The 1,153,433-nt window shown below is 37.3% G+C and overlaps 4 protein-coding genes and 3 non-coding genes across 7 annotated transcripts; 5 read left to right on the top strand and 2 right to left on the bottom strand.

Annotated features, from left to right (window-relative positions):
- Nucleotides 1-43,764: 43,764 nt before the first annotated feature.
- Nucleotides 43,765-44,819, top strand: LOC133052032 (E3 ubiquitin-protein ligase SIAH1-like). The gene has a single exon (XM_061136769.1). It carries the CDS (start codon nucleotides 43,780-43,782, stop codon nucleotides 44,626-44,628), a length of 849 nt encoding a protein of 282 aa, XP_060992752.1. The 5' UTR covers nucleotides 43,765-43,779; the 3' UTR covers nucleotides 44,629-44,819.
- A 69,873-nt stretch (nucleotides 44,820-114,692) lies between these two features.
- Nucleotides 114,693-115,747, top strand: LOC133052033 (E3 ubiquitin-protein ligase SIAH1-like). Its single transcript, XM_061136770.1, has one exon. The coding sequence runs from the start codon at nucleotides 114,708-114,710 to the stop codon at nucleotides 115,554-115,556; it is 849 nt and encodes a 282-aa protein (XP_060992753.1). The 5' UTR covers nucleotides 114,693-114,707; the 3' UTR covers nucleotides 115,557-115,747.
- Nucleotides 115,748-183,800: 68,053 nt separating this feature from the next.
- On the top strand, nucleotides 183,801-1,148,020 carry DIAPH2 (diaphanous related formin 2). Its single transcript, XM_061136610.1, has 28 exons — nucleotides 183,801-184,154; nucleotides 243,885-243,917; nucleotides 246,697-246,873; nucleotides 274,567-274,671; nucleotides 283,121-283,141; nucleotides 424,123-424,262; nucleotides 459,084-459,158; nucleotides 459,239-459,308; nucleotides 463,087-463,223; nucleotides 465,144-465,252; nucleotides 479,146-479,256; nucleotides 484,878-484,996; nucleotides 486,967-487,083; nucleotides 489,234-489,352; nucleotides 492,605-492,669; nucleotides 495,685-495,789; nucleotides 502,100-502,402; nucleotides 504,039-504,153; nucleotides 609,183-609,284; nucleotides 611,335-611,429; nucleotides 655,600-655,701; nucleotides 669,362-669,601; nucleotides 702,372-702,501; nucleotides 796,693-796,818; nucleotides 899,248-899,411; nucleotides 935,964-936,099; nucleotides 972,721-972,816; nucleotides 1,142,169-1,148,020. The coding sequence occupies exons 1-28, from the start codon at nucleotides 184,020-184,022 to the stop codon at nucleotides 1,142,231-1,142,233; spliced, it is 3,312 nt and encodes a 1,103-aa protein (XP_060992593.1). The 5' UTR covers nucleotides 183,801-184,019; the 3' UTR covers nucleotides 1,142,234-1,148,020.
- LOC133053317 (small nucleolar RNA SNORA70) lies at nucleotides 240,791-240,923 on the bottom strand. The gene has a single exon (XR_009692235.1). It is a non-coding gene; the product is annotated as a small nucleolar RNA SNORA70 (small nucleolar RNA).
- RPA4 (replication protein A4) lies at nucleotides 426,562-427,477 on the top strand. The gene is given in 5 exon segments (XM_061136688.1): nucleotides 426,562-426,773; nucleotides 426,920-426,981; nucleotides 426,984-427,183; nucleotides 427,186-427,437; nucleotides 427,439-427,477. Coding segments are annotated over 5 exon segments (765 nt in total).
- LOC133053206 (U6 spliceosomal RNA) lies at nucleotides 681,165-681,271 on the bottom strand. The gene has a single exon (XR_009692141.1). It is a non-coding gene; the product is annotated as a U6 spliceosomal RNA (small nuclear RNA).
- On the top strand, nucleotides 1,138,374-1,138,446 carry TRNAW-CCA (transfer RNA tryptophan (anticodon CCA)). Its single transcript has one exon. It is a non-coding gene; the product is annotated as a tRNA-Trp (tRNA).
- Nucleotides 1,148,021-1,153,433: the final 5,413 nt, after the last annotated feature.

Genomic DNA, 1,153,433 nt, shown 5'->3' with positions numbered 1-1,153,433 from the left:
CTTAAACGAATGTGAGACTTTCAAGGTTACTGTGACGTTACAGAAAATATTAATAAATAGCAGCTTTCAATAAGTATAGTTTTTCAGCTCCTTAAGTTATAATTAGTATTTCAATTGTGGACAATCATGCTGAACTTAGTCCTAATAAGGCAATTTTTCTGCTTAAAACAAATACCCACACCATAGGCACTATGAACATGCCAGTAAAACCTTGTTGAAATATTTTTAAGCCAAATTTTTTGTCACACTAATAATATCCCTGGAGTCAATACAGAAAAAATAATAAAAAAAAAAAATGTTGCTATAGTATAATCAACTGTTTAAAAAATAAGCATGAAATAAGTTCCTACTATGTGACATATTTTGCCAGGCAGAGGCTACCACAATAAGTAAGGTTTAATTGTTGCCCTTAGGGGAGAAAGTGGGAGAAGAGCCTTGTAAATATTTATAAAAGGGGTAATGAGGAGGTCCACTGTTTTCAACTCAGCGAGTCTTGTGACAGAAAACAACTTGGGATCAGAAACATCCTTGGTCCTATTTCCCATAATCCTGTAAACCACAACTGGAGATTTCTAGTAGGTCACCACTAAATGTGAGCCATCTAAACTCACTGAAAGCAATCACAATCAAAAAGAAAAGAGTCCATATATACAAAGCATGATATGAATCACTCTTAAAAAAGTAAGAGCTAAAAGAAAATCAACATTTTTATAGAGTATGCAATTTACCAAGCACTTTCCTTTCTATAATCTCATTTGACCATCATTGTTACAGAGTCCAAGCTCACTCTGCTTGCCGTACGACAGGCCAACACATCCTAGAGATGAGATGTTGAGGCAAGGAAGAGACTTTAATTGGGGCAGATCAAGAAGATGGCAGGCTAGCGCCTCATACTAACCACCTTATTGGGGTCTAGATTCCAGGTTCTTTTATAGATCAAAGAGAAAGAAGCAATGAGGAACTAAAGTCAAAAGGCAGAATAGAGAGGGAGAGGCAGTGGGGAAGTAAAGTGAAAGGGTTTCCAATCTTGCAAAACATCTCCAAGGTTATGTCCAGCCTTCAGAAGGGGTGTGTTAATCTCTTCTATTCACAGGTGGGCAGGGACAAACTATCTCACCTTGAGCTGAACAAAAGCATTTTGGTTTATAGTCAAGCAGGGGGCAGGGTCCTCTAGGCAAGTCATTGTGTATGATTATAATAATAAAAGCAAGTCAAAGAAACAGTTTCCAACATGGAATCAGAATTGGCTTCCTCCCTGCAACATCATAAATCCATGAACTAAGCAGCTTCTTTGGCACATTTTATAGGTAAGGAAACAGGTTTCAAAAAGTGAAGCAAATAATTTGAATTGGTATGATATGCTGGGAAATAAAAGCAGGTATTCTTGAGGACTGCAAAAAAAAATGCTCCAAAGGTAGAAATCAGGTGGGATCAAATTAAAGAAAAAGGAAGGGAAGAAGGGAGGGAGAGAAAAAAAGCAAGAAAGGAAGGAAGGAAAGAAAGAAAGATAAGCCACAGTCCAAAGGTGCAGAGGAGGAAGAGCTCCTGAAAAGTGAGGAGACTTTTTGAGGTGCTTCTAACACAGATATGGCTGAGACCATGGAGCAACCAAAATGATGATAAGTGAGCCCTACAGAAGAAGCAGTGAGAAATTTTGACCCCACCGTAATCCCTCTATCATGATCTTGGACCAGACAGCCAACAAAAAAAAGTTGCCTATGTGTCCTGTCTCCATTTCCTCTCCTTGATGCCCTTAGACCACTCTAATCAGATTCTAGCCCTTCCATTAATGCCACCAACAGCGCTCTCATGGAGGTGACTAATGAACTTCAAAGATGTCATGGGAGCGTGTAATTTCCTCGGTTGTCTCATCACAACAAAAAATTTAAGCGACAGAAGTTAAAGCCCTCAGACAGACTGTGTCTCAGCTCTCGAACAGATCAGTGTTACAGCTCTTAGACAGATCAGTGTTACAGCTCCGTGTTACAGCCCAGTTTTATTTAGGAAAATACATCCTCGAGGCCTGAGGGCATGCTGACCCAAAAGACGTGAAGAGAAGAGAGAGAGAGACGCCCTGGCCCTTTGGCTCCTCTTTTTATGTTTTTTCTCCTCCCCCCTGGGCCTGTCCTATGTAAATTGAGCTAGCCAGGAGTTCTGTTTGTTCTACCTGAGGTCCTCACTCTGGCCTTTGGACCTTCCTTTGTTCTATTTTTTTCCCTTGTCTTTTAGCCACCACCATTCTGGACTCCTTTTTCCTATTCTAACTACCTAATGAAAGTGTTAATCCAGTAGTTAATTCTCAGTCCTCATCTTACTTGACTTGAATGTTCGTGTGCCCCAAATTCATATGTTGAAATCCTAATCCTAACAGGTGAGGCTTCTGGAATGTGCTTAGGTCATGAGGGTGAAACTCTCATGAATGGAATTGGTGTCCTTATAAAAGAGGCTCCACAGCCCCTTGCACTGTGTGAGGACACAGCAAGAAGTTGGCAGTCTGAGACCCAGAAGAGGGCCCTCACCCAACCAAGCTGGCACCCTGATCTTGGACTTCCAGCCTCCAAAACTGTGAGAAATTTCTGTTGCTTATAAGGCCCCTAATCTGTGGTATTTTTTATGGCAGACCAAACACACTAAGAGGATTTATCAGGAAAATTAAACACAATAATGGACATTTTTTTCCTCCATATCTGAGAGACAGTTCAAATTCAGCATGTTCAAACCTGAACTCCTGGGCTTCTCCCTAAAGCTACTCTACCAGCCTTCTTCATCTCAATGGATGTCAGTTTCATATTTACAGTTGTTCAGACCAATAAAAACCTTGAAGTTATTATTTTTAAAAAATCTTTCTTGAAATAAGTATATGTATTAGACATCTAATGTTTAAAACTTTATACAAATTGAACAAATGCAAAATCAGAACTGGGAGTCCTCTGGTAACCTAGAGATTAGGATTCCAGGCTTTCACTGCTATGACCTGGGTTTAATCCCTGGTCGGGGAACTGAAATGACACAGCTATGTGGCACAGCAAAAAAGAAAAAAGAAACAGAATTTTAATAATATCCCAGAAGCCTTCTTTAGACTTCCTCCTTCTAGTCACTTCAGTTCAGTTCAGTTCAGTCCTTCGGTCATGTCCAACTCTTTGTGACCCCATTGACTGCAGCATGTCAGGCCTCCCTGTCCATCACCAACTCCTGGAGCTTACTCAAACTCATGTCCATCGAGTCGGTGATGCCATCCAATTATCTCATCCTCTGTTGTCCTCTTCTCTTTCCACCTTCAAACTTTCTGAGCATTAGGGTCTTTTCAAATATATCAGTTCTTTGCATCAGGTTTCCAACGTATTGCAGTTTCAACTTCAGCATCGGTCCTTCCAATGAATATTCAAGACTGATTTCCTTTAGGATAGACTGGTTGGATCTCTTTGCAGTCCAAGGGACTCTCAAGAGTCTTCTCCAACACCACAGTTCAAAAGCATCAATTCTTCAGCGCTCAGCTTTCTTTATGGTCTGACTCTCTCACATGCATACATGACTACTGGAAAAACCATAGCTTTGACTAGATGGGCCTTTGTTGCTAAAGTAGTATCTTTGCTTTTTAATATGCTATCTAAGTTGGTCATAGCCTTTCTTCCAAGGAGCTAGTGTCTTTTAATTTCATGACTGCAATTACCATCTGCCGTGATTTTGGAGCCCAAAAAAACATGAACTGTCACTGTTTCCATTGTTTCCCCATCTATTTGCCATGAAGTGATGGGACCAGATGCCATGATCTTAGTTTTCTGAATGTTGAGTTCTAAGTCAACTTTTTCACTCTCCTCTTTCACTTTAATCAACTGGCTCTTCAGTCCTTCACGTTCTGCCATAAGGGTGGTGTCATCTGCATATCTGAGTTTATTGATATTTCTCCTGGCAATCTGGATTCCAGCTTGTATTTCATCCAGCTTGGCATTTCTCATGATGTACTCTGCATATAAGTTAAATAAGCAGGGTGAAAATATACAGCCTTGACGTACTCCTTTCCTGATTTGGAACCAGTCTGTTGTTCCATATCCAGTTCTAACTGTTGCTTCCTGACCTGCATACAGATTTCTCAGGAGGCAGGTCAGGTGGTCTGGTATTCTCATCTCTTTAAGAATTTTCCACAGTTTGTGATGATCCACACAGTCAAAGGCTTTGGCGTAGTCAATGAAAAGAGGAGAAATATGTTTTCTGGAACTCCCTTGCTTTTTCAATGATTGAAAGGATGTTGGCAATTTGATCTCTGGTTCCTCCACTTTTTCTAAATCCAACTTGAACATCTGCAAGTTCATGGTCCACATACTGCTGAAGCCTGGCTTGGAGAATTTTGAGCATTACTTTGCTAGTGTGTGAGATGAGTGCAATTCTGTGGTAGTTTGAACATTCTTTGGCATTGCCTTTATTTGGGATTGGAATGAAAACTGACCTTTTCCAGTCCTGTGGCCACTGCTGAGTTTTCCAAATTTGCTGGCAGCTCTTTCACAGCATCGTCTTTCAGGATTTGAAATAGCTCAACTGGAATTCCATCACCTCCAATAGCTTTGTTCGTAGTGATGCTTCCTAAGGCCCATTTGACTTCGTATTCCAGGATGTCAGGCTCTAGGTGTGTGATTACACCATTGTGGTTATCTGGGTTTCTAGTTACTAGCACCTCTTCCATAAAACACATGGATTTCTGAATATAAAATAAAATCTGGATATTTTAGCATTTGTCTATCTATTTGTGCCAAGAGAAAAATAAAAGTTTTTAAAAAGCAAATAGGAAGGAGAAGAGACAAAGCTATCATAGAAGAAAATTTCCCAGAACTAAAGAAAAACATGAGTTCTCAGATTTAAGAAGCCCATCATTTGTCAAGCGCAATATATGGATAAAGACCCACACCAAGACACACTGTTGTGAAATGTCAGAATAAGTGAAAAAAACAAAAACAAAAGCCTCTTAGCTTCCATAAAGTAAAACATTGCCCTAAAGGAGCAATAATCAATGACATCTGAATTGCCATAGGCAACTTTGTGAAGGAAGAAAATGGGACAATATTAAAAATTAAGAAAATAAGACTTTTGTTAATGTTCCAGATCATATTTATATTTATTCACATTACTGAAAAAAAAAATTTAAAAGCTTGCATTCCAAAACAAAAATAGTCCACAATCCCATCAACTAACCAGGTCAATGATTTTTTTTTAGCCAGGTTTTCTTCTAGTCCTTTTTTATATACATTTTCAAAGTTCATATATTTGTAATAGTATTAAAGGTGGAAATTATATGTATATCTATATATAGATATAGATATATTTGGGCTTCCCTTGTGGCTTAGCTGGTAATGAATTTGCCTGCAATGCAGGAGACTTGGGTTCGAACCCTGGGTTGGGGATATCCCCTGGAAAAGGGAAAAGCTACCTACTCTAGTATTCTGGCCTGGAGAATTTGCAAAGAGTCGGACACGTGACTGAGCAACTTTCACTTTCATATTCTGCAAGCTTATTTTACATCATAGGAATTGTTCAAGACAGTAGTTGGTAGCCTTTCTTTATTTCTCATCTTCCCCCATTTCTTCTCCTTCTCTCTCACTCCCTCCATTTCCAATCCACATGGTAACATTACCACTTCTTCTCCCATTCAAGTACTAACCAGGCCCGACCCTGTCTAGCTTCCGAGATCAGACAAGATCAGGTGCGTTCACTGTGTTATGGCCTTAGACTACCACTCCTTCTATCTTTGTCAGTTTATCAAAATTTCTCAACTCTTCTAGTTTATTTTCTCTATATCTTAAAAGTTAGAATCAGCCTATCAAACTTCAAGGAAAATTTCTGTTGGCACTGCTATGTTTAAAGTGGATAACCAACCTACTGTATAGCACAGGAAACAGTTTAATGTTATGTGGTAGCCTGGATGGGAGGGAAGTTTGGGGGAGAATGGATTCATGTATATGTATGGCTGAGTTTCTTCATTGTTCACCTGAAACTATCACAACATTGTTTGTTAATTGGCTGTAATCCCACTACCAATTTAAATGGTTTTTGTTTTTAATTTCTGTTGGGTTTTAATTGGAACTCCATAGGATTTACAGAATAGTTTGATGAGGACTGCCTTCTTTAAAAATTGAGCCTTTCCATGTAGGGTCATGGCATGTATTTACATTTATTCCAGTTATCTTTTGTGTGGAGGAACTACTAGCATCACTCTCACAGACAAGTGGCCATGTCTATTATACACATCCTATGACCCAACAATTCCTTTTCATCAATTTTGGAATAATATTCATACTTAAACATGCCCTACGGTATTCTCTATAGTTGGGGGAAAGGGAAATAACCTAAATGTCCATCGATAAGGGGATGGATAAAGAACATATTTCCATCCATTGTTAAACAAATCACATCACAAAACACATTTATATTCATGTAAAGCACACATGCATGTACACAAAACACACATTTTTACCACTCATCAACTTTAAAATCTTGAATTTACCTAATACTTACTTCACTTCATTGTTATTTTTCTGATTTGTTAGAGGATTAAATGGATTAATACTTCTAAAGTCCTTAAAGCAGTGACTGGTAGAAAGTAATTGCACTCAATGCTAGCTGAAGTAATTGTATTCAATGCTGTGTGTGTGTGTGTGTGTGTGTATTAGTCAGTTGTGTCCAACTCTTTGTGACCCCAAGGACTGTAGCCTACCAGGGTCCCCTGTCCATGGACTTCTCCAGGCAAGAATCCTGGAGTGGCCATTTCCTTCTCCAGAGGATCTTGCTTACCAAGGGATCGAACCCTGGTAACATGCATTGCAGGTAGGTTCTTTACCATCTAAGCCACCAGGAAAGCCCTGCTAGCTGCTATTATTGTTTTTATTATTATTATTAGTCTTAGTTAAATTCAACAGATAATTCATTAACTAACCACCTTGTGTGAGGCACCCCATTATCCATTGGTGATGGAGAAATGACAAAGAATCTGTCCCCATCACTGAAAAAGCTTACACAGTGTGGAACAAATAGACACATATGCCTGCAATGGCCATATAATGTGGTAAGCACTTTGAAAGAATAATTGGGGAGTGCTGTGAGCATACAGAGGAGGCTCGTTCAACACAGGATTGGGGCAGGATGGGTGGAAGAGTGGGACATTTTTGATATGGAAAGCTCTAATGACAACTTTCTTTCCATCCCCTGTCCTTCTTAAAGGAGAGAAAGTCCTTCATACATTATTTATTCCTCTCCAAACCTAAAAGTACCTACCACAATTTATGTTACCACAAGATTTCCTAATTACTGCTCAAGTTTGGCAACCAAAAGTAACCATTATGAAACATGACAGAGTTGTTCAGCGGGACAAGTTGGGAAACAACTATAAACCTTGCTGTCAACCTCACAAGAAATCGACTTTATTCTGCAGGGTGCCAGCCTTTCATAACATAGTTTCCACATTCAGAGAGCATTTTATGGCAAGTTTCCAAAGATTGTGTTGCACGACAAATATCTAAATCCCTTGCCAAGGGTTTAAGATTGTATAAACTCAAGATAAACATGAGTTAGCATTGCATCACTATTTTTTTTAAAAAAGGGGGTGGGCCATGACAGTGGCATGCATTAACTAGAGTATATTAACTAGGAACCATTAGGTAAGTTTCCAACTTGGATCACACTCTTACAAGATTCAGTCTGAAAATTCAAGAGATGGAAAATCTGATACTGATTAAAAGACCAACCAGTGCTGGATTAAAGGAATATGGAATGTTTTCAAAATAATTCAATAAGAACTGCTCACTCTAGGACAAGAAAAAGTAAGAGATTTTCTGCCATAAAAGTTCATGGTCTAGTCAGAAAAACAAAGTGCAAGCACAGAAAAGGATGCTATAAAGTCTTTTACAATATGAACTTTAAGTATAGGCTACAGCAAGTGGGATTTTAGCTAGATTTTTAACAAAGATTACACATCCCTCATGAAAAACTTGTCATGGCTTCTTATTGCTGACAGGATAAATCCGCTTTTCTCACCTTGTCCCACAGACTATACTCAATAGTAATCTTCTAGTCCAACTAGAATGGCTTAAGCAGTATGCTTCAAGTTCTCCATCTGGAATACTCTTCTGTAAAAAACCTAAGCATGGGGAGCCATGTTGATCCCATCTCTTCCATGGAACCTTTGTGGATCAGAACAGACAACATGCAAAGTCCCCTATTATGGTCAGAATAGGCCTTCAACACTTGACTGAATCCTAATTGAATTAGTTTATGTCTCTAAGGAAAGCAAGGATCAACCACTAAAAGGATAACAAATCTAAAAAGCTGGAACAGCTAGCCTTGTCCAAACAGAAGTTTCCTGGGGAGAGGAAGACTTGGGAAGACTGGAATATTTTTATTTCCTAAAGCAAGACATCCTTCATGGGGAGAGGATGGATAGGCTTTCAGCCAATCAGTTCAGTTCAGTTCAGTCAACCAGTCGTGTCTGATTCTTTGCAACCCCATGGACTGCAGGACGCCAGGCTTCCCTGTCCATCACCAACTCCCGAAGCTTGCTCAAACTCATGTCCATTGACTCAGTGATGCCATCCAACCATCTCATCCTCTGTCATCCCCTTCTCCTCCTGCCTTCAATCTTTCCCAGCATCCGGGTCTTTTCCAAGGAGTCACTTATTCCCATCAGGTGGCCAAAGTATTGGAGTTTCAGCTTCAGCATCAGTCCTTCCAATGAATATTCAGGGCTGATTTCCTTTCAGATAGACTGGTTGGATCTCCTTGTAGTCCAAGGGACTCTCAAGAGTCTTCTCCAACACCACAGTTCAAAAGCATCAATTCTTCAGTGCTCAGCTTTCTTTATAGTCCAACTCTCACATCCATACATGACTACTGGAAAAACCATAGCTTTGACTAGACAGACATTTGTTGACAAACTAATATCTCTGTTTTTAATATGCTGTCTAGGTTGGTCATAGCTTTCCTTCCAAGAAGTAAACATCTTTTAATTTCATGGCTACAGTCACCATCTTCAGTGATTTTGGAGTCCAAAAAAATAAAGTCAGCCACTGTTGCCATTGTTTCCCCATCTGTTTGCCATGAAGTGATGGGGCCAGATGCCATGATGTTAGTTTTCTGAAAGATGAACTTTAACCCGACTTTTTCACTCTCTTCTCTCACTTTCATCCAGAGGCTCTTCAGTTCTTCTTTGCTTTCTGCCATAAGGGTGGTGTCATCCGCATATCTGAGGTTATTGATATTTCTCCCAGCAATCTTGATTCCAGCTTGTGCTTCATCCAGCCCAGCATTTCTCATGATGTACTCTGCATATAAGTTAAATAAGCAGGGTGACTATATAGACCCTTGACATACTCCTTTTACAGTTTGAAATCAGTCTGTTGTTCCATGTCCAATTCTAACTGTTGCTGCTTGACTGCATACAGATTTTCAGGAGTCAGGTCAGGTGATCTGGTATTCCCATCTCTTTAAGAATATTCCACAATTTGTTGTGATCTACACAGTCAAAGTCTTTGGCATAGTCAATAAAAGAGAAGTAGTTATTTTTCTGGAACTCCTTTGCTTTTTCTATGATCCGACAGATGTTGGCAATTTGATCTCTGGTTCCTCTGCCTTTTCTATATCCAGCTTGAACATCTGGAAGTTCACAGTTCACATAATTTTGAAGCCTGGCTTGGAGAATTTTGAGCATTACTTAGCTAGTGTGTGAGATGAGTGCAATTCTGAGGTCGTTTGAACATTCTTTGGCATTGCCTTTATTTGGAATTGGAATGAAAACTGACCTTTTCCAGTACTGTGGACACTGCTGAATTTTCCAAATTTTCTGGCATATGAGTGCAGCACTTTCACACCATCATCTTTTAGGATTTGAAATAGCTCAACTGGAATTCCATCACCTCCACTAGTTTTGTTTGTGGTGATACTTCCTAATGCCCAGTTGACTTTGCATCCTAGGATGTCTGGCTCTGGGGAGTAATCACACCATTGTGGTTATCTGGGTCATGAAGATCTTTTTTGTATAGTTCTTCTGTGCATTCTTGACACCTCTTCTTAATATCTTCTGCTTCTCTTAGGTCCATACTATTTCTGTCCTTTATTGTGCCCATCTTTGCATGAATGTTCCCTTGGTATCTCTAATTTTCTTGAAGAGATCTCTAGTCTTTCCCATTCTATTGTTTCCTCTATTTCTTTGCATTGATCACTGAGGGAGGCTTTCTTATCTCTCCTTACTATTCTTTGGAACTCTGCATTCAATTGATATCTTTCCTTTTCTCCTTTGCTTTTAGCTTCTCTTTTTTTCTCAGCTATTAGTAAGGTCTCCTCAGACAACCATTTTGCCTTTTTGCATTTCTTTTTCTTGGGGATGGTTGTGTATGATGTACAAGAGCTCCTGTATAATGTCATGAACCTCTGTTCATAGTTCTTCAGGCACTCTGTCTATCAGATCTAGTCCCTTTAATCTATTTATCACTTCCACTTTATAATCATAAGGGAATTGATTTAAGTCATACCTGAATGGTCTAGTGGTTTTCCCTACTTTCTTCAGTTTAAGTCTGAATTTGGCAATAAGGAGTTCATGATGTGAGCCACAGTCAGTTTCTGGTCTTTTTTTTTTTTTTTTCTTTGCTGCCTGTATAGAGCTTCTCCATCTTCGGCTGCAAAGAATATTGGCCATCTAGTTATGTCCATGTGTAGAGTGTTCTCTTGTGTTGTTGGAAGAGGGTGTTTGGTATAACCAGTGCGTTTTCTTGGCAAAACTCTGTTAGCCTTTACCCTGCTTCATTTTGTAGTCTGAGACCAAATTTGCCTGTTACTCCAGGTATCTCTTGACTTCCTACTTTGCATTCCAGTTCCCTATGATGAAAAACACTTCTTTTGGGGGCGTTAGTTCTAAAAGGTCTTGTAGATCTTCATAGAACCGTTCAACTTCAGCTTCTTCAGCATTACTGGTTGGGGCATAGACTTGGAGTACTGTGATATTGAATGGTGTGCCTTGGAAGCAAAGATCATTCTGTAGTTTTTGAGATTGCATCCAAGTACTGCATTTTAGACTCTTTTGTTGACTATGAGGGCTACTCCAATTTGCCTAAGGACTTCTTGCCCACAGTAGTAAATATAATGGTCATTTGAATTAAATTCGCCCATTCCAATCCACTTTAGCTCTCTGATTCTTAAAATGTCGATGCTCACTCTTGCCATCTCCTGTTTGACCACTTCCAATTTACCTTGATTCATGGACTTAACATTCCAGGTTCCTATGCAATATTGTTCTTTACAGCTTTGAATTTTACTTCCACCACCAGTCACATCCACAACTGGGCATTGTTTTTGCTTTGGCTCAGCCTCTTCCTTCTTTCTGGAGTTATTTATCCACTCTTCACACACCTTCCAACCTGGGGAGTTCATCTTTCAGTGTCATATCCTTTTGCCTTTTCATACTGTTCATGGGGTTCCCAAGGTAAGAATGCTAAAGTGATTTGCCACTTTCTTCTCCAGTAGACCACGTTTTATCAGAACTATCCACCATGACCCGCCCATTTTGGGTGGCCCTACATGGCATAACTCATAATTTCATTGAGTTAGGCAAGATTGTAGTCCGTATGATCAGTTTGTTTAGTTTTCTGTAATTGTGGTTTTTCATTCTGTCTGCCCTCTGATGGATGAGGATAAGAGGCTTATGCAAGCTTCCTGATGGGAGGGACTGGCTGTGCAGATACTGTGTCTTGTCCTGGTGGGCAAGGCCATGCTCAGTTAATCTTTTATCCAATTTTCTGCTGATGGATGGGGCTGTGTTCCCCCTCTGCAGTTTCGCCTGAGGCCAAACTATGGTAGGCGTAATGGTGACCTCCTTCAAAAGTACTTATGCTAGCATGCTGGGCCTCCCACGACTGTTGTAGTCAGTGTCCCTGACTCCGTGGTAGGCCACTGTCAAGCCACACCTCTACCAGAAACTCCCAAGCATATACAAGGAAGTTTGGTTCAGTCTCTTATGGGGTCACTGCTCCTTTCTCCAGCAATCTGGTGTCCACAAGGTTTTGTCTGTACCCTACAAGAGTCTCTGTTTCCCTAGTCTTGTGAAAGGTCTGTAATCAAGTCCTGCTGACATTCATAGTCAGATTCCCTGGGAATACTCAGTCCCTTTGCCAGATCCCAGGGTTAAGATGTCTGTTGTGGGGCCTAGAACTTTTGCAGTAGCATAAGAACCTCTTTGGTATTGGTATAATTGTTCTCCAGTTTGTGAGTTGCCTGCCTGGCTGCTCTATAGTGGCACGAATGTTGACCTCCTCCAAGAGGACTTATACCACACACTGCATCTCCTAGGACTGATGTTGCTAGAGCTTCTGTCCTCATGGTGGGCCACTGCTGACTCATGCCTCCATAGGAGACCCTCAAACACTCAAAGGCAGGTCTTTCTCTATCTTTAGTGGGGGCCTGCTCTTTTGCCTTGGTCCTGGCATGCACAAGGTCTTGTTTGTGCCCTCCAAGCATCTCTGGTGGGTGTGAAATTTGATTTTAAATACAATTGCACCCCTCCTACCATCTTGTTGTGGCTTCTCCCTTGCCCTTGGCTGTGGGGTATCTTTTTTTGGTGGGTTCCAACATTCACCTGTCAGTGGTTGTTCAGCAGCTAGTTGCAATTTTGGTGTTCTCATAGGAGGAAGATAAGTAGTAATGTGTATCTATTAATCCCACCCCAAAAAAATTTTTTTCTTAATTCCTGGCCAAGCCATTTGCCATCCTCACTGAGTACAGAAAAAAGGAAACAAATTAGCATTTTACCAGAAAGGTTTTAGATGACACATAAAGAAGGAAGAACTGTGGTAAACCTTAGATAGTGTTACCAAACGAACTGACACATCAGGGAATCTCTAAAAATAATATTAATGCAAATTAGTCTATTATTAGTCTATTAGTCTATTTGAAGAGATTGTGATGGGTGTCCAAGAAATGTCCTGGATAATTCCTCAAAGTTGCTTTCATTTTCAAACCCATGAATTCATCAGACAACTTGTTTTTCTCCAGGTATAAGCTCCATACTGCTAATAAAGAAGCTCTAAAAAGGAATTATAGTATTTTGTTTAAAAATAATTGATATTTCAAATTATATCATATATACTAATTATATATTTTCATGCTTGGTCAAAACAGACTGTATAAAATAAAGACTTTTTAAAAATTATTCTGCAATGGATAACTGTAATGGGTAACTAAAATTTAATCCAAATTTGATGGCTTTAGCCTTAGGTCATATAAATTTCCATTTTGCCATTTATGATGAAAGATTTAGAGGAAAGAGAATAGGTTATAAATATTGCAGAGGTGGAATATGAAGAATGTCAAATAAGTGAATTGCCTGTCTTCATTACAGCAACAAAATTGTCATGAAAAGCCACATTCACTTTACCAGTATTTATTGAGTACCAATCTACTAATACAGTACATAAGTTTCTCTGGTAGCTCAGCTGGTAAAGAATCCACCTGCAATGCAGGAGACCCCAGTTCGATTCCTGGGTTGGGAAGATCCTCTGGAGAGGGGATAGGCTACCCACTCCAGTATTCTTGGGCTTCCCTGGTGTCTCAATTGGTAAAGAATCACCTGCAGTGTGGGAAACCTGGGCTAGATCCCTGGGTTGGGAAGATCCCCTAGAGAAGGGAATGGCTACCCACTCCAGTATTCTAGCCTGGAGAATTCCATGTATTTATAGTCCATGGGATTGCAAAGAGTCGGACATGACTGAGGGACTTTCACTTTAAAATTGTATGTAGTTATTTTCATCTATATTTTGAAGTTAGTATATCTTGTTCACATTTTAGGACCAGACTTATGCTGATTATAAAATGCATTGAGTAGGTACATGGTTAAGGGTCTTAATTTAAAACAGCAAAAAGTGACACTGGTTAATATAAGCAAGCATGGAGTTTTTTGGAAGAACGCTAGATATTTCACAGAATTCATAGTAAGATCAAAAACCTAGGATCAGTATGCAGGCAGGAACCACAGAAAGATAGATGTTAGCACTATAGTTTACATCATGCCATTGAAACAGTCTGGTGACCACAGTGCCGGGACTACTGCCATTGGATACTGGATATTGCAGCCAGCAGCCACTGTTAGAAGTCTTCCCTGTTTCTACTTATTTGTTTTAGATTCCTAGTCCCTGGTAGGAGAATCTGATAGGTTCAGTGTCGGTTATGTATCTAAAGGGCTTCCCTGGTGGCTCAGTGGTAAAGAATTTTCCTGCCAAGCAGGAGACAGGAGTTTGATCCCTGGGTCAGGAAGATCCCCTGGACAAGGAAATGGCAACCTACTCCAGTATTCTTCAAGAGCCAGACAGCACTTAGCGTGTATACAGCAATAAAGATATCCAAGACCTAATTCTCCAGAACCTCTGGACATGCTGTCTTAACATGATGAAAGCAAATTTGCAGCTGTGGTTCAGGTAAGGATCTTGTAGGGTAAAGAACCTGCCTGACAATGCAGAAGATGCAGGTTTGATCTGTGGTTCAGGAAGTTCCCTGGAGAAGGGAATGGCTACCCAATCCAGTACTGTTGTTGTTCAGTCACTATGTCGTGTCCGACTCTTTGCAACCCCATGGACTGCAGCACGCCAGGCTTCCCCGTCCTTCACTATCTCCCAGACTTTGCTCAAACTCATGTCCATTGAGTCAGTGATGCCATTCAACCATCTCATCCTTGTCACCCCCTTCTCCTCATGTCCTCAATCATTTCCAGCATCAGGATCTTTTCCAATGAGTCAGCTGTTTGCATCATGTGGCCAAATATTGGAGCTTCAACTTCAGCATCAGTATTCTTGCCTGGAAAATCCCATGGACAGAAGAGCCTGGCAGACTACTTGGGGTTGCAAGAGTCAGACATGACTTAGCAACTACACAATAACAACAATATATCTAAAAATTAGGGTTTAGGGACTTCCTTGGCAGTCCAGTGACTAAGACTTGGCACTCCCTTGTCAGGGAACTAGATCCCACAAGCCAAAACTAAGAGTTCACATTTTGTAATTAAAGATCCCACATGACAAAATGACGATTAAAGATCCCCTGTGCCACAACTAAGACCCAGTGCAGCCAAAGAAATAAATAAATAACAAAAATAAATAAAAACTAGGGTTTAGAATTAGGGGTTTAGAATTATCTTGCCTTTTTCGTTTCTTTAGGGGAAGGCAAAGAAAGGCTTTATGTTCCTCAAACATAAAGCGAAGACTTGGGCTGGACAGTCACAAAACATATGCAAGAAAAACTCCCTGCAAAAGCAAAGCAAAAGCTAAAGTCGACTACAGGTGACTTAATCATTTTTGATGATTTTCAATAGACTACATTGTATGGGAAATTGCCTGTGAACCAGCCAAGGCACAGAGAATTTCCTGGGAGAAATTCCTGGAGAGAGACATACCACAGAGATATTGGTTCCAGACCACCACAATAAAGCAAATATGGCAATAAAATACAGCACATGACACTTTGGTTTCCCCATGCATGTAAAAGTTATATTTACACTGCATTATACTAAGTATGTAATAGCATTATGTCTAAAAACTGTACATATCTTAATTTTAAAATACTTTATTGCTAAAAAGTGCTAAACATCATCTGAACCTTCAGTGAGTTGTAATCTTTTTGCTGGTAGAGGGTTTTGCCTTGATGTTGATGGCTGCTGACTGATCAGAGATGGTGGTTGCTGAAGTTTGTAGTGGCTCTGGCAATTTCTTAAGACAACAATGAAATTTTCCACACAGATTGTCTCTTCCTTTCATGATTTATTTCTCTGTAGCATGCAGTAATATTTTAAAATTAATTTATTTATTTTAATTGGAAGCTAATTACTTTACAATATTGTGGTGGTTTTGCCATACATCAACATGAATCAAACACGGGTGTACAGGTGTCCCCCCATTCTGAACCCCTCCTCTTACCTCCTTTCCCACCCCATTCCTCTGGATTGTCCCAGAGCACCAGTTTTAAGTGCTCTGTAGCATGCAATGATATTTTATAGCACATTACCCCTAGAACTACTTTCAAAATTAGCATCAGTCCTCTCAAACCCTCCCACTGTTTCATCAACTAAGTGTTTGCTGTATTCTAAATCTTTTGTTGTCATTTCAACCATCTTCACAGCAACTTCACCAGAAGTATTCAACTCAAGAAACCACATTTTTTGCTCATCTATGGAAGCAACTCCTCACCTGTTAGTTTTATCACGTGTTAGTCACACAGTCATGTCCGACTCTTTGTGACCCCGTGGACTGAAGCCCACCAGGCTCCTCTGTCCATGGGATTCTCCAGGCAAGAATATTGGAGTAGACTGCCATTCCCTTCTCCAGGGGATCTTCCCAACCCAGGTCTCCCATGTTGCAGGCAGATTCTTTACTATCTGAGCCACCAGCGAAACCCTGGTATAAGACTGAAATTCAACCTGTACATAAAGGTGGGCTGGTTTGCCTTTATCATGAGATTGCCACAAATCAGTCACACCTTCAGGCTCCACTTCTAGTTCTCTTCCTATTTCCACTATATCTGCAGTGACTTCCTCCAATGAAGCCTTGAACTCCTCAAAGTCATTAATGAGTGTTGCATGAGCTTCTTCCAAACTCCTGTGAATTTTGATATTTTGACCTCTTCCCATGAATCATGAATGTTTTTCATGGCATCTAGAATGATGAGTACTTTCCAGAATGTTTTCAAATTACATTGCCCAGATCCATTAGAGAAATCACTGTCTATGGCAGCTATATCCTTACGAAATGTATTTCTTAAATAAGATTTGAAAGTTGAAATTACCTCTTGATCCATGGCCTGCAGAATGGACACTGTGTTTGAAGCATGAAAAAAAAACAAAAAAAAACATTGATCTCATTGTACATCTTCACCAGAGCTCTTGGGTTACCAGGTGCACTGTCAATGAGCAGTAGTATTTTGAGAGGAATCTTTTTTTCTGAGCAGAATTTCTTAATAATGCACTTAAAATATTCAGTAAACAATGTGGTAAAATTATATGCTCTCATCCAGATCTTTCTGTTCCACTTATAGAACACAGACGCGGTAGATTTAGCATTCTTCTTCTTTTTTTTCTGGCTTCACAGTAGAGCATGTGGGATCTTAAATCCCGAACCAGGGTTCAAACCCATACCCCCTGCAGTGGAAGAATGGAGTCTTAACCACCAGACCACCAGGGAAGTCCCCAGATTTTGTGTTATTCTTAAGGGCCTTAGGGTTTTCAGAGTAGTAAATGAACACTGACTTCAGTTAAAGTCACTAGCTGCATTAGCCCCTGACAAGAGAGCCAGCCTGTCCTTTGAAGCTTTGAAGCCAGGCAGAGACTTCTCCTCTCCAGCTATGAAAGTCTTAGATGGAATCTTCTTCCAATATAAGGATGCTTTGTCTACACTAAAAATACCTTGTTTAGTGTAGCCACTCTCATAAATTATATTATACATCTTCTGGAAAACTTGCTGCAGCTTCTACACCAGCACTTAGTGCTTCACCTTTCACTTTGATGTTATAGAGATGGCTTCTTTCCTTCAATCTCATGAACCAACATCAGTTAGCTTCAAAATTTGCTTCTTCAGCTTCCTCAATTTTCTCAACCTTTATAGAATTGAAGGGAGTTAGTGATTTGTTCTGGATTTGGTTACGGCTTAGGGGAGTATTGTAGCTGGTGTGATCTTCTATCCAGACCACTAAAATGTTCTCTATTTCAGCAATAAGTGTATTTCAGTTTCTTATCATCCATGTGATAAGCACAAATAGCATTAATTTCCTTTAAGAACTTTTCCTTTACATTCACAACCTGGCTAACTTTTGGATACAAGAGACCTAACCTTCAGTCTATCTCAACTTTCCACATGCCTTCCTTACTAAGCTTAATCATTTCTACTTTTAAAGTGAGAGATTTTTTATTTTTCCTTTTACATGGCACTTAGAGGCCATTGTAGGCCTAATTTCAATTCAAAGGTCTAATTTAAATATCGCTGTGTCTTAGGGAATAGGGAGACCCAAGGAGATGCAGAGAGACAGGAGAACGACCAGTCAGAAGACACAAAACATTTTTTGGTTAAGTTTCACCAACTTATATGGGTGTAGATCAGTTCTGTTCAGTTCAGTCTCTCAGTCGTGTCCAACTCTTTGTGAGCCCATGAAGCACAGCACATCAGGCCTCCCTGTCCATCACCAACTCCTGGAGTTTACCCAAACTTATGTTCATTGAGTCGGTGATGCCATCCAACAATCTCATCCTCTGTCGTCCCTTCTCCTCCTGCCCTCAATCTTTTCCAGCATCAAGGTCTTTTCAAAAGAGTCAGCTCTTCGCATCAGGTGGCCAAAGTATTGGAGTTTCAGCTTCATCATCAATCCTTCCAATGAATTCTCAGGACTGATCTCCTGTAGGATGGACTGGTTGGATCTCCTTGCAGTCCAAGGGACTCTCAAGAGTCTTCTCCAACACCACAGTTCAAAAGCATCAATTTTTCAGCCCTCAGCTTTCTTTATAGTCCAACTCTCACATCCATACATGACTACTGGAAAAACCATAGCTTTGACTAGACGAATTTCTGTTGGCAAGGTAATGTCTCTGCTTTTTAATATGCTATTCACTTTGGTCATAACTTTCCTTCCAAGGAGTGTCTTTTAATTTCATGGCTGCAATCACGATCTGCCATGATTTTGGAGCCCCCAAAAATAAGCCACTGTTTCCACTGTTTCCCCATCTATTTGCCATGAAGTGATGGGACCAGACTCCATGATCTTAGTTTTCTGAATGTTGAGCTTTAAGCCAACTTTTTCACTCTCCTCTTTCACTTTCATCAAGAAACTCTTTAGTTCTTCTTCACTTTCTGCCATAAGGGTGGTGTCATCTGCATATCTGAGGTTATTGATATTTCTCCCAGCAATCTTGACTCCAGCTTGTGCTTCATGCAGCCCAGCGTTTCTCATGATGTACTGTGCTTATGAGTTAAACAAGCAGGGTGAAAATATACAGCCTTCACGTATTCCTTTTCCTGTTTGGAACCAGTCTGTTATTCCATGTCCAGTTCTAACTGTTGCTTCCTGACCTGCATACAGGTTTCTCAAGAGGCAGGTCAGGTGGTCTGGTATTCCCATCTTTCAGAATTTTCCACAGTTTATTGTGATCTACACAGTCAAAGGCTTTGGCATAGTCAATAAAACAGAAATAGATGTTTTTCTGGAACTCTCTTGCTTTTGCGATGATCCAGCAGATGTTGGCAATTTGATCTCTGGTTCCTCTGCCTTTTCTAAAACCAGCTTGAACATCTGGAAGTTCACGGCTCACATATTTTTGAAGCCTGGCTTGGAGATAGTGGTGCCTAAAACAATTATAATAGTAACAGCAAAGATCACTGACTGATCATAGATCACCATAACAAATATTATAATGATTTTAAAAGGTCTGAAATATTGTGAGAATTACCAAAATTCTCACACAAAGACATGAAATGAGCAAATGCTGTTAGAACAATGGTGCCAATAGAATGGCTCAATTCAGGGTTTGCCGCAAACATTCAACTTGTTAAAAAAAAAAAAAAGTGCTTTATCTGCAAAGAGTAATAAAGCAAAGCCCAATGAAATGAGGTATGCCTGAAGTTATATTTTACTTTTATCTGTGGTTGTTGCTCTTCTCAAGTTGTCTATAATTTTGAAAAATTATTTTCTAAATCTGCAAAAATAAAACACAAGCATACCCATGTAAAATAAAAACTACATAATACAGAGAGTAAAAAAGTGAACTCTCTTTCCATCTCCCTGAGATAAATTTGGCAGTCATTTCTGCATGCATTTACATAGAGAATGTGTATATACATAGATTATTTGTAGCTTTGTCTTTACACAAAGTGTAATGCTAAACATATTACTCAATTTCATTTTATTTAATACCATAGCAAGGTCATTTTTCCATATCATTTCTTCCATACCACTATATAAAGAGACACATTTTTTAAGGGTTTTATAATGGTCCATTGTATGGATTAACACAATATTCTTAGACAATAGTCTCTTGGTGGATATTTGGGTTTTCAATTTCTTGCTATTACATATGACAATGAAATGAATATTCTACCCCATATTTCCATATTTTAATCTTCTTCATAGAGGCTAATGATGGTATGTTAAGCTTTTGTAATCCTATTTCTGTTCATTTCTCTTATTTTTAACATCATCAAGTGCTTAATGAATTTTGAAAAGAAAGTGAAACTCGCTCAGTCATGTCCAACTCTTTATGACCCCATGGACTATACAGTACATGGAATTCTCCAGGCAGTTTCATAACATTTAGCAAGTCTAGCAAATTAAAATTAGTAACGGTATAACATGTCTGATAATGACAATAGTGTGAGAGCTTGTATAGTAAACAAGCACTTTCTTCTACTATTGGCACTAGTGTTTTCCCTATCATCTTTTAAATGGGAAATTTCATGATGTCTATCAAAATTTGGCTCAGCAATTCCAGTTGAAAGTTATCCTACTCTTGTGAAAGTCACTCAGTCATGTCTGACTCTTTGTGACATCATGGACTATACAATCCATGGAATTCTCCAGGCCAGAATACTGGAGTGGGTGGCCCTCCCTTCTCCAGAGCATCTTCCCAACCCAGAGATCAAACCCAGTTCTCCCTCATTGCAGGCAGATTCTTTAACAGCTGAGCCACAAGGGAAGGCCAGTGAATTTTGATATTACCTTTTTTTTCTACATCATGTCTTTATTTTCAACTTGCAAATGGATGCAGAGAGATGTTAGACTTTAGGTTTTACAAATGCAAATAAATTCCAAGACTGTTTTCTGAATTTCCAGTTACTATCAAAATTAACACTTAGAGGTAAATATTTTACACGACTTTTGTTATGTTGTTATTTTTTAACATTTTTTCCGTGAAAGCATTTATTATTCATCTATTGTGTTTATATTATTGCAGTTTCTTTTTTTAATTTATTTTTTAATTGTAGGATAAATGCTTTACAGAATTTTGTTGTTTTCTGTCACCTCAAAATGAATCAGCCATAGGTACGGATATGTACACTCCCACTTCAACCTCCCTCCCATCTGCCTCTCCATCCCCACCAGAGATTGGTATCAGTTCAGTTCAGTTCAGTTGCTCAGTCGTGTCCGACTCTTTGTGACCCCATGAATCACAGCACACCAAGCCTCCCTGTCCATCACAAACTCCCGGAGTTTACTCAAACTCATGCCCATCGAGTCGGTGATGCCATCCAGCCATCTCATCCTCTGTCGTCCTCTTCTTCTCCTGCCCCCCAATCCCTACCAGCATCAGGGTCTTTTTCAACGAGTCAACTCTTCTTTGCAAAAAGGTCTGTTAAGGTCTTTTTCCCACTATTTGGTTGGGTTGTTTGTTTTTCTGGTATTGAGTTGTGTGAGCTGCTTGTATATTTTGGAAATCAATCCTTTGTCAGTTGTTTAATTTGCTGTTATTTTTTGTTTTCCCATTCTGAGTGTTGTTTTTTTCACCTTGTTTATAGTTTCCTTAGTTGTACAAAATCTTTTAAGTTTTCTTTATAGTCCAATTCTCACATCCATACATGACTACTGAAAAAACCATAGCTTTGACTAGATGGACCTCTGGCAACAAAGTAATCTCTCTGCTTTGTGACATGCTGTCTGTGTTAGTCATACTTTTTCTTCCAAGGAACAAGCATCTTTTAATTTCATGGCTGCAGTCACCATCTGCAGTGATTTTGGAGCCCAAGAAAATAAAGTCTGTCACTATTTCCACTGTTTCCCCATCTATTTGCCATGAAGTGATGGGACCAGATGCCATGATCTTCGTTTTTTGAATGTTGAGTTTTAAGCCACCTTTTGACTCTCCTCTTTCACTTTCATCATGAGGCTTTTTAGTTCTTCTTCACTTTCTGCCATAAGGGTATATCTTTCCTTGATATTTACAGTTATTATCTCTTCCTCTTGAATTGATCCCTTGATCATTATGTAGTGTCCCTCCTTATCTCTTGTAATGTTGTTTATTTTAAGGTCTATTTTGTCTGATATGAGGATTGCACTACTCCAGCTTTATTTTGCTTTCTATTTGCATGGAATATATTTTTCCATCTTCTCACTTTCAGTCTGTATGTGTCTATAGGTCTGAAGTAGGTTTCTTGTACACAGCAAATGTATGGGTCTTATTTTTGCATCCATTCAACCAGCCTGTGTCTTTTGTTTGGAGTATTAATCCATGTGCATTTGAAGTAGTTATTGATATATATGTTCCTATTGCCATTTTCTTAATTATTTGAGGTTTGTTTTTGTAGATCGTTTTCTTCGCTTGTGTTTCCTGACTATATAAATTTCTTTAGCATTTGTTGTAAAGCTGGTTTGGTGGTACTGAATTCTCTTCGCTTTTGCTTGTCTGTAAAGCTTTCAATTTTTCCATCAATTTTGAATGAGATCCTTGCTGGGTAGAGTAACCTTGGTTGTATATTTTTCCCTTTCATTACATTAAATATATCCTGCCATTCCCTTCTGGCCTGCAAAGTTTCTGCTGAAAGATCAGTTTTTAAACATATGGAGTTTCCCTTGTATGTTACTTGTTGCTTTTCCCTTGCTGCTTTTAATGCTCTTTCTTTGTATCTAATCTTTGTTAACTTGATTAGTATGTGTCTTGGTGTGTTTCTCCTTGGGTCTATCTTGTATTGGACTCCTTGTCCCTCTTGGACTTTCTTGACTATTTTCCCTTTCGTTGTTGGGGAAATTTTCAACTATAATCTCTTCAAAACTTCTCATACCTTTTCTTTTCCTCTCCTTCTTCTGGGACCCCTATAATTCAGAAGTTGATGCATTTAATATTGTCCCAGAGGTCTCAGATACTATCATCAGTTCTTTTCATTCTTTTTACTTTATTCTTCTCTTCAACAGTTATTTCCACCATTTTATCTTCCAGCTTACTGATCTGGTCTTCTGCTTCAGATACTCTGCTACTGATCCCTTCCAGAGTATTTTTAATTTCAGTAATTGTGCTGTTTATCTCTGTATGTCCATTCTTTAGTTTTTCTAGGTCTTTGTTAATTGATTCTTGCATTTTCTCCATTCTATTTTCAAAGGTTTTGATCATCTTTACTATCATTATTCTGAATTCCTTTTCAGGTAGTTTTCCTATTTCCTCTTCATTTATTTGGACTTGTGTGTTTCTAGTTAGTTTCTTCATTTGTGCAGTTTTTCTCTGACGTTTCATTATTTTTTTAATCTTATTGTGTTTGAGGTCTCCTTTTCCCAAGCTTCAAGGTTGAATTCTTTCTTCCTTTTGGTTTCTTCCCTCATAAGGTTGGTCCAGTGGTTTGTGTAAGCTTCCAGTAGGGTGAGGTTTGTGCTGAGTTTTATTTTTCCTCTGACGGGCAAGGCTGAGTGAGGTGGTAATCCTGTCTGCTGATGAATAGGTTTGTATCTTTGTCTTTTTTTGTTGTTTTGATGAGGCTTCCTGCACAGGTGCTATTGGCAGTTGGGTGATGCCAGGTCTTGTATACAAGTGGTCACCTTTGTGGGAGTTCTCACTATTTGATGCTCCCTAGGGCTAGGAGTTCTCTGGTAGTCTAGGGTCTTGGAGTCAGTGCTCCCACCTCAAAGACCCAGGGCTTGGTCTCTGGCCAGGAAGAAAGGTTCCACAGATGGTTTATTATGGCATTAGTGAAAGTGAAAGAAAGTGAAGTCGCTCAGTCATGTCTGACTCTTTGCGACCCCATGGACTGTAGCCACCAGGCTCCTCAGTCCATGGAATTTTCCAGGCAAGAGTACTGGAGTGGGTTGCCATTTCCTTCTCCATGAGATCTTCCCAACCCAGGGATCGAACCCGGGTCTCCTGCACTGCAGGCAGACGGTTTACCGTCTGAGCCACCAGGGAAGCCCTATTATGGCATTAAACGGGATTAAAACATATTACCCCCCCGCCAAAAAAAAAAGACACCAATGATGAACCCCAGACAAATGGCAGTTACAAAATCAGGCAAATAATCATTCAGATAATGGAATATACACACATACATATACACTCATAAGCAAATCAAAACAGCCCAACAAAAATAAAGTACAAGAGACTGATCTGGAGAACAAAGGGAACCAAAAATGATATCCACCAGTTAAGAATGAAACTAACTAAAGCACAAACTAGAAAACAAAACTAAAGCAAGGTACTAACTGGGGAACAAAGCAATGAAACAATACTAACAAATATGGTGAGAAAAAGAAAGGAAAGAAAGAATAGAAATTCAGGATTAAATAGAGGTAGATAAAGAAGACATATATATTAAAGATGAACTGCAAGAGAAAGAAAACTATAGGAAAAGCAAACAAAGGAATAAATGTAGAAAAAATAATAATAAGTTTAAAAATGTAAGTGTTAAAATTAAAAAAAGAGATAAAACAAGAAAAAAAGAAGAAGAAGGAAAAAGGGAATACTCCACAGAACTACAAGAGGGCAATGAATAGGCAGAGGTTTATAACAGCAATAAAAGGTGTGATTGAAAAAAAGAAAAAAAAAACTCAGAAGCTTAATTAGATTTCATAATGCTAATAAAATCGACAACTACAACAGAGCAGGGAGAAAAAGATTGGGGGGGGGGGGGAATCCAAAAGAAACTACAGAACAAGTCACAATATAAGAATGATAAATGTTTTTCTTGAGTCTCTGTGTTGTAGCCACACATCGAGGAAACAAATTCACTCAGAAGGACAGTGCAGATAGTGGAGTGCAGACCAGAGGCAGAGTCTCCTCTTAGCCAAGGACCCCAGCCGGTTTTTGTGAAAACCTTATATGCTCTAAGTGTATGTGCCCAAACCCAGCTCCCCAAATTCCCTGAAACTAGTCTGAACAAAGGAAAAGAAAGATGCAATCAAAGTTAACCCATGATTCATACGCCTTAAGCTTAGGTAGTTAACAGTGGACAATTATCAATAGGCCTGTGGTCATACCCCAATAAGCATAATAGAATGTATGATTCTATTTGGTTACACAGATAATTAGGGTATTCTTTTAGGCCACAGAGAGTCTAGGTACGAGCCCTGGGGCTCTTCCATGGCGGGGGGTGGGGGGTGTGGGGGTGGGGGGGTGGGGAGGGGAGGTCTGGTTTTCCAGTTGATATGTCGTTTCCATAGATACTGGGCACATAGCTCAAAGTCCACAGTCTGGCCCAAGATGGAGCCCTGCTTTCAATATGGAGCCTGTTCTGTCTGTTTCCTCCTTCATCTGCTATTAGCATCCTCTCCCTCGCTGGGAGTCACAGTCCACCTCACCTCCTTAGGATGCCCTCCAACACTGATCTGGTCTCTGGACCTGCTGTGGGGTCAGCTCAGACTCTAATCTGGTCCTACACCTGTGTGTTCTTGATTCCAATGTCCACAGCTATCAGAACTAGTGTGTTTTCTTTTGTGGGAGCTCTCAGTGTCCATTTATATATTACATAGACACAGAATCTGCCTAGTTGATTGGGTGGAATTAATCTGCAGCTTGTACAGCTGGTGGGCAGATTTTGGGTCTTCTTCCTTAGCCACACTATCCCTGGGTTTCAATTGTGGTTTTATTTCCACCTCTGCCTGTGAATTGTCCACTGGAGTTTGCCCCTGAGGCTGCCCTGGAGGACCTGGGTCTGCCCCAGTGAGGGCCAGGTGTGAAGGTGGTGCAGCTGCTTGGGTCGCAGGGGCTTTGGCAGCACTGGGTACTCAGGGGAGTTGACAGCTAGGAGAGCATGAAACATAGTGCTCTAGAAGGGTATGGCAACCCATGCCAGTGTTCTTTCCTGGAGAACCCCACTGACTGAGAAGCCTGGCAGGCCACAGTCCACAGGGTCACAGAACTGGACACTACCAAATTGACCCCACACACATAGATGCAAGGTTTTTTTGGCCTGTGGCAGCTCTGCCCCCCAGTGAGAGTTGAGTGTGAAGGTGGCACAATTGCTTGGGTTACAGGGACCCTGACAGCACCAAGCATGCAGGAACATGCATTGCCTCAGCTGCAGGAGTTATGGCCCTACCAGAGTATTTTTCTGAGCCTCTGGTACCTGGTAATCAAAAGGCTTCTTTGGTTGGGCTTTCTCCATAGCTTGGCCTGATCAGGAACTTAGAGGGCTCCCTTGCCTGGAATCCTTCTGTGTTGATCAGCGCATCAGGTACATAAAGGGTGAAAGATTGTTGCTGAACCACGAAAGATGCCAGAGAAGGAAAATTCAATCCTGGGCCAGTGACGAGGCTTGATCGCTCAGACCTTTTGTGTAATAAACTTTTATTAAAGTATAAAAGAGATAGAGAAACCTTCTGACATAGACATTAGAAGGGGGCAGAAAGAATATCCCCCTGTTAGTCTTTAGCCAGATGTTATACAGCTACTAGCAGTCTGCTAATTAGAGAAAGGAAAAGTCTCCAAACACAGAGAAGGGCACCAGGCCCCTCACCCACAACATGCACTGAGATAACATTGGCACTAGGGGAGTCATCCCAGGCCATAAAACGATTGACATGAATCTTTTTTTTTTTTTTCCTTTTTCATTTATTTTTATTAGTTGGAGGCTAATTACTTTACAATATTGTAGTGGTTTTTGCCATATATTGACATGAATCAGCCATGGATTTACATGTGTTCCCGGTCCTGATCCCCCCTCCCGCCTCCCTCCCCATCCCATCCATCTGGGTCTTCCCATTGCACCAGCCCTGAGCACTTGTCTCATGCATCCAACCTGGGCTGGTGGTCTGTTTCACCCTCGATAGTATACTTGTTTCAATGCTATTCTCTCTGAACATCCCACCCTCGCCATCTCCCACTGAGTCCCAAAGTCTGTTCTGTACATCTGTGTCTCTTATTCTGTTTTGCATATTGGGTTATCGTTACCATCCTTTTAAATTCCATATATATGCATTAGTATACTGTATTGGTCTTTATCTTTCTGGCTTACTTCATTCTGTATAATGGGCTTCAGTTTCATCCATCTCATTAGAACTGATTCAAATGAATTCTTTTTAATGGCTGAGTAATATTCCATGGTGTATATGTACCACAGCTTCCTTATCCATTCCTCTGCTGATGGGCGTCTAGGTTGCTGCCATGTCTTGGCTATTATAAACAGTGCTGCGATGAACATTGGGGTGCGTGTGTCTCTTTCAGATCTGGTTTCCTCAGTGTGTATGCCCAGAAGTGGGATTGCTGGGTCACATGGCAGTTTTATTTCCAGTTTTTTAAGAAATCTCCACACTGTTCTCCATAGTGGCTGTACTAGTTTGCATTCCCACCAACAGTATAAGAGGGTTCCCTTTTCTCCACACCCTCTCCAGCATTTATTGCTTGTAGGCTTTTGGATAGCAGCCATCCTGACTGGCGTGTAATGGTACTTTGTTGTGGTTTTGATTTGCATTTCTCTGATAATGAGTGATGTTGAGCATCTTTTCATGTGTTTGTGAGCCATCTGTATGTCTTCTTTGGAGAAATGTCTGTTTAGTTCTTTGGCCCATTTTTTGATTGGGTCATCTATTTTTCTGGAATTGAGCTGCAGGAGTTTCTTGTATATTTTTGAGATTAATCCTTTGTCTGATTCTTCATTTGCTATTATTTTCTCCCATTCTGAGGGCTGACTTTTCACCTTGCTTATAGTTTCCTTCTTTGTGCAAAAGCTTTTAAGTTTAATTAGGTCCCATTTGTTTATTTTTGCTTTTATTTCCAATATTCTGGGAGGTGGGTCATAGAGGATCCTGCTGTGATTTATGTCAGAGAGTGTTTTGCCTATGTTCTCCTCTAGGACTTTTATAGTTTCTGGTCTTACATTTAGATCTTTAATCCATTTTGAGTTTATTTTTGTGTATGGTGTTAGAAAGTGTTCTAGTTTCATTCTTTTACAAGTGGTTGACCTGTATTCCCAGCACCATTTGTTAAAGAGGTTGTCTTTTTTCAATTGTATATCTTTGCTTCCTTTGTCGAAGATAAGGTGTCCATGGGTACTTCGATTTATCTCTGGGCTTTCAATTCTGTTCCATTGATCTATATTTCTGTCTTTGTGCCAGTACCATACTGTCATGATGACTGTGGCTTTGTAGTAGAGTCTGAAGTCAGGCAGGTTGATTCCTCCAGTTCCATTCTTTTTCTCAAGATTGCTTTGGCTATTTGAGGTTTTTTGTATTTCCATACAAATTGTGAAATTATTTGTTCTAGTTCTGTGAAAAATACCGTTGGTAGCTTGATAGGGATTGTACTGAATCTATAGATTGCTTTGGGTAGTATAGCCATTTTCACAATATTGAGTCTTCCAATCCATGAACACGGTATATTTCTCCATCTATTTGTATCCTCTTTGATTTCTTTCATCAGTTTTTTATAGTTTTCTATATATAGGTCTTTCATTTCCTTAGGGAGATATACTCCTAAATATTTTATTCTTTTTGTTGCAATGGTGAATGATATTGTTTCCTTAATTTCTCTTTCCATTTTCTCATTGTTGGTGTATAGGAATGCAAGGGATTTCTGTGTGTTAATTTTATATCCTGTAACATTACTGTATTCATTGATTAGCTGTAGTAATTTTCTGGTAGAGTCTTTAGGGTTTTCTATGTAGAGGATCAGGTCGTCTGCAAACAGTGAGAGTTTTACTTCTTCTTTTCCTGTCTGGATTCCTTTTATTTCTTTTTCTGCTCTGATTGCTGTGGCCAACACTTCCAAAACTATGTTGAATAGTAGTGGTGAGAGTGGACACCCTTGTCTTGTTCCTGACTTTAAGGGAAATGCTTTCAATTTTCCACCATTGAGGATAATGTTTGCTGTGGGTTTGGACTGACATGAATCTTGAAGAAAGGCAGATTTCCAAACAAATATATAGTTAAATTAAGATAGATTAGGAGAACAAAGTATGAGTATAACATACAGGTTTGTCAGTCGGTTCTGAGCCTCTAGGCAGAACCGACTGGAAGACAGTCTAGGGTGAATACACAGTACATTAACATAGCTTAAGAGAAACATTTCCATAAGAATAATGCATTGGTTAGCTCAAGGTTTGAGAAAACTTAAGTTCAGGTGGAACCAGGTGTCATTATGGCAACACAGAATTTTAAGAGAAAACTATTTTTAAATTTGTATGGGGGGGGGGGGGAATATAACACGAGTTTGTTTCCTCCTGCCACTTAAGAGAGAGATAAAAAAATGTCTGACACTTGCAGCCTATCTCCTCCACTAGAAGACCCCGGGCCTTCTTACCTGTTACCCTCTCAAGGGGTCCCCTTGACTTGGGTCCTACTCTCTAGATTGGTGCATCAGGCACTTAAGGGGAACATAGGTGGGGGTCCTACCCTGTAGATTGGTGCATCAGGCACTAAAGGGGGACCCTGGTGGGGTCCTACTCTGTTGGACAAATGCACGAGGGACTTGGTGGGCCAGTCTCTCTATTGTTCAGCTTCTGATGCTGGCTTGTAGGGAGAGAGAGGCTATGGTGATGACTCCACCCCCTACGCATGACTCAGCAGAATCACCTTGCTTCCATGGCTGCCTGGCTTTCCTCCACAGGATTTTACCACCACAATCTCCTCCCTCACGTCCCCTTGGTCTGTACCTCTGCAGTCAATAGCAGCCCTCGCTCTGGGATTGCTCCACAATCCCTATGGTCCAGCTCCCAACTGCTGCATCTTCTAGAGGACCTGCATCCCTGTCCGGGGTACATATGGCTGCAGCAAGGACTGTCTGTTTCTCATTCCATTTAGGCTGCCACAGATCAGCTGCTTCACTCTCAGCTTTAAATGTTTCTCCTCTGACCCAGACAATTGCCCAATGTGGGGATTGGACCCCTGCTTCAGTTCCCCCACCTGCTGAGGGCAGGTCTAATCCTACTGACACTCCTGTTTTTCCCCCAAGGTCCTTCATCCGACCAAATTTTGCATGGTTCAACATATTGTTTTCCAGTAGTCAGGTACTCCTGTCCACTCTCAGCTGGTGTCTGCAAGCACTTCTGTGTCTCGAGGTGTGTTCCTGAAGCATCCATGGACAGAGATATACACCATGTTCACCTAATCCTCCCACATCTTGTTCATCCTTGGTATTAATTTTTAGTGCACAAAATTCAGGACTAAAGTACCTTCATTTGGATTTTTAAAATGAATATAAACTTATTTTGCCCAACTAAATGTTTTTTTCTTAAATTATATTTATCCAATATTGACAGCAGTTTTCTTTTTGGATGTGACTGTCATAAATATGTTATTCACTCACACGTTTCTTTTTGGCATTTCTAGATGGCTGAGTTTTGGGAATCTCTCTCATAAACAACACATGGCTGAGTGGGCTGCCCCTTTATTCAGTATCAGAATTCTCATCCTTCGTGAGTCTGTCTCCATGAACTTGGAAGGGAGGGTTAGGTCAATAAAATAGCCCCATTCTCAAAAGAAGTCTGTAAGGAGTAGACATACCACCTCTTGCTATTTAAATAAGCCAAAACAAAAGAGTTTTAAAAATCAGTTGAATCTAGCAATCCCACTCCTGGACATATATTCCTGAGAAATCATAATTCAAAAAGATACATGTCCCCTTATGTTCACAGCAGCACTATTCACAATAGCCAATGTGCGGAAACAACCTAAATATGCATGGACAGATAAATGGATAAAGAGGACGGAACACTACTCAGCCATAAAAAGAATGAAATAATGTCATTTGTAGAAATGTGGATGGACCGAGAGAGTATCATGAGAAGTGAAATACATCAGGAAGAGCAAGACATATCATATGATATGACATATATGAAATCAAAACTATGACATGAATGAATTTATTTAGAAAACAGATTTGTGGTTTCCAGGAGGGAGGGGGATTGGAGGAGGGTTGAAGTGAGAGTTTGGGATTAGCAGATACAAACTATTATATGTAGACTGGATAAATAACAAGGTCCTACTGTATAGTACAGGGAGCAATACAAAAAATTCTATGATAAACTATAATGGAAAAGAATATAGGATGCATATATACATGTAACTGAATCATTTTTGCTGTACAATAGTAATTAACACAATCTTGTAAATCAACTATATTACAATAAAATAATTTTTTTTTACAAAAATCAGTTGGCCAGGACTTGCCTGGTGGTCAGTGGATAAGATTCTGCCTTCAATGCAGGGGACAAAAGTTTGATCCCTGATCTGGGAAGATACAACGTGCCATGGAGCAATTAAGCTTGTGCACCACAAATGCTGAGCCCACGTGCCTAGAGCCTGAGCTCTGCGAGAAGAGAAACCACCACAATGAGAAGCCTGCACACCGCAACTAGAGAGCAGCCCTCACTCACCCCAACTAGAGAAAGCCTGCATGCAGCAATGAAGATCCAGTCAACCAAAAATAAACAGAAAACGTTTTCAAACCTCAACTGGCTAAATTGCAGGAAATGACAGTAACATAGATTGAATCTGATCAGGCTTCGTGCTTTAGTAACTCCTTTCCCATCCACAGGTAAGGCCATATATGCTAACACATAGAGATATTTCCTAGAACCTTCTCCTTAACTTGGGCTTCCCTTGTGGCTCAGCTGATAAAGAATCTGCCTGCAGTGAGGGAGACCTGGGTTCCATCCCTGGGTTGGGAAGATCCCCTGGAGAAGGGAAAAGCTACCCACTCCAGTATTCTGGCCTAGAAAATTCCATGGACTGTGTAGTCCATGGAGTTGCAAAGAGTCTGACACAACTGAGCGACTGTCACTTTCACTTGCCTCTCATCACGCTTGCTCTACCTTGGCAGCTTTTCGATTGCAGTCACATCACTTAACTCCTGCTTCCTTACCTCTCTTCTCTGCTCCTTCGACTTGGCTCTCTAAATGAATTATTTGTTTCTGCAAACTAGCTTTACTCCCATGGCTTCATGCTCTGCAAGCCATAGGCTAGCTCTAACCTTCCTCCATGCCCATCTACAGCTTCAAGGAGGCCCCTGGGGTCTATGATCTTCAGCATAAAGATGATCTGATATAGTAAAAACTCTGAAATATATAAATAATGCAAGAGATTTCAAACAGGAAATGATCATTTGTCTCTCCTGCTCTCTGACCCAGGAAGGACGATTATTGACTATATCACTAAACTAGAATGTAAAAATGGCCCATCCACCAACTTGGGACCTAGAACATGAGAAGTTTCAGGTTTAGCTATTCCTTGGTACTATTCTTGAACTTCTCCATATTTTGGAAGCTAGTTTATATCTTGTAGGTATGTCTGGTCCCTTCACTAGACTGAAAACACCTGTGTCTTATCTACCTTTGTAATCTGCACCTGGCCTAATAGAGTACTTTACATGTGTAGGCACTCAATAATGTAAAATAGAGAAAAAAATTATACAACAAACTATCAGAAAAAAGAGAATCAAAAAAAGGGGGAAGAGATGACCCTTTAAGAAATGTGTTTGTATAAAATGGGGATGTGATCAACTGGATGAGGATTTGTCTAGATTGGTTGGTTCTGGTAGTGATAGAAAAATAATTGTAAATATCTCTAATTGTAAATATCTCTAATATGTATGTAACCTTAATCATTTCTTTAGACTCTACTAACAAAGCTATGGAGAGGAGGGCCCAACAATAGTGTAGTCCTGCCAGTCTCTCACCCTACATTAGCTGCATCCTTGGAATGCTTTCCCCCTTCCAGTTGAAGGGGGTGGAGCAGAATCAAGGAATGTGGCTCACATGGTTTATGTATGGCTAGTGATGGTTTTCTTCCTCTTCACAGCATTTATCATCTCTGCCTCTGTCGCTCCAGACCTGTGCCCTAGCAGAAACTATTGCTTCTGTCATACCTCGGGGTGTCAGCCATGATGTTGTAGCCCTAGTTGGTATTCCATTCCATTCCGCAAGACATTTCTGCCCTTACTTGTACATCAGTGTATTACTAAGCCACAAATAGCACTGCCTCGTGCTTTCAAGTTCTTAGGATGTCACTAATGCTAGAGCTCTTATCTATCAGAGCCTGCACCATCCCCCGATGCTGAGCTTCCAGCACGCACAGACCCACAAGGTCTTTACTCAGCCACTCCTTCCTCTCGAACACAAACCATTTATTTTTCTGATCAAAGCAGTTTACCTCGATAATAACACCCCTCAAAGTTGGTTCTTTCCCATTTGCCAAACTGAATTTTATTGATAAGAGAGTTCTTATTCTCCCAAACCTCAGGGAGGGGTATTCTTGCTTAGGGGCAGATGTTCACTTCAACTTACCTAGTTATTATAGCTCATATCAGAGCCCTTACACCCTCACTGAAGTAAACCTTTAACGGGTCTGCCCTCCTGGGCATCGAGATATGCCTGGACATGCTTCCATCCACAGTGGGTACTTCTACAACTTAGCTTCTCACTGGAGGACTCCTGCTATACTTGAGTAGTGTTTTATAATTAAAAATAACAAATGAACTTGTGAGAACCAAATGAGAGCAAGCACGTGAAAGTGCTTTGCAAATACAATGTATTAGAGTTAATTCCTTAGTATTTGTTTGTTTGCTTGCTTAATAGAAACCGATGTCCATGGGGGAACTGAAGGCTTCAAATAATGAAGATTTTAAAAATAAAAGACAGGGATGTTTAACTGTGAAAGAAATCAATTTGAAAAAACATGTGAATATAAATTCAAAATCTATGTACTAGATAGAATTTCTGTGGCCCTTTTTTTTTTTTTTTTTTTTTTTCTTTAATGCACTGTTAGTCGCCTGGTCGTGTCTGACTCTCTGTGACCCCATGAACTGCCAGGCTTCTCTGCCTACATAATTCTCCAGGCAAGAATACTGGAGTGGGTCGCCTTTCCCTTCTCCAGGGGATCTTCCATGACCTGGGTATCAAACCTGGGTCTCCTGCATTGCAGGCAGGTTCTTTACCATCTGAGCCACCAGGGAATCCCCAAGAATTCTGAAATGGGTAGCCTTTCCCTACTTCAGGGGATCTCCCGAACCCTGGGATCAAACCTGGGTCTTCCGCATTGTGGGCAGACTTTTTTACCATCTGAGCCAGACACTTGCCAAATGAACAGAGAGAAAGTTGGACGATGGTCCCGCAGTACCTAAAAGTTGTCATACTCAGGCTGCATATGTTAGGCCACAGAAATCTAAATGAAACTATACAGCACGGAAAATTACAAAGCTTGACTCCAGAGGTCAACTACTTGGATTTAAACCTGAGCCCTTCCACTTAAGAGCTCTAGGTGAATTTTGACAAATTACTTAATCTCAGTGTCTCACCTTTAATAAAATAGAGATGTCATAGCACCATGTCCCTAAAGTATTACATGAGTCAATACATATAAAGCATTTACTGTCAGATCAGGCACAGGACAAGTATTTAATATGAATAAGTTTTACAATTCATCTACTCACACCATTGTTTTTCATGGGAGTAAATTGGGCTAGAGTTTACTCAAATTTTGGCTAAAGTGGAAATTTGGGGAATGGTTTTTTCAGTTAGGTAGAATTTGATAAATATTTATTTGAAATTGAATTGAAAATTTTTTACTCCCATCATCCCATAAACAGAAAATAGGATTAGAGTTTTAATGAGCATGGCCCCACCAATCAGTACAAGACTCAGTTTCCTCCACATTAAGTCTCTCCCATTGGGAAACTTTCATAAGCCTCTTATCCTTATCCACCATAGAGGAGACATCATGAAAAGCACAGTCACAGAAACCTGACCAAACTGCTCACATGGACCACAGCTTGTCTAACTCAGTGTAACTGTGAGCCATGCCGTGTAGGGACACCCAAGATTGACAGGTCATAGGTGAGAGTTCTGACAAAACGTGGTCCACTGGAGAAGGCAATGGCAAACCACTTCAGTATTCTGGCATTGAGGGCCCCTGAACAGTATGAAAAGGCAAAAGGATATGACACTGAATGATGAACTCCCCAGGTTGGTAGGTGCCCAATATGTTACTGGAGAAGACTGGAGAAATAACTCCAGAAAGAATGAGGAGATGGAGCCAAAGGGAAAACAACGCCCAGTTGTGGATGTGACTAGGGATGGAAGTAAAGTCTGATGCTGTACAGAAAAATATTGCATAGGAACCTGGAATGTTAGGTCCATGAACCAAGGTAAATTGGAAGTGATCAAACAGGTGATGGCAAGATTGAACATCAACATTTTAGGAATCGGTGAACTAAAATGGACTGTAACGGGTCAAGTTAGTTCAGATGACCATTATATCTACTACTCTGGGCAAGAATCCATTGGAAAAAGTGGTATAGCCCTCATAGTCAACAAAAGAGACCGAAATGCTGGACTTGGGTGCAATCTCAGAAAAAACAGAATGATTTCTGTTCGTTTCCAAGGCAAACCTTTCAATTTCACAGCAATCCAAGTCTATACCCCAACCACTAATGCCAAAGAAGCTGAAGTTGAATGATTCTATGAAGACCGACTCAAAACTGATGGCCTTTTCATCATAGGGGACTAGAATGCAAAAGTAGGAAGTCAAGAGACATCTGAACTAACAGGCAAGTTTGGCCTTGGAGTACAAAATGAAGCAGGGCAAAGACTAACAGAGTTTTGCCAAGTGAATGCACTGGTCATAGCAATCACCCTGTACCAACAACACAAGAGACAACTCTACACATGGACATCACCAGATGGTCACTACCAAAATCAGATTGACTATGCTCTTTGTGGCCAAAGATGGAGAAGCTCTATATAAAACAAGAAGCAAAAACAAGGCCTGGAGCTGACTGTGGCTCACATCATGAACTCCTTATTGTCAAATTCAGGCTTAAATTGAAGAAAGTAGGGAAAACCACTAGACCACTCAGGTATGACCTAAATCAAATCCCTTATGATTATATGGTGGAAGTGACAAATAGATTCAAGGGATTAGATCTGATAGAGTGCCTGAAGAACTATGCGTGGAGATTCGGGACACTGTACAGGAGGCAGTGATCAAGACCATCCCCAAGAAAAGGAAATGCAAAAAGGCAAAATGGTTCTCTGACGAGGCCTTACAAATAGCTGAGAAAAGAAGAGAAGCTAAAGACAAAGGAGAAAAGGAAAGATCTACTCATCTGAATGCAGAGTGCCAAAGAACAGCAAAGATAGATGAGAAAGCCTCCCTCAGTGATCAGTGCAAAGAAATAGAGGAAAGAAATAGAATGGAAAAGACTAGAGATCTCTTCAAGGAAATTAGAGATATCAGGGGAACAGTTCATGCAAACCTGGGCACAGTAAAGGACAGAAATGGTATGCACCTAACAGAAGTAGAAGATACTAAGAAGAGGTGGGAAGAATACACAGAAGAACTATACAAATAAGACCTTACTGACTCAGAAAACCATGTTGGTGTGATCACTCACACAGAGCCAAACATCATGGAGTGTGAAGTCGAGTATCATCACTATGAACAAAGCTAGTGGAGATGATGGAATTCCAGCTGAGGTATTCCAAATCCTAAAAAAATGCTGCTGCTAAAGTGCTTCACCAAACATGCCAGCAAATTTGGAAAACTCAGCAGTGGCCACAGGACTGGAAAAGGTCACTTTTCATCCCAATCCCAAAGAAAGGCAATGCCAAAGATTGTTCAAACGACCGCACGATTGTACTCATCTCACACTCTAGCAAAGTAATGCTCAAAATTCTCCAAGAGAGGCTTCAACAGTATGTGAACTGAGAACTTCCAGATGTTCAAGATGGGTTTAGAAAAGGCAGAGGAAGCAGAGATCAAATTGCCAACATCCGTTGGATCATACAAAAAGCAAGAGAGTTCCAGAAAGATATCTACTTCTGCTTTATTGACTATGCCAAAGCCTTTGACTGTGTGGTTCACAAGAAACTGTGGAAAATTTTTCAAGAGATGGGAATACCAGACCACCTTCCCTGCCTCCTGAGAAATCAGTATGCACATCAAGAAACAACAGTTAGAACCAGACATGGAACAACGGACTGGTTCCAAATTGGGAAAGGAGTACGTCAAAGCTGTATATTGTCACCCTGCTTATTTCACTTAGATGCAGATTACATCATGCAAAATGCCAGGCTGGATGAAACAAAAGCTGGAATCAAGATTGCTGGGAGAAATAGCGATAACTTCAGATATGCAGGTGACACCATCCTTATAGCAGAAAGCAAAGAGGAACTAAAGAGCCTCTTCATGAAAGTTAAATAGGAGAGTGAAAAAGCTGGCTTAAAACTCAACATTCACAAAATGAAGATCATGGCATCAGGTCCCATCACTTCATGACAGACAGATGGGGAAACAAGGGAAACAGTGACAGACTTTATTTTCTTGGGCTCCAAAATCACTGCAGATGGTGACTGCAGCCACGAAATCAGACGACAAAGATACTTGCTCCTTGGAAGAAAAGCTCTGACTAATGGAGACAGCATATTAAACAGGAGAGACATTACTTTGCTGACAAAAGTCCGTCTAGTTAAAGCTATGGTTTTTCCAGTAGTCATGTATGGATGTGAGAGTTGAACCATAAATAAAGCTGAGCACCAAAGAATTGATGCTTTTGAGCTGTGGTGTTGGAGAAGACTCTTGAGAGTCCCTTGGAAAGCAAGGAGCTCAAGCCATTGAATCTGAAAGGAAATCAGTCCTGAATATTCATTAGAAGGACTGATGCTGAACCTGAAGCTCCAATATTTTGGCCACCTGACATGAAGAACTGACTCATTGAGAAAGATCCTGATGCTGGGAAAGATTCAAGGCAGGAGGAGAAGAGGACAACAGAGGATGAGATGGTTGAATGGCATCACTGACTTGATGGACGTGGGTTTGAGGAAGCTCCGGGACTTGGTGATGGACAGGGAGGCCTGGCGTGTTGTAGTCCATGGGGTCACAAAGAGTCGGATGTGACTCAGTGACTGAAATCAACTGAACTGAAAGCAAAAGCTAACAAGTAATTGAGGATATTCAAGTGACTTAAACAATTCACATTATATAAAACTAGTTCATTTGCCCTTTCACTCACAATATGGGCAAAGGAACAGACTATCATAGGACAGCATCAAGAAATAACAGTTGATACTAAAATGATTAAAAATCTCATTTACTCAAAACAAGTGTTATAAATGGAGATTACTCTCACAATTGCCATAGAAAACATAATAAATATTCATGTGCAGTTACAGTTTTATTTACAAATATCAGATAGTTTATAGTGTACTTTTTCCAACTACTGCCAAAAATGGAATCCGTTTTGCTACCACCACAGAGAGCTATATTCATAATCATATGTAGATATAGTTGAGAAGCTCTGAATATTAGTGAATGTATCAAGTAATTTGTCTTAAAGCACAGCCTTATGAAAGAAAATTACTTTCATAACTATTTGAGAGCTTAATTGCTAATCAAACATAGAGTTTTAGTTACAAATATTAGAGTTTATTGTGTAATACTTGAAAATAACTGCACTCTAAAAACATTTATTTTCAACAATTCTTGAAAACCAAATGCTTACCATAAACCACAAAATGTTCACCATAACAATACTTTCAAAAGGCTGTTTACTAAAACATGAATTTGGAAGAACAATAAAAACAAAAGGATTTGGATACCAGCAATGCTTCTATCGTCTCCCAGAAAGGCAGGGGAGTGAGTCAATCACATTCCCATTGGTCCAAAAGAAGGGCTGTCTGCCAGAGTCCTGACTCATAAGCAGTCTGTTGGCCATATTTAGCAGAGGAGCCTGTAGTTGATTAGCTATGCTCTGACAGTAACTATCCTATCATTGCTGTCCAGGAAAATCACTGCAGTATAGAGAATTTCTAAGACTATACCATAAATCATGTTAACCAAGATAGACACTGCATACATGAAAACCCTTTAATATGAAGATACGTTTTCATGACATATATCTTTGTGGAGTTTAGTTAAGCAGATAATTAATAGCTGGTCCTCACCGTAGTCAACTCACCCATTTTGAGGCTGATTATCCAGTTTCTGGTGTTATCCATGTCTTGCTTTTGCTCCTACCACTCCCTTGGGCTGACAGCATTTTGACCACTTCACTGTTCATTAGCACCTGCAAAGGATAACTGAAAGCAGATGAACTCAAACCACTCAATTATGCTTCTCATTAGCAGCTTTACTGAAGGGTTCTGTCCAGGAGGTGGTTGCAACTATTAGGTAAAATTAGGTTTCTGGATTATCAGTGGATTTCAGTTATCCACGTTGCTTCTGCCCCCTGAGGACCCAGCATAATCTACTGTTGGCCATTTCTGCATTATTTGCCTGGCCAGATGGAGAAAAAAGTGGATCTTCAGTGAGAAAATTAAAGATACTGGCTATCTGCTCTCTCATTTCTATTGAGAGTTTCCTCCCAAATCTACCCCGCCCCCGCCCCCGCTTTTTTTTTTGTATAGCCAATGAAAAAGCACACTAGGTTCTCTGAGAATTCATGCTAATTGTTATTTGCTTAAGTAATTCCTCTAATTGCTAAGACACTGAAAGTCATCTTATGAACTTTAGCCACATTTCTCACATTGGAAGGGCTTGTTGTGAGAGCCATGAATTTGGCGACTTGTTGTTTATGCTAATCTCAATCAGAAATACTGTAGCCAGGGAGTGCCAGTAATAATATGCTGTTAAAGTTTTATCCTGTGATACATGAACAAGGGTGTGTCTCCAGGGAAAACAAGACTTGTGTATCTTTCTAAAGCATGAAATATCTCTGTCTAATGTAATCACTGTTGTTCCATTCATTTGTATATTTTTTATTATAAATGTAGTACAGATTTATTTTAGTAAATAGAGATAATCAAAGAAACTGTCCATAATCCCACCAGTGATAACCAGTTACCATTTTGCGGTATACACTTGCAGAATTCTTCTGTTCAAAAATACATTAACTGCACAAGTCTTCGAATGGGGTCATATGTAATTTTGTTTTCTAACTGGTTTTTGTCACTCAATATGTCAGGCAGGTTTTTGTGTACTAATAGGTGCACTTTGACAATATTCTTTGAATTAGCTGTATAGTATTCCACTGAATGAATGTGCATCATTTATTCAAATACTGTAGATTTAGCTGTTTAAATGGTCTCCGATTTTTATTATAACAAAAGCCCTGATAAACACTCTGGGATGTAAAACATCGTGCATGTTCTTAATATCACCTCAGGAGACATTAGTAGAAGTGGAGTTCTGGATCAAAAGAGATGAGTGTGTCTCAAAATGGTTTTTTTTTTTTTTTTTTTTTGGTGTTGTTGCTGTTAACAAATGCCATAATATTAGCCATACCCAGTTTGTACAGATTTTCCACAAAAGTGAAATCAGTAACACACTCCTTAAGATTTCACTTGCACAAAGTAGTGCAACTTCAGAGTTATGTGCATGTAGCATTTTCAGTTTAATATAGTGTGGCTTCTTGTCACTCTGATCTTGTTTTTGCTAGTGGTTTCCACCTTGTATGCATACATATATTTAATTCACAGTTTACTGGTGTCAATGAATTTAAGATGACCAATAGACACCAAAAATACTTCATTTCCTTTGGTGAATTGCATAGTCAAACACTAAATGAACTCATCTTAATGTGCTCATTAATCTGCTATAATTAAATCTACTCCTTCCTTGATAGATATTCTGAATATTCTTTGTACTGGATCATATTTAATCTCAGGAGTAAAAACAAAACTCAACCCCTCAAAACCATACTCACAGCTTTGTTGACTTACCCAATCAACAGTGAAACGATTAGTATCCACCACCACTACCATCCTGCCTCACTGAAGGAAGAAACATTATCTGAAAATGCATTGAAATCACCAAAGTAATTTTTTAAACGACCTCAATCATTCAACAACCAAGCTTTTCCTGTCTCAATAAAATGATATCTCCATTCTTCCATTTGCTCAGGGCAAAAACACTATCATAATCCTTGATTCATTCTCCTTCTATCAAACACCATATCCAATCCATCAAGAAATCCCATTGGCTATACCTTCAAAAGATACCCTCGATCTGACCAGTTCTCAAAACGTCTGGTGCGACCACTCAATCCCAAGCTATCATCATCTGTGTTTTGGATTATTGTAGTAGTCTCTTCACTGGTCTTCCAGCTTTGGCCTTTTTACCCCTCTAGTTTATTTTTCACACAGCATCTCAAGAGATTCTGTTCAAGTACATGTCAGATCAAGTCACCCCACTCCTCAAAACTTTCCAATGGCATCCCACCTCTCTTCGACTCAAAGCCAAAATCCTTACAATGGACAACAGGGCCCTACAGAATATATCACCCCCTCACCCTTCAGTATGCTCTGAACTCCTTTCCTGTTGCTCTCCCCTTTCCTCAGCTCTCTTTGATGGGTCTCCATTCTATTTGTCTCAAAAGCAGCAGACAGAGAGAACTTGTGCTTTTTTTTTTTCCTTTCTCTTTTGGCCATGCCAGGCAGCATGCAGAAAGTTTCCCCACCAGGGATCGAACCCTGTGCCCCCTGCAGGGGAAGTGAGGAGTCTTAACCACTGGACTGCCTGGGCAATCCCAAGAACCTGTACTTAAAAATAGAGTCCACATGACTATAGAAATAGTAGTTGATAAATAATTCATCATACTGAGCTCAGGGTGCTTTGACCCTTCACTAAGTCATTCTGGAAAATCCCACACTCATTTCTTAAAATTCACTTAGTCAGCAAATAGTTACTGAGAGCCTATCATATTCCAGACACTGTTGTATATGCATACATCAATAAACAAAACATACAAACTTTTCAACCTCAGTACCTTCCATTCTGTAGGGAGTGAGAGAGAGAACATGGTTAAGTTAATTTTGAAGCATGTTAGAAAGTGATAATGAAATGGAAAAAATATAGAACAACCATGTAGGGCTAGAAGTGTGTTCTTGTGTGTGTAAGTGCTGGGGGGGAGGGGATAGTTGTACTGTTGCTCCATGCCACAATGTCCCACGTGAGTTTGACGTGTTTCTTGGGTTGTGTTTTGGGTAGGTCATATTAATAGATTATATCTACTTGTAATATCCTGGCTTCTGACATGACTCCCACATGGATACAATATTCCAATTCTTCCTGTACTTCCAGCATGACCTGTTCCGTGTATTTATTTTCACTCATCCCATTGTTTTAACAGATTGATCTCCCTGCTCTCTGAGCCATTGGTTGAAATTATGGCTGACAGCTTATGAATTTGTTGGTGATCTTCTACCACAACCGCTTCTTCCCTTCAATTCAGTCTTCCCTGTTGTTAATGCCTCAGGCCTGCCAGTAGTTGTCAGTGACACCGACATGCATTCCTTCACCCCAAAGGTTTGATGAAACTGCCATAGTCAGAAATGAATTATTGACTGGCACGGAATTAGACCTGGTGATGTAACTGGTTATTTTCTCAGCAATATGTCCAATTCTAGTTAAAACCAGTGTATTTGGCTTTACAATAGTTCATCACTGACCCTGAATATGTACAAATATCCAGGATAGTTCTGGGCTTCCTTGATTTCTCAATACTGAGATTTTGTTTCGCTATGGGATAAGATTTAGGTTATTCCCAAAATTACTGCAGATGGTGATTGCAGCAATGAAATTAAAAGACACTTACTCCTTGGAAGGAAAGTTATGAGCAACCTAGACAGCATATTAAAAAGCAGAGACATTACTTTGCCAACAAAGATCCGTCTAGTCAAGGCTATGGTTTTTCCAGTGGTCATGTATGGATGTGAGAGTTGGACTATAAAGAAAGCTGAGTGCCGAAGAATTTATGCTTTTGAACTGTGGCATTGGAGAAGACTCTTGAGAGTCCCTTGGACGGCAAGGAGATCCAACCAGTCCATCCTAAAGGAGACCAGTCCTGGGTGTTCATTGGAAGGACTGATGTTGAAGCTGAAACATTGGAACTTCGGCCACCTGATGTGAAGGGCTGAGTCATTTGAAAAGACCCTGATCCTGGGAAAGATTGAGGGCAGGAGGAGAAGGGGACGATAGAGGATGAGATGGTTGGATGGCATCACCGACTGGATGAACATGGGTTTGGGCGGACTCCGGGAGTTGGTGATGGACAGGGAGGCCTGGCATGCTGCGGCTCATGGGTCCCAAAGAGTCCGACACGACTGAGTGACTGAACAGAACTGAACTGAAGGGATTCAGGCAAAACTGAATTTTTTTAATCTACTGAACAGCCTGACTGCTCAGATAAGCAGAATTTAATTGACACCTGTTTAGGAGATTCTGCCTGGAGATGAGTTATGGAAAAATACAGCTCCACTAGAAACTTTTCACTTTTCTCTCTTCAAAACTCTGATTTTCTCCTAGTCCAGCCATCCTCACAGAGGTTTTAAGCGGATTAATTAGCGCTTGAAGAGCACGTTTATACATGAAAAGTAGCTAAGTACTCATTTAATCTTTTAAACTCTGGATTATTCCTATTGCAGTTCTAATTTCATACTTTTTCCATAATGTCACCAGATTGTAGGTGAGCTCCCAAAATAGACAGTTACTAGGACTAAAACCGTTATATGACCCAACATGCAAATTAGCTCTGGGAAAGGAATGCTGAGATTGTAACACTGACCTATTCCTTTAAAAAGATTCTTGTTGACCCCCTGCGGGCCGCCGGCGCGCGGGGTCGCGCCCCCCCGCGGTGGCCGCCATAGTGTGAGGTATTTAGCGGGAGCGCGCGGCGGGTTCTAGAACGCGCAACGCCGGCGGCGGACAGTGGGGAGCGCGGCGACCGTTGCTGGGCGCTCTCTAACGGCAGCGGCGAGTCAGAGTGTCCCGTCGGTACTGGCATGAGGCAGAGGCAGCGGCGCTGCCCGCGGTGACGGGCGTTGGCGGCGGCGACGGCGGAGCGTGTTTGAGCCAGGACCGAGGTCCGAGGCGCGCTCTCCGCCCACAGAAATGAGCCGTCGGACTGAGAGAGAACCTACTGGACCGTCAAATGGCGCGCCCTCCTCCCGGACGGTGCCTGACCTGGCCGGCACAACTGCGTCCAACAATGACTTGGCGAGTCTTTTTGAGTGTCCCGTCTGCTTTGATTATGTGTTGCCTCCAATTCTACAATGTCATAATGGCCATCTTGTCTGTAGCGACTGTCGCCCAAAGCTCACACGTTGTCCAACTTGCCGGGGCCCGCTGACATCAATTCGCAACTTGGCAATGGAGAAAGTGGCCGTCTCGGTACTTTTCCCCTGCAAATACGCCTCTTTTGGTTGTGAAATAACTATGCCACCCACAGAAAAAGCAGACCATGAAGAACACTGTGAGTTTAGGCCCTGTTGTTGTCCCTGCCCTGGTAACTTCTGTGGGTGGCAAGGCTCAGTGAATGCTGTAGTGCCGCATCTGACGCAGAAACATGAGTCCATTATAACCCTGCAGGGAGAAGTTGTCGTTTTCCTTGCAGTCAGCATTAATCTTTCTGGTGCCCTTGACTGGGTGATGATGCAGTCCTGTTTTGGGTTTCACTTTATATTAATCTTGGAGAAGCTGGAAACCTACGATGGTCACCAGAAATTCTTTTCCGTTGTCCAGCTGGTAGGAACACACGAACAAGCTGAAAAGTTCTCTTATCGACTTGAGCTAAATGGTAATAGGCGGCGATTGACTTGGGAAGCCACGCCTCTGTCCATTCATGAGAGAGTTGAAACAGCCATCATGAACAGTGACTGCCTAGTCTTCGACCCTGGAGTTGCGGAACTTTTCGCAGAAAATGGCAATTTAAGCATCGATGTAACTATTTCCATGTGTTGAAATGGTGATCAAACATTTTCCGACGAGTGTTTAAAACCAATACATTCAAATTCACAGAGAATGAGGCACCTGTCTTCCTACCAACCAGAAACTTTTGGTAGGTGGAAGCTAGAGACATTAAGATAAATAAAACGAAAGGGTGTTAAATACAAGAAATAGTTGTATGTAATAACACTAATATATTTAAAATAAGTCAGCAGTAAACCACTGAAAAATGTATGTATGTTTACACCCGAGATGGCCATCTTTTGAATTAAATAAGTAAACTTTGAAAACTAATTCTGAATTTTTGTTCATAATAGACAATGTACTGTTGAAAACCACTGGGTTCTTTTTTGTGTGTCTGTGGTGTGTGTGTGTGTGTGTATGTGTCTGTGTGTGTGTGTGTGTGTGCGAGCGTGCGCACGTGCATGCTTAGATTTCTTTTCCTATAACTGACAAGCCATATTGAGCGGTGTTCCACCACTGCATTTCCCCTCTATGAGTCAATACATAGTGCTCTTGTGTGTGTATTTTTGAGTGTGTGTTTGTATATTTGCTAATTTTTAAGTCTAGTTTTTAATTAAATAAATTTGACTTTCTTTTCTGTAAAAAAAAAAAAAAAAAAAAAAAGCTAAGAAGCTTCTTATTTATTTGATGTCACCATAAAGACTTTTTCAGAGATTTGGAAATGAGAGCATTTTGTATTTGTTGTAGAGGGAAAAAAGCTATTCATGTAAGGGGCTTTCCTGATAGCTCCGCTGGTAAAGAGTCTGGCTGCAATGCAGGAGAGCCTGATTCAATTCCTGGGTGGGGAGAAACCCGCTGGAGAGGGATAGGCTACCCACTCCAGTATTCTTGGGCTTACCTTGGGGCTCAAGCTAATAAAGAATCCACCTGCAATGTGGGAGATCTGGGTTTGAACGGTTACCCATTGCAGTATTCTGGCCTGGAGAATTCCATGCACTTTATGGTCCTTGTGGTCAGAAAGAGTGGGAGGAGGGATTGGCTACCCACTCCAGCATTGTTGGGCTTCCCTTGTGGCTCAGCTGGTAAAGAATCTGCATGAAATGTGGGTGATCTGGGTTTGATCCCTGAGTTGGGAAGATCCCCTGGAGAAGGGATGGACCACCCACTCCAGTATTCTGGCCTGGAGAATTCCATGGGCTGTAGATCCCCAGCAGAAGGGATAGGCTACCCACTCCAGTATTCTGGCCTGGAGAATTCTATGGGCTTTATAGTCCATGTGGTGGCACAGATTGGGAGAAAGGATAGACTACCCACTCCAGTATTCTCGGGCTTCCCTTGTCGCTCAGCTGGTAAAGAATTTGCCTGCAATGTGGGCGATCTGAGTTCGATCCCTGGGGTGGGAATATCCCCTGGAGAAGGAATGGCTACCCACTCCAGTATTCTGGCCTGGAGAATTCCATGGACTGTATATCCTCTGGAGAAGGGAATGGCTAACCACTCCAGTATTCTCACCAGGAGAATTCCATGGACTGTGTACTCCATGTTGTCGCAAAGAGTGAGAGAATGGAGAGACTACACACTCGAATATTTTTGGGGGTTCCCTGCGGCTTAGCTGGTAAAGAATCTGCATGCAATGTGGGCGATCTGGGTTCAATCCCTGGGTTGGGAAGAACCCTGGAGAAAGGAAAGGCTATGCACTCCAGTATTCTGGCCTGCAGAATTTCATGGATTTTAGATCCACTGGAGGAGGGAAAGGCTACCCACTCCAGTATTCTGGCCTGGAGAATCCCATGGACTACACAAACAGTCCATGGGTTCACAAGGGTCAGACAGTCCTGAGCGACTTTCACTTTCACTTTCTTGCATTGCAGATAAGCTAAAATGCCATGGACATTTTGTTTCAAAACTCAGACTTGGAATTTGAGTTCATCAATAGACTAGATACATTTTCATGAGAATCTTGCTATTGTACGTCTCTTCCTTCTTCCTTAAACATTTCGCTACATTTTCCACAAATATTTCACTTTCACTTTCTTTCATTGCAGGTTAGCTAAAATGCCATGGACATTTTGTTTCAAAACTCAGACTTGGAATTTGAGTTCATCAATAGACTAGATACATTTTCATGAGAATCTTGCTATTGTATGTCTCTTCCTTCTTCCTTAAACATTTCATTACATTTTTCACAAATATCTCTTAACAGGTTGTGATGAGATATTTCTCATCCAGGACTGATTAAAAGATATTCATTTGGATTTATAACCAAATGTCTATGAGAAAAACAAGTCGGACTATGACTCCTACAGGCAATGCAGGAAAATTAATACCACTGAATTGTATAACTTTCTATCAATTTCACCTTTCCAATTACCTTGCTCAAAGTAAAAAAGAAAGGTCAAAGCTAATAATCTGATCTGAAGCTACCAAGTGTTGAAACAGGCAGGTTATTGAAAGGTGCTGAGGGAGCATGTGGGTGTGTCTTTGTTTTTAACTCTGAACAAGTTCAAAGTTGTTAGCGTGTTGTTAGCTGTTTTAAAATTAGTATCTAAACTCTATAATACAGATTTGATAAACAACAAGGTCTTACTGTATAGCACAGTGAGCTATATATAATATCCTGTGATAAACCATAAAGGAAAAGAATATGACAAAGTGTATATATATATATATATAAAACTGAATCACTTTGCTGTAGAGCAGAGATGAACACAACATTGTGAATCAACTATACTCCAGTAATTTTTTCTTTTAAGAGAGTAAGATTTCTTAGTTTGAACACAACATTGTGAATCAACTATACTCCAGTAATTTTTTTTTTAAGAGAGTAAGATTTCTTAGTTTACTGCATCTACCTAACGGAATGAGGATCTACTCTTCTCCACAGTATAGATCATATTTACTTAATGGTCTTCTGGGCTAGCTCTATGCCTTACATTCTTAAGGATGTCAAACATTTAACAACCTTGTCATGTTAATTATTAATTTTGCAGGCCTTACTTCTGGAAATAATGCTTTATTCGGTTTTGCCCTTTTAGGAGTTCTGTAGTATAGTCTCTAAAAATTAAATGAAGAAAATTGATAATTATATCACAAATAAAGATGTGTATATTAAATTCTTATGTTTTTGAAACTATTGCTATATTACAAAATGAGTTGAACATTTATACTAAAAATTGTCATATGAATATACATGTTCAATGATATCAACTGCATTTAACCAGTTAAAGCAATAATAATGAATACACGAACAAAGCTAGAATACTGGACAAGCTATCTTTAATGCAAAAAGAGTCAGAGAAGAATCATCTATGATATTCAATAGGCAATCTAAATAGTTAACCTCCAGGGAGAAAAAAGTGCTTTGCTTCTATGAAAACAGTACTATTCCCACATCTTTCCGTGTTTACATATTAAGCTTGTAACTAGAGGGTGAGCATGTGCTACTTTAGCTATGGATTATAAAGTGTTTAAGAGGTGGAAAGCTAAGAGTCAAAATGAATGACCAAATTTCAGTGTGTATGAATGGTTAAATAGGGAAGTGGTCTTCCCTGGTAGCTCAGACGGTAAAGCGTCTGCCTGCAATGCGGGAGACCTGGGTTCGATCCCCGGGTCGGGAAGCTCCCCTGGAGAAGGAAATGGCAACCCACTCCAGTACTCTTGACTGGACAATTCCATGGATGGAGGAGCCTGGTAGGCTACACTCCATGGGATCGCAAAGAGTCGGATACAGCTGAGCAACTTCACTGGTTCACTGGTTCACAGTCCTATAAGACTTCCCTGGTGGCTCAGATGGTAAAGCATCTGCCTACAATGCCGGAGACCCGGGTTCAGTCCCTGGGTTCAAAGATCTCCTGGAGAAGGAAATGGCAACCCACTCCAGTACTCTTGCCTGGAAAAACCCATGGACAGAGAAACCTGGTAGGCTACAGTCCATGGGGTCGCAAAGAGTCGGACACGACTGAGCAACTTCACTTTCACTTTCACAGTCCTATAAATGACTGGTGGGGTTGCAGTTTCACCAATTTATTAAGAACCAGAGAAGGATGAATATTAGAGTTAGTCAAGATGGCCGGGGTGGGCATTAAAACACACTCCTGGGGAACTAAACAAATGTTATCACTGGAGAACAGATGAACAGGGACAGATACAATTTACTATCTCCATACAAGTCAACGCACATTGGAAAAAATTAAACTGCTTGCAGGCCCTGAAAGATTTTGAATTAGTATTGGGTTGACAGAGAAGTTCATTTCAGGTTTCTCCATTACATCGTAACAGAAAACCTGAAAGAACTTTTTGGCCAACCCAATATATCCTGAGTGGGGGGAAAACCCTTAAATGTCCAACACAGAAAATTCAGTGAGATTGTCTGCTCAGTGTGGACTGTTGTCAAATGCTAAGCAAAATATGAAAAGCATTTTCAAACAAGTGAAAACTTATTCAAAAGATATAATGACATATCACATACATATTCCTAAGGCTTATGAGCACAACACACAAAAAATAATACACACACACATACGATACTCATTTGGCCTTGTTTAGAGCGAACAAATGTCTTTCAACTTTATTTTGGTGTCATGAAACATAACTGAGTATACACTCAGCATTTCGCTATCCATTTGTGTCATAAAATAAAATGGGAAAAGAAAATATACAGAACCATGGATGTTTAGCATAAATAGGTCTGGAAGAGAGTATATAATCATAATAGAAGGTAGTATAGGATACTGGCTCTGAGCATAGGCTTTGACATCAGGCACACCAAAGTCCCAATGCCACCTTATCTATAAAAATGCTATCCTTAGTTCATGAGATTAACCCATTGTGTAGTCTACTAATTCCCAATAAGTGAAGGTTGGAAAAAAATGTAGGCTTCCTGTCATAGATACCTGTATAGCTTTTCTGGATCTCAATAGGTCCAACTGACATTCTATATTTCTTTAATAAATGTTTGTACTGAAATATAACAATATGCATTCTAAAAAGTATACAAATCACAAGCATACAGCTCAATGAATTGTCACAGCATGAAAAGATCTGTGTGGGAGTTTCCTGGCGGCCTAGTGGTTAGCATTCTGGGCTTTCAATGCCACGGCCAGAGTTCAATCCCTGGTCGGGGAACTGAGATCCCACAAACACCCCCCTCCCCCCCAAAAAAATTAAAACCCCTGTGTAACCATCCCCCAAATCAAATAGAACATTCCCCTTCCCATTCATTATCCTCCTCCTACTCAAAGGTAATCACTATATATTGTCATAGATTAGGTTTCTGTTTTTGAACTTTATATAACTGTAATCAAAGAGCATTTAGTCTTTTGTGTCTGACAGCTTTCACTCAACCTGGTGTTTGTGTTTCCTCCACATTGCTGCCTGTGGTAGTTGTTTGCTCATTTTCATAGCTGTGAAGCATTGACTTAACTGAATATACTTTATGTATCCATTCTCCTGTTGATAAACATTTACTTGCTGGTTCTCATATGATGCTGGAGAAGGAAATGGCAACCCACTCCAGTGTTCTTGCCTGGAGAATCCCAAGGATGGAGGAGCCTGGTAGGCTACAGTCCACGGGGTCACAAAGACTCGGACACGACTGAGTGACTTCACTTTCACTTTCTCTCACTTTCTCATATGATGCTGCTGTGAAATTTCTTGTACATGCTACTGGTGAATCTACGTACGTATTTATGTTTGGGTGGAATTTCTGGGTCATAAGTTAAGCATACATTCAGCTTTAACCAAGATAGAGAAGCAGTTTTCCAGAGTGGTTGTACCAATTTACACTTCCATCGGCAGTATATAAGAATTCCTGCTGTTCCATTTCCTAGCCAACACTTTCGTTTTTTAAATTTTAGTATAATTCTGGTAGGTGTCATCATTTGCTATTATAGCATGTTATTTAGTGCTAAGAAGAAATGAGCTACTAAGCCATGAAAAGACTGGAAGAATCATAAATGTAGAGTGCATGCATGCTTAGTTGTGTCCAACTCTTTGCTACCCTATGGACTTTAGCCTGCCAGGCTTTCTTCTCCATGGAAGTCTCCAGGCAAGAATACTGGAGTAGGTTGCCATTTCCTTCTCCAGGGGATCTTCCCGACCCAGGGATCAAACCTGTGTCTCTTGCATTGCACGTGGGTTCATTACCACTTAAGCTATCAGGGATATTACTGAGAAAAAGAAAACCAATCTAAAAAGAATACATACTGTTTGATTCCAACTCTGTGACATTTTAGAAAAGGCAAAACTATGTAGACGGTAAAACGATCAGTGGTTGCCAGGTCTTAGGGTGGAGGGAGGGATGAATAGGCAGAGCAGAGAAGATGTTTAGGGCAGTGAAACTATTCTGCTTGAACTATAATGGTGGATCCATGTTATTATGCATTTGTCAAAACCCATAAAACATTCTTCCCTACTGTAGTTTCCCTGGTATAGCTTCCCTGAATATAGCTTCCCTGGTGACTCAGATGGTAAAGAGTCTGCCTGCAATGCATGAGACTCAAGTTCGATCCCTGAGTCAGGAAGATCCCCTGGAGAAGGGAATGGCCACCCACGCCAGTATTCTTGCCTGGAAAATCTGATGGACAGAGGAGGCTGGTGGGCTACAGTCCATGGGGTCACAAAGAGTTGGACACGACTGAGTTACTGACACTAGTGGGTGTACAGCAGCAAGAGTGAAGCTAACATAAATAATGGTCTCTGGGTGATCACGATGTGTTGATGTAGCTTCCTCATTTGTAATAAATATACCACCCTAGTGGAGGATGTTGATAGTAGGCAAGGCTATGTGTGTGTGGGGTTAGTGTGTTTATGGGAACTCCCCATACTTTCTCCTCAATTTTGCTGTGAACTTAAAACTGCTCTAAAAAATAGTCTGTTTGTAAAAAGTAAAGTAAAAGCTAATGGTTCCTCATTGGGGATATACGAAGGAAGTGACCACTGTGGGCTTTATCATAAGAATATGGAAAGGCCAAGAACTGCAGAAATTTTTAGAAGCATGCAAGCTTTTACTCATTCCCATCAACTTTTCAATTAAAATTATGTTTTCATTGTCTTCATTATCTAGGAATAGGAGGAAAAATAAGACTGTATTTCAGGGCCTCTATTTCCTCCTGTGTCGGAGAGGGCTGGTCTTTATGTAAGTATTAATAGCCACCTACCTGGTAGAATATGAGAGATGCTTAAAGGCTACATTTGACCTAAAATCTCACCTGCCATTCTGTCATGGAATCACCTTCTTCCTCTCCTGGATTGTAATGTATCCTGCCTGCTTCTCATTTTTAACACGTCTAGTATGTAGCCCATCACCAAATGACACATGGAAGGTATTCAATAAGTGCTTGTTGAATAAATTACTTATTGATTCTGTTTTTTTTTTTAATAGGATAAACATCCCTGCCCACACCCCACTCCCGTTTTCACTTCTTGAACTTGTCAAAGTCAAATTCTTAAAGCCCAACTATCTCACAACTTTCTTTGAAACTACTCTGTTTATCTTGCTTCTTACAAGGGCAAATAACATGACTTTGAAACAAATAGATTCCGTCAAAAGGAGTTGATAGTCCAGTTGATTGTGAATTCACTGATGTTGTAGTTAGGAATGCTCATTCTCAAATAGGCTGAGTTCCATATTTGGGGTACAAAACAAATATAAAATACAAATTATGTATACATTTTATTTATTGCTTCTCCTGGTAGAAAGGTCAGATGGCACTCTAGAGCTTTTAAATATAATGCACAGTAGAAGCTATTTCTATAAGCTCAGCTTTATTTCTTATTCTTTCCCTTTCTGTTCTACTCCTCTTAAGGCATTATTGCTTCTTCCTGTACCTTCCTGCTTCCATGCAAAGCGACAGCGGTGCACATCTTCTGTCATTGCCTTACCGCCGGGTCTGGCCCCAAACCACTATAATGCCATCACAGATGGATATCTATTTCATTCCTATGTTTCTGATTGGTGAGCCTTTGATTTTGTACTGATATATAACTAACCCGCTTTGGAATCAAAATAGTTTAGGATTCTGCAAAGTACTCTAGGAAATGAAAGGTAGAAACAGTAACTGAGGTAAATCACAAAAAAGATCACACATTTGTATGAAAACCATCTGTGATGAGGCTCTGGTGGGGAAACCATCTGTGATGAGGCTTGTTTCACACCTCTCTTTTGGCTCTTAGATGACTGTTTCCTTCTGTGTGTCTTCACATTGTCTTCCCTTTGTGTGTGTCTGTCTCTGTGGGCAAATTTCCCCTTTTAATAAGGAGACTGATCATACTGGATTAGGGCCCACCCTAATGTGACCTCATCTTAACTGATTCCAATTATAATTACCCTATTTCCAAATAAGATCATGTTCTGAGGTCTTGGGGGTGAAGCCTTTAACACATGAATTATTGGTAGGTGGGGGGAGACCTAATTCAACCCATAACTGCAACTTCTGAGTAATTTTCTTTCAGGTTTATGTGCACAGGCTCTCTCTGCTCTGCTTTCTTATTGTAGTATATAAAGGAAAGCTGAATTAACATGTTAAGACTATTCTGACTATTATTAAAGAACCTTAAAATGCACATACACGTGAGTTTCTTCACTTCTGAGAATATCTAGCTCTCTACAAACATCTGTATCTTAATTGGTTTTGTTATTTTTGTTCTTTTCTACTTGAGAATATTTCATGTGTTGGAGGAGGAGTACAGGAAGTATGGCTATCAACTAGGGTAATATTTTAGTGAACTTTGAAGATCCAGTACTTGAGGATATGTCAAATAAATGAAAATATATTTCAAGAGAAGTGCAGGAGACTGTAAAAGCATGAAAATGTGTTTATGAATGTGGGAGTAGGTAAACTTCCAAGGAATATGAAGGAAGTTCCAAACACAGGACAAGATCAAGTCTCCCTTATGATTATGTATTGCCACTAAAATAAATCAAAACACAGTGGTTCCAATCATTTTGGCCACCTTCACTATAAGTTTGGATGCAGGTGAATTGTTCCAAATATTGACCTTTAAAAAGGTTAAAATAATTGCTTTTTTAAATCTGATAAAGAATTACATTGACTGAAATCGAAAGGATTTCATTGAATATCTGTTCTGTTTTCCATCAGATCATCCAGAGCAAAATAAGAGAATGGTTTGCTTTCCTGATTTGGGAGAATACAAAGGTCTTCTGAAATATAGATTTTTTAAAACCTTGCCCATCAGTGTAAGGGGAGCATTTATGTGTTTGGTATTGTGGGAATTGTCATATGTATGTTGAACTTGACTTTTAAAAATCTGGAGTACTTTGTAAAATTGAACTTTTGTCTCAAATGTGCAGCAGTGTGCTACAGAGGAATGAGTTTTGGCCCAGGACAGAGAAAGATCTAGAGTCTAGTTCCAGCTCTGCCTTGTGGCTTTGGGAAAGTCACACAGAGCTCTTGCTCTGCCTCAGAATACTAAAGGGTTCAATCAAATTCTAGGCAAAGTGGAGTGAAGTGAAAGTCACTCAGTCATGTCCAACTTTGTGACCCCATAGACTGTACAGTCCATGGAATTCTCCAGGCCAGAATACTGGAGTAGGTAGCCTTTCCCTTCTCCAGGGGATCTGCCCAACCCAGGGATCAAACCCAGGTCTCCTGCATTGCAGGTGGATTCTTTACCAGCTGAGCCACAAGGGAAGCCCAAGAACACTGATGTGGGTAGCCTAATGCTAGGTGAGTTCTCCTTCAAATCAGAGGGTCTATAATTTTGTCATATGTAACTATTGTTGCTCTAGTACAATATTTTCTCTCAAATGCAAAGTATATCAACAGAAAGCAGAAATTTTTGCTTTGCTGCATGCAGAGTGTGGAAATAGGGACTATCCACTTGAAGAATCTCTTGCATCAGCTTTTCAGTCTTATTATTTTCATATTGTACTTTGGAAAGTGGCCACACATAAAATATTACATGCTTTTAAATATTTTGTCTTTGTTTCAAAAGATGAAACTTTCTTTGTTATGTCAACATTACTACAATATAGCTAGATGTCATGTAATTTTATTTTATATAAACCTTGACAAGAATTACCTTGGTGTTTTTGTCTTGGCTAAGAACCAGGTACATTTGTACTAGATCTATACCAACTGCCCTTTTTGTTTTAAAACTTTACATGGGTCCTATATAATCGATTTTCCCACCTACCTAATTACCTTTGATGATATTATAAATCTTTTAAATAATTAAATGGGCTAGACTAATTTTAATACTGATAACAAAATTTTAACTTGATCCTGCAATTTTAATATTGCTGTTGAGATATTTGGAATGTAAATGCATTTAACCCACATTCTAAGTGTTTCATTTTGTGACACTTATATTGAATAATAATGTGTTCAATATAATGCAACATTTATAAATATAGCTCTTTAATGAAGATAGGGCCATACATTGACTAGTTTATGAACAGAGTTTAATTTCTGAGATACAATATTTAAAACTGAATATTAAATTTTTATATTTTAATTCATGGGGAAATCTTTATCTTAATCTGGTAACTAAAATTAAACATTTTCATTTCATTTTCTTTGTTATCTAATATGATAAACAATGAGCTCTTTGAAATGGAATTTTGTTTTCATTTCTTAATGCTCTTATAGTCCCTGTTTTGGAGGCACTCAAATATTTTGTCACATTTAAAAATAATCCTTTTAGTTTATTACAACATTTTCTGCCTTCAAATTACTTGAAACTACATGAGCTCAATCCACTTTTATGTAATTTGTAAAGTAAATGAAATCTATGCAACTTTCTCCATCAGAGCAGAAAAGAATGACCAAAAAAATCATGTTTCATATTTTGACACACATTCCTTGTGTCTTCCTTCCTCTCCCTTTTATAAAGCATTAATATAATGTGTGTAGTTTTTTTTTCTTTTAGAAGCATGTTGCCACTTCAGAATTTTTTTACCTAATTTCTAGTATGTCTCAGGTCTTTAAGATGTTTTGAGAAAACAGAAGTGTCACAATCTGTGTTTTACCTGGTTTTCTCATCAATAAAATGATGATAATTATCCTTTTCTTGTGTACCTCTTAGAGTTTTTGTGAGGTTACAATGATATACACAACAGCCTTGAACATATATAGTTAAAATGCTGTGCAAGTATACAGGGTGATCTTGTTGTCATTGCTGTCATTGATATTACTATTCAGTTATTAAGACACCTGATATGGGAAAGGAGAGTAACTTTACTAGAAAATAATTCTGTCTAGTTTTACTCCTGTGTCATAATGAAATATTTCAACATGTAATAATATCTAAGGATTCTGAGCTTCCTATATAATATCATATTACTTATAAGAAGTGTGAAATAAACTAAAAGAGGGTAAATTGTAATAAGGATAGGCTTAGAGGGAAACCAAGCCAAGACGTTGGTGGAGAAAAAGACGAAATTAATTAAGAACAGAATGGAAAAACAATTCAATTATGAGGTTGGTCCTTTCAGAAGAAGCAGACAATTCACTGCAGTATCCACAGGCAGACAGTTCTGAGGAAGTCCAACTAAGGAAGGCATCACAGCAACAAGAATCTAGGCCATAAGTTGTATCTCAAGAAGTCTTTTTCTTACCACGCTTTAACAGAGATTCAAGGATTGCCTCCTCCAGGAAGTCTTCCCTGATCATCATTCAAAGTGTGTTTGAGCCATTCTTCTGTGCTTCTATACCTTGTGCTGACCTATAACATACATTAGAACTATTCAGCCATTCATTCAACAGATACTTTTTAAGCACCAGCTGTATGCCAGGCATTGTATTAGGAATGGAGGATTCAATAGTGAACAAAACAAAATCCCAACACTCATAGTGCTGACATTCTAATGAGGGAAAAGAACTTCCCAGGTGGCACTAGTGGTAAAGAATCCACCTACCAATGCAGGAGATGTGGGTTCAATCCCTGGGTTGCGAAGATCCCCTGGAGAAGGGCATGGCAACCCACTCTAATATTCTTGCCTGGGAAATCCCAAGGACAGAGGAGCCTGGTGAGCTATGGTCCATAGTGTCACAAAGAGTTGGACACAACTGAAGTGACTTAGCAATAAATATAAACAAGTAAATACGAAGTATGTCATGGTTATTAGCAAGAATAATATAGGATAATGGGACAGTGTGGGGAAAATGTTATTTTTTTTGAAAAGACAAAGGAGTAACTTTATTCTTTTTTTCTTTTTAAAAATTGAAGTATAGTTAATTTACAATGTTATGTTAGTTTCATGTGTACAGCAAAGTGATTCAGTTGTATCTACATAAATATTCTTTTTCAGATGCTTTTTAATTATAGGTTATTACAAGATGCTGAGCATGATTTCTTTTGCTATACATTAGGTCCTTGCTGTTTATTTTATATATAATAGTGTGTATATATTAATCCCAAACTCCTAATTTGTCTCCCTCCCCTTCTTCTCCCCCACCCCCTTCCACTATCAGCATTTGGTAACCATAAGTTTATTTTCTATGTCAGTGAATCTGTTTCTGTTTTGTAAATAAGTTCATTTACACTATAAAATGCTACTTTTATATATTGTACTTTTATGTAATCTTTTTAAAGTTCAATTTATGTTCGTTAAAAAATATTCTAACACATTAATTTTATGTTTGCATATACATTCCCTCACACAGGTGTATGTAGCATACCTAGGTAACTATTCCCTTATTGTTAGGCATTTAGCTTTTCTCTATCATAAACAATATTGAGAAGAACATTAAAAGTTATATTTTGGAACACACTCTTGACTATCTCCATAGGACAAGTTTCTAGAAGTGGAAGGGTTATTACTTGGTTGTTGCCACACCAAGTAAGTCTGAGTCATCTCCAATTCTTTGGACACTGGCAGTGCTGTTGATAGCCATTCTCTGTATGAGTTAGTGCCAGAGCTTGGCTACTTCCCCTCCCCCACCCCAGGCTTGGACCCACCTATTCCCCTTTATCTTCGCCCCCCCCCCATGGACCCACAAAAAGAGGGAACAGCAAACTCAGTGGTGGAAGTCACGAAGGTTATGAGGTTATGATTCCACCAGATGGTAGTCCCTAAAACTTATGGAGACTTTGTAGGACACTAAAGGTAATTTTGTTTCAAATCCTAAAATTCCCACTGCAGGCATGGATGTGTCAACTTCCAAGCTGACTGTAAAAGTCTCCAGCTCCATCTTTAGCTTCCTGCAGAACAAACTGAGGTTTTGAAACTGCTCCTTGACCTTCACCTTCCAGAATGTGTGACTTCCCTTTCACTTCATTTTTACCAGACCTCAACCTTCCTTAGCCCTAGTCTCCTGGCTGACTTCCTAGCTCTGGTTCATAAGCGGTACCTTGACTAGGATTTCTTTTTTATCTACTGTTAATAAGTGATTAACCGAGGTACTTCCCAAGTATTGATGAATAGGATAGCACAGCATTCCTCTTTTTTCTCTTTACTCACTACCACCTCCTCCTTATTGATCAAAATGTGCAGAATTGCTGATTCAGAACATTTCAATACACTTGTATGTGTTTGCCCCCAAAGCTCCAAGAAGTGACTGGGAAATGGGTACAGATTAAAGAATATAATAATTAGTCAGTTTAGCTATTTATTGGTGGTTTTTTAAAGAACAAACAACATAATGTTTAAGGAGGTCAAGCTAATGATTAAAATAGTTTGAGGGCAAAGTTTGTGTTTCATTTGTCCCTGACTGCTTTCTTTTGAATCACAAATGATTACAAATTACCTTTAAATAAACTATTCTATGTTTCAAACAGAGTTTGAGTAACTGTAACTTAGACTTTTGGGGAACTAGCAGTAACTAGCAGTCAAGTTAGTTTGCATACAAGTTAACTGACATGAAACAAAATAACTGGTCAAGTGAAAATATGTAATTATTAATTGGATTTTAAATATAGAGACCTTGGGAGTTTCCTGTTGGTCCAGTGGTTAGGACTTCACACTTTCACTGCTGAGGGCCTGAGTTCAATCCCTAGTTGGGGAAGTGAGATCCTCAAGCTGTGCAGTGTGGCCCAAAAAATATGTGTATATATGGACTTCATTGCACACACTAGTTCATTTTCATCAACTCCACCTTAAGAACTAGAGTTTATGAAGTTATACCAAAAATGCAAGATCTTCCAAGCACAGGAGCTTCAGAACTCTGGAGGATACATGTCTACCTTAGAAAAACCGTCACTTTTTAAAATATGAATTTCAGAACAAGAGACACAGATGTATAGAATAGACTTTTGGACTCTATGGGAGAAGGCAAGGGTGGGATGATCTGAGAGAACAGCATCAAAACATGTATATTATCAAGGGTGAAACAGATCACCAGTCCAGGTTGGATACATAAGACAAGTGCTCAGGGCTGGTGCGCTGGGATGACCCAGAGGGATGGGATGGGGAGGAGGGTGGGAGGGGGGTTCAGGGTGGGGAACACATGTAAATCCATGGCTGATTCATGTCAGTGTATGGCAAAAAACCCCTACAATATTGTAAAGTAATTAGCCTCCAACTAATAAAAATAAATGAAAAAAAAGAATAAATTTTTTAAAAATATGAATTTCAGTAGGTGGTGCTACCATTTTCTTTTTCTGCTTTGAATTAAATACACAAAACTACCCATTTCAATTGGTCTTCTCAAGGTGATAATGGGCAAATTGGAAGCCACAGAGCCACTCATGGATGTGGCTTTCCTACTGTTTGTGTATCTTCTCCCATCACTATTGCTTTCATCACACGATATTCTTCAAACGAGACCATGCTGTGCACTACAAGTTCACATTTTCACTTTCAACCTCCCAGACTGAGAACAAAAGTTACTAGTTCATGCATTATCTTGTGTGCATCTTTCATTATTTTCCTACTTTCATGGATCTACAAAGGAAATAAACAACTTTAATAAGGATTTGAGATTTACCTTACCTGGAAAACAATATACTACACAGCATGAGCAAACCCAGTAGGTATAACAGATCTCTCTAGAGATGATAAGTGGTGTTTTCCCACCTATAAATCACAGGTCACACTATTCAGTCTCCTCTGTTCCTAGAATGATGGATTTCACAGGGTGTTGTCCATCATATAATCTATATACCATTATTTCTTTCACTTTTACCTGAAAATGGAGCTGGCAAGACCATCTAAATTTGGTATTGGGAAAAGTGGACATGGAAAACACACTGAGAAAATCAAGTTGCTGCATTCACATTAGCTGGGAAGCATTTTAGAATCACCTTAAGTGATTGTTTCATATTCACTCCAATCTTGATCAGATGTGACAGATTTCCACTGAAGCTAAGACAGATCAAACTGGGGTTGACCAAAGATCAAGAGACAAGAATGATTCATGAGGAGATAACAGAGATCCAAACAGCAAGCCAAAGAAGGTAGTGCAGAGAGATGGACAGGTGGTGTCAGGAAGAACCAGTGGGTGTTAATAGATAAGAGCCTTGAAAGCACGGGAAGTGTGACATTAGGAATGTATGAATTAGGAATTATATTCTGCTATTAGTACTAGAGACTTAAAAAATATTGGTTTTCATGAGCTTTTTTCCTTTCATGCAATTAAAAATCTGGAGATTTTTATAGCAGGACTTGTATGGCAGCTTCCAATGGTATTAGAGAACCAGGCTCCATTATTTTCTTTATTTGTCATCCCTAAGATGTGTGACACTTATTGTCATGGTTAGATAATGGCTGCTGCAGCTCTAGCCATTTTATCTGCTTTAATATAGAAATAAAAGACAAAAGTAGGAGAGGACATATCAAACTCTTTAAAGGAGACTTCCAAGAAGTTCTGACTACTTCTGCTTCTATGTCTGCTTATAGCAATCCCATCTTTAAAGAATACCATGATACATTTTTATCTTGACACATTGACATCCTTGAGTGTACAGAAATTCTGTTTGTAGGTATGAAGGAAATAATAGATACTGAGAAGCAATGAGCAATCTCCACAACAGTCTAAGGAAATATTCAGTGGGTGACCTTGCCTTCAGTGATTCGTTTCAACACATGACTTTGTGGTTACCACAGAGGGGATAAGATAGGGTAGAGATGGCGTTGCTACTGGGGAACAGAAAATAAGAACCCCGCCACAGACACAGGTTCAAAGAGTAAGATACTTCTCCATGAAAAAAGCTAGAGGAGTGTTTTCACATCTCGGCTGCAAATTAGAATTATTAGATACATTGGAGTTTTTAATAAGTATGATCATCCAAGCCTAAGCCAAATGGGGTAAGAATGGGCCTAGGTACTTTTTCATATCTTCTCCAGTAAGTCTAGTGTTTAGCCAGAGTTGAGAACCATGTTCTTAGAAGGATATAGCTGGAAATCAAACCCAGGAGAACTAAATGCTAAACAAAGATGGAACACACTGAGTTAATTCATCTCATACACAAATTCATGGAACTATACAGCAAAACAAACTTAATTCTTAATTTTGAGAACCTGAGCATTGGTCTACTTAGCTTTACCCTAATGCCTGAGGTGAAGTGTAAAGGTGTTAGTCACTCAGTCGTATCCAACTTTTGCGACCCCATGAACTGTAGCCCCCAGGCTTCTTTGTTTCATGGAATTCTCTAGGCAAGAATACTGGAGTAGGTTGCCATTTCTTTCTCCAGGGGATCTTCCCTACCCAAGGATCGAACCCGGTCCTCTTGCATTACAGGCAGATTCTTTACTGTCTGAGCCACTAGGGAGGCCTACTGTTTATCCCTTACATAGCATATATAAGCTAAACTGACTAATTATTATATCCTTTAATCTGTACACCATTTCCCAGTCATTTTTTGGAGCTTTGGGGGCAAACAAATACTCACTGTTTTGAGATGTTCTGAATCAACAATTCTGCACAACTTTGTTTGAGATGAGGCTAATATAAATAGGGGTTATACATCCCAGCAGTGAAGTTTAGAGGACTCACAGCCAGGGAACCAATCACACCATTAAAAAAGAGAAATCAACCTCCCAGAATCTTTGGAATATATGTTACATAAGGGATAAACAACTTGGCTTATTAGTATATCTCAGTGACTGGGACAGAGCCTGGCATAGAGCCAGTAGGCAGCAAGTATTTTTTTAATTAATAAACTAGTGTTTAGGGAGACGAAATGGTGATTTAACTTTTTTGTTTATGTCAGTTCAGTTCAGTTCAGTCACTCAGTCGTGTCTGACTCTGCGACCCCATGGACTGCAGCACATCAGTCCTCCCTCTCCATCACCAACTCCCGGAGCTTACTCAAACTCATGTCCATCGAGTTGGTGATGCCATCCAACCATCTCATCCTCTGTCGTCCCCTTCTCCTCCTGCCTTCAATCTTTCCCAGCATCAAGGTTTTTTTCCAAAGAGTCAGTTCTTCAAATCAGGTGGCCAATGTATTGGAGTTTCAGCTTCAACATCAGTCCCTCCAATGAATATTCAAGACTAATTTCCTTTAGGATTGACTGGTTTGATCTCCTTGCTGTCCAAGTGACTCTCAAGAGTCTTCTCCAACACCACAGTTCAAAAGCATCGATTCTTCGGACCTCAGCTTTCTTTATGGTCCAAATCTCACATCCATACATGATTACTGAAAAAACCAAAGCTTTGACTAGATGGATCTTTGTCAGCAAAGCAATGTCTCTGCTTTTTAATATGCTATCTAGGTTGGTCATACCTTTTCTTCCAAGAAGCAAGCATCTTTTAATTTCATGGCTGCAGTCACCATCTGCAGTGATTTTGAGGCCCAAGAAAATAAAGTCTGTCACTGTTTCCATTGTTTCCCCATCTATTTGCCATGAAGTGATGGGACCAGATGCCATGATCTTAGTTTTTTGAATGTTAAGTTTTAAGCCAGGTTTTTACTTTCCTCTTTCACTTTCATCAAGAGGCCCTTCAGTTCCTCTTAACTTTCTGCCATAAGGGTGATGTCATCTGCATATCTGAGGTTATTGATATTTGTTTGTATAGAAGTATAAATATGATGAAAGAAAGTGAAAATGTTAGTCACTCAGTTGTGTCTGATTCTTTGTGACTCCATGGACTGTAGCCCACCAGGCTCCTCTGTTCATGGGATTCTCCAGGCAAGAATACTAGAGTGGGTAGGCATTCCCTTCTCCAAGGGATCTTCTCATCCCAGAGATCAAACCCAAGTCTCCTGCATTGCAGGCAGATTCTTAACTGTCTGAGCCACTAGGGATGAAGTGAAAGTGAAAGTTGCTCAGTCATGTCCAACTCTTTGTGATCCCATGGACTATACAATCCATGGAATTCTCCAGGCCAGAATACTGAAGTGGGTAGCCTTTCCCTTCTCCAGGGGAATCTTCCCAACCCAGGGATCAAATTCGGGTCTCCTGCATTGCAGGTGGATTCTTTACTAGCTGAGCCACAAGGGAAGCCCAAGAATACTGGAGTGGGTAGCCTATCCCTTCTCTAGCAGATCTTCCTGACCCAGAAATTGAACCAGGGTCTCCTGCATTGCAGGCAAATTTTTTACCAACTTAGCTATCAGGGAAGCCCCTGCCACTAGGGATAATTTCCCTCATATAATGAGAAAGAAAGAGAGAAATAATAGGAGCAAGTCAAGATTTAACATATAGAGTCACAGAAATCAGACAAAATGACAGAAATCAGAAAAGTGGGTGCCCGCTGCTAGTGGATGGTTTGATGACAAAAGAGCATAAGGAAATTTGAGACATGAATATCTCATGTCTTAATTGTGGCTGTGGGTTCATTTTTGACAACCATCAAATGATAAACTTAAAATGGGCACATTTTATTGTATGTAAAGCTTATCTTTGGGCTTCCCTGGTAGCTCAGTGGTAAAGAATCCACATGCCAATGCAGGTGATGCAGGTTTGATCCCTAGGTCAGGAAGATTCCCCTGGAGAAGGAAATGACAAAAAGCTCTAGTATTCTTGCCTGGGAAATCTCACAGACAGATGAGCCTGGTGGGCTACAGTACAGGGGGTCACAAAGAGTTGGACAAGATTGAATGACTAAACAAAGTATATTTTGTATTAGTCCTCAAATGCTGCATAACAAATTACCCCAAATTGAGCAGCTTAAAACAACACTCATTTATTAGTTCACTGTTTTGTAGGTCATAAATCTGGATACCACACTGAGTGAGTTCTCTGCACAGATTCTCTTCAAGCTAAAATCAAGGTGTCCGCTGCTCTGTGTTCTCATCTGGGTTAGGATCCTCTTCCAAGTTCACATGATTGGGGCATCATTAGGTTCCTTGTGGCTGTATGACCAAAGTCCCAGTTTCCTTGCCTGTTGTAAATCAGAGGATGCTCTAATCTAGAGCTCATGTCATTTACTGCATGGAATCCTCCATCTTTAAATCCAGTGATGGATGAATGTCTCTTGCATGGAATCCCGGTCATGCTTCAAATCACTTTTTTGAGGAAGAGTCCAGTTCCTTTGAAAGGTCCCTATAATTATTCAATTACATCCACAAAATCTCTTTTGCTATAAATTATGACAATCACAGGATTGATGTCTCACACATTTGCAGGTTCCAAACAGAGACTTGAGAGAGAAGATTGTAAGAGTCATTGGGATCATCTCAGAATTCTGCCTACCACATATACCAATGATATTTATTACAAAAGTACATTAACACATAGGAAATTAGGGAGACTTGAATGTTGACATTTAACCACTTACTCCTATGGCTGCCTCTTGGAGCTGATCATCATCCAGAATTGCTCCACTTTTGAACTCTTACTCAACTTCTGAGATATAAAATGCAAATAGATATACTACTTGTCAATAGAAATGGAGCAACAACATAATCGGCAGAGCCAGATGAGAGAAGGGCTGAGCTACTCCTTCAAGCATTAATTTTACTATCATTACAGTTGACACCTTTGCTTCTTTTTCATTCTACTGGGATCACATTCCACTTGTTAGAAGAGTGTGTGTGGGAGGTGGGATTACCAGCGCTCCTTAACTGCTTCTTATTTCTGACACCAGTAACTGTTCACCCGTGAATTCCTTTCAGTTGTCAAGAAACTCTCTTCATGCGGATTTATGCAAGGGCTTCCCTGGTAGCTCAGCTGGTAAGGAATCCACCTGCAATGCAGGAGACGTGGGTTCAATCCCTTGGTTGGGAAGATCCCCCTGGAGTAGGGCATGACAACCCACTCCAGTATTCTTGCCTGGAGAATCCCCATGGACAGGATCCTGGTGGGCTACAGTCCATGGGGTCACAAAGAATTGGACATGACTGAACAACTAAGCACAGCACAGCACAGCCAATGCAGGTCCCACTTATTTGAGCAGGGAAAATTAAACACTATATAATATTTATTGCATATATTCACAGATTTGAAAAATCAACATTTGGGAAAATTTTCTGTCACTGTGCTTACCACTCAGCTACTTTTAATTTATGCTTAACAAACCTTATATAAAAAAAACATACTATATTATTTCATGCAAGTTATCAGGATGCAAGAGACCTGGGTCACACAGTGTGTGGCATAAGCCCTCTTGGAGGAGATCGCTATTAACCCCACCATAGAGCCACCAGAAGATGACCCATAAACTGCAGAACAATTATACCAAATAAATTCTCACATGTTAAGAAACTTTTTAACCCACAACAGAACAAGACCCAGTTTCCCCCACAGTCAGTCTCTCCCATCAGGAAGCTTCCATAAGCCCTTCATCCTTATTAATCAGGGGGCAGACAGAATGAAAACCACAATCACAGAAAACTAACAAAACTGATCATATGGATCACAGCTTGTCTAACTCAATGAAACTGTGACCCATGCTGTCTAGGGCCACTCAAGATGGATGGGTCATGGTGGAGAGTTCTGACAAAATGTGGTCCACTGGAGAAGGGAATGGCAAATCACTCCAGTATTCTTGCCTGGAGAAGCCCATTAACAGTATGAAAAAGAAAAAAGATATAACTGAAAGATGTACTCCCCAGGTCGGTAGATATGCTACTGGAGACAAGGGGAGAAATAACTCCAGAAACAATGAAGAGATAGAGCCAAAGCAAAAAACAATGGCCAGTTGTAAATGTGACTGGGAATGGAAGTAAAGTCCGATGCTATACAGAAAAATATTGCATAGGAACCTGGAATGTTAGGTCCATGAATCAAGGTAAATTTGAAGTGGTCAAGTGAGAGATGTCAAGAGTGAACAATGGCATTTTAGGAATCAGTAAACTAAAATGGACTGGAATGAGTGAATTTAATTCAGATGACCATTATATTTATTAATGTGTGTAAAATCCCTTAGGAGAAATGGAGTAGCCCTCACAGTCAACCAAAGAGTCTGAAATGCAGTACATGGACGCAATCTCAAAAATGACGAAATGATCTCTGTTCGTTTCCAAGGCAAACTATTCACTATCACAGTAATCCAAGTCGATGCCACAACCACTAATGCCAAAGAAGCTGAAGTTGAATGGTTCTATGATGACCTACAAGACTTTCTAGAACTAACACCAAAAAAAAAAAAAAAAAAAAGATGTCCTTTTCATCAAAGGGGAGTGGAATGCAAAAGTAAGAAGTCAAGAGATACCTGGAGTAACAGGCAAGTTTGGCCTTGGAGTACAAAATGAAGCAGGGCAAAGGCTAACAGAAATTTCCCAAGAGAACATACTAGTCATAACAAATACCCTCTTCCAACAACACAAGAGACGACTACATATGGACATCACCAGATGTTCAATATTGAAATAGGATTGATTATATTCTTTGTAGCCAAAGATGGAGAAACTCTATACACAGCAAAAACAAGAATGGGACCTGCCTGTAGCTCAGATCATGAACTCCTTATTGCCAGATTCAGACTTAAATTGAAGAAAGTAGGGGAAATCACTAGACCATTCAGGTATGACCTAAATCAAATTCCTTATGATTATACAGTGGAAGTGACAAATAAATTCAATGGATTAGATCTGATAGACGGAGTGCCTGAAGAACTGCGGACAGAGGTTCGTGACACTGTACAGGAGGCAATGATCAAGACCATCCCCAAGAAAAAGAAATGCAAAAAGGCAAAATGACTGTCTGAGGAGGTCTTACAAACAGCTGAGGAAAGAAGAGAAGCTAAAGGCAAAGGAGAGAAGGAAAGATATACCCTTCTGAATGTAGAGTTCCAAAGAATAGCAAGGAGAGATGAGAAAGCCTCCCTCAGTGATCAGTGCAAAGCAATAGAGGAAAACAATAGAATGGGAAGGACTAGAGATGCCTTCAAGAAAATTAGAGATACCAAGGGAACATTTTATGCAAGGATGGGCACAATAAAGGACAGAATCAGTATGGACCTACCAGAAGCAGAAGATATTAAACAGAGGTGGCAAGAAAACACAGAAGAACTATATAAAAAAGATCTCAAGGACCTGGAACACCATGATGGTGTGATTGCTCACCTAGATCCAGGCATCCTGGAATGCGATGTCAAGTGGGCCTTAGGAGGTATCACTACGAAAACTAGTGGAGGTGATGGAATTCCAGTTGTACTATTTCAAGTCCTAAAAGATGATGATGTTAAAGTGATGCACCAAATATGCCAGCAAATTTGGAAAACTCAGCAGTGGTCCCAGGACTGGAAAAGGTCAATTTTCATTCCAGTCCCAAAGAAAGGCAGGGCCAAAGAATGTTCACGCTACTGCACAATTGCACTTGTCTCACACTAGCAAAATAATGCTCAAAATTCTCCAAGCCAGGCTTCAACAGCACGTGAACTGTGAACTTTCAGATGTTCAAGTTGGTTTTAGAAAAGGCAGAGGAACCAGAGGTCAAATTGCCAACATCCGTTGGATCATCAGAAAAAGCAAGAGAGTTCCAGAAAAACATCTACTTAGGCTTTATTGACACACTAAGCCTTTTACTGTGTGGATCACAACAAACTGTGGAAAATTCTTAAAGAGATGGGAATACCAGACCACCTTACCTGCCCCTGATAAATCTGTATGCAGGTCAAGAAGCAACAGTTAGAACTGGACATGGAACAACAGACTGGTTCCAAATTGGGAAAGGAGTTCGTCAAGGCTGTATATTGCCACCTTGCTTATTTAACTTATATGCAGAGTATATCATGTGGAATACCAGGTTGGGTGAAGCTCAAGCTGGAATCATAACTGCGGGGAGAAATATCAATAACCTCAGATATGCAGACGACACCACCTGTATGACAGAAATTGAAGAATTAAAGAGCCCCTTGATGAAAGTGAGAGAGGAGAGTGAAAAGGTTGGCTTAAAACTCAACATTCAGAAAACTAAGACCATGGCATCCGGTCCCATAAATTCATGGCAAATAGATGGGGAAACAATTGAAACAGTAAGAGACTTTTTTTGGGGGGGTTCCAAAATCATAGCAGATGGTGACTGCAGCCATGAAATTAAAAGACACTTGCTCCTTGGAAGAAAAGCTATGACCAACCTAGACAGCATATTAAAAAGCAGAGACATTATTTTGCTGACAAAGTTCTGTCTAGTCAAGGCTATGGTTTTTCCAGTAGTCATGTATGGATGCGAGAGTTGGACCATAAAGAAACCTGAGCTCCAAAGAATTGATGTTTTTGAACTGTGGTGTTGGAGAAGACTCTTGAGAGTCCCTTGGACTGCAAGATCAAACCAGTCAATTGTAAAAGGAAATCAGTCCTGAATATTCATTGGAAGGACTGATGCTGAAGCGCTAATACTTTGGCCACCTGATTTGAAGAACTCACTCATTGGAAAAGACCCTGGTCCTGGGAAAGATTGACGGCAGGAGGAGGAGGGGACAACGGAGGATGAGATGGTTGAATGGCATCACCAACTCAATGGACATGAGTTTGAGCAAGCTTCAGGAGTTGATAATGGACAGGGAAGCCTGGCGTGCTTGCAGTTCATGGGATCACAAAGAGTTGGCCACAACTGAGCGACTGAACTCGAACTGAATCAGGGAGCATGTGTTATGGATCTCTGTTCACACTGGGTGTCTATGTTAGGAAAATGATTTACTTTCATATTTATATCCATGAAAGATTAATTGCTTTTCAGTATTTTTATTCAAAAGAATGACAAAACATAAGTACACTTGAATTATCACAACTGAATAACTCCAAAATCATCACTAAGTGTATTTAAATCTTTAGGAATAGTTTTCCTCAAAATACATGATGATGAGCTAATTCCAAATGCTTTAGGTTAAATTACTGTAGTATTTTTATTTAGTAAATTACATCACAGCTTGTAGATGCTATCATACTTTAAGAAATAAATCTTGGTAAGTGATTTGTGCTTCTTATATTTTATTAAATATAATTAGACTGCATCCAAATATGAATATGATGTTAAGACGTAGGCTAAGTGACATGCCTTTCTCATTAGCATATTATTCAAATGATATAGGGCTTAGTGCTTTTCAGGTCAGAATGATATTTAATAACTTTGTACAAGTTAATTTGAAACTGGATCCTTAATTTTCATTCATTTAATTACGAAGCAGCATTTTAAAATCCCTACCAAAATAGTTCACATAGCAGTCTGCAACGAGGAAGCTTTTATGTGAAAGCACATTGTATAACATTGGTCAATAGCTGGAAATGGTAGCATTTTGCTGAGCAAGTCATGGCATTATCAGAGGATGCTAGCATATATAGAAATGCAGATCAGAAAGTGAAATGGAGGATATAAAGAAACCAATAAAGACGATGTATTAAAAAAGTTGAATGTGGCTTATTAGAATACATGTTTAATAGTTCAGTGTGAGTAAAGACCTGAGGAAATGACCTTTCATTTCAGCATAAAGGAAATGTAATTATAATTTATTTCAACTGTGGTCTTTTACAATAATATAAGATCATTAGACTTGCCCATGAAAATAGTTTTACTGATAGGCTGGTGCTAATGATAAATACCAGTGTATTTCCTAGTAAAGAACTTATAGAAATGAAGAGAAGACTCTGAAGAAGTGCTGTGTCTTTCAGGAGAATAAAATAATGAAGAACCTATTTTAGTGAAAACAATCCAGCTTTTTGTGATGGTATTTGTATCTATTGCAAAACTCAGGCTTTGTAACAGAAATAGCATGCAGTCAAATTTTCTTTTAAAAGATAAAAAGAATCTTACAAACGACTTGTTTGTTCAATTAAAATAATGATATTATTTCATTTTCACAAAGAATTAATCTATTGAGATGTTATAATCAGATACTTTGAATGAAACAGGCTTCCTCCCTACATAACTGAATATATAATAGGTCACATATGTTAGTCATCAGCACTGATGGAAAGAGAAATGGCTGGGGTCCCAAATCTTGCTCAGTGAAATAAGTCAGACAGAGAAAGACAAATACGATATGATATCACTTATGAGTGGAATCTAAAAAGTACAACTAGTGAATATAATTAAAAAGAAGTAAATGTGGATATAGAGAACAAACTAGTAGCTACCAGTGAGGAGAAGGGAAAGGGGCAATATAAGGGTGGGAAGCGGGAGGTACAAACTATTGAGGGTAAGATAGGTTCAATGATGTATTTTACAACATGAGGGAATATAGCCAACATCTTGTAATAACTGTATAAATGGAAAGTAACTTTTAAAACTTGTATAATTTTTTTTTTACATTAAAATTTAAAAATAAAATCTGACTCCATCATGCTGCCTACTCCTCCGTGAGATGCCTGAGGAGTACATATCACATATAGGAGACATTGGAAAAACACACACTTCATTCTATCTAGAGCTATGGCCTCAGATCTTTATATGGTCCCAGATTAAACTGGGCTGGACCATACATGAATAAAGATGACTCTTTATGTGCCTGACCTTCATCCTAGCCTAGGGCCCAGACGAGTATTAAGAAGAGTGACTGGTCTTGACTCCTCCCTTTTCACCATCCTCAGGTCTTCAACTCTAATAGTGAGAAGACTGATAAAGAGAAAATCTTCTGAAACTGTCTTCTGTGCTCTGGACACTAATCCTATGCCCACTTAGCTTTACAGGAAAAGGAATGGCAAGGAGTGTCCAGAGATGGAGATGGCTTGTCTTACCACAATTTTCTCATGTGAGCACATCTGAAGCTTGAAATTGCGCTTCATTGTTTCCAGCACCCAAAACTCAGGTTATGTGTCCTTTACCCTTGTTAGAGTTGTTTCTTCTAGAAGATGGAATTGTTGAGGGGAATATTCAACCTTTCCCAGCAGTTAGAGTGTGCCACTAATAATAATTAGGACTGAAAATGAAGAATAATTGGACACTTCTTGTTGTAGTTACTCTTCTTAATTCAGGGACACAAATCCTATCTAAATCTTCACTGACTTGGAACATATAAAATAGCAGGAATTGAAAATTTCAAGTTCTGTCTTCATTTTCATCACCTAGTTGTTTCTATAAAATCATTAATTAATATTTTAGGATATAGAAAAATATACCACAAAATGATACATATTTGGAAAAATGTCAATTTGTTAATTATCTTGTCTAGCTTTTGAAGATCTAGTTCTGCAGCCAATTTAGCATTCAAAATAAACACATTATATAACTGCCTATAAATAAGAAAGACTATGATAAATATTGTAAGCAATGTAGAGAGGATATGAAATACATGTTCGAAAGAGGAGCTAGTATTCTGAGGGAGAAGGAATTGCTACATGGAAAAGGTAAGATTTAAAGAGAGACTTGAAATATATGTAATCTCTCAACAGTTGAATTCCACAAATATAGTCTAATCCAGTAAGTATCAATATGTGACTTGAGGACCAGCAACATCAGCATCACTTGAGAAATTGTTAGAAATACAAATTATCAGACCCTACCCCAGATGTGATGAATTGTGAATGCTAGTGATAGGACCCTGAAATCTGTAATTTATCAGCTCTCCACGTGACTCTGATGCCTGCTAGAGTTTGAAGACCACTGAATTAATCAATCAATAAGCTTAAATCTATTGATTGGCTTAAGGTGCTAAATAGACACTTGAGGAATAGAAGTAATTGTAAGGTATAGTTCTTATTATAAAACATTCCAATAGAATTAGAATAGTCATCTTAGTAGGCAACTATTAATATAAAGGAAACCTAACAACACAAAGTCATTGATAGGGCCCAAAGGATTCACAGTGACAGATAGAGATAACAGAGACATGGCCACAGGGGGATTGTAATAATAAACATCTCTTCAGCTTTGTCAACATGGACATTATCATTTCCTTGGTCCAGATGGCAATCAGTTTTGAGAAATCAGGAAAGATACTATATCAAGAAACCAGAAATAATGAAAAATAAAATATCAGAAATAAAATATAAAAAAATAAAAATCAGAATACAATCCAGTTCATAAACCAAGATTCAGGAAGTCATAAAACAAGCACAAATGACCACTTTATTATTTTCCTTTGAGTTTTTTAAGCTTTTTGGATAAATTTATAGTTTTCATTAATTTTGGAAAACTTTGGCCATTGTTTCTTCAAACATTTTTTTTCTCTTACATCTTCCTCTTAGGACTCTAATTACAAATGTGCTAGACTGCTTGAAATTTTTAATGCTTGATATGGTCACTGAGCTCTCTTTTGCTTTTCTTAGTCTTTTTCTTTCTCTTGTGCTTCAGTTTGCATAGTTTCTCTTACTATGTCTTCAAGTTCACTGATCTTCTCTTCTGCAATATCTACTTCTATTAATTCCATCCAATGAAATTTTCACTCCAGATATTGTATTTTCATGTGTGGGAGTTCCATTTGGTCTTTTTTACCTCTTCCATTTCTTTTCTCATTATATTTATATTTTCCTCTTTAAATATATGAACCTATATATTAGAGATGTTTAAATATCCATGTTTGCAAATTCTATCACCTCTCATTTCAGCATCTGTGTTTTCCTTCTGCTTATGAGTCACATTTTCCCACTTCTTAAGTCTAGTAATTATTTTACTGAATGTCAGGCATTGTTAATTTTATGTTGTTGAGGACTAAACTTTATAGTATTCCTTTAAGGAGCATAGAACTTTACTCTAGCAGGCAGTTAAGTAACATGAAGATCATTTTAATGCTTTTGAGGTTTGTTTTTAGTTCTAGTACTAAGTTCCAGTACTTCTTTTAGTTCCATTGCTAAGGTATTATCTTCTGAGATCACTACTAAATGCCTTGAATATTCAACAATGCCTTCCTTTCTGGCCAGTTGAAACCAAAATGATTTCCAGCTCTGTGTGAACTCTTGAAATTGACTTACAGCTTCTTGATAATTCTTTTCCTAACAATTTTTCTTTCCCCAACCTGGTGGAGTTTCATGATACATAGGCACAGACTGGTTTAGCCAAAGACTTAAGGAGACTCCTTAAGAAATGGAGCCATTTCTCTGTATAGCTCACCTTCCAGTAAGCTACTTCATAAATTCTAGTTGAATTGGCCTCCCTAAATTCTGATCTCCTCTACTCAGTGAAATTCTGTCTCCTTGTGCAACTGTCTGGAAAGTGTCTCCACCAGAAAGTCTAGATGGTTATAGGGCTCACCTCATTTATTTCCTTTCTTTCAAGAACTAAAATATTGCACAGCCTATTGTCCAAGTTCTGAAAACAGCTCTTTCATACATTTTGTGCATCTTTCTAGTTGTTTATGGCAGGTAGGCAAGTCCTACAGGAAATATCCTTCATAGGTGGAAGCAGAAGTTCACAAAATGCCTACTGTAGAACCATAAGAAAAATATAGCCTTAGACAAAAGGGTCTTAAGGACAGGGATGAGAGAGTTGTGTTGAAGTATACTTAACATCTTTTGGAGTAGATAAATTGTTTCCCACTGAATCCTGGTTGGTTTTAAAGCTGTCCTGACCCCAAGTGACTGGGCATTCCATATACACTGACATTAATAAATAATTGCTGTAGACATTAAGTGCTTCTGAAGGAATGCCTAATTTCTTCTCCTTATCAACAAGTCAGATAAAATGCAGCATTTGCATTATCTAGTAGATATTTTCTGTTCTTTTTGACAGTGGCCTTTTTATTATATGAGTAATATATGCTCTATTATTAAAAATTCAAACAATTCAGATATATACTAAGCAGAGTAAAAATAAAATCTCTTCACTTTACCTCATCTACTGTTAGCAGTTTGGTGTTTATATCTCCATATCATAAAAATAGATTTCTCTATCACTTTCCAGTCCCACTGAAGTACCAGTGACAGGACTTTTCCCTCTATAACACCATTGTCTCTCTATTTTGGAGGACTTACCAGAGCCTCTGGCTATTGTCAAAAAAAAAAAAAAAAAACATCCACAAGGTGTAGTTAAGATGGGATCCAGAAAAGCTCAGAGTCTGCTGCTACATGAGCAGCAGCAAGCACCACAGGCAGATCTTAAAGGAAAGTTTTGGCTCACAATGAAGAGTTGACATGGTTCCTTAGCAGAGTTATATATTCACTTTACTAGTGACAGATGTTTGCTGGAACAGATTCAGCTTTTATTTGGCTCCCTGACAGTGACCACCAATAGAATATTTTGTGCCCCTCAATGCTGATTCCCTGATATCATCCATATACTCTGAGGTCCTGCTTTTTGTTTCTAGATAATGATCACTTCCAAGGGCTTTTCTATACTCCCACAAGCACACTCCCTCCTATTCTAATCTTCCCAGACTGGGTAGACAGTGTCCTTTCCTCTATTTGCTTTGTAAGCTTTGTACCATCACCAACTCTGCTTTCCAAAGGGCCTATCCTTTTGTCTCTCCACAGACAGTTTAGAAGTAAAAAATAAAATGAGATAAAACAGCAAAAGTATATATTAATTTTTTTCCCTTTTAATTCTTGCTATAACTATGCTAACTTACCTCTCTAAGCCATACAGGTGACCGTGACAAGGGAAAGGGCCAGGAAGTGAAAGTAAGGAAGAAATAGTACAAAGATAAAGTTCAAGGTCATATTCTGCATCCTTACAGGCCACTACATATAGAAATGCTTCATAATATTAATGTATTATACTGTGTAAATTAACATAAGATTGTAAACCAGTCTCTTCTTTTTCATATAGGAAAATCTTTATTTGATAAATATAATTTTTGAACCAGGCTCTTATTGATGCACACAATTAAAGAAAAACACCTTGTATCTGCTCACACTTTGAAAGAATTTGTTTATTTCTGTAGGAAAATTCCTGAAAGTAGAAATTCTGGATCAAAGCATATGTACTATTTAAATTTAAAAGATAATATCGAATTGCCTTTCAGAAAGATTTATCAAACTACATGTTTAGAAATGTATATGAGATTGTCAGCACTAGCTATCAACAATCATATCAATATTTGTGAATCTAATAGGTCTAAATTGGATTTTAAAATCTATTTTTTTAAAGTCCTATTCTTATGATTAACATGTTGAAGATATTTTCATATGTGTAGGAGTTACTCATACTTCTTCCAGGAATTGTCTGTTCATGTCCTTTGCACATATTTGATTTTGCTTTTTTTTTTTGCTTAGTGATTTGTAGCAGCTCATATGTGTATAGATATTAACCCTTGAGATGTTACATATGGCCTATGTACCCACATTTTTTTTCTAGTTTGATATTAGTATTTTAGCATAATTTAAAAGTTTTTTTTTTTCTATGCATGCGGAGATCGATCTATTCAACAAATATTTATTGAACCCCTACTATGTGCCAACCACTCATCTGAGTTATAGGGATATAGTGGTGATAAAGACAGACAAGATACTTCCCTGGTGGTCCAGTGGTTAAGAATCTGCCTTTCCATGTAGGGGATGTGGGCTTGATCCCTGGTCAGGGAACTAAGATCCAACTAAGCCCATGCACTGCAACTACTGAGCTCACATGCTACAACTAAAGAACCCACATGCCACAACAAAGATCCCATGTGCCATGACTAAGATCTAATGCAGCCTAATAAATAAATGAATATTTAAAAAAAGAAGAATACAAGTTCCCTGCACTCAGGGTGCTTACTAATGGAGAATCAGGAAAGTAAGTAAAATAGATGTATAGACTTTAGTTGTATGATGGTGAAAATAAACTGGTCTTCCCTGGTAGCTCAGCTGGTAAAGAATTCACCTGCAATGTGGAAGACCTGGGTTCAATTTTTGGGTTGGGAAGATACCCTGGAGAAGGGAACGGCTACCCACTCCAGTATTCTGGCCTGGAGAATTCGGGTGGCAAAGAGTCAGACACAATTGAGCAACTTTCACTTTCACTTTGCTTCATATGGGAGTGAATGGTCAGATGAGGTCTTTCTGGGAAATGACATTTGAGGTAAGACCTGAAAGATGAAAATGAGACAAATAGATAAACCACATAGGCAGTGGAAGGGAACTTTTGGGTTAGGGAAAAGTTGTGGTGGGATTGGGGGGGGGGGGGGGGGGCGGGGAACAGCAATCCAAAGGACCAAAAGCAGGAAAGGGTGTAGTGCATTCAAGGACAAAATGAAAAGTATGATCACTGAGACTACTGAGGTACAGGGAAAATAATATGAATGAGGTTGTAGAGGAGGAGTGGGGAGAGGCAAATGAGACAACATCTTATTTTATTCCGAGAGTGAGAGCCACTGAAGAGTTCTATGTATGGACTGGTATAATTTGATTTATGTTGTTAAAACTCATTTGTTTTAGCTATGTAGAGAATAAATTGGCAAGGGGAGAAAGTACAAACAGAAAAAAGAATTAAGCAACTATCGCACTAGTCTAGATTACAAATGATAGTAGCTTAGATTATGCTGTTAGCCATGGAGAGAAAGTAAAGAAGGAAGAGCAATTCTTAGGCAATCAAATTTGCTCTTCTATCCCTTCTCCACACATATCTTCATCTTCATTTAGTTTTTGTTCATCCTTTCTAGTATGATAAAACAAGGTACCTCATCTCTTTTGTAAGATCAACCTCTCAAGATACAGCAAAAAATACTCAAGAAGCCTTTCTTGGATAAACACAGGATATACCACAGGAAACTGTGTTCAATATCCTCTGATAATCCATAATGGAAAATAGCATGAAAAAGAATTTTGCTGTTGTTCAGCTGTTCTGTCTTGTCCAACTCTTTGTGACCCCATGGATTGCAGCATGCCAGGGTTGCCTGTCCTTCACCATCTCCCAGAGCATGCTGAAACTCATATCCATTGACTCATTGACTCATCCAACCATCTCATCCTCTGTCATCCGCTTCTCCTCCTGCCTTCTGTCTTTCCCATCATCAAGATCTTATCCAGTGAGGCAGCTAACCTCAGGTGGCCAAAGTATTGCAGCCTCAGCATCAGTCCTTCCAATGAATATTCACGGTTGATTTCCTTTAGGATTAACTAGTTTGATCTTGCTGCCCAAGGGACTCTCAAGAGTCTTCTCCAGCACCACTCAAAGGCATCCATTATTTAGGGCTCAGCCTTCTTTATGGTTGAACTCTCACATCCATTCATGACTACTGCAAAAACCACAGCTTCGACTATATGGACCTTTCTTGGCAAAGTAATATCTCTGCACTTTAATATGCTGTTTAGGTTTGTCATATCTTTTCTTCTAAGGAGTAAGCATCTTTTAATTTCATGGCTGCAGTCACTGTCCGCAGTGATTTTGGAGCTCAAAAAAAAAAAAAAAAAGAAAAGTCTTTCACTGTTTGCATTGTTTCCCCACCTATAGGCCATGACGTGATAGGGCTGGATGTCACAATCTTTTTTTTTTTTTTTAATGTTGAGTTTTAAGTCAGTTTTTTCACTCTCCCCTTTCATTTTCATCAAGAGGCTCTTTAGTTCCTCTTTGCTTTCTGTCATAAGGGTGGTGTCATCTGCATATCTGAGGTTATTGATATTTATCCTGGCAATCTTGATTCCAGTTTGTGATTTATCCAGCCAGGCATTTTGCATGGTGTGCTCTCATAGAAGTTAAATAAACAGGGTGACAATATACAGCCTTGACACACTCTTTTCCCAATTTTGAACCAGTCTGTTGTTCCATGTTTGGTTCTAACTGTTGCTTCTTGACCTGCATACAGATTTCTCAGGAGACAGGTAAGGTGGTCTGTTATTCTTATCGCTAAGATTTTCTACAGTTTGTTGTAATCCACACAGTCAAAGGCTTTAGTGTAGTTACTAAAGCAGAAGTAGATGTTTTTCTGGGGTTCTCTTGCTTTTTCTATGATCCAACGGATGTTGGCAATTTGATCTCTGGTTCCTCTGCCTCTTCTAATTCCAATTTGTACATCTGGAAGTTCTTGGTTCACATACTATTGAAGTCTAGCTTGGAGAATCTTGAGCATGACCTTGCTAGTATGTGAGATGAGTGCAATTGTGCAGTAGTTTAAACATTCTTTGGCATTACCCTCTTTGGCATTGGAATGAAAACTGATCTTTTTCAGTCCTGTGGCCACTGCTGAGTTTTCCAAATTTGCTGGTATATTGAGTGCAGCACTTTAACAGCATCACATGGGATCTGATTACAAAACTACCACAGGATTGGGGAAACAGAGACTCTTGGAAGGGCATAAACAAAACCTTGTGCACACCAGGACTCAGGAGAAAGGAGCACTGACCCTATAAGAGACTGAGCCAAGGCTTGTCTATGAGTGTTTGGGAGTCTCCAGTGGAGGCATGGGATGACAATGGCCTGTCCTGGGGTCAGGGATACTGACTGCAGCAGTCCTGAGAGGCCTGCCACACTGTCAGAAGTCCTTTTGGAGGAGTTTGGCTTCAGGCCAAATTACAGGGAGGGAACACAGCCCCACCCATCAGCAGAATATTGGATTTACTGAGCATGGACTTGCCTAAGAGAGCAAGATCATTACTCCCCATAGGAAGATCCATTCTCCCCACAGGAAGATCAATTCCTTCCCATCAGGAAGCTTCCACAAGCCTCTTATCCTCAATCATCATAAGAGAGACATAATGAAAACCACAATCACAGAAAAATAACCAAACTGATCACAGGGATCACAGCCTTGTCTAACTCAATGAAACTATGAGCCAAGCCCTCTAGGGCTACCAAAGACAGATGTATCATAGTGGAGGACTCTAAACAAACGTGGTCCACTGGAGAAGACAATGACAAATGACTTTGGTATTCTTGCCTTGAGAACCCCATGAACAATACAAAAGAGCAAAAAGATATGACACTGAATGATGAACTCCCCATTTAGGTAGGTAATCAATATGCTACTGGAGAAGAGTGGAGAAATAGCTCTAGAAGGAATGAAGAGGCTGAAACAAAGCAGAAATAATGCCCATTTGTGGATGAGTCTGGTGGTGAAACTAAAGTCCGATGCTGTAAAGAACAATATTGCATAGGAACCTGGGATTTTAGGTCCATTGATCAAGGTAAATTGAAAGTGGTCAAACCAGTGATGGCAAGAATGAACATCAACATTTTAGGAATCAGTGAACTAAAATGGACAGGAAAGGGCAATTTTAATTCAGATGACCATTATATCTACTACTATAGGTAAGAATTCCTTAGAAGAAATGGAGTAGCTCTCATACTCAACAGAAGAGTCTGAAATGCAGTACTTGGGTGCAATCTCAAAAATGACAGAATGATCTCTGTTTGTTTCCAAGGCAAACCATTCACTATCACAGTAATCCAAGTTGATGACCCAACCAACGACTGCTGAAGCAGTCGAAGTTGAACAGCTCTATGAAGACCTAAAAGACCTTCCAGAACTAACACCAAAAGAAGATGTCCTTTTAATCATAGGGTAATGGAATGCAAAAGTACGAAGTCAAGAGAGGCCTGGAGTAACAAGTTTGGCCTTGGAGTACAAAATGAAGCAGGGCAAAGGCTAACAGAGTTTTGCCAAGAGAATACGCTGGTCACAGCAAACACCATCTTCCAACAACACAAGAGATGACTCTACACATGAATATCACCAGATGGTCAATACCAAAATCAGATTGATTATATTCTTTACAATTGAAGCTGGAGAAGCTCTATAGAGTCAGCAAAAACAAGACTGGGAGCTACTGTGGCTCAGATCATGAATTCCCTTATGCAAAATTCAGACTTAAATTGAAGAAAACAGGGTAAACCACTAGATCATTCAGGTACGACCTAAATCAAATCCCTTACAATTATACAGTGCAAGTGACAAATAGATTCAAGAGATTAGATCTGATAGACAGAGGGCCTGAGGAACTCTGGAATGGAGGTTCATAACATTGTACAGAAAGCAGTGATCAAAACCATTCCCAAGAAAAAGAAATGCAGGACAAAATGGTTGTCTAAGCAGGCCTTACAGATAGCTGAGAAAAGAAGAGAAGCTAAAGGCAAAGGAGAGAAGGAAAGATATACCCATCTGAATGCAGAGTTCCAAAGAATAGCAAGGAGAGATAAGAAAACCTCCCTCAGTGATCAGTGCAAAAAATAGAGGAAAACAAGAATGAGAAAGATTAGAGATCTCTTCAAGAAAATCAGAGATACCAAGGGAATATTTCATGCATAGATGAGCACAATAAAGGACAGAAAAGGTATGGACCTATCAGAAGCAGAAGATATTAAGAAAAGGTGGCAAGAATACACAGAAGAACTGTACAAAAAAGATCTTAATGACCTGGAACACCATGATGGTGTGATCACTCACCTAGAGCCAGACGTCCTGGAGTGTAAAGTCAAATGGGCCTTAGGAAGTATCACTATGAACAAAGCTAGCGGATATGATGGAATTACAGCTGAAAAAGAATGTGTGTGTGTGTGTGTGTGTGTGTGTGTGTGTATCTGAATCACTTTGCTGTACAGCAAAAATTAACACAACATTTTCAATCAAGTATACTTTAATTAAAAATATAATATTATGAGGAAAAATGAAATCAAAAAGAAAAAAAAAAAAACACCTTTTCTTGAACTTACTGTGCTAACAGTCACTAATGTGTGCAAACCTCCACCAAAGCACTTAAGATTATATCTTAATTATATTCATTTATCTTTCTTTTAATTTGATCATAGGCTCCATGAGTAGGTGATTATGTCTTATGTCTTACTCATTTATATAACACAGCACCTGTGTTAGCATTTGGTATATAGTAGGTACTTAATTATTTATTATACTTCAATTGATGGAGTAGGTATTACATTTTACCTAAGGCATATATGGAAATAATAGTTTATTTTAATCTATTGATGTTATATATAAATAGCTTGTCTGCCAGAAAACACCTCTGTCAACATCTCCTGGATCATAGACAAAGCAAGGGAATTACAGAAAAACATCTACTTCTGCTTCCTTGACTACGATAAAGGCTTTGTCTGTGTGCATCACAACAAACTGTGGAAAATTCTTAAAGAGACAGGAATACTAGATCACCTTACCTGCCTCCTGAGAAAGCTGTATGCAGGTCAAGAAGCAACAGTTAGAATTGGACGTGGAACAATGAACTGGTTCCAAATTGAGAAAGGAGTACGTCCAGGCTGTCACCCTGCTTATTTAATTTATATGCAGAATACATCACGTGAAATGCCAGGCTGGATGAATCACAAGCTGGAATCAAAATTGCCAGGAGAAATACCAACAACCTCAGATATACAGACTGATACCACTCATGGCAGAAAGTGAAGAGGAACTAAAGAGACCTTTGATGAGGGTCAAAGAGGAGAGTGAAAAAGCTGGCTTAAAACTCAACATTCATGAAATTAAGCATTTATTGATTAAGCTTCATCATCTTAATATGGGTGTAGTTAGTGGTGCCCAAAACAATTACAATAGTAACATCAAAGATCACTGACTGATCATAGATCACCATAACAAATATAAGAATTATTTTTTAAAAGTCTGAAATATTGTGAGAATTACCAAAATTCCCACACAGAGACATGAAATGATCAAATCCTGTTGGAACAATGGTGCCAACAGGCTTGCTCAATTCAGGCTTTGCCACAAACATTCAACTTGTAAAAAAGTGCTGTATCTGCAAAGAGTAATAAAGCACAATAAAATGAGGTATGCCTGCAGTTGTGTTTTAATTTTATCTGTGGTTATTGCTCCTCTGAAGTTGTCTATAATTTTTAAAAATTGTTTTCTAAATCTACAAAAACACAAGCATATGCATGTAAAATGGAAACTAGATAATAGAGTAAAAAAGTGAGTTATCTTTTCCTTTCCCTGAGATAGTAACTTTTGGCAGCCATTTCTGTATGCATTTACATAGAGAATGTGTATATAGATAGATTATTTATAGTTTTGTCTTTACATACATTATTATTCTAAATATATTACTCGATTTCTTTTTTACTTAATAACATAGCAAATTCATTCTCCCATATCATTTCTTCCATACCACTATATAGAGAGACATATATTTTAAGGGTTTTATAATGATCCTTTGTATGGATTAACAAAATATATTTAGCCAATAGTCTCTTCATGCATATTTAGCTTTTCAGTTTCTTATTACATATGATAATGCAATGAATATTCTTGTGCTCCATATTTCCACATTTTAAATCTACTTGATAGAAGCTAATGATGGTATGTTAAGCTTTTGTAATCCTATTTCTATTCATCTCTCTTACTTTTAACATCATCATCAAGTGCTTAATGAATTTTATATAACTTTTTTTCCTACATCATACTTCTTTATTTTGAACTTGTAAATGGATGCAGAGAGAAGTTAGAATTTAGGTTTTATAAATGTAAATAAATCCTGATTGTTTTATGAATTTCCAGTTACTATCAAAATTAACACTTAAAGGTAAATATTTTACATGTCTTTTGTTTTATTATTTTTTAACATATTTTCCATGAGAGCATTTATTATTTTCATCTATTTTGTTTCTATTATTGCAGTTCCTTTTTTGTAATTTATTTTTTAATTGAAGGATAAGGGCTTTACATAATTTTGTTTTCTGCCAAACTTCAACATGAATCAGCCATAGGTATACATATATCCCCTCTCTCTTGAACCTTCTTCCCATCTCTCTCCCCATCCCACCCGCTAGGTTGGTACAGAGCCCCTGTTTGAGTTTCCTGAGACATACAGCAAATTCCCATTGGATATCTATTTTACATATGGTAATATAAGTTTCCATGTTACTCTCTCCATACATCTCACCCTCTCCTCCCCTCTCCCCATGTCCATAAGTTGGTTCACTATGTCTCTTTCTCCATTGCTCCCCTGCAAATAAATTCTTCGGTACCATCTTTCTAGATTCTGTATGTATGCGTTAGAATATGATGTTTACCTTTCACTTTCTGACATACTTCACTCTGTATAATAGGCTCTAGGTTCGTCCACCTCATTAGAACTGACTCAAACACATTCCTTTTTATGGCTGAGTAATATTCCATTGTGTGTATATACAACTTCTTTATGCATTCAACTGTCAATGGACACCTAGGTTGTTTCCAGGTTCTAGCTATTGTAAATAGTGCTGCAATGAACACTGAGGTACATGTGTCTTTTTCAATTTTGCTTTCCTCAGGGTATATGCCTAGGAGTAGGATTGCTGGGTCATATGATGGTTTTATTCTTAGCTTTTTAAGGAATCTCCATGCCATCTTCCATAGTGGCTGTTTTAAATTTACATTCCCACCAACAGTGCATGAGGGTTCCTTTCCCTCTTCAGCATTTATTGTTTGTAGACATTTTGATGACAACCATTCTGACAGGTGTAAGGTGATATCTCATTGTAGTTTTGATTTGCATTTCTCTATAATGAGCGATATTGAGCATCTTTTCATGTGTTTGTTAGCCATCTGTATGTCTTCTTTAGAGAAATGTCTGTTTAGGTCTCTTAAACACTTTAGGATTGGGTTGTTTTTCTGGTATTGAGTTGTATGAGCTGCTTGTATAATTTGGAAATTAATCCTTTGTCAGTTGTTTCATTTGCTATTATTTTCTCCCATTCTGAGGGTTGTCTTTTCACCTTGTTTATAGTTTCCTTTGCTATGCAAAAGCTTTTAAGTTTAATAAGGTCGACTTGTTTACTTTTGTTTTTATTTCCATTACTATAGGACATGGGTCATAGAGGATCTTGCTTTGATTTACATCATCGAGTGTTCTGCCTATGTTTTCCTCTAAGAGTTTTATAGTTTCTGGTCTTACATTTAAGTCTTTAATCCATTTTGAGTTAATCTTTGTGTATGGTATTAGGAAGTGTTCTAATTTCACTGTTTTGCATGTAGATGTCCAGTTTTCCCAGCACCACTTTTTGAAGACTTTGTCTTTACCCCATCGTATATTCTTGCCTCCTTTGTCAAAAATAAGGTTCCCATAGGTGCACAGGTTTATCTCTTGGCTTAGTACCTTGTTCCATTGGTCTATATTTCTGTTTTTGTGCCACTATCATACTGTCTTGATGACTGTAGCTTTGTAGTATAATCTGAAGTTAGGAAGGTTGATTCCTCCAACTTCATTCTTCTTTATTAAGACTGCTCTGGCTATTCAGGGTCTTTTGTGTTTCTATATGAATTGTGAAATTTTTTGTTCTAGTTCTGTGAAAAATGCCATTGGTAATTTGATAGGGATCACATTGAATCTGTAGATTGCATTTGGTAGTATAGTTAGTTTCACAATATTGATTCTTCCTACCCAGGAACATGGAATATGTCTCCATCTGTTTATTTCACCTTTGATTCCTTTCATCAGTGTCTTAAAATTTTCTGAATACAGTTCTTTTGTCTCATTAGGTAGGTTTATTCCTAGATATTTTATTCTTATTGTTGCAATGGTGAATGGGATTGATTTCTTAATTTCTATTTCTGATTTTTCATTGTTAGTACATAGGAATGCACAAGTGATTTTTATGTATTGATTTTGTATCCTGTGACTATGCTAAACTCACTGATTAGCCCTAGTAATTTTTTGATAGCATCTTTAGGGTTTTCTATGTGTAGTATCATGTCATCTGCAAACAGTGAGAGTTTTACTTCTTCTTTTCCAATCTGGATTCCTTTTATCTCTTTTTCTTCTCTGATTGCTGTAGCTACGACTTCCAAAACTATGTTCAATAACAGTGGTAAGAGTGGACACTGTTGTCTTGTTCTTGATCTTAGGGGGATGCTTGCAGTTTTTAACCACTGAAAATAATGTTTCCTGTGGGCTTATCATATATGGTCTTTACTATGTAGGTTCCTTCCATGTCCATTTTTTTTGAAGAATTTTAATAATAAATGGGTGCTAAATTTTGCCAAAGGCTTTTTCTGCATTTATTGAGATGATCATATGGTTTTCATCTTTCAATTTGTTAATATGGTGTATCACACTGATTGATCTGTGTATATTGAAGAATCCTTGAATTGCTGGACTAAACCCAACTTGATCAGGTTGTATGAGCTTTTTAATATGTTGCTTAATTCTGTCTGCTAGAATTCTGTTGAGGAGTTTGGCACCTATGTTCATCAGTGATATTGGCCTGTGGTTTATTTGTGTGTGTGTTGTCTTTGTCTGATTTTCATATCAGGGTGATGGTGACTCCAAGAATGAGTTTGGAAGTGTTCCTTCCTCTGCATTTTTTCAAACAATTTTATAAGGGTAGTCATTATCTCCTCTCTAAATGTTTGATAGAATTCACCTATGAAACCATATGGTCTCAGGCTTTTGTTCTGGGGGAGATTTTTGATCACAGTTTCTATTTCAGTGCTTGTAATTCAGTTGTTCATACTTTCTATTGTTTCCTAGTTCAGTCTTGGAAGATTGAACTTTTCTAAGAATCTGACCATTTCATTAAAAAAAGAAAAAAAATCCAAGGAATTCGAAGATGGCAGAGGAATAGAATGGGGAGACCACTTTCTCCCCCACAAATTCATCAAAAGTACATTTGAACGCAGAGGAAACTACACAAAACAATTTCTGATCACTAGCAGAGGACATCAGACACCCAGAAAATCAGCCCATTGTCTTCAAAAGGAGGTAGGACAAAACATAAAAGATAAAAAGAGAGACAAAAGAGTTAGGGATGGAGATCCATCCCGGGAAGGGAGACTTAGTAGAGGAAGTTTCCAAACACCAGGAAACCCTCTCACTGGCGGGTCTGGGGGAAGTTTTCGAATTTCGGAGGGCAACCTAACTGGGAGGAAAAATAGATAAAACCCACAGATTACATGCCTAAAAGCAACTCCCAGCAGAAAAGTACCCCAGACGCCCACATCTGCCACCAGCAAGTGGGGGCAGAACAGAGAGGAGCGTGTGGCATTGCTTAGGGTAAGGGCTGGGCCTGAAAGCCCTCAGGGCAATCGGAGGGAGCTAACATGAGATAGCAACTTAAACTGTGGGATAACGAGAGAGAGAGAAAATTAACCGGCCCGAACACACTGCGGGCCCATTCGCAGAACAAAGGAAGAACTGAGCTATCCCAAAGAAGAGCTAGCCAGCTGTGGACCGGCCCATCCCCCACCAAGGGCAGGAGGCAGGGGGTAGGAGAAAGGGGCAAACGTGGCCCCAGAGACGGCCTCCCCTACAACACTGCAAACAGGATCCCAGTTTCTAACCAAAGACTTCCTGAGATTCTGGATGGTCGACATCCGCCAGGAGGGTCGTGGCTAGAGGCCAGCTCCCGAGAACAGACACAAGGCGCACCCGACTGGCGCTCACGGAAACTGAGGCTGGGACCAGGGAGGGGATAAGGCGCACGGCACCCAGGGAGACTGCACTCGTCAAGCTCCTGGCTGCCTGAGCTGCTCGGCCGGGGAAGGCACAAAACACAGGCCCAACCGAGTCCATACTTTTGTGGAATATGTGAAAATGGGAACCGCACGCAACGCAGGGCCCGCTCCATATAGAGCAGCCGGGAGCCTGAGCAGTGTAGATGGGGAAATCACACACCCGTGAGCGGGGGCAAACCCAGTGTGGCCGGAACACTGTGAGTGCTCCCCACACACGCTAGTGACATTTGTCTGCAGCGCCCCTCCCTCCCCACAGCATGACTGAACAAGCGAACCTAAACAAGAGACCACCTCAGCCTGCCTGTGTCAGGGGGGAAATTAGACACTGAAGAGACCAGCAAACAGAAGCCAGATAAACAAAGGGAACCGCTTCAGAAGTGACTGGTGCAACAGATTAAAACACCTGTAGGTAACACCGGCTACACCAGAAGGGGCCTATAGATATCGAGAAGTGTAAGCTGGAACGAGGAGCTATCTGAAACTGAACCGAACCCACACTAACTGCAACAGCTCCAGAGAAATTCCTAGATATATTTTTACTTTTTTAAAAATTTTTTTCGTTTTTCTTTTTTTTTATTTTTTCATTTTTCTTCTAAAATTCCCTATCACTCCTCCATTACTCCTTAACTTTCTTTTTCATTTCCATATATTTTTACTATTTTTTTAATTAGAATTTTTTTTTCTTTTTTTTCTTATTTTCTTTTCAAGTCCTCTATTACTCCTTAATTTTCATTTTCATTTCACTATAACCTTGCAAAAAAAAAAAAAAAAAGAAGAAGAGGACCTATTTTAAACCAAACTTCATATATATTTCTAAAATTTTTGTGTTTTTGTTTTTGTTTTTAATATTGTTTTTTAAGAGTCTAACCTCTACTCTAGATTGTTAATCTTTGTTTTTCAGTATTTGATAACCATTTTGGACATTTAAGAATCCAATATTCAGTACCCATTTTTATTCAGGAGGGTGTTGATTACTCTCTCCCACTTTTGACTCTCCATTTTCTCCCTCAGATCACCTCTATTTCCTCCCTCCCCCTTCTCTTCCCAATCCAATTCTGTGAATCTCTGTGGGTGTCTGGGCTACGGAGAACACTTTGGGAACAGAGAACTATGTAGATCTGTCTCTCTCCTATTGAGTCTTCCTTTTTCTCTTCCAGCTCATCTCTATCAACCTCCTCCCTCTCCTCTTCTTCATGTAACTCTGTGAACCTCTCTGGGTGTCCCTCACAGTGGACAATCTTTTCACCATTAACCTAGAAGTTTTCTTATCAGTGCTGTATAGTTGGAGAAGTCCTGAGACTACAGGAAGAATAAAACTGAAATCCAGAGGCAGGAGACTTAAGCCCAAAACCTGAGAACACCAGAAAACTCCTGAATACAGGGAGCATTAAGTAATAAGAGACCATCCAAAAGCCTCCATACCTACACTGAAACCAACCACCACCCAAGAGCCAATAAGTTCCAGAGTAAGACATACCATGCAAATTCTCCAACAACACTGGAACATAGCCCTGAGTGTCAACATACAGGCTGCCCAAAGTCACACCTAACACATAGACCCATCTCAAAACTCACTACTGGACACTCCATTGCACTCCAGAGAGAAGAAATCCACTTCCACACACCAGAACACTGAAGCAATCTTCCCTAATCAGGAAAACTTGACAAGCCAATCTTCCAGCCCCACCCACTGGGTGAAACCTCGACAATAAAAAGGAACCACAGACCTCCAGAATACAGAAAGCCCACTCCAGACACAGCAATCTAAACAAAATGAAAAGGCAGAGAAATACCCAACAGGTAAAGGAACATGAAAAATGCCCGCCAAGGCAAACAAAAGAGGAGGAGATAGGGAATCTACCTGAAAATGAATTTAGAATAATGATAATAAAAATGATTCAAAATCTTGAAAACAAAATGAAGTTAAACATAAATAGCCTGGAGACAAGGATTGAGAAGATGCAAGAAATGTTTAACAAGGACCTAGAAGAAATAAAAAAGAGTCAATTAAAAAGGAATAATGCAATAAATGAGATCAAAAACACTCTGGAGGGAACCAAGAGTAGAATAATGGAGGCAGAAGATGGGATAAGTGAGGTAGAAGATAAAATGGTGGAAATAAATGAAGCAGAGAGGATAAAAGAAAAAAGAATAAAAAGAAATGAGGACAACCTCAGGGACCTCTGGGACAATGTGAAACACCCCAAATCACAGGAGTCCCAGAAGAAGAAGACAAAAAGAAAGGCCATGAGAAAATACTCGAGGAGATAATAGCTAAAAACTTCCCTAAAATGGGGAAGGAAATAGTCACACATGTCCAAGAGTCCCAGAGAGTCCCAAACAGGGTAGACCCAAGGCAAAACACCCCAAGACACATATTAATCAAGTTAACAAAGATCAAACACAAAGAACAAATATTAAAGGCAGCAAGGGAGAAACAACAAATAACACACAAAATGATTCCCATAAGGATAACAGCTGATCTATCAATAGAAACCCTTCAGGCCAGAAGGGAATGGCAGGACATACTTAAAGTAATGAAAGAGAATAACCTACAACCCAGATTACTGTACCCAGCAAGGATCTCATTCAGATATGAAGGAGAATTCAAAAGCTTTACAGAAAAACAAAAGCTGAGAGAATTCAGCACCACCAAACCAGCTCTTCAACAAATGCTAAATGATCGTCCCTAGACGATCGTCCCTAGAAACACAGAAAGGTTGTATAAACGCGAACCCAAAACAACAAAGTAAATGGCAACGGGACCATACCTATCAATAATTACCTTAAATGTAAATGGGTTGAATGTCCCAACCAAAAGACAAAGACTGGCTGATGGATACAAAAACAAGACCCCTATATATGCTGTCTACAAGAGACCCACCTCAAAACATGGGACACATACAGACTGAAAGTGAAGTGCTAGAAAAAAATATTTCACACAAATGGAAACCAAAAGAAAGCAGGAGTTGCAATACTCATATCAGATAAAATAGACTTTAAAATAAAGTTGTGAAAAGAGACAAAGAAGGACACTACATAATGATCAAAGGATCAATCCAAGAAGAAGATATAACAATTATAAATATATATGCACTCATCATAGGAGCACCTCAATATGTAAGGCAAATGCTAATGACTATGAAAGAGGAAATTAATAGTACCACAATAATAGTGGGAGAATTTAATACCCCACTCACAATTATGGATAGATCAACTAATCAGAAAATTAACAAGGAAACACAAACTTTAAATGACACAATGGACCAGCTAGACCTAATTGATATCTATAGGACATTTCACCCCAAAACAATCAATTTCACCTTTTTCTCAAGTGCACAAGGAGCCTTCTCCAGAATAGATCACATCCTGGGCCATAAACCCAGCCTTGGTAAATTCAAAAAAATTTAAATCATTCCAGTCATCTTTTCTGACCACAATGCAGTAAGATTAGATCTCAATTACAGGAAAAAAAATTATTAAAAATTCAAACATATGGAGGCTAAATAACACGCTTCTGATTAAACAACAAATCATAGAAGAAATCAAAATATGCATAGAAATGAATGAAAATGAAAGCACAACAACCCAGAACCTGTGGGACATTGTAAAAGCAGTGCTAAGGGGAAGGTTCATAGTATTACAGGCTTACCTCAAGAAACAAGAAAAAAGTCAAATAAATAACCTAACTCTACACCTAAAGCAACTAGAGAAGGAAGAAATGAAGAACCACAGGGTTAGTAGAAGGAAAGAAATCTTAAAAATGACGGCAGAAATAAGGTCAAAAGAAACCACGGAGACCACAGCAAAAGTCAACAAAGCTAAAAGCTGCTTTTTTGAAAAGTTAAATAAAATTGACAGTTAGCAATACTTATAAAGAAACAAAATCAACAAAATTAGAAATGAAAATGGAGAGATCACAACACACAACACTGAAATACAAAGGATCATAAGTGACTACTACCAGCAGCTCTATGCCAATAAAATGGACAACTTGGAAGAAATGGACAAATTCTTAGAAAAATATAACTATCCAAAACTGAACCAGGAAGAAATAGAAGACCTTAACAGTCCCATCAGAAGCATGGAAATCAAACCTGTAATCAGAAATCTTCCAGCAAACAAAAGCCCAGGACCAGATGGCTTCACAGCTGAATTCTACCAAAAATTTAAGAAGAGCTAACACCTATCTTACTCAAACTCTTCCAGAAAATTGCAAAAGAAGGTAAACTTCCAAACTCACTCTATGAGGCCACCATCACCCTAATAACAAAAGCAGACAAAGATGCCACAAAAAAGAAAACTACAGGCCAAATATCACTGATGAACATAGATGCAAAATTCCTTAAAAAATTCTAGCAAACAGAATCTAACAACATACTAAAAAGATCATACATCACGACAAAGTGGGCTTTATCCAAGGAATGCAAGGATTCTTTACTATACACAAATCAATCAATGTAATACACCACATTAACAAATTGAAAGATAAAAACCATATGATTAGCTCAATAGATGCAGAGAAAGCCTTTGACAAAATTCAGCATCCATTTATGATTAAAACTCTCCAGAAAGCAGGAATAGAAGGAACAAACCTCAACATAATAAAAGCTATGTATCACAAACCCACAGCAAACATTATCCTCAATGGTGAAAAATTGAAAGCATTTCCCTTAAAGTCAGGAACAAGACAAGGGTGCCCACTCTCATCTCTTCTATTCAACATAGTTTTGGAAGTTTTGGCCACAGCAATCAGAGCAGAAAAAGAAATAAAAGGAATCCAGATAGGAAAAGAAGAAGTGAAACTCTCACTGTTTGCAGATGACATGATCCTCTACATAGAAAACTCTAAAGACTCTACCAGAAAATTACTAGAGCTAATCAACGAATATAGTAAAGTTGCAGGATATAAAATTAACACACAGAAATCCGTTGCATTCCTATACACTAACAATGAGAAAACAGAAAGAGAAATTAAGGAAACAATACCATTCACCATTGCAACAAAAAGAATAAAATACTTAGGAGTATATCTACCTAAAGAAACAAAAGACCTATATATAGAAAACTATAAAACATTGATGAAAGAAATCAAAGAAGACAAAAATAAATGGAGAAATATACCGTGTTCATGGATTGGAAGAATCAATATTGTGAAAATGACTATACTACCCAAAGTAATCTATAGATTCAATGCAATCCCTAGCAAGCTACCAACGGTATTTTTCACAGAACTAGAACAAATAATTTCACAATTTGTATGGAAATATAAAAAACCTTGAATAGCCAAAGCAATCTTGAGAAAGAAGAAAGGTACTGGAGGAATCAACCTGCCTGACTTCAGGCTCTATTACAAAGCTACAGTCATCAAGACAGTATGGTACTGGCACAAAGACAGAAATATAGATCAGTGGCACAAAATAGAAAGCCCAGTTAAATCCATGTACCTATGAACACCTTATCGTCGACAACGGAGGCAAGGATATACAATGGAAAAAAGACAACCTCTTTAGCAAGTGGTGCTGAGAAAACTGGTCAACCACTTGTAAAAGAATGAAACTAGAACACTTTCTAACACCATACATAAAAATAAACTCAAAATGTATTAAAGATCTAAATATAAGACCAGAAACTATAAAACTCCTAGAGGAGAATATAGGCAAAACACTCTCCGACATAAATCACAGCAAGATCCCCTATGACCCACCTCCCAGAATATTGGAAATAAAAGCAAAAATAAACAACTGGGAATAGTGTGAAGTAATTAGCCTCCAAATAATAAACATAAATGAAAAAATAAAAAATACATATAAGATATTTACACTAAAACTATAATGTATTACTAAAAGGAATTAAAGAATATCTAAAGGAGAGAGATACCAGTAATTTTTAAAAATGGCTGACATTCACAAAACATCCTCAGAAAAGTAGACACATACTTGCTTGAGCAAAACTAGAACAAGCATTATTATGAATTATAAAGTTATTTACATAACTTTATATAAAAAAGTAAAGTGTAACAATATATAAAGTGTAAGAATCCAGATGCAAACATTAAATAATTATAATACTTTGATGTAAAATTCTAGAAAAATTATGGTAGTAGAAAGCAGCCTAATAGTTGCCAGGGTCCAGAGAAAGGGGAAGTAGATCAAACACAAAAGTGACATGAGGCCGCTTTTTAGGGTGAGCATTTTTATGTCATTTGATGATAGTTATTTGTCTGCAAATGTGTCCAATTACATCAAATTGTACACTAAAATCAGTCAACTATATTGTGCATAAATTAAATCTCAATAAAAAGTCAGAAAAAAAGGGACCTAATTAAACTTAAAAGCTTTTGCACAACAAAGCAAGGGTGAAAAGACAGCCTTCAGAATGGGAGAAAATAATAGCAAACGAAGCAACAGACAAACGATTAATCTCAAAAATATACAAGCAACTCCTGCAGCTCAATTCCAGAAAAATAAATGACCCAATCAAAAAATGGGCCAAAGAACTAAACAGACATTTCTCCAAAGAAGACATACAGATGGCTCACAAACACATGAAAAGATGCTCAACAACACTCATTATCAGAGAAATGCAAATCAAAACCACAATGAGGTACCACTACACACCAGTCAGAATGGCTGCTATCCAAAAGTCTACAAGCAATAAATGCTGGAGAGGGTGTGCAGAAAAGGGAACCCTCTTACACTGTTGGTGGGAATGCAAACTATTACAGCCACTATGGAGAACAGTGTGGAGATTCCTTTAAAAAACTGGAAATACGACCCAGCAATCCCACTCCTGTGCACACACACTGAGGTAACCAGAGCTGAAAGAGACACATGTACCCCAGTGTTCATCACAGCACTGCTTATAATAGCCAGGACATGGAAGCAACCTAGATGCCCATCAGCAGATGAATGGATAAGAAAGCATGGTACATATATACAGTGGAATATTACTCAGCCATTAAAAAGAATTCATTTGAATCAGTTCCAATGAGATGGATGAAACTGGAGCCCATTATACAGAGTGAAGTAAGCCAGAAAGATAAAGACCAATACAGTATACTAACGTATATATATGGAATTTAGAAAGATGGTAACGATAACCCTATATGCAAAACAGAAAAAGAGACACAGATGTATAGAACAGACTTTTGGACTCTATGGGAGAAGGAGAGGGTAGGATGATCTGAGAGAATAGCTTTGAGATATGTACATTATCAAGTGTGAAACAGATCACCAGTCCAGGTTGGATGCATGAGACAAGTGCTCAGGGCTGGTACACTAGGATGACCCAGAGGTCTGGGGTGGGGAGGGAGGTTGGAGGGGGGTCCAGGATGGGGAACACATGTAAATCCATGACTGATTCATGTCAGTGTATGGGAAAAACCACTACAATATTGTAAAGTAATTAGCCTCCAACTAATAAAAAAAATAAAGGAAAAACAAGAAAAAATCCAAAAAGAACTACAGAACAAGTCAAAATGTAAGAACAATAAATGTTTTTCCTGAGTCTGCTGTCAGTGTCCTTTCCCTCGCTGGGAGTCACAGTCCACCTCGCCTCCAACAGTGACCTCCAACAGTGCTCTGGTCTCTGGACCTGCTGTGGGGGCAGTTCAGATTCTAATCTGGTCCTAATCCTGTGCGTTCTTGCCTCCAATGTCCACAGCTATCAGAACTAGTGCGTTTCTTTTGTGGGAGTTCTCAGTGTCCTTTTATATATTCCATAAACAGAGTCTGCCTAGATGACCATGTGGATTTAATCTGCAGCTTGTACAGCTGGTGGAAAGGTTTTGGGTCTTCTTCCTTCGCCACACTGCACCTGGGTTTCAATTGTGGTTTTATTTCCACCTCTGTCTGTGAGTCGTCCTCTGGAGTTTTTCCCTGAGGCTGCCCTGGAGGACTTGGGTCTGCCTCAGTGAGGGCCAGGTGTGAAGGTGGTGCAGCTGCTTGGGTCGCAGGGACTCTGGCAGTACCGGGTACTCAGGGGAGTTGCTGGCTAGAGGAGAACAAAGTATAGTGCTCTAGAAGGGTATGGTAACCCACTCCACCATTCTTTCCTGGAGAACCTCACTGACAGAGTAGCCTGGTAGGCCACAGTCCACAGGGTCTCAAAGATTTGAACACTATGGAAGTGACCCCTTGTGCATAGATGCAAGACTATTTTTCCCTGTGGCAGCTCTGCCCCAGTGAGGGTTGAGTGTGAAGGTGGCACGGTTGCATGGGTCGCGGGGATGCTGATAGCTCCAAGTATGCAGGACACAGACTGCCCAGCCACAGGAATCATGGTCCTATCAGAGTCCTTTTTTGAGCCTCTGGTAGCTGGAAATCAAAAGGCCTCTTTGGCTAGTCTGTCTCCATAGCTCCACCCATTCAGGCATTTAGAAGGCTCCCTTGCCTGGGGTCCTTCTCTGTTGTTCGGCACATGAGGCAAGTTAAAGGGGCCCCTCTGACTGGGGTCTTATTCTGTAAATCAGAATGTCTGGGCACTTAAAGGGGCACTCTGGGTGGGTTCCTACTCTGTTGTTCCACATGTCAGGCACTTGATGGACCAACCTCGCTATTGTTCAGCTGCTGATGCTGGCTTGTAGAGAGAGAAGCTATGGTGATGACTCCACCCCCTACGCATGACTCAGCAGAATCACCTTGCTTCCATGGCTGCCTGGCTTTCCTCCACAGGATTTTACCACCACAATCTCCTCCCTCACGTCCCCTTGGTCTGTACCTCTGCAGTCAACAGCAGCCCTCGCTCTGGGATTGCTCCACATTCCCTATGGTCCAGCTCCCAACTGCTGCACCTTCTAGGGGACCTGCATCCCTGTCCGGGGTACATATGGCTGCAGCAAGGACTGTCTGTTTCTCATTCCATTTAGGCTGCCACAGATCAGCTGCTTCACTCTCAGCCTTAAATGTTTCTCCTCTGACCCAGACAATTGCCCGATGTGGGGATTGGACCCCTGCTTCAGTTCCCCCACCTGCTGAGGGCAGGTCTAGTCCTACTGACACTCCTGTTTTTCCCCCAAGGTCCTTCATCCGACCAAATTTTGCATGGTTCAACATATTGTTTTCCAGTAGTCAGGTACTCCTGTCCACTCTCAGCTGGTGTCTACAAGCACTTCTGTGTCTCAAGGTGTGTTCCTGAAGCATCCATGGACAGAGATATACTCCACGTTCACCTAATCCTCCCACATCTTGTTCATCCTTGGTATTACTTTTTAGTGCACAAAATTCAGGACTAAAGTACCTTCATTTGGATTTTTTAAGTGAATATAAGTTTATTTTGCCCCACTAAATGTTTTTTTCTTAAATTGTATTTATCCAATATTGACAGCAGTTTTCTTTTTGGATGTGACTGTCATAAATATGTTATTCACTCACACGTTTCTTTTTGGCATTTCTAGATGGCTGAGTTTTGGGAGTCTCTCTCATAAACAACACATGGCTGAGTGGGCTGCCCCTTTATTCAGTATCAGAATTCTCATCCTTCGTGAGTCTGTCTCCATGAACTTGGAAGGGAGGGTTAGGTCAATAAAATAGCCCCATTCTCAAAAGAAGTCTGTAAGGAGTAGACATATCACCTCTTGCTACTTAAATAAGCCAAAACAAAAGAGTTTTAAAATCAGTTGAATCTAGCAATCCCACTCCTGGACATATATTCCTGAGAAATCATAATTCAAAAAGATACATGTCCCCTTATGTTCACAGCAGCACTATTCACAATAGCCAATGTGTGGAAACAACCTAAATATTCATGGACAGATAAATGGATAAAGAGGACGGAACACTACTCAGCCATAAAAAGAATGAAATAATGTCATTTGTAGCAATGTGGATGGACTTAGAGAGTATCATGAGAAGTGAAATACATCAGGAAGAGCAAGACATATCATATGATATGACATATATGAAATCAAAACTATGACATGAATGAATTTATTTAGAAAACAGATTTGTGGTTTCCAGGAGGGAGGGGGATTGGAGGAGGGTTGAAGTGAGAGTTTGGGATTAGCAGATGCAAACTATTATATGTAGACTGGATAAACAACAACGTCCTCTGTTGGTCCTTTAATGGACCGGAACCTGGTGGTCCAGAGTCTACGATGAGAAAGTGAAAGAAAGAAAGAGGCTAATATTCCCTGGGTTACGCAGCCGACTTTCGCGTTCCAGGGAATCAGCCAGAAATAGAGAGAGAGAGAAAGAAAGAAAGACACAGGGACCAAAGCTCTGATGGAGCAAAGGTGTTTTAATCAACATGGTGTGGGCATATATACTGTCTTACAAGGTAGTTATTCTCAGCAAAAATAGAGATTAAAATTCCAGACTTACAAAACATAAGACGATCCCTATCAAAGAGAGAGTTGCAAACAATCACCTTTTACCGTATGGTTCATAAAAAGGAAGAGGGTACTTATCACCCTAATGAGAAATACCTGGATTCCTCAGCCACGGGAAAGAAGTGTCTCTCCTCTTAATTCCTGAATATTCAGGAATTAATAAGGGTCAGAGGGTTCCTGACAGATCCAAAACAGCACACAGGAAGCCTCTTGTTAAATGCTTCCTGACAATTCCCCCTATTTTATTATATTTGTTAAAAAAAAAAAAAAAAAAAGTCCTGACCAAATGAGTTTGGTATTAACCAACCTTATAGAATGGCAATGATAAACAACAAATACAATTATCAAGACAATCACCAAAGTTACAGTTTCAGACCTGATGCTGTGGGTAATACTTTGAAACCATCTTCGTGGGTCTAGCCCGGATAATTTGTTCAGCTAAAGTTTCCAAATTAGTGGAAGAGAGCAGATGTTTAGAAGAAGTTTCAAAGATTTCCTTTTGCAGTAATTGTATATTCAGAGAGGCATTATCATGTAAATGAAGTTTGATTTGTTTCCAGTTGTAGGTAATATGATTGAAATGAACAGGAGTAACACAAAATTGGCAATTAATACAAGTTACAGAACGTAAAGTCTTATTAAATTGTAAATTTCCTATGGTCATAACAAAAGGAAATGGGACACAGGCCTATATAAAGTATGACTGATTATAGCAAAAGAAATAGTTACTACGGCCACAATTGGTCCCTGTGAAATGTCTGGTCCGAGTCCCAAGTTCTCTGGTGTTGGCAGCAAGTTTTTATGTTTTATGTGTGTCTCATAGTCCAGACCCAATTTGTTTATCAAGGAAGATTCGAGGAGGAGGAGGAGGAGGAGGAGACCAACCAAGAAGTCCTTTGTCATGGTAATGTTTCAACGTAGTGTTAGTAACCTTTTAAGCCCCTTAAGCAGCCTAATATATAATGTTTTTTGTTCTTTCCCTAAAGTTTCAGTAGTAAACATGGTTCACAGACAGAAAAAGGGCCACGATGTCCACAAGTCTTCTTTTGGAGGCAGGATGAAAGCCCAAGTTTGTCGGCCGACGTTTAGGCGTAATTTTCCTGGGCCCAGGCAATGGAAGGACTTCATAGCCTAAAGAAATGTTAGTTTTCCCTCTTCCCCAGGGTGTGAGGGTTCCAGGGAGGGGGCATGTGGGTGGCGTCATTGGTTGATACAATCGGTCTTTTCTCCGTCCATTTTATGACCTGTAATAAAGGGAGGTTGGGTAGGTAAGTTAGTTAATCCGGCTCAAGTGGGGGTCAGCATAGCGATAAGAAGGTTTTCAGGACTCTGAGGCATTCCCTGTTGAGAAATCAGATTCTTAACTTGATTAGTGAGGGTTTTTATTTGTCCCCAAGTGGGGAGATCACAGGGTTGATGTCGCTGAGGGCGGTGCTTTCTGGAGACCTTTAGAGCCACCATGGCCTGTATTGGAATTTCTTTCTCCCAGGGTTCTTGTTGTTTCATCTCCATTTTGAATGTCAGGGGCCCCCTTGGGTCGAATTTTCCGAGGAAAAAGTTTATTGGACCCATCTGGGGAAATACAAGCATATCCCTTTCCCTGTAAGATTAGTTTCCCAGATTTCTATTGTTTATTGAACCCATCTTGGTCCCAAATGGGCAGAGGAAGAGAAGTGCCCTTCAATTCCTCAAAATGTCTTTCTGCTGTTATTAAAATATTTCCCTGTGGCAGGTTTAAAAAATTTAAAACAGATAGAGCTGTATTAACAATTATTATGTTTAGAAAATATCTTATGTTGGAATCTAGTAAAGTCTGCTTTAGATAAGGAAGACAGTAGTGTACCTGTGTATTTCCCCTTCTTTAATTTTTTTATTTATAACTTTAGTGTGTGATGTGTTTGTTTGACTATGTCTTGTGTCTGTAGATTATAACGAATATCTGTAATATATTTAACAGAAAAAGATTGTAAAAATTGTTCAAAGTGTCTAGAAATATAGGCAGGGCCACTGTCTGTTTTTTTTTTTTTTTTTCTCCATTGTCTGTTTTAATAGAACTAGGGGTTTATGGTGGAGGTTTTTATATTTTCTAATACAAAAACTGAATATATAGAATCAGAGACTATATTAATGGGGTAAGGATGTAGGTGAATAACTTGAATAAGAGCATATAATTCATTTTGTTGGGCAGAATGGAATTTAGTTTAAAAGACTTTGTGTTTTTTAAGAGACCAGAATGAAGCTTTGGCATTTTTGGTCCTATCTATATAAAAGAAATGTGAGAAATAATAAATTCAGTGTTTTTGAAGAAATTTCACAGCTTACCAGAAGGATAATGAAATGATATTTTTCCAAAATATTTTAGAAAAGCTAATTGGAAATCGGTAGAATCTTGTAATGTGTTCTCAAATTGAATAAAGTTTTATTAAAGTATAAAGGAGATAGAGAAAGCCTCTGACATAGGCATCAGAAGGGGGCAGAAAGAGTGCCCCCCTGCTAGTCTTTAGCCAGGTGTCATATAACTACTAGCAGTCTGCTAATTAGAGAAAGGAAATGTCTCAAAACTGAAGAGAATAGCACTAGGCCCCTCACCCACAACATGCATTTTGAGATAACCTTGGCACCAGGTGAGTTGTCCTGGGCCACAAAATGATTGACATGAATCTTGAAGAAAGGCAGGTTTCAAAGCAAATACAGTTTCATTAACATAGTTTAAGAGAACATTTGCATGAGTAAAACATACCAGTTTGTCAAGTCTGTTCTGAGTCTTAGGCAGAACCAACTTGAAGACAGAGTCTGGTGTAAATGTATAGCACATTAACATAGCTTAAGACAAACATTTCCATAACAAAAATGCATTGGTTAACTCAGGGTTTGAGAATAGTTAACTTTAAGTGAAACCAGATGTCATTATGGCAACACAGTATTTTAAGAGAAACCTCCTTTTAAATTTGTATAGAAAGGAAAAAAAAAAAAAAAATATATATATATATATATATATATATATATATATATATATATATCGCTAGTTTGTTTCCTCCTGCCGCTTAAGAGAGATAAAAATGTCTGACACTTGCAGCCTATTTTCTCCATTTGGAGAGCCCTGGCCTTCCTGCCTGATAAGTCAAACTAGACTGGCCAAGTAAAAGACCGAAGGTTTGTAGGGGCAGGGGCCAAAAAGTCCAGTAGAGGGGACTGCTTGAGGGTAAAGGAGTTTAGGGCTGGTATATCGATGGCAGCGCTGCCGGATATTGAGGGTTTGAGGGAAAAGATGGAATTTGCCCCTGGTTTTTGTTGAAGGGGACCTGGGGGGTCTCCTGCTTGGAGTTTCCCGGAATAGGTTTTCCTTCAATATCAAATTTAGATTTACACTCTTTTGGCCCAATGCATTTCTCTACGGCAGCAAGGGCAGATTTTTGGAGGTTTTTCTTTTTTTTGCTTTCTTAGGGCAGTCTCTTTTTAAATGGTTCCTATCTCTCCATGTAAAGCATCCTTCATTTCCCTTTCTTAAGGCATTTCCCTTTCTTGTTTTAGCTAGCATTTGCATCTTTTGAGCTTCTGATCTCATATTTCGACAAGCCTTCAAATAATCAAACATAGTCCCTGTCTCATGAATTGGGGCTATAGCCCTTTGACATTCCTGATTTGCATTTTCATAAGCAAGTAATTTCTCTAGTTGCCTTTTAGCTTCTTCTCCAATTACTGTACGGGAAATAGAAATTTCTAATCTAAGAAATCAGCATACATTTCATTAGGTCCCTGCAATATTTTAGTGTAGCTACCTGTAGGCTCCTCTTGAAGAGTAATTCGATCCCAAGCTTCAAGGGCCACTGTTTTTAATTGATCAGGCAACAAAGGAGAGCATCGTATTGGAGCTTCTATAGCGTCAAATTGTCCCGTGCCAGTCAACATTTTAAAAGTAATTTGGTTTTGGGGAGCGCCAGCTTGAGCGTTTTTGTTAGCATGATCTCTGGCTACATCTTGAAACCACATTGTCTATTGAAGATACTCTCCTGGTTTGAGGAGAGCTTTTATTAAATTTCACCAATCAGAGAATAAAGGTTCCAATAGAAGATGCCATAGCATTTAGAATCTCTCTAGTAAAAGGTGAATGTAGGCCATACATAGTTACAGCCTTTTTCATTTGTTGCATGTGAAAAAAGTTAATAACTTCATATTGAGGTATTATCTGCCCTTGAGCGTCAACATTTCTTAAAACTGGAAAGACAGAAAAACCATCGGCTTCAGAGACTGGTGACTGCAAAGCCAGCAATTCAGAGAGCCTCTGTCATGAAGGGGGTAGATTATTGTTATTCAGGAAGCTGTTGTCAGTTTTAATGTTAAAAGGTGTCTTAAGGGACTCATTGTCAGAATCATTAGGTTTTATCGAGGGAGAGACTTTGGGATATGTGCCTTCTGGCAGGGGAGGAGCGCTTGGAGCAACCCGGGCAGGGTTGGTAAGAAAATCTTGAAATATCTTTTGTTGTTCTAATTGGGCCTTTTGTAAGGTATCATTGTCTAATTTATATTCATGTAGTAAGTGTTCTGCCTGTTGCCGAATATAATGAGGGCTAGAATTACCTTGAAATGGCAGAATCACAGCTTCAATGAGAGCCCATAGGGGCCAGAAATCTATCCGAACTACCTTCTTTAGGGAACCAAGGGTTACATTCAACCACTGTCTGGAGGCAAACCTCTATTCTCTGGCGTGAAACCGAAAATCCCTGAACTTTAAAAAAGTGCTGAAGTAAAGTAGAAAAGTGAGGGTGCTTTCCAGCCGATTGACCCATATCTTAATACTAACCAGCCTCAATAGGCCCTCTGGGGTCACTCCTTCCAAATCCACGTGTACCAAGTGCCTGTTTCGGTGCCACTTGTTGGTCCTTTAATGGACCGGAACCTGGTGGTCCAGAGTCGACAATGAGAAAGTGAAAGAAAGAAAGAGGCTAATATTCCCTGGGTAACGCAGCTGGTTTTCACGTTCCAGGGAATCAGCCAGATATAGAGAGATAGAGACAGAGAGAGAAAGAAAGAAAAAGAGAGAAAGAAATAAAGGAAGGAAGGAAGGAAGAAAGAAAGACATGGGGACCAAAGCTCTGATGGAGCAAAGGTGTTTTAATCAACATGGTGTGGGCATATATACTGTCTTACAAGGTAGTTATTCTCAGCAAAGATAAAGATTAAAATGCCAGACTTACAAAACATAAGATGATCCCTATCAAAGAGAGAGTTGCAAACAATCACATATTACTGTATGATTCATAAAAAGAAAGAGGGTACTTATCACCCTAATGAGAAATACCTGGATTCCTCAGCCCCGGGAAAGTCATGCCTCTCCTCTTAATTCCTGAATATTCAGGAATTAATAAGGGCCAGAGGGTTCCTGACAGATCCAAAACAACACACAGGAAGCCTCTTGTTAAATGCTTCCTGACAGTCCTACTGTATAGTAAAGGGAGCAATACACAAAATCCTATGATAAACCACAATGGAAAAGAATATAGAATGCATATATACATGTAACTGAATCATTTTTGCTATACAACAGTAATTAACACAATCTTGTAAATCAACTATATTACAATAAAATAAATTTAAAAAAAAAAATCAATTGGCCAGGACTTGCCTGGTGGTCAGTGGATAAGATTCTGCCTTCAATGCAGTGGACAAAAGTTTGATGCCTGATCTGAGAAGATACCACGTGCCATGGAGCAATTAAGCTTGTGCACCACAAATGCTGAGCCCACGTGCCTAGAGCCTGTGCTCTGCGAGAAGAGAAACCACCACAATGAGAAGCCTGCACACCGCAACTAGAGAGCAGCCCCCACTCACCCCAACTAGAGAAAGCCTGCATGCAGCAATGAAGATCCAGTCAACCAAAAATAAACAGAAAACGTTTTCAAACCTCAACTGGCTAAATTGCAGGAAATGACAGTAACATAGATTGAATCTGATCAGGCTTCGTGCTTTAGTAACTCCTTTCCCATCCACAGGTAAGGCCATATATGCTAACACATAGAGATAATATTTCCTAGAACCTTCTCCTTAACTTGGGCTTCCCTTGTGGCTCAGCTGATAAAGAATCTGCCTGCAGTGAGGGAGACCTGAGTTCCATCCCTGGGTTGGGAAGATCCCCTGGAGAAGGGAAAAGCTACCCACTCCAGTATTCTGGCCTAGAAAATTCCATGGACTGTGTAGTCCATGGAGTCGCAAAGAGTCTGACACAACTGAGCGACTGTCACTTTCACTTGCCTCTCATCACGCTTGCTCTACCTTGGCAGCTTTTCGATTGCAGTCACATCACTTAACTCCTGCTTCCTTACCTCTCTTCTCTGCTCCTTCGACTTGGCTCTCTAAATGAATTATTTGTTTCTGCAAACTAGCTTTACTCCCATGGCTTCATGCTCTGCAAGCCATAGGCTAACTCTAACCTTCCTCCATGCCCATCTACAGCTTCAAGGAGGCCCCTGGGGTCTATGATCTTCAGCATAAAGATGATCTGATATAGTAAAAACTCTGAAGTATATAAATAACGCAAGAGATTTCAAACAGGAAATGATCATTTGTCTCTCCTGCTCTCTGACCCAGGAAGGACGATTATTGACTATATCACTAAACTAGAATGTAAAAATGGCCCATCCACCAACTTGGGACCTAGAACATGAGAAGTTTCAGGTTTAGCTATTCCTTGGTACTATTCTTGAACTTCTCCATATTTTGGAAGCTAGTTTATATCTTGTGGGTATGCCTGGTCCCTTCACTAGACTGAAAACACCTGTGTCTTATCTACCTTTGTAATCTGCACCTGGCCTAATAGAGTACTTTACATGTGTAGGCACTCAATAATGTAAAATAGAGAAAAAAATTATACAACAAACTATCAGAAAAAAGAGAATCAAAAAAGGGGGAAGAGATGACCCTTTAAGAAATGTGTTTGTATAAAATGGGGATGTGATCAATTGGATGAGGATTTGTCTAGATTGGTTGGTTCTGGTAGTGATAGAAAAATAATTGTAAATATCTCTAATATGTATGTAACCTTAATCATTTCTTTAGACTCTACTAACAAAGCTATGGAGAGGAGGGCCCAACAATAGTGTAATCCTGCCAGTCTCTCACCCTACATTAGCTGCATCCCTGGAATGCTTTCCCCCTTCCAGTTGAAGGGGGTGGAGCAGAATCAAGGAATGTGGCTCACATGGTTTATGTATGGCTAGTGATGGTTTTCTTCCTCTTCACAGCATTTATCATCTCTGCCTCTGTCGCTCCAGACCTGTGCCCTAGCAGAAACTATTGCTTCTGTCATACCTCGGGGTGTCAGCCATGATGTTGTAGCCCTAGTTGGTATTCCATTCCATTCCGCAAGACATTTCTGCCCTTACTTGTACATCAGTGTATTACTAAGCCACAAATAGCACTGCCTCGTGCTTTCAAGTTCTTAGGATGACACTAATGCTAGAGCTCTTATCTATCAGAGCCTGCACCATCCCCCGATGCTGAGCTTCCAGCATGCACAGACCCACAAGGTCTTTACTCAGCCACTCCTTCCTCTCGAACACAAACCATTTATTTTTCTGATCAAAGCAGTTTACCTCGATAATAACACCCCTCAAAGTTGGTTCTTTCCCATTTGCCAAACTGAATTTTATTGATAAGAGAGTTCTTATTCTCCCAAACCTCAGGGAGGGGTATTCTTGCTTAGGGGCAGATGTTCACTTCAACTTACCTAGTTATTATAGCTCATATCAGAGCCCTTACACCCTCACTGAAGTAAACCTTTAACGGGTCTGCCCTCCTGGGCATCGAGATATGCCTGGACATGCTTCCATCCACAGTGGGTACTTCTACAACTTAGCTTCTCACTGGAGGACTCCTGCTATACTTGAGTAGTGTTTTATAATTAAAAATAACAAATGAACTTGTGAGAACCAAATGAGAGCAAGCACGTGAAAATGCTTTGCAAATACAATGTATTAGAGTTAATTCCTTAGTATTTGTTTGTTTGCTTGCTTAACGGAAACCCATGTCCACGGGGGAACTGAAGGCTTCAAATAGTGAAGATTTAAAAAATAAAAGACAGGGATGTTTAACTGTGAAAGAAATCAATTTGAAAAAACATGTGAATATAAATTCAAAATCTATGTACCAGATAGAATTTCTGTGGCCCTTTTTTTTTTTTTTTTTTCTTTAATGCACTGTTAGTCGCCTGGTCATGTCTGACTCTCTGTGACCCCATGAACTGCCAGGCTTCTCTGCCTACATAATTCTCCAGGCAAGAATACTGGAGTGGGTCGCCTTTCCCTTCTCCAGGGGATCTTCCATGACCTGGGTATCAAACCTGGGTCTCCTGCATTGCAGGCAGGTTCTTTACCATCTGAGCCACCAGGGAATCCCCAAGAATTCTGAAATGGGTAGCCTTTCCCTTCTTCAGGGGATCTCCCGAACCCTGGGATCAAACCTGGGTCTTCCGCATTGTGGGCAGACTTTTTTACCATCTGAGCCAGACACTTGCCAAATGAACAGAGAGAAAGTTGGACGATGGTCCCGCAGTACCTAAAAGTTGTCATACTCAGGCTGCATATGTTAGGCCACAGAAATCTAAATGAAACTATACAGCACGGAAAATTACAAAGCTTGACTCCAGAGGTCAGCTACTTGGATTTAAACCTGAGCCCTGCCACTTAAGAGCTCTAGGTGAATTTTGACAAATTACTTAATCTTAGTGTCTCACCTTTAATAAATTAGAGATGTCATAGCACCATGTCCCTAAAGTATTACATGAGTCAATACATATAAAGCACTTACTGTCAGATCAGGCACAGGACAAGTATTTAATATGAATAAGTTTTACAATTCATCTACTCACACCATTGTTTTTCATGGGAGTAAATTGGGCTAGAGTTTACTCAAATTTTGGCTAAAGTGGAAATTTGGGGAATGGTTTTTTCAGTTAGATAGAATTTGATAAATATTTATTTGAAATTGAATTGAAAATTTTTTACTCCCATCATCCCATAAACAGAAAATAGGATTAGAGTTTTAATGAGCATGGCCCCACCAATCAGTACAAGACTCAGTTTCCTCCACATTAAGTCTCTCCCATTGGGAAACTTTCATAAGCCTCTTATCCTTATCCACCATAGAGGAGACATCATGAAAAGCACAGTCACAGAAACCTGACCAAACTGCTCACATGGACCACAGCTTGTCTAACTCAGTGTAACTGTGAGCCATGCCGTGTAGGGACACCCAAGATTGACAGGTCATAGGTGAGAGTTCTGACAAAACGTGGTCCACTGGAGAAGGCAATGGCAAACCACTTCAGTATTCTGGCATTGAGGGCCCCTGAACAGTATGAAAAGGCAAAAGGATATGACACTGAATGATGAACTCCCCAGGTTGGTAGGTGCCCAATATGTTACTGGAGAAAACTGGAGAAATAACTCCAGAAAGAATGAAGAGATGGAGCCAAAGTGAAAACAACGCCCAGTTGTGGATGTGACTGGGGATGGAAGTAAAGTCTGATGCTGTACAGAAAAATATTGCATAGGAACCTGGAATGTTAGGTCCATGAACCAAGGTAAATTGGAAGTGATCAAACAGGTGATGGCAAGATTGAACATCAACATTTTAGGAATCGGTGAACTAAAATGGACTGTAACGGGTCAAGTTAGTTCAGATGACCATTATATCTACTACTCTGGGCAAGAATCCATTGGAAAAAGTGGTATAGCCCTCATAGTCAACAAAAGAGACCGAAATGCTGGACTTGGGTGCAATCTCAGAAAAAACAGAATGATTTCTGTTCGTTTCCAAGGCAAACCTTTCAATTTCACAGCAATCCAAGTCTATACCCCAACCACTAATGCCAAAGAAGCTGAAGTTGAATGATTCTATGAAGACCGACTCAAAACTGATGGCCTTTTCATCATAGGGGACTAGAATGCAAAAGTAGGAAGTCAAGAGACATCTGAACTAACAGGCAAGTTTGGCCTTGGAGTACAAAATGAAGCAGGGCAAAGACTAACAGAGTTTTGCCAAGTGAATGCACTGGTCATAGCAATCACCCTGTACCAACAACACAAGAGACAACTCTACACATGGACATCACCAGATGGTCACTACCAAAATCAGATTGACTATGCTCTTTGTGGCCAAAGATGGAGAAGCTCTATATAAAACAAGAAGCAAAAACAAGGCCTGGAGCTGACTGTGGCTCACATCATGAACTCCTTATTGTCAAATTCAGGCTTAAATTGAAGAAAGTAGGGAAAACCACTAGACCACTCAGGTATGACCTAAATCAAATCCCTTATGATTATATGGTGGAAGTGACAAATAGATTCAAGGGATTAGATCTGATAGAGTGCCTGAAGAACTATGCGTGGAGATTCGGGACATTGTACAGGAGGCAGTGATCAAGACCATCCCCAAGAAAAGGAAATGCAAAAAGGCAAAATGGTTCTCTGACGAGGCCTTACAAATAGCTGAGAAAAGAAGAGAAGCTAAAGACAAAGGAGAAAAGGAAAGATCTACTCATCTGAATGCAGAGTGCCAAAGAACAGCAAAGATAGATGAGAAAGCCTCCCTCAGTGATCAGTGCAAAGAAATAGAGGAAAGAAATAGAATGGAAAAGACTAGAGATCTCTTCAAGGAAATTAGAGATATCAGGGGAACAGTTCATGCAAACCTGGGCACAGTAAAGGACAGAAATGGTATGCACCTAACAGAAGTAGAAGATACTAAGAAGAGGTGGGAAGAATACACAGAAGAACTATACAAATAAGACCTTACTGACTCAGAAAACCATGTTGGTGTGATCACTCACACAGAGCCAAACATCATGGAGTGTGAAGTCGAGTATCATCACTATGAACAAAGCTAGTGGAGATGATGGAATTCCAGCTGAGGTATTCCAAATCCTAAAAAAAATGCTGCTGCTAAAGTGCTTCACCAAACATGCCAGCAAATTTGGAAAACTCAGCAGTGGCCACAGGACTGGAAAAGGTCACTTTTCATCCCAATCCCAAAGAAAGGCAATGCCAAAGATTGTTCAAACGACCGCACGATTGTACTCATCTCACACTCTAGCAAAGTAATGCTCAAAATTCTCCAAGAGAGGCTTCAACAGTATGTGAACTGAGAACTTCCAGATGTTCAAGATGGGTTTAGAAAAGGCAGAGGAAGTAGAGATCAAATTGCCAACATCCGTTGGATCATACAAAAAGCAAGAGAGTTCCAGAAAAATATCTACTTCTGCTTTATTGACTATGCCAAAGCCTTTGACTGTGTGGTTCACAAGAAACTGTGGAAAATTTTTCAAGAGATGGGAATACCAGACCACCTTCCCTGCCTCCTGAGAAATCAGTATGCACATCAAGAAACAACAGTTAGAACCAGACATGGAACAACGGACTGATTCCAAATTGGGAAAGGAGTACGTCAAAGCTGTATATTGTCACCCTGCTTATTTCACTTAGATGCAGATTACATCATGCAAAATGCCGGGCTGGATGAAACAAAAGCTGGAATCAAGATTGCTGGGAGAAATAGCGATAACTTCAGATATGCAGGTGACACCATCCTTATAGCAGAAAGCAAAGAGGAACTAAAGAGCCTCTTCATGAAAGTCAAATAGGAGAGTGAAAAAGCTGGCTTAAAACTCAACATTCACAAAATGAAGATCATGGCATCAGGTCCCATCACTTCATGACAGACAGATGGGGAAACAAGGGAAACAGTGACAGACTTTATTTTCTTGGGCTCCAAAATCACTGCAGATGGTGACTGCAGCCGCGAAATCAGACGACAAAGATACTTGCTCTTTGGAAGAAAAGCTCTGACTAACGGAGACAGCATATTAAACAGGAGAGACATTACTTTGCTGACAAAAGTCCGTCTAGTTAAAGCTATGGTTTTTCCAGTAGTCATGTATGGATGTGAGAGTTGAACCATAAATAAAGCTGAGCACCAAAGAATTGATGCTTTTGAGCTGTGGTGTTGGAGAAGACTCTTGAGAGTCCCTTGGAAAGCAAGGAGCTCAAGCCATTGACTCTGAAAGGAAATCAGTCCTGAATATTCATTAGAAGGACTGATGCTGAACCTGAAGCTCCAATATTTTGGCCACCTGACATGAAGAACTGACTCATTGAGAAAGAAACTGATGCTGGGAAAGATTCAAGGCAGGAGGAGAAGAGGACAACAGAGGAGATGGTTGAATGGCATCACTGACTTGATGGACGTGGGTTTGAGGAAGCTCCGGGACTTGGTGATGGACAGGGAGGCCTGGCGTGTTGTAGTCCATGGGGTCACAAAGAGTCGGATGTGACTCAGTGACTGAAATCAACTGAACTGAAAGCAAAAGCTAACGAGTAATTGAGGATATTCAAGTGACTTAAACAATTCACATTATATAAAACTAGTTCATTTGCCCTTTCACTCACAATATGGGCAAAGGAACACACTATCATAGGACAGCATCAAGAAATAACAGTTGATACTAAAATGATTAAAAATCTCATTTACTCAAAACAAGTGTTATAAATGGAGATTACTCTCACAATTGCCATAGAAAACATAATAAATATTCATGTGCAGTTACAGTTTTATTTACAAATATCAGATAGTTTATAGTGTACTTTTTCCAACTACTGCCAAAAATGGAATCCGTTTTGCTACCACCACAGAGAGCTATATTCATAATCATATGTAGATATAGTTGAGAAGCTCTGAATATTAGTGAATGTATCAAGTAATTTGTCTTAAAGTACAGCCTTATGAAAGAAAATTACTTTCATAACTATTTGAGAGCTTAATTGCTAATCAAACATAGATAGAGTTTTAGTTACAAATATTAGAGTTTATTGTGTAATACTTGAAAATAACTGCACTCTAAAAACATTTATTTTCAACAATTCTTGAAAACCAAATGCTTACCATAAACCACAAAATGTTCACCATAACAATACTTTCAAAAGGCTGTTTACTAAAACATGAATTTGGAAGAACAATAAAAACAAAAGGATTTGGATACCAGCAATGCTTCTATCGTCTCCCAGAAAGGCAGGGGAGTGAGTCAATCACATTCCCATTGGTCCAAAAGAAGGGCTGTCTGCCAGAGTCCTGACTCATAAGCAGTCTGTTGGCCATATTTAGCAGAGGAGCCTGTAGTTGATTAGCTATGCTCTGACAGTAACTATCCTATCATTGCTGTCCAGGAAAATCACTGCAGTATAGAGAATTTCTAAGACTATACCATAAATCATGTTAACCAAGATAGACACTGCATACATGAAAACCCTTTAATATGAAGATACGTTTTCATGACATATATCTTTGTGGAGTTTAGTTAAGCAGATAATTAATAGCTGGTCCTCACCGTAGTCAACTCACCCATTTTGAGGCTGATTATCCAGTTTCTGGTGTTATCCATGTCTTGCTTTTGCTCCTACCACTCCCTTGGGCTGACAGCATTTTGACCACTTCACTGTTCATTAGCACCTGCAAAGGATAACTGAAAGCAGATGAACTCAAACCACTCAATTATGCTTCTCATTAGCAGCTTTACTGAAGGGTTCTGTCCAGGAGGTGGTTGCAACTATTAGGTAAAATTAGGTTTCTGGATTGTCAGTGGATTTCAGTTATCCACGTTGCTTCTGCCCCCTGAGCATAATCTACTGAGCATAATCTACTGTTGGCCATTTCTGCATTATTTGCCTGGCCAGATGGAGAAAAAAGTGGATCTTCAGTGAGAAAATTAAAGATACTGGCTATCTGCTCTCTCATTTCTATTGAGAGTTTCCTCCCAAATCTACCCCGCCCCCGCCCCCGCTTTTTTTTTTTTGTATAGCCAATGAAAAAGCACACTAGGTTCTCTGAGAATTCATGCTAATTGTTATTTGCTTAAGTAATTCCTCTAATTGCTAAGACACTGAAAGTCATCTTATGAACTTTAGCCACATTTCTCACATTGGAAGGGCTTGTTGTGAGAGCCATGAATTTGGCGACTTGTTGTTTATGCTAATCTCAATCAGAAATACTGTAGCCAGGGAGTGCCAGTAATAATATGCTGTTAAAGTTTTATCCTGTGATGCATGAACAAGGGTGTTTCTCCAGGGAAAACAAGACTTGTGTATCTTTCTAAAGCATGAAATATCTCTGTCTAATGTAATCACTGTTGTTCCATTCATTTGTATATTTTTTATTATAAATGTAGTACAGATTTATTTTAGTAAATAGAGATAATCAAAGAAACTGTCCATAATCCCACCAGTGATAACCAGTTACCATTTTGTGGTATACACTTGCAGAATTCTTCTGTTCAAAAATACATTAACTGCACAAGTCTTCGAATGGGGTCATATGTAATTTTGTTTTCTAACTGGTTTTTGTCACTCAATATGTCAGGCAGGTTTTTGTGTACTAATAGGTGCACTTTGACAATATTCTTTGAATTAGCTGTATAGTATTCCACTGAATGAATGTGCATCATTTATTCAAATACTGTAGATTTAGCTGTTTAAATGGTCTCCAATTTTTATTATAACAAAAGCCCTGATAAACACTCTGGGATGTAAAACATCGTATATGTTCTTAATATCACCTCAGGAGACATTAGTAGAAGTGGAGTTCTGGATCAAAAGAGATGAGTGTGTCTCAAAATGGTTTTTTTTTTTTTTTTTTGGTGTTGTTGCTGTTAACAAATGCCATAATATTAGCCATACCCAGTTTGTACAGATTTTCCACAAAAGTGAAATCAGTAACACACTCCTTAAGATTTCACTTGCACAAAGTAGTGCAACTTCAGAGTTATGTGCATGTAGCATTTTCAGTTTAATATAGTGTGGCTTCTTGTCACTCTGATCTTGTTTTTGCTAGTGGTTTCCACCTTGTATGCATACATATATTTAATTTACAGTTTACTGGTGTCAATGAATTTAAGATGACCAATAGACACCAAAAATACTTCATTTCCTTTGGTGAATTGCATAGTCAAACACTAAATGAACTCATCTTAATGTGCTCATTAATCTGCTATAATTAAATCTACTCCTTCCTTGATAGATATTCTGAATATTCTTTGTACTGGATCATATTTAATCTCAGGAGTAAAAACAAAACTCAACCCCTCAAAACCATACTCACAGCTTTGTTGACTTACCCAATCAACAGTGAAACGATTAGTATCCACCACCACTACCATCCTGCCTCACTGAAGGAAGAAACATTATCTGAAAATGCATTGAAATCACCAAAGTAATTTTTTAAACGACCTCAATCATTCAACAACCAAGCTTTTCCTGTCTCAATAAAATGATATCTCCATTCTTCCATTTGCTCAGGGCAAAAACACTATCATAATCCTTGATTCATTCTCCTTCTATCAAACACCATATCCAATCCATCAAGAAATCCCATTGGCTATACCTTCAAAAGATACCCCCGATCTGACCAGTTCTCAAAACGTCTGGTGCGACCACTCAATCCCAAGCTATCATCATCTGTGTTTTGGATTATTGTAGTAGTCTCTTCACTGGTCTTCCAGCTTTGGCCTTTTTACCCCTCTAGTTTATTTTTCACACAGCATCTCAAGAGATTCTGTTCAAGTACATGTCAGATCAAGTCACCCCACTCCTCAAAACTTTCCAATGGCATCCCACCTCTCTTCGACTCAAAGCCAAAATCCTTACAATGGACAACAGGGCCCTACAGAATATATCACCCCCTCACCCTTCAGTATGCTCTGAACTCCTTTCCTGTTGCTCTCCCCTTTCCTCAGCTCTCTTTGATGGGTCTCCATTCTATTTGTCTCAAAAGCAGCAGACAGAGAGAACTTGTGCTTTTTTTTTTTCCTTTCTCTTTTGGCCATGCCAGGCAGCATGCAGAAAGTTTCCCCACCAGGGATCGAACCCTGTGCCCCCTGCAGGGGAAGTGAGGAGTCTTAACCACTGGACTGCCTGGGCAATCCCAAGAACCTGTACTTAAAAATAGAGTCCACATGACTATAGAAATAGTAGTTGATAAATAATTCATCATACTGAGCTCAGGGTGCTTTGACCCTTCACTAAGTCATTCTGGAAAATCCCACACTCATTTCTTAAAATTCACTTAGTCAGCAAATAGTTACTGAGAGCCTATCATATTCCAGACACTGTTGTATATGCATACATCAATAAACAAAACATACAAACTTTTCAACCTCAGTACCTTCCATTCTGTAGGGAGTGAGAGAGAGAACATGGTTAAGTTAATTTTGAAGCATGTTAGAAAGTGATAATGAAATGGAAAAAATATAGAACAACCATGTAGGGCTAGAAGTGTGTTCTTGTGTGTGTAAGTGCTGGGGGGGAGGGGATAGTTGTACTGTTGCTCCATGCCACAATGTCCCACGTGAGTTTGACGTGTTTCTTGGGTTGTGTTTTGGGTAGGTCATATTAATAGATTATATCTACTTGTAATATCCTGGCTTCTGACATGACTCCCACATGGATACAATATTCCAATTCTTCCTGTACTTCCAGCATGACCTGTTCCGTGTATTTATTTTCACTCATCCCATTGTTTTAACAGATTGATCTCCCTGCTCTCTGAGCCATTGGTTGAAATTATGGCTGACAGCTTATGAATTTGTTGGTGATCTTCTACCACAACCGCTTCTTCCCTTCAATTCAGTCTTCCCTGTTGTTAATGCCTCAGGCCTGCCAGTAGTTGTCAGTGACACCGACATGCATTCCTTCACCCCAAAGGTTTGATGAAACTGCCATAGTCAGAAATGAATTATTGACTGGCACGGAATTAGACCTGGTGATGTAACTGGTTATTTTCTCAGCAATATGTCCAATTCTAGTTAAAACCAGTGTATTTGGCTTTACAATAGTTCATCACTGACCCTGAATATGTACAAATATCCAGGATAGTTCTGGGCTTCCTTGATTTCTCAATACTGAGATTTTGTTTCGCTATGGGATAAGATTTAGGTTATTCCCAAAATTACTGCAGATGGTGATTGCAGCAATGAAATTAAAAGACACTTACTCCTTGGAAGGAAAGTTATGAGCAACCTAGACAGCATATTAAAAAGCAGAGACATTACTTTGCCAACAAAGATCCGTCTAGTCAAGGCTATGGTTTTTCCAGTGGTCATGTATGGATGTGAGAGTTGGACTATAAAGAAAGCTGAGTGCCGAAGAATTTATGCTTTTGAACTGTGGCATTGGAGAAGACTCTTGAGAGTCCCTTGGACGGCAAGGAGATCCAACCAGTCCATCCTAAAGGAGACCAGTCCTGGGTGTTCATTGGAAGGACTGATGTTGAAGCTGAAACATTGGAACTTCGGCCACCTGATGTGAAGGGCTGAGTCATTTGAAAAGACCCTGATCCTGGGAAAGATTGAGGGCAGGAGGAGAAGGGGACGATAGAGGATGAGATGGTTGGATGGCATCACCGACTGGATGAACATGGGTTTGGGCGGACTCCGGGAGTTGGTGATGGACAGGGAGGCCTGGCATGCTGCGGCTCATGGGTCCCAAAGAGTCCGACACGACTGAGTGACTGAACAGAACTGAACTGAAGGGATTCAGGCAAAACTGAATTTTTTTAATCTACTGAACAGCCTGACTGCTCAGATAAGCAGAATTTAATTGACACCTGTTTAGGAGATTCTGCCTGGAGATGAGTTATGGAAAAATACAGCTCCACTAGAAACTTTTCACTTTTCTCTCTTCAAAACTCTGATTTTCTCCTAGTCCAGCCATCCTCACAGAGGTTTTAAGCGGATTAATTAGCGCTTGAAGAGCACGTTTATACATGAAAAGTAGCTAAGTACTCATTTAATCTTTTAAACTCTGGATTATTCCTATTGCAGTTCTAATTTCATACTTTTTCCATAATGTCACCAGATTGTAGGTGAGCTCCCAAAATAGACAGTTACTAGGACTAAAACCGTTATATGACCCAACATGCAAATTAGCTCTGGGAAAGGAATGCTGAGATTGTAACACTGACCTATTCCTTTAAAAAGATTCTTGTTGACCCCCTGCGGGCCGCCGGCGCGCGGGGTCGCGCCCCCCCGCGGTGGCCGCCATAGTGTGAGGTATTTAGCGGGAGCGCGCGGCGGGTTCTAGAACGCGCAACGCCGGCGGCGGACAGTGGGGAGCGCGGCGACCGTTGCTGGGCGCTCTCTAACGGCAGCGGCGAGTCAGAGTGTCCCGTCGGTACTGGCATGAGGCAGAGGCAGCGGCGCTGCCCGCGGTGACGGGCGTTGGCGGCGGCGACGGCGGAGCGTGTTTGAGCCAGGACCGAGGTCCGAGGCGCGCTCTCCGCCCACAGAAATGAGCCGTCGGACTGAGAGAGAACCTACTGGACCGTCAAATGGCGCGCCCTCCTCCCGGACGGTGCCTGACCTGGCCGGCACAACTGCGTCCAACAATGACTTGGCGAGTCTTTTTGAGTGTCCCGTCTGCTTTGATTATGTGTTGCCTCCAATTCTACAATGTCATAATGGCCATCTTGTCTGTAGCGACTGTCGCCCAAAGCTCACACGTTGTCCAACTTGCCGGGGCCCGCTGACATCAATTCGCAACTTGGCAATGGAGAAAGTGGCCGTCTCGGTACTTTTCCCCTGCAAATACGCCTCTTTTGGTTGTGAAATAACTATGCCACCCACAGAAAAAGCAGACCATGAAGAACACTGTGAGTTTAGGCCCTGTTGTTGTCCCTGCCCTGGTAACTTCTGTGGGTGGCAAGGCTCAGTGAATGCTGTAGTGCCGCATCTGACGCAGAAACATGAGTCCATTATAACCCTGCAGGGAGAAGTTGTCGTTTTCCTTGCAGTCAGCATTAATCTTTCTGGTGCCCTTGACTGGGTGATGATGCAGTCCTGTTTTGGGTTTCACTTTATATTAATCTTGGAGAAGCTGGAAACCTACGATGGTCACCAGAAATTCTTTTCCGTTGTCCAGCTGGTAGGAACACACGAACAAGCTGAAAAGTTCTCTTATCGACTTGAGCTAAATGGTAATAGGCGGCGATTGACTTGGGAAGCCACGCCTCTGTCCATTCATGAGAGAGTTGAAACAGCCATCATGAACAGTGACTGCCTAGTCTTCGACCCTGGAGTTGCGGAACTTTTCGCAGAAAATGGCAATTTAAGCATCGATGTAACTATTTCCATGTGTTGAAATGGTGATCAAACATTTTCCGACGAGTGTTTAAAACCAATACATTCAAATTCACAGAGAATGAGGCACCTGTCTTCCTACCAACCAGAAACTTTTGGTAGGTGGAAGCTAGAGACATTAAGATAAATAAAACGAAAGGGTGTTAAATACAAGAAATAGTTGTATGTAATAACACTAATATATTTAAAATAAGTCAGCAGTAAACCACTGAAAAATGTATGTATGTTTACACCCGAGATGGCCATCTTTTGAATTAAATCAGTAAACTTTGAAAACTAATTCTGAATTTTTGTTTATAATAGACAGTGTACTGTTGAAAACCACTGGGTTCTTTTTTGTGTGTCTGTGGTGTGTGTGTGTGTGTGTGTGTATGTGTGTGTATGTGTGTGTGTGTGTGTGTGTGTCCGAGCGTGCGCACGTGCATGCTTAGATTTCTTTTCCTATAACTGACAAGCCATATTGAGCGGTGTTCCACCACTGCATTTCCCCTCTATGAGTCAATACATAGTGCTCTTGTGTATGTATTTTTGAGTGTGTGTTTGTATATTTGCTAATTTTTAAGTCTAGTTTTTAATTAAATAAATTTGACTTTCTTTTCTGTAAAAAAAAAAAAAAAAAAAAAAAAAGCTAAGAAGCTTCTTATTTATTTGATGTCACCATAAAGACTTTTTCAGAGATTTGGAAATGAGAGCATTTTGTATTTGTTGTAGAGGGAAAAAAGCTATTCATGTAAGGGGCTTTCCTGATAGCTCCGCTGGTAAAGAGTCTGGCTGCAATGCAGGAGAGCCTGATTCAATTCCTGGGTGGGGAAGAAACCCGCTGGAGAAGGGATAGGCTACCCACTCCAGTATTCTTGGGCTTACCTTGGGGCTCAAGCTAGTAAAGAATCCACCTGCAATGTGGGAGATCTGGGTTCGAACGGGTACCCATTGCAGTATTCTGGCCTGGTGAATTCCATGCACTTTATGTTCCTTGTGGTCAGAAAGAGTGGGAGGAGGGATCGGCTACCCACTCCAGTATTGTTGGGCTTTCCCTGTGGCTTAGCTGGTAAAGAATCTGCATGCAATGTGGGCGATCTGGGTTCAATCCCTGGGTTGGGAAGAACCCTGGAGAAAGGAAAGGCTATGCACTCCAGTATTCTGGCCTGCAGAATTTCATGGATTTTAGATCCACTGGAGGAGGGAAAGGCTACCCACTCCAGTATTCTGGCCTGGAGAATCCCATGGACTACACAAACAGTCCATGGGTTCACAAGGGTCAGACAGTCCTGAGCGACTTTCACTTTCACTTTCTTGCATTGCAGATTAGCTAAAATGCCATGGACATTTTGTTTCAAAACTCAGACTTGGAATTTGAGTTCATCAATAGACTAGATACATTTTCATGAGAATCTTGCTATTGTACCTCTCTTCCTTCTTCCTTAAACATTTCGTTACATTTTCCACAAATATTTCACTTTCACTTTCTTTCATTGCAGGTTAGCTAAAATGCCATGGACATTTTGTTTCAAAACTCAGACTTGGAATTTGAGTTCATCAATAGACTAGATACATTTTCATGAGAATCTTGCTATTGTATGTCTCTTCCTTCTTCCTTAAACATTTCATTACATTTTTCACAAATACCTCTTAACAGGTTGTGATGAGATATTTCTCATCCAGGACTGATTAAAAGATATTCATTTGGATTTATAACCAAATGTCTATGAGAAAAACAAGTCGGACTATGACTCCTACAGGCAATGCAGGAAAATTAATACCACTGAATTGTAAAACTTTCTATCAATTTCACCTTTCCAATTACCTTGCTCAAAGTAAAAAAGAAAGGTCAAAGCTAATAATCTGATCTGAAGCTACCAAGTGTTGAAACAGGCAGGTTATTGAAAGGTGCTGAGGGAGCATGTGGGTGTGTCTTTGTTTTTAACTCTGAACAAGTTCAAAGTTGTTAGCGAGTTGTTAGCTGTTTTAAAATTAGTATCTAAACTCTATAATACAGATTTGATAAACAACAAGGTCTTACTGTATAGCACAGTGAGCTATATATAATATCCTGTGATAAACCATAAAGGAAAAGAATATGACAAAGTGTATATATATATATAAAAAACTGAATCACTTTGCTGTAGAGCAGAGATGAACACAACATTGTGAATCAACTATACTCCAGTAATTTTTTCTTTTAAGAGAGTAAGATTTCTTAGTTTGAACACAACATTGTGAATCAACTATACTCCAGTAATTTTTTTTTAAGAGAGTAAGATTTCTTAGTTTACTGCATCTACCTAACGGAATGAGGATCTACTCTTCTCCACAGTATAGATCATATTTACTTAATGGTCTTCTGGGCTAGCTCTATGCCTTACATTCTTAAGGATGTCAAACATTTAACAACCTTGTCATGTTAATTATTAATTTTGCAGGCCTTACTTCTGGAAATAATGCTTTATTCGGTTTTGCCCTTTTAGGAGTTCTGTAGTATAGTCTCTAAAAATTAAATGAAGAAAATTGATAATTATATCACAAATAAAGATGTGTATATTAAATTCTTATGTTTTTGAAACTATTGCTATATTACAAAATGAGTTGAACATTTATACTAAAAATTGTCATATGAATGTACATGTTCAATGATATCAACTGCATTTAACCAGTTAAAGCAATAATAATGAATACACAAACAAAGCTAGAATACTGGACAAGCTATCTTTAATGCAAAAAGAGTCAGAGAAGAATCATCTATGATATTCAATAGGCAATCTAAATAGTTAACCTCCAGGGAGAAAAAAGTGCTTTGCTTCTATGAAAACAGTACTATTCCCACATCTTTCCGTGTTTACATATTAAGCTTGTAACTAGAGGGTGAGCATGTGCTACTTTAGCTATGGATTATAAAGTGTTTAAGAGGTGGAAAGCTAAGAGTCAAAATGAATGACCAAATTTCAGTGTGTATGAATGGTTAAATAGGGAAGTGGTCTTCCCTGGTAGCTCAGACGGTAAAGCGTCTGCCTGCAATGCGGGAGACCTGGGTTCGATCCCCGGGTCGGGAAGCTCCCCTGGAGAAGGAAATGGCAACCCACTCCAGTACTCTTGACTGGACAATTCCATGGATGGAGGAGCCTGGTAGGCTACACTCCATGGGATCGCAAAGAGTCGGACACAGCTGAGCAACTTCACTGGTTCACTGGTTCACAGTCCTATAAGACTTCCCTGGTGGCTCAGATGGTAAAGCATCTGCCTACAATGCGGGAGACCCGGGTTCAGTCCCTGGGTTCAAAGATCTCCTGGAGAAGGAAATGGCAACCCACTCCAGTACTCTTGCCTGGAAAAACCCATGGACAGAGAAACCTGGTAGGCTACAGTCCATGGGGTCGCAAAGAGTCGGACACGACTGAGCAACTTCACTTTCACTTTCACAGTCCTATAAATGACTGGTGGGGTTGCAGTTTCACCAATTTATTAAGAACCAGAGAAGGATGAATATTAGAGTTAGTCAAGATGGCCGGGGTGGGCATTAAAACACAGTCCTGGGGAACTAAACAAATGTTATGACTGGACAACAGATGAACAGGGACAGATACAATTTATTATCTCCATACAAGTCAACGCACATTGGAAAAAATTAAACTGCTTGCAGGCCCTGAAAGATTTTGAATTAGTATTGGGTTGACAGAGAAGTTCATTTCAGGTTTCTCCATTACATCGTAACAGAAAACCTGAAAGAACTTTTTGGCCAACCCAATATATCCTGAGTGGGGGAAAAACCCTTAAATGTCCAACACAGAAAATTCAGTGAGATTGTCTGCTCAGTGTGGACTGTTGTCAAATGCTAAGCAAAATATGAAAAGCATTTTGAAACAAGTGAAAAATTATCCAAAAGATATAATGACATATCACGTACATATTCCTAAGGCTTATGAGCACAACACACAAAAAATAATACACACACACATACGATACTCATTTGGCCTTGTTTAGAGCGAACAAATGTCTTTCAACTTTATTTTGGTGTCATGAAACATAACTGAGTATACACTCAGCATTTCGCTATCCATTTGTGTCATAAAATAAAATGGGAAAAGAAAATATACAGAACCATGGATGTTTAGCATAAATAGGTCTGGAAGAGAGTATATAATCATAATAGAAGGTAGTATAGGATACTGGCTCTGAGCATAGGCTTTGACATCAGGCACACCAAAGTCCCTATGCCACCTTATCTATAAAAATGCTATCCTTAGTTCATGAGATTAACCCATTGTGTAGTCTACTAATTCCCAATAAGTGAAGGTTGGAAAAAAATGTAGGCTTCCTGTCATAGATAACTGTATAGCTTTTCTGGATCTCAATAGGTCCAACTGACATTCTATATTTCTTTAATAAATGTTTGTACTGAAATATAACAATATGCATTCTAAAAAGTATACAAATCACAAGCATACAGCTCAATGAATTGTCACAGCATGAAAAGATCTGTGTGGGAGTTTCCTGGCGGCCTAGTGGTTAGCATTCTGGGCTTTCAATGCCACGGCCAGAGTTCAATCCCTGGTCGGGGAACTGAGATCCCACAAACACCCCCCTCCCCCCCAAAAAAATTAAAACCCCTGTGTAACCATCCCCCAAATCAAATAGAACATTCCCCTTCCCATTCATTATCCTCCTCCTACTCAAAGGTAATCACTATATATTGTCATAGATTAGGTTTCTGTTTTTGAACTTTATATAACTGTAATCAAAGAGCATTTAGTCTTTTGTGTCTGACAGCTTTCACTCAACCTGGTGTTTGTGTTTCCTCCACATTGCTGCCTGTGGTAGTTGTTTGCTCATTTTCATAGCTGTGAAGCATTGACTTAACTGAATATACTTTATGTATCCATTCTCCTGTTGATAAACATTTACTTGCTGGTTCTCATATGATGCTGGAGAAGGAAATGGCAACCCACTCCAGTGTTCTTGCCTGGAGAATCCCAAGGATGGAGGAGCCTGGTAGGCTACAGTCCACGGGGTCACAAAGACTTGGACACGACTGAGCGACTTCACTTTCACTTTCTCTCACTTTCTCATATGATGCTGCTGTGAAATTTCTTGTACATGCTACTGGTGAATCTACGTACGTATTTATGTTTGGGTGGAATTTCTGGGTCATAAGTTAAGCATACATTCAGCTTTAACCAAGATAGAGAAGCAGTTTTCCAGAGTGGTTGTACCAATTTACACTTCCATCGGCAGTATATAAGAATTCCTGCTGTTCCATTTCCTAGCCAACACTTTCTTTTTTTAAATTTTAGTATAATTCTGGTAGGTGTCATCATTTGCTATTATAGCATGTTATTTAGTGCTAAGAAGAAATGAGCTATTAAGCCATGAAAAGACTGGAAGAATCATAAATGTAGAGTGCATGCATGCTTAGTTGTGTCCAACTCTTTGCTACCCTATGGACTTTAGCCTGCCAGGCTTTCTTCTCCATGGAAGTCTCCAGGCAAGAATACTGGAGTAGGTTGCCATTTCCTTCTCCAGGGGATCTTCCCGACCCAGGGATCAAACCTGTGTCTCTTGCATTGCACGTGGGTTCATTACCACTTAAGCTATCAGGGATATTACTGAGAAAAAGAAAACCAATCTAAAAAGAATACATACTGTTTGATTCCAACTCTGTGACATTTTAGAAAAGGCAAAACTATGTAGACGGTAAAACGATCAGTGGTTGCCAGGTCTTAGGGTGGAGGGAGGGATGAATAGGCAGAGCAGAGAAGATGTTTAGGGCAGTGAAACTATTCTGCTTGAACTATAATGGTGGATCCATGTTATTATGCATTTGTCAAAACCCATAAAAGATTCTTCCCTACTGTAGTTTCCCTGGTATAGCTTCCCTGAATATAGCTTCCCTGGTGACTCAGATGGTAAAGAGTCTGCCTGCAATGCATGAGACTCAAGTTCGATCCCTGAGTCAGGAAGATCCCCTGGAGAAGGGAATGGCCACCCACGCCAGTATTCTTGCCTGGAAAATCTGATGGACAGAGGAGGCTGGTGGGCTACAGTCCATGGGGTCACAAAGAGTTGGACACGACTGAGTTACTGACACTAGTGGGTGTACAGCAGCAAGAGCGAAGCTAACATAAATAATGGTCTCTGGGTGATCACGATGTGTTGATGTAGCTTCCTCATTTGTAATAAATATACCACCCTAGTGGAGGATGTTGATAGTAGGCAAGGCTATGTGTGTGTGGGGTTAGTGTGTTTATGGGAACTCCCCATACTTTCTCCTCAATTTTGCTGTGAACTTAAAACTGCTCTAAAAAATAGTCTGTTTGTAAAAAGTAAAGTAAAAGCTAATGGTTCCTCATTGGGGATATACGAAGGAAGTGACCACTGTGGGCTTTATCATAAGAATATGGAAAGGCCAAGAACTGCAGAAATTTTTAGAAGCATGCAAGCTTTTACTCATTCCCATCAACTTTTCAATTAAAATTATGTTTTCATTGTCTTCATTATCTAGGAATAGGAGGAAAAATAAGACTGTATTTCAGGGCCTCTATTTCCTCCTGTGTCGGAGAGGGCTGGTCTTTATGTAAGTATTAATAGCCACCTACCTGGTAGAATATGAGAGATGCTTAAAGGCTACATTTGACCTAAAATCTCACCTGCCATTCTGTCATGGAATCACCTTCTTCCTCTCCTGGATTGTAATGTATCCTGCCTGCTTCTCATTTTTAACACGTCTAGTATGTAGCCCATCACCAAATGACACATGGAAGGTATTCAATAAGTGCTTGTTGAATAAATTACTTATTGATTCTGTTTTTTTTTTTAAATAGGATAAACATCCCTGCCCACACCCCACTCCCGTTTTCACTTCTTGAACTTGTCAAAGTCAAATTCTTAAAGCCCAACTATCTCACAACTTTCTTTGAAACTACTCTGTTTATCTTGCTTCTTACAAGGGCAAATAACATGACTTTGAAACAAATAGATTCGGTCAAAAGGAGTTGATAGTCCAGTTGATTGTGAATTCACTGATGTTGCAGTTAGGAATGCTCATTCTCAAATAGGCTGAGTTCCATATTTGGGGTACAAAACACATATAAAATACAAATTATGTATACATTTTATTTATTGCTTCTCCTGGTAGAAAGGTCAGATGGCACTCTAGAGCTTTTAAATATAATGCACAGTAGAAGCTATTTCTATAAGCTCAGCTTTATTTCTTATTCTTTCCCTTTCTGTTCTACTCCTCTTAAGGCATTATTGCTTCTTCCTGTACCTTCCTGCTTCCATGCAAAGCGACAGCGGTGCACATCTTCTGTCATTGCCTTACCGCCGGGTCTGGCCCCAAACCACTATAATGCCGTCACAGATGGATATCTATTTCATTCCTATGTTTCTGATTGGTGAGCCTTTGATTTTGTACTGATATATAACTAACCCGCTTTGGAATCAAAATAGTTTAGGATTCTGCAAAGTACTCTAGGAAATGAAAGGTAGAAACAGTAACTGAGGTAAATCACAAAAAAGATCACACATTTGTATGAAAACCATCTGTGATGAGGCTGTGGCAGAGAAAAAGAAAAGTTTAAAGTGAAATGAGCCGTTGTCCTTCTAAGTATGAAATGAACGTAATGTGGGATCAGGAAAAATAATCCCCTTCGATTTTTTTATTATCCAATCCCAGAGTGTGGGATTTATACTTCTCACTATTGAGCACTGTGTCTGAAAGTTGTGAATCAAACAGGTAACTAAAAACATATTTGATGACTAGGTATCTAGGCCTTGAAATGATAATTTAATTTAGCAAATACTATCTTAGTGTCTGACTTTACCCCAAGGAGTACTTTTCAAACTTACCTACCAACATGGTCTCCAAAAAAATACATTTTATAAAGCAATCTGTTCTTTTTCAGTTGTTCCTTTGATATGCCAATAAAGCTCATGTGACCACAGTCAACAACTTCCTAATCCATATTTCTAGCTCATAAGAACCTAGTTATTCCACAATATCTGTTTTTCTCCTTCCCACCAATACCCTCTCGTGTATTAGAAGCAGTCTTTCCTTGGTGGCCTATTCGTTAGGATTCTGATCTTTCACTGTCACAGCCTGGATTCAATCCTTGTTCTGGGAATCCGGGAACTGAGTACCTGCGAGCTGTGTGGTGTGATGCCCACCCCCGGCCACCTGACCCTACCCCACCCCCCCGCCAAAGAGAGCCAAACATCTGTAGCAAGAGAACCTTTTCTAAGTCTTTCAGTCTCTTTTAAATTCATTTAATTCAGAAGGCAGGAGCAATAAGCCAAATCCTACCAAGATGAAATGAATGATTATACTTTTCTCTCGTTACTTTGTCCAAATATAGGCTACTGGTTTATGCAATCAAGTACAGAAGTTCAGGCACAACCAGCTCTTACCAGTCATGGTTACTAAACTTTGGACATCACTGTTTTCACTGTGAGGTGGCTATATGGGCTGATAATAAGTGCCAACCTATTTTGCCCTTCATCTTGACTTGACCAAGCCAAAGAGAGGACATCTAGATGGAAAAGAATGCAGGGAGTTTTTATTTCTTTTGCCACTGCTAGCACTTTTTATGTGAGCACTCTTTACACTGGATTGAAAGAGTACAGACACTGTGAAAAGATTTTATTGGAAATATCAAGTAAAATTCAAAACTGTCTCATTAGTTAGTGGTGCCTGGAACCCATATCTTCCTGCCACCATTATAGCAATAAACTCATAAAGGTGTGAAACTATGCAAAACTATGTCAGACACATTAAAATAATGTCTGCTAAATGTCTCTTATGGCACATTTCTTTCCTTCTTATTCTTCTCCATTCATCATTTGCTCTTTACAGAGCTGAACTGGGCTGAAATAGGAAACAAAGAAAGAAACAAAAAACATTACTATGGTTACTGTAGTATAGCTGTTTTGGTGTTGTTATCTTTGTTTTTATCTTTTGTTTTTGTTTCTAACCACGTTCTAAGAAATATTAAAGAACAGCATAAACACTGTATTGCATGAAAATAAAACACTATTATCTCTATCTCAATCTACTTAGGAATTTTCTGAAAATACTATGTTTATGTACATGTCATTTTTAACAGTTGAGGCTGTATTATTGCTGTTCCTGAGAGGTACTTTTACAATTGGCAAAATATACTTAAATTCTCTCTGGTTTTCAGAGATATCAGAGTTTGGATCATTACTTAACCATCATTTCCTCCTGTAGTACCAATCTTGGTGAATCGTCTGGTCGCCCAAGACAGAAACCTGAGGATCATCCTTGAGATGTTCTTTGTTTCAAATTTACACATTCAATATATGTTGATTCTACCTCCTTGATATATTTTGAATCTCTTCTAGAGACCTATAATTAGTAACTCTAATCTGGTCTATCAATTCCCATTTCTACTAACTTAGCTTTGGTTTTTAAACACCTGGATGATATAAATCTCCTATCTAATCTGCCTGCCATCAGTCTCTTCCAAATGTTTCTAAATATTCTAATAAAATGTTCTCTCTAAAATGCAAATGTTAAGTCATGAAAAAATCCACAAGAAAATCTCTACTACTTTTACAACAAAGCTCACACTCCTTAATATGGGTTACAAGGACCTGGCCTTTATACTCACCTCTACAACTTCATCTCTGGTCTCCTTCTCTTCATAACTCCAATCAGTTGGTTTCCTTACAGTTTCTTCATATTGAGCTTCTCACTCCACATCTTTGTGCATTTCATTGTTTCCTATGCCTGGGAAGTTTCTCTTGAACTCTCTACCACCAAACTCCAGTACTCTTCTTATTACTTAGAATTCTATTTAACAGTACATAATAGAAAAGTGACTACAATGGCTTAAACAAAAATCCAAAGGAAATATAAGTTGTATGGTATCATCAGGGACCAAGACTCCTACTATCTTTTTATTTTATCATTATTGTAAGGAGGTTTTTACGGCTGAGAGATGATGATTCCATCTCTAGGTTTCATAACTGCATCCCAAGCATGAATAAAAGGAAGAGGGAAGAACCTGTCAGTTAAGTTCATTTTCATTGGGAAAAAAATGATTTTCAACAAAGCCCTGTTCAACAGGCTTTTTTTCACTTACATGGTCATTCATACCTAGAATGGTGTATGAATGGCTTTTAATACAATGCTGTCTCAAATAATTCAAATTTCTATTTGTATGCAGGAAGGGAAGAATGAATGTCTGCCACATGCTTTTACCTGGCTACCTCTTACAAAATTCAGATCAAGTTTCTTTTGGAAGCTTTCTGTGACATTGAAAGTCTGGACTTGGGATTATCCTGTTTTTTCAGACTAGTGCATGTAAAATAGAAGACACTCCATGCATTTGGTTGATCGAATGACTTAATTGAAGTTACCTCTATTCCTTGTGCTTTCAGCATGCTGTATTGTAATCATTGAGGAGGAAATCGCAACCCACTCCAGTATTCTTGCCTGAAAAATCCCATGAACAGAGGCGCCTGGTGGGTTACAGTCCATAGGGTCACAAAGAGTTGGACATGGCTGAGTGACTGAACATATGTAATTACTTTAGATGCTTGATTCTTCATGAATCTGTAAGTTTTCTAAGGCCAATGGCTATGTTTTATTCACCTCAGTATTCCACAGTATCTGAAAGACAGTAATTGAATTAATTTTTTGGAATGAATACATAACAGAAGACATTTTAAGATGAGATTTTATAAGCAAGTTGCACTCTTCAGAAGGATATAAAAATTAAATTATCCTTTGTGTTGGGAAATGGCAGCAGGGGTCTATCTAAATAAAATTATCACAGGAATATACTTATCTGCATATTTAGCTTAGAATCCAGCAGCTAACTCAGCCCAATAGCTGAAGCCATTCTCTTTCTGCCCATGGGTTCAACTTCATCTCTAATTCTGGAACCATAATCTCAATGACCAGTACTGCCGTCTTCATTTCATACCTTTCTGACCTCCTGCCTTATTATAACCAATCTTAGCTTCATACCTAACCTAGAATTCCTGTCTAGAATGTGTCTTTGTTTGTGGCTAGATTCTGTGTTCATTAAACCTTATCTTCATGACTTGTTCCTTGGCAGCTGTTATAAGACCTCGCATATCAATTATTGGCCTGTCTGGATGTCAGTGTGTCACCTGGGCTTTGTTTAGCTGTCTGGGCCTTTTCCTAATGTCTGCAGCTTGGAACTTTCCAGATTGCCTGCCTCCCTGCCTGCTTGACATCTGTAAGTAGATCTAGGTTCTCAGCCCCATCCTTCCCCTCTCTGGCCCATTCTGTTAGTTCAACCAAAGTCTGGTTCTGATTTTTGTAGTGGGGCTAGGTTTACCTAATAAGCACTTTATCAGAGAAGACCTGGAATCAAAAAGGGAAGCAGATATTTGATAAGAATTCTGAGAAATATTCAGGTAGTTGAATGAAACTGAACCCTTTTTTAAATACCTAATTGTCTCAACTAATTTGCATAATATTTTCTATTTCTAAACTGTCTTAGCAATATCACTTAGGAATATGTGGCATCTAGAAAAGTGGTACAGATAAACTTATTTGCAAAGCAGAAATAGAGTCACAGATGGAGAAAACAAACATATGGTTACCAAGGGGAAAAGCAGGGGTGGGATAATTTGGGAGACTGGGATTGACATATATACACTACTATGTATAAAATAGATAACTAATGAAAACCTACTGTATTGCCCAGGGAACTCTACTCTGTGGTGACCTAGATGGGAAGGGAATCCATAAAAAAGAGGGGATACATGTACAGTTTAACCAATTCACTTTGCTGTACAGCAGAAACTAACAAAACATTGTAAAGCAACTATAGACCAATAAAAAATTGTTTTGAAGTCTTAGTAAGTCAACTACATTTTTATTTTTTCTTTTCTTTTTACATTTTTCTTTTTCACATAAGTGATATTACCATCAACATTTCTTTTACAGATTTATGACTGTAGCTGCAGGACTGTATGACTTTAGTGTTTTACACAACAGAGTTATCTTATTTGCTCTCATCGCAGTTAGTAGTTAAGTAGAAGTATCAGTAAGAAGGCAAAAAAGACCCTAACATATCTGCTTTTTATGAAATATCACTATATGTAAAATCAAATCATCTCCTTTTCAAAGAATGGCTCTACCTCTATGCCCAATTGTCTTCACAGGGGACAATTCCTCCTCACTCCTAGTATACTCATACACAGATTCACCTGAAATAATATGTATTATTATTATTAGCAGATAATTCATGTCTATACAAATACTATGGAAGTGGGCAGATTCATTCAAGTTTCTATGACTCATATCTTAGGGCCTCGAGTCACTAGTTTTATTACTACAAAGCAGAAGGATGACTCCTTCTCTTCAACTCTTGTGAATGAAACTTACTAATTTTCTTAATCTTCTACCTATTTTGCTAAGAATGGTTCAGCTATCATCAACTGTAAATATCACAGTTTAAGGGTGCATAGTATACATAGCAAATGCTGGGGTAGATTGCCAAAATCATAACATCCCTCATCTCATGCTGCTCTGTGTCTTAGAACTACAACTAAACACAAGTAGAGTGGATGTGTACACTCCTGTCATCCCCATCTCATTACCCTCATATAAGTTCAATCTTTTGTAATTGAAGTATAGTTGATGAACAATATTATATAAGTTACAGATGTACAATTATGTGATTCACAATTCTTAAAGGTTATACTCCATGTATAATTATTGTAAAATATAAGGATATATTATATAGTATATCCTTATAGCTTGTTTTATGCCTAATTTATAATCTTCTTAATCCTCTACCTCTATTACCTTCCCTCCACCCACCCACCCCCACTGGTAACAACTAGTTTATTCTCTATATCTTTGAGTCTGATTCTTTTTTTTGTTATTGTTATATTCACTAGTTTGTTGCATTTTTTAGATTCCACATATAAGTGATTTCATACAGTATTTGTCTTTTTCTAATTTCACTTAGCATAATGCCCTCCAAGTTCATCCATGTTGTTGCAAATGTCAACAACAACCTAAATATCCATCAACAAATAAATGGATAAAGAAGATGTGATACACACACACACACACTGGAATACTACTCGGCCATAATAAATAGTTCAGTCTTTATTGGGAGCTTGCTATGGTCCTGGGCTGGATAGAGGATTATAAAGAAGTCTGAGACAAGATGCCTGCCCTCAGGAAGCTTAAAATCTAGTTGACTGGAAGAGGAGACAATACTCTGAGTAATATGTAGCAGTAGAAGGCTTAAATCACAGCAGAAAGTCACAATATATGTGAAATCTCAAACTCAGTTTAACCACCAGTAGTAAGAGCTATACCCTCTGCACCCTTTCATTAACAGAAAAGCAACCAGTCTTACCTTACATGGCCTTTCACAGAAGGATACTCAATAGGAAATCAGGAGATGGTTTTGTAAAATATACTGTATGACAAATGCAAACACTTCCTTCACTTTTCAAATATCACAGAAAAAATATTCCTCCCTCACTTAAAGAAAAAAAATCTAAGTGCCTTTTCAAGTAGTGTCTACACTGTACACCTTGTCTTGCATTTTGAACACATTCCTAACATAATTTAACAATGAATAATAATTTGTGAGTCAATCCTGATACTGTTACAGAGGAAACTACTTAAGCCCTGAGAGAAATAAACAAGAAAGGGGGTTTGAGAAGTCAGAGGAAACTTTCCCATATTTCAGATCTCTCCTATCCTTCTCATCCAACTTAAAATTCTCCTACTTAAAAAAGAACTTGTGTCTGCCAGTTGGTGGCCTGACCTTAGGCCAAACTTAATTAATTAGCGGTCTTCTCTAGCTATCATTTGGCCTCATTTGCCTAGGCTGAAGTGGAGACTCCAACCAAGATCGTTTTGGTCCACTGAGCTGCAGTGACTCAACAGCTGATGCAATCTACCTCTTCTTGCCACTGTGCCCCAAACCACATTGCTCCTGTCAACTTTAACTTCCCAGGCTCAGATCAGTATTTCTCAAAGTGTGATTTGCAGACTAGTGCACTAGATCTGCAGACTAGTGCACTATATGTAACTGTGGTGTTTGTAAAACTGCCAATTCTAGCATTCTCTTCTCAGAGATTCTGATTAAGTCGTTATAGGATGGGGGTTGAGAATATGCATTTTAACATCTTTCCCTTTGTGAAACTTGTGCTCACTAAATTGATGATGGTAATACAACTAGGGAATGGGACATGAGGCCAGTAGGCCCCAGCTAGTGTTGTCAAAGGCCAAGATGGAAATAATTTAATTTTCTGATAACATATTTCATGTAAATGAGGATCACTCAGGAAGCTTGTAAAACATACATAGCTCTGGGTCCTACCTCCCAAACCAAAGGAATTATAACCACAAGATGGGCCTGGGCATCTGTATGTTTAAAGGGCTCCCCTAGGTTATTCCCTGGTTCCAAATAGGGAAAGGAGTATGTCAAGGCTGTTTATTGTCACCCTGCTTATTTAACTTATATGCAGAGTACATCATGAGAAATGCTGGGTTGGATGAAGCACAAGCTGGAATCAAGATTGCTGGGAGAAATATCCTCAGATATACAGATGACACCACCTTATGGCAGAAAGTGAAGAACTAAAGAGCCTCTTGATGAAAGTGAAAGAGGAGAGTGAAAAAGTTGGCTTAAAGCTCAACATTCAGAAAATAAAAATCATGGCATCTGGTCCCATCACTTGATGGCAAATAGATGGGGAAACAGTGGCTGACTTTATTTATTTATTTTTGGCTCCAAAATCACTGTAGATGGTGACTGCAGCCATGAAATTAAAAGACGCTTACTCCTTGGAAGAAAAGTCAATGACCAACCTAGACAGCATATTAAAAAGCAGAGACATTACTTTGCCAACAGAGGTCCATCTAGTCAAAGCTATGGTTTTTCCAGTAGTCCTGTATGGATGTAAGAGTTGGACTATAAAGAAAGCTGAGTGCCAAAGAATTGATGCTTTTGAACTGTGGTGTTGAAGAAGACTCTTCAGAGTCCCTTGGATTGCAAGGAGATCCAACCAGTCTATCCTAAAGAAAATCAGTCCTGAATATTCATTGGAAGGACTGATGCTGAAGCTGAAACTCTAATACTTTGGTCACATGATGCAAAGAACTGACTTATTTGAAAAAACCCTGATGCTGGGAAAGATTAAAGGTGGGAGGAGAAGGGGATGACAGAGGATGAGATGGTTGGATGGCATCACTCACTCAATGGACATGAGTTTGAGTAAACTCTGGGAGTTGGTGATGGACAGGGAGGCCTGGCGTGCTGCAGTCCATGGGGTTGCAAAGAGTCAGACACAACTGAGCGACTGAACTGAACTGAACTAGGTTATTCAGATGTATTTTGTCAGTGAGAGTCACTGCACTAGATCAATTGCTTCTAGGTATGCAGCAGCTAGCAAAGTGAAAGAAGTTACTTACAGAAGACCGAGGGGATCTTCCAGGTGGCGCTAGTGGTAAACAACATGCCTGCCAGTGCAAGAGACATGGGTTCAATCCCTGGGTAAGGAAGATCCCTGGAGGAGGGCATAACAACCCACTCCAGTATCCTTGTCTGGGAAATCCCATGGATAGAGGAGCCTGGCAGGATACAGTCCATGGGGCTGTCAAGTCAGACACAACTGAAGCAATTTAGCATACACAGAAAACCCATGCACCCATTCCTCATTATTGGAATCTACATGTTTTAAGGACAAAGCTACACATATTTTTTTAAGTGCTTAAGGGATATTTTACTCTAAATGTGGTTACAGTAAGCACTGTGGGCTTTGGGGATGGAGGGAGGCAAACTTTTGCAATACAATGAAAGAAAGGAGGGAACTAAAAGATACCACAATGAGAGGCAGGTGATTACAGGTCCTGAGATAGGGAAGTGTTTCTGCATCTGACCTCACCCCCTTTCTATTCACAGCAAATCACCCTTCCACCCCACATCATTGAGGTCTAAGGTGTTCTTAAGGAAGAAGCAAGTACCCATATGGAGACAATAGGGTTCTGTCCTCAGCTATTTGAGTTAGTCCTATCAGTTCTGTAAAAATCAGCAGAATATCCTCTCCCTAGCTGGAGGAGCAAAATAGGACACCATGAATTAACACAGAGCCAGCTTATTTTGCCACCTGTATTCTCGTACCATCTGCTGTTACCCTGTGCTCATCAGCTAGAGTAACCCACCTAGGCAGGCAGGTGCCATGCTCACCTGGAAAAAGAGAACACGTCATTCCACCCTACTTCCTATAGCAATGACTGTCTATTAATTCCCTCTCTCTTTTTCCTCTGGGTCTGGAAGGGTGTCTTAGGGGTAGAAGATAATCATATAGAAGCGTGAAACTAATTTCAATCTAATACTGAGAGTCACGATCCCTTAACACAGGGTTCTAGAGTCTAACTGAAAAGGATTTCAGGGCTAAAAAGAAACATATAAGAACTCTTCCCACAGAGCCTATTTCATTCCACCTCCTGGAATATATAATATTCTATTTCCAGGATTCAGAGCAGCAAACTCTTTTCAAATGTCCACATCAACCTCCTGGACATCATATAAAAATCACACTAGCATCTCTAATGTTGACTGAAAAAAATTCACAACCTAAAAGTTGAGAATTATGTTTTATTGGGCAGATTTTCTGAAAACTTAAGCCCAGAAGACAGACTCTCAGCTCTGAGGGACTGTTCCAACAAGGTAAGGGAGGAGTCAGGACATATAGGAGTTTGGCAAGAAAAACCAGGTAGTTGGGGCATCAAAAGATTACTGTGAATTAAAGAAAACCAGACATCTTGCTAATGAATTTAGCAGGTTTCTAGGTATGGGAAGATGCAAGAATCTGGGCTCATTGAAATCATTCCTTCCATATGCACGTTAACTATCGAGGGCCAGTATCCTGCTCTTCTCTAGCCTGAATCCCCTCTGGGTGCACAGGCAGGGTTGCTGCAGTGACTGTTGGCTTGAAGATCGCAACATCCTTTGTTTACTGGTTTGGCAGGCGACATTTTTGATCCATCTTAACACTGCATACCAAAAACTAAACCTATCTCCTCCAAACCAATTTCTGGTAATGTTGCAGAGAAGAACCAATTCTTTCCCTGATGGAAATGTTTCTTTGACTTGGTTTTTGTTGCTCTTGTTACTATAATCATACATAATGGCCTGCCTCAAAGGACCCTGCTCCTCTGCCTGTCTGTTAAAGTGCCTTTGTTCAGCTCACAGAGAGATAATATGACCCTGCCCACCTGTGAATGGCTACAAAAAAAGAAGAGAATAACACACTCTTTCCAAACAGCTGGCCCTTCCTAGAGATGTTTTGCAAGACTGAAGACCCTTTTCACTTTACTTCCTCACTGCCTCACTCTCTATTCTGCCTTTTGACTTTAGTTCTCCTTTGCTTCTTTCTCTCTGGCTCTATAAAAGAACCTGGCATTCGGACACCAACAAGATGGTTTCTTTGAGATGTTAGTCTGTCACCTTCTCATTAGCTGGCTTTCTGAATAAAGTCGTATTCCTTGCCTCAACAGCTCATCTCTCAGATTCATTGGCCTGTCGTGTGGTGAGCAAAGTGAGCTTGGATTTAGTAACAGTAATAACATTATCATTCTCTCAATTAGAAACTTACAGGTTGTCTTCAGTTTCTCCCTTGACTTTATTTTCTTCCTTCAGTCAAGACTTTGGACCATTACTGATCCAAGCAGTAATAACTAGGACACTACAAAAGAGAGAGGAAGGGATATTCAGGAGATAGCTGATAGGACTCACGCCTTGGAACACACAATAGCAACAGTATCCTTCACATCTTCACTACCTGGCTTCCAGTTCCTGTTCTCCTAATGCTTCCCACTCACAAACTTGTTACTCCCCTGTCCCAGAAACCCTCATTTGCTCCTCAATATTATCTTCAACCCCTCTTCCTGCAATAAAAAATGCTTTTTTAGTTTTCTCCCAGTACTACTCTACTTATAACTTGAACTTTAGCCAAATCATACCATTCCTTTTTTTCCTGAACACATCCCTTGCTTACCTTGCTCAAAGTTTTTACCAATGCCCTCCCTACTGTTTGAAAATTCCTTTCCCTTCCACCTGTTAAACCCTTATTCAGACATCAGGGTCCAGCTCCAAGGCTACCTCCTCCAGCCCCTAATTGAAAATATTCTTTCCTTTTCTGAACTAAGAAACACTTATTTCTTAATGTTGCTTATTCTGCAACATTAATGTTCTGCTGTACACACCCTTCTCCAACCCAGGGGTTGAAAATCTTGTATATCCACCACAATTTCCAAGTAGTGCCTTTCCCATAGTAATTACTTTAAAATTGTGCTATATGGATTTTTCCTTTTTCAACTTCTAGGGTAATTTCCATAGAAAGCTACTTTTATTAATAATAGATCTTTCATCCCAGCCCATGTCTTGATCTCTTTCTCTCTGTGCTTGTCTGTCTCTGTCCCCACCTCTAGCTCTGTCTATGCTGCTTTCTCTATCTTTGTTTCTCTCTGGGTCTCCTCACCCTTCCCCTTCCTCTGTCTGGCACTGTCAGCCTGCCTTTCTGTCTCTTTTTTCATGGTCTTTACCTTTTTACTGTTGATATGTGTTTAACATTTCCCCTGCATTTTCTTCCTCTGTCTGTTCATTTCTGTTTCTCTGACACTGCCCTGTCTAAACTGGAAGTCAATGTTTAAAGAGCTTTCAAAGCTTTGCTTAAACTGTAACTCAAAGTCGAGCTTTATTGGGTTTTTTCAAGTTGGAACTCACAGAGAAGGCTAAAGTCTGAAAACCTTGAAACTCTGAGGCAAATCAACTTTCCAGGGACAGGTGACATCAGAGTCTATGGAAAAGGGTTTGAATAGAAATTCTCAGACATTCTGAATGCCTAATTTACATGATAAGGCATAAAGATATAAAAGGTGACCCACAACAGCTGATCACAATAACAATGCTAATTTCTCCAACTCTGGCTTCAAAGATAAGGACATGTTAGAAAGCAAACAAAAAGTTCTAGAAAATCATTGACCACTTTGGCACTTTGCCCAGGAGACTCTAAGGATTCATATATAAGAATAAGTGAACTGAAATGAAAGACACTTGAAAATAAAAATGCGAATTATTTTTTTCAGTGTCTACTGTGGGATAAATGTCTTGTACACATTAATTAATTTAATCCCCAAACATTTTATGGAGATAGAAACTAAGGTTGAAGGTGGTTAACTAACTTCATGATCATTCATCCTTAAGGAGAGGAGCCCAAGTGTTGTCCGATTTCAAAGCCTGGGCTCCTAAGCTCTCCAGCTTTTCTCAAACTTGTCAGGTCTTAAGAATCCCCTGAGTGTTCATTAACCCTTCAGATTCCATAACCCCACCCTACATTTACCAAATTCCAGGGCAAGGGCCTGTGAGTCCCTTTGTCTAACAAATGAGCCAGGTGATTCTTATCTTGGGAAAAAAAGCACTCCACTAAATAGTTTCCCTAACCATAATGTTCAGGAGAGTTTCATTTCTCTAGTAGTTCCTAACACCTCTCGCCCCAATCTCCTCCATTCAGTGCCTGTCCTTGTCTCTCCCCAGAAAACCAAAACCCTTAGATTCTTCATTTAATCATTCCTTTTGTGGATATCTGGTTTTGTTTTGTTTTTTAATTTTTAAAATTTCACCTGTCTTCAATCTGTGGTTTGAATGTACATCCTGGTGACATCTGAATTTTCATCACAGTCAATAAGGAAATGGAGCTTTCTTGATAAAGTATACTGTATTTATGTGCAGGGAGGGGAAATGAAGAGGTTGGAATTTTCCTGATACTCTTAAAATCAAACCGTGTAGATGACTGGCTATTTCACCTTTACAAAGCTCAGCCTTTATTGTAAAAAAGAATTTCTCTCTCTCTTTTTTAATCTTTTGGTTGCACCACACAGCATGTGGGATCTTAGTTTTCTGATCAGGTATCAAACCTGCCCCCCCCTGCATTGGCAGCACAAAGTCTTAACCACTGGACCACCAGGGAAGTCCTGATTTCTCTTTTAATAAATAGAATGAACCTGATTACTAACACCAAGAAAATGTGCAGGCTGAAAATACAAAGTAACAAGGACTTAATACGTATTGATTGTCAGGCCCTAAGCTCGATGATTTACATGAATTTTCTCATTGCATACTCACAATAAACTTGTGAAGTAGGTGATTTAGTTACCCCGATTTTACAGATGATGAGAATGAGGCTCAGAGAAAATTACTTGTTCAAGATCTAAGATTCCATAGGTTTGTTTGACTGCAGTTTGTACACTTAACTCTGCTGCACAGACTCTAGTATAAATAGGTGAAAGGAAGGTTTAGGAAGTTCACTGATTGTAGATCCCTAATAACATATGAAAGGACATTTTAGGATATGCAGGGTGTTTTAAAAAATATTTTGAGGTTATTGCTTTGTAATGAAAGTGCAAGGTAATTCCACCAAAATATCCTTTGATATCTTGGAGAGTCACTGATTTGACCTATTAGGTAGTTAGAATAGGAAACAGGAATCCAGAATGGCAGTGGCTAAAAGACAAGGAAGGGAAAAGCCTGTGAAAATAGAACAAAGGAAGGTTAAAGGAAGGTCCAAGGACCTGAGTGAGGACCTCAGGTAGAACAAAAGCACTCCTGGCTAGCCCAATTTACATAGGGGAGGCCCAGGGGGAGGAAAAAACATATAAAAAGAGGAGCCAAAGGGCTCCCCCTCCCCGCGTGCTGGTTCTCGTCTTTGGGTCGCCATGGCCTCATGCTTGGAGGATGGATTCTCCTGCTATTTTCTAAGTAAAATAGAGCTGTAACACTGATTTGTCTAAGAGCCATAACACAGTCTGTCTAAGACCCGAGAGCTGTGATGCACCGAGGGCTTTAATGTCTGTCACTCCAAATCTTTGTTGTGACGAGACAGAACAGAGGAGAATACACTCTCCTGACAGACCCAATAAGGCATTTCCTGTGTTCTTACTTTCTTAGGTTTATCAATAACTAATTCCTTTAGTCAATTAGGGTACCATTAGGAGCAATTGTTTTAAATTCACTATGAATTCAGAACCCTTTTTCTGAATTCTCATAACCCCAAATTTCTCAAATTTATAGATTTTTAAAACATATTATAAAATATGTGAAAAATACATATCTTTCAAAGTTCTCCTTTGTGGTGGTCAAAGATTCCCCCAAAGTCAAGTGATGAGAGGAAGAAACATGAAGTATTCTTTTTCCTTTCTTGAATTCTCCCCGTTCCTGAAATTTTTCTTCTCATCATGCAAAGAAGAATAATAATGATATAGAATATAATTAAAATACCTCTTAGCTGGAAGTACAAGAATTACATATATATAAAAGCAGCATGTCAACAATTCTTCTCATCTCATAAAGCCTTGCCAAAATTGTATATTCTCCAGGCAAGAATACTGGAGTGGGCTGCCATTTTCTTCTCCAGGGGATCTTCCTGACCCAGGGATCAAACCCAGGTCTACTGCATGGCAGGCAGACGCCTTAACTACTGAGCCACCAGGGAAGCCCAAATAAAACCTAATAGCATTCAAATATCTGAGTATTTATAACCTCCAAGTTTAGAATACTTTTCTTCTACCAAAACTGTACAAATAAGAATAAATCAGAACTTTTAAAAAAAACTTCAGCTTTCAAAAATCAAGTAATTATCAAAATGGCTAAATTTACTGCATGAATCATTAACTGAGTTAAACAACTTAGTGACTTCACATAAGGGAAGAAGAAAAAAAATTTTTTACACAGGTCTGATGTTGAATTTTTGCAAAATTGCTTTTATTTTTAACAAAGCAATATACAAACTATGTACAAATTTAATCAGTAAAAAATGACTGCCCCTTTTCCCCACGGTTCCATTACCAATAGGCAACCAATTCTGAATGTTTTGGGTTTTAGTTCTGTTAACTCATAACAGTTCTTCTGTTAACTCAAAATTAATGACACATTTTGTTTTAAAAAGTCCCATATACCCATTATTCAGCTACACAAATTATGAACATTTTGCCAAAGTTGCTTCATCCAGGACTTTTCTTTCTGCTTTTTCCATAGAGTTTCTTATAATTTCAGGTTTTATCTCCTTAGCTAACCAGTTGGTGGGGCAGGGGTCAAGTGTAACTTTCAGCTGCAATATACAGTTCCTCTGTTCCTTGGTCAATGCCTGGAAACTCTGTGCCTTTGCTCTGTTGTTTGCAAAGGAAACAATTTAGATTGCTGGGAACACAAGGAGATAAGGTAGAATTTGTAGTGCTGGGCCACCATTTTCCTAAATGGCATTTGTTAATTTTATATTTTTTACATAATTGACATACAATGAATTGCACATATTTCAAAGCGTACAATTTGCCAAGTTTCAAAATATATATACACCTATGAAATCATCCCACAGTCAATGTAATGAATACATCCCTTACCCAAAAATGTTTTCTCTTATCCTCTACATCTCTCTGTGTGCGTGTGTGTGTGCGCACGTGTGTGCGTGTGTGTTCAGTCACATCAAACTCTTTGCAAACCCATGGACTATAGCCTGCCAGGTCTCTCTGTCCATGGGTTAGTCCAAGCAAGAATTCTGGAGTGGGTTATCATTTCTCCCTCCAGGGGATCTTCCTGACCCAGAGAAGAACCCCTGTCTCCAGTACCTCTTGCATTGGCAGCAGATTCTTTACCACTGAGCCACCTGGGAAACCTGCCTCTTCCCATACCCCTTCCCCAAACTGGAAACCAGGAATTAGTTTTTGACACTATAGTTGACATTTTCTAAAGTTCTAAATAAATGGAATCATATGGTATGTACTCTTTTTATCTGACTTCTTCCATGATGTATAATTATTTTGAGATTTATCCATATTGTGTGGATCCATAGTTCTTTTATTTTGGTTGCTTTGAATAGCTATCTATTGAACAGATGAATATACAACTATTAGTTTACCCATTCACTTCTTGAAGGACATTTGAATTGTTTCCAGTTTTGATATATTACAAATAAAGCTGTAATGAACATTCATGTTTAAGTCTTTGTATGTGTTAGGAAAAACGCCACGGGAGGAAAAAAGCCGCCTCTAAGGACCGGTGGTAAAGGCCTTTTATTAAGCGTCGCTCTCGGGCAGAACTCCCGGGGGCTGGTAAGTGAGGAGACAAAGGGAGTCTGCAAGGTATGAGGGGTGGGGAGGGGTTTTATAGTCCGGGCCGGGCATCCAGGGCAGGTCTTTTCATATAAGGAAGAAAGCGCGGGCTACAGCGGTGGTGAGTGTCCGAGGGCTTTATGTTGGTGCCTGATTGGACCAGGCTGCAGGGGGCCAGCCCCTGGAAGTTTAGCCAGCCTTCGGAATTTGCCTTGCAGCACTTTCCCGGGGCATGCTCCGACCTTTCATCCCGGCCTTTTTGTTATAGGACAAGGGGCGCCGGTTCTCTCTGGCTTCTTCCTGCTGAACGGGGGCGGTGAGGGGTAGGGGCCAGCTGGGACGAAAGGTCAGCTTATGCAGGATTGTGAAGTGGGTCTATGTCTTTTTGATTGAGTCGAGTATAAGCTGTTAGGAGCATGGCCCGTCCAGTCGCAACCCGCGCTATTTTTTGGACCCAGCGAAGAATAAGTTGGATGAGGCAGGGGCCTGTGGTGAGGCCCAGAACCAGCAGGAGTATAGGGCCTAGAAAGGGCAAGAGGTATGGGAGTAAACCATTGAGTCCGGTCCAGAGGGGGCTTTCTTGGAGCTGTCTGCGCCTTTGTTCCAGGCCTGGCGGTTGGGGCCGATAGGGGATGTGGAGATGCCAGTCGATGTCCAGGGCCGTAGCCACCTGCTGGGAGATCTGTGAGAGTACATTTTTTTTTTTTTTTTAAGAGAGGAGTAGGGCAGGAAGGGATGACCAGAAAGGAGTGGGCAAATAGGCAGGAATCTAATTGACAGGGTGGTGGTTGGGTTTGGAGTGGACATGAGGGTTGGCCGTCAATGCCCATAACCGAAACCTGGGAAGGACGTAAAGTGTCCCTGAAAGAGGGAAGGACCGAATAGGTAGCCCCCGCATTAACCAGACTTTACCCGTTACCTGGAGCGTTACCCTGGGCTTGGCTTGGGTTATCGGGGTTCCCGAGTCTGGGCGATGTCAGCCATCGTCGAAGCTCAGCAGCTCGAAGGCCGGAGGAGGGCAGGAGGTCTCCCTGGGGCGCTCTGGTCCCCGGCCCCTAGAGGTCGGGGCCCAAGAGGCCTGGGGACAGTCACTAGCCCAGTGTCCTCGCTGTTTGCACAACGGGCACGGCTTGGAAGGAGGCCGCGGATTGGGGCACATCTTGGCCCAGTGTCCTTCTTGGCCGCACTTGAAGCAGGCCCCCGGAGGGGGGTTTTGGGACCCCGAGCCTGCCGCCAGCCGCAGGGCCACTATTAAGGCCTGGGTTTGTTGGTTTAGGAGGCTTGCCTGAAATTCGGCCTCTTGCTTGAGCCTTGCCTTTTGGCTGGCCTCAGCAGTTTCTTCACGGGCGTTATAAACTTTAAAGGCCATTTTTACCAGGTCTCGAATAGGGGTCTGAGGGCCGTCCTCGGCCTTGGCCAGTTTTTTTCAGATGTCAGGTGCGGATTGGGAGATAAAACGATTGGCCAAGGTAGCTGCCCCAGTGGGGGACTCAGGGGACAGTCTGGTGTATTGAACAAGGGCCTCAGTCAGCCGATTAAGAAACATGGCTGGGTTTTCGTCGGGCCCCTGAGTCAGCTCATCTAGTTTGAGGAGGTTTACAACCTTATGAGAGGACGTTTCCATCCCATCGAGGAGACACTCTATCATATAGCGTACCCGCAGCTGGCCGCCACCCCCTTCCTGGTAGTTCCAATCAGGGTCGGTGTCAGGAACTGCCTGAGCTCCCGGGGGGCGCTCGGGGGAGGGGTTAGCACAGTGCCGCTGGTTGGCCTGAGCCCTGGCTGCCGTCCAAATGGCCTGCCTCTCTTCGGGGGTGGTGGTAGACCCCAGGATGACATATATGTCCTGCCATGTTAAGGCATAGGCGCGGGTCAGACCAGTAAACTGCTTAATGTACTGAGTGGGGTTGGAGGAAAAGGATCCCAGCTTGGCCTCGATCTGTGCTAAGTCCTGGAGAGAGAAGGGGACGTGGACCTGGGCTAGACCCTCAGCTCCGGCTACTTGTCGCAGGGGAAGTAGCGGGGCCGGAGGAGGGGGAGGGGAGGCAACCTGGGCTAGACCCTCAGCGCCGGCTACTTGTTGCAGAGGGAGTAGCCGGGCTGGGGGAGGGGGAGGGGAGGCCCCTGGAGGGTTGCTATGGGAGCGAGTGTGGGAGCTAACCGGAGACGAGAAGGGATTGACGGGGGGGAAGGGGAGGATACAAGATACGGTTAATGGCCGGAGAATCTGGGGCCGGCGGTGAAGCCTCAGGGGCGGGAACAGGAGCAAAAGAGGCCAGAGTAGGGTTAGAGGGGGAGAGGTTAGGAGGGGCCGGAGAGAAGGGGGAGGGGCGAGAGCGCAACGCCCAAAAGGCCTGAACATAGGGGACCTCAGACCATTTTCCCGTTCTCCGGCAGTAATTATCCAAATCACCGAGGACGTCAAAGTCTAGTGTCCCTGTGGCTGGCCATTGTGAGCCATTATCTAGGGAATACTGAGGCCAGGCCTGTGAGCACAGAAAAGTGAGCTGCTTGGGGCGGATATCTCTCTTTAGCCTTAGAGTCTGCAGGGTAGCCAGCAGGCACTCTAAGGGGGTGGAGTATTGGGGATCGGGTTTGGAGGCTGTCAATCCCATGACGACCACGGGGCGTGGAGGCAACCCCCGCTGTCCGAACGTCTTCGGACGAGTCAAGGGGAGCCGGAGGTCCGTGTAGTCGTGGGGAACGTCTTCCTCACGACCGCAGGGACCCGGAAAGGCCGAAGCCGGAGGTCTACTCAGCCGCTGGGGACGTCTCCCCACCAGCTGGTGACCGGAAAGGCCGAAGCCGGAGGCCGAAGCCGGAGGTCTACTCAGCTGCTGGGGACGTCTCTCCACCAGCTGGTGACCGGGAGGGCCCAGTAAGTGCGCACTCGTTACGGGGCCCTAGGAGGTGGTCGTCAGGGAATGCAGGCCCCAAAGCCGAAGGGACTTACTCCGTATCCTGCCGTCCGGGGGGTTGGTCAGCCGCCTGGGTCCGAGGCTTCCGCGGCGGTGGAGCTCGAGGGGGCCTCAACGGCGAGTGCCGGGGGCCCTCACCTCGGGCCCCACGTTGGGCGCCAGATGTTAGGAAAAACGCCGCAGGAGGAAGAAAGCCGCCTCTAAGGACCGGTGGTAAAGGCCTTTTATTAAGCGTCGCTCTCGGGCAGAACTCCCGGGGGCTGGTGAGTGAGGAGACAAAGGGAGTCTGCAAGGTATGAGGGGTGGGGAGGGGTTTTATAGTCCGGGCCGGGCATCCAGGGCAGGTCTTTTCATATAAGGAAGAAAGCGCGGGCTACAGCGGTGGTGAGTGTCCGAGGGCTTTATGTTGGTGCCTGATTGGACCAGGCTGCAGGGGGCCAGCCCCTGGAAGTTTAGCCAGCCTTCGGAATTTGCCTTGCAGCACTTTCCCGGGGCATGCTCTGACCTTTCAGTATGTACACATGCTTTATTTTCCCTTGGGTAAATACATATATATATGAGTTGGATGGCTGAATTGTGTGGTAGGCATGTGTAGAACTTCAAGAAACTGCCAAACTGTTTTCCCAAAATGGCTGTACCATTTCATATTTACACATTCAGTGTATGAAAGTTTCAATTCCCCCCTGCACTTGTTATGATCAATCTTTTTAGTTTTAACCATTCCAAAAGGTACAAAACAATATCTCACTGTGGTTTACTTTGCATTTCCCAGATCACTAATATCATTATGCAGTTCTGAATGTACTTACTAGCCACTCTTATATCTTCTTTGGTGAAGTTTCTGTTCAAATTATTTTCCTATCATCTCAAATGTCTTGAGAGCATCCCCATATTTGCTAATTTACTAGAACTCACAGGACTCAGCAATAGGTTTTACACATGGTTAACATCTGTCACAGAAAGAGTTTATAGAGTATGAGCAACAGGAACAAGATTATCTACTGTGTGGGGTCCAGAGTGACTAGGTACAGGCTTTCTAAGTTCTTTTCCATCTGGAGTCCCATGGGACATACTTTTTCTCTGGCTGTGAACTACAGGGTCATCTGTGAAAACTCTCTGTGCAGGGAAGCCCATTAAAGACTCAAAGTTCAAGGTTTTTATTGAGAGCTGGGCATGTGGACATATACTGCTATGCAACCAGCTATGGCAACCTGAACTCAGGACCCCAACAATGAAGTCACATGTGGATGATCAACTTGATGTTAGTGCAAAGCAATCTGGACAAGATAGTATAACATGATCCATTGTTCCAGGAATACACAATAAAATTTTCAATCGTTAACATAAAAAACCATTCAGAGGATATCCAAAACTCAGTAATAACTCCAAGTTCTCTTGGAGATGTATGACATGTGAGCAACAAGACCTGCTATGCTCTTTTCTCATATCCATTTTATTATCAGTTTGTTTACTTATTATTGAATTTTAGCAGTTCTTTATATAATCTACATATAAAAGTGAAAGTGAATGTGTTAGTCACTCAGTCATGTCCGACTCTTTATGACCTCCTGGACTGCAGCCCACCAGGCTCTTCTGTCCATGGAATTTTCCAGGCAAGAATACTGAAGTGGATTTCCATTTCCTTCTCCAGGGTATCTTTCCAACCCAGGGATTGAACCTGGGTCTCCCACATTGCAGGCAGACTTTTAACAACTGAGCCACCAGGGAAGACCTATTCTATATACAATCATTTATCAAATATATGTTTTGCAAAGATTTTCTCCTAGTCCTTGGTTTGTCCTTTTATCCTCCTAACAGTATCATAGAGATAGTATAAATTTTTAATGTTGATGAAGTCCAATTATCAGTTTGTTGTTTTATGTACTGTGTTTGAGTATTATAGCTAAGAAATCTTTGGCAAAGTCAAGATTTAAAATATATTTCCTATGTTTTCTTCTTGCATTTTTATAGTTTTAGGTTTTCATATTTAAGTCTATGATCCATTTAGAGTTAATTTTTGTATATTGTTTGACCAGGGGTATTTTAAAGCAAATCTTTGACATCATATCTTTTTACTCATAAATACTTTGGTATATATTTCCACAAGATTGAGGAGAATTTTTAAAAACATAATTCCAATAACTTTATCATAATTACTTAATAACATTCAGTTCAAATTTCCCCAACTGTCCCCCAAATACCTTCTATTTAAATTAATATCTAAACAAAATCAGCATATTACACTATGCAGACATGTTTCTTAAATCTCTAAAATCTATAATAGATCCCTTATAGATTTTCCCATGTTGTTGTTCAGTCACTAAGTCATGTCTGACTATTTGAGATCCCATGGACTGCGGCATGCCAGGGATCTCTGTCCCTCACCATCTCTTGGACTTTGCTCAGGTTCATGCTCACTGAATCGGTGGCGCCATCCAACCATCTCATCCTCTGTTGCTCTCTTCTCCTTCTGTCTTCAGTCTTTCCCAGCATCAGGGTCTTTTCCAATGAGTTGGCTGTTCGTATCAATTGGCCAAAATATTGGAGCTTCAGCTTCAGCATCAGTCCTCCCAATGAGTATTCAGGGTTGATTTCCTTTAGGATTGACTGGTTTGATCTCCTTGCTGTCCAAGGGACTCTTGGATTATTAATACTAATATTAATTATTAATACTCATTTAAAAAAATATAATCCAGGTCATTTGTGCCAAGGAATTTCCCACATTCTGGGTTTGGCTCATTGTATCCTTGCAGTATTTTAAATACATTGCTCTGCCATTTTTTAATTTACTGATCTTGCATGTGTGAATGCTCAGTCGCTTTGGTTGTGTGACCCCATGGACTGTAGCCCACCAGAACTCCATGGAATTCTCCAGGCAAGAATACTGAAGTGGGCTGCCATGCCCTCCTCCAGGGGATCTTTCCGACCCAGGGATCGAACTCATGTCTCCTGCACTACAGGTTGATTATTTTTACTGCTGAGCCACTGGGGAAGCCCTAGCTTATTAATCCTAGACATTATTTACTCTGTACTGTGAAAGGCAAGGATTTGGCTAACATATTACTCTATACTTCCCTCTTTCTAATTATCTTTAGGAATGGAATAAACATGGAAGACATTTTTTCTGAAGAAACAATGTATACTTATTTACTTTTTTCCAAGTAATATCTTTGTTTACTCTTGGCTCTACCAAAACTACCAAATACTATAATAAACTGGATTTTATCCAATGTAGTAGCAGTGGGGGAACGGAGAATAGAAATTTGAGAAATATCTCAGAAGAAGGTCTGACAACATTGAATGAAGGGAGGAGGGAGGAAGGAATGAGAATGATTGCTTAATTTCCGCTTTCAAAAACTGAGTACATGTTGGTGCCTTTCAGAATAACAGAAGGAGGAGCCGGTTTGGGAAAGACGTTGGGGACACAGAAAGAAAATACATTCAGTTTTTGACACTGAGATATGGGATATCTATAAACAATCACACAAAGATGCCCAGTAGACCAATGGAAGTATGGATCTGGAGATTCAGAGAGAGATGTAAGCTAGAGTTACCGATTTGAAAATCATCCGATTAACGGGTAATAGCTTCATCCATGAACGTGGATGCAAGTACTGCCCAGGGAAGGTGTAAAGAGTAAGGAAAGAGGAAGAAAAACAACAAAACCCTAAGAAACACCAAGATTTAAGGAGACAGAAGCAGTTGTTACTGTGTATTATAAGTACCACATTCAAGATATGCATGGGATACCCTAGTGACTCAAGATTGATCAACTGGGTAGGGAGAATTTACAAAGGGTTTTACTTTGGCTTGGATACTGATGGATGTATAGAAGTGTGCCAATGGGATGAGCTGGAGAAGACTCCTGAGAGTCCCTTGGATTGCAAGGAGATCCAACCAGTTCATCCTAAAGGAAATCAGTCCTGAATATTCATTGGAAGGACTGATGCTGAAGCTGAAGTTCCAATACTTTGGTCACCTGATGTGAAGAACTGACTCATTGGAAAAGACCCTGATGCTGGGGAAGATTAAAGGCGGGAGGAGAAGGGGATGACAGAGGATGAGATGGTTGGATGGCATCACTGACTTGATGGACATGAGTTTGAGTAAGCTCTGGGAGTTGGTGATTGATAGGGAAGTAAGCCTGGCATGCTGCAGTCCATGGGGTTGCAAAGAGTCAGACACAACTGAGGGACTGAACTGAACTGAAGTAATGGGATGAGAGTCAAGAAAGAAGACAAACTCACCTATTTTACAAGGAAAACAGAGGACTTCAAATGAGTTCTCTCAATGATCCCACACTATGATATACAGCTGTTCATAGCTGTGTTCCTCAAAGTGTGGTCAGCAATTCACTTGCATCGGAATCACAGAGGAGGGACTTCCTTGGTAGTCCAGTGGCTAAGACTCCATGCTTCTACTGCAAGGGGCCCAGATTCAATCCCTGGTTGGAGAACTGGATCCCACATGCCCCAATTAACAGTTCACATGCTGCAACAAAAACTGAAGATCCTGAGTGCCACAACTGAGACCCTGCACAGCCAAATATATATATATATATATATATATATATATATATATATATATATATATACATACATACATACACACATATATACATATATATGTATATATAAGTATTCATCAAAAAAAAAAATCACAGAGGGCTTTATCAAATTGAATATTATAGGTTCCACCTTAGACCTACTGAATCAGAATCATTGGGGTGGGGTGCATGAGGAATCTACATTTTAAATAAGTTCTCTGTAAGTGATTCTGAAGTAGATGGTTTGAGTGTTAAATTCTGTACAAACTAGGGTGTGACCATGGGAACATTCAGCTAAAGTGGAATGGAAATAAAAGGCTTTGGGGTGGATTAAATCTAAGATTGGCTATCTTCAATTTGCTTCTCTCTTCTTGCCAGTTTTAGCAGGAAGGCCTAGTGGGAAAATGGGGAATAGGGAGATTTTGCAGAAGTATAATGACTCCATCTGTTTTCCATCATTAGAAAGGAAAAATGAGCCATATAAGACTAAGAGTAGAGCAGTTTTCCTCTGAGCTGGTCCTAAGTCAATCAGGAAGCACATACAGACATCATGATGGAAACAAAATCAACAGCTGATTTGGTTGATTGAATGTGGTCCTTAACACAATAACACCAGCCAATAAAAACAACACACTCATGAATTCTGCTGATTTTGTTTTCACATTTCAGCTAGTTCTCTGGCACTTTATACTCAGCTCTTCCTAGTGAATTCATCTTACCTGAAGTCACTTAATGCTTAATTTTTCATTTGATCAATAATTCCAGGGATAAAAATTTCCATGTTTCCCATAATTCTTATCCTGAAAAGAGGAAATCTGAAGTCGAGCCACTGTGTACTGTTTCATTAGAAAATATTTCTCTCTGTGTCTCCATTTAAAAAAATAACTATATGTTCAGAAATACATAATTTGAAGTTCATTGTGAAACAGATTACTTTTGAGAATTAATCTGTGTCCTTATGGGATCCCAGGGATGTACTCTCAAACTAAATTTGACTATGAATATTCTGCTCAGGCAGTTCAGTTCAGTTCAGTCTCTCAGTCGTGTCCAATTCTTTGCGACCCCATGAATCGCAGGATGCCAGGCCTCCCTGTCCATCACCAACTCCCGGAGTCCACCCAAACCCATGTCCATTGAGTCAGTGATGCCATGCAACCATCTCATCCTCTGTCGTCCCCTTCTCCTCCTGCCCTCAATCTTTCCCAGCATCAGGGTCTTTTCAAATGAGTCAGCTCTTTGCATCAGGTGGCCAAAGTACTGGAGTTTCAGCTTCAGCATCAGACCTTCCAGTGAACATTCAGGACTGATCTCCTCTAGGATGGACCAGCTGGATCTCCTTGCAGTCCAAGGGATTCTCAAGAGTCTTCTCCAACACCACAGTTCAAAAGCATCAGTTTTTCGGTGCTCAGCTTTCATCACAGTCCAACTCTCACATCCATACATGACCACTGGAAAAACCATAGCCTTGACTAGATGGAACTTTGTTGGCAAAGGAGTGTCTCTGCTTTTTAATATGCTATCTAGGTTAGTCATAACTTTCCTTCCAAGGAGTAAGCGTCTTTTAATTTCATGGCTGCAGTCACCATCTGCAGTGATTTTGGAACCCAAAAAAATAAAGTCTGACACTGTTTCCACTGTTTCCCCATCTATGTCCCATGAAGTGATGGGACCAGATGCCATGATCTTAGTTTTCTGAATGTTGAGCTTTAAGCCAACTTTTTCACTCTCCTCTTTCACTTTCATCAAGAGGCTTTTTAGTTCCTCTTCACTTTCTGCCATACTTCTATGGCTAGAAATATTATTCTACTGAGAAATTAGCTAATGGTTTTTGTTATTTTGTCAAAGTAGCTATCTACATGCATTTCCAGAGTTGGGTATATCTTGCTAGAAGTACACTAACTTCAGAAGATTGTAACTTATTATTTTGCCTTGAGGAAAGCTGTAACTATTTCTATTCATTCCTTGTAATTTTTCTGGAAAACAAATCACATCATAAAACAATCATCTTCTTTGAAAAGACTACTATACAAGGCCCTTTCCTAAGATAAAATTAAGTCAATTCTATTTCTGAAATTAAACCTGAAGAAAAATAAGATTTCATAAGAAAACTAACGTTTCTCTTTGTGGATCCACTAATTCCATTTATCATTCATAATATTCTAAGGTACATTTCCTGGTTCATGTACGGTGCTAATAAGTTAGTAAGGCAGGAGAAGCAGATGAAAGCCCCTAGTTACCCAGAAGTTAGAAGCTGCTTTAGAGAATGTAAGACGTGTGATGGGAAATTAACTGTTACTTCTACTGCGATTCCATCCAGGAACTGAGGGATTATGTTGTTTAAAAAGAGAAAAAAAGAACCATGAAACCTTATTAGAGAAAGCATAAGGCATGTCAGTGTGTGTTCATTTTTGTGTAAAGGAAAGATACAAGAGAAAAACACTGGGTTACTATTGTGTATTTTCTGTAGAGGAAAAGAAATTCTAACATAGTATATATAAATATTCTCACAGGACCATGAGATTTCTTTCTTTTTTTAAATTCCATACTTACCAAACCAAACTAATCTTTTAGTTACTATATTAGCTTGCCAGCTATTTTAGTCGTTTCTAGTGCTGCTTTAACAAAGTGTCACTAACTGGTGGTTTAAAAGGCAATTTATTTTCTCACAAATCTGGAGGCTAGATAGCTGAGATCAAAGCAACCATAGGGTTGGTTTCTCCTCAGGCCTCTCTGCTTAGCTGGAATATAGCCATCTTCTCTCTGTGTCTTCACATGGTCTTCCCTTTGTGTGTGTCGCTCTCCTAATAATCTCTTCTTATGAGAGTATGGATCATATTGCACTAGGACCCATCCTAATGACTTGATTTCATCTTACCTATCTCTTTGAAGACCTTATCATCAAATACAAATATCTTCAAATATCTTTATAGTCTGAGATACCAGGGATTAAGACTTCAATATATGATGACAAAAAATGAACTTATTTATGAAACAGAAACAGACTCACAGACATAGAAAACAAACAAAGGAGAAAGAGAGAAGGGGAGGGATAAATTAGGAGTTTGGGATTAGCAGATATAAACAACTATGCATAAAATAGATAAACAACAAGGATTTTACTGTATAGCACAGGGAACCATATTCAGTATCTTATAATAAACCATAATGGAATATAATATGAAAAAGAATATAAATGTATGTATATAACTGAATCACTCTGCTGTATACCAGAAACTAATATAATATTGTAAATCAACTATATTTCAATTTAAAACAAAAGACTTCAGTGTATGAATTTTGGGAGGATACAATTCAGCCCATTAACAGTTATTATTTCAGGTTTCCATATATATTAATGTATAGAAAGCTCCCTGTAAATATATATCATCTAATTGGCTTTTTGGTGAAATCAAGTTGACAGTGAGCTACCTTACATTTCTTTTTCTTTTTCCATTTATTTTTATTAGTTGGAGGCCAATTACTTTACAATATTGTAGTGGTTTTTGCCATACATTGACATGAATCAACCAAGGATTTACATGTATTCCCCATCCCGATCCCCCCTCCCACCTCCCTCTCCACCCGATCCCTCTGGGTCTTCCCAGTGCACCAGCCCCGAGCACATCTCTCATGCATCCAACCTGGGCTGGTGATCAGTTTCACCCTTGATAATATGCATGTTTCGATGCTGTTCTCTCGAAACATCCCACCCTCGCATTCTCCCACAGAGTCCAAAAGTCTGTTCTGTATATCTGTGTCTCTTTTTCTGTTTTGCATATAGGGTTATCGTTACCATCTTTCTAAATTCTTTATATATGCATTAGTATACTGTATTGGTCTTTATCTTTCTGGCTTACTTCATTCTGTATAATGGGCTCCAGTTTCATCCATCTCATTAGAACTGATTCAAATGAATTATTTTTAATGGCTGAGTAATATTCCATGGTGTATATGTACCAGAGCTTCCTTATCCATTCATCTGCTGATGGGCATCTAGGTTGCTTCCATGTCCTGGCTATTATGAACAGTGCTGCAATGAACATTGGGGTGCACGTGTCTCTTTCAGATCTGGTTTCCTCAGTGTGTATGCCCATCAGTGGGATTGCTGGGTCATATGGCAGGTCTATTTCCAGTTTCTTAAGAAATCTCCACACTGTTCTCCATAGTGGCTGTACTAGTTTGCATTCTCACCAACAGTGTAAGAGGGTTCCCTTTTCTGCACACCCTCTCCAGCATTTATTGCTTATAGACTTTTGGATAGCAGCCATCCTGACTGGTGTGCAATGGTACCTCATTGTGGTTTTGATTTGCATTTCTCTGATAATGAGTGATGTTGAGCATCTTTTCATGTGTTTGTGAGCCATCTGTATGTCCTCTTTGGAGAAATGTCTGTTTAGTACTTTGGCCCATTTTTTGATTGGGTCATTTATTTTTCTGGAATTGAGCTGCAGGAGTTGCTTGTATATTTTTGAGATGAATCCTTTGTCTGTTGCTTCGTTTGCTATTATTTCCTCCCAATCTGAGGGCTGTCTTTTTACCTTGCTTATAGTTTCCATTGTTGTGCAAAAGCTTTTAAGTTTAATTAGGTCCCATTTGTTTATTTTTGCTTTTATTTTGAATATTCTGGGAGGTGGGTCATAGAGGATCTTGCTGTGATTTATGTCAGAGAGTGTTTTGCCTATGTTCTCCTCTAGGAGTTTTATAGTTTCTGGTCTTACATTGAGATCTTTAATCCATTTTGAATTTATTTTTGTGTATGGTGTTAGAAAGTGTTCTAGTTTCATTCTTTTACAAGTGGTTGACCAGTTTTCCCAGCACCACTTGTTAAAGAGGTTGTCTTTTTTCCATTGTATATCTTTGCCTCCTTTGTCAAAGATAAGGTGTCCATAGGTTCGTGGATTTATCTCTGGGCTTTCTATTCTGTTCCATTGGTCTATATTTCTGTCTTTGTGCCAGTACCATACTGTCTTGATGACTGTGGCTTTGTAGTAGAGTCTGAAGTCAGGCAGGTTGATTCCTCCAGTTCCATTCTTCTTTCTCAAGATTACTTTGGCTATTCAAGGTATTTTGTATTTCCATACAAATTGTGAAATTATTTGTTCTAGTTCTGTGAAAAATACCGATGGTAGCTTGATAGGGATTGCACTGAATCTATAAATTGCCTTGGGTAGTATAGACATTTTCACAATATTGATTCTTCCAATCCATGAACACGGTATATTTCTCCATTTATTTTTTTCCTCTTTGATTTCTTTCATCAGTGTTTTATAGTTTTCTATGTATAGGTCTTTTGTTTCTTTAGGTAGATATACTCCCAAGTATTTTATTCTTTTTGTTGCAGTGGTGAATGGTATTGTTTCCTTAATTTCTCTTTCTGTTTTCTCATTGTTAGTGTATAGGAATGCAAGGGATTTCTGTGTGTTAATTTTGTATCCTGCAACTTTACTATTTTCATTGATTGGCTCTAGTAATTTTCTGGTAGAGTCTTTAGGGTTTTCTATGTAGAGGATCATGTCACCTGCAAACAGCGAGAGTTTCACTTCTTCTTTTCCTATCTTGATTCCTTTTACGTCTTTTTCTGCTCTGATTGCTGTGGCCAAAACTTCCAAAACTATGTTGAATAGTAGTGGTGAGAGTGGGCACCTTTGTCTTGTTCCTGACTTTAAGGGAAATGCTTTCAATTTTTCACCATTGAGGGTAATGCTTGCTGTGGGTTTGTCATATGTAGCTTTTATTATGTTGAGGTATGTTCCTTCTATTCCTGCTTTCTGGAGAGTTTTAATCATAAATGGATGCTGAAATTTGTCAAAGGCTTTCTCTGCATCTATTGAGATAATCATATTGTTCTGATCTTTCAATTTGTTAATGTGGTGTATTACATTGATTGATTTGCAGATATTAAAGAATCCTTGCATTCCTTGGATAAAGCCCACTTTGTCATTATGTATGATCTTTTTAATATGTTGTTGGATTCTGTTTGCTAGAATTTTGTCCAGGATTTTTGCATCTATGTTCATCAATGATATTGTCCTGTAGTGTTCTTTTTTTGTGGCATCTTTGTCTGGTTTTGGAATTAGGGTGATGGTGGCCTCATAGAATGAGTTTGGAAGTTTACCTTCTTTTGCAATTTTCTGGAAGAGTTTGAATAAGATAGGTGTTAGCTCTTCTTAAATTTTTGGTAGAATTCAGCTGTGAAGCCATCTGGTCCTGGGCTTTTGTTTGCTTCAAGATTTCTGATTACAGCTTCGATTTCTTTGCTTGTGATGGGTCTGTTAAGATATTCTATTTCTTTCTGGTTCAGTTTTGGAAAGTTATACTTTTCTAAGAATTTGTCCATTTCTTCCAAGTTGTCCATTTTATTGGCATAGAGCTGCTGGTAGTAGTCTCTTATGATTCTTTGTATTTCAGTGTTGTCTGTTGTGATCTCTCCATTTTCACTTCTAATTTTGTTAATTTGGTTCTTCTCCATTTGTTTCTTAATGAATCTTGCTAACGATTTGTCAATTTTGTTTATTTTTTCAAAAAGCCAGCTTTTAGCTTTGTTGATTTTTGCTACGGTCTCTTTAGCATTTATTTTGGCCCTGATTTTTAAGATTTCTTTCCTTCTACTAACCCTGGGGTTCTTCATTTCTTCCTTCTCTAGTTGCTTTAGGTGTAGAGTTAGGTAATTTATTTGAGTTTTTTCTTGTTTCTTGAGGTAAGCCTGTAATGCTATGAACCTTCCCCTTAGCACTGCTTTTACAGTGTCCCATAGGTTCTGTGTTGTTGTGTTTTCATTTTCATTCATTTCTATACATATTTTGATTTCCTTTTTGATTTCTTCTATGATTTGTTCGTTGTTCAGAAGCATGTTATTTAGCCCCCATATGTTTGAATTTTTAATATTTTTTTCCCTGTAATTGAGATCTAATCTTACTTCACTGTGGTCAGAAAAGATGACTGGAATGATTTCAATATTTTTGAATTTCCCAAGGCTAGGTTTATGGCCCAGGATGTGATCTATTCTGGAGAAGGTTCCGTGTGCACTTGAGAAAAACGTGAAATTGATTGTTTTGTGGTGAAATGTCCTATAGATATCAATTAGATCCAGCTGGTCCATTGTGTCATTTAAAGTTTGTGTTTCCTTGTTAATTTTCTGTTTAGTTGATCTATCCATAATTGTGAGTGGGGTATTAAAGTCTCCCACTATTATTGTGCTACTATTAATTTCCTCTTTCATACTCATTAGCGTTTGCCTTACATATTGCGGTGCTCCTATGATGGGTGCATATATGTTTATAATTGTTATATCTTCCTCTTGGATTGATCTTTTGATGATCATTTAGTGTCCTTTGTCTCTTTTCACAGCCTTTATTTTAAAGTCTATTTTATCTGATATGAGTACTGTGACTCCTGCTTTCTTTTGGTCTCAGTTTGCGTGAAATATTTTTTTCCAGCCCTTCACTTTCAGTCTGTATGTGTCCCTTGTTTTGAGGTGGGTCTCTTGTAGACAGCATATATAGGGGTCCTGTTTTTTTATCCTTCAGCCAGTCTTTGTCTTTTGGTTGGGGCATTCAACCCATTTACATTTAAGGTAATTATAGATAGGTATGGTCTCGTTGCCATTTACTTTGTTGTTTTGGGTTCATGTTTATACAACCTTTCTGTGTTTCCTGTCTAGAGAAGATCATTTAGCATTTATTGAAGAGCTGGTTTGGTGGTGCTGAATTCTCTCAGCTTTTGCTTGTCTGTAAAGCTTTTGAATTCTCCTTCATATCTGAATGAGATCCTTGCGGGGTACAGTAATCTAGGTTGTAGGTTATTCTCTTTCATTACTTTAAGTATGTCCTGCTATTCCCTTCTGGCCTGAAGGGTTTCTATTGATAGATTAGCTGTTATCATTATGGGAATCCCTTTGTGTTATTTGTTTCTCCCTTGCTGCTTTTAATATTTGTTCTTTGTGTTTGATCTCTGTTAACTTGATTAATATGTGTCTTGGGGTGTTTCGCCTTGGGTTTATCCTGTTTGGGACTCTCTGGGTTTCTTGGACCTGTGTAACTATTCCCTTCCCCATTTTAGGGAAGGTTTCAGCTATTAACTCCTCGAGTATTTTCTTGCCTTTCTTTTTGTCTTCTTCTTCTGGGACTCCTATGATTCGAAAGTTGGGGTGTTTCACATTGCCCCAGAGGTCCCTGAGGTTGTCCTCACTTTTTTTAATTCTTATTTCTTTTTTCCTCTCTGCTTCATTTATTTCCACCATTTTATCTTCTACCTCACTTATCCTATCTTCTGTCTCTGTTATTCTACCATTGGTTCCCTCCAGACTGTTTTTGATCTCATTTATTGCATTATTCATTTTTAATTGACTCTTTTTTATTTCTTCTAGGTCCTTGTTAAACATTTCTTGCATCTTCTCAATCCTTGTCTCCAGGCTATTTATCTGTAACTCCAATTTGTTTTCAAGATTTTGGATCATTTTTATTATCATTATTTTAAATCCTTTTTCAGGTAGATTCCCTATCTTCTCCTCTTTTGTTTGCCTTGGTGGGCATTTTTCATGTTCCTTTACCTGTTGGGTATTTCTCTGCCTTTTCATTTTGTTTAGATTGCTGTGTCTGGAGTGGGCTTTCTGTATTCTGGTGGTCTGTGGTTTCTTTTTATTGTGGAGGTTTCACCCAGTGGGTGGGGTTGGATGATTGGCTTGTCAAGGTTTCCTGGTTAGGGAAGCTTGTGTCAGTGTTCTGGTGCATGGAACTGGATTTTTTCTCTCTGGAGTGCAATGGAGTGTCAAGTAGTGAGTTTTGAGATGGGTCTATGTGTTAGGTGTGACTTTGGGCAGCCTGTATGTTGACGCTCAGAGCTATGTTCCTGCATTGCTGGAGAATTTGCGTGATATGTCTTGCTCTGGAACTTATTGGCTCTTGGGTGGTGGTTGGTTTCAGTGTAGGTATGGAGGCTTTTGGATGGTCTCTTATACTTAATGCTCCCTGTATTCAGGAGTTTTCTGGTGTTCTCAGGTTTTGGGCTTAAGTCTCCTGCCTCTGGATTTCAGTCTTATTCTTCCAGTAGTCTCAAGCCTTCTCCAACTATACAGCACTGATAATAAAACTTCTAGGTTAATGGTGAAGATTCTCCACTGTGAGGGACATCCAGAGAGGTTCACAGAGTTACATGAAGAAGAGGAGAGGGAGGAGGGAGATAGAGATGAGCAGGAGGAGGTAAAGGGGGGGCTCAAGAGGAGCAAGACAGATCTATGCAGTTCTCTGTTCCCAAAGTGTTCTCTGTAGCCCAGAAACCCACAGAGATTCACAGAATTGGATTGGGAAGAGAAGGGGGAGGGAGGAAATAGAGGTGATGTGAGGGAGAAAATAGAGAGTCAAAAGTGGGAGCGAGTAGTCAACACACTCCTGAGTAAAATTGGGTACTGAATATTGGATTTTTAAATGTCCAAAATTGATATCAAATACTGAAAAACAAAGATTAACAATCTAGAGTAGAGATTAGACTCTTAAAAATACAATATTAAAAACAAAATTAAAAAATTTTAGAAATATATATGAAGTTTGGTTTAAAAATATGGCCTCTTTTTTTTTTTTTTTGCAAGTTTATTGTGAAATGAAAATGAAAATTAAGGAGTAATAGAGGAGTAATAGGGGACTTTAAAAGAAAATAAGAAAAAAATTAAAAAAAGAAAAAAAAATTTTTCTAATTAAAAAAAACAGTAAAAATATATGAAAATGAACATGAAAGTTAAGGAGTAATGGAGGAGTAATAGGGAATTTTAAAAGAAAATAAAAGAGAAAAAAATAAAAAAAGAAAAGAAAAAAAATTTTTTAATTAAAAAAAAAAAGTAAAAATATATGTAGGAATTTCTCTGGAGGTGTTGCGGTTCGGTGTGTGTTCGGTTCAGTTTCAGATAGCTCCTCATTCCAGCTTACACTTCTCGATATCTATAGGCCCCTTCAGGTGTAGTCAATGTTACCTACCGGTATTTTAATCTGTTTCACCGGTCACTTCTGAAGCGGTTCCCTTTGTTTATCTGGCTTCTGTTTGCAGGTCTCTTCAGTGTCTAATTTCCCCCCTGACACAGGCGGGCGGAGGTAGTCTCTTGTTTAGGTTCGTTTGTTCAATCGTGCTGCGGGGAGGGAGGGGTGCTGCAGACAAATGTCACTGGCGTGTGGGGGGAGCACTCGCAGTGCACTCGCAGTGTTCCGGCCACACTGGGTTTGCCCCCGCTCACGGGTGTGTGATTTCCCCGTCTACACTGCTCAGGCTCCCGGCTGCTCTATATGGAGTGCGCCCTGTATTGCATGCAGTTCCAGTTTTCGGGTATTCCACAAAACATGGACTCGGTTGTGCCTGCGTTTTGTGCCTTCCCCGGCCGAGCAGCTCAGGCAGCCAGGAGCTTGACATGCACACTCTCCCCGGGTGTGGTGCGCCTTCTCCCCTCCGTGGTCCCAGCCTCAGTTTCCACGCGCACCGGTCGCATGCGTGCGCCTTGTGTCTGTTCTCGGGAGCTGGCCTCTAGCCGTGACCCTCCCGGTGGATGTCGACCATCCAGAATCTCAGGAAGTCTTTGGTTAGAAACTGGGATCCTGTTTGCAGTGTGGTAGGGGATGCTGTCTCTGGGGCCATGTTTGCCCCTTTCCCCTCCCTCCTGCCTCTGGCGGGGTATGGGCCAGTCCGCAGCTGGCTAGTTCTTCTCTGGAATTGCTCAGTCCCTTTGTTCTGTGAATGGCCGGCAGTGTGTTTGGGTTGATTAATTTTCTCTCTCACTTGCTATCCCACAGTTTAAGTTGCTATCTCAGGTTAGCTCTCTCTGATTGCCCTCAGGGCATTCAGGCCCGGTCCTTACCCTAAGCAATGCTGCCAGTTCCTCTCCGCTCCGCCCCCACTTGCTGGTGGCGGATGCCGGCATCTGGGGTACTTTTCTGCTGGGAGTTGCTTTTAGGCATGTAATCTGTGGGTTTTATTTATTTTTCCTCCCAGTTAGGTTGCCCTTTGAGATTCGAAAACTTCCCCCAGATCTGCCAGTGAGAGGGTTTCCTGGTGTTTGGAAACTTCCTCTATTACGACTCCCTTCCCGGGACAGGTCTCCATCCCTAGCTCTTTTGTCTCTCTTTTTATCTTTTATATTTTGTCCTACCTCCTTTCGATGACGATGGTCTGCTTTTCTGGGCGCTTGATGTCTTCTGCTAGCGGTCAGAAGTTGTTTTGTGAAGTTTGCTCAGCGTTCAATTGTTCTTTCGATGAATTTGTAGGGGAGAAAGTGGTCTCCCCGTCCTATTCCTCCGCCATCTTAGCTCCTCTCAGTGAGCTACCTTTCTAAAGGTATGATCTGCCTGGGGATCAATATTCATTTCTGGATGCCTACTCAGTTCCAGACACTGCCATAGCTTCTAGAGCTGGAAAGACAAACATATAGCTTGTTCTTGAAGAGTTTTCAGTCTGGAGGAAAGGAATCAATATAAACAAGCAAGTACAACAAAATATGCTAAATATTATTACAGAGGAAATGCAACATTAAAGGAGCAAATTCAGCTAGACCCACTGTGACCTAACCAAGATAAAAGAATATATTAAGTTCTAGAATACTGCCTTATTAATACTATTGTATAAAGTAGCAAAGGTTATTATTTTTATGACAATTTATTCATCTATTTAATTTTTTGCCTTAAGTCTTAAGGCATGTACATATTTTAAAAAAATTTATAAAATGCTGCTTATATCTGTAAAAAAAACTCAGCAGAAATATGCTAAATTTTGTCATAATATGATGGTCATGACCTTGTAGAGTGTGTTATACAAATTAAAAATTAGTTTTGATAAGATATTATAAACTAAGCCATCATTGAACACAAGGCTATATATATAAGAACTCTGAAATCCAGGGAGAATTTAAAAGAAAAACCAACTATACATGAATTGTTTGCCAAGAACCAGAACAATCCCTGATGACATATAAGTACCAGGGTACAGAAGTAGTGAAATAACCCAACTTATTATCAACAACTATATAAATTATCAGATATCTATCTTATAAAAGTTATCATTAAATTATGATACACTTCAAGAAACATCCAATGCATTTTAGATTACTTTTCATAATACCACAGTTTTCCTGATAACCAAGGATAAATTGATCACAAATCTCTATTTACACCAGTGAATCTTCATTATAGATCTCTTTTGTCCTTCAAAGATGCTATTACAAGTGGAAGAAAAAGGTTTTATATCAGCAAATACCACTAAGGAAAGGTCAGAGAATCCTCTTTGGAGTCATACATTTAAAATGGTACTTTAATATGAATCTAACAAATAAAAAGAAATATGGCATGAAAAATGCTCACAAATTAAGGACATAGTTGTCAAGGGCTGATAAACCCATTCCATAAATAAACCAATTTTTCCTTCCTATTGACTTCTTTTTTTGCTTTCTTGAAATAAAATACATAGCTATGTAATTTAGCTTTGTAATACGTAAAATGAGAAAGCTGAACTAAATTAATTTTATAGTTCCTTTCCAGAACTTTGAAAAATCTGAGATTTCACCCTACATACACGTTAACAAGTTAGTTAGACATAGTTTCATAGATGCTGGCAAAAGTCTCCTGGGTCAAAGACAAATGGCAGTTTATTAACACCAGCAATACCATTTGCTAGAGTATCTGCATTTCTACCAGTTCCTTGGTTCCCAATTCCCATAGGGTGATGCAGAGAGAGCTGGGAAGATACCTGCCCATGCAATAGGGTACATGATAAGAGAGGAATTCTAAATTTGTAACCTTATAATGGCCAGTCATCTCAGGAGGAAAATACTACCTTTTTGTCATGGCTATTCACTACACAAAAATTCTTTTTTAAAAAATTGATATATAATTCACGTATCATAACCCTTTAAAGTGTACAGTTCAGTGGCTATGAGTATATTCACAAAGTTGTACAACCAGTCACTCTCCATCTCCCTCCTCCAGAACCACAAATGTACTTTTGACTCTGTGGATTTGCTTGTTCTGGGCATTTAATCTAAATGGAACCATACAACATGAAACTTTTTTGTGACAGGTTTCTTTCACTCAGCACAATATTCAAGGTTCATGTTATAACATAAAGCAGCTTTTCATTTCTTGTGGATAAATAATATATTGTAAGGATGCAACATATTTTATCTATTTGTAAGCTGATAGGCATTTGGGCTGTTTCCATCTTTTGACAATTATGAACAATAGTGGCAAGAATATTCATGTACCAGTTTTTGTGAGAACATATATTTTTAATCCTCTTGAGTATATAACTAAGAGTTAAATTGTAGCATCACATAGAAACTGTGTTCAGCCTTTTTAAAAACTACCAAACTGTCTTCCAAAGCAGGTGTACCATTTTATATTCCTACCAGCTATGTAAAAGGGTTCCAATTTCTCCACATCCTTGTCAAACTTGTTATTTTCTGTCTTCTTGATTATAGCCATCATAGTGAATGTGAAGTGGTGTCTCATTGTGGTTAAGATATGCATTTTCTTAATGGCTAGTGATACTGAGCATCTTTTCATGTGCTTATTGGTCATTTTCAGATCTTCTTCTGAGGAATGTTTATTCAAATCCTTTGCCCCTTTCTATATTGGATTATTTGTCTTTTATTGCTGAGTTTTAAGAGTTTATATATATATATATATTCAGGATACTAGACCCTTATCAGATATGCAATTTGCAAACATTTTCTTGATAATGTCCTTCGAAGCATGAGGACATCATGTTTAATTACTATGAAGTTTCTTTTTGTTGTTGTTATATATAAGAAACCAAAGTCTGGAATATTTACACCTATGTTTCTTCTAAGGGTTTTATAGACTTAGTTTCTCCATTTAGGTCTTCGGTCCACTTTGAGTTAACTGTTGTATTGAAATATGATATCAAGTAGAGAATCCAACTTCCTTTTCATGTGTATACCTAGTTGACTCAGTGCTATTTGTTGAAATGACTATTTTCCATTGAAAATTTCTTTTGTCAAAAATCAGTTGAACAGGGAATTCCCTGTTGGTCTAGCAGTTGGCATTAGGGGCTTTCACTGCCAGGTAATAGGTTCGATCCCTGGTTGAGGGATCCTGCAAGCCATGTGCATGGCTAATAAATAAATAAACAGACCATAAGTGATTGGTTTACTTCTGGTTTATTTTTATGAGAGTACTATACAATCTTCATTATTATAGCTTTCTGCTAAATTTTGAAATCAGGAAGTTGACAAAATCCAACACTCTGTAGCCAGTTTTTTGTTTTTTTTTTTTTTTTTTATTGCACTATGGGGCTTATGGGATCTTAGTTTCCCCAACTAGAGACTGAACCTGAGCCCATGGCAGTGAAAGCATGGAGTCCTAACCACTGGATCACTAGGGAGTTCTCTCTCAAGCCACTTCTATTCAACAGTATTACTAATGGTTTTAGCTTGCGCTGGGCTTCCCTAGTGGCTCAGATGGTTAAGAATCTGCCTGCAATGTGGGAGACCTGAGTTCAATCCCTGGGTCAGGAAGATCCCCTGGAAAAGGAAATGGCAACCCACTCCAGTATTCTTGCCTGCAGAATTCAATGGACAGAGGAGCCTGATGGCTACAGTCCACTGGGTCACAAAGAGTCAGACATGGCTGAGTGACTAATACTTTACTTTACTTTTAGCCAGCAGGAAAGAGAAATGAAATACAACCAGATTGCCAATGATTAAGTAAAACTGCCTTTGTTTGCAGAAGGTGTGATTATGTTGAAAATGCAATAGAATTTACAGAAAAGCTACTAGAACTCATAAGTGAGTTTAGCTAAGTTGCAAGATATAAGACCAATATATAAAAATCAATTGTGTTTTTATATACTTGCAATGAACTATAGGAAGCTAAAATTTTTTTTAAAAATATCAATACCATTTATAGTAGACCAAAAACTATAAAACCTTTATGAACAGATCTGACAAAAGAAGTAAAACCTTTAAACTGAAAACAGGAACTATTATTGAGAAAAATTAGAAAAGACTTAAATAAATGGAGAGAGAGAGAACTTTTTCATGAATTGAAGGACTAAATTTTATAAGGAAGCCAATTCTTCCCCAATATATCTGTAGAATCAATTCATTCCTACAAAGCCTCAGCAGGCTTTTTTAAAAAAGAAATTTATAAGTTGATTCTAAAATTCACATAGAAAAGCAAGCAACTTTGAAAGAGAAGAGCAAAATTGAAGAACTAAAACTATCTAATTTCAAAATTTATAGAACTACAGCAATCAAAACAGTGTGGTTTTTACCTAAGATAGACACATAGATGAATAAAATAGAACACAAATGGTCCAGAAATAAACCCACACATGTATTGACAATGGATATTTTACAAAGGTGGAGATGGAGAAAAGTGCAAAGTGGATAGAAAATGGTTTTTCAACAAATGGTAGTGAAACAACTGGATGTCTACGTACAAAAATCACAAATGAAACTAGAATTTCAATCCCTTGCCCCATTACAAAATTTAATTCAAAGGAAGGATCATAAACCTAAATGTAACAACTAAAATTATAAAAATTTCTAGAAGAAAACATAGACAAATTTAACAAACTTGGGTTATCAAAAGTTTTTTAGATATCACACCTAGTGTACAGTTGATAGAAATCAGTAAATTGTCATTTAATCAAAACTTAAAACCTCTGCTTTGCAAAAGATTTGGTTAATGGAAAGAGAAAACAAGGCACAGACTTTGGAGAAAATATTTGCAAAGGACATATCTAATATAAGACTTCCATTCAGAATACAAAAAGAATGTCAAAATTCAGAAATGAGAAAACCATCAACCCAATTAAAAATAAATATTGGACCAGTCATTTAGATAGGAAATAAACATGTGACACACTAGCAAAGTAAATCTCTCACAAGCTAGCAAAGTAATGCTCAAAATTCTCCAAGCCAGGCTTCAATATTATGTGAATCATGAACTTCCAGATGTTCTAGCTGGATTTAGAAAAGGCAGAGGACCCAGAGATCAAATTGCCAACATCTGTTGGATCATAGATAAAGCGAGAGAGTTCCAGAAAAACATCTACTTCTGCTCTTTTGACTATGCCAAAGCCTTTGACTGTGTGGATCACAACAAACTGTAGAAAATTCTTCAAGAGATGGGAATACCAGACCATCTGACCTGCCTCCTGAGACATCTGTATACAGGTCAAGAGCGACAGTTAGAACTGGACATGGAACAACAGACTGGTTCCAAATTGGGAAAGGAGTATGTCAAGGCTGTATATTAGCACCCTGCTTATTTAACTTATATGCAAAGTACATCATGAGAAACGCTGGGTTGGAGGAAGCACAAGCTGGAATCAAGATTGTTGGGAGAAACATCAATAACCTCAGATATGCAGATGACACCACCCTTATGGCAGAAAGTGAAGAACTAAAGAGCCTATTGATGAAAGTGAAAGAGGAGAGTGAAAAAGTTGGCTTAAAACTCAACATTCAGAAAACTAAGATCATGGCATCTGGTTCCATCACTTCATGGCAAATAGATGGGGAAACAGTGGAAACAGTGACAGACTTTTTTTTTTTTTTTTTTTTGGCTCCAAAATCACTGCAGATGGTGACTGCAGCCATGAAATTAAAGTACGCTTACCCCTTGGAAGAAAAGTTATGACCAACATAGATAACATGTTAAAAAGCAGAGACATTACTTTGCCAACAAAGGTCCATCTAGTCAAAGCTGTAGTTTTCCAGTAGTCATGTATGGATGTGAGAGTTAAAACATAAAGCTGAGCACCAAAGAATTGATGCTTTTGAACTGTGGTATTGGAGAAGACTCTTGAGAGTTCCTTGGACAGCAAGGAGATCCAACGAGTCTATCCTAAAGGAAATCAATCCTGAATATTCATTGGAAGGACTGATGCTGAAGCTGAAACTCCAATATTTTGGCTACCTGATGTAAAGAATTGACTCATTTGAAAAGACCTTGATGCTGGGAAAGATTGAAGGTGGGAGGAGAAGGGGATGACAGAGGATGAGATGGTTGGATGGCATCACCGACTCAATGGACATGAGTTTGAGTAAACTCCGGGAGTTGATGATGGACAGGGAGGCCTGGCGTGCTGCAGTCCACAGGGTCGCAAAGAGTCGGGCAGGACTGAGAGACTGAACTGAACTGAACTGAAGGATGCTTCTATTACTAGTCATGCTGTTGCTGCTGCTAAGTTGCTTCAGTCGTGTCCGACTCTGTGCGACCCCATAGATGGCCCACCAGGCTCCGCCGTCCCTGGGATTCTCCAGGCAAGAACACTGGAGTGGGTTGCCATTTCCTTCTCTAATGCATGAAAGTGAAAAGTAAAAGTGAAGACACTCAGTCTGACTCTTCGCAACTGCATGGACTGCAGCCTACCAGGCTCCTCAGTCCATGGGATTTTCCAGGCAAGAGTACTGGAGTGGGTTGCCATTGCCTTCTCTGATTACTAGTCATCAGAGAAATACAAATTAAAATCAGAAGACATCACCATGAATCTATCAGAATGGCTAAATTAAAAGACAAAGGCATTAAAAATATTGCCAAGGATGCAGGACAACTGGAATTCTTATTCATTGCTGCTGGGAATATAAAATGATACAATTTCTTTGGAAAACACTTTGGCAGTTTCTTTTATTTTCATCCAGTTTTACTGAGATATAATTGACATTTGTGTGTGCTCAGTTGCTCAGTCGTGTCTGGCTCTTTGTGACCCTTACAGACTGTAACCCACCAGGCTTTTCTGTCCATGGTATTTTCCAGGCAAGAACACTGGAGTGGGATGCCATTTCCTCTTCCAGGGGATCTTCCCGAACCATGATCGAACCTACGTCTCCTGCTTCTCCTACATTGGCATGTGGACTCTACCACTAAACCACCTGGGAATCCCCATAAGTGACACATAGCACTGTATAATTTTAAGGTATATAACATAATGATTTAACTTACATACATCACAAAATGATTACCACAATAATTTTAAAGACCATCCATCATCTCACAAAGAAAGAAAATAAAAGAAAAAAATCTTTTCTTTGTGATGTGAACTCTGGGGATTTATTCTCTTTCATATATAACATACAGCAGTGTCAATTATATTAATCACATTATATGTCTTTTTTTGGATATAGAAAATATTTTTCTTCATGACAATTTTAACAGCTCTATTGAGGCATCACTGACATAAAATAAATTGTATATATCTAGAAGAACAATTTGATACCCCTGATATATTCATATACTCATGAAATCATCACCATGACTGCCTCAGCCCCAGAAGATCCATCAGTCCCTCTCTAATCCTTCCCTCTTGTCCCTACAGTCTCCCTCTCCTGATGCCCAGGCAACCATGGATTCTTTTGTGTCACTAGAGTTTATTTTGTATTCCCAAGAATATTATAGAAAATGGAATCATATACTATGCACTATTTTCTGTCAGACCTTTTGAGTCAGTATAATTATTTTGAGACTTATTTTTTTTTTCCATATGAACTCTTCATCCTCTTATTGCTACTGTATGGATGCACCTTAATTTCAGCAGTTTCTTAACAAGTTAAATATACATCTACCATATGACCCAGTCAATTTCACTCCTAGGTATTTTCTTGAAAGAAATAAAAGCCTTGTTGTTGTTGTTCAGTCACTCAGTTGGGTCCAACTCTTTGCAACCCCATGGACTACAGCATGCCAGGCTTCCCTGTCCTTCACTATCTCCCAGAGTTTGCTCAAACTCATGTTTATCAAGTCGATGATGCCATCAAACCATCACATCCTCTGTCACCCCCTTCCTTTCCTGCCCTCAGTCTTTCCCAGGTCTTTTCAAATGAGTCGGCTCTTCGCATCAGGTGCCAAAGTATTGGAGCTTCAGCTTCAACATCAGTCCTTCCAATGAATATTCAGGACTGATTTCCTTTAGGATCCTTTTGGATCTCCTTGCTATTTAAGAGACTCTCAAGAGTCTTCAGCACCACAGTTTGAAAGCATCAATTCTTTGATGCTCAGCTTTCTTTATAGTCCAACTCTCACATCCATACATGAATACTGGAGAAACCATAGTTTTGAGTAGATGGACCTTTGTCAGCAAAGTGATGCTCTGCTTTTTAATACCCAGTCTAGGTTCATAATAGGTATTCTTCTGAGGAGCAAGCCTCTTTTAATTTCATGTCTGTATTCATTGTCTGCAGTGATTTTGGATCCCAAGAAAGTAAAGTCTGTTTCCATGTTTCCCCATCTATTTGCCATGAAGTGATGGAACCGGATGCCATTATCTTAGTTTTCTGAATGTTGAACTTTAAGCCAGCTTTTTCATTCTCCTCTTTCACCTTCATCAAGAGGCTCCTTAGTTCCTCTTTGCTTTCTGCCTTTAGGGTGGTGTCATTTGCATATCTCAGGTTATTGATATTTCTCCCAACAATCTTGATTCCAGCTTGAACTTCATCCAGCCTAGCATTTCACATGATGTACTCTGCATATAAGTTAAATAAGCAGAGTGACAAATATATAGCCTTGATGTACTCCTTTCCTAATTTGGAACTAGTCTGTTGTTCCATGTCTGGATCTAACTGTTGCTTCTTGACATGCATACAGGTTTCTCGGGAGGCAGGTCAGGTGGTCTGGTATTTCCATCTCATGAAGAATTTTCCATAGTTTGTTGTGATACACACAGTCAAAGGCTTTAGCATAGTCAATGAAGCAGAAGTAGATGTTTTTCTGGAAATCCCTTGCTCTTTGTATAATCCAACAGAAGATGGCAATTTGATCTCTGGGTCCTCCGCCTTTTCTAAATTCAGCTTATACATCTGAAATTTCTTGTTTCATGTACTGTTGAAGCCTAGCTTGAAGGATTTTAAGAATTACCTGCTAGCATGTGAAATGAATGCAATTGTATGGTAGTTTGGACATTCTTTGACACTGCCCTTTTTTGGGACTGGAATGAAAACCGACCTTTTCCAGTCCTGTGGCCATTGCTGAGTTTTCCAAATTTATGGCACATTGAGTGCAGCACTTTCACAGCATCATCTTTTAGGATTTGAAATAGCTCAGCTGGAATTCCACCACTTCCACTAGCTTTGTTCACAGTAAAGCTTCCTAAAGCCCACTTGGCTTCACAATTCAGGATATCTGGCTCTAGGTGAGTGATCACACCATGGTGGTTATCCAGGTCATTAAGACCTTTTCTGTATAGTTCTTCTGTGTTTTCTGGCCACTTCTTCTTAATATCTTCTGCTTCTGTTATGTCCATACCATTTCTGTCCTTTATTGTGCCCATCTTTGCATGAAATGTTTCCTTTGTATCTCTAATTTCCTTGAAGAGATCTCTAGTCTTTACTATTCTATTTTTTTTCCCTCTATTTCTTTGCATCATTCATCTAAGAAAGCTTTCTTATCTCTCCTTGCTATTCTATGCAACTCTACATTTAGTTGGGTATACCTTTTTGGGCTTCCTTTGTGGCTCAGCTGGTAAAGAATCCACTTGCAATTTGGAGACCTGGGTCCAATCCCTGGGTTGGTAAGATCCCTTGGAGAAGGGAATGGCTACCCACTCAAGTATTCTGGCCTGGAGAATTCCAAGGACTGTATAGTCCATGGGGTCGCAAAGACTCAGACATGACTGAGTGACTTTCACTTTTCACTTCCTTTTCTCCTTTGCCTTTCATGTCTTCTCTTTTCTCAGCTATTTGTAAGGCCTCCTCAACCATTTTGCCTTGTTGCATTTCTTCTTCTTCTGGATGGTTTTGGTCACTGCCTCCTATACAATGTTACAAACCTCCATCCACAGATCTTCAGGCACTCTGTCTATCAGATCTAATCCCTTGAATTATTCCTTGAATGAAAGACTATGCATAAACAAAGACTTATAGTTGAATACACATACCGTGGTATAATCATAAAATGGAATACTACTCAACAGTAAGACTCCAACAGCATGGTTGAATCTCAAATAAAGATGCCAAGTGAAATAAGCCAGAGGAAAAAAATGAGTATATAATATAAGGATTGTATTTATATGAAACTGTATAAAAATGCAAACTAATCTGCAGTGACAGAAAGGAGATCAGCGTTTGCCTGGGGACAAGGCTGGAATGGGATCGAGAAGCTACAGAGGGGCAGGTGGAAAGTTTTGGGCTGATGGATATGTTCATTTTCTTGATTGAGGTGATAGTTGCACAAGGTTATATACAAATGTCTATTTAAAACTACTACTTTTTGAGGTAAGAACATATAATAGATCTACCCTCTTAACAGATTTTCACGTGTACAATACAGTATTATCTAATGGCATGATATTGTACAGCAGATCTATAGAGCCTATTCAGCTTTCATAACTGAAACTTTATACCTGATGATTAGCAATTCCCCTTTCACTCCTTACCCTAATCCCTGGCAACCCCCATTCTATTCTGTGCATGTATAAATTTGACTATTTTGGATACAGATTTGATCAACTCATACTTTAATATGTGTAGTTTGTCATATGTGAACTGCAGCTCAATAAAGTGTTCAGGAAATTACACATAACTGAGAAGTAATAATTGTAGTTAACAGTTAATGAGTATTACTATGTGTCAGGTAGTGCACTAAGCATTTTCTATGCATTAATTAATCTCATTCTGAAAGGAACCTATAATGGAAGTATTATTCTTAACCCCATTTTATTTATGAGGAAATTAATGCATGTGGTTGTTGCTGTTCAGTTGCCCAGTCACGTTCAACTCTTTGTGACCCCATGGACTGCAGCAGACCAGGCCTCCCCGTCCCTCACCATCTCCCAGAGTTTGCCCAAATTCATATTCATTGCATCAGTGATGCCATCCAGCCATCTCATCCTCTGACACCCTCTTCTCCTTCTGCCCTCAGTCTTTCCCAGCATCAGAGACTTTTCCAATAAGTCGGCTGTTTGCATCAGATGATCAAAATACTGGAGTTGGTAAAGAATCTGCCTGCAATGTGGGAGACCTGTGTTCAACCCCTGGGTTGGGAAGATCCTGTGGAGGAGGGAATGGCAACCCACTCCAGTATTCTTGCCTGGAGAATACTTGCCCCATGGACAGAGGAGCCTGGGGGGCTATAGTCCATGGGATTGCAAAGAGTCGGACACAACTGAACAACTAAGCACACGTTGATGGTTGATGGTTCATTCAACTTCAGCATCAGTCCTTCCAGTGAGTATTCAGGGTTGATCTCTCTTAAGATTGATTGGTTTGATCTCCTTGCTGTCCAAAGGACTTTCAGGAGTCTTCTCTAGCACACCACAGTTTGAAGGCATCAATTCTTTGGCGTTCTGCCTTCGTTAATGTCCAGCTCTCAACTGTACATGATCACTGGGAAGATCATAGCCTTGACTATACAGACCTTTGTTGGCACAGTAACGTCTCTGCTTTTCAACACACTGTCTAGGTTTGTCATCACTTTCCTTTCAAGAAGTGATCGTCTTCTGTTTTCATGGCTGCAGTCACCATATGCAGTGATTTTGGAGCCCAAGAAGATGAAATCTGTCACTGCTTCCACCTTTTCCCCTTCTATTTGCCATGAAGTAATGGGGTCAGATTCCATGATTTTAGTTTTTTTTAAATATTTAGTCTTAAGCCAGCTCTTTCACTCTCCTCCTTCATCCTCATCAAGAGGCTCTTTAGTTCCTCTTTGCTTTCTGCCTTTAGAGTGGTATCATCTGCATATCTGAGATTGTTGATGTTTCTCCTACCTATCTTGATTCAGCTTGTAACTCATCCAGTCCAGCATTTCTCATGATATGGTCAGCGTATAAGTTAAACAAACAGGGTGACAGCAGACAGCCCTGTGGTACTCTGTTCTCCATCTTGAACCAATCAGTTGTTCCATACAGGGTTCTAACTGTTACTTCTTCACCCATATACATGTTTCTCAGGAGAGAGGTAAGAAGGTCTGGTATTCCCATCTCTCTAACAGCTTTCCATAGTTTGTCATGATCCACATAGTCAAAGGCTTTAGCATAGCTGATGAAACAGAGATAGATATTTTCCTGAAATTCCCTTGCTTTCTCTATAATCTACCAAATGCTGGCAATTTGATCCCTAGTTCTCTTCCTTTTCTAAACCCAGCTTGAACATCTGGAAGTTCTTGGTTCATGTAATGCTGAAGCCTAGCATGCAAGATTTTAAGCATGACCTTACTGGCATGGGAGATGATTGCAACTGTCCAGTGGTTAGCACATTCTTTGGTACTACCCTTCTTGGGAACTAGGATGAAGATTGACCTTTTCTGAGTCCTGTGGCCACTGTTGAGTCTTCCAGATTTGCTGACATAATGAATGCAAAACCTTGATGGCATCCTCCTTTAGGGATATGAATAGTTCTGCTGGAATTTCATCACATCCACTAGTTTTATTAACAGTAGTACTAGTTAAATTACTTGGCCAAGGTCATAAAGTCTCATAAAATGTGGGGTAAATCATAATGTGTACTTCCTCCTTTAATGATAGCTGAAATGTATTCAAGCACTTTATATAGTAGACCCTGAGTCAGTCATTTGACATGAACATATCTCATTTCAGCCTCATCAACACTATGAAGTGGTTACTACATTACAGGGGATAAAACTGGCACAGTGGAATGAAGTTACATGCTCCAAAGTATATAGCAAGTAGGGTGGGAGGGAAGGGGCTTCCTAGGAGGTGCTAGTGGTAAAGAATTTGCATGCCAATGCAGGAGACATAAGAGACACAGGTTTGATCCCTGGGTTGGGACAATCCCCTGGAGGAGGGTATGGCAACTCAATCCAGTATTCTTGTATGGGAAATTCCATGGACAGAGGAACCTGGAAGGCTACACTCCATACGGTCACAAGGAATCAGATATGAGTGAAGCGACTCAGCATGCACACATGCAGTGGAGGAGTGGAGATCTGAACCAAGGATCTTCATCCATCAGGTGAGTCCCAGGAGAAAATAGGTGGCACATGTAGATGGACCTGATACTTGCCTGATCAGACAGGTAACTCTTTGCTTGATGCTGAACACAGACATTTGTTGTATGAATCCCTCACTGCCTTGGTCCATGTGTCTGACTAGATACTCAGCAAGGACTACATCTTCCATTACAGTGGAGCCTGCCAAGCCTTACTACCTGACTGACTGCCTCCTTGCCCTTTTCCTGCCAAGCCACACTATACAGATAAATAGGTTTCCCCATATCCTTGACCTTAAATTCCTGAGTCTCTACCAGTCCTAGTTAGTTTCCTCTTCCTACAGACTTTGTGTTACTCATAGCCATAAAGCCTCCTAGCAGTGTATTTTCAAGTTATGACAAAGACTAATTCACAAACCATCTTACTCAGATTTAAATGTATCTACTTTCTTGTAGGGGCTTCCCCGGTGGCTCAGTGTTTGAAGAATCTGTCTGCAATGCAGGAGACACAGGAGATGCAGGTTCAATCGCTGGGTCAGGAAGATTCCCTGGAAGAGGGCATGACAACCCACTCCAGTATTCTTACCTGGAGAATCCCATGGACTGAGGAGACTGGTGGACTACAGTTCATAGGGTCCAAAGAGTTGGACACAACTGAAGTGACTTTGCATGCACACACTTTCTTATAGATCCATTGATTCTATTTGCATTAGAAATTCAATGCACAGCTGAGAGCTGTTAATGTGGAATAAAGTGGTTTCATAAGCCATACTCCCTGCTGAAATATCAATGGCCTGGTTTATAGTAATGTCTTGATTCTTACAAGAGCACATTCATATAATTTTGGACTATAAATATCTCTGTCTCCTTGACCCCATTCCCACCCTTGGAGCTGCTTGTTCTCTCGAGTACTACAGTACTGTCAGCGGCATCAGACTTCTCCTAAACTATTAGAAGCAACCAGTTTACCTCTTTTGCTCTTCTATCCCTGCTGTGCTTTGCTTTACTCCTGACAGCTCCTGCTGGCTTGGATCTGATCCTTTTCCTTTACCGTTTACTCCTGTCTCTGTTCTTGGCCTTCATTCAACATTTGGTCTCTCATTCCATTCTATTTATTGCTATATGTTAAACATGCAGTTCAGCACTTTTAAAAACATCTGAATAGAAGTGTTGTTCTTGGGATGACAATCAGAAAGGTACAACTCAGGATTCCGCTACTTCATTTAACTTCATCTCCCTCACTGGTACCTTGTTTTTTCTCTCTCCCCTGTCCTATAACCCTCCTGTTCATGATTTGTTTTCTTTTACCAGAGTGGTCCTCACATGTGAGCATGCATCAGAATCATGTGGAGAGCTCGTTAAACACAGATTGCTGGATTACACCATAGTTTCTGATCCAGTAGGTCTAGGTTGGTACTCGAGAATTTTTAGTTCTAACAAGCTTCCAGGTGATTCTGATGCTGATGCTCTGTGAACCACTGTTCTAGCTTAATGCTGTTCATATAGACCACTGTTCTGTCTCATGGCTTGTCTATTAGGCCCTTTCTTGTGAATTGCCTTGGTGGGCAAAACTGGTTGGCGTGGCTAAAAATCCTGACCTCTGAGGTCTACATGGTAAATATGGATATGCCACCATCGCCCAGAGGCAAGTCTTTAGATTAGAGCCCATGATCTTGGGTTACCCTAAAGGTAGAAATTCACTGTGTTCCCTTGAGGTAAGAACTCAGTATCACGATGTAGGATTTATGTAATAAAGCTTCTGAAACATATTTCTAAAGTGCAGTTTACTGTCCAAATTAACCTAGCTCATCTTTCTCAAAGTAACAGATTTAGAAAACGAGGTGCAACTTACTCCTGAATAACCAAAATGAATGTGATCTCTCGTATTCATACTTATTCTCTCTCTGTGTCATTATGAATTTTGACATGTTTGTGTATACATTAACAGGACATATTAAGAACTACCTATGTGTCTACTTGTGTGCTTTTTATATATTTTTTAAATATATAAGGATACATCTTGGCAATCCTTGGCAGTTTGGTGTTTTAGTCACTAAGTTGTGTCTGACTCTTGTGACTCCATGTTCTGTAGCCTGCCAGGCTCCTCCGTCCATGGGATTCTCCAGACAAGAATACTGGAGTGGGTTGCCATTTCCTTCTTGAGGGGAGCCTCCTGACCTAGGAATGGAACCCGGGTCTTCTGCATTGCAGGCAGATTCTTTACCCACTGAGCTACGAGGGAAGCTGAGTAATCCTTAACTTAATGTAATTGACATGATGTATTTGGAGAAGGAAATGGCAACCCACTCCAGTATTCTTGCCTGGAGAGTCCCATGGACGGAGGAGCCTGGAGGACTGCAGTTCATGGGGTTGCACAGAGTCAGACACAACTGAAGTGACTAAGCAGCATAAACCTCTAGCAGGCTTCCCAGGTGGCTCAGTGGTAAAGAATCCGTCTGCCAATGCAGGAGATGCAAAAAACATAGGTTCAGTTCCTGGGTCTGGAAGATCCCCTGGCGAAGGAAATGGCAACCCACTCCAGTATTCTTGCCTGGAAAATCGCATGGACAGAGGAACCTGGCAGCTACAGTCCATGGGGTCAGAAAGACTCAGACACAGCTGAGCACGCATAAACCTCTAGCACTTAGAGCAGGCTTCCAGCCCACAAATAAAATATAGCAGGTCATCTCTTTTCTGATACATTCTGAGTACTGCTCCCCCAGGCTCTTAGCTTCAGCTGGACTCCTTGGACCTAACCTCCACCTTTTACAGCCACTCTACCCTGTGTCTGGTCACAAGCCAACACCAGCACAGACTTTCACAGCGCAGTGAGGGGGTTGGAACTACTACACCTTGGAGGATGGGGAGGATAGTGAACTATGGTGAAAAAAGGAGAGAAAGGAGGGAAGAGAGAAAAGAGGAATCAAAGAGTGAAAGAAACCAACAGCATGTGTATGTCAAGAGTGAGTACTTGCTGAAGAAACTAGACTTTTTCTTGTTTGGCTGATGAACTGCCTCTGACAGCCATCTCAAAGCTAGAGTTCTGAGCAATATGAGCTTTATTTTAATGTGTGTATAGTCTCCCAAGTGTGTATTGTTTCCAAAAAGAAATCTGTCCCTCAGTTTCCTGATTTCTATATTTAATATAGAAAGACTTCATCCTTCTTTACTTTTCTGCTGGCTCCCATCTCTTTAATGTCTGGTCTCTGAGTTACTGTACTTTCCTGGATCCCATTGTACCTGAATGGGTGTTTCTGAACATTTTCTTAACATCCCACCATCCAGTACCAAAAATGTTACTTTTCCCAGATTCCCAATCGGCATTCTAGCGTCCTGCTATTGTGACCCTCCCTGTCACTCAGTACTAAAATCAAAGGATCTACTATGAGTAATAAACTTTGTTAGGTAATAGCCTTGGATGATTTCTTTCCCCTGTCCACATTTAAAAATGAGCTTCCAATAAACTTTTTTCTTTGGTTCTTATAACCTTCTATAGTCTCTTCCCTGGTCATCTCACCTACTCCCATATTTACTCCCTGCTAGTTAAGTAAATGACTCTAAATCTTTATCTCTGTCTCTGAACTTTCTCAGAAACACCAGACCTAATGTCTAATGCCATTTCCATCTGCAGGCACCTGAAATGTGGCTTCCTTCATACATAACTCAGCATTATATTGATATTTTCCAAATATGTTTCTCCTCCTAGATTCCTAACCTGCAATATTATCACTCTCTCTGTTATTCAGCACTGAAATGTCAGAATTATCTTCTACTCTTCCCATTCCCCAGTTGCCTATATAAGGTAATCAAATCCTGAGACTAATACCTGTGAAATCTGTTCCTATCTTTCTGTTCTCTTTTCTACTGTTTCAGTTCATGGACTAATTAGCATGAGAATATCATCGAAATATCTAACTAACTGCCCTTGGTCCCTTGAACCAATTCAACACATCCATGCATCTCATATCCACCAACCAATAAAGTTAAGCTATGGATGCCTCCAGGCTATTTACCACCAATTCCCCTTTGTTCTTTAAGACAGCTTCTCATTATGATCCTGACGCTACCTTACAAATTCTTGGGTCTACATGTCAAGTCTAATGGGGACCTTAGTCCTTTACATTATCTTTATTGATTTTTGCCTCTTGGTTATTCTTAGTAGATTTCACCTTGGCTCACCCTTGCAGTTCCTCCTTCTCTGGACTATTGTGGATAACTGCACGATGTCATATCTTATTGCTGGCACTCAGGTTGAGTTAACATTCTTATTTCCCCAATAAGAGAATGGCTTTTGAAAGTGATATCCTAATATATCTCCCTGCCTCTAGTTTCTCATCTTACAAACCATCCTACATACCAATGCCAGAGCATTTCCCTAAAACATAGGGCTAATCATGTGTTTTTTCCTGTTCATAAATCTCTCACGACTCTCCACAGCTTAAAGAATAAATTCACAGTTCAGGATGGCATTTCAAGTTTTCCCAACTTGGCCTCATTGTGCTTTCTCAGCTTTATCTCCCACTATACAATTACAAGGGCTTCCCTGGTGGGTCAGACAATAAAGAATCTGCCTGCAATGCAGGAGACCTGGGTTCAATCCCTGGGTTGGGAAGGCCCCCTGGAGAAGGGAATGGCAACCCACTCCAGTATTCTTGCCTGGAAAATTCCATGGACAGAGGAACCTGGCTGGCTACAGTCCATAAGGTCACAAAGAATTGGATATGACTGAGAGACTAAGCACACACGATACAATTACAAAACCTACCCTCCAGTCCCATTAGATGACTAGTCAGTTTCCAAATTCAGGCCACATTTTTCTATCTCTATGCTATAAGTCATGCTGTTCCCTCTCTACCAAATATCCTTTTAATTTTCAAGTTTTGGGATACTACTTAAAAGGTCCAGCTTTTCCATGAAATCTTCCCCATTCTCTTTCTCCTATATACTTCTGTAACATTCTTTTGCAGTTAAATCCATACTTGCCAGTTACCTTGACTACATTTTTAGCCCATTGAGATGATGAATAGTGTAGCATTTATCCTTAGCACCATGCCTTAGACATAGTTACTACTCAGTATGTGTTAATATCTCAATTTAAATTATATGTATAGGCTCTAATATGCTAGCTAAAATAAAATCTAATTATTTTATAGTTTTAATAATCAAAAATAGTTTAAAAGGGGAAAAAAGCAATCTCCTAATAACAGTTTTATATTATCATTGGGCTGTGCCTGTGATGGAAGATTTCTTCTGTAAATTTGGGATCAAGCTTGACCCTGTGTATCTTTGAATTTGGCCACTCTCCAAGCCAAGACTTTGGGCATTTTGATGGTATAAAGCAACAACACGGTGAGGAATTTAAGGATGGAAATTTTTATGCAAATCAGCATTGGTTCATAGAGTTTAGAGGCAGGTCTGCCCTTGTGTAATGTCAAGGTGTAAGGTGAAGCTGCTAGTATTGAAGAGATGGCAGCTCAAATTAGCCTTTCTGTTTTGAAGGCAGCAGAAAGTCAACGAAACAGGGCTACTTGAGAAAATAAATATGATAAAAGTAGCTGCAAGACAGAGATATTTGAATCTAGTTCCCAAGAAATCATCCAGTGACCAAAAGTCCTTCCCAAAAATTTTCCTGGAAAATCATGTGTAAATCTCAAAGAAGGCCTTCTAAATGACTGTTACACATTTTAGTTTCTAATATGTTATAATGGAAGACGTGAAAGTAAAGACCTATATATTCTCTGCTACTGTATTAGGTAAAATATAATTTAATGTAATTGGTTTCTGGGTTTCTCTGTTTAATTCATTAATATAAACTTCTAAGAATTGTTCTGGTACATAATGTATAGGTGATTAAATATAGTGTTTATGGTCCTTTCCATAAAATAGCAGGTCCTGGCTCAGAAAGAAATTATTCTATTATATCACTGTATAGGAAAATCAATCCTCCACATCTCCTGCTTTTGCCAGGAAAGGTGGGCAAGGTTGGTGTTTGTGTGAGGATATCAACTCTTTTCAATTTCAAGTAGGTATATGTCACTGTATGTATAACAGGGGAGGTGGCTTAAACAACTGATCTGCATTTGTGTCCAAGAAAAAACAAGGTAATAATGAACAAATAAAAACTGATGTGGGGTGCTTGAATCCTGAAAATATTATTCTCAGAGAAAGAAGCCAGTTGTAAAACACCATGTATTGTATACAAAACCTGTGTTGTATGATACAATCATACAATACAAACCTGTGTTGTATGATACTATTTATGTAAAATGTCCAGAATAGGCAAATCTACAGAGACATAAAGTGAATTAGTGGTGGCCTCAGGCCGGGGGCTAGGGGAGGGGGTACAAGGAGTGGCTTGGAACTGGGGAGGAGAGATGGCTAAAGAAGGGATCGTTTTTGGTGTGATGAAAAGATTCTAAAATTGATTGTGGTGATGGTTGTACAACTTGGGGGAATATACTAAAAACCACTGAATTATACATTTAAAAAGGTGAATCATACGATATACAACTATATGTCAATAAAGCTGTTAAAATTTATGAGACAATATATAAAACAAAATAAACCTACTTCTAAGACTTGCCTAACTACTGATGCTCAGATATGAGAACATGTTTTTATTATTTACAGATGTCAAACAGGTATTCCTTAATTTTCAAGTAATTATATTTTGAAAAAGTCAGAAAATAAACACAAACCACAACATAAAAGAGATAATCAATTTTAATTGCATAATTGTAGTCTCACACTTGAACTTACTCATCTTCAAGAAACTGTTTACACTGATTAAAAAAAAAAAGCACCCTCAACTTCAAAAATGAATAGTATCCCTAGAACCATCAGTGAGTGCTTCACTGATTCACATACTTTATCAAGCAAACCATGTTTTTCTCTCAGTTTATTACTACATCTATGTCTTAGTAACTTATAGATTAGACAGTCACCATTCATAACCTGTCAAGCCACTTTTGAAGATCACTCTGGGTCTTTGGTTAATGTGGAACAGGAAATCTGTTCTTTGTTAGATGCATATTTTCCAGATTAAATTCAAGGGGTTGCTTTTCAGCATTCTGTATAAAACCATAGATGACACGAATCTGGGCATTCTCAAAGTCTCTACCAGTCTCAACATTTTCCCCAAAAGGAGACATTGACACTATTGTCTCTTGGACTCATTTTTTGTGGGGCTGTGGCTGCACCAAACCCTGTAAATCCTCACAACAGAACATATTAACTTTTACCTCCAGGTAAGTGACCATTATTGGTCATTACTGCTCCCAGGCCTTTTCTTGTTGTCCACTTTTCGTCTGCTGGGACCAATCCTGTTCCTAGTCAGAGACAATTCAAGAAGCCATTATTTCAGTAGTTCGAGTCATTTAGCACCCTGTGGGCCTATTATTTGTGGTCCTACTCTGAGCTCACAGATCACTTGAAGTAACTGGGTGTCTTGTGTGCCATTTTTATTCACCTGTCTCTGCCTCTTTTCCTGGACTTCATCTGATGTGCCAGTTCCTTTAGGCTTGGTGCACCACCTTGTTTAGCACTGTTTTGCCAGACTTCTTAAGGAATTGCTCATTTGTTTCTTAATCCCAATTCCCGTGATTGGATTCCTGCTACGTACTGATTGCTTCAGCCTCTGCCTACAGAGTGGATTCTATTCTCTGCCTGCTAGCCAGGACATCCATTTTTGGACTTCCAGAGTTTAGCTGTCTGTCTGCTTCTTGCCTACTGTTACACAATCCTTCTGTTTTTCTAGCCTTTCCAGACTCTTTCTGTTGGTGACTATAGGAACCTTGTTAGTTTTCTTGTCCTGCCCTAATGAGTCTCTTTAGTGTCTGGGTATCAGGCTCCTTGGTCTGGCTCTGTGTGCCAACAAGTACCTGTTGAGATATTATCTCCCTGTTTACTACTAGGTTTTTATTGCCTTGAGCCAGTGCTTTAGTAATTCTTGTTTCCTTTTTCTTTTCCTTTGCATCCTGTCTGTAATCTGTGGAGAGGAACAGTGTGTTCCTTTAAACATTTCTTGGATTCGTTCCTTTTTCTTCATTTCCTCTGGGGCCACTTTAGTTCCGATCCTCACGACTTTATCCAGCCAGGACTTTATCTAGTTTTAGCTAGAGTTCAGCACTGGTGCCTCAGAGGGTCACCTCAGAGGATGAGAGAGAAGTCAAGTGGTCATGAGGACGGTAATCTGCACTCCTACAGTAACTTCAAACAGGTCAGCTAGATTCATATCTGTTGTACACACTGAGCTTCTGTAAAGTTTTTGTTTGGGGACAAAGAATTTGGACTGAGAGAAAAATAAGTTTGACAATCAGTGTCCAGTTATTCTGCATACCACTGCCAGATCAGCTCCTTAAAATATTCTTTTATAACATTTCCGTTAAACAGTCTTATCAGTCATTACTATTATGTCTGATATTCAAATCTGTTTACATGCTGGGCAAACGCTATGGGGAGAACCATATTTCCCACTATTATTCAAAATCTATATTCTCATCATTCTACTCAAGCCCCTTTGGCCCCTTTACATTATTGGCCAGTATTGTTTCCAGGCCATTCTATATGTTGTCTTTTCCTTCCTTCCTTCCTTTGCTTTGCCTATTCAAGTCTCATTTCTTTTTCAGGCCTCGGCAGCTCAAGTTCTCCTTGAAAACTTCTTCATCTGTTCTAGTTCTGACTCATCTCACCCCTTCACCATGTTATCCTGAATTTCCAGTTCATACCTCATTGGCTCAGACCGTAAAGAATCTGTGTGTAATGCAGGAGACCTGGGTTCGATCCCTGGGTTGGGAAGATCCTCTGGAGAAGGGAATGGCTACCCATTCCAGTGTTCTTGCCTGGGAAATCCCATGGACAGAGGAGCCTGGTGGACTACAGTCCATAGGTTCACTAAGAATTGAACACAACTGAGTGACTTTCACTTTTTCTTTTTTTTCTCACCTCAGAATTAGGCAGCCACTTTTCTCTTACAGTTCTACACATTTCGCTTATTTGTTTTCTCGAGCAGATTTTATACCTATCGATGGCAAAGAACGTATATTTTACAGTCTGTTCTATTACAAGCGTTTGTGTATCACAAATAGCACATTAGTGATTGGTCAATAGGAGAATGGTGTCACTAAAATTAGGTGGAAGGCCAGCTGGTTCACATGCAAAGTGTTTTAGCACTTTAAGTTTCAACATGATCAGGAGCCAGCTTTCTCACAATTAAAGAGAAGCCTTCATGATATAAGAAGGCTTTCAGAAATAAAAGAATAATTCTGCCCCAAACTCTGTCCCTTTTGTGTGACTGACTGGTTTAGTGGTTTCAACAACCTCTAAGTCGCCCACTACATTAACTAGTTGGTGAAGCTGTGAAGACCTTTCATCATGTGTTTCTACAAAGTTGTTGTTGTTTCGTTGCTCAGTCGTGTCTGACTCTTTGCGACCCCATGGACTGTAGCCCACGAGTCTCCTCTGTCCCTGGAATTCTCCAGGCAAGAATATTGGAGTGGGTTGCCATTCCCTTCTCCAGGGGATCTTCCTGACCCAGGGATCAAACCCAGGTCTCCTGCACTGCAGGTGGATTCTTTACCATCTGAGCCACCAGGGAAGCCCTGTACAAAGCTGTACATGCATGATCAGTCACTTCAGTTCTGTCTGACTCCTTGAGACCCTATAGACTATAGTCCAACAGGCTCCTCTATCCATGGGATTTTCCAGGCAAGAATACTGGAGTGGGCTGCCGTGCCCTCCTCCAGGGGATCTTCTACAAAGTTGGGTACTCTTTAATTAGATTTTTAATTCTGAAGAAAATGGCATCTATTCAAAGTAAATACCCTTGAGGATTCACATCAGGGAAAGAGGAAGCATGAAGGATACAAAGCATTGATGACTGTGACACTGGGTGTAGATGCCAGTGGAGAGTCAACCTCCTCAGTGTTTTTACTAGGATGGCTAGTGTTTTCACTAGTGCTCTGGATACAAAGTTGCATTGAGTCTAAGTGATCTTCCCTAACCACATTTTCCCCAGAAATTCTGTTATGTTTAGTGTGCAATTTTGCAGAAAAGGAGATTTCTCAGGAAGACATATGTGCTTTGAGAGCAAAACATCTGGTCCTTTTTTTATTCATGTGACCTCTAGTTGGTGTTGCCCATGTAGTATGTGCTTAATAAGTACTTATTTATTCTCAAGCCACCTTTAATTCATAAATATTTTTTTCCATGACCTTGGAGGTAGTGATTTTTTTATTGTTGTTCAGTCACTAAGTCGTGTCTGACTCTTTGCAACTCCATGGACTGCAGCATGCCCAGCTTCCCTGTCCTTCATTATGTCCCAGAATTTGCTCAAACTCATGTCCCTTGAGTTGGTGACGCTACCTAACCATCTCATCCTTTGCCACCCTCTTCTCCTTTTGCCTTCAATTTCTTACTTTTGTCTAATCTATGTCAGCTTTAATTTCTCTATTAACGGTCCAGATTGTTTAGATGAGAACACGTAGCAGAAGGGAGACACAGAAAGCCAGAGTGATACTAATAAGGATCATCAGAAACCTCTGGGGGTAATGGATGACTCTAAGATCAGTTTGAAGAAAGACAGAACCTAGCAGCCTTTTATCTTTCATTTCTCCCAGGGCTGGCTTTTAATGTTAACTGGGTGCTAAATTCATAAGTGATTAGAAGGAGACACTACAAGGTCATGGGGTCTAACACACACTTTTGGAGTCCCAACGGATGGTAGTAGCCTCCTTCTTTCTGCAGCATCAGAGAAAAGATGTATTTTCACCCACTGGCCTATTTGTGTGTCCCAGGAAGATAAAAATAAAGAAACGTAGATACAGTGGGAGCAGTCCTAGGACTGAACTTGGTAAAGTGCCTGGTTCATAATCAGTGGACAAAGTATCCTTGCAGGGAACCAGTGGATCCTTATGTGTGCTAGCTTTCTAGAGAGACCCTGATGTTTGAGAGAAGGGGGTTTCTGTATTTGTAATGACTGTTTACATGAACTAAATATTGAAAAGAAACATCCAGAATGAAGACGGCACTGAGATAATCACAATAAGGTCAAATGTTAAGTCATCTCAGGGACAGATTTTTCTCATTTTTTGTGGTGCAGATTATGTACCTTTTACATGCATGTCTCCTTTGGTTTCAAATGTAGCTTCACCTGGCCTGAGAATGGTGCAATCCAGCCTGACACTCAAAATAATGCTGATCCATTTTCAAGTATTCGCACACCAAAAACAGGAGTCACTTGTATTATAATGCCTTCACCGCTTTTACCCTGGAAGAGGAAACGGCAACCCACTCCAGTCTTCTTGCCTGGAAAATTCCATGGACAGAGGAGCCTGGCGAGCTACAGTCCATGGGGTCACAAAGAGTTGGACATGACTGAGCAACCAAGCATCACTGCTTTTAAAACCAGACCAATGAGATCTATAAGTGGGGACCTTCATGATCTGGACGCTGCTTATCTGTTCTGCTTCTTCTCTTACCAAGAGCAACCTTCATCTGTTGTCTTCAATTTCTTAACCACAGAGTCTCTGCACATGCTATGGTCATTTCCTTTGCCTGGGATGCTCTTCACTCCCTTTTTTTACTTTGTACTTGCTCAATATTTTTTTTGTTTAATATCGTTCCCAATAGCCAGAAAGTTCCATAAGAACAAACCACATCCATATTGTTCACCATCTTGTTCACTACCACAATGCCTAGTAGGGCATCCAAAACTTAGCAGGCTGTCACCAAATACTTAGTGACTTATTCGACCCTTAAGACTCAGTTCAAACATCATCCTCTTTGGGAAGGTGTCCAAGAGCCTCTGGTACTCTTGTGTGCTCCACAGTCTCCCTGTTCCTATCTGTTGAAGTGCAGTCATTAACGATCAGTCTCTCCCAGGAGACTAGGCAGTTCTAAAGGGCAGAAGCAGAAACTGTGAGCTTCATCCTCCTAACACACAGCACTCTGGATATCACCTGGTATACTTGAAGGCAGCAGTCCCCAGCCTTTCAGGCACCAGAGACTGGTTTTGTGCAAGACAATTTATCCACAGACTGGGTTGGAGGCAGTGTATGTTTCAGGATGATTCAAGCACATGACATTTATTATGCACTTCATTTCTATTATTATTACCTCAGCTCCACCTCAGCTCATCAGGCATTAGATCCCAGAGGTTGGGTATCCCTGCTCTAAGAAGCTCAATGAAGATCTACTGAGCAGATTACGAAGCAACATTTGAGCCCGGAGGACCCTCAGCTGTGGCTCATATCCACGTCTCTCTACCTGAAAGCAGTGGATAACCAGGTCACATCTTACTGCAGCATCCATTTCTACGCCATTTTTCACGAGGGGGGCATTTACATAATTTAAATTATGCATGAGTGAGTATGTATGTGTGTGTGTGCACATGTGTGTGTAGTGAGTCAAATTCAGAATACACATCAAATTTTAAGTCAAACAGGAACTACAAATTTACCTTAGGGCTCCTTGCCCACCCTGTCTGGGAGCATGTATCCCCTCTTCTCTGCTGTCCTTGGGTAGTTTACCACCTGCATAATTAAAAAGCAAGTTAAGGACAATGGCAAAGCCAGCATTAGACTGCTTTCAGATGTCTAACATTGTTTTTATTGTACTTTCCAAGTTAATTGCCTCATCCCATCTACAGCATGGTCAAAGTTATCCTAATACACTCTCAATAAATGTGTTCATAAACAAATTAGCAGAGTTTAGGTGGAAGGGACGTAGGGCAAAAAGATCAGAGCCTGACGATATATGAGTAACAGGCACATGGGCATGTTTGTAGGCACACGAGATCTAAATTTACATTTCTAGCTTCTCTAGGTTGTATGAAGGTGGTTCATTCAAGTTCTGCCAGGTCCCGCGATTGTTCTCAGTGTGAACATTATTTTTAAAGAGGCGTGGGCCTCTTCCTGACAACTCTAGGGTGAAAGATTAAGAATACCCGCGGTGCCCTGTGGCTGCTGCTGCTCAGTTACCTAGCATTTGTCTAGAGATTTACATTTTTAACAAAGCTTTGACACACATGCTCTTACTTGCTCCCCACAACTCTAAACCTAAAGTAGTTTGGAACACTGAAAATAGCACTCAATCCAACTGTTAGCTCTCCATAGGTGCTTTGCCTAAAGAGCCTTACACCCCCTCTGGATTAAGCTGTGGGCGTCTGCTGCTTCTCCCACCCCGCAGCCCGGGAATAAAGGAACGACTGTGTTTCTTTGGTCCCAACGCAATCATGGCAACAGAAAACACCCACTCCTTCTACTTTGACCCGTACAGTCTGTCTAGGCAATTAATCAGTGCTCCCCATGGCGGTGCTCCTGCGGGGTGCCAGCTGTCTTGCCAATCAACCCCTCCCACGGAGTGGAGCACAACCACACCCCCAGCCGGGGAAGGTGCTCTGGCCTACACGAGTGAAAGCGGAGACTCAGGGAAAACTCACACGTGAGTCCTCCCAGGCCTCAGTGTCCCCGTCTCTAAAATGGGCTACACCTCCTCTCTCTCGGCTAGTTCCCTCCCATTTCACGCTAGGCCCCTAGGAAGAAATCAGTGCTTAACCTCAGCTTCAAGTACTCTGGTTTGGCAGCGGTCGCCGTGCCGGGCATGCTCAGTAGCCGGGCCGCCCGGCGGCGGGAGTAGGAAGCAGCTTTCCGCGCCCGGGCGGCGGACTGCGGGCACTTTGATGAATCACGTGTGCGGAGGCCCTCTTAAAGAGATAGGCACCTACTTTCCCTCCACCCTAAACACCGCCCTGAGGGCGGCGGCGACTGTGGTAATTGCAGCCGCTCGGGGGCAGGGCTTGCCCCAGCGCAGAGTAGTGGCAACGGCTTGTCGAGTCTGGGGTGCCTGGGAGCCGGGAGCCCCGGGGACGTGAAATCGGCAGACCCACTCTCCCCTCCAGGAAGAGGCGCTGCCGAATCCACGCGGGGCAGCGAGACCGCCCCGAGGGGCTTCCTCAGTGAAGGAGAAGTGGGGTTCCAGGGCACAGGTGACAGGGCCGAAGAAAGATGGAGCAGCCCGGGGCGGCGGCGGCGTCGGGCGCGGGAGGCAGCGGCGAGGAACCCGGTGGGGGCCGAAGCAACAAGCGGAGCGCGGGGAACCGGGCCGCCAACGAAGAGGAAACGAAAAACAAACCTAAATTGGTGAGTGCTCCCGCAGCCCCCGCCGGCCTTGGGGACAGCGAGAGCCCCGGGATCCTCCTGCCGTTGAACACGGGGGGACCCGGGGCCCCCTCCCAAGGGTGTGCAACTCGGGGAGCCGCTAAAGCAGCGGCCACGCCGAGGCGCGGAGACGGCGTGGGGGCGGAAGAGCACCCCCTTCTCCAGTTAACCCCTTTCTCCCTCTTGGCAGCCGGGAGGCGGTGCGGGAAGGAGAAAGGCCCCACCCCAACTTGGGGAGACCCCGCGTACAGGATAGGGGCTGTTGTTGGTCTAACTTGGGGCGATCCTTCTTTGCGCGATTTCATTCCCCTCCCATCCATATCAATTGCTGGGGTTTTGACTCTTGAACACTTCGGAGAGTGTTAAAGGGGAACCTCTCTTTTTTTCAGCCCCAGTACTAGGGAGCCCACCCACAGACTTACCAAAAAAAAAAAAAAAAAAACAACCATTCAACCAACCAAACAAAAATCCCACCACCGCAACAAAAAGCACACAACGTAGGCCCCCGGTCTTTTCTACTTGACCAGATATCTAAGGAAGAGGCGCCTACGTGTTCCCACCCCCCCCCCCCTTGCCTCTCCATGTGCTCGCCCAAGAAACATTTCTTTAAGAGTGGGGGGAGCGTGGGAGTTGGAGGCTGGAGGAGGTACCACCAACTGTTGTGTGTGTGACCGCCAGTCGTCCAGGACTTCCACTTAGTTGATTAAGGACGCTCAAAAGCAGTAGACCGACTGCACAAATCTCCCCGTCATGAGAGTGAACCAGCGAGAGCAGGCAGTCCATTTCCTGCCACTGACTTCATGTGCAGAGGAATGAAATCTATGGGGCCTGGTATTAGATTGGGAAATACTGGTGTTTCTTCAACTCATCAGTTTAAAAGGTTCCTCCTTTTTTTTTTTTTGTTTTTTCTTCTTTTTCGCCTTCAGTTTATAGAAAAACGGTATAATAGTGAAACTTCAAAACTTGTCAAATTCATACAGTGTATTGGCTAAAGACTGCTTTTGTCAGCCCTGGCAAATATTAGGCAGACGTTTATCAATAAACTTTCTAATTCGGATGGCAGAGGGGACATGGTTTTCCAGCTTAAATTCAGCAAATACTCCTCCTGTCCGAAAGTTCTCCATTTGTCGGTAGCGCAAAAGCCACATGTTGTATATTTAGTTTTCAGTTTTAACCAGCAACTGGGCTATAAGGAAGGAAGCAGTGACCTTATAACTAAAGACTTTTCTTAGGCCATCTGGCCATTTAGTATGTATTGATACCTGTTGTGCTTCTCTCTTGCCCCCTGTTTGCCTTTCAATTATGGACTGTCCAGATTGGAAAATGGTGATCGAAGTGTTATCAAGAAATTTGCAGCCTTCTATTATGTGGAAAGGGACCTAGCAGGGTATAATAAAACAACCAGTCTAAGGTCTCATCAGTTCCACCTTAACTTGAGGCAAACTGACAGTAACTTGCTGTGTCCTGTTACCGCTCTACCCTCTAGTATTTACAAATGAAGAAACTGAGTCACAAGCTCTTTGTGAATTATCTGCCCTGCCAGAGGTTTAATGGGTGCTCCTATTACAAAACTTAGAAAAGTTTTGTTTCTGTCACCAAGTTTAATGTATAAAAATCCTGATGTAATTTTTGAAATTTATCATTTTACAGTAAAAGAGTGATCATGTTTCTTCTTTCTTTTTTTGGACCCAATACAGAACTGGCTTAAACAGTGATTAAAAGTTTAAACAAAAATAAAAGTGAACTGATAGTTTCCACAAAGTTTGGTATATCCAGCAAGAGCCTTCCACTTCTGGGATGTATGAGTTCAAGAAAAAGCACTTATCTCTGTCTGTTAGTAATAACACCTTGATTCTATTCTTCCGTTCCCTTTGGTCATTTGTCCTGTTTCATCTTTTATGCTTTGACAAGGTAACTAGATAGTTATGAGATGGTATCACTTTCAGTTCCTAGCTAACACTATTCGGTGTTGAACATAGCTTAATACATTAGATCAAGTATTTGAATCCGAGAGTTCGTCGATATCAATGGGAACTTACTTTTGTACTCAAAATAGCTTTTGAGCCTTACATGATTTTACAAGCAGATATGTTAGACTTCATAAACACATATTTAGGACGACATTTCAGTTCATTTTAAGGCAGGAAAGTTGACCAAATAATAAGACTTGGTAAACTTTTAAAATGAATGCCTTTCTCCTTATTTTGAGTTGTCTTACTGAAGTGCTCAACATGTTCTAAGGCCTTTTAGAGAGGAGTTCATCTGGGATTCTTAAAATATTGTTGGTAGAGTAAAGCATTACCTAGACTAAATTTTGTTATTTTGAGTATTATGTTGTTAATCACTGTAGTAGTCCTTAATTGTGTTCATGTGTGTGTGTGTAAGGTGTTGTGGGAGGTTGTAAGAGAGCGCCATATAGTAATAGAAATTATTTGTGTAGGTGATTATGGGGGATAAGGGTTCTTAAACTGAAATCATATGAAAAAATTTGAGTGTATGTAGATACATTTATTTTTCTGGGCCCCTTAGTTTTCATCAGTTCCTTAAAGGCATGTGTTTCCTATAGAAGAATGAAAACTGTTGGGTTACCAGAGAGTAAAGGAAATTACGAGTTGATTCCACTTGAAGAAACTGGGAAGAGGAGGAGGTCATTGATGAGGGATAAGGGAAATAACACTGACTACATGAGTGGTTGATATTGAAGATAGTTCATTTGGCAGTAAACAGTTAATTACAAACATCTATATAGTATTAGCTAAAATGAAAGTTTCTACCACGTAGAAAATTTAACTACATAGCTATGGTATAGTGGATTCATACAGTATAAAGGTTGTGATTCAGTTGTTTTCATTTAGTTTCTCATTGTTCTGGGAAACTGGAGAAGGAAGACACGTTTTCTATAGAGAGGAATGACTTTTATTTATATCCTTTAACCTTTGGATGGGTATTAGTGAGAAGTTTTCAGAGCAACATTTCAGGACTTTTAATGACTTCTGCATGAGATTAGTTAAATCAGTTTAATAAAGCTTACTTCCATTTTCTTCATATATACAGCCTTATGATGACCCTTTTTTTTTGGTTCTTTTTAATGAAGGCAACCTTGTTTTGGACTCATCACAATTTGAATAATGCCTTAGTAGTAGAGCTTTGTATTTTATGTAAACCGTCTGGTTAGGCCCAGATTGTAGCATGTCATCAAACAACATGAATCTTAATTAATTAGTAATTTGATGTCAACCATGGAATGTATTTTGTCAACTCAAGTAGTTCAGAACGCTCTGGAAGTGTCATGAAGGAGACATCCTGAATCGCACATATTTCAGGCAGTGATTTAACCATTAAGAGAGGCTAGTGTTAGAGGCAGGCTTTCCTGATGGCTCAGCAGGTAAAGAATCTGCCTGCCAATGCTGGAGATGCAGGAGCCCTGGGTTCGATCCATAGGTCAGGAAGATCCCCCGGAGAAGGAAATGTCAACCCATTCCAGTATTCTTGCCTGGAAAATCCCATGAACAGAGGAACTGGAGGGCTATAATCCAAAGAGCCAGATGGGACTAGGCACACAGTGTTAGAGGTAGAACCAGCCCCCCTCACATACATACCATGGGGTAGAGTGGCGTAGCATTCTTTGACATTTTTGCATTTTGACTTTGTGTTTCTGTATAATTCCTAAAGCCTTTGGTTGTTTAGATAGTATAGTCGCATTAGTAACTTGAAGTAACAGAAGTTAATATTCTGGTTCTTATATAACTTTCTGAGTATTTGGTTATTTGTTTTTAATTGGTTTCATCATGTTTTGATTTTAATTGATAAAAGTGAGCATAGTGGGTTCCTGTATGCCACAAAGACTTACTGAGCACTTACTACATGCTAGGCATTATTCTGAAGGTTGGTGATACAAAGATGCTATTGTCTAGTGAGAGAGACAGGGAAGTTAATTAACAATTACAGAGCTGTGTGATAAGGAACAATGGGAATATGTAGAGGAGGGTGATAATAGAAACATGGAGAGGCGTCTGACTCAAATTGGATGCTTGAGTGTGGGAAGGAAAAGCTTACCATAGTAGGTGGTATTTGCACCAAGGTTTGAAGAATAAGGCATTAATTGGTGAAGGGGAGGGAAAGGCATTTAAGGGTGAAAGAACAATGTGTACAAAGGTAGAGAGATGTGGTAGCATGCCCAGTAAAGGAGCTGTGGATTTATGGTAGTGGCTGAAACAAAAGTTACATATGATGGACCTGTTAGAAAAGAGATTGAGTCCAGGTCTTGATGGATGTTTGTATGCCATGTTGCAGTTTCCACTTCTTTCTGAAAGCCATAGTAAGTCACTGAAGAGATTTGAGGAGACTGAGCTGATGACAATTGTGTGTCAGAAAGAAACTTAATATAGTGGAGATTTTCTTGGACAGGGGTGCCAGAATGGAGGCAGGAAGACCAGTTAGGAAGAGCAGAATGGTATAAGAGTTCATTGTTTAGGGTTGGAGACCTGAATTCCACCTGCAGTGCCTCCACTCATCCATTTTCTCAGCATATTTCTCTGCATCTCTGTTTCCTCCTGCTGCTCCATCACTTCTCCTTCCTCCTACACACCCTGAACATCTTCAACACATCAGAAATGTCTGCCATGTTTTTCCTTTATAAATCTAACCTGTCCAGGTGGTGTCTCATAATGCTTTCATTCTTCCATTAAACCATCAGCTTTCTGAAAGCCCTTCCTTATTCCGAACTCCTGACTGTCGTGAGTCTGAATGTTATATGCTGATCTTGTATGTCCAATAGATTTTAAAATGCTTCTGGGCAAGGGTCCTGCTGTATGCCTATTCTTAAATCTTGCAGACCTGTGCTGGGGTGCAGAAGTACTCAACACATTATTATTAGCTGGGAATTCTTTCCCTATAGGCCAGACATTTTGAGAGTATGAATTGTTGAAAAGAGACTTTTTGAAAAAGAAATGTGCTGTTTTTTTTTTTTCTCTTAGAATATGTACTCCATCAAATGAACCTATTTGTACATGTTTGTGTCCTTTCTGTAATTTTGAAAGTTGAGAAACTTCTAGCTTGATCTCTTATTTGTTTGATTGGGTTCTTGTGATGTCACAGCCTGAACTTCTATGTGGGGAACCAGTATCCAACAACAAAAAAATGATACAAATGAACTTACTTACAAAACAGAAATAGTCACAGATATAGAAAACAAACTTATGGTTATCCAGGGGGTAAGGGAGTGGAGGGATAAATTGGGAGATTGGAATTGACATGTGTATTATCAATTACACTGTAGTGATCTATATGGGACAATAATCTGAAAAAGAGTGGATATATGTATATGTATAACTGATTCACTTTGCTGTACAAACTAGCACATTGTAAATCAACTATACTCCCATAAATATTTAAAAAAAAATATTCATGACCCAAGTAACATTTTACTGATAATAGTACGAGATATTGGATTATTAGCAAAAGAATACTGAATAGAGGACCAAAGGACCTGGGTTCCAGTATTTATTCTTTTAGTTGCTTGTAATCTCTGATGAGCCATTTAACACCAGAGGGTTTGAGCCCTTGATTAATGTCTGACAGAGATAATGCTTACCTGATTTCCTTCACAAGGTGATTTAGATAAAACACAGTAATGAATGAGAAAGCATATAGGAAATTTTATATTGCTGTGCAAATATACAACACTATTGTTAACCCCTTGTATTACCTGAATCAAATGCATTGTGATTGGATAGTTTAATGGTTTTCTTGCAGTTTGATAGTTCTAACATTATTGTACAAAGTACTATAATAAGGTTATTTGTTGGTTGATTCCTTATTCTCTCTCCAATTTGTCCACTTGAAGGACATTCTGTCCTTCTGCAAATAATTCATTTTGTTTAATAAATGTAAAGTGTGAGTTTAATTTTTTTTTACTGTAATTAAAAAAAAATCAGGCTATCCTTGTCTTTCCATGTATCAGTTTGAGGCATTTAAAACTTCTGTTAAAAAAGTTTCACTAGGTATCTTTGACATTCTGTCTTGTCAGGCAGCTTACTGCTGTTGTACAAATAAGAAAACTGAGTCACTGATGTGTTAAGGAGTCTGACCTAGAGATAAGTTTAAAAGCTCTCAGTTCTATTGTCAAAGTTAGATACAGCAGTGAGTCATTGTGCTTCAGGGACTTTGAAAGTGAAAAATTATGAAATCTCTTTTTTTTATTCCTTTTTAGAACAATTATCATTTTAATCCACCTAGATTTCACTCTGAATGCCAAGAGCTCTGGGAGTAGCAACATGTCATTGAAGTAAAATCATATACTTTTCCAACCTGATCTCAACACTGTAAATAACAGGATGCTCTGAAAATAGTGCGCACATAATATATGCTAATTTACATGAAATAGCACATTTGACTAAGTATCACTGGGTATCAGTAGCACCATAGGGATGATTATTGAAGACCCAACTTTCTCTTGGTCCTATATTTCAGTCTGCCATGCAGAAGAGACCAGTTCCTTCCATCAGATTTTGGCTGTTTCATACTTACTTTTGTCTCATGACTGAGGAAATTAACATGATAGCCAGGTGATTTGAAATACAGTTATACACGTGTGATCCAGGTAGACATCTTATAAAAGACACTCAGTGGAAGACAGGTCAAAAAATGATGCATGTTAAAGGAAAGTTGAGATGCAGTTTCACGTAACTATTTATTATCAATGTAAGTAATAGAAATAGAAATAAATCAATTCGTCCTAATGTAAAAACTTACCTGATGAGGCTGAATCAGTTTCAGTCTAAATTATTTACTTGGACTGTGGCTTGAACAGACATTCAACTGAATCCTAATCCTTGCTTGCTTTCTGTGAAGTGGCCTGGGAAAAATGAAGTGGCCTGGGTGCCTTTCTCACGAAAGAATGTAGAAAGCAAAATCTTACTAATCACCATTTACACAGGCTTTGGTTTAAGGAAGGTCTTTCTGTATTGCTTTAGCAAGAGTCAGCTACATTGCTTACCAGATACAGAACTGCCAGTTGGCCTCCAGTCTTTCTTTCTGTCAGGGCTCTGTTGTGGTGCCTAGTGCAAGTGAGAAGTTCCTCAGGTGGCTATTCAGACAGTCCTAGGTAGGAATCCACGACTTCATTAGGAATGAGTGATTTCTCAAAGGCTATTGATTCAATCACCTAGCAATTCTGGTGCTCATCCAGGGGAGAAAAGATGTTGGGTATGATCCTTAAAAAATCTATTTGTTCTTCTCTGATAGATATCCACATGCTTTGGTAAAGATCTGCTCAAAATTATGAGGAATTTTTATCTACCTTTGATTTGCTGCTCTTTCCCCAGCGAAAAGTAAAAGAACTAAAATAGAGTTTTCACTTTATTTGTAATATGGGCTAGTTAATAAGGCTTTATTAAGAAGAGGTATGAGAAATTTCAACCTACTAAGAATTAGGATAGTATAATGAACCACCATGGGGTATTATATCCATTAACTACGTATAGTAGTTTTGATTTTCAACATTTACTTCATCCATCCTTTATTTTTTTCCTTGCTAAAGTACTTTAATGCAAATCCCAGATATTGTGTCATTTTACTCATGGTGGTTCAGTGTGCATCTCTAAAAATGACTGACTTAAGAAAAAAAAAAGTAACCACTATGCCCCTGTCACATCTTTCAAAATTAACATATTCCTTGGTATCATCTCCGTATCTTCTGATACTCAACTCCTAATCCAATATCCCCAGTTGCCTCAAAAAACAGGTTTTTAATGTGTGCCTAATTAATATACATCTCATTGAGCTCTTTATACAAATGCAGCTTTAAATTAATGGCAAAATGTCGTTCAAAGTTGCTCCACATAAAGTATCATATCTATCATATGTATCAGCTCCAGTTAAGTTCACTTCTGTCTTCAATTCTGTAGAAATACCTGGAAAGGTTGATTATACATACAGGTGTGGAGGCTCCTTAGAACAGCTACTATGTGCTGAGAAAAGAGATTGAATTAAGACTTTTGGCTCCACTCACTAATTGGGTAATCGCATGTTCTTCATTTTGCAGTTTGTGGAGTGGGGTTATGTGCAAGAATTCCCTCCCGGGGGAATATTGTAGATAGTTGGGCAAAGGATTGGCTTCTTGTTTTGTCAATCAGGGGTTCATAGAACTCTCTGATAGGTGCCCTGTATGACTAAGTTTATGTTACTAGCTCTAGTTTCAATTTCCATACAAAGACCAATTTGGTACTTTGTGTCTGTCTTTGTTTTTTAGCCTTTTTAAAACACTCTAGTTTGCTGTCTGTGGATAATTGGGTGAGCAAAGCTTTGCAAAGAACTCTGAACTATTAAGTTTCCTTATTTAGACATTTGTAGGGTTAAAATTGAAAGCCAGGCTACACTAATGAGGAGCTGGGGATGGGTGGAGTGGGTAAGTATGAGAAATCAGCTTGGGCAAAAGGCCTAGACTCCACACAGATTTACTAACGAAATTGTGTAACCACTATGTTCCAGGCAGCAATTTCGTGCTGTTATTGTGCTGGGCGGTGATAGGCATATAATTTCTCGAGCTTTGCAGACTCAAGTAGCTTTAGACTGCTAACCAATCTCCAGCTTGCACCTTCTAGGCTGACCCAATCAGCTGGGTTGATTTTCTTCAAAACAGGTGATGATTGATAATTGTTTGGGCTGGACAGGTGGCGGGTTTTCTTCTTTTATTTTGCTTGAGGAAAAGACAACTCTGGAGGTGGTGTGTTGTGTGCTTTGAAATCCATCACTGATAAAATCTCAAAGCCTTAGTAGCATATTATGTCGGCTGAAGGTGCTCAGGAAGATTCTATGTGGAGAAAGCAAGGCCCTGGTATAGACTGCACACTGACATTTTGAACTTACATATATAATCAAGACCAGGGTTTCTGTGTATGGTTGAGCCCTGCTCACGGGTGTGAGACCACAGAGGTCAAATCACTTACCTAATCATTTGCTGAGTCACAGGATTGTGACTTCCGGGGACTACTATTTCTAGTTCACACAGAGGTACCATGAGGGCTAGCTACTGCAGTTAAGACCAGGTGAATTTTATTCTCACACCAAATAGGAAATTCAGCAAGGCCCAGAACTTAATGTCTCATTTAGAATAGGTATTTTTCCATTTGTCATTGATTCTGAAATGGACAATATAAGGTGTCCATGTATGTGCAATGTTTTTCGAAATCGGCTTGTATATGATTGCAGCCCTCAAATGTAGAGGATTGTGTCCTTGGAGATCTAGGCTACAGGTTCAGTATGTTGATTACTTTCTCTGACCTAAGGCTCCTCCTCCCTTTCTGCCCTCCTCCCAGTCATTTTCTTGACATTCTTGTGTCTCAAGAGTGCTTCATGTGGTTACAGATCACATGAGTAAGACTGCATTTTTTTTAAAGTTTATGTCATAAGTCCAATTCATTTTCACTTACATTGCCCATGATACAAGGCAGTAACTTAGAGAAAGTTAAAATGGGTTAAAATAAATATGACAGGAGCATTTCCTCTAATAATATGCTCTGTGGTCTAATACCTCCCATTACAAAATCAATGTGTTCCAGAAGAGTCAGGGTGTACATAAAACATTTGTGAGTAGAAATAATCTTTTCTTGGGCTGACCTCACAGCTTGTTTTTCATTGGCAGTGCATTAGCTTACACTTTCCCTCCCCTTTGGTTGAGTAGCTAATGGTCTTTAAACAAGCTATTAAAGGGAAGAATAATCTTACAATGCAAAAAAATAAAAATGGCCTGGATTTTATCCATGCTGATGGTTTGGCTTTTCATATATTTGTTTTACTGAAGCAGGGCTAACTCATGTTTCCTAATGTCTAAATTCTCAAGCTTGCTCCGTATATCTTGTGCTTCCTTCATCAAACTGTTTTCAGATGGTCTTGTGAATTTCTGAGAGATACAAATCCTCCATTTTTATATAAGCTGGGTAGGTCTGAGACCAAATACTAAACTTTAAGTGGCCATATCTCTGTGTAAAATGGAACTGAGGCATTAGTTATACTTTAAATTAGGAATTGTGTAGGGCTCTGGACCCAGTTTTCCATGCTCTTCCTACCAGCTCTGTTGTAGCTAATTGTGGATCAAAATGTTCTATTACAAACCCATGCTTTCAACCCCCTCCCTTTAAGTAATCTGTTATCGCTTGCTTGTTTCCAACTCTGAAGGTCATCACTATTGTTTTTACTGGTTTCTGTGAATATTATTAATGGTGTATGCTACTACCTGGCCACGGAGATAACGTGCAGAAGGGTGGCCATTGGATATGAAATCAATTACTGAGTGTGATAGATTTATTTAAAAGCATTTCCTATCTATATCTGTCACCAACCATGTTGCCCTAAACTAGTAGAAGCCGCATTTTGTTCTTAGTATCACCCCTTCATGTTTTCAAGGTACATCTTATTTTATAGAATCTTAGAGCCCAGGACTGAGCCAGAGGCCAAGAAGAGTAAGGCAGGAGAAAAAAAGAATGAAAAAGAGGCAGCAGGAGAGGGGGCAGTCCTGTCTGAGGGACCTCAGATCAGAAAACCTTATCCAGTGGCAAAGCAGCTACAATCAAGGTCTGCTCCTGGAATGTGGATTGGCTTTGAGCCTGGATTAAGAAGAAAGGTTTAGATGTGAGTGGAAATAAGGGGAGCAGAGGCTGATCTTGGGGTTTAATCACCATTTTCCATTTTAGTCCCTAGCACTATAGTTTTCTTGTGGGAGAGGTACAAGGTTTTTACCGTCATACCACTTGTATTTTTCAAATGCCATTCCAAAGTTCCACTGCCATTGTCTTATTTAATGTCCTCATCTCTTCCCTGGCATGTCAGAAAAACTTCATTACTGGACTTGCTCCATTTTATCTCTTGCATATCCAACATTTATATAACTACTGCTTGAAGAAATCTTAGCTGGCTATCCACTGCCTATAGGGAAAAAAAAAGTCTTTTCAGTATTGCATGTAACACTTTCTTGCTTCCTTGTCACTTAATATAGTTTTGTTGTTGTTCAGATGCCCAGTTGTGTTTGACTCTTCATGACTCCTGGACTGCAGCACACCAGGCCTCCCTGTCCCTGTAGTTTATAATTGTTTAAATATTGTGCTGCTAGACTTAAACTTCTTCTGAAGAGACTGTGTCTCACCTAATTCTAGTACTTAGCATATAGATTCTTTTGGAGAAGGAAATGGCAACCTACTCCAGTAATCTTGCCTGGAGAACCCCAGGGAGCCTGGCATGCTATAGTCCATAGTTTTGCAAAGAATAAGACACAACTTAGTGACTGGACAACAAGAGTATTTTATATGCTATACAGAGTTGAAATAAGCTGTTAATAAGATATCTAACTGGTCCTGTTAAATTGTATTTTTTTTAGGAGTTAGTTTCTGGCAAGTTAAAGAAATTGTATAGAGAGTAAGCTAACTACTTCTTAAAATGTAATGCTGGGCAAGCCATTTATCTAGTTTCCCTTTTGGTGTCAGCTTATTCTGTCAAATAAGGAAGTTGAAATAAACAGTCTCCAAGGTTCCATTCAGCTCTGACATTCTGGAAGTCAAAAGTTATTGAGAGCTGTAATGAATCTGACCTAACATAAATGCATGACATCTGGGTTCTAGTTAGAAAAAAAGTTGACAGTCATGAAAGATGACTGTTTAAGGCTGAACGCTAATGGGCAAAGATATAGGTTAGTTTTACTGTCCTGTTTCTGAAATCTGAGTTAGTCTAGTTTAGTGAAGGTAACGTCAACATTGTTTTAACCATGTATTGTGTGCAGAGCCCTGCTGGCTCTGCTCTGGGTCATCATACTCCTTGGGTGGTAGCCTTGGTTCACTGACTGAGTGTAATACTCGAGCCTTTCCAGAGTGGATTTGCAATAACCAACAAGATCACATGTGCTAGTTGCTACCCTAAGTGCTTTGCATGTATTTGTCAAGTACATTGCAGAGTTTGGGGTTTTATCCTGTTACTGCTTCCCAGATGATTATGGAAGACTCAAGACTCCTGGATCAGTGGCAAAAGATGGCTTCTTATTTGTTACAAAAGCAGTAGCTAGAATGTCAACATGACATGGCTGGCTCACTATGGTCCTAAGTCACATGAGGTAGCCCAGGATGGATGCCTACCCAGGCAGTCAGTGGCATTACAGGAGGGGAACGCTGAGCTTGTCAGACTTCTCACTTTTATGGTAAGCAGAAGCAAGCCTGCTCTTTGTCTGGGGAGCAGTGATACTATTACCTCATCATCACAGTCACTTGCTATAAACACAGCCTTAGGAGATGGCTTCGCTGAAGTGTTGTCCAGCCTTTCAGTCTTGGCAAACCCAGCAACAATGTGCAGAGGTGCTTGGGATGGATGGTGGAGATCCCCGTCTCCATCAATAGTAACTCATTTGATCCTCACAATGTTATTTTGTAGGTGTGGAGGAAAGGCTCAAAGTCGATCAGTAACTTGCCTGAATTTATGCAGTGGTGAATTTGGAATTCAAGACCAGTGTGATTATAAAAATCCATGTTTTTAACCAAGATTTGGCCAATACTACCTAAGACCCTAAACTTCATAGTAGCCCTATAGATCTGAGTGGTTCTCTGCACTGGTGATGGTTGGACCGGCTCTAGATTTGTACTATGTGTGTGTGCTTAGTTGCTCAGTCATGTCCAACTCTTTGCGACCCCATGGACTATATAGTCCGCCAGGCTTCTCTGTCCATGGAATTCTCCAGGCAAGAGTACTGGAGTGGGTTGCCATGCCCTCCTCCAGGGGATCTTCCCAACCCAGGGATCTAACCCAGGTCTCCCGCATTTCAGGCAGATTCTTTACTGTCCGAGCCACCAGGGAAGCCCAAGAATACTGGAGTGGGTAGCCTATCCCTTCTCCAGGGGATCCTCCTGACCCAGGAATCGAACCAGGGTCTCCTGCACTGCAGGTGGATTCTTTACCAGCTGAGCTACCAGGGAAGCCCAGATTTGTACTATGCTTATGTCTAATTTAGAAGGGAGAGTTCAGGGGCCATTCATTTTAGTGTCACTGATAATCAAAAAGATTCTTTGATTCACTGCCGTGAAGTAGTGGGTCAGTAGTGGGTCAGACTTACTAGCAGAGAACCCTGAGGATGAAAGTGATAAGGCTGTGGATTTTAAGGATGCATGAAGATAATTCTTTAAAAAAAAAAAAAAAGCACAGAAAACCAGGCTGGTCTCTGTCAAATAACGTCATGGTCAACACAAGGCCTGGAGAAGGAAATGGCAACCCACTCCAGTATTCTTGCCTGGAGAATCCCATGGACAGAGGAGCCTGGAAGTCTACAGGTCATGGGGTCACAAGAGTCAGACACGACTTAGCGACTAAACCACCACCACCACAACACAAGGCCTCCTGTATTTTATTACTGTTGCATATTGCACATGATTCTCTCAGTCTTTTGTCTTTTGTTAGCCAGGAAGAGAGTAGCTTTCGAACCAGTTACTTTGGAAGCCATCCTTGCTGCTTCATCTGGTAGTTTCTATCTCTCCTCCCCTCCCCACTCTCCTTCTGTTTGTTTGTGAAATTTTATGTGAAGTAAAACTGCTTTGGAAAAGCTAATGCTATCTCCTGTTATACAAGTATACAACATGCATTGTTTCTTGTTGAGGGGAGTGCCAAGAACCACCTACCTTCTCCTGCTGCTTCCTTCTCCTTCCTGCTTTGCCTAAAGATTGGCTGCTAAAAAAGTGTGACATATTCAGCCAAGTGCTGTCTTTTTTAATTAGGCTGCTGAAAGTGTTGTGACAAGCTATTTTTGTGTTGATGTGTTGACGAGTAATAGAGCCCTAAACTATGGGCTTAGGTGCCAAGTGATAGGGAAGTGCATAATGTGATTTCTGGTTCCTCAACCTTAACCATCATCCTTTCCCAAAGGAAAAGGGAACCTTTAGACAAAAGGTAATGAGTAAAATAGATCACAAATACACCAGTATATGCCTGGAAATGGGTTATTTCACCCTTCTGATCATTTACCTTAATGAGCTGAAATTTCTTGATTATTACTTTTCATAGAACTATGTACCATCAATATGTACCATAGAACTATGTACCATTCTTTTCATAGAGCTGTTGTACCAACTAGGAGGTAAAGGCTGTCTTAAGCTCACATAATGATATAAATGTAACTGGGACAGCAGTTAACTAAGCATACTGAGTATTTAGAAATTTTCCGTTTTTCAAATACCTCTCCTATCTGTTCTTACAATTTCATGTTTCCTCCAAATATGGTCGTGGTTGCTGATGTCCTTCTTTGGTTTTTGACCTCATCTAACCCAAAGAACTTTGTGCTTTGGACAAATATTTGAGGAAGGATGTAGCATTCTGTCCCCAAAAGTAGGTTCATTTTCTTTACAGCAGTGGTTCTCAGTGGGTGCACTTTTACCTCCCAGAGGACACTTGGTAATTTTTGATTGTCCAGTGTGCAGACATTTTTGATTGTCAAATAGGCGAAGATGCTACTGGTGTGTAGTGAATAGATGTCAGGGATGCTGCTGAACATTCTGTGATGTGAGAGATAGCCCCCCCATGACAAAGAATTCTCCTGCGCAAAATGTCTCTCCATTCTGTCCTTTCCTCTGTATTGAGACAGGGCCAGATCTTCAAGGAAGATGTCTTCAAGGAAGCATCATTTCTTTCATTGACTCTCACCAATTTTATTTTCGTTTCTTTCCTTTCCATTATTGGATTATCTGCTGGGCTGGACTGTTGATAACTTTGTAGTTGTAAGCGATACCTCTTATCACTTCTCTCATTTCTGACCTCTAAGAAAAATCTTCTTTTTTATCCTAATGAGTTTAAAAGGCTGTTTTTCCATCTGCTGGTTCCTTAATACCTCAACAGCTTTTGACACTGATCATTTTGAGATCATCGTCTATGTGGATTTTAGATTCTACAGTCCAGTATTCTCTGGCAGCTTCTGCCTCTGAATTGGTTGACTGCCAAAAGTAACAATTTTCCTTGCCTCTCACCTCAAAAACAACTCACTCTATTTGCTCTTCTCCACATCCAATTGCAGGCAATCATATGTCTCTTCCAGGGCTACCTGAACGCAGTTGAGGCCAAACCTTTCTAGCTTCTCTGACATCTCAGTTCAATACTATGTCACTGTTTGCTGAAATACACTTCCTAACTCTGGTGCAGTGCTTATAAAACCAGTGTATAGTTGTTGATTCATTTATCTGAGACCCATCTGAAACCTGAAATACTTTATGCCAGTTTTTTTTTTTTTTTTGGCAGTGGTTTTAATATTCTTCCTCTTATCAGGGAAAATAAAAATTAACTTGACACCCATCCCCCTTAACATGTGCACATATGCACACATGCACACACACACACACACACACACACACACACACACACACACGGTATTTATCAAGCTTACTTATTCATGATGAAGTTTACTCTTGCCTCTCTTATCATCTAGACTGTATTACAATAATATTAGTCACTGACTGGCCGTTATGGTTTCTGTTCCAGTTGGGATCAAGGTTAACTTCCCTATTTGACCAGTGAAAGTCAGTAACTACTTCTCACCCATCTCTTCGGGACCAAGCTTATGTTCATATTTAGGGTTACTGTTAAGTTACCTAATTTTAATCTTCTTATCTTCCTTTTTCTGTTTTGCCCCTTTATTTAAGTGAAGCCATTAGCTATGTTAGTCCATATGCCTGAAATGACCTCTTTTTTTCTCTTCACAGTGACTAGTACATACTTTCCTTCCATTTTTTTTTTCATACATTCCTTACAATCTTAATTGCCTGATTGAAAGTGATATGGTCAACTCCCGCCTCTTTAACTTGCAGTTTCCCATAGAGAGCCAGTTCATTCTGCAACACATGTGGCTGTGTTCATGGTTGTGCTCATTATAAATGGATGTTATGGTCTGTGATCATTCCACACATCAAATCCTCCTTATGTACGAGACAATATCGAGGGGATAAAAACAACTACACATAGGTGTTACTCTTGAGCTTGTGGCCTAGTGAGAAAAAGAGGGACAGATGAGTCTAAAGTAGTAAGTCCTGAAATAAACAAGTGTGAGCAGAGAACTCTTGGGGAATGTCACATACTGAACCTGCCAGGGAGGAGAGAGACTTTGCAAAGGCCATGTTAGAATCTGAATGTTGAAGAATGAAGAAAAGTGTGATAAGTTTAAAAGAGAAGACATTCTCAACTGAGGGAACACCACATACACATGTTCAGAGTTATGGAAAAGCAGGTAGTTATTTTTACAGGTTTTTGATTTGGAAATGTTAAGATCTTGGAGAGAAGGAAGGCTGTGACTGAACTTGCTTTGTAACCCAGTATAAATGATCACATGAAGCAGTTTTCACCAACTCAGATATGAGGAGGAGAAAGGGAAGTAATGTTCTCTGGGCATCTACAAATGCTCCAGGCAGTGTTGTGGGAGCTTTACGTTACCATCTGACTTAATTTTTATCCTAAATATTTGTTGGAAGTAGAGTTGTTTCCCACATTTGCAAAGTAGGGAAATGAGTCTCAGAGAGGTGAATTGATTCTGATTCCAAAATACATCCTCTATTATGATAGCCTGCTGGCTTCTCAGAAATAACAGAGTCTTATTTAAAATTTTGAAATGAACTATAGTGTTTTTCTACTTTATGAAAATCAACTTCATATTTTGCATTTTTATCTTTCCTCCTATCCCAAACCTTCAGTCAGTTCAGTTCAGTCGCTCAGTCATGTCCGCCTCTTTTCTATCGCATGGACTGCAGCACGCCAGGCCTCCCTGTCCATCACCAACTCCCGGAGTTTACCCAAACTCATGTCCATTGAGTCAGTGATGCCATCCAACCATCTCATCCTCTGTGGTCCCCTTCTCCTCCCGCCTTCAATCTTTCCAAGCATCAGGGTCTTTTCAAATGCGTCAGTTCTTCACATCAGGTGGCCAAAGTATTGGAGTTTCAGCTTCAACATCAGTCCTTCCAAGGAATATTCAGGACTGATCTCCTTTAGGTTGGACTGGTTGGACCTCCTTACAGTCCAAGGGACTCTCAAGAGTCTTCTCCAACACCACAGTTCAAAAGTATCAATTCTTCAGTGCTCAGCTTTCTTTATAGTCCCAACTCACATCTATACACGACTACTGGAAAAACCATAGCCTTGACTAGATGGACCGTTGTAGGCAAAGTAATGTCTCTGCTTTTTAATATGCTGTCTAGGTTGGTCATAACTTTTCTTCCAAGGAGTAAGTGTCTTTTAATTTCATGACTGCAGTCACCATCTGCAGTGATTTTGGAGCCCAAGAAAATAAAGTCTGTCACTGTTTCAACATCTGTTTGTCATGAAGTGATGGGATCAGATGCCATCATCTGAGTTTTCTGAATGTTGAGTTTTAAGCCAACTTTTTCACTCTCCTCTTTCACTTTCATCAAGAGGCTCTTTAGTTCTTCTTCACTTTCTGCCATAAGGGTGGTGTCATCTGCATATCTGAGGTTATTGATATTTCTCCTGGCAATCTTGATTCCAGTTTGTGCTTCTTCCAGCCCAGCGTTTCTCATGATGTACTCTGCATATAAGTTAAATAAGCAGGGTGGCAATATACAGCCTTGACGTACTCCTTTTCCTATTTGGAACCAGTCTGTTGTTCCATGTCCAGTTCTAACTGTTGCTTAAAAGTCCCAAACCTTAAAAGTCGAATATATGTATCTGAACGCATTTCCTCATTGTTAGACTGAGTTAGCTGAGAAAGAATAGAGCTTGAGGAGTTGGTCGGGAGTTGTCTACAAACATCTACAAACATCTTGGAGCTGAATACGGTTAGTTTTACTACTGAGGATTTGGGCAGGCTACACAGTTGGGATAGTTCTAGCTCTGAAATTCTTCCTGTTCAAGACTTAATATAATTTAATAATTGTTTTGGTGAAACCCACCCCAGGACTGTGATAAACATTTTTAGGATATGAAAATCAATAGTCCCAGTCCACTAGGAACACAGCCTTGGAGAGTCTGGTTTGTATAAACCAGAGCTGGGAGGGCGAACGTGGTAAATGCTACTGCACAGGTGAAAAGCGCTGTGAATGGAGGGCTGGCTTTATGGAAAGATGGGCAATAGAAGAGACTTAAAGTACAGGAAGTCCTGCTTAAACAGTGATAGAGAGTGGAGAGAGGGTATTCCCTGTAGTGAGAAAAGTTATACACCACTGCAAGGGAGCTCGGAGAAGGCAATAGCACCCCACTCCAGTACTCTTGCCTGGAAAATCCCATGGGCAGAGGAGCCTGGTAGGCTGCAGTCCATGGGGTCGCAAAGAGTCGGACACGACTGAGCGACTTCACTTTCACTTTTCACTTTCATGCATTGAAGAAGGAAATGGCAACCCACTCCAGTGTTCTTGCCTGGAGAATCCCAGGGACGGGGGAGCCTGGTGGGCTGCCGTCTATGGGGTCGCATAGAGTCGGACACGACTGAAGCGACTTGGTGGCGGCAGCAGCAGCAGCAGCAAGGGAGCTAGGGAATTGGCACAGGTTCAAGGCCTTAAGAGTTAGGCCAGGGAGACCCGGTTGTACAAGTGAGAGTGGTGGGAGGGTAGAGAGCTGCTGCATCACAGTGAGTGCCGGATGCTTCTCTAAACAGTTTGGACTCCTTTCTGTAAGCCTGGAAGAGTATCCAAACAGGGGAATGAAGTGATTGGCCTTCCTTCCTATCAGACCTTCCTTTAGACTTGTTATAATTGGAAATATCACAAAGTCTAAAATCTTTTGTCAAGACTCCATGGTAATTGGCCTGTTTGTAGCGTAAATAGAAAGGCATCTATTAATTCTGATACCTTTTGGCATACTTTGACAACTTTGAACTTGTGAAACTAAGCATGTCCCCTAAATAGGGTACTTTGATAACTTACTGTTTGGCAGCGAATTAATTGGCCCTCACTCCCAACTGCTTCTGTAGATCAGTGCCTCTAAGTCTAAAGTTTTTTGTTTCTTGTTTTTGTTTGTTGGTGGTGGTTTTTGTTTTGCACATAGAGAACTGCTCTAAAGGTCAGGTAGCTCAGCATACAAGACTGCTGCTGTCAGACTTATGTGTCATGTTCTAGGCTGAATTGGAGTTCCCGGAATAATCCCAGAGAAGCTGCAATATTTGTGATACACAAAGCTAGGTAAAAGTACCTTCAGTCCAGTATTATCATGATTTGTTGGTTTATTTCCATTTTCACATGTGAATCTCCTATGACAATGCAAGAAGAGATGCATTTCTTCCCACTGTGGCAAAGTCATCTTAGGGCTGTGATTCAAACTCAAGTCCTCTGCTTAAACAAGTAAGCTTGATATTAAGAGATACTGTCAACTTAGTTATAGTACTATAGTGTAGTTATATTACTACAACTTTTAAAGCTTTTATTACTACAGAGACCCAAATGAATTAGAGATAAGAGCCAGAGGAATGAAAATTTTTCTATATGCAAAGGATTTCACATAGCCAGGCTATCACAGTATGTGTTAATTTAGTTCTGGTTCTTGGCACAAAGCCGGTTTTGTAACATGTGACTGAAATAGTATCTATTATCATTACTTTATTAATTATTAGGTTGATTTGAACATATATATTATACATTTGAACATAAATATATATTATTAATGATTATAATTATTAATAATACATTATATATGCATATTTATGTGTGTGAATGTATATATATTTATGTAAGATTTTAAGGTTTAGCTGCTCCCTTAAAAGTCCACTCTCTTTCTGTTGTATACATAATTGTTATTCAGCATTTTCATTTAGTTGAGGGCAAAGATATTAGGCCAAAATAGAATGTTTTGTGGTTATTTCTCTTTCTTGAATGTAGAGGTATTACCTATCATGTGTTTTACTGAAAGTGAATGATTATTTTTTTGTGCAATGGTTTGTAGCTATAAAAACAGGACATTATTTTGCAAGGTATAGGCTGGGAAGTTTTTCATGATCCTTGTTGGTTTACAAAATTATTCTAAAAAGACATCAGTCTATAGGACATGAATCATCCTTGGTAGACAACTTTCTCATGAGAGATTTGTGATTCTTATGAAATCCCTTTTGAGCCCTTGAAGTATGAAGGGTATTACTACCAAAGCTGAGGACAGGAATTCTCTGAGTTATAAATACATGACCATATGAAAGGCCCTTGAGCACGGGCTCCCCTGGTATGTCACATCCAAAAATATTGCCTGGCTTTTTGCCTCCCCTTCCCACTGATGTTGCCTTGGGACTTGGTGACCCAATTCTGAGTAGGAGTAAGTCTCTGTTTTGTTTCTTTCTCAGTGATCTCCATTGCTGGAAACAATTTACTTCTCAAGTCTCTCTCCCACTCTCCCTACCATGTGACTTTATTGCCCAAGTGTTGGGCCTGATGAGAGCCCTGAACTTTTTCCTCTTTTACTCGTTCCTCCCTGCCCTTTGCCTATAGTGGGGGACACAGTTTAAGGTCCCTTAGATGTTACTCCCTTATTCAGTAAATGCAGTGTAGTTCAGTTTCCTAATATTCTATTTAGTTCTGAAGGGTATTGAGTTGTGAAATATAGGTGCTTGTTATCAAGGATTATAAGGACAATATGACTTGTTTGCATGTGTGCTCACTAAGTCATGTCTGACTCTTTGTGATTCTATGGACTATAGCCTGCCAGACTCCTCTGTCCATGGGATTCTCCAGGCAAGAATACTGGAGTGGGTTGCCATTTTCTCCTCCAGGGGATCTTTCTGACCCAGGGATTGAACTCCATATCTCCTGCATCTCTTGCATTGGCAGGCAGATTCTTTACCACTAATTCACCTGGGAAGCCTTATGACTTGTATACACATAAATATTTGATTAGTACCATACGAATGGCTGGCATTTAGAGACAGGAAAGATTAATAATTTGGGTTGAAATAGGCTAGGAACTGACTCATGTGAGTACTTCTTTCTCCCTGTCCCCCATATTCCCCACGGGAAACAAGCATTCAGAATTCAAAACAGGAATTCACTGTGAATTCATGGACTTTGGTATACTCTGTTTCAGGATTTTCTTATAGACTGAATCAATTAAAACATTAAAATAAAAGCCAAATAATACCTTTAAAGTAGATTTTTTTTAGTAAACAAGAAATATTCCTGTTTTTTTAGAAGACCACTTTATTATTACTTTTTTATTTATTTTTATTTTTTTATTTATTTTTTTATTATTATTATTTTTTTTTTCCAGTGGGTTTTGTCATACATTGATATGAATCAGCCATGGATTTACATGTATTCCCAATCCCGATCCCCCCTCCCACCTCCCTCTCCACCCGATTCCTCTGGGTCTTCCCAGTGCACCAGGCCGGAGCACTTGTCTCGTGCATCCCACCTGGGCTGGTGATCTGTTTCACCATAGATAGTATACATGCTGTTCTTTTGAAATATCCCACCCTCACATTCTCCCACAAAGTTCAAAAGTCTGTTCTGTATTTCTGTGTCTCTTTTTCTGTTCTGCATATAGGGTTATCGTTATCACCTTTCTAAATTCCATATACATGTGTCAGTATGCTGTAATGTTCTTTATCTTTCTGGCTTACTTCACTCTGTATAAGGGGCTTCAGCTTCATCCATCTCAGAATGGATAAGGAAGCTGTGGTACATATACACCATGGAATATTACTCAGCCATTAAAAAGAATTCATTTGAACCAGTCCTATTATTACTTTTTAAAAAAAATCTATATATTTTTTATTTTTTTTTACATTCCTTTTTTTTTTCTTTTCATTTATTTTCATTAGCTGGAGGTCAATCACTTTACAATATTGTAGTGGGTCTTGTCACACATTGACATGAATCAGCCATGGATTTATATGTGTTCCTCATCCCGATCCCCCCTCCCACCTCCCTCTCTACCCAATCCCTCTGGGTCTTCCCAGTGCACCAGGCCCGAGCACTTGTCTCATGCATCCAACCTGGGCTGGTGATCTGTTTCACTATAGATAATATACATGTTTTGATGCTGTTCTCTCAAAACATCCCACCCTCACCTAGAAGACCACTTTATATTTTAATGGTAATTATAGCCATTGCCCTACTATTAATCAGAGATACCCAGTACATTGAAAAAGTGATTTCTTGATAAGCCTAACTGGTTTCGTATGTTACTTGAAAATGTGTTAATGAATGAGCACTATTGTTTAAAGTTGAAACAAATATGATGCTGAGTTGTATTTCCCTGGGACAGCAGATAAGAATATTCAAGGTCTTTTAAGTGGATGAGAAATATAGTTTCCATTTTTTTTTTCATTCCCTCTAATCCACTAGATTCCCTTTCATACAGGTTTGTTGAAAAGTGGTTTTAGGACCACTTGCCTGAAGGCCACCAGAAAAGCTTGCTATTAAAGAAAACTATATATTCTGGAGCTCCAGTGAACCAGCTGAATGAGAATCCTTTTGGATTCTCAGGTGTGGGCCCTGGGAATCTGCACTGATAAACTGCCCAGATGATTCTGTACCCTGAAGTTGGACAACCAATGATGTCACACACAGTTTGCAAAATGGCAGCCCTGCAGGTCACATCTGGCCTGCAGATTAGTTTGGTTTGGCTTGCAGTCTTGGCAGTATGATTTTTTTTTTTTTGGCAGTATGATTTTTACATTTTGATTTGTTTGCCAGCTCTTAAAAATTGGGAGTTTACACATATAAATCCAAATTTCTGGCCTCCTTTGAATCATCAGTGTAATTTTGTAATACTGAACACATCTTCCCTTGTGACTGTCAGCAGTCCAGTGTCCTTGAATAAGATCCCATTTGAATGGGCCAAGTATTTCTGGATTTACCACAATCCACCCCTTATTGCATTTCAACTTGGAGTCTGGTGTTAGGTGACATTTACTTTCCTGCATCACTGAATTATATCACCTACTTAGAATCCATATGCATTTGAGTTTTTAACGCTGAATCCAAAAGTTGAAAAATAGTGAGACATGTATATGTATGACTGAGTCCCTTTGCTACTCACCTGAAACTGTTACAACATTTAATTGGCTGTATCCCAATATAAAATAAAAAGTTTAAAAAAATAGTGAGGAAAAATGATTGGAAAGAGGTGAGATTGGAGGCTAGAAGACCAGAGAAGTTATAATAGTAGTAGAGATATGAAATGAACAGCTGAACTAGGCCAGTGGTAATAGGAGTGAAGATTAGTATGTAGAAGCTACCAGCCTTGGTGATTGACTGAACTGGGGTAGGATCTGGAATGGAGAAGGAAAAACAGGCATGGTAGAGTAGGGAGAGGGGGAAGTAGGTGGGAAGAGGAGTTTGGTTTTGGACACAGTATCTTTAGATGAATGTGAGATATCATTGCTAGGTTCCGAGGTAGCCTGTTAGACCAGAAACCCTCTCTACTATGTGGGAGGAGAGGATGACTCCTAGAGGAGGATATAAAAATGTCCTGGGTCTGTGTGTTTTGACTGAAAAAGCGTATTCAAAAACCTACCTGCTTTCTTAATGCAAGCTGAAAAAAAATCTACAAAATTGTGACTAACAGTTGGAATAGACAGAAAATAGCATATCCTCACCTTAACTTAACCTGGGTGGAGGCGTTGCACAAAGAATCCCTGGGCGGAGGTATGTCAGAATCCTTTTAGTGTGTGTAATTTTTATCTAAAGGGTCAGAGGTTAGCAAAGGTTGACACATTGCTGTAGCATATCATGATGGTGGTTTAATGACAACCACTGCTTTGTTGCAAATGGTAACTTTCCTTAATCTCCTACATTTTCAGTTTTACTCTGTGAGTATTCTTTAGTACTGTGGACACTAGGAACACACTGTATTCCAAAAAGTGTTTGTAAGACATTTTTCTTTTTTATATCTCTGAAAACATTGTTTCTTTGGAAACATGTTATGCAGGGAGGTTAGGTTCCCAGGGTAGCTCCCGCTTTTCACATCCCACTTAATGTACATTTCATGTGCGTTTTATGTGCATTGTTTTATTAATATGAGTATGAGTTTTTATTAGTATTAGTATTTATTAGTATGAGTCTGGGCTCTGGGAGCAATCATGTACCATGTGGTATAGGATCAATGATTCTTCCTATCTGTTTCCTAGGTACAAGGCTGACCCTTGGCAGTATTTTGAAATTGGTGAATTTTATCTTTTGGATTCCCCAAATCCCTTTGTGTACCCCTTTTCTATATAATGAGGCCCCTCCCTTTAGATGACAACCCTCCTTCTGTGATTCCGCCCTCCCAGATCTTCCATGTTCCTCAGTATTCCAAAATTTCCTACCTCCTCTTCCTAAGCTCCTCATTTCTGTAATATAACTTCTCTCTCCTAAGTATCAGAAGGAGCTAAGTTATGCTAAAATTGTTTCTGCAGGTGTTTTGTTATTGTTATTTTTTAAAAATGGCTGTTAACAAAAATGTATTGCTTGGTAAAATATCCAGCAGGTAGCACAAGAAAGTGAATAAAGTTAGACAATGAAAGATTGTTCTAGGGGAGTGGGTGGTTATATAAGCAGCTCTGATTTAAGATTCTTCCTTGGGAATAATCAGTTCTAAGCTCTTTATACTTTTCAAGTCTTGCCTCTTCACTTATGAGCCCACCTCTCTCAGAGCTTCTCTTTATTGATGACTGCTTCCATGAGCGCAGCAGAGAGGCTTCTGGAGTTGAGGGTAGGCAAATAGGACAAGAAGAGTGGTTCTTCTAAGTTTGTGACTGCTTGTATATGACCTTTTGAGAGAAGGATATATTCCAAAATGGGTTAATATAAGCAGTAATTAAGTAATAAAAAATCATTTCATATTTATTACCCACAAATGGTGAAATGCAATTTCTAAGCTTAGACAATTTGATTATTGAGGCAAATGATGGATAGCATTAAAAGCATTGGTTTCTAATAATTTAGAAACTGCCTTCTGTTCCTATTTGTTGAATCGCTTACCAAAGAGTTGGTTTATTTGTTCCCAAACCGATATTGCCATCTATAATTGCTATTGTAATTATATAATTTACTTAAACATCATGAAACTGATGAACTGTGAGTGTGAGAGAAAAGAAATACTTGTATGAAAATTAAGTAGAAGTGTTTTGCCTGAATTAATAAGTCAGCTGAAAATATAGCCCGTTGCATTAAGCACAGATGAGGCAACTGAAAGTCTGGAGTAAAATAACAAAAATCTAAAAGGATTTCTATGGCTTTGAGGGTATCTCTAAGTTCTGTATTCTAAAGAAAATGCAGATAGTAGGGAATGCATTGAAGGTGTTTATGAAAGGAAGACTGCTGTGAACTCTTGCTATGGAGCCTATATTAAAACAAAAGGCCTTAGTTCTATATCAGAAGATTAATGGATGAAGTATATTTCATGTTGTAGGTTACAATAAAATGTTGAAAATAATTTTTACTGTTAATAATTCTTCACTTAAATCAGCTTTTAAAGAGTAACCTCACCTACTGGACCTTACCATATCTGTACAGTACTATACAGTGAAGGCTCATTTTCCATGCTCTGAAATGAAATTCTAGATAGCATGTCACTTCTCTGCTATTTCTGGGCATAGTTAAGGGACCAACATGCCTTCAAATTGCTTACTGTATGACTATGGTAGTCAGGCAGATTGTATTCTCATTTTTGAGATTTGACTAATCACAAATTAATTTATTATAACTTCCTTTCCATGAGAGATTAAGGCATTTATTGAATATGGGAATTATTTTAAAATATAGTGATTGAGTTCTTGTAATTACAGATTTTTTGGAAAACTTTATCCAGGGGTAGACTTCCTGGAACATTTATGGTCTTTTTAGGTACTCTTTTTTTTTTTTTTTTTTTTTTTAGGTACTCTTAAGGGATTCTGTGTCTTTGTACCTTGACATTTGTCTCAGTATTCTGCATTTTTGGTAGAAATTTTGGTGAGAAAGTTGCTAAGTGTCATTTATAAGTGAGGTCTGATAGGGGGACTCGGGAACCTTTCCCATATCCTAACAGTTCTTTTCAAATGCAGATGAACTGTCATTCAGCTACCTAGGCTTACTCTGTGACACAGCCTTCAAGATAGGATGAATAAAGCCATTTGTCCCCAAGGAGTTCGCTGGATTGACTTTTGTCTCTACTGTATTGAAAAAATAATATACTGAACCAAGGATGCTTTATATCTTTTTAATGATAAGAATATATAATAGTCAAGTGGTTAGAATTCATATGTAGAGGAGTATACCATATCATGATTTTTATTGCAAATTTCTGCTTTGCTATCCTGTCTGCCATGTTCTTCTTGATATTTTAAAATTTAAGTTGATTGCCTTTGATGAGCAAAAAAGAAATTTCCATTTTTTCTTTTGTTGCTTTGTGTGAATTAGTGCCCTGAGTTTGAAGGGCTAATGAATTTTTGGATAACATATATCATCCCATGATTCCTCTCCTCAGCTATCCCACTGTAGGTTAAGAGGGAAAATTAGCTACTGGTTAGGAAAATAGTTGTATAATTTCTGTATATGGTAAATATTTTGTTGATTCAAAATGGTTGAATTTTTATGTGTTACTGTGCTAGCTGGATACTTAGATAGGTGAAATATCAGAGAAATTTTATGAAGTAGAGAAGAGTGTGTCTCAGTTTATTTTAAATTCTCTTTTTTTTCCTTTTCAAAAATAACTTTTTCTTTTAGTCCACTACTGATGTGTTTATACAGGTTACCTTTAGATGCAACAGTCTATTCAAATGTCATTATATTTGCTAGCATTTTCTGTTCTTGCACGTAATCAAGGTAGACTTTCTATAGAAAACAAGCTTAGAGTAAAAAAAATAAAAAAATAAAATCCCCAAACTTTTCACAGCATTCTTGACAAACTGAAGTGATTATCTGGCTAGATACTGAATTCTGAGATTTTTGAACTCTGCTAAATAAGTGAGTTTATTACAAAGCTGTTGTAGGAGGGGAGAGCTGGGTACTAACCTTGACTCTTCTGGGACTTTGGTTACATCACTCCACTGTGCACTGATCATGGCATCCAGTCCCATTACTTCATGGCAAATAGATGGGGAAACAGTGGAAACAGTGGCAGACTTTATTTTTGGGGGGCTCCAAAATCACTGCAGATGGTGACTGCAGCCATGAAATTAAAGACACTTACTCCTTGGAAGGAAAGTTATGATCAACTTAGACAACATATTAAAAAGCAGAGACATTACTTTGCCTACAAAGTCCATCTAGTTAAGGCTATGGTTTTTCCAGTAGTCATGTATGAATGTGAGAGTTGGACTTTAAAGAAAGCTGAGTGCTGAAGAATTGATACTTTTGAACTGTGGTGTTGGAGAAGACTCTTCAGGAGATCCTCAAGGATCTGCAAGGAGATCCAACCAGTCCAATCTAAAGGAGATCAGTCCTGAATATTCCTTGGAAGGACTGATGTTGAAGCTGAAACTCCAATACTTTGGCCACCTGATGCAGAGAGCTGACTCATTTGAAAAGACCTTGATGCTGGGAAGGATTGAAGGTGGGAGGAGAAGGGGACCACAGAGGATAAGATGGTTGGATGGCATCACTAACTCAATGGACATGAGTTTGAGTAAACTCCAGGAGTTGGTGATGGACAGGGAGGCCTGGTGTGCTGCAGTCCATGGGGTCACAAAGAGTCAGACACGACTGAGCGAGTGAACTGAACTGAACTGAACTCTAGTGTTCTGGCTCTCCTTTATTTTCTGTATCTGTTGTTTTCTCTATAATCATGACATATTGTTGTTGCAGTTTTGTTTTATTTGACTTCCTCAAGGGTATCAACCTTGTCCCTAACTTTTTTTTTTCAAATGTTTTATTCTCTTTGTTATTGTTGCTTCCTTTGTAAATTTTATTTATATTTTTCATCTTTTCTTTCTAGAAGTCTTCCAGTGTGTTTTATACTTCTTCCTTTTCTTTCGTCATTTGTTTTTCTTAAAGGATCTTAAAAGGATTTTTTTCTTTTATTTATTTAATTGGCTATGCTTGGTCTTTGTTGATGTGTGCAGGCTTTCTCTAGTTGTAGTGGGTGGGGGCTCCTCTCTAGTTGTGATGCACGGACTTCTCATTGTGGTGGCTTCTCTTGTTGTGGAGCATAGACTCTAGGCACTTGGGCTTCAGTTGTTGTGGCTCGAGGACTTAGTTGCTCCATGGCATGTAGGATCTTTCCAGACCAAGGATAGAACCCGGGTGCTGTGCATTGCAAGGTGAATGCTTAACAACTGGGCCACCACAGAAGTCCCCACAATTTTTTTTTCCTTAAAAAGGGTTTTTTTTTTTTCTTAGAAAGATTTTAGTTTTATTGAAATAGGATATGTATATAGTTAAGGTCAGTGGTATAGAAAGGCTTGTAATAAATAGTAACCATCTCATGCCCCATCTCTTTCCATTACTAGTGTTATTTACCAGTGGCAACCCCTTTTAGCTATTTTGTCTGGTAGTTTGCTCCTTATCTCCAAGTAATATGCTTATACTGCTGTGTCTTACCTTATCTATTTTAGATACTATCTATTGACTTCCTGCTATGATAGAAGGAAGGATGAAGCTTCTAGATAGAAGGATGATAGGATGAAGCTCATGCCACCCCTCACCATCCTATGCTTATCATCAAAGTACTGCTATCGCTGTTTTTAGTTCTTCTAGTTTAAGAGTGTACCTTCTTTGATCTCTTTTTACATGCCTGCATACTCAGTTGCTCAGTCGTGTCCAACTCTTTGTGACCCCATGGACTGTAGCCCACCAGGCTCCTCTGTCCATGGAATTTTCCAGGCAAGAATACTGGAATGGGTTGCCGTTTCCTCTTCCAGTGGATCTTTCCAACCCAAGGACAGAACCCACATCTCCTGTGTCTCCTGCATTGCAGGTGGATTATTTACCACTGAGGCACCTGAGAAGCCCTCTTTTCACATGATCACATGTGATTTATTTGAGACTATGAAGAATAACATCTGAAGTCCATCTATATCTTTTGCAAATTTTATGCATAGATTCTCTTTTTGTCCCTTTCTGATCATTTATCTTTGAATTGGTCTGGCTCCCTGCCATGAAGTGTGTGTGTGGGTGTGTGTGTTCCTGCTCATGTGTTTGTGTGTGTGCACGTGCACTCCCCAGTACATATTTCAAAGCTCATGCATGTGAGAGGAGATGAGAAAGGCCAGCTGGAGCAATTCACAGCCTGAACTTGAGTTTGTTTCAATGCACACATTCTCTCCTAATTTTGTTTTTATTTCCTTTACTCTGAAAACATGTCCTCCTTAGTTTTTGCAATCAGTGGTCTTGGCAGCAGTGTCAGGCTCACTCCTGCCTCAAGGATTGTGTTATGTGTTTATTTGATTTTAAAATAGACTTTAAAGTAGATTTTTTAAAAGCAATTTTAGATGTTCAGCAAAATTGAGTAGAAAATATGAGGAGTTCTCATATACCTTTTACCCCCACACATGTACAGCCTTCCCTTCTATCAACCTCCTGTGCCAGGGTGGTGTATATTACAAACAAGGAACCTATATTGACATATCTTTATCACGCAAAGTCCATAGTTTACATTAGCTTCACTTGGTGTTGGTTTGACAAAAGTATAATGACATGTATCCACCATTATAGTGTCATACAGAGTAGCTTCATTGCCCTAAAAATTCTCTGTGCTCCACCTAGTAACCCTTTCTCTCCTTCAGTCCCTGGAAGCCATTGGTCTTTTTACTGTCAGCATAGTTTTGCCTTTTCCACAGTGTCATAGAGTTGGAATCGTATAGCATGCTGCCTTTCAGATTGGCTTCTTTCAGTAAGTAATATGCACTTAGGTTTCCTCCATATCTTTTCATGGCTTCATAGCTCATTTATTTTTAATGCTAAGTAACATTCCATTCTTGCCTGGGGAATCCCATGGACAGCGGAGCCTAGTGGGCTACAGTCCATGGGGTCGCAAAGAGTGGGACTTGACTGAAGTGACTCAACACAATATTTCGTTATCTGGATGTACCAGAGTTTATTTAACCATTCACTTACTCAGGGACATTGTGGTTGCTTCCAAGTTTTGGCAATTATGAATAAAACTACTATAAACATTCGTGTGTGGGGTTTTTTATGGATGTAAATGTCAGCTCCTCTGGGTAAATACCCTAAGTAGTCAGATTATATTTAGATATGTTTAGTTTTATAAGATGGAGAAGGCAATGGCACCCCACTCCAGTACTCTTGCCTGAAAAATCCCATGGACGGAGGAGTCTGGTAGGCTGTAGTTCATGGGGTCGTGAAGAGTCAGACACGACTGAGCAACTTCACTTTCACTTTTCACTTTCATGCATTGGAGAAGGAAATGGCATCCCACTCCAGTGTTCTTGTCTGGAGAATCCCAGGGACAGGGGAGCCTGGTGGGCTGCCGTCTATGGGGTCTCACAGAGTCGGACACTGAAGCGACTTAGCAGCAGCAGCAGCAGCAGTTTTATAAGAAACTGCCAAACTGTCTTCTAAAGTGGCTATATCAAGAAGTTTGCCTGGGCTGATCCTATGGGCCCCACTTTTTTTTTTCTAGTTAACCTCTACTCTTCCTTAAGACCTCAACTCAGTTCTCTCTCATCACCTCATTGACTCAGTAAATTCTTCCCATTGCATGCTGTCACAGCACATGTATCTCTCCTTCATAGTACTTCCATATTATAAGTTTGTGTGTGTGTGATTTTTTAATGTCAGTCTTTCCCACAAGTTTGTAGCTGTATGGAAGCATGGATCCTGTTTGATTGTTTGCTCACCAATTTACCTCTAGCACCTAGCATATTCTTTGGCATTTTAGCAAGTATTAAGTATATATTGAATGAATGAATGAATGTGTAAATAAATTGCATCACTGTTCTTTTTCCATGGCGATTGCTAATTATGTTTTGATATGGCAAGTTTATATTGTTTGAAGAATTTTACCTAGAAGAATGCAGAAAACGTAGGCAAAACTGTTTGAAACTTCATGTCAGAGGAGGTGAGCCACAAAAGTTCTCTAAACCCCACAGTCTGTGTCTGTGTATATCCACACATAGGGTACACATGCTTGTGTATGTTTATGTTTAAGCTTTAAAACCAGCATGTTTTCAAGTGAATCAAACAATTTGTGATGTCTGTTGATCAAGCAAAGAAAATCACTAGGTATTTCTTTTGGAGAAGTGGGTTGTTATTAAACAAGAGAGAATTCCCGACTTCTCTTAAGTGCCATGAATGGTTAAATCATGAAGTGGAAAGTTTGGTGTGTTTCATAAAAATCAGTGCACTAAAATTTTGCTTGTGTTCTTCCAGGATAAAAATACATATAGTTTAAATCTTAAGACTTGCATGTAGTTTATTTTTGATAATCATCTGATTATTCTTTAACCTGAAAAAAATTACTTATGGAGCAAAGCATCCATTTGGATCATTCAATTTGTACAGTGCAGTATCCTTGCAGTTGACTGTGAATTTCAGAACAAAGATTTTTAATTCAGGGCAACAACTACTGAATAATGATGTAAGCTATTAATGGAGCCAAATCTCATTGAAAGTCATACTCTAGGGACACTGATTGCAGTACTTCACTTGTTTTGGCTGGATTATATATGCTTTCACATGACAGTATTGATTAAACAGTGAAGATTGATTCTCTGTCATCATTGGAGTTAAGCAGTCATGTTTAAGAGGAAATGGGGGCACATACAAGAGGTAATCCAATGCTTTGCCTCATGTTTATTTCTATTTTAATCTTCATTGACCAAAGCTGCAGTATTTTTTGAGAAGTTTGATACATAATTAACAATGAGAGTCTTCATGTTTGATTATTGATGAGAAGAGATGAGGGTTTGAGGGAGTGACTGCTACTCAGTGCATATTTAAACATGGCTGAAAGTAGGAGTCTTTTTTTTTTTTCATTTATTTTTATTAGTTGGAGGCTAATCACTTTACAATATTGTAGTGGTTTTGCCATACATTGACATGAATCAGCCATGAATTTACATGTGTTCCACATCCTGAAGCCCCCTCCCAGCTCCCTCCCCATCCCATCCCTCTGGGTCTTCCCAGTGCATCAGCCCTGAGCACTTCTCTCATGCATTCAACCTGGGCTGGTGATCTGTTTCACACTTGATAATATACATGTTTCAGTGCTATTCTCTCAGATCATCCCACCCTCGCCTTCTCCCACAGAATCCAAAAGTCTGTTCTGTACATCTGTGTCTCTTTTTCTGTCCTGCATATAGCATTATCATTACCATCTTTTAAAATTCCATATATATGCATTAGTATACTGTATTGGTGTTTATCTTTCTGGCTCACTTCACTCTGTATAATGGGCTCCAGTTTCATCCATCTCATTAGAACTGATTCAAATGTATTCTTTTTAATGGCTGAGTAATATTCCATTGTGTATATGTACCATAACTTTCGTATCCATTCGTCTGCTGATGGACATCTAGGTTGCTTCCATGTCCTGGCTATTATAAACAGTGCTGTGATGAACATTGGGCTGCACGTGTCTCTTCCAGATCTGGTTTCCTCGGTGTGTGTGCCCAGGAGTGAGATTGCTGGGGTCATATGGCAGATCTATGTCCAGTTTTTAAAGGAAATCTCCACACTGTTCTCCATAGTGGCTGTACTAGTTTGCATTCCCACCAACAGTGTAAGAGGGTTCCCTTTTCTGCACACCCTCTCCAGCATTTATTGCTTGTAGACTTTTGGATAGCAGCCATTCTGACTGGTGTGTAGTGGTACCTCATTGTGGTTTTGATTTGCATTTCTCTGATAATGAGTGATGTTGAGCATCTTTGCATGTGTTTGTGAGCCATCTGTATGTCTTCTTTGGAGAAATGTCTGTTTAGTTCTTTGGCCCAGTTTTTTATTGGGCCATTTATTTATCTGGAATTGAGCTGCAGGAGTTGCTTGTATATTTTTGAGATGAATCCTTTGTCTGTTTCTTCGTTTGCTATTATTTTCTCCCATTCTGAAGGCTGTCTTTTCACCTTTGCTTTGTTGTGCAAAAGCTTTTAAGTTTCATTATGTCCCATTTGTTTATTTTTTCTTTTATTTCAAATATTCTGGGAGGTGGGTCATAGAGGATCTTGCTGTGATTTATGTCACAGTGTTTTGCCTATATTCTCCTCTAGGAGTTTTATAGTTTCTGGTCTTATATTTAGATCTTTAATACATTTTGAGTTTATTTTTGTGTATGGTGTTAGAAAGTGTTCTAGTTTCATTCTTTTACAAGTGGTTGACCAGCTTTCCCAGCACCACTTGTTAAAGAGGTTGTCTTTTTTCCATTGTATATTCTTGCCTCCTTTGTCGAAGATAAGGTGTCCATAGGTTCGTGGATTTATCTCTGCGCTTTCTATTCTGTTCCATTGATCTATATTTCTGTCTTTGTGCCAGTACCATACTGTCTTGATGACTGTGGCTTTGTAGTACAGCCTGAGGTCAGGCAGGTTGATTCCTCCGGTTCCATTCTTCTTTCTCAAGATTACTTTGGCTATTCGAGGTTTTTTGTATTTCCATACAAATTGTGAAATTATTTGTTCTAGTTCTGTGACAAATACGGTTGGTAGCTTGATAGGGATTGCATTAAATCTATAGATTACTTTGGGTAGTATAGTCATTTTCACAATATTGATTCTTCCAATCCATGAACACGGTATATTTCTCCATTTATTTTTGTCCTCTTTGATTTCTTTCATCAGTGTTTTATAGTTTTTTATATATAGGTCTTTTGTTTCTTTAGGTAGATTTACTCCCAAGTATTTTATTCTTTTTGTTGCAATGGTGAATGGTATTGTTTCCTTAATTTCTCTTTCTGTTTTCTCATTGTCAGTGTATAGGAATGCAAGGGATTTCTGTGTGTTAATTTTATATCCTGCAACTTTACTATATTCATCGATTAGCTCTAGTAATTTTCTGGTAGAGTCTTTAAGGTTTTCTATGTAGAGGATAGTGTCATCTGCAAACAGTGAGTGTTTTACTTCTTTTCCTATCTGGATTCCTTTTATTTCTTTTTCTGCTCTGATTGCTGTGGCCAACACTTCCAAAACTGTGTTGAGTAGAAGTGGTGAGAGTGGGCACCCTTGTCTTGTTCCTGACTTTAAGGGAAATGCTTTCAATTTTTCACCAATGAGGATAATGTTTGCTTGGGTTTGTCATATATAGCTTTTATTATGTTGAGGTATGAAGTAGGAGTCTCATCATAGAAATTGCTTCATAAACGTAAGGTGCCCCCATTGTCTTCTTTACCTGTGGATTAATCTTTTTTTAAATGTCTCATGACATGGCTCCACAACAAAAGGCATAACTTAGACCCTTTTATGCATTTTGGGTACTTGTCCTGGGAATTCGGTCACCTGTAAAACTTTCAGTATCTGGTTAAGGTGTAAAACCTATTCTACACAATGCTAAAAAAAATTATCAGATTACTGATAATAAACTAAGGCTATAATATATTAAACCCACAAACCTTTGTAAATACATTCAATTGTAGTTCCTCAGTATCGTCATCTTGAGTGATAGGTTTTTTTTTTTTTTTTTTTTTTTTTTAATTTTGTAGTGATGCTACTACCATTTTCTCAAAATGTCTTTTGGAATGTTTGGGAACTGTATTCAGAACCATTTTATAAGAGACGTAGAAAGCCACATTCAACGTCACATTTTGCTTTGAGTCAGTCAGTCACATAACTTGAGTGTCTGCAATGTTAATCGGAGTTTATGATATTTGAAAGGGAGCACATGATTTGAATATGTACATTCTAGTATACTAAAGAATAAATTCAGTCCCATTATTTTTTTTCAAACCCTGTAAGTGGAGACAAGCTGGTTATTACACTCATTTATCTGTCTATTCTATCTATTTATTTAAATGGCTTGATTAAAATATAATTGACATAAATCACATATTTTAAGTGTATAGCTTACCGAGTTTTGCATATGTGCACACTGTGAAGCTGATTTCCCAGGTGGCTCAATGATAAAGAACCCACCTGCCAATGCAGGAGACATAAGAGACGTGGGTTCCATCCCTGGGTTAGGAAGATCCCCTGGAGGAGGGCATGGCAACCCACTCTAGTATTCTTGCCTGGAGAATCCCATGGACAGAGAGAGGAGCCTGGTGGGCTACAGACAATAGGGTCGCAAAGAGTTGGACATGACTAAAGCAACAGAGCACATAGCACACATACTGTGAAGCTATCACTTCAATCAAGATAGTGAACCTCCTTCCACAAAAGGGATATGCCTTTTGTGAATCCCTCCCTTCCCCCTTCATCCCAAATCCCAAACCAAGAATCAGTTTGCATTTTCTTCAGTTTCTGAAAGCATTTCTGTACAATTGATTTTGGTAAAATACACAAGGGAAGCCATGTTATGGTGGATCTTCTCTCCCTTTTTCTTAAAAATCAATTTTATAGATCTTAAAGAAACCACTTTTGGTTTTATTGATTTTTTTCTATATTGTTTTTCTATTTCATTGATTTCCACTTTGAGTTTTATGGTTTCCTTTCTTCTGCTTGCTTTGGGTTTTAATTGCTCTTCTTTTTCTATTTGTTTGGAGTGACAGCTAAGGTCATTGATTTTGAGCACTGTATTATTTTCTAAAATAAACATTTTTTATTATAAATTTCTCCCTAGTTCCTGCTTTTGTGGCATCCCACAAATTCTGATATGTTGTGAGTTTCTTTTCATTTAGTTCAAAATACTGATTTCTCCTTTGCTTTGTTCTTTGACTGATCTGTTATTTAGAAGTGTATTTTGTTCCAAATATTTGGAGAAATTTCAGAAATCTTTGGTTTTGATTTCTAATGTAAATTGTACTACAGTCAAAGAATGTATTTTGTAAGACTTGAATACTTTAAGATTTATTGAGATTTTGTTTTGTGGTAAATGTACCATGTGCACTTGAGAAGAATGTATATTCTGTTATTGGGTGGAATGTTCTAAAAATGTCAATCCAATTATGTTGATTGATAGTATTGTCTTAATTTATTCATATTCTGGCTGATATTCTGTCAACTTATTCTGTCAATTATTGAGAGAGGGATATTGAAATCTCCGACTGTAATTGTGGATTTGACTGTTTCTCCTCACAGTTCTATTAATATCAGCTTCTGCTTCATGTATTTTGAAGCTCTATTATAATTACAGGCATAAACATTTGAATTGTTATATCCTTCTGATTCATTAACTCCTCTATCATTATGAAATGACCTTTTATCCCTGGTAATATTTTTTTTTTTGCTGTGATTTTCACTTTGTCTGATATTAAAATATAGCTACTCTAGCCTTCTTTTTATTTATGTTAGCCTGGTTTATCTACTTCTGTCCTTTTATGTAACATGTCTTTCCCTCCTACTCCCTCTAGCTGCTTTTAATGTTTTCTCTTTATGAGTAGTTTTCAGTAATTTGATTATGATCTACCTTGGTGTAGTTTTCTTCATGTCTTTTGTGTTGGGTTTCATTAGGCTTTTTGGATCAGTGGGTTTGTAGTTTTTTTTTAAAATACATCTGTAACATTTTTAGCCATTTTATATTTAAAATTTCTTATTCACCCACCCTCTTTTCCTTGGGGACTTCAATTATACATATATTTAATTATTTGAAATTGTACCTTGTATTAGGGATGCTCTTTTCACTTTTGTTTCTTTTCTCTCTCATTTTGAATAGTTTCTACAGCATATGTCTTCAAGTGCCCTGATCTTTCCTACTGCAGTGTCTAATTTGCCATTAATCCTATCCAGTGAATTTTTCTAATCAGACACACTGTAATCTTCAGCTCCAAAAGTTCAATTTGGGTTTTTTAATATCTGCCATTTCTCTACTTAACTTTTGAAACATGTGAATACAAGTTAAAAAATAACTTTTAGTGCCCTTACTTGTTGATGTTAACATCTGTTTCAGTTCTAGGTCAGTTTTCTTTTTTTTCCTCATTACACGTCATGTATTCCTGCTTCTTTGCATGCCTGGTAGTGTTTGATTGGATGATTGGATGCCAGATTTTGTGAATTTTACCTTGTTGGATGGTGAATATTTTTATTCTCAAGCGTTGTTATTGGATGCAATTAAGTTACTTGAAAACAGGTTGATTCTTTTGGGTCCTGCTTATAAGATTTGTTTGGCAAGAACAGAGCAAGGTTTAGTCAAGGGCTAATTATTCCCTTACTACTGAACAAGAGCCTTCTGAGAGCTCTACACAATGTCTCATTAATTATGAGGTTTTCCAGTCTGACCAGGAGAAATAAATTTTATTCCCTGCTTTGTGTGTGTCAGGTAATGTCCTCTCTCTAAGCTTCTGGGATGGTTCTTTCTTTTCCCATCTTCAGGTAGTTTTCTTACATATATGCAGCAATCAGTACTCTGCTGAACATGCGAGGTAAGCCTCTGGAGGTCTGTTAAGTTCTGTCTCTGTGTAGCTTCCTCCTTTCTGACACTCTCCCTTGTGAACTCCAGCAGTCTAGTCTCCCTGGATTTTCAATTCCTCAGCTCAAGTGGTTGGTCTGTTAGAGCTTTGCTTGAGTCCCTTCCCCTGGGTCCCTTCCCTGAGCCACGACCTGCCACATCAAGGCAGTATGTGGGGGCAATTATAGGGCTCACCTCACTTGTTTACTATCTTTGGGGGATCACTGGATCTTCTTGCCTGATGTCTAGTGTCTTGAAAACCATTGCTTGAAACATTAAAAAAATTTATTTATTTACTTATTTATAGCTATGCTGGATCTTTGTTGCTGCACACAGACTTTCTCTAGTTACAGTGAGGGGTAGGTACTCTCTACTTGGAGTGTACAGGCTTCTGATTGCAGTGACTTCTCTTGTGGAGCACTGGTTCAAGGCACACTCAGTAGTTGTGGCTCATGGGCCTAGTTGCTCTGTGGCATGTGGAATCTTCTTGGACCAGGCATCAAACCCATGTCCCCTGCACTGGCAAGCGGATTCTTGCCAGGGACCCCCGGGGCACCCCCATTGTTTGAAGTATTTTTGTCTTTGTGTGTGTGTGTGTGTGTGTGTGTGTGTGTTGTTTCAGGCAGAATGGTAAATCTAGGCAGAACTGAAAGCCCTAGACACACTGGGAAAAACCAAACCAGTTTGACATAGCTAGTTAAAGTGATTGAGATTTTTATGGTTCTCTTTTTTGCTGCTTCTTGCCCCACCCCAGCACCTGGTCCGTCTTGACTGTGTTAACCAATGCCTTGAAACTTTTTTACTTAGTCTCCAGGTATAATCTCTTGGATTTAAGTCAAAACTGCCTACTCAACAATCATCTTTTCCTCAGTATGACAGTCTCCTTTTATTTTGGTCAATAGTTGTTTGGCAGTTCCTTCTTTTACTGAACTGAGTTTGTTTAGAAAAATTGCATACATAAAGCTTCTCCCAGTTCCCAAACTTTTTTCCTCCTAACTTGTTCTTTTTGGTCATGTGAGATATCTATTCCTTTCGGGGTTGTTTATTACAACAACCTTTCCAGCGTTGGTCAAAATTTTATCCTTCTGGGTTCACATATCAAAGTCTCCAGCTCAAACATGTATCATATTTTTACTAGAAACTTAAAAACAGAATTTTAGTGCTAAAGAGAATCTTACAGTTTATCACTTGAGGAGATGGAAAGTATACTTCTCAGTCTTTCTAGTAAGCAGCCATTGACATTTTGCTTTATCACACAATATTTAATATGTTTATTTTCATCTTTGATTATTGTAAACATTCAGATAAAACTGTTTTAGAATATTTTAAATACATAATATAATTTAGGGATTATTTTATTATTAGTATAAACTTGCATATTCTTTAAGCTGGAACATTCTCACTGGTCATGTTGACAAGGAGAAGAGAAAGCAGAAGAAAGTCCAGGTCACTGTTCAGTAAGAACAAATGTTACATTTGTGCTGTGTGGTCACGTCAACATGCATTTTGGCAGAAAATTTCCCATCAATTTGATGGATTTTGCTTGTGATAAATGTACTTCTAGAGAGCTTGCAACAATCTACTCAGTTAGAAATGGCTATTTCTGAAGTAATCCTTTCTGATGTTTTTTCAGTTCCAGATTTTCCCCTCCCTCCCTTGAAACTGTACCCTATAATCCTTTAGATAAAACATATTGGATGCAGAGGCTTGTAGCTTATTAAATACATAATCTCATTTTGTACTAGTTTTCCCTCTCCTGTTTTCATTTAGCAAGACTGTTAAGTTTATGGTTCTGCCTTCTTTCTGAAATTCAAGGGAAGCTTCTCTTTAACAGAGCTAGGTCAAATTCTTCATTGTTGACTGTCTCCAAAGTGAATTCTTCATTGTTGACTGTCTCCAAAGCTTATGTTCCAATTGTCAAGTCCTTGAGGAATTAAGTTAAAATACTCATTTTGTATATTGCTGAAACTAAATTTAGGGGGATGAAAGCAGAAACTGGGAAGGTTTTAAATCTCTGTTGTAGGGCTAATTATGTTGGATGGGAGTACCTAATTTTTTCCCACATAATTTAAATAAAGAGAATAAACATTTTAATGCAAATCCGAGCCGAGAATTCATTTTATAGTGATCATTAACATTTATTTTATGACGTTTTCCTCCTATATTTCTTAAATGCAAACACCACAGGAAAATCTTCTCATATGTGCTCATCACAGTGCATTTTGTCACATACTGACTACTTTGTATTTTGCAGTTGGTTAGTCAAGTGCTGACTAATGAACACCTGAAAAGCTCTGTGTGTTATTAGTATCAGAAAATAAATTCAGTTGCTTTTATACACAAGCTAAGTCATACAGGCTGAGTTCATATGAGTGATCAGGGAGGCATCTGACCTTTGTGCTCCATAGCTCTTTACTGGAATTCTGAAAGTAAACTATGTCAATGATCTAAGATGTCAGTTAAAAAACTTCCTTTGGTTGAAAACCAGGGGAACTATTGAATATTGGTAAGATGCTGCCATCTGTACTATATTGGATCACACCATACCCTAGTTCTACGTTTGCTAATTACTTTGTGAAGCTGACATTACAATACTGCATACAGGTGAGAGAGTATTATAAAATGGTTTTAAGTTCTGTGTCTCTTGGGTTTCTAATCAGTACAATGGGGACAATACTAATGTTTACATTACAGGGTTGCTAAACCAAAGCCCATTCCTGGTGGCTCAGGGTAAAGAATCTACCTGCAATGCAGGACACGTAGAAGACTCGGGTTCGATGCCTGGGTCAGGAAAATCTCCTGGAGGAGGAAATGGCAACCCACCCCATTATTGTTGCTGGGAAAATCCCATGGACAGAGGAGCCTGGCAGGCTACAGTCCATGGGGTCCCAAAGAGTCAGACACAACAGAGCATGCATGCAGTAATAGAGCTTGGCATACAGTAGGTGGTCAGCAAATCTTAATTAGTAACACTGAGAGTATGTCTAGGTTTTCTTTGTGTGTTTGTGTGTTGGGTTTTTGTTTTTTCTTTTTTTGTATACACGTGATTAATTAGCACCATTCCTTGTTAGATAGTTACCTCTACAATTTGGCAATTAGAGAGTCTCATTCATTTCTATTCCTTCTTCCCTGTCCCTGCCCCTCCCTTCATTTCCTCCTCTTCCTTTCCCCACCTCCTTTCTTCCCTGCATTGTATTTCTTGTACTTGTTGTCTAGCTGGAGCAGTAATAGACTCAGGATGTAAATACTGCACTTTGAACTGTAGGAGACAGAATTTGGAGCCATATATTCCAGAGGAGGAAAAGGGACCCAGATGTCCCTTTGTTTAGCTTATAATTTATGTCTTTTATAAAATTTTGATTAAATTTTGTAATGTATTTAAACACTGATTTTTAAAATAAGTTTCCTATTTGTTTCTTCTTCTTTTATTTCCCCACCTAACAAGCAACCAGTTCACTGAGGTGTGGGGGACGTCACTTTCCAACAAACGCCCATGGCCTCTGAATATGTAGCTTTCAGAGGTGTGTGTATATAATAATTCCTTCCTGAATGATTCCCTTGCCTGTCAACACACACACACACTTTTTGTTGGCCTAGTAGGTAGGGATGAGCTAGTCAGCTAGTATGATTGGTCAGTGGAAACCATAGAGATTACATATATTTCTTAAGGTATGTTTAGGTAAGTGTTATGACTATACTTTGAAGGTTAAGTGTTTTTATTTTTTTTCCATTTATTTTTATTAGTTGGAGGCTAGGGACATGGAAGCAACCTAGATGCCCATCAGCAGACGAATGGATAAGGAAGCTGTGGTACATATACACCATGGAATATTACTCAGCCGTTAAAAAGAATTCATTTGAATCAGTTCTAATGAGATGGATGAAACTGGAGCCCATTATACAGAGTGAAGTAAGCCAGAAAGATAAAGAACATTACAGCATACTAACACATATATATGGAATTTAGAAGTGTTTTAAAAAATATATTATTATTTGGCTGCCCTGGGTCTTAGTTGCGGCACATGGGAATCTTTGATTTTCGTTGTGGCATGAGAGATTTTAGTTGTGACATGTGGGATCTAGTTCCCTGACCAGGGATTGAACTTTGGCCCCCTGCTTTGGGAGCATAGAGTCTTAGCCTCTGGACTACCAGGGATGTCTCTGAAGGTTAACTGTTAATTTCAGTTTTTTAGGGTGATGTTCATTCTTTGCTCATCTGGATTTTTCTCTGTGGATTTATTTTCTTGGTTTTATAATTCTTCTATGTTGTTCTCTTTGACTACTAATTTCCTAATTCTCCACTCTCTTGCCCTCAGCTGAGCTGGCTGTGGTGTCCCTAAATGACTATTACATGTTCTCTTTTCTAAGATCAACCCTGTTTTTTCTTTGACTACTGATACTTCTTTAGCTGTCATTGAGTTTTTAGGTGCTCATATTTCTTTGATATGTGATCTATATATTGTTTAAGAGCATTGGCTTTCAAGAATCACAAATCTGGGTTATCTTGATTTCATCAATTAACATCTATAAACCATGATTAAATTATATCAGTAAGCCTCAGGTTCCCCATTGTAAAATGAGGATAAATAATGGAATATACATTAAGGGTTGTTGCATAAATTCAATCTTAAAATATTGGTATGATATCTGGAACATAGTTTACCCTCAATAAAAGACAGCTATAATTATACCTTTGTTGTTGGCATCCATATTGTGGCTTCCCATCCCTTCTCCTCTCTTATCATTTAAGCTTTGTGCTCACCAATGTTCTGTCCCAGAGATTCTTTATGTCAGGGGTCCTCAACCTCTGGGATCTAATGCCTGATGATCTGAGGTGGAGCTGATATAATAACAATAGAAATAAATGTCATGTGCTTGAATTATCCTGAAACAATCCCCCCACCCCACCCCTAGTTCGTGGAAAAATTGCCTTCCACTAAACCAGTCCCTGGTGCCAAAAAGGTTGGGGACTGCTGCTTTATGTGATGGACTGTTTCAGTGGTGGGAAGGACTATTTTCAAACCTGAGAGAGATTCTATTTAAACTGAGGAATTACCAGCTTCCAGTAATTCATTTGAGAAATGTGTAGCTGTTCCAAGGACCATTAGTTAGGTATTGTATAGTGAGTTTGAGGGATTTGGGGGCTGATCAAGGAAAAAAGATATGACCACAAGATGACAGTATTACACAATGAGCTTTATTGGGTGACACTTTGGCATATTTGGCTTCCTTGGTGACTCAAACAGTAAAGACTCTGCCTGCAGTGTGGGAGACCCAAGTTCAATCCCTGGGTCAGGAAGATCCCCTGGAGGAGGAAATGGCAACCCACTCCATTTTTCTTGCCTGGAGAATTCCATGGACAGAGGAGCCTGGTGAGCTACAGTCCATGGGGGTGCCAAGAGTTGGACACAACTGAGTGACCAACACTGAGTTTTCACTGTCACTGACTTGCACATGGGGGAAGTCCCCTCATTAGCCTGAGACCTTCCAGAGATGACAGCAGGGGGTCACTGCCGAGATGAGGAAGAGGGCAAGGGAACATCTGGGAGTGAGGAGGATCATAGAGGGAGCATATGTGTCTGGGTGAAGTCACCCAGTGACACAATGGGGATTCTTTGGGTCAGAGAGTTCCAGAGAACAGCAGTGATGGGGTCTTTTATAGTTACAGGGATTATTTTTATCTTTGGCTAGCAGATATTGGGTGCAGTTTCACAGTGTATGCAAATCAAGCAGGCTCTAATGGCTGTATATCTGCTTATTGGGGTGATATTTAAAACAGTTAGATGTGTAGAAATTTGTATTTTGGAACCTGTGGACTTTTAATGGGTGTTAGCTGCTGTAAAGACTTCCATGGTGGCTCAGATGGTAAAGAATCTGCCTGCTAAGGGGGAGACCTGGATTCTATCCCTCGGTTGGGAAGATCCCCTGGAGGAGGGCATAGCAACCCACTCTAGTATTCTTGCTTGGAGAATCCCAAAGAGGTGGACCACAGAGGGTCAGTATTAGAGGCCATTTTTTACTCATTTATATTGCATCAGTTCAGTTCAGTTCAGTCACTCAGTCGTGTCCAACTCTGTGCAACCCCGTGGACTGCAGCACGCCAGGCCTCCCTGTCCATCACCAACCCCCGGAGTTTACTCAAACTCATGCCCATTGAGTTGGTGATGCCATCCATCCATCTCATCCTCTGTCGTCCTCTTCTCCTCCTGCCTTCAACCTTTCCCAGCATCAGGGTCTTTTCAAATGAATTGGGAGTCATCAGGTGGCCAAAATATGGAGTTTCAGCTTCAGCATCGGTCCTTCCAATGAATATTAAGAACTGATCTCCTTTAGGATGGACTGGTTGCATCTCCTTGCAGTCCAAGGGACTCTCAAGAGTCTATCCCACACTATTTAAGAGCCAGTCCCTCCATTAGGAAATCCGTGCTATCTAGTGGGAAATTACATACTTTGATAAATGCTATAATTAAGGTATGAACTAAGACCTTGGGAGTGACATCAAGAAAGGTAAGGATAATAAAAAAAAATACCACTTTTATGATGTTTCCAGATTCTTTAAAGCATATTCTCACTGAGGTAAGGACTCAGAACTGTTGACAGACACCACACTTCATTACCTTCTGAGTTTTAAAACTAAAACTTTGCTTCCCTTTCTATATCTGTGGCTTCCATGTTCATGTTTAGTCACTGTTCATATCCTTGGGCCAAAAGAAAGTTTCACTTCTACATTTCATATAAAAGAAAATGCCTCTCTTAGCACATTATGTTATTACTAGAAAGGGAGGAGGTTACTCTAGTACCTTCCTAAAAGAAATGATCACTATTTAAAAGCTTACCTAGGAAGGCATTTGTGTATAGTTTGCAAAATTTGAGATTTGAAGAACTCAGTGTATATCTGAAAATGGAGACTATTTTCAACTTGGTAGATGAAATTTGTACTTAAACTCTTGAACAGATTCACTCTAAGCACTCTTCACACAGTCTTTATGAAGAGATTTAGATCATAAGACAATTTTTTTTAAATGGAAAGGGTTATATATTATCCTCTGTTCTCTGGTTAAGATACCACAGGAGCTGGATCCCCTCTTATCTTATACTGAAATAAGTGGCTGATTCTCTTCTGTTCCCTTATGTACCATTTCTAGGGTAGTCAACCCTGCCTGCAGAAAGGGAAGACCAGGTTTTTCACGTCCTGGGTTGGAATGTATAGTTTCTACTGAAAGTGTTTCCAAAGAGGATGCAGTTAGAATACTATTAGTGCTAGTCTAAAAGTGTATTATAGATGAAATAAGAGTTTGTAGACTTTGTAGACTGAATTGTGAATTCAGCCGTCACTGAGAACTTTCTCTCTATAGCAAAATATACTACCAGAACTGAGTCTGCACGAGTTGTCTCATAACTATAAAGGGCCCATGTGTGTCCAAAACTTCGATAGTATTGATTCCCCTGCAGAAGGGATAGACTACCCACTCCAGTATTCTTGGGCTTCCCTGGTGGCTCAGACGGTAAAGATGCCTGCAGTGTGAGAGACCTGGATTCGATCTCTGGGTTGGGAAGATCCCCTGGAGGAGGGCATGGCAACCCACTCCAGTACTCTTGCCTGGAGAATTCCATGGACAGAGGAGCCTGGCGGGCTGCAGTCCATGGGGTTGCAAAGAGTCAGATACGACTGAGTGATTAATACACATTGATGATATGGCCATTAAATAAGTAAATTTGCTGAAAATAAGCGTAATATTTTTTAGCAAATAGAATGATACTTGATGAGAACTCAAGGAATTTTTTAAAACATCTGGCTATGATTTTGAGACTAGAACTCATGATAATACAGTAAGAGAAGTTCTGTAAATCTTAAAGCACATCTATATTTATATTTCAGTGATGTACTTATTATAAATATTTCTGTCAGTTTCATAGTAATGTTTTTCAACCTTCCCAATCCCTAATTAACTAACCTATTAGAAAACCAAATTACTTAGCACTGTGGAAAATAGAAATTTGAACAAATGCTATAAGTTGGGAACTTCTCAAATTGCCCTCTATAACTTGGACTTTCTCTGTTTTATCAAAGAGCACTGTTCGTTGATATCTGAGTGTTACTGGCAAGTTTAAGATGGCTGAAGTATTATATGCTGAGATGTATATGTTTCTTTTACTGGTTTTTAGGAACCTCCAGGAAAGAACTTGATTTTTCTGGTCAGCAGCCTTTGTTGGTGTCAAAGAATTGCAGAAGAGGTTAATAGCCCCATCATATTTTTCAGCTTTGTGCAGCATGTGATCTATATATTGACAGATAGGAGATACCACTGTTGTCTTAAAGTGTAGATGAAACTGGAAAAGTTTTTTTTTTAATATAGAAATCATTTGACTGAAAAATGTCTGTGATTTTGCAATATTAAAAAAAAAAAAAAAAAAAGGGAACGTTTGAGTCATCCTTTTTGACCTGTACTTATGTAAGGACCATTATAGTAGTTTTTGAGTTGCCTATACCTTCTCAGGCAAAAAGTTAAATTGGTTTTTATATTGTAATTGATAAAGTGATTACATGTTACATACAGGGCTTCAGAGGCTAATATAGTTGCTAGTTTAGTTTTATAGTTGCAGTTCTTTTTTAGAAACTTTATTGAAGTATAGTTGATTTACAATGTTCTATTAACTCCAGCTATATAGCAAAGTGACTCAGTTATACAAATATATATATTATTTTTCATATTCTTTTCCATTATGGTTCATCACATGATACTGACTGTAATTCTGTGTGCTATACAGTAGGACCTTGTTGTTTAACAGGTGTAGTTGAGATTTCCCTGGTGGTCCAGTGGTTAAGAGTCTGCCTTGCAATGCAGGTAACGAGGGTTTGATCTGTGCTTGGGGAACTAAGATCCCACATGCCACAGAGCAGTTAAGCCCACACACCACAACTACTAAGGCCATGCACCACAACTAGAGAGTCTTTACACCACAATGATAGATCCTGCATGACACGATGAAGATCCCACATGCCTCAACTAAGGACCAAACACAGCCAATAAATAAATAAATATTAATAATATTTGAAGTTCTCAACTCCACCTCAATTGACAAAACATGAAAAGTCTATTGTGAAAAACACTGTTAGAGTGAAAGAAATTTGAGGTCTATCAGAATAAACAACTAATATACTTATTGCTTTGCCTAAAATCATAAAAAAGTCAGGAATTTTAAACTACTTGTTAGTTTGTTATAATAGTATTTGTAAAACAGAGTGACATAAATGAGATTTTTCTGCAATGTGTTTTCTGCAATATTTTATTTTGACAGAATTTCTGTCACTATCTTCAGATGGAATTCCTTATCTAAATGGAAAATAAGTAAAGAACCATTTAAGGAGCCCTATAGGACAGAAGCTTTAAAGGGAGTTATCAGTAATCAACATAGAATCTGAAGCCAGTGAGGGAAAAATGGAAGGTTACCAACTTTAATAATTTTTTGCTAATCCTAAATTCTTTGAAAGATCCTTTTGAAGTTTTCTGAAATTTTAAATCATTTTTGTCTACTATATAGTCATGTTTTGCTTATGTTTTTAAGTGTTCAGTATTTGTTATAATTAGTTATTTTAAACGTCCTTCCTGTATAAGTCCAAATAAACTATTTTTGTTTTTCATGGGGGAAAGCTTGTCCACATTCACTTGGGAAGTCATTTTTACTAGTTGTACCTTGGGGAACCTGAGTTCCAGGAGCTAAATACCTGCTACACAATTGAACTTTTAGATGACAACCCGTTTCTGATTAGGGAATTGTTTACAAATTCAAGAATTTTAGCTAAAAGCACTAATAGTGAAGTTAAATCATTGGTTGACTCTAGTTATCTTTTCCTCCAGAAAGTATGCTGTAATAATACCTTATTCACAACTCAGATATAATTTTCAGTTTTAGGAGATTCATACTCTTGAATCTTTGTGTTAGTTGCTCAGTCGTGTCCCACTCTTCGCGATCCCATGGACTATAGCCCACCAGGCTCCTCTGTCCATGGGATTCTTCAGGCAAGAATACTGCAGTGGGTTGCCATTTAGAGGAGTGAATTACTTTGTTTTGTCAGATTAATTTTGCAGCTACATCAGAAAACTAAATGACGTGGTTATTTATAAAAGCTTCTTGAAGTAGATACATGGCAAGTCATTCTGAGGTGAAATATCTCCAGTGATAATCATAGCCATTTAGAGGTTATTTTGTATTATAAAGATAGTAATCACAACAACAGATATTAAATTACTCTATTTAGTTGAAGCAACGATCATATGTTTGCATATAATTGCTACAATAACACTCATAATTTTAAGCAAAATTATATATAGTAACTGCCTTCTTTCTATTCCCATTGCTACCATTATAGCCTAAGCTCTTATCACCTCACAACTAGATCTCTCTCTCTCTCTGTGTCCCTCCTCTGTTTGCATCTACAATTCAGTAAATCATGACAGGTTTGGGTGCAATCAGTGCTAGAAACAGGGGGAAAACATTGAGGACACAGTGGGGACCAAAAAAGACCTAGTCTTCACTGCACTGAGTTTATAGTATAGCAGGGAATACTGGCATAGATAGGGAATTATAATTTGATGACTGGAATGTGTTCTAAAGGGAGAAGTCAGGAACCATGCGGGATTATAACAGAACCAGCTTCAGCTCAACTGAGACCTACAGAGGTGAGTAGGAGATGGCCAGATGAAGAAGGGGACATGGGGTGAGTGGTGCGAGCAGAGCAAAGTCTACATGGAAAGGCTAAGATTGAAAAGGAACTTGTGTTCTAACTGGTATTGTTATATATGATGAAGGCAGATTTCAGGATGTAGATAGAGGTTTTAGAGCTTGGGTTCTACTCAGACCTAAATGCTAATTGCAACTGTGTAATTTATTTTCTTTTAATATATTTGTGCATTTAGGCAAATAACTTGGTGACTGCAAACCTTGATTTCCTGACCTGTCAAATAGGACAGTAAATTCCTTTGTCATAGGATTACTGTGAGGCTTTAAATGTGGAATGCATGGAAAGCTCTTGGTGTAGTGCTTGGCATAAAATAAACGCTCAGTAAATTGTGACTAGTATTTAGATAGAATAGGTCAAACTTGCTGTTTTCTGCAAGCCTCCTTTTTAGCCTGTGATTCCTTCCTCAATCTATTCTGAATATTACAGCCTACGGCCCTTCTCTGAAATGCTAAAATCTGAAAGCTCTGAAAACAGAATTTTATCATTTGGCCACAAAATCCAGCCTAGCTTGAGGCCGTAGATAAACTTTACTTATCCTGTTTTGTGGAGTATTCATGTTTCCCTGCTAACCTTGAATGCATTTCATTTAGTGTGCTAGCCCAGATCCCACTGGGTGTGTTTTGTAATATATGGTACACATACCATATTCCTTTCTCAAATATGAATCACTTTGAATTCCAAAACACATCTGACTTCAAGGGTTTCGGATAGGAGATCATGGACCTATACCACCTGAAATCATCTTTCTAAAATACCCCCTTCTCCATCTCTCTCTTAATCAGGACCTTCGATGGCTGTCAGACAGCCTAGACTACTCCTTGTGGTTTTCAAGACCATCTCTAGTCTGTCTCCTCTGTCAACTGAAAATATATATATATATATATATATATATATATATATATATATATATAAGTTGAGAATTATGTTTTGTTGGGCAGAATTTCTTAGGACTTAAGCCCAGAAGACAGACTCTCAGATAACCCTGAGGGAGTACTCCAAAGAGGTAAGGGAGGAGTCAGGATATAAGAGTTTTGCAACAAAAACCACGTAGTCACAACATCAAAAATTTACTGTGGATTAAAGAAAACCAGACATCACATTATGAATTTAGTGCGTTTCTAGGTATGGGAAGATGCAAGAGTCTGGGCTCACTGAGATCATTCCTTCCCATATGCACCTTAACTACCTAGGGTCAGTATTCTGCTCTTCTCCATCGTGAATCCCCTCTGGGTGCACAGCTGGGGCTGCTGCAGTGGCTGTTGGCTTGATGGCAGCAACATCCTTTGTTTACTGATCTGGCAGGTGACATTTTTCATCCACACCATGCTACTTACTTGAAATTTAATACACTCTAACTTGAACCTTTGTTCAAGCCTTTGTTTCCTAAGGCTGCTTCCCTAAAGTAAAATGTTAACACTGCTCCCCATCTCACTTCCTTTTCCTCCTCTTTTTCTGGCTATTCAAATCCTACCCAGCTATTAGGGTATAATTCTTTATAGTTTCTTAATGGGGTTGCAAAGAGTCAGACATGACTGAGCAACTAACACTTTCACTTTTTTTTCAATGAAACTATAGTATTTCTTCTCTGAATTCCTATTGTACTTAATTTATTCACCACATATTTGAGCAGGTATGATGTGCCAGCTACTGTTAAGTGTTGGAGATCCAGAAGTGATTAAGACAGGAAAATTAAGGACTCTGCTGTTATGGAACTTGTTTACTAGAAGCTGGAACATAAATAAGTAAATAAATAAGCGAACAGATAATTTCAGGTAGTGGTTCTGCTATGAAAATAGTAAGTCAGGACATGTGACAGTGCCTGTGGAAGAGGAGGAGGTGGAGCAACATACCTCAGAATCTCCTCTGTGGTTAGTTTTCACTCCCTGGTTAGATTGTAAATGCCTTAAGGGTGGAGTCACATCTTAACTTTTATGAATCACAAAATGCTGAGGCTATGAGTTCTCAAACAATGTTGGGTAGAGACATCTGTCTTTCTTTAAAAAAAAAAAAAAGAAGGTAAAAATTTATTTATTAAATATTGAGCCCCACTTGGCTAACTCATTGATCTAAGAATATCTATTATGTACAAGGTACTATGCTGGGCAAAGCTGGCTTTCTTTTCATTTCTGTTGCTTTTTATTCATAGAATAAGAAAGAACTTTCATGTCCCAACAGTTTTCCCATTTGAAATGGTTTAGTATCTGCAGAAGGAGGTACTACTCTGAAAAAAATCTGGATTATTCCTGCAATTGTTTCTAATTAATTCAAGTACTAATTGACTTCCAGTTCATTAGCATGAATTTTAAGGCCTAACCAACAAACATACATTTCTTTTAAAAAATTTTTATTTCTCTATTAATTTCTTTTGATTGAGGTATAGTTGATTTACAGTGTTGTGTTAGTTTCTGGTGTATAGTAAGGTGATTCAGTTATACATGCATACATACATATATAAATTCTCTTTCAGATTATTTTCATTATAGTTTAATACCTGGTATTGAATATAGTTCCCTGTGCTATACAGTAGGACCTTATTGTTTGTTTCATATATAGTAGTTTATATCTGCTAATCCCAATCCCTAATTTATCCCTCCCCCCACCTTTCCCTTTTGGTAGCCATAAGTTTGTTTTCTAAAATACAAGTTTCTTGAACACTTCACCCCTAGTCCTTAAGCTACACAGAAACTAAATTACACAGAAGAGACAGCTGGATTCCCGTATCATAGACATCCCTCTTGTTAGTTAAAGGTTGAAGTTCATGGCAAGATAATTAATTTAAGCTTGAGAAGAACTTGTGACAGAGTTTTGAAACTTACCCAGTGAACTAACATGGTCTTTTGCTTCATGAAGAAAACTGAAGCCCTATTCTGTGGTGTCATATTCAATTTCTGGTAGATAGACATTTTGTTCTTTATATTGAAAGAACATCTTGAGAGGCAAATCCCAAAAGGAGTTTTTTTCTTGTTATAAAAATGGTGGAAAGAATTATGATTTATAATAACCAAGAGCTCTGGTGGGTTAATGGCTACCCACTCCAGTATTCTTGCCTGGAGAATCCCATGGACTGAGGAGCCTGGCAGGCTACAGTCCATAAGGTCGCAAAGAGTCAAACACAACTGAGCCACTAACACTTTCACTTTCACTTCACTGGTGGATTGAATTTTGAGGCTTTTGATTTGACAGTACTTCTGAGATGGTGTCCTTTTGGTTACAGAAATAGAAAAGTATTGCTCTATTAAAATGATGGAATGGACACTTTGAGATGCTCCCAACATCAAAGTAAGGTGGAGAATTGGAGCTTTAATACCTGCGACTTAATCTTCTCAACTACAACGCTTTTGTCCTTTGAGGTCAGAGCCCTGTCTCTTTAAATCCCAGTGCCTAACACACTGCCAGCTGATCTATCTTCTGTTTGCAAGTGTTAATGGTGATAGAAGAATACAGTACCTAAGGGGACATGTGGACATCTGAAAATGCCCCTAACTGTTAGAAAAGAGATGAAAGAATGTTTTGGGAGTAATTTTAAATATAGGCAGTAATAGTTCAATGGTTTTGAAAGCCAAAATTTTTTCCTCCTGTCTTCTTAGAATCAAACCTCTATCTACATAGATCTCAGTTCTAAAAACTAGATATACCTTTCCTGATGAAACAAACACAATGGAGAGATACTCAATTAAAACAGTCTTTATAGTAAAGGATTTGAATGGGGCCAAACAAAATGTTCAACTTGGTTGCCAAGTGGTTAAATAGCCTTGGATTGCCTTGATTGGTGTTACTGATTTGTAAAGTTCAGGGTGAATCCAGGATCTGAAAGGTTGAAAGGCAGTGCTTTGAAGAATAATTACTTCCTTCTATGACTGCTCAGTTCAGTTTAGTCACTCAGTCGTGTCCGACTCTTTGCTTCCCCACGGACTGCAGCACACCAGGCCTCCCTGTCCATCACCAACTTCCGAAGTTTACTCAAACTCATGTCCATTGAATCAGTGATGCCATCCAACCATCTCATCTTCCTCCTGCCTTCAATCTTTCCCAGCGTCAGGGTCTTTTCCAATGAATCAGTTCTTCACATCAGGTGGCCAAAGTATTGGAGTTTCAGCTTCATCATCAGTCCTTCCGTGGACTATACAGTCCATGGAATTCTCCAGGCCAGAATACTGGAGTGGGTAGCCTTTCCCTTCTCCAGGGGATCGTCCCAACCCAGGGATTGAACCCAGGTCTCCCACATTGCAGGCAGATTCTTTACCAGCTGAGCCACCAGGGAAGCTCTATGACTGCTGCTGATCCGAATAAGTGTCAGTCAAGGATGTCATCTAGAGATTTCAAACCCTGGCTCAGTGGTTGAGATGGATGGCCTTTCTTAAAGGCTTCCCTTACTTGGATAGTATATGGAGGTTGTAATAGAGTACCACCCAATCAGTCCTCTCAGGATTTCTCTATTGTGATTGTTCTTTTATTCATCTGATCTTCATCTAGACTACAACCTCCCTAAGGCACATACTCATCTTGTTTATGATTGTATTCCTAGTGCCCATCTCTGAACAGGTACATAGTAGGTGCTCAAATATTTGCTCAATTGAATCGAACATGCTTTTCTATATCACATTACCTCCACCCTTCTTAGAGATTAAGAAACTTAAGCTGGGTAAATAATTGCCTCTTCATCTTTATTGTGATGATCAACATATTTTCTCTGAAAGAGAAGAAAATAGTCAAATAGTGTGGCTAAATTTTTGAGTTGGTGGTGAGAGTTTTGAATTATATGCAATTTAGTCATCCAATTTCTGTGGTACTAGAGTAATTGAAAGATGTTTATAAAACATTGTATTACCATGTGATATTAGCCATAAGAGAGCTGAACTTTTACATCTTGCTGTTTTTGTTAATTTCTGCCTGATTGGGAAAATTAAAACTTTATTTTCTTGCAATAATGACTCCTGTATTTCAATCAGAACTTCAGCGTTAGAGTTTTATAAGTAAATCAGCCCTTTTTCTTATTCTTAAGGGGTTGAGACTCTGGAGTGAAACTTTTACAATTATTCAGTACTCAGTACTGTAGTAAGCTATATTTAATATAACTGATCATAAATGAAGTTTCATAAACTCTAATTGCTTGACTAATTCACAAGTATATTGCTTTTCTAGAGTTGATTTTAATGAAAATATATGGTCACTATACTTACTGGTATAATATGCCCTCATCCTAATGACCATTATAGTTAGATTTGCACAATAAAAGCTTACTAAAATGACTTCAATCAGTGCTTTTAATTCAGGGGTGTGACTCTAATAAACATTTTTGGGTGATCTTTTTTGTTGTTGTTTTAACTCCATAGTAGCTCTATAGTTTGTCCACAGGAGTAAAATCCATAATATCTGCTTGCAAGTGGTGTGAGAGATGCATGCACATGTATAAATTACATTCAGATAAAATTTGAGAGCTCATCCTTGTAGAACATCATTATAAATGAGACTGTATCTTAATACAACCATTTAAGAATGTTTTAAAGGTCAATTCACATAAAAAATGCCTGTGATTTAATCTTGTCCAAGAGATAACTCGTTATAGCTCTCTGAACTTTTTTTCATGTTGATGGTGTTTTTGTTATTGTTCTCCTTTTGTACCTTTCTCTCTTTTTTATTTATTTATTTTTGCTTTAGTTATGTTTACCAGTTTATTATAAAGGATATTGTAAAGGATACAAATGAACAGCCAAATGAAGAAGTATATAGGGCAAGGTCTGAAAGAGTCGTAAGCACAGGATTTTCTGTCCAGATGGAGTTTGGGGTGTGCCACCCTCCCAGTACATGGATATATTCACCAACCTGAAATCTTTCTGAACCCTATAGTGTAGTGATTTTTATGTCAATTTCATCACTGTACACGTGATTGATTGACAGAATCCACAGTCCCTCTCCCCTCCCCAGAGGATGGAGGGGTGGGGCTTAAAGTTCCAAGTTGTTAATCGTGGCTTGATCTTTCTGGTGACCAGCCCCATTCTGAAGCTGTTCAGGAGCTCACTAAGAGTTGCCTTATGAGAACAAAAGATTTTTCTATCATCCAGGAAATTCCAAGGGATTTAGGAGCTCTGTGTCAGGAACCAGGGGAAGAGACTAAACCTATTTATTATGTCACAGAGGGATAAATGAATATGTGGCTACACGAATGGATAAGTGAGTTCATGGACACATGGGTAAATGAATGGATGAATAGGTGGTTGGATAGATAATGAATATGTAAACAAATGGCGAGGTAGAATGGAGGTGGATACGTGGATAGATGGATATTGTCTGGTGAATAGGTAGATGACATGGATTTTTAAAAATCTTTTAATCAGCAGAAATTAACTTGCATCCAAAGAACTGGCTACAAAGATGTCTTTGTATTTTTCTACTTTCCTCTTGCTTTCCTCCTCTTCTCCATCTTTTAAATTAATTTGTATTGGAGTACAGTTGCTTTACAATGTTGTGTTAGTTTCTGCTGTATAGCAAAGTGAATTAGTTATACACTCTTTTTTAGATTTCCTTTCCATTAAGTAACCACAGAGCATTGAGTAGAGTTCCTTGTGCTATATAGTAGGTTCTCATTAGTTAACTCTTTTATACATAATAGTGTATATATGTCAATCCCAATCTCCCAATTCATCCCACTCCCCTTGATATCTATATGCTCCTTTCTCTTCTTTGACTAATGTGTAAATACAGTTGTGTGGCAGAAATAATTTATTTTCTAATGCAGATAACTTAAGTGTAATTTATACAATAATTTCAATGTATTTTTAATGTGCAGTGGCCAAAAATTGCCTCCTCCTAAATAGCAAACTCTTAAAATGTCCTTAAAGTTTTTTCTTTTCAATAGACTACATTTGTCTCTCTCTCTGTCTTTTTTTTTTTTTTCTGAATAGTTGTAGAGTTCTAAGTAATGGTGTCAAGAAGATATTTATGACAGCAGAGTTTTACATGAGGGAAATCTATGAGAAAAATATCCATATCAGTCAAATGTGCATAGTTATATAGGATATATACTCTAGTTGAATGAAACTTATAAATCAAGAAATCATAAGCAGAGTGTTTTTCTTTATGGTTCTCTGTCACAAGTAATTGGGATAATTTTTTATGTGAATATCATTTCCTCTTTGTCTTAAGGTGTTTTATCATTCGAAGATGCCTTTTAGGGAAAAAAAGTCTTAAGAAGACAGTAAACAAAGCATAATTTTCCTCCACTTTTGACCAGGGGCCCACATTTGGCTTATTAATAACCAAACCTTAAACTCAAGGGAAACTCTGGAAGTAGAAATGTACCTAGCTGGATGGGCATTCCAATAGAGGGAAGAGTGGATGCTGAGACAGGACATAGGTAGGTGATGGGAAAAGGATTACCATTTTTCCATAGCATATAGATCATGAAGGAAGATGCAGAAGGTAGCCTAGGGCTGAATAATATAGGACTTTGAATGCTGTATTAAGGGTATTAGTCTTTATTCTGTCAGGAGCCATTAAATACAGATGGGCAAGTAATAGTCATTTATAGTTTTTTTATTGAGTTCTGTGTGCAAAGCACTGCTCTAGGCTTTAGGGTTACATCCCTTCACCAAACAGATGAAAATCTCTGTTCTCACAGAGCTCACATTTTTAGTGGGAGAAATAGACAAAAATAAATTATAGACTATGAGAATGTGGTAAGTTTTATTGATAAAAGGAAAAGCAGAGTGTGCTAAAGCAGGTCAAGAGTGTGTGGAGGAGGTGGGTATTTCTGTTTAAATAGGATGGACAGAGTAGGTCTCCCTGAGCAAGAACTTGAAAGGGGAAGTGATGGAGGAGGCTATATGGATTACAGAAAAAATCCTTCCAGGCAGAGACGAGACAGTACATGTGGCTTATTGCCTTCTTGGGGAAAGGTGAAGTGGTTGGTGTGACTGGAGCTGAGTGAATGAAAGAAACAGTAGTAGGAGATGAGGTCAGAGGGATATGGAGAGTGTGCAGCTCTGTAGGGCCTTGCAGACTCTTGTAAGGACTTTGACTTTCACTGGAAGTGAAAATAGGGCACCACTGAAAAGTTTTGAGCAGAGGAGTGATATGATCTGACCTTTTTTTTTTTTCCTAACTAAAGTCCATGGTTTATTCAGATTTCCTAGCTTTTTCTTTCTTTTTTTGGACAGGAAAGTAGGATTTATTGGTGTGTGTAAGGAGGCTTTCATGAATGTGGGGGCCGCCATTTGTCCAGAGGGCCAGGATTAGGGATGTATTTGACCACACAGCCATCTGGGATGAGCTGCTTTTCTGCCACCATGTTTTCAATTTCATCCATTTTAAACTTAGTAATTCCCCACTTCTTGGAGATGTGAATCTTCTGGCGACAGGAACTTGAACTTGGCCCTATGTAGGGCTTCGATTACTTGCTCATTGCTCTGTAGCTTGGTGTGGATGGATGTTATGACTTGGCCAAAGTGGACCCTGGCCACTGTGCCCTGGGGCTTTCCAAAGGCACTGCATGTATCAGTCTGGAGCCTAGACTGGGGACAGCATGCCAGTCATGAAGGTTCACTGGCAAGGGTTGTCTCCAAGGTCCCTTAGGGAAACTTGTGCAGGCAATGGCTGCATACACTACTGAGGAGGCTGCTGTTTATAGGCATTGCACACTGGGCCCCAATGGGGAATGAGCATGGTTGGCTTAACTGGCTGCAAACTGACTTGGGTTTTAACAGTGTTACTTCGTCAGTGTGTTCAGAATTAACTGTAGCAGGGTAACCTGGAAATAGGGACATAGGCTAGGGGGCTCTTACAGAAATTTAGGAATGAGGTGATGCAATGGCAACTTGAAGCAGAAATTTGCTTTAAGAATGTTACTTTGGCAATGAGGAGAGAATTGTGGCAGAGATAATTATTATGAGGCCACTGCCATGACTAGACTCTAAATGGATGGTTTGTGTGAGAATGAAGAAGCAACTGCAGAAAGATCACCATGGAACTTGATAACTGTTTGGCTATAGGGAATTAAGGAGAGGGAGGAAACCAAGGTGATATGGAAGACTTAAAACTGGAGGAGTGGGATCCAGATGGTACTCTTACCATAAATGCAGCCCTTCTTTTTGAAAGTCTGTCCTGACCCTTTGTGATCATCCTTTGTGCTTCTGTAGTGTTTCTGCTAGGTTATTAATTGTCTACTCACTTTTTGCTACTATGTTTCGCCTCCTATTACCCACCTTCCAGAGCTGAGAGAAGAGCTCTGATTCTTACAGTTGTGGCAGTATTAAGGTATAATTAGCAATTAAGAATAATGAAAGACCAAAGAATCTAAATTTATAGTTTGTATATGAAGAATAGCTGACTGAAGAACATTAGTATATATTGGTTAAAGTAAATTCAGTAGCTAATACGTAAGACGTGTTAGGCAGAGACTTTAGTTGGCAGGGGAATGCTCTTTGAGATGATGCTTGACCTTCTGTTAATGGTGACAAAAGGAAGTTACTCAAAGGAAAATTAAACTAATGGGGCTTGGGGCATATCTGTGAATTTTAGATTACCATGAACTGTTTCAATTCAGTAGTTCAACCCTAATATCCTACAGCTTAATTATACCAACTGAAGAAGCCATTGACCATTGACTAAGAGTTAGTATCTAGTAGCAATCACATCTGTGGTCTGTGGTTGAGTCATTTAGCCTCCACAAGGTTCAGTTCCATCATTTGTAAATTGAGAGGTTTTGATCATATTATCTCAAATTTCATCCAATTTAATAGTGTCTAACAACATATGGTGGAATTTAATATGGATAAAAAATGTTAATTTAAAAATGCAGAGTGGGAGTGGGAGAAAAGAACTCCAGTTTCATCCCATAAGACAAAGTGGAAATATTACTAGCAATGCTTTTTGTTTGTTTCTGTCCCCTATGATTAAACTCAACATATATTCAATTGAGATACAGATTTAAAGCATTCAAGACATATGTATACCTTAACTTAGAGAACTGACTAAATTAAATCTTATTTCCCCCGAATTTACATTCTTACTTTGAAGATACATATATGCTTCTAATCTTGAGTTTATAATCCCAAAGGATGGAAAAAAATGAAAAGCAGTGGTTGCTTGAAGAACTGTAAAATAATAAATAACACAGGTGGACAGGTACATATTTGAATGGTAGCAGGGTAAGTGTGGCACTTGTGAGGCTTTGACATTTCTCACTCTGATGTTACATTACAGGAAATCATGAAGCTTGTCATTGTGCATAGAACAGTTTTCTGTACTCCACTGGGAAAATTAAAGAGAAATTACCAGCTAGAGATAGTCTTAGGGTGAATTGATCTCTCTTAAAAAGGCTTCATTTGTGATATAAATACTCCCCCTTACTTTCTTTTTTATAGGCAGTAAAGATTGATTGGGGTTTGTGTCAGCAGGATGTGATAAAGACATAGTACAAAGATGTAGTAATGTAGATCCTTGAGGGAATCAACAGATTAAAAGTAGAAAAAGAACTACATATATAATAGCATATTTGTCCCAATTGATGGACGGGAGGATGATTTTTAATATCATTTAGTTGGTGGTATTTGAAGATGATTTTATGAGACCCTGTGACCAAATACTTCTCACTTAAAACTCCTACTAGAATTCTTCCCACCAGTGAGCCACATATGTTTCTTAGTTAAAAGGGATGTGAGCATGCATGATGTACATCATTCAGCTTCTATTGTAGGAAATAAATGTATAGGATGTTGTAGAAGGGTTGATTTCTGTTCCTAACATGATTTTAAAAAATCTGGTTTTTTCCTAATCACATCTCTTAACTAGCACTTTAACATACTTCAACATATTTATAATATAATGGCTTTCGTGCTCATCTTTTGTTATTCTAAGATCTTGAAGTATCTTCTGAATCTTGGAAGATTATTAAGTTGTTAGCTGTTACCTTGCTTACTTTAGTATTGCTTTATTACTGTAGTATTGCTGTACTATAATTCTTCAAGTAGTTGTGCCTATATATGCTGTACGGTAATTTTAATTAGTTACTGTATCTTCTTAACTGGAATGTACCATTTCCAATGATTCTTAACGTTAGAAGTAGAAAACCACATACAAAAAAAGTGTTGAAGGTTTTGAGAAATGAGCATATATTAACAGAATCGGTAAGTTCAGTGTTATCTAGAATAGTTATAAAAGTGTTCTATAAATATCTATCCATAACTGAACTCTAAACTGAGCTGTTTCATTGTATTTCACTACAATTAAATGTAACATTTTTCCTATTGTTCATGTTTTTAAAAAATGTATGTCTCTTAAAAATATGATTATTCATGCTAAAACTTTGAAAAATCTTGACAGGGCTTATGACTTTGTTATATCTTATGTCACATTTGAACATTGTGGTAGTGATATGTGATCCAAATCTGACTTTGGGAATTTGGGAGTCATCTTCAAAAACAGAGAGACACCCCCTCCACCAAATCGTCATTTTTAATCCTTAAAAAGTTTTTTTCTCTTGTAAAGAATTTTTGTGTTTATATGATATATTTAAATTTTCTAATTCTTTTTGAAGTGTTTTAGTTGATAAAAGAAAAAATGAGAATCATTCAGGTATTTTCTTGTTTTATCTGTGAATTTCTCTTATCTGACAGGTTTTTTTTTTTTTTTTTTCGGTTTTAATAGAACATTCAAATAAAAACTTTGGCAGATGATGTGGTAAGGTGGACTTAGTAGCATGTTATTATATTACTTATGCATGTTGCTTTTTTATTAAAGTGGGTGGACATTAAAGCATTGATATATGTAATAATATAAAAAGTCTAGATGTTTATAAAGTACAGTAGATGGAAGAATTGTCAATAAAAAAAAAAAGCAGATGTCTGCAAAAAAATCAGACTTTTCTTTTTCTGAATGTAAACAGAAACAACTGTATGAGATCTCAAAATAATTTTGATATTGCCATCCTGATACACCTTAAGCAATTAAAAAACCTATATGAATCTAACTCTGGAAAGCACAAATGTTTCCTTTCTCAATAGCCATGTAAACTGACCCTGAATATGTTAAGTATTAATATTAACAGTAAAGGAAATTAATTTAAAATAGAAAGGAAGTTAAGTTCATTGTTTAGTCAGAAATGTGCTATTAAATTTAAAATCCTCAAGTACTTTTGAGCTAAGTCTATTGTAGTAAAACTTATTAAAAGTTATGGGCTTAAAATTTAAATGTGCCCTTAAATAACTAATTCCCCGATGGCTCAGATGGTAAAGCATCTGCCTACAATGTGGGAGACCTGGGTTTGATCCCTGGGTCAGGAAGATCCCCTGGAGAAGGAAATGCCAACCCACTCCAGTACTCTTGCATAGAAAATCCCATGGATGGAGGATCCTGGTAGGTTACAGTCCATGGGGTTGCTAAGAGTCAGACACGACTGAGCGACTTCACTTAATAGCTAAACTTTTAAAAAAGGTATTTTAAGCAGTGTCATTTTCTCTGTGAAATTACCTATCTACAAATAATGTAGAATATTATTCATGATTTAAGGAAGTGAAAGTATATGGCTTAATTTTATTTTCTTATCAAGATATAGCTGAAAGCAAAAGCCAATTTTCTAGATTGAAGTGAATGGCATAGTAGAAGATCAAATATATATGTAAATAATGCTATTCAGTAAAAATAAGCCAGCACTGCAAAAGTAAATATTAAGTGATATGAAAGGAGAGGAATAGAAATATGTTGATTTAATGGTCGATTGCATATTTAAATGCTTTTATGTCCACCATATCTTTTAGTAAAATTTGATTCTTGGTTATGTACTCGGCTTATTTGGGATTGCTTAATATTTTTTCTTGAGTTGTTTGAAGATATACTACATATCTAATCCAACTTAATTTTCCTCAAAGACTTTCAAATTTAAAAGAAAATTGGAAAATATAGAGGATGATTTGAAGAAGTGAATCTTTATTTGACCACTGGGCTAGGAACCAGGGACTTGTCAATTTAGCAAGTCACTTTTTCTGTGAAATGAGTGTCAGCCTAAATGGTTTTTCAAGTTTCTTCCTGGCTCTAAAATATTTTGATTTACATAATCTGTTTGTAAGCAACCGTGTACTAAGATCATTTTTGGAATCCTAAATAAGCTGCTTAAAACTGCTCATATTTCTTTCAAAGTACACCTTTTATAAAAAAGAAAGTGTTCTTTGAATGAAAATAAAAGATATGTTTTTTTTTTTTTTTTTAATGCGGGTCAACAGTAGTTGACAAAATTGTGGTAAGAATGTCTGCAATGCTTTTTGTATTGTTGAAGTGATTTATAAGCACTTGATAACATGGCAGTGACAGGCACTGACATCCTATCTAACATATCTGCTTGTCTGACATGAGCTGACAGTAATGCATGTGCTTCTTAACAGAAACCAGAATAAAATCGAGTTGCATTCAGTTTTCTGGTCATTACTAATTTTTGATGTTCAGTGTGCTGTGGTTTAAAAGAGAATGGCCTGTTTACAGGCAACTGGAGTTGTTAACTCACTTTATGTGAAATTGCAAGCTAATTACAAGAGATGGTACATGGAATCAATGGTTCTGAGTCAATATCCATAACATGGCAAGTTCTTCATAGTAATGTTTTAGGAATAAGATATTTCTGTTTGTGTTATATTTCCAGAAAATGGAATAGATAATGTTTTTAATTTTGTTCTGCTTCCTTGTTGGTCCCACTTTTTAGGGAGGAAAAAGGTGAGGGTAATAATAGTAAAAATAGCAATAGTAATAAATAACAGCCAAGTACACTACACATGTATGTTTAGATCTCACAATAACTCTTTTCTCGCTTTCTCTCTCTCCCCTCCCTTCTTCCCTTCCCTTCCCTTCCCTTCCTTCCTTGTATATGTATTAACTTGTTACCCTATTTTAGACATGAAGAGACAGTTGGAGACCAAGGAGTTTGCACAGGGTAACCGACCTAGTGAATTGCAGATTGAAACCCAGGGAGTCTGGCTCCATAGTCCATGCTCTTAACCATTATATTCTACCACTACATTGCCAAAGTACTCATAGATACTTGTCACAATTATTTTGGCACTTTGAAGAAGAGAAATGTTAGTATAATTTCACCCTTAGAATTGAATATTCTTTTCTTTTTCTTCCCTCATAGTTTCAAAGTTGCTGCCAAAGACACATTCTCCCTCAAACCACCACATGACTTTGAGACCAGACTTTTCTCACCTATTTACTGTGCAAAACAGCAATGACAAGGACCTAAGTTTCACTTTTGAGAAATACTTTTCACCCCCTAGATTTCTGAGGCTATCGAGCTATTTCAGGGTTTCACAGTAGTACAGTATCTAAGTGGAGCTTGCTGCTTAAAATAACATTTTGTCAAAAAGACAATAATAATATATATTATCCTAAGTGCCATTTTGATATTTTGGTTCTTCACGTTGGTGATTCTTGATCTCTTCCTTAGGGCTTCTTGTTTTGTTTCTGTTTGCAGCGTGACCGAATTACAAGTTTCAGAAAATCTACTGTAAAAAAGGAAAAACTTCTTATACAACATCCTCTTGATTCTCAAGTTGCGATGAATGAGTTTCCAGCTGCTCAGCCATTATACGATGAACGATCTTTGAATTTGTCTGAAAAGGAAGTACTGGATTTATTTGAAAAAATGATGGTAAGTTAGACCCCCTGATTTTGTTATAATTTTCAAGTGCATAGCACTGGGTTGTAAGTAGGGCTGTTTGTATGGACTGTATTTATATCACATAAGGGAGAGGCCAGAAACTTGTTGATATAACAAAACTGTTTTTAAAAGTATCTGTTTTTTTGAGCTATAATATGTTTGTCTCTTCCACTATGAGCTCTGAAAAGAGGGACTGTCTTATTTATTTTCATTCTCTGTTATTCAGTAGTCTGTGGCACGTTGGATCAGTATTTTAACTACCTAAATTGTGCTTCTCTTCCATAAAGCAAAACAGGCCTAAGTCTACTTCTCTGAAAACAATATAAGGTATCTTGTTAGGTATATGAAATAGAGTCTAGAGGACACAGTGTTGCATAAAAAAAAAAAAAAATAGAGGCGACAGAAGAATTAATTACTCCAAGTTTGTTTTATTATCAATAGTCATACCATCTGTATTTTCTAGCATGCTACTTTTTTTTTTTTTTGGCTTTTATTTATTTATTTATTTTTCCATTTATTTCTATTAGTTGGAGGCCAATTACTTTACAATATTGTAGTGGTTTTTGCCATATATTGACATGAATCAGCCATGGATTTACATGTATTCCCCATCCCGATCCCCCCTCCCACCTCCCTCTCCACCCGATCCCTCTGGGTCTTCCCAGTGCACCAGCCCTGAGCACTTGTCTCATGCATCCAACCTGGGCTGGTGATCTGTTTCACCCTTGATAATATACGTGTTTAGATGCTGTTCTCTCAAAACATCCCACCCTCGCCTTCTCCCACAGAGTCCAAAAGTCTGTTCTGTATATCTGTGTCTCTTTTTCTGTTTTGCATATAGGGTTATCGTTACCATCTTTCTAAATTCCATATATATGTGTTAGTATACTGTATTGGTCTTTATCTTTCTGGCTTACTTCATTCTGTATAATGGGCTCCAGTTTCATCCATCTCATTAGAACTGATTCAAATGAATTCTTTTTAATGGCTGAGTAATATTCCATGGTGTATATGTACCACAGCTTCCTTATCCATTGGTCTGCTGATGGGCATCTAGGTTGCTTCCCTGTCCTGGCTATTATAAACAGTGCTGCGATGAACATTGCAGTGCATGTGTCTCTTTCAGATCTGGTTTCCTCAGTGTGTATGGCCAGAAGTGGGATTGCTGGGTCATATGGCAGTTCTATTTCCAGTTTTTTAAGAAATCTCCACACTGTTCTCCATAGCGGCTGTACTAGTTTGCATTCCCACCAACAGTGTAAGAGGGTTCCCTTTTCTCCACACCCTCTCCAGCATTTATTGCTTGTAGGCTTTTGGATAGCAGCCATTCTGACTGGCGTGTAGTGATACCTCATTGTAGTTTTGATTTGCATTTCTCTGATAATGAGTGATGTTGAGCATCTTTGCATGTGTTTGTGAGCCATCTGTATGTCTTCCTTGGAGAAATGTCTGTTTAGTTCTTTGGCCCAGTTTTTGATTGGGTCATTTATTTTTCTGGAATTGAGCTTCAGGAGTTGCTTGTATATTTTTGAGATTAATCCTTTGTTTCTTCATTTGCTATTATTTTCTCCCAATCTGAGGGCTGTCTTTTCACCATGCTTATAGTTTCCTTTGTTGTGCAAAAGCTTTTAAGTTTAATTAAGTCCCATTTGTTTAGTTTTGCTTTTATTTCCAATATTCTGGGAGGTGGGTCATAGAGGATCTTGCTGTGATTTATGTCAGAGAGTGTCTTGCCTATGTTCTCCTCTAGGAGTTTTATAGTTTCTGGTCTTACATTTAGATCTTTAATCCATTTTGAGTTTATTTTTGTGTATGGTGTTAGAAAGTGTTCTAGTTTCACTCTTTTACAAGTGGTTGACCAGTTTTCCCAGCACCACTTGTTAAAGAGGTTGTCTTTTTTCCATTGTATATCCTTGCCTCCTTTGTCGAAGATAAGGTGTCCATAGGTTCGTGGATTTATCTCTGGGCTTTCTATTCTGTTCCATTGATCTATATTTCTGTCTTTGTGCCAGTACCATACTGTCTTGATGATTGTGGCTTTGTAGTAGAGTCTGAAGTCAGGCAGGTTGATTCCTCCAGTTCCATTCTTCTTTCTCAAGATTACTTTGGCTATTTGAGGTTTTTTTTTCATATTTCCATACAAATTGTGAAATTATTTGTTCTAGTTCTGTGCAAAATACCGTTGGTAGCTTGATAGGGATTGCATTGAATCTATAGATTACTTTGGGTAGTATAGTCATTTTCACAATATTGATTCTTCCAATCCATGAACACGGTATATTTCTCCATTTATTTTTGTCCTCTTTGATTTCTTTCATCAGTGTTTTATAGTTTTCTATGTATAGGTCTTTTGTTTCTTTAGGTAGATATACTCCTAAGTATTTTATTCTTTTTGTTGCAGTGGAGAATGGTATTGTTTCCTTAATTTCTCTTTCTGTTTTCTCATTGTCAGTGTATAGGAATGCAAGGGATTTCTGTGTGTTAATTTTGTATCCTGCAACTTTACTATATTTGTTGATTAGCTCTAGTAATTTTCTGGAAGAGTCTTTAGGGTTTTCTATGTAGAGGATCATGTCATCTGCAAACAGTGAGAGTTTCACTTCTTCTTTTCCTATCTGGATTCCTTTTACTTCTTTTTCTGCTCTGATTGCTGTGGCCAAAACTTCCAAAACTATGTTGACTAGTAGTGGTGAGAGTGGGCACCCTTGTCTTGTTCCTGATTTTAGGGGAAATGCTTTAAATTTTTCACCATTGAGGGTAATGCTTGCTGTGGGTTTGTTTATGTTGAGGTATGTTCCTTCTATTCCTGCTTTCTGGAGAGTTTTAATCATAAATGGATGTTGAATTTTGTCAAAGGCTTTTTCTGCATGTATTGAGATAATCATATGGTTTTTATCTTTCAATTTGTTAATGTGGTGTATTACATTGATTGATTTGTGGATATTAAAGAATCCTTGCATTCCTGGGATAAAGCCCACTTGGTCATGATGTATGATCTCTTTAATATGTTGTTGGATTCTGTTTGCTAGAATTTTGTTAAGGATTTTTGCATCTATGTTCATCAGTGATATTGTCCTGTAGTTTTCTTTTTTTGTGTCATCTTTGTCTGGTTTTGGAATTAGGGTGATGGTGGCCTCACAGAATGAGTTTGGAAGTTTACCTTCTTCTTTAATTTTCTGGAAGAGTTTGAGTAAGATAGGTGTTAGCTCTTCTTAAATTTTTGGTAGAATTCATCTGTGAAGCCATCTGGTCCTGGGCTTTTGTTTGCTGGAAGATTTTTGATTACAGTTTCGATTTCCTTGCTTGTGATGGGTCTGTTAAGATCTATTTCTTTCTGGTTCAGTTTTGGAAAGTTATACTTTTCTAAGAATTTGTCCATTTCTTCCAAGTTGTCCATTTTATTGGCATAGAGCTGCTGGTAGTAGTCTCTTATGATCCTTTGTATTTCAGTGTTGTCTGTTGTGATCTGTCCATTTTCATTTCTAATTTTGTTAATTTGGTTCTTCTCCATTTGTTTCTTAATGAGTCTTGCTAACGGTTTGTAAATTTTGTTTATTTTTTCAAAAAACCAGCTTTTAGCTTTGTTGATTTTTGCTATGGTCTCCTTAGTTTCTTTTGCATTTATTTCTGCCCTAATTTTTAAGATTTCTTTCCTGCTACTAACCCTGGGGTTCTTCATTTCTTCCTTCTCTAGTTGCTTTAGGTGTAGAGTTAGGTTATTTATTTGACTTTATTCTTGTTTCTTGAGGTAAGCCTGTAATGCTATGAACCTTCCCCTTAGCACTGCTTTTACAGTGTCCCATAGGTTCTGTGTTGTTGTGTTTTCATTTTCATTCATTTCTATGCATATTTTGATTTCTTTTTTGATTTCTTCTATGATTTGTTCGTTGTTCAGAAGCGTGTTATTTAGCCTCCATATGTTTGAATTTTTAATATTTTTTCCTGTAATTGAGATCTTATCTTACTGCGCTGTGGTCAGAAAAAATGAATGGAATGATTTCAATATTTTTGAATTTCCCAAGGCTAGATTTATGGCCCAGGATGTGATCTATTCTGGAGAAGGTTCCGTGTGCTCTTGAGAAAAAGGTGAAATTGTTTGTTTTGGGGTGAAATGTCCTATAGATATCAATTAGGTCTAGCTGGTCCATTGTGTCATTTAAAGTTTGTGTTTCCTTGTTAATTTTCTGTTTAGTTGATCTATCCATAGTTGTGAGTGGGGTATTAAAGTCTCCCACTATTATTGTGTTACTATTAATTTCCTCTTTCATACTTGTTAGCATTTGTCTTACATATTGCAGTGCTCCTATGTTGGGTGCATATATATTTATAATTGTTATATCTTCTTCTTGGATTGATCCTTTGATCATTATGTAGTGTCCTTTGTCTCTTTTCACAGCCTTTATTTTAAAGTCTATTTCATCTGATATGAGTATTGCGACTCCTGCTTTCTTTTGTTCTCAGTTTGCGTGAAATATTTTTTTCCAGCCCTTCACTTTCAGTCTGTATGTGTCCCTTGTTTTGAGGTGGGTCTCTTGTTGACATCATATATAGGGGTCTTGTTTTTGTATCCATTCAGCCAGTCTTTGTCTTTTGGTTGGGACATAAAACCCATATATTTAAGGTAATTATTGATAGGTGTGGTCCCGTTGCCATTTACTTTGTTGTTTTGGGTTCACGTTTATACAACCTTTCTGCATTTCCTGTCTAGAGAAGATCCTTTAGCATTTGTTGAAGAGCTGGTTTGGTGGTGCTGAATTCTCTCAGCTTTTGCTTGTCTGTAAAGCTTTTGAATTCTCCTTCATATCTGAATGAGATCCTTGCTGGGTACAGTAATCTAGGTTGTAAGTTATTCTCTTTCATTACTTTAAGTATGTCCTGCCATTCCTTTCTGGCCTGAAGGGTTTCTATTGATAGATCAGCTGTTATCCTTATGGGAATCCCTTTGTGTGTTATTTGTTGTTTCTCCCTTGCTGCCTTTAATATTTGTTCTTTGTGTTTGATCTTTGTTAATTTTATTAATATATGTCTTAGGGTGTTTCGCCTTGGGTTTATCCTGTTTGGGACTCTCTGGGTTTCTTGGACCTGTGTACCTATTTCCTTCCCCATTTTAGGGAAGTTTTCAGGTATTATCTCCTCGAGTATTTTCTCACGGCCTTTCTTTTTGTCTTCTTCTTCTGCGACTCCTATGATTTGAATGTTGGGGTGTTTCACATTGTCCCAGAGATCCCTGAGGTTTTCCTCATTTCTTTTGATTCTTTTTTCTCTCTGCTTCATTTATTTCCACCATTTTATCTTCTACCTCACTTATCCTATCTTCTGTCTCCGTTATTCTACCGTTGGTTCCCTCCAGAGTGTTTTTGGTCTCATTTATTGCATTATTCATTTTTAATTGACTCTTTTTTATTTCTTCTAGGTCCTTGTTAAACATTTCTTGCATCTTCTCAATCCTTGTCTCCAGGCTATTTATCTGTAATTCCATTTTGTTTTCAAGATTTTGGATCATTTTTATTATCATTATTCTAAATCCTTTTTCAGGTAGATTCCCTATCTCCTCCTCTTTTGTTTGCCTTGGTGGGCATTTTTCATGTTCCTTTACCTGTTGGGTATTTCTCTGCCTTTTCATCTTGTTCAGATTGCTGTGTCTGGAGTGGGCTTTCTGTATTCTGGTGGTCTGTGGTTTCTTTTTATTGTGGAGGTTTCACCCAGTGGGTGGGGTTGGATGATTGGCTTGTCAAGATTTCCTGGTTAGGGAAGCTTGCATCAGTGTTCTGGTGCGTGGAACTGGATTTCTTCTCTCTGGAGTGCAATGGAGTGTCAAGTAGTGAGTTTTGAGATGGGTCTGTGTGTTAGATGTGACTTTGGGCAGCCTATATGTTGACGCTCAGGGCTATGTTCCTGCATTGCTGGAGAATTTGTGTGGTATGTCTTGCTGTGGAACTTATTGGCTCTTGGGTGGTGGTTGGTTTCAGTGTAGGTATGGAGGCTTTTGGATGGTCTCTTATTACTTAATGTTCCCTGTATTCAGGAGTTTTCTGGTGTTCTCAGGTTTTGCGCTTAAGTCTCCTGCCTCTGGATTTTAGTCTTATTCTTCCAGTAGTCTCAAGACTTCTCCAAGTATACAGTACTGATAATAAAAGTTCTGTGTTAATGGTGAAAAGATTCTCCACTGTGAGGACACCCAGAGAGGTTCACAGAGTTACATGAAGAAGAGGAGAGGGAGGAGGGAGATAGAGATGAGCAGGAGCAGAAAAAGGGGGATTCAAGAGGGGAGAGACAGATCTACCCAGTTCTCTGTTCCCATAGTGTTCTCCATAGCCCAGACACCCACAGAGATTCACAGAATTGGGTTGGAAAGAGAAGGGGGAGGGAGGAAATAGTGGTGATCTGAAGGTGAAAATGAAGAGTCAAAAGTGGGAGAGGAAAAAAAAAAGTGGGAGAGAATAATCAACACACTCCTGAGTAAAAATAAGTACTGAATATTGGATTCTTAAATGTCCAAAATTGATATCAAATACTGAAAAACAATTATTAAATCTAGAGTAGAGGATAGACTCTTAAAAATACCATATTAAAAACAAAAACAAAAACACAAAAAAATTTTAGAAATATATATGAAGTTTGGTTTAAAAATAGGGCCTCTTTTTTTTTTTTTTTTTGCAAGGTTATCGTGAAATGAAAATGAAGGAGAAATAGAGGAGTAATAGAGGACTTTTGAAGAAAATAAGAGAAAAAATTAAAAAAAGAAAAAAAATTTTTCTAATTAAAAAAATAATAAAAATATATGAAAATGAAAGTTAAGGAGTAATGGAGGAGTAATAGGGAATTTTAAAAGAAAATAAAAGAGAGAAAATTAAAGAAAAGAAAAGAAAGAAAAGATTTTTTTTATTTAAAAAAAAAAAAGTAAAAATGTATCTAGGAATTTCTCTGGAGCTGTTGCGGTCAGTGTGGGTTCGGTTCTGTTTCAGATAGCTCCTCATTCCAGCTTACACTTCTCAATATCTATAGGCCCCTTCAGGTGTAGTTGGTGTTGCCTACAGGGATTTTAATTTGTTGCACCGGTCACTTCTGAAGCGGTTCCCTTTGTTTATTTGGCTTCTTTTTGCTGGTCTCTTCAGTGTCTAATTTCCACCCTGACACTCGCGGGTGGAGGTAGTCTCTTGTTTAGGTTCGTTTGTTCAGTCGTGCTGCGGGGAGGGAGGGGTGCTGCAGACAAATGTCACGGGCCTATGTGGGGAACACTTGCAGTGTTCTGGCCACACTGTGTTTGCCCCTGCTCACGGGTGTGTGATTTCCCCATCTACACTGCTCAGGCTCCCGGCTGCTCTATATGGAGCAGGCCCTGCGTTGCGTGCGGTTCCAGTTTTCAGGTACTCCACAAAAGTGTGGACTCGGTTGGGCCTGCATTTTGTGCCTTCCCTGGCCGAGCAGCTCAGGCAGCCAGGAGCTTGACCAGCGCAGTCTCCCTCGGTGCCGTGCGCCTTATCCCCTCCCTGGTCCCAGCCTCAGTTTCTGTGCGTGCCAGTCGGGTGCGCCTTGTGTCTGTTCTTGGGAGCTGGCCTCTAGCTGCGACCCTCCCGGCAGATGTCGACCATCCAGAATCTCAGGAAGTCTTTGGTTAGAAACTGGGAGCCTGTTTGCAGTGTGGTAGGGGATGCTGTGTCTTGGGCAGCGTTTGCCCCTTTCCCCTCCCCCCTGCCTCCTGCCTCTGGCGGGGAATGGGCCGGTCTGCCACCGGCTAGCTCTTTTCTGGGATAGCTCAGTTCTTCCTTTGTTCTGCAGACGGGCCTGCAGTGTGTTCGGTCCTGTTAATTTTCTCTCTCGCTCTTGCTATCCCACAGTTTAAGTTGATATCTCGCATTAGCTCCCTCCAATTGCCCTGAGGGCTTTCAGGCCCGGTCCTTACCTTAAGCAATGCCACCCGCTCCTCTCCGTTCCGCCCCCACTTGCTGGCGGCGGGTGCTGGCGTCTGGGGTACTTTTTCTGCTCAGAGTTGCTTTTAGGCATGTAATCTGTGGGTTTTATTTATTTTTCCTCCCAGTTAGGTTGCCCTCCGAGATTCAAAAACTTCCCCCAGACCCGCCAGTGAGAGAGTTTCCTGGTGTTTGGAAACTTTCTCTATTAAGACTCCCTTCCCGAAATGGGTCTCCGTCCCTTGCTCTTTTGTTTCTCTTTTTGTCTTTTACATTTTGTCCTATCTCCTTTCGAAGACTATGGGCTGCTTTTCTGGGCACCTGTTATCTTCTGCTAGCGGTCAGAAGTTGTTTTGTGTAGTTTGCTCAGCGTTCAAATGTTCTTTTGATGGATTTGTAGGGGAGAAAGTGGTCTCTCCGTCCTATTCCTCTGCCATTTTAGCTCCTCCTTCTAGCATGCTTCTTATATTAAATATTTTCTAGTTTGTGGTCTAGATTATTTCTTAGATATAAATATAATATTTTGATTTTTCAACAGTTTATAGTAACAGGAGAGATGAGGTTTCAGGCCATATTGGATTGATTTGCTTGATCAAAGTAGTGGAGATCCTGATTCATGATTTATTCATTTCTAGTTTTATTCCACTTATCATGGCAGTTTTTTTGGTGTGTGTGGCTATCTATTCATTTTGAGTTAAGGACTAAAAGAGTTCTAAAGATCTCCAACTAAGAGGTTAAGAATACTGGAAATCTATGAGTGGAACAAAATGGAAAACCTAGAGATAAATCCATGCACCTATGGACACCTTATCTTTGACAAAGGAGGCAAGAATATACAATGGAGAGAAGACAGTCTCTTTAACAAGTTGTGCTGGGGAAACTGGTGAACCACTTGTGAAAGAATGAAACTAGAACACTTTCTAACACCATACACAAAAACAAATTCAAAATGGATTAAAGATCTAAACGTAAGACCAGAAACTATAAAACTCCTAGAGGAAAACTTAGGCAAAACACTCTCTGACATAAATCACAGCAGGATCCTCTATGACCCACCTCCCAGAATATTGGAAATAAAAGCAAAAATAAACAAATGGGACCTAATGAAACTTAAAAGCTTTTGCACAACAAGGGAAACAATAAGCATGGTGAAAAGACAGCGTTCAGAATGGGAGAAAATAATTCCAAACGAAGCAACTGACAAAGAACTAATCTCAAAAATATACAAGCAGCTCCTGCAGCTCAATTCCAGAAAAATAAACGACCCAATCAAAAAATGAGCCAGAGAACTAAATAGACATTTTTCTGAAGAAGACGTACAGATGGCTAACAAACAAATGAAAAGATGCCCAACATCACTGATTATCAGAGAAATGCAAATCAAAACCACAATGAGGTACCACTACATGCCAGTCAGGATGGCTGCTATCCAAAAGTCTACAAGCAATAAATGCTGGAGAGGGTGTGCAGAAAAGGGAACCCTCTTACACTGTTGGTGGGAATGCAAACTAGTACAGCCACTATGGAGAACAGTGTGGAGATTCTTTAAAAAACTGAAAGTAGAACTACCATACGACCCAGCAATCCCACTGCTGGGCATACACACTGAGGAAACCAGAATTGAAAGAGACACGTGCACACCCCAATGTTCATCACAGCAGTGTTTACAGTAGCCAGGACATGGAAGCAACCTAGATGTCCATCAGCAGACAAATGAATAAGAAAGCTGTGGTACATATATACAATGGAATATTACTCAGCCATTAGAAAGAATGCATTTGAATCAGTTCTGATGAGATGGATGAAACTGGAGCCTATTATACATAGTGAAGTAAGTCAGGAAGAAAAACACCAATGCAGTATACTAATGCATATATATGGAATTTAGAAAGATGGAAATGATAACCCTATATGCAAGACAGAAAAAAAGACACAGATGTATAGAACAGACTTCTGAACTCTGTGGGAGAAGGCGAGGGTCAGATGATTTGAGAGAATAGCATTGAAACATATATATTATCAATTGTGAAACAGATCACCGGTCCAGGTTGGATGCATGAGACAAGTGCTCAGGGCTGGTGCACTAGGATGACCCAGAGGGATGGGATGGGGAGGGAGGTGGGAGGGGGATTCAGAATGGGGAACACATGTGTAAATCCATGGCTGATTCATATCAATGTATGGCAAAAACCACTACAATATTCTAAAGTGATTAGCCTCCAACTAATATAAATAAATGAAAAAAACAAAACAAAATGAGTCTTATCAGTGTCACCAAAGATCTTCATGCTGCTGAGCCCCATGTTCAGTTCTCAGTTCTTATCTTAACCAGCCTACCAGCAGTGTTTGATGCAGTTGGTTATACATCTCCCTCCCTTTACCCCTCTGGGGCATTAATTTGGTTTTTCTCCAAACTTTTCAGTTTTCTTTGCTGATTCCTTTTTGTGTCCGCAACTTTTAAATGTTGTAGGGGCCCAGGGATCAGTCCTTGGAATCTTCTCTTCTCTACACACTATCTTGTTTTGTTATTGCAACCAGTTCTATGGCTTTACATTCCATTTGTATGCTCACAATTCTTAAATTTTTCTCTAGGTTAGTCCTCATGTCTGAACTCGAGACTCTCATAATCGTGTTTCATAATCAGCATCTCTCCCTGGATGGTCAGTAGACTTCTCAAAGTAACATATCCAGAAACTAAGCTGTTAATTTTCTCCTCCAGACTTGTTCCTCCTGGTGTCTTCCCCTTCTCAGTCTATAGTATATCCATCTCTTCATTTACTTGGGCCAAACACTTTAGGATTATCCTTGATTACTCTCTCTTTGTCACATTCCACATTTAATTCACTAGGAAACCCATAAGCTCTCCCTTCAAAATAAGGTACTTGTAAAAGCTGACCATTACTTACCACCTTCACTGGTCCCACACTAGTTGAAGCCTCACCTAGGCTGCTACAAGAGCGGTAGAGCTATTACGATTAACAGAGTTCCTCACTTGTCTCCTTCCTTCCCCATGACCCTCTACAGTGTATTCTCAAATATTACCCATTTAAAACCTGAACAACATCATGTCACTTGGGTTCTCAAATCTCTCCATAGCTTCTCAAATCTCTCCCATGGCTTCCTAATTCCCTCAGGATACAAAAGCCAGTATCCTTATAAGAGTAAGGCCCTCTATGATTTGATCCCCAGTTTACCTTTTTGAAGGGTTTTCTGGTGGCTCAGGTGGTAGAGAATCTGCCTACAATGTGGGAGACGTGGGTTCGATCCCTGGGTTGGGAAGATCCCCTGGAGAAGGAAATGGCAAACCAGTATTCTTGCCTGGAGAATTCCATGGACAGAGGAGCCTGGTGGGCTCCAAGGGGTCACAAAGAGTCGGACATGACTGAGCGACTAACATTGTCACAATTTAACCATTTTGATATTTTCCTCTACTACCCTTTTCATTTGCTCATTTGCTTCAGTTACACGCATTCGTTTTACGTGATGATAGCCATAAACAAAAAATGATTACTGACAGTTTTAAATTTTTAAATTTGTGTATAGCATTTTACAGTGTTTTCAAACCTTTTACAGAGTTTTTGTTTTGTGGTTTGAATATTAATTGTAGTATTTCATCAGCAGTTTACCACTTCCCTCTTTAAATGTGACATGTTTTTTAAAAGATTTGCTTGTGGATTCATAAACGTTAAAGAAAGGTACAACTTGGTGCCATATTTTCCTAATGAGAATTCTTCCTTCCATGGGAATGTTGGAAGAGGAAATCAGAGAGCTGTGGTTTGCTTAAAAGTAAAAACAAAAGATCAAATTAAAAAAAAAAACTTTTAAAGGGTTGTGTCTCTTCTTTGAGAGAAGTCTACTTGTATATTAAACATTATATATTTTCTTTATTATCTTTTGTTTGACTGTAATCAGATTAAGTGAACAAGTTATTTTATGAATTATCATAGCTCACATTTACTGTGCACTTACGGGCCCAGCATGTAATTGAATACTTTATTTGTATTATTTCAGCTGATCCTTGTGACAGTGCTGCAAAGTAGCCAACATAGTTATACTCCATTTTTCAGATAAGGATATTAAGGCTTCAGTTCAGTTCAGTTGCTCAGCTGTGTCCGACAGTTTGTGACCCCATGAACTGCAGCACGCCAGGCCTCCCTGTCCATCACCAACTGCCGGAGTCTACCCAAACCCATGTCCATCGAGTCGGTGATGCCATCCAACCATCTCATCCTCTGTCGTCCCCTTCTCCTCCTGCCCTCAATCTTTCCCAGCATCAGGGTCTTCTCAAATGAGTCAGCTCTTTACATCAGGTGGTCCAAAGGGGTCAAGGTGGAACTTACATTTAGGTACACAAAAATCTAAAACATTGGCATTTTGGTAATCTCTATCTTTAATAATGTTTCATTTAAGCTAAATTTAAATTTTATACATTTTCCTTGCACACATATTCATTAGAAGTAGAGGGCAACTCAGAGGTACAGTGCCTCACAGATAAAACCAGCTTGAGATGGAAAGTTGTCTTTTTACAAGTTATTGCTTTTTATAGAGCATTACTTGTAAAGGAGGCCCACAATTTAGTAATGGAAAACTGTTAAAATGCTGTTTACAAAGTTGATTGAGTTAACACTCTTACGTCTTTCTCTTTCTAAAACAGAGAAGTAAATTTCTAGATATGAAATTTCCCTTTTTTAAAATTCTTTGTAGGTGTCCTTCCGTGAACAAATACTGTGATAGATGTTCTTACAATAGTGTAATTGATGGCTATTATGACAATCTTATCTCTCTTGATTATCATCCTTCATTGTACTATTCCTCTTACCAGATATTTTAGACTTTAGAGAACTACAGAAGTTTAGACCATTGGGCCAAACACCTTGTATGTGTTTTAGGATAACATACTTTGAGGTATGAAGCATTTAAAATAATTGCATAAAATAGCACATTATACACCGAAATAAAGTATGAGCTGCTTGACAAGAAATATGTAAAAATTGCAATATAATTTATTATTTGGGATTTCTGGGTGATGATATAGTTTGGTAAAACTTTTGGTGAAAGGCTTAAATAATGAAAGGCAAAATTCAAGACCCAGAGGGATGGGATGGGGAGGGAGGCGGGAGGGGGGGTCGGGACGGGGAACACATGGAAATCCATGGCTGATTCATGTTAATGTATTGCAAAAACCACTACAATATTGTAAAGTAATTAGCCTCCAACTAATAAAAATAAATGGAAAAAAAAAAGGCAACATTCAAATAAATCCTCATTACTCTGATAATTGAAATTGTTGTTCTATATGAGGATCATATCTGTCAGCAGCAGTTCTCCCCATATAGGTTTGTAGATGTAGATAATAGGGAAATATTGGGCTCAATCTGAAATTAGTATAGATTTTTTTAAAGAAAGTATTAATTCTTTGATTACTGTAACTTTTATTTAGTTACTAATAGCTCCTTTCAAAAATAACTTGACACTTTATAGTGAAATAAAATCCTGGAACAAGTCCAGTTAACTGAAAGATCCCAACTGTTAGGTTTTACTTTACTACTGAGGCCAGTTCAGTTCAGTCACTCGGTCCTGTCTGACTTTGTGACCCCATGGACTGCAGCACGCCAGGCTTCCCTGTCTATCACCAGCTCCCAGAGCTTACTCAAACTCCTGTCCATCGAGTCAGTGATGCCATCTAACCATATCATCCTCTGTTGTCCCCTTTTCCTCCTGCCTTGAATCTTTCCCAGCATCAGGGTCTTTTCCAATGAGTCAGCTCTTTGCATCAGGTGGCCAAAGTATTGGAGTTTCAGCTTCAGCATCAGTTCTTCCAATGAATATTCAGGACTGATTTCCTTTAGGATGGACTGGTTGGATCTCCTTGCAGTCCAAGAGACTCTAAAGAGTCTTCTCCATCACCACAGTTCAAAAGCATCAATTCTTCAGCACTCAGCTTTGTTTATAGTCCAAATCTCACTTTTAGATGATTGATTATTTCATGGAGCACACACTGTTTATTAGCAGTCTTCAATAGTTTGTAAAACTCGATTTTTCACTTGGAGTGTGGTCTTTGCTTATTAATTGAAGATTAGAAAGTGTTTAACTTTCAAGAATGAAAAGAAACCACACTTGTTTTTATATGATTTTTGTTATTACCTGCATGGGGTAAATTATACTTGCTCTTAAGATTCCTGTTCCCCTTTTCAGCCCAGTCATGTTTTCAAATCTTCCACAGTGGGTAAAGGTAGTCAGATCAAAGCAAGAATATTTCTTCCACATTTTAGGGAGCATAACTTTAAAAGATGACTGAATTGTCATAATATTACATATCACTTTTAACCACAAATTCAAATTTGAATGAGGTTCATATTCATCGTGTTTCTCAGGTTAATCAGAGACATTTTGTGTTGTCTGTAATTAGGGTTGGTGAAATATCTCCTTCCTTCCATTTTAAATATAAGGAAATTTATAATGCTGTAATTGAGTAACTATTCAACATGTTAAGATATCATAGCCTTTGAGCTTACTGAAAATAACTGAACTGGTCTTTGTACATTAAGTATACCAATTAAGGATTATTAAATATTTAATAGTGATAGCTCATTTTTATCCAAACTGAATTAATGAAATTAGAGCAAGGAGAGAAATGTGTCTGGACACTGTCCATTTCCTTTTGGATATTATTGCCCTTTTGTATCCAACTGTTCTTTTTTTTTTTTGGCTTGGGGGATAGGGGATTTCCATTTTAAGCTTAAAAAATAAACATACAAAGATGTCTTGGAAGTTCAAGTTGGAATTTAATTTGTTTTATCTAGCACAGTGATTTATTGAGTGGACATCCAGCTTGCATTGGTCACATTAGATTCCTATAGATATGTTTATAAGAACTGTTTTCTTATATAGGTAAATAAATAGTTTAATTGTGTACAAAGATGAGGCTAGGGACAATTTGTAATTAATTTCTAGGCACATGTCATTTTAATTTCAGTTGTTTTTTATTTTTATTTATTATTTTTGGCTGTGCTGGGTCTTCATTACTGCAAGGTTTTTCTCTAGTTGTGACAAGTGGGGGCTCTTCCCTAGTTGTGGTGTGAGGGCTTCTCATTATGGTGACTTCTCTTGTTATGGCTCCTGGGCTCCAGAGCACAGGCTTAGAAATTGTGCATGGGCTTAGTTGCTCCAAGGCATGTGGGATCCTCCTAGATCAGGGGTTGAACCTGTGTCTCTTGCATTGGCAGGCAAATTCTTTACCACTGAACCACTAGGGAAGCCCCTCAATTTCAGTTACTAAGGGCAATGCAAATGTGATGTTTTATACTTTGTTTCTATTCAGCAATTTACATTCACGTATTTTGCATTTTGGCATAATTTAATGAGAGTGTAGTTATATGCAATAAATACTAAATTTTCTGTCCTATATTCCATGTGGTAGAACTCTTGTAAAGAATCCCAAAGCTTTTCAGTTTGTTCTCTCACTTTTGCTTTTCATCAGTTTTGAGAGCCAGTTTGACTTTGGACCCTAGGTGTTATCTGTGACTGCTATCATGGCTTTCTTTGTCATCCAACACCATTTTTTTAGGAGTTTATTAGCCTGGATGAGAACCTTTTAGTGTTCTTAGCATGTGGATACTTAGTCGTGTCTGACTGTTTGTGACCCTATGGACTGTGGCCTTCCAGGCTCCTGTGTCCATGGAATTCTCCAGGCAAGAATACTGGAGTGGGTTGTCGTTTCCTCCAGCAGGGGATCTTTCCAACCCAGGGATTGAACCCACATCTCTTGCATTGCCGGTGGATTCTTTACAGCTGAGCCACTGGGGAAGCTCGCTCTCAGCATAAGTAATTTTAATTAAAGGTCAAGTTACTGTAAAACAGTTATTGGCAGCATAGGTCTCAAAATCTATAATAGGGCATGGAAATAGTTTTCAGGAATGGCTAGATCCTTAGAAATTGTCTTCTTAGCCTACTTTCCATTTTTTATATTCATATTTCCAATATCTTTACTCCTTGTCATTGGACTGAGAGAACACCAGCATCATATCTAGTCATTTTATTTTCTTAAACACACCCACTTCCAAGTAAAGCATGTAAAGGGGGAGTAAAACTCATCCTGTAAATAGATCTCAAAGGTAACTAAATCTGGGTCACTTTTAAATTTTCTTCCCAAATAAAATTCTCACCAAAGGTTCACGACTGAGGGAGTAGTAGGCTAGAAGTCCAGGAAGAGAAACTAAAGGAACTAGGTTTGCAAATTTTCTCTAATTGTAGCTAATAAACTTCACAATACATTGCTTCTGTCTGTTCTGATTTGTACATAGAAATGTTCCCTAAGAGGGTTTTTTTTTTTTTTTCTGTTTGAAAAGTTCTACTAGTGTTTTCTTTTTTCTTTTTGCTGTGAAGTCATTTTCACAACCATGTACTGATATGCAGTGTGCCAGGTCATGTGCTACCTGCTGGAAGTACACAGATTAATGCAGTTCCTCCCTTGCCCCCAAAGAGCTCAGAATTTAGTCAGGGAGACAAGCAACTAAACATAGGGTTTCCATGGTAATAGGACAGCTGTGAATAGGCTTTTGTGAGTACTTAACCCAGCACAAGGGCTCAGGGAGGAAACAGAAGATCTGAATATCCTGTGAGACCCAGTGTCACTTCTGAGTTTTCAGAGTTTTAATTTTTTGTCATTAAAGTGTTCTCAAAATTTGAATGACTTAATTCATCAAGGTCCAATGCCTTCTATATGCCAGGTGCTGTTAAGCTCTGAGGAGAGAGAGCAGAGAACAACTTAAGGAAAATCCTACTGTCTCTGGTGGCTCAGATGGTAAAGAATCCACCTGCAATGTGGGAGACCTGGATTCAATCCCTGGGTTGGGAAGATCCCCTGGAGGAGGGCATAGCAACCCACTCCAATATTCTTGCCTGGAGAGCCCCCATGGACCAAGGAGCCTGGAGGGCTACAGTCCATGGGGTTGCAAAGAATCAGACATGACTGAGCGACTAAGCACACAATTGTGGGGAAAAATAGAAGAAAAAAAGCAAAGACAAATTTCTGTGTCATGGACAAGTTTATTTGGCAACTCTCTACTGAGTGCCAGATACTTTGTTAGATGCAGGGGAACATAAAGATGACAAAGACACTATCCCAGCTTCTGGGGTTTTAGTTTGTATGAGTTTTATACTTTTTATATTTTTAATAGATTTTATATTTTTAAATGGTTGCAGAAAATCAAAAGAAGACTCTTTCACGGCACATGAAAAATTGTGAAATTCAAAAAAAAAGAAAAGAAAAATTGTGAAATTCAGTGTTCATAAACACAATTTTGTTGAATGCAGTCACAGCCATTTGTTTATGTAATGTTGGTGGCTCCTTTTGCACTGTGGAGTTGGGTAGTTGTAACAAAGTCCCTGTGACCTGCAAAGCTTAAAACATTTACTGTCTGGCCCTTTACAGAAAAAGTGTCAATGTCTGGACTAGTGTAGTAGTCTCTAAACTTTCTGATTTCCTATCCTGTTAGAAAAAAAAATGTATTTGAGCAAGTAACCCGAACATGTTTTACTTAAAAAAATATACCCACGTGTATGTACTAATACTTTGTATAAAGTACAGACATAGAAAAGGATGAGAACATGCAAATAACAAGATTTTTAGGTGATTTTAAATGAGTTTATTTATTGATGGTGTAAAAGCCTTTGCTGTCGTGATTAATAACATTTTAGTGAGAGCAATGTCATTGTGTCATTATTTTTTATGTCATGTTTAAAAAAAGAGACTAATTAGAAGGTTTAGTTCCAAGTCCATTTTATTTTGATACTTGATTTAATGTCTCTTATAGTTGAAACATAAATCTGATGATACATAGGTCCAAGTGGAACAAGAACATTGTTAGCTACAGTTATTAAATCATAGTATTAACTTTGCTCATTCCAATCCATGAATCGAGCTAAGGTTTTCTGCTGAACCATGGCTAGTAAATTTCCATTTCCCTTAATGACAGTCACCTGTTCTTGAAACTTATCTGAAGTGTTGTATTTTTATATTTGCAAATAAATGGGTTCTGAATGGGTTTTGAAAAACGAGCTTCACTCGATGTCATCAGGGACATGGGCCCTTTGCATTCTTCCCTCCATATGCTTAATGTTGTAGACCCTCATCCCCGTGTTTATCTAATCATATCTGCTGCAGACACTGCACCTGATGCCTGGAAGGAGGAGGAAGAGGTGAGTCATGAAAGGATGAAGGGGACCCACCTGGCAGTTGGGTCTGCTGGTGTGTGGCTTTTTCAGTGAGGTTCCCTGGTGGCTCAGAGGTTAAAGCGCATGTCTGCAATGTGGGAGACCTGGGTTCGATCCCTGGGTTGGGAATATTCCCTGGTGGAGGAAATGCCAACCGACTCCAGTATTCTTGCCTGGAGAATCCCACAGACAGAGGAGCCTGGTGGGCTACAGCCTATGGGGTCGCAAAGAGTCGGACGCGACTGAGCGACTTCACTTTCATTTGAAGCAGTTACTTTCCTAAAGGTGTTAAACTGTTAAGGGATTGATTGTCCTTTTGTGAATGAAAAATGCCCATCATGTGAAATTTCAGAGGTTTTAAACATCTTTGTCTTGAGATAGCCAGAAATCTCTCTGTAAGATACATGTTATCATTCTCACTTTCTATCTCATTTTAAAATGTTGTAAATATTCTGCTGTATTTTAAATATCTTGCTTTAATTAATAAAAAAACCTACATTCTAATGTATTTTGGTTTCAACTTCTTGCAGTGGTTTGGATTTTATATGTGGGGCAAACTTCCCTACTCAGGAATGCGTCTCACTTATAGTTTTTTCATAAAACAACCTTTTATTAAATAAATCATTTATTTTGGCAATATGTTTTCTCAGATTGTTCCACTAGTGACTCAAAGAAATGTAGTTTTTATACTTTATTATTGAAACAATCTAGTAAATAATATAAGCTGAGTTGTTTAAAAGGAAAAACAGCTATATTTTCATTGAATTGTATGATAAACCTCCCACACTGAGTAATTTTTCTAATACTTGATCTAGCAAATTTTCAGCAGTGATTTCTATGTTTTCTGACAGAATTGGCTGACAAAGTAATGCGTTTTAGTTTACTACCATGTTGTTTTGCATGTATTATCTCTGCTTCTTATACCAAGTGTTCCTCCAATGTCATGGGACCTTTTGTCTTTTGCTATTAAAGAAAGCAAACAAACAAGAGATGCTTCTAAATGTGTATCATTAAGTTTACAAAATTTCACTAAGTACTGGATTGCATATCACATGATTCTAGTTATTGCTGAGAAAATCGAAAAAGCTTCCTTCATGCTCTAGATGTTTGGATTTTAAATGGTCTGTAAGTTTGAAGTAGCTTTAGGGCATGGCAACCCACTTCAGTATTCTTGCCTGGAGAATCCCCATGGACAGAGGAGCCTGGCAGGCTACAGTCCATGGGGTCACAAAGAGTTGGACACAACTGAATGACTAAGCACAGCACAGCACTCACTATCATTAGCTATATATTTTAAGGTACAATGTGCACATAAAGTGAGAGTCATCAATGATAGTTGATAATTTCAGATTGTTACATTAGTAACTTTTAATCTTGTGGGACAAGCTTCTTATTAGCCTTATATTTTTGTTATTTTTAACATACGGTATGACTAAGGAAAGGCTCAGACTGTGTAGGAAATACAACAATCTGGTATTTTCTTGTTGCCCTGTACTTGCATTATGGTACTCTCTTATTATCCTCAATATGTTGTCTTTGGAGGAATCTTTTAAAGGTACTTTTCTATTTTGTTGTTGTTTTGAGGACTAACTTAGCTAAAACTAGGTAAAATAGCCTGCAAGTTCACTTAACCAAGTACTTGTAACTGCAAGTACATTGCAGTATACTGACAGTGAGAAAAACATGGGTTTTGAATACCCAACTGTTCCCTTGAGATAATTCCTATACCATTTGGAGCTATGGATCCAGTGAGGGATTCAGTATTATTCTCACGTTAAATATTAAAGTTTATTTTCTTGTATTTCGATTAAACGTCAATATTTCACAAGCCACGGTTGATGCTTTAAGTAATATTGAACTCGGGAAACCACTGGTTGAATGTTGAACTCAGGATTAAGGATTATGGGAGAGTGAATTTGTGTTTTCCAATAGCTAGATAGACATTCTAAATTTACCTTCTTGATGATGAAGAGGTATATGTAGATGTTCATAGTTGGTTTCCTCCAATAAGACCTGAAACCAGAAATAGCTGAACACTTTTTGTGCAGTACTCAGTAACATTCATTTAATTTCATACTCCCCCCACCAGCCCCCGGCTTTTGGCTCTATACTATTTGTAGAGATATTGTATTTGGACAATTTTTTTTCCTTTAACTTTGTTTTCCATACAGACTTCTATATGTTATGTAGCTACAGTCTATAAAGGTAAACTTAACTGTATCATTTGAAGACATGAGGTGGTTAATTAATACCAGGCACAGTTGGCCAGTTAGCTACTTATGTGGCATATCCCTGATGCTGTTATTGGAATTTTAAAAAGAAATGTTCTATCGTTTTTAGTTCACAGAAGTTAGAGGAATTACATGTAGAACATATCTTTATATGAACATTTCTTTAGAAAAGAATAAAGAAATAAATTTGCTGTATAACATAGGGAGCTCAACTTGGTGCTCTATGGCATCCTAGAAGGGTGGGATGAGGTGGGAAGTGGTAGGGAGTTTCAAGAGTAAGGGAACATATATATATACCTATGACTGATTCGTGTTTATGTATGGCGGAAACCAATACAACATTGTGAAGCAATTATCCTCCAATTAAATAAATTCCATGTTGATATTTGACAGAAAATAAGAAAAGTTTGTAATTATCCTTTGATTCAAAAATAAATAAATTTTAGAAAATTAAAAAAAAAACCTTAATGTCTTATTTTAACAACAAACATTACCAAATAAGTGGATGGATAAATGAATAAAAAATAAAGAAATAAATGTTGTAAAAATCCATTAATTTATAATCTTAAAATAATCAAAGATAACTATAATTGCTGTTCATGCTAGTAGGGTATCATTGGCTTATTTTCTTCAGGGGTACAGATCCCCTTAAAACAGAAGTTAAAGAATACTTGAGTGACTTCCCTGGTGGTTCAGTGTTTAAGACTCCACACTCCCAGTGCAAGGGACCTGGGTTTGATCCCTGGTCAGGGACCTAGATCCTGCATGCCACAACTAAGAGCCCACACACAGCAACAAAGATCACATGTCCTACAGGTAAAACCTGGCATACATAGCCAAATAAATTTTTTAAAAACTTTTGAATACTTACAATTGAGAAGCAGAAGGAAGAGGGCAGCAAGCATTTCATCAAATGATTCATTTGATTCATTTGATTCATCAAATCAAGTCAAGTTCAGATTTAAAAACAGCAAGTGGAAAATCCAGTCTTAAACTGGGATCAATACATGTTGCAGAAACAAAAACAGTTACTTTATAGAAAGTACATAGAAATTTATAGCAACTTTATAGAAAGAAGGAGCAAGTATTCTTATAGGGAAGGAAGAAATGTAAAAACATATATAATTGACATTTACCTCTCATAAAGCAAGTGAGAAAAACAATGGAAGGTTAGGAAAATAGAAAATGATGCTAGAAGATGAGAAAGTTAAAGTATATTTAAAGATTTATGGGAGGTGAGAGGGAGAAGGAGAGAATGAGAACGGATGAGAGTACAAATGAATGAATAGGCAGCTGGTTCAACTTTTAACCTTCTTGTTTGACTCTATTCTTATACAGTTTCTCAGTAATAGCTGTAAGAATACAATGTTTATTTGCTGAAGGAATGAAGGAGGTTGTCTGTAATGAGAAAATTGCATCATAGTATAACTGGTAGGAGAATAATTGATCTAGTGTTTATAAATATGGCTTGATGCTAATACAGTACAAATATTTTAAGTGGTCAGTTACTTCATCTTTTTTTAAAATTACAAAATACTACAATTCTTCTCATGTTGTGGAAGTATTCAACTAAATTTTCAATACAGTAAAAGCTTGCTTTTGTGTTCTGTGTACTATAAGAACTCAGTCTGTTTAACATTACTGTATATAAAATAGATAACCAACAAAGACCTACTGTATAGTACAGGGAAATATACTCAATATCTTGCAGTAAAGTATAATGGAAAAGAATCTGAAAAAGTGTGTGTGTATGTGTGTGTGTGTGTGTATATATATATATATATATATATATATATATATATTTATTTATTTATTTATATTTATAAAACTTAATCACTTTACTGTATGCCTGAAACTAACACAATGTTGTAAATCAACTATATTTCAAAAAAAATTAAAAAACTGAGTGTGTTTAGTAGTAATTTCATATTCAATTACATTGTTCAGAATAAGTATTGAATTATGGATATTGCTCTATTTAGTTTTGCAATTCTACTATAAAGCTGGAGTTAATGATTTGGAAGTATTAGCTGCCTAATTAGTAGTATGCTGCTGCTTTGTGTAAGAATAAGATAAGTCATTATAGTCTCCTCTGTTCGTGTGAATGGTACCTATTCCCAATCAACCTATGCAGCAGATTTATAGGTATAAAAATGTTTGTGGCCATAAAGCATATTAAAGTATTGAGAAAAATTCCTAAATATCACATTGGTTCAGCAAGTATTTATTAAATGCTTGGTGCATTCCAGGATTGCATACTCTTTGCTTGGGAATACAAAGATAAAAAAAGAACCTAGTTTCTGCCATCAGTTTATAGTTTAAGGTAGATGGATTTATTACAGAGTTTCATTTTAAGTGCTATAGTATAGGAAATTAATATGGAAGAATAGCATGAAGATGGTCACTTCTAAACAAGGTGCTTTGAGGGAAATCTGAAGAATTAGCAGGGGTATATGAGTTAGCCTGATATGGATTTGGCTAGGGTGGGAGGAGATGGGGGTTAACAGAGGGAGAGGGTGGTGAAGTCGACAGCATTCTAGGCAGAAAGAACAGCATCATGAACAAAGTAATGGAAATGTGTAAGAGCATAGCGTGTGTAGAAAAATGATGAATAATCTTGTGTTATTCAAACACAAGGGTAAGATGAACAGTGGTAATGAAAGAAATGAGACTAGGGAAGTAATAACAACATGAACATGAATAATAACACGAACATTCTTTGATGGCTAGCTAATATACACCAGGCCTGGGTGCCTGATCGCACTTAAACTTGACATTCCTCTGAGGTCTATATTCTTCATATTCTCATTATTATCCTGCCTGCCTCCATGATTCTACTCTTGATAGCATGATCTTTGCAATGTGTCATTGAAAATTGAATTGGAGGTATATGGTAACACAGAATGTATACCTATGGCTGATTCATGTTGAGGTTTGACAGAAAACAACAAAATTCTGTAAAGCAATTATCCTTCAATTAAAAAAAAGAAAAATGTCACTGGAAGGCGAGCAGACTCTCTACATAGAGATTGCCAATGGTGGCATTACCACACTCTAAGACCTGACTGTGGAGTGTACAAGTACAGACACTCAATCTTGTCAGTATTTCAGAGTTGATTCTAGTTGGGGATACAGATACGTGCTATTTGCAGGAGACTATAATTTAACCAGAATGTTATGAGATGGTAGAGACATAGTATAGTATATATGAGCAGTATTTAGAGGTTTCGATGGAAACAAACACAATATGATTTAGCAGAATGATGTTCTTGCCAATAAAGTCATAAAATCAGAGGCTGAATTGAGAAGTATAGTATTTCAAGATGAAGGACATGGAAATCCTTTCCTTCCTTGGATTTATCAAACCACAGGGTATTTGAGAGAGATGCTGAACTATGTCACATGAAGATAAATTGAAACTGGTAGGTATACTTTAGCCTCAAGGAGAGAGTATTGTCTTCATGTAATATTTACAGGTTCCTTTCATTTATTTCTTCTGTCCAATCTACCATCCCTCTTAGTTTGGACTCTTATTACTATTACTTGTGTTACTTCAATAGCCCAGATTATTAAACATAAGATAATTTATTCTGATTAATTTAAATAGAATATTTATACACACACACACACACACACACACACACACACATGAAGAGATATGAACCAGGAGGGTTTTAAAACAGGCTCCAGGTAATCTAAGTATAGGAATAACTTCCAGAACCACACAGCCAAAACATAATCTGATGAAGGAGCAGAACCACTTTGTCAAATTGTTGTGATGAAAAAGATGTGTCTGCTGCCATCAATTCCATGTCCATGTCACTTCTGTTGCCACCCATGCTAGCAAAACATGGGTGAAACTACACCCCATATGCATCTATTTCATGGATGACAACTAAGCCATCTTACTGTATTGTTATAAGGGATAGGGAGACTGATAGATGTGGTTTTCATGGATTCTTCATTGGTGGGGCTGATACTGGGTGGGTGTTTAAAATTATAGCGGGCATGTTGGCTATTGGGCAGCCAACCATGACAGAAGCCTACTGTGGTCTGGTAGCTAATCTCTTGGCCTTCACTCAGGTTTTTCTCCTCCTTCAAGACCCAAATCTTGATGAAGACTTCTCTATTGTCTTTCCCATCTGTCCTCTGTGTTCCTATGACATCCTGTACATGCCTCTGTTATACCCATATGTTTGCATATCACTCTTCCCTACTATATGTGCTTAGTCACTCAGTCAGTCGTGTCTGACTATGGGCGACCCCATGGACTATAGCCTGCCAGGCTCCTCTGTCCATGGAAATTTTCCAGGCAAGAATACTGGAGTGGGGTCGCCATTTCCTTCTCCATCCCTACTATACTATGAATTGTTTATTTTTATTAATTTAACAGACAAATTAGCATTTACTAAATATTAGGCATTGTTTTAAGAACTTCACAAATAATAACTCATTTAATTCATGGGCTCAAGCACTCTTTCAAATTTTCAATTTTCGCTCCCTACCTAGCATATTCTGTGGTGCATGGTAAAGTGAAAGTGTTAGTTGCTCAGTCATGTCTGATTCTGCAACCCCATGGACTGTAAGGCCACTAGCCTCCTCTGTCCATGGAACTCTCCAGGCAAGAATACCTGTGTGGGTAGCCAATACCTTCTCCTCAGGTGGTGCATGGTATGAGTTTGGTAAATAAGTGAGTCAAAATTTAGAAAGTAGAGAAGAAAAAATAATGATATGATCTTGCCACCTTAACATGATGTTAGTATTTTGTTGTACATATTTCAGATCCAGTCCTCCAAAGTAAAACTTGGCAAAAGTTAAACTACCCTATAATGGGAAGGACTGCGTGTGGAGGTAGTGAGTTCCCTGTTAGTTGAAGTTGACACAGAACGTAGATGAGTATCTGTGGACTTTATAAAGTGCTATACAGCCTCATTTCTGTGATTCTCACTTTGATTCAACAATGCTAGATCTAGCCTTTGAGAGAGAAAGAGAGGCTGGCTTCAAGTAAGTCATTTACAGGTAAGATATACAAATGAGAAATGAGATAAGATAGGAAAAGTAGAGGTAGAGACAGTGATAGAGATGATTGGGAAGGGGGGGGGTCAGGTATATATACATGAAATTTATAGGTATTGATTGTGAATTAATCATTGTAGGAGTCACTGCAGTGGGTGCAACTATATATCATGAGATACTGGTGTCATTGAAGTTACTATTCAATACACAGATGCAGTTTGATTACTTTTTATGGATCCTTTGTTTTTTCCCCCACATTCTCATACATTATTTTTTAAAATTATTTTAGTATTTTTCTTTGTCCATTCATTTAGTTGATTAAAAACTAGTAATGTTTAGAATTACTAAGCAAGTAAAGGGATAAAAATACTGATTTCTTTTTCTTGTTTTAAAAAATCGAGATACCTTTCAGAAGCCATAAAATTCATCCTCTTAAAGTATATAGTTCAGTGGTTTTTTTTCTTCTCTTCATGTATTCAAAGAGTTGTGCAACCATCACAACATTCATTCTTAGAACATTTTTATCACACAGAAATGAAACACTGTACCTGTTGGCAGTCACAGCCCAGTTCTCTCATCCCCTCTTGCCCTGCCCCTGACAACCACTAATTCACAAATCTCTATAGATTTGCCTGTTCTGGATATTTAATATAAATGGAATCATGTAATGTATGGTCTTTTGTGACCTGCTTCCTTCATTTAGCATAATGTGATTTCAAGTTTCATCCATGAAGTATAGAATGTATCAGTACTTCATTCCTCTTTGTGGCTGAATAATATTCCATTGTATGGACATATGACTTTTTTTTATCCATTCATCATTTGATGGACATTTGAATTGTTTCCACTCTAATATTTCTGCTATGAACATTCAAGTACGAGTTTTTGTGTGGACATATGTTTTCATTTGTCTTGGGTATAAGCTGAGTCATGTGGTAACTCTACATATAACTTTTTGAGGAACTACAAGACTGTTTTCCAAAGTGCCTATATCATCTCATATTCTTACCATCAGTGTGTAAGGGTTCCAGTTTCTTCACATCCTCACCAACAATTGTTATCTTTTCTGTCTTAGCCTTTATTACTGTGGGAGTGAAGCGGTGTCTCACTGTGGTTTTGATTTGCATTTCCTTGGTGAATAGTGATGTTGAGCCTCATGTGCTTATTGGCAATTTGTATGGCTTCTTTAGAGAAATGTCTGTTCAAATCCTTTGTCCACTTGTAGTTGGGTTATTTGTCTATTGTTCATTTGTAAGGCTTCTTTTTATGGGGATACAAGCCCCATATCAGATGTATGACTTGTAAACATTTTCATACATTCTGTATGTTGTCTTTTCATTTGATGTTGATTTTGGAGGTGTAGTCCTTTCCAACTTGGTTTTATGACCCTTCAAGTGTGTCTTAATATGTTTCAGGGGTTAACATGAGTTTCAAAATGAAGAAAAAATGATTTATCTAGTGAAAATGTTCTATGTCTTTGTAACACAATATAAAGGAACATTTCCAACCAAATCAAAGCTTATTGAACCTCAAAACGATGTGTTGCTGTAACTGAATATTTTTCTTTCCAGTTAGTGGTATTTGTTATCCCAATGTAGGTAACTATGTTTCTGATTTTTTCCCCCAAATTCAGCAACTTCTCATGAATCTTTCTTCAGTGACATATTGTAAATATATATTTCCTATAATTTACAAATTATGTTTGCTCTTCTAGATAATATTTATCCTAAGGGAACATATGCCAAGTAGTAAAGTGTTTATTTGTTTATTTTTGCTATCAGGGTGAAAAAATAACATTGCTAAGGCTGAATGATGTATATCTATGCTATAAACTGCCAGTTTATTCTGTGGAATAGTTAAAAAGTTTTTCTTGTTTCTACTCATTGAGTAGGTAGCAATATGAACCATAAATATATGGTAAAATTTATATAACACTAGGGTATATAGAGTGAAAAATAATAGTGAAGGAGCCGAAAAATGGTGGTTGTTGATAGTCAGAGCATGACTTACTATTTTAATACAGAGAACATTAATTTTTTTCTTTTTCTTTTTTAAAGTTTATTTTGTTGAGGTATAGTTGATTTACAATGTTGTGTTAATTTGTGCTGTACAGCACAGTGATTCAGTCATACATATATATTCTTTGTCATATACTTTTCTCTTATATTTTATTATAGGATATTGAATATAGTTCCTTGTGATATACAGTAGAACTTTGTTGCTTAATACTTATTAAGCACCTTTGAAACTCATAAGCAGAATTTTGCTAATACAATAAATATTATTTTTTTAATAAATATTCTTTTTAACAGGAGGACATGAACCTTAATGAAGAGCGAAAAGCTCCTTTACGAAACAAAGATTTTACCACCAAGCGTGAGATGGTCGTCCAGTATATTTCTGCTACTGCCAAATCTGTAAGTAGTGAGACTCTTCCAGCATCCATATAATGAGCTTAGCATTATCTGCTTAAAAGAAGCAAACTTCAGATCTCCAAGTTTTTGCCTCAGTGTACTTATATAGACGTCATAAAAGAGGTATATATAGGTACTTTAATACATTTTTTATATATTTCAAAACTGTTCTTAAAGAGAGATTTCCATTCTTATAAACAAAACAGACTAATAATAGTTGGCTCTGAGTTAATCTGGTTAAATTTTTGAGCTGAGGTTTTGTGCACTTACTAACAAATAGCAGCAATTTGTACTTATTCCACTTAATATACACTTTGTTATAGGAACACTTCAGATTTTGAGGAAGGAAAAACATAGCCTAGTCACAAGATTTAACTAAGTTTACATTAAAGTTATATGTCTGGTATTTGCTTACTTGAAATTTATAGCAATTTTTTTAATAAACAGTTTGTTTTTATTTTTTGTGATGCTACTTATGTAAACTACCTCATAATTGTTATTGTACAGCTTAATTTAGCATAAAGGAAGGTGTTTAATAGGAACTTTAATGAAATCTGTGTGAGTCTCAAAAGAATTAAAATTAGGATTCATTGAAAAGGCTTGTCTGCAGCAGGAAAAACTGGAATATATTGCTTTGTTTATTTCCTAAAGTGCTTCCAAAAAGAGTCTAAAGTTTGATTTATTTTTGTAAGAAAAAAAATATTTTTTGAAATAGTGGACTGTATCTTTTACATTTCTGTAAAGAAGAAGTTTTCACAGAGTTTATAATCACTATGTATGTGTATATATATAACATACATATGTTGTATGTATATATATGTACATATATATATACACACACAAAAACACACAGTGATTTTATGTTTGTGTGACGTGTTTATTATACACATACATTTACATTTAAGGAATACATATTTTAAATTTAAAAAGTTGATTAGTGAATAGTTCTTCATTGGCAAAATATATTCTAAAATTATTTGGCTATCCTATTAATGCTGTTTCAGTACAGTAATTGCAGTGGCAATTATTGATGCATTTTGTCTGAATTCTACAATTGTATTGATTCCATATTGTACTTTAAGTAAGCTAAATCTGAATGCTGAACTATTTAAACATAATGCATTGCAGCTCTGCCAGAGCAGAACAACAGCATGTTTTTTAATTTGCTTCTGGTATCCAAGGGCAGAAATGTGTTTCAAGTGATAAGTGAAATTTGCCTTGAGCATCATTTTCAATAGAATTAGGTGAGGCATAGGGTTTTACTTTGAAATTCTGATGAATCTCTTCTCATTTTTGCACTCAAGTTATTGTTCACAGTAAAATGCTTTAGGAAATGCAGGGTGTACATTCAGTGTTATTTTTCAAATACTTAAAGGCAAATACACTAGTAAATCTATATAGTTATATCTGGGTGCAAAGTACAGATAATTATATATGAATAATTATGTGCTGATTTTAATGGCAAGATTTTGTTAGTGTCTCTGGCTCATTTGTTGTTGCTTTTGTTTGCGTAAGTGGAACTGAATATAATGAAGATTGTGTGAAGCTCTTCTTAACCTTTTGATTTTGACTCAGTCTCTATGTAGAACTTGTTTTCATTTATCTTTGTATTGTTTCCCCTTTAACTGACCAAAAAAGCGCACACTGATTTATATACTCATTTTTCAGATTAAAATGCTAAACTTGGGGTAAACGTTGGCTGAGCTCTCTTGAATTGATTTATTTGAAAAATGGAAATTGAAATTTTCTCAAAAGACATGAAAACTCTATACTAAAGGCATTAGTCTCAAAATCGATACAAATAACTATTTAGTATATGATCTTTATTTGTTTCCTTTAGCACACATAGGGTCACTTGACATATAGAACTTTCATTAGCGCTCTAAGGTTATATGTTTTATTAGCTTGTAGTTTTCATGGACTAAATATGATGAAAGAAAGCCTATTGATAAGCATGTCTTAAAGCTTTCTCACTTTGGAGAGACAGTCGTTAGTACTGTGTTCTGTGGTGAAAACAAATAAAATTACATATGTTATTTCCTTTTGAAGGTGAGAGGGATACCATTTAATGACAAACCATCCTCTCATCTTTTGTGATCTCTTCGTGATCATGACAATAAAATTTGCATGAATTATAATGTACCCTATGACCATTTATCTATGTTTAACTAAGGTTTCCGTCCTGCTGGCTTTTATTAGGCTTTAAGTATACTTTGCATGTCATACTCTTTTATGCTTATTTTTTCTTTGTATTGACACACTGATTAAAAATGCTTCCACATTTAAAGTAGATATGATTGTAACCACTGCTTTATGAAAATGTTTTGCAAATAGTCAAAACTTTTATCTTGAAGTAAAAGCAAATTTAAGGACTAGAGTCCCTGGTAGAAAAATGTTTTATCATAAGTCATGTGTAAAACATGTGAAAATTATAGTTAAATTTAAACATAAACTGTACATTTCCCCCTTTAACACCTGCTTAGGCATTTTACATGGAATTGAAAAACAAAATAAGCACTCAATAAGCGATATCCGTCATTCTCCTGTGTTTGTGGGAAGGACAGTAAAGCAAGATGAAACTAATACATGGGTTTGGACACAAAGCCTGTTTCTAAAGCAAAGGAGAGTCTTTTGTTGTGTAACTGATCATGCCAAAATTAGCCTGGGATAAGAGAATATAAAGGAAATTAAAAGATAATGATGAAAACTATTGCTTAGGTTTTTCCTCTTCAAATTCCATAATAAAAAATGTTGTGTGAATGCAAAGGAAAAAGTACCTTGAATAACTCTGTCAGTGATGAAAGGACTTAATAAGAGAGTGGAAAAGAGTCTCTTCTCTGCTGGAATTGGACTCTTGCTTACTGTAACAAGTGTGGTTATGGTCTTGATCTTGTTGTTTAGTTGCTAAGTCATTTCTGACTCTTTGCAACTCCATGGACTGTAGCCCTGCAGGCTCCTCTGTCCCTGGTATTTCCCATGCCAAGAATACTGGAGTGATTTGCCATTTCCTTCTCCAGGGGATCTTCCCAACCCACGGATCAAACCCAGGTCTCCTGCATTGCAAGCAGATTCTTTACCATCTAAGCCACCAGGGAGGCCCGGGTACATGTAGATAATTTGGCCACAGATAATCTGGAAGAGTCTTTCTTTTCACAGCACCAACATAAGTTTTCAGAAGTGGAAAACCAAGCTTTGTTAATATTGCAACGTGCGCTCACTGGGCTGTTCATTGTGACAGCTGCCGGCCTCCCCGCCCAACTCACTACCGAACATCAGTGGCTTCATGTCACCCAGCCTGTTCCTGTTCTCTTCACCTTCACCCTGGCATCACCCCAAACCCATGCCGGTTCAAAGCTTTGTGCTTCTGCCCCCAAACAATCACCGAGCAGCTGCACTCTCAGCATCCCTGCCTTTGCCCTGCGTGGTTCCCATGGTCTTCCTCCTTGTCAGATTCCCGTCCCCAAAACCTACATTCCTCAAGGCAGCAGTGTGACACTTTCATGTTTGCACCCCAACATGCCTGCCACATTGCCAGCAGCTGTCATGGTATATTGCACACAGTGTCAGTGAATTTTAAATAAAATGAAAACTGCAAGTTAAAAAAAAAATTGCAACATTGTCATACCAATTCATAATCTTGAGAGGCACAAGACATCAGTGATTTAGAGGGAATCGTGCATGTTACATTTTAACAGTATATATAGATGTTTATGTGGATATTCCCTGGTGGTTCAGATAGTAAACAATCTGCCTCCCAAGCAGGAGATGCAGGTTCGATCCCTGGGTTGGGAAAATCCCATGGAGAAGGAAATCACGCCAATATTCTTTATTTATTTATTTATTTATTTTTGCAGTGGGTTTTGTCATACATTGATATGAATCAGCCATAGAGTTATACGTATTCCCCATCCTGATCCCCCCTCCCACCTCCCTCTCCACCTGATCCCTCTGGGTCTTTCCAGTGCACCAGGCCCAAGCACTTGTCTCATGCATCCCACCTGGGCTGGTGATCTGTTTCACCATAGATAATATACATGCTGTTCTTTCGAAACATCCCACCCTCACCTTCTCCCACAGAGTTCAAAAGTCTGTTCTGTACTTCTGTGTCTCTTTTTCTGTTTTGCATATAGGGTTATCGTTACCATCTTTCTAAATTCCATATATATGTGTTAGTATGCTGTAAATTTCTTTATCTTTCTGGCTTAATTCACTCTGTATAATGGGCTCCAGTTTCATCCATCTCATTAGAACTGATTCAAATGAATTCTTTTTAACAGCTAAGTAATATTCCATGGTGTATATGTACCACAGCTTTCTTATCCATTCATCTGCTGATGGGCATCTAGGTTGCTTCCATGTCCTGGCTATTATAAACAGTGCTGTGATGAACATTGGGGTGCACGTGTCTCTTTCAGATCTGGTTTCCTCAGTGTGTATGCCCAGAAGTGGGATTGCTGGGTCATATGGCAGTTCTATTTCCAGTTTTTTAAGAAATCTCCACACTGTTTTCCATAGTGGCTGTACTAGTTTGCATTCCCATCAACAGTGTAAGAGGGTTCCCTTTTCTCCACACCCTCTCCAGCATTTATTGCTTGTAGACTTTTGGATAGCAGCCATCCTGACTGGCGTGTAATGGTACCTCATTGTGGTTTTGATGAATTTCTCTGATAATAAGTGATGTTGAGCATCTTTCCATGTGTATGTTAGCCATCTGTATGTCTTCTTTGGAGAAATGTCTGTTTAGTTCTTTGGCCCATTTTTTGACTGGGTCATTTATTTTTCTGGAATTGAGCTGCAGGAGTTGCTTGTATATTTTTGAGATGAATCCTTTGTCTGTTTCTTCATTTGCTATTATTTCCTCCCATTCTGAGGGCTGACTTTTCACCTTACTTATAGTTTCCTTTGTAGTGCAAAAGCTTTTAAGTTTAATTAAGTCCCATTTGTTTAGTTTTGCTTTTATTTCCAATATTCTGGGAGGTGGGTCATAGAGGATCTTGCTGTGATTTATGTCGGAGAGTGTCTTGCCTATGTTCTCCTCTAGGAGTTTTATAGTTTCTGGTCTTACATTTAGATCTTTAATCCATTTTGAATTTATTTTTGTGTATGGTGTTAGAAAGTGTTCTAGTTTCATTTTTTTACAAGTGGTTGACCAGTTTTCCCAGCACCACTTGTTAAAGAGGTTGTCTTTTTTCCATTGTATATCCTTGCCTCCTTTGTCAAAGATAAGTTGTCCATAGGTTCGTGGATTTATCTCTGGGCTTTCTATTCTGTTCCATTGATCTATATTTCTGTCTTTGTGCCAGTACCATACTGTCTTGATGACTGTGGCTTTGTAGTAGAGTCTGAAGTCAGGCAGGTTGATTCCTCCAGTTCCATTCTTCTTTCTCAAGATTACTTTGGCTATTCGAGGTTTTTTGTATTTCCATACAAATTGCGAAATTATTTGGTCTAGTTCTGTGAAAAATACTGTTGGTAGCTTGATAGGGATTGCATTGAATCTATAGATTGCTTTGGGTAGAATAGCCATTTTGACAATATTGATTCTTCCAATCCATGAACACGGTATATTTCTCCATCTGTTTGTGTCCTCTTTGATTTCTTTCATCAGTGTTTTATAGTTTTCTATGTATAGGTCTTTTGTTTCTTTAGGTAGATATACTCCTAAGTATTTTATTCATTTTGTTGCAATGGTGAATGGTATTGTTTCCTTAATTTCTCTTTCTGTTTTTTCATTGTTAGTATATAGGAATGCAAGGGATTTCTGTGTGTTAATTTTATATCCTGCAACTTTACTATATTCATTGATTAGCTCTAGTAATTTTCTGGAAGAGTCTTTAGGGTTTTCTATGTAGAGGATCATGTCATCTGCAAACAGCGAGAGTTTCACTTCTTCTTTTCCTATTTGGATTCCTTTTACTTCTTTTTCTGCTCTGATTGCTGTGGCCAAAACTTCCAACACTATGTTGAATAGTAGTGGGAAATCACGCCAATATTCTTGTCTTGAGAATCCCATGGACAAAGGAACCTGGTGGGCTACAGTCCGTGGGGTCAAAAAGTCGGACATGACTGAGCGACTGAGCACGTGTGCAAAGACGTTTATGAGGAAAAAATTAGTCACTGAAATCCGAACATTAGTTTGCCAGATGTCAGTGTCCTTATGACCATATTAAGAAACTAATTTATTTCTAACTTAAATCACAGTCTTTGAGGTTGAGATTTAAAAATATGTAAAGTTACATTTTTTGAAGATACATTGAAAGGTGGCATTGATTAAAAAAACTCTCAGCAAAGAATTTAAAATAGTGATACAAAATACATCGCTAAATATTTTCAGATTGGCCCATATCATAAGCAGGCTTCCCTGGCAGCTTAGATGGTAAAGAATCCATCTGCAATGCAGGAGACCTGAGTTCTATCCCTGGGTTGGGAAGATCCCCTGGAGGAGAACATGGCAACCCACTCCAGTATTCTTGCTTAGAGAATCCCCATGGACAAAGGAACCTGGCAGGCTACAGTCCATGGGGTTGCAAAGAGTCAGACACAACTGAGTGACTAAGCACACACACACATATCATAAGCAGTTAAGAGTTGTAGTATATCTTTTTGTATGTGTGTATACATGCATTGGCTTCCCAGGTGGCACTAGTGGCAAAGAACCTGCCTGCCAATGCAGGAGACATAAGAGACATGGGTTTGATCCCTGGGTCAGAAAGATCTCCTAGAGAAAGGCATGGCAACCCACTTCACTATTCTTGCCTGGAGAATCCCATGGACAGAGGAACCTGGCAGGCTACAGTCCATAGGGTCACACAGAGTCAGACAAAACTGAAGTGACTTAGCACACACACATACAAGTATTAATGGTTTTGCCTTTGCCACTATCAGGTATTTTCTTTCTCAAGTCTTTGCCAGACATCACCTAGATAAGGTGAAACAGTTGAACCCAAACATGACCAGACCAGTTTCTTTTAGCTTTTCTTGGCTCATCTAATCTGTTTGCTGTATATGCTTTAACTAAATGCAATCATTTTGCAATCAGAATAGTATAGACCTGCTTAAATTGTTAAGACAGGCTTGCAATTCTTCTTCTTCTTCTTTTTTTTTTTTTTTTAATTTCATGTCTGTGGTAAATAAACACGGGACAAATAAGACCTCTTTTTTTTTTTTTTTTAAGACCTCTGTCTTTTTGGTGGGAAGAAATAATTTAGGTCAGTAGCGTATCTTTCAATTCAGAAGACTGCTAATGGCACCACAGAGGCTTTTATTCAACTAAATAGTCACTGTCTGTAGATAATCTGTCGAATGAATATTTTAAGAAAGCTGCTTTTCTATTTGGAGATTCATGGATTCCTCTGAAATAATTAATCAGGAAACTATCGTTTCTTTTTGTATCTTGTAGTATCCTGTTAAACTTAGGATTCTTATTGGTATTTCAGTTATATTTGATTTTTATTTTTGAAGTACTAGCTAATAATTAGAACATGTATTGGTAATATGTGCCATCAGATTAATAGTTTTAGATTATGGATGAACTCTTTTTTTGAACATTGCTTGATATTCAAGTGTAGGATTCTGATAACAATGATTTATATTTGAATTCTGGCATAAAATTATACTTTAGGACTATGATTTTAGTTCTTGCCTTCTTAAACACAAATTCTTAGGAATTCTCTTATTTCTTCACCATAAGAAAAACTCAATGGAGGTTGTAATTTTTGAACTATTTCCTCCTTCTGAATAAGTATATTTAAATACAAACTGCTTCTTTGTCTTTACATTATATAGAAAACTGTGTTGTTATAATAGAAATGCTAGGATGACCTAGAAAACTAGAATCATAGCAATCTATCTTCTTTGTAGTTTTCAAGTATAATATAAAACCATATATTAAACCTTAAATTCATAACAATATAAAATTTCCAGTTTTCAACCTAAAGTTTATTTATTAACTTAAACACATGACTTTAAGTGTAACATTTATATTCTAAAATACCTAATTTCAAGCTTAATAGTAAAGGAAAGAAAAAAGGGCAAGGAAAAAAAAGGAAAGAAACAATATTAGAATAAAATTCAATTTTCTCATGATAACTTTTTGAGAGGTTGTGGGCTGATAAAATATCTGATGCCTGATTGCACTTAATCTTGCATTACTTGATATTTATACTACAACTAGTTGAGAAGCCCATTACAGAAAAGTTAAAAAAAATCCTCAAATGGTAATAATTTTATTTGGGAATCTTTATTCTGCCGACTTTATACATTTTTGGAATATGGTAGAAATTAATACTGATGTATTAACCTCTAGACCTAAAATATTAAAAGTACACATAGAGGTAGCTATTTACTAATTTACTAAACACTTCTGTGAAAAGCCTCTGATTATTAATACTGTTGCTGTTTGTTTTTTTTTTTTTTTACACCATAACTACTCTCCGTTGACCTCTGCATGCAGATAGTTGGAAGTAAAGTTACGGTGAGTACCAAAGATGCGTTTTACCCTTAGATGTGAATTTGTGCTTTTGGAGATTGAGTGATTTTTGCTTCTAGTATTTTATGTGTTCGGTTCTTCTTTTGGTGTGTATTTTACCAAAGTAGTAAGATGAATGTTAAGATCACATGATTAGAATTTAACTTTGTAAGTATTTTTCCTGTGGCTTTGGGAAATACTTTAGAACTGCACTATGATTGTATATTTTGTCTTAGAAAGTTTTACTTCTTTTTAAATTTTTTTTTTTTTTGGAACTGTGCCTGTGTCAGTCCTTATGATTCTGAGGTGTGTTTTACCTCAGTTTTTCAGGATATCAGGGAGAGACTCCTAAAAGTTTCGTTTATGCTAACAGGAATTCTTACTGAAGCATCTCACTTTGACTTTAGTATCTCTGAGCATGTGGTGTAATGAAAGCAACCTTTGATGTTCAGTCAGGAGGCCTGGGTGCTTATTTTTGCTGGGTGCTGCTCATCAGCTTTGTGACTTTGGGCAAGTCATACAATTTCTCTGAGGTTCAGTTATTAAGTAGAGAAACTGAAGTGATTGGCTTGCATTATCTTTTAAGGTTCTTTCAGTTGCTGTCATCTAAACAGGGGTCCGCAACCTCCAGGCCGCAAACCAGTACTTCCAGTCTGATCAGCGATGGCATTAGATTAGCAATAAAATACACAATAAATGCAATGTGGTTGAATATTCCTGAACTCATCCTCACCTACCCCAGTCTGTGGAAAAATAGTCTTCCATGAAACTGGTCCCTGGTGCCAAAAAGGTTGGGGACTGCTGATCTAAATGTTATATACATGAGACACTGCATTGCAGTGCCACAATTACATGATACACTATTACATCAGTACACCAAAAGTGGCCTGTATTTTAATTAAGAGCTATTTGTAATTACCTTGCCTTCATGATTAAGCAGTCTGTATTTAGAAAACAGGCCAGGAAACATTATCTTTTTTTTTTTTTAATTTCTATTGGAGTATAGTGGATTTACAATGTTGTGTTAGTTTCAGATGTACAGAAAAGTAAATCAGTTATTAATATACATATATCCACTGTTTTTCAGATTCTTTTCTCATACAGACCATTACAGAGTATTGAGTAGAGTTTCCTATGCTATACAGCAGGTTCTTATAAGCTATCTATTTTGTATATACTACTGTGGATATGGGCTTCCTGAGGTGGCGCAGTGATAAAGAATCCACCTGCCAATGCAGGAGACGCAGGAGATATGGGTTCGATCCCTGAGTTGTGAAGATCCCCTGAAGGAAGGCATGGCAACCCACTCCAGTATTCTTGCCTGGAGAGTCCCATGGACAGAGGAGTCTGGTGGACTGCAGTCCATGGGGTCGCAAAGAGTCAAACACAACTGAGCATGCACACTGCCATCGTAGTGTATGTATGTCAGTCCCAATTTCCCAGTTTATCCACACACACCACCCCCGCCCCCTGCCCCAGGAAACATTATCTGTAACATCACCAGGTATCTAGAATAGTGAATATATTTACATTTGTTTTGCTTTTAAAAATTGAAGTCCTCTGTCTTTTTGGACTTGTCAGGCGAGTGTATGCTCCTCGGTTCTGTCTGGTCACAACAAAGATTTGGAGTGATGGACATAAAGCCCTTGGTGTGTCACAGTTCTCGGGTCTCGGACAGACCCTGTTATAGCTCTCAGGTCATGAACAGACCGTGCTATAGCTCTTAGACAAGTCAGTGTTACAGTTCCATGTTACAGCTCCATTTTATTTAGGAAATAGCAGGGAAATCCATTGAGAGAGAGAGAGAGACACCCCCTCGGGCTCCTCTTTCTATATGTTTTTTTCTCCCCCTGGGCCTGCCCTATGTAAATTACGCTAGCCAGGAGTGTTGTTTGTTCTACCTGAGGTCCTCACTTGGGTCCTCGAACCTTCCTTTGTTCTATTTTCACGGGCTTTTTCCTTTCTTATCTTTTAGCCCCCGCCATTCTGGACTCCTGTTTCCTATTCTAACTACCTAACAGATTCATGTGACATTGGGGGAAAAATGCCATCCATCTTTTGGGATGATTTCCAAAATCAGCAAATATTTCTTTAGTGCTTATTGTGTACCAAGAACTGTGCTGGGTGCACTAATGACTGGAAAATAAGAATAAAACCTTATCATTGCAATAATATAGTTGAAATAATCAAACCTTAAGTTGTCCCTGCTAATTGTGCCATAGCAATATTATGTATTAGACAGGAGACATAAGTTGGGTTAGAGTAATTAGAGAAAAATCCATGCAAATTTCTAGACTTTCAGGATATGGTAGCTGGGATTTGACGGGGGAGGGGAAATGATGGAAAAGCTCTCAGATTGTGGAAGTAATATTCAATACAAAAGCTTGGAAAGAGAACCAAATTGTATTTGGGAGGGGGTACGGCAGGTGGGCGAGAAGGAAGGAATGAGAAATGTGGTTGATTTTGTAAAGAACAAAAATGTATATTGGAAAGATTAAAAAATCAAGTTAAAAGAAGATCTTAAAGTCCAGGTAGAAGATTAGAAATCAGTTGGAACAAGCAAGTGACATGAGGAAAGCAGAGTTTAATAAAAATAAATTTGATAGTAGTAGATAGGCTGGATCAGGCTAATGGTTCTCAACGTTGAAAGTATCAAAATGCAAATTTTGTCCCTCATGGGATCTGGGATAAGGCCAATAATTCTGCATTTTTATCAAGCACCACAGGACATCCTGATTAGTTAGAATAAAGAACTAACTTTGAGAAATACTGGCTTGGGATAGAGGTTTGTTTGGGGGGCCACCTAGGAGACATGTGAGAGTCAGTGAGGCCCTGTGTTAAACTGGAGGCTTGGGTGTAGAAGGATGGGGTTAAATAACAGAGTTTGGGGCAATAAATGAATCTAGAGCTTATTTTAATGTGGGCCAGAACTAGCCTATATTTCTGGTTGTGACAACATAAACAATCCAATGACCTGTTCCAGAAGCCACTGTAAGATTACTAGTTTCTCCATAATCAGTTATCAAATTCTGTTGATTATTTTTCCTAAATAACTCTCAGTTCTCTCCCCTAATTTCAGACCCATCATCTAACACTCCTGTGATTGTTGTAGCCTCCTCAAATACTCTCCTAGTCTTTGCTCTCACACTCACCCATGAATGCTCTTTGTGGTTACCAGAAATGCTGCTGCTACCCCCTCAAACTTTCAGATGGCTCCCTATTCTCTTTGTGATCTTTTCTAATTTCACCTCCAACTGCACTATTACTTTCATCTATCCCCTGTCTGTATGGGGACACTCAGCAATTCATTAACATCCTATTTTTTTTTTAATTTTTTAAAGTTTATTTATTTTTTAATTGAAGGATAATTGCTTTACAAAACTTTGCTGTTTTCTGTCAAACCTCAACATGAATCAGCCAGAGGTATACATATGTCCCCTCCCTCTTGAAACTCCCTCCAGTCTCCCTCCCCATTCCACCCCCTAGTTTGATACACAGCCCCTGTTTGAGTTCCCTGAGACATACAGCAAATTCCCATTGGCTATTTTACATATTAAGTTTCCATGTTACTCTATCTGTACATCTCACCCTCTCCTCCCTCTCCTCCCTTCTCCCCATGTCCATAAGTCTGTTCTCTGTCTGTTTCTCCATTGCTGCTCTGCAAATAAATTCTTCAGTACCATCTTTCTAGATTCCCTATATATGTGTTAGTATACGATATTTGTCTTTCTGACTTACTTCACTCTGTATAATAGGCTCTCGGTTCATCCACCTCATTAGAACTGACTCAAATGTGTTCCTTTTTACGGCTGAGTAATATTCCATTGTGTATATATACAACAACTTCTTTATCCATTCATCTGTTGATGGACATCTAGGTTGCTTCCATGTTCTAGCTATTGCAAATAGTGCTGCAATGAACATTGGGGTATATGTGTCTTTTCCAATTTTGGTTTCTTCAGGGTATATGCCTAGGAGTGAAATTGGTGGGTCATATGGTGGTTTTATTCCTAGTTTTTTAAGGAATCTCCATACCATCTTCCATAGTGGCTGTATCAATTTACATTCCCGCCAACAGTGCAAGAGCATTCCTTTTTCTCCACACCCTCTCCAGCATTTACCATTTGTAGACCTTTTGATGATGGCCATTCTGAATGGTGGGAGGTGATATCTCGTTGTAGTTTTGATTTGCATTTCTCTAATAATAAGCAGTGTTGAGCATCTTTTCATGTGTTTGTTAGCAATCTGTATGTCTTCTTTGGAGAAATGTCTGTTTAGGTCTTTTTCACGCTTTTTGATTGAATTGTTTGTTTTTCTGGTTTTGAGTTGAATGAGCTAATTATATATTTTGGAAACTAATCCTTTGTCAGTTGTTTCATTTGCTATTATTTTCTCTCATTCTGAGAGTTGTCTTTTCACCTTGTTTACAGTTTCCTTTGCTGTACAAAAGCTTTTAGGTTTAATCAGGTCCCACTTGTTTACTTTTGTTTTGATTTCCATTACTCTAGGACTTGGGTCATAGAGGATCTTGCTTTGATTTGTCTAGTGTTCTACCTATGTTTTCCTCTAAGGGTTTTATAGTTTCTTGTCTTACATTTAGGTCTTTAATCCATTCTGAGTTTATCTTTGTGTATGGTGCTAGGAAGCATTCTACTTTCATTGTTTTACATGTAGCTGTCCAGTTTTCCCAGCACCACTTATTGAAGAGGCTGTCTTTGCCCCATTGTATATCCTTTCCTCCTTTGTCAAAAATAAGGTACCTGTAGGTGCATGGGTTTATTTCTGGGCTTTCTATCTTCTTCCATTGGTCTACATTTCTGTTTTTGTGCCAGTACCATACTGTCTTGATGACTGTACCTTTGTAGTATAATCTGAAGTCAGGAAGCTTCATTCTTCTTCCTCAAGACTGCTTTGGCTATTCAGGGTCTTTTGTGCTTCCATGTAAATTGTGGAATTTTTTGTTCTAGTTCTGTGAAAAATGCCATTGGTAATTTGATAGGGATCGTGTTGAATCTGTAGATTGCATTTGGAAATATAGTCATTTTCACAATATTGATTCTTCCTACACAGGAACATGGACTGTCTCTCCATCTGTTTATGTCATCCTTGGTTTCTTTCATGAGTGTCTTATAATTTTCTGTATAGTATTGTCTTCTTAGGTAGGTTTATTTCTAGATATTTTATTCTTTTTGTTGCAGTGGTGAATGGAATTGATTCCTTAATTTCTTTTTCTGATTTTTCACTGTTAGTATATAGGAATGCACCAGTGATTTCTGTGTATTGATTTTGTATCCTGTGACTTTGCTAAATTCCCTGATTAGCTCTAGTAATTTTCTGATAGTGTCTTCAGGGTTTTCTATGTATAGTATCATGTCATCTGCAAACAGTGGGAGCTTTACTTCTTGTTTTCCAATCTAGATTCCATTTATTTCTTTTTCTTCTCTGATTGCTGTATCTATGACTTCCAAAACTATGTTGAATAATAGTGGTGAGAATGGACACCTTTGTCTTGTTCCTGATCTTAGGGGGAGTGCTGGTGGTTTTTCACCATTGAGAATATTGTGTCCTGTGGGCTTATCATATATGGTCTTTACTATGTTGAGGTAGGTTCCTTCTATGCATGTTTTTTGAAGAGTTTTAATCAAAAGTGGGTCCTGAATTTTCTCAGAGGCTTTTCCTGCATCTATTGTGATGATCATATGGTTTTTATTTTTCAATTTGTTTATATGGTGTATCACATTGATTGTTTTGTATATATTGAAGAATCCTTGCATCCCTGGAATAACCCCAATTTGATCATAATGTATGAGCTTTTTAATGTGTTATTGAATTCTGTTTGCTAGAATTTTGTTGAGGATTTTTGCATCTATGTTTATCAGTGATAATGGCCTTTAGTTTTCTTTTTCTGTGTTGTCTTTGTCTGGTTTTGGTATCGGGGTGATGGTGGCCTCATAGAATGAGTTTGCAAGTGTTCCTTCCTTTGCAATTTTTTGGAAAGAATTTTAGAAGGATAGGCATTAGCTCTTTTCTAAATGTTTTCTAGAATTCCCCTATGAAGCCATCTTGCCCTGGGCTTTTGTTTTTTGGGAGATTTTTGAGCACAGTTTTGATTTCAGTGCTTGTAATTGAGTTGTTCATACTTTCTAGTTTCTTCCTGGTTCAGTCTTGGAAGAATGATCTTTACTAACATTCTGTTCATTTCTTCCAGGTTATCCATTTTATTGCCATATAATTGTTCATAATAATCTCTTGTAATCTGTTGTATTTTTGCGTTGTCTGTTGTAACCTCTTCTGTTTCATTTTCTAATTTTATCGATTTGATTCTTCTCTTTTTTTCTTAATAACTGTGGCTAAAGGTTTGTCAGTTTTATCTTCTCAAAGAACCAGCTTTTATTAATCTTTACTATTGTTTCTTTTTTTTTTTTTTTTCACTCATCATTTATTTCTGCTCTGATCTTTATGATTTCTTCCCTTCTACTAATTTTGGGGTTTTTTGGTTCTTCTTTTTCTGGTTGTTTTAGGTGGAAAGTTAGGTTGTCTATCCGATTTTTTGTTTGTTTGTTTCTTGAGGTAGGATTGTATTGCTATAAACTTCGCTCTTAGAATTGCTTTTGCTGTATCCCATAGATTTTGAGTTGTTGTGTTTTCATTGTCATTTATTTTCTTGGAACTTTTTGATTTCCCTTTTGATTTCTTTAGTAACCTATTCATTATTTAGAAACATATATTGTTTAATTTCCACGTGTTTGTGTTTTTTACAGTTTATTTTCTTGTAATTGATATTTAGTCTTATAGCATTGTGGTCAGAAAAGATGCGTGATATGATTTCAATTTTTTAAAATTTACTGAGGTTTGATTTGTGACTCAGGATGTGGTCTGTCTTAGAGAATGTTCCATGTACACTTGAGAAAAAAGTGTATTCTTCTTCTTTTGGATGAAATGTTCTGAAGATATCAATGAGATCCGTCTCATCTAATATATCATTTAAGACTTGTGTTTCCTTATTAATTTTCTGTTTTGATGATCTGTCCATTGGTGTAAATGGGGTGTTAAAGTCTCCTACCATTATTGTGTTACTGTCAATTTCTCCTTTTCTGTCTGTTTGTGTTTGTCTATGTATTGAGGTGCTCCTATGTTGAGTGTATAGATATTTACAATTGTTATGTCTTCCTATTGGATTGATCCCTTGATCATTAGTAGTGTCCTTCCTTATCTCTTGTAATCTTCTTCATTTTAAGGTCTATTTTATCTGACATAAGGATTGCTACTCCAGCTTTCTTTTGCTTTCCATTTGCATGGAATATATTTTTTCCATCCTCTCACTTTCAGTCTATATGTGTCTTTAGGTCTGAAATAGATTTCTTGTAGACAGCATATATACAGGTCTTGTTTTTGTATCCATTCAGCCAGTCTGTGTCTTTTGGTTGGAGCATTTAATCCATTTACATTTAAAGTAATTATTGATATGTGTGTTCCTATTGCCATTTTCTTAATTGTTTCAGTTTAGTTCAGTTCAGTTCATTTGCTCAGTTGTGTCTGACTCTTTGCGACCCCATGGACTGCAGCATGCCAGGCCTCCCTGTTCATCACCAACCCCTGGAGCCTACTCAAACTCATTTCCATCGTGTTGGTGATGCCATCCAACCATCTCATCCTCTGTCGTCCTCTTCTCCTCCTGTCTTCAATCTTTCCCAGCATCAGGGTCTTTTCCAATGAGTCGGTACTTCACATCAGGTGGCCAAAGTATTGGAGTTTCAGCTTCAGCATCAGTCCTAACAATGAATATTGAGGACTGATTTCCTTTAGGATGGACTAGTTGGGTCTCCTTGCAGTCCAAGGGACTCTGAAGAGTCTTCTCCAAGACCACAGTTCAAAAACACCAATTCATCAGCGTTCAACTTTCTTTATAGTCCAACTCTCACATCCATACATGACTACTGGAAAAACCAGTAGTCTTTGACTAGATGGTTTTGACTAGAAAAACCAGTAGTCTTTGACTAGATGGACCTTTGTTGACAAAGTATTGTCTCTGCTTTTTAATATATTGTCTAGATTGGTCATAGCTTTTCTTCCAAGGAGCAAGCATCTTTTAATTTCATGGCTGCAGTTGCCGTCTTCAGTGATTTTAGAGCCCCCCAAAATAAAGTCCTTCATTGTTTCCATTGTTTCCCCATCTATTTGCCATGAAGTGATGGGACTGGATGCCATGATCTTTGTTTTGTGAATATAGAGTTTTTAGCCAACTTTTTATTCTCCTCTTTCACATTCATCAAGAGGCTGTTTAGTTCTTTGCTTTCTGCCATAAGGGTGGTGTCATCTGAGTATCTGAGGTTATTGATATTTCTCCTGGCAATCTTTTTCTTCTCTTTTCTCTTGTAGATCTTTTTCTTCTCTTGTATTTCCTGACTATATAAGTTCCTTTAATGTTTGTGGTAAAGCTGGTTTGGTGGTACTGAATTCTCTTAACTTTTGCTTGTCTAAAAAACTTTTGAGTTCCCCACAATTTTGAATGAAATCCTTGGCAGTAGAGTAATCTTAGTTGTAGATTTTTCCCTTGCAGTACTCTAAATATATCCTGCCATTTCCTTCTGGCCTGCAGAGTTTCTGCTGAAAGATCAGCTGTTAAACATATGGGGTTTCCCTTGTATGTTACTTGTTGCTTTTCCCTTGCTGCTTTTAATATTCTTTCTTTGTGTTTAATCTTTGTTAGTTTGATTAGTATGTGTCTTGACTTGTTTCTCCTTGGGTTTATCCTGTATAGGACTCTTTGTGCCTCTTGGACTTGATTGACTATTTCCCTTTCCATGTTGGGGAAATTTTCAACTATAATCTTTTCAAAAATTTTCTCATACCCTTTCTTTTTCTCTTCTTCTTCTGGGAACCCCATAATTCAAATATTGGTACGTTTAATATTGTCCTAGAGGTCTCTGAGACTATTTCAGTTCTTTTCATTGTTTTTACTTTATTCTGCTCTTCAGAAGGTATTTCCACCATTTTATCTTCCAGTTCACTGATCCATTTTTTTGCTTCAGATATTCTGCTATTGATTCCTTCTAGAGTATTTTTATTTTCAGTAATTGTGTTGTTTGTCTCTGTGAGTTCATTCTTTAATTCTTTAATTAATTCATTCTTTAATTCTTCTATGTCTTTGTTAATTGATTCTTGCATTTTCTCCATTCTATTTTCAAGGTTTTTGATCATCTTTGCAATCATTATTCTGAAATCGTTTTCAGGTAGTTTGCCTATTTCCTCCTTATTTATTTGGACTTGTGTGTTTCTAGTTTGTTCCTTCATCTGTGCAGTGTTTCTCTACCTTTTCTTTTTTTTTTTTTTTAACTTACTGTGTTTGAGGTTTCCTTTTCCCAGGCTTCAAGGTTGAATTCTTTCTTCCTTTTGGTTTCTTCCCTCATAAGGTTGGTCCAGTGGTTTGTGTAAGCTTCTGGTAGAGTGAGGTTTGTGGTGATTTTTTTTTTCCTCTGGTGGGCAGGGCTGAGTGAGGTGACAATCCTGTCTGCTGACTCTTGGGTTTGTATTTTTGTCTTGTTGTTTGGATGAGGTGTCCTGCACAGGGTGCTACTGGTTGTGTGATGCCGGGTCTTATATACAGGTGGTCGCCTTTGTGGGTGTTCTTGCTATTTGATGCTCCCTAGGGTTAGGAGTTCTTTGGTAGTCTAGGGTCTTGGAGTCAGTGTTCCCACTCCAAAGGCTCAGGGCTTTATCTCTAGCCAGGAATGGAGATTCCATAGGTGGTCTGTTATGGAATTAAATGGGATTAAAACAAATACACAACAACAAGAAACCAAAGATGAATTCCAGACAAATGGCAGTTACAGAATCAGGCAAATAATGATTAAAATAATGGAATATACACATATACATAGACACCCATAAGCAAAATCAAAACAGTCCAACAAAAATAAAGTACAGTGGATTGACCCGGAGAACAAAGGAAACCAAAAATGATATCTACCAGTTAAGAACAAAACTAAAGCACAAATGGAAAACAAAACTAAGGGAAAGTACCACCTGGGGAATATCGCAATGAAAACAAAACTAACAAATATGTTGAGAAAAAGAAAGGAAAGAAAGAAAAGAAAGAATAGAAATGCAGAGTTAAATAGAGGTAGACAGAGAAGACATATTTATTAAAGGTTATCTGCATGGGGGAAAGAACAGTAGGAAAAGCAAACAGAGGAATAAATGTAGAAAGAGTAATAGGTTTAAAACATTTAAAAATTAAAAGTAAAAAAATATAAATAAATAAAAAAGAAGAAGAAAAAAAGGAAAACTCCACAGAACTGCAAAAAGCCAATGTGGAGGCAGACCTTTATAACAGCAATGAAAAATGTGATTGAAAAAAGAAAACTCAAAAGATCATAGTGCTAATAAAATTGACAACTACAACAGAGGAAAAAGAAGGTTAAAAAAAAAGAAAAAACAAAAAACAAAAGAAGCAAGTCAAAATATAAGAATAGTAAATATTTTTCTTGAGTCACTGTTGTCAGCGACCTTTCCCTCTCTGGGAGTCACGGTCCCCCTTTCCTCCCTATGATGCCCTCCAACACTGAGCTGGTCTGTGGATCGTCTGTGTGGGCAGCTCACATTCTCATCTGGTTCTACTCCTGTGTGTTCTTGCCTCCAATGTCCACGGCTATCAGAACTAGTGCGTTTTTTTTTTTTTTTTTTTTGTGGGCGCTCTCAGTATCCTTTTATATATTCCAAAGATACAGAGTCTGCCTAGTTGATCCTGTGGATTTAATCTGCAGCTTATACAGCTGGTGGGAAGGTTTTGGCTCTTCTTCCTTAGCCAGACTGCCCCTGGGTTTCAGTTGTGGTTTTATTTCCACCTGTGCATATAGGTCGTCCACTGGGGTTTGCTCTTGAGACTGTTCTGGAGGACTTGCGTCTGCCCCAGTGAGGGGTGGGTGTGGAGGTGGTGCAGTTGCTTGGGTTGCAGGGGTTTTGGCAGCACCAGGTACTCAGAGGAGTACAGCCAGCCTCGCCCATCAAGTTCAGCTGCCAGATGCTGCCTTGTTGGAAGAGAGAGGCTATGGTGATGGCTCCACCCCCTACGTGTGACTCATGGTTTCCATGGCTGCCTGGCTTCCTTCCACAGGCATTTTCTACTGCAGTCTCCTCCCTTACATCCCCTCGGTCCCTCTCCCAGCAGTCAACTGCAGCCCTTGCCCTGGGATTGCTCTGCAGTCCCTATGCTCCAGCTCCCAGCTGCTGCACCTTCTAGGGGACCTGTGTCCCTGTCTGGGGTACGTAAGGCTGTGGCAAGGACTGTCTGATTCTCATTCCATTTAGGCTGCCAGAGATCAGCTGCCTCACTCTCAGCCTTAAATGTTTCTCTTCTGACTCAAGACAGTGCCCCGTTGTGGAGATTGGACCCCTGTTTCAATTCTCCCACCCACCAAGGGTAGGTCCAGTCCTACTAACACTTCTGTTTTTCCCCCTAGTTCCTTCATCCTGCTGAGTTTTGCATGGTTTTATATATTCTTTTCCAGTGGTCAGGTACTCCTGTCCACTCTCAGCTGGTGTTCTGCAAGCACTTCTGTGTCTGAAGGTGTATTCCTGATGTATGCGTGGAGAGCGACGTACTCCACGTCCACCAGCTCCTCTGTCATCTTGTTCCTCCCCCAACATCCTATTCTTTAATTCCTCTAAATCAAGCACATTCTGTTGCTTTGAGCCCAAATGCCTTTTTCTTGAGTGTGCCAAGCAAGCTCCTACATATCCATCAAGATTAAGCTTCCTGTCAGTCTTTAAAGGAGAAGGAGTCTTAGATAGCTCCTTCCTTTCCATAGCCCCATGTATATAGCTCTATTATATAATATAAATATTATAATATTTAGCACTTTTTATTAAAGATGTAAATTTTACATCTTCTGCAGTGAACATAGCTTGTGCCCCCAAAATGCTATGTCTAATGGGGAAGATAGACAGGGAAACAGATTAAAGATAGGGCCTAAAATATGAAATATAGGAAAGGGTGCAAAATGGCTGCTTATGTCAGTGAACAGTTTTGTCCAAGGGTGTTTTAAAAGACACCATAATGAGACAGGTGTTATGATGGATCTGCAGTAGAAATGATTTTATAGCCATTGTTTTATCTGTGAGCTGCTACTTATATTGGAGTAGGCAAATCCTGCATTACAGGGAACAAACTCTAAGCATTGGTTTCTAGAAGAATTGATGAGGGTATTAATTCTAGAGTGTAGGTGGTAAGGTTCCTTCAGGAGGAAGATGTTTTGTTGTTTGTTGAGACTAGAGAGAGGAGTGAAAAAAATATTTAAAAATCACCAGATGTAAATCTGGTACAAAAGGGTTTATTTTTCACAGTCTCATTAACCTAAAACAGGGCTTCCCCAGTGGCTCAGCTGGTAAAGAACCTGCCTGCCAGTGCAGGAGATGCTGGTTCAATCCCTGGGTCAGGAAGATCCCCTGGAGGAGGGCATGACAACCCACTCTAGTATTTTTGCCTGGAGAATCCCATGGACAGAGGAGCCTGGTGGGCTACAGTCCCTGGGGTCACAAAATGTCAGACACAACTGAGTAGGCACGCACACATGCTAGAAGTGTTTGAGAGAGAAAAAAATCCTAGAATAGCTACTTTAAGTGTTTTTGTTGCCTAAAAACCATATATGTTGGTCAAAAAATGAGTGATGTAGAAGCCAGACTATAATTGTAAAGCTGGAATATGTAATGAACCAGGTCTTCATCACCCTTTCTTCCTTTTATCTCTCTGGTTTTGATTGGAGGCACAATTGGAGGCATTTGAGGTCTCTCTGATCTTAGACATAGCTTCACTATTCTTTTTTAGAAATTTTCTGTCAGGCTGTTACCTGAACATAACCACCCACTCAACCTCAAGCAATCTTGCTTCTGACTTGGCTCATTGGATCCGTTTTTGTTTTTTTTTTTTTCTTGCTTTGCTTTGACTGTTTTCTTTCCTTTGTCAACATTCTCTCCATCCTCAGCTGTTCCATGAAGTCTATCCTGTTGACCTCCCATCTCCATTTCCCCACTCCCAGATTTCCTCCTAGTAATTTATCTGAACTTAGATAGCACTTCATTTTTAGCTCTCTTCTGGAATCACCTTCTACTCTATTTTATAGTTTCTGTAACATTGTATATTCTTTAAGGGCCTCTTTTATACTACTACTATATTACTTTAGATAATAATAATGTATGTCCTTGAATTAATGCTCACTATTACAGAGTGGGTCTTTTAATGTCCATGGTATAGACCCTATGAAGGGATTCAAATTTTAGTAAAGGTCATGGATTCAGAGGCAAATAGACCTGAGCTCAGATTCCAACTCTGCTACATACTAACTATGTGACCTTAAATAATTTATTTACTGTCTCTGCACCTTAGTTTCCCCATCTATATAGTAATACTCAATTCAGGATGGTTTTGAAGTTTATTGTTTATATTTAATGTATTTAACATACTAAGAATCTTGCAAATAGGTCTAAATTAGATTTTTTGGTTAAATGTATTAAATTCTATGAAATGCTTGGTATGACAGACATAAAGCATGACAATTACATGGTAAAATAAAATAAGACTTGGAGCTGCCTTTTTTTTGGGGGGGGGCGAGTTTTCATGCTCTTTAATAGAATGATTTATTCTGGGTGAAGAATGATGGGAAGGATTCAACTGGATGGAAGAAAGAGAATGTTTTGCCTGTTTATTGAAAGCTATGTGTTATGTGGTATAGATTATTGCTGTGCTTTGAAAAAATTTAAAAATTCATGTGTGGTCTCAAAATAATATTGACAAAGTTATTTTAAAGATTTATTAAAATAGTTGAAAATTTGTTACAGATATTATCTATGAAAAGATAGAATATTTTCCTGTCAATATCTTAAAATAGCAAAAGAGAATAGGATAAAATAGGATAGAGATGGAAAGAACTGAGTGACTTTTTCAATGGCTTCTAGTTGTAAGTGTTGCAAACTTTTTGAAACAAAATAAATTGTTTTTATAATTTAGTGATGCATTGCCTGAAACAGATTTAGGAATCAGCTAGAACAGCTGATTTCACTGCAGGCCAGGAATAATTTATCCATGGGTGGAAAAAGAACCATTCTTCTGTGAGGGAAAAAAAAGGATCAGAATTGACATGATCATGTGTGGTAATTGGAAAATGGAATTATAATGACCAGACCTAACAATGTTAAATATAAAGTAACTTAATGGCAGAAATAGTTGAAAGTCTTGGGCAAGCAGTGGGGTGTCTTTTGGGATAGTGTTTGTTTTAGCATCAAGACCTGAATTTAAATCCCTGATTCAGCACTCATTCCATTCAAGAGTTTCTTAATGTGTCTAGCCACAGATTCTTTGTTTTCTTGGACAGAAAGTCACTGCCCACCTATTATGGACCAGGCACTATTCTAAGTGCTCAGATGATGAACCATACAGATTAATTCCTCACGGAGCTTATATTTCTACTTGGGGAGACAGGCAATAAGACACATATCAAATATAATGGCAGGCAGTGTTAAGTGCTATGAAGGTGAAAAAGCAATGCGAGCAAGCCAAGTGTGATCAGGAATGTACTATTTTAGATAGGTGAGTTCTTTGAGCAAATGACATCTGAACAGAGACATGAATGAAATTGGGGAGAGCCAGTGCACATATCTAAGGAAGAGCTTTACAGGCAAGACAGAGAGCATCAAGTGCCCCAGCTCTGTGGCAGGAGTGTGCCTTGAGCATTTGAAGAAAAACAGAGTCCACTGTTTACGGGGGTATTTCGTTAAGGTGACTGAAAACATGGGTTAAGCGTATCAGGGGATTGTAAACGTGAAAAGGTAGGTTAAGGTCATTTTAGGAGGGACATGCCAAGGAGTTGGTACTTTAAGTCAGTGAGGAATCCTGGAAAGTTTTGAGCAATGGAATGACAAAATTCAAGCTTCATTTGGGGAAGATTAATGGTGCAGGAGAAATTGGAGAGGTTAGAGCCTGGGGCAGGGAGATCAAGAAGGAGAAGTTGTTGCTGTAGTTTAAGTAATAAGCCCCTGAACTGGAGAGTGGTTGGTTAAAACTAAATGGAGGTGATGAGAGAGAGATTGTGGAAGCAGAATATATCCACCTCAGCATATGATGAAAAAGAGCAGAGGAGATGTGTGAATCAATAGTAACTGAAAATAACAAGCATGAATGACTGAGCGAACCTTGGTCTCCTGCATCGCAGGCAGATTCTTTACTGTTTGAGTTACAGGGAGCCCCTGAAGTGGTGGTGATTTTGAGCCTTTATGGAGATATTAAGGGGCTTCCCAGGTGGCTTAGAGGTAAAGAATCTGCCTGCTGATGCAGTAGATGTAGGAGATGTGGGTTTGATCCCTGGGTCAGGAAGATCCCCTGGAGAAGGGCCTGACAACCCACTCCAGTATTCTTGCCTGGAGAATCCCATGGACAGAGGAGCCTGGTGGGCTACAGTCTATAGGGTCACAGAGAGTCAGATACGACTGAGCACACCTGTGTGCACTCCCGGAGACATCAGGAGCAAGACAAGGTCAGGATGAGTTCAGTTTAGACATGTTAATCAAGGAGAAGTTAGTAAAATCACAGAAACAAAAATAAAGTTATGACCATGCAAAACCATTTCTTTGGCACTTGTAGCACTGAGTAGAATTTTATAATTAGGTTTTCTGTTTCAAACTCCTACTTTATTTAAAATATACTCTGCACATTGCTGTTGAACTAGATAACCCATTTTACGTAATTAGAATGTCATATTTGTACTTTTTGCAATATTTTTTAAATAATCTGATTCAAAAGGAAAGCCCCATCATAGATGAAGGGTAGTTCTTCATGTATGTTTCTTTGCCCTAATTGGGGCATGGCAATCCTAGGCACTGATTGAGTGAATATTGCAGGACCCTTTTCTCAAAATAGAGCCAAATGAATTTGTTTCCCTAGGCTGCTGAAAGAGTTCATACTGAAAGAAAGTTTCAGTTAAAAGTATAATCTTTTAGCCAAGCTCAAAGTAATAAATTAAAAATGCTATTGATGTGTTTCTTACTATAAGCTAGTAATTATACTAGCTGTAATAGTAATTATACTAGCTGTAAAATACCACTAAGCATGGCAGTATGTGTTTGTGGGCTGTTAAGCTGCTACTGCATTATAAAATTGAAGTTTTATTGGTTTACTGCTCAGATAGTATCATTATGATTACTTCATGTAACGTTACACTTGTGTCACACCAATTATGTGAATATATCCTGTGAAGAAAGATCAAATCTTACTTTGCTGTTTTTAAAAAAAAAAAAAAAATTGTATTGCCCAGAAGGGGGAGACAAAACATTGATTATTGGAGTTTGAAGTACCTGCTTCCTGATAAAACGTGGCTTCTTCGTATCCCAATTTGATTGTTTTTGTTCCTTTCTCTTCTTATAGGTTTAAAAATTGTAGGGTAGTTGCTACTATAAAATATTTAGTTTTATGATGGTGACAGTTTTGTTAAAAATCTAAATTCAATCAAAATAAAAATAACCAGTGCAATTATTGTGAACTAGTATATATAAAGTAGAAATTCATTTGGTAATCAGGTGAAAATAAGACCTAAGGCTGTTTAATGATGGTACTTTTTATAAATGATCTTTTAAAAATAGCACAAGCACTATTAAAGTTCCATTTCTGTTCTTTTCTAATTTCACATTTATTAAATGCCAAGGAGTAGCTTTCTTTCTGTTTCCTTATGTTTTGATACTGCAAGCTGGCTTGTGTATTATACTTGTTTTGTATAGGAATATCTGTATATGTTTTGAAAGGTTTTATTATTTAAACCTCCATTCATTTTTAGAACAATTTCTTATCAGCCCCTTCGCTTCCAGTGCATTGTCATAAATTGCATTACTTCATCATGCCAGATTAAATTCATTGTTTAAAGCATGCTAAGATAATGTCAATTATAAAATATTAGTAAGTCATCTTACCTTGGGCATTTGGAAACACTGAAAAGACAGTATGAATATTGACTTTCGTTTAGACATATATTTTGTAAATTGGTTGTATTAATATTTATGAGTATGAGGTCATTATGTTTTATAGTGTATCCTGATATTGGAAACAGAAAGATATTCTTTTCATGTGCAATTCTGCATTGCAGGTTTATTTTCTGTGAATTCTGCTTGTGATCATGTTAAAACTCTTGACTGAGATTATTTCTCTGTGTATATCATCAGGTTAAAAGAATACATTTAAAATCTGATGCTTGGAATAAGACATTTAAAACTAGTTAGTTATATTTTATTTTATTTTTACTTTTCAATTATGGGAAAAATTTTGATCAGCCATAGAGCATGAGATAATTATATGAGAAGTGTTTTTTTAATGTTTGTTTTGGCTGGTAAATGGCGTGGTCTCTATACCACATGTCTTTTAAAAGCTTTGTGTAAAATTTGCTGTTACCATTAAAAAAACAAGTGGCATAACATAGGGATATTCCTCATGAGACAGTACTTTCATGATCCAAGTAGTGTTGTCAACAGGGGGAAAATTAGACACAGTAAGACTATGATCGATATTAAAAGATTACCTTAACTTACTATATATTAAATTTTGGCCTTTTTCTCACATGTTCAATTCAGATTTTCATTTTAGTTAATCAAATGTCTTGTTCATGCTTCTCTGTTAGGAAAGGACTATTTGGTTGAATTAGCTCCTTTGAATGGTGTAAGGGCAGAATAATATCATCTTAAAAATGCCACCTTTATGAATCTACCAGCACTAGATTCATAAAGTGCTTTAGAGTTTTTAAAGCCCTTTCACACATTTTCTCATTTGAGCTACATTCTGTATATATTTCTGTAGTTTTGTGCATCATTTTTTTTCAGGAAGACATTGCCTCCATCCCCAGATTTCCGGGGGTCTAGCCATTTTCCGTGGATTTTTTTCTGAGTAGTATATACTGGTCAAAATATTGATATTTTGTTGGTGGTCAACAGATGTTCATAACATGAACTAGTAGCCAGTCTTGTGCTTGTATGAAATGCTTTTTGAGCCTAATGCTTTGTGGGCCTGCACTGCTAAATAATGGTCATGTAGCTAGTAACATTTAAGGTAATTTTTTTTTTTTTTTTACTGTGGTCACCATATTTCAGATTCTGGATTATTGCATTCCTTGCATGTGCTCTTATAGTTGCAACCACAATTACCTATCAAAACAATATCAAAAACAAAAATGAATTCTAAGAGCATCAATCAAAGATACAAAAAGCTTTCTGAATTCATTTTTTATGCTGATCTGTTTGTAAATTTTTACTAACCTGTCATGATTCCTTTCTTCAATGAACTTGTGATCTAAAGAGAAAATAATTGCTCATGCAACGTAATTTTTATGTTTTGAGTATAGTAACTACTTTGTATAGTTTAAGTGGATCATTTATTTCCATTGATAATGATGCTTTTTTGGCAGAGTGATTTGCTTCCCGGAAAGCAGATTTACAAAGTGTGATTGGCACCTGAATACTAGTTCGCTGTAGTGTGTGTATGCATCTGTGTATCACTCTCTCTCTTCTCTCAAAGTTAAATGAAATTACATAGGTTCCCTCTGTTTTGGAAAGTTGAGAAGTTATGAGAACTGAGACTTTACCTCAGAATTATTTCAGATTTTCTGATTGTGTGGAATGTTTTTGCTTAGAATGAGATAAAAGTGAGTCACTCAGTCATGTCCGACTCTTTGCGACCCCATGGACTATGTAGTCCATGGAATTCTCCAGGCCAGAATACTGGGGTGGTTACCCTTTCCCCTCTCCAGGGGATCTTCCCAACCAGATAAGGTCTATATTATGGGCTGAATTGTGGTTCGTAAAAGTCATTATGTTGAAGCCCTAACTCCCAGTACCTGAGAACGACTATTTGGAGATGGGGCCTTTAAAGAGATTATTAAATTAAAATGAAGGCTTTTAGGGTATGCCCTAATCCAGTCTAAGTGGTATCCTTATAAGAGGAAATTTGGATTAAGAAACACCAGAGAAGTGCACAGAGGAAACACCATGAGGACACAGAAAGAAGATGGCCACCTGTAATACAGTGAGAGAGGCCTCAGAGGAAACCAATCCTGCTGACACCTTGTTCTTGGAATTCTAGCTGGCAGAGTGTGAGGAAATAAACTGTAGTTGATTAAGCCAGCTACTCTGTAGTTTTGCTTTTCTCTTCTTTTTTCTTGTTATGACAGCCCAAGCAAATTAATAATCTATAGAAGATTCATTCTGTTGTATTCACATGTAATAAACCTTTAAGTGCTAGGAATTATGCTAAGCAAATTCCATGTAAAAACTAGTTTAAAACATTATAATCATCACCCCCGTTTTATAGATGAGAAAAGTGAGGCTTAGGAAAACAAGTACATTATCTGGGGTTGCACAGTGACTAAGTAGGAGAACTGGTACTTGAACCCAGTCAGATTGAGTCCAGAGCTTGGCCTCTTAACAAAAACCTGAGTAAGAATTTGGTGGATTCTAGACATTTATGGATAATGATCATCACCGTGGCTGCATACTTTCTCTAACATTATTATTATTTTTAAAATTTATTTTATTGAAGTGTAGTTGATTTACAATGTTGTGTTAATTTCTGCTGTGCAGCAAAGTGATTCAGTTATACATATGTATATTCTTTTTCATATTCTTTTCCATTATGGTTTATCACAGAATATTATATATAGTTCCCTTTGCTATATAGTAGGACCTTATTATTTATCCATTCTATATATAATAGTTTGCATTTGTTAATCCCAAATTCCCATTCCATCCCTCCTCCCCCACTCCTGCCCTTGGCAACCACAAGTCTGTTCTCTATGTCTGTGAGTCTGTTTCTGTTTCACAGACATGTTCATTTGTGTTATGTTTTCGATTCTACATATAAGTGATATCACATGATATTTGTCTTTCTCTGACTTACTTCACTCAGCATGATAATCTCTTGGTCCATTACAAATGGTATTATTTTGTTCTTTTTTATAGTTAATATTCCATTGTGTCTGTGTACCACACCTTCTTTATCCATTCATCTGTTGATGGACATTTAGTTTGCTTCCATGTCTTGGCTGTTGTAAATAGTGTTGCTTTGAACATTGGGGTGCACATATTTTTTAGAATTAGAATTTACATTTTTCCAGGTATATACCCAGGAGTGGGATTACTGTATCATATGACAACTGTATTTTTAGTTTTTGGGGGAACTGTTTTCCATAGTAGCTGTACCAATTTAATTTCTACCAACAGTGTACAAGGGTTCCCTTTTTTCCACACTCTCTCCAGCATTTATTATTTCTGACATTATTTTTTAGTCCTTCATAGATTGCTAAAAGGAGATTATCTTCTACCAGCTGGAGAATGCTTCTAGTCATACCAACAACATAGAGAGAACCCTGCCTTTGGGAGAGTTACTCTATCACAAAGACTTAAATGCCTCTTTGTAAATGTTGCTCTATGGGCCAAAATGACTGAGCAGACAGGGTCTTTGTGCTTTCAAAGCAGCTATTTGAAAATGGGTAACATTAGCTCAGATAAACAGAATGTACTGAGCAACTTAAATATGAGGAAAGAGAGACTGCTGCTTTGTAAACCAAACGTAAATATTAGAAATGATCCCATTTTTAGATACTGCCTTTAATTTCTTAAAGCTCTTTTCCCTGTGTCAAAATTAGATTAGACATTAGACATTGTGCTTCTTCAAGTTTTATATCATCAGTTCTTTCTTATGCAACTTTCTTATGTACTCTTGCCTTTTATAATTAATTTTAATTAAACAGTTTTGTTTAATTAAGACTGTGTAATTAAAATGCTTATTAGCTCTCAAAGGGCACTGTGTCTTAATACACCTTAGACATTTTAAAATACACTAGGCTATAACAACAATAAAACAATTACACATTCTTGTGTTCAATCTCTACATATTCACAATGCCTCTCACACTGAACTATATATAAAGTGAAATGAGAAAGCAGCTTTCATAATGCTTTTCAAGAACAGAAATCTTCTTCCAATGGAAGTGCAGTCTAGCATCTTAAAATCTTATTTTTTTTTCAAGAATAAACTAAATTTCTCCTATTGCAATCTGGGTCCCTTTCTTCTTGATAGGTTTCCTACTTCCACTGAGGACAATTGTTCATCATCACCCATGCAACCTCTCTTAGGTCCTTGTAGATTTAAGTGGCCCCTCAGCTTCCTCTTCTCCCACTTGCTTTAACTTTTCCATATTGTGCTGTCTTCTTTTTAATTGCTTTTCAACTGTACAGTTTAGGACCTCAGAACTGTGAGTGCCACTTGGTAGTACACCCAGTCTAAATGCTCTTATTCTCATTTACCTCAGTGTGCGTGCATGCGTGTTTACGTGTGTGTGTAGTTACTTTTTTTCTTTTTTTACTTTTAGTGGTGGCACTATTGATAGTAACTGTGATTTTTATATACATGTGTGCTTGCGTGTTAAGTCACTTCAGTTGTGTCTGACTCTTTGCAACCTCATAGATTGTAGCCTGCCAGGCTCCTCTGTCCATGGGATTCTCCAGGCAAGAATACAGGAGTGAGTTGCCATATCCATACAGATGTGACTGAGAAAGACCAAGGGAGCCCCCCTCCCCCATTATTTTGTCATTATGCAGGAAACTCCAAAAATAGCTTATCAGACAAACTAGAAACATCCTGGAATCTTTCTTCAATTGTTTTTCTTACAGCTTGGTGTACTGTAAATCAAACCCATTGGTAACCCACCACACAAAATGGGTGCTTAGAGCATACATTATAACGTAGTAAAAATTATAGCATTTGGTCTCAGAAGACCTGGGGTTTGGCTCATAGCACTGTCTCTTAATGGCCCAGTGATTTGGGGTGAAGCATTCAATCTTTTCTGAGCCCAAGTCTCTTTATCTGTAGCTAGCTCTACTGCCATCCTAATAGATTTATGAAGTACTTGGTAAACTGTAACACACACAAAAGATTGAAATCATTATTATAGTAGTGGTCAAAGAAATGATTCTCACAGTTGTTCCTAATATACAGTTTTTGGAAGAAAGTGCTGAAGCACAACTACTACTAGCTTCCAGTAACATATGCACGCAGGCATTCATTCCTCAGGGTCAGTTCTGAAACCAGTTGTAGTTATAACGTTGTAAAAGCTCAATCTTCCAAGCAGGCCCCCAGACCATGGACTACATTTAAAAGTCACCCTTTTAATGAAAAGGCACAAGAAACCATGAGATTTATCACCAATCTTCCATCTAAATATTCAAATATCTGCATTTTAAACCACATGGCCATAGTCTCTCTTTCTCATTTCATTTGAATTCCTTTTCTTCAGCTGAATACTGTGTATACTCTGTAAGTTACGAATTCAACTACTTCCAAAATAAGGTCACATAAACTCAGAGGTGGGAGTTTCTGGAGTAGTATTTTCATACTGTGGTAATAGTTAAGAATTTGAGTTTGGTTTTTTTTTGTTTGTTTGTTTTTAAAGTAGTGCCAGATGTTTGTATACAAAAGGCCGTGTTTCCTTTAAATATGTTTTAAAACAAAAATATGATGGAAAGCAAATGCTTTTCAAGTTTGTTATTCTCATTCTAAGAGTAATATGTTTCAGATAATTGGATAATGTAGTTAAGGAGAGGGAATTAAAATAAAAAACATACTCTCATAAAGCTAACATAAACCACTCTTAGTAATTTGGTACTGATGACCAGTCATTTCTCTGCTGTGTAGTTATATTTTTAACATAATTTCTATCACTCTTTGTAGCTATACTTTGTCAGAAATGCATCTCTATTTTATGATGAGGTAAACTGATACAGGTGATTTTTGATAGAGTGTACCTTCTGATACCAAAGTAGTATTTTTAACCAATCCTGGCACCCTCACTTCATTTAATAATAGTCTTGTTACTGTAAACACAGTATCTAGAAGCATTTGATGCTTTGGATAGTTGTGGCATGACTTTTTCTTTTGACTGTATCAACAGTCCAGTTTTACATGTTTTTCCTGAGTAGCTTAAAAGCACCTAATGAAAAATGTCTATGATCTATTCCATTATTGGATGAACATAATATACAAATTGCTATCAAGATATGAAACAACACTAAATCTCGATTTTCTCAGGTATCTGTTTATAATATATTTTTCTTATTTATGAAATAAGAATAAGTTGGAGAAAAATCTAGAGGTGTTGAATGGATATTAAGTAGCAGAAAAGTACATCAGTAAGACTCATGAAATTGTGTAAATCTCTATATTCATTACTTTTGGGGGGCGCTGTTGAATTACTTTTGCAAATGAAGCAAGGCCTTCATTTGGAAAAATTACTTGTATTAAACAGATGACTAGGCTGAAATAGCTGCTAAAACAATTTCATGGTTTTGTTTTTAATGTAGTCCAATTATAAGATGTCACATTAGATTGTGAGTATACAAGTGCATCATTTTATTTCTGAGTTATCACATTTTAAGAAATTGACTAAAATCACCCCAGATATTTTATAAGCTTTTTGTATATAACAAACTAACCATTTGAACTGAGTTAAAGCAAGATTTGAATGTTTGGCAGTCCGTACTTTTATTAACAGACTTGATCAATTATTTTATACTCATTTTGTCTTTTTCAGTGAGGAACTCACTACCACATTTTAGTATTTCCTCTAATTTCTTATTTTGAAAAGTTTCAAAACTACAGAATCATAACAAGAATATCACAATGAATATTTGCACCCCTCACTCAGATTCTCTAATTCTTTACACTGTCATAGTTGCTACATTCTTTGTATTTTTTTATTTCTCCTTTTTACTGTTTTCTGAGTCTTAGTTGCTAATATATAAGTCATTACCCCTAAATACTTCAGTGTGTATCTCTTAAGAACAAGAACATTCTCCTGTATTAGCACAGTATAATTTCAAAACTCAGAGAATTTATCACTGATATACCATTATCTAATTTAAAACCCATATTCAAATTTCCCTAACAATTCCTTTGGGAATGCCTTTAATAACTTCTTTTCTCTATAATTCAATTGAAGATCATGTGTTACATTTATTTATCATAACTTTCTGGTCTTTCTTATTCTAGACAGTTCCTGGACTTTAAAGTTTTTTTTTTTTCATTTCATTAACATTTTGATGAGGGCTGACCAGTTATTTTATAGACTGCTTCTCAATTTGCATTTGTTTAATTGTTTCCCTCTAATTAGATTCAGAGTAAATATTTTTATCAAAAATGCTCCTTGGGTGATGCTTATGTGCATCATATGCATGAGGCACATGGATATCAATTTGCCCCATTATTGGTGATGTTATGGGTGACCATTTGGTTGAAAAGATATCATCCATATTTTTCTTTGCAATTAATAAATGATAAAATAAAGAATCTGCCTGCAATGCAGAGGACCTGGATTTGATCCCTGGGTTGGCAAGATCCCCTGGAGGAGAGCATGGCAACCCACTCCAATATTTTTGCCTGGAGAATCCCCATGGACAGCGGAGCCTGGTGGGCTACAGTCCATGGGGTTGCAAAGAGTTGGACACAACTGAGCGATTAACACACACATGTGGCATTATACTTTGAGATCATGTAAATAACCTGTTCCCCAGCATCATTTCACATAGTTTTAACATTGATTGATGATTCTTGCCTGAATCAAATTCTAACTGGGGATTTTATAAAAGTGTAATTACAGATTTCATCATTCCTTCTGCATTTATCATCTGACTTTCTTCTTTTTTTAAGAAAAATTTTATTGGTATATAGTTGATTTACAATGTTGTGTTAGTTTCAGGGGTAGGGCAAAGTGATTCAGTTACACGTATACATATATCCACTCTCTTTTAGAATCGTTTCCATGTAGGTCATTACAGGGTGTTGAGCAGACTTCTCTGTGCTCTATAGTAGGTCCTTATTAGTTACTCATTTTATATACACTACTGTCTATATGTCAGCCCCAGGCTCCCCATTTGCCCCTCCCCCTGCTTATCCCCTGGTAGCCATAAGTTTTATGTTTTCTACATTCAAGATTCTGTTTATATTTCTGTTTTGTAAATAAGTTCATTTGTACCTTTTTTTTTTAAGCATTCTTCTTTAAAGTATAACTTTCCCTTATTTCTCCTTCCTTTTAAAATTTTAAAGAAATATTAGTATGGAATAATGGATTCTTAAATTTGGTTCACTGTCATAGCTTATTGGTAGAAACTCTGTTAAAGCCTTTTAATTTCTTACTGAAAATAAAATGAAAGAATATCTGTTTGGTTTGAACTTTATGAGGTAATTATAGCCATACTAGTTTATTAACTCTCATCCAGGGGCAGTTCTTTTCCCCTCAGCCCCAGCATCTCAGAGGAAAACATTAGATAGGTATAGTGATTGAAGTAATGAAATATCTGACATGATCCATTTATTCACTGCAGTTGTTACATTTAGTTTCATTTCTGCATATTCCTTCTGAAGATTCCTTCTAGAACATTAAATCTAAACATAGATTGAAAAACATTAAAATCTACTTTTGTATCTTATCAGACATAAGAAAGCTTATATCAGATTGCTATTTGAATCAGAATGCCTTTAGACATCTTTATTTTCAGAGTTCTACTCTTCTTTACAAAGTCATGACAGTTTACCTTTAGCTGTTATCAAGCAGAAATCTATAAATACCCACAACTGTGTTTTCTGGAAAAAAAAAAAAAATTGTATTTGCATATAGGAAGGTGGGTTGCCATAGGGTTTGATCATCCAGAGCAATGCTTTTCAAACTGTCTCCTTTGTATGCTCCTCACCCAAGGCTTTGGCAGAGGTGCTTTATGAGTCCTGCAGGTTTTTTCCCCAATTCTGTTTGAAAAGAGAGCTCTACTTATTTTAAAAGTTTACAAAAATAACACTGTGTTCAAAGACATCCAGATTAGTAATTTATAAGACCAGAAACATTCATTTTTGTGTACCCTTCAGAATGCAGCTTCTCTTGGAATCTTTAATGATAAAGTATACTAAGACTGCGAGAGATACTATTTTAAAACTCTTAACAATTAACATGTATAGATACTTATTTGTGAAAATGTGGGGTTTTCTTCATATAATACAACTAAAATGAAATGAGTAAATCATCTATATGCTTTGTTTAATATGATTGTAGCTCTTTTATAAAATGCTTGATGTTAGATGTTTCCGTTGAAATAGTCTCATTGTTCTTCTTGATTGACTTATTAAATCAATTCCCACTAATGGAATACTATTTTAATACGCATGAAAAAAAAATGGTTAGTCTTTTCAAAAAAGTTTTAAACTACCAATCTTAGAGAAAGTATCCATTTCAATATGTAAATTTAGGAAACCCATTATTTAAAGTATGTGTGTTTATATAAATTTTAAACGTATTTTATTTCAGTGAACATTGAATCAAGACTTTGGAATTAGCTCTCCTTGATGCTAATAAAATAAAATAAAGGATGGAAATTAGGAATTTGTGCTGCTCTTAAGTAAAAACAAGAATCCTTTTAGTGGTCTGGATTGAGGGGTTGTGAAAAGCAGCAGTTACACTTAGCTGTAAATCTATGTGGCTGAAATATAGATTGTGGCATAATGGTCAAGGAACTATGAGGGGGCAGAAATCTCATGACATTACTGTATTTCAGAGCTGACACTGGAGTTTGTATTGTCTATAAGAGCAAGGTAAAGTTTAGCCGAAAATTTTGTAGTGCTTCATAGTCTATTTCTAGGTTCTCCTTATTACTTCTCCCACATTCTACTGTCCAATTTATATCTCCCCTTCCAATTAGTCTCAATTAGGATAAGTAATTTTGTTTTTTATTTTTATTTTTTAATTAAACTATAGTTTATTTCAACACAGCCAAGTGGCTCAGATGGTAAAAAGTCTGCCTGCAATGCAGGTCACTGATACAACATGTTTTTTTGGTAAGTCTCAATTTCTTCAATGTAAGGGGAGCAAAGGTCACATTTTCTAGTGTGTAAATTGATCATTTTATTTTACAAAACTGCAGTTGTATTAGTCTCTCATAAAGTTTTTTGTTTCCCCGCAAGGGCTTATTTAGTATTAACCACCTAGAACATAAACTCATACCACAGTGAAATCTTAAGATTTCACTCGATCTTTTGATACTTGTAAAACAATCAGAACAAATATCACTCTACAAGTAAGGGGTGAGGTGGGGATCTACTGTGGTGATGAGAAAAGCCCTGACTCTCTGAGTTATGACTAAAATGGAAGGAAGGGGTGGGGGCAGAGAGTGCACCAGGTAGAGCCAGAGCTACAGCCAAAGAAGATTTAGGGATTGCACTGTACACATTAAGCCCTTGCTTTGAAGACAAGAGAAAAAGGCATGTTCTGTCTACCAGATAACTGATTGGAAAACCCTAACCTTCTTGCACAGGAGCTAAAAAGAGAAACTCAAAAGGGAGAGAAGAGTGGAGGCGATCAGTGATAGTATCAGCATTTAATGTCTCGACAGATGCAAACTATGGATGATAATAACACTTTTCCAGTGGACTGTGTAAGGAGTGATTGAGGTTGGGAGTTGGTGAGAGATGTAATAAAGACACATATAGAAGAATTCTGTATAGCAGCAGGTCAAGAAGCAAAGAAGCTTTTAGACAAAGTCACGAGGCATGGCCTCTGATATTAATCGTTTTCAACTGTGGATGAGGAATGTCATCAGTATGAGAACTACTTCCCCTCCTCCCACCCTTGATTCTGAGGATGGACACTTGCCACTGGAAAATCTTCTCTCCCTTCTTCCTGTGGGAATCACTCCTCTATTCTGTGTGTTTTCTGTCTGTCCCCCAAAATCTGCCAGTACCTTAATAACTCCTAAAGGTATTGTGTGAATGTGGAACCCATGACACACACTGATTAGTTTTTTGGCTTAAAGTACCATCCATCTGCATGTGAATATCCCAGTTTTATCTATAGTATATTGTAATGTGTTCAGCTCATTGGGAAATGTCATAGTCAATGTTGACAGAGACATATTTCAACCAAAAAAACTTAAAATAGATGTAATGGAATGGAAACTTTCATCTCCCTGGAATATTTTTTCCCAAAATATCTCATTCCCTACTGATTGTAGGTCAGGAGGCACTTTGCTTTACTGATCTGCTTTCCAGCTATTTTGGATTTTAATATTCCACATAGGTGTACTAGTTTTCTTTGTGAATAATGACACAGATTACATAATTACAGATACAGAATCCTTTCATGTTGCTAAAAATAATGCTGGAATAGAATGAGTATGTATATCATCTTAACAAGTAAGTCATTTATTTTTTCTAAAATATTAAGATCCATATTCAAACTTCATTTAATTGATTTTCATTGTCCATTGGTTTGAATCCAGAAACACATTCTGACTTTTGATTTCTTATAGTTATATGTAATTGACAATATTGCTTGAAATATATTTCAGTATTTTTAAATTAGATATATTAGGAGGAGACTTTTCCATGCACTAAAACCCATCTCAAATATATGTAAAAACAGTAGAATTAATATAAGCATCCACAGTTAAGCGAGTGTAATTAAACTCCTCAGTTTGGCTGTCAGGGTATATAAAAGGTATACAGTTTGAAAAATTTAGTGTGGAGGTGGTCACGTAGCCAAACAGTTTAAACATCTCTCTCCTTTGTCATATTCCTGTACTCTGTATGTGTGTGCTAAGTCACTTCAGTCGTGTCTGAGTCTTTGTGACCCTATGGACTATACCCTGCCAGGCTCTTCTGTCCATGGGATTTTCCAGGCAAGAACACTGGAGTGGGTTGCCTTGCCCTCCTCCAGGGGATCTTCCTGACTCAGGGATTGAACCCACATCTCTTATGTCTCCTGTAGTGCTAGGCAGGTTCTTTATCACTAGTGCCACCTGGGAAGTCCGTGCTCTGTATAGGACCTGCTTAATTAGAGAGAGGAAGATGTGATGGTATATGGTCCTTAAGTTTAGAGGGCATTGAGTAGCAACTGGGCCTGAATGATGAAGCTGGACTTAAGTGGAGTCTCTTTGAACTGTCTAGGTATGGGAATATTATGGGGGAAATCATCAATACAGAATGGAGACCTTAGGCTGTGTGTTGTGACCCCCAAGTAGTCCCAGCTACCTGTGGGGTCGGGGTGAGGTAGGAGAATCTTGAGCCCAGGAGTTCTAGGCTGTAGTGCTCTATGCCAGCAGTCGGGTGTCTGCACTATGTTAGGTATCAATATGGTGACCTCCAGGGAGTGGAGGATCATCAGGTTACCTAAAGAGAGGTGAACGAGTGCAGGTGAGAAATGAAGCATGTCAGAATGAAGACTTTCAAAATGTTGGCTGAACTTTGAAGTTTGGAAAATAGCTATTTCTGTGATGCATGAGTGCTCAATTGTGTCCAGCCTTTGCGACCTTATGGCCTGTAGCCTGCCAGACTCCACTGCCCATGGAATTTTCCAGGCAAAAATATTGGAGTGGGTTGCCATTTCCTCCTCCATGGGATCTTGCCAAGGCAGGGATTGAACCTGAGTTTCTTTTGCCCCCTGCATTGGCGGGAGGACTCTTTACCACTGTGCCACCTGGGAAGCCTCAGCCATTTCTGTAAGGTTGGCTAAGTCATAGTCAGATAATCACAGATATGGTGAGCAACAGTGGTTAAGCAGGAAGCCCCTGGAGTTAGTGTCCCTAGGTTTGAATCCTGGCAGGCTGTGTCATCTTGGTTTTTTCTTTCGTAAAGTGCTGGTGACAAAAAAAAAAATAGCATCTACTTCCAAGGTGTGGCGTGAGTATTAAATGTTAGCCACTTAGATTGTTGTCATTACCAGGGGAGTGAAAGATATGGTTTTGGACAGAAAAAAGTGAATTCAGTTTATAGAAATAGTCAAATATAAGTGGAAATGTCTGATAATGTCTGATAAGCTGCTAGAGAAGCTGAATAGAAATTAGGTGGAGGGAGAGAGCAAGAATTGTTACTTTGTGAGTCCTCAGATAGGAGCCATGGTCCAAACCTTGGAATATGTGGGCTCCCTGAGGGGGATAGAGTGGACAGAAAAGAGTCAGGGGACAAAGAGTATATCCAGGGAAGCACCCATGTTTAGCCAGCAGAAGGATGAGCTGCAGCTAATGGTACAAATTAGAAGAACAGAGCAGGATGTCCTTGAGGAATAGAGGTTAGCAGGGAGATGAACAAAGTCATGTGAGACTTTCACAAGATGAATGAAACCTGTTTATGTTTGAAGAAGCCAAGGGAGTTAATCCGAAATATGACTGTACCTGTAGGCCCTTTTCCACAGAAAGATAACTACAAATCCCCTGTCACCATTGGTGAAACTTTCTACCATGGCATAGTATAAAATTTATTTAGTGCAGTAGTAATCAAGAATTTGGCAGCTGAAATGAACTACAGGGCCCCTTGATAACCTCTGAAGTTAGTATCCTGCTGTAAGGGCTCACCTGATTACCAGGGAGTAATTAAGGTGCTGTGGAGAATGGGGCTTCAGGTAATTAGAACTTGGAATTAGTCCATTCTGCTGTGAGTAGCTGTGACTATAGGCAGGTTTTGTGAGAGTATCAAGTCTGACAGTAACAAATACTGTCATCCTTTCGTGGGTGCTGGTAATTGGTTCTGGGATAATCCCCCAACCCCCTTCTGCCTTGGGTACCAAAATCCAGAAGATGCTCAAGTCCCCTCTATACATTGGTGTATTACTGGTGTATAACTTATGTACCACTTCCTGTATACTTTAAAGCATCTCTAAATTACTTAAAATACCTATTACCTTGTAAATGCTATGCAAATAGTTTCTGGTATATGACAAATTCAAGTTTTGCTTTTTGGAAGTTTCTGGAATTCTTCTTTTTCCCGAATATTTTAGCTCTACTGTTGGCTGAATCTGTAATTAAGTTACTCTAGATGTAATTCCTACTACAGAAAGGATAACAGATGTATTTAGATCAGTTTCCATTTGTGTTTTTTAAAAAATGCAAACTATTGATTCCAGGTTGATGAGCACTGACAGTGTTACTTGCATAGCTATTTAACAGAGGAAATAAGGGAGAGAGCCTCAGACTGAAGCATCTTGTCTTGCTTGACTTCCAGTGATGACAAAGCTCATTCTTTTACTTTATTCCAGTAACAATTAAGTGTTTTGTTTTGTGGACTAGACTCACTACAGTATTAGGAAGAATTCAAAAGGTAAAGGATAATTCTGGGCAATACCATCTATGTTATTGCTAGTAAATTTTCTTTTGATATAGCCTGTGCCAAATTTTAGAAAATGTAATAATTGAAACTGGTATGCAAGCAGTAACTTTTGTAATAAAATAATTGTATATTATATACTGTGATGTAAACCTCATTGCTTGCTTTGATTTATATGCAAATATTTCTTTTCCTTATAGTTTACATTGCTGTCAGCTGCAATCTTAGTTTTTGTGCTCTAGACAATCTCCATTTTTTTCTATGATTACGGTAATAAACTTAGGCAAGCAGGAAAAATTATGGTTACTTCCTGTCTCATTTTGTGTATTTGTTTCAGTCATAGTACCAATCTTTTCGGCAACCAGTGCTGCCGATGTCATGAATTTACAGTAAACCTGTGGAATTTACATATATAAAACATAGATGTCATGCTGGTGAATTCAACTTACAAGCCATGGAATAGAACTCTTGCAGTGAAGCTACTAGTTTCAGGTAATTTAAATCTCAGTGGGAACCAAGAAATGGATTTTGAACTAATATATTTTTGAAGTCTTCGAAGATAGGAGATTATAATACTCTGTGTAGAGAAAAAAAAGTTGGTGATTTTTTTTTTTTAAAGTAAGGAGGTTTAAATTTAGTGAAGTGATTAAGTAATCTCAAGATTTACTTCTCCTTTATAAAAATTGTTTTTTGTGGCTTAAAGGAAAATGGTTAAAAAATTAAGTTCCTTTTTCAACATAATGCCAAATAGGATGGAACATACCTTTCAACATTGGGAACTTTTTCTAATAGGAGAAAGGCAAAATTGCTTGTTGGTGAGGACCTAAACAGGGCCTGATGTCATTTATTCACCAATACCATTGTTGACAAAGGCGGTGGCATCACTCTTCAGGGATATTTTATACTAAATTTTGTTATCAGGCAAAATGATATCTTGGTAAAATGTTTTTCTAATTTTAAAACTTGAAAGAAAATTCAGAACTCTTTTAAACTGTAGTTAGTAGTAAGACTCTTATGGTTAATTTTCAGACTCTTCCCCCTAGGTATTATAATTGTTAGCTCCTTTTCACATGTTTGTTTTCTAACAATAATGGTGTGTAATGTTAGAGGTCATCACTTTGCTGTTGGTCAACACGGCCACATCACTTCCTGAAAGCTTCACACACTTGTAACCTGGATTTCTAATGATTTGTTTACTTTTCTGTCTCTTCCAAGAGACTGGGATCCTTGAAAGTTGGGACCCTGTTTATGTTTCTATTGCAAGCCAATTTTGCATAGTGCTTGATATTTAGTTAAGAGATAAAAGCACTGACAACTAATTTTTAAAGTGTCTGATGAAACTTGGGAGTACAGAACCCTGCCTTTTCAAAATATTTTGAGGAAAATTAACTAGGATTACCCAAGGAAATATATAACTTGTGCAAGTTAAATTATGGGTCAGAGAAAATTGAAATATCCCTGACGGAATAGTTAACATCATTTTGTTTCTAATATTTCAGGCAGTATCATTTCCAAGAGGACTGTTTGTTACTGTGTCCTTTACACAAAGACTGTGTTTAATTTTTGTGTTCCTATTAAGCCTATAGCCTAACATTGCCAGGAGTACACTAGATGCTCATTAAAATTTTGAATGATCAGGGTGTCCTGGTTTATTGCCAGCATACCTTCCCAACTCTCCCACTTGATGACAAGCAGTTTGAGAGTGAGACTCAAGTACTAAGTCATTTTAAAATTCTCTTCTGTGCCACATTCAAAACAGTTTCACAAATATAGTTGGAGATTCCCAAGACCATTCCACATTTGGCGATATGGTAGAAGGACTCACAGGACTCCGAGTATAGTTCTACTAACAGCTCATATTTATCACTGTAAGATAGAGAGGATACACTTCAGGATCACAAAGGGTACAGGCGGATTCTGGAGGAATCCATGGGCAGGCTTCCTTGTGTTTTCTCTCTGTCCCATAAGGGGTCACACAGAGTGTTCTCTTCCCTTAATTGTGAAAAAATAAGCAATATATCTGCAATCTTCCTGCCAAGGGAAGCCCATTAAGGAGTCAGTGCCCAAGATTTTTACTGGAGGCTAGTCATGCAGGTGCTTCATTTAGTATGTACCAAAATTCCAGGTCCCCTACAGTAAAGCATGCACTCAATGTAATCCACATTATTTATATAAGCAGGCATAGTAGACCATCCTTATCAGTTATGGAACAGTGGGAATATGCCCCCAAACCAAGTTCCCAAACACCAGCCAAAGGTAAATCTTGCTAGCAGCCTTAATCTTAGACCTGCTCTGTTAATACTTTTCTGCATGTTGTGGATTTGTCTGAATAGCTCTTTAGGTAGGAAAAGGAACCTTGATGGCATTTCTTTTAGTACTTCATACTAGTCTTATGCTTAACTCGTTAGGGAGATTAAGGTTTCTATTCTTGATTAGGTGTGTCTTTAATACCTTGGTGGTTTAAATGCCTGTTCACAACTCGGGTTGTTGCTAAATTCCCTTCTTGAGCTTTATGAAGGTACCAGACATTTGTCCTCCCCACCCCCACAACAGAGCTGGAAAACTTGCTACAATTATAATTGCTCATACTCTGTGTCCTCTTGCAAATACAGTCAACAGGCCATGCCCTGTGTTGATTCCTGGTTACAGATAGTTGTTATAAACCCACATAATATTGTAACAGATTCTATTCTGAGTGTTTAATTTTCTGTATTTTGATTGGTGGATTGGAGTATTCATAGGACATAAACTAAGAAAACAATAAAAACAAAGGAAAAAGTGGGGATTCCAGAAAATCTGGGCATATTGTTGTAGTGTCACATGTCCTGAAATGTTCAAAGCTTAATTTCTGAGCTGTTTGGATGAATCCCTGATAGATGAATCCCTACATCTCCATGGTGATTGATAGAAAATCACCTTTGATTACTACTTTATGTATTTTGCTGTGATAACATGTTTCCTGATTTTAAAGGTTTCCATCAATTGGGCTTTACCTTCCTGCTTTTTGGAGTACAATTATGGCAGTTTTTTATTCAGCAGAGGTTGCTTGATCAGAAACTTAGTACTCTGGCTGATCTCAAGTATTTACAGTGTGGCCTGCATTTCTGCAAATTACGAGGGAAAAAAAAGTCTCTTGTGTGTCTTAGAGAGCAGTGGGTGTCAACTCAGGCTCTCACCCAGTTAATCTTGTATTTGAAAAGAAAAAAAAAAGTGCTACTGACAATGAGATGTGACAGTTAACAGCAGAAAGAGGAACTATAAAAATATAGTAGTCTTCAGTTATTTCACAGAGGGAAAAACAACTCGCTGTTCTTCAGTGGTTTCAGAGGGCATCTCTGTATTATTGCACAGAATAGCTTGATCTTGATGAGGAGTCATCAAGGTGAGATTCAATATACTCTTCATCAGTGCAGTCTAGGCATAATATATTTTCTGCAAGTTTCCATCAGGAATGGTTAGCTACCTCCCCTTTTAGTACTTATACTTAAAGAGGTATCTTTAAGTTCGTATACCACACACATTCATAGATCACTGCTTGTGTTGGGTGAAGGACTCGTGTTTTGTTCTTTTGAAAAGCTCATGGGACGAATACCTATCTATGACTTATTCAGTACTTAATATAATTAAAAAGGTTATGAGTATATATTACAGAAGCAATGCACCAAGTGCAGGAGGGAAGTTTTCAGAAATATCTGGTAAAATGTGGAATGCCATTTGCATGTTTCGTCCTAGCCTCACATTAATATTTCTGAGATTGATTTCCGAAGAAAACAGTTGGTCACAAATAAAATACATTGTTTTTCAACGATGTTCTTGATGAGGCAAAGAAGTCTCAAAACTTGTGAGGAGAGGGAAGGCAATCAAGCCTAGAAATGGGATAAAAGATACTTGAACCCTTGTATCATCTCATGGGGAGGAAAAAGCTCCTACTTTTCAGGCTTCAGGAATGCAGTTCTTTGGTAGGCTGGCAGTTTTACTTATCGACTGAGAGAGAACTTAGGCCAGTTTTTTTTTTCTTTTTTTTTTTTCCCATTTATTTTTATTAGTTGGAGGCTAATTACTTTAAAATATTGTAGTGGTTTTTGCCATACATTGACATGAATCAGTTTGTTAAATAAACGGCTGACCCAGTCCAGGGGTTTGTCTTCCCTGGTGGCTCAGATGGTAAAGAATCTGCCTATGGTGCGGGAAACTTGGGTTTGATCCCTGGGTCAGGAAAATGCCTGAAGAAGGGAATGGCTACCCACTCCAGTGTTCTTGCCTGGAAAATTGCATGGACAGAGGAGCCTGGTGGGCTACAGTTCATGGGGGTCGCAAAGAATCAGACATGACTGAGCAACCAACACTTTCAAGTTTCACTTTTTTCACCCCAGTCTCAACATCTCTGCTAGGTAACCTATCTGGTAACATTTACATTGTGGACTAGGCACTGTGATAAATGGTTTTCATGGATAACCTCATTCGATGCTCTGCAACCTCATGGGTTGGTCATTATTTTTATCTCAAGATTAGGAAGAGCCTGAAATTCAGAGAAGACTAACCTGCCCAATGTTAGTTGTGCCTCATACTAAACTCTGAGCTCCAAACTGCTATATGTGTTACTTCCTACCTGAATGCGTTCCCTGGGCACCATGATGCAGATCTCCAGTAGGTTTTCCCCAGTTATTATTTAACAACAGGGGTAATTATGGACATAAGAATATGCAATTAATGGAAAATGGCTCCCCCTTCTTGGAGTTTCTAGGAAGGGAATCTATTGTGGTAAATGACATGCAAACCTACCATCCCTTATTTTTAAGTTCAAAACTGTGAAAGAATGCTTTGTTTCACGATGTCTGGTACCTCACTGTTCCTGTATTGTTTTGATACTTTCTTCCAAGCAGTGCTTGATTGCTCCTTTTATGGACAATTCATTTATCATCCTGAACATGGGTACTCCAACCCCATAATGCTGGAACTCTCCTTTGTTGCTTTTGTGCTCCTACTGCTACCAAAACTGGGACAGGGACTTCCCTGGTGGTCCAGTCCAGTGGGTAACACTCTATTCTTCCTCTGCCGGGGGTGTTGGTTGATCCCAGGTCAGGGAACTAAGATCCAGCATGCCAAAAAAAAAAAAAATCAAAAAGCTGGGGCAGTGCTCCTCTTCTCCCCATCAGTTTTCAGAGGTTCCTCTGGACCACATCCCTTGTTACAAGGGAGTTCAGGGCTTAGAACTTATGTTATTACAGTAACACATTTTTTTTTATGGGATAATTGTATTTTTTCAAGATTGCTTTGGAACTTGAACATTTTATTTATTTATTTATTTGTTTTTTTGGCCACTTTATTTTTTAATTGAAGGATAGTTGCTTTACAGAATTTTGTGATTTTCTGTCAAACATCAACAAGAATCAGCCATAGGTATACCCATGTCTCCCCCTTTCTGAATGTCCCTCCCATCTCCCTCCCCATCCCACCCCCTCGGTTGGTATAGAGACCCTACTTGAGTTCCCTGAGACATACAGCAAATTCCCATTGGCTGTCTATTTTACATATGGTATTGTAAGTTTCCATGTTACTCTTTCCATATACCTCACCTTCTCCCTCCCCCCCACCCATGTCAATAGGTCTGTTCTCTATGTCTATGTCTCCATTGCTGCCCTGAGAATAAATTCCTCAGTGCCATCTCTTTAGATTTCATATATATGCATCAGTATACAATATTTATATTTCTCTTTCTGACTTAGTTCACTCTGTATAATAGGCTCTAGGTTCATCCATCTCATTAGAACTGACTCAAATGCATTCCTTTTTATGGCTGAGTAGTATTCCGTTGTCAGAGAAGGCAATGGCACCCCACTCCAGTACTCTTGCCTGGAATATCCCATGGACGGAGGAACCTGGTAGGCTGCAGTTCATGGGGTCACAAAGAGTCAGACATGACTGAGCGACTTTACTTTTATGCTGTAGAAGGAAATGGCAACCCACACCAGTGTTCTTGCCTGGAGAATCCCAGGGATGGGGTCACACAGAGTCGGACACGACTGAAGTGACTTAGCAGTAGCAGCAGTATTCCGTTGTATATATGCACCACAGTTTCTTTATCCATTCATCTGTTGATGGACATCTAGGTTACTTCCATGTTCTAGCTATTGTAAATAGTGCTGCAGTGAGCAATGGGATACATGTGTCTCTTTCAATTTTGGTTTCCTCAGAGTATATGCCTAGGAGTGAGATTGGTGGGTCCTATGGTGGTTTTATTCCTAGTTTTTTAAAATCTCCATACTGTCTTCCATAATGGCTATATCAATTTACATTCCCACTAACAGTACAAGAGGGTTCCCTTTTCTCCACACCCTCTCCAGCATTTATTTTTTGTAAACTTTTTGACGATGGCCATTCTGACTGGTGTGGAGTGATATCTCATTTTAGTTTTAATTTGCATTTCTCTAATAATGAGCCATGTTGAGCATCTTTTCATGTGTTTGTTAGCCATCTATATGTCTTCTTTGGAGAAATATCTGTTTGGGTCTTTTTCACACTTTTTGATTGAGTTGTTTGTATTTCTGGTATTGAGTTGTATGAGCTGCTTGTATATTTTGGAAATTAATCCTTTGTCAGTTGTTTCCTTTGCTATTATTTTCTTGCATTCTGCGAGTTGTCTTTTCACTTTGTAGTTTCTTTGCTGTGAAAAAGCTTTGACCATTTTATTTAAACTTGTTTTTCTTATTAAATACATCCCAGCATTTTTTGCCAAGTGACTTGCAAACCATCTTTAGAATACAACCCACTTGTAAATTGGGACTGTTGTATAACACAGATAGTGTTGGGGATAGTTTTTTTTTATCAGATTAGATTGAATATTCCAATTTGAATTCTATGATATATACAAAATTATGTATGCTGCAGTTAGCTTAACACTTCACTTGCTATAAAAGCATAATTTCAATAGTATGTAAATTTAATGTAACTTTGGAGACAGAGGTAGTTTGTTCATTTCAATGTTAATTTATTTAAATTTTAGATATTTTAAAATAGGTTTGTGTAGGCATGGTAATTTTTTTTTTTAATTTCAGTATCATTACATTTGGAAATGAAAGTTACTTTAAAATAGGCTCCAAGGAGGTGTTAGGTAAATTATTAGTAATGAGTTTGGATGCTTTGGAAGAAAGTGTATTTGTCAATGAATAAACATAATGAAACTGCTGTAGAATATCTTTGTAATGCTTCTGTTATAGGGTACACCACCTGTTATGAGGACTAATTTTTCTGTATCATGATTTTACTGTATACAGTGATAGTTTCAGGAGCAGTAGGACTTTAACATATTAAAGCTCTTCTATTTTGGGATATTGGAGTATAGGTTCTACCATATTAGAATTTTCATTTGAAAAAGCATACTTGGAACCTGGTTCTAGAATCTTATAACCATTAGAGAATGATGAGATAGGTCATTCTAGCTTATCTATTTCGATTTCATTCCCTATTGTGTACCTTATTTCTGATCTGTCTTATCTTATTCTTTATATTCTATTTCCACACTTAAAAAATAATTTTATACAATAGTACAACTATCTTGTAGAAAATTTAGTCAAGAAATGAGGCTCCCCTTCCCATCCAAAGTGCATCTTAATTTTACTATCTTGAGCAAAGCAGTTTTAGTGTTTGTATTTGTTTTATTGTTTGTTTCACTCAACAAGATAGTATGATTATCTCTCCATGTCAAAATATATAAGCTTACATAATTTTCAGTGGCTCCCTAGTATTTGTTTTGTTGGCGATTGAATGGTTACCCCATTCTCCAGCAAACAACAGATCATTTGGGGGTGAGGGAGATGCTCTTGGGCTTACTGGGAGAGAAAAGCAGAGGTGGAAACATAGAGTTATGGAGGGCATGTAGGTCCAAGTAAAGAGGAGAAAGAAATAAAGTATGGGTCAGTGCATGAACGATGAACTCTAACTGAATATGGAGAATGGAAGAATGGAATGAATGACAGAGTCCCCACAGTGGCATTAATTAGATAAATCTGTCCTTCCAGAAGAAAGAAGTGAGCGCTTGGACAGGAGGATTCTAAGTCTTCTTCCTGTGTGTGTGTGTGTGTGTGTGTGCGCACTCAATCATGTTCTACTCTTTGTGACCACATGGACTATATCCCACCAGACTCCTCTGTCCATGGGATTTCCCAGGCAAGAATACTGGAGTGAATTTCCACTTCTTTCCTATTACTGTTCATTTCTAGAGAGCAGAGTGAAAGTCCTCTCCCCTCTTTGGAAACATATCTCATGCCATTGTACTATGAAAGACATTTTGATTGTTTTCGATTTTTAACTATGGTAAGTCTAAAATGAACATCCTTATTTATGCAACCTTGAAAAATTGTTTAATTTTTTTGTCTTTAAATACAAGAAGTAGACTTTCTGGGTCAAGGAGTACACCTCTTTGAAGCCTTTGATAATTATTACTAAATTACCGACCCTCATTTATATATTTTATATTTCATTTATATTAGGGAGGTTAGGAAAGAATGTTAGTATTTGAGTATTTACTATACACTAGGCAAGAATAATGGAGTGGGTAGCCATTCCCTTCTCCAGAGGAATCTTTCCAACCCAAGAATTGAACCTGGGTCCCCGTCATTGTAGGCAGATTCTTTACCATCTGAGGCACCAGGGAAGCCCTGTGCACTAGGTATTTACCTTTATCTCATTTAATCCTCACAATTCTATGAAGTAGATAGAATTCTTATTCTCTAAAAAATGAAGAAACTGAAACTTAAGAGTGGTAAAGTATCTTGTATGAAGTCACAAAACTTGTGGAATAGAATCAGGAGTCACATTTAGGTCTGATACCGAAGTTCCTGGTCTTTCTATTGTGTCAACATGCATCTTTTTAATTCTTCTGTCACATTTCTCTAATCATCAAGCTGAGCTTTGCTAAAAGATGAGTTATTGGGACTGGACATGATTGTCATTGAAATGAATGTCCCTGGATTTTATTTTCCTCTACCTTCCCCCTGTTCCTGACATAAACCATTTAATATCTTATTAAGATCATCACTGTTCTTGACTAGAAGCCTCAGACTTTGCCTGTCATACCATAAGTTATCTTCTTTGTCAGAAAGATAAATGTATAAGAAAATAGATAATTCAGAGCATAAAAAACCATCCCATCACCCAACTAGGTGAATATGGCTTGAATTTAAAAAAAAAATCTGTGAATGGGTCATTCTGTGCATTTGACAAATTTCAGAAAGGTTGTATTGAACTTTCATGTGCAAAACACTAGACTAGCCACTATAAAACTAGTATGATAAAAATGGAATCTCATTCACATCAAACTTGCAATCTAGTTCAGAGAAAAAAGTATACATCTGCTGATATATGTGTGTGTGTTTTCATAAGAATTTTAATAATGTAACATGATGTATAAAAATAGTATAGTGAATAGTAATCTGTGTCATGGAGATATAGAGGTAAGACAGCTGTTGAGATAGAAAGACAGAGACAATATGTTGTTCATATGTGTCTCAGTGCTGATCACCTTGTCTGTATGACACAGACTAGGTACTCAGTAAAGGTACATTGAATGGATAAATGAAAAGTAATGGAAATAGACTTTTTGAATTGGCAGGGACCTTAGAAGTCAAGTGATCAAATTTCCCAAACTAGTTCAACTCTACTTAGAACATTAAAATAACTAAATGCTATTGCACACTCATTAAATTGCCTCCCCCCTTCCCCTAGTCTGATAATACTAGGTACTGGAAACTCATTTTCTGCTCATAGGTGTTGTAAATAGGTACAGTCATGTTAGAAAGTCAATTGGCAACATCAATTCAAGTTGAAGCTAAGCATATCCTATGACATAAAATCTCCTTTAATATAGATAGTTATGTGATTGTGTTGGTTTTCTAGGGCTGTCATAACAAATTATCACAACTTTGGTGGCTTAAAACAGAAATTTACTGTCTCACAGTTCTGGAAGCCAGAAATCTGAAATCAAGTTGTTGGCAGGGCTGCAGTCCCTATGAAAGCTCTAGGGGAGAATTCTTACCGGCCTCTTCCGCTTCAGATAGCTCCAGATACTCTTTGACTTGAGGCTGCATTACTCCAGTCTCTCCTTTTGAGTTCACATAGTCTTCTCCTTTTCCCAAGTGACTCTCTTCTGTATCTTTTATAAGGGCACTTTTCTTTGGATTAAGTACCCACCTGGATAATCCAGAGTGATCTCATCTCAAGATCCTTAACTTAATTATAAGACCGCCCCCTCCCAGATAAGGCCACATTTACAGGTTCTCAGAGTTAGAATGTGGACATACCTTTTTTGGGGACATCATTCAAACATTTCAACAGAGGTTCAGAGCAGTAGTGCTTGTGCTGAAATGAACCGTGACTTCCATGCTGTTTGTTCTGGTCTTCTAGTAGTTCCTGATATGTGACAAATTTAATTTTATTACCATGTCAATAATTGAAAATTTGAGGGAGGAGTGATATGGTTTTATTGCATTACTTTTAAATTTATTGAGGCTAATTGTATGGTCTGGCATATAGTCTATTTTATTGAATGTTCCTGGTGTACTTGAAAAAGAAGATATATTCTGCAGTTCTATAAGCATCATTTAGATCAAGTCAGTTAATAGTATTGTTAGAGTCTTCTATATTCTTAATGATTTTCTGTCTACTTATTTTATCAGTTACTGAAAGAGGCATATTGAAATCACCAACTCTAATTATGAATTTATCTATTTCTTCTTTAGTTCTGTCGATTTTTGCTTCATGTATTTTGAAACTCTGTTATTAATTATATATACATTTAGGATTGTCTTGTCTATTAATTAACCATTTCATAATAATGAAATGTCCTTCTTTATATTTGGTGATATTCCTTGCCCTAAAGTCTACTTTGCTTGATATTTATTTAGCTACTCCAACTTTCTTGTGATTATCATTTTGCATGATAGATCATTTTCTGTCCTTTTACATTTAACTCACCTGTATCTTTATATTTAAAGTGAATTCCTGGTAGAAAGCATTTGAGTATATATATTTTTAATAGTATCTGAAAATCTCTGCCTATTAATTTATATGGTTATAATCCATTTATATTTAATATGATTGTTAATGTAGCTATCTTTATGTCTACAGTCTTATTTGTTTTCTGCTTCATCTATCCTTTGTTCCTTTAATTTCTTTTCCTACCTTCTTTTGGATTTTTTTTTTTTTTTTACTATTCCATTTTATCTATTGGGCTTCCCTGGTGACTCTGGTGGTAGTCTGCCTGCAATGCAGGAGACCTGGGTTCGATCCCTGGATCAGGAAGATCCCCTGGAGAATGGAATGGCTACCTACTCCAGTATTGTTGCCTGGAGAATTCCATGGACAGAGGAGCCTTTGGGATTGCGTAGAGTCAGACACCACTAAGTGACTAACACTTTCACTTTCATTGGTTTATTAAATATACCTCTTTGTTTTAGTTTTCAGTGGTTGCTATAGGGTTTACAGTATGTACCTTTAACTTGTGACAGTCTAGCTTTAAATGATATTATATACATTCCTATATTACATAAGAATCTTACAATAGCATACTTACAGGCTTCCCTCTCATCTTTTGTGCTAGTGTTGTCATACATTTTACTTCTACATATGTTATAGGTCTGACCATACATTGTATTATTTTTTTCTTTAAATAATCAATTATATTTTAAGGAAAATAAACAGAAACAATATCCTATTTATTCTCATTCTCTGTTTCACACACAGTTCTGGCACTCTTCATTCCTTTATGGAGATCTGAGTTTCTATCTGGTATTGATTTCTTTTAGCCTAAAGAACTCCCTTTAAACATTTCTTGTAGTGCAGGTTCTCTTCAGTTGGATTCTTGCAGATTATGTTTGTAATATCTTTATTTCAACTTCATTTTTGAAGGATATTTTTATGGGATACAGAATTCTAAGATGATACATTCCCCCCTCCTCCATTTGTTTTCTTTTAGTTCTTCAAAGATGTCACCTATTCTCCTATAGCTTGTACTGTTTCTGATGAGAAGTCAACAATGATTTTAAACTCTGATCCCTTCTATGTCACATGTTTTTCTCTCTGGCTACTATTAAGGTTTTTTCCTTTATCATTTGTTTTCAGCAATATGATTATAATATACCCAGGGGTTATTTTATGTTTATCTTGTTTGAGGTTTATTGATGTTCTTATATTTGTAAATTGACATTTTTCGTCAGATTTGGAAAATTGTGGACCATAATTTATTCAAAATATTTATTTTGATTTATCCTTTCACCATTTTGGAAGTTTATTCTATATAACATTATATTGTCCCTTATGTCATTGAAACTCTCTGATAATTTTTTTAGCCATTTTTTCCTTTCTGTACTTCACATTGGTGGTTCTTATTGCCAGTATTTCTATTTCACTGATCTTTTTTTTTTCCTTGTAGTGTCTAATCTGCTCTTAGCCCATACAGTGAAGTTGTCATTTCAGATATTGTAGTTTTAAGCTCTAGAGTCCTATTTGATTCTTTTTTTTTTTTATTATTTTCATTTCTATTCTCATTGTGTTCATGTTTTCTTTAAATCTTGAATATAGTAATAATGTCTGTTTTAAAGTCTTTGTCAGCTATTTCCACCATTTCTGTCACTTGCATATTTATTTCTGTTGAGTAATTTTCCTTGTGCCTTTGAGTCATATTTCCCTGCCTTTTTGATTATCTGGGAATTTTTGGCTGGATTCTAGATATTAGAATGTGACATTATTGAATGTTGTAATTTGGTTGTCTTAAAGAATGTTAGGCTTTGTTCTTCTGCCTGTTTACTTATGTATAGATCAGCTGGATCATTTCAAGACTTGTTTTTAAGCTTTGTATGAATCTAAAGTAGCATTTCCCATAGAGCTACTTTAGTTTTAATCCTGAAGTGTAGCCTTTTTCAGGTCTCTAAATGCTTAGTGAAGTCTCTGCACTCTGGCTGATCAGAATGTCTCCTAGCTCTGTGTGGTCTCCAGTAGGTGTTAAGCCTATTCTTTTCTGGTAGGCATTCTTTTCTCTGGTAGTGTTCTGTGCCAATCCTCATAGTCTCCCCTACCTTTGTGCAGAATAGTATTCAGCCAAATGGAACTATTTTTCTGTGGGCTTTCTCTTCTCTGATACTGTACCCCATTAATACCAACTGCCTTACCTTCACTGATCTTGCATGTCTCTCTGTTCAGCACTATAAGACTACAGTACTCTGCATAACTTCCCCTTCCTGGGCTATAATGTGGAAGGTGCCTTCAGACACAAAGCTGGGATGACTATAGCGCTTACTTTGTTTCCTTTCTCTCAGGGATCACAGCCCTGTGTAGCCTGTTGTCCAATGTCTGAAAACAATTGTTTAATATATTTTGTGTAGTTCTCTAGTTGTTTACAAATGGAGGGCTAGTCTAGTAGCAGTTACTCCTTTATGGCCTGAAGCAAAAGAAGTCCCTGACACAGCTTTTATAGATGGCTGAGGAGTATTTGGTTGCCTTTCTTTATTTAGTAGACTTCTGAATTTGTCTTCATTTTTTCCTTGAGTTGCATTTAAAAAGTGACTTTTCTTAATTCAAGGGCAAAAATTTATATATGTATATATATATAAGTATATATGTATATAAGTATACACACACACACACATATATATATATATAACCATAAGGTAACTCTCTGAATTTAATCAGTCATACAGACTTCTTTGTGCATTGTTTTTTAAATTCCTGTATGTATGAGAAATATTTACATGCTGAATTTGTATATAGCCTGTTTCAACAAAAGAAAATCATTACAATTGTGACCTACTTTTATCTTCTAGATTTTATTCACTAATAGCCAAGTGTTTTGATAGAGTGTAAAGCAACGTTTTATTAGTTCCTCAAATGTTCTCTTGCAGAATGAAAGTTTTCATTATTTATGTCATAGTGCAGAATATAGAATATGAAAATATAATTGTCCACTTCTCTTAACTGCAATTACAATTTGAATAATCTCACAAGATGCATTTCTTTTCCCCCAGATATAAGTGAAGCCTCTTTTGAGTTCAGAGCTAAAATTAAAGACTATTTTCGACTGAGTCCCCAGGACACTCGGTATTTCATTTTAGGTAACACTATCTCATTTTTACATTTCCTGTGTTGCCTCTGTAGATGGTTAGAAAAGCAGTACTTCATCAAAACGATGGGTTACTGCCTGCACCCCTCTGTGAGATGGTTATTAAAAGCATGTCCTTTCCTCTCCTATTCAGAGCGCAAGGTTTTCACTGATGTTACATGCTTGAGCTCTTCTGACACAAGGGAGAGAGGAGCGAAAACACTCACAAGCCTGGGTTTATAGCCTTTGGTATCATTTGATATTTCACTGAAATAGGTGAGATGTTTCTTAGTCTTTCTCTACCTCTCTATCATTAACATGGTTGATTGTCAATGAGAGCACAAACAAAAATGGAAACTTTGTAATTTATGTATAGCTTTAAAAAGGGAAGAAATTAAGGATTATTGCAGTTGGTGCAGTCTCCGATACAATTAATATCAAATGCATATAAATCCTATTAGAGATCTGTCATGGGTGAAAAAGGAATATGAAAAATGCGTGACCTATCTTTATTAGATTCAGTTAGAGACCATACAGAGCTAAGGAGCTTTATGAACTGCATATTAATCATAACCAGTCTTCTGAGATAAACCTATTTCTTGTAACTTATCAAAGCTGTACAGAAGATTAGTCATTCCCTTTGGTAAAGGAATGTTTTACATATTGTTCTGAGTTTTGAACATCGCAGCTTTAAAAACTGATTAACAGATATTTTAATACTAAAATATATCTCATTGAATTATATAGCTTAGGCAGCTATTATCATGTAATGCTACCTCAATAGGGAGATGGGCTCTTTGTCAAAGCCTCTACATCATTGTTTTGTTGCATATTGAACAAGACACTCTAGGGAGTTGTGTTGGAGACCAAACAAAAGAACACTGCTACAGCAAGCAATCATTAAATCATGCAGAAATATTTCTTTCTTAAATCTTTAAGCAACAATTGGTAGTTGCCAGCACCACTTTTTTAATGTCACTTTCAATTCCTGAAGTCTTTTATCTCTTTGAAAAGGAGGAGAATTAGCTTAAGGGGACGGTTAAGACCATCATGTTAATGCACAGTATTACTAAAGATAGGGGATGTATAACAGCTAGAATCTGACAAAGATAATTAAAATCGTGTTTTAAAAACATGTGAGAGGGTTTCATAAGATTATGAAATTTTTAGATAAAACATAAAGACTAACAGGTATGCAATGTATTTTCTATTGTTGGTTCATATAAGTTAGAGATGTTGAGTGATTTAAACATTTGGTTTCTGACCTCCTGTTGTCACTGGAGTGCTCACAGTGTATTGTCTTGTCAATATATGTGATAATATACATCATTTTATTATTTTGTTTTCATTTTTCTAAAGCAGGCTTATGCAAAAAGTTAAAAAAATATGGAAGTAAATCCATTGAAAATAAAATCTCTCATCCTTTCCTTCCTATACTCCACGGGTAACTATTAATATTATTAATAATTTTATGTATAATCCTTCTACATATCTTTTTAAAAACTCATTTATTGAAGGAATAAACATGAAAGTACACAGATCTTAAGCATGCAGTTTAATGAATTATCACATAACCCAATTCACCCACATAACCAACACCCAGTTCAAGAAGTAGAACATTACCAGTTCTTCCCATATCCTGTTGCCTTCCTCCTTTCCAAAGATAAATACAAATTTGTCTGGAAGCACTAAAGTGTAGTACTGCCTATTTTTGAACTTTATATGAATTGAATTATAGCGTATCTCCTTTTCTTTATCTTGCTTCTTTCACTCAGCCCTGTGTTTGCAAAAGTCATTCATAGCCTTGAGTCTGACTGAGATTTGTCTTTTTTTTTTTATTCTGTAGCCCAGGTCAGCAAACATTTTCTGTAAAGAGCCAGGCACTAAATATTTTAGACTTTGTGCATCATACAGTTCCTGTCAGAGCAGCTTGGTTTGACTGTTGTAATACAAAAGTAGGCATAGACAATATATAAATAAATGTGACTGTGTTCCAATAAAAACATCATTATTTACAGAGATAGACTGCAGGCCCAGTTTGGCCCATGGACCATAGTTTACCAACTCCTCCATTATATAAATACATCAAAATGTATAGCTATATGTCTATTCAATTATTGTCATATCTCTGTGTTTTGGCTAGGAATACTGTTGTAAATGTGTTTTTGTATACATGTGCATGCATTTCTGTTTGGTATATTGAATTGCCTCCTCAAAGGTTACATACCTAGGTTCAACTTCAATAGTAATATGAAATGGTTTTTCAAAGTGATGGATTAATTTACACACCACCAGTAGTTATACTCATCATCAGCTGTTAGTTTCCTTACTAAGAGATATTTTCCTTACTGCGTGCATCATGCTCAGTCTTGTCCGATTCTTTGCGACCCCATGGACTTCAGCCCATCAGGATAATTTGTCCATGGGATTTCCCAGGCAAGAATACTGAAGTGGGTTGCCACTTCCTACTCCAAGGATCTTCCTGACCTAATGATTGAACCTGTGTCTCCTGAGTCTCCTGCATTGACAGGAAAATTCTTTACCACTGTGCCTCCTGGGAAGCCGATTTTCCTTACTAAGTTATACATAATATATGATGATATTTTCACTTAAAAATTAAAACATTGGAGACTTCATATATCAATTAATATTATCTAATCACAAAGCTCCATATAAAAAAATTCGTTTGACATGTTAGCTTCTCATTTAACCAGTTAGTTGTTTTCCTTAATCCTAATATAATAAAGGAGTGCCAAAGCATATATTATGTAAATTATGAATTGAACTGACTTATTCTCAACAAATGCCTCATAGTAGTGTTAGTGTTCAGTTCAGTTCAGTTGCTCAGTCATGTCCGACTCTTTGTGACCTTTTATGACTGCAGGATGCCAGGCTCCCCTGTCCGTCACCAACTCCCAGAGCCTACTCAAATTCATGTCCATTGCATCAGTGATGTCATCCAAGCATCTCATCCTCTGTTGTCCCCTTCTCCTCCTGCCTTCAATCTTTCCCAGCATCAGGGTGTTTTCCAATGAGTTGGCTCTTTGCATCAGGTGGCCAAAGTATTAAAGTTTCAGCTTCAGCATTAGTCCCTCTAATGAATATCCTTTAGGATTGACTGGTTGGATCTCCTTGCAGTCCAAGGGACTCTCAAGAGTCTTCTCCAACACCACAGTTCAAAAGCATCAATTCTTTGGTGCTCAGGTTTCTTTATAGTCCAACTCTCACATCCATACATGACTACTGGAAAAACCATAGCTTTGACTAGACAGACCTTTGTGGGCAAAGTAATGTCTCTGCTTTTTAATATGCTGTCTAGGTTGGTCATAAATTTTCTTCCAAGGAGTAAGCGTCTTTTAATTTCATGGCTGTAGTCACCATCTGCAGTGATTTTGGAGCCCTCCAAAATAAAGTCTCTCCGTTTCCATTGTTTGCCCATCTATTTGCCATGAACTGATAGGACCAGATGCTATGATCTTAGTTTTCTGAATGTTGAGTTTTAAGCCAGCTTTTTCACTCTCCTCTTTTACTTTCATCAAAAGGCTCTTCAGGGGGAAAAAAAAAAAAAAGCCTCTTTAGTTCTTCTTCTCTTTCTGCCATAGGGGTGGTGTCATCTGCATATCTGAGGTTATTGATATTTCTCCTGGCAATCTTGATTCCAGCTTGTGCTTCATCCAGCCTGGCATTTTGCATGATGTGCTCTGAATATATGTTAAATAAATGGTGATAATATATAGCCTTGACGTATTCCTTTCTCAATTTGGAGCCAGTCTGTTGTTCCGTGTCCAGTTCTAACTGTTGCTTCTTGACCTGCGTACAGATTTCTCAGGAGGCAGGTCAGATGGTCTGGTATTCCCATCTCTTTAAGAATTTTCCACAGTATGTTGTGATCTATACAGTCAAAGGCTTTGGCGTAGTCAATAAAGCAAAAGTGGATGTTTTTGTGGAATTCTCTTGCTTTTTTGATGATCCAGTGGATGTTGGCAATTTGATCTCTGGTTCCTCTGTCTTTTCTAAATCCAGCTTGAACATCTGGAAGTTCCTGGTTCACATGCTGTTGAAGCCTGGCTTGGAGAATTTTGAGCATTACTTTGCTAGCGTGTGAGATGATTGCAGTTGTGCAGTAGTTTGAACATTCTTTGGCATTGCCTTTCTTTGGGATTGGAATGATAACTGACCTTTTCAGTCCTCTGGACACTGCTGAGTTTTCCAGATTTGCTGGCATATTGAGTGCAGCACTTTTACAGCATCATCTTTTAGGATTTTAAATAGCTCAACTGGAATTCCATCACCTCCACTAGCTTTGTTTGTAGTGATGCTTCCTAAGGCCCACTTGACTTCACATTCCAGGATGTCTGGCTCTAGGTGAGTGATCACACCATCATGGTTATCTGGTTATCAGACAAGACCCAGTTTCCCCCTCAGTCAGTCTCTCCCATCAGGAAACTTCCATAAGCCTCTTATCCTTATCACACAGAGGGCAGACAGAATGAAAACCACAATCACAGAAAACTAACCAAACTGATCACATGGACCACAGCCTTGTCTAGCTCAATGAAACTATGAGCCATACCATGTAGGGCCATCCAAGATGGACGGGTCATGGCGGAGAGTTCTGACAAAATATGGCCCACTGGAGAAGGGAATGGCAAACCACTTCAGTATTCTTGCTTTGTGAACCCCATGAATAGTATGAAAAGTATTAGTGTAGCCATTCAGAACAAAGGAGAATACTTCAGTCCTACATAACATAATTTATGCAGCTGTACTCTTTTGATAGCCTTTGCCAAGGTTTTCTATGACCTTTATCTTAAGAGTCTAAATCCAGAGCCCTTTTATCAAATGTCATCTTCTTGAAATTCTTTTTCAGCATTTGATATCAGCTACTATCAAAATTTTAGTATCAACTACTATGGCGGCTTCCCTGGTGGCTCAGAGTGTAAAGAATCCACCTGCAGTACAGGAGACCCGGGTTCGTTCCCTGGGTCGGGAAGATCCCCTGGAGGAGGAAATAGCAACCCACCCCACTATTCTTGCCTGGAGAATCCCATGGACAAAGGAGTCTGATGGGCTACAGTCCTTAGGGTTGCAAAGAGTTGGATCTGACTGAGTGAATGTGCACCTTAGCACCAACTACTGTCCATTCTTTCTTGAACCTCTTGTGCTTTCTACCTATCTAGACCCTGCTCCTATTTCCTAGCTTCCTTCCTAAATCATTTTGCCTAGTTTCTGGGTTTTTGTTCAAGGCCTTTGTTCTCCTATTGAAATTTGCCTGCTGTGATGAGTTCATATTATCATCTTTATGTGTATGCTCTTAAATTTACATCTTTGATCCAGACTTCTTACCTGCCTTCTGGTCTTACATCTCTATATACTTAGAAGATATGATTATTCCATTTCATCTTCTCAAATTTAAATATCTGAAGTGAAACTCATAATATTCACATTTATTTTCTTGTCTCTACATTCTCCCAAAGTCCCAACCTCCCCCTTGCCCCATTTAACAAACCCAGAGTAGATAGGAGTGTTTTATTAAGCTTTGATAAGTAGAAAGGAATAGAATAATTTTTTTTGTTGGTTAAATGAGAGGAAAGGGAAGGATGACACATTTTATAAAACTCATATTAGGAAAGAAGTTTATAACTGTATTCAAAATAATATGAAATATTATGAATTTTAATATTTGTTCACCAAATATAATTTATTTTACAGTCATTGGGATATTTAGGCAAGTTAATTTTGGAAAATAGTACAAGAGTAGTGCTAAATCACTCTAACTGAACAATGATCATAGTTCAGTTCTTTCTAGTGTTCCAAAAATAAAGTTATATGCTAAAATTTAAAAATAATTTATTCAGCGTAAATAAGTGACAACTATCATCTTGAAAAAGGAATTGCTTCTGGGTGGTTAAGAAAAAGCATGTCTTTCCAGTGAGGCTTTCATATTCTCTGAATCTAAATGGAGTTAGTTTAAAACTTTTGTGAAAAGTGTATAGTTCATCAGAGTGTCATTTCCAAATGTAGAAGCCCTTAATTTCGTAGGGAATGAGGAGAGTCACTGAAATTCTTTAATATCCTTGATATACTGCCAAGGTGTAGGGTATGGCTGGCAAACTAACCTAAGTAAAATGACATATATTTGGGTGCCTACTATGATCCAGACATTATTGTAGCAGCTTGTGAGTACATTACAAAGAGGAAATAAAATAACACACACGTGTATATATGTTCATGTACATATGCATATATGTATATACATAGATAGATAGATAGATGGTTAAATTCCCAGGTATAAATGCTATGGTGAAAAGAACTGAAATAGAGCAGGGTAGAGAGTTCCAGGGATGAGGTTTACAATTTGAAATAGGATGGTCAGGATAGGCCTTGTAGTGACTGATATTTGAGCAAAGACAGAATCAAGGTAACAGATTGAGCGAAACAAATACCTGGGTATCATGTTAACTTATATCTCACTTCATTCCTGGAAGGATTCAGTGCCTAAATTATTTACTAGATCAAAACTAAAGTAGAACATGATACAGTGACATTTTCTGCCTTTGATAACATAAGGGAACCATGCTAGGGAAAAAAAAAGCGGAGCTTGTTCTGGGGAAGTATTCTGCCTGGATTTTGTTTTACTGTCAGTGTGCTCTGTGGGGTTCCACGCTGCCCACAGTCATCACTGAGGGTGGGGTATGTCACTGTAGTGTTTCCATACCTGATGAAATTGACTTAGATTGGAACATCACCTCAGACCCTGAACCTAGTCTGAATGCAGATGTTCCAATCTAAAAATCCAGTGAGAAGGAATGCGAAAAAGTTTAGTGGAAACACCTAAGTGATGTGAAAAGATTGTGGTAACAGTGATTGTTTGGAAATAATTCTTCCAATGTTATTATCTGCTGAGTGGAATAATGCTGTAGTTCTGGTAAAGGTGAAGGCAGATAAGACCTAAAGAAGTCCTCACATCACACAGTATAGGAAATAACGTATTCCAGTTCCGTTGCATTTGCTCTGGTTGCTGACTTTCCCCATTATTCACTGTCACTTTAGTTGAGAAACCTGGAATATCTGGAAAGTGAACTTTGAGAACAGAGCTCTTTGTTTTGTTACTGCCGACTATCATTGGAATACACACAAGTGTCGTTTTACGGGGTGTTTGATGACTATTCTGCGCAGAAACCTCAACCTTCCAACTCAGTATTCAGAATTCTAGACTCTGTTTGGGGAATTTTCCTTCTACTTTTATGTAATTTTACAAATAAATCTTCGGTTTTCTGATATGGCAACATGTCACTCATATTCAAATGAGAACAAACAGGGCTTGTAATTTAAAAAATTAAAGATTAGCTTTTATATTTTATAGGTTCAAACTATATATGATCCAATGTACTTTTGCTTAGTTTCCTGCCTTCTGGTTTCTGTTAAACTGGAATTGCCATTTTAACATTAAATATTAAATGTATATTTCATTGGCTGATTGTATATATTTAATTCTTGCAACAAGTAAGGAGAAGTATAGATATCCTGGACTCATTAGTGAAGGAACCAGGTCAACAATAATCCAGCTGGGTCAGTGGACAACTTTAATTAAGGCAGGAAATATAGGTAAATGTCATTGATTTGGGCACCTAGGTTTCAGTGTTGAAAAGGAATAATTAATAGTCTAGGAAATTGAGACCCAGAGTCTGGAACCCAGGAACAGCATCTTGGATAAGAAAAAAGTTCTAAATAGATATCAGAGATGCTAGGCAAAGGAAAAAGGCTACCAGGAATTCATAAAACTTGCTATGGAGCTTTATAGACCATGAGCTTTCCTGCTGAGACGCATATTAGCACAGAAAGAACACTTAGAGGGAATCCGGTCAACGAAGCTCAGATTGGGAAGGAGGGCACTCCTACATCTACTGTCCACCACAGATGAGATTTGCTGTTGTAGAAAAATGACAAAATCTCCTTGTGAGCCTTAAAAAAATGTGTGAGTTCTTTTTGAGGTCCGTGTTTCACATAAATTAAAAATAACCTATCTCCAAGCACAATTGGTTTAAAAATTGTTTATTTTTTTGCCTACTCTTAATTAGGAAGATTTAGATTCTTGACCTTTTGTATGACATATCACTCTCATTCCTATATTCTTTAATAAAGGTGCCATTCTTCACACTCCCTCCTATCTTCATAATGGGGCTGATTTAACAAATATTCAAGAGATAGGCAGAAATCCCACCCAGCATTGATTGGTAACTCAGAAGAGGTGTGGATATGGAATAAAGAATCGAATTATAAAATTTACAAAATGCGAGTACCTGTATTACTCTAAAGACTAATCATTGTTCTGCAGTTATAGTGACAAGAGGTTTTTCTATTAGGAAAAAAAATAATAATGTGTATTCTTTCCTTATCCAACCTCCTATTTTGAATGTATCTGGAAGGCTGGTATAAATCTTGCTTAAAAGTTTACAATAAAAAATGTATGCACTTCACATAGATGTGATAATGCTTAATTGTCCATTAAAGAAGACATTTCACATTTTCACCATGAACAGTTTCCTACTCTAAACATTTTTATTAAGCCATTTATTCAACAAAGGAAGGCCAGCACAGCAAGCAATAGTGTAGATGTTTTTCAACTACTACTGTGTCAGAAATGTTCATAGAAATGCATTTTAAATACTACAATGAGGAAAAAATCCATTAGTGGAAATCCAGATAACACTAGAAAATGATCATTACCATTGGACTCTAGCCTACAGTTTGTTTTCGTGACTTTTTAAGAATATCACAATTTAAAAATGTCTTACCGTTTTCTTTTCAGCTTCCTTCTGATGATTGTTTTACATTACACATTGCCAGGGATCTTCATTTTATCTTCTTTTGTCGTTTAAAAGTGGCTTCTTATGCTACACTGAACAGTATCATGTATTTATGTGTTTTAAAAGTGTTTGAAGATATGCTTGGTAAAGATGTTATTAATGGCTTGTGCATATTTCATTGATTGATATATAAAATAAAATAGTAAATTGTTAAGTTATTGGACATGCATGCCTGCTCAGTCGTATCCAACTCTTTGTGACCCCATGGACTGTAGCCTGAGAGGCTCCTCTTTCCATGGGATTCTCCAGCCAAGAATACTGGAGTGGGTTGCCATTTCCTCCTACAGGGGATCTTCATGACCCAAGGATTGAACACGCGTCTCCTGCATTGGCCAGCAGATTCTTTACCACTGAGCTACCTGGGAATCCCTAGGTTTTGGGACACTGAACCACAAATGTTGCTTCCTGATATTCTGTGGTGATTTTGCCTAGTGCTCCATTGGGTATTAGATGTAAACAAGATCTCCATCTCTGCCTCTGTGTCTCTGTCTCTCCTTCATTGTGGTTTTGATTTTCCTTTTCCAGATGATTAGCAGTGCTGAGCATCTTTTCATGTGCCTGTTGGCCTTATGCATTTCTTCTTTGGAAAAATGTCTATTCAGTTCTTCTGCCCACTTTAAAATCAGCTTTTTGCTTTTTTGGATGTTAAGTTTATGAGCTGTTTATATATGTTGGATGCTGCTGCTGCTGCTGCTAAGTCGATTCAGGCGTGTCTGACTCTGTGCCACCCCATAGATGGCAGCCCGCCAGGCTCCCCCGTCCCTGGGATTCTCCAGGCAAGAATACTGGAGTGGGTTGCCGTTTCCTTCTCCAATATATGTTGGATAGTAAACCCTTATTAGTCATATCATTTACAAATACTTGGGTGGCAAGAGGAAAGTGCACTGATGGAAAGGGGCCATTATTTCTTTAAGTTTCTGCCCTTTCCGCCTCTCTTATCCCTTGGGACTGCTTTGATACATATATTAGTCTTCTCATTTGTATCCCTTAACTCCCTTAGGCTTTCTTCACTCTTTTTCATTGTTTTTTCTTTTTGCTTCTTTAATTGGGTAATTTCAAATGACTTGTCTTTGAATATGCTTTTCTTTCTTTTGCTTGATCAACAACTTTGTAGAACACCTGCAATGAATTTTTCAGTTCAACTACTGCGTTCTTCAGGCTTCCCTGGTGGCTCAGTGGTAAAGAATCTGCCTGCTCATGTAGGAGATGTGAATTTGATCCCTGGGTTGGGAAGATGCCCTGGAGAAGGAAAGGCAACTCACTCCAGTATTCTAACCTGAGAAATCCCATGGACAGAGGAGCTTGTGGGGCTATAATTCATGGGGTTGCAAAAGAGTTGGACACGGCTTAGTGACTAAACAACAGCATTGCATTCTTTAGGTCCCAAATTTCTGTTTGGATCTTTTTTTTATATTTTCTGTTTCTTTGTTGACATTCTCAATGTGGTCATGCATTGTGTTTCTGAGTGGGTTGAGCATTTTTTGATAACTATTTTGAATTCTTTATGAGTAAATTCATATACTCCTTTTTTTAAAGTGTCAGTTTCTGTAGATGTTTGTTCCTTTGGGCCATTTGTCCTTGGTTTGTGTATATGTTTGTGGATTCATTGAGCTTTGTGTTGTTATCTGTGCATTTGAATAAGGAGTCAAGTAGCCAAGTCTTTAGAAACTGGGAAAGGCTTTCACCAATCAGCCTTGCTAGAGATTCTGGGAGCCTCTCAACTTTTTTTCTAGAAATGTAATTTTTAGGCTTGTGTGTGTAGGTATTTAATGGAGGGACTTTTTTTTTTTCCTTCAGGAACTTGTAATCTTTTGCTCCCTCTGATATCTGTCGGCTGTTCCATGAGTCTTCAGAAACAGTAGCGTGTCACTCAGTTCTCTTTTGTTCTCAGTTGTCTCTAGATACCTAGAGTATGCCAAGTCTCATCTGTTCTCCAAGTCAGGCCCCACTCTCTTGGGCCGAGTCACCCAAAAAGTAGAACATTGGATATATGGTCCAGTCTTCTCTTTCCCTCCCCAGGGAGAAGCCAGGAGCTGTGCATCTCCTCCAACGTGCAGGGCTCTGTGCATGAGTGGAGGGGGCAACCATGCAATGGCAAGAGGGGGCCACATATTTTCCTATTGGCTTTGATGCAGGTTGTTTTGCCCTCACCTGAGGTACAAGAGCCTTTTAACTGGTTTCTTGATTTCTCATAAAGAAAGTTGGTCTAGATATTGTTGAATCAGTGTCTCTCTTGGAGGAAGAGGAGTCTGAGGTTTCATAGTCTACCATTTTGCTAACATTATTCCCTTACATGGCTTTCTTTTTCATCATTGTGTGAAGTGATAGGAAATTAATTGAAGACAGAGAATAATGGTGCTTTTACAATTTATTATTGTGAATTTCCAAATCATCAGATAAAAGTACCATATTTAAATACAAACAAAGACATTACCTTTTGACATATTTGGGGCTATTTTTGTAACAAAGGAAATTTAAATACCATATTCTGTTCTTGAAAATTAGTGAAGTGTGCTTGTATATTAAAAGCTATAAGAAGTCTGTTTAACTTTTAAAAAACCCAGTATTTCTTAAAACCGTGTTACCAAGGAACCCCTTTTGGGATAAAAGGAATAATATCTGCTAGCATTTTGAGTCAAGGCACTCCTTTTTTTATTGTCTAAAGCTAGGTAAATGCTGAGTGGTGTATTTAATAGCCCTGATTCATATATTGCTATTTAAATTTAAATCAATTCCGTGTCTATAGAATCTCTGCACTGGAGGGTGGATTCTTTACCACTAGCGCCACCTGGGAATCTAAAGTGAAAGTGTTAGTCACTTAGTTGTGTATGACTCTTTGTGACCCCATGGACTGTAGCCCGCCAGGCTCCTCTGTCCATGGAATTCTCTCGGCAAGAATACTGAAGTGGGTAGCTATTCCCTTCTTCAGGGAGTCTTTCCAACCCAGGGAATGAACCTGGGTCTCCTGCATTGCAGAAAGATTCTTTACCATATGAGCCATCAGGGATGCCCGTTCTAAATTTAAATTATTTTAAGTTAGATTTTTAGTTCCTCATTATGTTAGCCATATTTCAACTATTGGTAGCCATAAGTAGTTAGAATCAGATCTACTATCAGACAGGAAAAAAGTATAGAATAAAACTTTATCATCATAAAAATTTCTACTGTATAGTGCTGGTAGAAATTAAACTTCGTTTTTATATTTATTAGTAGTTTAAAATGTCAGTCTTGCTATTTGCTTATTTAGCCTTTCAAAAATATATTTGCCCTTAATCAGCAGCCTAGAAAATATGAACTATGGGCTCTGGAAAGAGGATGTAATTTTAATCTGCCAAGTATCCAAAATTTATCAAAAGCCCTAGCAAGAAAAATTACATTTCTGGGAGCCTATTTGAAGGAATAGTAGTCCACCTATCCTTCTAAATCAAGGATCAGCAAATTGTGGACTGTGGGCCAATCTGGCCTGCCACTTGCTTTTCTAAGTAAAAGTTTTATTGGACCCCAAAAGTTTGTCCATTTCTTTGCATATTTTCTGTGATGGTTTTCATGCTAGTGACAGTAAATAGTTGCTCCAGAGATCCTATGCCTTGTAAAGCCTAAAATATTTATGATTATGATTATTAATTATTCTTAACACAGTACTACAGGCAATTTACCATGAAAGACATTGACTACAAATCAATAGGGTATGCAAGGTGAAATCAGTTTTCTATATACTGTATATAACTCTGGATCAGTCCAGACCCATCAGAGACTTATGTACTTGGATCCATTTTCTTGTTTATCCTATGTATCCCAGAATTATTTTTTACTGATTTGTTGTTTGTTTTTTGATTATACTAAGAAATGTTATGAGAACTACTCTTCTAAGAATCTGTTACTACTTTTAACATAGTAATGCTATTGCAGGCATGGTTCACTATATCATTGGGTTGGTTTTATTAAAACCAACATGAATCTTTTTTTTTTTCAAGTCTAAATGTTAGAAAATTCTTTGCTTTCTTTAAAAGTAGTTGATTGTTTTTTTTTTTTTGGTCTACCAGGAAATGCAGTTAAATCTTTGCCATAACATTTTTCTTAATCTTGACCTGTTCTGATTTACATTTTTCCCTATTCTTGTTCTCTATTTTTAATTGTTTTCATAAGCATGCAAGACACTTCAGATTCCATTAAGAACATCACAAAGCATAATAGTAAACATCAATGATTTACAACTGTTCAAATTTTTTACAAAATTCATGTAAGTGATCAGTATCTAGGCTGCCCTTTTTTTTAGGGCGTTTGATATTTGAGTCATTTTAACATTAGAGGCATTTCTAGTATCAGTGATAAGTTTTCTAAACTGTCTATAAGCTCTTTCTTGCTCAATTACCTTTTGATCAATAGCACATGGTATAGAATTCCTTAGAAGTAGGAATATAAAATCTAACTGTAGTTTGTGTTTCTCCATATAGCTTCAGAAGCAGAACAAACCTGTGCAATTAACTATCTTTGTTTCTAAATCAGTATTTGGAACTTACTGTATAATCATTCATTTACTCTTTTATTCATTGATTCATTTAAGAAACATTTATTGGATGCCTGCTATGCACTGAGCAGTGCATGGAGATACAACAGTGAATCAAAGAGATGAAAAGTTCCTTCCCTCAAAGAACTTATATTTTATTTGGACTAAGCTTCAGTACCAGTTCAGTAAACTCTAAATTATTGAGGTGGATTAATGGGAAAGGTTATCTCTTCATGCCTTCTCCTCACATACACCAAAATTGTCTCATTTCCTGGTTGAAAACCATTGGCTTGTTTGCTGTGACAATGAGACAAATAGGCCAGATCCAGCTGGAGGCAGAGGCATTAACTCTTGTCTAGTCTCATTGTATTTGAGGAATATGGTTGAGAGAAAGCTGATTAGGAATATAGTTAGTTAGTCCTAAAATATTCTGGGAGCAGGTTTATGTTTCAACTAAGGCATGGTTGAAAACATACTCATTGAAATCCAATCTGTTCTTGGACATAATCAGGATCATTCATAGGTTTTAAAAGTTTTAAAAGTAAAAATGTAAACCAGTGAAATATATTTCCTGAAAAGAATATCTGTTGGACATGTAGAATATGACTGTATTCTAGGTGCTGAGGATAGAGCATTGAACAAAAAGAACAAAAATCCCTGCCCTCATAGAGCTTGCAGTGAAGAGTAGTGACCAAATGAACAAATACAGTAAGTCCCCTACATAGGAACAATTTGCATTCCTAGTGTGCACCATTAAGTCCAATTTGTTCATAAGACCAACAAAGTTAGCCTAGGTACCCAACTAACATAAGTGGCTGTATAGTACTGTACTGTAATAGGTTTATAATACTTTTCACACAAATAATACATAAAAACAAACACCAAAGATAAAGAAAACATTTTTAATCTTATAGTACCTTGAAAAGTACAGTAGTATAGTACAACAACTGGCATACAGGGGCTGGCATCAAATGAACAGACACAAAGAGTTATGACTGGAGGATGGTGAGGGGGTGGGAGATGGTAGAGCTGAAGTACCATCAACAATGGGAGATGGAGGGCAAGCTGCAATATCTTTCACACCTGACGCTGATGGCACAGGTTCTGGTTTCTTGCTGGATTCAATTCTACCTACCCTCTTGAAAAAAGTGATCCAGTGATGTGTGGGTAGTAGCTCTCTTTTTCTCATCAGAGATGACATGATAGCACTGGATTGCATTCTGAATGGCCACTGCCACCTTCCTGTACCATTCTATCTTCATGTCCTATGCCTCCAAGCTAACAGTGCCTCCTCAAATAGAGAAAATTCCTCTGCCATTTCCTCTGTCATGATTCTCTTCAGTTCTTCAGTTACTTCTTCCTCTTGTCTCTCTTTGCTGTTTCCCTGGGCTTCCAGTTCCATCAGGTCTTCTTTAGTAAGCTTCTCGTGTTGCACAGCAAGGAGCTCAATGAAGTCGTCCTCTTGCAGATCTAGCTTGAAATAAAGATACTGCACTGCTGTGCTCTCTACAGTACTATATAGGAAAGTACCAGAAAGCACGTGACAGTGTATGCCAGACACATGAACTAACTTACATGACTGGACAGGTGCACAAACCTGCGCATCTTTGAAACTTCTCAACTTTAAGGTTCATTTGTAGAAGACTTACGGTAATTGATTAAGAAAACAAGACAATCATAGATGGTATGGAGCCAGAGTGGAGAGGTATGATAGTGACAGAGTGAGTCTTTTGGCAGGGGGAGCAGAGAGAGGTTTATTGCAGGGCCAAGAAAAGGGAATGTGTGGTTTGTGCTCAAAACCCCCCACACTCCCAGAGTGAGTCTTTTAACTTGATAATCAAAGAAGACTTTTCTAAAATAGTGACATGTAATTAGAATCCTGAATGATATGAAGAAGCCAGCTATGAAATGATCAAGCGGAATGGTCTTCCAGGCTAAGGGAGCAGCTTAAAAAAAAAAAAAAGCTTCATGTTGAAAAGAACTTGGCATGGTGGAAAAACAGGAAGAAAGGCAGTTTGGATTTGAAGTAGTGTGAAGGTCAAGGGATAGGGGAAGAGAGCATACAGTAGGCAGTGGCCAGATCAAGTAGAGTTGTTTATGTTTACCAACTGAGTGAAACTGCTTTTCATCTTTAAAATCACTTCCTGAGTAATCCTGAGAACTTGCCAGCTGCTTTGAGTCAGAAGGAAGTCATGATAATTTAGGCTGCACTTAGTGAACACAGGCAGACTCATGTTCTGATCTTTCATTTTGACTTATTTATTTTGTATTTTCCTTGGCTTTTTTTTTTTCCTTTTGACTAAACAGCAGAACCCACTGACTTTTTGCGTTACTTTAGATTTCAATCACTGACTTCCTTGCCTACATGCACACAGAGGGAGCAGTGACAGCCCTTGAACTAGGGCAGTGGGGGCAGGAGAAGAGAACTTTTGAATTTGCTGGATGGGTAGGTGACCAATGATGGTCATGTCTACATCTCCCAAGCGATTGCATCAGACATTTAACAATTTTGAACTTGTGGGAAAAAAAAAGGAATTAAAGTCAATTCTCTAAAGCATATACCAATAGCTTTTAAAATAGGATGATTTGTTCTTTTAAGTTATCTTTTGGTCAAAGTGCAAGTTTTCAATCTTAAATCTAGCATCAATCACCCTCCCATAACTCTAAGACTGGGGTTTTTATCTGGTTCTTTTATTCAACTTTTATTCCCTTTGAAAGTAAGAGACTGAATGTAACTGATAGTTTGTCACTAATACAGATATTTAGTCTGACTTTTAGCTCTTAAGAAAGTTATTTTCACTTTGGAAACACTTTAAAGATGCATTGAACTCTTTTTCTAAAGCTGTGTAATCCATTTCTATACATAAGACATAGTAACATAAGTCTCCCACATACAAGGCTCACAACAGGCAAAATTCTATATGTCTGCTTTAGATTTTCCTGTAGAATACATTGTTTTGGCTACTTTTAAAACATCAAAGACAGTCTTGCTAGGTTGAGGTGTTTTTTTTTTTGTCTTGACTATTTGAAAATTTCTATACTATTTCATAGGTTACATATAGATTGTATAGTGCAGTTAAATCTAATGAACAATGATCTTTTCTGAGTACTGTCAAATTCACATTAAAATCTACTTTGTATTGTCAATTTCATGAATACCAAAATAATTATTATATAATGATACAACTTTAAAACAAAGGAGTATTGTGTTTGGTTTCCTGAATATTGTGTTCTTCTCGTCCCTACCTTCTCAGTACCCACTGGCTTGCTATTGTATTGTGCATGAAATTAAAGGGAGCTTGAATATGTGAATGGTGCCCTAGTGTTATTTGAATGAAAGGGATAGTGTTAAACCAAGGGTGGTTTTGATGACCTTGAGCGCATATTATTTAAATTTTTGGTAGCTGGTATTCACAGTTGTTGGAACTGCTACATTTCTAAGGATGAAATGTATTAGATAGGGGAAGAGTTATGGCAAGTAAGTTTTTCTAATTTAAGAATTATGTTAGGGACTTTAAATCAGTAGGGGAAAATTGTTGCTGAAGCAATTGATAAATTATTGCAGGGAAAATATAAATTGATCCCCTATATCACATCATACATCAAAATAAAATTCAGAACACTAAAGAGTTAGGATAATGATATAGAAGACATAAGAAAGGACTTTGACTATACACAAATTAGGAAATAGTGTAAGTCAAGAAAACAGTATGCATAATTAAAATGTAAATCATGAGTTTGGAACAACTTTTTAGAATTTTAATAATGGATTGATAGTTTTATATGTGGTTCTTACTCCGCAAAAGGAAAAATAAATATCTTAACAGAAATATAAGCAAAGGTAATGAACATGATATTGACATAGTGTAAGTTATATATATGATGTATGTGGTATGTATGGTATGTAGGGATGGGCTTATATGGGTGTGTATGTGCATGTATGAATGTGCATTGGGTGTATATATGTTCAGCCTTCCTAATGGTAAAATAAATCCCTATTAAAAGAATGGTGCAATTTAATGGACAAAAAAGATGAAATAATTATCTGATCAGTGAGGGTGCTGAGAAGGGAACTCTTATTTCTTGATGGTTGATTTATAAAACAGTACAGCCTTCCTAGAAGGCAGTTTAACAGAATGAAACATAAGTGATGAAAATGTTTATCCTGACATCCAGCAGTTCTAATTCTAGAGGAATGTCCTAATGAAACAGATGTATAAAGAAGATATCTGTACATGGATTTTCACTTCAGCATTATTTCTAATACTGAAAAATTAAAGCATAGATGCCCAGTAATAAGGTTTGTTAAGTAACTTAAATGATAATTAAAACTAATCTTCTATATATTTAAATATGTGAAAATATATTCATGATATATTAAGTGGTAAAAACAGGATGTGAAATGTACATACAACATATAGTATGGTCTCAGTTTTGTTTAACACAATATTATACACAGGAAAGTAAAAACCAAAACTATGTGCTAAAATATTAATAGCAGATTTTGCTAAATGAGAAAAGGTGGTGATTTTTATTCTCTTCTTTTATGTTAACTTTATTTTCCAAATTTCCAGCAATGATTCTGTCTTAGTTTTGGGAAGAGACAAAGGGAAAAAATGATGAAGAAGAAGTTGGACTACATTACTTTTATTCTCAGTGTTCACAGTGTAGCATTCATTAATAGAATTAATAAACCCTTTGTTTCTGCCTTGTTTATCAACTCAGTTCAGAAAGAAGAAATATTGTTTAAATATCATTCTGTTTATAAAGGGTGAAAGTATATTTTCTATTTTTTTTTTCATGATGTGAAGGCAGAGGATAAAGGTACTGACAGCATCTCTTTTACCTATCTTTTTTTTAGATATTAAAAACGACAAGTACGTTGTATGTCCTATTGATTTGACTAAGGGAAAACAAGAAAATAGATACATAAATATCTCCACCTTTCCTTCCAAACTGTGACTGGGTCATGTCTGGATTTTACCTTTATACAAAGCATCATATTAGTAATTATTTTTTACCACCTTTAGGGGGTTTTATATTTGGTGGGACTATAATGATAGTGGATTTAATGGGAGTTAACATTTAGAAATAGATTTGTAGCCAGGTTTTTTTGTTTTGTTAATAGACTGGGAAGCTAAAAATAACGCCTTGTAAGGGAAAAAATTGCAAATAGATGAAATTTAACTGAGCACCAGACATCCAGATTTGAAGAGCACACATGGGAGAAATTGTATATCCTTAAATTATCAACTTATTGGGACTGAAATGCTCTGGTACAGATGTGAAAAGTAAAATAAAAACAAGTCTGATAGTTGGTAACATCTTCCCATCTGCTGTCTGTATTACAAGTAAGAAGTCCCACTGTCCACACTCTTGGCAATAAGCTCTTAAAAAACAAATGCTTCACAATTTCAGTTTTAGTTAATGTATTCAGAAAGAGATGATAACATTATGCATTGTTGTAAGGGACAAATATACTTGTTTAATTTACCCACAGATGTTCATCGGGATGCTTTTCCCTCACAGTGTTTTTGATTTTCTCAAAAGACCAATCTCATGAGCTATTTAAGAAAATGTCAGTTTGCTTATGTAAACAGTTGGGTCCATGGACCATATGATTTTATCCCCTGATTATTTATGTAAAGGTTTAAGTTGAACATATACTACATATTTACAAATCTATGCTGCATATTAACAAATGCATGTTAGCAAAGACAGTTGCTTTGCTTAGGTATATCTCTCAAAGTGAGACATTCATTCCTTTGGAAAATGGTTGTTTACGTGTCACTAAATAAGTTTTCTCTCCCTCACAAGTGTCAAATACTTTTCTCATCAGATGAAATTTTCATTTTGAAAAACTTCAAAATTTTGATATAAATTGTTTGAATGACATTTATTTTCCTTCTTTCTTTAAAAAAGCTATTTTGCAAAAGAATACTGTCAGTTATATAGAGAACAGACTTGTGGTTGCCAAAGGGGAGGCGGGATAAGGGAGGTATGGATTGTGAATTTGGGACTGGCAGATGCAAAAATGTGTATATAGGGTGGATAAACAACAAGATCCTGCTGTATAGCACAGGGAACTATATCCAATATCTTATAATAAACCATGATGGAAAAGAAAAAAAAAACAATGAATAAATAAAAATATAACAGTATGAACAGAGAGGGAAAATATTATCAGTTATACAATGGTACTATGTGTATCTTCATGGAGATTTTTCAGTGGAGTTTTTTAATTGGCTCTGTTTATATAGGTAGAAAATTATGTTAAGTTAAAAAACTGGAAACAAGAACTATTTCTTGCTATGTAAGCAGGTCTACTAGAAATCTAGATACCTATATTATTCTCTTAGATCAAATTTCTTTTATCAGTTTTCTTGTTATTGAGAACATGTTGTATTAACTAGCCCATGATGATGATTACTTTATGCTATATTAGTGTTCTGTTGGCACCTTTTATACTTAATGTATCTAATACAGACTCTATCAGTTTTCCTTCTTACCCATGCTAGCCTCCCCTCTGCTTTTTCTCTGTGTTCCTTGTCACTGTTTGTGACAGCACTCTTCACCTCGTCAACCACATCTGTGCTATCCCTCCATCGTTCCTCTCCCTGTTTTCCAGTAAACCACTCCCTAGAATATATTAGTTCCCGACAGGTTTTTGTATTTTCACCTTCATCTTCTCCACATTCCATCTGTGAATTAATTCTCTAAAAAGCCTTCAGAATAATTTTTGTAAAGCTTAGTCTCCTCACTACCACTTATTTTAGGTATATAATTCTTTCAGTTTTGTCCAGTGTTCAAATAAGATACCCCTGAATTGCTTCCCGAATTCCATTTTTCCATATCACTACTTAACTTTTATTTTTATTGCAGTTTTGTAGTCACGTTAACCTACAACTCAAAGTGAATTCAAAATATGGCAGTTTTAGTGGTTAAAGGTCATAAAAAAAAAAAAACCCTTAATGATGAAAAGTAAATAATAATTAGAATTAAAGTAGCATAGAAAGATGCATTTTACTATCAGTTACTTATGCCTGGATTTTTTAAAAAAATATTTTTTATTTTTATTTTATTTTTTATGCCTGGATTATCACCAGTTTACATTATCTCTGAGAATCATGTACTGTCATTAGGTTGAATATGTGTACGCTTTGCCTTGGGCAGGAATTATGGTGCTGACTCAGCTAAATGGTAAGGACCATGCATGTTTGCGAAGTCAGAAATGGTTGGAACTAGAAGAGTTCTTTTAGTCCAATACTTTTTGAAACTGGGAAAGGGAAGGGGAAGTGACTTACCCAAGGTTTTATATAGCTAGGTATAGAGCTACATAACTAGTAGCAGAGTCATTGAGTGAATGAGTTAATGTTTGAATTTATTGGGGAAAATTTGGCCAAGACATTTCCCTCATCCATGTACAAGTACCAAGTCAGCCCCATATGTGAAAGAGTTAATGTTTGAATTTATTGGGGAAAATTATTAACTAGGCCTTAGAAATAGAATTATTTTTAATGAAGTGACAAGTAGTATAAGTTTAGGTTATTTCATAAAACACATTACTTGGACATGTTTTCTTGGTTAAATATTGGTATAAAGTCTAGGATGATCCATTAAAGTATTTTAGAAAATAAAACTAGGTAATAGTTAATTTATATCAATTACTGAAAACTGTATTAAGTCATAATTTTAATTAATTACTCTAATATTTCAAGTGCTATATCTATTATCTATATAACACTTTTGAAAAGAGCTTAATTTCTTATTATACAGAAAAGGAAAAGTATTAACTAAAGACTCAAAGAGGAAAAAAGCAAACCAAGGGCTTGAAGAGGATTCCCTGAATGGCAAATTGGCAGAATTAAGGTGACTCGTGCAAAGAAAGCAGTATTGTATATATATATTAAACCATAGTTCAAGTAAAGAAAGCATGTTAGATTAAAAACAGAATTAACACCTCAGAAGATCTGGAGGGCTACTATTCAAGAGATAGTAAGACCAATTGTGTTAGAGGGATAAGGCCCACTTAGACCATTAAGTTATAATGCCTTTCAGATCTTTTGGTTATAGAGCCCCATTACACTGGTATTGTGGATCCCAAAGAACTTTTACAATGTGGGTTATACCCATTGCTATTTTCTGATTAGATTTAAAGTTGAGAAAATTAAAAAATGCAAGAACACACAGGCACACACTCCATTTGCCATCAGTTGTGATGGTTCATCTTGGGTCATGTAGCCTCTGGAAAACTCCTTCATAGATTTGTGAGAGAATGTGAGTGAAGAAGTCTCATAATGTCTTAGTATTATTATGGGAACAGTTTTGACCTTGCATACACCCCAGAAGGGGTCCCTGCGACACCTGGGAGTGCTTTAGGCACAGTATGAGAACTGCTGTTTTCTCCTGGTAGCCTGTGTGCATGGGACTAGTACAAAAAGAGTGAAGTTTGAGACTGTTAAGAGATGACCATGATACTAGGATTTTGTCTTTTTTTTTTCATCTCTTCTTCTCTCAGTGGGTCAGCCTCATCCTCACTGGACAGAGGCTTCTTGGTTTGGCAGACATCTTGGTTACCAGCAGCAGGTTAGAGCAGCCAGATTGGCTAGATGGCTCTCCCAATGTGTATGTTTCAATGCCAGTGCCTGCTGACTTGGTACTTGTACATGGATGAGGGAAATGTCTTGGCCAAATAACTTTGGGAAATTTTGCCTACTGTACACTTTACCCCTTCCACTGAAGAACCACAGTGCACATTAGCATAGTAAATAATCAGAAATGTCACATAGTAGAAAAATCAATTAACATTAGTTAAGTCATTTCCAAATCTTAGGTGATTCCAGGGCATTTATTGTTATCTCATGGGATACTGGTGATCCACAAAAGAGTTTGAGAGATCTTGATTTGTATGATATAAAATTTTGAGTCCATTTTTACACTATAGACTTTCTATTCCCATTTCCATACCAGGGAAGTTGGTGTGGCTTATATCAATAAGGAAACAACCATAAAAATTTATATAGGGGTGTGTCATTTGGTGGAAAGGCAGCACATTGTTGCCAGGGAAAATTGTGCCTAAATAATATGTTTATATTTGTGAAAGTGAAAGTTGCTCAGTTGTGTCCAACTCTTTGTGACCCCATGGACTGTAGCCTGCCAGGCTCCTCTGTCCATGGAATTCTCCAGGCCAGAATACTAGAATGGGTAGCTGCTCCCTTCTCCAGGGGATCTTCCTAACCCAGGGATTGAACCCAGGTCTCCCACATTGCAGGCAGATTCTTTACCATTTGAGCCACCAGGGAGACCCAGGAATAGAATGGGTAGCCTATCCCTTCTCCAGCAGATCTCCCTGACCCAGGAATTGAACCAGGGTCTTGTGCATTGCTGGTGGATTCTTTACCAGCTGAGGTACTGAGGGGCAGGGGCAGGGGAGTATAAATAGGTAGATAAATGAAATCTGGTGAATGAATTGTATTTAGATTTTTTAAATGCCACAGAAAGAGGGGAAAAACTTATTATTGTCTTCAGTGTATTACCCAAAGGTCTTTGATAGCATTCAGCATACTTTATGATTTGAAAAAAGTTTAATACCATAGGAAAAGTTCCTTAACATGATAATAATATATCTCTCAAACCAAATATCACTGTTATGTTTACACAGTGTTATGTTTAAAGTGTAATGTTATATTTAAAATGGGGCTTCCCATGTGGTATAGTTGGTAAAGTATCCACCTGCCAATGCAGGAGCCTGGAGAGACGTGGGTTCAGTCCTTGCATTGGGAGGATCCCCTGGATTAGAAATGATGACCCACTCCAGTATTCTTGCCTGGAGAATCCCACGGACAGAGAAGGCGGCTACAGTCCAGAGGGTCACAAAGAGTTGGAAACGACTGAGCACAAGCAGAAGCAAGCATATTTAAAATGCTTGATGAATTCCCATTAAATTCAGGAGCAAGACGAGGATGTTCACAATCACCAGTAAATTTTAGGCCTTTACTTTTTTTTTTAATTAGATTGGGGGGCTAAGGGAGCAGTGTGTTAACTAATGCAATGAGATAAGAGAAAAGAATATAAAGGTTAGAAAGCAATATGTAAAATTATTTGCACATTATATGAATACCTGATAATAAGATAAATATAATCAAAGTTAATAGCACTTTTATATACAAATAAAGACTTAACTGGCTATTAAGGGAAGTCCTATTTGTTGTAGCAGTAAGTAATATTCAATGACATGTGAATAAAAATTTCAAAAGGATTTTTCTTTTGTTTTAAATTGACAATGTAGTGTTAAATTTTATCTAGAGGAATAAATACTTGAGAATAACCAGGGAAAACTGGAATAAAGTGCAGTGAAGGAGGACTAATTCTACCAAATAAGACAAAATGTTAAAGCCACAGTAATTAAAATTGTTTGATTGTGATTTAGAAATAGATGGATTACTGGAACACAGAGAGTCCAGCAATAGACCTCAATACATATGGGAGTTTACCATGTGATGGAAGAGACATTCTAAGTCAGTAGAGATCAGTTATTCAATTTCCAAACTTTGATTTGGTAAAAAGATCATAAAGTTAAATATTACATTAAAGAGTGAAAAAATGTATTTGCAACACATGTGTCAAAGGCCTCATGTTCTTAATATACAAAGACTTTACAAAATAAATGCTGGCATACTAAAATCCTAATTTAAAAATGGCAAAACTCTTAAGTAGGCAGTTAACATCTAAATAAATACAAATAACCAATAAATATATAAAAGATACTTCAAACAGAATTAAATAAATGTGGATTAACCTAACAGTTTCATAACATTTAGCAAGTCTAGCAAATTAAAATCAGTAAAGGTGTAACACGTCTGATAATGACAATATTGTGAGAGCTTGTAGAGTAAACAAGCACTTTCTTCTACTGTTGGCACCAGTGTTTTCCCTATCCTCTTTTAAATGGGATATTTCATAATATCTATCAAAATTTGGCTCAGCAATTCCAGGTGAAATTTATCCCACTCTTGTGAAAGTCACTCAGTCATGTCTGACTCTTTGTGACCCTATGGATTATACAGTCCATGGAATTCTCCAGGCCAGAATACTGGAGTGGGTAGCCTTTCCCTTCTCCAGGGCATCTTCCCAACCCAGAGATCTAAGCCACATCTCCAGTGGATCTTTCAGACCCAGGAATCAAACCGGGGTCTCCTGCATTGCAGGCGGATTCTTTACCAATTGAGCTATCAGGGAAGCCCATCCTACTCTTAATCCTATGCAGATATAAAAAGATGTGTATATAAGAATATTGGAGGCAATGTGTCCACCAGGGGAGGATGGGTAAAATAACCTGCCATCACTCTTTCTCTGGCTCAGTATGCTCCAACAACACTAGCTTTGCTGTTTCTTGAATACAGCCAGTCATTTCCACTTTAGGGTCTCTGCATAGCTAGTCCCTCCACTTCAAAAGCTGTTGGTCCTTTAATGGACCGGAACCTGGTGCTCCTGGTGCTCCGGAGTTGACGGTGAGAGAGTGAAAGAAGTAAAGAGGCTAATATTCCCTGGGTTACGCAGCCGGCTTCCTCGTTCCAGGGAATCAGCCAGAAATAGATAAAGAGAAAGAGAGGGAGAGAAAGAAAGAAAGACACGGGGACCAAAGCTCTGATGTCGCAAAGGTGTTTTAATCAACATGGCGTGGGCATATATACTGTAGTTATTCTCAGCAAAGATAAAGATTAAAATTCCAGACTTACAAAACACAAGGCGATTCCTATTAAAGAGAGAAGAGGGTACTTATCACCATAATGAGAAACTAACAAAGGAAATGCCTGGATTCCTCAGCCCCAGGAAAGGCGTGCCTCTCCTCTTAATTCCTGAATATTCAGGAATTAATAAGGGCCAAAGGTTTCCTGACAGATCCATAACAGCACACGGGGAAGCCTCTTGTTAAATGCTTCCTGACAAAAAGCTTTTTCCCCAGATTTTTTACATGACTTACTCTTTTCTTATCAGTTAGGTCTCAGTTTAAGTATGACTTTTTAAAGAAGCCTTTCCTAACTACCTCCCATAAAGTTGCTCCTACTTGTCATCATGTTACTGTATTTTATTTTCATCATAGCTATTAGTATTGATATTTTCTTGAATATTTCTGTATTATCTGTTTCCCCAAAATAAGGTAAGGTGGTATATACTTGTTGACTGAGAATTAAAAACATTGACTCTGGGGGGATTCTCCAGTGTTCCAGTGGTTAGGACTCCACACTTCCACTGCAGGAGTCATGAGTTTGATCCCTGGTCTAGGAACTAAGATTTCATATTCGTCAGCGTAGGTGCTCCCCCAACCCCCAAAAAGCATTGAGTCTGGAGTCATAGCTGCCTTCAAATTCTGTTTCTCCTTCCATGGACAGAAGAGCCTAGTGGGCTACAGTCCATGGGGTCGCCAAGAGTCATACACAACTAAGTGGCTAACACTTTCACTTTGCTTTCACCATTTATTATCTGTGGGCACTCAGGGACAGTTTTAACTTAATTTTGATGTATTTCATTTTCCTCACCTGTAAAAATGTGGGCAAGGATAGAATCTATACCTCATAGACTCTCTGTGAGAATTAAATGAATTTTAACATCTAAAACATGTAATGCATTATTTAAGACTGGACAGATACTCACAAAATACTTGTAGATCAAGTTAACTAAATTTTCATTCATGCAAAGAGTATTATAATACACCTGAAACATGGTATAATAAATTAGTAATACTTCAATTAAAATAAAGATTTAAAAAAATCATAAAAGTATATTATGAAGCTATTTCAGTAAATAAGGTAGATCTGTGTATTTATAGATGAATGGATTTCAAGATGTGATATTAGTGAAGATAGGCTAGTTACACTGAGATATTAACTTCAGAATTTTACCTTAGTCTTTAAGCAGCAAAGACTTATTTTTTACTTATGCTTCATGATCATCACGTGTCAGTGAGTATCTCTGCCCTGTGTTAATCTCACTCAGGATTCTAGGCTCTGCCATATTGCAAAAAGTAGAAGAGGTACCACCCTTCATTCTACTTACATTGCATCAGCCAAAAAAGTCAGATAGTCGCATCTAACTTCAAGGGTTAGAAAAGTACAGTCCTATCATTTTACTTGAAGGAAGAAAGCTTGAAATATTTGTGACCAGTTATTATTAATGGGAATATAATAGGGGGAAAAAAGGGACAAAAGAGCGGATATGGTAAGAGCTTATCTTTTCAAAGATGTGTGTGTGTGTGTGTGTGAGAAGTTATTGGATTTACATAATAAAATGTGTGGAATAATCCACAAAAAACTCTTAACAGTGGTCTGCTCTGGGAAGTGAGATATTTACTTTTTAATATCATATCTTTATGTACTGTTTGATATATTTTTCAGTGTGCACATTTATTACTTTCATGATGAAAAAAAAATGTCTCTCAACTTCCCCTCATGTGTACATTGACAATGTGCCATGGTAGATGCCATTAAAATTGAGTCAATATGGGATGCCATGTTGTATATCTCACAGAGAAGGAAACTGATTTAGCAGTGAGGAAAAAAAGTGGGAATAAATAATTTTCTGGATAGAGACATATAGAATGGATTCTTTAAGGATCAGTGGCAGTACTAAAGTTCAGTAAAACTATCTTGTGGAGTGAGTTTGCATGATAAAATTTTAAGCTTACTAGTCTTCTGGGTAGATTTGTGCCAAGCAAGCAGGGGCAGACAACAAAATGATTTTTATATCACTTTACACTTGGTTAGAAACTTGACCCAGGGAGGTAATATATTTCTCATCTATTAAAGTTGCTGTTGGCAATCATTCCAGGGCTTTCCCCAACTTCAGAGTTCCTGTTTTTCATACTTCTTAAAAGTAAGACATGAGAAGGTATACTTGTGTATGATTTGCAAACAATGGTAGAAGTATTGACTTCAGATAAAAATCACTTCTGTTTAGGTTTTTGTTATTTGTAGTGAATTGATATGCCCAATTGTTTTCCTTGTTATTTGCCTTTTGAAGGGCATTTTTTGGAAATGCATATATGTCAAGGGGGAGACACAAATCTGGGATTTTCTGTTTGGAAGCATGGATTTAGCTTATAAAGTATATAAAGTGGTAAATGAAGGACTTTTGAAATTAAAAAATTAATGAATAATATACAAAGTGGTATAGGAGATTTATATACAGAAAACACCGAGGGAATTTGAAGGAAATTTTTTTATTATGTTTGACTGCTTTTTGTAATGTATTTTTAAACCTGGTGTTGTGTTTTTTATTTTAACTAGCATTTACAGCTATTGTTCTCCCAGTCTCCTAGTTGTGTCCAAATCTTTGCTACCCCATGAACTGAAGCACTCCAGGCCTCCCTGTCCCTCACCATCTCCCGGTGTTTGCCTCCATTCATGTTCATTGCATCAGTGATGCCATCCAGCCATCTCATCCTCTGATGCCCTCTTCTCCTTCTGCCCTCAGCCTTTCCCAGCATCAGGGACTTTTCCAGTGAGGCCTCTGTTCACATCAGATAAACAAAATACTGAAGCTTTAGCTTCAGTTTCAGTCCTTCCAGTTAATACTCAGGTTTGATCTCCCTTAAGATTGACTGGTTTGATCTCCTAGCTGTCCACGGGACTTTCCAGAGTCTTCTCCAGCACCACTGCTTGAAGGCATCGATGCTTTGGTAGTCCAGCTCTCACAACTGTATGTGACCACTGGGAATACCATAGCCTTGATTATATGAACCTTTGTTGGCAGAGTAATGTCTCTCTTTTCAACACACTGTCTAGGTTTGTCATCGCTTTCCTACCAAGAAACAATCATCTTCTGATTTTGTGGCTGAAGTCACCATCCACAGTGATTTTGGAGCCCAAGAAGAGGAAATCTGTCACTATGTCTGCCTTTTCCCCTTCTGTTTGCCATATAGTAATGGGCTCAGATGCCATGATCTTAGTTTTTTTTTTTTTTAATATTTTGTCTTTTTTTTTCATTTATTTTTATTAGTTGGAGGCTAATTACTTTACAGTATTGTAGTGATTTTTGCCATACATTGACATGAATCAGCCATGGATTTACATGTGTTCCCCATCCCGATCCCCCCTCCCACCTCCCTCCCCATTCCATCCCTCTGGGTCTTCCCATTGCACCAGCCCTGAGCACTTGTCTCATGCATCCAACCTGGGCTGGTGATCTGTTTCACCCTTGATAGTATAGTTGTTTCAATGCTGGTCTCTTAGAACATCCCACCCTCGCCTTCTCCCACAGAGTCCCAAAGTCTGTTCTGTACATCTGTGTCTCTTTTTCTGTTTTGCATATAGGGTTATCATATATAGAGTTTAAAAAGATGGTAAATATTTTGTCTTAAGCCAGCTCTTTCACTCTCCTCCTTCACCCTCATCAAGAGGCTCTTTAGTTCCTCTTCGCTTTCTGCCATTAGAGTGGTATCATCTGCATTTCTAAGGTTGATGTTTCTCCTGCCTGTTTTGATTCCAGCCTGTAACTCATCCAGCCCGGCCTTTCTCATGATGTGCTCAGCATATCGGTTAAACAAACAGGGTGACAGCAGACAGCCCTGTTGCACTCCTTTCTCAATCTTGAACCAATCAGTTGTTCCATATAGGGCTGTCACTGTTGCTCATTTAAAGCTATAGTTAAGATCAAAAATTATGATTTAGTATATTTTAAATATGCATTTTAGTTCTGTTTTCATAACCTGTGTTAAAATGAGTAGTTTAATACTTACATTTTACATAGGAAGGCAAGTGCAGTGCTCTCCAAGACTGGTCAAAAAATTTAAAGGGTTAGATTCAGATATTAAATATATATATACACTCAACATACATTCAAAACTATATAAATTCAACATTCAAAAAACTAAGATCATGGCATCCAGTCCCATTACTTCATGGCAAATAGATGGGGAAACAATGACAGACTTTATTTTCTTGGGATCCAAAATCACTGTAGACAGTGACTGCAGCCATGAAATTAAAAGACGCTTGCTCCTTGGAAGAAAAGCTATGAATAACCTAGATAGCACATTAAGAAGCAGAGATATTACTTTGCTGACTAAGGTCCATATAGTCAAAGCTATGGTTTTTCCAGTTATCATGTATGGATGTGAGAGTTGGACTATAAAGAAAGCTGAGTGCTGAAGAATTGATGCTTTTGAACTGTGATGTTGGAGAAGACTCTTCAGAGTCCCTTGGACTGCAAGGACATCAAATGAATCAATCCTAAAGGAGATCAACCTTGAATATTCATTGAAAGGACTGATGCTGAAGCTGAAACTCCAATACTTTGGCCAGCTGATGTGAAGAGCTGACTCACTGCAAAAGACCCTGATGCTGGGTAAGATTGAAGGCAGCAGAAGGGGATGACAGGGGATGAGATGGTTGGATGGCATCACCGACTCAATGGACATGAGTTTGTGCAAGCTCCAGGAGATGGTGAAGGACAGGGAAGCTTGGTGTGCTGTAGTCCATGGAGTCAGAAAGAGTCAGACACAACTGAGCCGCTGAACAGCTACATATATGAGTGAGTCCAGAAAATTCAGATGGGTCTATAGATCTTTTACTTACTCAACCTGATGACTTTTCAAAGGAGTTTCTTATCCTGCAGTGATGTATATGAAAGCAGTGATTTATGTGCTTTATATACCCTTACATGATCATAATGAAGATACAGTATTTCTTCAACATTACTGAGCACCGAGTCTTGTCAAGGAATGTTTTGATATAAGTATTGTTTTTTCAAACCAGCTGCATTTAGATTGTGCCACTTGCCATATACTTCTTGGATGGTAATTTGTAGCAACTAGTGAAACTATTATTCCTGCTCAACAGTTTGAGATACATCTTGAAGACATATTTTGAAGTGGGTGTCGTGGGTTGCCATTTCCTTCTCCAGGGGATCTTCCCGACCCAGGGATTGAACTCAGGTCTCCCGCATTGCAGACAGACTCTTTACCAACTGAGCTACCACTCTAAACTTTTCCCTTTAGTAATTATAAGTGCATAATTAATACATTTAAGAAAATGACCAGATATGATATTCAAAATGAATATAAAAAACAGTATGGTGAAAAACAGAAACATGTAATATACAAACTTGCAGATTCTTTATCTATCTGATACAGATGGAAGCCCTTATTTAAATTTTAACAAATTTCTTGTTTGATCTTTGGAGAGAGGTTTAATAATTTATCAAGGGAATTATAGCTAGTCAGTGGCAGTACTGAGAGAGAACCTTCTGACTCCAGAGGTGTTTATAAACTATGTTAAATTGCCTCTTCCAAAGCAGGGAAGACTTCATGGAGTAGATGACAGTTGAATTGGATTTTAAAGCATGTTACTGGGAGAGGGATAACAAAAATGGAATTTAAAAAATGATAAGGAGGTACCTGGCCCAATCCAAAAAGAAGGCACATGCTAGGAAGTAAGGAAATAGTATAATAATAATGACAACAGCAACAATAAAAATAGCTAATTGGATGCTTATTATGTGTTGAGTGTTGTTCTGAGTGCTTTTACTGCATGAACTAATTTCACCATCACAACATCATGAGGTAGCTACAATTATTATTCCCATTTTATAAATGGGAAACTGAGGTCCAGAGAGGTTAAGTAACTTGCTTATTCAGATTTCCATGTGTAGTAAGTGGTGGAACCAGTGTTTGAAGCCTCCAGACGTCTTGCTTTGGAAATCATACTTTATGTAATCTTTTTGCTGTGCTACCTCTTTGTTAATTAGTACGGAGTGGTAAAACCTAGTCAATGTAGCCAGTCAGTGTTGTAAATCCACTGAATGTTAAAGAGCCTCTTAGAATTTGCAAAGAAGAAGGACAAGGGCAAGCTCTAGTAAGTCCCTCAGTTTCTCCTATTACTATGTGGCCAGGGCATTGGTCCTACCTTCTATCCTCTGCCTGCCCACTGCCAAGTAGAGGTTAAAAAGATCTTTCCCTTCCCCCGTGGCCACTTGGGCTGACCCCAGAGGGACAGTAAAACCACCTAAAGATTCTTGGGTTAGATGGAAAACCGAATCAGCACCCATGTTTGGTGATTTTAAAGACATTTTCAAAAGAGAAGGGGGCCAAAGACTTTTCTAATCACCTTTTACCCTCTCCAACCCCTCCAGGCAATGCCAAAACAGAAGGAAGGTAATTCTATATCTTAGGAATTTTAAATATTCATTGCCTTGGAAGTGTGTTGTCTTATCAGATTTTGTTTCAGATTTCGTATTGAAAAGATTTTTAAAATTTTGGATAAGTTTATCCAAAAGAATCTTATTTTGTTATAAATACAGTTATCTACATAGCTCTAATACAGTAAGTTAGTTCTTTCTCCTGTAGTGGGAGGGTAGTGTCTGAGTGTCACATTTGACATTGGCCTAGTTTTTGCATTTGCACCGCTGTGGTTAAGCATGGAGTCTCAACTACAGTGGTGTTCAGGGCCTTGAAATCTAGACAAGAATTTGTACCCAGAGTCCTTGGCTTATAGGATTATATAATCTAAATTATTTAGAGAACTTTTGTTGTCTAAAGTTTAAGGTACTCATAAAAGGCTGTTTGGTTATGGAATGAATTTTTCTCATGATAAATGACTGTTCTCAAAGGAATATTGATCTCCATATAATTATATAGCTAATTATACTCTAGTTTATTAGAAAAACAGTCTTGGATTTTGCATAATTTAATGATATAATTAATGACTGACTATTCTCTTTTCCTCTGATAGGCTAAGTAATCAGGCTGACCTAGACCAATTATTTATACTCATTACAGAATAGAAAAAATAGCTGCAAAATTTTATTTTGTGTGACAGCTCTATTTTTCTCAACTTGCAATCTTAAGGCACTTGATTAATTTCATTTTGCAGCAGTACAGGTATATTTAATATAAGGAATAGAAACATTCTAGCCAAGAGTGGTAAAGTAAAAATCACATGCAATGTATTCCTTTTCTTGTGTGCTTCAAAGAAAAATGATGTCACTGGGAAGCCAAGTAGTGGGATTTTAAATATCAGTTATTTTTTACCTATTAATATTAGGTAAAGGTATTTTGTGAAGTATGGTTATAAAAATTTGAACTATATGTCATGTAACACTAGTTAATGACCAGTTCCCAAAGGAACTGCAAAAATAGCTTCATGGATGAACATGTTTACATCTTATTAGCAGGTTTCTGCATAAGTGTGTGTGTGTGTGTGTGTATGCGTGTGTAGCCGAGGGAGTACTCAATGAACTTCAAGGTGTGGTAGTGTAGCCTCCTGGTTGAACAAGTCACACTGAAGCAACTATTTAGTCATTTCTACTTCTTAAGGACAAATACTGTGTTTTCTTTTTCTCCTTCAGTGCGTAGAATAGTACCTAGAAATAGTAGGTGGTCAAAAGTTTTGAGTATATTTTTGTAAATAAAAAGGAGACTTGCATTTTGGTTGTAAAAATATTGATACTACCTTCAGGGATGTGTGTATGGTATCACAAAGGATATAATTCTGTCATTAAAATGGAGCAGGATTTCTTTGTATCACTGGCAATACATCAGAGCTATTTTACTAAGATTTTTCCTATGTGACTTCTAGAATTTATTTCCTACCGTGTAAATACAGTGTGTTCGTCTATTGATTCCTTACTTCTTATTAGGCACCATGCTGGTACTTTTACAGATGTCATCTTATTTACAAGATATTCTGACTCAGAATTTCAGCAAGCTGCCCAGTAAGTTGCTGGATACTAAGCACTGGGGCTTTTATTTGAACTCAAGTGCTGTTTCTCTTGAATATCCTTGCTGGTAGTAAATCTTTATCTTCTGAGAGTGGAAATACTCATTAGCAATAGCCAACATTTTCTGCCTTAAATTTGATGAATATGATGGGTGACCAAATTAATCAAATCCTAGCCTTAAAATATAAAGCAGTGAGACATGTTTTATTGTTTGGGTGTTAAACTGTCCCTGAAGGTAATTCCTTCATCCAAAAAGATGTTCAGAGATGTTTTCAGCAGTGGCAGCCTAATTACAGTGTGTATCTAGCCCCTGAGGTAACTGTGATAGGCAGTTCACATGTGGAAGATTAAGTTCTGTTTGTTAAAAAAACAAAACACGATAGTTATTTTATAGTCATGCTTTGTGATGCCAAAGTAAATCATTTTCATGTCATTATCTAATTGTATACATTATTTTAAGAGATGTAAAGAAATATTATATTAGAGTACAGAATTGCACCCTTTATGGTAGTGTGGAAAATTTGACCACTTCTATGGGAAAATTTCAAAAGTGTTTAGCTCACCTCAGTTTCTATAGCACAGCCTCTGAAGTCTCATTTCTTTAACAGGGCCTTGTGGGTGTTCTAAAAGAATGATTGAAATGAAAAGAAATGAGAGAGTCAAACAGTGTACCGTAATAGATGAAATGGAAAGTAATTATGTTAATGTTGACTCATTATGAAGCTCCAACCATTTTCACCTGCTCATTTCTGTGTGGAAACCTGTGTAGCTGAGATGCTGAATAAGAAATTCTTGTACAAATGAGCCTAGAGGCATGTTTCTAATATTGGAGCTAAGCCTATGTAGAATTGTAATGAATTTCCCTAAGTCAGTATTTAAATGTGCTATCAGAGAAGGTAGTTCTCCTGCCAGAAAATTTGGATCCTAATGTTTATCATCAAATCTTGAGCTATATATTTGAATCTTCATAGCTGCATATAACTTTCATTTGTTAATTATAGGGGAAGAAACAGAAATCCCATACCACATCTACATCACATAGAATATCAAATCTTACAGGATACACTCAGATAGGAGAAGTATCTTAGGAGAAATTGTAAGGAAAGAATTTATAAGGTAAAATGTTAGCAGGGCAAAATGATGTAGATAAACACATTTTGGCAAATATGTGCTGAGGAGTATTTTTTAAGGAAGACGTTGCCAATTATTTATTCAAAAAGTTAGAATGGAGAAAGTAGCATCAACATACACATTTGACTCTTTGCGACCCCATGTACCGTCCATGGAATTCTCCAGGCCAGAATACTGGAGTGGGTAGCCTTTCCCTTCTCCAAGGGATCTTCCCAACCCAGGGATTGAACCCAGGTCTGCCATATTGCAGGCAGATTCTTTACCAGCTGAGCCACCAGGGAAGCCCAAGAAAACTGGAGTAGGTAGCCTATCCCTTCTCCAGCAGATTTTCCCGACCCAGGAGTTGAACTGGGGTCTCCTGCACTGCAGGCAGATTGTTTACCAGCTGAGCTACCAGGGAAGCCCTGTCTATACACTACCATGTGTAAAACAGATAACTGGTGGGAAGTTGGGAAGAAGGGAGCCCAGCTTGGTACTCTGTGATGATCTAGAGGGATGAGATGGTGGAGGGGAGGGAGGCTCAAGAGGGAAGGGATATATGTAAAATTATGGCTAATTTGAATTGTTGTATGGCAGAAACCAATACAGCATTGTAAAGCAATTTTCCTCCAAATAAAAGAAAATAAAGGTGATTGATAAAAACTGGAAACCAAAAAATTTGGCCAAGGAGTGAAGAGCATGTGTCTGTGTTCGCATACAAATTTACAATCATAATCATATACTTATATGAAGATACATGAAATGCTTAAGCACATGGGATTTGGACTTACGCAGAATAGATTTAAACCAGGTCTGTCTGACTCCCAAACTAAAGCTTTTACTCATGGTCAGAGAGGTTTAAAAGTGTCATTCCCCTAAGTGTTTACACTGCTCTCTTCATTGCTTAGATCCTTTTTTGCCATATCCTTTTATTCTGTAGCGTTCATCCTTCCATTGTCATGTATAATAAAGTTTAAGGCTCTTACCTTCTACAACTCAAACGTCCTGCCTGTATTCTGGAAATAAAATATTGTAGAGAATATCTCTGACTGTGTTAAATTGCCAACCATGATTTAATTACTTCTTAGAAAAATGGTACTGTGTCATTTTTAATTTTAAGGGACTTAATTTTTTCCCTGTGTCAATGAGCAGCTTCTAAAACAATTACATTCCTAAAACAATTAAATAATCTATTTTTTGTCAAATTATGTTCAACATTAATTTAAGAGTTTAATTGAAACAAAAGAATATTTTACCTTGGGCATGAACTATTCTTTCCTACTGTCAGTGTGTGAATGCTTTTAAGTAATAAACTTAAATTTCATTTTATTAAAATTAATGTTGGTGCTTGTAATGTTCTTTTGTACTTGATGGTATTTAGTGTTGGTTTGGTATTTAGTGTCCGTCTTTTATATTTGGAACTTTTAAAACATTTTTGTGTTGTTCCCCATAAGGAGGCAAGAACTAGTTATGCTTTATTTTACCCTTTTAACAGGAATCATGATAGCATAGAATTATTGCACCAGAAGGCATGTAAGAATTTCAACTAGAGCAGAGCTGTCTAGAAGAAATATAATGTGAGACATACATGTGATTTTAAATATTCTAGGAGCCACATTTAAAAAGAAAAAGAAGCAGGAAAAATTCATTTAAATTATATATGTTATTTGATTCAACATATTCAGAACATTATAATTTTAATATGTAACCCATAAAAACTTATTAATGACCTATGTTACGCTTTGGGGGGGTATGTATTCTTCAAACTCGGGTGTGTATTTTACATGTAAAGCACGGTTCAATTCCATGTAACCACATTTCAAGTCATTGGTTGCCACTCATTATCGTGGCTACCAAAGTGGACTAAGCAGATGTGGAGTCTCAATTTTTTTTTTCCCATCCAAATGTCCCTGATGATATGGCACATGATATGGCACATGGGGTCACAAAGAGTTGGAAATGACTGAGCGACTGAACTGAACTGAACTGATGGCACATGAGAGTAGTGCTAATGGCTACCAGGGAGGACAGACCTCCCTGGTAAGGCTTTATAAGAAAACCCAGGTGATGGGAGTTGTCTTCTGTGGTATTGTGGGGGTGGTGGTGGGGGTGGGTCGGTGATTTCACAGGATCTGATGAGTATCCCACTTGAATTAGGGGAGCTGCCTTCTCCACTGAGAATCACTGATCTTATTTGATCTCCTTATCTCACCCATGAAGAAATAAGGTCTAGATTAATTCATTCCAGGGCCTATGTCCTTTGATAAGGTTGACAGGCTCAGATTTCTTTCTATCGTGCGGTTGCCTTTCCCCATGTTAGTTTGCTCACTTTTGGGGCATATATCAGTTTTCCTTCTGTGGCAATCTAGATATGTAATGGAACAGGGACAAGACATTTTACTAAAGATGGTTTTGCGGATGGTGTTTTTCTATTTAAGTGTCCATTGCCTCTGTTCTCTTTGAATCTCTTATTTAAGTCACACTCTGTTGTAGATTCAACAAATCAGAAACTGGTCGCTTAGCATCTTTAAATTAAATTGCCAGTATATTCTCTGCGTTGTAATGATACTTATGGGTTTCCCTGGTAGCTCAGCTGGTAAAGAATCTGCCTGCAATACGAGAGACCTCGATTCGACCCCTGGGTTGGGAAGATAACCTGGAGGAGGGCATGACAACCCACTCCACTATTCTAGCCTGGAGAATCCCCATAGACAGACGAGCCTGGTGAGCTACAAGTCCATGGGGTCGCAAAGAGTCAGACATGACTGAGTGACTAAGCGCATTCTTTGCATTGAAAAACATCTTTCCTTCCCATTATTAATTGGCAATGTCTTTATGTTCCTTGGGAAATAATAGTGATTTGTTGTTGTTCAGTCACTCAGTCGTGTCTGACTCTTTGCAACCCCGTTGATTGCAGCACCACTCAGCTTCCCTGTCCTTCACCAACTCCCGGAGTTTGCTCAAAATCATGTCCATTGAGTCCCTGATGCCATACAACCATCTCATCCTCTGTCGCCCCCTTATCCTCCTGCCTTCGATCTTTCACAGCATCAGGGTCTTTTCTAATGAATTGGCTGTTCACATCAGGTGGCCAAAGTATTGGAACTTCAGCCTCAGTGTCAGTCCCTCCAAGGAATATTCAGGACTGATTTCCTTTAGGATTGACTGGTTTGATCTCCTTGAAGTCAAAGGGAGTAAGCCCTTTGTCTGAATCATCTCACATCATCTTTAATTTTTTTTTTCACATAATCTTTATAACAACCAAAGAAAGTGGCTTATCTCATTCTCACTCTTTTTAAAGTGAAGAAATTGGAGTTCAGAAAGTTGAAATGACATTCTCAGATTCATGCGGCCACTGAGTAGTAAGGCTGAGGGGTTGCATTCAGGAATCAGACTACAGAGTCTTACTTACTGACTATTCTTTGCACAACCTCTTTTTCTTTCCTCTTTCCCCTGCCTTGTGTGCTGTCTGGTAGGACTGTCCTGTGTGTGCAGCTGGACTTGCACTCTCAATGCTTTCTTCTTTATCAGAGGGAAACAAGTTACTTCTTTGCATGGTTCTTCGGTCTCTGCCATAAAGAAGACTGAGTATCAAAGAATTGGTGCTTTCAAATTGTGGTGCTAGAGAAGACTCTTGAGAATCCCTTGGACTGCAAGGAGCTCTAACCAGTCAATCCTAAAGGAATTCAACCCTGAATATTCATTGGTAGGACTGGTGCTGAAGCTGAAGCTTTAATACTTTGGCCACCTGATGCGAAGAGCCGACTCATTGGAAAAGAGCCTGATGCTGGGAAAGATTGAGGGCAGGAGGAGAAGGGGGTTGCAGAAGATGAGATGGTTGGATAGTATCACCGACTCACAATGGACATGAGTTTGAGCAAAGTCTGGGATATTGTGAAGGACAGAGAAGCTTGGCGTGCTGCAGTCCATGGGGTTGCAAAGAATCGGGCACAACTAAATGACTGAACAGCAACAAAGCATTTGTATTGTCTCTTCTTCCCTTATCCTTCATGCTGGTGGTACCCTTTTTATCAGATAAGCTCATGCAAAGCCCATTATATGATGGTTTATTGGGAATCAAGATATTTATTTATTGTCCATGATGCATGGCTTGCAGGATCTTAATTCTCAATCAGGGATTGAACCTGCACCCTTAGAACTGAAAGCCCTGAGTCTTAACCACTGGACTGCCAGGGAATTCCTGGGAATTAAGAAATTTAGAATTGAGAAGAGGAGGGCAAACACTGAAAGAACTCAAGAAATGAATGAAACTGACTCACTGTGTTCCATGCATCCATGTTTCATGCTCTCTCCCTTGAACTGTCTCTTGAAACAATGAACTTTTTCTTTCTATTCTCTCTGCACTTTCATGATTTTCGGCCATGAGTTTTAGAAGAGCCTCCCAGGTTGCACGTCTTCATAGAACCATTCAGCTTCAGCTTCTTCAGCATTACTGGTTGGAGCATAGACTTGGATTACTGTGATATTGAATGGTTTGCCTTGGAAATGAACAGAGATCATTCTGTCGTTTTTGAGACTGCATCCGAGTACTGCATTTCGGACTCTTGTTGCATATGAGGGCCACTCCATTTCTTCTAAGGGATTCTTGCCCACAGTGGTAGATATAATGGCCATCTGAATTAAATTCATCCATTCCAGTCCATCTTAGTTCGCTGATTCCTAAAATGTTGACGTTCACTCTTGCCATCTCCTGTTTGACAACTTCCAATTTGCCTTGACTCCTGGACCTAACATTCCAGGTTCCTATGCAATATTGCTCTTTATAGCATCGGACCTTGCTTCCATCATCAGTCACATCCACAGCTGGGTATTGTTTTTGCTTTGGCTCTGTCTCTTCATTCTTTCTAGAGTTATGTCTCCACTGATCTCCCAGAGCATATTGGGCACCTACTGACCTGGGGAGTTCATCTTTCACTGTCCTATCTTTTTGTCCTTTCATGCTGTTTTGCCTTTTCATGCTACAAGACCTTCTAGAACTAACACCCCAAAAAGATGTCCTTTTCATTATAGGGAACTGGAATTCAAAAGTAGGAAGTCAAGAGATACCTGGAGTAACATGCAAATTTGACCTTGGAGTACAAAACAAAGCAGGTCAAAGTATAACAGAGTTTTGCCAAGAGAATGCACTGGTTATAGAAAACACCCTCTTCCAACAACACAAGAGAAGACTCTACACACATGGATATCACCAGGCAGTCAATACCAAAATCAGACTGATTATATTCTTTGTACCCAAAGATGGAGAAGCTCTATACTGTCAGCAAAACCAAGACCGGGAGCCGACTGTAGCTCAGATCATGAACTCCTTATTGCCAAATTCAGCCTCAAACTGAAGAAAGTAGGGAAAGCACTAGACCATTCAGATATGACCTAAACCAAGTCCCTTATGATTATACAGTTCAGTTCAGTTCAGCCGCTCAGTCGTGTCCGACTCTTTGAGACGCCATGAACCTGCAGCACGCCAAGCCTCCCTGTCCATTCCATCACCAACTCACGGAGTTCACCCAAACCCATGTCCATTGAGTCGGTGATGCCATCCAAACATCTCTCCTCTGTCGTCCCCTACTCTTCCTGTCCTCAATCTTTCTCAGCATCAGGGTCTTTTCCAATGAGTCAGCTCTTTGCATCAGGTGGCCAAAGTATTGGAGTTTCAGCTTCAACAGTCCTACCAATGAACACCCAGGACTGATTTCCTTTAGGATGGACTGGTTGGATCTCCTTGCAGTCCAAAGGACTCCCAAGAGTCTTCTCCAGCAACACAGTTCAAAAGCATCAATTCTTCGGCACTCAGTTTTCTTTATAGTTCAACTCTCACATCCATACATGACAACTGGAAAATCATAGCCTTGACTAGACGGACATTTGTTGGCAAAGTAATGTCTTTGCTTTTCAATATGCTGTCTAAGTTGGTCATAACTTTCCTTCCAAGGAGTAAGCGTCTTAATTTCATGGCTGCAATCAACATCTGCAGTGATTTTGGAGCCCAGAAAAATAAAGTCAGCCACTGTTTCCACTGTTTCCCCATCTATTTGCCTTGAAGTGATGGGAGCAGATGCCATGATCTTAGTTTTCTGAATGTTGAGCTTTAAGCCAAATTTTTCACTCTCCTCTTTCACTTTCTTTTTTTTTTTTTTTCCCCTCTTTCACTTTCATCAAGAGGCTCTTTAGTTCTTCTTCACTTTCTGCCATAAGGGTGGTGTCGTCTGCATATCTGAGGTTATTGATATTTCTCCCAGCAATCTTGATTCCAGCTTGTGCTTCATCCAGCCTAACATTTTTCATGATGTACTCTGCATTTAAGTTAAATAAGCAGGGTGAAAATACACAACCTCGACGTACTCCTTTTCCTATTTGGAACCAGCCTGTTGTTCCATGTCCAGTTCTAACTGTTGTTTCCTGACCTGCATACAGGTTTCTCAAGAGGCAGGTCAGATGGTCTGGTATTCCCATCTCTTTAAGAATTTTCCACAGTTTATTGTGATCCACACAGTCAAAGGCTTTGGCATAGTCAATAAAGCAGAAATAGATGTTTTTCTGGAACTCTCTTGCTTTTTCGATGATCCAGCGGATGTTGGCAATTTGATCTCTGGTTCCTCTGCCTTTTCTAAAACCAGCTTGAACATCTGGAAGTTCACAGTTCACGTATTGCTGAAGCCTGGCTTGGAGAATTTTAAGCAGTACTTTACTAGCGTGTGAGATGAGTGCAATTGTGTGGTTGTTTGAGCATTCTTTGGCATTGCCTTTCCAATCATTGGCAATGCCTTTGGCATTGGGATTGGAATGCAAACTGACCTTTTCCAGTCCTGTGGCCACGATTATACAGTGGAAGTGACAAATAGGTTCAAGGGATTAGATCTGATAGACAGAGTGCCTGAAGAACTATGGACAGAGGTTCATGACATTGTACAAGAGACAGTGGTCAAGACCATCCCCAAGAAACAGAAATACAAAAAGGCAAAATGGTTGTCTGAGGAGACCTTACAAATAGCTGAGAAAAGAAGAGAAGGAAAAAAAAAAAAAAAGAAGAGAATGGAATGGAAAAGGAGAAAAGGAAAGATATACCCATTTGAATGCAGATTTCCAAAGAATAGCAAGGAGAGATAAGAAAGCCTTCCTCAGTGATCAATGCAAAGAAATAGAGGAAAAGAATATAATGGGAAAGACTAGAGATCTCTTCAAGAAAATTAGAGATACCAAGAGAACATTTCATGTAAAGATGGGCACAATAAAGGACGGAAATGATATGGACCTAACAGAAGCAGAAGATACTAAGAAGAGGTGGCAAGAATACACAGAAGAACTGTACAAAAAAGATCTTCATGACACAGATACCCACGATGGTATGATCACTCACCTATAGCCAGACATCCTGGAATGCAAAGTCAAGTGGGCCTTAGGAAGCATCACTATAAACAAAGCTAGTGAGCTAGTGGAGGTGATGGAATTCTAGTTGAGCTACTTCAAATCCTTAAAGATGATGGTGTGAAAGTGCTGCACTCAATATGCCAGCAAATATGGAAAACTCAGCAGTGGCCACGGGACTGGAAAAAGTCAGTTTTCATTCCAGTCCCAAACAAAGGCAATCCCAAAGAATGCTCAAACTACCACACAATTGCACTCATCTCACACGCTAGTAAAGTAATGCTCAAAATTCTCCAAGCCAGGCTTCAATAGTACATGAACTGTGAATTTCCAGATATTCAAGCTGGATTTAGAAAAAGCAGTGGAACCAGTGATCAAATTGCCAACATCTGTTGGATCATCAAGAAACCAAGAGAGTTCCAGAAAAACATCTATTTCTGCTTTATTGACTATGCCAAAGCCTTTGTGTGGATCACAACAAATGGTGGAAAATTCTGAAAGAGATGGGAATACCAGACCAATTGACCTGCCTCCTGAGAAATTGTATGCACGTCAAGAAGCAGCAGTTAGAACTGTACATGGAACAACAGACTGGTCCCAAATCGGGAAATGAGTGTATCAGGGCTGAATATTTTCACCCTGCTTATTTAACTTAGATGCAGAGTACATCATGCGAAATACTGGGCTGGATGAAACACAAGCTGGAGTCAAGATTGCTGGGAGAAATATCAATAACCTCAGATATGCAGATGACACCACCCTTATGGCTGAAAGTGAAGAAGAACTAAAGAGCCTCTTGATGAAAGAAAAAGAGGAGAGTGAAAAAGTTGACTTAAAACTCAACATTCAGAAAACTAAGATCATGGCATCTGTTCCCATCACTTCATGGCAAGTAGATGGGGAAACAATGGAAATAGTGACAGACTTTATTTTTTTTTGGGGGGGGAGGGGGGCGGTCCAGAATCACTGCAGATGGTTACTGCAGCCATGAAATTAAAAGACGCTTGCTCCTTGGAAGCAAAGCTATGACCAGCATAAACAGCATATTAGAAAGCAGAGACATTATTTTGGCAACAAAGTCTGTCTAGTCAAAGCTATGGTTTTTCCAGTAGCCATGTATGGGTGTGAGAGTTGGACTCTGAAGAAAGCTGAGTTTGACGAATTGATGGTTTTGAACTGTGGTGTTGGAGAAGACTCTTGAGAGTCCCTTGGACTGCAAAGAGATCCAACTAGTCCATTCTAAAGGAAATCAGTCCTGAATATTCGTTGGATGGACTGATGCTGAAGCTGAAACTGCAATAATTTGGCCACCTGATGTGAAGAACTGACTCATTGGAGAAGACCCTGATGCTGGGAAAGATTGAAGTCAGGAGGAGAAGGGGCTGACAGAGGATGAGATGGTTGGATGGCATCACTGACTCGATGGACGTGAGTTTGAGTAGGCTCTGGGAGTTGGTGATGCATAGGGAAGCCTGGCATGATGCAGTCCATGGGGTCGCAGAGAGTCAGACACACCTGAGCTACTGAACTGATCTGAACCTAGGTTGTACCCCCTACCCCTTGAAAGTGACTCCAAAATTATTATTTAAAAAATAAATTGAATCAAGTTATTCCTTGTTATTTAGCAACAGTCCAGGTCAGTTTGACAGACAGACTTCATAGCAGCCTCGCTTTCCATCTGCATTGCCTGTCATTCACTTCCTCCCTACTGCCCATTTCCCCCCTTCCCCTGAACAACCAGGAACATCACTCACTCTGGCTAACTCTAATTTCTTAGTGCAGTGGAAACTTTCTTGCCTCTGTTCCTGATGTTCTTCATTCATGGAATTCCTTCCTCCCTCTAGCAACTGTAAAGGTCACTGTTGTTTTACTCAGTGTCCCTCCCATCCATTGGAATTATCCTTTTGTTTTGATGGTCTCATGTTTTTATCCACAGGTTTCTCACTTTTCATGTTTTATGGTAGTTTGGTATCTCTTGCTTGTTTGATAGTAAACTCCTTGGGCTGGAAAGAAACGCAACTGGTATTTATTGAGCATCTAGGTTCCAGGCCCTATGCTCGGTATGTGTAGTTTATCTATGCAATTCTAGCACTGGCATAGAATATAGTAGTGGTATAGTAAGTATTTGTGGAGTTCTATGTTGTTTACTGCTTTTGTAATCCATTGGAGCTCCTGCTGGAATTCTCACTTAGCAGTTCCATATGGGGAGGAAACCAACATGTACTAAATGCCTAGTAGGTGCTTTATATGTTTAATTTCATTTAGTATAGCCAATAACCCTGTGCAGTTAGTAGAGTTTTCTCATTTTGAGGAAATTGAGGAAATGAGGAAATTGAAGCTAAGTGAAGTCAACTAATTACCCAAATCACCCATGTAGTAAATGGCAGATCTGGGATCTGAATCTAGGTGTGACCGAAAGATGCCTCCTTAGATTTGAAAGTACAAACTTAGGGTAAAGAAAGGAACTTTGATGGCTGTAAGCAGTAAGCAGTAAGTTGTAAGCAGTAACAATCTTGGCTAACTAGATTAACCGAGTTAAGCATGATGAGTCATTTTGACCTGATAATTCTTACTTCCCCAAGGTGCACTAGTTTAAACAAGCTGCTTATGTTCCTTTCCCCCTATGTTGGTGTATACTAAAGCTTGGAAAGGTTATTATTGGTAATGTACTTATGTGAAATGCAAGTTAGTAAAACATGAGTCTAGTTGGAAAGACTCTCCTAAATTATTAAAAAGCCCCTAATTACATAATTTTTCTTGGAAAGAGATATGATTGGGAGTAGGTTAACAGCATTGTCCAGTAGAGAACCTTAGGAACCCTGGTTTACTAAATGTATAAAGTCTTTTAGTGATTAGCATACCAATTATTTGTCAGTAAGTTGGGGCTCTAGAAGTATTTTGGAAAGAGGTGGAAATCTAGCATTAGTTGAGTGGTGTAATTTATGTAGTCCTCACAGGGCTCTGGGCTTCCCTAGTGGCTTAGACAGTAAATTATCTGCATGCAATGAAGGAGATCCGGGTTTGATCCCTGGATTGGGAAGATCCTCTGGAGAAGGCAGTGGCTACCCTCTCCAGTATTCTTGCCTGGAGAATCCCATGGACAGAGGAGCCTGGTGGGCTACAGTCCGTGGGGTTGCAAAGAGTCAGACAAGACTGAGCAGCTAACACTTTCATTTTTCACAGGGCCCTATGAGGTAGGGAACCTGAGATTCATAAATTGAGGCTTGAAGGGGTTAAGTGATTTGCTTAAATTACAAAATAAATAAGTGGTGGCATGCATGTGTCTGTGAGTGCATGCTGTGTTGTATCTGACTCTTTGCGACCCTTTGGACTGTAACCCACCAGGCTCCTCTGTCCGTGATATTCTCCAGGCAAGAGAGTCTGGAGTGGATTGTCATTTCCTCCTCCAGGGGATCCTCCTGACCCAGGGATGAAACTGACATCTCCTGAGACTCCTGCATTGGCAGGCAGATTATTTACCGCTGAGCCACCTGGGAAGCCCAAATAAGTGATAGATTAGCATTCAAGTATATAATATGTTTCTCTAGCTCCCCCAAAGCACACGCCCTTTCAGTATTCCAATAACTAATTTCAATACTCTTTCTGTACTCTGTTACTCCATTACTTTTATTAGCAAACATATTTCATAAGTAATACAAAGATGAATTTTAAAACTGCTCTATCAATAGGCACCCAAAATCTACATTCATAATTCTTGGCTACACATGCTAAATGAAAACATATTGTAATAATTTAAACTGCCATCAATCAGTTCCTTCTTTTCAGTTACGCATAAGCTTTACATACGTGAAGTGGCTTATTTTTCTTCAAGCATACTTGCTTAAATGCACAATTTGAAGGCAATAGTCACTCTGTCACACCTTTTAAATGATATTAATATTTTTCACTGAGTCATTTATTTCACTTTACTTTTAGGAAAGTCACATTTTTTTCATTTGACTTCAGCTGAAAAAAGATAACAAAATAAAACCCATCCTCTTAATGTCAATAGTAAAATTGTCATTGATTTATGTATAAACTCTGAAGATCTAAATGCTGAACTGTTTTTGGCAATAAAATTTCCTAACCCACCATAGTACATGGTGATAGCTTTCTTTCGTATGGTTTTGTGGATAACAGTAAACCCAAATAAGTCTAGGAAATTTATTTTGACACACAGATTTTTCAGGGATATTTAGCTTATTGCAGAGGAAGTTCTATTTCACATAAATACACTAACCCTCTCTGAACCCCCATTCATTGAAAACACTGATCACATCATTCATTACAGAAGCCAAAACTCTTAAAAGCTAGCAAGCTTTAACAGTCTCCTTATAATTCAATTGTGGTTATGATATATGAAAAATAACATTTTAAGATTTATTTTAAAACACTTTGGTATGGAAACACATTTCTTCTTACCCCGTCATTAATCCTGGTTTTACATATGGCCTGGTCCCACTTATCCTGGAGGCAGTTAATCATTAAACATTTTTAGTAGCAAGAACCTCTCCTTCTAAAAAGATTTTTGTCTTCCTGTCATAAATTTCTCATGTTTTCTTTCCAGATTTTTAAGTTAGAAAGTGCTGTAAATATCTTAAGGAAGCATTACAATTTTTCTGCCAAATTAAAGTGATAGCTGTCTAGTATCGCTTTTTCTTGTTTATAAGTGGTATACTGTTTAGAAGTTGATGTCTAGTCTCTTCAGAGATAGGTATTCAACCCTTTGCAAATAATACACTGTGTAGGGGGAGGGGAAATTTTTCTTATACCCTTCTAGGTTCTTTGGTTTGTCTAATAATCAAATGAACATAACACATAAACAAGAGAAAAACATTTAATTTTGGATGTTTGGGAATGCCGTAAATATGAGACCCAAAGGCATTCAGGCAGTTGAGGCCTCTATAACATCCTGAGCTAAGGACAGAGTTAGAGATCTGGAGGATACAGAGGAGAGTAGAGTGATTCACAGGAAGAAGAGAGATGTTTAGAAAACTAAAGGTTGTCTTGCTATGCAGATAAGCTTCTTAGGTAAAAAGGTGCATGTGTACTCAGTCATGTCTGAATCTTTGTATTGTAGCCTGCCAGACTCCTCTGTCCATGGAATTTTCCAGGCAAGAATACTGGAGTGGGTTGCCATTTCTTCTCCAGAGGATCTTCCTTGTCCCAGGGATCGAACCCACATCTCTTGTGTCTCCTGTATTGACAGACAGATTCTTTACCTATTGACCTGTGGTCAAAGCTCTCTTCTTGTTACAGGCCTTCTTTCCAGTGTAAATTTAGGCAGCTGGGCAGGAGATGGGGAGGTAAAGAGGTTTTCTGAATCTTCTCGGTTTTGATCACCTTTATGTGAAAATGATCCTCTTGCCAAAGTGACATATTTTGGGGTGGAAATTCTGCTTCCCTTCAACTGACTACTTTTCACACAGACACTAGAGTGACTACCTGATTAAAACGACATTAATCCTATTAGCCAAAACCAGGGCTGACTGCTAGGGAAAAGACTAAGCCATCAGTAAAGTAAAGAACAGTACCATCTCAGTGGGCTCTCCGTTTAAGTATGTAGAAGTCGATTTAATGAGGAGGCACCATTTCCATGTTCACAAGACAGCGAGAGATGTGATACCCTTTTCTTTAATGAGATGATTAATAATTTTCCCTGTTTCTGTCTCTGTTAAGCCCAATTAACAAATAGTTATTCCATGTAGAATAAGGAAGAAGGGAAACTGTACATTTACAATTATTAATTGGGATGAATTTTATTCAGTGAAGCTCTTGACACCAATTTGCATATGACAAGAATGTTTTTATATTTTACTTTTAGTCTTTGTCATTTTACGTAATATAAAGTACACATTGTAGCAAAAGCACCTTTTATAGTGCTTTATAGGTGTGAAAAGTCCTGACAGTGGCAGGAAGAAAAAGGTTTTACTTCAAGCAGTCCATTTCTTTGCATCTCCATGATAGCACTATATGTTATATATGTTTGAGTTCCCTCAATTATGAAACTTGCACTATATCCTGAGTTAAACTTTGAACTAAAGCAGACATATAAATGTATCCAGTTATATTCATATTCATTTAGTCCAGTTTCTAATTTCCCACATTTAACAAAGCAAGCAGTGCTAAAATATGCATATCTTGAGCACTATAATTTGCATTTGAGTCTCTGCAGAATCTTCTGGTTGAATTAATGAATAGTGCAAATATTTTTCCAATGATATATTTAGTGTTCTTTAATCATATTTTGTAAAGTCTCAAGTGTTATGTAAAAGGTAGTTTTTTTTTTTTTTTTTAAGGTAATCTGGCAGAGATTTTGGTCCCATGTTTCAAAGTACAGTAGGAATTCTGTCTGAAAGCTCAATTGCTTTTGGAATGCCTAACTTGAGGTATGCATTGTACCTATTTTAATGGCATAGCCACTGCAACTGCTGGAACATTCAGTTCTAGTGGAATCAATAACTGTGTTAATAAGTGTTTCTTGAGAGAGGATATCCTGGCTTAGGTGCATTTCTTGTGTATATATACATTGCCTTTTATTGTTGACTTGTTTTAGTTGCTAACTCTCCTTTGTCCCCATCCACACCCCATGGCCCTCATTCTTTGCTGCTGTCTCTGTGGGTGAAAAGACAAAATCTAAGAAGAAACTCGTAGTAGGGCCTTCTAGCAATTTCCAGTATCTAAAGAAGTGTGGTGTAGAAGCAGGCCCAAAAGGAATAAGTAGAACCAAGGAATACATTACTGTGAGGTGTGTTTCAAAAGAACTAAGTGACTGATAACTCAAGATGCCCAGATATGGAATGGCTGCCTTAAGGGATACTGAATGCAGTGTCTACAAGGCAGTGAAGGATAATGGGAAGCATGTGTGAACTTTGGAACCAGGCAGATCTGTATTCCAATTTTGGCTCTACATCTTAACAGCTTTGTGGCCATAAGCAAGTCATTGAGTGACAGAACCTTAGTTTCTTTATCTCTAACGTGGAAGATCGTGTTTACCTTGAAGGTTGATATAAAGGTTAAGAGAGGATGTATGTAAAGCGCCTGAGCAGCATCCCTGACATGTGATCTGTATTCAGTGAATAGTAGTTGCTGTTGTTATTGTTCTGTTTTTTTTTATGAGTGATCCAAGGCTACTCTTTAAAAATGATGTTGAAGAATTGCACAAGGTAGTGAAATAAATTGGATCATTTGTGTTGTCCCATCTACCTTGCTGATGTGATTCTATAGCTTTTAAAGGCAGTTCTCTCTCTATGGTACAGTAACTAGGTTAGTAGTTAATGGAGAGAAAATAGGATTATGCCCTTGCTTTCCAAGTCCCCCTCCCCTAGCATTTTAAGTGAAAATGCTTGTTGTCAGGCAGGAACATTTTATGATGATGATGATGTTTTTTATGTCTTTGTCAGCCACTACTTTTTTTTCTTTCCGCACTAATGTATTCTAGAGCTATACCTTATGTAGATCTTCAGAGCATATTCCAAATCTTTATTTCTAAAATGCCTAAAAATGTGCATGTTCCAAAGCAAACAATGGTAAATGTTTTTGTTGAACAAATGGATATGGGGTTGAGCTCTTTGGTGATTTCATGCATTTCAGTCTGTTGTAAGTAAATTGATAGTTCAAAATCAGTCAACATTAAGCATATCATTAAAGTAATTTTCATGTCTGCCTTGCTGAGAATATTTTTGGGAAAAGGTAGGAAACTGAGAAGGCTCATGGTAAAGTACATTCACTTTTACTCTATCTTTTTGAAGAGAATCTTAAAGGCACAAGCCTCTTGGCTGAGAGGTTCTTAAGTGATAAATGATAGTCATAGGACAGGTAATGATTTTTTCCATAAGACTTTTGGGGATCAGGGTAAGAGAATGATATCCTAAATCTTAACTTCATTAAATGCCAACAAAACTGTCACTTGTCTCTTCTTTAGTTATCACAATTATTATCTAGAACATTATTTATGACAAATAACATTGGGATGATGGATTTCTGATTTTATGTAATATATTTTTTGGGTATTTTAAAAAGATTTCTTTGAATCTGGTATGTAAAGCATGAACATTGTTTTCAAAGTTTCCCTCAAGGTACTTCTTTCTCCAAGGATGCCCACTGTTTGCGTAGGGCTGAGACTTAATTATACTGTTTTTTTCTGATTACTAGTAAAGATATTCTTATTTTGGGACTTCTCTGGTGGTCCAGTGGTTAAGATACCACGCTCCCAATGCAGGGGGCATGTATTCCATCCCTGGTCGAGGAACTAAGATCCTGCATGCCATGCAACATGACCAAAACAGAAAAAAGATATTCTTATTTTTTGTTATCTACTTAATTTAAACATTTTTTGTTTTTTACCCTTTTTGTTTTTGTTCAGTCACTAAGTCGTGTCCAACTCTTTGCAACCCCATGGACTGTAGCACACCAGGCTTCACTGTACTTCACTATCTTCCTGAGTTGGCTCAAACCCATGTCCATTGAGTCAGTGATGTTATCTAACCATCTCATCCTCTGTTGCCCCCTTCTCCTCTTGCCCTCTATCTTTTCCAGCATCAGGGTCTTTTCCAATGAGTTGGCTTTTTATATCAGGTGGCCAAATTACTGGAACTTGAGCTTCAGCATCAGTAGTTCCAATGAATACTCAGGGTTGATTTCCTTTAGGATTGACTCATTTGATCTCCTTGCTGTCCAAGGCACTCTAAAGAGTCTTCTCTAGCACCACAGTTCAAAAGCATAATTCTTCAGGGCTCAGTCTTCTTTATGGTCCAACTGTCACTGGAAAAGACATAGCTTTGACTGTATGGACCTTTGTCAGCAAAGTGATGTCTCTGCTTTTTAATACGCTGTCTATGTTTGTCATGGCTTTTCTTCCAAGGAGTGAGCGTCTTTTAATTTCATGGGTGCAGTCACCGTCTGCACCGTGATTTTTGGAATCCAAGAAAATAGTCTGCCACTGTTTACAGTTTTCCCTATCTATTTGCCATGGCCCCTTTTACTTAACTGTTATTTGTCAGGAGGCTATACCTGATAAAAATCTTTCCTCACGAGTGATGAAGTTACCAGAAATTTGGAATACTTTTGGATTGAAAATAATTACATGGAAAATAGTCCAAAAACTATCTGTGAATGAATAATGAACAAATTCCTTTTCTATTCACTTAGAACATATGTAAAACACTTGTTCAGAAGAATGCAGTGAACTTTATATTGCTTAATAGCTCAGTAACTTTTTGCTATTGTTAGTTGCTTAGTTCTGTCCTACTCTTTGTGACCACAGACCAACTGTAGTCCTCCAGGCCCTTTTACCATGGAATTTCTCCAGGCAAGAATACTGGAGTGGGTTGTCATTTCCTTCACCAGGGGATCTGTCCAACCCAGGGATCCAGTCTGTGTCTCCTGCATTGGCAGGGGCATTCTTTACCACTGAGCCACCAGGGAAGCGCTCAGTAACCTTTTAGTGTCTCTACAAATGTAGAATACTTTCTTAGGAAAGTGTAGTAGAATAATTAGAAATGCTTCTTTTTTTAAATTTATTTTAAATGTAGCACTAAAGGGACTCAAATATCATGCTTTCCCATCATTTCGAATTCTGTTCTTATAGAAAAAAAAAAAAAACTGGGAAAATTATTCCTCGACACCATGTGATATTTCTTTCCTTAGGGTTCTGTTATTTCGACTAGGGGCTCCTGATATAGGAAATAGTAAACTTCATTGGACCGGGTGCTTATAGTGTTAACTGTCATAACATGGTGAATTTGCATCAAGTTAATCTCATATCTAAAAAAAGCATTTTTTGTTAAGTATAGACACAATCCAGAGAAGAGTTTGCCTGATGAGATAATTAATAATATGTTATCTTTACTGAACACTTACTGTGTACCAAGCATTGTCCTATGCCCCATGTACAATGCTGCCAAACAAACTGAAGCATCAGAGTTTTGAGCAGAGACATGCAAGGAAAACAAGTGGCTCATGCCCCCAAACCCCAAACTCCCTGGTGATTTTCAGGGAGAAGTTTTTATAGGCAGAATTTGGGGTGAGGACTGCAGAGTATGTGACTTTCTTCTAATTGGTTGTTGGTGAGGTAAGGGGACGACAGAGGATGAGATGGCTGGATGGCATCACCAACTCAATGGACATGAGTTTGAGTAAACTCCAGGAGTTGGTGATGGACAGGGAGGCCTGGCCTGCTGCAGTCCACGGGGTCGCAAACAGTCGGATACGACTGAGTGACTGAGCTGAACTGAACTGAACTGAGGTAACAGGGCAGTGCTCCAGGAATCTTGAGCTCAGCCTGAAGTTACCAGTCTCCATCTGGGTGGTGTCTTAGTTCTTGCAGGAGAACTCAAAGGTCTTGTTATGTATATTCCCGGAGGAGGAACCAGGATCTTGTGCCTTTGCTGCCCTATTGTTTCTGGATGGCTCTTCTTTTGTTTCTGTATTCCCTCATTTCCTAGATTAGCAACCATTTGAAACCCAGCTTTAATATTCAGGCAAGATTTTAGAGGCTGAATAAAGCTTATTTCCTACAAAGTAGAAACTGGAGACCTGGAAAGGATTTGTGCCCAGGTGGGCCCTCCTTAGGATCCTGCTCAGTTTTATCACCACTGCTTAGTGAAGTAAGTAAAATTTGTATTCTATTTTATAGAGGCCTAAACTGAGGCATGGAGAGGTTAAGTAACTTTTCGCAAGAATATGTAGCTAGTTAAGTGGATCCACCCAGGTAATTTCACTCAAGGATCTTTTCTTTTAGCTATCATGTTATGCAGCTGGTAGATACTTTAAGAGGCTACCATGTTTCCTACTTTTTGCCTGTTTCGTTTTCAATTTGTTCTTCATTCACGGGGAAAGCCTAGTAAGGGGAAAAGTAGAAGCTCTTCATTTTTATCTGTTTATTCCAGATTCTTATCCCATAGTGTCTGTCTCTGTGTGAACTGTCCGAGGTCAGTAAGAACTATTATGTCTTATGATTTTAATCATAGTAATTGCTTCATTCTCTGAGGCATGTAACAAAGTTATTTTCAAATATATTGATTTTCTACATTTATAAATGCTAGTTTAAAGAGCAACTGAAATAGAAATTAATAAAGCAGATAATGTTTGGTTTGCATGCTATCTCAATTCTGAAATTAGGTAATGAGATGAGCAAAGATTTTGCCTAGATCTTATCTTTCTCACCCCTCCTCCCATCCATTCCATTGTGAGGTACAGTGATTAGTGCTATTCATAATGATAATCCTGAGAAGGCAGCAAGATCTTTGTTTTCTGGAATGTACTTTTTGAAGCAGGAATGTGCATGCTTCTTTTTCAGAAGTATTGTTATCAGCATGGGTTTAAATAACTGAAAAAAGGTAGTGCAGTCATGAAAAGTTTAAAGTGAAAGTTAGATTTACTGCAACATACTGTAATTCATGCCAAACAGTCATTCTGGTTAATCAGTATTTGGATTTTGAAAGATAAATAGTTGTACATGTGCTCTACAAATTGCGCTGTAGATGAATCACAGAGCAGGCTGATGGTGATATTTTGTTTGCTATGGTAGTTAAAACTTTTAAATTCAGATTCCTAGTTAGTACTGAGTTAAAAATGTATATTACTTACCTGTAAAAACTTAGTTTTAGCATGTCAGCTATGTGTGCATTTCATATTTTAAACCTGCAGTTGTAATTTATTTTAATTAAAATTTAACAGGTTGAAATAAAACAGACATCAAACAACCTTTGAATGTGCTAGGCCCTGAAGATTTCAAAGACCGTTAGCAAATGAGGTTCCTTTTTCAAGTGTCTTGCTGGTCAAATTGATCCAACTTACCAAAACTTTGTTTTAAGGAACATAGTTCTTAAAATTTTTAGTTGTATTCTTCTTTTGAATATGTTAATATCCAACTTACAGCACTTAAAGTGAATGCGGTACTTTTTGGTCCGTGTTCACAGTTGTCTGAGATTTTACTTGACTCATTTTCATACTGTCTTCATGACAGCATTTTGAGGAATATTTGTTTTTACCCAGCTCCTTGCCACTGGGCTAGAGGGAGCTGGGTGAGGGGGATTCAATGCAGAGGGAAAGATAACAAAGGGGAGTTCATATGTTGGTCTGGGTTGCTAATCCTTAAGAACATGAAGTCTGAGGACCAGACTGAGGGAGGAGATTGGATGTGTTGCAGAAGAGGGAATGTCCTGGGACCTGCAGGAGTCCTTATAAAGGACCCCCAGTGAGGGTCCTTTGAGCGAGCCAGAGTAAAGGGAAAGTAACTTTTTTTTTTTTGTATTTTTTTTTGGAAAGTAACTTTAGAGACCCTCATTCCACAGGAAGAATCCTGTCCATCTCAGAAGGTGAGAGCAGCACGAGGTCCTGGGGTCCATGGTTTTTATGGGCTAAGTAATTTCATAGGCTAATGAATGGGAGGAATATTCTTGCTACTTGGGGGGGGCGGTGTGTGGAGATTTTCAAGGAATTGGGCCACTGCCCACTTTTTTGGCCTTGTATGGGCCTCCTCAGCATTGTTTTGGATAAGAGGTAGTGATTTTTAGTATTACAATGAAGGTATAATGAACTAGAGGTCAATAACCAGACTATTTTCAAAGCACCTTGATTTCAGCTGGTTCCAGCCAGTGTTTATTGCATCGCAACAGCTGGGCCCTTTCTTCATTATCCAGCTTTTGTGTCCTGATCTTTTCCTCCTATCTCAGGTGGAAGAGTTAAGAGGCGGAGGTCTCCAAAAGCCTAGAGCTCCAACTCCCCAGTTTTCTTTTGTTCTGCCAATCCAATGGCGAAACCAGAGAGAAGGGGGAAGGGCACAACCTTTAAAAGAATGACACAGCCATAGAACATGACAAGAGCTGGTTAGAACCAATTAGGTCTAAGATGGGGAAGATTTTGACTTCCAGTGGACCTTGCGCCTCATTATAGGCTCTAACACATTAGTTTGCCAACTGACACACCCACTAATGCCATGGCAGTTCCAAGGCCGACCAAAATGGTCAGAAAGTGGGCAGTGGCCAAATTCTTGAAAATCCCTAACCCTTCCCCCAAGTAACTGAAATACTCCTCCCACTCATTAGCCTATGAAATTACCCTTCCCTGTAAAAACTGACAAGCCCATACCCTGGTGCTACTTTTGCCTTCTGAGATGGGCCACACTCTATGTTTTTCTCTAAGTAAATCCGCTTCTTACCTATCACTTTATCTTTCCCTGAATTTTTTCTGCAGTGAGATGTCAAAAACCCGGCCTTAAGTCCTGAGACCAGGTGTGTGATCTTAGATAAAAAGAACATGGGTTCAAGCCCCAATGAGAGTTGCATGATTTTAGGGGAACTCATTTGAAACTTTAAAAATAGTTGAGAAAAACACTTCTGATACACCTTGTGAATTCTGCTAATTGATCCTTTCGTTAATTGGCATTTGTCAAATGGGCTTTTCTGTGACTTACTCTAGACCCCAGCTGCCAAAGGGATCCCAAATGCAAATAGAAGATAATGATATTACCTATAGGAAGTTTCAGGTCAAAAATTGCCTTAAATAAATCTGAATCTCAAGCAACCCCCTGAGGAGTTCAGGGATTATTATCCCTGTTTAATATCCCTCCATAGGTTCAGAGGGATGAAAATGGAGGCATTGGGACTTGATTCTGGTGTTCAGGCTCTAAGGCCAGTTAGTGTTTTTCCATTAGGCTATTCTGAAGACACCCATTTTGTGTAAATTTATTTTTAGATTTCTTAGGCTGGGAATCAGGGGAATGGAGGATGAGGGGGTCAAAGAATACTATCGTTTTCTAATAGATGACACATTTTGTATGCTTTTCTTACGCTTAGTAAATGAGTTGTATAAGAGTATTTCCAAGAAGCTTAAAATATTTATTTTTATAGACACAAATTAACTTGAATACTATTACTTTAAACATTACTGTTGTTGTTCGTTCACTAAGTCATGTCCAACTCTTTGCTACCCCATGGACTGCATCGCAACAGGTTTCCCTGTCCTTCACTATCTCCTGGAGTTTGCTCAAATTCATGTCCATTGGTTCATTTGGTGATGCTATCCAACCATCTCATCCTCTGTTGCTCCCTTCTTTTGCCTTCAGTCTTTCCCAGCATTAGGGTCTTTTCCAGTGAGTTGGCTCTTTGCCTCAGGTGGCCGAAGTATTGGAGCTTCAGCTTCAGCATCAGTCCCTTCCAGTGAATATTCAGGATTGATTTCCTTAAGGATTGATTGGTTTGATCTCCTTGCAGTCCAAGGGACTCTGAAGAGTCTTCTCCAGCACCACAATTCAAAAGCATCAATAATAAACAATATTATTAGAATGTGATTTTTATATATGACAGTATTAGATATGCTAAGTGCTAATCCTTTGATTTTACTAGCTTACAGCCCTATTCTAGATGCCCTTTTCAAGTTTTCAGGCTTAGCAGAATCACACAGCATTTTCCTGTTTAAGACTCCTATTTATCTTAAGACAAAAAAAAAAATCACCCCAGGTTCTGTTGGTTCTCACATTAAAGAGAAATTCCCATTTTGCATTAATATATTCAGATACATTCACTTCAAAGATGCCTATACTACTAAATAGATTCACCACTGTCTTACTCTTCGCTGTTTTAGGACTTTACTTTTCAGAAATAGCTGTAAATCTTTCTTAAGCATTGTGAATATTTTTCTGAACCCATCTTCTGTCATTTACTATTTACTGTATCTGCTATTATAGTTTCTAAAATGGGTTAATTGCACATAAAGACTATAGTGTTTTGTTTTAGTTTTTGAAAGCTGCTTTATGTTTCCTAGTTTAATGGAGAGTTAAATCAGTCACATGTGATATGCATATACTAGATTTAAATGTTTAGTGCTTGCTTTTGACAACTAAGTAAAGAAGATATATATACTAGCTCTAGATTTATTTTTGAAATTGAAGAGTCGGGCTTTTAAAATTATTGTGGGTAACTTCAGTTTGTATCATAGTATACCAGCACTAATACATTACAGGTGTCACCTTATGTGATATATGAAAATATTAGGTACTACAGTAATGGTAAAATTTTATTTCCCCCTGTATTCTTATTTGATTTAATCCAAAGCTAAGTCTTTCTCCTGGTACCAGATATTTCCTTTACATCACAATGAGAAAATCTAATATACTGTACAAAAATTTGTATCAAAACAACCAAAAATTCAAATGGCCTCATTTATCTTTGCAGGAGTTAAAGGAAACAAACAAAAATGTGCAAAGTAGTGACATGCAGGATAAAAAGCATGCAAACCTTATTTTCTTTGCCAAGCATAGTTTGTTCTATTATGGGTTTTATACAAACATACTTTGAAATGAAATGCCGTTAGTTAAAAAACAAAAAATCAGAAATCCTAACCAAGTAGCAGGCTCAACACATAACCTTTGTATTTTAGGCATGTCTTAGAGGCATCTGAATTGAAAATTGAAGTATTGAATGAATATTTTACAGTGGCTATCTTTTCCTTAAGTCGAGGCTTTTTTCTTAATTCTAAAATTCTGAATCTAATTTCTGCCATGTTCTACACTTTAAATTTCTTAAATTAAAAATTTTGCATTTCATGATTAGTCCCTGTTTCCGTTGTTTAGAATGTCTCTGTAAGGTAATTAGAAATTTATATCTACTCAGACCTTCTCTGAACTGTTGGAACAGTCTGATGGTTTTTCTTCATTAATCAGGGAAACTATAGTATGATTAAATTCACATTTAAGCATATTTTATCCAAATTAGAACTGAGAGCTGAGGTTCTAGCTTTGACACTAAAACCCCAAACATTCCTAGCCCTTTAAAATAGAATTGGGTTTCTTTTGTATGTAGTTTATGGGAGTACGGTTTATGTAGCCTTCTGGTTTCTAAATAAATAGTTTGTATTTTCATGAAGATAGGGGAGACAAATATAAAACCAATGTTCATTTTAATTATCCTAAATGTTTAAAGGAGGGGCTTCCCTGGTGGCTCAGATGGTAAAAATTCCACCTGCAGTGTGGGAGACCTGAGTTTGATCCCTGGGTTGGGAAGATCCCTTGGAGGAGGGCATGGCAACTCACTTCAGTTTTCTTGCCTGGAGAATCCCCAGAGGAGCCTAGTTTGGGAGGACAGGGAAAGCTTCCCTGGGGAACTGATATTTAAGCTGAATCTTTAATGATGAATAAGGATTAGATAAACAAAGAAAGTAGGAAGAACATTTTTCAACGTGGGCAAATTAGAGCCTAATACTTCTATATATATAGATATACATATAAAAACAGAATCTGAGATGGAGGATAATCAAAGCTAAGAATTGAAGTTGCTTAAACATTGTGAGCTCTATAGCAGCATGGAAATAAAAAAGTATGCTAATATTAGAACCTTGCAGAAGATCCATGTTACTGTATCTAGATTTTATTTTGAATGAAACTAGGCCACACTTTGGTTCAACTACCTGAAACTGCAGTATTAAGAAGGAAATATGGCAGCCAGCCAAATGTCAATGGCTACTTTGATTAAGAACAGAATGTGGAAAAACAAATACTTAAGATCTTATCTGTTAATGGGTTTCCCTGGTGGCTCAGACTGTAAAGAATCTGCCTATAATGCAGGAGACCCTGGTTTGAAGTTCTCCTGGTGAAGGAAACGGCAACCCACCCTAGTATCCTTGCCTGAAGAATTCCATGGACGTAGGAGTCTGGTGGGCTACAGTCCATGGGCTCACCAAGAGTTGGACATGACTGAGCAACTAACACAATATGTTAACATACGTGTGGGTGGAATGGATGGGGAGGATAGATGAAAAGATGAAAGGTGCTCATAAGAAGGCACTGTGATACCGAAGTCTCCGTGTCATTTAATAAGCAGACTAACCACAATTGGGTGTTGGACCGTTTAACCCAAGTAACTCATAATTGAAATGTTTACTGATAATTTTTATCCAACAACAAATTTCAATTTGTCTCTTCTAAGACTGTATGCTTGGGCCTTCTGGGTGATAAGAGGTGTCTTATTAGCTGCCTTTGGACACCCCAGTTCTCACAAAGTTAAATTGTATGGTTGCTAAATGAATTAGGATTTAAAAATAGATTACAAGTGTTATGTGTGTGTTGCGGGGGGTACCCTCTTAACTGTGGTGACACTCTTTGCTTTACATTTCGTGTTTTTTTTTCCAGTAGCACAAGTACTAATTAGTTAGATTTGTATACTTCAGAAGAACTGAATATTTGTTTTAAGATTTTTTAAAAGGGAAAAAAGTGGCAGAGAAGTGGAGAGGGGGAAATACAACTTTCTAATTCTTCAAAGCTTCCTGTACCTAGTCATTCACTCTTTCAACCAGTATTTATTGAGTGTCTCTGGTGTGTGTTGTTGAAAGGATTACCTTAAGAAACAAAAAACATTGTCTTTGCACTTGAGAAGTTTTCAATATAACCAGTGAAATGAAAGATATGCACAGTCTCATCAGACCAGGAGATAAGAAACAGCAAGTATCCTTCTGAATTTGGATTGGTTTTGTTTTTAAATTAAGGGGAGATTGAAAATACTTGCCTTAGTATTTCATTTCTGATGTATTATACCAGAATATGATGCAAATGCTCTTAGAGTATACATGTTACAGTACTTGTTGGAATGTCTTAAGTTTATTTACATCATCTGCAGGTGTGTACTCTTTCCATTTGTATAGGAAAGAGTGGAAAATACTCAAGAATTTCAGTTTTAGTTTAGTCGCTCAGTTGTGTCCGATTCTTTGCGACCCCATGAACTGCAGCATGCTAGGCCTCCCTGTCCATCACCAACTCCTGGAGTTCACCCAAACCCATGTCCATTGAGTCAGTGATGCCATCCTGCCATCTCATCTTCTGTCGTCCCCTTCTCCTCCTGCCCTCAATCTTTCCCAGCATTAGGGTGTTTTCAAATGAGTCATTTCTTCACATCAGGTGGCCAAAGTATTGGAGGTTCAGCTTCAACATCTCAGTCCTTCCAATGAACACCCAGGACTGATCTTCTTTAGGATGGACTGGTTGGATCTCCTTGGAGTCCAAGGGACTCTCGAGAGTCTTCTCCAATACCTCAGTTCAAAAGCATCAATTCTTCAGGGCTCAGATTTCTTTACAGTCCCACTCTCACATCCATAAATGACCACTGGAAAAACCATAGCCTTGACTAGACGGACATTTGTTGACAAAGTGATCTCTCTGCTTTTTAATATGCTGTCTAGGTTGGTCATAACTTTCCTTCCAAGGAGTAAGCGTCTTTTAATTTCATGGTTGCAGTCACCATCTGCAGTGATTTTGGAGCCCAGAAAAATAAAGTCAGCCACTGTTTCCACTGTTTCCCCATCTATTTGCCATGAAGTGATGGGACCGGATGCCATGATCTTAGTTTTCTGAATGTTGAGCTTTCAGCCAACTTTTTCACTCTCCTCTTTCACTTTCATCAAGAGGCTCTTTAGTTCTTCTTCACTTTCTGCCATAAAGGTGGTGTTATCTGCATATCTGAGGTTATTGATATTTCTCCCAGCAATCAGTAGTTACCTATTTTTAAAAAATGTTCAGTAATTGTTATTTATTGCTTTTACAAAAAGATTTACCATAGCAGTGAAAGTTCCGAACTCCTATTTCTAGAGGTAATGTCCATTTCTCAAAGAAACACTTAAAATCCACTTAAATACAAAATTTCTAAAAACCTTCCTGCAATGTATGTCAATATCCATAGAAGATCCCTCTTTTAAAGGTGCTACACCAGGTAATCTTAAGTGTGTTTCACATATTTATTGAAAATTTTGTTGTTTAGTTGCTAAGTCATGTCCAGCTCTTTTGCCACCCCATGGACTGTAGCCCACCAGGCCCCTCTGTCCACGGGGTTTCCCAGGCAAGAATGCTGGAGTGGGTTGCCATTTCCTTCTGCTGGGGATCTTCCTGACCCAGGGTTTGAATTCATATTTCCTTCATTGACAGGCTGATTCTTTACCACTGAACACCAGGGAAGCCCTTTTTGAAAATTATGCTGATTTTTTTTTTTTTTTTTTTTTTTACATTCTATCTTCCCATTCAAGCATCCTAAATTTTCTTTTTTCCTTTTTCCTGGGTCAGAAAGTTCTCCCTCTCTCTATATATATATATATGTATATAATTTATTTATTTGGTCAACATAGTAATTTTATCTTTAAAATTTTTTTTATCTTTTTTATTTTTTAAATTATGAAATATGATAACGCATTTAAAGGAGACTTGGAAAACCCAGAACAAAATTGCGTATGATTCCACTGTATACCTATTTTTCTTTAAAAAGTCTTCTATACATGATGTAGAATAAACATTGACCAAGAGTAACCAAAACACCTGAGGTTTTTTGTTTCCAGAAATTAGTTGCGTGCGTAACACTCAACTTGGTTGGACCTTGTTTTTCTATGTTCTGTTCTTATCTGCCCCGAATGTCACACGTGGTTGTTATGAGGATTAAATAGCATAAATTATGTGAAAATCTTTATAAATTATAACTTGCTATGTAATGTCAAGTACACTTATTATAAGGAAGCTAATCTGTAAGTATTTTTATCCAGTAGAGGGCGTTAATTCTGTGTGTTTAAAAAAAAATGTGAATTTCTCCTCCTGTTAAAATGATTTATTATGTCACTAAATGTTTGAAGCAAAGTATATACCTAAATTAGAATTCTTTTTTGCTGATATACCAATGATAAAATCTTTGGATGCAAAGATATGTAATAGTATATGAAATAAAATGACAATGTACATTTGATTGTTTTGAAGTACATAATGTAGGTAGGTTTAATTTTGTATTTCCTGCTACTAGAGAAAGTGATTCACAGTGGATACAGATTATATCTTTGATCTATTGACCCATTTCAGCCTTGAGGCTACTGTGACCACCAGTGTACTGACCATTAGTGAAAGTGTTAGTCGCTCAGTCATATCCACCTCTTTCTGACCCCATGGACTATAGCCCGCCAGGTTCCTGTGTCCATGGGATTTCCCTGGCAAGAATACTGGAGTGGGTTGCCATTCCCTTCTCCAGGGGATCTTCCTGACTCAGGGTTTGAACCCAGGTCTCCTGCATTGCAGGCCGATTCTTTACCTTCTGAGCCACCAGGAAAGCCAGTAGTGGAAAGGGAATAAATTGACAACCATTAATTAGAGTTTTGGAACGTAATCGAATTTCATGTGGGGTGGTTATAGATAAAATCAAGGTTCAAAGAGATGTGGGGAAGTAGGGCTTGGTCTGGCCTATTGACAGTATCCAAGAGGTCTCCTGATCATTAGGATGTAGCTACTTGATCTTCTAGGCAGACCTTTCACAGTATTGTGGCTCCAGGTGATCAGTGGTTTTGATTTTGGGTGGTCTCCTCCTGCAGAGGCTTAAAGCAGGATTTTGGTTCCTGGCCAGAGAGTAAGGTCAGGTCATAGCAGTGAGATAGCTGAATCCTAACCACAGACCAATGGTCAGTGACAAGGACCTGGCACTTTGGTTTGGCAGAAAAGAATTCCCAGAAAGACAGAAAGTAGTAAAACAAGTAAAGTGTTTATTAGGAGGATAAAGGTACAGTACATGTGGATAGACACAGGGGCAGACTCAGAGAGTCACGCCCTTGTGGTGGTTTGAATCACTTTTATGACTCATGTCTTCTGGGTTTCCTTTGGCTGTTATAATTTATTTGCTGGTTCTGAGTCCATATTTGGTATACCTCAGAATCCTCCCATGTGTGTATGTACATCTCTTAGCCAAGATGGATTCCAGCGAAGATGCCTATGGGTAGGTTGACATCACTTATTATAAGGTGGTGCCCCCTCCGTTTTTGACCTCCAAGGAGCTTTCTAGTCAGGAAGTTTTCCTTGACTTCTTGAATGAGAAATATGTGGTTTTTTATCTTTTAGCTGGGCAGGACCCATCCCTCTCTCAATTGTCCTACTATCAATATTTGAGAGTTTCTGTCCACAGTAGATGAACTACAGCTACTTTTCCCTGGGGGGACCCATCTCCCTCCTGCCTCAGTTTGAAGGGAAAACACTTGACAAATTTTAGGATTCAAATGTAGGGTGCTGTATTTAATTTCTAGGGGGAAGTTTAGCTAGGGTTCAGGGCAACTTCCTATCCCAGCAGGGGATGTTTACCTGATGTATTTTGGGCTCTAGACTCAGGACAGGAAAGCTAAATCTCAAAACCACTTACAGGCAGTGGTGAGGATCTTAAATATTTCAAGTTTCCTTGGTCATAAGCGAGCCTGCAAATTGAAAGTATATTGGCCTGGAAGAAGCCAATATAAACCTAATAGAACACACTAGCAACATGAAACATGTATTTGCAACACGACAGATATGTTCACCTCTCTCCTTTTATTGACAGATAAAGGGGTTGATTGATATAACCAAGAAAATCTTGAAAAATAGAACCTTGGGCTAGAAGTCAAAGAGGCCAGAGTCACATGTGTTGTTTTGTCTCATCTTCCAGTTGAAGGGTAGAATTTTGAGAGTCAGGAGGAACAAGAGTCATTTACTGACTGTGTACCTAAATTAAATATTAAAATTTTAATTTAATATTTAGTAATGCAATCTGCTTCAGTAGCATTTCTTTATGACAATATAATGCACGCATGCTCAGTTGTGTCTGACTCTTTGCTACCCTATGAACTGTAGCGCGCCGGACTCCTCTGGCTGTGGGATTCTGGAGTGGGTTGCCATTTCCTTCTGCAGGGGCGCTTCCCAACACAGGGATCGAACCTGTGTCTCCTGCATTGCAGGTGGATTCTTTACCGCTTGAGCCATCGGAGAAGCCCCCTTTATGACAATAATAACCAGTTAAAAAACACAATGAAATGGTTAAGATGGTAATTTTTTAAGTTATGTGTATTTAACCACAAATTTAAAAAAGACAATGAAAAAGATCACATTCAAAATAGTAATAAAGTATCAAATGAATTGAATGAACTTAATAGATGTATATAATCCACATAAATGATTCTACTTCACTTTGAGAGCTACAGAAAAACGCTAGAATAAATGTAAAGACAATGAATTCTAGATGGGATGAATAAAGATCGATCATAAAGATAAAAATTTCTCATTTTAAATTTATATATTCAACATATTTATAATACAATCAAAACAAACATTTAAATGAATATGACAAGATTGTTATCTATAAATGGAAAAGGAAACCAGCAAGAATATTTTGAGAACCAGAGACAATATTTTGGTGGTAGGGAACTATCCCATATGAAGTTAAAGCTGTAAAATATTTTAAAGAGAGAGATTATATTAGAATTGACATTCATGTGAATAAGTGGGAGAAAAAAAATGTCCAATAATATGATAGATAGGGCCTTCCAGTGGTCTAGTGGTTAAGAATCCACCTGCCAATGCAGGGGACATGGGTTTGTTCCCTGGTCCACGCACCACAATTAAGCCCGCGCACCACAACATCTGAGCCTGTGCTCTGGAGCCAGTGAGCCACAACTACTGAGCCCCTGTGAATCATGTACTGAAGCCATCGTGCCTAGAGCCTGTGCTTCACAGCAGGAGAAACCAGTGCAATGAGAAGCCCATGCACTCCAGCGAAGAGTAGCTCCCACTCACCACAACTAGAGAAAGCCCACACACAGCATCGAAGACCTAGCACAGTCAAAAAAATAAACAAACTTTAAAAAATATATGATAGATAGGTTAAGGGGAGAAAGAGAGAAAGAGAGAAAAAGTATTTTGTAAGGATATAATATAAGGAGAGGAGATAAGCATTCTAACACCGTTCATTAATTCTACAAATCTGGTGGGAGTAATAGGTTCATAAGTCACATTGTATAAAAGAATCATAGATTAAAATTAAAGATCAAAGTGCAAACTTTGTAAGATTTGAAGTAATTGAAGTTACAGAAGCAAAGATTTACTGCTTTGAATAAATAAAAGCTAAATTGTATGGAAAATATAAAAAAAAAACCAACAAAAACATATTTACAACTTTATCACACAAGGCATTAATGTTGTTAGTATCTAAGTACTGCATGAAGCATGATGTAGACATTTAGGTTTGGATAAATAAATGTGCAAAAGAAATAGATAATTCACATAAGTGGAAATAAAATCAGGAAAATGGGGAAAATTTTAACATACCACCTGAGAAATGCAAATTTTGAAAATGAGGTATCATTTTCCATCTATTCAACTGGAACGATAAGAGTGACATTATCTAATATGGTGAAATTTGTACTTTATTGTGCTGTTTGAAAAGTGGTTGGACAGAATATACAAAATGCTTATATGCTTTGACCCCTATTATATAGTCCTTTGGAGAATTTATCCTGAGGAAATTATCCAAAAGAAAGGAAAAAGGGATTCCTTACAGGATTGTTCATACTAATGGAAACTCGAGGTGGGTGGAAACCTTAATTCCAAGAAGAAGGGAATGCCTAAATTATGGTCCAGACCCTAGGAGAATATTAGTTAGGCACTCAGATGACTTATATAGACTGTAGAACAATGAAAATGTTTGTCTGATAAAATGGTTAAAAGAAATTATGTGAGTAGTGTGATATATATGATTTTAGCTATTACATTTTAGTATGCCTATAATCAAAGACTAGATGACACTGCAAAAACTGGTATGGTGGGATTTTTAATTTTTTTTTTTTTTTTACATTCTCCTTGCCAAATTTATTTTTAAGAGGGTATAGAGAAAATAAGAATGGCACAGACTTCTAAGAATGCCAAAGTATGCTGCTTAACAAATTGTACTGATCACTTTCTGTGGACCAGGAACCAATTTAGTGTTTTGTGTATATTCCCTCATTCTGAGATGTTTGAAAGACTAAGAGAGAAGGTTTAGGTGAGATATACCAGTCTTCTGGGCTTATCAGGTGGCACCAGTGGTAAAGAACCTGCCTGCCAATCTGGAGACATAAAAGATGTGGGTTCAATTCCTGGGTTGGGAAGATCTCCTGGAGGAGGGCATGGCAACCCACTCCAGTAGTATTGCCTGGAGAATCTCCATGGACAGAGGATCCTGGTGGGCTATGTCCATGGGGTTGCAAAAGTCAGACATGACTGAAGTGACTTAGAACGCATGAATGCACTAAACGCATACTTGTCTCCAAATCACTGAAAGGCTGTGACAGGAAAGCACAATTAGAATTGTTGCATTTCAGTCACTGAGTCTTGTATGACTCTTTTGATACCCCATGTACTGCAGCCCACCATGTTCTTCTGTACATGGGATTTCCCAGGTAAGAATACTGGAGTGGGTTGCCATTTCCTTCTCCAGGGGATCTTCTTGACCCAGGGATGGAACCTGCATCTCTTATGTCTCTTGCATTGGCAGGTGGATTCTTTACCACTCTGCTACCTGGGAAGCCCACAATTAGAAGAGTCATCTTTATTCCATTGGGGTAACACCAAGCAAATAATAAGTATTATCAACAATGTAAAAATTATAGGGAAACAGATCTTGACTTTATGGTAACAAAACAGTAACAAATATACACATATGTTCCTGTCTCCATACATCTGGATGTCTGAGTCAGAAACTTGGCCTTCGTCTTTGATTCCTTGCGAATCGTCGTTCTCAGCTTCCAATCTGGTACCACATTCTCATGATTTTAATTGCTCAAATATTTTCTAAGCTCATCCTTTCCTTCCCATTTGCTGTGTCACTTTCCCAGTTTAGATTACCATCCTATTCACTTGGATTCCACCAACAGCCTCCAAGCTAATCTTTTTCTTCCATTCTTATCTGTTTTTCTTCTACTTTCCACACGAATCTAAACATGTCACGTTGCAGCTAAAAAATCCTCAGTGATTTCACTTTGCTAAATAACAAACCTTTAATGGGACTTTCAAGGGACTACAGGCCTTAGCTTGTCTTTACTTCAGCAACATCTGCTCCCTCGCAAATAAATTCATTCCCTCTCAGTAAAGCACATTTTATTTTTTCTCCTCACTGAGTTGTCACAGTTTCTCCCTCACCTGTCAAATTGCACTCAAGCTTTTTCTTATGTTCTCCAATTCCTGCTTATGCTTCAAGTTTCATCTTAGAAATTCTTTCCTCCATGTGGTCTTTCTGGACATCTGGGGTCGGGTTCTTCTGTGTTCTCATGCAACCCTATGCTACTCCCTTTCTACTCATATTACTTGAAAATAAGAACCACCTGAGTAGAGCCCATTGTGTACTTGGTTTACTCCCAGATTCTCAGTTTCAGCAGACTGAGCCCATAGGAACTGCTCAATATGTATCCATTGAATGAGTTTCTCTGGTTTTGGCCTACAGTGAATATTGTGAACTCCTGGAGATTTATATTTTCAACTTCCAGTTTGAGCACTATCTTCTTAAGCATCAGATCATTAACACCAAGCACAAATGCCACACACAGTGCATCTTCAGTAATGGTTTGAAATGAATATAACTCAGTATTTGAATTAAAGAATCATTGTAATAGTGACACCTAACTGAGGTTAATAAGCATTCTCCCCTTTTTAAGTTCTTTGAAGGCAAAGACTGCTTTTGTTTTACCTATGGTAGCTAACATTGTGATTTATATATGGTAGACACTCAGTGAATAATTACCTTGAGTTCCTAAGATTGAACACTAGCTAGAGAGTCCCAATTAATGCTAGTGTTAATTAGTTCATCTTGACCATGTCTGCAGTTCGAACTTTAGCTAGATTTCTCTGTATATTTGTTTATGTGTGCATGTATGTATGGTCATGTGAACATTATTTAAAGATAGTATACTGATTTCACATTCGTTTATACTACTTGGTGACCGTTAAAATGATGCTGCCACCCTACAGATAGTCAAAATTCTCTTCTCACTGTTAGGTTGTTGATTTGATTTTCTGTGGTGGTTTTTGTGTTGATCTTGCATGGGATCCTAGGTTGCTCTGTAATTTTTAAGACAAAGTCCAGTGCTTTTTAAAAATCAATCACTGTGTAATCAGTGAGACTATATTAGGATTTGAGAACAAATTTTTAACTGGAGGAAATATTTTCAGAAACTCTTTATGGGGAAGGTTATTTTTTCTGGTGGATTATAGAACTTTGAGTGATATGTGATCCATATTCCTTTACCTCTTCCTCTCATCAGTGTGCTTTACTTGTAAATGTCTGCCTATAGAGATGTGTGTTGAAGCCTATTTTAACAAACAGAAGGTGATACATATTTGAATAAACATCCTCTTAGTGATTGCAGTTGAAAAAGTACAAATCTTCTTGGTTGAAGCAAGAGAGATTGTTTCTGCTTTGTTATGAGGGAAGGGTTTTCTTTTGTGCCCTCAATTTTCTTTATTCCTTTCTATTTTTTAAAAAAAATTTTTCCTGTATGGTTTTGTGTCTCTCCCATTTTATACTAATCTTATTCTCTCATCTCTTTTCTTTTTTACTCTTGCATGCATGCTTAGTCACTCAGTTGTGTTTCACTCTTTGCGACCCCATGGACTATAGCCGTCAGGCTCCTCTGTCCCTGAGATTTCCCAGGTGAGACTACTGGAGTGGATTTCCATTTCTTCCTCCAGGCTTTTACTTTTACCTTTATTTGTTTATTCAAGTCTTATACCTATGTATGTGAGTCACTTTGACCAAAACAGATGGTAGAGCTTTCTTTTAAAAATCATATTTAATGTATTTTAATTAGAAAAGTAATCATTGTAAATTTAGAGTACCTGGAAATGCAGCAAGTTTTAAAGAGGAAAATAAACATCTAAAATTCTGTTACTCAAGGATAATTATTGTTAACATTACCATAGAGTACCATTTAGATGATAGAAAAATTTTTACATAATTGAAATCATACTGTACAGAGAGTTTTGTTTCTCATTTCTCATAACTTTGACTCAAAGATATATTTCCACATCATGAAAACATCTTAATGCCTGCATAGTATTCCATTTTAAGTAGATGCCATAGTTTAACTCTTCATTTCTCTACATTTGATCTCTTCATTACATATGATCTCTTAAAGTGTTATGTTCCCTTTTAAAAAATGATGTGTTGAATGGGATACAACATAAAGCTTGGTTTACCATTCAGATTATTTCCTATGGTAGATTCATAGAAGCAACATTACTAGGTCAAAGAAAATGCATACTTTTTGTTTTGAGACTCTTGGTTCTTCTTACCCGATGACTTTCCAGAAGGTTATGCCAACTCTCCATTTTGCTATCAGCATTGTAAAAGAATATCTATCTCTACCACTTGGGCAGGGGCGGGGCAGGACTTTTTCAGTTGCTTTAATTGTATTCTGTGTCGATAAGTGCGTAATTTCTGTATAGCTGTGTGTATTGCATTACCAGATGAATCCACTAAACAAAGTATGTTATTTTATGACCACATCTGAATCTTACACAAAGTATTTGAAGGTAGTATTTACCTGATATATGTTTTCTACACTTGGAATCCATTTCTGTGCTGGGTTATTTCTCTGTGATATTGCACTACTCTTTAAAATCCCAAACTGAAGCAATTACTTTTTTTTAAGTTCTGTGTCTTTGTGACCTTGACAGCTGAGCTAGTACTTTAAAGAGTAAGTGATCCTGGACAGTATTTTAGGACAGTGAGAAGTGCCAAAGGCATGAGAGAGAAAGACTAATGAATAGAACGCTGGACTAGAAATCAGATGCCCTCGGTTCTATTCCCAGTTCCATTTGTCATTGTGTATCGTGGCCAAATTTGATTAAAGAACTTGCCCAATCTATAAAACGGAGATAATATGTCTCACCTTACAGGGATGCTAGAGGGATTAATGTAATAATTTTTTTCCCAAATCCTTTTGTGCTCTTCAAAGAGAATTCAACAGGTCAAAAACTAAGGTCAATGTAAAATTTGAAAATAGAAATTAATTTTTATACTTTCAAACTTTTATATCCCCAGTTTAATTTGTTAACTTAAAGCCTTTATTGGTTACTTATACAAAATATAGATTGACTGCAGTATTTTTCCAAATGTGGCAAAAAGTGATATTGGGTTTATGAACAATTTGTTTCTACTTTAAAACTTATGCCATTTTACATATATTCTTCTGTATTGATCATATATTACATTAAAATTAAATAAGGAAAATAAATTCTTTAAAAAACCCACTGTGAGGTAATAATGAGTCTAAAAATAGTTTACAAGTATTTTGCTTTACTTAATTTATACTATTTTCATTTAAGAAATGGGCTATAAAACAGTGGTATGACAATGCATTTCTTTATCCTCATTGTTTGATCGGTGTTTGTTCTTTTTTCCCTGATTTGGTGAAGTTCTGTCTATAAACTGATCTCCCTTTTTCTAATTTAGAAGTAGTAATTTCTAAGAATAGTAGAAAGTTTGGGATGGATGGAGAGTTAGGTGACAAATTTTAATAATCCCTAAGCCTCATTTAGAAGTTTTCATTAAAAACTCTCCTGGTAAAGAAAGTGCTAATCAACCTGACTTTGAGCTCCTTGAGGATAGGGGATGTATCTTAGACATCTTTGTATAGCCAAGGCCTAGCACATAGTAGTTGCCTAGTAATGTTTAATGAAGAAATTAATCTCCTAGTTGAGGTAAAATATAAAAGCAACACATAAAGGTCATCTCCTAAGAAAGATAATATACTGTAGTAGCTAAAATGTTCTTCAAAATAATATCTTAGATAAAAACGTTTCACACATATACCACACTTTTTTAGAATTCAAAGCATTTACCACTCTTCAAAATTCACATTTCTAATGTGGAGACTATGCGGATGAGGAAATTTCAGATTGGTTCTGTTTTGACCACTAAAAGCTCATGCTTTGTGTAAAACCCAAGTTATTATTTTCTGGGAGAGGAGTGTCACTTTTGCTCTTTAATACTTGTTTTACTTATGCTATCAGGGACTTAGCCAATTTGATAGTGAGTCTGTAGCAATTTTTAGTATTCCCAGGGAGACTCTGTTTTTGAATGCTTTGGAATGTCAATAATGTTTCAAAGTGGTTTTTTAATTTGGGGGGCCTTTTTTTAGTGGTGATGGCAAGTACCATTTTGTTTGAATTGTCACAAATTAGTTGTGATCTACATCAATACATTTACTAGTGTATATGATACTTCTCTTATAAATGTTCCCCCCACCCCTATGCAGATTGGTGTGCTTCAATAAATGAAAAAATATAGTGGAGGAAAGAAGTCTCAAGCCTAGGATTTTGTAAAGTTCTGGTAATGTAAAATATATATCACACATTGAATGATAGATATATTCCAGAAAAATTATATAAACGTTTACACAAAAGTCACTGCCCTTGAGGAAGTCTGTGGAATGAATAAAACTTAGAACAGCTGGTGGATGAAGGAAAGAATTATTGAGAATAATAATGGAGCGGTAAGTAAGCTTGGGAGTAAGATGTTTACCTCTGGACAGAGAAAAACTAAAAATTTGGCAAGTCAAATGGTACTCAGGATCTCAATGGAATATCACTTTTGGAGAGAGACTTATACTTTCAGGAATGTGTGTGCTTGCTCCTACCCCATATTTGGTCTTTCTCACAGGCCCCAGGCAATATCTCTGTGTGTGTTAGTTGCTCAGTCATGTCTGACTCTCTGCAATCCCATGGACTGTAGCCCGCCAGGCTCCTCTGTCCATGGAATTCTCCAGGCAAGAATACTGGAGTGGATTGCCATTCTCTTCTCCAGAGGATTTTCCTGACCCTGGGATTGAACCCTTGTCTCCTGCATTGCAGGCGGATTCTTTACCCTTTGAGCTACAGGGAAGTCCTAAAAAGTGAAAGTCGCTCAGTCGTGTCCCACTCTTTGTGACCCCATGAACTATACAGTCCATGGAATTCTCCAGGCCAGAATACTAAAGTGAGTAACCTTTCCCTTCTCCAGCAGATCTTCCCAACCCAGGGATAGAACCCAGGTCCCCCGCATTGCATGCGGATTCTTTTATCAGCTGAGCCACAAGGGAAAGCCAAGAATACTGGAGTGGGTAGCCTATCCCTTCTCCAGTGGATATTTCTGACCCAGGAATCGAACCAGGGTCTCCTGCATTGCAGGCAGATTCTTTACCAACTGAGCTATCAGGGCAGCACATATTTTGTCCTAGCTCCTTATTTTGCCCCAGAATGGTAGAATATTCAAGCTGCACATGACAATAGAGATAATTTTCTAGCCCCTCATTTTCATAACAGGAGGAAACAGATTGGCCTGGAGAATCTGTGTAGGTCTCATGACACAAAGCAACTTTGAGCCAGGCTTAAAATCTGAGTGCTATGACTTCCACTCTAGTAAGTTGCCCTGTTTAGCCTGCTTCTGCTGCTGCTGCTAAGTCGCGTCAGTCCTGTCCAACTCTGTGCGACCCCACAGACGGCAGCCCACCAGGTTCCTCTGTCCCTGGGATTCTCCAGGCAAGAACACTGGAGTGGGTTGCCGTTTCCTTCTCCAATGCATGAAAGTGAAAAGTGAAAGTGAAGTTGCTCAGTCCTGTCCGACTCTTAGCGACCCCATGGACTGCAGCCCACCAGGCTCCTCCGTCCATGGGATTTTCCAGGCAAGAGTACTGGGGTGGGGTGCCCCTACTGCCTCCTTAGTATTGCTAGTGTTGTTCTTTACTTGGCAACTTAGACTAGCTCAGTCTCTCACATCACATTCTGTTCATCTAAGATAACACGTATGGCTTGTCAACTGGTCAGATCAAATGAACTGATTTATGTATCCCAGTGTTATTAAAAAGGAGGGTTTATCTACAGGTTTGTGTCACATCAGGAATCTGGAGATTTGTTTCCAGGAGTCATAGAAAGGATAGCTTTCAAAAGTAAGGGAATCTGACTGAAAGTGAAAAGTTTGTTCTCATTGCAGGTTAATGAGCGCGCGCGCACACACACACACACACACACACAGAGTGCAGTATTTCAGGAAAATGTGCCACAAATGCTGTCAAATTTGTTTCATGAAAAATCACCTGTAATGGCTGAGTAATATTCCATGGTGTATATGTACCACAGCTTCCTTATCCATTCATCTGCTGATGGGCATCTAGGTTGCTTCCATGTCCTGGCTATTATAAACAGTGCTGCGATGAACATTGCAGTGCATGTGTCTCTTTCAGATCTGGTTTCCTCAGTGTGTATGCCCAGAAGTGGGATTGCTGGGTCATATGGCAGTTCTATTTCCAGTTTTTTAAGAAATCTCCACACTGTTTTCCAAAGCGGCTGTACTAGTTTGCATTCCCACCAACAGTGTAAGAGGGTTCCCTTTTCTCCACACCCTCTCCAGCATTTATTGCTTGTAGACTTTTGGATAGCAGCCATCCTGACTGGCGTGTAATGGTACCTCATTGTGGTTTTGATTTGCATTTCTCTAATAATGAGTGATGTTGAGCATCTTTTCATGTGTTTGTTAGCCATCTGTATGTCTTCTTTGGAGAAATGTCTGTTTAGTTCTTTGGCCCATTTTTTGATTGGGTCATTTATTTTTCTGGAATTGAGCTTCAGGAGTTGCTTGTATATTTTTGAGATTAATCCTTTGTCTGTTTCTTCATTTGCTATTATTTTCTCCCAATCTGAGGGCTGTCTTTTCACCTTACTTATAGTTTCCTTTGTAGTGCAAAAGCTTTTAAGTTTCATTAGGTCCCATTTGTTTAGTTTTGCTTTTATTTCCAATATTCTGGGAGGTGGGTCATAGAGGATCTTGCTTTGATTTATGTCGGAGAGTGTTTTGCCTATGTTCTCCTCTAGGAGTTTTATAGTTTCTGGTCTTACATTTAGATCTTTAATCCATTTTGAGTTTATTTTTGTGTATGGTGTTAGACAGTGTTCTATATTACTCAGCCATTAAAAAGAATTCATTTGAACCAGTCCTAATGAGATGGATGAAGCTGGAGCCCCTTATACAGAGTGAAGTAAGCCAGAAAGATAAAGAACATTACAGCATACTGACACATGTATATGGAATTTAGAAAGGTGATAACGATAACCCTATATGCAGAACAGAAAAAGAGACACAGAAATACAGAACAGACTTTTGAACTTTGTGGGAGAATGTGAGGGTGAGATATTTCAAAAGAACAGCATGTATACTATCTATGGTGAAACAGATCACCAGCCCAGGTGGGATGCACGAGACAAGTGCTCCGGCCTGGTGCACTGGGAAGACCCAGAGGAATCGGGTGGAGAGGGAGGTGGGAGGGGGGATCGGGATTGGGAATACATGTAAATCCATGGCTGATTCATATCAATGTATGACAAAACCCACTGGGGAAAAAAAAAAAAAATAAAAAAAAAAAGAAAGAAAAAAATCCTGGACTTGCAGCATACCTTTAAAAATAAAAATAACATAGAGGTGACTAGAAGATTGATCACTCCTCCATAACAAGATTAGAAGTCATGGTTTTCACAGAATGGAATTGATTTACTAATAAAATCATATAGTAAAAGCCAATGATAAAAAAAAAAAAAAAAAAAAATCACCTGTAACATCTACTTTCCAGATCTGGTGTACATCTGTGTTAATATGTTTATGTATTTTTGTGTATTTAAACAGCAGAGTTGAAAGCTCTTACGTGTATCCATTCATACATTCATTCATCCAACAATTATTCAGAGGATCTCCTGTGTTCTACACAGTATGCTATGGGCTGGGGATCAGCCCAATAGAAGAAAGACAAAGCCCTTGATGCCTTGGGAATGTATATTTTTAATGAAAGAGGACAGGTCAACAGATCAATAAACAAAAAATATAGAAAATAGTACTAAACAAAGGATATACCAAATAATAATGAATCCCTAAAGGAGTGATGTGTGGTTTTTTTAGGATGCCATTTTGGTGGCGAGCAACATCATATAGGATGATCAGAGAAAGCCAGTGTGAGGACATGGTTTTTGAATAATGGAAAGGAAATAACCATGCACATATTCAGGAAAAGGGCTTTGCAAGCCAAGGGAAGAATATATGCAGAGGCTCTAATGTGGGCTTGGGGTGTTTGAGTGCCAGGTAATAGACTACTATGGTTGGGACATAGCGGATAGGGATGAAATTGTAGAGATAGGTAGGGGCAAAATTATACAGGGCTTTGTGGACTTCAAAAAAGAGTTGAAATGGACTGGAGTTTGGATCTCTACTACTTACTAGCTATGTGTATGTGACCTCAGATTAGTCTTGTAAAATATGATATTTGTTTTTTTCTTTCTGACTTACTTCACTCTGTATAACAGGCTCTAGGTTCATCTACCTCATTAGCACTGAATCAAATGCCTTCATTTTTATGGCTGAGTAGTATTCCATTGTATCTATGTACCACAGCTTTATCCATTCATCTGTTGATGGACATCTAGGTTGCTTCCATGTTCTAGCTATTGTAAATAGTGCTGCAGTGCATACTAGGGCACCTGTGTCTTTTTCAATTATGGTTTCCTCAGGGTATATGCCCAGTAGTGGGATTGTTGGTGTCAATATGGTAGTGTTATTCCTAGTTTTTAAAGGAATCTTCATACAGCATAGTTTCTTAACTTCTGTGATCTTCAGTTTTCTCATTTGTGAATTGGGATACTTATTCCTCTTCAGGGTTGTTTACAAGGATTAGGATAGTAAATGGTAAGTGAATTAGTACAGTGACTGGAGTATAATACATTCAAGTTGTTGGATTTTCATAACAGTTCATCTTGGTGGCCTCAGCTTGCAGTGGTTTGAAGCAGGGCTTTGGTTCCCAGCCAGAGATTAAGGATCATGGCAGTGAGAGCACTCAGTTGTAGCCGCTAGACCCCAGGGACCAGCGGCCAGTGACAAGCCCCTCACCCATCAGCTGTGTAGAAATGAATTTCCACATAGTGATGGAAAGTAGTGAAACAGGTAAAGTGTTTATTAGGAGGACAAAGGGTACGTGTGGGCTCAGAGAGAGAATCATATCCTTGTGGTAGTTTCAGTCACTTTATTGGACATTTCTTCTGGGTTTCCTTTGGACAATCATCTTACTTTGCCTGGCTCTGAGTCTGTATTTGGAATATCTCAGGGTCCTCCCATGTGTGTGCGTGTGCGTCTCAGTCAAGATGGATTCTAGCTAAGAAGCCTGTGGGTAGATTGACATCATCTACTGTGGTGTGGCGCTCTCTTCTTTTTTGAACTTCAGTGAGCCTTTCTGTGCATTTGTAGTCAGGAAGGTCTCTTTGACTTCAAGAATGAGAAATATGTGGTCTCTTTAATGCTTGTCTGTGCAGGGCTTAGCTTCTCCTCCCTCCTGCTATTTTGGAAATCTATCCACAGAGGATAAACTCCAACTGCTCAGCCAGGGGACCATCCATCTCCTGCCTCAATAATGATAAGCAGTAAATATCACATACCTAACTATGTGTTACTCATAGTGCTGGACACTTTACATCTATTTGTATTTAAATCTTCAAAGCAATTTTGTAATATATAATGAAACTCAAAAAAATGGTTACACACTGTTAAACATTCCTAAGCAGCGGATACTGGATTGAAAATAAACTTTCCATGACTCCAAAGTCAGCTTCCTCCCACCATATTAAGGGGCTAAAACAATTACAATGTGTTGTTGGTTGGTTTTCTATATAAATACAATTTGTGACTATACATGCTTTTAGAGATGAGATCAATCTCTGATGTTACACTTATCCCTCTTCCCTGGCAGGAACTTTAATGCCCCTTTGACATTCCTGTCTGTGCTTAGGATGATGTCTTGTACTTCTAGAAATACTCTTACTGTGTTCTTTAACTAAGTGAATCTGAGTAACAGTATGACTACTTGCCAACCACATGCCATAACTTTTGAAGAAACGTAAGGAATTCAATGCAGGAGACACAAGGTTCAATCTTTGGGTCAGGAAAATCCCATCGACATAGGAGCATGGTGGGCTACAGTTCACAGGGTCGCAAAGAATCAGAAACAGTTGATCACAGCACAGCTTAAGGAATCTTCAGGTTTTTCATTTTACCACAATTTCTTATTTTTTCTCAAAGACATACATCATGTAGCAGCCTCTTCTTTTGAAAGTGTTTTACCCTTAATTGTACTAGTTGGGAATGCCAAAATAGTGCATTAACCTACTGAGCTCCAGATGGCTGACTTTTTTGGGTTCTTTTGGTTCGTCTTATTTTGTTTAAAGGAATGCAAAATTGGCAATAGAGCCCTCACAGGGGTGTCAGGTTTAGGTAGAGTAAATTGTTGTGTTTGGAAAGTAAACATGTACTTTAAAAAAATCACGAGTTTACTTTTTATTGTTTGATGTACAGAACCCTCACTGAATATATTCAAGAAGTTGAAAGGCTCATTCATTTTGTGAAGTTTAGAAAGACACTACTGATTGCCTTAACTATTGAAGAGATTTAACATTAATGTTTATTTTGGGTATTAAGGGAAGGAGTTGAAGGCTTTTCAAGATGTGTGTGAAAAAAACAGATGTGTGTGTGTGTGTGTGTGTGTATGTTGAGTTGTTAGATTATATTATTTTTCTTTCTGAGAATAACATGCTAAAATAATAAACCATTGAATGCGGACCATGAATAAATGTTATTTTTAGAATAATTGTTTTGATGAATTAGGAATGTGGGTTCAAATTGATAAGATTCTCAACTTAGGTCTTTAGAGTTAAGAATGCTACCATATGAAACAGAAGGTTGGTTATCTATGAAAGTAATGCTGTCATTTTGGGTAGTATGGTACTGCTGCTTCTATTGGCATAACCTCTAACTGTAACATGGCCCTTATGAGCTAGAACATCATAACATTGTACTTTATATATATGTATATGTGTGTATATATATATGTGTGTGTGTGTGTATATATGTGTGTGTGTATATATATACACATATATACACACATGTATACACACACACACACACACACACACACACACACATATATGTCACTTCCCTTTCACTTCTTATGTGTGTGTTAGTCGCTCAGTCATGTCCGACTCTTTGCAGCCCCATGGACTGTAGCCTTCCAGGCTCCTCTGTCCATGGGATTTTCCAGGCAAGAATGCTGGAGTGGGTTGCCATTTCCTTCTCCTTTCACTTCTTAAAGATTTATACAATATTCTATTCTATACTTCTTGCCATCTGCTTCTAAATACACCCTACTAAGACTAGTACCCTACATGCTCTAGTACTAGCTTGGTATTCTTATCAGGGTGTCCTTTCAAGTTAGGCCCAGGCTTTGAACAAGCAGTGTTTTGTGATGTTTGGTGTATACTATTTGAGAACTAGAATTGGTTCTCATGCAGCAGAGATGAATTATTTATCACCAAATGTCTTGAATAACTTATAAATCCATTACTACTATAGAAAATACAAACGAATGTTTGACTTTGTTAGGTAAAATCAGTTTTTTGAAATGAAAACAAAAAAGATCAACTTCCAGGTGTTCTTAGAGTTTGCATATCCAAAGCTAAACAAATCTTTCCTCTTTTAAACACTAAACAGAAGGCTATCCTCCTAAAACACTATTTGATACCAAAGATACCAGTTTCTTTAATTAAGCTGCATATTCATGGAGTAGCTGATTTTATTGTAAATAAATTGTCATTTTTAATGTTGCAATAATTTAAGAAAAAAGATATTTATTATTTTTGGTTGTGCTGAGTCCTCATTGCTGGTCACGAGCTGTCTCTAGTTGTGGTGAATGGGGGCTACTCTCTAGTTGTGGTGTGTGGACTTCTCCTTGCAGTTACTTCTTGTGATGCAGAGCAGGACTCTAGGTACCCGGGCCTTAGTAGTTGTGAACCTTGGGCTCAGTATTGTGGCACATGGGCTCAAGAGCATATGAATAGTTGTGGCACACAGGCTTAGTTGCCCTGCAGCATATGGCATATTCCTAGACCAGTGATCGAACCCGTGTCCCCTGCATTATCAGGCAGATTCTCGATCACTGGACCCCAAGAAAGTGTTGCAGTAATTTTTTAGAGGCCAGATCAGAAAAAAGGGAAAGTTAAGTGTTCAATTGCACATGTACAACTTAAAATGTCACCTCCCTTTCACTTCTTATGTGTGTGTTAGTCGCTCAGTCGTGTCCGACTCTTTGCAGCCCCATGGACTGTAGCCTGCCAGGCTCCTCTGTCCATGGGATTTTCCAGGCAAGAATGCTGGAGTGGGTTGCCATTTCCTTCTCCTTTCACTTCTTAAAGATTTATACAATATTCTATTCTATACTTCTTGCCATCTGCTTCTAAATACAAGCACTAATAAAATTATCTTGGCCATGTCTTCTCACTTTCTATATATTCTGTGGGACTTTTGAACACAACTTTATCACTACTAATGTGAAGGCAGTGTCTTTCCATGGTTAAGCACACAGGCCTCAGAGTCAGGCATAATTGGGATCAAATTCAGATTCTTACTAGTAATGTGACCTTGCCCAAGTTTTGAAACCTCAGTTTCTTGATCTGTAAAAATGCAGATAATGTTATCAGGGGCTGCCAAAATCTGGGAAACATGTTAGTTCCTCTGTCTTACCTGACCCAGCATCCCTATTTACTCCCCTAGGTTCAGTAAGTCTAGGTCCTAAACAACCCTCTTATCCAGTCTTGTCTTTCTAACTGCAATGTTAATAGCTAGCATGTCATCATATTCTTCTTGAAATAAATCTGCCCCATTCTCTCCCCCAGTTGCTTTTCTGCACACCTCCCAGCTCAAGCCATCATTGACAATACAGATACATTTGTCATTCCATAGCCTAAATCCTTCTAGTACCTTACTCTCACCTATGGCAGTTTCTCAGATTTGACCAAAATATAGACCCTTTTTAAAGGAAGAGCCTTCTCAGAGACCCCAGTGTTGGCTTAAAAAATTATTTTTTAAAATATTTATCTGGCTGCACCAAGTCTTAGTTTTGGCATGTGGGATAGTTAGTTGCAGCATATACGATTTAGCTCCCTGACCAGGGATGGAACCCAGACTTCCTGCTTTGGGAGCGTGGAGTCTTAACCACTGGACCACCAGGGAAGTCCTGACTTCAGATCTTTTAATTAAACTGTTTAAATGTATGCCAACACAGAATAAAATATAAACTCTGCCAGTAACAGTTATATACTTTATACAACAAATATACATATTAAAGAAAATTACAAATTTAAATTAACATTATTTTAAGTGATAAATTATGTTCTGCTGAACCTGAATTGCTATCTAGACTGTGGCATTGTTTTTGTTCTCTGTGCTTAGAGTGCCGTGTGTGTGTTAGTCACTCAATCGTGTCCTATTCTTTGTGAGCCCATGGACTGTAGCTCACCAGGCTCTTCTGTCCGTGGGATTCTCCAGGCAAGAATACTGGAGTGCATTGCCATTCCCTTCTCCAGGGAATCTTTCCAACCTAGGGATCAAACCTGGGTCTTCTGCATTGTAGGCAAATTCTTTACCATCTGAGCCACCAGGGAAGCTTAGAGTGCCATAGTATGACCAAATTGTACTGTTCACTTTCTCCACTCCCAGTGTGTGCCTACACGTGTGCATGCCTGTGTGCTCAGTCGTGTCCAACTCTTTGCGGCCCCGTGAACTGTAGCCTGCCAGGATCCTCTGTCAGTGGAATTTTCCAGGCAAAGAATACTGAAGTGGGTTGTCATTTCCTACTCCAGGGGATCTTCTGGACTCGGGGATCAAACCCACATCTCTTGCATCTCCTGGATTGCTTGGTGAATTCTTTACCACTAGTGCCACCCTGGGAAGCCCTTTCTCTACTCCATCTGTGGTTAAATTTTGATTAACAATTAATTTTGATGACAGCCTACTGCAATGTCATTTTCTTTGTATTTCGTGCAAATGCATTGTTTTTATACTAAGGCCATCTCTGTTTTCATTAGGTTGAGATGAGGAAAGGCATCCTTCCCAGTAACAGTAAAGTAAAGTAAAAAAAAAAAAGTAAAGTAAAGGCAAATGTGAATGCTGAATTTAGGTGGCAGGACTTGGGGATAACATGCTTCCCCCAATAATTCAGTTAATACAGAGCTTTATCACATTATCTGATGAAATGAAACTGCAGAATTTAAAATTACCGTACACAACTCAGAGACCATTAAGAGTATGTTTGAAGAACCCAGTTTGAGAAACATTAGCCTTGAGTGCCAGATTTATTGACCTACCAGCAAGTTCCCAAACATGCCTCAGTGTTTATTGTAACTTTTGACTAAAATAACTTTACTGCCTTGGGTGAACATATACTCACCTTTTACAGCTTGCCTGAGCATCTTCCCCCAAATAAAAGCAGAGCATCTATCCTTCACATTCCTTTACCTCCCTATATCTGCTGCCATGGCATTAGCACATTGTTTCATAAGTCTGCTTATTGCCTTTCACCACTACCCAGAGAGTAAGCTCTTTGATGGCAAGGGTATGTCTTGGCTTATACCTGTACTCCCAGTTCCTGGAACTTAATGGGAACTCAAAAATGTTGAGTGGGACTATTCTAATAAGAAAAAAACCATCATATGCAAAAGAGGATGTTTTATGAAGAAACTGACAACCTAACTAACTAGTCAACGTGTGTGTGCAGAGAACATGGTAGTCAATTAAAATTTTTTATTTCAAAAAGAAAAGCTTCTCTTTTAGGATGCAAGTGGTGGCATATTCTGAGTCATAGAATCAAAAAGGCAGGACCTTTGAGATCATCCAGCTCAGTGGGTTTAAACTTTATTTAACATCAAAGCAGCTTACCATTAGAAACCACATGTGGAATAGGAATATATACATCAGATAAATGTTCGAATGTCCTCGTTCTTGGGGGAGAGAAGATCTGGATGCTCCCTCCGTGAGCCTTCCTTAAGGAACTCGGTGGGCCCTCAGGATACAGTTTGAAGATAATAGCATTGTGTACCTAAGGTAGAAATCCTTTCCTGAGCATCTCAGAGAAATAAGCAGCCCAACTCAGCATCACCTGAATCAAGTGACTAGAAACTGCTAATTTCATAACACCAGCATTTCTTTCATTAGGCGAATTTAAAGACATTTCTCTTTAGATTATTGATAATATATAATAGCAGCAAACATTAATTAAGTGTTGATTATATGCCAGGTATTATTGCATTTGACCTGGATTCTTATTTCATCCTTATAACAACTCTGAAGGTAGATACTATATTATTCCTGTTTTGAAGCTAAGGAACCCAAGGCCCAGGAGGTCAAGTAATAACTTGACTAAATTCACACAGCTTTTAAGGGTAAGGAATATTTCTGAAATTTTTGCCCACCTTTCCTCTTCTTGTTATAATCCAACATTGAAAGCAAATTGTGGCTCCTTGAAAATAGTTCTGCCCTGTCTTCCAAAAGGAACTCTCTGATATAGATTTCAAGCTGGTTTCTGAGAATAATTTGCTAGTTACATAGTCTCAGACAAGTCATGACTTCTCCATGGCTCAATTTTCACAGATGCAAAAAAGAAAAATGGTTTTAGCAGTATTGCCTCCTGGTATTAGATGAAAAAATACATAGGAAAAGTTCTGAAGCTGTTTTGGCTATAGAAATATAAGGGCTTTTTGATATCTAAATTTATGAATCTCATTCAGTGCCGAAGACATACATCCATTGACATAAACACATGTCAATTAATCATAGATCTTTTACTTTTCTTTGTTTTTCTATGCCTTGATTGTTTTACTATTGATGCACTATTGATAAAGGTAGGCAAGTTGAATAAAATTCAGCCTGTTCATTTTGGCTGACAGCGCTTAATAAAATGTTTACAAAGCTAGGGGTCTAAAAATAATACAGACTTCTTTGTTTTGTGGAAGGAATTTTTCTTTCATTTACAATTTATAGCTTCATTAACTACTTAAGATATAGTTTCTTCTAGGCTATAGGAAACTTTTATAATCTGCAAAGGTATTATTAGACTGGCTTTGTTACAGTATCAAAAATTACTATTAGATCTAAAAATGGTAAAGCAGGGAGTGAAAACATACTTAAATATCTTTTTTTAATTAAAAAATTTAATCAAAGTGTAATTGATTTGCAGTGTTTCAGATGTATATGTCTATTTACCTATCTCTATATATTTTTCAGATTCTTTTCCATTATAGGTTTTTATAAGGTTAAATGTAGTTCCCTGTGCTATATGAGCCTACAGATAAAGTTGCAAAGAACTAAAATACACACACACACACAAGTTAAACTAAGGAATTCTCATTAGGATAGGTGGTTTTCTCAATGCTATACAGTTGTAGGTCCTTGTTCATTATCTATTTTATATATAGTAATATGCATCTGTTATTCTCAAATTGCCAGTTTATCCCTCTCCTGCTTCCCTTTCCATAACCTTAAATTTGTTCTCTGAGTATCTTAAATATCTAAATATCTTATGCCTAAATATCTTTATAGTCTTTGCCTGACATAACAAATGCTGATGAAGCATTCCCTATTATTCTTATCTTTAAATGGTACATGAAGAAACTGGCTATGCCAAATACGCTGGTTATCTTACTGGACATCATCATTGGTCAAATTTTGCGCATTTTCTTGTTTTTTGCATAGATGAGGCTTTTCTATTTGAAAGGGCAGCATGCTTTTTCTCCCTTCACAGAGCAGTAGAGTCAATGTAGTGACAGTACAAAATAGAGGAAACAGACACCTATAAGGGTTCTGAACTTGTTTTGTACCATGAATCCCTCTGACAGTCTGGTGAGCCTATGGGAACCTTTTCAGAATCATGTTTTTAAATATAAAACACAAATTGTTGTTGTTATTTAGTCACCAAGTCATATCTGACTCTCTTGCGACCCTATGGACTGTAGCCCACCAGGCTCCTCTGTCCATAGGATTCTCCAGGCAAGAAAACTGAAGAGGGTTGCCATGCCCGCCTCCAGGGGATCTTCCTGATCCAGGGATTGAACCTGCACCTCCTGCATTGGCAGGCGGATTCTTTACCACTCAGCCACCTGGGAAGCCCACAACACAAACTACATAGGATTAAAAAGGAAACTATATGAAAATATACTTATCAAAGTATTTTGTAAAGTTTATGACACATTCCAGAGAAATAGAAACATATTTGCACAAAAACCTGAGCTTGGAATTCATAGCTGTTTTGTTCATAATAGACAAAAATTGGAAACAAGGACTTCCCTGGTGGTCCAGCAGTTAAGAATCCACCTGCCAATGTAAGGGCCATAGGTTCTATCCCTGGTCTGGGAACTAAGATCCCACATACTGGGGGCAACTAAGCCCGTGCGCCACCAGCTACTGAGCCTGAGCACCTTAAAACCCATGCTCCGCAACAAGAGAAGCCACTGCAATGAGAAGCTTTGCACCACAACTAGAGTAGGCCTTGCTCATTGCAACTAGAGAGAGCCTATGAGCAGCCAAGAGAAACCTGTGCACAGAAATGGAGACCCAGCGCTGCCCATCCTCCAAAAAACCCCTAAACTTAAAAAACAACTGGAAACAACCTAAATGTTCTCAGTGGGTGAATGGCTAAATAATTGTAGTATATCCATATCATGGGCTATTGGCAATAAACAGGAATAAACTACTGATATCTGGAATTATTTGTATGACTCTCCAGGGCAATATGCTAAGTGAAAAAAACCCATGCCAAAAGTTTACCATATAATTGCCTTTATATGACATTCTTGCAAGGACAAAATTACAGAAATGAATAGATTAGTGGTTGCCAGGAGGGGAGGGTTGTAGGAGGGATTTGAGTGTGATTATAAAAAGGCAAAATGAGGCATCCTTGTGGCAATGAGATTATTCTTTATCTTGACTTTGGTGGTGGGATACACGAATCTCCTGACTCAAATGGTAAAGAATCCGCCTGTAATGCAGGAGATCTGGGATTGATCCCTGGGTCAGGAAGATTCCCTGGAGAAGGAAATGGCAACCTTCTCCAATAATCTTGCAGGGGAAAGTCCATGGGCAGAGGACCCTGGCAGGCTAAAGTCCATGGTGTCACAAAGAGTCGGACATGACTGAACAGCTAACACTTTCACTACAGGAATCTACAGGTGATCAAGTTGCAAAGAACTAAAATACACACACACATACATGCAAGTGCAAGATAAACTAAGGAACTCTCAGAAATAGGTGGGTTTTCTCAATGTCAGTATCCCAGTTGAGATATTGTAATATAGTTTTGCAAGACATCATCACCGGGTGACAACAGAGGCTCTCTGAATTTCTGTTATAACTGGATGCATATTTAAATTATCTCAAAATGTTTAATTAAAAAACCTAGACTGGGAGAAGGAAATGGCAACCCACTCCAGTATTCTTGCCTGGAGAATCCCATGGTCGGAGGACCCTGCTAGGCTCCTCCATCCATGGTGTCCGCAAAGGGTCGGACACAACTGAGTGATTTCACTTTCACTTACATTAAAATAGTTCATTTCTTTAATTGAAAAATTTATTTAGCATAAACACTCCCACTCCTCCCTGGGTGAAATAAATGAGTTATATCTATTAAAAAAAAAAAAAGAGGAAAAAACCTAGACTGTAATGGGCTTTCTTTAAAAGATTTGTTAAGTACCAGGATAAAGTGTCATCTCATGTAACTAAGGGAAATTTGAAGAAATGGTGGTATTTTAATATACCACCACAAATGTGTGGTATGCATGTATCATAGGAAAGTATCTGTGACTTCTATTAGTTACAGTGACCAAGTTGTAGGTGCTACTTATGCCACTATGGTCTGTTGCCTGCATTCATAATTGAAAGAGATGACCTAAATTCAAGTCAGTGATTATTGAAAATAAAGATGTCATGTTTTCTTTTCCAGTTTACATACTCCATGAATTGGGAACCAGAGTTAAGAAACCCCTGGCTTACTTTTTCTCTGTTTAGATTTCATTATCTGATATATCTCTGGGGCTTCCATCAAATGAAAGATAAACATAATGCTTAAACTTTCTTTATTTAGTGGGTGGTGATTAGGTCTCATAAAAAATGCTAGTAGGCACACTTTACAGTTTTAAAGATTTACTGGGTGTCCATTCACTCATATGTACATTGTTCATTATAATTGATAAATACTAGATTTAAAAGGTAAGTATGAATAGATTTTAAGTATGGAGTAGAGTGCATGTTTATTGTATTTGATATGAAAAAGAACCATGTAATACTGGTTCAAATACTGGTCAAACCCTTATTACACAAATTTTGAATATCATTAAATAGTTTAGATTCTAACAAATCATTTAATGGTGGTTTCAGTTCATTTCAGTTCAATTCAGTCACTCAGTCATGTCTGACTCTTTGTGACCCCATGAATCGCAGCACGGCAGGCCTTCCTGTCCATCACAAACTCCCGGAGTCTACCCAAACCCATGTCCATTGAGTCGATGCCATCCAGCCATCTCATCCTCTGTCGTCCCCTTCTCTTCCTGCCCCCAATCCTTCTCAGCATTAGGGTCTTTTCCAATGAGTTAACTCTTCGCATGAGGTGGCCAAAGTATTGGAGTTTCAGCTTCAGCATCAGTCCTTCCAATGAACACCCAGGACTGATATTCTTTAGGATGGACTGGTTGGATCTCCTTGCAGTCCAAGGGACTCTCAAGAGTCTTCTCCAACACCACAGTTCAAAAGCATCAATTCTTTGATGCTCAGCTTTCTTCACCGTCCAACTCTCAAATCCATGCATGGCTACTGGAAAAACCATAGCCTTGACTCGACGGACCTTTGTTGGCAAAGGTGGTTTAACTTTTCATTATTACTGTCTCTGAGAGTATCTCGATCAGATAAGGCTGTTGTTTTACAATAAATGAAATTTATTGTGACCCACCAGGCTTCTATGTGCATGGGATTCTCCAGGCAAGAATATTGGAGTTGATTGTCATTCCTTTCTCCAGAGGATCTTCCTGACCCAGGGATCAAACCCTGGTCTCCTGTGCCATAGGCAGATTCTTTACCATTTGAGCTACAGGGAAGTCTTGAAATGGTCTTAGATTCTGTAATTTGTAGGTAAAATGCTTAATCTGTTATTTAATATGTTAAAGCTTCAATAAGTAAACAATAAATGTTTTCTTATAGAAAACCTTTTACTTAAAACATTTTAGCTAGTTATACTTAAATAAACTTAGTTAAATCCTTTTGAGACATATTGTATGTATAATCTGAAGAATGATGATGGTTTTACACTGTACCTCTTAACCCCCTTCACTTACTTTGCCCATCTTCCTATCATCCTCCTCATGACAACCACCACTTTGCTTCTGTATTCTGAGTCTGTTTCTATTTTGTTTTGTATGTTTGTTTATTTTGTGTTTTAGATTCCACATACAAGTGAAATTATCCAGTATTTGTCTTTCTCTGTCTGACTTAGTCCTAATATATTCTGTAGGAGCTACATATAATAATATTGATCCTAATATTCTGTACAACCAACCATGTTGTGGCGATGGCAAGAGTTTATTCTTTATATGGCTGAATAATGTTCCATGTATATATAAATATGGCACATTTCCTTTATTCATTCATTTATCAAGAGGCACTTAGGTCACTTCCATATCTTGACTATTATAAATAATGCTGCACTGAATGTAGGGGTACATGTTTTAGCATTAATGTGAAGCCATGCTTGCATTCCTGGAATGAATTCCACTTGATCATGGTGTGTGATGTATTTTTAATATACTGTTGAACTTGGTTTGTTCATATTTTTTTTAAGAATTGAAGACCATTAATCAAAACTTTGTCATTTTCAGTATTTTTGAAACATTTTTTTTTTTTTTTAACATTTCAGTGGGTTTTGTCATACATTGATATGAATCAGCCATGGATTTACACGTCTTCCCCATCCCAATCCCCGCTCCCACCTCCCTCCACCCGATTCCTCTCGAAACATCCCACCCTCGCCTTCTCCCACAGAGTTCAAAAGTCTGTTCTGTATTTCTGTGTCTCTTTTTCTGTTTTGCATATAGGGTTATCGTTACCATCTTTCTAAATTCCATATATATGTGTTAGTATGCTGTAATGTTCTTTGTCTTTCTGGCTTACTTCACTCTGTATAAGGGGCTCCAGCTTCATCCATCTCATTAGGACTGGTTCAAATGAATTCTTTTTAATGGCTGAGTAATATTCCATGGTGTATATGCACCACAGCTTCCTTATCCATTCATCTGCTGATGGGCATCTAGGTTGCTTCCATGTCCTGGCTATTATAAACAGTGCTGCAATGAACATTGGGGTGCACGTGTCTCTTTCAGATCTGGTTTCCTCAGTGTGTATGCCCAGAAGTGGGATTGCTGGGTCATATGGCAGTTCTATTTCCAGTTTTTTAAGAAATTTTGTATTGAGGTACAGCAAGTTAACAATGTTGAGATAGTTTCAGGTGAAAAGTGAATGTACTCAGCCATATATATACATATATCCATTCTCCCCCAGACTCCCTCCCATTCAGGCTGCAACATAACATTGAACAAAGTTCCATGTTCTGTACTGTAGGTCCTTGTTAGTAATGGTTTGCTCATATTTTGTGAGGATTTTTTCAACTGTGTTCATCAAGGATATAGGCTTGTGATTTTTTTTTTTTATTGTTGTATCTTTATTTGGTTTTGGTATGAGTAATGATGGCCTCATAAAATAAGTTTGGAAGTGCTCCTTCCTCATTAGATTTTGGGAATAATTTGAAAAAGATAGGCATTAATTCTTCTTTAAATGTTTGGTAGAATTCACCTGTGAAGCCATCTAGACTTGAACTTTGTTTGGAGTTCTTTGATTACTGATTCAATTTAATTACTAGTAATTTACCTATTCAGATTTTCTATTTCTTCATGACTGAATCTGGGAAGATTTTGTGTTTCTAGGAATTTATTCATTTCTTTTACTTGTCTAATTTGTTGGTGTATAATTGTTCTTAGTAATCTCCTATCTTCTGTATTTTTGTGCTTTTGCTTGTAAATTCTCTTTCATTCACGATTTTATTTATTTGGGCCCCCTCTGTTTCTTTCTTGATGAATCTAGCTAACGGCTTATCAATTTTATTTATGGTTTCAAAGAACCAGCTCTTTTTATTAATCTTTTCTTTCTTTCTTTCTGTAGTTCCTATTTCATTTATTTCCTGTTTGATCTTTATTACTTCCTTCCTCTACCAACTTTGGTTTCATTTTCTTCTTATTTTTCTAGTTCCATTAAATGTAATGTTAGGTTTGTTTTTTTTCTTGGGATAGGCCTGTATTGCTGTGAGTTTAACTCTTAGATTGGCTTTTCCTGTGTCCCAAAGATTTTGGAATGTTCTGTTTGCATTTGTATTGTTTCAAGGTATTTTTTGACTTGTCTTTTGCATTCTTTGTTGACCCATTGGTTGTTAATAGCACTTTGTTTAATCTCCCTGTTTTTTTTTTTTCCAGTTTTTTGTTATTGATCTCTAGTTTTATATCCTTGTGCAAAAGATGCTTCATATGATTTCAGTCTTAGTAAAATTTTTGGGCTCCAAAATCACTGCAGATGGTGACTGCAGCCATGAAATTAAAAGATGCTTACTCCTTGGAAGGAAAGTTATGACCAACCTAGATAGCATATTAAAAAGCAGAGACATTACTTTGCCAACAAAGGTCCGTCTGGTCAAGGCTATGGATGTGGTTTTTCCAGTGGTCATGTATGGATGTGAGAGTTGGCCTGTGAAGAAAGCCGAGCGCCGTAAAATTGATGCTTTTGAACTATGGTGTTGGAGAAGACTCTTGAGAGTCCCTTGGATTGCAAGGAGATCCAACCAGTCCATCCTGAAGGAGATCAGTCCTGGGTGTTCATTGGAAGGACTGATGCTGAAGCTGAAACTCCAATACTTTGGCCACCTCATGTGAAGAGTTTACTCATTGGAAAAGACCCTGATGCTGGGAGGGATTGGGGGCAGGAGGACAAGGGGACGACAGAGGATGAGGTGGCTGGATGGCATCACCGACTCAATGGGCATGAGTTTGAGTAAAGTCCAGGAGTTTGTGATGGACAGGGAGGCCTGGCGTGCTGTGATTGATGGGGTCGCAAAGAGTTGGACACGACTGAGCGACTGAACTGAACTGAAATTTTGAGACTTGTTTTCTTTCCTTACATATGATCTATCCTCGAGAATGTTCCATGTGCACCTGAAAACAATGTGTATTCTGCTGTTTTTAGATGCAGTGTCCTGTATATATATTAAGTTCATCTTGTCTAATGTGTTTTTTAAGGCTAATGTTTCCTTACTGATCTTCTATCTGTATGATCTATCCATTGATATAAGGATAGTAGGCTCTTAAAGTCCTGCACTGTTATTGTATTGTTATCTCTTTATTCCCTCATCTGTGTGAATATGTGCTTTATATATTTAGGTTCTTCTTTGTTGGGTGCATAAGTATTTATAAATGTTATATCTTCTTGTTGGATGGACTGCTTTATTGTTATGTAATGCCCTTCTTTGAGTTTTGTTACTGTTTCTGTTTTAAAGTCTATTTTGTCTGATATAAATCTTGCTACTCAACCTTCCTTTTCATTTCTGTTTGCACAGTATATCTTTTTCCATCCCCTTATTTTAAGTCTGTGAGTGTCTTTAGGTTTTAAGTTAGTCTCCTGTAGGCAGCATTATTATTATACCTGTAGAAAGGTATTATTTTTTCATCTGTTCAGCTACTCTATGTCTTTTGATTAGGCCATTTATTCTATTTAAGGTAATTATTGATAGGTAGAGTATTCCATTTAAAGTAAATGATAGGTAGATATTTATTGTAATTTGTTAGTTGTTTTCTGGCAGGGTTTGTAATTCCTTTCTGTTTTTTCTTCTCTTTCTCTATTCTTTTGTGATTTGACCGTTAGATTCCTTTCTCATTTTCTTTTTTTTTTTATTTTTATTTTTCCCTTTCTCATTTTCTTTTTTGTATTTACTGTAATTATTTTTGTGTGGTTACTGTTAGGTTCACATAAGTTTATAGCATTCTCTATTAAGTTAATTGTAACTTAATTTTGAACACATTCCAAAACTTTATATTTCCCCCTCATGTCTTATGTTTAATTGACACAGTTTACATCTATATTTCATACATCCTTTAATTATTGGTTTTAAAAATAGTACTAGTCCTTTTGTCTTTTACCCTTCATACTTGCTTTGTAAGTGATTGCTCCACTATGCTTATTATTTCTTTATGTTTTCCAATGAGATTTTTACTTAGGTATGTGTTCTTATTATCAATTACTCCTTTTCTTTTTAACTTACTGAATTGCCTTTAACATTTCTTGTCAGGCTGTCTTGATGGTGAAGAATTCCTTTTGCTTTTGCTTCTCTGGAAACCTCTTAATTTCTCCTTTGATTTTGAATGATTGCCTCGTTTAGAGAATTTTTGGTTAGCAAGTTTTTCCTTCAGCATTATTCCTATATCTTGCCACTCCCTTCTGACCTGTAAAGTTTCTGCAAAAAATCTATTGATAGCCTTATGGGATTTCCTTTGTATCGAATAAGTTGCTTTTATCTTTCTCTTTTTAAGATTCTATCTTTATCCTTTACTTTTTTCATTGTAATTATAATGCATCTAATTTTTTTTCTTTTTGGATTCATATTATTTGGAATTTTCTGGAGTTTTTGGACCTGGATATCTGTTTCTTTCCACAGATTCAGGAAGTTTTCAGCCATTATTTGCTCAAATAATTTTTCTGGCTTCTTGTCTCTTCTTTTTCTGTGACCTCAATGATGCAGATACTATTCTGCTTGATGTTAGGATATGTTCTTTTATTCTACGTTTTACATTTGACCTCTGAAAGGCCTTAATTATAAACTATATGTCCTGCAATGAAAAATGACACTATATGAATTTATCTTGTGATACTACTTTTCTATATTTTTATCTCACAGACCTTAAATGGATAATATTAGTATATTTTACAGTATATTTTCATGCAATTAAATTGTCAGTGCAAATTGCATATAAATTGTTTGAAATGTTGTAGTAATATATTTGTTTTAAAGTACCTTTTATATTTTAGGAATAAATTAATCTTCTCTAATAACTTCCATTTACAAGATATTTTTCTTATATAATAGAGAGAGGCCACCTAAAGTTTTAACAGCATATTCAACTTTGTATAGCTCACCAGAAACATCACTTTTAGAATAAATATGTAGATCAACTTGTATTGTGCACATGTTTTTTGTTTTGTTTTCTACTGGAATTCATGGAACTGATGATGAGGGAAATGGCTTTCTATTTCTTATGCATTTGAACTTATAGGAGCATCTCAAAAACAATGCTGTGAACCTTTTTAGATATAATTTCAAATTTGTTAATCTGTAACATTGCTTTTTTCAGAAAACTGCAGTCAAAGGCAAGACACTCACTTGGTTGAAGTAGCTAAAATAACCTGACTACATTAGAGTTTATAAATCATGGTCAATAAGAATAATGATATTACTGCTTTCATGACAATAATATTGTCCTTCCTTTTTGAAGATGATACCATTTATAGTAATTGGTATTTGTGTGCACTCTGTAGTTGAAAAGACTTGTGTACAATTAACAGTTTTTCCCAGTGTCTGCAGCAAGACACCTTTATAGCTTAGAATGTGGAACCTTTCCTCAATTTATAAGTAAGCCTGTATTTACATTAGAGAATGACAGGTCATACTCAGACCAAGTCAATTTTAAATCAGAAGTGGTATCTCCACTGCAATTTTAAAATATGTTTTTAGAATATTGCGTGTCTGATTTTGATACATAAATTTCATATTAGAGTAGGATGATTGTAAACTGAACCAAAGTTTCTTTTGGTTCTTTGTGTAGTGTTTTAGAATAATACAAACACAGTTATACTGACAAGTATCTCCATTCTAATGATTTTCAAATTAAGGAATGGTTTCAAATTAGGAAAGCTCTTTGTTCACCTAGCCTTGGAATAGCATGATGTGTGCTAATTGCTAACTTTGTCTGCATTATTTTTTAAAGATCAAATGGGCACAGTGGTAATTTTCATTAATCTCATACAGAGCAGCTAATTAAAATTTCCATTATTATCCATCCATTATCTAGTTGTTTCCTTTGTTCAGTATCAGAACAGGATGTTAATAATAAGCCATTCTTGTGTTACAGCTCTATTAAATATAGTGAGAATTAATCTATTGCACTGTTTTGTTTTTGTTTTTAGGTGATTTCTTTAATATTATGTTGTACCATATTGATTACTCTGAAGATACTTTGACATTTTGTAATCGAGATTTCAGAATTAAATACTTGTTGCTTTTTTTTTTTTTAATGAAATGTTAAGAATAAGTGTCATATAGTTAAAGAAAAAAAGTAACCCAAGGACCAGAATGTTGGTGTTTTATCCTCACAATCTCATTAATTACCTGTAGTTAGGATCATGTATATCAATATGATTCCCTATTTCTATAATGGGAGTATTAAAAGAGCTGGTGTTTAAGGGCCAGCCCAACCTTTCTATGCTGTTTCTATCATGTTTTCATAATTCTCAAATATGAGCTAATGTTAAAACCCCAAAGTCCTTCTAAGCTTGTTAAAAGGCATTTGTTCCGTAAAGTTATATATTTTCTGTCTTGCTCCATTATATTGTTTGTTTTCATTCTGTATAACCATAGAGTATCCTCAGTTATTAAATTTAAACCAATTTCTAAGTCTTGAGGGACAGGTGAGTCCCAAGGTGATAGACTGACCCAGTGGTTCCATAATCTCTCACCCACAACCATGTAGAAGAAGAGAAGTAACGTTTTCTCAGTACCTTACTCTATCTATGGTACAACATACATAGGTGCGTGTTTGCTCAGTCATGTTTGAGTCTTTGTGACCCCGTGGAGTTTAGCCCACCAGGCTCCTCTGTCCCTGGAATTTCCCAGGCAAAGATACAGGAGCAGGTTGCCATTTCCTCCTCTGGGGAATCTTCCCAACTCAGGGATTGAAACCTCATCTCTTGTGTCTCCTGCATTGGCAGGCAGATAGATGCTTTATCACTGAGCCACGTGGGAAGACACAGCATATATGAAATGTTTCTTGTTTTTGGCACTTTGATATGCATTGTCTTACTTAATCCTCATAACAAATATGAGGGATTGGTATTTATTACCCCTGAATCAAGCATGAGCAAACAATTTTTATAGAGATCTGTTCAGTCATCTGAGCAAAGATTACCTAGAAGGTAAATGAGGGAGTCTTGATGCATACCCAGTGGCAGTTTGAGCCATTCCCAGCATACCATATACTATCTAAAGTTACCTTATGCTAGCATCTCTGAATATATTATAATGGAATGTCTCAGAACTGTAATATTCTGTAGTGAAACTAAACTGAATTTGAAAGCTTTGGCATGTTGAAGGTCATCAGGCATTCACCTGTTTGGTTATTCACCCTTCATATATCCATCACTCATTCAAGAAATATATGTTGAGTACTTAACTCTGTGCCAAGCACTGTGTTAAGATCTAGAGATAGAGCAGTGAACAAGTTAGGCAAGTTTCCTGCTTTGTGGAGCTTATATTTCAATGAGAAGTACACAGTAAACAAGTATATAAAGCAGTAAACTTATATAAAGCTAATAGTATAAGTGAGATTTAAAATGATGTTGTGATGCTAAGTGCAGTGTTAAGGGGGGAAGACTGGTGGGATGAGACATAAATGATGAGAACCAACAGTGGAGAGGCCAGAGTCTTCCAGGCAGAGAAAATGGCAAATACAAAGATGGTTCTACAAGAATAAGCCCTGTATAGATAAAGCCTCCAGGGGAGGATCAGTATGGCCTTGTCATTCATTATATGTCATATGTTAATAATGAGAAAATAAATTTGGGAGTCCTATGAAAGTGGAATGTGACTTCAGATCTGCAAAACTGTATACTGTAAATGTTTACTTGCTAGTCCTTGTGGATCTGTAGCCTTAAGAGCTGGGCAAATAAGTTACAGAAATGTGGAAATGATTTCACGGTGATGGTTTTACTTACTGTGTCGTGTATATGGTGATTTATTCAGTAGACTTCCTTAATATCTACTATCCAACTGGAGTGAAAATAGGAAATTGTATTCCTTGTTCTGTAATTATTATGGACAGATTCAGTAATGGCACACTTTTGCTGATGCTCACTAAACACCATCACTGTGTAAGACACTTGGCATACATGGAATTTCCAGTCTAGAAGAGAAAAAGACACACATAATGACCTCTGCCCCAATGTCTTAAGTGCTATAATAGAGAAAGGGCCATGGTGGTGTAAGGGAATAGTTTTTGTACATGAGACTTTATCAGACTTTAAACATTTACTATTTAATGGAATAAAAAAAAACTCAGACATTAAGAATGATTGACAATTTCTATATCAGGAGGCATTTTCAATAAAAAGCCAAATATTAGGAAACCCTAGGGAATCTATTTCTCATTATTAACATATTGTTTGTTTTTTTTTAAACTCTATATCCTCTAATGACATAAATTCTATCAAATTGGAAAAAAAATTGCCTTCCTATTTCTAGCTTAGGTACTTAGCAAAAACTGACTGTAATTCATATGAACTTACAAAATGGGCTCCAAGTTAGAGTTTTAATCCAGGGGGATACATTTGTAATATAGGAAAGGGGCAGTTATGATTATGTAGATCTGGGATCTGAAACTATGAGTTATTAGAACCATGAATGTATTGATGATGTTTTTCTCTCAGCCTTTTTCCCAAATGACTTACATAGTAACGGCAAGGTGATGAAGCTAAGAAGCTGTGATGGGATAATGAGTTCTAGAAATAACCCTGTGTATATTGGAAATTAAGCTAAAAACTAGTCACTATCAGATAAATGCATTTAATGACTTTTAAAGATTAATCTATAGCATGGGAGTAGCATCGTTTGGAAGGAATAGTTGGGAACTGGTGAATGCTTTAGACTAACATGCTAATCAGAGGCTGTATTGTTTTACATTTAATTACCATTTCACTTGATTTGATATTCTGACATATTTCAATAGATTTGGGTTATGTATAATGTTTTGTATTATATTTTGTAGAATAGAAGTAACTAGTAAACTTAATAAAATGATTTCTAGATGTTTGTCCTACGGGTAAAGGAGGACCAGCTAATTTTAATACTAATGCTTGGATTTTAAATTTAAGCATTAATGCTACTGAAGTCCATATTCTGTTCAGGTCATAAGCACCATCAGTGTAATTTTCTTTTAAATGAGGTTGAGGAGAGTGTTGAGGTACATACAACATGTCTTTACCATGTTGATTCTAGATGACCAAAAGATTTTAAATGCCTGACACTCTGCATGCATTTTTATAGTAAAATATTTACATATTCTATGCATTATTTTATTTTAAAAGTTTTTAATAAAACCTTGTTGTTTGTCTAAAAAAATTTCATTTTTTTTCCTATTTCATAGGGAGGACTGAAAAACAGCAAACATGAATGCACCCTGTCTTCACAAGAATATGTTCATGAATTACGATCTGGTATTTCTGATGAGAAACTTCTTAACTGCCTAGAATCTCTGAGGGTTTCTTTAACCAGCAATCCTGTCAGGTCAGTGCTTTTTACTGTTTTGGTGTGATTCATCCAGTTTGTACTGTATATAATTGTTGGGAATTGGGAATGTAATCACATCATTTTAACCTTAAGATTTCATGACTAGATGTCTGATGTTAGCTAATAAAACAATGTCTAATTATGAAGTCTAAACATTTAAAAATATATAGTTATTCTGATCTCCAATAATGTGCAATTTTAAGAATACAAGTATTACTTGGATGGTTAAGTCCTCATTGATTATGTAAAATATGGGTCCAGAGGCTAAATATTCACATTTATATGAAAATCTGTACTCAGATAACAATCATTATATATTTATTTGTAAGATAAATTACATATATGGCTCTGTTATTCTTTGTTAAGAAACTATTTTAGTTTTGGTTGCCCTGGGTCTTCATTGCTGCGTGTGGACTTTCCCTAGTGGTGGTGAGCAGTGGCTCCTCTTTGTTGCGGTGTACCGACCTCTCCTTGTGGAGGCTTCTCGTTGCAAAGCCCGGGCTCTAGGTGCACCAGCTTCAGTAGTTGCAGTCTGCACGCTCAATAGGCGCGGCTTGCAGGCTCTAGAGGTGGGCTCGGTCACTGGCATGTGGAACCCTCTCAGACCAAGGATTGAACCCATATCCCTGCATTGACAGGTGGATGCCCATCCACGGTGCCACCAGGGAAGTCTGATATTCCTTTTTAACTTGAGAAGTAAATAGAATTTTGTATTCTCTTACAAGTTTTAGATAATTCACACTTTTATGTAATTTGGGATAGCAGAAATCAGTTTATTTTTTATTTTTATTTTTTTAATGTGATTATGATATTTCTTTTTTTTTTCTTTTTAAAAATTTTTTTTCATTTATTTTTATTAGTTGGAGGCTAATTACTTTACAATATTGTTGTGGTTTTTGCCATACATTGACATGAATCAGCCATGGATTTACATGTGTTCCCCTTCCCGATCCCTCCTCCCGCCTCCCTCCCCATCCCATCCCTCTGGATCTTCCCAGTGCACCAGCCCTGAGCAGTTGTCTCAACCTGGGCTGGTGGTCTGTTTCACCCTTGATAGTATACTTGTTTCAATGCTATTCTCTCAGAACATCCCACCCTCGCCTTCTCCCACAGAGTCCCAGTCTGTTCTGTACATCTGTGTCTCTTTTTCTGTTTTGCGTATTGGGTTATCATTACCATCTTTTTAAATTCCAAAATAAAGTAAATAGAATTTTAATAAACTCCTCAAAAATCTACACATTTAGGTTATTACCTAGGTATGAAGGCTTTTTAAGGAAGAAGTTCTTGCTAATGGTAGGTTCCAATAACTGGTGTTGTTTTATCAACCATAAAAAGCCTTGAGTTAAATACACTCCATATAAAATGTTTTCATAGGGATAAATAGATTTTCAGTATAATATGAAAATATTCTGGGATCTACTTCCACAGTTACTAAAATATTAAGTTTAGAAATTACTGGATGAGTATACAGAAACTGTTATTTCCATTTTATTCTTGGTTTTCCTAATACATGATGGGACTAGTACTTCCCTGACCTATCCACAGAAGCTTGCAGATAATTTAGAGCTCAGTTGTTTTGTTTGAATTTATGTATAAACTGAGATATCTTATATTATTTATTTTTACCAGTAATGCATTTGGCAGAATAACTGAAAGAGTGTAATTCTCCAATAAATAGTTTAAAAAGGTAATCATAAGATATGACTTGCATTTGGATTTGATAATTATTCAGAGGTGGCTGTCTTGCTATTTTTTCCAGAATGCTTCTGGTTTTAATGATTTGAACATGTGAGTCCTTTGAGGACAGTAGAAGTGGCAGATTCTCCCTTGTCCCTGTCCTGCCACCCTGCTCTGCCGCCGCTGCCTCCTCACACAAACTATACTGAACTTACTGCTCTGAAAATTTCTGTTGAACGGTTAATTGAATGAGTGAATAAATGAATCTTTTAGATGTGCCTATAGAAGTCATAACATTTAGTAATAAAGTGGGGGCAGGGGAACCTTGTTAAAATGTATTTTTATAATGATAGCGGAAAAAGTTTGAAATTGCACATGGGTCTTTTAAAATGCAGCAGAACAGGTATCAGACCACCCCAAAGAATTCTTGGGTGAAGTGAGAAGCTGGCAGTTCCCAGTTGACTACAGACAGCTGCATCCTGGCAGCTGATTGGCTCCAGAGTTGTGGGCCTCACAAGCTCGCACTGGGTGGGAGCCATGCTGGAGGCTGGAGCTTGCCTGTGGAACTTGCTAGCTGGAGCCAAAGCCCACTTCCTCTCTTGTGGGAGCTGCCCTCAAAATGAGTAAGAAAGGGTTTGGGAGCTATGGCAACATCTCTGCCCCAGGTGGAGCCAGTGGAAGCAGTGACCCACTGTCTCAGGGCAGGGTAGCTCTTGCTACTGAGTCCACGGGATCCAGGGCCCAAATCCAGGCTATTGTTCCTTGTGTAAACCAACTGCTCACCTCCACTCTGGTTGATAACGTCTTCAAGAAGAGAGGAATCAAGAAGACGTTATCAACCAGAGTGGAGGTGAGCAGTTGGTTTACACAAGGAACAATAGCCTGGATTTGGGCCCTGGATCCCGTGTGTATGACAAAACCCACTGGAAAAAAAAAATAATAGTAATAAAAATTTAAAAAAAAAAAAAAAAGAATAGAGGAATCAAGATTTCCCAAGTTTCTGTCGTGGGAATAATCAGGCAGGCAGAGAAGACTGCAAGTTTCTTTACAAGATTGATGATATGACCACCTTACCTATCGAGGTCTGCCAGTGGGTCGGCAGAGATAAAGCAAAGCAGGAGGTGACTCTGCTTCCAGTGGGAGTCTATGCCAAAGTGTTGGGTATCCTCGAATGTTCTGTGGAGATGAAGAGCCTTGAGATGTTGAAAATCCGTGTCCTCGAGGACATGAATGAGTACAGCACACACATATTCTAGAAACGGTCAAGGTACACATGATGCTGGATAACGCCTGCCAAGTGGCCCCTGGGCAAAGTGGCCCAGTTGATCCATCAGAAGTGGGTGAGGCCCAGAAGCACAGCGAACATCACCCCAGTTTTGTCCAGAACGAGGTGCTGCGTTTGATTCATGAGTGTCAATAGGAAGGCAAGAGCATTCATGAGCTCCAGACCGTCAAGCAAGTGGTTGATTATCTGACCGTGGAGGGCCACATCTACCCCCACTGTGGATGAGGAGCATTTAAAATCTGCTGATTGAAGCACCGAAAACTTTTTTTCCATTTTCTGAAGACCCTGCCTCCTGTTGTGACTGAGTTTGTTTGACTTTTAGGAAGTAGATTTTTTTTAACAAAAGATTGGAATTGGCATCCTTTGGAATCGCACTGCTTTTCCAGCTGCTTTGAACTTAACTGTTTTTCTAACTATATTTGAAGCTTAGAAGGAGACGATGATGAATAAGTTTACTGGCCTTTTTGTAGGATTTACCAATGAGCAGATGAAAACTCTCCTGGATGGATGAATTTGGGGAAGCAAAGGTACAGAAATGGTTGAAAATTATTATTTTCTTGCATGGAAACTTCTTTTTCCGAAATATCTACGTATTAGGAGAAAATAGATGCAGTCAAGAAGCCGGTTAAGAGACAAAAGAAGTGTTGTTTATACATAGACTCATTTTCAATGTTTTGATTTATCATCTTATATTCATACTGTTATGTTATGCTAAATATAGTAGTTGATTAATTCAGATGAGCTAAAGAAATTAGTTTATGATTTCAGGTACCCAGTTCATGTTCATGTAGTAATCTGCTCTTATTGCCATAAGTTTATGTTTTTTAAAAGATAAAATTATACTACATTTAAATGGCAGGGTCAGCTTTGACTTTTTTTCTTAAAGTATAATTGTTTTGAATTCAGTGTGGTGATATTTTTTATAAATTACAATCTCTTGTAGTTGCATAGTACACAGATACCAGACTTGATGTAAGTTTTATGTTCTGATGTATTATTTATAGTACTAAATGCTCTATTTTATGTATAAGATGGTTTTATTCTTATAGGTTAGATGAACAAGTACTTATAGGAATATTATTAAGCTTAGCAAGTTTAATGAAAGTTTATGCAAACATTTTATTAAAGCACTTTTGCAAATCTTCATTGTGTGATTTGTTTTCCTAAATTCGTTTGAAAAGCCTTTAGTTTTGCTTTTGAATATTAATATTTTAATTATCTAGAGGGATTTTTTTCTCTTCTGTATGTGATGTCAATAACATATGTTGTATCCTTTTTGTAATAATATATTTTAGTATGCATGCATGCTAAGTCACTTCAGTTGTGTTTGACTCTTTGCAACCCTATAGACTGTAGCCTGCCAGGCTCCTCTGTCCATGGGATTGTCCAGGCAAGAATACCGGAGTGGATTGCCATTCCCTTCTCCAGGGTATCTTCCCAACTCAGGGATTGAACCTGTATCTCTTTTGTCTGCTGCATTGGCAGGCAGGTTCTTTACCCCTAGTGCCACTTGGGAAGCCCTGCATTTTAGTATAGGTTATATTAAATATGTGAAGCTTTAAAATAATTGAATAAAGTAAGCACTCAGTTGTACATACACTAAAGATGGTATCTTTCAAGTTACTGGTTTTGTTACATTAGTGGAAAGAAAAATTATATATATTCATTTAAAAATTATATATATTCATTTAGACAGGTAGAAGAGAAAAGCATTACTTGTCTCAATCAAAAAAGAAGGTGAAAAAACAGAGAAAAACTCTTAAAAGCCAGCAGTCCAGACTATCAGAACGTGGCCTTTCTTTGCCAATTCTTATAAAAAATTATAACCAATTGTTGCTTAAATTTACTGAGGTATAAACTAAACTTTTTTTCCCCTTCAAAAGCAATGAAATAAGCAATATTCCTTTGAAAGATGCGAATGGTTAACGTACTATAAAACATGTTTGTTATTTAAATAATCAGACAATCTTTCCAAATTCTAGTCTTCACAAACAGAAATTCTGAACCACTCTGTTGAAAAGGTTGCCTGCCCTGGGGAAAACCACACTGAGGGAGAGAAACAAGGGGCATATTTCTTCCTCAGAATCTCAGTGCAGAAAGTAGTCTGAGAGACAATATTCTTTTGTGGTATCACTTATACAGATGCAGGCACCCTGAGATTAAAATCTGACATTTATGACTTGGTAGGTCACTTTGCTAATTGTCAAGTTGACTCAATTGGTGGTTGGATAGGTAGTCAATTTTCCCCTCTAGGAATATTCTTTCAGAACCAGGAAAATAGCAACTTAAAAGAAGGGGAAAAAAAAAAAAAAAAGCTTTATTTGGTTGCCTTAGTGCCTGGGAACTGACGCTTCTATGTACACCTGAATTTAAGGCCAGCGAACACCCCCACTCTCTCCCCCATCCTTTGACAGGAACTGTCCTCTCTCTTTGTGACTTGGGGTCCTTTTTAGCTTTGTTAATTACCCTAGCACTTTTCCCCACTTTACACTTCTTGAGCTTTACTGGGATTCTGCTGCAGGTGAGGAACAGCAATAGAAGAATACTAAGTATTCTGTGAATGGAATATATGTGAATGGAATGTGATGGAAATCAACAATGTGAATGGAAATCAACAAACATTTTGAGGCAGAAACAAGTGCTAGATTGCCATACGTGCATATTTAGTGCATGTTAGGGTTAGCAGACTTCTCAGATTCATTGTAAATCATCCACTTGGCATGCAGACTTCTTTTTCAATTTTGTTTACACAGTGAATAAACTTGGCCAGTGCACCCCTTCTTCCCCAGTTCTGCCCTATATGTGGGCCACATCTTTGAGGATAAGATAGAAATCCTGAGGAAATACTGTTGATTATTTTGGGCAGGGACATTTAAGTATGAGGATTCTGCCCTATATGTGAGCCACGTCTTTGAGGATAAGATAGAAATCCTAGGGAAATACTATTGACTATTTTGGGCAGGGACATTTAAGTCTGAGGAGCCTGAAGAACATAATTGATGATTATTAGTCACTGGGGGTTTTCTATAGCTCATAGACATAAGAAATGTCTGCATTTGTATTAAAGTTGATTCTAAATGGAATAAATAAATTTGAAAATGTTTTCAAGTCAAGGTTTATATTATTGTTACAATTGCCAGTAATGTTTTATCTACTAAATTTAGATTTATATGTTGAGTGTAATCTGAGAACTGTAAATTGTCTTATTTTACAATTTCTATTCACCTTTTATAATGATGAACAAAAAAAGGTAACAACTGCGAATTCTTTTCAGTCATTAAACTTTTAGTGAGCATTTACTGTATGCAATAAGAATTAGCTTTCATTTTAATAAGCTTAAATTTAATTGATTTCTTAAATGCTTATTAAAAATTATAATAGTTAACATTGTAACATTTATATAGTACTTATTGTCTGCTAAGTACTGTTCTAAAAGAGAGAGTGTGTGTGTATGTGTATGTGTCCCTGTGACGGCTAGATTTATATTTCCAGCTCAAACTTTTCTCTTGAAATTTAGACATTCGTCTCCAAATGTCTTCCCAGATGCCCTACAGGCATTTTTAAAGTATTAAAAAAAATGATAGCAAGAAATACTTACATATATACCATTTATTATCCTTCAGGAAATGTTCTAAGAACTTGAAATACACACATAAAACCAGAGAATCATTATGATTACTATTACTATTGCTCACATTTTATAGATGAGGAACTTGAGGCTCAGAAAGGTTAAGTGATTTGCTCCATTTTAATGCTATATGGCTAGTAACTGTCAGAGCTAAGATTCCAGTGCTGGGTCCTTATCCACTTCTTTATAGTACCTCACAATAAGGAAAGTCTTTTAAAATATCCTCCTTTCATTCTTGTCACATACTAAATCTTTTATTTCTTTCATTAAAATTTGCCTGACTTGAGTTTTAAAAAAACTGTGAAATATTTTAGCAACAGGTATAAAGGGGAATATAAAAATGCCTATATTTTTCATCTACCAGTTTAAGAAATAAAGCTTTATTTTTATTATAGTTTTTAGAGAACTTAGCCATATTACTTGTTAATTTTTAATGACACTATAACACACGGTGCCTGCATTTTTACAGATTAAAAATCATCAATGGTTTAAATGCATTAAACCAATGCATTTATTATTTCAAGTGTAATTACAATTGTAATTGTAAAGTGTAAATGTAATTGTATCTTAAGACTATATATCATTGCATAGGAAAGCCCTTTTTTAGTGACCTCATAGCTCTGTGCTTCCCTAATGGCTCAGCTGGTAAAGAATCCGCCTGCTATGTGGTACACCTGGGTTCGATTCCTGGGTTGGGAAGATCCCCAGGAGAAGGAAATGGCTACCCATTCTAGTATTCTGGCCTGGAGAATTCCATGGACTGCATAGTCCATGGGATTGCAAAGAATCAGACACGACTGAGTGACTTTCACTTGCTCCATACATATCAATGATACTTCTAGTAATTCAAATGCCATCCATATGATATTATTCCGATACATAACTATGTGATAAATTAAGAAAGCTTATTTTACTATTATGTGTTAATTTTTTGGTAATACCTTAGGTTGGAGTGGGTCAATAAATAACATTCAATATTATGCAGTTTGTTTTTATATAGCAGATGGATATCCCATAAAGGAATAACAAATTCCCCTTGTCCATTTGGGGTCTGTCCTTATGAAGCTTACATTCTAGTAAGAGAAGTCAGACAATTAATAAAATAAACATATGTATACACACACACATATACACATATATAAATTGTCAGGTTGAGATCTGTCCTGGGAGAGGATGTTGCTATTTTGTATCATATGGCCAGTGAAGGCCTCCCTGACTTTAATGACATGTGAGCAGAGATCTAAAGAAAGTGTGGAAGTGAGCTATGATGTCCACTGGAGGAAGACCATTGTGAGAAACAGGAAAAAAACGCAGCAAATGCTTGGCCTGTTCCAGGAATGTCAAAAAGCACAGTGTGGCGGGAGGCAGAGAATTGTGAGCCATTGGTAGGACTTTGGCTTTTACTCTGAGTGAGCTGGGAAGCTGTTAGAGGGTTTCGAGGAGAGGAGTGAACCTGACCTGAAGAGATTTTAAAGGGATAACTCTGGGTAGAAGCAGGGAGACATGTTACATGTTGCAATGAAAGAGCTAGAAATTTCACAGAAATTCTAGCGACAGTCGTATAGCTGTGCCTCATGGAGGCTGATATGGAAGGTCACTTGATATCCCAAGGGAATCCTAGAACCTGATTATTTTTGTTGTGAGTCTCCAACACAGCAGCAGAAATTCATGGTGCCTCTCCCTGATTTGATCCATTATGAACATGAACTCTACATGAGTCTGCTTTTTTCCCTGACGTTAACTACGTGGTCTTCTGTGTATTCCCCATTTTGAATTCTTAATGGAGTGACTCTGGTTCCCATTTGTTTCTGCTCTGGCACAGGTTTTCATGCCAGGCCACCTCAGCCTACAGGCCTGCTTAAGTGCTGGCCACATCTCTAGTCAGGTGACAGTCCCTAATTGACTCAGGTTTGTCCTTGTTAAGGGAGAGGGGGGCACAGTGATATGGTCCAGATTTTTTCCACCCCAGAAAGTGTCTCTGGAGAGTGCTTCCCTAAGAAGGGGATATGAGCTTGTCAAGTACCCACCAATACAGGAACTTTATTAAAATAAGAAAGAAAGTTACTATGTGTACGTTTCCTGAAAGTCAAAGATTATGTTTTGTTTGTGCTGTATTTATGCATTTAGCTTGATTCCTTGTGGCATTAAAAGTTGAGTGAATGACAAAACGTAAGGAACTGCTACTATGAACTGCCTCTGGTGTTCCTGTGTGTGTGTGTGGGTTTGGAGAGCAGAGGAAAAAAAAAACATCAAAGAGCAACACTGTCCTTAATTTTCCTCTGAGTGTACTGTGAATTCTTACCAAAGTCAAGTAAACCACCCCCGAGCAGTGGCCTTTCCTTAGACTTTTATCTACCATTTGACTCTGGACCAAAACTCTTTCTTTTTCCTGATAAAAAGACACTCTCAACCCACCCCTCAAAAAAAAAAAAAAAAAAAAACAACAAAAAGTGGTGGTGGTGGGATTTGTGTCTACATCATGTGGTTAAAGTTCTGAAAGTACTGTGTAGTATTTTCCCCACCCACAACGAACATTAGCATTGCTTTTTAAAAAGGCTTTTAGAAATCCTGCAGGAAAGAAACATGTTTAAATTTATTAACTCAGAGCTTCCAAATTAAAAAAAAAAAAACTTTTATTCCTTAGACATGCAAATAATCATTCTGTAGTATAAACAATACTTTCTATTTCCATCAGATTTAAACCCACCAACAGTTGTAAGACTTTAACCATCCTCTACTTTATTTATTTATTTATTTTTTGATTAGGATCAATCTTTATTTATTTATTTTTTTTTAGTGTATGCTTCTTATTTTTATTTTTTATTTTTTTTTTATTAGTTGGAGGCTAATTACTTCACAACATTTCAGTGGGTTTTGTCATACATTGATATGAATCAGCCATGGATTTACACGTATTCCCCATCCCGATCCCCCCTCCCACCTCCCTCTCCACCCGATTCCTCTGGGTCTTCCCAGTGCACCAGGCCGGAGCACTTGTCTCATGCATCCCACCTGGGCTGGTGATCTGTTTCACCATAGATAATATACATGCTGTTCTTTTGAAATATCCCACCCTCACATTCTCCCACAGAGTCCAAAAGTCTGTTCTGTATTTCTGTGTCTCTTTTTCTGTTTTGCATATAGGGTTATCGTTACCATCTTTCTAAATTCCATATACATGTGTTAGTACTCTGTAATGTTCTTTATCTTTCTGGCTTACTTCACTCTGTATAAGGGGCTCCAGTTTCAGCCATCTCATTAGGACTGGTTCAAATGAATTCTTTTTAATGGCTGAGTAATATTCCCATCCTCTACTTTAAAACCTCCTTCCCAGAAACCAAAAAATAACTGATCAAAGCAACAGAGCAAACAACTAATTAGTCTTCCTTTTGGACAGAAACAAACAGGAACAATGAAACAACAACAACAAAATCAGAAAAGGAGGAAACCAAAGTAAGAATAAACCCAATAAAGAGAGTAATTTGTACAGTGATGAGGAAATTGTATAGAAAACAAAAAAATAGCACATAGAGGGAAAAATCAACTTGAATGCATCATGTCTTATTTCTTATATAACAGTAAAAGAATCCTTGAAATTCAACAGGAGTCATTAATATTGTTGTTCTGTTAATAGTTTCCTAAGACTTCCATAACAGTTACCAAAAACTAGGTGACTTTAAACAACAGAAATGTATTCTCTCACAGTTCAGGTGGCCGGAAGTCTGATATCAAGGTGTTGACAATCAGGTCCCTCCTAAGGCTGTAAGGGAGGATCTTTAGAGCTTCTTCAACTTACGGCACTTCTTGGATTGTGGCAGCATAACTCCAATCTCTGCCTCCTCTGTCACATGGCCTTCTCTACTTCTCCGTCCTTTCTTTGTCTCTTATAACAATGCATGCTAGGTCACTTCAGTCATGTCTGACTCTTTGTGACCAGGCTCCTCTGTCCATGGGATTCTCCAGGCAAGAATACTGGAGTGGGTTGCCATGCCCTCCTCCAGGGGATCTTCCTGACCCAGATTAACACAGATTAAATCTGCGTTTCTTATGTCTCCTGCATTGGCAAGCAAGTTCTTTACCAATAAAACCACCTGGGAAGCCCTCTTGTAAGAATAATGCTTTAAAAAAAAAAAAAGAATACTCAATATTCACTAGTTTGTTGGATGTTTTAGATTCCACACATCAGTGGTATCATGTAGTGTCTTTCTCTGCCTTACTTACTTTATTTAGCATAATGTGCTCCAAACTCATGGATAGAAATAACAAACTAGTGGTTACGAGTGGGTGGTGGAGAAAAGGGAAGTACAAACTACTTGGTGTAAGATACTGTATAACAAGTGGGACTATAAATGGAAAGTAACCTTTACAGTTGTATAAAAAAATTTAAATACAAAAAATTATAATGGAAAAAAGACTTGGTGGTTAAATGTAAAAAAATGAATTAATTATTAAATATAATCATAATTTCAGTAGGGCACGTAAAAACAATGGAAATAAAAATAATGATTTATGCATGGAGATAAATTACTGTACCTCAAAATAGTGAAAAGAAAATAGCTAATTTAATTATCAGCTTTTGAAATGTATCTAAAAAATCAATAAGTATTGGGTTGGCCAAAAAGAAAAAAAATACTCTAATTAGACTTAGGATATAGTTTCCTTTAAAATATTGGAGGAAGTAGTCTCTAAGTCTCTGTTACATAACTATTTTCCAAAGCTGCTATTCTTTAGAATCTGGACATTTGGCCTCTCGTGACTGATTTGCTTCCGTACCACAGTTTTAACTGATTTCCTTGTGTTCAGCCCATAGTGAAATGATATTTAAGCACCCATACACACTAATAGTTTTGCTAAACATTCTCAAAGTATAGTCATTTCAGAAAATTAAACAGAATCATGTCCATTTCAGTCAATCCGTTTTATAAGCCATCATTAACTGGCCATATCCCAAATCACTCCCTTACTATAAATTCCTTTAACATTTATTTTATACTGTATACATTCACCTGTACCTGCTTATGCTCCATAATAGTTTCATGCATGTATGCTTGCTTTTCTCAGTTAAATTTTAGACTCCTCTGGGGAAGGGAACCTCTTGCCCTCTTATTTGTTTCATGATGGCAGGTACGGTGTAATTTATATACAATAATGTGTGATTTGATGTAGATATTGACCCATCATGAATAACAACCAATGCTTCTCCAGCAGTGAGAATGAGTTTGCATTAATCTGGCTCTATTTTGTGGCCATGCATTTTTAGATGTAATCAGAGAAAAAGAATGAAGCTAACTTCCTCCTCACAGGAGTAAAACCTGTTGGTTTGATTTGAACCATATTCACATATTCATCAGGTATAGATAACATAGCTTGCTTTCCACAGTGGTCTTTTTATGGTTGCATGGTGAGTTAATGAAATTGAATATTTATGGTAGATAGTTAGAATAGGAAAAAGGAGTCCAAAATGGCGGTGGCAAGACAAAGAAAGGAAAAAGCCTGCGAAGATGGAACAAAAGAAAATCTCAGGACCAGAGTGAGAACCTCAGGTGAAACAAACAGCCCTCCTGCTAGCCCAATTAAGTAGGGTAGGATCAGGGGGAGGAGACAAAACATATAAAAAGAGGAGCCAAAATTGAGCCCCTCTGTTTTTTGGGTCGGCCCACCCTCATGCCTAGAGGGTGTACTATGCTTTGCTTGCCAAATAAAACTAAACTGTAACACTGGTCTGTTGCTTCAAATATTTACTGTAGCATGACAGAACCGAGGAAATTACACACTCCTCTGACGTTTACAACTCTGTTTAACACCCTAAAAATCCATGAGTTTTGACTATAAAATAAATCCCACTTTGCTATCACAAATCGAGTTAGACTTTGCACATACCATGGTCTGTGTGTTTTAGAATGAGAACTGTGTTGTTACTTACAGATTTTTGTTCATATTCCTTTACTAAAGTTTGTGAAAGGAAGCCGTGTCTGCTGAGAAATGACCAATGAGTTTGAACAATTTTATTCCCAGCCAACCCATTACAGAATGTATAGGTATTTGGCAATGTATTTTATGAAGATCCAGAAAAATGTGTAGCAATAAATCATTGTCACTAAGCTTTCTCAACATATGACAAAAACAACAAATATTGCTTTGAAGAATAGTATGAGAGTTGTGGTTGTGTAGAATTCTTTCAGAGTTGTTGCTGAAATTGCCTTATAGATTGAAGGGTATATTATCCCACTGAGAAACTGTTTTTTGTTTGTTTGTTTGTTTTGCTTGGAATCTTAGTTAATCAGCCAAACTGATGGCATAATGTGTATATTTATCCTTCCTGTGATGATGGCTTCCTCAGCCAGTTTTCAAGCAGGTGAAAACACATAAAATATCTCTCACAGTTTCTGTATGTGTAGTTATTTGCGTCACCTCTGGCACATTTGTTTTTACTTGATACATTCTAAGTTCCTTTTAGATTTAAACATTTTTGTCTAGCACATTAATATGCATTTTAACATAATCATCGTAATGAAAATAGCTGACTGTTGACAGTAATACAAATTAGGAATAGAAAGTACTTTCTGAATTATGAATGTTAATAACTATTTAAACAGCCTATATTAAATGTATTAAAAGCTTGGCAAAGCAGCTGACACTACTTAGAAAGTTAATATAACATTAGATGCAGATCAATACCTTCAGAACATTTTGCGTTGGACTACCTATGAAAAACAGAATAATGAGGGCAATTTTTTATGGTGCAGAAATGTGAGTAGGACTTAAAATTGTGAGCATACCTCATAAGGCACCATTATATGCAGCACTGCAAAATCAAGGTTATATTTTAAATTTGTTCGCTTTAACTTTCAAATGCATAAATTGTTTTAGAGGACCCTACTACATTTTTACATACTCTAGAAAATAGTAAATTCAGAATAGTTAAGTCAAATTTTATACTTCCTTTTAAAATCTTGGTCAACAATTTATATTAGTGGCAACCATGTTGGCTCATTTAGCTAAGTTGGTCCCATAAATATTCAGTGATATTGAACTTTTATTATATAATATTAGCTTTAAAACAGAATTTTAGCTTAAGGCATTCAGTATTATATCTCATAACAGAACCAAAGTAGATCTATGTGTTCTATATTATTTTCAAAAAGAAAAACATAGGAACAGCAAATACTGACTCAAGTTTCTGAAGTATTGTTTTAGTAAGAAGTTACAGACATTAAAGTATAATAAATGATGACTCCTATGTTGGCATTATTATATGACATAGGAAGTTCCACCAAGGCAGTACATTTTCTTGTTTAAATGCTGTGTTTTAAATTTGAAAACCAATGTGTATATATAACAATTGTCTAAAGGTGTATAAAATATAGCAGTCGAGTCTAGGCACAATAATTAAATGGATTTCTTAATAGAAGGTGAGCTTCCATTTAAAAATACTTTATATGCATTTTATTGTATTTTCTATATATTCAGCATTTGCCTTGGGAAGAGAAAGCTTCTAAATATGTGTCATTTGAAATATTTATATTTTGGTTTATATGAATTAATTTAAGTGAAGGTCTTGGACACACATTAGAGTTTTATACACTTGTTATTGTGGGACTCTTACTAAAGCAATTGCAGCTCTCAGTAATAGATGCAGATATCCTACTAAGATGTGGATAAACATATAAGCTCCAAGTAAACCTGATAGTTTTCAAAATGCCTAGGACAATGCCAGGTAGTGATTTGAGTATAAAATGGTTCCAATCTTCCCTGTAGTCAAGGGGGGAAGATGGCAGAATATTAACAGATATAGCTGTTATCTGATGAATGATAGTGCATTTATTTTTTTCAGGGAAGGACATTCTTTCTAATTCTAAGCCGAGAGAATTTTATTTTGTGTTTCTCTAGATGAGAGGTATTGGACAGCACAGTAGAACTGAGTCTTTGATAGTTTTCCATAAAGTGCAGAGGATTTCGAATGTCCATTTCCTCCACTGAGTTTAAAAAAATAAAATAAAGTCATGGTATTTCTACAAAAACCCAGAGTAATAGTACTGGTATACAGCTTCCCCATAATCTAAGCTGCTACCAAGATGTACTTGAGAAATGTCCCCAAGGCTCTCCCTCTGGAATATCTATCATCTCTGCTGGACTTTTGATAGGAGCTGGATAGCTGACAATTCACGATTAAGATGCCAGCTAGCACCTGGAGTGCAGGTATTCTGTGCAGTCGATTGAAAGAAAATCCTTGTGCAATAGATAACAGTGTTTGCTCTATGACCCTGGCTATTCGACTGGTGTCAGATAATGGGCAGCTCATTTGGGGAGATTTCCCACCTGGTCAGCAAAGCTATAGGTGTGTGGCCTCTCACATCAGGCAGTTTAAATCTGAAAATCTTCCATTGAGATGGAATCCATGAAGGGAGAACATAGAAGGGAGGGTAACACTGTAGTGCACTTTGAAAATCTAAATCAGCTTCAAGTGAGATGGCTAGCTTAGTAGTTTGCCATATGAATATGAATCTCAAACTTTCCTAAGTCCAGAATCAATCCACTCATATTTGTTAGGTCTGTTTTGTAGCACCCAGCATTACTGAAACGATGCAGATTGTGTCTAATTCTGTTTTGGAGAATGAGGCCTGAGTACTGAGTATTGCCCTGAAAGTGAAAGTGAAGTTGCTCAGTTTTGTCCAACTCTTTGCGACCCCATGGACTGGAGCCTGCTAGGTTCCTCCATCCATGGGATTCTCAGGCAAGAATATTGGAGTGGGTTGTCATTTCCTTCTCTAGGTTTTCATATGTGAATGTGTGTGAAAGTCGCTCAGTCATGTCTGACTCTTTATGACCCCATGGACTGTAGTCCATGGAATTATCCAGGGCAGAATACTGGAGTAGGTAGCTGTTCCCTTCTCCAGGGGAACTTCCAATCTAGGGATCAAATCCACATTGCACGTGAATTCTAAGGGTACCATAGCATCCTTAATACTGGCTTCCAAGAGAGTTTCCTGGAGATCGTTTCTTAAATTTTTGTATTTAATCTTCATTCATCAAAAAGTATTGAAGACTAAGTGCTAGAGTGTTAAATGGATTTCAAAAAATTGAGTTATCATAAATTTCCATATGTGAATTAGCATTTGTTCAAGAATAAGAATACCCTGAAATGACTCCAGCAGTGAAACTACATTGAGTGTTTTTCTTTGATAAAGAAAATGTTTTAAGGGTTTTGTAGTGTTGTTGAGGTCAGCATTATAAGTGTCAATTAAAATGGCAAAATACTTTAAATGTAAATGGTATGGGATATTGCCCTGGGGATATCCTCTGACTTTATGACATGTTTTGTACCTTGGGAAAAAAAAAAAAATTCTCTCTGTCAGTTTAATTTGTCATGTACTTTCTCCCAGAAATAGGATGCAGGATATGCTACACTGAGCTATTTCTATATGAGCTTTTAATTAATTTTGGTTTCTGCTATTATTTTTGTATTGTTTATAAATTATAATACTGATTTTACATGTTGGAACCATGTGTCTTAATTTGCTCATGACAATAGTTTGATGAAAATATTCACCTTTTTGCATTTCTCAAGTCTTTCAAATAATCTTGGAAAATTAGAGTAATAAAAGTAGGGACAGCTATAGAAGAGTTAATTTTGAGGGCCAAAGGCAAATTATACATGCATAATGATTTTTCAGATGTGTGGTTGGAAATTTTTGAAACATATTGATAGGAGAGATGCTAGATAAATATGAATTATCAAATAGTACTGTGGAGATTAGAAGCACCATGCTGAACACATACTGTGGTGCTTAGGTAAGCATGATTCTGGACTTAGAACACTCATCCATCTATTCAAGGATTTGGTTATGAACCCTGTGTGTATGATTTAGGCTCATCTTTGATACCCCTGTTCATCATATTTCCCATTCTCATTTGGCATATATCTTGCATAGTTTTTGTGTTTCCATTGTCAGTACTCTAATCCAGGCCTCATTCCATTTGCAGACAGGAATTGGCAGAGGAACTGATATATCCAGCAAAATAAGAGTTCATTGGGTTTGTTAAAAGTTTAGTATAGCCAGAGTGAGCAAGGCAAAGCACAGAGGGTTAGAGAAGTTAAGGAAGTTAGCAGGAAATGTAGAGGAGGAAAATGTTTTACTCGACCCTCTCAGGGTCTCTGGCTGGGTCTGCAAATTAACATAATAAAAATTAACAGGAGAAAAGAATACAAATTTTACCGATTTTTTGTTTTTTGGTACATAAACATTGGAGACTTCACAAGAGAATGAAGACCCAAAGAGCTGAAAAAACCAGAACCCTTTATACCTTTTAGACAAAGAAGCAACGAATTTGTGAAAAATTGACAAGACAAAGGGATTTGGGCTAGGGGTAGTACATGATGAAGAAGTAACTCGGAAGCTAAGGGTTAGTTTAACAAAGTTTGTATATATATAGCCTTCTGTGTCCTCAATTCCCTGTGTCAGATGATACAAATGCCTTCCCTCCTAGTGTTACAGGCAGGATTCCACCTTTCACATGGAAGATTCATCTCCTGCTTTCAGGGAAGAAGAGGGATGGGCTGGGGAAGAATGAGGTCAGAGTGACTTTCTTGCTTTGGCCCTTTTTGTAGTCCTTCAGCTTAAGATATTGAATATACTAGAGTGCCATATTTTTGGGTATTGTGTTCTGAACTCTATCAGAAGCAATCGAAAGATGATTGACCACTTCATGCTAAGTAAGGAAGCAAGAAAGGCTAACTAAGAACTTTTATTCCTAAACTAAAGTTGAATAAACTAAAGTTTTATTGACTATGCCAAAGCCTTTGACTGCATGGATCACAATAAACTGGAAAATTCTGAAAGAGATGGGAATACCAGACCACCTGACCTGCCTCTTGAGAAACCTGTATGCAGGTCAGGAAGCAACAGTTAGAACTGGACATGGAACAACAGACTGGTTCCAAATATGAAAAGGCGTAGGTCAAGGCTGTATATTGTCACCCTGATTATTTAACTCATATGCAGAGTACATCATGAGAAATGTGGGGCTGGAAGAAGCACAGGCTGGAATCAAGATTGCCAGGAGAAATATCAATAACCTCAGATATGCAGATGACACCACCCTTATGGCAGAAAGTGAAGAACTAAAGAGTCTCTTGATGAAAGTGAAAGAGGAGAGTGAAAAAGTTGGCTTAAAGCTCAACATTCAGAAAGCGAAGATCATGGCATCCAGTCCCATCACTTCATGGCAAATAGATGGGGAAATAGTGAAACAGAGAAGGCAATGGCACCCCACTCCAGTACTCTTGCCTGGAAAATCCCATGGATGGAGGGGCCTGGTAGGCTGTAGTCCATGGGGTCGCTGAGTTGGATACGACTGAGCAACTTCACTTTCACTTTTCACTTTCATGCAATGGAGAAGGAAATGGCAACCCACTCCAGTGTTCTTGCCTGGAGAATCCCAGGGATGGGGGAGCATGGTGGGCTGCCAGCTATGGGGTCGCACAGAGTCAGACACGACTGAAGCGACTTAGCAGTAGCAGTAGTGGAAACAGTTGCTGACTTTATTTTTCTGGGCTCCAAAATCACTGCAGATGGTGATTGCAGCCATGACACTTAAAGACGCTTACTCCTTGGAGGAAAAGTTATAACCAACTTAGACAGCATATTAAAAAGCAGAGACATTACTTTGTCAACAAAGGTCTGTGTAGTCAAGGCTATGTTTTTTCCATTAGTCATGTATGGATGTGAGAATAGGACTATAAAGAAAGCTGAGCACCAAAGAATTGATGCTTTTGAACTATGGTGTTGGAGAAAACTCTTGAGAGTCCCTTGAACTGCAAGGTGATCCAACCAGTCCATCCTAAAGGAGATCAGTCCTGGGTGTTCATTGCAGGGACTGATGTTGAGGCTGAAACTCCAATACTTTGGCCATCTGATGCAAAGAGGTGACTCGTTTGAAAAGACCCTGATGCTGGGAAAGATTGAGGGCAGGAGGAGAAGGGGATGACAGAGGAAGAGATGGTTGGATGGCATCACTGACTCAATGGACATGGGTTTGGGTGAACTCCTGGAGTTGGTGATGGACAGGGAGGCCTGGCGTGCCGCAGTCCATGGGATCGCAAAGAGTCGGATACGACTGAGCGACTGAACTGATCTGAACTGAAAGTTGAATGGCTCCATTTTTCCACATGTTTCCTAATATTTGTATTTTTGTGTCAAGCCAGATGTCAGTTAACAGTTGGTACATTTACTGTATGTCATAGGTATGTCTACAAACTATAGTTATGAATTGCAACATGAGAAGGCTCTGCATCTATGCTGAGCAAGTAACTATTTTATTTATTGGTATACGGGAAGTAGAAGGAAAGTATATGTTTGAACATCTCCAATGTGTTTATTACCTAAAGTTTCTCTTGCTTCTTGATTCCATAGTAAATTTAAAAGCAAACTAAAAACACTTCACTGGTATTGCATTCATGTATAAATATACACATTGACCGTATTTAGATAAATTTTTAACTTGTGTCTGATATTCCTTCATGAAAGGAAAATAACCCAAAATCTCATAATCACTAATTGATGATATATATGGTAATTGTTGATAATATAGTTAAATGGGAGGTATGTAATGACTGAGGATTGATTGATTCCAATAGTAGTTTTGCTATTAACAACCATCATGATCTAAGACAAGTCAATAAAATTGTTTATTTTCTTCATCTGTAAAATGAAGGAGCCAATATGGAATAACTTAGTTTAACTTCACAGTCAATAAAACTACTCTTATTAGTTCATGTTCTTTCATGGAAGGTTGTTCATAAATGAAGATAAAACCATGTTAAAGTTTTTGGTGTTTGTTGTGGGTTTTGATTGTTCTAATTGAAAAGCAAGTCTTCGTATTTTTGAAGGAAGTCAAAGTTACTTCAGCAATTAAAGCATTATGCTTTCTTTAAAAAGCCTTCATAGGTTTTAAAAGACATCAAATATGTAACTTTTAGGAGTAGCTATGTTTCTAGATTTTTCTGAAAATGAGTGCAAGCCAGATTGAATATAGTAGGAAGTTAATTTTTTTTTTTGTTACTTAGGAACTTTATACTGCATTGTAATCCTATAAAGGTTTTATCTGCATGCCATGTACAGTTTATTATTATTTTTTGTTGTCATTGATTTAGTTCATTTATATCACAGTGGAAGAGAAAAATATTGAGCTTTTCAGGTTTAATTTCTGTTAGATAGGGTTTAAGAATTATCAAGGTGTTTAATGTGGGGTTATTAAGGATTTTAACTGTTCATTGTTGAATGATTATGCTTTGAAAAAATTTATTAAAATTGGAGGTATTAAGATATTTAAACTATTTTGAGAGTGCATGTATGTGCATACAGATACATAATTTCCATAGTATTTTTCTCAGTTTTGGAGGAAAGATTTTAAAATATTACATGAAGATAAACTAGAAAAGACCAGAAAATTAACATTAGAGATCATATTCTGAGACAATAAAACATTTGAACTTGCTAAGAATTTTTTTATATCTGCCATGAGGACCCAAAGAAATGATTCTTTGTGGTTTGATTGTGGATTCTGTGTGGTTTGATTGCAGATTCCTTGATTGTTTGTTGTTGTTCAGTCACCAAGTTGTGTCTTTGGAGTCAAATACTTCTTGTATTACTCTCGACTCTTGTTACTAACTGTTTATTGTTGTTCAGTCGCTCAGTCATGTCCAACTCTTTGCGAACCCATGGACTGCAGCATGCCAGGCTTCCCTCTCCTTCGCTGTATCCCAGAGCTTGCTCAAACTCATGTCCATTGGGTTGGAGATGCCATCCAACTGTCTTGTCTTCTGTTGACCCTTTCTCCTCCTGCCTTCAATCTTTCCCAACATCAGGGTCTTTTCTGATGAGTCAGCTCTTCACATCAAGTGGCCAAAGTATTGGAGCTTCAGCTTCAGTCCTTCCATTGAATATTCAGGATTGATTTCCTTTAGGATTGACTGGTTTGATCTACTTGCACTCCAAGGGAGTTACCCTGTACTAAAAGTATTCAGGAACATTAAATTTCTTTGATCTTTGTCTACAGAGCTATCACACTCTATAATGAGTATTTAATTATGTAGGTGAGAAGGACAGTTGCCTTTCTGTTGTTCAGTCATCAAATGGCAATTATCTTTTAATTCTCCTTATCCCTGTTACCATGAAAGAATTTTCATTGACCTTCTCTCTTGCCCACCAGAACCATTCAGTATAACATGCAGATTGGTGTAGGGAAAATGGAAATGTGTGCTAGTGTGTGCTATTCCTTTCTGTTTTCCTCCTTGCATTCAAAGAACTTCTTACCTTATTCATAGCAGATAAACTTGATGTCAGCTCTCTTTCATTTCCAGGGTTTATAGATTAGGAATATGATTTCCTTTAGTAAGTTCATTTTAACAAAATTCCATTATTAAAAGAAATTGGATGTCCTGAGGAGTGTGTGATAAACTTTTAACCACATTACTTAGCTTAGGAAAATAAACCAATACATTTTTCTTATGGAAGTTAACATTTTAAGTTTGACTGGTTACATCACTAAGAAGATGACTTTAGTTAAGTGTTTTGTAATTGTCCTGACATAGTTATACTCACAAAAAAACATATGAAGCATATTTAAAATATGACCAGCTTATGCTTGAATATTTGGAATGATCTTCTTCCCTGCTTCCCCTCTACTTCCTATAAATTTTAGATTCTATTTTTAATTTCATTCACATTTTTTGTACATTTTGTTTTCATTGCTACTGTGGGCTAAGGCCATCTCTTATATTTTTCTAGCAATATTTTTAATGGAGAGGGGATAAAAATATTCTTTATTCTGTAAACTGTTAGGCATTTTAAAAGATTTGGACTTAAGTCATTATGACTGTCTCCAAAATATTTTGAGAGCTTAGGAAAGTGATTTTAATCAATAAGAATCTTTTATCCTTTGAAGGAGAATTTTGCTTAAGCTATTGCCTTTACGAGCTTTTTGTATGTAAGGTGTTTACAATTTGTTGTAAATATTTAAGAGAAATTTGGTTTTATTTAGTAAAGAAAGAAAGAAAGTTAGCTGCACAGTCATGTCCAACTCTTTGTGATCCCATGGACTGTAGCCCGCCAGGCTCCTCTGTCCCTGAAATTCTCCAGGCAGGAGTACTGGAGTGGGTTGCCATTTCCTTCTCCAGGGTAATTCCTGACCAAAGAACAATTAAAAAGCACACACATTTCCTCCTTTGTGAGGAATTCTTAAAAGAAAAATTTGTGAGTAGCCTGAAACAAAGCAGGATTTTTCCAGTGAAACCTGATGGAGATAATAAATGAGCCAGGTAAAACCTTCTTAAAGCAAAAACCAGAGGATATAGGGAGAGATGGATTGTCTTCTTTGGTATTTTCTAAGGAAATTATCCAACCAGTCCATCCTAAAGGAGATCAGTCCTGGGTGTTCATTTGAAGGACTGATGCTGAAGCTCAAACTCCAGTACTTTGGCTACCTCATGCGAAGAGTTGACTCATTGGAAAAGACCCTGATGCTGGGAGGGATTGGGGGCAGGAGGAGAATGGGATGGCAGAAGATGAGATGGCTGGATGGCATCACCAACTTGATGGACATGTGTTTGAGTAAACTCTGGGAGTTGGTGATGGACAGGGAGGCCTTGCATGCTGCAATTCATGGGGTTGCAAAGAGTCGGACACGACTGAGCAACTGAACTGAACTGAACTGAAGGAAATTGTAATCTGTTTCAGTATTGAATTCAAAAAGACTGAGAGGCAGAGCTGGAAAATTGAAATATTCAACCGTTTTATGAATCAGGTGAAATAAGTGGTCAGTGAATGTCATGCTTCAAAAGAACATGCACAGATATCTGGAAATGGCAGTATTATAATAGATATTTTAAATTGGTCAGAAAAAGTTCATGCACTAATCTACCATGATGAATAGTTTTGAAGGACATTGAAATGCTGAAGGGTACTGTGTTTGCTTTCATGTAGATAAACCTGAGTGGATGTAAGTTTTTCTTTAATATAAGACCAGGGCAGTCATAGCATATACAAATCCATGTTGTTTTTGTTGTTAACATTTATTTTTTCATGGTTGTATGCTATTGATAGTAGAATTATCTATGATGTTGATTTAGCTGAACAAATTATAGTTTAAAAATGCTGAAAAGTGTAAGGTTTCCTTGGCCAGTCTTTAGAGATATTGATCTGTGGATTGAAGGTGTGATACTGCTTGCATTAGGTTGTACATTGGTTTTAATCACCCCAGGACCTTTTCTATCCATGGGGACCTATAACTAAGGTTTGGCTTTAATTTCATTAAAAAATATTACATTGGCAACATCCGTGTTAAAATAAGATGTTTCCCTGGTGTTAAAATATGTAAACACTATTGCAATAATTTTTGAAGTCTACTCAATGCTTTGAATTTGTTGTTTTATGTCTTAAATTTTGCCAACTTTCTTAACTCCACGAAGAATCTCTGAACTATCATTCATTTTATTTGATCTTCTTGTGATTTGGGTTGTAGTATGAGATTACACATAGGAATAGAACACCATTAGAGGGAAATAAAATCCTTTGTACAGAACACATAACCCTCTATACTAGCCTTTAGCAGTGTACAAACAATGGTAAAGCGATGACATGACTAATATTGGACTCCTGCACATGAGACTCATTGCCTTTACTGCTTATGGGACTCAGGATCAGTTCAGTTCAGTTCAGTCGCTCAGTCATGTCTGACTCTTCGTGACCCCATGGAATGCAGTGCACCAGGCCTCCCTGTCCATCACCAACTCACGGATTCCACCCAAACCCATGTCCATTGAGTCGGTGATGCCATCCAGCCATCTCATCCTCTGTCGTCCCCTTCTTCACCCGCCTTCAATCTTTCCCAGCATCAGGGTCTTTTCCAATGAGTCAGTACTTCACATCAGGTGGCCAAAGTATTGGAGTTACAGCTTTAGGATCAGTCCTTCAATGAATACTAAAGGCTGATTTCCTTTAGGATGGACTGGTTGGATCTCCTTGCTGTCCAAGGGACTCTCAAGAGTCTTCTCTAACACCACAGTTCAAAAGCATCAATTCTTCGGCGCTCAGCTTTCTTTATAGTCCAACTCTCACATCCATACATGACTACTGGAAAAACCATGGCCTTGACTAGAGGGACCTTTATTGGCAAAGTAATGTCTCTGCTTTTTAATATGCTGTCTAGGTTGGTCATAACTTTTCTTTCAAGGAGTAAGCATCTTTTAATTTCATGGCTGCAGTCACCATCTGCGGTGATTTTGGAGCCCCCCCAAAATAAAGTCTGTCACTGTTTCCACTGTTTCCCCATCTGTTTGCCATGAAGTGATGGGACCAGATGCCATGATATTTAAGGTTGAGCTTTAAACCAGCTTTTTCACTCTCCTCTTTCACTTTCATCAAGAGGCTCTTTAGTTGTTTGCTTTCTGCCATAATGGTGGTGTCATCTGCATATCTGAGGTTATTGATATTTATCCCGGCAATCTTGATTCCAGCTTGTGCTTCATCCAGCCTGGTGTTTCTCATGATGTACTCTGCATATAAGTTAAATAAGCAGGGTGACAATATACAGCTTTGAAGTATTCCTTTCTCAATTGGAACCAGTCTGTTGTTCCATGTCCAGTTCTAACTGTTGCTTCCTCACCTGCATACAGATTTCTCAAGAGCAGGTCAGGTGATCTGGTATTACCATCTCTTTCAGAATTTTCCACAGTTTGTGGTGATCTACACAGTCAAAGGCTTTGGCATAGTCAATAAATCAGAAATAGATGTTTTTCTGGAACTCTCTTGCTTTTTCGATAATCCAACAGATGTTGGCTATTTGACCTCTGGTTCCTCTGCCTTTTCTAAATTCAACTTGAACATCTGGAGGTTTATGGTTCACATACTGTTAAAACCTGGCTTGGAGAATTTTGAGCGTTACTTTACTAGCATGTGAGATGAGTGCAATTGTGTGGTAGTTTGAGCATTCTTTGCCGTTACCTTTCTTTGGGATTGGAGTGAAAACTGACCTTTTCCAGTTCTGTGGCCACTACTGAGTTTTCCAAGTCAGTCACTGCTGACTCAGGAAAGAACTTTCTAATTTTAGCTTTAACCCTTTTGAAACAAAGACGTGAATCCAGACAGTCTAATCGTAAATGTGCATGTAGTCACCTCTTCCTATATGTCTATTTTACATATAAATACTGAACTCATCCATCCACTGTCTGATTTTAAGTTATATTTTCGTGAACTATAATTAAATAATTCAGGGTCCAAATATCCAACGTATGGATAAAAGAGGGTAAAGTTTTTGGCAACTCTGAAGGAATAGAATTTCATTCCCTCATAAAATAGGCACATTTATAGAGTTTTTTTTCACTTTTTTTGCCCTGGAGAGTCAGAGAGGGGAGAATCTTGCTTTCTCATGGGCATAGAGTTCAATGAATCCTCTGATACTTTCATTACAGGTAAGATTTTTTTTTTTTATTTTGATCATGCCAATGAGTGTAAGTGGGCCCTTTAGAAATAATGACTTCAGAAGTTCTGGAAGCATGGGGCAGATTTTTGTTTTAGAACCTTAATGTATTTTGATATCTTTCTGCCAGAATTATGCATGGACTATACATATACTTTTGTCTCCACATCTTCCCTTTCCCCACCATTGTGACTTCTATGTCTATTTCAGTGTGTATTGGCCAGCACTAAATATAGTAATGAATATACACAAAGTTGAATAACAGCAAGTTAAAGAAAGCAAGTGATGTGATTTGAGTACCAAATATCAAGTTATGAAATCTTTTTTAAAAAATCAATCTGTAGAAGTCTAGTATCTATTTTTTTAAATTTTTATTTATTTATTTTGGGCACACCATGTGTCATGTAGGCTATTATTTCCCTGACCAGGGATTGAATCCATGCCCCCTACTTTAGAAGTGCAGTCTTAACCACTTGACTGCCAGGAGTCCCTCTAGTATCTTTTTAGAGTCTTCTGCATGTTTCATATACTTAAAATACTTTTCAATAAATGAGGAAATGTTATTAAGTGTTAATAATTTTTAAGAAGAATCTTTATGCCTAAAATTCATACTGTATTTTGGATAAGGAGATTTAGGGAGTGCTAAATTTTTTATTTTTAACATTTTTAGAAATATCTTAATACAGGCTTCACTGTGCATGATTTCATTTCATAGTAACAAAGGCCTTAGAGGTATATGTACTATTCTCATCCCTATTTTGTAGCAAAGGAAACAAGCTTAGAGGTTTTAAGTAATTGAAAATAACGCAGCTAGAATATGATAAAGATGGGATTGGAACCTAGATCTGTCTTCTTCTAAAGCTTATGTATTTAACCATGTCACTCTGTGGTCTCACAGAGATATCCCATTGATGAATGGAGAGTTATATTTCCGACCTTTGTGTAAACATGGGAAAAGATCTCTAATTTGTAACTTCTTGAGCAATGTCAGGGTGTTGGACTGCCTTATAGATATAGCCATACCTTTTATGTCTAAGGTCAGAAAATACTGTCTCATTGTGGGTCAGTCCTCTTCCTCCCTGGAAAATCTTCCTGGCTTCTTTTTCAGTGTTCAGATCTTATCTTGGACTCTTGCTCACACATATATTAACTGTCCTCAATGATCTTTCTATTTTTTTGTTTGTTTGTTTGTTTGGGTTGTTCATTTGTTCTTCCTGGTCTGCTGTTAAGTGATGATTACAAATATCATGGTGGATATGTTGCATGTCAAGACAACCCTAACTTAGGTAACTTGGTGAAGTAAAATCACCAATATGTTTTTCAAAAATTATTTATTTATTCGGCTGCACCATGCCTTAGTTGTGGGAAGTGGGATCGTTAGTTGCAGCATGTGGGATCTAATTCCCTGACTAGGGACTGAACCCAGGACCCCTGAACCCAGGCGCCCTGTGCTGTGGAGTTTTGACTACTGGACCAACAGAGAAGTCCCCAAATCATCAACATCTTAATACCAAGAAATGAGATTATGGGCTATAGCCCATCTTAACAATAACAACAACAAAACCCCAAAAACTCTATACTACATCTAACTCTGTTCTTTCCAATAAGCTGCTGCATAAATCTTGATTGCAAGTTTTAGTTGGAGTTTCCAAATATTTTTCTTCAGGAGTATTTCATGGATAAGAAGCTTAGGACTTTGAATGACAAGAAAAATGTGAATTGTAAACTACCCATTACACCTAAATGAATGAAGTAAGCGGTTAAATAATGGAAAATATGTAATTCTTTGTCTAGACATAGATATGTAGGTTTAAGCTCAATGCAATTCTGGAAGAACTACAAATTCTTCAGTGAGTTCTTGCTGGAGCCATTAGCCAGGTGTTATAGATAACCATGTACTGGTTCTGTTAGTAATTTCTAATGGTGTGATTGAAATAAACATGGGCTTTGGAATCAGACCTAGGTGTGTGGGTGTGAGTACTTGAACTGATATTTAACCTGTGGAATGATGTTTTGCAAGTTACTTAACTAATTTTCTTCTCAGTTTCTTTATGTGAAAACATTTTCAGGATTAAAGTCAAAACGGTTGACAATGTGAAGTGTTTGAAGGATTTAAAGCAGTTACGACTATTATACTTTTGGTGCTAGTGGTAAAGAACCTGCCTGCCAGTGCAGAAGACAATAAGAGACATGGGTCAGGAAGATGCTCTGGAGGAGGGCATGACAACCCACTCCAGTATTCTTGCCTGGAGAACCTCATGGACAGAGGAGCCTGGTAGCAAAGGGCCAGACATGACTGAAGTGACTTAACCATGTACTCATGCACATGCACACTTTGCTGAAGGAATGCTAAATGGTATAGCCACTTTGAAAAGCAGTTTTAAAAGATTACCAGCACAATATTGTAAACCAATTATTTAATTAAAAATAAATAAATTAAAAAAAAGAAAAATCAAAAAAGCTTATCTTAAAACCTAACAATTCCTCCCCTAGTAATTTTCCCGAAGAGAAATGAAAATGCATGCTTACATAAATACATACATATGAATATTTGTAGCAGCTCTGTTCATAATCATCAAAACCTGGAAACAACCGAGTTCAGTTCAGTCACTCACTAGTGGCCAATTCTTTGTGAGTTGGCCATGGACTGCATGCAGCACGCTAGGCTTTCCTGTCCACCACCAATTCCTGGAACTTGCTCAAACTCATGTTTATCGAGTTGGTGATGCCATCCAACCATCTCATCCTCTGTCGTCCCCTTGTCCTACTGCTTCAATCTTTCCCAGCATGAGGGTCTTTTCAGCTCTTTGCATCAAGTGGCCAAAGTACTGGAGTTTCAGCTTCAACATCAGTCCTTCCAACAGACATTCAGGACTGATCGCCTTTAGGATGTACTGGTTGGATCTCCTTGCAGTCCAAGGGACTCTTAAGAGATGAAACTGGAGCCCATTATACAGAGTGAAGTAAGCCAGAAAGATAAACACCAATACAGTATACTAACATATATATGAAATTTAGAAAGATGGTAGCGATAACCCTATATGCAAAACAGAAAAAGAGACACAGAGGTACAGAACAGACTTTTTGACTCTGTGGGAGAAGGCGAGGATGGGATGTTTCGAGAGAACAGCATCAAAACATGTATATTATCTATAGTGAAACAGATCACCAGCACAGGTTGGATGCATGAGACAAGTGCTCGGACCTGGTGCACTGGGAAGACCCAGAGGGATCGGGTGGAGAGGGAGGTGGGAGGGGGGATCGGGATGGGTAATACATGTAAATCCATGGCTGATTCACATCAATGTATGACGAAAACCACTACAATATTGTAAAATAATTAGCCTCCAACTAATAAATGGAAAAAAAAAAGAGTCTTCTCCAACACCACAGTTCAAAAGCTTCAATTCTTCGTCACTCAGCTTTCTTTACAGTCCAACTCTCACATCTATACCTGACTACTGGAACAACCATAGCCTTGACTAGACGGACCTTTGTTGGCAAAGTAGTGTGTCTGCTTTTTATTATGCTGTCTAGGTTGGTCATAACTTTTCTTCCAAGGAGTAAGCGTCTTTTAATTTCATGGCTGCAATCACCATTTGCAGTGATTTTGGTGCCCCCAAAAATAAAGTCTGCCACTGTTTCCACTGTGTCTCCATCTATTTGCCATGAAGTAATGGGACCAGATGCCATGATCTTTGTTTTTGAATGTTGAGCTTTTAAGCCAACTTTTTCACTCTTCTCTTTCACTTTCATCAAGAGGCTCTTTAGTTCTTCTTCACTTTCTGCCATAAGTGTGGTGCCATCTGCATATCTGAGGTTATCGATATTTCTCCCGGCAATCTTGTTTCCAGCTTGTGCTTCATCCAGCCCAGTGTTTCTCATGATGTACTCTGCATATCAGTTAAATAAGCACAGTGACAATATACAGCCTTGATGTACTCCTTTTCCTATTTGGAACCAGACTGTTCCATGTCTAGTTCTAACTGTTGCTTCCTGAGCTGCATACAGGTTTCTCAAGAGGCAGGTCAGGTATTCCCATCTCTTGCAGAATTTTCCACAGTTTATTGTGATCCACATAGTCAAAGGTGTAATGACCTCCATACAGATTTCTCAGGAGGCAGGAAATTTATGCTTACATAGACACTTACATGTGAATGTTTATAGCAGCTTTGTTCATAATCATGAAAACCTGTAAACAACCCAGATATTCATCAATTGACGAATGGGAAAAAAAAAAAAAAAAAAAAACTTGTGTTATACCCATACAATAAAAAGGGAATGACTACTAGTACATGCAACAACATGGTTGAATATCATCTTTATGCTAAGTGAAAGAAACCACCAAAACCTGTATACAGTATGATTATGTTTTTAATTACACTTTGGAGAAAGCAAAACTATAGGGTCACAAACCAGATAAGTGGTTGCCACGTGGCTGGGAGTAAAGAAAAGTGACTGACCGTAAAGGGAAATGAGAGAATATTTCGGTGGGGTGGACGTGTTCCATGTCTTGTTTGTGTTAGAAGCTGCATGACCGTGTTTTGTCAATGATGAGCTTCACTGTATGTAAGTCATATCCCAATCAAAAGGGAAAAAACCTTGTGTTACAGAGTGATTATGGATAGTATACGAGATCATCTTCCTCTCCCCATTTTTTCTTCTGCTTGGTTCTTCATTATCCTCTGTTCTTTCTGTTTCTCTTATAAGTTTGGGGTCCATGATGAATTGCAATGTCTGATTTCAAGGCTGAGTATGATACTACAGAAAATTGATGTCTTTATCTGTAATCTGAGTCAGATTTTAAATAGAGTCATGAACTGTGTTTTCATACTTGTAGATATTTCAGTTAGTACCGAATAACTCAGTGATGGAATTTGCCTACTCTGTGAAATACACCAAATAAATCGGGACTTCCCTGGCGATTCAGTGGTTATGACTCTACACTTCCACTGCAGGGTGCGTGGATTCAATCCCAGCTTATGATACTTAGATCCTACATGCCTGTTAGCCAAACAGCAACAACAAAAGCGTATATATATATATATATATATATATATATATATATGTATGTGTGTGTATATATATATACACAGACACAGGCACATATACACACACCAAATATACTTGCTTTTACTAGTTGCCTTATCTGTGTCCTGTGGCTGTGGAGGTGTACGGTATGGTGTGGAGGGTATTTAGAGCAGTCTTAAATTTTGAGCCTGAATCCTGATTATGACGGCTTCCTCTTCTTCTCAGAAAACACTGTTTTATGTCAGACGTTCTCAAAACTTGAGCAAACATCAGAATCACCTGGAGTAGTTAAAAGAGACATTTTTGGCTCCACCTATAGAATTGCTGAGTTAGTAGGTCTGGAGTGGGATCCAAGAATTTGTATTTCTAACAAATTCCCAGATGCTGTTGATGTTCCTGGTTTGGGGCACACACTTTGAAAACCATGGATTTATACTTACTCTGGTGTTGCAGAATCAGAATTCCTGCCTAAGTAGTTGCATGCTAAGTAACTTCAGTTGTGTCGTACTCTTTGCTGCGCTATGGACTGTAGCCTGCCAGGCTCCTCTGTCCATGGGATTCTCCAGGCAAGAATAGTGGAGTGGATTGCCATGGTCTCCTCCAGGGGATCTTCCTGACCCAGGGATCAAACCCTCATCTTTTAAATCTCCTGCATTGACAGGCGAGTTCTTTACCACTAGCGCCACCTGGGAAGGTGTGCCAACATAAAGTAGCCAACATTTTGTTTTTAAACCACTTCACCATTTCAGTGCCACATTTATATTGGATAAAACTTATATATTAAAGTGTGAGAGAAACACAGACAGTTAGTGTTTGGCTAGCAGCCACAAAGTATTTGATGCTTTAAAGAGAAATAGTGCTGGCAAGAGATGAAGCAAAAAATATGTATGTGAGGCTGCACTGTCTTCCTCTTCACCTCTTGAATGTCATCCTACTATATCATAGTTATTTTATCCCTCTAGCTACAGTCTCCTTTTGGACACCTTTTCTCTATAAAAGCTCTAAGGGCTCCTACCACGCCTCCTTTAATCATTGGCTTTCAGTCACTCAGTTCAATCAGTTCAGTTTAGTTAGGTCACTCAGTCGTGTCCGACTCTTTGTGACCCCATGGACTGCAGGTTGCCAGGCCTCCCTGTCCATCAGCAACTCCCAGAGCCTACTCAAACTCAAATGCATCGTGTCAGTGATGCCATCCAACCATCTCATCCTCTGTAGTCCCCTTCTCTTCCCGCCTTCAATCCTCCCCAGCTTCAGGGTCTTTTCCAATGAGTCAGTTCTTTCACATTAGGTGGCCAAAGTATTGGAGTAATAGCTTTAGCATCAGTCCTTCAAATGAATATTCAGAACTGATTTCCTGTAGGATTGACAGGTTGGATTTCCTTGCAGTCCAAAGGACTCTAAAGTCTTCTCCAACACCACAGTTCAAAAGCATCAGTTCTTTAGTGCTTAGCTTTCTTTATATTTCAACTCTCACATCCATACGTGACTACTGGAAAATCCACAGCTTTGACTAGATGGACCTTTCTTGGTAAAGTAATGTGTCTGCTTTTTAATATGCTGTGTAGGTTGGTCATAACTTTTCTTCCAAGGAGTAAGCATCTTTTAATTTCATGGTTGCAGTCACCATCTGCAGTGATTTTGGAGCCCCAAATAATAAAGTCTCTCAGTGTTTCCATTGTTTCCCTATTTGCCATGCAGCGATGGGACCAGATGCCATGATCTTAGCTTTCTGAATGTTAAGCTTTAAGCCAACTTTTTCACTCTCCTCTTTCACTTTCATCAAGAGGCTCTTTAGTTCTTCTTTGCTTTCTGTCATAGGGGTGGTGTCATCTGCATATCTGAGGTTATTGATATTCCTCCCAGCAATCTTGATTCCAGTTTGTGCTTCATTCAGCCTGGTATTTCGCGTGATGTACTCTGCATGTAAGTTAAATAAGCAGGGTGACAATATACTGCCTTGACATACTCCTTTCCCGATTTGGAACCAGTCTGTTGTTTTGTGTCCAGTTCTAACTGTTGCTTCTTGACCTGCATACAGATTTCTCAGCAGGCAGGTCAGGTGTTTTGGTGTTCCCATCTCTTTCAGAATTTTCCACAGTTTGTTGTGATCCACACAGTCAAAGGCTTTGGCGTACTGAATAATGCAAAAGTAGATGTTTTTCTAGAACTCTCTTGCTTTTTCGATAATCCAGCGGATGTTGTCAATTTGATCTCTGGTTCCTCTGCCTTTTCTAAATCCAGCTTTGAACATCTGGAAGTTCATGGTTCACGTACTGTTGAAACCTGGCTTGGAGAATTTTGAGGATTTCTTTTGGTAGTGTGTGAGATGAGTGCAATTGTGCAGTAGTTTGAGCATTTGTTGGCATTGCCTTTCTTTGGGATTGGAATGAAAACTGACCTTTTCCAGTCCTGTGTCCACTGCTGAGTTTTTCATATTTGCTGACATATTGAGTGCAGCACTTTCACAGCAGCATCTTTTAGGATTTGAAATAGCTCAACTGGAATTCCATCACCATTAGCCTTAGGTATTCTCAGTTAAGATTTTCCCCTGCCTAATTTGTAATAATCCTGACCTCTTCACAGTTAAGTTTTATGGTTGTGTCCAATTTTTTTTTCCAGACTGATAGTAATTTTCACTGAGTGAAACCAGAGTACCATCAACTGCACAATTTGCAGCAGTCTGGGGTTTGTGGGTGTCTGATTTCATGTGAACAGATAGAAATCGTCATCTTAAACACTTCTCTAGACCAAGAAAGAAATAATTCTAGTAATTTTAATAGCACTAGGTAGGAAAAGAAATGAGTAAAATTTAGAATCTTAAAAACAAATTTTAGATGTTAAGTTTAAGAAATCTTATATTATTTTTTCTTCATAAATGCCAAAGCAGATACTGAGGACTATATATATAAATTTAATCAGAAGTCTGATTATTTTAAGCTTGCGTTAGGGTATTCGCTGAAATGATATCTCCTGATTTCTCTCTGTGATAGATTATCATTATTTTATGCTTAGAGAGCTGGTGTCCTTTTCTCCTTCTACCAACACCTTACTGATTATCTAGAGTCTGAGAAAATAGCTCATTATACTGGTTGATTACATGCCTCAATTGAATAGTAGCTTGCTGCCAATTATCATTACAATGCCATATTGATTTTTTCTCATTTCCACTGCGGAAATTAAAGCAGAATTTGTTTAAAATGAGTTTCCATATATATTGTGGATGTGATTGGTTCTGAATGTTTGAACTATTTTTAAAATAGTTTTCTTCAGTGATCTGTTGTTTCTTAATGATGGTTTCATCTTTGTTGATAAGTTTTACCTTAGTTAGATATGAACTGTGATTTAAAGACTGTGGCATTGAACTATAGTCATTACTTAAATATATATATATAGATTTTCATTATTGCTTCAAAGGTTTCCTGCTGTATATTAATTTACATTTGAGAATTTCATGGGCAATATGATTCTGCTCATTCTTTTAACCATACAAATCAGTAAATTTAGTTAAATTTTAATTAGCAAATATTTAGTGTTGACTATATGTAATCTACTCTGCTAAGCATTATGGGAGACTCAAAGATGAATAAGATTATGTGACAGTCTTCAGAGAATTTTTAATCCAGAGAGGTGGGTAAGACACTTGTGATACAATCATAATGTCGTTCCGTAAGAGATACAGAAACAACGGGCATTCAAGGGGAAATAACACATTTGAATGTAGTACTTACAGGGAAAAACATTAATGGAGGAGTTGCCAGTCAGTTTGAGCCTTGGAGAGATGGAGTTAGAGTTACCTTCTGGAAAGAAAGAATGAAAAATGAGGTCAAGCAGGGAAGACTGCAGGAAACAGAATATGTCTGATTTTATTGGAACATGTTGTCTAAGGCTTGAGGCTTGAAAGGTAGGTTTAGGTTTGATCAGAATCAGGAGTTGCAATTTGTTAGGTACTCCAGAGAAGATTTTTGACGGAAGACTGCCCTTATTCCCTCTACTGGGAAAGTTCTTACTCTTTTCAAAGCTCTGCTCCAATATCACTTTATCAAAGAATGTTCCCCTGACTACACATAAAAAAAAAGTAATAATACTGGGTCACTCATTCCATTTCCCAAGGTTTTTTTCTATTCATAGTACCAAAGCAGTGATATTTTATTAAATAGTTGTTTATTTATCCTTTGTCTTCTTTTTTCTAGATGATAAGCTACATGAACATAGGGGCTTAGTTTGTTGCCAGTTATCTCTGTCGCATAGAACATGCCTGGTAGTTAGTGGGAACTCAAATAAATATATTTTGAATGAATGATCAGAATAAATGCAAAGATGAAAAAGTTGGGGATCAGGAATTTATGCCAGTATTTCAAGTTTGAGGGATTCAAAGGATAGTGGTGTTATTAACAGAATATGGAAGAGTGGAAGAGGAGTTGATAAAGGGAAACAGAGACAAAGCAGAAAATAAATTTGGGTTATTGTTTAATGCTGGTGAAACAACCAAGGTAGTGCTGTGGAATGGGCAATCTAAAATGTGTGAAAAGTGTGGGATTGCGATAAAAGATCTCTTCAGTCATTCTCATAGGGTCAATACTCAAAGTAATTGGAGTAGAAAAAAAGAATAACAAACAGCATGAGGACTGGATTAGCAGATTTGAAAATCAAAAATTTAATTTGAGGTATTTAATGTTTTAATTATATAAACTTATTTATACTTTGTTTGTTTGTTTAATAGCTGGGTTAACAACTTTGGACATGAAGGTCTTGGACTCTTGTTGGATGTGCTGGAAAAGCTTCTGGACAAGAAACAGTAAGAATAAACAAGAAAAAAAAAATTCACCACAGGGGAGATTTTTAAGCAAAATATAATTTTTTTTTTCTTTTATTCAGGCAAGAAAATATTGACAAGAAGAATCAGTATAAACTTATTCAGTGCCTCAAAGCGTTTATGAACAATAAGGCAAGTAGTATTTATTTCTGCCTTTGTTACAAAAGATGAGAACTTTCCCAACAGAGTGTATGAAACAGGCAAAATCCTGGGTGCTTACTCAGTTTTCAAAAGGGTCTTTATAATGCAAATCATCATGAGCTTCATTTAAATATTATTTAAAATATACTTTGCTTCTCAAAATATTTAATGACAGGTTTTTGCAATCATGCAGACATCAAGTCTTGTTCCCAAATCAGATAATACTGTGTTTTGTTTTGTTTTTTTGTAATAGTAGTCAGAAAATTTAAATTTGATGGATTGGATACCATTTCCTTACAGAGAGTTTATCTTCCATTATAAAGGACAATTCAAAACTATGGTTTGATTTTTTTTTTTTTTTGCTAGAAACAGTATAAGGTTAAGATTTTTATTTCTTTTTTTGTTCAATTAATGTCAGTGAGTTAACATCCATAAAAGACTTTTCTGGCAGATAGCAGAAGATTTTTGTATATGTGTGGTACCAGTTGCATTATTATTAAGGATTTATCTTCTAAAAGTAGTCTTTTCTCAGGTTATGAAGTTATTGTCATTTTTTTCTATAAACTAGAATGAAGAATGAACTCTTATGTATGATTTATGCCATATTCCTATAGGTAAAATACCATTGACATTTATTAATTAAAAAATCCCTTTAGATGGTGTTCTTATGATCTCAAAATATTTAAGAAAAATAAATAAGTATGACAATGACCTAAATCTTGCAAGATGTGAAATATAGCTATTTTTAAATAATAACCAATGCAGTAAGAGTATCTACATAAGTAGTCTGAAATATTTTTTTTTTTTAAGTGTATGGGATTATGCATGATTATGTATGTGTATATTATACACACATATATCAACAAAGAATTTTTTGAGCATTTTTGAGCATTTTTTGAGCATCTGATGGATGCTTGCCAATTGACATGAGTCTCATGTATAGAATATACCAATTGTGCAGTTCTTGGAAGTTTCTTCTGGAAAGATTTCCATGAGTATTACTGCAGAATTTCTCAACTTTTGAGCTCTTTGTCTTTGATGATAAAATTATGCAGAATGTGATACCTAATAGGAAAGCAGTTAATGAACATTGCTTCTCAAGATGGATCTCTTTTTTTAATTGAGGGAAACTAAGAAATAATGGAAAGATAACACAGTACTAGAAATCAGGAGACAGAGTCTGCTTTGCCACTAAGTTGTGTGGCCTTTAAAAAATCATTTGACCTCTCTGCCAATGAGTCACTTACCCTGTAAAATTAGGAGTCTGATCTAAATTCTTACTGGTTTGAGTGGTGAGCTCTTACAGCTTTCCAGGGTATGAGTGTAATCAGTATAGTTAGTAGAGAAAGTCATATTAGTGAGATTTCCTGTAGAGTCTTTTCCCTTGAGACAGCAGTTGACATGCCAATACATAATTAGTTTATTTATAATGTGTTAATTTCATTTATACAGCCAAGTAATTCATTTATACATACATAACATGTATCTGTTCTTTATTAGTGTCTTTTCTCATATAGGTTATTACAGAATATTGAGCAGAGTTCCCTCTGCTGTGCAGTGGGTCTTTGTTGGTTATTTATCTTATATATTATAGTATATATGTGTTTATGCCAAACTTCTGATTTATCCTTCCCCCAACCACATTTCCTCTTTGGTAATCATAATTTTGTTTTTGATATCTGTAAGTCTGTTTCTGTTGTGTAAATAAGTTTTTTCTTTTTTATTAATTAGATTCCACATATGAATGATATATGATATATGTTTGTCTTTCTCTGTCTTCAGTTAATAATTTCTAGGTCCATCCATGTTGCTGCAAATGGCATTTCATTATTTTTTTATGGCTGAGTAATACTCCATTCTCCATTGTATATATGTACCACATCTTCTTTATTCATTCCTCTGTCAATGGACATTTAGGTTGCTTCCGTGTCTTGGCTATTGTAAACAGTGCTGCAATGAATATTGGAGTGCATGTTTCCTTTCAGATGATGGATTTCTCCAGATATCTTCCCAGCAGTGAGATTTCTAGATCATGTGCTAGTTCTATTAGTTTTCTTTTTTTTTTTTTTAAGGATCCTTCATACTGTTCCTGCATAGTGGTTGTACCAAGTTGCTTTCCCACTAACAGTGTAGGAGGGAGAACATGATGGTTTGATTCAGATTATTTTAAATTAAGGCTAAGTTTTAGTTAGAGCATGTTAATGTCTTTTACACTGGTGCTAGGAACATGAATAAATGGTAAGTCTTTTAAATTACAGACATCTGAAACAATAGGCATAGAGTTACATTAAAAAATATACAGTGATATATCAATTTCATGTTGTATTGAATTTGTCATGATCAAAGCATGAAATTTTAGCCTGAAATGACTTATGCATCAAATTTGCTGACCCCAAAGGTTTTGATTACCTACTTCAAAAACTCTTTTTGCTTATACAGTACATGGAATAATACACTTATGAAAAGGAAACCATTGCCCCTTAACTTCCATTGCTATAATATTGCTCTAATGTTTAGGTTGATGGTTTTCCATCATTTCTCATACCTTCATTTTTATTTTGAGTATTTCCCTTCATGTTAGAAACTACCTTTATACAATAAAATGGAAATTTGAAAAATTTAATGATTTCACTGTCAGTCTAACTGGTTTTTCAAGTTAAGTTTGGTAACTGTATAGTAATCATCTATCTCTCCATTTTACAAATTTTCATTTATTTTCCTTACTATTTATTGTTTACTACCCACCTTTATATATTCATATTCCTTTTGTTTTCTTTGCTTCTATTTAATTTTGTCTTTTCCATTTTCTTTTTTGTCTTATTTCTGTGTATTTTGTTATTATTATACCTAAAGCTCATGTTGTTTTCTCCTGAATTGTTTTAGAAAATAGAAACCATGAAAATATTCAAGTGTTTGGTACTTCCGTAAAGTTTAGCTTGAAATGGCAATTTTGCTATGATGAAATATTGTCAGATTCCACTGTTAAACTGTAAAAACAAGCAAACATACTTCATAAGAAATCTGAGAAATACCTTGTGGGCCAAAGATCAAAGAAAATATGACCTTCTCTATATAGTGAAAACCCGAGTTTTGGGCTTTCTTCAACATTTCTTTACCTATTCTTGTGATGCACACTTGCATGCATATATTTAAGCCTAGAAAATCAATGAAAATGGTGTCTGTCTCCTCTGCCTAATTGACTGTGACACGTAGTATTCAATAAAACCCATGCTCCACTTCTTTGTGGTTATAATTTTGCTATGCAGCACAGCTACTTGAAAGAGGGAGGCTAAAAGAGAGAAGGTATGGGAAAAACAATACAGAGGTTTATAGCTTCTTTAACTGGCATGTAGTACACAAAAGAGCTTTTCAACATTTTACCCTTTTTGTTCAACTTAATTTTCCATACAAACATAATCGAAAATTTAATCATGAGTTCCAGATGTCTCCAGCGAGAACCAAGGACATAAGTACAACAGCTACATATTCTTCTTTATTGAGGAAATACTGATTGCTGCATATTTCTTCCAAATTTTTACGGAATGTTTAGTTAGGATAATGGAGATCGTATCTCATAAAAGGACCTAAAATCCAAGAAGTGGTCATTTCAAATAAAAAGCAATTGAATTTGAAGAACATTCATTTAATTAAATAGAACCTCAATGTGGAGGCATGGGATTTTAGAAAATCATTGTTAATTTGTTTTTTAAAATTAAAGATATGACCCCAAAATATTTTGAAAGAAAGTTTTTTTTTTTTTTCCTTTCAGTTTGGATTGCAAAGGATTCTAGGAGATGAAAGAAGTCTTTTACTCCTAGCAAGAGCAATTGACCCCAAACAACCCAACATGATGACTGAAATAGTAAAAATACTTTCAGCTATTTGCATTGTTGGAGAAGAAAACATGTAAGTATTGCTTTGTCATTAACATTAACTGCATAGAAATGACACTAGAGAAATTGAGAAATTTATGCTGTTTCTTTCGATACCATGCAGCTGTTCTCAGTTGCTCGGTCGTGTACGACTCTTTGCAACCCCTTGGACTGTAACTCACCAGACTCCTCTGTCCATGGGGCTTCTCCACGTGAGAATCCTGGAGTGGGTAGCCATTCCCTTCTCCAGGGCATCTTCCTGACCCAGGGATCGAATCCGTGTCTCCTGTATTTCTTGCCTTGGCAGCAGATTCTTTACCACTAGTGCCACCTATAGCTTGCATGAAAATAGTATTAAATTTCAGGAAAAAAATTGGTATTTTTATCTTATCTGTTTACATTTTAGCTTTTTTTTTTTTTTTTGATTCTTTGAAAAATAGGTTTAAAAAGACAGAATCCTAATGGGAAGTTCTTCAATGTTGGACATTCAAAGTGAATGATTATAATTTTATCTAGTTGAAGGGAAAGCAATTGTTAGAAAAGTAGGGAAAGATCCGTTAGGGAGTAATTTTGGCTAAACACACACACAGGCACATTCACATACACACTCTACACAATATACCCCCTCATCCGTGCACATCAGAAAATTTGACTTCTTTAACTAACTGAATTAACCAGATTCTTTTATTCTGTGCTATCATTTTACAGTAGTGTTTTACTTTATCTGTGTATGGTAAGTGAAAGAATAAAGCAATTATTCATGGAATGAAGTTAACTGATTAAAAAGACAAAAGGCTGTTGATAATCATTCAGGATGCATGTATGTATCATTTTCAGCAAGTTGTTGCTGACAACACATTAGATCACTTCTTCTTGTGGAAATAATATTCAATCAGAAGCAAAACTACAGATTTGATGTCCAGTTGGTAAGAAACTTGTGGTAAAGAATGAAATACCTGCTACGGATATGAACTAGAATATTTTTTTCTAAACACTGTGTGACAGTAATCATTTCACTTTGAATTAGAATAGGGGCAGACAAAGATTTAAGAATATTCTAATATGTTGACTTTCTCATACCTCTTGGAATAAAATGACATGTTTCTTAGTGCTGGTTTATCCTTCAAAACTGAAAGACAAACACTGAACAAAAATATTATCACACAACATTGTCTTATGAGAATGAGATAGCATATGCAAAAATAAAGCTTCCTTAGGTTTTATAGGAAAATCAGTTTATATATGACTAAGAAATGTTTTCCTAGTGTATTATGTTTTCAGTACTTAATTCATATAATGCAACCTAGTCTGGTATATTTTATGACTTAATTATAATTTTAGATATAGCTTGATGTGAGTAGTATACTACAGAGAGGTTAATTTGATTCAGACACTGTACAGAGATAGCTACCAATATTTTTGTTCAGGTAAATAAGTTTCTTGTGCTAGGTAATTATAGATGCTTCTCTAATTTACTGGGCTTTCTCTTTTAGGCTTTTTCCTTGTTCCATTTTCAAAGAATTTTTTTAAAGTTCTTTAAAAAACATGTACTCTTTCTTGCACTTTATTATAAAATTACAGTCTGATTACACTTGAATGAACTTTGAATAACTGTAGATGCCACCATGTTTAAGTGACATTAAACACATTTAATATCAAAACTCAAAACTTAAAATTTTAATGTTTATCAATTAAGTATTTTTTTAAATGTCACTCAGGAAAATGGCTTTCCTCAGGATTTTCAAGTTGAATTTTTTATTTTGATGCCCTAATGTTATTTAATGCTATCAATATTTGAGTTGTAGAAATATGTGGAGAAGAACACAATTCTAAAGTTGTGATGGTCTATATAAACATGAAGCACCTGAAAACAGGGAAGAGTGTATAAGAGATAACCTGTATTCATATAGTGTGTGTAAGACGTATTTCTGATTTCTAGTTTTTTTCTCTATAGTCTAGATAAACTTTTAGGGGCTATAACTACAGCAGCGGAACGAAATAACAGAGAACGATTTTCACCAATTGTGGAAGGATTAGAAAACCATGAAGCTTTGCAATTACAGGTGAGTTAGTTTTGTCTTAAATTGCTTCCAGGGTTATTTTGCATTGGCCAAAATTTTTGTTTCGGTTTTTCTGTACCATCTCACAGAAAAACCGGAATGAACTTTGTTGGCTAATCCAGTACTCATTTTGTATGACACTAACTCCACTTTAGCTAGCATTTAAATAGAAGGGAACGTAAAAATGAAATCTTTCCTGTTCCTTGGTCATTCATAGAAGCTACAAGTTTTGTCTGTGAAGATGATAATTTGCTTAAAGTGAGGATAGTTTGAATTATTATAAATTGATCATGATTATCCTTAATATTTGGGTAGAAATTTAGTAATTAGTGTACTTAGTCATGGAAATTAAAGCCTTAGCAATAATCAGGGCAAGAGGGCAAACAGTTCAGCTAATGCCATTATCCAAGCAAGTGTTAATGAAGTCTGTATGGGCTTGTTGTAGAAATTTAAGAAAACTAAATACATGTCTTTTTTTTTTTTTTTTTTTTTTTGTGCCATTCACACAGCATTCAAAAGTTTGTCTCCCCAGAATAGAGGGGACTGAATTCCACTTCTTAGGTCATGGTCTATTTCATAACCCTGTGTAGACCCAGCCTACATGTGTTCTTTATAAAATTATAAAATTTGTTATATTTTGTTAGATAGTTTTAAGAAATAAGCCATTTTATGAAAGAAAACTTTATTCTTTTGTGATGAGAGCTCTTATAATGTGAGATCTTGGACTTAAACATTTTGATTTACATGTACTATCTGGTTTAATGTTCCAACAACTTAGCAATGTAGGTACTATTATTATCTTCATTCTGCTTATGAGACAAATATGCTAAGTGAGATTAAATAGCTGGTCAAACATGCCACAGTTTGTAAGTGGTATAGTGAAATTCGATGCCAGGTTTGTTGGTCTATGATGCTCATCTCTTTGTTTTAGAGAGTGTTTAGCATGTAATGTACCATGGGAAACACTTTCTGAAATGTTTTTTAAACTCTTGTGGTGTCATTCAACAAAGAGAATATGATTCCAAATTTAATTTTATCAAATTATTTAGTATATTTATTAAAATTTCTTATCTGATATAAAAGTTTCTTTTCCCCTTTTTAATTGTATTGTTATATGTCATTACCTGTTTTTGCCAGAGTTTCAGACAACAGCAGATAAATTGGCACGTCCAAAGAGAATACTGTAGTGTCACAAAAGTGTAATCCCTTTCCAAATATTTGAGGAAGTTTGTTAATTGTTGTTTCTATTCCATGATGAGCATTTTGGATAAACTTATGGTGTGCCTTTTAAGGCTAGTGTATTACATTTTTTATTACTTGGGGGGATTTCTTTTTAGTGCTTCCCCTTTTTTTTTTTTAATATTTTCTCTGAATACAATACAGTATCTCTACCAAAAGGTTTGGAAACTGTCTTTTTTAGATGACTGCTTGAAATCTTTGTTTATATTTATGTGCCTGGGCTTACCTAAATTTCACTGACTTTCAGTCATATGTAGGAGTTTATTCTCATCTTCAAGAGTTTGCTTAGGAGGAATTAAATGTTAATGTCTGTATTCAAAGTTTTCATTACTCAAATCACTCACTCAAACTCACACAACTGTTGAGAGGTAAAGCTGTGATTTGAAGCCAGATTTCTGTGATGTCAGTATTTGTTTACTGCATTGTCTGACCTTTAAAATGACACCCCTGCTATAGAATAGTTCAACCTACACAATGATATGAGAGTGACATTTGCTAGCCTTCAGGAAGCTGGACTGAATGGAATGATAAAATGGCAAATTGTTAACAAGTAACATATGGAAGGATCATTATCTTGCTAGGTATTCAATAAGTTATTGAATACTGATTACAGATACAAACATATACAAATCACAATTTGAAATTTCCTGTTTTAATGAGGTATAAAATTAATAATTTGTTATATACAGAGCCAATTACTCTCACAAGAATTGTGAAGTGGGTTTGTTCATTTGGATTATTTCACGTGGATGAAAAAAATATCTGAAAGTTCAAAATATATTCAGAATACAGCATGAAAAACAAAAGTTTAAATCTGTTGTTTAAAAAATAAAATTAGTGCTGTGTTTTACCAGATAACTTTTCTATTTCTGTATCCTGAGACTTCTCAAAATGTTATTACAGTATCTGAAATAATTCTGTTAAAATACAGGACTAATTTTATTTTTAAATAACAACTATACCCCCTCCCCCATCCTTTTTGGATTTCAAAAAAGGTTATTAACTTCTCACAGAGGTTTTCTAGGTCATCTTTAAGACTAAATTCTGTACCCATGATAGGAGTTTCATTATCTTCAGTAGTTCAAGAAATAGACAATAAATCATATATCCTTGTATGTTCTCTGTTCATTGACTTTCCTTCAGCTGAGTAGCCTTCTCAAGTCTCTTCCATACTTCTCAAGTCTCCCATGCCTTCTTTTGATCCTTCTTATCTTTTGAAGTAGCCTCTCATCTTCCTTTTTCACTTTATAGTCTAAGTCGGTAAAAGACTCATCCATACTTGTTTTCTCTTTTTCCTAAATTAACTTTCACAGCTCAACTTTTTCATAGTTCTTAAAAAGACTGACAACAGTGGTTCTTGAATTTCAAAATCCAGTGGCTTCTTTCCAATCTTGATTGCTCCCTTCTTGAAAATTTTCCTACCTTTGCCTTACTAGGCACCATTGGCTTCTTGCTCTCTGACTAGCCCTAATCGTTCTTTCTCTATCTCCTTTGTGCATTTCTTCTTCGATATTTTATTCCTTATGTTCTTTGCTTGGACCTATTCTGTCTTCATTTTTGTATATATGTAGATATGTACACACATATATAAGCTCACATACATATACATTTATATGTACACACATATCTAATCACTCTCAATTGCTTCTTTAGCTTTAATAAAATCCAACTGTATTCTAATGATTCCCCAGACTTTGTCTGGCTCATGTCTGTATTCAAACCTACCTGTCCAAATAGCTAACTGCATATTTTAGAAGTATCATAAAAATGTGAAAGCCAAATTAGCTTTTATAAACCATGTTCTAATGTTCTAGATACTTTAATATGTTACCTCTTTTTAAATCTCACACTAATTTTCTGAGAGTGATAGAGAAGTAGTATTATCCCCATTTAATAGATGAGTAAGCTGAGGCTCATAGAGGTCAGATAACTTCTCTAGGGTCATGTAGTAAATAACAGGTAAAGCCCAATTAGACCCTAGGGTATCTGGCTCCAGAGTACTTGTTTTTATTTTTTTTTATTATTATTATTATTATTTTTTTTTGTCATACATTGACATGAATCGGCCATAGATTTACACGTATTCCCCATCCCGATCCCCCCTCCCACCTCCCTCTCCACCCGATTCCTCTGGGTCTTCCCAGTGCACCAGGCCCGAGCACTTGTCTCATGCATCCCACCTGGGCTGGTGATCTGTTTCACCATAGATAGTATACATGCTGTTCTTTTGAAATATCCCACCCTCACATTCTCCCACAGAGTTCAAAAGTCTGTTCTGTATTTCTGTGTCTCTTTTTCTGTTTTGCATATAGGGTTATCGTTACCATCTTTCTAAATTCCATATATATGTGTTAGTATGCTGTAATGTTTTTTATCTTTCTGGCTTACTTCATTCCGTACAAGGGGCTCCAGTTTCATCCATCTCATTAGGACTGGTTCAAATGAATTCTTTTTAATGGCTGAGTAATATTCCATGGTGTATATGTACCACAGCTTCCTTATCCATTCATCTGCTGATGGGCATCTAGGTTGCTTCCATGTCCTGGCTATTATAAACAGTGCTGCGATGAACATTGGGGTGCACGTGTCTCTTTCAGATCTGGTTTCCTCAGTGTGTATGCCCAGAAGTGGGATTGCTGGGTCATATGGCAGTTCTATTTCCAGTTTTTTAAGAAATCTCCACACTGTTTTCCATAGTGGCTGTACTAGTTTGCATTCCCACCAACAGTGTAAAAGGGTTCCCTTTTCTCCACACCCTCTCCAGCATTTATTGCTTGTAGACTTTTGGATAGCAGCCATCCTGACTGGCGTGTAATGGTACCTCATTGTGGTTTTGATTTGCATTTCTCTAATAATGAGTGATGTTGAGCATCTTTTCATGTGTTTGTGAGCCATCTGTGTGTCTTCTTTGGAGAAATGTCTGTTTAGTTCTTTGGCCCATTTTTTGATTGGGTCATTTATTTTTCTGGAATTGAGCTTCAGGAGTTGCTTGTATATTTTTGAGATTAATCCTTTGTCTGTTTCTTCATTTGCTATTATTTTCTCCCAATCTGAGGGCTGTCTTTTCACCTTACTTATAGTTTCCTTTGTAGTGCAAAAGCTTTTAAGTTTCATTAGGTCCCATTTGTTTAGTTTTGCTTTTATTTCCAATATTCTGGGAGGTGGGTCATAGAGGATCTTGCTGTGATTTATGTCGGAGAGTGTTTTGCCTATGTTCTCCTCTAGGAGTTTTATAGTTTCTGGTCTTACATTTAGATCTTTAATCCATTTTGAGTTTATTTTTGTGTATGGTGTTAGAAAGTGTTCTAGTTTCATTCTTTTACAAGTGGTTGACCAGTTATCCCAGCACCACTTGTTAAAGAGGTTGTCTTTTTCCCATTGTATATCCTTGCCTCCTTTGTCAAAGATAAGGTGTCCATAGGTCCGTGGATTTATCTCTGGGCTTTCTATTCTGTTCCATTGATCTATATTTCTGTCTTTGTGCCAGTACTTGTTTTTAACCACTGTATGCTACCTCCTCTTAGTAAAATTGGCTCATTTCTCTTTCCATTAACATGATTTCTACCCAAAAGAAATCTCTTTTTCTTGTCTTTCTCATTTTAGATAATATAAAGGTATCATCTTCTGCCTAACCTTTGGTTTTCCTTAAGAATTCATTCTTCTTTGTTCCCTGGATCCAATTAATCATCAAGTCTTACAAAAGACTATTAATCCATCCTGTTTCACTATCTCCACTGCATTTGTATTCTCCCAGCAATATTATTCTAGCCATTTTCTAATTAGTATCCTGAACTGATAGATTCTTCCCCTCCAGACAAGTGTTTTGTACTGTTGTCAGTTATCCTTCAAAAGTAAATCTGATTCTAACATAGTAGCATTCCTAGAAACCTATACCCATGACCCATTGCTTGATAAAAGTGAAAATCCTAAACACGATGAATGAGCTCTCTCAGTGTGGCCCCAACCTAACATTCTGGCCTTAGGCCCCCCATTCTCCCAAATGTGCCATAGGTTTTAGCCATACTAAACCTGGTGTTTTCCAAAAGTGCTATAGACTTTTAAATGCCCTCAAACATTTTCTCATGTGGAACACTTTGCTTGGAATAGCAGCGCTTCCTCCAGCCATGTCCCTTTCGTCTTGGTAAGGTTTAATGAGGACACAAAGGAAAGCAAGTTTAAGTACATTCTGCCTAAGTCAGGGAAAGCTTCATTGATGAAGTGATGCTTTAATTGGGTCTTGAAGGATCAAAGGAATTTTCCAGAACATTATCTTTGCTGATAGAAAGCCAATATAAGATATTGATTATAGTTACGTGTGTTATACAGTAGGTCCTTATTGGTTATCTATTTTATATGTAGTAGTGTGTATATGTTGATCCCCAGCTCCTAATTTGTTCCTCCAAATAATAGTTGTTTATGGAAAGAGAAAATCATATAGCTAACCTCCAATGAGATATTACAAGAAAAGCCCTAGTCTTCACAGTCTGGTATTAGTCTGAAATGTGCAATGTGTCTTAAAGTATTTCAGAAGCTGTGTGCAGAAGTGTTTTTATTGTGATTTAATACATCTAAAAAATCTTATCTAACACATTGAAGATAATTCACAAATTGTGCATGTTATAATTAGGTATGGTACACAAAAACATAGAAGTGAATACATGGTTGATTCACTTACCCTGACCTCACCTTTTTGAGAGATTTATCATTTTGAAATATAAGTCAGAACCAAAAAGGAAGTAAAAGAAAAGGAAAATATGAGCAATCTACAAAGTGTCACCCAATACACCAAGTAAGCCTCATGATGACAAAGACTTTTAAGTCTTTAATCAGAGCCTATCTTTCTGTGGTATCCTTATTGGGCCCAATTATTTGTTGTCTATCCATAGCAGACTAGAAACATGAGTTGGGAGGTTGGAAAATGCTTTATGCCAGACTTGTGCACTGAGATGATCAAGAGGCAACAGCTGACAAAACAAAAGCAAGGGGCGAGGAGATAGAAACATAATGAAAGAGTGGAACTGGAATTCAAAAATTATAGCATTTAGTTTCATTTAGTCTCAGGGAAAATAGCCGTATATATCTCAATAGCTCCTGAGGGCATCTATGTGTTCTGTCATCTCTCAGTAACTCATATATTTAATCATGCCCCTGAGTCAGCAAAAATAATAATAATAATAATAAGTTATATTTAAGATATTTAAGAATGTGGGAATTAAGTAATTCACTTCAGAAAGAGTTCCATTCCAAAACATACTCGTGCTTAAATAGACAAACCCTGCAGAAATATTGACTGATTCTTTGTAGTGCAGATCTTTCCACAGTGATTCTCAACTGTTGAGAATTTTACTCTAAACCTATTTGTAAATTTGCACTCAAACCACCATGTATGAGGAAGTAGCTTTGGATAAATGATTTATCATTTGTCAATAGTGGCATATTTATGATAAAACAAGGTACTGGAGCTTAGAATAATGAGGAAATTTGTGCAAAAGTAAATAAGCCTGTTAAATACTGTATTGAAGAAATGTCTGATATTACTTAGGAAACTTGTTCGATATATTGATAGTTTTATACTACTATCATTTTAAAAGTAGAATTAGTACAATAAGGGATTGTATAGAGATATTTACACAATATAATCATGTTTCAAATACAAAAATAACTTGACTTAAAAAAGAATGTCTTTTATTTTAAATCTGTTTCAAAGTTGAGTAATTGCCAAATCCATCATTTTTGGTAATGGGAGTACACTAGTGACCTCCATAATATAGAAAGCAATGACACTTTGAAAGTCATCATAAGGGCTTCTCCAGCACCATTCAACACTATTGGTCACTCTATCTAAGCTCTCTCCTCCCTCAGCTTCTGTGATACCATGCTCTCCTTGTTTTCTTTGACCTCTTTGTTACATTGAAGATCTCTTTTGTCTATGCTTGGCCCTAAAATATACTTATCTCTAGAGTATTATCCTTAGTCCTTTGATCCTTTACTCTGGTCCTTGCTCATTCTGTACATTATCCTTGGCAGCTTAATCCATCCTTATGACTTCCTCCAGCACTTCTATGAGATGAATCTCTCTGAACTCTTCTATTCCAAATACATCCTGACTCACAAATCCCATATACTCACCTGCTTCCTTATTGGATTTCAAGTTCAATATTGTCCTTATCTTCTTTTCTTCATCCTGTCTATCCTGTTCTCTCCAACTTTGACCTGCTTTTCTCTTCTTTGCCCATCCTGGTTAACCTTAGCATTGTCCACCAAGTAGCATAAACCAGAAATAGTCATCTTCAAATCTACTCTTCTCCATCCACATTACCTCAGTCCCCAAATGATACCAGTTCTACAGCCTTAGCACTGTATTTCCCTTCCTTCTTATAGTATCTCCCTACCTCCCCCACCCCTACCCACCACTTCTTTGTTTCAGGGCATTGTCACATATCAATGTTTTCCATTTCCCTAGATTCTTAAATATCATCTACCCTTCATTCCAGCCCCTTGTAAATCATTTTCCACAAGGTATACTTCTGAAATACAGTTCTTTTATGTTGTTGTTTAGTCACTAAGTCCTGTCTGACTCTTTGTGACTCCATGGACTGTAGCCTGCCAGGCTCCTCTGTCCATGGGATTTCCCAGGCAAGAATACTGGAGTGGGTTGCCATTTCCTTCTGTAGGGGATCTTCATGACCCAGGGATAGAACTCATGTCTGCTCCATTGGCAGGCAGAGTCTTTACTGTTGAGCCACCAGGGAAGCCAGCTTTTGTTATATCACTGCTAAAAATCCTATATCTTCCCAGAGACCCTAGGAGTAAAGTCTAATGCTAGTCTACACAAAATACTTCCATCATCTAACTTTTGCTAAATCTCTAACCTCATATTCCATCACTCTGCTACGTATAGAGTTGGTCCACTCAGCTTGTACCCAATTTCCTGAACATTTTATGCTATTTCATCCCTCTACCTCCATACCTTCCTACATGGCTTTGCTGTGCCTGGAATTCTCCATTTTTTTAATTAATTAACTTTCTCTGTATATTTGTGTCTTTCTTGGTTGACACTTACTTTGACTCAAACTATCTTTCTTCCTAATTCCTGCTGGGCTGGGATAAAGAAAGACCTTGTTAATGTCAATAAAGTACTTAATAAGGTCAATATTTGACAGTGTCAATAACATTTTAAAAGCACAATTTGTCACAGCTAATGGCAGTATGGGTAATCTGTTTTGAGAATGTCCTGGAGTTGGCAGTTATTATACTCCATAGCTCTATGAATTGTGATCACACAGACAGATATATGTTTGTATAGTTTTCAGAGTTGGTGAGTTAAAATAAAGGTTCTAGCATTTTCCAAGGAATTTAATGAGGATAATTTATTTTTAAATATTTCCCCTCTCTATCACTTAAGTAAGAAACTGAATGCAGTTTCTTTTTATAGTAATGTCTCATGTCAGTAAATTTAGAAATATTTAATGACTATTACCCATTATGTACATTTTTAAACTTTTTATTTTATATGGGTTACAGCTGATTAACAATGTTGTGATAGTTTCAGGTGAACAGCGAAGGTAATATAATATATCCGTTATATTTTAAACATTTTATTGGGAGCCGAAGAATTGATGCTTTTGAACTGTGGTGTTGGGAAAGACTCTTGAGAGTCCCTTGGACCGCAAGGAGATCCAACCAGTCCATCCTCAAGGAGATCAGTCCTGGGTGTTCATTGGAAGGACTGATGCTGAAGCTGAAACTCCAGTACTTTGGCCACCTCATGCAAAGAGTCATTGGAAAAGACCCTGATGCTGGGAGGGATTGGGGGCAGGAGGAGAAGGGGATGACATGGAGGATGAGATGGTTGGATGGCATAACTGACTTGATGGACATGAATTTGAGTAAATTCCGGGAGTTGGTGATGGACAGGGAGGCCTGGCGTGCTGTGATTCATGGGGTTACAAAGAGTCGGACATGACTGAGCGAATGAACTGAACTGAACTGAGGGGTTACAAAGAAAACCCTAAACAAATTTAGAGCCATACCTTTAGGAAGTTTAAAATCAGTTTTGTTATATTTCCCTTTCTATACCATACCCCACACATGACAATGAAGATACTAGCATCCTCTGACTGAAGAATGTGGGTGATTATTGTAGAAAGAAGGTATACTATAATGGTAAAGGAAGGCTTATAATCTTTAGGAAAAACTGATAGTAACTCAATTGAGTATAATTATACATGGCACAAATTCTTGGATGCTTTGTCACATGCACAAAGCTTTTATCTACATGTTAATGCATTTATTCAATGGGTTGTATAGATATTGTGTAGGTATCTCCTTATAAGGAGATTATTTAATAACATTGCAAATACAGAAACTATTTTTACTGGTCAAAAATCCAAATCTTGGTTCTAGCCTAGCATGTTTATCAATAATGGAAAAAATTCAGACTTCTTATGACTTTTAAAATTTTAATTCTTATGGAAGCTGCATTTAAAACAGATATGGCAGACCATTTTGAACCTTAGATGCATTATAAAGAAAATAAGCAGCAGATGAAATCTAGATAGTGAAATTTGTGATTTCATTTCAAAGGCACTTGTTTTCTTTCCAGTACAGGAGAAAATGCTATTCAGCAATGCCAGGTTTGTGCATTGTAGGGTGGTAGAAAGATTTCAAGACTAAAAGTCATGAGGCCTGTGTTCAAATCCAATCTTTGTGGCTTCTTATTAGTTATATGGGCTTCCCTGGTGACTCAGACGGTAAAGAGTCTCCCTGCAATACGGGAGACCCAGGTTCGATCCCTGGATCAGGAAGATTCCCTGAAGAAGCAAATGGCAACCCACTCCAATATTCTTGCCTGGAAAATCCCATGGACAGAAAAACCTGGCAGGCTACAGTCCATGGGGTTGCAAAGAGTCTGAAATGACTGAGCAACTAACTCACACACACAAACACGTTAGCTATAAAGTCTTGGGCAAATGAGCTAATCTTCCTAGGTTTTCAGTTTCCTTATCTATAAATGAGAATATTGGATTGGTGTATTTTATGTTCTTTGTAGCTTTTGAACCCTGTAATTTTTTATTTTCTGTCTCTGGAGTTAGATTTTTTTTTTTGAAAGCAGATTAATTTTTCATTGAAAGAGGACAATATCTTTCAATCATGCTCTTAAAAATTTGTACACTTTGAAGTTGAACATACCAATTTTGAAAGTTTCATTATTCAGGAATGTGTTTTCCCCTGCTCTGGAGCTTAGGTTTTAGATATTGGAAGAGAACCATTTTTAATTTAAAGTGTCCAGTGCAGTGCTATGTGGTCAGACTTTGCAGCGTCCTATATCCGTGCTGTCCAGTATGGAAGCCACTAGCCACATGTGGCTGTTGAACATTTGTGACTAATGAGACCAAGCACTGGATTTTAAATTTACTTAATTGTAATTAAGCTACATTTGAATTGTAATTAGTGGCTTCCTATTGAATAGCATGCTTGTGTGTGTGTGTGTGTGTGTGTGTGTGTGTGTGTATACGATGTATTTGCATGCACATCCATGCTGAATAAGGAGTGGAGGGAGTGGGATTGGCAACAAATTAAGGAGAGTGAGAGGCCATTCTGTTGGATGATTGAATACTGCCCATAGGTCATTGTTTATATTATGTAAAGTGAAATCTAACACATTCCAGGGACGATTTTCTCTCCTCTCCTCTCTTTCTCCCTCCCTCTTTCCTTCCTTCTCTCGCTTCCTCTCTTTTCCTTTTCTTCTTTCCTTCCTTTTGTATCCCATTATGTATTATGATGATGACTTTATTTTTACTGAAGTCTAATTGACATATGATAACCACTTTATATACTAAACAACATACTGTTAAGTATGTTTTTCTAATTAACCTGTAGTTTTCAAAGTTAGGTATTTCTAATATATTAAACATGATGCACTAGTTAAATTTTATTATTTTACCCATCCTTAAAATCTTTTGTTGTGTTAGTCTAGGAATAGAGTTGGTTAGGCATCTGGAATGTTCTGGAAATTAAACTGTATTTGGAGTAAAGTTACATGTTTTAGAATCACGAGTTTCCTCCTTTCTGTGTGACCTTGTATAAATTATTTGTTTTGAGTCTTAGCTTCATCAACTGTGAAATGAGTGTAAAAGTAACACTTCATATGGTTGTTGTGAGGATGAGATTAGATGGTGAATTATGTTATGTAAAACTCCTAAGTTGTCTGGTAACAAAAGCTAATAGAAAATAATAATGATGATAATAATTTGGGAGTTTGTATTTAGCTATAAATTCAGAATCTACAAAATGGATATTTCATGTTTATAATTAAGTAATAATATATTCAGCCCTTTAAGCTAATTACACTTTAAAAATTTAACTTTGTATTTGTAAATAGTGGCAATTGGATTGATTTTGCTCCTGGGCAGTAATTGTGTAGTAATATAAAGAGGTGGAGATAATTAAAAAGATTTTTTTGTTCTCCATATCCATTCAATATAGATGTTCCTATTAAAGAGCATTGCTTTAGCAGATTATGTTGGAAAATGAAATGATAGTATGAATATTCATCTTATGTTATTTGTAATTAATTAAATATCCATTACAATTTGATAACAAATAGTACATTGATAAATCAGTGCTCTTACCTGTTTAAACTAACTTCAAAGTATTTGTTAATCATTTTATACTATAGTCAATGGCTGTAACTTTATTTTCTGCATTTAGTTATATATTCAATATTTATACATTGCATGTTAAGTATTTAATAGCATTGCAACACTTATTTTACTAAATGTGGAATTATTTAAATGTTCTTACATTCATTAATTTTTTTGACTTTTACTATTTTTATTATTTCCTGATCCAAATATTTTTATTGTATAAAGGTACAATTCCAAGACTCATTAGCTTGTTTGTTATGGAAATGTTCTCTTTACTTGTAGGATATTAATACAAGCCATTAAGCTAGAATTTCTTCTGGCAAAAACAGTCCTAGCAGATGGCAACTTTTCTCTCTATTAATTTTGGATTGGACATGTACTTTGGCTTGTTCGGTCAGGTCATAGTTGTAACATAACAAGAATCAGTCATGCAAATACAATGATAATATAGCTATGGACATGTATGCTGTGCAAATTTATATTCCAGCTTATTTAAACTATTTGAAGACTTAAGCTTTTTCTTACTATGAATAGGAAGGTTAAGTAACCCATTAAGGCATAAGCATCATAATAACTTACCTGATATGACTTTTAAGGTAATGCCAAGTCAATGGCAAATATTTAGTCAGATGTCTCAGTGATTTAGCTTGACATTTGAGCATTCATAGAAATTGGACTACATTCTTATCAATTATCTTTTAGGTAGCTAATAATGTTAAAGACAACCTTGATCATCCCCTTTAATGCCTACAACTTTTTATTTTTGAACCTGGATGTGAGCTGGATAGGCTAATCCACCCCAAAGCAGCTTAACTGTATAACATAAAGATATAAAAATAAAACCAATATACCTTTTAATATTTTGTCTGTACTTGAAAAGAATCACTATCATAATGACAGGTCTGGATAAGGTCAAGTCAGAATAACATTTGAAATATTTTTCTTTTGCTGATGTGTTTTTCTCATACTGACTATTGATTTATTTGTGTCCCCTTCTATATACAGTTAGCATCTTTACTAAATCTGATATTTTCCAGAGGTCCCCTTGCATTCAGCTCTTTGAACACTCTCAACTGCTCATTGTGTACTTTAAAAATAATCAATTTCAATGTGCAGCTCTTCAGTTGAACTATCAGCCAGTTACCTTAGACTTGAGCATTTTTTAAAAATGAGGAATAATCTTTAGAATACCTGACAATTAGCATTTGGTTGATACTCTACTAGCTTGCCATTACCAGAAAATAACTCCCTCCTCTTTTTTAATAAGGAGGCTCAATATCAGAGGAAAACCAAAACCCATTTTCTAGCATCAATCTAAGTAAAGAATTATGCTTACTTGAAAACAAGGTCTTATATTTACTTTATCATGCAATGCACATGAGTATTTCTGTCACTGTGCCTTCTAGTTGATATTAATTCACTTGCATTCATTTTTTTATGTAGTAAATTAATTCATCTTAATCATATATTTTAGTAGTCTATATTTTGTGCAGATCCATAATAACAGAATGGAGCAAGTATAAATCAGTGTAATAATATCTCTAAGTTATCACTACTCATTAATATCAATATACTTTCATAGCTTTATTTGATTTATTTTAGAAAAGTATTTATAACCATATAGAATTGAGACCAAGTGCATGCTGAGGACAGCTGGAAATGGAAGATACATTTTATGATCTTTTTAAGGGCTCTATATCCACACTGTTGGAAATTTGAGTTTTTCAGAGAAAATATCATACTGCTTCATATAGTTTAGCAAAATACAGCAGTACTTGACCATGCATTTTACCTTCGTTAGAATTGCTCTGGACATTGGAAACTTTATTGTTAATTTCTTTGTTTCTGCTATAAAGTCATAGTCATTATACTTATATAAATATTTGCCTTTCTTAATATATTTCATAATGTATATTTGTATGCCTTTAGTATATGGAAAAAAATTATCTGAAAGCATTAAGTATTTCTTAAACTTTTTTTTTTAACAAAGTTTATTTTATAATTGCAGGTGGCCTGCATGCAATTTATAAATGCGCTTGTCACATCTCCTTATGACCTTGATTTTCGAATACATTTAAGGAATGAATTCCTTCGTTCAGGACTAAAAACAATGTTACCAGTAAGTGGAATGTGCACTTTTATAATGCTTACGAACGTTAATGTTTTTCTCTGTTTAGACAAAAGTACTTGCAGCCAAGTAAGTAAATGTGCCTTACTGTTTTCTTTTATAAAGCATTAGATGCTTTGCAAGCTTTTTGATATTGCAGTATTATTAGTCTCAACATACAGCTGATGATTCAGAATTCAGCTAATGATTTGTCCAGAAGTGATGACTTTCTTTGTTTCCTTAAAGTCAAAAGAAAACTTATTTTCTTTGACTTTGAATGTTTAGAACATAAAAGACTGCTATTTTTTTTGCCATTTCAATTTTCAATAACATTTTTTTGCTCTCCTCTTTGATAACTTAGATTGATTTACTTTATATTCAACATAAGTATGCATAGAATTTTGATTAATATATTCTAGATACATAACAAAAATTGTATTCTCTTTATCAATTTTGTAGCAACTTTTCTAAAAGAAAAGCAGTTTTATTTCTTAAATTGAGTGTGGTTATTTGCTCTAATTATGATGCTGTTAAAAACATTTTTGAAATAACTGTAAGCTTGTTCTAGGATAAATCAACACACATATTCTATAAATAGATATGCAGCTGCTATGATTTTATTATGTTAACTGATGAAGGAGTTTGTTCAAGGTCATGGCATTGTTAAAAGAGATAAGCAAAATCTCACTAGTCTCTTTATTTAATCTACTCAAGCCATATGAGATAAATAAGAAGTAAAAGTAGCAGAAGGGAATAAAAGGACCCTGTAAAGAAAAAAGAAAACAAATGTCAATGAGCATGTATATAAGGTATTCCTAGGGTATTAGAAATAACCAAAATCAGGGAAATTTCCTGGTGAGAAACCAGTGTGTAGCATGCATCTGTAACTTGTATTCTGATGATCTTACCTGAAAGTAGTTAAAACTCATCATCATTATAATTAGGTCCACTGAGACCCATTTTAATAAGATATATGATTGAGTCTATGCAGTTTTAGAAATTTCTAGGTCAATTCCACTTTGAGTGCTTTTTTCATCCATGACTTTATAAACCAAGGAATTGGTTGCAGTGAATCATAAGTGACCTGAGAGGTTCAGTATGAGGTTAACTTGGGACTTCCCTGGTGGCTCAGACGGTAAAGAATCCACTTGCCAAACAGGAGACCTGAGTTTGATCCCCTGGGATGGGAAGATACCCTGGAGATGGGAATGTCTACCCACTTGCCTGGAGAATCCCCATGGATAAAGGATCCTGGCAGACTACAATCCATGAGGTCCCAAAGAGTCACACATGACTGAGTGACTAACACTTTCTTCCCACACACAATTAACTTAGGGACATTCACTAGTTAATAGTGTAGTTACATATTTATTCTTCTTTTCTCACAAATCTCTCCTCACGAAAAGACTGTGGCCTTATGTAGCTAATGTTACAGTATGTAATTATGTAGGTAATATTACAGTCTGGATTCTAGTGTGCTTTTGAGCTGCCTAGTCACTACTTTCCATCTTTGTCCTCCGGGGATTGTTCCTCTGTTTCTGGGAGAATAATCATGTCTTTGGACACTTGTTGGCCTTAGGGGCTCCTGAGCATTCCCTAGTCACTTACTAATATGTGGTGTTTTTCTGCCTTTGTTGTTGTTGTTACTTTTCCAGCTTTCATTTCCCTATGTCTATAATTGAACATTCATTTTCTACCTTATACTACTGAATGGCTGGTCAAGAAATTGGTGACTCTTAATTTATTTAAGTCCTCATCTTTTCAGAAAGTGTACATAATAGCTCTCTTGTTCTTATGTTTTGCACTTTTGTTAGGATGTACTCATCTCTGCTATTCACTGGTCTCATGGTATTTTTCATTTGGTTACATTGACAGCTAAGGTTTTGCATCAGTGTTTCTTAGCGGCACTTTCCTATTGGCCCTATAGCTGCTGTATGTATACAGCAGCCAATATATATATAATATATATATTATATATATAATGTATATATATATACAGCCTCTTATGGTAGGCACCCTGTACTTCTAAACATGCTTCCAGTTAGATCTTTCTTTAACTACCATATCTCTTCAGTATGCCCTAATTCTTAGGTCTCAGTGGTTCCTCAGCAAGAGGAAAGTGAGAAGTGTCCTGTTTCTGCCTACTCAAGTTTTGGAATGGAAGCTACAAGATTCTCAATGTTTTTTTCTTTCTATGACAGTGAAGTGAGATATGGCTAAGTAGTTTTCTGATTCTCAAGAAATTGAGCTGTGCTTTGCTTAGGTGCTCAGTCGTGCCTGACTCTTTGTGACCCATGGACTGTAGCCTGGCAGGCTCCTCTGTCCATGGGAACACTCCAGGCAAGAATACTGGAGTGGGTTGCCATGCCCTCATCCAGGGGATCTTCCCAATCCAGTGATCGAACCCAGATCTCCTACATTGCAGGCAGATTCTTTACCATCTGAGTTACCAGGGAAACCCAAGAATACTGGAATGGGTAGCCTATCCCTTCTCCAGGGGATCTTCCCAACCCAGGAATCAAACCAGGGTCTCCTGCATTATGGGCAGATTGTCCCCTTAAAGAGCCTATCGCAATCTTATTAGAGGTGGGGCAGAGATGTTTGTTTTGAAAAAAATAAAAATAATCCTTCCCAGGTATTTCTGATACACAATATGAGAATCAGAATCTAGGCAGATAGACCCTACTGTTGGTGTTGTCCTTGCAGTTTCATTATCAAAATTTGGAGGAAAACTCAGAATGGGCTTGCTTTAATTTACACTAGATGTCCCTAGCATGTCAACTATTATCTACCTAATGTACTAAATATTACATTTCAACCAGTAGAATTTATCATAACCTTAAATAGCTTTTACACATGCATGGAAATCTAATAATATATTCAAAGATGAGTCTTTAATATCATGATTTTTATCCTGTTTACTCTTATTTTATACACTGTGTAACAGGAGGAACTTTCTAATTTCATAGAATATATCATATTCAAAGTAGCAAATTAGATGTGACTAGGGCTAATATAAATTGTTGGCACATGGATCAAAAGTTATACCTATCTGGAATCATTAAATGCTAGGGAAAAAACAGTTCTTAGCATTTCAATAATCCCAGAGACCATCATTGTAGTAGAATAATATGCTTTTTCATATAATTATTAGAATCATCAAGACAATGACAATTATTTTAATTACATTCTGTTAGAAATTTATTTTCAAAATTTGCCCTGTCTCTATAGATACATTGTGATGTTGAAAGAATTTATATTTCAGTTACATGGAAAATTCACTTTTCATAAATTTTCTTTAGTAATTTGGGACAGATGAGTTGTTAAACACTACATAGTGATTTTTAAAATAGTATTTGCTCTGTAGTTAACTTACATTGATTTCTTGTGAAGTTTTCTCCATCTGCCATTTATTTAGTTAAATAAATTAAGAAAATACTAGATAGATCAGGTATGTGAAGGAACAAGACAGTAAGAAATTGTGTCTGTAGGCAGTCGGCATTCTTAACCTCTTTTAGAAGACTGACAAACCCTTTCTTATTCTTTTGAAGACTCAATTTTGATTGCTTGACTGGTAATCAGTCATATACTGGTAATGGACTTTGATTTCCTTTGAAGTACACCATATTATAAAGATGTAACTATCTATTTTAGAGAAACTGCTGATAATGTTCTGTATCTGTACAGCAAATCTGTTCAAAAAATATCTGAAACATATTTACATTATTTCATATAATTAACAGTGTAATTCAGTAATTTTATGTCATTCTTCATTTTAAATTTAAAAGTTCAATGATGCATTTCCCATATTCCAATAAGGTATCTGTCACATTTGTGCTGTATAAAAATTTTATTAATTCATTAAATATTTATTTAATCAAGAATTTTTTAGTATACCTTTCAAGGTTTGACATTTGAATGAAAGGAAGTTTTTTATATATGTATGTGCATGTAGATATGCATATGTGTTTTAATGGTACATCGTTAACAAACAATATTTATGAGATATTTCATTTATGCATATCTATATTTTATATTGTGCTATATATATTTACATACTATATATACTATATAAATTATGTATTGTCCCAATTAAAAATGGAAATAAACATTTAACCAGTTATTTTTACTGAGAGTATTTAGATCATACAGGTTGATTCCATGTTTTTGTAAAGTTCTGAGGCTTATTAAATGACAGTATATAACTTGTTTTTTCTATTTAAACATATTTGAATGTGTTAAAATTTGATAGTGAACATATAAGAAAGATATATTATGACATAAGAATAAGGAAAAATTTTGTATTATAAAATGTATTAAAGGTTTTTTCTTCATTGGATGTATCTGGTTTCTGCTCTTTTCTGAATCGAGTTCAGAAATCACTTGACAATATATCTCATCAATGTTAGGTAACTTTACATTCCAATGAATTTCTTCATTCCCCTTCAAAGTGAAAAGTTAGACATAAAACAAATTATTACTAAAGAGGAAACTAAACTTAAATGCATGTATTTGTTATGTATTTTATATTAAAACATATTAATACTTTCATATGCTCTGTAGGTAAATTTTCAGTACATTCTTATGTATGTGAATGTCAGGAAAAAAACACCCGGAAATTGTATAAGTTTGTGTTTGGTTTCAGTAATAGTCATTATATCTCCATTTATAATTGTCCTTAGTAATAAAAACAGAAACAAAAAAAATGCATCTGAGTTTGTTTTATCAACCGAATTTGAAGTACACTGTGCTTGCATTTCCTTTTAGAGTTCAAGCTCAGCTCTGAACATCCTAGTTTCTCTGTAACACCCTTGAGTATCCACAGTTGTGATTATCAATTTGGGTTTTGAAAGCGGCAACTTAAAGGACACATATTAAAAGATATTCCAGGTGATATATATTAAGCCCAACAATCTCTAGTGTGGCATGCTTCCAAAGATTTTGTTTATACTATGATTTTGAAAATTATCAGGAGTTTGTAATGCATGTGCTTATAATGTATTACAAAAACAAATCTTTGATGCCCAAGTTGATATTTTGTGATTCAGCTAAGCAAAAATAAAAGGTGGGGCAGGAGGCTAGTTGTGCATCTTGATTAAAAAATCCTGACATCTTTTTGCTTTAAAATCACAAAATATCATTTAAAATAAATTTGTTTATACAACTTTTCACGCCATACTTGGGACTGTTGTGCTTGAATATATCCTTGCATTTGTTCTTCATTAATACAATTGATCTATATTTGCATTTTTTGCCAGAGGCATATGTGAATGTTCTAACTGCATGACTTTCTTTTGCAATCTTTGATTAGTGTGTTTAGTCAAAACAACAGCATTTAATTTGGGTTGTTAGCAATTAGGTTTTTTCCATTGTAAAAGTGATCGTTAATTTTTTAATGTGAATCGTCAAAATCTGGGGTATGAAAAGAAAATTCAGTGAATGCAAGGAGGTTTTTTTCATTTTAAAGTAGAAAAACAGAGTACATTTAGTTTCTTATAGAAAACCAAGTGCCTGGGTCAATATTTGAAATTGCTTCTGTGTATGCAAATAAATAATAGTATCAGGGCTTTATTTCCAAAGTATGGTGTTGTCAAACTGTTATTCAGCTGTTAAGTTGTCTGTTTATATATTAGGATTTGAAAGAAAAAGAGAATGATGAGCTTGATATTCAGTTGAAAGTATTTGATGAGAACAAAGAGGACGACCTAACTGAATTATCACACCGTCTCAATGACATTCGCGCAGAAATGGAATATCCTTTTGACAAACCAGAAAAATCATTTTGCATGTACTGTGAAAAGGGATTTGTGAGTGATTTTGTGAACCATTATTGTAATTCTTGTCTGCCAGCCCGATTTATATCCATTTATTTATATTAGAGCCTCACTATGATGCTATTCTTGAGATTCCTGTTGAAGAGCTGTCAGAGTCTCCTGATGATTTACACAGAGTATACTGAAATCCACACAATGGCTTGCAGCATTATAGGTATACTCTGTTCAATGGTCTTGAATAGACAAGAGCCTAAGGCAATATTCCTTGCAGATAAGGATTTTTGGGGAAAAGTTCAGTGAGTTCATATGTGACTATAGGTAATATACATTTTCAGTTTATTAAATAGTATTCCGGTGATTTAGAGATATCATTCAATTCAAATAAATGTCTTTTTCTCATTCTAAATATTTTGTTTCCTTCGAGGGGAAAAACAGTTTAAATGTGATAGGGTCTGACTAGAACAAAACTGCTAGAGTGGAAGCATTTGAGTCAAATGGAACTAGCATATAACCTTTCTGTGGCAACAGTTTTATACAAAATGATTTTAGATATAAAAGATGATTGTCATAGCATTGCTCGCCATTTGTTTCACATACACTAAATTTCTTACCTATGGGTTCTGGGGAAATGGGGAAATACATCAGAACCAAAAGTTTCTTTGAGCTGCACTTTCTCTCTATAATGGTTTCTTCAGTCATCTTCTTCACCTTGTAGTACTTTGCCTGCATCTGTCTTATTTAGGTACACTTCTATGCCCCTATGAAATGGAGGGCAGAAGTATTTCAATTTTTTCCTCCAGTGTTCCTACACTTGAGTACTGGATAAGTGCAGTGAATAGCAATTTTGTTATTATGAGAGAGAATTTCCAGTAATTTCTTATCCTTCATCAGTTACTCTAGTTTACAGCAGTTTCTATAATATTAAATGTGTTTTTTTTGTTGTTTTTTTTTTTTTTTTTTATTATTATTTTTTTTTCCAGTGGGTTTTGTCATACATTGATATGAATCAGCCATGGATTTACAGCAGTTTCTATAATATTAAATGTGTTTTATATCAATAAATATCTTGCTTTGTATACACTTTTCTTTACCATAAATCTATTTTTTGGATCTATTCCATAGCCATTGAGAGGACCTTATGAGACTTTAGCACAACACTCTTACATGAGGTGTAAGAAGTAATCCATCATGTACTTAATTCTACTTCAGAGAAAATGTTGACAATTCAGGTTATTTTTAAGATACTGGATTACATCTCCTCTTCTACTTTTATTTTACATCGATTTTCTAGGTCCTTGCTTTTCTTATAAAAGTGAATCCATATTTGAAATCTGTTTTCTAGTTTAACAAAAGCATTTAAACTTCTACCACTCTTTTTACATCGTAAGAAAAATGTTTCAGGTTTCTTTGTCTTTAGCCTCCCTCTTTTATCAAAAAATGAAATACAAATGAATGCAAATTGTAATGATTTCATATGTAATGGTTCATCTGTATAAAATGAAACTGATTTTTATGAACTTTCAGCAGTCCACGCAGTGTTCCTTTGCATTACTATCTTGTGTGGCAGTGAAAAAGGAGGAGTAGTGGCTTGTATGAATAATATAGGTGCTCCATCATAAACATAGGAAGGTTAAGGAAAAATCATTTTCATTAATGGCATTTGCTATTCCAGTGGTATCAACTATAAGCTGTAATTCAAAATATAATGAATAACTGATCATTTAAGTCTTTAATGGCTAAATGTTTAAGTCTGTTTTTATGGTTAAAAAGTTAAAGTGATCCATAGATTAAATTTCTTTATGCAAATGTTTAAATCCTGGATCATAGAGTTGAAAGTTTAGAAATAGTAATGGAAACAATGATCTCTTAATGTTTTCAAAAATGAAGCTGGTTTTGTTATGAATTAAAGTGAATCAGCAATCATTTTATTCCTTTACTCACTCTCCACTGATATGAATGAAGTATACCATCTTCTGTATAATATGTTGAAGGACACTGCTGCTGAAAATTATTTATTATCCATTCTACAACATTTTTTGCTCATCAGAAATGACTATTATATCAGGTAAGAGGCTGTTCTTAGAGTACGATTTGTGTAATTTGAATTAGATATTAAAGGGAAATTAGCAATGTAGTGAGGACTAGACAGTATATGCATATACATACATAGAGTATAAGAATTTAGTGACTTTAGATAACAGTTTTTAAAAAGATGTTAATTAATTTTTCATTGGGCCAGAAGAGTCTGCTTACAAAAATGATGTATGCCATTTCAGTAGCAATAAACCCAACAGATTTTACTGACCCTGTAATGAAATTTTTGGTAGCACAGAGTAACCTTCAAAGAATCTATGGTAAAATTTTTAAGTTCTTGTACATTTGATAAGTAAGACTATTGTTATTCCTCTTGTATAGTATTTATCTAGTAATAGATATGAACTTATCTAAGAAAATAGTAATATTAATATTTTAGCTTTATACACAATAATGTAATTCTTCTAAATAAAGGAATATAATAGTAATCCATATGAAGTCATAAATTTCAGAGTTCAGTTCTGGGAATATAACTGAAAACCAGAGAAAGATTTCTGAGTGACTGAAATTATCCATAAACTGGTGACCATGATCTCATGATTTTACGTTTAACTGTTCAAGAGACTCATAGTTGTTCTTTATACTCTGATATGTGTGAAATTCTAGCAAACTACATCTCTCTGATTTCTCAAACCTTGCTTCATTAAAGGGCAAGGGAAGGTACAATGGGGTCGGGTACAGTCACAACAAAAATGACAGCTCTAAAGCCCATAGAGTACAATTACAGTTCTGTTATATTCAGACCAGTGCAATAACTGATGGGCATCATGATGTTACAGAGACTAGAAAAATGTTTAAAAATTATATGCTATTCTTTTTTTAAGCAGGAAAGATAGTAATGCAATGTAAAATGATTGTTGTTTTCTCAAATAAGTGGTGGTAAGTAAAGGGGTACAGTGCCCATGGGTAAACAGTTACCTGGGGAAATACTTTGTGTCCATTTCTCAGCACCTTTGAATGAATGAGAAGTTGTTCTAATATGACACTTTTTTTCATCCTGAGAACATCCATATGAGGAAGATGAGTCACTAGTACTTTTATTCTACTGATGGATACTTTGTCTTAAAGAGAATGATTGTGTTTTCCTTGTTTATCCAGAGAGTCTTTGACCTGATTGATTATAATCTGATATTATTTACCATAGATCTTTTGATGACTTGAAAAAGCCTCAGATGTGTAATATATATTACTGTTTATTCTTATCCTTGAGACCAGCCCCATGACAAAAGATATAAGTGCAATTAGAATATGTTTGGATTTGTTTGTAAACTTTTAGTAGTTGGACTAGTTATCAGCATACTAATTTTAGGGACGTATGTGTTAAAATTTGTCCATAGTGGTATTTCCTTCTGATTTTTCTCTGAATTTATTAGCCACTGATAAATGCTAAATTTTCCACAAATTTTAATGCAAAATGTACTTTAAAAATTTTTTTGAAGTATGTAAGTGGTCATTTTTAAGGCCATAATTACCTTGATAGATTACAGAATTAGGAAATGTTTTAGAACCTTTGACACTTTGAACAAATTGAAGCTATAGTCATGCATATTTAGTATGTTTGCTTCTATAAAATAAATCTTTTAAAATATGTGTATAAATAGATCTTTGGTATAGTCTGTAACATAAGTGGCCTAGTCCAGTTTTGTAAAAGCTGTTATAGCTATCTTGAGTAACAGTGTGACAGTAAATTCAAGACATTGTTTGCCATGTAATGCCAAGATATTCATCCCTTATTGAAACTGAGAACTTGGAGAGGCCTAGAACCATTTCTTTACCCATAGATGTAGGACTAAAAAGTCATTTGTTTTTATTAACTTTAGGAATAATAGCTTAAGTAAGTAGATAAGATTGATAAGTATTTTTGAACACAAGCATGAATCCCTGCAAGCTAGAGTCTTAAGTCAAGGTATTCATAGTTGATTATATCACAGTGGGTTTTGCGTCGTAATGTCCAGCCTACCTTTAAGCTTAGGCATGTTTTTCCTGAGAGAGAGTAATGGCTAAAAAGAGTTTTTAACCTGCTAGAAAATGACTTAGTTTTCTTTATCATGCAGAATCATTTCTTAAAATAGATTTGTCTGGGTAGAAAAGGTATTCAAGAACACTTCCTCTTTTTTGCAGGCCGCAGTATTACAAAATAATTGAGGAGTGTGTTTCACAGATAGTGCTGCACTGCAGTGGAATGGATCCAGATTTCAAGTATAGACAAAGATTAGACATTGATCTTACTCATCTGATAGGTATGTGACATAATCCTCAATGTCTTTGATTGTGGGTATAATAGACACTTTTCAAGTGTAGCTCTCTCACTAAACTTCATCTTTTAATATGGTAGGTCATTGTGTCCATGGGTACTCATTTGCTCTAATTATTAATTATGATGATCTTGAGAGTTCTGTCTGTGTGATTGGAAATCCTAATCTGTTTGTTAAGTTTCAACACTCTTGCTTTTTAGAAACATGACTCAAATCCATTAAGTTTATGCCTATACCTTTGTGGTTTTGTGTAAATCATGTATACAGTAGGGTCTAATTAGTAATGCCATGTTAGTGTTCAGGTCCTAGAAAAAGAAATATAGGTGAAAAAAGGTCTTAAGTTACTAAATTCACCTGTATTTCTTTTTTTTTTTTTTAAAGCTTTTTATTTTGTATTTATAGCCAATTAACAATGTTGTGATAGTTTCAGGTGAATAGCAAAGAGACTCAGCCATACATATACAAGTCTATTTTAATTCTATGAAAGTAGATCAGTTTATATTTTCATAGACCTTAGAGCTGGGAAAGAATTTGAAATGATCATGTTCATCTACTTGGATTGCTGAGGAAATGACCTTATATCCTCCGAGATGGTAACTAGCTACGCTTTCTGGAATAATCACTGAAGGACGATGGGCAGCCTCTCTTATGAAATATACTATACCATATGACCTATAGTTAAGTCATTTTATTTATACCTAATCGAAATCACTATTGCTAAGATTTAAGCATGAACTCATTTGTCTTTAAAGATGGAAAACAAATGCTGTTGAATGCTATTCTTCACTCCATAGCATAGGAAGACTCACAGTAATATTCAGATGAATTCCTTGTTATTTATCATGTATAATTCTTATCTTGATTGTAAAACTCATGCTCACTTATTAGAGGCAGTCTAGAGACTTATGTAAGTGATAAAATAAACCACCAATAATACTTTTCAAGCTCAATATATTTCAGCATTACTTTTCAGCTCAGTACATCTTCTTATTTCCATCTTCATCTCCATCTCTGTCTATCTCTTACTCTCCCTCCATCCATTTCTCTTCTATCTACATGATAATTTTTCATGAAGCATTATATTATTAGAATGTTTCAATATTAACCTTTCAAAATCTGACTTTGTATGTCCATATAATATTATGTATTATACATTATACATACAGATTGTTTTCAGGTATTTACAATTATAAATGAATTGGCTATGGACATTCTTCATATAAATATTTGGCTTCTTCTCAATATTTCCTTAGGATTGATTCCTCTAAAGTGAGGGTAGGAACTTTGAAAGGCTAAATGCTTTTCAGAAAGCTTGTGCCAGTGTACCTTGTGCCTACAATTAATGTGAATGCTGGCATTGCTGCATCTTTTTCCCTGAGCTTAATAAACTCAGTGGTTTATTTCATATTTGTTGAGAGAGTTATAAGGGACTATTTCCAAATATTTAAATTGGCTTATCTACTGCGGACCATAGTTGGCACATACACACTAAATGTTGATTTTTGTTAGCCAAAATAGATAGATATTTGTTTTATATACTGTGTGCCAGGTACTTAGGAATGTGTCCCCTTTATCAAGAGAAGTGAGGTGAGAAAACATGAAGGGATAAGTTGAGAGAAGATAGTCAGTATTAAAAACCCATTATGACCTCATACAACTTCTCTAGGCTTCAGTTACCTCAGCTCTAAATTCAGATTACTCAAGTATATGTGTAGCTCTTAATATTTTATGCTCAGAGGTCTTGAGTAGCTAATAAAGGCTGTGAAACTTTCATTAGAAGACACACACACACAAATTAACAGGTGCTTCAAGAACTTCTAGGAAATATATGGGTATCTATTCTAAGCTCACCTGAACTTGAGGAGGATAGAGTCTGTTCTGATTTCACAGGTCTGTAAGTCTAGTATTTTTTTTTTTTTTATAAATCAGATCATATCCTGGCCTAAATTTCTTCAATGTCTTCCCATTGAAATTTTAATGAAACTCATTACCAATCATTGCCGGCACAACACAGATCTGACCCCTCTTTGATCTAACCATTTCTCAATTTGTTCTTTGGTTGCCTTGTTCCAGCCACACATTGTTTATTTACAAAGAAGAAAAAAACTTTATTAATGGTATTCTTGACATATGAAAAAAACTTATATTTAAGGGTAAAATTTGATAAATTTTGATGTTCGTGTGTACCTTTAAAATCATCACAGTCAAGATTATAAGCATCTCTGTCACCCCCTAGAATTTCTGTTACCATTTGTAGTCTTTCCTTCCCATGCCTCCCCACCTCTCTGCATCCTGAGATAATCACTGATCTGCATTCTCTCAGTATAGACTAGTTTGATTTTCTAAAATTTTATGTAAAAGGAAGCATATAGCATGTGCTGTCTGTTTTGGCTTTTTTTAATTCAGCATAATTATTTTGAGATTCATTTGTGTTGTGGTATTCCAAGTATCATTCGATTTTATAACTGAATGCTATTTCAGTATATGGATATACCACAATCTGTTTATACATTTATTGTTAGTGGACATTTGCTTTCTTTGTAGGTTTTGGCTATTATAAATAAAGCTGCTATGAACATTCACATACAAGTCTGGGTATAGACATATGCTTTCATTTCTTTTAGGTAAATAAATAGGTATAACATGGTTGGGAATTGGTATATAGAATAGACTGTATATATAATAGTGAGACTGTTTCTCGAAGTGGATTCTTCAGTTACTTACATTCTGGAGTGTTTGATTAGACCTAAGAAGTTTGATGTTTGTTTTCTTATTTACATAATATATTCTGCCCCTGATTTGAAGTTGTTCAAGTGAAATCTTTGTATGTTGTACCTCCCCCTCTAGTCTTATTTTGAGTCATTTTGAGCCTTAATAATCTTAACCATAATTCTTTGGCACTTCTCTACCCATAATAAGCTACAAAGTATTTTTAATGAGTTCTGTGACAGATAAAGTTGGTAAATAATGGAATACACTTAAATGATGATGATTGTGTCAAATATATTCTTGGATGCTTGGTTTTATGCCTCAACAATACTATCATTGAGTTCAGGTAGTATACAAAAGAAAGAAAATCTGGTAGTTTATGTTTTATGTGTAGTATAAGTCAGTTTCCCTCTAACATTAGTTGACATAGTAATGATAGTCTCCATAGTAGAATTATAGGCTGGCAGCCGTCATTTGCCTAGTGGTCCAATTAAATAATTTCTAATCATTTTTGGTCAATCTTAATAGATTCTTGTGTGAATAAGGCAAAAGTTGAAGAAAGTGAACAAAAAGCAGCAGAATTTTCAAAGAAGGTAAGGCTTATAAAATATTGGCCTTAATTATTAAATGTATAAGTTAATCACAATACGTATTCTACCTTGTTTCCTTATGCGAGGCCTTATACATGTTATTTCAGTTACATAGTCCTTTATATTTTTAAATTCAGACACAACCACAGAATATTGATTTCTTTCCTGATAATGTTGCTACCATTCCCTGCTCACCACCTTTAATCCAGTATGGAAGAAAAACACTAATCATATCCTAGTAAAGTGATAAATGAAATAAAATTAGGTTGCTAGAAGCATATAGTTAGAAATAGTCAACCAAAAACACATTTTCCCATTGCTTTCCTGCAGCTCTGACTTAACAATAGTTCCTTGGAGAACTGCAAGATGTTTAGCTAATCTTGTCTGTCATGTTCTTTAAGTCAGTGCTATTGGTAGCAGCAAAATGATGTAGTATTTTCTTTCTCTCTGTCTCTCTGTCTCTCTCTCTGCTTAGACTTATCTTTGAATTTTATAATTATCATTTTTGAAATGATGCTGCTACTTCATGTATGTAGGCTTGGTGGAATTTGAGGTTCCTCTTTCTTTGTGTAATGTCTTATGTAAATGTCAGTATTATGAATATCTGAATTTAATTTAGATCTCAGATATCTCTTGTTTCCTGAAAACAGCTACAATTTTATAAGGTTCTACCAAAAGTTGCATTTTATGGTTCTAGACTCTACAAAGCATTAATACAGCATTTCTCTCCTCCTGATAGCAGGAGAAGGATCGAAGCCCAAGTCTAAAAGCTCTCCAGTTTTGAGCCTTATGACACCAAGATAAATTGCTTACATATTGCTGTCTCTTCAAAGTTATGACTTACCTTGGAGATTAGATAATCGCTTTTGTTATCACTCTAGAAGCTATAGAGTATTACTGAAATTACTTCAGGGCATCTGAGGAAATGACTTTGCTTTTTTAGTTACTAGAACGGATTTTAAGAGTATGGGCATAAAATGTTGCCCATAAAGCGGGCATAAAATGTTTGTGTGAAGCTGTCGTTTATATTAGTGAAAGAAAATGCACACTTTTTGATTAGTAGACCTTTATATTTCTTAATGTCCTTGTTTTAAGTTGCACATTTAAAATTCCCTTTGAAAATCTTAGGAGCTCTTTAATTTGTCTCTGTCACTGTGATTAGACACTACAAGACTGGAGCAAGTTGTGATGATCTATCTGGTAAAAATTTCTGTAAGCATCTATTATTGGAAAAGGAGTTCTGAAATAATAAAGAAATTTCAGTGTTTGATGCTTCATTCTACTCACGAAAATTTATTTTTATTTATTTATTTTTTTCTCACCAATATTTAGAATGAAATCTTGTATGGTTTCCCAGTTCTTCTCTTATTCAGGGTGATTTGAAGAGGCAGTACAAAGTAGTAAAAAAAAAAAAAAAAGGGTTGAGGGGTGGAGCGGGAACAGCTAGAATGAGAAGCAGTGGTTATAAGATCTGATCTCAGCATTTCTGCTAATTAGCTGTGACTTTAAGTAAGCCATTTACTCTCCTTGGATCTTAATTTCTTCATCATGAAAAGGAGAGAATAAGGTTAGCGGACTCGTAAGAAGTCTTCCAGGTCACGTAACTCAGGCTTCTCCTATTCCTACTCTATGGGTTTACAGATAAAGATCATTTTAACTTATGAGCAGAAACATTGTGTGACTCTCCTTAAGTGTACTAATAAACCATTTGTAGAGCAAAATTGTATACAGTGTGCTGGTGTGGACAGCATGTTTGAGAAGCACACAGATAACTCTGGTAAGGAGTCTGATAGTGTAAATTCAGATCAATCTTAACAGGGAGACTAATGAAGTTGAAAAAGCTCCACCATCTCAGTGACCTAGGAAATAAGGTCATTTGCTGACACTGAAGGATCTGGGATAGGTTTGGAATGTAAAGAGATTAGAAATGATTTGGACCAACCTCTGTGGGACATTTTCCTGGGATTCAAATAGAGATAAGTAGTTAGGCAGGTTTGACCCAAACGCTATTATCCAATTTGCTCTTTCTTCAGACTGGATCTGAATAGCATTTTATAATTTCCAAACGTCAAATCTACTATGAGGAGGAATATTTATTGACAGTGGACTCACTTTTTTAATTGTTCTACAAACTCTAAAGACAGTTCTCAGTAGTAAGATATATCACTTTATAAAACATAAATAACATATTGGAATAATGTGTCAACTTCTAAATGACTTGAAGTGATGGTGACAATGCACTAAAGGGCAAATGTTCTATAGCTAGACATGAGTGGTAGTCACTTATAGTATGTAGGCTTATTTGGGTCAGAGATCTGACTGAGGTAAGGGCTGGGTTTACTCTTTGGTTTACCACTCTGTAACTGAACCTCTCATTTGCCCTATTATAACATTCTCTACAAGTGTTTTGGCTAACCGTCTGAATGACAGTGCTGTTATGGCATATATCATTCTACTGTCAGATTTTGTGGAGAATCACTTTTTGAATTATTTTACTACAATTAAGACTGTAATGCAAATAGTCTATTTTGTATTAATATGCATTCATGTGAGCACTCTAGAAGTGTTATCTCTTTTCAGGATTAAATATATTTTTAAAGAGTTGGATTACTTGATGCCTAATTTTTAGGTTTCATTTTCTAATTAAATACACTTAAAAGTATGGGATGGAACTTTAAAAAAACCACAATTCTAAAACTTAGCTTTCAATAACAAAACAACAAAAATGTATATGAAGAGAGCCTACTTAGTCCAGCATTTAAAGTTTTGTTTTGTATTTTTTTTTTCAGAAGTGAAAATGTGTTTATTTACCTTGTGTTAGGGACATATTTCTCATCTACTAACACCCTATCTCCACAGAAGTGCTTAATTGCCATAAAAATAATCAAGAGCTCTGATTTTCTGAGTGACCTTGGAAATTTAAGAAGCAAATGACACTCCACTTATTTAATACATAATGTTTAAAGCTTTCTCAAAATTGCATTACTAAGTGTACATTTATGGTGGTGATCATTGCAGTTCGATGAAGAATTCACGGCTCGACAGGAAGCTCAAGCTGAGCTTCAAAAAAGAGAAGAAAAAATCAAAGAACTTGAAACAGAAATCCAGCAACTTCGAACCCAGGTAATGAGACAAGATACAGACTTTGTGTCATGTCACAGTGAGTTCGATGGTAGAAACTTATCTTGTTCGATGGGAGGAAAACTGTGACCAGAAGCAGACTTTTTGGCAGTTTCCCATTTTAACTGAAATAACTACAGATTTGATTTTCTAGGACAATAAATAATCTTAATGTTTGGATAAAAATAAGGCATTCATTGCATAAACTGCCCTGGATATTTTTAACAGAATATATTACACAAGGAAGACTCTTTTTGAGATGAAATTTTCATGATGATTTGAAAAGTTGAATGCTACTCAGTACTTTCTTTCAAAAGGAATGTGGAAATGCTCATTAATTTTAATTATGCCCAAAGCTTTTTGAGATCTCTTTAAATCTTGACTACCATAATTTCAAAATCTATAAACTTTACATTTCCCCCTATATTCCCTATGAGCAAAACCCCCATATACACTTAAAATCTTAACTATGATGTCTAAATTATAGAGCTGATTAAGTAATTTCAGCACAACATAGTTTTTAAATGAATATAAAGAAATATAAATTTAGTTCTTAGCATAGTAGATGTTTGTTGATTGACTAGGTCTATTTCTGTCAGTCTATTTAAAAGTGACTTCAGAAGTCACCAGTGTACTCCACATTACCCATAGGTAGGTCCTGTTGCATGTCGAAATCCAACCCATTATTTGTGGTCCCATCCATGGGGTCTCAAAGAGTCGGACACGACTGAGAGATTTTACTTCACTTCTCTTTCCTCAAACCAGCTTGGTCTCCATTCTTATTTATTTACAGTTTACCACCAGTTTTTTTGATTGTGAAACCAGAGTTGTCTTGGCCTTTGTTTGCCTCCAGATAAATTAAGCTGGTCACGATTTTATGTCAGTTCTTTCTCTTTTTTTTTCCCTTTGCATCAAAACCCAGAACTCCTGAGGGCTGCTCTTTCATTCTGTCCTTCCTGGAATATTACAGTATTTCCTAACTTTCTGCCCTGCCTATGGTCTTTAATCTTCTTAAAACACTTCCCTAATTATTGTCACTCCAGGCTTTAATATGTTCAATAGTTACCTGTTGCATTCAGGATTAAAGAAAAAAATCTCCTTACTAGGAATTTGAAGCTCTTCTATCCTGGACTCCCTGTTATCTCCCCTTTACAGCCTCATCTCTGTTCCGTTAACTCCCATCATTTCTTGCAGCTAAGTCACCTCTTTTCCCTTCACATTTAGAATTTACCCTCTCCACACATTTCCTTCTGCCAGCATTTCCCAGCATTAGTTACAGAGATGCTAATAGGTTTTTCAGGAGGAAAGCGTTCCATAGTCCAGTAAATTTGGTACACTGGAAGTGTTCTTCTTGGAGATTGATTATTCTCATTAGCATACTTAAGGGTCTGAGATGGCTTACATTGAAGAAACCTGTCTCTTTTTCCTACAGTTTCCCAAATTCTTTTAGCCAAGGAATCCTTTATTTTAGAATACCTATTAACATCTCCTGCAAAATAGTGTTCCTGGAACTTAGTTGAGAAATGCTGGCTTCAGTTATTCACTCTCAGAAATGCCCTCCCTTCCTTGCTTCTTGCCAGTGAAACATCGCCTTTCGAGAATAGCTCAGTGTGACAGCCTTTGAAAAGCGTCACCCAAAACTCTGTTGGGGAATTTCTTTGAACTTCACTTTTGGGATTCCCTGGTGACTCAGATGGTAAGAATCTGCCTGCAATGCAGGAGACTTGGGTTTGATCACTGGGTTGGTAAGATCTCCTGGAGAAGGGAATTGCTACCCATTACAGTATTCTTGTCTGAAGAATTCCATGGACAAAGGAGTCTGGTAGGCTATAGTCCATGGGGTCTCAAAGAGTCAGACACAAGTGAGCGACTAACACTTTTAGTTTTAGAGTTTTGTAGAACACTCAAATCAGCATAAGCACCTTGAGGGCAGTGTCTTTACTTTCTGTTCTTATTAAAGTCCCGACTACACCTAGCACAGGGCCTTAGCATTTAGTCATGTACTTGCTTATTTATCATTAACTGATCTTCAATACTTAGTAGTGCACCTTACATTGTGTCAAATAGTAAATGTTTATTTGTTTATTCAATTCTTAATTCTCTATTGTGGTCTCATTTAGTTGTTCTATTCCTAGTTGTTCGTAGGAGGGAAGAAAAGGGCTCATATGATTTGATTTTTAAAGGCTGGATGGTATTTTATAGAAGCATTGGAGATTTTCTTAATTAAATTTGTTAAATTTAGCTTGAGTAGTAAATATTTAGCTTGAGTAAAAAAAGAGCTATTTTAAAGTAATAGCATTTTTGTAATTACACAAGTTTCATATCATAACGATCTCATAGAGACAAAACTTGATGTTTACATAAAAGTAGTACTTTCATTTTGCTGTCTATTAATACAAAAAATGGGATACACATTTATATTCAAATTATTCAACAAATTCATTTATACACAAAACTTGTAGGGTACATTTCTAATTTACTGAATTTTTCAGAAAGATTATATTAATTTTTCCCAGAATTTCTTTGATATCTCAATCAAGATTGAAAACTCAGACTGTTCTATAATTTTGCCACATTAAAAATAAAATTAAAAGAATTTTACATATTTTATTCCTATCCTTCCTAATCTCAGGAGGGGATTGCATTCCAGGAGAGAATTGTCATTTAAGTGTATAAACACTTTAGTTGTATGTCTGTATATACACAATAACCATATATATGAATAAAATATTTGGATGATGTGCATTAAATATTAGAAACATTTTTGTCTACCTATGATTGTTCATTTTTAACAATCTTGAAGATGGGCCAGTCCTTTAAAATTGATTATTCAAAAATAGGTTTCCAATTATTCATTATGTAAAGATATTTCTAAGTTTGCTTAGCTCAGTTAAGTAGTCCATGGTGGAAATTCATATTAGGAATGATTAGAAGAGCTTCTCCCCAAATAATAATAGTATACCAACATATGTTAATAATTTTAAACTTTTCATTCAGTTAATGTAATATCTGGATTGCAGAAGATGAGTATTCTTTTCGAGGAGTTTCTTAGGAAAGTTTACAATTATCAAATTCACTTTTATATTCATTTTGAAAAGTGAATCATTGTGATCAGTAATGGTTTAAAGAAACAGGTCCAAATTAATTATCAAAAAAGTGGACAGTGTGGAATGGGATGATCTTCGTTAGCTGTCATGCATCATTATTAGAGAATGAGCTTGAAGTTCCTTTCTGGTGGGAGAAACAAGTTGTAATCTCCTCATACTGCAATCTATTAATTCCCCTTAAGACAACTGACACTTATTCATGGGGAGCTAGTCTGTTGTAGTGGAAAGAGGACTGCATTAGATATGAAAAGAACCACATGTAAATCTTAATCACATTTCAGGCTGTGCAACCTTTGATTAGGCATTGAACCTGTTTGCAGTTACAGTTTGCTCATGTATAACAAGTGAGTTAATGGTGAATGAGATAAAAATGCCCAACCTACATTATAGGGTTATTATAAGGATGAAAAGAAATAATAGATGTAAAAACATTGATAAACCTGGATTTATTATGCAAATGGAAGTTCAGTTCAGTCACTCAGTCGTGTCCTGTTGGTCCTTTAATGGACCGGAACCTGGTGGTCCGGAGTCGACGATAAGAAAGTAAGAGAGAGAAAGAGGCTGATATCCCCTGGTTTACGCGGAAAGCCAATAGAGCCCTGTTCTTAGGGCTCGCGCCGCTGCACGTAGGCACCGGCGCCCTCTCGAGTGGGTGAAGCCACAGTGCGCCTTCTCGAGAGGGTCTTAGAAGCCCGGGCAAGAAAGTGAGCTCAGCGGGCCTCCGTGCTCCAAGGAATTAGCCAGAAATAGAGAGAGAGAGAAAGACAGAAAGAAGGAATAGAAAGAAAGAAAGACACGGGGACCAAAGCTCTGATGGAACAAAGGTGTTTTAATCAATATGGCGTGGGCATATATACTGTCTTACAAGGTGGTTATTCTCAGCAAAGATAAAGATTAAAATTCCAGACTTACAAAACATAAGATGATCCCTATCAAAGAGAGAGTTGCGGACAATCACCTTTTCATAAGAAGGAAGAGGGTACTTATCACTGTAATGAGAAATTCCTGGATTCCTCAGCCCCAGGAAAGGCGTGCCTCTCCAGGAATCAATAAGGGCCAGAGGATTCCTGACAGATCCAAAACTGCACACAGGAAGCTTTTTGTTAAATGCTTCCTGACAGTGTCCAACTCTTTCTGACCCCACGGACTGCAGCACACCAGGATTCCCTGTCCATCACCAACTCCCGGAGCTTACTCAAACTCAGGTCCATCGAGTTGGTGATGCCATCCAACCATCTCATTCTCTGTTGACCCTTTCTCCTCCCACCTTAAATCTTTCTCAGCATTAGGATCTTTTCCAATGAGTCAGTTCTTCGCATGAAATGGCCAAAGTATTGGTGTTTCAGCTTCAGCCTCATTCCTTCCATTGAATATTCAGGACTGACTTCCTTTAGGATGGACTCATTGAATCTCTTTGCAGTCCAAGGGACTCTCAAGAGTCTTCTCAACACAACAGTTCAAAAACATCAATTCTTCTGTGCTCAGCTTTCTTTGTGGTCCAACTCTCACATCCCATAAATGACTACTGGAAAAACCATAGCTTTGACTAGATGGGCTTTTGTTGGCAACGTAATGTCTCTGCTTTTTAATATGCTGTCTAGGTTGGTCATAGCTTTTCTTCCAAGGAGCAAGCATTTTTTAATTTCATGGCTGCAGTTACCATCTTCAGTGATTTGGAGCCCCGAGAAATAGCCTCTCACTGTTTCCATTATTTCCTCATCTGTTTGACATGAAGTGATGGGACCAGATGCCATAATCTTAGTTTTCTGAATGTTGAATTTTAAGCCAAATTTTTCTCTCTCCTTTTCACTTTCATCAAGAGGCGCTTTAGTTCTTCTTCACTTTCTGCCATAAGGGTGGTGTCATCTGCATATCTGAGGTTATTGGTATATCTCCTGGCAATCTTGATTCTAGCTTGTGCTTCATCCAGCCTGGCATTTTGCATGATGTACTCTGCATATAAGTTAAATAAGCAAGGTGACAATATGCAGCCTTGATATACTCCTTTCCCAATTTGGAACCAGTCTGTTGTTCCATGTCCAGTTCTAACTGTTGCTTCTTGACCTGCACACAGACTTATCAGGAGGCAGCAGGTCAGGTGGTCTGGTATTCCCATCTCTTTAAGAATTTTCCATAGTTTGTTGTGATCCACACAGTCCAAGGCTTTGGCATGGTCAATAAACCAGAAGTAGGTGGTTTTCTGGAACTCTCTTGCTTTTTCGATGATCCAACAGATGTTGGCAATTTGATCTCAAGTTCCTCTGCCTTTTCTAAATCAGTAAATGGAAGTTACTTTGTGTTAATTCTTGGTATTAGAAGACCGCTAAGTTACTAGTGCTATGAGACAGATACTTTGTGTAAAGCTAATTGGACCCAAAGGAATCAAATCTATTATTTTGTAGTAATCATCTTATATTCATACCAATGTGGCTTCTCTGGTGCCTCAGTGGTAAAGAATCTGCCTGCCAATGCAGGAGATGAGGGTTCAATCCTTGGATTGGGAAGATACCCTGGATAAGGAAATGGCAGCCCATTCTAGTATTCTTGCCTGGGAAATCCCATGGTAAGAGAAGCCTGGTAGGCAATAATCCACAGAGTTGCAATGAATTGGCCATGACTGAGTTGACTAAACAATTGCAACAGTTCATACCAACTAGGCCAGCAGGCTCAAACCATACACGGTACTTCTTTTCATAAATTTATAATGAAAGGTAAGTTTTCATTATTTTGAAGCAGTATTTCACAAAATCTTTGAGCATGCCACCTTTCCTAGCCTTAGTATATTAGCAAAATTAGTCATTCTTCAGGGTTTATAATGCTTATCAAAAATCTGTGCAAGTCTTTTTCATGTACTCTTAAGCCCTTATGTGTTAGTCACTCCATCTTGTCTGACTCTAGGCACCCCTGGACTGTATGTAGCCCACCCGGCTCCTCTGTCCATTGAGATTGTCCAGGCAAGAATATTGGAGTAGGTTGCCACTTCCTCCTCCAGGGGATCTTTTTGATCCAGGGATAGAACCCAGGTCTCCCGCATTGGCAGGCGTATTCTTTGCCATCTGAGCCACCAGGGAAGCTCACTCTTAAGCCTTTAGATGTTGTCAAAATTAAATAAATCTTAAACAACCCAACCACAAATGTCTACTGATTAGTTGTTACTATGCTGTTCTGTAAACATTAAATAACCATTGGTTTCTTGTATATTTCAGGGACATGGTTCATCAGGAATTCCAGGCCCTCCTCCACCACCTCCATTGCCAGGTGCTGGGGCACCCCCACCTCCACCCCCACCTCCACCACCTCTACCCGGAGTAGGTCCCCCTCCTCCACCTCCTTTACCTGGGATGCCTGGAATACCACCACCACCACCACTGTTTGGGGGACCTCCTCCACCACCTCCCCTTGGAGGAGTTCCTCCACCCCCGGGAATACCCCTCGATCTGCCATATGGAATGAAGCAGAAAAAAGTATATACACCTGAGGTGTCCATGAAGAGGATCAATTGGTCAAAGGTAATGCTATGATTATAGTTTTTTGGCTTTGTCTAGCCATAGTTGGTCATTAACGTGTGAATGACGGTATTACTATATGTTGTTGTGGTTGTTGTTTAGTTGCTAAGTCATGTCTGTACTGTGGACAGAGGAGCCTAGCAGGCTACAGTCCATGGGAGGTCACAAAATTACTCCATGTAACATTTGAGAACATGACCATTGATTCTTTTGCTTTTGCTTGTGAGTTCCCCATCTTATGTTCCTCTTTCATAACTAGAGAATTGGAAACTCCACAGGTAACTTGAAATTAACATAGAAGGCGAAAGGTAAATCAAAATGAAAATGGTATACGAAAAATAATTTTGATTCTTTTACCATTGTTAACTTTAATTGCTATAACATTCTTAAATATAACCTTTTTATTAATGAGCCCTTTTATCTTAGTTAATTTTGTTCTTAGAAATTTTGTTTTAGTTTTAAACTTTCAGATAGTGTGGAATCGCTGATAGTATTCAGTGTAGACATTAAAGTAATTGTTTTTTATATGATGTCTGAAAGATTTATTGAATGTTATTTTGTTTTATTATTATTCAATAACATGTCTTATGAAAAACTTATTATCTAGATTGACACAATCACCATTCAGTAGGAACTAAATGTAATGAAAATACAGTTGTGTAGACCATCATCTGTGGAAATGGCTATTCCAAGAACATATCAGTGATATCTGACAGTATATGTATATTAAATTGGTTTAATCAAAATAATGGTTAAATCAGTTATTTGTGCTTTGCTCGGAAGAGTAAATGAGATCTAAATGTTTTTGGAATGTAGCTATTTTTTAATTACACATGATCAACGAAACTATAGGATCCAGAAGTTGCTGGCCCAGTTATCTGTGTGTAAATGTCATGATATGCTCATTTAGCAGTTAAGCATATAGTGTAATGGCACTTACATTCTCACAAAACATGATATGTAATGGAAGATGCATAGTTCTAATATTGGATTTCAGTGCAGTGGCTAAGAGCACAATTCTGCAAAGCTAAGCTGCCCAAGTTTAAATCTCATCTTCGCCATTTACTAGCTTGGGCAGCTCCTGAAACATCCTAGGGCTCAGTTTCCTCATCTTTAACATGGAGATAATAACAGTTCCTGCTTCAGAGGATTATTCAGAGGATTAGATGAGATGAATTAATATGTGAAATCACTTAAAAGAGTGCTTGACACATAGGAGGTATGTAATTGTCAGCTGTTATGGTTATTGTCTGCAACCTAGTCAGTAAACATGGGAGAGTTATTCTTCTCAGTCTCAGTTTCCCCATTATTAAAATTCCAGGAGCAAGAAGAATGTATGTAAGTTGAGGGGAGGGATTTACTCAATTATTTTTTAAGATTCCTTCAAATAGAAGAATTTTTAAAATGTAATTTGCTACATGGCCTCTTGCTCTTGTGTACTTTTCTGTACACCAATAGAAAAGTCTGTGACATTCCTAATGATGTTTACTTAGAAAGTGTTGTTTAGATAGATCCTAAAATTGATTTAGTAGGTTGATGAATAAAGGTAATGTCATTCAACCTTGGTGAAAGTGAATTCTTTGAAAAAATAAATGCACAGTAATAATTTAGAGACCTCTCTTTGTTATTTTTGTTTTAGATTGAACCCAAAGAATTGTCTGAGAATTGTTTCTGGTTGAAAGTTAAGGAGGAGAAGTTTGAAAATCCAGATCTCTTTGCAAAACTGGCACTGAATTTTGCTACCCAGATGAAAGGTATGTTTTATTTATTTAATATAAAGTTCTTGTTCTGATATGTTGAATTCAGTGCTTTGCTAAAAATTTCCAGTAATGTGTAGGTGTATAGTTTGGGGTCAGAGTCAAATATATTAGATTGACTTATTAACTATATTTTACCCAGCAACTAAAAAATGATGGGTTTTTTTCCTTTAAATTTTACTTTGCATAAGTATTATTATTCAACTGGAAATATGGGTTTTATTTTTATGATTTAAAATAAAATGTTTTAATTTTTTTATTGTTTACACTCCTCCGTTATTAAAGTTATCATCTTTACTGAGAAGCAAAGGTGATGAATTTGTTGATTAACTGTATAAGGGAAAATAATGTAACAGAATAGTAAGGACTCAGAAGTTTTCATGAAATTGAAGTAAGACTGGTTTCATAGTGCTTACACAGTCTTACGTTTGTAATAATCCATTTGGTTTCTAAGGAAATTTTATACTTTTTTCTATAGGCAGATTTTTCTGGAATAATATCAAAATCTGATAACTAATAAATATATTTTACTGATTGATAATTGAGCACCTTTTTTATGATTAGGTCCTTAACCTCTATGAATGGCACACCTAATTTTGGTACTATGTAGGTAACTTCTCAATCTCATAATGAATCATCATGATTTGTGAACTTTTGCTATTTTAACATTGCTACTTTGCTAATTATTTCAGAACTGATAGCTTACTTAAGCGTAGGAGGTTTTTTCAGCCTGAGTGAGTCTTTACAACTAAGAAATTGATATATTCCACACGCCCATGCCCTTGGAATTAGCACCTTTACCATTCATTTGTCTGATTTGTCACAACATGCCCTGGAATGTGAGAATGTGAATTTTGGAAGATTAGAGAGGGGGGGGGGGTGAAAATTATTCCTGTTCAGCCCTTCTAGCTTATCTTATGCAATGGAGGCGCTTGTGCTGTATCTGTTGTTCCTCGTAGATTGAAGCTCACACATACACAGAAATCTGGAGCGAACTAGAGTATTCTGAAGAATTTTGACATTTAAAAAATTCCTGCTAAAGTTTTTTTTTCCTTCATTTGCTCTTGTAAACTTCACATTTAAAAGATTCTTCAAGGACTCCAGAGATTACTATTTATTATAATCTGTTTTTTTCAATTGAAAAACTAAAATATGCTTATATCAAGGTATTAGTAATAATAATAAAAATATGCATGGTAAACATATCCCTTCAATCCCAGACTTACAGCTTCTTCCCCAGAAAAAAACACTTACTGATTTCTCATATTGCCTCCTAGAAATAGTCTATGCCTATAGAAGTATATGTGTTTTTATCACTTTTTGTTTTTTGCTTCTTTATGTTTTCACTTTATATATTTGAATATTATTCCACAATAGTTTATGTTTATCTACTGTGTTCTTTTTACACAATGCATAGAATTCTGTCATATAGTCCCTGTCTGAATTTATGTAACCAATTACCTATTAATGGATATTGAGATTATTTCCAGTCTTTTGCTATTTCAAGCAATTTTGCAGTGAACATGTATCTACATATGTATCTTTGTGCACATAGGACTTATTTGTAGGATAAATTTTAGAAGTGAAATTCTTAGATGAAATGAAATTTTGATAGATATTGCCAAATTTCCTTCCAAAGAGTTTGTATTCATTTATAGTGTTACATCTAAAATATATGAGTACCTGTTTGCCTACAACCTTTGCCTATCTCAGAGGTAAATGACAAATCATCCATGTTACAATTTTTACTCCTTAAAAGTGTAGTAGTTTTTCTTCTCTTCAAAGTCAATTTTAACATCTTTTTCTGTGAACTTCTTCCTCTACTTCTTTGCACATTTTGTATTGAGCATTTATTGTTTTACTTATTGATGTATTTATATTGAGTCCCATAAGAATTATGTTTCATAAAATTTTACAGTCCATCTGGACCTTAGAAATGATTAAACCGAACTCTGTTTTACAAATGAACAAAGTGAAGTTTGATACATGCAGGTTAATATAAAATGCGTTAGAGAGTTTTTCAAGGTATTGTGGTATAGTGGGAAAAGCCCAGGGCAAATGGAGTCACATATTTGTATTTCAGCTGTGATACTAGTAACCTCTGAGACTGGATTTTCTCATCTATAAAATAAGAAAGGCTGATGTTTAACTAGTAGTATGAGAATTAAATAATGTCATATATTTAAAGGACTCAGCATGGTGCTTGATATAGCAGGCACTCGATAAATATCAATTCCCCTTTCCTTTTGATTTAACATGATGCTCTGTGTGTGTGTGTGTGTGTGTGTCTTCTTTTAGTTATTGATACAATACAACTGTTAATTCAGCAAGACAATTTCCTGCTCATAAAGCCATTCACCTAGAGTAGAAGCCATTCTTATTCTGGTTGCTAAACGATAATCAAACCAAATTAAAATCAAACAAAAGTTATGTAAAGGCTCTCATGTACTCACTGCTGAGAATTCTGCATTTCCATTTGTCTTAACTCTGATTCTCTGAATTTTTTATGTGCTATTACTACTACTTCTACTTTCCTAATTTTGAATCCCTGTCACTAAGTTGTGTCCGACTCTTTGACCCCATGGAATGTAGCACACCAGACTCCTCTGTCCATAGTATTTTTCAGGCAAGAATACTGAAATGGGTTGCCATTTCCTTCTCCAGGCGATCTTTCCAACCCAGGGGTCAAGCTTGTGTCTCCTGTGTCTTCTGCATTGCAGGCGTATTCTTTACCCACTGAACCATCAGGGAAGCCCTAATTTTGAATATTTGAGTCCAAATCTGGTTGGGAGCACCTTTGGGTACCATTACTTTTACTAAGATTTATTCCTGAAGGGACATTTAAAGGAACAATTATGCATCATAGCATGTTTTGTAACACACACGTGTTCTCAATTGCTTCAGTTGTGTCTGACTCCTTATGACGCCATGGAGTATAGCCCACCAGGATCCTCTGTCCATGGGATTCTCCAGGCAAGAACACTGGAGTGGGTTGCCATGCCCTCCTGCAGAGGATCTCCCCGACCCAGGGATCGAGCCTATGACTCCATCTTCTGCATTTCAGGCAGATTCTTTACCCGTTGAGCCACCCAGGAAGCCCATATTTCATAGTCAAAACAAACTTGAATGATACATGCTTCCATTTATTTTAATAACTATTGTTTGATCTTAATTGTTACAGTTGAAATTCCTTGTCAATTGCAGTGCCTTGATTCATACTTGGTCAGTAGGTGGCAGAATCAGTAAGAAATCAGCTGGAGGCTGTGGCTCCAGGGAACTGAAATCACACTGCCCTGGCTTTCCTAGCTCCAAGGCACCACTTTTTTCCCTATTCTGCTGCTGTTTGCTACTCTCCCAGCTGTATTCTGGAAAGAGCAACATATTCATTTCTAAGACCTAATTCCCAAACTCTTAGACCCAGTGTTCCAAAACCTCTGGGAAATTCCTCCACCTGTAAGAGGTTTGGAAAGCTCATATTTCTGTTCTCCCTAAATGCACTGTAAAGCATTATTAGTCTGTGTTTTTAAAAAAATGTTTCACTTGAGTTTAAATTTGCTTTAGATTGCTAAATAGAAAGAAGCTTTAAAATAGGCTAGTTCTAATACCTGTTGTAAATAAATGTGTAAATATTTAATATGGAAAAGTACCATCATATTATATTTTCTATTTGAATCACTTATTCTTAGAGTTGTAGAGAAAATTACTTTAAATTTCCTATTGTAATTCGAAGTATCTCTATCTTAGGAGAAGATGGATTTCTCATTTCATTTAATTTATATTTGTTGGTTATCCACTATGTATATCACGGGCTTCCCAGGTGACATTAGTGGTAAAGAGCCCGCCTACAAATGCAGGTTAGACGTAAGAGACGTGGGTTCAAGCCCTGGGTCTTGAAGATTCTCTGGAGGAGGTCACGGCAAGCCACTCCAGTATTCTTGCCTGGAAAATCCCATGGACAGTGCAGCCTGGCAGGCTGCAGTCCATAGGGTCACACAGAGTTGGACATGAATGAAGTGACTTAGCACACATGTGCATACTCTATGTGTAAGGTCCTATAATAAATAGGAGGAAGATAAATGAATAAGGTCTTATCAAGATATCAAGGAACATATTTAGTAAAGAATAGAGAAAGAGGTATACTCCATTTAATCAATTTTTATTAAATATTAGACTAGCCACTTTTTAAAAGCCAAGGGAGCACAAAATGGAAAGAGTTAAATTTGAGCTGGTCAAATGGAGATCCCAGAGGGAGTATAATTTGAGTTAGGCCTTGAATTTTAAGGACAATTTCAATAGTGGGAGAAGGAGAGAAGGCATTCTAGGGAGAGAACAACATTAGCAAAATAGTAGGAAGGTGAAGTGCAACCTGTGTTGAAAGCACAGCCTGTTGGTCTTGGACTTGGAGTGAAGGTGTTGAGGTGAACTTCACACTGAGAACAAAATGGGGTTTTGTTCTTTAAGCCTTAGGGGCCCAATAATTTGATGATTAACCATTGAGCAGGCCTTTGGCAGACATGTAGGTGATGGAAACTCACAGAGAGATGATGGACCATTGATTGTGAATCAACGCCAGTAGGCCAGACAATATGTGATAATATCCTGATGAGTATGAATTCTTAATCTCTATAGTTTCTTACAGTTCCCAATCCTGTGTCCCCATGCTTACAATGTTTAGTCTCTTCTTACAAGCCTAATGATGCTGTATGGCAAAGTAGATCTCAAAATGCTCTCTGTATTAATAAAGAAAAATGCATATAATACAGGTAGTTAGCAAAGACCCTGGACTTCTCTAGCAGCTCGGATGGTAAAGAATCTGACTGTAATGTCGGGGACCTGGGTTTGATCCGTGGGTGTCAAAGATCCCCTGGAGAAGGAATTGGCAACCCACTCAAGTATTCTTGCCTGGAGAATTCCATGGACAGAGGAACCTGGCGGGTTATAGTCCATAGGGTTGCCAAGAGTCTGACACAACTCAGCGACTAACACAACAACATACAGTACTTTTGACTATATGCCATAGATGTAACTGTTGGAATTTGGATATGTTTTCTAGTTTTATTTATTCTTCATATTGATGATATTTGGGGACATATAAACCTTAAGGTTATAATAATAGTGCCATTTTTCTTAAAAACCTATAGTGATTATAGGTAATAATGATATTATATTAGTTAAACTAATGATGGTTAATATTAACCAAGCTTGAAATAATAGTAAAATATGTCGGTTATAACTGCTAATTCTAATTAGAATTTCTAGGGTTCTCTAGAGGCCTCAGGAAGAACAAAGATACTCTGTATGTGTAAGATGTAAGGAATTTCTTTGGTTTTAATGTTGCTTGGGGGAAATGTAAGAAATAAACATAGAAGGTTAATAAAATTTGGCTTCTTCAATAATATATTTCTATAGTTAAATTTAGCTTTAATAACAATAGAAAATTGAGATGTTATAAATATTTCAAATGCATATAAAGATCATTTTCAATGCTTGAGATATTAGGCTAGCTTCAAAATCATTGTGGAACTGAGTCTGAAGATGTATTTATGTAAAAGCTGTTTCCCTCTAGGATCATATTTTACATTGTATTTCTTAGTCTTAAAATCAGCTGGCTGCTTTTGAAGATAACCACCCTTGTTTGATTGGTTAACACAATCTTATATGTTTAGTGAAAAAAACACCAAAAAAACTATTAATATGTAATTCATCTGTCTTTATAACATAGATATATAGATATAGACTGGATGCCATGATCTTAGCTTTCTGAATGTTGAGCTTTAAGCCAACTTTTTCACTCTCCTCTTTCACTTTCATCAAGAGGCTCTTTAGTTCTTCACTTTCTGTCATAAGGGAGGTGTCATTTGCATATCTGAGATTATTGATATTTCTGCCGGCAATCTTGATTCCAGCTTCTGCTTCCTCTAACCCAGCATTTCTGATGATGTACTCTGCATATAAGTTAAATAAGCAAGGTGACAATACACAGCCTTGACGTACTCCTTTTCCTATTTGGAACCAGTCTGTTGTTCCATGTCCCGTTCTAACTGTTCCTTCCTGACCTGCAAACAGGTTTCTCAAGAGGCAGGTCAGGTGGTCTGGCATTCCCATTTCTTTCAGAATTTTCCACAGTTTATTGTGATCCACACAGTCAAAGGCTTTGGCAGAGTCAATAAAGCAGAAGTAGATGTTTTTTCTCTGGAGTTCTCTTGCTTTTTAGATGATCCAGCAGATATTGGCAATTTGATCTCTGGTTCCTCTGCCTTTTCTAAAACCAGCTTGAACATCTGGAAGTTCACGGTTCATGTATTGCTGAAGCCTGGCTTGGAGAATTTTGAGCATTGCTTTACTAGCGTGTGAGATGAGTGCAATTGTGTGGTAGTTTGAGCATTCTTTGGGATTGCTTTTGTTTGGGATTGGAATGAAAACGGATCTTTTCCAGTCCTGTGGCCACTGCTGAGTTTTCCAAATTTGCTGGCATATTAAGTGCAGCACTTTCACAGCATCATCTTTCAGGATTTGAAATAGCTCAACTGGAATTCCATCAACTTTACTACCTTTGTTCGTAGTGATGCTTCCTAAGTCCCACTTGACTTCACATTCCAGGATGTCTGGCTCTAGGTGAGTGATCACACCATTGTGATTATCTGGGTCATGAAGATCTTTTTTGTACAGTTCTTCTGTGTATTCTTGCCACCTCTTCCTAATATCTTCTGCTTCTTTTAGGTCCATACTATTTCTGTCCTTTATGGAACCCATATGAGAGAAGCTGATAGTGGCTTGCTATTTCTTTCTCCAGGGGATTTTTCCCCACCCAGGGATTTCTTGCATTTTAAGCTGATTCTTTGCCACTAAGCCACCTGGGAAACCTCAAAAAGTGTGCCTACTTTTTCATAATTTCATCATATATGTATATGTGTGTGTGTATATGTATATATATGTTCTTTGGATTTCTAGATATATACTGATATTCACCTTTTGAAAGTTTTTCTTTTTTTATGAAAATTTGAAGTGTTTTAGTTTATGATGATACAAGTTTTTATTTCCTATTGATGTGTTCTGGCATTGAACAGTCATCTTCTTTATGCAAAATAGGAAATAAGGCATTTGTGAGGCAGAGATCCATGCCATTACTTAATTATAACAGTCACTATTAACTATAACTCAGATGACCATTATATCCACTGCCGTGGGCAAGAATCCCTTAGAAGAAATGGAGTAGCCATCATAGTCAACAAAAGATTCCAAAATGCAGTACTTGGGTGCAGTCTCAAAAACAACAGAATGATCTCTGTTCGTTTCAAAGGCAAACCATTCAATATCACAGTAATGTAAGTCTATGACCCGACCAGTAATGTTGAAGAAGCTGAAGTTGAATGGTTCTAGGAAGACGTACAAGACCTTCTAGAACTAACACCCAAAAAAGATGTCCTTTTCATTATAGGGGGCTGGAATGCAAAAGTAGGGAGTCAGGAAATACCTGGAGTAACAGACAAATTTGGCTTTGGAGTACAGAATGAAGCAGGGCACAGGCTAATAGAGTTTTTCCAAGAGAACTCACTGGTCAGACCAAACACCCTCTTCCAACAACACAACAGAAGACTCTACACATAGATCGTCAGTACCGAAATCAGACTGATTATATTTTTTGCAGCCAAAGATGGAGAAGCTCTATATATTCAGCAAAAACAAGACTGGGAGCTGACTGTGGCTCAGATCATGAACTCCTTATTGCTAACTTGAGGCTTAAATTGAAGAAAGTAGGGAAAACCACTATACCATTCAGGTATGACCTAAATCAAATTGCTTATGATTATACAGTGGAAGTGAGAAATAGATTTAAGGGACTAGATCTGATAGACAGAGTGAGTGCCTTTAGAATTATGGACAGAGGTTCGTGACATTGTACAAGAGGCAGGGATCAAGACCATCCCCATGAAAAACAAATGCAAAAAGGCAAAATGGTTGTTTGAGGAGGTCTTACAAATAGCTGTGAATAGAAGAGAAGCAAAAGGCAAAGGAGAAAAGAAAAGATATTCCCATTTGAATGCAGGGTTCTAAAGAATAGCAAGGAAGGATAAGAAAGCCTTCCTCAGGGATCATTGCAAAGAAATAGAGGAAAACAATAGAAAGACTAGAGATCTCTTCAAGAAAATTAGAGATTAAAAAAAAAAGAAAATTAGAGATACCAAGGAACATTTCATGCAAAGATGGGCTCAATAAAGGACAGAAATGGTATGGACCTGACAGAAGCAGAAGATATTAAGAAGAGGTGGCAAGAATACACAAACTATACAAAGAAGATCTTCTACAATTCATACAGATACTCATTCACATTTAGAATTATTGTTTTAGCTAAATTAGTTTTATTTTATTAAATAGAAATTATTTACATAGAAATCCAGTGGAATTTCTTCACACAGCTATATAATACCATAAAGAGGTGTGTTTTGATCCAACTGTATATTGATGGTAGTTATACCAGTTCCAGACTATATATTTTACATGATATAAGAAGTAAAAAAAGAGATTTCTCTAGTTTGTTTATGAGAAATACATTTAATTTAGGGATATGCAAATCTGGTAGCTTTTCTGAGGCAATATATATAAGTAATCTCTTTGGCCTATTAGTCCTTATTGGTGATAGTAGATTAAACTATTTTTAATATGTTATTCAGTAATATCTGAGTGTTACCTTGCTTTCACTAATTTTAAAGTGCATTTTTAGTATCATTATTATTATAATTTTAATTCATATTATTTTGTTTCTTATTTGCTTATATTTTTTCCAGCTTTATTGTAGTATAATTGATATATAATATTGTGTAAGTGTCGGCTGTGCAAGGTAATGATTTGATATATGTGTATGCTATATGTATATTGCAAAATGATCACCACAATAAATTTAAATTTTTTTCCTTGTGATGGAGCTTAATTACTCTTAGTAAGTCAAATATTACAATACAGTATAGATCACTTTAGTCACCATGGTGTACATTATATCACCAAAACTTTATTTTACCTTTTGTCCTTTGGAAATTTGTACCTTTTGTCTATCTTCATTCAGTTTCCCCACGCCCTATTCCTTGCTTCTGTCAGCCACAATTCTCATCTCTGTTTCTGTGGGCATATCATGTTTAACATCTTGTAGGTGTGTTGATTGAGTGAGCTAAATTAAGTGCCCTCCAATTACTCTATGGGAGGTGACTCAAAAAATTAAAAAGTATAGTTTAAAAATATCACTTGCATTTTAACACAAGTTTTTGGATATACAGTTACACTTGAAAACAAGTTCACATTTTTGTGCACGTTGAAAGAATTTTAACTTCTTATTTTATTGTTGTGGATAATATTAGTTGAGCCCATCTTTGCATGAAATGTTCCCTTGGTATCTCTAATTTTCTTGAAGAGATCGCTAGTCTTTTTCATTCTATTGTTTTCCTCTATTTCTTTGCAATAATCCCTGAGGAAGGCTTTCTTATCTCTCCTTGCTATTCTTTGGAACTCTGCATTCAATAGGTATATCTTTCCTTTTCTCCTTTGCTTTTCATTTCTCTTCTTTTCACAGCTATTTGTAAGGCCTCCTCAGACAGCCATTTTGCTGTTTTGCATTTGTTTTTCTTGGGAATGGTCTTGATCCTTGTCTCCTGGACAGTGTCCATAGTTCATTTAGCACTCTATCAGATCTAGTCCCTTTAATCTATTTCTCACTTCTACTGTATAGTCATAAGGGATTTGATTTAGGTCATACCTGAATGTCTAGTGGTTTTCCCTACTTTCTTCAATTTAAGTCTGAATTTGGCAATAAGGAGTTCATGATCTGAGCCACAGTCAGCTCCCAGTCTTGTTTTTGCTGACTGTATAGAGCTTTTCCATCTTTGGCTACAAAGGATATAATCAATCTGATTTCAGTGTTGACCATCTGGTGATGTCCATGTGTAGAGTCTTCTGTTGTGTTGTTGGAAGAGGGTGTTTGGTCTGACCAATTCGTTCTCTTGGCAGAACTCTATTACCCTTTGCCCTGCTTCATTCTGTATCCAAGGCCACATTTGCCTGTAACTCCAGGTGTTTCTTGACTCCCTACTTTTGCATTCCAGCCCCCTATAATGAAAACGATATCTTTTTTGGGACTTAGTTCTAGCAGGTCTTGTAGGTCTTCATAGAACCATTCAACTTCAGCTTCTTCAGCGTTACTGGTCGGGGCATAGACTTGGATTACCGTGATATTGAATGGTTTGCCTTTGAAACGAACAGAGATCATTCTGTCGTTTTTGAGATTGCATCCAAGTACTGCATTTCAGACTCTCTTGTTCACTATGATGGCTTCTCCATTTCTTCTAAGGGATTCCTGCTCAGAGTGGTAGATATAATGGCCATCTGAATTAAATTCACCCATTCCAGTCCATCTTAGTTCGCTGATTTCTAGAATTTCGATGTTCACTCTTGCTATCTCCTGTTTGTCCACTTCCAATTTGCCTTGATTCATGGACCTAACATTACAGGTTCCTATGCAATATTGCGCTTTAAAGCATCAAATCTTGCTTCTATCACCAGTCGCATCCACAACTGGGTGTTGTTTTTGCTTTGGCTCCATCCCTTTCTTCTTTCTGGAGTTATTTCTCCACTGATGTCCAGTAGCATATTGGGTACCTACCAACCTAGGGAGTTCATCTTTCAATGTCCTATCTTTTTGCCTTTTCATACTGTTCATGGGGTTCTCGAGGCAAGAATACTGAAGTGGTTTGCCATTCCCTTCTCCAGTGGACCACATTCTGCCAGACCTCTTCACCATGACTCGTCTGTTTTGGGTGGCCCCACACGGCATGGCTTAGTTTCATTGAGTTAGACAAGGCTGTGGTTCCTGTGATCAGATTGGCTAGTTGTCTGTGATTGTGGTTTCAGTCTGTCTGCGCTCTGATGCCCTCTCTCAGCGCCTACCGTCTTACTTGGGTTTCTCTTACCTTGCACGTGGGATATGTCTTCACAGCCTCTCCAGCAAAGCGCAGCTGGCGCTCCTTACCTTGGACGTGGGGTAACTCCTCTCGGCCGCAGCCCCTGACTTTGGACGTGGGGTAGCTCATGCACTGTTGCAGCCGACGTGCTCGTCCACAGTCGCAGCCACCCATAAGGCGTTATGGAAAAATTCAAATGCAGTGTGGCCAAGTCAGAATTACAGTTCTGATTATCACGACCCAGATAATCACGAAGGTGTGATCCCTCACACTTTCCTAGAGCTGGACATTCTGGAAGGGTAAGTTAGGTGGGCCTTAAGAAGCATCACTGCAAACAAAGCTAGTGGAGGCGATGGAATTCCAGTTGAGCTATTTCAAATCCTGAACGATGATACTGTGAAAGTGCTACACTCAGTATGCCAGCAAATTTGGAAAACTCAGCAGTGGCCACAGGACTGGAAAACATCAGTTTTCATTCCAGTCCCAAAGAAAGGCAATACCAAAGAATGCTCAAACTACCACACAATTGCACTCATCTCACACGCTAGTAAAGCAATGCTCAAAATTCTCCAAGCCAGGCTTCAGCAATACGTGAGCCATGAACTTCCAGATGTTTAAGCTGGTTTTAGAAAAGGTAGAGGAACCAGAGATCAAATCGCCAACATCTGCTGGATCATCGAAAAAGCAAGAGAGTTCCACCAAAACATCTACTTCTGCTTTATTGACTATGCCAAAGCCTTTGACTGTGTGGATCACAATAAACTGTGGAAAATTCTGAAACAGATGGGAATACCAGACCACCTGACCTGCCTCTTGAGAAACCTGTATGCAGGTTAGGAAGGAACAGTTAGAACTGGACTTGGAACAACAGACTGGTTCCAAATAGGAAAAGGAGTACATCAATGCTGTGTATTGTCACCCTGCTTATTTAACTTATATGCAGAGTACATCATCAGAAATGCTGGGCTGGAGGAGGCAGAAGCTGGAATCAAGATTCCTGGCAGAAATATCAATAATCTCAGATATGCAAATGACACCTCCCTTATGGCAGAAAGTGAAGAAGAACTAAAGAGCCTCTTGATGAAAGTGAAAGAGGAGAGTGAAAAAGTTGGCATAAAGCTTAACATTCAGAAAGCTAAGATCATGGCATCCAGTCCCATCATTTCATGGCAAATAGATGTGGAAGCAGTGGAAAAAGTTGCTGAGTTTATTTTCCTGGGTTCCAAAATCACTGCAGATGGTGATTGCAGATATGAATATAAAAGATGCTTACTCCTTGGAAAGAAAGTTATGACCAACCTAGACAGAATATTAAAAAGCAGAGACATTACTTTGCCAACAAAGGTCCATCTAGTCAAGGCTATGGTTTTTCCCGTGGTCATGTATGGATGTGAGAGTTGGACTATAAAGAACGATGAGCGCAGAAGTATTGATGCTTTTGAACTGTGGTGTTGGAGAGGACTCTTGAGAGTCCCTTGGATTGCACGGAGATCCAACCAGTGCATCCTAAAGCAGATTAGTCCTGGGTTTTCATTGGAGGGACTAATGTTGAACCTGAAATTCCAGTACTTTGTCCATGTGATGCAAAGTGCTGACTCATTTTAAAAGACCCTGATACTGGGAAAGATTTAGGGTAGGAGGAGAAGGGGATGATAGAGGATGAGATGGTTGGATGGCATCACTGACACAATGGACATGGGTTTTGTGGGGACTCTGGGAGTTGGTGATGGCCAGGGATGCCTGACGTGCTGTGGTTCATGGGGTCACAAAGAGTCGGACATGACTGAGTGACTAACCTGAACCTGAATATTAGTTGCCTATAGTTTCATAACAGATTATCCCCAAATTTAACAGCTTAAATGAGTACATATTTATCTTCTCACAGTTTCTAGAATCATGGCAGAGGTTAGCTGAGTCCTTTGCCTCAAAATGTGTTATGTGACTGCCTATGAGGTGTTGTCAGGGTTTTAGTCTTATCTGAAGACTTGAATGGGGGATGATTTCAGTTCACCCATGTGATTTTTGACAGCATTCCTTTCTTCTAAGACTATTGAGTTGAAGTCTTCCATTTGTCTTACTGGCTTTTGTATGGAGGCTGCCCTCAGTTCCTTGCTTCATTTGCTTCTCAGTAATGTAGCTCACAAAAGACAGTTTGCTTCATCAAATTGTGCACACCCATAAGAAGTAGAAGTCACAATCTCTTGTAACCTGATTTCATCATTGGAAGCAATTTCCTAGGTCCAGCCCTGAAACACATGGTGAGGAAATTTACTCAAGGCCATGAATATCAGGAGGCAGGGAGCATTTGGGAGTCATTTCAGAAGCTGCCTACCATATAGATTATTTAGGAGTAGATTTCTCAGTAATTACATGTGCTATGACATCTCTCTCCTTGATGAGTTCAAAAGAATACTAAGTGGTCTCTCTGCTTTCAGTCCTCTTGCATTGTCATCGGTTTTCTACAACCTACTCAGAATTTTCTTTCTAAAATATAAATGGTCATGGCACTCCTACACTTGGAATCTTTCACTGACCGCCCATTGTCTTCTAGGGAACATCTAAACTCATCCTTTTCAAGGTCATTTGCCACTTCACTCCCTCTAAAATGTCCTTAGACCAAACTCTTTTATTCTGGTAACTGAGATACAAGACTTTGCAACTTCAGTCCAAAGTTTCACCAGTTTTTCATTTAGATGACACTTTTGTTAGAATGCATTATAAGTCCCTTCATTCTTTTTTTTTTTTTTCCGTTGTATGTGACTTTATTTTTCTCTTGCTGCCTTTAGAACTCTTTTTGTTTTTTTTTTTTTTTATTATTAGTTGGAGGCTAATTACTTCACAACATTTCAGTGGGTTTTGTCATACATTGATATGAATCAGCCATAGATTTACACGTATTCCCCATCCCGATCCCCCTCCCACCTCCCTCTCCACCCGATTCCTCTGGGTCTTCCCAGTGCACCAGGCCCGAGCACTTGTCCTATGCATCCCACCTGGGCTGGTGATCTGTTTCACCATAGATAGTATACATGCTGTTCTTTTGAAACATCCCACCCTCACCTTCTCCCACAGAGTTCAAAAGTCTGTTCTGTATTTCTGTGTCTCTTTTTCTGTTTTGCATATCTGGTTATCATTACCATCTTTCTATATTATTAGAGAAATGCAAATCAAAACCACAATGAGGTACCATTACATGCCAGTCAGGATGGCTGCTATCCAAAAGTCTACAAGCAATAAATGCTGGAGAGGGTGTGGAGAAAAGGGAACCCTCTTACACTGTTGGTGGGAATGCAAACTAGTACAGCCGCTATGGAAAACAGTGTGGAGATTTGTTAAAAAACTGGAAATAGAACTGCCATATGACACAGTCCCTTCATTCTTTTGACTCCATCAGACACTGAACTTATTGCAGCGAGGAAGAAATATTTCCATTTTGTTTACTGTTGATTTCCAGCATGTAGTACAGCTTCTGGGAAGTATGTGTGTTTGGTGAACAGGCAAGTTAATTACAGTCATGTGTACTGGTAGCTCAGTGCTAGCAAATCCACCTGCCAATGCAGGAGTCGTGGGTTTGATTCCTGTGTTGGGAAGATCCCCTGGAGTAGGGCTTGGCAACCCGCTCCAGTATTCTTGCCTGGAGAATCTCATGGACAGAGGAGAATGACAGGCCCATAGTGTTGCAGAAAGTCAGACATGACTGAGTGTTCATGAGAATGTGAACATATATATATGTATTTAGTTTCATAGTACCAACCAAATAAAGTATGGGTGCTAACCTAAAATTTAGGCACATACTAAGAACTGCATGTGTCTTTAATGATTGATTCTGTGATATATACATATATATATATATACATATATACACACATACACACACACACACACATATATATATATGAAATAGAGTCTGTTTTCTGAAAATTCTTCTAACTAATTAAATACTAGAGAACTACGTAATTGAGTCTGGCAGTGGTAGTTTGTTAATTTGTCATTTAAGTTCCTATGATTTAGTAATTCACTTCATTTAGGGGTGTATATGTGTGTGTGTGCAACCACAGATTTTTGTTAAAATTTTCAAACGTGAAAATTTGCTTTTTCCAATAGTGGCCTATGGTTGATTTAGTCAATAGTTGTAAAATTTATGGCTGGCCCACTTAAGTAAACAGAGGTGGATGTCTATTTCCTGATTTGTTGTTTGACCCTTTGGAAACTACTTGATTTCTTATTGTCTCTGTTTAAACAACTATACGCCTGCAATGCAGATGTGGTTTGATTTCTGAATCCAGAAGATATCCTGGAGAAAGAAATGACAACCCACTCCAGTATGCTTGCCTGGGAAATCCCCTGGACCGAGGAGCCTGGCAGGTTACAGTCTGTGGGGTCCCTAAAGACTCAGGCATGACTTTGTGACTAAAGAACAACAAAAGTAGAGTTATGATCAGTAAAGTAGAAAAACCATCATACAGAATTTTGAGAAATAAGATAACTATCTGTCACAGACTCAACCAAACCAATAATTTTAGCAATTATAAATGTTAATATTTGTAGTGTACTTACTGTATGCCAGATACTTTAAGTGTTTTCCATGGATTGTTTCATTTAATTCTTTTATCTCTCTTATGCTGTAGACACTATGATTGTAGCCATTTTGCAGATAAATAAATTGGAGTAGGAAATCAAACTCAAGCAGGATGATTTTGCAGCCCATGTGATCTTCACTTCTTTGCTCTGCTTACTCTGTGGGCAAAATCATGGGAATAGGGTGCGTTAGAGCCAGCCTGAATCCATAGCCTGTACTTTTTTCAACAGGACCGCATCTCTCTGTTGTATGATTGTGCAGATAAAAGCTCTATTATCAGAGACCTCAATTCAAGATATACTTATCTGTCCCACATGACAAAGATAGTCTATTTATGTGATCTTTCCCTTTGAAATAATTTATTCTGTGTACTCAGTCCTACTTAGCTTATGGTATTAATCCATTACTGTTAATGCAACTCAGTTAAAAGTACACTCAAAAAGTGACAGAACTCAATTTTCCCACTAAATAAACAAACACAATGTACATATGGTGTGTTGAAAAGCATAGCTCGCAATATAAAACTTATCTAGAAAGAATGAAAATATATTGAAATTCTTCGCCAGTCTTGGCTAAGTTCTCTACATATTTGTGGTCTGTCTTTAGTTTATCCATGGCCCAATATTAATACTAATCTGATATCTCCCTGCCCCCCCAATACCATTTCCTCATGCTCTTTATCATGTATTGATACTGGCTTAAGGATCATATTTTTAATTGAAATTAATTTTATAAGAACCTAAACAAAGTAGGTGATGCATTCAAATGGCAAATGTAAGTATTATGAATTATCAATGTCCCCTCCATGGGAATGGCTTACTGAGAGTTGACTGTGTCTGGCTTCACGTGATAAGAATAGACTGATAACATGCTCCTGGCAGTGTGGGAGCAATGTGTGGTTTCCTGGCATGTAACTGCTTTTAATAGAAAGCAGCCAAAGTAACTGCTGTTTGACATGTGATGCTATTAGGATATTTGTAGCTTTGTTTGATAAAAGAAGCTGGTGTGATTAGGTACCTTTTGTTCCATTAACTGCGTTAATAAAGATGCTATACCTCCTCTCTTAGGTTTTACGTACTATTTACTGTTTCAGTACCAATCAGATCACATTCTTGTTAATTATTGTCATTTTTATTCTATTTCACATGCTTTTGTTTTCTCAATGCTGACAGTTTAAGTATTTAAATAATTGTATTATCAAATGTTAATATGTCTGTATGATAGATCAGAACATGGTCCTAAAATCTTTTGTATCATAATTTTATAGACATTCATTTTATTAATCATCATTTGGCATTACATAGCTTCTTAATCCATTTTAGGGCATAAACTGAACACATATGATGAGAAAATTATATGAAATTAATTTCTTAGATTTGAAACAGGATTTGGAGATGTATCTAGCCCTTGCACTTCCCTGGTGGCTTGGATGGTAAAATATCAGCGTGAAATGTGGGAGACCTGGATTCCATCCCTGGGCTGGGAAAATCCCCTGGAGATGGGAATGGCAACCCACTCCAGTATTCTTGCCTGGAGAATTCCATGGACAGAGGAGCCTGGTGGACTACAGTCCATGAAGTCACAAACAGTTGGATATGACTGAGTGACTTTCACTAGCCCTTTAAAAAATATTTCTGGGATATAGTTTAACTAAAGGGTTCCTTTGGAATTTAAAATTCTTTAAACATTTAGAATTCTTTAACTTTTCCTGAGATGACTTCTAATTAGCCACATAGTTTTTTAGGATCACTTATATATATATATATGAAAGCAGTGGGATTTTTCATATTCTGCTTGTCATTTGATTTACTGATGTTGTCTCTCATCTTTATAAAAAGATGATGCTATCTACTATAATTAATAGTCCATGATACTATTTTGATTTCCATGGTAGTGATGTTTTTAAGCTGATCATTTCATCAGTTTTTGCCTAATGTGTCTTATGACCAATGATGCTCATTTATGATGACAGTGAGTTTGAGGTAGAGTTTGTATCCATAGTGTACAAACAAGATAACCAACTCAGTAAGCCTTGCATGCATGATCTTGGTTTGATATTTAAGCAATGTAATGACAAAGATAGCTGTCAGCTCTTTTAAACAGCCTTTTCTATGGTAGATATGAATTTGATAGCATTAGCTTTTTGTAGTAGCAGTGCCTGACAACAGCTTCATACTGTAGAATTTTTGAGTTGTCTAGTGTTGAAGACTTACAAAAGTGCTTTTTTAATTTAGTACCTTACCAGATCAGGACATATCCATATATTATTAATTGTGTAGGGGGAAAAAAAGCAAGCCAATAAATTCTTAATTTTGGTCTTTTCAGCTACATAACTGAATATATTTTAACTAAGTTTTTGTTGAGAGAGTAACTTAAACAAAGCCTTTTCATCATTGTTCTAATATTATGGTATCATTTTCACTTTGTTTTAATGATAGTCTACATTTTTTAATACCTTCAGAGACATTGAGGCTTCCTTGGTGGGCAGATTGTAGTTGTGCCTTGACATTTATGTATTGCATAATATTTGCTTGGGAGTTATTACCAGTAAATAAGTTTATTAAATTAGGCATTAGTTAGGACTTAATAAAATAAGTCTTAAGAGTTTACTCTGATTTGTTATGAATATTACAAGTGACTATAAATGGGTAATCTTTTTTTTTTTATGATTTAGTATTTATGAGATGTATGTGACAGCTCTCAGTTCTTTCGTGAAATAGAATTGAATGTATAGAACTTTCGGGAGTATAAGTGGAAGGCAAAGGCATTTAAATGTTTTATGTTTTTATAGTGGTCTTTTTCTTCCATTTCAGAATCATTAGCTCAGGCCTGTTTGTGTGTGTGTTTTGTTTTGTTTTGTTTTGTTTTCATTAGGAGTAAGAAACAAATGAAATTATGAAAATAACCTTCCTTTGGAAAGATTTACTCTGGCTTGTTTAAAGATTTTTCAAAGATAATTTTAAACCTTTGTTGGTGGAGAGAAAAATGTGCTCTTGGCCTTTGGAAAACCCATATTGGTCCTCTCTGACACCTTAAGTTTCTTCTGGACTGTACAGAAAACTTTATTTACTATTGAATTTCTTCATAGTCTTAAGGATTACAATGGATTTGTCCTGTTTGGAGTGTTATTTAAGTTGTGAGACTCTCTTTCTGTAGATTGTCTTAATTCCCTCATCCCCAGTTTTTTCCGTTGTAGCAATGGCAATATTGTTGGTAAGGGTCCAGCAAACACCTTAGGATTGATATGGTTAGAATTGCAATGGTGGTGTTAGTCGCTCAGTCATGTCCAACTATTTGCGACCCCATGGACTGTAGCCTGCCACGCTCCTCTGTCCATGGAATTCTTTAAGGAAGAATACTGGAGTGGGTAGCCATTCCCTTCTCGAGGGGATCTCAAATTCATTCATGAACATGGTAGATTCAGTTTGATCTGTGAGCATTCTGTTGACTGGTTGCCAAGGGTACTCTGCATTTCTTTTGACAACCAGGAATATACATATGAACTAGAATGTCAATGTTTATCTAATAGTAGAATATGGATACTGACAGAGAAGATTTGATTCATAAAGCGTTTGTTACATACCACACATTCTTCTGAACTTTTTACATGTATTAAAGTGTTTAATTAATCCTCAGGAAAGAAATGTATGTGATGATGTTCTTATCTCTTATTCTGTAGATAACTGAGTCAGTGACTTGCTCAAAGGTAACAAGGAGGTAGATAGCAAAGCTGACTTTGAACCCAGTTCCCTTACTTATGCCAAAAACTGCCAGGTTCCAGTTCATTTATATAACTGGTTCTGTCAATTATATAATCCGTAATCTAGGTTCCTTTTATACACTTATGAAGTATATATCAAAGAAATCGCAGTCCCACTTCCACCGGCCTGATAGATGCTTAGGCAGGTCTGAGGTTTATCTGGAAGCCAGAATGGATGTGACAGCAGGGAAGAGTGTTAGTCTGGTTCAGTGATTGACGCTGAGTGTGGGAGAATTTCCAGACTATCCACATTTCTGAATTGCTCTCAGTCTGAACAGTATTACTCATTCATGGCATCTAAGTGTACTTGTTTTAGATTCAAATCCTGAACTTGAAAATGACATGAAAAACTCTTAACAGAAGTTGCTGCTGATGTTTTAAGCCCTCCTATTATGTATTAATTCTTACCAAAAAGTCTTTCCCACTATAACTGCTCTATAGGAAGGCTTTCAGAATTCCTTTATTAGACATTGCTATGTCTAACAAAGATCACAATGATGAATTTTAACACAATAACTAAAATACTGATGTTCTATATGCAGTCATTCCACACACTCCAATGTCCTGGCAACTATGTTAGTTTCTGCATGGAAAGTTTAATTGGTTTCAAGGTGAATTTCCTTAATGGCAGCATTCAGGATAAAATGTGTTCAGAAATATTCAAAGCAACTTGATTCTAGGTAATGACTGATAGATTTCATTATTCATAGTGTGCAACTATCAATATGTTACAAATGCATATATTATTCATAATACTGATGTATCAAATCCCATTTATATAACCTCTTTCGCTGATTCAAATTTAAAATATTTTATGTAAACCCTCTAATCAAACCTTAATTCAAAATTGGGAAGTGCAAAAAACTTGAAGGGAATGCCCATTGGACACCAAACATTGTAGCAGGCTAGTAATAGTAATGTTGGGCATTTAATAAATGCTTTTTGTTAATATAAATGATCAGGTTTCATACAAAAAATAAAAATGGCATAGCATCATTTCAATTTAATATATATTTGACAAAAATTGTTATAAAATTAAACTTTACAGTCTTCTAAATGGTTTACACATTTTCAGTAAGTTGACTAAAGCTTTCAATTCAAAACAGTATAAAAAATATTTGTTGATAAGTTGACATATTGATTCCTTTCAGTCAAAATACATGTCATGCTTGCAACGGTTACACAGACACTTCCTAGCAGACATTTGGAATTGACCTTGAAACTCAAAACCCCACACTTCAAAAGACTATTAGGAAAGCATTAATATTTACGTTATAGGTGTGAAATATAATTTAGCTCCCTGTATTTCTAGAAGTCAGATGACCTGGAGGCCTCCAGGAAGAGAGAACATTACTGACAGAATCTAACCCTCTCCTTTTAGTAGGGTAGGGAATAGTGATCAATATATAAATACTATATCAAATGCAAGATGTAGTGATATTTGTTAAGAATCCTCAGCTTTTAATAAAACAGTGAATGCTGCCATTAAGGAAATTCACCTTGAAACCAATTAAACTTTCCATGCAGAAACTAACATAGTTGCCAGGATATTGGAGTCTGTGGAATGACTGCATATAGAACATCAGTATTTTAGTTATCGTGTTAAAATTCATCATTGTGATCTTTGTAGAAGAAATGAAAATATGCTCTGCTTTATTATTTATATTATATATATCTGAATGATAGAAGTAGAAAATTTAAGCAATGACTGTTTTAGTAATGCTTTCACTCTTTAGGATATGTGCCCTGAAATCTATAGTTAAAGCAGCCTATTTCCTTTACTATATAGACGTGGAGAACTGGGGCACATGTAACATTGGACAGATCTTTGCCAGTCAAAATAGATAGTATTTTGATGTACTAATAACTTTTAGTGAAGGTACCAGTTATGAGTTAAATACACCATCTAATAGCCTTAATATATTATGCTAACCACTGTACAGAATTTGCCAGTTGATGACAATGAATTTTCCAAAAGATATTCAATGTTAATCTCCATTACTAAGCAGTGGTTTTTTTGAGACTAAATTTTAGTGAAAGATGACATAATTGTTTTTTTTTTTAACCTTCTTGATAATAATGTGTATAAATTCAATATAACTAAATTTTTTTTTCTTTTTGGAGACAGTTTATTTTATTTTATTTTTTTCAGAATAGGAAATCTTTAATGTAATTGCTCCATAAAGGTTTTCATAGTTTGAACTTTCTTGTGTTCTGTTTTTTAAAATTATTTATTTATTTTACTTTACAACTTTCTAAAATGGTCCTGTTTTCACATATTTACCTCAGGCATGTACATCTCCTCTCTCCCAGTGAACCCAGATAACTTTGCATAGTCAACATAGTGACAAATTTATATTTCACAAATCTTGAGTCCACTGATGCTTGGGTATTGGGAGCTATATTTCCATATGCAGGTATTAATAAGTGACCTACATGGAGACTAATTTATTGTAGAAATGAGATAGCAGCATTATTCTAGCTGTTCCTCCAAACTGCCATTGAGACTATGTCTTCCTTGTCTTATTTGCTATCGTATGCTCTACACTTCTAGCTTTCTCAGAATACTTATTGTTCCATTAGGCCTGTGACCCACGAATGAGTAACTGAATTCTCAGCGGTGGAAAAGGATTTTGTTTATCTTGTTTTGTCATGACAGCATCCTTGTACTCCTGCATTTTGGTTATTTTTTTCTACTAGGATTTCCTAGGATCTAAATTATTTATTGTTGTTGGGTAGACACACTTAAACTATTAGGTGTTAACTGGACCACTGTATTCTATGATGCACAGTATTTTCCAGAAACTATCTGCTTAGTTATTTATTGTCACATTTCTGCCCTGTTTTTATCTGAGTTCTCTTGTTGCTTCCTAAAACTCAGTACGATGAAAAAGTTCCAGTGGACTTTGGAGTCGACCTGTGATTTGGAAATGACAGTGAAAACGGCAGCAGTTAAGAGTATCCAATAAAAGGAAATTCATAAGAAAGACTGATATGCTTGTCACCTCGTTATGGCATTTGGTTTACAGAATTAATACAGTAATAGAATTTTTTTTTTGAGGGAACTGCTTATATTTTCCCAGACGTTTTTTTAAATTTGTTTTCAAGAAGTATATAGTACCATCTTTCTAAATTCCATATATATGCGTTAGTATACTGTATTGATCTTTATCTTTCTGGTTTACTTCACTCTGTATAATGGGCTCCATTTTCATCCATCTCATTAGAACTGATTCAAATGAATTCTTTTTAATGGCTGAGTAATATTCCATGGTGTATATGTACCACAGCTTCCATATCCATTCGTCTGCTGATGGGCATCTAGGTTGCTTCCATGTCCTGGCTATTATAAACAGTGCTGCGATGATCATTGGGGTGCTCATGTTTCTTTCAGATCTGGTTTCCTCGGTGTGTATGCCCAGAAGTGGGATTGCTGGGTCATATGGCAGTTCTAATTCCAGTTTTTTAAGAAATCTCCACACTGTTCTCCATAGCGGCTGTACTAGTTTGCATTCCCACCAACAGTGTAAGAGGGTTCCCTTTTCTCCACACCCTCTCCAGCATTTATTGCTTGTAGACTTTTGGATAGCAGCCATCCTGACTGGCGTGTAATGGTACCTCATTGTGGTTTTGATTTGCATTTCTCTGATAATGAGTGATGTTGAGCATCTTTTCGTGTGTTTGTTAGCCATCTGTATGTCTTCTTTGGAGAAATGTCTGTTTAGTTCTTTGGCCCGTTTTTTTGATTGGGTCATTTATTTTTCTGGACTATATGCAAAACAGAAAAAGAGACACAGATGTACAGAACAGACTTTTGGACTCTGTGGGAGAAGGCGAGGGTGGGATATTTCGAGAGGACAGCATCGAAACATGTATATTATCTAGGGTGAAACAGATCACCAGCCCAGGCTGGATGCATGAGACAAGTGCTCGGGCCTGGTGCACTGGGAAGACCCAGATGAATCGGGTGGAGAGGGAGGTGGGAGGGGGGATTGGGATGGGGAATACATGTAAATCCATGGCTGATTCATGTCAATGTATGACAAAAACCACTACAATATTGTAAAGTAATTAGCCTCCAACTAATAAAAATAAATGGAAAAATAAAAAAAAATAAATAAAATGAATTATCAAGGCAACCCCCCCAAAAAAAAGAAGTATATAGTAAACGCTAAAAACTATGAGTTCCTTAATAATAATCAGTAAATTTGTTTTTCTTTACACTCTTATATTCACAAATAAAAATATTAAGCACCTACTCTGTGCCAAATTCTAGCCTTGGGCGAGGATGTTGGGAGGGGATATGGTTGTAATTAATGTGATCTTGATGCTCTGGGAACTTACAGTCTGACTGAAACAATATAATAATAATGACCTCATGGACTATACCTGCCAGACCTCTCTGTCTATAGGATTTTCCAGGCAAGAGTCCTGGGGCGGGTTGCCATTTCCTCCTCCAGGGCATCTTCCTGACCCAAGGATCAAACCCACGTTTCCTGCATTGGCAGGCAGATTCTTTAGCATTGAGCCAACTGTGAAGCCTAAAATAATAAACATGTCATTAAATTAATATGAATTTCAGGTGTTATTATATATTCTAAAGATGATAAAATACAGTGATGTGGTAGAGAACTCCTTAGGTGGATGATTAAATGTGATGGTTAAGGGGAGTCATTTTAAAGAATGTAAATTGGGGAATTTAAAACACATATCTGCAGAAGCCAGCAGGACTTGTTGATGGGTTGGGTGCAGTAGGATTAAAAAAAAAAAACAAAACACACACACACAAGGAGTCATTGGTCACTTGTAGATTTGGAACTTGAGCCAATTAAAGTACTGTACAACAAGTTCCTATTCTAGCCACAGAAGCAGAAAAGACTGAGAGAGATGGTGTTGACAGAAAGGGTGGTCAGAGGATTAAAATAATATAATAATCAAGAGAAAACCATCTTTGGATATACTATGCTAATATTTCCAGAGGTAGGAATTACAGCTTGAATTAGTTCAGTGTTGATGCACGGATATAAAATATATCTCTTTGGCATTAACCTTTGCTTCAACTCTAGGGGTTTATGCCTCTTTTGATTTGACTGTAAAGACAACCTTTACTTTATCCTCTGTGTTTAACTATTTGGTGAAATTAGCATTGCACTTTTAAGTGTTTCTTTTGATTTACTCTAGACTGATATCTTATTGAGTACTAGGTATGAATTCATTACGAAATGAACAATTTTGCTCTGGTGAACAGAGAATTTTATTCTCATTCCAGCTAAATCTGTGATCTAAGGAAGATCTTTACCTTCTTTTTGTCCCTGAGAGGCACCAGAAGTATACTGATAAAAACCCTGTTGTCAAGTTCAGAAAGAAATGTAGGTCCCTTCTTTCAGATCTTCTTCTAAATAGCTGGAAGCACCATATTTCAAAATCTGCTTTCCAGATAAAAATAATACCCTTTATCTAAGAAATTTAAAAATGTTGTGCATCATCTTTTTCTATGAATCAAGAGTAAATTTAGTGTCTATTAATTATTGGGAAATTGCCAAAATGGATTATACATATGTGACAAAAATGTTCATGTAACTTTTAAAGTGTTCTTCCTGTGGTTGTATTATTTATGATAGATACTAAAAGACCTTTTCATTCTTTTCTTAGTGCTTGTCACTTAAGCAGCTATTTCTCTGATAACTTGGTCTTACAGAATGAGTGGAATTAGTAAAGCAACCATAATTGTTAATGATTTCCTTGTCTTTTATAACCCAGAAAACTTTGCACCAGATCTGAATCTTCACTGGATTGGTTGAGATTTCCAACTTTATTCATGATCATTGATGAATATTCAGTTGTAGCATTTGACTTCATTACAGTTTAGCAGAGAGGTGTTTTAGCACAGTATGACAACTACCTTTGTGAAAGCATGAGAGAATTGTATTCAGGAAGATAATGTAAATTCTCTGTGTGATAATCTTTTTAAACAGCATTCTAGCACATGTGGAAAGAAAGTATATTACAATTGAGATATGCTAACTCGTATCTAATACAGCTTATTTTTTTTTTTTTTTTAGTGAACTCATAAGAAATTATTTTGTAGGGTCTCTGGATTGTATATAAGAAGGTTTAAAAGCAACTGTTTTAGGTTACTGGTCTCTCTTCTGTTTCCAGCATTTGTTTATTACTTGACATTTTGAAGTAGTAATGTGTAAAACTCTTGTCAATTTTTTTTTTTTTTTTTGTCCTTTAGAAATGGTATCACATGGGGATTTTAAAACATGTATAATCATGCCTGGGCATATGTATATAAAAACATAACCAACATATTTTAGTGTCTTATATAAGTTGCACACACAGGCCCACCTTTAAATTTATATAACTTGTCTACATTTCTACATAAAATGTCAGTCATTTGTACATGCCCTAAAGTGAATTTGGAGCTTCCCTGGTGGTTCAGATGGAAAAGAGTCTGCCTGCAATGCAGGAGATCCAGGTTTGAACCCTGGGTCAGGAAGATGCCCTGGAGAAGGGAATGGCAACCTACTCCAGTCTTACCTGGAGAATCCCATGGTCAGAATAGCCTGGTGAGCCCCAGTCCATTGAGTTGCAAAGAGTCGGACTTGAGTGAGCGACTAAGTGAATTCTGGCCTGCTCAGTATTTCTTTCCTTATCCTGAAACTTTAACAGAGGGAAAAGGACAATTTCAATCTAGAGAAAGTAGAAAGCTAAGCAGTAGAAAAAACAATTTATACCAGGCTTGGAATATCCCAGTCTTTTCATTTCGATATTCCACAGAAGCTACTTCTAGGGGCATGGTACTATAGGGCCAAGGCTTCTGTTATGGTTTTTCATTACCCAGCCAGGCCATATGCTAGGCAGCACTGTGCTTGACTACTGGCCTTCACTCATACTCTACTCCCCTTGGAATATTTACTTCCATGCTTCCGGCTCTGTGATGCTTCATTCGCACCTCTCTACCTTTCCTTTGCTAGCAGGAAGCTAATTCCACTAAAAGTGCTTAATTTGTCTTTGTTGGGAATAAGGGAAATGCTAACCTGAAGAGTTGTATTTACTCTAATTATTATGTCATTATCACTGGAATCTGGAATGTATCTCAGCATTTTCTCTCTTTTTTCAGCACCCCCGTACTTCAAAATACTGTGTCCTTAATTGCAATCTGCGTACTTTCTGACCTCTGGTGAATGATTGCAGTTTTGTACATTAAAAAGAAAATCCAATTTAAATAAACTCACGAATGGAGGCTGGGGAAGAAATGATAATAATAAAGACTTCACACTTCCAAAAAAAAAAAAAAAAAAAAGACTCACACTTCCATAGCATTTTCTCTATGCTAAGTATTGTTATAATTGTCTTCCATGCATTAACTTATTATGTTTTCTCAATAAACTCCTTGAGGTTACTATTATTCATCCCATTTTATATATGAGGAAAATAAGGGACAGAAAAGTTCTGTAACTTGCCCAGGATAACACAGATAATAATAAATGAGGGAATAATGATTCAAACCTAGGCATTTTGTTTCACGGCATTTTTTTAATGCTATAATTTATGAATTTGCTAATTGCCTTGATATCATTTTCTCTTTAACATTTCATCAAGCTCTGTAATAAATCATCACTTATTTATTCTTGCTATTCACTGGGGATAAAGTTGCATCATATCAGTAGCTATAAGAGGTTTTCTGTTTAATCAATGTGGGGCTTTTAGAAGTTGGTATTAATATATTACAAAAGCTCTGTTTCCATAATGGATGACTGGAAGAACTAGCTTATTGCATATATGTGAACATGTATATAACCAACAGTTTGTTTTCACTGTCTCTAAGCTAGTGGTGTAAACTTCCTCTAACATAGGCTATGTTATCTGCCATTTTCCTTTTGATACTTTGGTACTTGCTCCAAATAAAAGAGTGTTCGGGGAAGGAGATATAGAGCAGAAGTTTCCTTATGAAATTCTGATACTGGATGACGTTTTATAATAGTCAGCATATTATAGGTTTTCCCAGGTGATTCATTGGTAGGGAATTCACCTGCCAATGCAGGAGACATAAGTTCAATCCCTGGGTCACGGAGATCCCCTGGAGTAGGAAATGGCAACCCACTCCAGTATTTTTGCCTGGAGAATCCCATGGACAGAGGAGCCTAGCGGGCTACAGTCCATGGGGTCACACAGAGTCAGACACGACTGAGCACAAGCACAACAATGATAAGCATGTTCTATCTCAGAGCACTGCTTCTTTCTCTTTCACATCACAGGCAGAGTACAGGATGACCTGCCCATCTTTGCCCTGCCGCTTCCCTCGAATAATAGTTTTCTTGTTACTCTTATGTAAGGCTTTGTTAGTGTTTGTGTTATGCAATCTGATTTTGCTTTTCATTTTGTATAGACATAGTAATCCATGTGTGATGATCATAACTGGTTATAGCTCAGGGAATAGGATTGGATAGTGCTATGAACAACACCTACAGACAGAATTAATGGGGAAGACTTATGTGGAAGGTAGTACAAAGGAAGAACACTGGAACTGTCTCTTTAGTAGGAAATCAGAAAATAGATCTAGAAATTGACTCCTAGTTGAAAAGACCAGTTGCGAAGAAGAGCTGCAACAGAATATTGCTCAAAAATTCAGTTAATGCACAATATTCCTATAATGACTGCTTTCAAGGTTGTATACAAGCTGTTGTGTAGTTTTTCCTGTGCTAGCAGCAACTTTACTGTATTCTTTCTGTGTCAAAAGACATGTTGGAATGCAAGCAAGTTAGAATGACTTTATTACATAAAAAACATGAAATTTACTTTGTGAATTTTTGTTGAGTATTTATAAAAATAAAAACTCTGAAAAAAGAAAAAAAAGCAGCTCTACATTTTACCTTTCAATTGATGATACTGCACCAATATGAAAAGATATTGTGATTCTTGTCCACTGGAGGGCGATACATGCTAACCCAGTGGGAGAAGAACCTTGTATGGGTTTATCGGTGAAGAAGGGCAACAGACCCATATCATGGCTCTTTGGGAGAGAGCATTGCATCTCAGGCCACCATAGTCTTGGCAGTTAAGATATGCCAAGATGAAGAAGAAAGGGTTTGGCTCTTTAAAGAGCTCAATTTTCAAAAGAGAGGTAGATGTAGAAAGTATCTACTATATCTAAAATAATTGCTCTATTAAAATGTGGTAACTGCTATACAGAGTCATGAAAGAATAATGGCCTTATTATTAAAGAATAATTAAAGATGAATTCAGAAGGTTTCAGAGAAAAAGACCATTTGAATCGGGACTTGAAGTTTATGTAGTTTTGGTTTCCTTTTTTTTTTTCCCAAAAGGACAAGGACATTCAGGGCAGATGAAACTATGTGAACAAGGGCAAGTATGATAAAACATCACACATTGGGGAGTGAGACATTAACTGGTTGCGGGGAGAATGTGGCATGAAGGACAGGAGGGAGAGTGCAGGTTGAAGTGAACTCGTAAAGGACCTTTTTACTATGGCCTATGATTAACCTTTAATGCATGTTTAATTAGGGTTGGCGATGTATGATCAGAATGCATTTTAGAATGATCACTTTCAGTAGGAAAGTGAAAGACTGATGGGAGGGCATTTAGCAGGCTTTTTAATAATCTAATTGAGAGATTTTAATGACTTGAACTGAGGCAGTGGCAGTGGGAATGTAAGGGAGGGAACTAAATATTAGAAAGTGAAATTAATAGTTATTAATGGTACTCAACATGGGGAGATGAGAGACAGGGAAGGAGGAGGAAAGGAACATCTAATATGATTCCCATGTTGTGGATGATGGTGCTGCTTACCAACATGAGGAAGAGTGAGAAAAATAAAAGCTAGGTGTCTGACATACTAAATTTGAGATATACAATAGTTTGGTGGCCATGTTCTATAGGCAGTTGTATGTAGAAAATTGGAGCTCAGAAGAATATTTTGGTCTGAGAGAGAGGTTGGGAGTTTATCTACATGTATATGCAATTTAATATTATGAGAATGGATGAGATTACCTAAATAAGTATTGTAGAGACAGAAAAAAGGAGAGTCCAAGATAAAGTCCTGAGGAACACCAACATTTCAAGGGCCATTGGAAGAGGAGAGCCAGTACATGAAATGCCAACAAAAGATGTAACAAAACAAACAAAATGTGTCATTAGAAAAGCCAAGAGAGAAAAACATTTTAAGGAGCAAGAAAGGGTTAATTTAGTCAGGTAGAATATTGCTGAGGAGTTAAGTCAGATGAAAGCAGCAAAAAAAAAAAAAAAAAAGTCTAGATATGCAGCAGGGAGAACATTAGTGATCTTAACATAAATATTTTCTAAGAGTTGGTGTGAATGGTGGTCAGGTTGGAATTCATTAAAGTTTAGGACCATTGGAGGTTTCAGAGGTGCCAGTCATTGAGATAGTACAGAAAGAATATGAGCTTTGGTAGGAAAAAGAATGAAATATGGATCCTGCTAAGTATGATACTCAGCTGGAGATGTTCAGTATATGTGATCTGGAACTCAAAAGAGCAGTCTGGCCTGGAGATAAGAATTTGAGAGGTTTTTCAGTAGTTGAAGACTCACTGGATATTCTCAGCTACATTTAATGACATAAAATTGGGACCAATTTATTATGCAAAATTGGCATTGTTTATTAATGTCTAATTCATCACAGTGATACACATATACATTGCTGTTTGCAAAGGAGACAAATGAGAAATGAATGCAATGAGTTAGCTTAGCTTTCTCTAAAGACTAATTATTTGAATATGATCTTATATTGGTCAAAGCACTTAATACCTAAGAAGTATATTTTCTGAGTCTAGGATCTTAGTTAATAAAAAAATTTGATCAGGCATCCTTTTAAAATCCCAGCTTAGTCAAAGCAGATAGCCCCATTTAAGTAACTAGCCTTGAAAAAAAGAGGAAGACTTGAGAATATAAATCATTAACTTAATTGTCACCACTGTACTTATACTCTAGATTTTTATGAAGTGCCACTTAAGTTATATGCTTATTTACTTCCACTGTTCACTTAGAGGTGAAAATGCCATCAGACAAATAGCTGAGAATCTGAAATTTGAAATAGTTATTTTAGGAGTTAATTCTCTAGTAAAGGTTCTCCCTCAGACCATTTCATTCACAATGGAGTATAACAGTCAGAAATGTGGAAATGACAATTTTTGATTTAAATTGTTTTTGTCACATAGTTTTTCATGCTAGGAAGGAAAACATGGAATGTGATTGACCTTATTAATTTTAATTTTATACAATATAATAAAAGTTATGATAGTGACTTTGCAGGATGAACCTTTATCGATTTATGCTTCTGAAAAATGACCTTGTAAAATGTCAAAATTGCTATTGTATGCTTTTGAAAGCTATTAAATAATTTGTGTTTGATACATTTAAACTCTTTATTGAAGGTCAAGGATTCTATTAGGGCATTTTTGTCAGTAAAATGTTGACAGAAATTAACTAGGTGGTTGAATTCTCACTGACAATACTGTCACTTATTTTAAAGAAATTGTCTAATAAGGACAGATTTTGTTCATTATTTTTCTTAGCAACAACCACTAATTCATTAACTATTGCCTTAATTAGAGTGTGTTAAGTGTCAAAACTTAGTGGTCACAGTCTCAATTCTTATTTAATGGATATTTAGTTTAAATTGCTATAGTTGTGTCATCTTCAATGACCATGTATCTATGCCGTGCATTTGGATGCAACATAATTATGTGAATATTCATTGGTAATTGTGTTGACCTTAATGTATTTTTGATATCAATATTGAATTTAGACATCCACAATTTGATGTGCAAAGCCACAATCTAAACTAGTAAAGTCACAGACCAAAAACAGTAAGGAAAAGCTGAAATATACCTTATTTTCTTTATGTCAATGTGGTATATTTCGTGGTGGCATATTCTGCTATCCTTCCATGGGTATATGAGTGCAGTATCAACAAATCTCAGGATTACCTCTTTTACTGAGGTCAGTAAATACTTCGATAGAAAATTTATAGGTTAATCTACTGCAAAGATCACTTTCTCCTTCTCTGTGGATATGTGTTTATCCATACTTAGGTGTATGCACGTATGTGTCCTATTGGTGTAGTACAGATCTTCCTTGTATTTTGTTGGTGTTGTGTGTGTGTATGTCCTCAGTCGTTTCCAACTCTTTTGCAACCCCGTGGACTGTAGCCCACCAAGCTTCTCTGTTCATGGGCTTTCCCAGGCAAGAAGACTGGAGTCAGTTACCATTTTCTCCTCCAGGGGATCTTCCCGGCGATCGTACCGGCATCTCCTGCATCGCAGGTGGGTTCTTTACTATTGAGTCACCTGGAAAGCCCCTTATATTGGATTTATATCCTGATGTAAGCCCATCATTAAGTTGAAAATATGCTGTGCTAAGTCACTTCGGTCGTGTCTGACTCTTTGCGGGCCCATGGGCTGCCCATGAGCCTGCCTGCCAGGCTCCTCAGTCCATGGAATTCTCTAGGCAAGAATACGGGAGTGGGCTGCCATTTCCTTCTCCAGGGGATCTTCCCAACCCAGGGATCAAATCCACTTCTCTTAAGTCTCCTGCACTGGCAGGCAGGTTCTTTACCACTAGTGCCACCTGGGAATATCGTAAACCAAAAATGCATTTAATATACCTACCTACAGAATATGATAGATTAGCCTAGCCCATCTTCGACTGACTCAGGACACTTACATGAGCCTACAGTTGGGCAGAATCAACTAACACAAAGCCTGTTTTATAATAAAGTCATGTAATCTATTGAATACTGTACTGAAAGTGGAAAACAGAGTGGTTATATGGGTACAGAATAGTTGTAAAAGTATATCGTTTATTTCCCCTCATGATTGTGGGGCTGACTGGGAGCTGTGAGTCAATGCCACTGCCCAGCGTCATGAGAGAGTAGTGTGCTGCATTATCGCTAGCTCAGGGAAAGATCGAAGTTCACAATTTGAAGTATAGTTTTTCTGAACAGGTATTGGTTTTGCATTGTAAAGTCAAAAAATTGTAAGTTGAAACATGGTAAGTTGAGGAGTAAGTACGTGGTAAGTATGTGGAGAAATATTTTAAACTTATGAAGCTTTGGAAATGCTATGTTTGTGTTAGCTGGAAAATTATATAAGTATTGTGAAATTATCCTTCAGAATTCTTTGGCCTCAGGGTGTGGGAGAGGCTCGGATGGTATGTATGGCTTCATATTCTCCCATACCTGCTGTCCCATGATAATAGATAACCTCTTTTTCCCCCCAAGGAAATGTCAGTGTTTAATGCAAAAAGGATGAAGCTACCTTCTCACTTGGTAATTGACTTGATACATACAATCTTTGGTAAAGGGATTCTAAATGGGAGACTTGAGGATTCTTTTTTTTAATTTTGTTGAAGTAAATATTGTTGTAATTTCTGCTGTAAAGTGATTCAGTTATTCATATATAGATACATATTCTTTTCCATTATAGTTTATCACGGATTATTGAATAAAGTTCCCTGTGCTATATAGTAGGACATTGTGATAAATGACCTTTTAAATTGGGTTTTTGAATCACATTTAGTAAATGAGTGTATACCCTATGGTTCTCCACTACCTTCATATTTTTATTTTTTTTCATCTTCATTGAAGTATCCAATCCTATTCATGGATCCTAATCCTAATCCTTTGTATGGCATATAGGAATCTTGACACTCTTTTGGTTAGTAAGGACTATAGATGTGTCTAAGAATCTCAAAGCTCTGAACATAGCTATTCTTCATTTTTTGAGAGTGTGTGAGTTTCATGGGTCTTCGGAAGACCTTGAGCTCTCATTGCCCTTTGTCTAGGCTGAGCTGTGTTCCTACCCTCACCCTGATATCATCTCCATTTTCTTAACAATCTTCAATGTCTTATGTACTTTGTTGAATCTTCTCATTTCATCTGATTATTGAGATCATTTTGATTATATTAAATGTCATGCTTTTAATATTCCTCCCTTGAAAAGATATTTCAGTAGACAGCATGAACATTAAAGGTAAAGTGGTGAATTCAGTGCTAAAATGTTTAAGGTAGGCAACCAACTATCATTTGTATAATTCATGTTTTTATTATAAAATGTCATTATCAGCTAAGACCGGCTTAGTTTTTATCAGATTAAATTGTGGGAGGCTGTATTCATAGTTAAATGACAGCATTTTATAGAGGAACTAAGTGATTTTTCCTTAAAGTACATTCTTAGATTTTAATTCTTGTGATTGAAGTTGGATATTTTGCCAGCCAGTAAAGATAGTTATGCTTTGAAGAAATTCTTATTCTGTACTTTAGTGTAGTAATTAGCATATATTAGCCTTCAACCTCTGTGACACTTATGTTTAGAATATGTGGACACACTGCTTTCTGTCACAAAAGAAGGGGGTAAAGAAAACCTAACATCTATTTTACTCGCATGTTTTCTGCCATAGTTTACTAAGTAGATTTTCGACTGGGGAAGAAAAAGTGACACTTGTATTAGAATCATCTCATTTTAATGATCTCCCCCCTCCCCAAGTGAGGGAAGAAATAAAAATACTCAGTTTATGGAGGATATATTAATCATCCTTGCTTTGAAAAACTGGATTCCTTTAATATTGGTAACAGCTTTTGTTGTTAAGTGAAGCAAGTTCAGTTCAGTCGCTCAGTCGGGTCTGACTCGTTGCGACCCCATGAATCGCAGCATGCCAGGCCTCCTTGTCCATCACCAACTCCCAGAGTTTACTCAAACTCATGTCCATCAAATTGGTGATGCCATCCAACCATCTCATCCTCTGTCATCCTCTTTTCCTCCTGCCCCCAATCCCTCCCAGCATCAGAGTCTTTTCCAATGAGTCAACTCTTTGCATGAGGTGGCCAAAGTATTGGAGTTTCAGCTTCAGCATCAGTCCTTCCAATGAACACCCAGGACTGTTCTCCTTTAGGATGGACTGGTTGGCTCTCCTTGCAGTCCAAGGGATTCTCAAGAGTCTTCTCCAGCACCATAGTTCAAAAGCATCAATTTTGGGGTGCTCAGCTTTCTTCAGAGTCCAACTCTCACATCCATACATGGCCACTAGAAAAACCATAGCCTTGACTAGATGGACCTTTGTTGGCAAAGTAATGTCTCTGCTTTTTAATATGCTATCTAGGTTGGTCATAACGTTCATTCCAAGGAGTAAGCATCTTTTAATTTCATGGCTGCAGTAACCATCTGCAGTGATTTTGGAGCCCCCCAAAATAAAGTCTGACGCTGTTTCCCCATCTATTTGCCATGAAGTGATGGGACCAGATGCCATGATGTTAGTTTTCTGAATGTTGAGCTTTAAGCCAACCTTTTCAGTCTCCTCTTTCAGTTTCATCAAGAGGCTTTTTAGTTCCTCTTCACTTTCTGCCATAAGGGTGGTGTCATCTGCATAACTGAGGTTATTGATATTTCTGCCGGCAATCTTGATTCCAGCTTGTGCTTCCTCTAGCCCAGCGTTTTTCATGATGTGCTCTGCATATAAGTGAAATAAGCAGGGTGAAAATATACAGCCTTGACGTACTCCTTTTCCTATTTGGAACCAGGCTGTTGTTCCATGTCCAGTTCTATCTGTTTCTTCGTGACCTGCATACAGGTTTCTCAAGAGGCAAGTCAGGTGGTCTGGTATTCCCATCTCCTGTTTAACCACTTCCAATTTGCCTTGATTCATGAACCTAACATGCCAGGTTCCTATGCAATATTGCTCTTTATAGCATCGGACCTTGCTTCTATCACCAGTCACATCCACAACTGGGTATTGTTTTTGCTTTGGCTTCATCCCTTCATTCTTTCTGGAGTTATTTCTCCACTGATCTCCAGTAGCATATTGGGCACCTACTGACCTTGGGAGTTCATCTTTCAGTGTCCTATCTTTCTGCCTTTTCATACTGTTCATGGGGTTCTCGAGGCAAGAATACTGAAGTGGTTTGCCATTCCCTTCTCCAGTGGACCACATTCTGTCAGACCTCTCCACCATGACCTGTGTGTCTTGGGAGCCCCACACGGCATGGCTTAGTTTCATTGAGTTAGACAAGGCTGTGGTCCGTGTGATCAGATTGGCTAGTTTTCCGTGATTATGGTTTCAGTGTGGTGCCCTCTGATACCCTCTCGCAACTCCTACTGTCTTACTTGAGTTTCTCTTACCTTGGACGTGGAGTATCTCTTCATGGCTGCTCCAGCAAAGCGCAGGCTGAGAGGAGCTACTTCACATTCAAGGTTGGGAGGGGCGGCCCTGAGGAGATACCCTTTGTCCAAGGTAAGTGAAGCAAAGTCATATATTAATTTTCTAATTGTCTTTGGTGATAGAAATAAAGCATTGATTTATTTGCTTTTTTTTATTAAAGGTAGTACTTTGTGAAAAATTAGTGAAATTCACTTGCTTTACTTGTACTTTATTCTCATCAGCAAGGAGCCATGATAAAAAGAGAAATAAAGGTCCTCTTACATTCAGAGAGTCAAAATTAGGAAAGCAGGCTTTAGAGCCAGTTTGGACTCAAAACTCAATCATACCACTTAGTAAATGGAGTGATCTTGGGTAAGATACTTAGTATCTCAGTTTCTTCATCTGTAAGATGGAAATAATAATAGTTTGTACCTTATGGATTTTTTTGTGACAATCGAGTCAATGTATGTTTGAAATAGTGCTTGTCACATTCTAGATGAGGGAGTTCTTGTGATCATTTTTATCTCTACCAATCATGTTTGCTTATTATAACAGCAGCTATTTTTCATCCGGGGTGTAGTCAATTCTTTATTGTCTATTTGCAGAGAATAGGGTCAAGATGTCTGACACCTTTACTACCTGTTCAACATCCTTGTAGAGTCTGTGATCTGACCAGCACTTAGTACAGATAGCAATCTTCTTTCGTGGAAAAACCGTGGGTCACAGGTGTATCTACTTCAGGTTCAAAAGCTAGTAATTAAAAGTCTGATTTTGAATATAGTTCTTCTGATGACTTTTTTGGTGCTGATTTTTAATGGCTTAAGTTTGACATGTCTTTTTTTTTTTTTTTTTTTCATTTTTGAATAGTGGATTCCTTCAATCTAAGCACCGTCTATGGAAATGTCTGAACTGTTTGTATAGGTGTGGTTGTTTTAGTTTTCCCAGGGAAAAAGTAAACTCTGAAATGCAATTTATGGAATTGTCTTTCTGTTGATGTCTATCATGAAACTGTGTATAGATGCACCTAGCATGTGATAAAAGTTTAGATTTGAGAATGGAGGGAAATATGTTTAGTGACAAAGGACAAAAAAGATTCAGGGATTGACTTTGTTTCTTCTAGGTCCTTATTAAACATTTCTTGCATCTTCTCAATCTTTGTCTCCAGGCTATTTATCTGTAACTCCATTTTGTTTTCAAGATTTTAAACCTTGACAAGCCAATTGTCCAACCCCACCCACTGGGTGAAACCTCTACAATAAAAAGGAACCTCAGGGATTGACTTTGATCAAAGACATCAACTTGAAAAAAATAGTTGATATCAATATAGCACTTCCAAATTGTCCACTTTCAAAGTAAAGGTAGCATGCAATATTTCCAAAATATTTGCTTTTTTATTTTTTAATTTTTGTTGACCACACCACGTGGCATACAAGATTCTAGTTCCCTATTCAAGGATTGAACCCATGCCCTTTGCCATGGAAGTGTGGAGTCTTAACCAGTTAACTGCCAGGGAAATTCCCCCAAGTTGTCCACCTTTTAAGTAGTCTGACAACTGAGGTATGGAAAATTTCTCCTTCAGTAGACAGATTGCTGAAAGTTTCAAGATTCATTCAGTCTTGCAGCTTTTAGCTGAATGGTATTGATTCTTCTCCTTCACCTCCTAATTTAGAAGTTCAGGTTCCATAAACATGAGTTTTTAGAAAACATTTTAAAATCTATGCCTATTTTATTAGTTTTGCAAATTGTAGTATCTGTGTTAAATGAAAAACCTATAGCACTAGTGATTAATACAAGATGAATAATCCCTCTGTGTTCCTGTTATCATCTGCCGTTATTATCTACCAGTTCCCTGTATCTACCAGTTTGCTGCTTTCAAAATCAGTGTTCAGTGTGTTTGAACTGGACTCTTGCTTCAGGCAGGCCAGTCTGGTTGTGCTCACTTATGCATATAAGTGACACGATCTGCTCATGTCCCTATCACAAACATTTCCCCAAATGAAATGCCCAGCACCTCTGACTCAACTAATCAGAGCACTTACCTCCTTCCCAATCTTGTTTACTTCTAATTATTCCCGATTCCAGCTTTGAGAATACTGAGGGGGAGCTAAGTATGCCTGTGTGGATGGAGCCTTTCATTTTCTTAATATGCATTCTATTAAGGTGTGCATTTTGCTTTCTAAATGCTCTTGAGCTGCTTTTAAATATTCTCTTTGGTGTCCTCAACCTGTTTTTTTGTTTCCTGAGGGTATGAAACAGGTCATCTATTTGTATCATCCCCTTCACAACACCACTGAGTGTTTAGTTCAACCTTTTTCCTGATGCCAACTTCCTCAAAGGGGAAATGCTCAAGGTATACAGATTTATTTTAAATTAACCTACATAATTGAAAAGTAGGCAAATGCAGGAGTTCGGGAGACTTATGATCTATTTAAAACCCCAAGCCAAATATATTCCTTATTAGTATAGAGTGTATGAATGTTGAACTTTTTTTTTTTTTCCTATTCCTTATTTTTAACCCTGAAGATGAAGGCAGGCCTTAGAAATGTTAGACAATGAAGATCTTACCTATAGCCTTGATTCCCCTCGCCCCAACTTCCTGGCCAAGTTAGTCCTCTTTGGCCCAGTATTTAAGAAGAATATTGTTTTTCTAAATTTGGTACCAGATTTTATGAAACTTTAATGTTTTCTTAAAATCAGAATGAACATCCCAAGATCAGAGAGAGAAAAAGAATCATTGGTAGAATGAGCATTTCTGTAAAAAGAAATGCTGATGAACAAATACTGTCTTGATAATTCAAGTCATTAATCCATGAATGTGTATTAGTCTCACTGCCTGAGAGTCTGTTGTCACTCAGTAGGTCAAATCTAATCCATGTTATCTATAGTCTTAACTGTTCATTTGCACATTAGCTTAACTCTGTGTATTTAAGCGTTGCATGTTTTTATATATCTAAGTTTGAGTACCTTATTAAGTTTTATCCATTATCTTTACTTTCCAATGGGAAAAAAAATAACTTGTATTGAATCCACATACACATGCTTCAATGTTCTGAGGCACACCCCTGTGCAGACTGTAGCAAGGACAATCAAAAAATCCAAATGCAAAGCTGCAATTTCATTTACATTTGTCATAAGTCCTAATGTGAATAAAGCCAACAGATAACATTTTCCTAAAGCATGACTATATTGATTCCATAGAGGATTTTCACTGTTAATTATTAGTGCAATATCTGAATATCCTCCTCTTTTCCTTATTGTTTTAGCTCACAGTATTGGACTGATCACTTTTCAATATATAATTATGAGAAGGCACAAAAAATGTTCTAAGTTTTCTTAACATTTCTAATTCTCATTTTATTTGCCCTAAATCACTAAGAAATGAAAATGGGTAATAGCAGACAGTGATTTTCACAAAGGGCGATATTATAGGATGCTATTTTCATTGTTATAAAACGAATCTAGCACTTGTGAAAATGGTCAGGCTGAACAGTCTTAGATCAAAGCAAGGCAACTTTGTAGTCCAAATTTAAGATGACCTGTAGATTTTAAATATACAGGAGAAGGGGGCGGCAGAGGATGAGATGGTTGGATGGCATCATCGACTCAATGGACATGAGTTTGAGCAACCTCCAGGAGATAGTGAAGGACAGAGAAACCTGGTGTGCTGCAATCCATGGGGTCACAAAAGAATTGGACACGACTGAGAGACTGAACTACAAAAGATTTTTCCAATCCTAGTTTTTGGATGTAAACCACACACCTTTCATGTTTACTTCTCTCTTTTCTTTGCTTTTATCTACACAAATGTACACCACAACCTGTACTCAAGGAGCAGATGATCTAACTCTTTATCTCTTTTTAAAAATCTACCCCATGGAATATTATTTATAATTAGTCTAAAATTGTCAAACGAGTTCAGCTTTATAACCAATACAAGAAGCAAAACCTTATTTGCCCTACCTCCAAGTCTCTACCTACACATATACTTTCCTGTAATCCCTTCAAAGTGAAATAGCCCATGAAGATATGCAGCCACCTCAAAATACCCTTCTTTACAATAATTATAGCTGGTACAGCAATTGATAAATAGTGGTCTGGAGCCTATAACTTCATAATACTTGAAATTCCATTTAACAAGTATATTATTTAGTCCCTGCTTACTTCATATGTTCATCAGTTATTCTTCAAAATAACTGGTTCTTAAATATCAGTAATGTTATAGTCCAGTTAGCCTGGGCCTAGCCAAGGAATAAAATGAAATTCTTGATATGAAAATGTTCACAGACTAGTTAGAGAGATAGGTGTGTAGATGAATAAATAAAGTATATTATAGTATAGTGTGGCGAGTACTATAGTCAAGGTGTGAAGAAACTTGTCCTGAGATAGTTGAGGACTCACATTAAAAGTAATCATTGTTTCTGAAGAATAAGTAGGGTTTTTCCAGGTAGAGAAGATAGTAAAGGATATTCTAGGCAAATAGATTTTTGCATGCATGTAAAGCACTGTTGGGCTTCCCTGGTGACTCAGAGGGTAAAGAATCTGCCTGCAATGTGGGAGACCTGGATTAGATCCCTGGGTTGGGAAGATCCCCTGGAAGAGGGTGTGGCAACCTAGTGTAGTATTCTTGCCTGGAGAATCCCCATGAACAGAGGAACTTGGTGGGCTACAGTGCAAAGGATCACAGAGTCAGACATGACTGAGCGAGTCACACACACAGAATACTCTTAGATGATGGTAAGATTGAATAAGATGGTTCCTATCCAGAAGGAGTGCTTCTTGCAGAGTGGGAGATAGATAAACCAGATAACCAGATAAACCAGATAACCACCAGCCATTTTGTTTAGTAATAGTATTGGGTTAAGATGCAGCAGGAGCATGGGAAGATATTCCAAACTGTGCCTCATCCTGAAAAGCTTTATAAGGCAGGCATAGTGCTCAAAGAAGTAGTTCCTGAGATGAATGATCACAACAATAACAAGAATAATAGCCGCTAACATTTATTGAAAATTTTCTGTATGTTAGACACTGTGCCAAGAACATCACATTCTCTTATTGAGTCCTCACAACCCTCTAAAGTTGATACTATTATGGAGACTATTTTTTTTTTAAGGGTGAAGCTCCAGGTAGTTAAATAAGTCCTCTAAAATCTCCTGAAAATTGCAGAACTGGAGTTTTAGCCCAGTCCATCTGACTTGAGATTCTTTCTATGCAATGAGCCATCTCATATTATTACATTGGAAATGGAAAGTATAAATATTAATACAACACATTGTCTCTCCTTCAGGATTTCATACTCAAGGAGTTGTGCAGTTCAACTCATAAATAATTACAGAGTAAAATGATATATGCCATGTTGGAGAACCTTATTTTTAAGGTTCTGGAGACAGCTCTCTAATTTTATGGAAAACATCAGATTTACTACAAAAGATATAGGTTCAACCCCTATTTTTGTGAATACCTGTATAACTTTTAACAAATTGTGTAGCTTTTTTGATGCTCAGGACTCCTTCAATTGAGTTTAATAATAACTGCCTTACAGGACTGTTATGAATAGTAAGATAAATGTAGCACGCAATAGAAAGCAGTGTGTGACTTTTAAATTTACTGTCTTCAAATAATAACAATAGAATTCCTTTGTGAAATGTGTGTTGTTGGTGTTCTGTACCAGTCTTAGCCTATGGATGGTGATGCTATTGGCTAGAAATGCATTGGGAAACTCCCCTGGGCCCAAGGTGAGCCCCTGGAAGACATTTCCTCTGTGGAAGAGATGCTATAGCTGGGCTGGCCCTTGAGGTTCTTAAGATTGTAAGATATACCTTAGCAGCAAACATTAGGAAACTTTGAAGAAAAAAAAAAGTTTATGACCCATAGGCCCTGGAGGGACATGACATGCCTGAGGCCGCACAGGAAGGTCACTAGAGTGTAGACTTGAGGTTATATCTTTAGTGGCATTGGAGGTGAGTACCTAGAGTTTTACAGATTCATTCATTCATTCAGTGAACGATAAACACATTTTATCATTTTAAAACACAAAAATGGGAATTAAAACTCTGGAAGGGAAAGGCAAGAGGTCAAATGGTCAGTTATCTCAGTCAGCCAGACCTGTCTAAAAAAGGGAATTTCATCAGACAGTAGGCTGGCTCTTTATCTAGTCTTGTAGTTGGCAAAGTGTTTCTTGGAGATGGATGTTTGAAGCGGATAGCTCAGCAATCAGAAGAACTAATAGTCAGGAACTTAGGTGGCAGTTGGAGAGCACGTAGCCTTTGAAGTTAGACAAAAGTTGCTAGATCCATGACCTTGGAAACCTGGTATCCTAGTTTACTCATAGGAGTACCAGCTTCACAGGGTGGCCATGCATTTCCTTAAACACATTACCGGGTCATTTAGGGAAAACATCAGAGAAGAAGTAACCCTGGGCCTTGGAGAATGAGTTCAGAGTTCACAGCAGAAAAGGGATTTGAAAGAACAGGATGATGCTTTGAGAAGCCTCCTTAGGAAAGCCCCAGAAATTTGTTGAGTCTCTGAGAGCTGAGTGTTGCCTTGGTCTGTTATGTGGGCATTTTTACAAGGAAAAGGAGGCAGTTATGGACTAAACAGAGAGAAAACTGAAGGGGCTGGAGAGATACCTTCCTTTTTTTTCATGTTTCATTGAGCAGAAAATAGTCATGGAGGAAAGGGGGTGGACAGCTGCTCTGTTCCTCCCTGTCAGTTTTCAGTTGGAGAGGAATGCACAGAGCAAGTTCCAGGAGAGACTCATGGGCCCAGCCTGCTGTCATTTAATAGTTTTCATGTCTGCTTTTTATAGGTATTTTGTTTTCTCTCTTGCTGTCAGCTGTCACTGTGCCATTGTTAGTGCACCTGCCATACCTCAGTAGTCAGGGCCTAAGTGCTGGCATTAAAGAAATTAAAGGCTACAACACTTTGTTTTTTTTTTTTTTTTAACATCACAAATTAGCCTGGCTGTTGGAAGCCTCCATCATTGGCAGGCAAATAGCGACACCAACAAGGAAGAGACTTGACTGAGTTCAGAAGGATAGCAAGAGTAGCTGTGGCTTCCAGTTGGGTTCCAATATGGAAGGAGTAAAAGAAAAGAAAAGAAAGTCCATCAACTTTGGACTTGGATTCTGCTGGGTGAACTTGGACAAATGGTTTAACATTGCTGCTTAGTTTTAGGTAGAAAATTGTTTAGTAATACCTACTTTGCCCTATGGCGATGAAGCCTAAAACCTTGTACTGTTCTTTTGCCAGGGTAGACATTCAGTGACTGAAATTTTCTACAGTCCCACATCTCCATAAAGAAATATGTGAAGTTAGTTACTCAAAATACCCAAGGTCTTGACATTTTAAAATGTTTACTTTTGAAGGCACAGAGTAAGGAATTTGCAAAAATTACATCGGATGGGAGTGTACAACTTAGTTGGTTTGACTGGATTAGCACGTTGAGGAATAGTGAGAAGTGCATTTTAAAGTGGTGGCAACTGAAATGAGGATAGGGGAACTCTTGAAATCGTTCAAGGAAAAAATTTGGAGGTTCGGTTGTATCCAGCTTACATTAGAGCCAAACTGACCTGACAGGTGGATGTGGACACTGGAGAAGGAGAAGATTTGGGCAGAGGCATGAGGGATGGGACTGTTTCAGCAACACAGGGGAGAAGGTAATGAAAGCTGAGAAACTGTGCTAGTTGGAGTATATATTGCAAGAAAGAGCCATGTCTTAAAGTATCTGTGTGCATTGACTATGGAGCCAAAGGATCTATTGGCAGAGGTGAGCTTTTTTTTTTTTTCCAATTATTTTTATTAGTTGGAGGCTAATTACTTCGCAACATTGCAGTCATTTGAATCAGTTCTAATGAGATGGATGAAACTGGAGCCCATTATACAGAGTGAAGTAAGCCAGAAAGATAAAGATCATTACAGCATACTAACACATATATATATGGAATTTAGAAAGATGGTAATGATAACCCTATATGCAAAACAGAAAAAGAGACACAGATGTACGGAACAGAGGTGAGCTTTTTAAGATTGCCCCTGAAGAGAGGAACTACAAATTCAGCATTGAACCATGGGAAGTAGCCATGGTTAACAGATAAGGAAGAAAAAGAGGTAAAAATGTTGGAATGGTGCTAGCAGTTAAGATTAGATGATAGATCAGAAAGAAAAAGAATGGAAAAGAATTCAGCTTCCGTCACATGGTGCATCTGCAAACCAGGTTTTTAGAGTTTTAAGATGGAATACAGTTTATTTCTTGACTTCTGATAAAATTCCTTTCTCTTTTTGGTTCATATTCCCAGACTTATTCCTTTTGCTGTATACTTTTCTTTGCATCTCATTCTCCCCACAATTATTTCCTACTGTCTCTCATGAAACATCGTCTTTTTATCTTGTTTTTTTCCTAATATTGTCATTAAATCCCAACTGTTTACTTTTTCAACATCTTGAACCAGACCAGTTCTACAGCTTCTCCTCTGAGAACTAGTTATAGACATTTGTCAGTTCAGAACTACTTCCAAGATACCATCAGCTTTCTCACAGTTTGTAGAGATTCTGCAGCTCCAGGGTATGCAGTGCTTCTATGAAATGAACCCTGGAGGCAGAATGCTTGGTTGCATCCTGTGCTGTGCATACTTAGTCGCTTAGTTGTGTCCTTCTCTTTGCGACCCCATGGACTGTAGCCCGCCAGGCTCCTCTGTCCATGGAATTTCCCAGGAAGAATACTGGAGTGGGTTGCTATTCCTTCCTCCTGGGGATCTTCCTGGCCCAGGGATCGGACCCAGGTCTCCCACATTGCAGGTGGCTTCTTTACCATCTGAGCCACCAGGGAAGTCCTGATTGCATCCTGCTTTGCCACTTACTACATGAGTGACCTTCATCAGCTTACCTAACCTCTTATATCTCTACTTCCTCATCTGTGAAGTAGGAGGGATGATATGATCTCATAATGTTTTTGCAAAGGTTTAAAGAATTGCAATGTTTAGAATAGTGACCTGACCCGTAGTAAATGTTATGAGTATTGTGTGTGATTATTTTCTTCTTTTTATTTTGATTTATTATTATATAGACTTGAAGCCTAGGTATGAGTAACATATCCCGCTTTTATACTTGATTTGATTTTTTGTATATTGAAGAAACTTATCCTATGAGTAGTTGATTTTATTTTTAAAATGAGATTTTTTTATTTTTGGCCATGCCATGCAGCATCTGGGATCTTACTCCCTGAACGGGGATCAAACCCATGCCCCCTTGCAGTGGAAGTGCCATGTCTTAACCACTGGACTGTCAGGGAAATTCCTAAAATAAGATGTCTATTTCAGTCTCTTTAACAATGGGATATTGTTCACATTTAGAAATACATTTCAGGAAGAATGGGTGAAAATAGCACTCCTATCTAAAAAATAAAAATAACATGACAATTATCTAGAAAAGAAATTTCCCTATGTGTAGTGTCTTTTTTGCTTGTTTCATAATTTTATTTATATGTCTATTTATTTATTTATGGTTGTGCTGGTTCTTCCTTTGTTACATGCAGGTTTTCTCTAGTTGTGTCGAGTGGGCATCACTCTTCATCTCATTGCTGTGGGTTCTCTTGTTACAGAGCACACAGTCTCTAGGCATGTATGGTTCAGTAGTTGTGGCACATGGGGTCACTAGTTGTGATGGACTTAGTTGCTCTGAGGCATGTGGAATCTTCCCAGACCAGGGGTGGACCAGGGATTGAACCTGTGTCCCCTGCATTGGCAGTTGGATTCTTAACCACTGTACCACCAGGGAAGTCCTATAGTGTCTTTGAGAACAAAATTTATCATATTTAGCTTCAAGTATTCTTGAATACCAACTTTTATATGTGAACTAATAAGCATTTTTAATTAACATTATTTTTAAAATGGCATTCTAATAATGGCATTTTTATTGTGTAAATGCTCTGCCCTCCATAAATTCTCTAGTGTTTCATTTTAGGGAAGGTCTCATTTTGCTTTTCATGAATCCACAGGGAAAAAAAAAAAAAAAAGACTGAATTCAGTAATTACCATGAGGTTTTTCCTACCTGCATTCACTCTTTGTTTTTGAAATGACCTGATTTCTGGAAATGCTTCCAAGCTTCATATAGTAACAGATATCATCCAATCTGCTACCTTATGTCCAATTTGCTTTTTTTGTTCAATTTAAAAATTTATCTATGCTGTATGACTCACAAGCAAGTATGTGTCTATGTACATGGTAACATGGCATTTTTTATACAGGGTGGCTTTGTAAAATGCCTTGCTCAATTGAAACAAATACTATCTCAAAAACTCTTTTAAAAAAGACTCTTCATCTAGCAGTTGGAAACAGATGATCTGTGTAAGAGAAAATAAACAGCAGTGTTCTAACTTCAGATTTATACACTGAAACTATATATTGATCAGTTCTTGTATGCATTCTTTATTTCTGAGCAAATTATATTTAAATAGTTCTGTTGCTAGGAATGTCTTAAAAAGCTGTTCAACCTTTTTGTTGGAACTATGTAAAATGATCATGTTGGGAACTACGTAAAATGATTATTTTGGGAGCTACTATTAACTTAATATTGTAGGAATCTATTATCGTCAGACTAGAATACTGGTAAAAAAAAAAAGGTATATCTTGAAACAAATCACAAGCTGTCAATGTGTTGTGATGAATTTCTTCTGTTTTCTTTTGAATCAGTAGGTGGGGCAGTTCACCAAGTGTGAAATCCACATTTAATCCTTCTTTTCATGAAATGCAAAGCCACCAGTGGCTAATTCATGAAAAATTGATGCTCGGCCTTTCTTAAGGTTAAGTTGTTCTCATTTGTCTTAGAGAACATCTCACTTAGCCTATGAATTTATACAGTTTGGCAGAATATGAAAACAAATTTTGTAGTATTAAAATTAACTCATTCTTGACCTTTTATTTTGGAATTGTAGTTTTAGTGTCATCAGAATGTCATTATGAAAAAAATCAGATAAAATGAGACATAGATAATCAGCTTTCTTTATAACCATATATGTGCTGTATATTTTGGGTTGCTTTTTAAAGTAAAGAGTTGGTTATATTGATGAAGTTTATGCTCTCTCTAAGCTTTTTTGTTCTTAAAGATCAGGATTTAGAAGTTCTTAATTATTTTCTTTTAATACTTTGAGGCTAGAGCTGCTATTTATAGAATGGGGTGCAATGGATACCTTTGACAAATGGCTTCCATCTCTTCCCCAAAAAAGCTGTTCAGAAGGTGCCACGCCGTTCTTAGGTAATGTATATTTATCTGTTGCCACTGCTTCTATAGTTTCCAAGCTATCCATCACAATGTAATTTGTGTTAATTTCTTAATGTGTAGCATTCCTTAAATCACTGCATCCATCTCCTTTGGCTGTAGTTGCCTTAGCTCACAGTACAGGTCTTCAGGGTTGTGTAGTAAGCAGGAGATAATGTGTCAGTTTCTAGCAGAAATCTGTTGGTGATCTACTTTCACTAGTTAATGTTAAATATGATTGATTGTTGTCTTTGGCAAAACTGGAAGTTGCTGATTCTCAGTGTGAAGCTGGGTATAAAGTTGAGTACCACTTCTGCTTTGAACATCCCTTGTAGCTCAGCTGGTAAAGAATCCGCCTGCAGTGCAGGAGACCTGGGTTTGATCCCTGGGTTGGGAAGATCCCCTGGAGAAGGGAAAGGCTACGCCCTCCAGGATTCTGGCCTGGAGAATTCCATGGACTGTATAGTCCATGGTGTCACAAAGAGTCAGATACCACTGAGCAACTTTCACTCACTCACTCTGCTTTGAACACTTTTCTTGGAGTTAACTAAGGTCAGTCGCAGGAACTTTTTAGGTCCATTTATTAGAACATGCTTAATTTAGTACTTAACACAAGATTGGATCTAGGGGAGGATAAATATACCAAGATTTCTTTATCATGTTCATATGTTTTTAGTTTTGATTAATCATAAGAGTTTTGATCATTTAAAATATAGATGTAAATTGGTGCAAACACTATGGTGAACATTATGGAAGCTCCTTAAAAAACTAAAAATAAAGTAACCTAGTAATCCAGCAGTCTCACTCCCGGGCATATATCTGGAACAGATAAAAATTCTAATTGGAAAAGATACAGGCACCACAGTGTTCATACCAGCCCTGTTTACAACAACCATGGCATGGAAGCATCCTAACTGTCCATTAACAGGTGAATAAGTAAAGAAGATGTGGTACCAACATATTTTTTATATTAAACTTTTGCATCATGCTTACCATACATTGGCTTTAATAGAAATTAGTGTATAATATGCTGTAAACCCATGTGGTTAATTAGGCAATCATAAGTGGCTGTTGATATTTTAGTTTTTATTGTTTTAATTAGCAGATTATTTTTAGAGCATGTTTAGGTTTACAAAAAATTGAGTGGAAAGTGCAGAGTTCTCATGTATGCTTTCACCATGTTCCTAGTCTCCCCTCTTATTAACATGCTGCATATTATGGTATGTTTGTTACAATTAATGAACCAATATTATTAAATTATTGGATAAATATTATCTAAAATCCTTACTTTACATTAGGGTTCACTCTGTATTATATAGTGTACATGTGTGTGTTAGTTACTCAGTCATGTCCAAGTTTTTGTGACCCCATGGACTGTAGCTTGCCAGGCTTCTCTGTCCATGGCATTCTACAGGCAAGAATACTGGAGTGTGTTGTCATTTCCTTTTCCCATTATATAGTATATGGGTTTTGGCAAATTTTTAGTGACATGTATCTGTCATTATATTATTATACAAAATGGTTTCACTGCCTTAAAAATCATCTGTTCTCTATTTATCCTTTCCTCCTTGCCACCAAGCGAACACCCCTGAGACCCACTGATCATTTTACTATCTCTGTTGTTTTGCCTGGGGCTTCTAAGGTGGCTCAGTGGTAAAGAATCTGCCTGCCAGTTCAGGACTCAGGAGTCTTGAGTTTGATCCTTGGGTTGGAAAGATCCCCTAGAGTAATAAATGGCAATCTACTCCAGTATTCTTGCCTGGTAAATCCCATTGACAGAGGAGCCTGGTGGGCTACAGTCCTTGGGGTTGTAGAGTCGGACACGACTGAGCCCGTGTGCATGCATGATTGTTTTGCCTAACCTTTTCATTTTGACTTTTTTACTAAGTAATAGGTATTTAAAGTTGTTCCATGTTTTTTCATGGCCTGATAGCTCATTTCTTTTTATCACTGAATAATATTCCCTTCTATGGATGTACCACAGTTTGTCTATTGAAGGACATCTTGGTTTCTTCCATGTTTCAGCAATTATGGACAGTTGTGATATAAACATTTGTGTGCAAGATTTTGGGTAGACCTAAGTTTTCAACTCATTTGGCGCCTACTTGCTAAATCATATATTTAGCTTTTTACAGCTGGTGCTATTTTATACCTCCTTTTTTTTTTTTTTTCTGGACTTCAAGTTCACCGAATTGGGCTAATCACAACCCATTAGTTCATAGCCCACTTTATCGTTGATTTGTGGGTGACTCACTATTTATTACGTTTTTTAATTAGCTCTTTTTGATAATATACCCTGTTCTTCTGACCTCATCACCCAAAACAAAAGTTAGGACCTTGATAGTAACCTTTTGCTTAACTCTTTGCCTCTCTTTACCAATCCATCTGGTGCCTACCCCCAAACCAAGTGCAGTAATGTTTAAGTTTCAGATTTAAAAATGGTTCATACACAGATGTATAGAACAGACTTTTGGACTCTATAGGAGAAGGTGAGGGTGGGATGATCTGAGAGAATAGCACTGAAACATGTATATTATCAAGTGTGAAACAGATCACCAGTCCAGGGTGGATGCATGAGACAAGTGCTCAGGGCTGGTGCACTGGGATGACCCAGAGGGATGGGATGGGGAGGGAGGTGGGAGAGTGGTTCTAGATGGGGAACACATGTAAATCCATGGCTGATTCATGTCAATGTATGGCAAAAACCACTACAACATTGTAAAGTAATTAGCCTCCAACTAATAAAAATAAAGGAAAAAATAAATAAATAAATACTTTTACTGCCATCAAAAAAAAAAAAAATGGTTCAGTATGTGTTTTTATTGTTTAAAACTTAAACAGTTATTTAGGCCATACTTCTCAAGAATAATCATTCAAATGATTTTGTACAGTTTTCTCACCCTGATTATGTAATAGCCTTAATAGATTTTTCTCAAACTGTTACAAATTTTATTCATTTTGATGCTGTTCTAAGTATTAGAACAACTTAAAGAGAAAGAGTCTTCTGCTAAAAAACTAGGGCTGTTAGTAAAGTTATATAAGTCAGGAAAGACTTAGGATTGTCACATAATTATGGGAAACAGATCCTTGGGGGACTATGTCAAATTGTTAATGCGAAGACTCCTGTATTTTAAATCTACCTGCACCCTAAAGCTAATGGGAATAATGCCAGTTCAATTGAAACATAAACTGGATTAAAAGAAATCCTAAAGAATAAAGCAAATGGAAGCTCTCGGCTATGTGGTGGTCTGGTTGACCCATTCACTTCTCTGTTCAGGTAACTGAGTAAACACGAGTTTCAGTATCGATACATTTTAACAGGTGATGCTTAATGTTATTGTATTAAACACTTTCCAGTGAGAATCAACCTGAAGCATACTTTAAATAGACCCTTGCTTGAGCTGACTCAGGAACACAATTCTTAATTTACTTAGCATGCTCTGAACATGTGTATGTGTGTGTAGCTCTATCTTAGAGGGCCTCCTTCTAATTAACAACAGGAAACTTTTGGATGTGTATTTGTAGTAGCAAAGTGATTCTGTGGTTGTACTCATTATCACTCCCTAGAAAATGTTATTACATACAACAATTATTTGAACTATCAGAAGGGAAGTTGCTGGTAATATGAGTATAACTCTTGCTTTCCTATGATGTCCTTAACTCTATAAGGACCGAATAGTCTTTCTTCATTCCAGAAAGTGAGATCTGTGGATGGGGGCCATCTTCTATTCCTCTTAGTATCCTTAGGGACTTGTGCAGAGAATGTTTTTAAAATTATTGTCATATGAATGCATTTTGAGAGCCTTAAGCAATTTATGTAAGTTAAATTTTATATAGCAATCTCCCAAATAGCAAAGAATAAAATTGTGTTAAAATCTAGAAGTGAAATTAATGATGGTCAATGATGTAGAAATATAAGGAATAAGTAGAATCTGAATTGATTGAGGAGGTCATTAATAGATAATTAGTTCTTAGTATAACAGAACATTTGATTAAAGAAAAAACATATTCTGAAGCTGGGCAAGAAATATTTATTGTGTGCATTTAAACTATAGAATAGTCATTCAGAAAATATTGACTAAGTAGCTCCTTTGTGCAGAGTGCTTTACCTTGTGGTGAGGTACAAAAATGAGATGATAGGATTTACTGTTATCAGGCAGCACATAGTATAGAGGGGAGAGAAACTTATAAAGAAACAGTAATGGTACAGTAAGATAGTTGTGTTAATGAGAGCATGAACTAAGTGTACAATCAATGGAGAAAATTGGAAAAGAAAATTGAAGTTGGCCTGACTAGAAGTAAGGGTTTGCAATCAGATTATTAGATTAAAAGACCAGTGATTGCACATGATGTAATTAAGAATAGAATCTACTACTGGTCTGGGAATGAGAAGATCTAGCTTAAAATCCCAGTTTAAAATCTGACCTCAATCTACTAGTTTACAATCTGACCTCAAGTGAGTCAGCTTGTCTGAACATATTTTCTCCAATATAAAGTAGACAGAGTGACAGTACTAAGTTTCGGTATTAAAAATAACCAAAACTAGTTTTAGGATTATTTTTAAGGGCAATGAGAAACTGTGAAAATGGTTCTCCTGTAAAATACTATGTTCACCCCTGCCCCACCAGTTGTTTGAGTCGCTCAATCATGACCAACTCTTTGTGAGCCCGTGGACTGTAGCCCGCCAGGCTCCTCTGTCCATGATATTCTCCAGGCAAGAATACTGGAGTGGGTAGTCATTCCCTTCTCTATGGGATCTTCGTGTCTCAGAGATTGAACCCAGGTCTCCTGCATTGCAGTCAGATTATTTACCATCTGAGGCACAAGGGGAGCCCAAAATGCTATCTACATGTTCATATATATTATTTCCACTGTTGACAGGGTGTGCTGTTGTTCATCTCCAACACCTTTGTTGGAATATGGTGTGATACTGTTTTCTTTTGAGGTAGAATAGGAAAGGTTCGATAAGCTGACTTTTATGAGTTTTGATAGAAGAAAACCTCTATTTTCTAGGTAGATATCTGTACAGATTTGTGAATTTTTTTAAATGCATAATTGCTTACATTAAGTTACCTTTTTCTCTGAAAATATCGTTCTTCTGACTGTGAAAATGCAATTCATGTCTTGTTAAGTGATATTATGCTAAAATTAATGTTTGTTATGGGAAATTTGGAAAAATCATTGGGAAATTTAGAAACAATCATATAAATAAAAAATCAAATTTATCTGGAATTCTGACATCTCAAGATAATGATTTTTGACTTTTATATAACATTCTCAAATTACACCTTATCAGACAGATACATATTCCTTAAAATGTTACACATGTTTATGTGTAATATAAGGATGTGTTAGCTTTTTGGTGATGACAGGTTTCATTCATATTTGGATACTATTTGATATATTTTTATTATTATATAATTTGAGTTTCTGATTCAAACTTAGTAGTAGTTTGAAATTACCCATGATACTGTGTTGCCGTTGGGAATGATGCAGATTTTATTTTCCAATTTTAATTGCTTTATGTTAGATACTAGATTTGCTGTTCTTCTTTAATTAAAATTTTATTGACATATACTTGATTTACAGTGTTGTATTAATTTCTGCTGTATAGCAAAGTGACTTAGGTATACATACATATTTTTTCTTTCATGGGACTTCCCTGGTAGCTCAGATGGTAAAGCCTCTGCCTGTAATGTGGGAGGCCTGGGTTTGATCCCTGGGTTGGGAAGATCCCCTGGAGAAGGGAACGGCTACTGACTCCAGTATTGTTGCCTAGAGAATTCTTTTTCATATCCTTTTCCATTATGATTAACCACAGGATATTGAATATAGTCCTCTGTGCTATTTTTCTTATTCTTTCCTTGTTTCTAATATTTTCCTTTTGTTTAATTTTATTGAAAATTTCACAGTTGTTGTATCTTTGTGTATATCTGTTAATTGATTCAGATTATTCTAAAGACTGTAACAGCCAATACATATCTAGTGCTTCTTATATGCCTGACATTGTTCTAGGTGTTTTACACATAGTGACTCATTTAATTTTCACAATTACCCACTGAAAGCTGATAATATATTCATTTCATAAATGGAAAAGTGAAGCACAGATTAATTCAATTAATCAAGGTCTCACAGCTATTAAGTAGAGCTGAAGTTTGAACACAGGCAGTCTGGCCCCATGGCTCATACTCTTAATTTCTTCATTATACTGCTCCTCTTCATTTCTAGGACACTTTATCAACTGAAAAGATTTAACAAAGCAGGCATTTCACTTTCTATTTTCTATTGATATTACATAAACAAACATACTTATGCATTTTAAACTCAATAATATTAAATATTTTTTTAAACTCAATAATAAGGTCACATATTGGAAGCAGATTCAGATTCATGCCTATAGAATCAAAAATGTAATCATTAAGAGAAAAGGTTGTGCTATGTTGGTAAAGGTAAGATTTTTACAGTCAGTATTTTGTTTGCAATGTACTTTTGACTCAAGTAAAAGGGCAGTTTAAACTCTTTGTCTTTGCAGTGAAACTATGCATAAAACATTTTCCATGAAAACATATAATAGGTGAAAAGTGAAAGTGAAAGTCGCTCAGTCATGTCTGACTCTTTGCGCCCCATGGGCTATACAGTCCATGGAATTCTCCAGGCCAGAATATTGGAGTAGGTAACCTTTTCCTTCTCCAGGGGATCTTCCCAACCCAGGGATTATAAACCCAGGTCTCTCACATTGCAAGCAGGTTCTTTACCAGCTGAGCCACAAGGGAAGCCCAAGAATACTGGAGTGGGTAGCCAACCCTTCTCCAGGGGATCTTCCTGACCCAGGAATCGAATCAGGGACTTCTGCATTGCAGGCCGATTTCTAACCAACTGAGCTATGAGGGATGCCCGTATAATAGGTAAAAGGTGACAAATCTACTCCAATTTTACCAAAATCAGATTTCAGTTGGAATGGATATCAATCAATTTTTTTGTTCTGTTGCTCAGTCATGTCCAACTCTTTGTGACCCATGGACTTCAGCACTCCAGGTTTCCCTGTCCTTCACTGTCTGTCAGACTTGCTCAAACTCATGTCCATTGATTTGATGATGCCAGCCAACCGTCTCATCCATCCTCTGTCGCCCCCTTCTCCTTCTGTCTTCAGTCTTTTCCAGCATCAGGATCTTTTCCAATGAGTCATCTCTTTGCATCAGGTGGCCAAAGTATTAGAGCTCCAGCATTAGTCCTTCCAATGAATATTCAGGGTTGATTTCCTTTAGGATTGACTGGTTGGATCTCCTTGCTGTCCAAGGGACTCTCAAGAGTCTTCTCCAACACCACAGTTCAAAGCATCAATTCTTCTGTGCTCAGCTTTCTTTATAGTCCAAGTGTCACATCCATACATGACTACTGGAAAAACCATTGCTTTAGCTAGATGGACCTTTGTTGGCAAAGTGATATCTCTGCTTTTTAATATGCTGTCTAGGTTTGTCATAGCTTTTCTTCCAAGGAGCAAGCATCTTTTCAAGGCTGCAGTCACCATCTTCAGTGATTTTGGAGGCCAAGAATGTGAAGTCTGTCACTGTTTTCATTATTTCCCCATCTATTTGCTATGAATTAATGCAACTGAATGGCCTGATCTTAGTTTTCTGAATGTTGAGTTTTAAGCCAGCTTTTTCAGTCTTCTTTTTCACCTTCATCAAGAGGCTCTTTAGTTCCTCTTTGCTTTCTGCCATAAGGGTAGTGTCATCTACATATCTGAATTTATTGATATTTTTCCCGGTGATCTTGATTCCGGTTTGTTTTTCATCCAGCCTGACATTTCCATGATGTACTCTGTATATAAATTAAATAAGCAGGGAGACAATACGCAGCTTTGACTTACTCCTTTCCCAGTTTGAACCAGTCCATTCATTGTTCCATGTCTGGTTCTACCTGTTGCTTCTTGACCTGCATACAGATTTCTCAGGAGGCAGGTAAGGTAGTCTGGTATTCCCATCTCTTTCAGAATTTTCCAGTTTGTTGTGATCCATACATAGAAAAAGATGTTTCTATTTTGTGCATAGATTTTACTACAAATCTGTATTTTCTTTGTGATATTTCCTTTAATGTTATCAGTTAATGTTTCCAAACTCTTTGAACTTCAGAGATTTGTAGGATCCCTGAGTATCTGTGAAACTTTCAAAGGAACATCAAGGAGTAGTATTCATATCTGTGCATGATGGTGGTCTAGATGCTAAGTCGTGTCCAGCTTTTGCGACCCCATGGACTGTAGCCTGCCAGGCTCCTCTGTCCATGGAATTCTCCATGCAAGAATACTGGAGTGGGTTGCCATTTCCTTCTCCAGGGGATATTCCAGACCCAGGAATCAAACCCAGGTCTCCTGCATTGCAGGCAGATTCCTTACCAACTGAGCTATGAGGGAAGCATATTGCAGAGCAAGTGTCTTTGAAAGAGATGCTTGTTTAGGTTGTTCAGACACCAGAGAAAGGTATGCTTTGGTCTCTGTAGGCTAGGGATGCATGAATAGCTCTCTTTGTCTGTTAACCATTTTCATTCCTCTACCTAAATGAAGACCTGTCCCCGCTTCATCAACCCTGTTAGTGCTTGAGGGGTTATGTTCAAATGTAAATTTGCCAGAATTTTGTTTTAGTAGTAGGGTTTAATACTTGCGCTTTTGTTTCCATTTAGTTATCCTGAGTCTGATCTGCTGAGATGAGGTAAGGAAACAAAGCAACTAACCAGGATGAAAGCTAGTTTATCACTTTCTGCATAAGAGCTGATTATTTCTTGATATCTGGCTTAATTATTTCTCTAGGTGGAAATGATCTAATCTACTAAAAATGGGCCTGCTCATTTACTCTGACCACTGCTTTAAAATGCTCCTGTTGATTAGACCCAGTTCCCTATGTTTTTCTAATATCGAAGATTGGATGTGGTACTCCCTCTGAGAAAGCTGGCATCTGGGTATCTCAGGGACATTTGCTTGTGGTAGCAACAGTTTTGATATTCTATCATGTTAGATTTTATGTGCTATTAATAGGTTTAGCTCTAGACTTCAGAGTTACCTATTCAGAGGTCTGTTAAGAATACAGTAATCTCTAAACCAGCATTCCATCTTCAACAGTCTAGAAATCCTGTGGCAATTTTTATAAGTGATAAACCATTTCAGTCAACTTTCTCCTGTCTCAGGTGAAGGAGGTTTTTCTCCATTGTGAAAAGTGAAGGTGGGAAATAGCCTTTTCTCTTGACTGAATGTTTGATAGGATCCAGCAGAGACTTAGGTGCCAATGCCAAGCACAGTATTACTTCTTAATACTTCAGACAGATCCACGGTTCATGATAGACTGTGCTCTTGCCTGACAATTTTATATGTTAACTGGGGTACATTTATTTAAGGGCACGTTTGATACAGGCCATGGAAATATTGTGATATCTGACTAAGGATAGAGGAAATAAAAGCATTTGAGAATTATTGTTTTCCAAACTTGAAAATGGAAACTTCACTTTAAAAAGACATATGATAACATTGTATTTTTTTATTGCATCCTCAAAAGTTGAAGATTCTTCTTATGGGGACTAATACGGTAATGTAGATAGGAAAATATCATTTATAATACATGTCCAGCTGGCATTTGATTAGGGAATAAGAAGTAACCAATGTAGTAAGTGCTCAGTAAATATATTGCAAGTGATGGTTGAATGCATTAATATAAAATCATTTTTAGAAAGGATTCATATTGAAAGCATCACAGAACTTAAAACATGAATTTACTTTTATAGTATATCTGGTATATTAATTAAGTATATTAATATCATGATGTACTTTCCTTACCAAGTCTAACTTAATCAGGATCTCTGGGAGTATCATTCCTGGAAATGATACTTATAAATGAGAGGCTGGGGAATTTTCATATTTCTACAGGTGGCTCTCTTGATCTTTCAGTTCTATGTTTAGGTTAATAACTGTTACTCTTCCTTCTTCCTGTCCTCTAAAGTGAAAGTGAAGTCGCTCAGTTGAGTCTGACTCTTTGTGACCCCATGGACTGTAGCCTACCAGGCTTCTCCATCCATGGAATTCTCCAGGCAAGAACACTGGCGTGGGTTGCCATTTCCTTCTCCAGGGTATCTTCCTGATCCAGGGATTGAACCCGGGTCTCCTGTGTTGCAGGCAGATGCTTTACCAACTGAGCCACCAGGGAAGACCTTCCTGTCCTCTAACTGCTTAGAAATACATTTTCACTCAGATTATCAGAACTCCTCTTGAAATTTCTGATTATTCTCTTATTATTGGATCATAAGCAAAATAGCTTTGTTTTCTCACATTTAGAAGATTGGTTTTTAACAACATGTTGCCAAGCTTTCCTTTACAGTGCTTCTGTTTCCTTTGCATATCTTGTGTGGAGATTTTTTAAATATATCAGTTACAGTGTTGATAATGCTTCTAGAAAGTATACTAGTATTCTAGCATTATTTTTTAAGAAGTAATTCTATTCATATTTCTTCTCAGAGTAGCATTGCTATTTTATCCAGTATTTTATTTTGGACTCACCTGGTACTAAGGGCTTTTAGAAGTACCCAAACAACTGGATAAGAAAACCTATTGATACAATCTAGGTGGAAATCTAAGTCTCCTCTGTTCCTTTATTCATCCTAATATTTATTTTAACAAAACTTCCTGGGACGGTGAAGGTGTGGAGAGGCAAACATATGCAAATTATGTGCACAAGTAAATTAGAAATAACATAGCCTTTAGTGCAGATTGTTGAATTATCATGAATCATGATATCACTTTACATTTTTACAAGATGCAAATCTAATTCTTCCTTTTGTCAAGTAAGTAAAGTGTATGCAACTGTTACTTTTTAAGGTAATAGATTAGTCTAAAATATGACATGTGATAGAGAAAGTGCTATAAAGATATTTCTTGCCAGTACTTAATTGTGTTAAAGGTGTAAGCATCAACAATCAAAAGATTGTTTGCAGTAAAGGTTTTATATTAAGGCATTCATCAAGTAATGAAATATAACCCCCATTGTCAAATTCTATGTGATGTGTATGCCTTATAAATATGCTTGTAGTAATGCTATTAAAAAAGGCAACATTCCAAACTGACCTTAAGAATGACACATGAGGCATTACTGGAGCTGGGCTATTATTGTAAGACATTCACAGAGGAGGCCTCCCAGGAATTATTTGCATGTTCTTTTGTGTAAAGCTTTGTCTGGAAAGTCACTGTGCAAACAGGAGTGATTCCATAGCACCTGCTTCTGTTGAGGGAGAGTGAGTCTTTTGTTTAGAGAGCATCAGTAGCCATTTCATTCATCACTACACAATGGACCTACATAAAGAGGAGCATTCCAATGTCACCAAAAGACACTAACACTTAACAAAATCAGGAGCACTTGTCAACACCTACTCTGCCTGCATTTCTGTTTTATTTTTCATGCAATTAGATGCAGGTCTTTATTTTGAGGGGGGAAAAAGTGGTTGATGCAGAACAAGAATGGAGAAAGTTTTAACTGTAGTTTCGAATTTCAAAAGCTGTATTATGTCAAAAGCTGGGCAATGTTATATATAAGCTTTGTCCTTTGCATAAATATTACTTTAATCTTCTTAAGGTATTAGAAAATTAATTGCATTATAGAAGCAATGATGGCAAAACATTCCATAGGATATCTTTGAAAAATGTTCTTGGAATTGTTTTCAGTGTGCTTGTTGTTCTAGTATCTAAATGATATGTTTTGTATTCCTTTTATAACTAATCATCTTCATTAGTGATGTCCACATTCAGTGTCTGTTGTGCATCCCTGCAATTTCCTTGACTCCTGGCAGTGAAATGCCCATGATTGCTGATCTATTAAAACTACCCTCTCTCTGGCTTCTAGCTACTACCTCCCAAACTTTTCTGTTACCTATTTCTTATCATTCTGTATCTTTATATTATGCTTCACAGGATCTTCTCTATACTCTCTCTTCCTTTGGATTTTTAAAACAAATCGGTTGCCTCAGTATATTCACAGCATTCTGCAGCCATCAGCACAGTCTGAGTTTAGAATATTTTCATCATTAGAAAAAAAAAAAGTCCATTAGCAGTCTCTCCTTATTTCCTATCCTTAATCCTCTACCCCTTATAAGCACTGATCTGCTTTCTATTTCTGTGAACTTTCCTATTCTGGACATTTTAAAAAAATGGAATTGTATAACTTGTGGCCTTTTGTGTCTGACTTCTTTCACTTAGCATATATTTTCAAGATACATCCATGTCATATTATGTATTAGTACTTCATTCATTTTTATGACAATAGTATTCCATTGTATGATTTACCAAATTATTTATTCATCAGGTGATAGACATTAGATAAACAGTGGTTGTTTCCATCTTTTCACTATTGTGAATAATGTTGCTATTGATAATCATGTACAAATATTTGATTGAATGCCTGTTTTCAATTTTGGGGAGTCTATACTCAGAATGGTAATTACTGGCCTATGTGGTGATTCTTTGTTTAATATTTTGAGTAACTGCCAAACTCTTTTTCAAAGTAGCTATATTATTTCACATTCCAACCAGTAATATAGGAGCATTCCAATTTCTCCATATCCTCTCCAACATTTATTATTATTTGTCTTTTAATTGGAGCAGTCCTAAAGGGTATGAAGTGCTATACTTCTATAGTTTTAATTTGCACTTCCCAGTGGCTATTTATGTTGAACAGCTTTTCATGTGTTTATTAGCTATTTATATACCTTCTGAACAAATATTTATTCAGATCCTTTCCCCATTTTTATTTGGGTTATTTGTCTTTTCATGGTTGAATTTTTAGAAGTATCTTCTGTGGATTGTTTGTTAATTTTCCTGGTAGAGTCCTTTGAAACAAAAGTTTTAAACTTTGATTAAGCCTGTTTTATTTGCTTCTTTTGATTGTGCTTTTGATGTCATATAGAAAAAAGCAGCATGTAATCTAAGGTCACAAAGATATGCACTTATGTTTCCTTCTAAGAGTTTTATTCTGTAGGTAACTGCATTTTTTTACATGTAGAGATCCAGTTATTCCAACACAATTTGTTGAGACTATTCCTTTCTGTTTCTTGGCACCCTTATCTAAAATCTATTGACCATAAATATAAGGAGTTATTTCTGGATCCCCGGTTCAGTTCCATTGATTTAGATCTTCATGTCAGTACTACACTGTCTTGATTACTATAGCTTTGTAGTAAGTTTTTAATTGGGATGTGTAAGTTCTCCTTTTTTTTTTTTTTTTTTTTTAATACATACTGTCTTATCCTTCTGCTTTCTTACGATGATCAGCTTCTCTTCCCACCAGTGTGTGACCACTGTTTTCTTTGGTTTCTTCTTAACATTATTCACTGGCCCCATCACACCAAACACCTACCAGTATCATATCTTTGATGATTTTATATAATCTTATTTTCTTTACTTAGAAAAATATTCAAAAATCCTGCCTACATAATTATGTTCTATGGACTGAGGGGTAGAAAGATGGAGAAGTAAAACAAATAATTCAATACAGTGTTTCAACACTTTTGGATTGACCAATTAATATAACTCAGGCTTACAGTGAGTCAAAGAGGAGGTAGAAGGAATGGAGAGAAGTGTTTGAGAAATTGTTTAAAGGCAGAGTTAAGAAGATTATTACTAATAGAGAACTAATTGCATACTTGAGAGAGAACCAAAAGATAAGTCAAGTTTTGCTATATATTAGCAAAAATCATAATTGCCACCATTCTCCCCTTTTCTCCCACCAATCAGATGGTGATGTGATTGCAATATATCTGCCAAAATGAGAGCAATATAAAATAACATTTTAATTGAAAGTACTAAAGCATGAAGCAAATATTTTTGATGGTTTGTTATACTTATTTGTAATTTAATGTTATAGTGTTATACCTATATGTCCCTTGCATACCTATAAGGTATATATTATCACTGGCAACAAGGGGAAATATGCAAATCATAGGAATAAAGAACTCATTTTCACATTCAGTTTTATTTCAGAATGGCTTTGGTGTTTCTCCTCAAGTTTTCTTTCTGTGTTTGCACCTTATTCAATTTTGCTACACCTGATTTGGATGTAGTATATAAATAGTATCACTGACTTCATTTTTAAAGGCAAAATTATATTAACCCCTTTAGAATGTTAGTGAAGTGTTGTTTGATCCATGATGACATAGATGCTGACTGTAAATTAACTCATGGCTTAAATTTTAGTGAGTAGAGACACAATTTGAATTCAAGAAATTCATTTAGAGACCTCTTGCCTTTTCTGCTATATTTTTGAGCATTGATTTTTATTATCTATTTTTACTAGTTGCTTTACTGAGGACTTTAAGGTGTTGGTTCAGCTCAGAGGTGTTACTTCTTCTCCCCTTTATACATCCATTGTGACTTGTTCTCCGAAGGCCCTCTGATTAAATATCCTTTGAGGTATTTCTCAGCTCTAGTGTGTAAGCTGGAATCATGCTTTGTTAGGGGTACATGCATTCTGGAGCCCCACAGGAGACCTATTTCATAAGTCGTTTTCACCAGAATGCTAAATGATAGAATTTCAAGGAATGACCTTATGATACTTTCATTAGAATTCAAAGGAGAGAAGAAAGCCAAAAGTCTGATAACACTATACAGAAAGTTAGATAAATTATGATAAAAAAATCCCATAATTCAATAAACCTTATAATGTATTCCTGTCTTTTTTTCCCAGCATCATTTCTTATGAGTGTTGCCTACCTGCATCCAGTCTTATTAGTAGCAGTTTAACTGCAAATGCTAGTTGTGCCTTTTTATTTTCTTCAGTCAATACACATTTATTAAGTGTCCCCTTTTTTCTAGGCACTGTACTAAATGCTAGGGAGACAGAAATACTACTGTATGTCCACAAGTAATTCAAGTAGAGTGGGGACATTATACAGTCAAATAGATCATTATTATGTTGTTGTTGTTCAGTCAGTAAGTCGTGTCTAACTCTTTGCAACCCCATGGACTGCAGCATGCCAGGCTTCCTTGTCCTTCACCATCTCCTGGAGTTTGCTCAGATTCATGTCCATTGAGGCGGTGATGCTGTCTAACTATCTCTCCTCTGCCATCCCCTTTTCATTTTGCCTTCAGTCTTTCCCAGCATCAGGGTCTTTTCCAATGAGTTGGCTCTTTGTATCAGGTGACTAAAGTATTGGAACTTCAGCTTCAGTACCAGTCCTTCCAATGAATATTCAGAGCTGATTTCTTTAGGATTGAGTGGTTTGATCCTTGAAGTTCAGGAGATGGTAAAGAGTCTTCTCTGGCAGCACAATTCAAAGGCATCAAACATTATCATAACAGGTGATAAGTACCAGACAGGAAATAAATAGGGTGCTAGAGTACTGGAGGACCACTGAATTCAGATGAAGGAAAGTAAGCAAGAATTCACAGTGAATACTGATGCCAGGTCTGCGTCTCAAAATCTTAATAAGGATTAGTCAATGGAAAAAATAAATTGCAATAGCAAGGAATTCTAGACAAAGTGAAAGTACAAATTGAAGCCTGTGTTAAGGTATGAGAAGTTAGAGTGTATTCAGGAAACTGCAAGTTGTTCCGTACAGTGAGTGGGTAGCATAATTCTTGGGAAAGTGGTAAGAACTAATTATATAGAAGCAAGAAGGGATCAAGTCTTTCATGGCCTATTTTGTAGTATTTAGTTTGGATTTTTTTTTTTTTTCCACATAAAGGTAAAATGGCAAACCACTCCAATATTCTTGCCTGGAGACCCCTGTGGATAGAGGAGCCTGGTGGGCTGCTGTCCATGGGGTTGCACAGAGTCAGACATAACTGAAGCGACTTGGCTTGCATGCATGCATTGTAGAAGGAAATGGCAACCCACTCCAGTATTCTTGCCTGGAGAATCCCAGTGACAGAGGAGCCTGGTGTGCTGCCGTCTATGGGGTCGCACAGAGTCAGACATGACTGAAGCGACTTAGCAGCAGCAGCAGCAACATGGAATAGGAATTTTAAGCAAAGAATTGACATTTTCACATTAAAACATTAGATCACTCTGATTATGGTATGAGAGATGATCGGGATATGGTTGCAGGTATGGAGGGGACATTTGAATTTGAGGAGGAGTGACTGGTCTGGAGCTTATTGAAATAGAAATCTAAGCAAGACACTGTACACGTCCAAATGAAAGTATTGGGAATAAAGGCTGGTACAAATTCTGTAGATGTGGAAAGTATAAAATTTAATTCCTAAAACATGATAAGGGCTATTAAATTAGTCAATTTACTAAATTATAGTTCTGTTTCATAAGGTTATCCCTGTCATCTTGATTGGGATTTTAAGTGACGGTTGGGCAACTTAGTGCCCAAATCTTTGAACTATTCTCAGTTTTATGACAGTTGATAGCTAATAGTAGCTATTATGTGTAGGATTTTTACCAGTCTGTTTCTCTAATTTTTAAGCTCTTGGGATCTGGTATGGCATTTCTCTCACTCTTACCTTCTTTTATCTCCTATTTTATTCCACTTTGAAAAACACTCAAGTTCACAAATTTTAGTGTAAAAAAAGATTTTTGAGCAATTACCCCAATTACACAAAGACTTATATAATGTTTCCTAGAACATCTTATTAAGTATACATTATAAAAACTTGTACCCTTTAAATTTTGCCTAACGGGATGGAACTCCTTTCTTTAAGAGAATGTGACTGGTATGACTAACTACTTTGGCTATTTCATATTTTTCTCAACTATTTCAGTATACCTATTTTTGGTCAAAATAATTTATTTTCCCTTGGTGGCATCTCTGTTGTGATGATTAATTGTATATCTCACACAACCATTTACTGAAGGGCTTCTCTGTTGGAAAGACTGCAATACCGTGTAATAAGACACCATGGGGCTCTTAGGGAACACATGTAAACCATTGTATGGTATTCTCCCCAAAGGTTCTGTATTCTAAAAGTCTCAAATCCATTGCCCCCATCCACAAAGACTTTCTTCTTTTTCTACTATAAGAAATCATTTCTAATATGCTATTAAAATATTTGTTGACTATTTGATCTTCATATATAGTTAGGTTTGCATAGATGCCTCTAGATCAGATACCCATTCTGTGTCAAGAAATGAATATGTGAGATTTTTTTAGGAGTCAAATCAGAAAACAGTGAAAGCCAGTTGGGAATGTTAGATATTAATATTTAGAATCTTCACATTCAAAATGTGCTTATTTTCCAAAGTAAGATAATAGCATTGGAGAGCAGAAAGATTCCAGATTTAATAAACTGAGTCAGTTACATTTAGTGTGCTAGTAAATGTCTTTTTGAAAGGTCATCTCCATTAGTTCCTCTGTTGCTGTCCTTGAGGTTTTTTCCCTCTCTTTCTGTTTTTTTTTTAATTCTTCTTCTTCTTTTTAAAATGATCTCCGATGTACCATAACTTACTTTTAACTAAATAGAGAACTCTGAATTATTTAAAGCATCTGTATTTAAGCAAAATAAAGTAATAGAGACTATCTTAGTATAACAACATAAGTAAACACATACTTTCTTCAAAGATTTTTGAAAGAGAAGAGCTGGAAAACAAAAGTCACTGTCACAAGGATTAGCAGATTCCCTCAGGGTCAGATATTTTGTGATACATAAAGGTAGTTTTTTAAAGATTTGATTGCTCAAGGTAACTTGTCAAACCCTTAAAAAATATATAAATGTTGTGTAAATCCATATCTTGATGATTATGAAGTTAGTAATAGGTATTAAACACAAGGGCCCCCAAAAGAAAATATACTTAGATTCAAAGAGCCAAAGTGATTTAACTTGCTCTTTTGATTACAACTCCTTGTATTTATATATAAGTTGAAATTGGCATGAAGACATCTGCTCTACCAGCCAGAACTCTCTCTCAGATGGGAATGTCTTAAGTCAACTTCTTAAAACTTTCTGTTGAAGGTTATTGATAATTTAGCAGTAATTTTGAATTTAAATTATACAAATCTGTAAAATTATCAATTTCATTTCTTTTTATGCAGTAAGCATTTTTTTTAGTATATATGTTTCTTAGATTGTGATATGTTTTGTGATTTGAACTTAAAGGCAAATACTTTTATTACTGCTAGAAATGAAAAATAAAAGGGTACAGATATTGCCAGATAGCATTTGGTCAGAATTGTCTGTATTTAGAAATTAGATTTTTAAAAGTCAGTGAAAAAAAAAATATAGTTATTCCAATAAGCATTCCAGTCTACTTGCATTATTGACTTGTAGATAATTAACAGTTTCAAATATATTGAGTAGAAACACATACACGATGTAGATTGGTCTTTAAAACAATCTGTATTGTATATACGGCACAGGTCTTTTTTTTTTTTTTAAATGTTGTTAGCCTAAGGTTTAAAATAATAGGAAAGTGAAAATCAATGCAGAATTGTCAAGTCTGCAAAATATCTTGCCTTGGGATTGTAGAGAACTGATGAATCTTAAAGAAAAGTCAAAAACTTCATCCTCCAGCAGTGTTCTTTCATAGCGTACGACTACAAAAAAGATAGAAATCAAACTACCACCATGTAACGATTTAAAAATTAATCCATACTTGAGATTCCTGCACCACTGTGTTATTTTAACATAACCTCCTTCTGTCACCTCTAAAGAACTGGATTTAGAACATTATAGTTCAGGCAGGAATATATTTCCATTGTAACTACTGAATACTCTATACTACCTAATTTTTTAAAAGTGTATGTATGTTTGGGTGTGTGGCCTGGATAACCAGTAGTCTAGGAAAAGTCTCTGTGTAACAGTGAGCCTGGTATTTTTCTAGACATTGTTGGTCTCAGAGGTCCCCATTAAAAATAATAAGGATTGTTACTTCTCAAACCTTGTCAGATACCGGGCATATTACCTGCATGCACAATGGATGCATTGAGGGTAGCCTTCCTTTGTGATAACCTTTGTGATAACCATGTTTGTACACTTAGAGAACATATCAGATACTGTATGCATTATTTCTACAACACTACCAGAGAGCACTGCTTGTAAGATTTTGTAAGAAATACACAAGAGGAAGGAATCATAGTTCTTGGATTCTGCAATGTCTAACCCAGTCACAGTGATGCAGTGCTCAAATGAACTATAGCAGATTTAATGAGCAATCTAGGACAGAGACACATGTACTGGACACACCAGGGAAAGAGATTACGTGTACAGGGGCTAATTAGCATGAAATATGAATACATTCATATAAGTAGTCCTGATCTATGGGACTCTTTCATTATTGGGAATGATTTTTACACCAAGTTAATGAAGAGAAATTCAAGAGTTATGCTGTATAAATAATTTTAAAATAGTATTTTAACTTTTTGATTCTGCATAGTCTCAATTTCTCGAGCAAAAAAAAAATGAATTGCATATCATAAAGTAGTATGATCAAATGAAATAGACCTATTTTCTTCAATGTCTCCAATACACAAGGTGGGAAACAGTAGCTATCCTTCATAGAACCAATTAATTAGTAGTCTGATAGAGATGCACTAGATATTATCACTTTGATATTTTAAATAAGGTAATGTGGGCACATTATATTCCAGAAAATATGCCTCTAGCCAGAAGGTGGAAAGTCTTGGATTCAGTTCTTTGGGGGCTCTAAGATGTCTTTAGCAAAGAAGTCATCAATTTTGAGGGGCAATTTAGAGAGAGAATAGAATTAACTTGTTTTAAGGTTGTTTATGGTGCTCATGGGAAGGGGAACCAAAAAAGTGGTAAGAGGAACAGTATTCCAAAACAGATACAACTCCAGTGGAAAAAAATACAGGAGAATAATACACATCTGAAAAGAAGACATTTCATTCAATTTAAGCAGTGTTTTTATTCTTAATTTAATTTTGTAACTTAGCATAAGAGCGCTGAGAATTTAAAACTACATTTGATAACTGTTAAAGACTCTAAGGAATTATTTTCACCACTCCCACCCCCTTCAAAAAAGTTTAACATGAGATTGCTCAGTTAAATATATGGCTATATTTTAAGTAAAATACACAATGTTGATATTTTATATCTGACCTCAATAACATTTTTCAAATGCTGTTTACAAACATCTTAGAAACATCTACAGGACAATTTTCTTGACAAAAAGTCAATATTTTTTAGGTGTGAAATCAGAACAAAAACAGCTAAACTAATCTGTCCATTAATTTTATAGATATCTTCTAAGAAACAGATTATTTGTATATAGGATCATAGTGCTATGTGCCATTTAGCAGAAAACAGGCTTTCTTTTTCTGCTAAATGGGCTTCCCTGGTGGCTCAGTTGGTAAAGAGTCTGCCTGCAATGTGGGAGACCTGGTTCATTCCCCAGGTCTGGAAGATCCCCAGGAGGAGGAAATGGCAACCCAGTCCAGTATTCTTGCCTAGAGAATTCCATGGACAGAGAAGCCTGGTGGGCTTCTCTGGGGTCACAAAGAGTCAGACACAATTGAGTGACTCTCTTTCTACCATGTTCAATGGTCTCATGTTTGCCCATGATAATAATTCACATTTTTATATGCACTCATTGGGTATGACTAGAACAGGTTGTTTATACAGTTGGTGATAAAATAGGAATACTCACCAATTTATAAATTATCATAATTCTATCTGTTACAACTTTGAACAAGTCAAAAAGCATTTTTTTTCCTCATTTTTTCTCTTAACCGTCAGGACACTTTTGAGGAGAGTTGACTGACAAAAAGTGGGTCACATATCAGACTAATACTTTGTATGACTCTTCTTTATTCTATAGGAGCATACTTAACATTAGGGATATTAACTTAGGGATGTGCAGTAGATAGACAGTCATCAAAATAGTAGAAGGTCCTTGCTGAGTGTTGAACATTTACATTATGCTACATTATGTGCATCCCTGGTGGCTCAGTGGTAAATAATCCAACGGCAGTGCAAGAGATGTGGGTTTGAGTCTGGGGTCGGGAAGATGGCTGGATAAGGAAATGGCTACCCACTCCAATATTCTTGCCTGGAGAATGCCATGGACAGAGGAGCCTGCAAGCTATAATCCATGAGGTGGCAAAAGTCAAAAGGGACTTAGAGACAACACCACCACCACCACATTATGTGCTAGATGAGTTTATCTAATTCTATTCATTTAATGCTAACCGATCCCTTGTGAGTTAAAGGAACTATTTTTTAATCTCAAAATTATAGTGGAAGAAACAGAAATTTATAGTTAGCATCTAGCTTGAAGTCACAAAGTTTTTAAATGTAGATCCAAAGTTCAACCGTTTAATCCATTCCAATTGAACTATATAATTAAACATTGAGATAAATGAAAATTTGTGTTGAAATAACTTTTTGATTTAGCTGGGGGATAGATGACCTCCTTCCATCTTTTGTGTACTTTACTCCAATATTGCTAATAGAAAAGCATTCTGCTACTTAGATCTCAGGCATGTATATATTCCCTTCTACTTGACATATGTTTTCCTCTTGCAAATACTTGTAATTTGGCCTATTTGTCTTGACACTGTAGTTGCTACAATATAATGTCTCTTTCCCAAAAGGTAACACTTGGGGACTGTTGTCATGTATCCTTTCATGTCCATTTCTGGTATGTGAGTTCATATACACCATTTAGAAAGTATCAGTTCAGTTGCTTAGTGGTGTCTGATCTTTGGGACCCATGTACTTCAGCATGCCAGGCTTCCTGATCCGTCACAAACTCCCGGAGTCTACTGAAACTCATGTCTGTCATGTCGGTGATAACATCCAACCATCTCATCCTCTGTCATCCCCTTCTGCTCCCGCTTTCAATCTTTCCCAGCATCAGGGTATTTTGCAATGAGTCGGTTCTTCACATCAAGTGGCCAAAGTATTAGAGTTTCAACTTCAGCATCAACTTCAGTCCTTCCAATGAATATCCAGGACTGATTTCCTCTAGGATTGACAGGTTGGATCTCCTTGCAGTCCAAGGGACTCTCAAGAGTCTTCTCCAACACCACAGTTCAAAAGCATCAATTCTTTGGTGTTCAGCTTTCTTTATAGTCCAACACTCCATAGGTATGTGGATTTATCTCTGGGCTTTCTATTTTGTTCCATTGATCTATATTTCTGTCTTTGTGCCAGTACCATACTGTCTTGATGACTGTGGCTTTGTAGTAGAGCCTGAAGTCAGGCAGGTTGATTCCTCCAGTTCCATTCCTCTTTCTCAAGATTGATTTGGCTATTCAAGGTTTTTTGTATTTCCATACAAATTGTGAAATTATTTATTCTAGTTCTGTGAAAAATACCGTTGGTAGCTTGATAGGGATTGCATTGAATCTATAGATTGCTTTGGGTAGTATAGCCATTTTCACAATATTGAGTCTTCCAATCCATGAACATGGTATACTTCTCCATCTATTTGTGTCCTCTTTGATTTCTTTCATCAGTGTTTTATAGTTTTCTATATATAGGTCTTTCATTTCTTTGGGTAGATATACTCCTAAGTATTTTATTCTTTTTGTTTGCAATGGTGAATGATATTGTTTCCTTAATTTCCCTTTCTGTTTTCTCATTGTTAGTGTATAGGAATGCAAGGGATTTCTGTGTGTTAATTTTATATCCTGCAACATTACTGTATTCATTGATTAGCTGTAGTAATTTTCTGGTAGAGTCTTTAGGGTTTTCTATGTAGAGGATCATGTCGTCTCCAAACAGTGAGAGTTTTACTTCTTCTTTTCCTGTCTGGATTCCTTTTATTTCTTTTTCTGCTCTGATTGCTGTGGCCAACACTTCCAAGACTATGTTGAATAGTAGTGGTAAGAGTGGACACCCTTGTCTTGTTCCTGACTTTAAGGGAAATGCTTTCAATTTTTCACCATTGAGGATAATGTTTGCTGTGGGTTTGTCATATATAGCTTTTATTATGTTGAGGTATGTTCCTTTGATTCCTGCTTTCTGGAGAGTTTTAATTATAAATGGATGTTGAATTTTGTCAAAGGCTTTTTCTGCATCTATTGAGATAATCATATGGCTTTTATCTTTCAATTTGTTAATGTGGTGTATTACATTGATTGATTTGCGGATATTAAAGAATCCTTGCACGAGACAAGTGCTCGGGCCTGGTGCACTGGGAAGACCCAGAGGGATCGGGTAGAGAGGGAGGTGGGAGGGGGGATCGGGATGGGGAATACATGTAAATCCATGGCTGATTCATGTCAATCTATGACTAAAACCACTACAGTATAAAAAATATAAAAGAAAAAAAAAGAAAAAAAATAAAGAATCCTTGCATTCCTGGGATAAAGCCCACTTGGTCATGATGTATGATCTTTTTGTTGTTGGATTCTGTTTGCTAGAATTTTGTTAAGGATTTTTGCATCTTCATCAGTGATATTGGCCTGTAGTTTTCTTTTTTTGTGGCATCCTTGTCTGGTTTTGGTATTAGGGTGATGGTGGCCTCATAGAATGAGTTTGGAAGCTTGCCTTCTTCTGCAATTTTCTGAAAGAGTTTGAGTAAGATAGGTGTTAGCTGTTCTCTTCTTCTTTCTATGTTAGTTTCTCTTTATTTTTTTTCTTTCAACCTGTGTTTTTTCTTTTTTAAAAAATATATTTAAATGTTATATATATTATTTATAATAACATATATATACATAGTATGTGCTGTGCTCTGCTTTTTGAACTTAATATCTTTTGAGAATATAAACTAATAGATTGCAAATAAACAGTTTCAATGAAGTTTTTATGTGTTGCTAAATTGTTTCTATAAAGGCTGCTCAAATTTACATTCCTACCAGCTGTAAATGAGTGGCAATCATTTATAATCATCACCAACATTGAGTATCATAATTAAGAAATAATTTGCCATTGACGAATGAAAAACTTTCATTGTTTTTGTTTTGTTTTCTTATGAATTATGTTTTGTAGTTTTAATTTATGTTGACCAGGACTTCCCCGAAGGCCAGTAGTTAAGAGTTCTCCTTCTAGTGCAGAGGGTTTGGGCTTGATCCCTAGTCAGAGAGCAAAGCTCCCATGTGCCTCTTGCCCAGAAAATGAAAGCATAAAACTGAAACAGTATTATAAAAAATTCTATAAAGACTTTAATAAATGGTCCACATAAAAAAATCTTAAAAAATTACATATTGACCATTTGTGTTTCTTTACCATTATTTGTACATATATTTTACTCAATTTTATATTATTGAAATAGTAGTTTTCTTATTTAAAGATCCTATTGAATGTTTAGATTAACCCTTTGTTACCTTTGTCACCATTTGCCGTTTTTCTTCCCCCGTGGTTTACATTTTCATTTTAATTTTGCATTGCAGTTTTTTAGAAAGAAGTTTTTTTGTTTGTCTTTGTGGAAAATTGTTTGAACCATTCAAACCAAAATTTCTCTTTTAGATAGAAAAGCTTTACTTTAGTTACTACATGGACACAGGGGAGAATATAATAATTGTGTTATACAATCAAGAGAAATTATACAAGTAGTGCTATTCATTATCCCTGGCTTCCATTCAAATGGAGTTAAGCTTTGTTGTTTTCATATTCCCCTTCCTGAGTCTCCATCTGTAATAGTCTTTTGGCAGGATTTCAATCCACTTATATCTTTTCTATTTGTGCTTGAAGCTGAGCCAGCTTCTCCTGCTCTCTGGGAGGAGTTCCCTATCACTGTAGATGTATTGGCTTGGAAGTCTTATGATGGCGGAGTAATATACACATTCAAGTAGATGTTCAAGTTTCCTAAGACTCAAGTGGGTCAATCTATGTCATCAAACCAAAGTATATTCAACTGAATGGAACCTTGAAGATCAAGGTCTGAAAATCTCACCCTGAAAATGAATCAAAACCAGAGACAGTACTTTTGCTTTCTTTCCCAGACACACAGTTTCCTGGAAAATGGTGAACTTTGCTTGAGTCCCTGACAGCCATGTTATGTTGTAGAGACTTTGTTGTTATTGATGTCAGTACAGATGTAATTTGTCCTCATTATACATGGGAATATAGTTATTTGCTTGATCTAATAAAACTTAGTGTACTATAGTGCACGATTCTTTCTTGTCAAAAACTTTATGAGACTTGGCAAGCAACCCAAGCATTTGAGGGTTTTTTCCCAGAATGTGGTTTCTGTCGTGATATTCTGTCTATGGCACTATTATGAAAATCATTCATCAAACACATTTATGTGCTTGTTAACATAGGGAAATAAAAGAAATTGTTTTTCACAGTTTACATAACTTAATAAACATCTCAGTCACTGTGAGTACTACTTAACTCACAGGTCTCACAGTATTTGGGCTAGTCATCATTTCCCAACCTGGGATATTGTGGCCTAGAAATATGTTCGGCCCTCAGATAAAATATATTATTCCCTTCTAACCTACCAGGACTCTAGCTCACATCATCAGATGTCCGGGCTTTTGAGCAAGCCTGCCTCTGGGTGGTTTAACTTTTCCAGTGATTTGAGACTTGTGTTTGCATTGAATATAGTTGAATTTCATATTTATCTCAGCTTTATTAGTCTGTATTTGGGTTCTTCTGAAGGGTTTTCATTTTAATGTGTAGATTGACACATTTTTATACATGTTGCTAGAGGTGCTTTTGGAGTGCTACATTTTCAAAATCAAAATAATAAATAATACATATGGTGTTCATTGTTTATTTCTTGGCAGTCTTTCTTTTGATGACTGTAAACTTTCATGGGAAGTATTAGTGACACATCTTTTTTTTTTTCTGTTTTTAAAATAATAGTAATAATAATACTAGAAATTAGCTTTCAGATCGGTCTGGCATTTTATAATTTGAACATGAAGTGTTCATTTTTTTTGTGAAATATACTTTCTTTTTGAAGCGGTTTTAGGTTTACAGAAAATTTAAGCAGAAAGTTATGCCCCTTCCCTACCCCCACAGGATTTTCCTTATCATTAATGTACATTGGTCATAATTGGTGAACCATTTTAATATATAATTTAATCATAGTAATTATCTGAAGTTTATAGTTTACATCATGTGTCACTCTGTGTTGTACATTCTGTAGGTTTTGACAAACTCATGGTGTTCTCTATACCATATACTAAAGTTTGATTCATTCTTTTTGATGATGGTGTAATCACTTCTTCTTTGGTTTATTCATTCATTCATTCACTCATTTTGATTATACCTTTCTCAGACTAGTTACTGACTATTTATTGAGTACTCAATAAATAAAAGTTATTTATTAAGTGTTAAGACACTCTGACAGATTCTACAGGAAGTCACCAACCTATGTCACCCAATGATGAAATGAGGTAATGTATGAGAAAAGGCTTTAAAAGGGAAAACCCTTTGCTGACTAAATAATGTAATAATTTATTACTGATTTCAGATTTCTACTTCTGAAATGCTTCCATAGGTTCAAACAGGTGTAGCATGTTCCAATTCTGTTTCAGAAATTTGTTTGCAAGGAAGTGGCACATGAGGAGTTTTAACTGGTGGTGGTTCTGGGCATTTTCCTGTGTGTGATGGACATTTCTTCATGTCTTCTTTATTAGAATTTAGTAGAAACTTTAGAAAAAGCATTAATTTTCCTTGAAACTGATTATTTCTTGCTTCTTGGAAAGTGTAAGTTAATGGGAAATTTTGACTTCCTGTAACAAATTTCCCCTTATAAGTTTTCTGCAGTAAGTCTATCAGTTAGTGAGAAAAGAGTTATAATATTTATATTCCCTGAGTGGGTCAACAAGAAATGGGTGGACTATTTCTGTTAGTGGAATACGTTCCAATTAAATAAATATATATCTGCATAAATGAAGAATATGCATGTAGAATTATTTGAGTTAAATTATCTTCTTTTTTGGTTCTGTAACGTTTTTCCTCTTTAGTTGGAAGATTATACATTGACTAGCTGGCCATGATAGGAGAGGACAATGGCAACCCACTCCAGTGTTCTTGCCTGGAGAATCCCAGGGACAGGGGAGCCTGGTGGGCTGCCGTCTATGGGGTCACACAGAGTCGGACGCGACTGAAGTGACTTAGCAGCAGCAGCTGGCCATGATGCCTCCAGGCTAGGTATTAGCATAATGTATCCTAAATTCTTACATAATCTGTTGTCTATTGCTCTTGTAGAGGTTAGTTATTGTTGCTCTAGCAAGAGGGTTTTTTTTTTAATTATTTATTTATTTGGCTGTTTTGGGTTTTAGTTGCAGCACATATGGGATCTTTATTTTCGGTATGTGGGATCTAGTTCCCTGGCTCCCTTCACTGGGAGCTCGGAGTCTCATCCACTGGACCACAGGGATGTCCCACAAGAGTTTAATTGAGAGCATATCATTGGAAGTCAGGAAATCTGAATTTTAATCTTAGCTGTTATGGAACCAAGAGCAAATGTTTTTGGCTTCTCTAACTCTCAATTTCTTCAGAGTCATGATAATAATACCTTTCTCATATGGTTGTTCAATTCAGTTCAGTCGCTTAGTCGTGTTCGACTCTTTGCAGCTCCATGGACTCCAGGCCTCCCTGTCTATCACCAACTCCCAGAGTTTACTCAAACTCATGTCCATTGAGTCGGTGATGCCATCCAACCATCTCATCCTCTGTAGTCCCCTTCTCTTCCCGCCTTCAATCTTTCCTAGCATCAGGGTCTTTTCAAATGAGTCAGTTCTTCGCATCAGGTGGCCAAAGTATTATATATGGTTGTTAGAGTGATTAAATAGAATAATGTACATAGAAAACATTGCTATTGGTCACTAGTAATTTGTTGTTATAATAATGACTATTATATTGTAATAGACCAAGTTTGACTTCTTGACCCATGAATACATTTCTAATGTTTCTCACATGAGTTTATTGAACATGGGAGAGCTTTCTTTTCATAGCTAATGGCTGTGCTTTGGAAAAATTTCCTGTTAAATGTAGAACTACAACGCTCTTTCTATGTAAATTGGGAAGCTAGTACTTTACTTTTTCCTCTCACACTTCTGACTTATGTTTTCATTTCATTGCCTGAATATCAGACCATCGCTGATGTTATAAGATAAAATGCAGAAAATAGATAAGTCACTCATTGAAAATAAAGTCAAGTAAAAAATCTTTTAACTATAGTACATTTAAAAATAAGAATGCTTGGCCTTTGAACTTTACTATCATAATATCCACTTTTTTGGTTTGTGTATATGTGTTTTAACCTAAAAAACTGAAATCCTATTTGTGCTCATTTCTGTTTTGTGAGGTCAGTTCAACTTTGATAATCTCATAAGAATAAAAGAAATGAAACAATTATCACTAAACTGGAGAAACTATTGCTTCTTATCATTTTATTTGTTTTGTTTGCTACTTACATTGACACTGAGGTAAAATTTAAGTGAGTTTATGTTGAAAAGCACTGCTAAAATTTGGAACTCACAGTAGTTGATCTAAATAAATCAATTTTTCAGCTAGCTATTTTTAAGTATGTATAACATCAGTTGAAGATGCTTTTATTTTTCAAGTAACCTTACTGTTTGGATTTTTAAATCATACTTGTGTTGCAATATCTGTAGATCAAAATAATGGACATGAGTTTTAATAGCTCAAATTTACTTATTTAGATGTTTTAAATATTTCTTTTGTTTTATCCAGAATGAAGGCTGGCAAAATCAAATGGACATTATTTCTTGATATTAAAGTTCATAAATTTATGACTGAAAATCTCTGTTAGTATTTTTTTAGATGAATAAATGCCTTTTTGTGAATGTGGGCACGCTTCACCTGTTTTAGCATTTCAGTTTTAGAGAACCTAAAACGAGTCATTTTTCACAAAAGGCTTTATCTCTTGTTTTGCCATCTATGCTTGACAGAGAGAGTGGATTTGATGACTGTTTGAAAACTCCCTCTGTTACTTAGCTCCATAGTGTTTTAGTTCCCTGTAATAAAAATAGAGCAGAGAATTGAAAGGCCAAAGCAGAGGGCATTTTATAGCCTGGGATGTCTTAAGTTTCATGGATTTATTTTGTATTTAAATACTGCGTGTGTTTGTTGGGAGAGGTAATAGATTCTTATACGCATTTTTTTTTTTTCTTCTCTCTTGGTGAAGTCAGTTGTCTAGATTATCAGTTTATTTCTTTATGTAAAAATAGTGATTTTTACCTTTTCTTTAGGAAAATTTTAATGGTACATTGCAGAGATTTCATAGGAGGGAATTGTTGGCATGCTTTTAATATTTATAAAATACTTTGAGGGCCATGCATGATGGTTGTAAGTAAATATACTCCCAATAAAATAACACCACTAATATAGTTGAGATATTTAAAAAAAAAAAAAACAAAACTACTTACCATCTAGTGAGCGGAGTTTCTTTCCCTAATTTGCATTTAGAAATCTCTAAACTAAAATGCTAAAAGGAAGGCAAATAATTTCAGCCAGTGCTGCTAGTATTAGAAGTAAAGCTTCCTTACTTGATATAATTTTAAATAAATACTCTTGACATTAAGACATAATGCTTTCTGATCATGTAATGATAAACCTACAGAATAATAAAAAGATGTTTGAAATGGGCCTAGTTTTACCACAGTGCAATATTAATTGTATGCTTCTATATCTTGAAATTAATTTGTGACATCTCTATACAGAAATAGATGTTTAAAGAAAAACAGATAGTTTGTTAACAAGAATGCCATTTAATTCGTGAACCAGTATAATGGAGTTACTATTTTGGCATACATTGGAAGTATGTAATGTTATTTTATCCCCCCAAAATATTTTGCTGTATAATAAGAACTTCTAATTTTGCAGTAAAAGAAAACCCACTAAACTGGATATATACATTTTTTTGTTAAGTGTTACACATGACCAAATAGACATTCAGTTGGACCTGGTAAATCACCTAGTACCTTTTCTTTAAGAAAGCTAATTTTTCTCTTTTTCAGTCTCTTTCATGCCCAATTTCTCAATCCCCAAAGCACACACCACACAGACTCACATAGATATACCACATACTGATTACCTGCCTCATAATTCTTTGACAAATCTAGAAACACTCAACTACGAGTTCCTTCATCTTCCCCTGTGAACTCTACCAAATTGCCCTGCATCTGTATGTATACTATTTCCTATGACTATGCATCAGTGAATCCCTCCATCTGTAGAATAAAATGTCCACTTAAGCAGTGTCTCCCACTCCTCAGTGATTTAACCCCCTTTTCCCATGCTATATTTATTTTTAACGCATGAATGGGTCATTTTCAGCAGCATGCTAACATGCCCTAGTATCTCCTCTTTCTTAAAAAAAAAAAAAAAAAAAAATTAGAACCACTCTTGACCTCATAGCGTTCTCCAACTAGTACTCATCTGTCAGCATTCCAAACAGCAAAACCCCTTGAAAGATGTCTCTGTTGGTTGCTAACTTGGCATTCTCATTTTACTCTTTTTAATCTCCTCCAACTAAACTTTCACCCTCATCACTCCTCTGAGTCTACTCTTGTCAAGATCACCAATGACCTTCAGTGTTTGCTTCTTAATTATTGTATTCACCTCTCAACAGATCACTTTGTCTCTCATTAGTACATGACTCCATACTCTCTGGGTTTCCTTCTTATTGACTAGTTCACTCTTTCTCAGTTTGTTTGGTTCACTGTTTTGTTGTTTTTTACTCCAGTCTTGGGGTAATCACATTCTCAAGAAACGCTCCTAATTGTTTGGCCTATAAAGCTGAATGATGGTGCCATCTATTTGGAAAGAAAGACTTGAGTAGTGGTTGGGTCAGGGTTAGGAATAAAGAATTTTGCTTCGGCCATGTTATGTTCGAGATACCTCCTAGACAGAGATCATAGTGAAGATGTCAGGTAAGTAGTTGAATTTGAATCTGTAATTCCAAAGATTAATTATAGCTAAAGATATCAATTTGAGATCACTGCCACGTAGATAGAAATAAAATGATGTGTCTGCTTGAAATCATTTTGTGAAAGTGTGTACTTGGAGAACAAGAGGAAGTGTGCGATCAAATCCTAATGTCTTATGTCAGTTAAAGATTGGAGAAAGGAAGATTCAGCAAAGCAAATTGAGATAATTATGGCAAGAAAAATGTGAAATAATGTAATGTCAAAGGATCAACATAAGAAAATGTTCCAAGAAGGAAGATATGATCTGACAGGTTAGGGAGGTGGACAATGAAATATCCATTGAGTTGGCAGCATTGACGTCACTGATGCCCTTAGGAATTTTCCAAGTAGAGTTTGACCTAGATATTGTGAAGGAGTGAGTTGAAGAGTGAAATAGGAAGTGAGGGAATGTACGCACTGTGGCTAGATAACTGTTTAGAAGCTGGGTTCTAGAAGAGCTCAGAGAAATTGTCATTTGCTGGGGGTATGGTATTAGGAGATTTATTTATTTATTTGTTAGGATGGGAAATGCTAGAGCATGTTTGAATGCTATTAGGAATAATTAAGTTGAGAAAGAAAGGTTGAAGATGTAGAAGAGCGATAAAATAAAAAAACTAAAAAGGAAGGAGTACTAGATCCACATGTAGAAGAACTTACTTTTGATAGGAGGATCCTTTTCTCCTTTATAATAGGAATGAAGAAGATGGTATAAATGCAGGTCTATTTGCTAGTGGCATGATTGGGATGTTTCCATTTGATTAGGGGGTTTCTATTTTCTCATGAGTTAGTCATCAGGGTCATCACCTAACAGTTTAGCAACTGTGTGGGTTGATTTAATGAGGAGTAGATCATCCGAAAAAAATTGAAAAAATTGTTGGTAAAGAGTTGCAGTCATTGTTGGTCAATAGTGAGTATTCATTTGAAATGGATTATCAATTTATTTTTTATGAACTTTTGTTATAGTTGCTCTACCATGTTGTATTAGTTTCTATTCTACAGGAAAGTGAGTCAGCTATATGTATACATATACCCCCTCTCTTTCAGATTTCCTTCTCATTTAGGTCACCACAGAGCACTGAGTAGAGTTCCCTGTGCTTTACAATAGGTTTTCATTAATTTTCTCTTTTATACATAGTAATGTATATATGTCAATCCCAGTCTCCCAATTCATCCCACCCTTCTTCCTCGCCTGGTATCCATACATTCATTTTCTATGTCTTTGTGTCTGGTTCTGCTTTGCAAATAAGTTTGATGATTATTACTTTAGAGTAATATGACTCTTCCTAGTTATGTCATTTTCCCTCAAAATACTCAGTGTGCAAATGCAGGGGACCCAATAAATACAGTAGAAGAATTAAGAGGAATGTGTGTTTAGTATGGTATTTTAGACAATAATTACCAGTGTAGTAATACCTATTTGGCCTCAAAATTTAAACTAGATGGGGAGAGAAGCGACCACAGGAGAGGAACGGTGGATGGTGGGTCAAAGGACTGGTGGTCTTAATGACACTTAGAGATTGATTCAACAAGGTTCCTTGATCCTTTAACCTGGAACTATATGATAGAAAAGATCATCAGATACTGTGATTGGGTTGGAATTTAGGAGGCTGAATTATTTTTGATGACTGCAGTGTGACAATGGGTTTGAATGATTTTGGTTGAATTCAGTAAAAGATAGATGTAATGTACCACAAGAAATTGAGAGATTAGATAAGTTTGGTATGCAGCTGATGAAGTCAGTGAAAACAACAGAATTTAGAGTGGACGAAAAAACAGTTGCTGAAGTTCTCAGTAAATGAAGGGGAATGACTAAGAGATCTGAAGATAATGGAAAAAATGATGTAGCTGGATTATGCTAGTTACTACCTATTTATCTCACAAGGATAGTATGAAAATTAAGTATTGGAAAAACAATTACTTTATAATCTGACAACTGAATGAAGATTACTTCATGCTTTGTTAGAAGTAACCCATGGAAAATGCATTCTATTGTGTTTATATCGTTTGGATGGTATATTTAATGAGGACAATTCAAGTAGAATGACGTTAATGATGGCTAGCTATGATTATAATGAATTTGTCAAGCTTAGATTGACCAGTTAGGTTTATGTGCTCCCCTTTATCTAAAAAAATGTTGTAAAGAAACAAAATATGTAATTACAAATGATTTTAAAATAACATATGACAGTCATAACTATTTCAGAGATAAAATGTGCTATCCACTCTGTTTCATAAGAATGGTGTATAAGGGATTTACTTGAAACAGTTTGGATTGTTCAGGTTAGCCAAGATTATATTTTGGAAGATAACCAGGCTCAAGAGGAGTCCTACTGTCTTAGTCTGGTTCTCTGTGACTATGTGACCTCAGTTCCATACACAGAAACATGAGGAGGTTGTGTTAAGATATCTTGAAATGATCTTTTACTTTTGTTCTATGATTCTAAGAAAATTAATTTGAGATATTTCTAGGAAAATTATATTTTAGCTTTTAGTGTAGATGAATATAAGTATATGCTGTGTATATTTATACCCTCTTGATAGAAGATTCCAGGCTATTAGTGATGGTGTGATTTAATGCTTCTGGTTTTCCTCTTATTCTGTAATATCATTTAAATAGGCATCATTAAATATAAATCATCATAAATAATGTTTAAAAGACATTAAACAAAGCATATCTTTAAAATAAGACCAAGAAAATAGCATAACATAGTAAACTAAGAAACAGTAAGAAACAATGAGTTATGTAAGTTTTTATTTGGAAATCATTTCAAATATATAGAATTGCAAGAATAAGACTATAAAGAACACTTGTAGATATCTTTTATCCAAATTCATGTACCGTTGGTGCCATTCTTACTCTGTCTCTTTGTCATACTTCATCTCTTCCCCCAACCCCATCTCTGGCTCCATCTCTTCTTCAGCCTCCTTGAGCCTGGGACATTTCCACAGCCTTTTTTTGTCTTTTGTAATGTTCATACTTTTGAGCAATATAAATCTCGTCTTCTTTCAGATCTTTTTTCATCTTGAGTATATCTAATGTTTCCCCATGATTGGATTTAGGATGTGTGATTTTGGCCAGAATTATACAGAGTTCATGCTGTATCAATCAAGTATCACATATAGAGGCACTGAATGTCTGCCTGCCCCTCATAGGAGGTGTTCATTTTGATCACTTGGTTGAGGTATTACGTGATGTATCCAGTGTGTGCTTACTGTTTTTCCATTTAAATTAATAAGTAGTTTGTAGGGAAACATAAGACCATGTAGATCTCCTGCTCCTCATCAAAATGTTCTGTTAGATAATGCGATATATGCTATAATGGTTGTAAAATGATGATTTTCCAACCTCTCTCCACATGGTTGGTAATTAGCATTCTTCTGTAAATCAGACCTCTCTCTTCTCATCTATCAGTCAATCAGTGTATTGATCTATCGACTTAATGATTGATTTGTTATCACTGTGGACTTATAAAATCCTACTTTGCAGTGATTTATAATGCATTACTGCATTACTTTGGTGCTGTTTTTCCCAGATTTGGTCAGAGGGATTACCCTTAATCAATCTTTGTGACATGCCTACCCCATCTTCCCACTTTTAGCATTACCTTACTTTCTGATATAAAGATATTTAGATATGTTACTCTTCCATAGCCCTGGAATCAGCTATTTTTCTAAGGAACCTGATTCCTTCTAGTGGGAAATTGCGTGACAAAGCAATACCTAGATGCTAGGTAGGTGTTCATTGTTACTGGAATGAAGGGGGAAAAAATTAACAGAGGGCAAAGCATTAAAAATATAGTTAAGATATGATATTTTTAGCCAAATCATTGGGTTAAACTTTTCATATGTCCCATTGGTAGGATAGAGGTATGAAATGATCTCAAATCCATATAGGTAGCCTAATTTTAATCAAGTTTAATTGAAAAAAATAATAAGTAATGTTTAAGATGAGGAAGTAGCATGTATTTACCTGCCCTAACGTAAAGAAAATACTGCTAACTTGTGTAATGACCATATATTAATACTCTATTTATTTTGGTAATGTAGTTAATAAAATAAGAAATTGAAATATCAAACAGAATTAGGCAAGGGACTTCAGTGAGAAAAAATCTTTCTATATCAGAAAGTTTCAGTTAAACAATAACTTTACTAATTCACTGTGGAGGGCTTCCCTGGTGGCTCAGTGATGTAGAATCCACTGACCAACCCCAGAGACATCTGTTCGATCCGGAAGGATCCCACAGGTGACAGGGCAACTAAGCCTGTGCTCTAGAGCCCACAAGCCACAACTAATAAGCCTGCGTATTGCAACTACTGAAGCCCACAGGACTTAGAGCCTGTGCTCTGCAACAAGAGAAGCCCCCACAATGAGAAGCTGGCACTCTGCAACTAGAGAAAGCTCGCTCAGCGATGAAGACTCAGCACAGCCAGAAGTAAATAAATAAATTATAAAAATGTAATCCACTGTTGGAGTACTACAGATGAGCAATTTATATTTTCAACTTAAAAAATCTCTCAGGTTATGGGGTTTCATAGAGTTTTCTATGTACAAATAGTTTGATTTCTCTGAACGTATCTTCATGGCAGTTGGGAAATAACTATTGATGAAACAATGTCCTACAATATTCAGTGAATTGAATAATTCAATTCAAAACTCCTACCTTCAGAGTTCTACTTTATTTTCTGAAATCACCCTGTTTATTTGAATTCCTTTTCTCCTCCTAAGCATCTACATTTTTCTCTTCACTCTTGCATCACTTGATAATTGACCTTTCTAGAGATAAGCATACATGGAACTACAGCAACAGAAACCTAGGTAACACACTTAGATATGTTCTTTTATGTTCAAAACATTCAGTAGACACATTATGTTTAAGGCACTGTGCAAGGAGCTCTGTTTCTTCAAAAGTTGAATTACTGGTGTTTCCAATGAAGCTGATAATAAAGTATGGTCCCTGCATATCAAATTGCAGTAGATCAGTTTGTGGGATACATTACTCATTAGGCTGATAAGGCATAAGGTCAGAGCCTAAAACATAATGGCATTTGAAGCTTTTCTTCTCTCTTCATTACAAGTGCCATATCTGATAGTAAAAACAGATATACTTTTATCTCTCCCCAAGTAAATTTTTCCTAAAATCTCATATTTTTAGCTATTAAGTTTTCTCTAAAATATATCTTGGAATTGATGATGTATCATTTCCCTCTTTACCATGACAATGACAGTTCCTAAGTGCTTGCTTTTTGAAATGTGGATATGTACAAACTAGGTATATTTTTAACTGATGCCTCTTTTTGATTCATCTTTTCCTTTTATTGCCTCTTGCCTTGTGAATAACCATGCATTCTCACTTGGTTCATTAAGTAGTAGTAGCATAATTCTGAGTGTATATTTAACAAATTTCTTTCAGATCGACCCAATCTATATATGACATCAACAACTTATGAATAATTGAACCATGTTTGTTTTTTTTTTTTCTTTTTTCCCCTCTCTGGAAAGGAAATACTAACATTGAAACTGGAGTCATCTTTGGACTTTTTTCAAATGTGTCAGTTTTGTGAAGCCATACAAAGATATTCGCTTAGCTTAAGGGAACTGAAGAACTTTGTTATGCTCTTTGAGTATTACATTAAACTAGATTGTTGCCTCAGGACCCTATTTAATATGTCCAGCTGATTTATGATTTTTTGTAGTGCTTTTTCCTTTGATTTGTCTTGTCTTTGGAAAACTTGACATTTATTTCTATTTTATTCTTCATACTGTCTCAGTGATTATCTATGCATTCATTAATTTCAGTAATGTTACTTGCTGAATTTAAAGCAAATTACGTGGAATATTGTGTTTTGAATTAGCAGTCATGTAGCAAGAAGGATTGTAACTTGGTTTGTAGGTTTATAGAATGATTTTCTAAAGTATTATTTTGCATAAATTCTCAAAACACTGTATTTAGTGTCTGTTACTATGTAGTATCTAGAATAATGTAAATATTAAATATGTTGTCACTCTCATTTCTATTATTGATATAAAGAGACTTTAAATTTCTTCACCAAATCACACTTCTCCCTTTCTGGCCATCTATCATTTAATTAAGGTGCTATCAAAGACTGATTACTATATTTAAGTCATTAAGATTTTAATTCTTATTTGTATAATCTCCCTTGGCAGGGCTGTTAACTTTGATGATACAGGGAGAGTAGAAATTCAGCAGAGACTTTTATTTATTTGCTTTTACGAACATGGCTATACAATTTGCATTTTCCCAGGTGGTATTAGGAATGTGTGAATAGATCGCACAGCTGCTGGCTTGGTGGGTTTAGGGAGTATGTTTAGCAGGTGTTTGCAGAATCTGGGGTTTGAAATATTCTCAAATATATAGAAAGAGATACAGATATCTGTTCTGTAGTTTAACATTTCATAATATCTATTTCTGTGCAATCTTCCTGCTATAAAACCATCTCACTTTGTTCCTTGTTCCTTGTTTCTTTTTTTTTTTAAGCCCGTGCCCTGATCCCATAGGAATTTCAGTTGGCTAGGGGATATATCTACCATGCCTTTGAATTTGAGGTACATTTTTATTAAATTGAAAATATTTTTAATAATAATGTGGGATTTCTATAGTTAACCCAAAAGTTTATCTACAAGAAAGAAAATGAAACCCACAGCCAACCTCTTTTCCATGGCTCATTTCTATAGTGAACTCACCTACCTAAGCTCAGGAAAAGCCGTTTTCCCCATTTCATCTGAGATAGGATAGCCTGTGAGGAACTTGTGCCAACTTGATTTTTTGTCATTACCCCATTAAAAATAAATACTGACAAACAACAGGGATTTGGGATGTTCATGATTCAGTTGATAGGTCTTCATTATAGTGATTGCTGAATGAATATGCTTTTAAGGCCAACTTATTGATCAATTCAAACAATATTTATTGAGTTACATGAAAGCCACTTCACTAAGTACCAAGATGATTAAATGAGACTTGGACCCTTACATCTAGGAGAGCTTAATATTCAAGAACAAGACATCCATATAGGTAGTAAGAATATACCAAACACACCAAAGTCCTGTAGGTGAGATTAAGATGAAATGGTGCTGGTTTAAAGGGAATGAGTGAAGGGGAGATCGTGCAAAAAGTCATGACAGTGGAGGTAAGTTAGCTGGACCTTTAAGGATAAATGAGATTCACGTATTTAGATAATGTGTCTGAGAAGGAATAAAAGTATTTTCAGCAGAACAACTTGTATGTTGGAAAACCTGGAGCTTATAATGTCCTTTCCTCAGGCAACAACAGGTGTATTAACATATGGCTAGACTGCAGAGTTCATGTTAGAGATGAAAGGGGGGACAATTTAGAGGAAATGGCAGAAAATTGTATTAGAGAGATACGTTTGAACTGGTATATGAGGGCTTTTTATTGCTAGACTAAGAAATCGCAGCTTTAACTGATTAAGCAATTTCAAAGTATTGAGGGATCTCATATGACTGACCTGAGCAAAGATGATTTTTAAAGACCTTTAGTGGAGTTGCTAAAGTGGCAGGACCTGAGGGTCTGAATAAGAGCATTCCCTTTAAGTTAGAATGTCTAGGACTAGAGAACTTACTATTGTTGTGTAAAAGGATATAGGTAAGAGTTAAAAGGGGGCTTTCCTCATAGCTCAGTTGGTAAAGAATCCACCTACAATGCAGGAGACACTGGTTCAATTCCTGAGTCAGGAAGATCCACTGGAGAAGGGATAGGCTACCCACTCCAGTGTTCTTGGGCTTCCCTTGTGGCTCAGCTGGTAAAGAATCTGCCTGCAATGCAGGAGACCTGGGTTCAATCCTTGGGTTGGGAAGATCCCCTGGAGAAGGGAAAGGCTACCCACTCCAGTATTCTGGCCTGGAGAATTCCATGGACTGTACAGTCCATGGGGTCACAAAGAATTGGACACGACTGAGTGACTTTCACTTTCAAGCATTAAAAGTAAGTCCGGAATTTTAAGACTATGTGACTGGGAAAATGGCCATACTTTTAACATAACTAGGGAAGGGAAAGAGGGAGGAAGAACAGACCTAGAGGAAGATGATGAATTGGTCTTGGAAAGCATGAGATTGGTTTGCTAGTTCTTAGAATCCAGCAGGAACTATCCAGTAGTAGGCTTTGAAATGCCAGTCTAGTCTTGAGTGAAAATTCTTTTAAAATATATTCCTAGGAGTGAAATTTCTGAATCATGGGGTATACACACCATCATCTACAAAACTGATATTGTTGTTGCAGTTGTATTATGACATCGTTATTTATTTAGATTTGCCCTCTTTCTTTGCCCTCTTTCTGTAATATCTCCTCAAATATTGCCTCTGCCCCATTCACCCTTTTCTAACCTTCTAGAAATTGAATTGTGGAAATTTTACCTTGTCACTCTATGCTACATTTCTCTTAATGTCTGTTTCATATTTTCTGCCTATGTATCTCTTAAGTGCTACACTCTAGAACATTTGTTCAGCTGTATCTTCCACTTCATGAATCTTTCTTAAATTCTATTGGTAAACCAGCCTCTTGAGTTTTTAAAGTTTAATTCTTACTTTTTTTCTTTTAATTTTAAGAAGTTTCATTTGGCTCTTTTGCAGATCTGCATAGTATTGGTATTAGTATTTTCATGTATCTAACTGTTTATTAATAATTTCAATCTCATACTTCTTTAAACATATCAAACATGTTATTTCTTGTATGTTTACCTGTGGGAATATTTTAAGGCCTCATGTGAGAGTTAATATCCTTTAGAGTAGGTTCATATTTGCCATTGCTAGGTTGCTACCAACCTAGAATCATGTTAAAATTTTGGCTTAAGTTTTTAAGACTCAAGGAAGTATAAATTCAAGCTGCATGAGGACTGGCTTTCAACTAGGAATACTCAGAGAAGATTTTTACCATCTCCATTTAGCACCAAGGTTTGATATGGGCAATTTTCTTCTTAGGCCCCTTGGGAGATCAGCAAGTTTATTTTTAATTTACTGTTAAACTGAGTTGTAGTCTTCTGAGGTTTATAGGACCATTTTCTATTTCTCTTTCCACTTTGATCATGCCTTGGATTTGGTTTCCATTCCCTCATAGTTGATGCCTTGGAAAGAAGTTCACGTTCATCTGGGTTTGGCAAATTCACTCAAGGTCAAAGCTGGCTCTACTGATGTTTACCTTTCTTAGTTCTTTCACTTAGCTTTTGGCCTCCATGGATTCCTTACTGTCTGGCCAGATTATCTATGCTTTTAAGATTATTTTTAAAAGATTCATCACATTTAGTTGTTTCAGTGGGGAATAAGTCAGGGTATATATTCTGCCATACTTTCAGAAACAGAAGTTCAGGTGACCCATTTTTTGTGGACACATGACATCTCAAAATGAGTTTTATCTTGTAACTTCCTACACATGAGAGTACTTGAATACAGAGATTATGGTGTCCGGTCTTTTTCTGATACAACTTAGTTACGTAAAGAGGAGTTGCATTGTTACTTTAGGAAGAGTTACAGAATTACATAAGGAGGAGTTACTTAGTTACATCGGGAGGAGAAGGTGATGACAGAGGATGAGATGGTTGGTGGCATCACTGACTTGAACATGAGTTTGAACATGCTTCAGGAGTTGGTGTTGGACAGGGAGACTTGGCATGCTGCAGTCCACAGGGTCACAGTTGGACACGACTGAGCAACTGAACTGAACTTAGTTACATATTAATATTTATTTTTATAACAAGAAAAATATTATAATGAGCTATTGAAGAATCACATTGCTTTAAGAGGTGATTTCTAGGACTATGTTTTGTCACCAGGTATAGTTTCTAGTCCCACTTCCACAAAACGATCATCTTCCTCTTTCACAACAGAATTTTTTTTTAAAAGATGGGGGGCAGGGAAACCAAGGGGGAAAAAAAAAATCAATGCAGTCTTCATAGAGCAGTATCTTACTAATGGGCTCTTAATAATGAATGCATGTTTGCTTCTATTATATGTGTGTGGTTTCTGAATTTTCAGCTCAAAACTGGACGACATTGACTGAAATATGCCTGCATGCAGTTGCTTCAGGCTCTAGAAACACTGACAGAGTCTCTGCTTCTCATGTAGGGTGACTTGACACTAGGAATTTGCCTTAGGAAAATCTGTTGTTATCTGCCACCAATAATGGGTTTTACCAGGGAAACACATTGCCAACTGTTAAGTTTCATGCTAATGATGGGAAAAGAAAGCAAATCAATCATAGAAACACTGTTGTTAAATGTAATATGCAGCAATGAATAGGTGTGGCATCTTAAAATTAATTTAATTATGGTTATAAGGGTTGTCCATTAACTATGGAAAGGCTGGGTTTTAATTTGTTAAGAAGAATATGTTTTCATTTCTAATGCATAGAATTTTAAAGATTTTTATGGTGTGGAAAAGTAATACTTTCATCCAATTGAGCAAGCATGTTTTAAAAATGCCTGTTATGTACCAACTTGGGAATAGTTTCCAGTGATTCAGATATGATCAAATATGGCTGATGTCTATAAGACACTCACATTTTATCAGGGAGCTGGATATCTAAACTAATGATAATGTAGTATATTAAGTGCTACATACATGCTGGAGACAAAAAGCTATAGAGGCCCAGAGAAGGGATAATTAATTCTGCTTGAAAGAGTTCAGGAAGGCATCCCAGAGGAGATGATATTTTAACCCAGCCAGATGTTTTCAGGCTGAGAAGGAGTGGGATATAAAGAGCTTTCAGCTAAGACACATAGGCTTGGGATTTACTGACTTTTTCTAGGAATGGTGAGTACTGTGGTATGGCTGGATCATAGGGCTATCTGGGGTCTGTTAGTTTAATTTCCAGTCAGGTTTTGAAGGGCTTCCCAGGTGGTGCTAGTGATAAAGAACCCGCCTGCCAATGCAGGAGACATAAGAGACTCAGGTTCGATTCCTGGGTTGGGTAGATCCCCTGGAGGAGGGCATGGCAACCCACTCCAGTATTCTTGCTTGGAGAATCCCATAGACGGGGTACCCTGGCAGACTACAGCCCTTAGGGTCGCAAAGAGTTGGACATGACTGAAGCAACTTAGCGCACAACACCCACAGATTTTGAAAGGCCCTGAATGCCATGCTTATTACTTAAGCCTTATCCTATAAGGTAGTGAAAAAAAAATTGTGTAAGTAGTAGCATCATAATATTTTTAGATGGTAACCACAGTAATGAATGTGTAGGAAAAAAGGAATAGAGTGAAAAAAATTCAAAACAAAAATCCAGGAGATGACTTTAAATTCATAGCTTTTTCATACACCCTGATATATTGTTAGTTACTCATTTGTTCTTTCCTAAGGCAGAGGTTGTGCTTTAGACATTTTTGCATTCATATTGTGTACCATAGTACATTGGTGTAGAATAAATGGGTTAATGAATGAATGAGCTAAGTAATAACTGAGGAAGACTCTGAAAACACTGTAGAGAGGGAGGCAGAATTTTCTGGGGTGTAAAGTAGGCTTAGGCAGAGAAGGGTCAGAGATGACTTGATAAGTTTCTTACTTGTATAATTAGTACAAGTAGGACGCTGTGCTTTCCTGATGGCTGAGTCAGTTAAGAATCTACCTGCAATATTGTAGTGGTTTTTGTCAAACAGTGACATAAATATTGTAAAGTAATTACCCTCCAACTAATAAAAATAAATGAAAAAAAATTAGAGGCAAAAAAATAAAAAATAAATAAAAGTAGGAAAAAAAAAAAAAGAATCTACCTGCAGTGTTGGAGACTGCCTGCCATGCTAGAGATGCAGGTTCAATCCCTGCGTCAGGAAAATTCCCTGGAGGAGGAAATAACAACCCTCTCCACTATTCTTCCCTGGAGAATCCCATGGACAGAAGAGCCTGGTGTGCTACAGTACATGTAGTCACAAAAGAGTCAAACACGTCTGAGGGACTAAACCACTGAACAAGACAGTAGAAAGAGAGGCAGAATATTGTGCAGTGTAGAGTAAGCTTAGTCAGAGAAGGGTCAAAGATGACTCGATTATATCTTACTTGTATGGTAGATATTGGGTTATGATGCCTTTAACCAATGTAGGAAAAAGACAAACCACTTTTCACATTAGTGGAGTTGAGTTCATGTTGGAGCATCTTTATTTGTAGGTCCTGTGGAAGAAGTAAGAACTTAGGTTTATGACTCTACAACTCAGGGGAAAGATATGGACTGGAGATAAAGATTCAAGAAACAAAAGTACATATATTAATGATCAATGCCAGGGGAGACGATCACACAGGGTGAAAGTATAACATAAAAAGCTGAGAGCATGGGGACCTTGGGGTCACTAATATTCAAGGAGTAGGTAGATGAAAAGAATACAATATGGAAAACCAAAGGCTGGTGAGAAACATAGATGTGATTATCAGGGAAGTCTCTGATGTTCGATGTCATTGAAGAGTATCGCAATTTAAGGAGTAATTCAGTAGTTTCCTGTTTTCATGCATATGATATATATATATATATATATGTAACAAACATATATTAATATAGATTTAGAATATCATGAGACCACCCATATCTGATGTTATGTAATTTCCTTTCCTAAAGCAGTAAGACAATGTCTAGGAAGGAGAGAAGAGAAAAAAGGACAAACACTTCTTGACTTATGTCACATTTAATAGAATGGTTCTCTCATTTTTCAAGTGATCAGCTTGAAGTAGTGTTTATTTTTTTTATTATGTGTGTTTTTGCATTTTAGTTTCATTGATTTGTTTTAATGTGGCCATGTATTGAGGATGTAGCTGTAAGAGCCTTAATGTGGTGGTAAACTCTAGCATTTAATAACTGCTGAAAATGCAGTGACTTCTCTCTTATTGTATTTGACAGGTTTTTTGTTATTATTTTGATACTCTATTTTGCCAAGAGGTAACTCATTCCCAAAGGTATTTTATGCCAAGGAAATTTCATTCCACCTTGTATAGAAGCTAGGTTTTATATTATCTTTTGAGTGTGCATTTTTAGTATGGATTATATATTACTGGAATTACTTGAGCAAAATTCATATCAAAATTCTGTATTTTCAAACTGATAATGATCATACGCATTAGAAGGCTAACCCAGAAAACTGCCAGCAAATTATCATTTTTGCTTTTCAGTTCAGTTCAGTCGTGCAGTCATGTCTGACTCTTTGTGACCCCATGGACTGCAGCATTTGGGGCCTCCCTGTCCATCACCAACTCCTGGAGTTTACTCAAACTCAGGTCCATTGAGTCGGTGATGCCATTTAACTGTCTGTCATCCCCTTCTCCTCCTGCCTTCAGTCTTTCCGAGCACCAGGGTCTTTTTCAATGAGTCAGTTCTTCGCATCAGGTAGCCAAAGTATTGGAGTTCCAGCTTCAGCATCAGTTCTTCCAGTGAATATTCAGGACTGATTTCCTTTAGGATGGACTGGTTGGATCTCCTTGCAGTCCAAGGGACTCTCAAGAGTATTCTCCAACACCACAGTTCAAAAGCATCAATACTTTTGTGCCCAGCTTTCTTTATAGTCCAACTCTCACATCCATACATGACTACTGAAAAAACCATAGCTTTGACTAGACAGACCTTTGTTGGTAAAGGAATGTCTCTCCTTTTTAATATGCCATCCAGGTTGGTCATGACTTTTCTTCCAAGGAGCCAACATCTTTTAATTTCATGGCTGTAATCACCATCTGCAGTGACTTTGGAGCCCAGAAAAATGATGTCTGTCACTGTTTCCACTGTTTCCCCATATGTTTGCCGTGAAATGATGGGACCAGATGCCATTATCTTAGGTTTCTGAATGTTGAGTTTTAAGCCAACATTTTCACTCTCCTCTTTCACTTTCATCAAGAGGCTCTTTAGTTCTTCTTCACTTTGTGCCATAAGGGTGGTGTCATCTGCATATGTGAGGTTATTGATATTTCTCCTGGCAATCTTGACTCCAGCTTGTGCTTCATCCAGCCTGGCATTTCGCATGATGTACTCTGCATATAAGTTAAATGAGCAGGGTGACAATATACACCCTTGACATACTCCTTTCCTGATTTGGAACCAGTCTGTTGTTCCATGTCCAGTTCTAACTGTTGCTTCTTGACCTGCATACAGATTTCTCAAGGGGTAGGTCAGTTGGTCTGGTATTCCCATCTGTTTGTGAATTTTCCACAGTTTGTTGAGATCCACACAGTCAAAGGCTTTGGCGTAGCCAATAAAGCAAAAGTAGATGTTTTTCTGGAACTCTCTTGCTTTTTCATTGATCCAACAAATGTTGGCAATTTGATCTCTGGTTCCTCAGCCTTTTCTAAATCCATCTTGAACATCTGTAAGTTCTCAGTTCACGTATTGCTGAAGCCTGGCTTGGAGAATTTTGAGCATTTCTTTGCTAGTGTGTGTGATGAGTGCAATTGTGTGGTAGTTTGAGCATTCTTTGGCATTGCCTTTCTTTGGGGTTGGAATGAAAACTGACCTTTTCCAGTCCTGTGGCCATTGCTGAGTTTTCCAAATTTCCTGGCATATTGAGTGTAGCACTTTTACAGCATCATCTTTTAGGATTTGAAATAGCTCAACTGGAATTCCATCACATCCACTAGCTTTGTTTGTAGTGATGCTTCGTAAGGCCCACTTGACTTCACATTTCAGAATGTCTTGCTCTAGGTGAGTGATCACACCATTGTGATTATCTGGGTCGTGAAGTTCTTTTTTGTATAGTTCATCTGTGTGTTCTTGCCACCTCTTCTTAATATCTTCTGCCTCTGTTAGGTCCATACCATTTCTGTTCTTTATTGTGCCCATCTTTGCATGAAAAGTTCCCTTGGTATCTCTAATTTACTTGAAGAGATCTCTAGAAATTCCCATTCAATCATTTTCCTCTATTTCTTTGCATTAATCGCTGAGGAAGTCTTTCTTTTCTTGCTTTTAGGAAACAGTTAAGTCATTGCATCATGCTTCAATTACCATTAAATATATCAGTTGAGAAACTCATGGATTCATTTCTGTTCTTTTTGATAAATCAAGTTTTTCCTTTATCATCTTTAGAGATGGAATTTGATATGTCTGGTATGCTTACCTATAACTTTACAGAATCCCTTTTCTTAGTCCAGCTCACTGGGTTAGATAGTATGTACAGTATTTTTGAATGATTAGTGGAAGTCATTGAATGGGAATTAGCATCTAAAAAGGTTCCTATTAAGAGCCAGTTTCTCTGCTTCATGTTCTACATATGTTAGTTCATATAATGAAGTGATAGGCAAGAACACTAAGGGCGGCATCTTGCTATGGTGGAAGGAATATGGACTGGTAAGCTGTATTCAGGCTGATTGAAACTCAGAGTTACTACTCACTGGATGGACAAAGTTACTCCACGCTTTGAGCCTAAGTTTTTCTACAGTACAAGCGAAATATTTACCCTGAAGAGTTACTGTGATCTAAGGGCTGGAGATAAAAAAAACTATTCCACTGATGAAATAGGAAATAAAAATAATACTTTATCATTAATAATACCAAATATTAGAAAGGAAGTTAATGTTCAATTTTCATTGGGTACTATTACTTGATGATAATTCATGCATGGCATGGGAAGCTATAGGCAATCATCTTTTAAATGAAATTTGAAACAAGACGTTAAGTGAAATGTTAATTTGGCAAGCATGTTGGAGATCTTAGGTTTGTTAAGGTCAGTGACTGGTGACCGTTTCCTGGAACTCTTTCCCTTCCTGGAATAACACCTTGCCCCCTATAAGGAAATTGAAGTGAAGTGTTAGTCAGTCATGTGGGCTCTTTGTGAACGCTTGACTGTAGCCCTCCAGGTTCCTCTAGCCATGGAATTCTCAAGGCAAGAATTCTGGAGTGGGTTGCCATGCCCTCCTTCAGGGGAACTTCCCAAGCTGCTCTAACCCGAGTCTCCTGCATTTTCGGTAGATTCTTTACTGTCTGAGCCACCAGGGAAGCCAACTATTTGTTTAGTTGTATCACACTGAAATTGTTTGAAGTAGCGTGATTTTGTAACTACATTGACCCAGCAAATTTTATTCTTTCATTTGAATATTTTTTCTTAATAACACTAAGAGTGCAATCAGGAAGTTGAAAAAGCCACCTGCTGTCTTATTGTAGGCTACCTAGCTGGTCTCAGGTAGCTGGATTCAGTGTAGAGGGAAGCTTGAAAAACTGCCATTGAATCTTCATCTTGCCAGATTTTATACCTTCAGGACACTGTGGGTAATTGGGTGACAGTCACTTTATTTCCTTCAGCTAATGTTGTCGATGAACACTATATTTTAGTTTAGCCCTGATGTGACAGAATTACATAAGTGTTCTACTCTTCATCAATACTTTGTGATCCAGAAACTTGTTTTTTCAATAAAACTGTCAGAGGCTGCAGCTTCTGAAGCATTTAACATTGAAGATAGCAATTTTGTTCATTTGTTGACTTAGGTAGATGGAGCTGTTGTGTTTCTTTGCCATAGATGTGGACAGGCCCTTGTGGGTCATGCTTGTTGCATAAACATTTAGTTCTCTAAACAATTTCTAGCCTGGAATTTGGTAGTGCTAAGTACTGCTTTTTTCTTCTTATGACCCTGGAAAATGTTCTTTTGTCATCAATATAAAGAGGGTGGGTACTTACTGTCTGTGTGGACTTTCTTTTCCTGCCTGATTTCATTAACGAGCAATTCCAGGAAGCTTTGGGCCATTGTATCACCTTGTCTCATTCCATTATTGATATTGATGCAACATGGATTGCTGAAGAGTAGAATCTCTTTTGCAGTTTCTATTGATCTTGTCCAGTAAATCATTGTATGCCCGGTTTGTACTGAAATCATTTTTGGCATAAAAGCTGTTCTTGAATTTGACAATCAGGTGCCTTCTTGTAATAGGCAAGCTTATGCTAAGCTGGGATTCAGTCGTCTTGTTTCTGTCTCTTTCATATTCTATATAATTATTTTTCCTAACTGCTCAAGTGAGTGATCTTTTTGACATTTCCCTTCACTTCTTCTTTGCCTCCTGTAATATGGATTCTGTTGTCGTTGCTCTTTCAGAATTGCTCTGTGTGGTGTGAAATGGCGTGTTTTCTTCTGGTCGTTTTTATTGAGGGGGCGGACTTAGGTTGTGCTTGACCATCCTGCTATGCTTCACACTGTCAATTACTTTTTCTTATTGAAACACTTTCCTTTTTCACTGTGGGGACAATGTGTTCTCCTGTTTCTCTCACCTTTTTGATTGTTCTTTTTGTCCTCTTAATTGTCTATTCTTCTCTGTGTCCATGATTTCAAGCATCCTCCCCTGGGTCTAATCTTCTGTCCTGAGTTCTTTCTCACTGACTGTTCAATCTCTGCTTAGGCTTCAGTTACATATTAAATATAGAAGAGCGTCAAATTCACATTTCTCTTCCTACACCCTAATCATTTTCCATTCTCACATTTCACAGGTTTTATTCACATAATATTTGAGTGTCATTTTCTAGATACTATGGGAGGTGGGGTGGATGTGGGAGACCAAGTTGTATCAAACGTGTCTTCCCTGTGAATTTGTAACTTAGGAAAGGCAAAAAGATGCATACATGAACCATAGTTAAGTAGGGCAACACGTGGAAATACCTTAGCAGTGAAAAGTGAATGAAATTCACTCACTCGTGACCAACTCTTTGTGATCCCATAGACTATGCAGTCCATGGAATTCTCCAGGCCACAATATTGAAGTGGGTGGCCTTTCCTTTCCCCTAGGATCTTCCCAACCCAGGGATCAAACCCAGGTCTCCTGCATTGCAGGCAGATTCTTTACCAGCTGAGCCACAAGAGAAGCCCTAGCAGTGATGTAGAAGGCAAAGATGTAGAGGTAATTGGAGGTTTCATAGAGAAAGTGATCCTTTATTTAGGTCTTAATGGATAGATACAGGTTTGACAGCACAGTTGTAAAGGCAGGTGAGCACAAATTATTTTGCAATCATTTGGGAGTCCTGTCTTACTTTTTCTAACTTTAGGTAGACTTATCCTAGGTAGACAATAGACAAATATTGCTTAAATTTAGAACCTGGAATCTTTTCATCTATATTAGGCACCCAGAATAAAAGTATGCATAGTAATTTATGTCATATGTGTAATAAATTTAAAATGCATGTCTTTTAGTGGCCAAGCTTCAAGGGTGACTTTAAGGAAGTATAACCATTTACCTTTCTATTTACTAACTCCTAGTGTATCTTGTATACCTCAGCTTTTAAAAATAGGCAGATTCTTTAACATCTGAGCCATCAGGAAAGCACCCCCGCAAAAAATAAAAAATACTAAACCAGATATCAGATGTAATCTTTGCCCTTTTAAGTATCTTTTCAGATTATTTCCGTGAGCTCTGAGTAGAAAGCTAGGTATGTTAGCGCTTCTTTCATTCTTCTTCATGGATTGTCACACTCAAGCTTGGAGTTCATGTTTTTTACCACTTTCCAGTAAGAAATAGGAATCTATCATTTCTTATTAGCCAATTTGAAGCTTTTAATTTGATTATATTTCTTTATGACACCTCTGTTCCAAACTTTATGTACTGCGTCCTGCTCCCTCTCTTTAGTTAGGACCAGCACTTAAGTTCAGATTGAAAGAATTCCCGACTGAAAGCAGAGGCACACTTCGGTGGCAGCCACAAGGAAGGCAACAATGAGCCCCTACAGTGATGGGACTGAAGTGGCTGGGGTGAGGTAAAGGCCAGCCTAATAGCAAGCACAGCAGGTTAGAGATAGTTTGCTAGGAAAAAGTGTCAGCAGGTTGCTATCCTGATCCAGTCAAATTTATTTGCTGTCTGTGACTATTAGCAGCTCTCTTCTTACCTCAGTTATTACTTTCTCTTTTACATTTCCAGTAAAACCTTCAATTCAAGGGATTTCTGATTTATTGTTTGTTTGTTTTGTACACATAACATAGGTTTCATTCTAATCTTTTTGAGATGTGTTTGACTTTATATGGTGATAGCTATATCTGAATTCTTCAGATTTCAGAGAATTTGGGGAGCGATGTGTTGAGGATACAATGTACATCGAGTTTTGCTTTGCTCTGAGATTTAGTATTTAATCTTAACCATTGCTTTTATCTTATGTATTCATTTATAAACAATACAGGACTCTATTATAATCTACCTTTTAGTATCAAAAATTAATAAGAGGTACACGGAAGGCAATTGTCAATTATTCTATAATAAAATACTGGACTTATGTTGTTTCATACTGCAGTTATGTTTAAAATGCTCTATAGCACTGAACATAGTATTATTAAAAGATAGTTCTCACAGGAGAGAGTTTCTTATAGCTGGGCCCTCAGCCAAAAACATTTTTTTTTTTTAAGTTCTTAAAAGCTTACAATCCAAACTGTTTCTGGCATTTAGTGAAATAAAGTACCTCATGGAAGCTCATTGTTAAACGGAAGTCACCTAACTATGATCTTTTTAGTGATACACATGCACACACACACCCATATACACCAGTTATGGTTATTGATGCCTCGATATTAAACTAAGTGCATCCATGGAATAGATTTCATGGAAGTTGATTTACTTTATCTTGATGAATAGCTTACATGCTGGACTCAGGTTATCATTATTCTCATTGTTATAGGTGGTATCAACCTGCTACTAGTTAGGAACATAAGTGAAATTGACCTTGACATTAAACAGAGTATTCTTACGTACTTTCGCTAGAGTTTGGTTCTTGAGATCTATTGGTCTAAGGCAGGGGACCTCAACCTCTGTGCCATAGACCAGTACCTCCTGTCAGATCAGTGGTGGCATTAGATTGGAAATAAAATGCAAATAAATGTAGTGTGCCTGAATAATTCTGAAACCACCCCTACCCCCAGTCCGTGGACAAACTGTCTTCCATGAAACTGGTCCTTGGTGCCAAAAAGGTTGAGGACTGCTGGTCTGAGGCATACAGGCAGCTACCTGATGTGTAAAAGCAATGAAACCAAACTCCAATTTCTTGCTTAGGTAGAATTTTATTTAGTTTTATTGCCTTTTTTGGTTAGGCTGAATTCTCCCTTTTTTTTTGAAAACTCAATTTTTCATAGAATCAAATATTTTCCGTCTTGCTCTTTTGCATATTCCAAGTCTTGCATGTCCTCATTGTTTTCAGCAACGTGATAAAAATAGGAACATGTTTATGTCAAACAAGAATGAATCTCTTTAACTACCTTTCACTTTCCTTTCAACAACAAATCATTGCTTTTTCCTATCCCTTCTCTTCTTGCATAGTGATAACTGCATCCATAAAATAGGAAGAGAGACCCTAGTATCTAATATTAATTTTAGTATTATCAATTTATTATATACATGTGTGTTTTTAATTAATGTGCAGAATGCATTCTTATATACTCTTAAAACTTCTGTGTACTTCTGTGTACTTAGCAGAGTGATAGATTATAGAAATATAGGGCAAGATCCTTGCTCTCAGGGAATATATCTAGTTGATAATTGATTTAAAAATAGTATGCCATAAGTATCATTTGCTTTCCTTTAAAATCTCATCACTTGTCACTATGGTGTGCCCAGCTGTTGAGCAGGTATTTCCTTCAGTGTTAGATTCTGAGCTGTAGAAGAAGTTACTAACAGGACTTCCATGGGTTGCTGTTGATGATATTTGCACATTTCAATTTGGGGTTATTTAAGAGCTATTACAAAGTGTAGTGTCATATGCCAGAGAACAGTTGTTCCAAATCTTGCTGATATCTAGAATTACCTCAGGAGTTGTTAAGAGATATAGGTCCTGAGGCCCTACCTATAGAGATCTTGATATTTAGATTCTGTAGTTATGAATGTATTCAAATCCAGATTACAAATAGATGACAGAGTAGGGAGGGACAAGGAGATGGGGTCAAGAATTCAAAATTCTTGATAGTATAACAGGATGATAGGTGGGGAAGGAAGAGGGTTATGGATTTTTTTGTCTTAAAAACAGGGTAACTCTAAACTTATTCAAATTTTGTTCTGAACATGTCTTTCCAACATTTCGAAAGTAATCTCACATATTGCTTACTGATTTCAAATAGAATGTCACCAACAAACTAAACTTGACTTAAAATAAAAGAAATGAGAACTTCAAATATCTCCTTTTCTACCCTCTCAAAATTTTTCTAATACTTCAATTGCCTTCAACAAAATACGATGACATGGTTTCTGCACTAAAGAAAATTACTGTTGAAAGATAAAATTGAAACCGGCTGGAATCCAAAAGGGGAAATCAGAGACAATGTAACTGTGGTTGTTTCCCATTGAGCTCAGCCAGCAACAAACCAAATTGAGATACTCAGTAATATTTTTATGTACATAAAGTAAGAGAACTATATTATATGAAATTCAGAGTTCTGATTTATGTGTTTCTTTGTTTGTTTATGGAACTCAGATTTTCATCTTCTCATAAACCAATGTATCCCAAGTGAAACATTATGAAACATTATCAAACATTCTAGCTGCTTAAGAGCTCTGATTCTACCTAGATATTGATGGCATGGTAGAAACTCATTTTATAATTTTATTAAGGCTGATTTGTTTTTATGGTCATTTTACATGTAGACATATGATAAAATCATATGAGAACATATGGAGAATAAATAAGAGATAGTTATATTCTGGGACTAAACCATTGGTCCCTGTAGGGTTGACACATTTTAAAAAGCATCAGGAATATAAATGTGTTTGATTATGTGAACACTACTGGAAAAACAGAATTATCAAACAACACTCCTGGGTGTTACTTTGCAGGGAAAAGGTTGAACATTTACTCACATTTTCAAAACTTGAAGCAAGAATAAATTGATCTCAGTTGCAAAAGGAAGAGGATGAAGGACTAGATACTTACTTATTGAGCACTTATTATGTCAAGGTTTCAGATCAGTTCAGTCGCTCAGTCGTGTCCGACTCTTTGCGACCCCATGAATTGCAGCACGCCAGGCCTCCCTGTCCATCACCAACTGCCGGAGTTTACTCAAACTCATGTACATTGAGTCGGTGATGCCATCCAGCCGTCTCATCCTCTGTCACCCCCTTCTCAAACATGAGTTTGAGCAAGCTCTGGGAGTTGGTGATGGACAGGGAAGCCTGGCGTGCTGCAATCCATGGGGTCGCAAAGAGTGAGACATGACTTTGCGACTGAACACAAATAAAGAAGGGCTAGAAGTAATGATGGCTTGAAACCCTTCAGTATAAGTGGAGATGATGAAAAGTGTTCAAATGCTGGATTTGCTAAAGACTGAAATGTGCCCTGTGAAGGAAGAGAGTCAATGATGACTGTGCCTTGGTTTTTTTTTTTTTGAACAATTGGAATTGAGTTGTCATTTTTTGAGAAAAAGACTAAAGCAGGTTTGGGAGTCAGGCAAGAGATGTGCTAAATTGAAGACAATTATTGGGCAATTACGTAGAAATATCTAGGAGATTAGAAGTTTCTTTTTTAGAAAAAAGAACTTTATTTTAACTGTTTAAACTACTATAAAATAGTTTCCCAGTTTCTGTCATTTGAATAAGTCCCTGGTGGGATCTAGAATGCTAAACTTCTTCTAGACATGCTCAGTATACTTGAAACCCAGACTGAAAAATCCTACATTGTCAAGTTGAGGCCCTGATTCCACATCTCTTGGGGTGTTATTTTGTTCTCTCTTGTTCAAAAAAGTTAATTGCCTTCTGCATTAAACTGGATTGTATGCAGTACTTGTACCAGTTTGAAGTGGACCACATTAGGAAAGAAAAGACTGGATATTATGAATGCCCAAACTGTATTCTTAATAAAAAGTGCCCCATTAGCCTAGCAGTACTGGGCTTTAGCCTCATAATTCCTACAGTGATGTTTTCCCAGTCCTCTTTGACACACTTAGGTCTTGGGGTTTCTTGCTGGACTTACTGATTTGTGACATGAATTAGGAAATTTGATAGAACAGGAGGTCCTCTGGGTGTATGCAATGGCCTGTAGGTACTTGATCAGTCCCTACTTACAAAGGCTGAGCCAAGTTGCAGGGAAAGGGATTAACTAGAGCTTGAGTAAGTCGTTCACTGAGGTTAAAGTTTAGCCAGAAGGGCTCCCACCACCACGTTTGTCAAGTACTGGGATGAAGTAAGAACTATACTTCAATTTTGATATTTAAATGATTATTTCAAATGAGGGAAACCCTCCCTAAAACCTCTAACCCAATTTTATTTGTCCTTCCTAAAATATCCATTACCTGATTAGGTACTGAGATCCAGTTGAAGATATCCAATGTTAGCTATGCATTTTGTTAAGCAGTGTTCTGGTGACATTTAGCAGTGTTTAGTAATTGGCTTAATGAACAGGTGTACAAGTATATTAGTTATGCAGATGTTAATTTGCAGTAACATGCGCTGCCTGATTTGGGAGGGTTCTTGTCTGAACTACAACCAGTAAGGTTTGTTCCTTAATTTGGAAATCATTATGTGTGTGTTTGTGTGATTCCCACCATTAGAACCATTAGTTTTGTTTAATGTGCTCTAAACTTTGGGAACACTCTTGGTAATGCCATTCCTATGGCTTCTGGTACTATGCAGGTGTCAGGATGAAATCTACCATTCTGTGGGGTGCCTTAGTTAGCGCACAGCTGTAGGCAATGCAGAGAAGGGAAGCTTCACAGCTGTAATATGCAGCTTAAAAAACGGAGATGGAGATGCAATCTCCCACTGCATATTGCATCAGCCATTCCTTCCAAGGTTTGGTAAACAAATGTGTTATCCCTCACCAAATGGGTTCACAAACAATTGAAAACAAAATTGTGCTTGCTTTCCACACTGACTAATCTTGACCTATTTTTTTTTTTTTTTCCTTTGTTCTCTTCCCTGTTGTTTCTGATTCCTGTTTACACTTTGTCCTGGGGATTGCCAAGTCTGACTAACAGTCTGTAAACTATAAAAAAGGACAGGCATATTTAAGCCACACTCTAGTCATATTTTTATTTTATTTTTATATTGAAAAAATGGAACTTTGCACAGGCTGATATAGCTGACATCCATACAGCAGCCTCCCAGAATGAACAAATGCTAACATTTTCTCATATTTACTATAGATCTTTGCTTTGAAAGAAATAACAAACTAGAGGTAAATTTGAGTCTTTCAGGGTTCTACTTTTTCCAGTATCACTTTTCTCCTCCAAAATAAACACCATCATTAATCTATTGAATATCAATTACATGTTCTTATAATTTTTTGGTGTATATAAATATATGTATCTATATACTCCAGCTTTGGCATAGTCAATAAAGCAGAAATAGATGTTTTTCTGGAACTCTCTTGCTTTTTTCGATGATCCAGCAGATTTTGGCAATTTGATCTCTGGTTCCTCTGCCTTTTCTAAAACCAGCTTGAACATCTGGAACTTCATGGTTCATGTATCACCGAAGCTTGGCTCAGAGAATTTTGAGCATTACTTTACTAGTGTGTGAGATGAGTGTAATTGTGCGGTAGTTTGAGCATTCTTTGGCATCGCCTTTCTTTGGGATTGGAATGAAAACAGACCTTTTCCAGTCCTGTGGCCACTGCTGAGTTTTCCAAATTTGCTGGCCTATTGAGTGTAGCACTTTAACAGCATCATCTTTTAGGATTTGAAATAGCTCCACTGGAGTTCCTTCACCTCCACTAGCTTTGTTCATAGTGATGCTTTCTAAGGTCCACTTGACTTCACATTCCAGGATGTCTGGCTCTAGGTGAGTGATCACACCATCATGATTATCTGGGTCGTGAAGATCTTTTTTGTACAGTTCTTCTGTATTTTCTTGTCACCTCTTCTTAATTTCTTCTACTTCTGTTAGGTCCATACCATTTCTGTCCTTTATCGAACCCATCTTTTCAAGAAATGTTGTCTTGGTATCTCTAATTTTCTTGAAGAGATCGCTAATCTTTCCCATTCTGTTGTTTTCCTCTATTTCTTTGCGTTGATCGCTGAGGAAGTCTTTCTTATCTCTCCTTGCTACTCTTTGGAACCCTGAATTCAAATGGGAATATCTTTCCTTTTCTCCTTTGCTTTTCACTTCTCTTCTTTTCACAGCTATTTGTAAGGCCTCCTCAGACAACCATTTTGCCTTTTTGCATTTCTTTTCCATGGGGATGGTCTTGATCTGTGTCTCCTCTACAATGTCACGAACCTCCATCCATAGTTCATCAGGCACTCTGTCTATCAGATATAGTCCCTTAAATCTATTTCTCACTTCCACTGTATAGTCATAAGGGATTTGATTTAGGTCATACCTGAATGGTGTAGTGGGTTTCCCCACTTTCTTCATTTTAAGTCCATGGGATTTTCCAGGTGTAAATACTGGAGTGGGTTGCCATTTCCTACTCCAGGGGATCTTCCTGACTCAGGGTTTGAACCCAGGTTTCCTGTATCTCCTGCATGGGCAGGTCGATTCCTTATGTCTGGCGCCACCTGGGAAGCCCATTTCTTGCACTCAAGATAAACCAAAGTATAATACAAGGAAAATATGTAAGCATTCAGAAAATAAAACTGTGAACTCTAGGCATTTAAGAGATCTAATCTTAATTTTAAGTAGCTATTTTATTTGAAAAGGGGAGAGATTGAAATATATTTTAATTAAAAAAAAGCAAAAATATGATGTTGCACAAAATGATCATTACGTATGTTTGGGTTATTCAGGAGTCTCTTAGTTTGTAGGATAATCATAATGTATCTTTCATACTGTATAGCATTTTCACTGTATATGTGCTTTCTTAGTCTCCCATACTGGGATTTAAAGCATATTGAATGATTAGGATATTTTTCTCGACTATTTTGTTTGACTATCACACATTTCTAAAAGATTCTAGAGGTAATTTCAGTAAAATTCAGATAACTTTTTTTCTTATGACAAAAGGACTCACTCTTGGACTGTCATTTCTTTATATAGAGTGGTCTTCAGCTGGAAGTGTCTTGAAAGTTAGGATAAATTAATATGCTGATTAATTTATAGGAAATATACTGGGCTCCTAGATCCTTTGAGGAACACTTGTGATGATTTTTAAAAGAAATATATAAAAAAATAAAAAAATAAAGTCATTTTTCTTCTAGCAGTACCAATAATTCTCTTTTCTTGAGTAAACATGGCAAACTACTTTTCACTCCCATAAGATCATGTTTGTCAAGTGTAATTATCTAGCCTGCTTGAAGGCTGCATTATGTTAAATTGATCACACCTGTAAAGCTTAGCACTAACTGTTAGGATTTTAGTGGTTATTTTTGTTTGATTTCTATTGTAAGTCTATTTAATTTTTCTATAGTTTGTAGGACGAAAACAAAGGGAGTATTAATAGACCCACAACATTTTGATACCTTGTAGAAATTTTTCCAGATGCACACATCTGTGAACATAAAGCTTAGCAAAAAAAAAAAAAGTACTGTGTTTGTGGGTTACTTTTCCTCTAAATAAAAGAAGAAAATCAGTAACTCATTTGTGATCTCCTTAACAAAGATCAGATAAATAAATATAATAAAAATAATAATTGCCTGAAAATGCAGTTATATTCTGTAAAAGTAATAATGAACCAGCATGATGATGGTCATGTGACTTTGTGGTAAAATTTACCAGCAAGAGTTTGCAGACAGGAGCATATCACTCTAGTTGACTGAAAAATGTTTCCTTTACTTTTCTCATATTTTTTCATGGTCCCATTACCTACAACTCTGTTTTTATATTAGCAGAGGTAAACTGCCAACACAGGAATATAATGGTAGCTGTAGAATTTCTATATAGCAGGGCTTTAGGGATTTGAGATAAAGCCTTCTTCTCATTGCAGACAGCATGTTGTTTTCTACTTTGGTTTGAGAGATGACTTCTTTGAGGGGAGGGATGATGGAGGTAATGGGGGAGACTTTTTGGGGGGAAGGTCTAAGACTCCTCCATGGCACTGTCACTCTTCACAGTTTCAGGACATTTTAACTGTTTGGAACTCAAGGGTTACCTTCTGAATGTAGGGCAAATAAATCTTTTGTTCAAAGGAAGCAAATAGTACTAAAATACGGTGAAGAAGACTAAGGAAACTTACTCAAAAGGCCCTGTCTTTGAGGTTCCTTAATTATGAGTATGCAAATAAGTGCTAACTGTTGTCTCACTTGCAAATGGTTAATATCTGTTTTGCAAAGCAGTAGGGGTTTTCATATGGCAACCTGTTTGGTAGTAAAGTTACCTTCGATAACCTTAAAGCAATTTCAGACCTGCCTTAATTTTAGCATATTTTTGGATAAATACATGTTTGCCTTTTTCCTCAATTAGTCCAAATTAGGGAGATTTTACTATATGTTTAATTCCTGTGCTGCTGTAGGAACCCCGTAAAGCAGTAATTAACGCTCCACATTAGGTAAGAAGCAGCAATTGATTTTTGGGTCTATTTGGCTTATCTTTTCTACTTAAGTGCTGATATTTAATTTGTAGGGAAACCTCTAAACAGGTCTATATTTTTATGTTCATCCTCTTCCTTGAACTAATGAAATAAACCTATTTATTGATTTGGGCATGAGCTTTATTAATGTAGTTAATATGCCTTACTTATGTTAGTCCATGCATTTGGATTAGCAGTATTATTGTTTATCTATCAACATTTTTCTTTCAGTTCAAAAGAATGCAGAAGCTTTAGAAGAAAAGAAGACCATACCTGCAAAGAAGAAAGTGAAAGAGTTGAGAATTTTGGATCCCAAAACAGCACAGAATCTTTGTATGTGATATTTTCTACATAGGGAATGGTGGTGATGCTAGTAGTGAGGGATTGTTGGATGTTTTTAAAGCAAAGTTGTAACTTCTTTCAGTAGGTATATATTTAGCATCTATTGGAAACAAAATTCAGTGTAAACATCATTTAGGTTGCCTTTTTATCATTCAGCCAGAGTGGACTCCCTCTACAATTTAGCCTTGGCCAGGCCAGGTGGAACTTTTATGAATAAAAGGCTTTGGAAATTACTAATCATTCTGCATTGTTAAGAGGCCAAAGTGAGAATGAAGGCAGAGTTGAAAAGTGTTATTTTTATTTTCCTTCTGCCTAGACCTGAGAGTGATGGTTTTAGAGTATTCACTAGTCACATTGGTTGAAGCCTTTTTTTGCTATTGCTTTGTATTTGAAGGAATTGTGATGTGAGTGAGTTAAGTGGTTAACCACTGTCCTATAAAATTGGTTAGTGAACCTTAAAGCCTTTAACAAACCAGTCAGCTGTTAAGTCAACTTTTGCTAAAGTAGCTGGACAGTTAAACCCATCTTCATTTACCCAGGCCTGAAGTTTTTTGTTTTTTTAACTATATAGTCTTCCCTCTATATTAAATTCAGCATTTTTTTGGTCACCACATTATGCTGTGTTATATTCTAAGGATACTAAAACACTATGCTTGAGAAATTTCAGCACATCAAGCATTTCTAATTATGCAAAGAAATACCATGGGAGTTTATTTTGTGAAGGAGTGTGCTATAGAGAATCAGATTAAAATAACTCGTCATTTGTATTCTTCTGTCAGTAGGAATGTTGCTTTCAGAAAAGCAGTCTCCTAATAATTGTTCTGCATATGTACATTGCTTATCTGACAGCCTATTTTCCTTTATAAAGTAGATGTTCAGCACTTTTTTTTTTAAGAAACACAAAACGATTTTAATTGCTAGTTGATATCTCATAACATTATTTATTTGGATTCTGGTGGTCTCATTTGGTGTTTATGTCTATATAATTGTTTGCCTGGACAGAAAGGATGCTTTTTCATTAGGTACAGTGGCGCCATATAGACTTCTTCATGAAACAAAAAATTCGTAGGAACATATTCATGTTCTGGGGATAAGAACACATGTATGTTCTTTAAAAAGTATGTTCAATGGAGGTGAAAGTGAAATGTATTATTGAGCAATGTTTTCTGAGTCAGTGTGAACTTTTCTAGGTATAATTTGTTGAATTATTCCCATATGACATAATATATATCCAATTAAGAAAAAGTTGACAAGGGAAATCGTGATTCAACATAAAAAGCAACTAATAGCATACTGCATGAATGTCATCAGAGATTTAGAGAACATTTGATGATTCAGACACTTTAATTTTTTCTTATGTGGGAGAACTGCAAAGTAGACTGATAGCTTTTTTTTAAGTGTCAGGTTACTTTACTGTCTTCCTTGAGAGGTGCTGTATTGAATGCCTCTGACAATCTCTACAGTAAATTCAGTGTTGAATTAAAAAGCTAACTTGAGATACAGTTTCTAACTTTTCATGGGTTATTTTGTATTAGCTTCATCTAAAATGCCTAATCATGTAGTTATTTGCCCTGTTAGTAGATTTATCTTCCATATAAATACACACGTGGCTTCCCTGGTGGCTCAGATGGTAAAGAATCTTCTTGCAATGCAGGAGACCCAGGTTCGATCCTTGGGTCATGAAGATCCACCGAAGAAGGGAATGCAATCCACTCCAGTATTCTTGCCTGGAGAATCCCATGGACAGAGGAGCCTAGTGGGCTACACTCCATGGGGTTGCAAAGAGTCGGATATGACTTAGCGGCTAAATGTACACACACACATACACACACATAAATGCACACACACACACATAAATACTCATGAGCTCTAAACATTAGAACCTTAGCTAACAGAAACTACTTTTGTTTGTTCATAATTATGTAGATTAATATTAGTGAGAGATTTCATATTTAAGTCTATGAAATGGAAATCAGTTATTTATTTCTGCTTTAAAATTGTGGTGCTGCTCTCTTTTTAATAAAATCAACTTTTATTTTAGCTATCTTCCTAGGATCATATCGTATGCCATATGAAGAAATAAAAAACGCCATTCTGGAGGTTAATGAAAGCATGTTGAGTGAGCCCTTAATTCAGGTAATTGCATATTTTGTTTTTAAATCTCATTTTCATGGGAATTTCTGGATTGCTGTCTTCCCATTGGAGTTGTGTGAAAATGTTCTTCTATGTTTGAATAGAGTTAGGAGTATCTAGATGTGTGGATAGTTAGAGGACTCAACGTAGACAATCAGGTTCTAGGTATGTGTCTGCCATTTATTAGATATGTGTCCTTTTAAGTTTTAGTCTGTGCACATGTAGACACATCATTCCTGTACACAAAATTGCATATATTTTATCATCCCAATGACTGTCAAATAGATATTGTCAGTACCATTGTATGAAAATAAAATCTGCAGGTGAAGAGGTTAAATGGCTTTCTCAGGATCAATGGTTAAATGGTAAAGTTACCCCTTGTTAGGCACTTGATATGTGCTGGGAATTGTGCCAAGCTATTTATGTATTTTATCTCCTTGAATCCTACAACAGTCCTATGAGATAAGTACTGTTATCCTCATTTTACAGATCAAGAACCTGAGGCTTAGAGAAGTTGCCCACTTGTCACTTAACTGCTAAGTGATAAGGTAGTAGAACTGAGACTCAAAACAAATCCTATCATGACTCTAAAGCCATTGCTCTTTTTATTCTATTACTCTGCCTCCTTTGGGCAAACTGTGTCAGTTTGCTAAAGCCCTATCTCTTCATCTGAGATTACTAGATTACTATGAGGATTATATCAAAGAGACTGCTTTTTAGAATAAAGCACTCTATTAGATCCAATTCTTAGAATTCTTGGCAGCTTTTGTTTGACCCTGTCTAGAAGGCGGAACTGCAAGATTTTTCATGGATGGGCATAGTCTTTGTAGGTTTTTTGTTATTGTTGTTTGTATTTGAATCACATGGTTTGCTTTGATTTTAAGGTGATCGACTAGTTTCTGCTGTAATACTTTCGTCATATGTCCCTTAGATGGTCCCCAAATCTCAGAGCCCCAGTGTCTATTGTTTGAGCTGGCTGTGTCCATATAGATGTTTCTCCATTGTGTAGTGTCGGCTTGCATTCTGGTTCACCTCATGTATGTTTTAAACATAGATATAGTTTGTTCCCTATGCTATAGAGCCTATAGGACTAAGGTTTAATGAGTTTATGTAGGCTCTATATTAACATGATGTACCTTTATTAACCTCAACAAAAGTTACACTGTGCTAAGAAGTCCCCTTTTTGAAAAATGTGTCTTCTTTGTCTAACTAGTAAGTCCACAGTTCTCTGAGTTGAAATGGAGAGCAGATCACATTTGTCCTGCCTGCCTTAGTGACATGATTCTTTGCCCAGTAATCAGAATGAGCAAGTTAAGAAGCATAAATGCGACTTAGTTCTCCCTCTTTTTTTCCAATTGGACAGTTTCATTTTAAAGTACAATAAGGCAAACAAACGTCTGACTCCTATTCAATAGTTGAAGATTTCTAGTTTTTTCTGTATAGTAAAATTGTAGTAAAAGACAATCATATTTTGAAGAATTAATCAACGCATTTATTTTGCCCATTAAAACTGTAGCTTTTCCTTCACATGCCTTAGTAAATAAAAAAGAATGTAAATATGCAGAATGCTACTGTGGTATTTATTTATACCATAATATTTATTTATTTATTTAAAAAAAAACAAATACCATATGATTTATTTACTAGTAATACTAAAAACATTTATTATTTTTTAAGTCATATTTTCAACTCTTTAGAGAATGTAAGGAACAGAGGGATTCTCACTTATGAGTGGCCCTCTGCTGCTGCTGCTGCTGCTAAGTCGTTTCTGTCGTGTCCCACTCTGTGCGACCCCATAGACAGCAGCCCATCAGGGTCCCCCATCCTGGGATTCTCCAAGCAAGAGTACTTGAGTGGGTTGCCATTGACTTCTCCGATGAATGGCCCTCTAAAATGAACAAACTTTAACAATTTTTGTATAGAAATGTAATACCTGGGATTTTTTTTTTCTGTTTCACTTGATTTAGTAGCATTAACAATACATATTTGTTTTTCTGTTTAAATTGCCTGGTCCAGTTTGAAGGAGTGAATTGCTTTGTTTGGAGATGGAAGTAAATTATATCTGCATTCTTGAATTCAACTCCTTTAATCTTAACCACTAGGCAGTCAAAGCTTCCCAGGTGGTGTAGTGGTAAATATTCTGCCTGCAAATGCAGTAAACCCTGGTTCGATCCCTGGGGTCAGGAAGATCCCCTGGAGGAGGGCATGGCAACCCACTCCATCATTTTTGCCTGGAGAATCCCCATGGACAGAGGAGCCTGGTGGGCTTACAGTCCCTGGGGTTGCAAAAATCAGACACCACTGAACCACTAACATTTTCACTGTAACAAGTTCAGGCAGTCAAAAAGACTGCTTGGGAAATCACATTATTATGCTAAATCTTAGAAGATAAGTGAAGGAGAATCACAAAATCTAAGTAGATCCTGCCCAGCTCCTTCTGTGTTATACCCAATGCCTCCAGGCATTTCATGTTTGCTGGTGTTGGGTTAACCTGTTTCTTTCTTGTCTCTTCCTCTTTTCTAGATGTCCATTCCTTTTTTCCAAGCCTGTATCTTTCTCTTTTTCACATCTTTGTGTGTTTTATCGCTTGCATCCTTTGCCCCACAAATTTTGTTTTCCCTCTGTTGAAAACATGCCACTGAGAACTTTTTTTTCCCAGCTGGTTTCCTTTCCTCCTCAATGCCAGATACTCTAAAATTTCCTTTCATCCTTTATCCTGCTCAATCAAAACTCATTTTCTTAGTTGTGCTTGTAGGAGAAAACAATTTAACATGTACTTTAATAGTATGCCTGATTGGAACTGTGGTGCTTGGTTATGAGGCACAAATGGTGAATCTGAGTTATTAAAGTTAATATCGCGTTTATCCAGACAAATCCAATGTCTGAGTATCTTCTGGTAAGGAGGAAGGTCCTGGGTGGAGTTACTTGATTTTCAAGTACCCAAAGGAGACTGTTTCTTGCTCAGGCAGGATAAAAGAGGAGAATCACCGTGGCCTTTCTCCCTCCCATCCTAGAAAGGATTTGCTTCAGTGATGCAAAAGTAACATCAAGTTGCTGTTCAAAGGAGCTGTTTATCATTTTTGTCTAATTACCATGTAGCACATAGATAATGCATAGCATTAAATATGTATCATCAGATTAACTTTGCTGTAAGTTCTATCTGATTACATTGCTAAACTCCATCCATGCATAATCATAGTTTGTTGCTTATGTGACATCATTGTCTCTTCATAACAACAAAAAACAATTAAGGACACATTGCTTCCCAGAGACTTGAATTAACAACAGTATTATCTCTCCTAGTATGGGTCAATAAGCTCTTTCCTGCCAGAAAGCTAATAGATTTTAGTTATTTGACAAGATAAATGCCTTACTGAAAAAATAAAAATAAAAAAACTTTAATCAGCAAGATCATGCCCCAAATTTAAGGTTATTAATAAAAGTACTAATGCCTCACTTATTTCAAAATATTCTAATTTAAGCTAAAAGCCAAGTTCACTATATGGAAGTAGTTGAAGATCCTAAAGTACTTATAAAAAGCAAAGAAACACTTAAAAAGTACACCATATCCTGAGATTGTTGAGGAGCTTCTGGTATATGCAGTTATGAGTTCGATCCAAATAATGTGTACTCAGTTTAGGTGATTCTTGTTATTATTTCAGCTTTGAAAATCTGCTTTAGTGTAATTTAATTTGATCTATTGAGAGAAAAATATAAGACCAGTAAGTGTTTTTAGGACATCAGTGGTAAAAATGAAGTAGTTGTAGGCACACTTACATATAGAACATTGACCAAAAAGAAAAGAAATTAGCACTTTAAAAAAAAAAGCAATTCAAGTGTTGAGGGAAAAATTAAATTGTATTCTATTTTAGAACATTCAGTTCAGTCCCTCAGTCGTGTCCGACTCTTTGCGACCCCATGAAGAGCAGCACGCCAGGCCTTCCTGTCCATCACCAACTCCCGGAGTTTACTCAAACTCATTTCCATCAAGTCAGTGATGCCATCCAGCCATCTCATCCTCTGTCGTCCCCTTCTCCTCCTGCCCCCAACCCCTCCCAGCATCAGGGTCTTTTCCAATGAGTCAAGTCTTTGCATGAGGTGGCCAAAGTATTGGAGTTTCAGCTTCAGCATCAGTCCTTCCAATGAACACCCAGGGCTGATCTCCACATTAGTGCATGCAAATGATTCTTAAATGCTGTGAAAATTCCTGTTGGTATAGAGAAAAAATATGATTAACATAGAAGGAAGTATAAAATTGCTGCAGAACAATTTACAAAGATATGTATAAACCAGGGGTTCCCATGCAGGACCCATCAAGAGAATTCAGGGGCTCGTGAACTTAGACGTGAAAAACATTGCATCTTTATTTTCTTTATCTGCTAGCTAATATTTAGTATTCCATCTGATTAACAATATAGGCAGCAAACCAAAGTGTCAAGAGTATTAACAGGACCTCTAACTTTGTCACTAATAGAAATAATAAATATTTCCTTGTCACATTACATTTGTGACAGATATCTTGAAATATTGTTTACAGTCATTACTACTTCAAAATTTTACTGTTTATTAAAGCTGCCACTAGGTCTCATTTTTTAGTGACTTAGTCAAGAAGGAGAACTATTATTATGTCACAATTTATATTTGTAAATATGTTGATAACTATTTCAATATAATTGGCTTCTTTTCCATTCTTATGTATTTTATTTTATTCTGAGAAGGGATCTATAAGCTGGTATGAAAGAGTTCATGGCAAAAACAAAGAAGAAAGCAGTACAGAATAGAAAGTTTCCTAATCAAGATGGCAGATACAAGTCATTCCCAACTTCAGCCACCCTCACATTATTCAGAGAAAAGGCACCAGACCCACGGGTGAGGGTAAAGTACCCTCCTAGGCCACAGAGACTAAGAAATACCACACTGGAAGAGTGAGGGGATCAGCTGCATTCTGACCACATTGTGTCTCACCAGACTGGAACAGTGTTGCATCCAGAGCGCCCCCCCAGCCCCCAAGCCTGTAGTTCCTCCAGTGGGAAAAGAGGACCCTAAGTGGACATCCAGCTCTCCCAGCATTGTGTTACACTTCCCAGAATGCTATATTGGGGCTAACTTCATAGAGGTAACTAGGGGAATCTATGGGAGTCAACCACTGGAGATCAAAGAGAGACAGAGACACTGGGGTGGGAATTACAGCAACCAGCACTCAGATCCGGATAAACTGTATGCCTGCTTGTAGCAATGCCCATGCAGAGATCTCAGCCAATGGCTCTTTCCATCTTCAGGATCAAACCAGTCACCCCATCTGGCTAGGGAGTCCACTGGACATTCTGCCTGATTTGGGTCCCCAGTCAATGAGCCATACCAGCTGTGGAGCCTGTTGTGCTGTTTGGTCTAGACAAGAAAGCAGATTTGCACCTCTGCATAACTGTTGACAATGCCCTCCAATCTCACCAAGGAGCCTAGCCTGAGTACTGAGGCCACTGTGGAGCCCCTGCTGCAGCCATGCTTTTTCCTGGATCAAAGCTAGCAGCCTTGCCCAACTGTTCTGCATACTCTCTGGCTCCACAGAACCACAGAGCCCGAATGTAACCCCGAGAGTCCCAGAGTCCAGTGGACACAAACACTGAGCGATGCAGTCCAGCCCGTGGCCCCACTGAATGGCAGAGTGCAAGGTGTGATCCTGCCTTATTTCTACCTGGCCGCAGGACACAGGCTGTAGCCCCACCGAGCTGCAGCATACAGTTGGAGGACCCTCTCCACCAGAGAGCCCAGCCCAGTCAAGAGCAGAGTATAGCCAATAGCTTACTATGTTAGGAGGCCCAGCCCGTGGCCCTGTCCAACATTAGGGTGCAGCCTGAAGTCCCACTTAATGGCGGAGCACAGCATGCAGCTCCACCTGAACATAGTCCAGCCAGCACTGACGTCACTCAAGGAGCACAGCCTGAGACCCAGCTGACCAGGAGCAGTTGCAAAGCCATCCATAGCCCTGCCCACTTGCAAAATCCTACCAGTGACCCCACCTGACTGCAGACTCCCATCCAATATGGGAGTCTATCAAGTGGCCCTGGTTAAATGTGGACCATTTAAGTCCATAAGACCAGCAGTTTTACCCAGCAATGGAGCTCAACCAGTGACACCCTTTCTGACCTCAGATAATGGAACATAGCCTCACCCAAGTAGGGATCCCAATAGCAAATGCCACTTACCAAACAAAATGCTACCAGCTGACTCATGTAGTACCCTAGGTTGAGGTGATGAATGAAGGGGTTACCCTATGGTAGCAAACATATAAAGTCTGGAGGAGAAGAACACTTACTGAAATGTGCAGATACTAACGCAAGGAATCAAGAATTGCAAATAATCCAGTAAAAATGTCACCATCAAAGGAAATTAATAAAACTCCAAGGACTGACCCTAGAGAAATGGAGATCTGTGATCTTTCTGAAAAATAAGAATAATCCTCTTAAACTCAGTGAACTATAGGAATACACAGAAAGACGACTAAACAAAATTGGGAAAACAATGCAAAAACAAAATGAGAAGTTCAACAAAGGAAAAGTGATCATTAAAAAAAAGAACAAACAAAAATCCTAGAGCTGAATAATACAGTGACTGAACTGAAAAATGGAATAGAGAGATTCAACATCACACTTGATCAAGCAGAAGAAAGACAAGTGACCTGGAATGTAGGCCTTTTGAAATTATCCAGTCTTAGAAGTAAAAATCAAAAAGAGTGAAGAAAGCCTGCATGACTATCAAAATTTCTCAAAAGAAAAATAAGCCAAGAAAATGTGGAATGATATACTCAAATATTGAGAGGGAAACAAAAAGTTTCAACCAAGACCACTCTATCCAAAAAAGCTGGGTATCTTTTCCTTTAGGAGAGAAAAATATTGTTTGAAAAGATAAATATTTTCTCAAACAAACAAGAGCTGAGGGACTTCATCACTCGAACATCTGTACAAGAAATACTAAAGGGTGTTTTTAAAGCTAAAATGAAAAGATGGTAATTCAAATCATAAAAACATATGAATGTGGAAAACTCACTGGTAATGGTAAATATATAGTCAAAGTCAAATTCTCTAACATTATCAGCTGTGGCATAATTCACTTATGACTTTAATAATCTCTTATTTGTTAGGCATTATAAAAATTTAAATTATAACATCAGTAATCTAAAATAATATAATCTGTTAGGGGAGAGAAGTAAAATTGTAAAGTTTAGTATGCTATTGAAGTAAAATTGTTATCAGCTTAAAATAGGATGTTATGAATATATTTTGTTTAACCCTCACTGTAACCACAATGGCAAAACCTATAGTAGATACACAAAAGATTATGGTAAAGGAGTCCAAGTATACTGTCACAAAAATACTCAAATCACAAAGAATGAGAACAGTAGAAGAATCATGGCACAATACATTCACAAAACAACAAATGGACAAAGCAAATTCATCCCTATCAGCAATTCATTTAAAGGTAAATGGTTTAAGTTCTCCAATCAAAAGACATACAGTAACTGAATGTAAAAACAAGATTGAAAGATATGCTATCTAGAAGATATGCTATCTTAAAGTACACAGAAAGACTGAGACTGAAAAGACGATAAAAGATAATTCAAGCAAATAAGAACAAAAGAAAGCAAGGCTCCTCTGTCCATGAAGTTCTCTAGACAAGAGTACTGGAGTGGGTAGCCATTTCTTTTTCTAGGGGATCTTCCTGACCCAGGGATAGAACTTAGGTCTCCTGCATTGCAGGCGATTCTTTACCATCTAAGCCACCAGGGAAACCCCTGCTATACTTATAACAAACAACATAGACATTAAGCCAAAAAATGGTCAAAACCCGAACAAAAGCAGTCATTATATAATGATAGAGTGGTCAGTTCATCAAAAAGACACAATAATTGTAAATATTTATGCAGCCAACATTGGAACATCAAAATATATAAAATACATAATAGTAGAACTGAAACAGGGGCTAAAAGGAGAAATAAACAACAATAAACTAATAGTTGTAAAATTTAATACCCCATTTTGAATGAATAGCAAAATAGTGGATTTGAACAATACTATGATTTAATATACCTAACAGACATATACGGAATATTGCATCCAATAGCAGCCATTTACATACTCTTCTCAAGTACACATGGAACATTCTCCAAGATAGATCATATGATAGGTAATAGCAAATTGAAGAAGACTGAAATTATATCACATCTTTTCTGACAACAGTGTTACAACTAGTAGTCAATAGTAGAAGGAAAGCTGGAAAATACATTAATGTATGGAAATTAAGCATAACACACCTGAATAACTAATAGATCAAAGAAGGAAAAGAAGAACAAATACATTGAGACAAATCAAAATGGGAACACAACCTACCGGAACTTATTGCATGGAGGGGAAAAAACAAAACAAAACAATTCTAACAGGGAAAATTTATAGGGAGAAACACAGCAAGAACAAAGAAAGCTCTCAACCTTACTACTCCTCAAGGAATGAGAAAAATAAGCAAAATCGAATCTCAAAGTTAGTAGAAGGGAGGAAATAATAAAGATTGGAGCAGAAATAAATGAGACTAAAAGACAATAGAAAAGATCAATGAAACTAAGAGCTGAATTTTTGAAAAAATATAATCATGAGACTACTATAAATAGATGCCAACTAACTGAAGAAATGAATAAATTCCTAGTGGCATATAACCTACCAAACATGATTCATGAAGAAATAGTAAATATGAGCACAACACTAAAGACTAAGGAGATTCAAGCAGTATTCAAAAACGTCTCAAAGAAATGTTTGGGATAAGATTGTTTCACTGGTGATTTCTGCCAAACCTTTAAAAAAGAATTAACATTCATCCTTTTGAAACACTTCCAAAAGTCTGAAGAGGAAGGAACATTCCCAAGGTCATTTTACGAGGCCAGCATTACCCTGATAGTAAAGCCAGGTAAGGACACTACCAAAAAAAATTAGGTAAAGGACTTGAATAGACATTTTCCAAAGAAGATGTTCCAGTGGCAAAGATGTACATGAAAAAGTGCTTGATTTCACTAATCATCAGGGAAATACAAATCAAAAGTACAATGAGATATCACCTCACACCTATTAGAATAGCTGTTATGAAAAAGAAAATACTGGGAAGGATAAGGAAAGAAGGGAACCCTTGTACACTATTGGTGGGAATGTAAATTCGTACAATCTCTACTTAAAAAATGTATGCAGATTCCTTAAAAGATGAAAATTGAGCTGAATATTATCCAGCTATCTCACATCTGTATGTATATTTGATGGAAATTAAATCAGTGTATCAAAGCTATGTTCATTGTAGCTTTTTTTATATATATATATATATAGCCAAGACATACAAACAACCTAGGTGTCCACTGATAGATGTGTGAATAAAGAGTTGTGGTGAGGAATCACTTGACATTCCAGTGGTTAGGAATTGGTCCTTTTACTGTTGTGGTCCAGGTTGGTGAAGTAACATCTGACAAGCCACATGGTAGGCAAAATTTTTTTAAAAATTAAATAAAATTTAAAAAATACAGACAGTTCCATCCAGACTATTTTCCAGGAATAATTCATTAAAAAAAAATTGTGATGTATATATGTATACATACACATATACGGATACACACACAGGAATATTATTCATATTTTTCAAATGAAACCCTGCCATATATGATAACATAAATGGACTTTGAAGGCATTATTCTGTGTGAAATAAGTCAGACAAAGACAAATGCTATGAAGTATCACTGATATGTATAATTAAAACAAACCAAACTCAAAGGAACAGAATAGACTGTTGTTTGCCAAGGGTGAAGGGAATGGAAGAACGGCTGATACTTTTCCAAGGGTACAAAATGAGTAGGTACTCGAGATGTAATGTGCACTATGGCAACTATAGTTAACAGTACTGTAGTGTATATTTGAAGTTCCTAAGAGAGTAAATGTTAAAAGTCCTCACCAGGATAAGGAGAAATCATGGTTATGTGTTGTGATGGGTATTTAAACGAACCTTACTGAGATGATCATTTTGTAATATACGCATATATCAAATCATCACATTTTACATCTTCTGCTGTGCTGTGCTTAGTTGATCAGTCACGTCCAGCTCTTTGCGACCCCATGGACTGCAGCCTGCCAGACTCCTCTGTCCATGGGGATTCTCTAGGCAAGAATACTGACGTGAGTTGATATGTTCTTCTCCAGGGGAAGACATTCCCAACCCAGGGATCAAACCCAGGTCTTCCACATTGCAGTTGGATTCTTTACCATGAGAACCACCAGGGAAGCCAAAGAATACTGGTGTGGGTAGCCTATCCCTTCCAGGGGATCTCCCTGACCCATGATGTTAAAGTTACACAATGTCATAGACCTTAGTAAAACTAGAGAAAACATTTTAAAAAGTTTTCCAATTAAATGACTTAGAAGTTTCCCTTAAATGTATTGTATGACAGCAAAATGATCAGTAGTTACAAGGCATTAGTGAGGAAGGAGGGATAAAGACTGAGCACAGAGGAATTTTAGGACAGTGAAAGTAAATATTCTATGTGGTAATATAATTGTGGATACGTGTCATACGTTTGTTAAAATCCCATAGATGCATGAAATGAAGATTGAATCCTAATGTAAACTATGGGCTTGAGGCAGTATTGATGTGTGAATGTAGGTTCATCGGTCCTTAACAACTGTAGAGTTTTACTTGGGGATGATGAGGAATCTATACATGTATGAGGGCAGGAAATATATCGGGATTATCTGTATTTGCTGCTCAGTTTTGCTGTAAGCCTAAACTGCTCTAAGAAAAGAAATCTAATAAAGAAAGAAATTAGTACAGAGGCTCACCGAAGGGGCACTTTGTGTTGGGTGGCCTGTGGTTACAGTGTCTCCTTGGGAGAAGTGTAAGTTAAACTGGACTTTGCAGCATTATTGGGATTCAGTTAGAGAGGGCTAGGAAAAGAGATGGTGAGCAAAGGCTTGAGACATAAAGGAAAATATCTGTATTCTTTTGTGCATCAGAAGTCATGTAGGTGACAATGAGAAAGAACATGTAAATGTTGGGCTTTAGAATCATAGAGATCACAAATTAGTGACTCACAGTATATTTTCTTAGGTCTTTGTAGTGCTTAAATTGTAGGATTTGAATTTCACATACTATCCTATTTGCCATAGTCCTGACCACACCCACTATATTTTACCCATTCTGATTTGTTCCTAGTCTTTATAATCATCTGACTTTTTGACTCCTGCTATATAACTTGATTTCCAGCTTATTAAATTTGAAAATTTGTGTTTAGAAAGATTACTTTAGCTATAGGATGCCAAGTGGCTTGGTGAAAAGAGATTAAAAATAGATAACTGTAATTTCAAGTATAAAGTACAGTGAGGTCTCAAAATACATTGTAGGTAGAGAAATAAAGGAAAGGTGAATAAATAAGAAGTTACAAAGAAAAGATTCATTGTAAAATGTTGGTGATAGAATGGTTGTACGGTTAATAAAACTAAGTAAATCATGTGAGAGAAAAAAGTACTTCCAGGGTAGAAGAGAAAATTGTTATGGATAAATTGCAAAAGAGTATGTGTTGGAAGTCAGAATAGAGATGAGGACTGAAGTTAAGAATTTGGGGAGTCATTTGCAAGGAAATCATAGGCAACAAGAGTCCAAAATGCAGTAGTTGGATGCAATCTCAAAACGACAGAATGATCTCTGTTTGTTTCCAAGGCAAACCATTCAATATCACAGTAATCCAAATCTATGTAATCCAAGTCTGTTGCTGACCAGTAATGCTGCAAAAGCTGAAGTTGAACAGTTCTGTGAAGACCTACAAGATCTTCTACAACTAACACCCAAAAAAGATATCCTCTTCATTATAGGGGACTGGAATGCAAAAGTAGGGACACAACAGCTACCTAGAGTAACAGGCAAATTTGGCCTTGGAGTACAAAACAAAGCAGGTCAAAGGCTAACGGAGTTTTGCCAAGAAAACCCACTGGTCATAGCAACCACCCTCTTACAGCTACACAAGAGAAGCCTCTACACATGGACATAACCAGATGGTCAATACCGAAATCAGATTGATTAAATTCTTTGCAGCCAAATATGGAGAAACAGTCAGCATATGACACCACCCTTACGGCAGAAAGCAAAGAAGTCCTAAAGCGCCTTTTGATGAAAGTGAAAGAGGAGAGCGAAAAAGTTGGCTTAAAGCTCAGCATTCAGAAAATAAGATCATGGCATCTGGTCCCATCACTTCATGGCAAATAGATGGGAAACAATGGAAATAGTGACAGACTCTACATTTTGGGGCTCCAGAATCACTGCAGATGGTGACTGCAGCTGTGAAATAAAAAGACACTTGCTCCTTGGAAGAAAATCTATGACCAAACTAGACAGCATAATAAAAAGCAGACACATTACTTTGCCAAGAAAGTTCCATCTAGTCAAGGCTATGGTTTTTCCAGTAGTCGGGTATTGATGTGAGACTTGGACTATAAAGAAAGCTGAGCGTAGAAGAATTGATGTTTTTGAGCTGTGGTGTTGGAGAAGACGCTTAAGAGTCCCTTGGACTGCAAGGGGATCCAACTAGTCCATCCTAAAGGAGGTCAGTCCTGAATATTCATTGGAAGGACTGATGCTGAAGCTGAAATTTCGATACTTTGGCCACCTGATGCGAAGAACCAACTCATTGGAAAAGACCCTGATGCTGGGAAAGATTGAAAGCAGGACGAGAAGGGGACGACAGAGGATGAGATGGTTGGATGGCATGTGATGGACATGAGTTTTAGTAGGCTCTGGGAGTTGGTGATGGACAGGTAGCCATGGTATGCTGCAGTCCATGGGTTCATAAAGAGTTGGACATGACTGAGCCACTGAACTGAACTTGCAAGGAAATGATTGTTCTAGTTTAGTCGCTCAGTTGTGTATGACTCTTTGTGACCTCATGGACTGCAGCATGCCAGGCGTTCTTGTCCGTTACCATCTCCTGGAGCTTTCTCAAACTCCTTTGAGTTGGTGATGTCACCCAACCATCTTGTCCTCTGTCATCCCCTTTTCCTCTTGCCTTCAATCTATCCCAGCATCAGGGTCTTTTGTAATGAGTCAGCTCTTCCCATGAGGTGGCCAAAGGATTGGAGCTTCAGCTTCAACGTCAGTCTTTCCAATATATAATCAAGGTTGATTTCCTTTAGGATTGACTGGTTTGATCTCCTTGCAGTCCAAGGGACTCTCAACAACTAAACAAGTGATCTAGTTTACAGATCAGAGAAATTTTTGAGGTTGGTAGTGAAAAAAGTGACTGCTGGAAAGTTAAGTTCCACATTTCTGGAGGCTACTCAGGTTGAGGGGATGGATCATGTTAGAGAAATCAGAACAAAGGGAGCCAGCATATCAGGACAGTGCCAGGTTCACTGGTGCCTCACAAAATCTAGCCCAATAGAGAATTCTGAGGAGTAATGAAGAAGATCATGATATCAGGGGGAAAGATAGCTCTTTTGATATACTGAATTGCAGTGATGTCTTTAAAATAGTTGTTATTTTCTGATAGTTCTTTGTTAAAATAATCCACACTTCATATCAGACACCTGAATTCCTTAAGCAAATGTTCTTGTCTTTTGGTCTCTATCACACTTATTTTTAAGGGACAGATGAATTTCTGTTGGGCATACAACTATCTGATGTATTATTTTCTGCTCCTCTTCCACTTAATTTTTTTTCTCTGAATTTTCATTCATTTCTTCCTTTCCTCCTCCCTCCTTTCCTTTCTTCCTATCTTTCATTTTAACTATTTTTTTTTTTTGTATGGTGGTGATTTACTCACTTAAGTCATGACCAGCTCTTTCAATCCCATGGACTGTAGCCTCCCAGGCTCCTCTATCCATGGGATTTTCCAGGTAAGATTACTGGCTTGGGTTGCAATTCCTTCTCCAGGGCATCCTCCAGACCCAGGGATTGAACCTGCATCTCCTGCATTGTAGGCAGATTCTTTACAGCTGAGCCTCCAGGGACTTTTTTCTTTTCTTTTTTTTTTTTTTAGGTAATGGGCCCTAGTCTTTCTTAATAATAATCCTTTGGTGAAATGCAGCTCTCCTTACCATGAAATTACAGAAATACCTCCATAGATGTTTTTCTGTAATTTCACTTTAGTTCAGTTCAGTCGCTCATTCATGTCTGAATCTTTGTGACCCCATGAACCGTAGCACGCCAGACTTCCCTGTCTATCACCAACTCCCGGAGTCCATCCAAACCCATGTCCATTGAGTCGGTGATGCCATACAACCATCTCATCCTCTGTCATCCCCTTCTCCTCCTGCCCTCAATCTTTCCCAGCATCACAGTCTTTTCAAATGAGTCAGCTCTTCGCATCAGGTGGCCAAATTATTGGACTTTCAGCTTCAACATCAGTCCTTCCAATGAACACCCAGGATTGATTTCCTTTAGGATTGACTGGTTGGATCTCCTTGTAGTCCAAGGGACTCTCAAGAGTCTTCTCCAACACCACAGTTCAACAGCATCAATTCTTCTACGCTCAGCTTTCTTTATAGTCCAACATTCACATCCATACATGACTAATGGAAAAAGCACAGCCTTGACTAGATGGACCTTTGTTGGCAAAGTAATGTCTCTGCTATTTAATATGCTGTCTAGGTTGGTCATAACTTTCCTTCCAAGGAGTAAGCGTCTTTTAATTTCATGGCTGTAGTCACCATCTGCAGTGATTTTGGAACCCAGAAAAATAAAGTCAGCCACTGTTTCCACTGTTTCCCCATCTATTTGCCATGAAGTGATGGGACCAGATGCCATGATCTTTGTTTTCTGAATGTTGATCTGTAAGCCAACTTTTTCACTCTCCTCTTTCTCTTTCATCAAGAGGCTTTTTAGTTCCTTTTCACTTTCTGCCATAAGTGTGGTGTCATCTGCATATCTGAGGTTATTGATATTTCTGTCGGCAATCTTGATTCCAGCTTGTGCTTCTTCTATCCCAGCGTCTCTCATGATGTGCTCTGCATATAAGTTGAATAAGCAGGGTGACAATATACAGCCTTGACATACTCCTTTTCCTATTTGGATCCAGTCTGTTGTTCCATGTCCCGTTCCAACTGTTGCTTCCTGAACTGCATATAGGTTTCTCAAGGGGCAGGTCAGGTGGTCTGGTATTCCCATCTCCTTCAGAATTTTCCACAGTTTATTGTGATCCACACAGTCAAAGGCTTTGGCATAGTCAATAAAGCAGAAATAGATGTTTTGGTGGAACTCTCTTGCTTTTTCGATGATCCAGCAGATGTTGGCAATTTGATGTCTGGTTCCTCTGCCTTTTCTAAAACCAGCTTGAACATCTGGAAGTTCACAGTTCACATATTGCTGAAGCCTGTCTTGGAGAATTTTGAGCATTACTTTACTAGCATGTGAGATGAATGCTATTGTGCAGTAGTTTGAACATTCTTTGGAATTGCCTTTCTTTGGGATTGAGATTGAAATGGACCTTTTCCAGTCCTGTGGCCACTGCTGAGTTTTCCAAATTTACTGGCATATTGAGTGCAGCACTTTCACAGCATCATCTTTCAGGATTTGAAATAGCTCAACTGGAGTTCCTTCTCCTCCACTAGCTTTGTTCATGCTTTCTAAGGCCTACTTGACTTCACATTCCAGGATGTCTGGCTCTAGGTGAGTGATCACACCATCATGATTATCTGGGTCATGAAGATCTTTTTTGTACAGTTCTTCTGTGTATTCTTGCCTCCTCTTCTTAATTTCTTCTGCTCCTGTTAGGTCTCTACCCTTTTTTGAGCCCATCTTTGCATAAAATGTTCCCTTGGTATCTCTAATTTTCTTGAAGAGATCTCTAGTCTTTCCCATTCTATTGTTTTCATTTATTTCTTCACATTGATCTCTGAGGAAGGCTTTCTTATCTCCTTGCTTTTCTTTGGAACTCTGCATTCAAATAGGTATATCTTTCCTTTCCCCCTTTATTTTCACTTCCCTTCTTTTCACAGCTATTTGTAAAGCCACCTCAGACAGCCATTTTGCTTTTTTTGCATTTCATTTTCTTGGGGATGGTATTGATTCCTCTCTCCTGAACAATGTCAAGAACCACCATTCATAGTTCATCAGGCACTCTGTCTATCAGGTCTAATCCCTTAAATCTATTTCTCACTTCCACTGTATAGTCATAAGGAATTTGATTTAGGTCATACCTGAATGGTGTATTGGTTTTCTCCACTTTCTTCAACTTAAGTCTGAATTTGGCAATAAGGAGTTCATGATCTGAGCCACAGTCAGCTCCCAGTCATGTTTTTGCTGACTGTATAGACCTTCTCCACCTTTGGCTGCAAAGAATATAATCAATCTGATTTTGGTGTCGACCATCTGGTGATGTCCAGATGTAGAGTCTTCTCTTGTGTTGTTGGAAGAGGGTGTTTGGTATGACCAGTGCGTTCTCTTGGCAGAACACTCTTAGCCTTTGCCCTGCTTCATTCTGTACTCCAAGACTATATTTGCCTGTTACACCAGGTGTTTCTGACTTCCTACTTTTGCATTCCAGCCCCATATAATGAAAAGGACATCTTTTTTCGGCGTTAGTTCTAGAAGGTCTTGTAGGTCTTCGTAGAACTGTTCAAGTTCACCTCCTTTAGTGTTACTGGTCGGCACATAGACTTGGACTACCGTGATATTGAATGGTTTGCCTTGGAAACGAACAGAGATCATTTTGTCGTTTTTGAGATTGCATCCAAGTACTGCATTTTGGACTCTTGTCGACTATGATGTCTACTCCATTTTTTCTATGGTATTCCTGCCCACAGTAGTTGATATAATGGTCATCTGAGTTAAATTCACCCATTCCAGTCCATGTTAGTTTGCTGATGTTTAGACCGTTGATGTTCACTCTTGTCATCTCCTGTTTGACCACTTCCAATTTGCCTTGATTCATGGACCTAACATTCCAGGTTCCTATGCAATATTGCTCTTTATAGCATCAAACCTTGCTTCTATTATCAGTCCGATCCACAACTGGGTGTTGTTTTTGCTTTGGCTCCATCCCTTCATTCTTTCTGGAGTTATTTCTCCACTGATCTCCAGTAGCATATTGGGCACTTACTGACCTGGGGAGTTCATCTTTCAGTGTCCTATCATTTTGTCTTCTCATACTGTTCATGGGGTTCTCAACACAAGAATACTGACGTGGTTTTCCATTCCCTTCTCCAGTGGACCACATTCTGTCAGACCTCTCCGCCATGACCTTTCACACATCTTGGGTGGCCCCACATGGCATGTCTTAATTTCGTTGAGTTAGACAAGACTGTGGTCCAGGTGATCAGATTGGCTAGTTGTCTGTGATTATGGTTTCAGTCTGTCTGCCCTCTGATGCCCTCTCTCAGTGCCTACTGTCTTACTTGATTTTCTCTTGGATTTGGGGTATCTCTTGCATTTGGGGGTATCTCTTGCATTTGGGGTTTCTCTTGGATTTGGGGTAATGTATGTGTTAGCAAACCCAGATTTGGCTGTTTGCTTCTCATAAGCCAATAACTTTTGAGGTAAGTGTTAGTAGAAAGGGAAGGTGTTTTACTCAGTACAGCTGGCAATCTGTGGAGAAGGTGGACTCATGTCTAGAGACCAACTCCAAAGATTCTGCTCAGCCATGACAGTTTTTAAAGGGGAAAAGGAGGAAGATTTTCAGTGAATCACTGAGGCTTGAGGTCGGGTTCTCTATCATTCTCCATTGTGTGCAGACAGGCTGACTCTTTCTTCAGGTGTTGTCTTGCCTGAGTGGTCTGCCTGTGGGATTGCTAAGGTGGCTCTTGGTGTGTAGAGAGATACTCATTTTTTGTTTTTAACTGCTAAATTCTTCATTCTTCTTACCTAGGATAGGAACCAACAGGTTAGATAAGGCATGATATGTATTCTGGAGAGCATAAGTCAGGAGGTTGTTTCAATTGCATAGTGATCTCATTCCTCTAATTCGGTTTTTTGACAGTTAGAGAGGAACAGAAATGGGCAAATAAGAAAGGGGCAAAGGGATATGGAATATTCTAGCTGGATTTTTGTCCCTCAGATAGTTTCAACTTATGCTGGCTCTATTATTTTTTGGGAACCCATTCAAATATCCAGCTCTGAATCCATTGTGTACGTTCTACAGGGAGCCACATGATTATGATTTCAAATATTTTAGTCTCAAAACAGATTTTATGATTTATAGAATTTACTGTTGGGTCCTGACAAAATGATGTGAGTGAAGCAAAGGTCATACAGTCCATTCCCTTGATTGCCGGCAATGCTCCTCCTAAGTCATCAAAGATAGATGGGTATCTATCGATCCTGCAGGGAAAAAAGATTCTTCAACTTCCTTCAGTTAACCAGTTCTAGAGTATAATTATTCTTAATTTCAGGAAGTTCATGCATGTGTAATAGTAGAGCTCGTTTTTGTCTCCTCAATCCATCATTGTAATCATTGATCTACGTAGAACTTATTTTCATGGCTATCGACCATCTGTATTTTATGCAGCCGTGTGAATCTGCATGTGTTCCTGCACTGTACAAGAGTTTATGACTTTAGAAAACTACAAGTATATCAATTAAGGTGATAATGGCATTAGTATTGGAAAATTTGAAAACATTTTTCTCTGAAATAACAACTTGTATTCACCACGTTTATTTTCGTAATTCTTAAGGGAGAATGAAACATTAGCAATGACAGTAACAATGATAAAACATTTCTTTCCCATTTTGCATCCTGGTGGAATAAACAGTTACTTGATGGCATGCTACTGCAATCTCAAAATACTTATATATGTGAGCTGCTGTTCTTTTTCATCTTTTTTTCTAACTGGTTAGAAGTAATTTTTTTCCCCCTTTCTCCACTGAAATTTTCTTTGGCTGTTTGTGATACTTTCAGTCCGTTGGTAAAACCACGTGTATTCCAAAGAAATGTGATGGTGATGACTGTTTATTTTCATCCCCTCTATATCTATTGTTAATTAATACCAGTATTTCATTTGTCACCATCACTGATTGTGCTATTGTCCACTGCTGATACCAGACTGGTTCACAAATGAAGAAGAAGCAGCTTTAAACAATTTATTATTTTTTTCTTGTCCTAATCAGACTGTAAACCATATTTTAAAAATGCAAAAAAAAGTCTATTTATAGTTTGAAAAAATATATTTTTATTAACAGTTGAGCAAGATGTGTCCTCAAAGGTTGTATTTTATGCTGCCCTGTAGACTTTAATCCATGGTTGAATTCCATTAAAATTCTGCCTTTTTCATACTACACATCCATTGGCTCTATAAATGAGATGATGTCGGGGGTAGACCAGGAATTTTCTTGCAATTGTAAAACTTGGAAAGTGCCCTCATTTTCCTCAGACTTTCAGAAACCTGAATTAGAAAATGAGAAGCCAGGTTAGACCCAGATTCCCTACTCTCATTTGTAACTATGAGTTTACTTCTGTACAAAAATCTTAAGTCCTTCAGCCCAAGAGAAGCGGATGGCAGAGTGTCCAGGCTTCAGTTCCCTCAGTAAACTAACAGAGATGGAGAACAATTGCACTGTTTCTTCTTGCCAATTTCCTACTCTTTTTTAAAAAATTATATTTATTTTCTTTGAATCCAAAGATTGATGGCTAGTCCTATATTTGGGCTTCCCAGGTGGTGCCAGTAGTAAAGAACCCACCTGCCAATGCAGGTAGATATAAGAGACGCAAGTTTGATCCCTGGATCAAGAAGATCCCCTGGAGGAGGAAATAGCAGCCCACTCCAGTGTTGTTGCAAGGAGAATCCCATGGACACAGGACCCTGGCAGGCTTCAGTCCATAGGGTCGCATAGAGTTAGACACTACAGAAGTGATTTAGCTTGCAGTCATATATTTAATGAAGTAAATCACGTTTGTAATTGATTATATCTATAAAACCACCTTCTCTTTTTTATGTATTCAGGAGGTTCAATACTCAAAATATTTCTTTCTACATAAAAGGAATAAATATTTACTTATTGTATTGTTTTTTCAACGTTCTAATTCTAGACCTCCCGGGTAAATAAAAATGAACCTATTCGTCAAATCTAGTAAAGTCATATGATAGTTATGGTATAATTTGCAGTAATATAGTATAGTTAACTGGCTACAGCATACTTTGACACAGAGTAATATAGATATAATGGGGTGAATATTATAATCTCTTTACATAATATTTTAGAGAGTCAGTCAGGAAGGAATACACAAAGGAGATTGAATGCTCTTTATTTCTTAATCTCGGTGGTAGACACATAGAATCATTGTCTTATGTATATATTTTTGTATGTCTTAAATATTACACAATAAATAAAATTTGAAGCATTTGACAAGTGCTGAAAGTGTATGCTTAAGGCAGGGTTCCTTGACTTTGGCACTATGAACATTTTGGACTCAATAATTCTTTTTTGTCGAGTGTTGTCCTGTAAATTGGAGCATGTTGAGATGCATCCTTAGCCTCTGCCCACTAGTTGCTGCTCCCTGACACCATTTGTGACACAAAAATGCTTCAGATGGGACCCATGTCCCCTAGGGGCAAAACTGTCTCTGAATGAAAACCACTGTCTGAAGAATTATTTTTATTGCTCAAATATAGGTAGTAAAGCTTCAGAATTTAATAAAGTTCCAGTCATTTGCTTTTATTTTCTATGTTAATTAGAAACTCTCAGGACAGAGGGTTTGGACATTGATTATTATAAGCAAGAGCAAAACTTGATTCTTTGTGTTAAAAAAAAAAAATCTCTTTCCTAGGAATATAAAGTGTTCATTTTAAGTTCAAATTCTGAGAGAATTCATTCTCATTAAATTGCAAATAGACCTAATCAAGCATTGTTTAAAATATAGGCCTTAATTATTTTTCAGGGGTGAATTCAGGCAGTTTTACTAGTGTTATTTAACTTTTTTTTTTTCTTTATCATGTACTAGGTGGCTTTTTGTTTTGCATTAACAATTTAATAGTGTTGAACAGTTCACTTTATACCATTTAAAACACGTTATGTTGATTTTTTATAATGTATGTCATTTAAGAAGGACAAATAGTATACTGATAACAACGTTCAATTTGGAGCCAAAAAGCTGTGTCCAAATCCTAGCTCTGTCACAGCCATGTGAAGCTGAGAAGGTTACCTAACCTCTCTGGGCACATCGTCTTCTTCATCCTCTAAATAGCTGATGGGTCTGTTCTGTGGATTAAGTTAAATTATATCCGCCGAAGCGTCCCCACATGTAGCACAGTGCTGGTTAAATGACAGGCATACAACGAATATCTTTTGAAGTGAGTGGGATCAGTTCAGCTAGGTTTGCTTTTTTCCCCAAACATCTTCCTTCAAAATGTTTAGTTGAATAGTCGGTCTCCGTTTTCTATGTTAATAGAAAGAATTCTCAGCAGGGTAATAATTCTCTTGGGGCTACTTGCTTTCTATGCACTGTATGGAAACTCAGAAATAAAGACATCAAATGAGGACAAAGGAAATCTCTGGGACTAGTCTACCACTTTTGAGAGGATAATTCAGAAGGCTCACTTCAACCTGTTTGATCCTTTGGATCTCATTCCTTATTTTGTATTTCTTTTTATTTGCATGATGGAAAGGTAAATGTAGTTTTCCAAGTAGGCAAAAATACTTGAATTAAGATAGAATTGATTAATGGAGCTGACTGTGGGAGAATGACAGAGGTGAGACAGGGGACTTTCCAATGTGATCAAAACCTTTTAATATTTTTAAGTGTTCTGTAGATTTTTAATATTCCACTTGAATAAATGAAACAAATCTTTATCCATCAGTTGTTTCCCACAGTTTCACCATTGTTGAATTTATATTATTGTAAGATATTCATGTCTTCTTTTCATGTTATGCTATCATTAAGGTTGAGATAAGGCTATTATACTGTGAGGTTCTTAGGTCAAATGCTCCGAAAGTATTTTAAGTAAGTCCCTGGCATTTTTATATTTGTCTTTTATTTGTTTAGGAGTGTTTTATTTTAGTATGTTGTGTAGTATTAGAATAATATATTTTACATTAGCATGATTTAAAATATATGAGAACATATATGAAATCATGGTTTTATGAAATTTCCAACATGTATTGTGAATTAAATTGTATATTTTAGTTTGAATATTAGTGAACAATATTTTACAAAAATTGAAATATGTGAAATTGCAAACATGGACTGTTCTAAAGGTTTGGTGGTATAAGAATTTGTCATATTAAAGAGTTTATCAGAAATGTTGTGATCCATTCCAAATAATTAGTTATAGTTTAATAGCTACTTTGAATATTTGTTCTAATAAAGAATCACAAAAGATATTAACAGTTCATGAGCTCACAGGCTTAGACAACGGTACTAAAACGTGGCCTGAAGAGTGCGTTGTGTTGGCCAGAGATAGGAGGGCGGGACTGCTATATGACTGCAAGGAAAGGGAAGACTCTAGGTGGGTTTATCCAGCTGCAGGGTGGCTTTGTATGAAAGTTTGCAAATGAGATTACCTCCTAGGAATGGTACACCAAGGGACCATAGGGAGCAGGGGATGAATTGAGAGATTGGGATTGACGTATATACACTTGTTGTTGTCCAGTTGCTAAGTCGTGTCCAACCCTTTGCGACCCCATGGACTCTAGCCTGCCAGGCTCCTTTGTCCTTGGGCTTCTCCAGGGAAGAATACTGGAGTGGGTTCCCATTTCCTTCTCCAGGGGATCTTCCTAGACCAGGGATCGAACCTGTGTTTCCTGCATTGGCAGGGACTGATCCATCAGGGAAGCGCCCCCATATATATATCCACTGTTATGTATGAAATAGGTAACTAATGAGAACCTATTGTATAGCACAGGGAACTCTTCTCGTTGTTCTGTGGTGACCTAAATGGGAAGGAAACCAAAATAAAGGGGATATATGTATACATATTGCAGATTCACTTTGTTTTACAACAGAAACTAACACAACATTATAAAGCAACTATGCATTCATGCTAAGTTGCTTCAGTTGTGTCTGACTCTGTGCAACTCTATGAACTGTAGCCCGCCAGGCTTCCCTGTCCATGCCATCCTCCAGGCAAGAATAGTGAAGTGGGTTGCTATGCCCTCCTCCAGGGGATCTTCCTGACCCAGGTATCGAACCTGCATCTCTTATATCTCTTGCATTGGCAAGCAGGTTCTTTACCACCAGTGACACCTGGGAAACACATAAAGCAACTATACTCCAATAATTAAAAAAAAAAAAAAAAAAAGTAAAAGAAAATACATGAATGAGAGCAGATGTGGTTTAATGGAGAATTCTTCCTGTCAGAATGTTTAAAATATCTTATTTTTCCTTCTCTTCCAATTGTGGAACCTGTCTTCTGTGAGGTATTTGGTAAAGTGTGATCATTGTCTTCGAGACCATAAACACTGTACTCAGATTTAATACTGCCTTTATACCTCGATCATGGAATTAGATACTGTCAAAAGTTAAAGTCAAAATTAATTTTATAAGTCCTCTTATTCATTTTCTTTATTTCATGGAAGGAAAAACCGAGGCTCAAAGAAGTTTACATCACACAGCCAATCTGGAATCACAACTCAGTTCATGTGATGACTTTTCTTTTCCTCCTGTTTTTTGGTCTGTTTTTTTCCTGCTGTGATATGCAGATGGCTGAGGAAGTTGAGAGCTTACTGTTGGACAGGAATAAAAATTAGCCATAAAAGTTTACTAATTAAACAGTTCATGCAATAAAAAGTAGCCACAAAAGTTTACTAATAAAACAGTTCAAGCAACATCTATCATTGGATGTCAGAGTAGAAATTAAATGATCTTTTAAAATATTTTCTTCTGGTATTAGAAGACATTGTTTTCATTGACATTCATTATTGTTTGTATTGTGAAATATATAATTAGTTGCCAAGAAATAAAGACTTAATTTTACTCAATGCAATATAAGGGGCATAGGATTCCATTTCTGCATTAATAAGCAGCGTTTGAGTAAAATGAAAGTGTAGTTCAAATACTAATAACACCATAATTTATTTTATCTCATATGAAGGATTCTAAGTGATGGCCCCGTTTAATGAAATGAAGTCTTTCAGCTGAGAAAAACAAGAGTAAATATTTTGGTCATCATTTTATAATTTTCTTAAGTGTATATAGTTGAATAGAGTTGAAAAATTACTTGCTTCTCAGGAAAAGCAAATAAGGTCTCTCCTCTTTTTCCTTGAATGCTGTGATGAATTGCTACTTCATCTCCTTGGACTTTCTACTCTTTAGTGGCTTATTCGTTAAATGCCACGCTTAATGTAGAGGGGGAGAAAGAAAACAGCAACAACAAAACATTATGTTGGGTTTTAGTCACGTAAACCCTCTGCAAGCCACTTAAACTCTTGGACAAGTCACTTAAATTGCACGTATGGTGGGGGGAGGGGGGTGTGTTCTTACAAAATTGGGTTATTTTACCAATTCAGTATTCTGATACATGCAAACTGTAAGCACTAAACAAATAGAACACAAGTATGGACAAGTCCCTTGGGTGTCTACTTAGCTATAACCTTTCAACTTTTCCTAGACATTTAGTAAAGATAATTAACTCTCTACTTGAATGTCTAACCATCCCTTGAAAAAGCATTCCCAGAAGAACTCATCTTTTTGTTCTGTCCCTCAGATAAATATCTCCTTTCCTTATCTCCTGGAAATCTTTTCATCCCTTCTCTCTTCTTTGACTCTGCCTGAGACTCATCCCAGCACATCATGAATTCTTACTGATTCTTTGAAGATTTGTTAGAACCACTCTTACCTGCCATTCCCACAGGTTTAGCCTTATCTCTCATCACTTCACTCATTCTACTGATATTACTTTTGTTTCTTAGCTGATCTTTTTCTCTAGGTGGGCTCCAATCCAGTGCCCACCTAGAGTGGGCAAGTTGATTCAACTTGATTTTTCTTTTTCCTTCATCCATTCACTTTCTTCCTTAAGAAGCAGTAGCAGTGATTGCCATCGGTTTTTAGTTGTTGTTTGTTTTAAATCCTGTAGAGAATCTCTAGTTAATTTCAAAGATTTGTTGAATTTCCAAGTCTTGAGTTTGAATAACTTGTACATGACTTGACTTTGCCTTTCTCCATGTCTTTGCATCCTTTGTCTTTCATATCTTTAAAAATGTGACTTAAAACTCACCTTCTCCTAGAAATGCTCCCTATTTTCTATGCCAAACTGAATATTGTCTGTTCTTCTTCTTTGCATTTGTACTATGATATTCATAGTTTTTTCTAGTGGTATTTCAAAATGATCTTTCATGTGATACTGACATTCTGAACTGTATTATAAGCATTCTCTGTTTTAGTAATTTTTTCAGTTATTTTTGAACCAATCAGATGCATGATATTATACTTTGCTTATATGAAATATTCTGTTATCATCTCATTTGGTGGCATTTTAGAGATTATCCAAATACTAGACTGACCCTGTGTGTAGGGCCATATTGAAGGGGTGAGCAGTCCATGCTAATATTGGTGTCAGATTTACATATTTCTGCTTCTTGACTGTTTAATTCTGTGTTGTCTCTCAAGGGTATCTGAGAGCTATAAAAACCACCCCAACCTCCTTTGTTGAACCAAAGGACCTTATAAAACTAAGCATGAGGATTCCATACAGAGTACAGCAATACTTATATGGAACCTACTATAGTATAGTAGGTGTTTCTGTCAGTTCTCAATGTTTCTGTCGCAATTGACTCTGCAGTGAAAGTTCTTTTGCACTGAGTGGTAAAAACTATCATAGTGTATACAGTTTCCCCAGCCCCAGCTGCCTTTTTTGGAGGCAGTGTCTTTCAGGCAAAGGGATGGTGGTGGTCTCCATTAACCTAAATGTATGCAAACTGGTTTTTTTTTTTGCACATTAAATCCAAAGGGAACAACCACTAGATCTAGTTTATGTAAGTTCCATGATGTGAATAAATTGAAAAAGCAAAATTATACCTATTTTCAGATGAAAAGATTTTGTGTTGGTGAAGAAGAACATCACACATAGGGAACCTTGGGTTATCAGTCGCTTTAAATCCACAAAGAACAGCTCAACTGATATAAAGGCAAGGTTCTGCCCAGGATGCATATAATATGAACACATGCTTGCCCTTTGGACCAAGGGACATGTCAGCAGTCTAGAGAAGGGTTGAACTTAAGCAGGAGTTTGGGAACGTTTGTCAGAGATAGTCCTCATATCCTGAACATATGGGCTTCTTTTATCTGATAGTGTGCCCAGGTCTCCTTAAAAGAGCCAACAGGTCATGAGTCCCAAAGAGAGCAGACTTTCAGAGGATGAACAATTAGTTGATGATGGAGTGAACAGCCACATAGGAGTGGATGCTTAGTGTAGCACCACATCTAAAGGGAAGCCGAGATCCCCCAAAGTGATCCCCCTAACCAGCAAAAAACCACTCATGGGATAACAAATGTATTGGGTGATCTTATATGCTTTATTGACTATGCCAAAGCCATTGACTGTGTGGATCACAATAAACTGTGGAAAATTCTGAAAGAGGTGGGAATACCAGACCACCTGACCTGTCCCTTGAGAAACCTGTATGCAGGTCAGGAAGCAACAGTTAGAAGTGATCATGGAACAGACTGGTTCCAAATAGGAAAAGGAGTATGTCAAGGCTGTATATTGTCACCCTGTTTATTTAAGATAGTCAGAGTACATCATGAGAAACGCTAGGCTGGATGGAAGAAGCACAAGCTGGAATCTAGATTGCCGGGAGAAATATCAATAACCTCAGATATGCAGATGACACTACCCTTAATGGCAGAAAGTGAAGAGGAACTAAATTGCCTCTTGATGAAAGTGAAAGAGGAGAGTGAAAAAGTTGGCTTAAAGCTCAACATTCAGAAAACGAAGATCATGGCATCCGGTCCCATCACTTCATGGCAAATAGATGGGGAAACAGTGGCTGACTTTATTTTTTTGGACTCCAACATCACTGCAGATGGTGATTGCAGCCATGAAATAAAAAGATGCTTATTCCTTGGAAGGAAAGTTATGACCAACCTAGATAGCATATTAATAGCCATTCTAGCAGGTATGAAAGTGAAAGTTGCTCAGTCATGTCTGACTGTTTTTGACCCCATGGACTTGACAGTTCATGGAATTCTCCAGGCCAGAGTACTGGAGTGGGTTCTAGTATTACTGTTCCCTTCTCCATGGGATCAAACCGAGGTCTCCACATTGCAAGTGGATTCTTTACCACCTGGGCCACCAGAGAAGCATAGTTGTGATTTGCATTTCCCTGATGATTAGTAATATTGAACACCTTTTAATGTATATGTTGGCTATTTCTATGTATTTGGAGAAATGTCTTAAGTCCTCTGTACAATTTGTAAACAGGATTATTTGGTTTCTTGCTAATGTATTGTAGGAGTTATTTGCATATTTTGGAAGTTAACTTTATCAGATCTATGGTTTGCAAGTATTTTCTCCTATTCTTTGGTTGCCTGTTCTGGTGGTTATTTTCTTTGCTGTTCAGAGAAATTCTTTAGTTTGATGTAGTCCCATTTTGTTTCTCTTTACTTTTGTTGTATTTGCTTTTTGTGTCATATTCATGAAATCATTGCCAAGACCAAAATGATTCAACTATCCCTCTATGTTTTCATCTCTTATGTTTAAGTATTTAATCTAATTTAATTTGATTTTTCTGTTAAGTGTGAAATAGAAGTCCCAATTTCTTTCATTGTTGTTATTGTTACATGAATACACACTTTTTCTAGAACCAGTTGTTAAATAGACTATAATTTCCCCATTATGTATTTTTGAACCCTTGTCAAAGATCTGTTACATGAATTTATTTATGGATTCTCAGTTGTTTCCTATATGTCTGTCTTTATCTCAACACCATGCTTCTTTGGCTACTAAAGGTTTGTAATGTATTTTAAAAATCAAGAAGTGAGATTATTCCAGTTTTATTCATTTTTCTCAAGATTGCTTTGGCCATTCTCAGTGCATCATTTTTTATTTAAAGCTTCCAAGGTTATTTTTATGTGAAGATGGTATTGAAAACCAGTGTCTTACACTCTTAAATATTGTAGAAATTTTGTATTTTTTTCCAGGCAGGTATGAATAAAGAATCTCATTTTTTGCATTGAAATTTTTTTCTTGAGTTTGAATGAATTTAAGCCCCCTTGACACCATTTGTGGGCCACTTGTGGGCCATTTGTGTTTCATCTGCTTTAAAATGCTTCATGTAGTCTTTTGTCCATGTTGGAATACTTTTGTGTTGCTTATCTTTTTTGTTTTCTCTGATTTCTTGATATATTAGAAATATTAGTTTTCTATTGCTTGCATATTTCAAATATTTCTCAATATTCATGTCTTCCCCCCCTCTTTTTTCATGGTATCTTTTCTGGAACATTTCTTGCTAATTGTAATGTACTTTAATTCATCATTCTTTTAGTCTTTGTGCTTTTATGTCTGATGTAAGAAATTCCTTTCTTATCTAAGGTTATGCAGGTATTCTTATATTTTCCTCTAAATGTTTTAAGAAGATTGTCATTTACTTTAAATCTTTAATCTACCTGGAATTGATTTCTGTGTATACTGTAAAGAACAGAATTTCATATTTTTACATGTGAATCTCTTGTGCCAGCATTATTTATTAAATAATAGGGAAAGTCAGTCACGTTTTCTTCTTCCAAGGATCTATTGATGATTCTTCATTCCACCACATAAATTTTATAATCAGCTTGTCAAACTACAACAACAACACAAATTTTGTTCGGGTATTTTATTGGAATTACCTAAATTTTCTGGACAAATTTGTGTATATTAAGATCCATATAATACATGGTTCTTCCTATTCTGAATGTGGCATGTGTGTCTGTTTACTTATTCATTACTTTGAACATCCTTTTTTCACACTCTCCTAATTTATCTGTTGTTACTTCTTATTTTGGTTATTTTTAAAATTTAAAAAGTTAGACATTGTTTTACTGACTCATAGGTTTGTTTAGATTTACTCACATATTTCATTTTCATGAATACCTTCCTTCTCCAGTGAAAGAACTTCCTTCTAGGATTATTTTACTTCTTGCTGAAGTACATCTTTTTAAAGTACCTTTAGTGAGATTCTGGACATAGTAAAAACTCTATTTGCTTAAAATTGTATTTATTTCATCTTTGTTATTAAAAGATATATTCAATGTGTATATAATTCTAGCTTGCAGAAATTTCTTTCTTATCTCTATGAAGAAATTATTTCACCATATTTTGGCTTCAGTTTTGTTAAGCAAACTGTAGTCTAAATTGACATTCCTTGGAGGTAACCTGCCTGTTCTATTCTTCTGTCTCTTTTGGTTTTTGGTGTTCTATAGTTTTATTAAGATGTGTGTCAGTGTGGATTTTTTCATCCTTTTGTTTATCTTGATTGATTGGGCTTCTTGAATTTAAAATTTGTTCTGCTTCATCAATTCTGGAATTTTTTTTAGCAATTTCCATTTAGAATATTATCCTCCTCCCATGCTGTCTATTCCTGCCTTCTGTTAACTCCAATTTTTTATTTTGAACATTCTCATTCTGTTTTGGGTTTTATTGATTGTTTAGTTTTACATCTCTTTTGTATTTTGTCTTTATGTACTGTACTCTAGAGCATTTCTTTCAGGCTTATCTTTCAGTTTGCTAATTATTTTGTGATTTGTACCTAAACATCTGTTTTTCCTATCCAGTGAGCTTTCTAATGTCACTTATTGTATTTCTTGTATCTAGAAATTCTTTGTTTATTGAATATTCTTACATCTTTAAGGTCTACATCTTTATAGGTCTAATTCTATTGTTTTTGTTCACTCTTACTAATGTTTATTTACTTCTTTCTGTATCATCTGTATTTTTATTGTGAGCTAATGACGTCCCTGGTGGCGCTAGTGGTAAAGGACCCATCTACCAATGCAGGAGACATGAGACCAGGTTTGATCCCTGTATGGGGAAGATCCCCTGGAGAAGGGAATGGCAATCCACTCTAGTATTCTTGCTGGACAATCCCATGGACAGAGGAGCCTGGAGGGCTACAGTTCATGGGATTGGAAAGAATCCGACAAGAATTGAAATGACTTAGCTTGCAATGATTGCTGAACCTTTTTGGAAATGTTTTGAAACTGAAGTTTAAAGGTACTTTTCTTTCTGGAAATGTGCATGAATGACTGCCCATTATATGGGAACACTGCCAAAATGTAGTCACTTTAAATTCTCAACATGTTTCTTAATAGCTAGGTGTTTAAAATTCTGACCAAAAACCTGCATGGGCCTGGCTTGTGGTTAGAGGTTTACAGGGAGTCACTGGTTACCCTGTGACTGTAGGGTACACCTGTAGGGTGTCCACAGTCAAGGAGAAAACAGACAAGACCCCATACTCTTTTTCTCTGTGGATGGGCTTTGTTTATTTTGTTCCTTTGTTTGTTTTGTCTTTCTTTATGCCCTTCACTGGAGAGATTATATCTTGGGGTTTTAGATGCACATCAAAACCAACTTTGCCTAAACCTTGTGAAAGCTCTAAGCTTTGTGTACCATCCTATGTTTGAGGCCCATTAAAGTTAAAAACTCTAGAACACTGGAAACTGGTAGGTTTTCCTAGGGCAGAGTTGGCCTTCAGTGTTTGGTATATCTCTGGATTAATGCTTTCCTTTCGTTTTCTTTCTTTGAGCAGAGTTGGGGGGGATATTTTAAATTTCTTGACAGCTTAGGTTTTCATCTGAAGATATTTTTAAGAATTTTATGCATTCTATAAATTGACAGTCCCTAGACAATTTGACTACCCAATTGATTAGGGTAACTAACTAGCTAGAATCAGAAGCCTGTTCTAAAGTATCTCAGTGGCTCTTTTGTTTGAAACTTGAGAGAAACATATTAGGTAGTGCTAATCTGCCACTGTTTTCAGAAAAGTATGTTTAAAGTTCCCCAGATGCCAAATATTGTTTCTGCTTAGTTAAAACAAAAACATGTTTTCAGCTTGGCATGGGTACTTGATGTGTCAAAAAATGTCCAGCATGTTAGATGCTTCACATGGACTTACTCTTTCTTTAACCTAAGGTATAACTTAGATATAACTAACCAAGATATAGTTAAGAAGAGAAGTGAAAAGCAAAGGAGGAAAGGAAAGATATACACATTTGAATACATAGTTCCAAAGAATAGCAAGGAGAGATAAGAAAGCCTTCCTCAGAGATCAATGCAAAGAAATAGAGGAAAACAATAGAATGGGAACTACTGGAGATCTCTTCAAGAAAATTAGAGATCCCAAGGGAACATTTCATGCAAAGATGGGCTCAATAAAGGACAGAAATGGTAGGGACCTAACAGAAGCAGAAGATATTAACAAGAGGTGGCAGGAATACACAGAAAAACTGTACAAAAAAGATCTTCATGACCCAGATAATCATGATGGTGTGATCACTCACCTAGAGCCAGACATCCTGGAATGTGAAGTCAAGTGGGCTTTAGGAACCATCACTTCCAACAAAGCTACTGGAGGTGCTGGAATTCCAGTTGAGCTATTTCAAATCGTGAAAGGTGATGTGGTGAAAGTGTTACACTCAATATGCCAGCAAATTTGGAAAACAGCAGTGGCCACAGGACTGGAAAAGTTCCGTTTTCATTGCAATCCCAAAAAAAGGCAATGCCAAAGAATGCTCAAATTACTGCACAATTGCACTCATCTCACACTCTAGTGAAGTAATGCTCAAAATTCTCCAAGCCAGGCTTCAGCAATATGTGGACTGTGAACTTCCAGATGTTCAAGCTAGTTTTAGAAAAGCCAGAGGAACTAGAGAGCAAATTGCCAACATCTGCTGGATCATCGAAAAAGCAAGAGAGTTCCAGAAAAACATCTATTTCTGCTTTATTGACTATGCCAAAGCCTTTGACTGTGTGGATCACAATAAACTGGAAAATTCTGAAGAAGATGGGAGTACCAGACCACCTGACCTGCCTCTTGAGAAACCTGTATGCAGGTCAAGAAACTACAGTTAGAACTTTGATGGAACAACAGACTAGTTCCAAATAGGAAAAGTAGTATGTCAAGGCTGTATATCGTCACCCTGCTTATTTAACTTGTATGCAGAGTACAACATGAGAAACGCTGGGCTGGATGAAGCACAAGCTGGAATCAAGATTGCCAGGAGAAATATCAATAACCTCAGATATGCAGATGACACCACCCTTATGGCAGAAAGTGAAGAACTAGAGAGCCTGTTGATGAAAGTGAAAGGGGAGGGTGAAAAAGTTGGCTTAAAGCTCAACATTCAGAAAACAAAGATCATGGCATCCAGTCCCATCACTTCATGGCAAATAGATGGGAAACAGTGGCTGATGATATTTTGGGGGGCTCCAAAATCCCTGCAGATGGTGATTGCAGCCATGAAATTAAAAGACGCTTACTCCTTGGAAGGAAAGTTATGACCAACCTAGACAACATATTAAATAGCAAAGACATTACTTTGTCACCAAAGATTTGTCTAGTCACGGCTATGGTTTTTCTAGTATTCATGCATGGATGTGAGAGTTGGACTATAAAGAAAGCTGAGTGCCGAAGAATTGATGCTTTTGAACTGTGATGTTGGAGAAGACTCTTGAGAGTCCCTTGGACTACAAGGAGATCCAACCAGTCCACCCTAAAGTAGATCAGTCCTGGATGTTTGTTGGAAGTACTGATATTGAAGCTGAAACTCCAATACTTTGGCCACCTGATGCAAAGAGCTGACTCATTTGAAAGACCCTGATGCTGGGAAAGATTGAGGGCAGGAGGAGAAGGGGAAGACAGAGGATGAGATGGTAGATGGCATCACTGACTCAATGGACATGAGTTAGTGTAAACTCTGGGAGTTGGTGATGAACAGGGAGACCTGGCTTGCTGCAGTTCATGGGTCACAAAGAGTCGGACAGGAATGAGCGACTGAACTGATTGAACTGAACTAAGGTGTATCCATATGCTTCTACATTTGTTTTGGATGAAAGTGTCTATATCCAGTACTTATGTGAAAAAAGGGAAGAAATATTTAACAATAGCCAGTCAGGTATGTTTCTATTACAACTCTTTTGAACTAATTGGAATGATTTACGGTATTACGATGATTTTGGAAAAAGAAGCCACCTCTTGTTTATGTATAGATTGTCTTTCTAAACAGTGAAGTATTTCTGCCTTTGGATTTGCATAGGAGTTGTGGCATTCTGATGTGTCCCATTTCATTTAACAATATGGCCATTATCTGGTACACTCACTTTTCATAGTCTGCATTGACTTGCATTGTTCCATATGCCTAAACAAAAATTGTGGATGAAAACACTGAGTTCTTAATGCAAAATGATTGAATATTGTATTAGCATACACCTATATATTTGAATGAAATTTCTAGATTCTCCTTTGGGATATTCCACTAAAGTACATTGTACTCATAATTTCAAGACCTGTAAGATGTTAGTAGCCTTCAAACTTCAAACCTATCCAACATAGGTGTCTTGGCTATTGGGGTAGGATTCAGCTTTTGAAACAATTACATATAATATTTTATAGCAATGCATCCTTGTATTTGTTTGTCATGGCTATGATAAGGTGATATCTAATGAAAGCAGAGTGTACCTAAACAACATGCTATACTCCTGTCACCTATTTTAAGTAATATAAATCTTCTGTTATATATCTGAGAACATCATTTTGTATCCTTATAATTAAAAGATATTTTGTGTTTAATTTGAAATATGTTAATTCAAAATACATGAGAGTTATATGTATATAACTGGATATTGTTTTTACTATACTTATGCAGACTATATTACATTTAGACAAGGCCATACCCACCTCATAGGCTATTTAATATTCATAGTGAGTCATTCATTCTGTATATTCTCTATATTATTTTAATTCTTACTATCACCTTTAAGGTTTAATATGATTTTCAAGTTTTGTTTTTGAGTATAGAGTGGAACATAAACAAAATAGAAGATAATTAGCATCAAAGGATTGAGTACATTTAGTAATTATCTTCAGATTAATTGTAAATCATGCGAATTATTTTAGAAAGCAATACATTTCTTTAAATAGGATCATGACATTAGTGGGAGTTGAAATTTTTATGTACAAAGTATTCACAGTTTTTCTTTCTATAATTATAGAAGTTGTAAATATATCTATGATCTCTATTAATCTAATACAGAATGAGAACACTTTGATGAATTTAATTGAACTGAAATTAGAAAAGTTTAGATACACATGATTTCTATGGCCCAGATTTTTGGCTGCAGAATGTAAAATAAAGGTTGAATTCCAAAGAGATTTTGCAGAAAGAATCATCAGAACTTGTGAGAAAGTGAAATGGGAAAGTGTTAGTGACTCAGTTTTTTCCTACTCTTTGCGACCCCATGGACTGGAGCCTGCCAGGCTGCTTTGTCCAGGGAATTCTCCAGGCAAGAATACTGAAGTGGGTTTCCATTCTCTTCTCCAGGGTTTCTTCCCCACCCAGGGATCAAACCCGGGTCTCTTGCATTGCAGGCAGGTTCTTTACCATCTAAGCCACCAAGGAAGCCCTCAGAACTTGTAACTGAGTGACAAACGCCAGTTGGAAAGCTTAGAGAATGGAGAGGATGCCAGTCCTATTGGTAGAATGGGGCCTTTAGGAGGAGCTGATAAGGTAGGGATAAGGGATCAGAGTGAGGATGGATTCTCCTTTAGATTTGTTGAATTTGCGGTAATGATGGTGCACTGAAGTTGGACAGGCTTTCGGTTATAAATATGAAACTTAGGTATTGGCAGGAATGCTGAGGGCTGAGCTGTTCGTTTGGTGCTATTAGTGCTGAGGTGATATTGAGAAGTATGCCTACTCTGGTTAAGTTGAAGATCAAATTGGTAGGAAACCTGTAAAAGGCTACCTCTTTGTAAGATATAATTGTCATACTCCAAGGTCATGAATTTTCTCACCATGTTTTCAGTTCTTGTCTTTAATCAACTAACATTTTTTGAAAGGAGTAGCTCCACAAGGAGGGTTGGAAAACCTCTCCCTGAATGGTTTACACCAGTTAGTCAGCATTTTAACATATATTAACATGCTTATAGTCTGTTTTAGGAGTTACAGAAATGTTAGGAATTCCAAACCAAAAGAGGGAATTGCAGCATGACCTCCTGACAAGAAATGTATTTTGGATCAAATGCAACACAAATTACTGTCAGTCATATGTTGATTATGGTTTCACTGTGTAGGCAGGAGTATACACAGCCTTGGACCTGTAATTTTCATGAGGGCAGAATCTCTAGTGTTTAACGTGTTGGCAATCACAGAGTCAGCAGCTACTAGTTGAATGGATGGATGAAATACAAAATACATATGAAACCAGGCCTAACATCAAAGTGTGTGCCTTTTAACTCAAAGCGAAGAACAATGACACATGAATGTGATTTCAGAACATTAAAATACACACATACAATTTAAGACATGCCATGAGAAAGTGTTGCACAACCTATAGTAAATTATAGTAGTTTAGGGATTGAGGTTTTGACCAGACGAAATAGGAGGAAGTTTCTATTAAGATCACAGAGATTTATCCAAGACTTATCCATTTCTTCTCTGAATTTTTTACAAAATAAAATCTTTGACAACATAAGTTAACATGATACTGATATATATATATATATATATATATATATATATATATATATATACACGTCTCCTATATATAAATAGAATTCTGTATATATATGTGCACTGTAATGGTATAATTTTAAAAGAATAAATAATAAATTAAAAAAAAAAAAAGAAATATTGGTCCCGATCCATTTATGTAGGGAACGATAGGACTTAATCACAGTGAACCTAACTTGACTTTTCTACTACTAAAATGAGTTAATGAGATATAAGACGAAAAAGAAAGGTTATGTTTTGGAAATCAGGAAAGGGCATTATGGTTCAGTACCTTCACTTAACTAACATTTAAGTGTGCAATTAACATTTAAAGGAAATAAAGTTTTGAAAGAATTGTAGAGTCATTGCAAAAATGTAAAACAGGAGTTAAAAGCCTGTGGTCTTTTAGGAGAAATCCCTTTAGATAACTGTGACAGTCATCAGAAAGTGAATTTGTGATGCATAAAAAGAAGAAAAACCTGCTCCTTTGATGACATAGTAACTGCTTTCCCCTTTGTTGTTTTCTTTGTGAACTTCAGCTCATTGACATTTTCTAAGATGAAATTTTCATACTGACCTAGAATTGATCTTTTAAACACAAATCTTAGAATGTTTGAAAGAAGATGCTCAATAGTAAGTAGGAACAGCGGAAAGGAAAAATAGAAGGGTTGAAACTTTACCAGATATTTGCCTATTAATTCACAATTTGTCAGAATATAAGTTGTCATTAAAAATTTATGATTTCTAGCCTCTGTTATTACAAATAGCTTTCCCCTTTCAGTATAGGGGGTGTCTGAACTAATCTTTGCAACTTATTTATAGATCTTAAGTAGCCATAGTATCAATATGGCAACTGAACAAAAGCCATTTACAATTGTTTAATTGGGCAATATGACATTTAAACACTAGCCCAATCCACATCTGTTCACCTGTGGTTTGCTTCCTCTTGCTCCTAGCTGCTGTTGTAAGACCTTAACTCTTTTCAAAAACTATCTCCATTAGATGTTTCTATGGCTCTCAAGGAATATCTTCCAGATCTTATGAGCTAATTTGTCAGCTTTCATGTAGCTGCTGTGGGTGATTTTCCTCATTTCCTATTTTGATCCCTTTCCTTGGCACCATTGTGAGTGGGGAGAGGGAAGGAGCCTCCCGTGGGACATAGCTGCTATGTACTGAAGCCCTCTACATGCCAAGGGTGTGGAGTATCCTGTGGCAAGATACAGAAACATGTTTTTCTTCCGTTGTCTCCTTTTTTTGTTTGTTCGTTTTAACATTCTTGATTTTTTGAATAACCAAGCACTCAGACATATGAGGGGGTAGGTAGGCCAGGCCTGGAGACACATCCGAGAAGCAACTATTGCACTCACGGTCTCTTTGGTCCTTTCCAAAATGCAGGCTTTCCTACTGGGCTAGCCTGATCGCATAATACACACTTCCTTTCCTTTAGGTAGGACAGGGGCTTCCCCAGTGCCTCAGCAGTAAAGAATCTGCCTGCATTGCAGGAGATGGAGGTTCGATTTCTGGATCCGGAAGATCCCCTGGAGTAGGAAATGGCAACCCACTCCAGAATTCTACACTTGATCTTAGCCAAAAGGCTGAGAAGCAATCCCACTCCAGAATTCTTGCCTGGGAAATTCCATGGACAGAGGAGCCTGACGCGCTACAGTCCACAGAGTCATAAAGAGTTGAACATGACTGAAGTGACTTAGCATGGATCTTCCTGGAGGCCTAAAAATATGGACTTGCAACTGACTCCAAGGACTGTCCACATTATTCTTAAACTGTGCATTGAACATTTTTCTCTCTTGACATCCTTTTGAAGATAAGTGAAGGAGCATAGAGGCAAATGAGTACTGCTATGTCTCTCCTCTCTCATCTAATCCGCCTTCCTTTTCTATTCAGGACTTGATGGGCATGAAAACACTGTTAATGTCTGACCTTATGCTCCATTTTTTAGTATTTATGGAAAAATACTGAGGTATCTTCAGGTATTGGCTATGATGGCCACTTGAAACATGGGTTTCTAGATGTAGTAGGTTCATTAAGCAAGAAGTCCTATAACATAGGCTGTATCTACCACACATTGAGAGGGTTTTATTCTAAACATTATTTGTAAATAGAATCTACTAAACACTGGCAGCTATATAACCTTGTAACTCAGTCAGAAGACCGTATCTAGAATCAGAATACATCTAAGCCCATTGAATTTGTTCATTATTTCATATAGCTGAACAGAGAAAGAAAAGAAATGTCACCTGCCAGGGAGCCTGCAGTATGACTTAACAGGTTATCTGCAGCTGGAAGAGAAGCAAAATAACAAGTTTCCCATTCAGAGCTAAAATCCTATTATAGGCTTGATTCATTCTATAATAGTTATTTTCACAGTTAAAACTTAAAATTGAGATGGAGAGTTGAAAATATGCAGAGTTGATATTTTTAATAATGGTAGCAACATTTTTAATCTTTCTAATTGAGTTTCCCTGTAGGGAAAATTATGAAAGTTACCAGTCTGATTCTTTGTTTTCCTTAATAACAGACTTCACAAAAAATCCCATTAACAGAGAAAAAATGTTGAAAAACAATTTATATATATATATCAGAAATATTCTAGAAAAGTAGAAACAACACCTTGGTATTTACTTACCTTTCTATTCTATTAAAAAAAATGATGTTAATGAGGCATAGTAGTAGGTGGGCTTAATTTCATTTGATGTTTTTTTTTTTTTTTTTTTTTTGTTTTTGGTTTTGGTTTTTTTTTTTTTATTATTATTATTATTTTTTCCAGTGGGTTTTGTCATACATTGATATGAATCAGCCATAGAGTTACACGTATTCCCCATCCCGATCCCCCCTCCCACCTCCCTCTCCACCCGATTCCTCTGAGTCTTCCCAGTGCACCAGGCCGGAGCACTTGTCTCATGCATCCCACCTGGGCTGGTGATCTGTTTCACCATAGATAGTATACATGCTGTTCTTTTGAAATATCCCACCCTCACATTCTCCCACAAAGTTCAAAAGTCTGTTCTGTATTTCTGTGTCTGTTTTTCTGTTTTGCATACCATGGAATATTACTCAGCCATTAAAAAGAATTCATTTGAACCAGTCCTAATGAGATGGATGAAGCTGGAGCCCATTATACAGAGTGAAGTAAGCCAGAAAGATAAAGAACATTACAGCATCATTTGATGTTTATATTGCTATATCAATATTGATTTTTCTTTTAGGTCAAATGACATGATATTGTAAATCTTTGGACTAATCAGTACACAGCGGGTGCCATTGCAGGCATAGAGCTTAGTGGAAACGCAAAATTAGTGGGAGGAGAGTAAAGATAAATAGAGACCAAATCTACTTAAAAGTAGATTGAGATACAGTTGTTTTCCATGGGACATATAAGGTTATATATTGCCTACTCTTTTTTTTTTAATTTAAATTTGGAAACATTTATAATATATAGTGTACTATTTAACCTGCTTTTAAATATACAGTTTAACTGGTGTTAAGTATATTTAAATTGTTGTTCAAACATCACCACTATTTCCAGAATTTTTTCATTATCCCACACAGAAATTCTGTCCTTTTAAGCAGTAACTCCCCGTTCCCCTCTGCCCCCAGCCCCTTGTAACCTCTTTTCTATTGTGTCTAAGAATCTATTCTAGGTCAGTGGGTTCATACACTGTTTGTCTTTTTTTGTCTATCTTATTTCACTAAGCATAAAATTCACAAGATTCATCAGTGTTTTAGCGTGGATCAAAACTTCCTTTTTCTAGTGAATAATATTTTGTTGTATGCATATACCACATTTATCAATATATCTGTTGATGAAAAAGTAGGTTGTTTCTGCCTCCTCGCTATTGAATAACAATGCTATAAACATTTGTGTACACATAACGGTTTGAGATGCTGTTTTCAGTTCTTTTTGCTACATACCCAAGATGGAATTGTGGGATCATACGGTTAATTCTATTTTTAATTTCCAAGAAACCACCAAGCTGTTTTCCACAGTGCTGGTGCCGTTTTTACATTCCAACCAGCAATGCATAAGGGTTCCTATTTTAATACATCCTTACCAACAGTTTTTATTTCCCACTTTTTGGACAATAGCCATTCTAGTGGGCATTGTAGAAATGGTATCTCATTATAGGTGCTTTAAAAAATGCTATTGTAAATGGAATTGTTTTATTAATTTCCTTTCAGATTATAGTGCACAGAAATACAACTGATTTTTGCATGCTGATTAAGTATCCTGAAACTTTGCTGAATTCATTTATTAGCTCTTTCAGTTTTTTGTTGGATTATTTAGTGTTTTCTTCATATAAAATCATCATCTGTAAACAGAGACAATATTTTTAATTTTCTAATTTGAATACCTTTTATTTCTCTTTCTTGTCTAATTGCTCTGGTTAGTACTATGATGGATAGATGTGTTGTAAGCATTCACCTTTGCCTTGTTCCTGTTCTTAACAGATATGATTTCAGTCTTTTACTATTGAGTATATTAACTGTGACAACATCTTTTTTTTTTTTTTGACAACATCTTTTTATATGGTCTTTATCATGTTGTGAAAGTTTGCTTTTATTCCTAGTTTAAAGAGCATTTTTTTTCTCACAAATATGTGTTGGATTTTATCAAATGCTTTTAAGTATTAGTAGAAATGGTCATATGAGATGTTTTCCCTTTATTCTATTAATGCGGCATATTACATTGGTTGATCTTTCATTTGTTTTTGGACAAAGAGAAATAAACACTATTTTTAAACATTCTACAAAATAAGATGTTTACTCACTGGATGATATAAATCTGCATTACTGAAGGTTCACATAATAAAAGAATTAGAGACCATGCGATTTTAGCTTAGCCAGATTCCTTCCTACCCTTTTTTCCTGTATATTTTAGGTAGAATAAGTTCAATATGGGGGAAAAAAGTGGCAAAAGATTAAAAGTGCAAATAGCTTTGCACAATTTTCCCACCCAAAATATAATTAAGTCACAAAAATTAAAGTTTCGGCTTGCTTGTTTTTTTGTAATATATATATTTTTCATTGAAGTTTAGTTGACTTACAATGTTTCAGGTGCACAGCAAATTGATTCAGTTATCCAAGTAGATATATATTATTTTTGAAATTATTTTCTATCATAGGTTATTGCAAAATATTCACTATAGTTCCCTATGCTATACAGTAAACCTTTGTTGTTTGTTGTATATCTATTTTTTAATTAGAAATCTAGCATTCTATTCATACTAAGTCAAAGTGGAGTCAAAATGTCATAATTTTTTTAGTTAGGCAAAAAATCATAAGTTTTCTAAAATATATATATGTTATACATATTTTATATATGTATACAAAAGCTTTTTTACTTACACTTGATAAAGCCTTGAAAAAGAACATCAAAAAAAAGTGAGAGATGGACAAATTGGAGAACAAAAACTAAATGAAATGGGAGCACTCAATATAAAATAGAAAAAGTGAAACAAACTAGATAAAAGTAAAAGATCATCATATTTTTATATGTTAAATCACCCCTGCATTCCAAGTATTATTTTAGATCTGTCTATTTCTTTCTTCAACTCTGTCAATTTTTACTTCATGTATTTTGGATAGGAATATGTTCATAATAATTATATCTTCTTGATGGGTTGAAACTTTTAATAATATATAATATCCTTGTCTCTTGTGACCTTTTTGTGATTTAAAGTGACAATTTTAATTTGACAATAATATAGATACCTCACTTTTTTTTTTTTCTCTCTACTATATACATGCCATATTTTTTCCCATGGTTTTACTTTCAATCACTTTGCATCTTTTTATTGAAAGCATGTAGACTGCATATAGCAGTATGTTTGTTTATTTATTTGCTTGTTTTATTGAGGTATAATTGACACATAATTTTGTTTACTGCCCTTTAGTTTCTGCTTGTAGGGCCTCCTTTAGTATTTGGGGACAGAACAGGCTTGCTAGTGATAAATTATCTCTTTTCTTGTTGCTGTTCTTATTGTTAATTTGGAAATGTCTCAGTTTTTCATTCTTTTTTTTGTTTTGTTTTGTTTTGCATTTCAATAAAACTTTATTTACAAAATAGGGTTAGGTTTTTCATTCTTAGAGGATGGTTTTTGTGGGTATAAAATTCTTGTTGATAGTCTTTTATTTCAGCACTTATTTTATCCCACTACCTTTTGACTCCAATGGGAGAAATCATATAATAACCCTATTGAGAATTCCTTAATTGTGACAATTCACTTCTCTGTTACTGCCCTAAAAATTATCATTTTCTACATTTGACACTTTGATTAGAAAGTGTCTCATAGTTCCTTGATGTCCTGCTTGGAGTTAATGAGCTTCTTAGGTGTGTGTATTTACATATTTCGTCAGATTTGGAAAGTTTTCAATCATTATTTATTCAAATATTTTTTCTTCCCTTTCTCTTTTGGTAATCCTGTGATATACATGTTGGTATGCTTGGTGTCCCAAAGATCCCTCATGCTTTGTTTATTTTTGTTCATTCTTTTATCTTTCTGTTCCTTCGACCTAATAATATGTTTCCTTACCTTCACGTTCATTGATCCTTTCCTCTGTCTGCCCATATCTGCTGCTGCTGCTGCTAAGTCACTTCAGTCATGTCCCACTGTGTGACCCCATAGACGGCAGCCCACCAGGCTCCATCGTCCATGGGATTTTCCAGGCAAGAATACTGGAGTGGGGTGCCATTGCCTTCTCCGGTGCCCATATGTACTCCTATAGAGTAAATTTTAAATTTCAGTTATCAGTACTTATCACTTTCAGAATTTCTGTTGGATTCCTTTTTGTAATTTCTATGTCTTTATTATTCTTGTTCTATTCATAATATTATTTTCCTTTCGTTATTTGTCCATAGTTTCCTTTAGCTCATTGAGCATGTTTAAAACAGTTTATCTAATATATTTGATTTATAACTTTAGATTCTGAACTTCTTCCAGAATTCTTTCTGTCAAAATTCTTTTTTCCCTGCAAGGGCATGCTTTATTGTTTCTTCTCATGCTTTGTAATACTTTTGTTGAAAACTGAAGATTTGAATATATTATAACTTTGGGACTCTAATTATGCCACTCCTTAAAGACAGCTGATTTTTGTTTCCTGAGGACGGTATCCCTTGTGTGTGGTCACTCTAGTTTGGGTTTCATTATCTCTTCAGTCAGCCAGTGATCTGACAATGCAGGCTACGTTGCTTCAGTCATGTCTGACTCTTTGTGACCCCATGGACTGTAGCCCGTTAGGCTTCGCTGTCCATGAGGATTCTTCAGGCAAGAATACTGGAGTGGGTTGCCATGCCCTCCTCCTAGGGGATCTTCCTAACCCAGGGATCAAACCTGTGTCTCTTATGTCTCCTGCATTGGCAGGCGGGTTCTTTATTTACCATGAGTGTCACCTAGATTTGACAAAGATTTCCTTAGTTGTCTGGTTCCAAAAGGCAGTAGAGATGTTTCTGCCTGTTTAGATCTTCTAATAGATGCCATTAGGGAAACCTGCTGCAACCAGAGAGTTTTAAAACCAAGGCACCTACCAAACCAACCAGAATGCACATTTCTGAATTCTGGAGAACAGGATCCCCATTGCTCACCCTGGCATCAGCCATTCCCTTTTGCATCTCAGGCATTATTCTCACAGTGACAGGAATGGCAGTCCACACCAGTATTCTTGCCTGGGGAATCCCGTGGACAGAGGAGCCTGATACGCTACAGTCCACGGGGTTGCAAAGAGTCAGGCACAACTGAGCGACTGGCACACATACACATTGTATGTGTGTGTATATGTGTGCATTTGTGTGTGTGTGTGTTTGTGTGTGTATATATATTGAAGTTCTGAAAGATAGTTTTTAAGTGAACTACCTGAAAGATATCGGAAACTCAGACTCAGTGTTGGACAAAGATGTGGCCAACTTTGAGGTGGTAAAGTTGAAATAGCTGGGAAAATGATGTGTGGACTGTAGGGGCCAAAGCTAGGCTTCTTTCTTGGAAAATTGTTTTAGAAATTGGAAATCACATAGAAGAACAGGATAGAAAAAAAATACAGATATTATAAATAATGGGAGATTATTTTTATAGGCTTGATGTGGTTTGTAAGACTGAAAATGATTCCAAATTTTGCCAATATTGAAGAGTATAGTTGATGATTATTATTACTGCACATGAGTAAATTCTACATAGTATTTTTTTGTTTTTTTAGAGATTGACTAATTATCATGACAGGAAATAAATCTTAAAATTATGGTATGTGTTTAAGACCTAGAAAGTCAGTCAATTTTGTAATGTTATTTATTATCATATGATTTTTTAATTTAACAATTATATACTATCGTGCAGAGAAACCAAACACTTCTATATATTTATTCACATTAAATTGTAGCTGTTTTTTGGTTAAGTTTTTGGGGAGAAGGGGAAGATACCCTGGTACTGTGACAGAAACACAATCAGAAATTTATCCACTATACTAGTTAATCACTTTTATAGTTGTTAATGTATCTTTTATAATCCTAATAATGAAATACTAAACTGTTATGCTTTTATTTCCTTTTAGAACCTTGTAAAACATCTTCCTGAGCAGAAGGTACTCAATGAACTAGCAGAGCTGAAGAATGAATATGATGACCTCTGTGAACCTGAACAGTTTGGAGTTGTGGTAAGTATCTAGCCTAAGGGCCCACAGGCTCAGCTTGGAGGTAACCCTTAACAGAAACGGGTCGAACGAGGGGGAGACATTTCAATTGCTTATATATATATTTTTTTCTACCGTATAACTGTATGACTTATGTAACATTGGCTGTTGGAAAAAAAAAAAAAAAACCTTATTACTTATAATATTATTGAAAAATAAAGAAGTTAAGATCTACATTATGAAATACCTCACAACATCTCAGGGATCTTCCTCTATATCAATGCTGATATTAGTATTAATATATAAAAATAACACATTATTCTATTGACTATTTTTCCTTCTATTTAGATCTTGCTATTAGAATTTGGCTTTTTAATAAAGTTAGGCTTCTTAAGGGTAGAAAGATGGAAACTGTTATAGATAATTAGAAATATTCTAGAGTCTCTTTAGAATGGTATATATTGTATCAGAAAAAAGACAAAAATTTTCAGATTTCCCGTAGAGTTTCATTAATTGATTAAAACCATTAAATACACAGTTTCAGCTGGAAATGAAATTTCATAAATACATTTCATGCTTTAGTGTGGTTAAATAATTACTGAAATGAATTATGTTTTTTTCTTTTTGAATTGTGTTTTCTTATCTCCTCTTCATTTTAAAGGGTATAAAATAAGACTAGGTGTAGATTATGTATTAAAACTATAGCATTTTATATATATATATATATACACACACACACATATATACGTATGTATATATGTATGTATATATATATGTGTGTATATATATATATATGTTTCAAGCTTTTCTCAAAACTGCTATTCAAATAATTGACAAAAAGATGGTGGGTATGATGATTTATTTAATTTCCTAGAGAAAAGCTATTTTTGACTGTGTTTAATTCAAGTTTGGTCTCATATTAATAAACAGTTCTATTACAGCTTTCAGTTTTACCCTGGCTCTCTGACCATTTTCCATCTGCATACTAAGACTTTTAAAAATTACCATTGCACTTAATAGTCAAATATTCTGCTTAATCCAGAATAGTTTATAACCTCTTTAATAGTAATACATTTGATTCGATCTGATTGGCACTCTGCAATTTAAAAATCCTGTTTAAAGTCAAAATGTGATAGATAGATAGAACAGAGAATATTCCTTTTGAACATATGCAATAACTGCTTACCCATATTTAGAGTTTATTAGTTCTCAGATACAGCACTACATATGCTGATGTAGGAGGGTTCTGTCAAATCCTTGAAAAGCAAATCAGGAATGTATATTTAGGGTGAAATAGAGCATGTATAGATACCTGAAAAAACTATATCTCTCATTTTTGAATTAAGCAAATTAACTAAACTGACCGGATATTATTTATTAAGTAGCAATACTTTAACACATATTAAATAATAACATTTTCTAGACACTTAAAACTTAAGCTACTAAAATTCATATTATAATTGAAGCAAGGTTATATACCATCTGAGAATTCAGCTGTGTCATGATGGTTATGAGTTTTACAGTAGGTACACTGCAGTTTCTCCAAAGCCATTTTTTTCCTGAATGCAGTTTATCTTGGAAGATGTATTAGTTTGCCAAGCAAGTCCTTCAAGAGGAATATCCTTGGTACTACACTGAGGAAATGAAGTTTGGGGACATAAAGAGCAATATACCTTCTGAACTCAAAGCAAAATAGGAAAGGAAAGAGATTTCGTGTTTATGCATGCAACCATAAATAATTCCGGGGCTGTGAGCATGAAGTCACCCGGTCCTCTTATTTACTCTCCCCATCCTTAGCTACATGTCTATAGGGAAGATAGTCAAGGACATTTCTAAGTAGTTTATGCTATATAAATTATCTAAGGCAGTATCAATCAGGATTTGTCTGGTCTAAATATAGTTTAGATAGTCTCATATCTAGCGAAAAGTTTCTTGAAATAATGATATAACTTAGTCTTTTAACCATATATGTAAGCATGTATATCTTGTATATCATAGCCAGTATATAAGTGCTTATTGAATTTTAAGATAATTATTAGAACTAAGTATGAGCCTGAGATTAAAAATAGCATAGCTTAGGTCTCAAAGTAAAAATTATGTTCAAATATATTTCTTCAAGTCTATGCTGAAATTAAATTCACTCCTCTGTGGAAATGTCCAAATACTTTTTAATCCTGGAAATATATGGACAGCCTACATTTAGGACAACTTTGGACATCTATAGAATCCTCTGCCCAAATGAGAAAGGTCCCAAACTTGTTGTCTTGCTTTTGCTTTCTTCTGCCATCAAAATTATTAGTCTTCTCCAAAATGTATATTCATTGTGTGATTTCCATATTGAAATCCTTCAGTGTCTCCCAGAGTTTACAGAATAAAATCTGAGCTCCTTCACATTCTCATTGTGCCTCTAACTCTCTGACTTTATGTCTCCCTGTTCTCTTTAGCAAACTGAATTGGTGTCTTTATGACATTTTAGCTTTTACCTCGGCGGGACTCTCATTGCCATTTCAGCAGTTATTTTACTTGTTCTTAATTCAGTGGTCTTTTGACTATACCGTATCTTATCTGCTTTCTTCAAGTCTTTTCTCCCTCCCCTTCCCATTCTTTTCAACCTACAGACAACCTGATCTCTTACCAGGGAAATGAGAAAGCAAATAGGTGCTAGAGCAGTATCTCTTCTACCCACAGTTGTTATCTCTACCCATATCTTGTGTTAACCTCTTCTCTGTCAAACCTCAGAAAAAGGGATACTTTATTTATTATGACTAATACAGTTGTTGTTGTTAATGATAGAAATAAGAATGTATTGAGGTGTTACTATGTCCAATGCCATATGCTAGGTGTTTTTACTCGCACCATCTCGTGAATTCCTCACAGCCCTATGAGACTGGTATTATTGTTGACTCCATGTTACAAATGAGGATAGTGAGTTCAAGGGAGGTTCTGGACCTTGTTCACAGTTACATAGCAGTAGGTACAGAATTTAGTCCCAGGCAGTCTAATGTCATGGACTGTGATTTTAACAACTGTGTGCTTATGTGATTTTAACAACTGTGTGCTTATGTGTACATGTGCATGTGTGTGTGAAGTCATCTACTACATACTAATTTGCTTGTCTCTCTGTAAGGCATTAATTATCCCCTGCCTACTTTTGTTCTATTTGTCTGTTGCCTCTTCAGTTCCTCAGTCTCCACTCTGCCCTTCTCTTCAGAAATAAGAATCTTCTTAAGTCATTCATTGCCCCAAAATATATGAATGGATAGCTGGATGAATAAAAAACCCTTCACTGGCCCTGAGGTCCATGATAAATACTGCCCTCTCTTCATTACCTAACATGAGTTTTTTCAAAGAGTAGTCTCTTTTTGTTTTCTACTTCCTTACCTCTAGTTACTTACTATTCAGGAAACAGCAATCAGAATGCTACCTTAAATAATGCATTGAAACTGATCTAGGAGAGATCATTAATTAACTCTTAATTGCATCTAAAATATACAGTTGATCTACTGACTTCTCTTCTGTGCTGTTACTACTGTAACCCAAGCCAGCATCATCTTTCCCTTAACCATTATAATATACTTTTAGTCTGTTTTCTCCACTTATGCTTTTGACCTTTTTCCAAATCAGTCTCGGCACAGCCCTTGATGTGACATTTCTAAAGTACATTTGTGTTGCATCATTATTTATCTGCTTAAAGCATCAGTGCATTGTTTTTTGAATTTACCATGCTCTTTCCTGTCTATGGACCATTACACATGCTGCTCCCACTTACTCCCACTCCTGCCTGTTTCTCTCCTGCTTATTCTTTGAGTCTCTGCTTAAATTTTTCTCCCCATTATGCTCTCACTCACTTACTAGGCCTCCCTATTAAATTCTCTCAGAGCACCTTTTTTTTCTTTTCCTTTCTCAAAATTATCATGGTTTTTAATTAAATGTTTAATCACAAGGTTTTTTATTGAATGACCCCTGCTAGATTACAACTTCTTTAAATGTCTGTATTATATTGATTTAATTCACATGATATACTTACCGATGTTTGTTGAATGTATTAGCTTGAATGCAAAATCAAGTGGGCTCTTTTTATTCCTAATTCTGTATTCATTTGGTACTTGAACATTGAAGAATTTAGATTCCTTATTGAGTCCTTTTCTTTCTTTGCCTTCTCTAGTGGTAAATACTGTTTCCTAATTTTACTCCTATCACCCTGCCAATGTCCTTTAGAATTTTCATTATTGTATAACTTCCTGGATGATAAAAACAAAATCTCATCCGTTAGAGATGTACATATGCCAGAATTGCGATTCCTCTTGCAATATTTACTAAAATCTCATCAAACAAAAGAAAAACAGTAAAACTGGCAAGACTAGGGAAGAATCAGGCTTTGAATTTTTGAAAAAAGATAAACTTACCTGAGACAGTGACTGGGCTGCTAAGATTTCTGTAAACTTCCTTTCCCTCTTTCTTTTTTATCAACCATATCATTGGATTTGCTTATTTTCACATGTCATAAATTAAAAAGAAACCAGAAAAAAAAAGAGAGAGAGAAGAAGAAAGAAACAAAAAAATCTAGGAACCTTTCCTGTATCTAGAGGCAGGTTTCCTGGGAAGAGGGATATGTTACTTCCCACACCATCTAGGATCAATAATCCTTTTCTTTGGGGGGTAGATTGGCTGCATAGCTTCCTACTGACTTGTCCTTCAATCTGCCTCCCACAGAATTGAATTTGGTACATTGTTGTAATTATGTGCTGTACCTGTACTGGGGGAAAAAACACAGATCTTTGAAAACTCTGCCGGTTAGAACCCCCAGCAGGAGCTTTCAGACTCTTCCCAGTGTGTTTGCAGCTCAGCTGTTCTTAAACCTTAGAGCTATGGAAATTCCCACTTGTCTTGCACTGTGGATGGAGACCCATACTGTGTGTATCTATTAAAGTAACACATCTTCTGAGAAAAAGAAGGCAATAATTAGTTCTCTTAGTAATGGGTACTTTGTTTTTCTGACTTCAAAATTACCCATATTTTTCAATTAAAAACTTTCTAAAGCTATAATCTAAGAAAAAGATGTTGAGATAGCCTTGTGCATAAAAACATTTATAATGAAAAGCAAAGATTATGTGATACTGCTGACAGCACAGTTAATTTTTTTTCTTTTTCTGCATAAATATGTGAAGGCGGGAGGAGTAGATTTATGCCTATAGTTGGAACTATAGCTATAAAATCAGTTTGCTTTGTAATTTTTTTGAAGCCCCCCAAGAGCTTATGAGCTCTATTCAAGATAGCTTAATCAGGTGAAAAGGAAATTCTTAAAAGCTTTTTTTTTTTCCTCCCAAACATCATCAAAGGCAGTTAGTTTGGATGGAAAATTGTAGCTCTTCTGTTCCATTAATATTAAATCATTATTCAAGTTTGCATGTTCATTGGGAAAATTTCATTTTTCTTTATCTGCTTTCATTCAAAGTGTTCAGTGTTTTGATATGTAATGCCTTGATTGTTTCTATTTTCATTCCTTCTGTAAATATGAATGCTAGCTCTTATTTCTAGATGTGCCTTCATTTTTATCTGAAAAAAAAAAAAGATGGTTTAATAATTGTGAGATCAGGTAAAAGAAAACTCACCATGGTGTGTTCTCAAAGCCATATATTCAGATTCTGGTTCATTTTGTTAACTTCTCATAATAATCCATTTTGTGACAGGATTGCTTTTTTTCATCAGTTTTTACAATAAAATGAGACAAAATAAAACCATCTGAAAACTGAATATTCAGATGAAGTCTGTGGATGTCAATCAATTTTTCTATTGATTGCTTTTCATTAAATATTTTAAAAAATGAAAAATTAACCCATTTCCCCTATCCATATATCAGTAATCCTTTAAAATAACAGTCTCATATTACAGGTGCTCTAATGGCCGTTCTTGGCCTCAGACAGTTGTTAGAATGATGTTTTGAAAATTCTTTATCCATTTCTTAATGTAATTCTTTTGAGCTTTCAGTGTCTCTTGGGGTCAACATTGTTATCATGTTCTGTTCCAGACTGAAAATGAGTAAATATTTGTTGATGCATAATTTCCACATATCACTCTATTTGGGGAAAATACTCTCTGTGAGCACATCATTGCTTTTCTGGGATAGAGTCAGTTTTCAAAACCCTGTTTTTCCAAAGGTTCATTTAACAGATTACCAATGACTCTTATCTCTCCTGACATCTAATATACAAACATTTGCCATTGGCTCCATACAGCAGGTGCACTTGTATTGATGATTTTGTCCAGTCTGAGTACTAGGTGTATTGCAGAAAGTACAATAGTGAGCAGTAGAGAGCCTACTCTGGAGGGGGTTATGTCCTAAAGAGAATAATAAAATGATTTATTTAACAGGGAATCACAGACGTCCTTGTTTTAAATATTTCCGTGCTTCCAAACATTTCAAGGCCTCACAACTTTTATAGGAAGATCTGCCTGCTCTCTAACTTAAATTGACTCTTCTTTATCGTCACTTCATCATGTCACCTTTGTTATATTCACTGATACAAAATTATTCTGTAATTTCAATGTATATTGGGTCCCAATAGTATTTAGGTATCGGGGGAAACACTTTTGTAACAAATATGTATTTATTACAAATATATGTTAATTCCCATGAATCTTTAATATTATATATTGAAGATATTAGAAGATCACGTATGCTCACATGTGATGGCAGTTGAAAATGTGTTTCTTAGCAGTGAAAAATGAAAGAAAATAGAAATCACCTTAAAAGTGAGTGACATATGACTTCAGGAGTGGCATAGGACTGCTTTCTCCTCCTTCACACATGATTGTTACATTGGATGTTTTTTCTTTCTGTCTGGAATCTTATGGTAGTTTGGCAGAACATCAATATTCACCAGCTGCATAGGTAGTAAAGTGTATAAAATTCAAATTATATTAACAAAATTGTGTCTAACTCTTTGGAGAAATAACCAACTTGTGGCTGCTCTCACTAAAGCTGTCAGTGTACTTTTTTTTTTTAATATAGTGCAGATCATCTGAAGACATGATAGTTGCTTGATGTGATTTGATAGACAAGTATGTTGTAACACAAATAAATCCCCTACATAATACAACACCTTGGTCAGCATCCCAGAGCACTTCAAGGAATGAATTATAAAACAAAGGATGCCAGTCAACTAAAATGCTGCAAGGGACCACAAGGAAAAACAGACATACATTTCAGCCAAGTTTTTGTTCCTTTTCCTTATATCACTTAGGTGCACTCAAGTTCCTTTACGAGACATGAGTCTTTTAATAATTGTAACTGTGGCTGGGGATGTCACTCAGTGCTTCTTATGATTTCTCTGCCTCAGTTATCTAAGACATTCCCTTACACAGACAAATCCTCTAATGGAGATTCAGCTATTGTCTATCAGTCTACCCTGCTCTGATCATAAAAATCCATACTTCTGACTGCAGGAAATTCTATTAGTATGATCAAAGCATACTGTCTTGTGGCTTCTGTTAAGAGAGTCCATATAGTTTCACCTCCTCCATAAGTCTCTTTATTTTTATAGTAACATGTTTTCACTGCTAACATTTCTAGTGGAAAATTTATATGATGCATTGAAATCGACGGAAGGGAGCACTGCATGATACTTACAAAGTGCTCAATAGATATTGAAGGCCATCTTCATCAAGCCCTAGTGACACACATTCCTTAATGGATGAGAAAACTTCATCTCAGGTTTTGGAGAACAGTCAGGGACCATGGTACCTTCTTGGGGTAATTTCAGAGAATGAGTAAAGAGAATAATAGCAATAATAGCTATTGTTTTAGAGTGATTCTATTGTGTCAGCTATCATGACAGCAGTTTTACACATAAGGTCTCATTTGTCTTACTGAAACATGTATGAATGACTTAAGGAATACATTTTACTGGTAGAGAATAAAGTGTCAGAAACACTTGGTAAATTGCATTAGATTGTAACTATAAAGTAACACAACTGTAGTTCAAGTCCAGATCTGTGTAACTCAAAAGTCCCATTTCTTCTACTATAATTTACCTTCTGAGTCTAGAGAATACAGAGAATGATTTCTTTCCCTCTCTGAGCATTAAGGGGATAATTCTCTTGAACCTATCTTTCAAAATAGTTATTTAGAGCTCTGAATTCAGGCTGTTATTGAGCCTTGGCACTATCACTGGGATGATCCTTTTGGTAGCTAATTACTTTACATAGGAAGTAGGATACCTTCTTACTGCCCCACATCAGCCTACTGTAATGCCTCTTTACACTGTGCATCTGCTTCCCAATCCTGTCCTTTGCTGATACTGGACTTTCTGTTTGTATTAATGAGTACCTCCATTTATTCACTAATTTTATAAGATTTTCTTTCAAATTACATATGATATTTATCACCTGCTCTGCACTAAATTTTATTTTAGTGGGTAAATGAAGGAAGAGATTTTGCTAGATCAAAGGGCAGCTGTGATCCTCTTATAATGCACAACCTCTTCCCTGAATCAGGTTGATTGGTGATAGATTTTATCCAGTAATAGCAGTCAGGAAAAGTAATTCCCTAGGATTTCTGGTTTGACATCTTAGCTGAAGACATCATTTTGGGGACAGTAAAATATTACCATCTGTTGTTAATTTTGTTCAATAGGCAACCTGCCTATCTTCCTTGGGAGAAGATCTAGAAAATAGTCAGCTAGCTCAGGAGTGCTTTTAAAATCAATCAGCAAATATTTGAATGTTTAATATATGCAAGGACCTGTGTTCAGTGCTACACAAGAGGCAGTCTTTGATTCTTCTGTCTACATCCTCATCAACAACCTGCCTCCCACAATATTCTGATAACTCTGAAATCTGCCAACTCTGATACTTATCTCCTAAATTCAAGGACTGAATTTCCAAATTCTACCAGATATTATAACAATAGCTAAACTCAAAATATCAGGAAAGCAATATTATTTCCCTATTACAGAGGTTCATTTTACTATTCATGTGACTATTTGGAGGGGCGAATGCTGGAAGGATCAGGGAACACATTTAAATAGTCAGTTTTAGTGATCCAACCTTGAAGTATGTAAATTTTAAGCTTGAATGATGAGAACTGAAAATAAGAGCCAATTCTAAGTAATTCTTCAGGTTAAAATATAGGCAAGGAATGGTATTAAATTACACTGTGTTTTCCGTGATTTCAACATGACTTCAAGGTTTGGAGTCTTAATGTTGTTGCTTAATCGCTAAGTCATGTCCTAATCCATATCCTGATAATGGGAATCTAATAGTGTCTTTGTTAGAAGTAAAATACACTGGTGTCTGAAAGGATGATGAACCAAGTTCACTTAAATGCTAATAAAAATGTCTTGGTAACATCCAACTAATGGTTTTTATTTGTGGATCTCACACTGTTTACCTCACCTTTCTACAACTCAAGAGATAGAGACAAAAAAGGAAGGAACTAATGTATATGGATCATATGTTTGGCTCCTACCTAATTTTCAAAACAAGACTGCTTAACAGGACCTTCCCCTTCATTACAAATGAGGAAACTGAAGCAGAGAAATTAGGTGGATTAGCTTTACACAATCAGACTCTGCAAAACTGTCTAGATTCACTCATTTGGTTGAATTTGCTACTAAGCCGTACCCTACCAGCCCCCACTGCCTTAGTCCCTGGTTGACTTACTGGAGTATAGATCAAGGGAAGCAAATTCATCTACCCTCATTTTCTGAAACAAACATAAAAACCAAACAGTAAGCCAAACCAAATTGGCACGTCTTTCTGCCTTCATTAATGCCAACAGTATTCTACCTCACAAAAGACTAAACACCATGGAACCATCTTTGACTTTATCCTCCCATAACTGGTCATTTACTACTAAGTCCCTTTGCTTCTTCCTTAATTCTTCCTCTTGTGTATGTTGCTTTCTTTCCCTTTCTACTGTCAACATCCTAGGGCATTACCTGTTTCTAAGACCTTTTGAAAACTTAACTAACAGTATTCCTGTCCCTAGTCTCTTTTTCAACAAGTCATACATACCACTCTCAATATGACTTAAGAGGTGGCCTGGTGTAGAGTCTGAATTCTGCAGCCAAAATGCCTGAGGTCAGAATTTCAACATACAATTTGACTCTGTACAAGTTATTTAGTATTTCTGTGCTTCACTTTCCTCATTTTTAGGAGACTAACGCGAATAACGTGTTTTCCCGGTGGCTCAGATGGTAAAGAATCCACCTGCAATGCAGGAGACTCAGGTTCAATCCCTAGGTCAGGAAGATCCCCTGGAGAAGGGAATGTTTCCCCACTCCAGTATTCTTGCCTGGACAATTCTATGGACAGAGGAACCTGGTGGGCTACAGTGCATAGGGTCACAAAGAGTCAGACATGACTGAACGACTAACACACAATGTGAATAACCATTTCCTAGGGTGGTTTTGAGAATCAAATCCACATATATGTATGTAACAGATTTCAAGCACAGTGACTGGCACAGAGTACTCAATGTTAATTGCTGTTATTGTTACTATAATTATTAAAGTACTTTCGGTCACATTATTTTGGTTGGGGGTGGTTTTGGAAAAAAAATCAAATCCATGCTGTTTTGGGTTTGTAGACCAAGCATTGAAATACAAAGCCCAGAAACAGTAGACCAAGCATTGACATACAAAGCCCAGAACCAGATATGAATGCAACACAGATATGAATGAAAACAAATGGTATTAGAACTGAAGCAAGACTAAAAATATCTATGTAAGCTTAGGTTTTAAATTCCTTGTGGATCTCACACCAAAGCCACCCTGGTGTTCAGGGTTCCTACAGATCTTACAGGGCATAGCCAGAAGGGAGGTATATGGTGACTAGCACCTGGTCCAGGTAGTTCTATTGTTTTTTTAACCATCAGGGAGACTGAAAAATTCCTACTTCTTAAACATATATTAATAAAATAATAGAAAACATGCTTCTGTGCTAATGATAGCCAGGTAACAGTAAAACGAAAGGAAAAATTAAGTGGGAAAGGATTTGGAAACAGGGATAAAGGCATAAATGAAGGCAGAAAAAGACATAGGACCTTGGATAGATTCCCACACAAATTTACATGTGGGAGATTAGATTTGTTCATTCATGGAGACTTTAATGTGGTTAGCTTCCAATTTTTATGGCGTTTACATGGACTCTAAAGGGACTTTAATTCAAATTCTGCCCCTAGGTATATACCTCATATATTCCTACCCTATAAACCTTTTCTCACTTCATTCTTTCTGTCTACAACTTCTTTTTGGTCCCTGTTTGTTTTTGCTTACTCACTCACTTTCTCTCTCTTTCTCTCTACTTGCTTAATTTTTATTTATTTATCCATTTGTATCCCCTCTACTATGAAGCCTTCATTAAACGTTGTAGTCATAGAGTTTAAAGTTTTGTCTTATTTCAGTGCACATCTCCAGCACTTAATTTCTATTTACCCATTTAGAATCATAGGCTAATTTTATTGTTAGCTATAGTTATCAAGTGATTGTGTTATGAGTTTTAGGCTACATTGGACACTTTTTGTGAGTAGATGGTATGTCTTATACTTACTATGCGAGTACTGAAAATAACAGTAGGATGCTTTGAATATTCCCCTGATTGTGTTTTCGCAAAGCTATTGATGAGTGATATGACCTACATTTCAGACATAGTAACAGGGATATTCCCAGTAAACTTTTATGCATCTGCCTATGAAAAGCATGAATGCATATAGGAGGACTAGCAGACAGCAAAGGTTAATTTTTGGAGAGGCAGACACCCATGGTTAATGACAAATTTTATTTCAAAGAGGAAAAATGATAAATTATGCTTTATTTTTGTATTAGAGCAGATAGGGTCTATTTGACAACTCGTTTTGCTGCTTTTGAGGGGTATTTTGTCTCCTTAAGAACTCTTAGTTTAAGAGTCCTTAAACTAAGGACTCTTATTTATGTTGTCAAATTATTTTCATGTTGTCTACAGTTATCCCTTGCCTACTCTGTGACTGGCATTTGTATTTAAAAAAGCTAAGCTATATGTAAAAAATAAAATAATTAGGATTGTTCATAATTTCATTGTGTATGTGCTTGTGTATGTTCTTATGTGTTGACCCTTCACCCACCTCTCTCCCAGAATTAATTTGGTGAATGAAAACTAGTTAAATGACCTGGAGTTATGGGAAATTAAAGACTGAAAGAAATTATTATCATAGGAACTATACCAAAGGGAATAGAGAATGTGGACCCATACTATGAAACAAGTAAAACCTAATGAACTGTTTTGAAGAAAACCAATATAGAATTCTTGAATAATGTACCTAAAAGTAAGTTCATGTACTTTTACCATAACTTATTTAACATCAACATTCTGTCAAGCAGGTGAAATTCTTTAGAGCATATATAAATATTTAATATATTTTATTAATATAGATCATAGGTTTAAAATTATTAGGTTCTCAATCAGAGCTAGTCTTCTAGCTCTGGTTTCAAACAGCATAGAAATAGGTAATAGTGAAGCCACATTTTTTTTAGGAAATGTATTTCCACTTATATTATCTGTCATCATATATATGTTTTTTTATATGTGGCCCAGCTGTTCATTCAGCTCAATGTTATATTTGTGCATTTTCATGGTTCACCTCAGGGACAGATTTTTGTCACTTTAAATGTTATTGGTGACTAATGATTATGCAATTAACATATAGCAGCTGGCTAGCTTCAATAATATTTTCTTAATGCTATAAGTATGATTTCATTCATTCTTTGAAATCAAACAGCTATTTTTTTAACGTTTGAAAAAAAATACTCTTTTGAAACGTCTAAAACAGAATAATATTTGTTAAAGTGTTCTGGAGAAGGAAATACAACTGTTAAAACCCAGAGAGAATTCATTTTATTCAAAATTTTTACAGTATCATCTATAAAATGATCCACACTAGAGAGAAAAATAATGGGCTTTATATATATATATATTACTGTGTTATATATATATTTATTTATTTACATGTATATATATAATCTTTTCTTTTTATTTATTTATTTTTTTTATTAGTTGGAGGCTAATTACTTCACAACATTTCAGTGGGTTTTGTCATACATTGATATGAATCAGCCATAGAGTTTCACGTATTCCCCATCCTTATCCCCCCTCCCACCTCCCTCTCCACCCAATTCCTCTGGGTCTTCCCAGTGCACCAGGCCCGACCACTTGTCTCATGCATCCCACCTGGGCTGGTGATCTGTTTCACCATAGATAGTATACATGCTGTTCTTTCGAAACATCCCACCCTCGCCTTCTCCCACAGAGTCCAAAAGTCTGTTCTGTACATCTGTGTCTCTTTTTCTGTTTTGCATATAGGGTTATCATTACCATCTTTCTAAATTCCATATATATGTGTTAGTATGCTGTAATGTTCTTTATCTTTCTGGCTTACTTCACTCTGTATAATGGGCTCCAGTTTCATCCATCTCATTAGAACTGATTCAAATGAATTCTTTTTAACGGCTGAGTAATATTCCATGGTGTATATGTACCACAGCTTCCTTATCCATTCATCTGCTGATGGGCATCTAGGTTGCTTCCATGTCCTGGCTATTATAAACAGTGCTGCGATGAACATTGGGGTGCATGTGTCTCTTTCAGATCTGGTTTCCTCTATTTACATGTATATATATAATCTTATACAGCATTCCTTATCTTACAGATGAGCTCAGTGAAAATGTTGCGGCCTCGACTCAAGAGCATTCTTTTCAAGCTCACATTTGAAGAACATGTAAACAACATCAAGCCAAGCATCATAGCAGTAACGCTGGCCTGTGAAGAGCTGAAGAAAAGTGAAAGCTTTAACAGACTTTTAGAGTTAATTCTTTTGGTTGGAAACTACATGAACTCAGGCTCAAGAAATGCCCAGTCTTTGGGTTTTAAGATCAACTTTCTCTGTAAGGTAAGAGAACATCTTATAATGCCAGTTTGCAACAATAATCTCATCTATGAAAGAGAAGTCACTTTAAACACCAATAGTGTGTAAGCCAAAAAAAGTATGCTTTAAAAGGATGAATTTTATGGCATGTGAGAGCTGGGTTCAATCTCTGAATTGGGAAGATCCCCTGGTTAAGGGAATGGCCACACACTCCAGTATTCTGGCCTGGAAAATTCCTTGGACAGAGGAGCCTGGCAGGCTACAATTCATGGGGTCACAGAGAGCTATACATGACTGAGTGAAGTCATCTTTAAAACAGATAAATGATTTTTTAAAACCTTACTGTAATAAAATCTCAAAGACTGCAAATTCTTCTATGGTATACTGTTCAGCTCTTGCTGATCAAATCTTTGTGGAGTTTTTAGATCCAAAAAAAATGGCTTTTATAAACTAGATGCAATGTTATATTTTAATCCCTTCAAACTTATTTTGTGTCTGTCCAGAAAGTATTTGAGGAGCTAAGTTCAGTGAGGTAATAGCCAATTATTTCTTTCTGAATATGCTTTGCTTACTCTAGAAGAGAGTAAGAAAATAATACTCTTTTTTGTTGAAAGTGTTGTATTAATAAACTTATACTAAGAATCCAGTGCAATAACTAAAAGCTTTTTAAAAATTAACTGATAATCCTCTTATTGTTTTGATTAAACCATTTCATGGTATTGTTCTCGAGGTTTTAATTCTTATGAAAGGTAAACAAAGAAACAGACAAGTGATGATATAGGTCCATTTCTAGGTTAGTGCAAACTACCATATTCAAGGGAAAAACCTGTCACAAAAAGAAAACTGAACAGACTCTGAGGGGAAGGCCTGTAAGAAAGCTAGAGACAGAAATCTGAAAACAAGCAATCAGTTTTTGACATCTCACCATTGTTTCACTTTGTTTTTTCTTTTACATCTGAAAACATTACAAAACTTTGGTTAGTTCTTGAAGTATATTATTACAAGAATCCCCAATCTAGGAATGGATATAAATTTCTTCTCTATTTATGCATTAAATAGATGTGCATTACATATAAATGTGCTAGCATTTTAATATGTATCAAAAATGATTTGCTCCTGGTTGTTCTCTCCCAGATAGATATAAAGAATAACATTTGTAGATAAGAAGATGCATAATGGAATTGTATTGTTTACTCCTGATTTATTTTTGAGAGGCATAGGGAAAGATGGGAAGATAGGGAAGATGGTCTGGAATGTTAGATTTTTGTTAAAAAACACACATTTTTAGTCCCTCTTCTTGTGATATGAGGGGACATATGAAATTATTTGATAATGCCAATGAGAATGAAGCAGTGCTTGTAATAAATTATAATAACTCACACCCTGGTTTGGAGGGTAAAACTAAATAAGACTTTTCATTTTATTGCACATCATATACTCTAAACTTGTACAAGCATCTCTTCTCAAGATGTTAGTTGTTCAGAGTATATACTGTAGGCACAGTGAATGAATCTTAAAGTGTTCTTCGTTGGTGATTGCAAAAACATAAATATCATTGGAAATTTGTATTGTTAGTCTGTTTCACATTTAATTCATAAAAAGAAGACATTTAAAACAAACTGTCCTAATTTAAATAAATATGTACCTTTTTAAGTGTCTTAATTTCACACTATTCAAATTAATAATGTGAACTGATTTTATTGAGGTAATAATGAATAAATCATTTATACGTAGGAAGAAAAGATTCCATTAATCTCACAGGATTGTACAGTTGCTCTTATATTTTGGATAGAGGCTTCTTCCTGTCATCTTCCTATCAAATAAAAGTTCTTCCACACAGCGCTGGTCTGACATCTATCACTAGAAGTATGCTCAAAGGATTCAGCACAAAGATTTTTGCCAACTTCAAATAAAATAAAAAATATTCTTGTGGGAAATACTAGCATGTAGTAATAGATGCTGTAAAAGAGAAAGAAGTGAATGTTTAAATATCTTTTGCCCTCTCCCATTTTTCAGTAGGATTTTTATGTTCAGGGGAATACTTGTCATTAAGAGAGAGAAATATCATATATATGTATGATATTCCCACAATATCTAGGATTAAAAAGATGTTCCTGAAATGCAAAGGATTCTAAGTAGATATAAACGTCTAAAATGAGAGAAATTTACTGAAGTATGTAGAAATAGTTAGCTTAAATTTATAATCTGTTGGAAATTGAGTTAACTACTGATGTATGATTGACTAGAATTGCTGTTAAATTCCAGTTATATTTTAAAAGATTACTTGGTTGATTTTTCTTAGCATTTTTCCTTAATAAAGATAGCAGAGAGGGCTTTCTTTGCTGGGTACTGACTATACTTTTAAAATGATATCACTTGCCTGCATATATTATTCTAATGATTATTTCCTTTCTTGGTGAATTTAAAACTGTATTCTTCTACTTTTCATAAGAAGCTATAGATTATGTTAAAATATTAACATAGTTTAAAAGGAGCCATGTCATAAGCAGTTAAATTTATCAGATGTTTCTTGTAGTAAAATGATATTAAAAATTCAGATGGTCACAATAAGTACTACCCTCATCACAAAATGCTTTGCTAATTTGCAGCAGTGTGTTATCACTGTAAGTCACCAATGTAGGGTGTTGAACTGTAATAAAATAATTTCTCTGCAGATGAGTTTCCAATGTTAGCTTGGCCTATGCTTACCTGTTGATTATTAAAATTCTAACCAATAGTAATGTTGTGCTTCAGGGTCATTTGTTATTTTTGTTTTCAGTGTATAATATCATATAATCTACATCAGAACAAAACATTTAAAAATACTTAGCATAGCTTTCCCTAGACACTGTGCTTTGTGGGTATATCAGATAAGGAATGTGCTTTGCAAGGTAAAAGAGGAGAATGAAAAAGCTGGCTTACAACTCAACATTCAGAAAACTAAGATCATGGCATCTGGTCCCATCACTTCATGGCAAATAGATTTTGGGCTCCAAAATCACTGCAGATGGTGACTGCACCCATGAAATTAAAAGACACTTGCTCCTTGGAGGAAAAGTTATGACCAACCTAGACTACATATTAAAAAGCAGAGACATTAGTTTGCCAACAAAAGTCCGTCTAGTAAAAGCTATGGTTTTACCAGTAGTCATGTATGGATGTGAGAGTTGGACTAAAAAGAAAGGTGAACACCGAAGAATTGATGCTTTTGAACTGTGGTGTTGGAGAAGACTTGAGAGTCCCTTGGACTGCAAGGAGATCCAACCAGTCCATCCTAAAGGAGATCAGTCCTGAATATTCATTGGAAGGACTGATGCTGAAGCTGAAACTCCAATACTTTGGCCACCTGATGCAAAGAACTGACTCATTGGAAAAGACCCTGATGCTGGAAAAGATGGAAGCCGGGAGGAGAAGGGGACAACAGAGGATGCGATGGTTGGATGGCATCGCCGACTCAATGGATATGAGTTTGAGTAAACTCTGGGAATTGGTGCTGGACGGGGAAGCCTAGTGTGCTGCAGTCCATGGGGTCACAAAGAGTTGGACATGATTGAGCGACTGAAGTGACTGACTTGCAAGCAACAGAAAGTGACTCTGCCTGACTTAAGCAAAAAATGGAATTTATAGAGAAGAGCTCACCCAGAAAGTGAGGAAAGCCTGAAGAAATTGTCTGTTAAAATAGCACCAATTATAGCAGCTTTGAGAATGCTGAAAGCAGGAATGAATGGGAAGTCTTTGAAGAAAGTTGTCTCTAGGGTGTATTAGTTGTAAGCATTTTATTCCTTCTTTCCCTGTGTTTAATTCAAATTCTAATTAGAAAGAGAGACCAACTGGCCTGGTGTAGAAACTTTTGGACACAGCCAGGGAAGGAGAGGGTGGGCTAATTGAGAGAATAGCACTGACATATGTACAGTACCATGTATAAAATAGATGGCTACTGGGAAACAGCTCTATAGGACAGGTACTTTGTGATGACCTAGAGGGGTGGGATGTGGGGTACATGGGAGGGAAGCTCCAGAGGGAAGGGATATATGCATACCTGGGGCTTCCCAGATGGTGCTAGCGGTACAGAACCTGCCTACCAATGCAGAACATATTAGAGACCATAGTTCCATCCTTGGGTTGGGAAGGTCCCCTGGAGGAGGACCTGGCAACCCACTCCAGTATTCTTGCCTGGAGAATCCCCTGGACAGAGGAGCCTGGCAGGCTACCATACATAGAGTTGCAATGAGTCAGACACAACTGAAGCGACTTACCAAGCATGCATGGCTGATTCACATTGTTGTATTGTAGAAACTAACACAACATTGTAAAGCAATCATCCTCCAATTAAGAATTTTTAAAAAATGGGAAAAAAATTTAAGATCTCAGAAAAGAAAAAGAAGCCATTTCAAGGAAGTATGAAGAGAAATAAGAGTTTAGTTATATAGCAGTCATGAATAGGGAATTTCAGTGATAATTAAAGGAAAAACATCTTCAGCTTCTATGTATCCCTTGTTAGTTTTATTTTTCTTGTATACTTGCATTTTCTAGTATGCATTTTGGAATGTACACTGATTACGTATTTAAAATTGATAACTATAATCAAAAAGTACAAAAGGTCTGTGTAAATAAATAATAGTTACCAAAAATAAAAATGAAAAGGAATATCCCTTGTCCAAGTGAAGGCATGATTGGTCATGCCTTAAAGGAGTCTATTAACAAGGATCAGGATACCAAAAGGTAGAGACCAGTGAAGGGATAAAAGCCAGGTCCAAACAAAGGCAAACAAAACAGATGGTTGGTATCCCAGGGGGACACATATATTTCAGAAGACACACAGAAAGCTCTAACTTGTGGTACAGTTGAGTAGCCTGGAAATATACATACAGAGTATTATGTAATGTTGCAATATACTTCTGTCAATGAATATAAAAATTAATAGCATTTGAGATTACTTTGAGCTCAACAAGACTTTGAGGGAGGGAGGAATTTTTGTGCTAGAGGTGAAGATGAGTGGTACTGATAAATTAGAATAGAAGGATCTTGAAGGATAGATCTAATTAAGTTATATGGATGGAAGAAGAAGCCATAACCTTACAAGATGGGAGAACACTGGGCTTAGAACTTGCATATTAACTTCTGTTTTGCCCATCACTAGCCATAGTTTCATGGCCAAGTCACTTAACTCTCTCCAAACCTGTTTCCTCAGCTATAAATGAGGAAATACAATGACTCATGTTTATTTTTATAGGATTATTTTCAGGGTCAATAAAATTATCTTTGTCACTGTATTTTGAAAAATTACTGTGTTAAAAAGTGGTAGTAGTTCTTTTTAATGATGATATGCAACTAGGAATAATTCATGATATGTTTGGGATGAATTAAAAACTACAGTGCCTGGAATACTGGGTGTTATGTTGGAAACAAATAGCATTGATAGTCAGGTTGTGAGAAGAGTTTGAGTAATTTGTATACTAGCATCAGTATCTTGCCTCCATAACTTTTTTTTTTTTTTTTGAAAATCACTCATACCCATTTTATAAAATATGAAGGCCGAAACCTTTGTTTTTCTGCCTTAATATCTCCTTCACCTTTACTATGACTTTCTAGTTATTCTAGCTTGATAGAGAGACATAACAAGTTATGATATGGTATGTTGATATATTTTTGTACAGATGTAAACAACCTGAAGAAAAGATTTGGTTTTACTGTGGAGAAAATTTTAGATATCTAACTTTGATTTAGAGGGTTAATAGAATAATGTAATTGTGCTACTTTTTTTTTCTAAGATTCACCATTTATATAAAGTTTTGTAACATAATGGTCTTATTTCCTAGAGGCTATCAAATGGTATTAGTGAGAGAATATTACAGCTATCTCGCCAAGTATACAAAAGAAAGCATCTGTCTCCCCCACAGAAGTTGTATGGTAGAGTGATTTAGGTTCAGTTACAGTCTGAAATATAACATACTAGAAAATGTGATTTGTAAGGAAAATGACTGCTGTCTGTGACAACAAAATTAAGAAATTTGTAATTCAAAAGAAAATCTATAAAAGATCAAAGAAAAAAGTTACAGTAAGTATTCTAAAAATTTTATAGTATCTAATAATGTTAGTGGAAATGATGTGGATTGTCTCTAAATTTAGAACCTTAACATCAGAAAGTATCTAATCAGTCTAGCCTCTTCAGTCTTCAGATGAGAAAACTGACCCTTGGAGAAGTGAAATATTATACTTTGGTTGGTGTATTGGTTAGTTGATGCTGTCATAGGAGAATATTGCAGGCTGGGTGGCTTAAACAACAGAAATTAATTTTCTCAAAGGTTTGGAGATTAGAAGTTTAAGATCAAGATGCTAACCTGGTTGGTATATGGTTCTCTTTCTGAATTACAAACAGCTCCCTTCTTAGTTGGTAACAGTGACTTTCGTAAAGCTGGGTATCACAACCAACTGTCTTGGTGTGCTCAGGACTAAGAGCTTTCTTGAGATTCATGACTTTCACTGCAAAAACTGGGCAATCTCAGGGAAATTGGACCAGTTTGTCATGTTAGTTAAGAAAATAACAGGGGTTGTCCTGCCGGCAAAATAAACCCATGTTCTCAAAAAAAACAGAAAAGAAAGAAAGAAAATAACAGGGGCTCTGTACAAACGTAGAAGGGGTGGAATGGGGAGGGAGGTTCACGAGGGAGGGGCCATATGTATACGTATGGCTAATTCATGTTGAGGTTTGACAGAAAACAACAAAATTCTGTAAAGCAATTATCCTTCAATTAAAAAATAAATTAAAAAAAAGGAAAGAAAATAGAAGTAGCATCTTGACCTCCTGATTATACTTTATTTTTCTCTCTCTCACCTTTGTTTTTGTTTTTTGTTTTAAACATGTAACTAGAACAGCTTGCCTTTCACATTTTTATAATGTCGTTTGCTACTCTTCATCTGTTTATCTAGTTTTTACCCTTTAACTCCTCTTCTCTGGTTCCCATTATGCATTGTGTAGGTAATTATTATAGGACTATTTACTTACGTACTTTTTTTTTTCATTTATTTTTATTAGTTGGAGGCTAATTTCTTTACAATATTGTAGTGGTTTTTGCCATACATTGACATGAATAAGCCATGGATTTCCGTGTGTTCCCCATCCCGATCCACCCTCCTGCCTCCCTCTCCATCCCATCCCTCTGGGTATCCCAGTGAACCAACTCCGAGTACTATTCTCATGCATCCGACCTGGGCTGGTGATCTGTTTCACCCTTGATAGTACGCTTGTTTCAATGCTGTTCTCTCCCAACATCCCACCCTCAACTTCTCTGAGTCTAAGAGTCTGTTCTGTACATCTGTGTCTCTTTTTCTGTTTTGCATATAGGGTTATCGTTACCATCTTTTTGAATTCCATATATATACGTTAGTATACTGTATTGGTGTTTATCTTTCTGGCTTACTTCACTCTGTATAATGGGCTCCAGTTTCATCCATCTCATTAGGACTGATTCAAATGAATTCTGTTTAATGGCTGAGTAATATTCGATGGTGTATATGTACCACAGCTTCCTTATCCATTCATCTGCTGATGGGCATCTAGGTTGCTTCCATGTCCTGGCTATTATAAACAGTGCTGTGATGAACACTGGGGTACACATGTCTCTTTCAGATTTAGTTTCCTTGGTGCGTATGCCCAGGAGTGGGATTGCTGGGTCATATGGCAGTTCTATTTGCAGTTTATTAAGGAATCTCCACACTGTTCTCCATCGTGGCTATATTAGTTTGCATTCCCACCAACAGTGTAAGAGGGTTCCCTTTTCTCCACACCCTCTCCAGCATTTATTGCTTGTAGATTTTGGATAGCAGCCATTCTGACTGGTGTGTAATCGTACCTCGTTGTGGTTTTTATTTGCATTTCTCTGTTAATGAGTGATGTTGAGCATCTTTTCATGTGTTTCTTAGCCATCCGTATGTCTTCTTTGGAGAAATGTCTGTTTTGATATTTAGCCCATTTTTTGATTGGGTCATTTGTTTTTCTGGATTTGAGCTGCAGGAATTGCTTGTATATTGAGATTAATCCTTGGTCTGTTTCTTCATTTGCTATTATTTCCTCCCTTTCTGAGGGCTGTCTTTTCACCTTGCTTATAGTTTCCTTTGTTGTGCAAAAGCTTTTAAGTTTCATTAGGTCCCATTTGTTTATTTTTGCTTTTATTTCCAATATTATGGGAGGTGGGTCATAGAGGATCCTGCTGTGATCCATGTCGGAGAGTGTTTTGCCTATGTTCTCCTCTAGGAGTTTTATAGTTTCTGGTCTTACATTTAGATCTTTAATCCATTTTGAGTTTGTTTTTGTGTATGGTGTTAGAAAGTGTTCTAGTTTCATTCTTTTACAAGTGGTTGACCACTTTTCCCAGCACCACTTGTTAAAGAGGTTGTCTTTTTTCCATTGGATATCCTTGCCTCCGTTGTTGAAGATAAGGTGTCTGTAGGTATGTGGATTTGTCTCTGGGCTTTCTATTTTGTTCCATTGATCTATATTTCTGTCTTTGTGCCAATACTATACAGTCTTGTTGACTGTGGCTTTGTCATAGAGCCTGAAGTCAGGCAGGTTGATTCCTCCAGTTCCATTCCTCTTTCTCAAGATTGCTTTGGCTATTCGAGGTTTTTTTTTTTTTTATTTCCATACAAATTGTGAAATTATTTGTTCTAGTTCTGTGAAGAATACCGTTCGTAGGTTGATAGGGATTGCATTGAATCTATAGATTGCTTTGGGTAGTAATAGTCATTTTGACAATCTTGATTCTTCCAATCCATGAACGTGGTATATTTCTCCATCTATTTGTGTCCTCTTTGATTTCTTTCATCAGTGTTTTATAGTTTTCTGTATATAGATCATTTGTTTCTTTAGGTATATATACTCCTAAGTATTTTATTCTTTTTGTTGCAATGGTGAATGGTATTGTTTCCTTAATTTTGTTTTCTCATTGTCAGTGTATAGGAATGCAAGGGATTTCTGTGTGTTAATTTTATATCCTACAACTTTACTATATTCATTGATTAGCTCTAGTAATTTTTTGGTAGCGTTTAGGGTGTTCTATGTAGAGGATCATGTCATCTGCAAACAGTGAGAGTTTCACTTCTTCTTTTCCTATCTGGATTCCTTTTATTTCTTTTTCTGCTCTGATTGCTGTGACCAAAACTTCCAAAACTATGTTGAATAGTAGCAGTAAGAGTGGGCACCCTTATCTTGTTCCTGATTTTAGGGGAAGTGCTTTCACTTGTTCACCATTGAGGGTAATGTTTGCTGTGGGTTTGTCATATATAGCTTTTATTATGTTGAGGTATGTTCCTTCTATTCCTGCTTTCTGGAGAGTTTTAATCATAAATGAGTGTTGAATTTTGTCAAAGGCTTTCTCTGCATCTATTGAGATAACCGTATGGTTTTTATCTTTCAATTTGTTAATGTGGTGTTTTACACTGATTGATTTGCAGATATTAAAGAATCCTTGCATTCCTGGGATAAAGCCCACTTGGTTATGATGTATGATCTTTTTAACATGTTGTTGGATTCTGTTTGCTACAATTTTGTCCAGGCTTTTTGCATCTATGTTCATCAGTGATCTTGGCCTGTAGTTTTCTTTTTTTTGTGGCATCTTTGTCTGGTTTTGGAATTATGGTGATGGTGGCCTCATAGAATGAGTTTGGAAGTTTACCTTCTTCTGCAATTTTCTGGAAGAGTTTGAGTAAGATAGGTGTTAGCTCTTCTCTAAATTTTTGGTAGAATTCAGCTGTGAAGCCATCTGGTCCTGGGCTTTTGTTTGCTGGGAGATTTCTGATTACAGTTTTGATTTCTGTCCTTGTGATGCGTCTGTTAAGATCTTCTATTTCTTCCTGGTTCAGTTTTGGAAAGTTATACTTTTCTAAGAATTTGTCCATTTCTTCCAAATTGTCCATTTGATTGGCATAGAGCTGCTGGTGGTAGTCCCTTATAATCCTTTGTATTTCAGTGGTGTCTGTTGTGATCTCTCCATTTTCACTTCTAATTTTGTTGATTTGGTTCTTCTCCCTTTGTTTCTTAATGAGTCTTGCTAACGGTTTGTAAATTTTGTTTATCTTTTTAAAAAGCCAGGTTTCAGCTTTGTTGATTTTTGCTATAGTCTCTTTAGTTTCTTTTGCATTTATTTCTGCCCTAATTTTTAAGATTTCTTTCCTTCTCCTAACCCTGGGGTTCTTCATTTCTTCCTTCTCTAATTGCTTTAGGTGTCGAGCTAGGTTATTTATTTGGCTTTTTTCTTGTTTCTTGAGGTAAGCCTGTAATGCTATGAACCTTCCCCTTAGCACTGCTTTTACAGTGTCCCATAGGTTTTGGGTTGTTGTGTTTTCATTTTCATTCATTTCTATGCATATTTTGATTTCTTCTATGATTTGTTGGTTACTCAGAAGCGTGTTATTTAGCCTCCATATGTTTGAATTTTTAATAGTTTTTTTCCTGCAATTGAGATCTAGTCTTACTGCACTGTGGTCAGAAAAGATGACTGGAATGATTTCAATTTTTTTGAATTTACCAAGGCTAGATTTATGGCCCAGGATGTGATCTATTCTGGAGAAGGTTCCGTATGCACTTGAGAAAAAGGTAAAATTGATTGTTTTGGGGTGAAATGTCCTATAGATATCAATTAGGTCTAGCTGGTCCATTGTGTCATTTAAAGTTTGTGTTTCCTTGTTAATTTTCTGTTTAGTTGATCTATCCATAGGTGTGAGTGGGGTATTAAAGTCTCCCACTATTATTGTGTTATTATTATTTTCCCCTTTCATACTTGTTAGCATTTGCCTTACATATTGCAGTGCTCCTATGGTGGGTGCATACATATTTATAATTATTATATCTTCTTCTTAGATTGATCCTTTGATCATTTTGTAGTGTCCTTCTTTGTCTCTTATCATAGCCTTTATTTTAAAGTCTTTTTTATCTGATATGAGTATTGCGACTCCTGCTTTCTTTTGGTCTCCATTTGCGTGAAATATTTTTTTCCAGCCCTTCACTTTCAGTCTGTATGTGTCCCTTGTTTTGAGGTGGGTCTCTTGTAGACAGCATATATAGGGGTCTTGTTTTTGTATCCATTCAGCCAGTCTTTGTGTTTTGGTTGGGGCATTCAACCCATTTGCATTTAAGGTAATTATTGATAGGTATGCTCCCATTGCCATTTACTTTGTTGTTTTGGTTTAGCGTTTATACAACCTTTCTGTGTTTCCTGTCTAGAGAAGACCCTTTAGCATTTGTTGAAGGGCTGGTTTGGTGGTGCTGAATTCTCTCAGTTTTTGCTTGTCTGTAAAGCTTTTGAATTCTCCTTCATATCTGAATGAGATCCTCGCTGGGTACAGTAATCTGGGTTGTAGGTTATTCTCTTTCGTTACTTTAAGTATGTCCTGCCATTCCCTTCTGGCCTGAAGAGTTTCTATTCATAGATCAGGGAATCCCTTTGTGTGTTATTTGTTGTTTCTCCCTTGCTGCTTTTAATATTTTTTCTTTGTGTTTGATCTTTGTTAATTTGATTAATATGTGTCTTGGTGTGTTTCGCCTTGGATTTATCCTGTTTGGTACTCTCTGGGTTTCTTGGACCTGTGTAAAAATATGGAACACTTCACGAATTTGCGTGTCATCCTTGTACAGGGGCCATGGTAATCTTCTCTGTATCATTCCAATTTTAGTATATGTGCTGTCGAAGTGAGCACTATGTACTTACTTTTGTACTTTTTTATTTGATCTGTCATTCTAAAGATGCAGAACTCATGGAGGGTGGTTATTTTTTTATTCTAAATTTTATCCCCAGTGTCTATTGTATAAAAATTACTGTTGAATGAAAGGTATGCAGTTTGATTAAATAAATGGATTTGTCATGAGAGCTCAAGATAAGTATTAGCATTTTTTAAGTGAGAGCATTTCATTTTTCACAGATATAAAGGGTGTATTTTTACCATCAAAACTATTACAGGTATAATTGTAACATTCAACTATGGTTTATTTGCAAAAATATAAAAGTGTATTGTTTCATATCAATATAAAATAAAAATTCACCCTCAAACATGGGTTATAAAATCAATATTGCACTATTAATTTAAAACCAAGGATACTGTTGAAAATTACCATAGATATACTGAAAGGCACCATAGTAATGATCAGTAAATCCTAGTCAGTAGTCTACACAGTTGGTTGCCTGTGTTTTTACACTTTAGATATATCCCTTGTGATTCAGAGAGATTTGTTATTATTAATCCCATTTTGTAAATTAGGAAACAGCTCAGAGGTAAAGCATCTGCCTGCACTGCAGGGACAAAGGAGACTCGCGTTTGATCCCTGGGTTCACAAGATCCCCTAGAGGAAAAAATGACAACCCTCTCCAGTATTCTTACAAGCAGAATCCCATGAGTAGAGGAGCCTGGCGGGCTATAGTCCATGCAGTCGCAAAGGGTCAGACGTGAAGTGAACTTGGACGCACAGATGAAAGCCCAGTGAGGTTATGTAATTTTTTACAAGATAAAAAAGCTAGTAAATGTCCAAGTTTGGGTTTAAATCTAGGTTTTCTGTGTTCAAAACCTTGCAACACACTGCCTCTCACTCTATTGTAACAGAATGTTTAGTTATACGTGGCTCATTTCAAGGAAGAATTACAGAACCAACTCTGCCCCTTACAGAGTACTGAAAATGGGGGAAGTCACATGTGGATTTTCTTGCCTCTCCTGTAGATTGTAAAATGAGAAATCTTTCTTTTTTATCATTCAAATTGAAATAGAAGTCATTGTAGGAATATTAATAGAATTCCTCTAAGAGATTATAATGTATCCAGGTAGTAGTACTTATATAGTTGTAATAAAATAGCATCTAGTAATCTGAATAATTATAGAGCAATCACTTGCTTTGTATGTATAGGGTCTCATACCATATCAGTTTTGTGTAGGTAGAGTTGGCTGCTTTCCTCAATACATATTTTCTACAAATGAACATCTGTTCTCCAGAGAGATGGCTTACCTAGGATCACTCAGTATTGGAGGTGAGGTTAGAGTCCCACTTTTACTGGGACTCAAAGTATTTGAGTGGCCCAAGGTATTCTTTTTTTTAGAATTTGATGATGTCTTTTGGTTTACAAAGATATGCTTTTTCCTATGAGACAGTTTTTGGCATTATTTGGATTTGGGGGAGATGTGATTGATAATTTACTGAGAAGAAAATGACGTTGAGGAAGATAATTTGTCTTGTAACAATTGCATGTAAGGGAAGATTATATTCTCTATCAAGAACAGGGTTGGATGGAATGTTAGTTAGTTCTCTTACCAAGCTTTCCTTTTTTACCCCTGTGGGTCCTTTTAACTTTCCTTCAGTGAGCTCTTTGCAGCAAAGACTTTTCAGTTAGTGATCTCTAGATTCATGGGTTATAATTAGTGATACAAGATCAAAAGCTACAGCAACATAGAGAGGAGCTGACTCATGTTACTTTGCATTTTAAAATGTTACCACATAATACAGTGATATATTGTATTATTTGTTCATAACTCATGACCAGTAGACACAAACATCTCAAGTTAAGGATTTGTCTGTGTCTCATTATGTTACATTGAAGCAAGACTATTCACCATTGTTGACCTCTGAAATAACTAAGTAGCATAGAATGAGATAAGGACAGGATATCATTCTTAATTTTAAATGATTTCCTTTGTTCAGCTTATTTGATGGTTGACCTTTATTTAAATCCTTTGTTTTGTATTGTACTGTGGTTAATGGGCTCTTGTATTTGAGAACCACTCAATGTTGAACCACTCAATGAAAAAAACGAATGTTGATCCCTTGTTGACTATGTCCATGTTAACACTTAAGATTCAATTTCTGTAACTGTGTCAAGGGTTTTGCTTCCTGTAGCTCTTCACGACAATCAGTACACCCATATTTGTGATTTTTCAAAGAGCAAGTTTTTATATTGTCAGTAAGTGCTGAAATGTTTAAATTTATAGAACTCTATAAATTTATTTGTTTAAAGAAACAATTCTCCATAAGCTCTTTTAATTCCCATATGTTATTCATTACATGCCCTCAAGCACATACTATTAATCAGTGCATGTGGACTTGTACTGGAGAAGGAAATGGCAACCCCTCCAGTATTCTTGCCTGGAGAATCCCGTGGACAGAGGAGCCTGGTGGGCTGCTGTCCATAGGGTCGTACAGAGTTGGACACGACTGTAATGACTTAGCATGCATGCAGGCATTGGGGAAGGAAATGGCAACCCACTCCAGTATTCTGTCCTGGAGAATCCCAGGGATGGAGGAGCCTGGTGTGCCGCCATCTATGGAGTCAAACAGAGTCAGACATGACTGAAGTGACTTAGCAGCAGCAGCAGTGGACTTGTACACATGCACAACTGTAATACTAAAATATTGCTTCAGTCACCTTATTTCTCCAGTAACCAAGATGTGTGGATACTAGTTCAGAAATCCAATCGAGAGTCCTTGCCTCCAATGCCTTTCTTGGAAATCTGAGCAAAACACAGGCTACTACTGAGCTTCACTTTAAAAATAGAGCCCTCTAAGCATTGGAAAAATATGAGCACATCTCCCGTATTTTGTAATCCCGTGAACACACTGCCATGTGCTTCGGATATTGTCCTTCAGTTTGAAATCTGTCTTGCCACTTCTAAGATGTAGGATGCGTGGGTACTCAGTCGTGTCCGACTCTGTGACCCTCCAGGATTCTCTGTGCATGGTGATTCTCCAGGCAAGAATCCTGGAGTGGGTTACCACACCCTCCTCCAGGGGATCTTCCTGATCCAGGGATGGAATCCATCTCCTGTGTCCCCTGCATATCAGGTGGATTCTTTAGCTGCCAAGCTACTGGGGAAGCCCAAGATGCAGGGTACCTGAAGCTAAGTCGCTTCAGTCGTGTCCGACTCTGTGCGACCCCATAGATGGCAGCCCACCAGGCTCCCCTATCCCTGGAATTCTCCAGGCAGGAACACTGGAGTGGGTTGCCATTTCCTTCTCCAATGCATGAAAGTGAAAAGTGAAAGTGAAGTCGCTCAGTTGTGTCTGACTCTTCACGACCCCATGGACTGCAGCCTACCAGGCTCCTCTGTCCATGGGATTTTCCAGGCAAGAGTGCTGGAGTGGCTTGCCATTGCCTTCTCCGAGATGCAGGGTACCTAGTCTCTTTATTTCTAAGATAGATATCTCAATTTTTCCAAATGGTTACAGCATTTTCCTGATTTATGTTAATGTGGAGTTGCTTTGTATCTTTCTTATTTTCTGTAGCCTGCTTTACAGAATCGAGGTGAGGAAAAAGACTACCTACTGTATCAGCAGGGATAAAAGTATATGATCACATTAGGCACAGGGATTAACCAGTTTTGTGGATGTACTTCTTCAAATTGGTATAGTTATGAGAGAGTATGTCTATTGGAATACCTTTTTTGAAACCTTGAGCTCTGATGAAAAGAAACAAACTCACACTTTTATTTTCCTACTTGCCTCTAAAAATACAGAGTTCCCATGAGTTTATTTAAAGGTTTTTCTCTAAGTTGAAATATTCATTAATTTACATTCATTGCTGCAAATTAGGTAATACTTTAAATGTAACAGTTGTTTGTTTTCTCAGAATTTGATTGCATCTGTTTAGATATTATCACATTTACAACATTATAGTTTAGGGTATGTGAAAACTTCATTATATTCCCCAATTTTCAGTTTATTAAATTCTCTGGAGAATAGTAGTTTGAAAATGCATTTTATGTAATGCAGATGATTATTATTCCTTGTCAATGTTGACTGCTTTGAAAACATTTGTTTTCCTCTCAGTATTTTTTTCTATTTTGCTTGTATATCTGAAAATGTTCTGTTCTCTAAATACACACACACACCAAGACCTTTAAGTATAATTAATATTGTGACACCTATGCTTCTATCCCTGGTTTTAACTTCTGTTTTCATTAAATCTGCATCCCATATGTCCAGATAACTTGTTATGAGGGGTAATATGAGGATATATAGTATATACATTTACACTTGCCTTGTGAACTAGCTATGCCTACTTACTATACCCCCCTATGGAAACATATGATCTTTTTGATATGAAAAATATTTCAATTTTTGAAAGTTTTATATTAGTCGGAGGACTGAGAAAAAGGAGTTAAAAGCCAGACCAAACTAAGGAGTGTATGTGTGTCAAAGAGATTGAGAGATAATATAAGAGAGAGGGAATGAAGGAGTGAGGAAGTTTCAGGGATGATTTTCAGAATTGGATGATCAGAGAGAAATAGAATCAGGTTAAATATTTCTTCTTACATGTAAACTGACAAACTTGTAAAGAGCTTTAAAAATGCAAAGTGAGAGGTGCCACATTATGCTCCTTATCTTCTACCAATAATAATTATTTAAAAAGCAAGCAATATAAATTTGTATATAGAACTATAGTGAGGGGTAAAATTTGTTTCCACTAGGGGACTTGTTTATGGCTTTATGACTCATTAAATACAGACTCATTTCAAGGAAATAAAAACAATGAATACATCTTTATTTTCTTTCATTTAAAAAATTGTATCCTCTTGCACTTATGTGAAATAAACAATCAGCTTAATACTGTGCCATAAAGATACTCGTTGAAGTCATTGTGACTAAACAATAATGGATATAGTTAACTCTTCTATTGGGTAGTGTGACTGGCAGAGTTGAATAATTTGCTAGTTTACAAAAAAACCTTTTTTATTTTTATTTTTTGGTTCTTGATGAGTCTCCCATATATCAGGGTTGGCAATAAATAATTTCAGCACAGGAGCAGACCAAATAAATGATGATTTATGGGACTAGCTGTAGGTCTTACTAGGTTTGCCACAGAGGCTGTTTCTATAGAGGATTTAAATGAACCCAGCTGGCTTAGTATTCTGTGAATTGCTGTAGTCATTTTCTGAGTTTAATCTTATGACTGATTTTGTAATTCTCACAGTGGGGAAAAGTTGACAACATGAACAGCATTTAGTGAATATAATTAGGAAGTTTGAAAACAAATGCTTTTTTACCCTATAAAAGCTCTGTTCGACGGGGATTTTGACCCTGTATGAGATTGTTTTCAGAATATGTGACTACTGTGACTGAATGTGAGTGATAATCTTACAAACGAATTTCCCTGTCCAATGAAACCGTAGTAATGGATGCATGGCAGAAATTTACAAAGGAGGGCTCCTGTCCATGGAAGGGAGTTTATAAGCAGTTAATATTCAAATAAAACTCTGAACATCCAAGTATTCCTATGATAATTTTACAAAATCTAAGAAATACACGTGCACGCGCGCACGCACACACACACACACACACACACACACACACACACACACACATAAATACTTTGGGGACTTCCCTGGTGGCTCATTGGTAAAGAATCTGCCTACCAATGCAGGAGACAAAGGTTTGATCCCTGGGTTGGGAAGACCCCCTGGAGGAAGGCATGGCAACTCACTCCAGTATTCTTGCTTGGAGAATCCGCATGCACAGAGGAGCCTGGTTGGCTATAGTCCATGGGAGTCACAAAAGAGTTGGACATGACTTAGCAACTAAACAACGACAAGCAATACTTTTTAGCTAGTGTTTGGGCAGCAAGCTGGCCACATTATTAATTATTTCCTGTGGAACCCTGTGCTAGATGCTTTGCAGGGATAGAGAGAAATAAAACATACATCTCTAGTCCTTCACGACCTAATGAGCTGGTTGCCAAGTATAGCACATTATAATACTAAAACAAGAGACAGGGAAGAAAATAGGGAGAAATGGGGTGAAGAGAAGGAGGAGATGACTTTTATATAATAGCACATATATAAAATAATCTGTGTTGCTATAATTACTGGTTAACCACAATATAATGAAGTACTCTTTTGTATGGTAGCCAATACCGTAAAACTGTCCCTCTTCTTTAGAAACAAAAAGCACAATGCCAGCCTTATTTACAACATGTGCTTTAGTTCTCGCCTACAAACCAAAGCTTAGATATTACATTCCTCCCTTCTGTCATGGGGACAAGCACAAATACTTGTCATTCATTTTTTTCTTTCTATTTCTTCTTTTTTTAATAGGGATTCTTAGAAAACTCTTCCCTTTTATGCTACAGAAGGAACATGTTTAAAACAACTCTTCATAAGTTTCTAACTGCTTTCATAATTGTTACTATTATTTAAAATTTGGGGTAGAATCAGTACCTGTTCAAAAACAGTAATATAATCGTCCACTGTATTACTGTTATGTGTCTGTACCCTTCCTTATTCACTAATTGGAGAAAAAATTAAGTAATGTTTCTTTTAATAAGAGATAGTCATGAGATTTTTCAGATAAATAAGACTGACGAAAGTCACCATTTAATGCTTTGTATGAAGGATCTCTCTTTGAAATCCAAGCAACTAAGTGGGAGAAAATATAAATGTATGCTGAGGTTGAATAGTTAGAAGGAATTCAGTTTTTAAAATTCAAGCAAATAGCTAGATACTTAAATTATTTTTTTTATTTTATTGAAATATAGTTGATTTACAATGTTGCATTAGGTTTAGGTGTATGCAAAAAGTGATTCATTTGTATATATATATATATATATATATTCATTTTTAGATTCTTTTCCCATTTATATTATTACAGAATATTGAGTATAGTTCCCTGTGCTATACAGTAGATCCTTGATGGTCTATTATATATATAGTAGTGTGTATTTCTTAATCCCAAATGGCTTTTTAGATACTTAAATTAAATAGAATATTTTACTTTGAAACCTGTGTTGAGGGAAGTTGTAAAGCATTGTAAGCTATTCAGAAATTTAGGGAGAGATGCTGATGAAGATTCTAAGAATTTTACGTCCGTCACAATCTGGCTTATTCCGTTCTTTTCTCAAGTTTCAGGTTTCATGAAATATATAAGAAAGGCCTGGGTACTTGTCAGTTTCTGAAGGATTCTCCTTAAGACTTTGTTTGTTGTGTTAATTATTTCAGAAGTAAAATGTGTTCACTCTAAAGAGAGATTTCAACTTAACTGGTAATTTTTAAAGTAATTTACCAAAGTATAATTGACATACTATCAGATTTACTCATTTTTTAGTATACAGTCTGATGAATTTTGTTGTTTGTATACAGCTGTGTAACCTTCACTGCAGTCAAGACATGAAACAGTTTTAACCACCTGTGGTTTGGTCATGCCCTTTTGCAGTCAGTCCCTACTCCCAGCTCCAGGCAATACTTCTTTGCCTTCTGTCACTATAGTTTTAACTTTTTCTACAATCTCATATAAACGAAATCATTCAGTAATGTAATCTTTTCTGTTACTTTGCATTTGGTGTGGCTTTCACTTAGCGTAATGTTGTGACATGTATCAGTAGTTCATTTCTATTACTGAATAATATTCCACCACATTTCCATTCATTGATGGGAGTTTAGGTTGTTTCTAATTTTTGTCTACTACAAATAATGCTGCTCTTAATATTCATGTGCAAGACAGAATTTTCCTTTATCTTGGGTAGATATCTAGGACTGGGAGTGTTATATCTTATAGAAAGTAAGCTTTAAGTTTAAAAGAAACTGTTTTCCATGGTATGTGTACCATTTTACATTCTTGTGCTGTGCTGAGTCACTCAGTCGTGTCCAACTCTTCGTGATCCCATGGACTGTAGCCTGCCAGGTTCCTCTGTCCATGGTGATTCTCCAGGCTAGAATCCCGGAGTGGGTTGCCATGCCCTCCTCCAGGGTATGGAGGCGGATTCTTTACCAGCTGAGCTACCAGGGAAGCCCATTTTATACTCATACCTAAAATGAAATTAATCACTATGAGATATCATTTCATATCCATTAGATGGGCAAAAATTTTTAAATTCTGATAATAATATGAGTGAATAAGAATGTGTGTCAAAGGGAACTATTGGTGAGAGTGTGATTTGTTACCTCTGTTTTGGAAAACAGTTTCATATGATTTAGAAATGTTGAAGATACCATAACCATCAATGCTGCCCCTAGTATATTCTCTAAATAAGCTCTTACATAAGGACTCTGGAGACTTGTACAAGAATAATCACTATCAACAGAGTAAAAAGATAACCCGCAGAATGGATGAAAGTATTTGTAAATCATATATCTGCTAAAGCATAACTCCTACAAATGAACAACAGCAAACACAAGCAACCTAATTCAAAAATGGGCAAAAGACTTTAATAGACATTTTTCTATAGAAAATGGCCAATCAGCACATGAAAATATGCTCAACATCATTAATCATTAGGGAAATCTGGATCAAAACTATAATGAAATACCACTTCATATCCATTAGGATAGCTACTATCTTAAAAAAAAAAAAAAGAAGAAGAAGAAGAAGAAACAACAGAAAACAAACATATTAGCAAGGAAATGGAGGAACTGAAACTTTTGTACAATGGCTTGTGTGAATGTAAAATGGCTTGTGTGATAATAGCCCCTGTGGAAAACAGTATGGTAGTTACTAAAAAAGTTAAACATGGAATTACTGTATTATGCCACATTCCACTTCTGTATGTAAACATAAAAGAATTGAAAGCAGAGACTTGAACATATATTTGCATACTGATTATTCATGGTAGTATTATTCACATTGGCCAAAGGTGATAACACCCCAAGTGTCCACTGACAGATGAATGAATAAATAAAATATGCTATATACATACACTGGGCTATTATTCAACCTTTACAAAAAGGAAATCTGGTATATCCTACAGCATGGATGAATCTTGAAGACGTTATGCTAAGTGTGATAAGCCAGACACATTAGGACAAATATTGATAATCCACTTAATTGAGGTATATAACAGACAAATTCATAGAGACAGAAAGCATAGTAATGGTTGCTAGCAGGTAGAACAGAAAGAAGAATGGGGAATTATTGTTTAATGGGTGCAGAATGTGAGCATGGGAAAAAGTTCTGGAGGTGGACATTGGTTATGGTTGCATAACAACGTTGAATGTACTTAACACCACTTAACTATACACTTAAAAATGGTTAAAATGGCAAATTGTATGTGTATTATAACAAAATAATATTCACAACAGCATTATCTATAAGAATATCTGTAATAATGACTCCCTCACCCCTCTAAGAATGGAAACTAGATAACAGAAATGGTCAGCATGAGACTATACCTAAAGTATATTCATGTGGTGGAATAGTATACAGTCATGAAAAAGAATGACGGAGGATAGCTAATTATGTAACTCATCCCTAAGCAGTGGTTGCACAGATTCTAATTATAATTTGGCAATATTGCATAACTTAGGCCTTAAAAGTTGTTCTTAAATAGCTTAAATAGTTATTCTTAAAGCCACTAATATCACACCTCCAAAAGTCATTTATTTACACCATATATAGATAGCAATATTAGTTATATACACCTATTTGGTGGTGGTGATGGACAGGAAAAACATAAACAAACCCAAAATTCCTTCATTTGTTTTCAAACCTCATGCATATAAAACAATTTTGTTAAGTAAAATTCTCATGACAATAAAAGTTGCAAATTTTAGTTAAATGCTTAAACCATTTCTGAGAGGAAACCAGTGAAGACCTTGGGGATATTCGTGTCTGTAAAGTATTTCTATACCAATTTAGAATAACTTGATTTTTGTTCAAAACTAGTCTCAGAAGAACTTCTGTTTGGTAAACCTATAGGCAGGTTGATTAAGAGCACTTGAAAGTGCCAGAACAGCTTTAGTTTTTAAAGTATAGACATGATTCATTAATTCTTTCTGGTCTTGCCTCAAATGAGGACAAATGGTTGTTGATTTGCCACTGGTGCTGACTACTTCAGGCTAATGCATATGCAGAGTATTCTCCTTGAATAAGTAAGTAGGGATAGAAGGAAAAATGCTGAGAGGTGGAGCAGGAAGAACAGGAAAGCAAAATTTGTCTTCTCTTGGAAACTGACATCACCACTGCCCTGTTGGGCCAGAAGGTGGCAATTGAGATGAGTCTTTATGCCATTTAATGTTGTCATGGTTTTCAAGTTTAAGCTCTCCTTTCACAGACTGCTGCTATAAATGAAGCAAACAAGTGTAATACTCTTAAATTGTTTGACTTTAACACAATTGATATTATCTGTTCCCTTTTTTTTTAAAATACCATAGTAGTACTCAAATAAAGAATGTTAAAAGAAAAAAGGACAGTCACATTTCCATAAAGAATTAAGACATCTTTCTACTGTATATTACATTTGGCTGAATTAGTTTCAGCCTTGGTCATGTACCACCAGGAAAGCATTTGGGGTGAGAGTTAGAAATAAAGCCAGGAAAGCATGTATGAAACTTGTCTGGTCGTTGCTACAGAGCTAATATCTTTATGGTAATTGCAATCCTTAAAAATACATTATCTTTCTCAATGTTATTGCAGCGTGTGGTGGTATTGAAGAAAGCAATAATTTGTAAACAACCCTTGGCAGAGAGCTCAGAACTTAATTTTGCTTAAATAAAGGAGACAAACATTAGAATTCATGTGCTGTACCAGGACTGGCACGCAATAGCAGTTGTTTTGATATATGCACTGGAGCATTCATGATTGCTTAAATATTAACTGTTCCATGAATATAAAAATATAATAGGGAAAAAGAAGCCATGATTAGGAAACATTTCTGCTAAAAGAAATGAAGTTGAATGATCTGATTATATTGGTAGTCTAGCTGGGTTTATTCCAATGATTCTACCATATTCCTTCACTGCTTTTCTCTACATCCTTTCTTTCCAAGGACAGTTCAGTATAAATGTGGATCCTGCTGTGTTGCTGTCTGTCAGAGCTCTTTCCTTGATGCAGAGGGATTAGGCATTTCTGAGTTTTCCTGAGTAAAGGACCTGTTGATAAGTTTGCTGAGTTTCATTGTGGCCATTTGTATAAACACGAGGGGAAAAAGGAGCAGGCATGTCTAGAAAGGCCTTCCTTGTGATATAATCTAGAGACATGAAATGTATCTCACATTGAAGTTTTTTCTTTTTCTATTCAAGAATAGTTGATATATATGATATTATATAAATTCCAGGTCTACAATATACTGATTCACAATTTTTAAAGGTTATATTCCATTTATAGTTATTTTAAAATATTTGCTATATTCCCCCTGTTGTACAGTATATCTTTGTAGCTTATTTTATACATAATAGTTTGTACCTCTTAGTCCCGTCACCCTTGTTGTGCCCTTCCCCCTCCCCACTGATAACCATTAGCTTATTCTCTAGATCTATGAGTCTGCTTCTTTTCTGTTATATTTGCTACTTTGTTGTATTTTTATATTCCACCACATTTGAAGTTTTAATATTTTTAAACCTGCTTAAATATGTCATGGCATTTGCTTACTTAGAGCCAGTACACATTAGCCTAGAAATTAGAACTGGTGAAATACATTCATAAGGCAAGACTTTTTGTGGAAAGCATTGAAACCTGATGTCTTGCATTGAAATTTGTTACTCTAATCCAAAATTCTTGAGCAAATATTTCAACAGTAATTCAGATTTGCCAATAAGAAGTGAGTTTTGCAGCTTGAATTACAGTTGGAAGGCATGAAGGATCTTCTGAGTTGTCTAGCTCATCACCCTGATAATACAGGGACGATGAGACACACTACAGCATCATGTAGCTGTATTTTCTTTTTTTTTGGAGGCTAATTACTTACAATATTGTAGTGATTTTTGCCATACAGTGACATGAATCGTAGCTGTATTTTCAATACACTTTTAGGTGAAGGAAGAGGGAGAGTTTTAAAGACCTATGAACAGTGTATTTACAATCTTCACAGCTTTGGACATACTGTTTGGGTCATCAGTTCTTTGATGAGTAGATGGTAAGTTCTGATACTAATCAGTCTCATTTTTAATATAAAATAATCAAGAACATTCAGAGTGATTGTGTCCTTCAGATGTTACAGATTGCTAGAAAATTCCTCTTAAGTTGTAAATTAACAGTAAGCTTTGGAGTTATGTTGGTACTTCAACTTTTTATATGTGGAAGTAATTATGACAGGGCGCTGGCAAACATCTCGTCTAGAAATTTCCTTTGAAGAAGTCTAGTGGTTCTCCAACTTTAGCATGCCTTAATCACCTGGAGGTGCTATCAGGATTTTTTGGCCAATATATTAAAACATATATTGATGGATGCTTACACTTCAAGTTTCTGATTTAGTCAATTTCATGCATGGCCCTCATTTTTGCATTTTGATCAAGTTCATAGGTGATGCTGAATCTATTGGTTCAGGAACCATGGTTTGAGAATGAGTGAAATAGCCAATGCCTATCCATTTTCCTTCTCATGATTTTCAATGTTTATTTCTTCCATTGCCTAATCTCCACAGCCTTAATTATGTTGAACTTATTGAGGACGAGTAATCATAATAATCTTTGTTACTAGCTTCACCATTTTCCAGCTGCCAGTTCTGCTGCCCACTCTATTATCTAGCTATTTGTTACCCATAATCAATATTTTTAATAAATTACCTTACATGTTACCTTCTCTTTCTGGTTATCCAGTCTTTTTAAGTTTGCACCACTGGCAACGTATTGAAACTGTGCATGAAGGTCATGGAAAATTTCTCTAGTCGTCAAGTCAGTTCTCATTATCTTTGTGCTCTCTGTAGCATGTATTCATTCAACAAACATTTACTGAACAAAATTATATTTTTTCTTCTTTCTTAAGGACTTCACAGTTTGGCAGGTGAGACTCCTTGTGTAAACAAAATGATATATTGTGGAAAAAATCTTTTAACTAGAGTTTATATAAATCACTATGAGAAAATAAAAACAAAATTTATTAATTCTGTTCAGGAAAGTTCACAGTGGATCATTAGCACTGCTGTCCCTGAATGACCCTATCCCCCAGTCCCATCACCTTTATCACCCTTGATGCTTGTCCAGAATGTGATAGACACCCAGTGTTCATAAGTTACCATGTTGTATTCTGGCACCAACTTTTGACCAAGGTCAAGTTACTTAAGTACTCTAAACCTGGTTCCTTACCTATAAAATGGGCTTGTTAATAACTGAATGTTTTGATGATTTTTTAAAGAAAAGATGACACATTTGAAGCACTTATCAAAGGACCTGGCCCATAGGCACATGATAGATACGTTAGAAATGTTGGTTCTCCTCCCCCTTAAAGGGGGTGTAGGCTACTACCACATAATGAAGGAAGAAGATATTTTAGGTCAAAAAGAACATAAGAAAAGGAATGGAAACCTTCACCCATTCATGCATTCAGTAAATATATATTAAGTGCCTGTTATTTGCCACCCATTGTTCTAGATGCTGAGTATATAAAAGTGAACAAAGCAGACCAAAAAATGCCCTCTACTTGTGTAGCTGACATTATGCCAGAGAGAGACAGATAATAAAAAAAAGTATTTTTATTATAATAAAAAATAATAAAATATTTAAAAATAAGTAGTATATTTGTGATGATTGCTGTGGAGAAAAATATAAGAGGGAAAGAGGTAAGAGATGTTTTGAGAGTGGATTGCAATTTTTGATAGAGTAACTAGAAAAGAACATAATGAGAAAGTGACTTTTGAGTATAGATCTTGAAAGATGAGAAGGAGCTAGCCATTCTGGTGAATAAAAGTGAAAACTTCCAGGCAGAGAAAAAGTGCAGGCACAGGCTTTGAGTGAGACACATGCCTGGTAAATTCAAGGAGCAACAGAATGGAGGTCAAGCATAGCTCAAGGGGGCTGGTGAGGGATAATAGCTAGAGATAAGATCTCAATGGTAATGGTGGTCCAGGTCACAGAGGGACTTTTCGGTTTTGGTAATGATTTATTCTGTATGAAGATAGGAAGCTAAAGTACATTCTTATCACTTCTAATCTAGATGATGATCCTGGTCATGATAATAGACTATCTTATTAAATTCTACAAGTCTTATCTAATGCCTATTTTATGGATGAGAAAGCTGAGACAGAGAGTATTTAGGTCACTTGCCCAAGGTCGCACAAGTAGTGAATGGTATAGAGAGTGAAGGTTCAAACCTAGTACTGTCTGAATCCAAAGTCTGTGCTCATAACTATTCTGATTAGAAATGTGAACCTCTTGATATGAGTTGTAGAGAATCATTATTGTTTTGAAGGAAGAGAATGGCATGGTCATATGGATGTTTAAGAAGCATTATTATATAGGATAAAATGAAGCAGAGAGAATGGAATGGCAATGACCACCTTCCATAGCTTAGCTCCACATAGCTACCACTTAACGACTAAAAAATGAACTGCTACCTCCTTCTCAAAGCCAGCTTACTCTAGAGAGTTGCCGCTTTCTCAATATAACCATTCTTTTTTTTTTTTTTTTCTCTTTATTTTGTTCTCTCTTTTTTTAAAAATTTTAATTGGAGGCTAATTACTTTACAGTATTTTGGTGGTTTTTGCCATACATTCACATGAATTAGCCATGGGTATATATGTGTTCCCCATCCTGACCCTCCCTCCCACCTCCCTCCCCATTCAATCCCTCAGGGTTATCCCAGTGCACCAGCCCTGAGCACCCTGTCTCATGCATCGAACCAGGACTAACAATCTATTTCACATATGATAATATACACGTTTCAATGCTATTCTCTGAAATCATCCCACCCTCGCCTTCTCCCACAGAGTCCAACAATCTGTTCTTTACATCTGTGTCTCTTTTGCTACTTGCATATAGGGTCATTGTTACCATCTTTCTAAATTCCATATATATGCATTAATATACTGTATTGGTGTTTTTCTTTCTGACTTACTTCACTCTTTATAATAGGCTCCAATTTCATACTCTTCATTAGAACTGATTCAAATGCATTCTTTTTAATAGCTGAGTAATATTCCATTGTGTATATGCACCACAGCTTTCTTATCCATTCGTCTGCCAGTGGACATCTAGGTTGCTTCCATGTCCTGGCTATTGTAAACAGGGCTGCGATGAACATTGGGGTACATGTGTCTCTTTCAGTTCTGGTTTCCTCAGTGTATATGCCCAGCAGTGGGACTGCAGGGTCGTATGGAAGTTCTGTTTCCAGTACAACCATTCTTTTAATCACCCATAGTTAAAACTTTTGGTGTCTAATCTTTCCCTTTCTGTCATTCCAGGTATTTCTTTTCAGTGGCTTAATCTTGTTTGTCTTCACAGTGTGTCTTAACTTTGTCTTTTCTCTGCATTTTTTTTCATGTACTCATTATCATTTTAGCTATATCAGTCCTTGACACTTTCTAGAAAATTACTCTGCTACGTCATCCCCTTTCTGTATAATTTTGTGTTTTCTAGTAAATGCTAGGCTTTTTGGGCTTTGAAAGTATCATTTATTGTTTATCTCTGATCCCTAGTATCCAACCCATACTGAATCATCGAATGTAATTCTACATTCATAATTGCTTTGCTCCTAACCTGTCTCCCCTTATAAATGTTTAGTGCTTCATTTCCCAAGGGGATGTTGTGACTTTGTTCTGTCATTGCCTCTCATATAACTCACAACAGATACGGTGTCCTGAGAAAATCTGGACTTTGTGGTCAATATTTCTGTATGTGTATGTATGTATATGTGTGTGCACATGTGTACACATGCACACAGAACAAGAGTATAGTTTAATTTAGAAGAACTGTTCTATGGCCTACACAGGTCGGAATTTATGTGGAGTAAAATCTTCATTCAGAAACATTGATTGCCTCCCTAGGTATGTACTACGATGCTCCTTGGTACTGTGGATAATAAATATTAGTGAAACAGGGTTTCTTCCCTTGAAAGAGCTCATACTGACTGGAAGAAAGTACTGTGTTGAAATGTGTATAGTGAAGGAACATAGCAAAGGAAGGAATAAATTATTCCTTAGCGGGGTCTTCAGAAAGGAAGGAGTACTTGAGTACTCTTGAAACTTGAGTAGGTATTCACTTGGCAGATAGAGTAAAGAGGAGGAGAGTCTATAGAGAGCCAAGATGTACAAAAGCACAGCGGCGTGACAGTGAATGGTATGTTCAAGCAGTTGTAATCAGACTGAAGAGAAGGGTAGGTACCAGAAAGCAGCAGGGGACACATTAGAAAGGTAGGCAGGGGTCAGCTGAGAAAGGGCCGTAAATGCAAAACCAAGAAGTTGGTATGATTTTCTAGTAGCTGAAGGGAGACTTTGCAATGGAAACTTTGAATGGGTTCTATTCCTAACAAAATAAAACATTTAAAAACTAACATTTGTGTGGCAAGGTTAAATGAACTGAAACAGTCTGGTTTAAGAGCAAAGGACACCTGAGAAAGGGAGCTTTCACTCTTTGAGAGGTGTTATACAGAGGATAGTGACCAGTTATTTTCAGTTTCCAGTGACGACAGAGCAAGAAGAAATAGGCTTAAATCTCAGGAGAAGGGAAAATTACCTATAGAAGGGGTCCTTCGCAGAAAGATTGAGTGTGACTGACATAGATGATTAAAATGTTGTTGGCTCAGGCACTCTGGATGTGTGCTGCCTTCTGTGTGTTCAGTCCACCTGATTTCAAAAATAGGGTGAAGACCGCAGGTTTTCAGGCTCGAATGACAGGGTTCAAAATAAATCTTTTATGAGGCAATTGGTTATTCAGATATTTTGCTATCTCCCTAACTAAAGTTTTGGAAATGTATTTGAACACATCACATATAAATAGTATCTTTCTTAATATAACACTCCTGTTTATTAGGGGAAAAAAAGAATGGTCAGAATTTGCTAGAGAAATGTGTTCATCTGTTGCAGGTATTTTGTATTCGTGTACCATTTCAGAAAGTTATTAAAGATTAGGTAGATACAGTTAATATAAATTCAGTTATTAATCTTTATGTGTAACATTTATTGATCAGATGATTATAATTAAAATCACTATGTGGTTTATTAACTGGCATTTAATCAGTGAATATAGTGAATTGCTCTATTTTTATTGCTATCATTCACTGATAACTCACTTTATTAAGATATTATAAAATGTTTTTAGCTTTTTCAAATAATTCCAATTTCTGGAGCTACTTGTCATTATATTGTTTGAAAATATGTACAAGACAGAGGATTATAGGGTGGCCATTTTGTTCATCCTTTTGCATGTTATACTGAGTTAACCTGGTATCAAAACAAAGTCAATTTTATTTATTAGTAAACTAACCCAAACACTTTGGAAGTGATTTTGAACATACTCAGGTTACCTTTAAACTACCCCAGGAGATGTCTATAGCTATCAAGTACACTTGGAAGAGCAAATTATTGGATAAATGCCTTTAGCCATTAGAAGTGATGAAGGTGAATGTTCTTAGCTGCCTTCTGTACTTGACATTGAACCATTCAATAAATCCTGAGAGACGATGGCTAATGTGTGGATGGTGTAGACACAGTAAGAGACATTGAAGACCTGATAATACAAAGTAAATATACTTTAATATGCAAAGATGCTTTGCCCTTATGTTTTAACATTATATGTTCATTTTTAAATGATTGGTCTAAATGTCATGGACATAGAGAAAAAATTTTAAAAAGACCACATATTTGTCGTGACTATTCCCTACCAGTTTGAAACCACAAGATAGACTGTTGGTGTAAGGTTATTTAAAAAATAAACATTTCAGTACAGATTTAGCAAGTCATCTCCCATACCAACTGAAATATTTCTCAGCTTGACAAGATAGGCATATGGCCATCTTTGTCCATGCCTTGAAGGCAATGTTAGAATTCTAGAAAAGTCATGCAACTCTGTTGACTACTCTTTCTGATTCTGATAAAGATATTTAACTGAAATGTTATGCTTCATTTCTGAGAATTCTTAAAATTAAGCACTAATAAGCATGCTTGTCAAAAAGGGAGTTTTAAAATCACCCACAAGGTTGCCATACGAGCACAGTGCTATTTTTCTATTCTTGTGTTTTCCTTTCCAGTATTGGCTCTGTGCATTTTTGAAAAGAAAATTGATATACTTCTACAGTGTGGTGTCCTAAAAAATTGCATGGGTTTTCATTGTTGGGCTCTGTGTTTGTCTCTCTGTGTGTAAATAGTTTCTCTCCATAGATTTCATAAAATACAGATCAATTTCCCTTCCTTTTGGAAGATGTGCTGTCAATTTCTTTAAGTACCTAATGTTTTTCAGTTCACCTCAGTCGCTTAGTCATGTCCGACTCCATGTGACCTCATGGACTGTAGCAAGCCAGGCTTCCCTGTTAATCACGAACTCCCGGAGCCTACTCAAACTCATGTCCATGACATCGTTGATGCCATTCAACCATCTCTTCCTCTGTCATCCCCTTCTGCTCCTACCTTCCATCTTTCCTAGCATCAGGGTCTTTCCCAATGAGTCGGTTCTTTGCATCAAGTGGCAAAGTATTGGACTTTCAGCTTCAGCATCAGTCCTTCCAGTGACTATTCAGGACTGATCTCCTTCAGGATGGACTGGTTGGATCTCCTTGCAGTTCAAGGGACTCTCAAGTCTTCTCCAACACCACAGTTCAAAAGCATCAATTCTTCGGCACTCAGCTTTCTTTATAGTCCAACTCTCACATCCATACATGACTACTGGAAAAACCATAGCCTTGACTAGACAGACCTTTGTTGGCAAACAAATGTCTCTGCTTTTTAATATGCTGTCTAGGTTGGTCATAGCTTTTCTTCCAAGGAGCAAGCGTCTTTTAATTTCATGACTGCAGTCACCATCTGCAGTGATTTTTGGAGCCCAAAAAAACCAAAATCTCTCACTGTTTCCATTGTTTCCTCATCTATTTGCAACAAAGTGATGGGACCAGATGCCATGATCTTAGTTTTCTGAATGCTGAGTTTTAAGTCAACTTTTTCACTCTTCTCTTTCACTTTCATCAAGAAGCTCTTTAGTTCTTCTTCACTTTCTGCCATAAGGGTGGTGTCATATCTGAGGTTATTGATATTTCTCCCAGCAATCTTGATTCCAGCTTGTGCTTCATCCAACCCGGCATTTGCATGATGTACTCTGCATAGAAGTTAAATAAGCAGGGTGACAATATACAGCTTTGATGTACTCCTTTCCTGATTTGGAACCAGTCTGTTGTTCCATATCCAGTTCTAACTGTTGTTTCTTGACCTGCATACAGATTTCTCAGGAGGCAGATCAGGTGCTCTGGTTTTCCCATCTCCTGAATGATTTTCCACAGTGTGTTTTGATCCACAGAGTCAAAGGCTTTGACTCCTTGTCAATAAAGCAGAAGTAGATGTTTTTCTGGAACTCTCTTGCTTTTTCTATGATCCAGTAGATGTTGGCAATTTGATCTCTGGTTCTTCTGCCTTTTATAACTCCAGCTTGAACATTTAGGAATTAAAGTAGTTTGTAAGAAACAACAACAACAAAAAAGAAAATGTTTATTTTCTTATTGCTTGAAGTAGCCAGCAATCCTCTGAAAGGGATGCACTTTGTGAACATATAACCCTGTAATCTCAAGAAAAGACCTCTCTTTTGGAAAGTGAACATCCTATTGAGTCTTCACAGCTGCGAGCCTGACTTAAGACAAATTGCTCTTTAGGTTTTTGTTGCTTTTTGTTCTTATAGCTTATTATTGAATTGTGCCATTTTAACTTTGTAGTACTTAAAAAGTGTTTGGTGCATCAGCATAATAATGCGAAATTTTAAATATTTTTCCCTGCGTTGGATAAATAGTAATTCCAGAAATCCTAAAAGGAATCATTGTGATCACTTGAATTACCAGCATCATGACTCCTATGGCTGTTTGTTTTGAGACTTAAGACTAGCATTTATTTTACGTTGTTTATATCATTGGACTCTAACAGTTGTTTAAATAAACTGTAACACAAAAAGTATGGACCTGATTAAGTAAATGTGATTTTTTTTTCCTTAGCCACTAAAACAATAAGGATTAAATTACTCTGTAATTACCTAAATATCCTCCAAGCCTTTTCATAAGCCTGTTTGTAAAGAATATTCATTTATTCTAAACAGTAATCCTTAAAGCTAAAACCTCCAAATCAGTATGGACATCAGTGGACAAACCCATCATCTAAGGATTATAGAATTAAAACATCGAATAGAATGAGAAAACTTGATACTTCATGCCATATTTGTCCTTTGTTTCTAAGTAAATCCTTGATTTCATTTGTACTTAGTCTTGTATGACAGTTATATTAAAGAAAACACTTAGATTCTCATTACAGATTTTTTTTGTCCTATACTTTGAGGTTTTTTTTATCATTCTAGCTGAAACATCTCCTTTTTAGTGTCTTTGAAAAGAAGATACAATGTGTAAGCAGACAAATAAAATTTGACATATTATTATGATTGTGTGGTCAGATTCTGTTTATAAATCAGCTTAAAAAACCTTTAGTTATTCTTTTTTGATGGCCCATGCAAGTAAAATAGCATACAATGCACTTGCTCTTTTATTTTCATTTGCATAGATGATGACTAGAAATAAATATAGCCTCATAGATGCATCCAACTTTTAAGAGTATATTTATGAGATAATACAAAGACCAAAATGCTGATGACAGAAACACACATTAACTTGGACATTATTATCAGTACTTAAGTGGTTCTTCTTTTCTCATGAAAAGAATAGTTCACTTTGCCATCATGATTTAGACATTTTAAGAAATACAAATGAAAGTTTATTATTATTATTATTATTTACATTTTGGGTCACCTTTCTCTCCTGAAAATGAGTTCATTTTAAAACCCAGCACCTTGTTACTAGAGCCCAGTGGGAACTACCCTAGACATTAAAAAAAAGTTTTATTAATTATAATGAATTGAGTTCATTCATTCCTTTGTTTCACTTCTTTAAGTAAAAGTATACTTATATTGCTGAAAAATACTAAAAATAATTATCATTATTCCATTTCAGATCCGAGATACTAAATCAACAGATCAAAAGACCACCCTCTTGCATTTTCTTGCTGAAATCTGTGAGGAAAATTACCGGGATATCCTGAAATTTACTGACGAACTGGAACATGTAGAAAGCGCAAGCAAAGGTAATTGATTTATAACTGGTTTGAAACTACATATTGCCTAAATATTATATTTTAAATGGTAATCTATAGCATTAATCATATTTTTTGTTTGGTTACTGATATAAGAAAAGCAGGAAAATAGTTTTCCTTAGTTTGTATTTGACAACATAGTATATTTTAATAACCTGCTTTTAACCTACTTTTTTTTTTTTTAGCCATTCTAGGTTATTGAAGCTTTTGTATCTCTGATCAGATAGTATGTTTGTTCATTCATTTCATAAAACTTAAGTGTATATTGTTTGCAAAAGAACCATACTGTGGGGCTGTTGGTAATATCAAAATGATTGTGAGATAGTTCTTGCTAGAAGGCGTTTAAAATCTAGAAGACAAGACATATATACAAATACTTTATAAAACAGAGATGAATATGAGAAGTGCTACAAGAAAATACACTGTAGTTTAGATGAGAGGGGAAATACTTTTGAATGGATAGTTAAGTGAAGGCATAGTATAAGAGGCCAAAAGTGTGAAGTATGAGAATTAGGATTTTTACAGACATGGAAAAGGAGAATGCTGTCTAGAGAGGCAACAGTATCAGCAAGGCACAGTCACGGAATGTGTTGGGATAGGTGAAAACATCAGTGAGGAAGAAGAAAAATGTCTCCAGACTTTAATTTGAACTGATTAGCTTTGTTGGTTAGTAAGTATTTACTTTTGCCAGAAGTTGAAAAGTGAATGAAAGGAAGGATCAAGGAAATATCTTTTTGAAATCAAACAATAGATGTGGAGTACATTTTTCCTCTTGGATCATAAAAGCAATAAAGCTCTTATTTGAAATTACACTATGATGATTCCACTTCTCTGCAGAAGGAAATGGCAACCTACTCCAGTATTCTTGCCTGAAAAATTCCGTGGATAGAGGAGCCTGGGGGGCTTCAGTCCATAGAGTTGCAAAGAGTTGGCTATGACTTAGCAGAGCAGCACAGTTCCACTTCTCTATAACTCTGAGGACTTTCAGTAAGGACTCAAAAGCATATATGTTATCCTGAGTTTACTACAAACCATATACACTGGTTAGTGTCCTTTGAAGTAGAAAAAAAGTGTGTCTGTAAAACCCAGAATGTCATAAGTATAATATTGTTCAGTGGCCAGTAGTCATCTCTGCCATCTTGGTATTGTTGATCACATCCTCAACGTTTTTCTCTAATGAAATTAATGGAATTTCTTTAACTCCTTTAATTTAATGAATATTATAGTTGTTACTTTTGTCTTGTTAGAGGAGAGTAATTATAAGGCTACCTATAATCCCTCCATTCTCAGCCAAGTATGTGTTATACTCAGTTCTGTTTGCTACCTCTGGGCTTTTGGCAAATCTTTACATAGTTTTATTTTACAATCTCACCAACTTCTTTCTTCCTATCCATTTTAAGAGCAAAACCTCTCTGATATATTTTGCTTATTTCTGCTTTCATGTATTCATGAAATGAATGTCATTGTATTCAAAAGACTGTTGCAAGAAATCTTCCTTTCTTACTGTTTGGGCTTCAGCAATCCCCTGTCAAGTTATTGTGACTAGTTCTTTTTCTTTCCCTATAAAATTTAGACTCAGAGTTCTCAACTCAAGAAGTTCTTACATACATTCCACTTACTTGCATCCCCCTTTCATTTCCTGCTAGTTTTCTTTCAGTGTGCCCAGACATAGTTTCTCTTGAGCCATTTTTATTCCTTTCTGATAATGCCAACTCTGTGTATCATGCTACATCCTGTGCCTCAGACTCTCAAGTGCCGTGTTCTCTAAGACACGTAACATTTGTCAAATCACTGTTCGGCATACATTTCCTTATTTTTTTTTTTAATGTGTTACTACTAAGCCCTTATTAGAAAATATTTGTGAAATTAGACTGCAAGAAAAAAACAGAACGTGGTGTGAAAGGTCAAGCCAATTTCTTCTTTGTAGTTAAATACTTTCCCTTGGTGCTTAAGTTTAGCATGTTTATTTGCTTAATACAGATTTCAGTCCTGTTTGAATCATATTCTGTCACCTCCAATACTGTGGATATAGCTAGCATATCTATATTCAAAGCCAACCAGCAACAATAAAAGTAGGTCAACACTATATAGTAATTATTTTCTATAATTATGGCCTATCTCCTTGTGAAATTACTGCTTATACAAAGAAAAAAAGTACCTTTCTTTTTAAACTGGATTGGTACAGGAAAGTTGAAACTAGTTAATGATTTTTATATTATTTTTATATTTTTCATATTTAAAGAAAGATTGTATGACTACTAATATCTATCTTTTGTGTTTTCTGTTTTCTTCCTACACCTTTGAAAATCCTGAATTTCATTTTTTATTGAAGTATAGTTGATTAACAATATTGTGTTAGTTGAAGCTATACAGCAAAGTGATTCAATTATATATATGTGTATATTTTTTCAGATTACTTTCCATTATATGTTATAAGATATTGAATATAGTCTTCATCATATAAACCCTTGTTGTTTATGTTTTGTATATATAGTAGTGTATGTATGTATTCCTCCCCCTTCTAGGTTTTTTGATTATTAAAACCTGTGTACCTATTTTAATAGAATAAGGGTCTCTTCTGTCTGGAATAGCAAGTAAATGTATTTCAGCTCATTACTTAAGGTATATACCTCAAAGTAACTGACAAAGGGAAAAAAATTACCTTGAAGTGAAAAGAAAACTAAAAGTAGGAAATATGTGGGATCCATGGAAAAATGTATCTTGTAACTGCCTTGGTTCCTTGTAAAGCTAACCTTCTAAAATTTATGTGCATCTTGAATGATGAAAGGCGATGGTATAAACTTAGCATATTTTCCTAGAGCTCTGTAACTCAAAGATATTGGGGGAAACCACATCATTTTTACATAAAACAGATATATGTTATGGAGTGGAATGCAAAACTCACATGAATTTTTAAAATAAAACAGATGACTTCAAAGAAATGTCACACTTGCTGCTTATCCCTAGGGGAGCGTATTCAATCTTCTCTTTCATTAGGGGCACTTGGGTGGGTAAAGTTTATGAAGCATTGCCTAAAGAATCTGAAAGTGGTTTTGTTTTGCTTTGGTTTCACTTATTTATCTATTTAGTTATTATTCTAGGCAGGGTGGAGGCAAGCAGGCAGAGTGAGGGTTGAGAGTGCCTTCTAAACAGATCACCTCATCACTCTTATGAAGTTGAATAGTACATTGTAATTTTATTACCAGGGGGATTAATAAAATACTATTTCTGTGGTCATTTTCTTCTAGGTTAAATGATAAATCTCCAGATCCTCTCCTTCATGTTTGACATACCGATGAGTCTTTAGAAAGAAAAATAAAAGTTGTTGCTATAGAGAATCTAATGCCTGTAAAATACTGAAAATATATTTGATAAATCACCATTACCTTTCCCCCAATGACTAATTTTAAAGATTTTATATATAGAATTATACCTAATAGACCTATAGATCTGTTGTCTAAAGCATTGCTAGTTTGCTAGACCTAGTTTATAAATCCTGTATTGTTTTCCCCCCTGCCCCCTCTTCCCGTGGCTATCACTATAACTTTCAGCTTTGATGATTTTTGTAGTTTGATTTAAAACCTTAGTGTTTTATAAGTCAGCTCCAGGGATTAAAGCAAAAGGATTAGCAAAACTTAATTAAAGCTATTCCATTCAAGAACAGAAAATAATATTAATATATTTGAAGGCACTATTAATCCTAAATTTTTGCATAAATCCGAAATGGGTTTCCTTTCAGTTAAATTAGTACCATCGTATAAGATAAAAGTGGGTTAAGTTTTCTATAAACAGTGCTAGTTTCCTATGATTTAAATCCACTGTTATAAATTTTAGTGACCAACGATACCTTTTGCTGTCTGTCATCTTTCCATGTCAGATTGGTAACTCTGATTAGCTGTTTATCCATTCTGAATTCTTCAGAAGATTAATAATGATGACAGTTTAGATTAGAGGAAATACTTTAGGGGAAAAAAATCTATCAAATGAAGAAAAAGAAAAAAGTAAAGTCATAGAGTTTAAAAAGTTGGGGGAATGAGGGAGGGGAAAAAAAAAACTGGAGGAAAAAAAAAAATTCCAAAACTCCAGAGCTGACAGAAAGTTTAGATTTAATCTAGTCCCTGCCAAAAGAGACCCAAGATGGCATTTAGTCAAAATTCATCATTTTGCAGTTGAACAAACTGAGGCCTAGAATGATGAAGGTATTGCCCACAATCACACAGTCAATGAAAGTTTGCAGACCTTTTGTCTATTATTTTATCACATACATTTCAGTTCCACTTTAATTCTTTTGTGGTCTAAAATATACAACAGAGATTCATGTTTACATATTGGAAAACATGGAGAAAATCAACACTAACCAAATAAAAATTTACTGGAATATAAATACCACTTCATCTGTATCGTGGTCCAATTTCTCTAGCCCCGTTTTGACGGAATTACCCTTTCCTTTCTCTGAGTCACAGCAGCACTGTAGCCTTATTAGTAATACAGCACCTACCACATTTGCATTTTTGTATTTCATGTATTCTTCTCTCTATACCTCCTAGGTTGAGTTCGTAAGTGCCAAGGAATATGCCCCGTGTGTCCCAACAGACTCAGAGCTAGCACAGCAACTCAGAGAGAAATATATACGCTCAGAGAGAAGTAACTGTTCAATAAATTTATTACATTGAATCTTTGTGTCTCCTTTTAGTACACATACATTTCAAAATATGGCATTTTGGGAAGTTGGCAAGTTGAGAATAGCAACCTGAAAATTTGTTTACTCTAAGTACAAGAGGAGAAACAAAATAAGTTGAAATAAAGAGAACACCAGGGCTTAACAGTATTTCCTGGCCCATGTTTTACTTTTTCTCAAGGAGAAAGTTAAACTTGGAAACAAGCTTTTAATGGAGAAGATCAAAACTTATGGTGGCCAAAAACTGTAAAGGTTTATGGTGAACAGTAAGGATTAAAAGTCTCATAGGAAATAATGGCAGCCAAATGTCTTAATGTAATATCTAACTAACTGCTGAAACTTCTTTTGTTCTAATGGTTGAAAAAAATTACTTTCATAGTGTCTACTAGATATTTTATTGAAAAATCTTTTGAGTTATGGAACAAAACCCTACTGTGTTTAATGCATTCAAGGTACAGTGACTAATAGAACCCAAGATGTATGAACCCATAAGATTTCCAAACAGATTTAAACTTTGAGTTTTGCTCTGATATTAGAAGCACAGAATGATGGTAAACCAATGTTACAAAATGTCAACAGGATTGACTTTACTTAGGTATTAGTAGTCTGAGTAAAATCGAGTATGTATCATACTACTACGTCATTTTAATTAAAAAATTAAATTGTTTGTTTAGCTTTATTTGGACTTTTCCTACACCATTTCAAATAATTTTGCTGAATGAGTTGTCTTCTGTCATATTGACACCATAAATATCTTATAAAAATTTAGAAGAATATTAAATTTTAAGTTTTAAGGAATCCAGTTCATAAATTTTCCTCTATGATATACTTCTTTTTTCTTTACTCTCACCAAGTCACCCCAATTTCTCTTAAACAAAGTGAATTTCTTGAAAAGAATTCAAATTATCAGCAGTCCAACACATGCATAAAAAATATATTTTCAACCTGAAATGTCAAAAGGACTTAGGACAGAAAGTCATGTTTTCTTGCTGATGAGTGATCTAATCATTACCAACCAGTGTGTTGAATTCATTACATGTAAACCATCTAATTCATTTTAATTTCTAGAGAAAACTATGTTAAAAATATTATCTTTAGGGAACAGTGAAAGGAAGCAGAGACCATGGTCATTTGGATTTGAGTAAAATGCTTCAATATAAGTCAACATTTTTTTATAGACCTATAGGCATTTGTCAGGGTACTTTAGCTTCTGGAACCTAGAATCTCTGCTGGAGAATTGTATGCATAGCTCATCTGTCTCATACCCACATTCTTGCCCAGCCTGTCTCAGCACCTGCATACTTGCGTGCTCAGTCATTTCAGTCGTGTCCAACTCTGTGCTTCCCCATGAACTGAAGCCAGCCAGGCTCCTCTGTCCATGGAATTCTCCAGGCAAGAATACTGGAGTGGGTTGCCATTCCCTCCTCCAGGGGATCTTCCTGACCCAGGGATCGAACCCAGATCTCTTAGGTCTCCTACATTGGCAGGTATGTTCAGAAGGGCTGGGAGAAGAGGGAGAACTTTCTGTTAGGAAAAATAGGGTTCCCTCTTCTCTCAGCCCTTCTGAACATACAGTATGAAGACTTCCCCAATTGTTTTGGCTTTCAGGGGTCTCTCACTTCGCCTCTTCTTAGTTTGGTCCTTGATCCTATACTCTTTGCATTACAATATCCTAAAACTCTTTTGCATAATGGCTGTATCCTGATGTGATGCTTCCTGAAATAATGTATGTTATCATAAGTCTGCTTTTTCAAGGGAGATGCTAACAGCCTACTGGCATAGTAAATTCAGCTCAGTGAGTGATTTTGAAACCTCCACCTGATCTTCGCTATCTTTAACCCCCGTGAAACTTTCTGGGTGCTTAAAATAACTAAAATATATCTGCAGATATTTAATTCAGCTTTATACATTAGTTGCAGTTTTCAAATTTTTTCTTTAAAAGTAGCAGCTTAAGGCCAAACTAATCTATGGTGTTAGAAATCATTGTAAATTGTTATTTTGAGGGTGGGTTATTGTCTGGAATGGAACACGTGAGGGCCTCTGGGATTCTGGTAACATTCTGTTGCTTGATCTGGATGCTGGTGACATGGGTGTTTTCAGTTTGTGAAAATGCATTCAACAGGTCACCTGTGCACCATGGATGTATGGTTCAACAAGGCATTTTTTAAAAGCCAGTCATTTGTATTTTTAAAATGTGTAATGAGTGATGAAAAGTGAGAAGGGTATTGCATGTAAATTCAAAAGGTCCTCATGTTTTTACCTGTGCTTAATGATCCCATGCATTGTGTAAATAACTGCTTTCAGAGTTGATCTGATGGTTTTGTAAATAATTACTGTTTTTTGGCAAGTTGTATGTCACTTAAGGATTTTATCAAAGTGTCTTTTAGTCTGAGAGTGAATGGATAGGCTCTAGTATTAAAAAGAAAAGATAAATCAAGCACGTTTTCTACCATGTAAGCATTCAGGGTGATCTTTTCCATAGCTGTTGTCAGTATTATGTTGTCTAGTATATCGTTGAATCTTAACATGTCCTGAGCACATGCTGAGTTATAATTTTCACCAAAAACCTGTCATTGCTGTCATTGTTATCATTGTGTCTTTGCTTCAATGTCAGGGAAGAGGATATGTGGAAATATTGCTCATTTTAATCTAATTGTGGATTCAAGCTTGCTAGTTGAAAAGTGAATATTCATACAGCAAATGTTATAATGTGATTGACTCCTGAAGTAAAATACAGGGACATATTTGATGTAAGAGGTTCAAGGATTGATGTTAAGTAGTAATGTCAATATAGAGAGGGAGAATAAGAGAAGAGGGAAGAATGAAGGAAATGAAGAAAAAGCCAGTTCTCTGTAGCCACAGCAGAGTCACAGGAAGAGGCAGCTACTGTCCTGATTGGAGATTCCCTTGTACCACTAGGGGAAATTAGTAGAATCTGGTAAGCAAGATCATTGCAGTTTTTACCACTACCAGTTCTTCTGATGGGTTCATCAGTAAGGATTAACCTGGTTTAGGAATGTGAGGGCTGGGGATTTGGGAAGAGTAAAGAACAGTGTCAGATCTACCTAATAAGTTGCCTCTATTTTCCACTTTTTACATATTTCAAATATGGCCTGAACACAAGGACCAAGTCACAGGGACTACACAGCTGGTGTGATTTCTTGAACTGAACTGGGTCTTTTTCTGGAGTTTGGATTCTGCAAGTTGATGCAGTAAATTATAGTAAATAACAAACATAATATTTTCTTATTCTAATTTTATATGATCCAAACTCCTTTAGAGTATTTCCATGTTAAACAATCAGAATGGAGCTGGCATTTTTATTAGCAGATGCATTGAGAGAGGGAAAAAACTGACTCCTAATGGGAGCTATTAATGATAGCTCTGTGGCAAATAATTCTGGTACAGTCATATCTGAAAGAAACACATGCTGGAAATAATATGGCCAAGGATGAGAATCATAACATATATATTTTTTTGTTTGAACTTTGTTACTATCTACTCAGTGAATGATAGTTTTGCCATTTAACCTCTCAGTGCCTGTTTCCTAATTGTACAATAATATTTCTTAATTTGAAAAATAGAGATGGTCATATTTATCCCTCAGGTGATTATGATAAGAACTAGGTATTCTATATGGACATGCAGTAAGAGAAAAGTGTTATATATAAACAGTGATTTATTATTCAAGCTTTCCAGGTGATTTTGATCAGGTATTTTATGTTTGTTCAGTCCCATTTTAAAAATGAAGGTCAAAATTCACTTATTAAACATAAAGCACTCTGAAATAATGTATTAATATTATGTCATTAATTTTTTTTTTTACATGTTCTTTTACTATTTTCCATCTTGTAGTCTTTAACAAATTACTCTAAAAACATGATTACTTAGGCTCATCTGATTTTGAATCACATCTCTAAACTCTGATGGAATAATCATTACTCCACATTTAAGTGTTGATCACAAAATTTTCAATATTATATTTTTGACATGATATCTTTGTCCTTAGTATGTGTAAACATGGAAGACAAGAAAGAGCATGTAGTTTTATTGAATTTTCTAAATAGTTAAAATTTTAGCTACTTCTGTGTCCCTTGTTCTTTTCATTATAAGAACCCTGAGGGTAAAATCAAAAACATAGTTGAAAAAGATATAACATTTTTATTTGTAAATTTAAGATAAACCAAGAAAGCAATATAAACCTTGGCATACTGTATATTTTAATGGGAACATTAATTAGTATAATTATAAACTCCCAATGAAATCATACAGTTATTAGTTTACTTTAAAACTGTAGTAAACTTTTAAATATATAAAATGGCATTGTTAGGATTTAGGGTTTCATTCAATTGATTTTTCCTTCTGCATTTTCACAGGGAATAGTAACACAGCCTGTGACGATGAACAAAGAATAAATATCTCCATTGCCCACCCTTCTTGAGGGATATGATAGCCAACTAAACACTTGTCTATTTAATAGTATAAAGATTTGCATTGCTGAGTTGCACATGTATGTCCCTTGTTTTAAATATATCACTTTTCTTCAGTTATCTATTCTGTGGAAGTGTGGACATGCTTTAAATTAATTTGGACATTTTTTCATGCATCTTTTACTAGTAGAAATCCCACTGAATAGGAGTTCTTCAAAGGAAAATGTTATCTCTTAAACTTCTATTAATTATTTCAGTTAATATCCCAACTTACTTAGAAATTCATTAGAAATACTTCTAATACATGTGCCATCCATTTGTGCAAATGGTTGTCGTTGTTGTTTAGTCACTAAGTTGTGTCTGACACTTTTGTGACCCCCTTTGTCTGTAGCCCACCAGGCTCCTCTCTTCATGTGATTTCCCAGGCAAGAATACTGGAGAAAGTTGCCATTTCCTTCTCTAGGGGATCTTCCTGAGCCAGAGATCCAACTTAGGACTCCTGCATTTGCAGGTGGAGTCTTTACACTGGGCCACCAGGAAAGCTTGCACAAATGGTACATGGACTGAATGTTCTCAGAAGACAAATGTAACAAAACTGTTCAGCCTCATCAGTAACGGAAGAAATACACTTAAAAGATAATGTGCAAGTGTTCAGCTATTGTAATGACAAAATTAAAAAAAAAAAAAACTATCATACATTCAGTGCTGCCACAGGTGGTATAGGGGAGATACTTATGCATTAATGGCACAAGTTCAAGATGACCTCAATTTTTCAGAAATCAAAGTGTGTCAAGAGCATCAAACTAATTGCAAACATTTGATTTGTCCTAAGAAGATGATCAGAAATGGATACCAAGATTTATGTACAAAAATTTCATTTGTAACATTATTTGTAACACTGAATAATTGGAAATATCTCAAAGAGCTAAGAATTCAGAGAACTAATAAAATGAATTGTATAACATATACATAATTAATATATTTTGAATAAAATGAAGTGTTCAGTGAATTCAATGACATGGTGAATACAAATAATAAGTTAATAATAAATTTAAATGAAATCATATACAATAAGATCCAAATTTTATTAATTATAATACACATAGCAGCAATACATGTTATCAGTTTTTCTGTGTCTCCTCTAGGTATATATAATTGATTATTTTTATTTGTAGTAGTTATGTTCTATAAAGTCATCATAAACATTGAATAAGGGAATATTGAATCATTGCCTCTAAGGGAAATACAGAGTTAGGTTCCTGTGAGCCTCTGGTCACACAATTTTCATCAAGCAATCAATACATAATCTTGTTTATGTGTGTTTCTGTTTAAAGATACTTATTTTATGTATACAGTTGATTCATTAATATTGAACTCATAGCCAATAGCACTATAACTCATGCCCAGATGAAACCTATTTAGTACTCATATATTTTCTCTAAGGCATATCACAGCCTTCTTGCACTTAGGAACATTAGACAGCACTTTAGCACTCTTATTAGGGATCCTTTTAAGAAGCAAAACCACCAAAAACACAAAAATGAGAAAAATGTGTTTACTAAATAGATTGCAAAAAGACACTTGTTTATAGTATGAGAGCTGAAACAAGAAGGCAGAGCATCCCTTTGTTCAACCTCAATTGGAAATGCTCACCCATGATAATTCAAATTTTTTACCATTCTACATGTATGCATGTCTCTGAATGACCACAAAATCACTGTAAGTATAGATGGGGGTAACATATAAATTTTAGCAAGTAGGCAAATTCACAAATAGGGAATCCATAAACAAGGTTCTCATTTTCTTGGGAAAAACAGACAAACATATAATTCAATTCAGTCATGAGTGAAAAAGCAAGATAAGAGAATAGAGAATGACAGAGTATTCGGTAGTATTATGTATAGTTGTCAGGGAGCCTTCTTTGTGGAGCACCTTGTCCAGCAACTTGATTAAAGTGAAGTAACAAACCATGTTCATATCTCAGTCAAGGACATTGCAAGCAGGGGAAACAGCAAATGCAAAATTCCCTGAGTCTTCTAGGTGTATAATGTAGTTGAAGGAGAATAAGGGAGCCAGTGAGTGGTACAGGGAAAGTGATAGCAAAAGAGATTAGAGCTGTAGCCACAGGCAAGAGCGTGTATGATCTTGTAGGCCCCGGAATGGACTTTTGGCTTTTATTCAGGGTCTGACGGGAAACTAGGAGCAGGTTGAGAGTATGGAAATGATGAAATCTGACTTATGTTTAAAAGAATCATTCAGACTGCCAAGTGGAGAAATGGATTGCTATATGGAAAGAGTAGTGGGGGATCAGGAGACAATTGAAGTTGATCAAATGAAGAAAGATATTAGCATCAATTAGGATGAGTGGTGGACCCTCTGAAAAGTAGAGAGATTAAACCATCTGAATTTGCTTATAAATAGGATGAGGTGTGTGTTAGTATGATTCTTCAAAAATGACTCCAGGGGGATCGGGATGGGGAATACATGTAACTCCATGGCTGATTCATGTCAATGTATGACAAAACCCACTGCAATGTTGTGAAATGGTTGGCCTCCAACTAATAAAAATAAATGAAAAAAAAAAAAAAATGACTCCAAAGGTGGTGAATAGAGCAAGTGAAATAAGATGGATTTGCCATCAATTGAAATGGAGAAGACTGTGGAAGGACTGAGTTTGGGAGTTGGGGATATCTGGAGTTCAGGTTTGGTCATAATAAGGTTTTGATACCTATCCGAAAGACAGAGAAAGCTAGAGATAGACATTTGAAAGTGTTCAGGATATAGATAGTGGTTAAATGCATGGTTCCCAGGTGGCTCAGTGGGTAAAGAATCTGCCTGCACTACAGAAGATGGAGGTTTGATCCCTGGCTTAGAAGGATTCCCCTGGAGGAGGGCATGACAGTCTACTCCAGTATTCTTGCCTGGAGAATCCCATGGACAGAGGCGCCTGGCAGGCTATAGTCCCTAGGGTTATAAGAGTTGGACATGAATGAAGCGAATCAACACAGTTAGTGATTAACATGCATGAAATGATATGCAGTGTTCTGGTGTTGAGAGGATCTGCAAGTACACAAAGATTTATCACCCAGATAGTCTTGTATTTTTAATGTATGATTACTTTTATTTACATTGTAAATCTTTAGTTCCAGTATCTTCTAATCAGAACTCTGAGCATATTGAAATTATTACGATAAAAGCATTGAGGAAAATGGACACCTTCTGGTGGCATTAAGAGTCTGCCACCGTATACTACTCACTGTATTTTTTTTATTGAGTTATGATTGACAAAAATAGCATATTTATTATGTTATACAATGTGATCTTTTGATAAATTCATATATTATTAAATGAATAGCATAATCAAACTAATTAACAATTCATCATCTCACAGAATTACCCTCTGTGTGTATGTGTGGTGAGAATATTTGAGATAACTCTTTTAGCAAATTTTGAGTGTATAATACATTATTATTAACTGTGGTCACCATCCAGATTATTAGGTTTCTAGAGCTTATTCATCTTACAACTGAAAGTTTGTGCCCTTTGATCAAAATCTCCCATTTTCTTCTATGCAATATTCACCCAGAACTCTGGTAAACAGCTGTCTACTCTGGTGATATGAATTCAATTTTTTTTTCATTTCACACATAAGTGAAACAAAATATTATTCAGCCTTAGAAGAGAAGGAAATCCTGCCATTTGTAACACCATGAACGAACCCAGAGGACATTACGCTCAGAAGCCAGACACAGAAAGACAAATATTTCATGATCTCAATTATATGTGAAATGAAAAAAAATTGAACTCATAGCACCAAAGAGTGCTATGTGTATATATGTATGTATGTGTATATAAAATTTTCCTGATGCATTCATCTGTAAATAACAGGTTTTTTCCCTGTCTTGACTACTGTGAATAATGCTGTAATGAATATGGGGGTGCAGATACCTCTATAAAATATTGATTTCTTGTCATTTGGATATATACACAGAAGTGGGATTACTGAACTATATGGTACTTCTATTTTTAAATTTTTGAAGAACCTTCATACTGTTCTCCATAGTAGCTGTACCAATTTACATTCCCACCAACAGTGTACAAGGATTCCCTTTTCTTTACATGCTTGCCAAGGCCTCCTGTCTTTTGACTTTTTTATAATATCTATCCTAACCTAGATAGCATATTAAAAAGCAGAGACATTCCTTTGCCAACAAAGGTCCATCTAGTCAAGGCTATGGTTTTTCCAGTGGTCATGTATGGATGTGAGAGTGGGACCGTGAAGAAAACTGAGCACCGAAGAATTGATGCTTTTGAACTGTGGTGAACACTACTCTTTATTTTTAATCAAAAAGGAGAGACTGAGTTGCCTTAGAAAAACTGAAATGATCAACTCTGAGCACTGCATCAAATTTAGAAACATATGTCTTCATGCTCATTGGCTTTACTATTTGAGTGGCTTTTAACTTCTCAGATGCGTGCCTATTACCAGCTTTCTTGTGCTAAATAATTCTTTCCTATTCTTGACAACTAGTTCTTAGAAGTCTTTGTTACTCTATTTGGTGTTTAAGAGTAAATTTAAATTCTCCTCTTTATCCTTTCACCTAATACGTGAATGATAGGTTCTGGTTTTATACAGTAATTGATATAAAAGATGATATGTGTGTGTGTGTGCTCAGTTGTGGCCGACTCTTTGCCACCCCATGGACTGTAGAACACCAGACTCCTCTGTTAATGGAGTTTTTCAGGCAAGACTACTAGAGTGGGTTGCCATTTCCTCCTGCAGGGGATCTTCCTGACCCAGGGATCTTTTGAGTCTCCTGCATTAGCAGGCAGATTCTTTACCACTAGCGCCACCTGGGAAGCCCTATGTATACATCATGTGGTTTGTTATATGGTCCTCCATCATATATCTGTTCTCATGATACCCAGGGCATCATAAAAACAAAAGGGAAACTGAAACAGAGGACTGGGTGGATGCAAAGTTGCTTCAGTTGTGCCTGACTCTTTGCGACCCCATGGACTGCTCAACATGCCAGGCTCCTCTGTCCATAGGATTCTCTAGGCAAGAATACTGGAGTGAGTTGCTTCGCCCTCCTCCAGGGGATCTTCCTTCCCTAGGGATCAAACCCCTGTCTCTTATGTCTCCTGCATTGCCATGCAGGTTCTTTACCACTAGCACCACCTGGGAATTAGGAGGATATTACAGTACACGCATTGTATTTCATTCTTTCAACAAACATTTATTGAATGCTGCGTATATAGCAGGGATTATGCTAGTCAATGGTGATACAGTAGTGGTTAAGGGAGATGTAGTCACTGCCTTCTTGGTGCTTACAGTCTCAGGAGAGACAGATTAAAAAAATATATATGTATATATAACTAATGACTTTAATATATGCTAGTAAAAACACATACTGGGTGCAAAAATGGACAAAAATACTGTGAGGTGGGTCTAACAGGAGGGCTACTTCATATATATATATATATATATATATATATATATATATGAAGGTTGCCTATCTCTATATATATATAATTGAAGTGAAGTTGACTTACAATGTTTCAGGTACACATAAGGTGATTCAGTTATATAAATACACATATTATTTTTGAAATTATTTTCCATCATAAGTTATTACAAGACATTGACTATAGTTCCCTATGCTATACAGTAAACCTTTGTTTCTTGTTGCGTATCTTTTCTTTAATTAGAAATCTAGCATTCTGTTCATACTAAGTCAAACAAGTAGAATCAAAATGTCATAATGTTTTTTTAGTTAGGCAAAAATTCATAAGTTTTTAAAAATATATATATTATACATATTTTTATATATATATACAAAAGCTTTTCTACTACACTTGATAAAGGCTTGAGAAAGAACATCAAAAAAAGAAGAAGGGATGGAGAAACTAGAGAGCATAAACTAAATGAAATGGGAGCACTGAATATGAAATAGAAAAAGTGAAACAAACTAGATAAAAGTAAAAGATTTTCATATTGTCCAGTTGTTTTTAAACATGACTGCTCATTAGAAACATATCTGGAGCTCTGGAGGAAAAAAAGCAATAGCAGAGCATTAGTAATTTTTAGAAAATTTCAAGATAATTCTGATATGCATCTGGATTTTCAAAAGTGATTACAGATTTTCCTATTAGATCCTAGTTTTGGTGATGCAGAATTCTACTATTTTTCTGTTGATCAATCATGATACAATGGTATTAAATGAGTAATAGTTACATGATCACAATAGTATTTTTTATCATTTTTCACAATCAATAGCCTGATAAAAAATAAAGGATAATTATAAGTGCAAGCTATAATGGGAACATGATTAACTTAACAATATAAAATAATTATGTATAATTTGGGGGTGTCAAGCAGAGTGATGCAGTAAGTGGAAGTGCATACATGTACATGTTTTCATCCACCCTGTCAGTCTGTGTCTTTTGGTTAGTGCATTTAATCCATTTACATTTATGGTAATTATCCATATGCATGATCTTATTACTGTTTTCTTAATTGTTTTGGATTTATTTTCTGTAGGTCTTTCCCCTCTCTTGTGTTTGCTGTCTAGAGAAGTTGCTTTAGCATTTGTTGTAAAGCTGGTTTTATGGTGTTGAATTCTTTTAACCTTTACTTATCTGGTAAGCTTTGGATTTCTCCATCAAGTCTCAAGGAGAGTCTTGCTGGGTAGAGTATTCTTGGTTGTAGGGTCTTCTCTTTCATCACTTTAAATATATGATGCCATTCCCTTCTGGCTTGCAGAGTTTCTGTTGAGAAATCAGCTGATAGCCTGATGGGAGTTCCCTTGTATGTTATTTTTTTGTTTTACCCTTGTTGTTTTTAATATTTGACCTCTGTCTTTGTCAGTCTGATTACTATGTGTCTTAATGTGTTCTTTCTTGGGCTTATCCTTTCTCTGTGCTTCCTGGACTTGATTGACTATTTCCTTTCCCATGTTCAGGAAGTTTTCAGCTATTTTCCCTTCAAATATTTTCTCAGTTCCTTTCTCTCTTCTCCTTCTGGGACCCCTATAATGTGAATGTTGGTGCGTTTAATGTTGTCCCAGAGGTCTCTTAGGCTGTCTTCATTTCTTTTCATTCTTTTTTTCTATATTCTTTTCTGTGGCAGTGATTTCCACCATTCTGTCCTCCAGGTCATTTACCCCTTCTTCTGCCTCAGTTATTCTGCTGTTGATTCCTCCTATTGTATTATTCCAGAGAAGGCAATGGCATCCACTACTCTTGCCTGGAAAATCCCATGGACGTAAGAGCCTTATGGCCTGCAGTCCATGGGGTCACTAAGAGTCGGACACGACTGAGCGACTTCACTTTCACTTTTCAGTTTCATGCATTGGAGAAGGAAATGGCAACCCACTCCAGTGTTCTTGCCTGGAGAATCCCAAGGACGGGGGAGCCTGGTGGGCTGCCATCTATGGGGTCACACAGAGTTGGACACGACTGAAGCGACTTAGCAGCAGCAGCAGTTTATTATTCATCTCTGTTTGTTGTTTAGCTCTTGTAGGTCTTTGGTAAACATTTCTTGCATCTTCTCAATCTTTGCCTCCATTTCTTTTCCTTAGATCCTGGGTCATCTTCACTATCATTATTCTGAATTCTGTTTCTGGAAGGTTGCCTATCTCTACTTCATTTAATTGTTTTATGAGATTTTATCTTGTCCCCTCCTCTAGGATATAACTTTCTGCTTTTTCATCATGATTAACTTTCTGTAATATGGTTTTTCTTTTAGCTGCCGTGAGACTGTGCTGCTGCTTACTTCTTCTGTCTGCCCTCTAATGGATGAGGCTAAGAGGCTTATGTAAGCTTCTTGATGGGAGGGACTGGCCATGTGAAAGTCTGGGTCTTGCTCTGGTAACCAAGGACTTGCTCAATTCAGTTCAGTCACTCAGTTGTGTCCCACTGTTTACAACTGTATGGACTGCAACACACCAGGCTTCCCTATCCATTGCCAACTCCCAGAGCTTGCTCAAACTCATGCCCATCGAGTCAGTGATGCCCTTCAACCATCTCATCCTTTGTCGTCCCCTTCTCCTGCCTTTTATCTTTCCCAGCATCAGGGTCTTTTCCAATGAATCAGTTTTTCCCATCAGATGGCCGAAGTATTGGAGTTTCAGCTTCAGCATCAGTCCTTCCAATGAATATTCAGGACTGATTTCCTTTAGGGTGGACTGATTTGATCTTGTTGTTGTCCAAGGGACTCTCAAGAGTCTTCAACCCCACAGTTCAAAAGCATCAATTCTTCAGTGCTCAGCCTTCTTTATGGTCCCACTCTTATATCCATACATGACTACTGGAAAAACCATAGCTTTGACTAGACAGACCTTTGTCTGTAAAGCAGTGTCTCTGCTTTTTAATATGCTATCTAGGTTTGTCATAGCTTTTCTTCCAGGGAGCAAGTGTCTTTTAATAAAGGAAGGACTTTATTTTTTCCACCCTCCCAAGTTCTCTGACTGGGGCCCAGTAAATTAGACTGACAAAAGACAGATTAACAAGAGGAAAACAAACAGAAGTTTATTGACATGTGCTTCTGGCATAGTCAGGGGAGTATTCAGTGGTGAAGAATTCAAAATGGTGGTTAGAAAGTGGGGTTTTAATGTCATGCCTGCAGTTACCATCTGCAATGATTTTGGAGCCCAGGAAAATAGTCTGTCACTGTTTCCATTGTCTCCCCATCAAACTGTTTGCCCTGAAGTGATGGGCCTTGCTCAGTAAAGCTTTAATCCAATTATCTGCTGGTGGGTGTGGTTGCAAACCCTCCCTGGTAGTTGTTTGTCCTGAGGCAACCCAGCCCTTGGGTCTATTGGCTCTATGGTAGGGTTTATGCCAAGGGGGACCTTCCAGTGCCCCTGTCCCTTTGGTGAGCTGACCCAGGCCTCCACAGGAGGCCTTCCAACACTAGCAGGTAGTTTTGATTCAGTCTCCTATGGGCTAGCTACTCCTCTCCTCTGGGTCTTGGTGCACACAAAATTTTGTTTGTGCCCTCCAAGACTGGAGTCTCTGTTTCCCTCAGTCCTCTGAAATAATCAAATCCCACTGGCCCTCAAGCACAGATTCCCATTCACTTTGTTAGATCCTCAGCCTGGGAAGCCTGACTTGTGGTTCAGAACCTTTACGATAGTGCGAGAACTTCTTTGGTATTAGGGTCACCCATCCGGCGGGTATGGGCTTTGATTTTATTGCGATTGTGCCCCTCCTGCTGTCTCCCTGCTGCCGCTTCTTTGTCTTTGGACATGAGTTATCTTTTTTTGGTGGGTTCCAGCATCGTCCTGTCGATGGTTGTTCAACAGCTAGTTGCAATTTTGGTGCTCTCACAGGAGGAAATAAGCTCATGACCTTCTACTCCATCATCTTGAACCCAGGAGGGCTACTTCTGTTAATATTCTCAGAGATGGCTTCTCTAAAGACTGGCCACTTACCTGGGGACCTAAGGAGGCTTAGAAGGAGTTTACAGTCTTTTCTGTTGGCAGGGTTAGTGTTTCATGGGAGGAATGAAATAGTCTTCAAAGAAGTATGACCAGAATAAGATTGCTTACATCTTAACCTGTGAATTGTGCTTTTTTGTTTGTGAGTACTTCCTTTTACTGATACAATTTCAGAGCAAAGTATAGGCATCAAGCAAAAGGTATACTGCATGATTATAACTTTAGCTTCTCATAAAACCTCATTCTCCTTTCCTGCTCTCTCCTTCTTTCCCTTCCCCTCCCCCTTGCCTTCCCTCTCATCTCTCTGTGTCTTGTCTTTAGGAGTAATAAATCTGTTTGCATATTGCTTAACTGTCCCTCCTTACGTTTTAGGAGAGATGCTAATACTATGAGTTGTTTGAGGGTAGCCAAATATATGTTAACATTATTCTTCATTGAATTTGAAATATTTTGCTTTATTTTTTCTTGGAAAACTATGTATTTATCAAAATTCTTTAATTTTTATTAATTGGCTCTTGCCTTAGGTATTATATACTAAGGGATTATGTACTATGGGAAAAAGATAGGATATCATTGTCAAATGCTGTTTTACAGAAAGAAAAAAGAAAGCTTGACATGATGTACCCTACTATTTATTAATGCCTTTCGATATCATTCTGTCATGTACAGTAATGCCAATTAAATTATGATTGACAACTTCTGATATAAATGTAAATGTTGATAAAAAACTGAGAGCTAAGACTGTATCTGTTGTTTTTTGAACCTTAGAATGTTATACAGGATGAACAAATTAAAATAAAAGCATAAACACATAGGGCTATGTGGGCTATTGAATAGTGTCCGATCAACTCCCTTCCTTCTAAAAACCTAGAAAATAGCATCCAGGCAAAGTTGTGTTTTATCTTTTTTAAATATTAGTTAATATTTTTGACATTTTCAAAATCATTACAGAGTATTTTATGGTTATAGAAGAATAAACATATTCACATACCATGTAAAGTATAAAGAAGGAAAATAATTTAAAATTTCATTAAGTTAGCACCCACCCTTCCAATCAAAATTTTATTTATGCCCTTGTAGTGCCTTCATTGTGCTCCTCTTTAGGTCCCATCCCCTTTCTTCCACTCCAAAGGTAACTACTGTCCTTAGATATGTGTATATCATCCCTTTGTTTTCCCTTATAGTTTTACCATGAGATATCCCTAGCCAATATCTCATCTACTTTTGCTCAGTTTTAAGCCATTGTGTAAATTGAATCATTCAATATGCTTCATTTTATAATCAGTTTTTTTTTCACTAAACATTATATTTCTGACATTTACCAATGTTGGTATGTATGCTTGAATTTCTACTCCCCTGTTGTACAGCATCCCATTGGATAAATACACCACAACTGACTTATCTTTTCTACTGTCACTGTACATGTGGTTGCCCCCCCATCCCAGTCTTTTGTTAATACAAACAGAGCTTATGTGAATAATGATGGAAGTATGCAATAATTTTCCTCTTGAACACCTATTCTAAAACTTTTTAATCTCAGAATCCCTTTTTACCCTTAAGAATCAAGGACTCCAAGAGCTTTTGCTTTTGTGGGTTAAATGTATCGATATTTGTTATATGAGAAATTAAAAATGAGATAGTTTTAAAACAGAAGAATGTACAAGCACATAATTGCATTAGCCATCAAAACCGTGATGTTATTATGTGTCATGTAGATTCTAGAAAACTCCACTGCACGCTCTTGTGAAATGAGAGTGGAAAAGGCAAAGAATGTCTTATTATTGTTATAAAAGTAGGTTTTACCTAAGGAACTTGCTGATGAGGCCTCAGAAGGCCATGGTGTCCCTAGACCACAGATTTAGAGCTATTGCTCCAGTACAATCTGGGATTTGAATTATCAGGTCATGGTATATGTCTCTAAATTTACTGGATAATACAAAATAGTCCCCCCCCCCCCCAAAAGCAGTTGTACCAATTTATATTTTCAATAGCAGGATATTAGTATTTGCTTTGTTACACCTTCTGGCCAACTTTAAATATTGTCAAACTTTTAAATTTTAGTCAATCAGGTATAAAATGGAGTCTTGCTGTGGTTTTAAATTGCACTTCTATGATCACTAAGCAAGCTTAAGATTTTTATTGGCCATTCAAAAAACTGTTAGGTCTTTTCCCCATTTTCTTTTGGGTTATCTTTTTCTGAATTCCATTAATGAGTTCTTTAAATATTGGAGATACCAAGCCATTGTCAGTTATATGTGATGTAAATATCTTATCACAGTTAAGGCTTCTATTTTTACTTTATAAAACTATGTCTTTTAATGAACAGAATTTTTAAAAATATTTAATATAGTCATTTTTATCATTTCTTTCCTTTATGGCTTACATTTTGTATTTTAAAGGACTCTTTTATCTTAACTTAGATATTTCCAGTGTACAACATTATTTTTTTAGAAAAATGCTGCAGCGAACATATGAATATGGAGAAATGGGCTTTCACTGACATAATCTGTTATTTATTTATTTATTTTGTATTGAAGGATAATTGCTTTACAGAATTTTTCTGTCAAACCTCAATATGAATCAGCCATAGGTATACATATATCCCCTCCCTTTTGAACCTCCCTCCCATCTCCCTCCCCACCCGACCCCTCTAGGTTGATACAGAGCCCCTGTTTGAGTTTCCTGAACCATAGAGCAAATTCCCATTGGCTATCTATTTTACATGTGGTCATGTAAGTTTCCATGTTACTCTTTCTGTACATCTCACCCTCTCCTCCCCCTTCCTGTTTCCGTAATTCTGCTCTCTATACCTGTTTCTCCATTGTTGGCCTGTTAGTAAATTCTTCAGTACCATTTTTCTAGATTCCGTATATATGCCTTAGAATATGATATTTAACTTTCTCTTTCTGACTTACTTCACTCTGTATAATAGGTTCTAGGTTCATCCACCTCATTAGAACTGACTCAAAGGCATTCCTTTTTTTATGGCTGAGTAATATTCCATTGTGTATATGTACCACAACTTCACAGAATCAAAACATTCTAACAAAAATACAATGCAGTAGATTGGCCAAGCAAACAAAGGAAATCAAAAATTATATCTACCAGAGCAAAACTAACTAAACCTCAAACTGGAAAACAAAACTAAAGCAAGGTGCCAATTCGGGAATGGAGCAATGAAAATAAAACTAACAAATATGTTGAGAAGAAAGGAGAGAAAGAAAAGAAAGAAACAATTAATATGCAAAGCTAAATAGAGCTAAATAAATAAGATTTATGTATGTTAAAGATTAACTACAAGAGCAAAAGAACAGTAGGAAAAACAAACAAAGGACTAAATGTAGAAAAAATAATAATAGGTTTAAAAATTTTAAAGTTAAAATTAAAAAAAAGAAAAGAAAAAAAGGAATAGAAAACTCCACAGAACTGCAAAAGCCCAACAAAGAGGTAGAGGTTTATAACAACAATAAAAAACATGACTGAGGAGAAAAAAACTTAAAAGCTTAATTGGATTTCATAGTGCCAATAAAATGGACAACTACAACAGAGGGGGAGAAAAAAGGGGGCAAAAAAAGAGAAAAAACCCAAAAGAATCTACAGAACATGTCAAAATATAAGAATAATAAACGTTTTTCTTGAGTCACTTTCCTTCCCTCAGAGTCACAGTCCACCTTACCTCACCAGAATGCCCTCCAACACTATGTTCATCTCTGGACCTGCCCTGGGGACAACTCAGATTGTAGTCTAGTCCTACACCTGTGTGTTCTTGCCTCCAAAGGTGAACAGCTACCAGAACTGGTGCATTTTCTTTTGTGATAGCTCTCACTGACCTTTTATATATTCCATAGACCCAGAGTCTGCCTAGTTGATCATGTGGATTTAATCTGCAGCTTGTACAGCTGGTTGAAGGTTTTGAGTCTTCTTCCTTAGCCACACTGCCCCTGGGTTTCAGTTGTGGCTTTATTTCCACCTCTACATGTGGGTCGTCCACTGGGGTTTGCTCCTGAGGTTGCCCTGGAAGCCTTGGGTGAGGTGAGGGCCGAGTGTGGAGGTGGTGCAGCTGCTTGGGTCTCAGGGCTTCTGGCAGCACCAAGTACTCAGGGAAGTTGGTGGCTAGGGCAGCAGGAAATAATAGTGGTCTAGAAGGGTATGGCAACCCGTATTGGCCAATATCCTCCAGTATTCTTGCCTGGAGAATACCCCCTCCCTGACAGAGAGGCCTGGCAGGCCATAGTCTACAGGGTCACAAAGAGTTGAACACTACCAAAGTGACCCTGCGTGCCTAGACACAGGACATTTGCCTGTGGCAGATCTGCCCCAGTGAGAGTTGAGCATGAAGGTGGCACAGCTGCTTGGCTTGTGGGACCCCGGCGGCACCAAATGTGCAGGGACATGGACTGGCTCCGCTGCAGTAGTTATTGCCATATCAGAGTCTTTTTTCGAGCTTCTTGTAGCTGGTGATCACAAGGCCTCTTTGGCCAGTCTTTCTCTGTAGCTCCGTCCATTCAGGCACTTAAAGGGTTCCCTTGCCTGGGGTCCGTCTCTGTTTTTCCAGGTGTCTGGCACTTAAAGGAGCACCCTGGGTGGGGCCCTACTCTGTAGTTCTGTTAGTTGGGTGTTTGATGGGCCAGCCTCTCTATTGTTCATCTGCTGATGCTGGCGCCTGGGGACAAAGAGGCTATGGTGATGGCTCCACCCCCATGTGTGACTCAGCAGTATCACCTTGCTTCCATGGCTGCCTGGCTTTCCTCCACAGACATTTCCCACGACAATCTCCTCCCTCACATCCCCTCAATTGGTGTCTCCACAGTCAACAACAGCCCTTGTCCTGGCATTGCTCCACAATCCCTAAACCCCAGCTCCCAGCTGTTGTGCCTTTCAGGGACCAATGCTCCTGTCCGGGTATGTATGGCTGAGGCAAAGATTGTCTGATTCTTATTCCATTTAGGCTGCCACTGATCAGTGGTTTCACTTTTAGCCTTAAATGTTTCTCCTCTGACTCAGACAACTGCCCTGATGTGGGGATCGGAGCCCTGTTTCAGTTCGCCCATCCACCGAGGGTAGGTCTGGTCCTGCTAACACTCCTGTTTTTCCTCCTAGTTCCTTCATCCTACTGAGTTTTGCATGGTTCTATATATTCTTTTCCACTGGTCAGGTACTCCTGTCTGCTCTTGTAGCCATGCGTTCTGGGAAACAAACTCACTCAGAAGGACAATGCAGATAGTGGAGTGCAGTTTATTACAAAGGCGGGCCCAAAGCAGACTCTCCTCTTAGCCAAGGACCCTGACCAGTTTTTGTGAAAACCTTATATACCCTAAGTGTATAAGGTTCCCTGAAACTAGTCTGAACAAAGGAAAAAGAAAGATACAATCAGAGGGATGGGATGGGGAGGGAGGTGGGAGGGGTTTCAGGATGGGGAACACATGTAAATCCATGGCTGATTCATATCAATGTATGGCAAAAATCACTACAATATTGCAAAGTAATTAGCCTCCAACTAATATAAATAAATGGAAAAAAAAAAGACTATATGCAAAAAAAAAAAAGAAAGATACAATCAAAGTTAACCCGTAATTCGTAATTCGTATGCCTTAAGCCTAGGTAGTTAACAGTGGACAATTATCAATAGGCCTGTGGTTATACCCCAATGAGCATAATAGAATGTATGATTCTATTCGGTTACACAGATAATTAGGGTATTCTTTTAGGCAACAGAGAGCCCTGGGGCTCTTCCTTCCAGGGTCCTGGTTTTTCATTTGGTATGTCATTTCCATAGATACTGGGCATATAGCTCCAAGTCCACAGTCCCGCCCAAGATGGAGTCCTGCTTTCAAGATAGAGCCTGTTCTGTTTCCTCCTTCACTCTCAGCTGGTGTTCTGCATGCACTTCTGTGTCTCAAGGTCTATTCCTGATGTATCCATGTAGAGATACTCCACTGAATTTCACTGACATATTCTTAACAGTTTCAACAATTAGTTCACTGGGATAGGTCCAAAAGTGAAATACTCTGATGATGCTAAGTTTGGAAACCATGTCATACAGAGAGAGAACATAAGAAGACTTGCTCCCGTGGTAACAGCTGGAAAGGTTTCTGGCGAATAGGAGATGTGTCAAGCTGTAGTCGAGAAGAGGACAGGAAGTGGTCCCATCCATAGAAGAGATGTGGATGGAATCTGAAGCTGTTGTTTGTATTTATAGCAATTTTTAAATCAGAAATTATCTTTCACTGAATTATAGTTCACATAACTTTTATTATACCATATATCTTATAGGTACAAATATAAACTTTATATGCAGTCTAGAGGGCTTCCTAGATGGGAAGAATCTGCCTGCCAATCAGGAGATGCAGGAGACTTGGGTTTGATCCCTGGGTCAGGAATATCCCCTGGAGGAAGAAATGGCAACCCATTCCAGTATTCTTGCCAGGAAAACCCCTTGGACAGAGAAGCCTGGCAGACAACAGTCCATGGGGTCACAAACTGAGCAACTATGCACATGCATTCTAAAATCCAATCCCAGATTAAATCCAATCCAGACCCATTTAGATATATATGCATATATATATATATGCTTGTGTTGTAGGTGAGGAACTTTTGTTCCTGTTATAATGATGGCTTATGGAATACATGGTTTAAAATAGATTTCTAGAATTTAAAAATATTTTTAAACTGATTTGGAGAGTATTCAAATTTCTGAAAACAAAAATTAAGGGTTTTTTTTTTCCTTTCTTCACCTTGAGATACTTGATCTCTATAGTTTTCTAGTTTGTTTACTATCTTGAGGAATGTGACATATACACACTGCTATATTTAAAATGGATAACCAACAAAGGCCTACTGTATATAGCACAGGGAACTCTGCTCAGTGTTATGTGGCAGCCTGGATAGGAGGGGAGTTTGAGGGAGAATGGATACATGTATACGTATGGCTAAGGCCCTTTATTGTGCATCTGAAGTGGATGACAGAGGATGAGATGGTTGGATAGCATCACCAACTCAATGGACATGAGTTTGAGTAAACTCTGGGAGTTGGTGATGGACAGGAAGGCCTGGCGTGCTCCAGTCCATGGGGGTCACAAAGAGTCGGACAAGACTGAGCGACTAAACTGAACTGAAGCTATCATAACATTGTTAATTGGCTATACTCCAATATAAAATAAAAGTTCAAAAAAATTATTTTCTGAAGCTTCTGTTGTGATTTCCAGCAAAAGAGACTGTGAAGATGATGTTTTACCTGATGTCTGTGTTACTTAGGAACTCATTGATAATCGGGAGTAGTTTCTCAAGTTAGATTTTCAAAAGGACAAATAACTTGGGTATTATTACTGCTCACAGAAACATCTGCATCTCTCACCTTCTTTTTCAAATATTGTTTTTACTAAAGCATTAGTAACAGAAAATATTCTTTTCCTTTTTATATAGCCTCTATTTCCCAGTAAGAATGCATTGTCTGAAAAGTCACAGTAAATTTAAAGCTTTTTTAAAAGTATTATTTTAGATGATGAGAAGAGAGTTCAAACAAAGAGTTTAACAGATATACCTGATGGGGACTTTTTTTCTTTTTATTACATATGCACAGAACTTACTATACTCCTCTTTAACAATCAAAATCCATTGTGGTTTGAAGATGAAATCATCTAGTTTAGAATGTCTCCTAAAAATTCCCACTCCGGACTGTGTACTCCAGGTGAACTGAATTATCTTCTATTCACTGTTCACAATTGCACTTTTTTCCTCTTGTCTATATGATATTCTTTCCATCTAGGTTTCTTTGAAAATCTAAATCTCATCCATCATTTTAGTTTCAGTTAAATTGCTATCTCCTCCAAGTAGGCCTCCCTGAATACCACAACTAAAAGGATAGTCTCTTCCATTAAACTTTACTTCTGTATCACAAGAGACCACCTCATGCTGGAATACAGTTGTAACTGTGAAATCTTGAGTTGCTCTGATACACTATTATAATGCATGATGTATACAGTAGATAATCCACAAGTATACGTTTTCCCTATGAAAATCTCTAGCATTTTAGATTTATATTTATGTACCTTTTTGACAACCATAAGAGTCTTGGATTAAGTATTTGCAAATGCTAAGTATTCCTCCTAGGAGTCTTTTTTTAAAGTGAGAAAAGGAGCTTAATAGACTAGAGGCTAAAATAGCAGTGTTCAAGAATAGAATCATAGTAGCATATATTAAGCATTTATTATATGGCACCTTGTAGGTTGTTCATATCATTCTGTCCTTTATAGTTTACACACATTCTATAAAGTAAGATACTGTTATTTTCCCCATTTTACTAATGAAGAAAGGGGGACTTGGGGAGACTTGCATAAGTTCCCACAAAGAGTCACAGAATATAAAGTTTTGAAATGGAGTCTTAGGACCCAGAAAGGAAAATGAGATAAATTATACCCTGGTTTTAGGATTGTCTTCCCATGTATGTTAGGAAGGAGGTCACTACTGTATGAAATATTGATGCATACACTTTATAGGATTTTGTTATTGAAAACAGCTCCTAACCAATGGAAGGAGGTTAGATTAATCTATCTCTAGTGGTCTTTAATGTTAATGGGACAAACATTTTATAAAAACTTTAATACAATCATTTAATTCCTTTATGCCTTTAAAGCTGTTTTTCTAGAAAATAATAAAATTTTAAATAATAAATTACCCCAAAGTGGGAATCTTTAGAAACCCAATTCCTGGAGTTAAGCTTCAAAGAGTAGGTATCTATTTAAAACGCTGTTAGAAAAACTACACATAATTGATTTCAGTGTTGTTTTAATTATTTTTGACTGATCCTGCCTTCTAAGTCCCAAATTAGAACAACCTCTTAAAGCGTTTTTTAGGGTGAAGAACCTGAACCAGTTTGACCTGACATGAACAGGCAACATTTTAGAGCTTTTTCTCCCTTGTTCCCCCGACCCCTTCCCCCTACCCTGGCTTTCCTTACAGACTAGTGACTTAGAGGGGACTCCATCAGTGAGAATACACTGTTATACTAGCATGCATTTCTGAAAAGGAGGGAGGAAAATAATTTCTTTTGAATATTCTGAAGAACATATCTAGCCAGATTATGGTAACCATTATCCCAGCTTTTGGCCACTTGGATGAAAGAATGTTGTTAATACCCACAATCCTACTGCTACTCAAGATAGTCATATGCACACATTGCATTATTGAATCTGTTTCCACTTGATTAAAAACAAGTTCTAACAAGTTTAAGACTTCCATTTCACTGCCACCTTTTATATCATTATGGTCTCAGAAGGTACTATTGGAAAAGATAATCATTTACATTTCCTTGCACACAAAGTCTTGTTCTAGTCTTCCACTATTTAATAAGCTGTCATTTGCTATCGGCATTTAAGTAATGTCACAATAGGTGGTGCCATAGCTCTATACTGATTGGCATTATAGGAAAATATAAAGTGTTATTTGACCAGTGAAATCAAAAGGGGAGAAAAACATATATAAAGCTCTTCTGAGCCCTACTTTTAAGAAATTCACAAATAACTGAAATTTTTTCAAGGGGACTGCATTATTTCATTCTCTGTTAGTGAAATACCTTGACTGCCTTCTTCACTCTGGTGGCAGTCAGAACAGCAATATGCTGGGGCCTGAATGGCAAACAGTATTATTTGTAACACTGACGTCAGCCTGCGTGGTGATTATTTGTATGAAATTACTGTTTGAGTTAGAATCACTGCCTTTTTAAACTTTTCCCCAACTTTGGTCATTTCTACAGTTGATTTTCACCAAAATAGCTGACAACTGCCTGTGATTCATTTAGCCAGATGCTGTTTGCTCTGATAAATTCATTTTAAGCATTTGGCAAGACTGCAAAGATTAGTGGCAGCTTAACAAAAACATTTTTACAGACAAACGATGTTTGAAAAGTCAGTTATTTTCCAGGTATATGATGACTGTGCATATTAACTGACAACTTGTCTTCTTTGGTATTTATTTGTGACTCATTCATCTACTTTATAGAACAATTGATGGCATTACCTTTCACAAATGTTTTCAGAAGATGTCACCAAATGGAGTGCTTACAAGTTTCTGTATATTGTTATGTGACTTTATTAATGTTTTGTGTCCCAATACTGAGGGAGTGACAGGGTACAATTGTGAAGATCTGGGTTAGAAAGTGACCCTAAACATGAGAGGTTCTTTCTCTAGCTATTTCTACCATTAGACATCAACAAAGAAGATCTTTTCTTACTTAGAACCTATGGTTCTTAAGAATGGTTGTCAAGTGCCTTAGCTTCAGGTAACATGCACCCTTGATAACTCCTTTATTGTTGTTTTTTTTAACCATTCCTTTTCTCAGAGTTCTCTCTCATTCTTTCTCCTCCTTTATCTTTAGTCTTTCTCTTCCACCCTCCTTTATCTTACATACATTATACTCTAGAAATGTCTTTGTCATGATTATTGTGTTAAATTTGGTTGGTTGAATACAAGTGAATTTAGATTCTGTTGTTGTTCAGTTGCCAAGTCATTTCTGACTGTTTGTGACCCCATGGACTGCAGCACACCATGCTTCTCTGTCCATTAAAAACTCCTGAAGTTTGCTCAAATGCATGTCCATTGAGTCAGTGATGCCATCCAACCATCTCATCCTCTGTCGTCCCCTTCTCCTCCCGCCTTCAATCTTTCCCAGCATCAGGGTCTTTTCCAATGAGTCAGTTCTTCGCATCAGGTGGCCAAAGTACAGGAGCTTCAGCATCAGTCCTTCCAATGAGTATTCAGGGCTGATCTTCTTAGGAAATAAACTGGTTTGATCTCCTTACAGTCCAAGAGACTCTCAAGAGTCTTATCCAATACCACAGTTCAAAAGCGTCAATTCTTCGGTACTCAGCCTTGTTTATGGTCCAGCTCTCACATCCATACATGACTACCAGAAAACCATAGCTTTGACTTTTTGGACCTTTGTCAGCAAAGTGATATCTCAGCTTTTTAAAACATTTGTCTAGGTTTGACATATCTATTCTTCCAAGGAATAAACATCTACTAATTTCATGGCTGCAGGCCCCGTTCATATTGATTTTAGAACCCAAGAAAATGAAATCTGACACTGTTTCCACATTTTCCCCATCTATTTGCCATGAAGTGATAGGATCAGATTCATGATCTAGAATTTAGATTCTGGATTCCATCAGTTCCTTGATATTGAGAGCAGTACTAAATCTAGCTACCTTTATAGGCTTTGAGAAGTTTGCAAAGCTGGGTGTGATACTGTTTTTTGAAATACTGTGTCTTATGCTGTTAGCTCTGGAACAGGCTTCAGATATTCTGTACAGTCTTATTTTACAAATGAGAAACCTGAGGCCTTAGAGTTTCAACATCTTGTCAATTATCACCTAGCGATTGAGTGGCTTGGGTAGTATTAGAACCTAGGCCTCATGGCATTCCAGTGTTCTGTTCACTTGGTAATATTCTCTCCCAACTGGCTTGACTTTGTATGTTTGAATATCTTTATACTTTGCTGGCTTCAGGTTCCTCACCAAACTTACTGATTTGCTTGACTTCAGAATTCATGCTCAGAATAGAACACTGATATGAAAGCCTTCAATTGTGCCCCATTTCTGTTTCCTGTTTTCCTCCTTTTCTTTTATCCTTCTACTCTATAAAATCTTCCTTTCTCCTTAATTACTGCATTTCAGAAACTATAAAACTATACTATCAACTCCTGCAGCTCATTTCCAGAAAAATAAGCAATGCAATAAAAAAAATGGGCCAAAGAACTAAACAGAAATTTCTCCAAAGAAGACATACAGATGAAACAAACACATGAACACATGAAAAACAAACACATGAAAAAATGCTCGATATCATTCATTATCAGAGAAATACAAATCAAAACCACAGTGAGGTACCATCTCTCGCTGGTCAGAATGGCTGCTATCAAAAAGTCTACAAACAATAAATGCTGAAAAGAGTGTGGAGAAAAGGGAACCCTCTTACACTGTGGGTGGGAATGCAAACTAGTACAACCACTATGGATAACAGTGTGGAGATTCCTTAAAAAACTGAAAATAGAACTCCCATATGACCCAGCAATCCCAATGCTGGGCATACACACCGAGGAAACCAGAATTGAAAGAGACACGTGTAACCCAATGTTCATAGCAGCAATGTTTACAATAGCCAGGATATGGGATCAACCTAGATGTCCATCGGCAGACAAATGGATAAGAAAGCTGTGGTGCATATACACAATGGAATATTACTCAGCTATTAAAAAGAATGCATTTGAATCAGTTCTAATGAGGTGGCTGAAACTGGAGCCTATTAAACAGAGTGAAGCAAGTCAGAAAGAAAAACACCAATACAGTATACTAATGCACCTAGTGAAATGGTGTTGGTGGTAGAGGTGGGGTTTGCCTGTGTCTATGTGTCAAATGTGTGTTTATTGAACACAAGACTTATTTTGTGGTGATCCCAGGCTTTGAGTTTGTCCTTTTAGCAAAGGCCTTCCTTGCCATATCCTCATCCCAATCCTAGTTTTAATTCATGTGTCAATGATAGTCTTTTACAAGGTGAAAAGATTTGTGAGTAGGCAGCTACCTGACTCACTAGAAAAGACCCTGATGCTGGGAACGGTTGAAGGTGGGAGGAGAAGGGGACGACAGAGGATGAGATGGTTGGATGGCATCACTGAATCAATGGACATGAGTTTGAGTAAGCTTGAGTATGCTCCCGGAATTGGTGATGAACAGGGAAGCCTGGAGTGCTGCTGTCCATGGTGTCGCAAAGAGTTGGACATGACTGAGCAACTGAACTGAACTAGCTGATCATTTTATGTAATGCACAGATTGCTACCAATGATGTGCTATACATTTTGCTTTTATAAAAAGATCATGGTATGTTAGTTAGTAGTAATCTGTAGGATTGTGAAAAGTTTATTCTCTTTTAAGGCCATGAGTCATCCTTTAACCTCTTACTTTGCCTCTCACTATTTGCTGTCATTTCTCAGTATCCTTAACAGTAAGAATGGACCCTAAAATATGATACATAAAGTACTCTGGGAGTTCAGAGAAGGTAGAAGCAACCTCTGGCTAGGTGTCAGGGAAGGCTTCACAGGAGTGGTGAAATTCCTTGTTGGGATTCCTGTAGGTTGAGATCTTGGTATAGCCTGTGGGGGGTAGATGATTTATAGGGAAGAGAAGAGCCTGGAATATAAGGTAGAAAGAATAAATTATAGGGATTTCCTTAGTGGTACAGTACTTAAGACTCTGCAGTTCCAATGCAGGGTCACAGGTTTGATCCCCTGTCATAGAACAATATGAGCCTTCCCTGATAGCTCAGTTTGTAAAGAATCTGCCTGAAATGCAGGAGACCCCAGGTTAATTCCTGGGTTGGGAAGATCTGCTGGAGAAGGGATAGGCTACCCACTCCAGTATTCTTGGTCTTGCAGCTCAGTTAAGAATCTGCCTACAATGTGGAAGACCTGGGTTCGATCCCTGGATTGGGAAGATCCCCTGGAGAAGGGAATGGCTACCCACTCCAGTATTCTGGCCTGTAGAATTTCATGGACTGCGTAGTCCATGGGGTTGCAGAGTCGGACACCACTGAGTGACTTTCACTTTCACTTTCTTTCTTTCAAAGAACTAAGATCCCACATGCAAGGCAGTTTGGCCAATTTTTTTTTTTTTTTTTTTTTTAAGGACAAAAATGAAAGAAAATTATACCAAGATAAAAGGTGAAGGAAGTATAGAGTAAATCTGAGAAACAGTGAGTACTGGAGAAGTGTAAGATATGTTTATCGTATTGAGAGAAGTTCTGCGGAAGAGGAAGTTTGAGACCCTATCAGTAACAGCCTTGAATGCCATTTTTAAGGAATTTAGATTTTATTCATAAGGCAGTATGGGAACCCTTGAAGAATTTTAAGTAGCAGAGGAATGTTAACAGAGGTGGTTTTGAGAAGATTGATCTGACATGTATGAATAAAATGGAGGAGGAAAAACTGAAGAAGGATGAACTACTTATTAGATTTTTGCAATAGCCCAAGCAAGAAAAACTCAAAGCGGGAATTAATGCAGCCTATATTTGCAAGAATAACTCAATGGTTCTTGATTTTTTTTATGTGAACAGGAAAATCACAAAGGCAATTGTGACCCCGAATAATTTGCTGAATAAGGATGACAATTTTTTTTTTAAGTGAGAGAGTTATAAATTCAAAGAAGGATTCTATTTAGGGAGAAATGGTTTCCGAACTTCTCTGAGTTTAAGTATAGATTGAGTATATGGGTAGAGTTGCCCAATAAAGAGATGTACGTATGGTATATGTGTTGCAGTGAATTTAAGATTCTTTCTTCATTGTGAAAAAAACCTGCAGAGCTTGAGAAAGTGAAGTGAAAGTTTATTTAAGCAAGGATACACTCTCAGCGAGCAGGAAGAAATTAAGCACTAGGGCTCAACTGACATGGAACACAGGGCATTTGAATCCAATACATTTGCCGAGGATGGCTAAATCTGGAGCACACCGGTAGATTTCCTCTGCCTCTGAAAGTTTCCTGCAAAAGATTAACAATGTACCATGCCTCTCCAACACTACATTCATTTTCCCAAATGTAACCTTAATATTCTCAAAGTCAAGCTGACAGACAAACATCACCCAAATGCTGGACTTGATTCTTAAAGGATTTTACCACATGTGAACTTACCACATCCTTTTCATTAAGTTCCTTGATGGCTCAATAGGTAAGTAAACTGCCCACAATGCAGGAGACCCAGGTTTGATTCCTGGGTGGGGAGGATTCCCTGGAGAAGGGAAGACTACCCACTCCAGTATTCTTGCCTGGAGAATTCCATGGACAGAGTTGCCTGATGGACTGCAGTAGTCCATGGGGTCGCAGAGACTTGGACAAGACTGAGTGACTAACACTTTCCCTTTCAATCTCTCAGTGGGTTCTCGGGTGGCACAGTGGTAAAGAATGCCCCTACCAGATCAGGAGATGCAAGAGATATGGGTTTGGCCCCTGGGTCTAAATCTTCTGGAGTAGGAAATGGCAACCTGCTCCAGTATTCTTGCCTGGAAAATCCCATGAACAGAGGAGCCTGGCAGGCTATCGTCTGTGGGGTCACAAAAGAGAGAGTGATGCCTGACAGAGCAGCACATGTACATGCTCACACACACACACACACACACACACAAACACACAGGCACTTTCAGAGAGCTGGCAGACAGGTGAGGGACTGTTGCTCTGGGCCTATTTTGTAAGCAGGTTTTGAGGAGCATAGAAACGAAGGGGGAGAAGGAAGAGTTTGGGGGTCCTAGTCCAGCTTTTCATCCCAGCTCCATTTTCCCGAGGAGAGGAGGGATTCTTTTTTTCCTCATTTAGCTTAGATCAGAACTGTCATGGCATTGGGGTATGATGAGTACTTCTTTTCTGTGAGGCTCTTTTTAACATAATGAGAGCACAGTGAGCAAAAGGTTACATTAGGAAGCAGGAGATTCCCACTTTTCCCCACTTTTATTTGCCTGCTCTGGGAAACTGATCATCCAAAACATGTGGTTTCCTGTCAGTCTGAAGTTCCCTTCTTTCTTCTGACTGCCTATGGACCCCCAGTGTTTACAAGATGAGTGATTGCTTGCCACTTTGCCCTTGGCCCCATTTCTCTGCTCACACCTAACTAACTGCCTGCTGTAACATTTGCTAGGGTATAATATATATATATATACATCTTTTTTTCAGGTATCCCTACAAAAGAAATCATTATAATTATGAAATTTAAAAAGGTCCCTAGGGAAGAGAAAAGAAGAAGGCTCAGGACAGAACTTTGGTGGTTACCTCATTTGAATACAGAAATGAGAATTGCTAGAAGTGTTGCTAGCGGTAAAGAACCCGCCTGTCAATGAAGGAGACATAAGAGACACAGGTGCGATCCCTGGGTCAGGAAGATCCCCTGGAGGAGGGCATGGCAAATCACTTCAGCATTCTTGCCTGGAGAATCCCATAGACAGAGGAGGCCCGCGGGCAGGCTACAGTCCATAGGGTAGCAAAGAGTCAGACACGACCGAAGCCACTTAATACACACACACAGAGAAGGAAAAATTAGAGCAGCTGGGTGGGGGAATCATGTGAAAGCAGTGTTTAGGAAGTCTTTGTTGGAGAAAATTTCAGGAAGCAGGGATTAATCCACAATCTAAAATTATAAAGAGAAAATCGATGGGCTGAGAATGAAAGAGTTGTTGAATTTATTGACCTTGGTCAGATTTCAGATGCTGCCAGGACAATTTCAGGATAGTGGAGAGGACAGAGATCAGATGAAGGAGTTAAGAAGGTCCTGGGTGATAATGGAGTGAAGTCAAATTTGTGTAGACTGCAGTCTTTTCAAAAGATGACCATTGCTTATTTTTGCTTTCATAGCATTAAACTGGGTCTATTAGACATTTTAATGTTACATGCAAGAAGCATTTTTATCATTTTGTAGCAGATTTTTAAAGCCACAATTTCAGATTTTGAACTGATCAGCATGAGACAGATTCTCTTTAGTATCATTTTAGTTCTGGACAAAATTCAAGCTGGATATTACTGATTACTTTGAAATGCAAATAGTGCTATTTTGTTTTACAGCTATCACTTAAAAAGCCATGTACTCATTAACATAAATATGTGCTGCATGAACTACAAAAAAATGAGAAAGAAAATGGACAGTATTTGTATTTTGTGGGTTCTTTGATAATGGAACTGAATGCTCTAATCTTCAAACACTAATGAGCAGCAAAATGTAATTTGATGATGCCAATTCACTTCTGACTAGCCTCTGTTGATCTGTAGCACTGTAACCCCATACCAGGTGAAACTGTCCGTTTTGAGAGATTTTTGTTTGACCAATATTTCTAATTATGGCCAAATAATCAGATGATTATTGTGAAAAAATATTACATTGGGACAAATTTTACTTTTATGGAATGCAATTATAATTTCTCGATTGAGTTATCTGCCACCAGGACCACGAGCTTTCCTTTCCTTTTTCCCTTTCTGCTCTTCTTGTCCTTTCCCCACCATTGGCAAACAAGGGCTTTCCTCCAGTTTTTAATTTGAAAACTTGCTAGGAGCTCATCTTGGTTGCAAATAGCGTTTTAATCTCATATGGCTTTGTTGTCACTTTTATTTTTCTTCACCTTTTTTCTATCATTACAGTGTCATGTCATTTAGACATACATACATTCCCCAGTGGCACTAGTGGTAAAGGACCCGTCTGCCAATGCAGGAGACCTGAGAGACTCAGGTTTGATCCCTGGGTTGGGAAGATTCCCAGAAGGAGGGCATGGCAGCCCATTTCAGTGTTCTTGCCTTGAGAATCCCATGGACAGAGGTGGGCTACAATCCAAAGGGTTGCAAAGAGTCGGACACATATACACACATGCATACTGTATATACATACACATACAGGAATGCACATGTGCATATACCCATGTATATATGAATAAATGTATAAATTCATATAATAGAGTAGTAGGAGAAAGGTTGCAAAGCGGAAAGGCTGAGAGTTTAACTATTTAGCTCAGTCTAATGAGGCAGGTTTTCTTCCTTTAGCTTCACATGAGAAAAATTTCTACTCCACAATCGCAAACTAAAATTCAAAATCTAGCTAGCTATTTTACAAATAAGCCACTGGAGCGTGGGAGATTGGGTTAAAGCATTTATAGCTCAGTGAGACCAATCATTATGATTGGCAAATGAACTCAAAACATTATCTTAGCAATGTTAGGGCAGTCGGGAATTCTGCTTGCATAGCATCCAAACTGTTATACTCTGAATGAGTAGCAGATTGAAAAATGGTAGAAAACTTTGAAGTTGTGATTCTCATATGATTTGGGGTAACACTTGTTTCATAGAATAATGAAAGCTGGTTTGTTTGAAGGGACCTTAGAGGATCATCTAATTTGTTTTCTTTTTCCAACGTAGCAGTACTTTTCTTAATGCACCTGAGAGAGAAATGTCTAATGACATGGAATACCTTAATTTATGTAGGCTCCTTTTCCATTAAAAATATATTCTTTGTACTGAATTATGATCTGTCTTCCTGTAAGCTCTCACTCAGTTCTGCCCTTAGGGACAATACAGAATCTAAGACTTACCTCTTTCTCATGATAGCTATTCAAATATTTGCTATTCTTTTCCATTTTGTTCACTTTCCCAAGGCATATATAGTTTTATCAACTGTCCTTTGATCATTGACCTCTCTAGAATATTGGTTGCTCCCCTTCTCTTTTATTATAATTTATCGAAACTCCTCCTAAAATGTTATACATTATTTAACCTAACACTCCAAACAGAGCCATTATCTTTGCAGAATACAACTGAATGGTGTCTTACATATTATAGGTTTAAAAATCAAATCTGTTGAATATAGGTTCTCATCTTAGATTATCAATGACAGACCAAGACTTTTACCTTTTATAGTAATTGCATCTTGCAATGGGCACATGTTGACTCTGTGGGCAACTGAAATCCTCGTTTCTTAAAAAAAAAACAAAAACACAGTCAAGTTAGATAATCCCACATACTGGACCTATGCCACTGATTTAAAACAACAACAACAAACTACCTGTAAGGTTTGAGTTTATCCTTGTTAAATTTAATTTTGTTCAGTTTCAGTTCAGCACTGCTACCTTTTACAAAAACTTTGAATCCTGATTCTGTCATCTATCTTATTAGATATCTTCAGATGTTGTGTCATTTGCAAATTTAACAAGTATACCTTCAAACATCTTCTGTGTCACTGATATGCTCAAAAAGACAGGAACAAGAAAAAATGCCTGGAACTAACTATCAGAAAACTTCTACTGGATTGACATCAATCTAATAATTAATAGACCTTGAATTCAGTTTTTCAACCAAATGAAAATCTATCCAACTGTACTGTTATTCCACTTATATGCCTTTCTCACAATGGTATGGAGAGAATTTGCCCAGAGTCATTGTGAAATAAAAATATCCTCTATTTTTACCTTTCAATTGCTTTTTCTCTAAAAGTTGTCAGTAATGTGGCATCAGTTATTATACATAATCCATGCTACTTCTTGATTTTCAGTATGTTTTATAAGGTCATGAAAGCTTTTTGTTTGATAAACCCACATGGGACAGGGTTGGGGATGCTTCATTTTCTTTGACACAACTAAGAAACCTTGATACTTTAATCAAGACTTTTGCTAAGGGAGAAGCAGGGAAAGTATAAGAAATCTAAAAAAAAAAATCTGATTTGCAAAGTGTAGAATTTGAATCCCCCTCTAGCTAATGCGGCCCACCAGGCCTGACCCATTCCACATGGAGACCTATGGAAAATAAGAGGCTTTATTTCAACCCCTTAATTTGGTCTGCATCCATGTTTTAAATGTCATTTGATAGTCGTCTGGGATAGTCATCCTGGATTTTATGATCATTGAATATAGACCAAGAAAAGCTATGTTCTCTTGTGTATCAACCTGAGGCCCACTTTCTCAATTCCTATTACTAGAATGAAAGGGTTGTTTTATTGCTAAATGATTTTTACCAGGAATGACCTCATCCTATTTGAGATTCCACTCTACCTACATTTTATTTTTTTACTTTTTCCCATATCAATTCAATATAAGTGTAACCTGTATAGTAGTAAGTAACATGATGACCTTGGGATTCATATAGTGGAGATTACCATCCTGGAATACCAAAGAGTAGGGTCATAAACTGCCTTTCAATCAGGCAGAAACCTGGAAAATGAGGAAGGACTAGGGATTAAAGACCAGTTAAGAAGCTATTATTGCCATCTGTATGAGATGTGACCAAGTATCTTAGCTAGTTTGTAGCAGTGGGAATGAAATAGCCCTGTGGTAGAATTGGGAAATTGACAACATATGAGACAAGGGAGAAAAAGAATCCAATAATAAGTGAAAGCTTTGAGCCAGGACAGTTGAATAAAAGGGATACTCTGGGGAAACAAGGCAGTTAGGAGTGATATCTACCAGAGGAAGAGAGCAGGATGAAAATTATGATGGATTTGTAATGGTGCTAGCGTACTCTGGGTGATTTTAAGCATACAGTCAGAAGTTTCTATCTGGAGAGATACTTGGGAATTGTTGCCAAAAAGATAATAGGTGAATTCAAAGAAGAGTGTTTGGAGCAGAAGAGGAAGGGCTTATAGATAAAATCTTGGAGGATAATGCCTCCATTTAGAATGGTGGTTGGAAAAAATTTGCCAAGAGACTGTTAAGAAAGAGAAAAGATAAAAATGATGCCATATCTCAGGAGCCAAAGAGAGAAAGCTTTTTTTTATTTTTTTTTTGGTTTGTTTGTTTGTTTATGTAAGAGCATTAGGGAGTAAAACAGCATTATCAACTTTTCCAAAGTTGAAAAGTAAAAGGATGTCAGGTCTTCAGGTTTGGTGATGACATAGTTATTGGAGTCCTTCCACAGAATCGGTTCAGGAGAATGTTAGGGGCAGATAGGAATGTAATATGATGAGGAATGGAGGAAGCACAAGCAAGAGACTCCTTTATCCAGTATAAATGACTGTGATGGTAAGAAAATGGCTTTACTATTGCTTTTCTTCCTGTTTAACCAGTAGTTTTGTGGATGAGAAGGAAAGGGAAGTGCAACTAATTTGTTGAAAAATTACTGGATGTTTGCTCTACTGTTTCAATTGATTTTAACTTCAGACTGTTCAATAATGAGTACATAGTTTAACCACCACAGGAATGAAATTAATTGTATTCTACTCTGCATAACTGCAATAACAGACAGATGTTAGTTTCTCAGTAAAAGCAACAGAAGTTGTTGTCTGAATTACTTTGAATTTATAATGCTACAGAGCATTTTAATTACATTTGTATGTGCATGCTTTAAAAAAATAATTTTAAAACTTTTTATGGTAATAAAAGCACATTTATATCACATCATGCAGCATGGAAAATCTGTAGACTGGTGCAAAATAATTGTTAAATTTTGAATTTCTGTGTTGCTTGCTTTGAAACTGCCACCACTGTTTGGATTCCATAGATATTTATGAGAATGTGCCTGCCAGGGTGCCAGTGGAAAGCTAAGAAATGAAAAAAGGTAAGTAACAGCCAGAAGAGTTGGCAAGACAGCTACTGTAGCTGGAGACAAAGAAGGAAGGGAGTGTACAATTATTTAAAATTAGGTAGATATAGAAAGAGAAAAGCTGAGCAAATAATTTAGGTATATAAGCAAGTTTAAGAGATGAATGGAAACAGCATTCTGGCTGTTGAAAAAAGAAAGTCAGGAGAAAGGCTGACTAACGAAAAGTCTTATGTGAACCTAGAATAATCAATAACTAGGGTTGACTAGAGGTCTAGCAACAGTAGTATTTGGAAGAATAGAAGAAAGATATGGTCCCATGGGTCATATTAACCAGAGAGAAGGCTCTGTGAAATGACACAAAAGAAATTGGCCTCTGCAAATTTTCTTTTCTGTTTTCAAGATTCCTTTCTTCCTCCCACCCTCCCTCCTTTCCTCCTTTCCTTCCTTCAATGCTAAGTAATGGCTAGACACTACATCTCCAGATATATCTCAGGAATATGGTTAGTGAATTATAAATGATATTTAAAACCAACTATTCCCAAAGGAAATCATTGGGTTTATTAAAAATTATCAATCCCAAATGACTCAAATACAAAACTAAAGTCTCAAAGCAGAAAAAAGTTAGTAACTAACAAAGTAAAAAATCCTGCCCTTTGCCTAGCCAAAAAGAAAAAGAAAGCAAAAAGTGATTAGGATTTATTTTTAGAAAATGTAACCTTTAAAGCTAGCGATAGTGTGTGTTGCCTGGTGCTATAGGGTAAGGCCCTTGAGAGGTGCTTAACTAGGCAGGTATGATGATGGCAGAGTTCTTAGAATAAAAGCAGAGGTGGAGATTGTCACCACATGGGCAGTAAAGGCTGCCTACTCTGAGCACTTTTCCTTGGGTTGTTTGCTTGAGTGCTCTGTGCAGGGGTGTTTTGGCTTAGGACACAAACTCCAGTGCTGTTGGAGAATACCTGTTTCATACCCACAGTGGAAAAATGGCTTTACCAATCTGAAATAACAAAGAAGTAGCAAAAAACAGATTTTGAGTTTAATCAGGTTTTCTAGTCACTTGCTTAGCTGCCAGTAATGTGCTATGTTTTTCAACCAAACTGTGTGCATTCATAGTGTTTGTAGCCTGTTCTTTGTGTTAGTTTAATGCACTGGTCTCCAAACCACCCATATTTTGAGGGACACAGATTTGTAGTTATAGTGGCTTGGGTCATCACAAGGGTAAAATAGGGAGATGGTGGATTCTAGAATGTTGTGCTAGTACTGACTGGGAAAAGGTTTCCAGGTTTTTTGTGGGCCTACTTTTGTTTTGGGAGAATGATGGGAAGTCAAAACCAAACACGGGTGGGAGGGGGGATCGGGATGGGGAATACTTGTAAATCCATGGCTGATTCATGTCAATGTATGACAAAAACCACTACAATATTGTAAAGTAATTAGCCTCCAACTAATAAAAATAAATGAAAAAAAAAACCCTTAATACTACCAATAGTGTTTAAAGTTGATATTGTTCAACTTTTAGAAATCTTTCAAAGTATACATGAGAGCAGCTTTAGATGAGTGACATCAGGGTGAGCCTCACTGGGGATGCTCTCCCATGTTGCTCCTTAGCAAGAGTGAGTGACAGTCAAAGGTGAGCTGAATGAGCTCGGTGAGCTGGACTTTAGAATATGAGTCACTGCCAGTCCTCACCCCAGTCCATTGTTTGAAGTCAAAAGGTCTGAGTTCTTGGTCCTAGTCCTACAGAGCCCTTTTCTTCCCGCCCCGCTCCAACCCCCCACTGCTGATTCTCTGTGTGGTAGTCCCCTCTTGAAACTAAAACCCAAGCATCCATTTTCCTTCTCCAGAGCTCTGGTTCAAGCAATCGGTTACCTGTTCTCTTTAATAAATAGACCTTAACTTGATCCCTTTTATTTCTCTAATTTAACCAGATTCATGTCTCCTATATTTTAATATGCCAATGCTGCATTCAGTTATCTTCATTATGCAGTTGTTAGTGTTTCATGTACTTTAAATTATTGACTTGCCTCATTTTATCAAAGTGAATTAAAGATGCATTTGTCAAAAATTTAAGGCCTTTCATTGTCCTTGTTCTAGTACTAAGCTGTCTCCTCATTGGTATCATTTGAGAAAGGCCTTGATTACATTCTACTTGGCTGCCTCCTGGTGCTGGAAAAGCTATTTAATTTTCCGGTGAAGTTTATGCTGATAAGTTGAATGGAATGGGTACTGATATGGTGCATTTAATAACATGTTATATTCATTTATTTTATTTTCCTCTTTATCAAGCAGGATTTTAGTGTCCTTATAAATTATTATCTGACCCAAGAAAATGCCTAGTCAGTTTATTTTCTATGCTGGAATTAGTATATGAAGCCAGGTGGAAAATTTAAATCCACATATGATGGGTTCTAATTCTGACCTATAAATAAGTTTGTTATGATCATAATAATTTACATTCATGATACTTTATATAATAAAATGAATTTATTTCTTTTTGGTTTTCAATGCATTCTTTACATTGTCAGACATTTTTCTCAGCCATGCTGTGAGGACATAAATGATATTATTCTCAGTCAATGACAAAAATTAAGCTCAATTATCTAATCTGTGTGCCCTAAACTATACAACTAGCTAGTAAATGGCAGAGTCAGGACTGAAATTTCAGCTCATATGACTGCAAATCTTGCATTTGTTCCATATCTCAGATCCATGCTATTGCTTCTCTTTGCATATTATTCTTAAAATGTCTCTCTCCTTCTGACTCTGAGTGATATCATTCTTAATCAAGCATCCCTTTCTCATTATAATATCCTGTAAATGTTTTCAAATTGTTAAATCTGTTTTAGTGGTTCCACCTTCTGGGGTAACTTACTTCAAACACCGTAATGTGAAGGGAGGGAAGAGATTAAATCGTATTGTTCTAGAGTTAAAACTTGAATTAACGGCTGAGTAATATTCCATGGTGTATATGTACCACAGCTTCCTTATCCATTCATCTGCTGATGGGCATCTAGGTTGCTTCCATGGTGGGATGCATGAGACAAGTGCTCGGGCCTGGTGCCCTGGGAAGACCCAGAGGAATCGGGTGGAGAGGGAGGTGGGAGGGGGGATCGGGATGGGGAATACGTGTAAATCTATGGCTGATTCATGTCAGTGTATGACAAAACCCACTGAAAAAATAAGTAAATAAATAAACGGAAAAACAAACAAACAAACAAACAAAAAAACTTGAATTAAGTATAAAGCCATAAGCTCAATTAAATGAACCATTTTGTAGCTTAACACTATATAGAAGCATATTAATTATGTTTTAAGTCCATTTTTATTTTAAATTCATCAAAATCATGTCTCAGATTCTATCTGTGTTCCCTAAGGATGGATTACTTAATCAATAGTTCTGTAATAATTTGTTAAACTATCTGGATGAGGTGGGTGTAGTTCCTAATCTCACACCATATCATAAACTAAATTTCTTCTATTTAGGTTAAAAACGCATAAGTTAAGAAAATGAAAGAAAACAAGCTGTAGATGACTATTGTCTGAAATTAGAATGGAGTATGGGCCTGCTAAGCCTGAAAGCTTAGGGGAAAAAAATGCAGGTACAGTTTACCAGATACATATCAAAGAGTAAACTCTGTAATGCAAAAAAAGATATCAACAAAATTAATAGGCAAATGATATACTCTGAGAAGTAGTTGAAACACACATAACACTGAGATATATTTTTTAACAGTTTAGAAATTACAGATGTCAGGATAAATTTCTATTTTACTTTTAAAATGTAACTTAAGATAGCAAAATCCCTTGTGGTGTGTTATAAGATATTGCCATTGACTAGTCTCACTGGCAAAATTGGAAATGATTGAAAGCATCTAAGTTGCTGATACAAACCCTGGGATAGCTCATAACAGCCTGCGTGCCAATGTGCTAAGTTGCTTCGGTTGTGTCCAACTCTTTGTGACCTCATAAACTGTAGTCCACCAGGCTCCTCTGTCCATGGGATTCTCCAGGCAAGAATACCGGAGTGGGTTGCCATGCCCTTCTCCAGGGAATCTTCCCGACCCAGGGATCAAACCTGTGTCTCTTATGTCTCCTGCATTGGTAGACAGGTTCTTTACCCCTAGTGCCACCTGGGAAGCCATTTTGCAAATTCATAGCATTAACCTATGTTCTGCATGTTAATGACATAGAAGGGAGGCTGATAATGCTATTTTATTTTTCAAAAGGGACTCAGCATCCATGGGGCAGTGATATTGTACATTTATAAACAGAAGAGCTTATATCTATAGCTGGATAATGAACTTATAGGCAGATAAAAATGAATGTGCAAATAAAACAATGATATGTCATTTTTTTGAAAATAAAATTTCAAAATAAAGTAACACAATCCTGGCAAGACTGGCTTACATGTAATTAAAATCTATGGAATACAGCATATGAAAGAATATAACACTGGTGTCTTAGGAAACTATCAGTCACCTGAAACATGACAGTGACAGTAGCAGAGGAGAGCAGACCTTGGTAGCTCATCACTGGGTCTGCGACTCGGAATTGGAGTTACAGTCGCAGGCATAGAATAATCTGCGCACACACACATGTGTGGGAGTGAATGTGTAGTTTTGTTATATTGCAGTGCTTGAAGAAAAAACAATAAAAAGGGGGATTTTCAGTGTTTTATCTTCTTTCATACAGTTCCATGTTACTGCCTTCTTATCTGTTTCTAAGCTAGACAGGATATAACAGAAGATTATAGGCATTAGTATATAATCAAATGTTAACAGAAATTTGTTGAAAGAAAATACTGTTCTAGTGGTCTGAAATTCACAAAACTAATAATGAGGAATTTGTCATCAAATGTTAATAGAGAAATGGTGGAAATACCAAGAAAGAAATAACATGAAATGCTTAGGTTATGAGCTAGTTCTGGAAGTTTCTTACAGAAAGAGGAAAAATGTTCACTATTGCCTTTACCAACAACTTCTTTCAAGATAAAAATATAGAAAATAGGCCAGACACCACTATAGTTATTTAAAAGATTTCTGTGTTGAGAATATATTTTTGAAGCTGGTGCACATCTGATTTTCATTGAAAAAATGCAAATGGAAAAAAGGTTTCTTAATAAAAGATATGACCCATTCCATTGAATATAGCAAAATAAATGTAGCAAAATAAATTCATTAGTTCCATTATTTGTTTCTGAGACAAACTGATGGATTTATCAGGATCTGTGAAACTATTTAGGGTGTGTGTTACATATAACAGTTATAAAGTATATGTATGTTTGTTATTAGTTGCTGATATGTGTCCAACTCATTGTGACCCCGTGGACTATAGCCCACCAGGTTCCTTTGTCCATGGGGATTCTCCAGGCAAGAATTCTAGAGTGGGTTGCCATGCCTTCCTCCAGGGGATCTTCCCAACCCAGGGATTGAACCCGAGTCTCCTGCTTAGGCAGTCAGATTCTTTACCTCTGAGCCACTATATGTGTATATAGCCATGTATATATGATGTGCAGATAACCTTCTATTAACTCAGAATGCATCACATGCAGAATATTAATTCTCCTCACTACACACTTATGAATTATATAAAAAACAGTTTTTCTTCTGACACCTGAGAGGAAATAGATTTAGCGGGTGTGGGGAATACGTGTAAATCTGTGGCTGATTCATATCAATGTATGACAAAACCCACTGAAATGTTGTGAAGTAATTAGCCTCCAACTAATAAAAAAAATTAAAAAAAAGAGCTAGGCAGTGGCCTCACAGGAAGTCACCTTCTCTTTTCCTTCCATTTCATTTTCCTTCTGCATTTACACATTATTGTTTTTTATTATTATTTTTTTCACTTATTCTTATTAGTTGGAGGCTAATTACTTTATAGTATTGTAGTGGGTTTTATCATACATTGACATGAATCAGCCATGGATTTACATGTATTCCCCATCCCAATCCCCCCTCCCACCTCCCTGTTTTTTAAACATATTTCCTCCAAACTTCCTGCTGGTGCTGCTGCTAAGTCACTTCAGTCGTGTCCGACTCTGTGTGACCCCATAGACGGCAGCCCACCAGGCTCCCCCATCCCTGGGATTTGCCAGGCAAGAGTACTGGAGTGGGTTGCCATTGCCTTCTCTGTCCAAACTTCCTAATAGCCGTCAAATGTTAAGCGTTTCAATTTGTATATATGTCTAATTTAAGAATACTTCTAATTAGAATAGTCTAGGTCCATAAAAAGAAGAAACATTTGAGTGGTTATTTATCTCTTGCAAGGTTACAGTGTAAGTTATAAACTTCCTTCAGGCATGTAACAATTGATTCAATACATAAGTTTAATGAGCTTACTTTTGAGGAAAAGAATTCTATAGTAGAAAATGAGCTACATCTGCATTTTAAAATACATTTAAGGTACCTCACATACTATTGGTGACATTTGTTCCAGTTCTTTTGTTTACCAGGGGCAGGAGTTGTGTGTTAGTCGCTCAATCATGTCCAACTCTTTGCGATCCCATGGACTATAGCCTGCCAGGCTCTTCTGTCCATGGGATTCTCCAGGCAGGAATACTGGAGTGGTTGCCATTCCCTTCTCCAAAGGGCAGGGAAGGGTGATATTTATCCTTGCAAGTTACAGAATTAGTAGCTTCCCCATCATGCCTTTCCCCTAGGTTAAGTTTGAGGTATTCCTGACCACAACCAAGTTGACTGTCAAGGATTAAGATATTTGCTAATGCCATTTGTCCAGGTTGTTCTTTCAAAACTGGTTACTTGAATTCTTTTTGCTGTTTCCCATGCCTTGTGTATTTCTAGTTGCATAAAAATAAATAGAAAAGAAAGGACTACTTGGTATTTTGAAGCAAGCCAGTTATGTTTGCATCACTTAGAGAGCTTTTCAGGACTCCGGCAGAGAGACTGGAAGATTTATGGCAGTCAGCTGAACACTATTTGTTTCTTTCAAAAGATAACTGGAATGAATGATTCTAGTGCATGTGTCATGTTTGTTGAGAAGCTCATCTCATGTTAAAAGAAAGGAAAAAAAAAACAGAACAACTCTTTGGATAACTCCAGAGAGCTGTTTAAGTGTCCTAAGGATGTTATGTTTTGCTTAAAATATGCTGGTCATATCAATGAGGGGAGAAAAGAAGAGAAAAAAAAATGTGTATATATATGTGTGTGTGTGTGTGTGTGTGTGTGTGTGTGTATGGAGAGTATATGTGGAATATAATGTAAGGAATATAATCTATTTATATGAAATATAATATTGAACATCTCTTTTAAGCTAAAATTGTCCAATATCGTATAAGGTCACAAAAGCCTTTCCCATAAAAATTTCCAAAGAGTGTGAAACTAGAACATATTTAATTTGAATATGTAAGTGTGTGTACATATATATATGTATATACAAGCACAAATGTATTTGTGTTTATATTTAATATATTTGCATCTATATTCAATATCCTTATGTAATTGCCTAATTATATAATATCTTTATGTAGCATGTTATTGCAAGTTTACAAGCCATCAACAATGCCCTAAATATATTGTTCCTTTTGATCTTTCATTTCATGAGACTTCAGGTGAACAATCCATACCAGCTACCACATTTTTATCTGTTAGTGCAGTGTTGAGTGTAGACATGTAAGCACTTGATGGGTTGAATCACATATTTATATTGAGTTTCACCTACATAGGGTAAGCAGTGTGGTCCTTCTTTATTGTAAAGTTGTAGTGATTACCTCACACATTCCTTTGATATTTCCGTCCCTGACAGCTCCCAGATCCCCCTCAAACTTTGACAGTGTTATACATTAAGAAAATAAAGCAGGAAACACACTTTGTATCTCAAAATATGTTAGGTTGGCATGTGAGCTGTGCTCAAACTTTATTAAAGATGAGAGGTCAATATATTAATAGGAAGAATTAACAAGCAGAGATTAAGGTAGCTTGGGAGGGTAGATTTGGGTTGATAGCAGTTGGGAGGAAGAGAGCCTAGCCATCAGCAGGCTTCTCTAGGAAAGCATTGCTCACTGACTTCTGTCCTCCCATTTTTGCAGTCTTCCCTTACAATAGTCAGCTAGCCTAGAACCTGACAGTCACCCCATAAGGTTGTTTTTTGATGATTATATATCTATAGGTATAGATATTATATGTATGTTTATAGATATTATATGTATGTTTGGGGCTTCCCTGGTAGCTCAGTCGATAAAGAATCTGCCTGCAGTGCAGGAGACCTGGGTTCAACCCCTGGGTAATCATAGCACAAAAACTGATCATATGAAGCTTATAAAAATAACTTGCTTTATCATAATATATTTAAACTGCTTTTATTCCTTATATGTACATGGAATATATAGCATCACCAAGTCAATCCAGGAAATAGTGAAGGACAGTGAAGCCTGGTATGCTGCAGTCCATGGGGTCGCAAAGAGTCAGAGACGACTGAGTGACTGAATAACAATGAAAAATAATACCTACTCATGTGTCTATGTGCGTACCTGTGTATTTATAATATATACTAAGATATGGAGTGGCATAATTCTGCATTTCAGTCTCCGAAGCAAACATTTATGGAAAGTTTACTCTAGTGACATTTTTTCCTTCATATCATGCTCCTTGCCCCTTTATTGAAGCAGTGCCTATTTTTCCTTATTCTTTTTTTTAAAAATGTCCCAGAACGGTCTAGTTCTTGTTAAATGTTAGTCTTCTCAGCATTGAAGCTGAGACCTTTGCATACCAACTGCTGTTTTCAGGTTTAGTTTGAGCCAGGGCTGGGGGAAGTGGGAGTAAAGAAAGGAGGATTTCTTATACCATGTTGGTATTAATAGCAACTTAACACTTCGGCTTTTACTCTTATTGCTATGGAATTGAATTATTTGAAACTCTTTTGGCCATGAAGAAATCTGAATATATGATCTCCTAAATTTCTTTTCTGGACTTAAGTACTTTTTAAATGTTACCTACTTTTAAAAGAGCTAGGCCAAGTATAATAAAATGCATACCTTTTTAATAGTATCCTTCAACTCTGCCTCTTCTGTTCTACTTCTGGAAATGACATATCATAAAAAGATCAACCTATTTAAATGGTGGAATGATTATGAACATACTTTATCATGGGGTCCTAAAATGCTGTTTCATGCTTACTGTGAAGTTTAATAGGAAAAATAGATACTTGTGTTATAAAATCTTTCCCAAATTGGCACATTGAAAACCTTGGATCATACATTAGAAAACATATATATGTGTGTATAACACATGTATTCAAACAGTCAATGTATAATATCTGTATGTCTTCATTATATCTCCTGTGATGATGAAGGGTGAAGAATAATTAAACATTAATATTTAGTATTTGACTCATTTTAAGCTTGGCTGAGCTTATGCTAAAACTAACTTTTAAAAATTGGTGACTTTGAGTAGTTATGTCTAACCAAAAAAGTCAAGATGATCATACCTGTTGAGGGTCAGAAGGCAATACTTTTAAGATGCTATCAGGCACACTCAATGTGATGTATACTCGTGAGACATTAAAAGCATTCTTGGCAGGAATAATATCATTTGGCAGAGTTATTTTAATGGCCTGTGATCCTGTTTCTGTGTCTTTGTTACCAATTACCTTGACTATATTTTCTAAATTCGCTCTATATTTTGGATTTTGGCATCTCCCTCATTCTATTCTCAGTGTCTCATAGCGACCTCTAATTATCCCCTCATTGCCTCCTGATATTTGCCACTTCCAATCTCTTGGAAAATGAATCAAATCTACTGTCATTTTATTGAATTTTGGCACTTCTTCTAACCAACCCATTATCATGCTAGCAGTATATATCCTTATTGCTGTTTCTGATTAAATTAATAGGTTATTGAATATTTCCATGTTTAATCACATAAAGAAAATGATGTTAGTTGCTCAGTCATGTCCTATTCTTTGCGACCCCATGGACTATAGCCTGTCAGGCTCCTCTGTCCATGAAATTCTCCAGGCAAGAATACTCAAGTGGGTAGCCATTCCCTTCTCCAGTGGTTCTTCCCAACCTAGGGAATGAACCCCGGGTCTCCTGCATTACAAGCAGAATCTTTACTGTCTGAGTCACCAGGGAAGACCCTAAAGAAAATATCCGCATGGCAAAAAAAAGAAAATGTTACAAGTTGTATAGTATAGATGCAGAGTTCATTTGAAATTCTTTATCACTGTTAACAGAATATAAATTCAAGTTAGATTGAAAATCACTCTTTCTACAAGCACTTATGAATATATTTTAAGATTGTCGATAATAAGTTTGTAACAAGGTGCCAATATAATTGATAGTAACAGCTCACGTTTATTTGGTTTTTAGCATATATCAGAGCTGTTCTAAGTACTTTACATGAATTTATTTAATCCTTTCAACGACCTTATGAAGTTAGGACTATTATCATGCCATTTTATAGGTGAGAAAATTGAGTGGTAACATGACCCCAAATTATAAAACGAGGAAATAGGAGTCAAAATTTGACCACTACTTTTTTCATTCATTAAGATAGTAAGAGTTGTCCTATTTTCTGTTTGCTGTTGTTGTTTCTCTAAGTCATGGCCGAATCTTTTGCAACCCCATCGACTGTAGCCCACAAGGCTCCATCTGTCCGTGGCATTTCCCAGGCAAGAATACTGAAAAGTGGGTTGCCATTTCCTTCTCCAGGGGATCTTCCCGACCCCAGGATCAAACCCGTGTCTTCTGGAATGGCAGGCGGGTTCCTTACCATCTGAGCCACCAGGGAAGCCCACTTTCTGCTCAGTACCTGATTAATAAACTTCTAGGAGCTACACAAAAATTATACTTTCAGTAAGTGTTGATAACCAGTCACTACCCATGTAGATAAAGCCATATGTAGCTGTGATTGTTTCTTACTGAAATTCTTGTTTTAACTTTTAAAAGGAAGGACTCTGCCACCAGGGTGAATCATCATGGAAATAAAAACTGTTTTCTTTCCCTTTAAATACTCTTTCTATCCATCTATCCAGAACTTACTGTGTGACCAACACTGTCATAGGCAATATACTAGTAAATAAGACATGGTCCCTGTTTTCAAAAAGCTTAATCAAACTCAAGAAGAGAATAGAAACCCATTTATCTTTGTTAATTATATATTCACCTGCCTGAAGGCAGATTAACTTTACAGGAGTTGACCTAATCTGTGATTCAGATTGGAAGGATAAATTTTGCTTCAAAATAGATTTTAATTTGCTTTAATTTGTTTCAGTCTGTTTTCAGATTACTTTGGATCTAATTAATGCATTAGTTACTATTAGATAAGGGTTGCTTTTTCTCTGTTAGCTATTTTAGCCAAAAGGGAATGTTTAACACAATTCTGTATCAATGTAATGTGTAAAACAGTCTCTTTTCTGTGGAAATATATATTTAGGGAGGAATGTGTGGAATCTTTGAGTGTTTAAAGATAATAAAATATTCTAACAACTGTTCTTACAGAAAATATCTTTGAGTAGGATTTTCATTCTCTTGGTCCAAAACTAAGTGGAATATTATGTAAGGCATTGCATTATTTTAATTTCTATCTTGTTTATTTTTTAAGCAACATTAAAGAAATGAAAGGATATTTTTAATATCCCCTCTCTCAATAATTAAGACATGGATTAGTTCTTTTTGTCTCCATTATATGCCCCCCCACAAGTTTTTGTTCATAGATAATGTTTATAGAATTATATAGTCTTCATTTGCATTTATTATAGTTAATAGTTTCAAAGCATAATATTCTGTGTTGCTACAGTTTCCTTGTAATTATTATGTAATCTTGACTCCAATTTATGTGTTTAACTTCATTAAATCAGTGTCATTCTATAAGACATAAAGACTTCTATGTTTTTACCATTTAAAAAAGCTGTACAATTTTTCTCTTTAAATATATATATTATTTCCTTTAAATGTGCCAAGATCTGTAAACATTTCTGGAACAAAATGTCTTCCAGGAAGATTATATCAACCATCAGGAATAAATAAATATATGATATTCACCACAACCTCAAAAACAGTGAAAGTGTTAGTCACTCGGTCGTGTCTGACTCTTTGGGACCCCATGGAATGTAGCCTGCCAGGCTCCTCTGTCCATCAGATTCTTCAGGCAAGGATATTGGAGTGGGTAGTCATTCCCTTCTCCAGGGGATCTTCCCAGCCCAGGGATTAAACTCAGGTCTCCCACATTGCAGGCAGATTCTTTACCACATGAGTCACCAGGGAAGCCAGTAATTTTTATCTTTTTTGTTTATTAGTATGCCTACTTTCAAAGGGAGGTTGAGGCATATGTGAAAATAAACAAACAAATTCAGTAGAAATTTTAAAATAAAAATGAAGCTTTTTAAGAATCATGCCAATAAATATAGTCATAAATGTCTTTTGTTGTAATTTAAATTTCTATGGCTGTGAATGAAGGAGAGTGTTTTCCCATCTTTAAAATTAACTTTATCAGTTCTTTTCTATTTTGTCCATTTATTGACTGAGGTCAAGTATTTTGTTCTTTATTGCCTATGAATTTTTTAAATAACATGTATTCAGTCTTAATGTTTCCTCATTTTCTTATTATCATTATATGGTTATAGTTTTACAGATCTTATCAGGAATTATAACTACCACTTAGTATATTTGTATGTGCAAATATCGAGATACTTTAAAATTATTCTCACTTAATTTTTAAGTGAAATATTTGGCTGATTTGGAATTATACATGCCAAATGAGATTGTGTGCCCTTCCCAGCTGTTATTATAGGCTAAGTGCATCCTTTCTGTTAGGACCACTTGTTATCTTCCTTTTGATGTGATTTGTACAAAAATCTCTTCTTAACTAGGACAGCTTCTTAGCGTTTCATTTAGACATGCTACACTCAACTTACTTTCATTTCCATTTTAGGAAAATTGTACTATTTCTCACCTCACCTTACACCAGCATTGTATCTGTCCTGGCTTTGTTCATTCAGTTTCACAGACACTGGCTGTTTGTATGTGATTATGACAGTTGATGACACACTGACTTATGGAATTAGCACAGACACGTGCAAACCACTTTATGGCACCGACATCACAAGAAACTTATTCTGGGCCATGACTGAACCCAGGAGCTACTGAGGTTCAATAGTTTCTATTCCACAGAGTACCATATTGTCCCAAATGATTGATGACATGTTCCTGCCGCATTCTCTACAGATTATGAGAACGCTATTGCAATCTAGAGCTTCTGTAGGTACCCGCTTCATTAAACATGATCCCAAAATGTCATTTTATTTATTTATTTCTTAGGTTGAATGTCTCATTCAACTCTGATGAGGCCAGGAGCTACTTTGGGGTGAACTTGTTATGAAGCACTCTTTAAATTTTGTTCTGTCCCTGTTGGCAAGGGAAATGGACAAAACAGTGAAATCAATGCACAGTGCACTTTATCTTTGACAAACTGAAATATTGTTTTGCTAAAACAGGCCCATGGGATAGAGAGATTAAAATCACACATAAAGTAGATCAGCATAAAGAGTGAGTACAAATTTATGTAATATTGGGCATTATTCTGTTTCAATCCTATTTTGCCTTATTTTGACAAACATTATCTACTTAGTTAAACAACATATTGACACTCCTTCCCTTCTCCAGCTTCATTTAAAAAGTAATAGTCTTATTTTTTGAGTTATACAAAGTGAATTGATTGTAAGGGTTTTATTCTATCCATTTGTAGTAAAAGGACTATCTTAATTGTTGTTTTTCTTATCTTAGAAACAGATAATACAAAACAAAAAGCTTGGTAACAATTACATTTTCCCTTTATATTCCACTGTAGAGTTAGGGGCATGGTCATTGGTTGGTATGAATGAGAGGTGGAGAAAGGAGGTGAATCCTTCGGTAGATTAAATTGGAAACTTTATAAGCAAGGAATACAGATATTGGCCAGCCTTGGTTCATGCTGGCCACTGGAGAACAAGTTGTGGATGGTTCCTTAGGGTTGGGATCACCATCTAACAACTCATGTTTTCTCTGCTGATTCCTACATCCTGCTGCCCAGCCACTATCATACAGCACCCTCATGACATAGGAATCCCACCCCATGTACCATTTCCCTGACCCAACACCAGAATTTGTAGAACTCTGCTCTTCTGTCTTTTCTCTGAGTCTTTATTTAGCATATTAGAGAGCTGTGGTGCCATCAAGCATTTTGTAAATAAGTAGTATCATCTAGCATGTTGTGCACTGTTGCCTAAAGTGTCTTGGGTTTGAAGCTTTTCACTTTGTAATTTGTGCTGGTTTGCTATCTAACCAAACTTGAAATATGGAATGCTTGCCCTTGTTTACAGGGATAGAAACATTCTTTTGGGTATTAAAAAAACTTAAAAAAATAGCAAACCAGGGACCCACAAATACATAGAACAGTTGGCCTAAAGGGTTATAAAGGATTGTCAGTCAACCTCCATGTTTGGTAAAAGGACAAGAATAGGACTATTTCAATACATATTTTACTAGTATCTCAGAATTTTTCCATTCCATGGAATGATGAATTTTAGTTCTAAAATCCGTATTATTCATGTGACCTGAAATAATATGGTACACCATCATTATTTTGTTTTTTACTGAGCAAAAACTATCCCTTATTAGTCTAAAAATGCCATTTGAATTAACATTGTGAACTCTAATTAGAAGTAGGTAAAATTGTCAGAAGATGGCAGTATGCCATATTTAAGTATGCATTTTGGGGCATTTAAAATTCATGATCTTGACTCTATTTTGTAGATTATTCAAGAAAAGTTTGTTAGAATCTTTGGTTTGAGTTTTTTCTTAAATCATCAGATGCATGAATAAGGAGGCCTAATTTTGGCATTGTCTTCGGTTTTTAAAATTATATTAATTTTAAGGTAACCTCAATCAAGATCCTATTTTCTCCTTTCTCAAAAGAAAATAAAGGTAAACTATATGGTATTAAATAGTATCAATTTTTTTTTATTTTCAATTGGGATTATTAAAGATGAAAGTAATGTTTTGTGGTGGGTAGATTCATAAGATTTAGAGTCATAGGACCTGAGTTAGAATCTTTGCTCTGCAAGTGACTAGTTTTATGATATTCGATGTGCTTATAACTTTTCTCATCACTGCATGTGTGCCACGTCACTGCAGTCATGCCGGACTCTTTGTGACCACATGAACTGTTGCCCACCAGGATCCTCTGTCCATGGGATTCTCCAGGCAAGAGTACTGGAGTGGGTTGCCATGCCCTCCTCCAGGGGATCTTCCCCACCCAGGGATTGAACCTCTGTCTTCTGCAGCTTCTGCATTGCAGGTGGACTTTTTACCACTGAGCCACTGGGGAAGCCCTTTCTCATCACTAGGTTTCTCCAAATAAGTTTGTCATATTTGCTTCTTTGAGGGTGTTGCTAAAATTAAATTAGGTAATCTACATAAAAAGTGCTTTGCTCACTTCATACACAGGAGCATTTGCGATGTATTACATTTTGTCACTTTTCAAATTTGTAAGAAGTCGTTGCTTAAATGGGCGTCTATGGTGGCTCAGATGGTAAAGAATCTGCCTGTAATGCAGGAGACCCGGGTTCAGTCCCTGGATTGGGAAGATGCGCTGTCAAAAGGAATGGCAACCCACTCCAGTATTCTTGCCTGGAGAATTCCATGGACAGAGGTTCCAATCCATGGAGTCGTAAAAGTCAAACATGATTGAGCGACTTTCACTTTCAGCTTCGGTTAAATAGTTGAAAGGTAGGTTTGGGTGTTTTCATCATTATACCACTGTCATTATCCTTAAGTTTGTCTGTATGCTGTAAAGGAATAGTTGAAATGTGTAGGGAAAGCAGTTTGAGTTGTTGATGTCAAGAATTTTTTTAAAAAATTGAAATTCACATTGAATTTTGATTGTAGGTCATTGTTATTTCCTTGATAGAAATTACCTTCATTATAGAGAAAGGAATTGCACATGTTATTCTTGTTGGAGGCTATGAACTTTAACAAGGCAGCCTGAAACTAATTGCTAAGATATTAGATGAAATAATAGGCATATATTAGGCTCTAATTTCAGTTGAATTTCTCCAAACCAAAGGAGAAAAAGACCGTTTCTTTCTTATGATTTTTCCCCCTTTCTGTGCTAATCATCATATTCTCTTAAGACTGCTTCTGTTTTCACTTGTTCTCTAGATTGAGAAAAGCATTTCCCTTGAAATGCTAAAATATGCACACCGTGTGGCATTATGGTGTTAATATAATCAACACTAGGTTCTAAGTCAAGTTTTTTCATTTCTGTATCAAAGTGCTTTCAATTACCAAAGCCATCTAAATACTACTACATGGTATGTTTTTGAATTTTGCCTTGCATTATCAGATGCTAAGATGCGTCAAATATTGTTTTATATCTTAAAAATGTTTCCTGTAATTCTTAACTATTATTAAATATTAGTGAAGGGCTGAATGTACTACTTGGACAATATGCAAATGCACTCTTGATTTACTGTAGAGAATCATTTTGTTACAATTTTATTCTCCCTAATTCAGTCAATAAATTTAAGTTATTAAATATCTGTATATCAGACATCTTGAGGATACAAAGATAAATACAGTGTAATATCTACCATCCAGATTCCCACACTGTAGAGCAACAGATTTCTAAGCAAGTAAATTACAGTGTGTGTGTGTGTGTGTGTGTGTGTGTGTGTGTGTTAGCCACTTAGTCATTTCCTACTCTATGCTATCCCATGGACTGTACAGCTTGTTAATTCATTGTACCGATATCAACCTCAGTGCTATAGAGTGCAGTGGATATAACAAGCAACTGCTGAAGTCCAGGAAAGCTTTACTGAGCAAATGAATTTTGATATTTATCTTGGAGGACAAGTGCGAGATTACTCCATAAAAGGAGTATAAGAGCATAGAATTGCACTTGCAAGGAAATAAAATCATGAAAGGATTTAATATCCATAAACTAAAGAGTAGCTAATTGTAGAAGCATAGAGTTAAATATATGCTACTTCTGTTCTGACATTCCACAGGCCAAACCTTATTAATTGTAGAATTTGAATATAATATGTTTCCACTGAAAATGAGAACAAAAAAAAAATTTATTGTGTGTGTGGTGTTAAAAATTGTAGCATCTTCATATTTATGATATTCCTAGAGATTTCTTTCTTTAAAAAAAAATCCTAAATTTCCATGCCTATTATAAAAGTAGGTATTGGCTTTCTATTTTTCTTGAGTTATCCAAGTTTCCTTCTATAATAATAATGAGAGTAAGACATGTTAACTTAGTCAAATTTTAGAAATTTCAGCAATGAAAATGATAGAGTTGGTTTAGCTTCTTATAATCTTGCTTAAGGCGGCTTCCTTGGTGGCTTGGATTGTAAAGAATCTGCCTGCAATGCAGGAGACCTGGGTGCAGTTCCTGGATTGGGAAGATCCCCTGGAGAAGGAAATGGCTACCCATTCCAGTATTCTTGCCTGGAGAATCCCATGGACTGAGGAGCTGGCAGGCTACAGTCTATGGGATCACAAAGGGTTGGATCCAACAGAGTGACTAAACATCTTAGCACCTTAATCTTGCTTAAAAACAAATCTCTGATGTTCCTCTTCTCTATAGCATGCATCTAGATGAATAAGTTTTGGTTTGGTTTTGTTTTTAATATAATACTAACTTGTATATAGGAAATACAATGATCTCATTAAATCTGTCTCCTTCTGAGAGAGAGGGAACTACCAGTCTTCCTCTCAGGTTTCTTGTTATATAGTTTTCTTGGGTATTAGGTGGTTGTATGTCATTGAATCTCAGCACTTGATTGCTTTAAAAGCTTTTTACTGAGCTGGGTCAACATTCCACATTGAGATTTTTCTTCCCAGTCATGCAAGAATTCAACTGTTATTAAAAGTGATACTAATCACTCATGTGCAATAAGAGGGAAATAGGTTCTAGTTGTTAATTTCTAGTTCTTTTCTAGTTCTAACTATGGGTATCTTCTGTGAAGTGAATCATATCACTGCCTGTGGAAAAGAGAAAAAGGGATCAAGTTCTTAGCTCACCGTCAGCCATATAATCATTTAAAATGAAGAAGGCTAAAGAGAGAAATCCTCTGCTGGGTGTTCTCTCTTTCCTCCCATAGGCGTTCATGTGGTCTTTTGGCCATGAGATTGTACAGCTAGGGACTGCAAGGTGATATATGGAATCCCATATTTTGTATTAAAGTCTACTAGAGAAATAATGTGGCCTTACCTGCTTATTGGTGTTACTAGACAGCTGCTACTTTCTGCTGCCTATGCCTAAGTTAGATTCCCATAATGGGAAAAACCATATTTTATCTATATAGGCACACATGCATATATACATATGGCTCATATATTTATATAGAACATGTATATCTTAATGAGAAAAAATTGTAGTTTATTTCCATTTATATCTCACTTGCTTTAAAAAATTTTGAAATTGACCTAATAGTTTTAGCAATCAAATATTGAGTCCAAAATTATACTGTTTTCTCTTATTCTTGTGATTAATCCCTTTCTCATAATATAAGAGACTTTCCTCACTGGACTTAGCCATTGAAGAAATTTTAATATTTGGGTAAGTCCAAGAACTGGTAGATTTATTTGTGAGATGTTATATTCAGTGTTTCTTAACCTGCTGCTGCTAAGTCACTTCAGTCGTGTCTGACTCTTTGCGACCCCATAGATGGCAGCCCGCCAGGCTCCCCCGTCCCTCGAATTCTCCAGGCAGGAACACTGGAGTGGGTTGCCATTTCCTTCTCCAATGCATGAAACTGAAAAGTGAAAGTGAAGTCGCTCAGTCATGTCGGACTCTTAGCGACCCCATGGACTGCAGCCCACCAGGCTCCTCCGTCCATGGGGTTTTCCAGGCAAGAGTACTAGAGTGGGTTGCCATTGCCTTCTCCTTCTTAACCAGAAATGTCATTATATACCAATGCAGATATTATAAGGCCTCAATTAATGAGTCTTCTGTGGGAAACCTCTATTTTTTATTTTACTTTTTTTTTTTTTGCAGCTTTATTGAGATATAATTACTATATAATCTTGTGTGAGTTTAATGTGTACAACGTATTGATCAGCTTATATACTGCAATATGATTTCCACCATAGATGTTAGTTAACACATCCAACATATTACATAATATTACCTTTTTTTTAGTGGTGAAAACATTTAATATCTAGTATTTTATGAGTTTTCAAGTATAGAACACTATATTCTTACTTATAAACACAAGGCTATACATTAGATCCCCAGAACTTATTCATATTCTCTTAACTGGAAATTTGTACTCTTTGTCCAACATCTCTTCAATTTCTCCACCCGCTTGCACCTGATAACCACCATTCTGTTCTCTAGCAAATGCTTTTCAAAATGATGTTGACTGTATTAATGATATTTCATAATTATACAGACTCTCATCTTGTGGATTAGAGATAAAATTGTCAGCTCATGCATGGAACAAATTCTCAAGCAAGTGACAAATGTTGGTTATGAGAATAAGTGGGGTAGGTGGGAAAGAAGAATCAGGTCATGACATTTGTTTGACCCTGAGAGAAGAATTCCATGTTTCAAATAAAATATACCATCCTTTGAGCTTCATCTTAGATGCTTTCTGTTCATTGTCCGTACCCACTCTGGAGGCTGTGGTGTCTTCCTTGAACAGTCAAGCACTTTTCTTGTAATTCTTTTATGGAACTCGTGATTTTCTTGAAGTGTATTTTGATTGCCTGCTGTTAACTATTAGAATCAAAATTAAGAAAGGGGAAAGGGGTAAACATAAGACTAAGACTTCTGCCATACCTAACACAATATTTATTTCCCATACTAAACACTTAATGAGAATGTGTGGAATTGAGTTTAATAATATTTATCAGTTTAACACAAGAAAATACAGACTACAACATGGGTTAAAGTTCAAGAGGCTGAGGACAAAAATCAAATAGAAAGGAATGTATTTGATGCAGGGCTTCCAAGCTCCCATAAAAAGAACCTGGTGCACTGGGAAGACCCAGAAGGATCGGGTAGAGAGGGAGGTGGGAGGGGGAATCGGGATGGGGAATACATGTAAATCCATGGCTGATTCATGTCAATGTATGACAAAAACCACTACAATATTGTAAAGTTATTAGCCTCCAACTAATAAAAGTAAATGGAAAAAAGAAAAAGAACCAGAGTCGTGCCCATAATCTTCTCTATGAGTGAGTGCAGACTTATCAGTACAGAGGATCAAGACCATATTAAAAACTATGGTGTCATGTCCTCACTTCAAATTCATCTTATTTCCTCAGGCCACACAGAAGAGATAAACAGTTTATGTCACTATCATACAACTTTAATTAACTCTTACTTAATTCCTATGACCCCTGCTTTGAAATCTCACCTAGTACAATAGGAAAGGAGATACACCTCTCTTGCTGGGTTTCTCATGGGTACTTAAGCTGCCGCCCTCGTGGTCACACCCCAAAGCTCTTCAGTTTGAAGCTGCCATGTTCTGCTCTGTGTTTGCTGACTCATCCACCACTGTCACCATACCTCTGAAAGCCACTGTTCTCTCCCTACTCAGAGTGGAGATGTTTTCCCATCATTTCATGCTTTCCTTTAACTAATCAAGTATTTTCCGGCAATTTGTTGCTATGGCAAAATTATGCCGCTATGTTAATTAATACTTCTTTGTTGTTGTTGTTAATTCAGTGCTGCACAGTTAACTTTTAGAAAAAGAAATTTAGGATTTCCAAAAAATTAGAACTGAGGTATGCTCTAGGAGTACAGAGACTCATACTCATCGTTTATGTTTTGAGAAGTTAGGACAAGCTTTTCATGAGAGTTTACATTTAAGCTAATTTTTGAAGGCAATGATACAAAATGCACATGTAATAAATTAAACTAATGATCTCAGTTTTTATTCACATATCTCATATGTATATGTGTTTTATTCCACTGACTTTATCAATTTTAGCTTTCTAACCAAGCAGGAAAAAGTAAATACTGCCTGCCAATACAAGAAAAATAATCATACTCAATATATATTCTATAAGATTTTCTTGTCTTTGGGACACTATAACTCATACTTTATCAAGGTCAGAATAGGGTATCTTTGGCCTCTTTCAAATAGACTTCTGGAAGACAGTCTTCAGAGAAGTTATTAAACTTTCATATAATATATTTTTGCATGTATGGAATTAGTAGTCAGGCATAGGCTAGGTTGTGCATAAAAATGTCATCTCCTGTGTCTAGGAGATTCTGAAAGCAAGACATGGAGAAAGGAATATAACTATTCCAATAGTAAATTTTAAAACTCTGCTATATTTGCTATTTTAGGGTTTTCTATGATAGACAATACTTCATAGACAATGTCTCAGTGGTAGAGAATCTGCCTGCCAGTGCAGGAGACGCAGGTTCGATCCCTGGGTCAGGAAGATCCCCTGGAGAAGGGAATGGCTACCCACTCCAATAATCTTGCCTGGAGAATACCATGGACAGAGGAGGCTGGTGGGCTACCATGAGGATGCAAAGAGTCGGACACAACTTAGCAACTAAACAACAACAATAGCATGGTAGACAATCAGCATACATTAATATATTATATTATCTGACTATCTTTTCTTATAGGAACATTACATGTAAATAATTTGTTTGTTGACTCTTTGAAATAAACTTTGGGAATTGTTTTTGTAGTTGTCATTAAGTTTGGGGGAAAACTGAGTAAAAGAAGGCAAACATATTTTCTTCCATGATACCTCACAAAATTTGAAATGTAAAGATGAAGGAAAAAATGTACCCATAGTCCAATAGATCTTATAAATGCTGTTGTTGTCGTCATTTTTTTTTAAATTACATTTTAGAGCCACATTTTAAATCTTAGGGATTCATAGCTAAAATTATAATTAAACCCACTGAATAAATAGGAACAAATATACACATACAGGCTTTGTGTGTGATTATTTTTCAGGAATATCAGTAATACCCAAATGGAAGTAGAGCTCTGAGGAGAATCTACCTCTCTTGAAGGAATATGTTTACCTAATAGTTGTAGCCGTATTGTTATCTCAACATAGACTTTTCATATTTCTGCACTATCATTTTTCATCTCACTCACCCACTGAATATCTTTTGTAGATGTCAGAATGATTAGATTTAGCATCTGCAAAATACTCATCGTTGAGAATTACAGACCACTTAGAAGATTGGCAAGGACAGGTTAAAACGGAAAGTGGGTCCGTTTTAGGCATGCAGAATCATAGCAGTGATTCAGTGAATTCTTAGGGATATTTTCCTTTTATGGTAGGAAGGGGGTGACAGTTTCTAGTTTGAGATTGTTTGCAGAATAAACACTGGAAGTAGAAAATTACACCCATATTTATTGTCAAGCAACATTTGTTATATAATGCATTTTCCTCCTTCCCAGATGTGCCTCACCTTTTGTCATAACATTATTTCTTTTGCTATCTTTTGTGGAAAGTAGTTCCATTCAGGCCTTACGCCCTGAATTCTGCTACTTTTTTACTTCCCAGCTAAAGAAGTAAAAATTCTGTTTTTAAAAACCTGAATGCACATAAGTTTCTGACAAGCACTCGTTTGGGGGATGAATTTATCGGTGATTACAAATTTTAGAAGGAAGAAAAGGAAATCTAAAGATGACCTTTAATGTCATTATTTAACTTGAATCTTGAGGAGAGCAAACAAAGCAACAGCCTGAAGACTTGGGTGTGCTGATAAACATTTTTGTTCCTCCATCTGCTCCCTCACTACACCAACAGCAGACTGACAGTGGGATGACAGAAAAGGGAGGAGGAGGAGGAGACATGATTCAATGTGAACTAGGTGAGAACAGAATGTGGCGCAGAGCAGAGGGTAGCTGGAGGAGAGGCACCGTGCAGCCCTTCTGGCATGAGGGGACTATGCTGTCAAGTGGTGCCAATCCCTGAATGTTTCAACAGTTCCACTCTGTAGCTTGGAGCCTCAAACTTTACTTATTTGCTGTCACCATGTAGCTTCCCCTTTTGAAAGCAGTTTCTATAAAAGCATTCTTTCCATACATTGTCTAAGTGGTATTTTTCAATTGAAAGATTCTTTTGATTCTATAGCGCTTTACAATTTTCAAGTTTCACACAGATTATTTTGTATAATCCCATAGCAACCCTTACATGTGTTATAATTAATCTATTGCTATGTAGGGAAAAAGTGTTTACTATGCTTGGTCTCCTAACATATGTGTGCGCACACACGTGTGTGTGTGTGTAGTATGTGTGTGTGTCTGTGTCTGTTTAATATAAATAGCTCTGCCATACAGTCTACTTATATAGCAGGAACAAAGACTGTTAAAAAGAGTTCAGTGGGTCTTTCTTCTCTCTCTCTTTTTTCCTTCAGTTGTAAGACTCATGTGAGCACTTGTTTGTCTCATCTTTAGTTGAAATCATGGTTTCCATTAAAAAAAAAAAGGAAATGGCCTAATTTAAGTTGAAATAGGTCCTTGACTGAAGTCTTATACTTCTGCAAAAATTCATTCTTTGCAAATACTATTGTCATTCCCAGTGCCTAAAATGCCCTTAGAAGGTATATGTAGTGCATTGATTTGAAGTTTTCATCCATATGGCATGGTTGAAGAAAAAGCATATTGTATTAGGTCAAACCACATATAATTGCTGAATATTTAACCATTTCTGAACTATAAAGTAGTAATTTGGCATGATTCAACCTGATCTGTACATTTTCTAGTCCTCATGTTGTTTGGGTAAAATAAATTACAAAGCTTGTACATGTATGTTTCATATTACAGCTAAATAAAGATGATATATATATAATTTTCCAAATCATCAGTGTTTAGTTCAATTGAAAATATTATTTGCACAGGTGTTAGGATTTATCTTCATAAAAGTGCTGTCAGAAGATTGGTTGATATGTATTTTATTCACCAAAGCTTCGTTTGCTAATATGTCTACTTAGAGGTAACTCTGTTATATATAAATATAATTGATATAACAGAGAGGCAGCTAAATAGTGTGTTTAAATGATTTAATACTTAGATTAATCACTGGAATTTCTTTCTCAAGATTGTGTCCAAAGTAACAGCATTTAAACTTCTCCAACAATTTAACAAAATTATTTTGCTCCCTATTTTTTTCTTCCTGAGACAGTTTTTAGATTAGAATGAACCGACTCTGTAAAGTACATGGATGATTACTATTAAATATCTGCCTCTTTAGTCTGAAAGTCCTTAGTTTTTTGAATTGAGATGAAAATTGAACTTGACTTTGTATTTGGATGAAGTCACTACAGTATCGAAGTGTTAATTACATGTCTGTAGCAAACGTAATAGTATTAATTACACTGTAGGAAATATCATTTTTGAGAAGTATCTCAGTCACATTCAAGCTTGTTCCTTCATTTTGTTGTTTATTTTAGTATTTGAAGAAAAGAGGAAAGTACTTTATCAAATAGAAAAAGCAAGTCTTCAGTGATGACAAAATATTGATATTTCCAACCAAAGTAGGTTAACCCATGTACAGAAATAAAAATAGATTTCAATGGAAAAAATGTTAAAAATTACCCACCTCTTGGATTTCTGTTACATCCACTGTAACATATGATATTGTGGAAAATTCTTAAAGGAAGGTCTAAAAGTCATAATATTAGGCTTCATTCATTCACAAACTTAAAGCACATTGCTAGTATAATGTGACCACTGAATTCTGAGAGGGATTTGTCTGGAAATTATGCTTTGTTTTTGTGTTTTTTGTCTGGAAGTTATGCTTTGAGTTTTTTGTTTTGTTAAAGTGCAAAAAGGTTTGTGCTCGTGTCCTTGAGTTTTCCTTATTTCTGAGTCCAGTTCTTCATATGTAATGTTTACTATTTTAAATGAAGAAATTTTCTTAGTATACATATGGTTCAGTAATTTTTAGGCAGTTTATACTAGTGTGTTCTTACTAGTTATAGATTAATTTCCAATTCTCCTTCCCTAAATTTTAGCCCACTAATAATGTGTTGCCTATGTTCTTCAATAAGTGTCATTCCAATTGACTTATATGAGCTTTGTGGTTTTGATTTTGCTTTTTTGTAACTGTTTATCCCATTGCCTTTTGGGTTGAAAATGTAGATTATATCATATCATTATTGTCACCATGGGTTGATTATTTTAAATTTAAACACTGTTAATTTCTCATTTACTTTCTGATATGTTTTCATTTATTTGATTGGACATTTCTACAAATATGTTGTATAGGTCAAGTTATAAGTGTCATTTTTGATAACTTTTATACTGCCTTTTTTCCATTTTTTACTGTATATTTTCTAATTACTAAAACATGTAGAGTAATTGACATTTAAGAAACTTTCCCTAAGATGTAGTAAAACCAGTATTTATATTTGAATTAAATTAGTAGTGTCCTACCAACAAGGACCTACATTATAGCACAGGGAACTGTACTCAATATTATGTAATAACCTATAAAGGAAAAGAAACTGAAAAAGAATATACATATAAAGAATATATAAATTACTGTGCTATACACCTAAAACTTACATGATATTATAAATCAACTTTAGTTCAATAAAAAATTGTAAAATAATTTAGTACTATCATAGTACTTAGAGCAGCAACTTTAAACTAACAGTCAACTCCTTGTAGTTTAGGGATTTGATCTGTAAGTTCATAGATGGGAGAATTTCAGCATTAGGAATTCAGGAAGCAATGGTTATATCTTTCTGAAGTTAGAGGTTTTTTTATTTCTTTTTTTTTGGTCGTTGTTCAAAAAACAGATTGTGGGTCTAGCTCTAAAGTAAAGAAAATTATTAATAACTATAACTATTATCCTTTTAGTTTAAAATTAAATGAAAAACACAAGACTAGATTAGTCTTGATTGTCAAGTGTAATTGCATGTATCATGAAAAGCCGCCATTTCCTGACCAGAATTAGGCTCTTATTCTAGAAAAAACATGATGGTGTTTAATTTATTTGGGTTATAGTGTTACCTCAGTTGTTTGTTGTCAGTTTCTGAAAATAGCACGTTTCAACATTTTAAGATTTTCAGTTAGACTGTAATGACAAACACCAGTCTTGTTAATCACTACAGAGTTTAGTCAGTAAAATTATGATATGGTCTTTCTTTAACTATCTTCAGGTCACTTAGTATCTGCTTAATCTTTTTATGCTTTAATAAACTAAGGGAAAGATTGAGATCATTAAATATCCAACTGTAATTTAGCACTGTCAAGACTAAGGAGGGGGTTATGGTCATTAGGAGTAAAATGGTTTCATTTATGGACTGAGAGCAATGAGTCCCATCAATAAACCACTTTCTGTCTCTAATGATCCTACTTCTCTTTAATTGTGTGCAAATCTAACAACCATCTCATTTTCTTCTTTCAGTCTTGAGAGGAAAATGGTGAAACAGAAATGCTTTCCGTATTCCATATTGTGTTGCTTTTACACTTCCTGATTTTTGGCACCTGTTTATGAAGGCAGTAAATTCTTTCTAGGCAAACTGATATGTCTTTTAAGGGAAATATGCTATGTTCTCTCTGAGTTTTTCAGCATAGATTTGACAGAGGAATAGATTTTTCTATGATTACATAAGTTCCAAGATCAGTGGCATCTTAATCTTTACAAGTCATTTCTTTTAGAAAGATATCTGTCTTATAAAATTTCCAATTTAAAATGCTTGAATGTTCTAAGAATAAAAATCATCTCACTTAGGGGTTCAGAAAAGAAGCGTCTCTTGTTGGGCTGTCATTCTCTCACCTTTATGGTAGAAATTCTCTTAATTCACTTTCTTGTAACCAGGTTGCCTGAGAAATCAGCGCTCACACTTCACTGGATGTAAGGTGTTGACTGAAGCCTGGGGCACTCTGACTCCTTACAGCTAGTAAGCAGTTCTCATGTACATCCTGGCACTTCTAGTGTTCAGTTTAGTTCAGTTCAGTTGCTCAGTCGTGTCCGACTCTTTGCGACCCCATGGACTGCAACACACCAGGCTGCTTAAAAAGTATGCCATTTTTTAATGAAAACTATGTTGAATGCTTTGGAAATGCTTGATAAAGTCATTTTAAATTTGCTGTCTAATCAGAGTGGGTAAGAAAACTTAAAAGATAGGCACCAATTCCAAAACCCTTCTGTACTTTGATTGCTTCATGAATGTATTTAAGTTCTAGCTACTTAAATCTAGAAACCAATGTAGAAACCGGCTTAGATTGTATATTTTGTGTGGTTTGTGTGTGTCTGCTCAGTCGTGTCCTACTCTTTGCAACCCCTTGGACTGTAGGCCGCCAGGCTCCTCTGTCCATGGGATTTCCCAGGCAAGAATACCGGAGTGGGTTGTCACTTCTTTCTCCTTTGTATGGTTTATATGCAAGGAAATCTTTGCACAGAGCCAGTCATAGGATCCTAACTTTTAACTCTACATCAAAAAGATTGGCAAATGAATATTATTTATACTTTTTTTATTAAAATATTTATGATGTATATCATGTTTTATGAAAACCTACTTTAACTGAACTCTTTGGTTCACTGATGCTGCCTGATTTTCTAATTGTCTTTCTTGTCATGTCTAGTGTATTAAAAACTAGAAATGTTAACTTCATATTCTAAGTCCATCATTTTCTCTTCTATCTGCATTTTACAATGTACCATGTATATTTATATCTTGAAGATGCTATTTCTTCTCCCAGGATTAACTTAATTTCTATAGGCTGTTGTCATTTTCCCCAGTTAAAATATTGAAAAACAAACAAGCAGACTAAAGGCATTTGTCTTTTTTCTTTCTCTTGTGAATATTATTACCGGTGTGAGTATGTTACCAACAGCATAGACTGGCCTGAGCTTAATTTTGTTGGCAATCTTAATGCTAACATCAGAGATAAATAAGGAGGGCTTCTTGTGGGATCTAACCATGGTATGTGTGAAAGGAAACTCTTAGAGAGTCATATAAGATACTCAACTAGTAAAGGGCAGATTATACATTTTTTAGAAATTAAGAGAAAGAAGAGCTAAAAAGAATAATTATGGTACCAGTCCCAGAATGCTTACCCATGTCTAATGACTGGATCATAGAATGGCTCGGGAAGACTGGAAAGTCTAGATGTTATCAATGGAACACCCTTTCCATTATAAACTGGAGAATAACTGATAAAAGTTAAGATAGACTACATAAGACTACAAAAATAAATGCTACATTAGGAATGACCTAGTATAATTTAAAGCGTACCAAGACTTGTTTCTGATGGGTGAAGAATGAATGTTTCTTTAAAAGCATGTAATTCAAATATTCAAGTGGTCAGTGAAGTCAAAAGAATTCTGCTTCTTAGGATGAAATTAGAACATGTTCCATCATCTAAACATTGACATGGAGATACTGGCCCATTAACAGCAGTTTCATCCAGTTCAACCATTGTATTTATATTCAGAATTTCCTTGGGGACATTAATCAGTAGGCATGCATACATACATATGTGTGTGTATATGTATATATGTATATGTGTGTGTGTGTGTGTTTCCAATAGTCACATTTAATATGCATAAGTATGCCATGTTTGTTTAGTCAGTAAATCATGTCCGACTCATTGTGACCCTGTGGACTGTAGCCTACCAGGCTTCTCTGTCCATGGGATTCTCTAGGCAGTAATACTGGAGTGGGTTGCCATTCCCTTCTCCAGGGGATCTTCTCGACCCAGGGATCAAACCCAGGTCTCCTGCATTGTAGGCAGATTCTTTACCATCTGAGCCACCAGGGAAGACATACAGAAAATATATCACATTTATTCATTCACATAATATGATAAGCATTAACAAAATACCTGAGATTTTTATGGCACTGAAGTGTTCTGAGCACAGTTATGACATGAAATCACTGAAGCTGTGTGATACATGAATAACATAAAGGTATTTCCTCATTCCATTCATTATGATTTAGGACTTGGTTAGTTTATTCTTAGTTGATCCATGATTGGCTATTGGATAATAACATGACTTTTCATTTCACCCATTTCATTTCACCCAATTTATTTAGTCACACTATGTACAATGCATTGTGTTAGGCCCAGTGAGAAGAATGAAAAGTATCTCTGACCTGTAAGATGACAGGAATATAATTTCCCTGATAAAATGGCAGCAAAGAATTTAATCAGGTTGACAAAGAGTAAAATTTAAAAGACATTTCAAGCAGTTTTTAGTTTATTTCAACTCTTGCAAAGTCAAACTTATATGCAATAGTAAATACTAAGACAAAGCTAGATTCTTCTTAGAACACATAAGAAGCAATAATCAAAAAGTCAAACCCATTTGCTACATTCATTTTAATGAATATAAGTCGTAGTTACATGAAACTGCCTACAAAATTGAGATCCAGTTTTGAACGTCCAAGTTATTGCTAGACAAATGTTTAAGACTTTCAAGTATTTGTTTTATTAAGTTTTGCCCTCCCCCGAATTTATATTAGAAAATTCAGCAAGTACCTGGAGCAAATCTTAGGGGGAAAATGATAATTTTCCTGCCTAATATTTAAACTTTTGACTGCAAGTGCTATGAGGTCATGATCAGGATCATATGCTAGATTCTGGGTTTATGGTGGAAAATTTGAAAATACTATTTATTATGAGGATAGAATTCATGTAGAAAATGAAGTCTATTGATTTCTAGTTCAGTTCCGTTCAGTTCAGTCGCTCAGTTGCGTCTGACTCTTTGTGACCCAATGAACCACAGCACGCCAGGCCTCCCTGTCCATCACCAACTCCCGGAGTTTACCCAATGTCATGTCCATTGAGTTGGTGATGCCATTCAACCTCAACCATCTCATCCTCTCTCGTCCCCTTCTCCTCCTGCCCTCAATCTTGCCCAGCATCAGGGTCTTTTCAAATGAGTCAATTCTTCGCATCAGGTAGCCAAATTATTGGAGTTTCAGCTTCAACATCAGTCCTTCCAATGAACACCTAGGACTGATCTCCTTTAGGATGGACTGGTTGGATCTCCTTGCAGTCCAAGGGACACTCAAGAGTCTTCTCCAACACCACAGTTCAAAAGCATCAATTCTTCGGTGCTCAGTTTTCTTTATAGTCCAACTCTCACATCCATACATGACTACTGGAAAAACCATAGCCTTGACTAGATGGACCTTTGTTGATAAAGTAATGTCTCTGCTTTTTAATGCCTAGAAAGATAAGTGAAAAAAAAAAGTATTTTCCAAGTTTGCTTGTTGTTGTAGTACTACTTATTAGTGTATGATCACTTTTTTCTTTCTAAGATCATACCCTTTATTAGCAGCAATATTCTGCTAATGGAGAAAAGAAAATGAGTGTGTTACAATTATGTAAATAAGACATAGTTTTTCTATTTCTGAAAAGTAATAGGGAGAACTTTTTCCCCCTAAATGAATAAAACCTCAAATAAAATTAGAATTCCTGTACCTTGTTACTCATTAAAGGATGACACTAGTAACAATTTGCAAAGACGAAACTGTAGAAACGCAATAAAACAAGATTATCTTGGCAAAATGAGATTTCTCTCCGTACATCATGCTAAAAATGCAGCTGTGAACAGGTATTTGCTAGATCAGTGAGAGATCTTTACATGAAATGTGATTTACATATTTAAAGAATTGATTTGAGTCACAGCTAATAACCCATGCTGCAGAAGGAAAGCAGCATAGCATGCGTCCAACATTGCCCATCTATGTGTAGCAGAGTTCACATGTTTATCAAAAGGACACTAGTGCATTTCTAATTCTCAGAGACAATAAGGCTGGTGTATGAAGTTTATAGAAGCTGTTTCATTTTGTGTCCACCATGGAGACTGTGACTATTTTTTATCTTTAAGATAGCATGGTAATCTTCTATTAATTTCTATTACTTTAATTTCTTGGATTCTAGAAACCTGTTGATTTGTGTTCAGGATATTAGTCATATTCATTAGTTTCTAATTGCATTCGGTAACCTCTCATAGCTTTCAGGACTTCAAATGTAATGAAAGGTTTTAATTTTAACTCATAGAATCAAGGAGTAATATGGTGACATCAGTGTTTTAAGAACAACATATTTGCCCCTTGAGGCATTTGTGAGATGGATTGAAAGCATGGAGACAGTTGTAGTAGTCTAACCTTTGAGTGATGTGAGTCTCAAAAAAGTGGCAGTTGCCATGGAAAGGCAAAGATAGATGCTAAAAGTCATTTTGCAAAATAATGATCGATGAGAATTGGTGACTGGCTTGATGTGGTTAACAAAAAGGGTAAAAAATAAAATCTAACTCTGTGGTTTTAAGAAATGACCGCTGAAAGAATGGTGATACATACCATTGGGGCAAACAAGAAATCAGAAATAGATTTTGGTTTCTAGAGGAAAGTGGTTGCCCTGGTTTGGATACGTTGCTTCTTAGAACATGGATCACCCAATGGGATGTGTTTAGTTGGTATGTGAGAAGAGAAGACTGCTCCTCAAATAGGAGAAGGCTTACATATAGAGATTTGAGTGTCCTTAGAGTTTATATATTAAAAGCATTGATGTGAAAAAGTGAAAGTCGCTCAATCTTGTCTGACTCTTTGTGACACCGTGGACTGTACAGTCCATGGAATTCTCCAGGCCAGAGTACTGGGGTGGGTAACCTTTCCCTTGTCCAGGGGATCTAGCGAACCCAGGTCTCCCACATTGCAGGCGGATTCTTTACCAGCTGAGCCACAAGAGAAGTCCTTGATGTGAAAGCAGTACCTTAAAATAAGGAGTTTATGTAGAGGAAAGAGCAGAGGGTCTTGGGAATGCTTCTATTCAATTGTAGAACAAAGCATAGAAGGCAGCAAATGAAACAGTTTAGTAAGAAGAGTCATATTGCTCTATAGAATGAAAGAGAATTTGTATTTGGAGTTGAATCAGCATTGTAGTATTGACCTCAAATAATTTTTCCAGTTACCTAGAAATTTTATATCATATACTTTGGGCCTAAAATTAACTGTTTTTTGAGTGGATAGAATTGTAATGAATACAGTTATCTGTGTTACAGAATAGAGGCTTTCCTGAAATGTTTCCTGTGAAAACTATATCCCATGTTACTGTGCTTTGCTTTCTGAATCCTACCTTTCTACATGGAAACTTAAAGAGAAAGAGTTTGGAGGCTGTTTTCTCCCCATCCTGTAGAAAATTACAAAACTACCATTTCCCTATAGCAACATCTCTAATACCATCAAGTTTTTTTATGACATGAGCACAGTGTACAAAAAGTTTTCATAACTCATTTGTGTCTTTATAACCACCCTATGAGGTCAGCAAGGCAGGTGGTATTATTCCTGTTTCACAAGTGAGAAAACAGAGGCTCAAAGAGGTTTAAGTGTCTTGTGCAAATTCCTATGGAAAGTAAGCAGGACTCCTGTCTTCTAAGACCAGCTTTCTTCATTTCTTTTGTTGTTATCCTGCTGACTGCCCCGCATTTATTATACTTTCCCTAAAGACTCCTGTAAGTGACATTTTAGAATATTATCAAAGCAAATCCTAAAGTATGTTATGAATTCAGTATATTTTACTGAGTAAAAATCTGTTTAGGCAGCATTTCATACATTGGGTCAGAGGTCAAAAGTGACTGTTTACTGGACTTTTGGGGATAAATTTTGAGGCATATTCTCTCAGCCTTTTTGAGTAAATTACTCTTAAAGGGTTCTTATTGGTACCTACCAAGGGCCCAGAAGAGTTACTTGGCTTACAAAACATATGTGGTTTGCACTCATTTAACATCTCTTAACATCTGGATGTACTGTTTTTGTTGTTTTTGTTTACTATTATATATTTACGTCTGAAAACTGTGGCCATTTAAAAATAAGTATGGCAAGTAAAAAGTATGTATATAATTAAGAATAATTCACTGTAGTTCGATGACATGTTATAAAAATGTTTAAAAAATAAAAAGCCTTCAAATTTATAGCACTATGTTAAAAATATCCCAGTGTATCTATGTAACTCTGAATTCAATGTAGTTTAAATAACTAAAAAGCATTTTTACAGTAACACTCCATTCTCATTTTGAAAGAATTACCAATTATTTTTACATTATCTACTTTGAAAATATGGGAAACAAAATTGTTCAAGATGTTGGTGTGCATGTCATTCCATGAACCAAAACACAGTTTGGTTTCTGAATTCCCCAGGAGAGATAATAAAATATTGCTCTGATTTTCACCTTATGCTAATCATACCCTCTTCCTCAGACTTCTTCTCCTACTCTCTTCTAAATATAACACCCCATCAAAACAAGAAAACAAAAACAAAAACAAAAACATCCTCCAAGAAAGGAAATTACAAAACTACAAAAGTAATACAAAAACCAAGAAATAAATATGTCTCTTTAAAGGAAAATGAGAGCGACTTTCATCCCCTGGAGAAGGGAAAGGCTACCCACTCCAGTATTCTGGCCTGGAGAGTTCCATGGACAGTCCATGGGGTCGCAAAGAGTCGGATACGACTGAGCAACTATCACTCAGCTCCTGTGGATGCATGGAAACAAGACTTTGTCATTATTTAGAATAGGGCTTCCTCCTGTATTCTGCATTTTGAAATGTTTCTTTCATTCCCACAGCCATCCGCACACAGCTCTCACCTCTCAAGCCTTTCTTTTAGCCTCATTGTGACTGCACCTTCACCTTCCTTACCCTCTCCCTTTCCGTCCAACCTATCAGTTCCCCTCTAGCTGCACTCACCACATCACCTGACCTGAACATTTCTAGCCCATGCTGCTGGCACTGTGGAATCCCACACTTTTTCTCAAGCCTCCCTCCTTTAGCCTTCTGTCATTCACACCTGGTTATTCCTGGTGCTGTATTCCAATTTCAAGTCCTGTATAGATGACAAAGTCACACAGCCCACTTGATGAGATCTTTTATCCCATAATTTCTGACCTTAGGCTCCTGATGGAGTCATGATCACTTTACACTTAACTCACATCCTCTCTTGTTTTCCCACAACAGCAGTTCCAAACTGTGTTTGTTTTCAAGCCCCCAAGTAAATCCTCTGGATGTCCAGAAGGTTGATCACCTTTTCTCCTTGACTGACAAGGTGGAAACTAAGCTACCCCTTTCAATAATAGTCACATGTCTCAAGGAGTACAGCATCCTCCCTCTCCTTCCAAATTTTTTTACTTCCTGCTCACTCTTTTTTTAAATTGAAGTATAGTTCATTAACAATATTGTGTTAGTTTCTAGTATATAGAAAAGTGATTCCGTTATACATGTATATATTCGTTTTCAGATTGTTTTCCATTAGAGGTTCTTACAAGATATTCAGTATAATTCCCTGTGCTATATAATATGACCTTGTTGTCTACCCATTTTTTTTATATGGTAATGTGTATATGTTAATCGCAAACTCCTAAGTTATCCCCCCCTCTTCCCTCTTTAGTAACCATAAGTTCGCTTGCTATGTCTGTGCCTACTCATTTTTCTAAGCATTATAATTTGACTGGTACCTCTCATCAATTTATCCATCCTTGTACATACTTGTTTTAACCTCATTAAAAAATTGTACAGTCTATACTATATAAATTCACATACTAGCTCTTCCACTTAAAATGCATATAACCATGAGGGAATTAGTCTCTTTTTGCCTCAGATTTCTTATATGTAAATAAGGATAATAATAGGATGTATCTCATAGGGTGGTTATTAAAATAAAATGAACATGTGTGTGTGCAGGTATGTGTAACACTTGGATGTGTCAATTAGCAGTTTCCTAATATGAGATCAAATTGCCAACATCCGCTGGGTCTTCGAAAAAGCAAGAGAGTTTCAGAAAAACGTTTATTTCTGCTTTATTGACTATGCCAAAGCCTTTGACTGTGTGGATCACAATAAACTGTGGAAAATTCTGAAAGAGATGGGCATACCAGACCATCTGACCTGCTTCTTGAGAAACATATATGCAGGTCAGGAAGCAACAGTTAGAACTGGACATGGAACAACAGACTGGTTCCAAATAGGACAAGGAGTACGTCAAGGCTGTATATTGTCACCCTGCTTATTTAACTTATATGCAGAGTACATCATGAGAAACGCTGGGCTAGATGAAGCACACGCTGGAATCAAGATTATCGGGAGAAATATCAATAACCTCAGTTATGCAGATGACGCCACCCTTATGGCAGAAAGTGAAGAGGAACTAAAAAGCCTCTTGATGAAACTGAAAGAGGAGAGTGAAAAAATTGGCTTAAAGCTCAACATTCAGAAAACTAAGATCATGGCATCTGGTCCCATCACTTCATGGAAAATAAATGGGGAAACAGTGGAAACAGTGTCAGACTTTATTTTTTTGGGCTCCAAAATCACTGCAGATGGTGATTGCAGCCATGAAATTAAAAGACGCTTACTCCTTGGAAGGAAAGTTATGACCAACCTAGATAGCATATTAAAAAGCAGAGACATCACTTTGCCAACAAAAGTCCGTCTAGTCAAGGCTATGGTTTTTCCAGTTGTCATGTATGGATGTGAGAGTTGGACTGTGAAGAAAGCTGAGTGCCGAAGAATTGATGCTTTTGAACTGTGGTGTTGGAGAAGACTCTTGAGAGTCCCTTGGACAGCAAGGAGAACCAACCAGTCCATCCTAAAGGAGATCAGTCCTGGGTGCTCATTGGAAGGACTGATGCTGAAGCTGAAACTCCAGTACTTTGGCCACCTGATGTGAAGCGCTGACTCATTTGAAAAGACCCTGATGCTGGGAGGGATTGGGGGCAGCAGGAGAGGGGGACGACAGAGGATGAGATGGCTGGATGGCATCACCGACTCGATGGACATGAGTTTGAGTCAACTCCGGGAGTTTGTGATGGACAGGGAGGCCTGGCGTGCTGCGATTCATGGGGTCACAAAGAGTCGGACACGACTGAGTGACTGAACTGAATTGAACTGAATATGTATTAGGATTATCATTTTTAAGCCCAAGTTAACTGGAAATACATAAGTCATATAGGATACTTTTTGGTCAATTGTTATATCTTCTGGAGAAGGAAATGGCAACTGACTAGAAAATCCCATGGACAGAGGAGCCTGGAGGGCTACATTCCACGGGGTCACAAGAGTCAGTCGTGACTTAGCAACTAAACCACCACACTAGATCTTTAGAAAAGTCGGAAAGGAAGTATACGGTAGAGATATAATACTGGAGGTAGTAAAATACCGGAGAATTTAATTTGGACCCCTCTGTGTTACTTTGTGAAATAATCGTTTGTCCATTGAGATGAAATTTCATACTACTTTATAATAGCTGATTTTTCCTCTAATACTGACTCCCTTATAGGACTTGGCTTTAGTTTCTGCATGTAGCTCTTGCTGTTATATTGCATTTACTTAATTTGAAGATTTTTCAAATAAATTTTGCCAGGGGAGCCTTGTTCCTGTCTGCCTGTGATATTATGCTAGCTTTATAAAAATCCTTTTTTTAGTCCTGTTAATAATTATTCTACTGATGCATTTGGCAGAATAAGCTTATATCATCAACTTCACCTTGTGGAAAATTCACAGTATACATTTTATCCTCAGAAGGATGGAAATAAGGTCTTGTAAAGATACTCGGGTGCATTATGATAGAGAGGAACCAGAAATCTAGAACCTGGCTATGTATACGGAGACAGTCTCTATTGATTTCTCTCTGTCTCCATATCCTCATGAAAGATTTAGGCTGGAAAATTGCTGTTGTCCCTCCCAAGAATGTATTTTTATTAACCTAGAACTCAGGGTAGATACCAGAGGTGAAGAGTGAGGAGTGAGTGAAATGAGTGAAAGTGGTTAAAACGTACAAACTTCCAGTTATATGATAAACAAATTCTGGGGATGTATGGAATGGACAGCAAGTCATTGTAGTTATGATGCTGTATTATATATTTGTGAGTTGCAAAGAGAATAGATCTTAAAATTTTTCATCAAACAGAAAAATTTTATAACTTTGTGAGGTGATGGATTTTACTAAACTTACTGTGGTCATCATTTCACTATATATATTACATATATATCGCCAATCATTGTGTTGTACACCTAAAACTAATATAGTGATATATGTGAGTTATGACTCAATTTAAAAAAATAGAACACAGGTCAGCAAACTTTTCCCTCAAGAAGCATACATTAAATATTTCAGGCCTTGCTGGCCACACAACATCCACATCACAAGGACTCAGTTCTACAGCTGTAGTGCAAAAGCCGCCATAGGCAATATGTCAGTGGTCATATTCCTATAAAGCTTTATTTATGGACACAAATTTTAATTTCATACAATTTTCATGTGTCACAGATTTCTTTTTTTTTGCAACCACTTCTAAATGTAAAAAAGCATTCATAGCTTGCAGACCATATGAAAATAGGCAATGAGCTAGATTTGGTCTATGGGCAAGTAGTTTGCCAACTCTAGATTTAGAACAATTTATACATGTATTTATAATATTTTAGAACATACAGTATACAAGGCATTATCTTGCTGTGCATGTATACAGGTGATTCTTTTCAAATTTCTTTCCCTGATTTCATAAACGATCATGAGACATTTGAAAAATCTGAAGGGCCTTTAACCGGATTGTGTGTGTATGTGCTTGTTGATAATTTTGATAATTCAACGTCTCTGGGCTTTACTTTGCCTGTTTTCCCACTTGTGTAGATGAATGAAGATTTTCAACAGTTTTTCTTTGCATGATTTTTAAATCTGTTTACTATTTCAGAAGTGTCTATAGTCCTTCCTTGTATATTTGATGAGTCTCTTTTAGCAAGGGTGAAGGGACTTTTCAGGAACATATTTGAATAGACTGAGAATTCTGCATAACAAAGTTCAGATACTTGGAGGAATGGGCCTTATGGAAGATGACTGATCTATACTATCCTTTGTGCCTCTAAGGTAGTTACTTTCGTCAGAACCCAAAATACATCCAATGATTTTGGGAGGTAGGTGTTGCTTCATAGAATCTCCCTATACACTTAAAAAGGTCCCTTCCCTTCTTTGTTAGCTATCAGATTCACCCTATGTTTGAATATTCTATCCCCTATAAAATGCAAAATGAACATGTGAGTGATATGGAGGCACCATTCAAATTTAGGGAGTTTCTTTTCTTTCACAAAGAGGTTATTAAAACAAAATGCATTACACATTTAAGATCCTACTGTACATAATCTTTTATAAGATGATTCTTTTTCAATTGATATAAAAGAAATCAAAAGTATTTTTCTGTTATTTTATTACAGTTTTGTGAACTTTACACTATTGGCTGTATAATCATCATTCGTATCATTGTACTGAAGTTTTTATTTAATTATTTCCTTATCTCTGGTCATCTAGATTGTCATTTTTGTGCCACTTCAGATAATACCATATGATTTTCTTTGGCCCAAATTCCTGGCTTATCTTTCATTTTCTTTTTTTTTTTTTTTGAAGACAGTTAACAACTAGTATTACTGTGTCAAAGATTACAAATATTTGTAATCCATTTAACAATCTCATCTTTTCTTGAAAAGTTTTTTTTTTTTTTTTTTTTTTAGTTTACACTGTAGAAGAGTTTCTGTAGACTGACAATAGTCTGCATTTTAAAAACCATGTTTGCTAATTGGGTCAATGAGCAGCATGGTGTCTCAGTTCAAACAAAATTTATTAAGTACTCACTAAATGAGAAGTGTTAGAAACTGAGAATAGGGAAATATTTTTGACAGTCTCACTCTGCTTTCAAGGAACTAAAATTCTCTTGAGAGAACTAGCCATATAAACTATTGGAATGCAAGGGGAAAAAATGCTATAAAAGAATCAAAAGTACTATGAGAGTACTGAAAATGAGATCGTTACAGATAAAGATGTCATGAAAAGTTCTATAGATGAATAGATAAGAATGGGAATTCCTGAGAAAGAGTAGAGTGATTTTTACCAGAGTGGGTGTGGGGGTTGTTTGGGACAAATGGGGAGATCCTAGTCAAATGGTATAAACTTCTAGTTATTAGATTAAGAAGTTCTAGGGATCTGATGTACAGCATAATGACTATAACTAAAAATGTTCACACCTCCGCCCTGTCACATAATTATTATTTTTTTGTGGTGAGAACACTTAAGATCTACTCTCTTAGCAACATTCAAGTTTATCATTTTTTTTTGTAATCCATTTAACAATCTCATCTTTTCTTGAAAAGTTTTTTTTTTTTTTTTTTTAGTTTACACTGTAGAAGAGTTTCTGTAGACTGACAATAGATTTGATTCTTTTATAGCATTTTTTCCCCTTGCATTCCAATAGTTTATATGGCTAGTTCTCTCAAGAGAATTTTAGTTCCTTGAAAGCAGAGTGAGACTGTCAAAAATATTTCCCTATTCTCAGTTTCTAACACTTCTCATTTAGTGAGTACTTAATAAATTTTGTTTGAACTGAGACACCATGCTGCTCATTGACCCAATTAGCAAACATGGTTTTTAAAATGCAGACTATTGTCAGTCTACAGAAACTCTTCTACAGTGTAAACTAAAAAAAAAAAAAAAAAACTTTTCAAGAAAAGATGAGATTGTTAAATGGATTACAAAAAAAAATGATAAACTTGAATGTTGCTAAGAGAGTAGATCTTAAGTGTTCTCACCACAAAAAAATAATAATTATGTGACAGGGCGGAGGTGTGAACTAAAGCAATGGTGGTGATCATTTCGCAATATATAAATGTGTCAAATCAACACATCAGTATGCTTAGATTTTGACAGTGTCATAGGTCAAATATATCTCAATAAAGCTGCAAAGGAAAAACAATAAAATAAGAAGTAATAACATTGACTGTTTTTCCTGAATATGGAGGGTGATTTTTTGTTGTTGTTTTAATCAACTAAAAGAAAGCAAGTACTTCTTGGTTGTGGGAAATGAGGGGGACAAGTCAGCAAGCGCTGTTTTAATAAGCAGTTTTATAGGATGGTTTGACTCTGTAAACTATACATTAATAACTGTCATAAAAGCAAAAACTATGCTTAAAACTTTCACAAAGAAATTAAAAGTGGCTTATATTCTTTCAAAAGAAGAATGGGAGTTCACTAGTCCAGGGTAGCAGAAATATTCTAGGCAGAAAAATATGAACCAATGGAGGGAAATGTGAAAGAGAAGTTGAGGATCGCAATTCAGTAGCATTAAGTGTGAAAGAATGACCTTAAATGAAAATGAGAGGAGGTGGAAGTCATCTTTTTAAAGTCATATTGATCCTGTATGTGATGGGAGCACAAAAAGAAATAACATCTTTATAATTCTATAATGTGCTACTTAATAGGATAAAAGCTTTGTCGTATATATTTCACATAATCACCATGACAACCTTATGAGGTTAGCATTGTTTTCCTCATTTTACCGATGAGGAAATTAAGGTTCAAAAAGGTGAAGTGAGTGAAAGTGAAAGTCGCTCAGTCATGTCCAACTCTTTGCAACTCCATGGAATTCTCCAGGCCAGAATACTGGAGTAGGTAGCCTTTCCCTTCTCCAGGGAATCTTCCCAAACTAGGGATTCAAGCCAGGTCTCCCGCACTGCAGGTGGATTCTTTAACAACTGAGCTATCAGGGAAACCCAACATGGCCCAAGTCACATAGTAAGTAGTGGGTAAAGAATTCAAATCGGTGTCTCTGACTCCAAAGACCATGTTTTTTCCTACCATAATATTAGCATACCACTGGATTACTAAAAGATTTTTAAGCTTTGTGGTGGCATATCAGGTTTTAGGTTTTAAAGGATAAGTCTGGCATGGTATGGAACCAGATTTTAGAAGACCATTTTTCACTAATTTGCAAGTGTGTCTCTAGGAGGACTATTTAGTAGGTTATGTTAATAGGATATTTAGTAGGATATTGTTCATTCAAATTCCAGTTTCAGTTCTACTGACACTAGTCAGCATCTCCTGTGTGCTTAGGCCGTCTTCTTCATGTGTTGTACCACATTCTGTAAATTAATATTAATTGTAGTTGAATACAATATTTTAATATTGAAACATGTTTTATAATGTTTGTCTAGTTTGAGCTACTAGAAAAACTGTTTTGGAAAAACATGTGATGTTCAGGACTAAATCTCTTTTGTTCTTATGTATTATCAGCATGGCACCTGGTTGTATGTCATGGTTAGAATTTCCTGTGATCACAGCTTAAGCAATGCTATTCTGAAACTTTTTAAGCATCCAACCATATTTAATACTGAAATGGTATTTTTGATTTGGTGGAAATTGAGAGGTCTACATAATAAATGTTATTTTTTAGTTGTCCAGGGTTGAAAGTTATGACCATTTGGGTGGAATTCTTATTTGAGTTTTCTTACCCATTACTGGCTCCATGGGAGGTCTCTAAATCCTTTATAAGTTGGCAAAATAATTTGGGTAAAAGGACCAAAATTGTTTAATCATTTATTTTAAATTTATTTTAAAATACTGAAGGCTAGAGATTATAGGACAAATGTAACTTGCTGACTAATTGGAGGCACAGTGATAGACCTTTTGAAATTGATAGAAGGTGAAATTTGTTTAAAATTTTTTAAAAATAAAGATAAAGGGATAAATAAATGTTCTTTTAAAAAAAGAAGAAGAAGAAGAAGGAGAGAAGGACTTTATCACATCCAGGGCAGCAACAGAGTTGCTTGGGAACTAAAGCAAAATGTGTGAAGCATCCCTTTCTACTCAGTACACTCAGGAGTGTTAACTATATTGTTCCACTCTGATTAAAATGCAGGTAAGCATTGCTGTTGGCCTTGAACAGTTTACTGATAAGAAATTCTGCAATTAATTGCAACGACCATTCAAAGAAAAACAACCAACAGTGAAAGCTAGAAATGTGTATACCCTAAAAGATTGTAGAGCTACAGGCAGGAAGAAGACACTGTGAATACCTCAAATGGAACTGGTGAGAGAGAGAGACCAAAGAAGGATGAAACCTACTTTGTCTTTTATTGGCTAAACTACCCTTAACCCTTCCACTTGTGCCAGTGTTTATGTACCAGTTATGTGCACTATAGGAAGAACAACTGAGTCTTTGTGATTTCTCCTTCTTTTAAGGAAATTTTCTTGACTATGTGCTTCAAAGGCATGCGCTTTTTTATTTTCTGTACTCCCCCCACCTCCAAGTGCAATTAGCTGTGTGGTTGTTATTGACAATGTTTGTTTCAAGAGAAATAAAACAGCAAGACTTTGGGAGAAAATGGCTTAATAAAAGTATCCATGGTAGATGTGAAAGTTTAGAATAAGTCAGGGAAGTAAAGGAAAGAAACAAAAGAGGAATAAATTACAAACATAGCCCAGAGGAAAGTGACCTTACCCAACATCTCGAAATGTTTGTACTTGGAATGAGTCAAGGATGCAGGAATTATTACCTAGATTTATACAGCCAGAAGGCTAACTGTAGACTAAATTATATAATGAAACAATATAATAAAAGTTTGTGTTTGTATGCAAATGCCACCCTATTTCCTGTGTCCAGCTCAGACTTCTCTTCTGAGCTCCAGATCTATATATCCAACTGGCAATTTGCCATCTCAACCTGTATGCTTCATGTAACTGAGACTTGGTTAGTCCAAAGCTAAATAAACCTTTGAATATTCCCCACAAATTTCCCTCCTAATGTTTCCATTTCCTTTGATTATGCTGGAAACCCAGGAATCATTCTTAACAATTCTCTCTCTTTACCATTCAGGTTTCATCCCCCACCCTAAGTCGAGTCAGCGGTATGTCTATAATATATACTGCAACCATCTTTGGTCACCCTAATCCAAGTCACCATCATTTCCTGCCTAGACCATAATCACTGTTTCTTAACTCTTCTCCTGTTTTCTATTCTTGACCCCTTCCCTCCATTTTCCACAGAGCTGCCATAATTGAATCTTTTTCAAAGTATAATTTTCATCAGCCTCTCCTGTTTAAAGCCTTTCAGTACATTCCCATTACTTTAGGGTGAAACCTAAGCTTCTTATCTTGGCTGCAAAGGCCCACCTACTTCTCAAACTTCATTTCCTCATTGTTAGGTTATTAGGCAAAAACACTTAAGGTATAATAGATTTATGACATGATAACACCCAGATAAAGCCCTGCTTTATTTATGGACAGACTTCAGTGGTAAGGAACTTATATCCTTATTTGTTGACTTTGCATTCTGAATCTCTTGTCTGTGGGCATATACTGATCTTATTAATATCCACAGTCAGTTAATGAATAAAGAAAACATAACTCTAAGCTTACTATATGCTTCTCAAACCTCTATTATCTGACCTGTGACCCTAAGCAGAACTGCCAATCCAAGCAGCACTAATGTGCAAGGGACTCTAATGACTCCAGTATTTTGACTTGAGTACTGACACTGACCTCGTGACAACCTGAATTCAATTTGGGTTAAAGTTGACAATTTTATATATGTACGTATCTGTGGTCTCCACGCACTAAACTCTGGGAAAACCCAGTCAAGTGCAAAAATATCTTTGCCAAATAGTACAGCCCCTGTAATTTCCCTGATAAGGTCAGGAATACAGTTCGTGGGTAATTCAGCCACAGTCACAAAAATTACACTCAAGAAGGCTAACATTCTTTTAATATAGCAGCATGATTTTATGATGGCATTATCTACATGTATTTAGTTCTTGCCAAATATAATATGGAAGAAAGTGTTCAAATGGTTTCTCAATCCATATAAGTTTTTTGGACCGTATTAAAGATAAAGTATACCAGGAGTAAAGTTGCCATTAAGTGATTGCTCAGATGAAAACATCTGTGAATGCTTTTTCAAGAAGCAGATAGTTGTTTTGGAGGGGAAAAAAAAGTGTTCATTTCTTACTCCTAGTTTATTAGCATTTTGATAATATTGAAGATAGTTGTTTTTCACATTTTTTCTTTGACTTTTTCATAATATTCATTATAACTCAAAACTAAATGCATATGTAAACATAGGCTCAAAATTCCAAATTTTACAAACTTGTAATTTCAGATCTCTTTGGCTTTTGTCCTTTCTAGCCTTTAGTCAACAAGTCTACATTTTACATATTTTTCTGTAATTTTACTAATTTTAAGTCCCCCTGTTATAGGTAATATTAAGTAGCATCCTTTCACAAGGATCCCTTTTATCACTAGTGTTCTGATTCCAAGGCAAAAGAAGAATGCATTACATAGACTTGACAGGTGAATATTAATATAGGATTGTCATAAAGTAGCTGAAGGTTCTGGAAAGCTTTTTGTTAAGGAGAATAACATTCCAGTCACTCACATAAAATCTACAAGGAAGGACAATTTGGCATAGTCCAGCCTCTACTCAGTAAAGACACAATTTGACCCATTAAAATTATTCCACTTTGAGATGTGGGTGAGTCAGAGATCTTTTACTCTAAGAAACACAAATGAGCTTTGAAAAAGATTCTACCTAATGACAAGAAACTATTCCAACAAGACTATTCAGCATCGCTTTATAGAAGCTTCGACTTGAATCTGTACATCCCAATCCTGGCCTAGAGCTAAGACTGTCAACAAGAATAGGAGATTTCAGTTTGTTTTTTAGCCTTTGATTTAAAAAATCACGCATATGATTTGCTGCAGGCAGAATAACACTTGCAGAAGAGACAGCAGGTAAAAGAACTGCATGCTTCACTGGCAGCTTGTCTGTCCAGTGCTGATGGGTTGGTGATCAGGGTATAGAATGTTGAGCTGCAAATCGTAATTCAGAGGGTTTTTAAATTTTCTCTCCCCCTTCCTTTACCCCATTTATCCTTTTAGCATACCTTCGATAGTTATTAGCAAGATTTTGTTTCATTTTGTCTTTTGTTAGAAGGCTCCATTTGTTTCTTCTTTTTAAAAAAGTGCATTTAGGCTGAGGTTTGCAGGCTGAGATCTTATACAAATGTATGAACCCAGACAGTGAAATATACTTAGGTTTTTTTATTATTATTATTTTTTAGTTAAACATGCATATCATTTATAAAGTAGTTCACATGTTTTGTTATGGATGTTCCTCTGCTCCCAGCATCAGTTCAGGCCATATTATGGATCCAGTTGAGAAAAACTGCACCTTATCCCCAAAGGCACAATGTTCCAAGGACAAACAATGGATGGCTCCTGTGAACACACATTGAGGACATATATTTTTAAATTTCATTTAGTAAGGATCCTGGTGGCTCAGACAGTAAAGAATCTGCCTGCAATGCAGGAGACTCAGGTTGAATTCATGGGTTGGGAAGATCCCTTGGAGAAGGTCGTGGCAACCCATTCCAGTATTCTTGCCTGGAGAATTCCATGGACAGAGCCTGGTGGGATACAGTCCATGGGGTAGCAAAGAGTCAGACATGACTGAGCGACTAACAGTTTTACTTCCACTAGTTAAATTGTGTTTTCTGTTAAGATGACTTTTTAACAGTCTCCCCCCGCCCCCCCCCCCCCCCACAGTGACTCATTCTCTAACGGATTTTTTTTTTTTTTTTTTTTCAATTAGAGGGATTTCTTATTTGGGTGCCATTTCTCGCTTACATTCTTTAAAGCCCACAATGCTGAGCCTTTGCTATTGTTATTGCATAAACACATTTACTTCATTTCCATGTATAGCATTCATATAAAATGAAACTATTAACTTATAAGTGTACTTGAGAAAGAATGCAACTGTGCCTATTGTTCGCACTGCTTGTAATGTCCTTTTCTTTTTTATGTATACTTTCTGGATCAGTCACTTTAATGTTGTGCCGCTCAACTGATAGTAATTCTTCACCTAAATATATTCAGTTAGAGAAAATTGCAAGGTGCTTATATTCATGCTTGGGCCTATTCACATACCAACTTTCAAGAGTAAATTTTTACTTGGCCTTTCTTAGAGCAAGGATGTTAAGAAGTGCTCAGTTGCTTTGTCAGTGGGTAAAATTAATAGAAATATTTAATTCAGAGAGAAAAGTTACTCCACTTGCTGGAAAAAAGTTTTCATTTACATAAGATTACACATTCTGCCCATGGTCTAGAGAGTGTCAACAGGGTACTGTGATTGTTTTTTTTCCAATGCATATCAGTCTCTTATGTCCTATGTAATTGAATAGTCTTTCCATATAAAATCTCACTTAAAACATTTATCTTTTCACTTTCCTTTTCTTCAAATTATGAATTGGAGCAAATCTATCATTTCAAATGTTTTGAATGAAGATCAGGCCACTCTCATTATATTTGTTTGAAGCCAGAAAAGAAGTACTATATGTATATTTTTTAACTGATCTAAGTAGATAAATAAGATTTGGGGGGGGAAGTTTCTCCCTACATATAACTCAAGAGAGTGTACTGAACTTAAAGGGTTATTTATGGAGTACAAGGAAGAGAGCTATAATAACAAACCTGATAGCTCTGATTTAATTTTTTAATGTTGTAATTTAGAGAAAAAAGTTAAAGTGCCACCTGACTGACTAGTCAGTAATTGAAAATGCCTGTAGTGGGAATTTACTCAGCTAAAAAATGTTTGCACTGTCATTAAAGACTCCTTAATTTATATTAGTGAACTAATATAATGACAAGCACAAAAATAGACCCTAAGCGACGGCTTCGTAGTAGAGAATCATTTCTAACTCACTCTGGTAATTAAATGTTCTTGGAACTCCAGCGGCCCTATATCTCCCTATCACCTACAGTAAAATATATATATATATATATAATTACTATATATATATATATTATATATATAATTATTAAATCTAATTATATATATAAATGTTATATATATGTGAGTGTGTCTGTATTTCCCTCTGTCTCACATACATGCATGAAAGCATGCGCAAACACTGAAGAGATATTGGAAGTAATGTAAGCTAGGACCTAATTGGTTATATTATCAGTATTGCCTCCTCTTAAGATTGAAGCAAATGTATTCACGGCAAATAATCAGGCACATAGACACAAGTTAATTCTTTTTAATAGTTTTTTAAAAAAAACCCTTATATATTAGGCATGCCTAGAAAAGCAGAGTAACTAAATTGTAAGTGTCTCAAGAGAAATATGGATGCACAGATTTTATGCACAAATTTTTTGACCCCACGGACAGAAGCACAAATCTTTTGACCCCATGGACTGAAGCAAGCCAGGCTTCACTGTCCATCAAAAACTCCCGAAGCTTGCTCAAACTCATGTCCATAGATTTGGTGATGCCATCCCACCATCTCATCCTCTGTCGTCCCCTTCTCCTCCCGCCTTCAGTCTTTCCCAACATCAGGGTCTTTTCCAGTGAGTCTGTTCTTTTCATCAAATGGCCAAAGTGTTAGAGCTTCAGCTTCAGCATCAGTCCTTCCAAAGAATATTCGGGACTGATTTCCTTTATGATTGACTGGTTGGATCTCCTTGCAGTCCAAGGGACTCTCAAGAGTCTTCTCCAACACCACAGTTCAAAAGCATCAATTCTTTCATCTCAGCTTTCTTTGTAGTCCAACTCTCACATCCACACATGACTACTGGAAAACCATAACTTTGACCAGAGAGACCTTTGTCGGCAAAGTAGTGTCTCTGGTTTTTATTATGCTGTCTAGGTTGATCATAGCTTTTCTTCCAGGGAGCATTTATCTTTTAATTTCATAGCTGCAGTCACCATCCACAGTGATTTTGGAGGCCAAGAAAATAAAATCAGTCACTGCTTCCACCTTTTCCCCTTCTATTTGCCATGAAGTGATCGGACTGTATGTTGTGATCTTGTTTCTTGAATGCTGAATTTTAAGCCAGCTTTTTCACTCTCCTCTTTCACTTCAGGAGTCTCTTTAGTTCCTCTTCACTTTCTGCCATTAGAATGGTATCATCTGCATATCTGAGGTTGTTGATATTTCTCCCAGCAATCTTTATTCCACCTTGTGATTCATCCAGCTTGGCATTTCACATGACATACTCTGCATATAAGTTAACTAAGCAGGGTGACAATATACAGCCTTGTCATACTCCTTTCCCAATTTCGAATCAGTTCCATGTCTAACTGTTGCTTCCTGACCTGCATACAAGGTCCTCAGGAGACAAGTAAAATAGTCTAGTACTCCTGTGTCTTTAAAAAGTTTTCACAGTTTGTTGTGATCTACACAGTCAAAGGCTTTGGCATAGTCAATAAAGCAGAACTAGATGTTTTTCTGGAACTTTCTCCTTGATTCAATGAATGTTGGCAGTTTGATCTCTGGTTCCTCTGCCTTGTCTGAATCCAGAGTGTACATCTGGAAGTTCTCAGCTCACACACTGCTAAAGCTTAGCTTGAAGGATTTTGAGCATAACCTTGCTAGCATGTGAAATGAGCACAGTTGTACGGTAGTCCTGAACATTCATTGTCATTGCACTTCTTTGGGATTAGAATGAAAACTGACATTTTCTAGTCCTGTGGCAACTGCTGAGTTTTCCAAATTAGCTGACATGAGTGTAGCACTTTAACAGCATCTTTTAGGATTTAAAATAGCTCAGCTGGAATTTCATCACCTCCACTAACTTTGTTTCTAGTAATGCTTCCTAAGGCCCACTTGACTTCCTACTCCAGCATGTCTGGCTCTAGGTGAGTGATCACACCATCATGGTTATCAGTGTCATTAAGATCTTTTTTGTCCTTCTGTGTGTCCTTGCCAACTCTTCTTAATCTCTTCTGCTTCTGTTAGGTCCTTACCATTTCTGTCCTTTATCGTGCCCATCCTTTTTCCCTTGATACTTCAAATTTTCTTGAAGAGATCTCTAGTCCTTCTCATTGTGTTGTTTTCCCTCTATTTCTTTGCATTGTTCATTTAAGAAGCGTTCTTATCTCTCCTTGGGCTTCCCTCATAGCTCAGTTGGTAAAGAATCTGCCTGCAATGCAGGAGACCCCAGTTCGATTCCTGGGTCAGGAAGATCCACTGGAGAAGGGAAAGGCTACCCACTCCAGTATCCTGGCCTGGAGAATTCCATGCACTGTATAGTCCATGGGGTCACAAAGAGTCTGACATGACTGAGCGACATTCACTTTCACTTTCTTTCTTATCTCCTTGCTATTCTCTGGAACTCTGTATTCAGTTGGGTATATCTTTCCCTTTCTCCCTTGCCTTTCACCTGTTTCCTTGCTTCAGCTATTTATAAAGCCTCCTCAGACAACCAGTTTGCCTCCTTGCATTTTGTTTTCTTTGGATTGGTTTTGGTTATTTCTTTCTGTACGGTGTCCTGAACTTCCATCCATTGTTCTTCTGGTATTCTGTCAGATCTAATCCCTTGAATCTATTCGTGACTTACACTGTATAATTGTAAGGGATTTGATTTAGGCCATACCTGAATGGCCTAGTAGTTTTCCCTCCTTTCTTCCATTTAAGCCAGAATTTTGCAATAAGGAGCTCATGATCTGAGCCAGAGTCAGCTCCAGGTCTTATTTTTGCTGAGTGTATAGTGCTTCTCCATCTTCAGCTGCAAAGGGCGTAATTAATCTGATTTTGGTTTTGTCCATCTGGTGTTATCCATGTGTGTAGTCATCACTTGTGTTGTTGGAAAAAGGTGTTTGCTATGACCAGTGTGTTCTCCTGACACAACTCAGCCTTTGTCCTGCTTCATTTTATACTTCAAGACCAAACTTGCCTGTTATTCCAGGTGTCTCTTGACTTCCTACTTTTGCATTCCAATCCCCTATGATGGAGAAGAAACCTTTTTTGGTATTAGTTCTAGAAGGTGTTGGGCTTCCCTGGTGATTCAGAGGGTAAACTGACTGCAATGCAGGAGACCCGGCTTTGATTCCTAGGACTAGAAGATTCCCCAGAGAAGGAAATGGCAACCCACTCCAGTGTTCTTGCCTGAAGAATCCCATGGACAGAGGAGCCTGGTAGGCTACAGTCCACAGTGTTGCAAAGAGTTGGACACAACTGAGTGACTTCACTAGAAGGTGTTATACGTCTTTATAGAAACTGTCAACTTAAGCTTCTTCAGCATCAGTTCTTGAGGCATAGACTTGGATTACTGTGATATTGAATGATTTGCCTTGTAAACGAATGGAGATCATTCTGCTGTTCTTGAGGTTGCACCTAAGTACTGCATTTCGGACTCTCTTGTTGACTATGAAGGCTGCTGTTTTTTTCTGAAGGATCCTTGCCCGCAGTAGTAGATATAATGGTCATCTGAATTAAAATTTCCTATTCCCATCCATTTTAGTTCATTGATTCCTCAAGATGTCGATGTTCAATCTTGCCATCTCCTGCTTGACCATGTCCAGTTTACCTTAATTCATGGACTTAACTTCCAGGTGCCTATACAGTATTGTTCTTTACAGCATTGAACTTTACTTTCACCACCAGACCCATCCACAACTGTCTGTTCTTTCTACTTTGGCTCAGCCACTTCATTCTTTCTGGAGCTATTAGTATTTGCCCTCTGCTCTTCACCAGTATCATATCAGACACCTTCCAACCTGGTGAGCTCATCTTCTGGTATTATATCTTTTTGCCTTTTCTTACTGTTCATGGAGTTCTCTCGGCAAGAATACTGGAGTGGCTTGCAATTTCCTACTCTAGTGGACCACATTTTTGTTTTTTGTTTTTTCCGAAATCTTCACTATGACCTGTCCATCCTTGGTGGCCCTGCATGGCATGGCTCATAGCTTCATTGAGTTATACAAGCCCCTTCGTCATGACAGGGCCATTATCTTTGAACAGGAGATAATACTTAACACATAGTAAATACTCAATAAATGTTAGTTATTGATTAGGAGCATACGTGATTACTAACCCTTATACCTTACGAGGACTAGTTGAAGGAACTGGATGTTTGTAACCTTGACAGATTAAGAAGATGCAAGGGACATCTTGCCTATAAAATAGGAAGTAGACTTAAGCAATGTTGCTTTAAGGCAAAATGAGGACTAATGGGTAAGAAAACTTCAAGTATACTGATTTTGATTATAAGCAAATAGAATTTTTCTGATTATATCAACTGTTAAAAAGGAAATAAGCCATTCAGGGATAGAATGAATCCTCTGTAAATTCACTGGGTATCCCTTCTGTGCCAAGGCCCTCCCTCCAATCTGGTGCCACTTGTCTTGCTCCTCAGCCAGACCTGGAAGTTCACATCTCTTGAAATAGCATTTCACCCATGAGAGAGTAAGAAATGAGAAGGAGCACCAAGTCAGCCTTTCACCTCCTTTAACCAACTCTTTCAAGTTTAAGTTTCTTTATTTGTCTTATGCAGAGGCCAAGACTGATTTCATGATTGGGGGGCCCAGTGCAAAATGAAATTGCAAAGCCTAGTTTGAAAAATTACTAAGATATTCAAAGTGCTGACAATAAAGCCTTAAACAAATAACAGGGCGCTTTTAAGCATGAGGCCCCATGTGACTTAATGGTTCACTCACCCATTAAATGGCCCTTAGACAACCTGAGACATTAAGTAAGCAGCTGTAGTTTCTGTAAAGGTATAGCCAGTTCTGTAGCATCCTCTCTTGTATTTGCTTTCTTCTCTTTTCCCTCATGTCTGTTTTACTGGAATTAAACCCCACCACCAATAAAGCTGTTACATGCAAGCTTTGTCAGAGGCGCTGTTTTCTGGGAATGGAGATTGTCTGTCTATTTATTTATTTTGTAAATTTTATTGAACTTTAGTTGATTTACAGTGTTGTGTTAATTTCTGCAGTACAGCAAAGTGGATTCATGTGTGCATGCTAAGTCTCTTCAGTCATGTCCAACTCTTTGTGACCTTGTGGACTGTAATCTTCCTACTTTTGTATACTTTGCCAGGCTCCTCTGTCCATGTCTGGGATTGTCAAGGCAAGAATACTGGAGTGGGTTGCCATTTCCTCCTCCAGGGAATCTTCCTGACCCAGGGATCAAACCTGCATCTCTTATGTCTCCTACATTGACAGGGGAGTTCTTTTCTACTAACGCCAGCTGGAAAGCCCTGTGAAGCAAAGTGGTTGTTATACATATATTCTTTTCCATTATGGTTTATCACAGGATATTGAATATAGTTCCTTGTACTATACAGTAGGACCTTATTTTTTACCCATTCTATGTGTAATAGTTTACATCTGCTGATCCCAAACTCCCACTCCTTCCCATCCCCATTCTCTCTCCCCCTGGGTAAACACAAGTCTGTTCTCTATGTCTGTGAGTCTGTTCCTATTTCTGAAGGCTAACGATGATAATTGTTAATCTGTGTAATCTGAGCTTTTAAACCTTGAGGGGGCTGGTCCGTATCTCCTTTAATGTCACTTCCAACTCTAAGATACCATAATTCCAATAATTTAAGGAGATATATTTTATATAATGGTATTTTTCTTTTAATGCAGCTATAAATTTGCAGGTGTGCTAAAATTCTTGGATTCTCACATCTTTGGTATTTTACTTTCTTTGGTTCCAGCATAATATTAATAGTTTATTAGAGGAGAAGGATAGAGAAGCTTAAGAAAAGTTGTCCCTTACTTCTCTTCCTTTTCTCAGTTTTTCACTTTTCCCTTTGTTTAAGCATCTCCTGCAACCCTGCCTCCTCTGTATATTAGATAGACTTCAACTTCCTACTTCCTTTTCATTTTCATATAATAATTAATATTCTAACTTCTGATTACTTTTGTAGTATCTAACTTTTCTACATATACATCCATTTGCAGAAGTGGGCATATGTTTAAATCCAATTCAAAACTCATTGAAATATACATATTCATTCAACAAACATTCATTGGGTACGGTATATGATAAGTACTGAGGGAAAAGCAAAGTGTTAGGGATCTTACTATTAAGTAGCATGACAGTTTAGAACAGAGACTGTGTTTATGTACACTAAACCAAAAAAAGAAAAAAAAAACCTCTCACTTAAAACAAAAGGTGATATGTGGAAGATCGCTTAAACAAATAGAAGTGTCTATAAATGTTAGAGAATTTGGACTAGAGCTCTAGAGGGATTTATAGAGGTCTAAGGATTTGACATGTGAAATTGAGGTTGATAGATGTCTAGAAAGTATTGTTTTATTCAGAATTCAACTTTAGGGTAAAAGCAATTTCACTGGATTAAAACTAATGTCTCTTGTTATTTGAGTTATCTATATGTTTGTGTGTATAGCAACTTGATTAGGCTGTTTCTTTATTGAACAGTCAGAACAGTCCTCAGATCATCCCCTTTTTACTACTTTGCCTCTGGGCACATTTTGTTTATTGCAGAAAGTTGTCATGAGTTTATTTCTTCCCTGTAGCCTAAATGACATAAACAACTTGTCAACTTCATATCTTCAGCTTTTCAATCAAGTGAGTGGGAATGCAGAAGCCTTTTGAATAATTAGCAAGAATCTCCTGGAAAAACTGAATTGGAAAAATTCAGGTTTAAACTCAGAGAGAATGGTTTCCTTCACAGTAAACTCATCCTTTAAATAAAGCAAGCAATGATTACCGAGCCGTTAGCACATTTCTGGCAGGGCAAAACTCTTTGACTTCTCTAATAAGGAATAATCTCCAAGTTTGTCAGATCTAAACAAATGGAACTAAATTGGACCTAGCTATTTGTACTGACAGATTAATAGGAAAAAAATAATTTGTCTTTAGTGTTGGTGTTTGATTTTCACTCTCTTGAACTTCCAAGTATATTTAAGCAGTTTCTCCTCATTGAGTTATATAGGTGTGTATGTCAGCATGATGAATTTGTATCAGAAGACTGGCTGAAATTTGCCAGGGGTTTGATTTTTGTCAGTGTCTTGAATTATTCATTGTAATTCTAATACAATGCAGCCTCTGAATGAGACTGCAATTTACTTTAAAAAAAAAAAAGAATTGTAATATTATTCTATTTCTGTTTCATGGTCCTTTAATGAAAAGAACTGTGTTTCCGAAACCTGTATTTAAAAATCAATGTCGCAGGCTACCTATCAAATTTTAATACTTACCTTGTCTTTTCAACTAGAACCCTGTCAAATACTGTTGATATTGATAGAATTGTCTTCATATATAATTGGTAGTCATGGAGTAATAGAGTATCTGTAAAATAGTATAAGCTTTAAAAAAAAAAAAAAAGTAGCTCTGTGAAAAGAAGGCATCCTGAGAGATCTGGAAAGTGTGCACATATTTAAGAATGCTTTGAATATAATTCTTAAAATTACTGGTTGTCAATGAGGAGAGAAAAAGAAAAGTGCAGAAAATGTTAGGGGTAATTAAGGCAACTCATGATCATGTTTGAGGGCTCACCAAGGCTTTGTGGGTGTGAATGCGCATATGTATTCACTATGATCTGCTCTAAATTCTTCACATCAACAGTTATTTTTCTTGTCTCTGAGTATGAAAAGTACTAAACTCAGGAATTTAAACCATAGATATTGATTTATAAAAATCAGGATCTTTCAACAAAAGAAAAATATTTGATTCTTTTATGTAATTTAATGTTAAATCATTTACATAGCCAAGAACATACATTAAATAGATAGGATCTCTTTGAACCCTAGTTTCTCTTTAATCTTCACATTAGATTTTAAAGACTGAAATATTAGGAAGTCCATCAATAAATTTAAATAGAAATGGATTCATTTGAGCTAATGGCTGAATAAAATGACATCCCCATATTAAACATGATGATTTGGTATATTATATTACACATTTTCACTTCTTTCATGGAGAGTAGACATTTTATGAGCAGTAATTGAGAAAAATGTGAGTTGGTTTCATGAAACTATTCTCCACATTAAAAAAATACTTGAACTGATACGGTTTTCTTTAGTTGTTTTATGGAATACCTGGTAAAATATTCTAAACATTTTGCACATTGTTCTTTAGTTTCAGCTCAAATTCTCAAGAGCAACCTTGCAGCAATGGAACAACAAATTGTTCATCTGGAACGCGACATCAAGCAATTCCCCAAAACAGAAAATCAACATGATAAGTTTGTGGAAAAGATGACAATATCCTTTATTTAAGCATTTTATTTGTTAGTTTCTGTGTGTGTGTGTGTGTGTCTATGTGTGTGTGTGTCTGTCTGTCCGTCCAAATATCTATTTACCCTGTGGTTAGTTCTAAACTTACCATTCTATTTGCATGGTTTGGATGAATTTGTGTATAGGCTGTTTTTATATTAGCAGCATAAATTTTAGTTCATGACATTTTGAATCATAGAGTAGTAGGCAAGGGAACGATTATGTAAGAAAAATGCCATTTCTCAAAGAAGAGTTTCATTTGAAGGCCTACAAGATATGCAAGGTAAGTCTTATGAGGTTTGATAAGACCTAAAACAAAACAAAGACTCTCCTTATATAACCAGTTATTTAAAGGAAATGATCAATAAAAGAAATTTTTTTGTCAGAGTTCTTTTTTGTTGTTGTTGTTCTCTTTGTGTATGTGCAGGTATTTTCTGAGGGGACACATGCATTTTCAAGGGCAATCACAGGGTAACTGATATCAGTAGACTGAAAGGTTATGAAGAATAAAATGGATGCCTGGATGAATGGATAGATGAATTGATCAGTAGATTATGTATTTTAGTAAATTGTAATAGCTATCTGTATAACATTAAGCATTGCCTGCTACATAAATGTTTTTAAATCCCTATTTTACATACAGTATATTTATATAAAAATACAGAATTATATGAAAGGAAAACTTGAGAAATGATATTTTTAGCTTGAACTGTTTAATGTTAAATCTGGTATCTAAAGATAAACTATATTAGAGCTGTGTGTTTTTTTTTTTTTTCTGTTTTGGTTTTCAAAAGTTAAAGCCATATCCTCCTCCTCTGGGTTTAAGTAAATATCTTGAACTGCAGATTGATTCACCATTTTATCTCTCTAGAGGGAATAAATACTGTAAATTCTTTATCTGATAATAAGTTCTTTCAACAACTATAAGGCAGTCACCTTGTTTCAAGGTTAAATCTATTGTCTTTTTGTTCTCTCATATGCTTTGTTTCCTGCCCAGCTTGGAAGTTATGGTCCTGAACTTGAATTACTTGAGAATGGCAATTTATATTTATGTGAAAAAAAAAATTTTTTTTTTTCATTTTCAGTGTTTGGTTCATAAATTAATACTGTATTCTGTGTTGTCCTTTAGTGATACTGAGTACTTATGTAAATAGGAATATTGGGAACATAAGTTTGTGGGAGATTGGAGGCAGGAAATCCTCAAAAATAACCTTTAATTACATAACTGCCCACATCGAGATATTTAATATAAAGATTTAACTTTGTTGCTGATTAGATTTTTCTTTCAAATTTGTTACATTGTCTTGTGGTTGGAAACACCGCCTACAGTTTTCACCTTTTGATTTTGTTTCTTGCCTTACATATCTGTATTTAATTCCTGATCCCTTTTTTCTTTTTAACATTTTCTTCTACAGTTGGCATATGGCCACACAACAGCATGCAACATTGAGGAATCTTTGTTGCTCATTTCGAAAAAGAAAAGTAATTTCAAGCCCTCATGAACTTGGCCTGGATTCTATTTTATTTCTCTCTTTATGCAGGTAATTAAGTGCTTTAGAATGAAAATCCAGAGCCTTCTGTATCTCTGTGTTACGGATGAATGGGGATTGAAAACTATATTAAAATGTATGGAGCTGTTAATTTGGATATTATATTAGAAAAAAAAAGAAATATATAACAATTTATTTTAGAGAAAAAGTAGACTATTGACTCTATCCTTTGGTTGGAGTTGATTAAAAACTTCAAATTAATAAATTACAATGGTAAAACTGTACTCAAATTATTCTTGCTTAGGAAGACCCCTTAGGACAACCACTGAGAGGTTGGATCTTATAGAAAATGTCAAACAAAAGGTCTAATCATCATATGTATATATGTTATATGAATTTTGGTGCTTGATTTTTTTCTACTCTTTCGGCAATTTCAAAAGAGAAGGATATTTCCTTGTGGGATACTTGATTGAGTTTTAAAATTAGAACCATGATCCTATTTTTAGTGTAAGATTCTGTGTAGTGGATGATCTTTCCACTGTTTCTGTCCCTTGCCAATAAATTCATTTACTTTAGGTCACTGGCCCTTTAAATTGAGTACCTATAGCCACAAGTATGGGGGTAGTTATCTGTTGAATGAAAGTAATCTTACCTTTACTTAAACAGTAACCTCTCTATAAGGCCTGTGAGTTCAAAAACTGAATAGCATTGTCACTCTAGACTTTTAGAAGGGATCGGTGCTATAGTTAGCAGCAGTGGCATGATGGCCAGAAGGCAGATGAATATGTAGGTTGAATCTTCACCAAATCTCTAGCTTGGTCTAAGTCCCATAGCACCCCGTTCACTCGTGTTCTTTCACATTATTGATGGAACACTTATAATAATATGCTTGGCATTACCAAATCATGAAAATACAACAGTGCACAAGGTAGCAAACTTGACTACAATTTGCTGACAGTCTGGCATTTATTCATTTCTCTGTCTTGCTGGCCTAATGGCCAAGATCATGTCCAGCGTGTTAATTCCGATATGCCCATCCCAATGTCCAGCACCTAGCAACATGAAGGCATTCAATAAGTATGTATTATATCACAGAATAATATAGCTAGAGACAATGGAGGTCATCTAATCCAAGATACTCCTTTTACTTAACACACCAAAAGGGATATGAGTAGTTGGCTGTGCCTGTAGTTATAAAACTTTTCTTCATATACATCTTCACACGAAGTTGAGTAACTTTGAATCACCTTTTTATCAGTTTTAGAAGGGATAGCCCAAATCTTTTAAAAGTAAATGCCCAAAAAAAAAAAAAAAAAAAATGAATGAAACCTCTCCTTTGAATGGAGTAAGCCAGGCTATTTCCTGCCTCCTAAACAATAGTCTGGGGAAGGAAATGGCAACCCACTCCAGTATTCTTGCCTAGAAAATCCCATGGACTGAGGATCCTGGTAGGCTGCAGCCCATGGGGTCGCAAAGAGTCAGACACAACTGAGTGACTTCACTTCACTTTACTTCAAATAATAGTCAGTGGCTTTAGAAGGAAGCTTGTCGCTTCTGACTCTCTTTCTCTACCCCAAATTTTTTGCTTGTTCTAAATTTTTTTAAAAAGGTGGAAAGAGTAAATGAAGCAAGATTAATTTTGTAAGACTATAAAGCAGAGGGAAATAGAGAAAATTCTCTCATAAATCATAGTAGGGAGGTTCTAGGATGAAAGGGATAGTCTCTATTGGATATAATAGCACCATATATTTTGAAATACACATGCTTCAAAAATCTAGATACCATGTCAGGAAATTTGCTGTTGTGATTTTTTTGGAAAAGCAAAGCGCTTTGTATTCTTCATGTCAGTATGCTCATCATAATAATATTGGAAGTTTTAGGTTCAATTGTTTGGTCAGTGAATTCAAATAGAATCTATATTCTTTCTTTAGTAAGTTATAAAAATGATAATGTTCACTCATTAGCTGAATGTTTACTATGTATCCGATACTGCTCAATTTTACCCTCTTGAGCCTTTAAAAAATGTCCCTATTCATTAAATGAGTATTTTCCATGTCTGGTGATGAAATTGTTCACAGTTGTCCCTGTGTCACCATGGTGAGCTCAAGCTGTCTCAGGATAACTTCAACAACCCATGCAGTTATTTGTCATAGCTTCATTGTTTTAAAGTTATGAGGTTCAGCAGGTCATCCTTTTTTAAGGTGACCAGGAATTTGGTAGTCTGTCTGTGTTTTGGCACCTGTTGCAAAAATTGGTGAGGTGAGGTTCAGAATTACTGTCGGTTTCAAAGTTTTGAAAAAATAACCTATGTTTAGGAGAGGTGAGCAGAGAAGGCAATGGCACCCCACTCCAGTACTCTTGCCTGTAAAATCCCATGGACGGAGGAGCCTGGTAGGCTGCAGTCCTTGGGGTCGCTACGAGTCAGACACGACTGAGTGACTTCACTTTCAGTTTTCACTTTCATGCATTGGAGAAGGAAATGGCAACCCACTCCAGTCAGTACTCTTGCCTGGAGAATCCCAGGGACGGGGGAGCCTTGTAGGCTGCCGTCTACGGGGTCACACAGAGTCGGACAGGACTAAGCGACTTAGCAGCAGCAGCAGCAGCAGGAGAGGTGAGAGGGAGCACTGTGAGTGGTCTGCTTGTCGATCTTGAGACCCATCTCTTGAACTTGACATTATATGTGGATTCCAAGTTTTTCAGCTTTTGTCTTTTGACCAATCACATGAGTATGAAAGAGTTTTTCTTTCTTTCTTTTAAATCCATGCATCACTTTTACTTACTGCTCCTTGATTTTCCTGTGGGAAAACTCATTCTTAAAAGAGGGCTCCTTAGACTTTAAAATATATGTTGTGGTCTAGTCTTCATCTGTCTAAAAAGCACATTACCCACAGTGTTGACCTTACTGCTTATATCCTGTTGACAAATTTCTTACCACATTTGCTCACATAGATTTTGTCAATGGCAGAGCTGTCTATTGCCCCGAATCAGCTTAGCTTTTTGATTGACTGCTGGCTAAATCATTTCACCAACCAGAGGGCAGGGAGGACTGAGTAGCAGGGGCACCATTAACACACTGACAAGAGGAGCTGACAGAATGTTAATGATATTAACATTCTGTCAGCTCACTATCAACACCTTGCATTTTCTCATAGTAGGAAGGAAAGTCATTTGAAGTGTTTAAAAATCAACTTCTGGAAGAAGCACACTGCCCTAACCAGACAATTCAGAATAGATTTGGGGTCTCTGCTGCTCTGCAGCTATGTCAATTTTTCTTCTGCTCTTCTTTATTAAGAGGATAATTTTGGGAAAGATGAAAAACTCATAGAATTATTATTCAACCTCAGCAATATTAGTCACCTTTGAGAACATGCCAGTAACAGGTTTAAGAGAGAGGATGAGTCATACTTTGTAAAGTAAATGCCCATATAAAAAACAAAACAAAACAGAAACCTCAACAGAAAGGCTTTTTTCCCCGGTATGAATGTACTAATATCGGCCGAAAAATCAAGAAAATCAAGAGCTAAAAATCAAGAGCTTTAGGCTAGACTAGAGGGAAGTTCACTGATTCAATTGCCTGCTGGTCTCAAACTCAGCAAATTTGGAAGTTCAGAGCAAAACTGGTTTTCATGAGACTGCTCAGGGAGAGAGGGTCCAGGGTTAAAAAAATGAAAGAAAGAAAAAGAGAGAGAGTAAGCATGGGAGCATGATCAGTAATAGGGGAGAAAGACTGCTTTTTAAAAAAGGAAGATTGTTAGCATTCTTTGAAGTATGCACTCTTCGTCATATTTTGGAAGTTGTTTATTATTATTATTATTTTTTTTTTTTTTTTGGTTGCTTCACACAGCTCGTGGGATCTTAGTTCCCTGACCAGGGATTGAACCCAGGCCCTTGGCAGTGAAAGCAAATTTTTTTTGGTGTGTGTGTGTGTGTGTTTTTAAACTTCAGTTATTTGCACAGTAATTTGCAATAGAAGGTATAATCACTTAGAGTAATAACAATAAAAATGATAGTAAAATATGAATAATAGCAACTGTTTAGTGAATGCCATGTGTCAGTCACAGTGCTAAGAATATATAGGTGTCTTGTGGCTCAGCTGGTAAAGATTCCGGCTGCAGTGCAGGAGACCGCGGTTCGATCCCTGAGTTGGGAAGATCCCCTGGAGAAGACAAAGGCTACTCTCTCCAGTATTCTGGCCTGGAGAATTCCATGGACTGCATAGTCCATGGAGTCTCAAACAGGACTGAGCAGCTTTCACTTTCACTTTCATACAATCTCAAGTGATCTCCAAGGCAATACTATAGGATAGGTACTATGATTAACCCCATTTTAAATATGTGAGGACTGAGGCTATAGAGTTTCAAAGTTTCAAACGTGTGCAAGATTATGTATGTTTCAAGTCTGGTGTTTAATGAAAGCCAGGATTCAAGTAAGTTTTGCTCCTTCAGACTCCAAGCCTTGTGCTTGTAACCATGGTATCCTGCTGCCTCTGGGGTCAGAAAGCTTCATAAATCTGAGATGAAATTCACATTTGTTCACTGTGAATCTGTGTTGCTTCAGAAGAAGAAAAAAATATTTTCGAAAAGTTTGCAAATTAATTTAAAAATTAGCTACTCACTTACACCATATCCTCCACAAAGTCTTCCTTACTCATAGCAAACATAATTAATTTCCTTGTCCCCTGTGTTCTCATAGCATTTTAATATTTTGATTACTGTACTTACTGACTTGCCTCTACTCTGCTTGTGTGTATGTGTTTGGTACACTGGGTTATAAAATCTTTTGAGAGAGAAATCCTTATTCATATTTGAGTACAACAAACTTAGCACAGTGCTATATAGAAAGTTGTCCTAATGTTTATTTAATATGTTAGAGGTCATTGTAATAATGACTAATGTTAAATAACATTCTAGCAAGTAAGTAGAAAACAGCTTGTTATCCTGGCATAACTTCAGTTTGACAAAAGGAAAAGGGGTATAACATGTTTCCACTGTTATTCCTTTATGTTTTGATTTAAAATGCAGGTATTAAGAATTATCTCTTTGGCTCTTAGAAATCACATTCTAAGAAACTGTCTCCATGGAGCATATAGTTTTTCAGATCAGTCAGCTCAAAAATTTTCTATTTGAAATGTCTTGCTTTTTTGAATGGCAGCCTGAAATTACCATGAGCTCCATTTTTCAAACTTTGTTTAGGGAATTGATAGACATTTGCTGCATGATGCTAATAGTGAGAAAAGAGCGTATTGCTTAGTTAAAGAATGCTTAAACCCTTTCAGCCCATTAGAGACTCATCTGGGAAAAGATATTGTAGATCTTTGGATATCTTTGGATATCGATGGATATTGTAGCCATCGTTTGTTTCTTTTTGCTTTTATTTGAAATTTACTATAACTATTTTCAATTATGAAAGGCATGCATGGTATGTTGAATGCACACAGTTTATAGGCAATGATGGTGACGCTAGTATGAGTCAATTAATATACTCATGCAGCAATATCTCAATCAGGTACTATTTGTATATTGTAGACAGATATATTAGTGTCTTTTTCTGTATTAGATGTCTGTTCAGTTATTTCTAGTTAGAATCTTTTTGAGGTAACTTTTGAATATTATAGCAAGTAAACTTAGCTTTTCATTGAACAGCACCTGTTCTTTTCTTCTGGTTTTAAACTTTGGGATATGGGAAGTGAATTAGCTTTATAAGGTAGAAATAAAAACTATGCTTGAAAAGAAAGCAAGTCAGTAAACATGTAATAATACTCTCCTTTGTTTTGCAAAGGTGAAATAGGGTAATTATTTATTATTGTCCCAATTCATTACTGAAGTTAGAAATGGTAAGCTATACATAACAAACATAACTGAACTTTTTCAGCTGAAATCTTGATGATGGATATATAGATACACACATATCCATCCATCCATCCACATACACATACATAAGACAAGCATTTAAAATTAGAATCAACTTGAGAGGATTACATCTCAGCTACTCCTTTAAAGCTAAGGCACTCACCGATGGTGAGAGCTGAAAAGGAATAAAAAATTTAAGAAGAAACTGTAGAAAAGCTTTCCCAAGGTCATCAGTGAGAAGGAGAATATTACCTAGTCACCTGTTGATGTTGGAGTAAGAAAAGTCATGAGTAACCGAGTTGAAATCGGTTGCAAGAGGTTCAAGTCCCAACTCCTCTTTATCAAAAGCAAGCATTTAGTTAAGCATTTTTCATATCAGCTAAGGCATTATCAAATTTGTGTACAGCAACTCTGCTCAATTACTCATCTCCAGATTTCTACATTATGGTCCTGACTTCAAACCTGCTGCTGCTGCTAAGTCACCTCAGTCGTGTCCAACTCCGTGCGACCCCATAGACGGCAGCCCACCGGGCTCCCCCGCCCCTGGGATTCTCCAGGCAAGAACACTGGAGTGGGTTGCCATTTCCTTCTCCAATGCATGAAAGTGAAAAGTGAAAGTGAAGTCACTCAGTCGTGTCCGACTCTTAGAGACACCGTGGACTGCAGCCTACCAGGTGGCTCCTCCAGACTCCAAACCTAAAGAGAGCCAATTTCATTTTGCACACTCTTGAGTCCACTCTCCATCCACTTTATTTACCCCGTATATATAAAAGTACTTTTGAACTTTAGTGTGCTGTACAAATGCAAAGCATTTTTTATTAATCCATTTGAATGAAAAGACATTTGGATGTGTATCAATAAACCTAAGTTTTAGCCATGGTCTTTGTAAACTTAGGAAAGACATTCTGTTTCCCCATTTGTAAAGCTGAAAGAATAATACTTGCTTTGCCCACCTCATATATGTTGTTGTTAGGACTAGGTATAGTAATGACTTTGAACATGCTTTGTAAAATTAAGAAAACGTATACAATATGTTAATGACCATTCTGCTCTAAACCTCACAAGTGGGAAATAATTTATCTTCCCCAAGGAAAATATTCTTTGTAAACAACTATGATCTGCTTTTGTCCACCTTCATTTTATCAAAGTCATGTGTATGTGTTTGTGTGTGTGTGTTAAGACTGAAAGAGAAAAGTACATTCATGCAGTAAGTGCCTATGGAAGAAGCAGAAAGCTTTCACTTCATTATTCTGGGAGTATCCAGATGTTTGGGATTAAGCAAATGCCTGTCTTTTTCACTTGGGCTTCCCTGGTGGCTCAGAGGGTGAAGAATTTGCCTGCAATGCAGGAGACCCTGGTTTGATCCCTCAGTTGGGAAAATCCATTAAAGGAGGAAATGGCAACCCACTGCAATATCCTTGCCTGGAAAATTCCATGAGCAGAGGAGCCTGGCAAGCTACAGTCCATGGGGTCGCAAAGAGTCAGACACAACTAAGTGACTTTTACTGTCTTTTTCACTTAGGTATAAGAGAGAAAGAAGCAACAGATGGAATTTGAAGATACTTTCATACTCAATGAAAGGCAATATTCTAAATGTTAGGACACCTATAAAGTAAAATGCAGCTATGTTTAATGCTTTCAAAAAGGCATGTAGTCAGGGAGGTACAAGAAGTAGAAGATAGCAACAAACAATCCAAGCTGATTTCATTTTAAATGAGTGTAGTGCAGGCTGAAAATCCAATAGGCCATTTCAATATTTCTTCCTCTCTTTTTCCTGTAGTGAGACAGCATTCCAGCTTTGATCACAGTTGGAAATTCACATGGCGGCTTTGTTGTTTTGTTTGAAATGTATTCTCAAGCCAAGCAATAGACCCAAATGAAAAGTTAAGTATGGAAATACATTCCAAAGCCAAATGGAAATGACTTGTATATTATTCTTTGTTTTGCATTAACTATCTCCCTCAATGCAGATAATTAAGAACCGAATGTGCCAACAATTTTTCTAGGTTCAAAAATAAGTTTCCTTCCATGTTTTTATCAGTCAATCAACATCTATTCATTAAACAGCTACTCCAGAAGCTAGCACTATTAGTTACCATGGGTCTGAAGTATAAAATGAAGTAGAAAACATGCTTTGCTCTAAAGAAGCTTAACATTTAGTTAAGCGCATGTGTAGGAGAAATAAAGCATTCAAAGGATGGTGTTTTATAAAGTTTAATTGGGTGACACTGTTTTCCGAACCAAACTCGGATTTGCTTGCCCACATACAAAAAGCCAATCTACTGCCCCTGGGTTGTGGTGAAGGAGAGTGCAACATTTATTGAAGGGCACTAGACAAGAAGTCTGGGGCAGGTAATGCTCACAACACTGGAACTGCCCGATGGGTTTCAGGAAAGCATTGTTAAAGGCCAGGTGAGGGACTAAGATCACAGGGTGTGTGATTAACTCATGCACAATTTTCTGATCGGTTGATGGTGAGGTAATATGGCTATGTCACAGGGGTTAACGTAGCAATCCTCCTGCCCTAGTAGGTCTGGAGGCCTAAGTGCTCATGGTCATCAAGTAGTTAACCTCTTCCATTTTGTAAGGGTTTTTAGGACCTGTAAAACAACTCAGGAAATGTGCCTCAGATACTGTTATCTATTTCAGGAAGAAACTAAAGATTCTGGGACTGCCATGGGATTGATTTACTATTTAAACTCTTACCAGTTCTCCTGGCCCAATTACTATTTTTGTTGCTATATGGTCACATCCTTTCAATCATTCATTCTTGAGCCACGCTGTTGTGACTCATGGGAGGCCTGGGAAACTTATAGCTTTTCTACAAACAGGAGGCAGGCAGAGGGCATTGGGGGTGAGGGGAGGTCTGTAACTGGAAGGCCCCATAAGGTACTGCTTGTTTACAACATTGGTTTAAAATGTATTAAGAATTCACCAGATAGGGAAGGTTGTGGTTTGAAGCGGCTTCATGGAGGAGATAAGACTCAACTCCTGCTGCAACATAAGTTTTCTGTGTGCAGGAAGTTTACTGTGTTGGCTCTGTGTTGGTCATCTTTTGTACTCCCGGGGCCTGGCATGTAGTAGGGCTCAATACATATCTGGTGAATGAATGAATGCATGATTTGCTCTCTGCTGACATTTTACTTCAAGGATGTTAGAATATTTTGTAGAGGTAATAGTTAAAAATATTTTGCTACATCCTCTCATAGGTCACCCAAAGTGTAATTCTGTTTGACTTTGAAATTCATTTAATGTCTATTTAAACAACCCCTCCCAAAACCCCACACTAGTTGTATCTGATTAGATAAATATGAAAATGATTTGCGCTCTAAGAACTCTCCCATAGTGGACTATATGCAGATATTCTAGGGTTGGATGGAAAGAGAGAGTTTAAGATTTGAAGTGATCAACTAAACATTATAGGCCTTATTATATTTACAAATAGGATTGTTTTTATTACTAAACTTTATTTTGTTCAATGAGCCCTGAACTCTGTATTATAAAATTAAATAGCTTAAATTCATATTTTATGTTGAAAATAATCAGTTATAGGCATCGAGAGGCCATTTGATGGGCATATATGTTAGGTTATTTAACATATCTGCCTCCATATTCAGATATCAGTACATAATTGACACAGACAGTTTGCCCTCTGCTCTCCCTTTTGTATACAAAAGATTGTATCTCCCTTTTGCCCATATGTGTATTGTCATTCTTTTAATGCCTGCATGTGCCTTGTGAACAAGCAGTAGGTCTGTGAGGTATATAAAAATAATATTTCAGAACTTATAAGTTTATAAACAAAATGAACAATATACTCATAAGACAATATGAGTAAGATAAATGCAATATAAAATGAAAAAAATTGCTCTGTAAAATAAATCCCAGTAAATTCATAAAGATTTCCAGTCTGTATAGTGTTCACATCCATCATCTTAATAATTGAGACCACTTCTGACTTCAGACCACTTCTGACTGAAAACTTGGGGGAAGGGTTCATGGAGAGTTATACCAGCAAAGTTAGCAACAAAGACTCAATCTGTAAAGACCCAAAATGTGTCAAAAGAATATCAAATACACATTTGGCCCAGAGTAGTGAAAATTAGTTGTAATTCCTAGTTGTAGGAAAATGAGTAAAAACTCAATTTCCAAAAAATCAAGAATGCTGATCTGAAGAGGTTGAACAGTATTTGGTGGGTTGTAAGAGGAGCCTTCCTCTTCACTTTCTGCCATAAGGGTGGTGTCATCTGCGTATCTGAGGTTATTGATATTTCTCCCGGCAATCTTGATTCCAGCTTGTGCTTCTTCCATCCCAGCATTTCTCGTGATGTACTCCGCATATATGGCAGAAAGTGAAGAGGAACTAAAAAGCCTCTTGATGAAAGTGAAGGAGGAGAGTGAAAAAGTTGGCTTAAAGCTTAACATTCAGAAAACTAAGATCATGGCATCTGGTCCCATCACTTCATGGGAAATAGATGGGGAAACAGTGGGTGACTTTATTTTTGGGGGGCTCCAAAGTCACTGCAGATGGTGATTGCAGCCATGAAATTAAAAGACCCTTACTCCTTGGGAGGAAAGTTATAACCAACCTAGATAGCATATTAAAAAGCAAAGACATTACTTTGCCAACAAAGGTCCATCTAGTCAAGGCTATGGTTTTTCCAGTGGTCATGTATGGATGTGAGAGTTGGACTGTGAAGAAAGCTGAGCACCGAAAAATTGATGCTTTTGAACTGTGGTGTTGGAGAAGACTCTTGAGAGTCCCTTGGACTGCAAGGAGATCCAACCAGTCCATCCTGAAGGAGATCAGTCCTGGGTATTCATTGGAAGGACTGATGCTGAAGCTGAAACTCCAATACTTTGGCCACCTGATGCGAAGAGTTGACTCGTTGGAAAAGCCCTGATGCTGGGAGGGATTGGGGGCAGGAGGAGAAGGGGACGACAGAGGGTGAGATGGCTGGATGGCATCGCCGACTCAATGGACACGAGTTTGAGTAAACTCCGGGAGTTGGTGATGGACAGGGAGGCCTGGCATGCTGTAATTCACGGGGTCGAAAGAGTCGGACATGACTGAGCGACTGAACTGAACTGAACTGAAGAGGAGCCCATGGGGTCACGAAGAGTCAGACACGACTGAGTGACTTCACTTTCACTTTTCACTTTCATGCATTGGAGAAGGAAATGGCAACCCACTCCAGTGTTCTTTCCTGGAGAATCCCAGGGACGGGGGAGCCTGGTGGGCTGCCGTCTATGGGGTCTCATGGAGTCGGACATGACTGAAGCAACTTAGCAGCAGCAGCAAAGAGCTGAAAGACAAATACCTTTAGTTATATTTCTCTCCCTGTTTCCAGTCGCCGCATGGTATTTGCTAAAATGAGGTGATACTTGGCACTTGCCAACTATTGACCAAGTAACGGCTAAAGTCAGAATTGTTTCCAGTATTAGAAAGATTGTGTACATGTCTATCTAATGGGGCAGATGAATTTTTTTCACATTCATTGTAACTACTCTCTAATTTGGATTTGTAATACAGCAATAAAAAGCTTACATTTGTATAATATTATTATTTTATATCTTAAAATTTTCTTTTATTTTTTTCATGTCTTTCCCGACATATTTCATAACAAAAGCTGTTATATTGTCTTGCACCTGGTTGATGTTTTCGAGGATTTACTCATTCCACAAATATTTATTTAGCGATTCTTGCTATGTTCCAGTCATTGTCCTAGATACTTGTAATAATAAGACATGACATAACCTCAGGGAGGTTTTAGTGTCCTGGAAGAGATATACATTAAATAACTCCTCAAGCAACCATGGCAAGTGACATGAAAGGGATTTATAATGCTATACCAGTCAGCAACCTAGTTAGGGAGAGCTCTCTTGAGAAGGTGATGCTTGAGCTGAGATGTGAGGGATGGATAAGAAGTCATGGAAGAGTCAAAGATGAACCTTTACTTTTGCCTGTTTTTCTGCAGGTGTTAAAAATATTTGACAGTTTGGTACCTTGATGATTTGGTCCTTAGTAATTCTAATACATCTAGTTTCTTGTCCATGGTCTTGCTGGATTTGTACTTCTAGTGGAGTTTTAAAGTTGGAGAGTTAGAAATCTCTCAAATCGAACCAAATACTGAAGACATTTTATATTTCAGGAACTTTTAACTTTTTCTCCCAAAGTTCCTTTTAATATTGGCTAGGGATTGAATGTGGGTATTTTTGAAAAGCTGTGTCAGATTCAGTGGAAAAACCTAAAGCTCTACTAACCTTGTGGGAGCTAGAATTTTTTAGCTAAAGAGGTTTGAATAGATTTAGGTATTTATCCAAACCAAACTTTCAAACCACCAGAGATTTGCCCATTACTCATTTACCTAGAGCTTAACTACAGTGGTTTCCATTTTCAACATTTACTTTTTTTATTTAAACAGCTTAATCGAGAGCTATAAAAACACTGGATCAGTCTTTTCAAATAAAAATGAAATGCAGCTGCCATGGGTTAGTCCTACACAAGAAATTCTGCTGCCTGAAGGAAGTTTAGGTGTTAAAATGATGTTTTTTAATTACCAAAAGGTCTAGTTTGGATTGTAAGGACATCTCTTTCAATTATAAGTTTATAAAAACTTGGCAGTTCTTTTGGTTTGAGTCTTGTGTGGGCAGCATATGTGTGTGCGTGTGCATGTGTGTGAAATACCAAAAGACTAATGAGATTAACATTAATATGGTAATTAAAGATTTCTTTATTAACTCAACTATACATTGTCACACTACAAATGGGGCATATTGCTTCACTGTTTTTCTCTGCATCATTTATATGTTGTTCTTTATCTTTTTCATAATGTAAAATGCTAAGATGTGCTTAGGTTAATAATTATACTACTGATCTAAAAGTCTTTAGATTTATGACTTTTACCTATTTTCCTCTTAGGAAGTCATTGTTTTACATTTAAATATTAATACTGTTAAAAATAAAGTATTTTAATAATCATTTTCTTTAGAGGAAATAAAAGTATCAGCTTTCAGTAAATTAGCCTGAACCCAGAAAATCAGGGAAATGAAATGACTCAGTTCAAAGTTATGCAATTAAATACATTTTAAGTACAAAGGAATTATATTAGGTAATCTCAAATGTGTTTTTCAGCTCTAAAACCTTCTTATATTCTTAATCTAATGTAGTCTATCCATCCTTGTTCCACTCAAACATTAAATGCATAAATGTTGAAATAATTTTCTCTCTGATTCTTTTTACCAGTATTGATCATTTTAATATAATGTTATAACATTTTTACTGATAACAAAGTCATCTGTTCATTCAGGGAATATCTATCAAATGCCTACTATATAGCAAACTCTCTTTTTTTCAGTGATGAGAAACTTAAAAAATATTTATACACACACATATATATATGTATCAATCTTTGAGCATATATTCTAGTGCAGTAGACAGTCAAAAAACGAATTTCTAATATAATACCAGACATCAATGTGATGAGAAAAGTAAAGATGGGCAAAAGGATTAAGAATGATTTTTTTTTTTAATTTAGAAAAAGGAGGGACCTTTATAAAGTAGTGACATTTAAACAGAGATTTGAATCAAATGAGGAGATGAAGTTTGTGAATAAATGAGAGAACTTTCCATGCAGAAGGGACAACTAATGTTGTAAGTTTCTAAGGTGTAAACATGAGCATGCTTAAAGCATGTTGGGCAATTTTTTCTACCCTTCTAGTTTTTCTGGCTGGTCTAAGAATTAAATTAACATGAGATATAATAGATTAATCGGAGAAAAATCAAACAAAAGTCTGGTAACATGTATCCATGGGAGAAACCGAAGAAAACTGAGTAACTGTCCAAAATGGCCAAGGCCCTCACCTTAAATACCGTCTTCAGCTAAAGACAAAAGATCATATTGGGGATAGTGGTGTAGAACTTCAATGGGAAGGAAGGCACTTGACATGGAATTGGAAAAGGCAATGTGTGGTAAACAAACGTTTGCTGGGCCAGGCAGAGAGGGTAGGACACAGAGGAATTTTAACCAACAGACTTAGCTAGGTTCCTCCCTGTCTACATACCTAGTTCATACTTTAGTTATCTATAGTGATAGCTCCCTGCCTGGAACACATCCTCTGTGTTCTAAAGGCAGTTAGGGGAAAGGTCAAAGGTTCTTCCTGAGTCTTCCTTGATTGTTTTCAGCTCAGAATAATCCATCCACTTGCTAGAGAGATATTTGAGGGTGACAAAATTTTCCCCCACACAAGGAATAGCAAGAATGTCATTATGGCTGCTTTGTAGTGTGGGAGAGTGAAAGTCAAAAGGAGAAAGGGTAGTGAAGACCTTATTGTATGATGGAAAGCCATTTGAGGATTGAAAAGAATTGAATGACTGTTACAGGGATGAGGGAGACTGGATGAGGTAGAAGGAAGGTTGTGGCAGTGGTGAATCAAGAGTTTGGTTTCATGTTCAATTTGAGACACTGTTAGGCAAACAACTGGAGATGCAAAGCGTAGAAGGTTTGAATATTTGAGACCCAACTATAGGGAAAGACCCAAACTGGAGATAAAAATTTAGAAACCATAAGCACTTAAATGGTGTTTAAAGCCATTATACTAGATAAGGTTACCTAGAGAGTACAGATAGAGAAATCCTAAAGTCTGGGCTACTCCACCAATAAGAAATTAAAATTAGAAGTTTAACAAAGGAATTGGAAAAAATAAAAGATACAGCTAGTGTGGCAGGAGGTAACCAGAAAACTGTACTGGCCTGGAAGCCAAATAATGAAATTGTTTGAAGATGGATCCTGTTACTGGGCCCATTTGTTCTATGCATTGATTAAAAAAGTATTGTTGTGACTTCATTTAATTAACATTTGTTAAGTAGGGCCTCAGGCCAGTTCAACAAAAGATCACAAGGAAAGTTTCTTACTCTGTGGATCTGGAGGAATTTCACAGCAGGGTCTCAAGGTGCCCAATGGGGAGGTTAAAGCAGGGTTCAGGCAGAGGGAGAGTGCAAGACCTGGGGCACATGCCTTTATTAGGCTCCATGGGTGGAATGCCTTGAGGTTCCTGGGCTAAGGCCATATTAGTCGATTCAGAAAGAGTTGTATGGGGGGGATTGTTAAGCCCTTCAGGGATCTTATCTACTGACACACTAGAGGAAGGCCCTAGGAGGTGGGAAGAGACTTGCTTACATGGGCTGCAGGGGACATTGTATCAGGAACTTATATTTGATTGTGACTCTGCAGGCTGTTATTCAGGAGGGACTAGTGTTACCAAACCACCTTTGGGTCTGCTCTCCCACCGTGTAGCAAAGCCAATTTACTGAAGTACAGCATTTATTGCAGGCTGTAAGCAAGGAATACAAGTGGCTCTTGCTCAGCAGACCCAAATTGCCAGATGATTTTCAGGGAAAGGCTTTTAACAACATTTGTGGTGAGGGTTGCAAGGGACATGACTTTCTTCTGATTGGTTGGTGGTGAGATAACAGGGGTGGTGTTTCTGGAATCTTAATCATCAGCCTTCTGGTTCCAACCAGTCTGAGGTCTTATGTGTGCTTGTGGTCATCATGTGGTTACCATCCTCCACCTAGCTTGGCAGGGGAGGGGGGTCGTGTAGGTCTATCCCTTGAGGGACTGGGACTCTGTTTTATTCACTAAACTATTGTCTCTTTTTGTTGTTGTTATTGCTCTTTTGTAAATTAATTTATTTCTTTTAACTGGAGGCTAATTACTTTACAATATTGTATTAATTTTTGCCATACATTCACATGAATCAGCCATGGGTGTACACGTGTCCCCCTTCCTGAACCCCCCTCTCACCTCCCTCCTCATCCCATCCTTCTGGGTGTTTCTTGATTGCCTTCCCTTTGTTTCTGCATTCCCTCACTTATGTAATTAGTAGCTGCTTGAGTCTGATCTTTAGAACTCAGGGGAGGTCTAGGAGACTAAAGGCTTTTTCAGCAAACAAGAAACCAAGTACACAAAGGGGCTTTTTACCTGGGAGGGTTCCACAGGGTCCTGCTTGGTTTCAGTTCCCCTTTTTCTTTGATATTTGTCAGTCCTGAGGGGGCCGGGCTACAGGACTAGAAAGAGAATAAAGTTTTAGGAAAGAGGTTAATCATAAACTCTAGAGGGGAGCTTGCTTTTAGAGGGTCTTGGTTTCACTAGTGTCAGTTCAAGGCCCCTGCATGCCACTTGGTTACATTTAATGGATGCTGAGGCAGCAGCAACATGCAGTAGTTTAACTAAACTCTTCACCAGTATTATGTGTAAGTCATTGAACTCAGCAGAGAGGAACTAGTGACTTCAGAACCCTCTAAATATTTTATTGACAAAATATAGACTCATATCATGCATTTCTTCTTTTACTTCACTGTTCGGAGAGCACACAGAGTTATGTTAGATATTTTTTCTTCTATTGTAGCTGACTATATTTCCAGATCAATCAAAATGTCCCCATTAGGTTGTCAGTTAAGTCACAAATAATTGCCATGAGCCATTGATTTCATGTTTTTAGAATCCTCTGCATTAAAGGCTATCAAGTGCTTTGAACAAGTATTAAGTGAAATATCAATTATCTGGAATTCCAGTAGCATATATCCCTTTGTAAATTGCTAGAATTCTACCTGTTTTGTTTTGGGGTCGTTATTGTTGTTTTTGTTTTGTTTTGGTTGTTTGTTTTTCAAAAGAGTAGCCTTCTGAGGTTCATTATTATGTGGAGCACCAGCCATGTGCTAGGCATTTCATTAGGCACAGTAACTATACTCTTATCCGCCTTCCTAAACAGTGTTCCAACTCTAATTGAACCTTATCCATGTGATCTTGGATTCTCAGTTCCCGTGAAGTGCTTTAGAATTATTTGTCCTGATGATGCAGTATTATATCTGTCCATCCTAACATAGGTCTGAAACTCTATTTCATGTCTTGTTTTAAAAATATCACATTGGTGTTCCTGAGGCCCAGAGGATTGCCCTCTTATGTGTGAATATATGCGTGAATGTGTGGATATAGGATTGTATCTTTCTCACCTTTCTCTTTCGTTCAGTCTCTCTACGTGCATGTGTTTCTCACAGAAATACTCATGCACAGACACACTCCCAGACACACATGGAACATGCCGTGCATTGTTTAAGGACACCATATTGAAGCAAAAGTGCCCCTTTCCTGCCCCTGCACATGCACACATATGTCCCCAAGCCTTTGATGTCATCAGGGCAATATGGTCAGTCAGAATGCACACATACGTCTTAGAGAAGTTCCATGGCTTCCAGGGCTGCATTTCTGATGGTCCTCCTCACTGTCTACTCTCTAGAAATTCAGGGATGGTCTGTTGGGCTTCCCTGGTGTCTCTTTAGAACAGACTTTACTCTCTGTCATCAGTCTGTAGGCTATGTTATTGCTCTTTATTTCTGCAAGAGTTATTTGACTATTATTTTTGTTTTGGTTCCTCAGCAATCCAAATCAGTACAGAATAAGAATATCAAGGCTGGAGGCCACTGACAGTCATGGAGACAAAATACACTCAAAACATGCTCTTCTTTCTTAATAGAAAACTGGGCCTAGACAGGAATGGTACTTTAATAATCTCAATCTGCATGCAGAATGATGAAGAAATGGTGGGGACTGAAAATAGCAGCATCAGTTAAGAAAATCAAATATTTCTTACGTGCCAGGTACTATGCTGGGCCTTTCCAGTGGAGAGCTTATGAGACAGACAAGGTCCCTGTTTTCATGAGCTTAAATTTTAGTTGGGGCGGATTGGGGATTCAGTACTACATAGCATTAAGTGCTACTGGAGGGAGATGTAGCAGTTACATGGTCATGGCAGGAGTACCACTTCATGCTGGGAGGGTAGAAAGGGCCTTTTTTTCAAGGGGACATTTGAACCAAGGCGAAAATCTTGGTTAAAGCATTTCGGGTTGGGAGAAGAACTTGTTCAAAATTATGAAAATGGAAATGAGTTTAGTATGTTCAAGGAATAGAAAGGCGGTTGATTTGGTTGCTGTGTGGTTAACAAAGGGGAGATTAATATAAGATGAAAACTGAGAAACAAGCAAGAAACAGATCATGTTGGTCTTGTTCACCAGGATAAGTGTTGGAACATATTATTATTGCTATTAAGTTGAGTTAAATAGCCAGTTCTCCAAATGAGTTACTGTTTAGGATGAATCCTAGGTCAGTGCTAGGGATCTCATATAGAATAAGTCATAGTGTGTGCGTGCGTGTGTGCTAACTCACTTCAGTCATGTCTGACTCTTTGCAACCCCACGAACTGTAACCTGCCAGGCTCCTCTGTCAATGGAATTCTCTAGGCAAGAATACTGGAGCAGGTTGCCATTTCCTACTCCAGGGAATCTTCCCTACCCAGGGATCGAACCCCCATCTCTTACATATCCTGCATTGGCAGCTGGGTTCTTTACGATTAGCACCACCTGCGTAGCCCAGAAATCATAGTTCTTGCCCCCAAAGGAGTCTACAGTATACATAATATATTCTTTTGATTAAAAAAATACGATTCTTTTGAATCATGCCCACAACTTTGGAAGAACCAGTATTGACTATTTTCTTTTTTTTGTTTTATACAAATTATTTCATCTCATAAGCATTTGTTTTGATGTTGGACTTGAAGTTGCAAGTTTCATCCACTCTAAGTTTAGCCAGTATTATCTTTATGTGCAATGCCTTATAATTAGTGCAATGACTGTCATCATCCTTACTGGAACACTGCCGGGACATCTGGCACCATATTTAATATAAAGCAGCTATGCCGTCTACCTCCATACAAATGATTCATTGGTGGTTGGCTATGTTGTAACTTCTCCACTTATGTAATTCTCTGCTATAATTTAATTTGTTGAGTCGGAGAAAATGCAAACATTTAGGGGGAAAAAAAAACATAGCACATGAAGCCTTTATCCTGATAAAGTATGTCACATCTTAATCTGTGTTGTTTCACTAAAGTATCAAACCAAAAGATATTGTAACTATAGTTTTTACTTTTTCACTCTTGGTAGGAATTTCTTTCATCCACACACACTTTTAATTGCCAAATCTATGTTTGCTTTACCTTTAAAGAAAAATCACTGCACTTTGCTGTATTTGTCAAAAATGACAGGCTAATTCTTTGACTCAAAACAGTGTACATGAAATGTGATTTTTGTTGCTTTTCTGAAATATAGCACAGCTTGTTTTTTGAAACCTCCTTTGCTGTGGTTAAGGTTCCCATGGCATAGAACAAATTGCTTATTTTGAGGTTGCAAAATATAGCTAATCTTCAAGAATAAGCTTTCTAATATCTGCTATCAAACCAAGAAATGATGTGTTGCACCGGAAACATGCACGTATAAAAGAAATTATTTTCTTACACAGGATGTTGCCTCTTGGACTGTGCATAGAGTTGATTTGTAATATAAATTAACTCTCCAACTATCGATTGTTCCATCTGACTTGGACACATTAAAGCTCTGTAAAGAGGTTTGGAGATATCAATAATCAGAATGCTATGTATGAAATGTAATGGGGTGCGTCAGCTGGATCTGAGTGAGATATTGCAGGAAATGTTACTCAGCATTACCATCTGTCACCTATTCTTTTTGCATAATATTTTAATCCATTAAAATGTTTCTTTTTCTTTCTTTTAAAAAATTAACCTACTTCGGTTATAGCAAAAACCCTAAGAGGTAGTCTCTGACCACTGACCTTTGCAGTGTCCTTGGTTTTTTTTTTTTTTTCTCTTTCCTAACTTTTTTTTTTCTTTGTCTTGGTGGCCTCATTAAGATGAAGAATGACAATCCCTAGAAATAGAACATGCCAGGCTCCTGGGTGCACTGCTAACAAGTAGTAAGTCCCATTAACTTCTTAACTGCTCAGACAAGAACTAAATTTGGCCATGAGATATTGTTTCTGAAACTGCTTGTTCTCAGGAGCTGTGACTGAATGAACTTAGGACTTGCTTTCACTAAGTGAAATGGAAAACTCATGTCAGTTCCTGCTTAGTGGATAAGATATTCCCTGGGGTATAAATTAGGCACTTTACATAAATAACTCTTTCAGGGCACCTGGACCCCATTGATTTCCTTGTGACCTTAGTGTGTGAAAGAGTGTCCCTGTGACTTAAAAGACTTGCTGTACAGCCAAACTGTCCAACTTTGACCACTCCCCCCACCCCCCTACCCCCGCAAATAGTATACTCACCTAGGAGGGTCTGGTCAAAAGGGTCTCCTCCCTCTAATGAGAAAGGGAGCTGTTTGTACTCCCTTGCCTTGCTGCTCTCAGGCCACTAAATGAAAGGAACTTGCAAATTGTTTGGAGCCATTTACCAAATGAACCACTGTGGCCTGAAAAAGTTAAAACGGTGTTAAGTGTGGCAATTTACCATAGTCAGAGTTCCAGTAGAAGATATGCAAGTTCTGATTTCTAGCCAATTTGTGTTTGTTCAGTGTAGCTCATGGCATCTCCCTGGGTTATTTTGAGTCACCTACTCTTCTAGTCCTCCCCTCGTTATTAATTTGTAAAATGAAACAAATTACTGACCCTTGAATTATGCTATTATAACTGCTTTAGTAATTTCATTTCATTTACAAAGGACTTCATTTTATTTATTTATTATTTACAGTCTACCTACTTCCAGAACAATGTGCACTGGCTTTTTAAAAACTCTAATTCCAATCAAGTATTTTTTCAAGGCCTATTCTGAATAAGACTTATGTCATCCAACAGTATTTCACATTTACTGGGTTATTGTGATATGTTGATTATTATAGCATTTCTCTGGTCACCTAAAAATGACTGAATTAACAAAATATCATGCCTAAGGGCTTAATATCACTTCTTTTGAAATGGTTTGGTCTGTTGGGAAAGAATATTAAACTTAGGTTAGAGTTATGTGCCTAGTTCTTCCAATTATGTGACCTTGGGAAAGTCAGTTGCCATTTCTTGGTTCAATTTACTCAGATTTAAAAGTAGTGGTTTTTGCTTATCTTCCCAAACCTTAAAGGGTTAGAATAATCAGTGCAGTAAATATCAATTACAGATAAAGTGTTTAAGTTCCATGTTTCTCCCATCGTTAACATCAGGTAGAATAACCTTCAGCTGAATTGAAGTGATCAGGCACCCCCGTGTACTCAGGCATTGTTCAGACAGACCAAATTGGGGAGAGAGATGGCAAGGCAGAGCCCCTATATTAAAACGTTTACACTATGGTGGCAGGGAGGGGCGTGAGGGCAGGAACCAAGGCCAGGACAAGTGTGATTCCTGATGGAATCAGTGCCACAAGTAAGATATACAAAAGTGTTGTAACTGGCAAGAAGTGGAAGCAGTGACCTCTGATGGGGAGTAGGTGAAAAATGATGATAAAACAAGATAGGTATGGAAAATTCCTTCAAAAACTCTTGGTAGATGCTAAGACACAATCGTACCATCATTGTCATTTATTTGTTTTCACAAACATTTATGTAGTATTTGCTCTATGCCAGACACTGTCCTAAATGTTTTACAGTGATAACTCATTTAATCCTGACAATTACCACAGTGAAGTAGATGCTATTAACTTCATTTTACATTATGAGAAAATTGGTACAGAGGGGCTAAGTTTCCCTAGGTTATATAGCTACTGTCTAACCGGCAGAGCTAATTTTGAACCCGAGTGAAATTCTCTAGAAGTGGCACCCTTAACTAGGTTTGCTATAGTCTTCCCCATCAACTTCTTGACACAGAAGTTGACACTTTTGCTTGAATCCAGTGCTAGAATCTACCCTTTTATAACATCCTGACATGTGGCTATTTTGATTTCTATTTGAGGACCTAGAGAAATGATAAGGTGCTAACTACCTCTTGAAACAGCTAGCTACATTTCTGAAGAGCTGTGAATACTAGAGGGTTCTGAAGTTGAGCCAAACTCTGCTTTTCCTATTACCCCCACTCACTGACCTTGTATCTGCATTCTGATACCACGCAGATTAATTCTACACCTCCATCCACATGATGACTGTATAGGAAAGTATAGGAAAACATTCCTGATGCCTTCTGCTTGAATTATGCATAGTCTTTTCCATTTATTGGGCAACAAGATCTGAAAAATAAACTTGTATTTGGGAGTAATTAGCAGAGTCCATTATTTAATTGAGCACTTATTTATGGAGTTCCTACTGTGTGCAAAATATTCCACTAGGTGCTACCACTTGGGGAGATAATGAATAGCAAAGTAATTTCTCTGCACTGAGCTATTCAGTTCCTACCCAAGATGTTGTAATTATTATATAAGATACAAACTGAGGAATAGACCTGTTGTTTGCAGTAACTAAAGTAAGGCTTTAAATAAGTAGCGGCTTGATAAATACACTTGTATGCATGCCTTAATTATCCTGCTGGATTACAGACCTATGGTCAGAGAATGCTAATCCAGTTTTGTACTCCCCAGAGCTCCCGGCACCAAGCCTTGTGTGCAGCAAATGAACAATAAATATTTTCAAATGAATGAATGAGTGAGTGAATGAGAGAAATACGTATTTATTAATGCTGTGCTTCAGATCATTGTTCTTGTGAATTTCACATGGGATAATCCCAATAAGGAAGACAGTTTTACTTTGCCATTTGGATTCCTTTAAAATTTTTATTTTGCCAAGTTAAATAATAGCACTAAGGAAACATGTTTCCCCCGGAGAAAAGTCTGTCTGAAATGTTTGAAAGACTGCAAGGTGATTCAGCGGCCAAAAGTATAGAACTTTAATAGTATTGATCAGTGCTCAACGTTCTTTGAAAAGATTCACTGTTATCATCTGAGATGCTCCCTGCCATCGTGTAAGCCCAGTAGAGGCATTTTCTAGGTTACCATTTTGATGTGCTCCTTTAGTGCATATTGTTATGGCTAATACTGTTATCATAGTGGAAAATTCCATAAAAACTTGAAATCTGTACTCTGACCATTCAGTTGGCATTTGTATAGTGCATCACACAGTCAAACTGTCAAGTTCAGATCAGATTTTAACCCCAGTATATCATTGTTTGCTCTGTTTTCTGAGGATGATGGGCTATGAATGGATATATTTGTTGCTGTTGAGTTGCCCAGTCATATCCGATTCTTTGCAACACCATGGACTGCAGCACGGCAGGCCTCCCTGTCCCTCACCATCTCCCAGATTTTGCCCAAATTGTTTGCATTGGTGATGCCATCCAGCCATCTAATCCTCTGACACCCTCTTCTCCTCCTGCCCTCAATCTTTCCCACCATTAGGGACTTTTCCAGTGAGTCTTCTGTTATCATCAGACGACCAAAATACTGGAGCTTCAGCTTCAACATCAGTCCTTCCAATGAATATTCAGGGTTGATTTCTCTTAAGATTGACTGGTTTGATCTCCTTGCTGTCCAAGGGACTTTCAGGAGTCTTCTCCAGCACCACAGTTGGAAGGCATCAATTCTTTGGCATTCTGCCTTCTTTACGGACATATAGATATATACATATATATGGATATATACATGTATTTTTTTTCCATGCTATAGTCTGTGAAAAGTTGTGTGAGTGGCAGGGTACTATAATACAATGATGCATGTCCATGATAAAACCTTCAAGTGCCTATTTGCAAACAAATATTATCCTTTCTGCTGTCTCACTTGGTATAACCTTAACATCATGTCTTTATTAGTGTTACCTTACTGATAATTAACCCATAGAGAAATTTAATGTAGCCTAATTTTTAAAAATCATTTTAAGAATATGTCAATATTTCATAGTACAGGACTTCTGCAGAATGACTCCAGGACACACCTAAAATATAATGGGATGTGAGAGGTTCTTTCATTACTGTTAGAGATTCTGATAGTACTAGGCCTGTAATTAATTAACATTTTCATTAATGATTTGTAAGGAGTACCAATAAGCAACACTTTAATTAAGTTCATGGGTAATAAATTAATAAGTGCAGAAAATACTAATGAAGACAGGAAAATAATTCAAATAGATCAGAGAATTTATAAGATACAGTAATGTAATGGGAATTCCACTGGCCACATGTCACTCCCTACTCCAGCAAATAAGTGGCAATATTCACTGCATTCATGGGATATACAAAATAAGTAAATGAAGAAAATAGCTAAATATTGTCAACAGGGAAGCAACAGCTATTGTTTGTAATTGGGACTCTGGATATGTTTCTACATATAGGTAATTTAGCTTTGTGCATTTTCCGTTCAGTTCAGTGGCTCAGTCGTGTCCAACTCATTGCGACCCCATGGACTGCAAGACGCCAGGCTTCCCTGTCCATCACCAACTCCTGGAGCCGGCTCAAACTCATGTCCATCGAGTCATTTCATCCTCTGTCGTCCCCTTCTCCTTTTGCCTTCAATCTTTCCCAGCATCAGGGTCTTTCCCAGTGAGTCAGTTCTTCGCATCATGTGGCCAGATTATTGGAGTTTCAGCTTCAGCATCAGTCCTTCCAATGAATATTCAGGACTGATTTCCTTTATTCCTTCCTGAATATTTGTGCATTTTAGAAGCAATCAAAATAATTATATCACCTGAATGGCAGAACTTGTTAAAAAGCTGACATTTACTGAATGTAAATTATTAGTCAGTCCCTGTGTTTAGGCACTTTAAATACTTTATTAGTTTTCTTCATCTTGCCACATTTTGGCTGCACCTCGTGGCATATGGGATCTTAGTTCTTCGGCCAGGGATCAAACCCATGCCCCCTGCAGTGGCCTAACCACTGAACCACCAGAGAAGTCCTAAGCTTGCCACATTTTATAGGCTCAGAGACATTATAAACATTCCCAAGATCTCATATCCATGTAATGGTAGAGCTGGGTTTGAACTCAGATCTTTCTATGCTGCTTCCAATAATGATATGAAAGATTGAATTAGTGTGTGTGTGTGTGTGTGTGTGTGTATGTATGTATGTATGTAAAATAGGTTTGGAAACATTTACCGTCAGCTAAATGTCATACCATTCAGTGATGCTCAGGTATTTGCCATTAAGCTTATGTTCAAAGGGGAATTTTTACCCTTAAAATGGCCCCAGAAGTCTGTTTGACTAATTAGGCCACCTGGGGGCAAGGATAATAGTTATTTTAGGTTTCCACTGAGTTAGTGCCCTGTTTCACATGTAATTTGACGTTGGTCATTTTAATGAATACTTGGGCCTTAGGAAACTTTTCCACTATGCCAATAATTCCACATATTTACTCTTGGCCTTGACATCATTACCAGCAAGAAGTAGAAGTGGTCATCATGAGTTTCCTTCTAATGACTTGAAACTTTCACAGCAAATAAAACTAGTGATCATTGTGAATGTGTGTGTTTAGAGAGAGAATCTGGAAACAATTTTGATTTCTCTATGTCTAAACTAAATGAACACACATCTTTGAGTTCATTAGCTCATCAGAAACACATTTCTAACAACCAGGAAGACTCTGGATAATTAGAACCCATTTTGACTACAAGAAATAAAACTGAAAGCCGTGTTTCTTGTTGGTAAATGATAAGTAAGATCATTTCATTATATAAACGGCAATAGTTTTCTTCCATCATCTTTTGAGCCAAAGTTTATACAAGTTTTTATTTTTTATTATTATTTTTTTTATCATTTTGAGGATGGGGTTTATCTTTTCTTCATCTTTAGTCCTAAAATTATAAATATATGTGGTCGGTAAATTGGAGGCAAAGGCAGGCCCTCCCTTGCTAATCCACTATGGTGAGTGCCTTTCATAATTAAGCCAGACACCTGTTCATTAACCACAAAATTCTAGCATCATCTAATTTTTTACTTCTGAGAGATGGAATACCCCAAATGAGTTTCCTTCTCCAAGCATAGCTAGGATAACAATCTAGATTTATAGCCTTTCTAGATCAGCATTATTTCCACTATCAGAAATGACCTCAGAATCCTCAGTGCAGCATTATGGGCAGTCTTTACTGGTCACTTTGAGTTGTCATGTAAGCTGAAACATACATTAGTATCCCCTCCAGAGTTTACCATTCAATGTCTTCTCATGAATGTGGAAAATCTATAGCCATGACTCAGTGTGACATTAAGTAGTTTGGACATAAATGCATTAATTGGCATATGGTAAATCGCATTTATAAGAGAATTGTGCCTGAAATATATACAGTTGAGGAGAAGGCAATGGCATCCCACTCCAGTACTCTTGCCTGGAAAAGCCCATGGACGGAGGAGCCTGGTAGGCTGCAGTCCATTGGGTTTCGAAGAGTCGGACACGACTGAGCGACTTCACTTTCACTGTTCACTTTCATGCATTGGAGAAGGAAATGGCAACCCACTCCAGTGTTCTTGCCTGGAGAAACCCAGGGACGGGGGAGCCTGGTGGGCTGCCATCTATGGCGTCGCACAGAGTTGGAGACGACTGAAGTGACTTAGCAGCAGCAGCAGCATATACAGTTGAACTCTGTTCATTCCATACAAGAAGAGCAATTTAGATGGGGTTAGATGTTTGAGGTGTTGAAGTTAAAGCTGTCTAAATGGCATAATCTATAACTGACCATTGACCATTTCTGCTGGTCAATGTTGGATGACTTATGTGATTAATTTAAAACATTCTAGGGAAAAATGCTACAAGTAAAGGACATGTGGGATATTAGAGTACTGAATTAGCAGATATGAATTCAAATCCTGATCCTGCAAAAAATAAAGGAAGAAACAGTTGTGCATTTCTTTAAAAATCAATTTATCCCTCTGGTTATGAGTTTCTTCATCTGTACAAATGAGGAACTTGAATTATATGATCTTTTTACTTCTTTATAGCTCTGAAGGTTGAGTCTGCTCCCACAGTTGCCTAGGGGATCTGCATATTATTTCCTCTTTCAATTTGGAAATTCCCATGAATCTTGCATGAATTGAAGGTCATTAGAGAAACCAGGGATTCCCAGGTGGCTCAGTGGTAAAGATCCTGTCTGCCAAGCAGAAGACGTGGTTCAGTCCCTGGGTCTGGAAGATTCCCTGGAGAAAGAAATGGAAACCCACTCCAGTATTCTTGCCTTGAAAATTCCGTGGACAGAGGAGCCTGGCAGGCTTCAGTCCATGGGGTTGCAAAGAATCAGACAGGACTTAGTGACTAAGACAACAACAACAAAAGAAAACTTGAAAAGTAAAACAAATCCATTCGCAGAAATGAATAAATTATGCAGTAAAACATAGGGGTAGTATCTTCATTGAGATACTTGTCATTCAACCAAAAACCTTTAATATGTTCATTTAATATATTCATTCAACCAAGAAATACCTATAGAACATCTGTATACTGTATATCACATACTATACAATCCAAGCCTGAAGCGGCCTATAGCAAAGAAAAGCTATGTGCTTTATATAAAAGGATGACCAAATGGGTGCCTTTCCAATATTAGGTGAAATGCTGGAAGAGTCTATCAGAAGTGAGAAAGATCACTTTTGGAAGGGAGTATCAGAAAACGTTTGAGTGGATAAAGGAACATTAGCCAGAATAAGGCAGCTCTGTAAATATGCCCCAATGACCCTAGCTGAGGTACCAGCACCCAGTAAGTCTACCAGTGTGCTGTCTCAACTCCCCTCTCAATAGATTTTGGAGCTGTTTCTACCCCTCCCATCCCTACTCCCAACCTTATTCCTCTGTTTGAATGCCTGGGGACTTAATCAAATTCATGCTATTATCCCAATTGAGGACAATTTTTAGAAATGACTATAGTATTTGAACAACTCCATTCCAAAAAATAATGGATTTAAGACCATGCTGCTCTATTGGTAACATTCCTCATTCTTTTTTTTTTTTTTTTTTCATTTATTTTTATTAGCTGGAGGCTAATTACTTTACAATATTACTTTACATTATTGTAGTGGTGAAACAAGTATACTATCAAGGGTGAAACGTTCCTCATTCTTAATCCTTGTGGATTAAACATGTGGGATTTTAGCTTCCTGATCAGGGATTGAACCTGCACCCCCTGTAGTGAAAGCACTGAGTCTTAACCACTGTACCACCAGAGAAGTCCCAAAAAGTACTTTCTAAGCTTGCTTTTTTTTTTTTCTTTAAACTGATATATATTTTAGAGCAGTTTTAAGTTCATAGAAAAACTAAACAGATAATACAGAGTTGTCATATGCCCCCTGTACCCCTCACGGTTCCTCCGTAATTAACATCTTGCATGCTGGGAAAGATTGAGGGCAGAAGGAGAAGAGGGCATCAGAGGATGAGATGGCTGGATGGCATCACTGATGCAATGGACATGAACTTGGGCAAACTTCAGGGGACGGTGAGGGACAGGGAGGCCTGGGTACTTCAGTCCATGGGGTCGCAAAGAGTTAGACATGACTGGGCGACTGAACAACAGCAACAACAATTAGTGCGGTACTTTTGCTGTAATTAATCAATAAATATTGACCTATTGTTTTAACTAAAGTCCATAGTTTACATTAGGATTCATTCTTTGTGTTGCACAGTCTGTGATTTCTGAAAAATGTAGAGTGACTTATATTTGCCATTACTCTATAATACAGAATGGTTTCACTGCCCTAAACATTCCCTGGGCTCACCCAATGTATCCCTCCTTCCTTCCCTCCCTCCCCCTGAACCTTTGGCAACCAATGATCTTTTATTGTCTCCATAGTTTTGCCTTTTTCAGAATGTCATACACTTGGAATCATGCAGTATGTAGACTTTTCACATTGGCTTCTTACACTTAGTAATATGCAATTAAGATTTGTCCATGGCTTTTCAAGGTTTGATAGCTCATTTCTTTATATTGCTGAATAGTATTCCATTCTCTAAATGCTTAAAAAGAGCTACAGTTTTGGATAATAGTTCCAAGGCGTGTCCTTATTCAGCTTTGCCCCAGCACAGGTTGCAGTTTATCGGTGTCAACCTAATCTATTCTTTTTTTTTTTTTTTCATTTATTTTTATTAGTTGGAGGCTAATTACTTTACAATATTGTAGTGGTTTTTGCCATACATTGACATGAATCAGCCATGGATTTACATGTGTTCCCCCTCCCGATCCCCCCTCCCGCCTCCCTCTCCATCCCATCCCTCTGGGTATTCCCAGTGCACCAGCCCTGAGCACTTGTCTCATGCATCCAACCTGGGCTAGTGATCTGTTTCACCCTTGATAGTATACTTGTTTCAATGCTATTCTCTAGAACATCCCACCCTCGCCTTCTCCCACAGAGTCCTAAACCTAATCTATCCTCATCACCATAGAATCTCAGCCACTGAGATAAGGAATTCATGTGAAGCACTGATTTGCTGAACAAAACAACATGTGTAAGAGGAAGATGTAAGACAGGTTTTCAGGCATATGCAGCTCACGGCTGTGTTCTGTAGCTTAAACAGTGCAGTTCACCTCTCTGTATTTTGGTTTCCTGATGCACAAAGTCAGGTACCAGATGAACTCTAAAGGTCCTTTAAATTCTGAGATGTGATTATCTGGTCTCATCCTCTAGTTTTAAAGGTGAGAAAACAAAGCACAAGGAAATTAATTAACGTCAACTAGGTAATACAGCAAATTATTGGCACTGCTTGGACTAGAAATTTGGTCTAGCATTTTTCTTCCTCTCATTTCCTCCTGTGCTTCCTGATTTTTCATGTAGGAACCTATCTTTCTTTCTTAACAGTCACTGATCATGGAAATTGGTGTTAAAATGAAGAAATAGAGACTGAAAGGAACTGAATCTTTTCTCTTTATTTGAGCTTCGACTGCGTTGAAAATGTCCATCCAGGCTTCTGTTTCTAAAGCATGTAATTCTGTAATGGAGGTGAATTGGGGCTTCCCAGGTGGCTTAGTGGTAAAGAATCTGCCTGCCATGCAGGAGACACGGAGATACAGGATCTGATCCCTGGTTTGGGAAGATCTTCTGGAAAAGGAAATGGCAACCCATTCCAATATTCTTACCTGGAGAATTCTGTGGGTAGAGGAGCCTGATGATCTGAACAGTCCATAGCGTCACAAAGAGTTGGACACGACTGAAACAATTGAACACGGCACAGCTGGAGGTGAATACTTTTTAACATTTTCACCACTGATGGGTTGTTCTCCATTATCACAGCAGATATAAAAGGATAGTGAATATTTATTTATATCCATAATATTACTGAACAATGTAACTGGGGAAAATAAGTGAAAGAATTTGCTTCCTGGGATAGCTCTTCACTACTCCCTGTCAGACTGGGACACTTGTAACCTTTTAATGCTGTAACCACCTGTGATCAAGTTGGTTATCAGGAAGACAGATAAATGAGTTAATGTTTCTGCTGACTTGGTTGCAGTTCAAGCGGTTACCAAAATTGCCCATTTTCCATATCATAAATACATTAAAAGAGAAGTAGATGTAGATATATCGATAAGGATTTTTTTTTTCCCTCCTTTTCTTATGTTTTAAAATCCTGGAGGTTTTTTTTTTTTCCTTAATCATCACAAGCTTTCTAAGTCTCAGTCATTTTTAGTGTTTAGTTTCTTCAAACTCAGGGGTAAACAGCTCTATACCAGATTAGAATTATGTTACAGTACCTACAATTAAAAGGAGTACGTCAAAGCTGTATATTGTCACCCTGCTTATTTAACTTATATGCAGAGTACATCATGCGAAATGCTGGGCTGGATGAAGCACAAGCTGTAATCAAGATTGCTGAGAGAAATATCAATAACCTCAGATATGCAATGACACCACCCTTATGGCAGAAAGTGAAGAGGAACTAAAGAGCCTCTTGATGAAAGTGAAAGAGGAGAGTGAAAAAGCTGACTTAAAACTCAGCATTCAAAAAATGAAGATCATGGCATCTGATCCCATCACTTCATGGCAAATAGATGGGGAAACAATGGAAACAGTGAGAGACTTTATCTACTTGGGCTCCAAAATCACTGCAGGTGATTTTGCAGTCATGGTGACTGCAGTCATGAAATTAAAAGACACTTACTCCTTAGAAGAAAAGCTATGACAAACATAGACAACGTATTAAAAAGCAGAGGCATTTCTTTGCCAACAAAGGTCCATCTAGTCAAAGCTATGGTTTTTCCAGTAGTCATGTATGGATGTGAGAGTTTGACCGTATAGAAGGCTGAGCGCTGAAGAATTGACGCTTTTGAACTGTGATGTTGGAGATCAAACCAGTCAATCCTAAAGGAAATCAATCCTGAGTATTCTCTGGAAGGACTGATGGTGAAGCTGAAGCTCCAATGCTTTGGCCACCTGAAGCAAAGGGCCAACTCATTAGAAAAGATTCTGATGCTTGGAAAGATTGAAGGCAGGAGGAGAAGGGGTCGACAGAGGCCAAGATGGTTGGATGGCATCACTGACTCAATGGACAGGAGTTTGAGCAAGCTCTGGGACAGGGTGAAGGACTGGGAAGCCTGGCCTGCTGCAGTTCATGGGGTTGCTGAGAGTCAGACACTACTGTATGACTGAACAACAGCAATCTGTAATTAAGGGTTAGAATAGAAATCTTTTTAGTAACAGATCTGTGAAATCTGAAGTTTCAGTGAATATTCTGAGTAATTAGGATTAAAATATTTTTAAAACATGGTAGTCAATGAAATTCTTTTCTAAAAGTCCAGTTACTGGAAGTGTTATGTCTTCAGGTTGTCTAGAAATGGTGGTGATACATTAGGTGTTACATCAGTTCTCATTCTTAGAATCACAGAGTTTGATTTAATTAACAGAGAAGGTCTGCATATACAGTAGGGGATAAAGTGTGGATTTTACTTCTTTAATAGTTTGACAAGCAGATTGCAATAAATAAGGCATCTGGAAGCTTGTTAGGGTCCCAGAGGCATTATAAATATGCAGTACTCTTCTCTGCATTTCTCCAGGTCCCTGAGGTAGAGATGTGATGAATAAAATTAAAACCACGAGTTCTTTTTGTATAGGTTTCAGCTATCACTAATTTAAACCAAGTAATGACTGCTTACAGGTATACCTTCAGTAGTTTCCAAAGTAAAGGAAGTGAAATGTAAAAATGTGTTTAAGTTGCTCTTACATTGAAAGATTTTTTCTACTTTCTGTATCATAATAGTTTTTCTTTAAACTCAAATAGAGTAAAACTCTGCTCCTTAACGATTGTTTTATATTTAATAGTGCTATTAAGACTCATTTGGGACAAAACATTCAGGTAAAGAATTTCTTAGAAAAGTGATGTATATTTATGTATAAACACATCATTGGAATAGCATTGTCCGTGTGGAACAAGTTCTTCAGAATTTGATTTTAATAGATTGATATCCTTACTATGTAATATATTTGTAGCTATTCATGATTGAACAGATCTCTCTGGTCCCTTTTCAGAGATTTCTTGTAAGTTACCGGAAATTCATGGGGAGATAATTTAAACTGCCTGATATCTTTAACATATTGCATACAAGTAGAGGAATATTTTAGAAGACCTATGAGAAAGGTTAAGGTAAAACAGAAGCTGTAAATATTGCAGTAATATTTAATATACTAAGCAGTTTTGGCACAATAGACAATTATTGAAAAGGGTAGCCTTTTCTATTGTTAACTCTGAAAAAGGGGAGTCTTTTCATTGAAAACCCACATGACTATGTTGCTTTTAAGGAAAAAAAAAAAAACATTGATGGGGAGATGAAATTTTTACTTACAGGAGATTAAGAACTCAGTTCTGTCAGTTGTGAAATTTGGGGAGTGGGAAAACTAATTTGCAAAGTATGCCCTTGGAGTTCAGTAATGAACTAGTTGAAGTCTTGTGGGCTTTTATATAGAAAAAGCCACCTGTATTTTGTCTTAATGTGCCTTTGCCTTCACAGTTGCAACTGAATCACACCCAGAAGTGCTAAATTACAATCCCCAGTAGCCACTTTTCAGTGCATTTTTAAAAGAATGTATCCAGATAACAGACCAATTGAATTAAGAAAAGCATATTCTTTTACTGAATTGATCCTTAATCCTTTTCTTTTGTTGTCTTCTTGATAGATGTACTTTATATTTTTGCTTTTTGACAATATCAACGAGTGCCATGGTGTAACTAAAATGAGAAAACAGTTCTAACATGATAGTAGGGACTCTGAATTAATTTATACTTCTTGTATTTTTTTTTCTATCTTACCAAAATGTTCTTTTCAGTATTACAGAACAGAAACATCATTATTCCCCATGTTATACAGTAAATACATCCTTAAGCCCGTCTTACACCCAATAGTTTGTAGCCCTCACTGTCCCACTCCGTGTTGCCCCTCCCCCTCCCAATGGTAACTACTATTTTGTTTTCTATATCTGTGAGTATGCTTCCTTTTTGTTATATTCACTACTTTTATTTTTTAGATTCCACATATAAGTGATATCAAACTGTTTTTCTTTCTGTGACATACTCATGTAGCATAATTCCCTCTAAGTCTACCGATGTTACTGCAAATGGCAAGATTTTATTCTTTTTGATGGCTGAGAAGTATTCTATTACACCTTATCTTCTTTATCCATTCATCTGTTGACAGACTCTTAGGTTGCTTCCATATCTTGGCAGTTATAAATTCTGCTATGAACATTGGTGTGCATGTATCTTTTGAATTAGTATTTTCCCTTTTTTCAGATGTATACCCAGGAATGGAATTGCTAGGTCATATGATAGTGTTTAAAACCTTTTAATAACCAGTATAGCCATTCTAATGTATAATGGCTGAATACAGGCCCAGTTCAGTGTCCTGATGCAGCGAGACTGCATCCAAGAACTGCGTTTCAGACTCTTGTTGACTCTGATGGCTACTCCATTTCTTCTAAGGGATTCTTGCTTACAGTAGTTGATATAATGGTCATCTGAGTTAAATTCACCCATTTCAGTCCATTTTAGTTCACTAATTCCTAAAATGTCAACAGTCAATCTTGCCATCTCCTGTTTGACCACTTCCAATTTGCCTTGATTCATGGACCTAACATTCCAGGTTCCTATGCCGTATTGCTCGTTATAGCATCAGACCTTGCTTCCATCACCAGTCACATCCACACCTGGGTGTTGTTTTTGCTTTGGCTCCATCTCCTCCTTCTTTCTGGAGTTATTTCTCCACTGATCTCCAGTAGCATATTGGGCAACTACCAACATGGGAACTTCATGTTTCAGTGTCCTATGTTTTTGCCTTTTCATACTGTTCATGGAGTTCTCAAGGCAAGAATATTGAAGTGGTTTTCCATTCCCTTCTCCAGTGGACCACATTTTGTCAGAACTCTCCACCATGAACCATCTGTCTTGTGTCTTTCATTGAGTTAGACAAGCCTCTGGTCCATGTGATTAGATTGGTTAGTTTTCTGTGACTGTAGTTTTCAGTCTGTCTGCCTTCTGATGGAGAAGGATAAGAGGCTTATCCTTTTGAGATGCAGTCTCAAAACCGACAGAACGATCTCTGTTCGTTTCTAAGGCAAACCATTTAATATCACGGTAATCCAAGTCCATGCCCCGACCAGTAAGGCTGAAGAAGCTGAAGTTGAACGGTTCTATAAAGATCTACAAGACATTCTAGAATTAACACGCAAAAAAGATGTCCTTTTCATTGTAGGGGACTGGAATGCAAAAATAGGAAGTCAAGAAAAACCTGGAGTAACAGGCAAATTTGGACTTGGAGTACAGAATGAAGCAGGGCAAAGGCTAATAGAGTTCTGCCCAGAGAATGCACTGGTCATAGCAAACACCCTCTTCCAACAACACAAGAGAAGATTCTACACATGGACATCACTAGATGGTCAACACCGAAATCAGATTGATTATATTCTTTGCAGCCAAAGGAGGAGAAGCCCTATACAGTCAGCAAAAAAAAAGACCAGGATTTGACTGTGGCTCACATCATGAACTCCTTATTGCCAAATTCAGACTTGAATTGAAGAAAGTGGGGAAAACCACTAGACCATTCAGGTATGGCCTAAGTCAAATCTCTAATAATTATACAGTGGAAGTGAGTAACAGATTTAAGGGACTAGGTTTCGTAGACATAGTGCCTGAAGAACCATGGACGGAGACTAGTGACACTGTACAGGAGACAGAGATCAAGACCATCCCCAAAAGAAAGAAATGCAAAAAGGCAAAATGGCTGGCTGAGGAGGCCTTACAAATAGCTGTGAAAAGAAGAGAGGCCACAGGCAAAGGAGAAAAGGAAAGATATTCCCATTTGAATGCAGAGTTCCAAAGAATAGCAAGGAGAGATAAGAAAGCCTTCCTCAGTGATCAGTGCAAAGAAATAGAGGAAAACAATAGAATTGGAAAGACTAGAAATCTCTTCAAGAAAAGTAGAGATACTAAGGGAACATTTCATGCAAGGATGGGCTCAATAAAGGACACAAACAATATGGACCTAAGAGAAGCAGAAGATATTAAGATGAGGTGGCAAGAATACACAGAAGAACTGTACAAAAAAGATCTTCATGACCCAGATAATCATGATGGTGTGATCACTCACCTAAAGCCAGACATCCTGGAATGTGAAGTCAAGTGGGCCTTAGGAAGCATCACTATGAACAAAGCTAGTGGAGGTGATAGAATTGTAGTTTAGCTATTTCAAATCCTAAAAGATGATGCTGTGAAAGTGCTGCACTCAATATGCCAACAAGTTTGGAAAACTCAGCAATAGCCACAGGACTGGAAAAGTTCAGTTTTCATTCTGATCCTAAAGAAATGCAATGCCAAAGAATGTTCAAACGACCACAAAATTGCACTCATCTCACACTCTAGCAAAGTAATGCTCAAAATTCCCCAAGCCAGGCTTCAGCAATATGTGAACTTTGAAATTCCAGATGTTCAAGCTGGTTTTAGAAAAGGCAGAGGAACCAGAGTTCAAATTGCCAACATCCATTGGATCATCAAAAAACTAAGAGAGTCCCAGAAAAATATCTATTTCTGCTTTACTGACTATGCCAAAGCCTTTGACTGTGTGGATCACTGTGGAGAATTCTTCAAGAGATGGAAATATCAGACCACCTGAGCTACCTCTTGAGAAATCTGTATGCAGGTCAGGAAGCAACAATAATCCAAAATCACTGCAGATGGTTACTGCAGCCATGAAATAAAAAGATACCTACTCCTTGAAAGAAAAGTTATGACCAACCTAAACAACATATTAAAAAGCAGATTCATTGCTTTGCCAACAAAGGTCCGTCTAGTCAAGGCTATGGTTTTTCCAGTAGTCATGTATAGATGTGAGAGATGAACTTAAATAAAGCTGAGTGCCGAAGAATTGATGCTTTTGAACTGTTGTGTTTGAGAAGACTCTTGAGAGTGCCTTGGGCTGCAAGGAGATCCAACTAGTCCGTCCTAAAGGAAATCAGTCCTGAATGTTCATTGGAAGGACTGATGTTGAAGCTGAAACTGCAGTACTCTGGCCACCTGATGCATAGAACTGACTCATTTGAAAAGACCCTGATGGGAAAGATTGAAGGTGGGAGGAGAAGGGGACAAGAGAGGATGAGATGGTTGGATGGCATCACTCACTCAATGGACATGAGTTTGGGTAAACTCCAGGAATTGGACAGGGAAGGCTGGCGTGCTGCAGTCCATGGGGTCGCAAAGAGTTGGACATGACTGAACGACTGAACTGAACTGAACTCAGTGTCTGACATGCTTCCCTGGTAGCTCATGTGGTAAAAGGTCCTTCTGCAGTGAGGGAGATCTGGGTTCAGTCACTGGGTTGGGAAGATCCCCTGGAGCAGGGGATGGCAACTCACTCCAGTATTCTTGCCTGGAGGATCCTCATGAGCAGAGGATCCTGGAGGGCTACAGTCTATGGGGTCGGAAAGAGTCAGACTAGGACTGAGCGCCTAAGCACAGCACAGTACAGTATCTGACAGGCCAAGCTAATTGACAGTGGCGGTTGTTACATTCCTAAGAATAGTTCTTTTTGGTGAAATAGTGGACAGAAGTATTCAACACGTAAGTGTGCCAAGATTCCTGATAGGTGAATAAACATGTTCTGTGCCTTTGTAGTATGGCCGACTACATGCATTATCCCCTTTCTTCCTCTCACCAGCCCCCAGGAAATTCTCAAACTGTGACTATGGAATTATAGCAAAAGAAAGAAAGAGTTTGCCCAGTGAGCTGTATCCTAATTCTCTATCTTTCTCTTGTCTAAACTGGCTTCATAGAGGGCAAGGGCTGTATCTTACTCATCTGTGTCTCTATTGTCTAGCACAGTACTTCGCACAAAGCAGGTGCTCAAGAGTTATTGAACAAAGAAAAGCATTGAACCCCACTAATAAAATACCCCTCTATTGATAGTCAAGAGGCATCAGTGCCCCCTAATCTTGCTAGCGTCATTAACATAGCTGTAAGATTACTTCTTTGTAAAACAAAAGAAAAAAGTACATGTTCTGAATTCACCAAGTGGAAAGTCAACTGGTCAAGTGTTTATAACACTCAGATTGACAGTGAAAGAAATCTGAAAGCAGCCCCAGATATTTAAATTAATTTTTCTCCTTCCATCTTTGTTCTGTTTCATGCATCATGACTTGAACTTTCAAATTCATCTTTTCCGGATTCTTATGATGTTCACTCATAGTCAGGTTGGCAGTCTATGTGATTGCTTCTAAAACCACATTGCACCTTTTTTTAGCACTATATCAAGATGTCAGGATCAATAAACTTGGTTATTGTTATCATCTTACACCTTGTACTTGTAACCTATATGTTGAGCAAGCAGATCCCATAGTAAATGGTCAGAATGCAATTGGGTATCTTCTGCTGCTTCTTGAGTATTTATTCTATGGGGATTATCTTGCCTTGCACCTAAGGAAAAACGTAGGCAGTCCCCCATGGCTTTCAGATCCCTGAAGTCTCTTTAAATTGCAAACATGAACTGAATCCAGAAATTAGAATGCTGGCCTCTAATGTGCTAGTAATACTAGAGTTTCACAGATTTCAAGTTGAAAGTAAAATCATTTCTGCTTCCCAAGGTAGGCTATTGCAACACTACAGGGAGCAGGGTGCTTCCACTGCCTGGGGAGCCTCCCCTGCCACTCCTTTGATGTAGACTGATGCATTTCCTGCAGCTTGTCATTTCTTCCTTGCCCCACTTTTCTCAGAGCTCCAGCCCACACACATTATAACAAGGATTCCTTGTCAGCATACTGCCCCCCTCACAGCCATTTGTTTTGTATAGCTTTAAATTAAAGCTCCAGATCATCTCTCTCCCCAACCAGACTCATTTCTGGTCCATCGAAAACACTCATGCAGGTCTTTGTCCTGAAAAACTCAGTGAGTGCAGGGATCAAAATCCATCTGTCTGTGCCACTGGCCCAGGTCACTTGAGCTTCTTGAGAATGAGTCAGTTACCCTTCTTCTGTGTCCCCAACTTCATAGATCACATACATGTTCTGAATAGCCTAACAGAAGCCCCCTTCACTAAGCTTCAGTTGAAGGATGGAGCATCTCCATATACAAACACCCCCCTGGCAGGTGTCTCATTTCATGACAAGAGCTTCCTCCAGAGAATCTTTTTTAAATCCTGTCCTCCTCCACTCTGATAACCTTTTATACTTCTGAAAATTCTACACATGGGAATCTGCCTAAAGATATTTTTCTATCAAATGTTTATCTGACATTGGCATGTCAGTCGAGTATGAGAAGTTCAATTTTAATATCTAGTTACGCATGTAGTGTATTTTTGTTGTCATTTTCACACCTGGGCTTCTTCATATGTCAGTAGGCTATATGAGACTGTAAAGTATTTCTGTACTTTGTGGTGTCTGGTGCTTTCATTTGTCACCACAAACAGGCAGATTACCACAATCAGAGTGTAAATGACACCATATTTAGACTGCAGAATAAGCTCTGCTGTTTTGAAGTTGGTATCTGACTTCTGTAAAAAGATGTTTAAGAAAGCCAATTATACCTTCAGAAAGATGAACAGCTCCTTGTCTTTGGAGAGGAAGACAAAGATTTAAACTCTGTGTGACTGAGAGAGTCTAATTATCAGAAATCAGAAAGATGGTGAGTCTAGGATATTAGCTGTGCAGCGTAGGAGGAAATGCTAACCACATTCACACAAAATGGCTCATAGATAATACTGAGGGCTTGGTTGAGGTTGGATGTATGGATTTACTAGCAGAGATAGTACTTGTAGTATTGGTCCAAAATCAGCACTTCCTGGCAGATGAAGAAGCAAAACAATGGAGGGAAATTGACACAGCGAGGGATTACAGTTTAGGTGACAAGCCATGGGGCCATGCTGGGTGGTAAAGGAAAGGAAGCCAGGAGTCAACTAATAGATGGTTTACATAAAAGGATTTCTGCACATGCAGAGCAGGTATACTGGGAACGAGAGGACTTAAAGGCTGTGATAATGATGGATCACAAAGTAGGATGTTGTACCTGGAGATTTCAAGAGCAGTGTAGTTCTGGGTAGTCACATCACATATGCGAAGCTAATAAGTAAACTTCTCCATGAAATTGAAAAATGGATGTTGTGGAGAGTAATAGTATGTGAGGGTGAAAGACCTTGAGACTCTTGTCATAGAGGGGGATTTTGAGTTTAAAATTGATGAGGTGGAGTAAGCATTTATTTGGCATCTAGGTAATGACGAAGTACCAATGTGTGGCGGTGAGACAGAGGAGAGCTAGTAAAGTGATGCACAGTGTTCTGGTAGGATTTACTTTAGAGGATGATGAGTCTGTGAGCCAGGCACTGAAGACCTAATAAGCTTGAGGTTTGAACTGAATGAAGGTTGAATTTTCTGTTGATTGTATCAATGGAACAGTAGTGGGTCATGTTATAGTTGAACAATATTCCTATAAGAAACAAGGATGAGAATGGAAAGGTAAGAAAATGAAAGATATGTTAGGCAAAAAAAGGCCAATTTTTTTATTTCATGTCTACAATTAATTGGGGTCATAATATTTATTGCTAATTTATATCCTAATGCAACAAGATATGTGTTATTTTTAACTTGTTTTTTAATGGAAAATAAGTGTGCACAAAAGTAGAGAAAATGATGTGATGACTACCTCTCTACCTGTCATTCAGCTTCAATAATTATTAATATTTTACCAATTAATCCCTTTTTTCAAATGAGAGAAACTGAGATTCATAGAGTTTAATTAAGCACTTTGCCCAAGATTCTATGGCTAGTTCGTAATTGACCATGCCAGAAATTGAACCCAAAGCCTATGTTCTTTCCACCATACCATGCTTTTTCCCTGTAAACCATTTCTGTCTCTTTTTTAAAAAATCTTTCACTCTAGGAGCACTTCCCTGTAGCATTGGAAAGCTGACCAGTTGAAACTGGTTCATCTCCTCTTCTATCTTTCTTGGTTACTTAGCACCCCCACATACTTGACCTGTCATTTATTTCTAGTCAGTTGGGAGGAGAACTGCTTCTCTTACAACTGCTTTATAATTGCATCTTTTTGGTTAACTACTTTTTTCTTTTTTTTTTGAAGAATTCTTCCAAGATTAATTTCTGAGCATCCCAATTCTTTTTTGTCCAGAGTACTGGTGCTCTAATGGTTACTTTGTAGGTAAACATTATTTTTCATTCACGTTAATTGTTGACCCTACCAGCCAAATACAGGATTGTTGAGGGGAAAATATGAGCATTTAGCACAGATGTAAAATCTTGCTTTTTAAATTGATGCTAAAATGTGACATGTCCATAATGATGTGCTAGTTGTCCATAATCTCCCCAGGTGTTGAAACACCACTTGCCTTTCAACATATATGGACATTGTTAGTTTGTTCAGGAACACAGAAATATTCAAGACAAAGCACAACATATGTAGTAATGTCTCTAACTTTTTATTAGATTTGCTTTAAACAGTGGTCTTTTATGTCTTCATTTACATTGTCCATTTAATAGGCTTCCCCAGCAGTACTGCTTCGGTAATTAGTTGCCTTATTTATACCTCAACACCTTGAGCTGCTACATCTCATTTAACTTATTGCTCTTTAAAGTTCTTGTTACTCAGTGGTTCTCAGCCCTGGATACACATTAGAAGCATCTGGGGAAGTCTTATAAAATACAGGTGTCTGGGCACCAACGCAGACCAATTAAATCAGAATCTCTGAGAGTTGTAGCTCTGAGAACCATAGTGATAATTCTTATTCTTTGACCAGTGCCACTCAGAACACTCTGCTCAGCATGAGGTTGAGACAGTGAAAACAACAGTCCAATTCTTTACCTCATCTCTTCCACTTTTATTTTTCTTCATTTAGCAGTATTTTTTTTCTAATGTGATGAAAAACCATCACATTCATGGATTATCAGAGCTTAATATTTCTTCATTTGCTTCAAATGTCATTGCAAAATGCAATAGGATTCCAGGAGTAAAACTATATTTGAAGATTTTAAAAGAGACCCATTTACTGTGTACTCATGTTATTGTACACGGCTTCCCTGGTGGCTCAGAGGTTAAAGCGTCTGCCTGCAATGCAAGAGACATAGGTTCGATCCCTGGGTCAGGAAGATACCCTGGAGAAGGAAATGGCAATCCACTCCAGTATTCTTGCCTGGAGAATCCCATAGAGGAGCCTGATAGGCTACAGTCCATGGGGTCGCAAAGAGTCGGACACGACTGAGCAACTTCACTTTCACTTTTCACTTTCATGTTATTGTGATACAAAGGAAGAAGGGCAAGAAGATTCTGAGCTAAGACAAAGGAAATTGAATGAGGATGAGACACTGGGGGATCTAATGGTTGTTTAGTGTGAAGGACCCTCAGAAGAGCTGGAGAGGTAAGTATGAGCTGTATTCTGAAGGACTTTGGATCTCATTTCAAGGGATTTGATTAGGGCCAAATACATAATTTGTGAGGTGAGTACAAAGTAACAATGTAGGACCGCTCTTCTTAAATCATTAAAAGTTTTAAGACGGCAGCAGGAGAGCATTAAACCAAGAACAGAAATCTTCTAAACATGGGCCCCTATGTTACTGCCCAGATCCCTTCCCACACAGCTGGCCCTGACTTTAGTTATATTCTGGAGGTAATGGGAGACAGAAAAGATATAGGCAGGGGAGTGACTTAAGGCTTGTTATAAAAATTGTTCTGATCACTAGGTAGACAAATGGATTGTTGAGCTGAGATACCAGGTACTACCAATGGCTTTTATGAAAACTGGTGTGAAAATCTCCATATTGTTTCTGTGGTTTTTAACTCTTGTTATGATAATAGTAGTGATGATACTAGTAATAGCTTCCATTAGTATAGCACGTAAACACTTTAATATACAGTATTGTCATTTGATTATTCAACCATCTGATTATCAGGCAAGGTATATATTGTTATCCTTGGTTTATAGATAAGAAACAATTAAGTGATTTACCAAAACTTAGGTGACTAGTGGATGATGTATAAGGGATTCAAATCAGCCCTTTTGACATTGCACTACTGATATTTCTACTCTACTCATAATGCTACTTTTGTTATTAAGAACTAATTAATGAAAGCAATTTATAAAGCATCTTTTTGTCCACTTGCACTTTTTTAGTGAAGTGCACTAAACTGTAGGGAAAATCACTGTCCAAAGTATTTTCAGAGCTCCTCATACAAATATCCACATGATGGATTTTTTAGTTTTATGCCAGCAAGATTTGTTTGCACAAAGATGTCTCTTTTCTTTTACTCAGACATTAAAAAAATGTTCCATACACCATTCTTTAGCTGGCTCTCAGGAAACTTACATTCAAAAACACAGCAGCCACTTTTCAAAAATAGCTCATCCAGTCCCTTGACTGCCTCTAGATACTGTTTACTGTTTCTATCCTTGACAATGCTATTTCACATTTTATTTAATTGTCTTATGTTAAATTGTTACTTCAAATACATTTGGAAGCATTCAGGACACAAATCCTTACAAAAGAGAATAATAACCATTTGGAAATTTATGCAAAAGAAGAAGATGCAGCACAAATGAATATTAAAGTGGCTGAGCGATATTTTGGGAGACTTACCCATTCAAGTTTCTTAAAGTAGGAAGTAGCTGACAAGTCAGATAAGCATTCCCTAATTAAGCAAAAGGTAAGACTGACTGGTAACATGAGAGTTAAATGCATGTTTGAACCTACAAATGACTTAGGCCAACCAATCTACTACTCTGTAGATTGTATAATATTGCTATTTAGTTCAGTGGCTCAGTCATGTCAGACTCTTTGTGACCCGATGGACTGCAGCACGCCAGGCTTCTCTGTCCATCACCCACTCCCAGGGCTTGCTCAAACTCATGTCCATCGACTCAGTGATACCATCCAACCATCTCATCCTCTTCCGTCCCCTTCTCCTCCTGCCTTCAATCTTTCCCAGCATCAGGGATGCCTCCAATGAGTCAGGTCTTCACATCAGGTGGCCAAAGTATTGGAGCTTCAGCTTTAGTATCAGTCCTTCCAATGAATTTTCAGGACTGATTTCCTTTAGGATTGACTGGTTTGATCTCCTCGCTGTCCAAGGGACTCTCAAGAGTCTTCTCCAACACCACAGTTCAAAAGCATCAGTTCTTCGGCTCTCAGCTTTCTTTATAGTCCAACTCTAACATCCATACATGACTCCTGGAAAAACCATAGCATTGACTAGACGGACCTTTGTCAGCAAAGTCATGTCTCTAATTTTTAATACGCTGTCTAGCTTTGTCATAGCTTTTCTTCCAAGGAGCAAATGTCTTTTGATTTCATGGCTGCAGTCACCATCTGCAGTGATTTTGGATCCCAAGAAAATAAAGTCTCTCACTGTTTCCATTGTTTCCCCATCTATTTGCCATGAGGTGATTGGACTGGATGCCATGACCTTTTTTGAATGTTGAGTCTTACGTCAGCTTTTTCACTCTCCTCTTTCACTTTCATCAAGAAGCTCTTTAGTTACTCTTTGCTTACTGCCATGAGGGTGGTGTCATCTGCATATCTGAGGTTATTGATATTTCTGTTGGCAATCTTGATTCCAGCTTGTGCTTCATCCAGCCTGGCATTTCGCATGATGTACTCTGCATATAAGTTAAATAAGCAGGTTGACAACATACAGCCTTGACATACTCGTTTCCCAATTTGGAACCAGTCTGTTGTTCCATGTCCGGTTCTAACTGTTACTTCTTGACCTGCATACAGGTTTCTTAGGAGTCAGGTAAGGTGATCTGGTATTCCCATCTCTTGAAGAATTTTCCACTATTTGTTTTGATCCACACAGTCAAAGGCTTTGGCATAATCAATAAGGCAAAAGTAGATGTTTTTCTGGAATTCTCTTGCTTTTTCTGTGATCCAACAGATGTTGGCAATTTCATCTCTGCCTTTTCTAAATTACTTATTATAAATGGAAAGTAATTTAGAAATATCCTAGTCTATTGGTTTTAACTTATGGGTGAGTAAACTGAGACTTAGAAGAGGTGACATATGTCCAAATTGAATAACATTTTGCAACTGTTTTATTGGAATCTGAAGATGATTGGAATCTGAGAGATGATTTCTATAGAGTTTTGCTGAGTTTTTTAAAAATTATATTTTTGTTTGAGTTATTCAAGTTGTGTACGAATATATTAGTTACAGATGGAACACTAGTTTTTCTTCTTTTATTTGGTGTAGATAATTATAGAAATGTAGAGCAACCACAGGAAATCAATAGTAATTAACATAACAATTTAGATATATCACACTCTATTGAACGTTGAAGCTCTTTCTTATACACTATCATCATTATATTTTCTGTAGAAAATGTGTAGGTCGTAGCACTGGATTATAAATTTGAGAGTAGGTTTTGTTTTGTTTTGTTTAAATAAGTGGAATTTTTTCCTAACGTTTATGGAGTTCCAAGTATATGACATTGCATTTATATTTTATTTTATGCCATTAACGTAGTGAGTCTTGCCTTTGGATATGAAAAACTTAATCTCTTTTATAATTTCCCTCTCTTCCTTTCTTTCCCCACCATCCTTTAGCGGTCTTCTCCAATCTTCTATCAATCCTTCACTGTACAGAGGTATTAGGCTTAAATCTCCCCTTCCCCCTCTACCCCCTGCCCTACACCAGACCTAAGCTTTAAAGTATAACTGCATATTTTAACTTAGATACATATCTCCACACCTGAAACTCAGTATAATGAATACTAGTTCATCCCTTCTGAAACCTTCCTTTTAATGTTACCAACACCCTGCTTAGTTATATAACTTCAGTCTCTAGTGGTGTTCTTATCTCTTCTCTCTCACTTGCCTTCCACATCCATTTAATTAGAATAACTTATTATTATTATTATTACTATTAACAGTTGTTTAGCACTTACCATGTACTAGGCACAGTGCCAAGTACTTATTCTTTCATCTTCAGAAGTGTTCTATGAGTTGAGTTGTTATGACTTGCATTTCACAGTTGGACCGACCATGTACAGAGAAATAAGACAGCTTCTTTCAGTCAAAACCCTCAGATATTGAAGAGCTGGGATTCAAACTCATGTAATCTGGCTCTGTAATCCAGATTCATATTCATTGCCTTCAACCTCTTAATTACATCTAGTCCCTTTCTCTTATACCTTACTCCAAGCTTTCATTACCTCTTGCCAAGACTACTGCAGTAGTAGTCTGACCACTTTCCCCAGATTCTCCCTCCTTGCAGTCCATTTCATATACCAGCCTGAGACAAATTATCCCAAAGCAAGGCTAGGTACATTTAACTGTCCATAGCTCAAAAGAACAGTGAAGGCAATGGCAACCCACTCCAGTACTCTTGCCTGGCAAATTCCATGGATGGAGGAGCCTTGTAGGCTGCAGTCCATGGGGTCGCGAAGAGTCAGACACGACTGAGCGACTTCACTTTCACTTTTCACTTTCATGCATTGGAGAAGGAAATGACAACCCACTCCAGTGTTCCTGCCTGGAGAATCCCAGGGACGGCGGAGCCTGGTGGGCTGCCGTCTATGGGGTCGCACAGAGTCGGACACGACTGAAGTGACTTAACAGTAGCAACAGCAGCTCAAAGGAAAATGGAATGGCTTCAAACTCACTAGTATTTAAAGGAATTTTTCCTCTTCTTCACTAATCGTATGCCATAAACAAATTTAATCACTTGCCAAAACACTATTATCTTTAAGTATTGACTTATCTAAGCTTGAATTTGTCAAATTTATTTTCTTAATTATGAGATTTTGTAGTTACCCATTTTATACATCATTCTGTGTACATAAACCTGCAGACCATATAATAATCATCATCTGTATTACTTGTTTTCCCTCTGAGATCTTTAAAATGCTCTCACATATAAACATGTGTTGTCGATTTCTTTTGAAAATGTTTCAAATGTGTAATTGACGTGATGATGGTTTTACAGCATAATTCCCCAATGTTTATGTGAACTTTATGGGATTTGAATATGAGGAATAAACTTGTCTCATTAAGACATGTGCTCACATGTGCTCTGGGATGCCTTTATAAACCCATCTATACCTTCTCTGTTTCCTCTTTTTACCAAAGATGTGAATTTGCACCCTGGCTGGCTGAAGTTGTAGGTAATAGGTACAGAATCATTTTTTTTTTTTTCCTCTCTCTTTTTAGAAAGCTAACTGACTGCTATAGCAGTCAAACTCATGACCTTGGCCTCATTAGCACCATGAGCTAACCAACTCTGACATGTAGAAATTACACAAGCAACAAATCATAAGAAAAAACAGAACTAAAAGATGGCCTTTAGGGAAATAATTTTCTTAAAGAGCATATCCAAATTGAGACCTGCATTTAGCAGCTTATATCAAATTCTTGATCCTGCAGAGTTGGTTTTAAGAGTGCAAAACCATAAAATAATGGCAGTAGAGATTATAAGATTACTTTCTTCCTTGTGTGATGTATATTTATACAGAAACAGGGGTTCTAACCACCTGTCAGTAACATGTTTTTGTCAGTTTTCCCGTAGATTTTTATTCATGAAAATAGCACTATTGGCAAACATGAGGTAGTGAGTGAAAGTATCCTACACACACAGTTCCCCATACTAGTTTGCCGGTTTATTTCACTGATTCGTTGTGCACTGTATTTTTTTTTCCCAGTGTTGTTGGACTAAAGCAGAGTATGAGTGAAAATGGCTGTGGCTGTAAGTGGTTTTGATAAATGCACAGGTGCCAAATATTACTATTGGAGTGACTTTTTCCACTGAAGCATTACTATTACTAGAACTACTATTTTGTACCCATCTTACAAAACATGGGGTAGAATTTGATCAAGTTTTTATTGTGAAAAACAAGGCCTATTTCTGATTCTTTTGTACATTTCATGACTTTGGAAAAAGTCTTTATTTGTACACCACAGTCCCCTCTACCTCTTAATATCGGGATACCAAGGTGTTGAGTTTGATGTCAGAATTAACAGATTTATCAGTGACTCTTCTGGACAAGCAAAAATAGAACACATTTGCACAGTCATGGTTGTCTCAGGTGTCAAGAGCAAGTGTTAATCCAAAATCACAAACAATGTGTAATTCTGTTTGTGGTTTTGAGGACTTAAAGCATGTTTCTTCAATTATAACTAGTGCTGTATTTCTTGACTCTTTCTGGTTATCATAACTACATTAATTTTACCCTCATAACCTGAGCTAGGCATTTGGAATTTAGTAAGTAGTTGAAGTTTGAATAAATAATGAACATGATATAAATGAATTTTATATAATTGATAAAATAGACACATGGATTGAATGGGATACCTGACATTATTGATAACAGGAAATAGTCAACAGTTTTATTACAGTTTCCTCATTTTTTAATATGGAAATAAATCTATTATATGCTACATGTGACATAGGTTATCTAACTTTAGTTACATTTAAGAGAAATTGAAATGATAGATTTAAGAAATCATGTTTGCAAAACTCATTTGATTAAGTCAGAAATATAGAAATTCATTTTTAGGCAGACTCAGATACAGAATTTGTTATTAAACAATCTATGAAGTTACAGATCTGATGTATGTTATTTTCACATTTACTATTAAGGAATTCTCAGTTGTTTTCTTTCCTCTTTCTGGGTTTGTACGTGTCACACAAACTACAAAGAATGTTAATTTGCTGGCCTGCTTCTCTTGAGAGGTTCACCACATTTTTGAGGTAGAACAGAAAAGGATTTTTTTAAAAAGGAAAGTAGTAGCTAGCTGTGAAGACTAAATGAGACAGATAAAAAGGATAGCATAGATGTGCGTATAGTGTCCCATAATGAAAAGTAATAATGGTCATTATTATTGATAAGTCCTAGAACTGAATTAGGCTGAGGGTCTTGAATTATCATTAGCATTAATAACGATAATGTTGATATTAGTATTATTAATACCATTATATTTTGAGGTGACAAGGGAAACATGAAAAGATAGCGATTTGGGCTTAAATATGAAGAAGTTCCCTAGAGAAGGAAATGGCAACCCACTCCGGTATTCTTCCGTGGAGAATCCTAGGACAGAGAAGCCTCAGATCAGTTCAGTTCAGTCGCTCAGTCGTGTCTGAATCTTTGCGACTCCATGAATCGCAGCACACCAGGCCTCCCTGTCCATCACCAACTCCCGGAGTCTACTCAAATTCATGTCCATCGAGTCGGTGATGCCATCCAGCCATCTCATCCTCTGTTGTCCCCTTCTCCTCCTGCCCCCAATGCCTCCCAGCATCAGGGTCTTTTCAAATGAGTCAACTCTTCGCATCAGGTGGCCAAAGTATTGGAGTTTCAGCTTCAGCATCAGTCCTTCCAATGAATATTTAGGACTGATCTCCTTTAGGATGGACTGGTTGGATCTCCTTGCTGTCCAAGGGGCTCTCAAGAGTCTTCTCCAACACCATAGTTCAAAAGCATCGATTTTTCAGCACTCAGCTTTCTTCACAGTCCAACTCTCACATCCATACATGACCACTGGAAAAACCATAGCCTTGACTAGATGGACCTTTGTTGGCAAAGTAATGTCTCTGCCTTTCTAAATAGCTCAACTGGAATTCCATCACCTCCACTAGCTTTGTTCATAGTGATGCTTTCTAAGGCCCGCTTGACTTCACATTCCAGGATGTCTGGCTCTAGGTGAGTGATCACACCATCGTGATTATCTGGGTCGTGAAGATCTTTTTTGTACAGTTCTTCTGTGTATTCTTGCCACCTCTTCCTAATATCTTCTGCTGCTGTTAGGTCCATACCATTTCTGTTCTTTATCGAACCCATCTTTGCATAAAATGTTCCCTTGGTATCTCTAATTTTCTTGAAGAGATCTCTAGTCTTTCCCAATCTATTGTTTTCCTCTATTTCTTTGCATTGATCGCTGAGGAAGTCTTTCTTATCTCTCCTTGCTATTCTTTGGAACTCTGCATTCAAATGGGAATATCTTTCCTTTTCTCCTTTGCTTTTCACTTCTCTTCTGTTCACAGCTATTTGTAAGGCCTCCTCAGACAGCCATTTTGCCTTTTTGCATTTCTTTTTCTTGGGGATGGTCTTGATCCCTGTCTCCTGTACAGTGTCACCAACCTCTGTCCATAGTTCATCACGCTCTCTGCCTATCAGATCTAGTCCCCTTAAATCTATTTCTCACTTCCACTGTATATTCATAAGGAATTTGATTTAGGTCATACCTGAATGGTCTAGTGGTTTTCCCTACTTTCTTCAGTTTAAGTCTGAATTTGGCAATAAGGAGTTCATGATGTGAGCCACAGTCAGCTCCCAGTCTTGTTTTTGCTGACTGTATAGAGCTTCTCCATCTTTGGCTGCAAAGAATATAATCAATCTGATTTCAGTGTTGAACATCTGGTGATGTCCATGTGTAGACTCTTCTCTTGTGTTGTTGGAAGAGGGTGTTTGCTATGACTAGTGCGTTCTCTTGGCAAAACTCTATTAGCCTTTGCCCTGCTTCATTCCGTACTCCGAGGCCAAATTTGCCTGTTGAATGCAAAAGTAGGAAATCAAGAAACAGAGAAGCCTAGCAAGCTATAATCCATAGGGTCACAAAGAGTCAGACATGACTGAAGCAACTTAGCAAACACGCATGAAGAAGTTTCCAGTCAGGACTACCATCAACTCATCTGGATAAAGTGCTACTTTTTGGAGAGTGCTGGTAGAAAAGACTAGAAGGAAAAGTCAGAGAATCCTAGTTACAAATTATATAGCTTGATATTTACCTTTTAGAAATGTATTGATGGAAAAATACTTTAAGAAGATCTATATCAAAGATTTGAATTTCAGGGACTTTTAACATCACTGAGTACAACACCTACCAATTTTGAAATACTGTGAGATTTGGGTGATTTGCCCAAGGTCACACCATTTGTTGATGGCAAAAGAAGGTCTTGCACCTCAGATACCCATCATGAAGGTAGCCTGGTACTCTTCTCATTTAAATAACCTGACAACAGTGTTCAGAGTGGATATTATAAACAGGGTGCCAAATGTCACTCTAAAGCAAAATATTTTTATTTCAATTAGAATTATGCATATACATTGGAGATGATGTAACCGTAGTGACCAAAGTAAACAGACTTTTAAAATTTCAATTAAGGTACTTTCATCAAAGCTGCATAATAAATACCATTTGTAGTAAATTTATTCTCTATGTCATACATTTATAATATATTCAAAATCAAATATCAAGAGTAAATTATACTTCAACTGAAAATGTCATGTCAATTTTTTGTTTGTTCAAATACTAGTGAAGATTAGTTTATTGGACCTATTTCTTTTAGAACAATAGAAGTTTGAGAACTGTGCTTGGAAGTAGAACAGGAAAGCATAACTATAGATATAAGTGATGTAAGAAGAATTCTATTCCCAATTGTGTATTGAAAGACTGACAAACACTAGATTAATATTGAATAGGTAATTTGCAATTCTGTGTGGTTTGCAGAGATATCATATTTTGCTATTCTTAGGAACTTGATTTTGAATTTATTATGAATTCATTTTGGAGGTTTTCTGATACCCAAAAGACTTTAAAATGGCAGAATTTCCCTGTAGACATTCATGGAATAAATTATATGTTGTTGTTCTTAGAGTATGAAGCTCTCTATATTGTGTATACAGTGATCTGGTTTCTTTGAGTGATTAATGGCTCATAAGGTAGAGAATAATAGATGTGTTCAAGAGTGATGTACCCATTTGCATTTTGTAACAGATTTGTGATTGATAATTGTGAAGATTCAGATCTTTTGTTGCTATTGCTAAAAAGATAATATTTTTTTGAAATAGAATTCATAGTATCAATAGCAAAATACATAACTATAATAACTATATATAAAATTATATATAGAGAAAGAACAATTCAGTGAAGCTTCCCAACTTTACAAGGACCCTCATCAAGTCCAAAGTGACTGACTATACTAGTAGCTGATAATTAGCTTATTTCTAAAGAAAGTCAGAAGAATTATTCCATGTTTATTTACAATGTAAAGGTTATGAAAGCTTAATAATTAGTAGCTTTTACATGAATTTAATACATATAGTTTTCATCCTCATGCTGTTCAGATGGCCATAAGACACGAATCATGCCCTCTATGAAGGGTTTAAACATTTAAATAAAATATTTGTTACCTAGGGTGTCCTCAAATATGTTATGTTCTAAGTTTTATCATGAAATGAAAACATTTTTCTAACAATCAAGAACAGCAGAGTATTCAAAACATGTTAGAGCAAGATCATGAGACCTGCGAATGACTACCTAATTGTTCTTTATCATTTACTCCCCACCTCTGATTCAGCCTTAAGTGGTTGTTTAAGGGAATAAGCACAAAATATGTTAGGAAAATTGAAGTTACACTACAGTTTCTTCTGAGATGTTGTTAAGTCCTAAACAGATTTCAAACCCATAGATTTGTAGGAACAAAATGATGAAATAAAAGAGATGCAATTCATTTTCTGAGAAAACTTTCATTATCAGCTTTTGGTAAAAGCTTGACCAGTGCCAGTCATGAGTTACCTGTTCCTCAAATAGGGACAGCTGATAGACATTCTTGCACAAGTCCTTTATCTCAAAGTGAATTGGCCCTTTGAGTAGTATTTGCTTATTTGATTTGTTGAGATCCGTAGAGCAACAAAGGACCGTAGATAGAACTGTATTTCCTAGTCAGTATATTAGTATTAATGCCCATTCAACCTTTTGTAAAAGTATAGGAAACTCAGTTTCTTCTTTTTCTATGGAGTCAGTGGAACTGGGTGAGAAAAAACAAATTTCTCTTTCTTATACATCCCCTGCATACAGCTCTGATTTCCAAGGCATATGCTCACCTTGAAATCCACTATTAAAATCATTCTAGGGAGTTATATGTTGACTTATACACCTAACTGCCCCCTATACATTGCCTATCCCAATGATGAAAGGAAGACTTGCTTGATTAAGGTGTCTGTTCCGTTTGGTTTTGCTGCTCATGACACTCTTGGTATTTGATGTGACTTTTTGCTTTTCAGATTTGCATATCATTTTTATTTATGTTTTTACTTGGTTTATATAGAAGGTTTAGGGGGCTTCCCTAGTAGCTCAGAGGGTAAAGCATCCACCTGCACTGCAGGAGATCTATGTTCAATCCCTGGGTTGGGAAGATCCCCTGGAAAAGGAAATGGCAACCCATTCCAGTATTCTTTGCTGGAGAATTCCATGGACAGAGGAGCCTAGTGAGCTGCAGTCCATGCGGTCGCAAAGAGTCGAACACAACTGAGCGACTAACACACACACACAGATACAGAAGGTTTATGCCCTTATTGGTTTTTATTCTGGTTACTTAGTGTCTTTGATCAGTAATGAGAAACAATTTGCTTTGTCATCTAATGGGTTATTGTCTGTTTTCCAATTGAATTTGCTTTTCAAATTCATCTGAACACCAGAAGGTTACATCATCTTGTTTTTTGTTACCAACATGAGACACCCAAGTGTAGCTTGCATATATTGTAAGACATACAGAAAGGGTTGAAAATTCCACATCTTGTCCTCTGTTTCTTAGTCCAGTACTATTCAGAAAACGGTACATATGAGTCTTAATAAACTAGCATTCTAAAAAAGAAGCTTGAGATATGTTATTTTGATATATTGAAATTATTTATTTGTTGGAGTTAGTGTTCCCAAACTTTTGTACAGAATATTGTTCCATAGGATATGAAAATAAATTTAAAGAAAAAAGAAAAGTTTGGTCCATGGTAGTCAAGGGAATTGTCTGTGACAAATAAGTTGTGAATATGCTGGGTTAAACAAAGATTGACAAGTCTATTACTGCATAATTGTTCCTGATTTAATGTTACTTTTGTTGTAAATGTCAAAGAGGAGCTATAATATGAAATGTTTCCCAACTTATTTAGCTCTGTGTGTGTGTGTGTGTGTTTAATACCTTTTAATATCGCAAGCATGGTGCTCGGTATGGGAAAAGGTTGTCTAGCTATTTATTCTTGTATGCATAAGATGGAGGTGAAATGGACAAAGGACAAAACTGTTGAAATTTTTAATACACCATACCTTAAATGACTATAGACCTTATTGGCAAAGCTTCCTGCTTATAGGAAATTCCCATTGAAATGTTTAGGAGGAGGGAAAAAAATCAAATAGAATTATTTTAAAAAGCATTGACAATATGCAGTCATTGGATATAAGAAAGAATAGAATACTTTTAGCTACTATCTAAACAATATGGATTATATTATACCTAGGACTTCAGAACATTATAAAGCTATGCATGAATGCAAGCCCAATTATCGGTAATTAGAAAGCTGTTGCTTTTGAAACATGTGATCCATTTACACCAACATACCATAACCGCTGTTCAAGGATTATCAGTTTGTAAACGTATTATTTGCAGTGCAAGTTATTTAAAACATCCTCCAGTTGATCAGAAAATAAATCACTGTCACTGAACTTGAGTACTATAACAGCAATATGAAAAACATGGAACTGCAGCAAAACTGTGATCATGAAAGACTCTCCCGTTAACAGCCTAAAACCCTCTGTGAACCATTACTAAGAACAGAATAACACTGCGAAAAACTTGCTTAGATATATTGCAACAGTTGCCCTAGTTCCATAGTTTCAAATTGAAGTTGCAGAGACTCCCATATGGGAAAAGCACTTGTACATATCTCTGATGGTGTTCGTCTCGTGATGTTTGATTCCATTTTGATGGGTTTGTTGCTAGCATGATTCCTGCTGTCACTATGATTTGTGTTTATTATAGCTGTTTCCTTTTTAATAAAGTATGCTGTTGCATATAAACATTGAAAGGAAGCTGTCTTTTCAGAAATTACATTCTGTATGCTGCGCTAGTCATTACGATGTTGTAAAGTGAGTATTTTGCTAACAACAGAGTAGGATTATATTTTTTTAATGTACCGATGAGTGTGTATTGTTGTTTCATTATAAGAAAGGACCTAGTGTTATTTTTATTTTGTGTTAGTTTTTAAACAGTGTGCACTTTCAAGGAGAAATAGCAAAGTAGGCAATACTGTGTGGCTGAACATACCTTGATATAAGAACAACTCAAAGACCAGGGGAGATGAATATGCAGTAAGGGAGAGAATGTCCGAAGTCAATAATCATGTCTCATCTAGGCTGAGCTGAAGCAGTGTCTAATGCCATAGCCAAAACTCAGAGCTGAGAGATCCCATCCCAAGAAAATAGTCAAGGAGTGGGAGGCAATGAAGCAGGGAGCTGTCTCAAGGGCATATAAGCCAGTTGTGCCGGGTAGTGTTTTTCTCACCTGGAGCTGCTTTTAACAACCTCATGCCCAATGACATTTTCAAGTTTAAAATGTCCCAAAGAGGTCTGTCTATAAAGTAAACTGAACAAGGATGAACAGAACATACATAAAAAGAAGCTTCAAGAAACCTGATGTAATTAGTTTACAGTATGCTAGTCAAGTGCCATTGAAGGCATCTCTAATCAGGTACAGACTGGCTGCTCCTCTCCTTCCCTCTCCTTCTCTCTGTTTCTTTCTTTCTCAGACTAGAAAAAGCACTCGACTTAGCCAAGGATGCACCATGCTGTAGGAAGTGCGAGCAGAACTACAGACAGCAGAATTCAGCATAACTCTTTTGGTTCCAAGTTGAATGAGAGGATAGGACTATTGGTGGTGGGGGTAAGTAGTGGTCAGGAGTGACAGGCTTGCTGCCCCCTTACTGTAAGCTGTCACCAGATTGGGAAAATTTACCTCTTGCTGTTCCACTACTCTCTTTCATACACACCTATCATCAGCATTCATGTAGTATTTCTAGAATCTCTACAGTCTCATTTAATGGAATGTGTGAAAACACTGGGCTTTTCTCATCCCTGAACCAAATTCAGAATTACCAAGATGCTGGATTCAATCTGGAGGGAGAAAAAACGAGTCCAGACCAAGTATTCTGGAAGAATATCTTTCTCCACTCCCCTGATGTCATTTTAACAATCTCACCCTCCTCCACATGCGTACACACACTCTGATTCCCTTTCACCTGGAGGACCTCAGTAACAAATCTATATTCCCATGGGTACTTTTGTACTTATTAACATAGCTTTGTGGAAGCACCTGTGATATGTCAACACTTTGCTTTGGAACTTTATCCTCTACTACAAAGAAAGCTATGTATCTGAAGTGGAATACTTTCTTTCCCAACCAAAGAAATGGATAAGAAAGGCCAAGAAGTGACCCACAGACTTAGAAAATGAACTCACGGTTGCTGGGGGGAAGGAATAATTAGGGAGTTTGGGGTGGTCTTGTACACATTGCTATATTTAAAATGGATAACCAAGAAGGACCTACTGTATAGCTCATGGAACTCTGCTCAGTGTTACGTGGGAGCTGGCATGGGAGGGAGGTTTGAGGAAGAATGGATACGTATATATGTATGGCTGAGTCCCTTTGCTGTTCACCTGAAGCTATCACAGCATTGGGTTTCCCTGGTGGCTCAGATGGTAAAGAATCTGCCTGCAATGCAGGAGACCTGGGATTGATCCCTGGGTCAGGAATATCCCCTGGAGAAGGGAATGCAACCCACTCCAGTATTCTTGCCTAGGGATTCCATGGACAGAAAAACCTGGTGGACTACAGTCCATGGGGTTGCATAGATTGTTAGATTCAGTTGGATGATTAGATAGATACTGGATTATGAATGAGATATAGTACTAAATAAGGCTGGAAATGTCCATTGAGGCTAGCCCCCTCAGAGACGAGCACCTCAGGAAGTTTTTATTAAATGTATATGTCAGATTTTTTAGTAGAACCTTACTGTGAGGGGGCAGACATGAAGAAAAAGCCAATAGTAAATCATCAAAATGATTTTGCCAGTTACAGATCACTTGCCATGGGAAGCTAGAAGTTTATTCCTATAAGACAGAAATCTAAGCCACACAGAGATAGATAAATATCATATGCTATCACTTATATGTGGAATCTTAAAAAGGTGATATAGAGGAACTTATACACAAAACAGAAATAGGCTCACAACATAGAAAATAAACCATGGTTACCAAAGGGGAAAGGGGAGGATGAATAAATTAGAAGTTTGGTATTAACATATATGTACTACCATAAATAAAATAGATAAGACTAGCAAGGACCTACTGTATAGCACATAGAGCTTACTCAATATTTTGTAATAGCCTATAGTGGAAAAGAATATGTGTGTATATATACATATATGTCATTGAGTCACTTTACTGTACACCTGAAACTAACACAACATTGTAAATCAACTATATTTCAATTAAAAAAAATATAGTCATAGCTGACTATAGAGATTGAAGAAAGTGGAAAGAACATTTTTGCAAAAACTAGTATTATCGCCTGCCTTTCAGGTTTAGTCCTTACATCTTATTTGGCAAACCAGCCCTTTGTCAGGAAGAGGATCCCTTCTGTGAAAGAATGATAATAATCTTTTATGAGAATTGCATGATCAGTTGACTGGGAAAGGACTATAATTAAATGTGAATCATAAACAATCGATTTTGCCTGAAAAGATTATGAAGCCATGTAAAGGTTTTCTTTTATTTTGTCTTAATATTTACTAAGCTTTTATAGATTTCAGATTTGGTCTGAACAGAGAATAGAATAAGCATGAGTTGTATAAGTTTCATTAGCACATAGGGCTATTAGCTGTAAGAAAGTATAACCAAGGGCTAGATTGGCATGACTAAATCTTGTTTAGAGATTGGTTGTTTCTACCTAGTATTTTTACACCTGCCATTCAGCAAGCTGGCATTAGGGTAGTAGTTGTGCCTCAGGTGGCTTGAATGGCAGATCATATAGATTCTCTCAGAGATAATATTGTCATCTATTTTCCAGTAAGTTTTTGACATTAAAAGGAAAGATTTTCAAACAGTGTCACTACTGTATAAACACTAATTAACTAGACATGCATATTAGCAATGATGAAAAAGAAAAAAAAAACTGAAGCAAGGTTAAAAAATAGAATAACCTAGACCTAAGCTATATACCTTCATAATTTAATGAAAGAGGATTTCTTTACTGCTTAACTGACTCTCATCTTACAGATAAACCTTGCCTCACTTCCAGATCAGAAATCTTACCTCACTGTGTTTTTTTTTTTTTTAATTTTCCTCACTGTGTTTATTAAGATCCCTCATATCTGAAGTGGCGGGGCTGCTCTAATCCTCAAATCTTGCCCCCTTTGCTTTGCTTGTTATTCTCCATTTTGCCCTCACTTCCATACCACCTATAGGTCTTATGTGTAAAAAAGCGTCTGCTAGCAGATTTTGATTGAACATTTTATCAGTGGCTTGCTTAATTTTACTTTTTTTAGACCCAGTTTTCACTGATATATTCTCAAGGCTTAAATAATAATGAAGTGCCTGCCAAAGGTAATATTTTCTAAAGTCACATGAATTTTAGCAATAAGGTAACTTTTTCATAGAAGCACCTGAAGGAATTGTAATTACACTTTTTAAATGGTTTGTTTTGCCAGTGTTGCTATAGAAAATACTTTATAAATAACATTTCAAGAACAATATTTCTCTGAATCTCTTTACAGCCACCAGAATGTTTCCCGGCAACTTTTCTTATGTCTCCCAAGAAGGTGATATGTGTAACTCCTGGTCAGTCTTCAACCACTTTCATAGATGACAGTGTAGTTGCACAAAACTGGGTAATCTGGCTAAAATTTCATCTCCTCTTGTGAAGGATCTCTTTTGCGTCTTTGCAAGAGCCATTTGGGTGAAGAAACCCAGGAAACAGTTTTAGGACCCAAGGCATGGTGACTTCACAAACCCATTTCTTCTCTGCCAGTTCTAATCTTGACATTACAAGAAAGTTGCTGGACAATCAATCATGACCTTTCTGGAGTGAAAAATTGAAAGGGAAGAAAGGAAAGGAAAAGAAATTATTAGACTGGTTTTAAGAAATTGAAAGAAATCTTCCATATATTGCTTTGTCTTGTACCCTCCTAGAGTAACATTTAACAACTCATGGGTTAAATGAGATTTCCTTACTCTGAATATGCAAAATGAAAAAATTTCCTGCAAAGACAGTATGAATTGGTTTTGAAGAACAGAATAAAGGGTGAATTAATTGGCTGATCAGCTTAAGCCAGCTTCCCAGATGGCTCAGTGGTAAAGAATCTGCCTGCCTGTGCAGGAGACACAAGTTCCATTCCTGGGTCGAGAAGATCCCCTGCAGAAATAAAGGGCAACTCACTCTAGTGCTGCCTGAAAAATCCCATGGACTGAGAAGCAGGCAGACTATGGTCTAAGGGGTTGCAAAGAGTCAGACACGACTAAGCAACTGAGCACGCACCATCTTAAGTTTTAAGACCCATTCATTCATTCAGGAAAAAGTTACTCGGTGCCTGCTAATGTGCTAGATACTATTATGGGCTCTAGAGACTCCATAGCACCCAGAACAGATCAAAATTTCTGCCTTTCTAGAACTTATATTCTAGTAAGAAGGAACAAGAAAAAAAATTTTTTTTTCAATTGTAGAGTGTGTCAGCTGATGATTATTGCCATGGGAAAAAGAAAGCAAGAAGGGGGTTGAGGATATGTCAGCATTAGACATAGAGTGGCCAAGGAAGGCTTCCTTGACATGGTGACTTTGAAATAAGGATCTAAATGAAGTAAGTCACGCATATATATATAGAGAAGGAGCATTCCAGGCAGAGACAAGAGCAAGTGCAGAGGCCCTGAGGCAAAAGTATACCTGGTGTGTTCCAGGAAAATTAGTGAGTTCAGGGTGCCTAGAGCAAACTAAATGAGAGGAAGACTAATCAAAGATAAGGGCCTCCTCCCTGAGGGAGGGAATTGTACACCCAAATGATGTAGCGGCCTCATGGGTCATGATAAGGACCTGTTGTTGTTTAGTTGCTAAGTCACGTCCGACTCTTTGCGACCCTGTGCACTGTAGCACATCAGACTCCTCTGTCCATGGGATTTCCCAGGCAAGAATACGGAATGGGTTCCCATTTCCTTTCCATCTCCTGCTTGGCAGCCAGATTCTTTTACTGCTGAACCACCAGAGAAGCCCAAATAAGGACCTGAGCTTTCATTAAAAAGAAAGATGAGACGCTTTTACAAGAAAAAAGACATGCTGTTACCTCAGTTCAGTTGAGCTGCTCAGTCATGTCTGACTCTGTGTGACCCCATGGACTGCAGCACGTCAGGATTCCCTGTCCATCACCAACTCCTGAAGCTTGCTCAAACACGTCCATCGAGTCGGTGATGCCATCCAACCATCTCATCCTCTGTCGTTCCCTTTTCCTCCTGCCTTCAATCTTTCCCAGCATGAGAGTCTTCTCCAGTGAGTCAGTTCTCATCAGGTGGCCAAAGTATTGGAACTTCAGCTTCAGCATCAGTCCTTCTAATGAAATTTCAGGATTGATTTCCTTTAGAATTGACTGGTTGGATCTCCTTGCAGTCCAGTGGACTCTCAAGAGTCTTCTCCAACACCACAGTTCAAAAGCATCAATTCTTTGGTGCTCAGCCTTTTTTATGGTCCAACTCTCACATCCACATACCTAGGCTCTTAGCTAGGTATTGCCAAAATCACTCTTACTGCTGTGTTAAGAACAGACTAACCAGTGTGGCATGTTGCAAGGAGGGAGACCAGATAGGAAGTTATTGAAATAATGCAGATATTAGAGATAATGGTGGCTTTGACTAAGGTTGTATTAATAGAGACTGTGAAAAATGATTAAATACTTGTATATGTCAGTCTGAACTATATGAAATTGCCAATATGTGACCATTTGTGATCAATAGAAGGTATGACTTCTAATATAGTTCTTTCTAATCCTTTGAAGGTAGTATGGATAGAATTTTACTAAAATAAGACAATGGATATATGAAACAGGAGAAGATTCAAGGAACAATCCCAAGGCTTTTGACCTAAGTAGTTAGTAAGAATCGAGTTGCAACTGACTGAGATGATGGGGACCCCAAGGCTGTTAGTTTAATGCCTGCTTGAGCTAATTAGCTTTTGTTCCCAGACATTGAATTGATTTCTGCCAACTATTTTGTTGCTGTATACCAGTGGTCACAAGTAGACACTAGACAATAACATGTATGATTCATTGTAGATCTGTGCTCGTTGATGGCAAAGGTAGCCAAATACTGTTAAACTGATATTAGATCAGCATGATCATCTTCATGTTAGAAGGACAGAGTGTTACTTGTATCTTTTATAAAATGTCATTTAAAATATGTGATTTCAATATTTGGTATCCTCATACCACCTCTTTCAACTTCTATTGTCCTAGCTCATTTTCTTCCTGTTTTATTTTATTTTTTCATGTCTTTCTGTCATTCTAAATTAGTTAGGATTCAGCTAGACTGCTTGTATTGGTCCATACAATGTGGAAAGATTGTCTTTATGTTCTGTGATTAAGTGTGGAAAATAGGACTGTGAAGTAAGGTTACCATTTTGTAAGTCTGCTCTCAGGAAACAATGAAGGTAGATACACACAAGCCCGAGCTGAACAATCTTTATATCTTGACTTACTTGAATGGCCTTGCTAGGAGAATGGTATACATCCAGAAAAGTGAAAGTAAACTTGACCATGTATTTCCTTTAGGTCCATTAAAGATATGAGGCAAGTTCATCAAGAGCAGAATATAACTTTGTGGAAAACCTGTATTGCCGACTTACATTTAAGTCAGAAATTAGCAAACATTACTACCTATTTGTCAAGAGTGCTGATAATATACTTTTTAAAGGAGTCATAGTATTTGTCTAGGGCAAGTTAAAGATAAGGATCTATCAGATGGCCTGACGTTATCTTTTTGCTTGACTAGCAGTCTCTGTGATACATATCTTTGTCTATTATGGGGGTTGATTTCTTCTGCATATGAATTTACAAGGTAAAAAATAGAATTGGACTGAAAAAGTGTTAGAGGCTTTAGAGGAATACTTATATGTATCATTTAGTATGTCCTAATTTAGAAACCATAAAAGCTGTTTGCTTGAGCTACATCTTCAAGATAGCATGTTGTGTATTAACATAAGCGGTGCCCCAAGTTGTTGGAAGGCAGACTTGGTTTTGTTGCTGGGAAATGTTACAGTTGAAGCAATCCTTAGCAGCAAATTGGCCCACATCTTTAACAATTTTTTTCCCTTAGAAAAGTATGAGAACCAATATTCTACCTTTAGTATAGAAACCTACCTTTAATATATCACTGTTGACTCTATGCTTAATTTTATTTATCATTCTCTCCTTTTTATTAAACTCTCATCCGTCTTTCCTCTGCCCTTAAAGACCCAGTAAGGAAGATAAAACAAGTGCACAAATAAAACAAGAAATGTGACATGATGTGATGTAACAGATATTTTTATATTTTAAATCCTGTTTTTACTGGAAATTAGCTTGTAAGTAGATGTAAATTACATGGTTTTATGATTCAATGCAATTGTTTCTCAAAGTGTGTTCCAAGGTGTCCTAGGGATATCTCCCAAGAGACACTGGAGGTTGTTGATGATATGGAGACCTTACTGCCCTCCACTTCCATCCCCCTACACACATCCTCACACAGAGAAGTTCCATTTTTATCTGTTTTATGTTTTTATGTAAGTAAGGCTGTGTGAAATGAAAGCATTCTTTGGATTAAAGAATTTTTTAAACCATGCTGCTGCTGGCTTTAGTAAAATAACATGATATTTGGTTTGATATAAGAGAATTCTGGATGGAAATTTCCATTCTGCCCTTAGATGATGCTTATATCGTCTATCAGCAAAACCCTCTGCAGAAGTTTCTCAATTGTCATGATCAAATGAACGACTTTTGACAGTGCCTGTTGCAGTGGATGGCAAACATTTAATTAAAAGAATGTGGATTCTATTCAACTATTTTGTTATCATGGGTCTTTTTTAAGAAAATTGGGAAAAACACATCACATATTTCTTGTGATGATGATGATTGATTTCATGTCTAAGTTTCTTCATGTGAATTTGCCTAAATAACCAGCTGGCATCCATTAAACTCTCTACTTATATTTGTTTCTGATCCCCACAATCAGATAAACATTTCAATTACACTTGATTCCGTGGTGTTTTATCTTTTAAATTGTACAGAATTTGGAGCTCTAGATCAGAGGATCCCCAAATTTTGCTCTCTGTGAAGAGATGTCAGACCCCTTAGCTCTTGAGGTAGCCAGTGTCCTTGATCCTGTTGCCTTAGTATGTGAGCAGCCTCATATATTTACCCTGGGATGCCAGACATATATTATCATTTCTTAAATATATCACAATATATAAATTGTATAAAGATGAACAGCGGAAGGAAATGGTCCTTCTCTTTCCTTTCCTCTTTTTTTACCTTCCCCTCTGTTCCTTCTTTTTTCATTTTCTTGTCATCAAACCCCCTGCTTTATAAAGACCAAAGAAACACTAGGAGACTAGGGGTAGGGAGCACAGTCAATTTGATGAAGGCAAGAGAGTCCAGTACTTTTTTCTGGACCTCAAGCCCTATTTAGATAAACTTTATTTACACATTAAGAAGAAAAAATATATTTTGACAAGTTGACTTCCTTCCCTCTGGGTTTTTACTTGCCTCAAGCAAAATCTGCAACACTCATGTGTAGATGGGGCAAATGTGTTTACGTGTTGGGGTCCATACCAAATGAAAAAGTTAGATGTGCTCTAGCTTTCATAATGGGAACAGCACGAATTGAAAGAGAAAGGTAATAAAAACCAGTGCAGGGTGTCTAGGCAAGATGAGAAAGCAAATTGCTTCAAATATGAATTACAGAATGACTCTCATAGTGTTCCTATTATTTTCTGAAAATTCAGGATGGCTTTATGTTGAGCTTGAACCAGAAGGATTCTGTGTCCATTCTGGGTGTAATCTGTAAGAAATGAACTAAAACAGGTGAACATGTTAAAATGTCATCATTTGTTTTACAGCCTAGCCACCACTTTTCTGATTGCAAAACGAGTCCTTCAGTCATGTCCATTGTTTGTCAGTAGTTCTTATGATTAACTTCCTTATACTTAGATAACTTATTAAAAATATTTTAAAATAAGAGGTTCAAGGACATTTTTTAATGCCTTTTACCTTCTCTTGCCTAGTGAGTGAAAGGCGAAATTCAGACTTGAATATCATTTTTCTTTCTTAGGAATAATTGTTCATTTTTTAGTTGTTTATAAACATGATGCTCTTGCACTGCCTATTAGCTGATGATAATTCAAGTTAAGTCAGCCATATGTTAAAACTCATACACTGATTTGACGGGAGAAATATTGGTATTAACACCAAACCTCAGTGAACCTGAACTTAGAGATATGAGTCTTTTGTGAACATATATATTTGACTAATAATGCTAGAGGAAAATTAGTGGAATCAGGGAATATTACACTTTGCATTTGCAAGAAAATGAGATACTGGTACTATTGTTCATATGCATAAATGTGACTGAGGGAATGATAATTACCTGTACCCCTTTCTACTTTAAGAACCAGTGTATCCTGGCCTTGTCAGTGATTGTAGTCATTCCACTGTTACTGATTACAGTTTTTAGCATGTCAAATCATCACCAATGTCTTAAACATCACCCATAATTGGAGAAAGGATAGTGGTAAAACTATAGAAACATTTAGTGCAGATAAAATTGCTCTATTGTATTATTAGTAGAATCAGAAATACAGAATGCTTTCTCAGAAGGACTCAAACATGAAAGAATCTTCAATAAACAACAGCAGTTGTATTTTTCCCCTTCTAAGGAAAAGATCAGATTAAAAATCTTATCTTTTGATACAGTCCTCAAAACACTCTTTTTTTAAATAATTTTCTTTCAATCCAGAATGTTGAGCATAACTGTTTTCCACTCATAATCTTAAGAATTTTCTAAAATTTATGAGTAAACAGGTTATACAGTGAGGGAAAAGAAAGTTGTACAAAACTTGATATGGAATTTGCTTGTTTCTCCAGCTAGACTTGATGTTTCCTATCTCAATCCTTCAAGTAAGAAGTTTTAGTCTGTTTTCCATGCCCACTCCATGGCAATGTAGAGATTTTAGGGTATATTCACACAAAAGATATAATAGATCGAGTTTGGAAAAAAGACTGTCTTTCTACTCCAATTGGAAAGATTTAGCTCTTTTAAGGTCATCAGAACCTTAAAACCTCTGTAAGGTAAAAGTCTCATAATATGGTTTCAAAAAAGTATTAGTCCCTAGTATAACGTTTGGGACGTAGTAAGCATTCAACACATCACCCATGTTCCTAATGATACACATTTAAATATATTCTTTGAAAGTTATTGTTTCTGCTAAGAGACACATTATTTTCTAGCAACAACAACAAAGCCTATTTATTTGTTTTTGTGGAATATTCAAACCATAAATATTTAAACAGCCTAAGGGACCGTATGTTTGAGTGTTACCTCTGGAGTAACCAACCTTGCAGGTTTTGCCAAACACCACAGGGTTTCCACAGACACGGGACTCTCGGTGCTAAAAATTGAGAAGTTCCAGGAAAACTTGAGCAAATTGGTTACCCTCAAAAGTATTTCTCAAGTTGAGGTTACACTGTATGTAGGTCAATCTGAGCTTTTGGATAATTTCTTACATTAAAACCTGAGAGTCCAACAAAGGTCCTTCCTTTTACTTGAAATATATAACATTATATTCATCCTAGAAGGAGTAAAAATAAGAGTATAAAGGTTATTTTCATTAAAGGCTAGATCTTTAACTTCAAATGCTATTACTAGAGATTTTATTACTACTTCATTTAATATTTATGCGTCTACTTTGATTGTCAGTTATCCTTTATGACATCATTTATAAGATGACTGAATAGAAGCACATTTTCTAAGCTGAACTATTTAGAATAACATTAAACAATTCTTTAATAGCTGGAAATTTGAATAGAGAGTGCTTGATGGAGAATTAACCTCCGAATCATGTTATATACTAGGAAACTAGGGTTACATTTGCAGTGGTGTGGCAACAAATTTAAGGATTAAGTGTCTAGTAGAACTTCATAACCTGTCTCATTTTATGTATGTCAGAGATCAAAGTATGTCATGTGAAAGATTGCATTACTATGCACTTCAAATCTGAAATAATGCAAGTAGCATGTAATATTTGCTGCTGCTGCTGCTAAGTTGCTTCAGTCGTATCCGACTCTGTGTGACCCTGTAGACGGCAGCCCACCAGGCTCCGTCATCCCTGGGATTCTCCAGGCAAGAACACTGGAGTGGGTTGCCATTTCCTTCTCCAATGCATGAAAGTGAAAAGTCAAAGTGAAGTCGCTCTGTCATGTCTGACTCTTCGCGACCCCATGGACTGCAGCCCACCAGGCTCCTCCATCCATGGGATTGTCCAGGCAAGAGTACTGGAGTGGGTTACCATTGCCTTCTCTGATATAACATTTAGAGGTTATCATAACCCCAAGCATGCAACAAAATGTGTCTAACTATCATCAGTGTACCCTGATTTCTCCTAAGTTTTGTGTGCTTTTAGAATATTGCCATTGTAGAATAAATAATATTAGTTAAAAGAACTTTATATAATTCTAATCCTATTCACATACACATATGCTTATCTGTATATTCACATACAGGGCTTCCCTGGTTGCTCAGTGGTAAAGAATATGCCTGCAATGCTGGAGACACGGGTTCAATCCCTGGGTTGGGAAGATTCCTTGGAGAAGGAAATGGTAACTCACCCTAATGTTCTTGCCTGGGAAATCCCATGGACAAAGGAGCCTGGCCGGCTACAGTCCATAGGATTGCAAAAACGTCGGCAACTAAACACACATGCATATTCACATACATGCTGCAGTCCATGGAGTCACAGTCAGACACGACTTCGTGACTGAACAACAACAGCATATTCACATACACTGACATATTTGTGTGCTTCAAATGGCCACTTGCCAGATCTTTAAAGTTGCCTTCAAATATCGGTTGAAAATCAGACTGGAAATTGTTTTGATTTTATGCATACTCAAATAAATGACATGCTAATTTATACCTTTAGAAATATATCTGCACATAGTATAATTTGGAAAAACACAATTATGTTAAAGTATTTGGATTATCAAATGGTAGTGTCACATACAAAAACCAACAGCAGTAGAATTGAGCACTATAAGTAAATTTTAATATATACATCAAACATATATCCCTCTGTATCTAATGAAACTACATTGTTTATATTTGTCACTTTGGAGACCCTTTTGAAAATAGTAAAAGTGTACTTTCAGAACAGACAATAGTCTGAATCGCTTGTGGATTGGAGCCAGTGTTCTCCTGAGTTTATTCTTATTAGTTTTAATGCAATTAAATTGTATTTAGACACCTAATAATATTATTCATGGCACATTTCTGTAAGTTTAAGCATGCAATTCTTTGGGGAGAGCAAAAAAGAAATAAAATTTATTTAGTCAGTTACAGGGGAAGCTGCACATAGGATATAGAAGGGGCGATGCTAAAAGGAAAGGAAGTGAGCACAGGGAAATGCCATATTTTTAATTACTTCCAAAGGGTACTGGTATATGTTTTATAACTGTTCATCTCTGTTTTTATGAAGTGCTGACTCTTCGAAGCACAAAATTACATGTGTGTGCCTGAAGGCATATGGAAAGAAAACACACCAGAACTTATCACTGACTCTTAGGCACTAACTAGTTTAATATGTACAGTTTGGAGAGATCTGGGAGTCCAGCACATCTACTGATTTTGATTAGTTTTTCAAGAAGAAGAAACAACATTTTCAATAGAAAACCTACCCCTGAAAATTTGTTACATTAGAGATGATGCTTTGAGATTTTCTTCCTAACTGAAAAATAGGTTGTTAATACCAAAAGGTCATTTGCAACTCTAGATTTTGCTGTGAACTATGATATACCTTTGCAAACAGAAATCTTTTAACATTGACTCTAATTTTTTCCCCAGCGCTTATAAAGCAACTACAGAGAGGCTTTTTCAAATAACTTATATGTATAATTCTAAAATTTGTCCCTCAGTTGTGTATTCAATATCTTAATGCTATAATTTGACTTTACTAATAACCAACTTTAAGGGAAACAATAACACTTTGGTGACTAGAGATGATTCTGCTTTTAAAAACATATTTAAAGAAAACCAGTGTTTTGCTGGTAATTCAAAGACTTCCATGATATTCCCTTTTGGGAAGCCACTTCCTCTAATGGTTCTGGCAAGAGTCCAGATGGGGGCTTATAGAATAGGGATGCATTGTTTATTTCTATATCGAAAGCTATAATCAAAGGAACAAATACCTCGTGTAGCTAAAAGTCAGATGTACCATTTAATATTTTCATATAGCAACTGCACTGTCATTTCATATAAAATTCCTTTCATTAACTATAGAAAACAGTACCTGTCTGACAGGTTTTGAATGTCCTTCTTTTAACTATAAAAGTAAACAGTAGAGAAATCTCATATTTCTAGTACTTTTTAGGATAAATTTGCAAAAAGAGACAGGAAAAAAGAGAAACTCCTTTATAGTTTACTAACATTAAATAAAATCTTTGAAGAGAATGTCACAGTGATAAGAAAGCATCATAAGATCAGTAAAATGACAAAACAGTCAACCCCATGTTCACAGTAGATATAATCAACTAGTCAATAAAGTTTTTTTTAAATCTGTCTTTTACAATTTTTTGTTTTGCTTTTCATCTCTTGAATTTTTTTTTAATGATAACATCTCCATTTTTGTTCTTGGTGTTTTTCTATGTAACCTAACAGACATATTTTGATAGTCTATGCTGCTGCTGCTAAGTCACTTCAGTCGTGTCCGACTCTGTGCGACCCCATAGATGGCAGCCCACCAGGCTCCTCTATCCCTGGGATTCTCCAGGCAAGAATACTGGAGTGGGTTGCCATTTCCTTCTCTAATGCATACATGAATGCTAAGTCACTTCAGTCGTGTCCAACTCTGTGTGACCCCATGGACAGCAGCCCACCAGGCTCCCCTATCCCCGGGATTCTCCGGGCAAGAGTACTGGAGTGGGATGCCATTTCCTTCTCCATTGATAGTCTATAGTCAAACACAAAGGTTTGAGAGATCTAGAGGAACTGCAGTATAAAAGGCCTGTGTAGCTTAAGACTTAGGAACATATTGATGTCCAGAGTAAAACACCACTGATCAGCTCTTCCTATGCTCTCCAGGCAGTGATGACTTAAACCATCTATACAAGACTATAGAAGCACACTGTTTTTCTTAAACACATATTGCTCACCTTAAAGTTTAAAGAGAGTAACTCCAGTGATGGATCACTATTTACGCACATGGCTATAGATGAAGAGGTAAGTGGACAAGCCACAGCATCCTCTTCATACATGTGAATGGTGAGCTAGCTCTTCTGTTGTTTATAATGTATCTTCTTAGTACAGGGCCTGCCTCAGCAGCCCTGCTTCTTAGAGATATCAATACATTTGATAGCATTGCTCCAGGAGAGAAAATACATATAAACATCTTCAGAAATATAGGATCATCTGGTTAGAATTACTTTTAGTGGCCACATGGAATATTAGTAGTTCATTGTTAATACGAAGGCAGTGGCACCCCACTCCAGTAACCTTTGGCCTGGAGAATCCCATGGATGGAGGAGCCTGGTGGGCTGCAGTCCATGGGGTCGCTAAGAGTCAGACACAACTGAGCAGCTTCACTTTGACTTTTCACTTTCATGCATTGGAGAAGGAAATGGTAACCCACTCCAGTGTTCTTGCCTGGAGAACCCCAGGGACGGGGGAGCCTGGTGGGCTGCCGTCTATGGGGTCGCACAGAGTCGGACACGACTGAAGCAATTTAGCAGCAGCAGCAGCAACATCGTTAATACAGAGAGCAGAAAAAGACATTATATTGGAATGAACAACAGTGGTGCAGTCACTTAGATGTCTTAGGCAAAATAAGTTTTGTGTTGCTTAGGTTTTCTTCCTAATGTCACGTTAGGTATTTTAGGCCTGGTGCCTGGTTTTCAATTCTTGCTAAATATTTCTTCATGCACACTTCTACGGGGCCTCATTTTAACAGGATCTTCTTTATTAGATCTATGTCATTTGGGCATTGTTTCTGTTCTTTAATTTAGTGAAGGGAAAGTTAGTGATTTTATTCTTTGGAGTTGAACATCTTTGTGAATTTAAATGTACATCATATAGAAGACTAATAGAAGCTTCTTTTTTAAAGATGGTCAAATACAAATTGAAAGCAACTACCATCTGTACAAAGTTTTTCATAAAAATCATTGAATGAAGGAACAAAAGCATGTCATTGTATATACTAACCTTTCTTTATGCATTATCCAATACATAGGCATCCAGTACAATGACATTTCAAAAGATTCACAGTGAGTAGCATATGGAATACCCCATTAACACTGATTAGATTTAATAATGTTTGTATCACTGTTTGGGAACATGTACAAGGGATGCGACAGCCATGTATTATTAACATCAAAATAACTTAGAAGAAAAATTCCTAATTAAAGCAAGACTGATTGAGAAACTTAGCAAAATTGCAGCCAGAAATAAACACCTACCCACCTGCCCGAGACTTGGGACTTTCTTTCATGCATACAAAACAGTCTTGCTTCCTAGGGCTGTGAGATGGCTGCTATGAAAATTATAATGTGCTGTGACAGTACCATTTTCAGCTTGTCCAGAATGGCATGAAACCTAGTCTCAGAAGGACAACATTGCTGCTTGAGTTAAGGTTTCAGCAAACTGGCTTCAAAGGAAAGCAAGATGGGGTCCAGAGTTGTGCTGAGCTGTGCTTGGCAAATATGCATATATTAAGCTCAGCATCACAATAATGGACTCACTCATGGACTGCCATGGCAATTGATACCCACCTGTCCTGGGGAGCAATGTATGTAGTGCTTTTGTGTTTTCATAGAAGAGGTCTCTGTGCTATGTTCACTGGGTCATTTCTGGAAAAGGGAAGCACCAGCAGATTAAATGAGAGAAGGAGGTTGTTTCATTGGACGATTTGAAAATCTAGTTGGGAAGAATTCCCACCACTTACAAACGAAACAGTTATACTATAATTTCTGTGCCTGCATTCTGAAATATAAGAATGTTCACAAGATACTTTTATGAACAAGTATCTGCAGGCTTTGGAAATTTCTTTGTTATCTATTTAATCCTTTTTCAAAGTTGACATTTCCCTTATACTGGGTTGGCCAAAAAGTTTGGATTTTTCCACAACATCGTATAGGAAAACCTGAATGAACTTTTTGGCCAACCCAATACTGACATTGCCTTTTTAAATAGAATTTTTCATATCCTACCCAAAATTCCATTTAATTAATTCCTTATTAATTCATCTGAAAGCAAAGAATAACCCTCCAGAACCAATCATTTTTCTTCCCTGTTGTTAGCCTGGGGCCTACTTTTTTCGTTTTGTTCAGTTCAGTCCAGTCACTCAGTCGTGTCCGACTCTTTGCGACCCGATGAATGCCAGGCCTCCCTGTCCATCACCAACTCCTGGAGTACACCCAAACCCATGTCCATTGAGTAAGTGATGCCATCCAACCATCTCATCCTCTGTCATCCCTTTCTCCTCCTGCCCTCACTCTTACCTGATGCGAAGAGCTGACTTATTTTGTTTTGTAATAATATCAAAACATATATATATAAAGTACTGGGGGGGTCTAGTTTCATCATATACTTTTTTTGTTCTTGTGTATTATTAGTTCCTTAATTATTAGTTCATCTTATTTTTTATTCTAGATCCAGAATCTGCCATTGTTCTTATTTAGCCTATGTATATTAATTTCAATCCAGTTTTAATAAATTGTCACTTATATTAACTTAAAATTTTAAATCAGTAGTAAATGTGCAAATATTTTCTTTTCCACATGTTCTTTTTAGATAATTGTCCTTATTTTCTACTTTTATTTTTACTGGGAAAAAATAATTTATAAGCTGAATAATATTATAACATATAAATATTAACTTGATTCATAAAATGAGTTCAAGATGCTTCTCATATATGTTAGACCATATAGCCATATTCATCATTTTTTTTTCACTAGTACTTGAGGGCACATGTGCTTGCTCAGTTGCTCATTCATGTCCAACAATTTGCGACCCCCTGGACTGTAGCTTGCCAGGCTCCTCTGTCCATGAAATTTTCCAAGAAAGAATACTGGAGCGGGTTGCCATTTCCTTCTCCAAGGGATCTTCCCAACCCAGAGGTGGAACCCCCATCTCCTGTGTCTCCTATATTGGCAGGAAGATCCTTTAGCAGAGCCACCTGGGAAGCTTATGACTTGAGTAGTTTTATCTAAATTAATTTTCATCCACTAATGAATTTTAGGAAACATTGTGCATCATTAAAAGTCTTTGTTCCTAGACTAAATATTTCCCAAGATGTATAACTATATAAACATGTTCTTTCCATCTCCATTTTCCATCCAAAAGTAACTTTAAGGCGTTATGATAAAAGCAATAATGTATTTATAGAGACAGGATAAATCATAAGCAGTAAAGATGAAAGAATCAGATTAGACATTCCATTTGCTTACTCAATATGGTGTCTCTTATGGTGTCTCTTATGCCCAGGTTTCCATCTTTACAGAACTTACTGGGTCGGTTTCACCCACACTGCAAATCTAACTGATTTTCTTTTCTCTGCCATCTGCTATTCAGTGAATACGTGTTTGGATGTGTGTTTTATGCAAAATAACTAGCAGCCTAACATTTTGGCACACTTCGCTCTTATGTCTTTAGAATGCCTGGGCATTTGTGGATAAAAGCGATATATTTTTGTTTGTATATAGAAAGGAGTGAAAATCACTCCCAACTACTCCCCCTGCCACTAAAATGAATACCCCGAGATGCTAAAAGTAAAGTACCCACTTTAAAACAAACACAAAATCTTATGTATTAGAGTGATTTAAGTAGTAAAGTACAAAAGACGCATACATTAACAATTAGTGTTTTTGTTTTGTTTTTGAGACTTTCACTAAACTGGGCACTGGTATATATAACCTATTGTGTCACTTGTTTCGCCCTATGTAGAGCTTTAGTAGGAGCATCTCAATTTCCTTAGACCAGCCAATGACTATGTCCAGCATTTTCAGGCAGCAGCATGTCTTCCAGGGCACCCAGCTGTTACACATGGGAGGGCACACCACAGGGAGCCAGCCAGGTTCTCTTCTTAGAGCCAGCTTAATCATAGAATCACAGAATGTTTCTGTTATCCATTGCTGTTCCCTGGGTAACTCTACCTAACACTTAGAATCCTTCTCTTGCATTATCACAAAGTAGCTCTAAACTGTGAGTCTCAAAGTTTATCTAGGTGTATCCACTGGCATTTTTTCTGTTCCCCTTCATTCCTAGACACACACACACACACACACACACACACACACACACACACACACACTGTTCCTCTGGGCTTGTAAGCAAAGTCTGTATACTAACTAAATTGACCTGGAACAGTTGGGGTGGAGGGTAGAGGAGGAGAAAGCCACTGGGCATTCTATCTTGAATTTTGCAGAGAACTCAGACATTCAAGCAAAATTTTAGATTCAGTATATGTATATGTTTGTGTGTGTGTGTCTGTGTGTAGAGTTAATGACCTCAATAGAAGTTTACCCTTTTAAAAATTGTGGTAAAAATTATGAAAAATGAGATCTACCCTCTTAACAATAGTTTAAGTGTACAATACAGTATTCTTTACTATAAGCACAACGTAATACGGCAGATCTTGTTACTGATTGAATTGCGCCCTGCTGCTCGACACTTACAAAATCAGAAGCATTAGTAGAGAGGAAAGTTGTCTCTAATCAAAATGCTGGCAGTCTGGGGAGATTGTGGACTCAGTGTGCCTAGAAAACCACCTTGAAAGATTATGCTTGGCCGTGAAAGTTTTAAAGGAAAGGTGGGAAGTCATCGCAGTGAATCCTTGAAATAGAGATCCAGAGTCATCACCATCCCCCACTGTGTGCAGTCTTGTGTGCAGGCTGTTGACTCCTCGTGATCTTCCTCTAAACATTATCTTGTTCACAGTTTGGTCACTCAGTTTGTTCATGAGATTACTGAAGGGGAAGCTAGTGAAGAGATCTGGTCATCTGTTATTTACTTATTCTTTATTGCTACTTCTTTGATCTATGAAAAGATCTGAATTAGGCAAGGGATTGTGTGATTGGACATCCCTTGTGGCTCAGTCAGTAAAGAATCCATTGTGTGATTAAAAGATATGAAAGATGTGATGGGGCTGGAGAGGAGAAGAGCATGGGGGTGGTGGGTTAAAAGTTAGTTACAGTATAGCTTTGTTAAAGTCACGAGGAAAGGCACTTCCTGCTGAGGACAGTTTCCCAAGCGCTACTTACAATCTCTAGAAATTTGTTCGTCTTGCGTGACTGAAATTCTGTATGCATTGTAAGGCAACTCCCCGATTTCCCCTTTCTCAGCCCCTGGCAACCATCATTATATTTATTTTCTAGGAGTTTGACTACTTTATTAGATACTTGACATAAATGGTATCATGCAGTATTTGTCCTTCTGTGTCTGGCTTATTTGACTTAGTATAGTATACTCCAGGTTACATCCATGTTATAGCATATGACAGACTTCCCTCTTTTGTATGGTTGAATAGTATTCCATTGTATGTATATACCACATATTTATTATTCATTCATTCATGATACATTTAGATTCTTTCCACTTCTTGGCTATTGTGAATGATGCTGTAATGAACATGGGAATGCAAATATCTCTTTGAAATCCTGCCTTTTTTCTTTTTCTTAGTCCAAGTGCTGGCTTTGAATAACACATTGATATTGAAATTTATATGATTCCTAAGATCATGTGATTTTTTTGAGATGTCATAGACACCCAGACACAGCAAACACATTAAAGATAGATTCATAGTCCTAGTTTATATCCATGTCACAAATGCAATGCTACTGAAATTATTTTGTTATTTTTTGTTTTCCTAAAGCAGAAAATTTTCACAAGGCACACTTTTATCTTTCCAACAGAGAAAAGAAAAGGAATGTGTTGTTTGAAAGTAATGCCACTGTATTTGAATAGCTTCTTCCATAGAAAATGTCTAAAAATGTCTTTCCGCATTAAATAGTGCAATTTCCTATTGAAGACATACATTGATACTAGAGAAAATACAGCATCCATTAACAATGCAGCAAAAGTAATCAATTCTTACATATGTATGTATACACATACATACATGGATCCATACATGCACATACATACATATTTAGTGAACCTTGAAAAATAGATGAAGACTTGCCAAAAAGTATAAGAAATGCGGTGCAAGTAAAACAGCTTTGCCTCAGAATATTCTAGTGTAGCAAAAATAACATTTTCCTAGTACAATTTCTAGCCTAGAGTTGGTCCAGAATAACTGACCATATTGAATAAATACAGGGAAACAATCTGAAATGTTTGGCTGCCATGACTGAAGTGTTAGATTAATGTGCTTTATATCCTGAAATGAACTTGTTTTCAACCTTGCAAAAAATTTATTAGGTGAAGAAGAGATTAGACTTAGGGTTAGGGTTGCATGATCATCTAAAGACAATTTATGTAAAGTGATGGTGTGAATAGATTCTGAGAAGTGAGCATAGATCTTCAACTCTTAGAGAACTAGGAGTTGAAAGTTTAATGTTAGAGATGACAAACAGCCCAAACGGAAAAGAAATAAGAGTTTTGAAAAGAAATAAGAGTTGTCAATAAGCAATTGGGTTAGAAATAAGAAGTTGTGTTTAAATGCCATTATGTTATTATAGAGTAACATGTCTGTCTTTGAGATAGTTTCTTGTTGCGTTGTCTGACTCTTCGCGACCCCATGGACGGTAGCCCTCCAGGCTCCTCTGTCCATGGGATTCTCCAGGTAAGAATACTGGAGTGGATTGCCATTCCCTTCTCCAAGGGAACTTCCCAATCCAGGGATCGAACCCAGGTCTCCACATCACAGTCTCCTACATTGCAGGTGAATTCTTTACCACTGTGCCACGTGGGATACACCTGGAATAGTTTATTGTGGGTTAAATTCAGGATGAGATTGCCTTGCACTTACTAGATTCTTACCTTGTTTTAGAGATCATAGGACATAAAAAAGATGAGCAAAATATATTTTACCATCAACTGCCTTCAATCGAGAATCAGAAGATTTAATATAGCTTAAATAATATATTCAAGTATTTCCACTATAGAAATCTCAAAGTATTCACTGTTTCTCAAGTGCTTCCCTTTTTGCTGAATACTTATGGAATCTAGCATTTTATAGCTGGGAGGAACCTTATAGAATTTCTACTCTTTTTGCTCTGTTTTGCAATTGAGGGAAATAAATCCCATTCCCCATGCAAAAAAAAAAAAAAAAAGGATTAAATCTTTGCCTCAGTTCATGGGTCTTTCAAAAACACAGAGCTGACTTTTATCTTTATGAGTAAACTTGGTTTGGAATACTTTTTCATTTTTGTTATCACTTCTTTCCCTCATTGGTGATTTTAGTTAAGGAAAGATAAGTAAGAAATGGTAAAATATTATCCACTGAATTTGAAACTACCACTTGAATTCAGAATGCATGGTTGAAAACTATTTACAGTTCAGTACACTAATCCCCAAATTTGAAACAGCACTTGAAAACAAATGCAGGAAAAATTGAAAACTTAAATGCCCCAAGAATTCAGAGAATCACTTTATAGTAAACAATCAATCCCAAATACCTAGATATTCATTTCTGAGTAGCAGACAGAGTAGCAGAATTACCTGGTATCATACAAACTAAAAAATAAAAAACTAAAGAGTGCCCAATAATAATGAGCAATGGGGATTCTCAGATATTTAGCATCACCATTTGTCATGAATTTCATAGCTGTATACAGTTATTTTTGAGTCTATAGTAATATATCTCAAAGTCCTTTATACCCTCACTCTGTCACTACCTGAAACAATAAAACTTAATTTCTCAAGGACATACCCTTTATCAAAATTCACACTGACTATATATTTTGCTTCATTGACATTTGTAGTAAAGTGATCTTTTAAGATCATTGAAAACTGTTAGGACAGGCTCGGGGATCTGATATTTTGCTCTTTTAGCTGAAGTTATAACCCCAGGATAGTTTCTGTTTGGAGGAAACATATCAGGATCAACTGTATTCAGGCTAAGGGCATGTTCACTGAACCCACAAGCATGTTGGAGAGCACTTTTGAGGCACTGTCCTGATGTAAATCTGAATGGATAAGGGGAGATCTTTGCTCCATTTGACTTGGCTTTGCAGTTCTCGCTCTTGCCATATAAGCTGATCTCCAGGTTATCTGAGAAGCCACTATTTCCAACTGCCTGTTGTGTATTACCAACCCAGTATTTCCTAGCTATCTCAAGCTCAGTCTATTCAAAACTACTCAGTATTCTCCCTCTCTGCCTGCTCTACCCACTCGAAATAATGTTCCCTTTCTTGTCTCCCAAGTTCTGTTAAAAAACAAGTATACAGAAGACACACTCTGAGTTACTCAGGCAGGAGAACTCAAGTATCCTGAATATGGGGTTAACCCAAATGTTTATTCAGATTTTTCCATAGCATCTTACGGGAAAAGCCGAATGAACGTTTTGGCCAACCCAATACTTCCCTCTCTCTAACCAGTAACATCTAGTCAGTCACCATGTCCCATGGACTCTACCCCCTCCATATTTCTTATATCCATCTTCTACTTTCTGTTCACATGCTATGTCACTGGCTGTCTAGATGCTCTCCCAGGGTTCAGTGTCTCATCTCTCCAAACCATCCTTCCCTCTGCTGCCAGAGTAAGATTCCTACAAACAGGTGAGATCACATTGCTCCTCTGTATGAAAACCATTGATTAGCCATTACCTCCAAAGAAAACTTAAAAACCTTATCATGCATTCAACACCTTTCCAGGTATAGGGAAGGAAACACTTGCTTTCCACGTTCCTGGATTCAACAGCTGAGTCTGCCAAAGTGCCACTAGACAGATTACCATGAAGGTAAGGTATGCATGCGGGCTAAGACACTTCAGTCATGTCAGATTCTTTGCTACCCTATGGATTGTAGCCCGCCCGGCTCCTTTGTCCATGGGGATTCTTCAGGCAAGAATACTGGAGTGGGTTGCCATGCCCTCCTCCAGGGTCTCTTCCTAACCCAGGGATTGAACCCCTGTCTCTTACGTCTCCTGCATTGGCAGGAAGTTTCTTTATGGCTAGCACCGCTTGGGAAGCCCATGAAGATAAAGTATACAAATTTATTAAGATTTAATGATCTCCTGGAGTAGGAAATGGCAACCCGCTCCAGTATTCTTGTCTGGAAAATTCCATGGACAGAGGAGCCTGGTGAGCTACATTCAGTCCATGGAGTAGCAAAGAGTCAGACACAATTGAGCTACTAAGTGCATACCTTATGACATCATAGGAAGAAAAAAAGTGAATGCCCAATCAATGAGACTTGAGAACTTATACAGTATCTTAATTGGGGAAGGGGAGACAGGACATAGGCCACTTAGAGGTGAGTAAAGAATTTTTTAGGGAAGATGAATGAAACATCAGGAGAATAGATAGAAGATATGATAGTATAAGACAATGTTTGTCTGGTGGTTTCAATTTCTAGTCTCCTTTCCTTTAATAAGAGTCATTCTTCTCTGATTAAGAAAACCAGATTAAATTCATACTTTTGTAATCTGGAGGAGTGGTAAGGGTACCCAGGTTCAAATCCTGAATCTACCACTTACTGTGGAGATAGCATTGAGAAAGTCAATAGACCTCCCTGAGGTGAATTTCATCATGTGTAAAAAGGAGTTACTGATAGCATATATGCATCATAGGGCTATTGGGAGGAGTAAATAAGACAATGCTTATAAAACATTTAGCTCAATGCCTCGTTCATTGTAAGAGTTCACTAAACATTAGTTCCTGCTACTATTTCTCTGCTATTATTTATCTGTCTCCCAACACTAGTTTATAAATTCAATGAGGGTTAGGAACCATGTCTTATCACTTTATTTACTTTCTTTTTCTCTACTTAATCTCCCAGTTTCTTAAACATTGTTGCTGCATGATAAATGATGCTGAGAGCTGAATATGAGGTAGGGCTGGAACTGGTACTTGATCTAATTAACATCTGTGTGTGCAGACTATGAATATTCAGTAATAATACTGACATTCTAAAATATGCACATCAATCTCAAAGTTTTCTAATCATAACTCTTATGTTACTCTAAACACAACTATTTATATGCCAGTCTCAATAGTTATGTGTTGTCCAACACCTGCTATTTTTAAACTCTTTGATACTATGTAAATTGTTAATAATTTATCAGATAAACTTTAATTGGATATTTACATAATATATACTCTTCTTATCAGTAGTTAGGAACTAACAAGTTATTTGCATAGTATGCTATGTTGCATTAGTCCTAGGGTTTTTCCTTGTTGTTGTTAGTGTGTGTGTGTGTACTTATATGTGTGTATGTTTGTGTTAATTTAGTTAGCATTTTTTATGCCTTTGAGCAGAAAAAAAAAGTTGGATGATGTCAGTTCCCTGTTTAAAACTTCAATGACTTACATCTTTCTCAAGAAAAATTTCAAAATGCTTGAGAGACCTGTGAGACTTCCCAGGTAACACTAGTCATAAAGATCCTGCCTGCCAATGCAGGAGATGCAACAGATGCGAGTTCCATCCCTGGGTTGGGAAGATCCCCTGGAATAGGAAATGGCAACCTGCTCTAGTATTCTTGCCTGGAAAATTCCATGGACATCAGAGCCTGGTAGACTACAGTCCGTGGGGACGCAGAGAGTCATACGTGATTGAGCGACTGAACACAGCAAGAGACCTATAGAATCTGGCCTCTACCGAGGTCAGGAAATGTCTGCCTCCTATTTCCCACTTACTCCATTGGCTCTAGTAGTCCAAGCTTTTTCTTTCTCTTTTATGTGGCCACAGTATTTCATCTCCCTCAGAGCCTTCACTCACCCTGCTCCAGTGCTCCTCTGGCTCTGCCCCTTCAAGTCTGAGTTCTAATATTTCATCCATCAAGTGGCATTGGCAAACACTTGACCCACCCATACCCCCACAGTGTAAGTTAGGTCTCCTAAATAAATACTCTTGAAAACCTGTGCTTTGCATTGCATGCTTTTCAACTGGTGTTTAAAAAATTGTATTTGTTTAATGGGTGCTTTCCCACTAAACTGTAATCTCCATGTAAGCCATGACCCAGTGACTTTGTGTCCATATCGAGTACTGTATCCTCAGAACCTAGAAGATCCCTGACACAGAGTAGGCACTTAATGGATATGTTTGGATAAATGAAGGTATCTTAGGTATCACTCTCTTAGGTATCTCTGAATGCAAAGATAGAGTCTGTCTTCAAAGGAAAAGCAAAAAGAAATATTCACAAAGGACACAGTGAGTGAATACTGAAAGGGGGCAGAGAAAAGTAGGAGGGCTGAGTGTACCTCTTACCTCTGTAATGTTTATCAGATCTGTGGCTTTAACTGCAAGCTGATTTAAAAGCATTTTCTTTATACCCAGCCAACTCAGGCCACCTGTGGAAAATTGGGCTCATTACAAAATTGGTTCATCACTCCAGTAACATAATTGCCTACTATATGTTAAAAACTGGGGACTTTGGTTCAGAATCCCTATCACTGACTATGCTATCTTTGTTATACTATTTAAAGGTCCTATGCCTAAGATTTGTAATCTGATTTTTAAAAAAAAAAAATTATAGTCTAAATAATGAGACATTTTAAACTGTTATGTTGAACCCAATTGCAATGTATATATACTATATTGTTCTTATTAATATTTCACATTTTAAAATATTCATTAGTGCATATTTACCATATAATGTGTGATCTCTAAGTAAATCTCAACTAATATGCCATAATATTATTTTTTAAATAAATTTCTTAAAAAAGAGTAATCATTTTTGTCTAAAACTGATATATTCAAATTAAATGAAAGAATTCATATTTGGATTTTAGCATTTAGAGACATCTTTTCTGATATATTATGGAAAGATAAAATGCTGTCTATATTTTTTAATAGATTTTACATTTGTGACTTCCTTGCATTTAAACGGATAATTATGCTATGTTGCTAACTAAAGCTTTTTGAAGGTTAAGTGGATCTCAAATTGATTTTTCCAAGTTCTCAACAATCCAGACGTAATGATATTTCAGATTTCAAGTTTTTTATTAAAATCATAAGTAATGTACTGCTTATGAAGATGGAAATTGTAAGAACTAATTTGATTCAGTTCACAATGAGGTACATAAACTCCTTCGTCCCCAGTGTTCTACTAGTGCTTATTCCAGTTCTAATGGAACAAGTCTTATGTATTAACAATTACTCTCCACATCAAAATTAAGTAAAATGAGTTTTCTCTGCCTAGTATTTGATGAAGCAATGCTATTGTAGAGCAGGTAACAATTTACCCTGACTCTCATAAGGTCCCTAACTGAGTCTGAAAAGCCTGTGGGTGAATTATAGTTATTTTAAGTCGAATTTTAGGTCCATACTAATACTATGTTAGTAAGGAATATAATATATAAATCTGTATATGTAGTCACACAAAAGCATAGATTATAAAAGCTTTAGACAATTCTATATAGTGTGTAAATACCCAAGTAACTGTGTGAAGACTGCTTCCTTATGTCAAATTTTAAAATAAGTCAATATAAAAATACTTTACTTTTCCAGATTCATGATTGAGATCAAATGGTTTAAAATTAATCTTATATTTAAAAAGTTAATATTTTATCTCCTAGCTTTTTAAAATGCTGACCACATTTTAGTTTGTAAACCTGCAAAAACACTTCTCTTAGAAAATGATGTAATTTTAGTTCACAGTTGTCTTGAATAACTTCTAACCTGGAAAAATCAGAAATCCTTTTCTTTGTAGAACAAGGAATTTGAAAGTCAGCTAGTAAAAGGTAAACTTCTCTAAATTGCTTTCCCCCCTTACATTTGATAAGTTTGTATGCATTTGATATGCTGCTTTACCACTTTAAGATTTCTTTTAGTATATAAATTACTATGAAGTGAAGTGAAGTGAAAGTCACTTACTTGTGTCCAGCTCTTTGCAACCCCATGTACTGTAGAGTCCACGGAATTCTCCAGGCAGGAATACTGGAATGGGTAGCCTTTCCCTTCTCCAGGAGATCTTTCCAACCCAGGGATCGAACCTAGGTCTCCTACGTTGGAGGCAGATTCTTTACTACCTGAGCGACCAGGGAATTATGAATTACCTCTATCTTTGAAATATTAAAGTACTGTGAATTATCTCTATCTTGCAAAGTCCATTGTTTTCCCAGGGTTCTTCTCTCTCAATATTTTAAGGACTCCCAAATTTGCTTAAGCAAATGGGGAGAGGTCACTCTACATGTTGATCCCAGAATTAGTCTAATCATCTTCTGCGAAGTGCTTTTTCTTTGATACTGATACAGCTACCATCTTCTATGGTACCAAAGGCCCAGAAATCTGGGCATTCAGGAGCAAATGGTCTTTTCATCCTGCTCTCACCATTCTTTTCAATAGTTTCTCAAGAAAAGGCATCAGAAGAGCTTCTACTGTTACTTACACAGCGTGCCCCAACTGGCCTTTCTATTTCACCCTAAACATGGCTTCTCATCCCTTGCTGTCACAACCCAGCTAAGGGCAGGCTGCCTGGCCCAGAGATGTCCATTACAAGAGTCTAAAACATATTTTCTAAAGTCTCTCTTATAGTCAAGCTTAAATATTCCAAATGAGGAACAGAAGCTCAGTTCAAATCTCTACTCTATCCCCCTTGTCTGTAGGTACAATCCCATTATACCCACTTTATATTGTAAATAGAACAGAAATCTATAGGTAGCTATAAGGATGCCTTGTACATCTTTGATAAGAAGGTGGCTTTCACTTTCTAGGATGAAAACCCATGAGCCACCAAATACCCTTTCATAAAATACACCTTATAATAAATTATTTCTCTACCAGGCATCCCAGAAGATAACTTTTAAGGCTTATTTCCCTTAAAATATATTCTCAATTTCTGTTCTCTAATATAGAAGATAAATAAATGCCCAAGTTAAAATTTTGTCTGTTTAAGTATCTACTAGGGCCACATCTAAGTCTAAATATACAAAGAGCTTAAGCAGCCCATCATTCTACTGGTAAATAACATATTCCCTATTATATATAGCTTTGAAATAAAATCAAAATGATTGAAGCCTACCTTTTTAAAATAATATTCAATTTTTAATTTTTTAATTGAAGGAAAATTGTTTTACAATGTTGTATTAGTTTCTGCCATACAACAACATGAATCAGCCATAATTATATATATATAAATATATATATATACATATATATATATTTCCCCTCCCTCTTGAGCCTCCCTCCCTTCCCCTCATCCCACCCCTCTAGGTCATCACAGAGCACCAGGCTGGGCTCCCTGTGTTACACAGCATCTTCTTATCAGCTGTCTATATTTTACACATTATAGTGTATATATGTCAATGCTACTTTCTCCACTTGTCCCTCCCTCTCTTCTCCCACTATGTCCACAAATCTATTCTCTATATCTGTGTCTCCATTCCTTCACTGGAAAGAGGTTCATCAATACCAGTTTTCTAGATTTCATATATATGCGTTAATATACAATATTGGTTTTTCACCTTCTCTCACTTATTTCACTCTGTATAATAGGCTCTAGGTTCATCCACCTCACTAGGACTGCCTCAAATTCCTTCTGTTTTATGGCTGAGTAATATTCCATTGTATATGTGTACCACATCTTCTTTATCCATTCATCTATAGATGGACAAATAGGTTGAAGCCTACCTTTAAAAATGAATTTAAATGTCAAGATTGATGAAAATAGATGAGATTAAATGTTTTTATCAAGTCTTTAAAAATATTACTATTAAAGTATTCTCTATAAATAAGGATTGTTGTTGTTTTAAGATTTATTTATTTTTCTTTTTTTTTTATTATTATTATTTTTTTTTTCCAGTGGGTTTTCTCATACATTGATATGAATCAGCCATGGATTTACATGTATTCCCAACCCCGATCCCCCCTCCCACCTCCCTCTCCACCCGATTCCTCTGGGTCTTCCCAGTGCACCAGGCCGGAGCACTTGTCTCGTGCATCCCACCTGGGCTGGTGATCTGTTTCACCATAGATAGTATACATGCTGTTCTTTTGAAATATCCCACCCTCACATTCTCCCACAAAGTTCAAAAGTCTGTTCTGTATTTCTGTGTCTCTTTTTCTGTTCTGCATATAGGGTTATCGTTATCACCTTTCTAAATTCCATATACATGTGTCAGTATGCTGTAATGTTCTTTATCTTTCTGGCTTACTTCACTCTGTATAATGGGCTCCAGCTTCATCCATCTCCTTAGGACTGGTTCAAATGAATTCTTTTTAATGGCTGAGTAATATTCCATGGTGTATATGTACCACAGCTTCCTTATCCATTCATCTGCTGATGGGCATCTAGGTTGCTTCCATGTCCTGGCTATTATAAACAGTGCTGCGATGAACATTGGGGTGCATGTGTCTCTTTCAGATCTGGTTTCCTCCGTATGTATGCCCAGAAGTGGGATTGCTGGGTCATATGGCAGTTCTATTTCCAGTTTTTTAAGGAATTTCCACACTGTTTTCCATAGCGGCTGTACTAGTTTGCATTCCCACCAACAGCGTAAGAGGGTTCCCTTTTCTCCACACCCTCTCCAGCATTTATTGCTTGTAGACTTTTGGATAGCAGCCATCCTGACTGGCGTGTAATGGTACCTCATTGTGGTTTTGATTTGCATTTCTCTAATAATGAGTGATGTTGAGCATCTTTTCATGTGTTTGTTAGCCATCTGTATGTCTTCTTTGGAGAAATGTCTGTTTAGTTCTTTGGCCCATTTTTTGATTGGGTCATTTATTTTTCTGGAATTGAGCTGCAGGAGTTGCTTGTATATTTTTGAGATTAATCCTTTGTCTGTTTCTTCATTTGCTATTATTTTCTCCCAATCTGAGGGCTGTCTTTTCACCTTACTTATAGTTTCCTTTGTAGTGCAAAAGCTTTTAAGTTTCATTAGGTCCCATTTGTTTAGTTTTGCTTTTATTTCCAATATTCTGGGAGGTGGGTCATAGAGGATCTTGCTTTGATTTACGTCGGAGAGTGTTTTGCCTATGTTCTCCTCTAGGAGTTTTATAGTTTCTGGTCTTACATTTAGATCTTTAATCCATTTTGAGTTTATTTTTGTGTATGGTGTTAGAAAGTGTTCTAGTTTCATTCTTTTACAAGTGGTTGACCAGTTTTCCCAGCACCACTTGTTAAAGAGGTTGTCTTTTTTCCATTGTATATCCTTGCCTCCTTTGTCAAAGATAAGGTGTCCATAGGTTGGTGGATTTATCTCTGGGCTTTCTATTCTGTTCCATTGATCTATATTTCTGTCTTTGTGCCAGTACCATACTGTCTTGATGACTGTGGCTTTGTAGTAGAGTCTGAAGTCAGGCAGGTTGATTCCTCCAGCTCCATTCTTCTTTCTCAAGATTACTTTGGCTATTCCAGCTTTTTTGTATTTCCATACAAATTGTGAAATTCTTTGGTCTAGTTCTGTGAAAAATACCGTTGGTAGCTTGATAGGGATTGCATTGAATCTATAGACTGCTTTGGGTAGAATAGCCATTTTGACAATATTAATTCTTCCAATCCATGAACACGGTATGTTTCTCCATCTGTTTGTGTCCTCTTTGATTTCTTTCATCAGTGTTTTATAGTTTTCTATGTATAGGTCCTTTGTTTCTTTAGGTAGATACACTCCTAAGTATTTTATTCTTTTTGTTGCAATGGTGAATGGTATTGTTTCCTTAATTTCTCTGTCTGTTTTTTCATTGTTAGTATATAGGAATGCAAGGGATTTCTGTGTGTTAATTTTATATCCTGCAACTTTACTATATTCATTGATTAGCTCTAGTAATTTTCTGGTAGAGTCTTTAGGGTTTTCTATGTAGAGGATCATGTCATCTGCAAACAGTGAGAGTTTTACTTCTTCTTTTCCTATCTGGATTCCTTTTACTTCTTTTTCTGCTCTGATTGCTGTGGCCAGAACTTCCAACACTATGTTGAATAGTAGTGGTGAGACTGGGCACCCTTGTCTTGTTCCTGATTTCAGGGGAAATGCCTTCAATTTTTCACCATTGAGGGTGATGCTTGCTGTGGGTTTGTCATATATAGCTTTTATTATGTTGAGGTATGTTCCTTCTATTCCTGCTTTTTGGAGAGTTTTAATCATAAATGAGTGTTGAATTTTGTCAAAGGCTTTCTCTGCATCTATTGAGATAATCATATGGTTTTTATCTTTCAATTTGTTAATGTGGTGTATTACATTGATTGATTTGCGGATATTAAAGAATCCTTGCATTCCTGGGATAAAGCCCACTTGGTCATGGTGTATGATTTTTTTAATATGTTGTTGGATTCTGTTTGCTAGAATTTTGTTAAGGATTTTTGCATCTATGTTCATCAGTGATATTGGCCTGTAGTTTTCTTTTTTTGTGGCATCTTTGTCTGGTTTTGGAATTAGGGTGATGGTGGCCTCATAGAATGAGTTTGGAAGCTTACCTTCTTCTGCAATTTTCTGGAAGAGTTTGAGTAAGATAGGTGTTAGCTCTTCTCTAAATTTTTGGTAGAATTCAGCTGTGAAGCCATCTGGTCCTGGGCTTTTGTTTGCTGGAAGATTTTTGATGACAGTTTCGATTTCCTTGCTTGTGATGGGTCTGTTAAGATCTTCTATTTCTTCCTGGTTCAGTTTTGGAAAGTTATACTTTTCTAAGAATTTGTCCATTTCATCCAAGTTGTCCATTTTATTGGCATAGAGCTGCTGGTAGTAGTCTCTTATGATCCTTTGTATTTCAGTGTTGTCTGTTGTGATCTCTCCATTTTCATTTCTAATTTTGTTAATTTGGTTCTTCTCTCTTTGTTTCTTAATGAGTCTTGCTAATGGTTTGTCAATTTTGTTTATTTTTTCAAAAAACCAGCTTTTAGCTTTGTTGATTTTTGCTATGGTCTCTTTAGTTTCTTTTGCATTTATTTCTGCCCTGATTTTTAAGATTTCTTTCCTTCTGGTAACCCTGGGCTTCTTCATTTCTTCCTTCTCTAATTGCTTTAGGTGTAGAGTTAAGTTATTTAATTGGTTTTTTTCCTGTTTCTTGATGTAAGCCTGTAATGCTATGAACCTTCCCCTTAGCACTGCTTTTACAGTGTCCCATAGGTTTTGGGTTGTTGTGTTTTCATTTTCATTCATTTCTATACATATTTTGATTTCTTTTTTGATTTCTTCTATGATTTGTTGGTTATTCAGAAGCGTGTTATTTAGCCTCCATATGTTTGAAGTGTTAACAATTTTTTCCCTGTAATTGAGATCTAATCTTACTGCACTGTGGTCAGAAAAGATGACTGGAATGATTTCAATTTTTTTGAATTTTCCAAGACCAGATTTATGGCCCAGGATGTGATCTATTCTGGAGAATGTTCCGTGTGCACTTGAGAAAAAGGTGAAGTTGATTGTTTTGGGGTGAAATGTCCTATAGATATCAATTAGGTCTAGCTGGTCCATTGTGTCATTTAAGGTTTGTGTTTCCTTGTTAATTTTCTGTTTAGTTGATCTATCCATAGTTGTGAGTGGGGTATTAAAGTCTCCCACTATTATTGTGTTACTATTAATTTCCTCTTTCATACTCGTTAGTGTTTGCCGTACATATTGCGGTGCTCCTATGTTGGGTGCATATATATTTATAATTGTTATATCTTCTTTTTTGATTGATCCTTTGATCATTATGTAGTGTCCTTCTTTGTCTCTTTTCACTTCCTTTATTTGAAAGTCTATTTTATCTGATATGAGTATTGCGACTCCTGCTTTCTTTTGGTCTCCGTTTGCATGAAATATTTTTTTCCAGCCCTTCACTTTTAGTCTGTATGTGTCTCTTGTTTTGAGGTGGGTCTCTTGTAGACAGCATATATAGGGGTCTTGTTTTTGTATCCATTCAGCCAATCTTTGTCTTTTGGTTGGGGCATTCAACCCATTTACATTTAGGGTAATTATTGATAGGTGTGGTCCCGTTGCCATTTACTTTGTTGTTTTGGGTTCACGTTTATACAACCTTTCTGCATTTCCTGTCTAAAGAAGATCCTTTAGCATTTGTTGAAGAGCTGGTTTGGTGGTGCTGAATTCTCTCAGCTTTTGCTTATCTGTAAAGCTTTTGAATTCTCCTTCATATCTGAATGAGATCCTTGCTGGATACAGTAATCTAGGTTGTAGGTTATTCTCTTTCATTACTTTCAGTACGTCCTGCCATTCCCTTCTGGCCTGGAGGGTTTCTATTGATAGATCAGCTGTTATCCTTATGGGAATCCCTTTGTGTGTTATTTGTTGTTTTTCCCTTGCTGCTTTTAATATTTGTTCTTTGTGTTTGATCTTTGTTAATTTGATTAATATGTGTCTTGGGGTGTTTCACCTTGGGTTTATCCTGTTTGGGACTCTCTGGGTTTCTTGGATTTGGGTGGCTATTTCCTTCCCCATTTTAGGGAAGTTTTCAGCTATTATCTCCTCGAGTATTTTCTCATGGCCTTTCTTTTTGTCTTCTTCTTCTGGAACTCCTATGATTCGAATGTCGGGGCGTTTCACAGTGTCCCAGAGGTCCCTGAGGTTGTCCTCATTTCTTTTGATCCTTTTTTCTTTTTTCCTCTCTGCTTCATTTATTTCCACCATTTTATCTTCTACCTCACTTATCCTATCTTCTGCCTCCGTTATTCTACTCTTGGTTCCCTCCAAAGAGTTTTTGATCTCATTCATTGCATTATTCATTTGTAATTGACTCTTTTTTATTTCTTCTAGGTCTTTATTAAACAGTTCTTGAATCTTTTCAATCTTTGTTTCCAGGCTATTTATCTGTAACTCCATCTTGTTTTCAAGATTTTGGATCATTTTTATTATCCTTATTCTAAATTCTTTTTCAGGTAGATTCCCTATCTCCTCCTCTTTTGTTTGACTTGGTGGGCATTTTTCATGTTCCTTTACCTGTTGGGTATTTCTTTGCCTTTTCATCTTGTTTAGATTGCTGTATCTGGAGTGGGCTTTCTGTATTCTGGAGGTCTGTGGTTCCTTTTTGTTGTGGAGGATTAACCCAGTGGGTGGGGTTAGACGATTGGCTTGTCGAGATTTCCTGGTTAGGGAAGCTTGCGTCAGTGTTCTGGTGCGTGGAACTTGATTTCTTCTCTTTGGAGAGCAATGGAGTGCCCAGTAATGAGTTTTGAGATGGGTCTATGTGTTAGGTGTGACCTTGGGCAGCCTGTATGTTGATGTTCAGGTCTATGTTCCTGCGTTGCTGGAGAATTTGCATGGTATGTCTTGCTCTAAAACTTATTGACTCTTGTGTGGTGGTTGGTTTCAGTGTAGGTATGCAGGCTTTTGGACAGTCACTTATTACTTAAAGTTCCTTGTAGTCAGGAGTTTTCTGGTGTTCTCAGGTTTTGGGCTTAAGTCTCCTGCCTCTGGATTTCAGTTTTATTCTTCCTGTAGTCTCAGGACTTCTCCAACTATACAGCCCTGATAAGAAAACTTCTAGGTTAATGGCTAAAAGATTCTCCCCCGTTAGGGACACCCAGAGAGGTTCACAGAGTCACATGAAGAAGAGGAGAGGGAGGAGGGAGATAGAGATGAGCAGGAGGAGAAAAAGGGGGACTCAAGAGGAGAGAGACAGATCTACGCAGCTGTCTGTTCCCAGAGTGTTCTCCGTAGCCCAGTCACCTACAAAGATTCACAGAATTGGAATGGGAAGAGAAGGGGAAAGGAGGAAATAGAGGTGTTCTGAGGTAGAAAACAGAGAGTCAAGATTGGGAGAGAATAATCTTTGGTTTAAAAATAGGGCTTCTCTTTTTTTTTTTTTTTTTGTAAGGTTATAGTGTGTTGAAAATGAAAATTAAGGAGTAGTAGAGGAGTACTAGAGGACTTTAAAAGAAATAAGAGAAAAAGAACAATAGAAAATGGAAGAGAAAAAGGAAAGAAAAAAAAAGAAAAAAAAAAAGAAAAAAAAAAAAAAGAAAGAAAAAAAAATTTTTTTTTTCCCCCTAATTAAAAAATCGTAAAAGTCTATGGACATGAAAGTTAAGGAGTAATGGGGGAGTAATAGGGGATTTTAAAGGAAAATAAAAGAGAAAAAATAAAAAAGAAAAAAGAAAAAAAAATTAAAAAAAAATTAAAAAAAAAGAGAAAAAAGTAAAATTATATCTAGGAGTTTCTCTGGAGCTGTTGCGGTCAGTGTGGGTTCGGCTCAGTTTCAGATAGCTCCACGTTCCGGCTTACGCTTCTCGATATCTACAGGCTCCTCCGGTGTAGTCAATGTTTCCTAGAGGGATTTTAATCTGTTGCACCAGTCCCTTCTGAAGCGGTTCCCTTTGTTTATTTGGCTTCCGTTTGCCGGTTTCTTCAGAGCCTCATTTCCGCCCTGACACAGGCGGGCGGAGGTGGACTCTTATTCAGGTAGCTAGTTCCGTCGCTCCGCGGGGAGGGGCTTGCGCTGCAGGGAGAGGCTGGCGCTGTGGGGCGGGGCTTGCGCCGCGGGGACGGGCTGGCGCTGCCGGGAGGGGCCAACGCTGCCCTCTCCGTCTGCGCCGCTCAGGCTCCCGGCTGTTCTATATGGAGCGCACCCCGCGCTGCGCGAGGTTCCAGCCCTCGGGTGTTCCACAAAAGCGCGGAAGGAAAAGCTGCGCCTGCTCTCTCTGCCTTCCCCGTCAGAGCGGTCCAGGCAGCCAGGGTCTTGGTGGGCGCACTCTCCCCAGGTGTGGCGCGCCCCCTCCCTTCCGCGGACCCAGTCTCAGTTTCCGCTGGCGCCAGTCAGGTGCGGGCGCCTTCTGCCCTCCGCGTCCCCAGCCCCAGTCCCCGCCCGCGCCGGTCGGGTGCCTGCGCCCTGTGTCTCGCCGCGACCTTCCCCTCCCCCCTGCCTCCTGCCTCCGGCGGGGCTGGGCCGGTCCGCAGCCTGCGAGCTCCTCTCTGGACCCTCTCGGTCTCTTTGTTCTGCGAACGGCCGGCAGTGTGTTCGGACCGGTTAATTTACTTTCTCTCTTTTGGTCTCCCACAGTTCATGTTGGCAACTCACAGAAGCTCCCTCCGATTGTCCTCAGGGCACTCAGGCCCGGACCCTACCCCAAGCAATGCCGTCTATGAGCTCCCGGGACGGATCTCCGTACTTAGCTCTTTTGTCTCACTTTTTATCTTTTATATTTTGTCCTACCTCCTTTCGAAGACAATGGGCTGCTTTTCTGGGCGCCTGATGACCTCAGCTAGCGATCAGAAGTTGTTTTGCGAAGTTTGCTCTGCGTTCAGTTATTCTTTTGATGAATTTGTAGGAGAGAAAGTGGTCTCCCCGTCCTACTCCTCCGCCATCTTGGCTCCTCCCCTATCTTCAGATTTATAAGAAGGGTTTTAGTTTCCTAAGTACCCAAATCAACTCCATGGCTCTTCTTCCAATTTGGTGTTATAATGAGACTACTCTTTCACCAAATATTTCTTGAGAAACTGTATGGCATAGCAGTTAAAAATATGAGTTATGGATCCATTCACAGTTTGTCCTCATTACTGTGACTTACCAGCTGTGTGACCTGGAGGAAATTCTTAATTCAGAAAGCAGTTCTGAGGATTAATTGCATGAATCCATAGGAAGTGTGAAAGTCACTGAGTTGTGTTCGACTCTTTGCAACCCTATAGACTATACAGTCCATGTAATTCTCCAGGCGAGAATACTAGAGTGGGATAGCCTTTCCCTTCTCCAGGGGATCTTCTCAACCCAGGGATTGAACCATGTTCTCCAGCATTGCAGGCAGATTCTTTATCAGCTGAGCCACAGGGAAGCCCAAGAACACTGGAGTGGGTAGACTATCCCTTCTCCAGAGGATCTTCCTGACCCAGGAATTGAACTGGGTCTTCTGCACTGCAGGCAGGTTCCTTACCAAATGAGCTATCAGGGAAGAAATATGATTGATTATATTCTTTGCAGCCAAAGATGGATAAGTTCCATACACTCAGCAAAAACAAGACCGGGAGCTGACCGTGGCTCAGCACATGAACTCCTTATTGCCAAATTCAGACTTAAGTTGAAGAAGTAGGGAAAACCACTAGACCATTCAGGTATGACCTAAATCAAATCCATTATAATTTTACAGTAGAAGTGACAAATAAATTCAAGGGATTAGATATGATAGAGTGCCTGAAGACCTATGGATGGAGGTTCGTGACATTGTACAGGAGGCACTGATCAAGACCATCCCCAAGAAAAAGAAATGAAAAAAGACAAATTGGCTGTCTGAGGAGGCCTTGCAGATAACTGTGAAAAGAAGAGAAGCAAAAGGCAAAGGAGAAAAGGAAAGATATACCCATTTGAATGCAGAGTTCCAAAGAATAGCAAGGAGAGATAAGAAAGCTTTCCTCAGTGATCAGTGCAAAGAAATAGAGGAAAACAACAGAATGGGAAAGACTAGAGATCTCTTCAAAAAAATTAGAGATACCAAGGGAACATTTCATGCAAAGATGGGCTCAATAAAGGACAAATGTTATGGACCTAACATATGGACCAAGATTCAGCTTAGCCGTGACAGTTTTTTTTTTTTTTTTTTTTTAATTGGAGGATAATTGCTTTACATTGTTGTGTTGGTTTCTGCTGTACAATAACCTGAATCAGCCATGTTGTACTGTGTTCTCAGTCACATCTAAGTCTTTGAGACATGGACATGAGCCTGCCAGGCTCCTCTGTCCATGGAGTTTTCCAGGCAAGAATATGGTAGTGGGTTGCCATTTCCTACTCCAGGGATTCTTCCTGACCCAGGTATCAAACTTGTCTCTCTTGCATCTCCTACATTGGCAGGCAGATTCTTTACCACTGCACCACGTAGGAAGCCTGAATCAGTCATTGTTTTTCAGTTGATAAGTTGTGCCTGACTCTTTGTGACCCCATAAACTACAGCACTCCAGACTTACCTGTCCTTCATTATCTCCCTGAATTTGCTCAAAATCATGTCCATTGATTGAGTCAGTGATGCCATCCAGCCATCTCATCCTCTCTCTCCCCCTTCTCCTCTTGCCCTCAATCTTTCCCAGCATCAGGGTCTTTTCCAGTGATTTGGCTGTTGACATCTGACTTCAGCACCAGTGGCCAAAATATTGAAGCTTCATCGTCAGCATCTGTCCTACCAGTGAATATTCAGGGTTTTTCCTTTAGGATTAACTGCTTTGATCCCCTGGCAGTCCAAGGAATTATCTGTATGCTCTTGGGTAATTGAGAAGGTAAGGAGGAGAGAGGTAAGAAGAAAAGGGACTGGGACGTCCCTGGTCCAAAGGCTGTCCAAAGGACTCTCGATAATCTTCTCTAGCACCACAGTTCAAAATCATCAATTCCTCGGCACTCAGCCATATGTATGTATGTATGTGTGCATGTGTGTATATATGTATGTATGTGTGTATATATGTGTGTATGTGTGTATATATATATATATTTATAGCCTCCCTGTTGAACCTCTTTCTCCCCCCCTCTAGGATATCAAAGAGCACCAGGCTCTCTGTGTTATATAGCAAGTTCCCACTAGCTATCTGTTTTATACATGGTAGTGTATATATGCCCATGGCAGTTTTAAAAGGGGAAAAGGAGGAGGAATCTCAGTGAATAATCAAAGCAGGCAGTTGGATTCTTCATCATTCTCCATTGTGTGCAGACTGGTTGAGTCTCTGTTTAGATGGTGTCCTGCCTGCATGATCTGCCAGCAGGATAACTAATGGAACATTTGAGGGTAGAGAGCTAGTGCTTCTATAAGTACTTAATTCTTCATTCTCACTTCTTTTTATCTAGGAAAAGAACCAACAGGTTAGGCAAGATGCAGTGTGCATTCAGGAGAGCATGAGTTAGGAGTTAAGTTAAATTGCCTAGTGATCTTGTTCCTGTAGTTAGGTTCTTTTAGAGGGGAACAGAAATGGGTAAACAGGAAAGAGCTGTTTTCAGAGAGGCAGTGGTCAACATGACAGACATGGTCTACTCTCTTCAGCTATATTTTTAACTGAGGAAAATTGGCAATGAAATGGTAAATAAATAAAAATGATAATGTCACATAGTGATAAGTTCTCAGAATGAAATAAAATAGACCAAAGTAATAGTGATGAGAGTGGACATTTCATATTGGAAAATTGGGAAAAGCATCTCTGAGGAGGTTATGGTTGAGCTGAAGTTGAATGACCTGGTGAAAAAGAAACATTCTGGGCAGAAAGAGGAGCAAGTCCAAGGGCCCTGGGTTGGGTATGATAACTTGCTAAGCACAAGGAAGAGAAAGAAGGTTAATGAATCTGGACATATTGCTTAAGAGGGAGAATGAGATGAGATTAGATTGCAGAGGTGGGTAAAAACCAGATCATGTAGAACCTCATAAAGCTTGAGAATGAAATTGGATTTTGTTACAAGTATAATGGGAAACTATCAGAGGCCATGAAAAATAAAAGGTAGAGATGACAAGCAGGCAGTTGATTATAGAAGTATCTCAGAGGAGAGACTGGGGCTACAAGTATAATTTGGGAGTCATCAAAGTAGATGGTATTTCAAGTCATGTGAATTGCTGAGGTCAGTTAGGTAGACTATAGACAGAGGACTCAGGACCAAGCCCTCAGGGTTCTCTAACATTTTATGGAAGTTGTCAGAGAAAGAGAGGAGATAAAAGAAAAACATTATAAGCATGAGGGTGTGTGTCATAGAAATTAAGAAAACTGGCTAAATGTTGCATGTGGGTGAGACATCAAAAGACGGACAGAGGTGAATGTTGAATTTGGCAACATCAGTTCAGCTCAGTTCAGTCGCTCAGTTGTGTCCGACTCTTTGCGACCCCATGAATCGCAGCACGCCAGGCCATCCTGTCCATCACCAACTCCCGGAGTTTACTCAAACTCATGCCCATCGAGATGGTGATACCATCCAGCCATCTCATCCTCTGTGGTCCCTTTCTCCTCCTAGCCCCAATCCCTCCCAGCATCAGAGTCTTTTCCAACGAGTCAACTCTTCGCTTGAGGTGGCCAGAGTATTGGAGTTTCAGCTTCAGCATCAGTCCTTCCAATGAACACCCAGGACTGATCTCCTTTAGGATGGACTGGTTGGATCTCCTTGCAGTCCAAGGGACTCTCAAGAGTCTTCTCCAACACCACAGTTCAAAAGCATCAATTTTTCGGCGCTCAGCCTTCTTCACAGTCCAACTCTCACATCCATACATGACCACTGGAAAATCCATAGCCTTGACTAGATGGACCTTTGTTGGCAAAGTAATGTCTCTGCTTTTTAATATGCTGTCTAGGTTGGTCATAACTTTCCTTCCAAGGAGTAAGCGTCTTTTAATTTCATGGCTGCAGTCACCATCTGCAGTGATTTTGGAGCCCAAAAAAATAAAGTCTGACACTGTTTCCACTGTCTCCCCATCTATTTCCCATGAGGTGATGGGACCAGATGCCATGATCTTAGTTTTCTGAATGTTAAGCTTTAAGCCAACTTTTTCACTCTCCTGTTTCACTTTCATCAAGAGGCTTTTTAGTTCCTCTTCACTTTCTGCCATGAGGGTGGTGTCATCTGCATATCTGAGGTTATTGATATTTCTCCCAGCAGTCTTGATTCCAGCTTGTGCTTCTTCCAGCCCAGCATTTCTCATGATGTACTCTGCATATAAGTTAAATAAGCAGGGTGACAATATACAGCCTTGACGTACTCCTTTTCCTATTTGGAACTAGTCATGGTCATTGTCATTATAAATAATACATTTCTGTATGAAAAGAATTTCCATATGAAAAGAATATTAAACTAGTATCATGAAAAGATTATCATGATTTGTACTTTAGGGGAGGAAAAATAATTTTTTCTATACCCTTCTGAGCAATTGACATGACCCACCCCCTGGCCACTCTGTAATAAAGACAGAATAACAAGAGAAAACTAGGTAGAAGTTGATAAACATGTATACCTCAAGTGTATATAGCAGATACGCAGAAACAAATGAGAAACTCCCTAAAGTAGCCTAAGTCACCAGCTTAAATACCACCTTCAGCTAAAGGCAACTTCAGTGATACTCTTCATATCCTTGATTTTCTGGCGATTTAGAGTCATCCTTCTCTTCCTGGTAGCTCAGCTGGTAAAGAATCCACCTGCAATGCGGGAGACCTGGGTTTAATCCCTGGATTGGGAAGATCCCGTGGAGAAGGGAATGACTACCCACTCCAGTATTCTAGCCTGGATAATTCCATGGACTCTATAGTCCATGGCGTCACAAAGGATTGGGCATGCTGAGTGACTTTCACTTTCACTTTCTCTTCCTGGTTCAGAGAGGAACACATCCTTAACCAGTGGAGATTTCCTTTATAAATGGAAATTTCCCTTTCAAAAGGGTAGCTTTTACTCTTTTCAGAGCTTTTACTCTGTCTGCTCTTTCTCAATTGGCTCAAAATAATCTATGCTAAGGAGACGTGTTTTGAGATGGCACATTCACTGCATTCTAACCTTAGAATAGATGAGTGCCTTTTTTGGGGGTAGGGGAAATGTAATTTATTATGTTTACCGTTGCATTTTATCTACTTTTGACAACTCTAAAAATTGAAATAGTGGTATTTCTCTGCCTTTTTGATAAGGTGATATGAAGGATATGAAACATAGTATATTGTAAATAGCAAAGAGTTGTACAAATGCAAATTAATAAGTAGAATTGTTTGTAATATTAGACTATAAACTGCTTAGGTTTTAATGATCATTGTATGGAGCACAGTGCTTAGCAGAATACTGACCAGTATCTTGTATCTAGTAGCTGCTCAAAAAAAGACAATTTTAAAAATGACTGAAAATAAAGAAGTGGAAAGAAATGGTGACTTAGGCTACTAGTTCTTTATCATCTGCAGAATCCCAAGTAGGATTTGGTGACAGGGTTGTGATTGTGAAAAATTTCAGTGCTGATTCACGCCCTCCATCCCTTTTACAAAGTAATCACTGTGAAGAGAAGTCAAGGACTTGGAGATTGGGATGCTCTCCAGTTATTAATTCTAAGCTACAGCTTTCCCAGAATGTTTCAGATTTTCTCACTTTGGTATACAGACAGAATTTCTGAAATCAGTTTTTCTTCTAGGAGAACAAATTTGTGAAATTGTGTATCACCACATGGGCATATTTTAGCTGGCAGAAAATTGTGTTATGATAAATGGGAAGTATACAGTTTTTTGCCTTTGTTTTTGATCTTTAGCTTTTTCTCCGTGCTGTACAGATGTTGAACCTTCTGAAGTACACATGGTTTAGTACCTTGCTGCAAATAGGATGTAAGTAAGTGACCTTTGCAAAGCGTGTGTTCTTAGCAAGTCTGGCATGAGTCTGTTTTATTTAGGCAAGAGAGACTAGAGAACAAAAATTTCACTTTCATTCTGTGGCAAGAAATAAAGAGAACTGTCTTATTTCTGCAGCTCTCAAACAAGATGTTCAACACTCTCTTAAAAATCAAACAAATATGATATTCTCAGAGGGAAAATCAGGTAGCATTATGTGCAACCCTTCTGTTGGTAAAAAGGAAAGTAGAGTAAGTCAGAAATACATTAATTCTTCCAGGTCTATTGACAGCAAAATGGACTTGAGGATTGGAAGATTTAATGTGACTCCTTAGCAAGCAAGAGGTTGAAGTGTAGCTAACATGAATGCTAAAATTTAAGTAGCATAAGAAGGAACCTAGGAAGGGGGGCATCTCACTTTAAAAATCTTGCTATATCCCATAAATGTCAGCTGCAAAGTAATTTTCCAGAAATAGTCTGATTTCCCTACTGACTTGCATTGTGAAACTAGAGCTGTGTTCCCATGGAAAATAAATTTGGCCCGAGGTTCTAATAAAACACACTGAATAATTCAGAAAATTTTATAAAATCCAGCATTTCAAGAAGACAGTTATCAGTACCTGATAAAATAATACTATCACAAAATGTGAATACACTGTGCATGTGTGCATGAGTGTGTGCGTACTAGGTCGCTTCAGTTGTGTCTGACTCTTTGCATCACCATGACTATAGCCCTCCAGGCTCCTCTGTCCATGGGATTCTCTAAGCAAAAATACTGGAGTGGGTTGCCACGTCCTCCTGCAGGGGATCTTCCCGACCCTGTTGTTGTTGTTCAGTTGCTCAGTTGTGTCCAACTCTTTGCAACCCCATAGACAGCATATGGACAACCCCATAGCACAGCAGGCTTCCCTGTCCTTCACCATCTCTCAGAGCTTGCTCATTGAGTTGGTGATGCCATCTAACCATCTCATGCTCTGTCATCTCCTTTTCCTCTTGCCTTCTGTCTTTGCCAGCATCAGGGTCTTTTCCAGACCCTGTAGTGGGTCTTAAAATAGCACACCCAAAACTGTACTGTTATTCTTTTTTAACAAATCATAGTAATGGGCTTCCCAGGTGGCACTAGTGGTAAAGAACCTGGCTGCCAACACAGGATGTAAGAGATGTGGGTTTGATTACTGGTCAGGAACATTCCATGCAGGAGAGCATGGCAGCCCACTCCAGTATTCTTCCCTGGAGAATCCCATGGACAGAGGAGCCTGGTGGGCTACAGTCGTGGGGTTGCAAAGAGTCGAACACAACTGAAGCGACTTAGCACACATAGCACACAGTCTAATACCTTTGCATTTTAAGACATTTTGCTTCTGTGATGATTATTGATTTTTAATAGACTTAACTTTAATTGTGAAAGGTATATTTGGTTTTCTTTGTATTCTTTGTGGTTAGTCTACTTCCTCTGAAGCATCCTTATCAATTAACATTCAATAGCTTTCAGCCATAGAAGAAAGACCAGAAGGAAATGCTCTAAAATGTTCACAACGCTGATTTGTTAGAAATTTTAGTTTACTTATGTTTTTATATTTCTGAGTCACCTAAATAGGTGATTTTCTATATATCTTCTATAATCAAGAATAAAGTTGATAATTTATTTCTATAAATATATACATAATGAGGTACATTTCAGTTCAGTTCAGTTCAGTTGCTCAGTCGTGTCCGACTCATTGGGACCCCATGAACCACAGCATGCCAGGCCTCCTTGTCCATCACTAACTCCCAGAGTTTACCCAAACTCATGTCCTTTGAGTCGGTGATGCCATCCAACCATCTTATCCTCTGTTGTCCCCTTCTCCTCCTGCCTTCAGTCTTTCCCAACATCAGAGTCTATTCACGTAAGTCAGCTCTTCGCATCAGGTGGCCAAAATATTGGAGTTTCAAGTTCAACATCAGTCCTTCCAATGAACAGCCAGGACTGATCTCCTTTAGGATGGACTGGTTGGATCTCCTTGCAGTCCAAGGGACTCTCAAGAGTCTTCTCCAACACCACAGTTCAAAAGCATCAATTCTTCTGAGCTCAGCTTTCTTTATAGTCCATCTCTCACGTCTATACATGACCACTGGAAAAACCATAACCTTGACTAGACAGACCTTTGTTGACAATGTCTCTGCTTTTTAACATGCTGTCTAGGTTGGTTATAACTTTCCTTCTAAGTTGTAAACGTCTATTAATTTCATGGCTGCAATCACCATCTGCAGTAATTTTGGAGCCCAGAAAAATAAAGTTAGCCACTGTTTCCCCATCTATTTGTCATGAAGTGATGGGACCGGATGCCGTGATCTTAGTTTTCTGAATGCTGAACTTTAAGCCAACTTTTTCACTCTCCTCTTTCACTTTCGTCAAGAGGCTCTTTAGTTGTTCTTCACTTTCTGTCATAAGGGTGGTGTCATCTGCATATCTGAGATTATTGATATTTCTCCCGGCAATCTTGATTCCCACTTGTGCTTCTTCCAGCCCAGCATTTCTCATGATGTACTCTGCATATAAGTTAAATAAGCAGGGTAACAATATACAGCCTTGATGTACTCCTTGTCCTATTTGGAACCAGTCTGTTGTTCCATGTCCAGTTCTAACTGTTGCTTCCTGACCTGCATATAGGTTTCTCAAGAGGTAGGTCAGGTGGTCTGGTATTCCCATCTCTTTCAGAATTTTTCACAGTTTATTGTGATCCACACAGTCAAAGGCTTTGGCATAGTCAATAAAACAGAAATAGATGTTTTTCTGGAACTCTCTTGCTTTTTTGATGATGGACCCATTTAAATATCTGATTCCTTTTATGCTTTGGTAGTAGTGGTTGTTGTTATGACTTTTATGATAAAAAATTTTAAAGCAGTGGTGTAATTAATTTTAAAACAAATACTCTTCTGGAGTATACTACTGTTAAGTGTAGTCCTGGTATTATTGAACCAAATTTAGGTCCACTTGCCTGCACACAGTAAAGCCAATCTACTGACACCAGGTTATGGTGAAGGACACTGTAGCATTTATAGGCGCCAGACAAGGAGAAAGGGTCTGGTTGGCTTGTGCTTAACACCCCCAAACTCCCTGAAGGGTTTTTTAGGAAAGCATTTTTAAAGGCCTGATTTTGGGGGTGGGGGCGTGTCTCAAGGTTTTTGATCAGCTCATATATACATAATGAGATACATTTCAGTTCAGTTCAGTTCAGTTGCTGAACTGAACAATTCTCTTGGTTGGTTGGTTGATTGTGAAGTAACAGGGTGGTATCACAAGGGTTAATGTCACCAATCCCTAGGCTCCAGTAGACCTGGGGGCTAAGTGCACAAGATCATCAGGTAGTTAAATATCTTCCATTTGGTGGGGGTTTTAGCATTTGTAAAACAACTTAGAAAATGTGCAACAGATACTATTATCTAGGTACTTCAGAGAGGAGCTAAAGCAGAGAATATGGGGAAGGGGTCTGTCATGGGAAGGCCTCATATGGTCCTACTGGGTTATACACTACTGGCAGTCACAGCAACAGCTGGAAACATTAGAATTGTATCCTCAGGGCCCTGTGCTCAGGCTCAACAAACAGCATTTTGGGTTCTAAAAAGCCATTTGGGTGATTAAGGTTCTAGAAATACAATAGAATGTCTCTCTCCCCCTTTCTTCCCTCCCTTCTTCTATCTTTCTCTTCATACTTCTTCCTCTCTTCCCATCTTTCTCTCCCTTTCCTTCCCCCTCATATGGGATATATGTATATGTATATACACACACATACAGGTACATAACCTATATGCAGAATTCACTGTAACCTCTTTACCTATATAGAATGTGTATTTAACACAGAAAATACATACTGTCCCCCTAAGTTTTTGTTGCTATTTCCTTTTACCTTATCTAGCTCATAAAATGATGTGAGGCAGTTTTCTAATGTTTGTACTTCTGTGCTTTCACTTAGCAAACATGTTCGTGGTTATACCTTAAATAGTTCTGCCTCATTTATAGATTTTCAAAGCTCACTAAACAATGTAATGACTACAGCAAGTTGTTATGGGCTGCATTGTGCCCCACCCACTCCAAATTCACATGTTGAAGCCCTAACCCTCAAAACTTCCAAATATGACTGTATTTGGGGATAGGACATTTAGAGAGGTAAGTAAGTTTAAATGAGGTCCTTAAGGTGCACCCTAATGCAATATAACTAGCATCCTCTTAAGAAGAAATTCGGACACAGACAACAAGGACAGAGGGACCACCAGGTAAGGACACAGCAAGAAGGCAGTCATCTGCAAGCCAAGGAGAGAAGTTACAGAAGAAAGCAGATTTGCTGACAGCTTCATATTGGATTGCTAGCCTATTAAACTATGAGAAAATGAATTTCTGTTAAGTTACCCAGCCTGTGGTATTTTGTCATGGTAACCTTAGCAAAGTAATGTGGAAGTATTTACAGAAATGATGATATAATTCAATCTTAACATCTAATGATCACCTTTAAGGTACTCTGTGGATCATGTTCCTTAACAGAAAGCTACAGCTTTACAAAGAGTGCCAGAGACCAGTATGAAAAACTATTCACCATGCACAACAACATGGTAAAGCTCTATGAGAACCTTGGAGAATACTTTATTTTTGACTCTAAGACTGTGAGCATAGAAGAATTCTTTGGTGAACTCAGCAACTTTCGAACTTTATTCCTGGTGAGTAATATGTCTTAAAGTCTTGCAAGGCTTGTTGCTTTGATTTTTAAATGGTTTCTTCCATAAGAATTTTATTTTATTTACCTATTGACAACATTGATTTCATGTTATAGCCCTTTACCAGGAATTGACAGATATTTTATACCTGCGACATGGATAAAAATTGTTGGCTGACTTACCATATAATGAGAACCTAAATGAATTATCTTCAACTTTAGGCACAAATGGGAATTTTCCTGCTGAAATTTTATAGAAAATGAATGAGTTGGTACTCAAATGACCCTGATTCTTTAAACAGCATAATATTATAATTTTACCTAGCTTAAAAATTAACATCTAAAATCCTTTTTTACTCAATGTATTAAAATGCTGTGATTGATGAACTAGTTTCTTTCATAGTCTAGATGAGAAACTGATTCTAAATTAGATGATATAAATGGCCTGAAATACCTAAAGTTTCTTTAGGAATGTGGGCTCTCCTTCTTCAAACTGTAACTCTTGGGGGTAACAGTAAATATTAGCATTAATTGGCGGTAGATCATCAGGGTGCCAGTTACGATGCTAGAGGAAAGCAAAAGCTTTGTTGTATAAATGCTGTGGAAATACTGCTTTACATTCAGTGAAGGCATAGTAAAGCACAGTCTCTGTGATCTTTATGATCCTAACATAAAGATGTGCATAATAGTTGATATCGATCAAGTCCATTTTTTAAAGAAGGAATTCTAACAAATATGCCCAGCAGGAAGATCTGTCAACAAACTAATTCATTGAAGTTTGAGGTATGTTTCTATCCTCAAAGCAATTATTTGCTAATTAAGGCTCTCTCTTTTAGTTGATGGTGTTGGCCTCATGAAATAATTTGATTTTGGTGTCATTTATACAGTCTATGAGCTACAAATATACTTGTAGAAAACATTTGCTTTCATCTGCTGATTTAGGACATGTGACCCAGAGCACACCCCAGCTTTGGTGATAGAAACTAAACAAAAAACTTTCATAAATATGATCATTTGTCTTATTTTTTATTGAGAATATTAGCTTAGTTTGGCCTTTGTTCTTTGCCCCTTATTAGGCATGCATATTTTATTTTTTAGTATTAAAAGGTGTTCTATTGATAGAGTTGTGTTTTTCAAAACTTTGAAGTTGTAAATACGACATAAACATAAGAACACACTCAGGTTATAACTACTTGAATTATTTTTGAAAAGAATAAAAAATCTGTTAAAAAGGATTGGGGACTAGTAAATATACTTCAATTGACACACAGAAAAGAGAAATCAAATAATTGTTTGGATAGCATCAATGTCTATGGGTGAACAAAGAGATAAATAAATGTAATTAATATTTCAATCTCTATGAAAAAGGATTTTGTTTTAACATGAATGGGATCCTAAAACACTGCTTGTCATATCATGTGCCCCTCATCTCCCCAATACATGGACACTGAGTAAAATTTGCTATACTTTTCTCATGTTGCAGCATTTATTTAAGGACAATTCTTCTGTTTCAGCCTATGTTTAGTCTTATTATCCAGTTGGTTAGAAGACTTCCTAAGAGCTATATTTATATTTTCTCTCAATCATAACTTAATTTTAAAAAGCTAAGGATATTAATAATAAGAAGAACTAATTGTATGTCCTGGTGCTCTCACAAATAAGCTATGTGCTTAGGTTAAATCATTTATCTTTCTAGCTAGTTAGCTAGTAAGTTAGGAAATGACAGAATTACACTACTGATCTGTAAGAACTTCTTTCTTTTTAGAGTCTATGATTCATGGTGGGAATTAGAGAGAGATATTTGTGCTACATACATAAACGGGGTATGTCTCTTTGTCTCCTGGCCTCACTGTGGGTGTAGCTTGAGTACAGGGGAATGATTTATTTGTCACAAATCTTTCTCCTAAATACCTGAAGTCCGGTTTTGTGTGCATGGAAGTTACCTTCTTGAGAACCTGCTAAGAGTTTGGGAGCTTTCATAACAGGTAACCACTCCTACACTGTATCTTTTGTCAGCCATTGCTATCTGTCCTACTGAGTACTACTTCTTCTATTTACAAATCTGTGTCAACTTACTGGCATGAAAAGTAGGTATGCAACTTTTTAGCCGTTTTGAAGTTGGATTAGTCATATAATGTCTCTGGGGTTTCCTCATTTATAAAATATGGGTGATAGTTCCTTCCATGTCTTCCTCACCACGATGTGAGAACACATCATAACCTATTCTGTGCAGATGGAGAGTATTACTAGTCATTCTTTGCCCATCCATTCAATTATTACTTGTTTAGAGCCAGCTTGATTTGGGTAATGCTCTAGTCCAGAGGTAAAAGGAAGAGAATAGTTTCTCTCTATCCATGAGTGGAGGGAGATGGACAAATGCAATATAGTTTGATAAGTGCTGCTATAGGAATATATCAGGGTGCTATAATAATACAATAGAGGAGATGCCTAACCCTGCCAGAGCTGCCCAGAGAAACCGTCAAAGAGAAAGTGACATTTAGGCAGTCTGGAAAAATCCACAGGACTTTGACAAGCTAACTTTGACAAGCAGGTTTAAGGGTTTTACACCTGACCTATAAGCCGAAGACTCCTAAATCAACATCACCAACTTCAGTCAATTATCTGTGCTCATCATGGCACTGTTTCATAGTGCACTTAAAGTGATTTTACTCTCCCAGGGGAGGGAATAGCCCTGAAAGAGAGGCCAAAGTTGTCATTGCCAAAAGTTCCCTTTTCTTAGTGCTTTGTGTGTTTGGCCTTAGGGTTCTTGGCACTTAAAAGCATATTGGACTATAGATGGAAACAATAAAATACCAGTAGTGCTGAGAAGAAAATAAGAGTTCTGATTCATGGACTACCAAAAATTACTTCCAAATGAGCTCAGAGTTTCATCTTGGGAGATCTATTTGGCATGTATAGCATAAACAAAATGCAGATACCAAAAAAAAAAATCTTCCTAAAAAAGATAGCCTCTAAAGGATAGTGCAAATGGAAATAAACATAAAGGGTTGGGCATTATGGACTAAGACTTGTTTCAAAATAATCACATTCAAATGAACGAAAGCACAATTGGATAATATCTATGAGATGTTTCTCTATAAATTATTCATATCATTCCTATTATATATTACTCAACTAATAAGGATATTCTAGATGTTCAGTTGCATGTCCTATATATTGACATAAGGATATATGTAATTGGAAACATTTCTAAATTCAGAATTAAGACTGTTTCTAGCTAGCTTCTCTGAGAGCAGGAAAGTTTTTAAAACTCCTTATTAATACAGGCAAGGTTAATTAATAACACCTAAAATTAAGTTGAATATTTTGTGGAAGAAAATTGAATTCCATGTTTATACAATATCGAAGCATCTCTTTTGCTTATTCTCCTTTAGGCTTCAGTCATTCTACTAGTTCAAAAGTTGACTGCACAGTCTTTTTTCTTTCAAGATATTTTGAATAGAATATTCAAAATCAGTGAACCTTATATGTTTCACCACCATGCAGTATCTTGCTAAGGCATAAAAATTAATCTCAGCTGTTGGGAAATGTTCGAGGCAAGTATTATACTTCAATAACTTTCATAGCTCCAAATAAATTATAGAAAATATTTCTTTTCTCTTTTAATTCTATCAGTTTCCTGCTGCTTCTGTGTTTTTGTTTTGCTTTGTTTTATAAAGAACAATCTGTTACCCAGGCACTCAGTAAATATTCATTGTGTGAGCATCCTCATATACTAGAAATAGAGGAATGGGGCTTTATAAGATCATTAAATTCATTGACCTAACTTAAGAAAATGTTACTATTACTGTTAAGAAAGCTAGCAGATTTCTCCTCAACAAAATAAGTATTTGCTACTATTCATCTGACAATTAAACAATTTTTTAAAAAAATCAAGACTTTAACCATTTTTCAACATGTCTTAGATGACCATTAAAATGGCCAAGTATTAGGAGGTTAAGTGATATCTATAAATCTGAGTTTTATGCCATTGTTCAGTCTTTTTGCTTCTCATGCTCAGTTGCTCAGTCATGTCCAATTCTTTGCACCCCTATAAACTGTAACCTGCCAGGGTCCTCTGTCCATGGAATTTTCCAGGCAAGAATGCTAGAGTGGGTTGCCATTTCCTATTCCAGGGGATCTTCCCGACCCAGGAATTGAACTCGCGTCTCCTGCATTGGCAGAAGTATTCTTTACTACTCTGCCACCTGGGAAGTCCCTTGTTGCTTCTACCTCCTAAATCTTTGGTCTTCATACATTTCTCTTCAAACCCGCTGACTCTACTTTAGTTCTGGTCCCCTACCATCTCTCAGGTGGACTAGTACAATGATGATCTGACTGGTCTCTCTGCCTCCATCTCTTACCATTTCTCACTTCTAATCCATTCCCCACATTGTAGTTAGAGTAAAGCTTAAAAAACAAAAAAAAACAAGATAATGTTACTTTCCTGACTCAAGATTCTTTAATGACTTGTGTCCTCAGGATAAGATCAAAATGTTGAAAATGAAAGTGGTTTTCAAAAGAACGAAGATTACCTTAAACTCAGACCATCCTAAGTTTGGCTGAATAAGCCATTATCACCGAACTTGAACTCTCCTCCCAGACTGGGAAAAGTCGAGTATGGACAGTGTGGAAGCAGCAGAACAAAACAACAGGAAGTACCTAAGAGGACCTAAACCTTTTAGAATAGAGAGAAATTTGGGGAGCACAGCATCAAAACTGAAGGCTCAGAGGCAAATGTATGATCGTCATCCTGTATTAATTGCTCCTGTAGCTAGTGCAGCATCAGGAGTTCTGACAACCGAAGTCACTCTTAATTCTCAGTTAGGGATGATCTTTCTTCTATCTTAAAGTAATTGTTCTTTTAAAGTGTAACCGTATTTGAGAGCTCCTTGTAGCCATTTTGCCGTATGGAGATTAGTTAATTTTGAGAAGCTCTCATTTTCCTCAAGCCATTTTCCTCTTTACAAAGCCTCAGTCATATCTAAATCTGAACTATAACTGGAAACCAAAGTGAATATCTGCATTTACTTAGACTCAAACAACTAAATTGACGATATATAGTACATTTTATTCATTCATTAAAGGCAATTTGCCTTTAAAGAAATGGGGATGAATTTTTACATAAAGGATTGTGCATATAATTCCTGATCTAAGAAGACTAAGTTATTTTGACATATTTTTAAGCCTTCAATTCACAAAGCACTTGACATTTAAAGGAAAATTTAGTGCAATATTGTAAAAATGGTGGACTTATGTAAGAAACCAAATGTTCTTTAACAAAGTCTTCATCAGTAATACAAAATCTATTATGTAGAGTTCCATTATCCAAAATCTATTAGATGCTTCATAAATTGATGCATCTTTGCTTTGCCAATAAAATGGTAATTAGTATTATTAGTATTATAAGAGCTTCCCTGGTGGCTCAGATGGTAAAGAATCTGGCTGCCAAGCAGGAGATGTGGGTTCAATCCCTGGGTTGGGAAGATCCCCTGGAGAAGGAAATGACAACCTCTTCCAGTATTCTTGTGTGGAGAATTTCATGGTCAGAGGAGCCTCGAGGGCTTCAGTCCATGGAGTCACAAGAGCTGGACACAACTGACAGAGTAACACTTTCACATCCATAACATTATGAAGATGCCCTTGAGAAACAGCAAAGATGTGCCTGTTCCTGTTGCATAGTATAGTTGTATTTGAAGCAAAATTTCTCATCGCCTATGAAGTCATATGTTTACCGTAGTAACAATGGTCCAAATATCCCCAATTATTTCTTCTTTACCCCCATTGGCAGGACTCAAGCTCTCTGCAAAGTCTCCACTCCCACAAGTACATATAGAGTCATTTCATTTGGGTTCAAAAACATGTCATCTATAGTCACTACTTGATATTTGCCCACAAATATTTGAGTGCCTACTATTCTAGGGTGATAAGAATATAGCACTGAACGAAGACAAAGTCATGCCCTTTCTGTCCTACAGCTCCCACTCCCCTCTGCTGAATACCTTTTGCTGGCAAAGCTACTTGCGTTGCCCTCAATGATAATGCCCACATCTCGACCAAGGTTGCAGTCTCCTGATGTTCCAATTTTACCATCAATCCTTACAGTACTAGACTATGGGGTTATGCTCAGTGCAGACAAAGCCATGCTTCCAAGGACCCTTCTTAAAAAGTTTCTTTCTTTCTTCTTCTAATTCCTTTCTCCTTGGAGAATTAATTAATTTTTTTTTTAACGTTCTAGAGACCTAAAGGGGATCCTAAGACTATAAACCCCTCCATTGCCATCCTTCCTCCCTTAAGCAACTAGGAAGGAATCTTCCTTTTCCTAGAAGTAAGGGATAAATAAAGCACCAGTATAAATCCTTTTATGCAAATAGAGCCCTAAGGTCCCACCAGCTCCCTCTTTTTAATCACACACACCCAGATAATTCCCTTTGAGCTCAGCTGGGACCACCCTGGCTACATAGCCTTAGGTTTATTTTGAGCTATTGCAACTCTTTGAAAATATGCAATCCATGTAAAATATATGGTAACATTATTAAGCAGAATATTTGACCAGAATACCTCATTCCCCAGCTATGCCAGAGAACAGATTTTGCTGTGTTATACAGATATCATTGAATTCTTCTTTAGAAAACAGTGTCACCTATCAACTTGTATTCTGTTCGACTGTTTACTTTTGGCCAGAAGTAGATGCCCTATTTTTCTGATATTATTGTTCCTTATATGAAAAAGGTAAACATTGTAAGGAACTAAAGGAAGATGTAACAATGGTATACATGGATAAAGAAAACTCACATTCCCCAACATGAGAAAAATGCCTACTGGTATAAATGATTCTAAAATGTGTACACATTTTAGGTTAATATTATAAAATTTTAACATACCATGTATGTGTGCTCAGTCACTCAATCATGCCCAACTCTTTGTCGCCCCGTGGACTGCACCCTGCCAGGCCCCTCTGCCCATGGAATTTTCCAGGCAAGAATACTGGAGTGGGTTGCCATTCCCTACTCTTTAAGTGTTTCTAAATGTATTTCTTGAAGTTTTCAGAATTGTTTATGGCAAGCTGGATATCACCCTTTAGAAATCTAAGACAGTGTGATAGCTAACACTGAAAATTTTAACAAAATCAGTTCAATACCTACTTTTCTCATTAAAGTCTAGTAATAACTAGAACCAGGAAACAAAATACATTATCTTTAGTTCTAGCAATAACACCTCATTTGGAATTTTTCAAGTAAGTGTTCCCCATAAATAAGTTATTAAATTTATTTCCACCCACCAGGAAATTATGCTGAAATTCACCTTCTGTGCACTGGTGCCAGATCAAATCTTGGAAACAGAGTTTTGGGTGAAGTAGGAAAGGATAGCTTTATTGATTTAGCAGGCAAAGAGAGACACAGTGGGTTCAGGCCCCACCAAACCATGTGTCCCAACCCAGGAGGATTGGGTGAGGAGTATTATAGCAATGGTTCAAGGGTAGAGTTGACAATTTGGATCAGGGTGTGTGCGGGGTCTGTATTCCTTTAATCGAGCCTCCCATGGTCTGCTGATGAGCTGTGGTTCTTCAGGTTATCAAACTATGAGTTTCTCTCTGGAATGAAGAATGCTCATCAAGTAGTTCATCTTCCATTTCTTGGGGATTTTAGTTTGCAGAAGATCTAAAAGATGTTGTTAGGTGGATCCCTTGACATGGACATCACCAAATGGTCAATACTGAAATCAGATTGATTATATTTTTTGTGGCCAAAGATGGAGAAGCTCTATACAGTCAACAAAAACAATACAGGGAGCTGACTGTGGCTCAAATCATGAACACCTTATCACAAAATTCAGGCTTAAATTGAAGAAAGTAGGGAAAACCAAAAGCCATAAAGGTATGACTTAAATCAAATCCCTTACAATTATATTGTAGAAGTGATAAATAGATTCAAGCGATTAGATCTGATAGAATGCCTGCAGAACTATTGACAGAGGTTCATAATATTGTACAGGAGGTGGTAATCAAAACCATCCCCAAGAAAAAGAAATGTAAAAAGGCAAAATGATTGTCTCAGGAGGTCTATCAAATAGCTGAGAAAAGAAGAGAAGCAAAAGGCAAGGAGGAAAAGAAAGATGTACCCATCTGAATGCCAAGTTCTGAAGAATAGCAAGGAGAGACAAGAAAGCCTTCCTAAGTGATAAATGCAAAGAAATAAAGAACAATAGAATGGGAAAGACTAGAGATCTCGTCAAGAAAATTAGAGATACCAAGGGAACATTTCATGCAAAGATGGGCACAATAAACGACAGAAACATTATCGACCTAACAGAAGCAGAAGATTAAGAAATTCAGTTCAGTTCAGTGGCTCAGTCATGTCCAACACTTTGCAACCCCATGAACTACAGCACACCAGGCCTCCCTGTCCATCACCAACTCCCAGAGTCCACCCAAAACCATGTCCATTGAGTCAGTGATGTCATCCAACCATCTTATCCTCTGTCGTCCCCTTCTCCTCCTGCCCTCAATCTTTCCCAGCATCAGGGTCTTTTCCAATGAGTCAGCTCTTCGCATCAGGTGGCCAAAATATTGGTATTTCAGCTTCAACATCAGTCCTTCCAATGAACACCCAGGACTGATCTCCTTTAGGATGGACTGGTTGGCTCTCCTTGCAGTTCAAGGGATTCTCAAGAGTCTTCTCCAACAACACAGTTCAAAAGCATCAATTCTTCTGAGCTCAGCTTTTTTTTATAGTCCAACTCTCACATCCATACATGACCACTGGAAAAACCATAGCCTTGACTAGACAGACCTTTGTTGACAAAGTAATGTCTGCTTTTTAATATGCTATTTAGGTTGGTCATAACTTTCCTTCCAAGGGGGTAAGTGTCTTTTAATTTCATGGCTGCAATCACCATCTGCAGTGATTCTGGAGCCCAGAAAAATAAAATCAGCCACTGTTTCCACTGTTTCCCTATCTATTTGCCATGAAGTGATGGGACCGGATGCCATGATCTTAGTTTTCTGAATGTTGAGCTTTAAACCAACTTTTTCACCTCTTCTTTCACTTTCATCAAGAGGCTGTTTAGTTCTTCTTCACTTTCTTCCATAAGTGTGGCTTCATATCTGAGGTTATTGATATTTTTCCCAGCAGTCTTGATTCCAGCTTGTGCTTCCTCCAGCTCAGCGTTTCTCATGATGTACTCTGCATATGTGTTAAATAAGCATGATGACAATATACAGTCTTGACATACTCCTTTTCCTATTTGGAACCAGTCTGATTAAGAAGAGGTGGCAAGAATACACAGAAGAACTATACAAAGAAGATCTTCATGACCCAGATAACCATCAGAGGGTGTGATCACTCACCTAGAGCCAGACATCCTGGATTGAAAAGTCAAGTGGGCCTTAGGAAGCATCTCTATAAACAAAGCTAGTGGAGGTGATGGAATTGCAGTTGAGCTATTTCAAATCCTAAAAGATGATGGTGTGAAAGTGCTGCACTCAATATGCCAGCAAATTTGGAAAACTCAGCAGTGGCCAGAGGACTGGAAAAGGTCAGTTTTCATTCCAGTCCCAAAGAACGGCAATGACAAAGAATGTTCAAACTACTGCACAATTTCACTCATTTCATACACTAGCAAAGTAATGCTCAAAATTCTCCAAGCTAGGCTTCAACAGTATGTGAACTGAGATCTTTCCACATATTCAAGCTGATTTTAGAAAAGGTAGAGGAACCAGAGATCAAATTAACAACATCTGTTGGATCATCAAAGAAGCAAGAGAATTCCAGAGAAACATCTACTTCTGCTTCATTGACTATGCTAAAGTCTTTGTGTGGGTCACAACAAACTGTGGAAAATTCTTAAAGAGATGGGAATACCTGATCACTTTAGCTGTCTCTTGCAAAACCTGTATGGAGGTCAAGAAGCAACCATTAGAACCAGACATGGAAGAACAGACTGGTTCCAAATTGGGAAAGGAGTCCATCAAGCCTGTATATTGTCACCCTGCTTATTTAACTTATATGCATCATGTGAAATGCTGGGCTGGATGAAGCACAAGCTGGAATCAGGATAGCTTGGAGAAATATCAACAACCTCAGATATGCAGATGACACCACCCTTTTGGCAAAAAGCAAAGAGAAACTAAAAAGCCTGTTGATGAAAGTGAAAGAGGAGAGTGCAAAAGCTGGCTTAAAACTCAAAATTCAAAAAACTAATATTGTAGCATCCTGTCCCATCACTTCGTGGCATTATAGATGGGGAAAAAATAGAAACCGTGAGAGACTTATTTTTGGGCTCCAAAATCACTGCAGATGGTGATTGCAGCCATGAAATTAAGACGCTTACCCCTTGGAAGAAAAGCTATGAGAAATCTAGGCAGCATATTAAAAAGCAGAGGTATTACTTTTCTAACAAAAGTCTGTCTAGTTAAAGCTATGGTTTTTCCATTAGTCATATGTGGATGTAAGATTTGGACCTTTAAGAAGGCTGAGCTTTAATGAATTGATGCTTTTGACTGGTGATGTTGGACAAGACTTGAGAGTCCCTTGGACTGCATGGAGGTCAAACCAGTCAGTCCTAAAGTAATCAATCCTGAATATTCATTGAAGGACTGATGCTGAAGCTCCAATACTTTGGCCACCTGATGCGAAGAGCTGATTCATTAGGAAAGAGTCTAATGCTGGGAAAGGTTGAAGGCAGGATGAGAAGGGAACGACAGAGGATGAGATGGTTGGATGGCATCACTGACTCAATGAATATGAGTTTGAGCAATCTCTGGTGTTGCAGAAACCAGTACTCGAGAAACCAAGCACCACACTTGGAAAGTTGGAGAACTCAGGTTTATTACACCAGCGGGCCCAGAGGAGTTTACACTCCAAAGTCTGAGCCAGGAACAAAGGGATTACAGAGTTTTTATAGACAGACTGTAGTGGACAACAGTAGGTGTTAATAGGCTGGTTTAAACTAAGGGTTTCGTGCCCGCGAACAGTGGTCAAGATAGGGAGGCGGATGCTTGACCTGGACAGGCGTGATTAAGCAGGTTTGCAGGGGCTGGGTGATTGCAAAGAGCAGGACAACGGTGAGTGAGATAAACTCCAGTTCCTAGTATTGCAAGTCCCCACTTTCTGAGACTACGTGACCTATGTTATCTAGACTTTGCAAGGGGCAAGCTGAGTTACAGAGGCAGAAGGAGAAGGAAGTTATGTAAAATTTTAACTTTTCCTCTTTGATGGGAGATGGTAAAGGGCAGGGAAGCCTGGTGTGCTGCAATCCATGGAGTCACAAAGAGTAGGACAGGACTGAGCAACTGAAAAACAAATCCCTTGAGGTGGAACCAGGACCCTGCCCCAAGGCTGAACTATTGTTTCCTGGCTGTTCCTCCTTTGTCTCTGTGTCCCCTCCCTTCCCTGATTAGCAGCTGTTGTAATCTGCCCTTTGGAACTCGGAGAAGGTCATGGAGGCTGTAATTTATTCCCTTCAATCAAGAAAAGGTGAATGCAAAAAGGCTTCCATGCCCAGGAGTCTCACAGGATCCTACTAGGTTTCACTAGTAGGAAAGTTATAAGATAAGCTAGAAGGTATATGAGCTGACCTTCCTGGTGGGCCTGAGACTGGCCAAAGCTATTGATTATTATCAAAGTCTGCCTGTTAAAACCTAAGTAGGAAGATGCCAGAGCCTAAAATGCTACTGGTACCAGCCTCTCAGCTTGCTGTTGTTTTTTCACTCTGCTTCATCCTTATTTGTTCATCAGGAAAGAGGCCCTAGCAGTACAGGCAGGAGGAGACAGGACTCTCCTTGGAACCATACCCATGGAGCTCCTTTTTCCCTATATATCCACTCCCTCTTCTCCTCCCCACACTTCCTCTCCAATTCTTCTACCAAAGTGTTTAAGTCACTTCATCTAAGAAACCCTCCCTACTGCCCCAACTTTGGTCTAGACATCCCTTCTGGGCTCTTTCATACCTCCATCCCAGCACATTTTACTCTGTAATGTGTTTATCTCCAAATCCTCTGTGACCAGAACTACTGTGATTACTCTGTGATCAGCCTACCATGGGTCAAGCGTAGTGCTAATCACTAAGTGTGTGTGTGTGTATACATTCATATATATATATATATATATATATATAATTCATTGATTCAGTGAATTATTTCAACAATGAATGAACCAAATGACCAATGATGAAGAAAGTCAAAAATTTGGCCATCCAGATCTCACAATCTAGTGGGAAAGAGCATTGAAGCAACAAATTCTAATAATAAAATGATACGTATATACAAAGGGCTTGTGAGAGGAGAGGAGAGAGACATTTGTTTTGTCTGATTTAAGGAAGCCTTCAAAGAAGTGACATATATAGTAGCCTTTCACATTTAAAGGAGTCCTTCCTTTTTCATTCTTCCCCAACTGATTTGGTGTTAATGTTTAGTGGTAAACATGTATATTTCCTAGTTTTCTATGATGAGTTCAAAGTGGAAAGATAGCTATTTTATTTACAGGGAAGCAGCTTTCAGGCAGTTATTATGATCTAAAGGTTATTCCATCATATGCTTGGACAAGGAGTAACCAAGCTTCAATTACTTCTTATGACTGACAGCTCTCTTGAGCAATAGGTCAATTGAACCAGTTTATCTAAGGCAAAACCAATTCCTTAAAGACTGACTTGTCTGGTGTTACTTTGGAGTAGTGGGTCTAATTTGGGGATGATCTTGCTTCCCAGGAGACATTTGGCAAGGTCTAGAGACACTTTTGCTTCCCTGGTGGCTCAGAGGTTAAAGCGTCTGCCTCCAATGTGGGAGACTGGGGTTCAATCCCTGGGTTGGGAAGATCCCCTGGAGAAGGAAATGGCAACCCACTCCAGTATTCTTGCCTGGAGAATCCCATGGTCGGAGGAGCCTGGTAGGCTACAGTCCACGGAGTCACAAAGAGTCGGACGTGACTGAGCAACTTCACTTCACTCCAGAGACACTTTAGGTTGTCACAAACAGGGAGGAAGTGCTCCTAGTGTCTAGTGGGTGAAGCCTAGAATGCCACTAAACGTCATACAATGTACATTAAGGTCCCCCACAACAAAGAAATAATCCTTGCCAAGATTGAGAAACCTGGCCTTAGGGTTATTTGTTAAAGGTTTTTTTTTTTTTAATTTTCATGTGGAAAACAATGCAAGATGACTCAAATTAAGAAGCAAAATTTGTACTAGATGAATTAATAATGCATCTGTTTGTCACATCAATTTTGTATACAACAGTAATTTCAATTATTGATCAATGAAAAGTATTGTTTTTTGTTTTTGTTTTTGTTTTTCTGGGGCCTTTAGGTCCTCTCAATTACTGCCACTGCCAAGGGATGTGTACTATTGTTTTAATTACTAATGTTTTCTCTATCATTGAAAGATATTCTGGTTCATGTGACTCATAAAATTTTTAAATCATGCATGTAAATTTTAGGAAAATTGGAAACCAGTCAAAAAAGAAAAATAAAACCAACTGAAATCCTACTACCCAGAGATAACTAATATTAATAGCTTGCCATACATTCTTCCAGACATTTCTTTGCAGGTAGATATGTATTTAGATTGTGAATATATTTTTCTTAAAATAAAATCTTGTGAAGATTTAAGCTCTAAAATTTTTATTTACTTGTAATAATTCCTAGCAGTTTATGCCTGTATGTATATGATCATCAACATTTAGTGTATAGTGCTATTAGTTATTCCTTTAGTTGTGATTTAAAATATTAATTAGCTCATTTCATGATGCCTTTTTCAAAATACCTGATCATTGGTGCCATGCTAATCATCATTGACTATTGGGAGTCACCTGTAAATAAACCAGTATAATCTTCCTTCTCTTTTTGTTTTACATAATCCCCTCATCAAACTTCCCCCTGGCAAGGGGCCAGTAATATGTTCAAAGTGTATTATTCTTCAAGATCTTTAACATTCTGTGTTCAAATTAGTGGATTACTCATTATGATGGTTTAGCTAAGAAGTCATTTTATTTTTTTCAGATTTTATTAATAGTGCATGTAAGAGCCAAACTTGTTTATACTGGAGATGGAATAGTTTGGAATAATGTATAATTTGTTTTTGCTCATTTCTCCTTGGTCTAGAAGGAAAAGAAACAATTTCCATGTACATTAGAGACAAATGCAACAGTGATTCAGAAGAGCAAGACAGATAATCAAGTAAAATGTAGATAAAATAATAACTATTGTAATGACCTATTGTAATCTCTAGATGGGAGATATGGGTTGATGTCCCTAACAGCCTGGAAACTTGATTTTGAAGATTATTTTTAGTGTTATAAGCCTTCATCAGATGACATCTCTAAGAAAGTATTTCCCCAAGTTCTTGCTCCTTAGTTTAAAATACAAGATTTATGGGACTTCCCTGGTGGTCCAGTGGCTAAGACTTTGTGCTTCCAATGCACGAAGCCCAGGTTCAATCCCTGGACAGGGAACTAGATCCCACATGCCTCAACTAAGAATTCATTTGCCTCAACTAAGATCCAGAGTAACCAAAATAATAAATAAATATTAAAAAAAATAAAAATAAGATAAAATACAAGATTTATGAATAAAAAATCAATTTAAGATAAAGTATATTGCCTTATGATTATGATTATCATAATCATTATTATGTGTTGGTTCTCTCTATATTAAAAGTCTAAATATATAATATTTTCATAGAAATACATTTTATTACATTTGAGCATTGTTTCGGCCAAATATGTTTTAGATCACCTTTTACGTAAAGGGCTTTAATGAATACAGCAAATTAATGTATAACTATTACTGTAAATATAACTGCTTGTATATGTAGATGTTGTTTCTTAAATATTTTTGTTAGTGCCTGAAAATAATTGCTTTATCTCTATTTTAAACAGATGAGCATATTTTGGTATTTGTCCTTTTTCATAATCTATCAGGATACTTTTGACTGTGATATAACTAAATTTGGCTTAAGAATATGCTTTTAATCTCACACATCACAAGAAATGTAGAGGTAAAGCAGTTACAGGTATGATTAATTTAGCAACCTAATGATATAGCCACCTAGACCTGGGATTTTGCAAATAATTCTGTTCTGCCACCCTTGGCGTGTTGGCTCATGGTTGCAAAATGGCTGCGGTGGTTTCAGGTATCATATACAAATATAGTGATATATAACAAAGAATAGGTCATTGTCGCCCATGAAGTTTTTTTGGTTTTGTTTTGCTAAGGAGAAAAACTTTTCCAGAAGCCCCTGGACAGATTTTTTTCTTCAAATTCTGTTGTCCGGGATTCAGTCACATGCCCACCTCTTAACTAATCACCATCAAAAAGAGTCTTAGATTAATCATGATTTACCCATGGGGCGGGGACAGAGCTCCTTCCCTGAACATGACTGTGCAGAGACTAAGCAGCCAAACTGATCCAGAGCTCTGCCAGCAAGTAAGAAGGTTCAAGTTCGATGGATTAGGGCCAGCAACTAGGAGTATCTATAAAATAGAGAACACAAAAGTACATTGCTGCTTGGCACTGTTTGAATTCTCAACAGTTCCAAATTCAGAAAATACAAATGAAGGAGATGTTTTTGTGAAATGCACACTTAAATTGTTTTAAAAAAGAGTCTTGGTGAATAGAACTTTAAATAGAAAAGATTATTTGTTTATTTCCAAGTTACCCTTCCTTGTTTATTTTCTGTCTTTAGCTGAAATATACTTACACAAGACAGGTCTGCTTTTCTAGCTTGCTTGCTTGCTTTTTCTCATTCATTCATTCAGCAAATATTTACTGCGTACTCACTAAATTAAAGATACCATTCTAGCTACTGACACTTTTTAGTTTACTAAAAATCTCTGCCTTCATGAAATTTGACTTGTAAAGGGAAAGGTGAGATAATAAACAATAAACACAATTATTAGAAAAATTGTATAGTTTGTTAGAACCTAATAAGTGCTATGGAAAGAAAAAAATTGCCAAATGGAAAAGCCACATGGCAACAGCTGACAGGTTTCAGCATTAGTTATAAAGTGCCTTGTACAATCAATATTTTAGATTAAGACTTAAGATTTTAGCATTATAACTTTTTTTCCATAAGTATAGGGATCACTGTGTATTCCTGTTTAGAAGACTTTACTAGTTACTATTAGATGTTTTTTCCATATGAATCCTAACTATTTCATAAGTTGTATATCCTTCTGTGATATAGGACAAAAAAATGAATTCTGCCTCTCTTGAGAGAAAGAGTCTTCCCAAGGGCTTTATCATTTCAATTAAATAGAGTAACCTTATCTTCTAGAATATGGAGGCTATGCAGAAATCTTTACCTAGAGGCAGACAGGAAGCAGACAAAAGATGGGATGTATAGCAAAGCATGTGATAGAGTAAAAGCATATTTTCAGTGCCAAAAATATGAAAAACTCTATGAGACTTACAAAGACATTGAGTTCATTTTGAATTCTTTTCACCCTGGTCCTTGTCCCCTGCCAGCTCTCAGCTAATTGATCTGATAAACTCATGCAGTACTAATATGTCACTCATTCTCTACTACATGTGTGCCCTTTAAATTCCAGACAGTGCCTTAATCTGGCAGAGGCAGATTAATCTGCTGTCAAGAACTTCTTGCTGCATGGCTTGCTGATAGAGGAAATACTGGGGAGAAAGGCAACTTTTCTTGTACCTCTTGAAAGAACATCATGTATGCAGCTGCCTAATCTTTCTAGGTCTAGCATTTCACTTCTTCCCATCAAGGACATTCCACAACTTAACCTATCTGTTGTGGTCTCATAATCCAGCTGTGTTTTTCAGATTGGCATCCTTTGGTAATCGCCTCCCTTGTGATATAGATTTGGGATCAGCAATATATGACCCAGGGGCCAAATCCAGCATGCCCTATGCTTTTATTAATAAAGTCATATTGGTGCACAGCCAAGCTCCTTTGTTTATGTATTTCTGTGGCTGCTTTCATTCTGTGATGGTAATGGCGATGCTGAGTGCTTGAGACAGGGTCCATATGACCCCAAAGGCTGAAAATATTTACTGTCTGGCCCTTTGCAGAAAACACTTGCTGACCCTTAATATAGCACATGCAAACAAGGGTGTGGAGGTGAATTTCTGATAGGGAAATTGCAGAAAACAGATACCGTCTCTTGCGTTTTAACTTTCAAATGCAGTCCCTCCTTAAGAGGGGTTAGCTTTCAGAGAAGATAGGAATTATTCATTGGAAGAGATATGGTTATCAACTGCACCCTTGATTTCCACTTTCCTTTCCAGGTGACATTCATGTCTTTACATATTGCCCCTGAGACAGAACTGCTGCCCTCATCTTGGATACTGCACAGGGTGACCCCAGGCTTAGTGAGACTCACTTTCTTAGACTTTTAATGGCCATACCTGGGTGACAGTAAAGTCTCAACAAGCATTTGGAAACCTTGGCACTCTAACTCCTCCTCAAACACTCTTCTTTTCCTCTGCTTGAAATGTCTTCATGCTCACCATCTTTCTTCCACCTGATGACATCATTTTTTTCCTTCAAGACTCATTCAATGACGACTTTCGCCTTTACATCTTTCCTATTCTCTCATCCCTCAACTCCAGGGAGATTTCATTGCTCCCTAGTTCATATGCTTCCATCACATGGCTCATGTGATTTTATCACACTGCACTCATTATAATTGATGGCGTGCAGACCTACCTTCTCCTTTATGCTGTGAATTCCTCTGGAATATATGTATCTCACCTGTCTGTGAATTTTTGTCACGCCGTAGAGTGCGTGACACATAGTCACCGGCAGATATTTCTTGATTGGTAATAACATTTGTAGCTAGTAATTGTGCTCCTCCTGTGCTAGACATCTAATAATAAATGATCTCTGTATTAAATGCTTCAAAGCCCTCTAGCTGTTGTCTCTCTCCTCCCTCTTGCCTCCCTCGGCCAGTTTTTCCAAAATCTTTCATTACTTCAATGATTCCTTTGACCCCTTGTCAACATTGATTGAGCAAATATTTGACTAAATTACTTAAATTTGTCTACATTCACCCCATCACTTGTCATTGTGAAATCCCAAAGTGACCTGTATTTTCTAGGAACATACAGCTCTTGAGTGGGCTATCCAAGTGCACTGGAAGTACCTCATGTGTACTCTGTTTCATTTCTACAATCTTATATCCAGCTTCTCATTTGTCAGCGTTGCTTTGTGATTTACTATTCCCTTATGACTGACTATGACCCCTTAAATCTTCATTGTTTATCCACGACAAGCTAGTCCCCTGCTTATGTCTCTAGGATGTTTTTCTCTTTATGGTAAAAATCATTACAGAAGGACTATTCTTCAAACATGCACCTGATCTTTCTACCTTCTCTAAGTCTTGCTATCTTCAAAAACCCTTTGAAGGGAATAAAAATTTCAGCTTCTTTTATTTGCAGGAGTTGCTGCATTTTAAAAGAAGAAAAATAGTCATAAGTTTTACAGGATAAAATTTAGTCATATTATATTTGTTAAATATATCATAGTGTTGTATTTTACCTTTATAGTCCTGAAGCATTAACACTCACAGTATGCAGAAAGTAAGATTGAGATTTCATTGTAGTAGCCAGGGAGGCATTATACAGAAGTTCACATTCAAAGAAGTCAAATCTAAAACACATTTATTATTACAAAGTTTTATATAAGAAATAAAATCCAGTGTGTCTGTAAACTCCCTAAATCCCTTAGTAAATTATTTGTCCAGCATGTCAAGCCTAATGGCAAAATCCCTCTATACCAATAAATAAGGCAACTTAAGCAGAAGATTCATGATGAAGCCAGAAAACTGCTCTATAAATAATGGTATAGTATCCAGGGAGGAAGAAGGTAAAGGAGAGGGCAGTAGAACATTAGCATAGTAAGACAAGGATATTCCCATCAGTAAGGAAGCAATGCTATTTGGCCAAATCTAGGTCATGATCAAGGATATAATCCCAAGTGCGATGGGTTTTACATTGTGGAATGTAGCTGCAATGCTCATATACAGATGGAATGGCTTGCTTCCCAGAACACAATCACCACCATATAACAATGTCCTTATTATTTCTAGTTTTAAAAAGAGGATCTTAAAGCGGAAAACCCTGATTCTACCCTCTGGCCTATTCAAACCCAATTGTGAAGTGATCCACACTCTAATATTGTTTTCAGGTATTTTCACAGATCAACTCTTTATGGCTATAGCAACCCCAGATTTAAGGGGTTGAATAGCAAGATATTCATGTTATTTTTCCTGTTCTATGAACTAAGGACTCAGACACACATACTTCTAAAGCCAAATTATCCTAGAATAGAAACTGAGGGTAGCTCAAATGGTAAAGAATCTGCCTGCAATGCAGGAGACACAGGTTCAATCCATGGGTTGGGAAGATCTCCTGGAGAAGGGAATGTCAACCCACTCCAGTATTCTTGCCTGGAGAATTACATGGACAGACCATGGGTTTGCAAAGAGTCGGACACGACTGAGCATCTAACACAGAAACTGAGGAATTCCCTCTGGGTTTATCCTGTAGCCTAGGCTCCTGGCATTTTTTCTAGACCCTTTTAGCAGCTACCTAGCTATTCTTTCAAGTAGATTTTTAGAGAAAGCAGGTTCATAACTTGACTTGGTTCCACTGCTTTGCCATTCTTACTGTAAAATTCTTTACAATTTTCAAACAGAGCTTCTCTTCTTAGAGTTCAATCACTGGCCCTGTTATTTTGCTTCTGGAAATCTGGAAGATATCAGATAAGCTTTGTCCTTTAAACAAATATCTATTGCATGTCCACGGATTGAGTTATATCCTTTAACCCCATCTTTTCTGAGCTTAGTTATCCATCTTTTGTTCATGGTTTGGCATTTCCCTTATTTTTTTTTTTTTTTCATTTATTTTTATTAGTTGGAGGCTAATTACTTTACAATATTGTAGTGGTTTTTGCCATACATTGACATGAATCAGCCATGGATTTACATGTGTTCCCCATCTTGAACCCTCCTCCCACCTCCCTCTCCATCCCATCCCTCTGGGTCATCCCAGTGCTCCCTTATTTTTTAAGAAATATTTTATTTATTTGGCTGCACCAGGTCTCAGTTGGGGTACATGGGATCTTTAGTTGCAGCATGTGGGATCTAGTTCACCAACCAGGGATTGAACCCAGGCCCCCTGAATTGGGAGTGCAGAGTCTTAGCCACTGGACCACCATGGAAGTCCCTCCCTTACTCTTCACCACAGTTTTCCTCAGATTTTTATACATCCTTTTATATATACATTTTATGTATCCCTTAAACAGAGGATCCAGATTTGTGAGGTCTGAGTTTATGTTAATTGGGAGGATCCATTTAGGGAAAAATATGTAAAGATATTTTTCTTTTGCAACCTTTGCAAAAACACATGGGCAGATGAACATGTTGCCAGTGCCCCTCCCCTGCTCCATGTAAGTGAGGAGTCCTGATGCTCTTGCTTCATTTAGCTTCATGGTAAATCTGCCCCTGCCCTTAGAGTTGTTCTGCCTGTAAATTAAGCACAACTATTTAAAAAAGGCCAAACTGTCAAAAGAGATAAACCCAACTCAGAATATTGTTATTACATGTGCTAAACTAGTATTTACACCAAATTAATCATCACTGTCTTCATTAATTAAAAAATACTTACTACATGCTGCCTTTGTATTAGATGCTCTTTTCAGATTATACTTGAATGCTTATCTGAATATATCATACCTGAAGCTGACAAACCAACATAGCACCTGCCCTTTCAGAACTAAGCCAGGACTAAAGCAGCATGCATAAAGGAAATATTTGGATAACTGAGTGCATGTTAATACTTAACATATATTAACATCATATAGAGTTTCCCTGGTGGCTCAGACAGTAAAGAATCCACCTGCAATGTGGAAGACCTGGGTTCAACCCCTGGGTTGGGAAGATCCCCTGAAGAAGGGCATAGCCACCCACTCCAGTATTCTTGCCTGGAGCATCCCATGGACAGAGGAGCCTGGTGGGCTACAGTCCATGGGGTCGCAAAGAGTTGGACACGACTGAGCGACTACGCACAGCACAACATCATATACAGGAAAGATGAGCGTATCTGGACATGATGGTTATGGAAGCAGTCCTTGGGGTCTCCAGTTTTATCCAAGGGAACAGAGATTTAGAGTTCTGCTCTCTTCCCTTTATGAAAATGACATTTCCCTTACCAAAAATATAGCATGGAAGTGTTAAATTCACTGCAGGGCCACCATGACCTCTAGGAGCCATCTTGCCATGCTTTTCTGTGCCTTATCAGCTTTCCTTTTTTATTTGTGTTGCTTGGCTCCCACTTGTTGTTTAGTGTTATATATAAGTATGTTTCTCTTCATATAAAAGTTATCCTGATTGTTCAGACATCAATAAAGGGAAAGGTGCTTCCCCATAATTACTGGAAGGACATCTTGCTGTTAATATCTTGGAAGGTAGGACAGCAACTCATTAATCACTTTTTACTTAGAAGAGCACAGAGTTCTGACTGGCAATCAAGATGGCTTTGTGAAAAGTAAATTGAGCAAAGCCATATTCATTTACTTCTGTGAAAGAATTTGTGCTTTGTTAGTCCAAGAGAGTACATTTTTACTCACAAAGAATTTGGTTCCCTCCCCTGGTGTTGGACAGGGAAACCTGGCGTGCTGCAATCTAAGAGATTGGCTTAAAGAATTCTAACACTCTAGTCTTTCTTTAGATGACCCCTAAGTGTCAGGAGCACAAGTTCAGTTCAGTTCAGTCACTCACCCTGCCTTCAGTGTTTCTCAGCATCAGAGTCTTTTCCAAAGAATCAGTCTTCCCATCAGGTGGCCAAACTATTGGCGTTTCAGCTTCAGCATCAGCGTCCTTCCAATGAATATTCAGGACTGATTTCCTTTAGGATGGATGGTTGGATCTCCTTGCAGTCCAAGGGACTCTTCCAGAGTCTTCTCCAACACCACAGTTCAAAAGCATGAGTTCTTCAGCACTAAGCTTTCTTTATAGTCCAACTCTCATATCCATACATGACTAATGGAAAAACCATAGCATTGACTAGATGGACCTTTGTTGTCAAAGTATTGTCTCTGCTTTCTAATATGCTGTCTAGGTTGGTCATAGCTTTTCTTCCAAGCAGCAAATGTTTTTTAATTTCATGTCTGCAGTCACCATCTGCAGGAGAACAAGAACCTTTTGTATAATACTTTTGCTGATTCTCCTACATGGTAGTTACTCAAGGAATGTTTCCTGCTTCTCAGAGAAGATGTAAGTCACTGGATGCAAATATGGCTCCTTTTGTCTTACCTTTCTACTTCCTGGGCCTTTTCTTCCTTTCCCTGTCTTTCACATCACCCAAAGGACAGAAGAATTGTCAGTGGCAATATGTCCTGAGGATTTTTTAACACTTTATTAGAATTTATTTACATATAATGTGTACATGAAAATTATATACATATATATATATATATTTTTGATGTGTGTCTTCCCTCAAAAGTAGGTTCCCTGAGGAACTAGTCAAATGTAAAATAATTAAAGGCATTGAGCAGATAGCATAGATACAGGAACATATACACATTCACTAGAAAGATTTTTGATTCTTCATGTATGATTATCATGAATCAGTGGTATATGAGGAGGGACTATTTTTTAAACTCAAATCAGAAATGTGTGGAGTTTAAGGACTTTTCCCCCATTGTTATCTTAATCGAAAGATAATAACATTTCCCAAAATATTTTGGAAATGCCTGTTTTAGGTTTTTCCTAAGGGTTATTTAGCACGTGCTTTAGATCTTTTCAGGGGTACTAAATCTTTGCAATTTGAGGGTGGATTTGATTTTTAAAAACAGTCTAAAGTGATATTGAGCCAAGTTTTATTAATAAGATGTATGATCGAACAGGGTAACAAAGTCTCTGTTCAAAAATATTGTGAATCTAAAATAATGAGACTGATTTTATTTGATTCAGAGGTCAATTCTGAAAGAGGAGTTTCAATCACAGTGTAATAGCCCTCACCAAAATAAGTTTGTGGCTTCCCAAGGTGGCCATTTGAAGGATGGGGTTCATAGTTTCAATAGATATATTGGAACCAATCTTGTAAGTTTACAGTTGCACCTTATAATGTTACAAAACAAATGCTATGATAAGTTGAGAGAATTAGAGGATGGACAACTGGGAATATCCTTACTGTAGATACTGCTTAACCCATCTTTTAGGGTATATTTGCCTAGCTTTGTTTATTTCGGGGAGTGCGGGGCATATATATGAGAGCAAAGAAACCTAGGATTTAAAAAATAATGTCCAACAAGTAGAGAAGACCCAGGGCAAAACCTAAACATTAGTAAATTCATAGAAAAAACTCTCTGAGAGTTGTTATTTTAGAAAATGATATTGAGCGACTTAATTTGGAGTCCAGGCTAATTTTCTTAAGGGCCTCTCTGACCCCATCCTTCCTCCTAACATTTACCCTATGAACTTGGAAATTCACTCCGCATTTGAGAATCAGCTTTACTTTTCTGGGACTCATCGGGCACCAAAGTGGTTCCTGGGGACATATACTGTTATAACATTATAATGTGTTTAAGGAAACACGTTATACTGTTTTAAGGGGACATGTTATACTGTTTTATGTGTTTATACATGTAAAGACTTTTAAGGAAGATATTGACCAGGTTTCTATTTCTCAGCAGATGATAGACAAGCTATGGGCTTGAGAAGCTGACAGCTTTTAGTTAGACATAGGGAAGTATTTCATTTTCAAAGTGATTAACTATCAGCATTGGTTCCTGTGGGAGGTCATGGAACCCTACTCACAGGCAGAAGACTGCAGCGAGCATTTTTGGGGGGGGTCTTTCCTGTTCTGAGTATATATTTCTCCTTGTCAACATAATTTAATATTCTTATCCAAGTCTCCGAGGTGCTTTTCAACCCACCCAAATTGGTCTCATCAAAAACCTTATTGATTGTGCTGCTTCTTGTATCTTCTAAGATGGTGACTAATAAGGCAGTAAACTCAGCTCACAGAGCTGAAATATACCACTTGTTTTGCCATTTCCACCCACCCAACCCCCCCTGAGATGCTTTCCCATTAAAATATCTTATCAGTCACTTTAGAATTTCACTTTGTTCCTTTGGTTCAAAATATAATTTTTTTAAAATTATAGATTAACTTCCTATAGGCACTCAGAGCACTTCATAGAGCTTAATCAAGTCGAGGTCCATAGAGGCATGTCAAACTCAATTGTTTTTCTTTCCCAGATGGAAAGAGGGATATTCCAATAGCTATGAAGAAAAATATATCTGCAGATACCTGCAGCATTTGAAAACCTCTACCGTGCTCCAGATTGCAGATTAACTTCTAACTAATCAGAGCTCAGCATTCTAATGGACTGTGAAGAGAGAGGCAGTTTTTCCTCCAACTTCAGATCCCACGGTTTTTGCAGTTGTAAGGCAAATTTTAAAAGAAGGCCTTGGGGATTATAGCCAGCCTTCATTACAAAGCATGACCACTTTGTAACCAACTGCAAGTTTAATATCCAAGGAGATTTGCACATAAGAGTCTTCTTTTTTTCCTTCTTCCCTTTTTGAATAATTTACCTTTGAGATTCTCTTCACGACCACACTGGTGTGCAAAGATCTGTTTGTCTGTCAAATCTCCTGATATGTACAGCATGTGAAAGATGCATTAATTTTTTATTTGTTTCTTAAGGAGGCTGAACAGCAAGCTGGTTGTGCTGAATACAAGACAGGGCTCCTTTAGTGAGCATGTACTGGAATTCACTTAACTGTCTTCCTGTCCTGCAACAGATCAGATTCTTCTATGAGTTTCCTCTCTGCCAAAAGGGAGTTAGTTATACAAATAAACTCAAGGAAGTTTTCATCTAAACCTTCCACCCGAACCTGAGACAGTTTAGTCTGAAACCAAAAAATCACTGGCAAAGCTGTATATTACAAATGTCTGTGGATCATGCAGTGAAAACAAAGATCTCCTTTCCAAATTTAAAACAAATTTTTTTCTTGTAACCCTGGAGGTTCTGTGTAAACACTCATCTCTACACAAGTGAATTTTCACTGCAGTGCGTGGTGCTGTGTCCATGTGACAAATGTCATGGTTTTCAGGCCTTGGAAATACTACACACTGGCATTTTAAAGAAAATAAATATAGAAGTCAGTGAACCATAACCTTTGGATGATCCGGAGAGAAACCAACCATTTGAAGGTGGGTGATGTTTATTTCCCAGCCACTCAGATTTCCCACAATAAAGAAATATGAGAAGTGTAGGGAATTTTGTGTAGAGATGTTCTTGGGAATTTCTTGTTTTGAGAATTTCCAGGCAGAAAAGCATTATTATGTAAATTGATGAACTCCAGCTTCCAGTTCTTAGAAAATGTGAAACATATCAAAAGTTTAAGTAGGTTTGACCTTTTATGTTAGGAGACTACAGTAAGGAAGATGGAGCTAGGAAGTTCATTAGTGGGTTATTTTATGTAAGATGGTAAGGGAAACCCTCACTGATTAGGAGACATTTCAACTTTGAAACCCCATGGATGTAGCCCACCAGGTTCCTCTGTCCATGGGATTTCCCAGGCAAGAATACTGAAGCAGTTTGCCATTCCCTTCTCCAGGGGATCTTTGTGACCCAGGGATCAAACCTGGGTCTCTTGTATCTCCTGCATTGGCAGGCGGGTTCTTTACCAGCTGAGCCACCGGGGAAGCCATTTTGGTAGCTCTGTATGAGAGCAGAAAGAACACGAGTGTAAATTCTCTGAGGGAAATTGAGCGGTGAGGATAGAATTGAATGACTCAGGACAAGCAGGAGAGGACCAGATCAACCAGATCATTTCAGGCCTTGTAGGCTGTTGGAAGGGCTGGTTTTTCTTCAGCTCTGAGTAGGAGTAGATGGCTTCTCTGACAAAGAGACCAAGAGGTAGGAGGAGGAAGGAAGGAGGCAGAAAGACACAACTTTAGGGGAAGGTGAAAATTAAGTGTGGGAGAGGGCAGTCTAAGCTAGTAAGGAGGTGGATAGAGAACAATCTGGTCTATAGGAAGGCAGGAGCATAGCATCTCTTCAGAATCTAAGAGGGTAGGAAATATCTATTTTGTTTGATTTGGTTATTTAGCCTACACCTCTGTGATTCATACCTTGTTTGCAAAGGTTAATAAGCGTGACTTGAATCTCTGTCTAACTGCAGTATCAATACATTTGTTCCGTGTCTATTACAGAGACACCTAAGTACTCGAGCAAGCTAATCAAGGTTTCAATTACCCCAGTGAGAAAGAAAGACTTCTCAGTTACAATCATAGTTGATTGGTTGATGAAGTATTCATGAGATCTTGCATAAGAGGAATTTTATAGGTCATTTGTACTGTAATAAGTGGAAATATCTGGGAAGGGAAAAAAAAAAGTTTTAGCAGTATTACAGCGCTGACAGAGTCTTCAGAGGTACTGACTCTCAGAGTGTGGTTGCTGCAGCTGAAAATTCTTTGCCCTGAGCATTTGTCATGACTCCTTCAATCCAATATGCCCTCTAAACACAGTGAAACTAGAGAAAAGGAATATCTAAAGTTGTTTGATGTTAATTAAAGAGTAAGATTCCTTCTTTTCTTTAATGGAAAGCCTTAATTTGTGCCCAAATCATTGTACTATCTTATATAGGGTTTTTTTGCTAATCATCTGGTGGTTCAAGTCTTTGTTCAGAGGCTGAGAAGCTCATCTCTCATATTGTGTAACCTGATATCATCATTCTCAAATGGGAGTGAGAAAGATCTGGAAGAGCTCAGTTCAGTCACTCAGTTGTGTCCAACTCTTTGCGACCCCATGAACCGCAGCACGCCAGGCCTCCCTGTCTATCACCAACTCCCGGGGTTCACCCAAACCCATGTCCATTGAGTCAGTGATGCCATCCAACCGTTTCATCCTCTGTCATCCCCTTCTCCTCCTGCCCTCAATCTTGCCCAGCATCAGGGTCTTTTGAAATGAGTCAGCTCTTCGCATCAGGTAGCCAAAGTATTGGAGTTTCAGCTTCAACATCAGTCCTTCCAATGAATACCCAGGACTGATCTCCTTTAGAATGGACTGGTTGGATCTCCTTGCAGTCCAAGGGACTCTCAAGAGTCTTCTCCAACACCACAGTTCAAAAGCATCAGTTCTTCGGCGCTCAGCTTTCTTTATAGTCCAACTCTCACAGCCATACATGACCACTGAAAAAACCATAGCCTTGACTAGATGGACCTTTGTTGGCAAAGCAATGTCTTTGCTTTTTAATATGCATCTGGAAGAGTAGATGAGTCCAGATTTACTATGACCTTTGGTATTCTTTAGGATTTTCTCCCACTTATCCTAACAAATATGGACCTCAGCCCAAGTTTCACATCGGTAGTCGTAACATATATTTGGATCTGTGTTTCCCAGCAACTCTTATCCTTGGTTACAGGCAAGTGCAGCAAATTGCAGCTATGTCTAGCAGCCAGAACAGTTCAAGCAGAGTGTGTTAGATATCTATCTATATGAAGCAGAGTGTTGGAAAGGAAGGAGAATTTTGTTAAAATTATTCTGGAAAATGATAATGAGGCATCATACATATAATTGCCTTTCCTTTGCATTGTCATGCTCAGCACATCTCGGGGACAGGGAAAGGACATTGCTTCTATAACCCTAGTTCACTGGTCTGGACGACCTTTCCATTTCTGCCTATCTTGCCTCCAGTTATGCCTGAAATTAAATGAGAACCCCACCAACAAGCAAAAAGATTATATCATCCTATCTTCTCTTTGAAATCCTCCAGTAGATGGTTTTCCAGCAAGACTTTGTTATTGTTTAGTCGCTAAATCGTGTCCGACTCTTTGCAACCCACTTAGCCCTCCAGGCTCCTCTGTGCATGGGATTTTCCAGGCAAGAATACTGGATTGGGTAGCCATTTCCTTCTCCAGGGGATCTTCCCCACCCAGGGATTGAACCCACGTCTCTTGTGTCTCCTACATGGCAGACAGATTCTTTACCACTGAGCCACCAACTAGCAGCCTCCTATTGGTCACTTGAGGAGAGTTTCACAAAGCCTGGGGTAGTAGACTGAGTGTACACTAATTCTCCTTTAAGCAGAACAAATGAATACAACATTCTGAGATAAATACAAAAGAAAGAAAACTTCTTATTTCCAGGTCAAATGGCCTTGGAGTATGTGCTTTATTTTCTTAGGGAGATGACAGAACTAACTCCAGATGTTAAAAAAACAATAACAGGAAAAAAAAAAATCTACTGCCTTTCCCCGGGAAACTTCATTTTCTGTTTTTGCCAGTCTCATAAGGTGTGTTGAACTCTAAGTAAGATGATATGTGAATTTCATTATTAGTCTACATAGCAAAATATTCTGTGATGTTTTTGTTTCTTAGATCTGTTAAGTATGTATATTAACACAAGAATTTCCCCCCAAAATTATTGTTTATTCTATCTGTATCTTTTTACTCATGAATTGAGAAGGCAAGTCCTGTCATCTGAATAAAGTTTTGGGGTCTGAGAAAGAGTATATGTTTTGTTTCTTCATAGCTTTACTGGATGTTGCAAGATTTCCATATCAAAAAGAAGCCTCCCTGTCCCCAGTGCACATGTACATATGTTTGCACACCTCTGGGCTAGGGTTTTGAAATGGAGTACAGATCCTGAACTGGTATTGCCCAACTGTGGAATTATATAATAATAATAACCACCCCATTTACTGCATACTTCTTTAATGTGCCAAGCACTGTGCTTAATGGCTTCAGATGCAATATCTCAAAAACTCACAGACCAACACTGTGAAGTACAGGTATTTTGTATTTCAGCAAAGCAGGCTTAGCACAGTTAAGTAAGTGGGCCAAGGAGATAAAGCATGATGGTCGCTAGACAACTAGGATTTAAGTCAGATTTCTTAGCTCCTAAAGGCCATCCTGTGTTCACAAGGGTTTGCTGCTCTACTCAGAATGTTTAGATTATGGGTCTTGACTTGAAAGGAACAAAATAAATACGCCTCTTTCCCATCATTTTTACTCTGGGCATAAAATTCCTGGGTCAGGAAATTTGAGAAATCTTATCAACAAGATGCATTATAAAATGGAGCCTTAGAATCATCATACTTGTCTAAGAAACAGAAATTTACAGTATCCAGGTCAGCAGTTCTTTGGAATTTTAAGTGTTCGGTGTTATTTTAAAAGAGATTAAAGGAAACAATTTCAAATTCTGAAATGGTAGTATAAGACAGAAAGAAGGTAAAAGAAAAAAAAGCTCCAACAGCACAGTTTGAATTAAAGCTAAAAAAGGATCAGATGCTAGGACAGTTCAAGATAAACGATGTGGAGAGAATTCACCTATTTCATTGAGTTTTCATCAAACAATTATCTCTCGCTGATTCACCTTTAGTGTATAAAAAGATTTTCAATATAATGCATGCCAGGTTTCTTTATATTATTGCCAAATGATTTGACTCAGTATCATTTGTGAATCCTTCTAACATCCCTGATGAATGAAGAAACACTCAGTGGCTTGATCACAGTATGCCTCTGGCAACAGTGTTGCCAATTTTTTCACCAGGACATTTTCAACACATTCTTTTAAGGTTGTGTGACTCTTTTCTAATACAGCTTCCAATACTGAAAATGAATCACAATCTTGCCAAGGATATTCTCACAGATACCCAGGATAATTCAAAACTCAAAAGAGAAAAAAATAAATTTCTAGGTTTTTTTTTTTTTTTTAATGAGTGACAAGTGATAGTGATATCTATCTATATATATACATATTTGGATTTTTAAAATTACCTTTAAGGGACTTCCCTGGTGATCTAGTTGTTAAGACTCTGTGCTCCTATTTCTGGGGACACGGGTTTGATCCCTGGTGGGGGAAATAAGATCCTGCATGCCATGCGGTAGGACCAAAGTAAATAAATAAATAATGTTACCTTCAATGCCAGTGATATGGTACAGTTGAAAATCATGTTCAGTATGCTTATGAGGGTAGATGGTATCAAGATGCTACATTTCTAGTCATGAATCACATCCTCGTGTCTTCCAAAAAAGAGAGGGGATTGTGCAAATGAAGCTATTGAAAACGCATGAGGTCATGTGTGCTTACCATTTAAACTTTCAGATGTTTCTTTCACATATAATTATGACTGCCATCATGTAGTAAGTATTTCTCTGTACCAGGCATCGTCTTCAGTTTTATATAAACATTATTTCCCTTAATCTCTTGAACAACTAAGTAATTTGAGTGTAGCACCAACTGGCGCTAGTGGTAAAGAACCCGCCTGCCAATGCAAAAAGATGTAAGAGACGCAGGTTCGAATCCCTGGGTCAGGAAGTTCCCCTGGAGGAGGGCATGGCAATGCACTCCAGTATTCATGCCTGGGGAATCCCATGGACAGAGGAACCTGGCAGTCTACTGTTCATAGGGTTGCAAAGAATTGGACACGACTGAAGTGACTTAGCATCTCCGTTCTACAGATGTATAAACTAAAGCTCAGAGAAATGAAGTAACTAACTTGTTCAAGGTCACACAGCTCTTAGGATAAGTGATGGGAACTTGGATATGAAACCAGGTTAAGGTGACTCCAAGATCCATTTTTCTTGCTAATTGCTCTACTTCTCCATCCCTCAAGTATACTTTGACTTTCAGTGAGATCCCAGTGCTTGCAGAGTGCCTCTGAAGTCAGCACGGGGATAAAAAGCCCTTGAATGCAATGGAAGTAAGGAATAGGTTTTGGTGGGCAGTGGTTTTCATTTTTAAATATCATGAGATTAGAAGATGCTTGGTTTGTGTAGACCTAACATGAAAGAGGCTGGCATCTGAGCCCCCTGGAATTTTCTAAACCAGTTTCATCCATTTCTTGAAGTTTAATTGGGATATATGAGAGGTCTTATCATTTACATGAGGTGTGGGTTTTATTGTTGTTGTTTTTTAACATGACATTTTTAGTCCATAGGTCTCATTTGTTAATTATGCCCAACAAAGGAAATAAGATTTGTAATTTATTCTTATCTTTCAGTGAGACAATAGAGACTTTAAATTAGTTAGAGATTTAAAATGAGGTTGGTGAGTACAAAAATTTTACAGTCAATCTTGGAGACATTTTTTATTGCATTCTACTCCTGTGCTTTTTCCTGACTCTTGCAAAATAGATATGCCAGTAAAACTGATACTTTTTTTTCTGTAAGCATTTCTTATCTTGGTGAGGTTACTACCATAACACTTTCTCAATTAGCATCCTCTTAACAGAACACAGTTCTTCACATTGACAGAATCTAATCAGTTGGCATTCCCAACCCTAAGAAATAATGATTGATGCCTACTCGAGAATCATGTTGAAGTAGACAAGTTAGCATTTAAAATGTTTAGTGAGGCTCAACAAATATAAAGTGTTGTTAATCACAGTCAGTTATTTAAAGTTTTTTTTAAAAATTCCAATCTCAAATTTGCTCCTGTTGCTTTTATTCTTTTAATTATTTGGATTTTGTTTTATAAGAGTTAGGTTGAAAAAAATACATCCTTATCCCTCAAAAGAGTTCTCTCATCGGTCTTCATATTTTTTGGAGAGTTAACCAAGGTTTTGAAATTTCTTATCTTTCTCTCTAGTAAAATTAAAGATTGTTGATGTGAAACCATAGTTAAGATTTCCCTTTCTCATTGTAAATTTATTTCCTATGTAGGGAGAATTAAATAGGCATGTGTTTCCCATCCCTAATTTCCTAAAGCCAGAGCCAAAGAGTAAAACCACCAAGAGGAATAGGATCTTCTTTTTAGCATGATGCTTCTTCATGAAGACAGAATTGGTGATATCAGAACTGAATCTTACTCCACAGTCTGTGTTGCTTGAAAAATACATGCGTTTATAGATGTCTGCATTCATTTCTATTATTGTCAAGCCACAGAAATTATTTTCCTCTTTGTTTTGGTCTCTTTAAGAGTACGCCATTATGCCATTTCAAACTGTGTGACTGTTTCGTAGTTAAATTTATTCCTGAAACATTTAAGAAGATGTCAACTGATGGACTTATTACTTGTTCTGTTTCATTGTTTATAGACTTACATTCATGGTGTTTTATAAGTGCCAGTTCCAAGTCTCCCTTTCATATAGAAATTTAACCCATTCCCATATGATGAATTTTTCTACTAGTGATTCGGTGATACTATTGACTGATTTTCTTCTAAATTGTATTAGTTTAGATTTTTATATAAACTTTTTTTAGTTTTGTTTTTAAGAAATAAAAGGAACAAAATGTGAAGAATGCCATAGAAATAGTATGAGTCTAGTTCATGGACCACATAATGCCTATCAATGATCTATATCATTTCTGTTCTCAGAGTATAGTTTATATTTGGGCTTTTTTGTATTTTTATAATTATTCTACAATCTTCATTACATAATCTCAGTCTACAAGAGAATACTTATAAAAACATCAACAGTCTTGGGAATAAGGTTGCCACATTTTTCACATAAAAATACTAGATGCCCAGTTAAAGTTGAATTTCAGATAAACTATGCTAAAATCTTTTGTTATCAATGTCCCACATATTACCTGATTTTCTAAAATGAGTATATCCCAAATATTGCATGGAGAATGAATGAGTTTTAGTATCAAGATGTCCCAACTATTGCATGAAATTTTTTGATATAAGTATATGCTAAGTATTGAATGGGATATACTTAAACTAAAAAAAAAAAAGAAAAATTCATGTTATTACTCAGTCATAAAAAAGAATGAAATACTATCTAACATTCACATTTAGCTGAGTGTCCTGTTTTTTATCTGACAACTTTATTTGGAAGGCATCATGGTAATGTGAGTGAACATTTGTGGTTCTGGTATTTAAGTACCTGCAGAGCCTTGGACATCTCATTTAACCTCCCTGAACCTAAGTTTTACCATCTGTAAAATGAGAACAAATACTAGTTGTTTTGTAGGATTTCTATAAATATTTGAAGTACTTTACTTTAAATACCTGGCACATAATAAATTTCCATTAAAAAATAGCTGTTATTATCAGAACAAGAAAGAAATACAACTGCAAGTTACCAGTTTTTTCTATCTTCATAATAAATGACAGCACTCAACAGCTAAATAGTCCAGTAGACTGATAATGGAAGCATCCATCCAGATGTTGGTTGATGGTTCACCAGATCAGAAATCTGACTGGTAATAAAATATACACAAGCATTAACCTCCCTTCTCTCTTCTGCTACTCACCTCCTCTTATGTTACTTACCAAAGATCATGCAACTTGTTAGTATCAGAGCCTGAATGTATGTTGCCTTTTTTTTCTAAGTTACAATTTTATTTCAATCCTGCCTTTTTCAAATACTTATTTTTTATTTTATTAATTTTTATTGAGATATAATTTACATATCATAAAATTCACCCTTTTGAAGTACCAAATCAGTGGTTTTTAATATATTCACAAGTTTCTGCAATGATCACCACTACGTATTCCAGAACATTTTCATCATGACCAAAAAGAAGCCCCATACTCATTAACAGTCATTCTCCATTCCCCACTCCTTCTCCTGTCAACCAATAGTCTACTTTCTCTCTCCATGGATTTGTCTATTCTGGACACTACATATGAATGGAATTATACCATATGTGGCCTTTTGTGTTTGACTTTCTTTCACTTAGCATAATATTTTAAGGTTCATTCATGTTGTGTCATGTATCAGTACTTTATTCTTCTTATGGTCGAATAGTATTCCATAAACGGTATGTACCACATTTTGTTTATCCATTTATCAGCTGATAGACGTTTGGGTTGTCTCCACTTACTGGATATTGGAAATAATTCTTCTAATGAAAAGTCTTGCACATGTTTTCGTATGAACATGTGTTTTCTTTTCTCTTGGATACATATCCAGAGGTGGAATTGTTGGGTCCTATTGTAACTCTATGTTTAGCATTTTGAAGAACTCAGAGCTTTCCAAGATGACTCACTATTTTACTTTCACACCAGCAATGCAAGGCATCGAATTTTTCCAATTCCTCACTTGTTATTATCTGTTTTGTTGTTTTTTTTTACTATAGCCATCTTAGTATTCATAAAGTGGTACCTCATTGTGATTTTGATTTGCAGTTCCCTAGTGACTAATGATGTCAAATGTCTTTTCCTATACTTATTGGCTCTCTATCTCCTTTGCAGAAATATCAGTTTAAATCTTTTCCCCATTTTTAGTTGGGTTACTTGTCTTTTTATGGTTGATTAGTAAAAGATTTATATATTCCTATCAGATATACGACTTACAGATATTTTCTCCCATTCTGTGTTGTGTTTTTTTCCCCCCCTCCCTTTTGGCTGCACCACACAGCTTGTGGGACCTTAGTACCCCAACCAGGGATTGAACCCAGGCCCTGGCAGTGAGAGTACCAAGTTCTAACCACTGGACCGCCAGGGAATTCCCTTGACAATGTTCTTTGATAGATAAAAGTTTTTGGTTTTGATGAGGTTTTATTTATCTGTTTCTTTCTTTGGTTGTCTGTGCTTTTGGTGTCATATCCACTTATCTTTTCTTCCTGAAAGAATCAAACAAACATTAAACCCTGAGGAGAGACATGAGTTCTTTTCCCAACTTTGCAATTACATAAATGTGTGACCTTAGACAAGTAGTTAAACTCATTCAGAACTCAGTTTCCATATCTCCAAAAAGAAAATTCTTTCAGTGGAACAGGCAATTTTCAGTTTTTGGTGAATAATTTCTATAAAACCCCCTAGGTTAGTGGTTCTCAACCTGGGTAACATCTGCCAGTCTCTGGAGACATTTTGGCTGTCACAACCAGAAAGAGGTGCTACCGGCATCTAGTCAGTGGAGGTCAAGAGTGCTGCTAAATATCTTACAAGACACATGGCACTCCCCCAACAAAGAATTTATTGTTGTTGCTAAGTTCTATACAACTCTTTGTGACCCCATGGACTGTACCCCATTGGGCTCCTATGTCCATGGAATTTCCCAGCAAGAATACTGGAACGGGTTGCCATTTACTTCTCCAGGGGACCTTCCTAATCCAGGGATCAAACCCATGTCTCCTGCTTGGCAGGCGGATTCTTTACCACTGAGCCACCTGGGAAGCCTACAACCAAGAATTGTCTTGCCCCAAATGACAACAGTGCTGAAGTTGAGAAATGCTGCTCCAAAATTATGATTCTATTATTCAAGTTTAAGTGGTAAATCTTTGAGTTTGTCTACAGGAGCCAGAGTATTTTGTGCTCTTAGCATAATTCTAGATGTGCTAGTATGATAGCAGTAGTAGAAGGGAGAGGTACCAATAATTCTTGCAAATCAGAAGAATATTTTGAAAGTGCTTTTTAAAAGCTTTTGAAATATATTATAGGGACTTGCCTGGTAGTCCAGTGGCTAAGATTCCATACTCCCATTGCAGGGGGCCTGGGTTCGACCCCTGGTTGGGGAACTAAGATCCCACATGCTCCATCTAATGATTCCAACATGCCTCAACTAAAAAAAAAGATCCCTCATGCCACAATGAAGATTGATCCTGCATGCTGCAACTAAGACGTGGCACAGTCAAATAAATAAATAAATAAATACAAATAAAGGTTTTTAAAACTAAATAAATGAAAACTATTATATCTTTTAATATGTAGAACAAATATTTCAATATAGGTACCTCCAGGCCAAGCCTTGTAGATGTATTCTTGTTATTGAGTCTTCTTTGGGGTTTTTGGAACAAAATAGTTTTTGTGAAATAGTTGGTACATGCTGTGAAATAGGTCTAATGACTTAGAATAGGAAAAAGAAAAGCAGAACAATTTGATGGAAGGAACTTGGAGTTGATGTGTCTCTGTATTAGTGATTTCTCTAAAATGACTCTTCTCTAAAGTACCATTAGTCCAGCTGAACTTTTGACTCTAACTTTATCCCATACTGTCTGATGAAATGTACTGATTACCTTGAGTTCCACACATAATCTATGCAAAATAAAACACACAATAACTGGAAGTACATTTCAGCATTCCTAAAGATCTTGACATGTAAATGCTATTAAACTTGCAGGTTTGCCTTTCCTGTGACAATATGGCTGATTGTTTCATGTCTTGCACCATTAGATTTAATGATGACCACCACCACACCCACCACCATCATTGTCATAGACTAAGTGTTCTAAGTACTTTATAAATGTATCTCATTTTCCCTCACAAAATCTTATCCGTTGGTTTTAAAAAAAACATTTTTCAGGAAAGGGGAAAGTGTAAAAAAAAAGTGGTAGAATACCTGCTAACCATATTTCCCTATTAAACTTTTTCTTGTGTATCAAAGCTATTTCACGTTTCAACAACAGAGACAGAATGTTTATTGGTAAATCTGTAAATATTCATGTTTCTAATTTTCTAGCACCCCAGGTAATAGCAATTAAATCCTGAATATACCTTTTTTTTTTTTTCAAGAAGAAATATCTTAGGTTTATTTCATCCTCTCAAAAGTACGTGCACATATCTAAAAGCTGCTATAATACTATTCCATCTCTGAACATCTACACATGTGTATTTAGAATTTTAAAATTGCACAAGTCCTCTAATATATAGGCAATGTAAGAATTTTTAACTTTGTTTACATGTACAGGAAGCAGTGAAAGAAAACAACAAGAGAAAAGAACTGGAAGAGAAGACTAGGAGGGCAAAGCTTGCAAAAGAGAAAGCTGAACAAGAAAAGCTGGAACGCCAGAAGAAAAAGAAACAACTCATTGATATAAACAAAGGTATGAAGTGCTTCCATTTAAAAAAAAAAAGACATATAAAGTGTAAAGTAATTGCATTTAATTAATTTTGAATTATAAACTGAATAATTATGGTTTTGGTAGAAAATTTACCATATTATTAGTTACCTTTATCAAATGTCTCTCATTATTATGTTTATTTCTTGTCATCCTACACTGAACACAGGATTTTTGATAGCCAATGCAAGGTAATATGTTGTTGCAACACTCTTTCTTTTCATTTTTTTAATCAAATTATATATGTTCTGAATGAGGCAGTGGTAAGAGAAGAAGAGGGTGAGATGAAAAGAGAAACACTGGTCTGGGGAGATGAGCCTTATGGTTTTAATTTTATTTTATTGGCACGTGCCTATTGATAGTACAGCAACGACTAACACCCTCCTTTGGGATCTTGAACATTTCACGTCTTAATGGATATTGACAGCACTATTAAAAGCTGAAAAAAAGTAGGGAGAAAGCACCTTGTCCACCTGTGAGCCTACGAATAAAATACTGGTATATCCACATAGTATGAAGTAAGTTGTTTTCTTGGTTAGCAAGAATGACTGCCTATAAAAGGTGGATCTTTTTGCTTTGGTTTTGTTTTCTTTTTAAAGAAGAGAGGGAGGAAAGAAAGTGATCAGCATCAGGTACCTGCAACTGAATAATGAAAAAGCATAGCCTTTGCCACTGAGGGTTAGAGAATTTAAAAACAAAAGAAAATCTGAACAGGATGCAAGATAATATGATTAATATGGACTACCTGTTTCTAAATATATGATATTCAGAATTGCAAGCACTGTATAATGTTTACCATGTGCCAAGCACTGTTCTAAGGCTTTCACATATTTTAAGAACATTAATCTTCATAACATCTCTCTGAGACAGATGCTATTATTATCTCATTTTACAGACGAGGAAACTGAAGCTCATAGAAATTAAGGAACTTGCCAAGGTCACACAAATAGGAAGTATTAGAAGCAAGATTAGAATCTAAATAGTCTGGTGATAGCATCTGTACACTTATAAATGCCATTGTCAAATAATAACAATAACAAGAGCAACAACAGCAAACATACAGTACTTACTGTGTATCAGGAACTGTTCTAGGATTTTATGTATTTGAATATATTTAATCCTCACAAAACCTAATAGAAGAGTATTACTATCTCATTTTAAGATGAGGAAACAGAGGCACAGAGAAGTTAAGGGAGTTGTCCAAGTTGACATAGAAAGTAGGAGGTAGAACCAAGATCTGAACCTAGGCAGTCTGTGGCCAAAGTTAATTTTTAATTATTGTTATGCATTTTTAATTACAATTATTTATCATAATTGAAAGTGTTGGTTGCTCAGTCGCATCCAACTCTGCAATCCCACAGACTGTAGCCCACCAGGCTCCTCTGTTCATGGAATTCTCCAGGCAGGAATACTGGAGTGGGTTGCCACTCCCTTCTCCAGGGTATCTTCCTGACCCAGGGATCGAACCCCGGTCTCCTGCATTGCATGCAGATTCTTTACAATCTGAGCCTCCAGGAAAGCCCCATTATCAATTATTCTGCCATAAATCTTCTAAAGTGATATTTGGCAAATCTTCTAAAGTGATATTGCTACTATTTTCTTCATACCTTTAAAATACATACAAATTTTTAGGAAGTGACTACAGTTTATTTTTTTGCCCAGGAAATAAGCATAGTTTTCAAAGAGAAAAAGTATACAGAATGGATAAACAGCAAGGTCCCACTTATGGCACAGGGAACTATATTCAGTATCTTGTAAAATACCATAATGAAAATGAATGTAAAAAAGAATATATATATATATATATATATATATATATAAAATCTCAATAAATGACTGATTTACTCAGAGGAAAATGAAGCATGACAGCTCTTGCAAGTCATTGCACAGATACACCAACATCCCTAATTTTGATTGAGGCAGAATCTCAGTGGAACATTTGGGTCTCCCAAACACAAGCACACACATATACTCATAGACACACACATTTCAAGGTGTGGAGATTGAGGTGTTTTTCACTCTGTTTCTTTGCTGATTCATGCCCACTCCATAAAATCTGTGTTAAAGGTGAGGTCTCTCCCCAAGTCTAGTTATTTTCTGTCTGTTTGGATTGGGTGGGATATATCTTCTGCCATATATGTGTGTGTGTGTGTGTATGCCTGTGTGTGTGTGTGTGTGTGTGTATACATACACACATATAACTGAATCACTGCACTGTACACCTGAAACTAACACAATATTGTAAATCACTGTGAGGGGAAAGGGGAAAGTGTTAGTTGGTCAGTGGTGTCCAACTCTTTGCCACCGCGTGGACTGTGGCCTGCCAGGCTTCTCTGTCCATGGGATTCTCCAGACACGAATACTAGACTGGGTAGCCATTCCCTTCTCCAAGGGATCTTCAAAATTCCAGGGATCGAAACTATGTCTCCTGCATTGCAGGCAGATTCTTTAATGTCTGAGCCACCAGGACATTTTAAAAATAATAAAAAGAAAAAAGTAAACTGCCAAGGTAAAATAAGATAGTATCAACATAATTTAGCAAGCAAGTTTCATAATTAGGATCAAAAGAACAGGTCCTGACTGATGATCACTCAATTAGGGAAAGGACTAGAGCACAGCATGGCAGTGGGTATTTGCAGGAAGTTCTCACTTAATAGATGATAGAATCAGTAGAATAGCACTGAATATTAGCTCCCTTATGTGCATGGAAGAGTACTGAGAGAAGAGGCTGGAAGAGGTAGAGGATAGATTGTGCATTCTCTTGGTTATGCTAAGGGTCTTACACTGAGAGCTATGGTAAATCTATGAATGCTTCTAAATAGAAAGTTAATGTGCTTTTATAGGTTTCTTAGAAAGATCATTTTGACAAAAGCATAGAGAATTGACTGAAAAGGGAACAGCATGAGACAACAGAGGTTAAGAGGTTATCACAGTCTTGACAAGAGAAGATGGTGGCCTGAATTAATGCGATCGTAGTGCCGTTACAGAAGTCACCAGTAAGAAGTGTATTCTATTCTATAGGTTGTGGATATGTATAGACAGATTTATATTAAGGAATTGGCTCATGTGATTATAGAAGCTGGCATGTCGAAAATCTGCAGAGTAGGAAGGCACCCTGGAGAGCCAGGGAAGAACCCATGTTGCAGTTCAAGTCCAAAGGCAATCTGCTGGTAGAATTCCCTCTTGCTCAGGGGCAATCAGTTTTTTGATCTTTTCAGAACTTCAGTTGGTTGGATGAGGCCCACCTGCATTACAAAGGGTGATCTGATTTACTAAAAAAATCCATTGACTTAAATATTTATCTCATCCAAAAACACCCTCATTACTCTGAACTAATATGTGGATACCATGGCCCAGTCAAGCTGACACATAAAATTAACCATCACCAGAGAGCTATTAAAATGTAGAATTCACTGACCCTGAAAATTTTAGATGGGAGAATCAAGGGAAGGGGGCATTAAAGAAGGTGGTACCTTCTTTAATAAATAAATCAATTTAATAAATAAAAAACAATTCACAAATAGAGCAGACTTCATCAGGAGAATTACATGATAGGTGACATTTTGAATCTCATGTCATTTTAAGAAACATTGTAAAGATGGGAAGTATCTAAGAAGCTATTGTGTGTGTGCATATGAAACCCGGGAAAGGTTTAGATGAGAAAGACACACTTGAGAATCATTGGTTTTTGATTATTAAAGTTAGGATCTATTAGTTACCTAGGCTTCCCAGGTGGCTCAGTAGTAAAGAATCTGTCTGCCAATGCAGGGGCTGCAGGAGACATGAGTTTGATCCCTGGGTTGGGAAGAGCCACTGCAGGAGGAAATTTCAACCCACTCCAGTGTTCTTGCCTGGAAAATCCCATGGACAGAGGAGCTTGGTGGGCTAAGTCCATGGGGTTGCAAAGAGTTGCACACGACTGAGCACGCATGCAGGCATGCAAGCTTATTAGTTTCCTAGGCCTTCTATAAGAAAATACCACAAACTGGATGGCTTAGAACAACAAGGTTTATTGTCTCCCAGTTCTGGAGGACAGAAATCTGAAATGAAGGTATTGGCAGGGTGCTGCTCTTTCTGAAAACACTAGGGAAGAATCCATCCATTCCAGGCTTCTCTCTTTGTTTCTGTTAGTCCCTTGGCTCGTGGCAGCATAACTTAAGTCTTCACATGGCATTCTCCATGTGTACACATCTGTCCCTTCGCATGGTGAAGGGAAACCAGTCATGTTGGATTAGAGGTCCAACTTAACTCCAGTTTGACCTCACCATTAGGTTCTTGATTGGTGGCCCATATGTAGCAAATGTCGTTCATTGTTCAGTAGCTACGTGGTATCCGACTCTTTCTGATCCTGTGGACTGTGGCATGCCAGGCTTCCCTGTCCTTCACCATCTCCCAGAGTTTGCTCAAACTCATTTCCATTGAGTCGGTGATGCCATCCAACCATCTCATCCTCTGTCGCCTCCTTCTTCTGCCCTCAATCTTTCCCAGCATCAGGATCTTTTCTAATGAGTGAACTCTTTGTATCAGGCAGTCAAAGTATTAGAGCTTCAACTTCAGTCCTTCCAATGAATATTCAGGATTGATTTCCTTTAGGATTGACTGGTTTGATCTCCTTGCTTTCCAGAGGACTCTCAATAGTCTTCTCCAGTTTGAAAGCATCAATTCTTTGGTGCTCAGCCTTCTTTATGGTCCAACTCTCACATCTTATTATTGTTATTGTTTATTGTAATATTATTTTACAATTAGATTATATGTGTGTTAGTACTTGCAAATATGTTTTAAAAAGAGATCCTTCCATTGAAATTATATAATCTTAAGAAGATCAAAGATGCAGAAAAGAAAGAATAAAAACAGAGTTTGGTAACTGGATATCAAAATGGCGTTCAGTGTCAGTAAGTTTCTTAGTATCTTGTAAAAGATACTACTGTTAACTAGGTGGAAGTCAGTTGCAGACATTCTTTTGAGTCTGGGAGGAGGCATGATGGAGCTACATGAAAGGTGAATCCACGGAAGACATGAGAATGAGGTGCCATCCGAAAGTGATTCAAAGAACTTGTAAATGTGTCCAGTTATAACAGTGTTATCCATTTTCCACTGAAAGAACTGATATAGAACACTAGATTACCATTGTGAGCTACATATAATATAAGCTGTAGAGATAGTTCATGCACATGTGACTGGAGATAGATACATTTGGAATGAGGAAATCTTACCTGTACAAAGGTAGTCAAGTAAAGAGTCCTTGGGTAAAGAAAGTCATTTGAAAATTGCAAATGACTTTAAAAACACAGATACTTTTTCTGTAAAGTTTCTGTTTCATATGAACTTTGCAAAATTGGCAGACCATCCCTTTTTAAAAATCTCCTGTGATCCCATATAGCTAATGAGTAACAACAACAAGATGTATTTATCTGGCATGCAAAATTATATACATTCATCATGAGGAAATATTTTAGAATCTAATTATCCCGAGCAATAATGGGATAAAGCAACCACAAAAGATTATTTCTGTAATCTGGATGTGATCAACCAAACTCAGTATTAAGTAAAGATATCATGGAAACCAAGCAGCCAGATAATTACATCTTTACAGTTAAATCCATTATAAAATGCCATGTCTCCCCCCCCCCCAAAAAAAAAGCCATGTTTCAAGGCTCCATTTTGAAAGAATTAGAAATCCACAGGCAAAGCCCACGATAAGAAATAGTATTTTTTATTGTAAAAGAGAAAAAAGACATGGGTATATATTAAAGAAAGCATCATTTGTAAACATTAAGTGACATGATTGAAAAGTTATTAACATCTCTGCATTACAAAAGTGGAGATCAGTCCTAGCTCTGCCACCTACTCACTTTATGACCTTGTTCTCTTCCTTCATCACTTCATGCCTTAGTTACCTCATTCATAATGGAGGATAATGACATTTGCCTCCTATTGTTTTAGTGAAGATTAAATGAGATAATTAAGTGTAGTACATAACACAGAGCCTAGAAAATTCTTGCTGCTGCTAATGATGAGTCATTTTGTGCTTATTGAAGAATTCAGAAAAAAGTTCAAGACATAGTCCCCATCCTTTTTAGTTTACAGTTTTGTCAGAGATGTGTAGGTGAGAAAAAAACTGTTCATTGACTGGGGCCCTATAAATTACATGGACAAAAGGCAGATTAACAGGAGAAAAATGAACAGATGTATTAATACATGCATCATGCATATACCTGAGAGCATTCAGTGATGAGTAACTCAAAGGGGTGGTTAGAACTTGGGCTTATATATCATCTTAGCAAAAGAATAATGCATTTTTAGAAGCTTTTAGATGAGACAAAAGCAAAGCACTTTGCGTTTCTAGTGTGGCAAATTGTGGGAACGTAAATATATGAAGAAACTAATGGAAGATAAGAGCTAGTGGGCAAACTGTTACATAGGTTCCCCTGGTGCTGTTTCCGAAAGGATAACAGTCTATCTAGAATAGTCTCTGATGAATAACTTCTCTTTATTCCTGATAAAGAGTAATAGAGGGACACCTTCACAAATTTATGTCCTGCTTTTAGGCAGATAGCTACAGGGCTGAGTTTTTCTGGTATCTGCTTCTTCTCAATTACCTTCAGCTTGAAATAGTGGCATATTTTGGGGTGAAATATTCTGCTACTCTTCAGATGTGATAAAGCTGAACCAGCCAACAGTGTACTGATATATAACAGATTACTTCAGACTATCTAAAAGGAGAGATCAATGAGATCTGGTAAAATGATGTAAGGTTTCAGAAGAAGTTGAAAAAATAGTTGAACTATTTTTTCACATAGTTAACTAACTATGGCCTCTGAAGGATGGGTAATATTTGGCTAACCAGGGGTGAAACTATTCAAGTAAATGGGACTAACGTCAGCATTGGCACATGTCAGCATGGAAGGTGGAAGGCCTCATGTGGAGGAACTGTTCAGTGACCCACAGGGAAGTACATTAAAGTGATGACAAGGATAGGTCCTACGTTCAGGTCTTAGATCTACAACTGAGTACCCATATAATCTCTGACAAAGACTTTCATCTCTCTGTGCCTTAATATCCTCCTCTATAAAAAGGAGTAATAGAACATTCTTTGTTATTGTGAGGGTAAAATGAGGTAATCCATAGAGACTGATGTCGCTAATACTCTAGTCTATCAATTACATGTTGATGTCATTGGTCTCTGATGAACAGTTCAATGTTCAGTAAATATTTTCTCAGGTTCTCATTGTCCTCATTTTCACCATTGACAGAGGAGGGTTTGAAGTTGGAAACTGTTGGAAAAATAGGAAGACTGTTGGAAAGACTTGTGAGGAGTCTTGCAAGTCAGATGTGGGGTTGTGATGTGATGAGGTAAGAGAGTCAAGGTGATTGATTATAGGAATTTGTTCAGGGATTACCCAGGTAGTGGGGTAGTGAGCCAGAGTACAAGAGAGGAGAGTTGAACACAAGGTGGATATAAGAGCAGTCAAAGGGGAAGAAAAAAAGGAGTTAGCTCATTTCTGATGTTCCTTTCAAAGGAGTTGCAACCTGTGGCAGTTTAAGAAGGTGGTACACGAAGGAAAATTTTCATAAAAGAGATGGAGGGATAAATGGCATTTGGTGGTGGAAGCAATGGATTCGCTGATGACTTTTTTTTTTAAGAACAGCAAAGTTTCATCAATATATAACTATGTATTGATGTGTTTTGACATCTTAGGTTATTTCATTAATCCAACCAACATTTATTGTGCCATTCCACAAATAATTTTAATTAAAGCATACACAGTAATACATCATTTATTTAAATGTAAAATTGAGAAAGCTAATTTAAATGCAGCCAAACATATGCTAAATCAATAAATGTACTCTAAAATGTGTGTAATAGTATGTAACCTGTGCCAAGTACTTGGTATAATCTATGTTCTCCAACCTTTGATTGTATTAATATAGATGATAATTAATTTAAGGATCACAAAAAATAAATTAATTAATTCTGTAGGTAGAGTAAGAAAGCTTACCAAATATTTGTAATATTTGTGAATAAATCTCTTTCTTTTCATGTTTCTGGAACTCAGCAAATTAATTGCAAGGACTAACAGCAAGCAATAAAAATAAATGCATTTCAAAAAGGGTATTTTGAAACTGGAAACTCCAAGTGTGATTCTTATGCAAATATTATTTAATCAGGAACAGTTTTGCTTCTTCTCGTATAAGATTTTATGGAAATTAGAATTACCTGTTTACTTCTAGTATGATTATAAGAACAGCTACCTGAGTCAGATTTGATGATAAATCAGTCTTCTGATAGTGAATAAGCAAATTTTAACCAATAAACCTAAACATTTAAGCTCTATCATTAGTGGTGGATAGCAATTTTACTTTTCTGAGTTTTAAAATGATTGTATCTTATAAGTTAATTAATTCATTTCACATTATTTTAATCTGGATGGATCAAAATTATGTTTCCAAATGTCATTCCCCAGGCATTAAATTATAGTAACCAATAGTAAAGATCTGTAAATAACAGAATTAATCCCAAGCAGTATTAAAGCTTGGGCTTCCCTGATGACTCAGATGGTAAAGAATCTGCCTGCAATGTGGGAGACCTGGATTTGATTCCTGGGTTGGGAAAGGTCCCCTGGAGGAGGGCATAGAAACCCATTCCAGTACTCTTACCTGGAGAATCTCCACAGACAGAGGAGCCTGGCGGACTACAGTCTATGGGGTCACAGAGTCAGACATGACTGAGCAACAAAGCATAGCACAGTATTGAAGCACCCCTGATAATATAAATTTCTGAGACAAACTAGGTGCCACATTCTATCATATTTTACAAGTGATAATGAGCAACTCATAGATGCTAATGCAAAGCAAAACAGTGACCTGACAATAAGCCCTATTTATGAAGAAACAAGGCTTCCCTGGTGGCTCAGCAGTAAAGGATCTGCCTGCCAATGCCTGCCAGTGTGGGAGAACAGGTTCGATCCCTGGGTTGGGAAGATCCCCTGAAGGAGGAAATGGCTACGCACTCCAGTATTCTTGCCTGAGAAATGTCGTAGACCAAGGAGCCTGATGGGCTACAGTCCACTGGGTCACAAAGGGTTGGACACAACCTAGTGATTACACAATGAAGAAAAAAAGAATATCTGGTTGATATTCCATTTATTTAAATTGCCTTTCTCCCTGTATCAGCAAACATTTCAAGAAATCCATTTATTCAAAATCAAAACTTTCTGTCTTTTCTGTACATCTGTGTCTCTTTTTCTGTTTTGCGTATAGGGTTATCATTACCATCTTTCTAAATTCCATATGTATGTGTTAGTATGCTGTAATGTTCTTTATATTTCTGGATTACTTCACTCTGTATAATGGGCTCCAGTTTCATCCATCTCATTAGAACTGATTCAAATGAATTCTTTTTAATGGCTGAGTAATATTCCATGGTATATATGTTTGCTATCTAGGTTTATTTTCTCACTGGAAATATGTGGTATGTGAGTATGTGTGTGTGGGGGGGGGGGGCGGAATTCCCCAAATAAAATTAGCCAGTAAAGATTTGTCCAGGGCCTTAGAGCTTTAACAACCCAAGGTATTTAGTAGTGTACATTTGAGATTTTATTATTATTTTAATGAAATATCTTTAGGTCCAGTTTAGGCAACATCATGACATACTGCTGCTATTCATGCAATAAACAGTTCTCAAATTTCTAAATTCAAGCACTGGGTTAAGGCTTTGAGGGACAAGAGCAGCTCTCGCAATAACAACCGTCAAATGATACATCACACTCAGTCAGATGATTCTGTGACCCCCCCTCCCCAGTGACAAGTTATCTCAGTTAGACCTTTCAGTTGTTTAGCCTGCGATTACAGAGTTCCAGTCTCCTTTCCTTCACAGCCAGAGAAACCTGAGTTCAGATCCTGACTCCCGCTCTAAACAGTGGATCTTTGAGCAGTTCCCCTAACCCCTCTGATCCTCAGCTTGTGCTATGTTCAGTCACTCAGTCGTGCCCTACTCTTTGCGACCCCACTGACTGTAAACCCGCTACACTCTTCTGTCCATGGGGATTCTCCACGCAAAAAATACGCCCTCCTCCAGGCGATCTTCCCAAACCAGGGATGAAACACAGGTCTCCTGCATTGCGGGTGGATTCTTTACCCTCTGAGCCACCAGGGAAGCTTCCTTGCCTATAAAACAGGAAAAAAATGCCATCCTCCTCCTAGGATTTTCATAAGAATGAAATGAGACAATATGAGCAAATCTCTTAGCACTTGCTTGGTACATAGTTACCATTTAATAAGTGTTAAATGTTGTTATCCCCTTAATAAGAATAGTTATTTCAGTGAGCATATAATGAAAAACTATGAATAGAAATAATCATAACAATAAAAATCTTAGTTGACTAGCATGCCTAGAGGAAGAGGTGTTCTGATTAATCTGATCTTATAATTTTTTTTTCATTTATATTTATTAGTTAGAGGCTAATTACTTTACAATATTGTAGTGGTTTTTGCCATACATTGACATGAATCAGCCATGGATTTACATGTGTTCCCCATCCCGATTCCCCCCTCCCGCCTCCCTCTCCATCCCGTCCCTCTGGGTCTTCCTAGTGCACCAGCCCCAAGCACTTGTCTCATGCATCCAACCTGGGCTGGCAATCTGTTTCACACTTGATAATATACATGTTTCAATGCTATTCTCTCATGATCTTATAATTTTATAGAAAACCATTTGGGCACCAATCTTTATCATCCGTAATCTTTCTGAACTCTGTAAGTTCACAGCCCTCCTCTGACTCACCCAAATGCCTTCCCCCAACCCCCTATATTTTTGGCCTCAGATTTTACATAGGTGAAAATGTGCAACAGAGTGCTTAAATATAGTTTTGTACATGCAGTCAGCCCACAATGTATAGATCATTGATAAATCATTGAAGTGAAAGTCAAAGTCGCTCAGTCATGTCCAACTCTTTGCAACCCCGTGGACATGTCCATGGAATTCTCCGGGCAAGAATACTGGAGTGGGTAGCCTTTCCCTTCTCCAGGGGATCTTCCCAACCCAGGGATCGAACCCAGGTCTCCCGCATTGCAGGTGAATTCTTTACCAGCTGAGCCACAAGGGAAGCCCTGATAAATCATTAGGACTTTGTTATTTTCTCTGGGCCATTTTTCAGAGCATAAGTGATCACTGCAAATGAGGGTTGGAGAGTGGGCTTCATCTATTCTAATTCCAGTATACACTCTAGATTAATCAAAGGTTCTAGTTATTTTTTCCTGTAGTCTCTTTGGGCCACTTATCACTAGTAATTTTTTTCTTACCTCATACTAGAATAATTACATTTCTGGCCTCAGTTCACTAGAAATAAGTGCTAAACTCTCATTCTATCTGCCTTAGCAGTAAAACAAATTTCTACATCAACTAAAAATATTCTTTTAAATAGACAAAAATAAATATGTGAAACAAGATAGGTAATATACTTTAGATCTCATTAAGAGTTCTTACATTCTAAATGCAGAAATTCCGATTTGCAAAAACTGTTAAGAACTGTCTTCAATGTGTTGAGTATTTAATAAGATTTCATCATTCTTATGTAGAATATGAGCTATGCCAGCAGTTACAAATTTGGCTGTCCTCTACACTATGTGCTTGTTGCCATGTATGCCTTATGTAACTTCACTAGTCAGAAAACCATGGAAATATTGGAGCAGGTGGGTGAAAACAATCGAACTGACTACATAAGAAATGACCAAAATACCTTGTAGATGACCTAATCACTTATTAGAAACATGCTTCAGTTCCCTATTTCAATATTCTGATTCTTATTACAAAAAAGTATCAAATGAATAACAGCTGTTATATACTGACATTGCAGTTAATTTGACTCTGTTCTCGGTCAAATGCATTTAGATTCACATTGGTAATTACACCTAATAGCTTCATGAACCCAACAGACTGCCCTGCACCCAACTCAGTTCCACCCACATTGAATCCCTGAGCCCCCAGGCTGCTTCAGAATCAGGGCAAAATGTATTGTTAATGTGTGAAAGTATTATTATGCGTGAAAGCCTTTTAGTGATTTTTAATTTAATTCTACAAGTGCTTATTGAATGCCCATAGTGTGTTGAGCAGAGTGAGACACTCTAATCATAGTATTGTTGTCTGTTAACTCAACACCATTAACCTACTTAGGGGGTTACAAACTGTCAGCCTTTCTCACTCTGTACGTGTCTCTTCTGTAAGAAATAACAGCTCTTGCTGCATATGTATGTATGTGTGTGTCTCCACTCACACAGGACTATGTGTAGCATATAACATGTATATTTCATTTTCACATACTTTTAACAAATGAAAACTTCTGTTTTTCTTCTTTACGTCTAGTCATTTCTCAGTCACTCCCTTCACACATGAGCAATCTATAATGTATAAAATATCTTGACTATTTAGCGGGAAAAAAAAAATCTTAGTTTAAAAACTCAGTTATACCTTTGTTATAATGGTATTAGAAAAACATTATAACCTAAACTCAGAATACCTAGTTGTCATCTAATTCAACAATGGATTAGATATACTATTTCATAATAGCTTAGAAGATAATGATATGATTCATCTGGAAAGCAAAAAATAATTATCCTTTAAATGTACAATTAAGTGGGTATACCATAATCCTTTTGTTCCAGTCTAACCAGTATTAGAATCTACTCTAAATGTACATTATGTAAAAAAAAAAAAAGTATCTCTTTATCAGAGGAAGTATTTCAGAGGTCCTGGTTTTGATTTAGTCTTTTCTATCTGGTGAGCCCTAGATAGGGCTGCCTAGGAATTATGTAAAGCATTGCTAAACAGAATGTATGCCTGTAGGTCTAGGGAGCTGCAGGCACAGCCCTGCTGAGGGTAGGACAGGTTCCTAGGAGTTCTTTACAGACCTGAATGGTTCTGTGGTGGGCTTCCCTGGTGGCTTAGATAAAGGATCCACCTATAATGCAGGAGACTTGGATTCCGTCCCTGGGTCGGGAAGATCCCCCAGAAAAGGGAAAGGCTACCCACTCCAGTATTCTTGCCTGGAGAATCCCTTGGACAGAGGAGCCTGGCAGACCACAGTCCATGGGGTCACAAAGAGTTGGACATGACTAAGCAACTAACACCCATACACACACATGGCTCTGTGGTAGAAAAATCACATTCTCAGCATATGCTGGGTTAGGCTGTGCTGTAATCTGAAAGTCATAATACCTTGTTTTGTATTAGGTGTACAGCAAAGCAATTCATTTATATGTGTGTGTGTGTGTGTGTGTGTGTGTGTGTGTGTATAATTTTTCAGATTCTTTACCTTACAGGTTACTGCAAGGTATCAACTATAGTTCCCTGTTCTATACAGTAGGTCCTTGTTGTTTATCTATTTTATATATAGTAGTGTGTATCTGTTAATCTCAAAGTCCTAATTTATCCCCCTACCCCACGTTTTAAGTGAATCATTTTGTATAGTTGAATGTCTGAATCTGAAAATTTCTAATTTCCCTGTTTATCTCACCCATATGTACATTTTTGTGGTTTTCAACTGCTACCTCATCTGATTTTCTAGAACAGTATTTCTGTGAAAGGAAAATGTGTTCCCTCTAGTCCTCTTTTGTCAAAAACCCTTTGCACTTGCTTTCTTTTGCCAGTTGAACCTTTTTTGAAATGCATCAGTAGGGAGAGCTTGCCTAGTCTTTGCTAGACAGGAGTAGCTGTAGGTGCATTTAAACAATCTAACTTGAAAAGGGGATTTCTCTCTTTTTATTTGAAAACAATTGAAAATGAAAGGTGTGTGTCTCAGGATGGAGTGCTTAACCGACCTTGTTCTTCTTCACTTCAGTGTGGTATATGAAACTGCCTCCCCTGTGTCTTGCCCAGCGTTTTAAAAAGACAGTTTACTTGTTTGAGGCAACTGGTTCTGAGTCAGAACTCTTTCTGGCATAACCAGGATCCATTATGTTGTTAGGCCTTGTTATACTGTTCTTTGCATCTCAAAGAGTGAATGAAGCTTTGTTCGAAAGGCTAGCTGATCATATTTTGAGAGGAAATGGAAATGGAACTACAGAGGTGGACTATGGCTCCATTAAGCTTTAAAAGTACCTGCACTCCATCCCCCACAGTACATAGAGCCTGAACTTTTCACTAATCTCATGTAAGCTCCTGTGACCCAGACATGTTGAAAACTAACCCTTTTCACTTGAGTAACCAGGACAGTAAATGAAACCCCATAGAGGTACCTCTCTCCTCATGGATGGAAAACGGGGATGGTGGTGAGGCATTTGCAGTATGGTTCTCCGCCTCTCCTCCCAGTCACCTCTCTAAGACCCCAGAAAAACAAAGTAAGCATTTTTATAAGAAAATATATATTGTAAATCAGCTATACTTCAATAAAAATACATCGATCTTTTCTTAAAAAAAGAAATGTATATGTTCTTCCTTTTACAATCATAGATAATTATAACCTTATGAAAAGCCACTATGTGCTTTGGACTTCAGTAGTCAATGCTTCTTCTACAGGATGTGGTTCTTTAAAGACAAAAGTAATTAAGGACTGATTGGAACTTACATTCAAAAGTCAAATCAGAAGTTTATATTCCCTCACAAATATTTCCACCAACAGTAGTGTCTTCAAGAAAAAAAAAATGTATTCTCTCAATGGAAAATGGGGCCAGGTTTTTGTTTTGTTCTTTTTGTTTCTTGAGAGGGAGGAGGATAAGAAGGTAGTTGCTTATCTCACAAATATGGTAGTTGGCCCTCTCTAAATCACTGGTATGCAAGAAATACCATTTCAGTTCACAAAATGTGAGTCCTTTGTTATAAGCATCTTTTTTTTTTCCTTCCTGTAGGCACTTTCTGATTTCCATGAGATGCTTTTATATGGTATTTATCCATAAAACTGTTTGAATTTTTTGTATTGTTAGTGCCTTTTTCTCATTCAGCTGCACCTCCCTCCCCTTCTTCGGGATTGTGACACTGTGGTACTCTTCTTGATGCATTGCTTCCTGGTGGGTGACATCATGATTTGCAAGCAATCCAATAGATAAATAAGGTGGTGAGAACTGCCTCAGCAATTTAGTTTATGTTTGAAAGGAAGTAAGCAGTCTTTTTCTGTTTTCTTAGGTTTCCCCCTGCATCGTGTTCACATTTATATTAGGCACTATAGCAGGGCCTCTTTTAACTTTCACTGCCTTTCAAAAAACATTTGATTGATTCAAGTCTTCTTGGAAATCTACTACCCCATGTGTTATACTATATTTCTCCTCACTCGCACACTTCAGTCATGTCCAACTCTTTGTGACCCCATGGATTATAGCCCGCCAGGCTCTTCTGTCCATGGGGTTCTCCAAGCAAGAATACTGGAGTGGGTTGCCATGCCCTCCTCATACCTCTCATACCATGTTCGTTTTCCCATGAAAAGTGGAGCCTGGCGGGCTATTTTCTATGGGGTTACAAAGACATGATTTAGGGACTAAACAACAACAAAAAGAGATCATCATACTAAATTAAGTAAGTCAGACAGAGAAATACAAATATCATATGATATCCCTTATATGTGGAATCTAAAACAATTGATACAAATAAACTTATTTACAAAACAGAAACAGACTCACAGACAGAAAGCAAACTATGGTTACCAAAGGGGAAAGAGGAAGGGGAAAAGGATTTTAGAGTTGGAAATTAACAGATACACACTACTATATATAAAATAACAACAAGGTCCTACTGTATAGCACAGGGAACTATGCTTATAACATAGTTATCTTATAACAGCCTATATGGGAAAATAATCTGAAAAAGAATGGGTAAATAACTGAATCACTTTGCTGTACACCTGAAACTGAAACACATCATTGTAAATCAACTACTTTAATTTTTTTAAAAAATTTAAAGAAAAAGAAAGGCATACAGTCTTGATGCCAGAGTCTGGCATTACCCACCTTAGAGCAAAACAGTATGATCATTATAATTATCAAACAGTTAGTGTTCACTTATACTACCCACATATTGGTCTTCATTCCTTTTTGTATTTCAGATCATACATCTGGAATTACTCTTTCTGCCTGCAGTACATCTTTTAGAATTTCTTTTTGGTGAAGATGACAACCTATTTGGGCCAAGCCTCTTTAGGAACTCGCTGGGCCAAAAGAGACCCAATCCTTGTCCCACCCTAACCCCAAGGCTTGGGCCTTTGGCCTTCTTATTAATCTCACATGAGTTTTCCTTCCTATAATCCTGTCTCACCAAAGTGTTCCTCCTGTGTCCTGACTCTTTTTAAATCATTTTCTCCCATACCTTAGTTTACAACAAGCCAAAGTGTTTCATCCAGCTTTGTGCTCTATTTGGCTTTATTTCCTGATTTAGGTGTTTTCTTTTTGGCCTCAGTTTCAGGTTACAACTTCCTGATATCCTCCTGGCTCCCCAATCCTCCCACCATGCTCCTGTTGCTAATTGGCAGGCTAAGACAGTGCCATCTTTCAGCTTGAATTTCTTTCCTCAAAAGAACACTTCCACCATCTGTTGATACCTTGTAACACTTGTGGCAGGTGCCTCAGGGACTCTCCCACAGTGGGTGGATTCAAATTCTCATCTTTCAGGTTCTTGGCATTCTCCTAGGACAGTGGTTCTCAAAGTGTGGTCCTCAGCCCACTGCTCAAGGCCATAGACCTTAGGTAGAGCTGGCCTCATCCACTGCTCCTTCTACTGTACAACTCTACTTCGCTAGTGCTTTAAATTGTTAATTATTTAAATTATTTACATGTGAAAATGAGAGACTTATCCTCCAAGCTTTACATTCCTATCATTTTTGAACCTTCTGCCAAATGACAGGATCAGTCATAATCAAGTAGTTTTCAGTGCCAAGATGGGAAGATATCCTTGTCACTGAAGTTTACAGGGAATTCAGCAGAGTATTTGTGTTGTCCAGTATGGCTTTGATGGATGGATGTTGCCATGTTTTTTCAACTATAACATTCCAAAGTGAACTCAAACAACTGATTTACTAAGGAATAATTATTTACATTCTATGTGTGTGTGTATGTGTATACATAGGTGTATGTGTGTACTTGATTTATGAAGTGAATTACCAAAGAATTTCTTAGGGAGAAATGTCCCTGATATGCTCAAATAGAATTTCTTGGTCATGGGGAAGAGGTAGATAATGAATTACATAGCTGTTTAGGAGCACATCTACTGAAGAGTAAGGTATTAGTTGAATATTAACACACTCTTGCTATCATTATCCTCATCTGTACATAATTTAGGGCCCTTTGTTTGCTCCTGATGTATGGATTCAGATAGCAAGTAAACATGTGTGAGTTTTTCATTTGTCTTGGCTTGACATCTTTGTTCCATATACCCTCATGGATATGAACTTAGAGGAAAGAACATCCAAAGCTACTATTTCAATCTTTTCTGCTTTTAAATTTATTTTCAGCAGCCAAACATTTTTTTTCACTGATAATTGGAGCATTGAGACTATTTTCTTAGTAAATCACTCTTGAATGGACTGAAAAAGTTAGTGTACCCTCTAAAAGAAGTGACTTAACCACTGGGAAATTCTTCTTTGATACAATTTTATGAATGTTAAAGAAAATAGCATGAAGAAATTATCAGCAGTAGACAGTACTACATCATTCTGAAGACAATGTGATCTTTTTCAAATATTAATAAGGAATTTGTGAAAAATGAGCAATCAAGATAGTTTATTATGTTATGGATGGGTTTTATTTTGTCAGCATGGATGCATAATTTGTGGAGCCCACTGCAAAATAAAAATGTGGGCCTCTTGTACAAAGAATATTAAGAACTTCAAGACGGCAACAGCAGAGCCTCAAAGCAAGTATGGGGCCTTCTAAGTGCGAGGTCCTGTGTGGCTGACTGCATGGGTCATATGCCCTCACATGTCCAGAAAGCCCCTGTGTTTTGCCTAAGTGTACAGTGAATGAAAGAAGTCAAATCCACATACCTTTGTTCATGGAACAAAATAAACATTTTAACCTGAATAAAAGTGAGAATCTTTTAACAAGAATCCACTTCTAAAAAAAAAAAAAAATCTCTTCCTACCAGTGACCTCTTTTATTTATTTCAAAATGTCTATTCTTTCCCATCAATTCCAGCATGATCTCTGTAGCAAATAAAAAAGGGGGCTTTTCCCAGGAGGACTTATGTCAAGAAACAATCTTCTTTGGCCTTCTTCTGATACATCAAGAAATAGTTATCTCTCTTAAAGTAGGTTTGAACATTTTCCTCTGATGAATACTTTACATACTCCGAGCAAACAGCTTCAAATTTCTTATGTATTTTTCTGAAGAGATTCCTATTTCTTTTTTTTAATCCCCAGTGGTTTAAGGTATTATATCTACATATACTTTGTACTACATTCTATATAAGCAATGCAATAAGACTTATAGGATTTCATTCTGTAGCATTGTCCTTAGGTCTGTTTGCACTTGATGCTGAGTTCACTTAGAGAAATATGCATCCTTTGTTTTCTGTGATTTGGTTTTCATAAAACATGAAGCTGCTCTCTAGATTATCTAGACCAGTTCCCTGTCTCAAGGTATACCCACATGTAACTCTGTAAGACAAATGGTTAGACAGCATGTTTCTAAATGTCCCAGAAGAAGGAAGTAGCACCAATAGTCCTTATATAGTGTGAGATTTCCCGGGGAATGTATAGTCTTCACAAGTTCCATTGTTCTTGAATGCAATCATTATTCTTTCTTTTTTATTGAAATTATTTGATATTATTCCTTTACTTTGGGTAAAGTGCCTTATTTTGAAACCTAACTTTAATTATATTTTTGTGGAGAAAATAGAAAGCAGATTCTTCTAACCAATATATTCTACCATGTAAAACTCTTAAAATCTTTGTCATTACATTTGTCCATTTGTCAGCTCTTCCCTTGTGGCTCAGCTGGTAAAGAATCCGCCTGCAATGTGGGAGACCTGGGTTCTATCCCAGGGTTGGGAAGATCCCCTGGAGAAGGGAAAGTCTACCCACTCTAGTATTCTGGCCTGGAGAATTCCATGAACTGCAGTTCATGGGGTTGCAGAGTTGGCTGTGACTGAGTGGCTTTCACTTTCACTTTCTGAAATGTAGCCATATCCTGGTTAATCATTATTGTTGTGTAGGTTTCCCTCTTTTTTTCATGAAAAAAATATCGAATTATTAGTTTTTCTTAAAAGTTCAGTGATTTTTATATTTCAGATGCTCTTTAGTATTCAGCATATTCACAGCATGCTCAGAGTTTCCCTCACTGGTCCACTGGCTCTAATATTTATTAGAATAATTTTATTTACCATATGTTTGTGTCATATTGGAAATGTTAGGAGAAAAAATTGAATTTTGAATGTGAAAGGTCCTTTCTTCTTTTATCAAAAGGAAAAGATGCATTCTATGACATTAATAAAAGTCATACTGGCGTTCTCTTACAAGAAACTCACTAAAATGACAAAGAGCATGAAAAATGTAATTAGGTGTTTGGTTGAACTGGGTTGGTTGGTTGGTTTTTCTATCTGGTAAATTCTAATTCACAAAAATAAAATTACAATTAATAAGCACAAATGTAGCAGATATATTGATATTCTACATACTATTGAAGTAGTTGTCATTTCATGTGATTACAATATAAAAAATAAATTTGACCTTTTTGCAAATTTTGCTGAATTTTTCTCTGAAAAATTACTATAACAAGTGGATTTATTTGTTCACTTCTCAGTGAGGTACTGACTGTATCAAGGTTTTGGCAAAACAAACATGCTTTATCTATCTCTAAGTATATTAACTAATCTATAAAGGCTTGACATTCATTAATGCTTGCTGAGGGAAAAAATGAGTTCACGAGATTATGTTTTGCTCAGTACTGTATAACTTACTTTCACAGCCCTACTTAAGCTTTTATTTCTAATTCTCTCCCCAGTGAAATCATACTTCAAAGATGTTTCATTAAAATGACGAGATAGGCTGCCTTGCATCCCTATGCTGGAGTAGGGGTAAGGGACAGAGTTCTGGGAGATCTTGCAAAACCATTCCTAAGCTGTAGGGAAAGAAACACAAATAATTGACCTCGCCATCATGAACAATAATAGCCCAAAGGACATGCCAACTACGTGTGGAGAACAGGCTTGTCTTGAATTTGTATTGATGACTCAAAACATAGAGTTAGAATGTGGAGGTTGGAGTTATGAAAAATAGGGACTATTAGAAAGACTGTGCTTTTCAAGTTCTGCATTTTAGAAAATATTTTAAGATGCATATCATCATTGTCATAGCATTGTAATACAGTCTTGCCTCTTTGTTTTGAAATATTTTTTCAGAGAGCTGGTAATAGTTCAGATGACCTTATTATATCCCTAAATATTAGTTTGAATCATATGAAACTGTTGTTCTTTGACTACTTTTGAGACTATAAACATGGCAACCTCACAGGCTTCAATCTAGTAAAAAACGTGTCATTCCCCAAACAGAAAGGTAATATTCTCCTATTCCTTAACTACTTTCTGTTGTATATGAAACTCAAACTCTGTCTTTGTGATCATTTACTGGTTAAGTTTAACATGTAAGATAAATTTCAAGCAGATTTTTTGGCATCAAAACAGATATTTCAAATAGGAAAACCAGGTACCCCTGGGAAATAGGCCTTAATGAAGTTACCTAATCAGTACTCTGGTCTCAGTGGATACAGTCTTTCTGTTCGCAGAGTATTTCTTCAGAGAAAATGCAGTGTGGTTGGTTAATTTGTCATCTTCTTAATTATTGTTCTAAATGAATATGCCCTGGTCATTCTAATGAGATTAAGAGACATTGTCCTTTCCTGAATGGAGCTGGATGTTGACAAGGTTTCCTTAGCCACCTATTTCCAAATCACCTCTTACATGAGCATGATTAGTCCATCCAGCACATGTTGTCTTCTCTTGATTTGACCCTGAGGTGGAAGTGACCTTTTCCTCACTTTACTCCTCAATTTAGGATGAAACTTAAAACAGCTTCTTCTAGTCTGGAGAGAAATAAGATTTCAGCACTGAATAGATTCTCTTGAGTATACTTCTTTGTTCAAGACAGTGCTAATGTGAACACTTAGTTAGTAAAACAAATATAATGGCATTTTTAAAGCCTCACAAGGCAGGTAATTGCTTTAAAGAAATCATGGAACCTTTTTTTCCTTCCTTTTTCCTGAAGTGGAAAATCCAAGTGTTCTCTAACACCCAAGATTCTATACATTGTAAGACCATAAGTTGTGGATTCCTTCTAAAGGGTGAGGATAAATTTCCCTTATACTAAAAATCACCAGCTGCCATGGAAGTGCTGAGTGAAAAATTGTCCTTATCATTTCTTTGTGGACTATAATTCCCCCCTCTTGATATAGGCTATAAATAGGAAATAAACTGTCGAATGAAATCAGATAGTATGCAAAGATTTCACTGATGAGTTTAGGTGAGCAAATCATGAAAAGAACAGAATATTACCTGGTGCTAAATCTTTGCCAAGGAGTATTTAGTGACTTCCTCACTCTCTACCCTTTTGAAAGATACCACTTTTTAGCCCCACTTTTAAAAGTAACACATATTTGGTGTTAATTTATTACTTTTTTAGCTTATCCAAAAGAAGGAAAATGATTAACAATATTAAAAATTATTACTGTTTAGTGGACAAGGAAAATAAACAATCTTTTTAATATCCTTCATTAAAATCAGCAGTTTCTCCCTTCATAACGTATTTATCTGAGGTAATTGATCAGTACACGGATTATACAAAAATAACTTGCTTTTCTAAATGGTAGAATCTTGGCTTATGCAAACACTTGAGCCATGCCCAAATTATAATGTAAAAATTAGAGTGTTGTATTAAATTATCTTTCTAAGAGCCAAAAATCTGCAGTATTTTTCCTTCTGTTTTTCAGATATATATTAAACAAGTAGCTAGTTTTTAAGTGTTTCATTGGTATTCAGTTTAATAAGTAAGGCTCTTTATTAACCAAAAATTCTCTCAATTTCCAAATAAGACTACATAGTGGAAGAAATACATAATTGACCTATTTGTGGCAATGTTTCTTAGAAGAATGCATTATAATTCCCTGTTTTGTAGAGTGCTGTCCACTGAGTAAGCGCCTAGTGGTCACATGTTGATAGCTTGAAAGAATGAATTAAAAGCTAAGTAAGAAATGTGCTGGGGCTATGAGTGAAGCATACTCTGTCTAAGTCCTCTCTGCTTTCCTCTTTGGAGCCTGCTATCCTAAGAAGAGACATGGTTGAAACAAATTTGAAGTGTAAATCTTTTCTACTTAATCCCAAGTAAGAAATTAGGTGCACATTTGCAAGTCTGTCTCTGAACCCAGCTCTATCCATTTTAATAAAAATATAACAGTATTCACAAACAGTAGTTACACAACAGTAGCTAGATAGTAATACAGTTACTTCCTAAAATAGTATATTATATAAGCCATGGAAGTTTATTTTTTTTTTAATGTAAAAGTGCAAATCAAAGAAATGTAGAGGTCAAGTAGACACATCAAAATAAAGCACTCATGAAGTTAAGCTCCAAGGAATGACAGTCTTTAAATGCCAGTATTTTCTCTGGTTTTGCCAGCTTTCAATGGGTTATTTAAGCATAATTATCATCTATGACTTTATTTTAAAAGAACTACATAATGTTCAGAAATTGACATAATTATATCTCTGAGGTATTGGTGCCTAATTTTGTAATTTTATGCCATTTTCTACTAACTGATTGACTCCCATGGAATTCAATGGCATCCATATTATTTACTCAGTAATCTGTAATTATAGACTTCCTCTAATGAAGCACCCTATGCTTTATTGCCCCATGTTCTTAGGAGCTCTGTGGGTTTCAATTATAGAAAATTTGAACTTTGAAGAGCTATTTTTCCCCTGATGAACGTTATAAAGTAATGAAGAGGTTAATCACTGTCCCCTTGACTGAAACACCAAAAGGCAATACCACCTAATATACAATTGCCTTATTATTTTGCATATGTCTTCTTTTTTAATTTAATAGTTGAATTCAATTAAATGGTAGTAGCAGTATGTTAAATTTACTATGAGTATCTGCCTTAGGGAGTTATTTATTAATTTATTTTGAAATTAAAATTTTTTTCTATTGGAGACCAACTTCCTTTTATTTAGTAAAGCATATAATAAAGGTCTATCCAAATTTTAATCATTTAATAGAGCAGGATATTATTAATATGTATTTTGTATAGATTGCCTAAATTACCTGAATTTAGGCCCTTTATGTTTCCAAAGCACTCACTCTAGGACTTTGACCCCTTGAATAGATCTGGTGACCTAAAATATATTCATTTAATAATCTTTCTAAAAGTTATATCCATTTAAACTCGGAAGTATAAAGTATCGGTCTTTTGTTGTTATTTGCTTTTTTCTTTAGAATTGACATTAATCTTTTATTTCTTAATTTAGGAACATGAGGGAAGACCTTAGGATCTGTAGAAAATGATAAGGAGAGGTAGCTTAGCTGGTGTGATTGGAGGAGCCAAAGAAAAATCTGGAAATAATTAGTGAGACCATTGGAGTTTGGATTGGAACAGATGAGCCTTGAATCTTAGAAAAGAGGATAATGTGATTAAAGTTATAGTTTAGTTGTAGGAGAGACTAGAAACAAAATTCAGCAAGTTTATTCATGTAGATTATCCAGGTTAAGGGATATGTGTTAGACTTGAGGAGGAGACTGTGTATTGCCAGTGACAATGTGCTATAGGTTAGTCACTATTTGACTTTGGAGATGAAGAAAAAAATACTAAAGATCATTCAAAGGTTCTAAGCCTGGGGAATAATTTAAAAAAGAAAGAGAGAAAAAATTGAGGTAAGTAGTCATTAGGGCTATGATTAGATGGGGAAATCTTTGGGTAATTCCATCCATCTGAAACACATGAAGTCTGAGATGATAGGAAATTTTGTAAATAATATTGTTTGGGAGTCGCTGATGGTTTGTCCTTGAAATGGGAATGCAAGTAAATAGTGAGGTTGTAAATTAAGTTGTCTCCATCACAGAAGAGAACTAGAAGCTTTGAAACTGAGATCACTTCCCGAAGTCCATGAAAGACCACAAACTATTCTGTGACAGTTCTGCTTTCTAAGTAATTATTTTTCAGCAACTTGTTTCAATTCTATCAGGAGACAGGAGTGAGATTGCTAGAAGTATAAATCCATTCTAGTTGATTGAGAAAGAATACAGCCATGCTCAGAGTCATATTGGTTCTCTTCTGGAGCAGATTATTGAATTCCTCTTAAGGAATTAAGGGATTTAGATCAAGACTTAAAGGAAAATCCTTCCCTTTCCCACTTTGAAACATCCATGTAAATTATACTATTGAGTTATGATAATACATATCAGAAGTGCATACCTTTAGCTCCTTTTCTGAGGCAAGTGGTAATCAGCAGCTTCTTAATGCTGACCATGCTTTGTGTCATGCAATCATCCCCTACTTTCAAAATGGGCCAGAGATTGATTCTTGATCCAAGGATAGTTATCTGTAGCCTTGTCTATTTCATAAGAGATAGCCTGTCATGAACACGCTTCCCCAAAGGCTGGTCTATCCTGGTTCAATCAAATTTGCTTCTTTTTCTTGGGGAGTTTGGACTCAAAGACCCAAAAATGGAGAAATAATTTGAAAATGGTAGAAGAGAAAATAAAAACAAATACTAAGAGTAGGCTCACATGGTAGGTGAGAATGAGCATCAAAGTACTGAAGTAATGACATTAATGGATGACTAGGGCTGCTGTTATAACTGGAGGATTATAGTCAAGGTTGTGTCTTTTTTCTTATTACTTAAACTTTTTATTTTATATTTGAGTATAGCCAATTAACAATGTTGTGATAGCTTCATGTGCACAGCAAAGCAACCCAGCCATACATATATACATGTGTCCATGTATCTTTTTTTTTAACTTATAGTTAGCTTACAATGTTGTGTTAATTTCTGCTGTACAGCAAGTGAAAAGTGAAAGTCACTCAGTTGTGTCCAACTCTTTGTGACCCCATGACTATACAGTCCATGGAATTCTCCGGAATACTGGAGTGGGTAGCCTTTCCCTTCCCCAGGGGATCTTCCCAACCCAATGATCAAACCCAGGTCTCCCACATTGCAGGCAGATTCTTTATCAGCTGAGCCACAGGGAAGCCCCTTGTGATAGCCAAGTGACTCATTTATACGTGTGTGCATATATATATTCATATTTTTCCATTATAGTTCATCACAAGATATTAAATATATTTCCCTGTGCTATACCATAGGATCTTGTTGTTTATCCATTATATATGTAATAGTTTGCATCTGCTAATCCCAAACTACCAATCCATCCCTCCACCATCCCTCTCCCCCTTGGCAACTACAAGTCTGTTCTCTATGTCTGTCTCTGTTTTGTAGTAGAGTTCATTTGTGTCATATTTTAGATTTCACATATAAGTGATATCATCCAATGTTTTTGTTTTTTTCTTTCTGACTTACTCCACTTAGTATGATATTTTCTAGGTCCATCCATGTTGCTGCAAATGGCATTATTTTGTTTCTTTTATTGCTGAGTAGTACTCCATTGTATACATGTACCACATCTCCTTTATCCATTCATATGTTGATGAGCATTTACACTGTTTCCATATCTTGGCTGTTGTGAACAGTGCTGCTGTGAATGTAGGGGTGCATGTATCTTTTTGAATTATGATTTTCTCCTGATATATGACCAGAATTGGCACTGTTGGATCATGCGGTATTTCACTTCTTTGGGAATCTCACCTGACTATGTAGCTGCTGAAACCTGTTTCTTATTCCTACTACTTCTGCATACATGCTTACACTAAATTCCTACCTTTGTCTCTTGTAACCTGTCTAGCACATTCATCAAGAGAATTATAACGTTTCCTCTTTTCCTTTTTCTTCCTCCCTGCCCCAGCCCACTGAGGGTCAAATTCTTCCATGAGAGCGGCTGGGGAAGTGAGAGGGCAAACAGATTATGCCACCCATTCTCGCCTTCAGGCACCTGGGTCCAAAAGACTAACCAACAATGGGGGAAGGAAATGCCTTGAAACAAACATAAGATCAGTATTTCAATTACAACCAGAAAATTACAGAACCTTCCTAAGATATCATTAAGGGGCATGAAAGGGAAACTTGATGTTGTATGTCTAGGAACAATGGTGAAGAAAACAAAAAACAATTTTATATTTATGTCTTTACCGAGTTAAGACTTTCAATAAACTAGTTGATTATACATGGCTTTTTCTCAAATTGCTTTTTACTTTTTGAAAAAAACAAAGGTATATAATATAATCATGTTAAAACAAGATATACGCTCCTCAATTTGAAAGTGGTAGTTGTAATAAGAACAAATCAGTTTACAGCAATCTTTACTCTGTACATTCAAAAAAATGACACACACACAAGACTCCTTGCACTTTAAAAATAGATAACCAACAGTTAAGTAGATATCAACTTTTAAGTGCCTGTGCAACAGTGAGGTGGAGTTGTCATTACCTTTCTGGCAGGAGAGTTGACCTACTCTAAAATCTGGTAAGCAGAGAAAGAATAATTCAAAAGTTGGTCTAACAATGGGTGAATTGTCAACTTGTTTCCTGTATTCCAACCATCAGCAACATAGAGTACCAGTTCCTTCATGTACATTTTTATACCTGGTGGTGGGCTGCCATTGTTGCTGTGATGTGTGACTTTTGTTAAAACTACCTGACATGAGGGTCATTCTTGAAAAATTACTTCCATCCTTCCCTGACCTGGTGCTTGTGCTAGGAACCAAGGAAGATACAAGTATACATGCGCCCTCATGATGGTGCTCTGGAAGCTCAAACTATCCCTTTTCTTCTCTCCACCACTAGGGTTGTGTTTGTATTTCTTATGAAGATGGTTAGATTCATTGTATGGTATTGTGTTCTGATATGACAGTCCAGTAGGTAAGGAGCTATGTCTTGTATAACAGAGCTGAATTTACTCCATATCAGTCAGAGGCTGGTTCTCAGATAGAAAATCAAGTGCAAGTTCGATGCATGAGGCAGGGCACTCAAAGCCAGTGCTCTGGGACAACCCAGAGGGATGGGGAGGGGAGGGAGGTGGGGGGGGGTCAGGATGGGGAGACACGGGTATACCCGTGGCCGATTCATGTCGATGTGTGGCAAAAAAACACCACAATAATGTAAAGTAATTAGCCTCCAATTAAAATAAATTAATTTTTTAAAATAAAAGAAACAAAAAGCTTGGAAAGCAGGTTTTGTTGCCTTTGGGAAGAAAACAAAACAACTCTCTTCTCTTTCAAGGTCTCTTAAATGTAAATCCACATAGAAGTGTATGTACAATTGTTGCTTCATGAATGATTCTGTGTCATTCTTGGCTTTGTACTTCTAAGAGACATTGACTTCTGGTATTCTTTCCCGTCTTCCACCCATAAATGAGCCCTATTTCACTGACATGGAGGTTGCCAAGCTCCTTCAGCAACTCAGAGATTGTGAGTTCCACAGGTGTCTGGATGTAGCATGACACTGATGTTGACAGTGTGTGCTCTGGAGCAGTGGTCAACAAACTTATTGTGTAAAGATAATAAATATTTTAGACCTCGAAGACCAAAAAAATCTCCATCACAGCTACTCATGTTTGCTGTTACAGCTTGAAAGCAGCCATAGACCAATACATCATGAAATGGCATGACTATGTTCCAATAAAAGTTATGGGTTGAAATTTTAATTTTGGGGAATTTTCATGTAGCATGAAAGATTATTATTTTTCAATTAAGCAAACATTTAATGTGTGAGAACCATTCTTATGATATGGATTGTACAAACACAAGTGGTAGGCTGGTTTGACCACTGAGGCTATAATTTGCCAACTCCTGCTCCAGAGACATGCTTCCAAGGGTCTGAGGCTGGTTCTGTCACCTCCCAACTTTGCCACCTTGAGCGACTTACTTACCTAAATATGCCTCAGTTTTATTACCTGAAAAAAATAGGTTGTTATAGAGATCCAGTTTACATCCCTTAGAACAGGGCCTGACATATTATAAACCCTCAATTAATGGCAGATATTATTACTATGCCTGTATCCAAAAACATCTTTATTATTATCTTTTTGGAAAGTCACTGAGATTTACTTTGCTGGATAGTTTTAAATTTATTCTTTTTCCAAGTTTGTTTTTGCTTAGTTCTTTCACAAATGTTCCGTACCCTTAGTAAATGATTGATTCTGATAAGACACACAGAGTATTTCAAAGGTCTCTTTGAAATATTAATTATTTAAAATATCAAATGTGAGATATTTTACCAGAGGCATCAGCAGTGGTTTTCTGGTAAGTGTTAACATTAAGGTTTATTGGGTATTTGCTTATTTATAGAATATGTAATTTTTTTCTCCCAGTCTTCTAGCATATAGGTAACTGGGACAAAAAATGATGACGCATAAACATTACTTTTTAACTACTACTTACTATCAAGCTGTCTTACCTCAGGCAAACTGCCCAAAAGGTGCCTCTGGCCATAAAAGATCCTTCACTGAAACTACCAGTAGAAATCCATTCAAGTGTGTCAACTGGCAACTTTTTAAACTGCAAATATATTAGGGAAATTGAACTCACCAATTTAGTTAGTGTGATAAACTTTAAGGTAGCACCTACCATGTAGATATTTGGGGAGAAATCCCTTTATCCTTTACTGCTCATCACTTTGGAATGGAATATCCATTTAGCTTGTGACCCCCTAAAATAATGTTTATTCCATGACACAATGTACCTGCAACCTTCAATTAAAATTGGTAAAGAAGAGCAGTATTCACTATGAAATTTATCTGAATCTGATGATCTCCTTCACTGTAAGAAACTATTCATTACCTGTTTGGGCAAAGAGATGAAATAACAGAATGAATGAACTCTCTAACCAACATTTTCCCCTATAGTTTTAACTTTAATTGCTCTGAGATTAATTTTGCTTTTTGGTACATACCACTGTGCAAAGCCTCAACCTGGGAGAATGTTTTTCTGTTTTGTTTTACAAATCTTCAACTGCTGCATAATGTAATTACTACTCTGCCCCTAGCTCATCCTGTGGTTTCTAGTAATTTCTTCTAAGCTCCTGTGTCCTCTTTTCCCTCTTGAAAGTTTTCTTCTTTTGTACAGAACATCTGCCATCATTATTTCCCTCAGAACTTTATACATTCTATTTATGCCCTCTTTTAATCTCTATGGAATAATATCTTGATTTTCTTAAACAGTTTTCATGGCCCTAAATAACTTCAGAGACTATTATCTTAGTTACCATCTGTTAGTTTTCCAAGTCAACATTATCTCCATTCTTCACTCACTTCCAATTAAACTGCAAACTAACAAAAACCTCCCGTCAGACAGAGGCTTTCTAGATGCTTGTGGACTGCCATACAAGTTGTTCAGGTTTTTGTCATGTCTTACTTCTTATTTTATTGAATTGTAAGAGCTATTTGTCAGCCTCAGGCCTTCATTTTTTTCAGATCCCAGAGAAGGAATTTTGTTTCCCTCTTTTTTGATAAGTGAGCAGTCTTCTAATTTTGTGTCATCTACAAATCCATACATCTTACAGCAGGGTCTTAATCTGGCCTATAATAGATGGTGTGAAAAAGATTGAATCTAACACTGACTTTTCTTGCTCTCCACTTATCACTGCCTTCTTATGCTGTCAGTCTCCATTTGCCACTGCTTATGACCTTGCTCACAAAACCAGTTTTGCTGTTCTATTCAGTCTTTTACCAATAATACCAAAATTGAGCATCCTGCTTTGCTCAGGGTTATATGCAGAATAATACTTGTCACTGCAAATTCAATTGTATTCTTTGTAGAATTTTTCACCCACTCTGGCCTATTTTGCATAATACTGTGAGACCAATCTTAAATGTCACCTTTATCATGTCATCACCTTCCTGAAGATCTACCCGTTGCTCTTTAGAAGCTCTCTCATCACATTCAGACTTCTTACATTGATACACAAGGCCCTTTAGAACATTGCTCTGATGTTGCTCTCCTCATGGTTTATTATGTACTCCATGTATTTTTGCTTTCACGTACCTACATTGATTCAAAAGCACCTCAACACATTTTATCCTTTTAACATTATATGATATGAAGGCAAAACTAATAAAGGTTGCCTCTGAATGGTGGAGGCAAGTGGGAACTTTCTGAGGGTGATGGAAACATTCAGTATCTTAACTCTGGTGGTTACAATGGGTATAAACACTTGTCAGAATTCATCAAACTGTATGCAAAATCTGTACATCACAACATATGTAACTTTATATACAGATACACATACATTCAGAGAGAGGAAGCAAGTAACCATGTGTGTGTACATGAGGAGTTAATATATCTAGATTTTACAAAACTGCAATGAGGTACCACTTCACACTGGTCAGAATGGCCATCATTAAAGTGCCTCCAAATAATAAATGCTGGAGAGGGAATGGAGAAAAGGGAACCCTCTTACACTGTTGGTGAGAATGTAAATTGGAGAACCGTATGGAGGTTTCTTCAAAAAACAGACATAGAACTACCATATAAGCCAGCAATCCCACTACTGGGCATATACCCTGAGAAAAGTATAACACAAAAAGACATATATACCCCACTGTTCATAGCAGCAGTGTTTACATTAGCCAAGACATGGAAGCAATCTAAATGTCTGTTGATGGATGAATGGGTAAAGAAGATGTGAGGGGTGTGTGTGTGTGTGTGTGTGTGTGTGTGATGGAATATTACTCAGTCATAAAAAAGAATGAAATAATGCCACTTGCAGCAACATGGATAGACCTAGAGATTATCATACTAAGTGAGGTAAGCCAGACAGAGAAAGATAAATGATATCACTTATATGTGGATTCTACAAAAATGATACAAATGAACTTATCTACAAAACAGAAATAGACACACAGACATAGAAAGCAAACTTACAGTTAAATAAATTTAAAAGTTTTTAAAAATTGGATTTTAGTCTCTTTAAAGTGATCATTTTCAACCTTTCAAGTATAATTTTTTTCAGAGGCCTAACCTAAGCCCTTATTCACCCATCACTCTTCCCCAACTCTTTGAGCCCACAGAGAACATAGTTTTATTTTTTTTTAATTATTTAATCTACCTAAGTATTATTTCACAGTAGGGTCCTACCCTCATTAATAAGCCTTTTGCTTCTTTTGGGTCACCTTATTGACTTTCGGCTCATTTTTGTTGGTTGATGGCAACTTCTTCAACTTCAATCTGCTCAGCTTTTCCAGAAAGCCTTAATTATATAATTGAGAAAATTCAAGGAGGCAATAGTGGTGAATATAGAAGCCATTTTATTTCCGAACTGTTAGGATCTTAGGAAGTGATTTTTATAGTAGTGACTTCACTTTAGTCATTTTTGAAGAATAATGAACTAGACTTGGGTCTTAGTTAATAGAAAAGTCCAAGGCACTAGTTATTTTGGTTCCTAGAGAAATGAGGGACAGGTAGTCTAATTAACAATGTTTGATAAAAAGGAGAGCACAAAAGTATTTTCAAAAATTGTAAAGGGTCAGAGATTTTACTCTACTTGCATGCTAACAAGTCAGCTGCCAAAGTTTCAGGGGAGCTGGCAGCTGGCAGAAGACACAAGATTCCTGGGTCAGAGACAAAGAAGTCTGTTGTTCACAGCACAGAGAGCAGTGTGGGCCTCATGTTCAGATTGCTTTCCCTTGTCCTCCAGCTCCCACAGAGTGATGCCAAGGTGGGCCCAGGTGGGTGCTGGGCACATAGTGGGTTTGTGTCCCATCTGAGGAACCCATACTTAAGAGAACCCAAATCTTGTATATTGGGTTGAAAGCAAACTTGTCTGACATCTGCCCTAGAGGGAGATATAATCTGTCTTCAAAGTAAGCCTACCCTCTGCTCTGGAGGAAGACATTGTATCTTCAAGGCTGTTGACTGTAAAAACATCCTTGAAATGATAGTCCAGAACAATAGTCATCAATGCCTGTGCCCACAAAATGTGCACGAATGTGAGAAATTCATAGGGCATTTCCTCTGTATAAGTTTGTGCTAGCCGTTGGAAGACAGCCTTACATAAAGGTATAGTAGAGTTCATTACTTGAGCTAGTGTTGATTTTAATCTGTGGTATCTTCAGACTCTTCTGGGGAAGTTGAGTCAACACACACAGATAAGTAATGATGCTGAAAATTGAAATCACTGGGCATTCAGCATCTACAGAATGGCCAACACTATTAGAAACATGATATAGAAGATACAACCCATGCCTTTTATTTTACCCAAAGATAAGTGGGCTCACACAGAGCCCACTGTATTACATGCAGCTCTCCTGGCTCCTTAACACTGTCTGTGATCTAATTTCAGGATGAAAGATTAGAAAGTCACCTCTGAGTTGTTATTTCTCAGACATGCCCGTATATTACCATTTTAGTGGCTAAAAGGCATTACCAAATTTCTCCTTGATATTCTTTCACTCAGTAAAATAGGTATTGTAATTTGTAAGAAAACACATTTTTCTATGTAATTCAATAAGGCTATTTTTCTTTTCAGTGATAAATAAAACACTTAAAAGATTTTTTTCCCCCTGAGTTTGATCTCATAAACCAAAAAATTAAAAAGTCAAAACAGCTACTCACTGCTAATCACATCTAAGTGAGAGTGAATAGTTCTGTAAACTTGGAAAATCTAAGTGAACTGTCAACCTCACACAATTTGATCATGGACCAAATTTTGCTGAAATTTATTTAAAATGAAGGGTAACTTTCAAATGATCATGTTGACTTTCATTTTGTTTGAGGAAGACAAGTCTATAATATATTTATAAAACCTTTACTCCTTTGGCTTGAACATTTCATGACAATCTCTCAGTTCCTTTGACAGTTATGAAGCAAACAAAAAACTAATGGTGAACTAGTGGTTTGAAACTTATATTTCTTTCCTTACTGAGGTTCACCAAGACCTGGCTTCTTTTTCTTCCTTCTTTTCCTTAATAGAATCATCTAGCATATACCTTCTCAGCAGGAGCTATATCACCCTCAAGGGAATCAATATTGGTTATTGGAGAGGTGGGAGGAGAAAAATCTTAGATCTTACTTTCCAAAGGGCCACAGTACATAAACAGATATATAGTTATATCTGTGATACTAAATTTTAATATGGGGGGATTAGGAAAAAGATATCTAACAAGGCTCCTTTAGGGGAGGAGGGAACAAAAATGGGGGAAAAAAAGTTGAGAAATGGTGATCTTACATAACATTCTGTTAAATGATATCAGATGGCAACCAGTAAATTAAGCACAGGGATTTATTTGTAATTTCTCTATACTTTATGTCATATTTGTTCTTTCCATCTTTTTAGTCCATAAACAATATAGTAGTATTAAAGAATTTTAATGACATGCTATCCATAATATCATTATGTTATAGACTTTTTTCATGTTTGCCCATCATTTATGTTAAATGATAAATACATACTGCTTGATATTCTGTTCTCTTTACTCATATACATGTATTCATCTTTTTACATAGCCTTCATCATGACTGTTTTTATAAGGATACAGAAATTTAGTTGAACTTTGTTTCTCTTCTGGTTGTACTTCTGTATCTAAAAACTCCTTCCATGTCTTCTTTTCCCCTGACTGCCTTTTAAAAATTGAGATCCTCAGAAAATATATTCTATGCCCCTTCTTCTCATACATTATCTCAGGGTCATCTCACCCATCTTCCAATGACACTCTCATTTTTAGCTCCAGTCTAGACTTCACTCCTGGGCTCCAGATTCATATTTCCAACTTCTTACTGGATTTCTCTACTTAGATATTCCTCAAAAAAGCAATTTTTTTCAAACCTGTTTATCCTTTATCTTCTAGACTTTTTTTCTCCCTCTTGATATCACCCTTCCAGCCAGGTTCTATTGACTGTATTAATACCTTTAAAATATCCCTCCTCTCTGGTCACTCTGTTAACCCTTGAATTCAGTCCTTTATCTCTTACTGAGAGAATTACCATTACACTCCTAAACATCTCCCTACCTTCTGTCATGCTGTCTCCAGAGTTATCCTTCACAGTGCTGTCTGACAAGTCTTTCTAAAGTATAAATCGTATCGAGTCACTTCCTATATTGCTTATGGCTGCACTGCCCAATATAGTAACCATGAGCCACATATAGCTATTGAGCACTTGAAATGTAGCTAATCTGAAATGAAAGATGCTGAAATTAAATTGTGTTAGATTTATGAGACTTGGCCTGATAAAAGGAATGTAAAATATATATAATTTTTTATATATTGAGATAAATATTAATATATTAAGATTCATTTCACCAGTTTCCTTTTATCTTTTTAAATATGGCTACAGACAACTTAAAATTATTTATGTGGCTCACGTTTGTGGTTTGTATTATATATTTGTTAGTGCTAGCTTATAGGATAATGCTCCAACCCATGTCATAGCATTAAAAAACAAAACTCAACTGAATAAATTTTAAATTCCTAATTGGTTTTATTAAATGAATCATAAATTGGGTGACATCTCATCTGGTAAATAGAAGAGAGCTCTAAAGAGCTGTACAAAAGGGAAGACTTTTATAGGCAGAAGGAAGCAAGACAAGGAAGTTATTCTAGCAAAGAGTAGATTGTTCAGACAAGGTCACCTTCCTTTGTTGGACAATGGGAGGTCTATCAGGTCAACTTCCTTTCTAGTGTTGACCAGGAAATTTCAGACTGAGTGATTAAGATTATATTCCTAGGAGAGGCTGAAACTGCAATGAGATTAAGTCTCCATTTGGTGATGTGAGCCTTTTTACAGGTGACTCCATTTGGGGCCTGTTGGCTCTTTTTAACAACAGCGTTATGATGTTTCATCATGTGGCCATCACATGCCTAGTCCATTTCATCTTCTTCTAGCTATCATGCAACAATTGATCTGGGTTCATACCAGGGTCCCTCCACATGCCAGCTGTGTAATCTGCAGCAAGATGCTTAAACTCTCCAAGTTTTAGTATACCTAGCTGAAAAACAAAGATATTATTTGCTTCAATATTTTGTTGGGAGGATCATAGCACCAAAGTGGGACTTCCCTGGCTGTCTGGTGGTTTAAGTGCTGTCACTGCTGTAGGTCCAGGTTCGATCCCTGGTCAAGGAACTAAGATCCCACAAGCTGCGTGGTGCAGCCAAAAAAAGATATAATCAATGTCAAGTGCCTACCACATAAAATTTAATTCTCCCTGATACATTCCAGGCATGTCAGACTTCATTTCCTCTTTTGTTTCTATTGTAAAGAGCAGGTGATGGTTCAGATGTGTATGCAGCCTTAATATTCCTAAAAGTGAACATCCTCTTCCCTTGTTTAGTCACTGGAGTTCTACTTTCCCTTTATTTTTCTTGTTTTCATCAAATATTATACCTTAAAACCTCTGTGTTTCCTTCTATTTTTTCACTCAGTGTCCTGTCCTAGAGATTGATTTTAAAAATAAAACAATGATTGTAACATTGAGGAACTCTCAAGTCAAATGAAGAACGTAATAAAGATTGTAGCTTGTTCTTGCCGCATAAGACAATATTTTTCCCCTATGATCTGACACCCCACAGTCAATCCTTTAAGCAAAGTAGGATTTAAATTTAATTTAGGAATAACATCAGAAACAATTTCTTCTCCCTCAGTCCCACTCTTTTCTCTTAACCCTCCTGCTTGCAAATGTCTTCTACCCTAGACCCACACGTTAGCTACCACTCAAATTAACTACCTAGTGAGGGTCCTTTTCATCAGTGAGGTTTGTTGAGAAAAGGCTCCTCAGCTCACTGTGGATTATCCACAGTGTCTTAGAGTTTCTGGCAATGGACACTTGCTCTAACAAATCTTAAAAGTGTTTTTGATGGCCAGAATTGTCAAAGATAAGAGTAGGGTGAAATGTTTTATATATGTTTCCGTTGAGAACTTCCATGAACATCTTTTGAGTATTCCACTCATAGGAAAAGCTTAGAAGCACAACAGCATTCTAAAAGGGGTGATAAGACTGGCTAATGTCTCTCAAGTGTAAAATGTGGCCTTTCAGATGATGTAGTCACCTTTGCCTTCTACAATGTCAGTATTTCAAAATGGGTAAAGGATATGGATTAGGTAGGAGCTGAATGCAAATGTGTTTTGCAAATAGTGTCTTTTAAGATAATTGCAGATGATGGTTGAATGCTGAAGGTATTAATACAATCAGTATTTAACCTTGTGTAACTCTGCTTCATCAAATCACACCCTGCACATTGATTGCATTAAGCCAGGTCAGTGGTTTCTTACTTGGGAATATCTTATAAGAATCTTAACAGGAAGGCAACAGTGGTTGATCAGCTGCTGTTTATTTACATACTGAACATGTCATCAGTAATACAAAAGACAAGGTCTTTAAGTTAAAAGAACAGTGAGGTTGGCATGAATTTTGCTTAATGGTGCGTAATAAGCAAAGTAGTCTGTGGTGCCAGAAACTGACAGGATGCATTATGTTGAAACAGATATATGTCTTTAATTTAGGGGTATTATGTAAATCTGACATGAGTTTTTCCCTTTATTTTCCTGTAGTTTAACTTTAATTGCTCCAAGATTAATTCTGATTTTTCCCTTCCTCCAGAGGGTGATGAGACGGGCGTGATGGATAATCTTCTGGAAGCCCTGCAATCAGGGGCGGCATTCCGAGACCGCAGAAAGCGGATTCCAAGGAATCCAGGTAAGAGCCATTCTAGCTCACATGGTATTATAGAATGTAAATGCTCAGAACCAAATACCAAAAAAAAAAAAAAAAACCTTTTTCATGAAAAAAAAATAATTTTTTGAAACAGTTGATCTCAGTTCACAAGTGAAGTCTCAGGAAGCTTCTATATCTACCTGATCACAAGTTTTAACTTTGTAAAAGTGTCTTCAAATAACAGTTGCTGCTGCTAAGTCACTTCAGTCGTGTCTGACTCTGTGCGACCCCATAGACAGCAGACCACCAGGCTCCACCGTCCCTGAGATTCTCCAGGCAAGAGTACTGGAGTGGGTTGCCATTTCCTTCTCCAATGCAGGAAAGTGAAGTCGCTCAGTCGTGTCCGACTCTTCGCCACACCATAACAGTAGGCTTTGCAAGAAAAAGTTTAGAAACAAGGATTCCCACTGTGTTTAATACTAAATATTTTTAATTGTTATTTTATGAGCATGTGGTTTGTCTAGAAGATGGTTTAAAATCGTAACTGTAATTAAAGTCATTCCAAGTAATTGACTTTAAGGATGTCACAGGTAAGAAAACTGAGATAATGCTTCTTTTCAGAGGTCATTTTGGCTTCACGATCCATTCTCCATGTTACTGAAGAGAGGAGAGGCACTGATGATCCAAGATCCCCTGAAATCTCAAAGTGTTGGAACCCCTTTTTGTGTGTGTTAGATAAGTAACAAATCCATACTATGAAATTGATCTTGCAGGAAGAAAAAACATAAAAGAAAAACAGCCTCCCTCCCTCGAGTGGAACCAGAAAGTTATCCATCTTTCCACTTCATAACCTATGTCTGAAATAAATAAGAACTTCTTGCAGAATAATCCAAGTAGGCTGAGCTATCTACTTCTTTTAAGGAAATTTTTATATTTTTAATTCCTATCTTTCTTGAAGTAGAGGGAGAAATTATATGTGTTGTTTGTAAAAGTTCTCTTCATGGGCTGTAGAGTGATATGGAGATGTCAATGAAAAAAGGAAAATTAATAGTAAACATGGAAACTCTACTTAATTTAGATTAGTAAGATTTGCCTTGTATAGTCTACAACTCAGAAATATTCTATGTTTGGAATAGAAACGGTCATATTTCATTAAAATGGAAATTCAGTTCAGTTCAGTCACTCAGTCGTGTCCGACTCCCTGTGACCCCATGGACTGTAGCACGCCAGGCTTCCCTGTCCATCACCAACTCCCAAAGCTTGCTCAAACTCATGTCCATTGAAAAAGCAATGGCAGACCACTTCAGTATTCTTGTCTTGAGAACCCCATGAACAGTATGAAAAGGCAAAATGGAAATTGGCTCCTCTCAAAACTATTGTACTCCCAACAAAATAATGAAAGAAATGAAGCCCAGTGAAGAATGAATGACCAAGCTTTGTCCCCTTAGTCCCTGGCACAGGAATATGGGTGCAAAAGGCTGACAAGTAACAGGAAGTACAGCTGATCTCTCCACCATCCCCCATCTCCCTAACAATGAGAGGATGCCTGGATGACAAATACATATCTCACACGCTCCGAGAGCCACCCCCAGAGAGGCCCCTCTGAGATGATAACTCTTTCCTAGCAGGAACCACCATTGGGCTACAGAAACCATTAACCATGTGGAACATCCTCTAATATGCTGTGGGATGCAGAAATACAAAGTCATCTGTCAGCAAGCACCAAAAGAGACCCTAAGAGTCAAAGCTATTCCTCAACAAGCACCAAAGAAACAGTCTTAGAAAAGCAGTGTAAGAGCTCTGTGGTCACCTTGCAAATACATACAAGCAAATTCATTATCCTAGGGAACTGCACTGCTGTTTGGTTCATGACACCTGAGTTAGGAAACATTGGTGCTTCCTGGTGCCTGCCATCATTCTCCCTCCACTTAAAAAAAAATAAAATTTATTTGGCTGTGCCGGGCCTTAGGTGCAGCATGCAAAAAAAAAAAAAAAAAAGATCCAGAAAAGCTTTTGGCAATGGTGAAATTCATGGCCGAAGACAATGTAAGTTGTATTTCATCTTTTTCGCATTTGAGTGAATCCTGGTGGGTAGATAAGCCTGAAAGTTAGATTTTGTTGAGAGAAGAATGTTTTGTTTGGAGTGTAAGACTACTTTATGTGGATGAAGACATTGCAGATGGCCTACAAAAAGAGTGGAAGACTGAAGGAAAGAAAATTAACATCTTTATTTATATGTCCATATTTTTTAAGGTAATGCCGTATGGTAGAATGTCAGGAGCACTACTAATCTGTCCTCAATCTTGACCTGTAAAATACAAATATTCTCCCATGCTACCAGAGGCCCCTTCCACCTTTTAAGGAAAATAAAAACCACTTTTGCTCTTTCTTGAACAATCAGAGCATTTATAGTCAGTGGAAAGCAAACTGAAATAATTTTTCTACCAATGCAGTTTTCTGTTAAGCAGCTTATAAGTAAAAGCACCTTATTCTGTGCCATAAAAGAACTGCCATCATCTTTCTAGGCTGTTTATTTTTAAAATACATTTGCTAAGGCCCCTGTCTGATTAGTCTCACACCTCATACTGAGACTGTAGCAAGAGAGAGATCATTCCATGGTGTTTCTGTGAGTTTAGTACTAAGGGAATGTAGTGTTGTCAACTGCAAAACACTAAGAATATATTCACAAGCTGTAGAATTTTTTAGTACTGATTGAGAGTAATCTAAATTAAGACCTCTCTTATTTTGTAGTTGGAGAGCCTCCACAAGCACGTAGGGTCAAAAATATCAGCCCTGTTAGCTCTGGCAGCCATTCCAAGGAGCAGCAGCCAATGCACATGTCCAGTGGTGAGAAGAAACCAGAAGGCAGACAGTGGCAGTGATTGGTAAAGCATCTTGGATATCAGTAGAAGTGCTTGACGGGAGAGGGAGGGGAAGGCAGGCACAGAGTTTGCAAGTCTGCCAAAAACTCTTTTGTCTGCTTCCCTCTTTCTTAAAGCAACAGAACTGGGGGGCTGTTCCACATTGCCTCCCTGTTTCTGCCTCTCTTAGCTAAGATCCTCTTTTCCTGCTGGCCTCCTTTTGTTTTCACTTTCCTAGGCACCTTATTTTGTTCCTTCCCAAGATCCCATTGACTTTATAGTGTTACACTTTCCCTGTTCAACCCCAGTATCCTTGTTCCTGTCCAAAAACCTCTACTTTACCATGGTGAGATAAAAGCAGAAAAAATAAACTATAAAGAAGACTATTTTCTCCAAGTCAAGTCAAATCAGAGGAAATAGCCAAAAAAATCTGAAATCAAAGTCAACCACAGACAGCAAAGAAGTACTGCTCTGCTTGTCAAACCCCTTATCATTGCTTACAGATGGAAACTTCAACGTGTGCAATACATAGCCCTACAGTTGTGCATCTAATTGCAGTGTTTTCAATTCCATATTTAAAGAAAATGAAGTGGGAGTCTGTATTTTTCATTAGAAAATCAAAATGTTAATAAATGGTATGAAGAGTTGCCTAAATTGCAAATCTTCTGCAGTGAGCCGATGTTCCCCTCCCTAAGAAGAACTCACATTAGTTCACTCAGAAAGAGCTCCCAAATATTGCCTCCAGCCCATTCAGCTGAGTGTACCATTTCAGCTTAGGGCAACAAAAGCCATTTTAAGGGAGAGGATCACATTTGTAGTGATTTTAAAAATATTACTAACTGGTATAGCACGGGACCCAGCCAATTAGAACATGCAAGGGTAAGGAATGGCCTGATGGCTGTACCAATGCCCACTGGCTGAATATTAATCCAGATTATGGCTGGGCTGGTGTCAAACTCAGAAATTAGGAAATGAACCCCTAAACATTCATTCATTCATTCAACTTCCTCTGTTTTGTGAAAGGTACTTTGTTAGACATGATGACAGATCCAAAAATAATTAAGATTTCCTTAGTTATAAGACCCTTGTGTCTTATAGAAATGATAAAGATAGAAAGACTACAGAATAAGGCAGACAATAGGGGCATTATACAAGAGATGTTAATAACATACTATGTGAGTTCTGAGGAGGGAAATATCATGCCATATCAATATGTCAGAAAAAATCATGGAGAAAAAGGCTTTGAAGGATAAGTATGGATTTCAGCAGTAGGAGTTGGAGGTGGGAATAGTGGGCATTTGAGTTAGATGAAATATCGTTAAGAGTTTAGAAAGTGCAAAGCATTTTGGGAGAGTGGCAAATAGCACAGCTACTAAGAAAATAGGTTATATAAAGTGTAAAAATATGGAGATAATTCTGGAAAAGTAGGTTGTTACTCTATCAGAGAGTGCTTGAATAAGAGACTAAGGTGTATCATTCTTTGCTGCTGCTGCTAAGTCACTTCAGTCGTGTCTGACTCTGTGTGACCCCATCCCTGGGATTCTCCAGGCAAGAACACTGGAGTGGGTTGCCATTTCCTTCTCCAATGCATAAAAGTGAAAAGTGAAAGTGAAGTTGCTCAGTTATGTCCGACTCTTCGCGACCCCATGGACTGCAGCCTACCAGGCTCCTCTATCCATGGGATTTTCCAGGCTTTAGGCAATGGGAATATACTGAACGTTTTAACAGTGGAAGAATATGATCAAAGCTATATATTGAGATATTTAATCTATAGGAATGTGGGTGATGACTTAGGATTCTGCTGTCATATCCTTAGACAAAAGGAGGTAATTTAGGGAAAGAGAAGTAACCAGGAGTCAAGGCTAATCCTAGGATTTTGACTTTGAATAGCTGGGAGGATACTTGGGTTATGAGAGAATACTACTGAGATCAGGAAAAGGAATAGTGATAAAAGACAAATTCAGTTTGGGGCAAGTGAAACTGCAAGTGGTAGCAGAGAATTGATATCAAGATGTCCAGAAGTTTCTTGGAAATATGACTGTAGATTTCATCACAAGATGGTTGAGTTAGTGAGATTTCCGATTATATTGAATACTTTGGAAATGGAAGAGATTATTAGAGGGATTATTAAAAATAAATCCAAACCCAGAACTTTGAAAATGTCTCTCCTTAGGGTCTAAAAGTAGAAGACTAGCAGAGAAGATCGATCAGGAACACTTGGGTAGGTAGGAGGCCAATCAAAACATTATTGTTCTAAAAGCAAAGGAAGGCAAAAAAGATGGGCTATTTTCAACAATGGCATATGCTACAGTGAAATCAAATAAGATCAAGACCATTGATTTGCCATTTGGGAGCTTTCTAGTGACATTTTAAGAGCATCTTTTCAATATTGAAATGGAACTGGGAGCCAGAAGGGAGGAACTTAGTAGATGGTGAAGCTCTAGGGGTAGATAGTATTCATTCAGAATTAAACAATTTTGTTGACTGTCCCCTGGGCATCACATGCTGGGTTAGGTACTGAGGATGTGACACCAAACAGGACATTTGCCTTGACGAGCTCACAGACCATTTGAGAAAACATGCATATAATCCACATGATACAAGTGCAATGCAAGAAACTAACACAGCATTGTAAATCAACTGTACTTCAGGTAAAAACATTTTAATTAAAAAAAAAACAGCGCAATCTTATATGTGCCATGATGAGATAGGAATCATGTGTTTATGTAGTATGGGACGTAGACTAATTCCCCACATCCCCTACCCTCTTGCTTTTGTATTCCCTAAAATATGTGTTAGTCACTTCTGTCATGTCCTACTCTTTGTGACCACATGGACTGTAGCCTGCCAGACTCCTCTGTCCAAGGAATTCTCCAGACAAGGATACTGGAGTGGGTAGACATTCCCTTCTCCAGGGGATTTTTCTGACCCGGAGATGGAACCTAGGTCTCCTGCATTGCTGGTGGGTTTCTTTACTGTCTAAAATATAGACTACACTTTCTATAAATTTGGTGGGTGAAAGGAACATTTCAGTTTCTATCATCTATGAATTTGGCTAAATCTTTCTGGACTCTGTTACAACCTTTGTTAGCACTTAAGGTAATAAGTCCCATATGTTTATGACCTACTTTGTAAAGAATTGTCCATCAGTATTCTTAACTTTGTCATTATAAGGTCAAAGATACGCTTTGGAGGAAGAAGAAATTCATAAAGAAAACCTTGCAGGAGTAAAAACCACACTTAAAATATATACACAATGCCACATCTTTTTTTTTTTTTCTTCTGAATATCTATAGATACTTCGAACATGCTTATCTTTTAATCAGCCCCACCTCTTCCTTCACTGCCCACTGTAAGTATAAACAGGTTTCTCAGCAATAGATAGATATCTGAGCTATTTTGGCTATGACTAGATTTTGATATATAGTTCTAGACATTAAAAACACACATACACAAGAAGAGCATTACAGACATGAAACCAGGAAACAGAATAAATGTAATTTAGTTTTAGAAATATGCAAGGCAACTAAGAAAATTAAATTTGGATAAGCAGAAGAAACTCAGGAGACACGTGATCCTAGTTTTATGGATCAGCAAATGAAAGTGAAAAAGTGAAAGTGTTAGTCGCTCAGTCATGTCCAACTCTTTGTGACCCCATGGACTGGAGCCCACCAGGCTCCTCTGTCCATGGAATTCTCCAGGTAAGTCTAAATGAGAAGATATAATTTACCATTTGAGAACAGAGAGGAGACAGGAAACAACAATAGCCAACTGGAAAAATCAAACTCTTAAGTCTTAATATTAGGGAAAATATTTCTGTAACAAAGCCAAACCGACATTTCTTAGGCCTCTCTACCTCACAGTAGCCACTGTTCATTTGCTTTCATCTAAAATACCCTGCATTTCCTTGTCTGCTGTTTGCTACAGCAGCTGACACCCTCCTGCTTTCAGCCAGAGCTTGAGAGCTGTCAGTGGCAAAGTGGGAAGAAATGCCTCTCTCTTCTTTTAGTGTGACACTCCACCAGTGTACCAAGATAATATACTACTTATGCCTCAAGGTCTTACAGACATTTTTAGAAAAACAGCTTTCAGATATAAGTTACAGTCCTCTTGATCTCCATAGGATTTGGCCCCATGCACCAAGGCCCAAAGACAAACCCATGTAGCATTCAGTATCCTCCTCCCTTTTTTGATGATCAGGATCTGTTGGGGTTTTCTGTTTGGTTTTGTTTCATTATTTTCACTAGGTCAAGCAGGTCATTTATTCTAAGCTGTTTACTTCTTTCTCCCTCAGGATGAGTTCTTTCCCATGAGCTTTCTCAGTCTTTATTTCTAAGTGTCAGAATCTTAGACTAGCTGACTCAACCCCATTTTGTCTGTAGTAAAGTTACTATATTGTAATATGCAATTCAAATCTAGTAAAAAAAAATTGACATAATGCAAACAAATGAAAACAGTATTCATCCAACTATTTATTGATTAAATAGTAGGGGTCAGGCAACAGTGCTTGAACCCTGGAGGGCAAAGATGGAAAAAACATAGGTCTTGCCCTCAAGAACTCAGCGTCTCATGAAGAAAACAGTGTATACATAATATAAATGCTATGGTATGAGTATGTAGAAAGTGCTAAAAGAGGAATAAAATGCCTGGAGAACTGAAGAAAGTTTTCATGATAAAAGTGGCATTTGAACTGTGTTTTGAAGGATGAATAGTAGTTTATGTGGAAAACACAAGGAAGGATGACAAATGCATGCAATGGAGAATGGAAAGGAGTGGTGATGATGAAAAGTTTGTTTCAACAAAGCCAACAGAGGTTTTTAAGTAGAGGATTACCTGATTATTTGTGCATACACACATACAAACACACACACACATGAAAGCAGGAGGGGTTGAGACTGGGGTTAACCAATTTGAGGGACATTTTCATGTATACAGTTATAGAAACCTTGGGATCCCCCAGGAAGAGTGTGTCCAGTGGGAGGTAAAGGCCAAGAACAGTGTCTTTGGGAATTGCAGTATTTAGGAGGCAAACAGAAGAATCAGCAAAGGACACCGAGGGGACAAAATAATTAGAAAGCGAAGAAGAGAAGCAGCAAAAAGTGATGCCTGGAAGACAGAGGGTAGAGAGAATTTCAGAATGGAGATAGTAAGGTCACATCCTGCAGAAAGTTAAGTAGAATTATGACTGAAACGAGACCAGTGGGTTTGTCCGCTAGCAGGTAACAGCTGTCCTTTTCCCAAGCAGTTCTAATAGAGCAGTGAGGGCCAAGAGGGAAGATTTAAGGGATTAAAGAATGAAGAATATCTTTTGATCCTTAAGTGCTGGGATTTGAAGGGGAAAAAAAGGGAGTTAGAGAATGAAAAGATAAATTGTGTCTCTTCTAGAGATCCTGATAGTAAACTAGATACTTTCAAGGGTCTTGAATGGTGTTGCCAATTATATTAATAAATTATTATACCTAATTTTTCCCTCTTAATTCAGTTGTATTTATTGAACATATACTATGTGATGTACTTAAAATACTTTACCATGCTTGGTGCTTTACAGTTAACAGAGCACTTTCTCATCTGTTGTGTGTATGTGACTCATAGCTATTTAGTACAGAGTTCTGTTTGTGTAAGTTAAAATGAATGACATTGTGGCTTATGCAGAGAAGTGTAGGTGGGAGTGGAGGTGGGGAAGGAGACAAAAAGGACCAAATAATCCTTAGGCCAGTCACTCAGTGTTCTCAGTAGTGTTAGCTCAGTTACCTCTTGGCAATAACTACAGGGTAAATACTAGGGTATTTACCTAGTATTGATAAGTACTAGGTATTTATCAATTTGGTGTATTGATCAACATTTCAGTGACAGATACAAAGAGAGCAGGTAAGATAATCTAGGGTAAATGAGAGAGCAACCTACAAAGGGTGAACCCTGGAGAAAACAAACATTTGTAGCACTGGTTCTCAGCCCTGGCTAAACACTGGAATCACTTTGAGGTACTTTAAAAAAAAATACCCATGTCTGGTTCCTCTTTGAAATAATCAAATCCAAATCTATGGAGTCAGGGCCTAAGAAATAGTATATTTTAAAAGTGATATATTGCTATATATAAAATAGATAAATAACAAAGACCTACTGTAGGGCACAGGGAACTATATTCAAGATCTTGTAGTAACCCTTAATAGAAAAGAATCTGAAAAAGAATAGATATATGCATATATGTATAATTGATTCACTTTGCTGTACACCTGAAACTAACACATTAGAAATCAACTATACTTCAATTAAAAAGAAGTTATTCAGGTGATTTGAATGTGCCACAAAAGTTGAGAACCACCAATTCATGGGACTAGCTTGGAAACCAAAGCACATAAAAGAGGGCATTTAAGGGGTTGGTTATGGAGGAGTGGGGAGAAAAAAAGTAGTGTGGTACCGCTGAAGCTAAAGGCATAGAACTTTTCAAAGACTAAGTCCTAAATAGCATCAGATGTAGCTGGGAGGGCCAATAAAATAAGGATTGGAAAGGATCCAGTAGATTTAACTATTAATATTAGGACTTCATTGATGACTTTGGCCAAAACAGTTTTAGGAGAGTGTGTTTGGATAGGGGTGAGAGTGAGTCAGATGTCCTGAGTTCTAAAATGCTTTTAATTTTTAAGGCCAGTTAACATAGTGTCTTTTTTTTCAATCACTTCATGTGAATCTTATGATGAAATGTGTACCTGTATTAGTTACTCAATTTTTGTTTGTTTTTTTCTTTTTATTTATGGAAATTAAATTTTACTTTTGGGGCAGACATATACATGTGTTCATTAATAAGCTGTAGGTTTGCATTAGGGAGGGCAAAAACAAGATTGCTATGTAGTCTATCCTTGATTGTTCTTTGACAACTAGAGAACAAATTGAACACAGACCATTTATGCCCTATTTATATGCAAAATTGTCCTAAGCAACCACTGATGATGTTCTCTATAGAAATTTCAATCATTTTTGCTTGTCTGTTCTCCTACACAATATAATCAGCTCTGCTGCAGATTTCTTCATTGGTGATTTCTGCAAGCTAGTAGGAGATAAGGTCAATTTCAGTTGATTTTTATGAGAATATGAATTTAACAGGCTTCCTTTAGATATTAGAACATGGGAAAGTTAAGACAAGCAATTATTATGCAGCAGTAAATTCCTCTTGGTAGTTTTAATTCCATGTCAAAAATTCCTGGACCTGCTAATCTTGGTAGCTAAGCTCCCACAACCACCTGCTTATTTACAGACCTTCAGTTCAGGAATAAATGTTTGGGACCCTATATGTCAGGTGCATGATATCATTCTAATATGAGAAGGCACTCTGTGCATCTGTAGCTATATTCAATGACAAGGTATTTTTCAGACTGTCCTAAGTATCTTAAATTTTCTAAAAACCTAATTGCTTTCAAAATTAAAGGGAAATGATTGTCCTAAATGGTGGTAGTGATGATAGGCTTATTTCTCTCATAGGGACTTGGTAGTATACCACTGAAATTTTTCCTCAAGGTGGTAAGAAATTATAAACACTGCTTTTTGTCCAGCTGAATTCCATCTGCTGCCCCCCATGGCCAAAGGCAGCTAGATTCACCTGGAAATAAGTGTACTCCCTACCCATCTCCCAGTTTTACTGAAACCTTTGGACACACCTCTCCTGTATATTACTCCTGTGAGCCTTACTCCTTTCTTTGGGTCCATTAAAATGAGAGGAGTGCAAGGAGAAGGAAGGAAGAGAGCAGTGGTTATCTAAGGCTCTATGATACCCTTTTGAGATTCAAGTTCTTTCATTATTTACTGGTATTTTTTTAATTTGTGAAAGTATGAGCCTGATACCTTGAACTTAACATTGTGCTTCACCTATTCCGGGAAGCCTTTTAAGGTTATGCTCAATGTCAACTTTCTTAAAGATATTGACAATACAAAGTGTTAAAATACAACAAAGCTTATAACTATATTCCGCTATTAGAGGATTGTGATTTATTTTTAGTATTACCTAGCATATAACTCAGTATAGTATATGCTCTTGATAACTGCTTATTGAATACTTTACAAGTATCCAAAAAGAAATTGAATCTACATGAAATCCTTTTCAATATATTGTACCTAAAGGTATCTCGAGTTTGAAATTTGGAGGATGAAGGAAATAGAAATGCCATTATACATCACTATAAATGGAATTCCATTAAATCTGAGTTTATTTTATGGGCAAACTCGAATATCCTATGTATGTTACCTTCACATGACCTTTTCTACTCAGTAATGCTTAGGCTTGACAAGTAAAGAAAAATGCTTAGTTTTTATAAAAAACAAAATATAACTGTATGCCATTACTCTTATTCTTCCATCCATTGTGCTTGCATTTGACTGCTGCCTCTTTCTCATTCTCAACTCAAATCGTGGTTTGTTCTATTACTACTACTTAGAGGGCAAAATTCCTAAATACTAATAAAGAAATTACAGGGAAAGATTGACAAGAGTCTTTTCAGTTTTACATATCTTCTCATCAGTCTTTGCAAATATATTCTATAAGACAGGGAAAGTGGATGTGAGTTAATGAATCTCTTTAGAATAATGTTAAATAGTAATTCTTTTTCCAGTTTTCTCACAGATTTACTCAGGAGGACAGATCTTTCTGAAATTTAAGGGGTTTTTATCTAGCATGTAGGAGTAGTCTAAGGATTTGAACTGTTTGTTTCAGAGACTTTCTAGAATCCAGGATCATATTTTCCTTTCCACTTGAGAAGGTTTTAGCTTGAGATTTCTGGGTTTACTCGTCTGTTATATTGTCTTGCATAGATGTACTATACAGCAAGCAAACAGTACTCTCTGGACAATGAATGGGGATTTTTTTTTTTTTTCATACATTATTCACTACTTTTCATTGGTTTCAGAAAGTCAGTGTATATCCTGGATCAAAGAAATGAAAAAACACAAAAACAAGGATATGATTTTCATATTGTTGTTTGGAAAGTTAATACTATTATGCATGAATTTCATCTTTCTTGCACAGTTAGAATTCCTCTTAGATTTGTGGCAGCCTTATAGCTATTAATCAAAAGTGTACATGTTTAGTTTCCTAATAAACTGTCTTCAAATATTTGGAGTAAACCTGTGAAGGGAAATTTGTACCAGGAGAATAAATATTATCGCCCTGTGTTTTATTTTAGTTATTTTAGTTTAGTGTTTATTTTAGTTATGTTTGTGACTACATCTCAGTCATCTGTATCAGTACTATTTTATGTGACAGGAATCATGAGAGATAATTGTGCTTTGTGCATATACTTGTAGATTTCATTTTGTCATATCAACAGATAATTGGAATCAAATGTAGACTTTAAAAAACCTTTTCTAGTATGTAGATTTCATTTTAAGGTCCAAATTGAACTCTCATGCAAATATAGAGGACATTAAACCAAGTTCAGTCAATAGTCCTAAAAACTCACAACATGAAGGCACCAAGAGGATGACCATCTTTAGTGATGAGGGGTAATGGTCCAAGATAGAAAATAAATTTAGAAATGAAATTTCAACATAACAAACTTTTAGGAAATTATTGGAGGATATTTTAAATGTTGAATTCAGGTGGTAGCAGATTGGGAAGGGCAAATGGGAAGAATAGTATCAAATTTAGCGATTTAATTTTTTTTTTCAGTTGCCATAAATAGTATCGATCAGTTTGCATGGCTCATTTAGAACTGAAATTTCCTGGCAGAGGAAGATGCAAAACACTGTAAAAAGATCATGGTCAAGTTGAGTGCTGTCCACACAAATTTTTTGCGCTGTAGATTATCCTTATGCTTCCAGTAGTCTTAACTTTTTCCCTACTTACCATGCTTTGCAGTCCTGGGGTCCTTTGTCCTCACTTTGTCCACCTTTGTCCTCCTGTCTGCTTTCCTCACTTCCCTTCTGCTGCTTCAGAAGAATCCTGTTTTATCCATTTATCTCCCTCACAAGACTGTTTCCTGCCTCCATTGTCCCAATCTGACATATCACACATTAGCCATGGAAAAGAAAAACTCAGGGATGGAAATGGGGAAATAAAATTGTATCAGTATTGCTTGAAGTCTATTTTACTTAAATCTCAGCATTCTGTCTCTTTTAGGAAAACAAAGACCATTGCCAATATTTACTGTTCCAAATAAACCCTCTCTTACTTTATGCCAAATTGTTTCGGATCTTGGTGGCAGGGAGGGGATCAATGGAGGACATTTCAAAGGGACAGGAAGACATTCCTAGGTGGACTCTTGAAATTATGATGTCAGTGCTGCTGAAATTTGTAAGTACTCCTGATAGTGAGGAAAGCATCACATAGACGATAAACCTTTTGTATAGCTTCATAAATTATCTCACCAGTTAGTATGGACAATTTTGAAATGACTACATGGGTCTTTGCTCTCAAAAAGCATACAGTCTTAAAAAAAGAAAACCCAAAATGCCCTTTCACAAAAATTCCTCAAATCACAATGCACTTTTACAGCTTGACAGATATGAATGTATTCAGTGAAAAGGAAGAAGTTTGGGATTTCAGTGAGTAGTTTGACAGGTTTAGTTTTTGTTTTTGTGTTTTTTTTTTTTTTTTTTTTTGTCTCTCTGCATTCATTGAAGTAAAATCTTAGGTTTTACTTAAGTCATAATTAAGTTCTACTCCAAGGAGCTTTCTTTATTATTAAGACATGTAAAACAAAAATTTTTAAAGAACACTTTCCTTATAAGCTAATTGATATGTTAATTTTTTCTAATATTTTGAAAACATATACCTCTGTTCATTCACTTTTTTTTTTAATTGGAGACTAATTCCAGTAAAGGCGAGACTGTATAGTCTGTGTGCTTTATCTGTTTACCTAAACCCAAGTGGGCCCCTTAGAAGGTAACACCTCTTATCAATTGTGATTATTTTCATTAAGTCCTGCAAAAACATTTTTGTTATGAATCATGCATAATTTATCCAACTGTTACTTAACTTCCATTCTTGACCATCAAATAAGTTTTGTTACCCTAGTTGATTTGGCTATACAAGTTAAATGTGGCAAATCCATTTTTTTTTTAATTTGAAAAGAAGCTTAATTTTGAAGTATTCTTTTTGACTTCTTTTGTGAGCTCTATGACACATACATGTCCTGGCATAATTGAAAGTATAAAGAGTAGTGATTGGGTAGAATTCATCACAGAATTTCACTTCCTAACTGTGTATCCAAAGCTGCTTTTGTACCAATTAGCTATGACCTTTTATTCTAGCCTTAGGGTATTAGATTATTAGAGGCACCATTTCTGAAATATTTTGTTTCTAATATAAGTTTAAGCAAATTTCCTTGCAGTGCTGACTGTTTTCCAGGGTAGACACCCCCCTGCCCCCCATTGCTGCTTCTTTCCACTAAGCTGCTGAATCTCTCACAAAGGAATTAAACATAATGTTTCTGGAAGCATGAATAGCTTGTGCCCTTTTCTGAGTGTCCTGCTTCAGAAATATTGCAGCTACAGTGGTATTACGTGCCTTCATTTTTGTTTGCTTGTTTCTCTCTGCAAGGAAGTTCCTGCTTTAAGGGAGAGCCAGACTCTTTTATTCTTGGAATTGTCCTCCTCTAAGTGATGTGAAGACCTCAGCCATGTTTTTAAAACACATTGTTTCTTTGTCAAATTTATTTCACATCAGTTGACCATGCAGCTTGTAGGAATAATGGAGTCTGGGTAAGAGGGTCTAAATGTGTATGTGCTAAGTTGATTCAGTCGTGTCTGATTCTTTGCAACCCTGTGGACTGTAGTCTACCAGGCTTCTCTGTCCATGGGATTCTCCATGCCAGGATACTGGAGTGGGTTTGCCATGCCCTTCTCCAGGGGAATCTTTCCAACCCAGGGATTGAACCTGCGTCCCTTGTCTCCTGCATCAGCAGACAGGTTCTTTACCACTAGCATCACCTGGGAAGCCCAGCATCTAAATGAATACTGAGAAATCCATCTTTTCTGTGAGAGAAATAACCCAAAGCAAGAGCTCTGTGAATAGTCACAATAACACAATCTTTAGAGAAAACACACAGTGTGCTGCTTATATATGTGAACATCTCCACAGGCAACAAAACGTCAGAAATGCAACTAAAATGGAAACAAGCCACTGGTACATTTTTCATGGTCCTTTCGTAGGACAACAGTGCTGCTAAATGAAAAAGTCCTATTTGACTTGCATTTGGGGCAGAGAATGCAAGGACTTTGCTGAGGGTTGCCTTGTTTATCCCCCTTCCTCCAAAGCATTTCTTTTATGTGATTTTTTCATTTTCTTTTTTTTTTTTAAGTTCTTTTTTTTTTTTTTTTCATTTATTTTTATTAGTTGGAGGCTAATTACTTTACAATATTGTAGTGGTTTTTGTCATACATTGACATGAATCAGCCATGGATTTACATTTTCTTTTCCCATCCACTTGTTTTGTTTTCAATGTGAATATTATACTATTCATGAGATGGTCACTGCTTTTGATGTTCACTTTCCAGAGCTTTAAGTTTTATTGAGAAAAAGATAATTTTCCAAAAAAAAAAAAATAGGTTATCAAACAAATTAATTCAGTCCCATTCAAGTAATAGAAAGAGGCAAACTTGACTTATTCAACTTTTTTTTTCTATCTTTTTTATTTTTATATTTATTTAACTTTGACATCTAATTTGAATCTTTTTGTGCATGCTGTTCTGAAAACTGCTACCACTTGTCAAATTTGAATGGGAGAGAACAAAACAGAGATAGTAGAATATTGCTTCTTTTTCACTAGCTTTAAATTAATTGTAGATTACTCAGAACCATATCTTCATTATTAAAGTGAGAAATTCAATATGTACTCTAAAGTGCTCTACTCATCTAACTCCTTTAATAATGTGAAGATTTTGCATCAGAAGAACAAGAGAATTAATATTTTATTACGGCAAAAATGTTTTTTCTTTCTTAACTAACAAACTTAAAAACTCTTTTTTCTTCCATTTATGATTCTTGTTAGGCTAATTGAAACAGAATTCATGTGAGTAATTTATATTACTGACTACCTGCCACTTAAACATTCATGGAAGGAAAAATCAAGTTGTGAAATATAAAGAAATAAGCCTGCTTTGAAAAGACTGTATATCATTAATAATTCTAGTAGTTTATATTTTCTTAAATAAGGTAGATTTGAAACATGTAAATACATGAAGTTGGAAATGAATCTTCCTTGTGCTCGCACTGCTTATTATTCATAGTTAGCCCTGGTGCAAGATGGTAATTTAAAAACCTCACAGATTTTTATTGCTATCTGTACCTGTATGTCGGAGAAGGCAATGGCACCCCACTCCAGTACTCTTGCCTGGAAAATCCCGTGGACAGAGGAGCCTGGTAGGCTGCCGTCTATGGGGTCGCACAGAGTCAGACACAACTAAAGCGACTTAGCAGCAGCAGCAGCAGTACCTGTATGTGTCAACTGCACAAATGATAAAATAATAATGAAAGGACTGATGGCTTAGTATAATAGCTATTGTGCTCTAAATATCTTGTATGCTTTGACATGAAATGCCTCTCTTGCCTTGGTATCTACTTTTCGAAAATCTACTACCCATTCCTGATACTATTTAACTGGGGTTATTTATTAGTCCTTTGACAGTACTGCCTACTATTGACAGTATCTTTCAATTTGCTTAATTTCCTGACATTTTCTATGTTAATTTTTTACTTTGGGATTTTTAAATGCCAGATTTGTGCTTAAAATAGAAAAGCCCTCCACTAATAAGATTTAGTCATATCACCTAAGTACTACAGAGTCATCCCAGATGTAATAGGGAGAGAGAAAGAAGGGATCACAGATAGTAAATTTGCCCTGCTTTCTCCAAAAAAATTATTACAGCAAGCCTTAAGTCTCAGCTTTATTGATAAATATAAATATGGGTTATGTAAGGAAAGCCTATGCCTATTTATAATAGCAGTCAAATCTGGTTTTAGTCCTTGTGTGAGGCCAAACCACTCCATAAACAGTCCCAAGGCAATTTGAAAACAGGTATTTGTTGTGTAATCTTTTTTTTTATTGCATATGCATTTTATTTTATGATTTTTATAATTAAAGTAATAAAACTAAATATTTCCTGACTAACTAGCAGGTAAACAACTTGGCACAATATAAATGTGTTTTATCTCGTGAAATAACCGATGGTCATTCCAAAGGAAGATTGTTGGGAGATGTGGAAGAAGGTAGGATTTTCAGTTGGTTACCAGGCTTTTAACAAAACAACTCCTATTATAATCCTAGAGAATTTCATCTGCCTAAATCCCCACTCAAATGACAAGTAAGGAGTGAGAGCTGTAGTCAGAAGAACAAAGAATAAGGGGACCAATATCTGAATGAACCCCCCGCCCCCATGGTCCGCTTTAGAAGGACCCATTATGCCGTGGGTTAGAACCTCTCACCATTGCTTGTGAAAATACTGGGCACTGAATGATGCTGTATGTCTTACATTCTACTTACTAAAATTGCTTATACAATTTCAATTGGCTACGGTATTTATCATGTTCTGTCCTCAGCATTATGTAGCACGGTTAAGCCTACAAAGCAGCTGCTGCTGCTTTTTTTTTTTTTTTAGTGCATCAAGTGATTATTATGTATTGTGCGAATATCAATTCAAGTTTCTTCAGTGCTGTGGCATTTAGATGAAGGGTAGTAAATAAACATTAGGCTTTTAAAAAAAAACTTTTATGCTATTCTTCAAATTCTACATTGCCTGGAAATAAATAGTGGCTATTGGACCCTTTTATTTCCATAAAACTTAGATATATTTGTCCATTGGTGAACACTTATAAATCTGTACATTAATGGAATTTGCACATGGGTATTACGAGGTAAAAACTCTCAAAGATATTATAAAATTATGTTATATAGCTCAGTTTTTACAATGGTTCAAACCTAAGGAGTATCTGTGTATACTGGGAATTGCAATAGTATGTATACAATTTTTGAACCTACAACACCCTTGAAAAAATAGCTTTAGAAAGATAAGTTTGGTTAGTAGTTTTTAAAGTATGCAGGGTTAGGGAATATGGATTTTAATTATAAAAGCCTCTTTGAAAATCAGACATGGTAAAATGAGCCATGTTGTATGTGTGTGTATATCTATATATATGTGTGTGTGTGTGTGTATATATATATATATATATATATATATATATATATATATATAGCTCCTTTACTGTCCAGTGAGAACTAGGTGCCATTCTAAAATGTTTTCTCTCTCTCCTTGGACTGTTTCATGTCTGAGGCTTTCTCATTTCTCCCCACAGCTTCTGCCCTGATCCGCAACTGCATTGTCTCTTTTCTTCTCTTTCCATCTGGGAGCTCTTATGTCCCACAATTTACTGAAGTGCTTTAACTACAGCCTGTATCTCTTATTAACATTATCTCTGTACTGTGCTTTTCTGTGGTAGTATAGAATATTAATGCGATTAGGACAATTCATTAAGATATGCTGCCTATTTGAGTGACAGCCTTAAGTCAAAGGATAAGCCTCCTTTAAAATGGTCCACTCTTTTTCTTTTTTGAAGGAAGGGAAAATTTGTAATAAAAAAAAAACAAAAAAACGTTAAAACCTCTCAGAAAATCTACCATAGCTAATCCTCTTCATACCCTCCTCCTCAAAAAAGAAGAGGAAGTTTTGACACAGAAATGTAGGGAATCTTCATACTGATAGCACATTTTCCATACTTTAATAAATCAATCCATAAATTAATCATGAATGATGATACCTTACTTATTTCCTACAGTGACTATGAAGATAAAGTGACTCGCAGGCATAGAAAACAAGCTTATGATTGTTGTTGATGTTTAGTTACTAAGTTGGGTCTGACTCTTCACAACCCTATGGACTATGTGGCCCACCAGGCTCCTCTCTCCATCAAATTTCCCAGCCTAGAATACTGGAGTGGGTTGCCATTTCATTGTCCAGTGGATCTTCCTAACTCAGGGCTAGAACCCACGTCTTCTACTTGGCAAGTGGATTCTTTACCACTAATCCATCTGGAAAGCCCCAAAGTTATTGTTACCAAAGGGGAAAGGATACCAGAGGGGAGGGATAAATTAGAGGGTTAGAATTAACATTACAAACTACTATATATAAAATAGATAACCAACAGGGACTTACTGTATAGCACAGGGAACTATATTCAGTATCTTGTAATGAATGACCTATAATGGAAAAGAATCTGAAAGAGTGTGTGTGTGTATAATATATATATATGTGTGTGTGTATATCTGATATATGTCTGAACCACTTTGCTGTATACCTGAAACTAACTCAACTTTGTGAATCAATTATACTTAATTTTTTAGGTTAGCAAAATATACATTTTTTTAAAAAGATAAAGTGAGATGATAGTTGTGACATTTTTTGAAACTTTTAAAGTGTATTTATTTAAAGATTGAACAAAGCTTTAAAGTGTTTAAAGATTATTATCATTACTATATTAAATTAATACCATTTATGTCAGTGACTTCTCATTACTTTTAGGAAAATTCAAAATTTTGACAGTAGCTGAAAAGACTCTGTATGATCCAACTTGTACTTACATTACCTGCCTCTTCTTGAATAGTTCAAGGCTATGAGGACATGTAACACTCCGCTACAAAACTGTTAACATTAAAAAGAGGAGCATTGTTTTAGGGGAAGAGATCTTGCAGTATTTATCCCTGAAACTGGGACTTTTGGTAAAATTTGAGTAGTCATTTGGTGGTTGAACAAATGTGATATCAGATTGATCATTATTATGAAAATAGGTAAAATATGATTGGTTTCATTTATATCTTTAATTGATTAATGAACAATTAAAATGTAAGTTGGAATTTATGAGGTATTTAATTAATTGCAGTAAATATAGTATATTGAACTTCTAGTTACATTGCTTGTCAGATTTTCAATGTAGGGTAAGTGTGGTATTTTCTAAATGGAATATTTAGAACAAATCTTATCTAAAAGTATCCATCCCTCCATATTCCAGCTTCTAAATAATTATAATGAAATCTAATGTTTCATAGTTATCACTATGATAACTTTACAGAGCAATGGAAATATTTCCTGTGCCCCGTCCTTCACATTTCAACTTTAGGCTTATTTTTTTTGTTGTTGCTATATCTATAATATAGAAAGCATTTTATTTTCCTGGCTAAGCTATTCTGGTGCAATAAAATTTTTGAAAGAAAAATTATTTTGGATCAAGGACAAGCAACTCCAGGAGTTAAAATAGTCATTTTTCTCCCCTGATTATCTTTCAAACTAGAAAACAACTTTAAAATATGGCACCAATATTTTGCTTTGATACATTGAAGATTCAAACATTTTACCAATACGTGGACTGCAAAAGTAATATCTCTTTCTTAAAAAAAAGAAGCCAATATGTGCAAATATGCATCTAAAACATACAACATGTTCATACATAATAATACCATTGTAAAGATTTTCATGTTGGTATTCTGATTTAAGTGTCCCTTCATGGAGACAAATGTATATTTAAGTCTCATGATCAGAAGCAGGGCCATAGCCATCACAGCTCTGTCAGAAGCAAAAACATACAAATAATACTTTAGCTTTCTCTTGCTTTCATGAAACCTATGGCCAGACACTCTCAGTGCCTAGAAGTTGGCTTCAAATGACAAATTCAGCATGCTATAATAAGTGATACTAGGATTTCCTACTGAGGTCATTTAGAATTTGGCCATCTTGAGAAATGACTGTGGGTACATTCTTATTCCCAAATATTTACCTTATTTAAAACTCTTTATTCTCTAGAGGTTCTTGTGGTCTTATGGTATCTGATTTTGATGGTAAATAATATGACTGTATAAAGGAACCATGCCACATGAGGAAGGATATCACTCATAGAATTACAAGCTGGTCAGTGCCCCCTTGCTAGTATTCTAGAACCATCTTACTAAAATAATATGGTTTCGTTTCTTTTTCAAAAAGATAAAGTGTGAAACACTGAAAATGGAATACTGAAGTACTCTGTCACCCATATAATAAATAATGGCTAGCATATTTACATTCCTAGTACATGGAATGTCCTCAATAAAGATCTATGGAATGAATAAGTTATCAAAATACATGTATTATCTATTTTAATTTATCTATTATATTTGCCATTTGCCTTTCCTGTTTCTTTGACTGAATAATTGTTATCATCATATATTTTCCTCTCTTAAAATGTTTTACATTATGAATGATAAGACACGCTTTTTGTAGAAAATGTGGGAATATATAATGTACAAATGAGAAATGCTGGGCTGGAAGAAGCACAAGCTGGAATCAAGATTGCCAGGAGAAATATCAATAACCTCATATATGCAGATGACACCACCCTTATGGCAGAAAGTGAAGAAGAACTAAAGAGCCTCTTGATGAAAGTGAAAGAGGAGAGTGAAAAAGTTGGCTTAAAGCTCTCAGATCATGGCATCTGGTCCCATCACTTCATGGCAAATAGATGGGGAAACAGTGGAAACAGTGTCAGACTTTATTTTTTGGGCTCCAAAATCACTGCAGATGGTGATTGCAGCCATGAAATTAAAAGACGCTTACTCCTTGGAAGGAAAGTTGTGACCAACCTAGATAGCATATTAAAAAGCAGAGACATTACTTTGCCAACAAAGGTCCGTCCAGTGAAAGCTATGGTTTTTCCAGTGAGATGTGAGAGTTGGACTGTGAAGAAAGCTGAGCGCCGAAGAATTGATGCTTTTGAACTGTGTTTTGGAGAAGGCTCTTGAGAGTCCCTTGGACTGCAAGGAGATCCAACCAGTCCGGACTGGGTGTTCATTGGAAGGACTGTTGCTGAAGCTGAAACTCCAGTACTTTGGCCACCTCATGCGAAGAGTTGACTCATTGGAAAAGACCCTGATGCTGGGAGGGATTGGGGGCAAGAGGAGAAGGGGACGACAGAGGATGAGATGGCTGCATGGCATCACTGACTCAATGGACATGAGCTTGAGTAAACTCTGGGAGTTTGTGATGGACAGGGAGGCCTGGTGTGCCGCGATACATGGGGTCGCAAAGTGTCGGACATGACTGAGTGACTGAACTGAAATGAACTGAATGCCCAAATTCAAAAATGCTATCTATGGTCTCCAGACATTAGAAGCAAGCACCATTCGGGTTTAATACTTTCTATCTTGTATTTGTATGCATTTTTACATTACTCATATTATACTTTATACATAATTGTGTCTCCTATTTTCTCACTTAAATTTTTAAGTATTTTCATATATTAATGAATCTATTTATGTTTCACCTTTTTAATGGTTGTGTATTATAATCGTATATGGATATATGATAATTCAGCCATGACTTCCTTAAGTTAGACATTGGATTTCTTCCTGTTTTTTGCTGCTACAAATAACACTGTACACACATTTTTCTCCATATAGTCCATATACTTATAAATTAGCACTAGAAGGGGCTCAGAAAGTAAATGTAAGGGAGTAATGTGAGCAAGTTCAATTCAGTTCAGTCGCTCACTCCTGTCTGATTCTTTGCGACCCCATGGACTACAGCACACCAAGCCTCCCTGTCCATCACGAACTCCCGGAGTTTACTCAAACTCATGTCCATCAAGTTGGTGATGCCATCCAACCATCACATCCTCTGTCGTCCCCTTCTCCTCCCACCTTAAATCTTTCTCAGCATAAGGGTCTTTTCCAATGAGTCAGTTCTTCGCATCAGGTGGCCAAAGTATTGGAGTTTTAGCTTCAACATCAGTCCTTCCGATGAATAATCAGGATTGATTTCCTTTAGGATGGATTAGTTGGATCTCCTTGCAGTCCAAGGGATTCTCAAGAGTCTTCTCCAACAATGCAGTTCAAAAGCATCAATTTTTACACGCACAGCTGTGTAGTCCAACTCTCACATCCATATGTGACTACTGGAAAAACCATAGCTTTGACTGGACGGACCTTTATTGGCAAAGTAATGTCTCTGCTTTTTAATATGCTGTCTAGGTTGGTCATGACTTTCCTTCCAAGGAGTAAGTGTCTTTTAATTTCATGGCTGCAATCACCATCTGCAGTGATTTTGGAGCCCCCCAAAATAAAGTCTGACACTGTTTCCACTGTTTCCCCATCTATTTGCCATGAAGTGATGGGACCAGATGCCATGATCTGAGTTTCTGAATGTTGAGCTTTAAGCCAACATTTTCACTCTCCTCTTTCACTTTCATCAAGAGGCTCTTTAGTTCTTCTTCACTTTCTGCCATAAGGGTGGTGTCATCTGCATATCTGAGGTTATTGATATTTCTCCTGGCAATCTTGATTCCAGCTTGTGCTTCCTCCAGCCCAGTGTTTCTCATGATGTACTCTGCATATAAGTTAAATAAGCATGGTGACAATATACAGCCTTGACATACTCCTTTTCCTATTTGGAACCAGTCTGTTGTTCCATGTCCAGTTCTAACTGTTGCTTCCTGACCTGCATACAGATTTCTCAAGAGGTAGGTCAGGTGGTCTGGTATTCCCACCTCTTTCAGAATTTTCCACGGTTTGTGGTTATTCACACAGTCAAAGGCTTTGGCATAGTCAATAAAGCAGAAATAGATGTTTTTCTGGAACTCTCTTGCTTTTTCGATGATCCAGCGGATGTTGGCAATTTGATCTCTGGTTCCTCTGCCTTTTCTAAAACCAGCTTGAACATCAGGAAGTTCACGGTTCACGTATTGTTGAAGCCTGGCTTAGAGAATTTTGAGCATTACTTTGCTAGCGTGTGAGATAAGTGCAATTGTGCGGTAGTTTGAACATTCTTTGACATTGCCTTTCCTTGGGATTGGAATGAAAACTAACCTTTTCCAGTCCTGTGGCCACTGCTGAGTTATCCAAATTTGCTGGCATATTGAGTGTAGCACTTTCAGAGCAGCATCTTTTAGGATTTGAAGTAGCTCAACTGGAATTCCAGTACCTCCTCTGGCTTTGTTCGTAGTGATGCTTCTGAAGGCCCACTTGACTTCACATTCCAGGATGTCTGGCTCTAGGTGAGCTATCACACCACTGTGATTATCTGGGTCATGAAGATCTCTTTTGTACACTTCTTCTGTGTATTCTTGCCACCTCTTCTTAATATCCTCTGCTTCCGTTAGGTCCATACCATTTCTGTTCTTTATTGAGCCCATCTTTGCATGAAATGTTCCCTTGGTATCTCTAACTTTCTTGAAGAGATCTCTAGTCTTTCCCATTGTATTGTTTTCCTCTATTTCTTTGCATTGATCGCTGAGGAAGGCTTTCTTATCTCTCCTTGCTATTCTTTAGAACTGTGCCTTCAAATGGGTATATCTTTCCTTTTCTCCTTTGCTTTTCATTTCTCTTCTTTTCACAGCTATTTGTAACACCTCCTCAGACAACCATTTTGCCTTTTTGCATTTCTTTTTCTTGGGGATGGTCTTGCCCACTGTCTCCTGTACAATGTCACGAACCTTTGTCCTTTGTTCTTCAGGCACTCTATCAGATCTAGTCCCTTAAATCTATTTCTCACTTCCACTGTATAATTGTAAGGGATTTGTTTTAGGTCATACTGAATGGTCTAGTGGTTTTCCCTACTTTCTTCAATTTAAGTCTGAATTTGGCAATAAGGATTAGCAATAATGATCTGAGCCACAGTCAGCTCCTGGCCTTGTTTTTGCTGACTGTGTAGAGCTTCTCCATTTTGGCTGCAAAAAATATAATCAGTCTGATTTCAGTCAGTATTGACCATCTGGTGATGTCCATGTGTAGAGTCTTCTCTTGTGTTGTTGGAAGAGGATGTTTGCTATGACCAGTGCATTCTCTTGGCAAAACTCTAATTAGTCTTTGCCCTGCTTCATTCTGTACTCCAAAGCCAAATTTGCCTGTACTCCAGGTGTTTCTTGACTTCCTACTTTTGCATTCCACTCCTCTCTAAAGAAAAGGACATCTTTTTTGAGTTTACCCTGTGTAATACAATATGATTCAGTATTGAAGTAGATGCATGGTGGGATACGAATACAGATATGTAAGCAATTCATTCTTTTGGAGAGAGATAATGTAGATTGTTCCCATTTATTCTGCAAGAATGAATTGAAGTGGGGTCCTTTCTTGTCTGTGTACCGAAAAGATGCTTGGTCAGACTCATGCATTCAATTTATGGTGTTCATTGGCATTGCAGTACAGTAGCACCTCACTTCTCTGAAAGTCAGCTATTGCAGCAATCATACCTACCTGGAAATGCCATCTGTCTCTTCAAAATATGGCCATCAGCCTTGAAGTAAAAACAAAAATGTCTCTGAATAGGCAAAAGGAATGTGACCGAGTCCCTAAACAATAGCACATGAACTTTCATCTGAAGAGAGCCTTCCCAGTCCATTGCTCAAATCTGTGTATTCTTCTGTTAGACACAACTCCTTCAAATTGGATTTTCTGCTTTTTTCATTCCCCTAGTCATTGAAAAATAGTGTAGTAGTGTGGGACCCCTTCCAGGGCCCGAACCTGGGCTCTTGTCTAACACTCGGAAATGAATTGTCCGAGGAGACACATAATGACAAAGCAAGAGATTTTATTGGAAAAGGGCAGCCGGGTGGAGAACAGTAGGGTAAGGGAACCCAGGAGAACAGCTCTGCCACATGGCTTGCAGTCTCTGGTTTCATGGTGATAGGATTAGTTTCCAAGTTGTCTTTAGCCAATCATTCTGACTCAAGAGTCCTTCCTGATGGTGCATGCCTTGTTCAGCCAAGATGGATGCCAGAGGGAAGGATTCTGGGAGGTGGTCGGACATGTGGTGTCTCCTTTTGACCTTTCCCAAACTCTTCTGGTTGGTGGAGGCTTATAAGTTCTGTGTTCCTTACCAGGACCTCTTGTCATAAAACAACTCATGCAAATAGTTGCTATGGTGCCTGGCCAGGGTCGACGGTTTCAATCGGTATGCTTCCCCTAACAGTAGGATTGGGAGAGGAACAGATATGTTAAGACCCGCTGGCGGTAATAAGAAATGACAGCTAATATGCTGACTCCATAGCTGAGACAGTGAAGAATCCGCCTGCGATGCAGGAGACCCAGGTTCGATCCCTGGGTTAGAAAGATTCCCTGGAGAAGGGAATGGCTTACCCACTCTAATATTCTTGCCTGGAGAACTCCATGGACAGAAGAACCTGGCAGACTACACAGTCCATGGGGTCACAAGAGTTAGACACGACTGAGTAACTAACACTTGCACACTTTTTTAGCATGCTGACCCCAGTAGAGGAGATGAACTGATTCATAAAGCAGGTAACATCTTACAAGAGCAAAAACACAGGGTACAAAACTGGTTATAAATGATCTCAGCTAAGTAAAATATATGTCTATAGTTCCTAAGAAAAAATCAGAATGAGTCAAAATATTAACTGGCTTTGTGGCTATGTCATGGTATTATAGATGATTTTTACTTTCTACTTTTCGAAATATTCTGTCCTGACCATGTGCTGATTATATCATTAGAATAAATAAAATAATAAACCTGAATTTTTGAGATGAAAAAGAACTCTGAACACAGAATAGCTCTGGTGTATTTAAAGAAACTAATATGTACACCTCAATTATGCCCTGAGGATCTTGGTGAATTTAGAACCCATCACAGTAGTTGATGTTCATGATAATTATGTGAATCAGCCAAGATGTATTTATAGCAAATTCCCTTTATGAAGGCAGCAAAGTGTATAATACGTCTTCAAAACATTTCTATACAAAATAGTGAAGAAAAAAAACAAGGTTACTATTTTGTATGTATAAACCCTCAGCTATCCAGACCAACTCATTCTCTGAAGTTTCTCGATAGCTGATATCTCATTTTAGGTTTTTTTTTTTTCTTTTTTGGTTTTTGTATTTTAAAACGAAATTGCTCAACAGCTATTTGTCCTATTAAATTATGCTGTATTATTATATCTAAGCTTCTTCTCCTAAGTGTCCATATCTATTTATTGAGGAATTATTCTCAGATGACCATGGAGACAAATGTTTTAATAATTGTCTTTATTGTTTTGTAAATGGCCCAGTTAGATATTAAAACATCTTTTTTCAAATGTGAGGTTTTTACTGTTTGATGTTGCCTCTGCTGGTTGACCCTTGCTTTTTCAGACTTTCACAAAGTAAGAGACAAAATATTTACATATTTCCAAACCCTTGCAAAGTATTAAAATCAAATCATATATTATTCAAGCTGTTTGAAAATTTTCCTGAGAAAAACATATACAAGATACAGAATGTAATATTTTGATTATCATATCTCTCTGCTAGTCATGTTACAATTGTAGCACAGTTGCTATTCAGTCCTCTCCTCTTAAGTATGCAAATCAAATAATAACAGCAGAATAAAATAAATACTAAAATCGAACCCATTCCCTCTTTGGAAGAATCTCAAATATCATCTTCATTTTAACATATGCAGTATGCTTGTAGCATTAAAATTGAGTCTTCATTACTGCTTAGCAATCTCCTTATTCTTTGTTCACTGAGTCACATGTCTTGGTGGTTTTTCCAGAGTTGCTGTACTCTCCTCAATCCTGCAAACCAAAACTTACACTCATCAGTCTTAGTAAATGACCTGATCTTTCAGGTTCCCTCAGTTTCCCTTAGTCCCCCTTCTCAAGGCTTATACTCTGCTCCTCATCTCACTGCTTTTACCTACTTCATATGTATATATCTGTATATATGTACAAGGTATGGATTTCTGTGCACTCATACCTGTTGATGAGCCTTATATGGCTATTGGGAAATTACCTATTTGAATTGGGTGGTTTAGCTGAAATTGCTTTATCTGATGTGTCAACTTGGTAGCCAGTCAGTCCTTTTTTCCCCCTTATTCTTTATTTTGAAATGTGTGTAAAATGGAATAATATAGTGAACTTAGCACCCAGCTTCAACAATGATCAGTTCCTGTTGAATCTTGTTCCATCTATACCTTCACTCTTGGATATTCTGAAGCAAATTCTAGACATTATTTTTTTAAAACTTTTATCTGTAAACATTTCTATGTGTATTCACAAAATAAAAGGATTATTTTTAACATAACTAAATATTATCATCATCCTTACCCCCGAAAAAAAGGCTTCTTTAATTTTTTTAATTGAAGTGTAGTTGATTTACAATGCTGTTGTAATTTCTGGTGTACAGAAAAGTGATTCAGTTTTATAAATATACGTGTATATGCATATGTATAGGTATACATATATATACATATACATATATATACTTTTTCAGATTTTCTTTTGCTATAGTTTATAAAAGGATATTTAATAAATCCCTTGTGCTAGACAGTATGTGCTTTTTATTTTTCCATTTTATATAGTAGTTGTATCTACTAGTCCCAAACTCCCACTTTATACCTCCACCTTCCCTTTCCCCTTTGGTAACCATAAGTTTGTTTTCTATGTCTTAGTCTGTTTCTGTTTTATAAATAAGTTCATTTTTGCTATTTTTTTTAAGATTCCACATATAGGTGATATTATATTTATCTTTGTCTATCTGACTTACTTCACTGAGTATGATAACCTCTAGGTCCATCCATGTTGCTGCAAATGGTATTACTTCATTCTTTTTATGGCTGAGTACTATTCCATTGTATATATGCACTGCATCCTCTATCCATTCCTCTGTTGATAGACATTTAGGTCGCTTCTGTGTCTTGACTATTGTTCATAGTGCTGCTGTGAACATTGAGGTGCATGTATGCAAAAAAAAAAAAAACGGTTATTTAATAACAAATATCCAGTTTTCATATTCCATTAACTATCTATTATACCACTGCTTCCCCATATGAATCAGGAACTAAATACATTCTATTTATTATTATTGTTCTTTTAAACTGTGAGATAACCTCTTCTATTAGTTTTCAGCTGCTATATAACAAATTGGGCTTTGCTGGTAACTCAGCTGGTAAAGAATCCACCTGCAATGCAGGAGACCTGGGTTTGATCCCTGGGTTGGGAAGATTCCCCTGGAGGAGGGCATGGCAACCCACTTCAGTATTCTTGACTTTAGAATCCCATGGAGCCTGGTGGGCTACAAACAATACTAGGGTCGCAAAGAGTTGGACACGACTGAGCAACTAAACCCAGCACATAATAAATTACCCTCAAAACTTAGTGGCTGAAAATAACAACTATTTATTGTCTCAAAGTTTCTGTGTCAGGAATTTTAGAGAAGCTTAGCCGAGTGATTCTGTTTCATCATCTCTCGTGAAGTGGCAGTTAGGATGTCTGCCAGCTGCCCTAGTCTGTGGTCTTGACTGAAGCTGGAGAATCTGCTAAACTCACATCTTCACCATTTGGGCCTCTCTGTAGGGCATCATGAGTATCTTCACAACATGGCAGCTGGCTTTCCCAAGAGTGAGTGATCTAAGAGACAGCAATGGGGAAACCACAGTACTTTCTATTAATATGTCCTAGCCTTGGAAATGACATAACAGGACTTCTGGCATATTCTGTTATTCATACAGACTGACCCAGAAACAATGTGGCAGAGAAATATACCAGAACATAAACCCCAAAGGGTGAAGATAATTAGGTGGTCATCTTGGAGGCTAGCTGCTACATCTCTCCATCTCTCCTTTTAAAAAATTATACCTTTAATAATAAATCTTATGATTATGATTTAATTATATTTTATAATTGTAATTTAATTTTAATTCTTTGATTATAATTTGATTCTAATTTTTAAATGATTATAATTTAATTATAGTTTTATTATTTTTTTTCATTTATTTGTATTAGTTGGAGGCTAATTACTTTACAATATTGTAGTGGGTTTTGCCATACATTGACATGAATCAGCCATGGATTTACATGTGTTCCCCATCCCGATCCCCCCTCCCACCTCCCTCCCCATCCCATCCCTCTGGATCTTCCCAGAGCACCAGCCCTGAGCACTTGTCTCATGCATCCAACTTGGGCTGGTGATCTGTTTCACCCTTGATAGTATACTTGTTTCAATGCTATTCTCTCAGGACATCCCACCCTTACCTTCTCCCACAGAGTCCCAAAGTCTGTTCTGTACATCTGTGTCTCTTTTTCTGTTTTGCATATAGGGTTATTGTTACCATCTTTTTAAATTCCATATATATGTGTTAGTATACTGTACCGGTGTTTATCTTTCTGACTTACTTCACTCTGTATAATGGGCTCCAGTTTCATCCATCTCATTAGAACTGATTCAAACGAATTCTTTTTAATGGCTGAGTAATATTCCATTGTGTATATGTACCATCGTTTCCTTATCCATTCATCTGCTGATGGGCATCTAGGTTGCTTCCATGTCCTGGCAATTATAAACACTGCTGTGATGAACATTGGGGTACACATGTCTCTTTCAGATCTGGTTTCCTTGGTGTGTATGCCCAGGAGTGGGATTGCTGGGTCATATGGCAGTTCTATTTCCAGTTTTTTAAGGAATCTCCACACTGTTCTCCATAGTGGCTATACTAGTTTGCATTCCCACCAACAGTGTAAGAGGGTTCCCTTTTCTCCATACCCCCTCCAGCATTTATTGCTTGTAGACTTTTGGATAGCAGCCATCCTGACTGGCGTGTAATGGTACCTTATTGTGGTTTTGATTTGCATTTCTCTGATAATGAGTGATGTTGAGCATCTTTTCATGTGTCTGTTAGCCATCTGTATGTCTTCTTTTTTTTTTTTTTTTTTTTGGTTTATTTTATTTTTTTTTTATTATTATTATTATTTTTTTTTCCAGTGGGTTTTGTCATACATTGATATGAATCAGCCATGGATTTACATGTATTCCCAATCCCGATCCCCCCTCCCACCTCCCTCTCCACCCGATTCCTCTGGGTCTTCCCAGTGCACCAGGCCGGAGCACTTCTCTCGTGCATGTATGTCTTCTTTGGCGAGATGTCTGTTTAGTTCTTTGGCCCATTTTTTGACTGGGTCGTTTATTTTTAAATGATTATAATTTAATTATAGTTTTAAAAATTGTTCTTTCTAAAGCAGCTAAGTTATTTGTCTGATAGAGTTTGTATTTTACTTACTGCATCCCAGTGGTGTTATTTACATATACCTTGTGGGCCCCACACCCCACTCCATACATTTCCTATAAACTTAGATATAAAAGTTTGATCAGGTTCCATATTTTTGGCAAGACATTCCTACAGTTATTAGTGTGTCACTTCATAATGGAGCACATGATGGCTCGTTGGCTCTTATTATATTGACAGTCATTGACAATCATTGCCTAGATCCATTAATTCAAAAGAGTGATACTCTATCATTTCCTCTTTTTTCATTATTTGCAATACTTCTACCAAGAGAAATGTCCCTTCATCAGCTATTTGGTTACACTGAAGTGTATTTCATACAGAGAAGCCAGGATAAACACTTGATTCTTTCCCTTTATTTACAGATGGTCTGTTTTCAAAATGGTTTGTTAGCTCCCTAGCATCCTTCAAAAGTTAACAAGTAAGATCCGGGAATCACCATGAATATGCTGAAGCAGACTCTCCAGGGGTGGGTCCTAGGCATGGGGATTTTTCAAAAGCTTGCTAAGTGATTCTGACTTCCTCGTCTATTAACTTCTACTGGTCTCCATTTCCAGAGTCTGACTTAGTAGGTATGGAATGAGGTCCAGGATTCTGTTTTTGTTTTTTTAATCTCCAGATAATTCTCTTGAGCTTGGTAAACTACACTGGATGGTACATTGACATACTTATGGTGGCTGTGTGTATCTTTTTTAATCTACCAGAACATGGACATCTCAGGTTTGCCGTCTGACAACAAACTATTGCACTGAAAGTCTGCCTAGCATAGACTGTGGAGTTAGACTGCTTGGGTCTAAATCTTGGTTTTGCCTCTTTCTACCTTTGTTACCTTGGAGAAGTAAATTGCTTCTATGTCTCAGTTTTCTCATATATAAAATGAAAATGACAGTAGGATTCACCTCATGGTTGTTTTGAGGACTAAATGAGTTAATACTGGTCAATTATTTAGTATAGTCCTTGGTAAGCATTTCTTAAACACATAATAAATCTTGTCTCTCTCTGGGAAAATTATCCCTGAATTTTTTATTGATAAAATCTAGACTTGGTTCTTATTATTAATGTTATCACTATTAAATTAACTATTATATACTGAATGCTTCATGTGTGCCAGGCATGGGGGATTACATGTATTTGCTGGTTCACTTAATCATCATATCAGATTCTCAATATTTTTCTCATTTTACATGTAAGGAAACTGAGTCTCCAATAGTTCAGTAAGTTATCCAATGTAATGGAGTTAATAAGTGATGGTATAGATGAAATACATACTAAAGGTGCAGTGCATTGATTCCGAGCACAGAATCTGGAGCTGAGCTGTCTGGGTTCAAATCCTGGCATTGTTACTTTCTAGGTGTGTATCTTGGCCAAGTTACTTAAACATTACATATTTCAGTTTCCTTATCTATAAAATGAGCATAATAGTAATAGTTAGCTGGGAAATCCCATGGACTGTGGAGCCTGGCAGGCTACATAGTCCATGGGGTCACAAAAGAGTCGGATACAACTTAGCAACTAAACAACAGCCACCTCATAGGCTATTATTAGGATTAAATGAATTAATACTTGCAAAGTACCTAAAATGATGCCTAATACATAATAATCACTCTGTTTATACTAGCTAGTTTTTATTGCTGCATTATTCATTATTATCAATGATTTTTTATCAGTTTGGGTTTAAAGAAGCAATAGCAGTTAAGAAGGAGAGATGTAAGGTGCTCGGGAGGAAGGAAATGGAGCTAGGAGTATTATTTTTTAAGAGGCAAGAAAATGAGACCTGTTTCTGTCACAAAGATGGACAGGAGAGAAGGTAATTGATGTCTAGGTGAAGGCAGACTGTGAAACTCTTGGGAAATAGACTCATTCAGACAACAAGTTAGAAATCAATATCATCCTTTAGGAATGAGGAAAGGAAGGTAGAATTGGAAGGCTGTGGACACGAGGGGAATTTGGACACATGTGGGCAGTAAACCAGTAGACACAGTCAAGTTGAGTTTTGTCCATACTTGATTGTAGCTTGGTTCCTGGAGGCTAAGGAAATGAATGTCTGGGGAGGGGGACCCCAGGTTATTGGAGGAGTAGCTTAGCAGCCTAGTGGAGCCAGCAAGTTCAAACATGGTAGAGTGGGTGGTTATGATGGTGAGTAGAAGTGAAGGAGCATTGAACAGAGAGTTGAAAGACTTGGGTTCATTTTTCATCTCTATGATCACCTAGTTTATATGACACTTGAATAGGTCACTTGACCTTTGGATCTCAGTTAATTCCCTCATGGAATGAGAGAGCTACATCAGTTTATCTCTAACATCCTTTCTCACTCCAAAATTTATGACCCCAAGGGACTGATGCTAGAGTCTAGCTGCAGAAGAAAGGAGTCGATTGAAATGCCAAAATTAGGAAAATGATGCAAAGGTTCAGGGAGGTTAGGATGAAGGTTCAATAAAAGTGAAGGTAAATGAGGGAAATCATGCTAGTCAGGTTCCATGTCTATCTTTTCTGCCTTTTAAAATTTGTTTGTGAAAAAAAAAAATTTGAGACTATTTTGTCATTTTTTGTAGCAGATATTCTGGATATCATGAATGTAATAGGCTATGTTGGATGCACATGAAAGTAAATGTTGTCTATTTTAGTTTACATGTCTAAAATGTTCATTAACACATCCAAAATAGGCCGTTTACTTCTAGGGAGTTATTTTTGTCCTTTTAAGCAGAAGATAACAAAAGAGTATTTTATGCTCTCCCTTGCTTATAATAACATTATGCTTTGGAGTAGCTAACTAGGTTGCTTAAACATGCTGTTACAGAACTGGTTAATCCATAATTCAGCAGGTTCTTGGTTCCAAGTTGCCTTATTGACAAGTCTGAAGAAAGTGGATGGAACTAATTAGCACTCAGCATTATAAAATAGGAAGAATTAAATAAGGAAGCTTCAATATTAAACTCAGACCCCTATGAAGATATTCCCTTTAGTTATGGGGATTTTGAAATGATGGACAGGCTAAACCAAAACTCATAATCCTATTACAGTCTCCTACATCCACCTAATAAGCTTCAAGAGCCGTTGCCTTAGATCCTGGGATATTGCCGTCTTCCTCTAGGCTTTTCTGTATATAGCTTATAAATTCTTTACTGTTCCTGCTAAATACTTTGTTATTTAAAATAGCGTAAAAGAGAGTATATAAGTGTATATACATATTGATGCATTCTGACTGTAATAATACCCTTGGCCTATAGGGAACTTCAAATTATTAATAATTTCAGAGAAAAGCTTTTTAAGAAAAAAGCTCCAGGCTTAGTTGTAATGAGGCATTTGAAAAGGAGGAGGCGGTCTGTTTGTGTGCGTAATGAAAATATTGAACCCTTTGGGATGTTATGAACCACAGTGTACTAATAAATGATCTTTCCATTTCATTGTTCCGGCAGACATCTTTGTACCCCCTGATGTATCCTTGTAAAATGCCTTTAGCTCACATTTCCTTTTAAATATTTCTATCTCCTGACATTTGCTACCGGGGGGTGGGGGTTTAACAGGGTGAATCTGATAGAGAAAGGAGGACAGTACTAAGAAACAAAGTTGGTGGTTTAGAATAATGAGCCCATTTTCAGCTGAGCTGTGCGGTTCATATGAATTAATTAACCCCTTACATGCATTTGTCTGACAATCCTAATTCTCATTCAGTTCAATGGGTTTTATAATTATCACTTAACTAAATAGCACTAAAAACTGTTTATATCCCGACATTAAGGAAGCTTTGTAGAATTCTCTCCCTATAAATCATCTGAAGTTGTTTACAATTTGCAGTTGTCTTGTTTTTCTTCTGGCTTGTGCTCTGGTTTGTACAAAACAGGTTGCTGTTTTGCTATTTTAAAAATTATTTTCAAGGTGCTAATTATAGAACATGCTCCAGAGTTTGGTTAGCCTTCTAAGGGTAAAGAATCTCAGTAAGGAACATTTTCACATTTTAATTGGAAGAATGTAGGCTTAAACTATTCTCTGTCATGTTAAACAAAATGAATCCAATGACTCTAAATGAATATAGAATAATTAATTACTCATTCTTAAGATCTGTGCCATTTAGTTCCTGATGATAAGATGGTGATAAAGCACTTTTACCCATAAAGAGAGAAATGAGAGTTTTGTGTTGATGATGCTGGAAAATAGTATGAGAAGGCTAGAAAAATATATTTGAAATGGGAAGCATATGGGCCCTCCATGAACACCTATGCCCTATATATGTCTTTACTTTTAATGTTTATACTAAAAGGTAAGATAATATTAATAAGTATTTTAGTTAATGATGTCTTTTTTGATTTCAAGGAACGAGAGAAGTTATTAAAGAGATACAGAGAGGCTCAAGGGCATTGAGGACAGGAAATGTTGTACATCTAGACCTAGGTCCCGAGAAATGGAATCTTCGTTTTATATTCCGGACGGCTCTTGGGTCCTCCACAGTGCAAATTCATGGGCATTTTTTTTTGGCAGGGGGAGTACTTCGCTCATCTTGTGTTTGGAGGGAGACTTCACTTACCCCAGTCTAACTGCCCCTCCTACTCTCTGACATTCTTGAGTCCCAGTTCCACATTCCTTTGTGAGGAATGTTATTTGGCTCATCTAGCCCTCCATATGTTTTCTGCACTAGAGCCTGGGTTGGCTGCCCTTTAGGTCAGGTTCCTCCCCAGGTTCAATCAGCTGTTCCTACTTGTGTCATATAAATAATTAATTCTCACAACAACCCCATTTATCAAGTACTATTATCATATCCCTTTTATAGAGGGGAAAAGTGAGGCAAGGAGAGGTTAAGATTCCCAAAGTCATATAGTTCCAGGGTCTATGCTCTGAACCCATGTACCCTACTGATGGGTGTTATGTGGTGAATTAGGAGATCTGGCTTCTAGTCTTTGAGTTGCCAGTATGTGAATGATTTGGAGGGAATCACTTTCATGTTTCTGGGCATTTAGCCATTCCCTGAACAGTTTAAAAATTATTTTTCTAAGTTTTTACTAAAAAGCTATAAGAGGGAATGTGTGTGCACTAAGTAGCTTCAGTTGTGTACAACTCTGCAACCCCATGAACTGTAGCTCCTCTGTCCATGGGATTCTGCAGGCAAGAATACTGGAGTGGGTTGCCATTTCCTACTCCAGGGGATCTTCCTGACCCAGGGATCAAACCTGTGTCTCTTATGTCTCCTGCATTGGCAGATGGGTTCTTTACAGCTAGTGCCAATAGCAGCTCAATAACACATTGTTTCCAGACTGCTTTATTTATAAGGAAGAGAAATCTACTCAAGCTAACTTGAGTGAAGGGGGATTTATCCAAGGATATAATAGGTGACCTTTCAGATATCCAAAGACAGGAGAAAACAGTCTCTGTCCTTCCATGGTCTCATTTATCTCTGTCTCCTATTTTTCTTCACTGATTTCTTTGTTTAAACATGACTGCCACAGCTGTGATACAGTGTGACCCTTTCTTGAATTGCCTATCTTTATATGACATCGGTTCCTTTGAGTGCAAATTCTTGTGACAGGATCTAACTTGACCAGACTAACCTATGGATTTATTCCCCTTGGGCCAGGTGCCCAACCTGTGTACAGTCAACCAAGGAGGGATAAGAACACATGGTCCATGGTATGACTGCCTCTTACAGTAACTATTTGGAAGAGCAAAGTCTTCAAGAAATATAGGAAGGGCCAGCAAATGGTCTGATATTTGCTGTATCCATCATCCTAGCACTAATGGCCTTTTCAAACATACTGTGTGTCTCTCCATAAATCATTGTTCTGGCTGCATAGATGATATTTTACCATTTAATAAACACTTTACTGGGTACTTTACTAGGAGAATAATAAATGTTGGGCTTCCATTACTTTATCTGTAAAATAAATGATCCTGTTTAATTTAGGATTCTGCCACTCACATGCACACGCGCACACACATTTATATTTATGCATTTATTTATCTTAATGAATATATTGCTTTTATTACCAAACCAACAAGAATTGACTTATCCCAATAAACATTCTTCATGGTTTAAACTGAAGAAGAAATTCAGTATCATTTCTTTAGAGTTGTACCTAACGAAACATTAGTACTACACAGCTTAATTGCCCAGCGTATTTATTCTATTTGACTGTGAAATACTCATGTTTTCCAAAACTCAGACCTACTACAGAAGATCAAAGATTTGCTGTCATTGAGAGTATTCAAAAGAACATTATAAATGTTTAGAAAATCAGTAGGGGCATATCCCTAAACCTTCATATTAAAAAAAGAAGAAGAAAAAAAAAAGAATGTGAGGCAGACTCCAAATATATCCCAGAGAGGCACTTCACAAATGTTTCACACAACCATTACTTGATTCTGTAATTCCCAAAGCAACTACGTTAATGAGGATAGATCTCATTTACCAACACATGGTGGTTATTTAAAAAATCATTCATGTGACTGAGAGTATCAAAATTATAAGATATACTAAATACAAATGCCCAGTTCAATCTGTAGTTAGCCAATTATGTATGAGACCTAACAATAATTTGATTTGACTCTTTACTGAAATGTTAACAAGAGAAAGAATTCTCTCTCCTATTTACTATTTTCTGACCTATGGTCAGCATATGTTTTCTTATGCGCACATAAGGAAAAAAAGGAAGTATAGGTTGAAATGCTTCATACACACAGGAAACTAAGTAGGTGAATTTAGAGCTTTGAGAAGAAGAAAAAGAACATCTTGCCACAGATTTCCTCATGAACTGGATGATTTAGTTAATTCTTGTGTGTTGTTTTGCCATAGTTATGCACAATTAGTGCTTCAAATGCAGGCAGAAGCTCCAGAGGAGGTAATTGAAATTCAGCAAAATAGACTTGCCTGGTTTCATGTTGATGTTGGTGCTGTGTGCTTAGTTGCTCAGTCGTGTCTGACTCTTTGTGACCCCATGGACTGGAACTCCCCAGGCTCCTCTGTCCATGAGATTCTCCAGGCAAGAATACTGGAGTGGGTTGCGATACCCTCTTCCAGGGGATCTTGGTGTTTAGACACTGTCTTTTCATGATAACTGTGTAACTTAAATGTGTGTGTGTGTGTGTGTGTGTGTATGTGTGTAGGTATGTTTGTAATATTTCTACTGACAAGTTCAAAATCATTGGGTTAAATATGCTGTATGTAAAAAGTGATTTGAGAAAAATGTTGTATATGTTTTTCTCTTTTTCTGTAGATTAAGATGTCTTTATTTCACTTTTTTAAAATGAGTCTATCTAGATTAGTCATTCTAATTTCTAAGAGGAATAAAGAGACAATTTTAAAGTTAAAATTAGAGTTCTATCTAATCAGTATAATCTTATGAAGACACCCTTTATCTGAGATTTAGAGCAATCAATTCATTTAATTTAAGAATAACTGATAGGAAAAGTTCAACATAAAAGTGGTTTCCAAAGTTTGAAATGTTAGTCACAGCTTCCATACTCCTGAATCCCATCATCCTCATTTAATTCCAAGGTAAGTCACTTGTTATTTCTAGAAAACTGCTAATAGTTAGACTAATTCCTTTTTGTTGTTGTTACACAAAGATTTGAAACCAATGCACTGTCTTCCTTCTCTCTAATAGACTAGTGTACTGGCTTGCACACTTGTGGCATTATACTTTAAGACCTAAGATATGCAGTTAGAAAAATCCTTCTAAACATGACCAAGGGACTCCGTTTGTCTAGGACATAGTTCTGGTGTTAGTCATAGTCCAGACTCATTCCTGTCCTGGCTTTAGGTCTCATCTTCCCAATTATACATTTATAAGCTGGTTCTAAAGCCTAAGGAAGAGACAGAAAAATAAGATAACTAGAAGATAAATAGTGAATGATTTTTTAAACTTTAAAATAACTTTCAAATATATTTCACAGTCTTCAGGGGAATAAGCAGATAATTTGAATATATCCTTGTGTCTGTCTGGTATTTTCATATACCATTATGCACCCCTTTGGAAAATTGTAGCAGAAACCATGTATTTTCTATGGGGATACACAATTAGATGCATCATCTAAACCTAGAACAATGTGATTTGAGCTGATTTGCAGAGGGGCTAGAAAAGCAGAAAAATTAGTTTGACAGCATTCCTGCTGGGATTGTCCTGTTTGTGGTGGTATTTGGAGGCCATGCCACTTTAGTCAGATCACTGGGGCTTAGGAGATGATGCCTACAGTAAAACTTGAGTTCACTGCTTATCAGGGAATGTGTGAAGGCTCCCAGGCTGAAGGTTCATTAGGTCAGTCTGTAAGAGCTGTCAGTCAGACCAAGCTGGCAGAATACATTAAAAAAAAAAAAATAGAAGCAAAAATTTCCTGCTTAGGATATTTCCACATTGTATCCCTACTGCCATCACGTTGTCCACACCAGGGAGTAGACTTTTATTTTTTAGGCCATTATAATGTTCCAAATGTCAACCTCTGGCCATGGTCTCTCGTGAGCATGGCTAATGCTGTCCTCTTTGTAATCATCACCTATAATGAATAGAGTAGAATGGTTCTCAAAGTGTACAAGACTGTAAGGAGATAGGAACTTATGTCATATCTATTAGGCCTAGTAGTTTATCACACTGGCAGAAATGGAGAAGGCACTAAGGTGTTGGTTGGTCTCAACTGAACACCCAAAACAGAAACTGCTATGTGAATCTAGCATATACATGGTCTCTACCACCCCATTCCCTATTCTTTTTTTTTTTTTTTTTCACTTTAAGCTTTTTATTTTATTTTTTTTTATTTTTTTATTTTATTTTTTTTTTATTAGTTGGAGGCTAATTACTTCACAACATTTCAGTGGGTTTTGTCATACAATGATATGAATCAGCCATAGATTTACACGTATTCCCCATCCCGATCCCCCCTCCCACCTCCCTCTCCACCCGATTCCTCTGGGTCTTCCCAGTGCACCAGGCCCGAGCACTTGTCCCATGCATCCCACCTGGGCTGGTGATCTGTTTCACCATAGATAGTATACATGCTGTTCTTTTGAAACATCCCACCCTCACCTTCTCCCACAGAGTTCAAAAGTCTGTTCTGTATTTCTGTGTCTCTTTTTCTGTTTTGCATATAGGGTTATCGTTACCATCTTTCTAAATTCCATATATATGTGTTAGTATGCTGTAATATTCTTTATCTGTCTGGCTTACTTCACTCTGTATAATGGGCTCCAGTTTCATCCATCTCATTAGGACTGATTCAAATGCATTCTTTTTAACAGCTGAGTAATATTCCATGGTGTATATGTACCACAGCTTCCTTATCCATTCATCTGCTGATGGGCATCTAGGTTGCTTCCATGTCCTGGCTATTGTAAACAGTGCTGCGATGAACATTGGGGTGCACGTGTCTCTTTCAGATCTGGTTTCCTCAGTGTGTATGCCCAGAAGTGGGATTGCTGGGTCATATGGCAGTTCTATTTCCAGTTTTTTTAGAAATCTCCACACTGTTTTCCATAGCGGCTGTACTAGTTTGCATTCCCACCAACAGTGTAAGAGGGTTCCCTTTTCTCCACACCCTCTCCAGCATTTATTGCTTGTAGACTTTTGGATAGCAGCCATCCTGACTGGCGTGTAATGGTACCTCATTGTGGTTTTGATTTGCATTTCTCTAATAATGAGTGATGTTGAGCATCTTTTTATGTGTTTGTTAGCCATCTGTATGTCTTCTTTGGAGAAATGTCTGTTTAGTTCTTTGGCCCATTTTTTGATTGGATCATTTATTTTTCTGGAATTGAGCTGCAGGATTTGTTGTATATTTTTGAGATTAATCCTTTGTCTGTTTCTTCATTTGCTATTATTTTCTCCCAATCTGAGGGCTTTCTTTTCACCTTACTTATAGTTTCCTTTGTAGTGCAAAAGCTTTTAAGTTTCATTAGGTCCCATTTGTTTAGTTTTGCTTTTATTTCCAATATTCTGGGAGGTGGATCATAGAGGATCTTGCTGTGATTTATGTCGGAGAGTGTTTTGCCTATGTTCTCCTCTAGGAGTTTTATAGTTTCTGGTCTTACATTTAGATCTTTAATCCATTTTGAGTTTATTTTTGTGTATGGTGTTAGAAAGTGTTCTAGTTTCATTCTTTTACAAGTGGTTGACAAGTTTTCCCAGCACCACTTGTTAAAGAGGTTGTCTTTTTTCCATTGTATATCCTTGCCTCCTTTGTCATAGAAAACCCTAAAGACTCTACCAGAAAATTACTAGAGCTAATCAATGAATATAGTAAAGTTGCAGGATATAAAATTAACACACAGAAATCCCTTGCATTCCTATATACTAACAATGAAAAAACAGAAAGAGAAATTAAGGAAACAATACCATTCACCATTGCAACAAAAAGAATAAAATACTTAGGAGTATATCTACCTAAAGAAACAAAAGACCTATACATAGAAAACTATAAAACACTGATGAAAGAAATCAAAGAGGACACAAACAGATGGAGAAACATACAGTGTTCATGGATTGGAAGAATCAATATTTTCAAAATGGCTATTCTACCCAAAGCAATCTATAGATTCAATGCAATCCCTATCAAGCTACCAACGGTATTTTTCACAGAACTAGACCAAAGAATTTCACAATTTGTATGGAAATGCAAAAAACCTCGAATAGCCAAAGTAATCTTGAGAAAGAAGAATGGAACTGGAGGAATCAACCTGCCTGACTTCAGACTCTACTACAAAGCCACAGTCATCAAGACAGTATGGTACTGGCACAAAGACAGAAATATAGATCAGTGGAACAGAATAGAAAGCCCAGAGATAAATCCACGAACCTATGGACACCCATTCCCTATTCTTTTTGATCTGGCAAAATTTATCAAAATTATTTTTGTGTTTCTTCTATATTGTCTTCTGTATTATTTTCTATTTACCAAGCCTATCTTATTTAAGTTTGGTATATCTAGTGCTTGAGAATGAATAGAATACATCAAAGGACTTTTTAAAAACGAATTTTTACTTGTAAAGGAAACCAAGAATATGCAGTTTGTTAGGTTTTATGTGCACATTTTATTTAACACTAACACACTAGCTAATATTTATTAGCCATTTCAACGATTGGGAGATTTGATCACTATCAACACAAAGGTAATCTGTTGTGTATACCTGTTGTAACTTGAGCAGACTGATGGGTGACACAGTTGACCTCATCAAATATGCAAGAAACCCCAGTAGGATCAGCCAAATACACAGTTCAACTAAGAAAATGACAAGTGTATGATGGCACACAGGCTCTAATTATTAGCATCATCAATATAATGTGAATATATAATAAAATGCAAATTATATAGTTTTTGTTTAATTCTTGTTTTAAGTAACTCCAAATTGGAGTTATATTTATAAATTTATGTTTTAATTCTAATGTTTAGAATTAATTACTTCTTCCCAAAACAATGCCCTTCTCAGAGTGGAGATTTAGGAAATCTATTCCATTAAACATAAGTTGATTTTATTTCCAGGTGGCATCCATTAGGACAAACATCATGAAAAGGCCATTGACCAAAATGTTGATTCCCTGGCTGACACCTGGAAGAAAAATAAACTTATGTTTAATGGAGTAGACTGGCTAAATCCCTGTTTTGAGAATAGTGCACATTCATGAATATGTATTCATTGCTGAATTCAATAGATTCTAATAGTGAAGGACATCTGTATCATAGAAAATAGCGTCTATTCATTAACTTACTATTCTCCAAGGAAAGAAGCCAGAATACAGCTTAGGATGGAATACTGACAACCAGTTCCTTCCTTTATTGTGTAACACATTCATCATGAACTGCATAATAACCAATGAAATAAAAATGTGATTTGTATCTAATCTATATCTAATTTTTATCCTGAGCCAATATTATTAATGTATTGTTCATCATTTTGTCTTATTCAGTGTTGTGGGGACAGTATAACACTTATCTTTTTTTTTTTTTTTTTTTGCACATTACAAAGAATTTTTTGTTTATTTCTTTTCTTCAATGGTAAATCATCCTTGCACAACAAGGGCTAATTCCAGATAGGCTACAAAAATGGCCTAAGAGCTGTTTTAAACAAGATGGAGTGATTGTACTGCGTGACTTTTCAAGATAATCAAATGGCAAAGTAAACCATGCATTCTACCCAGTCCCCTTTTCTTCCTGTCAGGACACTGTATTAGTAACCATCTCACTACACTATATCCTCACAACATTCCAAAATGTTAGGTTTTAGTTTCTCCAGTTTATAGGAGAAGGAATGGAAGATTAGAAAAGTTAAGTAGCTTGGCCAAAGTTACAGCTAGTGGACAGGTGAATCAGAATTTGAACATCAGTTTATCTAATTCCAGACCACACACTCTGCTATTTTTTGCAATGTTGCCTTTCACTTGGGGGCTCATGCCAAAGATTTATGAGATTATTCAGATTTTCTTTGGTCATACTCTTAGGAACACTTGTAGCAGAATTTTTAGTTCTGGCCTCAAATAATACTAGTAACACCACTACATTTTTAAAGAATTGAATGGTTAATATGTGGAAATAGTCATTGGAATACTTTTAAGAGTTTTCAAATCATAGAGTTGAAAATTCATGATGTGCTCTAGGCATTATTGATCCTGAACCATCTCATGCAGGTAGATATAAATCCTTTTCTCAAAGTACTCTGGTGAAAAAGACTTCAGGCTTTTCCGCAGCAATTACCTCACTGCTGAAAAGACTTCTGTTGTTAGGTTCAATGACAGAATGTCCAGTTCCAGTGAATTAAGCAAGTAAAATAATCATTCCTTTGAAAATTGTTATCTGCAAGGGTCCCTGGAAACTATTCATGGGAAATTTCTTTGATTTTGCCATTTCTCTTTGTTGTTCAGTCACTCAGTCATGTCCAACTCTTTGTGACCCCATCAACTGCAGCATACCAGGCTTCCGTGTCCTTCACTATCTCCTGAAGTTTGCTCAGACTCATATCCATTCAGTCAGTGATGCCATCCAACCATTTCATCCTCTGTCGTCCTCTTCTACTCAGGCCCTCAATCCTTCCCAGCATCAGGGTCTTTTCCGGTGAGCCAACTCTTTGCATCGGGTGGTGAAAGTATTGAAGCTTCAGGTTCAGCATCAGTCCTTCCAATGAATATTCAGGGTTGATTTCACTTAAGATTGACTGGTTTGATCTCCTTGCAGTCCAAGGGATTCTGAAGAGTATTCTCTAGTGCCACAGTTTGAAAGCATCAGTTCTTTGGTGCTCAGCCTTCTTTACGGTCCAACTCTCATACCCATACATGACTGTTATGAAAACCATAGCTTTACTATATGGACCTCTATTGGCAAAGTGATGTCTCTGCTTTTTGATACACTGTCTAGGTTTGTCATAGCTTTTCTTCCAAGGAGCAAGCATCTTTAATTTGATGGCTACAGTCATTATCTGCAGTGATTTTGGAGCCCAAGAAAATAAAATCTATTACTGTTTCCACTCTTTCCCCTTCTATTTGCCATGAAGTGATAAGACCAGATTCCATGATCTTAGTTTTTTGAATGTCGAGTTTTAAGCTAGCTTTTTCACTTTCCTCTTTCACCTTCAAGAGGATCTTTAATTCCTCTTCTCTTTCTGCCATTAGAGTGGTATCATCTGCATATTTGAGGTTGTTGATATTTCTTCCGGCAATCTTCATTCTAGCTTGTGAGTCATCCAGCCTAGCATTTCGCATGATGTATTTGCATATAAGTTAATTAAGCAGGGTGGCAATATACAGCCTTGATGTATTCTTTTCCCAATTTGGAAACAATCCATTGTTCCATGTTCAGTTCTGTTGCTTCTTGTCCTGCATACAGATTTCTCAAGAGACAGATAAGGTGGTGTGGTATTCCAATCTCTTTAAGAATTTTCCACAGTCTGTTGTGATCCACACAGTCAAAGCTTTGGCATAGTCAATAAAGCAGAAGTAGATGGTTTCTTTTTTTTTTTTGTAATTCCCTTGCTTTTTCTATGATTCAGCGGATGTTGATAATTTGATCTCTGGTTCCTCTGCCTTTTTAAAATCCAACTTGTACATGTGAAAGTTTTTGGTTTATATACTGTTGAAGCCTAACTTGAAGGATTTTTAGCATTACCTTGCTAGCATGTGAAATGAGCTCAATTGTGCGGTAGTTTGAAGATTCTTTGGCATTGCCCTTCTTTGAGGTTGGAATGAAAAGTGACCTTTTCCAGTCTTGTGTCTACTGCTGAGTTTTCCAAATTTGCTGGCATATTGAGTACAGCACTTTAACAGCATCATCTTTTAGAATTTGAAATAGCTCAGCTGGAATTCCATCACCTCCACTAGCTTTGTTCATAGTAATGATTCCTAAGGCCCACTTGACTTCACACTCCAGGATGTCTGGCTCTAGGTGAGTAACCAAACCATCATGGTTATCCAGATCATTAAGACCTTTTTTGTATAGTTCTTCTTTGTATGCCACCTCTTCTTAATATCCTCTGCTTCTGTTAGGTCCTTACCATTTCTGTCCTATATTGTGCCTGTCTTTGCATGAAATATTTCCCTTGGTATCTCGTTTTATTGAAGAAATCTCTAGTCTTTCCCATTCTATTGTTTTCCTTTATTTCTTTGCATTGTTCACTTAAGACGGCTTTCTTATCTCTCCTTGCTATTCTCTGGAACTCTGCATTCAGTTGGGTATATCTTTCCCTTTCTCCATTGCCTTTCACTTCTCTTCTTTTCTCAGCTATTTGTAAGGCCTCCTCAGACAGCCATTTTGCCTTTTTGCATTTCTTTTTCTTGGGGATGGTTTTGGTCACTGCCTCCTGTACAATGTTCTGAACCTCTGTCCATAGTTCTTCAGACACTCTATCAGATCTAATCACTTGAATCTATTTGTCACTTCCACTGTATAATCATAAGGGATTTGATTTAGGTCATACCTGAATGGCCTAGTGGTTTTCCCAACTTTCTTCGATTTAAGCCTAAATTTTGCAATATGGAGCTGATAATCTGAGCCACAGTCAGCTCCAGGTCTTGTTTTTGCTGACTATATAGAGCTTCTCCATCTTTGGCTGGAAAAAATATAATCAATATGATTTAGGTATTGACTATCTGGTGATGTCCACATGTAGAGTTGTCTCTTGTGTTGTTGGAAGAGGTTGTTTGCTATGACCAGTGTTTTCTCTTGGAAAAACTGTTATCCTTTGCCCTACTTCATCTTGTACTCCAAGGCCAAACTTGCCTGTTACTCCAGGTATCTCTTGACTTCCTATTTTTGCATTTCAATCCCGTATGATGAAAATGACATCTTTTTTGGTGGTGTTTCTAGAAGGTCTTGCAGGTCTTCATAGAGCCGTTCAACATCAGCTTCTTCAGCATTAGTGGTTGGAGTGTAGACTTGTATTACCATGATGGTGAATGGTTTGCCTTGGAAACGAGCCGAGATTGATCAGTCACTTTTGAGATTGTACCCAAGTACTGCATTTCAGACTGTTTTGTCTCCATTTCTCTAGGAAAGGAAGCTTAGTGTAAACATTTAACTGACTAGGCTTTGGTGGGTCACAAAGAAATTTTTATTTTACATGTGGATTCCATTTATGGTTTAAATCACAGAGCTCTACCTTAAATGTAAATGAATGGATTTGAGAATTGACATAAGTTTTAAGTTTGTCAGAGTTATTTTCAGATAGCATTCCTCTTCAGTTTACATGTTCCATCCCATATCCTATTCTGTATTGTAACTTCTTATTGGTCTGTTTAAAGAGACTATGAACAATTGGAGGGCAAGAATTGTGTCTTCCAGGTGGCACAGTGGTAAAGATTCTGCTTAGAATGCAGGAGACGTGGGTTTGATCCCACGTCGGGAAGATCCCCTGGAGAAGGAAATGGTAATCCACTCCAGTATTCTTGCCTGGAAAATCCCATGGAGAGAGGAGCCTGATCAGCTACAGTCCATGGGGTGACAAAGAATCAGACACAGCTGAGCAACTGAGCACACACACCTCACAGCAACTCTTGTATTTAGCATAGTGCTCGACACACAAGTGATCAATAATTATCCACTGGTTTAATTTCTCCAACTGATACTGCTTAAATAGGACTTTCTCTTACTTTTCCACAAATTCATCCTGCTGATTCATGTTTCTCTCTTGGTTTCTATTATTTCTCTCACTTTGAATTATCTTTCCCTCTTTTCTTTTTTTTAAATTAATTAGTTTATTTTAATTGGAGGCTAATTACTTTACAATATTGTAATGGTTTTTGCCATACATCGACATGAATCAGTCATGGGCGCACATCTTTCCCTCTTTTCTCCATTTAATCCAACTAGTTCTTCCTGGTACAATTAGTCAATACATGAGTCCTATTCTGATTTTTCTAGCTATCACAGTTGTCTACCTCACACCCCTGTTTATTTAACTCCCAAGGACTGTCCCACGTGTTTTAACCCTTTATTGTATTATTAGTCAGTCTTTAATATTTTTATCTTTGTTTCTCCAACCATTATGAAAAGTGGACATGTTTTACACTGTTTTCTCCCCCTTTGTTGTTGTTGTAGTCACCAAGTCATGTCCAATGCTATTGCCACCCCATGGACTGTAGCCCACCAGGCTTCTCTGTTCATGGGATTCTCCAGGCAAGAATACTGGATTGGGTTGCCATTCCCTCCTCCAGGGGATCTTCCCCACCCAGGGGTCGAACCCAGGTCTCCTGCATTGGCAGGTGGGTTCTTTACCACTGAGCCACCTCGGAAGTCTTCTATCAGACATACATGTGCTGGAAAGACTGTCAATGACTACTTATTTTTTAAATAATCCAATATGTTATGACTATTCCTTTAGAAAGCAAGATACTCTGAAAGGACTGGTCATTATGTTATCTTACCTTCAATTTAAAAAAAAACATAAATAAAAGCCACCTTTAGAGCAGAGATCATCCTTGTCTTTTACTTGCTGAAGTGCAATTTTTATTTTCTCCATCTCTGGTAAACTGACATGGTGCCCTTAGCAGTTGGAAACATTCTCAACACAAGCAAAACCTTTTCCTGTGGAAATTCTTAAGAACAGGGTAGATGTTTATCATCCTGGAATAAACTAGATGCCCTCTAGTATTGTGCAGCCCAGTGATTCCTAGAAATTCCACTATATGGAAACCTTGCTTAATTACAAATGAGAAATTTGATTTATGAAATGAAGTCTCATGCCCAACAAGTCCCTGATTCTCCTTGCCAGAACCCCACCTCTCCACTTTGAGTTTAATCTAGTTCTTTTAATTAAATATGAAATCATTAAAGTTCACAGAGTATAAACCAAGCAGATTTGATTTAGTGATAAAAATCTGTGGTTTATCATCTTTTCAAAGCATAATCCTGGCTTCAATCTTATCTGACAGGTAGTCAGCCTATCAGGTCTGAGGATGAAAACTAGAGCATCTCATCTTTTCAGGGACCTGACTTGATATTTACCTTTGGAGACATAATTTACAATTGTGATCTAGAAAATGAGCAGAGTTAAAGAAGGAGAAAAGACCCCCTTTTGCTTTGGCACAATTAATTCGTTTAGTATGCAATCATGGGTGACTAGACCTACGATGTGCATAGATATATTTCAAATGGGGGAGGGGGAATCCCCCAAACATAGCCTATTTGATTAATGTAAATTATTCTTTACTCACTGAATATGTAAAGTATGTAAATTTAGTCCTGCTGTCAAAAGGTAGCTCTGTGCCATTAGTTTCTATAGCAGACAAGGCCTACTGCATATCCTGTACTGCATTTTCAGAGAGGTATGCTAATAACAGCTTGAGCAATTGCCTTAATGAGCCAGAAAGATGTTCTTTTTTTATTCGTGTTTAGCTACTTAAAGTCATCTGAGATAGAGATCAACTGTAGATATTAAAGAGTGAAAAAAGGCATGGGTTATCTTAATGTGTTTCTCCAAGCATGTTAAGAATGAACCATCAATCGGTTGTTTTCCAAGAAAATGGATTATTGTCAGAGCTATATAGGTAGATGATATGCATTCTTGACATGGAAGTTTTAGATTCTAATTACTATGCTATTGGAGTAAATACAGTTGTCAAGCTGTATCTCTCAGTAATTTAGGGAAAATTTGTAGGACTTCCTGAATTGATTACAAAATAGCATTAGTATTTCAAAGTGAACAACATGACCCATTTAAAACAATAAAGCATTGTACATGAGTCATCAGGAAAACATTAGAAATCCACCTACATGCACCATATTACATGTAAAATTGAGTTCAGTTGCAGCTTTACTTTTATGTTGTTAGAACTCAGTACACCAATACTTAAGAGAAATTTCCAGTCATGTAAGTCTTTCATTCTGTGTGAAATGTCCGTATTTTCTCATTGATTTCAGTTTATTTGGAGATGAGTCACAAAACATTAACATTAAGATTTAGAAAGTCGTGTTCAGATTTTGGTTTAAGTCATGAACTGTATACCCAGAATTTACTATGCTGTTTGGTTTGGTTAAAACGTAGCTGTACTTAGCACACAGAGTCAAGAGGAGTATTAGTTTAACACATTAGTATTGTGAATGTATAAGTTTACAAGTCAGCCACTCTCCTGAGCCAAAGATTTGCATAAACGCAAAATTCAGCTTGGGCTTGTGATAGAAATGAAATAGCTAAGGTGTAAGCGCTCTAAGCTAGAGTTCCTCTCTGTCACCATTGTGTACAGCCTATGCCTGCATCTTGCCTAATCTTAATTAAATTATATGTCTCCTGTGTCTGAGAATTAAAATTTTGAAATTCAACCAGTATTTAAGAGCTTAAAAAGTGCTTTTGTACAGAACTTGTACTATGAGATATGACTTCAAAAAAACCTGGGCTATAGAATTAATTTATTTTAATTGAGTGAGTAGTACTTTTAAAAACATATATCCTCTTCAGATTAAATAATCCATTGTGTTAGAAAGAAAAAGTTAGTAAGCAACTCATCTCTATAGTGCTCATAAAGTAAATTAAATAATTACAAATTACATTTCAACTTCAACTATCATATGAGATTATATTTTCCTGTGAATGTCTTATTGAAGTCTCGCAATGATTTCTCTGTATGTGTTTGACCGCTGAAGTAAAGTATAGGGAGTATTATAGAGTTTAGATTTAATGCCTAGTTAATGGCTCCTTTTCCAATTACAGATCTTCATGAAATTTCTAATGAAAAAACTACTAAAAACTCCTTATCTCAGCTACATAAAAAATGACCAAAAACTCAGCTCTCCAGGCGTAAGTCAGTGATAAGCGGAAGAGAGATTCTTCTAGTTAGTTGCCTATTTGTGGAATTTTCCAAAATTATCATACATCATAACTTTCTTATAGAGAAATCATTCCATGAGAATTCATCTTTTAGTTTTATCACGATTGTGTAACTAGTCCCAAAGAATCATGACATGCATACACTTACAGCATTCAATTCGTAATGCTTGTTGCTAGTACAGTCAGAAATTCTATTCCACAGTTGTACATTTCATGGAGATGGTAATTGTCAAATTTTATTATTTTTCAAAATCCCAAAGAAAATGTGACATCCTACTATGTCTCTGAATCTCTGATTATGTAAATTCATTTTGTGAATCTATAACACATTATTTGGTTTCTCTGTAGCTCTGTTTTCAAGCTGATGATGCTAAAATTTGTGTTACTTCACATCTACGGGTATAGGTGTACTTGAAATCACCTAATTTGAAATTTCAATTCATAGAGATAGCTCTAAGAAATGTAATTATGTAAAGAATATTTTGAATGAAATATTGAATAAATTAGTGGAAACATAGTTAATTTTTCAATACATCCCAAAATAGTAAGCTTGGAATGTGGTGCTTTTCTACTTTAATTTTTATCCTATACATTTTATGGGTAAGAAGCAAGCTTGTCCCTATACTAGGCAAGTCCGATGAAATGCCAGTTCCATTAATTCAGAGAAAGTAGGCTTATCTGATGATTTAATGCTGGTTAAAAAATAAGATAAGGGAATTCTTGCTTCTTTCCTACAATTTAAATTTTTTTTTTCCCAGTTTATTTCTTGGTTTGTTAAATCTTCAGTTAGGTTGTGATAAAAATGTCATGGGACCTCAGTGTTCTTTAACTCCAGTGATTGTTTTTTTTTAATTCCATTCCTGGTAGTCACTTTTTAAATGTCAAACTTTTTCTGTAAAAGGAGAAAGGAAAGAAGAGCTTTGACTGATGGTGACTTGGAGCATTTCAGCAGTTGGCTGTATCTGAAGTAGGCAATGCGCCTTGTTTTTCCCGTTCAAAAATTATTTTCTTTGGAAACAGGAAAGAGTGAATCACATCCAATAGTCCTCTTATCTGTGGTAGATCTTTAATTCCTAAGTTGTTCCTCTCAGCCTCCACCCTCTTTGGGGACTATTTCTTCCCAATCACTTTGTAGTCATCAGGAATTACAGCAGGCAGAACATCACAGTCATGAAAGCATGTCTTCCCTTTCTACTGGAAAGTCGTTGCTTCCGCAGACAACTGAAACTTGACCTACACCTGTGCCCCCAGGAAAAGAAAGGTCAGGGAGCCACTTTTCTTTCTGGGAGGCTTCAGAGATGGGGCTAAGGAGAGAAGGGAGAGCCTTGGTATCTGCTTCAGAATTGTGCCCAACTGCTAACTTTGATCAGTTCTCTCAGTGGCACATCGTCAACATTCAGTGTATACCTCATATGTGAAAGCCAAATACTAGTTGTGAGGTTTCTTTAAAACTGTGCCCTTCATTTGTTTCTTTTGCATGTTCTATTTCCCCAACTAACTTTGTGAGCCCTGGGCAGGTTAGTTAACCTTTCTGGGCCTCGAAGGCCTCATCTATAAAATGAGTGGTTTAGAATAGATGATCTTTATGATCCTTACATTGCGAACATTCTATGTAGTGAAACCTCAAGACTGTAAACTATATGAGCAGGAGCCATTTTTTTTTTTTTTTATCATTTTTTATCTCCCCACAGGGCCTAATGTAACTTTGAGTTCACTACCTGAGCTCCTGCCATATGAAGTAGAGAATAGATTTGAAAGACACCTCTAATAAGTACTAAACTAGTTTAGAAATTACATGTTCCATTTTATCTGAAAGTCAGGGTATTTATTAGGTGTAGATGTCATATGAACTTGCATGTTTCAAAAGGAAAAAAAAAATTGTGGTAAATGAATCATTGGGACAGAATGGTGTAATCTCATTTAGAGGAATAATACTTCAGTAATTGGCTCTGAAAGGGTTATGAATTGAACTGCACCCCCCAAAAAGGATACATTGATGTATCTACCTGACCCCCTCAGTACCTGTAAACATGATCTTATTTGAAGATAGGGTCTTTGTAGATGTAATAAAGTTGAGATATGGTTGTACTGAATTAGTGTGAGCCCCAAATCCAATGACTATTGTCTTTATAAGAGGGCCACGTGGAGACACAGGGACACAGAGATCCCCAGGGAGAATGCCATGTGATGATGGAAGAAGAGAGTGGAGAGATGCAGTTACAAGCTAAGGGATCCATCTAGCAGAAGCTAAGTTACAAGCTAAGGGACAGCATCTAGCTGAAGCTAGGAGAGAGCTCTCAAATATATTCTCCCTCAGAGCCCCCAGAAAGAACCAACCTGGCCAGTGCCTTATTTCATACTTCTACCCTCCAGAGCCAGGAGAGAAAACACGTCTTTTGTTTTAAGCCACTCAGTTGGTGGTAATTCATTGCAACAGCCCTAGGAAACTAACACAGAAGGTTTGGATGCTAGTCTAAAAAGAGTCCCCAAGGGATATGGGTCCGGACTGGACTAGTCATAGGTGGCACCCACTGTAGGGCATCCACCCTTAGCCTAGGATGCCATTATAAATCTAGATAAAAACTGAATATTAAGATCTTTGGGGGAGTGACTCAGAACTACATAGAAGATCAGGAACTATCCTATCTTCCAAAAACTCTAATCAGCCTGAACTAGAATCCTATTTGTTATGGCTATTACTGGTCCTTTGAAAGCTACCTTTGACCCAGGATTTCGTATCCACAAGCTTACAAGTAAGAAGCAGAAAGACTATGCTTAGAGTTCTCATCTATTTATTGATATACCTATTTTTCTTCTTTATGCAGGTTTTCTTAGTCGATTTTTAGTTAACCATTTATACAGTTAGATACTAAAGATCTTTGAGCTCAAAAATAATTTTTCAAAGAAGGAACAATGAATAAATCAATTTTAAGCTATCTACTTGCCCATTTGGAATAACTTTCCTACTCTCTACCTATGAAAACCTCATCCATGTTTCCATGCTGTATAGCTCAGATCTTATCTGAAGGCATGATCCACTACTTTGTTTTGAAATAGACTGCTTTCCACAATTACATACTTTATGCTTTCTATGTAATTCCCTTGGAACTTAGCAAATAGTATGCTTTGTTACAGTTATTTTTTTTTTAAATATCTGTGTGACTTATCTTCTCAATTAGATTGTTCCTAGAGGATATGAATTCTAATTCATACTCTTGTATCCCTATCCTACACCTGCAGTACACAAAGAGCAGTTGTGTGCATGTTATAAAATAGGTTGTGATAAGTATTTTTCAATTATAGTGGACTAATTATGACAGAATCAACAACTTAATTCTGCAATTAACTTATTGCAAGCATAGCCTTACACAACTCATCATTGTTTGACTAAATCAAGACAATCTGTCTTCTAAGACTCTGGCTCAGAATTTCTGGTTAAACAGTGGTTGGCATAATTAATTCTCTTGCCTGTTATTTTCAAGTTATGTTATTGCTTTGAACTCATTTTTAAAAGCAATATTTGTAATATAATCATTAGCCAATGAAAAGAATTGCTTCTAGTTTCAGAAAAGAAACTAAAGCCCTACAGTCGACTAGAAATTATAGACCTCCTCACCAAAGTGATGGATTCATGATCACATAGAGCATTAGGAAGGCTAGTTATAGTTTGCTTAAACCAGTTTCTCTCTTTATGGCATCCTCAATCTTTTTAAACAGCTAAGATATAATAACATTTTAAAAATTAAAGTATTTCCTATAACCAGGAACTTGATATGAAATGAGCAACATTAAGCACAAAACAATTGAAGCTTCAAACAGTGGAGCCGGCAAGAATTTTAAACAGCCCAAATGAATAAGGATGCAACATTGTCATGTTTCTTCAGATGTTGTAATAATCAGGCTCAGAGGTTAGCAGGAAGAGATTTTATAGCAATAATGGCTCCCAGTACCATTTTTCTCTTATGACTTTGACTCACAAAGGTGAAGCTTTTATTTGAAGATTTGATACAATGCAGCTGCAGACAGTAGGGGTTATAATTTGGCCAAAAGGCTGGACCCTCCCAAACATCTATGAGGGAGGGAAAGATGGAGAAGAGAGCGACTGACTGGGAGAAACTGAGAGAGATAGAAAAGGAGGAGGGGAGGGGACAAGGAGAGGGGGAGAAGATTTGCATTACCAATGACAAATCAAAGCTGAAAGTTCGCCTAGCCTGTTGTCATTCATTGTCATTCATATTTAGAAAGCAGACTGTTGTGATAATTGATTTGATGGTCCAGCTTGAGTGGAAGCACTTCTGGGCATAGCAGGCCTCAGAGATGCCAAAAAAGAAGAAAAGGTGGGAATGAAATAATGCACTACTTTCTCCTCAGAGGCATGTGGCCCAGTTTTAAGAACAGAAAAACATGCTCTGGGGTGGGGAGACTAGAATGGGGCAGAAACCTAAAGAACTTAGTAATAAACACAAAAAGTGACCATATAGCTCCAGTCAGATAAAAATAGGCATTCAAACTGAGACAATGAGAGGACATATTTTACTGACAGGTGAATAATAGGGGAGCATGGCGGAAATAATCTGATTTTTAACAGACTTTGTCCTTGGGAGTACCTTTTTTTGCTGTTCTTTTGTATGGGGACAAAAGTGATTCCTTTTGTAAAAAGCCTTTTAATTTTTTAAGCTTTTCATACTAGATTAATAGTTCAGAAGGAAAAAAAGAAAACAATAATTGAGACTGAAAAGCTATATATATATATATATATATATATATATATATATATATATATATATATATATGCTTGGATTATCTAAATGTCATTCAATTTATTTCCATGAAGCAAAAAGTAATAATGAAGCTTGTCCTTAGATTTGTGTGTGGAGGGTGGTATGCAGCCACTGCTTCCTGCTGATATGAATAAGTTAGGAGACTAAAGTGCCAGTTGGAGAGGGGACTAGAAAGAGAGCGAGAGAGATTTTTTTTTTAAGTACTGAATTCACTGCCTGACCTCTTAATCACAACTGCCAATTGGATTGTGTGCCCTGTCATCAATTTAAGGACCTAAACAAAACCAGATAAGAAACACGGCTGTCAAAACAGAAATTTTAATCAGAACCTATTTGTCTTTTGAGAGAAATGTAGTTATTTATGTTCAAAAGTAGCTCACTCTGTTACTGTGTTCCCATTTCGCTCTTTGCTGCCCTCCCTCCCTTCTGCCTTTCTTTTTCCTTTCCCTCTTCTTCTCTGACTTCCCTATCTATCAATACCTGCCTTTATTCAAACCTACAGAGAAAACTTGTCATCTGGCCTCATTGAATCAGACTAACCCTGTTTCATACATATGCATCTATTATGCAAATATCAATACAATCATTTCACATCACAATTTCTGTTCTCCTGGTAACTTTCTCAATTACAGTGAGACTGAGAATTATAAGTTTTAGAAAAGGGAAAGCAATCTCAAATGTATGATTTGTCTTAAAAAGACTCATGAAATTAATACAGAGAAAGCTATGTCGATATAATGGATGGCGGTATTTCTCAAAGTATGTTAAAAAAAAAAAAGTAGCGGCATGAGATTTACCTGATGAGCTTGTTAAAATTTAGATTCTCAGACCCCACCCCAGATATACTGAATCTCAGTGTATGGTGCCCAGGAATCACATCTTAACAGGTGCCCCAGATCATTCTTTGTATACTACTGAAGTTTAAATGCCAAGGAGCATGATTAAAGAGCAGTGTTTAATCAGATAAACTGGATTCTGATCCATTTTTCACCATTGTGTGAACCTTTGTAAATTCCCTGGGCTCTCTAAAACCCAGTTTTCTCACCCTATTTGGTTACCTAATAGGATTGTTCTGAGGATCAAATATGATTATTACTATAAAACACTTAACATGGTAGCTGGTGATTATAAAACCGATATATAGTCCATATTATTTATATTGTTTATCTCTTATCATTTAGATTCTTTTCCTATGAGTTGTTCATTTTGCTTCCATTTAAGGTAAATATTAGGTTCTACTTCAATATTATATTAACCTCTACAGTATCTTTTTTTTCTAGCATATTAAACTATATATTGTCTTTGAAATTAAAGATAATAATTCATGAAAAGGAGAGCAAGAAACATAAAGGATGGCAAAGCAAAGGAAGAAAGGTGAAATGAGAAGGAAATAAAAATCAAAAAAGAGAGCAAGAAAATGCAGGGAGGGGAATACAGCTTTATTGGTGATCTGCTCTGTGTCAACTATTGTAACAGATGCTAGAACACATGTAACTCCTTTTCTTTCCACTCCATTTTAGTAGGAGGGCAACTAAAATTTGGTTAGGTCAATTAACCTACTCAAACTATTTTCAAACTTTAGTTTTTATATTTTATAATTCTTTGCAAGTGTTAAATATTGTTCATCATCAAAGTCTATACCATAAATGTTGTAGCAAAGCAGTTGTAACAGTGTTTTGCAAGTTTTACTTGTTTAGAGGTCTAGATTAGGCTCCAGATCTGCATTCAGATCACAAGTTTAGTATTTATTTATTTTTCATGGAAGTTTGGCAGTTTACTAAAATTTTGTTATTTGGGAAAAATAGCAAAGGTAACCATTTTCAGCCCTGCATCTACTTCAGATCTAGTCTATTATCTTCAATTGCTATTTAAGCTCATTCATTGTGGTATGGCTGACTTCATGTTGCTTGATTATGATATTTATGCACAAACAAAATGATTCATTTGCTGTAGATTAAAATCAATGAACCAACCAAAGGAACAAAAAAAAATCACATAAATCATCCTGAAAGAGTCAGGATTGGTTCGCCTTCAGGCTATAGGATCCTCCAGTAACTACTATCTTCCTTTTTTAATCATTCAAATTGTTATGTGGGAAAGAGCAGCAGGTTTCAGGGGACATCTAAGGGTCTAAGGGACCTTTGATCCCTCTTGACCAGTTGCTGTGTTCCACATCACTATTCTGCCATAATCACTGATTTTAGTGCTCTCCAATTATACTTATTCATGGATTTTGTTCAGTGTAGAAGACATTTTTCTTAACCAAATTAACATGTTTTTAAATAAATGACATGAGATTCACATTATGTCCTAAATGAAAGAATAAACTTCTCTTTTATTTTTAGAATTCCTTTGTCTGACCAAGTTACTATTTTCTCTATTTATTTTTTTAAATTTTTTATTTTATATTGGAGTATTGTTGATTAACAATATTGTGTTAATTTCAACTATACAGAAATGTGATTCAGTTATACATATACATGCATCTATTCTTTTTTTAAATTATTTTCCCATTTAGGTTATTACAGTACCTTTTTCCTGTCTCAAAGAGTTTGCAAGATTAATCATAGCCATCAGTTCATGTTACCCAATAGAGAAATAAAACTATCTTAGATTAAAATAATGGCACATGCTTACTCTCAGTATAGAGTATCCTTATTAATATTAACTGTATGTAGGCGACTAGTTATATACATTATTCATTATGAATGTGTAATTAAAGAGCATTAAGGAACTGAATTTATTGAGTGAGGGGGTGAAAATGCCTGGTATGTGAATGTGATACCAAAGATCCAAAAGCAATTCAGTGTGACCAGCAGCACCACGAATCTCACACCCAAAGACAGTCAAATATTATTATGTCTAAACAGAGAGAGTCTTTATCTTCATAGCCTTGAATGGAGAAAAGATCATTGGATTTTTTTTTACATATCTAATATCAATACTTCCTAGCTCTGTATCTTTGTGTTGCTATTAAAAAAAAAATTAGTGCAGACTTGGTAGCCTAGACAACAATCATTTATTTCTCTCTCATGTTTCTTCCTATAAGGACACTAAACTCTTTCCTGAGGGCTCCACCTTTATTACCTAATTACTTCCTAAAGGCCCTACCTCCAAAACCCATCCCACTGGGGATTAGGCTTCAAATATGAATTTATGGGTTGACACAAGCATACAGTTCACAACACTGCTACCTCAGACAAACCTCTTGCCCCCAGTGCCTCCATGTATAAGATGAGGATAAATCATATTTGCCCTACCCCAAAGCCTTGAAATGAGAAGGAAATATGGTAATATATGTAGGAACCATTTGTAAACTGTTAAGTGCTCTATAAATGTAAGGTATTACTTCATGCCTTTTCAAATGGAAAATGTAGTTATCAACTTGTGACAGTGATTGCATTCTCATTTTCCAGGGAGGTCCAGAGAATTGATGAAATTAGAATTCTTCATTCATCTAATCCTTGTTTTGCCTTGCTGATTTTTGCTTGAGGTTACTAAATTTCATTGATGCATTTTTATACAGCTTTTGTTGAATTTAACTTGGTCCAAAAGCTTTCAGCTTTATGGCTTTGAAGCTCCAATTCCCTGATCAATGTCTGAACTTGTGAAGCTTGAAATTTGGCATTTGGCATTGACTCATGTGTAAATTTGAGTCAAAACTCAGTGTCCTTTAAACATCTTGGGGCAGATTTTCAGCATGGCCTCGTTTTTACTGATATGGTTATGTATTTGTAAGTACAAATTGCCACTTTTGTCCTCTAGAGAATACAGAGTGGTCATTGTACCTGTCATGAGGTAATTGAAGGTGCAAAGAACACTTCTACAAAAGGTCTTTATAACACTCCCTTCCCCCATACCCCTCCTTTCCCTTCCTCTGCATGTACAGACAGAGTAGGAGAAATAATGCTATTAGCAGGCTCTGAAGAGAGGTCAGCATTCCTTTCCAACAAAAATAAACTGCATCTAATTCGTGCTTCTTTTCTTAAAAAAAAGACATACATGAGATACTCTGAGTAATTTAAAACAAAAAGTTGATGGAAATGGTGATGTCTTTGACAGTTATTTTGCTGGAATGTTACATACCTTTTGAGTGAGTGAGTCAGTGAAAGTCACTCAATCATGTCCGACTCTTTTCAATCCCATGGACTATAACCCGCCAGACTCCTCTGTCCATAGGATTCTCCAGGCAAGAAGACTGGAGTGGATTGCCTTTTCCTTCTCCAGGGGATCTTCCCAACCCAGGGACTGAACCCAGGTCTCCTGCACTGCAGGCAGACTCTTTACCATCTGAGCCACCAGGGAAGTCCTTTAGGTTAATCTAATAAGTAGTTTAGACTATTGAAAAATAGCTTTTGAGATTAATGATGGAATTTACAGTACAATTCTAGTTTTAGTTGCCTCTGAGATAACTCAAGACCAAGAAAATAGCATGTGGTTTGAATGTGTCTTTCTTTGCACCAGTGTTCTCTGGGTCCTTTTTGGACTTTGGAGCTAGAAAAAATGAGAGCGCTATAAAAAATTAATCCAAGGTCTTCCCTGGTGGTTCAGTGGTTAACACTCTGCACTTCTAATGCAGAGGGCACAGGTTCAATCCCCAGTTGGAGAACTAAGATCCTACATGACATGCAATCCAAAAAAAAAAAGAAGCAGCAGCCAAACTCAACCTACAGCTTACCTAAACATTATATATGTTGTAACTGGCTTATGAAATCATCCAGGCCGGGGGAAACTTCCTAGCGTTTTTGTGGGACATCACTTGTGGCCATTCTAAGCATTGCCTAGAAATGATTTGCAGAGCTTTAGTTTACAGTTCTCATTATATGATTACCAAGTTTGTGCCTAGCCAGTGTCAGTAGCAGTTACTTTTTCTCCCCCTCAGAAACAACAGACTGTTATTTAAATGAGCAGTTTCCTTTATGTAGGTGGGTAATACAATTTAATGCAGGTTGATCTACGCATTTCCCCTTGAATGACTAAATGACAAAAGCCCATCTGGAATTCCCCCTCCACTCCTGCACTGTTAAAGCAAAAAAGCATTTAAGTGTGGTACCTAGGTAACTGACAGGGTCCCTGCAGGCTGTTTGAGAGCTAATATAAAACCAAATACTCTTCATAGGCCACCAATCTAAAGGATAAGAGACGGGAATTCCCACAATTAAGTTTTATTCATGAAGTTGATGAAAAATGAGACCTTAGAAGGTGACTAAAAATACATTCAAGACGATGAAAGGGAAAGAAAAATAAAGGTGATAAAAGTCTTTGAAAGCATGTTTTCAAAGGAATGCTGTCACATATTAAATATACAGTTTGAACTCTTTCATGTCCTGGTGATAAATGCATGTCAGAGCCAAGATGACTGTTCTGTTTCATTTTATCCCTTCCCTTACACAGTAATATCCATAGTGATGACCATTCCTGGAGAGTGTCATTCTGTTATGTGAGGGAATCATTGCCTATTCTGTAGCCAAAATGGAAGAGAATTACAGCTCACTCCATATTGTCAAACCATAGAAAAAACAACAAAGATACCCAAATGAAACAAGCTCTGGTCTTTTCAAAAGCAAAGGAGTGCAAGAAAAGCATTGAATTTGAGGGGCAGAAACTCCCGGAAGGTTATTGCTAGAATTCAGATACTAAAGACAGTAATAGGATTGAACCTTTACAAAGATTAAGAGTAGCAAATTGGATTTGAATTACTACCATTTTAAGTCTTAAATTCATACAAATTTTAAAAAGAAAAGAGAGCATAACCCTGTTTTAGTTTACAATCGTCACAGGAGGTAATACCATGAATAAAAATAGTTCTCTTACACATCCTCTTGCAAGCTGGTACATTCCATGGATATTGCATAGTATGTTCCATTGTTCCTTGTGACTCTGAATTAGGAGAAGCTTTTAATTGATAGTCTTCTCTTAGAAAATAATTCTCAAAGTTTCATATTTCCTAAATGAAATTTTAAAAGCAATACTGTTTTCCAATGAAAAAATTCCAAAATAAAGAGAAAAATACAATTCTGAGTTGGAGTTTCTTTTAGTGCTCAATCAGTTTGGGCCCCTTGAAGGTCTGTTGGACAGGAAAACAATGCCCTAATAAATATTGACCCAACTGAATTCATTCAAATCATCCTGGGAATATTGTTAGATCAGTGGGCGGAAAAGAAGCCCGAGTTTGGTTAGTTCAAGGTTATTTGAGGAAGGGAGGGAGGTGAGCTGAGCGTTATTACTCCGAGTGCAGAATGAAAGTCATATTTTAGGATTTGGCCAGGACCCAATAAGATACTATCAATGAGAAGAAACTGGGATATATGCGAATACTCCTTCAGAAAATAAAGAGAGAATAGAGTTGGCCCTCTACCTCTGTCCTGCCCCTCCCCCATGGCAAGTTTTTGAGCTCTTCTCTGCTAACCTCCTCTTCCTTTCTCTGGCTCAACCACTTTATAAACTCTTAGCACAATCCCTATCACATTCTCTCTGTATGTTATCTTTTGCTTTCTTGCAGTTGTTTAATAGTATGTCAAGGGCTTTTTTCAGTTGCAGGGAACAGAGCCATGGCAGAGTGTTAAGGAAACCTGGGGAAAAAATAGCACTGGTTGCCCAGCCATACCTCATGAAAACTACAATGTCCCAATTAGAACAGAGGCTCTGGCGGGCTGACAGCAGCTCTGGGGTTACACAGTGACCACTCTGCTGGGAGTCTTTCTTCCACTTGTGCTTACTAAGTTGTCCACTCTCATGCTTTGCTGTTGGTAGTGACCTGACTTCTCCATTTGTGTTTTCTGTCTCATTCTTCTTTGAATTCACTAACAATGAAAGTATTCTGTTCTCCTTTCACATCAAAAGAAGTGAAAGTGTTAGTCACTCCGTTGTGTCTGACTCTTTGCAATTCCTTGAACTGTAGCCTGCCAGGCTCCTCTGTCCATGGGATTCTCCAGGCAAGAATACTGGAGTGGGTTGCCATGCCCTTCTCCAAGGGATCTTCCTGACCCAGGAATCGAACCACGGTCTCCCTCATTGCAGGCAGATTCTTTGCCATCTGAGCTATCAAGGGATCTGCTTATGCATGGCTTCTACCACCACATCGCCTTTGCTTAATATCTCTCTTAGCTTCCGCTGCTGCCTACCATGTGTATCCATTTCTGCATATGTCTCATTAAATTCCCCCCCAAAAAGGTTTGGTTGGTTTGGTTCAGAGCAGAGATCCCTGCTAGAAAGAGCTCTCCTGATAGCTCATGGATATTTTTCTTCAACACTTAATCTAATCTACTGTGATTTGGATCATATGATACCGAGCATTGAGGCCTATATATAAGGTGACTCTTTAGAAGAGCACTCTAAGTTATCTCAGTAGAGGGCAGTGCAACCTAGAAGCATCATCCCCAGAGTATATCAAGCGATCACATCAAGGTACTTGAGGTACTAGATGTTACTCGTGTATCATTGAACCAAAGATGATATCAAGAGTAAGATATAAATGACCTTATGTACCATTAGGAAGACAAGAAATGCTGCTAATTAAACCACAGCACACCATTGGTTATTAGATGTACCTCATCTCAGAGAAGAGGGCAGCAGAGGATGTCTTTGAGTCAATGGACGTGAGTTTGCACAAACTCGGGGAGATAGTGAAGGAGAGGGGAGCCTGACATGCTGCAGTCCATGGGGTCACCAAGAGTCGGATATGACTTAGCAACTGAACAACACCATCTCAGAGATGTTATGGGAAAAAAATGTACATTTTAGAAATGGTGAAGCATGGTGTCTGTCTTATATCTGAGATTGTCATGGGATCAAAGTGGGTCAAGGAGCCCCCAGAGAATCCCTGAGGATTGACCCATAGAGTGAGGTACATGCTAAAGGCTAGGAGTAAAGTCACAAATCTGGGAGACCAGAAGGTAGTGTCTGCAGAATACCTAGCTGGTATCTGTTTGCAAGTAAGAAGGAAGCCAGTCACTGGTCCAGAGTGTTGTTTGGGTCAGGGAATCTGACAAATATAAGAAGGTAGATCCAAGGGAAGAAAGGAGCATGTTCTCATATTGGTTTAAATTACATGGATAGATCTGTTTAATCTCCACTTATACTGAATTCAGTTATTTCTTTTGTTTTCTAAAACACCTGTTTATTACTTGTGCATTAACTGAATCTCTGAAAGTAGGGTCATTTAGTAAAACAAATGCTGTGTTTTGTCTATAAGGTGACTAAAATAGTCAGGGAGGGTTAAGCTTACAATTGTGATATGTTAATGATTAATCTCAAACTATTGATACCTTTCTTATTAGGAAAATAATGTAGCTTTAATCATAATTATGAATCAACATGGCTATCTTTGAGTCTCTACTGCATTAGTAGAGCAAAGTCCCACATTAACGTGACTAGCATGGAAAAAAGTCTCTACCAAACTCACCTTGCTTTCGTGCCAACTGGGAGGTTATCTGACTAGAGAGCTCCCGGGAGTTGGTTCCAGCATTCAGGGATAGGTTTACTCCAGGTCTATAGATATGAGATATAAGACAGCTGTTAGTTTGGACCACATTTCACAATGTGCTTCTACTGAACATTTGTTTTATCAGATGTTGCTATATGTCTTGTGCAAAAAACAAAAGATTGGGTAAAAATGCTGAATAAAATGAAGTTGGGTAAAATAAAGGGCTCTGAGAATTCCCTCTTGCTGAATCTCTGGCTACTGTTCATAGGTTCCACAGCTATCATAGGATTATTTTCACAGCTTTTATGATTTTCAGGTTCATCTCTTGGGGACCTTTCACTTTCTGAAACCTCATTACCTAAGATAACTAATCTTTTCCTTGTTCAGTCACTGAGTCATGTCCAACTCTGTGTGACCCGCATGGACTGCAGCACGGCAGGCTTTCCTGTCTTTCACCATCTCCCAGAGTTTGCTCAAACTCGTGTCCATTGAGTTGATGATGCCATCCAACCATCTCATCCTCTATCATCCCCTTCTCCTCCTGCCTTCAATCTTTCCCAGCATCAGGGTCTTTTCCAATGAGTCAGCTCTTCGCATCAGGTGGCCAAAGTATTAGAGCTTCAGCATCAGTCCTTTCAGTGAATATTCAAGGTTGATTTCCTTTAGGTTTGACTGGTTTGATCTCCTTGCTGTCCGAGGGGCTCTCAAGAATCTTCTCCAGCAACACAGTTCAAAAGCATCAATTCTTCAGTGCTCAACCTTCCTTATTGTTCAACTCTCACATCCCTACATGACTACTGGAAAAATCATAGCTTTGACTATATGGACCTTTGTCAGCAAAGTGATGTCTCTTCTTTTTAATACACTGTCTAGGTTTGTCATAGTTTTTCTTCCAAGGAGCAAGCATCCTTTAATTTTGTGACTGTGGTCACCTTCTGCAGTGATTTTGGAGCCCAGAAAATCTTTTCCTACATGCTTCAAGACTACTGTGGCCCCAGCCCAACCCCAAGGGGACTCCTTTGAAGTGATGAACCAAAGCAAGCTGGTTCAGGATGATAGTAAAGTGTCTAGTTATGTGTGTTAATGCCCTAACACTTCATAAGGAGAACTTCATAAGGCGAGCATTTTGGTTTCTGAGCCTAAACTAGACTCTCAGTTATGCACCAGGAGGGGGAATTCAAGTGTTCAATATTGTCCTTAGAGCACACCTAAAGGGCTAGCCTGATGAGGCTGAACTTTACATATCCTAAGCATGAGCTTAGCTTTAGTGATAAAAAGCTCTCTCTTATATACAGTATATTTCCATCCATTATTCCAGTACCATTTGCTATGTATATTGTAGATTAGAGTAACAATGTCTATAAATAGACTTGGATTCTACATCAGCCATTCAATGATATTTGAAGGGGGGATGGGATAGGATGAACTACAGTTGACCATTGAACAAGGATGGTACACTTACGCAGGTACACTTATAAGCAGATATTTTCAGTAGTAAAATCTATAGTACTATATAGTCCATGATTGTTTGAATCTGTGGGCTTACAGTAAATTACACAGATTAACCCCTGTACATTGTTCAAGAGTTAACTGTGTTCAACAATTTTTATTCAAGAAGTGATTTTAAAGCAATCACAGCATTCTTTATTCAACTAATAGTCACTGACATGTGAGAGAAAATAATCACTCACATGACGCAAAAATTAAGTATAAAATGTTTAAAGTGAATTTACAATAGCCAAGGCATGGAAGCAACCTATTAATAAATATCTATCAACAGAAGAATGGATAAAGATGTGGTACATATATACATTGAAATACTACTCAGCCATAAAAAAGAACAAAAATAATGCCATTTGCAGCAACTGGATGGGCCTAGAGATTATCATACTAAGTGAAGTTAAGTCAGAAAGAGAAAAAACAAATACCATATATCACTTATATGTGGAATCTAAATTATGACATAAATCAAGTTATCTACAAAATAAAATTACAGACTCATGGACATAGAGAATAGACTTGTGGCAGCTAAGGCAGAGTGGGAAATCTATTGGGAGTTTGGGATTAGCAAATACAAGCTATTATATATATGTGTGTAACTGAATCACTTTACTGTACATAAGAAACTAATGCAATTGGTAAATCAACTATAATTCAATAAAATATTTTTTTTAGTGTTAAAAAGTAAAAAGTGCCCCTCATACCTGTTTACATCTCTGCCCAGTTTCCAACCCCACTTTTGAACAGGTAAATGCTCTTTTTTTTTTAAACTGAAGCACAGTTGATGTGCAATATTATATGTTACAGGTGTATAGTATAGCAATTTACCATTTTTAAAGGTAATACTTCATTTATAATTATTATGCAATACTGGCTATATTCCCATGTTGTTCAATATATCCTTGTAGCTTCAGTTCAGTTCACTTCAGTTGCTCAGTCGTGTTCAACTCTGTGACCCCATGGAATGCAGCACGACAGGCTTCCCTGTCCATCACCAACTCCCAGAGTTTACTCAAACTCATGTCCATTGAGTCAGTGATGCCATCCAACCATCTCATCCTCTGTCGTCCCCTTCTCCTCCCACCTTCAATCTTTCCCAGCGTCAGGGTCTTTTCAAATGAGTCAGTTATTCACATCAGGTGGCCAAAGTATTGGAGTTTCAGCTTCAGCATCAGTCCTTCCAGTGAATATTCAGAACTGATTTCCTGTAGGATGGACTTGTTGGATCTCCTTGCTGTCCAAAGGACTCTCAAGAGTCTTCTCCAACACCACAGTTCAAAAGCATCAATTCTTCAGCAGTCAGCTTTCCTTATAGTCCCAACTCTCGCATCCATACATGACTACTGGAAAAACCGTAGCTTTGACTAGATGGACCTCTGTTGGCAAAGTAATATCTCTGCTTTTTAATATGCTGTCTAGGTTGGTCATTGCTTTTCTTCCAAGGAGCAAGTGTCTTTTAATTTCATGGCTGCAGTCACCATCTGCAGTGATTTTGGAGCCCCCCAAAATAAATTCTGTCACTGTTTCCACTATTTCCCCATCTATTTGCCATGAAGTGATGGGTCCAGATGCCATGATCTTTAAGTCAACTTTTTTACTCTCCTCTTTTACTTTCAACAAGAGGCTCTTTAGTTCCTCTTTGCTTTCTGCCGTAAGTGTGGTGTCATATGCATATCTGAGGTTATTGATATTTCTCCCAGCAATCTTGATTCCAGCTTGATTCCAATCTTGATTTCTCTCCATCATGAAAAATCCCAGCATTTCTCATGAGGTACTCTGCATATTAGTTAAATAAGCATGGTGACAATATACAGCCTTGGTGTACTCCTTTCCTGATTTGGAACCAGTCTGTTGTTCCATGTCCAGTTCTAACTGTTGCTTTCTCACCTGCATACAGATTTCTCAAGAGAGAGGTCAGTTGGTCTGGTTAATCCCATCTCTTTAAGAATTTTCCACAGTTTGTTGTGATTCACAGTCAAAGGCTTTGGCATAGTCAATAAAGCAGATGTTTTCCTGGAACTCTCTTGCTTTTTCAATGATCCAACAGATGTTGGCAATTTGATGTCTGGTTCCTCTGCCTGTAAGTTCATGGTTTACGTACTGTTTAAGCCTGGCTTGGAGAATTTTGAAGATTAGTTTACTAGTGCGTGAGATGAGTGCAGTTGTGTGGTAGTTTGAGCATTCCTTGGCATTACCTTTCTTTGGGATTGGAATGAAAACTGACCTTTTCCAGTCCTGTGGCCACTGCTGAGTTTTTCAAATTTGCTGGCTTATTGAGCGCAACACTTTCACAGCATCATCTTTTAGGATTTGAAATAGCTCAACTAGAATTCCATCACCTCCACTAGCTTTGTTCATAGTGATGCTTCCTAAGTCCCACTTGACTTCACATTCCAGGATGTCTGGCTCTAGGTGAGTGATCACACCATTGTGATTATCTGGGTCATGAAGATCTTTTGTGTATAACTCTTCTGTGTATTCTTGCCACCTCTTCTTAATATGTAGCTTATTTTATACCTAATAGTTTGTACCTCTTACTCCCCTGCCCCTAAATTGCCCTTCTTCCCTTTCCTCTCCCAACTGATAACCACTAGTTTTTTCTCTATATTTGTTATCTTTACTGACTTTTATTTTTTTTCGACTCCACATGTAAATGATATCATCCACTATTTGTTTTTTTCTGTCTGACTTATTTCACTTAGCATAATACACTCCAAGTGACTTTAAAAGATCAGCATTGTTCCTTTGTTGATAGAGGTAAGTAAGTCTTTGTAGGTGCCCTCTATGGATCCTGGGACATGCGTTCTTCAATTGTCCCCTTGCACTCTTGCACATGTGATGGGTCTTCTAGTATCCACTCTTGCATTCCTTCCTTTCCTTTGGTTTTTGTTCCAATCTTCTATTTTCACCTGATAAAGAAAAAAGCTAATGCACAGGAAATGGAGCAGGTTGCTGTTGTCCGAAACTGATTTAGCACACACTCTCCCACTGAGCCCCCTTCTCAAATCCAGCATCAGGAATAAAAGTCTCATTAGTCCTTTTGGCAGTACTTAAGCAACTGCTTCCCCATGGCTTCATGCCTGATAATTTGTGTTCTCCTTCTGTAGAGCAAGACACATTGACAGGCCACTGTACAAAGACGAATACTCTTCTTTGGGATTGCAAATTTTCAAATAAACTGAGAACAGTAGCTGAAAATCCAATTACCTGGAAGTTTAGAAGGAAAAGACATTGAGTGTCCTTATCCAGCTTCTTTTCAAAAGCACCATATATTTTTCATGTTTTAGAGTTTCTAGAGATAATTAGCAGACAGTAGTTGCAAGAAAAAGCAGAACTTTCATGAGATGTGTAAGCTGTATGACTAGTATTAACTCATACCTAAAAGTTGATATCAACATATACTGATATTATTCTTAAAAGGAAAGTTTATGTTAAGGAGTTTGTCTTATATGTCGAGACATATCAAAATGAAAAAGATAACTTGTTTTTTTTCTTAATATGTAGGAAAATGTTGCTATGTATTACAAGATAACTTATTTCCATATATCAAAATTTATATTTAAAGCTAACCTTTACCTATTTATATATGGTTGTGATAGAAAGGGGTTTTTTTGGGGGTGGGTAGAAATATTTTTTAGCTTTTAATAAGTGTGGGCTTTTAAAAGAATTATTATAGTTCATCTTTTCACTGCTTTTAAGATCTTTGAACACAGATCTTTTCTTCTTTTTCTTATTTTAAACATAGCTGCCCAAATATGTCAGTCTTGTATTGAAATAAATGAATTCATGAAGTTGCTTTCTTCACAGTATGAGGGGCTAACAGCTAGAATAAAAATAATCAACCTAATATTTCTTGTTGCTGGAAAATAATTATGAGAATATTACACAGAGGAAGCCATGCTTAAAATAAAGGCTTCATATTGCATTTAAAACTCAAGTGGGACTTTCAAGTATTCTGTTTAATAGAATAATATATTGCTGAACCCTTGGAGAACTAATTATGTTGTTTCACATGAATTACAAATGAATCATTTAGCGGCATTATAGTCTTACATGTGTCCTTTACGATTAATCATCATTAAATGTTATAAATGTAAAATTTAAGATGCAAAGAAAGCATACTTTTTATACAGAGTGCTCCAAACAGATACTAGTGTTTTAATTTGACATTTATGACTGCTCTACAGATTTTCTTTTCCTATTTTTACAAGATCAGTGTATGAATCTGAGAACTTCTTTTTAATAGAGTCCCCTCACTAAAATCCATTATTGATGTAAGTGTAAGTTGTGGCAGTAATTTTTATTATACCACTTTAGCTTCCGTCTAGACTCTCAGCAACAGAATTGTGTTATTAAAGCTTTTTCTTTTTTCCATAACTGCCTTTTCAAATGTATTTCCAAAAGTCATGGCTTTTCAATTTAAGCCTTTTACTCTGAAAGTCACAATTTCACATAGGAACGTCAATTCTAAGAATACAAGTAGTATGCACCAGTGCATAGTCCAAGCCATAAGCTTTAGTGAATTATTTAGGAGGTGAACATTGATTCCCTTATGAGTCAGTCCAGGCTCTTCCTGAAAATCATGTTGTTCCCATTAGTGCTACCATTTTATAGGAAAATATTCTATTCCCAAACCAGGATGTTATTGGTAACTAAGTAGGCAGAAGCTATAGACATTGAATAATTTGAGTTAAATGTGATAAGTTTGTATAATATAAACATTTATGGACATAAAATGCTGTGAGATGAGGAAGGACAAAGTAGAAGGACCATTTTATTAACTGCTACTAAGTACCCCACACTGTTCTAAATGCTGGGGATACTGAAAGGGATGAGATGGTTCCTTTCCTCAATAAATTATACACTGGGTAGAAACACTCCAAAGGGCATACAGTTGAAAGAATTCACAGTGAGTTGACACATTACAGATAGGTTTACTCACAGACTGGGGTATCCAGGCAAAGTCTACATGTATTTGAACAGCCTTGCATAATGGTCATCTTCTCTGATTGCTGACAGAATTGTAGATGGGGAATTATACAGCTGAAAGTATTCTTAGAGATCACCTAGTTCAAATCTCTCATTTCTCAGAGGAGGAAAACTAGACCTAGAGATGGTGAACTAATTTACTTCAGATCACACAGTGAATTCATGACAGTGAAGACTAGAATTCAGCTCTCTTCTCAATTCAGTCTTTCCAGTGGAGATAAACCACAAATCTTTTTCCTTTTCCTTTCTTTCCTTTTATAGTTTATTTAAAATGTATATAGCAAAGTGATTCAGTAGATAAATATATATATGTATTATTTTTCAGATTATCTTCCATTATAGGTTATTATAAGATATTGAATATAGTTTCATGTGCTATATGGTAGGACCACTATATATTTTAAATATAGTGGTGTGTATCTGTTAATTTCAAACTCATAATTCCACGCACCCCTTGTCACTTTAGTAACCATAAATTTGTTTCCTATGTCTGTAAGTCTGTTTCTGTTTTGTAAATAGGTTTATTTGTAACATTTTATAAGACACTACATATAAGTGATATCATATGATATTTGTCTTTCTCTGACATTATTCACTTAGATCCATCCATGTTGCTGTAAATAGCATTATTTCATTCTTTTATGGCTGAGTAATACACCACATTTTCCTTATCTTTCTATCTGTTGATAGATATTTCGGTTGCTTCCATGTCTGGCTATTGTAAATAGTGCTGCTGTGAACATTGGCGTTCATGTGTTTTTTCAAATTAGTTTTTGTCTTTTCCAGATATATGCCCAGGAATTGGATTGCTGGATCATAGTAGTAGTTCTATTTTTAGTTTTGTAAGGAACCTCCATACTGACAAACCTTTTTCTTTAAGCTCTCTTCCCGTCTTCCCCTTGAATGGTAAAGACAATGGTACAAGAAGTCTCTGGAGAAAGGAAATTCCCCAAATGAGGAAAAGAAGCCCTGGGTAGAATGCTTATGAGGTCAAAAAAGAAATTGGAAGACAAGGTAAAAAGAATGGTTAAAAGGAAGGAAGGAGCAAATAAAGACCAGAGAGAAAATTCAGAGAAACCCAATGGCAAGAATTTAAAAAAAAAAAAATCACAAGGGAAAGAGGAGTGAAATAATCATTCATTAGCACTCATTTTTATGGAAAAACAGGCTAAAATCCCATGGGTCTAATTTTATGCCTTCAAGTTGCTTCAACATTTTTCTGTTTCAAAATAGAGTCAGCTATGTTAGGTACCCACGTATTAAACTTCAGAACTCTGTTACCCAGCACATTTGTACAGCTGCTGAATAGTGATGACTGATGTGCATAATGATGACTCTGAGGCAGTTTAATGCCCCAAAGTACTTTTTGAACCATCAAAAAAATATTTCTATTGTGTTCAGCCTGCTTTCATTACTAACTATTTTGTATTCAAATTCTTATAAAATGGGAGATATGTTTATGATAATATCTCTGGCAGTTATCTATGAAATTGTCTGAGGTTCACCACAGCACTTCATAATGCAGCTAAGCCAGAACAGAGATTTTTACTGGAATGTGAGCGATCCTGTGTCGTGCTTTCCAGATGTTTCCTTCCCTAGTGTTTTTTTTTTTCCCCCTTAACTTTTCTTGCTCCTTATCTGATGAAATGTAGAGTACATAGCCTGTCACAGTGTTAGCCTGCCATGCTCAATTGTTGCCCATGTCATTCCAGTGATGTTTTGAAAGTATATGTTGTGTAAATAGATTATTTTACCTTCTGCTACCTTACAAGTCTTTTGGTGTGATAGTCAAGGAAGACTTTATTGTTTTCATTGGCTTTCAAATGGCCTTTTCATGTAAGTCAGCTGTCAGGCAAGTGTCCTGGATCCGTTTTCTAGTATCCATGTGAATATCCATGATAAATAAATCGTTGCTCACTGGAGCTGCCTTTGTGAAGCAGGTTCTGCACTTACTGGTTTTTTCACGTGCACAATGACAGCAGTCAACCTAATTGACTATTACTTGGTCACTTTCTGTGTCAGATGTGATGCCAGGTAAAATAGAGAGGAGAAATCCAAATTCATTGTATTTCTGTTGAAACCCAGAAAGATTTGGTAATAGAAAAAGTACTAATTTGAAGTGTTTCAAGGGTTAGTGTTCCCAAAGGATGAGTGTGTGACTGCCACTGTCTTTTTTACAACCTAAACCAAATTTTTATGTGGGTCTCCAGGAGCGCATGGCTAATAGATACATTGATATTGTAAGGCAAGTGCAGAGAAAAAGAGAGCAAGCTAGGCAGTCAGGCAAGAAAAGGGAAATTTATTAAAGGGAAAAGACAGGGTGACTGACCCTTAAGGAGAACCAGTGTCCTCCCTTTCTGACGGACTCCTTCTTATACCCCACCAATGAAAAATTCTCTGAAGGGATGGTCACGTAGCCGGAGGTCTGGAATCTGGTGGTCTCGCAGCTTTGAGAAGATAGGTGCCAGTAAGATAACAGGATGCCATTTGGGCAATTTGGTCAGTCTCAAGGATCACTGTGATTTATTATTTGTTTGTGAAGTCAACATAATGAGCCATCTTATCAGTGAGACCCCATGTGGACCCTATCAGACATAGTATAAAATGTATCATGTGGCTGTAATGAATATAGGTCAGGATTGTGGTTCATTTGATCAAATGTCAGGAAACTCTTTTCATACAGTGTCTTTTCCTAATTGGAAATCAAGAGGATCAAGTACAAAATGGTCAACATTATCAGTACAAACACCAATGTACACTTGTGTCTTTAAAAGTCCTCATTATATTTTGCGGTTAAACAGGTTGTGATGCCTACCTTGCAGAACAGGCCTCCTCTTCTGTGGCTGGTGCTGCATTTTCTTTTCTGTGTCATGTTTGCTTTGAAATCATCATCATTATGGGGTATGACACTAGTTATACTAGGCCATGTTGCTGACAGTGGTGACTTTCAACAGGGAGAAGTAATTAGGGAAAGGGCATCTATCATCATGTAATTTAGGGAAAAAATACTCAAGACTCAGAAGCAGCGTTAGCAATGACAGCTGGATGCAAGGAACCATTTGTGTAGGATTGCAAACATCCTAGATAGTGTAGATGAGCCCTGGATTGAGAGGAAAATAAGAATTGAATGACCTCCCTTGTGTAAACAAGCATCCTGGAGTGTGTAATAATGGAGCCAATAGCCTTACCGCCTTCTGAATCATGTGGATGCCACATTAAGAATGAACATATGCAGTACTTAACAAAGAAAGGTCAATTCTGCCATAGTGATCACTGAAGCGTAATGCAGCAAATGAGGTAGGGCTTTTGTTTTGTTTTGTTTTTAACGCATCAATTCTAGAACATTCAAACTTATCTTTTCAGGAGGTTGTGAGCTTTAGGAAATCTTGGGCATCTGTTATACCCTAAGTGAACAGCAGTTTAAAGCCAACTCCACACATGTACTAACAAATTGAAAGCATCAAATAATTTGTATATAAATACCGGTGTGCAGTTTCACTAACAAAGTCTCTGATCTGTCAGTGTCCTTCTTATTTTTCAGACTCTAAATGGGTTGTTGAGTTGCTGTGGCTCTGTGTATCTGCTAATTGCCTCTCTTTTTTATAGAATGTACGGCTTTGATTATAGTTAACAGACAGCCTGGCAAGATTTGTCTTGGCTATGATGCTTTGTTCATCTCATAGCAGTGGCATTTGTATGTTACCAAAACTAGACCACTGAATTCATAGTCATCCAAAGAAAAGATTTCAGCATTATGTTTCTAGATACCCAATGGCATTTATTTTTTTGCGTATGGTGAACTAGGAGAAAATACAGTTGTGACCTCAGCATGTGCCATAATTCTTGGTTTATACATTCTCAAAGGTACAGAAATAACCACATATTCATTCACGAGTTGCAGAATTGCTTCCCTAATTCAAGTCATCAGAACTGAACTTATTTGAACTCTTTTTCATTAGAAGTCCTGTCCAAGAACAGCTCAAATGTCATATGCCTTGTTCATTCCAAGTTTCCTCTTCTGAATTTTCTCACCATATCATTAGTTCTATATATACTTCTATCCTTCTTTCCTTTTCCATTAGCTCTTGGAGGAGATCAACCATGCCATCTTTGTTATTTCTCTGTTGCTTATACAGTCCTACACTGAGTACATTCACTCATTTTTAAACAAATTCTTAGTGTGCTCTTCCTAATACTGGGCAGTGATCTAGACAGTCAGTTCAGTTCAGTCGCTCAGTCGTATCCAACTTTTTGCGAACTATAGTTAGTGGCGCAAACCCAACATGCAGGACTAAAGTGAGTTAAGGATGTTTTTTACACTTTTATATTTTATGACCCATTTTCAAAGGGCCCATAAAAACAAATAAGAGGCAGTAGAGACCATATGTGGCCAAGCAAAACTTAAATATTTCTTTTCTGGACCTTTAAAAGGAAAAGGTAGCATGCTAGCCTTTATTCTACATGTTAGAGATACAGTAATGAAGAAAGCAGATAAAAAATCCCTACTTTCAAGGAGACTAAATTCTATTTATAGATCTAAATATTTTACCCAGAATAGGAACCTATCTTTGTTATCTTCACAGTACTTATACATAGTATACCCAGGTGGCACAGTGGTAAAGAATCCACCTGCCAATGCAGGAGATGCGGGTTCAATCCCTGGGTCGGGAAGATCCTCTGGAGGAGGAAATGGCAACCCACCCCAGTGTTCTTGCCTGGACAATCCCATGGACAGAGGATCCTGGCAGGCTACAGTCCATAAGGTTGCAAAGGGTTGGACACAACTGAGTAACTGAGCACACACACACAGAGTGAATATTTGTGAACTGAATGAATGAGGCATACATGAAATCTGTCCTCCAGTATCGCATAATATAGACAGGCATTCTATAAAATGTGATTAAAATATTTTTAAAAATCTTTATATTAAGATTATGTTCCTAGAGTTGTTAGATTAAAAAATTGAAATAGTACTTACTTGTCCAAGACATTTTGTTCTGGTACTTAATAAAATGGTCTTCTATCTTAGTGTAACTTTTATGCCTGATGAGATGCTGATTATGGAACCTCCTTATAGAAGCTAATCATAATTATATCTGATTCTGAAAGCTTTCTAAAATGGTGGCTGTTTCACAAGAGATCATTTTGTATACATGACAGTTAAAACAAAGAGTTCGTCTTCCAGGGAGTCTTCATCCTTCCAAGTAAGCAGTGTTGGAAATGGGAATTCAGATAAAGGCATTTTACTTCACATTACAAAAGACAACCTTTTGCTTGATACTCAGCATTGACTAATATTATGGCAACTTCTTATAAAGTCAGGCCATAAGTGAAACTCACTCAGTTATGTCCAACTCTTCGTGACTCCATGAACTGTAGCCCCCTAGGTTCCTCTGTCCATGGAATTATCCAGGCAAGAATGCTGGAGTGGGTTGCCATTTCCTTCTCCAGGGGATCTTCCTGACCCAGAGATTGAACCCGGGTCACCTGCATTGCAGCTAGACTCTTTACCATCTAAGCCACCAAGGAAGTCAGGACACAGATGCCACTACTTCTCCAATAGAGTGTATGTGCATGTGTGCTAATTTGCTTTAGTCATGTCTGACTCACTGCGCCCGTTGGACTGTAGCCTGCCAGGCTCCTCTTTCCATGGGATTCTCCAGGCAAGAATACTAGAGTGGGTTGCCATGCTCTCCTTCAGGGAATCTTCCCAACCCAGGGATCAAACCCGGGTCTCTTATGTCTTCCACATTGGCAGTTGGCTTCTTTACCACTAGCACCACCTGGGAAGTTGAATAGAGTGTACAGCCCTTAGAAACTGATGATTGGATGCTAGGGTTGAGTTGAAGGTTGCTGACGCGAGAGTGGAAGGGAAGAAGGGACTGGTGAAAGGATGTAGGAAATGGAAAACGTGCAATTATGGTAAAAGTAAATCTGGCAGGTTAATGCTGGTGATAAGAGGATTGTGTGTGTGTGTGTGTGTGTGTGTGCGCGCGTGTGCGTGCATGCGTGCCCATGCTTAGTCACTCAGTCGTGTCCAACTCTTTGCAACCCCATGGACTCTAGCCCACCAGGCTTCTCTGTCCATGGGATTGTCCAGGCAAGAATACTGGAGTGGGTTGCCATTTCCTACTCCAGGGGATCTTCGTGACCCAGGGATTGAACCTGCGTCTTCTGTGTCTCCTGCTCCTGCATTTCCAGGTGGATTCTGGTACAGAGGATCATATATTGTAATTGCGTTCTCCAACCCCTAAATGGCAAAGTGTCCCACTTACCATCACCTCTCCATACCAGAACTCCAATCTAACCAGTTATCTGCTGTAACACCTTCCTATCCCCATCCCAAATGATCTTTGCCACCAAGTGATTTCCTATACCCTCCTTTATCTTTTAACATTCAAAATTAGAAGTAAATGATGTACTGATCTACAAAGAAAAGTCACACGACTTTGTCTTTAAATCTTTATTCCCATTGTCCTTTTCATCTGTTCAGTCCTTATTCCCAGTATCCTGCACATTTCCCCTTAGAGACAGCATTACTGTGAATCTAAATACTTTGCTTTTTTAAGGAACTGCTCATTCCTCATTCCTTGCATAGATTTAGCACTGACAAAATGAGAGTTTAAAATGCAGTAATGGAGACCCTTAATTATAAATGAAGGAAATTGAAGCATACTACTATATGTACTGATTTACTTTCAGTTTCTTGACCTTTATCAAGACTAATGAGATTACATATCTAGCATAGAGAATGGATAAAATTTTTAATAGACCTTCCTAATTAGCATTGTTAGGAATTCTGTAAAGCGGAGCTGTGCCATCAAACCTGCGTGTGCTGTCTCTTTAGTTGTACCTACTGTTCCCTACCACCCACCAGCCCACCCCTATCCACACCTATCTTCAGTTAACATATCTGAAGTCATTGTATTATGAAGTAACAAACATAGGAAACCATGCATTTGTTTTCCAAATGCGGATAGCTCCTACCCAGCAGAGTTTATAGTTTATAGAGCTTATACTTCCCTTTAAAGGGGGTTAGAATACTAGGTAATGATAGAAAAGCAACATTTGTTAAATTTAGTTTGGGCACAGAACTTGTCTCTGGGCAAAGTAGTCTTTAAACATGATACCAGTTTAAATCTAACTGTTCCCTTATGTAGCAAAACAGAGAAGGGACTTATTCTGGAAAGGTTTCAGATCATTGAACTTCGGAGGGATCATACTCACACATATAAAATAACCCATTAGGCCATGAAGATATTCAATCAGTAGTATTTATTGAGAAAATGTTATGAGCTTAGTATCTGTGGGAAGTATAAAAGTAGAAAGCATAGTCCATTTCCTTGGGGAATCAGACTTACCAAAATCAAACAATTATATATAACAATAAACATGTACTAAAATGTTGTTCCTATATATTTTGGTATATACTAGATTTTCCAAAATAATCTCAATTCATTATCATATCATGTGTTCATACTGTTAGTGCAAAAAAAGGGGGTGGGGAGCCTTTATGGTAATAGGATCTCAGGGAAGGACAAGATTACTGCAGTTGGAAATATTCCAAGAAGGCTTCACAGAGGAGGCAGGGCAGTTGGTTAACCTTAGAAATACTGTATTACATTATCTCTTTTCAGATAATTTTCTTATTAAGTTTTGCTGTTTCTCTTTGAATTTCTTATGAGTTTCTTTTTGTTTGTTTTCCTTTCCACTCATTCATAATAACATAGAAATGGAAGTAATTACGCATCTTCTGGATTAATTTCTAGTTGTTTCAACCCAGCTTCTACCTTAGTCCCCATTCAAACACATTTCACTGTGCTAGTTCACAGTAATATGAAATAAATTATTGCTGAGCATTTAAACTCAGTAAACTCTGAGGTTGAGCCCTTCATTGTGGTCCACAGCAAGCCTAATTCTGTTCTCATTTTATAAACATTTGTTCCACTGTTTGAAAGGAAAAAAATTACTTAAAAAACCTATCTTGATTCTTGTTTTTTTCTTATCAGTGAAAATATAAAGGAGCAATTCATGCCATCTCATAATTCTCACAAATCAAGACAATGATATATAATTTATGTATCTTTCATCTATAAGCTGAGATTCTTTGACAGCACAAAAAGGGAGTGGGATAAAGGGCATCTTTCTAGATAAAATGATGATAGTTTTCCCTAGGTTTTAGAAAAAAATGTATGCAAGAATGTTTTTTAGAGGGGGGAGAACAATAGCATTTTTATAAGTTTTTATTAAAATATACTGCTTATAAAAATGTGAGCAGCTGAAACTTTGGTTAGACACATTCTTAGTTTTTTAGAAAGCTATAGCTTTTATGATTTTTCAAAAATCTATTTACAAGCATCATCTCCACATTTCTCTAGCCCTGTTTTTATTGAAGGAAACCCTACAGGCAAAAATGTAACTTTTCTAAGGTGGTACATATGGCATATGCCAGAACTAGCAAAATAATGTTATACAGAGCCAAATGCTGATACTCATCAAACCCCAGAATAGGGATCTGTTACAGGATAAGCAAGATGTTGGCCTTAGAAGGAGGACTCTGTGGAGATAGAACAGCTCAGCTGCAAAATCAGGTTGCTCTAAAAAATGAATGGCATTCTACTCTTGGGCCAGTTCCTGCCAGTGCTGGCCCTGGAAATGCAGTTTTTTTATGGCAAATCAAATGAGCAGAAGTCTTGGGACCAGAAAGCTATGAAGCTCTTCCTAAACTTTAAACGTATGTGAAGCCCTGCTCACTACCATGGAACCTGGCATGGATTCTAAGTGCCCAGGAGGCAATTTTATTTTGTTTTATTCTATTCTGCCTTATTTGGGGTTGGCAGAACTGGCAGTATGAGATAAACCTATGTAAGCAGTGAGTTCTTGATGTTGATACTTATTTCTCCTAGGGATCTAAAGTCAGTAACTTTATGTGTAGCTCTAAAGCTGGAGGAGATAATGCAATAGCATAGGCCTATGTTTAAAAAATCAGAATGGGGAAGAATTCCCAGGACAGCTTGACAGTTCATTAATCCCTGCTGAAAAACAGGTTGTATTTTTTTAATTCCTTCTAATTATTTTTAAGTCCTTATGTATAATGATATATAAAAATATTTATTTTTATTTCTAGCTTTTTCTTAGTAGTGTACACTTAATCTGGCTGGTTTCTCAAGCTGTAGATTTTACCATGAATTAGAAGATTCAGATGATAAAGAATCTGCCTGTAATGCTGGAGATCTGGATTTGATCCTTGGGTCGGGAACATCCCCTGGAGAAAGGGAATGGCTACCCACTCTTTTATTCTTGTCTGGAGAATCCCATGAACAGAGGAGCCTGGTGGGCTACAGTCCATGGGGTCACAAAGAGTCAGACATGACTGGGCTACTAACACTTTGCACTTTCACTTAGAATCATTAGAATATGTGTATTAAGGTATCAGTAAGTGCAACTTCAGCCCTTAAATGAACTAGGACACCCACAAACGAGAAAATAGAGGATTTGCCAAGAAAATTTTTGACTGTCATCCTCCAGGACCCTTCCTGCCCTTCTATTCTTAAGCTTTCCTCTCAGCTGAGCATGACAGATGCAGGCCTTTTATTGCCTCCACTTCTAGAGGCAGGAAGGATAAAGCCTTGAGAATCCATAAAGAAAGTTTGCCCAACTCTCAGGATTCCCAATGTCAGATCAGTTTCTAATCTTCCTGAGTAGTCATACCTCAAAGGTAATTTTGGATGGAAAATGGCTTTCCAAATCTACATAAATAATTTCTGGATTATTTGCTATTTTAAATTAACCATGCCACTGTTCCTCTCCATTAGCCTAGATAATTGAGAGTTGGCTATATATTACCTGATACCTATAAAAAGAATTGAACATTCTGAACAGTACATTTTAATGGCTGCAATTTCAGATGTACAAAGCCAGGCCAGGCTACTTTATTCTTGCCCGCAGTGGCATACAGATGTGCCTCTATTTAAGCAGACTCAGTAAACGAAGATATTATTTTATAGAAATGATAGCTCAGAAGGTGATTATTTTTCCCCTTAAAGGATCTCTTACCTTAGAAAGAGATGTACTGTGGGGTTACTTTGGTTAGTCATTGATGGCCTTTAAAACGTCTCTGTTTTAAAGAAAAAAATCAAATTTGTGAATAACTTGTCGAGACCAGCTTGACAAGCAGGGTTTCTGAAACCGCGATATGGTGAGAGAATGGGAAACAAGACACAAGAATTCAGTGAAAAGCAAGAATCAGGTGACCGACACCACTCCAAGGTGAAGGTGCCAAAACTGAATCCAAGCCAACTTTATTATACTTTGAGCCATGAATGAAAGAATATGCTGGGAGTTAAGCTATAACTCATGTGGCCTTCGGGTCAAAGAACAAAATGATCATTAACCATTGAGTAACTAAGAAACAGTAATCAGTAACACATCAGTAACTAAGACTAATATTCTGATCTATAGATTTTCTACCAGATACGTAAAACACGTGACACTGAGATGCCAGTTGAGAAACAGTCTGGGGTCGGCTTTCCGACCCCAGGATCATATCTTGTTTTCAGGACTATGAACTGTTCCCTCTGGGCTTGTTCCAAGAGTCTCATGCCTTATAGCATCCAGTTTATCAATAATTATACATTTCTTTTGCAGCCCTTGCCAGGGCCTGCTTTTCTTTTATTCTTCCTGTCTCCTACAATAACTTGCCTGCAGGAATGGGTTAGAAGATAATTATTGTCACATATTACTCACCAGCTACGTGTTCTGTCTTTTCTTTAAAAATGCTTAGATGCTTTTAAAATGGTTTTTAAAGGTTTAAAGTAATAGTTTCCATGTATAGCCCTCCATGAATCTAAGAAGATGAAGCATATTTGTGAGTGTGATTGATAAGGGATAGTCCCTCAGTTGTGTTCAACTCTCTGTGACCCCATGGACTGTAATCTGCCAGGCTCCTCTGTCCATGGAATTCTCCAGGCAAGAATACTGGAGTGGGTTGCCATTTCCTTCTATAGGGGATCTTCCCAATCCAGGGATTGAACCCAGGTCTCCTGCAATGTAGGTAGATGCTTTATCATCTGAGCCACCAAAGAAGCCCCCGATTGATAAGGATGCTTGTAATTTTCAACAAAGGTTTCTGTTTCAATGGTGGCCCAGGTATCCATCTGTCAACCTTTGTCAAATAGCTTATTTGTTATTCATTTTTCTGCAGCCCCTTAGATTGTTTTTCTTCTTTCCCCACATTTGTCCTCACCCTTTCCCCAATGTTCTATTCCAAAAGTGAATTCACCTCCTCAGTCTGAATAACAAAAATGTTATTTAGTTTTTGCTTTAATCTTAGCTATCCTTAGACCTCCTTTTCTTCTCAGTCTGTTCCAATTGAAATAAAAAGGATTTTTGATGTATGTAGAAACTCTGTTTTTTTAGGGAAACTGTTAAAATTGTACAACTTCAAAGAGTTTCCAGATGTCGCATTTTCAAAAATGTTTTATCTTGTTTTTCTTTAAACTTTCCTGTTGGTCTGTGTAGTCCCAGTGATGACTGAAGGTATTGAATTTTACATTCTAGATTGATCTCAGGGTTCTTCATCTATTAAATAGTTAACAATTACACATTTTCCTGAAAATAACAGTGCTTTTGTGGAATTAGTTACTCAGAGATGATTTATTTCTAATGAATTTTTTTCAGGCCATGATTTTAAAATATACTTTATTTTCCACATGCAGAAATATTTTCCCCCTTTAGATAGAACAGGGCTTCCCTAGTGGCTCAGATGATAAAGAATCTGCCTGCAATGCGGGAGACCTGGATTCTATCCCTGGGTCTGGAAGATCCCCTGTAGAAGGAAATGTCAACCCACTCCAGTATTCTTGCCTGGGAAATCCCGTGGACAGAGGAGCCTGGCGGGCTTCAGTCCATGGGGTCACAGAGTCAGACACAGCTGAGTGGCTAACACACTTTCAGATTGAAGATGGATACATGTTGATTGCATTCTAGCCAGATAGACATCTTTGGTCCATTTTTGCCATGTTATTATCCTGGATTTAAATACCTTTGGGCTATTCAACCTTCTTCTTCTTTACATTTCAACTGGCCTTCAGGCCTGCCTGCCTTCCTTCTTCTTTCCCATTTTTTCGGTATGCATTCATGTATTTATTCCTCATCTACTTCCTGCAATGATTTCAGATAATTCATAACAAAAGGCCATTAAAATAAGATTAAAAGTTAGAGGGAAAAATTTAGACAGTTATTACAGATACTGAAATTAAGAATGGTTATTATTATTGAGCATTAACTTTAGCTGCAAGCTTCCTAGAAACCAAGCCAGAAAGAAAAACATGATCTATTTTATAGCTCTCATTATGACTAAACAAAGACAGTTTAAAATGATAGACAAAGAATGACATTGTCTTCAATAGCAGTTTGAGATACAAAGGAGAGAGAGAGATGATTTTGTATCATCTAAAATAGAGATGGTACCAAAATGTTCTTCATGGTCATTTGCTTCATCAGCAAGCCACTTCCTTATTCCCTCTGACTGTGTTCACTTATAAAGCACAATTACATATCATTGCATTTGTGGAATACCTTTGCAATATCTTATAGAAAATAACATTTATTCTGAAATAAGTCCTCTTCCACCTCCTCACTCCCCTTTCTCCATATATATCCGTTCTTTGCTTTTCCTCATCTCCTAAAGTATGTGACTGCTGATAGTTCTGGGAGTGGAAAAAAATTCATTTATTTCTAAGTTGTCTGTGCTTAGTCGCTGAGTTTTGTCTGACTCTTGTGACCCTATGGACCATAGCCTACCAGAGTCCTCTGTTCATGGGATTTTACTACTCCAGGGGATTTTCCCAACCCAGGGATCGAAACTACATCTCTTGCATCTTCTGAATTGGCAGGCAGATTCTTTGCCACTTTGTGCCCTTATTTCTAAGTTAGAAAATCTTAATTTTACTTAATAGCATGTAGCAAGTATATACCAACTTTGTGCCCCTCCCACTTTTGAAATTATAAACCATTTCAATTTTACAGAGAATGTTAACTCTAGAACTATTTAACTGAATGGATCTTGTAGAAGGAGTTTGTGATTAATAACTGTTTACATGTCTACCAATGGAAGTTAGCATCTGTATCCTAGAATCATAGAAATTTAAAGATGGACATGATCTGAAAGTACACTTAGCAACCCACTCCTTTTATATAAGAGTTATGGACTTGCATAGGTTCACATCTCTTATGAGTAGAAAAGTGGATGTTAGAGCTCACACCCTCTGATGGCTATTCAACATAGAATTACAGATTAGATACACATTCAGATTGCTATGACATCCTCACATGTGACAAACCTGAGCCTCATATAATCTTTTCCCTCTCTAAACAGAACTTATATTCCTGATAATCATGTAGACTCTCAGTTTTGAACTTTCATAATGAAATTGTTTATCTAACAGATTAATTAATCTTTGATCCATCCATTCTGTCAACAAATCCTTCTGAACTATATTCAACTATGTTGAATAGCCAAGTTCCTAATTTGAGGTCCATTCAGTTGAAAGTCATGACCGTTCTTATTAAGCACTTTAATTAGCCTAATTCTGTATTTCAGAGAAGCAAAACAAGGAACTGAGTTTAACTGATAATTGAGGTACAAGATGCCTTTTAGGCACATGGAACCCTGACTTTCTGTGCTTATGTTCATTATTAATATTCTGTATGCTCTTGTTTTTACTAGGAGTAGGAGGATCATCACCACATTACCACAAACAGTAAATCTGTTTCTCTCCTGTCCATGATTATACCTTTCTCTTTTTAATGGACTAGGTAAAGATTTTGATGTTCACTCCTTGAGGGCCTCCCTAGTGGACCGTCTGTTCCCCTGCAGCAGTCCTGAACTAAACGTGCAGTGCAGTTCAAGAAAGAGAAACTGGTGATCACCAGCAAAGAATGGAAGGCATTTTTAACCCTTTATAGAGCCAGTTCAGGCAGGACTTGTTTGCTTTGTTATTTATGGTGGTGCTGTCCCCTTTTAGGCCTTTGGAGATCCCAGAAAATGGACAGTTACTTGAATAAAACCTCAGTCTCACAGGACTTTCACAAACAGTGGCAATTCATTTCAGCCTAGAGGCAAAGAGGTTGTAGTAAGACTTTTGCTCTTATTGCCTATATAAACTTTCCAATCAAATTAGTGGAATTTTTGAATTTTTTCCTTTCTCTGTCCCTCTGTATCTCCATACATCCCCCAAATTTTTGAGACCAAATAGAAGCAAAAAGATTGATGGAAGATTCCTTTGTCCCTTACTCCTATCTAGAATTCTCTCCCTTCCTAACATATATAGAAATTCATTTGAAAGAATTCTAACTAACTTCAGATACAAGCCTGAGATAATGACCAAGATTAAAACGACTGAGCATCTCATTCATATCAATTCCAATTCATAATCCCATTTTATTTAAGTGGTTATTTTTGTCCTTTGGAATTCCAATTAGCCAAGGATGCCAGTGCTGATAATAATACAGCCTGCCAAGGGAAATTATTTCTTCTGTTTCTACTACTCCCAGGGTTCACTTTAAAGAAGCTATGTCTTGACGTAATTTCTCTTATCCACCCCCACGCTTGCCTTTTAGGCAATATTTGGGGGGTGAAAAAGGTCTAGGGGGAGGACTCTTTCAAGAAAATTCAGAGCAGTTTCAAAACCAGATTTGCCCATTAAAAAATATTACTTGAAATAGGTAGCTATTGCTTCCTTTTTCGGAGAAGGCAATGTCACCCCACTCCAGTACTCTTGCCTGGAAAATCCCATGGATGGAGGAGCCTGGTAGGCTGCAGTTTATGGGGTCTCACAGAGTCGGACACGACTAAAGTGACAGCAACAATGGCAGCTTCCTTTTTGAAACTTTTTATGACCTATTTCATTTCTATTTTCTAAGTTACTTAAAAAGATTTTAAACTATGTGTTAGAATTACTCCAAAATCGTTTGGTTCTTACATTTATTAAACATATTGTTTTTCAGAGTTTTTCATCACCCTTATGTTAGAAATAAGAACTAACTAGATTTTAATGTAAACTATTAATAGTATAGACTGGTAACTGCCTCTTAGCTCCCCTTACACTACTACTTCTCCTCCAGAGCTCTGGAATGGTTTGCAAGAAACTCTTTTGCCCACAGCTAGTTATTTGTTCATTGCCTATCTCTTAGTCCCCTACCAACATGGAAACTCCATGAGAGAAGAAAGTTTTGGCTCTTCTAGTTATCCAGACTCCTCAGTGCCAAGAGCAGTGTCTGGCAAATATTTTTATAGTAGCTGCTCAATGTTTGCGAGTTTGATTAATAAACATGACCTATACAGCTTGCCCATTTCAAGAGCTGTGATGACTAGTCTATATGTGAGAAATATGATCCAGACTGGAGAGCTACCATTATCATCCATTTGCCATTCAGTGATCAACATGATGGTACCCCAGGTGCCATGGTAAAAATGGCTTAAGTGTTCCTCCATGTCTATGTACCATTATACTTTACTTAAAAATATACAGGCTTCACATTAACAGACATTCAGTCCATCAGTCATTCAGTAAATATTCGTTGAGAACAGTGAGCCATATACTAGCCCAGAAAGAGAGACACAAAGATAATTCAAATGCTGGACTCTTACTCTATTAGAACACAACTCCAGAAAGAAAAAAAAAATTGCAATCTGCCATCTCCATAGCTGTTTTTGAATTTCTCCACAAAAGTGTACTTCAGTGTTGTTTCTGTGACACTACCCTTCCCCTGAGTGTTCTAATACCTTTCTGTTTCTCCTTCAATTGATGTTTCCTTTTCTCCCTGCACATGAAATGCTTTTGTTGACCAAGGTTCCACCTCAGCCAGCCCTTGCTCTTCTCACTCTGAAACATGAGACTCTCTGTGTGACTTTACCCATCCTCATGTTGTTATCTACAGGTGGTTGCCGGCTCTGTAGCTGTAGCCCACAATTCTCCCTGGATCTTCAGACTTATATAGCCAAATGCCTCCTGGGTGGTTCTACCTGGATGTCCCACAGGCACTTTCAGTGCAGCATGTTGGAATCTTCACTCTGCTTTTTCCTCTAAACTGTTCCTTGTTTGATTCTTGGTAAGCAGCTCTACCATCTAGCCTATCACTGGCTAAGGATTGGGCATGACCCTTGAATTCTCCTTTTCTCTGTTAAATCCCCTCATCTCATGATCTCCACATCCTGCCTATTTCTGCTCCTATGTATTTCTTGAATATGTCACTCCTGAGCCATCCTAATTTCCACTGCCTGGTTTCTATTTCTCACCACCATTTGCCGAGAATTAGTGTAGCAATCTTTAAAATGGTCTTCCAGCTTCCAGTCTTGTCCACCATTTTGCACACCCATTCTTCTGTAACTCTTATGGTGTTGCTCTGCCTCAATCACCCTCCCTATTCTTTTCACCCAATATACTATTGCTCATCCTTTCAGACTCAATTGACTCTACGACCCGGAGAGCTGCCTGTATCTCCCTAGCCCCTGCTGGGTGCTTTCTGCACATTGCCCTCTCTGAACTCCCACACCACTCTCTGCTGATTCCCTTGCCTGCCTATCTGTCCTATTAGATCCTCAGCTCTCTAAGGGCACAGTGTCTTATTCATGTTGGTAGATCCAGCATTAATCATGTCGCTTGCAACTTAATGGGCCCTTCTGGGATGTCTGAATAAATGAATAGATGAGTGAACAAAAGAATGAACAAGCCAGCAGAGGGTGGCTTTGAGGTGTAATTTTAGGATGTTAAAGAATATGAAATTATATTCTTTCTACTTTAGCTATCAATCTTATAAATTGATTAGGAAAAATAATTAGAAGTTTAAGATTAACATATACACACTGCTATATATAAAATAGATAATCAACAAGGACTTAATGTATAGTAAAAGGAAAGTGTTAGTCACTCAGTCATGTCTGAATTATTGCGACCCCATGGAATGTAGCCCTCCAGCCTTCTCCATCCGTGGGATTTTCCAGGCAAGCATACTGGATTGGGTTGCCGTTTCCTTCTATAGGGGATCTTCCCGACTCAGAGATCAAATCCAGGTCTCCCACATTGTGGGCAGGCTCTTTACTGTCTGACCCACAAGTTCAGTTCAGTTCATTCGCTCAGTTGTGTCCAACTCTTTGCAACCCCATGGACTGCACCATGCCAGGCTTCCCTGTCCATCACCAACTCCCAGAGTTTACTCAAACTCATGTCCATCGAGTCAGTGATGGACCATCTCATCCAACCATCTCATCCTCTGTCATCCCCTTTTCTTCCTGCTTTCAATCTTTCCCAACATCAGGGTCTTTTCAGATGAATCAGTTCTTCACATTAGGTGGCCAAAGTATTGGAGTTTCATCTTCAACATCAGTCCTTCCAATGAATAATCAGGACTTATTTCCTTTAGGATCAACAGGTTGGATCTTCTTGCTATCCAAGGGACTCTCAAGATTCTTCTCCAACACCACAGTTCAAAAGCATCAATTCTTCAGAGCTCAGCTTTCTTTATAGTCCAACTCTCACATCCATACATACTAGAAAAACCATAGCTTTGACTAGATGGACCTCTGTTGGCAAAGTAATGACTCTGCTTTTTAATATGCTGTCTAGGTTGGTCATAGCTCTCTTCCAAGGATCAAGCATCTTTTAATTTCATGGCTGCAGTCACCGTCTGCAGTGATTTTGGATTCCAAAAAAATAAAGTCTGCCACTGTTTCCATTGTTTCCCCATCTATTTGCCATAAAGTGATGGGCCGGATGCCATGATCTTAGTTTTCTGAGTGTTGAGTTTTAAGCCAAATTTTTCACTTTTTTCTTTCACTTTCATCAAGAGGCTCTTTAGTTCTTCTTTGCTTTCTGCCATAAAGGTGATATCATCTGCATATCTGAGATTATTGATAATTCTCCTGACAATCTTGATTCCAGCTTGTGCTTCAGCCAGCCCAGCATTTCACATGATGTACTCTGCAGAGTATAAGTTAAGTATAAGTTAGTTAAGTATAAGTATAAGTTAAATAAGCAGTATAAATTAAATAAGCAGGGTGACAATATGCCTCCTTGGCATACTCCTTTCCCGATTTGGAACCAGTCTGTTGTTCCATGTGCAGTTCAAACTGTTGCTTCTTGACCTGCATACAGATTTCTCAAGAGGCAGGTCAGGTGGTCTGGTATTCCCATCTCTTTAAGAATTTTCTGCAGTTTGTGGTGATCCACACAGTCAAAGGCTTTGGCATAGTCAATAAAGCAGAAAGTGAAAGTGAAAGTCGCTCAGTTGTGTCCGACTCTTTGAGACCCCATGGACTATACAGTCCATGGAATTCTCCAGGCCAGAATACTGGAGTGGGTAACCTCTCCCTTCTCCAGGGCATCATCCCAACTCAGGGATTGAACCCAGGTCTTCAGCATTGTAGGCAGATTCTTTACCAGCTGAGCCACAAGGGAAGCCGAAGTATACTGGCGTGGGTAGCCTATCCCTTCTCCAGCGGATCTTCCTGACCAGGAATCAAACTGGGGCCTCCTGCATTGCAGGCGGATTCTTTACCAATTGAGCTATGAGGGAAGCCAATAAAGCATAAGTAGATGTTTTTTCTGGAACTCTTGCTTTTTCGATGATCCAACAGATGTTGGCAATTTGATCTCTGGTTCCTCTGCCTTTTCTAAATCTAGCTTGAACACCTGGAATTTCACAGTTCACATACTGTTGAAGCCTGGCTTGGAGAATTTTGAGCATTACTTTGTTAGCCTGTGAGATAAGTGCAATTGTGAGGTAGTTTAAGCATTCTTTGGCATTGCCTGTCTTTGGGATTGGAATGAAAATGGACCTTTTCCAGTCCTGTGGCCACTGCTGAGTTTTCCAAATTTGCTGGCATATTGAGTGCAACACTTTCACAGCATCATTTTTTAGGGTTTGAAATAGCTCATCATCATCTCCATCATCTCCACTAGCTTTGTTCATAGTGATGCTTCCTAAGGCCCACTTGACTTCACATTCCAGGATGTCTGGCTCTAGGTGAGTGATCACACCATCGTGGTTATTTGGGTCAAGAAGATCTTTTTTGTATAGTTCTTCTGTGTATTCTTGCCACCTCTTCTTAATGTCTTCTGCTTCTGTTAGATCCGTACTGTTTCTATCCTTTATTAAGCCCATCTTTGCATGAAATGTTTCCTTGGTATCTGTAATTTTCTTGAAGGAACCTGGAACCTGGAAGGTTAGGTCCATGAATCAAGGCAAATTGTAAGTGGTCAAACAGGAGATGGCAAGTGTGAACATCGAAACTTGAGGAATCAGTGAGCTAAAATGGGCGAATTTAACTCAGATGACCATTATATCTACTACTGTAGGCAAGAATCTCTTAAAAGAAATGTAATAGCTATCATAGTCAACAAATAGCCCTAAATGCAGTACTTGGATGCAATCTCAAAAATGACAGAATTATCTTGAATGATCTCTGTTCATTTCCAAGGCAAACCATTCAATATCACCGTAATCCTAGTCTATGCCCCAACCAGGGATGCTGAAGAAGCTGAAGTTGAACAGTTCTATGAAGACCTAAAGGACCTTCTAGAGCTAACACCCAAAAAAGGTGTCCTTTTCATTATAGGGGACTGAAATGTAAAAGTAGGAAGTCAAGAGGTACCTGGAGTAACAGGCAAATTTGGCCTTGGAGTACAAAACGAAGCAAGTCAAAGGCTAACAGAGTTTTACCATGAGAATGCACTGGTCATAGCAAACACCCTCTTCCAATAGCACAAGAGAAGACTCTGCACATGGACATCACCAGATGGTCAGTATAGAAATCAGATTATATTCTTTGCAGCCAAAGATGGAGAAGCTCTATACAGTCAGCAAAAACAAGACCAGGAGCTGACTGTGGCTCAGATCATGAACTCCTTATTGCCAAATTCAGACTTAAATTAAATAAAGTAGGGAAAACAACTAGACCATTCAGGTATGACCTAAATCAAATCCCTTATGATTATACAGTGGAAGTGGCAAATAGATTCAAGGGGTTAGATCTGATAGACAGAGTGCCTGAAGAACTATGGACGGAGGTCCGTGACATTGTACAGGAGGCAGGGATCAAGACCATCCCCAAGAAAAAGAAATGCAAAAAGGCAAAATGGCTGTCTGAGGAGGCCTTACAAATGGCTGAGAAAAGAAAAGATGTGAAAGGCAAAGGAAAAAAGGAAAGATATACCTATTGAATGCAGAGTTCCAAAGAATAACAAGGAAAGATAAGACAGCCTTCCTCAGTGATCAATGCAAAGAAATAGAGGAAAACAACTGAATGGGAAAGACTAGAGATCTCTTCAAGAGCCACCAGGGAAGTCCCCTATAGTACAGGGACCTATGCTCAATAATTTGTAATAACCTATAAGGGAAAGGACTCTGATAAAGAATAGCTATATATGTATATGTATAATTGAATCACTTTGATGTATACCTGAAACTAACACAGCGTTGTAAATCAACTGTACATCAATTTAAAAAAGAAAAAAAGGAAAGGGAATATAAAAACATGAAAGGAATGTAATCTACCAGCCCACATGCAGTCTTATGTTCCACTGCCATTTCATCCAACTTGGCCTTTTTGACACTGACGTTACAGAAAGTGTCTGGGTTTCCATAAACTGCTAGAGCTTTGGAATGCTTGACAGAAACTCTTTTGCCCATGGCTTTTTTCCATGTAAGCCCCTTGACCATAGACCTAATTTGCATGACTGCTATAAATGAAGAATGCTTCTTTATTCCTACTTCAGATACATAAAACTGACCTTGATCAATGTCAACAAACCAGGCCTCTGGCAGTCACTTCACAATTTTGTCTGTCCAGAGAAATTCCTCGTCATCTTTAGATAACTGTACCCTGGCGTGGCAGGTTGAGTTAGTATCAGTGGAGCCTTGTCAAACCTGTTTCCTAACAAAAATGACCTCAAGCAGGAGTGTGTAGTTTTCTCTGAGAAAGCTTTTCTTCCCCTGAGCAGATCATAGCCCCACAAATTTCTTTGAAGCAGTCATGCAGAGGTTGCTTTATACAGATGATTGTGACACTAAGCATGAGGGATTTGAATGGCTGTCCTAAAGTGACCCATCAAACAGAAGGGTAAAATGCCACTGCTCTTGAGGTCCTAAAATAGAATCTCTCCTCTTATTGAATCCATGGGAATGGAAAGTTTCGTGATCAGACCACTTAAGAAGAAGGAATGCAAAACAAAAACTATTGCTATCCTATTTGTCGCTTGTTAGCAAAAAGCTAAGAACCATGATCCAACAGCCATTTTAGTACTTTACTCAAGAGTACTCCTAATTCACTCATTACAGAATTCTTCAGTTGCTCCTGGCTTTACAACTCCTAACACTGGAAATAACCATTGACCACTCCCTCCTCTATTGCTCCCAGGCTAATTTGTGCTGGTAGGCAATGCCATTCCACACTAATATGTTGACTGGGTCCGTTGCTACTGAAAGAAAAATTTCAATTCATTAGATAAAAATTTGAAAACAAAGCATCTGTCCAATACATCTCCTTGGTTCTGAAAAACTGATTTCTGTGATTATTTAGAGGCTTCTGTAACCTGAATGCTTAACTGGTGTTTTGTGTGTTAAGAATTATTCTTAAAAGATTAAAAAGAGAGCATCTGTTGTCCTGACAGAATTTTCTTTAGGATTTACATGCGTCTAATCTATAAAAGGGAGGAATGTAATTGAAAACTGGGAAGAAACATTCAGGCATGAAACCTCATCATCATAATATTTATTTTTCCATGATTAAGAACAACATACCAACATGTGTTTTTCAAATAAAGGCAGTTCCCTTCTTACAAATGGCTTGCAGACAGATGTAGGGTATATAATTGTTTGAATCCTGATTACTCAAGTGGGAAAACTTTGCTTGGATGTCAGTAGTTTGGAATCCAGAAAACATTTTCCCACAGAAGCAATATTATAAATGGTGCTTGCCCCCCACCCACCCCCAGGATACCAATAATATCAACAAAATCCTATACATTTTCAGTGAGCAGTAGCAAACACTTTTGTGATACAGTCTTAAGAAAAAGCTCCACCACTGAATAAAAAATTTTATATTCTTAGCTGGAATGGTGGTACTTGAGGAAAAACAGGTCTGATTATAAGAAAATGAAGTAGATCAAAACTGTAAAATCTCAAAATAGGACTCATGAGCATTTTTAAAGATGTTAAATGACACACATTCTTTATCAAACCTAATTGGATTTTTAAACTTTTGAACTTTTGCTTCCTTGGTTTTTTTTTTGTTGTTGTTATAGGGGTTTTTATAGTGGGACTACTATACTACAATGGACATCAGCTATTGACTAGAGGTCAAAATAAGGGGAAGAGTAAAAGTATGGTACCAGGGGAAAATTTTGGAAAGAGGAGACATATGCAAATATGAAGAATTGAAGAAAAATAAATAGTGTATTTGCTTTAGTCATCATAAGCACTACCATCCAAAGGAAAAGGAGTTCCTGCTTGTCTAATCAATTCTTAGGCCATTTTTTATGTAAGTAGACAGAATAGTTAAATCATAATATATATGGGAAGAGTGAACTCCAGAGCTTGCATGAGCTGAGGTAGGGAGACTTTTAATTTTTTTTTTTTTTTTTTTTTTTGTATGTATGTAAGATAGATCTTGGAATGGAAGAGAAAATGTTGGGAATGTGGCACTTTAAGTTGTGAAATGTTGAATCAGAGAAAGATATAGAAAAAATTTCTTTTCAGTTTTGTTGCACATTTTAAATAGAATCCTCCTTTGGTATCCTTGGAGAGAATTCAGTGACTACATTGTCTTTCAGTCATGTTTTATTCAGATTGATTTTTACTTGCATACATCTCCATGCCAATAGGGAACCATAGGGTAGCTTGGCTTTGTTTGAGTTAGACAGTTGTGATATTTTCCCAAAATGGCATGAATTGAGCTGTCAGTAAGGAGAAGGAGATGAGGAACTCTTTCTAGCATGATTACCCTGAAGAGAGAGACGAAAGGTGATAGAGGAAGGACCTTGAGCCTTATAGATCTCTGTGCTGCTTACCAAGTGAATGCCAGGTATTCATTCAGTAAATATTTATTCTGCTTTGTGCTAAGTTCTTGGAGATACAGTGGAACAAGTACCAGAAATATAATGGTAAGCTTGATATTGTCTCTGCCCTCACATAGAGAGCAGGTAGAGAGAAGTAGGAATTAAATAGGAAATTATAATGAATCGTGTTAAGTGCTAACATGGAAGTATTAAGGGCATGTATAGAAAGGTCATCTAATTCAGACTTTGGCAATTACCAAACACTTCCTAGAGCCTTCTAAGCTGATACCTAAAAAATATCATTAAAAATCCTAACAAATTCACAATCATGTTCTCACCATCTATTTGTTTTTGACCTTGATTTAAAGCACAAAATAATTCACATTATTTGTAGAGTGGCAGAATTGGGTGTGGCCAAAACCTTAGGTCATGTGTGCCTTTTACTACTGACTGTCCTTCCTCCTGTGGTCAGTGCACCGATGGAAGTGAATTTTCACACCTTCAGAAACATGACCATTTCTCTCCCCACCCCTCTTCTACCCCTTGCACATTTTCATCTCTTCTTTCACCACTTCTGTTTTGTATATTTTTCCTTTCCTCTCCTTTCCATTTCTTTATTTCTGTTTCCTTTCCTTCCTTTCTTTGTGTCTAATAGTGGAAAGAGTGATGATTTTTGTAAGTTAAGAGAATGGAGCCTGTATACAAAGAGGCCTACTTAGACTCAAGCTATGCCATCATGCATCAGAGGTGATTTTTAGAAGTGATATGTATTCTAGCAAAGTCTACTCTACTACCTGAATTTGTACAGACATAGTATGCATTACAATTAAAATGCTTTTGAGTTCCATATGTTTTACAAGACCATAATTAGATGTGTGTATTCATATATGCATGTAATATTTATGTGTCATGTGCACATAACTGTGTGCATCCATGTATGTACTGAAGTAAATTTCCAGAGTTTGAAAAATAGGCTTCTCTAGTCATACAGACTACTTATTAAAACATTGTAATCCAATTTTTAGAGAGATGATTGTTACAATTTATTAGTCCATCACCATTTGGAACAATAGCTGTTCTAATGTAATTAACCATTGAAAGAAATACATTTTAAGTATTCTAAATTGCATTTCTAACTACTTGTAACTGAAACTTTATAGAATTTTTAAATCCATTTTGTCTTATGAAAGGCTTCAGTGTTTATCCCTGTTGTTGCACTACAGATTAGAGTAGCTTCATTTTAAAATTACATGTCAAATATCATTTGCTAGGAGTAATGTGAAATGTATGGCTTCACTCTGAGGGAAAAGGCCCTTTCAGCATTTTTTAATATCATATACCTAAACAGAACTTCCAGAATGATTAGATCACATCTGGCCCAGTGTAGATCTATTTGTACTTGCATAATGCATGTACATGTACACACTATTATATTTTATGGCTATTTGGGTGCATTGATTTTTCTATAAAGAGAACTATTATCCACATCTTTTGCACAGAAGTACACTTAAACATTGGCATAGGTAAACAACTTATGAAAGTAAACCCATGCTTGGCACAACTATTACTGATGTCACAGATTTTACAACTGTAATGTTTCTGAAAAGCTAGCTTGAACACTTTGGAGCACTTTTTCCTGGGTGAATGCAGAGGCAGTTTGGTGAGCTGTAAAACTTCTGCATTTCATTTTGCATTCTAGTCGAGGCCAAATCTTAAGTGTCACTAAATCTGATTCCATCTTGAATGCTGGCCCAGTATCATCCCCAGAAACAGGCTTTTTTCCCCCACACTGTGCAAGTGGGTAATTGGAAACAAAGGACATAGGTCTGCATGCTCAGTCAGTCGCTCAGTCATGTCCAACTCTGCGACCCTGTGGACTGTAGTCTGCCAGGCTCCTCTGTCCATGGGATTGTCCAGGCAAGGATACTGGAGTGGGTTGTCATTTCCTTCTCCAGGGGATCTTCCTGACTCAGAGATCAAACCCGTGTCTCCTGTGTCTCCTGTATTGTTAGGCGGATTCTTTATCACTGAGCCACTTGGATACAAACTTTAAGTAAATCCAAAAGTATAGGCAGCTTTAACTCTGCAGTTTTTCTGTTGTGACCTTTTTTGAAGAAATTTATCAGTTGATTGTAAGCAAAGTAAAACTCACTAGTATACTGTAGAAACAAACTACTAAACATTTCTTCCCCTCACTTAGCATAACACTGTAATCTATCTTTATATAGAGAACAGACTTGTGGTTGCCAAGCAGGAGGGAGGGTAGGGGAATGGGAGTTTGGGATTAGCAGAGGCAAGCCATTATTTTTTAGTAAACTTTTTATTTTCTATTGGAATATAGCCAATTAACAATTTTGTGATAGTTTCTGGTGGACAGCAAAGGGACTCAGCTATACATATATATGTATCCATTTTCCCCCAAACTGAGGCAAGCTATTACATATAGGATGGATGAACAAGAAAGTCCTACTATATAGCACAAGGATCTATATTCAATATCCTGTGATAAACCAAAATGGAAAAGAATATCAAAAAGAATATATAAATATATGCATAACTCAATCACTTTGCAATACAAAAGTAATTAATACAACATTGTAAATAAACTACAATAAAATAATTTTTTAATCCATCTATGATATTCATTCCCTCTTATCAGGAGAAAAAAACTTCTCCATAGACTGTGTGACTATCCTGAGAACATGGCATTTGACTAACAGAGTAAGCTAACTAGCCCAGTGATGTGCAACTGACATGGAAAAGTTTGTTTTTGTCTGCTGTGTTTAATATGTAGGGCTTGTGGCTCAGTGGTAAAGAATCCGCCTGCTAATGCAGGAGACACAAGAGACCCGGGATTCAATCCCTGGGTTGGGAAGATCCCCTGGAGAAGGAAATGGCAACCTACTCCAGTATCCTTGCCTGGGAAATCCCATGGACAGAGGAGCCTGGCAGGCTATAGACCATGGGATCCCCAAAGAGCTGGACACAACTTAGTGACTAAATAAAAGCAACAATTTAATATGTAGAGTAATTAGTCAGTTTTTATCTTAGCAGACAAGCCTTCTGGCTTGGATCCCCAAACTCATCCTTTTTTTCCTAATTTTTATTTGCAATAATTTCAAATTCACAGAAAAGCTGTATCAAATTTCCCCCTTAGATTTAACAACTATTGATAATTCTTGCCTGAACCAGTCTTTGCTACAATGGTTGCAAGTCATCTTGTGTTAATTTCTTTGGGGGCAGGGGAACAAAAAAAACCAATAATTTATTCTGGTGACTTTCAGAAGAATCCACTTGATTTCCTTCAACACAATTATAATACAGGAAATCATTCTCTATGGAATTAGAGTAGTCTATTCAATGTAACTCAAATTCACAAAGGAAAATAATATTAAAAATTGCTGTATGCCCTTTATTCAGATTCACCTTTTTTTTTTTCATTTATTTTTATTAGTTGGAGGCTAATTACTTTACAATATTGTAGTGATTTTTGCCATACATTGACATGAATCAGCCATGGATTTACATGTGTTCCCCATCCCGATCCCCCCTCCCGCCTCCCTCCCCATCCCATCCCTCTGGGTCTTCCCAGAGCACCAGCCCCGAGCACTTGTCTCATGCATCCAACCTGGGCTGGTGATCTGTTTCACCCTTGATAGTATACTTGGTTCAATGCTGTTCTCTCAGAACAGCCTCTCCCACCCTCGCCTTCTCCCATAGAGTCCCAAAGTCTGTTCTGTACATCTGTGTCTCTTTTTCTGTTTTGCATATAGGGTTATTGTTACCATCTTTTTAAATTCCATATATATGCATTAGTATACTGTATTGGTCTTTATCTGTCTGGCTTACTTCACTCTGTATAATGGGCTCCAGTTTTATCCATCTCATTAGAACTGATTCAAACGAATTCTTTTTAATGGCTGAGTAATATTCCATTGTGTATATGTACCATAGCTTCCTTATCCATTCGTCTGCTGATGGGCATCTAGGTTGCCTCCTTGTCCTGGCTATTATAAACAGTGCTGTGATGAACATTGGGGTGCATGTGTCTCTTTCAGGTCTGGTTTCCTCGGTGTGTATGCCCAAGAGTGGGATTGCTGGGTCCTATGGCAGTTCTACTTCCAGTTTTTTAAGGAATCTCCACACTGTTCTCCATAACGGCTGTACTAGTTTTGGTGCATTCCCACCAATAGTGTAAGAGGGTTCCCTTTTCTCCACACCCTCTCCAGCATTTATTGCTTGTAGACTTTTGGATAACAGCCATCCTGACTGGCATGTAATGGTACCTCATTGTGGTTTTGATTTGCATTTCTCTGATAATGAGTGATGTTGAGCATCTTTTCATGTGTTTGTTAGCCATCTGTATGTCTTCTTTGGAGAAATGTCTGTTTAGTTCTTTGGCCCATTTTTTGATTGGATCATTTATTTTTCTGGAATCGAGCTGCAGGAGTCGCTTGTATATTTTTTAGATTAATCCTTTGTTGCTTCGTTTGCTATTAATTTCTCCCATTCTGAAGGCTGTCTTTTCACCTTGCTTATAGTTTCCTTTGTAGTGCAAAAGCTTTTAAGTTTCATTAGGTCCCATTTGTTTAGTTTTGCTTTTATTTCCAATATTCTGGGAGGTGGATCATAGAGGATCCTGCTGTGATTTATGTCGGAGAGTGTTTTGCCTATGTTCTCCTCTAGGAGTTTTATAGTTTCTGGTCTTACATTTAGATCTTTAATCCATTTTGAATTTATTTTTGTGTATGGCGTTAGAAAGTGTTCTAGTTTCATTCTTTTACAAGCGGTTGACCAGTTTTCCGAGCACCACTTGTTAAAGAGGTTGTCTTTTTTCCATTGTATAGTCTTGCCTCCTTTGTCGAAGATAAGGTGTCCATAGGTACATGGCTTTATCTCTGGGCTTTCTATTTTGTTCCATTGATCTATATTTCTGTCTTTGTGCCAGTACCATGCTGTCTTGATGACTGTGGCTTTGTAGTATAGCCTGAAATCAGGCAGGTTGATTCCTCCAATTCCATTCCTCTTTCTCAAGATTGCTTTGGCTATTCGAGGTTTTTTGCATTTCCATACAAATTGTGAAATTCTTTGGTCTCGTTCTGTGAAAAATACTGTTGGTAGCTTGATAGGGATTGCATTGAATCTATAGGTTGCTTTGGGTAGTATAGCCATTTTCACAATGTTGATTCTTCCAATCCATGAACACGGTATGTTTCTCCATCTGTTTGTGTCCTCTTTGATTTCTTTAATCAGTGTTTTATAGTTTTCTATATATAGGTCTTTCATTTCTTTGGGTAGATATACTCCTAAGTATTTTATTCTTTTTCTTGCAATTGTGAATGGTATTATTTCCTTAACTTCTCTTTCTGTTTTCTCATTGTTAGTGTATAGGAATGCAAGGGATTTCTGTGTGTTAATTTTATATCCTGCAACATTACTGTATTCATTGATTAGTTCTAGTAATTTTCTGGTAGAGTCTTTAGGGTTTTCTATGTAGAGGATCATGTCGTCTGCAAACAGTGAGAGTTTTACTTCTTCTTTTCCTATCTGGATTCCTTTTATTTATTTTTCTGCTCTGATTGCTGTGGCCAACCCTTCTAAAACTATGTTTTTAAAACATTTGGCCACATTTGTTTCATTATATCCCTTTACTCCTTAATATTTCAGTAACTGTTTCCTAAGAATAAGATTATTCTCTTAGGGAATCATAGTATAACTATTGAATTCAGGAAATTTATGATTAACATAATACTTTCATCTAATCTGCAGTCTATAATATATATTCCAGTTGTGTCAGTTATCCCCATGGTTTTTTTTATAGCAATTTCCCCTGCAATATAGGATCCATTTCAGGAACCTATATTTGTCTTTTCATTTGTCTTTATATTTATGCATTTATTTGTCTTTTTAGTCTCCTTTTCTGTGGAAAAGGAGCCCCTCGTGACATTTCATCACCTTATTTTATGAAACATTCCTTAATTTCAATTTCTTTGATGATTAGGTAAGTTCAAGTAATGCACTTCCATTCAGAATGAGCCAAGTTTGTCTTCCTTAGGATTTCCCATTTAGAGGCACACAGTGTTGCTTTGTCCCTCATTGGTGATTGTCATTTTGATCACCTGGTCAATGTGTCACCTGGTGTCTCCATTTAATAGGTATTATTTTTCCTGTTCTAACTAATAAGCAATCTGTGGAGAGACACTTTAAAATTGTATGAATATATTGCTCTGCTTCAAACTTCCCCTGTAGATTTAAAAACTATTAATAATTCTTGCCTGAACCAGTCTTTACTGCAATGGTTGTAAGTCATCTTGTGTTAATTTCCTTGGGAACAGGGGAAAAAAATAATAATTTGTTCTGGTAATTTTCAGAAGAATCCACTTGATTTTCTTCAACAAAGTTATAATAAAGGAAATCATTCTCTATGGAATCAGAGTAGTCTATTCAATGTAATTCAAAATGAGCAGAAATTAAAATCAAATTATTTTTGCTGTCAAATAAATGGATAAATGCTCCCCAAATTATACAATAAATTCTCCTAAAACAATCCACTAGGTATATATAAACATGATTTCAGTGCTTCTTGAAAACATGAAAATGTTTTTAGTTGATTTAATGACAGAATTCTATAGTTTCCAACTACCTTATTATTTTAGAATTTGTTTATGTATTTCCAGACTTTTCAGCATTTGCTTTTCTGTGTCTTTAACAAATTAACACCTCATCCATTTACTCATGTTTCATCTAATTTATGTATTTCTATTCTTCCTTCCTTCTGACCTTCCACATTACCTAAATCCTTTGCGGTTGGGAGTACTTAAATTTTTCAATTTGGTGTTCATTCATACCTATTTTGTAAGTTATATGTATCATTTACTTAAAAAGTATCTCAGACATTTTCTAGAATTACAGATGAGACTTTTCAGGCATCATGATGAAGGAGACTAAAGTTATATCAATATTATATTATAAAATGTTGGTATCATAGTTTCTAACTGATGCTTTATATATTTAACTGTATAGAAGTCAACTTCTGTCCAGTATAATAACCTTAATTTTAATCTTTAAATATAAAAATTTTTATTTTAAAATTTAATCTTTTCTATTTATCTTTAAAAATAGCCTACAGTTTTAGTGTTTCAATGAGAAAAATTCAACATCCTCATGAACTCTACTTAGTATATATGTAAGTAAATTGAAATAGATGAAAAAAAAAAAATGTTTACCTGACAACTTTCTAGTTACTTCCTTAAGTCTCTGATACATTTTGGATAAAAAAGAAAATTATGAAAATTAGGTTCTTTGGCTGCCTCAGCCAGGCGACTAAGGTGTACATCACTGGTGATAAAACATGTAGATAATACATTCCCATCATATGATAAACATGGCATTTTACCTTTGTGGTCTTCCTCCCCCAAACACATAATCTCAGTCTAATCATGAGAAAAGTACCAGACAAACCCAAACTGAGGGGCAGCCTACAAAATATTTGACCATAACTCCTAAAAATCATCAGGGTCATCAGAAACAAGGAAAGTCTGAGAAACTGTCACAGTCTAGAGGAACCCAAAGAGATACGATAACTAAACGTGACATGATATCCTCAATGAGATACTGGAACAGAAGAAAAGACATTAAGTAAAAAGGAAATCAGTATAAGGTATAAACTTTACCTAATGATAGTGTATCAGTGTTGGTTCATTAGTTGTGATAAATGTAAGATAATAATAATATGGGAAAGTGGGCATGAGGTATATAAGAACTTTGTACTATATTTGTAATTTTTCTATAAATCTAAAATTGTTTTAAAGTAATTTATTAAAATCAGGTGTCAGGAATATTATATTTGATATGAGATATATAGTTATAAATTCTAAACTTAGGAAATTCCTGAAAATAATACCATAAAATTTTGCTATACTTGATAAAGAATAGATAATGCCCAAGGGCACTATCATCTAGGGTTTTTTAGAGAACAAAGTATTCAAATATAATTTGATATTTACTGATATACTGATTATTATAATCAGTATTTCAAGTACTTTGTGTTATAGAAAACATGAAATAGTAGAAAGTGATTAAAAGACTCTGTCCCCTGTTATGTGGTAATATAGGTGAATATAATTTACACAAACAACAGAACATATTCATCCCAATCTTTTATGCATCCTTAGGGAAAGCACTGTCTAAATGAAATAATTGCTTTACACTTCATGGAGATGCCACACAACTAAAACACTTGTAATACCAAGGAATTCTAAGAATTTCAAGGACTTTGCTAAGTGAAGAATTAGAGGTAAATGCAGTTAAGTGAATCATAAAGAGTATAAGTTTTAAAATGTATCAATGGAAACTCAGTCTCAGTTCTTATAATATGTGGCATTTTATGGACAAAGACAAAATAAATCTTTTTGATAATATCTTTTTTTACCTTGAATACTCAATGTAAATTTTACTGTGAATAAGAACCCCACTTACCAAAGTATTCAGCTATATTATCAACCATATGAAGTCACATGAGCACTTCAGCTCTTCTGAATATTATGAGTCAGCTTTTTAGTTTTTAAAGAATTTCTATTGATCTGATTATAATTGCATGAAAATTATCCCCAACATTTAGATCAGTTATTTTTGAACAGAATATTTTGGAGGTATGACAAATACCCTAAAAGAGAAATAGCCATTTTATATTTGTACCAGAGTATGTTAAATTACCAAGGCCTTCAAATATCCCACATTAGAAGTACCTATTTGTGGAATTTCTGTGCTGGGTCATTTACCTCTTCTTTCAGTGGCATTTTGGCTTCACACCTTCTGCCTTGATAAATCAGCAGCCCAGTTGCACTCGTTTCAAGTATGTTTAAATACTGGATGGAGAAGCATATATCCTGCAACCTCATAAAATACAATTGCAAAAGGATATGTCATGAGATTGAATGAGATCCAATAGAGACCTGCATTATACAAAACTGATACAAAATTATACACAAGTGATTGAGTCTAAAATATATTTACTGCTGAATTATAAGCAAGGCACTGTGCTGGGTGCTGTACAGTTTGAAAATTAAAGCTGAATAAACCATAATCCATATCTTCAAGGAGCATACAGTTCATTTGAGGAGACAGATATAGAGGCAAATAACTTTAATATAGTACATGGGCATAATTCTATAATAGAGGTAAAAGCTAATCTGCTTGGAAACATGGAAGAAAGAAGGATTGGCTTTTGTTAAAGACCTCTTAAAGGCATTAATGGCAGACAAGGTATTTTAACTGAGTCCTAAATGAATATGTTAAAGTTCAGTGGGTAAAAATGGAATAGGAGGAAGGGAAGTAAGCATGGGGTGGAGGCATTTCAGACAGAGCAAGATTGAAGGTGAAATGTATCCAGTGTTTACAAGTACTCCAGGGCAACTAGAGTAAGTCAGATCACAGGAGATGAAATAGACGACATGGAAGTTTGAACAGCATCCTGCGTGCAGTGGGGAACCTTTAAACATTCTTGAGTAATAGAATTTCAAAATCACTCCTGTTCTTGGGCAGTTACATGAAGGATAGATAGAAGGGATGGAGTTCATTTAGGCGATGCAGTGATAAGGCTCAAGGTTATGGAAGTCGATTTCCCTGGTGGCTCAGATTGTAAAGAATCCATCTGCAGTGCAGGAGACCTGGGTTCAATCCCTGGGTTGGAAAGATTCCCTACAGAAGGAAATGGATACCCACTCCAGTATTCTTGCCTGGAGAATCCCATGGACAGAGGATCCTGGTGGGCTACAGTCCATGGGGTCGCAAAGAGTCAGACATGACTGAGCGACCAAGCACCTTATGGAAGTCAATTTGTCAGCTTAATTTTCACAGTTTAGAATGTATGGTAAACAGCCTCTGAGATGGACCTTCATTACCCCAGCCTCCAGATATTAATGTCTTTTGAGTGTGAGCTAGGCCTAGTGACTTGCTTCTAATAATAGAATATGGAAAAACTCATGGGATGTCACTTCTGAGATTAGGTTACAAAAAGATCTGTGTGCTCTCTCTCTCTCTGTCCCTCTCATGGATCACCGACTACCATGTTGTGAGGATACTTAGGCAGCCTAAGGAGAGACTCACATATTCAGGAGTTGATGGCTACCAGCAAGCATGTGATTAAGCTCAGAAGACTATCCTGCCCTGGTTGAGCCTTCAGGTAAAATTGAAGCCTTGGCCAATGGCTTGACTGCAACCATATATAAAAGACCTTGTGCTACTGACACCACCTAAACTAAACCCAGATTCTCAACATATAGAAACTGTGACATCATAGCTATTTATTTTTAAGCAACTGAATTTGGGGTAGTTTCTTAGGCGGCAGTAGGGAAATAATATAGTAGGTAAAATTCAATATCTAACCTGTCTTGTTTTGTGCTAAATTATCAAATGTTCACTTTTGTATATAATGTAGCTTAAAAATGGTTGTTATTGTTTAGTCACTCAGTCGTGTCCATCTCTTTTGCAATACCATGGACTGTAGCCTGCCAGACTTCACTGTCCATGAAGCTTTCCAGGCAAGAATACTGGAGTGGGTTGCCATTTCCTTTCTCCATGGGATCTTCCTGACCCAGGGATTAAACCCACACCTCCTGCATTGTCAGGAGGATTCTTTACCATTGAGCCACCAGGGAAGTACAACTTAAAGATTACTGAATGGTTGATAATATCCAGAATATTCTTCATATTTCTTTATATAATCTTAGCTACTCTATTTTTTGTAGAAGCATTTCCCTCCCAGTAATAACTCTAGTTGTTTGGGCTGTGGATAAAGTGCTCATTCAAAAATATGTTTGTGATCCCTTGACATTTAAAGCTTTTAGAGAAATGAAAGAGACAGGATTTATATGTAAGAGAGGTCTTAGGAACCTCTTTTGAGATTAGACATTTCTCACATTTTCTGTTCATCCTCTTTAGGGAAACAAATTTGTTTTTAAAGTTTTTAGAGTATGATAGTTAGAGAACAGTAACTTTGAGGATTTGTTGCAGCTTTGATAACAGTGGAGGGGGAAACCTGGAAAATAATTAAAGAAGTTGCTAATCAGTTCATTAATCAAGTGTATCTGCTGCACATTATACAGAAACAAATTGAAAAGCGTGCTGTCCTAGCCAGAAACTCCCTCTCAAATAAAGTCAAAAGTGAAGATAAACTAAATTGACTTTGCTTTGTTGTTGATTTCTATCTTAGGAAATCTATTTCTGAAACACTGAATAAAGAAACTTGCACCTATACATAGTTGCAAAGAAACTTGCAACTTGCTCCACTAAGACTCTACACTATACTGTTGTTCCACAAGATTACTTTGAACTCTATTTAATGTCTGTCTCCACATTTTGCTTTTTTTCACTGACCATTTTCATTTTCTGAATACCTAATGTATTTAGAAAGAAGAGAGAAAAACAAATAACACCTTGCTCACTGCATTACAACAATGGTTTTGTAACCCAATCAGAGGTATTAAATAGCTGAATACTGAAAGGTTATGCAAAAATCTGTCCATGGACAAAAATATTTGTCAGCAGTCAGAATGACTTCCTACTGTCCCTGGTGCCTTAGCTATAATCATGGCAGTGAGGCACTGTAGCCTGAAAAAAATGTAGTCAGATTTTCAATCGTGATTAGACTAGATCTTCCAGAGAAGTCTCTGTACAATGTCCAAGGTTCTCCAAAGGGTAAAAGGGGTGACTAAATTCTGACTTAAAATAATATAGTTCTTCTATTTTCTTGATCCTGACCTTCAAATGTATTGGCATTTTAAAAGCCACATCCTGGAAGTATTTGCAGGTTTAGAATTGGAATTCACTTGAGTTTCATTAGGTTTGAGCCAGACAACAGCATATGTCATTTTCTGAAAGTTGAAATAATTTAGATTTAAAGCATTAGCCTCTAAAAAAGAAACAGGTGACCTGGCAATTGCATTTAAGACTCCTGTGGTATGGACAGATGTCTATAATAACTTCTTTTAACATATCATTTTATTTATTTATTCCTTTAACTTTGGTACTCAATTTTAAAAGGCACAGAAACATTAGATTTTGGTATACACACACATATACATAATGGGCATACACACATATGCATAATGAGTCTGACATCCACAAATTTAGGTACATAAGAAATATAACTTTATTTTTTGTAACTGAACTTAATTCTAATTTGCCAACCTATCTTATGGGGTAGTACCAAAGAATGAGAAAAAAATAAAGATATATATTAATTTATACCTCATATAGTATGAGGTATAAGTATAAGCATCAAATAATCATTCATTAAGAAGTAGATTACATGTTTACTTCATTGTAGAATGTTTAGGATTTTGCTAAATTTACTGATGAGAAATATGACCAAAAAATGCCACTGGATAACAAAGTATTTTGCCTTCCAAAGGCATAAATTTTCACCATTGGCCTATGATTATCCACCTGCTTTAGCAGTGAAAAATCCCTAAAGACAATGCTTGTCTTCTGTCATTTTCATACTCAGTATCCTCTTGGCATTAGCAAATATTTGCCCAAAATGGCTCAATTCAGGATCCAGAAGAGAGAAATATATGAACTGAAATCAGTCATTGATAAGATCTGAGTGAAAAATATTTACTTTTTTTTTTTGAAGTTTAGATGAATAGACACAGTTTCAGTTCAGTTCAGTTCAGTTGCTCAGTTGTGTTCGACTCTTTGTGACCCCATGAACTGCAGCACGCCAGGCCTCCCTGTCCAATTCCTGGAGCTCACTCACCATGTCCGTTGAGTCTGTGATGCCATCCAACCATCTCATCCTCTGTCATCCCCTTCTCCTCCTGCCCTCAATCTTTCCCCACATCAGGGTCTTTTCAAATGAGTCAGCTCTTCACATGAGGTGGCCAAAGTATTGGAGTTTCAGCTTCAGCATCAGTCCTGCCAATGAACACCCAGGACTGATCTCCTTTAGGATGGACTGGTTGGCTCTCCTTGCAGTCCAAGGGACTCTCAAGAGTCTTCTCCAACAACACAGTTCAAAAGCATCAATTCTTCAGTGCTCAGCTTTCTTTATAGTCCAATTCTCACATCCATACATGACCACTGGAAAAACCATAGCCTTGACTAGATGGACCTTTGTTGACAAAGTAACATCTCTGCTTTTCAATATGCTGTCTAGGTTGGTCATAACTTTCCTTCCAAGGAGTAAGTGCCTTTTAATTTCATGGCTGCAATCACCATCTGCAGTGATTCTGGAGCCCAGAAAAATAAAGTCAGTCACTGTTTCCACTGTTTCCCCATCTATTTGCCATGAAGTGATGGGTCCAGATGCCATGATCTTAGTTTTCTGAATGTTGATCTGTAAACCAACTTTTTCACTCTCTTCTTTCACCTTCATCAAGAGGCTCTTTAGTTCTTCTTCACTATCTGCCATAAGGGTGGTGTCATCTGCATATCTGAGGTTATTGCTATTTTTCCCAGCAATCTTGATTCCAGCCTGTGCTTCCTCCAGCCCGTGCTTCCTCCAGCCCAGCGTTTCTCATGATGTACTCTGCATATAAGTTAAATAAGCACAGTGACAATATACAGCCTTGACGTACTCCTTTCCCTATTTGGAACCAGTCCATTGTTCCATGTCCAGTTCTAACGTTGCTTCCTGACCTTCATACAGGTTTCTCAAGAGGCAGGTCAGGTGGTCTGGTATTCCCATCTCTTTCAGAATTTTCGACAGTTTATTGTGATCCACACAGTCAAAGTTTGCTACTATTTTATTTACCTTTCTCCTGTTTCCCACTCTACCCCCAAGGATGTATATGTGTGTGTTTAACTTAAAAAGAAGAGTTCTACAAGTCGGAAATGCCAGCTAGAAATGGACACTTTCCTTAGAGTAGACATAAAGATAAAATATCATATAATTTATACCTGTGCACAAATGCAAACCAGATGTTAACAGTTTCTCATTGATTTGCAAAATCTATAGTAGAATTTTCTAGTAATTAGCTGAGATTAAGTGAAGTAGTACTTAACTTTAGAATAGTTTCATGGACTTCAGTCATATGTGGTTGTTTTGCATGTTTTTAAAACAAGGCTGTAAATTATAAATACAATAAAAATACAAAGAAAAACTTAGATATCATAATATCACCAAGTTATTAATAGAGAATTGATCGTGTATAAAGTGGTAGTCATGGCAGACTTTTAAAGCTGTGAAGGTGTGTGCTTAACAAATAACAATTATATGGAAAGATAGTCTAGAAGACAAACAGTGGTTTAGCAGCCTTGTTGTAAACATTTTTTAGAAAGAAGGGTGCAAGACCTTCAGTGCCTTTGCTAAGCATCAGTTATGTTGTTGTTGTTGTTCAGGCATTAAGTCGTGTCTAACTCTTTGCAACCCCATGGGTTGCAAAAATCTGCCAACAGGCTCTTCTGTCCTCTACTATCTCCTCAAGTTTGCTCAATTTCATGTCCATTGAGTTGGTGATGCTATCTAACAATCTCATCCTCTGTCGCCCCCTTTTCTTCCTGCCTTCAATCTTTCCCAGCATCACAGTCTTCCAATGAGTTGACTCTTCACATCAGGTAGCCAAAGTATTGGAGCTTCAGCTTCAGCATCAGTCCTTCCAATGCATATTCAAGGTTGATTTCCTTTAGGATTGACTGGTTTGATCTCCTTGCTGTCCAAGGGATTCTCAAGAGTCTTCTCGAGCATCACAATTTGAAAACATCAATTCTGCACTCAGCCTTCTTTATGGTCCAACTCTCATGTCTGTACATGACTATTGGAAAAACCATAGCTTTGACTAGACAAACCTTTGTCAGCAAAGTGATGTCTCTACTTTTTAATGTGCTGTCTAAGTTTGTCATAACTTTCCTTCCAGGGAGCAAGCATCTTTTAATTTCATTGCTGCAGTCACCATCTGCAGTGATTTTGGAGCCCAAGAAAATAAAAATCTGTCAATGCTTCCATTTTTTCCCCTTCTATCTGCCATGAAGTGATAAGACCAGATGCCATGGTCTCATTTTTTTGAATGTTGAGTTTTCAGCCAGCTTTTTCATTCTCCTCTTTCACTTTCACCAAGAGGCTCTTTAATTCCTCTTCAATTTCTGCTTTTAAAGTGGTATCATCTACATATCTGAGGTTGTTGATATTTCTCCTGGCAATCTTGATTCCAGCTTGTGATTCATCCAGCCTGGAATTTCACATGATGTACTCCACACAGAAGCTAAATAAGCAAGGTGGCAATATACAGACTTACTATACTCCTTCCCCAATTTTGAACCAGGCAGTTGTTCTAAGTCCAGTTCTGACTGTTGCTTCTTGACGTGCAGACAGGTTTCTCAGGAGACAGGTAAGGTGGTCTGGTATTCCCTTCTGTTTAAGTATTTTCCACAGTTTATTTTGATCAACACAGTCAAAGGCTTTAAAAGCATAGTCAATGAAGAAAAAGTAGATGTTTTTCTGAAATTCCCTTGCTTTCTTCATGACCCAATGAGTGTTGGCAATTTGATCTCTGTTTCCTCTGCCTCTTTGAAACCCAGTTTGTACATCTGGAAGTCCTCAGTTCACATACTACTGAAGCCTAGCTGGAAAGATTTTGAGCATAATCTTGCTAGCATGTGAAATGAGCACAATTGTATAGTAGTTTTAAGGTTCTTTTACATTGCCTTTCTTTGGGATTGGAATGAAAACTGACCTTTTCCAGTCCTGTGACCACTGCTGAGTTTTTCAAATTTGCTAACATTGGTAGCAGCACTTTAACAACATCATGTTTTTGGATCTGAAATAACTCAGCTGGAATTCTGTTCACCTCCACTAGCTTTGTCATAGTAATGCTTCCAAAGGCCCACTTGACCTTACACTCCAAGATATCTAGCTCTAGGTTAGTGATCACACTATCGTGATTATCTGGGTCATTAAGATCTAGTTTGTATAGTTCTTTGTATTCTTGCCACATTTTCTTAATCTCTTCTACTTCTGTTAGGTCTTTACTGTTTCTGTCCTTTATTATGCCCATTGCTACATGAAATATTCTCTTGATATCTCTAGTTTTCTTGAAGTGATCTCTATTCTTTCCCATTCTATTGTTTTCCTCTATTTGCATTGTTCACTTAAGAAGGCCTTCTTATCTCTCCTTGTTGTTCTTTGGAACTCTGCATCCCGTTGGATATATCTTTCCCTTCCTCCCTTGACTTTCACTTTTCTTCTTTCCTCAGCTATGTGTAAAACGTCCTCAGACAACCACTTTGCTTTCCTGCATTTCTTTTTCTTTGTAATGATTTTGGTTACTGCTTCCTGTACAATGTTAAGAACCTCCATGCATAGTTCTTCAGACACTCTGTCTACTGGATCTAATCCCTTGAATTTATTCATCACCTCCACTGTATAATCATAAGGGATTTGATTTAGGTCATACCTTATGGCCTGATGGTTTTCCCAACTTTCTTCAATCTAAGTCTGAATTTTTAGTAAGGAGCTAATCATCTGAGCCACAGTCAGCTCCTAGTCTTGTTTTTGCTGACTGTATAGAGCATCTCCATCTTTGGCTTTAAAGGACATAATCAATCTGATTTCAGTATTGACCATCCAGTGATGTCCATGTTTAGAGTTGTCTCTGGGTTGTTGGAAGAGGGTGTTTGCCGTGACCAACATGTTCTCTTGACAAAACTCTGTTTTCCTTTGCCCTGCTTCATTTTGTACTCCAAGGTCAAACTTATCTATTATTCCAGGTAATCTCCTGACTTCCTACTTTTGCATTCCAATCCCCTATAATAAAAAAGACATTGTTTTGTGTTAATTCTATAAGATGTTGTGGGTCTTCATAGAACCAGTGAACTTCAGCTTCTTTGGCATCAGTGGTTGGAGCATAGTGTTGACTAAAAAAACATGTGCAACCTAAAAGTTGAGAGTTAGGTTTTATTCGGTGGATATGTTAGGACATTTATTCGTTGTTAATAAATTAATATGTTAATTTACTTGGTGTTAAATGTTAGGACATTCATTCGGTGGAAATGTTAGCCCAGTAGACTGCATCTCAGGTGACCCCAAGAGAGTCGACTCCAAGGAGGCAGCAAAAGAAGAGTCAGGCTATATTCAAGTTTGCAGCAAGGGGCAGGTAATCTGAATATTAAAAGATTATTCTTAATTAAGAAAAACTGAATCTCTCATAAGAAGAGATTTAGTGATCTTCTATATATGGGAAGATGCAAGTGTCCGGGCTTGCTGAAATCATTTCTTTCATATACATCTAGCTGTGCTGTGCCTAGTAGCTCCGTGGTGTCCGACTCTTTAGGACTCTTTAGCTATCCAGGGCCAATACTGCTTTGTTTGTTGTTCACATCTTAATTCCTTGTTTACTGTAAGAGATGGGTGATGTGGAGGATAGCAGCCTCTCACATCCTCCCAGCTCCTCAGTGCTTACCAGGGAGGAAGGCCATGGCTTCCAAATAGGTGGCTTTGTTTCACCAGGGCTCAGACATTTGCATCTGGAAAAGGCTTGTTAACTGGTAGAGAGTAGAGCAGTAAACGTTTCATTTCACAATAGATTTGTGAATGGTTTGCCTTGGAAAGGAACTGATATCATTCAGTGGTTTGTGAGGTTGCATCCAAGTACTGCATTTCAGACTCTTTTGTTGACTATGAGGGCAACTCCATTTCTTTTACAGGATTCTTGCCCACAGTACTATATATAATGGTCATCTGAATTAAATTCACCCATTCTCATCCATTTTAGTCCACTGATTCCTAAGATGTCTATATTCAATCTTGCCATCTCCTGCTTGACCATGTCCAATTTACCTTGATTCATGAACCTAACATTCCAAGTTCCTATGGAGTATTGTTCTTTACAGTATTGGACTTGTCGACTAAAAAAGATGTACAACTTGAGAGTTGTGAGTTAAGTTTTATTTGGGGCAAAAAAGAGGACTGCAGCCCAGGAGATAGCATCTCAGATAGCTCTGAGAGACTGCTCCAAAGCGGCAGTGGGGGAAAGTCAATATATAAGGTTTTGGTGAAGGGGGAGTTCAATACCATGAAGCACTCAATTTGCAAAGGTTTTTTTGTTAGTCATGAGGGTCTGATGTCACCATGAAGGGATTTAGTGCTTCTCTAAATATGAGGAGATGCAAGGATTGAGATCATAAAATCTGTTCCTAAAAACATCGAACTATCTAAAGACCTGTCCCACCAGATTCTCTGGAGCACAGAGTGCCTCACTCCACCCTGAACTCCCTCAGGGGTTGTTGAAGGTCACCAGCTATAGCAGCATGGGGTTCAGTCTCTGTAGAGGCAGATGGCAAATGCCTTGTTCAGTCATTGACAGTGCTCTTGGTAAGTGCCAATTTGTAGTTGACAGACTTTGCTTTTACCACCAGACATAGCCACAACTGAGCCTCATTTCCATTTTGGCCCAGCTACCTCATTCTTTCTGGAGCTGTTAGTAATTGCCCTCCACTCTTCCCCAGTAGCATATTGGACACCTTCCAGCCTGGGGGCTCATCTTCCAGTGTCATATCGTATTGCCTATTCATACTATTCATGGCGTTCTCCTGGGAAGAATACTGGAGTGGGTTGCCATTTCCTCCTCCAGTGAACCACATTTTGTCAGAACTCTTCACCATGTCTCGTTTGTCTTGGGTAGCCCTGCACGGCATGGCTCATAGCTTTATTGAGTTATGCAAGCCCTTTCACCATGACATGGCTGTGATCCATGAAGGGGAGGCATCAGTTATAGGTACTTAAAATATTATATTTATAATAATTCTGTAACTTTTCCAATAATTGTTCATACAATGACATTGAATTTTCTAGACAGGATATGTCCATATATCTCTCTTGCACTTTCAGAGGGAAGGAGAGAGAGAGGGCATAAGCTGAGAGTTAAGGAAATTAAACCACCTATTGCTTTCTACTTATAGGCATGGTAAAAATTGTCCATTCTTCATCAACAACTAACTCCCCAATTCACCCTGACATTTTCTCCCAAATATTAAATGCCAAACTAGAATTCTGTTTCTGAAGTAAAGGAAATTAAAGAAAATTCAAGCCAAGAGGATAAGGAGAAGAGAGAGTTAATTATACTTTGCAAGGGTCTCAATCCACTTAGATACTTACTAGTGAAAGTGAAAGTTGCTCAGTCATGTCCAACTCTTTGCGACCCCATGGACTATACAGTCTGTGGAATTCTCTAGGCCAGAATACTGGAGTGGGTAGCCTTTCCCTTCTCCAGAGTATCTTCCCAACCCAGGGATTGAACCCAGGTCTCCCCACATTGCAGGTGGATTCTTTACCAGTTGAGCCATGAGGGAAGCCCAATACTTACTAGGGTACTCAGCAATTTTTCACAAGCATTTGCATCTAGCATTTTTAAAATTGGGATGAAATGACTTTAACAGGTACTAGAGGAATCATTTTGAGGTCTCCAAGAAGGAGTGTAATATAATAACTGAAACTAGGGCAAGGGTAGGTAAGTTAGGAGAGCAAACTTTCGTTCTCTCAAGTCATCTTTCTGATTGACATTGCCTGTATATTACATGCAGTGAAAAGCAGGGAGGTACAGATTACTGAAGTACTCAACAGGAAGATATGATGATCTAAAATAAGTCTTTTGTGACTCTATTCCTTCCTGTCATATCTGGACGGAATGTAAATATTATTGCTGCATTGCTATGCCATGATATACTTGAGCTGGCAAGCAGAAGACAAACCCAGAGTGATTGTTCTTTTTTAGGGTATTCATGTGTGCTTGTGTGTGTGTGCCTGGGTGCACATGCCAAAACACATTTGGCTTCATTGAATGCTTTCTAGAATTTTCATTCCATTATATACCCTGGGCAAGAGTATAGTTGGGCAACATAATCACGGAAACAAAGATAAATGTGGTTCTAGAATTCTAAAGAGGAGGTGTCTTTCTGTTTCTTCTCAGGAGAAATAAACATTATCATGTTTAAATTACCAACTAGAATCATGAACTTTAAAGCATTGTTTTCTTCTGTAAGGATTGTGAAAGAGTGTTGCAATGGGAGATAGCAAGATGTCCTAGAAGGTGTTGAAAAGATAGTGGCTGATCAGCTTTCTGGTGGTTTTGGCCCATAAGCCTACTTGGAAGCACAATGTGGATCTAAATGACTTCAGTGGAATCAGATGAAAGCTGATTCAAAATGGGTCCTTTTTTTCTGATAGGCAAGAGATTAAGCAGATTGCTGGGCATCTTGGAGTTGCTGACATAGCATGATTGCTTTTTTCCACATAATCATACGGTAACCAGTTATGCTGAATAAGGGTAAGACAAGACCCTAGCTGAGGTTTATATGAGAATGTAACCAGTGACAGGTACTAGGCTGAATCATTGGTTTGGAGAACTCCAATATATTAGGACATATTACTTGTATTGTATGTAAGTAAATACAAACATGGGTTTGGTCATCATGTCTCATATTTTGATTTGGATCTATCAAAGGCAATTCTTTTTGTGTATCAGCTCAGATGAAGGTGATTCAGTATTACCTGCTAAATGTGAAGAAACAGGACTTGTCAGTGGATCTTTCGTGATGGTGTTTTAGATTGAAAACTGACAATTTAACCTGTTGTCCCTTCACACATTCTTACAAAGCTATGACACTGCGGCCAAGGGAGACTTAGCCTTTACCTGCCGGGGCTCTGAATGGTGGTTGTATCTTTCTATATCCTAGAACACATAATTCATCTTACTGGTCTTAAATATACATGCTAAACTCAGCAGTAAGAACATAACCAATATATGGTTGAGAAAATGACAAAGAGAGGACATTTTGAAAAGCCAAGAAATTTACTGAGTAAATCATCTGTGATCAAGGTGAAAAGTGAAAAGAGCAAGCAAGAGTAGAAAGAATAAAGGCCTCAAGAAAGGATAAGTGTTAATATTGGAAGATATATCCACTGTCAATTGCTGTATAAAAAACCTCCTCAAATATAATGAAAAATATTTCATGATGCTGCAATTTGATCAGGCCTCAATTAGGCAGTTCCCCTGCTAGGCTTACCTGAGGTCACTCACGTGGCTACAGTTATATAGAGGCTCTGTTGGATTGAATGATTCAGGGTGGACTCACATGCCTGGTGGTTAGCTGGGAATGTCAGCCCAGCATTTCCAATCTCATGGCCTCTCCAGAAAGAAGTGCAGGCTTCTTATGTGGCCTTTGCGATGTTTCAAGAGGTCAAGGATGGAAGCTACACAGTCTCCAGAGCCTGAGTCAGAAGTCACAGTGGCATTCATGCTGCCTTCTGTTAGTCAAAGCAAGTCACAAAGCCAGTCCAGATTGAAGGGGTGGGGGAAATGGATTCTACCTCTGGATGGGAGAAGCTGCACATAATATGTGTTCATATGTAATCTATGCTAGAATTTAAAGGACTATGAAAAAATCATGGCCAAGTCTAGTATATTCTTCAGTGGAATTTTTTTTATACTGATGCATTTTTTAAAATTTATTTTTAATTGAAGAATAATTGCTTTCCAGTATTGTATTGGGTTCTGCCATACACTGACACGAATCAATATGTCCCCTCCCTCTTGAACCTGCTTCCCACCTCCCACTCCATCCCACCCCTCTAGGTTGTATCCATCATTTTAAAGTACTCCTTGAAGAATCTCCATTCAACATATTTGAAACGTCTCTACATATATTATTCTTTAATTGTACAGAGAAATATTTACATTTTCTTCATTCAAAAAATATTGAATGCCAGTTGGTGTCAGGCACTCTCAAATCTATCAGCAGCCTTAGATTTAAATTGATTCTTTGCTGCTTTATTATAATAATTGTTGAAGTTTCTTTGTAAGTGCATTACTAACCGTTGATACAAATAAGATTAATTCATATTATGTTTATTCATCAGAAACACGAGAAGTGCCCTTCCCTATCAAACTCCTTCAATTGTCATATTTTTACTGTCCCAGAGATTCAAATAGTATCACATCACATGAAATTGTAGTTGGAAGGAAAGGGGAACACTAGTAAGTTTTCTTTAAATTGAATTCCAAGTATATAAAATATATCCTCTTCCCAAGAAATGAAAGCTAGTTAGAATATTAAATCAATAATATGCATACTTAAATATTATTTAATGTGATCGTTAATCATTATGTAGAGGATCTAAAACCAAAGTGATTCAGTTGGCATTACAGTCAACAAAATGTAATTTATAAATGGATTATCACGAGCTTCTTTTCTGGTTGTTGTAGAGTGTTCCTCTGAGGAGAGAGGGAACCAGAAATAAAATCAATGCATAAGACACAGTGTTTCTGCATCTCCGTTTTTCCACCTCAATTTTAGTTTTGATGTTATTTCCCTGTGGAGGTGATCTGAAAGCTAAAATCCTATATAAAAAATCACTTAGGACACGTCATTTTTACTGACTAGAAGTTAGCTTTCTTATAAAATGTACCACAGGATATTACTTTAACAGGTTTGGTTCAAGGGGCACCAGGCTCTATAGACTACCTGAGCTCCAGCAGCGGCACTTTCTTTTAGGCAGGACTCTAATGCTTACCTGAGTCACTGGGCTAACATTCTATTTATGTTTTCATCTTCAAATGGCAATTTAAACTCTACTTCTAAAGGAGGTTTAAACTGAAGGCTTAAGAAAAAGTCAAAGAAAAAGATCCACTGAAAAATGATTTTACAACCCATTCAGTTGCCTGAGTGTTTATTGCAGACCTACCCTGCATCCAAGCTTGTTGTCCCGGGCTGCTGTGGAAATAGCAAAGACATATTCAAACAGTCTCTATGCCTGAAATACTTAGAATCCAGTTGGTGAGAAAGGCTGAACACTCAATTATGGACTCAACTTGGTACTCAAGACCATCCATGGTATAATCTTCAATAGAACTTTTCTGCCTATGTTTTTTCACTCCTTCCCCCTTCGCCTACCCTCTACTCCAGACTGAAATATTCCCTTTTCTCTGACTAGACTTTACCTTTCCCACCTCTATGTCTTTCCTCACCATTTCCCCAACATTCACTCTTCAAGTGAAAAAGTGAAAGTGTAGTCACTCAGTCATGTCCAGCTCTTTGTGACCCCATGGACTGTAGCCTGCCAGGCTCCTCTGTTCATGGAATTCTCCAGGCAAGAATACTGGAGTAGGTTGCCATGCCCTCCTCCAGGGGATCTTCCCGACCCAGGGATTGAACTTGAGTCCCCTGCATTGCAGGAAGATTCTTTACTGTCTGAGGCACCAAGAAAGCCCCAAATCTTCCAGGCTTATTTCAGATACAAATTCCTTCATGAAGACTTGCTGCCTGAACATACATACCATTCCCATCCACTTGCCCCCAAACCCAGTGCTATTTCTTTCCCCTTGTCCCTCTGCTATTGCACTTCATTTTTTGTGTTATAGTTGTCTCATTATCCTATCTCCACCACCCACGAGATTTGGAGTCCTGAAAGCAGAAACACTGTTTAGCTCTATCTCCTCCAGTACTTAGTACTTAGAGACGAAATAGCTATTTATTTGAATTAAAAATGAATGCAAGATTTTGTGGCCATCTGCAAAAATGTATAGTCCAGGTAAGAATGTAGGAGACAACATAGCTCTTTTTCTCGGAAGTTTGATAAAAATATATACTCCTGTAAAATGAACCACTTGGCCAAAAGTTTAACCACTAAACTAACATTTACTGTATGTTCGTCAGTCTGCATAATGTATTTTTCATATATGTAAAAGCACATTATTTAGTCAAAGCTATCCTATTAAATTTCCCCAGTAATTCCTAAGGGCTGTCAGCTGCTCATTAAATCTGGATTTTCTGTCGGGAGGAATTAATAATCTTGCCTTTGAGTGAATTTAGAAGCAATGAGGGATTGAGCAGAAATATTTGAATACCCTCTCAGTGGTAAATTGGATATCCAATTTTCAACTTAGTCTTAATAGGAAAAAAAGAATCAATTGAATTCAGAAGCTGTTTTTTCCTTTTTAATTTTTCCCCCTTTTTAACTGAGTTAAAATGGGAGGGTATAGTTCTTTCTCAATGGGGGGAGGGAGAAATCTATTTTCATTCACTTTGAGAGGTTTCTCAAATTCCAACGAGCCTTAATACATGGACAATCTATATAGCTAAGTCTATAAGGTGATCCTCTGGAAAGCAGAGGAAAATTCAGTACAATAACACAGAAATTGATCTGCATGAGATTTAAATAGTGTTTATTCAACAAGCCAAAACGTCCCTCTCTTCTTTCCTCCCAAATGAATTTTATTGTCATATACTGATCCTAACCCTTATTAAAGTCACAACTTAGTTTCTAAAACCAAGCTACCCTATCATTATCGTAGAGATTTAGCATACATCAAGCTAATAAAATACAGCTCTTCATTTTTAGTTTCAGCTACACATCTTACATGACCTCAGATTAAATGTCCATTAAAATTGCAAAAGGTTAAGAGACATTGATAAATAGGCTTAAAACCTTGTGGGTTTCCCCCCACCCCATCACTCTTTTTTTCTAACCAAAGCTGCATCATGTACCATCCAGCAGTACATTTAGCTGTCATAAGGCTGCTGATCGAAGATGTCCATCTACTAGGCAGGACAGAATTACATTCACATTCTCAGTGAAGCTGTAAGGTGGAGAGTGTATTTCTATCTGACCTCGTGTGTGTCACTCACTTCCACCTTTTTTTTGAACCAGGCAACAGCTGACTTGAAGCTAACTTTTTTCATATAGTTAGAGGAAGGGATAGCAGACACCAAATTATTTCTGTTTGCAATTCCAGTTCTCAGCATTTCAATATAGATGTGGTTCACGGTCATGACACTGATTATACTTACATGAAAGAATGAGGTCAAACTGTGAGGACCGCAATCAGGAAGAGCTGAATGCCCATGGACACCGTGTCCTTTCTCCCTGCTTTCCCTCCTCTTGCTAGGGATCAATGGTATTTCACCTCTCAGACCAATAGGAAAATTTTACAAGAAATTGTCTTCTGTCTAGCTCAGATACATTACTTTTCTAGTTTATTTCCGCTTGGGGTGTGGAAGGTTTTCTCTGGTTAAGTTGACTAGACCTACTCTTCTAGCTTTTGCAGTTGTAGAGCAAGAAAAGTATAAATGTCAACAAGCAGAACAAGATGAATATAACAAGAAGTAGAAAGAAGCCAGGGGATGAAGGTCAAAACCTATTTAATCACCCGTGTAGATAATTGAGCATTATTAGCAAATCCCTAAGCTTTTGCCTCAAAAGATGTGGAGTAAGCATGCCTCTTACTTTGCATAGATGCTGTTCTTTGAATTTCTACCCAAGCCTGTGCTTTTAAAATCAGCCTCAGATTAGATGCTTGATAACCCTTCTTAGAAGTCACTCTAACTTCAGCATCTCCTTTGAGGTGGCTTCAGGTGCCTCATTTCAGTTTCCAGCATACCAACCTTTGCTCCCACACAACTAACATTTTTTTGTACTGATCTGAGGTAAGAACTATCAATCATATAATCCTCAAAGAATCTTTGCAGGATAGATATCATTATCCTCATTTTATAGATGAAGCATTTGAGGCACAGAGAAGTTAAGGAAGCTGTAAAAGGTTATACAACCACTAAATGATAGGAATTGATCCCGGTTCTGCTTGATTCGAAATCCTCTGGTCTTCACATTGCCGCATATTGCCTCCCTATTTAGGAATCTTATTTATATTTGTTCTTCACATGTATCTATCCTATGGGAACTAAGTTGCAGTAAGTTTAGCATCAGTTCTTGTGAGCTGCTCTAGGCTCCACAGTGCTGATGGAAATACTCCAGTGGCATTGTGATAGATCTAAGTTCAAATCCATATTCTAATGCCTGGCAACAGAAGCCACTCTCTTCTAGGGAAAAGAGCAGACCTGAGGATGCCAGAATGCTTTGTGCAATCCCAATCCAAACTCCCTAATCATTCATTCATTCATCTTTTATTAGTTTTACCCCACACCCTCCCACACAATTTTTGATAGACACAAAATTTTAAGTTTTTTTAAAAAGTAATTTTATTTATTTTTGGCTGTACTGGTTCTTCATTGCTTCTCAGGCTTTCCTTTAGTTATGGAGAGCAGAGGCTATTCTCTAGTTGTGGTGCACCGGCTTCTCGTTGTGGTGGCTTCTCTTATTGTGCAGCATAGGCTCTAGGGCACACGGGCTTCAGTAGTTGCAGCAGATGGACTCAGTAGTTGTGGTCCCAGAGCTTTAGAACACTGGCTCAGTAGTTGTGGAGTGCGGGCTTAGTTTTTCCAGGGCATGTGGGATCTTCCTGGATCAGGGATCAAACTCGTGTCTCCTGAATTGGCAGGATTCTTCACCACTGGTCCACCAGGGAAGCCCTTAAGGTTGTATGTAATCTGGAGAATTTGTTCCTCTCTTCTTTTCTATTTTCTTGACCCTACAACTGGCCCACAACAGTATGACGCACTCTCTGTAACTCTCCCTGAGGTACCTTGTTATGAGTTCTCATTTTTGTGCTTCCATTTTGAATATGCTCTAAAGAGCATGGGTGGCATTTGGTTGGAAAGCATGGCATGCCAGGAAGGCTCTGTAAGCCATGTTGTTTTTCTTAATCATGAAATGGCACCAGTATTCAATGATATGCCCTAGTTTTCTAATCTAATCAAATGTAAAAATTATACCAGTATTGGGGAGTGAATACAAGCCCATGTGTGCATGCTTAATCACTCAGTCGTGTCCGATTCTTTATGACCCTATGGACTGTAGACTGCCAGGCTCCTCTGTCCAGTGGATTCTCCAGGCAAGAATACTGGAGTGGGTTACAATGCCCTCCAGGGGATCTTCCCAACCCAGGGATCAAACCCGTGTCTCCTGAATTGCAAGCTGATTCTTTACTGCTGAGCCACCAGGGAAGCCCAAACACAAGCCCACTTCTATCCAAAGTTGACAATGCCTTTAAAACAAAGTATAATATTTTGCTCATTTCTTGTGAAATTTTTTTTTGCACATGCCATATACAATTTTTCATATATGTTCTGTGCAAGATGACACCTTGAAAAGAAAAAAAATATGCCTATAAAAAGACTAATGTAACTTGGTCTTCTGGCTCATGGTTTGATTTAACTAATTGACCAAGATGACTCTAAAACTTTATATTGGTTTGAAAGTTTTTTCTTGTCACAATAAGAACTTGAAACATGTCCAAGCAAAGTACTACTACTATTTCACTACAAAGTGAAATAAATGAATTCATATATTTGTTATTTTTTAAAAGATTTTTGGAATTTTGTTCAGTTAGTATATTAAAGCCTACATGGAGAAATCTGCCCATTTAGATAATGACAGAGTTTCCCAAGTGCTGGGAAAATATTTTATTTAAATTTTAAAAGAAAAAACTTAATTTGAAAACACTTTTCACATTTTTATTTTTCAACTTCCTTTCTATTTGATATGTTTGCTTTTATTCACCTATGATCTAATTTGTAGTTAGGCTGACTTGCTGAGTGACTTCAGTATTTGGATTTCATTTATGTAAAGTAGATCTTAGAAATTAAAGTTTCAGATTAAAACTTATCTTTCAGGTCTTCTTACCTAGTGTATATATAAATTTTGAAATAACCTAACATGTACATAAACACATTCAAAATATTCTATAGCTTTTAAAAAATATTTTTAACTTTGAAATAATTTTAGGCTTACAAGGAAGTCACAAAGAAACCAAAAATAGTCCAAGGATGTTGATATACCCTTCTCCCAGATTGCCCAAATATTAATATTTTATCAAATCTGCTGTATCATTTTCTCTTTTTAGATACAGACATGCACAGTATGCATCATTTTTTTCTGAATGTTTGAGACTAAATTGTTACATGATGCTCCTTCACCTCTAAATACTTAAATGTGTTTTTTTCCCAAACTGAACATTCTTTTATGTAACAGTAAATTTATCAGCATCAGTAAGTTAACATTGATAAAATACTAACTCATAGACTTCACTCAGATTTCATCAGTTCGCTAACTAATATCTTTTATAGTAAAAGAAAAAGATTAAAGATCATATATTACATTTAGTTATAAAGTCTTTTTAGCCCCCTTTAATCTAGAATGGTTCCCATGCCCAAAATGTATAACCTAAATCTAACTGTGAGGAAACATCAAACAAGTTCACATTCTGCAAACTAATTTACCTGTGCTTTTCAGAAATGCTATATTTTTCAGTTATGGCACATCTCCAGGGGAGTACATACCCATATTTTCCTTTTTAATTTCCTCTAAGAAAGTAGAAAAACTCAAAATAATACCTAAGTGTGTTTTCAAATAAAGAGTTATCTTTGAATATCAAAGAAAAACACTTAAACACTCAAATTTTAATTTAAACAGAATGGCCATTTCAAAGCGTAGTATTGTATAAGAAGTTAAGGAAACTCTGTCTTTCATATATAGATTTCAGACAACTGCTTGTTCATTCTGAGTTGAGCATCATTGCATCCACGGACTTTTTAACTAAGAACATTGTGCTGCTTATTGAGTACTTTTGTTCCTTACATTCAGCCTCACAACCATCTCCCACTACCATACATACGACACAACCACTTTACTGTGAGCCCAAAAATCTAGAAAAGAGATCTAAATGGCATGTGAAGTTCTTAAGAATATTTCCTCTAAAGAAGGAAAGTGAAGTGAAGTGAAAGTTGCTCAGTCGTGTCCAACTCTTTGTGACCCCATGGACTGAATTCTCCAGGCCAGAATACTGGAGTGGGTAGCCTTTCCCTTCTCCAGGGGATCTTCCCCACCCAGGGATCGAACCCAGGTCTCCCGCATTGCAGGCAGATTCTTTACCAGCTGAGTCACAAGGGAAGCGCCTAAAGAAGGAAAGATAAGAGCAGTTGGGAAGATTAATCTCCCCAAAAAGACCTCCTCCTTCAATTCAGGCTGCATGTAAACAAGATCTTCCTATAAAACACAAGCATCTATTTTTCTGTTCTGCATATAGGGTTATCGTTATCACCTTTCTAAAAAGAGACACAGAAATACAGAACAGACTTTTGAACTCTCTGGGAGAATGTGAGGGTGGGATATTTCAAAAGAACAGCATGTATACTAACTATGGTGAAACAGATCACCAGCCCAGGTGGGATGCACGAGACAAGTGCTCAGGCCTGGTGCACTGGGAAGACCCAGAGGAATCGGGTGGAGAGGGAGGTGGGAGGGGGGATCGGGATTGGGAATACATGTAAATCCATGGCTGATTCATAGCAATGTATGACAAAACCCACTGGAAAAAAAAATAATAATAAAAATTAAAAAAAATAAATAAATAAATAAAAAAATAAAAAAATAAAAGTTTTCCTTCACATCCTTCAAAAAAAAAAAAACACAAGCATCTATTACTATCACTACTTTATACCTCCATATTATTAATAATTACTCCACTCTGACTACTTTCTAGGTTGTGAGTGAACAGAATATTTTGTTGCGGTGCAGGGAAAATGGGAGAAGTACTATAGAGCAAGGGTTATTTGGTGAGAAGGCTAGGGTTAGCAGTGAGAGTGCCTCTTTGGGACCTTAAGCTAGGGAATAAGGAGAAGTAATGAGGGCCGTGTACATCCACTAAGAAGCAGGGAAGGAATGCCTAAAAATAAATAGAAGGCCACCTACTTTGCAGTTTTGCCTGGTAACACCAATTCAGTCAGCCCAAGCCTGGTTTCAAGTTTGAAACATCGCAAGTGATGATAAATTAGATCAGTAACACTTCCTGGTTATTGTTTGATTGTATGAATTTTGAAACTAATATTTGCATTGTTATGATTCAGTAAAACATGTGTCATGGTAGGTTATTTTTATCTTATTTTTTTCTCAATAATTTGTTTAATCCAGAGGCTATTTTCAGAAGACCCTAGGTAGATTTCTCACTCTGGTTAGTCCCAAAGCATAGAGTCTCCCATACTGGTTATTCTGCATATAACTTCCTTCCTAAAGACTTTTTTTTTTTAATTCCTATTTTCCATCTCCCCATTCTTTAGAAATGGCATTGTGAAGTTAAAAACCAACAAATTAGAACTGATTCAAATGAATTCTTTTTAACATGGCTGATTCATATCAATGTATGACAAAACCCACTGAAATGTTGTGTAGTAATTAGCCTCCAACTAATAAAAAAAAAAAATTAAAAAAAAAAACCAACAAATTATAGCATGAAGTCTGGAAAATGAGTCAAATGGCCCATAATTATGTATGAAAACATTTCTGACTTATAATTTGTGAAATTAGCACTGACTCAGCTAATGATCATGAGAAGTGTATACTTAGGCTTATTAAGACTTGCAGAAGTCTAGTTTTAGTCCACAACAGTGTGACCTTGATCTGGTCACTAAGGGTCTCTAGACATCTTAATCTTACTAAGTTATTTTGTTTGTACATATCTAGAGAAGAGAATGTGAAAAGGTTACATGAAAAATCAGGAAATCAACATTGGAAATAAATAGATATTAAATTAAATCAACAATTAATACAGCTTCAATTAAATAGTGAACTTCCAAATGGATATAAACATAACATTCAGGACTAAATTATATTTGAGAATACCTACTCTAAGGAATAGGTATTTATGCTCTGGAACCATCACCTCAAAAAATAGCATCTAATCAATTTTACTCTAAACAATTTTCTTTCTGAAAGTATAAATTTCTTTCCCATAAGATAAAGTAAAAAGAAAATATCAAGATAGCTAGAGTTATTTTTTGTTTGTTTGCTTGTTTTAATGTAAGCCACCATGGTCTTCCCTGGTGGCTCAGCAGTAAAGAATCTGCCTGCAATGCAGGAGACAGAGTTGTCTTGATCCCTGGTTCAGGAAGATCCCCTGGCGAAGGAAATGGAAATCCACTCCAGTATTCTTGCCTGGAGAATTCCCAAGGTTAGAGGAGCCTGGTGGGCTATAGTCCATGAGGTTGCAAAACAATCGGACATGACTTGGAAACTAAAAAACACCATAGAGAAAAGCAATATTTGAGTTCCTATCTGAACAACCACCAAAATAAGAACTTCTAAATTATAGAATTTTGACGAACTTTGTAATAGTTATTGACTTCTTAATCATTACTGTGTGTATTCATTTACTAGGGTTTCTGTAACAAACATTGGGTTGGCCAAAAAGTTAGTTCATATTTTTGGGTAGCTTACACAACGGAAATTTACTTTCTCACAGTTCTGGAGGTTAGAAATCCAAGATCGGGGTATTGGCATGTTTGATTTCTTCTGTGGCCTCTCTCCTTGCCTTGCAGATGGCTGCCATCTTGCTGTGTCCTCACGTGGTCATTTGTTTGTGTTATCTGGCATAATTTCCTTTCTTATAAGGACACCAGTCATACTGGATTAGGGCCCACCCTAACAACCCCATTTAATTACTTCTTTAAAGACCCTCTCTCCAAATACAGCCACATTCTGGGGCACTAAGAGTTAGAACTTCAACATAGGAATTTGGAGGGATATAATTCAACTCATAACACTATGTTCCTTTCTAAAATAATGAATCTAGATTTATATTATTCTTACTACTGTTTTGTGCACTGAATGTATTTTAATTTTGATAATAGAGTTGCCTAGCATATGTATCAGCTTATCATCATGTGCCAAGGATGTGAAATTTATTGCTTCAAAATACATTCTAATTAAGATAATAAAATATTCACAACATTTTCATAGCATTTTATTTTTTTCCTTGTTAAACATAACAGAATTGGATGTTATTCACATATCACAGATCAACCAATAAACCAGACATTTTTACCATAGCCTGTGTTGATAAGAATTTTTTTTTTTTTGCATGGCAACGATAAATTTTATTGCCTTCAACTTCTAAGACTCCGATAATTGCAAACACAATAGGCTTTTTACAAGGGATATTATATATATGCAGCAGTTGTTTAAACCTGAAATAGAAAAACTAAAGAGGGAAAATATTCAAATCCAGTGTGGCCTAGTGCTGTAACACAATATTGCAATATTTGACATTTCACTGAAGCCTCAACTCTATTCTCTGCCTACCTTTAAAAAACTTTATTTAATGAGTAGGCAAAAAAAAAAAAAAAGATTGGGAAAATATAAAGGTAAAAAGAGTTTTAAGAAAGTATGATAAAGCATAAGGCCTAACTCAGATTATATGTAATAGATGATATTTTGGGTATATATCCTGACAGTTCCTACTTAATAACTGACTTTACATCTTTGTACCTCCATTTTCTCATCTGTCAAGGAGGATAAATAATGATACCTATATTATAGGTTTGATATGATGATGAACAGAATAATAATTTCTATGAAGCATTTTAGCACAGAGACTGGCATAGACTAAATTCTCTACGTAGAGAATGTCTCTATGTAGTCTCTGGCATAGACTAATTCTCAACATTCTCTAGTTATATATTGGTGTGTATGTATACCTGTGGGGTATTGCCACGTGGCGCTGGTCGTAAGGAATCTGCCTGCCAATCCAGGAGACTTAAGAGACGCAACTTTGATCCCTGGGTTGGGAAGATACCCTGGAGGAAGGCATGGCGACCCACTCCAGTATTCTTGCCTGGAGAGACTACTCTTGCCATGGACAGAGAAGCCTGGTGGGCTACAGTCCATGGGGTCACAAAGAGTCATACACGATTAAAGCAATTTAGCATGCACGCATGTGTATATATGTATATGTGAGAAGAAAGAAAGTGAAAGTGTTATCTGCTCAGCTGTGTCTGACTCTTTGTGATTTCATAGACTGTAGCCACCAGACTACTCTGTCTGTGGAATTCTCCAGGCTAGAATACTGGAGTGTGTAGCCATTCCCTTCTCCAGGGGATCTTCCTGACCCAGGGATCAAACCTAAATCCTCTGCATTGCAGGTGGATTCTTTACCATCTGACAAACCAGGGAAGCCTCATATATGTATATGTGCCTATGTATATGTGTACTTGTATATACACACGTATTATACATATTATATATGTGAATACATAAATATTAGAATTCATCTTCTTATTCGCCAGTCTCCCTTTGATATACTACTAGAGTGTACATAGCTCAGTTACAGGCTAGTCCTCCTGTCATGGTGGAAACTAGCAAAGACATAACTGGTGATGTCAGTCTCAAATGGTAAGCCTTCTGTAAGCAGACATATAGATCCATAGCAGCATGCCTAGTAATGGCCTCAAACACAACTTCTAGCCTAGAGGAGAATTATGGTGCAGAATCTAAGTACCCGCTTCCACGTTTCTCAGTCTCTTGATGCATACAAAGCTTTGGAAATGTCCTTACGTTACTTTTTTTTTTTTTTTGGTCTTCATGTGGCCTTTATGATTAACTCATTTTTAACTTCTCAGAAGACAAAGATTACATCCCCCACTCAAAAGATCCAGCAGTACCTGCTAGAAGCTTTCTTACACCTTAAACACTGAGTAAATCATAAAGTCCAATGGGATACTGAAACTAACCCATAATCCAAGAAACTGAGAAAGGCTAAAGAGGTTCCCTCCTCTGGAACCAAGCTAGTCTAGAAGGCCCAGAAATCAGTGAAAGTCAGGATGGATAGTGATTACTGCTTGGACTACAGAGAAGAGGCTCCCTGGATTTGAATCGCAGCTCTGCAGCTCGATAGTTGTATGATATGGGTAAATTGTTTGACTTCTTTGTGTTACATTTTCCTCCTCTATAATCTGGAGATAATCAAATTACCTACTTTACAAAGTTCCAAAGTTAAATAAATGTATATTTGTAACATGCTTAAAATAGTCCCCCTCCTCAAATAGATCCCAACACAAAGTGATAGCACTTACCCTAAGTATGTGCAACATAAATAAGATCAAATAATGACTGACCTCTCCTAGCTACTTAAAATGGTGTCCCCAAAACTTATCTGTTCCACACTGTTCCAGACCAAGAGCCACTATAAATCTATTAGAGATCTCCGAACAAGACATCTATAGGTCTCTCAGCATTTGTGTTGGGGTTTGTCAGCAGACAGAAGAGTATAAATTGGTCTCAACCAAGGCCTTCCTGAAGAAGCTTAAAAAAAAAAAAAAAAAAAACAGGCTGGTGAATGGGACTTCCTGGTGGTCCAGTGGTTAAGATTCCACATTTCCAATACAGAGGGCATGGGTTCTATCCCTTGTGGGGGAAATAAGATACCACATGCCACGTGTTATGGCCAAAACATTAAATAAAAAAATAAAAAAGAAAACAGGCTGGAACATTTGCTATGTGTTTCTTTGATACTTTATAATCTGTGTGTCTAGCATCTGCATCATTTGTGTATGTCTCTTTTCTCAGCTTAAACTCTGCACTGTGTTTGTTTTGACTTAAACCAGTCCCTGGAAGAGAGGAAGAATGTAGATATCACTGAATTCTAATATTTCTTTATGATGATAGCTCTAGAGCCAACAAAGAAACAGTTGCATGTCCGTTGGCTGCAAACCGAATCTTCAGAAAAGCAATTGTATGGCAACCTTTATGAAATGCAGTCTTCCTTTACCTTCAATTTTGTGTTTTATTTCACTCTATGGTTTTTAAGTGAGAGAGATAAGAAGAGAGATCTAGCTACAAAGGTGAGAGTTTAAATATTTTTACAGGGACATCATTATAATGAATGTGATGGACTATAGTTGTAAATAGGGTGAGTGGGAAAATGCCTTATTAAGAAAATTAGAAACAGAGATGAAGCAATGGACTTCAGATAAAAAATTGGAAATTAATATCAGAATAGGAAAAAGATAGTAAGGTAGAAAATCAGTTTTTTAATGAAAAAAAGTGAATAAAAGGTGATGTTATTTTTATTTTAAATAAGACTGTGTCTCAAAGCATTTCATAAATAATAAAGTTTTCTGTGACTATAGAAGATAGTTATGTTTATATAACAGCAACTATGTTAATGAAATGGCTAGAGAAGTAGCATTTTTACCTGGCTTTATATGTGGATCTACTGGGTGCATTACTGTAACTTTTGTTCTAAACTTCCCCTAAAATAGGTTTTATGAGCAATAGCAGTAATAGCAATAATCCTCATGACTCTACCATTAAACTATAGACTCGGAAACATTCACATGATGATTCCAGCATTATATGGCCCATTTTAGAGCACAGAACACCAGCCAAAACTCCAAAGGGAATATCCTACAACAGAGAAGCAATTTCATTGGATGAATCATGATCCTAAATATTTCAGCTATGGCTTTGAGGTCTCTGCTCTGTTCCCAGTGGATATGATGGTAAAGAGAAAAAGTCAGTTTTCTTTGGGCTTTATGTCTGTTCCCTTCTTTCCAGCCAGAATCCTCTTTAAACACATATGGAAGTTGTAAAGGGACTCTCCATAGGCTTACTGAAACTTGTAGATGGAAGATAAGAATAGATGCTTTGGAGAATTTATTGGGCATAGATCCTCTACTGAATAAAAGAATCTCCTCTGTTAGGTCATTCTGGAGTGGGTTTCAATAAAAATATATTGGATGCTATATTAGTTTCCTGGGCTTCCCAGGTGGCAATAGTGGTAAAGAACATACCTGCCAATGCAGGAGACATAAGAGATGCCAAGTTTGATCCCTGGGTCAAAGATTCCCTGGAGGAGGGTATGACATCCCACTCCAGTATTCTTGCCTGGAGAATCCCATAGACAGAGGAGCCTGGCAGGTTATAGTCCATAGGGTCACAAAGAATCAGATGTGACTTAGCATGCATGCAGATATTAGTTTCCTGACTGTCATAATGTATTACCACCAACTAGGTGGCTTAAAACTAGAGGTTTATCCTCTCACAGTTCTAGAGGCTAGAAATACAAAATCAAGGTATAGGCAAGGTTGATTCCACTGGGGGTCACTGAAGAGAGAATCTACTGCGTGTCTCACTACTAGCATCTGGTGAAATGAGTGTTAGTCACTCAGTCGTGTCTGACTCTTTGTGACCCTATGGACTGTAGCCCACCGGACTCCTCTGTCCACGGGATTTCCCAGACAAGAATACCGGAGTGGGTTGCCATTTCCTTTCTCCACGGGATCTTCCTGACCCAGGGATCAAACCTGCATCTCCTACATTGCAGGCATTCTTTACTGTCTGAGCCACCAGAGAAGCTAGCATCTGGTGGTTTCCAGCAATCCTTGCCATTCCTTGGCTTGCAGCTGCATCACTCCACATTCTGCTTTTGTTGTCACATGGCCTTCTTCCCTCTCTGTGTCCTCTGAGTCTTTGTGTTGCCAAATTTCTCCTAAAAAGGACACCAGTCATTGGTTATAAAGCCTACCTTAATCCAATATATGACCTTATCTTAATTTGATTTCATCTGCAAAGAACTTATTTCCAATTAAGGTCACGTTCACAGGTACCACAGTTAGGACTACAATATACCTTTTTGGAGGACACAATTCAATCCACAACAGGTGCCTTCTTTGTGCCAGATACAATGCTCGATGGTGGGATAGAAAGATGAATAGCATGCAGTTTCGGCACTCAAAGACCTCATGCAAATGGAGGTAGACAGAAATATGTATTATCATAAATATGTCTCAACAAAATATGCTGGGAACATAGAGAAATGGGTGACTACCATTGTCTTATTGTTGTTCAGTCACTAAGATGTGTCCAACTCTTTGCAACCCCATGGACTGCAGCATGCCAGGCTTCCCTGTCCTTCACTCTCGCCCTGAGTTTGCTCAAACTCATGTCCATTGAGTCAGTGATGCCCTCCAACCATCTCATCCTCTGTCATCCCCTTATCTTCCTACCTTCAATCTTTCCCAGCATTAAGGGTCTTTTCCAATGAGTCAGCTCTTCGCATCAGGTGGCCAAAGTATTGGAGCTTCAGCTTCAGGATCAATCCTTCCAATGAATATTCAGGGTTAATTTCCTTTAGGATTGACTGGTTTGATCTCCTTGACTAGAGAAGGGAATGGCAAACCAACTCCAATATTCTTGCCTTGAGAACCATTGTCTTAGATGACCAAAAAGCTTCTTTATGGAGCTGTCTTTGAGGCATGGGAAAACAGATATCAGAGTTAATGAATGAATTCATGGTCATGAGTATGCAAAGGGAATTACAGGAAAAGCAACAGTATGTATAAAAATATGATGTCATGAAAAGACCCAGCATGTTTCAAGAAGTGCAAGGAGTTGGTATAACTGGACTGTAGGGTTAGTTGCAAGAAGTGGTAGGATACACAGATGGGCTATATAGGAGAGAATGAGGAGGTCATAGATGGTAAAGGGCTTTGTATTTCATGCCAAAGAATTTGGCTTTATAATACATAATAGAGAGCCTTTACTAATAACATTGTGGGTATTTTTTTAATCCTTAAAGTAACAGTGAATGGACTTAAGTAGTATCATAAAATGAAGTGAAACAGTATTTAATAAAGCATCTTGCCAAATGAAAAAGGCCATTTTGATTTAGTTAACATTATTGGGATTATGGAATAATTTTAAGGACATTCATGTTTATGTATCTCTAGCATGTTCAGAAGCTTCAGCTACTTTAACAAGATTCAGTCATTCAAACATTGCCTAGTAGAGGTCCTTAAGGACCCAGTTTTAATGAACAAATATGGCTAAATTGTAATTAGCATATCAATTGTATGTAAATTGATGCTTATAAAGTACTTGAGGGGATTTGAAAAGTTTGTTCTCTTAAGCATTTAAAATATTCTCTTTATAATCTTATTTATACTATTAATTTTAGATTATCTATGGGGAAGAGGTTTGCTAAACAAAAGTAAACATCAACCCTAGTCCCTGGGCAACTGATGAATTCCGAGTTAAGTCACTTTTTATTTATTTAAGTAAGTATTTTATTATATAACATCTGTGAACCAGATTCTGTCCTAAGTTGCAAAGATTCAAAGATATGACAGGACAGATCACCATCCTCATAGCACTAGATGCCAGAGGTACAGACATGAAAAAGAGTGTCTCTCGTTATAATTCCTAGCCTCTGTTTTCACTCACTTGTTATTTAATTATTTTTTCCCACCTATATATTGGGTTGGCCAAAAAATTCGTTTGGAATTTTCCATACCATCTTACAAGAAATCTGCATGAACTTTTTGGCCAATCCAATAGAAGACTCTAAGGCCCATCAGAGCAAAATGTCTAAAAGTTTAATTCAACAGTCTAGTTGGGGAGACTAATGTGAAAACTATCATGTTAAAATTTGTTGAGTTGGATAATGGTATATATGGTTTGCAATGGAAGAAAGACTGGACTCTTTAGTGGGAGAAGGGAGCAGATTATGAGGAAAGGCTTTATATTTAGATTGAACTTTGAAGGATATAAAGTAGTTTTCCTAGTAGACAAGGAGGCCAGACAGGTTTGGGGCATAGCTCTTTAAAAAAAGAAATGGAGAAATGGAGGCTTTGCCATGGTCCTAAAAAATAAAAAGTATATGGCTTGGGGGAAAAAGTGTATGGCTTGAGGAACAGATGTAAAGAGGCAAGGTGAGAGATAAGGCTGGGGAGTTGGGCAGCTGCCAAGAAGGGTTCTGATATAAAGAAGTTTGAACTCTTACATGGTGTAGGATCCACTGACAGGTTTTTTGTTTTGTTTTGGTTTGGTTTTTTTAATATTTTATTGGAGTATAGTTCCTTTACAGTGTTTTGTTAGCTTCTGCTGTGTAGTAAAGTGAATCAGGTTTAAACAACTCTCCTTGCCTTATCAGAGTACTCTTCAGTTGAACTGATCTAGAAATATGAAAAAGGACAGATTCAGGGGCTGGGGGGTGGGGGGAGGTACTGAAAACAATTATAACAACTCAAATAATTTAGCATAGAGACATTGAAAACTTTTTAAGAATGCAAAAATATTGTTGAGGGATAAATGAGGAGTTTGGGATTAACATACACTACTGTATATAAAATAGATAACCAACAAGGACCTATTATATAGCACAGAGAGCTCAATACTCTGTAATGACATATACACAATACTCTGTAATGACATATAAGGGAAAAGAATCTGAAAAAGAATGTATGTGTGTGTGTATATATATATAACTGAATTACTGTGCTCTACACCTGAAACTAACACAACTTTGTAAATCAACTATACTTCAATAAAAATCAATTAAAAATATAATTTAAAAATTTAAATTAAAATTAAAAAATCATTCAAACTGTATAGTATTACATCTATGTTTTACGTACTCACTTTTTTGTTTCCATGTGCATAGTAGACACAGTAAATACTGAATTAAAATCACCAAGAGCAAGTAGAAATTTCACCAATGAAATACATACTTAAATAGTATGAAACCATGAGGATTTAAAGTCAAAAGTAGCTCTCTTCCACAGCAAGACAGATCTTCACTGGTATTTGTCCTCTGGTCCAGCTTCCATCTCTGATTTATACAATCCTGACCTATCAGAAAATTGGGCTGATATCACATCATAGTTATCCCAAGAAGATCAAAAAGAAGTCATGCTTTAAGGAAGAAGAAGTACAGACATGAAAAAGAGAGTCTCTCATTATAATTCCTAGCATCTGTTTTCACTGACTTGTTATTTAATTATTTTTTCACATCTGTATATTGGGTTGGCCAAAAAGTTTGTTTGGGTTTTTCTGTATCATCTTATGAAAAACCGAAATGAACTTTTTGGCCAATCCAGTTCAAGACTCTAAGGCCCTTAAGAGCAAAGTGTCTGTGATTCAACGTACTTTTATTTGCTACAAGCTTTGTGGCAGGCCCCATGTTAGGTGTTAAAGATACAAAGATGTAGAAAAAATTCACTCTGTAGCTTACAGTTCTAACCTGTGTAGACCCTAAGTGGTTACCACAGAATGCACCTGACTAGCCAGTTAGCTGTGAGGATAAATCCTTTAATGTCTTGACTAGATAAAAAATGAGTTTAAAATATATAGTCTCTTTTTCAAATATGTCCTTTTGATTTCACTTTCTTCTTGAGACCCTGTGGATGCCACATGAAAATTGCTTAGATCCCACTGCAATTATTCTTCATATCCTAGGATGAGCCATCACCCTGTAAGGATTTTATTATGTTCTCCATCGCAGCAAGTCACTTGTGTTATGAATGTGTAGTGTTAACTTTTACACACTACCATATATCTCAGCATTCCTTATAGCTATTTAAAGCAGATGGGGGGGGGACCTTTAATTTTTTATTTCTGGGGATATTTTGTTATTGGTGGTGGTAGTGGGATATTGTTATTGGGGGTATTTTTGTCACCTTCATTTAGTGCTTATTGCTATGCATTTGCCATATTTGACATATTCCTCATTTTCATATCATCTACTAGGATCAGTTCCTCTTCCAGGTTTCTGTGTTGTCTTGAAAATGTGTATTTGTTTTGCTTTAAAGCAAAAATTAACAATTGAATTGCCAGTGATAAACACACCAGTTAGGACTGTTCTGAACAGATATGTAGAGATAATTTATCTTCCCTTAAAGTCTGTAAGTCATCAGCCACTATAATGCCTTTTAACTGCAACTCAACCACAGTAGACTACTAACTACCAAACAGTTGACGGCTGCCTAGGATGTGTTTTCAGTCATTGACTTTTCTAAGTAATTACTTGTCAGAAAGGAAGGGAATGGATGAAAATATCAATTCTGACACCTCCTGAAATGGAAGTGTTAGTTGACTATATCTATTACATCACCCTGTACCCATTCAGCATCACTAATCACAATGCTAAGTGACCTTTTACTTGACTCGCATTAAACTTGTGCTGCTTGACCTTTGAGCCTCAAGCAGGCCTTTCCTCAGCATCCTGCTGTATGTATCTTTAGTACTAAACTCTTGCATCATTATCCGTCCTGAGGATCTGCCATGCCTTAGAGGTACTCTGACATTTGCTAAGACTTCCCATTGGACCTCGCAGACATTTCCAGATCATGACAGTGTCATTTGATATCTTGGTTTTAAACATCAGAGTGGCCTGTGCTGAAGAACCTGAACTAAAAAGAAAGTGGTAAAATAAAAACAACAAGGCTCTTTCTCCCATGCTTATTAAGATGGCATAGAAAAAGACTTAGATTTTTTTTTTTAATTATGAACACAGTCATAAAGCCATGACTATTTTTCAAGAGATCATAGTATAAAATAGAGAACCAGCAAGAGAAAAGATAAAAAGTGGCCCATTGGCAAGAGGTCTATTTTTAGATAAGCCTTGCAGTTAATAAAACTGATTTTAATAAAACTTTATTGTTTATTAACTACTTTAAAAAATTTTACATTATCTTATTTCAGCCTCACAAGAAACATGTGGACATAGAAAGACAAATTAACTTCCTCACTTTGCAAGTCAAGAAACTGAGGATTAGAAAGATTAAGTGACTCATTACTAGTTTCCTGACTTAAATGAGGCTGAGCAAAATGTAAGCCTTGGACCTCTGAGTCTAAATTCTGTGCTCGTTCCACTATATCATGCTGCATCTACTACTAACATGAGATTTGGGTGGATCATTCAGGAACTTTAACTGACACAGCAACCTGTGCTCAGGACAGAACTTTAAGGCAGATATTAAGGCGATTACATAATCTATAATTTTTCATTTCATACATGTCTAGGTTGTAGCTAGAGAAGCACCTAGGTTATGATTATTTACTCCAAAACCACTGTTCTGAGATATACATTCACACAGACACCCCCAAACGTTGAGTATATTTGGATTGTGCAAATTAATTTTGTATTGATCAAAAGAAAAAAACAAACTTTAGAATTCTATTTCTTCACATACTAAATTAGCTACAACAGAAATTTGTTTTAAAATTTTGTCTTCATTATTTTCTGTTAAAATGTCTATGGGAAAATTAGAATTCTGGTCATTGATTTTTTTAAAATTCATAATAAAACTTCATACCATGGAGGCATATCTAAGAAGACTAAAATCTATTTTATTTATTTTACATTCTGAAAAAGGAGTAGTATAAAAATTAATAAGGCTTCCTAGAGAAGGAAATAAAAGTTTTAAAAATGAAGTAATGATAAACATTAGGCTTTTTAAATATGTAAGAGGCAGATAGAATTACAAAGCAACCTGGGGGGGACCAATTGGAAGGATTGATGACAGTGAAAGTAAATGCATTTTAGGATATTTGGAAGATTAATCCTTGGCTTTTATGCCTTCAGAGGTATGAGGCCAGTAGCATGTCTAAATCTAGGCTTCTATTATGATCTACTGTTCATCATCACTGTGAAGAAGGGTGAAATTAAAAAAAAGAAAATACCACTGCATGGAGCATTTTTTTCTTTAATTGGAGGATAATTTTACACTTAATATTTCTCCTTCAGTTTGAAACATTATCGCTTTAATTACTTCACGGAAGTAGTTGATTCTGTCAAAAAGTTAAGGAAACTGGAGAAAGAGAGTTTGCAGTTGACACTCAACTGTTCTGAGCTCACTAAAAGTGAAATGCCAAGCTGCCAGGGGTAAACTGCAGGAAGCTCTCCTAAGGCTCACAAGTGGGCTGAGAAGTGGCAGATGAGCTTCTGTGCGGGTAAAAAGTATTTTGTGGGGAAAAAAGGTAAAATAAGCCAGGCTGCATTCACAGGCTGGCGGGCTCCCACTTGTTCATTCCCACCTTGCAAAGCGATGTAGGAGTGACTGGTAGCTGTCCCCTGAAAAGATGAACTCAGGACGGTGATAGGTCCACATTTCTGTTGGTCAGCATCTGGAAAGAGATTGGCATCCAAACAGAAGATGCTGCTGTATCAGGCCAGGTGCCTCGGTAGTAAAGAATCCGCCAGCCAATGCAGGAGATGCAGGTTCAATCCCTGGGTCAAGAAGATCCCCTGGAGGAGGAAATAGCAGCCCACTCCAGTATTCTTGCCTGGAGAATCCCATGGACAGAGGAGACTGGAGGGCTACAGTCCATGGGGTCACAAAGAGTCAGACACAATTGTGCATGCATGCACCAGGCCACATCAGGCCAGAGAAGGCATTTGTAATAAACCAACAAATAGTGAGGATTCCCTGGTATAAAAGCCTAAAACAATCAGGGCTCTTCTGTTGGAAAATATAGTGGTTCAGTGAGACTATGCTCAGAATCCATCAACTGAAATCACAAAAGCTTTGATACAATATGTGCAAACCTGTTTACCAAAGCCAAGAATATTGGCACTGAGGAGTATCCTTGAAACATTACAGAGATAAACAGTGAAGAAGGGAAAGTCATGATTACCCCAGAAGTTGTGAAGAAATAGCATACTTATTTATTTTGTTGAAGTATAGTTGATTTACAGTGTTGTATTAGTTTCAAATGTACAACAGAGATGATTCAGTTGTACATATGTATATCTATATCTACTCTGTTTCAGATTCTTTTCCCTTATAGATTATAACAAAATATTGAGTATAAAGAATTAGCATGTTTTGGAAAGTAAAGTGATTTGGATCAGTTCATGCACTGTAGACACATGGTTAGCAGAAAGAAGGTTAGGGAAACAAAGAAGGGTAAACCACTCCTTTCTACAGAGCATCCCTCAGTGAATCTCACCAGAAATAGAATCATGAGGCTAAATAGATCATGAGTGTGGTATTCTTCAGGTTTCTAGTTGAAATGTATTCAGAATAAAAAATGTATTAAAAGGGTTTGTATTGAAGATGGTAATGCATTTATGGATTACAAAAATTCTTGCTCTTGTCCTACTTTTGACTTCACCATTGTTTATATTAAGCACCATCCTGTCAAAGTCATGGACCTTGAAATTCAGGCTCAGTGCTTGTGGGGGCCATATGACGTGGTGGTTCAGGTTGTGAACTTTGAAACTCCATGGATGTCCACTGCTTATTCACTGCATGATCTTGAGCAAACTTTTTAATTTCTTGGAGGCACACTCTCCTCATTTATATAATGGCTTCTTAATACCCACCTATAGAATTGCTTGAAGCATCAATGACATATATGCAAATCTCTTAACAATGTCCTTGATACCCAGCAAATTCTAAGTGGCAGCTCTTACTATTATTGTGGTCAAAGTGAGGGATGCATACCACCATGGATTCAAAAGTATGGATAAGGTGTGCCTCATTTTCCTAAGTGAATATTTTTTCAAGTTTTTGACCATTTTGAATATAGATAGCCTCTCACAAATGTATGTGAAATAGTAAAACACCTAATTATTATAGGAAATTCATTTAATTGTACAGATGGATTCAAATTGCATATGGTACAATATAATATCTGCATGTAGAAAAATTGCTTCCCCCCCCACTATCCTATCTTATAAAACAATTTTGTTGTGCTTCTTCACATATATCACTGACATCAGTGTTTCTATAAGCACGGGAGCCCATTTTTGAGTTACCTGACAATTTTCTAGAATACATCACATTCATGTCGAAGTTTTAGATAGAGATACAGGACTTTAATCAGTGTATGATAGCACCCCTGTCACCTTTATCCCAAGCCACACATATCCAGTTTCACGGCACTAGGACAGTTGATTATTCCAGTCATTTTAAATATGTATATATATATATTTTTTATCTTCTCTAGGTATTTACTGAATTGCAATTTTAAGTAATCTTTCAAAGGCTTTTTTTTTTTTTTATTCCATCATATCCAACACTTAATACTCTGGGGACATACCCTGTAAACAATTCCTAGATCTGTGTTACATTTTCTTGTTTCCAGCCCCCTACTCTCATTCTGTAAATTTACCTCCATAATCACCTAAAACACAAATTGAGTTTGTCCCAGACTAATGTGTGTTCTCGAAGTAGTACTTTAATATTAAAAAATAGAGTAGTTTAGATAAGGCCCCTTATAATTAAAGAATCTGTAAGGACTGGAGTATAAGACAGTTTCTTTTTTTCTGAGACATAACTGGGAGGGTGGGAGGTAAGCCTTACATTTAGGAGGGTAAGAATATACGCGTTCTTAATTTTTACCCAATTGTATGACTTTGAAAGTGTTCATGTTTGTAATGTGTATTCATTCCATATTTATGTTGAGTGCAGGGATGATCCAACCATGTAGGAGGCAAAGTTATTGCTGTTATAGGGATTTTCAGACCTTGAGGAATATTCAGTTCAAGATAAACATACAGAATGCCTACTATGTGCAAAGCATTTGCAGAGAGAAAGATGTGAGTTGAGCCCCTGTTCTCAACAGCTTTCCTGATAGCTCAGTTGGTAAGGAATCCGCCTGCAATGCAGGAGACCCCCCCAGTTTGATTCCTGGGTCAGGAAGATCTCCTGGAGAAGGGATAGGCTGCCCACTCCAATCTTCTTGGGCTTCCCTTGTGGCTCAGCTGGTAAAGAATCCGCCTACAATATGGGAGACCTGAGTTCAATCCCTGGGTTGGGAAGATCCCCTGGAGAAGGGAAACACTACCCACTCCAGTATTCTGGCTTGGAGAAGTCCATGGACTGGATAGTCCATGGGATCACAAAGAGTCAAACACGAAAGAGCGACTTTCACTTTCTCAACAGTTTATAAGCTATTCCAAGGGGATAACACAAATATACAAATAATTCTTAGCAAGCTGTAACTACCCTGGGGATTCACAGACAGGCGAAGCCTTATCCAGTTGAGAAATAGCTTCAGGAGGTCAATCATATTTGAGATGAAACTTAAGGATGTATAAGATATTCATAGGCATTTGGAGTAGAATAGGGAGAAAGGGGACCTGAGTCTAATAGGGAGGCAAAATGACATAACAAAGGGTTATGCAGAAAAGCAAGAATGATATTCAGGAACAATGAGTAGTATATTTAGATGTAATGTATTATAGAATTTATGCAAACAATGGGAGAATGAGGTTGGGCTGTAAATGAGATTAGGCTACATTGCAAAGGCCTTCTAGGCTGTGCTCAAAAAGTTCACTTTGTCTTGAAAGCAATAAAAAATTCATTAACTGGAGACAGAGTTATATGATCAAGCGTGTATTTTAGTTGTCTTTCTAAGCTGATTTCTAAAAATAACTGTGAGAAGATGAAAGTAGTCTTAGAGAAGAATAGATTGGGAAATAATTTAGAGATTTATTGCAGGATTTGGAGACCATTTGGATATTTGTTTTCAAAGCATAGGAGGATGGACAGTGATTAGGTGTATAGTTATATCATTTAGCTGTACAGGGTTAGTGGAGTAATCAACAAATTTGGTTATGTTGATACTGGAAGAAATGTGTAAGGGTCCTCTAGACCTGGTCCCCCAGGCAGTTCATATAGCAAAATGAAAGATGGAGAGAGAAAGTTTACATGAAAAAAAATGCATAATAAATCATCACATGGCAAAACACCACTTTTACCAGCCAGAAATTATAATTAAAATAACAGCAAGGTAGCAACATATATCTGTTAGAATGTCTAAGCACAAAGTGAGATGTGGGAGGAACTATAGGGAAACAAGTATAGTCTGATAGTGGTCCTGTTGCATGAACAATGTTAAGTGAAAGAATTAGATCACAAGAGAGTATATAAACACTGATTAGATCTATAACAATGTGTGTAAGTTGACACATATTGGAAAAGAATTTAAGGAATGTAAGTAGTTTAATGTTCATTTGCATTTTCTTTCTTGAACAGTTATTTAAGTGCATCCTCATTTAAAAAGAATGGAATGAAAAATGGTTTCCCATCCCACCTCTAAAATACATACACATACACACATCTTTGCAAATAGATTGCAGAAAAATTTGATGTTCATTGTTTGAGATGTTGCAACATTATCTGTAAATCAAGGATGTAATTAAAGTTGTACTTTTTTTGTTATCTGCCATAAGTCTGATGAGGCATTTTTTTTTGACTGCTGTTTATTATAGTAATGAGAAAAAAGATATCTCTTCCTCATAAATCCTGATAATCTGCATTTTAAATTCTTCCTCACTCTGAATTCTTTGCCCCCAAAATAAATACAGAAAGTATAAGCTGATTCTCATTACCATCCTCTCAATACTCAGATATTCAGTAGTTCATTCTTGAACTCTAGCTGTTAATTGATACTTGTGTTCCCACCCACCCACCCAAGGTTGGTACATTGAGATGAGATATGTTTATGAAGTACACCTGCTAAGGTTCAGATTAATATGCAGCTAACACACTGAATTAATTTAATGTTTGCTGCTGCTAAGTCGCTTCAGTTGTGTCCGACTTTGTGCGACCCCACAGACAGCAGCCCACCAGGCTCCGCCGTCCCTGGGATTCTCCAGGCAAGAACACTGGAGTAGTTGCCATTTCCTTCTCCAATTTAATGTTTACTATGTGCCAAACATTGTTGCCTGGCACTCTACAGAAAATATCTCACTTGATCTTTTTTAACTTATTTTATTTTTTATACAGTTTTAAAGATTATACTCCACTTATAGTTATCACAAAATATTGGCTATATTCCCCGTGTTTTACAATACATCCTTAAGTCTATCTTACACCCAGTAGTTACTGGTAAACACTGGTTTGAGCTCTATGTCTGTGAGATCTCACTTGATCTCAGTAGTAACCATCTGAGGTCTGAAACATTATCCCTATTTTAGGCATCAGTTCAGTAGGCAGTTCTCTTCAGAGCCTAGGACTCTAAAGCCAGTGTTCTTTCCTTTCTGCCATGGTACCTTTTTTTTTTCCTAATTTTTTGGCCATGCCTCATGGCATGGGGGAATCTTAGTTCCCTGAGCAGGGATCAAACCTGTGCATTGAAAGCAGAGTCTTAACCACTGAACCACCAAGGAAGTCCCGCCGTGTTATCTAAGTGGCTAGTTTTCAACAAAAAGAAGGTACATTGTGTGTTATGGCTCATAGTATAGTTTTTAACAGATAACATAAATTTTTAGAAAGCAGCATATTTTTAAGAAAGATCTTCCTAAAAACAAAGAAAAAAGAAGTGTGCTGCTTTTCCTCACTTAAAAAATGTATATAGTTGCTATAAAATCTCTTTATAAGGGCATTTGGAAAACTTGATACAAAGTAATTCAAAATTATACTAGCAATTTAAGTGGAATCCAAACATGCAGCAAGAGTCTCTACTACTTTAATGATTTCAGTTAAATAAAACCTATAAGCTGATAAAAAATTTTGAAGCTGTATTTGAGTAGGTGCGTGATGTTGGCATGCTGACCAATTACAACAGGAAATTAACATAGCATTACATAATACAGCACATAATATAAACAAGGAAAATTTTGAAGTAAGCCATGGAAAAATCATAAATAACAAACTACAAGGACTAAATGGAAGCATCAAGGGGTGACTGGTACAATAAAGTATATTAACTATGAGAACATTTTCTAATTCATCATATAACATTATCAAGACTGCACTGGAATGATTACAATGCCAAATTCTATGTGACTGCTGGACAATTATTGAGATTGGAGATTTGAACCAGATGATTACCAGTCTTTTAAAGTAGAGGGCAGGGGCTGCTGCTGGTATGAGTCATGTAGAAAGATGAACTGAAAAACTATCATGTTTAACAGAAGAAAGGAGGAGTTTGGGAGGGAAGGTAATTGTTTTAGAAATAGGATATGTGGCTTTACTATAACAAGATTCATGTACATTAACCATGTATACACAAAAATTCATTTCCTTTTCCTCTAGTCACACCATGTTTGTGGCTCGTGGGAATAAGATGAGGAGGTCATTGTTAAAAGGAATTTGAGTCGAAGTCAATGAAAACAACAGCATTTACTAGCATTTTAAAACAGATACCCAATAGTAAGTGACATACACAATGAATGAAAAAAGGTATTGCTTTCTAGTCAAGTTCCAAATACTTCTATTGACGAAATACAGCTCATTCAGATTCCAGAGACTAATTGGAAACAGAGACTTTATGGAACCGAGCACTCATTTAACTTGTTCACAAGACAGTTGGCTTTGAGTTATATTTCATTACCAATCAATCAAACAGTGGAAACAGTGGCAGACTTTATTTTTGGGGCTCCAAAATCACTGCAGATGGTGACTGCAGCCATGAAATTAAAAGATGCTTGCTCCTTGGAAGAGAAGCTATGACCAACCTAGACAGCATATTAAAGAGTAGAAACATTACTTTGCCAACAAAGGTCAAGGCTAGACAAGGTTTTTCCTCTAGTCAAAAAACCTCTAGTCAAGGTTTTTCCAGTAGTCATGTATGGATGTGAGAGTTGGACTCTAAAGAAAGCTGAGCGCCAAAGAATTGACGCTTTTAAACTGTGACATTGGAGAAGACTCTTGAGAGTCCCTTGGACAGCAAGGAGATCCAACCAGTCCATCCTAAAGGAGATCAATCCTAAGTGTTCATTGTACGGACTGATGTTGAAGCTGAAACTCCAATACTTTGGCCACTCAATGCAAAGAACTAACTCATTTGAAAAAACTCTGATATTGGGAAAGATTGAAGGTGGGAGGAGAAGGGGATGACAGAGAATGAGATGGTTGGATGGCACCACTGACTCAATGGACATGAGTTTGAGTAAACTCTGGGAGTTGGTGATAGACAGGGAGGCCTGGCATGCTGCAGTCCATGGAATCACAAAGGGTCGGACATGACTGAGTGACTGAACTGAACTGAACTTGACCAATCAACCTAAATTAAAATACCCAGCTCGCAGCAAAAATCTGAAAACCATGTCTTAAATATTAAAGCACATACTGGATGTCAGTAGCATGAAGTTTAGGACAAAGATGAATAAAAGCAATGACATGATACCAGCAGCTTTGAGCCCCTGCCATCAACAATGGGGAACATGATGGAATCACCAGAGTGAGCAATGCAGTGACTTTTCTAACTTATCTTTACAGCTTGAAGAACTGTTAACTTTCTAATCTTAGCTATGTGGAAGTCCAATGCCTGGTAATAAAGATGTGGTGCCAAGCATCAGATATATCCATATAGACAGGTAGATAGATAGATGGACTTCCCTGGTGGCTCAGACAGTAAAGAATCTGCCTGCAATGCAGGAGACCCAGGTTCAATCCCTGAGTCAGGAAGATCCCCTGGAGAAGGGAATGGTAACCCACTCCAGTATTCTTGCCTGGAAAATCCCATAGACAGAGGAATCTGGTGGGCTACAGTCCATGGGGTAACAAAGAGTCAGAAACGACTGAGCAACTAACACTTTGACTTTCATATATATATATGTGTGTGTGTGTGTATGTATGTATATAGCTACATTCACAAAGGTTTGTGTGTGTGTGTATATATCCATAGCATGTCAGCCAACCCAACGTGCATCTTATCAAGGTGCATAACTGTCCTTTTCTTCTCAGATCTTTGTATAAATGTATACTTTAAGGACTTTGTGGACAGTGTAAAATAAAATAAAAATATTTTAGGCCCACTAAAATGCAGATTATTGGATATACATATATATATATATATATATATATGAAATAGAATCTATATATTTATAATGACCCTATGGACTGTAACCCGCCAAGCTCCTCTGTCCATGGGATTCTGCAAACAAGAATACTGCAGTGGGTTGCCGTGCCCTCCTCCAGGGGATCTTCCCAACCCAGGGATCGAACCCACATCTCTTCTGTCTCCTGCATTGGCAGGTGGGTTCTTTACCACTAGCACCACCTTGGACAATTATAGGAGATACACACACACGTATATACACACACCCATGTATATGTATACACACATACATATACATATATGTGTATATAACATATACATACACATATGCATATGTATATATAATAGAATCTATACATTTAATAATATAAATCTGTAATCTGTTTTTATATATAGTATATATTCATATATTATAGGATTTATATATATAATCCAGTGAACTTTTGCTTACCAAAGAGCTGATTCACTGAATGTTGTATTATAATATTATAAGAATGTTAAACTTACTGTTACTCCCTAGTTGCTTCCTTCAAATATTTATTATACAAGACCATCAGAAGATTGTGGTCTATCATTTTATTGCTTTCTTCATGTATATATATTTTCTCAAAGCATAATCATGTATTATTCAATAAATGAAAGAACAATTATGATTACGTTTCATTACTTCCCTGGTGGCTCAAACGGTAAAGTGTCTGCCTACAATGTGGAAGACCAGGGTTCAATCCCTGGATTGGGAAGATCTCCTGTAGAAGGAAATGGCAACCCACTCCAGTATTCTTGCCTGGAAAATCCCATGAATGGAGGAGCCTGGTAGGCTACAGTCCATGGGATCACAAAGAGTTGGATACAACTGAGCGACTTCACTTTCACTTTTCATTACTTTACATCCCATTCCCTGCTTTAAACCTCTCATTTTCATATCTTTATTGTTCATGGTATTTATGACAAGTTGATCCTCGTCTCTGGAGGTCAGTATAATCATCTCTAAAGTGAAGGGTTAGACTAAACTGAAATAATCCACAAATTCCCCTCCAGTTCTAAAATTGTGTTCCATTATCTCCAAACTATTGTACAAGTCCATGAGGCTCTTCTAAAAATAGCTATCTTTTAAAAAACACTTTATTGACCTGCATGAATTGAGAACGGACGTGGTATCAATTCTCTTTTCCTTAAATTTGTGATAAGGGAGTCAAACATGTGTTTAGAAATGTTTAGCCTAAGAAAAGGGAAGGTATAAGGATAATCAGCCTTTGGGTTAATTAAATAGGGACTAGTTTTCACTCTCTTAGTGTTTTCACTCTCTTAGTAAAGGATAGACTAAGAGGGAGCAAACTGCACTGAATCCCACAGTGGATAATGTAACTGCATCACAAAATGTTGTAGAAGCTGGAGATGATGCTTTTAGTAAAGGTAACCATTTGTTACAAAATATCAGCTAACCTCCCCTCTAGAACAATTTAAAGTTAAGGAGTTTAAAAGGGAGAAAGAGGGTGCAAAACAAGATTGGAGCTGTTTCTCCTAACTCCACATGAAGGTACTTTATGTATTTACTTGTATATTTGTTAATTACTTATTTTTCTGAGCTATTTCTCCTAGGAGAAAATCCTCATGCCTAACCTATAGGAAATTGACCTTTAAAGATACGCACATCATTATTGCTCCCAAGTTAGTCTGTATGCACAAGTTATATGTAGTTAGTTTATATGTATCAAGATATAGTGACAGAACTTGATCCCTCCACTTCCTCCACACTAACCAGTTTACAATTTGAATGTGTCAGAAGTTTTTAAATTATGTCTATTAATCCTAGTAATCACAGCACATTGTATAAAAATAGACATAATTTCTTTCTAAATAATCATTAAGTACAAGTTCAAAATTGAGTAGATAACAGTTGGTGGGCACAGAGACATAGCTAACCATTAATAATGGGCTCATCTGGTGAACTTCAAGTTCTTCTTTACTGTTATAAGTTGAAGGGCATTTGTGGGCAGTAAGGATGACAACCCATTCAAGAAGGAAGCAATCTTAAAGTTTGTTCTTTTAAAAAAATGTTCCCATAACTTATTCAGTTCCATCTAAATATTGCAAAAAGCTGAATTGAAAATGTTAACCTAAACATGAATAAAAAATGTTGATATTTTATTTAACCTAAGAATAGTAATTATGGATAGGCTGCTTTTATGATTATCATATTTAAAATATATCATTTTACATTGGGAATACAGGGGGCATTGTCACTGTGATGTTATTATAAGAAAATTTGTTTTGAGTGCATTAAAAATACAGAAGATAATTATTGCAATCTAAGAGGAAAAGTTGTTTGCTTATGACAGTCTGTCAGTAGATGTAGCCTAGGAAGAGAAGTATGGTAGCCGCTTTATGTAAAACGGTAGGAGAAGGACACAAACTCAGAGAAATTTTTCCCAGCTGCTGTTATTAAAGAAATTCTTTTATAGAAGGGAAGCTGTTGTTGTTTGTTTGTTTTTTTTTTCTTTCCGTTTTTGCTTCCATCTCTGAATCCTTTGCTTTCATGTGGCATGCAAAGCGCCTGTATCTTCTGTTATTGAAACTGCCAACTGTTAAAATGGATTGAGTTGAACCAGAGGAGGAGAATAGCCCCACTGAGGCAAATGCATTTTTATACTCCTCTTTAATAAAATATTGTAAGGAATAGCTAGAAAGTTTCCCCTCAGACTTTCATCTCAAATTGTTAGATTGTAGCTGTGTGAAAGATTCATTATTGACTCCTGTCAGACAGTTTGGGAGAGGAGGTGAAGAGACTTGTCTGCTGACTTTCTGTGTGCTTTGTCAAATCAGGCACTTCGAGCAGAAGTACGAAGAGAAGGCTGATGTCAGGGAATGCCTTGAAGCAGGAACTTGGGCTTATCTCCTGTGACTTGCTTTCTTTTCTTTTCGGTTAAAGAAATCAGATTGGATTGTAAAATGATGGGAATATGACTGGACACAAACACGTTTATTGCAGGCTCAGCAGCCATTACATATCATTAGTGAAAGGAGGCAAGGGGCAAAGGGAAACATTTTGATGTCACTTTCATTCTTTTTAAGGACAGATGCATTCACTGATGGGAAATAAACTGGCATCTGTAAAATTTTAGAGACTGGTAATACTTTTATGCCCCCTTTTCTGTAAGTAAGCATAAAACTTTTTAATAGTCATTGATATAAACTGAAAGAATGGGTAATATTGTAGTTGCTTTTAAAAATGCCAATTATGAAACAGCTGTGACTTATCAGAATCAGTATATTTCTGTATCAAAACAATATATCTTTTCCTTTCCTAGGTACATACTATGGGTAATGTACTGCTACAGCTGAAGTTAATGTCAAAATCCAATATTTTGAAGGTGATACTTTTTTTAAAAATTAAGAAATACAATTTGACCTTAACTTTCCATAGGTAAGGGGCTTCCCTGGTGGCTCAGATGGAAAAAAATCTGCCTGCAATGTAGGAGACTCAGGTTCTATCCCTGGGTAGGGAAGATCCCCTGGAGAAGGAAATAGCAGCCCACTCCAGTATTCTTGCCTGGGAAATCCCATGGATAGAGGAGTCTGGCGGGGTACAGTCCATGGGGTTGCAAAGAGTTGGACATGACCGAGCAACTAACACTTTCACTTCCATATATAAAAAGGCTGTATTCCTTACACATCAACTCTAAAGTTAGTCCTGTTTTCTGACTTTTCTTGTTCTTTATTCTCCTTGCCAAAGAATCACTGTAATTGGCTTGCTCTGCAAAGAGGGGTTTTGTTGTTGTTATTGTTGTGCTTCTAAACATAGTTTTAAGGAACTGAATGTATTATGGCAGGAAATGCAAGGTTTAACCTGTCACTTCCATGCCCCTATCCCCATTGCCAAATTCCTGCTTTCTGCTTTGAGTGAAACTCCAGGCAAAAGCAACATTGCTAAAACATAACAGGTCCCAAGGAGTAATCTAGACAGAGGGCCATACCAGAAAAGACAGTGTCTGTGTGCCCAGCATGGAACTTGGCCCTGCCCTACTTCCAAGCATCTAACACATCCTCATAGTCATTTCTTCTGTATTGTGATTTTTTTTAAGTAAGGCACTTTTAGATGCCCCATATGGTTTAAACAAATCAGAAATTCATGTCCTAAATGTTTCGTTAGTCAGAATAATTAAGTTGATCAGTTCTGGGAGCAGTGGAAGCAAAATAATGGGGTCATTGAAGCAGTCAGGCTCTAATGGGAACCTGGGCTCATTCAGATATCAAATCTAATAATTGTTCTACACCTGTATGCACAGTCCCATTGAGCAAATTCACATTAAAGCTTTAGTGGAACACTTTCCATGCTGTGATCCAAAGGGACCTGCTTCTGTTTTCACAAGAAAGCACTGAATATTTTTTTGGCAATATGTTTTTTGTTGTGCGTTAACTAAGCTCTGCATATGTATGTTGGTGCCCTATCCCTACATAGGGAAGGAGCAGAGGGAAAGATGTATAACCAGGCTGGTTTTCTTACCAGCGAAAGACAATAAAAGTGCAGCCAAGCATTTGCCACCTGGAGGCAAGAATATGAGATGATTGGACTCACCGGATGGGGTGGGGTAGGGGGAGTTTTGTTAAATAACTGATGCAACCTGGTAGAAATGAGGATCACTTAACTCTTTCCCCTCATAAAATAAGGTGCTTTCAAGCACAATTTAGGTTATTGAAATAGAAAGGAGCAATTAGGCATTTTGTAGTAATGCACTCTTTCGTTTCTCTTATGTCATTATATGACTGGAGCAGCAAATTGACTGCTTTTGATTTTCCTACAAGATATCTAAGGAGAAATGACAGACCTAAAAAAATGTTAAGATCTAAAGAATGGAAAGATGAATTTAATTCTGTCCTGTAATGACCGTTGAACTAACAGATCAACGAAAACAGATCAAGGAAAATTAAAAGGTTTGCAGTACATCCTGAACAACCATGAAAAACAGATATGGCCAGTCCTCTTTACTAGAAAAGGCCATCAATGATGAATTAACTTACCTAAAGAATAGTTTTAATAAACACACGCACCAACTTACTCATGAGTACTGTGCTCTAATATTTTCACGTTCTTTGTGGATAAACAAAAAACATATTTATTTGTGTATATATTCCAAAAAATCATTTCTTGAGTGCCTGTTATTTTCCAGGCACCAAGGAAGCAGATATAAATAGCAGTTCCTGAGTTTACAGAGCTCCCAGTAAAGTGGGGGATGACACAGGGACAGTCACAGTAGAAAGCTTGAGCTGAATCTTAACAACGGAGTAGGAGTTTCTCAGGCAGGAAAAGAAAAAAGAGAAGCTTGTTTCAAGAAAAGGAACAGCATTTGCAGACGCAATAGGAGAGCATGATATACTCAGAGGAGAGCAGGAAGTTCAACACTGCTGAAGTAAAATATGAGAAATTGGGAAAAGGAATTGTCCTGAGAGGCCATGAATACTAAGGAGTTTGATTGTTTTATTGCATGGGTGATGAGGAGCCACTTGCAGATTCTTTTCTAGAATCTCCTAGCATTGTGGAAGGCTGATTGAGTTGGGGTGATGCTAGAGGCAGGAGAGAGTCAATGGGAGTCTATTAAAAGAGCCTAGGTAATGGAAGAAAGTCTACACTAGAGCAGCGGCAGTGGAGATGATAAGGAAGAAGAAATAGCAGAAAGAATGATTCAGGAGTTAGAAGTGACTGAACTTCTCGGGCAGATGGATATGAAAGTGAAAAAAGGGAAGGAGCCTAGGACAATTGTGGGTTTTTAGTGGTTTTATAACATAATATATGGCAGTTGTATTAGTTTTCTAGGGTTTCCTAAGTGCCACTAGTGGTAAATAAAGTGTGAAAAGTGAGAGTGTTAGTTGCTCAGTCATGTCTGACTCTCTATGACCCCCATGGACTGTAGCCCCCTTAGGCTCCTCTGTCCACAAGATTCTCCAGGCAAGAATACTGGAGTGGGTTGCCATGTCCCCCTCCAGGGGATCTTCCCAACTCAGGGATTGAACCCATGTCTTCTGCACTGCAGGCAGAATCTTTACCAGGTTCGATTCCTGGGTCGGGAAGATCCCCTGGAGGAGGACATGGCAACCCACTCCAGTATTCTTGCCTGGTGAGTCCTGTGGACAGAGGAGCCTGTTGGGCTAGTCTATAGGGTCGCAAAGGGTCAGATACAACTGAAGAAACCTAGAACACATGCACGCGTATTAGTTTTCTAGGCCTGCTATAATGAAATATCGCAGACTGAGTGGCTTAAACAAAAGAGATTTATTGTCTCATAGTTATGGAGGCTGGAAGTCAAGGTGTCAGCAGGGCCATGCTTCCTTTAAAGGTGCTAGAGAGGGATCTGTTCTTGACCTCTCTCTTAGCTCCTGGTGGTTTTCTGGCAATCTTTGGCATTCTTTGGCTTGTAGAAGCATCATTCTGATCTCTACCTTCATCTACATGTGGCTTTTTCCATTTGTGTCTATCTCTAAATTTCTCTTTTTTAATAAGGACACGAGTCAAATTGGACTAGAACCTATCCTAATGACTTTATTTTGACTACCTCTGTTAAGGTCTTTCCTATATCCAAATAAGGCCATGTTCTGAGGTAATAGGAGTTAGGACCTCAGCCTAAGAATTTGGAGGGGGACCCATTTCAACCTGTATCATGGCCCCATTCACCAAAATAAGGAAACATGAAAGGAGAGGATCAAAGGAAGGGAAATCAGTCCAGTTTGTATATTGAGCGTGAGATTGCTTGGGAACAATCATAAGAAATGTTTGGAAGGTGATCGAAGCTGGAGCCTAGGAAATGTAATGCCTTCCCTGGTGGCTTAGACAGTAAAGAATCCACCTGCAATGTGGGAGACCTGGGTTCGATCCCTGGGTTGGGAAGATCCCCTGGAGGAGGGCATGGCAACCCACTCCAGAATTCTTGCCTGGAGAATCCTCATGGACAGAGGAGCTTGATGAGCTGCAGTCCATGGGGTCACAAAAAGTCGGACACGACTGAGTCACTGAGCACACCACAAAACACAACATAGGAAACGTAAAATTGAGGTCCATTATCATAAAGAAGGTATAGTAGTTGAAGTTTTGCAAGTGGATGAATACCCATCAAGGATAGCTCATGAAACATATATAGAGTAGTATGGGAAAGGGCAAAGAATAAAACCCTGAAAATTAGTAACATATAAGGGACAAGGAAGAGAATGGTAGCTTATAAAAGACACAAAGAAGTATCAGGCAAAAAGATAATTTGAAAATTAAGAAAGAATGGTAATATAAAAGCCAAGAAAGGAGAACATTTTATGGAAGTGATATTTGTCAACAGTGTCCAGTGCTACAGAGAGGTCGAGGAAAATAAAAACTGAAAGAAAAATTCTAAGCCTTAAGACAGGAAGGTGAGATCTGTTCGGAATAGGCCTATTCATAAATATGGTCATTATATTTGTATTACTAGAGAAATGAATTAATTTATTTTCACAGTATAACATTTTATACTTACAGAAATTGTATTTTTTTCCTATATGATCTAGTTAATCTATAAGAAAGTTTTCTCTATTGAAGTATCTTTCGAAAGGTAGTTAAATAATCCTGACAGATGAGACTCTTAGAAGTAATATATACAAATCTGCCTTGGTCTTGAAATTCTAATATTTATGGTTATTGTATTTTGTGACTAGTGATCAGAATAGGGTAAAATAGAGCCTTTCAGAATGAGACTGTAATGTGATTGGTTAGAAGAATAAGGAAATATCCTTCCCTTCGTCGTTGTCTGTTTGTATGTGGTCAACATTGGAGTTCTCAGAGCCATTAATGTCATTTTATGTACTACTTCACAATCAAACTATATATATTATCCTTTTCCTCCATTTTCCCTAAAAACACAAAGCCCTCTTCAGAACCAATTTCAAACATTCACCATTAGACCCAGAGTAAATGAAAGTATTGAAAAGGTAGTTTGTAAACTGTTTCTCATCCCTTACAGATATGTGTATATGGGAACAAACAGCATAAAAGTTTTGATCAGAGAAAGAACAGATATGTATTAAATGGCTATTTAGTATTGAGAAGGCTAATAAAGAGGTCAAAGAGATGCATTCTTAGCTATTATGGAACTATCATCTTGGAAAGGCAGTACATGAAATGATAGTGAAAACTGTGAGACTGGCTAAAATTAAAAGCTGAATTGTGCAGTATAAAATCTGTACTCTTGGAGTCAGGAGGAAAGATCAAGGAAGACCAGAGAGGTCAGAGGTTGGACTTGAATTAGGCTCTGAAGGCTTTAAAAGTGGGGAAGGAGAAGGTGAAGGTGGGCACACAAGCAAAAATTTGGAATATACGTAGGTTTGTTCACAGAATAGTCACGATGTCAACTGAACTAGATTTAAGTGTGCTTAACAGAGAAGAGGGGGAAATCTGATTAGATTGAGTGGGGTCTGTGTAACAAAAACAAAAACCAAGTATGTAATCCATAAGCTTCTCCTTTACTTTTTTAGCTGCCACAAATTTTAGAGCCAAATTTATAACACATATAGTCTAAGATCCCTGAGCTACTGTTCACTTTTACCTTCAGATTGCCTTATAATGCAATGGATTATAATTTGAATATTATAATTATATGCAGTGAATTATAATTATAATTTGAATCTATCAGCCCTCCAAAATCCTTTTGGAAATTAACTTGTTACAGTTTTTATTGCTGTTTTGCCTTTTTTTCTACCACTTCAAATTAGAGTTGAACTGGGTTAGTCTTGTTTCAAATCCACAGCAGCTTTATAAGCTGTGGAGTAAGGTGTCTTTTGGAAGACTGCTCAGAGAGGCAGGTTGGAAGATGACTTGAATAGAAGACAATCTGGGTATAGCGCTTAGTTTAACCAGCACCTTGTTTCTGAGATATTAGTTGTAGTAAAACGGATCTGTAGATTCATTTTAATGGGAATCTAATTCTTTTGGGTCTCTGGTAATCGACTTAAAACACTTTTTAATGTGTCATTAACTTAACAAACTGAAAAATAGACATAAAGTTCTTATGTTTTAAAAATTTGAATAAAAAGCAGATAAATAACACTAATATGTCTATTAACACTAATGTGTCTATTGATGCTCGTTTTCATAGTTGAAAGATGCAGCTTTGAATCCTGTTAAATATTTTGACCTCATTCATACAAATGCAGAGAATCTCCGTTGTGTACATAGACTGAATAAAATGGTGTTAATCAAGGCTTTGTAATCTAACTTGGGATCATCAGATTTCACAGAGTGAAAACTGGTATTGGGCAACTCTCAAATACAAGTTTTAATAGGGTGTCAACTCGATCATTTTGTAAAGTTGTCTTACAAGAAGATAAGGCTAAGATTGAAATATTCATAATATGGATATCTAATCCACTTATTGCTGGGATCAGAAACAGAAAAAACTACTCAGTGCACATTTGCCCCTCTGCCTATAGATAATTAAGAGCTATAAGTTGGTTCACAAAGACTTCATTTTCACTGTACCTCTACTCACATTGTGAAAATGGCACTGACTGTCACAGGACCTTATGTGTCCAACTTACCTATGCTATGGGATTTAATAGTATCTCCCTCTGGAATAACTCAACTCTCTGAAAAATTGTCTTTATTCATATTATTATGAAACTTTCATTAGTTCGGTACATCATATGTTGCTTGGATTTTATATAACACAGAAATAAACAAATGTATATATCCATGAGCAACAAATGTATATATCCAGTAGTATGCTAGTTTCCTATAAGGTGATACAGAATATGCTTGTGTCAATATTTTTTATATAGAAATGGAAAAGAACTTTCAATATAACTTCCTTTCGGCCTAGTGGGCTTCGCTGACTATTTCTGAATGCACTTGGCCCCACCATTAGGAACTGCATTATGTAATCAATATCTGTTACACTGGGCTCTTTCCGAACAGAAACCTAGGACATCTTAAGAAACAAAATGAGTTTCCCTTCCTTCTGTGTGTCTGTTCCTTTTTTTAAATTTCTCTTTGGACTGGCTTTTTGCCCTACTGAGTAGTACATTTCATCATAAGGCATGCCATGTGTTACTAGCCACCCTATGAATTGGTTGCCCTTGAGGGGGGCCAAGTGTCCATTGTGATCCATTCATTGGCCTTTGTTGGAGCAGGTGAGCCTATTCAGCACTGCTTCCCTAAGCGAAAAACTATAAGCATGACAGTTTCAGCTGCAAGAGGTGCTGGGCATGTCAGGCAAATGACCTGAGATAATGTTTTACTCTATGAAAATAGCACTTCTTTCAGGGTCATGGGAAATGCAAGTATAAGTTATATTCATTGCCTCCACTTACTCCTCAACCTTCTGCAATATGGCTTCTGTTCCCCTTATTTTACTGAAATTGTTCTCATTAAGGTCTCTAATGACATTCATATTTCTAAAGCTGATAGTGTTCTGTCTTTATTTTACTGCATCTGTCTACAGCATTTGATATTATTGCTTATCCATTTTTTTTCAAAATACCTACTCCTTTGGATTCCATAGTATGTGCTCTAATGTTTTATTCTGTAGCTCTCTGATTATTTGCTGTTTTCTTCAAGGACTCCACTTCCTATGCTCATCTCTTGAATATCACTGTTTCACAGCAATTGATCTTCAGCCAGCTGCTTTTCTCACTCTACATACTTTCCTGGGTGATGGTTTCAATTATCATCTATGATAAGTCTCCTGAGTCTTTCATACTCTTTCCAGACCTCTCCCCTGAACCTCAGTTTTGTAATATTTAACTGCCTGCTGGAAAGCTCCATATGGATATCTCAAAGGCATCTCCAACTTGAAAAATCCTAAACATAACTCATAATCTTCTCCTTGAATGCAACTTTTCTTCTTAATATACCCTATTTTAGTTGATGGAACCACCATTCTTCCAAATATATAAGCTAGAAATTGTAGAGTTACCTTTAACTGTTTTTCTCTCCTCCATGTCCAAATACTCCCTAATTTTTGTCTGGTCCCCTTTAAGCCTCTCCACTACACGATAATGAAATTGATTGATCTTAACAATTTCACTCCCCATTGCACATCCGAAGTCCAAGAGCTTTTAATCTGGATGTTATTAATACTTCTCTAGCCTCAGAGCCCATAGTCCCCTGCTTTTAATCAACACAGATTTACTTGTAGTCACACACATTTTTTGCCCCATCTCTTTTCTCCCTTTCCTCACAGTGTCTCCTTTACTTGAGAGTATACTTTTGTTGTTGTTTAATTGCTAAATTGTGTCTAACTCTTTTGCAACCCCATGGGCTATAGCCCGCCAGGCTCCTCTCTCCATGGGATTTCCCAGGCAAGAATACTGGAGTGGGTTGCCATTTCCTCCTACAGGGGATATTCCCGATCCAGAGATCAAACCTGCCTCTCCTGCATGCAGGCAAATTTTTTTACCACTGAGCCACTGGGGAAGCCCAGAGTATACTTTTTCTCCAGGCTAATTCAGTCTGGTTGTTTAAGAATCAGCTAGAACATTGCCTTCTCTAGAAAGCCTTCCCAGAGATGCTTTCCTAAGGCTCTGCTTTCTGTGCTCCTGAAGAGGATATCCCTAATCATAATATTCAGTATAACTGTATTCTCATTATATTGCTACCTTCATTTCTGTGAGAATATCTTGAGGGATAGCTCTGAGACTTTTCATTTTGTATCGGGGATATAATATAATTAAGGTTCTAAAACTGATTCACTGAGAATTGTGTAGCAGATTAAAGAAGAAGCTCTAACACATCTCATCAGACTAATTTTTAAACTAAAAGGCCACAATCACTACCTAGTACCTTACTTGAAAAAAGAGGCTGGCTCATTTTTCTCTAATACTGTGACAGGCACATTGTCAGTGTTCAAGAAAGGAATACCAAAGTAAATTGCAGGTCAGTTTTTGGTCAGAAGGAAATATACCTGATATGGGAATAGACCCTGGTTATGAAGGCAATGCTCCCTCTTTCCAGTGAATAGGTCTACTCAGGAAACCAAATTAAAGGTCAGCCAGTTGCCTGGTAAATCTGCTGTCCTAGGGGGAAAAAAAAAAAAGAGTGGCTGGTTTTACTAGATGCATCATTCAAGCCAAGCTAGGATCTTTAGAAATAATCTCTTCCTTCCCCAGGGAACAAATCTGTCCAGACAACTGGAATCCTAAAGCAGAGAAGTAATAGAAAGCAGCCTAGCAACATTTTTCTACTCATGGGATGGCAATAAGATAAATAAATAAATTGCTATAAAAGATTTCCATTGCTTCCCAAGGGCATAAAAAAATACCTCCACTCATGACGACTTGTGAAATAGATGAAAAGTCAGAACCTTGATAAATTTTGATTTCCTAAGTAATCTTTATTAGTCTTTGTTTTTATAGGCTAATCAGAAAAAGACTTTTTAAACATCTGTTTGTATCTTATCCAAGGTCCCCAAAGTGGCTAAAATATGTCACAGTCTCCATAATGAGGCTATCTAGACTTTTAAAAGTGTAATAGTATCATGATGCCAGAATCTTTGGAATGTGACTCTTATACTACCAAATATTAAAAATGTTAAGTTACTCTGTCAGGTACCATTCTGGTACTTCTGTGTTATTGCCTCATGTAGTTCTTCTAACTATCCTGTTAGGTAGTTCTTTAAATATTATTTTCATGTTCACAAAGAAAATAAGTTTAGGAAAACATTGCTATTAAGCAGTGGAACAGAGATTTGAACTCATATGGTCACACACTGAGAACTTTGATACAAAATTGTGAATAACCAGTAGAGGTAGAAAGCACTTATTGCTTGAGAATTTTTTGTTGTTTAGTTGGTTGATTTTTTTTTAAAAAATCAATTTATTTTAATTGGAGGCTAATTATTTTACAATATTGTAGTGGTTTTTGCCATACCCTGACATGAATCAGCCATGGGTGTACATGTGTCCCCCATCCTAAACACCCCCCCCCACCTCCCTCCCCATCCCATCCCTCAGGGTCATCCCAGTGCACTGGCCCTGAGCACCCCGTCTCATGCATTGAACCTGGATTGGTGATCTATTTCACATATGGTAATATACATGTTTCAGTGCTAGTCTCTCAAATCATCCCACCTTGATTGATTCTTGTATGTGTGTGTGTTTCATATATATCAAAAGGTTAATATGGGTCAAGTGCTAGACTATCTCATTTAGTTCTGTTAACACCCTACAATATATATACTATTATTTGCAGGTAAGGAAACATGATGAATCATTTTTGCAAATATATGAATATGAGAGTGGCCCATTTCTTTAGGAAACCTGTGTCTAGTAACCTACATTAATAAGTTCAAAGACTACATATACCAGCTAGCTTTACTTTATCTCATAATCATTTGTTGGACTAGTACAAATGGTAGTAAGAGTAAAATAATGCTTTGTGCCAAGATTCACCTCTCCAAACCCACACCGCCTGCTTTAACAGGAATAATAACCCAGGGTGTGTATCTTTTTGAAAATGGGTCAGTATTGTCCACCATAGAAAGACTATTTTTACTTTGTGGTTTATTGGTAACATGTTGCCACAAAGCAATTTTTAAGTCTCATTTGATTTTGCCATTGAAGTCAAACTCTCCAGATGATGCCAACAAAGCTCAACATACCTCATCCTTCTGAATTATACATATCTTTTTGGAGAGGCAATATTTAGGTTCACTTCTTAAGACTAGAACTTTTAGAATTTAGAATCTAAGATACATGAAATCCTTTTATAAGTGACAACAGTATATGAAGACAAATTTATCTGTGCCCTAAAACCAGCCTACTTGTAAGTCATTACTTTCTGACTAGGGAACATTCTGTGATCCTTTTTTAAGCAGGGCAGAAAATGATACCTGATTTGTCTTTTTTTTTTTTCTTTCCATTATGGTGTACTTAGTGATGGCGTAATCAACAGTGAATTCATGCAGATTACGTATTGAATCCTAAACTGCTCTTTAAGTTGAGAACAGTATGTGCTTTTGCTCTGAAGGCTAAAATTTTTACATCCTACCTAGGTTGCTTCCCTAATTTACCAAGTTAATCATACTCAGTTCCAAAAATTCAGACATGGAAAAATATAAAAAAGAAAACATGATCTTACCATTTAGAGATGGCCACTATTTTTATTCATATATATAGCCTTCCAAACTTCTTTATTATGAAGTGAGACTATAATATGGACCTCTGTCAAGCACATATAGATCTATATGATAATTTAGAAATGGCTGCATTGTATCCTAATGTATGTGAGTCTCATCCTTTATTTATCCAATCCTGTGATGAACAGATAGGCTTTTTACAGTTTTCACTAGTAGAAACAATGTTGCAAAGAACATGGATGTACAGCCATCCATATTTATACATCTGTCTGAGAATATGAGGACTGGCTTTATTCCAGTAGACTTAAATGTCAGGAAAGGTTCTTTGAGATTTCTTGTATGAGGAATAAGTTGCTAGTTAGTAGCCATTGTTTATCATCTAAAGGCTCATCCTGCACTTGGGTTGTGCATAGATTGCCTTAGAAACTGCAACTACAAAGGCACCTCTGTCAGTTATGAATATGACATTGAGAAGCTGTGTTTTAACTGTCCTAATTGCTCATATTTAAAACAATTGCTGACTGGCTTCTACCTTAAGGGGCAGTTTATATTCTAAAACAATGGCACTGGCAGCTGCTAAAGTGTCTGTGATATTAACCATACAGGTTGCCTTTGTCCGTACAACTGGTTAAGTAATTAAGCACAGGCTAGCATGGGGAACACTGCTAATGGGAAGCACCTGTTTATAGTTGCACACATTGTAAGTTATAGCTTAATATCTTCCCGCCTCAAAATCATAGCCAGTGGGATAGTTCTGTGATCCTGTCATTTGGGAAATGGAAGCATCATGCAGGGGAAAGTGCCATTTCTGCCTCACTGCAGAAGCCATCGAGCTTACATAACCCCAGAGAATCCGGGGCTACTGAAGATGAGGAATTGGACTGACTCCTCTCAAACTTCAATCATCAGCAAAAAGCAGGTAGCCCAGACCCACAAGATAGATTGCACATGTTAAAAACAAAAAGAGTATATATGTAGTCTTAGAGTGATTTAGAAACAAAAACAGATGACAAGTAAATATATTCTAGGTCAGCATATCAGCAACAAAGCTCAGGCAGATCACAAACAACTGCCACAGAAAATGACAGAGGATTGTCTATCATATGATCAAAGTTAGAGAAATGGCTGATGCCTAACATTCTTAGTCATAGGGATTTCTGTCACACGTGGAATAGAAAGGCATGAGATGACAGGTGGTAGGAATGAATTGACCCTATATCTACATTTTCATTTAACAGCTAGTTTATCTGCATCAACCCAAATGGTTGCACAAGTTCTCATCTTGCCAAGTACTCTTGGCCCAGGTCACTACAATCTATGTTTGCCTTGATCAGCTTTTCTGCTGCCACTCTTAATTGTGCTAGCTAGGCTTCAGCAACAGACCCTAACCAGATAATGCCAGAGGACCTCATTTCTCCTGGGTGGTTTTGTTGAGGGTTTTTTTCTGGGTTGTCTGTTTGTTTTGAACAAACTGCTGTCTTTGTTTTGAACTGCTGTCTTCTCTGAAAATCATTCGGGAGTTTTTTGGGTTTTTTTAAATACCATTAAAATTAAAATCACATGCTTATGGAAACAGCTATCATCTGATTATGGAAACACTAGGAATCTGACCTGGTCGGTGCATTCCCTTTCATTATTTTCCTCCGTGTCCTAGAAAAGCATTGTTAAATATATGTAGAATTCTGATTCTCCTTTTATATATCCATTGCTTTACATGCCCCCAAATAGGAAAAATTTGATAATTAAAATAGCAACATAAGGAACTAAGGTCACTTTCTCTAATGAAAAATTAATTGCAACATTTCTATTTCTTTTTGTTGAAAAACCCACCTATCTGCTAAGGGCTAATTGAGATGACATTTTCCCTGATCCCCCAACTCCAGAACTCAAGGGATATGATTTTTCTCTTCTCCGAACCTCCATTGCATGTACTGTTGTTGTTCAGTTGCTCAGTCGTGTCCAACTCTTTGTGACCCCATGGACTGCAGCACGTCAGGCTTCCTTGTCCTTCACCATCTCCCAGAGCTTGCTCAAACTCATGTCCATCTCATCCTCTGTTGTCCCCTTCTCCTGCCTTTAATCTTTCCCATCATCAGGGTCTTTTCCAATGAGTCAGTTCTTCGTATCAGGTGGCCAAAGGATTGGAGCTTCAGCCTCACTATCAGACTCTAAGAGATGCTAAAGAGACATATAGTTAGTTTCATGTTAGAGTTGATTATACATTTATCCTTTCCTTCCTAAAAACTTACAAAGGTGCCTATTATGGTACTCTGCAGGTATTTTTTTCAGTAAAAATTTATGGGTGGATGAAAGGAAGGAAGAGAGGGAGGGAGAGAGGGTTTTCTTTCCTTTGCCTATATTATTAGCAAATAATATTCTCTGTGTGTAAGCAGTATAGTAGAAGGTGAATTGCAGGAGCAGCTCTTGATTCATTGCTAATGATTAGATGATTAATCAACAGAGTTTTTGAAAAACCTCTCTGTGTAATCCACTGTGATTGACACCTGAGCAGATCTGTTAACAGTTTGTGTGAATTCTGTTAGTTTGCTCTTCAGTGTAAGTTTCACATATATAATATACTTGGGAGCTTTCCCAACTATTTTCTAATATTATTCACAGTTTTACTTGTCACTCTTCCATATTTTCCAGATAGGCAGACATTGTCATCAGACTTTCAACCTCATATAAAATTTGTCTTAGGCCCTGACTGTATTTCCTAGCGAAGAAGGAAATATAATGCATGGCTAATAAACAAAACCAAGAACATTTTTAAAAATTTTATTCATTAGCTTATCCTTGAGTCCAGAGATAATCTGTAGCAAGTTCTGTGGCAGTTGAAATACTGAATATACTGACTTTATTTTTTTCTGTGCCATACTTTTCTAAAATCCCTTGAAATACTCAAGATATAAATTAGGTAAATACTAGTCATTTAAAATCCCAAGAGGTTAATTGTACATGTTATGAAAATACCATGTTTATGATAGATAAAAGTAAGCATTGCATATTTTCTACATTTGTAGCTTAATATGGATTACGTTTTTAATGCCTTGAAGTAATATTATTATACTATGTGATTTTACTTTTATCACGTATTTCAATCTTCCTAAAGTTGCTATAATTGAGTTTGTTTGATAATATACCTTTATATTACTATGAGACTTGATAGTTTGCAAAATGTGAGGTTCATAATAGAGATAGAGAGTCAAGTTACTACCTGGCAGGGAGGATAAGAAGAAAGTGAAATACAGAAAAGTGATTTAATCTCACTACTGCAGTTTTGTAAAATATAATTTGCTTTTCCCCTAGCACAGCAGAGTTTCATGCTGATAACAAGCTACTGAATTAATAAATCCATTGCAACTATTGAGACTTTTCCTTTAATAACATAACGAATGCTGAGCATTAAGAAAAGGAAAGGCATTCTTTGTACAGATGTTACTTCTACCAGATCTACATCCCTAACCTTAGGAAAAATGCCATCATACACTGAGCAATATCAATGTGAAAATAATTTGTGCATCTCAATTAGAATACTGTATTTTCCACATAAAATCACACTGTTTCCTGGAACATGTTTGCTTATTTTCCAATTGGAAAGATATTTAGAGGTCTATTTTGTTATCATTACATGTGCTTAACTCCAATTACAGTTAATGGGAGTTGTGTGTCTATAGTCACAGTAGCCTCTGAACTACTTAACATTATTGCTTTCCATTACCATCCTCATTAGAATAACTTTCATCTCTTCTACTAACCTGAACTACCATGGTAATCTGGGTTTCTGTTTTCTTTGCATGGATTTATTTGCATGTAACAAAGGATATAAATTACATAATATGGCCTGTTTCTAGTTTTGAAAATATTACAATGTCACTGAGATTAGAATAGGGTTAGAACTATTGAGAAGAAAGTGAAGTTGCTCAGTCATGTCAGACTCTTTGCAACTGTATGAACTGTAGCCTACCAGGCTCCTCCATCCGTGGGATTTTCCAGGCAAGAATGGTGAAGTGGGCTACCATTTCCTTCTCCAGGGGATCTTCTCAACCCAGGGATCAAACCTCGATCTTCCACACTGCAGGCAGGTTCTTTACTGTCTGAGCCACCAGGGAAGCCACTTAAGTAGAAGTAATTGATTGGCTTCTAGACTTGCATTTTCGCAGAGCATCCCATGTATACAATTCTGTTGGAATAAAATAATTTGATATACCTGAACACCTAATGGTATCTAGTAGACACTAAATTTGTAAAACATAAAACATGAAAAAAGTGTTTACAAAGTAGAAGCACTATCAACAGCAAACCTATACATTTAATTCCAATTATTCAAAATTTTGATGAGGCAAAAGTAATGAAAACAAGTGTATTATAAACTAAGTAGAACTGGTGATGCTCTTTTCCTTAGTGCTGGCCTGTACTGTATTTCCAGGGAAAAAAATGATAAGAAGACAGGGAAAGGGGCTTGTTAAGTCTTTAAGAAAATGAAGAACCCGAGGAGAACTCTTAAAAACATCACTAGGAACTTTAGAGTCACTTGACTCATTGGCACTCAACAAATAGACATCTGCCTAGCCTTAGTAGGATAGGCTAGTTACTACCTATTGAGTTTGTTTGTCAAGCTGTATTGTTTTCAAGATGTTTTGTGATTATAGCATGATGTAGAGTTCTAAAATGTGCTCTAAAAGTAGAAGTTTGAAAGGAAAATATACATTACAGATGATTATTTCCACCAAATATTAAAACATACTATGAGACTAAAATAATAAAACCAGAAGTCATTGGCATAAAAATAGTTGGAAAAATACTTAAGTCGATGGACAAGAAATGTACCCTAGTATAGATAATTTGGTGGTGGCTCAGACGGGAAAGAATCCGCCTGCAATGGGGGAGACCTGAGTTCAGTCCCTGGGTTGGGAAGATCCCCTGGAGGAGGGCATGGCAATCCACTCCAGTATTCTTGCTTGGAGAGTCCCCATGGACAGAGGAGCCTGGCGGGCTGCAGTCCATCGGGGGGCAATGAGTCAGACATGACTGAGCGACTAAGCACAGCAGCACAGCATAGGTAATGCAGCATATGATAAAGAGTTCTATCATCAATCAGTTTAGAAATTCATGATTATTCAACAAATGGTGCCAGAACAACCCATTTCCTCTTTGCAAGGAAAAAAAGCAAGCAAGCAACGTGGAAGCTTACCTGACATTGTACAGCAAAAATTCTAGATCATTTAAATAAATGTTTTTAAAAAATCAAACCTTAAAGAACAATAAAAGATATAGTTGAATGTTTATCAAATGCCTCTGCCTAGAGAAAGACTTTCTAAGCTTAACAATAAAAGAATGGATCATAGTGTAGAAGACTGACTGATTTAACTACATAAAAATAATAAAAGTGAAACCATATGTTCTTGAAAGCCAACAACATGAACCAAATAAAAGGCAATCAACAAACTAAGGAAAATATTTCAATTGGTTACTATCTATCTTTAAAATGTAGAGTTCAAAATAAGAACAAAGCAAAACTAAGACCCTAATAGATTATTGGATAAGGGATATGATCTTTAAAGGAAGAAATATAAATGGATAATAACATTTGAAAATTTCTACTTTGCTAAAATTTGAAGAAGGGCAAAAAGAGGCAATCATATGCTATTTGTCACTTTTCACATTAGCACATTGTTAAGAGATTAATACCTAACAATGAGATAAGACAAATTAATTTACTTATTGCCAATTGGATTTAAATTAATACAACTATTCTAGAATATGATTGGGACTTAATTTTGCATACTTAACGATGCCACTTCTAAAAAAAAAAAAAAAACAATGCCACTTCTACATGTGATGTGTATAAGATAAAATATAAACTATAAGGATGTTCATTGCAAGGCTTTTTATAATAGGAAAAAAAAATGGAAGCAACCTAAATGTCCAACAGTAGAGAAATGGTTACCCAAATTGTGGCATATTTATATAAAAAGAAGAGTATGTAGCCATTAAAAATTTTATTTTCAGTATCATGTTTCAGAAGTTTAATGACATACAAAATTTCTATTATACAATAAAATGTTAAATGAAAAAAGTAGAACACCAAATTGCATATATAGTTTAAGCTCAACATTTTTTTTTTTTAAAGACACTATGCTGGTAAGCGAAGAGAACGAATCTGGTCAATGAGTGGAGAAACTGGCTGTCCACCAAGAGATCAGGCCCAAACCTAATTCAGGTGCCACCTTCCTTCCAGTCGTTTGTAGTGAGTGAGAAACTGTATCAAGTCAGGATCCTCAAAAACATAGGGGAAAATAAAAGCAACAGTTTTGGAATCATGGTACAGAGGGGAAAAAAAGATGTAAGTTTGTATGAGATGATTTCAGTATAACAGTCTAAAATAATCTTTCATCAGTATTTGGCATGTGAATAGCTACTTCAATAGACATTTCCTAAGGCAACCTAACCCTGGAGAAGGGAGTGCAACCCACTCCAGTATTCTTGCCTGGAGAATTCCATGGATAGAGGAGCCTGGTGGGGCTACAGTCCATGGGGTCATAAAAAGTCAGACACGACTGAGAGAATAACACATACACAGGGCAACCTAAAGTTTTCTTGGTTTTCTTAGCCTGAGCTGCACAAAACCCATCCTCTGTTTGCTTTTTTTTTTTTTTTTTTGCTGGAAACAATGTTTATCCATTGATGATAAATCTGCCACACCATCATTTTTGAAGAGTTTTGGAGAAAAGAAAGCTCAGAATAAATTGCAGAGGTCCTCTTTTACTTTGTTTCCTAGGCAGCTAATTAGCATTAAAATGGGATGTTTCACTGCACAATGTGACAATGTGCAGTGTATGCCAGGCACACTTATTTTATGTTACCCTATTGGGAGGGTATAGTTGCATTGTGTTTGGGTAGGTCACGTCAATACATCTAACATGCCTATGAAGCACCAGTTCTTCCATAGACAACAGGTGGATACCTAACCTGGGGGGGAATGAATAATGGACAAGTCTTTTTATCACAGGTTTTCAATCTCAAGTTGACCTGCTCATGCAATATACAACACACAACCCTCTACCTTTGGCATACACTCACTTTGGTAGAGGAGTGATTAAACGTTTCTCGGTTACATGCTACAAGCTTGAGTCCTTTGGTCTGTCTCACACCACATTTTTTTTAAGCTTTATGATATGCTTATTCCTCAGTTATTTCACCTGACAAAGTTTTCAGTAGGAAGGAAATTAGCAGTGTAGATGTAGATATGGATCTGAAATTTTGTGACATTCAGGTATTTCATGAATGATGTGCTTTGTACATAGTTGTTGAATAAATGATTGCCTGAATGAATTTTAGAGCAGTACAATAACAGGTTTAATCTATTCACTCAGGACTCCATTGGGAAGGTTTTGAAATGAATGCCAAATCAATTTGTGCTTAGAAAAGGCATAAAGCTTCTTACTCTTATGACAGTGGAGAAAGCCTTGACAGTGGTTTGAGCTGGTTAGCCTGATATTCACAGTGTACAGAAGCATGTTTTAGCTGGGCCATGTATTTACATTTTCTTTTCTGTGACAGATTGGCATATTGTTTAGGATTTGGTCACCTCTCCTCCATGGACTGCACATTTCATATAACTATGTCCCTCTCCTCAGTTTCACACTATGACTATGTTACTCTCTGTAGAAATAGAATCTTTTCACTTTCACATGGGGCATCAAGCCTTTGGTGACCAAAAAGAATCTGATAGGGTATGCATGCCCAGCTCTGGTGGATTTAGAGGGTACATCTTGGGACTGACATCTCAGGTTCTATATAGCATTAATCCTTGTGTTTGCAAACAATAGAATCCCTTAGTGAATTCTTAGACCATGAGGATACATTAGATTCTCTAGGCTTGCTTATTCATCATGTTACCTTGTACATTCAGAAAATGGAAACAGAAGATTATGACAAATCATGTTCCCTCAGCCTCTGATATAATGTTTTCCTGTATCTCATTGCACAATATCCCCAACAAGTAAACACACATAGATTGATGCTTCCCCTCATCTTCCTCTCTTTGATTTCCAAAAGCACAACAAGGCAAATTGGAAAGGGAAGCCACTACTGATTAACAAAGCCCTCCCCATCACCTCAGGTAAATACATATTTTCTAAACTATTGACTTTTTGGAGGAGAGACTCCTATTTTTTTTTTCCATCTAAACAATTCTAGTATTAGTAGTGTTGGGAGAATAAGATTGGGTAGAGAAGTGAATTTGGTTCAGCCTGGGTCTCCTGGGGTTCTCAAATCATAGCACACAGGCACCTGCCTCCTTCACCTATGTTTCTAAATAGGAAATTCAGTCACTCTCACAATCACCCAAATAACTCCATCACCTCTGACAGCAATAATAACTAGCATTTGCTCTTTTCTCATAAATTTGATGCCAAGCATGTGTCTTGACCTCATAAGGATCAGAACACTGACTATTACCCATTAGTATTTAGTTGTATTTTTAAAAATTCAATGATTCTTGGAACTTCCTTGGTGGTCCAGTGGCCAAGACTCCATGCTCCCAATGCAGGAGACCCAGGTTCAATCCCTGGTCAGGGAACTAGGTCTCTGAAGATCCCATGCAGCCAAATAAATAAATATTTTTTTAAATAAATAAAAATTCGATGATTGTCAATCTTTGCCTCAAAGAAAGCATGAATCTAGGTATGAAAATTTGCTATCATTAGATTGTAAGCTATTAGAATGTGAAAAGAGATGAATATTTATATTGATATATATTCGTATTATATATACATATAACATTATCCTCTAAATTGCACTTCTGCCCTTATCCATACAAGTCTAGAGTATAAATATATATTTTGTACCTAAAATAGTTTTAACATAAACACAGAGAATTATAAATAAATCACAGCAACCCAGATCAGTCATTGCTGCCATTATTTCTAGAGTCATTTTTTCATAAACAATGTTGGAGGTTGACATTTTGAAAGTACAAGTAATGACCTTTACAGAATTGCTTCTACTTATAATTATCTCATAAACATAGGGACCAATTAAGTACCAAAAATATTTAAAGAGAGACAGAGACAGAGAAGGAAGGGAGAGAGGGAGATAAAGAGAAAGGAAGGGAAGAACTGTGGAATAATTCTCTTGTGTATATGCCAAGAGCTGGATTTGGGCTGTGAACCAGTGCTTTAATGTCCTTTTCTCAGTTCATTTTGACTTGAAAGTTTATTTTCTCACACCAGATGCTACCAATAAAGCTGCAATTTGATGTGGATCCTGACATCGTTTACTTCTGCAAGGCTAGGTTTTTGTGTGTGGTGCTTTTCTTGAATCCAGTGGGCAGTGAACGGTGGTATTGGGTACCAATAGCATTCCTGGAGTGAACATGGATGCCAGCTGACTTTCGTGTGTGCGATCACCAAGGCACAAGCCTTTTTTCCAGCTGGGACAATCCTCTGTGAATGCCATCATCATTCTCATATCTGATAGCTTTAACACTGAGTACTTAAATGCTAGCAATGCAGTGGTAACCATCATATTACAATCTCATTTGTAAATGTCTTCTAAAGAGTCCCAAACCAACCTGTATGTGAATCAGTGACATCTAAGTAATAAGCCCTTTATCTCAGAATGTTATCTTTACAATTTTAGTGGATTGTGATTGGTATCACAAATTAAATAATGGAATTATTAATGGTATCTTTAAAAGGATACCCAAATAATCCATCACTCAGATATATCTCTGAATAGAAAAAAATATCTCTTTCTTTCTCACCTCTCAGTGATAATAATGCATTATAAGGCACTTTAAGCTTATGGCTGTTTGGCTCAGTGCACTCATACCATGGTATTAATGAGGCCAAGGTCATGGAGGCCAGTTAGCTTTGCTCTCTGTACTGACCACAGACTACCCGGAATCACTCAAGAAACACTGATGATGTGCTTCTCATCAAGAAACACAGATGAGAAAAGTTCCATGGCAAAACCTCAGCATTTCTCACAGTCCATCCTCCCCATGGGAGAGGCAGGATATATTCCAGGGTATCATCATCTTCTCTCTCAAATTGCCAATATCTGTTGGATCATCAAAAAAGCAAGAGGTTTCCAGAAAAACATCTATTTCTGCTTTATTGACTATGCCAAAGCCTTTGACTGTGTGGATCACAACAAACTGTGGAAAATTCTTCAAGAGATGGGAATACCAGACCACCTGACCTACCTCTTGAGAAATCTGTAGGCAGGTCAGGAAGCAACAGTTAGAACTGGACATGGAACAACAGACTGCTTCCAAATCGGGAAAGGAGTGCGTCAAGGCTATATATTGTCAGCCTGCTTATTTAACTCATATGCAGAGTACATCATGCAAAATGCCAGGCTGGATGAAGCACAAGCTGGAATCAAGATTGCCAGGAGAAATATCAATAACCTCAGATATGCAGATAACACCACCCTTAAGGCAGAAAGCAAAGAACTGAAGAACCTCTTGATGAAAGTGAAAGAGGAGAGTGAAAAAGTTTGCTTAAAACTCAACATTCAGAAAACTAAGATCATGGCATCTGGTTCCATCACTTCATCACAAATAGATGGGAAAACAGTGAGAGACTTTATTTTTTTGGGCTCCAAAATCACTGCAGATGGTGACTGCAGCCATGAAATTAAAAGACACTCGCTCCTTGGAAGAGAAGCTATGACCAACCTAGACAGCATATTAAAAAGCAGAGACATTACTTTGCTAACAGAGATCCATCTAGTCAAAGCTATGGTTTTTCCAGTAGTCATGTATGGATGTGAGAGTTGGAATATAAAGAAAGCTGAGTGCTGAGGAATTGATGCTTTTGAACTGTGGTGTTGGAGAAGACTCTTGAGAGTCCCTTGGAGTGCAAGGAGATCCAACCAGTCCATCCTAAAGGAGATCAGTCCTAAATATTCATTGGAAGGACTGATGCTGAAGCTGAAACTTCAATACTTTGGCCACCTGATGCAAAGAACTGACTCATTGGAAAAGAACCTGATGCTGGGAAAGATTGAAGGCAGGAAGAGAAGGGGATGACAGAGGATGAGGTGGTTGGATGGCATCACCGACTCAATGGACATGAGTTTGAGTAAACTCCTGCAGTTAGGGTGATGGACAGGGAGGCCTGGAGTGCTACAGTCCATGGGGTTGCAAAGAGTCAGACACGACTGAGTGACTGAACTGAGACTGAGATCATCATCTTAGGGAGGAAATGAGTAGGAGCTTGGGAGGCCCCAACATCTACCTCTGAATAAAGCAGCCTTGACATTTAGGCATTAACTTTGCATTATAATCCCCCATCATACCATTGATTTGCTGTGTAACCTTCATCACTAAAGCAGAGATAATAGGATAGAATGAAATGGGTTTACCTCCCGGGGATATTGTGTGAATTAGCAAATTAACGAGTGTAAAGTGTTAGCATTTATGTAAGTGCTGGTGGTTGTGATTATTTCTAGGGACCTAGTCTCATTCTAAATAGAGAATCTAAGTATATTATGCTTCTGTCAGAAGGGGATTTTCACCCACATCAATTGCATTTAAGCTGAGTATATAAAACAGAGGTGATAATAACATAGTAGTGATCACCACAATGCAGAGCTGTAAACCTTTTTCCTATTAAAGCTAAAACTATTTTCAGCAACTTTCAGTGCTTTTAAACTTTGCTTTCCAAGCTTTGTGCCAACAGTTCTCTCTATAGTGATTATTTTTCCTGTGACGGGTGAGGGGAATGGGACCTATTCATTATTTATTCCCATAATGACTATATAATGTATTGAATTTGTTTACATCACACAATCAAGCAAAGACTTGGTAGCTGATTTGATTGCCACATATTGTAATCATTGTAAAAAATAGAAAAAACTCTTCTTCAGCTCTGCCCACGCTGGTGTCCTCTAGAGGTAGCCAATATACAGATTGAAAACTCATGGGGAATTGAAGTGCTTTCCAACAAAAGGCACTGTACATAGATCCTTTCAATTTAACATCTTTACCAAGGAATTTTGTTGTCACCTGCTATTTCCAAAGGGACTGTGCTTGAGTGAATTCTTCCATTTCTTTTATCACTCTGACTTCACTTACCAAGAAAAGTCATTTAATGCTATTTCAAACTCTTGAACTCAGCCTGGGAGCTGCAGTGTGAACTCCTCAGATCTGGGCTTCATGTTATTTATTTACATATTCATTTGAATTAATTTTTCAGGACTGTTTGAAAACCTCTCTCAACCTGACATCATGCAATAGCCGGAATCTAAAACTCACCATGTTTTTGGTTCTCTTTTCTCTTTGTCTTACAGATAACAGACGAGTACCTTTGGAAAGGTCACGGTCTCGCCACAATGGAGGTATCTCATCTAAGTGATTCCTGATGCCAAAGAATAAGAAAATATTAAAGTAAACAAAATCATACAGTTTGAGAAGAACAAAACCTACGCTCAAGGGATGGAGACTATATAAGTACATTTCTGCAAAGATCAAGCTAAGCTGGATGAAATAGTGTGCATATATAAAGCTATTGCAAGACTCCTCCCACAGTTACACTAACACAAACACAATTGCCAGGATTTTAAAACATGCATTTCATTTTAGTGTAAAGATGTGTATTATTTGTTACTGTGTGTGACCTGACGGTGATGATGAAAAATGTAAGAAATTGAAGAGTTCTAAAGACATTCAAAACCATTCAGTCTGTCAAAAAATGTATAATGTTACTCAAATTTTGTCACACACACACACCCCCAGAAAAAAGGAAGAAAAGAGAAAGAATTCATCAATGTCTACTGATTGCTGTTAAATAGAAAAGTAAAAGACCAGTGAAAATGTGCATGTTAATGGTTTGGAAAGGCACTGATATTGCACACTCTGTAAAAGAAGCCATCTTGGAAACTCAGAAAATGTACTACTTCATTCCCTTCAAGTTGTTTAGAATCTAATCTCAAGTGAAAGTTGATGGATTCATCTGCTTTGGCTGAAATTAAACTTATCAGTAATCTAGAGTTTCAGCATGATATTGCAGGCACTTATCATTGCTAAAAATAAACCAAAGTTTAACAGAAGTGGTTAGAGAAAGTAACTTAAACTTTATTTAAAGAGGTATTTTATAAGTATGCACATATATCTACTTTATACAAATACTTTGTATGGCTATTTTTGAGAAAAACCTCACATTTTAATGTTTATGCTAGAGTTGAACCTGCAAATTCTGTTACCTTTATTTAGATTTTTAAAGGTAAATATTGATCCCTGTTCTCCATGGTTTCTTTCTTCTCTCTATTGCTTCCTACTTCCACGACCCCCTTGAAGGCAGGGAATAGAGTTCTAAGAGACCTGAGAGGAAAAAGATTTCTCTCTGCAGGAGGCAGCAGAAAACTCTGATAGGTCAATTGTCTTATCTGCCTCTTTCCTCCCCCTTTCCCATTCTGCTGTGGTGATCTGAAGAAGAAAAATGATATACTTTATATATGTTTAGATATTTATATATCCTGCTACAATAATTCCATATCCCAGTGACTAACTGAACTTCTCAATCATCATCATACTTAACTTACCTTATTATATTAACAAATCATTTAAATGCTGCCAAAACAACTCTAGGAGGAAAAACCAGGCTCTACATTTTTCTTAAATAGATGAGAGAGGAAAAGTCATACTTAACTTGTCTATTACTTTTTAAAATGCATTGAAAGAATGTAGTGTAACTTCTCTGGAGTATAATTTTAAGACTAATCCATGCAGATGATTATGATTATTGTAAAAGTTTTCTTATGTGTATATTTCTTATATAGAAAATCCTATTTCTACTTCCTCTAAAGCACATTATAGATATTCAGAAAGAACAAATGACTGGCTTGGCAAATCACTACCTGAGATAATGAAAACAAGTGACCAATAGCTCATAGTTTCTTTTATACAGATGTATAGTCATTCAAACTGCTGCCTTTTCCTCCAGTTCATTCTTACTTAGGTCTTATCCTTTGCAAAGCTCTGAAGATGCTACAATAGAGAAATCAAAAACAGTAGCAGGATCTGAGATTTTACAATTTTATCCTGTCTTAAGACACACACATACACACACACACAAAGAAGTTTAAGGGATATATCAATTTCACATGCTGTTTTTTAACAAGAACAACAACAAACACTTAGGTTCTACTAATTTATGTAAATACTTAACATATTTTTAACTTCACAAAGTCTTTTCTGAAATCTTCATTGTATGGCTTCTTTGAGTCTTTTGATAGTTTTTCAGACTGTAGGAAAATGATACTTTGAAATATTCACCCTGATTAATATTAGGGACATTTCCCATGCCATATATCAAGCTAGTCAAGGTAGAAATACTGTTGCATATCACCTTTTCCAGATGTGAACTTGCCTTATTTTTTAGTTTGTGGGGGAAAAAAAGTACAGTTGTTGATAAATTATATATTTGTATTTAGAGTAATCCTACACACTTTTCACAAACATTGAGAACTTTCAGGGTCTTTCATGAAGCTCTGATAACTCAATTAAAGGGTTTGCTTCCCAGATTTATAATGGTCCTGCTCTAGCCATTTGTAGTTTGTTTTGGGTTGAAAATTATCACCAGAAAAAAAATACATAATGATATTTTTAGTACAGAGTGTATAGAGCCAAATTATACTAAATCTTTTATTGGGTTTATTACTGCCATAATTGAGAAGCGCCTTCCCTGGTGGCTAAGATGATAAAGAATCTGCCTGCAGTGCAAGAAACATGGGTTCCATCCCTGGGTCAGAAAGATCTACTGGAGAAGGGAATGGCTACCCACTCCAGTAATCTTGCCTGGAGAATTCCATGGACAGAGGAGCCTGGTGGGCTACAGTCCATAGGGTTGAAAGCAAAACCACTCTGAGCTTCCCAGGTAGCTCAGATGGTAAAGAATCCGCCTGTAGTACAGGAGACCTGGGTTCAATTTCTCCTGCTCCCCTGGAGAAGGCAATGGCTTCCCACTCCAGTATTCTTGCCTGGAAAATCCCATGGACATAGGAGCCTGGCAGGCTACAGTCCATGGGGTCGCAAAGAGTCAGACATGACTGAGCGACTAAGCACATACACACACAATTTATGCAGATTTTCTTCAGAGTGTTTTTTAAAAGTGCAAAACCCTTTAAAATGTTTACTAGTTGCATTAGTTTCCTTTGGCTGCTGTAATAAATTACCACAAATTAGGTGACCTAACATCAGAAATTTATTCTCTCATGGTTGTTGTGGCCAGATGTCCAAAATCAAAGGCCATGCTCCCTTCAGAGGCTCTAGAGGAAAATCCTCCCTTGTCTCTTCCAACTTTGGGTGGCTACTGGCATTGCTTGGGTTATGGCCACATCTCTCTGTCTGCTCTGTCTTCACATTACCTTCTGCTCTGTGTACTTAATCTCTCTATGCCTCTCTTTTAAGGACACTTTTGTTGTAATTTCAAGCCCACTGAGATAATCCAGGATAAATTCATATGAAGAGCCTAAATTTAATTACAAATAAGGTAACTTTCAAAGGTTCTGAGGATTAAGATATGGACATATATTTTTGGAGGTGACCTTTAGCCCACTATAGTCTGCCTTCTGGACCCCCAAATTTATGTCTGTCCCCTGTGCAAAATATATTCACCCTACCCTAATATTCCCCAAAGTCTCAAACCTAAAGTTTAAACTCTCATCCAAACATCATCAGTTCAAAAGTCCCAAATCTTATCTAGATCATCTAAATCAGCAACAGGTCAAAACCCTAGGGCAAAATTCCTTTGCATCTGTGAATCAGTGAAACATGACCTCAACAAGGCTCCTGCTTCCAAAATGCAGGGATGGGATAGGCATATGATAATAGTTATAGACATTCCTATTCCAGAAGGAAGAAAATAGAACAGACATGGAAAGGAGTTCCTTGTCCTAATGAGTTTCAGAATTTGGCCTGGCAGAATCCCTTTCCCTGGTGGCTCAGATGGTAAATGCGGGAGACCTGGGTTGGAAAGGTTGATCCCTGGTTGGGAAGATCTTCTGGAGGATGGCATGGCAACCCACTCCAGTATTCTTGCCTGGAGAATCCCATGGACAGAGGAGCCTGCAGGGCTACAGTTCATGGGGTTGCCAAGAGTCAGACATGACTGAGCGAATAAGCACAGCACAGGACACAGGTCTGAGCAAGTCTTGTGACCTCAGCCAAGTGCCTGAGCTTCAGTTCTGTTCTCAGAATCCTCTTAGGTTTCAAGGCTTGACAATAATCCTTCTTGTCTCAGGGTTGCACCCTTTAGGTCTGCAGCTCTGCCCTAGAGTTGATCTTTTCTATCAAAGGGTCATACCTGTTTATAGCTTAATCAGCCTGTTTCTGGCCTGTAAAGTTTTGGTCATCTGACAGCCTTCTCTCATTTTGTTCTGTCTCTGTCCCTTTCGGGCCAAGATGGAACTGTTTCTGCTGTTGTAACTTTTTAAAAAACTTTGTGGGCTCCTCATGAATATCATATTGATTTAATAGAGATGCAGTAGAGTCCTCACAGATCTTTGCCAGATAATGCCACCTCTATTCCTGGCTTTTATCAAGATGAATGAGTGGATCAGTGAGTCAATGCCTAATCTCTACAGCACTAGCCAAAGTTTGCCTAGTCTTGGCTTTATCTCCAGAGCCCACTATCCTAACAGTGAATCTCTTCATTTTAGCATCTTTTGCAATCTGAATAGGTGCAGAATTTCCTGAATTATCAAGTTCTGGTTCCTTTCTGCTTACCAGTTCTTTCTTCAATTTATCCTTTTCTCTTATATTTTACTATAAGCTCAAGAAAAAACTAGACCATACCTCCCATGCTTTGCTCTCACGTTTCCTCAGCTGAATACCCAAATTTGTCACTTACAGATCTACTTTCCACAAAACGGTTGGAGACAATCTGGATAAGCTTTTTTGCCAGTATATAATAAAGATCACCTTTCCTCTAGTTTTCAATAAAATGTTCTTCAGTTCCTTCTGAGCCCTCATGAGAAGCACCTTTAACATTCATATTCTTCCCAACAGTCTGTTTAAAGCAACCTATGCTTTTTCTATCATATACATCAATATTCACATGATGTAATTCCAAAGACACTTCTACATTTTTAAGTATTGTTATAGCAGTTCCCGACTTCCTGGTACCCAAATCTGTATTTTCTTGCTGTGGTTGCTGTAACAGAGTATTCCAAATGTGATCACTTAAAACAACAGGCATTTACTCTCTTACTGTTTGGGAGGCCAGAAGTCCTAAATTGAGGTCTTGGCAGGGCTGTACTCCCTCTGGAGCTTCTAGGAGAAACCTTCCTTGCTTCTCCCAGTTTGTGACTGTCATCATTCCTCGACTTGTGACCAAGCCTCTCTCTTCTCTATCTTCATATCACCTCTCCCTCTGTATATCTAATCTACCTCTACCACTTTCTTATAAAGATACTTGTGAAGGCATTTAAGGCTCATCAGCTTATACATAATCTCCTCATCTCAAGATCCTTCACTTAATGACATCTGTGAAGACCCTTTTCCCAAATAAGTTAACATCAAAGGTTCTAAGAATTGGGACGTGGACGTGTCTTTGGGGAGTCACCATTCAGCTCACAACACTAGTTATTGCACAAAAATGTACTTTTCACTTTTTAAAATGCATCCTTGGTGCTCAAGTCAAACTCAGTGTTGTCTCTAAAAGCCATTGTACGCACAGGCTGCTGCATGCTTTGATGTTAAATGGCTGAACAGTGTATTCTAAAATTCAGTTGATACTTACTACAGCAAATTAGCTTGAAAAAATAATTGGTTCCAACTATGAGCTCTGGTGTATCTTTTCTGCCCCTTTTATGGAGTCTTTGACCAAATATTTTCTATGATTAATAATGTAGGTATAAAGCTACCTCTGATACAGAAGTGTTCTTTACAAGTTTATTTTAGATATTGTGAATCCCTTAACTGAAAGGAGAGGTGAGAGCAAAGCCTATTTGAATGGATATTGAGGGAGATTGTACCCATACCAAGACACTCAGAAGAAGTATTTCAGTAGCAGAACTATGGATTCATGTTCTCGTTTTGCCTCAGAATAAATGCCTGTCTCTTTGCAGGACCAAGAATGACTTGCAATCTATCTGTAATGCATACTTACTTATTCAATAAAGCTAAGATTGCATTAAATGTTTTACTGCCTATGACAATTAATATCAAGGATGGGTGAAAAGGTGCCAACTGAAGTATAAAGGCAGGATGTACGAAGAATACTCCAGAAGGGGAAGCTTCAACTTAACAAAAGTACCAAAGTATTTCTATAAGGACCTGGTCAGGTAGAAATCATGGGATATATTCAAAGATACACATACCTGTGGGAATCATAAGATTTTCTCTAAGTATTCTTGAGCACTTCTTGCCAGAGTAGTGGAGAGATGTTTGCACACCTTAAAAGTGCAGAAAAGTCAGAAGGGTGATTTACATCCTCCAGAGAAACTGTTTCTACAGAGGGTTTTTAACCTTTATTATACAATGAAAGTAAATGGACTTCAAATGCTCAGAGGGGTAAAAATCTGGAATTAGAAATAAAGAATTGTAAATAATTATTCTCCAGAGGGCTTTCAAAAGAATCTCTCATCGTAGGTGGGCTGACTTGAAGATGAATGGTTGGACAAGGTAATAACCAGGTCTATAAATGATATGGTCCAAAGTACCTGGCAAGACCATTGTTTCCCTTGGAATGGTTTCCTCCAGGACTCAAATATATTGGTTTTTTCTCCTGCATTGACCCAAGTAGGCAAACTCCTTTGTAGGGAGTCTGAAAACCTGAGTATCCACAACTAGGGGAATTTGGGCTCAAAGGAAAGTGGAAATCTGGAAATTGATATATGTGCAATGCATGTAACTGGTATGTAATTTTAATTTATAGTAAAAAGAAAGCAATAGCCAAAGAGCCCATTTACAGACTGAATTTATTTAGATGTCTAGAGTCCCAAAAGCCACAAATAAAATATTATTATAGTTAGTATTCATTTCAGGGAAAAACAACTTACAAATTCATGAAATGTACAAATTATGACTTTGTTCCTAGTTCTTGGAGATTAGCCAGAATTCAGACTTTAGCCATGATGACCTTATATCTTGGCTAATAGAAGTTCAGCCAGTATTCTTACCTATATTTTGGCTGAGGTGCAGACAATATTTTCACCTTTTGATGTGTATGAGTAAAGCACAAGAGCTCTTATCATATTATTAGAAATATTAATAATAAATCTTCAACTTCTCTACTTCGCTAAAGGCTCCAGTGTGGCTATCCTAATCATCAAGTGCCCATTCAATGGACACTGCTTTTCAGGACACAATTATGAGTTAAACACACAGCTCTACCATCAGGGATCTCACAGTCTAATGGGAGATGGGACATGTACAAAAAGAACTGGAATTCAAGATGGAAAAAAAAGCAATCAGTGTCGTAAGAGTGGTACAGATAAGGCCTAGGGAAGTTCAGAAAAAAAACAATGTTATAGAGAGATGAGGTGAGGTGGGTATTGGGGTGGAAACCAGGTATCAGCATAGACTTTTGGGCACTGGTGGCATTTGAAGTGAAATTTAAAAGGTAAGTAGATTTGGACATGTCAACTTTTTATTCATTCAGTCAAAATTTAATGAGCACCTCCTGTGTGCCAACCACAGTGCTAGGCTCTGAGACCATAACAGTGAATTGGACAGATACAGGCCCTATTCTCATGTGTATGAGCAAAGCACAGGAGCTCTTATCATATTATTAGAAATATTAATAATAAAACTTCAACTTCTCTACTTTGCTAAAGTAACTTAAATTTTTTTTTTTTTTTTTTTTGAGGAAGGAGAGAAGGCATGAGCAGAAGTACAAGCTTTGATGTGCAAATGTAAAGAATGTGGAACAATTCAGGTTGGATAGAGTGTAAGGTCCATGAAAGGCAGCAGTGGTTGTGTGGTTTGCACTTGATTTTATAAATGTCAGGAAATACTGAGAGATTGGGAAGATCCCCTGGAGAAGGGATGGCAACCCACTCCAGTATTCTTGCTTGGAGAATTCCATGAACAGAGAAGCCTGGCAGGCTATAGTCCATGGGGTCACTGAGAGTCGGACACAACTGAGCAACTAACACTTCACTTCTTTGAGGAAACAAATAACACAGAGCACTTCAGGAAGATGATGCTGGAAGCTGTGTATAAGATAGCAGGAAGAGGTTACATAAGCCCAACTTTGTTGGAGGCAATTGGAAAAACACTTTTTGCAATAATACTTTTGATAATTAATGAGTTCAAACTAGGATAGCATCAGTGGGACAGACCCAAGTAGCATCTCAATAACTGGCAATCAATTAGATGTTGAGGGTATGAGCAGAAGAAATATCAAATCTGACACCAAGATTTCAGGCCCGAGTAAAAGTACTTGAGTGTACTTTCAAGAACAACAACAAAAATTGACACAAGAAGAAAAGGTCATCTTTGCAGTGATACCATGGATATGCACAGCTACAGCTCTGACACTTGATATGACCCCATTATTGGTGGTGTTGAATAGCTCATACAAACCTCACATACAAGTAGCATCAAGTCATGAAGACATAGAGCAGAAAGGGAAAAAAAACAATTCCACACAAGGACATATTTAGTGACCTTACAATGATTATGTTAACAAGGGCCATTGTAAGCTCTCTAGGTTATGTTCTTTTCTTCCCTTCTTTTCCCCTTTCCAACCCCTTCTCTTTTCTTCTCAATAATACTGAAAGTCAAAACATTGAATGACTGTTCAAAGAAAGGAAATACTGACAAAACTTGAGTGAGTATGAAAATATCCTGATTCAGTTTTGGTCTCTTATGGGAAACAAAGGCATTTGAATGAAGTATAATTTATGGTAAAAGCTTTAATTAGTTCATAGTTAGGACTTCTTAAGCATTTGGTTAATATTTTAAGTCATACATTTAAGAATTTCTTGAACAACGATTACTTGCTTAAAGAACAGCAAATTCTACTGTTTTCTCAGGAATCTCTCAGTCTTTTAAACTCTACTCAGGTCTATTCCCTTTATGCTAAATACCTTTCTACTCCAAGAATCATGACTTCCCTCCTGAATACATTCAGCTGCTGGGTACATGTGACACTGAATGGCTTTTATTTTAGCTAATTTTTGTTTTGTTCTAGAAGGGGACCTGGTTTTTGAATCTGCCTCATCTCACCTTCACCCCACAAACATCTTGTGTTATTGTCCCTTTGTTTTCCTCCAGGAACCTGAATATCACAGTGGGAATTACATCAAAAATAACCAAATACTATGAATTTCTTCTTTGAACACTTTTTGGAAATGTATGACATATAATAACTGAGTGACATATCTATGACATATAATTGATATATATAATATATATATAATGACATATAACCTATGACATATAATAGCTGTCACCTAGACCTGCTGACAAAAATCAAGTAATGAGCTATTTACCCAGCTATGGTGGTGCTGGGGGGCGGGAGCAGGGGAGGAAACGAGATGAAAGGGGTCAGGAATAAGGCCCCCTTAGCAGAACTTAGTATAATGATAAAAATCAAAGCATCTGTTAGATATCAATGACCTTTCAACTCCAGGGCATCTGGGATAAAAAGCTGACTTGCTGTGACCTTGTATTGTGTGGTGTTTTGTACTTTTGAAAGGACTTTCACTTTTCACATCCATTATTCCATCATCTCATTTCCTCTTAGTCTATGAGCATCCTGAAGTCTCCTCTATCTGATTAAACCACAACAGCAACCTTCCCATGAATCTCTCTCCTTCAAGGCTACCATTGATCACCTCATTGCCAAATCCTATGAATTTCCCTTTATCCTCATCCTGCTTACTTTTCCTCACTTTGGCACAAGGTCCACCTAGGCTTGTCTTCTCCCACCACTCAGAAAATTCTTCCCTCCTGCTTATTAGTGCTATCTCCACGTGAATGCTAAATATAGGCAGTAGCTCCAGTGTTCATTTGTATTCTCCCACAATCAGGGTTGTGGTAGCCATATCCATGGCTTTGACAATTTCCCATGAGCAGATGACTGAAATCTCATCAGAGCCCCAGAACCACCTTCCCTCTTTAAAAGATAACTCACATACTAAACTCAGTATGTGGTATGTATGTGCTCAGTCACATCCAACTCTTTGCAACCCCATGGACTGTAGCCTGCCAGGCTCCTCTGTCTATGGAAATCTCCAGGCAAGAATACTGGAGTGGGTTGTCATTTCCTCCTCCAGGGCATCTTTGAACCTGTGTCTCCTGCATTGACAGGTGGATTCTTTATCACTGAGTCACTGGGGAAGCCCCAAAGTCCAGTATATTCCCAACCAAATATGTTCTCCTCCAGCAAGGTGATCCTTTTCTCCAGGCTGCCCGTCTCATTATGGGTAATACACTTCTCCCAGTCTCTAAGGCTAGAAACACCAGAAACATCTTTGTGTTATTTCCACTCCCACAATATCTAGTCAGGCATAGACGTTGGTCTCCCTGTTTTTGGTCTTTTACCTCTTCAACTCATCCTTCACATTGCTAGAGATTGCTTCCTAAAATGCCATTCTTGATCCACTTCAAAAAATTCGATTGTTCCCTTTAATTAACAAAACTATTATAGGTGTCAAAGTTTCCGGGAACAGACTCAAATGTAACTTTCAAGCCCTTTCACCATCCCCCCAGCCATGCTACACTGGATTTATCATTGGAGCTTGCCAATGTTAAACAAACAAACATATGATTACATCCCCAAATGTGTATTTTCATTCATGCCATTTTATGTACATGCAGTTGACTCTGACTGGTATGACCTCATTGCCAAACCTCACCCTTTTTCTATTAATCCTTCAAGTACCAGTGCTGCCTTTCTGAAGCCTTCCTTAGTTCTCCCTTCCTCGTTAAAATCAATCGTGTTATCTATGCTCCCACAGTAATTTGCTCATACTCCTATTATGGCCTTTATTTCATTCTGCCTTCTACTAGATTTAGTTGTCTGTGTCCTTGACTAAAGTGTAAGTTTCTTGATGGCCATACTGTCTCATTCATCTCTGGGCCTTTACACAAAGCAATTTCTCAATGAATTAATGTATAGTGTCAACTCTCAGTAAATTAAATAAATGAAAAGGAATGTTTGGTACAGGTAATGGAAAATCATAGAAACTACCATAGCTAATTTCCTCATCCAGGTGAGAACTCAGCTTTCATCATTGTCCTGGGAACTGAGGGCCTGCCTGAGGTCAGCATCAAGGACAAGCTCCCCTAAATGTGGATGACTGGAAGTAGATTTCAGAGGAACACTTTCAGGAGCTGATGACTGATTGAAGACAAGGAGGATGGCTTTCCCTCCAAGGTCAAGCTTTTAACAAGTATCTGCAATGTACACTGGGGGATTTGGCTGTACTCCAATTATGCTAATATGTTTTATATATGGGCTTCCAGCAGCCAGGAGCCACCTCCCTAAACAATTTAATAAGTGTAAATATCAAGGCAGAGTTGTAAATGTGGAACTTATTTGTAATGTACCAACCTTGTTATTATCAAATGTCATGGGGTATAAGTCATGGCAATTATGCTGC

The sequence above is a fragment of the Dama dama genome, chromosome X (assembly GCF_033118175.1).
Source record: "Dama dama isolate Ldn47 chromosome X, ASM3311817v1, whole genome shotgun sequence".
NCBI classification, from domain to species: domain Eukaryota; kingdom Metazoa; phylum Chordata; class Mammalia; order Artiodactyla; family Cervidae; genus Dama; species Dama dama.
Note: the sequence above shows the minus strand (reverse complement) of the source record. Positions and strands in the feature narration are given on the sequence as shown.

Coding starts and splice junctions, on each gene's coding strand:
- LOC133052032 (XM_061136769.1), top strand. CDS start 43,780: ATGAGCCGTCGGACTGAGAGAGAACCTACTGGACCGTCAAATGGCGCG.
- LOC133052033 (XM_061136770.1), top strand. CDS start 114,708: ATGAGCCGTCGGACTGAGAGAGAACCTACTGGACCGTCAAATGGCGCG.
- DIAPH2 (XM_061136610.1), top strand. CDS start 184,020: ATGGAGCAGCCCGGGGCGGCGGCGGCGTCGGGCGCGGGAGGCAGCGGC. Junction 424,263..459,083: donor TTAACCAGCAATCCTGTCAG/GTCAGTGCTTTT, acceptor TTTGTTTAATAG/CTGGGTTAACAACTTTGGAC. Junction 492,670..495,684: donor CAGCAGAATTTTCAAAGAAG/GTAAGGCTTATA, acceptor TGATCATTGCAG/TTCGATGAAGAATTCACGGC.